At 49.6% G+C, this 1,143,058-nt stretch overlaps 9 protein-coding genes, 9 long non-coding RNA genes, 1 other non-coding gene and 1 pseudogene across 74 annotated transcripts; 6 read left to right on the forward strand and 14 right to left on the reverse strand.

The window, feature by feature from the left end:
* Window positions 1-2,370: 2,370 nt before the first annotated feature.
* Window positions 2,371-50,480, reverse strand: SBK1 (SH3 domain binding kinase 1). 3 transcript variants are annotated; one of them, XM_008530945.2, is made up of 4 exons: window positions 49,669-50,480; window positions 8,429-8,661; window positions 6,800-7,002; window positions 2,371-6,015 (listed from the first exon to the last, which is right to left on the reverse strand). In XM_008530945.2, exons 2-4 carry the CDS (start codon window positions 8,652-8,654, stop codon window positions 5,191-5,193), a joined length of 1,254 nt encoding a protein of 417 aa, XP_008529167.2. In that variant the 5' UTR covers window positions 8,655-8,661; window positions 49,669-50,480; the 3' UTR covers window positions 2,371-5,190. The 3 variants fall into 3 exon arrangements, with proteins under 3 accessions (XP_008529167.2, XP_070424342.1, XP_070424343.1); XM_070568241.1 differs by lacking the exon at window positions 49,669-50,480 and adding an exon at window positions 25,327-26,312; XM_070568242.1 differs by lacking the exon at window positions 49,669-50,480 and adding an exon at window positions 14,254-17,446.
* Window positions 50,481-74,003: 23,523 nt separating this feature from the next.
* On the forward strand, window positions 74,004-168,313 carry XPO6 (exportin 6). 2 transcript variants are annotated; one of them, XM_008530942.2, is made up of 24 exons: window positions 74,004-74,502; window positions 104,880-104,970; window positions 107,802-107,914; window positions 108,737-108,934; window positions 112,279-112,438; window positions 114,350-114,427; window positions 122,725-123,178; window positions 126,465-126,591; window positions 131,691-131,800; window positions 136,528-136,636; window positions 138,074-138,166; window positions 139,305-139,374; window positions 146,343-146,502; window positions 148,263-148,355; window positions 151,591-151,735; window positions 153,333-153,479; window positions 154,377-154,566; window positions 158,809-158,964; window positions 160,067-160,181; window positions 160,355-160,526; window positions 161,901-162,062; window positions 164,507-164,605; window positions 164,756-164,986; window positions 167,602-168,313. In XM_008530942.2, exons 1-24 carry the CDS (start codon window positions 74,500-74,502, stop codon window positions 167,701-167,703), a joined length of 3,378 nt encoding a protein of 1,125 aa, XP_008529164.2. In that variant the 5' UTR covers window positions 74,004-74,499; the 3' UTR covers window positions 167,704-168,313. The 2 variants fall into 2 exon arrangements, with proteins under 2 accessions (XP_008529164.2, XP_008529165.2); XM_008530943.2 differs by lacking the exon at window positions 161,901-162,062 and having other exon boundaries at window positions 74,139-74,502.
* Window positions 168,314-198,616: 30,303 nt separating this feature from the next.
* Window positions 198,617-410,575, forward strand: GSG1L (GSG1 like). Of its 2 annotated transcripts, XM_070566511.1 has the most exons (7): window positions 198,617-199,091; window positions 273,735-273,782; window positions 330,233-330,385; window positions 368,868-368,979; window positions 382,009-382,176; window positions 395,959-396,029; window positions 407,752-410,575. In XM_070566511.1, the coding sequence occupies exons 1-7, from the start codon at window positions 198,752-198,754 to the stop codon at window positions 407,847-407,849; spliced, it is 990 nt and encodes a 329-aa protein (XP_070422612.1). In that variant the 5' UTR covers window positions 198,617-198,751; the 3' UTR covers window positions 407,850-410,575. The 2 variants fall into 2 exon arrangements, with proteins under 2 accessions (XP_070422612.1, XP_070422613.1); XM_070566512.1 differs by lacking the exon at window positions 382,009-382,176 and having other exon boundaries at window positions 198,635-199,091; window positions 407,752-408,337.
* Window positions 229,766-232,668, reverse strand: LOC139074740 (uncharacterized). The gene is made up of 3 exons (XR_011524436.1): window positions 232,388-232,668; window positions 232,160-232,265; window positions 229,766-231,230 (listed from the first exon to the last, which is right to left on the reverse strand). It is a non-coding gene; the product is annotated as an uncharacterized lncRNA (long non-coding RNA).
* Window positions 287,211-291,933, reverse strand: LOC139074738 (uncharacterized). Of its 2 annotated transcripts, none has more exons than XR_011524432.1 (3): window positions 291,826-291,933; window positions 291,002-291,260; window positions 287,211-290,472 (listed from the first exon to the last, which is right to left on the reverse strand). It is a non-coding gene; the product is annotated as an uncharacterized lncRNA (long non-coding RNA). The 2 variants fall into 2 exon arrangements; XR_011524433.1 differs by having other exon boundaries at window positions 290,844-291,260; window positions 291,826-291,923.
* On the reverse strand, window positions 347,236-351,436 carry LOC103558129 (uncharacterized). The gene is made up of 5 exons (XR_011524437.1): window positions 351,302-351,436; window positions 351,120-351,212; window positions 349,257-349,312; window positions 349,010-349,087; window positions 347,236-347,370 (listed from the first exon to the last, which is right to left on the reverse strand). It is a non-coding gene; the product is annotated as an uncharacterized lncRNA (long non-coding RNA).
* Window positions 352,405-353,475, reverse strand: LOC139074739 (uncharacterized). Its single transcript, XR_011524435.1, has 3 exons — window positions 353,348-353,475; window positions 352,981-353,078; window positions 352,405-352,541 (listed from the first exon to the last, which is right to left on the reverse strand). It is a non-coding gene; the product is annotated as an uncharacterized lncRNA (long non-coding RNA).
* Window positions 355,123-355,602, reverse strand: LOC139074742 (uncharacterized). The gene is made up of 2 exons (XR_011524440.1): window positions 355,467-355,602; window positions 355,123-355,253 (listed from the first exon to the last, which is right to left on the reverse strand). It is a non-coding gene; the product is annotated as an uncharacterized lncRNA (long non-coding RNA).
* LOC139074741 (uncharacterized) lies at window positions 356,706-358,202 on the reverse strand. 2 transcript variants are annotated; one of them, XR_011524439.1, is made up of 3 exons: window positions 358,069-358,202; window positions 357,501-357,583; window positions 356,706-356,836 (listed from the first exon to the last, which is right to left on the reverse strand). It is a non-coding gene; the product is annotated as an uncharacterized lncRNA (long non-coding RNA). The 2 variants fall into 2 exon arrangements; XR_011524438.1 differs by lacking the exon at window positions 358,069-358,202 and adding an exon at window positions 357,920-358,057.
* On the reverse strand, window positions 367,348-386,085 carry LOC103558130 (uncharacterized). The gene is made up of 3 exons (XR_011524434.1): window positions 385,923-386,085; window positions 385,679-385,787; window positions 367,348-367,533 (listed from the first exon to the last, which is right to left on the reverse strand). It is a non-coding gene; the product is annotated as an uncharacterized lncRNA (long non-coding RNA).
* Window positions 410,576-414,640: 4,065 nt separating the features above from the next.
* Window positions 414,641-617,246, reverse strand: KATNIP (katanin interacting protein). Of its 24 annotated transcripts, XM_070566489.1 has the most exons (29): window positions 617,153-617,233; window positions 599,416-599,471; window positions 564,691-564,767; window positions 556,539-556,708; window positions 554,566-554,663; window positions 542,599-542,730; window positions 537,964-538,092; window positions 516,208-516,460; window positions 509,532-509,663; window positions 493,476-493,654; window positions 492,397-492,462; window positions 490,720-490,826; window positions 489,009-489,111; window positions 485,079-485,294; window positions 467,444-467,581; window positions 449,321-450,185; window positions 441,935-442,657; window positions 440,977-441,182; window positions 438,637-438,715; window positions 432,376-432,553; window positions 428,160-428,325; window positions 424,822-424,979; window positions 423,193-423,257; window positions 421,888-421,998; window positions 420,016-420,155; window positions 418,006-418,107; window positions 417,305-417,465; window positions 417,109-417,197; window positions 414,641-416,490 (listed from the first exon to the last, which is right to left on the reverse strand). In XM_070566489.1, the coding sequence occupies exons 1-29, from the start codon at window positions 617,157-617,159 to the stop codon at window positions 416,432-416,434; spliced, it is 4,965 nt and encodes a 1,654-aa protein (XP_070422590.1). In that variant the 5' UTR covers window positions 617,160-617,233; the 3' UTR covers window positions 414,641-416,431. The 24 variants fall into 24 exon arrangements, 22 of the variants coding, with proteins under 22 accessions (XP_070422590.1, XP_070422593.1, XP_070422592.1 ...); XR_011524429.1 differs by lacking the exon at window positions 537,964-538,092 and having other exon boundaries at window positions 419,390-420,155; window positions 617,153-617,234; XM_070566492.1 differs by lacking the exon at window positions 537,964-538,092 and having other exon boundaries at window positions 441,935-442,654.
* On the forward strand, window positions 527,226-527,882 carry LOC103556342 (ras-related protein Rab-5B pseudogene; annotated as a pseudogene).
* On the forward strand, window positions 616,828-696,467 carry GTF3C1 (general transcription factor IIIC subunit 1). The gene is made up of 37 exons (XM_070566488.1): window positions 616,828-617,661; window positions 620,176-620,385; window positions 624,943-625,119; window positions 625,727-625,870; window positions 628,044-628,140; window positions 632,072-632,195; window positions 646,301-646,468; window positions 648,373-648,488; window positions 649,593-649,905; window positions 650,508-650,725; window positions 653,566-653,702; window positions 654,865-655,018; window positions 658,023-658,126; window positions 659,186-659,370; window positions 660,713-660,991; window positions 661,247-661,392; window positions 662,688-662,785; window positions 663,296-663,392; window positions 663,510-663,687; window positions 666,443-666,581; window positions 666,998-667,133; window positions 667,595-667,676; window positions 667,813-668,001; window positions 669,844-670,001; window positions 671,961-672,103; window positions 674,523-674,604; window positions 676,735-676,847; window positions 678,551-678,613; window positions 679,623-679,716; window positions 685,420-685,592; window positions 687,050-687,337; window positions 688,122-688,381; window positions 689,829-690,109; window positions 691,970-692,504; window positions 693,154-693,205; window positions 694,160-694,352; window positions 695,326-696,467. The coding sequence occupies exons 1-37, from the start codon at window positions 617,441-617,443 to the stop codon at window positions 695,536-695,538; spliced, it is 6,360 nt and encodes a 2,119-aa protein (XP_070422589.1). The 5' UTR covers window positions 616,828-617,440; the 3' UTR covers window positions 695,539-696,467.
* Window positions 696,468-701,978: 5,511 nt separating this feature from the next.
* IL21R (interleukin 21 receptor) lies at window positions 701,979-737,148 on the reverse strand. 8 transcript variants are annotated; one of them, XM_070566521.1, is made up of 11 exons: window positions 736,906-736,958; window positions 727,199-727,224; window positions 715,942-716,006; window positions 713,508-713,610; window positions 711,700-711,777; window positions 710,922-711,121; window positions 708,100-708,245; window positions 706,898-707,075; window positions 706,342-706,441; window positions 705,164-705,248; window positions 701,979-703,439 (listed from the first exon to the last, which is right to left on the reverse strand). In XM_070566521.1, the coding sequence occupies exons 6-11, from the start codon at window positions 711,025-711,027 to the stop codon at window positions 702,687-702,689; spliced, it is 1,368 nt and encodes a 455-aa protein (XP_070422622.1). In that variant the 5' UTR covers window positions 711,028-711,121; window positions 711,700-711,777; window positions 713,508-713,610; window positions 715,942-716,006; window positions 727,199-727,224; window positions 736,906-736,958; the 3' UTR covers window positions 701,979-702,686. The 8 variants fall into 8 exon arrangements, with proteins under 8 accessions (XP_070422622.1, XP_070422620.1, XP_070422617.1 ...); XM_070566519.1 differs by lacking the exon at window positions 727,199-727,224 and having other exon boundaries at window positions 736,357-737,017; XM_070566516.1 differs by lacking the exons at window positions 711,700-711,777; window positions 727,199-727,224 and adding an exon at window positions 736,357-736,675 and having other exon boundaries at window positions 736,906-737,014.
* A 32,657-nt stretch (window positions 737,149-769,805) lies between these two features.
* Window positions 769,806-808,052, reverse strand: IL4R (interleukin 4 receptor). 8 transcript variants are annotated; one of them, XM_070566523.1, is made up of 11 exons: window positions 793,751-794,354; window positions 793,019-793,192; window positions 788,664-788,751; window positions 786,994-787,132; window positions 785,406-785,557; window positions 784,110-784,258; window positions 778,903-779,059; window positions 776,203-776,302; window positions 774,277-774,355; window positions 772,833-772,882; window positions 769,806-772,403 (listed from the first exon to the last, which is right to left on the reverse strand). In XM_070566523.1, exons 3-11 carry the CDS (start codon window positions 788,731-788,733, stop codon window positions 770,870-770,872), a joined length of 2,430 nt encoding a protein of 809 aa, XP_070422624.1. In that variant the 5' UTR covers window positions 788,734-788,751; window positions 793,019-793,192; window positions 793,751-794,354; the 3' UTR covers window positions 769,806-770,869. The 8 variants fall into 8 exon arrangements, with proteins under 8 accessions (XP_070422624.1, XP_070422626.1, XP_070422623.1 ...); XM_070566525.1 differs by lacking the exons at window positions 793,019-793,192; window positions 793,751-794,354 and adding an exon at window positions 807,839-808,052; XM_070566522.1 differs by lacking the exons at window positions 793,019-793,192; window positions 793,751-794,354 and adding an exon at window positions 807,279-807,447.
* A 9,601-nt stretch (window positions 808,053-817,653) lies between these two features.
* On the forward strand, window positions 817,654-876,549 carry NSMCE1 (NSE1 homolog, SMC5-SMC6 complex component). Of its 5 annotated transcripts, none has more exons than XM_008528422.2 (8): window positions 817,654-818,495; window positions 848,454-848,600; window positions 867,382-867,503; window positions 868,500-868,577; window positions 869,807-869,953; window positions 874,719-874,835; window positions 875,670-875,790; window positions 876,306-876,549. In XM_008528422.2, the coding sequence occupies exons 1-8, from the start codon at window positions 818,474-818,476 to the stop codon at window positions 876,383-876,385; spliced, it is 834 nt and encodes a 277-aa protein (XP_008526644.1). In that variant the 5' UTR covers window positions 817,654-818,473; the 3' UTR covers window positions 876,386-876,549. The 5 variants fall into 5 exon arrangements, with proteins under 5 accessions (XP_008526644.1, XP_070422633.1, XP_008526643.1 ...); XM_008528421.2 differs by lacking the exon at window positions 817,654-818,495 and adding an exon at window positions 841,916-842,173; XM_008528423.2 differs by lacking the exon at window positions 817,654-818,495 and adding an exon at window positions 842,087-842,252.
* LOC103556351 (uncharacterized) lies at window positions 825,696-832,088 on the reverse strand. Of its 2 annotated transcripts, none has more exons than XR_546184.2 (3): window positions 831,217-832,088; window positions 830,685-830,784; window positions 825,696-829,189 (listed from the first exon to the last, which is right to left on the reverse strand). It is a non-coding gene; the product is annotated as an uncharacterized lncRNA (long non-coding RNA). The 2 variants fall into 2 exon arrangements; XR_011524442.1 differs by having other exon boundaries at window positions 826,458-829,189; window positions 830,685-830,781; window positions 831,217-831,962.
* Window positions 876,550-878,362: 1,813 nt separating the features above from the next.
* Window positions 878,363-901,887, reverse strand: KDM8 (lysine demethylase 8). 8 transcript variants are annotated; one of them, XR_011524441.1, is made up of 9 exons: window positions 901,184-901,855; window positions 894,084-894,597; window positions 891,969-892,135; window positions 890,640-890,772; window positions 887,440-887,484; window positions 884,067-884,216; window positions 883,022-883,114; window positions 881,720-882,928; window positions 878,363-878,599 (listed from the first exon to the last, which is right to left on the reverse strand). XR_011524441.1 is itself a non-coding variant. In XM_008528415.2 (8 exons), the coding sequence occupies exons 2-8, from the start codon at window positions 894,576-894,578 to the stop codon at window positions 882,764-882,766; spliced, it is 1,248 nt and encodes a 415-aa protein (XP_008526637.1). In that variant the 5' UTR covers window positions 894,579-894,597; window positions 900,935-901,887; the 3' UTR covers window positions 881,340-882,763. The 8 variants fall into 8 exon arrangements, 7 of the variants coding, with proteins under 7 accessions (XP_008526637.1, XP_008526639.1, XP_070422630.1 ...); XM_008528415.2 differs by lacking the exon at window positions 878,363-878,599 and having other exon boundaries at window positions 881,340-882,928; window positions 900,935-901,887; XM_008528417.2 differs by lacking the exon at window positions 878,363-878,599 and having other exon boundaries at window positions 881,340-882,928.
* A 30,820-nt stretch (window positions 901,888-932,707) lies between these two features.
* Window positions 932,708-949,218, forward strand: LOC139074950 (uncharacterized). The gene is made up of 4 exons (XR_011524980.1): window positions 932,708-933,220; window positions 938,377-938,515; window positions 946,897-947,082; window positions 948,176-949,218. It is a non-coding gene; the product is annotated as an uncharacterized lncRNA (long non-coding RNA).
* A 43,193-nt stretch (window positions 949,219-992,411) lies between these two features.
* Window positions 992,412-1,000,067, reverse strand: LOC103543597 (uncharacterized). Its single transcript, XR_011524443.1, has 2 exons — window positions 999,904-1,000,067; window positions 992,412-994,699 (listed from the first exon to the last, which is right to left on the reverse strand). It is a non-coding gene; the product is annotated as an uncharacterized protein (transcript).
* Between the last annotated feature and the right edge of the window lie 142,991 nt (window positions 1,000,068-1,143,058).

The following is a 1,143,058-nucleotide window of genomic DNA, read 5'->3' on the forward strand; positions in this document are numbered from 1 at the left end:
GGCTTTATGGTTTGAGAGAAAGAGATGCCATTTGAGGACGCTCTCCCTTGGTGGTGTAACTTGATTAGACATCTTTCACCCTGTGGGAAGGGTATCATGGGACCTTTGAGGTTGCCCCTTCCAACACCCTTATCTTGGCATGCTTAGCTGTCACTTGTGAGGAGTTGGGAAATTTGCAGAGGGCTCAAGGAGTGTCTTGGGGAAAAAAGGAATCAAGAATACAGTCCCTTCTCTTCTGAAGTCCAGTGTTATAGGAACCTTTTTGATGGACTGAGTCAGTCTAGACTGAAGACCATGGGCAGAAAAGGACACTAAGTGCCCTCGAGAAAGAACTCGCTATGGTCAAGGGGAGATGACCCAGACTAAAGGGAGGGACCTAGGGGGTTAAAGAGGTTAGTCTGGTTCTAAAACGTGTGTGTGGGAGGCTGGAAATCTTTCTGGTCAAGCCCCTGTGGCCTGGCAGGACGATGGCTTTATCACCTCGGAGGATGCATGAGTTCGACGGCCATGTTGAGCCGCAGGCAGAAGCAACAACAGCGGAAAGCCAAGGCCCCCTAGCAGTGCGTGCTGACCTTCTCTGACACATTGGGAGTTATGAAGAGCTGATACCTGTGCACCAAGGGGGAACCAGGGATAGTTTGCATTTGTAGATTTCCCCTCCACCCCTTAACAATTCACTAAAGTGTTCTGTTAAGTAAAGGGATTGCTGCCCCTAGGTATCCACCCTTATCATTGCAGGCAAGTGGCAGACATTTCCAAATGACAGTTTCCATCAAATTCTTGGATAGGAGTGCTTCCCCCTCTGATCTAGTCTGGGTGGAATTTTTTTCTTCTTCTTTTCTTATTTTTTTCTCACTCTTTTTTTACTTTCTGCCGTCCATTTCATAGTTAATTATATAACCTATTTGATGTCTGTTTTCTTCTTTAGAAAGTAAGCTGCAGGGGATGGGGATTGCCTTGTTTATTGCTGTGTCCTCAGCCCCTAAACAGCATTGGGCATTCATTCATTCGAAACATCGTTTTGGAGTGCCTGTCATGTGCCTGGCCCTGTACTAGGTATGGGGGGTGGGGAGGGGAGTAGCAGTTTGCCAAACACCGATCTGTTCTGGAACCTACAGTGTGGTGGGGAGAGATGAGAACTCACATGTACACGGTACTGCGAGTAGTGATGAGGGCTCAGTGGACAATGAAGCAGGGTCGGGGAGTCTGCTCCAGGAGCGTTCTCTGGTCTGCTGACATCTGAGCAGGGACCTGAAGGAGAAAGGGACGGGGTTCAAGGGAGACCTGGGACAGTCCAAGACGAGGGTACAGGCCCTGAGGGAAGAGCATGCTCGGCTCTCCTAGAGGCCAGTGTGGCCTGAAGGCAGTGCAGGCAAGGCCAGACGATGAGGCCGGGACCTTGGAGGCCACTGTAAGGACTCTAGCTTTGATGTGGTAGAATAGGGAGCTGGTGCAGGGTTTCGAACCGAGAGATCTTATCTGTGAGAAGACTCACTCTGGCTGCTGTACTGAGAAGCCTGAAGAGGCTCAGGAGAGGGAGCCGGGTGAGCAGCCAGGAGCCACTGCAATAAGCCAGGCGAGGGATGACTGCACTGGGGTGAGAGTGCTCAGGGTCTGGGTAGACCTGTATTTGAAGGCAGAGACAACAGAATTGTTCTGTTGACACAAGTAGGTAATTAACAAATGTTTGCTGAATGAATGTTGAATCATGACACTCCCTACAGCCACCCACTGCTTTAGAACTTCCTCTCTGTGTGTTGCCTCAGTCTGCAGCCTCTTCCTACCCGGATATGCCCCGATGCCAAGGGAACTCTGAATCCTCGGGTCTCCATCTTTGGGGAGCTCCCAGCTCCTCCAAACCTGATGAGCTTCCCAGTTGTATCCTTCCCCAGCACCTGGCCTTGTATATGGGTAATGTCTCTCTCCATCATTAGATTGCTAGCTGCCCGAGGACAGGGGCCTCATCTGTCCTGCTCACTGCTGTCCCTCTGGTCCCTAGTAGGAAGCCCGGTACACAGAATGTGCTCGGTAAATATTTCCTGACTGGTGACTGCATGAATCGGCATACTCTGTTCCTCTGGGCTTCTGCTTCTATTTCCTGCCCAATCTGAAGGGCTCCAAGCTGACGCTGGCCTCTAGGCCAGGCACAACTCCCTGCCCCGTCCCCTAGAACCTGGTTCCTTATTCCCTTTACACTCAAGCCCTGGCCTGGGCCTACTCTAGGCCTGAGAGGTCACAGGAGGCCTGGAGTAGCTGCCCTTAGACTCCGCAGATCCCACTTTAGAACATCCGTCAAGTTTTCAGTTTCCAGAGTGATTCTGTGTGCCCACCTTCCTACCCTGTAGCTGAGACAAGACAGCCACCCAGTGGTAATTTTTCTAAACTTTTGTTTATTTTATAGCAATTGTCATTAGAGAAGTAAATAACACATTTAAAAACCTTCTCAGGGCCAAAGGGTGCCAGAGTATTTACAAACACATGGTGGGGAATGGTGGCAATACACGAGGGGCTGGGATTCCAGCCAAGCCCTGAACCGGGCTTGGACTCTGATGCCAGCTACCAGGGCTGTCCTACCGGCCACAGCGTGGGCTCAGGGAGCATCGGTGGGCCCGGTGGGAGACCCTCTGGTTAACCTGTAGCCATGCCTCCTGCCCAGGGGGCTCCCTATACCCCACAGGCCAGCTCAGCGGGGCCTCTGGGAAGCACCAAAGGACAGGGGGCAGTGTGGAGGGCACAGGGCTGGAACAGAGGTTGGGGATGACCCGGCCTGCCCGGGGTGGGACACACACACAACATCACACACACACATACACCTTCACAGAGAATCACAAAGGGGGAGTTTTTCTGTGTGAGATTTTTATCGTCTAAGTCTTCATGTTTACAGTGTTATTAATTTTTTGCTATTTATTTCTTGTTTCTTCGACAGTGACATAAACTGAGGTAAACTTCTGTGACCAACACCTCTCCTAAGGGGCAAAGGGTCCCAACCCGACCAGCAGAGGTGAGGCAGCAGCAGTGGGCCCAGACAGCGAAGGAGCAGACCTGGTTCTAGTTGGCCGTCACTGCTCCTCTGTGCCTCTGACAACAGGGGCTGGACTACAGAACTACGGGCCCTTCCCAATTCTAACATCCTAGCTACTACGACAAGGGAGAAACTCCCACACAGGGTCTTAACAGAGACAGAGAGAGAGGGTGCGCGGCCAGGGATGTCTACTTGGAATCTCGCTTCCTTGTTATTGCAGGAGAGATAGGATGTCGAGAGGCCTAAGGCAAAAGGAGAAGTCGCGTCTGGGAGAGGCGCCCAGATGGGCCCAGGAAGAGCTCCAGGGGAGCCTGGGGCAGTGATGGGGGGCCTTCGCAGAGACTTGGCCCTTGGTGGGAGGAGGGGTTTGCTACTTACCTGGCGTGTGAAGAGCCCCAATGCCCCTGGGGAGGGGGGTCTCCAGAGGGGAGGGCACTCCAAGGAGAGGGGTCCAGGCTCTGGGACAACCGCACAGTTTGTAAACTGGGCCCGGGCAAGGCAGGGGGACCTATAGCCCTTTTGCGCGGTGGGAATGAGAGGCGAGTAGAGGGGGGGGCTCTGGGCCAGAGAGTGGTCAGGGCCCCCTCTAGTCAGCCTGGCCTATCAGGGAGCACCCTCAAATGGCCTAGAACCCCAGGAGGGACCCTGACAGATGTGGCCTGGGATGGTGGATGGGGCACTGCCAGGCAGAGGGAGCAGCCTCACCCATGCTGAGGTTATTGCGGGGTCCCAGGCCTCCACAGAGAGGGCAGGGGTCATGAGGGGGCGCTGGGTGAGTCTGTGTTGCTGCCTAAGAGCCTGAACCAACCTGTAGGTGCCTCCCTGCCGGGTTCCCTGAGGGGTGTGGTGAAATGCAGGCCTGGACGCCCTCTGGCAGCCGCCTGGAGAGAATCCTGGGGCCGGGCAGAGTTGCGGAGGTGTCTGGATGCAGTCACAACACACAAGGCTCCACGCACACACGTGCACTCTACTGGCGCGCACACCACACACACACCTTTCACACATTCACCCCCTCACATTCCCACGCCCCCGTTCTCATACCCACAGCGGCACACTCCAGTGCCAGAAACTTGGGAGGCAGGGGGTGGGGTCAGCCTGAGGCTGACATGTTCGACTCCAGCAGAAACCCAGGAGGAACTCCTGGCACAGATCACCTCCCTGCCTGCCAGAAGCCCCTGTGTCGGGCCGAGGTGGTGAGGACCTGAGAGGTCTCCTGGGTCTGGAAAAGGTGCGGCCATAAGGGGAGGCTGGGCCATCCCTGGGCTCTGCACTCACTCCCCCGCCCTAGGGATGCAGTGCAGCTGAGGCTCCTGCCCTGGGGGCCCCTCTGTGTGGAGCTGTCTGGGGGGGGACAATCCCTGGGGAGCAGGGGGACGCTACTAGAGCCCCACCTCTCAGCAGCTGTGTGGCCCCAGGCAAGTTGCCTCCTGGCAGGCTCAGTGTCCTCATCAGGGGAATGGGCTGTGGGGTCACTGGATTCTCGGGGGCCTGTGCCTGCACACTCTTCTGCAACACCCAGACATCTGCTACATTTTGCAGGGGGCTTGGCCTCTCCCCTCCAGCCTCCGAGGAAAGGGGCAGGACGCAGCTGAGCAACACCCCTGCCCTCAGCACCTCGCCCTCCTCCCAGCCAGTGCCTCAGGCCCTAAGCCCCTTCTCTGCCCCAATACTTCAGTTCCCTTCTGTGCCCAGGGTGGAGTGGGGGGCGGGGTGGGGTGCCAGGAGGGCAGGACCGGGGGCGGGGCTGCGGGGTGATCTGCCAGGGGGTGCAAAAGGCTAGGAGCAACTAGTAAGGGTTCAGGGTTCAGGGAGATGTCAGGTAGTCTGCCCGCAAGCTCCTAGGTATCAGGGGGGCCTCTGAATCCTCAGGTCTGTGGGGCTTGGCTCCTCTGGGCCAAGCCCCTGCTCCACAGGCCGGGCAAGAGGTCTTTTGGTGGCTATTTCACCAGCCCGCCGCTGACCAGGCGCCTGGGCCGGCGGTCCAGCCTAGTCTACCACTACTCCCTCCCGCCGCCGCCGCCGCCGCCGGGTGGGGGGAGGGCGCTGCTCACGAGGGCTGCTCGGTTTGGCCGCGGCCGCCACCCCGGCTTGGAGCGGGCCCAGCGCGGCTCCCCGCGCCCGGCCTGGCTGCGTGCACGGCGCCCCGGCCCGAGGGCGGCGGGGGCGGCTCAGACGCAGATCTCGATGGCCGTGGCCAGCACCACCTGCCCTTTGCTCTTGTCCGGGCGGCCGTCGGTCCTGCCCGGGGGCCCAGGGGGCGCCAGGCCGGCGTCGGGCACGGGGACGGGGACGGGCACGGGCACGGGCCCGACGGCGGGGGCCGCGGCCCGGGAGCCGCTGCCGCTCTCGGTCAGCACCGTCCGCTTGAGCGGCGCGGGCGCCTCGAGGCGCAGCGGCCCGGCGGCCGGCAGACGGTCCCCGGCGGCGGGCTTGCGCGCGCGGTGCGAGGGCCGGCGCCGCAGCTCGGACGTGAGCTCGTGCTTGAGGAAGCGGAAGACCTCCTTGGCCGGCCCGCGGCGCTCGGGCTCGAGAGCCAGGAGCCGCTGGAACATGCGCAGCGCCGGCTCGGTGAAGCGGCGCCACTGCGACGGCAGCCCCGGCAGGCGGCCCCGCTGCCAGCGCACGAACTCCTCGAAGAAGGCGTCGGCCCCCGAGGCCGCCTCCCAGGGGAAGTTGCCGGTGAGCACGCAGAAGATGAGCACGCCGAAGGCCCACACGTCCACGCCCGTGTCCACGGCGAAGCCGTCGGCGCGGCCCGCCTGGCACACCTCGGGCGCCGTGTAGGGGATGGTGCCGCTGACGCGCTTCACGCGGCAGCCCACGCGGCGCGTCATGCCGAAGTCGGCCAGCTTCACGCGGCGGCACTCGCGGTCGAACAGCAGCACGTTCTCGGGCTTGATGTCGCGGTGCACCAGCTGCCGTCCGTGCATGAAGTCCAGCGCCAGGCCCAGCTGCTGCACGCAGCGCTTCACCGTGTCCTCGGGGAGCCCCACCTGGCGGCCGGGCCGGGAGAGGGCGCTCAGGGACGCCCGGTCCCCCGCCCTCGCCCGGGCTCGGGGCTCAACTTCCAGGGCTGCCCTGCACCCACTCCCGGAGCTCTCGTCCCCGCCTCGGCCTGGGCCTCGCCTTCCTCCTGGGGCCCCGGCCCCGGTGCGAGCAGCAGCTGCCCTCCGCCATCCCATCTGCGCAGCTCCGGCTCCCTCGCTAGCGGGGCGCTTTTCATCCCTCACCCTTCTCCCCAGTAACTGCAGGAACCGATGGGCCAGGTGCTGTGTTAAGCGCCCTATCCCGCGCTGTCTCAACTCCTCCCAGCGGCTACTGTTAGACCCATTTCCCGCACAGGGACGTTGCGGCTCTGAGAGGCCTTATCGCTTATCAAGTAAGCGGCAGAGCAGATTCAGGCCTGGCACTGGAACCCCCCTCGCCCACCCCCGCACTCTCCTCACTCCAGGGCACCTCCTCTGGGAAGCCTCTGGTGGCCCTGCCGCCCCCCTCTTCTGCCCCCACCCGTTCCTACGCAGCTGCAGAGGAGGCGCTGTGGGACTTCCTCCTGTCACCCTGGCTGTTTCCTCCCGGGTGCTTATCTCGGTCTATTATCTGGCTTCTGGCATGGCGGGGCGAGAGCAGGACCTGTCTTGTTCACCGTGTATTCCCTCCAAACAGTGACTGGCATACAGTAGGTACTCAGTCAATACTTGTTGATTAAATGAGTGGCCTGACTCACAGTCTAGGGGCCTGGAAAACCATCTCCCCTCCCTCAGCCGCCACCCCAAGTACCTGAGGAGGAATGATGTCAAACAGGTCTCCGGCGGGTGCGTACTCCTGGGCGAAGACGTAGCAGTCCTCGGTCTCAAACACCACGTCGAAGACCTTGATGATGAAGGGGCTGGAGGAGAGGCTGTTGGTGATGCTCACCTCCCGCAGGAAGTTCTTCAGCTTGGTTTTGCTCTTGTTCACGAACTTCAGTGCCATTTTTGTGCCTGACAGGGCAACAGCCAGGGTGGTGAGGACCCCTGCTCCCTGCGCTCCTGCACCTGATACATACCCCTGCCTGTCTGCACAGCCTGTCCTCGCCACAATGGGACCCCCAGTGGGTGCAACTGTCCCCGTCTGACATGTGGGAAACTGAGACCCAGTGAGGGGACGGGACTTGCCAAAGGCCATGCAGCAAGTCAGGGGCCAACCTGAGTCTTCTGCACCCAGCCTGCAGCCCTCAGTGAGGAAGGCCTGCTGCCTTCTCCACCCTCTCCCGTTTTCTTCCGGACACACTCTATGCTTATGTCGCTTGTCTGTCTCCCCAGCTAGAAGGCAGCTCCGGGAGCGCAGGATCCTTTGTCTTGCTCACTGCTGCATCTCCAGTGCCTACAACAGAGTCCAGCGCATGGCAGGTGCTCAACGAGTGTTTGTGAAATGGATGAATGAATCAGACTGAAGTAGACACTGAGAGGTGAGGGTTTGCAAGGAATATGCCCCGAACTCTGCGTGGGCAGGCATCTGTACCCACAGCTAGGTGACGTACAGATGTGTGTGTGTTCACAGAGCACTCACACATAACAGTCCTGCCTTCAGCACTTCACATTCACAACTCACTCCTCATAATGACCCTATCAGGTGGGCACTAATGCTGCCCTATTTTACAGAGGCGGAAACCTAAGGCACAGAGAGGTTGTCACTTACCCCAGGTCACAAAGCAAGCAAGAAGCAAAGCTCAGGTGACCCCATGTCCGGCGCTCCTCCTGCTGCCCTCAGTTGGCACAGAGCCCCCTACCCCAGGTGTGCGCAGCTGCGCCCCTGACTGCTGAGTGGGCACTGCTGGGAGCCTACAGTGTGGGGTTGGCCTGAGGCTCAGGGGTTAAACAAGATTCTGGAGCTGACGACTGGGTGTCGTCCTAGCTCAAACCCTCTGTTGACCTTGGTTCAGTAACTGAATCTCTCTGGGTCTCAGTGTCCTCATCTGAGAAACAGAGATGGCCACAGTGACCTCACAGGGTCACCTCCCACCCCTCCTTAAGCATGGTGCCCTGTTCCCAAGGACCCGGCCTCAGTTCTGCCCATCTCTTTGGGGTCAGCTATTGCCGACATGGCAGTGATTCCCCAAACACCACTGCCAGCTCTGACCTCTCCCCCTGAGCTCCACATGTCCCAGAGTACATCCCCTTGGCTGTCCCAAAGCACCTCAGTGGCCCCAAAGCAGCCCACCCTTTAGTCTGGGCACTCTGCCTCACATTCCTCCCTTGTCCCGTCTGCCTGCTGCCCTCCTCCCTGGGGCACGTCAGGCTGCATCCACTCTACCTGGGCCGCTGTCTGCTCCTCCCTGCTCGCCTCCTGGCCCTGGCAGAGAGTGCCCCAGAGCCCCAGCCAAGACCCCACCCCAGCCTTAAAACCAGCGCCCCTGCAGACACTCACCTGTGCCCTTGTAGGCCACTAGGTCGACCTTCCCATAGGTGCCCTTGCCCAGCTCTCGGACGAGTTCATAGTGCTTGGTGACGTCGCTAGCAGCCAGCGTGCGGAGGGTCAGCGCCTGCATGTCTTCAGTGAGAAGGGGCACGCCTGCTCCCAGCCCAGGGGCAGTCCCTGGCCCACAGCAGGGCAGGGAGTGGGGTGGCTCGGGCTCTGGGCAGCCCACACTCATCTTCTCCCTATTGTAGGGGAGTGTGGCATGAAGTGCGACTTTAGGCCAGGGCCCCCTCCTCCCTCCCGGTGCCCAGGATCCCTGGGCTGGGCCCAGATGCCAGCCCCAAGATGACCACGAGGGGGCGACAAGCATCTTTGCTGCATCACCATTTCCCAAAACTTCAGGGCCAGGCTTGAGCCAGCACTCCCTGGACACGGTCACTGCCCCCCATCCTCTGACTTGGGTACTGCCAGCCCATCTCATGCCATCGTCCAGACACAGTGTCAGGCATGATACTGACACAAAGACATGCCATATACTGAGTGCGCGCATTCACAAATATGGATCAGCACGAGCTGTTTGCCAGGTGCTGTTCAGAGCCCTGGGGACACAGCACTGAACAGATGGACAAGAATATCCCTCTCATGGGACCTACGTTATAGAGAGAAGATGGACCTAAGCACAGTGGACACATGAATTATATACTATGATAAAGGTGATATGGGCTATAGAGAAAATAAGGCAGGAGTGGGGGGGTGTCTGAGGCAGGGGTTGCAGTATCAGATACCTCAGCCTTGGGGTCTCAGACAAAACTCTGGCAGGAAGGTGCAGATATGGCCACACACCCACCTCAGCCTTGTAATCCCTCCCCCATGGCAGCTGCTCAGGCACACACAGCTACAGCTGTGCTCCCAGGGCCTGCCCAGTGCCCCGAGACACAGCACCTGTCCCACCCTCCACGTTCCCGGCCTGACTGACCCCTGCAGTGTCCACCCAAGCTGGGGTGGGCTTCCTGGATACACCCACCCCTCAGGGGTACTGAGTTTGTTTCCAGATGGTGTTGGGGGTGCAGAGAGCTGCAGTGGGGAGAGCCAGGCCTGGGTGACAGTGAACGCCCATCTGGGGCCTGCATTTCTGTCTGACACGATGGGGGGCGGGGGGCGGGCTGGGGAGCTGAGCTTCCAGGAGCAGGTGCACACCTGCACACGTCTGTGCATGCACCGCAGGAGAAGCCTCCATAAGCTGCCTCCAGCCCCGGGAAGCCTGCCCCCTGGTGCACCTCCACTGCCCTCACCTCACTGCCTTCTACCTCCAGTCCCAGGCGTACTGCCTGGCACTCAGCATCCCCAGCCTGTCCCTCAGCTCCACCCCTGCCAGACAACCATGGCTTTCTGAGAGCAGCATAGACTTGGAGCCAGATGGCCTGGGTCTGAATCCCAGCACTATGACTTACTAGCTGGAGGTCCCTGGGCAAGTTACTTCATCTCTCTGTGCCTCAGTTTCCTCATCTGTAGAAAAGATATACTGTAATAGTACCTGCTCCCTACGGCTTTGTGAGGATGAAGTGAGTTATAGATGTTAAGTGCTTGGTGGCTGGCACACAGTAAGCACTCTCTGTCAGGCGGGATGTGTTCTCATGGTACCATCTGCGTTCCCTCTTGCTGAGCATGGCTGGAGGCTGGGAGCAGGGGTGAACTCTCCGTGAGCCCAGCTCCCTCACCCTGGCTCAGCTGCTCTCCTTCCAGGCCCAAACTTTCTTCTCCTCCTCTGCCTTCCCCTTCCCTCTCGGCACGACCCAGCCTCCCACTTCACACGGAGAGGAGGAACATCAGGAAGGAACTTCCTGGCCTCCCACCCAGCCCCACAAGGAGCTCCATCTGCACGTCCTCCCAGCTGGCTGGGGAGCTGGGCACCTCCTTCCCTCCCCAGCTTTGGCTCCACCTCTTCTGCTTCCTCAGGATCCTGCTCCCCATTCAGCCCCCTTCCCCTCCATTCATGAACAAGCCCTATTCTGATAGGAACTTCCCCCAAGCTACTGCCTCTCCTCCCCTAGTTTATTCGGTCTGAACGTGTGCCAAGAGTCTGAAATGCCACACGCATGCCCTCAGAGCATCTAGTCTGTAGCCTGGACTAGCCCATTCCACAGACCCCCAGAGGGAGGCATGGTGCCAGGCCACAGAGAACCAGTCCTGCTTCCCCTCCCTTTGCCACCCTCAGTGTGTTGAACCCAACCCTGCCACAGCACCAGTCACCAAGTCTCTATGTGGTCTTTGCTCCACAAGTCTCTTGTGGTCCCGGGCTGGACAGCACTGGGCCCCTCTTTGCCTTGAACTCTTCCCTCTGCCCGCCGGGGGAAGATGCTGGGCTGCTCTCCTGATGTGTGTGGACTCCCTGAAGGCTGCTGAGGTAGGTGGGCCACATGTGTGCAGTGCTCCCGCTTCAGGCTCTGGCCCTGCCACGCCACTTTGGGCTGTTTCTGCATCCTCTGAGAGCTTGAATGGCAGGTGCAAGTTGCTAGAAGTCCTTCTTCCCTCTCCTCCTCCCTCCCCCATGGACTGTTGGGTGCCTGGCCTGTCCCTGCTGCTTTGGCCTCAGAGTTGTCCTGCGCAGGCACTAGGCTGGGTCAGGGGCACAGCCACAGTGGGGCTGGGTTGGGGCCCCACATTTGCTCCTCACCTCCAGCTTCAGCCCGTGCTCTGACCACTGCCCTTCACTGTCTCTCCACAGCTTAATGCCCCCTCTCCAGTCTCCCCCACCATTCCTGCTGCCTGCCTTCACCTCCCCCGTCCCATACCCCATCGCCTGTGTCTCATTATCCTCAGGTTCCACTCCTCCAGGAAGCCTTCCCTGTTGCCCCAGGCACCAATTCCTTTTTCTGTGGGGTCCCAGGATTCAAACAAGGTCTGTCTGTCTCTCTCTTAGGGCCTCTGTTGAATATCTTGGGGTGGTCTCAGCTGTGTCCCTGTCTGTCCCCATCAACAGGCCAAGAACTCCCCTGGGGTTGGGGCTACATCAAATATTCTCCCTCATCCCTTCCCTTGGTTCCTAGGGTCCAGTTTTGGGGTCCTCCCTATCACCCCCTCCCTCCTTCCCAGCTTCCCTCTCCCTTCAGGCCTGTTCTCTGCCAGGTGTCAGCAGGAGACAAGGAATTAATCTGCATGCCCATCTCCGCTGCTGTGTCACCCCCCCCCCAGGTACACACTGCCTCTGACCCAGTTACAACGCATGTGACTTAAGAGTGCAGGGGGGAGTGATGGAAATGGCACAGGCCTGGGGCTCCGCAGGCTTGGCCTTCATCCTGACGGGCACCACTTTTTAGCTGAGTGACCTTGAGCAAGTCACATGACTTCCCTGGGCCTCAGCTTCCACATCCATATGATGAAGAAAGTAATAATAGTAAAAATAGCAGCAGCAGCAGCAGCAGCAGCAGCTAACCCTTAAATTGTCCTTACGACGTGCCAGGCCCATTCTAAGGGTGAAGCAGCTCACCCTCGCGACTCTCTGAGATGGCACGATTCTTATCCCCACTTTAGGGGTGAGGAGAGTGAGGCACGGGACTAAATAACTCGCCCAAGGTCACACAGCTAGTGCTGGGACTGGCTCCAAAGCTGTGCTCTTAACCACTGTGTTTTCCCAAGTCAGAATGCTGGAACATCTCATCCAGATTCCTCAGTATCCAAGTGGGGAAACTGAGGCCCAGCAGAGGGCAGAGCGTCCACCAAGCATGCGCATGCCTTCATTCAGCTCCTGTGGATAGCTGACTGGATGCCAGGCACAGGTCCGGGCGCTTCACACGTAGAACTTGCTGAATCCTCCGTGCAGTGGGGACGCCAGCTTCTTTGTTCAGGTGAGGGCTCGAGCCCAGAGTGAAGTAAGACACATCTGACCACTGAGGGGCTGAAGGTATTTACATCTGGCATCAGTGGGAACTTGATCACTCTCGTCATTGCTTCCACTTGAAGGAGCAGCTGTGGACTTGATGGCTGTGAGCTTCCCAGCGCCAGGTGGTGGGGGCCCCTGGCTGACCTCCATTCACCCCACGTAGTTGTACTGCATCTGTCCACACTCAGGCTGACTGTGCTGCCCCAGGGGACCCACATGACTTGCACCTCAGCTGTGTGTCCTCACTGGCCCCGAGGGAGGCCCTTGATTTCCCATCTGTGATGCTGAAGGCAGAAGGGTGTCACCTAGTCTTTGTGGCAGCCCTCATGGTTCTGACCACAAAGGCTCTGGCCTGTGGGCTGGGAGGGCCACAGTGTTCGGGGGAGGGTTTCCCAAGCAAGAAGAAAGACTGAACCACCCACCACTTCCTGTTGGCAGGTGGCTTGAGCTGGGTACCACCCTTATGAAAACTACCCAGTGCCACACACACACACACAATGCCAGCTTGGCAAAATTTCACTCACTGAGTCCTCACAAGTACCCTGAGAAGGGGATAAGATGCTTCCTGTTTTTTGAAAGACAGCTGAACTGAGGTATAACTTACATACCACAAAACTCACCCTCAGTAAGTGTATAATTCAATGATTGTAGTGAATGTATGGAGGTGTGCAACCAGTGCCACAGTTGAGTGGAGCTTCCTGTTTTACAGATGAAGGACAGAGGCCCAGGAGGTAGATGGCTTACTATGATTGTGGCACAGAGAGCCAAATGCCCACCAAAAAGCTGTTTCCTCCTCTAGTACAGAGCTGTTGCTGGAGGGCAGCTGTCAGCAAGCAATTTCTGCCTCCCTTGCATCCAGGGATGGCCGTGTGACCAGCCTCCCCAGTGGAATATGAGCAGAAAGGAGGGGTGTCACTGCTAGGCGGGGGCTTTTAAGAATGAGGAGAGTTTCTCTCCACTCTCTTCTGTGTGCTGGCTTGATGTGGAGGACTCAGAGAGCCTAGAAGAGTGGGGAGCTCCCAGATAGGAGGAGCCTGTGTCTTGTGGGTGTGGGATGCCTCCCACTGGTGAGGGTTACCCGCTCTGCATTTCATGGGAAGCTGAAGGAAACATCTGTTGGGTTAGGGTTCTCAGATATAGGGGCCTATTTGTTATAGCAGCCAGTACCACCCTAACTCAAGGGCTTTGTAGCAAGTAGGCCAGAGAGCTAAGATTTGAACCTCGGTGTATCCAGCTGCCTGGAGTGTGGCCAGAGAAGGTGACCTGGATGGTGATAATACTGGCAACCAAGTGACAAGAGTCCAGTTATAGGAGTAGGTGGAGGGTGACCAGCCTGTAATGAGAAGGGGACCTGCTCTCCTCCTGTCTTGTTGGAGAATAATAATGCTGGCAACTGTTTATTGAGCATTTAGCATTCAGCTGTGTCAACATTGTGGACTAAATCATTTAACAATCACAACAAGTTTGGGAGCTGGGTGCTACGATTATTGTCCTCATTTTACAGAAAGGGATACTGAGGCACAGATGGGCTGAGTAACTTGCCTAAGAGCTAATAATTAGCAGAGCTGGGATTTGAACTCAGGCTATCAGGCTCCAGAGCCCATGCTCTTATGCACTGTGTCCTGCGCGGCTCCTGGAGGCAGATGCAGGCAGAGAGCAATTCAGAAAGAGAGCATTCTCACAGTCGCAGCAGGGAGCAAGCACCTTCCTGTGACGGGGGTAGGGAAGCAGAGACTCCAAGCCCATCTGTTGGGGAATCAGTGCAGGGCAAGGTGAGACCAAGTCAGCCAAGGCTTTCTTATTCTCACTCTGGGATTCTAAGGTTCTCTGTCCCCATGCCCCAGTCCCCTCCCTCAGGTCACTGGACCCATGCCATGCCCTTAGCATGGGCAAATCCCAAGAGTAACCTTAACAAAACCCTGGACTTGTGCTTCTGCTACCAGAAAAGAGGTACCTTCTGACCCTGGGCTGCAAAGCTGGAGGACACAGGCCTGGAGCTGCTGCATGCGGGTTCTGCCACCATCAGGGGAGAGCCTGCTGGGAATGAGGCGACAGGGAGATAAGCAGTGCTAGGAGATGGAGCGATTTCAGAAGACTCTGAGCACCTGGATCCAAGCATGCCTCAAGCCAATTATACTCCTGAATGATTGTTTCATGAATCAATACATTTTCTTTTCGGCTTAAGCTGGTTTGAGTTGAGTTTATGTAACTTGCAACCTAAAGATTCCAGACAAGCATATTGACTCGAGTCCAGGCACTGTGCTGGGTGCTGGCATGGGGCAAGCTGGTTAGAACGATGCATCAGATAGAGGGTATGAGCCTACAAGTTAGGGAGGCAGAGAAAATAAGGACTCAGATAACCATGAGGACAGGAAGGCAATAATCAGTACTCCAGCATTTCCTAGGAGGGCACTGACAGTGGGGATCAGGGTGGCTTCCTAGAGGAGGTGACACCTGAGTGAGCCTTGAAGGGGATCAGCAATCCAGCAAGAAACCCAAGAGCTCCTTGAAAGCAAGCCCCATGCCTTAATCATCTTGCTATTCCTAGCACTTAGCCAGGGTGTGACAAATGGTGGGTGAATGATTCTTTACGTATTTGGGAAGTTGTACCTTTTTATATCTTGGCTTTCCTGAATGTGACCCTGCAGGCACATAGCTATTTTCCTAGGGGCCTGTGTGCTTTATCATTAGCCCCATTTTATAGATGCAGAGGCTGATGGCCAGAAGAGAACAGCAATTGTTTAAAATCACATAAGAAGTCAGTGGCAGGGCTGGGCTGGAAGCCAGGGTGTCTGCAGGACAAGGTGCTATCCCTCTTCAACTGCCCTGGCCCCAAGCACAGCAGAGATGGCAGTGGCTATGAGTGACACTGGTCACTGTGAACAGAGAGGGTAGGGTTCTGTGATGAGAATGATGACAAAAACAGCTAACGCTTAGGGCACCCCTGTCATGTGCTGAGTGCCTCATAGAAGTTAACTCATCTAGTCCTCACAAACTCCTACAACATAAGGACTATTATTCACCTCAATTTACAGGTGAGGAAACTGAGACACAGAGCAGTTGTGTTACTTGATAAAGACCATCCAGTAAGTGCCAGAGCCAGGATTCATATCCAGGCATTATCACTCCAGTGTCCAAAAGCTTAACTACCATGCTTTACTGTCTCTAAAGTGATATAGTAAAAATTATCACTTATTTTCTCAATATGCCAATGCTTTACCTTGCTGCTGCCATTCAATCTTCATAGCAACCCCATTTTAAGATAAGGATGCGGAGGCTCAGGGCGTTAAGCAACTTGCTCAAGTTCACTCAGCTGGTGAGGGGGCAGAGCCAGGGACTGAACCTTGAACTTCCCCTGCTCTATCACCCCTTCTCTCCTCTTGGTCTCTGGTTTGCAGCCCAGGCCTCCTCTGGCCCCATTGTCTTCAGCACCACAGGCGTGGACAGCACCCAGGCCAGCCCAGCACTAAGTGCAGGCTAGGGGACGCCCGAGGAGGCTGGGCAGCCAGGATGCAGGAGCCGCCGCAGAGCTGGAACCCAGGCACCCAGGGCTGGAAAGGTACATATGGATATACTGCCATTTATTTAACTAAACCCCTACTGGTAGACACTTGGGTTGTGTCCAGCCTTTTGCTCCTCTCTACAATGAGTAGCCTTGTATATAAGTCATTTTACAGTGTGTAGGTGTGTCTGTATGGTCAGTTCTAGAAGGGCTGCCAGGTTAAAGGGTGAGTGCATTTGGAATTTCTGCAGTTTTGATGTCCCCCAGAGGGCTGTGCCACTGGCCCTCCCCCAGCCACACAGGAGAGGGCTGCTTCTTGGTGGAACTCAGCAGCTGCCTCCAGCTCCCTTGTCTTTTGTGGGCCTCCGTATCACTTTGTTTAGTAAGCTACTTTGAAATGGGGGGAAATAAGAATAGGTTTCTCATTTGCTTGTATTTGCATAAAGTAACTCTGGAATCAACACCAGACATTAATAAAGGTGCCTGACTACCCTCAACATTCACTCCTACTGGTCTGAGCCATCATCATTTCCCAGCTACTGCAGTAACTTCCTAACTGGTCCCCCGTCCCTCCCCAACAATCTATTCTTGACACAGTGGCCAGGGAGCTCTCAAAACCCAACTGGATCAGTTACTCCCAAGCTTAGCACCCTCCACTGGCTCCCATCTCATTCCAAAGTCCTTAACAGCCCTCAATTAACCCCCAAGACCTGTCTCCTCCCTCCTTCTGCTCCAGACACACTGGTCTCCCTGCTGTTCCCAGAACAGGCCAGCTCCCTGCCTGGGGGCTGTTCCCTCTGCCCCCAGATATCCACATGGCTCCAAGTTCTGCTCAAATGACACCTTCTCAACTAGGACTACCCTTCTGCACTCCCCACTCTATTTTGTTTCCCAGTAGTGTGTATCACTTTCTGACACATTATATAATTCACTGACTTGTGATATCTATTGTGTCTGTCTCTCTTCCCCACTAGAACTTAAGCACCAGGAAGGCAGGGACTTTGTCAGGCTGGTCTTGTTCACTGCTCTATCCCCAACAACTGGCACAGTGCCTGGAACACAGTAGGCACTTAATAAATATTTGGTGAATGAATGAACAAATGAATGTCTAGGGAGAGGAGTGAGAACTGAGGAACAGAGGCAGGGCAGGAATTAAACTTTTCACTAGGTACAATCCTGTTAGGTCTGGGGAGTAAAAGGAACCAGGTGTGTGTTGGGGGTCCAGACAATGCCAAGGAAATTGTGAAGGGAGGTCATGCCCACCCACCCAGTGTCAGCACCCCGGGGGCCAGAGGAGGAGTGGCCCAGCTTGGTTGCTGTGAATTCTCACAGCAGGCCAGCCCATGCTCGGGAAGGTGGGGGCATCTGGGAGCCTCCTTTACACCCATCCCTGAAGGAGCCCTCCCTTTATGTCCCCAAGGCAGGTGCCCCAGTCTGGCTCTCTGCTGCTCAATGCCTTCCCTGAAAGGTGTTCCTGACCCTCACATTTGTTTACCCCAGTGCAGAAGCCTTTTCACATGTGGGCTCTCCTATTTGTTGCCAGGGAGTGGGGGACTCAGAACTGGGCCCTCTGACCCCAGAAAGAGGCCTGTGAGGTACTTGGAAAAGCTCTGGCCTCTGCTGCTGGTCCCCAGGGACCCCTGGCCAGCACCTCCCCCCACCCCCACACCGCTTCAGTTTTCTAATCTATGAAATGAGCTATCCAGTGGTTCTTATCCCTTCATGGGTCACTGAAGCCTCACTATCCTCTTCCCTGAAAAATGTCCCTAGGCACCACTTCTATATACAACATCAGTGGGTCAGGGCCTGGGGAGCCCAGAAGAGACTCCAGATAAGGTCTCTCCTTCCCCCTGGTCCTTTGACACAAATACAGACTCTACCAAACATTCTATTCTGGTTCAAGAGGAGGAGGAGAATATTCTCACATCTCTTCCTTGTCTTCCCCTTATGGTGCAAATTCCGGCTCCATCCCTTCTTGCTGTGTGCCCTTGGGCAGCCTAAGCCTCGGTTTGCCCATCAATAAAATGGGGCTGAGAATGCCCACTTAAGATGGTGGGATTCTGTAAGAATTAAACGGTCACTTCTTAAAGTATCTGGCACAGAGCAGACGCTCAGTAAGGATTTGCTGGACAGAGGGGCCTGGAACCATGGTTCCGTCGTGGACTCTGCACCATCTTGGTAAAGCTGTACTCTCACTGTGCCTTGGTTTTCTATGCCGGAAGTGGGGGTTCTGCTGTCTCTGCTACATTCTCACCCCTTGAACCTGCTTGAGACAGGGGTCTTTGGAGATCCTCTGATCCAGCTCCCAGATTTCCCAGGTGAGGAGACTGAAAGGAAGAGCTGGGACTTTTCCACACTCAAGCAGCAGGAACTGGAAACAACATACTTCCCACTGCCCTCCCCACCAGGGGCAGCCTGGGGTTCCCCTTGCTGCTAGGCTCCCCTTCTGGCTCTGGCGCCTGCCTCGGCCTCCCCTTCCAGTTGGCACAGTCTGCCCCTTGCCCGGGGCACATCCTTGGTAGTTATTAATAGGCTGTGACGCTGTCTGCCTGCAGCTGGTGCCCGGAGCTGGCACAGGCTCTCCAGCCTCTTTTTGCCATCCCCAGCCAGGCCCTGTGGGGAGGTGGGAGCCCTGGGCCTCATTCTTCCCTGCCTATTGGTGGGCCCAGTGCCTGGGGCAGCCCCTGTGGGCTGAGAGGAGGCATGAGCCTGGTTGCCTGGGTAAGGCGGGTAGCCCAGCACTCAGGGGTATCAACAGGAGTGGAGGGCGGGGAGCACGGTGGCTACCCACCACTGGCTGAGTGGGCCAGGCATCTTGGCTGGGCGTCCACCAGTAGACAGGTGGTGGCCACGGGAGAGGTGAGACCTTCTCTAGCTCCAGCCCTCACCTCTTCCCAGAGGGATGAACAGGGAGTGTAGCCCATCTTAGGAGCCTGGAGCTGATTCAATACCATTTCTAGACAGGAAGCTTTGGGTAAGTCACTCTCTCTGTGCCTCCATCTCCTCGTCAGCAAAGTGGGGATCATAATGTGCAGGTATTGTGTTTTGTTTTTTTTTAAAAGATTGGCACCCAAGCTAACTACTCTTGCCAATCTCTTTCCCCCCCCCCTGGTTTTTCTCCCCAAGCCCCCCAGTATATAGTTGCATAGTTTTTTAGTTGTGGCTCCTTCTAGTTGTGGCAAGTGGGACGCTGCTTCAGCATGGCCTGATGAGCAGTGCCATGTCCGGGCCCAGGATCCGAACCAATGAAACCCTGGACCACCGAAACAGAGCGCACGAACTTAACCACTCAGCCAGGGGGCGGGCCCCTAAAGTATTGTTAATAATATCCAACATGGATGAACCATTTAAAGTATAAGTAATTTATATATATTGACTCCTTTAAACCTCACAACCATCTTAGGAGAAGCTGCTATTACTACTCCCATTATATTCCTTACAGGTCAGGAAACTGAGACTCAGAGAAGGAAAGATTAAGTGACATGTCCAGTGTCACACAGCTGGGAAGTGGCTTAGAGATACCTGTCTGGCTCCAGAACATTCAGTAAATATTTGCTGAGCTCCTGCTATGGGCTTAGCACTGTTCTTGGGTCTGAATATGTTCATGAACCAAATAAGCGGCCCTGCCCTCAAGGAGCTTACGTTCTGGTTCGGAGGCAGAAGATAACAAAGGTTAGTAGGGAGAGGTGACAAGATGCCGGGGGTGGGGAACGAAACTGTAGATGAGTAGCCAGGCAGGAGAGGCCCCACTGAGCAAGCTGCAAGCATGTGGACACTGTGGTGGAAGTGCCTTCTTGGCGGAGGCACAGGGGGACTGTGCCTGGTATGCTCAGGGATCAGTGAGGAGGCCAGCACGGCTGCAGAGTGGTGGATAAGGGGCGACAGGCAGGAGAGGAGGGGAGAGGTGAGGAGTGGGGTGGTGAGCAGGGCCTCAGAGGCCACAGCGAGGACCTGGGTTTCACTCGGAGTGAGATGCACTCCAAACCCTGGACCTGAGCAAACCCTTCCTAAGGCCAACCTGAGTGGCAGGCCCTGAGTGTTGGAGGGAGCCAGTGTGGACCTGACCCAGCTTGCACCCAGAGACTTGGGGCCCAGCCCCCTGCAGCATCCACCACTGTCCTTGGAGCGAGGCTGAGGGAGGAAGGACTGAGGGAAGCCTTAGAGGCTTCCTTAGAAGACCCTCCGTGCTACAGCTCTCGCCAGTCACGGCCCCATGTCAGCAGAGGTGTGGGGGCAGGGAAGCCGAGCGCCATATCAGGGACTGCAGCTGGAGCCCAGGTTGGTCCTGTCGGGTCCTCCTGGCTGGCCGTGCTCTGTGAACTGCGTGTGAATAACGGAAAAGTGGTCAGAATCTTCCCTGAATCCTAGATATGGAACCTTGACTAGAGACCTTCATCCGAGCCTCCGTTTTTTAACCTGTAAAATTGGGGCTAACATTCCCTTTCTGCTCAGGGCTTTTGAAGACTAATATTAACAGCAAACCCTTAGTGGGTACTCGATGCCATTCATAGTACTTTACAAACATTCATTCACTTAATCCTATGACCGTACAAGGTAGGTCCTAGTACCATCAACCTTTTTGTAGATGAGGGATCTGAGGCACAGAGACGTTATGCACCTTGCCCAAAGTCACACACCAGGGTCTAGGGGTTGTATTTTTTACCACTAATCCATGTTCACTGCCGGCCCCCCTGCCCCTCCTGGAAATGCCTGGGGTCAGGGCTGGCAGGCCCGTGAACTCTCAGGACAGGAGGATCTCCCTGCAGGCCTATGGGCCCTGGCTTGAGAGAGCGGGAAGACTTCCTGCTATGGTGGGGGGGCCCAAGAGATGGGGGAGTTGTCCTGGGGGATGGGGATTTGTGCAGCCTCTCAGGGCCTGATCAGAAGGCAGTTCTGTCCTGTCCAGCTCCCACTCCTGCCCCTCAGGGCCACCCCAACACCTGGAGGCAGCTGGAACATTCTCTGCCTCTCCCATGACTGGCTGCAGTCACAGGGAAGGAGGGCTGGTACAGCAGGGAGTCACAGCGGCTTCCTCTGGCCTGGACCAGCTCGTTTGCATCCCTGGCAGCGTATGGCAGAAGTAAGAAGAGCACACACTTCAGCAGGTGCTGCTACAAGTGTCTTGTCTATAATGGGTTTGTCAAGTCCTCACCACAACCCTAGGAAGTAGGAGCTGTTATCATCCTCCCTCTATATCAGAAGAAACTGAGGCCCAGAGGACAACTGCCTTGTCCAAGGTCATGCAGCTAGTGAATGGTAGAGGTGGGATTCAAACCCAGACAGTTTGATACCAGTTTCACACAAACCTTTGGCGGCTCACAGAGCTGGACTCAAATCCCTGCTCTGGGTTAATGTGGTGCTATTCTCAGCACTCAATGAGAAAATGATGCCCAGTGCCTGGCATGGAGCACTTGACATTGAAAAATGTTCCACTGCTTCCTTCTAACCCTGATATTACACGGCTCCCGGAGCAGAGGCTGAGCTGGAGTCCAGACCCATCCCCTCTCCAGACTGTGGCTAAGCTATGGCAGGGGGAGGGGAAGGGGAGTGGACAGGAGAGGGGAGGGGTTTAACTGGCCCCTCCAGGCCTAGCTGCCCCTGCTTCCTGAGACCTGGAAGGGACCAGGGGAGTAAGGGAGAGAGTGGGTCTGTTGGAGATGCTGGCCCTGACTCTGGCCTGAGGCCCATCTGCCTGGGGCAGAAAGCCTCGGGGACTCCCTCATGCAGAAGCCAGAGGTGTCTCACCTAGAAAGCAGAGCTGGGAAGGAAGAGGGCCTCGACTACAGAACAACAGCCAGGCCTAGACCTCATCCCTGGGCAGAGCCACAGGACCAGGCCAGGGTTCTGGAAGGGTCCTCACAGACTCTCAGGCTTGAATCCCACCTCACCCTCATCCGTAGCAGGGAATGCTCCACACTCTTACGCACCGCACAGTACTGCCTCTCAGACATCTACTTCCCCTTTCGTGGGGACAGAAGCCCCATGGGCCCCCTAGACTGGCTATAGGAAAACCAAGGAGGCCTTACCACCAATGCTTTGCCATCCACTTGCCAACGCCCCTTTTAACAGGAGCCAGTGGTTACTGAGCACTTTTCACATGCCAGACCCTGTCCTAGGCCCTTTCCATGCTTTAACTCACTAATCCCCTGATGACCCAAGGTAGATGTTATACTTGTTTTCCCATCAGTAAACTGAAGCTCAGAGAGGTTAAGTGACTCGTCCAAGGTCACATAGCAGCTAAATGGGATTCAGACCCAGGCATACTCCAGAGCCTGTGCTCTGAACCATGGTGCTCTGCGGCCTCCTTTGACCTCTGGCTACTGTAGACCTTCACCCAGGAAGATGGCACACTCACTACCTGGGCAATGCCCAGTCGCTGGGGTCCAGCTGCTACTTGGCAAGACTTATTGGTTTCATTAATGTTTGGGGGATGTCAGTATTTTTGAGTGACTCCTGCATCTAGGGCCCACCTCTCCAGCTTGATCAAAACTTACAGCAGCTCGGACTCAGTCCTAGAAAGTTAGAACGAGGGGAAAGCTTATAGCTGAGAGAACCTCTAGTCCAATTCCTCTCTGACATATGGGTAAACTGAGGCCCAGAGAACAGTCCTCCCCCAAGAGTGCTTAGCAAGACCTGGGCCTAGAAACTTGGACTTTTGCTCCTGGGCGAGTGGGACAGTTAAGACAGGTTGTTGGTGTCTGAATCCTTCTAGCATAGGTGAGGGGGCACAAGACAGGGCGAGAGTGAAAATTGGGACCAGGCTGGAGATGCTCTGGCTGGAAGAATTCAGGCTTGCGTCCCTACCTCGCCCTAAAGACCCCGCAGGGATACTGCTCTGTGCAGGTCCTAACTTGGCCCCGGGGAAGGCAGGGAAAGCCCTTGTGCACAAAACACACATAACGGAAGGTTACCCGCTGAGCAAACATTTTGTGGCCTCCACCCTGGGCCTGCAAAGCTAGCTGCTGACAGGATGGCCTGCAAGCCACGTAAATGAGGGAACAGGCCAGGTGGGGCCTGGGCTGAGCTGCAGGGTGACTGCCCTATCTAAAGAAGCTGGTCATTCTCCGGCTCTGGCCTAGGGGGGGACCACATCATCATATTTTTCAAGAGGATCCAAAAATCAATATTTGTATGGGAAATGGTATTTTTTTAGCACTGGCAAAAAATGCAAACATGAGAAAAAACAGTGTTTGGATCAACAAAATGCATCTAGAAGCTGTACTGTTACAACGTGTGCTGTACACTATGCTGGGCCCCAGGTAGACAAAGGCGAGGCAGTGTGGACGAGACAAACCTGGTCTCACCTCCTGGAGCTCAGGGTTAAGATGTGGAGACAAACTCTCAGAGCACATGCAGACACGTGCCACTGTCTCCAAGCCACCAACCCATCAACCACTCTAGTTCAGCTCTCCACCCTGTGCCAGCCCAGGTCAGAGCAAAAGGGGAGGTGGAGGCGGAGTGCTGCTCCTGAGCCATCCTGTTGTGGGGCTTTTCAGGTCAGAGGACCAGCACCTGATGGAGGGAGGGAGTTAGGGGACATGGAGGAGATAAGCCAGAAGTAGAGGATGAGGAGTGAGAAGTAGGAGACGAAGCTTGGGAGGTGGGTTAAGACCATGCTGCAAAGGGCTCTGTGCTTCATTCCAGACTCACTGGAGAGCCACTGCAGGTCAGTGAAGATGGGAGGTCTTTCTCCCTGCCCTGCTCTGGCCTCTTGATGGTATTCCCTAGTCACAGTGACTCAAATCTCCACTCTTTAGCCTCTCACTCCACTCCCTTGTCTGTGGGTCATAGGACAAGGCCCTGGGCTCCTGGGAACCCACCAGGGGAAATGAACTCCTCCAGAGATGAAGAGGACACACCTGGATACTTCTCGAGGCCCAACTGTGACCTACATCCACCCACAGGCCACAGAGTATGGCTCATTCTGTCATCTCTGGGAATTGCCACACACTTGCCCAAGGTCATCCAGTCTTCAAGGCAGCTGGCTCTCCCACAGCCTGTGCTGACGGGGCTGCCTCAACTGTCCTTGAATTTGCAGGAGGGGCTGCCAGAGGTCTGGCCTGAAGCGCCCCAACCTCTTCTCCTGCTGGTCACCTCTTCCCCTTGGGTCGATGCCAGCAGCAGGTGTGGTGCAGGCACTTGGTGTTGGGAAGGGGGAGAAGAGAAACTGGCTGCCCAGGCTCATGGCCCCCAAGTCTGCAGCAGGTGCTTCAGGTGTGGGGTCAGAACTGGTCAGCTGGGAGCTAAGCAGGCTCACCTCAACTGGTCCAACCAAGCGTGGCCTGGGCAAACTAAGAAAAGCCCAGGGGTCTGAGGAACAGGAAAGATCAGGAAAGGAGATCGGGAGGAAGTGGGAGAAAGGACCCTGAATTCTGGCATATCACAGACACTAGCTAAAGGTTTGCTGAATGAATAAATAAACAAAGGAACTCCTGGTGGGGTTACCTGTACCCAGAGTCCTGCCTTCCTCAGCATCACTGCTTGCCTGCAAAGGGCTCAGAGAGAAGAGACTGGCGGAAACCCCAGCAGCCCAGGGTATGTTCCCTTGGAATGGTCCAGCCTCTTGTCAGGATCTCTGATCCAGAATTTCATGGTACAACATCCTCTGGGCCTCTTCCCATGAGCTGTAGGGCCTGGGGTTCAGGACCTCACTGAGGGCCAGGCTAGGGTACTGCTTTGTATACAGCCTAGAAAGCTAGAGCGAGAACCTAGAATGGTTGTCCAGAACACACTGACCCAACCTGAGGTTTGGCCCTGGGTGTTCTTGAGATCAAGAGGAGAAGGGAACGCTTTGCTCCTGGGGCACATGGGGACAGAAAGGTGCCCTGACCTGAAATGGCTTCTTTATCCAGACTACCTCCCCTCCCCAGAAACCAGCGCCTCACTTTGTTAAGGGCTTGCTCCCTCCCTGTCCTTCAGGGAGCACAAAGTATGGCCTGGGTCAAGACCCCTACTGCGGCCTGGGTGGGAGCAGCGAAGTCACAGAGAAAATAAGGGATTCCAACCCATTCTCTCAAACACACCCCTTCCCTGCCCTCTCACAGACAAAGACACACACCCAAGCCCCAGCCATCACCCTTTGGCCACACACTGCGGGCCCCTCACCTTCGGACACCCCAGAATCTTCTCCTCCCAGGGGGAACTTCACTTGAGAACTCAGCCTGGCCTTGGGGGGAGGGGTATATATACTCCAAGGACTGGAGGTCCAACAGTTCCAGAGTCACAGTTTTGGGGGGGAGGACTCTCCACACTCTTCCCCCCCTCTGTGGCGCAAGCAGCTCTGCCACCATTCCCCTTGGGGCCAGGGAGCTGCGCCCAAACCCCAGGGCTAGGGTGGGGGGTGGGGAAAGGGAGAGGAGGAGGGGGCGGCTCCTCCAAGCGAGACACAAAGAGACGTCCTTCAGCCTCGGCTCCATGGCGACGCTGGGGAGGGGGCAATGCGCACCCAATACTTCCTTCCCCACCTGCAGGTCTAGGGACCTCGGCGGCCACTCACCTGCTGCCCCTTACCTGGGCCCGGCTTACCTGGGCTGGGGCCGCGGGGACGCCGCGGCAGGGGGCCTGGGCGCCGTCTCGGTTTTCGTCAGCCCGGCCCGGGGTGGGGGGACTCAGGGCGCCTCGACCATGGGCTGGGATGAGAAGGGCGCCGCGACCGGTTCAGTCGCCCCGGTCCTGGAGCTTTGAGCGGGGATGGGGTGGGGGGGTGGGCCGAGGCCTCTTGCTGGTGAGGGATATCTCTTGGTGTCTTCGGGTCCCTAGATTTGGGAGTTCTGTGTACCGGAATAGGGGGTTCTAGTGGCGTTCTGAGCTGGGTCTTCGTGTCTTGAGGTGTGGAGTTGTAATGACCAGGATCTTGAGAGGGGGTCCCCACAATCCCGGACGGGGGGGTGTCACTGCGTTCTAGGTCTTAGGGGGGCCAAGACTGAAGAGGGGGGAGTCTTCGCGGTACCGTAGGGAGGTCGCTGTCTTTTGAATACGGAGGAAGTCTCCGCTTTCTCCGGCTGGGGAGTCGCTGTGTGTTGGATCTGGAAGGGCACCCCGCTTTCCTGGGGGGGTCTCTGGGCCCTGGTGGTGGGGGGTATCCCCGCGCTTTCCAGCCTCGGGGGGCTTGCTGAGTCCCGGCCACCGGCGGGAGCTGGGAGGAAGCCCTTCAGCCGCTGGGGGGCTCCGTCGCCGCCGCTACGAGCAGCCGGGCCCTGCGGTCCCGGACCCCGGCCCGGTCCGGGTTCTGGCTGCGGCTCCGGTTCGCGCTCCGCCTAGTGCTCGGGCCCCGGCCCCGGCGCCCGCCCCGGCTGCGCTCCATCGCGGCATCGCGGCTCCGCCCTCCAGTCCGCGCGCACCTGCCCGCCCGGCCCGCGGCTCCGCCCTCCGGCTCGCGCGCCGCCGCCCGCCCCTTTGTCCGCCCCGCTTGGCACGCGCCCTCGCGCACGCGCACTGGGCCCCGCGCGCTCTCTCCCTCCTGCCGCGCCCTCCTGCTGCCGCGCGCCGCGGGGCGCACATTGTCCCCGCGCGGAGGGAGCGGCGCGCGGCGCCCCCGCCCCGCCTTCCGGCCGCGCTGGGTCCTAGCGCCCGTGGGCTCCCTTTCTATCCTCCCACCCGTCTTTTGTAGGTCAGAGCCCACGAGAGGCCGAGAACGAGGTTAGAGAGGACTCGAGGGAGTCTGAGAGGGTCACCTGGTCCAGCATCCTGGCCCCTGCGGGACCAGAATGCCCCAGACTGTCCCATTCTATTCTTGTGGGGCAGAGCCTGTGTCTATTTCAAGGAGGGAAACATCCAAGCTGTGCAATCAGATATGCATTCATTCATCCATCTGACCCTCCCGTCTGTCCGCCCATCCTTCCATCCATCCTATTTTGAGCAAGACTTCAGGGGACTAACAGTCTACTCAGGGAAGAGGTTAAAAAATGGGGCCTTGGGGGCCATGTCCAGCCCAGGTGGAGTTTGCCACCTCTGATGTAAACAGGCAGTGACAAGTCATGGGATGCAGCTGGGATGCACAGTGCTCACCAGAGAGAAGGAAGGAAAGGGGATTCCAGGCAGAGGGAGCAGCATGTGCAAGCTCCCAACCCCCCAGCCCCCACCCCCCATGTAAATGAGCATTGTCTGATAACTGGTCTTTGGTGGCCTGGAAGTGGGGTGAATAAGGATAGAGATGAGATAGGGACAGCTCATCCTCCCAGCTCTGATTCTGTCTCTTTCTCAGCCTCATCCATGCAGCCCCAGCCACACTTTCCTTGACGAGAAAGACCCCAACACACCCTGCACCTTCCTTATTTCTTCTCTTTGTTCAGGCTGTCTTCTCCACCCAGCACACTTTTCCCAACCACCCTGACTGTTTCTAGAACTTTTAGAACCAGGGATTGCAAACTCAAGTACCTATAGATCACATAAATTAGTGACGGGGGTCAGGGGTAAGTCCATAGGGAGTGGTGGAGATGAGGTAACCTGGAGCATTGTTGGCCCTGCATCGATAGATGATTTTTCAAGAGAAGCAGGAAATCTGTATTCTGACATAAAATCTTCCAACTTTTAAATGTTTGAAACAAATTCCCACAAATTTGGAAACACTGAATGGGCCAGATGAAACATTCTTTGTGGCCCATGGGCCATCAGTTTTTAACCTCTGCTGGTGAAAATATTGCCTTAGTTCCTAACTTGTCTCCCTCCTGCCTCTATCTAGACTCTTTTTTTTTTCCAGAATCCAAGTCCTATGTGACCATCAGCTCTGTAAAATACAGAGTGGATTGGGTTGCTCCCTTCCATAAAATGATCAATGAGGTCCCCTTCCCTCCAGAGTAAAACTCTAACCTACTAATCCTGGCATTCTGAGCCCTTAGCCTTTGGGGCCTCCTACCTGTCCTCTATTGAGGCCCCTCTCCATTCAGCCTTGACGTCAGCCACTATTCCTAGAACATCTGCTTTCTCTTTCCTCTGTGCCTCTGTTTCCTCTAGAACATCTCTCCCCTCTTCTTTGTTCTCTAAACAAGCTATCCTCCAAGATACCTCCTCTATGCCTACCTTTTCTCTCTCACCCCTCCCTGTCCTGCTAATGTTCCCAAGTTTCCAACTTCACCCTAACTTTGTTCTAATCCTCTCCAAGGAAGGCTTTATTGCCCCCGAAAAAGTAATGGAGGGGTTTGAGTTATTGGGCAGCAGTAGAGGGAAATCAGAGAAGGAGGAAGAGGGATAGGAATGTCTTCCTGTGTCTAACAAATGAGTCTCAGAACATTAGAATTTAGAAAGCTCTTTCCTCTTTTTACAGATGAGGAAACTGAGGCCTCGCAAGTGGTAAGGGTAGAATGAGGCCTTGAAATGCTCCCAGCCAGGTTATCAGGCATAATACAGTTCAAGCCCAGCTCGAAAGAAACCTTCCCTGGTTCCTCATCTGGGATTTGATCGCCCACAGTGTGATTGGAAAAGGTTTGCCAAAATGCAGGGTGGGTAATCAAATCCCCCCCACCTTGAGCTGTACAGGGTGGGAAGTCCTAGTCTGCAAAGTGGGCACACTCTTACCAGGGGGGACAGCAAGGGTCCCTTTAAAATTTAAGCCATGGGGACTGCCAGGGCACTTTGGACTCCCTGTGTTCTGGGATCAGGAGGCAAAAAGAGGAGTCACTGTTCTGGCAGTAGTAACTGACCCTGATCAGTTACTAGAAGTTATTAGAAGTACCTTGATGTTACTAGAAGTATCCTGATCAATTACTAGAAGAAGGCAGAGCTGCTTTTACAAAGTGGGAACAGGGAGGAATACATGTGGAACCCAGTGATCCATTGGAGTGATCTATTGGTTATGATAACCAAGAGTTTAGACCCCCCCTCAAGTCTGAAGGGTTGGGTCCCACCACCAGGTGACCCATCCAGACCTGCCAAGGTGATGGTTGAGGGTGTGGATAATTGAGAATGGATAGTGGAGGGGGAAAGGATGAGTACCACTTATGGTCCCGAGATCAAGTGCAGCAAGGGGGAGGGGAGCTGTAGTTTGTTCCAGTAACCTCCTTCTTTGAAGTTTCCACTTAGAAAAAGAGGCTCACAGCTTCCACGGAAGAGCTGTGCAGCACGAGGGGTGGGATGTGGCGGCCGTGGGAATGCACCACCCAGATCTCTGACTGTAGGGACAGTGACTGCCCAGGGCAGCAGCTGTAGAGTCTCTCGCGGGTCCACAGAGGAGGCTCCGCTTTGCTTCCCCCCAGCCCATCTCAGCCAATGACTGAGCGCAGCAGAGACTCTAAAGCACCCAGTTCCTTGGAGATGCCCAGCCGGCTTCTCCGATGGGCACTTGGGATCGAGGACCCACCATCGGCTTTGTTGAAACTTTCTTAACATTGAACTGCAGCCTAAGACTCTTCCCATCCTGCCTTCTGTCCTTCTTTCCTCTTCCCAACATTGGATCTATTGCATTCTGATGATTCTCCCAGCCTCCTCTGCTCCCTCCTGATTTTTCCCTCCCAAGTGTTTCCCCCAAGAAATTGTTTGTGCTTCTGACCCCATCTTGGCCTACTTCTCAGAGGACTAAACGAGCACAACAGATCTGAAGAGAGGAACTATGGCAGCTGTTTGTTATGCTTCAGGCCTTTTTCCTAGACGCCCGGGGATAATCCACTCTTGCCAGCTCAAAGTTTTGTATCCACAGCAATGCTGCCTTTCCAGAGAGGGTCTTGATGGGCGTGACTTGGATAGCAGAACACAAAGATAAACCTTGGCTATGACTTCCTTAATGACACGGAAGGAACATCAGAAAACAGATCTCCATTCAGATTTCCTCCGCCCAGAGCCCACCACGCTGGCATGTCCTGATGCTCCCTGGCAGTCAGTTGCTGCTCCCTGCACAAGGAAGCATGTGAGGCCAGCAACCCCAGGACTTCTGATTGTTAGACACCTTCCCTTTGTCTGCATTTTATATTCAGTGATGTGTCAGAAGTTTCTGCTACTGTTGGGGGCAATGGGAAGGAATAGCAAAAGAGTCCCTGTCCTCTGGCATCTACGTATTATAACGTTTCAAACTGTATGAGTTTGGGTAACTCTACCAGCTGTACTGAAAGCGCTCTGTGAAGATATTGTTTTGGCCATATTGACAGTGTCCATGCTGGGGAAAAATGGTGGCATTTCCTCAGTGTGTTCTATTTTCTATAATGCTCGTTATTGGCTATGTCTCCAGTCATGAAAAAGAGGGGGAATTCCTGGCTTGTTGATCTGCATTATGGTGGTCTTGTTCTACAGCAAGAACCCCCTCCCCAAGGCGGCCACCATCATCCCAAAGACATTGCTGCTGATGCCCACTCGTGCGGCATGATCAGGGACGCCAGTGGCATTGGTAACCGAGTAGTTCAGAGAGCCGATCAGGATTAGGATGCTGAAGATGATGACGTTTCGGGCAAAATGACAGAAGCTGCTCATACCCAGGAATGGGAGCATCCAGGGCTACTGGGAGACACAGGTCAAGTTATTGGTGATGAGGAAAACCAAGGGTTACACCAGAACCCAAGATGGATCAGAAAGAAGATGGCAGGGCGGCCCAGGATATACGGCAGCTGGAGGCGATGGATCTTTGAATCTCTCAATACGTTTTGGAGGATATATTCTAAAGTGAGAAACACAGTGCTCCAGCAAGAGTCCTGACGAGCTTCCTACCTCCTGTGTCAAAATACAACTCCACGACTGCGGCCAGCAGGATGTCACTGATGACGGGAAGTGCAGTGTGTGGGCAGGGTGGAGAGGGGGGCCTCTGCCTCTTTGTGATATTGCAGGGCTGCTGAGTTGTACTTGGAGCTGCTTTGAAGGGAATTCTATTCCTTGCAGCTGAGAGCGTGCCAGCTGATATGAGAAGAATATCTCTAAAATCATGCGAGTGGCTGCCCTTGGGGGTGGAATCCAGGAAATGGGACTGGGGTGGCGGCAGATAATGGGAATTCATCTCTATCCGTCATGTTTTTTTCTTTTTATTAAAAATATCTGGCACAAATATGATAAGATGTTAACATTGATTCTAGCTGTGGATATGCACAGGTTTACACTTTTCTATATTTTCTTTCACTTTAAAAAAATTAAAAATTACTCAGTGGAAGTGTTTTTAAATGGAATTTTCAAAAAAAAAAAGAAAAGAAATAATTTTTTCACCGAGTGATTCTGTTTTCTAAAGCCAGGTCCAAGAACTATCTAAAGTGACCTCTTGTTTGACACTCTGAGAAACAGCAGCCTGCCCCCATAGCTCCCGCTGCCGCTGCTTCTGAAAGCCTGTCCTCCCTAGGCCGGGACGCCGCTGTTTCTCTGGGGAGTTGTGGAGTGAGGATCTGACAGGTTTGCCCCCTCTCCTCCCGTGCAGATTGCAGGGGGCAGGGAATTTCCTCTGGAACCCTCAGAACAGAGGCAAGGCTACTCAGAGCTGCTCCAGTCCCAGCTCCTTCTTCAGGGGTGGATCACCAAAGCCAGCTCCCCCAGAACGTAGCATTTGGAAGGAAACAAGTGCTGTCTAGCACACATCCCTAGGGGTCTGGTTTTAATGATGTCCTAGTTTGGGTTTCCCAAAAACCGACCCTGAAACAGGGATTCAAGAGCAAGTAGTTTATTTCATAGGCGATCCCAGGTGGGGGGGGTGGGGAGCAAACTGGCCGGGCAGCGACACGGGGTGTGTTATTAAGCAGGTTACCACTGCGGTCAGCTGGAGGTGAGCGCACAGGGGAGCTCTCAGGACAGTGTAGAACATGCATCTATGTTTACAGAACATGCATCGTACCCCAGTGCCTGTCAGTCATTGGTGAGAGCTCCTGGGGGCCGGACAGTCCTGTGGAAGTGGGCAGAGCAGGCTGGGGCAGAGGAGGCCCTCAGGAAAGGAGATGAGGATGCTGGGAAGGGGCCCAGGGAGATACGGGTGGGGAACCGACAGTGTCTGCTACAATGACTAGTGCTTAAACAAGGGACCATGTCTGGCATGATGGCCAACTATTTTAAGTGGAATAGGATTCTGTTATCCACCATCATCTGTGCCCCAACCTTTAGCAACAGAACCCCAGTTTTCCTCTGGGGACCCACATTTCTTAACATACCCTTCCCTATTCATTAGGAGTTCTGATGGTGGGGCTCGTCTGTTTGGCTCTAGGGGTGGGCTTGTGGCCCAGCCCCCACCAATCAGTGTATTCCAGGCCCCTGGCCATAGTGATTGTTTCTGAGATGGGTCTGTGCCCCAGCCAGGCCAATAGGATAGAACTCCCTTTCCATTGCACTGAAAGAGGGTGGGATGCAAGCCTCGAGTTGCTACCATCAGGGAGAACCTCCTCCTGGAGAGTGAAGCCAACGCAGCAGACAGCAGAGCCAAGAGATGGAGAAAGTGAGGATGCTGCTGCCATCCTTTGAACCCCTGGATCTAGCCATGCCTGAAGGCTCTGGACTTTTCAGGTATGTAACCCAATAAAGTCCCCTTTGTGCTTAAGTCAGTTTGACTTGGGTCTCTGTCACATACAACCCCAAGCTCTTTACACTACGTGTAAATGTGAGTTTCTAAAGTGTATAAAATGCAGGGAGAAATGAAAAGTTTTCCCCTCTGTCCTGCATAATCACTATTCCCTCAGCATCCCAGGTTGTCCAAGGGGGAGCTCAGCTCTCCAGGAGGAGGAGTTTCGAATCCTTAGTGTCCAGCTCCCGCCCCCTGAGGGTGGTTGTTCTTGGGGCCATGTGAGGAGCTGGGGGGTTCATAGCTGGGCATGCGGGGTAGCTGCCTGGGCTGCCACATGGGGCCCCTTTCTCTCTAAGCTTCAGGAATCTCTGGGTTCCTGGCCAAGGCATGCATTCGTGCATTCATTCATTCATGCATGCATGCATTCACACGTGTTGATGGGAACCTACTGTATGAGGGCACTAGAACAAAAGGGGGTGCTAAACAGACACTCCTTGCCCTCAGGAGCTTCCGGGCTAGTGAGGGGAGACATGACGCTGATCACACCAATCCATGTAAAATTCTGACTGACACCAGGGTACAAAGGAGCGATAAAGTCGGGAGGGCTTTCTGGAGGAAGTAATGGCTGCTACACTGAGATTGGGAAGAGGAGCAGAGCTAAGTAAGTAAGGGATGGCCCCGGTGGTCAGGCCGCATCCCACCCCTCCCACTCAGTTGTGGCATCAACACCCATCCTTCCCCTGGAGCCTGCCCAGCAACTCAGACACACTTTTCCTCCTTCCCACCTTCAAGATCTTGTCCTCTTTCAACTCCGGGAAGCCCTGCCCTGTGTCTAACCTGCATCCTGCCTGCTGCCAGCACAGCCCGCTTTCTTTGCTTTGGTCCCAGGGGAGATGAAGGGCAGCAGAGCACCTACCCCAAAAAGCTTTTCACATCACTTCCCTTCTCAGGGATGAGTCTCTAGACGTTTATTGGGCATCTAGTATGTGCCAGGCACTTCCACAAGGCTCACGCCTTCCCCCAGATGGAGAAACTGAGGCACAGGGAGTAGAGGGCCTGAACTAACAAGGCCAGCCTCCTCCACCCCCTAGAGTAGGACCGGGACACACCATCCTGGGTCCTTCTTGCTACTTATTCCCTTAACTTCTCCCAGGCCAATGGTCCCTCTCAGTGGGCAGCCTCTGGTGCAGTTCCCAGGCCCAGTCCATTCCTAGCACCCTAGAGCCTGTGTGGGTGTCTCCCTGACCCCTAGGGACAGCACCCCCAGCTGTCCCCTCCCCTCATCCTGCCCCTCGCCCTCGGGGAGGCTCTGTTCATCCTCGCCCACTTATTTAACAAGCACAGATTTGTGCCAGGCAGGGTTCTAAGCATTTTACACATATTGCCTTATTTAAACCTCGCAACAACCTTACGAGGTGGGGGCCATCATTCTATATCTGAGATAGAGAGAGAGGAGGAGTTTGCTGCAGCTCACACAATAGCTGGGACTGGAACCCAGGCAGGCTGCAGAGTCCAGGCTCCTAGCCACCCCTGGCCCAGCCCATCCATCCCATGCCATCCTCATCTCCTCCTTTCGCCTGATTCCATTTATCCCATTTCCATTCCTCTCTCTATCTTGATTTCCGCTCCTGCCTGTGGGCTGCTGTCTGGGAAGGGCACTGTCCTGGTGTCCTGGGACTGGGGAGGAGGGACACAGGGTGGAGGCCTGGGTGCTGGAGGGGCCCAGGCCACACCTTCCTCCATTCCCGGCCTGGTTGAGCCAGGGGCCTGGAGGAGGTGGGCAGGGGTAGGAGCAAGAGGGGGCTGGGTGGAGCTGGGCCTGCAAGCCCTAATTAAGTCAGTTAATTAGGTGGGAAGGAGAAGCCCGTGGGAGTTAACGAGCTTGGCTAATTAAGTGGATCCTGGAGAATGGCTCAAATTCTAGTGGCTGGGGAGAGATGGGGGCTTAGGCAGGATGGAGGGAGGGGAATGAAATACCTGGTACTTCCCCAGTGTGACCAAGATCTGTGGTTACAACTGGGGACTGAGGCCACTGAGGCCACTACTGAGACCTGTAGTAACCCTCAGCGTCTGCAGCCACCCCTGGGGCTGGTCTGAAGTTACCATCAGGGTCTTACACCCTCACCAGGGCCATGTATGCTATTGATGTCTGGGTCGAAAGTCATCACTGATGTCTGGTCTCCTGTCACCCATTCCTTGGGGATTAAAGCTAGACTCCCTTTGAACATTTCAGGGGTTGGGGACAGAAATTGAGCCCTGACCCAGGGACCCTTCAGAGCAACCCTGACAACCCCTGTGACAGGTTGGGAACCATGACTGCCACCCGCACTTACCCCCACATTTAAGTTTGCAGAGTATGTTCACACCATGGCCGCTGCCAGAAGCAGGACCTGCAGGGTTCTTATCCAGCTCACAAAGGAGGTGGCTGAGGCCAGGGAGGAAGGGCTGGCCCCAGCTCAGCCTCAGCCTGCTGCACAGTGCAGACCTGGCGGCAGGGCCCTGGGCAGGGTGGGGACTGTTCTCTTCCAGGCCTGGGTCAGTCACCTGTAATGTCAGCAGCTGCCCCAGGGGCCTGGGGGCTTTCTCTTGCTTGGGCCCTGTTTCTCTCTAGTCGTGGAGTCCTGAATGACAACCGCAAGAGTGCCTGTGGACAGAGCACCTAACATTTGGAAGGTGTGCGCACTTGACACCAGGGCCAGCGACAGAATGGGGGCCCCTTGTTCAGAGCGCAGAAAAAAGTTTCTCCTTTCTATCCGGGGCGCTCAGCCTGTCACAGTGTTTTTTATTTGCTATTTAAAGTCGTGCTGCCTTGGGCACCGGGATACTCATGGGGCCAGTACAGACCCTCACAGGTGCCCGGGGCCACCCCACAGCACGCCCAATACCAAACCTTCCTGTACTCAGGCCCCTGCCAGGGGATAACGGACAGCAGTGGGGACTGAGTGGGGGCAAGGGGTGGGTGGCTGAGAACCCATCCAGGGAATGTGGGAGGGTGGGATTGCTCATGGTGCACCCTCCATCGTCCCATTAGACTTCACTTACAAATTCAGAGATGAAATTATTAAGAATTTCAAGATGCCAACCAGAGAGCACAAAACTGCAAGTTTGGGGCCCTGTGAGACTGCACTGGTCACACCCTGCATGACACACATGATCTGACTGCGTCCTCACAGCCACTCTGCACACTGGGTACTGTGCCTGCCCTCATCCACATATTTGTTCATTCATTCATTCAATTACCAACTATTCATTGAGTGCCTCCTATGTGCGAGGTACTGTTGGCAATGAACAAAATAGAGAAAAATCCCTGCCCTCATCCATTTTGGCGAGGGGAGAAGACAACAAACAAGGCACATAAGTAAATGATTCTGCTTCAAGGGATTCCTGTGAGGGAAGAAATGAAGCAGGGAGGGGACAGGGTATACAGGCGGTCCTCACAGAGAAGGTTACGTTTGAGCAAAAACTCCAAGGAAGTGAGCGGGGAGCCATGCAGATGTGTAGGGGGTACAGTGGGCCAGACAGAGGGAAGAGCCAGTGCAAAGGCCCTGAGGCCAGAGTGTGCTTGGGATGCTCAAGAACAATGGAGCCTGGAAGGAGGTGAGTGGTAATGAGGACAGTTCATTGAGGGCCACTTTAAGGCTTTGGCTTTGACTCTGAGTGAGGTGGGAGTCACCAGAGGGTTTTGAGCAGAGAGGACTGACGAAGCATGTCTTAGGTTTTAACAGGCTCCCTCTGGCTGCTATGGGGCAGATAGATGTGGATGGCAAGAGTGGAAGTGAGGAGGCTCCTGCACCTACACCTGGCCAGATGGGAGAGGACAGCAACTGGACAGGGCAGTAGGAGTAGGGGTGGGGAGAAGAGGCAGGATTGCTGACAGATTGGACAACAGGGCTGGGTGTGCGTGTGTGTGTGAGTGTGTGCAGTCTGCCCTGTGCACTTGCACCATGAAGTTCCATGAACAGGTCAGGACACCGAGCAGCTCTCGGGTCCCCAGACTCCTGGCTCCTGAGGGTCTGGTCTCATTTCTGGGGCACCCCTGCCCCTCCACCTCTGCATTCCTGCCTGCCTCGGGCCGGTGGCTGCGACATGGAAATGTTGACACGAACCCTCTTAGGCACAGTTCTCCCTTCACAGCGTTGCAGACAGATGCTCACGGGGGCCAGGGAGGGACTGTGAACGGGGGGAAATGGCCTGGGCGGGGCCAGGGGTAAACAGGAGAGCCCTGACCCATCTGAATGGTGGCCTCCTCTCCCCTGTGGCTCACTGCTATCGTGTGGGAATGTGGACTCAGGCTCTAAGAGCTTCCAAGTTTTCAAGAGAAGTGGGAAATCTGGATCTTAGGATGTAGTGCCCTGATGTTTTAAATATTGGCAAATCATTTTTTAAAAATCAAGGCAGGCTACACCCTCTGTAGGACCAAGGATAGGACAGAGGGCCTGCTTCTGTGGGCCTTCTGCCCACAGCAGCCTCCACACCCGGGGTCTCTGCAAACCTGGGAAGCTCTTGGCTGGTCTGGGCAGGAGGTGAATGAGGGGCAGTTGGGAGAATGGCTGAGAAGGAGCACCCCCTCTGAGCCTCTTGGGCGCCAGGCAGTGACATTGCTCCAGGGATGGTGTGGTTGCCGGGCAAGGGAGGCCGCTGGTCCCTTGGGTACCCTGAAGGGAAGGTGAGACCGTGGCCGGAAATGAGCCACAGGGTGAGGTTTGCTCCAAGACAGGAGAACCAGCAGGACTGAGCAGGAAGGGGAGGTGTCTGGGTTCCTCCTTGTCTCTCCCCTAGAGACCCCCGCCCGGCCTCCCCACGCCGCTCCCCAGCAGGCTCTGCTCTTCCCCTACCCCAGAAGTCCAGAAGTCGACCTCCATCACTTGCCCCGGATCTGGGCTGGGCCGAGGGGCTGCAGGAGAAGCAGAGACAGAGGCAGTGGCTAAACCTCCGCCACCGTCACGTAAGTCGGCTTAACCATTCCCCAGTGTGGCGCTGCGTTTCCCAGGCTGACCTCATTCATCCTCCGAACCATCTCAGGTCAGAACTATCGCTGTGCCCATTTTACCGCTGACGAAACTGGGTCACAGAGCGGTCCGGTAACCTGGCCAAGGTCACACAGCCCGGAAGTAATGGGAGCTGGAGTTAAACTCAGGGCAGTGTAGCTGCAAAATCTGAACTTTGAACATAGCAGCTGTCAGAAAAAGAAGCTGAAGCCGCACCCCTGGCCACGGGCTGGGCCAGTCCCCGCATGTGTGAGCGCAGCACTCCCTCTAGTGGCCGGCTCGCCGCAGTGCAGGACGGGCCGTGGGACCGCCAGGTGCTTGGTTCTCGTCTCCCTCTTTCTCTTGTTTCTCCCTCTCACACACCCGTTTACTATCTAGTTCTCCCGAGAAAGACCACGATATCTCCATATTCTGCTCACCTACGCCCCCTACGCAGCTGCTCCACTCAAGGCCCCTTTCCCTGTGCCAGCCCCGGGTGCCTTCTTGTTGCTCCCCTGTTTGTCTCTTTCTGTCAGAGCCTGGGTCTGTCTGTGTACGTCTGTGGTTCTCAAACTCTGCTGCACACTATTATCTACTGGGGAATTTTCAAAATTCCCCATGTCATGACCTCCTCTCCCAGGCTCACACCCAAGATCTCATAATTATCTCACACCCCATCTCCTCTGAGGTCTCTATTTTGGTCACCTCTCTCTGTGTCCCTCTTCCGTCCTCTTCATCACTTCCTCTGGTACCCACATGCAACAGCTCTTTGACCTCATCGAGACCACCAGTCCACTGCCCCATCACTTTCTCACTGCCCATCAGCCCCCTTCTGCCACTACCGTCACCAGAGCAGCCCCCCTGGAAACCCCCCTCCTGTGTCCACTTCTCCTGCTGTAGGGCCTGCCTGGCAAAACACCAACCATCACCTGCTTTCTGCCTGCCCTGAGCAAGCCAACATTGCTTGGAGCGTGCCACACCAGGCTGGCAGCTTCCCTTCTAATTCACCATCTCAAAGGGGCACTCATCGCCCCCCTACCCCAACCCCGCTATGCCTGCCAGTTGCTTTTACTTTTCTGAGCAGTGCTTCTCAAACTTCAGTTGGCCTACAAATCCCTTATGGATCTTGGGGAGGCCTGCGATTCTGCATGTCTAGCCAGGCCCCTGGTGGTGCCAGTGCTGCTGGTCTGGGCATGCACTCTGAGTGGCAAGATCTTGGATAACTCTTTTCCCACCTTCTCCTCTCTCCTCAAACCGTGGCTCCCACTTCACTGAGAAAACAGATGGATCAGATGCAGTTCCATTGCCTCCTGCCATCAAAGCACAGACCCACCTAGCTCCTCACTCCTCACTTCTTCCCAACTGCTTCAGTGGGGGGAGGCCCAGCTCCTGAGGCCAACCCTGCCTGGGGACCTTGTTACTTCGGGACTCCCCTCCCTCCCCACTCTACCATCCTTGTTCTTTTCCAGGATCATTCCCACAGGCGTGCAGGCTCTGGCACCCCCTCCTTCACCCCGCATCTCCGTCCGTTTCCCAGACCTCCCTCACAGTAAAGCTGCCTGATGGGGTTGGCTCCTTGTTTCTGCTCCCAGCCTCTCTTTCGTTCTTTTTGTTATTTCCACTTTCCTTCTGTAAATATAGCTTTCTATTTTCCTTTTGTAAATATAGATTATTCAAGTTAAACATGACCATAGTTTAGAATCAAGAAACACGGGCAATCCCCACTCCCATTTCCCACCTCCTAAGGACAGTCATTTCCCTCCGGTAGTAATTTCCACCTCCGTGTTTCCTGCGTTGCATGTTTAGGTTCCTTTTTTTCCAGTTTAGTCTTCCTTTCAACTCCCCACGTCAGCAGATGCGGATTTCACTCCCTTACCTCCCATCCCCCTCCCTCCTTCCTTTCTCCCACCCTTCCAAAACAGTTGCATCATAATGATGGTAAGATTGGTAGGGTTTACATATGTGGAACAATTATTTACAGCTTTGTGTGGAATACTATGATTTCATTCCCTTTTCTCCTTTTTTATAATAGACTTTATTTTTTAGGGCAGTTTTAAGTTTATAGAACAGTTGAGTAGAAAGTACGGAGAGTTCCTGTCTACAACCCACCCCATTGTCCCTTATTATCAATGTCTTGTGGCACACTTGTTACAATTGATGAACCAATATTTATACACTATTATTAACTAAAGTCCATAGTTTACACAAGGGCTCACTCTGTGGTGTACAGTGTATGGGTTTTGACAAATTCCTAGTGTCATGGACCTGTCATTACAGTATCACACAGAATAGTCTCACTGCCCTAAAAACCCCCTGTGCTCCCCCTGCTCATCCCTCCCTCCCTCCCTCCCCGCAAGGCCCCCCCCACCCCCCCCCCCCCGCAACCACCCATCCTTTTACTGTCTCTATAGTGTTGCCTTTTCCAGAATGTCATAGAGTTCGAATCATACAGTCTGTAGCATTTTCAGATTGGTTTCTCTCACTTAGCAATATGCATTCGAGGTTCCTCGACATCTTTTCTTGGCTTGACAGCTCATTTCTTTTTATCACTGAATATTATTCCACTGTCTGGATGTACCACAGTTTGTTTATCCCTTCATCTATGAAGGACATCTTGGATACTTCCAAATTTTTGGCAGTTATGAATAAAGCTGCTATAAACATCCATGTGCGGGTTTTTGTATGGACATAAGTTTTCAACTCATTTGGGTAAATACTGAGGAATTCTGTTGCGGATTGTATCAGACTATGTTCAGCTTTGTAAGAAACTGCCAGTCCGTCAAAGTGGGGGTAACATTTCATATTCCCACAAGCAATAAGTGAGCATTCCTGTTGCTCCACATCCTCGCCAGCATTTTGTTGTTGTCAATGTTTTGGATTTTAGCCATTCTAATAAGTGCACAGTGGTAACTTGTTGTTTTAATTTGCTGTTCTCTAATGACGTGTAATGTTGAGCATCTTTTATATGCTCATTTGCCAACTGTATATCATCTTTGGTGAGGTGTCTGCTCAGATCTTTTGCCCATTTTTTAATTGGATTGTTCACTTTCTTATTGTTGACTTTAAGAGGTCTTTGTATACTTTGGATAACAGTCCTTTATCAGATGAACAGTTCTATATCAGATCAGATGTCTTCTGCAAATATTTTTTTCCCACTCTATGGCTTGTCTTCTTATTCTCTTAACAGCATCTTTTGCAGAGCAGAGATTTAAAATTTAAAATTTCCTTTTCTGCACAAAAGTGTTGTTGTTGTTTTGCGGGGAAAGATTCGCCCTGAGCTAACATCTGTTGCTAATCTTCCTCTTTTTTCTTTTTCCTCTCCGAAGCCCCAGTGCATGGTTGTATATCCTGGTTGTAAGTCCTTCCAGCTGTTCTATGCGACCCACTGCCACAGCATGGCAACTGACAGATGGGTGGTGTGGTCCTGAGACTGGGAAACGAACCTGGCTGCCAAGGCAGTGAAAGCACCGAACTTTAACCACTAGACCATCAGGGCTGCCTCTGCACAAAAGTTTTGTTTCCTGGGTTTAATAACTCTTTTTTGGGGGAAGGGAGGGCTCATTTTTCTATGTGTTTATGTCTAATTCAACCCATATTCTCTCCTTGTTGTGTAAATCTCTGAAAAGTTCAAACACATTAGATATTCTATCAATTTCAACACCTTGAAGAAATCTTCTCTATTTCTGACTTATTCCAGTGTGAACTACCTGCCCTCCAGGCCTGCTGCCCAGAGATGCTGCCCTGGGATTTTCAGAGGTGAAAATTACTAAAAGAAGGGAAACGGTTCTTAGGGAGAAGCAGGAAATGGGAGTGGGGCCTGCACATGTTTCTCGATTCTAAACTATGGGCATGTTTAACTTGAATAAAAATAGAAATTATGTTTACAGAAGGAAAATGGAAGTAATGGTAAGAACAAAGAGAAACTGGGAGGTGGCAGAGCGGGGACAAGAAGCCAACTCCATGAGGAAGCTTTCCTGTGCAGGGGTCTAGAAGTGGACAGGGACCTGAGGTAAAGGAGGAGATGCGGGAGCCTGCATGCCGTGGGAATCTGCGAGACGCCCTTCGGCTCTCTCTTCTCTTGGCGCCCCTGTTTGCTGGGTCCCAGTCCTACTCTTTCTAGGTTTACTCACTTGTTTTAGCGGAACACATCTTCCAGTAGCTTTTTAAAGAAAGGGTGCTTAGGAGGTAAAATTTTTGAGCCCTTGTATCTAAAAAGATATTTTTTTCTATTCTCACTTTATTAATGGTTTGGCTGGATATAGAGGTCTAGGCTGAAAAGAATTTTCTTTCACACTTTGAAAACTGTTCCCTTCTCTTCTGGAGAGGATTTCCAGGATTGCTGTTGAGATTCTTAATCCTTGGCACAATCTTGTAGAATGTTCTTGCCCTTGTGTGCTGAAATTTACTGGTGACTGGCCTTGGTGCGGGTCTCTTTTTACCCTGTGGTTGGACACTCAGTGGGCCCTTTCAATCTGGAAACTCAGGTCCTTCCGTTCTGAGAAATGTTTGAAATTTTTCATCAACCATTTCCTCTCCTTTTCTCTGTTCTTTCTGGAACTCCTTTGTCAGGTGTTAGATTCCTGCACTGGTCCTCTTTCTTTCTTATTTCCACATCGTGGCAGCCATGGAGCTGCCCCACTGGCTTCTCCCTGTCACTTAGCTGTGAGGAGTATAGTTGGCTGACAGCCTCCAGCATTTGAGATCTGCCACAGCCTTTGAGCCAAGACCAAGGTCTTCTTGGGCAGCCTCAACCAATGACCGGGCGCAGCAAGGACACTGGAGCCTGGCCATTTCTGCCTAACGTGGGGCCGCTCTAAGGCGCAGTCCTTGCTTGGGGGGCCCCACTGGGTTGGCCAAGACTTGTTTGATCTGCGTGAAGCTCAGGCTCTCTCTGCCCAGATCCGTTTCCCTCTCTCATTCCTTTCACAGGTGTCAGATCTACATGACTGTCTGAAAAGCTTCCCTGCCCAATCCTGCTTCCTGCTCCTTTATTTTCCACTGGCATCAGCCCCCTAGGACTTCTTGCACTCCTAACTCCAGCTCGGCATCTGTTCACTGGAGGCATTCAAACTGACGTGTGTATCTTTATCTTTTTGCTCTACCTTTTGGGAAATTTCTTCAACTTTATCTTCTAAGCCAGGGGTCAGCAAATTTTTTATATAAAGGTCCCAGTGGTAAATATTTGAGGCTTTGTGGGCCATATGGTCTCTATTACAACTCCTCAGCTCTGCCTCTGTGAAGGAGCCACAGACAGCACGTAAAGGAATGGATGCGGCCGTGTTTCAATAAAGCTATATTTCAAAACCAGGCCACAGGCTGGATTTGGCCTGCAGGCCATAGTTTGCTGGCCCCTGTTCTAACCCTTTTAAGTAAGTTTTCCATTTCTGCTAAGATATTCTTAATTTCTAAGAACATTTTTGTTTTGTCCATTCTCGGAGTGTTTTTTCCGTTCAAAACAGCACCTAGTTTTTGTTTCATAGTTACAATATACTTCCCTAAGTCTCTGGATGTAGTAATAGCAGTTTCGTTTTTTCAAGTTTTCTTTTCCCTGTATATTCTGTTTCCTCCAAATTCTGTCTTTCTGTTTCTGTTCTGCCTTTTATATTAGAGGTTTTTCTCAAATGTTGATGATCCCTGGTTATCTGCTCATATTTAAGAGATTTAAAGAGTGAAAGGATAGGGCCTTTGCGTGTGTGTGGTGGGGAGGAAACTTTCTGGGAAGGTGGAAATATTCTACATCTTGATTGAGGTGTGGGTTACACATTTGTTGACAACACGCATTACACTGACCACTTAAGATCTTTGCATCTCACTCTCACCATGCCTTAGTTAAAGAACACAAAATAGCACCTATAAAAGCCAGCTGCTGAGTAGGCCTGTGCTGGGGTGGGGGTGCTGTCTGACTCAGGGGCTCAGTATGGAGGGTTCTGGGTGAGATGTCTGATTGGGAAATCTCTGATGCCAACCTATTTAGGTATTCTTTTCTTTGCTAGTCAGACTCTAAAAGACAGAACTAACGCAAACAGAAAGAAAAGAAATTTGGAGGAAATAGAAGAGAGGCAGGAAGAAGAAAACTAAAACAGGAAATACAACAACAACAGTAACAGAATACTGTCATTGACACATTTGGAGGCTGATGTACAGACTGTCGTGCCTGGAGAGTTCAGTCCTAACCTCACTGTTCTGGGAGCCAAGAGGGAGGAGGCCCCAGGCGGCGGGGGCAGGGGCAGGGGCAGGGCTTCCCACGGTCAGGTGCGGTGCTCAAATAATGCCTCTGGTTCGGGCTGGAACTCCCCTCCTCTCGTGCGGTCTCCTCCAGTTCAGAGACCCTGTGTTTCATCCTCTCTGGACAGTAAACCTTCAGCCTTTGTTGGGGTGGGGGAGGGGCAGTTGCCCAGCTGAGCAGAGAAGGAATCTGAGGATTAAAGTGCTTCGCAGACCAATCCGACTGTTTTTGGCCCCAGCTTTACTCCCATTTCCAGGGGTGCTTCGTCAATCAACATCAGCACCTTTGGGGTTTTTTAGGGTAAACCGTGGCGCTCTTGGACTTTTCTCGCTCCCAGTTTGGGACTTGAGGGACAACTGTCATTAGACTGCTAAATCCCTTACCACGTATTTTCTTTCCAGCTTCCAAAATTTTGTTCCTGTCGTCTCCTTTTTCAATTTATTAGTTCTTGCTGATTTATACTGTGGGAGGCAGAATAATGGCCCCCTAAAATGTCCACGTCTCAATCCCCAGAACCTAGAAGTACGTTACCTTACATGGAGAAAAGGGACTTTGCGGATGTGATTAAGGTTAAGGGTCTTGAGATGAGGAGATGATTCTGGATTGTTCAGGTGAGCCCAGTCTAATCACGTGGAGCCCTGAAAACAGAAAACCTTTCCCAGCTGTGGTCAGAGAAAGAGATGCGATGCGATGACAGAAGGAGGGCCAGAGAGATGCTGCCTTGCTGGAGGGAGGGGCCACAAGCCAATGAGTTTAGGTGCCTTCTGGAAAAGACAGGGAAATGGATTCTTCCCTAGAGCTTCCAGAAAGTTCTTCCAGGGGTCAGCCCCATGGCCGAGTGGTTAAGTTTGCATGCTCTACTTTGGCGGCCCAGGGTTTGCTGGTTTGGATCCTGGGCGTGGACCTGCATACCACTTGCCAAGCCATGCTGTGGCCGCATTCCACATAGAGGAACTGGAATGACCTACAACTAGGATATAAAACTATGTACTGGGGCTTTGGGGAGAAAAAAAAAGAGGAAGATTGGCAACAGATGTTAGCTCAGGACCAATCTTCCTCAAAAAGAAAAGAAAAGAAAGTTCTTCCTAGAGCAGCCCTTGCAACACATTGATTTTAGCCCAGAGAGACCTGTGGTGGATTTCTGACATATAGTCTGTATGATAATAAATTTGTTTGGTCTTGAGCAACTAAGTTTGTGGTAATTTGTTAGGGCAGCAGCAAAAGACTAATGTGCATACTGGAAAGATCCCCTCGCTTCCTTTGATTGGGGTTTCAGGACACAGAGAAGTTAAAGGTGCATTCAGTCCACCACCTTTAACCAGAAATCTCCACTTGGAGCTGCTTTTGTCTCCACCTCTTCATGAAGTGTTCTTATCCAGGTTACTGTCAACTTCTGTGTCGCTAAACCCACCCTCGTTTTCGTTGCCTGTTTGGCATCTATGAAGCTAGCTGTCCACTGTCTCCCTCCTCCTTGGGATGCTCTTCTCTTGCTTCCTGCGACTGCATGCACATGGCTTTCATGCCATCTTTATGCTGATGTCTCTATATTCTATCACCAGGCAACAGCCTCCCATCGTGAGCTCCAGACTCTTGGTACCAAATTCTCACTTGACATCTTCACTTGGACATCTCATGCGCTTTCAAGCAGAATTCACATTTCTCACCGCATCTCTTCCATCCACTGAGCCTTCCCATCATCCATGCATTTATCCAACCCAGAAACCTCAGGTTCACCTCGATTCCCTTCTTCCTTTAACCTATCAGCAAGTTCCGTCTCCTAAATATATCTACAGGCATCTACTTCCCCCATCTATGAGGCCTGAGTTGGTCCAGGCCGCTGCCACACTCCCTCCATCATCACCATGTCCACACTGCTACCTGTCCACTCTGGCCCGGCTGCCATTGATTCTTCCCAAGACATCTTTGAAATGTCAATTACATCAGAACTTTTCCCTCACTTAAAAGCCTCCAAAAGCTTCCCAGTCTCATCCAGAATGAACCCCACTCTCCTCACCATGGCCCACAAGGCTTACATATCTACTGGGTTCCTGTCTCTCCCCCTTGCCCCTGTTACTCTTCCCATCCACCATGTCACTCTCCCCATCACCATGTCACTCTCCTGATCACCTCATCACTCTCCCCATCATCCCTGTCACTCTCCCCATCATTGTATCACTCTCCTCATCACCATGTCACTCTCCCCATCACTGTATCACTCTCCCCATCACTGTATCACTCTCCTCATCACCCCGTCACTCTCCCCATCACTCATGTCATTTTCTCCATCACTCATGTCACCCTCTCCATCATTCACTCTGCTCTAGCCACACTGACCTGATATTTCCTCGCACTCCCCACACTCTAGCCTGCCCCTGAGCATTCACACTCTCTGTTCTCTGTGCCTGGAATGCTCCTGCCCCCACCTTGCCCAGCTCCTTCTCATTCTTTAGGTTTCTGATGAAACATCCCTACCTTCCCTCTTCACTTTATGCCAAGGGAGCGTCTCCCCCATCATCCCTCTGGTTGTATCTTTAACTTGGGTTTCGAACATCTATGAACATATTTGTTTATTTGTGTCCTTGTGTTTTGTTCAGATCTCCCATTCAGCGTCAGCCCCGTGAGAGCAGAGATGTTATTTTCACCGTCCAGTCTCTAGTGCCGGTCCACTGAGGGAGCTCAATGAAATTTGTGGAATGAATTAATGATAGAATGAATGAATGAATGAACACACTGGACACTTATTATGTGCCAGATGCTTTCATGTGCACCAAATATTTCGTCTTCACAAGAACCCTATGAAGTCCTCACAGCTGGGCTACGTTTCCCTGTTTCTCCTGCAGTTAGCTGTTCTGGCCAATGCACGTGGGAGAAGTGAAGTAGGCCACTTCCAGCTTTGGCTCATCAAAACCTACATGCAATCCCTGTTCTCTTCTTCATCTGTCAGCGGCTGCAGAGGATCCAGCAGTGGACTCTGAGGCCTGAGGTGATGACAGAGTCACAGGTGGGAGGAGCCTGAGTCCCCGAAAGACTAAGTGGAGCAGGGTCTCCCCCACACCCCAACCCCCTCTAGACTTTGCATAAGCAGGACATAAGGCTCTATCGTCAAGTCATTGCGATCTCTAGGCTTATTTGTTACAAAAGCTAGCCTCACCTTAATTAATACACCAAAGCACCATGTGTAGGTGGCTGGTGAGCAACACTGTGGGTGACACTTTTGCTGACAAGTTTTCATCCAATGCAGATGTATTCTTGCATCCTCCCACAACAGAAACCGAGGGCACGGTGCTCACACCTCTATCACAGCACACTGCGCTGCGTGGAATGGTTGGAGCGTATGTGTCCTGTCCTCACTAGGCTGCGAGCTCCTCTAGAGGGGTGCCGGGTCGTGTTTATCTCTGTGGCCTCAACATCCAGGAGGCTTCGGGGAAAGTTTACTGAATCCACAAATGAGTGAACCAGTTGCCTGCACCCGTCATTGCCTCTCTGTCCTTATAAGTGCCGAGAAAATCAGCTTTAATTTTACAGAGGCCCGAAGAGAAGAAATGACTTCCCCAGGGTCAGAGAGAAGCAGGATGCAACAGAGTCAGCATGACGCAGGGCTTCTAAACGTGGTAATTGGCTATTGGGAGTCAATCCTGGCGACTTCCAGAGGCTGGAGAATGGCTGAGAGGGGTGGGGGTGGGGGGTGTCTCCTCTAAGCCCCCAAGGTGACCCCACCAGACCTCACTGCCCACTGCCCCCCTTCCAGTAGGAAAGAATCACTTCAGAGCTTTCCCAGCCAGCACTGCCTGGCTCCCACAGCCTGGTGTCCACATCACTCAGTATTTTTAGCTACACTACCTGGCACCTGTGGTCATTGTCTCTGCCCAGCCTGGCGGTGTCTCCTCCCCAGGCCTTAAAGGGCCAGCACCCACCAGCTGGAAAGGAGACCAGCTCCTGCAAATGCAAGCCACCATACTCCCAGGGCAGGAGGCAGAGGGGCAGCCGCTAGGGGGTAGGGGGGCCCTAAAGTTGGAGGTGGGAGATGGAGGGCGGGGAGGAGAGCAGGATCTCATGGGTGCCTGACTCTTAGGCCTGCGCCTGTCTATTCTGGGGTTTCTCAAATGCTGGTTTGTTCAAGCTGCTCACCTGGCAGGACTGGTTAAAATCCCGCACCCACCCATCTAAGACCTGAGGCTGCAGAGGCCCCAGCAGGTGCTGGGAGTGTGCATTTTTTTAAAAAAGATTTTATTCTTCCTTTTTCTCCCTAAAGCTCCCCGGTACATAGTTGTGTATTTTTAGTTGTGGGTCTTTCTAGTTGTGGCATGTGGGACGCCACCTCAGCATGGCCTGATGAGTGGTGCCATGTCCGAGAAACCCTGGGCCTCCGAAGCGGAGTGTGCGAACTCAACCACTCGGCCATGGGGCTGGCCCCCAAGAGTGTGTATTTTTTAACAGTCGACTCAGATGATTCTGATGTCCTATCTTCCCGTGTTATAGTCATTCATTCACTCATTCATGCGTTCATTCATTCATTCCACAAGCATCTTGAGCTCCTATGAAAATAATGATTCTCTCGGGAGTCCATTGCTCAGGGGTTCAGGAGCACTTCTACACCTATCGTCCCATTGAATCTCCTAACTTGGCCCTGTCTTGCTTCGAGCCCTTTGCACTGCTCACCCCACCGCCTCTGGATCAAGTCCTTGGCTCAGCAGTCAAGGTCCTTGCCATCTGCCCCTGCCGTCCCTGCCTCGGCTCTACCATCCGCACACAGTTTCTTTTTCATGCCACCAAGCCTTTGCTCCTGCCATCCCCGCTGCCTGTAGTGCCTTTTCCTCAACTTCACGCCCCACCTGGGAGAAGATCTCACTCTAAGACAGACACACAGGGTCTGCTAGGGCTCCTGTGGGCAGAAGGGCTCAGTCTTTCCTCCTGACAACCTGAGCACAGTACACCCACGCCCATCAAGGTGCCATCACTCTGCCAAATGCATCTGTCTGCCTGTCTGTCTCTCCTGGCAGGTGTGACCCTGTGAGGGCTGGGCCTGGGGCCCCAGCCCCCAGCTCAGGCTCTGGCACTCCGTGGGTGCTCAGTCACTGCTTGTGCAATGATGACCCCACAACCATGGCAGGGAGCATCCTCCCATTTCACAGATGAGGAGACAAAGGCCCACAGAGGGAAAATTACAGACCCAGGAAACAGAGACATTCAGAGAGGAACCTGGCCTGGGCTGCAGGAGACCACCCCCCCTGCCCTCCTGCAAGGGGCCTGGAGGGGCACCTGGGTTGTCCCTGCGCCTGCCCTTCCCCCAACCCGAGGCAGTGCTGACTCAGGCGATGATGGAGGCGTGGGCGGGTTGTGCTGGAGCAGAGGTCACCCTGTCTCCCCCGTGGATTTCCCATCTACTCCCAGAGCCTGTGGTCACAGCTTGGGTAATGTATTTGGCTGGAGCCTGGGTTTCCCTGCTGGTGGGGATGGGGAGAGCTGACAAAAGGGACAACGGTCCTAGGACATGCACCCTCACCCAGGCACAGTGCACAGCCCCTCTCCCACACACATTCATAGAACTCACATCCATTCCCACAAACGTGTATGCACATTCACACACACTCACCCCCAAATGCCCAATCACAGTCACACGAAACTCCATTTCCCCAGCTCCCCACTCTCTCCCTTTTCTCTCTCTCTCTCTCTCTCTCTCACACACACACACACACACACACATAGACACACACACACATGCTCCAGCATATACACATTCAGACATTTTCACTTATTAATTCAACAAAGACTGAACACTATTAGGTGCCAGCGCAGGGAGGAAAAGTGGCTCTCAGCTCGGGGTGGAGCAGGGGCTTCCTGGAGGGCTTCCCAGAGGAGGAGGCATTGCAGCTAGGCCTGGATGGAGGGGAAGCAGGGGAAGGGAACTTTGGGCAGTGAATATAGGGGAGCAGGGCAAGGTGAGGTGGGTGGGGTCGGCCCAATCAAGCAGGCCTTGAAAGCTCAGCTGGGTGTCAAATTCATCCTGTGGGAGCTGGGAGCTATGGAGGGCTCTGAGCAGGGGGGACTTGACCATAATGGGAGAGGGCAAGAAGGTCACTGTGGGGCCAGGATGAGAGAGACAGGCAGGAGCCTGTGGTGACAACCAGGTGAGAGAGCTGAGAGTCAGACACAGGGAGGCGGCAGTGGGTGCTAGGCAGGGAACAGATAGAGAGACTCAGACACAGGTCTCCCAGGCCCCAAGGGGCCCCAAGTCTGAGCCGTGCGCCCTTGCCCTGCCCACCCGCTGCCCACCCATGGGCACTGACCTCTGTAGTGGGACCTCTTCCAGCAACTCCTCCTCCTCCTCCCTGTGAAAGCAGACGAAGCAGAAGGCTGGCACATCTTCTGTTCCACAGCCCAGGGGCCAGGCTGGAGGCAGCTCCAGGACAGCGCAGGCGTGGCCGGTGGCAGCCTCAGCAACATCGTCCCTGGGCTGGGCAGGGGTCCCTGAGCCAGAGCACTCCAGGGTCAGCAGCCTGTTGGCCTCAGGGCCCCGCGCCTGCCTACCTGCCACCTGTGCCTTTTCCCTCAGGTTACCCGTCGCCTTGGTGGGTGGAAGAGCCTGTGGCTCTGTCTGCTGGGGACTGTCCTGACCCACAGGGCTTTCAGCCACAGGACTGGGCCTTGGAAGCAGCTGCCAGCCCCCGGGACTCAGAGGTGGCTCGCTGGTGGACAACGGTCCAGCAGGGCCCCTCGCTGCCCCTTGTGGAGCCCTAGGCCCCTCTGCTGCCAACTCTACTGCTGCCTGTCAGAGGCAAGACTGGGAGGACAGGCTCGCAGATGCCCTGTCCATGTGTTCATCTGTCTGTCCAGGCGTCCGCTCCTCCTGTCCAGCTAGCACGGCAACGCAGGTGGTTCCCCTGAGAAAGTTAGTTCTCCTCCACTGGGGTGTGTGGCATGGGTGGCCTCCAGGAGGGAGGGTCAGGACCTGAAGCTGAAAGGTGAATGAGGACCAGGTGAGGCTGGCACCGCACCCACACTGTCCCTGAGAAAAGTTCTTGCCCCTGGAGCCCTGGCTCCAGCGCTGGCTCAGACTGGAGATCGCTCCCTCTGCTCCCTGCTCCCTCCGACTCCAGTGGCTGCTCTGGCAGACTGGCTTGGCTGTGGGTATTAATAGCTCCACATTCATGCTGAGAAGCTGAGAGGTTAACTCCTTCCCTGCCAGAGCTGAGAGGCTGGCCGGTGGGTGGCCACAGGGAGCAGAGGGAAGGGTGGTGCCTCAGTTCCGCCCCTGCCTGAGCCTGACCTGCCTCTGCAGGACCCTCAGATGCCACCTCCTGACTGTGTGTCTCTGTGCAGCATTTGGCACCTGGATCTCAGTCAGAGTACCCAGGCCACCTGAACCTGCCATGTGCACTTCCAGGGAGCCAGGTGGGACTGGGGGCTCAGGGCAGTGCCCTTGGGACAGGCAGGGCTCTGAGCTCGAGGGAGCACCCCCAGGATTCCTCCACTCACACATCTACCCTTCAACTCACTGAGTGCCCCCACATTCCCTTAACAAACAGTTACCATCCCAGACTGTGGGTCCAGTTCCGTTGCTGGCTTCCTGTGGGATCCACCCCAGAAGAACTGTACGCAGCCTCTGTGGGACCCAGAGATGGACCACACGCAGCCCCTGGTGTGTTCTGCTGAGGAGTGCAGGAAGAGGGTAGGAGTGACAGAATCTAAGTAGAACTTGTTTGCTTGAAAAATGTTTATTGAGCACCTGCTACATGTCAGGCACTGTGCTGGGCACTGGGCACACAGCAGTGGAGAGGGCAGATGCTATTCCTGCCTCGGTGGGCTTGCAGGTCATGGTGGGAGGCCAAGAGGGCTGTTGCACTCCTCTCATGGTGCCAGTGTGTGAATTAGGAAAAGGTGCTCCCTCCAGGCAGCTGCAGCTCTGAGCACTAGCTTATAGTTTCAGCCCCACTTACCTCCTCTGCAATTTACAACATGCACGACTATTCACAGTGACCCTGGAAGCATCAACAAATAAAGGAAAAATGAATTCAGATTGTGAAAAGTGCTATGAAAAAATAAAACAGCGAGATGTGAGAGAGGCTGATAGGGAGGTGGTTTGATAGGATGTTCAGGAAAGAACTCCCAAGGAGGTGACAGTGAGCTGTGGCTAGTAGGAGGAGGGGGAGCCAGTCAGAAGATCTGGGGGGGATGGTCTAGGAAGAGGGATTGGCAGGTGCAAAGGCCCAGAGACAAGAACTGGCACATTTGAGGAAGGGAGTGAGGAGCAGAGGAGAAAGTCTTTAAGATGAGTCTTAGAGAAAGCATAGAGTTTTCCAGGGGGCTCAAGAGGTGGGGCATCACCAGCAGAGAGAACAGAGTATATGCAAAGGCCCAGAGACATGAAAGGATAGATGGTGCCCTGCAAGGCAGGAAGAAGATGGAGGCGACCTGGTCAGAGGTGTGGGAGTTGCTCCTTCCAGGCCTCTCACGGGGAAGGATGAGTCGGGGGAGGATGGAAGTGGGAATTTGGGTCAGCTGAGGGGCTGAGGAGGTGGGTGGAGGACAGAGAAACTTGGAAGGAAACATCTAAATTTGTTGAACTCAATTATTCTGGTTGGAAAGACAGATCTGGGCCTCCTTGGCCAAGAAAATGTAGGGGCCAGGGACATGGCTCCCATGTACAGTTGTTTAGGCTGCTCGCACTGCACAGGGCATCTTGGCAGATGGTGAGTAGGGGTTGATATCCAGCCCCACCTCTGCTCTGCCAAGGCTTGCACCTTAAGAACAGCAAGAACCTGGGGGTTGGTGTCGCCTCTTTCTAATTGGTTCACCCAAAATGTTGCCTTTTTCTTATTGGTCAGCCTGAAAAGTGCCTTTCTAAAATTAGTCCACCTAAAGGGTTGCCTTTTTCTAATTGTTCTCTTCAGAGGGCATGCTTGCATCTAATTGGTCCACCCAGAAGGGAGCCTCTTTTGAATTGGTTCTATCCAAAATGGGTAACTTTTTTTCTGATTCGTACAAAGGCACCCCGTAGGCTGGGCTGGGAGGAATGACCTAGGGGTCCCAGGTTCTGATGGGGGCTATGGACCTGCTGTGTTCCTCTCTGGAACCACAGAGCTAGAGGCTTAGCTGGAGGCCAGTGAATTTGAGCCCTACCCTGCACAGAGGAGGGAATGAGCCCCGAAAGGGGCTGACTCCTCTGAGACCACCAGTGATACATGGCCAGAGTTGAGTGCTCTTTTTTTTTTTTTTTGGCTAGAGGAAGATTTGCCCTGAGCTAACATCCATGCCAATCTTCCTCTATTTTGTATGTGGGTTGCCTCTACAGCATGGCTGATGAGTGGTGTAGGTCTGTGCCTGGGATCAAACCCAGGAACCCAGGCAGCCAAAGCAGAGGGCATGAACCCAACCACTAGGCCATGGGGTTGGCCCTGAGCCAGGTGCTCTTGACTCTCAGCTCAGCGTTCTGGCCTCCCTGCTCCAGTGTCAGCTGGGGTTGCTTGCCTTGGAGACTCAGTGTCTCTTTGAGGAAAGGACAGGAAATGAGAGGGGACAAGAGGAAGAGTAGAGATTCAGGGAGGAGGAGGGGAGGGAAGGGCAGCTCAGACTATGGCTCCCCAGGGTGGGAGTCAGAAGAGGTCAGGGAGCCCCAGGCCTCCAGGTGCCCCTTCCCCCCTCCTTGGGGCCTGTGGTGTTGTCATTTGCCGATGTTAATTATTCACGATGCTGGTGCTCTGCCTGGTTTTAATGCACTCTGATGGCGTTCTCTAGCTAATGGGGAAAATCAATAGGTTTTAATTCTCAGTGGCTGTGAAGCCCTGTCTGTCTCCTGCTTGGGTGGCTGGGCTGGCAGTGGGAGTGGAGGCTCAGACCCAGTTTGCAGCGGCCTGAGACTACCTTCCCCTCTCCCAGCCCGACCCTCTTCTGTCTCCAGCCAGAGGAGAGAAGACTAGAGTTGCCAGGCAGCTCCAAACTCTGCTGCAAGTGTCTAGGAGGGTCTGAGCCCTTAAATCTGAGCCATTTGCCCCCTCTCCAAGAGAGATGGTGGCCCCTCCTGGCCCCTTCTGTCCCCTGTGCCAGACCTAGGGGCCAGAAATGCACCAGCAGGGCCAGCCCCACCATCTTTTGGTGGCTGGAGTCAGGCCTGCAGCCCTTGGCCCTGGTGTTTTGGGACCTGGGCGAGCCTTCCCTTGCCTAGCACTCAGGGTCAGCTCCATCATCCTCCTGGGCTCAGGCCCGGCTCACAGACCTGTCTCGGGCAAGAGGAGAATCTGGCCCAGGCCTCACATGTTTGAAGAGCCTTAAGTGTAAACATTCTGATCACATTCATTCTGAATGTGCAGTTACACATTCAGGCATGACAATTTCTCTGATGGGATTGAGACCCAGACCATTCATGGGACATTAAGAGCGTGTTCCATCTCCAACCACATCCTCCCTCTAGACCTCCCAGGGGGTACCCCTGGGTCAATGGCTTTTATGAATCCCATCATTATCTTGTGAAGGGAATAACTATATTGCATTGTACTTGTGTGTATGTGTTCAAAGTGTTAGTTAGGGGAAGAGTAAACATTTAAGATACACCACGATCTTCATAATGCTGTTCTTCACATTTTTTAATGTTTCCAGAATGCAATGAGCCTCCAGAAAAGGAAGAGGCTTGAGATGTCTCCACCTTGGAGAGGCACTGCCTGCTTCCCTGAGAACCCAGCCTTTCCCGATGGACTCAGGGCCCATGCCTGCCTGGCTGGAAATGCTTGGACCATCCACAGGGGCTGTCTGCTGGGTTCCTAGCCTAATGCCGTGGCTCTCTGGAACCCAGGAACCAGAACGTGGAGAATGGTAACTGCCAGGCCTCACCTGTCCTGGCCACCCAGGCCCCTGTGGACATTTCCCCACACCCTCTTATTTTCCATTTTGGATTCAGATGTGCAGAAGGCGGAGTTCTTGGCATGTTGCTATTCTTGGTCTGCACCGGGCCCCTCCCTTGTTTTAATTCATTTCTCAATTCCTCTTTACCCTCATGGATGGTGGGCAGGAAAAGCTGCCCAGGTTTACTCTAAATTCCTACCTTGTGGGATTGTAGGGAAAACCATGTAAGCCAAAGTGTCCAAAAGTGTCTCCTTTGGCACGCCTGAGCATGGCTGGTGTTTTTCAAAGTCCTTCACTAAAGACCTGAATGATCCTCTGGGACAGAACCCACATTTTTCATAGTCTGAGGGGGATGCACATACGAACACAGCCAGCTCTCATTTCCACGTCAAGTTCAGTCATCACTGGCTGCACACTCCAGGCCACGTGCTGCGTAGTGCATGTGGGGCCCAGACAGGCCCAGAGAGAAACAGTCCTACCTGCGGGGGATTCTCAGCCCAGTGGGTTGGGTGGGAGATGGCCCGTCTCTCTCTATTAATTAGGGTGCAGCTAAGCTGCTGCAACAAAGAGGCCTCACACGACAGTGGCTCAAACAAATCTTCTGACAGGTTAATGAGGAGCATATCCCAAAGTTTCATCTCAGGTTTGCCATGAGGAAAGAGGCTTATGACCAAGTCAGTTCGAAGAGCTCTTCCCTTTTTATAGGAAAGAGAATGGTTAGAGATTCCTTGTTCGGCCAGACACGGGAAAAGAAAAAGTCTGATTCCAGATCCTTAGCACCCTGACTGACCGACAGCTGCGTGGATTGGAAGCTCGCTTCCTGGAAGAATCTTACTTGAATTAAAGTTTATCAGAGTGTTGCTTAAGCGTTTTGTCAAGAATGCCAGTGTCTTCCCAGAAGGAGCTTGTGAATTATGTCACGTGGAAAAAGTTATGTCTTAAATCAATTTTAGTCCAAGTTTTCTTTATCACAAGGTGGAATTTTCTTTCTCTTCAGCTAACGGTCCAGAGGTAGGTGGTCCTCTTGGTTGAAACTGGTTTATAAGCATCATATTCATGTTTTTGTAGTCCTTGAGAAGGAGGAAAGATGGAATGATGCAGAAATGGCATTCCTCACTTCCACGAGTATTCTGTCAGCAAGTAGTCAGTCCCCTAGCTGCAAGGGAGACTGGGAAATTCAGCCTCTCTCTGCAGGCCGTATACATTGCTAAAAACTAGGGCGGGAGGGGGGCGGGTATGACTAAAAGGAAGAAGGGAGAATAGGATACGGTTAGCAGTCACGAAGGCCTAACTCATAGCTAGGGCTCTAAACACTCCGTTCTGCTTCCTGCCATGAGCTCTGTTTACTAGTCCAGTTTTCAGTCTTTTTAACTGAGGAAGTGTATGGAGCAGCCCGTCTACGCTGGGCCATGAGGACAGAGGCGCTAAGATGTAGATTCTACGATGCGCATGAATCCACCAGGAAGACATTTCCAGTTTCATTAGGAGGGTTTGAGAATGTGTTAATGAAGGTGAAATGAAGAGAAAATGAAGCAATTATTAACTCCAGGGAAAACAAAAAGAAAGGAAATGTAATTATGGTGTAAGATATGGCTGAGCTGTGGATATTATCTACAAAGGCAGAATAATATAAATTCTAAAAATTATTTTAACCAAATAGAGAATATAACTATACTGGGAGGATTAAGACAGATGTATGCGTATGGGAGATGGGGGCAAGGGTACATGAGAACTAAATTTCCATTTTCCACGTTAGGAAGTAAGACCGAAAACAGAAAAATCTAGAAATAGTTGTATTAGCACGTTATTTAGAATCTTGCCACTTAAAGAATGACCCGTGGACCAGCGGCATCAGCATTACCTGGGGAGCTTATTAGAAATGCAGAATCTTGGAAGCGGCCCCTGACCTGCTGAATCAGAACCTGTGTTTTAACAAGATCCCGTGTGATTCACGTGCTCCTTAAAGTTTGCGAAACCCTGGCTTAGAAAGAGAATGGCAAACAATAGGAAAAGCTAAAAGAGTTGAATTCCTTGCCTTGAGGAAGAGACCTGGAGTACGGAGGGGTGGGGTTAGGGGACTGCTAATTTTTATAAGAACCCCGTAGATTTATTTGAATTTTAAATTATGCAGAAAATTTACATTGCTGGAAAAAAGTTAATCATACACATGATTTAAAATCCCAACGATACAAAATGGAATGCAAAGGCTTCTTCCCACTAGAGACCCCAGGCTCCCCTTTCCCTTGTCAACAGTTTCTAGAGGATCCATTCAGAACGTTTCCTGCACATCCAACCTATGATAGATTATTGTGTTTATTTTTTATAGATAAGAGTACATACAATGCACTATTCTTCATCTTGCTGTTTTCACTCAACAATATCTTGGAGATTATTCCAAAGAAAGCACATATAGATCTGCTTAATTCGTTTATAGGTTGCTTTGATAGGCTACTACAGAATGGCTCGTATTGTAATTTATTTAACCGCTCCTCTACTGATGGGAAATTAGGTTGTTTCCAGGCTTCTCCTGTTACAGACAATGCTGCAATAAGCATTTTGTAACTTCAGTGTAGTGCGGAGTTCAGGGCCCAGGGCCTGGACACAGAAGGCCTGGAATTGGAGACCTAGGGAAGCTGCTCAGGCCAGTTATTTCATCGTTATGTCCCTCAGTTTTGCAGCTGTGAAATGGGGATAAAGATAACGCTCTCCTCTGACGGTAGTTGGGAGGAATTTGGGCAACAGGTATTTGCTGAGCGCCTACTATGTGCCAGGCACTGTTTTAGACACAAGGGATTCAGGAATGAACAAAACAGATCAATACCCCTGCCCTTATGGAGCTTAAATTCTAGTGGTGAGAGCAGATAATAAACAAGACAAATTAATAAAATATATAATGATAAATGCTATGGAAGTGGAGCAAGGGAGAGAGAGAGAGAGTGGGAGGTTTGCAATTTTAGATAAGGTGGTTGCAGATAGCCTCACTGATAAAGTGACACTTGAGTGACACAGACCTGAAGGAGGTGAGTGGCAAGTTATGTTAATACTTGGGGGGAAAGCATTCCAGGCGAAGGACAGGGATGGGGAACTCACTGCTTCCCAGGATGGCTGCTGGCGGTGGGAAGGGCTCTCTGTGCCTTCCACCCGCTAGCCCAAAGTCTGTCCTTGGGGTCCCATACAAAAGGAGTAGAATCCTCTCCTGTGTCCAGCAGCCCTTCCATCAGATGAGAGATGTCCCCTGGATGGTGAAATCGCCCCAGCTGAGAACCCCTGCCTTGGCAGTGTGTTTTGAATAGGTAGGAAATGGAGGCAGAGACATTAGATAGTTGTTTCCAGAAGTTTGCTTGTGGAGAAGAGAAGAGAAATAAAGCAGTGCCTGAAGAGCGTAAAGGGGAGTTATTTATTATGTTTTTAAGAGGGGAGAACTTTGAAAATGTATAAATATTGATGAAACATCGAACTTTTGAATTTTCTTTGCCGTTCTTTGATGTGTGGCAAACAGCCTCTCAGTATGCTTTGATGTACTGTTCTCTTATTATGAGTGAACGTGGCATCTTTTCACAGGGCTAGGGGAAGTTTTTCTTTAGAGACCGTCTTTTTTATGCTTTTTACCCACTTTTCGATTGGTTCATTGGTCTTTTTCTTATTGATTTTAAGAATTCTATATATTAGGCAGAAGAGTCCTTCACTTGTGATATGAGTTGCAAATATTTTTCCCTAGTTTGTCATTTTTCTTTTGACTCTTGTGGGGCAAAAGAGACATAGGCCCTTGTGTATGTTTCTGACAGGTTGTGCAAATTCGTACAGTTCTTATGATTGGCAATTTATCATTATCTATTGAAATTACAAATGTGTCTGTCCTTTGACTCAGCAGTCTCACTTCTGGGAATTTATGCTATAGAGCTACTTGACATGGATGAAAATGTGTGTGTGCGTGTGTGTGTGTGTGTGTGTGCGTGTTAGTGATTGTTGCTGTTGACTTTTTTCTCACAAGACTGGAAGTAGCCCAAGAGGCCATCAATAGGGCAGTGACTAAATAAACTATGGTACATGCATAAAATGGAGTATTTTGCTGCTATAAACAAGTGAAGAAAGTTTCTATGCATGTAATGGAAAGATTGCTAGGATACACTGTTAAGTGAAAAAAAGCAAGAGGAGGAAGAGTATATTTCGAGTGTCATCTTCTGTGTAAGACATGGGGGAAATGGGAAATATGAAAATATATTTTGTATTTGCATAAAAAAACACTGGGGAAAAATTAAAAAGTGATTACCATAAAGGGGTTGGGGTGTGGGGGAAATGGGGAATAGGGATGACAAATGTAACTTTATTTTAGTTTTTAGGTTTTTTTCCCTAAACCAGTGAATTATTTACTCTTTAAAAAGTTAATGGGATGGATCCAGCTGAAAGTGGTTGAAAATGTAGAAGAGAGAAGTGGTCAAGAAGGTGGGAGGGGGTGGGATTCAAGGCCCATGTGTAAGCATGGGGATTTGCCTCAGTTTCTCCATCCGGAAAATGAAGGTTCCTAGCACTGACTCTTCTCAAATATAACTCTTTCTCCTTCTTTGAGGCCCAGAGCAGGCTGGGCACAGATGCAGGCCAAGGGAACAGGCCTTGTCCACAATTGGTCCAAGTGCATCCTGGGAGGACAGTCAGTGGTCAGTGGAGGGCCTGAGCCAGTCCCAAGCCTCACAGCGGGAGAGGGAGGCCAGGAGAGGAGAGGCTGCCGGCCCGTAGCCATCACTTTGTGAGTCCACCCACACCCTTCTCCAGCTCCACCAAGCCCACGATGGGGACAGATTGGCTCTAAATTTAGCTGAAAAGCAGCCCCAGAGGGAGCTCTGAGAAGCAAAATGCACAATAGCAGCCATCAGCATGTTAAGCCCCTTGCTTCGCAAAAGAGGAAACTGAGGCTCGGAGAGGTCAGGGAGCTTATTTACCCAGAGCTGCACTGCAAGGTGGGCCTGGCTCCTGCTGGCAAGTGTAGGTTATGGAGTGGTAGCCCCCTTCCCCAATTTGTACATTTAGGTCCTAACCCCAGGACCTCAGAATATCACTGTATTTGGAGATGGTGTCTTTAAACAGGCAATTTAAGGTAAAATGAGGTCATTAGGGTGGTGCCTAATCCAATAGGGGTTCTTATAAGAAGAGGAGATTAGGACCAGAGACATGCAGAGGGAAGACCATGTGAGGACAGAGAAGGCAGCTATTTATAAGCCAAGGAGAGAGGCCTGCTGACACCTTGATCTCTGATTTCAAGCTTCCCAAATTGTGAGAAACTACATTTCTGTCATTTTAGCCACCTGGGCTGTGGCACTCTGTTGTGGCTGCCTGAGCAGACTAATACAGTGCGTTTCCCATTCATGTCAAACAAGTCTGGAGGCGTCGGTCCAAGATGGCACAGCCATGTCAAGGAGATTCAGGCTCCACTTTCTCTCCCACCTTCTATTTCCAAGGTCATCTCTTGGACCAGGATGGCTACTGGAGCTGCCTTATTCCAGGCAGCAACAAGGAAGAAGGGACAAAGAGCGGGTCCCACCCTTTTAGTGCAACTTCCTGGAAGTGCCACGGAGCAGTTTTGCTTACATCTTATTGGCTACCGCTTAGTCACATGGTCATATCTCACTGCAAGGGAGGCTGGGAAAAGTGCCCAGCTAAAAGCAAGGGCTTATTCCTAAGGAGCAAGGGGAGAATGAATGTTGGGGGAGGCAACCAGCCGTCTCTGCCACAGACTATGACCTCAGCCTGCATACTCAAGGGTGCGTGAAGAGCTTTCTTTACTTTTTCCATAACTCAGCGTAATTTCTATTGCAAGCCGGGATGGTACTTCCCCCATACTGTGTGAATGTGTCTAATTCCTGGGTGGCTTTCGAAGTGCCCAGCTATGGTGGACTGTGTCAGTCCTGAAGTCCTCTGTCCATGCAGGTGTGCCCAAGGCATCAGCCCTCAGCCGTCTGCTCCTGGCCTTCAGCTCACACAGGCCGCCTTATTTCTGTCTATGCAGCTCTTTTGGCTTCTTCTGGACCATCCTCAAGGCTCAGGGATGGTTCTGCTGCTCCCGTGCCCGCTGGGAACCAGGGAACTCTGAAGCATTCTTCCCATCTGCCCTTGGCTTCTCAAACCTCTCTGAAGCCTCACTGCTTCCCCCACAAGAAGTAAGGTGGAGGGCCTCGTCTCTAGAGACTTCCCAGACGCTCCCTTTTTCTCAGAACCTCTCTACATCTCTCTTTTTCCCTGCACTTCAGCTGCACCTGAGCTGAAGGCAGCAAGTCCTGTTTTTGGTGTTTATGTTTCTCCAATAAGGACTTAAGCTGTTGGGATGCAAAAGCCAAACTCATGGCTTTTTTCTGCTTTCCACCCTCTCACATTCCTCTCTTGAAATGACAAGCACAGATTTTGGCTTGACAGCAGGGAAGAAAAATGAAATATCAGGAAATTGCAAAGAACATAGGTTAATGTCCCAAAAATATTATCCTGCCATATTTACAATAAACTTTCCTGTGGTAGACCCTGTTTGGCATTCCTCAGTTCCTTCTCTCTTGCTACCGCCACTGTCCAGTCTAGAAAAGCTAATTGTTTCCTTTCCCAGCCTCTCTTACAGCTTAGGGAGGCTGCATTTCTCAGTGCTGATCAATAAGATGGGAGCAGAGGCTGCTCAAGGTTTACAGGAAGGCTTTTACTTTATCCAAAAAAGAGGCCCAGGTGTGACTGGCACCATCTCTTTTCCTCTGCTTCCTACTTAGAATGTGGGCACAATGCCTGGAGCTGCAGCAGCCATCTTGCCACTGTGAAGTCCAGGCTGAGAGAATCACAGAGATGCCACATCACCATTGAGCAACTGAGTCAACACAATATGACTTATTTACTGGTAAGCGAGAAAAATAAATCTGCATTTTCAAGTCTTTGTTACTTGCTGCTGAAAGCATTACCAATGCATATACTATTGCTTTATTTAAAATAGCACAAGTAGGTTTCCCTTTATTGTCACAAACTGTGCCTGGACAGTGACTGGGTCTTGAATTCTGGACTATGTGGATTCAAAACAGTTCCTAACCACCCTCCATCCTGGTCAGTCCAGGCCCAGCCACCAGTTCTATCCTGGTGGACCCTATGCCAGGCTCTGTTTTTCAGAGTGAGTCAGTCATGTGGGTAAGTACATGCTGCTGAGGGGTACTGAGCAGAAAATCCTGGTCCTTCAAGCAGGCTGGAGGATGGAGCTAGTCCACCAACTATTGTCAGCCTTGGGACCCACCGCATCTCTTTGGCCCCTTTCTGGGGAGCAAAGGCCTCATTCACTGAGTGCTAAGGGATATCCAGACCTGTCCACTAGAGGTCATCTACAGGGCGAGTCATGCTATGTTGGGCAGATTCCTGACTGCTCCAAGGGGAGGGGCCAGGCTGAGGTCTCCCTGTCTATGAGACGAAGTCCCTTTGCTAGTCCTTCCTTTCTGCTCCTCCCTCAACTGAAGTCAACAAGGCCTTGAAATAGAGGGGTGACAGAGTGCAGATATGGTTGGTGTGTGAGGCATGTGTACCATCCACTTCAAATCAGGTTCCACTCAGCTCAAAAGTGATGGCCCAAGCCAAGCCAACCTTATAAGTCCTAGGACTCTTTCCAGAACAATTCAGGAAGAAAATCTTTCTTTCCTTTAGAGTTATTCCTGAGAGGATGATAGTCCTAGAGTACACCACTAGGAGAGAACCTGGCCAAGAGCAAAGCAAAAGCTAAGAGATAGAGAGATCAAGTCCTGAGGACATGGTAGGAGCCCCTGGATCAGATTGTGCCTGAAGGCCACCTACACCTAGACTTTTAATATACATGAATCAGAAAATATCCCTGTTTTCTTAAAGCCAATTTGAGTTGCTTTTCTCTCACACAAACGAAAAAGGACTGAGAATTTCAATCCATGACATTTAATGTGAGTCATGTAAGCAGCTAGGCTGAGAACTACAACCTAAACTGCCTACTGTCAGATGCACTGCACTGATTGACAAGTGTCCCTGGGAGAATTTTTGTGCTCATAGCTTCCCTTGATGTCTGAGCTCTGCTTGGTCTCTGAGGATTTCCAAGACCATTGGGTTCAGCCCAAAGTACATCGCTCTGCTCTCCACGTTTGTCTGTGCAGTGCATTTGGCACTGAGGTATGTGCCAGCTCATCTGTTGTTGTCCTGAGCTGGTCTTTAAATCTTGGCAAACTTGGGCTGCTCCTCAACTTTTCTTTTTCATGTGAACTCCTCCAGGCCAGGGACTGGCTCTTATTAGTTTCACTTTCCCTGTACAGCTCAGGGATCAGTACACAGATGGAACTTTTGGGTGGCAGCATGGGACAATGGAAGGAACCCTGGCTTTGAGTCCTAGGCTCTGCCACTTACTATCTGGGTGACCTTCAACAAGTTACTTAACTATTCTGAGCCTGAGGAGGGTATGTGAAGACTAAATAATATAACATATGATTCATTTGTCTGCTCATTCAATAAAAATTTGTTGAGTGCACACTCTGTGTCAGGGGCTGGAAATACAATGGTGAGTGTATCAGTCAAGATATACTTTAGTTGGTGGCAAGCAATGGTGGCAAACCTGTTTCTTTTTCCATTCTGGCCCACAGCTAGACTACATTTCTTGGTCTCCCTTGCAATTGGCTGGGGCCATATGTCTAAGTTCTGGCCAACAGATTTGGGGTGGAAGTGATTTATGATACTTCCAGGCGTTTCTCCTAAAGTACCTCCAGCAGAAACCTCCACGTTCTCTCTTTCTCTATTTGCCAGCAGATGCGGAAGACCTAACAAAGGGCTCCAAGGACCTAAAAGAGGGTTGAGTTCCAAGATGGAAAAGGCATGGGACCCTGAATGACTGTGTGGAGCAGAGCCTACCCCCTCCCACCGCCGCCATCTCACTGAGACTGTGACATGAACAAGAAATAAGCTTCTACTGTGTTAAGCTACTGAGATTTTAGGTTGTCTGTTACAGCAGTGGAGGCCACCCTAACATCAGCTGTGGCCAACCTAAGCAAAGGTGAATTTCTTGCAAGAAAATGAGCTGCTCGTGGAGTTAATAGCCTCCAAGGAGGCATGGAGATCTGTAGCTCCAGAGGCTAGGAAGGGGGACTCGTCACATAGAGTGGACACTGTACCTGCCCAATCTGCATTTCAATCTCTTTGTCTCAATATTCAAATTCCTGGGGGGAGGGGTCCACCTGGCTTAGTTTTGGCCATACGCCCCTCCCGTTGGCTAGAGGAGAGAAAACCTTTTTTTTTTTAATTGAGTTAATGATAGGTTACAGTCTTGTGAAATTTCAGTTGTGCATTAATGTTTGTCATTCGTGTTGTAGGTGCACCACTTCACCCTTTGTGCCCACCCCCCACCCCACCTTTCCCCTGGTATCCACTAAATTGTTCTTAGTCCACATTTTTAAATTCCTCATATGAGTGGAGTCATACACAGATTATCCTTCTGTAGCTGGCTTATTTCATTTAACGTAACTCCCTCAAGGTTCATCCATGTTGTTGCAAATGGAATGATTTTGTTCTGTTTTGCAGCTGAGTAGTATTCCATTGTATATATGTACCACATCTTCTATCCATTCGTCTGTTGATGGGCACTTAGGTTGCTTCCATGTCTTGGCTATTGTAAATAATGCTGCAATGAACATTGGGGTACATAGGACTTTTGGGATTGCTGATTTCAAGCTCTTTGGATAAATACCCAGTAGTGGGATCGCTGGATCGTATGGTAGCTCTATTTTTAATTTTTTGAGGAATCTAGAGGAGAGAAAACCTTTGGTTTCAATCCCTATTAACTGTATTTAATGAAAGGAGAAAAACCTCCAAAGGAAACTGAGGGGAGATGGATGTCGGGCAGGCTGAAAACAAGTGCTCCCCAAATAAGCACACTTCCTTCCCTCTTAGATGTCCAGCCTGGTCAAGGCCCAGACTAGTCACGGACGCCCACAATTGGGGGAAATGGACTGGGGTGACCTTCATGGTGGAGAAGTACAGGCCAACCAGACTTGAGACGAGAGGTCAAAGAGAGCTTCCCAGAGGGAGCGACATTGGACCTCGGACTTGAAAAGTGGTAGAGCCTCCTATGTAAAGGGAGAGGGGGCAGCAAAGGAAAGGACTTATGTAAAGACCATGAAGTCTACAGTAGATGCGAATTTCCCTCCTCATTCTCCTCACTGAACATGCAGAGCTCGAAATTAGGAGGAATGTCCTCCTTAATATTCAGTCATCTCTAGAAAATGAAAAAGGGGAGGTAAAATTAACATGATTTGCAGATGATACAGTTTTATATCTGGAAAACCCAGTGAACCCGTTGAAAAACAAACAATAAAAATATTCACTTAGTTGGCTGGGTCCAAGTTAAACTAAGGAAATCAATAGCTTCCTTATTTGTACCAACGACAACCACTTAGAATGGAAGTGGTGACCCCATTTACAACAGCAACACAAAAGGTAAACTACCTAAGAATAGACTTCATAAGAAATGCATAAAATTTATATGAAGGAAACTTTAAAACGCTGCTCAATGATGTAAAAGAAGACTGAACTAATGGAACGGCAAATTTATTCTTGAAAGAAAAGTCAACAGCATAAAGATGTCACTTCTCCATAAGACGATCTACACAATTAATGCTATTGCAATAAAAAAAAAGCCCCTCCATCTGTTCAGAGCTCACCAATTCTTTCAGACTCAGCTCAAAGACCATCGCCTTCTACAGGAAGCCCAGCTGGTCAGAATTTATTGCTCCGTGTGCCTTGACCTTTATTCCGCTTTTGGTTTTTTTTAGGGTTAGCGGTGACTACCAGTGACTCTCCCTTAAGAATGAGAACTCGTCGAGGGCAAGGACTCTCTCCTGCCTGTCTCCATGTATCAGGTTAGCAGGGGTCAAGGTAATGACAACCATGAGGCTTGGGAGGCCTGGAGCCATAGGATGTCCCAGAGGTCAGGCCGTGGCCGGGCTTTGTTTGGAGCATGGAAGCAGCTTGCCAGGCCCTTCTCCTGGTTTCCTTGTCCCTCTGCTGGCTGAGAACTTGGGCTTGCCATCTGATTCTGCATCTTGCCGTCACCCTACTGGGACGTGGTATTGGCTTCAGTTGTCCTGGAGTCTAAACTTGGCTAGTTCCGGGCACTTCTTTTATTTATTTATTTATTATTTTATTGACGTCACATTGGCTCTTAACATTGTGTAAATTTCAGGTGTACGTTATTATATTTCAGTTTCTGTATAGATGGCATCATGTTCACCACCAATAGTCTAGATTTTATCTGTCACCATGTACAGCACACACATTCTGGGCGCTTCTTTTGTCCCATGCATCAGGTCCTGGCAATTGGTCCGGCCTCTTTCTGGAAACTAAGTCACTTTAGTCTGTGCCCGGTTTGGGTTTGGCTTTTTCTCTCTCAAAGAACAGCTTGGATTTATACCTCCCACTATACACCAAAATAAACTCTAGGTAGATCAAAGATTTACCTGTTATTGTTTTTTTTAAAGCTATAAAAGTACTTGAAGAAAGCATGGGCAAATTCCTTTGAACATTGGCATACGCACATCCTTGTTAAGTATGACTCAAAATCCAGAAACCATAAAAGATTGATTAATTCAACTATAAAAAATAAATTAAAAACTTCATGGAAAAGTAAGGCCATAAGCAAAGTCAAAAGACAAATGACGGGGGCAGGCCTGGTGGCGCAGTGGTTAAGTTTGCACATTCTGCTTCGGCAGCCTGGCGTTCGCCGGTTTGGATCCGGGTGCGGACATGGCACCGCTTGGCAAGCCATGCTGTGGTAGGCGTCCCACATATAAAGTAGAGGAAGATGGGCACGGATGTTAGCTCAGGGCCAGTCTTCCTCAGCAAAAAGAGGAGGATTGGTGGCAGATGTTAGCTCAGGGCTAATCTTCCTCAAAGGAAAAAAAAATCTAAAATACCCAGACAAATCACAATCTGGGAAAAGTATTTGCAAGTCAACACACAAATAGTTAACCTCCCTATTACATAAAGAACTCCTAGAAATAGACAAGAGAGCTCAAAAACTCAATAAGCAAGGAGGGGCAAAGTACACAAACAGATACTTCCCCCAAAATTGTGATATCATCTCCCAGATTGGCAAAAATCCAGAATTTTGACACTATCTCCTGTTGGCTAGTCTGTGTGGAAACTGATCCTCTCTGTATAGCTGGTAGGATGCACAGCTCCTACAGAGGGCGATTTGGCACAATCCATCAAAAATACAAAGGCATGACTCTTTGACCCAGCAATTCTACTTTTGTGAATTTATCCTATAGACACTCCTGCACATTTATATACATATATGCATGCGATTATTTTTTAAAGCATTAGTTTTGATAGTAAAGGAATGAAAAGCATATTATCTTGGGTCACATGCTGACCCATGACACTGAGGAGTGGGGTCAGCCCACCCAAACTTCAAGCACTGAGTGTGGAAGAGAGGTGATCCTTCATAGCAAAATGCGGTTATCAGAAGAAAGGATAGGAAAACGAAAATAGGTGTCCCCTGCATCATCTATATTCTTCCTGTGTAACAAGACGGAGGCAACTTCATTCATCAAAATACTCCAGAGCAAACACAGGTGATATGGCACTCGGGGTGAGATTTCAAAGTGTGTTCCGATAACCAGCAATGGTGGCTAATCACCCTCTAAGGATGGTGGGATCTGTTAACGTGAGGGCCCTTTGCTTTGCTGAGCACTCACGATGAAGGTGGATATGCAAATATGGGGTAGCATCCAGGGCAATGTTGTGGTGCCTCCCTGTATAACTGCAGAAAGAGAAACGAGATTTGGAAGAAAATTCTGGAGGGAGAAGAGACGAACTAGACAGCCAGGCATTATGAGGGGCTAAGGAAAAAATGATGTAGTAGCAGTTCAGCTGATGAAGGATTGTGGAACAAAGCAGAAAGCGTGAATGAAGGTTTTAGATCGTTTGCTGTGGGATGTGTGATGTAAGTCTCCTCTTCCATATCCCTACGAAATCTTCAGTAAAGCTGGATCCCTATTGCTTTGGAGCAGCGTTTCTCCACTGAGGGTGGTACCGCCCCCAGCAGTATTGGAAAGATGTGGGCTGGTTTCATTTGTCACAGTGACGACTTGGGGTGGAGACATGGTCATTACCAGGATCACTGCAGGGGGTGAGATGTCTCTCCCACGACGCTAGTAGCACCCCCGTTGGAAACACCGCTTTGGTGTGGGTGGATTGTTTTGAGAAACTTAAAGACATTCTGAGTTTTGCACCCAGGTTGATGCTGGGCAAAAAACAGAGCACGGGAGCCAGAGGACAAAAGAACAGCTGACACCTGGGTCCCACCTGTCCTTAAGACTTTGATTATATTGTAGCCACATCACTTAATAAGTCTTTTTATATCTTCCTTCATTACCACCCTAGGCTTATTTCCTCATGTGTCATGTGCTTCATAATAAGCTGTCCTTTTAACTTTCTACATTTTACATTTCTTCTTTCTTAGTTCTAATCTGCATATAAAACAGAGGTATTTTGCACTCGGTTTGTATTCACTTGTCCACGGACCAGGACTCATCTTCTTTTTTGTCAGCACTATATTTTTGGATCTATTTGTCATCTTTTATTATTCTCCCCATTTTCACTTGCCATTAAAAAAAGTAATTATTGTTCAGGGGGATGTCCCCGTGGCCGAGTGGTTAAGTCCATGCACTCTACTTCGGCAGCTTGGGGTTCACTGGTTTGGATCCTGGGCAGGGACCTACACACCGCTCATCAAGCCAGGCTGTGGTGGCATCCCACATAGAAGAAGTAGAATGACCCACAACTAGGATATACAACTATGTACTGGGGCTTTCTGGAGGAAGAAAAAAAAAAGGAGGAAGATTGGCAATAGATGTTAATTCAGGGCCAATCTTCCTCACCAAAAAGCATATTTAAAAAAAAAAGTAACTATTTTTCAGTAACACACTGGATTTCCTAAATTTAGATGTCATTTGAGAAATAATTTAGATAGAAATAATTATTACACACACTGTTCAGAACTAAGGTTTTGCCACTTCACAGACTTTTTTCTATTAATAATACATATGCCCTGATTTATCACTTCATAATTTCTTCCAAAGTTTGCCACACAACAGAAATCCATTTCAGCTAACAGTGAAGGAGGGGGGTTGGGCTTGAGCTGGAGGGTCTCTAATTTGAAGGCTCATTGGGCTCACTGAAGCTGGGAGACGTGGGTATGTCTTGGGGTTGGATGGGGAGTGGTCTCACATACTGTGAGCCTCAGACACTTCCTCTCTTTTAAGGACGCCATCAACAGATGATGGGCCAGGTGTCAATGTCAGTTGGTTGCCCTGTGGTTGATTTGGATTAGGGACAACTGATTTTTCATAGTCCTACCAGAAAGGAGATGTGATGGCTCCTTATTAGTTTCCTTAAAGGACAGACCCTTACTATAATATTCTGGTATTGTATTGTTGAATGACAAACCACCCCAAAATGCAATGACTTAACACAGTAACTTCTTATTATCTCTCACAGTTCTGCAGATTGACTGGGCCTAGCCTGGTGGTTGTCATTTGGGGTCTTTCATGGGGTTGCAGTCTTGCAGTCAGAGAGGTGCTGGGGCTGGAGTCTTTGCAGGTTTTAACTGGGCTCAACCGTCCAAAATGGCCTCTTCACTCACATGGCTGGGGCCTCAGCTGGGCTAGCTGTGATGGAAGCTGGTCAGGCAACACTCCCTTTCTTCACATGGTCTTTCCATGTGGCTGGCTAGAACTTCCTCACAGCGTAGCATTCTCAGGCAATCGGAGTTCTTACATGGTGACTGGCTTGCCACACAGGGAATATTCCCAAAAACCCAGGCAAGAACTGTAAAGATTTTTAAGATCTAACTTTGGAATGCTCCCTTCCATTCCATTTCGTTGGTCAGAAGTGAATTCACAGGGCCAGCCCAGATTCAAGTGCAGAGGACTACACAAGGCTATGGATAATAACAGACATGATTCAGAGGGGGCCCATCTTTGTTGACTAGCTACCACATATGGCCGTGTATACCAGTCAGGATAGGCCAGGTTATGCTGCAGCAACAAACTACCCCCAAATCCTAGTGCCTCAAAACAAAAAAGTTTATTTATTCCTTGTTCTGCCGGTGTGGTGTGGGTCAGGGCAGGGTTCTGTCCCACAAAGTCACTTCATCTCATGATGCCACCATTTCAACATGATGCCTTGGGGTTCTCTATGGCAGGAGGGAACAGAATCGGAGGCAAGGAAATGCTCTGGCCCGGAAGCAATATGGGTCACTTCCACCCAGTTGGTATCACCCTGCCCGGTTGCAAGGAATAGGGAAGTGCAACCCTCCCTTGAAATTGGAACAGAGAAGAGGCAGATATGGGAGAGCATTAGAGGTTGCTCCCCCATCATGTAACGCAATGACTTAATTACTCATGGATAATTGCCTCTTGGTTATTTCTGGTGGATGTCACAACTAAGTAAGTCTTCAGGGAAAATTTCTCCATAATCATATTAATGTGTTTGTAAACAGCCATTTATTCCAGATGAGGAGGTCTCTCAGTAAGAGACATTTGAGTTGGGTCTTCAGGATAAGTACGAATTTGAAAGGAAGGGAAAGAGCTGAGGAAAAGGACATTCCAAATGGTGGAACCACATAAGCATAGGCTCAGAGACATGAAAGAGCCTGCTGTTTTCCAGAAGCCATGAGGTGGGCCTGTAGAGGGAGAGGAGATGGAAAGGTGGGCTGGAGCTATGATGAAAATAGTAATTAATAATTAATAAATTTATTGAAAATCTTTTTAATGTGCCAGACACAGTTCTAAACACTTCACATGCTTTCCCACAGTAGTGGTACTCTGCTGGATCTCTTCCATTTGTACCCCTGGCATCACATTCCCCCTTCTCTAGCCAGCCCTGTACCCAGGAGGTTGGCCTCTATGAACTGCATCACCAGGCTCCCTTGCTCTCTGGCTTCCAGTTGGATTTGTCCAATGGGGAGCCCCAGTAGGAGACAGAGGGAGGGAAGAAAGTGGGGTCAGGGTATTTATTCCACTGGCTTCCCCCTGCAGGATGACCTTGGCTGGCTGCTTCCCTCAGCTACTCTTACACCATTCTGCCTTATCACATTTTGGTAACCATTCCTTTTCTTGCCCCGTCAGGCCTAGGGGTACTAATAGTCTTCTTACTAGACCTGGTGTACTGTCTTGTCCTTTGTAGGGTTTCTTTACACTCTACCTTTTTAAAATAGCCCCCTTGTCAATTCTTCAAATTCTGACTAGAGTTTCCTGATAGAACTTGACTGATACAGGTAGTACCTGACCAGGTAGGTACTAGCATTGTTCCAATTTAATGGATGAAGAAACCGAGGTACAGGGAGTTTAAGTGACTTACTCAAGGCCATACAGCTACGTAAGAGGCAGAGTAAAGACTCAATCCAGAGAGTGTGGTTACAGAATTTCAAAGGCCTTCAAAAGCCTTGAATGCCAAGTTAAAGAGAGTAAGTCCCTATCACCTATAGAGGGTGCCAGATGCTCACTCTTTCTTCCTTCTTTCATTAAATCCATATTGAGTGGTACTGTTACTTCTATGCCTGTTGAGAAACCAACATGTTTCCTCATCTGCAAAATGGGGTAATTCTCCAGGCTCTGATAGCCTTGTAGAGCTGTGGGGGACCTCTGAGAGATGCTGGGCATTGCAAGAATGATACTTGAGCTTGGAGTGGAGCATGTGACCAAGGTCCAGCCAATCAGAGCATCACATTCTCTCTGGTTACAGTGATTGGTTCAGGAGTGATCCAATCAAAGCCAATGGGCTTACTTTCCTGGACTATCTGTAGAAAAGGCATGCTCTCTTCTCTACCAGGGAGAAGATAAAGCCTGGATATGCCAGGGGCAACCATGTGGATAAAAGACCCCCAATCAAGGAAACAGAACGCAGAAATGGAGAGAAACTGAGTTCTGTGATATCATCTCAGACCCTGAATCCAGCCATGTCTGAAATCCATGAAACCCTTTGGAGGATTCTCTTATACGAGACACTATAGTTTCTTTTTTCATTATGATAGCTAGAGTCCTAACTCTAGAGTCCCAACCTTATCACTTGCAATGGAAAGAGTCTTGTCACAGTAGAGTGGGAAGAGGAGTGGGGGTTCTGCAGAGGTCAGGTGAACTTCTATTCATCCATCTAGACTCAACTGAAATGTTACCATCTTTGTTCAGCCTTCCAACTACCTCCCCTCCACAGCTAGTTGCTCCCTCTTCACTTCCTTCTGTGTTGAGAAGATTTGTACACTCCTCTATTACAGCATCTCTCACACTGTGCTATAGTTGTTTGGGTGACTGTTTCTGCCATGAGGTGGTGAACAATTTGCCTGAATCTTATTCATTTTGGAATTCTTAGTTTTTAGCAAAAGGCTGGTATAAAGTTGATACTAATTCACTGAATGTTTGTTGAACGAATAACTGAATGAACGAGACCAAGACAGTAGCAAGAGGAATGGGTAGGAGAAGATGGATGGGGCCATTCCTACAGTGCCAACAAAAAGTAATAGCAGCCTTAAATCTTTTTTTGGACTAGACAGGCTTGAGATTAATATTAATAACAAAATGTTATTTAGTTGACTTGGACAAAAATCCCTGGAGTAAAATTAATAATAGCTGTGATTTATTGCATGCTTTATGTGCCAGGTGTTTCATGTACATTAAATTTAATCTTCATTTCAGCCTGGCAATGGAAGTATGGTAGATATGCGGTGACTCCACCACATCCACTTTATTCTAGGAATTGAAATCAGCTCCAGGGTAGGATTCTCTAAGCCAGTCACAGCAATTCCATCCTCCTCCACAATGGCAAGTTTAGAGATGGGCAGGCCTAGGTCAATCAGGACCAGTAGGATAAAGCTTATTGCCCTGAGAGAGGATGTGAGAAAAGGTGTTCTCTTTTTTTTTTATTTTAAAGATTGGCATCTGAGCTAACAACTGTTGCCAATCTTTTTTTTTTTTTTTCCTGCTTTATCTTCCCAAACCACCCGTACATAGTTGTGTATCTTAGTTGCAGGTCCTTCTAGTTGTGGGATGTGGGATGCTGCCTCAACGTGGCCTGATGAGCGGTGCCATGTCTGAGCCCAGGATCTGAACCCTGGGCCGCCGCAGTGGAGCGCGCAAACTTAACCACTCGGCCAGGGAGCCGGCCCCAAAGGTGCTCTTTCTTGCTCGATGTGAACAGGGAAGTTTGCTGCTCTGGCTGTTCCCGGCAGCCATCTTGAGGACCTGGAGGAGAGCAGGGCCAAGATAATCCGGAGGAATAGATCCAGGGCTCCTCTCACTCCTAGTCTGAAGCTGACCTATCTCTGAGTGTCCAGTTATGGGAGTTATGCGAGCCAAAGGCATACCTTTAGTGGCATGTGAGTTGAGTTTCTGTTATTTCATCGTTACACAGTGAGGAAACCAAGACTTCAACAGTCACTTGCTCAACACACCTCAGCTAGTGGTAAGAGCTGGGACCCTGCTCCAAATCTGTCTCATCCCCAAGCCTTTGCTCATCCCACTGAACTGAAACAAGAAGGGACAAGTCACTTGGCCGCAGTCCTGATTCATCTGTTTGGCTTCTGTGATGGCTTCTCTTGTACATGCAGCTCCTACTGCCTGGAATATTCTATGCCTCCTCTCTTTGCCTAGCAAACTACAATATGTCTTTCAGGCCACAACTTAAATACATGTTACTTCCTGACCTCTTCCCCATCCTGACCCTAATTCCTTGGCTATTATCTCTCATGATGGTCTGTATTTTTCTTTCATGCTCTTATCACCATTATAACCAATTACTTATGGTACAATACTTTTAAAATAATTTATCTATTTCATAAGGGCACAAGTGTGTCTGTTTTGCTCAGCACGGACTCCTTGGAACAGTGGTTGTCACCGAGTGGGCAACAATAAATATTTGATGAAAGAATAAATGGAAGCTGTTGCTTCCTGTGGTCATGAGTTGTATCAGCGGTTCTTCAAGTGTGGTCCCTAGACCAGCGGTATTAGCATCACATGAAACTTGTTAGAAATGTAAATTATCAGACCCCACCCTAGATTTACTGAATTAGAAACTCTAGGAGTGTTTTGCAAACCGTGTTTTAACAAGCCCTCCAGGTGATTCTGGTTCACGTTAGAGTTTGAAAGCCACTAGCTTACACAGATTTGCTCCAGTCTATGCAGTAGGCACGCCCTAGAAGCACCTCTGCTGCTTGGGATTGTTTCCTGCTTCTATTTCTTAAAATTAGCATTTTCACAAATAAAGAGGGTTCAACCCCGCATCAGTCCTAGCAAATACACCAGCGCCTGGGCCACAGCAGGGCTAAAATGTGCGCGGACCGAACGAATGTAAGCTCCAGGAGGGCAAGGGCTGCGTGCCGCTGACTTCTAGGCCTGGGCTTGGCGCGTAGACCGCGCTCCTGAAACATCCGCGGAATGAATGAGCGAAGGAAGCGAAAGAGAAACCCCGCCTTTACTAAGATGGCGGGCCAGGCGCCCTTTACCAACATGGCCGCCGGCCCTCGTGGACGGGCGGCGGGCGCGGGGCGGGGCCAGGCGTCGCCGTCAGGTGCGGCCCCGCCCCGCGCCCCCTCCCCCGCCCGCTCGATTCCGGATTGGTCCGGATCCAGCGCCGCAGCCCGGCGGCCGCGCCGTGGGGCCGCGCCGGGCGCTCGCCACTTCCGGCGCGTTGGGGCTGTTGGTCGGGGGGTGGCCGCGCGGCGCGAGCGAGTGGCGGCTCCGGGGCGGGCTCGCGCAGGGATGCTCTGGGGGGCGGCGGCCGTGCGGGCCGAGGCGGCGACGACAGCGCGGGTGCCCGGTCCTCTCGCCTGAGCCCGCTGCCCGGGCTGCGCCGCCGAGGCCCCGTCAGCCTCCGCCCCTTCAGCCTCGGGGCCAGGCCCGCCGCCGCTTCTGAGCGCGGAGGCCGGGGAGCCCCTGCCTGGGCCCGGAGCCTCCCCTCGGGGGTCGGGCCCGGGCGGGGGGCCCCGAGCTGCTGCCCGCCTCGCCGGCCTCCGAGCCCCATTTCCTGCTTCTGCAGTTTCCTTGGGGAGGGGCGGGTGGGTCTGGATGAATTGTGCCGGGGGTCCCCGATGAGGCCGGCCGGGGGGCCGCGCTCCTTTTAGAGGGACCCCGCGGGCCCGGGTGGGGAAGTGGTCGTCTTTGCATGGGCGGGGAACTTCCCGAGCCTGCCGGGACCATGACCTGAACTGTGCGAACGGGACGTGTCCGAAGCCCGAGAGCCAGCTCACCTGAGCCGCCCCCGCCCCGGCCAGCATGGTAAGTGGGGTCCGAGCCCCTTCCCTCCGGGTGCCGGGCCCGAGGGCTGGGAGCGGGCCCGGGACTGCTGAGCCATCGCTTCTCCCGGGGCGGGGAGAGGCGCGTGCCGAGCCGGCAGTGACACATGCGTGCAGGGCTTGCAGCCCCGGCGCTGAGCTCCCATCCCCCCAGGGACGGCGCAGGGCTGGGAGGGACCTGGAAGCGCCGCAGGCACGACCCTTGCGTCTGGTGTTTGCCTCGCCCACGTTGCAGCTCGGCGTGACAGTAGCAATCGTTTATTTATTGAGGGCTGACTGTGTGCCTGGCCCGTGTTAAGTGACTGACATGTATTATTTGATTAGCACGCCAGCCTTCTGGTCTGAAGTGGGGAGGCTGAGGCACAAAGCGAGTGAGTACTCAGCTCAAGGTGACTCTTAAGTGACAGCGGCAAGATTTGAACCCAGACAGTCTCACTTCAGAGCTCCTATTAGATGTAACGCAGCGAGCGCGACGGGGGTCTTGCTGTAGATTTATATATGGGGGAACAGAGAGGATTTGTGATTCGCAGAGCTCGCTTAGCTCAGTAATAGCAAAATCGGGATCAGTCGTGTTCTTTTGACACCTGGTCAGCTTCTCTCTCTGCCACATCCTCTGGCCTTTGCCCTGGTAGTTCCTGGAAGACTTCATCCTTCCACATCTGGCTCAGAAGCTGCGTCTTCTGAGGATACTTCCCACATTTTCCAGACCCATAGACGCTCTCAGTATTCCTGTAGGTTTGTGTACTCACATCTCTTTGTTAAGCATTTGTCTTTTTGTTGTTGTAATTGTTTCTGAGCCTTAGCAGTCTACCGCAGTAGACTGAGTTCCCTCGAAGATGAAATCGTCTGAACCTTTGTCTGCCCCAGCTCTTGGCACCTAGTAAGCCCGCAGGGAGTGGTCGATTGCCCAGCCTGTGTTCTTAAGGCTGCCCGTTTTACCCCTGCCGAGTTAGGGGTTTAGTAAAGAGAGGGATGCAGTGACATCTTCAGTTATATGGATGTTTGGGCCAGTGGCATTTTCAAAACTTTCAGGAGGCCTGTGGGTGGTGCGTTAGGTTCTGGGCCTAGAAAGAAGACTTAAGGCATAACCTTGGATTTCATGGGGCTTACCAGCAGTCGGATAGAACACACTAGCAATGCCTAGCAGCACTGGATAGTAGATACTATATGTAGAATAGTGGTAGACCAGTTAAGCTCTCTGAGTCCCAATTTCCTCATCTGTAAGATGTGAAGATAGGAATTCTCTAATGAATAATGCAAAGGTATGAGATATAACATCATTTAGTGAGTGATGGAAATAGTACTCCTTCCTTCATACTTTTTTTTTTTTAAGAAGAAGGCTGGCCCTGAGCTAACATTGATGCCCATCTTCTTCTACTGTATATGTGGGACACCTACTACAGCATGGCTTGCCAAGCGGTGCCCCGTCCGCACCTGGGATCTGAGCCAGTGAACCCTGGGCCGCCGAAGTGGAACGTGCGCACTTAACTGCTGCGCCACTGGGCGGGCCCCTTCATTTATTCTTTTCATGAAATTTTTTTCGTTTTATTTATTTATTTATTTATTTTTGAGGAAGATTAGCCCTGAGCTAACTACTGCCAATCCTCCTCTTTTTGCTGAGGGAGACTGGCCCTGAGCTAACATCCATGCCCATCTTCCTCTACTTTATATGTGGGACGCCTGCCACAGCATGGCTTTTGCCAAGCGGTGCCATGTCCGCACCCAGGATCCCAACTGGCGAACCCCGGGCTGCCGAGAAGAAGAACGTGCGAACTGAACCGCTGCGTCATGGGGCTGGCCCCTTGTTTTATTTTTAAATCCTGGTAAAATATACATAACATTAAATGTACCATTTTAACCATTTTTAAGCATGCAGTTCAGTAGCCTTAAGTAACCTTCACACTGTTGTGCATCCATCCCCAGAACTTTTTTTTATCTGCAAAACTGAAACTACCCATTAAACAATAACACTATACCTTTCTCCCCCTATCTCTCGACAACCGCTATTCTGCTTGTCTGTCTCTGAATTTGCCTACTCTAGGTACCTCATATAAATGGGATCATACACTATTTTTCTTTTTGTGACTGGCTTATTTCACTTAGCATAATGTCCTTGAGGTTTACCTGTGTTGCAGCTTGTGTCAGAATTTTCTTTTTTTAAGACTGAATAATATTCCATCGTGTGCCTATACCTGTTGGTGGACACCTGGGTTACTTCTACGTATTGGCTGCTGTGAGTAATACTGCTGTGAACATGGGTGTGCAAATCTTTCAATGAATTTTGAGTAGCCACCATATGCCAGGCTCTAGGGAATGTCAGATGAACAAGCCAGACATGTACCTCCCCTCAGGGAGCTTACGACGTTGCTTTAGAACCCCTGGACAGAATTTTATTGGTTATTGACTAAGCCAGGCACCCTGTATTCAGGTTTCATTTTAATTGGCAATCAGGAGAGCATTATGAAAGTGACCACCTTTGAGCAATTAATTATAGAGTGGGTTGACTTCATGTACACCATGTACATTTTTTTCTGAGAAGTTTTGAGTCAAGGTCTCTGTAACCTAGACCTCGCTTGTTTGAGCATATAGAGGTGGCCACAGTGGATGTGAGGTGAATAGGTGAATCATATCCTTTCTGCATTATGACACCAGGAATTCATCTGTAGGTGTTCCAGGGTCATGGGTGTGGGCGGTGCAGGCATTGTCCCCAAAATGCAAGGAAGCCATTGCCTCGTTTGTGTCTTTCAGGAGGAGGGTCTTTTCTGGGGATCACAGTTCTTTTTTTATTCCAGGAACTTTTTCCTCTCCATTTCTTACTGATGTGACATTTTTACTTTGAAGAGTATTAGTTGGCATATAACTTTGGGCCTTTTTAATATCTTCTTTTTAACACTTCAACTCTCATAAGATGAAACTGGTGTAATATGATAAAAAGTACCGTTTATTAAGTATCTGCTATAAGCTACCTCTTTTTCATTTATTCATTTTTCTTTCAGTTGTTCAGTATCAGGTAAGCACACCAACCCTGCTAGATTACGTTATTGCCATTACTCCCAGAGGGGGAGGTCAGTGGACCTGCTGTAGGATGCCTGTTGAATAAGCTGTGGAGCCGGCGTTTGGACCCAAGGTGCTCTGCTCCAAAGCCTGTGGTCTTTGCAGTACATGTGCCACCTCACGTGGAAGATGATCGGGAGTGTCATCTGACTATATTTTGTTTGGTTCTGAGATGCATAGTGATGGGGGCCGGGGAGTATGGGAATTTCTTTTAAACTGTCTCTCTAGGAAGGGGGATCTTGACCTGCAGATTTAGAACTAGTTAAAAAAGTTTTGTAGTTGCAGTACAGAATTACTAGAATAGCTGTGCTGAAACTGCATTTGGTTAAATCATTTTGTGTTTAATTCCCAGGAGTTCTTAAGTGATGTAGCATCTTAGAGATTCCCACTATTCCTGTGAAAAGTTGTTACTTGATATTGAACAAACTGTTGCTTATTGTGGAAATTTTGTGCAAAATTGAGTCCTTGCTTAAATCAGTGTTTTTTTAGTTGCTTAGGTTACAAACTTCTCGCTTTTGAATGTCACCTTCCCTGACTGGTCCCTGTAATAGAGGCAAAATCAGACCTAAGTTTGGCCCCTCAGATAGTGTGTCGTTCACTTGTTCGTCAACAGTGTTGCATCGTGCACCATGTGGTGGGGGTATGCAGAAGCCGTGGTGGTGTGGGGAGACGGCAGGGAAAGGTTCAGCAGGACTCAGAAGTCCTGTATGTCAGTCACATAAGTTAGAGGTAGTCTGGGAGACAGGTTAAATATTGAGAAATGACTGAAAAACAGCTTTTGGAAAAATTAGTACATGGCATGGTCAGATGAAATTACCTGGTAAACAAAAACAAAAACTCTATTAATGTGGCATAGAGAAGTAATTCTCTACAGTAGGCCAGAGTTTTTTAGTGCCTCAGTTTGTTCATTTGTGAAATAATTTACTGACTTCCTGCATCAAGTTTAAACTCCTAGGTACTGTGATTACAATATAATAATAGAATAGTTAATATTTATAGGACTTAGCATATGCTAGGCACGTTACATATATTAACTCATTTACTCTTCCAAACAGTGCCAGGAGGCAGAGGCTATTTTTATCGCCCCCCCCCCCTTCTTTTTTTTGGTGAGGAAGATTAGCCCTGAGCTAAGACCTGTGCCATTCCACAACATGGGCCTGCCCCCTATTTCCTGTTTTAAGGGATGAGAACATTCAAGGCCCAGAATGGTTAGGCAACTTCCCAAGGTCAAACTGCAACCAAGTGGTGGAACAGGGATTTTAACCCAGGCAGTCTGGCTCAAGAGTCAGGGTTCTTAACTATTATATTTTCACCCTAAGAGGGGTAATATTGCCCCTGCCCTCTAGGAGTCAGTTTAGTGGGGAAGAAGGGACGTATATTCTGATAATTACAAGAGACTGTGATAAGGGCGTTAGGACAAGCACGCACTGGTACAAAGGTAGCGTATCTGAGGGAGATTAACTGAGGAGGGAAGCCAGGGAAGGTTTCCCAGGAGGAATAGTTGTCTTGAATGATTAGGAAGAGTTGGACAGTTGGACAAGGCAAAAAAGGGCCTTCCAAGTAAAAGTTGTTTGCAAATAGTTAGGAAGATCAGGTATATATCAGTAAAGATAATAGAAAATAATTGGTGTCAAGGGAGAGTGAAGGAAGGAATTAACATTTGAGTGGGTAGGACTTTTTAGGGCTTCGTGTGCATACATGCATGCGGCTCAAACGTGTTATTTTTTCTCGTGGTAAATACCTTTACTCCTACTTTCCTGGCCAGCTGCTGCCCCATTTCTTTGTTCCCCTTGGCGAAACTCCAGGTAAGAGTGTTCTCTGGTTCGTTACCTTCCATTCTTTCTTAAGCTCACTTGTCAAGAGCCCTCCCCACATCGTTCTTAAATGGAATGGTTAGTTCTTTTCTTTTTATTTTTAAAAGATTGGCACCTGAGCTAACAGCTGTTGCAAATCATCTTCTTTTTTTATATTTCTTCTCCCCAAAGGCCCCAAGTACATAGTCGTATATTCTAGTTGTGAGTGCCTCTGGTTGTGCTGTGTGGGACCCCATGAGCAGTGCCATGTCTGCACCCAGGATCCGAACCGGCCAGACTCTGGGCCGCCAAAGCACAGCACACGAACTTAACCACTCGGCCATGGGGTGGCCCTGGAATGGTTAGTTCTCAGTTTTTGCCTTACTTGATCTATCAGTAGCATTGGACAAGTTGAAGACTCCCTCTTGCGTTAAGTCTTTCTTCACTTGGCCTCCAGGACGCTAAGATGTGCTTTCAGTTTTCCCCCTATCTCACTGGTTTCTTCCTCATCTCACTGATCTTTGAGGAGTTGGCGTGCCCTAGGCCTCAGAGCTAGTGAGCTCCCGTTCCAGACCTCTTTCCTCAGCTGCAGTTCTCATGTATCTAACTGCCTCCTTGACCTGCAGGCTTATTTGTCAGGCATGTCAAGTGTGGCATCTAAAACTCAACTTCTGAGCTTCCCCTCTAAGTCTTCTCCATCTCATTTGAGGGCAGCTCCATCCTTCCAGTTGCTTGTGCCCGAAACTTGGGAGCCATCCTTGACCTTTCTTTCTCTCATTCCCCCATCTGGTCCTTATCATGAAAGCTGATTGTTTTCTACCTTTGAAATGTAGCCAGGATTTTATCACTTCTTATTCCCTCTACTGCTCCCACTCTAGTTCAGGCCTTCGTCATCTCTTGCCTGGATTGCTGCAGTCACCTCCTAACCTTCTCCTAGTTTCTGACCATGCCCCTTTATAGACTCTTTTTAACACCCTAGCCTTGGTGATCCTTGGAAAAATCTAAAGCAGGTCATGTCTTTGCTCTGTTCCTGTGGCTCCTCATCTCACCTACACTGACGCTAATAGCGGCCCACACGCTCCTCCATGACCCACTGTACCCTCCGTGTTCTGGCCCATGGTTACACTCTGAACCCGTCTCCTCTTACTCTCCCCTTGGCTCATGCTGCTGAGCTACCCTGGCCTCCTTGCTGTTCTTCAGACTCTCCAGGTGCGTTCCTGCCCCATGGCTTTGGCCTGGCTGCTGCCTCTGCTGGGCGTGCACTTGCCCCTAGCTAGTTGCATGACTAATGACTTTCTTGAAGCCTGCTCAAGAATCATCTTCCCAATGAGGCCTGTCCTTACCATCCTATTTAAAATTGTAATCCCTTAGCTCCACAACTCCCAGTCCTTTATATCCTGCTTTATTTCTTTTTGTAGCGTTTACAATTTTGAAACATTTTATATACTTAACATTATTTATGAGGTCTACTTTTTGTTACCTTCTGCTAAAATATTAACTCTCTAGAGCTAGAGATTTTGCTTTGTTCACTGATGTATCCCAATTCCTGGCATAGTAGATGGTTAAATTGTGGTAGGAATGCAGTAGAGGTCTTGGGTGTTCAAAGGTGGCTTTAAAGAGAGGGAGTAAGTTATGTTCCCTACCATGAGTAAAACTTGCGGGGAGAGAGTATTTCAGAAGAGAAGGGTGTAACTAAATGTGTAATGTTAAGAAAAGCATCAAATAAGAGGAAGAGGGGCACAGATGTTAGCTCAGGGCCAGTCTTCCTCAGCAAAAAGAGGAGGATTGGCAGCAGATGTTAGCTCAGGGCTAATCTTCCTCAAAAAAAAAAAAAAAAGAAAAAGAAAAGCATCAAATAGACTGGTTTTGCCCATGGTGGAGGTTTTTTGTGAAGTAGTAGTTGGAGAGAAAGCTATAAAGGTAGTTTTTGATTAGATTACAGAGGGCCTCCATTACCACTCTAGGGAGTTGGGCTTTGTTTTTTGGCTGTTTGTTTTCCTTAAAGGAACATTAATCTACTTGCTGTGTGTAGGTTAGATTGGTATGGGAAAGCAGATATGACACTGTGCCTGTATGGATGTGACAGAGATCTGTTCTTGGATATGGAATTAGGAGTGGAGAGGAAAACTTGAGCTAGAAGTTGTCACTTAAAACTCTGACTTACTCCAGATTCAAGGAAGGAAAAAAAAGGAAAAGCTCAAGTTGATTTTGGAGGCCTAGGGGCAGTCCCACCTGGTGATTGGGAACAGTGGGAAATTTTAATGGTGATTTGGATTTGGTGGGAATGGAAGAGATGACAGGAGATGGGCCACAGGCTGATAAAAGAAGGGATTCAGCTGTGTCGGTAGGTAGGTAGGCAGTTGCTGCTGTCTTGAGATGAAGATAATTGGCACTGGGCAGGACAAGGATGTTGACAGTTTCAGGTCGTTGGATTGTTGACATACATGTCTAAATCAAGGAAGATGTGACAGCACAGGCGGCTGGAGTGAAGAGGAAGGGAATTGCTGACTCTGTAGCTGCTACCCTCTGCCTCTATTTTTTCACATACTCCTCCCCCCAATCGCAGACTGACTTTTTGTCTTCACTCTTTAAGATCATCTCTAACTTTTTTGTGCTGAATCCAATATAAATAGCCTCTTTTCAGTCCTTAGGCCTTTCTTGGCTCCCTTGGCTTCTATGATATTACTTTCTTGGTGCAGCCTCCCTTAGTCTTCTTTCTCCTGGCTTCAGCTGTGACCTGTATACCACTGAGAACTCAGCTCTCCTCTCCACCTTGGACATCCACCTGAGTGTTCTGTAGATATCAAGTTAAGCATGTCTAAACAAATCCATCGTCCCCATGCCCTAGTTCTGTTAATGACCTTATTCACTTGATACTCAGATGATAAACCTGAGTCATCTTTCACTTCCTCTTTGCCTTGTAGGCCTGGTGATGCTGCTGCTAACTTATTTGTGTCCTGACTTTGGCCTTCCTCTCCATTCCCTCCACGTAGGTCAGGCTGTCCTTCCTTGTCCCTTGCTTTCACTGTTGGTGTCTTGACAGCTTCTAGGTTTTTCCTCCAACAGTCTGTCTTCTGTATTCTGCCACAGCTACCTCATGGAACTCAGATGTGATCATGTCACTTGACCCCAAATCAGAGTCCCATTGTTATCAGACTAAGTTTTTATCATGGCAGAGGAGTGGAAAGCACATAGGCCCTGGATTTTCACAATTTCACTTACTTTTAGTCCTCTGATGGTGAAGACGATTTATTAAATGCTTAAAGTGACTTATTTGGAATATCTTTTAAAGAATTCTCAAATTATACCTTGTTCTTTGGCCACAAGAAACTGCTTGTCATTGCTAGAACACTGAGTAGGCTTTCAAACGTCTCTGCCTTTGCTCAGTGCTGTTCCCTCTGCTTAAATGTCCTTTTCTTCATTTTTGCAGGTGAGACATTACCTCCCATTTCAAGGGCACTGTAAACATAACCTCTTTGGGGCTTTCCAGCCTCTAGTTTAACATTTATCATCTTTGATTATAGTTAGCGTTTTTTTGGCTTTTAAAATTTTGATTTGTTTTTATTATATAAGAATTACAAGTCTACACTCTTGTGGTAAGTGTCAAACAATTTAGAAGTTTAAAGAGCAAAATGTGAACCTCTTCCATTCTTTCCCTTGCTCCTTCCCCCTTACTCCCTCTCCAAGCCTAGGGGTGGGGAGGATTAATTCTTGCTTTGTGAGTCCATATCAGGATAAGTCTTACTCCTCTTTGCATTTCAGGCGTCCACCAAGCATTCAACAGATGTTTAGGTAATTGAAATAGTCAGGTGTCGAAATCTAAGGTGAAGGTGGGCCCTTGAGATTAGTAAATGATGATAGCAGTGTTTGGAGAGTGTGGTAAGGTAAGATTGAAATAGAGTATAAATATAGTAAACACCCTGTTTCCAAACCCATGCAGCCAGCAAGCTCAGGTAACAGTATCTTTCCCCTGGACAGGTGGTGGTGGCGAGCAGGTGAGCAAAGGTGGTTGTTAGAACAAATACTGTGTAGAACTTCCTGGGAGGTTCCACAAGGTAATTGCTACTGGGAGAGCTGCTGGGGAACACTTGGGAGTAGGGGTGGGGTGAAGTGAGGGAGTTCTAGATACTAACTAGGGAAACCCACGAAGCAGAAAGAAGTGAGGGACGTGAAAGAGGCCGATGGGAAGGGAAGGAAGCTGGAGTTTAGGGGGAGAAGAAAGGGCTGTGCGTGTTTCATAATTTTCTTCAGTGCTAGCCATTCTTTTGGGGACTTCGTGTATGCTGTATACAGTAGCTCATTTAATCTCTTGCAGCCACCCTGCAAGGTAAGTATTATTATCTCTTCCTATTTTACAGTTGAGGAAGAGGAGGACACTGAGGTTCTGGGAGGGTAATGTAAGTAGCTTGTCCAAAATTACATAGCAAGTTGATAGAGATGAGATTCAGACCCAAGGTTCCAGCTCCACAGACCATGTTTCTTCTATGTCACTAGGTTTCTTCTTAAGCCGGTGCACATTGGCATAGGCGTATTTACTTGAAAGGTAGCCCAAGTGGGTATAATGTCCCAGGAAAAACAGTACGTCTAGTCATCTAACCTTAAAACTTGCAGAATTTGCCTCGTAATAGAAAGTGCAAGATGGTAAAAGTTTGCTGAGAAAAGAGAAAATAGACATCTCTGCATATCCTCTAATGTGGTAGACTAGAAAAAGTATGTCTATTGAGGGCACAGTGGTAGCTGGACAACATTACAGCACCCCAGCAGAAAGGAAAGTTGCTTGGTTTCTTGATGCCTTTCACTTCAGTGAAGCCCATTAGGCTTAGCAGATGCAGTAGTTCATTTACATTAGAGCAGCCTGCTGCTGTTTTTTGTGAAGGTTCTAATGAAAATAGTCTCTGGTCTTAGACTCCCTGAAAAGGTGAAGGTATTTTATGAGCTAAATGCAGTTAGGAAAAAAAGCCCCAGCATTTGTTTCTAAATTGGCTAATAATCAGACCAGGGAAGATTGTCTTTTTAAGAGTAACGCCTGGATAGTTTTTATAAAAATGACATGTGCTCATTAAAAATCAGGCAGTATCAAATGCTACAAAGAACATGACAAAATCACCTCGAGTTCCACTACCCTCAACTATGATTAACATTATATAAACATTTCATTTATTTTTGTATCTGTCTCTCTGTCTACCTATCTATCTATCTGAATAAGGGAGATGGATACCTAAAATAAGTACTTTTATTAAAAAAGTGATCGTGCTGATTTTTTGGATCATACTAGTTTTAAAATAAAAGAAAAATCAATTTACTATTCTTCCATGTTTTAAAAAACTATACTTTTTGAAATAATTATATACTGACAAGGAAGTTGCAAAACAAGTACAGAGTCCCATGTACCCTTCACCCAGATTCCCCCAATGGTGACATCTTATATAGCTGTGTGATATCAAACCAGAAATTGACATTGGTACATGTCAGTTATTGACTAGACTACAGTTATTGACTAGACTACAGACCTTACTCAGTTTTCACCACTTTTTAATCTGCATTTATTTGTGTGTGTATAGTTCTGTGCAGTTTATTCTGTGTATTGATTCATGTAACGACCACCACAGTCAAGGCACAGAGCTGTCCCATCACCACAAAAGGACACCCTTATGCTCTTTGTATTTGTAACCCCCCTCCCTGTCTCCTAGCAACCACTAATCCATTCTCCATCTATGTACTTTTGTCATTTTGAGATTGGTATGTGAATGTAATTTGCAATATGTAACCTTTTGAGACTGACTTTTTTCATTAAGCATATTGCCTTTGACGTGTATCCATCTCACTTGAATTTAACAGCACAAAAAGAAACAAGGGAAACTGAAAAGGGAATTGTCGAATTTTAAATGAATCTTTGCTTCAATAATTATTAGCTCTTTTTAAAAAAATTTTATCTTTTTTTTTTCGAGGAAGACTAGCCCTGAGCTAACATCTCTGCCCATCTTCCTCTACTTTATATGTGGGACGCCTACCACAGCATGGCCTGACAAGTGGTGCTAGGTCTGCACCTGAGATCCAGACTGGCGAAGCCCAGGCCACCGAAGTGGAACATGGGAACCTAACCACTGCACCACTGGGCCGGCCCTGATAATCATTAGCTCTTGATAAATCCCTGTAGGTTAAAGAAAAAGATTATGAGAAACATTAGGAAGTTGGCATTTTTTAATAAATGTATATATTCCATATTTTAGTTCTAGGCAGAATCAGTGAACTTTATAATAAGAAAAATAAAATTTGCACTCCTTCCACTTCCCTCTCCTCACTCTTAATTGTTATTTTACTTTCTCAGTGTGTTTAGAGCATTTATAGGCTGTTATATAACCATAATTCCCTCAGTATTTAGTCTTAGTTTTTATATTTAAAGGATTCGGTGCTTTTCACGTGTTCTTTCAATTAGGGTCTTTCCATATCTGAATTCTTTGATTCATCTCCCTCTTAGCTTGGTTTTATTGTCATTTTATAAAAAGGCTGCCTTATTTGGTGAATTAAGAATGTCTGTTTGCGGGGCCGACCCAGTGGCTCAGCAGTTAAGTTTGCACATTCTGCTTCTCGGTGGCCTGGGGTTCGCTGGTTCAGATCCTGGGTGAGGACATGGCACTGCTTGGCAAAAGCCATGCTGTGGTAGGCGTCCCACATATAAAGTAGAGGAAGATGGGCACGGATGTTAGCTCAGGGCCAGGCTTCCTCAGCAAAAAGAGGAGGACTGGCAGTAGTTAGCTCAGGGCTAATTGTCCTCAAAGAAAAAAAAAGTTTTCTTTTATATTTGAAGGACATCTTGGCTAGGTATAAAATTCTTGGGTTGCACTCTTTCCCTCAGATCTTGTAGACATTGTTCCACCATCTGGGATTGAGTGTTTTCTTAACACTTTTAGTGCATTTAATATTGATTAGCTGATAGTTTTTTTTCAAAAGAATTCATGGTTTCTATATTCCTTGAATTATTTCATGTTTGAAAATGTCTGTCTGCTGTCCTTATCTGTAAATGGCAACCTCTTTGAGTGTAATGCTCATGGATTATACATTCTTTTCCTACGAATTCTGTAGACGTTTCTCCGTTGTATGATGTTGTGTGGAAAAGCCAGGTTAGCCTAATTCATCCAATGCTCTCCCTTTACCTCTGTTAGAGATAACTTGTCTTTTTTGCATGGTTGCTGGAAGAAATCTATATTGCTGAAGTTCAGTAACTCAATTGGGATATCTATTAGTGTGGATTATTCTTTTATTGTTTTGCTCTGGAACATGGTCTGCCTGCCTGTATGTATTTACCTAGTTTCCTAATGTTGGTTATTTTAGATTTCCAGTGTTTGCTGCTAATACATCAGTACTACAATAAACACATTGAATCTATCTTTGCCCACTTCGTGAGATGTAGGATAAATTTCTAGAAGTGGAATTGTGGGGCAAAGAATGCATTTAAAAATTCTAGTAGATAGTGCTATTCCTACAAATAGATTGTATCAGTTTATACTCTCACTGATGGGATAGTTCTGTTTCCCCACCTTCTGGCTAACGCCATTTAAACTTTTTAATGTGAAGAGTGAAAATGGCCCCTTAGGAATTACATGTGCAGTCCCCTAAAATTATGAGTGAAGTGGAACATCTTTTGATATTTTATTGTCATATGTGTTTCCTATGCCAGCTGACCATTCCTGGTCTCCTGATCTTCCTACATTTTTTTCATTGGGTCAGCCAGCAATTAAAAAAAAAAGGTAATTTCTTTGAATAATTTTAGAATGTTGATAAAATTAGTCAGGTTTGGAATAGCTTGCATATTTGGTTGATTTTAGTCAGAATAAGAACACTAACATTTCATATGTACTAATATTGAGAACTTGAATGAAATGATTGCCTGAGTGATGGGACCATAATCTGATAGTTTTCCAAACCATCGTACATTTACCCTTGTCTGTGATCCATGTAGTTAAGACATATATTCCTCCCCACTTGGCTTCATGTTTGTTTGTCATAACATAATGTAAGAACAGGTTTAATTGTAGGAAAGCAATTCCACTGCCTGAAAGTTGCAGAGCTCACCTTGGTGAAGTGATTTTTCTGGTAATCATTTGTTGGTGGTTCTGTTAATTGGGTTTATGAAGCAGAAGATAAGTTTAGGATGTTAAAGATATATGAAGTAGCTTCAGAGGAGAGTTTACCGATTACGCTTAGGGTTTCTCTGATTTTCTGAAATTCCCCTGGTGGCAGAGAGTCTACAGCTGGTTAAAGGAAGTCACCTGTCCTGGGACTGTAGGTCATAGCACCTCTCTGTACACCTGAAATTTCTTGAAAACCTGACATTTATTGTTTGAAAATCAGTATATATTCTTCCTTCCTCCCCTCCATCCTCTCTTATCTCTTCTTTCACAAGCAGATTAAAGATCCAGGCACATACCTTATCTTTAAGGAGCACCATGTGGCCTTCATCTCATTTTACTGTGGGGGTGACTGGTCTGTGTCTCCAGAGCTCTGAGGACAGGCATACCTTACTGAAAAGGGCTGAAAAGTCACATCCTGCTGTTTCTGTAAAGGAGACTTCTTATGAAGAGAAAAAACTGGAAGGCTTTTGAAAAGACCTCAAAGAAATAAAAGAAAACATTTTGAGAAAAAGAATCTGCTTTTACATCTTAATAGTGAACAGTCTGAAAGAGCTTTGAGTTGACAGTTATTTTATTTTTTTAAATTTTTCCTTTTTCTCCCCAAAGCCCCCTGGTACATAGTTGTGTATTTTTAGTTGTGGGTCCTTCTAGTTGTGGCGTGTGGGACACCGCCTCAGTATGGCCTGATGAGTGGCACCATGTCCGCGCCCAGGATCCGAACCTGCGAAACCCTGGGCGGCCGAAGCAGAGCTTGCGAGCTTAACCACTCAGCCGCAGGGCTGGCCCTGAGATGACAGTTTTTATTGGCATACTCAGTAGACTCTTGATATTTAACACTTGTGTTTTTGATTATTTGTCAGTAACCTTCCAAGCCTTTGATAAATCATGTGCTATTTTAAAAAGGTATGACTTGCAATGCCTTCAGGTGTCACTTAGCTGGCTAGTGAGTGGGCCCACCTCATCGCTCAGTGCAGCCTGGGGTTCTTTACTCTTCAGGATTATGACTTGGGTGTTATAAAAGTCTTCATTACTTTATGGAAGATAATCCCCCAAAGAAATTCGACTAATAGAACTGGTGATGCAAATGAAAAGATACGAGGAAGTTAAAGTTCTTAGTTGGCAAATAGAAGTTATAGATAAAGAGTAGAATGTTAAAATTTGGTGTCACCGTACTCTAGGTGTAGAAAGAAAGCAATTCCTAATACTGGGCGAATCTTGGGCCTTTGCAAACATTGCCGATTTAGAGAAGGTTGGAAAGATACTTAACTAGTGGTGTGAGTCCATGCCCTGAAATGTGTGTAATTTGTAGTTCTTTACTGAAATGGAAAGTCAGGAGCTGGAGGAAGCCTTGTTGGTGAATTTGGGGCCTTGCTTGCAACTGAGTTGTAAAATAATTGGAAATTAATCTGGTCTACAGCTATTGAATGTAAGCATGGGAAGGGGTGAATAGAATTTCCAGAAGTTTATAACCCTGGATGAGGAGGTGTGCATGTCATCAAGTGATTGTAGTGCTGGAGGTGCTGGAGGATATGTACAGAAATAGAACCTTGTAAGAGGTACAACTGTACTTAAAGAAAAGCCTGGCCAAATTAGGGATGGGAGGGTTGTATCAGGGGAGGCTTTCCAAAGGAGGTGACAACTGAGCTAGGTTTCAGAGTAGAAGGAGGAAGTCACCAGGCAAAGAATTTGGGGAATGAGTCATGGTGGGGAAGCAGAAGGGCCATTTTGGGCAGATGGAGCCACAGATATACATAGAATGAAAAAGCTCAGTGTGTTTAGGTCAGATCTTGAAGTTGAAAGCTTTGAAATGTTGAAGAACAAGGCGTCTACTAAGCAGCCCAGGTGATTTCTGTGAAGGCAACTACTACAGGAAAGACTTATTTGATTCATGAGGAAAGGAGCCACGTGCTTTATTATTGCCCAGGAAAGTATTCATCTGCATTCTGATTCTGTTTTTAGAGAAAGACAAATTAAGTGATCTATCGAGGATTTATTTGTATAATTTAAACATCTTATTTTGAGATAATTTTAGACTTGCAGAAGAGTTGCAAAAATAGTATGGGGAGTTTCCTGTATACTCTTCTCCCATAGGGATTTATTAAACAAACAAACTAACACCCTCGTCCGCAAACTGCGGTATCCACGCCTTCCAAGATTTGTGGCCAGTAATTTAGCTCAATTTCTGCACCTTCTGGGTTCTAGTACTGTTTGGCAATTAAAGTAGGTGCTGATGCTATCGTAAAGTCTTCTCAGCCACCTCTTGATTTTGCTTAATTATTGTTTTCCTGACTGTAAAAAGTATTGTGAACTCTGTAGAATATCGATAAATAAAAAAAAGGCAAGAAATCACCACTGTCTGATTCATCCTCTGATAACATTTTAATTTGTTTCCTTCTAGTCTTTTTTTTCTATTTACTTTTTAAATATGGTTGAGGTCACACTGTAAATGCACTTTCTTCTTCTGCCTTTTCCTCTTAACGTTATGTAAATGGTTTTCCAAATGATTAAATACTTTATAAATATTTACAATGGCTGTATAATACTGCATTGCGTGGATTCTTGGGTAGTAAGATTGTTCCATTTTTTTGCCATTGTAAATAATATGTGATTAATGTTTTTGCAAAAAGCTTTTTCTGTATTTTGGAAGTTTGCCTCAGGCTAGGTTCCCAGAAGGGCCCAAGGGTATGAAGTTTTTTGTTTTTTTTTTAATAAAGCTTTTATTTTAGAATAGTTCCAGATTCAGTATGAACATTTTTAAGGTTCATCATCAGGTATTTTCCAGACAGGTTATACCAGTTTATTCTTAGTACCAGCTGTAGATAAATACACTCATCAACATTAGGTTGTCTTAAGAAAATTGTAGCAAATTTAATAGGTTAAAAATATGGCTTTTCATTGTTACTTGGTATATTTTATTTTGGTAGGAAAAGTTATCACCAAGTTAGATTTTATTTTTATCTGTTTATAGGAGACAGATCCCTTATGCTTACTTTACTTAAGTATCCTTTATACTTTAATGTATTGGAAATGGTGCCTTAACATATTTTTTTTCACAGTCTTAAGTTGGTTACTTTTTTTATTGCAGTAAAATACACATCATATAAAATTTACTATTTTAAAGTGTACAATTCAGCGACATTAAAGTACATTCACTATGTTGTGCAACCATTTCTGCTCTAGTTCCAGAGCTTTTCATCATTGCAAAAGAAACTCTATACACTGTATCAGCAGTCACTCCACATTTCCCTCTCCCCTTAGGCCCTGGAAACCACAAATCTACTTTCTGTCTCTATGGATCTACTTATTCTGGATATTTCATATAAATGGAATCATACAATATATGGCCTCTCAATATCTTTTAAAGCAGAAAAAAAAAGATGAATTAGATGAGGTAAAGTTTGAATCTGTGTATTATAGTTTGAAAATGACGATCCATCTATGGCAACAATCTTGAATTCAGCATATTTAGTTGGTCAAGATGCTCTGTTCCTGGTTTACAGTTGTTGTCAGTGGACAGAGGGCAACAGGCCTTGGGATGGGATGGAAACTAAAATAAAGATAAAGATAGCATGGTGTTGGAGAGTGAAAGCAAATGAAATGACAGCACAGTCCATGGCTGAGAATATACAGGAAATTTCAAGAAGTTAACCTTTACAGCAGTGTGATTTGGAGAACTTTTAGGTAAGGTTCTTCCCTTTATGTCATCAAAAAATGGCAGCAACAGCAAAAACAACAACAAAGTAGCTTAAAAACTAATGAATAAATTTGTGAGAGTATCTAATACCTAATACCTCAGGAGATGTATGAATTTTTGTTTAACAGTAGAAGTAGTGTTGAGGACAACAAGGACAACCAGAGGGTTCAGGGGCGTCTATTTGTCAGTGTTTGACATCTCCACTGGAGTCCTGGGAAAGTAGGAAAGTGTTATGTTTCTAGGTGAGTGGTTTTAATTTTTCAGGTAGAATTCCAAATGCGAATTCCCATTATTCCAAAATGGCAGTGAGGCCTTCAGAGTTTGATCAGGCATCCACAGAGGTGGAATGCTAGGTGTAGATGGAGGATTGATTTATTGAACCAAAAATATCTTCCATGGTAAATTCATAAGTGGGCAACTCATGTCTTGTTTTGATTGGTCTGTTAATCATTTCCCCAGAGCCTGATCCTTTTGTGGGTGGGGTGGAGTGGGGTGGAGGTAAATCAGCAAAGCCAAGATCAGAGCTTGGATCAAGGATCCGTCAGTCCCCAAGTAGGCGGTGGCCTAACTTTTATTTCAGCATTATTTATGGTTAAGCAGTTAAGGACAGGAGATTTTTGCAGCAAGTATTTAGGAAGGAGTACACTTTAGTGTTGAGTGATTTCACTATTTTCCTAGGTATCTGAACAACGCTGTAACCCCATGTTTTAAGAGTATGGGTTAGGGGCCTGGGTTTGAATCCTGACTGTGCCACTTACGTGAGTGTTATGACCTGGGACAAGTTACTTACTTTCTCCTGGCCTCAATTTCCTCATCTATGCAATGGGATTGCTTTGAGGATTAGAGGAGTTGATGATGTCAAGTCCTTAGTGCAGTGCCTTATATGTACTAAGTAAATGTTAGCTTTTTAAGTTATCGCCATTGAGTAATTAGTTTACAGCCTCACTTAATATAAGACAGAGTTAAAATAATTTCTACAACAAATGTTTATTAAGTGCTTACTGTGTGCTAGACTCTGGGAGCATAGAGCTGAATAGGAAGTAGTCTCTGCCCCTGTACTCCTAGGCTGCTGGAAAGACCTGTACGTTAGTAGGTAATTTCTTTTTTCTTTAATTCTGTTTTTTTTTTTTAAACAAATGAACATTGTACAAAACTTAAATGATAACAAGAGAGTGTATGGAGAAAAGTAAGCCTCTTTCCTTTCCCCTGGCCCCGGAACCCTATTCCCTTCTCTGGAGGCAACCACCATTACCAGTTAAAAAAAACGTGTGTGTACATGTATATATATTTTTTCATATTCCCCACTCTGCCGTCACTCATGAGTAGCGTATTATACACACTGTTACACCGTTGTGTGCCTTTTAAAAAAATTTAATGTATATTGGACATAGTTATCTTATTTAACCAATCTTGCTTTGATGGAAATTTAGGTTCCCAATCTTTTATTTGACAAGGCATGTGGACATGAAGATCCTTTTACACAGAAACTTTTGGAGGAAAAAATCGCTAAAAGTGTACTTGCTGGGTGAAGTTGTCTATGCATTTAAAATTTTATAGATACTGCTAAATCGTCTTCCGTTGAGGTGCCACTAGTTCATGCACTTGCCAGCATTGGGTGAGAGTGAAAGAGGTAGTTTCAGTTCACTGTATTCACTTTAGTGTTGGGAAGCCCTGAAAGAATGACCGGCCCTGTTAAGGGGAACTGCAGTACGCTTCACAGAGGTGGTGACATTTTCAAGGAAGCTCAACGCATTGGTAGGAGTTTTCTAGGTGGAGGAAAATGGCATATGTGAAGACATGGAATTGTTACGTGGAGTGAAAATGAGAAGTTGGGTCTGACAGGCACAGGATGCATAAGGAGACTGAGTAAGGGGGTATGGGCACAGTGAAGCTCAAGGGGCAGGTTAGGGCCAGCTGAGGCAGTGATCACCCTTACTGGTCAGGTGGCGAAGACCCTGGGTGATGGTGAGGGGTTTGCAGTTGGAAGATACTTGAGAGAGAATTTACAAACCAGTCTTTTAGCAGCCATTCATTACTTGAAGAAGACCTTGTAGACTTGGTGGAACCTGAATTATAAAGCTGGAAGGGGTTTAATGCAGAGGAATTTTAGTGTGGGATTTCCTGTGCTCTCTAGGCCCATAGGGATTCTTGGAGGCGTCTGAAGTGCTGGATTTGGGAGTATATAGTTGTTTGGGTTCCTCTCCCCCACCCCCATGAATTAAGCAGTCTCTGATTGAGTCTGTGTTTTATATTGGGATTCTGTGCAATATTTCTTTCTTAAAAAAAACAGAGGCCGGCCCCGTGGCCGAGTGGTTAAGTTTGTGTGCTCCGCCTCAGAGGCCTGGGGTTCTCTGGTCCAGATCCTGGGCATGGACCTAGCACCCCTCATCAAGCCGTGCTGAGGCGGCGTCCCACACAGCAGAACTAGAAGGACCTACGACTAGAATATACAACAATGTACTGGGGCTTTTGGCGGGGGAGGGGAGAGGAGAGGAAGATTGGCAACAGATGTTAGCTCGGGGCCAATCTTAAAAAAAAAGAAAAAAAAGATACTAGGGAGCCTGCTGTTAAATAAAATAAAATTAAACAAAAAAAAACTTACCCCCACAACTTTTGCTGTGAGAATCATGGATCTAATCCCAAACCCATGTTGTCCCAAATACAAGTAGAAGCCTGGAGGACGTGTGGTGCCATTCTTATATTCCTTGTTTGCAGCACTGGTAGGTGATCTGTATAAAAATGAAAGTGAAGGCAGTTGGCATACTTGGGATTTTTTGGGAGCATTTAGTTGTTATGTGGGATTTTTGTTTATTTGGTTTCTTCCTATTTTTAAAGCTTGTTGACTCACTAGTGAAATATATAGTGAAATAATTTGGCTCATTTATGGTTAAGGGTGCCAAGGGATTTACGTACATTATGTCATCTACTTCTCACAACTCTGGTGAGGAGGAGTATTGTTGTAAGTCCGTTTTGCGAGTGAAGAGCCTGAGGCTCAGAGAGGTTAAGTCATTTGCTCAAGGTCATACATAAAGTGGCGAAGTTAGAAATCATATGCAGATGTGGGGCTGACTCCAGAGCCCGTGCCCTTCACAGGTGTGGAGGGAACAGTGAACAAACAGTGCATTTTATGTCATTCCCAGGATAGGGAGTACCCAGCCACCTGTGTACAGGGAAGGGCACAGGTGGAATGGTGTGGAATTTCTAGCCCTTGGCTTTGCACTGTCGCCCGTAGTGAATGAGCGGAGCTGGGGTGGGAGTGAGTCAAAAGCAGCACTTTATCTTTACCTCCCTTCACTCCTTGCCCCCATCTTGTAGCAGAGTCGGTTGAGAACTGTGGGAAAGGTGATACATGCTCCCCTCCAGCTAATTGTGCTTGTTGTGTGGGGATTGGACACTGCTGGAGAACTGCATGTAGAGTCCCCTCTTCACTATCCAGGGATGTGAGCCAGGCCAAGTTTCCTGGCAGGGTTCGGTAATTGGACAGGAGCTAAGGACCCATTTCCTTTCTCCTGTGCACCTCCCACCCCCTGATCACCCCCCACCCCCAAAACCTCCCGCCATTTTGCCTCTCTAACCCAGTATATCTCCAATGGAGTGGAGGAGGGAATCATGTATTATTCCACTATTAGGGTATAATTTTCCATATTGTAAAATTTATGGCTTTTTAAAATGATAATTCTGATTACCAAGCATACTACTGAAAGTAAAACTTAACAAAACTGCATCTACTAGTAGTGCTGTGCAGACCAGGAGAGTCCCTGGCTGGGGAGAGCTGCTCTCACCAGAGCCTGTGGTGTCTTCTCCCTGTGTGGCTAGTGGTCATCTATGGTGAGGGGAGGAGCAGTTAGAACCCCCCAGGCAGGAAGAGTCACTTCCTACTGAACACAGATCTCTGCTTTTGCAGCACCATCACACTTCCTGCGTAATGTGACACTACCAGAGGTCCCCCAGCTGCAGCTCTCTTGGGCATCGTTGTTTCTATTGAGTGGGATTCATAAGCACCCTTTGGCAATTGATAATGATACTTGGAGAGCCTTCCAGTAATGTGACTGACCGTGAACTAAGAATTAAGGTATTAAGGTGATGCTGGATATCATGAGAGGGACAAGCTGGTGATAACTTAGGGGACTTTGCCTTTATAAAAGCAAATTCCAACATGGAGTTTGTGTAAGAGAAACTTGTAGTGAGGGAGGGATGACTATATTAGCCAACATTTGCCTAGTGCTTTGTAATCAATATGCAGTGTACACACCTGTTTGCATTTAATACCAGGGACGCTCCAAGAGCTTGCAGGATTTGCCCAAAGTTACACAGGCTGTATTCTGGAGCTGGGACTAGCCCTAACCTGGTATTTTCTCTTCCTGCAATGCTGTGGTTCCCATGAAACCTGTTGGTTCTCTAATTACTCTTGTAGAGGGCACCTTTTCTGGTCCCCTTATTCCTATCTTGGTGCCCATTCAGGGGGTTGTCGTCTGTACCTCAGGCGGGAGCTGTATTGGAGCGCATTCTTCTGGGCTCTGTCTCCCTCCTTTCATTTCTTCCTTCCCATGGGAGTGATTTCTCTCCTGACTTTTTATGATGGGTATACGAGGGAGAGCCTAACACCATTGGCCCGTATCTACCAGGTGTGAGGTCACTGCATCGGAACACTGCCAGTTTTGCCTTTTACTCTCTCACCTGCTTACCTTCACGAGAAGCCTGTCTTCCCCTGTGTCCTGCCTTCGTGGTGTGGCTGGGCTTGGGTGGGAAAGGTCAATTCAGGATGGGAAGGAGGAGGTATTGCAGCTTGCCTAGCCTTGAAGAGGACATTAGATTTTGATCTGCGCTTGGTTTCTTGATACTCTGTAGCAACTTGGTAGAACCTGGAGGGGTGAAAGGAAGTGGTTATACCCCCAAGTCCCAACAGTGTGTAATACAATCTGGAGCTTTTTGCCAAAATTTCAAACAAATGTTATTTTAACTGTTATTTGAAATTTCACTTCTTTCTGGGAATAATTTAGGATGAAGGTGGTATGGGTTTTACAAGAGACTTGCTCTTAAACTGTGCCGAAATGAAATTATTTACATATGATCTGTAGTGTTAATTGTGCTTTCACATTTGCAGCATATTTTTATAGTGGTCCAGCAACTTCACACACTTTCATTACCTGGTTTCATCTGATGCAAGGTAATGCTAGCTTTTCATCATCCTTAACAGCACTCAGAGCAGAACTCCTCCATGCTTCCTTAAGGGGTAGAGGAACTGTCGCTGGGAAATGGCTTTGGTGGCCCTCCTCCGTGACTTGACTGATAACTGACCGACTTTGGGCAAGATGCTCTCTCTGAGCTTTGTTCTCCTCATCTGTAAGACGAGATTGGACTTGCTGTTCACTAGGGTTTGTTTATTTTTCCCTTAAGAGTCTGTGATCCTGTTTTAGGATTTCTTGGTAGCATGCCTTTGTTAATGTGCTCAGTCAGTCTCTTTTGAGCTTAATTGACTAGGCATACAGGCATAAACATTCATCCTCCTGGGATGTGTACCTGGGAAAGAGAAACAGATGGGATTGTGAAGAGAGAGCCTATTCTTGGCTATATTACTCATTTATTTTAGGCTGTTTCTTGCAGAATAACTATTTTTATCATTTGCTTTTTTGGCTGTCTAATTAAAGCCTTCTGACTGGAATAAAAATAAATAAGTATATAAAAATCTGTATTTTAGTTCCTAGTGGGATATGGTTGTTGCCCACCCAGCAGATGCACAAATTTTAATGTCTAGGTTATGTAATAGCTTTTTTCAGAAACTGTGTGTGATGATAAACCTGGTGTCTGAGAGAATAAGGTGCTTTCCTCCTTCCTGTTGTGCCCCTTTCTCACTTTCTCTTCCCTCTGCCCAGCTAGCTTAGAGCAGTGAGCAGCAAGGTAGAGGGGACCAATCCAACAGATGAGATTTTAAAAAACTTTTAATTTGGAAATAATTTCAAACTGACAGAAAGATCGCAAGGAAAGAGTAGTACAAAGAACACTCATATACCCTTTACCCACACTCACCTGTTGTTAACATTTTGCCCTGCTTGCTTTATTGTTTGCACTTTATGTATATATATGCACATACATACACATATATACACACATCCCCACACAGCATTTTTTTCTGAACTGTTTGAGAGTAAGTTGCCTACATCATGGCCCATTTCCACCATATAGTGTATTTCCTAATAGGGGTGTTCTCTTATGTAACCACAGTGCAGTTGGCAACTTAATTAATTTAACATTGATTTGGCACTTTTTTCTGATCTACCATCTATATTCCATTTTTGTCATTTGGCCCAATTATGCCCTTTATACCATTTTTCCCTCCAGTAAAAGATCTAGTTTAGAATTAGGTGTAGCATTTACGTGTCTCGACTCTTTAGTCTTCTTTAGATTTGTTGTTGTAAATTTTTGAAACCAGTATACCTGTTCACTGGTGGCTAATTGGTGCCTCTTGTTTTTATGCATTGTCCAGTAGTACAGCAATAGTTTCCCGGAATAAAATGTGCTGTCCTCTGTGTACTAGATATTTCCTCTAATTGGGCCCCATGGGGACAGAATATGCCACCTCGACCGTATCACTACCACAGTGGGACTGGTTGGGCTTTCTGACCCAGACAACCTGGCAGTCGTCCTGCTCCTAACTCATGATCCTCAACAGTACACAGATCCCTTTTGTTCATGGAGGACACAGAAAATCTGGGCTCTTTGTGCAAACCTAAGAAATACTAGGGGGAGTGTCTTGCCATTGGTCAACTTTGTGGTGGTTTTAGACTATAGCAGAAAAGTGCCTTTTAATGACTAGAGTTATGTTTAGATGCAGCCAAGGTGTATGTTTTAATCAAATACTGAGTATCTGCATGGTCATATTGTACAAAGTTATATCTGTAGTTATTCCTGAAGGGCGCACCGGAACATGGTGTGCTCTTTGTTTCTTCCTTTCAGTAGAAGACATTTTTTTCCTGCAACTTTTGTACATAATTTTCTGAGTTAATTGCTTTAATGTATATCTGTACCCCTAGAATCCCCTCCGTTTAGCCTTGCCTCTGACTCTCTATCGCAAACAGGTGAAGGGAAACCACCTCCACATGAGTGAGGATGGCACTGAGAGCCAGGAGACCTGGCTTGCCACTCACTAGCTGTGCACCTTTGAGCAGGGCGTTAGGTGCCCCAGGGCTTCCCCTCCTGCACTTCTGAGTCCTAGACTTTGGAGGTTCAACTGGTTTCACCAATTGGTTTTTAGAGAAATAAAGTGAGATTTCTATTTCATCACGTTGTGTTTAGTTTGTTTTCTTAAAAGAACAGTATCTGCAGGTTGAGGCACAAAAGAGCAGTGACAGGAAAGATGGGAAGAAGACTTATTCTGAATACCGTTCTCCTGACTGGGGCTTTCTCAGTGTACTTTCTTGGTTTCTAGTGTTTTGAGCTGACTTTGGGAGGGGATAGAGAGATGTCACATTGATTCCTCTCAGGTGGTATTTTAAGCTCAGTGTTTCATCTCATTCTTGTATGCAGGCCTAAAGGCCAAAGAGATTTTTTTCCTCATCTGTTTTCTTTGCGGTGATGAAGAGTATAGGGAAGGAGAGTGTGTTTCTCTGTGTTTTTTTTAGTTGTGGGTCCTTCTAGTTGTGGCATGTGGGACGCCGCCTCAGCATGGCTTGATGAGTGCTGCCATGTCCGCACCCAGGATTCGAACCCGCGAAACCCTGGGCCACCGAAGCGGAGCGCGCGAACTTAATCACTCAGCCATGGGGCCAGCCCCAGGAGAGTGTTTTTTTGAGAGTTTAGACATCTCTGGTAATCCTGTTAGCTTCTGGAGAAAGTTTATATGAGATTGGATTTCTTTCCTATGGCATCTATTGTAACATATCAGGTATGTTTTGCATACTTTCTAACCTTGGTCAGCAGCTAGCATAGAATCTCTTTTCTCAGAAACCTTCTTTATATGCAAACAAATAGAGTAATAACGTTGCTCTAGGTATGCCACAGGAATGTTTGAGTGGAACTCTGGGATGCTAGCCCTCATTTAGGTTTGGTATCAAGGAGACCATGAACCTGAATATAGGAGGCCTATGTGATTCACCTCCTTGTAGAATACACAAAATGTGCCTCCTGGAAAAGGTGGCAAAAAGCTTGATAAAAGTTTCCTTAAAAAAGAGTCATTTTTTTCCTAATACCAATTTTGTAAAAAGGTTATCCTTTAGAGGGGGATGTTTTAGAGGCAGTTAGGTAAAACGTAACAGATTTAGTCAGGGTTTGAGAAAAGTGTCATATAGGTGCCTTATCTTAAGGGACAGAGCACTGTATTATCCACTTTCAGTCTGAGTGTTTTTACGATAAATTATTAGCAGTCTCCTGTTTTTCAAAACATATTCATTGAGTGCTTGTGAGCAAAGGTCATTATGATCAGAGCCCTTAAAGGGGGAATTTAAATAGAGTCATATATATCTTGAATTTGGAGGAATTACCAGTATTCCTGAGAAATTAAAAGTGAAATTAACAGTGTACTTCTTCCTTTTGCTCTCCTGAATTTGATCTGTATAATATTTGAGCACCAAACCGTGCTTCACGTGATAGAAAATACAAACGTATTAGGCAGTCTCTTTCCAGACCGTTTATGTTCTGGTTAGGGAGAGAGGCCTAGTATCTGTGAAGTATCGACAGTTTCAGATAGGATTTCCAGGCCCTACCTTGTTCCTGGCATTATGTTTACTATGTGCTTTACACAGATTATTTTTTTTAATCCTTAGAGCAATCCTATGTGTTAGGTTCTCTTATCATCCCCAGTTGTGCACAAGAGGACAAAGAATGACAGATTAAATAACTAGGCCAGGGTTGAGTTGTGTTCTGATCTGAACCCAAGGAACCCAACACCAGGGTCTGTGCTCTTTAATTTTGCCATTCTGAAATGACCGGAGAACAGTGCCATGGGCAGAACTCTATGGTGCTGATTACAAGACAAAGATAAAAGACGAAAACAACGAAGGGATCTTGTACTGTCAACTTTGTAAGAAATTTCATGAAGGTTGAACTATGAATCGCAGACCCAGGAATATTGGTTGATTCGGTAGTCCCTTAATAAAGGAGGCAGCAGTCTAGGTCTCTGGACCCCTGAACCATGAGCAGTGCCTTAAAAGGAGCAGATCAAGTCAAGGCAGGCACGGTTGAAAGCTCCTCCACTTTGCAGATTTTTACTCTTTCTGGAACAGAAAACTTTGGCTTATTTTAGATATAGACGTAGCTCTCGAAGGGTATATATTCTGAGCCCAGTTTAATTCATCCTGCCTAAGGATTTTAATATGCTAATAAGGTAAACTGAGTCACTCTTGGGGAAGCATAGGCTCATGGGATTATAATACTTTCTCTTGCCGCCTGGGCAGCTCTGAAGACAAATAGGTGATGGTTCCCAGGGATCAGGAGTCTCACGCTCAGACTTCACCTGTGGGCCAGCTACTAGCCCTCAAATTGCTCTTAATAGTTGTGATAATAGAGGAAAAACATAATTTCTAAATTCAGAGTCTGAAAATACCAATCTGAATGTTAAAAACAAGTATAACATTAAGATTTTAAAATTGAGTATGTATAATTACAGAAAAGTGAACAAATCATAATGCAAAGAGGCCATCCTTGTGTAACTAGCACTCAGATCAACAAAACAGAATATTACCAGCATCCCAGAATCCCTCCTTTGCAAAAGTAACCACTATTCTGGTGATAACACCATAGATTTGTTTTGCTTGTTTTTAAAGACTAACGTAAAATGAATAATGAAGGATGTGCTTTGGCTTCTTTCAGTTAGCATTGTGTTTGTGAAATTCATCCATGTTGTTGCATGTAGCAGTATTCGTTCATTCTTGTTGTCTTATTATAGTCTTCTGCTGAATAAACCACAGTTTATTCCATTCCACTGATTTTGGACATTTGGGTTCTTTCGACATTTTTGGATATTATGAATAATGGTACTGTGAACATTTTTTTGGTATACATTTACAAATTTCTGTTGGATATATTATCAAAGAATAGAACTGCAGGGTCATAAAGTATGCATATGTTCAGCTGCCAAATGATTTTCCAAAGTGGTTATATCAGTATATACTCCCATCAGCAGCAGTATATGCATGTTCTAGTTGCTCAGCATCCTCACTAACACGTTACTGTCTTTTTAACTGTAGCCATTCTGGTGGATTTGTAGCAGCATCTTGTTTTTAATTTGCCTTACCCTGATTACTAATGAGGTTGCACACTTATTTTATGTATAGACTTTTTGAATACCCTCTTTTATTACTAACTGTTAGCCTGTCAAAAAAATTAAGTCATTTGTCTTTTCCTTATTGATTTGTAGAGGTTATTTTATACTCTAATATGAGTTCTCTGTTATCTATATTGGAAATAGCTTCTCTAATTTTGTAGCTTTCTTTTACACTCTCTTCATTGTGCCGTCTGATGAACATTTCGGTTTGTCAGTTTTTTCTTTATGTTTAGTCCTTTTATGTGACCTGTTCAAGAAATTTTTCCTTTCCCCAAGGTCTTGAAGGTGTTCTTATTATTTTCTAGAAGCTTTATTGTTTTAACTCTCACATTTTATATCTACAATCCAATTAGAATTTTTTTGTGTTAATAGATCTCACTTGGTTTTAAGCTAATATCTTTCGTTAGTTCTTCGAGATTTGGGTCCTAAATCCCAACCAAGCACAAGATGGGAAGCAGTCAGCTGTACCTGAATCCTAAATGCTCTCCGTCCATCAGTCGGTGCAGTGCTTGAATAGCCTTTGGGAATTGAAGCTTTCTCTCCATACTGCACCGTGGCACTTGGTTTTTCTTTAAGGTTCTTTGTCCCTTTATTACTTGAAAGTGTAGTCTGCATGGAATTTTACCATGTCCTTAGTTGCCATTAATTCCTTAACCCACTGCAATCTGGATTCTGACTTCTCCGCCTGCTTGAAATAGCTTCCACTGGTTCCAGTGCCTTCTTGCCAAATGGGAATTCTCCAGTATCCTTCAACCATTTGCAGGTCTTGGACTTATCCTTTATGTCTTTACAACTCTGTTCTGATTGTATGACTTTGCCAGAGTGTCAGCCTCCTCTCCCTCTCCTGCACACTTACATAGTTTCATTTTGCAATCCAGTTGGAAAAGCCCCACTAGACATGTTTGAGACAAAGCCCTTAAGTCTGAGGGCATGAATCTCCAGTTTCAAAGTAGGCCTGTCCACTTTTATTGTTTTGCTTTGGTATTTAAGACCAATTAAAAAAGATAGCAGCCACGACTACGATTAGGTAATTCCTTAGAGTTTACATAGCAGCTTTACCTGGATCACTTTATTTGACCCTCAGAACACCCTGTGAGGGAAGTATTAGTATTGCAGTTATGGAAGTGATTGAAAATGCAGACAGCACGTTATTTGTTATTGTTGAGAAATACCTGGTGATACCACCAGATTAGGTTTTGGAGTTTGCTTTTTCGTGTAACCATCATTTAGTGAGAACGTCCATCCCGTGGTTTTTGTGGATGCTTGCGTCTTTCCACTTTCTGTGGACATGTTAGCTTCTTGGGTTGGAGCTGGAGGGTGGGGTGGATGGGACTGGGAGTGGAGAGTTGGATTCTTTGGGGAGATTGTCAGGAACTTGCCCCAGCAGCCTTTAATGCATGGCTGATAATTGTCAAGTTCACAAACCTTTGCCTCAGGAACCAGTATGAAATAAACCTTGGTGGCTGATTTCCTGAATGTGATGAGCTCAGGTTTTTTTCCCAGGATCTACTCTAATGTGACTACTACAAGAAAAAGTTGTGGAGTAGGTATCACTTGAAGGTGTGTCCTTCATTTTCAGGAATCCATTTTGGCTCCAGAAGAACTACTGATTTATCTTAACTAAATAGGTAACTTTAATTCAACAAATATCTCTTGATTTCTGTTTATTTTTACTTTTCCCCAGGAAGTTACTTTAACATGAGATTTTCCTTTGATTCTTTTAAATCTTCCCACAAGTCTTTTTTTTTTTTAAACAGCACATCCTCTTTTCAGATGAAATGGTATACCAAGTCAGTTTATGAAACAGACCAAGGCATTCTTTTATTGATAGAAATTCATTTTAGAAATTTTAACGTCTAGCAGTTAGAAATTCTGTCAGAACGGTGAGGCTGTTTTGCAACACAAGAACTTGCAACAGGTTAAAAAAGATTGCAGTCTTATTTTAGTCTCATATTCCAGTTATTTCTGCATTTGAAAAAATTGTTGTTTTTAATAACAGCTTAACTTGCAATCCAAGGATATTTTTCTCTTGAACTGGTATATTGGTTTGAAAAAGGAGTAGAGGGCTAGCCTTTGTCATAAATATAAAATTCAGGAAAGAAAGAACCTCAAACTCATAATTGCTAAAACTCTCGTACAATAATTCATCATTCAACATATCAGAGTTCACTTGTCGCTCAGCCGTCATACCATGACTGCAGTGTGGGAGGGACAGCCATGCCTGGCACTCCTTCAGTGTGGCCCCTGTGTGTTGTGTAGTGTGCTTGCATTTGCTAGTTCTGTAGATGGGCTGATTCAGCCTCTATAATTAGTACTAGCCCTAAGAAATGCTGGTTTATCTATAGAGGTGGCCCAAGTTCCTCAGTCTCCTCAAAAGTTAATTACCAAATGGAGGCCTCTAGTAATATTACAGTTTGATACATAACACTCTTGAGTGTGGATTTGTTTTAAAATGCAGTTTTTAATAGTTGGCTCACTCTGGGGGCATTGGAGAGGATATGGGAAATGGAAGGAGGGAAGGTGGGTGGGAAGAAAGGAATTGAGAGATAATTAAGAAATCAGAACTGCTGTTGAGTTTCGATTATCTTTGGGTAGATTAATGCCAGTGAGGATTCAGAAATGGTCTGAGAATGCTCACCTTTTTGCAGACGGGTTGTGTGAAGGAGTGTTTACTCAAACTCATTGGCTACAGCTGATGTCCCTTACTTCAGTGAGAGAAGAGGAAGTAGGTTTGGGGCTCCATATGGAAGAGGGAGAGGATGAGCACTGGGGGCCTTGGGCCCCTCTCCTCTCATTCTCCCTGAGCTCTTCTGCTGAGAGTCTGCTTCTCTGTGGGTCTGTGGTTGGAGGTGCTGTCTACTTTTGAGTCCCTGCTCAGCTTGGCTCTTAGGTGGGCCTTGATCTTTGTTGGCTGCTCATGCGAGGTTGAGAGTGTGACACCTGAAGCGCCTTCAAGATACCCCAAGAATCCATCCAGCACTTTGACTACAGTTGCTCTGAATCAAAATATGGATAATTATTCAGACATGGGGTAAATGTATTGTTGATGGATAGTCTAGAGGGAACCCTAACTTTCTTCCTGAATCTCTTCACTCTACCTATTCAGTTAGGGCCAGGGGCTGTTAATTTGCTCTCAGTGTTTCCAGAATTAAATTTTGGATTATTTTCTCCTTTTTCCTTAGCATAAATAATTGAAAATTGATTGCACAGTAGCGTGAATTTATAGAGTATGCTAAAGCTTTTGAGTTTTAAGTCACCTTGGACATTCTCTTCAGTTTTTCTTGCTTATACTGTGTATTTGAAGAATGTTGAACCAGGGTGTTTTGAGGAAGTAAGTGACGATTGCTGTTGAATGTGACCTGGAAGGAACTGAGGAACAATAGAACTGGAGGTACAGTGTATTGATTTTTTTTCAAATTCCTTTGATAGGCATCTGAAGAGGCCTCCCTCAGAGCATTGGAAAGTCTGATGACAGAGTTTTTCCATGACTGTACAACCAATGAAAGGAAACGTGAGATCGGTAAGTGAAGTGTTGAGTGTTAAGAGTCGTTTGTAATAAAAAGCCCCAGTGGGGAGGAAGGAGTTGGTAGCCTGGGCTGGTCAAGCCTGCAGGATTGCTCTGGTTCTGCTGGTTGGTGGCTGGTGAGGTCTGCAAATCCAACTGCGAGGGCTGTAGTCCATGGAGCCCGCTATAATCCATAGTGATGGATTGTCTTTCCTTTGGCCAAGTGTAGAAAACCCCTCCCTCTGCTTTGTTCTTAATTTTAGCAATATTGAACTTTCTAAGAAGTCTGTGACTATTAATTTAAAAAAAGTTTTGATGAATAAAGCCTTCAAACAACAGAGAGACATAGGTCTAATCACTTCCTGTCTTCTAGGAATCTCAGCATCTTCTAGAATGTCTTTTTGAATTTTATATTCATTGATATGAACAATATTCATTAAAGCATACTGTAAACTAGGAATTGTATTCAAGGGTTAGATCTCTGCTTCGGGGACATGCTGCACTGTGGTCCTTGAGTAATCTTTTTTTTCCTCTGAGTCCTCATTTAACCCTTGGACTTGAACATGAAAAATGTTTTTCTCTATCCAAACCTAAAGGTTTTTCTCTTGGATGTCTGTACTTATCTTACATTTGTTGCTTTCACCTCCTTGGAGGCCTTTTTCAGTGTCTTTGGGGCTCTGAAGGCCCATTTCCCTGCCCCACTTGGCTTCTCTAAGTGTTGGCCAGTTAAGTGTTGTGGCCAGTTTCCACCTTTGGCCCAAAACTCAATTGGGGTTCGGATTTCCAGGTGGCCGGTAGACCTTTTTGGCTGCAGCCCATTTTCCCTTGCATCCTCTGAACATCACCTCAGCTTCTTGTAGGTGCTAACTTCTTATTTCCTTTAATTTTAAATTTGGTGGTCTCTTTTGGGGCTGCCCTGAACATGCCTTTCTTTTCCAAGGGAGTGCTCTGTAGAGGACCAGAGCATTTGTAAACAAAGGTTTGCTGACAGAAGCTGGGCTCAGTAGATGATCAGGCAGCTGGCCTAGAGGATCCGCTCTGCTCGCTTCCCCGCGTCCCTCTTACTGCTCCGTTGGACTGACCCTCCTCCTGCCCCCAGAGTGACCCCCTGTTAGTTTTATGCTACCAAAGTACCTGATAGTGAAAGTGTCACTGGTGATTCTTACCCAAGGAGGTGAAAAACCTTTCCCTTACATCAATCTGCTATATTCCAGCACTTATTTCCCTGAGTCCTTTTTGTAGCTTATGATTGAAATGCTTTTGGTTTTTCTCTTAATTTTTGGTTTGCAAAGCAAATATTGCTCACCTTCAACATTCATAAATTAAAAATGGAACCTTCTGAACATGCTTTATTCTAATCTGATTTTAAAATAGCTTTAAATAACCAGATGCTACAAATGTCTAATTTAAATGCAGGCTAAGGGGAATCTGGGTGTTTGGTTCTGTACAGTGGGCATGTCTTAGTTCAGTTCTCTTTGTACCTAGTCTTCATAGCTTTATTCGAGTGTGTGGGCTGCAACCACTTTTTTGCTTCTTTTTTGATGTCTTAGGATAAACTAAAGACTTTCCTAGCTAGGTGGCAGAGAGGAGGGAGGCCTTTTATTGTAGTGGCTCCACCCACCCTCCACCAAAGGTGTATTATTCGTGCTCTAGAGGTAGAGCTGTTAGCAGGGAATCTCAAGAGACAGTCTGGTCATTTTAATGGTGGAGGAAGCTGAAGCATCAGAGAGGAGCAAAGATTCGCTCGGGATCAGACTCAGTGAATTAGTGGCAAACTCTAGAACAGACCCCAAAATTCCTCATTTCCAGCCAAAGCTCGTTCTCTCTGGTTTGACTTCACCTCTAGGATTCATAGAAACTTGCACTTAGTTCTCAGAACAGGCCATCAGCTTCATTTTAGGGAATTTTTAATGAAAGTGCCCTGGTGCATTTAGCCTAAGTTGTAGGGCGCTCGCAGAGCAGTGACGTTAGGATTAGAATGGGCTGCTGGGATTCCTCCTTTTCCAAGGTCTTCCTAGAATCCATCAGGGTTGTTGCCTTTGTATTTTTGCCCATTTTGTGTCAGGTTTCATGAGCAGTGCAACTGGTCAAGCAAAGTGACTAAGGGACATCATGTCCAGAACCATGGTGACAGACTCTTAGTGCTTGCTGTCTGTGGTTCTGGCTGTTGCTACCAGCAGCCTGAGGAGGAGGAAAAGCATTTCTGGCTGATTTGATATGGACAGGGCTGCTCCTGGCAACTCGCATGATTGCTACTCTTACTTACGGACTTTTTTGGGTGGTATTTTGAAATGAAACCAACCCAAATGAAGAGAATTAGCCATCTCGAATCCTCAGGCATTTTTCCTATCCTGTATTTATAAGGTTAGTCTTAATCTTTTCTTTTCTTACTTCTCTAGCCATCATTTTGTGTGTGTGTGTGTGTGTGTGTGTGTGTGTGTGGAACAATGTGAGTGAGTGCTGAGGAGGTCTATAAAGCTGGTACCCCAGAGGAAACAAATTAACAATTAGCCATCATTTATAAGGGGAAATGACACTTTTATAGCTGTCTGTCCACACATTAGGTTAGGTAAGAACTTCAGCAGTGAAAGTTTCTCTGCCTCAAAGAGCGTCCACACTGGCTTTTAGATGACTGAATACACTGCCAGTGTTCACGGCCACCTCAGAGTCAGAAAAATGTGTGGTCTGTCCTGTCTATCTTGAAAAATCAGCTGGATTTTCTAGTTGTTTTTGACGTCATTTACATTACATGGAGAGAGGCATGTTTAAAAAATAATGACAGCTCAGCCTTGTATTGATTTCATGTATTTTCATAGCCACCTTTTGTCACTGTTTAACTTTTCCAGAGGAACTTCTTAATAACTTTGCCCAGCAAATAGGAGCCTGGAGATTCTGCCTGTATTTTCTCTCCAGCACTAGGAATGACTATGTAATGATGTACAGTTTAACGGTTTTTGAGGTAAGTTGTCAGGTAATTTTATACTGTTTTGAAGAGTATTTTGTAGTTACATTACCATGTCGTTGGTGCGAGACTGTAGCTTTGATGTATGGATGCTGGGAAGTGGTGGTAACTCAGCTCAGGGACTTCGGCCCACATACTGCCTTTACCAGGATGTCTGAGGTTCTGGGGTACCTCTCCATCTTCAACACCAGAAAGGTAAGATGGGGTTAGGTAGATAGGTCAGTCGTTTGTGATAACATGTAACTTTTCCTTCCATGTTACATTTAAAACAGAAAGATGATTAAAGAAAAATAGTTTGGGAGGAGGGATGATACTCATAATACCATCATCCCAACCACAAAATTTTCATTTATATCAGCCCTCTTCCAATCTTTGCCTTCCTATGCACACTTTTTTTTAACCTAGTTATAATCACATTGCTTATGCCCTTTTGTATTCTGCTTTTTTCCCCATTTGCCTTTCTATTATATTCCCGTGAGTGGTGGTTTTACCACTGTTGACCAAGCCATTCTACTATTTTTGAACATGAAAGTTGTTTCTGTCGTTATTTTTTGATGGCCATTAGACAGTGGTGTAATAGAAAGTTTTGCACATAAAACTTTTTGTTTCTCTTAAATTATTTAGCAGATCTTCCTAAGAATGAGATTGTTGTATCAAAGGATTTGAATATTTTTACTATTCTTATTGCCAAATTGCCCCAAACCTTTGTTTAAAAGCACGGTTTCTTGTTTATTGAGGTGATGTTGCTAACCATTGGATGAAAACTAGTGATTTTTGTGTATAGATTGTTAACCTAAAAGATGTGTATTTGTTTTTCAGAATCTGATCAATAAAATGTGGCTTGGGGTCCCATCTCAGGATAAGATGGAAATCCGTAGCTGCCTGCCCAAACTCCTTTTGGCTCACCACAAAACCTTACCTTACTTCATCCGGAACAAGCTCTGCAAAGTTATTGTTGATATTGGCCGTCAAGATTGGCCCATGTTCTACCATGACTTTTTTACTAACATTTTACAGGTAAGGATATACTTAAGGAAACTTTATCTTGTAAATAGTTTGTTTGTAGAAGTGATTATTTTCTTGTCTTAAAGAGGAGTTGTAAGATTAGCATTTTGGAACTGTAGTAGTGAGGTCAGTGTAGGATAGATGATCTCATTCACTTAACTTTGTGTTCTTGAGACACGTACCTTTGTGCAATGGAGAAACGGGGGGAAACCCAATTGCTTTTTGACCTCTAGTGAAATTTTGTTCAGCAGATATTTAAAAAGGCTAGTTGTCTTCCTCTGTTCTCTACTACTTCCCTCTTTCCACTCCTTTAAAAATGACTTCTTTATCCTCGTGCAGTCTTCGTGACTTTGAAACACCCCATAGTGGAAAGAGCACTGGACAGGGAGGCAGTGGGTTTGGAGTCTGCATCCATTTTTGTCACAGATCTTCTTTGATTTTAGCAACTGCTGTCTCTTGTCTGAGCCTCCATTTCCTTCTTTGTAAAATGAGAGGACTGGGCTAAGAGATCTTTAAGATCCTTTCCAATTGTATTATTCTCTGCTGCTTATTTGTCTATGAGAACCAGTCACTGGCATGAAAGCCATGTCAAGAATGATTGGTGCTCAATTGTTGACATTTCTGATAATGATAAAGTAATAATCCTTTTCTTTAGGTATTGGGAAACAAGACCAGACCAATTCTAGAATCAACTTCACCATCATATAAGCCTTTGATTAAATGATCTAAAAGGGTTTTTTTGGCTCACTTCCATCATGGTCTGCTTGCAGTCTGAAGAGCATAGTTTTTTTGCTTTTTTAAAAAATTTTCTGACAGTTGGCTGGGACGTTTATGCAGTTTATACCATAATTGTGGCAACTACCATACCAGGCAGAGAGGATTTGATTCAGGGGTTATGTGTGTTGCTTATACCCTTACTGGGCAACTAGAGAAGGAAGTAGTTGAAGTCGAGAATGACCCCTCTTCTCCCTGCCTCCTCCTGCATGTGCACTAGCACACACATCACACCTTTCTGGAGTCCGTTCTTCAGATTCCTGATACCTGCCGAGCTGGACCTGTGGTCAGATTGTGCCTGGGGCCAGATAGTTAAGGGGCAAGCAGCATAGGAAAGAATTGCTGTTTCTTCTCTGATTGGGTGGTGTAAGAACCTGAACTTGATCTTCAACCTAAAGGTGCTTATGCTGTTAAAATAAATTGCAGAGATTACCTAGATTATGAGCTTAGATTATATATGTGAAGATGGCTAAGAGAAACACTTTTAATAAAAAAGCTTTCTGGACACAAAGCTAGTGAGAAGAAAAATTATACATGTTATCAGGCTGTTCTTTCAAGTAAAGAATAACTTTGATTTTCACTTGGCTTCTGGCCCAACCTTCTCCCCTTCCTCCAAATGATGAGAGAAAGAAGGGGTTTAAGATATGTTTTCTGTGTTGTAGGAATTTTTATTTCCGGGGAGCACAGAAGCATTTCATATCTACAGGAAAGTGTTTTGCCAAATGGAATATTTGGTAATATGAGTCCTTCCTAGCTGAGAGAGTAAGAATGAAGGCTTTGGGGGGAAATAGCGACAAAAGAGGTAGAAGAGACAGACGTGAAGGGGGAGTAGTGGATAATGTAAAAATACAGATTGATAACCCAAAGGTCTCCAAGTGGAAAGAGATGCTTATGAAGGGTCAGTTCTACTGTATTATGTAAAGAAAAATTGTTAGAGGAGGGGTTTCCTGTTTTTCCCCTACTGGATTATCAGAATTTAAGTTGTTCTTAGAAATAGTCCAAACTTATCGAAAATGAAGAGAAAAGTTTGTGGAGGATGTACTTGAAGTTTCAGCATTCAAGAGAACTGATTTAGTAGCATTTTTAACACGCGGTTAATGACTACTGGTTTTCCATATGCTGCTTCTGAGGGCGGGGGAATTCAAGTCCCCGTGATCGAGTACTCTCTCCTCTTTGGGGATGAGCCTTGCCTTGGTCTGCAGTGGGAAAGTGCCCTGTACTTCTTGAAGCAGAGAATACGTATTCTATGTGGGTGCGGTTCCTGGTGTCCTCCTCTTCCTGAAGGCTTATGTTGTATAGATTGCGCAAATAAAAAGCTTATTTGTATCAGGGAGTGAACTGCGTTTAAAGTTAATAATGATTAAAGAAAATGGTCAAGTGTTCCTTAAATTGCTTGCTCTTTTATAGATTGTAGCATATAACTCAAGAGGGAATTTTAGTGACAACTCGCTTACTTTTAACCATTTCTGGAAACTAAAAAATAAATGTAATGGTAATGCTTCGAATTTTGAGAAATTGATTAGAAAGATATAAGTAGTGTTATGCTGTTGAAAGTGTACCTTTTTTTCTGTCTCTTGTTTAAGGAAACTTTCCTGTGGTCTAGTGGATATTGTAGGTGATAGAAAAGTGACTTAATTTGCTACATAGGTATTTGCAAAATCATAACTCTGGTCATAGTTTGACGATGTGTATGCATGTTTCTGCTCTGCCACATGTTTACTCTTGGATTTTTATGAAGCATGCAAAGCTTAGAACTGTAAAGGTGATGTAACACCTGAGTGTTGAAAAGATACCACAAATTAGTTTACACGTATCTTAATCACTAGTATAGTAACCTGGGCAGAGTAGCCAGAGCTCTGTTGGGAATCTGGACATGTATAAAAATTGTCATGTTAGGTGTCAAAGAGCATTGTTTTCTTCTTGTTTTTAAGTTCATGGTATTAGAGTTTGTCTTTAAAATAAGATGAGGGCCAGCCATAGTGGCCTGGTGGTTAAGTGCGGTGTGCTCTGCTTCGGCATCCTGGGTTCGGTTCCTGGACGCAGACCTACACCACTCATCTTTCAGTGGCCATGCTGTGGTGGCAGCTCAAATACAAAAGAAGAAGATTGGGGGCTGGCCTGGTGGCCTACTGGTGAAGTCTGCACACTCCGCTTCAGCAGCTGGGGGTTCGTGGGTTTGGATCCTGGGTGCGGACCTACACACCACTCACTAAACCATGTTGTGGTGGTGACCCACATACAAAATAGAGGAAGATCAGCACAGATGTTAGTTCAATGGCAATCTTCCTCAAGTAGAAAGAAGACGACTGGCAACAGATGGTTGCTCAGGGCTAATCTTCCTCTCCTAAAAAAACAAAGGAAGATTGGCAACAGACATTAGCTCAGAGCAAATCTTCCTCAGCAAAAAGAAGAGATGAGAACGATTTGAATTGTTAAAAAAGGTACATAAATGTACTGTCATTTTTCTAAAGCATTGTTTTATGTAGCCTGTTCATGTAAGATTAAACACCAGAGGTATTTTGCAGTCCCTTTGTACCTTAATTAGCCAGACACTCTGCTCAGAACTTACTTTTTTCTGGCAGTTGATCCAGTCGCCTGTGACAACCCCCCTCGGGCTGATCATGTTGAAGACAACTTCAGAAGAACTGGCTTGTCCCCGAGAGGACCTCAGTGTGGCTCGGAAGGAGGAGCTGCGGAAGCTGCTGCTGGACCAGGTGCAGACAGTGCTCGGGCTGCTGACAGGTGAGCAGTTTGGTGGTGCCGAAAGACAGAGGCTGCCTGCCGACGCCAGGGCTTGGGCCCTGCATTCAGGAGTTTTGAGCAGTTGTTGTAGCTATTACTGAGACTGAGCATAACAACAGAAGAATGTGTGCTGTATTCCCAACACCTAACCCATTGTCTAGCACATGATTCCACTTCAAAAAATATTTGTAACTTATTTTCCTTATCGTATTTCATTAATTGGTCCTGACTGCAACTGTGATTATAATGAGGTATAGACCAGATCATAGGAATGTGATTGAAATGCTGATTACTGCACTCTAAGTAAGATGGGTGGTAATTATTTAAAATAATTTGAATTTAAGATCAGGAGGAGTTGGAGGAGTAGGAAGATGTGAAAATTTCTAATTCTGTGCAGGGAAGTGAGACAAGGTGTGGGATCAACGCCCTGTGCACTAGGTTGTAGTTTATATGTAGCATTTTCTTCGTCATCTTGTCTGTTTTATTAGAGCCTCATGACAAGGTAAAGAGTAAGAATAAGCAGAAAGCGAGCAGCAGAACAGGACAGGAAAGTAGGAAGAGAGTGGAGCACCATGAGTCCTGAGGGCCATGATGGCTGCTGCGCGGGAGCCTGCTTGTTACAAGGCGCAGGTGCAGTGCCTGGCCACAAGGCCCTTGAGGACTGGGAGCCTGGGCCTGCTGCTTGAAGGAATGTTGTAGTGGAAAGAAGTGTTTTTATCTCTAGCTCCTCTACTCAGGTTTCTTCTTGGATGTCTAGGAACTTTTTTTCTTTTGTATGTGTTACAGAAGTGTTTGGCACATAAAATTGGTTGTAAGAAAGCTTCATCAAAAGTAAGCTTGTCATTTGCCTCCCACCCTTCTCCACATCCCCAGGGGGAAACTCAAACCTCGGAGTATTTATTCATTCAAAGCATATTTATTGACACTCCCAACTAGATGTTAAATTTCTAGAGTTAGGGGTTGTGTCTGATACCTCTATGTCGTACTGTGTGGACATTAAAATTTTTTAAATTGATATGTAATTCATGTATTATAAGATCCACCATTTTAAAGTGTAACAACTCAGTCATTTTTAATGTATCACAAGGTTGTGCAACTGTCACACTATCTAATTCCAGAACATATTCATGAACCCCTGGCAACCACTAGAGTATTTTCTGTCTCTGTGGGTTTTCCTCTTTGTACTCTTCATAAAAATGGAATGCTATTTTCCGGGTTTATCCATGTTGTAATATTAAAGATTTTGAGAACAAAATATTTTCAGAAACTTTTACGATCATCTTATATACTAGGTTCTGTAAGGAGATACAAAGGAATAAAATACAGTCCCTGCTCTCTAGTAATGTATACTCTAGTAGGGGAGAGAGACAAACAGACACTTAAAAGGCAGAGTGTTAAGAGTTACAGTAGAGGTATGTTTTATGTGCAGGCAAAACTGAGCAGGCAAGAAGACTTCCTGGAGGAGGCGATAGCTGAGTGAAATTCTGAGGGACAGACAGGTAGCAGTTAGTCTGGTGGAAAGGTCGAGTTGAGATTGAGGGGAGGAGAGCACATCAGAGGTTGAGAAAGAAAAGGACATGTGGAAGGACCTGCAAACAGTTCAGCGTGGTGAAGCCTTGTGTGTGGGGTGGGGATGAGGCCAGATGGGGAGAGCAGAGGCCAGATGCTGAGATTCTGTGGGATGGTGCTGTTTCCTGGGTGGGGAATAAGAGGATCAGTGGCAGGAAAGGACAGGTTGAGTTTGGAATATTCCAGTGGTGTTGTCCAGGAAGCAGTTGGACATATAGTTGAGAGAGGGATGTTTAAATAGTGATGTTTGATCACAGATATCAATAAATCATTTTTCTAAATCTGATTTTCATATGTTGGACTTTATTTCTCTATTAAAGTCAGTTTCTCCTTTCTCGATAGGTATCTTGGAGACTGTCTGGGACAAGCACAGTGTTACTGCTGCCACCCCACCACCATCCCCAACCTCAGGAGAAAGTGGTATGGTCTGCCCACCACATATGGTGTTCCTCTTTTTAAATGCAGTTTTGGGGGTCTCTGCAGGGTAGCAATTGCTTATCTGTGCCAGATACAGATACTGATTCTTCCTTAATCTATTTTTGGCCTCTCTGGGTTACTAGCTTTCTTACTTAGTTCCTCGTAAGTACTTGCACTTTCTAATATAATATTTTGAACAGTGTATTTTGTTTCTTTCTTGCCCATCAGGAAGATGGCACCTTTGATCTTCTGTCATCTACTTCCATCCCCTTCAGCTTATAACTGCTGTCCCTCCTGGTTTGTTTTCCCCTTTTTCTCAAATTTCATGGCTATATTGCTCATGCTGAGATTGGTATGAGCCTGTGGGCTTGACAGGTCTGCTCTGCAGTTATGCGGGGGTTGGGGTTGCAGAGTTGCAGGAGGTGGGTGGCAGCCTGAAGGAGGGGACATGGGAATGTAGAGTGCTTTCTTCTCCACTGGGCTCAGGGAAAGGTCATGTTGGCCTGGACAGATTGGGGATCAGTGTGCAGTTGACTTACATCAGTTCAGAATAATTTGATAAAACATGGGCATATTTATAGTGGTTATTAAATGGTTTACTGGTGGCTAGTTATTGTCCATAGTTATATTAATATTAACAGGTATTAATATTATCTGTTTCAAAAGTGCAGACATCTAAAAATGGCGTCTTTCAAGGATGACTGGAAAGAGGAAATTGTGTCTGAGCAGGAACTTTTAGTTTCTAAATGCTTCTGTTTACACTAAATGATCACAAATGCTTTTCAAGTAGAGTGCATGCTGTGAATTGGCACGTATTTCTTCCCCTCTGTAAAGGTTGATAGGGCTGGTGAGAGCTATTTCCACATCTTCTCCTTACGCAAGGAGATGAGCTGTTGAAATCAGACGTCGCTAAGCCCTAGCTATTTCATGCAGCCTGTTAATATGTGGAAGTTGAAATTCTTGCAGAGTTACTGTAGAAGTGAAAATATATCATGAAGTTTTGAGGACTGCTCATAGTATACTAATTTATTCCAAATTCCGTTTATCATACTTGGGTTAAAAACTGTTAGAGAGTCATTTGTCATACTTCTTAGATGAAAACTATTACAGAATTCTAGAGTATATTAAAAGCACACAGGAAATTGAGCTTGATTTGTGCTTGGTGGCAAACTGTCATTTTCCAGGTGGCTATTTGAGGTGACTTAGCAAATTTGCATTTTGCAATATTTGAAAGAAGAAGGAAGAGATTACAAAGGATGCAGAGATTTGATTTTATGAGTGTATGCCTTGGAATCTCCTGCAGTTTCACAGATCTTCAAGTTTGTCATTTTATTTAAATAATAGTTTGCAAAGATTAGTTCTTTTGAATTAGTTTTGTTTTTAGATAGTTGGATACTAGCTTGCATCCAGTTTAGGTTAGCAGCAGCCGTTTACTCCAGTAAAACTTGTTTTTCTGAGATCATTTTCCAGTACCAAAAGTTGTGTGTTTTAGTTGGCTTTGTTCAGGTACATGTTCTGAGCTAACTCAATTTATGCTTTAATAGACTTATTTTTCTGGAGGCCCGGTTGTGGAATATCAGATAATACAGATCAAAAATATATGCTTGCCTCTTTCCTGTGTTGCTTAGGTTTTGTTTATGAGGTTAGGTGAAATAAAATATGAATTAACTTGACATTTCCATATAAACAAAACCTAAAAATATGGTGTGTACTTCTTGAGAATTACATCTTAGACACTATTAAAAATTTTCAGTCTTGAATTTTACTATTTGAGAAAAAGCAAAATAAATTGAGACTGTGGGGTCCTTGGGAGTTAAGTAAGCTTTTAAGCTGTTATACTTCCCCTTAAAAGAAAAACAGAATTGCGTGTTCATTTGTTACGCTTTTTTTTTCCTTATGACGATTGCAGGTGAAGTCGTCAGATCTTGCTCCATTAGTCGGTCAGCGCCAATGATTCAATCAACATCTATTTTGATGCTTTTGCTCAACTGCCTTTGTGCACTTAAGATACCAAGTTAAGCAGTAAAACTTCTAAAAAGTTGTTTAGCTTTCTTGACCATAAGCTCAGTTTTGTGTAGGAAATTCATTCTGAGAAACCTTAGGGCCTAGTGAGTAAACCTCCTAATTCCCGAACACAGCCCATCAGTAGTCCCACCAGGCTTGCCCTGCCCTGCCCAGGTCCCTGTGCAGCTCCCTGTTGGACATAGCCCCGTGGGCTTTTGGTCTCTTTTCTCACACTCTTTCTTGTAACCTCATGTTCTGTCTGATCACTTTCAAATAGCAAAGCCCAGGGCCTAGTCCCTGCAACAACGGCTCTTAACAGTCTGGGTAGAGAAGGAGGTTTGAAGGGTGTATGTGGTTTATTTCTCAGAATACTTCCCCAGATTGTTGCCTTAGCTCCTAAACTCACCTCACTAGACCAGAATCCTGTGAAGTACGTGATAGTTTTCTCTCTCGTTTACAAACAAGGAAATAGGTTCATGGGGACTTGCCAGAGGTCACACTGTCAGTTAGTGGTGGAACAGGGATGTGAACCCATCATTGCCAAGTCCAAGTGCCCTGTCTTTGTCCTAAGTTTGCTTTCTTGGTCACTCTCACCACTTCTGCCTGCCTCGTCCTTCCCTTGGTGTAGAGTTCTGGCTCTGCCATGTGCTCTATTCCTTCTCCTCTTGTCCTTGGCTGTAAGAGGAGAATAGCTGTCCTCTGAGGATCGAATGAGGGAAGATGTGGATGTGCCCTCCGCCGCCTGTGGCTGTTGCTTCCTTCTGCACTTGTGCAGCCTCAGCCCTCTTCCTGAGTTAGTATCCTCTTATCCTCAGTTTTTGCATGGACAAATGGGAACAGAAAGTGAACAAAATTGAATTATGTAAATATTGCAATTCTGAGTTAGCTTTGATTGTTCTGCAGCAAAAATTAAGGGGCTGTATTGTCCACGTGGTATGTAGTTTCAAATATAGATCTCTGCATTTACTGGTGATGGAAAACTTTTCAGAGTGAAGATATATTAGAGAACTCAAATGATTGAGACCAATTTATACCTTCCTATTTTCCAGACTTTGCAAATTGCATTATCTTTGTGCACTTGCAAATCTTTTCATGTATTCCCTTATAAGCTACTTATAGAAAGGTTGGACTTGGAAGGGTCACTCACAGCTGCTGTGATCTTGTTTTCTCTTCTTAAAGCCTCCTTGAATAGAGTTTCTCCCCGTTTTACTGGACTAAGGCTACGGTTAGATCAGTGGTTCTCAATTGGGGCAGTTTTGCCCGCAGGGGACATTTGACAATATGAAGAAATCTTTTGGTTAACATAACTGGAGGAGAAGTTAATACTGGCATCCAGTGAGTAGAAGTCAGGGATGCTGCGGAATGTGCTACAATGCACAGAACAACAGAGAATTTTCCAGCCCAAAGTGTCAGTAGTGTTGAGGTTGAGAAACTGAGGTAGTACCTGTAGAACTCAGTACAAAACATGAAATGTCAGTAATTAAAGAAATAAAAAACTCAAGGGAATCTTTGCTGAAAGCCTATTAGAAGTCACCTGGCCAAGTCTGGAGTGCTTTCGAGTCAGTGGATGTCCCAGAGTCTTCACACACCTCTTGGGGTGTGGGTGCATACTGCTACCAGGGCCTGGCCCAGCTCCAGGAAGATGGAGTTGCCCACTGGCCTTCTAATCAAGGTGCCCTCTCACATAGGTCGCTTGTTACAGCTCTCTCAAGTTCGCGTTGGAAATGCAGCACCGAACAGTCTGTTCTGCGGTGATTCCTTCCACTTTGCTTAAAATACAGTTTTTGAAAAAACTTCTGTAATCTACTAAAATACCTCAAAACATTTAAAGTTGAGTAAAATCATTTTTATTGAGAAAGAACATTAAGAGATTCTTGTTTTGAGGGAAGAAAAATTGTGGATCACCCTATCCACCTAAACAGTTTTTACCTTTGTCTAATCCTGTTCGGCCTTTGTCCTTGTGCTTGTGTCTTTCTATAGTTGTGGTCATGGTGTGCACATGCTGTTTTTCAGAGGACTTTACATCATGCATACTTTTCTATATTTGAATATTAGCTTTCTTGAAAGCTGATCATTTTTTCTGCTGCGTAATCTTTCCAGTTGGCCTGCCTTCTGGGAAGGAGCATAGGCCTTGGGGCCAGACCTGGGTTTCTGTTTCAGCTCTCTCTCTTACTAGCTGAGGAGCATGGGGAAATGCCTAATCTATTTGTGTCTTAGTTATTCTAATAGTCTGTAAATGTGGATAATAATAATACCTACCTTAGAACTGTGAGCATTAAATGAGAATATGTATGTAAAGTGCTTAGTGCCGTGCCGAGCAAATAATAGCACATCAAATGGTAGCTGTTCTTAACATCACTATTATCATTGAGGATTTGCTTTTTTACCCCCCTTAACAATCTCGTTCTGGAAAAATTCTTCTGAGCTAAAGAATAGGGACAACTTTTTAAATTTTGTTTTGCTTTTGTTTTTAAAGCCATAATTTATTTCCATTTAAAAATGTTCAAGCGGGAGCTGGCCCATGGCCAGTATAAGACAGCAGTTCTCAATAGGTCTGGGGACCCCTGGAAGTCTCCCAGACTCTTTTAGGGGTCCCAGAGGTCAAATATATGATCATAAAAATACTAAGACATTATTTGTCATTTTAATTCTCATTTTCTCGTGAGTATACCGAATAAAAAACCTCATTCAGATTCCTCATTGCAGTTAACCTTTAAGAAATCAGTGTTTGTCAAATTTTAATATTGAATTAAAGAATAGCTACAGTTATCTGAAAATACCACTAAAACTTCTTTTTAATTGCATATGTATGTGAAGCTGAGTTTTCTTCATATACTTCAATGAAAACCTACTGCAACAGATTGAATGCAGAAGCAGATGAAAGAATCTAGCTATTTTCTTTTAAGGCAGACATTAAAAAGATTTCCAAAAATGTAAAAACAGTGCTGCTCTTTTCTCTAATTTTTGGGGGGCAAAATATAGTTTTTTAATTAAAGAAAATGTTATTTATGCCAACATGTAATTGGTTTATTATTATTATTATTATTTTTTTAAGATTGGCACCTGAGCTAACAACTGTTGCCAATCTTTTTTCTTCTTCTTCTTCTCTCCAAAGCCCCCCATTACATAGTTGTACATTCTAGTTGTAGGTCCTTCTAGTTGTGGCATGTGGGACGCCACCTCAGCATGGCCTGATGATCGGGGCCGTGTCTGCGCCCAGGATCCAAACCCGCAAACCCCAGGCTGCCAAAGTGGAGCATGCAGAACTTTAACCACTCGGCCAGGTGGCCGGCCCCTATTATTATTTTTAATTCAATTAAATATTTGAAAACTTCTCAGTATTAATTTTTAATATGACAAATATCTATAGAAATAATTGCATAAACAAAAGCTCTTTGGCACCCTCAATACAGGCATACCTTGTTTTATTGTGCTTCATTTTATTACGTGTCACAGATATGGGGTTTTTTACAAGACCCTCCACCAGCAAAAAGAGGTTGACTTGCTAAAGGCTCAGATGATGGTTAGCATTTTTAGCAGTAAAGTATTTTTTAATTAAGGTATGTACATTGTTTTTTAGACATAATCCTGTTGCACGCTCAGTAGACTACAGTATAATGTAAACATAACTCTTATATGCACTGGGAAACCAAAAGATTTGTGTGACTCACTTTATGGTAGTGGTCTGGGACTGAGTTCGCAGTATCTCTGAGGTATTCCTGTAAAAGGGTTGAGTCCAAGACGTTTGAGAACTGCTGCTCTGGGTACAAAATAAAATGTAAAGTTGACCCAGTACTCCACTACAGAAATAGCATCCTTCCAGACATCTCTTCATACATAAAGATAAGATAGATGTAACTGAGTAAAAAGACAAAATGGCATTGTATGGTGTATATATATATATTTTGTGTGTGTGAGGAAGGTTAGCCCTGAGCTAATATCTGTTTCCAATCTTCATCTTTTTTGCTTGAGGAAGATTGTCACTGAGCTAACATCTGTGCCAATTTTCCCCTATTTTGTGTGGAATGCTGCCACAACGTGGCTTGACGACTGGTGCCAGGTCTGCACCCAGGATCTGAACCCACGAACCCCAGGCTGCTGAAGCAGAGTGTGCAAACTTAACCGCTATGCTACTGGGGTGGCCCCTGTATATTTTTATTTTTAATAAAACAGTTAAATTTATTTTTACTTGAATTCAACAGAAGGTGTTAAATGGAAGGAATTGCTGACTTTGAGATGCTTTTTCTACAAGGAATATTAGTTTGTAAAAGATACCTCTAAGCTTAAGAAAAAGAGATTATGGGGGGCTGGCCCCGTGGCCAAGTGGTTAAAGTTCTGCATGCTCCACTTCGGCAGCCTGGGGTTTGCGGGTTTGGATCCTGGGTGTGGACCTATGCTCCTCACCAGCCTTGCTGTGGAGGCATCCCACATACAAAGTAGAGGAAGATGGGCACAGATGTTAGCTCAGGGCCACTCTTCCTCAAGCAAAAAAAGAGGAGGATTGGCAACAGATGTTAGCTCAGGGCGAATCTTCCTCACACATAAACACACACACACACACACACACACAAATTTAAAAAAAAAAGATTATGAAAACCAATTTCTTACTACATGTTTTAATTTTAGACCACGTATTTTGAGACATCTTGCTTGTGAAAGATGAGAAAGTTGGCTGGCACATCGTTCTATAATTCCTACATTTGTTTAGTCTTGATTCTATATTTAATTCAATACTCACATTAGTCCCTTTGCCACAGCTTCTCCATTCCTTAATTCTTCATTTTTATTTATCACTTTATTTGCGTGGTTTCATTATTTTGTATCCTCCTTTAAGAAGATTTTGTGGGCAGTATATTATCTGAATTTTTCCACGTTTGAGAAAATGTCGTAATCTTTTATACTCAGAGGAGAGCTTTGGGTTAAGTTATTCTTTGCCCCAAAACTTGTAGCCACTGCACCACTGTTTTCTGGCTTTGAATGTTACTGTGGAGAAGTCCGAATTTGATGTCTTCTCGTTTGTGTATGTGCTTTTTCTGCCTACATTCCTTCCTTATTCCCAAAGTTTTTACTGTTGATTACTCTTTAGCATTTTTTCTTGGAGCAGAATAAGCCCTTTTATTTTGTATAGTCACATCTTTATTTCAGGAAAGTTTTCTTCTTGTTAAGTTTTGAATATTTTTCTTCTTTTGTCTCTCCAAAATCATAGCCCCCCCCATTTCATTCTGTGTGATTTTTTTTTTAGTCCATAGCTTCTCAAAAATTAAGCAAGCATAAGAATCACTTGGAGAGCTTATAAAAACAGATTCCTGGGCCTCACCCCTCCAGCTTCTACTTCAGTCAGTGTCAGTGGGGCCTGATAATTTGTATTTCTGATAAGCTACCAGATTATGCTGATGGTGCAGTCCACAGACCTCTCCTTGACTAGCCCAGCAGTTATCAAATTTTTGCTCTCTGGACCCCTTTACTCTTTCTTTTTAAGTTGAGATACAATTGACATATAACACTGTATTCGTTTTAGGTGTACAACATAATGATTTCACCTATGTATGTATTGCAAAATGATCACCGCAATAAGTTTAGTTAACATCCATCACCACACAGTTGCAACTTTTTTTTCTTGCGATGAGAACTTTTAAGATTTACTCTCAGCAATGTTAAAATATGTAACACGATATTGTTAACTTTTGTCACCATGCTGTATGTTACACCCTCAGGACTTATTTTTCTTGTAACTGGAAGTTTGTAACTTTTGACCACCTTCACACATTTCATCCCCCCCACCTTAAAAATTATTGAGGTCCTCAAAGAGGTTTGTGGGTAATATCAATATTAAAACTGAGAAAATGTACAAATATTTATTCGTTTAAAAATAACATGACTTCATTACATGTAAATAAGATGTGTTAATGAAAAACAAGTATATTTTCCAAAGCAAGCAAAATTTACTGAAGAGTGGCATTATTTTACATTTTTCAAATCTCTTTAATATGTAGCTTAATGGAAGATAGCTTTTGCTTTCTCTCTGTTGCATATTATATGTAATGTAGCCTCTAGAAAGCTCTGTTGTATATTTGTGAAATAATGAAAGTGAGAAAAGAAAATAACATCTTAGTATTCTTTTAAAAATAGTTTTGAATTTGTGAATCCCTGAAAGGGTCTTGAGGACCAAACTTTGAGAACTGTTGCTTTATAGTAATGCTTGGAATTTTTTATTTTATTTTTCTTAAGGAGAATGACTTAAGTTGCTTTGTAAGAGATTTGATACTGTATATCTTAAAAGCCTTATGTATTTTCAGGTGACTTACTGAGTAACCTGTTGCAGAGTCCTAGTTCAGCCAAACTGTTGAATCAGCCAATCCCCATCCTTGACGCGGAGAGTGAGTATATCTGTTCCCTGGCCTTGGAGTGTCTGGCCCATCTCTTCAGTTGGATTCCTCTGTCTGCCAGCATCACCCCGTCCCTCCTTACCACCATCTTCCACTTTGCACGCTTTGGCTGTGACATCCGGGCCAGAAAGATGGCATCAGTTAACGGCAGCAGCCAGAACTGTGTGTTGGGTCAGGAGCGCGGCCGGCTTGGGGTCCTGGCCATGTCCTGCATCAATGAACTCATGTCCAAGAACTGTGTGCCTATGGAATTTGAGGAGTATTTACTGCGTATGTTCCAGCAGACTTTCTACCTCCTGCAGAAAATTACCAAGGATAACAATGCCCACACGGTGAAGAGCAGGCTAGAAGAACTCGATGAGAGGTAATGAAAACAGGTGTGGAGTCGGCTGTGCCCTGAGAGAGGGTCTTAACTATTGATGACATTGTGCTGCATAGTGTCTGTAATCCTCTTTGGTTTCAGAATTTGGGGCTCCTGGTGAGGAATGGAAAGGTAGGTGTGTACTATTAAGTCAGCTTAGCTGGAAGGGCTAGGGTGGTTAAGGGAAATGAGTTGAACTTGAAAAGTGATTGTGAATTGTGTAGGTTTGTTGTCTTTTTCCCCATCCATCTCCTGTCCTCCCTTCTGCCCCTTTCCCCGCCTCTTCCTTACTATTTGCCTGCAGGTCTGAGGTGGTGCAGGAACTGACACTGCTGCTCATGCGTAGCCAAGAACAGGAGAGGAGGTCCGTGGAGGTACAGGAGTTATAATCACCCTTTCTCACTCCATGTTGCTTGTCAGTTTTTACTATTTGACTTTTCCCCAGTGAACGTCATGCAGTTTATAGGAATGTTGTTGTTCTTTTGAGTTTTACGTAGATGGCAAATTTTCATCAAAAGAAAGGGAGATGTTAATGTGGCAACACATCTGTGTTTCTTTGTTATTGTCCTCTTAAAGGGAGCCTAAAATTACCTAGCTGTTCTTTCTTAAGTACCCTAAAAGATGGCTCCATCACAGTACTCTGAGGCTTGGTCTCATTATTTATTTCTCTTGCAGAGGATGTCATTTATCTGTCTTACAACTTTCATTAGTATAATGCTACTGCTGTGTAAAAACAAGAGGGAAAGTCGAGAACTTCTATTAAGAACATCATGTTGACTGTTCATCGTCATGAAACTTCCAGGCAGATAAATTGTATTAAACTAGTAAATATTTATAAATTGCCTGGCAGCAAAAGTTGTTAATATTTTAATCAGTTTTCCTTGGCTTGTGTTTTGTTATTAAGCTGTATAGGATTAAGCCATTTCCTTTCCGTTAGAGTAAGTAGCAGAATATAAAGTCAAGTGCCTAAAGTTAAGACAGTTTTATGCTTTTAAAAATTTAGCAATTTTAACAGGTTTTTCTAAAGTTAAAAAAAATTTGTATGTAAGATTATTTTGGTTTATTGTAAACAAACTTTGTGTGAAATTTTCTATGTATAATCACAGAAGAACTCATAATCTGGTATGGTAATATGTTCTGTTTTTCATTATTTGGTAATAGCTTTCTATGTGAATTCAAAGGCATCAGTATTCAAACACAATTTTATATTCTTTCTATCTTTGGTTAAGAAAGGCTTGTGTTTTCATATGTTAAAAAAAATCTAGCTGCTTGTATTGACTATCAAATACCAGTTGTTTTGACTTGTAGCATAATGTTTGTTATGGCTTACCTTTGGATGGTATAGAAATGTCATCATAGATTATCTGTGTACTGATTTTGTTACTTGTAACTTTTGTGCTTTTGGTTTTATATTTTAATCCTATGCTTCCTATTGCCCTGTGAAAGCTGAGAGGTGCCTGGAAGCAGAAAGGTGACATCAACAATACTGTGTGCTTGCTTCCTGGCTCTTGGGTCCCTTAGCACTAATTCTAAACAGCTAAGTCCATTCTCAGTTGTTTAGGAGCTACTTAACCAGGTCCTTTGCCTCTCTTCTCCTCTACTGCCCCTTTTCTAACTTTCTACTGCTCATTAGCACCTGTACCAGAAGGTGAGCAAGGGACAGAAAATGAGGTGAAATAAAATCTGTAGTTAGCGACTGAGCAGCCTTGTTTGGGTTCTTTAAAAAATTGGGATGAGGATTAAAGTAAAATTGAGATTGTGTGATATTTTACCCATGAGTTCTCCTTTTTGTATGGGTGGTAGGGAATCGAGTGCATCTTCCTAAAGAGCAGTGAACTGTTGATGGCTTTGAACATCCATATAAAAATATAATGTAATAAGCTGAGTGTGGAATGAGGAGTTCCTGCTCTTGAGTATTAGTGATTGAAGGTGTCAGAGAGGTCTTTTTGTACTTTCCCATCTCTAAAAACAGTTGACTTTCGTGCCTTACTGTTTTTCGAGTATTTGGCCCCATGATCCTTATCAAACACAAATTAATATATATATATATTTGTTTAACATATATATGTTTTTTTAAAGCTGCAAATAAGTTTGCCCATGTGTGGAGGTCAGACAGACAGGCTGGCTGCTCTCAGGGTGACAGGTCCCAGGAACAAGACGGGACGTTTTCTTTATAGGCCAATTTTGCTCTTCTGAGTAGTAGTCGTCTTCTCCCCCTTTATTATTTCACATATCTTTGCTTTAAAAAGTAGCCTTTTGCAGTTTTGAGTTTCAGAATTGCTTTGAGCCATTTAATTTTTGGCTAAGGCCTAGTATGTCTTTTTTTTATCAGTCTCTGAAATGTGACTTATGGAGATATGTCCGTCTCATTTTCTAATCACCTTTTGGTATCGAGGGGCTTAAAATGACAGTTTCTGAAATGTGAGAGTGATGATGTGCTGTGTATTTAATAACAAAAATCTCTTATCCTTGCAGCTGTGACCCACACTCTTCTGTGAAATGATTTTGTGAATACAAATGAATTGGGGATTCACTGTGATGTGAAAAGAAAGAGCACGGGATTGGGAGTGGATGGTAGTCCCATTCTGCTAGGAGCTGGCTGAGTGACCTTGGGCCAGTCACTTTCTCTCTCTGGGCCTCATCTGTAAAATGAAGCATCAGACTAAGTTGTCCCTGAGGCTTGTCCAGCTCTAAGAGCCTTTCTCCCTTATATTTGAATCACTTTTAGCATGGATTGGGATGGGCTATGTTTAATTAGCACCAGGAGCCAGAGGGTGGGGTGGGGGGAGGAATGAATACTAGGTTGCAAGCCAGAATCTCTCTCTCACCTGGATGCCATGCCTTTTGTATAGCCTTGTTTTGTTTTTGTGTTTTTAGCATGTTTCATCTTAATATTTTGGCCTCCCAGCAAAGAAAACCAGTCTTCTAGATTTGCCACGTTAAAATGACACACTTGATCTGCCCGTTGACTTTTTAGTACCGTTTCCTTTCTCTTTAATTGGGTCATAACACTAATGAATTAGAAAATATGAGAGCACTAGCTTATAAGATGCCTTGGGAGGTAGTGTCTGAGGATTAAAGTTGCTTTTCTGCTATGTTTCAGGTGGTAATGGAATGAAGGGTTGCCTGACCTGTAGGTAATTGTTGCAGGCCTTTATATTTTTAACTGAAAATATATTATAAATCTGTCTAGTTTTGTCCTGAAAGAAATTTGGATTGCATTTGAGTTCTCTTCTAAGGAGGTGGCCGGGTTTCTTATTGTCACCTCTTGTCTTCTTGTCTTCTTTAGCTACATCGAGAAGTTTACTGACTTTCTGCGGCTTTTTGTGAGTGTTCACCTAAGAAGAATCGAGTCCTACTCCCAGTTCCCCGTGGTGGAGTTTCTGACACTTTTGTTCAAGTACACATTTCATCAGGTAAAGTCCCAGAACTGCCCCATCCCTTTCCCCCCAGGAAGTCTACTTTGTTATTTTTAGGAGAAAGAACTTTATTTTATTTCCCAAATGTTTATATAGTGCTTATTAGTATGTGAAGATTAAAACGTTTATCCTTCATAACAACCCTATGAGGTAGATATTCTTCTTATCATCATCTCTGTTTTGCAGATAAAGAAACTGAGGCACAAAGTAACTTGCTCAGGGTCATACAGTTGGTGAGCAGTGGAGCCAGGATTTGAACCCATAGAGTCTGTGCTCTTAACCACTATTATGTTGGAGAAGCAAAATACATAAAAAGTCTGAAATTAGGGCCTTTCCTTTAGTTCTCTTCTATAAATCTCACCAGAACTTCCCACAAGGAGATTATAAAGAATGACACTCTGAAGAGTAAAGTTTTGGTGGATCCAATTTTTTCCCCCATTCAACAAATATTTTTTGAGCTCCTGTTGTATTTCAGGACTTAGGCATGTAACCCTCACAAGCGAAGTCCTTCCCTTGATTGAGTTTACATTCTAGTGACCCAATACCTTTTATTTATATATATATTTTAACAGCTTTATTGAGTTAAAATTTGCATGTTATGAGATTCAGCCATTGTAATTGTACAGTTCAGTGATGTTCAGTAAATTTATAGGCTTGTGCAGCCATCATCACAGTCCAGTTTTAAACTGGATTTGTTTCATACCCTATCCCTTGTTCCCATTTGTGTGTGTTTTTAAGATAAGCTTTTTATTGAAGAATCACACACATAAAGAAAAGTGCATAAATCATACGTGCACAGCTTGGTGAGTTTCCCCAAATGAGCAACCATGTAACCACCAGGTAAGTCAAGAAGCAGAACGTTAGCAGCAGCCCCCAGATCCCCTTGTATCCCTTCCTGATCACTTCCCTTCCCTTCTCACCAGAAGTGACCCCAGTCTTGACTTTAACATCCTAGATTGATTTTACCTGTTTTAGAACTTCTCTAAATGGAGGCATACATTGTGTATTTGTTTTTCTGGCTTTTTTCATTCACCATTGTTTGTGAGATTCATCTATGTTGTATGTGGCAGTAGTTTGTTCTTTTTCATTGCTTTATAGTAAATCATTATCTGAAAATCATTCCATTGCTGACTGGGGCTGCTTCCAGTTCTTGGTAATCGTGAATCATGTTGCAGTGAACATTCTTTTTTGGTGTACATGTGTAGCTCTTCCTGTTGGAATATATGAGGGATGAAACTGCTGGGTCAGTGAGGGCATCTGATTTTCTAAGTTGACTTTTTTGGTTGTTTAAACCACTAATATTGTAGCTTAATGAGGCTAGTGGAGAGGCAAGGGTCTAGGCTGGGAGGAGTGTGTGTGGGGGATAGGGTATTTGGTGTGAGAGCCAGCCTTTCTCAAAGAGGTACTTGGCACATAAAAGTGGGAGGACCCAGTGGTAAGGGTGAACCATTCCTGGGAGCAGGAGGGAGGGTGCAGGTGGAGGAGGAGGACTAAAAGGTTGAAGAAGTGTCAAGATGTCTGATAGAGGGGCCAGTGAGTGCAGAGTAAGAAGGAAAACACGCTGAGCTCACCAGGCCTAAGATGGAATAGAAGAGGTGAGGAGATGTGGGAGGGTGAGGATATAGGCGAGAAGCATCAGAGGTGGGGGAGTTTTGAGATGGATCCAGAGATGTCTTAAAGGGGACCAGAAAAAAAGAAGGATTTGATAGATACCTTGGAATAAATGTAGCAGAAACTAAGGAGAGAAAAGGAGCTGGTGCTGAGGTCAGAAAGAAGGGGTTTATTTGGGAAATGGAATGAAAATGTCTTGCAACTTTGCTCCTTATGTAAAATGGGATCTTTTAGTGTATGTGGTATAGAAGAAAGCTAAAAAAAGGTTTTAAAGTATGCATGTCCTATGCCTACTTCTGTGGACTTAGACCCAAAAGTTCTTTGTTTGAGCTCTGGTTATTTCTATTAGGTCTGTGTCCTTGGACAAGTCTTTTAAGTTTCTTTAGATTTAGATAAGGAGATAGACTGCAGTGGGCATCTTCAGGGTCCTTCCCAGTGTTCATTGTTCTGTGATTTCTTTCAGTAGCATCTTATGTTGTAGTTTTCCGTTAAACTGAAAGTGGTGGTTTTATATATTTATATATTTTTCATTTATATGCTGGGAAAATAAATGGATATGGTCATGAAGCAAACAACAAGCTTCTTTCTTCCTCTTCTACCTGCAGGTCTCTGTCAGCTGAGCTCCCTTGTGCTCTCTTGGCCTCCTGTTTGAGGACCTTCCTTTCTGGGCACAGGCTCTCGAACTGTGGGAGGTGGTGTCCTTGAGGTCCAGCAGGAGCAGGTTCTGAGCATTGAGCAGAGGGGCAGGGACCTGGAAGGTGTTCCTTGCAGTTTACTGTAGGATAGACGGTCCTTTGCTGGAGAGGCAGAGCAGAAAAAAGATGGCAAGGCACACTCTAGGATCAGGAGCTGGTAATAGAGGAGTTCTTTGGATAAGATTTAAGAACAAGAAATTAAATGCCCTCAAGAGAGAGCTTTAAGTTCTCACATATTCATCAACAGTGTGATCTTCCTTTATCATAGTTTAATTATCTGTAAAGTGGGAAGATGTGTCTTTCCTCTTGTCTAGAGAGTTGCTATGAGTGTACTCCATATTTTTGCCTTTTATTTCTAAAAGTCATACAAATTTTAGTACTGGTCAACATATTTTGAAGAAATAGTAATAGGACAAAGGTGGTGTTAGTATCTTTCTTTAACCGTTTCCTCTCTTCTGTTTGCTTTTTCTATATTTTTTCTTTCACCCAAGTGTTCTGCTGCAGTCCCTCCAGCCGCTAGTGCTCACCAGGTGTTTGCCTCTGCTGTTACTTTCCTGGCTTGCTGAGCCCCGGAGGTGTCTGTATAAGCCTATGATTTGTGTCTGCCTGCTCCTTTTAGTGTATCGTCATCAGTTCCTTCTTGGTCTTGCAGTTTCCATTTTGCCCCTTCTTCCTAGAACAGTGCCTGAGGCAGGGTATCAAAGGGGAAAGGGCTCTAGACCTGGCTTCTTAAGATCCCCATTCTAGTTCTACTTCTGTTCCTTATCTTGTCACCTTGGGCAGGTAACTTTACTTCTGAGCCTTGGTTTCTTTATCTGTAAATTGAGAGGAAGAAAGATATCTGTCCTCTTTCAGGGCCATCTTGAAGATCAGATAGACCAATGCAAATGAAAACTAACCACTGTAAATCACTTGGAGATAGGAGTGGTATCGTTGGTTTCTTAAAGAAACTTGTCAGGATTTTCAATGATTAATCAGCCCTGGAATCTGAAAAGTGAATCTGAGTACAGGTACATTTCAAAAATGCCTCTGTGAGGGTTCTGAAAAGTTGGATGACTCCAAATGTATAGTCAGCCTATCATCTTATGACCTTCACAATCTGTGCCCATGGCAGTTGTCAAAGGCCGGGGCCGGGTCATGGGCAGCCTGTGGGCAGCACACACGGCCTCACGGTGGGGCCTGCAGAAATGGATGTTCATGGTGATGTTTCAGGTCCTACAGAGGGTGTATTTGCTCACCTTTTTTTCTTGCCTGGAACCACATAGAAAATCCTTAGTTCAAAGGCATGGGGAAGACATAAAGTACTTTGACATAGTCATAAATACTGGATTTTTGTGGTGGCTTTTCTCTAAAGCACTTCCACATGCATCTGATCAGTTGTGTTCTTTGGAGGGGGCTGGTGGGTATTTTCAAACCAAGAAAGGACAACTGGTGACTGAATTAAGGGAAGCTCAGCAAGCTGAAGCCAGGACAAGGCCACATCTCCTGGCTGTGCACGTCGAGCGCCTGTCCACCAGCTACCTGTATTATTTCCACACGGCTCGTTGATTGTTTTTCCTGCTTACTCTTCTGGTTCATTTCACTTCATGGACACCCTGAGTTTTGTGAAGTATGAAGTGGGGACAGGGAGTGGTCATTTGGTTTGCCGAGGACGGCCCTGGCAGTGGTCCTGACTGGGCTGGAGCAGTCTAGTTCCAGGGCCACCCTGTGGGTTGTGAGGTTGGAGTCTGTCCTCTTTTTTAAGTTACAGTTTTTCTTTCTTGGACTCACCATGGGTGTAGAACTCCCGCTGCAGGCTCCCGCCCAGTGTTCATTGTTCCTTGGGCAAATTCCATATATGTCCTTGTAAACGGGACTTCCTGTGGGTCAGAAATGGAAGGAAACTGATCCAAGATGATAGTAGTATTTCTCTCCTTATGTGATCTTGCCACCAGTTATGTGGTTCAGTGAAGCCATCACAAATAAAAGCAAAGAGCTCTTATAGGTAGCAAGAATTTGAGTGGATATATGAAGACCAGAAGTTGAAGCTGAATGTGTATCAGGAGGACTATATGTTGGAGAGTGCACGAGGCACTGAGGGAGAATCTCAAGGCTCTTGAGAAAGTTGGTCAGTGCAGTGGTCCAGGCACTAAGACCCACAAAGACTTGCCCCTTCTCTCCTCGCTTTGTCCTTATCAACACCTGGTTAGAGGTTGTTGTTATCCTGTTTGACACACCTGCTTCTGCAGACGAGATAATGCCCAAGGGTCAGACTTAACAAGCTTATTTTCAATTTGTTATTTAAGAAGTCTGCAAATGTTATTTTCCTAATGTTCAAATGTGTAACCGTGTCACCTTTGGAGCCACGGAAACTTATTTTTGGTTTTGTAATGATATGTAGTGGCTGAGGGTCAAGGGACCTGCTCCTACCGTTGACCTTAAACAGATCATATATCTATCTGGATCTCAATTTCTTTCTAAAACAGGTTTGAATTGGGTGATCTGTAAGAGCCCTCCCCACCACAGTCTCAGATTTTAAGATAAGTGTTCACTTGGTTTATTTTGTAACTCAGTTTGTCCTGCATAGTAAGTATCTCCCTGATGATGTGTTCATGGTACTCTTGTCTTGTTAGGTTCTAGAGGGCCCAACTGTGAAGACTAACTAAAAGACATCACTTATGGTTACCAGGAAGCTGAGGGAATCTAGGCTTGTGATTGTACCATTTTGGCAGAAGTAAACACTGGTGGGTGTGCTTCTAAAGAGTAGTTGCATTAAGTAATTTTATTGTCTGGATTTCTTTTGTACCATAGCCTACTCATGAAGGTTACTTCTCTTGTTTGGATATCTGGACGCTCTTTTTGGACTATCTGACAAGTAAAATTAAAAGTCGTCTGGGAGACAAGGAAGCAGTTCTCAACAGGTAAACCCCAGAAACATTGATAACTGGAAATAGACATTTTTCCAGTTTTTCTTGTGGTCTAAGGGGGCAACTGTGCACCCACAGCTCTTCAGTGAAACTGAGTCATTTAAGCTGTTTAGGTAGTAATGCCATTGAGCATTTTCTTTTTTTCCCTTTCAATATCCTGTTTTCTTAAAACATTTTTTTCTGATTAAAAAAGTAATATGTATTGTTAATTTTTTAGGTGTGATAGTGCTTTTGTGGTCTGTGTCTGGTTTTTTAATTTTTATTTTTTTAAAATTATTTTATTTAATTAATTTTTTTGAGGAAGATAGCCCTGAGCTAACATCTGCTGCCAATCCTCCTCTTTTTGCTGAGGAAGACTGGCCCTGAGCTAACATCCATACCCATCTTCCTCTACGTTATATGTGGGATGCCTACCACAGCATGGCTTGCCAAGCGGTGCCATCTCCGCACCCGGGATCCGAACGGGTGAACCCTGGGCCGCCGAAGTGGCACGTGTGCACTTAACCACTGTGCCACCAGGCCGGCCTCTATTTTTAAATTTTTTTTAAAGATTTTTACTTTTCCTTTTTCTCCCCAAAGCCCCCCGGTACATACTTGTGTATTCTTAGTTGTGGGTCCTTCCAGTTGTGGCACATGGGACGCCGCCTCAGCACAATTATTTTTGTGATTGCAAAAGAGCTTCCAAGTTGCTATGGTGTCAGGTCACATGTGGTTATGGGTAGTATATTCATGTATCAGAAACCTTATTACACAACAGTAGATCCTGTTTTTGGTAAATTTGCAAACTTAACTGTTTTTGAATGAGATTCTTCAAAAAAAAGGTACTTCCACCAAATTCTTTTTCTTATATGCCAAACCCTCTCATCCTTTGGTTCCAGGACTGTGCCTGATTTTGCTATATTTCATGGTGGCTATTCCTTCACACCTCTCAGGCTTTTTGGAAGAATACGCTGACGAAATGATTAATATGAAAATGCTTTTTTTGTTTACTTAAAGATCGGCACCTGAGCTAACAACTGTTGCCAATCTTCTTCTTTTTTTTTTTTCTGCTTTTTCTCCCCAAATGCCCCCAGTACATAGTTGTATAGTTTTTAGTTGTGGGTCCTTCTAGTTGTGCCATGTGGGATGCCACCTCACAATGGCCTAGTGAGTGGTGCCATGTCCGCGCCTAGGATCCGAACCGGCGAAACCCTGGCCTGCCAAAGCGGAGTGTGCGAACTTAACCACTCGTCCACGGGGCTGGCCTCGAAAGTGCTTTTTAAAGCACAGTAGAAATGTGCTTTAGGTGTGGAGAATATGGTTCCATTGAGAAAATATACACTATCAGATTATTAAGTATTAAATATACGCTTGTGCTGATTATTGTACCAATAAAAGGAATAGTGGTGTAGAGAGTTTAAATTCCTTTTCTGCTTTGTCGTAGCAGTGTTTCTTTTGGTCAAGTTACATGTTGATCACATTTCCTCTTGCAAAATGAGCATACTAATAACCTTTCTTATAGGATGGTTAGAATTCAAGGAAATCATGTATATGAAATACCTGACACAGCATCTAGCGTGTATTATTAGGCACTCAATAAATGGTCACAGTGAGAACAACAGTGACAATAAGTAAGAGAAGATGTTCCTGTCATTTGACTGTGGTGGTGACCATGGAGTCGGGTGATAGGGCCCCTGGACAGCCTAAAGGTCTTTAGCCCACCTGCCAACGTTGGCCTGCCTGATCGGTTGTCTTGATATCACAGTTGTCAGTGTGGCTGACGACCTCAAACAGTGGGATTTTTCTCCTTGGTCACTTGATTATCATCCTAAATGAAGCTTTCTAATTTTTCATGACTTTGAAAAAAAAAATACACACATAACACTTTTAGGCCTTTAAAAAAAAACAAAAACCCCAAACCTTCAAAGCCAGTCTGTGGTATATGCCATTAAATAGTAACTGTCATCTGGGGGAACCCCTTGTCTATCAGCCACCCCCTGGTGGTCTAGAATGGTAGACTGCACAGAGGGGTGTGTAAGGTAGTCCCCTGAGGGGAGCAAAGAAAAGAGTTGAACTTTCATGTGTCTATTTTTCATGTCATCTCTTATACTATACGTTTATACAAGTGCGTGCTCAAATGTTTTTAAATGAAAGTTTTGAAAGTTTGGCAACCACTGCCTTAGGTTATGAGAGACCCCAATATATCAGAGATGTACTGTTTTGAGGAAGCAGCTGATAAAAGAGCACTGGCTACTGGTAGTTACCACATTCATCCTGACCAAGAGCATGTAAATGTGATCAGATGTTTTTCAACTGATAAAATATATCTGAAAGAAGTTGGGGTGCTTTTGGAATCAATTTGTGGTTTACGCCAGAATTTCAGAAGCAACTCATCTTGCAGGAAGTAGTCAAAAATGTTTTCTTGGTGTCTGTAATAGGAAACATAGGTGTGGTTAAGTCACAGAGGCAGCACTCAGTTCCTGTCCGTTGTGGTTTAAGGTTTTGCATCATTTGTTACAGCAAAGTGGTAGGCATTGTAGGCTACAAATTTAGAAGCACAAATGTACGTGGATTTATTTTTGGTCCTAGGAGCTTGGAAATTGGAGCTCTGTTCCTTGCTCAGTAAGGATGCTTGAGTGTCTTTTCTTTTCTTTTCCGTTTTTGAGTTTCTTGATCAGAGCTGGTGGGGACTTTAGAGAACTTGAGTCCTAGTGTTAATAGAATAAATGTTCTGTGACATACCCCGCTGAACGAAATTGCTGAGGAGGTTCTTAGTGGAGATTTGCCATTTTGAAGTGGTGGTGTGGAAAGACCTAAATTTCAGTCGTCTTCTCCTGTTTTGTACTTTGGGGATGGTTGTGCCTACCTTACTAGTTGTTAAGAAAATTAAACGAACCAATGTGTGTAAGCTATGTTGGCTGACAGTAGCTGCTCCATAAATATTGGTTCTCTTCCCTTTTCTCTCACTTCCTTCTCTTTGTGCTTGTCAAAGTGAAGAGAGCCACCTGTGTAGAAACTTATTTTCAGAGGAAGATGAGGAAACCTGAAGTGAGTTAAGCAACCTGAAGTTATTGAGTCATATCCTGTGAAACCCTTTGTCTTGAGAATATGGGCAGTGCTAGTCACAGGCCAGCTAGGGATTCTGGGTGACACTATATTGGACTGTAAACAAATGTGGGTGGGTGTGAGAAAAATTTGCTGCCCTTTTTTTCCGAAAGGGTTATTCTGCTTGATGAAGAGGAAGTGCCATTATGATGCATGACATTTTGATATAATTAATAAAAGATGTTAACTAGGTTTATATCAGGGTTCCAGTAGCTTTCCAGGTCCTCCTAAGAGAAATTTATGCTGTTGACTGCCCCAGGGAGCAAGCGAATGGGGTCTTAGTTGTTTCATTGAGTTGAAAAAGCTATCTAGAATTATTCTTCAGTTCTTTGTGGTTATCTGACTTGGAATTTTGTCTCTTTATTGCCTGCATGTTTATTCATTTCTTTGTTCATTTGTTCTTTCGTTAATCATATATTTATTGAGCACCTCCCATGGAGTTACCTTAGCATGTATAATTTTATTTAACTCTCAGAACTTTAGGTCTATAGATTTATCTCCATTGTATATATAAGCAGTTAGTGCTATAAATTTCCCTCTAAGTACTGCTTAGCTTTATCCATCAAATTTTAGTATGTTGTACTTTCCTTTTCATTCAGTTTAAAATATTTTCTAATTTCTCTTGAGATTTCCTCTTTGTTGTTCAATTTCCAAATATTTGGAGACTTTTCACATATCTTGTTAATGTTTTCTAGTTTTGTTTTGTTTTGGTTTTTTTTTTGAGGAAGATTAGTCCTAAGCTAACATCTGCTGCCAATCCTCCTCTTTGTTGCTGAGGAAGACTGGCCCTGAGCTAATATACATGCCCATCTTCCTCCACTTTATATGTGGGATGCCTGCCACAGCATGGCTTGACAGGTGGTGTCTCTGTCTGCACCCAGGATCCAAACCAGTGAACACCAGGCTGCCGAAGCAGAATGTGCAAACTTAACTGCTGTGCAACCAGGCTGGCCCCAACATTTTCTAGTTTTTTATGATTGGCAAATGTAGTTTGTGTGATTTCACTTCTTCTCAATTTGTTAAGGTTTGTGTTATGGCCTAGTCTTCTTGGTGATTGTTGTGCACTTGAAAAGAGTGTGTATTCTCCTTTTGTTGAGTGGAATGTTCTATAAATGCCAGTTAGGTTAGGCTGGTTGATAGTATCCTACCCATCATCTTTATCCTGCTTATTCTGTCAGTTACCAGGGAAGAGAACTCTTGGTATAACTGTGGATTTGTCTGTGTCTCCTTTCAGTTCTCTCAGTGTTTGCTTCATTTATTTTGAGACTCTTGCAGACAAATTTACTTTTCCTTTTCAATGTATCTATCTATTGAGTGTTTGGCTATATCTCTTTATATGAGTTTTTTAAGTGGTTGCTCTGAGTATTACAATATATAGAGTTGAATAAAGAAATACCCCTGCTACTGTTCCACTCACACACCCTCTCTCCCTCCCTCTTTCGCACATGCTGTCTCTCTCTCTCTCACACACACATATACACACACACAGTTGCCAACCCATAAACTTTAGTTTGATGCTTCTTGTGTATGATAATCCAACATGGACACTATTTCCTTCATGGTGCAGGAGGCCTTTTCAAAATCCTAGGCTAAAAGCCTGCTTTTCACCTGATGTTGAATTTCTCCCTTCCACATAGGTACGAAGATGCCCTAGTCCTCTTGCTCACGGAGGTGTTGAATCGAATCCAGTTCAGATACAACCAGGCCCAGTTGGAGGAGTTGGATGACGAGACTCTGGATGACGATGTAAGGAGCACACTCTAATTGACCTTTAGTCATTGTCACGTTGTGGTATGAGTCAAGATGGAGACTTGGAACCTGTAAACCTTCTGCTCCAGAGAGCATCTATTTTTAAGCCAGAGTAGTCTTTCAGTTTGAACTGTACTTTTGAAATTTATATCCTACTGGTCTCTGGGTTCATGAACTGTAAAAAAAGTTTTATAGGCATTTTTACCTATATGGGCTAGAGATGTAAGCAGAGAAGCCATATGCACAGTGAAAAGTAGTAAGAACTGTGTATCTTGCCTATTTCCCCTGCCTTGTACTCATACCTCTCCTCCCCACTCTGGGCAACAAATAAAAGCTAGCTGGATGCTGGTGGAAATAGTTAAAGAGATACTTAAATGATAAGGCTGGAATGAAAGGGAATTTCTTTTCGGTTTATTTTGTAAACTGATATCTCTTAAAATCAGTCTTCAATTTGTTGATGTTGGTGTGCCCAATATTGATAAGGAAAATGTCTTTAAGGACACAACTCCAGTGTTCTTTTTCTTAACCACCATGCACTTTAAAATTTTCAAGTCATTGGCTCTCAAAATAACAGTGACTGTGGCCTGCTCAAGACCCTGAGGGTGGCTGTGTTGGGACCAGAAAGAGCCCTGTACTTGGAATTAGGTGGCCTGGATTTGAATCACTGCAACCTTGGGACCTTGCTAGAGGTCTGGTCACTGAATTTTTCTGAACCTTAATTTCCTCATCTCCCAAAAAGGGAATGATAAGTCTGGCTGACCTTTGTTGACAGTTACATGAGGGTCACCCATGTGGAAGGCCTAGCTGCGTGCTTGGTGCATAGTAAGTGCTTGGGAAATTTTAGCTTCACTTCTTACCTGTGTGATTTAGGCCAGTGCCTCTCATACTTTAGCATGGATAGGAATTACTGGGACAGCTTGTTAAATAGATTTTGATTCAGGAGGTCTGGCGTTGGGGTGCTTCCACAGAATTTGCCTGTCGAACAAGCCCCCGGGAAATGCTGATGCTTCCTGTCTGTAGACCGTACTTTGAGTGGCACTGATGTAGTCAGTTATGCTTACAGAAACATGGTAATGGACCATCTCAGAAGGCAATGAGTGACCAATTCCTGTAGCTGGGATGACTTAGAAAGGACTTGAGCGTTTCATAAGTGACTTGTTTCTCTCTGTATTCCTAGGACTGAAAAAGTAGGTCATTCTTCATGGATCCATTTGCTTTCTGAGGAAATAGCTTTTTATGAAATTAATTTATTGGATTTAAAAAATATATATTTTAGCTTGGCCTTTTTAAAGGATGAAATAATCTTGTTCCGTCATTTGCCTTTTCTCCAGAATTTTATGTATGAGGGTGGACTTGAGGTTGAGGAAAGATTGGCAGGGAAAATGACAAGACTGCCCGTCTGGGAGAGCTGATCCTTCTGTGTTCCCCCCACAGCAGCAGACAGAGTGGCAGCGGTACTTACGCCAGAGCTTGGAGGTAGTGGCCAAAGTGATGGAGCTCCTGCCCACACACGCCTTCTCAACACTGGTAACTCACCATTTGGAGGGGAGTGAAGAGCCTAATTATTTCCCTGCACATATAGCATGAGTAGTAAGGCTTTTTCGCTCACTGGTATTATAAAATATATATATGTTAAACAGAGATTAATAATTACCATAATGACCAATTTTAACAAATGTTAATATTTTCCCAAAATATGTTAAATCAGCTTTTAGAAGCCCTGTCTTTCTTTCCTAAACTCTTGGATAGAATATGAATTTTACTAATGCCTTTGAGCCTTCATCAGTAGCTCAAAAGTGCCTGGTTCAAGTAGAGAATTTATTTATAAAAATGACATTGCTGAAAAGCTAGCCTTTGTAAAGCTTACCCTTGGTAAATTGCTGGCACTCTCTGTCTATATTTATGTGCTAGAATCTTCAGTCACAAGGACTGACTTCGTTCACTTAGTGGTGCTTCTTATTTGAGGAGATTTCCTAAGTCCAGCTCTTCTTGCAAAGCAAGATAATTTTTTGGGGTCCGCTTTGCATTGTACAACCCAGCTGTATCTTTTCTTCTCTTATGGAAAGTGCCATTTTATTTTGCCATTTGCCTTTCTTAGGAATCTGTAACGTTAAAGTTTTATCTTTATCTTAATGGTATGTTGGCAGCTTTAGAAAGAAAAGATACAGCCTTGGTTTTGAAGGTCCTGTCTGCAAAATGAGTAAGGGAAACTGACTTCCACATAATTTGGCCAGTCTTTTCACTTTAATACAGATGTATCTATATTTTTCTCAAGGGTAAGATGTCCCTTGGAGTTGAAGGGAGATAGGCCCTGTCTCAGAGCTCTAGGAGGTCATTTTGGGGCTTGATGTCCTCTTTGGGGAACATAATAGTCATACCCAGCATTCATTGCTTTGTTTTGAAAAAAAAAAAGTATCAAACTGGTGTTGTTTTCTTTCTTATTCCAAATCTTAATTGGTGGTTTCAATTATAGAAATTGTTGGTGGCAGGGGGCACTGAAGGGAGCCAGCGCTTCTTAGCTGCATGTCAAGGTTCCCAGAGAAAAGTTTTATCTGGCCCCTCTCCCCACAGGGACTTGTACTGTTTTAATGTTAAAATGCTGTTAAAACTTGCATTTATGGTTTTTGTTTTGTTTTGTTTTAAATCTTTGTTTCTTTGTTTTCAGTTCCCAGTTCTTCAGGACAATTTAGAAGTTTATCTGGGGTTACAGCAGTTTATAGTTACTTCAGGGTCAGGTAAACTGGTTTTTCTTTTCTAATTTAACCAACTCTTCAAAAAAAAAATTGAGCTAATACTTAATTACTGCCTTCTTTGCTGTCAGAACACAATTTCTCCACTGCCACTTACTTCCTTGTTGCTCCATCTCTCTCTACTTCTAAACATGGAAAACTGAAAAAGGGAAAATCATGATGAAAAGTAGCTATAGGAGTGGTAAAAGGTGAGGCCATGATATGATCCTCCGAAGAGCTGCTTGAGAGAGAAAGAAGATAATTTGGAGCAAAGAAGTAGGGCTTTTAAAAAAAACCCTAGCAATTAGAATATTTCTTTATGTCCTTTAAACCAGCAAGTGCACTGGAAAAAAAAAATGGCCTTGGACTTTCCTGCACTGTGCTCTTGTCTTCTTCTCTGGTGTTTAAAATCAGGAGGGCACAGGAGCAGCTCTGCAGCAGGCAGACTTGTGGCGGAGCACGCTGAGAGCTAACAGTGGTTAGCTCTCCTGTTGCGAATGGCCCCTGGGCGGTGCTGACTACAGCTAGTGAGAAAGGCTTTGGGCTCCCATTTACAGCTTTCACCTGCTTGGGGTTAAGGCTTAGCATTTTTTTGTTATTTTCTTAATAGTAATAATAATAGCAACCTCCATTTGTAGAACACTTGTTACATACCAGGCAGTGTATTATTTGCTTATGTTATCTTATTTAATTCTCTCAACTGTTGTGTGAGGTATAAGTACTAACGCTTTTACCCCTGTTTTACAGAGGAAATTGATGTTAATTTACCCAAAGTCACATAGGTTTTTAGTGCTAGTCCCAAGATGCTGTAATGGGGAATGATAAAAAGTTGAGTTAACTAAAATCTGACATTCGTTTTGCCAGCTGAAAACACCACAGACTTAATATTGTGCTTGTAAAAACAGCTGTGCAGCACATCTCTTGCCGTCGTTTTGCACTGCTCTTCTTCAGTGTTTTCCTTACAGGAGTGATGCCTGGCCCTGGCCTCTAGCCCCTCTGTTGTGTAACTGTGTTGTTTAAGCTGGCGCAGAGCTGCCCAGGGTGCAGCCCATCTCCTGGACAAGCTTATTCTTCATGGCAGAGCCTCCACGGGAGGCTCTTTCTGAGGCTGCCTTTCTTGGTGGCCAGTGATGTCTTGTTTCCATGACTGTATTAGCTTCTAAATAGTCCACTGGGCCCCAGGAGGTTGATGGGACTTGGCATGTCCCAAGTAAAGGCCCTGGTTTTGTAGATAGGTTAAGAATAGCTTATACAGAACTTTAAAGACAAATTTCCAAAGCAAACATGCCTGTAAAATATATTCTCAACATTAATGAAAATCTTCTGACTGTATACAAATGCTCCAGATGTTTCCAGAATCCATTCTTGGAAAATATTGTGCCCCGGTGGTCTCTCCCTCAGGGCCACTATTCAAATTAGAATGTACTCAGCACCCTAAAGACATCATTCTTTTTTTTTTTTTCAGGAAGATTAGCCCTGAGCTAACATCTGCCATCAGTCCTCCTCTTTTTGCTGAGGAAAATTGGCCCGGAGCCGAAATCTGTGCCCATCTTCCTCTACTTTATATGTGGCGTTCCTGCCACAGCATGGCTTGATAAGCAGTGCTTAGGTACGCACCTGGGATCTGAATTGGTGAACGCCAGGCCACCAAAGTGGAGCACGTGAACTCAACCGCTGCGCCACTGGGGAGGCCTGTAAAGACGTTATTCTTGATCTTAAAAAAAAAAAAAATCAGGGGCCAGCCCCATGGCCGAGTGGTTAAGTTCACACGCTCTGCGTCAGTGGCCCAGGGTTTCACCGGTTCGGATCCTGGGTGTGGACCTGGCACCGCTCATCAAGCCATGCTGAGGTGGTGTCCCACATGCCACAACTAGAAGGACCCACAACTAAAAATATACAACTATGCACTGGGGGGCTTTGAGGAGAAGAAGGAAAAATAAAAATAATTTTTAAAAAGCAAAATTAAAAAAAAAAATCGAGCTTGTACTCCTTCCCCAACAAATTGACCCCTAAGTTTCCTTTTCAGTGTTATAGCTGACTTTTTTGCATTATGTTGAGTCTATCTTCAGGAAAAAATCTACAGTTATCCTTTTTCTGAGGCATAATTGATAACCTAGAGCTTCTCATCCAAGAAGGGTGCTCTGATTTATTTTTCTCTAAATGGAATATCGTCTGTGTGCTCTCACTGAAGCCCGTTTATTGGCAGTTTCGCAGTGTGCTTGGCTCTTTCAGGTCGTTTATAAATCTCATCCCTACTATTCCTTGGTGTGTGCTCCAGTGGCAGACTTCTCAGGCCAGAGAAATACTTATTTCCAGTTTTAAAAAGAGCTCTCTCATCCTTGGCGAAGCATTCTCCCATCCCTTCGTAGCTCAAAAGTCAAGTTTCCAATGCAAAACCAATTAAAAATTGGAAACTGAGTACATTTTGTTCCCTGGTTCCCATGGGCATTTGCCCCCGCAAGTAACCTCCATGCTACGTTAGTCAGCCTTATTACCCTTAACAGGAAGCATGGTATCTTTTCCCCTGATACGTTATAGCCCACTTCTTTCATTTTCATTTACCTTATGGCCAGCCTTTAATTCTTGGGCCTCTGGAGCGTCAGTGGATGAGAGTCTTACTGCTTACTACTGCTGATCTTCCAGCTTCTACTTCCTCAGTAATATCTAAGGCAAAGCACGTTGTCACCATGGCACATCAGTTGCTGTGTGCCTTTTACCCATGGGAGGCCATCCTTTGTTCTCTCTGTCTGTCTTTCTCACCGTTTGTGGTTTGAGAAACCCTCTCATTGGTTGGCATGCCCCTTGTACTGCATTTGTGTCCTCACATGGCTTAAAGTGTCCATTTTGTGTGTTTCTGCCCCTCCTCATTGAGGTCTTCTCTCATTGGGGCAGTATTTCTGCTCTGAGTGACCCTATTCACTTTTCTATTTAGCCATGCACACTTTCCTGCCCAAGAGATTACTTCATCCACAGTATATAAGACTTTGGACTTAACATTTTTCTGCTCAGGTTCATTTATGACTTGTTTGTTCTCTGAGTAGACTACTTCTAATGCTAATATTCACACCTCCACAGCCCCCCCAAAAATAGAAAGTTCAGTTGTATTTAACACTAAGATGTTTTTTCCAGGGCAGTGACTTGCCAGGGAGCTGTTCTTTGGGTGTGGCTTAGAGCACATCTAGCCAGCTTCAATATGACTTGGATTATGGAATATAGGACTTTGGTGTAGCTGTGATGTTTTATTTCTCTAAAACCTATATTGTAGCAGTATTCTCATGTGAAGGTTCCACTTTGCAAATGTTCTGTGCCATTGGGGGGAATTCTGAGCCTTAGGCAAACAGAAGAAAATGTGGGTGAATCTGAACAGCTTTTCACAGTGAGAACTCTAGCCCACCCCCTCCAGTTGAGGCAGTCCCTACCTGTTTGTAGTGGTGGTGATAGGACGTTTCTGGGCTGGGGGGTGGGGACAGAGACTTTGATTTGGAGTATGTACTGCCTGTGTGACTGTCTGCCTTGCAGAAAGCGCAGGGAAGAACCAGCTGCAGTCTTGATTAACATGAACCTTAGATGGCACATATGTATTAAGTTGAATTATATGGAATGGCAGTTTTATTAGGTCAGAAATAGTCAAATATCAGCAATTTCATGTGGTCTAAACTAATTTAAAATATACAGCAGTTGCAAGCTCTTTTTCGTTCTAGGTACTGCTCTTTATTAGACAAGTTAGGGCAGGTTTAGAGGGGAGTGATCAAGAAGGCAAGGTTCTCAGAAGGTGGGTGATGTGGTAAATGGAAGGGACCCAGGGAGGGGTGTGTTTAAGCCAAGAGGAGATTTGCAGGAACGTTAACTGTCTTCACACCTCCCCAAGACTGTCGTGTGTCAGCAGGCTTAGGTTTGTTTTGTGTTCTACCTTCAAGGGAGGGGACCAGGAATCATGAGGAGGAATTATAGAGAGGCAGATTTTTCCTGTGCTTTTGAGCAAGCTCTCCAGAAATGGAAGACTCGCTCAAGAGGCATTGGGTTCCTTGGCATTCATTTGAGGTGTCCAGGAAGAGGCTGAAGAGCAGGGAGAAGGGGCAATGCTGGGGAAAGGGTCATGCATCAGATGCCTTTGTGTAGATGCAGGGGCCAAAGAGGAAGAGGGGAAGGCCTGGTCAGGATGACTTTGAAGCTGTCTAGTGGCTACCTATTAGCACCTGTACTCAAGTGGAAACTTGATTTAGGAGGTATTTTTCTTTGGTTTGTAAGAGAAACACAGAATGTTTCCCTTTATGCTTAAAATATTTAAGAACTTAGTTCTTAGGTATACCTAAGGGTACCTAGTTCTAGGTATTAAGTACAACAAATAAGTTGAAAACTAGTGATCAGGGTAGAGCTTGGTGGAAGATGAAGATGGGTTCTTACAGGGAGGGTGAGGGGCTATTGATGCTGATTCAAAACCTATCCATATTGCTCTTTGAAAGAAAAGCTGGCCTCATCTCTTTTGGGGCCTATGGTACAGCCCCATCCAATTTTTAGGGTGTATTTTTCATAAGAATTTCTTTCCCACAGAGCTTTAAGGCTTGTTTATGTGCAAAGGAACAATAGGTCTTAGAAGTTTACCCTGGGAGTCAATTACATAGTTACAACCCTGAAAATCCTTGACATTCAGATGATGTATAATAGTGGCCCTTTTGTTAACTAGGGGATGAGGAGAGAGGCATTGTTCCCTCTAACGTGACCAGGCATGACCAGAAATACTTTCTGGTTCTCTCTGTTCTGTGGGGTCATCTGGCTGGTGGTGTGGAGTGGTCATCCTCTGGCTCTGACTAGAGGAGCTGGCTTATGCCCTCCATTGGCCTCTGCAGGGCTGCGTGCAGGCTGAGAGTCCTGTTTTTTGCACTGAGGCACTGCTCTCTGTGTGGTTTGTAGGAGGGAGGAACCAGGTGATTGGGGGCAGGTCAAAGCTGGCCTTTGTCTCTAGGTCTCCCCTTGTAAGGTCCTTCCGTGATTTGCTCCTTCCTTTTGTTCTCCTGCTTCTTGGGATGTGATCCACTATAACAATGCCCTGGCCAAAGTGACCCCTTTTCCAGGTTCCTGTCCTCCCTTGGGGGCTGTCACAGGCTCTGTTCCAGCCTTGTCACTTGGAAGTCGGTGTAGGATTTGAGGCATCAGATTTGCTGCTTTATCCACCACTTTCTTAGATGTTTGGCCTTGCTGTGGTCCTCTCTATGGGTGTTGCTTATCCATATTCACCTTTAAATAATAAAGTGAACATTCCCAAGGGCAGTATGAGGAAATTAAGCACTTGAGACTCCCTCTTCTGCTCTGTTTAGTTTGCTCTCTGTTCTGTTGTTTTGTGGTCACTCATTCTATACCATGTGCTGTGCGATCCTGGGCATAGCCCCTCAGCATGAAGGAGTTCATAGTAGTGAGGAGACAGACTTGTAAATATTAGTTTATCTCCATATGTGCATGAGGTGCCCTGGAGGAATGCAGGAGGGGAGGGAAGCACGTTCCCTCTGTTGGGAGATGGGAGAGGGGAGACCTCCCAGAAGAGATGATGCTTATGTCAGTCTGGTGGTTATGTAAGAGCGTGCAAGGCATGGATGGGCAGAGGATGAAATGGGCAGTCCGGGCAGAGATACCAGTTTAGCAGAGGTGCAGAGACACGAAGCGCCAGGGAGTCAATCAGTGGGTCCAGATGATAGTAGAGTGGAAGAGGAGGAGGAGATAAGGTCACAAGAGACCTAGAGTTGATGCTGGGAGTTTGGGCTCTCCTTTAGCTGGAGAGAGCCCCAGGAGGGTTTGGCACTTTGCTTAAGGGGAGCTGTGTGCTTAGATCTGGGTTCTAGGAAGATGCTCGTGGAGTGCTGTGGGAGGGTCCTGGTGATAACCAGCTTGCCGCTTTTGCCTCCAACAGAGAATAAAAACTTGAAGTGCCGGCAGGAGGGAGCAGGTGTGAAAAGTGTGTAGGGAGTGGTGAGACTGTAGGTCCCCAACGGGCAGTGATCTCACTGTTTGCGTGAGGAGGGCTTTATCAGACTTAGAGCGCTCTCTTCTGGCTTGGCAATTCTTACCGTCTTTTGTGGACCTTTGTGGGGAGAAGGGTCCAGAGGGCAAGGAGGTGGCTGAGTTAAGGATGTTTTTGTGCTTCATCTTTGCTTCCTCCTCACTCAGCTTGAAGAATTTATGTTGAAAAGTAAAAGTTTCAGGCCTTAGAAATCACTAGCTCTTTGTTATTCATAATTATTACAAATATTGAAAAGTATTTTATAGTTTACAGAGTTTTCTTATGCATTCTGACTTAGCTCTTAAAATAGTGAATTAGATAGTAGCATTTTTTTCCATTTTAAAGATGGAAACTGAAGTTAGAAGGGTTCACTGGCACAGAACCAGCAAGTGGCAGGGAATCTGTGTGTTCTCAATCCAAGTGCTGTGCCTGGGTTCCAGACTGTGCTACCTACACACCTCTGGGATGGAATGCGGAGTGCACCGTATTCTTTGAACAGGAGTGAGTCCCACCTGTCAGCCCATGGAGATTTCATTCTGCAGCAGGGCCATGTGTAGAAGGCAAGCAGGTTTGAGTCACATGGACTTAGCTTAGGAGACCAGCTCTGCCCCTCCTTCTCTAGGACTCATTGGGAAAGTTACCAGGCCCCTCTGGGTGTCTTAGATGTGAAATTGGTGGTATCAGTACTTCACAGGGTCAAGAAGAATCAGCTGAGGTGCTCAGTCCATGTTAGCACACCCCAGGCTCTCTGTCCCTCTTTGTCTGCTCTGTCTGTCATCCCTCTGGCCCTAGAGTGCATGTGGATATGGGTTTAGGTGAAGACTGCCCCGTTTCCTGGCTCAGTACTGGGAAGCAGCCTGTGGGTTGCTGTGTTTCAGGAACTGGTTTTGCTAAATGCAGCTTTCCTGGATGAGCTGTTAAGTGTGGTGGTAACTAAAACATGTTCTTCCTGTAAAAAACTGTCTGAGGGGTTATGTTCCAGGACACAGACTGAACATCACAGCAGAGAACGACTGCCGACGACTGCACTGTTCCCTGAGGGACTTGAGCTCCCTGCTGCAGGCTGTGGGCCGGTTAGCCGAGTACTTTATTGGAGACGTGTTTGCTGCGCGCTTCAGCGACGCCCTCACGGTCGTGGAGAGGTAGGCCGGCACTTACATTATGGAGCCATTCCAACTCAGAGCTCAGTTGTACTTTCTTGTGTGAGGGGCAGCATCTTGCCGGATAGCTTCTGCTCTGGTGCAGAATCAAGGTCAGTCAAGGCTCTGCCACGTACAAGGTGAATATGGAGCAATTACTTTACCTCTCTGAACTTCAGGTCTCTCCTTGGTAGAATGGAGTGGACATAGATCTTAGAGGTTTATTGTGAGAATTAAATGAGATAAGGCACTTGCATAGTGCCTAGCCTGTAGTAAATACTCAATAAATATAAGCTGTTCTTTCACTGAAGATCTTGTATATAAAGGCAGGATTAGCCTCACAACAAACCAGGTGAGGTCAGTCTTGATGTCTTTCCTCGTAGGATAGAGAGGCATTAAGAAAGCCCTGCTAAAAGGACAAATAGGTAGGCACTATCCAGGTAGCCAGATGCCAGAGGTGGCCTTTCTCCAGTCCTATTATAGTAGGACTGGTTTTTCCAGTCCTGTTAGGCTCCTAAGGAGTTAAAGCTGGCAGCTTCCAAGCCTGACCTGAGAGGTGGTTCCCAACCTCAGCCACCAAGCTCCTTTTATTACTCCCCTGTCTCGGGTCCCTCATAGGGTTCACATCTACATTTGTTGAGGATCATTTCCTACCAGCCAGTCCTCCCGTCTCCTGAACTCACACACTTAAAAAGTCATATGCTTAAAATGTGCGTGATAGGTTCAGGTCATTTTGTGGTAGCCAGCAAGTTGATCAAATCAGAACTGGGTGGATCTGGGTCCAGCCCAAAGTCAAGATGGCTGAGGCTTTCACTGGCCGAGTAGCTGTATCGTTGGTAACACACTGAGGGGAAATAAGCCCTAAGCTCAGTTACTTGCATACCATATTTTTTTTAACTATTACCCTTAGCTTAAAAGCAGAGATAACTAAGAATTTTAAGTAAGTCTTTATAAGCCAGAGTAATATTAACTGTAAAAGCAGCATACAGTAGTAGGAAATTTTTAAAAGTGGTTTTGTCCATTTTATTTCATTCTATACCTTGAGGGGCAGGTATTGTCATTTTGTCTGTGGATAAACTCTGGCCCAGAGCTGATGAGCAGCTTGCCTCAGGTCACACAGTTCACGAGGGGAACGTGTGGACTTTAACCAGTTTCCTGAGTCCAAGTGCTGTGCTCTTTCCAAACCACAGGACTTCAGCTTGCAGAGTCCTTTTTCCTCTTCTTCTGGCAGTAGGCCTATTTCCACTGAGAGCAGCGATAGAACATATCGTTCTGTCTGGAATACATATTTTTTGAATTTATACTTCAGCAATATATATATCAGTCATCACAACTTCATAGTGAAATGACCCATATACCCATCTCCTAGATTCTGCAGTGAACATTTTCATATATTTTCTTTACTATATATCTATCCATCTGAAACACTTTTTTCCAATTTTTTTCTATAGTAAAGTATACAGAACATAAAATTTCCCATCTTAACCATTTTTTATTGTATATATTACATATTATATTCCCTGTGTTGAATACTTATATAGTTTTCAAAATTTTTGATACTGTAAGTAATGCTTTAGTTGGTGTCTTTGTATGTAAATCTTTATGCACATCTCAGATTATATCTGTGGGATAAATTGAAAGCCTGGTTTTGATTGTTTTTTGTATGAAAAGTCTGTCCTCGGGCTCTTTGTTAGTACATTGTCCATTTTGTCTCTTTTAGTCCGTAAGCTGAATGTTTTTCCTTCCCTCTTCTTTGCCAACAGGTTGGTCAAAGTCACTCTGTATGGATCTCAGATAAAATTGTACAACATTGAAACTGCCGTGCCATCAGTATTGAAACCTGATCTCATTGATGTGTAAGTATAGCGTTAGATGTTTGTGCAGTCTCAGGAAAGACCTTGTCCTCCAGCCCCAAAGACTTATAGGTACAAAGGGACAGTAGTGGCTGCATGAAGAGGGGAACAACTCCCACCTCCAGACCTAGAAAGAGAGAAGGATTGTTTGATTGTATGTCTGAGAGCAGGGAGGGTTGGAGTAAGTGGAATTCATCAGGCAAATGGGAGCCGGGAGTGGAGGGTATATGGAATAGGCACTTCAGGAGGACAGAACAGTACAAGTTGAGACACAGAAGCATTGCCGAGTCACACAGGGACAGAGGTGGTGAGCAGTTTGTGTGGTGGGAGATGAGGCTGGATGCCATGAATCTTATAGCCCAGTGACTGGAACTGTAGGGTGCAGAAGAATTACTTGGGAAACACATTCTCTTAGAGATCCTGATTATAGCACAATGGCATAAGACTCAGTATTTGCATATTAAATAAGAACCTCAGGTGATTTTGAAGCAGGACATCCAGGAACCACTCTTTGAGAAACTTTATAGACAGTGTGAAGCCATTTGGAAAGTGACATGTGGAAGGCATAGAGAATGGGGACTGGAGATGGGGCCATATCCCAGAGATCATCACACTGCCCAGAAGGCTTGATAGACTATAGCAGGGATTGGCAAACTATGGCCTCTGCCAAATCCAGCCCACTGCCAGCTTTTGTAAATAAAAGTTTTATTGGAACACAGCCATGCTCATTCATTTACATACAGGCTCTGGCTGCTTTTGACTGCAGTAGCAGAGTTGAATAGTTGTGACAGAGAGCATATGGCATGCAAAGCCTAAAATGTTTACACTCTGGTTTTTGCAGAAAAAGTCTGCTGACCCTGTTCTAGAGCACTATTAAGCTGCAAATTAGATAAATGATATATCCATCTTATTTACTATGGTGATTTAAAATTTTTTTTTTAATTTAGAGAAAGCTGTGAAGCTCCTCCCGAGAAAGATGCCAATTTGCTCATAAATCCATCTTGCACACAATTTCAGGGAGTTTTAGAGCCCCCCCTTCAGCCTTAAGGAGCTCTATAAATTTGAGAGATCCACTGAAATTCTTAGACCCTAGCAGCAGACTCTGATGTCCTTCCTCCTTACTTTTGTTACTCAGAACTTAAAGGCTAGAATGATCCATGGGTTCTAAATATAAAATATGAAATAACTGCTTTGTCGCTATGAATTTCAAACTCCCAACATCTGTATTTTCTTACTTTAAGGTACTTAGTATCTTTTCTTACCTATAGAAAAGGGGAAGGATAGAATGAACACCCTTATACTCTCAAGCTAGAGTCATCAATTATATTTTGCTGTGTTTTTCTTTCTTGTGTTTTCTTTCTTTCTGTGTACACACGCGCTTTTTTTTTGGTAAACTATTTGAAAATAAATTGTGGACAACATGTCACTTCACCTATAAATCCTTTAACATGTATCTCCTAGAGACAAGGTCATTCTCTTATATAACCATAATACCATTATCAACACTCACAAACTTTCATGGATACAGTAATAGCATCTGATATTTTAAGAGTACTTGTGTGTGTGTGTGTGTGTGTGTGTGTGTGTGTATGTGTATGTATTCATTCCATATTCAGATTTCTTCAATGGTCCCAGGAATGTCCTTTAATATCTTTTTTTTTTTTTTTTGGATCCAAGGTCTAACTAATGATGAGCCAGACATTACATTTGTTTCCTGTAATTTAGACCAGTTCCCCAAATTATGTGTTGGGGGAGAGGGAGAATGAGAATAGTGTGAGGGAGGGAGGGAAAGAGAGACTGGCTTTTTGGGGATCCAGACCTTAAAGTTTTTTTCAAAGAAAATTTAAAAATCTGGATTTGTCTAGCTGTTTTTCTACTGTATCAGATTGAGGTTAAACATTTTTTAGCAAGAATAACTACGTGGGTGGTTGTACGTCCTTCCTCTTGCATCGTATCTAGAGGCACTTAAGGTCGATTTGCTCTATAATTGTTGATGCTAAGTGTGATTTTAAAGTGGTGTCTGTCTATATCCTAGCTCTCTCCGCTGAAAGATTCTAGAAGCAGTGACACAAAATAGGTTCTCCACTGAAAGGGACCAGAGCTCCTTGGAGAAATGTTCCAAATCAGGTCAGGGTGATCCTGGAGAATCTTGCTGAGTCAGTAAGGAAGGAAGTGCTCAAATGCACTTCCAGTAAGGCAGTAAATGTTGGGGATATATGAAAAGGACACAGGATCTTGCTTGAATGGGTTTTTCCTGGTCAGACTTGACAGTTTGATCATCAAGAAAAAATAAGGATGATAATGGATTATAACATATTAAATATAAAGAATCGGTACATCCATATAATTTAAAAAGAAAAAAAGATGAAAGAGGGAAAGCTCTTTTTTACAGAAGAATGCCAGCTAATGAACGGAAAAGTAAAGACAGAATTAAAAAAATCACCAGTTTGTATCCACTGATGTAATAATGATTTCGGCAGGAATCCTCAATGGGTGCCCAAACCATTCGTGTTTATTGAGGAGCAGTATATTTACATAGTCTCAGTATCACCCCACAGGGTACTTCATTCTTACAGAAAAGGGAGAAATTACATTTAAGTTTATTAGAAGATCTGGTGTTTTTAAGGTCTGAGACACTGCCTCACTTTAAGATTTATTATGTCTTGTCTTTGATGAAGTGTGAGCTCTTACGGTATATATTTTGTTGCATGTATGATGCAGTCCCAAATTGGCAGAAACCAAATACAGTCTTTACCATTTCAGGAGGCATCCTCTAGCCACATATAATGCATGGTGTGATGGAAGCTTAAATTTGAGAATCTTACATCAAAACTTATTTATAAAGCTGTAATACCTAGTAGCTCTCCACACCTTGATCTGCAGCTGTGGATATAAAATTTTTACTAGTCTACAGTCAACACATTATCACTTAAGTTCTTTGATTCTGTTTTTATTATTTACCATTCTCTCAGGTGAACTCGTGTGTCAGAGAAAGATTGGATAAGGTCCAATAAACATTTACTAACAGCCTTCTGTGTTCCAGGCAGTGGTGGCAATATTTAGGTGATGAGTTTTAATTTTTAGGTCCTACGTGAGCAAGTACATGATTTCCATTCTGTCATACATATCCTAGAACAGTAAATGCAGTAGCTGGAATTCTTACCTCCCGTGGAAACAAGTTTATGTGAATATATTTTGACCATAACCTTTCAAATTGCATCTCCTCTCCTTTTCACAGGCATGCTCAGGCGCTGGCTGCTCTGCAGGCTTACTCTCACTGGTTAGCACAGTACTGCAGCGAAGCTCATCGGCAGAGCACACAGCAGTTTGTTACGCTCATCTCCACTACCATGGATGCAGTCACACCTCTTATCAGCACCAAGGTCTTGGAACACTGGCGGCTACACCTTTTATCCACTTCTCTGTCTGTCTGTCCATATACCCATTCATTATAAAATCAAAACATTACAAAGCATTAGACACATAATTCTTACCACTGTGATAGAACTGTCATTTCCTGTTCCTTTTTAGTTGTAGTCTGCATAAATTCAAATATAACTTTATTTTTTTAGTTCTCCAAGTCCCACATGAATACGTGCTCATTGCGAAAGAGTAAAATCTTGTTCAAATTTACAGACTAAAAAGTTATGATACTCTTTAATGCCTTCCTCCCAAACCTTTTCCTTTCCAAGGTAAGCACTGTCAGCAGTTTGTTGTATACCCTTCAGACTTCTTTTTCTCTTTTAGATATGTAAGTAAAAGTTTGTAGATAGCTGGAGATGTATCTTCTTTTACTTAATGATATGCCTTGGAGACCTTTACATGTGTAGAGCAACTTTAGTTTTTCAAAACGCCGAATGCTGTTCTGTAGTGGGGATGTGTTATCATTTCCCTATTGTTGGAAATTAGATCCTTGTATGTACATCCTTGTTGGATGGATTCTGGGAAGTGGAATTATTGGGTTGAAGGTTATATCCATGTAGAATTCGATAGCTTCTAAGTTGTCCTCCAAGAAGACCACCAATTCATATTACTAGAGCATTTAAGTGCTTGTTTTTCTTTATCTTTTTTTGTGGTTTTAATCATACGTAACATTCAGTACCACTATTAACAGGAACAATGCATTATTTTCCATAAATTTTTGTTGTGTTAATAATTATAATTTGTAAATGAGTTGTGATATCCCATGAGGGGGTTGTTTCATTATTTACCTAGCCTTTGCTGGACTTCTAAGTTGCCTCCCTTTGAAAAAAAAGTCATTATAGATAATTCTGAAATGCATGTACTCATGAATGTAGCTTTGTCCTTTTAGGTACTTTTCAGGAGTAAGTGGGATTCTAGTGTTAAAGGTAGGGGTATTTTGTAGTTCTAGGAAATTATAGTAATGTTTCTTCCCTAAATATTCTGTGTGCCCCTAACTCTGTGTGTGCTGTTTTCACTACAGTCTTTCTGGCATTAAGTCCTATCTATAAAGAGTTTTCTCTTTTCCTAATTTGAAAAGGACAGAATGGTACTTGAAGCAGGTTTTTGACTGGCATGTTGAGGTGAAGGAAGAGGGAGAGGCTGGCGTAACTGATGGAGTGCATAAAGGCAGGGGTGGAGAGAGATCTTGGCTTGATTGGAGCAAGAGGAGTGAGTGTGAATGATATGCCAGGGAGTTTTCCATGTGATTTAAGAGCTGGTAGGGAGTTGCTATAGATTGTTGAGCTGAGAAGTAACTGAGTTCAAAGATTCCTGTAACTAGGAACAGAAGGAACTGGAGGTGGTGATCCTGGCTCAGGGGTAGGAGCTGTGGACAGGCAAAGAAGAGGATGCTTTGTTGCTGGGCGTCATCTTAGGAAAACTTCTTTGAGATAGAGCTTAGGTGGTGTAATTTGGCATCCAAGAGCTGTATTTACCTTGTGGCCACCTCATCAAACTTTTTCTAATACCAGTCTTGCAGGGAATGTAGTGAGCTGACATGTCCTCTTCCCTCTCCAGGTCCAAGACAAGTTGCTGCTATCTGCGTGCCACTTACTGGTCTCACTGGCCACAACTGTGCGGCCTGTCTTTCTGGTCAGCATCCCTGCAGTGCAGAAAGTGTTCAACAGAATCACCGATGCCTCTGCCCAGCGACTTGTCAATAAGGTGAGGCCCCAGGGCTACCCTGCGGTTCCCAGAGCTGTGTGCTCAGACTCGGGGAAGCTGAGGAAGAAGAATCTGGCCTTTGGGTTTGCACTCATAGCTTATAGGCCATGCCAGCAGATGGATTCCTTACTCAGTGGCACTGACACAGCCTCAGTGCTCTCTTGTTGTGCCCTTCCCAATAGAGTCAATGTGCTGGTTCAGATATAAAATTTCCTCCCAACAGGCAAAGAGGTGGTGCTGCTTTGAGAGCTGGTAATTTGGTTGGTGTTGTGAGAGTCCTCTTTGCATTCTTTTTGGTTTAAAACAGTCTATTTTTGTTGTTACATATTTGTTTTCTTAGGGTTGAGATACTCCAGGTCAAGTATATTCTCTTAAAATCTTCCAGGAGGCTCGAGCTAGAAGCTTGAAAACAAACAGAACAGGGATGGTGTCAGAGGGGAGTTAGCAGTTACTTAAGAGCACCTGGGATGTGAATGTGTTGCTTTTGACCTGGCGCCAGGGGCACATTGATTGTATAAGATTCTCTTCCCAGCCCTGTTCTGAGTAGTTCCTCAGGGTGTCAGAAGCCGTCAGCCGAGGGACCAGTTAGATTCAGTGTCTGTGATTTCTCCCCCTGTAATGCTTCAAGTACCAGATTCGAGGGGAAGTGACAGCACCAGGAATGATATTGAGACCCTGGGGTGTGCTAGACTCAGACTTGGTGTTATTGCCTCCATTTCTCTTTGCTCCCTGGGTTGCCTTAGAGTTGGACCAAAGTCCCAGGCCCGGGTTATAAGAAAGCAGCCTAGAGGCCTGAGCTCAGTGTGTGTGGTGGGTGCCAAAGGCTGTGTCAGGCAGAGCCACTCTGCTGTCTGTTGCTCTTAAACCTCTGATGGATGCCTTTGGGGTTTCTTCCAGGCTCAGGTGTTGGTGTGCCGAGCCCTCTCTAACATCCTGCTGCTTCCATGGCCAAACCTCCCAGAGAATGAACAGCAGTGGCCTGTGCGCTCCATAAACCATGCCAGCCTCATCTCTGCGCTCTCTCGAGACTATCGCAACCTGAAACCCAATGCTGTCGGCCCACAGAGAAAGATGCCACTGGATAACAGTAAGTGGCCCCTAGGCAGGGACAGCCCAGGGAACTAGGTAGGGCAGACATTGATCTTCCTTCGTGGCAGATGAGATTGGCATCTGAGGCTCATGGGGTGAATTCGTCTGTCCATAGTCGCATAGTTGCTAAGTGGAAGAGTCAGACTTGGGTGGTAGAATCCTTCTTATCTCTGGAATTCATTAGCTAGGTCCACATCAGCTGGATCTATTTCCTGAATGCAGGATGCCCCTTCTCTTATTTAAAATGTCAAAAATGAGAAAAACGTCCATTGAAGGCACTATTGATGGTGCCTTCCATGGATAAAAAATACTGCAGTGATTATTGATCCATTTCGGATACTTGAATATGCAATCAAAGCACTTCACCTCTACACACTGGGAAAAATGCATTTAAAAAGTATCTTTTGGAACTGTTTTTAACCTTTCTCCAAATATAAATTCAGAGGCTTTGAAAGCTTGTTATATTCACAAATGGCCCTTGAAGTTTGATTGTTTATGTTAAAGAGGTAGAAAAAACTGAATCAAGAGAACTCAGTAGTTTAAGTAGAAGGCATTAGATTTCTCTGAAAAATCTTCCTGAAATAACAAATCTATAGAAATATTTTAAAAATGCAATCTATTTTCACAATAAGAAAATAATGGAACATTATTGGATGATGTCATTTATAGAATGTCAACAGAAATGCTTTGTGAAATGTTAGAAAAAGTAATAAATCCTCCACATTCTAAAAACATTACTTTTATAATCAGGAACATTAACATATGCTCGTTGTATAAAAATATTAGAATAGTATAAAGAAGGACAAAGAAACTCTTAAATCTCACGAGTTTTAGTATTTTAGAAAGTGACCATTTTAACTAGTTTTTATCATCTTTTCCTATTTTTAAATATATTTTATGGTTACATAGTTGCACAAGAATGGCTGACTGTGTGCTAGGTTGTTGACTTGGCAATCTTTATCCATCATCGAATCTCTGGCTATGCCAGTGTTAACCTTCAAAGTCTGGTATAAGTCTGATCCTGGTTCTAAGTGTTTTACATTCAGTAATTCGTTTTATTCTCACATCAGCCTTAGGAGTTAGGTACGGTTAATTACCCTGACTTTATACATGGGGAAACGTAGGTATGGAAGGGTTAAGTAACTTGCCCAAGGGTTACATACAGCTGTTGTGGAATCATGTTTTATGAAGTTTAATAGTCTTCTTTTCTCACTTTATCTTACATGTACTAGTATCTGTCAGCATAGGCTAGGTTATGTTATGTGTAACAATCTATCTCAAAAACTTAGTGGCTTAATACAGAAAAAAATTTATTTTTTGCTCATACTACCTGTCCAGCTTGGGTCGGGGGGGTTGGGGAGGTCGTATTTATTCTAGTCACTCAAGGATCCAGGCTGATGAAGGCTTCGTTGAATGTGTGCTTACACTGGGAAAGGAACATGGTGAATTTTGCAGTGATTCTTAGAGCTCTTGCCTGGCAGTGACACTTGTCATTTCCACTCATTTCGTCAGCCAAAGTGTATGGTTATATGCCATGGCTTAACTTCAAGGTGGTGGGAGGTGTGATGCCACCATGTGCTGGAAATACTCTCTGAATAGCATTACCCATGTCCACAATGAACATAATTAAACATGTTAACATTACTGTGTGCTGAGAACTTTATAGACATTATTTCATTTAGTCTTCGCTATAGCCCTGTGAGATGTGTCTTCTTATCCTCATTCTATAAGTGATGAAATGAAGGCCTGGAATGTTTTTCTTATCCCAACTTCATACTTTGAAAAAATTTCAAACCTACACAATAGTTGAAAGGTTAAGAAAATTGAACAACTGTATATCTTGCACAAGGATTCACCAGTTGTTGGTATTTTGCCACACTTGTGTTCTCCCTGACCCTACACACTTTTTAACTAAACCGTTTAAAGTAAGTTGCAGACATTGACATTCTGTCCCTGAATACTTAACCTTTATCTTTGAGAACAAGATATTCTCTTACACAGCCCAAACACCTTTAACACAGCCAAGCTTTGTAACATTGTTATAACAATGTCATTTAATATATAGACAGCATTCCAATTTTTCCCAGTTATTACCGAAATGACCATTTTTGCTTTTTAAAAATCCAGGATACAATCAAGGGTCATGTGTTGTATTTGGTTGTCACATCTCTTTAGTCTCTTTTAATATAGAAAAACATCCCTGTTTTTTGTTTTTCGTGACATTGAGATTTTTAAAGAGTCCAGGCCCATTTTTTGATAGAATGTCCCATAATCTTGTTCTGTCTGATTGTTTCCAGCAGTTTTTGGCAGGAACACCTCCTAGGTAGCTATGTTTACTTACCGTAGCATCACTTCTGTTTGTCCCGTTGTTGGTAATGCTCAGTGTGATGACCTGCCTCGGGCAGTGTCTGCCAGTCTCTCCATTGAAGACCCCCTTCCCCCACAAGGCCTGGCAATTGTAAGTTGCTAAGGGTCATAGAGAAAGTGGAGAGTGGCAGGAGTCAGACTTGGGTCTGAATGGCTTTAGATCCTGTGCTCTTCACCACATGGCCCCTTACTTTTTGAAAGCATTGTTTTTAATGGTTTTATAACCTTCTGTTCTGTGGAAGTACCACTGTTTACGTATTCATTCTTCTATTATTACGTATATAATGGTGCTTTCAATTTTTCACTTAGACATTTTTGTGAATAAATCTCAGTTCTTGTTTCAATTTCCCTACATGTCAGATGTCAGATTTTGGTTTCTTGACTCTCGGCTTTTCCCCCAAACTGTTTTCCCTGAGCCTTGTTTTGGGGAACTGTGTGCCCCTAGTATAGTTTCCTGGCTCAGTAAAGTCCCTGTGCTTGTAGTGGTTGTGAGTGAGTGGCTCCTTCAGTAGTGTGCGTGTGCCTTTCGTTCACTTTCCAGTGCCCCTGTGACCAGCCTTTAGTGGACCAGGCCTGTTGTGAGCCATTGTCTTCTTTCATCCTCAGTCCTGTGAGTGAAGTGGTGTTATCTGTCCACATCTTCAGATGAGGAAACCGAGGCTCAGAATCTAGCAGAGTCAGGAGTCAAACCTGATTCCATCCACCTCCAGAGCATGGATTCTTTCTGCTCTACCCTTCCCCAGCAGCTGCTTCAGGCCCCACAGAGGCTGGTGAGCTTGAGGGGTCAGGGCGATCCAGAGAGTGCTGCCAGGTGGAGGCCGGCTCTCAGCCTTGCTCCAGTTCTGCCTCTGGAGCTCTGCCAGGATTGAGTCTGCCAAAGGCTGGCTGAGCTGTGGGGGGCTTCTTGGGGCAGCTGGTGGGAAGCTCCGTGTCAAAGGGGAAGAGCAGCACCACTGGTGCTGGGGAATGATGGTGTTCCCTGTGCTGGACCTTCTGATATGCCAGGCACTTTGCTAGTCGTTCTGAACCTTGTCTCTAATCTTCACAGCAGCCCTGCAGAGGTGGGGCTGTTGGCTGTCCCCGGGTTACTGACAAGGCTCCTGGCCCAGGTGTATAGCCATCTAGTGGCCATCTGTGGTTCGTATCCAGTCTCCTCTAATCCAAGGATATTCTGTGTCCTCTGAACTCCTGCCTGTTTGCTGGCCACTGCCTCCATTTTCCCTCTGTGCTGTATGGAGTCATCAAGTGAGCTGTTACATCAGGGTCTTGTTAGATGTATATATTGTCAATAACTACAATATGTTACAGTATAATAACAGTAATTATATATATCATTGGGCCACAGGTCCGCTGGGCCAAGCACTGATAAGGCGGTATATCCCTGCACATAGCAGCAGTGGATGTGCACGGAGGTACGCGTGTGAGTGACCAGGCTGAGGTCCTGTCTGGAGGGAAGGAGAGTGTTTGAGCTGCATGTATCCATTCTTGCTGGTGGTAACTACCATGTGACACTTTCTCACCAGTCTGTTCACCATCTTAGTCTTGATTAGATCCAAGATACCTCACCTGAGGGTACATTTCATCTTTTCTTCTCTGTGGACTTGTTTCTGGTAGACAGGCAGAAGACTGAGTAGGCGGGCAGGCAACTGGAGTCCTGACAGTGAAAAGGGAAAAAAGAAAAAAGAAGAGGATGTAGAAAGAGATAAGAGAGAGAATGACAACTTAGTTAAAAGACAGTTTGTATTCCTTTAGCAGGACTTATGTATGATTGTCCTCTGAACACTTGCAAATTTCTTCCCCCTCACTAGTGTTCCCGCTTACTCTGCTTTATCCTCAGACAAGTGATAATATGCACCTTAATCTTGATTTGCAGCCAAAGTGATTATCCACCAGACACTTAGTGTCTTAGAAGATATCGTGGAGAACATCTCTGGGGAATCCACCAAGTCCCGGCAGATCTGCTACCAGTCGCTGCAGGAATCCGTTCAGGTCTCCTTGGCCCTCTTTCCAGCTTTTATCCATCAGTCAGGTAGGAGCTGGCCGCAGGCCTCACTGGTGGATGGTGCTGACAAGGACTAGAGTAACTGCTTAGCTCTGTAGAGGACACCGAGCCGACAGTGCAGGCCTTGACGTTGAAGGCAGAAGGCAGTGATTGTTGATTTAGGAGTCTGGGGCCGAGGCTCCACGGAGCCCTTGTAGGGGCCTTGCATCTGGGTCGTGTGGCACTGAGTCGCTTGGGGCCTGCTGCCTAGTTTTTGCTTTTAAGGCTTTGCTTTCTCCCAATCTGGAACATGAGTGGCTAGGAGTCAGAGGGGCATGATACAGGAGAGGGAAGAGAGCTTTTCCTGGTAAGTGCTCCTTTCTTCTTGGCAAGGTGGGTTTTGCTGAGGTGGTTCCCCTCACCCCACTCTGTCACTGTCACTGTTAGAGGCTCTCCAGCTCTCTGGATGTACTTGCCTGGTTCTCACGAGAGAATTTACAGTAGCCTTGTCAGTTTTATGAGAGAAAGGTCAGAGGCTTCTCAGGCAGCAAATATTCACTGATTGCCTCTTATAAGCAGAGTGTGTGTGGTTAGAGCCAAAACACGATCATATAAGGTGATTGTTTAGATCTAAAAGTGGAACCACACTAAATGTAACCAGTATTTTCTGCAATTAATCCGTTTAATGGACCAGGACCATGCAATCTGAGTACACCTTCATTATCCACTTTTAGCCACTTAACCCCTGACCCAACTGCAGGGATTACGTCATAGAGGGAAATGGCTAAAGCACTCAGGTGGTGACCCAGTTGAATAGTTCCATCAATGTGAGCACAAAATGATCTGTCCATAGTGAGAACTTGAACTCTGCTGGATGCTGGGCAGTGAGGGAGGCTTCAAGATGACCTTCATTTCCTATAGGGACCCCATCAGGCAGAGGTTCACTGTACCAGAGCAGTTTTCTCAGCATGTCTTTAATGATTTTCCGCTTGCCATTGTTGGCTCTGATGGTGGTGGGGGGAATTTCTTCCAGCAGGAAGCCTTAGAGAAGGATGATAGTGCAGATTGCAAAAGGACGTCCATCAAGCCAAGGGCTTCGGTTTACCCCTATGTGCATGCCTCTGATCGCTTGCTTTGTCCCTTTATTTAGATGTGACTGATGAGATGCTGAGCTTCTTCCTCACTCTATTTCGAGGCCTTAGAGTACAGATGGGCGTGCCTTTCACTGAACAGATCATACAGACTTTCCTCAATATGTTTACCAGGTAACCACAGACCTGCTGTCCATGGTTTTCAAGCTCCAAATGAGAAGTAGTGGGACCTCGCTACAAAGAATGGGCGTTTCTGCTCCTTTCCTTCACTTGCCACAAGCATTGGTTTTCATGCTGTCCCCAGAGAAACATTTCCTTGCCTACTACGCGCTTTCTCTTGTCTGCAGAGAACAGCTGGCTGAGAGCATCCTCCATGAAGGCAGCACTGGCTGCCGGGTGGTCGAGAAGTTCCTAAAGATCCTGCAGGTGGTGGTTCAGGAGCCTGGCCAGGCGTTCAAGCCCTTCCTCCCCAGTATCATCGCCCTGTGTATGGAGCAGGTGTATCCCATCATCGCTGAGGTGCGAGGGTCTGGGGTGGTCGCCTGTGCTGTATTCTGTCCGCCCGCGATTGGGGAGGGAATGAAATGAGGAAAATGCATTGTGTTTTAAAGCTAATTTGTTAGTTATTTCACTTTTCTGGTAAAATAATCTTTCCAAGACAGAATGACTTTAGCTTGGTACAGTCTTTTTATTTTGGTTGAGTTAATTAGAACTAGTCTAGTGTAAGCATAGCAGGTTAGTTGTCACAAGGTTGGTTAGTAAGTAGGATCAGTTTCCCATGGCAAAATTTATAACTTTCGGTGCATATATAGTTTTCTCCAGCAAACATTATAACACATGTACTTTTCTATTAAGAACATTCATGATCTCACGGATACAAGGCAAGATCTCAGAACCATTCAAACCTTTGATGTTAAAGGAAAGCTCTTTGTCCTTAGAAAACAGACAGACACTCAGCATGACAAGATCCAGACTCTAACTATATAGCTTTAACTAAATTTTGTCTAATAGTTACACAAATAAAAGCTAACCTTTTTAACTGCCCAAACTGAGACTTAAGTAAGTCCTCTTGCTTTGCGTCATTAAACACACTTGGGCCCTGTAGGGATTCCTGCCGTGGAAGCTTGTGCTCTCTGGGCTCGATTTAATTTTAATTAAGGCTGAATTAAGTATTTCTGGGCCTTATAATTTTAAATTCTACAGAGACGTCTGGAATAATGTGACCTGTCATGCTCCCCAGTGACTTGGAGATTTTTGGTTAAATTAGAAAATATTGCTGAGCCTGCCTCCCTCTCCTCCCAGAATCCCAGCTGCCAGTGAAGGAGACAGGCCCAGAGAGCAGTTAGCGCTGCACGCTGCCTCCACCCGGACAGCCTCTAATGCTTCTGTGGCTCCCAAGTGCTCTTTCAATTCCTTTTCTACAGAGGACAGAACCGCTTTTAAGCCTTCTTCTTTGTCTTTATGCTCAGAGGTTGCCTAAGATCAACAGGTTAGCTGGCGTTTTTATGCTAGGAAGAGGAACAACACAACCAAGGAGATGTGACAGATCATATCACCTGCTTTCTAAACAGGAAATCCATAGTCCTAATTGTTTTTCCATTTAGTAGCTTTTTTCCTAGCTTAAAAAGCTAAGTGCTTCCATCAGAAAAAGGGCCCCTTGGCGCTGACCCAGGCATTCTGTCTCAGATGTGGCCCTCTTTCTACTGAAGTACTCCTGGTGTCAACTGCTGGCCCAAGGAGGGCTTGATGGGACAAGAGTGTGGATGGGAAGCTGATGCTCTGCTTGTGTTACCAGGCATCTCTTAGGCCTCTTAGTTACTCTGGGCCCAGGCTGGGAGTGGCTCCCTGAGCCTCAGGAAGGGAAGGTTTGAGGGTCTGTGTGTGTCCCCACAGCGCCCCTCCCCTGATGTGAAGGCTGAGCTGTTTGAGCTCCTTTTCCGGACACTCCATCACAACTGGAGGTACTTCTTCAAGTCCACTGTCCTGGCCAGTGTCCAGAGGGGGATTGCCGAGGAGCAGATGGAGAATGAGCCTCAGTTCAGTGCCATCATGCAGGTAACATAGAAGAGCCGGTGAGGCTGCCATGTGATCCGAGAACAGACAGGCCTCATTCTGGGCACCACCTGTGTCCATTGGCTGTCTGTTCCTTAGTTTGCTTCTCTGGCACATGGCCCAACTTCCTCTCACGTAGGACAAGTACCATCTTTGAAGCTGGACGGTTTTGGGTCTGAAGCTCAGCTCTACCTCTTAGTACCCATGAAATTAATTAACTTCTTGGAGCCTCAGTCTCCTCATCTATAAAGGAGGGGATAGTACTGCCTATTTCAGGGGTTTGTTGTCGGGTTGAATGGGCTAGTATACACAAAGTACCTGGCATATGTAGATGCTGGATAAATGGCAGTTCCCTTTGCATTATAGTGGTGTCCTCAAGTGTAAGGAGACTGCCTGCATCACAGTCACTGGGGCCTCCTTAAGCGGAGGCTAACTGAACGGAGTCCTTGCAGAGGGGCTCAGTGAGCTGCATTTTTTAAAGATAGTTCTCGTACCATATTGAGAGAAGCACTGCCCTGTGAGTCGGTGCTCCCTTTCAAATCTGGTGTGACTGTTACACCCTGGAGAGCAAGCTGTCGGGGGTGCTGACCACTCACTGCTGTGGAAGCCTGGGGCGGCTCCCCTTGCCAGGATGGGCCAGGCTGGTCAGTGGCTGCTTTCAGGTGCTCTCCTTGTTCTGCACTCAGTTGTATAACGGTTTGATTCTAAGCCAAGGTCAAAGTAGAGGGCTCTTTTTTTGCTTTTCCAGTGCAAGTTTTTCCTTATAGGGAAGCCAGAGGGATTCTTCCCCACCCTCCCTTCAGCTCCTTGCCCCCATTCACACACACGTGTACACAGACAAGCACACGCACTCCCTGTGTGGAGACTCCTCTCTGGAAAAGCGCATGCCCTGCCCCCTCTTTCTGCAGTCACTTCACTGCGTTCTGTCTCCAGTACCCCTCGTGGACTGGGGTCTGGAGTGTTCAGGTGTTTGCTCCCCTCCTACCTCCCTCTCAAACTCTGTTCTTTCTTTTAAGACTTCTTGGGGAGACTGATGTGTCGTCCTCCACTCAGGACTGGTGAAAGCCACTTTGGAAAAACAGTTTCACAGTTTGGCAGTTTCTTGTAAAGTTAAACATGGTTATACATGACCTGGCAATCTCACTTCTAAGAATTTTACCTAAGATAAATGAAAACATATATTCACACAACCCATACACAGATGTTTATAGTGGCTTTTTTCATAATTGCCAAAAACTGGAAACAATCCAGATATGCATCAGCTGGTGAGTGGATAAACAAACCATGATACATGTATGTAATGACTTCTACTTAACAATAAAAAGGAACATAGTCTTATACAGACAGCAACATGGATGACTTCCAGATACATTATGCTAGGTGAAAGAAGCCAGATCCAAATGACTACATACTGTATGATTCCATTCCATTATATGACATTCTGGAAAAGGCACAACTAGAGGATCAGAATGAGCAGTGGTTGCCTAGGGGTTGTGACGGGGGTGGGGGTGGGGGGCACTGACTTCAAAGGGAGCATGAGGGAACTTTCTGGGGAGGTGGAAGTGTTCTGTGTCTCAATTATCTTGGTGGTTAGATGATTCTATGTGTTGATCTGAATTACAGCATGGCAAACCTCCAAAGGGTGAATTTTACTCTGTTATACTTCAATAAACCTGACTTTAAAAAATAAATAAAACTATTGAGCATCATGGAGCAGGGATTACAAGACCCCTTTCTCTTAGCTTAGGAGCCTGGGGACAGAATGACAAAGCAGTCCCCAGCTTACTCTAGGGAAGTGTTCTGCACACCTCTGGTTTGCGTTTCATTGGCCCACCACACTCCTCCCACAGCCATGTTCTACAGGAGCAGGACTCTCTGTGTTTGGGCGGAGGGAGTGTTTCTTATTGCCCTTGAACTAGTAACTTTGATAGCCCAGAAATTGCAAAGCAGTTTAAAAATGTGCTGTTGCTTAAGGCAGAGGCAGCCAGTTGTGAAGGAGCCTCTAAGGATTTCCGTTTTATAAGACCTGAGGTGCCAAGGAGAGAGCAGCTTACGGAGTGCTAGTGGGTGGCGTGAGGGGAGGCAGGCAGCTTTCACTGTCTGCTCAGCTTGCTGAGGTATTTGACTGGAGTTGTTAGCTCCTTGCTTCAAAGATAGATCCCGTGAAGGAGTCTAGAGGTGTTTTACAAAAGGGGTAAGGTAAGACCAAAATAGAGAAGTGAGGCCCAGTAGGGAGGACTTAGGAGCTGAGACTACACAGGAGCATTCCAAAAATCTGATGACAGGCCAGAAAAATCAAGGGAGTGGATACCCATACGCTCACCTGCCATTGGCTTAAGGAGCCACTCGTGGAGTGTCGGTTCTTTTGTTATGGGATAGGTGCCCTAGAAGGGCTGCGTCTGAGGGTGTTTAAATGCTGCTTGTAAAATGATGATCTTATTTCCTAGGCTTTTGGACAGTCCTTTCTCCAGCCTGACATCCACCTATTTAAACAAAATCTCTTCTACTTGGAGACTCTCAACACCAAGCAGAAGCTATACCACAAGGTAAGTGCCCTACCTCTCGGAAAGATTCCTTCACAGAGGTGTCATGGGTCTGGGCTGATGACAGGAAGTAGGCTGGTACCTGGACAGGCCCCAGGGGGCTTGAGTGAGCCCACACAGCGATCACTCATCCTGGTCTCTCTCTGTCTGCAGAAGATCTTCCGGACCACCATGCTGTTTCAGTTTGTGAATGTGCTGCTCCAGGTCCTGGTTCACAAGTCCCACGACCTTCTGCAAGAGGAGATTGGCATCGCCATTTACAACATGGCCTCTGTGGACTTTGATGGCTTCTTTGTAGCCTTCCTCCCAGAGTTTCTGACCAGCTGTGATGGCGTGGATGCCAACCAGAAAAATGTGCTGGGGCGGAATTTCAAGATGGATCGGGTGAGGAGAGAGAGAGAGCCCAGGCTAAAGGGAGGGCAAGTGTGGGCTCTCAAGCCTGGCACCTGTTCAGTGAGGAGGGAGGGGGCAGGTTGCCTCCGTGTGTGGTTTGTACCCCCTAGTGGCTCCCCAGGAGCTCATGCAATTCCTAGATGACTGGGTGCTGTAGCTGGATTGAGGGGCACACGCTTTCCCCTAGTTTTGGCTTCTGCAGCACATATGGTGTTTGTCTCAGCCATTGGGCCCCAGTTCCAGCCCCAGCAGTCCATCTGATTGTTTTGGCTTGTTTGTGCTTACTGCACCCCATCGAGCACATCTCTGACTGGGGCTCAGCAGTCATTTCCTCATGGGTCATGAGCCACTACAGGCCAAACTTGCGGACTTCCACATAGGCCGAGAAGATTGGTGCTCGGGAGCTGCATCTCTGGGTCCCCAGGGTTAGAGGTGACTCCCTGGGCTCTTCCCAGACCATATGGGCTGACCTGCTGCCAGGTCCTGGAGGAGCCCTGCCCATACTCATGCTCTTGCCCCAACTGCTGTCTGCCTGGGGGAGGTCACATGGGCTGTCCGCAGGTCCTTGGGTGGGAGCTGGGGTGGTGACGGCCCTGGATGCACATGAAGCGTTGGTGTTGGTGTGTCTGGGTCCTCCGTTCCAGGCACTTCTTCCCTCCTTCCTGTTTTAGCTGTTGTGTCTCTACTGCTTGCCCAGTAGGTCTTCCTGGAGCTTTTCCTATGGAATAAGTAATTTTCGTCTTTCTCCACCTCACACTTGATAAAGTGACATCTTTCCTTTCTCCCACGTCCTTATGGTGTTCCTGCCTTGGCTCCTGCACTTGTGCAGCGTGTCCCCGGTTCCCCCTCAGTGTTCAGACCTACATAGTGCTCCTACTGGAGCACACTCGTCTTACTCCCTGCTAGTCTCATCTGTGATATGTGTCAGGATAGTTTCTTCTAGACTCGGCTCCTGTTTTCCTTTGTCTTAGAACCTTTCCCTGGGATCTATCTTGTTTTCTCCTAAGCTTCTTCAAGTTCACTTCAGCCACGTGGGTATTTTTTCTTCTTTTCCTAAAGGCCAAATCCTAATATTTAATGATCAGTTTCTAATGATGTCATTATCAATCAACTTCTTGATTTAAAGCAGTGGTTTCCAAATCTAGTTATGCATCAAAGCACCTGGGGTGCTTTCTGAGAATAGGGAAACTTACTCCTATGTTCTCCCCAGGAAATTCGAATTTGGCATTTGGGAGTCACAGATGTAAAAGACATCCCTTGGTTTGTTTTCTTGAGGATGAAGTAAATAAAGAAGTCAGCACCTTCATTCAGTCCTTCACTGTGTATTTAGAGCTCCTGCCTCTCAGGCCCTGTTCCAGGTGTTGAGGCACCAGTCCCTCCTTGCCTTCAGGGAGTCTTGCTGGGAAGACAGGCAACAGCGCCCTCTCTTGCAGCACACTGGGCCAAGCACTTTATGTGCTTCGCTGTTTCATGCCTTCCAGCAACCTTCTGGAGTCTAGGTCCTGTTAACCCCATTTCACAGATGAACCCGGGCTCAGAAAGGTCAGCAATTAGTTGGCAGTCACAGAACTTGGGAATAGTAGAGCCAAGGAAGCAGGCTTCAGAACTGGGTGTTCTGACTCCAGAGCCCGCATGCAGTGGGAGCCCACGGTACTTTGAGAGCTTGGAGCAGACCTAGCCTGCTGGGGCCAGGAAATAGGAGTATCCAAGTGGCCTTTTTGGAAGAGGCAGGCTTTGAGCTGAAGTTTGAAGAGGAGTAGAGGTTAGTAAAGTGTTGGTGGAGTGGAGGAGAGCTGGAAGTGCCTTCAGCTGTTTTCTGAGCCTCACCTGTCAGCCAAGGTTTCAGAAGGGATCGCCTTGGCACCACCAGCCAGGCAGGGGGCTGACTGCTCTGTGATGGGCACCATTGAGGTTACTCCCCATTTGGACCTACAGTCCAGCATTCACTAATCCCGATCTAAAGATGAGGAAGTGAACCTCAGGCAGTCTTGGAGTGGCATATGGTAGAGTATGGGGTTCCAGCTGCGAGCGGCCTTCTCCATGCATAGTCTGTGGCCCAGCGGGCTAGGTGTCAGGTGGCCTGTGGGCTACTGTTGGTGTGTCACTCTTGACTGGTAGGGCCTGCCTGGAGCCCTGGGTGGAGGAGGAATCTGCGTACGTGGCTCAGCTGGCCGCGGTGAGGGAGAGTTGTGCATTGGTAGCCATACCAGTGTTCATGAGCAATTCCAACCTGGACCCCCTTCCCTTCCTATCTGTGTAATCTGAGGCGAGTTTTTTAATCTCTCTGTGCTTCGTTTTCTTCGTCCTTAAAATGGTGGCACTAAGAGAACCTGGGTTGCAGGCGTGTGGTGAGGATTGAGTGAGTGTGTGTCTGAATTTCTTGGGACAGGGCCTGGCATTTGGTGAGCACTAGGGAAGTCTTAGATGTGGTCCTTTTTCTCCTGCAGTCCCTTTGCTGACACACAGTGCAAGAAAGAGTGGGAGTTTTGAGTTCTGTAAAATGTTCCTGTAGTTCCGAGGCACACTGGGATGGAAGTGGCTGGTAGGGTGGCTGGGTGATTTGGGGTGCTTGGGGGTTGGGCTGCAGCTGTGCCCCTGCCTTCCAGGACCTGCCCTCGTTCACCCAGAATGTGCACAGGCTGGTCAACGACCTGCGTTACTACAGACTCTGCAACGACAGCCTGCCCCCTGGCACTGTGAAGCTCTAGGCATGGCCTGCTTACCGCCCGAGGGACACAGACGCCTGCCGTTGCCACCTGCACCACCTCCACCTCCCACCCCAGATACCTCCCAGACGAGTCTCGGCCACTCCTCGGATTCTCGCACCCTGAGCAGCGTTGCTGGCCCCCTGCCCTCTCCACACTCCTCTCCTGCTGCCCACCCAGCAGAACTGGCTTCAGGGTGTTATCTCAGCACTGGTTGGAGTGCCCAGGGCATTTGGAGCAGGCAGAGGGTTGTGTGCCCAGCTACCATGGAGGCACTGGGAAATCCTGTGGGATGGGCCGTGCAGATCATGCATTTATCAGTCATGAGGCAGAAACACCAAGGACAGCTTATGACAGTGCCACCTTCTCACCATTCCACCTCCCCCGCTCCCCGGCCCAGCCGGCTAAGGAGAGACCTGATGTTGGAACTATGTTGGCACTTCTGTCAAGCCTCTCCTTCCCGCCCCCACAATTGCCTTGAAGTCTCTGCTCTTTGTCAGAGATTTGCAGACTCATGGTTTTTTTGTTCTTGTTTTCTCATCATTCCATTGTGATACTAAGAAACTAAGAAGCTTAATGAAAAAATAAAATGCTTATGTTGTTGTTATATAAACGCTGGGTAGGGAGCTTCTCTCCACTCAGAACCTCCTCAGGACCAGCATCCCAGTGAAGGGGCCATCCTGGTGGGGAGCAGGGCAGTGAGGGATGAGGCGTGTTTGTGCTCTTGGAGAGCACGTCAGAGGGAGACTAACTTGTGTAGGGCCTGGCTGCATCCCACCATCTTCTAGATAACATCTCCTTAAGCTGTGTGAAGATCCAGGGTCCCGCGGTCTTGTATTTGAAGATAACAGGGGACTTGGTCTCACTGACAACCTGGTGTGGAGCCGCCACCACCCCTCCAAGTGTGGGCTCCCACTCCTCCACCTCCCAGAGACTGGATCCCTTCCCAAGGCACCCAGCCGGGAATTGTCCCTTAGTGAACTGAAGTCTCACTTGAGGACAGCAGGGACGTGGAAGCCTCATGATGGATCGTCTCAGAACAGTGGGAGGGGAGGAGAGAGGGTGTAGCTATGTGTGAGGGGTGGAGAGTTGGTGGGACTCAGGGCTTGTGGGTGTGTCTGAGAGCTGAGGCCTTGTCCAGCCATTCATGTGTGGGAATGGCACTTGTCCTCGAAGTTTCTGGGATAACGGATCAGCAACTCCTGCTTTAGGTGTCACAATGACTGGACAGACAGGACTAGGGGAGGTTTTAATGTGGAATACCACAGCTGGCGGGAAGAGGTTGCTCACCTGAAAGTGAGGGTGGTGGTGGTCCATGAAGGGGGAGGGTGGCCGTTGCCTTGTTGATAGAACTGGGGAAGAAGAGAATTGAGGGCTGATGGTTTCTGAGGCCTTTATAAAGATCGCTGAGGCCAGGGGGAGCTGGTTTTGATGGGGGCGGGGTGTGTGTGTGTGAGAGTCAGCTCCTCGTTCCCTGTCAATCACAGATTCCCAGCTGCAGCTAGCTCCACTTCAGAATTCGGAGAGGAGGGAACTGAAACGCCAATCGCTCTTCTGCAGAAAGGAATTAACATCCAATTATTCCTGGGCTATAAATACCGCCTCACCTGCCTGCTAGGGAAGGCCTGGAGCACTGTCTATGCCTGAGATTATGAAAGAGCTTTTTGAATGCCTAGAGATGGAGAGGGTGAGGGGATGGTTTTGTCTCCTGGGAGCCTCACCCTTGGACAGAACCCAAGGCAGGACTTGGGATAGCAGAGGAAAGGGTGTGGGGAGTAGGGTAGGCTGGGAGGGATTTTGTTACAAGACTGATGGGCATGGCACCAACTGTGTGGGTTCTGGTGAGCTCTCAGTCCTTGGAGGTGTGCAAGTAGAGGCTAGGAGGGGGGTCGGTCAGATTTCTGACCTGATTCCTCTTGTCCACAGTGCCCCACATAAGGCTCGGCACAGAGTGGGCCTTGAGTGTGGGTGGAATTGGATGAATTTACAGGCCCTTGATAAATCCAGAAATTGTCTTTGCGTTCTGAGGAAGGGGAGTGGGAAAGGTGAGAGATGGATGGTAGGGAGCCTTTAGGTCAGTCTCAGCCGGGCACAGATGATGGCAGGGGGTTTTCAGTGAGGTGGGCTGCTTCCCCTGGTGCCTTAGCATGTCAGGAGGCTGTCCTGGCTCCATTCTGGGGCCCATGTCCTGCTTTCCCTCTGTTTTGTGTCATTTCTGTTTGCTAAAGGTACAGCACTGGCTTTGGGAAGGGGTCTGATAAAACATTTATCTTCACAATTTCTGGCATTTTCCTACTGCCTACCATTGGCCTTGCACAATGGGGGGTCAACTTTTTTTTAACAGCCTATTTTTTCTCCTGACTATAAAATGTTGTAGAAGAATATGTGAAAAATGCAAAAAACTAAAAAAGTGATCTAATCGCACTGCCCAGAGAAGACCACTGTTAATATTTTGGTGAATTTTCTCTACACATTTCCCTACATGTGTATAAATATGTGTGTTTTTGCTTTTCCTTTTGTTTTTTTTTTTTTTGTAAAATTGAGCTTCTGTTGTTTTGTAGTCTCCTTTTTATTTACCTAACATCTTATGACCATTTTCTCAGGCTATTAAATATTTTAAGACTTTTTTTTTTTTTTTTTTTTTTTTGGTGAGGAGGATTAGCCTTGAGCTAACATCTGTGCCAGTCTTCCTCTATTTAGTATGTGGGACGCTGCCACAGGATGCCTCGACGAGTGGTGTGTAGGTCCACGCCCAGGATCTGAACCCACAAATCCCAGGCCACCAAAGTGGAGCAGGCGAACTTAACCGCTACACCACTGGGCCAGCCCCTAATACATGATTTTTAATGGCAGATGCTATTCCATCATGTGGATGTACCATGATTTGTTTATAGTTTTTCTTGTTACAAGTGGTGCTGCAAGTGCACATCGTTGTACGTAAATCTTGGTGCTTGTCTGATTGTTTCCGTAGGTTCAGTTCCTACACATGAAATTGCTGGGTCGATTCTTTTGTCTTGTGATAGATAGTGCTGGGGCCTAATTTCTATTTTGAAGAAGGATAAGAGTTACAGACTTCAGAGTTGCAAAATGTCTGAGCTATAAGGCTCCGCTGAGGTCATTTGACCAAATCAGCCCCTGGTTTTGTGGATCTTGGGGACTGGGGCCCAGGGCCCCCTGGCTGGTTAGTGGTGAGACCTAACCAGGCCTGCTGCCCACTTCTGAGCAACAACATTGTCCTAGAGTAACATCTGTGCAGGGCAGCTGGGACCAGGGAGAGGAAAGAGCTGATAGTTCCAGCTGATTCCTTGAGCCTTGACAGGAACCATGATCGATGGTGGTTCATTAATTTAACAAACATTATTTATTGAATGCCTCGATAAGCCAAGTGTTGGCTGCAAGTGAAGAACTTAGAGATTAATAAGACACAGCCCATGCCTGCAAGGAATTCCCAGACCAGTGAGGAGACAGACAGGCAAACGGATGTTGCAGAATGGTGTGCTAAGTACTGTGATGGGGGTTGGGAGTCCAGAAAATGGACGGAGGGTTGTAGAGGGAACTGGAGGAGGGCTGAGGACCAGGGGAGGCTTCGTTGCAGGTGACGATCATCTGAGCAGGCTCCTGGAGAGTGTGAAGAAACTCACCAGTGGGCAGGTGAGTGGAAAAAGGGTCATGGCACAGGTGTGATGGTGTCGAGGCCGGCAAGCAGGCTGGGGCCAATGGGAGACATTTGGAGATTGCCAGGAAGCTTTGATGGGGAAATGGATTTTTTTTTTTTCCCAAACCAGGACGTGTTGGGTAAAAAGAGACATTATCAGCCATAATTTTGGGACAAGTGTAAACTGGGACTTCTGGTCTCTCTAGTCTTGGAGGAGAAAGTCTCTGCCTCTGTGAGGCTTGTCGTGTCATCCAAGATGGGAAAAGACGAAGTCCCACCAGCATTCTTCCTTTAACTTCGGCTGCAGCAACCAGGTTCATCAGGAGGAGTCAACTCTGACCTGGGCCCAAGCACCAAGACAAACAGATGCAGAGCAGTGTTGCATTCTAGGCAGCGAGCATTTTGGTGAATGTGGTATGCCCGCTGGGTCACCTCCAGGACCAGCTCTTGGGGAAAGCTGGGGTCTTCCCTGATCCTCTCAGACTAAGTTGGCTGCCCCCCGCCCCCCGGCTTCCTCCTCCTCCTCAGCTCTCCTGAACTCCCTTGACAGGGGCTTCCTCACTGCCCCCACGGCACCTGTGTCCCCAGTGCTCAGCTTGGTGTCTGCTTGAACACCTGGCCTTACCTTTCAGGGCTCCTTAGGGAAAAGCACTGGCGTGAACGGCTCTTCTGTGAAGGATTTCTTTAGCTCAAGGACTCCGTTTTCCACTCTTGCCTGTCTGCATCCTTTGGAAATTTCTTTAAAGAGCCGTGTTAATTAATTGGCTCAGACTGTTGGAGTTGGTGGGGTGGTGGGTTTCATAGCAGACAAACAGCCTCCCAGCCTTGGGTAGTGCCGACCAGAAGCTGGCTCTGGGCCCCCAGGGACCCGGAAGGGCTTAGGTGCCAGCCAGGGTGGGGCTGGGGGATGGAAAATTAATTACTTAAATGAAACATCCAGCAGCTCCACAGCTCTGACATGTAGGTGGGCATTTTGGCAACAGGTATATTTTATTTATAAAAATAAGCTTAGTTTTAGTTTTTTTCCTCCTCCTCTTTATTGTAGAAATAATACATGTTCCTTGCAGATAAGCAAAAAGAAGAAAATAAAAATCCAAGTCATTTAAAAACTTCTCCATGAGTGGCCTTCCAGACCCCCCGCCCTTGCATTTATGTACGTGTACCCATCCACACACCTCTTTCTCTGAGCGGGAATGACATGCTACATGCATGGCAGGGTTCTGCGCACTTGGGCTTCTCTGTGCATGCACGTTTGTTGATGGGTCACACGAGCCCTAGAGGCCCCAGCTGTCAATGGCTGTTTTCACCTAAGCCATGACTTGGGCCAGGGAGGTGGACAAAGCCTCTAGAACATTGTGGGAAGTAATCTCTGGGACCGCATCCCTCACACCCACGTTGGTGTCTGGAGCTGGCTTAGGGGGCTGAGGCCAGGGACACGTCCAGAGGTGTGGCTCCTCCCTGAAAAGCCAAGACGGATACCGCTGTCTTTCTTGGAGCCCCATGGAAGGCATAGTCCCCGTTTTGCAGAGGGGGAGCCTGTGGCCCAGAGGCTGCAACCTGCCCCTGCCCGCCTCTCCCCTGCTAAGTCCCCATGGCCACCTTGAAGTCGATGATTCCTGAGCTCCCTGGGAGTCAGCGACCTTGCTTCCAGCCTCTGAAGGGCACTCGAGTAGAAGTGACTCGGACACTGGAGGAGGATGTGCACAGCATCTCAATCTTCCCCTCATTGAGCCTGCCCGGGGAGGGGCCCAGAGCCACAGAAAACTCTGGGGGCTTTTACTACGCGAATGACCTGTATCATGGCATTTCCGAAATTGGTTCCTGCTTCCCCCACTGCAGGAGGAGGCAGCCTGGCGCTGCCTCCCAGATGCAGCCCGGGTTTGCCTTCTGCAGGCACCAACCCCACCCCCTTAGGATTCCTGTGCTTTCAGAGCACATGCTCTCAGATGAGATTGAGGCTCAGAGAGGGAAAGTGACTTGCCCAAGGCCACAAAACAAGTCGCTGGCAAAACTGAGTTCTAATTGTATGTCTGCATGGCTCCAGAGTCCGTCTTCTTTCTGCTGTGCGAGTGCGCATGGAGGAGTCAGCCTCCTCTGAGCCAAACTGGAGAAACCTCAGCACCCTAAGGACCTGGGAAGTCCCTTCTGTGCTCATGTCAGTCATTTCGAAGCTCATGTTCTGATTGGTCAAGGAGACAGGACATTTATCTCTGTTTCCAGTTGAACTGGAAGGACGTTGAGGCCCAGAGGGGTTACATGGCTTGCCCAAGGTCACACAGCTGGAAAGTGGCAGAGTGAGAATTCAAATCAGGTGCGTAGACTTCCAAATTCTCTGTTCCCTGCTGGAGGCGCTGTGGCTGCTGTGCTCCCTGTGCTGCTTCCTGACAGGCCTGAGTGGAGGTGCTTTGAGAGTGGAGCTGCCGGAGGAGTCCCGGAGCCTGAGCTGGCTGTGGGGTGGGCGGGAAGCCGAGAGCTAGGCATCTGAGTCCCTGTGGGCCCAGATCCCCCATGTCTGCTGGGTCCCATCCCTTTCCCTCTCTGGGCCCTCTCTCTTCTCACGGCCTGGCAGGGACCCCAGCCAGTGCATGCGAGGAGCGGGCCTGCTTCCTGGCACACAGTAGGGCTTCATACCTAGTTGGTCCACTGGTGGCTTGAGAGCTGTGTGCAGAACCTAGTGGGGCCGCACTTCTGGGAGGCCCCGGGCACTCTGGCCTGTCCCTGAGTGCAAGGCTTCTTGGGGTTCTCTATGGACAGGGTTGTGGAATTCAAGGCCAGCTGTAGGTTTCCCTTAATATGACGATGCGTGTCTGACCCACCCTCAGCTCAAAGACACACGTCATTTATGCATCACTCACCTAGTCAGTCTGTCCGTCACCAGACACTTGCCGAGGGTCTGCTCTGTGACAGGTACCGGATCGAGGACAGGAAGCACAGATAACACGTGGGTCCTGTCCTCAAGGGAGGGGAGGATCCTGCCATGTGCTTTTCATGATAATAGTTATATGTGTGCGTATGTGTGCACGTGTGCATGCCCATGTGTAGGGCGGTGGACAAAATGTACTCTGTAGTCTTACCTGACTCAGATGTGCGCAAAATGTACCTGTTGCTATAGCTGATCTCCTTTTATTCTGGAAAACTATATTTTAAAAAAATGTACTCATTAGAAATAATTCCAGATTTAAAACAGACTTTTCTGGATAAAATATTCAGTAAAAGTTCAAACTTTAGACAGGCTTTGTGAGAATTTCAGAAGGCACCTCTTCCTCCAAGCAGGTGCAGCTCTGCACCAGGAAAATGGAGGGTGGGCAAGATTTCAATAAGCACTCACTTCCTCAGCCAGGCCTTCTTGGACAGTGAACAACCTGCACAGCTGTCCATGGTGAATTGGTCAAATTCCCCATCAAAACTTGTCTCAAGAAGTCTCCCTTTCTCCTCATCCCTCCTCTTTCTAAGATGGCTTCAGGAGAGGCAGCTTATGTCTTTGTGGGGTTGGAGAAGGGACATCTGGCCCTTGTTTTGGATTTTGGGTCATGAGAACAAAAGACCACTATTAGATGGGCATGGTCCCCTCAGGACTGAATACCCAAAATGGACTCAGTCCTGTATCGGAGGCTAAGTGCGTCTGCAGGCCACACCTCCAGCATGTACATCTGGCCTTTGCCAGTCCCCATGAAGGGTGTAGTAGTCATTAAAATTGTCATTGGCGTCTGAAGCCTCCACCTTCCTGTGAGCAGAGCAGAAAATCAGAGCGAGTGGGCGTGAGGTCTCGGTGCTGTTCGGTGCCACAGCAGATGAGTGGGTGCTAGAGCAGCCCCTGCCTCCCGGCCGCCAGCCTGGGGGTGGCTGCTGCAGTCACTCCCCTCCCTCCATGTGGCCTATTGCCCTGGGCAGCATGGGGTCCTCTGCTCTTGAGCCTCAGTCTCCCCCTACACGGGAACCGGGCTTTTCCTCCTTCCCCGGCTTAGGTAACTCTCAGTGGCCTCCTTCCAGGCCACCAGGCCCTTCTACCCTCAGCCACCCCCAGGGCTCCAGCTCCACCGCTCTTCCAGATAACTCTGGAGAGGCCATGGCCATTGAAAGGGGAGTTGGTAATGAGAAGTGACATCAGAGGGTGCAGAGCCAGAGCTCAGACACAGATGGGCATCAGTCCTGTTGGTCAGTCCTTGGGCAACATTCAGGCTGCTGCCCCTGGGAAGGCCTCAGTGGACACCAACAAGAAGCTTGGCCGGTGTGGCTCCCGGGGGGTCTGGTGTTCACTGGCCAGTCTTTGATCCAGCAGCTTGGACATGGTGACAGGTGACAGTCCTCTTCTTGCTCCTCATGCTCTGTCTTCCCTCTACACCTCATGCCCCTCCCACCCACCAACTCCCTCCAGACCCCCAGGGGCAGAGTTTTGGGGTTAGTCCTGGACTTGCATCCTCAAGGGGACAGGAGCCTTGTGCCGGCTGCCTGAATCAGGGAGAATCAGGAATCCACTTCCCCAGGGAGGGGGCGCTTCTTTACTGGACCCAAATAGTCTCTCACCTTTCAGTGCTGACCCACGGGCCTCAGTAGAACAGTAGGCTGCTCAGGGAATCCCTGGTCGGGTTCGAAGCTCTCCCTTAAGGAGCTAAACCCCAACCACTGGTCAGTCTTACCACCTGCCTTTAAAATTTCCGTGTTCTCCACCACACTCTGCCTCCCGCTCCAGGAAGCAGCTTGACTCTCTCCCAAGTTGGAATCCTATGTGGGCGCTTCTGATGGTGAAAAGGAGGCTGAGACATGAGTATTGCCTTCTGCACTGGGGAGAGCGACTCAAAATGCGAGAATTTCCCCCAGACACCAAGGCTAGTTAAAAGATGGTGGGCAGCTGCATGTGTGACCTACACCCGCTAGATGGCCACACAAGGATTTCTGGATCCCTAGGTCTCCTACAACTGGACCCACCCCAGAGACCGTCCCCTCTGGTTAGGGTGGGCAACAGTGTGAGAGGGCTGGCCTGGGCCTTCCTGGGGATCCCACCCTCTGTCTTCTCTCTCCCAGTCCCAGGTCCCTCCAGAGGTGCTGAGGCAGCCAGAGAGGTGGGTGTCTGGGAGCTTAGAGGAAGTCAGAGTGCATCTGACCTTGCCCAGAAGGCCTGGGTCTCGGGAGTCAGACTGGCACAGATCTGGGTTCAAGTTCACACGCTACTGCTTACTAATAGCAGGGCCAGACGCTAAACACTGGAAAAAGTGTAGCGCCAACACCTTCCCCCCAAAGTAATTTAAAATAAAAACAATACTAAGTCAATTACACCTCAATAAAACTAGAAAACAACCCAAAACTAAGCCATAGATTCACTATTTCAAAGTGCTGCTACACTCGTATGTAGGCTGGTTTCTCTCTCTCGTGCTTCTAAGCCTAGGTCAGTCAGCCTAGCCATGTGACCTTGGGTAAGTCACTTAGCCTCTCTGGTCCTCAGTCCTCATCTAGAACATGGAGTTAGTGTGAGTGCTCCCAGGGTTGTTGGAGGAGCACGTGAGATGATGGATGCAGAGTATTCATCTTCAAGCCGGAGTCACGTAAACAGTGGTCCTTCAGGTGGTTATTGACACGGGCCTACTCTGAGCTGTCGGGGTGTGCGGACCACAGCACTGGAGGCCTGGTTTCCACTGGTCAGCAGCAGTCAGGGGTGAATGGGGGTTCAGCTGATACTTGATCTGGAAAGGATAGAGAAAGCCCGAGCAAAGACTACACACGGGCCAGGTGTAGACATGAGGCAGGTGTGAGGAGAGGGGGAGGCTGTCCCAGGCTGGGCCCCCAGTGCCTATCTCTTGGCAGCCCCCCAAGTCCCTCATGCACTCCTCAGACACTGGGCCCCGGGAGAGGGGGTTAGTTACCCCGCTTTCAGGGGCAGAAACTCAGAGATGCTCAGAGAGGACCTGAGACTTGTCCAGCATCACAGCAGAGCAGGAACTTGAACCCAGGTCTGGTGGTAGCCTGCTGGCCAGTGCTCTCCTGCTGCCTCTGACACAGACGGGCTCTTCCTGAGCACCCCTGCCTCGCAGTGCTGGCCTTGGGGTCTTGAGGTGGTCTGGGCAGGTCTAGGGGGGCTGGTAGACAGTGAGGCTTCCTGGGCTGTCCCTCCTGCTGCCAGATCTTCTGCCCTACTCTACACGGCTGCCACCCTCGGGACACAGTCTGTGACTTTGACACCTGCACACTCTCATATACACACACGCATACACGCACATGTGCACATGCACACAGACACATACACACCTGTCTGGGAGAGCAGGAACTGTTTGAGGAGGTAGAGAATGCATGACCTCCCCAGGAGGTATTGACACAGCCTCTCTGATCACAGCCAAGTCCAATGCCCTTGTGTTACAGCTCGGGAGGCTGAGGCCGGGGTGGGGGACCGGCCAGATGTGAGAGCCAGGGTCAGAGCAGCATTAGAACCCAGTGTCCCGGCTCGTAGCTCAGCCCTCTCCGCTGTGCCTCTGCACGCACCTGAGAGAGGTCACCATGGCAATGGGGCGGCCCTGGTGGCCCAGGTGAGTGGGAAGAAAAGGCCAGAGAGCTAACATTTCTTGAGCACCTGCTAAGTGACTGGTTTACTGGGGCATTTAACTCACTGGAGTATAAACATGAGATGGTTTCGTTTCTCAAAAAAAAGGAGAGAGCATAGCTACAGACTCAGAGTTCCGACAGCCTGGGATCAAATCCTGGCTCCCCGCCTCCTGCTTTGTGACCTGGGGCTAGTTTCTGAACCTCTCTGCCTTGGTTTCTCGTCTTTAAAATGGAGATAATATAATAATTAATAATAATGATACTATAGCGTTGTCATGAAGATGAAAAGAATGACAATCGAAAGCACCAGAGCTGTGCCTGGCACACAGGAAGCAGTGTCTTTGTTAGCTGCTGTCATTGTTACTATTTTATTTTTATTAGTCACCTAATTTCCTTCAACCTCACTCCATCCCTCATTGCCAGGTTGGCCAGATTCCACAGCTTCTGGTCCTTTCTTTTGTTGGAATGGTCTCATTTCAGTAGTAGGCTCAGGCCCACTTGCTTTCAAACCTCTGTCTTCAATTCAATTCGGAATGCCTCTCCTCCGCTCGTCCTTGCTGCTCCAGTGTGCACAGCTGTGGGGGTAGCAACAGGCTCCTCATAAGCCTGTATCAGGCTCTTCCACACCTTCCTTCTCCTTCTCCCACTTACTGGCTCCTTTGGGGTTGGAGGTATGGAACTCCCTGCAGAGGGGATCCCATATCAGTCCTGGAGCAGAGGCCAGCCTCGTCCTGGATCCCTGTGGCACTGAGCTGGCCCCCAGTGTGGTTCAGTCCTCAGTACTTTCTCCAGGTTGGGAGTCTGCACCATCTTTCACTTCTGTGGTTCCCAGAGCAGTCCTGTGACCCCCTCTCCTCCTCTAACTTCTGGGGACAAAGGGAGTCCTTATCTACTCTTCTGAGGACCACAGAGAAGAAATGTGACTTTCCCTAGGTCTTCCCAGGTGCATGCCACCACAGGCCCTCCAAATCAAGATCAGCTGTGGGCCTGGGTCCCTGCAATGGACCCCCACTTTCAGAAGTCTCTGGGCCAGAAATGCCACTGGTGGCCAGGTTCCCAGGTGTACCCCCAGCCTCCAGGGGCCAAGCAGCGGGCAGTAGAGCACTCTCGGCCCTGGTTCTTCCACCCCCCATGCTGGCCTTTACTGGCGCCTTGCAGCTCCTTTCACTAAGGAACAGAAGGTTACTTCCAACCCCTTGACTTTGGGTTTGGCCACGTGACTTTGGCTAGTGGGTTCAGGTAAAAGTGACAGCGTGTCAGTTCTAGGCCTAGACTGACAGGCCTCATGCTTGTCTCCTTGCACCTCTGCCATTGTCTTGAAAAGAGTTGGCCTGGACTGCCCCCCTGGGCCCAGGAAGAGGAGGAGGGACACGTGGAAAGGAGCCGAGGCCAGCCTGGATCAGCCAACACTAGCCAGCTGCAGACCCGAGCCAGCCGGCCGAGCCAGCCTACGCCCCCAGACAGGCGAGCAGGCCGAGCCGAGACCAGCAGACCCCAGCCAACCCTCTGACAGGAGACTGAGCCCAGCTGACCCTAGCCACCCCCTGGACATGTGCGTGGGCCCAGTGGGCTCAGCAGAGCTGTCCTGGCCAGCTTGTCCTAGACCATTCAAACCCAGCAGGCTGCAGATTCCTGAGCTAAATAAATGTGTGTGTTGTATGCCGTGGAGATTTGGTGGCTCTTTGTCACGCTGTCTTCTCAGGGCCCTAGTTAACTGGCACACACCCCCATCTTCTACCCCACAATAGGGGGAGGGACTGAGAATAAAAATGCCTTACTCACCTCCGCAGCCTCCCAGGAAGCCGTCTGCCCACACTTGTCTCTTGCAGGGGCACCAGTGGGGGTCTGTGGTGTCTCTGGCTCAGCCAACATCCAGCTGGCAAACAAGGTGCCAGCTGCTGCTTCTTGCAGGCACCCCAGTCTGTCTGTACAGCTCTCACAGAAGCTCCCTCTCTTTCGGATGTGGGATACTTGACAGCTTTTGTCCTCAGCTTTGACCTGAGCTGCCAAGTGGGGACAAAACAGGAGAACTCCCACCGGGTGGCCTGTTATCTGAATATTATCTTAATTCACCGCCACTGCATCAGTGGGACTACCTCCATTTTATAGGAGGAGACTGAGGGTCAGTGATGGTAAATGACCTGCCCAAGGTCATAAGGATGGATCCAGGATCCAAACAGAGATGTGTCTGACATCAGAGCCCAGGCCTTGGTCCCCATATTCTGCCACATCCTGAGGAAAAGAATTCCTATCAGCTGGGCCGGGGGAGCGAGAGCCCTCTGGCCACCTCATGGAGAGAGGGCTGAGCTGGGCCTGGGCTTCTGGAGGGAGCTCCTCAGGGCTCCTCTCCTGCCTGCCTCCCCTGGGCCCCAGAAGAGCAGCTGCTATACTTGGGTCAGGTTCGTGGGTGAGGATGGGGCTCCTTCTGCCAGAGGCAGGGGAAGAAAAAGATGAGCAAGGGTCGCTGTGGCTGCCTGTCTGTCCCTCCCTGCCTTCCCGCCCTTCCTTCTCCATTTCTCTCTGTGATAAACGTTCAGTGAGAGGCTATGGCATCCCAGGCTGTGCTCTAGGCACACCGGACTCCACAGTGAGGAGAACGGGCCTGGTCCTGCCCTCGTGCAGCTGGCACTCTAGAGGAGGTGACAGAACAGATAGGACGTGAACAACTGAATGACCAAACATGGCCACTTTGCATCGTGCTTAAGTGCTGGCAACCATGTTGGTGATGGGACACATACATAGTCACAGGAGTGAGCACTTTTGGGTGAATGGTCTGGGGAGCGAGGGGCCTCTCTGAGGAGGTGACCTGGAGCTGAGACTGGATGAGACAACAGGAGAGCTCTTCAGGCAGGAGGAACAGCAGTGCAAAGGCCCCGAGGCAGGAATCAGCTGAACGTGTTAGAGAACAAGAGGAAGGCCAGTGTGGCTAGAATTTAGAGGGTGAAGGAAGAGTATTGTGAGATATTATTTGATTATTTAAATATGTATGTGTGCTGTTTGATATGAATTTTAAACAACTGAAAATTGACAATAGTACAAAGCATACTCCCCAACCCCCAACATTGCCCAGGTTGGGCTGATGTCCTGCCCCAGCTGCCTTATTTGGAAGGGGTCTCAGCCCTTCCCTTCAGCAGCCCTTGCTGAGGCCTCTGTGCCCCACACCCCAACTCGGGCAGCCTGAAGACTCTCCAGCCCCCTGGCCTCACACAGGGAATAGCAGACAAGGAGGCAGCTCAGGGCCTGCCGACGCTGGCCCGCCCTGGCTCGGACCGCACACGACGGCTTTACCGATTGCCCACTGGAGGTCCAGCTGCAAAGACTGTTTTCTGCGATGACTTACCTCCTTGAAAGTTGAAGCAGGACAACCCGCCGGCCCGGCCCAAGTGCCTCTGGAGCCGCCTGCCACGGGAGGAGGTGCCTTTGTTCTGCAGTCCGGGTGAGGCTTGGTTCTGTTCACATAACGTCCTGCCTTTCCTTCTGTCTTCAGAAAGCCCCTGCAGAAGCGCTGTGAGGAACGGCGGGGCTCGGCCTGGAAGCAAGTGTGAGGTCGCAGCTCTGCCCATACGCGACCTCGAAAAAGTGGCCTCAGTTTACTTATCAAAGTAATGGGGACAGAGCTCCAAGGTCGGGCCGCGTGGGTGTTCACTGAGCGTGCTGCATCAGGCACAAGTACAAAGGAGAGCTGCAGACGGAGGAGGGAGGCAGTGGTCCTCCTGATGGCGTGGTGGAGGCCCCTTAGCTGACGGCACCTGAGATCATCACCCCTCTCTCCCCGGCCCGCTCGCTCCCCTGCAGCCACACAGTCTCCTTGCTGCTCCTCCCACGCCCCCAGCGCTCTTCTCAGGGCCTCTGCACCTGCTGTCCCCTCTGCGGCATCCGTGCCACTCACCACCTCACTGCCCATGCGTCTTGCTCAAAGGTTTGGAAACAGCCTTCTTGCCACTCTCCAGCCCCTCACCTGCCGTAGTTTTCTTCACAACTCTTATCAACACCTCACCTGTTATGGTTTTTAAAAATTATGAGTGAGGGAGTTGTCGTTAGTCTCCCTTCAAAAGAATGGAAGCTTCTAGAAGGCATGAAGCCACTTGTAGTGGGGTTGAATGGTGACTCCCCACCCCCCACCCCAAAAGATATGTCCACGTCCCAGAACCTGGGGCCTTATTTGGAAAATATGCAACCTTATTTGGAAAAAGATAAAATTTTTTGTTTGCAGATATAATTAAATTAAGGATTTTGAGATGAGATTATTCTGGATTATCTGGTGGGTCCTAAATCCAATGACAAGCATCCTTATGAGAGACTCGCAGAGAAGACGGGAGCAGAGATTGGAGCAATGCAGTTGCAGGAATGCTGCCAGCCGCCAGAAGCTGGAAGAGACGAGGCAGCACCCTTCCCTGGAGCCTCTGGAGGAGCCACCCTGCCCGCGCCTCCCTGCAGACGTGCAGACATGCGGCCTCCAGCACTGTGAGCGTGCCTTCTGTGGTTTTAAGCCCCTGCTCTTTGGTGATTCGGTACAGCAGCCCTGGGAAGCTGAAGCGCCTGTGTGTGGCCCGAACCCAGACCAGGGCCCGGAACACAGCGGAGCAGGGCCAGCGGGCTTCTCTGGAAAGGGCCAGGTAGCAAACATTTGAGGCTCTGTTGCAACAACCCAGCTCTGCCTCGGGACCCACAGACAATATGTAAATGAATGGGTGTGGCTGTGTTCCATTAAAACTTTATTTATGATCACCGAAATTTCAATTTCATGTGTCACAAAATATGATTCTTATTTTGAGTTTTCCCCAACTGTTTAAATGTATAAAAGTCATTCTTAGCTCATGGGTTGAACACCTAAGGTAGAGGGCTGGATCTGGCCCAGGGGCCAAAGTTTGCTGCTTCCTATAGTAGATGCTCAATGAGTATTTGTTGAAGGATTGAAGGAATGTTAGAAGTGGCAGCTGGGACTAGCCCTGTTGGCATAGTGGTTGAGTTTGGTGCACTCTGCTTCAGCAGCCGGGGTTCAGTTCCTGGGTACAGACCTACACCACTCGTCTGTCACTGGCCATGCTGTCGCAACAGCTCACATACCAAAAAAGAGGAAGATTAGCTCATGGTGAATCTTCCTCAGCAAAAAAAAAAAAAAGAAAAAGAAAGAAAAGAAAAAAGTGGCAGCTGGATGCTCCATTCAAGTAGCCTAGAGACCAAGATGAAGCCATTTGCAAACTAAACTCCCTGAGAATTAAAATAGATTTGGATTCTGGGCCCCTGCAAACTGCTTAAGGCAGATGTCCCACCCTAGGGCCATCAGCCACAGAGAAGAGTGAGTACATCTTGGGGCTGAGAGGTAGTTCAGGTGCCTGGCTAGGGAGGTTGTTCCTAGGTCCTCGGTGCTAGTCAGTGCCGTGGTGGCTAAGGCAATGAAGGAGACGGAGGCTATGACTGCTCCCTACATGGAATGGGATGTTAGGCTGTGAGGGTGGATCCTGGGATAAAGATCTGAGTGAAGCTCTGACGACAGTGGAGCTGAAACAGTAACCCAGTGGCAGCAAAGTCCAAAGCCTGCTGGGATTAGGCCAGGAATATAAACGAAAAAGTAGATCTGATGTAAGACAACTAGGAGTGGTGGGGACTGTGGCAAAGCAGTGAGACAATCTCCTATCTTAAAGAAATTACTCAGCTCCAGCCAATCTGCCAGCTGGGAATGAAGGCCCAGTGCTTGCAGATTTTTAGATTGTTCCTGAGGGGCTGGAGAGTTTACGTGTATGAAATCTCCTGATTTAAAATCTTGGCTTGGAGAAAATATTTGCAAATCATATATCTGACAAGGGGTTAATCTCCATAATGTATAAGGAACTCACACAACCGAACAATAAGAAAACAAACAACTCAATCAAAAAGTGGGCATAGGATATGAACAGACATTTTTCCAAAGAAGATATACAGATGGCCAATAAGCACATGAAAAGATGTTCAACATCACTAATCATCAGGGAAATGCAAATCAAAACTACACTAAGATATCACCTTACACCTGTTAAAATGGCTATAATCACTAAGACTAAAAATAACAAATGTTGGAGAGGCTGTGGAGAAAAGGGAACCCTCATACACTGCTGGTGGGAATGCAAACTGGTGCAGCCGCTATGGAAAACAGTGTGGAGATTCCTCAAAAAACTAAAAATAGACCCACCATATGACCCAGCTATCCTACTACTGGGTATCTACCCAAACAACTTGAAATCAACAATCCAAAGTAACATACATACCGCTGTATTCACTGCATCACTATTCACAATAGCCAAGACATGGAAGCAACCCAAGTGCCCATTGACCAATGATGGGATATGATGTGGTATATATATAGAATGGAATACTACTCAGCCAGAAAAAAGACAAATTCATCCCATTTGCAACAACATGGAAGGATCTAGAGGGAATTATGCTAAGTGAAATAAGCCAGACTGAGAAAGACAAACACTAGATGATTTCACTCATATGTGGAATATAAACAAGTACTGGGACAAAGAAAACAGTTCAGTGGTTACCAGGGGAAGGGGGTGGGAGCGGGCACTGGGGGTGAAGGGGAGCACCTATGTGGCGACAGTCAAGAAATAATGTACAACTGAGATCTCACATTGATGTAAACTCTTATGAACTCAATAAAAATAAATAATTGAAAAAAAAATCTTGGCTCAAATTTAAAAAAATCATGCCAAGATTTTCCACAGATTAAGCAGTTATTGTTGCACCTGTCTTACAGACGCTTTAGAGGGCTAAGTTGCTTGACCAAGAGCACACAGCTGTGAGATGGCCAATCTAGGTGTGGGTGATCTCACAGTCTTCAAGTGGGGGCCTGTGTGGCCCATTCACTGGGTGGAGGGGGAGGGGCTCAGAGGGTCTCTCTCCAGCTGGGAGGTCTGGGTGTCTGTCACCTTAGGTCAGAGAGGGCAGGAGGGTGATACTCAGGTTCCTGGGGAGACAAAACCACATGTGACCCTCCTCCATGGTTGATGGAGAGGCGGCTGGGCACACGTCCCTGTGTCTGATGGAAGTAGCACCACGCACGTTTGCAAAGGAGGCAGCCCTTCTGCAAAGAAACTTTGGGGAAACGCGTGTGGCTGCTGTGCCTGTGTTCTTAGGGGCCTGGGAAAGCACTTTGCGTGTGTTTAGAGGACTAAACCTCTCCTTCTGCAAATCCTGCTCCTTTCTTCACCCCCTTCTTTCGCGGTCCCACAAAGACTGGCGACTGTGCTGGTGGAGAAGGATTTGCTCCTAATGAGTCTGCCCAGAATTGCCTTGTTTCCTTGGCGTTGACAAACTATATACCTTAATAAAAGTTTCATGCCTCAATTTAGCGAGGGAGACATGTAATCCCAGCCCCTCCTGCCCTGACCTCAAAGATTATCTCCGAGTGTTGGTCTCAGGAACAATCCTGGGTTCGACACAAGCGCTGTCTTCAGGGACATCACCTGCCGAGATGGCCAGGGCCCCTGTGGCAGAGGGAGCCAGCCACTCTCTGGGAAGTTCTCCCTGCCGTTACCTTCTTCTACCCTCTTGTGGTGGTCACTGGTCCTTTAGGCTGTCCAGAGTCTGTTCTCTGCCCTAATCACTTGTGCCAAATTGTGCAGACCTACCAGCCCTTTGCAATATGCCCCTCCCATCCAGAGAGAGGGTCTGTTTCCCCTCCCCCTAGGTCTGGGCTGCAGTGTTTTGACCCACAGATTGCATGGAAGTGACTCCCATTGCATGGGAGTGTCCAGAACAGAGCTTGAGAGGCCTTGCAGCTTCCAGCTTTGCCTCCTCAGGCCTGAGACTGCAGTGCAGGCAGAAGCACCGTTTAGCTGCCGGGAGGGGAGGGTTTGCGTGGAGGAGAACTGAGGCACCCCAGCCAGCACTGCACCAACTTCCAGATGTGCGAGTGAGGTCACCACTGACCCCCACGCCCAGTTGGGCCATCAGAAGACTGCAGCCCCTGAATGATGCCAGGAGAGAGGAACATAGCTGCCCATATTCCAACCCTTGGCATCATGAGAAATAATAATTGCCGCTTTGAGCTACTGAGTTTTGCAAGTTTGTTACGAAGCGAAACACAACTGCTGTAGACACCTCTCTTCGTCTCAGCCATGGTGATGGGGGGGACTGCCCCCGACACAGTTCAGGGGTGGGTCCTGACTGGCTCAAGCCGGTCAGAGCATCCCATTCTCCCTGTCCACAGTGAGACGTCAGGAACCGTTGGCTGTGGCTTCCCCGAAAGAGAAACTTCCCCCTGCCTGAGAAAGAGCTGGTGTGGCATGAGAATGTGGGGTCAGGAATCCAGGTAGCCATTTGTTGCCTGGGGAGAGCCTGGAGCTTCGGGGGGCTTCCAGGTGGAGCCCGAGGGCAGAATGATGAAGCTAATGCCACAGAAGGTGAACTGCAGAAGGCTCAAGTGGACCCAAGTCTTTTACATCATTGAGCTACTGGATCAAGCCACACCTAAAGCCAGACCTCCCCTGGGCTTTTCAATTATACAAGTCAATGATGCCCTGTGAAGGGGTTATGCCAGCCCTAAATGACACACTTGCCTCCAAGCTATGGCACAAGTTCACCCAGGGGATGTATTTATAGATTTTTTTTTTAAGAAGTTGGGGCCTGTGTTGACAAACGAGTATGTTAACAGATGTACATTAGAGCATTGTTTGTATTGAAAAACCGGAAATAACCTGACAACAGGAGCTTCCTTCAGTGAATTGTGGGGCATCCGTCCAGTAAAAGAGTGCAGCCGTTAGGGTACAGTGGAGGCCACCAGATCCGAATGGAAACCTTCACTATGCCATTCATTTCCTGTGCGACCTGAGGAGAGTTATATAACTTCTCTGAGCCTCAGTTTCTTCTGTAAAATCGGTGTGGTAATAGTCTACCCATAGGATTTTTGTGAAAATTAAGTGAAATATCTGAAGAGCTCAGTACAGTGCCTGGAACATTCCTAAATGCTTAAGTGATTATTATTATTATTAACATCTAATGGCATCGAGTAGTGATCATGATATGATTTCAAGTGTAAAAAGCAGATTCAAAACTGAACACGCAGTGTAATTAAAATTTTATAAAATGTACATAAAAATTTTGTAGTAACATACTGAATTATCCATCAAAATGAATATCAGATAATTGTGGAATTACAGGCAGCTTTAAAATTCTTTATTCTTTTTTGTATTCTTTAAATTTTCTATTTTTATACTCAGAACACATTTTTATAATCAGAAGAAAAAGCTATTAAAAAAGGAAGGAAGGAAGGATAGGAGAAGGAAAGAAGAGAGGGGAGATAGCTCTCCGGTGGTAAAGCAATTCCAAGATAAAGCGGTATGTGTTCTAGGGCCTGGTGGTGGACAGTGGGGCAGGTGGCAGGCAGCCTCTAGGTGGCCCCTGACAGTCCCAGCCAGCCTTCTATTCTTCACGTCTCTGAGTAGTCCTCTCCCACACTGGACAGTCCTGACCTGTGTAGCCCATTGAATATTATGGAGATGACAATGTGTGACATCAAGGGCTAGATCGTGAAAGACATCACAGCTTTCCCCTTGCCTTCTCTAAGATCACTCACCCTGGAGGAAGGCAGCTGCCATGTTGTGAGGTTGCTCAAGAGCCCTAGGGAGCGGTGGGCATGGCAGGGATCTGATCCCTTCTGCAGGAGCTTGCTGGCCAGCCGTCTTGGCAGTGGGTCCTTCAGCCCCAGTCCAGCTTTCAGAGGCCGCATCCCTGGCCGGCATCTTGACTGCAACCTCAGAGAGACCCTGAGCCAGAACTGCCCAGCTAAGCCAATCCTAAATTCCTGACTCAGAGAAACTGTGAGATAGTAAGTTTCTTGCTGTTTTAAGCTGCCATGTTTGGAGAAATTTGTCACACAGCAGTAGATGACTAGTACAGCAAGAGAGAGGAGCCTGTATTTATCGAACATGTGCGTTGCCCCAGGAGTCCCCATACCTTTTCTCATGTCATCATCTCAGCATGAGCCCCTCGACAAACAGTCATATCACACTTACGGTGAGTCACGTATGGTTTCATATGTTTCATATATTCAAGCATTTCATATATTACTCATCTAATTCTTACAATGACTCTATGAGATAGAGGCGATTATAATCCTCATTTTGCAGATGAAGAGACTGAGCATAGAAAGATTAAATGGCCAAGGTTACATAGCGATGGGTGGGAGAACCAGGATTTGAGCTCAGATGGTCTGGCTCCAGGGTCTACACTCCTGCCCATCGTGCTATTTCCTGAGAAGACCCAAGGCCCATCCTTAGGAATTCCCTTTCTGTCTTCCTCCTTCCGCATTGCAAAGGAATGTTTTTATAAGGATGTATTTGTTAACATCTAGGACGTAGGTTGACCGTTTCTGCCCTCGACACCCTTTTTCAGTCTCTCCATCCTACATACTTTATTTTCAGAGAAGCTTTGCAGGTTCCTGTGGGGAGATGCCTCCAGCTCACCTCTTTCCATCTTTCTGGTAACCTGGCCTTGCTGAAGTGACGCCTGGGGCTACCAGTAATTCCTATGTGGTTCTTTCCTCTTTGAGGACATGCCATTCACAGGTCAGCAGGGAGAGGACTTGGGGCTGGAGATGTGAAAGAAATACCTAGAACACAAATGTCCACTGCATCAGTTAGCTTTTCCTCCAGAAATGCTACATAACAAATGACCCCCAAGTCAGTGCCTTGAAGCAACATTCATTTCTTCACACAGACCGTGAACTCACATTCACATTGACTGATGTAGGCTGGACTTGGCAAGGGAGCCCTGCTGGTCTTGGCTGGGCTTGGTCACATGTCTGGGAGTCAGTTGGGGCTGTCAGTCAAGGTCCTCCTACTGGGGCCAGCAGCTTAGCTCAGGTGTGTTCTCTATCATGGCGACGAAAAAAGTGCAAGTGGGAACAGGCAAGGTCTCTTGAGGCCTAGACTGTGAACTGACCCGTCAACATCTCTGCCTTATTCTATTGGCACAGCAAGTCACATGGCAAAGTCCAAAGGCGAGAGGCAGGGAAGTAGGCCCTGCTCACGGTGGAAGGGCACTCCAAAGTTACATGATAAAGAGTGTGGCGCAGATACAGAAATAAACACCAGAGCCAGAACCAGCAGTCCGGGCAGAAAGGCCACGATAGCTTCCAAATCCCACTGTCCTTCTCCAAACCTACCAAGAGGACTGGCCCCACCTTAGCCCAGGGTCGAGGTACCCCCACCCCATGGCCAAGCTACCAGGTGGACAGGAGCAGCCACATTGAGTCACAACCACCTCTCGTCCCCCTGCCCCATTGGTTATGACCACTTTGCAGTGAGATACAACAGACCCACAGCTCCGACATCCCTGAGCACGAAAACGTACTATAATCCCTTTCATTTGCAGCCCAAATCCACCACCTGTGGGCCCTTCCTCGGTTCACTGTGTGATCCCCTCGAGGGGGCTGCGCGGGCAGTAGATTTTCTCTTAACAATGTCCTTAACCCAAGGAAGGCCCCATTGCTTCCGCTGGGTTGACCTGGAGCTTGCCTCGCCTCACTCTCTGGGAGGCAGGAGCGGAATCTCACTCCTCCTGGTCCTGTTTCTCTGCGCTTCACCCACTTCACCTATTGTAGTGAAATCCTCTTTTAATTCCACAGATTTCTCTTCTGGTAAAAAACTCCCAACACATAGAATGGTGCTGACCACTCAGTTCAAAGGGTTCCTGGGGAGGCCCGTTCCAGAGGAAGGCTGCCGAGACAAGTCATCCTGGCCATGCAACTGGAGTGCCACGCCCGGGCTGAGCCCCAGGCATGCCGCCTGCCTCGGGCAGGGCACTTCTCTTTCAGCCTCAGTTTTCTCATCTGTAAAACTGGCAATATGAGGGCACCTGCCTTATAGGGCTGTTGCAGGGAATAAAGGAGGCCATGTGTGTCGAGCTTTGGGCACTCCATATGGCACTTAGTGGGTGTTCTTTCTCTTTGCTTTACTTGGGAGACGGAGCCAAGAAAGGAAGGTCAGGCAGGTGTGGGATGGATGTGTGTGAACACCTAACACTCGTTAACAGACTGTGCGGTCAAGGTAAGGGCTCCAGAAGATGTGTCTTGGTCATAAACCTGAGGAAGGGAGATGAGGAGAGCTCAGCACAGGAAAGATTCACGCTTTTCCGCTGAGCTCTGGGCCCCTCACCTTGCAGCGGAGCGTGGGACTTGTGTCAGCCTTGCAGCCTCTGCCCAAACCACGGGCCTGGGCTCAAGTCTGCTGGAAGCTCGCATGTCTCCCGGGGGGTGGAGGAAGCTCTGGCTGAGTCCCCATGTTCTCACCCTGGGGATCCCTCCTTTGCCAGTGTCATCTGTCACAGTCACAACAGTAGTGTTCTAAGAATGCTCTCCAGTTGACCTCTCCTGTTCTCCCACCTCTGTGCCTCAATTTCCTCATCTCCAAAGAGGACTAGAATCGTACCTGCCTCCTAGGGTTGTCTGTGGGCGGAAGGAGTTAATACGTGTGAGCCTGCTTACACGGCTCCTGACAGAAGCAATATTTTCTCTTATTGTATTTGTTATTTATGCTATCACTACTGCAAACAAGACTTACGTAGAAGACACTTTGTTATGAGATGTGCGTGACCCTGATGTGACTAAAATAGCTGCTGAGCCTGAAGGTGAGTCTCATGTTTTTCTTTTGTGAAAAAGACAAGTGCACATTCAATGACCTCTTCTGAGGTGACATGTGACTGTCAGCTGTTTGTCCCCCTAAAATAAAGCACCTAATCTGCTCCTTCACGAGGAAGGTGACTTGTAAACAATGTGTGAACCTGAGATTGCTTTTTGAGGGAAACCTGCACGTTGGGAAGAAGTTTTTAAAAGTAGATGTTTGAAAATGTTTCCATTGTTATGAGCTTTCACTGGAAAAAAGCAATGAAAGTATGTTTGCCTTAAGAACTCTCCAAGTCTGCACACTTTAAGAACTTGAAAATAGAAAATTCCAACCAATTTCAAAATCTTCCAAAAGTAAACTTTTAGGGGGTTTTGGATCCATTTTTAAAAAATACACAAAGAGGGGCCGGCCCTGTGGCTGAGTGGTTAAGTTTGCGCGCTCTGCTTCGGCGGCCCAGGGTTTCACTGGTTTGGCTCCTGGGTGTGGGCATGGCACCGCTCATCAAGCCATGCTGAGGTGGCGTCCCACATGCCACAACCTGAAGGACCCACAACTAAAAATATACAACTATGTACTGGGGAGCTTTGGGGAGAAAAAGGAAAAATAAAATCTAAAAAAAAAAATACACAGAGGCTGCCCAATGGTGCAGCGGTTAAGTGCGCACATTCTGCTTCAGTGGCCTGGGGTTCACTGGTTCGGATCCCGGGTGCGGACATGGCACCACTTGGCAAGCCATGCTCTGGTAGGCATCCCACATATAAAGTAGAGGAGGATGGGCACGGATGTTAGCTCAGGGCCAGTCTTCCTCAGCAAAAAGAGGAGGATTGGTGGCAGATGTTAGCTCAGGGCTAATTTTCCTCAAAAAAAAACCTCCCAAAACACAAATACCAATCTTCTGATTTGTTTGCTAGACTAAGTGATGGACATCAAGGAAGATGGACGATATTAGTCAAATTTCACCAAAAACGGTTTCCTATTTTGTGAATGGAAGTAAAATATGAGTACTGCTATTTAGAAAGAACAGCCCATGAGGCCCTTCTTCCATTTGGGTTTATAGATCTTTGTACAAATCCAGATTTTAGTGTTGTTTTCAGCCCTCACAGCAATCAAGTATGGAAATAAGCCTAGACAGAACCAGGCTCTCGAGTCGCCACAGCACAGAGCATTATCCATACTTTTCAACAAACAGAGAAAGAGCATGTGCCGTTGCATTGCTAGCAGCAAAAAAATATCATTAAGAATGTTTAGATGAAAGCCAAAAGGTCTGTTATACTATTAGTAAACAAAATGAAAGCATTTAAAGTAGTGTTTATTTAATCTTTATGTCCTCCTCTAAAAATCTCCAGTTTTTGTGTATGCTTTATACTGTTCTTAAGGTATTTGTGCATCACTATGGAATTTATAAATATTATTCCCCAGTTGGAGACTCTGCTCTTAATCACTCAATGGAGACCTGGGTCCCTCTCCCCTGGGTCCCTCTCCCCCGGGTCTCTCTCCTGGCAGGTTTAGCTTCTGGGCGGCAGGTGGGTGGGGTGACCGGCCTTCTCCCGGGGGCCTGGAAGCAAGGCCGGCCTCTCGCTCTCGGCCCCTAGAGGGCAGCAGAGGCAAGCAGACCACAGCTTGGAATGCTCCACTCAGAAAAACAGGCCCAGAAGGGCTGTTTGAGGAGACACCTTAAAATGTTTGTTTGCTCTCCAAGCTTCCTGTCCACCCTCCTCAGGACTGGGGCAAAAGAAACCAGCTACAGGCCCTGGGGACTGAGAAACCCCCCTGAGTGTGGGGAACCAGGAGGGGAGTCATTCCGAGCTGTGGGCTTTCCCCTGGATGCTTGAATCGTCGGAAGGAAGATGGCAGAGCCAGCCTGGACTCTGACCCTGGCCCGACTGCTTCTTGAGCCTCCATTTCCCCAGGTGATCTAGTAAGAATTCATACAGGTTTTCTTTCCTTTATGGAAAGAAATTATACCCCTTTGGCCAAAGTACCTGACACGCAGTTGCTGCCAAATCCACGTTCACGGCTCGGACTCGAGCAGTGGGTCTTCTCGTCCTGATCCCTCAGTGCTCCCCCTCCCACTGAGATCTCCCCTGGCCTGTCGCCAGAGGACGCTGCAGCTGATGGGGGCCAGCACGAGGCCCGAGGGCCACCGGAAGCCTCTTGTCCTCCCACTTCTCTCTGGCCGGCTCCTTGCCCTTCTGCCCTGCTGTCAGGCCTGAGGCTGATTTGCTGGTTTCTGAGAACTCTTTTGAGTGGGGGGTCCTAGAGTGCTTGCGTGCAGGGGGCCTTGTTCTCGGTGAACTCAGTGGGGTGACAAGTTCGAGGCTCCTTCCCATCGCTCAGAGAGGCTTCGTGCTTGGCATGGACCACGGCACAAGCCTCCCGCCACAGCTCCAAGACGCCTCACCTCCCACCCACCCTGCTGGGCCCCTGGGCGGCCTTCCAGAAACACAGCCCTGGGGGTGTCACGCTCATGCTCCACAGTCATCGCTGGCTCCCCCTTGCTGACCCAGTGAGATCAAAGCTCCTGGGCCCGCGTTCAAGGCTGCAGGATAGGAGGTCTCCCTACTCCCCAGCATTCCCAGCCGCTTCTCTCTACATGCCCTCTGCTCCGCCACACTTGGTGCTGGGCTGTTGATGGAACCTCTCCCAGAAGCCTCAGTTTCCTCGCCTGTAAGATGGAGGCCACTAACCCCTTGAGGGTTGAGAGTGACAGGGGATAGAGGACAATGTGTGGAAAACTCCTCCCGTAGTGAGGACGCTCAGCACGCGTTGATGTCCCCTCCCCCCCCCCCATATTTACAGATGAGAACACTGAGGCTCTGAGTGACAGGTGTGGCCCAGAGGTGGCAGAGCCAGAACTCAACTTCAGACCTTCTACCATCCAACCAGAGCAACTTCTGATACTTCCCAGCTCAAATATCCGTCCTGTGCAAGGGCCCTGTTGCCTGCTCTTGCGTCCTGTCTCCTTTCCTTCACTGCATATCCCACCGTCTGCAGTTATCCAAAGTCTTAGACATTTCCTTGTTCATTGTTGTCTCTTCCTCCAGAACAGGAGCCCCGGGGAGGCCTGGACCTGGTTTGTCTGGCTAACCGAATGGCTGGCACAGAGCGAGGTCCACTGAATGCTTCTCGAATAGTGGGAAGAGCTACGGCAATGTCAAGAACATCGACGAGGAGCTCCAGCCGATCACTTCCCGAGGAAGTGGGCTCCTTGCTCCTCCCGAGAACTCGCCCCCTGGGATTCCTTTGATTGCACAGAGCTGCGGGGTCCTTTTCTCCCCTGGGAACACTGACTCTGGGCAGCAAGCAGCTTTGTAAACTGACCAGCACCGCGAGGCCGGCTTGCACGGGAGCCCTGGAGTGGCGTCTTAACCAGGGGGCTGAAGCGGGTACCAGCCTCAGACACATGGGGAGTCAGTGTTTAAAAACCTCACTGATAACTGGAACTTGGCTAATTCCCAGCTATAATTAGGAGGGCCCGGAGGCCGAGGATGCTTTGGTTTCCTAAGTTCTATTTTGACGGTTTAGGAAACAGGAAGTGACTTAGGAGGCCCAGGAGCTAACGAATGTCTTTGTAGCAGCTGATTCCAGGGAAAAGTCAAAGGTGAAGTGCATTTGGGTCATGTCCCTTCAAAGCATGTTCCTATTTCCTGAAAAGTATGAATCTCACTATCAATAGCAACAATTTTTCTGGTAAATTTGGTTGAATATAAAAAGGTGCATGATTGCCAACTGCACAGCTTGATGAGCTTTCACAAACTGAACATGCCCATGTGACCAGCCCCCAGACCTCTCCCGGGGCCCCTCCCAGCCACCTCTCCACCTCCCAAATATCACCATGATCCTGACTTAACACCGCAGATGGGTTTTATCAAAAATGTCTTGGGCCTTGATTCCAGATTCTCAAATCTGAATGCCCCCAGGACCCCCCACAAGCATCCCTAACAGCTGAAGGGCCCAGCAGGACCGTGGCCCCTGGTGCCGCTGTGCAGGGACGTTTGCCAGTGCTGGCCAGGCAAAATCGCAGGCCCAGGGTCGGCAAGTAATTTGATTTCGCAAGAGAAGCTGGAAGTCTAGATTTTTATGTGAAATCTCATGATTATTGAATGTTGGCGACTCATGAAAATTTAGCACGCTGTGGAGGCCAACTTGGTCCAGGCCAAAGAAAACAAGCTTCTGGGCCAACTTGGCCAGCGGGCTGCCAGTGGGGGTGACCTGGCAGGGCCCCCAGGGAGGGGACAGGTGTGAACACAGATGTCACGGCTCAGAGGAGGGGTGGCAGATGCCTGGGTGTGGGGGCGAGGCAGGGCAGGACCACCGACCGAGGAGTGGTGTTTAAACAGCGCTTTGAAGGACGCAAGGACAAGCAGAGCAAACTCCTCAGGCAGAGGGAGGGTGGCCGGCCGAGCCTGGAGACCCCTCTGAGCCCGGGGTGGTCAGGAAATGCAAAGCGATTGGTGTGGCTGTGGCACTGGGAGGGGCGGGCACAGGGGCTGGAGATGTGGGCAGCAGCCCCTCTCGAAGGACCTGGAATGGCCTCTGGACTTTGTCCTGGGGCAACGGGGAGCGCTTCAGGTTAGGCAGAGGCGGCCTCTGTGCAGCGAGGGCAGGGAGGGGAGCTGGGGGCTGGGCCGGGGCAGCAGGGAGCCAGGACACCTTGGTCCACGGCAGCGGCTAAAGAGAAGGGAACCAGGGACTTGGGCCACATTTCTGGCCTCCTGAACAAATCTCCGCTCCCCCCAACCCCCCATACAGAGACTCTCCTTGACCAAACCTGGGTCAGGGGTCTGAGCCCTCTCCTCGACCCGCCCTGCCCTTGGGTTTAGGCCAGCTTAGCGAGGCTCAGATTCCTCATCCCTCACTCTCCATGACGGCTTATCCCCCTGGGCTGCCGAAGGCAAGAGTCCTTCCTGTCAAGGCGGTGTAGCCTGAGTCCCGAGCCCTGATGTCTCCTCTGAGTCATTTTCCATCTGTGACCCCCGGCCCGCTCCTCGGCTGGGAATCCCACTTGTCCTCGTTGTATCTGGAGTTGAGCCCCTCTCTCTCCCCCACGGCAGATGCCCCACTGCAGCAGCCCCCTGGGTAAGGCCCCCCTCGCCGTCTCTAACAAGCGTCTGGAATAATTTTTCTGTAATACCTGTCCACACCGAAGGGAATTCCAACTGTATCACGGTTTGAAGATAAAATACCCATCGTAACCAAGGGGCTGGCTAATGACCTGCTTTCATTTCAGGAAGGCTGTGGGGACAGAAGCCGTGGCTCCCTCCAGTGGCATCATCTCCGCTCCTTGTCCTTACCTTCAGTGTGAGTGCACGGCCCAGAGTGAAATCCGTCAGAATTTCTGATCTTCCCTGTATCCCCAAGATCTGCTCCTCCCAAGGCCTTCCATCTCAGCAAATGGCAGCTCCGTCCTTGCCAGACATCTCAAAGCTGTCTTTCACACCCCACATTCGATCCTTGAGCAAATCCTGCTGGGTCTGCCTTTAAAATCAACCCAGAACACCACTGCCATTGCCACCACCCTGGTTTGAGCCGCTAGCATTACTTGCCTGGGTTTACTCACTAGCCCCTAGCTGGTCCCTATGTTTCTTAACCCAGCAGCCTATTATAGTCAGATCCTGACTCCCCTCTGTTCAAAACCTCCCGAGGCTTCCACCCCACTCAGAGTAAATGTCAGAGTTCCTGTAATGGCCTACACAGACCATGATCTGTCCCCTCCCCTATCATGTCTCCTACCTTGTTTTCTTCTACGCTTCCCCTGCCCACTCAGCTCCAGCTGCACTACTCTCTCATTATCCCCCTACCCCAGGGTCTTTGCACTGGCTGCTCCCTTGTCTTGGAACCTCCTTTCCTAGGATATCGCCATGGTTTGCTCCCACTCTCCTTCAAGTCTTTGCTCTAATATCCCCTTCACAGTGAGGTCTTCTTGCAGCCCTGATTTAATCTCACATCTGCTACCCTCACTTCTACCCACTCCCTGCTCTATCCTTCTCCCTGGCTCTTAACACCCGTGCACCCTACAATGCACTTAGTAATGTTGTTTGTGCTGTCTCTTCTCCCCAGTGCTGAGTGTCCAGTCGGTGCTCAACGAGCGGAAAAATGTCTTAGATGGAAATTTCAAAACCCTCTCTGCTTCCTCTGTGTATTTCTTAAGATAGTATGGTCCCTGAGACACATTTCCCTTGGGCTGTCCTGGCTTTGAACTCCTGGGACACGGCAGCCAGCCTGCAGGTCACCTAGTCCTGCCCACGTGCACACCAACCGCCGTCTCAAGCCCACACCTGAGGGACTGGTTTCCAAACAGATGCGTGTGCAGATACTCATATGATGCCTATTGCGCGCCCGTTTAAAAGCCATACTGAACTCCTTTTGGCTGTCTGCTGTGATATATTTTCTCTGTCAGCCAACACCCTCAACACCACCTTTATTGCATGGAGGTCCTCCTTCTCATGATAGCTGGGAACGCCTTGCCTAGGGCCAGAAAAGGGATCTAATAAACAACTCTGGAGACCCTTGGCCATCCTTCATATGGGTTTCTGCCAGGGACACTGCCCGCAATTACTCTCCCCTACCCCCAGGCAGAGTAGCAGCAGCTGACAGTGAACACAGGCTTGCCCACCAGAGTAAGGCAATTCATAATCCGTTAACCTTGAATTCTGCAAGCCCTGCCACTCCACAAGCTGTCGGAGCAGTTCTCAGTTTGGGCAGAATTCAAATGAGCTCTTGCAATCAGAGTGCAATTAATTGTTGCACACCCTGGGCATCTGGGCACCATGTGCTGTGCAGGGTGAAGGCAGTTCAGGGAACATGGTCATCTTAGAGCAGAGGCGGGGATGGGGATGCTCACAGGTGGGCAATCCCACTTTGCACAAGAGAGCCCAGAAAGGTTTGTGAGAATTTGGTCAGTTGCTCTTGGTTCAGACGTTAATAATAATGGCTAGCATTTATTGAGCAACTACTGTGTGCCAAATACTTTTTACAGGCATGACCTCCTTACAACAGCCCAATGTTCCTCCCCTTTTTATAAATGTGGAACTGAGGTTCAGAGAGGTTAAATGCCTTGTTCAAGGCCCTCAGCTGGTCAAGCCTCAGATTTGCCTGATCTCAAACTCAGTTTTCTTGACCATTCTGCTCCCACCCCAACCTTAAAGATTCTGGGTTGGCAGCCTCTGTGGGGCACCCCTGCCTGCTAACTACAACTTTGTGTCCGATATGGGACCTTCTTGGTCATGCTGTGCAGAATCTCAGCCGGGATGGCCTGAGTGGGGAAGCCCCATTGGTCATATCCAATGCTGGCATCCTGTGTGGGGCACTTTGCCATCCTTCCTTCTGTCCCATGCCATGATAGGGAGCCCAGGGGACTGCAGCCTCATCTTGCCAGGGGAGCTCTTCCTGTTGGTTCATACAGCCCAAGTCCCCCTGGGCGACGCCCCCCGGGAAGCACAAGCCCTCAGACTCTGCACCCCGCATTCCTGGTGGGGCACCCCTCCTGACTGGTCCTGCAACTCCACGTTCAGCATGAGACATCCCTTCCAGCGGGTCCTGCAGCTCCTGGGCTGTGGGAAGCCCAGCAAACTCTGCAGCCCAGGCTAGCCCTTTTGGGGCTCCCTCTTGGGGCTCCCTCCTGGAGGCGGGGTCCCCTGCTGGTCCATGTCCCTCATGGGGAGCCCCAGCAGGCTCTGCCCTCGTCTCCCGGGGGCAGGGTCTCTCTGGATCTTGAGTGGGATGCCCCCTCCCGGCCGGTTTTCTCGCCCCACGTGCTCGGTGGGAAGGCTCTTTCTCCGAGAGCACCTTTGCGGCGCTCTCCTTGCTTCTCAGACCCTCCACGCGGGTGCCGCTCTCTTTCGGGGGCGTCCTTTCTCTCCTGGTCTCCCGCCCGCGCCCGGCGTGGGGCGCCCCCTCTCCCGGCGAGGGCGGGCGCCGGAGCACTGTCGCCGGCGGCCTGCAGGTGTCTCCCCACGGAGGGGCGCGCGTTTCTGCGCCGTGGCCGCCGCCAGGCGCCAGCGGCTCCTCGCCGAGGTGCACTCGCGCTCCGGGCTCCGGGCGCGCCGGAGCCGCTCCGCCGCCGCCGCCTGCCCCCCGCGGCCCCGCGCCCCCGCGCCGCGCCCCCAGCCCGGGGCGGGCCATGGGTCCGCGCCGCCGCCGATCGCAGGCGCCCGAGGCCCGGGGCGCGGCGGGCAGCGGCCGCTGACGCGGGGCGCCGGCCGCCAACTTCGCGCGCGGAGCTCCCCGGCGGCGCGGTCCCGGCGGCGCGGGCGGCATGAAGACGAGCCGCCGCGGCCGAGCGCTCCTGGCCGTGGCCCTGAACCTGCTGGCGCTGCTCTTCGCCACCACCGCCTTCCTCACCACGCACTGGTGCCAGGGCACGCAGCGGGTGCCCAAGCCCGGCTGCGGCCAGGGCGGGCGCGCCAACTGCCCCAACTCGGGCGCCAACGCCACGGCCAACGGCACAGCCGCCGCCGCCGCCGCCACCGCCGCCGCGGGGAACGGCCCCCCTGGCGGCGCACTCTACAGCTGGGAGACGGGCGACGACCGCTTCCTCCTCAGGAATTTCCACACCGGCATCTGGTACTCGTGCGAGGAGGAGCTCGGCGGGCTCGGTGAGTGCGCGGCGGCGCCGGCGGGCTCGGTTCGCGGCTCACCGGGGCTGCGCGGCCGCGGCGGCCCGGGCCCCAGACCCGCGCGCCCCCCGCGGGCCAGCCGGCGTTCGCGGGCGGGGAGGGCGCGCCGGGCGGGTCCGGGGGCAGCGCTGGGTGCGCGGGACGCCCCCCGAGCGCCAGGCGCCTTCGGGGACCTCGCCGCGCCCTGGGGGCTGCGTCTCCGGGGCGCCCACCCCAGCTGCCGGGCGGAGGGCGCGCGTCCCTCTCCGCGCCGGGACCCGTCTCCGTGCTCGCCCCCACCCCCTCTGTCCTCCGCGCGGCGCCGGGTGCCTCCCGCCCACCCCGTCCCGGTCGGGGGCGGGGGCGGGGGCTGGTGCTGCGGGCCGCCCCTCGCCCCGCGGACCCCCAGGACCGGCAGCCGCGGGGGCCTTCTCCCCCATCCCTCACCCGCGCTCGACCGCTCCCGGCCGGGGCTGGGGCAGCGCGGAAGTGGGAGTGGGGGCATCCGGCGGGGAGCCCCTCGTCTCCTGGCCCCCGCCCCGGAGAGGACGCTGCGGGAGGGAAAGGAGGCAGGCGGGAACGCGGGACCGCGCGGCGAGGCTCCCATCCGAATTGGGGGTGACTTTTCTAAGGCCGATCAAACTGCCCCCCCCTGCCTGTCCTCCGTGTGCCCGCCAGGGGCAGCCGGGGCTGGGCGAGCGCCCGCGGGCGCAGCGAGGCTACAGCGGAGCCGAGGACAGCGGCCTCACAGCGCGTGTGCCACATGCCCGGGGTGCTGGTCCACGCCGCCCGGTCCCTCCGAGTCCTTGTTGCTCCAAGTCCAGGTGTGGGGACCCTCCTGAGTGAACTGACCTCTTTCCCCAAGGTTAAACCTCCTCCCTCTTTGATGTCAACCTGTGTACTCAGTGTCGGGGCAGTGGGCAGACCCCTGGTTTGCCCTGAATGAGCCATTGGCCTAACCGGTTTGAAGGACAGAGGGAGCAAGGTGTAAAATAAACCCAAGGAGGCTGCTCCCCCTGCCTGGAATTCCCCTCCCCACGTCTTCCCTGGCTGGCTCCTCCTCGGCTCCAGGTGGGGCTTCCTGACCTGCCTTCTGCGGCCGGGCCCCCTGGAGAGAGCCATCCCCCTTGGGAGGCAGGGTCTCCATGGCTTCCTATCTCATGATCGCCTTTATCTCCCTCATCACACTAGGTGCAAGCTGAGATTTTCTGGGACCTACCTTTGGTCACTAGCTTGTTGTCTTCTGTCCCCACAGGATGTCACTGTGAGGGCAGGGCTGGAGCCCTCTTGCTCATTGCCATCCTAGCCTCTGGGCAGTGTCTGGAGCATAGTAGGTGTTTGGCACATATTTGCAGGATAAATGTTGGATGGGCTTTGGGACGACAAACCAGAGGTTTCTTGGGGTGCTGCCTGCTCTGTCTTGCCTCTGGAGGTGCCCGACTGAACTTTTCTGTGACCACTTGCACGATGCTGGCTGTTTGCTCTGACACTCGGTGTCTGAACAGGGGCCCGCCCCGGACCAGTTTCACCCCATTAGACTCACTTCTGGTGTGCACTCAGGAGTCGAATTTTTACTTTGGGATGTAATAAAAAATTAACCTCAAAAGGCATCTTGGGCTAAAATTCCCTGCTTTCCACTCAACCCAAGCCTAGCCTCTCCCCCGGAGGCCTCGTCACGCCGTGCCTTCTGGTAGAGGGCCCCACGTCAGCCTCACCTCTCACCACGTTTCCTTTTTGTGCAGAGCCGCAGCCTCCTGGTGCCTCCCAGTGTCTCCCTTTGAGCACACACTCGAAAATTCGAGGCTGCGCTCTGGTGGGTGACCCTGTCCCTGCCTTCATGGCCCGGCCCTGCTGACCAGCTCAGCCTCTTAATTGTTTGTGGCCCCTCTGGCCTCTCCCTGAAGGTCACGGCCCCGATTCTTGCAATAGCTCGTCTAAGGGGTTGACACAGGATGTTTAAGCCTAAGCACTTTTAAAAATTATTAATTGGAAAACATTTAAAAACAGTGTTAGCTTACATTTACTGAGCCCTTAATGTGCGCCAGGCGCTGTTAAAACCACTCGCCTGCAGGGTCATTGAGTCCTTGCCAACACCCTCGAAGCAGCGACTTCTGGGGCGCCTAATTCTCAGGCGAGGCTCAGAATTTGAGGCTCAGAGAGGTTTCCGTCTGGGCTCCACAGCTGGTGAGGGGCCTGAATTGTCTTCTGGAGCAGAAAGGAATCTGTTGAAGTGATAAGGGGAGAGAGCTGTGCAGCTGGGCGTCGCAGGAGGGGGCGCTTTGGGGGGCTCAGCACAAGCCCCTCACCCCCAGTCCTCTGTTAGTAAAAACCTGGACGGTTAGTTGGGTCAATAAAACAAAGCCGCAGTTTTCTCCTTTCTCTTGACCACTGTTGGCTGGAGGTGGCCCCTCCCTGAGAACCACAGTTTCCTCCCTGGGAGCTGGGAAGATAGCGGCCAGCCTGTCCGTACTGGTGAGAAGCTGGGGAGGTCTGAGCCAGCTTGGATGGTTCCTGGGCTGATCCCAGTGTCCAAATCCTGCCCCTTCACCGCCGGGGCTCTGAAAGGGTGTCAGGAGGCACCTGGACGCAAACTTTTGTTGCTGTGACTACCTTTCTTCTGGATACTGTGACCATTTTAAAATTTATTTTCTAGTTGAAGAGGAAAAAAACACCCCAACAAGCCCCCAATAAAACCCTGCCCTCCCGTCTGCCCACCTCCGAGCCCGTCCAGGACCAACTTCCCCCGGCCCGAGAAACTACAGGGAAGGCTGGCTCTCTCTGCGTTTTGTGTTCCTCCCGGTGGAGACACCAGCCAGGAAAGCCGAAGCTCGCCGTGAGAAGCAGCTGCTGAATGTCCCTGCCTCTTGAACGCCTGTTCCGTCACTCTGTCTGTGCTCAGAAAAAGCTCTCCCCACTCTGGGCAGCCACAGGGAAATCGAATAAGCCCTTTTCCCCACACTAAAAATCTACAGCGTTCAAAAGGAAAACTGCAGCCTGTCCTAAACAGACACAATTTCGCCAGACCCAGCACAAAGGAACCTTTTCTCCTCCTCCAAGAAGGAGCATCAGCCTCCTTCAGCAAACAGAAAGGCAAGCACGGCCTGACACAGTCACCCTGAGCCCTTCGCGCAAATTGGATCTCTCGACTGGATTGGAGGCTCCAAGGGGTGGGTGGGTGCGGACGCAGGCATTCCAGGGGGTGAAGGGCAACAGAGGAAAGGCCTGGAGGAGGCACGGGTGAAGGTGTGGAGGTGGGGGAGACGGGCGGCAGGGGCATGGCTGTCTGACTGGGAACGCAGGTGGTGTCGGACTTCGTCCTGTGTGTATCTGAGCCTGAGGCGGTGGGCGGGCGGGCGGCTGGGGAACACCGACAGGGCTGCAGGATGTGGCAGGGCTCTCGAGGATTGCTGGAGGGGGTGGGCCTGGGGTGCTGGAGAGAAGGGAGGACAAGCCACAGGGAGCAGGAGCAGGATCTTTGGTGCTCCTGTAACGGAGGGCGCAGTGCCCATTCTCTCTCGTGGAGGATGGAGGCTTCTGGAGGCTAACGCTGGGCACTGCCCCTTTTTTAGCAGTGTGGTTTGGGCAAGAGCCTCAGTTTGCTGCCATGTAGAATGGTGATCAGAGCGGCCAGCACCTATCCGAGGTGCAAGGATTCATGAAATAGTGCAGGAAAAGTGCAGGGTCACCTGCTGGCTGTGTGACAGCACCCACCACCTCCGTGCTGCTGCCCTCTCTGCGCCACCCACATCTCTCCTGTGGACTTCCCGCAGTGGCCTCCCTGCTTCTGCCATTGCCCCCCTCAGTCCACTCTCCACCCAGCATCAGATAATCATCAGATCCTGGCCCTCCTTTGTGCAGCCGCCTCCGAGGGCCACCCTCAGAGTCAAAGCCACATCCTTCCCAGGTCTAAGGTGGCCCTCAGGCCTCCCTCTCTACACCCCCTCTCTGAGCTCCTCTCCTCTCCTCCCCTGTGGTCACCAACTCCTGCCACACTGGCCCCCAACACCAGCTCATTCTGCCTTAGGGCCTTTGCACTGGCCCTTCCCTCTGCCTGGAATGTTTTTCCCCAGATCACCACGAGACGATTTCTGGAAACCTTTTTTTAAAAAATTGAGGTCATTAATGGTTTATAACATTGTGAAATTTCAGGTGTACATTATTATTCATCAGTTTCTGTGTAGATTGTATTGTGCTCGCCGTGCTCATTGTGCTAATTTTTATCCATCAACATGTAAATGTGCCTGTTTACCCCTTTTGCCCTCTCTGAACCCCCTTCCCCTCTGGTAACCGTCTTTATCCGTGTGTTCATTTATCTTCCACATATGAGTGAAATCATGCAGTGTTTGTCTTTCTCTGTCTGGCTTATTTCGCTTAACATCATACCCTCAAGGTCCATCCATGTTGTTGCAAATGGGGACAATTTTGTCTTTTCTTATGGCTGAGTAGCATTCCATTGTATGTATATCTGTATATACCACATCTTCTTTATCCAGTCATCATTCGATGGGCACTTGGGTTGCTTCCATATCTTGGCTATTGTGAATAATGCTGCAGCGAACATAGGGGTGCATGAGTCTCTTTGAATTGTTGATTCCAAGTTCTTTGGATAAATACCCAGTGGTGGAGTAGCTGGGTCGTATGGTATTTCTATTTTTATTTTTTGAGGAATCTCCACACTGTTTTCCATAGTGGCTGCACCAGTTTGCATTCCTACCAGCAGTGTATGAGGGTTCCCTTTTCTCCACACCCTCTCAAACATTTGTTATATTTTGTCTTGTTAATTATAGCCATTCTAACAGGTGTGAGGTGATCTCTCATTGTAGTTTTGATTTGCATTTCCCTGATGATTAGTGATGTTGAGCATCTTTTCATGTGCCTGTTGGCCATCTGTATATCTTCTTTGGAGAAATGTCTGTTCATATTCTCTGCCCATTTTTTGATCAAGTTGGTTTTTGTTATATCAGTTCTTTATATATCCTGGAGGTTAAGCCCTTGTGGATATATGATTTGCAGATATTTTCTCCCCCTTGGTGGGTTGTCTTTTCGTTTTGTTGATGGTTTCCTTTGCCTTGCAGAGCTCTTTAGTTTGATATAGTCCCATTTGTTAATTTTTCTTTTGTTTCCCTTGCCTGAGTAGACATGGTATCCAAAAAGAAGCTGCTACGACCGATGTCAAAGAGTGTACTGCCTATGTTTTCTTCTAGGAGTTTTATGGTTTCAAGTCTTACAGTCAAGTCTTTAATCTATCTTGAGTTAATAGTTGTGTGTGGAGTAAGATAACGGTCTACTTTGATTCTTTGGCATGTGGCTTTCCAGTTTTCCCAGCGCCAGATGTCTTCTCTGGAAACTTCTTTAAGTTGGTGCTGAGCTCTCTCTGAGCACCTGATTCAAAATTGACCCTCCCCACGTTTCCTGCCTGAGTTTTCTTCTGGCACTCGCCACCGTTGACGGTCCCTTGGTGTCACTTGTTTGCTTGAGTCTTGTCCACGAGCCGTGTGAAGGTGGGGTTGGTTTGTGTGCAGAGCTCATGGCTGGCTCCTGGTGCTCAGGACCCTGGTGCGTGGTGGGTGCTCAGCCAGCATCTGCGGGATGAGTGTTGTGTTCTTATGACTGTGTTTGTATCCAGCTCTCTCCTGGCCTCTGAGGGTCTTCTTACAAAGCAGTGAGGGGGACAGCCGACTGGGGACCCCTGCCCTTCCACGGAGGCGCCCACTCCACACCACCCTGCTTCACATGCTCCCGTGGATGTGGGGCAGCCGCTCCTGCTCAGGAGGGGGAACCCCAGCTGCCCCCATGCCTTTCTTGCTTCCCCTTCTTTCCTACAGAAACTCCTAGCTCTTCTGCTCCTTAAATCAGGCGGCTACATTTTCATGAGTATGAGGACACACAGTGTCCTCAACGAGGAGGCTCCCGGTGCATGGGAGTGTATCGGTGTAATATTAAATGGGCTTCGTCTCAGGAGCATCTGAGGGGCAAAGATTCGGATTATGACAGTCGTGGCTCTCACCCTGGACCAGTGTTCCTTCCTTTCATTCCCATAAAAGCCCTATGAGGTGGGTGTCATGGTTATGCCCATTTTCCAGATGAGGAAACTGAGGCACAGAGAGGTGAAATGACATGCTCAAGGTCACACAGCTTCCAAGTTGCAGAGTTGGGATGTGCACCCAAGCAGAAGGCTCCAGAGCCCAGCTCTTGCCTGCTGTGTGGCGCCCTCCACCCCCAACCCACTTCATCCAGGCTCCCTGGGCCCCTCCAGCAGGACTTGGTGGAAGGAGCACTGCACCAGGAGTCACGAGCCCTGGGTTTAAGTCCAGGCTCCCGTGCCGACTTGCTAAGTGACTTTGGATAACTCACACTCCCTCTGTCTGGCCTTTTCTGTCCTCACGTGTAAAATGAGGGTTTCGTTTTTTATCTGGATGGTGGAGGTGGCAGAGCACCCCATGGCCACAGGCTTCAGGCTCAGACAGTCCAGGCTCCTGCCCCCAGTCCGCCACTCACCTACTGTGTGGCCTCTGGCAGGGGCTTGCCCTCTCTGGGCCTCAGTTTCCTTGGCTGGGACATGAGGATGATGATATCTGCCTCACGAGAGCATCCTTGGGGTCGAAGCAGAGAACGTGGTGCTTGGCTGGCGCCCGGCAAGTGCTCGATAAACGGCGCTTGCTGAGCTCTGACCCTGTGTCAGAGGCTGCAGACCCAGGGCCCGCGCGCTCCATCCGAAGTGTCCGTCTGTTAAGTTTGGCCCTGCAGTGCTTACAGTGTCTTTGAATAAGTTGCCAACATTTGAAAATTGAGACACTTCGCAGAAACACCTGGATTTATGGCTTTTCTCAAAAACCTGGCAGATCTGTGAGCACTGGGCCCAGGTTCTGATGGGAGTGGCCCCTGCCCCTTCAGGGAGTTCACAGCCCCAATCCCTCCTGCCTCCTCACCAGTGACGTGACTTGCTGCCTTCCAGATGCCAGGCCCCAGGCCTTGCAGTCCTCCTCATGCCTCCTGCTCTCACACCCCACAGCTCACCCATTGGCGAATCCTGCCGGCTCTTCATTTGGAGTCCAGCCCCAGCTGACCACGTCCTCGCAGCTCTGCCCTAGCCTGTGCCCCACACCTCTCCCCTGGACTAGGGCAGTAGCCCCTCACTGGGCTCCCTGCTCTTGCCTTGGGCCCCCATGGTCTGTTTTCCACCCAGCTGCCAGGGGGATCTTCTTAAATCTGAGTCAGATCCCTTCCCTCCCCTGCTCAGGACACTCTGGTGCCTTCCATCTCACTCAGTCACAGCCAAACATCTTCCAAAGCCTGCAGTCCATTGTGATTTGCCCCCATTGCCTCTCTGACCTCCTCTCCCCACCAGTCACTCTGCCCCAGCCACCTCAGCCTCCTCATTGGTCCTTGAACAGGCCCAGACCCTCCTGCCTCAGGGCCTTTGCACTTGCTATTTCTTCTATCTGGAAACCCTTCTCCCAGATATCTGCAAGCCTCCCACCCTTCTCAGGCAGGTCTCTGCTCAAAGGTGCTCTTCTCAGTGAGGAGCGTGCTGTCTAAATGAGCGGCCTCCCCACCCCCAGCACTTCCCTTCCACCTTATTGCCCCATCGCTCTAATTGTTGTCTTACCCACTACATGCCACACTCATTTATCTTCTTTATTCTCTCTTCCCCTGCTCAGATGCTGGTTCCATGGGGGCAGGCCTTGGTCTGTTTCACAGAATGCCACATGCCCAAACTCAGACGAGTAGGCACTCAGTGAGGGTTCAGTGAGTGTGTGCTGAATGCATTTAGGGTTCCAGGAACTGCTCAGGCCTTCTGTGCAGCAAGAGGCCCGGGCTCTGTGCTCTGTGGCCATCATTCCCCTGGGCTTGCCAGACGTTCTTACTTCCCTCCTCCCGCTCCTGAGCAGAGGTGTTCAGTGAGGCTCTTTGAGGAGCTGAAGGGGTCCCCTGTGGTTGTCCCCCCATTTAAATTATGGAGTGTCGGACCCAGAACCATCTTTCAGGGATGCTCTGACCTTGGGCCTCTGTGCTGCCTGCAAGACTGTGGTGGTTAAGCTCCTCTGGTTCCAAATGACAGAAGCAGTCTTGAGCCCAAATAAGAATAAAGGGGAGTTTATCAGAAGGATGCTGCTGCCACAGAGTCCAGGCCTTGCAGGTCGGACCTGGGGCCACCTGGAGGCCGGAATTGTTGGGACCTCACTCAGGTCCAGGGCCACCCATGACAGTCCTCCAGGGGCCAGCCCAGGACCCTCAGAGAGTGCCCTAAAGAGGGGTGGTGGGGAGCCGGCAGCCTTGCCTCCTCTGAAGGAGCTGCTGCTCAGGCCCAGACCACCGTGTTCAGGTCAGGGCAGGAGCTCATGTGGGGCCATGCTGTTCATTTTGTCAAAACTCTAGGTTTTCGTATGAAATTTCTTGATGGTTGAAATTTGGCAACTAATTCAATTAAAAATAAGCCTGCTCTGCAGACCAAAAGCAAACACGAGGGTGAGCAGACGCTGCCCGTTTGCAACCTCTAGGTCAGAGGTCTGCTGGTCCCGCGATTGGATTGCCACCCCTTAGTCTCCATGTCTGTGCTTCATGGTCCTGAGGGAGAGTCTGGTTGGCTGGCGTGGTGCAGGTGGCCATGGGGGGCCCAGTCTGCTCTCTTCTGGCAGTGGGGTGTGGGGTTATACAACCCACCCTGTGCGTACAGGGAGCGGAGCTTCAAGCCAGGGGAATGGATTGGGGCTTGGGCAGACATCCCAAAAGGAGTCAGCCCTGTTCTCCAGGACTCCAGGACTCAATGCAAGTGAGAGAAACTCACTCGAAATGGCCTTGAGTGAAAAAGGGACGTTATGGTCTCTCCTGATAGAAAGTCCTGGAAGAGAAGTCCAAGGTTGTGGTGTGGCCGGATCAAGCAGTGCTGCGGGAATTTGTCTCTTTCCAGCGTGTGGCTCTGCCTTCATGGGTGAGCTGAATCCTCAGATGGACTCTCCCGCTGTGATCATCTCTCAAAGCTCTGAGCTTACCTCCTGTCCTTCCAGTAATCGCAGTGGGCAAGAGAGATCCTCCTCAACATTTGAGCAGAAGTCCCAGAACCAGGTCTCATTGGACCACCTTGGACTGTCCCCACCCCTGAACCAATAGTGTGGCCAAAGGGGATGGATCCTGTTGAGTGGCCAGCATTGGTCACAAGGCCACCCCTGGGACAGGAGATGAGGACAGCTTCCCTAAACCATGTGACCTGAGAGTGGAAGAGGGGTGTGTCAGTCAGCTCTTGCCACAGTGATGCTGCGTAACAACCCCCCCCCCCAAAACCTCAGTGGCATGCAATGCAAAAATCTACTCAGCTCAAGAGTCTGTGGGGTTAACGGTTTGGGTTGGGCTGGGCTGGGCTGGGCTCGCTCACATGTGTGGTGTCCCTGGCTTTGGCTGGAGTGATGGAGGCAGCCGGGCTATACGCCTCTTATCCTCAACAGGCTAGCCCAGGAGTGTTCTCTTGAAATGTCAAAGATTGAAAGCCAGAGCAAGCCAAATTGTGCAAGCACTTTTCAAGCTTCTGCGTACATCACATTTGCTCAGAGCCCATTGGCCAAAGCAAGTCATGTGGCTGAACCCAGAGTCAGTGTTGGGGGGCGCTGCAGATTTATAATGGCCAAGGGCATGGGTATGGGGAGGGCTAAAGAACTGGGGCCATTAAAGCAGTCAGTGTCACAGGTGGCTCCTCAAAGTCGGGGGCTGGTCCCCGTAGGAGGGGCCATAGGTGCTGGTCAGGTAAGACCAACAGATGCCCCTACTTACACAATAGAGACATCTGGGAACTGAAGGGGTTTGTGGCCGTGCCCTCCATCCCTGGCCTAGTTCCTTTGAGCCAAGATGCTGCAGCTGTGCATGAGTTCAGAGGTTCTTAACTGTTCAATGCTCTGGGGCTCTGTGGTGCTCGGGTGACGCCACAGCCCTCCATCCCAGAGAAATGCGTCCCTGAAACATACAGTTTGTTCTATAGTTTCCTGAGGCCCATCCTTGGAGGCTACACCAGGTGGCGAATCTGATCTATCTGCTGTTTCCCAAACTTGACTGAGTCCCAGAATCATCTAGAGACCTTGTTCAAATGCAGATTCCCAGGGCCTTGCTCTTGGACCTTCTGCGTAGTGTGCGTAGGGTGAGAACCAGGAGTCTGTATCTCTGTCCAGCTCCCCAGGGGTTTCTGAAGCACAGCAGGCCTGGGCACCAGCGCTCTGACCCAGCCCTCTCATTTTGCATCTGGGAGTGAGGCAGTGGGCAGGGCTGGTGCTGGCTGCTGCAGAGTGTGGGGCAGAGTGGCCCCCGGCCAGGGCCTCTGACTCCCAGCCCGTCTCTGCCTCCTGCTCCCACCTCTCCCGGGACCACCTCCCACGCTGCTCTGCCTCACTGGCTGCCCTGCAGTCCCAGCCACACCAAGCTGTTTTCCCACCTCGGTGCATTTGCTCTTGAGGGTCCCTCGCCGGGAATTTCCTTCCTCTAAATATAAAGAACTGACCTTTTAGGTCTCAGCTCAGCTGTCACGTCTGCAGACCCTCCTCAACCTTCCCCCCAACCCCCACCCTTGCTGTTCTCTCCTCCCAGGGTTTCTTTTTCTTTTTTTCCTTCCTGAGGAAGATTAGCCCTGAGCTAACATCCTTTGCCAATCCTCCTCTTTTTTCGCTTGAGGAAGATTAGCCCTGAGCTAACATCTGTGCCAATCTTCCTCTACTTTTTGTATGTGGGATGCCTCCACAGCATGGCTGATGAGTGGAGTAGGTCCACACCTGGGATCTGAACCCGCGAACCTCGGGTCACTGAAGCAAAGCATGTGAACTTTAACCATTTGGCCACGGGGCCGGCTCCCACCAGGGTTTCTTTTCTTTACTGCATGGACTGCTTGCTGAAATGACCTTGTTTATTTATTTCCATGCTTGTTTATGATTTGTGTCTGTCATTCTAAAGTGAGCACCTCAGAGCAGACCAGAGTCTGTGTTCAACTTGTCACCAGAGTGTCCCAGGACCGGAAGGCAGTGGTTCTTATGGCAGAATCCCTTTGGATTGGAGAGCTGATAGCCAGGGTCTCACTGTCCTGGGATGTCTGGTCATTCCATGGAATGTGCACGTTAGCTTGGAAATGCTCAAAACAAAATTAACCATTGAGGACTGCCAGGAGGGCCGGATTGTGTGGGGGGTAGAAAGTGACAGAGCAGGATCAGATGGCCAAGTGAAGAGGCCCCCCCTGGTCGGTGGTGAGCGCCCTGTGGCTCCCAAGCCTGTTCCAGAGGGTGGAGCCCGGGCCCCACAGCTCCCCAGGTGCTGGCCAGCGGGGAGGGCCCTGAGCAAGTGAATGCAGGCCCGAGCGTGCTCTCACGGATCCCGGGGAAGATGTGGGCTGGGTGAGGACACTGGTGGAGACTGGTTTAGAACAGAGCAAGCAGGAGTTTTTCCTCTTCTGAGTTTTCAGAGGAAACATGGTTCTCAGTTTCCTCATCTGAAAAGCGGGGTAGTAGCAGCACCGAGCTCTTGGAATGGCTCCTTCCTGGGACCTCTGGTTCCTTTACGTCCACGCCGCCGGGGAGGCCGGGGTCTCTGTCCACAAGTGAATATGGCAGGATTGAACTCTGTCCTTGGATTCGAGCTGGGTGGTGCTGTCGGCCACATGGAAGGGGGCCTGGCTCCAAGCCGCAGGAGCTGTGGCTGCCTTGTCCTCGCTTTTGGAGAGCTTGGCTGTAGGGTACAGGGTCCTCTCCCAGGGGCTGCCCCGTCCCTGCCAGGAGAGACCAGAGGTGGGTGTCTGTGCTCCAGCTTCTGGAAGCTGAAGCCTGGGGGAGGGGCAGTGGCTGTGGGGCCTTAGCCTGTGTCCCAGCCTCTCAGAGATGGCAGAGATAAACCCAGGACCTGAGGGGGACCTGGGGAAAGGCTGAGATCACAAAGGAGCCAGGAAGGCAGGCAGTGAGAGGGGGGAGAGAGACAGAGAGAAAGGGAGACACTACAGAGGGGAAGAGAGATGGAGAGAGACACAGAGATATGGAGAGAGACAAAGGGACACAGAGGGGAAGAGACCCAAACACAGGGACACACACACAGGTAGACATGCACAGAGAGAAACCCGGGGACAGAAGCCGAGAGAAACAGAGAAATTGAAAGGGAGAGATACAGAGGGAGAGACAGAGAGAAACAGACTCGTGAGTGTGTGTGTCTGTGTACGTGTGCACACAGACACGCACACACACACAGACATGCAGGGAGAGAGCAGGCCTGAGGAGCTGGAGGGGAGAGGCAAGCGAGGGAGCCTGAAATAGCCGGGGAGGCGCTCAGGAGCACATATGGCCCTTTCTCACTGCTCTTTTCTGGGAGGGACTGAGTCCATGGCAAGAGGAGGGCTCTGCCAGGGGCGGGCTCTCCGGGGCCTCGGCCCTTGGCGAGGGGCGGGTGGGAAGGCAGGGTGGCCAGGCCAGAGCCCCCTGCTCTCTGCCCCTCCTCGCCTCCTCCCTCTGCTGTTGGGGACAGTGGGGCGGGCTTGGTGTGCTGACTCTGGGGAGCTTCAGCCCATCACGGTCCACTAGCCCCTCTCCAAACTGTCCCACGTCAATAAAAATAATAATAATAATGTCTCATGTGAAGTATGAAGAGAATAATAAAAACGTCTCAGGAAAACTGTGCTATTTTTATTACTCATTCACAACCTAAGTAAACTCAGAATGTGGGAGGCAGCTTCTCGCCCAGCCAACTGGCTCTGAGCCTGTCCCTCTGGGGCACACTTGCGGAGCTCCGCTCCCCTCTCTGTGTCCATTGGTCCTCCCTTTCCTCTGGGCCTCTCTCCACCTTGCTTGCTCTATCTGGGGGTCCTGTTCTGGAGGAGGGGGAGACAGGCTTCAATCTCCGCTCCTGTCTGTCCCCCACACTCTCAGCTGCCCCACGGTGCCTGAACCCCGCCTCGGGAGAGATCCTCCAGGGGGCCCTGGGCACGTTGGGCGGGGTGGACAGAAGTCTCAGGGTCTCCACTTGGTTGATAGGCCCACCGGGAGGTCTATGCGGCACCTCAGATGAACAGATTTCCGGCTGACCACCTGCTCTCTGCCCTCACCTGCCAGGATAGGCCGGAGCACGCTGCAAATCCGGGAGGGTTCAGACAACCCTGGGGCTTTGTCCCATGCTGTCGTCATTAGGGACCCATCTCCAAGGGTTCATCTCCAGGCTTCCATGGCGTTGGGGCAGGAACGGGGGATGAGTTTCTGTCTAGAAGTGGCACATGCCATTTGGCTTCCATTTCATGGGCCAAAGCAAATCCCATGGTCACAGCTCATCTCCTCGGGGCTGGAGAGGTGCAGTCCTGCCGCGTGTCTAGAGTGCAGAGCTGGGAAGATTGGCGACAGCACGAAGGACCGCCCCACCCTCACCCTGCCCCTCTCAGCCCCGTTTCCACCACCACAAAGGACAACACCATCTTTCCAATTTCTCAGGCAAACCTTGGAATCATCTTTAACTCCTCTCTCTCTCTTTCACACGCAAACACACACACACAGACACACACATCCAACATTCAACCCGTCAGCGAATCCTTTTGGCTCTTTAAAATACCTCCAGAGTCCAACCATTTCTCACCTTCTCCTCTGCCACCCTGGGCTGAGCCAGCACCATCTCTTGCCCGGATCACCTCAACACCCTCCTCACTGGTCTTCTTGCCTCCATTTGTTCCCCATAGTCTGCTGAAGGATCCTACTGCACATCGGATGGTGTCCCTCTGCTCAAATCCTCCAGTGGTTCTCATCTCAGTTGGGTAAAGCCAAAGTCTTTCCAGTGCCTACAGACCCTACATAACTTGTTCCTGTTGCCCCTCTGCCTCATCTCCCACTACACTCTTCCTTGCTCCCTCTACTCTAGCTCCACTATCTTCTTGGCTTTTGCACAAACACCCCCAGACATGTTCCTGCCTCAGGGCCTTTGCACATACGGTTCCCTCAGCCTGGACACTCTTCCCCCAGGTTTCCATTCTCTCACTTGAATAAAATGCCCCCTTTTGTGTGAGGTCTTCCCTCATCACTCTATTTAAAATTGTGGCCCCCACCTCAGCACACCCTCTTCCACCACTCAGCTGAATTTTTTTTTCATAACACTTCTCCCCTGAGACATTCTGTCAGTCACTGGATCTACCTCAATGCTCTGGTGAGATGCAGCTGCCCTTTGAGAATCGCTATCCGCGTTAACTCTTTGTCTTATGGACAAGGACACTCAAGTGTCTGCAGGTGAAAGGACCTCCTCAAAACTAGGTCCTGGTCCCTTGTAAATGCAGCCTGGAGCCTGGGCTGCCCGCTGAGCCCTGGCTTCTTGTTGCTGGTCCTTGATTATCCCTGAACGATGCACAAACCTTGACCTTTAGTTTTATGACCTGTGCTCTATTTGTCAGAAGAACTGTTATTTTAAAAATGCCCCTCCCTGCCCCCAAAAAGTCACCTTTCCTGGGACTGGTAGGAAGTTGAACAGTTGGAATTACCATGAAGGGAAAGCTTCAAATTCTCACTAATTCTTCCCTTCATTTTCGTGAACACCTCCTATGTGCCAGGTTTTGTCTCCGTGCAGGGATTCTGGCAGGAAACAAGGCGGATGAATTTTCAGTCTCCTGGAGCTTGCGTTCCGGAGCAGGAGACAGCCAGCCAGATGGGGGTTATTCACTTGTGCATTTACTCGGCTTGTTGAACTCCTACGAAGGCCGCCATGGATTCAGTGGGGGTCAAAACCCACAAAGGCCTTGTCTCCCTGGAGCTTACGTTCTAGAGGGGACAGGCAATGAGAGTGGGTTTCTTGCTCGTTGTGGCTCATGTGGTGCCAGATTCCGGCCACCATGACCCTGGGACTCAGGGGTCAGAGAAACAGTCGGGTCCCCTGCGGGGTGAGGGTTAACAGGCCATGCACTGCTTCCACATGTGTTCTTGAGTGCATAAGCCAGTCACGTCTCTGCGGCTCTGCAAGCCTGCACTGCGTTCTCCCTCTGATGGTGACGGAGTAGAATTTTGAGACTCATGGTCCTCTTTCTGTATGTGAACTCTCACCTGCCGGCCAACTTGTTCTGGCCCTTATTTTCCAGCACAGTTATTTCCATCTTGAAAGATTTCTCCTCCTTTGCAATAAGAGGTTATTTGGAAGGATTTTCTGGAAGCTGTCTTCTTGTCTTCCTTGGTTTTCGTTCGTTCATTCATTCCACACATTTATCAAACACCCGCTCTGTGCCAGACCCTCTCCTGCCACCAGGAACGCTCGATGCACTTGGGGACTAAGGTCCCTGCTTGCAAGGAGCTGGCATTCCCGTGAAGAATAAGAAAGTAAGTTAAACAGTAGGTAACTCAATGATTTCATGCGCTGTGAGTGCTGGGACGAGGGTCATGAGGCAGCACTCGGGGCTGGGGCTTTTGATAGAGTGTCAGGGGAACTTCCTTGAAGGGGGGACATCTGAATTGAGACCTGAGTGCCCAGGAGGAGACAGCCACGTAGAGTTCTGGGGGGGTCGGGGACATCCTAGGCGGAACAAGTTCGTCCTTGGTGATTGGTCACTTGAGTTTTCTGCTTCTCGAGACATTTTTTAGTGAGTTGTGTTTTCTCCCAAGGTAAGTTATTCATCAAGAGTTTCAAACGTATTTGCATAAAATTTAACAAAGTATTTTCTTGATTAAAATATTATAGAAAATAAGATATTTTCTTGATTAAAATGATTAAAATAACAAGTTTCTCTTTGATCAGTTTCCTTTTTGCACTCCTAATCTTAGGTGTTGGTGTTTTTCTCTCTTCCTCTTGATTTATCTTGCTGCTCAAGTCTACTGAGGGTGCTATGGGCCCTGGTGAAAACTGCTCTCCAGACCCTCCAGAGAGAGCAGACTGGCGTGGAATCTTTCCATGGGCTCTGTACTAAGATGTTGCATCCTCAGGTTGACGGCCCTGGTAATTTGTTCTAGCTCTCCCCCCCTTTTTTTGGTCCAGGTCTTGCCAGCTTGGCTGTTTCATTGCCCCTCTTCCCCCCTTTCTTTCTTTCTTTCTTTTTCTTTTTCTTTTAAAGATCAGTACTCTTGTATTTATCAATGCGTCATTTTTCTAATGCGTTATTTTCTTTCAGCTTACTTTTCTGAGGTTTCTTTTGTTGGCATTTTCAGGTATTTGAGTTGAAACTTTGTTTCCATAGTTCAGAAAATAAAAAGAATGCATCTAATGCTATGAGTTTGCCTCTGAGCACCACTTTGGTTGTATCTTGTGACTTTTAAAATGCAGTGCTTTCTTCAAACTGATATTCTAAAAATTCTGAAATTATAATTTTGTTTCGAACAGTTCTGACCTTTCAATCTGTTTCTTCATTGACTCAAAAATAACTTACTAGAGCATTAAAAAGTTTCCTAGTGTTTTGCCTTCTTTACTTAAATTTTTGTCATTAATTTCTAGTTTTACTGAATGCTACAGGAGGTGGCCTGTGAAATTTCTGCTTTGTCCTTTTTTTGGTAAATGTTTTATTTGAAAAAGCAGCTATATTCCCTGTGTGTAGGGTAAAACAGCTTTATGGATAGTATTATTCAAAGACCATCTTGTTTTTATTTCTCTTTGCTTTCTTGATCTGCCAAAAGCTGGAGGAGGTAGGTCAAAGTTTTCCTCTTCAATAGAATTCTTTCCATTTTCACTTGTGTTTCTGATAGTTTTTGTTGTTATAAAGTTTGATTCTATGTTATTCATCTCAAAAAGATTCGTGACAGTTATATTTTCATTGTGGAACTGTGGATTTTATCTTTTGTCAAGCTAAAATGGCTATTTTTCCCTAGTGAATGCTTTTGGCTTTGAATTCTGTTTTTTCATATTTAATACTGCTATCCCAGCTTTCTTTTGTTTGTGTCCCCTTGATGTATCTCTTTCTAGCCTTTTTCTTTGAACTTTTTCCTGTCTTTCTGTTAGGTGCACATCTGGTAAGAACAGTCTGGTTAGAGTCTGTCTTTTGGTGAGTCCTGAGGGTCTTAGCCAAGAAACATTTATTTCTATAATGAATACATTTGATCTCATGTCTCTCTTTTTGTTGAATGCTTTCAATTCTTTATTTCTTTTTTCTTTAGACATTTTCTTTGTTTTTATCTTTTACCATATGGATTAGGTTTTATTTCTTTTTTCTTAACTACTGATTTAAAAAGTATACACACTGCTGATAATTCTGTTTTTCGTACTTGGACTTCTGTTTCTCTAATGACGGTGAAGAGCGATACGGTGTCCAGTGCATCTTCCCTGGTAGGAGGAGGAGATTAGCTGCAGGTGAATTCTGTTTTTAACGCATATTTGTAACAATAATTGCTGCTCGATCCCTTGCTTAGTTGGTTTCGGTACTAATTGCAAGTCCCTTTAGTCCACTTTCCCCCCATTTTTATCCATATCTTGGCTGGCTTTGAACACGGGAAACAGTGGTGTATGTGCTGGCCACTAGCTGTGCGTCAGATCTCGTGCAAAATGCTGGCATGCAGTGTAAAGAGGGTGACTAGGCAGGTTCCTGCTCTTGTGTAACTTCTGGTTGTGTGTATGTTTGTGCACAATGTGTGAACTCCTGTGTGAGTGTGTGTGTGAACCAAACACAAGGAAGCTAACCCATCCCCCTTTGAGGAGGGACATCTGAGGGGACTTGAAGAGTGAGAGGAACCAGGAAACGGGCAGGCAGAGGAAATGGCACGTGCAAAGGCTCTGCATAGGGACAGAGCTTGGCGAGTGGAAGGAATGGAGAGAAGGTGCATGTGGCTGGAGTGTAGTGAGCCAGGGAGAGAGGTGTGGGGTGACTTGGGAGAGAGAGCAGAGACAAGATCAGGGCTTTGTAGAAGCGGAGGTCGCCTTTATCCTCAGTGCACATGCTCTACTTCTTAGCTCTTGTTTACCTAACAGTAGCTTTCCGTGGCCTTTGCATACTAATGACAGTGTGGCTGGTACAGAATCTGCAGGTTTCGACCTTCCTTCTCAACATCCTGCAGGCATCACTCCATGTTTTCTGGCATCTGGTATTGAGGAAGAAATGTTTGAAGTCATCCCGATTTTTTATTTGTGGGCAACTTTTCTCCCCCCTGAATTCTGGTATGATTTTTCCCCCATTCATTCTCAAAGTAGAGAATTTCATCACAAAATATATAAATGCTGGTTTTTAATTGGCTGGGTACTGTTTTGTTCAGCTTAGGGAGACTTGATTGTATTATGTTTTCAGTTATTTCTACCATTCCGTTTGTCCCAGGCTCTTCTTCAGGCACACCACTTATTTGTAGGATTGCTTTCTCTTCTCTGACCTCTGTGTCTGTTGTTTTCTCTCTCATAACCTTAATGCTCTTTTTGTCTCATTCTTTTGGAATTTATCCTGCTTGGTGTTCTCTGAGCTTCCTGGATCTGTGGTTTGGTGTCTGGTGTTACTTTAGGAAATTCTCAGTCATTATTGTTTCAACTATTTCTTCTGTTCCCTTCTCTCTTTCTTCTCCTTCTGGTATTCCCATTACACACATGTTACACCTTTTGTAGTTGTCCCACAGTCCTTGGATATTCTGTTCTGGGTTTTTTTTTTTTTTGTCTTTTTTTCTCCTTGCTTTTCAGTTTTGGAGGTTTCTATTGAGATATCTCAAGGTCAGAGATTCTCTCCTTAGCCGTGTCTGGTCTCCCAACCAGCCCATCAAAGGCATCCTTCCTGTCCGTTGCAGTGTTTTTGATTTTTCGCATTTCTTTTCAGTTCTCTCTTAGCATTTCCCTCTCTCTGCTTACATTGCCCATCTGTTCTTGCACGCTGTCTGCTTTATCCATTAGGGCCCTTAGCATATGGATCATAGTTATTTTCAATTCCTGGTCTGAGAATTCCAACATCCCTGCCATTTCTGAGTCTGGTTCTGATGCTTGTTTGTCTCTTCAGACTGTTTTTGCCTTTTAGTGTGCCTTGTAATTTTTTCTTGATAGCCAGACACGATGTACTGGGTAGAGGCGGCTGCTGTGAAAGCCTTTGTAACGTGGTGGTGTGGTGTGGGGAGGGCCTGTGATGGGTCTCAGTCTTTGCGGGAGCCTGCGCCCCTGGGCCGTGGATAGCCTGCGTGCTTCTCAGTGCCCTCCCTGTCAGGTGGCACAGGATGGCTGGAGGGGCTGGGGTTGGGCATTGTCTTTCCCCCAGGTCAGTTAGGCTCTGATAAAACCACAGCAGGTTAGGCTGTGATTAACTGGCTTCTCCTGAGGGCAGGCTTGGTTAAGAAGAAGAGAATGCTCTAGCGAATTTCAAAATGGTTCCTTTTCCCCTCCCCCTCCTGAAACATGAGAGGCTTTTTCTCTGATATTCACTGTGAGGACCTGGGAGAGTTTCTGGAGGTCAAATTCGTGGTAAAAGTGTGGGGACCCCGATGATTGGGTCCCCCTGGAGTTTTCGTCTCTTGGACTTGTCTGCTCTGAGCCTCCAGCAACTTGGCAGTTTCAGCCCGGGGCTCCTTGACCTGGCGCTGGCTCACGTGGTGCCATCTGCTCCACGTCTGTGCTCAGGGAAACTGTGATTCTTTGTGGCCCTCATTTCCCCAGTTTTGGAGGCAGCAGTTTGCCCTGTGACCTCACTTCTCTTAGGGATCTAAGACGAGTTGTTGACTTTTCAGTTTGCTCAGCTTTTTACGTGTTGTTAGCACGGGCTGGTGACTTCCAAGCTTCTTACATGCCGGGCTGAAAACCAGGAGGCCTGTCTCATTCTTTTGCATTCTAAAATAGTTTAGAAAGTTTGTTCTCCAGCTTTTGGTATCTCTGAACATTCAAGAGAGAGACCTCCAAGCCCCAAATCCTTTTTTTTTTTTTCTTGAGGAAGATTAGCCCTGAGCTAACATCTTTGCCAATCTTCCTCTATTTTGTATGCGGGATGCCTCCACAGCATGGCTGACGGGTGGTGTAAGTCCATACCCGGGATCCAAACCTGCAAACCTGGACCACCAAAGCAGAGCACGTGGAACTTCAACCACTCGGCCATGGGGACGACCCCCCATCCTTTTCTACTCTAGTGGGAGAGGCAAGACTATGCTAGACCAGCTCTGAGGGCGCCTTGGCCTAGCCTGGGAGGTCTCCTTGCTCGCTCCCCTGTGCCCCTGCCTGTTCTGTTTGGCCTCTAAGGGGGGAAATGTGGTGGTCCCACTAAAGCAAGAGGAGGCGCGAAGCCCGAGTGTCAGTTCCAGCTCAGAGGAGCAGAGACACAAGAGAGAGCAAAACCCTCTCTGCCCCTTGAGCCCTGCTTTGCCGCGTCCCTGACTGGCATCAAAGTGCGTCCTCTCGGCAGTGGTTTCAGTTTCTGGAGCTGAGTGTCACTCACACTCTGCATTGCGTTGTTGATCCAGTTTCCTGTGGTGTCGAGTCTGCTCTTTGCTGCTTCAGGTGTGTATTGGGCGCTGCTTTTGCATTTTATGTTCCTTGATGGGCCTTTCTCTCCTTCCTTGGCTCCCGTTTCACCTGGACGGGCTTTCTGGCAGCCCCCCTTGATGAAATCCGTGGTCTTCTCCTCCAATGGCCGAGGCTTTGTTACAGAGTTTGTATTTCCTTAGGGACACAAACAAATGCTTTCATGAATTATCTTGGGCTTCCTGTAATAAGTACATTTCAAAGACACGCTTCTGTTCTCTACCTGGAGTGTGTCACTCGTCTGCTTAGGCTGTAACGTTGTCCCCAGTGCCTTATTTGTGACTACTTCTCTGCGTTTCCTCATCCTTGGCTGTGGAAGGTCTCTCCGGGCCTACTTCTCACGCGTAAATGGGGGGGCGGGGCCGAGTTCTCTCGAACTCTTCTCGCTTTTCACCTGGCTGCTCTTAGATTCCTGCTCACGCATCTTAAGTGGTCCTGATGGTTGGCATTTCTATCACTAAGCCGATTTCTATTTTTTTCAGGATTTATTTACATTTTGTGACTTTGCTAGCTGGAGGTGGGATCTCCTTTGATCACCTGCTGGTAGTTTGAGTATGGAAAAGAGGATTTACCTCCCTGTTATATGAAGTACTCTCTAGTTCCTTTCTTAGAAGAGATGGTTAATGTGAACTCCAGTTCTCACGGCACACCATGCCTGCTTGCTGCTTGTCTTTGCCCAGTTTTACTTCAACTCAAGATGCAACGCACTGTTGCCCATCCGCTTAGGCTGTCATCCGTGTGCCCTCGCTGAGATCGCGGAGGCTGGATGGATGGCAGCCAGGGGGTGAACAGTCCTGGTCTCCACAGAAAGTGACTCATGTGTTGCAGAGGGTGGGCGCCATCTCCACCAGACCCAGTGATGCCACTGACCTAGGGTGGTAGAACCCATTGGGTCTTCTTGGTGCAAAGATAAGTTGATTGGGGGGCCAGGCCCGTGGCCCAGTGGTTAAGTTCGTGCACTCTGCTTCGGCGGCCCAGGGTTTTGCTGATTCGGATCCCGGGTGTGGACATGGCACCGCTCATCAGGCCATGCCGAGGCGGCGTCCCACATAGCACACCCAGAGGCACCTGCAACTGGAATATACAACTATGTACTCGGGGGAACTTTGGGGAGAAGAAGAAGAAGGGAAAAGATAAGTTGATTAGGAAATTCCTTTTGGTCCGGCAGAAATCATTGACAATGGCCCAGTTTCTAGTCCCCTTGTAACATTTCACCGCTTTGTGTGTCTCCTTGACATTTCGATTGAAAGATGGATAAGGGGAACAAATCGCACATCCCTGGTCCGCCACCAGTCTTCACCCAGAAGCCCCCATCCTCTGTTGAGCGTGGGTTTTGATATAGAGGAGGGAAAGTGTGTAGACATTAGACATTGCCACTGGATTTAGAATCAAGAAGATATGAGTTGGAATTTTGGCCCATTTATTCATTTGTTTACTCACTCATTCACTCATTCATTCCAGGACCATTTATTAAGCTCTGAATATACACTAATATCAGATGCTTTGTCCTGATAGGTAGGTACTGGAGATAAAAGAGAGATAGCATTGAGTCTCTGTCCTGCGAGGAATTCTTCCACTGTGGCGTCTCGTATTACCCATCAGTACAATGAGGATGAAAATAGAAGGGTCTAAAGGGCTGTTGTGAGGTGGGAGGCTGCCACACAGTCAGGGGCACCGCAGCCCCTGGCGCCGGGTGCATGTGCTCGCTTGTTGCTTTCAGGTCCCAATCAGGCACTTGGAATTCAGAGGGAGGGTCTGGGATGGGGACACTGTTGGGAAAAGAGAGATTGGTTAGATCTTCACTGGTTCCAAGAAACACCCAGGCAGCACCGCCCTGCTGGTGTGTGGTGGGGGGCCGGGGGCTGCCTGTGGGTCCCCGCTCCTGCCTGTGCAGGGGGCCGGCGCTCAGCGGAGGGAAGGCTCCTTCTGGCACTGTGCGACTGCCTGTGTCTCTTCTTAGGTTGCTGGAAAGCCATCTGTTATTGAAATGTTATTCATTCCTTTGTTAGAAACTTTTTTGAGTGCATACGGTATGCATTTTGGTAGTGATGAAAATGACAGGGTCTCTACTCTTACGAACTTTCAATTCTTTTTTGGAGGGGAGTGGTGAGGCAGCAAACAAACAAATAAATAAGATGGTTTTAGAGAGTGAGAATTACAGTGAAAGAAGGAAAACATCGTGTTGGGATGGAGGCGAGCGCGAGGCTGCTTTGGTTTGGGCGGTCAGGGCAGGGAGGCCTCTCTGGGGAGGCCTGAATGTCGAAAGGGAGCCTCCCAGTGAGGATCTGCAGAAAGAGTATCGGGCAGAAGGAGCAGCAGTGCAAAGGCCCTGAGGTGGAGCAGGGAATTGAAAAGAGGGAGGTATGACTGGGGGTCAAGTTAGGAGGCAATTGTAGTGGTCCACACAAGATGGTAGATTAGCTGGGGGGGTGGGCAAGGAGGAGGGGGTGGGCATGGAGGAGGGGGTGGGCATGGAGGAAGTGGGCATGGGGGGCGTGTGTGGAGGAGGGGGTGGGCATGGAGGAGGGGGGCATGTGTGGAGGAGGGGGTGGGCATGGAGGACGGGCGTGTGTGGAGGAGGGGGTGGGCGTGGAGGAGGGGGCGTGTGTGGAGGAGGGGGGCGTATGTGGAGGAGGGGGGCGTGTGTGGAGGAGAGGGTGGGCGTGGAGGAGGGGGGCGTGTGGAGGAGGGGTTGTGTGTGGAGGAGGGGTCGTGTGTGGAGGAGGGGGTGGGCATGGAGGAGGGGGGCGTGTGTGGAGGAGGGGGGCGTGTGTGGAGGAGGCGGTGGGCATGGAGGAGGGGTCGTGTGTGGAGGAGGGGGTGGGCATGGAGGAGGGGTCGTGTGTGGAGGAGGGGTCGTGTGTGGAGGAGGGGGTGGGCAGGAGGAGGGGGGCGTGTGTGGAGGAGGGGGGCGTGTGTGGAGGAGGGGGTGGGCATGGAGGAGGGGTCGTGTGTGGAGGAGGGGGTGGGCATGGAGGAGGGGTCGTGTGTGGAGGAGGGGTCGTGTGTGGAGGAGGGGGTGGGCAGGGAGGAGGGGGGCGTGTGTGGAGGAGGGGGTGGGCATGGAGGAGGGGTCGTGTGTGGAGGAGGGGGTGGGCATGGAGGAGGGGTCGTGTGTGGAGGAGGGGTCGTGTGTGGAGGAGGGGGTGGGCATGGAGGAGGGGGGCGTGTGTGGAGGAGGGGGGCGTGTGTGGAGGAGGGGGTGGGCATGGAGGAGGGGTCGTGTGTGGAGGAGGGGGTGGGCATGGAGGAGGGGTCGTGTGTGGAGGAGGGGTCGTGTGTGGAGGAGGGGGTGGGCATGGACTAGGGGGGCGTGTGTGGAGGAGAGGGTGGGCATGGAGGAGGGGGGCGTGTGTGGAGGAGGGGGTGGGCGTGGAGGAGGGGGGCGTGTGTGGAGGAGAGGGTGGGTGTGGAGGAGGGGGTGTGTTTGGCGGAGGGGTGGGCGTGGGCAGTGTTTTGCAGGAAGGCCGGGCAGGACTTGGTGAGGCCAGCAAAGGAAGGAGAGGAGTCAGAGGTGACCCCTGGGATTTGGCCTGAGAAACTGGTGGGAGATGAGCAACAACATGAAGGAACAGGTTCAGGGAGAAAAGCCAGATTTTGGTTTGGGGCATATTAAGGGATAGATCCTCATCTTTGCTTCTGAACTGCTGAGGACCGAGGACGGCAGTCCCCGCTGTTGTGTGTGTGAGAATGTGTGTGCAGGTGTGTTCTGCTGAGGACCAAGGACGCCAGTCCGCACTGTTGTGTGTGTGAGAATGTGTGTGTGGGCGTGTCCTGCTGAGGGTTTCTCAAGCTTGGCGCTGTGGACATTTTGGATGGGGTCGGTCTTTGTTGTGGGGGGCCTTCCTGTGCGCTGAGGTGTTTAGAAGCCTCTGTGGCCTCTACCAACTAGATGCCAGTAGCACTCACCCTTTGGGTGACAAAATGACAATCAGAATGTCTCTGGGCATTGCCAAATGTCTCCCGGGGGACAAAATCGCTCCTGGTTGAGAACCAACATGAAGTCTTCCCATGGACATTTACTGTTGTCATAGGAAGAAGTGGAAAACACATAGCACACGTGCCAGCACCCCCACAACAATGGCCGACACCTGTAGTTGGTCACATTACTTTTTCCCACAAATCTCAAATACCGCCTCAGAATCCTTCTTAACACAGCTAACCAGTAGCCATTATCAATGACTGGGATTGATAATGAGATGAAACCCACTTATTCTCCCTGTTCTAGGGTTAAAAGAAAAAGAACCTAGAATGCTCTCTGTGGCCCACACATTGATTTGCAGTAAAATCCTAGACAGCAGTCTTTATCCATCTGTGCCTCAGTGTCCCTGCATGTCAGATGAAAGCAATTCTAACTGCTTTCTATGGACCCGACTGAGCCTTAAGTGGGAGGATCAATGAGATCATCTTGGTAACTCAATTTGAGTTTTGGAGGCGGGTAGAATATTACAGAAATGCGCAGCGGGATCATTATCTCATGGGGTTTTGTGAAGGTGAACCTGTAAATAATTAGAAAACATTTAGCTGTTATAAAGTGCCAGGTTTAATAATGGAATAATGAAAAAGGAAGGCTCTCAGAAGCGGGCGGGCAGGTTGGAGGCCTGGCAGCCGGCCTCTCAGGCTCTCACCGGGAGGATGGAGTGGTGGTGCTCAAGGCCACGGGGATCTGTGCATAATGTTTTGTTCAGGTTTCGTGTAACCATGGAGACAGACTTTTCCCGGACTTCTTTCCATGGCGTTGATTCCACACTCCTGCACATATGTGACACCGCATGCACGTCCCCTCTTCCCTCTACCCAGTTCCTTCCGACTTGGACAGAAGCGAGGAGTCAGAGGAGACCCTAGAGAGGGACAGCATCGTGGAACCTGTCTGCCGGGGTTGTGGGTTCAGGTCCTGCCTCTGCCCCCTCCTGAGCGTTTGATGGCGAGTGGCTCGGCCTCTTGGAGCCTCCATGTTCTCATCTGTAAGTTGAAGATAAAGTACTTATCGCTTGCAAGGTTCTCGGGGGTCCACCTCCGTTTGCAGTGGGGGAGAGCTCTGAACTCTCAAGAACTCAGAGAATGTGGCCTCACTTGCTACATTGTTATGTGGACCTCAGGAAGCCAGAATTACAGTAATCAGAACGCTGGATTAGAAACAAACAAAACAACGCAACCAAACAAAACCCTTTTGGGGGCCGTGCTCTCCTCTCCCAGTAGGTCTATGCATGGCCTCCCTGTGTGTTACACATGTATTTAGTAAGAGCCCTTGAGAGCTGGACCACCCAAGAACCAGAGCCTGGCTCTGGCAGCCTGCAGCTCGGAGCGCCTGCCTGGGCACGCGCCTCAGCTCTAGCCCTCCCGGGTATGGAACCCCAAGACACTGAACTTCTCTGCGCCTCAGCTCCTGTCTGTAAAGTGGGATCATAGTAGTTCCTACCACAGGCTTGTTGTTATGAAGATTAAATGGATTGATATTTGAAGCTTTTAGTTAGGACCGTGTCTGGCTGTCTAAGTGTTTATTAGTCAATTAGTCAGTGATATCCACTTTCTGGAAAGGTTGTTACAAAGCCGTGGGCAGGATGGGGAGAAGGGGCCCTAATGTGGGTGCGGGTGGCTGGGCACAAGGGGCGGGGCTGGAGGTGGTAGGAGGAGCTGTCCTTGGTGCTGACGCGGACACATTTAATCCATGACTTGCAAGAGGGAGTCGGGGCACTTTGATCAAAACATGTAGCTATCAGGCGGCCGGGGGAGGACTCCGGGTGCAGAGAGGTGGGGAGAAGCTGGCGGTGGCTGCATCTCACTAGGGGAAATGTTAGATGGAAAAACGTAATGTGTGGTACTCAGCTCCAAAGAGCAAAGTCCAGCAACACGTCACAGACTTGGCAAGGCTTTGGTTAAATGTGAATTTGATATGAGAACAGAGCCTGGCACATAAAGAGTTTTTATATTATTATTGTTATTGTTGCTGCCGCTGCTGTTGTTGCTACTGTTATTTTGTGCCAACAGTAAAAAATGGCTTCCCAAAACCAGAATGTGACCTTGGGTTACATCAATAGAAACATTATCTATAACGTGAGGGAGGTGTGGTCCCTCTGTTCTGTGCCACAGCAGAGGCACACCTGAAGCATTTGGGTTCAGTTCTGGGTGGTCTGAATGGGGGACTTGAATGAACTGTCGTGGATCTTCTGGGGAGGAACCAGGTGGGTAACTTATTCATAGGGAAATGAGGCTGTGTCTTATTCATCCATTAATGGCTTGCAATTTTAAGAGTTAAGAAAGATATAAAGAGAAATTCTGCCCTTGTGGAGTGCACAGTCTTCTAGGGAGTGTAAGCCAGGCGTGTGACTCTCATAGACAGTGGGAAATGCAGCTCACAGTGTGTGTGGGACTCAGCTGTGGGGAGAAGCATTTCAAGCCCAGGAAAGAGAAGAATAGGAGGGGGAGTGGTCTTGGGGCATCTGGGAGCTGTCTTGAAATGTTTTAAGGGCTTCTTTGGGGGGAAAAGTGTCCTGGCTTGTCCCTAGAGACCCCAGAGTCACTGTCAGAGGGAGACAGTGCTGGCGAGACCTAGTAGAGGGAAGCCCAGCTCCAACCAGCCTGGGCTGCCGGGTTCCTGCCTTAGTGGGTCTCCCAGAAGCTGACTGTGAAATGAGGATTCACGTGCCGGCAGCCTAATTGGGAGGAGATGCCAGAAGTCCTGATGAAGAAGGGGCGCCGTGAGACAGCACAGGCAGGGCGACTGGTGCAGTGTGTGTTCCCGAGCAGGTCAGCTGTGGGCAACGTGGAGCCCCACGGAGGACTCTGGGAGATGTCCCTGAGACTTGAGGGAGTCGGGCATTTACCCGCCAACCGCCCCTGGCCATCATCTGAGGGCGGCGCTCACTTCCTCCCCGCTTGTTCTGGGTGCTGGCTGAGCCCGCGCTGGGGCTAGAGGACGCGCTGGGGAGTGGCGAGTGCCAGGAGCACGTGGGTGGCGTTGGCAGCTGGCAGTGAGTTTCCAGAATGGGGTTAGGTAGGTAGTGCGGGAGCTGGGCGGTCTGCCCTGGGCGATGCGGGGTCTTCAGGGCATTTTGAAGGTGTTGCCCACTTGAGAGGTGCTGTAATCTCAGACTTTGCTACCCTGTGGCTGATCGGGGGAGCGTGGAGGTGGGTGGACTTGGAGGAAGGATAACTTTTCAAGTGGTTTTTGTTTTTTCTAAACCACCCACTCCAGCCTCACTCTCAGGCTAATTCCACACATGGGGGCCCACTCAGATGCTGTTGGTCAAAAGTGCCCGGTTTGCCGACCCAAACGAATCCTACAGTGATTGACAGTGTTTTCCCAAGAGGGTGTGGCCTCTTGGCGAGGAGGTGGCCCAGTGAACCGGGAGAGCCCAGCTCTCGTCCCAGCTTTCTCCTTTGCGGGCTGGGAGACTCCAGACAGGTCACTTTCGCTGGGGCGGAGGGAGCACAGATTCCCCGTCTGTAAAATGAGGGGTTGCCTCGAGCTCTAATTCTAGAGCTGACATTTTCAGTCTCTGGAAAAGCTTGAATAAGACCTTAAAGTAATTTATTATTTGAGCTGCCTTTAAACTACAAAGACCCTGTGTGGAAATCGGGGCTGTTATCGTGGCGTGCCAAGCACTCCCTGATACGTTATGAATGAGTTGTGGCCCCATTAAAGCCCCTTGTGAGGGAGCACGCGTGAGCTGTAACCACCGGGATGCGGGAGGGGGCGAGCCGATGAGAATAACGACTGTCACTGGGATGTGCCACTGAAGAGCTAGCAGCTGGCATTCCCATGAGAGCGGGATCCTCACCTACTTTATTTTACTTTAAAAGGCACCATAAAAAACCATTTAATATACATACTCTTTAAAAAAATATAGCTGTAATTAGCATGCATGGAGGAGGGGAGAGAATGTATCTATGTGCTGGGCACTCTCCCCTTTTGCAGCTGGGGAAACTGGCCATCAGAGAAGGTCGGTCATTTGCCTGGGACAGGGGTTCTCAGCTGGGGTGAGTCTGCCCCCAGGGGACATTTGGCAATGTCTGGAGATGTTTTTGGTTGTCACGCCTGGGGGTGGCAATCAGTGGGTAGGGGCCAGGGACGCTGCTAAACACCTGATGGTGCACGGATGGTCCAGACAGAGTGACCCAGCCCCAAAGGTCACGAGTGCCAAGGCTGAGAAACCTGGAGTCACCTGCCGGCATCCCCCGAGTCCTCCCCCTGGCCTCTCGGTTGCCTTTGACACCACCCAGTCCTGCCTGGGCCCCTGTGGGCTCCGTCTCTGATCTCGAAGGTGGGCTGATGCTTCGAGCTGAGATATTACTGACGATTTTTTGTTTTAGATCCCCTGAGAAGGTGGTAAAGGCTGTGGGCCTTCTCTCTTCAACAATTTCCCACTTTCCACTGCACTATTTTCTCTTCTTAATATACTCTTTTATAGTCTGCTTTTCCATTAATTATTGTCATAAACATTTCTCCACATTTCTGCACTCTTAATAATGATCATTATTAAAGGTTTCATACTACTTCGTCCTATTCACAAAGCGCTGTTTCCTGAGTCATTCCTGAGTTGCTGGACATTTATTTTATTTCTTTGGTTCCTAACAGTTTAATACCACAATGATTATTTTCTTGAAGAGGAATTATTTCCTTAAGACAGTTGTCCTGAGGTTATTTGTCTTTCTCTTTCTCCTTCTCCCTCCCTCAGTTTTCCATCTCTCTCTGTCTCTCTCCCTCCTTCTCCCTCCCTTTCTCTCTCTCCCTCTTTCTCTCTCTCCTCCCTTCCTCCCTCCATTCATTCCTTCCTTACTTTATTTGATTTAATTAAAAATTTTGGGGATAATAATATATGCACATGATTTAAAATCCAAAGGTATAAAACAATGCACAGTGAAAGGTCCCCCTATTCCCAGCCACCCACTTCCTCTCCCAGGGGCAACTATTGGCAGCATTTTTCAAGTATTTGTCTATACTCGTTTTTATAAATGATGTCACACTCTGCCCCCTGTTTTGCCTGTGAGTGCACGTGGGAGCAGACTTCCTTTAGATGGGGGTGGTAGTGGAGAAGGCCTCTTTGAGGAGGTGACATTTGAGTGGAAACCTAGAGGATGGTAAGAGTGGAAGGAAGAGTGGTACAGGATGAAGACAAACAAGTGCAAAGGCCCTGGGGTGGGAATCAATTGGCAGATTTGAAGAACCCTAAGGAGGTCAATGGGGCAGTTGCAGAATGAGAGGTCAAATTGCTTGGGAAGGACCTGGTCATGCAGCACCTTATTGGCTGTGGCATAAAATTTGGACTTTATCCTAAATATGCTGGAATGCTTTTGAGGGCTTTTAAGCAGGGAGGTGAAAGGATATGATTTGCATTTAACAAAAGAGCCTTCTGACGGATGAGTGGAGAATATTGGATAGAAGCAGAAACAGGAGGGTTAACAGACGATGGTCCAGGTGAGAGAGGCTGGTGGCTTGGCCTCAGGGGAGATGGAGACAGCTGCACAGATCCCGGGTGGAGCGTGAAGGTGGAGCCGATAGGATCTGCTGGCAGCTTGGATGTGGTGTGAGGGAAAAGAGGCTGAAGGCAGCTTCTAGATTTTTATGCTGAACAAATGATTGCGTCCGTTGCTGAGATGGGGAAGATTGAAGTGGAAACAGATTTTGTTTTTGTTTACTTATTGTTTAGTGGAAGGGGAGGGATCTTGAGTTCAGACCTGGCCGTGTTCATTTGTTATGCCTGTGCGACAGCCCAGAGGCAATGTCAACTGGATTGGGTGGAGGAGAGGGGGGAGGAAGGTGGGAGGGATAACAAAGTGCGTCCCAGGGGTCAGAGGAGTGAGCCAGGCTGGAGGTCATGGAGAGGCCGCCGGCCCCAGGACGGGCTGCGGTTACCTGGGGAGCCCTTAGTGTGAACATCAGGACAGGAATCTGTTAGTCTCACCCTAACTGCACCAGCTCTGCACATTATCATTTATTTTTGTTATTTATTTCGTAACTTTCTAATTTTCAAAGCAAACATGGCCTGCAGTGAATTTAGAGGCCTTGTGTGGCTGCCTGTGGGATCTGGGTTCTAGGAGCTTCCTTTCTTGTTTGAGTGGCCCTGCCTAATTTGGGGTGGGAATCCAAGTCTGCCCGATGCCCGAATTAAGGAAAAAAGCCTTTCTGGTTTTCCCGTCACATCCAGTGTGAGCGGCCGTTTCTCCTGCGAGTCAGGGTGCTCACTGGAGGGGAAGTTTCGGGAAAGAGGCAGTCCTGCCTCTCCTCTTTCAGGTGCCTCCTGAGTGCCCAAGAGACGCAGGTCCCCCGATCCTACCACAGTGAGTTCCAGGTGCTTTTTCATTATACATCCTCATTTTTTCTACTTTCAGCTTATTTTCCTTTCCAGTGGGGTTATAATTCTTGTCAAAGCTCAAGAAGCCCCAGGACCCCAGGACCCATTTGTTCCGCTCTGACGTCAGGCGTGGAGTGGAGAATTGCATGCTCTCCTGGAGTGGCTGCTTTTTGGAGATCGGCATGGAGTTCTGTGGGGAACGGCGCTCTGCACATCCAGAAAGCGCGTCTCGTGCTTGCGTTAGCATTTACATGAGGTGGCGCTAACTATTCATGGCGCACTGTCTGCCTGCCGGGCCAGAACCGGGCTTGTCTCTCAGGCCGCGTCAGCTGGCTCCAGAGAATCTGGAATCTTCAGGTAGGTGAGAAGTTACGGTCACCTCTCTGGTCAAGCCTCTCATTAATGGACACGTGGACGCATCCATTTATAACCTAGAGGGGCCCCTTCCCTGTGTCCTGAGTTCCTGGTATGGGCACTGGGACACAAATGTGAATAAAGCAACTTGTTTGGTTGCAAGTGACAGAATCCAACTCAAACTGGCTTAAGCAAAAAGACGAATTTTTATTGGCTTATGTGAGTGAAGAGGTAGGATGGCTTCAGGTTCAGTTAGATCCAGGCACTCATATGATGTTGACAGGATTCAGTGTCTCTCTCTGTTTCTCTGTACCTCCTTTTGTCTCTCCTTCTGTTTCTGGTTTTATTTTTTTCCTCTCTATCTCCCAGAGTTCTCCTTCCTTAGTTGGCTTCACTCCAGGCAGCCCTCTTCATGTGGTAGCCCCCAACAGCTCCATGTTTTTATCCCCCCACTTTAGCACCAGTAAACCTCCCAGCAAGGGCTCATTAGCCAGGTTTGGGTCACTTGCCACCCCTAAGCCTGCCATCGTGTGGGATGTGGCTCCGCCAGGCTGGGCATGGGTCATCCACTCATCTCTGGAGCTGGGGGTGGGGTCAGCCTCAACAGAACCTCATGGACCTCATGAACCTTTTGTGGTCCCCAAAGGAAAGTCAAGATGCTGCTACCGGAGCTGGGAGCTTGGATGCTGGCAGGCAGAACCACAGACGAACACCTCACTACCCTCCTCTAAGAGCTTCTTCATGCCTCTGTGCCTTTTATGCACAGTTCCCTTCTGAAATGGCCCCCACCTGGTCCTCCTGGAAAATTCCTTCTTCCTCTTCCTTCAAGGCCGTGAGGCTCCCTCCAGCTGTGACCTGGTGTACCTGACCATGCCCTGCTCTGTCTCCACAGCTCACAAACAGTGTGAAGTCCTCTGTCCGCTCATGCTTGGTCGTAACCGCCTGCTTCCCAGTGGATGTGCAGTATGCAAGAGGGCAGCAAGGCCTCAGTATTGTGTGCTTGGCAGGCCACCTGGAGACTTATAGGGGTCTCCTACATGTCCTTCAAGCCTTACCTCAAGGTCAATAATGCCTCCTTGATAAAGCTTCCTTGTCCCTCAGAGAGGTGGTTAGCCACTCCTCCTGTGTGCTCCTGTTAGTACGGTGAGAGAAAGGGGCTGTAAATTAGACTACGCCAGGCTACTCCCTGTTGATGGAGAAATTCGTACCCTGTCCCCACCTCCGGTGCAAGGAGGCCTGGAGAGTCTTACGGTGAGGCGGACAAACTCTGAGAGCAACCCATCATAAGTAAGCTGTCTGGAGGATGGGCCACTCCAGGTACCTGAAAATTCCAGTGACAGGCTTAGCTGGAGCCCTCTGGTTCCCAACCCTTCTTAAAATCCATCTGAGATAAATCAGAGCCCCTTAGGGCTGTAATGTGCTGAATGGCACAATGGATGCATTCTTGGGATCTTTGACCTTGACCGGCCTCACCAGCAGCCTCCTGAACGCAAGCCTTCCTTGCATGGGTCTGGGAGTGTAGATGGTATAGGAGATTGAGGAGAATGCCGACTCGCAGAGGGCGTACCCCGGAAGTTGTTTGCAAAGTACATTTTTAGTTGAACTTTTTTTCACAGCTCACATTCTCTGCCAAATTCTCCTTCAGGACAGCACAACCAATCACACAACACAAACACACACACACACACACACACATCTCATCCTTGTGGTTTGAGAGTTTGGAGTATTTGGGATCCAGTACTAGAGTCAGATTCTGACCTAGTCAAGAGTTGCATCTTAAACTTCATTTGGCTTTCACCTCCCAGCCATTCTCCATCCGTTTATTCATCCATTACACATCCATCACCCATCAATCCATCACTCACTCATCCATCATCCATCCATTTATCCATCTGTCTTTTATCCATCCACTGTGCACCCATCACCCATTAATCCTTCCTCTTTCATCCCTCCATCTCTCCATCACCACCCATCCATTCATCCGTCCACAGTCCATGTCCATCATCCATCCATCCATCCATCCATGCACCCATCTATGCACCCATCCAGCAATCCACTTACCTATCATCTATAAAACATCCGTGTAACAGATATTCATTGATGCCTCTGCTGTGCCAGGCACGGCTTTAGGCAGTGGCCTCCTCAGGTGGATAAGAAGATTGCTGCCCTGGAAGAGCAAAATATAGGGAGAGAGAGAGATACCAAAACAAAGATAATTCAGAAAGATACAGGTGGCCCCATCTCCCCCTGGTGTCGGCCATTTACTTTGTGCTGACGATTCCCACTCACATAGAATACACTTATGTGCAAACAGTGAAAATGGCAGCAGTTCACATTTGTTTGGTTCTTCATACACTGCTTTCTCAAGACTCTTTTGCGTCTGAGGACAATTCTTTGGGGGTAGGTATTTTTATCTCTCTTTCTCAGATGAGGAGCCTGAGGCCCAGAAAGGACAGGGCCCGCCGAAGGCCCCTGGGTGGGGCGTGGTGCAGAGGGAGCTCAGATGGGGCTTTGGCTCCTGAACCCATGCTGTGAGGCAAGGCACTCTCTGCAGCTCCCCTCCCGGGATTGAGAGTGTGTCCCTCAGCTGATGCAGGCTGTGTGACAGCTGGTGGTGTCACAGAAGGCTGCTGGCCCCCGGGTGCCTGCCGTCCATCACCCTCTGAAACTTACCTGGGCCTGCATGAGAGCCTGGCTCACTGTTGGTCGCCTCTGTAGGCTCCCTGAAGCCGAGGCCTCCCCTCTCTAACCACTGACTTTTTGGCCATAGGGAGCCATAGTAGCTGTATGGAGAGGGAATTCCTGCATATGCCTGGGGCATATAGCACAGAGGTTAAGCAGAGGGCCTATTAAATCTCCTCCAGGTAGTATGGACTGCTCTGAGCCTGAGGCTGCTCTCTCCTTGAGCAAGTGCCAGGGAGGCACTGAAGACCCAGCAGTGCTGAGCAGAGACTTCCTCCTTGGTGCTGATAGAAGGACAGGAGGAGCATTAAAAAGGGGACAATTTGTTGTCTCTGAGAGTTAAAAGCTTAGGCTCTGAAACAAAACTGTCCAGGATTTAAATTCTTGGGCACGAATGGGTGCTAACTCTTATTAATATGACTCTTATCACGACCATGGACAGGTTGAAAAGCCACCAACAGAATAATGTGGTGAAGAGTTCACACTCTGGAATCATAGAGGCCCATGTTCCAGTCCCGGCTTCGTGCCCTGTGAGCTCTGCACTTTGAAAGTGACTTACCCTCTGCGCGCCTCAGTTTACCCACCTGCAAGATCAGGATGAAAAGAATAAAAATGTACTCAACGCTAGGGAGCCTTTGCCATATGACTGGCACTGTCGTAGGCAGTAGCCATTAATAACCCACTCGGCCTTCACAGCCCCGTGAGCTGGGGCCTGCGGTCACCCCGCGGGGCAGATAAGGAGACTGGGACAGCACGAAGGGCAGGGTTCTGCCCAGAGCCCCACAGCCAGTGACTGGCAAAGGTGGGATTCGAACCTAGGCTGCCTGGCTCCCGAGCTGCTCACAGACTTATTTGGAAAGATCCATGAGATGAGACATGTACTTAGCTGAATGCCTGGACTTAGTGGCACAAAATAAACAGAGCTGATACTGCTGCTGATGACATTAGTTGAGGCTCCTTCTGCTTCTAATGGTGGAAACCCTACTAGCTTAAGTCAAGCAATGGATTTGCTCTTATAAATGACAAAGTCTAGGTGGCATCAGGTTCAACTGGACATAGGGGCCCAAAAATGTCACAGAAGGCTCTTTCTTATCCTGGATTGACTCTCTCTGTATTGGTTACATCCAATACGTTACCCACCAGCTATATAGGGCTATTAGATTACAAGCAGAAATGAGTGAAAATAAGGTTTAAATTAAACCAAAAATAAAATTTAAATTTCAGTTCCTCATTTGTACCAGCCACATTTCACATACGTGTTAGTGGCCACTGTCCTGGGCAGTGCAGAACGCTTCCATCATTGCTACCGTATTGGACTATGCTGTTCCCTGGGAAGGCTGGTGTGGCCACTTGTAAGTCCTGCGCTCACACCCCACCTGCTTTGCAACCCTGGAGGGAAGAGCATGTCTTTCTGCAGAAAAGCTCTGGCAGAAAAGTCTCAGAGAAAGCTCTCATTGGCCTGTTTGTGTCACATGTCCATTCCTGAGCCAATCGCCATGGCCTGGGGGAGTAGAGTACTCTAACTGGCTGGCCTAAATCATGTGCCTACCCTGTGGTGGGGTGGGCAGGCCTGCTTAAACCACGTGGAATGTGTTCTGGAATGGAGGAGCGGGGAGGCTGGGGAGTGAAAAATAAGGTACTGTGATGGATGGTATTATTTATCCACAATTATTCATTTCCTCCCACCCCTGCCACGTGTCTCTGGATGCTGTGTGTACTTCCCCACCCCCAGAGACTTTGGATTTGGTCACGCTGATGGCGGTGACCCTTGAAATGCGAGCGGATGGGACGTCTAAGCTTGGTAAACCTCTGCTCTCCTTTAGCTTCTGCCCTCTGTCATGAGAACACAATGCCCCCGATAGTGGCTGTTTCTTCTGCTTGGTCCCAGAGGGAGAAGACACGGGGAGACCAGTGCGGCCAAGCCCCGCTGAGCCCTGGTGAGCTGAGCCGCCCTGCTGCCCTCACGTAACAAGAACAAGAAATAAACGTTTGGTCCTGAAAGCCACTGAGATGCCAGTACTCTGTCGCTGCGGCAAAAGCAGCCTCGTACAGACCCTGGTCCTCTTCCCCCGGCCCCGTCCTGCTTCCTGCTCTGCCCAGCTCTTCGGGCTTCTGCCGAGGCCACACAGTAGCATGTGGCAGATCCACACACCAGTGAAGAGCCACCTTGGGCCAGAGTCGAAGAGCTCCTCTCCTGATTTCTCTCAAGCTCGCTGCCGTTCATTCAGTAGAAATGGTTTCTGAGCTCCTGCGATGTGCTGGGGCGGAACTGCAATGTCTCAGGAGACCCGGTCCGTGCCCTTGCTGTGCTCACGACTGGAGGGGGAGTGACTGGCGAGTAGGGCAGGACAGCCACGGGATGGGGCTCTGGCAGACTCAGGCCCGGGACGGCCTGGGAGCTCAGTCGGTGGAGCCCGGGCTGGCCTGGGGCCCAGGGCACTGTGCTGTCTGATGAGTTCCTTTAGAAAGGACCCTGGATAGAAGTGAGTTCTCCAGTGCAGGTCATCCAGTGAGACTGAAGGACTCGAGAGAGTCTCCTTTCTGTAGCAAGGAGCTTTCTTCCCTGAGCTCATTATCCTCCAGGCAGTGCCTGTCATGGCATTCCTCTGCCGGGGCTGTGGGTCACATTCTACTCCTGATGCAGTCCCTGGGGCCATGAGAATGGTGGGTGCATCACACCCAACTGTCAGCCCTCTCCTGTCCTAACACACTGTTCTCTGACTTCAGACCTTGGTGGTCCTAATTATAAAAGGATGACTGGGGATGCGGGTCCCGGCTCTTTCGTAGGGTCCTGGGCAAAGGCCCAGCTCTCTCTCTCACTCATTTATTCATTAATTTATCAGACAAATAGAAAGCCAGTTGTGTCCAGTTTTGGGGATGGGGCTCCAGGGATGGTTAAGATACAGTCAGCCCTTCCAGCCTGGACTGGGTGTGGGCCCAGGGGAACCAGGGAGGGTTTTCTCCAGCAGGTGGCACTTGAGCTGGGCCTGGGAGGATGGGTGACAAAGCAGACAAAGCAGAGACGACGCACAAGCAGAGACGTGGAGGTTGTCAGGGGACTGCCTGTGGAGGGGGCTGCTGTCCATGCCTGCCCCTCTTTGGGGTAAACACGGCAAACATGGACCGTCAAGAGTTCCTGTACGGGGGGTGTCAGGCTCTCCCACCACCCTGACCCCTGCTGTGCTCTGGCGGGCACTCCAGCCCCTCACCTCCTTTCTCCTGATGCGCTTACCATGCCGCAGGCACAAGGCAGCTCCGAGCAGGCACAGGACAGGTGACTCCTGGTTCCCTTGCTCTTGCGGGAGCCCTAGCCTTCCCCATGTGGACTGCCGTGGGACCACGACTCTTTCTGCTCAGTCCTGCAAGGTTTGCTTTCAGGCCCCTCGTGTGGGGCTTTCTCTTGATTCTGGAGAGGAGCACTTGTCACAGCCACAGTCATAACGGCCTGAGCCCCCAGGGGGAAGCCAGGCTGCTGTGATCACAACACTCTGGTTTCTCAAACACCTACTATGTGCCAGTCCCTTTCAAGGTCATGCCTTTGGTAAATTTGAGAACCCCCGACTCTGGGCATAGAGGGTGGGTTCGACTGCAGCCCACTCACAGCCTCAGGTAAGGGTCCTTGCTTATGCACAACCTGAACTTCTGTGCTTGGCGGCCCTGGGCCCTGTCCAGTCGATATCTCATTTAATCCTCATAACAGTGGTAGGAGGTAGGTATGTTCCTTTTTCACACCTGTTTTACAGTCAAGGAAACTGAGTCTTTGAGAGCTTCAGGAACTTGTTAAGGTCATCTAGCCAGCAGGTGTAGGAGCCACTTCACACCAGGCATCTCTGACTTCAGATCCTTCCCACTTTTTGCCACATGTCACCACCTCCTGCCGCCAGCCACTCAGGCCTCCCTTCTGATGGGCTCTTAGCTGATTTTCCAGTAATTCTCCCCTGCTGTTCTGGGGCCTGTTATCATTCATTATTGCGTTTTGTAGCTTCATAGATTGTTTTATTTTTCACTCCCAGTGGGTTGTTGCTGGGGAGCAGCTGAGAACCCGGCGTGCCCTGCTCTAAATGCATCGTGTCAGATGCAAGTTTATCTAATTTGCTGTCAGAGTCGGCGGCAGCACCTTGTCGATTCCATTTCAAGCTCCTTTCCTCCCTGATGATTTCCATGCAGATGGTGGTCTGCCTGCCAGCCCCGGGGCCAGGCTCCACATGCGTCTCGCCTGGTTGTGACCCCGGGGGCATCAAGTTGCCTTCACCCCTTGCATGGGGAGTGTCTGTGGCAAATCTCAGGAGCACCTGTTCTTTAAGGAGCAAAGACCCCATTGTGGGCTAGAGCTTGAGACTGGAGGCGAAAGATCTGAATTCAGGTCCTCTTGCTGCTACTTCCTTGCTGTGTGGTCTCAGGCAAACCGCTTAAGCTCTCTGAGCCTTTGTTTCTTCATCTGTGAAATGGACAGTAATGGGGCACTGGCTTCCTTCCCTGAAATGGCCCCAAAATTGAACACTTTGATGATGTCATGAGTTGGTAAGGATGTAAGAACATGGGGATCTTCACATAATGCTGGTGGGACAGGTGCGGCACAACCACGAGGGACAACATCTTGGCGACGTTTGTTAAAACCACAGACATTCATGCTCTTTGCCGCAGGAGTTCCAGCTGCTGGGGACATGCCTGCAGAGATGCACATGCACGCACCGATGTTCGTTCTTGTTCAGAGAGAGAAGTTAGAAGCAGTGGAAGTGTCCAGCACTCAAGAGAAGGCCAAGAGCCTGTGGACTCTTCCCTCGGCCAGATATCCTGCTGCTGGTGAAAGAATGGGGGACATCTACGGGTGACCAGGGGCAGTGTTTAGAAAGATAGAATGATAAATTTGATACAACACAAAAATAGAGAGCTCTTTGCTTAAACAAAGCCTTTGAAAATTCTGAATTACACTTGCAAGAATGTCACAAAATGAAATACCCTGCTTAGTGCCCCATCACAAAGCTGACCTCACACAGCCAGCTCTGAGGTCAGAATAGGGCATTGCCCCCTGCCCCCGCCGGAAGCTCCCCTCCTGCCTCTGCAGTGACCCCTCACCTTTCCCCTGAGAGAGGCTATCCTGGCGTTTATGGGGTCGCTTCCTTGACAAGTTTGCCCCTAGGCCTACAACCCTGAACACTGGAGTATGATTTTGCCTGTGTTTTGTCTTTCCGTTGAAGGAGTCGCACAACGTATTCTGTTGTGACTGGTGTCCTGCTCGACATTATTTTGTGAGACTTAACTCTGTAGTTGCTCTCATATGTGGTTTTTTGGGGGACATAAGTGTGAATGAAATGACTACCGAAAACGTCTGGAAAGGTACCCACCAAACTGCCGTTGTCGGTTTGGGAGAGAGGCCTGGACCCGGGGAGGGAGAGCTCTAAGGAGGTTTAGAGATCTCACCTACTACTGGGAGTTTCCTAAGGGAGAAATGTGTTCATGCATTACTTGGCTAATTACACTTTAATAGAAGAATAAACCGGACAGAATAATACGTGTTTGCCGAGTTGCTGGACGAGTGAAATGAGTTACCGTAGGTGAGGTCTGGCGTAAAGGGGGATGGATACAGGTAAACACTAACTGACTCTCTTGCGGAAGCGGCCAGAGCAGGGAGCATAGTGGAGTGGTTAGAGGCACGGGCTCTGGAGCAGATGGGCTGGGTTCAAATCCTCGCTCCGCTACTTGCCAGTTGTGTGACACTGGACGAATTATTTAACTCTGTCCCCCTCTGTGAGTTTTACCATCCGTGTTAGTTATCTGTTGCTGCCTAACAAATCACCCCAAAGCTTAGTGGCTTAAAACAGCAGTAATTGATTATGTCTCACGGTTTCTGTGGGTCAGGAATTTGCGAGTAGTCTGGGTGGAATTTGGGAGTGGTCAGGTGCTTCTGGGTTGGGGTCTCTCATGAGGCTGCAGAGGCGGGGCTGGGGCTGCCGTCCTCTGAAGGCTCTCCTGGGGCTGGAGAGCTGGCCTCCACGGTGGCTCCCTCACATGGCCGCCGAGTTGGGACTGGCCAGTGCCTTCCTCTCCACGTGCACATCGCCATGGGGCTGCTTGGGAGTCCTCACAGCGTGGCGCCTGGCTTCCCCCAAGCGAGCAGTCCCAAAGACCCAGCCTGAAGTTGCGATGCCCTTTGTGAGCCGGCCTTGGAAGGCACGCTGCCTCCTCTGCAGTATTCTACTGGTTACACAGGTCGTCCCTGATTCAATGTGGGGAGGTGGCAGGAGGTGAGGCTCACATGTAGGGGCTGACTACCCCATCGCATCTGACCCAGGGATACTCAGCTCCTAGGGCTTTTGTGGAGATTAAGTGAATTAGTCTGTGTAAAAGCACTTAGAAGAGTGGCTGGCGCACGGTCAGCTTCATATGAGCACTAGTTATTATTATTTCAGAAATGCTACCAAATGAGTCACCTTCATGCATCCTCCTGGCTTTTATTTTACTGCCTAATTTTATCATCGTCGCTCAGTTCTCAGGTTTCCTGGAATGACACACCGTGTGACAATCATGAATATCCAGGCTTTAGAGTAACCGCCAGGGCAGCGTTTGAGCCACTGCAGAAAGATGGCACCCCACATAGCATTCTGCCTGTCAGCTTCCTGTGTGGACCCAGTCACCGGTGCCCAGCCAGCCAGCGGGGCTGGTTTTCATCTCTTTGGGAACAGGCATTGAGTCTTTGACTTCAATCGCTCCCCTCAATGCCCCAGAGCGAACGGAGGCATTGATGTGAGAGTAGACTTGTTATTTTCACCAGAGAACAAGAAAGTTGACCATCTTCAGTGCTTTAGTTCAAGGATCCAGAACTCAAGTGCCTACAGGGCCAGGAGGGAAAGCCAAATTTGGGAATTGGCCAAGGGTAAGAACAGCCATGAGAGTGTGAGGGTAAACAGCAGCCCACCCTTGGCCTCAGCATTGGGGGAACAGGTGGGGACCGTGGCAAACAGGACAGCACATGCCCTGTCTCCAGGGCCACTGTCTTTTAAGTGCCGGGCAGTCATTGTCTGCAGGACTGTAGCCGGCACTGCCTGGCTTTCTGCTCCTTCCTCTTGGAGCTTTGCTGCTGTGGCCCGCCACCCAAGCAAACCTTTGGGCCCTTGATGCTCCAGTTTTCCAGTTAGTTTGCAGCCAGTGTGTAAAGTGCCTAGTGCCTCCTCCACTAGCTTCTCCCTTGGCTGTGGGCCGCTAGCGTTGGGGTCCCATCGTACACTAGAGCTCAGCCTGGCCAGATCATGTTAGCAGTAGGGATTTGCTGACTTCCTTCATCGGATAGTGTCCATTGACTGACAGAGTGAGGGTTATCACTCTGCCAGGTCATGAATTGGGGGCTGGAGAGCAAAGGCAATTCAGAGCACCCTCAAACGTCTCGTGGAGGAGACAGATCCATCTCAGCAGCGTGTTTTGGGGCTGGGAGGTATGGACTCCAGTTTCCACATGAAGTGGGACCTGGGTTATTTGACAGATCTGAGGGCACCAATGGTGGGACAGACAGACTTAATTTGCCTAGAGCTGGAGGTGGGTTAGGATAAACATTGTGGTTTCTTGCCCTCTCTTTCCTTGTCATCCTTCCTTGTCCATCTCACAAGGAGGCTGAAAAGGGCAGATACTTTCCCAGCCTCTCTTGTGGCTAGCAGTGTTAAGTGACCCAGTTCTGGCCAGTGAGATGTAAGTGAGACTCTGCTGGGGACTTTTTAGGAAATATTTTCCCCTTGATGAAAGGATATGGGCATATGAGTAAAGTTTTTCTCATCATCCTGGAGGATTCTCTACTTCCTATATTTAGAAGTGGTTGGGTGAAGATGTGATGTCTGGAGCTCCAGCAGCCATATTCTGCCTCTAGGAGAATGTCAGAGAAGTGCATCACTGAGCCATTGGATCAACCCTTAATCAGCTACTTTCAGCCCTTCTTGTTATGAGAGATAATTGAATGCCCTTATTATTTAAGTCACTGCTAGTCGAGTTTTTTCTTGCACCCAAAAGCTTCATTCCTAATGTTATAGGGAGTGTTTGAGCATGTTATCTGAGGGTATGGAGAATTGAGTGCCCCTTAAACACTCATGGCGGCTTGAATTTGCTCTATCCTGCCCCTAGGCCATTTTCTATTTTTTAGTCTATAAATTTAAAAAATTAAAATGTGAAGTATATCACCTATGGAAAAAAGAAGAGTTTTTAAAACATATGTGTATAGTCTAAAGAATAATAGCAAAATACCCATGTACTCAACACCTAAATTAATGACTGGAACATTACCAAGCTGTAGAAACCCCTGTGTGCCCCTTCCCAAAGCTAACTACTATCCCTAATTTTGTACTAATCATTTTCTGCTTTTCTTTTTAGTTTTACCACTCACGTATCCCCAAACAATAGGATGTTTATTTTTGCCTGTCCTTGAATTGTGTATAAATGGAAACATGCTGTACACATTGTTTTGTACACATTGCACAATATGGTTTTGAGTTTTGTGCATGGCGATGCGTGCAGTAGTGGTTCTGTCCTTTTCACTGCTGGGTAGTTTTTCATTGGAAGATTGGCTTGCAGGTTATGTATTTATTCTATGGGTGACAGGCATTTGGGGTGGTTGCCATTGTCAGCAAGGCTGCTGTGGATGTTCTTGTCCACGTCTCAGGGTTTGAGTGGAGCTGGGTCATAGGATTGCACGCGTTACCTCCATTAGGTAATGCCAAACTGTTTTCTAAAGTGGTTGCACCAATTTGTACTCCCACAGCAGTGGCCCTATGCTTGTGTTGGTTGCATCCTCACCAACGTTTGGTCCTGGGCATGTTGTGTTCTGAATGGCCTTGAGGCCAAGCCAAGTTGACTTCTGACCTTTGAAGATGCCCTGCCCCATCTGCCTTTAAATATCAGCATCCATACTTCTTTACATGGTCACCCCAAAGTGATGTTGGGGTCCTAAAGTGAGGCCATTGCCTCACCCATGGCCTTATCTCTGGGTTCTACTAGTTGTGGAGTTCCCACTAAGGGAAAAACCTATTTGAATAGAATTTCTAACATTCCTGTCATCTGAATTCAGAAGGAGAGGAGAAAGAGGGTCGCTCTGAAAGAGCGCTCCGGGCAATAATGGCTGGAAACTTCCCAGATTTGCCAAAAGACCTAAACCCTCAGATACAGGAACCTGAGAGAACCCCAAACAGGAGAAACTAAAATGATCCAGAGTAAGACATATCCTATTTAAGATTCTGGACATTAAAGACAAAGTCTTGAAAGCAGCCAGACGAGGGAAAAAAACACCTTCCAAGAAGATGAAAAATAATTTGAATGACAGAGAATTTCTCCTCAGTAATCTTTGGAGAGCAGAAGGAGATGGCGCAATATTTTCAAGTGCAGAGTGTAAAGAACAGTCAACCCCCTGTTGTATACCAGAGAAAGTGAAAGTATCCTTCAGAAATTAAGGGGAAATACGTTCTCAGATGAACAAAAACTCAGAGAACTTGTTGCTAGCAGACCTATCCTAAAAGAATGATTACAGAAAGTTCTCTCAACAGCAAAGAAATGATAAAAGAAATAACCCTGGAACATCAAGAAAGCAGAAAGAACATAGCGAGTAAAAATATGGGTAAATGCACTATGCTTTCTTTCCACTCTTGAGTTTTCTGAACCATGTTTGGTGGCTGAAGCAACGTTTCAGTATTCCCTGATGTACTTCTAAATGCACGTGGAGAAATTATTAAAGAAAATTAAGTTATAAATTGGGGAGGGTAAAAAGCTGTAAAGGGAGGTCAGATTTGTGTACTTCACTCAAAATGGTGAAATGACAACAATAGTGGGCTAGGTAAGTCGCGTGTAATACACGTCATACGTATGTTCTAGTATATGCACGCTCTAATCCCAAAAGCAACCTCTTGAATAATCTATACAAAAATATATACTCAGAAATACTGAGATAAAGCCAAATGGCATTCTAAAACATGTTTAAATAGCCCCTGGGAAGCAGAAAAAAGCAAACAGAGAAGGAAAACAAAATGAACAGGAGACACTAAAATGGCAGATGAGTGTTAACATATCGATCACTGTATTAAAGGAAGATAGTCTAAAAGATAGAGGGGAAAAAACGATTTGAAGTTCTCAGTCATCAGAACTGCACCTGCGGGCTGGCCCGGGCAGAGTGGTTAAGTTCGTGCGCTCTGCTTCCGCGGCCCAGGGTTTCACCGGTTCGGATCCTGGGCGCGGACATGGCACCGCTCATCAGGCCATGCTGAGGCAGCGTCCCACATGCCACAACTAGAAGGACCCGCAACTAAAAATACACAACTATGTACTGGGGGGCTTTGGGGAGAAAAAGGAAAAATAAAATCTTTAAAAAAAAGAAAAAGAAAAAAAACCCCCTGCATCTGCTACGATTTGCCCGCGTGTCAGGGGCGCTTTTCTGGAAGGCCGGCGTCGGTGTCCCGCCCCCCGCCCCGTTCTCTGCGTATTTGAACAGTCAGCTGAAGGGGGTGTCGGGTTCCGGGGCTCTCAGGTGCCCACTGCAGGGAGGGGAGGGTGCTGGGGCTGGCATGGGGCCAGCAAGAAGATCTGAAAGGAGGGCAGTGGGCCCTCTCCTGGCTCTAGTCACTGCCTAGGACAGGTCCCTAACCTCTCTGAGCCTCAGTGTCCCCTTCTATAAGATTGGGGATGATAATATAGGGTTATTTCTGGGAGGCGGGGTATGTCAGTCATTTAGCGCAGCACCGGCATGCAGTAAGCACTCTGTAAATGTTGGTATTAGTTCTCTGGGGAGCGGTGGGTGGGGTTCCAGGGGTCCCGCTGTCATGCCTCGTGCGCACGCTATAAAACCTTGTGACCTGTACAACGGTGCACTAAAAGAACAGATGAGAAAAACAGAGTTGGAGTCGATGGCTCAAAACCTTGAGAGGCTTACAATCAGAGCACCCACAAAATCGGTAACAATCCTACTAAGCACTGGAGCCTGCGCCGCCGGAAACCGGAGGCTGGGGCTGCCTTTGCGCACTGGCTTCTAATCGGCACTGGTTTCATCGACATTAAAATTAGGCTCAGCAGTGTAGCCTCATGAATCCGTTGTTTGAGGAGAGGTGGGAGTGACTTTATAGCTTCTTCATCTCAACTTGCCGTGTCCCCAGATTGCTTCATCATGTGACAGCGCAGAGGTCCTTGAACCGAGAATCCAGCTCCTGCTTGTAACAGGGGACGGCGCTTCCACAGACTTCCAGCTGTCTTCTTAAGTCCTTCACATCCTGCTAAGGATATTTTTTAAATTGTTCTTGTTCCTGACTATTTAAAAATATTATCATGCTGGGGAAAATCAGGTCTGGACACAACTTGCCTGTTATTGCAGCATCTTTCCCCTATTTACCAATCACGGATGAGGTAACCTGTGTCAAAGGGTGCTCCCCTGGAGCAGCACAGACGCTGCTGCCCTCTGAGGGTCTTTTCAGCCCCGGTGCTCTGGAGCTGGGCTTTGCAAATCGTAACCTGGGGGCCAAATCCAGCCCACTGCCTGTTTTATTTTTTTAATTTAAATTTAAATTTTTAGTTGTAACAAAAGCACATAACATAAATTTTCCCACCTCAACCATTTTTAAGTGGGTTAAGCATATTCACGTTATTGTGCCCACTGCCTGTTTCTGTAAATAAAGTTTTACTGACACACAGCCATACCCGTTTGTTTATGTATTCTCTATGGCTGCTTTTCTGGTGTCACGTCGGAGCTGGGTAATTGTGACAGGAACCGTATGGCCCACTAAAATATTTACTATCTATCTTTAAAGAAGACCCCTCTTCTGGAATTATGAAATTTATCAATTTCCTGTGTCCATGGCCTCTTCCTGTGTGTTCCCGGAGCCCCATCCCTTTCCCAGAGTCCAGTGTCGGTCATGATAAAGTTCCTCTGCTGTGGCAAAGAGGCTCCACAATGCGAGTGGGTACAAGGCAGACTCCCTGCCTCTGAGACTTTTGTCTCTGGGAGACCCCTGAGCTCAGACCTGACTGATCGGAAGTTGATTCCTGAGCCCCCGCCCCGCAGTGGTCTCTGTGCCTGCAGTGCCCACGTCCCACACTCTGAGGACTGGCCGGGGCACCGAGGCCTCCCCTCAGAGCTCACGGCCCGGCCGGCAGGGCCATGTCCAGGGCTGTGCCGAGAGTGGCTCCTTTCCTGAGAGAGCAGGACCAGCACATTTCTGATGTGCTTTAGAAATACAGAAAAGCTTTATTGTAACGTAGTAGGTATTCATTGTCGAAAGGTAAAGTAGCCCAGTAGGACAAAAAAGTGAAAACTGAGAAAATCCCTCCTCTTCCCTTGTGCTTTGGCCCCACCGCTCCCGTTGTTTTCTTTCTCTATACACCCGCGTTCTCATGTAAAGCAGCGGAAGCGTGGATGTCGACTGCACTTTGCACTCTTCCCATGACCATTGAACTCAGGCATTTTCTCGTGTCTGTAATATGGATCTGTCTCATTCTCTTTTAATCCCCTGGTGGGTACACCTTTATTTATTCAGAATATAGACTTCTTTCAGCCTAGTGCAAATGCCGTCTTCCTCCAGGAAGTCTTCGTTGATTCCTGGAGCACAGAGTGGACACTTCCTGCTCCAAACTCCTAGGTCCCTGTCCCTTTCTCAGATGCTGTATTAGTCAGGGTAAGGCTATGTTGCTGTAAGAAAGAGACCCCACAGTACAGAAGCTCAAAGATCAGAGAAGCTATTTCTCTCTTAGGTAGTGGTCCTGCTTGGTGGGGTGCCTCTGCTCCTGCCACTCCTTTCAGGACATTGGTTCCTTCCAAGTCATTGCTCTGCCATCCCCTCAGGTACCCTGTTATCTGCATGGTTGAAACTGGGCTGCTCAGGAAGCTGGGAGAGAGTGTGGAGGAGGCCTCCCTGATGTTTGCAGCCCTCACCTGGGGTGTCCACTCCCACGCCATTGGCAAGAGCTTTGCATGATCATGCCTACTGCCCAGGAGGCCTGGGGGCTTCACTGTCATGGAAGAAGGGAAACAGGGTGTGGTGGACAAGCCTTGACACCTTACCCTCGTGTTTGGGACCCACATGCTGGGGTTTCCTGGCTTTGGCAGTGGAAAGTCTGAGAGAGCAGGATCTAGGACTGGTCCATCTTTGCATCTTCCTTCAGTCCTGCGCAGCACCTGGTGTCTGGTCCGTGCTTGGCAAGTGCCTGGCCGGCATGTGGTGATGGCTTTAGTCATTCAGAGGGCGGTGGACTCTGCACAGAGTCACTCACTCATTTGGCAGGTATCTATTAATGTTTACGACGTGCCAGGCACTGATCTGGGCCCTGGAGACCCAAAGACACGGTTGCTTTGCCTTCAAACATCGTTATCATTATCCTATCAGGTTCCTGGAAAAGGAAATTCTCTTCCGGCCTCAGGGCCTTTGTATATGCTGTTTCTTCTTCCTGAAATCCCCCTCCCTACAGCTCTCCCAGCCATAAGTGTCACCTCCTCAAGGAAACTTGCTCTGATCCCTCTCCCAGACGAGGTTGGATCTCCCTATTATCCACACATTATTCTTTTCCATTGTAAATTTTATCACAATGGCATCAAAGTGACCTTTTTTGTATAAGATTTTATTTCAAACCAATTGTTCCCATAGGTTTGTAAGCTCCACGATGACAGGCACAGTTATGTATGCTCAGCACCTAGCAGGACAGCTGGCACAATAGGCGTTCTGTCTATACTTGTTAAATGTTTAATCAGTATTATCACCAGTTTACGGATGAGGAAATTGAGGCCCAGAGAGGTTGAGTAACTGGGCTGAGATCACAGAGCTAGTGAGTCTGGGCACTGAGATTCAGTCTGTCTGCCTCCAGAGCCCTTGCTTTCACAGCTTAATGCAATTAGAATACCACATGATGTGTGCTATAATAGGGTATTAATAGGGTATGTTTAAGGGGTGGTAGGAGGGCAGAGGAGGGCGTGACTGACTCAGCCTGGGGGAGTGGATGGCTGCCTGGAGGAGGCGTTGACCTTGAAGACTGAAACTGTGGGTGGTTTGGAGTAGCTATAGCGACTGCGTGGGAGCGTGAAAGATGGGACCAGATGCTGGGCTGGTGACGAAGGCCGTAGCCAGCTTTGGGCTGTCAGGGGTTTGGACTCGGCTGAGCTGCTGGGAACTCTTAGAGGTTTGTAAGCAGGGGTGCAACACCATCCAGTAGGTCATAGCCTTAGGTCAGGGCTGCAAATTGGCGGTTGCTGGCTACAGACTTGGCTGGGCTCAATGAGTGTCCTACAGTGGGATTTGTGGCTGATGGTAGTAGTTAGGATTCTAAGTCCACTCGCTGAGCCAAACACCTCGAAACAACAGCAACTTCAGCAATATAGAAGGTTTTCTCTCACATAAAAGTCTCGACTAGTCAGGCATCTCAACTCCACATTGGGGAACCAGGATTCTTCTAGATAGTTGCTCTGCCATCTGGGAGGCACTACCCTTGTCCATATGGTCCAAAATGGACCACAGCCATGGCCATATTCCAGCCACCAAAAGAGGGGAGGTGGATACGGGCCAAAGAGCAGTCTCGCTCACTTCACACTGGAAAGATGAGATTTCACGTAACAGTCGGGGCTCAGTTCCCTGGACAATGGGAAGACTCTGGCAGTCCGGGTCACACATGGCCACCGCAGACTCGGGGTGAGTAGCGTCTGCCCCTTTTGGATGGGACAGTTCTCCACAGTCCCCATCACTCCCTTTTGTATCGCTGAGCACCTTGGCATCAGTCATCTTATGCCAGCTCCTCCACTCATCTGTGTCACCCTCCTGGCCCCTGATACCTGTGAGCTCACAGCCCCGCCTCCCGCGAGGTCCCACAGGCCACTGAGCCAAGGGCCCAGTTCAGGCGGGGCAGCTGGCAGGCGACTGCAGTGGCTTTGGACAGACCCCCTCCAAGCTTTGTGCTGACAAACTGCACTTCCCTCCTCCGTGCTGGTGGATGCCGGTCCAGCTGGTCCCTCTGCATTCAGAACCCTTAGCTTGTCAGGAAACCTCCTTGGCAATCAGGCTGGGGGGCTTTTCCACACGGCCCCTTTGGCCTTTGGGCGGGACTGCCATTCGTTGTCCTGGGAGCCCCTCGAACCAACCGGGAGTCCGCCTCAGCTCCCGCGTCAGCCCTGCCTGCAGAGGGTCCCGGACTGGCTTTGCCATCCCAGAAAGAGCTGAGCCTGGCCCAGCGGGAGCCATTGGAACCGGGATGCTCTTCAGACTTCCCGTCAGAGGCAATTGTGGGTCGTTAGGCTGCGTATGGATTTTGCAGTCAAGGCCCCGTGGAAGCTCAAGATTACATTCTTGCCACTCCTGCTGGGGACCAGTTGCCGAGGAATGATTTCCTGGGTGGGGGTGCTTGCCGCTATCCTTATCCATCATTCCTGACACCAGACCTCTGTGGCTGAGACTCTGTCAGGCAGGTGGGGGCATGGATGGCTCTCCCTTCAGGGACAAAGATTGATGAATATGCTGGAGCTGGAGAACAGAGCAGCTTGCTTCCCAGTTGGGGCGGGGCTCCTGGAGGCTGAAGGCCCCTGTGGGCAGGAAACGCATCACATCGGGATGGCAGCACCTTTAGGTCACGTAGCACTTTACCCTGTGCAAAGGGCTCTCTGTCCAAGTGCGAGTCTGGCCTAGTTTGTTCTTCCTGAGCGTCAGCTAGCGGCTGCGGCCTCTGTACCCCTTGAGAACCAGGTGCATTTGGCACACTTTCTCACAGAGCAAGTGGTCTCTGGGCTCCAAGCCCTCGCTACTATTTCCAAGTTCCCTAGAGGCCCCTTTGCATTCGGGGTCAGGATTTCTCACAGCTAAGCCCCCTCCTGAAGGGGGTTAGCTCCCAGGTGAGATGCTGTCCCTTCTTTGGTTTCCATAGTGACAAGGGACATTTAGCTGGCTTTACTGGAAATCCATGGGACCCTACATGGCACCGTGTGGAGCTTGTGGCATCTGTCCGGCCCTTCTCCTTCCACCTGAGTTTCCCAAGAAGTGCCCACTGCCTGTCCCTGTGTCGACCAGAACCCTTCCCTCTCACCCGAGGCCTTTCCTGTTCGAGCCCCAACCTGCAGCCTCATGTGCACAGGTGTGACGGGGCGCTCACCTTCTACTCAAATGCTTGTCGAGACTTTTTTCTCTACACAGTCATTTCTGTCCCCCAGAGGAATTCGGGTGCTGGCCGCTGGGATAAGACAGTGCCTTCACCTGGTCATGCTGCTCACAGCTGTGAAGGGGCTGAAGTGGGTCATCACCCCCATTTTACAGATGAGGACACTGAGACTCAGAGAGGTTCAGTGACTCGCTCAGGGTCACCCAGCTGGATGAGCTGTCCCCTGGGACTCAATCCTAGGCCTGCTGACTCCAAATCCACTGCCCTTTCTGCGGGACTTCTGCCTTTTCAAAGCCTCTGTTGGAGCGCGCTGCTGAGTTTGCTTCCATCATGCGCCTTCCTGGTGTGACCAGAGACGAAGGGTACCAGCAGAGCATTTGTCTACTGATTCAGCTGTGTAATGAGGCTGTGCTCTGTGCTGGGGCATCAGTGGTGAATAAGGCAGAGGGAGACCCTGCCCTCATGGAGCTGAGAGTCTAGTGGAGACAGACGAGGAACACGCACACAGATGCATCTGCTCCCACAGTCAGGAGTGCTGCCGTCGCATGTAGGGCAGGGGCAGGGGCGGGCCCTGGGCGGGTGCTGTCTTACAGTGTGTGTCAGGAAGGCCTCTCTGAGGGTGCGAGCCCTGCGGATATCTAGGGACAGGGGCAGGCCAGTGCAAAGGTCTGAGCCCGGCCAGTGCTTGGGGGTGTGGGGAGCAGCAGAAGCCCCCTGGGTCTGGGGGGAGGGATGGGGCGGGGAGAGAAGGGGAAGGGGTGCCTCCTCTGGGGCCCCTGTGCTCCATCCAGGCTGCACATTGGAACCACCTGGGGATGAAAAGCACTGACACCCAGGTGCACCTCCTGGGCATCCAGCTGACTCAAATGTGCAGCAAAGGTTGAAAGCCACTGGTCTGAAGCCCTGCGGGCCACCGTGAGCACTTGGGTTTTACTCTTGAGTGTGACGAGCAGTCCTTGGAGGGCAGGCAGGGAAGAACACGATCTAAAAGATCTTCCTGATGGCCAGATTGGAACAGATGGAAGGGGTTGAGAGAGGAGATAGGGAGGCCATGAGGAGGCTGAAGCGGTGGTCCAGGCAAGGGCAGGGATGGCTGGTAATGAACATCAGTCTTCGCCAGGGTCCTCAAATGACCACAAGCTTAGTGGCTTCAAACAACACAGATGTCTTCTCTTACAGTTCTGGAGGTCAGAAGTGTAAAATCAAGGTGTCTGCAGGGCTGTGCTCCTTCTGGAGTTTTCAGGGGAGGATCTCTTTCCTTGCCTCTTCCAGCTTCTAGAGGCTGTCTGCATTCCTTGGCTCCTGGCCCTTGCTCCCTCTTCAAAGCCAGCACTGGTGGGTTGAGTCCTTTTCATGCCTTATCTCTCTGATCCTTCTTCTGTTGTTGCATCGGCCTCTCTGACCACAACAGGGAAAGGGTTTTCTGCTTTTAAGGACTCACTTGATTAGAGTGGATCCATTTGGAAATCCTGGATAATTTCCCCCTCTCAAGATCTGCAACCTTAATTACCTCTGTGAAGTCCCTTTTGTCATGGAAAGTAACATATTTACAAGTACCGGGGCTTAAGGTGTCGACATCTTTGGGGGCCATTATTCTGCCTACCACGCCAACTAATGATAATAAAGATTGTAACGTAACTCACACTTATTAGGCATTTACTGTATGCCAGGCTTCATGTTAGTAACTCATGGGGTCCTCAGAATGGTCCTCTGAGGAAGGTACTATTATCATGCCCATTTTATAAATGAGGAAACTGAGGCACAGAGAGGATAAGAAATGTTATGGCTGAATTGTGACCCTCAGAATTCATATGTTGACGTCCTAACCCTTGGTACCTCAATGTGACCTTATTTGGACATAGCACCGTTACAGAGGTAATCAAGGTAAAATGAGATCAGGAGGGTGGCCCTAATCCAGTATGACTGGTGTCCTTATAAAATGGGGAGGTTTAGACATACACAGGCACACAGGGAGAACGCCACATGAACACAAAGGTGGTCATCTATGAGCCCAGGAGAGAGGCCTGGAACAGAGTCTGTGCTCAGCCCTCAGACGGACCATCCCTGCCAACACCTTGATCTTGGACTTCTAGCCTCCAGAACATGGGACTTGTCATTAGTTGTTTCGTCTGGATTCAAAGCCGGGCAGTTCTCTCTTGGGCTCTCCGACTGTTTCTCTCCTTGCTTCTGTCTCCATCTCTCTCTCTTTTCGTCTCTTTATCTCTGCCTTACTCCGTCCTGACTTTTCTCTTTTCCTCTTTTTCTTGCTCACTTTCTGCCTGTCCTCCCGTTGCCCTTCGCTCCCCCTTAACCGTCTCTGTCTCCCTCCTTCTCTTCTTCCCTCCTCCTGACCCTGCAGACTGAGAGAGGACCCTTCCCCTGCTCCTGCCTCCCAGCTCCCGCTTCAGCCCTGGTTCTCCCAGAGCACTGCTGTAACTGTGCCGCGGATGGATGGGGCCCAGACACACCCGAGGCCCAGGGTGCCGGCACTGACTCCTCCTGGGACCTCGGCAGCTGCAGGGCTGAGCTGACATTTGGCTGGCACTGAGGGGGATGGGTGCAGAGGCTTCCCTGTCTGGGGGAGGAGGCCCTCAAGCTGTAAGAGGAGCCGAGCTGAGGCCCCCACCTCATCCTCACTGTGCCCCATGGGCTGTCTCCTTCCCTCTCGCCCTGCTGTGCGTGCAGGAGCCTCTGGCTAAGTGGTCGTCAGCCCGGCTGCCCCACCAGGCCTGGCTGGCATTGACACCGGCCATGGGTACCAGCAGCTGCTCTGGCGATCAACCTGACTCGGCCACATTGCCTCTTGGTCGTCTGCCCCAGGTTCTTGGTTTCAGGGTCTTTAGAGCAGTTTTCTGCCTGCCAGACCCCAGCCTCAGTCTTTAGGATTTGAACGGTCTGCCCTGTTGCTCCTGCTTTTACGGTCCCTGTTGCTCTGAGTGGGAAGTTCCCCACTTCCTAAGCTCCAGGGAACTCTGGGGCTCTGGCCAGCCCATTTTCTCCTGCAGAGTTGGGGATGGGGACTGAGATGGAGACGGGAATGTAGGAAGTCATGAAGCCTTGTTGTTGTCAGTGCCATTGAGTTGATTCCAGCTCCTCTGGCCCCTGTGCACAGCCGAGGGAACCCTGTCCGTCCTTCTGCGCCATCCTCTCCCCCTTCCCCTGCTCTATCAGACAATGCTCCTCTGCTATTCATAGGGTTTTCATGGCCAATTTTTTTGGAAGTGGGTGGCCAGGTCCTTGTTCCTAGTCTGGCTTAGTCTGGAAGCTCTGCTGAAATCCACTGGTATTTGAAATACCAGTGGCAGAGCTTTCAGCATCACAGCTACACACAGCGCCATAGTATGACAACCGACGGATGGGTGGTGTGGTTCCCTGACTGGAAAACAAACCCAGGCCGCAGGGGTGAGAGCGCTGAATCTTAACCACTAGACACCACTAGACCCCCTCTGGCCTGCCGAGAGGGAATTCTGGGGAACAGTGACAGTGGCACTTGGGGGTGTCTGCCTAGTCCAGTCCTCCTTCTCTGGGAGGTTCCCCACCTATGGTCGGGGCCACCAGCAGCAGCCATCTTCTTCTGGGTGGACTTGCCCTTCCCTGGCCATGCTGCCTGGTCCTTAGGGCTGACGCTTGGCCTGCGCTGGGCCAGTCAGCTTCTCTCTGGGGAATTTGGAGGACATGGAAAGACAGGTCAGGCTTTGTACGGCTGAATACAGGGCAAGGGCTGAAGTACTTGAGTTGGGCCTGGGTTCAGAGGAGCAATGAGGGGCTGAGAAGAGAGACCTCAGAGCAGAGACAACCGGAGAGAGGCTGCCCTGGCTCCGATGGCCACCCGGTGCCTGCAGTCCCTGCATCTGGGTTTAGCGAGACGCTCTTGGTCTCTTTCTGTTAACAAGCTTCCGTGCTCAAGCTAGTGAGTGGGTTGTGCCTTTTGCAATCACACAGCCTCTAGACAGAGCTTTTAAAAATGCAAGTCAGATCACAGCACTCTTCTGCTTGGACCCTCCCGTGACTTCCCAGAGTACTGGCACAGCTCCTTCTGCCTGCCAGGACGGAGGCCGGCAGGGCCCTGCCCTGCCCTCTCCTTCAGCACCACCTCCTGCTGTTCACCCCGGACCCACTTGCCCCAGCCCTCTGGCTTCTTGCTGCTCGCCAGTGCTCTGAGCGCATTCCTGCCCCAGAGCCTTTGCACTTGCTGTGCTTGTCCCTGGGGTACTCTCCCTCCGGATCCTTGCATAGCTGGCTCGTCCTCACTAGGCTGCAGCTGGAATGCTCTCTTATCAGAGAGAAGGCACTGGGCACCCTGCCCCCGAAGCCTCGCCCCCCCTCCCCAGTCATTCCCTGCAAGCACCCTGTTATGTTTTATTCAGAGTGCACATCACCATCTCTCGTTTACTTATTTGTTTACTTGTGTACAGTCTGTCTCCTCTGCTGGAACCTCTTCTCTTATTCACCACTGAATTTTCAGTGCTTTGAACAGTGCCTGACATGTAGTAGGTGTTGAATGAAGATCTGTTAATTGACTCCAAAAAATGGTGAAAGGACCACGAGTTGGATCTCCTGGAGCTTGGCTGGGTTTGCTTGGAGAGTTAAAGGACCCATCTCACCCCTCACAGGACCCTCCTCTTGCCCATCAGCTGCTCTGACCCAGTAGGTGACAGTTCTAAAGGTTCCCAAGCGGCGGGTGGAGACCAGGCTCCCGGCTGCATGGAGGTGGGGAGTGCTGCGGCGGAGGGGGCTCAGCTCCTCCTGGATGCACCCTGGGGTCCCTTCTGGGCTGATGTGCACTCTGTCCACTGGACTGGTGTCTGTTTTCTCTTGTGGGCTCTGGGGATGATCTCCCCAGCAGGGTCCCCTATTTTTTCTACAGTCCCTCAGTAAGGGACCATGGTTTACATTCTCCAGACTAGGGGCTTTGGCCTGGGGAAGGGCCTTGTGTCTGAAAACAAGCCCCTTTTCCAGTCAGCTGTTGAAGGAGACCATTTGATGTGAGGGTGAGTTGCCTTCTGGCTGTCTCCCTCTGCTTCATTTTCTAGAATTCACTGTATTTATTAGACATGCCATCACACAGGGATCTCTGGACATATTTCATGCTGTACAGAGACAGCCTCTGCCATCAAGCTACACGCCGTAGCTGACAACGTTGGCGCCTCATGCACACACTCACTGCTCCCACAGGCACGTACCCTGTTGTCAAGCGTGCAGATGCCACGGGCTGGCGGGAGAAGCCCTGAGGCTGGAAGAGCCAGGCTGGTGCTGGCGTGGCTCCCCTCTCCTTTCTGGAACAGTGATTGTAAACTCTGAATTATCTGTGTGAGTGGGGAGGAGGCAGCAGGAGCAGATGAGGCTGGAGTCCCAGCTGCCTCCCCGCCAAATGGAAATGGCTGACCGGCAGCTGGTCTTGACAGGTGGGAGTTTAGTGAACTTTCTTTTCCTTTCTCGCCTGCTGATGGAGGTGCTCATGAGTGATGCCAGGCCCACAGGGGTGTGGGGGGTGGGGAGCAAGAAGCCCGAATAATCCACTCCCCGGATAATTGAGAATTGACTAGTAATGGCAGATGTCTCAGCCCAGAGATGCTGACGCTGGAAGACAAGGAACAGGCGGCTAAGAATGATGGGGTGTGGAGGGAGGGCTCAGGAGCTGGCATTGATGGGAGGCAAAGCAGCTCAGGGGGTTGGGGAAATTTTTTTATTACAATTTTAAACTACAAGGGCAAAGGGCGAACACGGTGGGGGAAGGTTGCAGGGAGAAGGAGAGGAGAAACATATACAGGAAGGAGCAATATTTCTTTCCAGACAGTAAACAACTGCCAAATAGACCCCAGAAATGACACTCTGAGAGCGTCTGTGGGAAGCTTAGAGAGCTGCTCGTCGTGAAAGAGTTATTGGTTTTGTTCAAGCTTCATCTGATGCTCGCTTAAAAAATAGATTTTGTTTCCCCTCTTGCAATAGTCTGGAGGGGAAATCAAGCACATAACCTCTGCCTCGTGTCATCACTTAGACACTTACGGATAAACTGACAGTAGCAGGGTGAGTGAATAGATGGTAGAACTCGACCTGGCTAGCTTCCGGTTATCTCATTGTGGGTTATCCTCTGTGGGGGTGGTCCAGAGGAAATGTCCCATCCCAGGGCGGGGTCCTCCCTGCCACTCAGCAAGGTCCAAGGCGAAGGCTGAGTGTGCAAATGTGAGCAAGCAGTGGGTAAGGGTGTGGTCTGTGCAGGCAGACAATTCAATGTGTCTCCTACACGCGCTAGCTGCAAGATCTTGGGCGATGTCTCTGTTCCTATGAACCTCCACTTCTTCAACTGTAAGATGAGGAAGATAATAATTGTGGTAGGGACCACTATGCTTGTCAGTATCCCTGTGTTCCTCCGCATCTCCCAGCCTCCTTTGCAGTTGGATTGGTCATGTGACTAGCGTGGCCAATAGGGTATGAGTGGAAGTGATGTCGTACCTTCTGGACTGGGGTGTGTAAGTAGACAGCGTGACCTCCCCATACTTGCTCTCCCTTGTCAGTGGCGCAGCTACACCATGGGAGGAGCCTGGGTCCCTGAGTCACCACATGGGTAGGGTCATGCAGGAGAGGCAGCTGAGAAATGAGCCTGTTTGTGAGAAATAAGGGGTTTGTAACAGTAGCTAGTATTAGCCACCTGAATGAGTAGTCCTCCTTTGAGTTACTATGAACAGTTAACTGAGGGAGGCAGAGCTTATAAAGAGCAAAGTGCCTGGCATACAGAAAATGCTCAGTAAATGTTAGGTATGCGTATTGATTTATTTACTCAGCAAATATTTATTGAGTTCCTATCACATGCCAGGCGTGTGGAATAATAGCAACAGCAACAGATACATAAAATCATATTTTGGATTACAAATTATATAGTGTACTCCACAGTGAAATAGAAGACATTCAACCATTCATTCCTTCACTGTTTGCTGACCCTGCTGTGTGCCAGACATCGTGCTGAATGGTGGGGATGTATGGGTGAATGGCAGCTTACAGGCTGCTGAGAGATGCACGTGAAGGCAAAGAATTCAAATGCCAAGTGACAAGTGTCATAAGAGGGGTTTTTTCCTAGTGGTAACAGTGTCCTTAATTCTGCTTGGGGGAACCAGGGAGGGCTTCACAGAGGAGGGGACTTTGGAGTTCATCCTTAAAGGTTTGTGTAGGAATTGGGCATGCAAGGAAGAGCATCTCAGGCAGAAGGATGGGGACAGAGTCGTGAGGTCTTGTGTTTGATGAGATGTGATGAGTGCTCGTGGCTGGATTCCAAGGTGTCCTCCCCAAGATGTCCACGTCATAGTCCCCAGAACCTGTGAATATACTCCCGTAAGTTGTGAAAGGGACTTTATCAGATGTGATTAAATCGAAGATTTTGAGTTGGAGAGATTATCTTAGATTTTCCGGCTGGGCCCAGCCTAATGACGTGAGTCCTTAAGGGTAGAGATCCTTTCTCAGTTGTGGTTGGAGAGGGCTGTGTCTGTGGAGGGAGAGAGGTTCAACAGGGCTGACTTTGAAGATGGAGGAAGGGACAGGAACGTGGCAGCCACGAGAGGCTAGAAAAGGCAAGGAAGCGGAATCTTTTCCAGACCCTCCGCAAAGGAAAGCAGCCCTGATAACGCCTTGACTTTCGCCCAGGGGGACCCTGTTGGAATTGTGACCTGTTGTTAGAAGATGAAAAGTGCGTGTTGTGTAAGCCGTTGAGTTTGTGATAGTTTGTTACAGCAGCAATTGGAACCTAACACAGTGTCTGATGGAGAATGTCAGGAGACCACCCTGGGCGGGGGAGGCGGCAGTGGAGTTGTTCAGATTTATTCTGTACGAGCAGTGGGTCTCAAACTGCCGTGGGGTACGTACTTCATGTAATATTGATATTCTGTATTCGATATTAATTAATATTAATATTCTGCGTTAATATTCTGATAGAGAGAGCTGCCTTGTTTGTTTTAATGGCTGGGAGTTTCCCATAAATTGAAAGTCCTTTGCTGTTAAAATAATGCTGCAATGAATTAGCTTGACCTCGTGTTATTGTGCACACATGTAAGTATGTCTGTAAGGTGAATTCTAAGAAATGAAGTTATCAGGTCACAGAGAATATACATCTTTAGGAGTCTGAATTTTTAATAAATGTCTGAGGGTATAATGACTTTGAAGTTAGGTGGAGGTTCCTGAGCAGAATTCAAACCTGGGCTCTACAGACATCCCTGTGGCTGACAGTGCGGAGATGAGGAGGCCAGGAGAGAGCCTGGGGCAATGGATCTTGAGAGGGATGAGAGAGAGAGAGAGAAAATGTATGTGTGTGTGTGTGTGTGTGTGTGTGTGTGTGTGTGCGCGTGTGCGCACACGCACGCACGAAACAGAGAGCGAGCGAGCGAGTGAGAGATGTGTTCAGCACTGGCCTGGCATGGGTGAGTGTAAATTGATGTTTTTATCAGCTTGGGAAATTCCTAGGATGTGAGAGGCCCTTTCTCAATGACCCTGGGTGAGAGAGCCATGTTGGCACTTGGGTCCCTGAGGACAAGTGAGGCCCATGTGTTCGCATGTCAGGCCTGAATCCTAATCTCTCTTCTTTTCTGCTGGTCATTTTGACCCCGGGTGGATAATGACCTTTGTGATTTGGGGGGAGGGGAAGAGAAGCACGTCCCTGCAGCCTTTAGACGAGGTGTTCCAGCATCTGACTCCTTCCAGGGAAGACAGAGGACTAGAGCTCACAGCGCCTCTCACCTCTGGGTTTTTGATGTTTGCGTGAGTTTTGTAATGTCAGAGTGTTGCAACCACCTCTCCAATTGTTTTGTGTTGGGTATGTGTTTACATGGATTCCGTACTCCCCTTGTTGTTTTTTACTATGAATTCCCCATTCTTGAGTTTATTTTGGTTCTTTCCAGGGTGAACTGGATGTCAGTGTCAGCTAGTTTTTTCAAGAACAGCCAGTGGATGCCATCTTCTCCACGTGCTTTCATGTCTAAGAACGTCTGCCTGCTGCCTTAACAGCTGAATGCACAGCTCCCTTGCCATTTCCTTTCCTGCAGCCTCCCCCGAGAAGAACGCTAGGCCTGTGCCTCTTCCATTTTTCCTCCTGAGGATGGGGTGCGTGCCAGCTCTGCTTGGGCAGCCGGATGTGGCCCCCTGAGCATGGGGACACTGTGTGAGGATCAGAGACTGCCAGAAGTTGGCGTGAGGAATGTTGGCTGCCAGCTTCAGGGCAGCTGAATAGAAGATTATCCCTCTTCCCTCCCATGTTTGGGATATTTGTTACTCTAAAAATACCCATGGCTGCTGTGTATAGCCATGCAGGCTGTGCACTACACGACTCCTGGGAATGTTGTTAGGCTAAGCCACGTTGTGCACGGGGCCCCCCATGTTGCACAGGGTGGCGGCCTGCGGCTCTGGCCTGGAGGGGCCCTAGAAGCGTAGGCTTCTTTAGCCCAGGGTTTGCCAGACTTTAGTCATTCTCATGTCACCTTGATGAATTTGTTCTTAGCCAGATGCCCCTATTCTACTACAATTTTTTTCTCTATATTGGCTCGTATTTTCCTTCCATAAATGAATTTAAAAGGGAAGCTTTATATTGCAACTGGAAATAGGAAAGCAGCACAGCTTGCCAAAAATAGAAGAAATATATGTGTGTGTGTGCTCCTAAAACAAAACAATGCTATGAATTCTATTCTTTCTAAAATAGAAGATTAGCAAGTCTTAGAGCAGTTTTAAGGATAAGCTAGCACAAAACTGAAAATTTTTCCTGGAAGTATCTGAAGGGTAGGAAGGAAACCGCTGCGATTCAGCGTAATTTACACCGTGTCCCCCCATTGGGAACTGCCCGGGGGCCACGCAAGGAGACGCTGGCCCCGTCTGATACTCCACTCGCTGCAGGCTGCTTCACTCCCTTGGCAACATCCCCACGTGGTGGTCCAAGCCCTTCTTATATTCTTTCACCAGTGGGAAGTTTAATGCCACCTTGAGGGGCCTTTTCTGTGGCTAGACTCTTCTTCGGTTGTATCGGACAGAGTCCTGCTCCCTGGGCCCAGTGGGTTTTGTTCTGCTCCTGGAGTCAAGCAGAAAAGATCAAATCCTTCCCATAAGTTCCATCCCTCCAAACGTGATTAAAAGTGGGGCCTCTGGAGTTCAAGCCTCCTGAGTGGAATTCTGGATCCACCACTTACTGTCTCTGTGCCTTTGGGTAAAGTACTTAACTTCACTGGGCCTTAGTTTCTTCATCTGATAAGTGGGGACAATAATAGTACCTCCTTCATATGATTGTTATGAGAACTAGACAAGTTAGTGGATATGGAGATTTAGAACAGTGCCTGGTATGCAGTAAGTGCTCAATAAGTGTTGGCTATTGTTGTTTTCTGTAATCAGGGACTGTGGGGCCCTTGTCCTTCCATACCTCCCTCTCAACTGGAAGGCAGAGGACTCGGGTTCCAGCTTCATCTCAGTATCCGACTGATGGCAAGAGCTTGAGCAACTCACGAACCTCCCTGGGCCTTGGTTCCTATCTGGACGCTGAGGGTGGTGGGCTCCATGGCCCCTCCTGCCATCGCGAGCTGACGTGGATAATTCTGTACTGAGCGGGTAGAGAGGGAGCCTGGACACAGATGATTGTGGGCCATAATCTCCGCATGTCGGCCATAGTGTGCCACAGAAAATGACCTGGACTCCCTCTCTCCTCTCTAATTTCTCTTTCAGCACATGATTCTGGGGAGTGAGACAGGACAACTCATGAAAGATTCCTGATAGTATCAAAAAAGGGGCAGAAATAAGACTGCGGTGTTGGGGAAACAGACGTGCCTCACTTTAACCAAAGCCGACATGTGGGGATGACGTAAAAAAAGTCACGATATCCTTCATTTATTAAGCTTCCTTGAAAGATCATGATAATAGTAATGTCAACACTTAGTGAGTCCTTGTCAAGCACCAGCTGTCTCGTATGTATGGTCTCATTTGATCCCCCACTAGCCTGCGTACAAGGCAACACCATCTGCTGTAACCAATAAACCTGGCATGTCAGGGGATTAGCACAGCAGCAGTGTACTTGCTGCGCATGTGACACTTTGGTACAGGTGATGCTGGTGGGTGGCAGCCCTCCTCCACACAGTGATTTGGGGACCAGGCAACTTCCATATGGGGCCTCCACCACTTCCTGGGGCCCGTGAGCCCTCTGCGTCGAGGCGGAAGTAGAAAGAGAAGGCACACTCACTTCATAAAAGCCCTTGCCAGCCAGTGCCACACATCACTCACACTCACATTTTATAGGCAAGAACCAGTCACGTGAGCCCACCAGGATGCAGGGAATGCTGGGAAACATTCTACCTGGCTGGGCAGCCACTTCCCGGCAATGACTCTATTGCAGAAGGAGTGGCACTTTTTTGGTTGGATAGCGAGCTGTTTCCTTCGCGCCTTATGTGGTTGCGATGACAATTATATCCAGTTTACCGATGAGGAAACTAAGACCCAGAGAGTCTGGCCCTGGTCACAGAGCTTGTAAGTGGCGGAGCTTGGACTTGAACTCAAGACTCTGTGAGTTTAAAGCTCTTACATTTAAACACTATGGTGTTAATTTTAAATAAGGGTTGAGGTTCTTCCAGCTGTAAAATTCTTCCGAACAAATTCTTCCCTCCAGTTTACCCACAATGCCAGAAACGCCTGAGCGAGGTACGTGTGGGGGCTGCGGCGACCAGTTGTGATGACAGGCAGGGTTTCAGCCTTCAGTGTTTCGTCCACTTGGAGAAACGATTATCCCGGGAAAGTTGACCCACATTTTGGACTCCTGCCAGAAATCAAGGCATGGCCATCTGTACGAGGCAAATAAATCAAAACACCAGCAGCAGTTAAGTGTGTGCCATCTGCTGCCCTGTCAGTTGAACTGGCGGAGGCCTCCGGAGGGTTCCAGGGAAGCGCTTGCCCGGGCTCCGCCGCCAGCCTGGATAGTGAGAGGAGAAGCTTCGCGCAAGATCTGCTGGCATTTTTCTTCACTCCCTGTTCCCGGTGCTGAATTCCTTGAATCCAGCCAGCGAAGGTGTGCAAACTTTTGCCCTTGCCAAGCAGTGAAATCGTTTCTCATCAGCCACCTTTGTTGGGGGCCAGGACTGGTTCTTCTCTGCCTCCCAGCAAGTCGAAAGCGCCTACGATAGAGAAAACTGGTCCTGCGCCTGCCAAGAGGTTGGGCTCCGTGGAATCTGGGTCTCAGAACCAGAGTCAGACTCAGAACCAGCTGTATCTGGGTCCCATTGGCTGGGCATCTTGAAATGCAGCCACCTCCTGATGGCTGCTGATTTCTCCTGCCACATGCAGAATCTCTTTGGAGGGCATCCGGCACTTCCCTTAGAAAGAATGGATTTTCCTAGAACCTGCGTACTCTACTAAGAGGCAGTACAGTGTAGTGGCCAAATGCAAAAGTTCTGTGCTGGGCTGTCTCAGTTTGAATCCTGGCTCCACCACTGGCTGTGTGACCTTAGATAAGTTACTCAGTCTCCCCATGCCTCAGTTTCTTCATCTGTAAAAGGGGGTGGTAGTTTGTAAGGCCCTTTGGGCTTGGCACCAAGTACCTGCACTGTACATGCTAGCAAACGTTATTTGCTGGCTGGCTTTGTGATACCAGTGCTGCTGCCTCTCTCTGTTGCCCCATCTTTCCCTGGCTCCTCACCGTGGGGCCCCTAATGCCCTCTCCCCACCCCACATTCCACAGAAACCTCAACTACACCAGCTGGTGGGTTAGGGAATTAAGTCACGATCCTCAGACCCAGGATCTGGGGACCCAGCCAAGGCTGCTGGGCTCGCCAGTGCCCCTCCCTCTTGCTGCTCAGCTTCCTGCTGCCAACCAGACCTGGGCTCCTGCGTGTTCATGCCAAGGGCACCTTGGCCGACCCTCAACGTCCACACACCTTTTGCCAGCCTTGGGCATCTGCCTGGCTCCCTCTCTGGATTCTGCCTGTGGTCCTGCCAGGTTCCCTGCACCTGTGCAGGCTGAGGTTGCACAGTCACAGCCTCCTGCTTCTGGCTTGGAAAGACTTTTATTTTCTCCTTAGGAGGAGTGCAATGTGTCTCTAACCTAGGATCCAGGGAAGGAATCAAAAATAGCTGTTATTCACAGAACCAAGCAGGAGACAGGCATTTCCACATACTCTCTTCTGTTTCATCCTTTTTACAAGCCTGGGAGGCAGGTACTCGATGACTGCCATTTGACAGGTGAGGCAAAGGCTCAGGGAGGTGAAGGCACTTTCTGAGGTCATGTAGCTGGGAGGAGGCAGAGGAAGAATTTGAACTCATGTCCTGTGGCTTCTGAGCCCAGACACCTCCATTTGCCTTAAGCTCCCCCATTTCAGGGAGGGAGCCTGAGAGCTGTGATGAATGACTGGGGGTGTGGGTGTCAGCACGTCAAGCTGATCCCTTGCAGATGCTGCAGATTTAAATCCTGACTGAAGACATCTTGTTTTATACCCATCGCCTCATTTAGCCCTCAGGCAACCCCACGAGGCTGGAATGATCATCCTTTACTGGCCACAAAAACCAACCCAACAAATAGAAACCATTGTTCCCCTACAGTCCCACCGCTGGCAGATGGCAGAGCTGGGATTTGAATTCAGGTGTGGGTGAAGCCAGAGCCCAGGCTTTCTGCCAGGGAGACACCCTGCCTGGCCTCCACTGACTCTGGGGCATCCGCCTCCCCTTGCCACCTGCACACACGAGCTTCCTTCTCAAGTAGGTGGGACCTGGAGGAGGGACCTTGGGGTAAGATTCCTGGAATCAGGTGCCAGTGGTGAGCTGGAGCGATGGCAGCTGCAGCCTGCTGCCAGACACGTGGTTGTATCTGGGGTGGATCCCTGGAAGCCTTGTTTCTGCCCAGGGCCTGTGCCAGGTGCCCCACTTTGTGGCCAGATCACTGTGCCCACGGACAAGCTCAAGCCTCTGCCTTGAGGGCAATTTCTGAGGTCCCCTTTCCCCCTCGCCCTTAGCTCAGCTGGGACCCCACAGACAGTGGGTTAGAAGGGGTCAGTGGAGAGGGCAGGTCAGGGCCTCTTGGGTTGTGTGTTTTATTCCTACGCTGCAAAAAGCCAACAGCCCCATAAGGTGACACCGCAGGGTCTAGGAAGAAATGATCTTCCATTCGTCTTTTCTGGGCAAGGGAGCAAACCCTTCCAAAAGGCATTTAGATACAATTTCTGGGATTTGTCTCAATATAACCCCATGGTGAGGGGGTAGCGGGTGTAGACAAGACTGGCTGTAGGGTGACAGTTATGGAAGCTGGGGGTGGGGACATGGGGCTCTTTAGACTAGTCTCTCTGCTTTTGCAAAAGAAGGAAATTTCCCATAATAAAATGTTTAAAAAAGATATTTCAGAGACACTATTGATTTACCTGAGTCCAAACAAGCTGGTCTGGCTGTGGCATATCCTGGGTCTCTGCCCCAATTCTGGAGAAGTCAGTCCGTTGTATGATGGAAAGGGCTTTGGAAAGACAGAGCCCTGGGTCCAGATCCTGATTCTGCCACTCTCTGGCTGTGGAAGCTTTCCCTGTGTGAGCCTCAGTTTCGTCATCTGTATTGTGTGGATGGACAGTGACCTATACGATTGTGATGTGTGCAAAGTTCTTAGCATGGTGCTTGCCCTGGTCTCTCCTTGGGTCGTTGGATCCTAGATCCTAGGCACCATGACAAGCTCTAGCTTCCACCTGCTGGTGGGGAGATCTGTCATTTACAGCCTCACGGGTGCTAAGCCAGAGGGACCAAGCTACGCCCAAGGTAGAATGTGACAATACAGAAAGATGTGTCAATAAAGCACTAGAAATTCAGAGTGAAGAGACCTCCCTTCAGGATGGGGCAGGTGGCTGGTGAACAAGGCAGCTTCATGGCCGGGGAGTGGCGTGGGCATTTGAACTGGACCTCGGAGGCTGGGCACGGTTCAGACAGGGAAAAATGCAGGGAGGGAAGATGTTGAGATTGAGGGTGGGAAAGTGAAGGGGTGTAAACCTGAGCCAGTGGGCGTGAAGCGGCAGAAAAGGAGGGCTAGGTGTGGAGGGCAGCGTCCAGGATGTCTTGTCCAGGGTGGTCTCCAGGTCTCAAGGCCTCTGCACGGTGGCAGGCATGAGGCTGGGTACTGCTGCCCTTGGGGTCACTTCCTCTTCCCTGGGTGGTGAGGCTCGCCCTTTCTGTTTGCCTCTTCCTCTTAAATGGGCCCCAGGATACTCTAAGCTCAACTTCTAGCCTCACTTTTGCTTCCAGGTGTGGTGGCCACACCTTTAGGATTCTGCAGAATAGCCCCCCTTTGGTGTAATTCTTGATAAAGGCACTTTATGAAATGCTCTTCATTTATTCCTTCTGCAATCATGCCTGGAGCTTTGTCCCTGGCTTTGAGGAGACAGCAGCGAAGGAGACATGGTCACAGAGTTTCCATTTGTTGCAGAGATGCTGTCTGGGTGCTATTCGGAAGAGCCAGGGAACACTGTCCTCTGGCGCAAAGATTCCGAGCGGCTGATACATACACTTTAACATTAGAACAGAAGCTCTGTGAGGGCAGGGACTTGTCCCTGGTTCACTCTGTATCCCTAGCACCTAGGACAGCGCCTGGCAGGTAGTAGGTGCTCAACAGATGCTGGTGGAATACAGTTGCATGAATACAAAGCACCAATATTGGGAACCTAAGAGAAGCATATTTTAGGGATCAAAATGAATTCAAACACACCCAAAAATCACTACTTGATGTTGTAATGTGGATTCCTAGGACAAAGAGAGAGAGAGAGAGAAAATTCTGCATTGTTGCATTATTTCAGGGCATGCATCCTCCAGCCTGGTCCAGAATGTGGTCAAGCTCATTGTCCACACATATCTGCATGTAAACAGAAACCACACAGAGGAAAAGTCCATTACACATTCCACAGAGGACACAGCGAGTAAACAAGTAAACAAATGCATACACAAGATCATTCCAGATAGCAATCGTGGTAAATACTATGAGAGAGACAAGAATGTGGGTGAGGGGATGAGATCAGTGGGTGATGAGGGGTGAGAGCCACCTTGGGTAGGGCCATGTGCTGGTTGTTCCCCGTTTACACCTCCACGTCTGGCCTCTGATCGTCTCTGTGGAGGACTGTGGGACACTGCCCTGCGCACGTGGAATGGCTTGGACTCCTGCACCCGCATTGGTTCTGGCCAGTGGGAGGCACCAGCAGGAAATCGAAGGGCAGAGAGAGAGGTCGAGGTATTTCCTTCCTCCCCTGCCTTATTCTCTCCCTATTGATGTTTTGACAGTGACTGCATTCCTCTAAGGCGTGGTTCTCAAAGTGTGGTCCCCAGACCAGCAGCATCAGCAGCATCAGCAGCCCCTGGGAACTTGTTAGAAAAGCAGATTCTTGGGCCACACTGCAGAATTTCTGGTTCTGATGCTTGCTTCACCATGACTAAGCTTTGGGCAGCAGCTCCTCCTCTGCGGCTTCACCTCTCTTAAGCTCCTTTCTCTCCCCTTCCCCTTTGGGTTGAAGGAGGTGAGGGCTCCCTGCTGTCGCCGACCCCTCACCCCATCCACACTTCTATAAATGGTCCCTTCACTCAGCAGGCTTCAGTGAGCCCCTTCCAGGGTGCCATCTGTTTCCTGCCGGGACCTGGACTGGTCCAGATGGCCAGGATGCCAACTGATCTTCCTTTAGACAGGGCACACCCTCTCAGGTTACCCCCTCCCCACAGGCTTGCCTGTCATCGTCGGCCATTGAGCTCTCATGAGTTGGCCACCCTTGCACTGGGGCTGGGTACCAAGTCCCATCTGTTGGCCACTGGCCTCAGGGCGATGTGCGGTGATGAGGACCCATGTGTATGTTTCCCTTCGACGCTGTGATGTGGATAAATATGCCTCTTACTTCTGACGGGCAGGAATGCCCCATTATGTTAGTCCTCTAGTCTCGTGGGCCTGAGCTTCCACTCTCCAGGGTGGTGAGAAATTCAGGGCAGTAAGAATTTGAGGTGCCCTCCCAGCCCCTGGGCTGTGTGAATTTTTCAGAACTTTTGGGAGAGCCCTCTGGTCTTCTCCTGCCCCTCTTCTTCCCACTGCTGATGGTTTCCCCCTGGGGTGCAGAATGTTTGCTCAGCCTGTGACCTCTGACCCAAAGTCCAGCTTTCTCATCCCATTTTCCTGGAAGGTCTTGACATCTCCTTATGGGGCTGTGGAGGTCCTGCAGCTCATGGATCCCCAAAACACATCTCCCCTGGGGTTCTGCTGGCGCCTCCCTCCTCCACAAATTCTGTCCTCTGTCTCCTCAATGAAATGGGGCAGCACTACCTTGCTGTGGGCCTCTGTGAACACAGTGGCTCTTTACGGAGCTCTCCTTCCTGGGGAGGAGACACTCTCATTTGCCTTCTGGGTCTTAGAGTCTCACCGTGGGTCAAAGGGAACAAGAGCAGGAGGGAGTGATGGGAGAAAGGGCATCTTCCAGGGGCAAAAGCAAGGCAGTTACAAGGCAGCGTCCATGGGTTTGGGGGAGATGACGGAAGGCGCAGGACCACGCCCCAGGCGTGGGCCCATAGGGGAACATCCCTGCAGCTGCCACTTGGCAGTCTGGACTCCTGCCCACTGAGCTGTCCTAGCTGTACCACCTGGTGGCTGACACCAACCCCTCCTGATCCACCCTGTAATCAGCACCCTAGAAACACTAGCGTTGGTGATTTTCACTTTTTATAGGTAGGGAAAGTGAGGCACCATAAGGTGAATGTTGATGTCACACATCTAGTAAGTGATGGAGCCAGGCTGAACCCAGGCGGGTCTGGCTCTTAGAGCCCCTGCTCTGAACCCTGCACGACACCATCACCCCCATATGGTGGTCTGTGAGTCAGTCTTGTCTCTCCTCCATCGGACTGCAGAGGACTGTGTCCCGTGCTTCCTCTGACCCGTGTGTGGGAGATGATGATGGTGATGATGATGGAAACACCACGTCCTATGCACCTACTCTGTTCCAGGCATCGTGTCTAAGCTCTTTGCTCATGTTGAGTTTTTACAACACCCCTACAGGTGCCGTGCCCATTTTACAGTCAAGGAAATCAAGGCACAGAAAGCCTGGGGACTCACATGGCAGGAAGCGACAGAGCCAGATTTGAAGCCAGATTCCAGGTAGCTTAGGCCCTTGGTGACTCTGCTGTCCTGCCCCACAAACACTGTTGCTTGAAGGAGTGCCCAGTGCAATAGCATGAGCCGTCACTAAAATGACTTACTATTGCTTTTCTAATGTTGAAAATAGATTTTTTAAAAAAAATATTGGCACCTAAGATAACATCTGTTGCCAATCTTCTTTTTTTTTTTCTTTCCTCTCTCCAAAGCCCCCCAGTACATAGTTGTATATTCTAGTTGTGGGCCCTTCTGGTTGTGGTATGTGGGATGCCATCTGAGTGTGGCCCGAGGAGCGGTGCTGTGTCTGTGCCCAGGATCCGAACTGGCAAAGCCCTGGGCCGCCAAAGCAGAGCGTGTGAACTTAACCACTCGGCAAGGGGCTGGCCCCGAAAATAGATTCTTTTACAAGTCGGCTTGGAGTGAATTTCACCCTAGCTGCACGTTGGGATCACCTGGGGAGCTTTTAAAATCCCACTGAGGTTTAGGCCTCACACTGACCAATTAAATCAGGGTCTCTAGGGTGGGGCCTGGGTTTTCAAGGGCTGAGAACCACTTAAATTAGATGACCTTTAGGATCCTTCCCAGCTTTTGAGTTCACGGTTCATGGAAGGTATGCTGCCATCAGGTGGCGGTAACACGCCACAGCTCCATGATCTCACCAACAAGCCTCCGTCTGAAGAGAGAAGTGCACTTCTCTTCAGTTTTATACCCAAACGAAATCCCTTAGTTAAACAAGAAAGCTTGATAAAATAATTGACAAAGATGTTGATGTTTTAAGGGCCACTTCTAAAAGTCATAAGCCAAGATGGTACAGTTTGATATCTTATGCACAAATGGTTAGCTAATCTTTATCATGAGACTAAAGGTTTGGAGACAAGAATCGCGTCTGTGTTTGGATTTCAGCTATTAGACATGTTGACCATTGAAGTACGCAGTCTTCCTTAGGTCATCACTATGATTTTTCCTTAAACCTCAGCTTTGCCCTGCATAGGCAGCATGGGCTAAGTTTGACCATCTCTGCTCAAACATCTTCTGTTCAGTCTTGTCCACGTAGCAGAAATAGAAGCCTGAGAGCCATTTTACTTGGCCCCGGTGGATTTTCACTCTCTGCATGGAGGTATACTCTCAGGAGATTCCTTTCAGGACCCAGCAGCTCTACACAGTGGAAATGGCTGGCCGCAGTAGGAAATTCCAACATGGCAAATGGGAATAGATATCTGGAAAAAGTTTAGGGCATAGAGGGTGGAGTCTGTGGACCTGGGTTGAGTCCTGCTCCATCACTTACTGGCTGTGTGGTCTTGGGCAAGTCACTGAAAGCTCAGAGCCTCAGATTGAGTCTCTAAAATGGGAATTCTGAGAGCTATATTGTAGGTTATCATGGGGTTAAGAAGAGCAAACACACTTTTACAATAAAACTGCTCAAGAAACTAGGAATAGAAGGGAACTTCCTCAACCTGATACAGAGCATCTGTGAAAAGCCCACAGTTGACATCATCCTTAGTGGTACAAGAACGAGTGCTTTCCCCCTAGGATCAGGAACAAGACAAGGATGTCTATTCTTGCCACTTCTAGTCAACATTATACTGGAGGTTTTAGCCAGTGCAATTAGACAAGAAAGAGGAATAAAAGACATTGAGGTTGGAAAGGAAAGAGTAAAACCATCTCTATTTGTAGAAGACATGATCTTGTATATAGTAAGTCCTAAGAATCCACTAAAAACTTTAGAGCTAAGGAAAGGATTCAGCAAGATTGCAGGGTACAAGGTGGATATACAAAAATTAGTCATATTTCTATACACTGGCCATGAACAATCTGAAAATGAAATTAAGAAAATTCCATTTACAATAGCATGAAAAAGACTAAAATACTTAGGAATAAATCTAACAAAAGAAGTGCAAAACTTATATTCTCCAAACTACAAAACATTATTGAAAGAAATTAAGGAAGATCTAACAAAATGGAAAGACACCCCATATTTATGGATTGGAAAATTTAATATTGTTAAGATGGCAGTACTCCCCAAATTGATCTGCAGATTCAATGCAACCACTATCAAAATTCCAACTGGCTTTTCTGCAGAAATTGACAAGTTGATCCTAAAATTCCTATGGAAATGCAAGGGACCCAGAAAAGCCAAAACCATCTTAAAAATGAAAAGCAAAGCTTGAGAACTCACACTTCCCAATTTTAAAACTTACTACAAAGCTACAGTAATCAAAATGATGTGGTACTGGTGTAAGGATGGATATACAGATCAATGGAATAGAGTAGAGAGTCCAGAAATAAACTCTCACATTTACAGTTAATTAATTTTTGACAAGGGTGCCAAGACAATTCAATGGGGAAAGAGTAGTCTTTCAAGAAATGGAGCTGGGACAACTGGATATGCTCATGCAGAAGAATGAAGACAGACCCCTTTTATACACCATACACAGAAATCACCTCTAACTGGATAAAATAGACCTAAAAGTAAGAGTTAAACTCATGAAACTCTTAGAAGAAAGAATAAGAGTAAATCTTCATGATCTTGGGTTAGGCAAAGCTTTCTTAGATACAACACAAAAACACAAGCAACAAAAGAGATGTGAGATAAAGTGGACATCATTAAAATTTAAAACTCTCGCACTTCAAAGGACACCATCAAGAAAGTGGAAAGCCTATCCACAGAAAATATTTGCAAATCAGGTATCTGATAAGATACTTGTATGCAGAATATATAAAGAACCCTTACAACTCAATAATCAAAAGACAAACAATCCAACTGAAAATGGGCAAAGGATCTGAACAGACATTTCTCCAAAGATGATATGCAAATGGCCAATAAGCACATGAAAACATGTTCAGCATCATTAGTCGTTAGGGAAATGCAAATCAAAACCACAATGAGATACTACTTCCCACCTGCAAGGATGCCTATAATAAAAAACAGACAGACAGTAACAAGTGTTGACAAAGATGTGGAGAAATTGGAACCCTCAAACATTGCTGGTAGGAATGTAAAATGGTGCAGCTCCTTCGGTAATCAGTCTAGCTGTTCCCAAAAGGTTAAACATAGTGTTATCATACAACCCAGCGTTTCCACTGCTAGATATATACCCAAGAGAAATGAAAACTTGTTTACACAAAAACTTGTACGTGAATGTTCGTAAATAGTCAAAGTGGAAACAAACCCAAATGTCCATCAACTGCTGAATGGATAAATAAAATGTGGCATATCCATACAATGGAATATTCTTCTGCAATAAAAAGAAACGAAGTGCCGATCAAGCTACAACATAGAAGAACCTTGAAAACATTATGCTAAGTGAAAGAAGCTGCTCACAAAGGACCACACGTTCTGTGACTCCATTTATAAGAAATGTCCAGAATAGGCAAATCTGTAGAGAAGGAAAATAGACGAGTGGTTGCCCAGTGCTGGGAGGATTGGGGGAAATGGGGATTGACTGCTAATAGGTATGGGGTTTCTTTTTGGGGTGATGAAAATGTTCTAAAATTGATTGTGGTGATGGTCACACAACCTTGAGAATATACTAAGAATACACTAAATTGTACGCTTTGAATGGATGAATTGTATGGTATGTGAATTATGTCTCAATAAAACTGTTAACGAAAAGGCAAATGCCTAGCACACAGATCTTAAGTGTTCTTGAGGAGCCCAGTTGGTGGTGGGAGGACGCTGACGGGAGAGCCAGGAGACCTGGCATTGCTGAGCTGACTCTCAGGCCCAGGGGACACAGAGCCCAGCACCCACCGTGCTTTCACGGGCCCACAAAAGTGTTTTAATTCCTTTTAAAATCAGAAGAAAAACAATAAACATTTAGGTAAAGAAAAATTTTAATATATAATAATATATTTTATCTTTTACTAATGCAGTTGTAAAATAGAACTTTTAACTTTTTTATTTAGGAAGGTATCCAAAAGGCAAAAGTGCCTACGGCCCACCAAAGTCTTAGTGTGGCCCTGGGTGCTGGTCTGAATTTGGCCATTAAAATTTTCCCTCTCCAGCTTTGAGAAAACAATACAACACTGAAGAAAGTTTAAAATAATTCATTCAAAATCCATCCATTTTAGCACACCACTTGTTCTCATTCTTTTAAATTCTCCCTTTTAGTGCTTGGCTGTCAACAAACATCTCTTTCAGCGGGTTATAATCTCAGTACTGTTAACTTGCTGTGTGGCTCTGGCTGGTCACTCAACAGTGCTGAGCCTTATTTTCTTCATCTGTAAAGGGAGGCAAGGGTCCTGCATCTCAGTGTGGAGGCTGGGGAGGAAGCAAGCATGATGGAACCACAGGAGTAGCATCCGTCCACCCCTGGCCTTGTGATTCTTTGGACGGGCTGGCGTTAATAAGAGAGGAGTCCACTCCTTTTTTTGCGGGGGAGAGGGGAATTTAGAAGAATTTATTTGTTTAATTTATTTTTTTATTGTGGTAACATTGGTTTATAACATTCTATAAATTTCAGGTGTACATCATTATATTTCGATTTCTGTGCACAGTGAGGAGTCTGCTCCTTAGCTTAGCCCTCAAGACCCTTCGGGATCCCGCCCTCACCTTCCTTCTCAGCCTCATCTCCCACCACGCCCCATGTCTGCCTGTGCGTTTACAGGGGGCCAGAGGGAAGTTCAGGAGCCCAAAGGGGCTTCAAGCGACCTTCTTAGAGAAGAAATTAGGAAGCTCCAAGAAGACACAAGAATTGACAATGCTGGAAGCTTCCAGATCTTTTTCACTCCCCAGCCCACATTGGTTCCATTTTAACCCAAAATCTGTCTCCTTGCTGGGATCAGCAGTAAAATCCTTAAATGAAGGATTGCAAGCTCACCCTAAATGTCATCGAGTCTAGTGTCTCGGGGACCAGCTGGGTGGTTTAAGTGAGGCTAGGAGTAAAGCAGCGGGCAGTGGTGGAGGCTGTGGCAAACTAGAGATCAATGTCCCATCTGAAGGGGGCAGCGCCTGCCTGGCCCCATCTGATTGTTGCTGTTTGAGGTTGTGGGCCCAGCATGGCCAGATCTTCTGATTCTTCAGGAGAAAGCCAGAAGTCTGGATTTGTCGGCAACATTTTCCCTATTTTTAGGATCCCATGTGGGCCAAACATAACGTGTTTGTGAGCGGGGGTCCAGTGTGTGCTCCCTTCATGAGAAACTCCTGGAGGCTGGGCCGGGTCTTGATCATCACTGCGTCTTGGGTGGCCGGCACAGTGCCCAGCATCAGGGAGACCCAGAGGAAAGACTGAAGAGCTCAAGTTTCTTATAGGCATAAGGATTGGGTGGAAGGCATTCGTTTGTTCATTCATCCATATACTCCTTCAAAAAATATTTATCGAGCACTCGGTATGTACCAGGCACTGTCCTAGGTGCTAGGGGTCCAGTGGGAAGAGAGATGGGGAGTGTTGCGGGGCATTTTAAATATTAAATAGATTAGTTAGGAAAGGTTCCCTGAGACGTTAACATTTGAGGAAAGTGATCAAGGAGAGGAAGGGTAACCTGTTCAGCTATCTGAGGGAAGAATTCTCTAGGCATAAGAAGTAGCATGTGCAAAGGCCCTGAAGCAGGAGTGTGTCCGGCATATTTAAGGATCAGCAAGGAGGCCAACGTGGCTGGAGTGGAGTGGGAGAGGGGGAAGCTAGTAGGAGATGAGGTCAGCGAGGTGATAGGGGGCAGATCACACAGGGCCTTGTAGGCCACAGTGAGGACTTAGGTGCTCACTCTTGGTGAATTGGGAACCATGGGAGGGTTCTGAGCAGAGAAGGGGCATAATCTGCCTTAGGTTATAAGAGGATCTTTCTGGCCACTGTGGAGACAGGGGCAGAAACAGGGAGACCCAAGCAGAGGCTACTGCAGCAATCCAGGTGGGAGACGGTGGTGGCTGGGACCGCTGGAGGCGGTCAGATTCTAGACAGGCTGTGAAGCTGGAGCCACAGACCAGACGTGGAGGTGTGAGAGAAAGAAATCAAGGACGGCGACAGATTTTGGAGCTGCCATTTACTAAGCTGCAGATGCATTGAGGACGTGCCCCTGCCCTCATGGGGCTTACAGCTTGTGGGCCATCTATCCAAGAATCACACACACAAAGGCAGAGTTATAAGGTGACTGGGCACCTCATAGGAGGAGGCCAAGGGGCCACGAAAGCTTATAATAGGGGGAAGTGTGTTCCCGGAAGGGGAACAGCACGTGTGAAGTCCTTGTGGTGAGAAGGAGCACGAGGAGTACAGGAGGGAAAGGGGGAGAAGGTGAGAGGAGGTGGAAGGTGAGAGGAGGGGGGAAGTCGGTGCAGGCAGGGGGTGTGCGTGGAGAGGCCGGCGGAGGCCAGTCCTGGGTTCACGTGAAGGGATTTGGACGTTATCCTTTGGGAGGGCATCAGAGGGATTTGAGCAGGAGTGCGCGTACTTGTGCGCGCGCGCGTTTGACGTGACAGAGCTGTGTTTTCCAAGTGTCCCTCCGGCTGCAGTGTGGAGCATGGGTTGGACAGAGGCCCGAGCGGAGGCCCGCGAGCCCGGGAGGGCTGTTGCCCTGGTCCTGGCCTGGTCCTGGCCTGGGCCGGGTGGAGGCCCTGCGGAGCCTCAGGACCGGGCGGGTCGGACCGGGCGGTGAGAGCGGAGGCGGCCCCCGGGCTGCTGTTGAGTCGCGTCCGCAGGCTCGCCCTGCGCGCTGCTGGGGACGCTGCTGTCCAGGGAGGGTGGAGCGACGCCGCTGGGGTTAGAGACGCCGGGTCGCGCCACGGGCCTCAAGGGAGGGGCAGAGGCGAAAGGCTAGGGCTCTCATTTCCTCTCTGAAACCCTTCTTTTCTTTTCAAAGGTGAAACATGTCGCAGCTTCATTGACCTGGCCCCGGCATCAGAGAAAGGTCAGTGTGGTCCCCGCTCGCCCTCTCCAGAGACACTTCCCCGCCCAGGTGGCATCCCGCGGCCCTGAGAGCGTCTGCTGCAGCGCCCTGGGAGCAGGCAGCCGGCAGCCTGGGCGCAGCTCCGAGTTTCCCCGCGTCCGCGAAGCGGGAGGGGCGGGTGGAAGAAGATGGGCTCGCCTTCCCCGCCCAGGGGACTGGGCCTGGGAGTCATCACCCTCCCGTTGCTTCCACTGCACGCTGGGACTCTGCTGGAGGGAGGATGCGTGTGTGGGAGTTGGGCTGAGGCAGGGCTAGCGTTGGGGGATTGCCTCCAGCTGTAGGATTTGACCTGGCGGGCGGAAAGCCAGGGGTCACGCCTCTGTCGTCTCACAGGCGTGGGGTGGTCCAGCCTGACTGCACGCTGCCGTGCACATCCCACTGGTATGCAGGGCCCAACGGCAGAGATTCGGAGCCGCCGGTGGTGCTCAGAGCTGGACAAGGCAGGAGCAGGATGATTCAGAGCAGGCCGCAGCTTGTGTAGGGGGCACTGCAGTCAGGATTAGGTTTAGCTGCAAGTAATAGTGACCCCAGATAACTGGCTTCAGCGGAGAAATTTACTTCTCTCCCTTATAAAAGTTTGAAAGTAGGCATCCAGAGTGGCTGTGCTCCATGAAGTCCTCAGGATCCAGGCCCCTGCTGTCCCTTTTCTATCATCCTTCTGACCTTTGTCCTCATGGTTTAAGAGCGCCAGCTGTCACGTCTGCATTCTAGGCAGCAGGACAGAAGAAGGGCAAAGAAGAAAGGGGAAAGCTTGTATGTCACTTCTAAGCTTCTCAGAAATTGCCCCACCAACGCCTGATCATATCTCCTTGGCCAGAGCTTGGTCACAGGGCCACACTCGGCTGCAAGGGAGGCTGGCAAAGGTGTCTTTATCCTGGCACCTCTGTGCTCAGCTAAAAGTCAGGGGTTTTATTATCATGGAAAAACAGGAGAATGGCTACTGGAGGACGTGCTGCCATAGGGGCATGGCTGCCTCCCCACCCGCCTCCCCGCTGCCACCAAGAGCCACTGCCGAGAGAGAGCAGGTGGGCAGGTCTCTTCAGACAGCCTGGAAATGAGAGGAAGGCTATGCTCCTGAGAGTTGGGGTGGGGAAACTGAGGCAGAGGTCCACTCAATCTGTCCCACTATGGGGAGCCTTGGCGTGGCTCATGGGAAATTCTTGGTTCCAGGATGTGTAGCCACCCACGCCCCCTGCTGGTGGGGCCAAGTTGTGCAGCATCGGGAAGTTCAGGGACCTCCAGGGCCACCTCTCTGAGCCCTCCCAGGTGTTGGTGAGGGGAGGCGGGGAACATGGACCATGTGTCATGGAGGCTGGTGATGTTCCTGTCTCGCAGACACCGTCTCCTTGGAGAGCTCCAGCCGAGTGGCAGTTGGTGAGACCGAGGGGCACATGAAAGGAACCCACAGGGCCCAGGCCCAGGCAGAGGCCAGGCCCTTGCTGAGCAAGCTTTCAGGAGTGGGGCTGCCTCCTCTGTTTCCTCAGCGTCCCCATGGCTGGGTCCCTGGGGCCATGTGGCCATCCCTGAAGTCTTGGGCTGAGCAGCTCGGGTCACGGCTTCCAAACTGGGGTCTCAGGAGACACTAGGAATATTCCTGCGGAGAAATGGCTGCCCTGCATTGAGCGGCTGCTGTGTGCCAGGCACTGTGGCAAGCATTGTGCATGTATTAACCGAGAAACTTCCCCACAACCTCGTGAGGGAGGGGCTGTCATTCTCACCTGACTTGGCGGATGAAGAAACTGAGGCTTAGAGACATTAAGCCACTGAAGTCTCACATGTCCTAAGGGGCGGAGCCATGCTCCTCTGTGCCCTGTGTTGTGCTGCATCTTAGAAGCCAGCACCTGGGGCAGCCCTCTGGGATGCACATCCCAGGACCCCCAAGGCCGTGCAGTTCCTGGGTCGACTCTGCTCCAAATCTGGCTTCCAGGAAGCAAGGGCCCATGTGTGTGCATTTGTACGTGTGTGTGTGTGAGTCTGGTTGAGGGTGAGTGTGTGCATGCATGAGCAGGCACTCCTGTGAGAGAGTGTGCATGTGTCTTGTGTGTACATGCGTGCATGCTGATGGGCGAGCATGTGTGAGCGTGGAGAAGTGTACACTTGTGCACAAGTGTGTATGCCTGTGTGCCCATGTGAGCAGATGTGTGTGTCCAAGTGTGAGCACACATGGATATGTGTGTGCAGTGTGCATGTGGACTTGTGTACACGTGTGTGTGTCCATGTACAGTGCAGGTACGTTGTTCGTCCATCCTTCCACGGGGCATCAGACCTTTACTCCTGCTGCTTTTCGTGACCGAGGGCCCAGAGAGTTCGCATCTTAGTTTTACTTGCCTCGTGCTCTTACTTTCAGGGCTTGGCGGCCACACCGAGGGCCTTCTGGCAGTGTGTATGAAACTGTTTATGCGGAGGCTGAGTTGGGGCTTTGCCGCCGAGTGGCAGAACGATTTGCCTGGCTTGCTGCCTCTCACATACTTGAGCACTCCCACTGGGCGGTGAAGTTTGGCTGTGGCAGCCCCCGTGGCCTCTCCCCGGACTTCCGGGCCTGGCCCTCCCAGGGTCACCTGCAGGGTGTGGTGCTCACGGATCCATCCATTTGCTCACTGGGGCCTCACACACTGACTGTCTGTTTCACAGATGAGGAGCCCGAGCTGCAGAGAAGAGTGACTTCTTCAGGGCCCCACAGGAGTCTGGGGCCGATGTTAGGGCCAAGGTGCGCTCTCCCCCAAAGAACACGCTTCTCCTTGATTCTCACCTTTGCCTTGGCTCCCTCTGTGACTTCCCTCCTGGTCTGCAAAATATGATAGTAATCATGACACTGACACTAAGTGGCCTTCATGCAGTGCTTACCATGTGCCAGGCGCTGTTCTGAGAACTTTACACACACATTGGCTCATTTAATCCCCACTTTACAGATGAGGAAACTGAGGCACAGAGAGTTAATTGATTTGCCCAAGCTCACACAGTTAGGACACTGGGATTTGAACCTGAGCAGTTTGACTCTTAAATACCTGGTTCTTCTGCTGAAAAGCTAGGTCTCTGAGATGCTGTGTGTGTGTGTGTGGTTGAGGGTCAGTGTGTGTATGCGTGAGCAAGTGCTGCTGTGAGAGTGTATTCATGTGTGTTTCATGCTTACACGCCGATGGGGCAAGCCCATGTGAGTGTGGGGCGTGTCCACGTGTGCACATGTGAGGGTGTGTGTGCAGGGCCTAGATGTGTGTCTGAGTGTGAGCATGCATGGCTGTGTGTGCGAGTGTGAGCATGCGTGTGGGCTGGGTGATAGCCTTCCCCCTTTGCCGAGACAGCTGAGCTGAGTTCAGGCTTCCTCAGGCTGGTGCTTCCTTTCATAACCTCCTTCCACCCGGCAAACCGCAGACACGCTTTCAAGGTCCTTCTCAAATGGCACCCCCTCTTTGCCATTTTTTCCAATACCCTCCTGCCCCGTGCTCCCCGACCCTCTCCCTGGAAAAATATTTGTCTGTCATCAGTGTTCTTACCACGGCAGGCATTTTTCTTCATTTGCCTGACCATTCTAGTTCCGTGTTCCACAGGGGAAATAGCTCTTCATTTTACGCTAGCCTAAGCCACATCCATTTTTCATCAGGATTCCTGCCACAATCTTTTAACTGGTTACCTCCTTCCATTTTTGTGCCCTGATTCACTTGTATTCAGAATGATCTTTTTAAAGCATAAAACATCTCATGTGACTCCCTGTTTAAAACCTGCCCTTGGCTCCCAGTACACTCAGAGTAAAAGTCAGTGTCCTCATTGCGGTCTGCAAGGTCTGTGGGGTCTGGCCCTGCACCTCCAGGATCTCATCTCCTGCAGCCTCCCCTCCCTCGCCACACTCCAGCTCTCCAAATTTTGTACTGTTCCTCGAGTCAGCCAAGCTAGTGTGGGCCTCAGGGCCTTTGCACTTGCTGCTCCCTGCTCCTGGGACACTGTTCTCTCAGCTCTCTGCACAGCTGGTCGCTTCTCATCTTTCAGGTTTCAGTTCAAGTGTCACATCTTCACAGGGAAGACTTCCCCGAACATCCCCTGTAGCACATCTCTTCCTCCTGCCAAGTCCCTCTCTCCTTTCATTGTTTACTTGTCTTCAGATCACTTATTACCACCTGAAATGTAGTCCGTGCCTTTTTGACTAATAGCGGACTCCCCCAACAGACTGTCGGCTCTATGGGGGCAGGAGTCTGGTCTTGTTTGTGACTCATGGTATGCCTAGTGCCCAGAGCAGTGCCTGGCACCGATGGCTGCTCCATGAGACCTGTGGAATGAAGGAAGAATCGCAGTGATTTTTAATAGTGTACATGTTGTTACAAGAAGGGTAATAATGCCTAAATGTATAAATAGAAATGAAAGTCTCTTATAAGCCCACCCTTAGCTATTCACTAGTAATGGTTTGGTTTATCAGTCCTTGAAGATAGATAGATAGATGGATAGATAGATAGATAGACAGACAGATACACACATACATATATACTTATATATATAATCACAGATTGCTTTTCACGTCAGTACGTAGAGCTCACCCTCATCTTTTGAAACAACTGTATAATATTCCATCACAAAGAGACAATTTATTTAGCCAAGCCCTACAGCTGGACATTCCGATTATGCCCCACTGTACTTTGAGCATCCTGAATGATAGTGAATAAAAGTCACCTGTACACATATCTTTCTCCCTCACAAGACTGAGGCCCTCTGAGGGTAGCAGTGCTTTCTTATTTGCCCCTGGGCCTCCAGGGCCCAGCCCCGCACTGGAGCACCACTGGCAGAGCAGAGTAACAAAGGTCTGCACGGCAGGCCGTGGGAGGCAAAGGAGGGGGAATGAATTAAAGATGCCTGAGCAGTTTATGGAGATGAAATGTGCAAATGCAGATAAACAGCAATGTCTGCATGTTGGGAACTTGACACCGAAAATGCAGAGGACAAGCTTCTCGTGCTTGCCCATTGTCCTCCTCAAGGCTTTCCTTGTCTCTCAAAATCTCGGTCTCCTATTCACTGGGGCAAAATTTTCCTCCCAAATAATCGTGACCAACTGGAGAATCTTCAAGCCTGCTGTATTGGTCAGCAGTAGCCACCAAATGCTATGTAACCAGCCATCCCAAAACTCAGTGGCATTCAGCGTTTATTTTTTGCTTGCATCCAAGAGTGGTCTGGTTATTTCTCTATAAGTGACCAAAATATCTGGGTGAGGTAACAAACATTCATTCCCTCAGCAGACGCTGATGGAGCAGCCTGTGTGTGCCAACACTTCCCACGGGCCTGCCAATCCCACAGTCAGCTCCTGAGCGGCAGCTCTGTGCCACGCTCTGGACAGGCCTGGGGGGGGCAGAGAGGAATGAGGCGAAAGGCTCTGCCCCGCAGGAGAGGAGAGAGCTCAGTAAACAGCCGTCAGATGTCGTGCAAGGACTCCAGCCAAGAAATAAAGACCCAGCCTCTGCTGGAAAAGGCTGGAGGACATGGTGGCTCCAGCCTAGGTCGCTGCAGAGAGCCTTGAGGATGCTCTGGTGTTCCTCCCTTTGTTATAGTCACAGGACTCCCCAGTAAAGATCTGTCCCGTCGTTTGTCAAGGTGTGACATGGTGAGATGTTCCTAAACCCCAGGTTGTGTTCGTTCTGGGGGCCAGGTCGAGGGGACAGAGACGCAAGACGGCTAACTGCACAAGCACATTTAAAACCTTTGCTTGCATCACTTCCACTAACGTTTCATTGACCAAAGCCAATGGGAGCTGACCCTCCCAGGTAGACGGGTTCTTACTGTGAATGAATGAAGAATGAATGAATGAATGAATGAGTTGAGCCTCTCATGATGCACATTTGCCATCAAGGCTGCACCAGTAACCTCCTAACTGCCCTTCTCAAAGCCCATCCACACACACAGTGGAATACTATACAGCAACGAGAACGGACAGATGCCAGCTGCTCGCAGCAACGTGGATGTTAAGCAAAATAAGCCAGTTCCAAAAGGATATGTACTCTATGATTCCATTTATGGAAAACAGGCAGAACGAATCTTTCCTGTTAGAAGCCAGGGCAGTGGCGGCCTTGAAGAACAGGCGTGACTGAGAGGGCGCGTGCCGAGGGCTCTGGCAGCTGGCGATGTTCCGTCTCTTAATCTGGGCTGTTACACAGATGTGTTCCATTTGTGAAAGTTCATCAGGCCGCACAGTTGTGATCGTGCACTTCTCTGTATGCATGTGACCCTCCAATAAAAAGTAAAACAGAAACTCCCCACACTGAATTCTAAGTTATCTTTCTAAAATGAAAATCCAGCGAGATCAGGCTCCTGCTTAAAACCCTTTCCTGGCTCCCAAACGTACAGAGGACATTTTGACATGGCGTTCCTGGCCCTCAGTGATCTAGTGCTTGTCTGCCTTTTTCATTCTACCTCCTACAGTCCCTGACATGGAACTTGTGCTCCAGCCCTGCCTCCCTCCCTGCATACATTTCCCCCAAACTCACCTTCATCTTTCGTGCCTCTGTGCCTTTGCATATACTGTTCTCTCTGCCTGACTTGCCTTTACCACCTCTTGTTTGCCTTGAAAACTTCTATGCATCCTTCAAAACTCAGCTGGGACATGACCTCTTCTGGAAAGCCACCCCTGAACCCCAGAGGTACCCACAGTGACTGGTCCTATTAGCACCCATCGCACTGCAGGGAGGTCATCTCCTCCACCAACTGGACAGTCCCCGAGGACAGGAACTGGATCTTGTCCTTCCTGTGGCTCCTGTGCCCCAGATGGGGTTGGCACACTGCAAGAATTTAGTAAAGGTTTGTTGAAGGAAGGAAGGAAGGAAGAGGGGCCATGCTATAGACACTGGGTGGCCCATTTGGGTTTGGAAATCTGGATCCTGACTCCGGAAGCCAAAGTCTCCTCTGACCCACCGGGCTGAGCCGTGTTTTAAGTCATCCCTGCTCCCTGGCCCTGTTTCCCAGCCAGCTGGATTTCCGGCAGCCGCTAGTGGGCAATTTTTGTGAGACAATCTCCAGAGCTCATAGGTTTTGCTCGTTGAATATTTCAGGGATGTGTAGCAATGTGGCGGCTGCGCGGCCACAATCCTGAGCCTTTGTGAGTCATGTCTCACTTCAGCTCCTATAATAGTCTCTTGTTGGCTCCCTCAACCTCTCTGTTCTCCGTCTGAAATCGATGGACAATTCTGCTGCTCACTTAATTTACTTAGTGAATTTTATTGATTTATGTCATAGAACTGAAACGTGCATAGATCAGAACAGGCTGAGCGGGGAAGGGAGAGGGGACCCAGCTTCCACAGCTGCCCAAACTCTTGACATCGGAGCTGCAAACGGGTCAGCCTGCTGGCTGCGCCCCGAACGTGCAGGGTGGCCGGCGCCTCCTTGTGCCTGCGCATCAATTCCGGGCGATCTGTTCACCCCTGGCTGCCTAGGGAACTCTCCAGCAACGCTCATGAGCCAACCCGAAGGTCCTGCCTCTGCAAAGTCCTCCCTCAGCCCCAGACTGCCAGTCGCTCCTGCTCCATCCTCCCAAGTCAGCAAGTACACGCCTGCGGTCCAGGGCTGACAAGATGGAGTCTGATTCTTTCATCCCAGTGCGACAGACACTTCAGGACTGAGAGAGGCAGGAGCCTGGCCACAGTGGTTCATGCGTCCATTGTTCCCCTCACCTGCCATTCCCAGACAACAGCATGATGATAATTCTTGCAGCCCTCTGGCCGAGCGTGGGAATCATCAATTGTCTGAATGGCCCTGGTCCATCTGCGGAGGCCAGACACGGGGGAAGAGTCAATCTGTGAATCAGGGGCCCAGACTGGGTGGACAGAGGGCTGTGGAGGAATGATGACAGTCTGGTAAGGCTGCGTGGAGGGGGGCCATGTGGGGAGGGTCGTGAAGGATGAGTGGCATTCCTTCTAGTGTTTAATGGGCACCAGGGGAGGTCATTTCTGGTAGAAAGGATGGCATGTGCAAAAGAGTGAGACCAGTGTCCTCAGTGCTGGGCACATGGCAAGTGTGTGGCAGATGTTTGCTGAATGACTGAAGAGTGGAAGGAAGGTAGAGCCCAGAGAGGTGAAGTACCTTGCTCAAAGTCACACAGCAAGTTTAGGTTAGAGTCAGGCTCACTCTCCAGGCTCCTGAGGTCTTTTAAGCAGCACCCTGCCCACCTTGCCATCTCCACCCAACCTTTCTTGTCCCATTCTTCCTTCCCACCCAGCCCTCCAGCCTCATTTTCCCCAGCATCATACACCGTCCTCCACTGCCCTCCTTCTAAAGTGATGGTTCTGCCGCTTTCTGCTCTGAAATTCTGGATTCCTCTCATTACGAGCTCCTTTTAAAGGTGACTGAATCCCTCTGCCTGGTGGAGGACTGCTCCTGGAGATCACAGCATCTAGTAATTGCTTGAGTTGCTCTAATTCCAATTATTCACGATTATCTTTCCAGGTAATTGGGTGTGGGTAGTCGCCTTCTCTCTCTCTCAGAGAGCGGCATATTGACCCCGAATGGTGGCCAGCTTTCATGTTTCATAATTGGAAACAGTCTCTCCATGGTGAGAAGACTCTGTTAAGTGTGAACAGTGGTAATTTAAATTTCTAAATGACTCTGTGCTCTTATCATACTTTGGTGTGAAAATTACCTCGGACGCTTAAATCTAGCCCTTCGCCCGTCTGAACGGAGGTTTCAGCGGTGTTGGGGACGTAGGGCTTGCTGAGCTGCATAGGGCCTGAGGAATTTGAGGGATGGCTCCTTTCCACATCTCAGGACAGTCTTCCCATGGGCTGGTTCCTCCTGGACCTCTCCCTGGAGTGGGATTTGCCTTGAAGACCCTTCCATTTGGCCCAGGCCCTGCGTTCACAAAGAGCCTTCCCTTTAGACCTATGATGATTCCTTCAAATGAAGTTAGACATAGAGTTACAAATCAGGGTCACCACGTACAGTTGTGCAGGTTACTCACTGTGCAACTCTGGGGGTCATAATTCATACTGTGGTCTATGTGACTGGCATAGGGTTGGGCGGTACAGATCCGGGACAACTGTATGTGGGGACCAGGGATACACAGACATAGATGCATAGACAGGGTTAAAAGAAGACAACACTCATCATACAAGTCTATACCGGCACCTCATTGCTGAACCACACTGCCTGCGATGAGCTGGGAATTCGTAACCCTATTTGTCATGTTTCCTTCTTTTAATTGATATGATTTCATTGGTATAATTTACAAACAGTGAAATGCACAGGTTTTAAATGTCTAGTTCAATGAGTTTTGAGAAATGCATACGTCCATGTAACCCATACCTCTGTCAAGATATAGAAGCAGGGCCAGTTTCCCGGCCATGTGCCCTGCATGGTCACCTAGGGTCCCGTGCATGGAAGGGTCCTACATCTTGTTTAACGCTCTGTCACTGTCTTGAAATTCTTAATACTTTTTTATAAGGGGCCCTGCATTTTCATTTTGCACTGCCTCCCCATCTGGGCTGTGTCCTGCACCCCTCCCCATAACATTATTCACTTACTATTTCTCTTTACATTTGATTCACTTAGAAAGTCTCATTATTTTAGCCTCACCCTGAGCGATGATATGTGTCAATTCGTGGTTTTAGTATGCTGGGTTATTTTATCCAAGATGCTTTAAAATAAGTGATAATAATACTAATACCAAAAACTTATTTCTGTTTTGCCAACATGCCAGACCCAGCCGACCCCCTAACAACCTGATGAGGTTTGTGCCGTTGTTCCACTGTGTCAGAGATGGGGAGACTGAGGCCCAGAGAGGTTAAGTCATCTTGCCCAAGACCACAGGGGTGGTGAGTGGCGGAACTGGTTGGAATGCGGGCAGGTGGGTTGCAGAATCCTTGTGCTTCATCATTCCACTGATTGCCTTGAAATGAGCTGCTGGAATAGCAAAGAGGCCAACAGCACCGCGGCTGGGGACGGGCTGAAATCTAGCAAAGGAGAGGACATAGTGGGCATTAGCCAGGCGGGCTGGGAGGAAGGGCCATCATCCATGTGGGATGACACTTGTGACTCTCCACGGCCCTCGTGCCTCACGCACCTTCCTCTGCTTCCCTCTTGTTCCACTTCCAGTTCCAAGATCGGAGTCCAACCCTCACGCACAGACCGTCAGGCTGGAAGGGCTCAGAGATAAGAAAACTGCTCCATTTTGCAGATAAGAAAACTGAGGCCCCAAGAAAAATCTCTTGGTGGCTGCCATGGACTGAGTAGAGTGAGTGTGCCTACTGCATACCAGTCCCTAAGGAATGGGGTCCCTGCCCTGGGCAGCCTCCCCCAGCCCAGCCCTGGCAGTATTGAGCACCTGCTGCATACTAGTCCCTGCATACTAGGCACCTTATCCCATTGAATCCTCTCAACAGCCCCCAAGGAGGTAGGATCATCATCCCCTTTTCCAAGTCGGGAAGCTGAGGCTCCGGCAGGTTAAGAAACTTGCTGCGGGTCCAGGCTATGGCAGAGCTGGGGTCCCACACAGAACTCTGAGTGCTGTGTTAAGGCAGAGCATGGGCTCTGGATTCCCGTCCCGACTCTGCCTTGCTGGCTGTGGGACCTCAGGCACGCCACTCATCCTCCTCACGACGCACTGTCTTCATCTGTGAAATGGGGACAACAGCATCCACTTCGTGAGATTCTTCTAGCTCCAATGAAGTAACCCGCGTGAGGGGCTGGCACAGGGTCTGGCTCACTCACCACCAGCTTGAATATTCCATTTGATCCCCCATCCCCTCAGGGTGGCCCTGCCAGCGAGAAAGGCAATTTGGAGAGTGACTCACTTTGTATGTGTGTACTCGAGTACATTCAACGAGCCTTCATGGAATAGCGCACAGCATCCCATTCACTGCTGGGCGCTTCCACGCGCCTTTTTCATTTAATTCTTTTGACAGCTCTCTGGAGTAGGTGCTATTATCTCTGGTTTACACCCAAGGAAACAGACTCAGCAGTTGAGCTGCTTGCCTGGGGTCACACAGCAAAATGACGTACCCCATCAGTCCCGCTCTCTCTGCCCCACCGCGCGGGTCTTTCCCCCCTGCCTGCTGCCTCCTGGCCTCTCCCGCTTCTCAGGCCCGGGGAGCTCTGTGGTCGGTGCTGCTGCGCGTTCTGACCCGGTCAGGCGGCCCCAGCGGCTCCCAGCTGTCGGGGGCTTCCTAGAGCAGAGGGGGCGGCAGCTGAGGGGCCCCACCCCCTCTGCTCCTCACGGCCCATCTGCTGGCTCCTGCAGCCTCATCCTTTGCAGCCATCTGCCGGGCTCCCTGGCGGCTCTGCACCGTCTGGGATGTAACACAGAATCCCCAGACAGGCCGCCTTTAGCCTGTGCGAGGAGCAGAGGGGCTCCCGCCCTGAGGCCGCCCGTGCCTCGAAGCCGCCAGGAACTGCGAACTCCAGCGAGGCCCTTTCAGAAGGCACGTTCCCAGGGCGGGAGCCCCGTCCAGTCCCGCGTGCTGCCCAGGAGCAGCCCCGCAGGCCTGGCGCGGGCCCGGGAGCCTGCCCGCCCGCCTCCCCGCCTTCCTTCGCTTCGCTTCGCTAACGCCCGAAATTTCCCTTTGAGTCTACGAAGTCCTGCGTTTCTCGGCCCCTGCTGGTCTGCAGAAGCCCCGGCCTCTCGGGCCTCTGACTCCCAGCACGCGTTTGGCTCGCTGCCCAGCGGCCGCCGCGGACCGGCGGGCGGGGGGCAGGGGGGCCGGGGGGGGGGCCGGGGGGGTGGGGCGGGGTGCTGCTCCGGGCGGATGGGAGGCAGGGTGGGCCGGGCGGGGGCGCAGCGCCGGTGTGCCTGCCCCGCTCCGGTGGCGAGGGCGGAGGCCGCTGATTTACTAGTTTTAAAATGTTTCGATCTTTTTGGTAACAGCCTTATTGAGATGTGATTACTTAGCATACAATTTGCCCACTTTAGGTGTGCAGTTGTTAGTATATTCACAGAGTTGTGCAACCATCACCACTATCAATTGTACAACATTTTCGTCGCCCTGAAGAGAAACCCTATTTCCTTTAGCCTTCACCCCTCAATCCTACATCCCCCACAGACCTAGGCAACCACCAATCTCCTTTCTCTCTCTGTATGTAGATTTACCAATTCTGGACACGTGTAAACGGAATCATGTAATATGAGACTTGTGACTGGCTTCTTTCACTTAGCATAATGTTTGCTAGGTTCATCCACATTGTAGCATTTATCAGTACTTCATTTCTTTTTATTGCCAAATAATATTTCATTGTACAGATATACCACATTATGTTAATCTACTCATTATTTTTTATCTATTAATTCTTTTTTTTGTTTTTAACCCAGGGCAAGCCACTCCATATTCCTTCCTTCCTTTGTAAATTGACACCTGAGCTAACATCTGTTGCCAATCTTTTTTTTCCCTTTTTCTTCTTCTCCCCAAAGCCCCCCATTACATAGCTGTATATTCTGATTGTATATTCTTTTCAAAATTGGGAAATGTAGTACAATTCAGAAAAGTACATTAAATATATAGCTTAACAAATTATGGTAAAGCAAAAACTTTATTACCACTGAGATCAAGAAAGAGGTCATTGACAGCCCCCCGTGTGCCCCTTCCTGAGCACTGAGAACTCCAGTCCCCAAAGGAGAGTAATCACTGCCTTGCTCAAGTGGACAGCAGGGGCTGGCAAAACAGGGCCCACCACCTGTCTTTGTAAATAAAGTTTTATTGGAACACGGACACACCCATTCCCTTATGTATGTCCACGGCTGCTTTCATGCTCCAACAGCAGAGTCAGTGCTTGTGACAGAGACGGTATGGCCCACAAAATGTAAGATATTTCCTCCCTGGCTCTTTACAGAAAGGGTTAGCCGATTCTGCTTCATAGTTTACCAAGTATGCAAACCTAAATATGATAGATATGGTTGTTTTTGAAGCTTCTCCATAAACGTGATCATTTGGTGTCCTTTTCTGTGTCTGGCTTTGTTCAACATTGTGTTGCACACTGTCTTAGTCTGTTTGGACTGTTCTAACAGAATACCACAGAGTGGGTGGCTTGTAAACAACAGAAATATATTTCTTACAGTTCCAGAAGTCAAGGTGCTGGCAGATTTGGCATCTGGCGAGAGCCCGCTTCCTGGTTTATAGACAACCATCTTCCTGCTGTGTCCTCACAGGGCAAAAGGGATGAGGGAGCTCTCTGGGGTCTCCTCTATAAGGGCACTAATCCCACTCATGAGGGCTCCATCTTCATGACCTGATCACCTCCCAAGTGCCCCCCGCCCAATACCTTCATAGTGGGAGTTAGAATTTCAACATAGGAATTTGGGGGTGGGGGGGAGACACAAACATTCCGTTTATAACAATCCTGTAGCCATAGTTTGTTTATTTTCATTGCTGTGTAATATCTCGTTGTATGACTATACCACTTTCTATTTGTTCATTCTACTTTAAGTGAATATTTGGGTCATTTTCAGTTTTTATTATGAAAAATTCTGCTGGTTCTTTTTTTTTTTTAAAGATTTTATTTTTCCTTTTTCCCCCCAAAAGCCCCCCAGTACATAGTTGTATATTCTAGTTGTAGGTGCCTCTGGTTGTGGCATGTGGGACGCCGCCTCAGTATGGCTTGATGAGTGGTGCCGTGTCCGTGCCCAGGATCCGAACCGGCGAAACCCTCTGCTGGTTCTTCAAGTGTGGTCCCCAGACCAGCAGCATCTGCATCACCTGGGAGCTTGTTGGAAATGTGAATTCTCAGGCCCACCCTAGACCTCCTGGACAAGAAACTCTGGGTCTGGGGTCTGCAGTCTGTGTTTGACAGGCCCTCTGGGTGAGCCTCCAGTTTGAGCCACTGCCCTCATGTTCACCTACATGTGGAATTGCTGGGTCACCTTTGTGTATCTTCAGTTTTACCAAGTAAAGCCATCTCATTTTCCCAAGTGGGGTGTCAGTTTACACCCCTACTAATGGGGTATGAGCATTCCCCTCGCTCCAATCTTGACAATACTTAGTGTTATCAGGTTTAAACATTTAGCCAAACTGATGGATGAGAAATGGTATCTCGTGATGGCTTTCAGTCTGCATTTCCCTGATTACTAATGGGGTTGAGTATTTTCTCATGTTTATGGCTGTTTGGATTTTCTCTTGCATGAAGTGCCTGTTCATGCCCTTTGCCTGTGTTTCTATTAGATTGTTGGTCTTTTTCTTATGGATTTATAAGAGCGTTTTTCGGGAAAATATTAAAGATTGGCACCTGAGCTAACAACTGTTGCCAATGTTCTTTTTTTTTCCTGCTTTTTTTCTCCCCAAATCCTCCCAATACATAGTTGCATATTTTAGTTGTGGGTCCTTCTAGTGGTGGCGTGTGGGACGCCGCTTCAGTGTGGCCTGATGAGCGGTGCCATGTCCGCACCCAGGATCCGAACCAGCGAAACTCCGGGCTGCCGAAGTGGAGCTTGCGAACTTAACCACTCGGCCACGGGGCCAACCCCTTTTGAAAATATTATAACTTTGTTGCTTATAGGTATTGCAAATTCCTTTTCTGACTCTGTGGCTTGCCTTTTCACAGACGTCTTTTGATGAACAGATGTTCTTGATTTTTTAAATTGTGGAAAAATATACATAATGTAAAATTTACCATTTTAACTATTTTTAAGTGTACAGGTCAGTGGCATTAAGTACAGTCACATTATTGTGCAACCATCACCACCATCCATCTCCATAATTTTTCATCTTCCCAAACTGAAACTCTGTGCCCGTTAAACACTAATTCCGCATTCCCTCTCCCCCTGGCTCCTGGAAACCACCATTTTTCCTTCTCTATGAATTTGTCTACTCTAGGTACCTCATTTAAGTGAGATCATGCAATATTTGCCCTATGTGTCTGCCTTATTTCACTTAGCTTAATGTCTTCAAGGTTCATCCATGTTGTCGCATGTGTCAGAAACAAAATGTTTTGGTATGGTCTGGTATATATATCCCATTTTGTTTATCCATCTGGCGATGGACATTTGGGTTGTTTCTGACTTTTGGCTATCGTGAATAATAGTGCTATGAACATTGGTATACAAATATCCATTCAAGTCCTTGCTTTCCTTTCTTTTGGGTATATACCCAGAAATGGAATTGCTGGATCAGGTGGTAATTCTATGTTTAATTTCTTGAGGAACCACCATGCCGTTTTCCATAGCAGGTGCACCGTTTTACATTCACAATGCACAAGGGTTCCAATTTCTCTACACCCCCACCAACACTTGTTATTTTCTTTTTTGTGGTGAGGAAGATTGGCCCTGAGCTAACATCTGTGCCAATCTTCCTCTATTTTGTATGTGCAACACTGCCACAGCATGGCTTGATGAGTGGTGCATAGGTCTGCACCTGGGATCCAAACCTTTGAAACCTGGGTCACTGAAGTGGAGCACACAAACTCAAGCACTATACCACTGGGCCAGCCCCAACACTTGTTATTTTCTGTTTTGATAATAGCCATCCTAATGGGTGTGAGATGGTATCTCACTTTGGTTTTGATTTGTATTTCCCTAATGACTGGTGATGTTGAGCATCTTCGTGTGCTTTTAGGCCATTTGTATATCTTCTCTGGAGAAATATCTATTCAAATCCTTTGCCCATTTTTGAATTGGGTTGTTTGTGTTTTGTTGTTGAGTTATAGGAGTTCTTTATATATTCTGGATATCATACTTTATCAGATATATGATATGCAAACTATCAGATATACGATATGCAAACATTTTCTCCCATTTCGTGGTGGCCTTTTCTCTCTGTTGATAGTATCCTTTAATGCACAAAAGCTTCCAGTTTTGGTGAAGTCCAATTTATTTGTCTTTTCTTTTGTTGTCTGTGCTTTTGGTGTCATATCTAAGAGATCACTGCCAAATCCAGTGTTGTGAAGTTTCCCCTTATGCTTTCTTCTAAGAGCGTGAGCACACCCAGAACTTACTCACCTGTCCATCTATCCATCCATCCATCCACCCACCCATCTAATCAACACTTGTTGAGCTCCTATTATGTGTCAGACACTGGGGATACGTGTGTTGATCTGTGCAGGTGCTACTGGGTCCTTCTTGATGTGACCTCAAAGCCTCATGAGCTCTGCTGACTCTCCAGCAGTAACTACACTACTTTTGCCCTCATGAAAAACACTCCAGGGCTGTTCCAGGCCCATTTCTCTGGAAACCCCTTGCCAACATTCATTTGTTCCTGCACTGTGCTGAGTGGAGGACAACCTTGGAGTCTCATTACTCTCCTTGTCTCTCCTTAAGATCGGATGATTGTCTCTGCTTCAAGATTTCTGAAAGTCTGTTATTCTCTCCATTACAGGACGGCTCGTGGGGAGGTGGGGGAGGGAGAGGGTGCAGGGGCCCGCTTCAGTGATCCACTCAGCATCTCTGCTTTCTTTACTTCCCCCACGTTAGTAAGACTAGCTGCTGAAACAAAGACCCTTGTAAATCTTAGTCACTTTCCATGAGGAAACTTGGTTTTCTGCCACATGAAGTCCAGAGCAGGTGTCCCTGTGGCACGCCCCCTTCCACATGTTCATCCAGAGATCCAGCTCCTTCCCTTGCCAGGCTCTGGAGTCTTCTCCATGTCGCCAGGTCGGGAAGGAGAGAGAGTAGAGGATGATGTGGGAGGTCCTATGGGCGGGGCTTGGAAGCAGCTCACTTCATTTCCACCCACAGTCCTTTGGCTGGACCTGTCTGTCACTCGGCTGCATTCAACTACAAGGGAAATGTAGTTTAACCATGTGCCCGCAAGGAAAAAGAAATGGGCCTTAAAGACACCTGAAAGTGTCTCTCATAGGCTCTGACTTCCCTTTCCCCCGTCCCCCAGCCCGGGGAGCTTTATGACGCCCGGAGTGCGGGGGAGAGGAGAGGTAGCCAGGGGGTCCTCTCTTTTAAATATATTATTTACAGTAAAAACTGTGGCTTTTGAACTTAAAAGTCCAGACCTTTGCAACTCAAAGCCTGTTCTCGCGGCCTGAGTGTAGCCGCTCTTTGCACCGCACCACCCCTCCCCTGCGGCAACGAAAGAGGGTGGGCAGGGCGGGGAAGGGCAGGGGTTCCGGAAGGCTGCAGGAAGCTCAGCTTACCTCTCCCAATACTAACCCCCACCGTTAGCCCAAGAATCCGCCGGTGCCTGCGCCCTTGTTCACAGTTTCCGGTTTCTTGCTCTTTTTGAAACCGGATCGCCCCGACCTGCTTTCAGGTGCTGGCTCCTCCCTGGTCCCCAGGGTTCCCCGGTGCTCACCAACAAAGGGCGCGCCGGCCCACGTGGAGGGCCCGGCTCGCTGTGGCCGTTCCCCGGGAGGGAGCGGGTTCAGAAAGGCAGGGCCTCGCCTCCATTTGGACTTGGGGTCTGCCTCGCCGTGCGCACGCTTCCCTTTTCGCTTTAAAGGATCCTCTTTCTTGCCACGGAAGTCGGAATCACAGCAGAATTTGGGGGGTTCTTCTCACTCCCTGTCACGCTTTTGGCATCGCACCGCTGGCTCCGAGCAGCCCACTGGTCCCTGCGTTGTTAATCTTGTTTGAATAGAACTTGGGGGCCCTGGTGGCGGCGCTCTCCCATCCCGACACGACCCTGAGCCGTTGCCGCTCACGATGCCCATCCTGAGTGCAGCCTGCACAGCCGCGGAGGTCTCCTTCTCCACTCGGACGTCTGCCCGGTCCCTGCCAAGACTCCAGCAGGTGCTGAAGCACGCTGGCCTCAGGGAGGCCTTTGGGGAGCTTAGCATTTTGGACTCCTGGGAAGTCAATGGTCATCCTGTGTGAGCCTCTGCCCTCTCGTGAGACCATCTTCCTTGTTGACCGGAGGTCTGCAAAAGGGCACTGGTTCACCCCTACATCATTCCCCTAGTGAGGCAGACCAGGCATGGACTAGGAGAGCGCTGCCTAAGGCCTTGGCACCATGGCTGGACTGGGGACTGGTGGGGATTTTTAGAGAAGAAGAAAGATGGACTACAAGGGCCAGAAGTCCGCTCAGACTAGCTTGGGGGAACAGCCCCACTGGGCCAGGTGAGAAGTATCGGAAGACCAGAACTTAGAAAGGAGAAGGGGACTGACCAGGAGTCTTACCTCTATTCCTCTGCACATCTGCTTCTTCTTTTCTTGTGGTGATCCCTACAGTGACCGTAGCTCCGTTGTAGTCTACCCACCCTCCCGCTAAATCTCTAGGTCCCACTCGCAAAACCCCGACGAGAGAGAATCTGATTGGTTCAGCTTGGAGCTGGAAACAAGTCAGGTCCAATGAGCTGGGGCAGGGGGCGGGATCACACAGTACAGCCCCAGAGCTGTGGTCTCTTTAGAAGGGGGTGGGGTAAGGGAGGCAATGATTGGCAGAGCTACTGTGGCTGGGGGATGGGAAGTGAACCATTGTTTCTTAAGAGAAAGGAGGACTTTGAGCCAGAGGAACCCATAATCTGGGTTTAAATCCTGGCTCTGATTTGCAAGCCAGGTGACCTTACTGGCTCTGAGCCTCAGTTCTCTCGTTTATAAAGTGGGCCAGATCATCCCTCAGGAAGGGTTCCGTGAATATTAGCACCTCCTCTTCCTTCGAGGGGGTGGGGTTGATCCCCTGGGTCCTGGAATCGAGGGGTCTTAGATTATAATGCAGTGTGGCTCTCAGAGCCAGACCTGACCGTGCATGGGGTAGGGGTCAGGTTATCAAGCAGGGGTCATGAACAGTATCATCTCAATGCATCTTGCAGGCTGAGTGATCGAGGTAGGGAAAGACATTCCAAGTGGAAGGAACAGCATGTACAAATTTGAGGAGAATGGATACCCGTGGCGTGTTCTGTCTGCAGCAGCTAATGGCTCTAGCTGAGCTGGGAGGAGCCAGGCTGGAGGAGTCAGCAAGGCTAGGTCGCAACAAGCCTCAAATGTAATGTCAAAAACCTTGGTCTGTATCCTGGATGGACACGGGGATAAGCTACAGGATGGGCGGTGGTATGGTCTGATCTGAACTCTGAAAACTGGTTAATGGCTACCTCCAGGCAGAGGAGTGGCAGCGGTTGGAAGCAGCAGCCACCAGAACCCTGGGAGAGCTTGCAGACGGCCCTAGAGGCAGGACTGCTTCATATCTGTCTCCCGGGTGTGGCTGAGAGCCTGGCACTGAGTTAGTGCTCAGCTGAGATTTTGACCACGTGTCCTACAAACTCAGAGAGGGAAGAGCCTGAAGACAGAACCCGTATTGTAGACTCCAGTTGGCACTGGAAATAAAAAGCCAGTAGAGCCCCCGGTGCTGACTCTGAGGGTGTCCTCTCCCCCATCAGTGTGTGATGAGCTGGGGTGGGTGGGACCAGGCTGCTTTCAGGGCCTGGGGACCTGTGGGCAGGACCTTTCCCAGCAGCCTTCAGGCTGCCCCTCCCAGGCCAGGGGGGTGTTGTTTGCTGATGGGAATGGGGTGTCTTCCTGTGCTCTGTTTGCATCAACGCTTCCCAGAATGGGCGTCTTCCCAGCTTCAGATCTCACCTCCATGTCCTCTTCTCAGAGAAGCCTTCCCCTGCCATCCTGTCTAAAACAGACTCCCCTCTCTGATCACGTTGCGGTGCCACTTGTGCAAACCCCTGAAATGATCTCGTTGTGTGTATTTACTTGTTTTCTGTCTTGTTTTCCTAAGACCCTGAGCTCCACACGGGCACCGCCTTGCCTGCCTCATTTGGTGCCAAGTCTTAGCACAAGGCTGGCTCCGGCTGGTGCTCAGCAGACATCTGGGCTCTGATGCGGAGCCTCTGCCTGAGCCGGGCGCTGTGCGTAGACCATCTCACTGAATTCTCTCAACAGCCCCAGGATGTAGGGACTCTTTTTGTCCCCATTATACACGCGGAAAACTGAGGCTCAGAGAGGCTAGGCACATTACTCACACTCCCATACCAATGAAATAACAGCGTTGGGCTTCAACCCAGTGCTGGCTGGACTCCAGACCAGGGCTCTCTGGTGGTGCTGGTGCCATTTGCTCTGGGTTTTCTCCACTTCTGGTTTTCTTCCACTTCCTAGTTTCCTTGGAAATGAAATTCATGGCTCACTTCTTAACCCTTCCTTCCCTTTCTGCAAGGCTTTTCTCCCCGGGACGTTTATTTAGAACTACATGAGCTGGAGGGTAGCGAGAGGTGGAGTGGCCCTTGAAAATGTAACAGTGGTCTGGAAGCTTGTCCTGCCTCCTGGGCTGGGAGCTCCTTCTGCTCTGCTGCCTCCTTATTCCCCGTGGAGGTCTCATCCAAGTCCCTTTAGGCCTGAAGTTGACAAGTAATCAGGCTGAGATGGTGAGGAAGATTTAATTCCGTTCATCCCACCCTTCCTCCTCCCTGCGATTAGCCCAGTGGAAGTAGTCCGGGGCCAGGGTCAAGACGGGCTTCGCCTCCTGCGATCGCGCCAGTGGCCAGCACCGAGGGCACCTTGGACCTGTTTATGAAGCTCCTGAGACCTGTGAGTTCAGGGTGGCAAAGACCCCGCCCAGGCACTTGAGTTTTGCATTCCAACAAAGTAGTGTGAAATTTCCTGCCAGAAGGGAGGTTCTAGGGGTCCCAGGGTCAAAGAGGTCTTAGTCCTTGGTTCAACTAGTATTTATTGAGCACCAACTGTGGCCCTCCCCAGGACTATTCTAGGTCCTTGCCTTCATGGGCTTGTTTTTGGTGAAGCAGAAACTTAGAGGAAGAGAGTGAGCTGATCTTACTGCTCAGATCGAGGCAGTGACCATCAGTTGTCCATGCAGGTCTCCGACTGATTGATTAATTAATTTCTCTTTATCCCCCACTCCCCTCTCTCCTTTACTGGCAACCCTCAATTCTGTTTAAAGTATTTACATTTATACATGTTCTTACAAATTTGTCACTTTTTGCATACTTCAAATGTGTATAAATACACTGACTGTGTATCAGTCAGCTATTTCTGCAGTAGGCTGTATGACAACACCCCCAAACTCAGTGGCTTACAAAAACAAGCCTTATTTTTCTTGCTTGTGAGTGTGCGGATTGGGTGGGCTGACTGCTGTGGGCTGTGGGCTGACTGGGCTTGGTTCTGGGCTGTGGGTTGGGTTCAGGTCTGCCCTGTGTGTGTCCTGTCATTCTGGGGCCAGTGTCTACCCAGGGCACGTTTTCGTGGCAACGGCAGAAATGCAAGCGGGGTGGGAGAAATCTGTGATGCCTCTTAAGCCTCAGTGGGGGAATGGTACACGGTCGTTTCAGCCCATATTCCAGTGGACAAAGCAAGTGGCAGCCAGGCCCAGAGTGAGTAGGGTGGGGAAGTGTTTTTGCTGCAAGAGACAGGGGTGTGAATGTCTGCTGAGCGGCGACCCAGGCAATCACGTTGTGTGTCACAGATCTCACCCTGAGTTTCCATTAAGCACTACAAGTTTAAGATCCATCCATGTGGCTGGGTGCTCACCTCATCCAACACCTGCCTGAGGCTCTGTGCTGAGTGTCCCCCCATATGCTACTTATTCTCCTGGAGATGGATACCCAGATTGCTCCCCACTCCCTGTCACCCCAAACGATGCTATAAAGAACGTCCTCAGGCTTGTCCTCCTGAGGGCCTGTGTGAGAATATCCTTGGGCTGTACACCCTGGAGCAGAATTGAGGGGTCATAGGGAAGGATGTCCTAATTTCCCAAGTTAACACCAGCCCCACAGGAGGGTCCCACAGCCCGCCTCCGGACAGCACTGGGCGTCACCCAGCTCCCTAGTGTTTGCCTGTCTAGTCAATAGAAAGCAGAAAGTCTTGTCTCATTGCCGTAATTTGCATTTCTCTGATTAGGAGTGTGTCTGAGTGTCTCTTCGAGTGCTCCTCAGGTTTGGGTTTCCGCTTCTGGAAACTGCCTCTTGACATCCTTCCTGCTGTGTGCTTTCTACCCAGAGAGAGGTCAGGGGGGCTGAGGGCTGGGGGCTGGGCTGGGGCCAGCAGAGTGGAGGCTGTCCGTTTGACCATGTGGGGCTGAGGTCAGAGCAGAGTGTCCATGTGGCTGAGTCCTAGTGGGCACAGGCAGGAGGTTGCAGCCACCAAGAAGTCCAGGCTCATCCGCTTGGTCCTGCCGTTCATTATTTAACCTTCACTAGCAGCTCCCAGACGGGAAACTTGCTGTCCCTTGATTGGCCCCACAAAGAACCCGAATGAGGAAGCAGATGTCAAATTATTTGCTGTATTATAAGTGACCTGGGAGCCGGCTGACAAGGCACCCCAATCTCTTCTTTCTCAGGTTGTTCCGGAAATCAAGAACACAGCATTTCTGAACCACGTCAATGGAGGACCTACTATGTACAAGGGGCCTCCTACACATCAGATTTTCAAGGATAATGATACCACCTTAGGGCTGATAATAGGAGCTACCTCCCGGGGTGCTTGTGAGGACTGAATCCATTCACTCAGTTAACAAAAACTGATTGAGCACCTACTGTGTGCTGGGGAAACAGCAGTGAATACAAGGGAAGCAGTCCTCGCTCCTGGCGCTCACATTTGAATGCGAGGACTCAGACAAAAGTGAATACGGAAGCCTGCAGAGCCCTTAGATGGTGTGAAGAGCTGAGATCATGGGAGGGCAGCGGAGGGAGGCTTCCCTGGGAAGGCGTCATTTGAGTAAGGACCACAGAGGGGAAGGGGGCCAGCCATGTGGGGTCAGTGGGACGTTACAGAAAAGCAATTCGAGCAGCTCCTGACAACTAGTAGACACTCTGTGAAACTGTAATAGTTTATACGTGAGGAAGTGGAGGTGTGGAGGGGTCATGTGACCTGCTTAAAGTCACAGGTGCAGGCTGGGACTGAGGTTTAAGGACACCCTCCCTCTCAGAAGCACGCCAGTCCCGGCCCTGGCTGAGAGGCAGAGCTGGGTTCCAAAGCCAGGCCTGACTCTGACCCACACAGAGTGAGGCCCCAGGAAGTGCTACATACACATGGATGGCCAGCTCTGCAGTGGCTTGGCTACTGCTTCCAGGCGCAGGCTCTTTTCTGGGAGTACTCTGGGCTGCAGGAGACCCAGAAGAACAGGAAAGAAGAAGGTATAGTGGAGGAGGGCAGAGAGCTGGGACTCTGCCCGCTCATTCCGCATTCTCTCACTTTGTGCCGGGTGCCCTGGGATGTGCGGAATGGAATCTGGCCCATAGCCTCGCCCCACCAAGCTCACCAGGGAGCAGACATACCAACAGCAACTGTAGCAGTCAGGCTTTTTAAAACCACACATAACGGAAGCACAACTCAGAGAGACTGAAAGGAAAAAGGGAACTGAAAACTTCAGGTATGGCTGGATCTAGGGCTCAAAGTACATCACTGGAATCTCTCTCTTTTCAGCTGTTAGCTTTGCAGTTCCTCTCTTAGGGCATCATTCTCAGGCTGAATCTTTCCAGGAGGTGGCAAAATGACTGCTGGAGGGACCATACATAGCAACCCTAGAGAGAAGAGAACTTTTCTTCCTCAGCAGCAGCCACATTAGCCCCAGAGCCGATGGGCTCCATGCCTTTCCTGAACCAATCGCTGCCATTAGGGAGATGCAAAACTCTGATTGGCCAGGCCTAGTCATGTGACTAAACCTGAGCTAAGAGTCAGACCATCTTAAACCACAGGATGAGGATGGGGGAGGGATGGCTCCCTAAGGAAAGCTAGGCAGCTGCTACCAGGACAAGGGAGGAGGGACTGGGCGATTCCCCCCCCCGCCCCCCCCGCACACTATTTCACCCTCCATCCCCTCTGAGGAGCCATTCACCCTCCAGTGCGGTGGTTCTCCAGTCGGACTGCACATTAGAACCACCTGGGGAGATCTAAGGACATATAGGTACCTGGGTCCCACCTTGATAGATTCAGATGCAATAGGTCTGAGGTGGGACCCGGGCACCATTATTTTTTAAATGCTCCCCTGGCAGCCAGGGCTGAGAACCACAGCTCTCCAGGGTCTCCACCCTTTCATTCACCGTGTGTGTGTTATTCTGTGATTAAGAAAGATTTTTCAGGGGCCGGCCCGGTGGCTGAGTGGTTAAGTTCGTGTGCTCTGCTTCCGTGGCCCAGGGTTTCACTGGTTCGGATCCTGGGTGCGGACATGGCAGCGCTCATCAGGCCACAGTGAGGCGGTGTCCCACATGCCACAACTAGAAGGACCCACAACTAAAATATACAACTATATACTGGGGAGATCTGGGGAGTAAAAAAGCAGGGGAAAAAAAAAAGATTGGCAACAGTTGTTAGCTCAGGTGCCAATCTTAAAGAAAAAAAAAAAAAGAAAGATTTTTCAGTCTCCTAGTTCATAAGGAGAAAAATGAAGAGGGACAGAAATCCAAAACCAGACTCTAAACTTCTTAGCTGTCTCCGGCTTGTGTTAAACTGAGCTCTGGGCTGGTGTCGGGGTCTCCTGGGATGGAGGTCAGAATGGCGTTCAGCAGAGTGTGGCTTCTGAGGCCAATCAAAGCCACTGAGGCTAAACTCTGCTGCCCGGACCGTGGGCCACTTGGAGGACCTTTCTGACCCAGCCCTTTGCTGCGCCCTCGGCCACCAGCCAGCTGTCAGCAGGCAGCTCGAGGTCAGCTGGGTGGGATCCAATTAGAGGCCTCTCTCTGGGGCGAGGGGACCCGACACCTGGATGCCGGGCCTTTGTCTTGTTCTCTCTCCACTCACAAGGATTTTGTTTTCCTTAGAACTGGGCTGTGGGACCAAGAGACCGGGAAGGACCAAGTCAAACACGTGATGAGTCTCCGTGAGGTGTGGCATCTTCACAGGTGTTATTTTTTACCGTATCTTGAAGGAATGGGCAGAATTGGATAGAAAGTTCTGGAGTCAGATGGACAGGGACTGGAATCTATCCTCTGGGACTTGCTTCTCTTTGAGATCTTGATTCTGCCTTCCTGAGCCTCAGTTTCCCCACCTGTCAAATGAGACTAACAGGAATTCCTGTTAGGGTTTTTGTGAGAATGGAACAGGACGGAGTGCGTGAAGTCTACTGGCCTGGCACACGCTGGCTGTTCCAGTCAGCCTCCTCTGCTGGGTACGTGTTTACTGAGTGCCTCCTTTCTCAGGAATGGAGAGGTGCTGGGGGACTCTGCCCTCATGGAGCCTATAGTCTAGTGGAGGAGACAAACGTGAACGAAGTTATGACGCAGGCTTTGAGAAAATTATGATAAAGCACTGCTTTTCCACTGTGGCTGCATCTGGGGAACATTTAAGAAATATGGGTGCCCAGGTCACCCCTCCTTCCCACTCCCCCACCCTCCCACTTAGAGACTCTGATGCACTGGACCTGGGCTGGGGTCTGGGCATCAGTGTTCTTTAAACTTTCCCCAGGTGATTTCAGTGTGCGACCAGAATTAAGAATCACTGGTCTAATGAAAGGATAATTGATAAACTGTGTACAACAGAGGAAATTTCCCTAAACTGGGCCGTCAAGTCAGGTGTCCTAGAGGAGGTGCCAGTTGGGCCAAGAACTGAGGGATGGATATGAGCCAACTAAGGTAGGGGCTTTTGGAGGCAAAGGTAGGGAAGAGTGTTCTAGGCAAGGAATAGCATGTACAAAGGTCCTGTGGTATGGAGGAGGATGTCAGTGGGGAGGTGGTCTGAGAAAAAGCCAGTGTGACTGGAGCACAGAGAGGAGGTGCCAGGTCACACAGGGCCTTGAAGTCCATGATGTGGAGTCTTTCCTCCATCTGAACAGTAAGGGAAACTGTTGAGGCATTCCCATGGGAGGTGACAAAACACATCCGCTTTTTCAAAAGATCCCTGCCGCTGTGTGGAGGGTAGATTGAAGGAGGATCCGAGTGGGCTTGGGGGACCCATTAGGAGGCTACGGCAGTCATCTGGGTGAGCACAGGTGGAGGGCTGGATGAAGGGGTGGCTCAGCTAGGGGTCAAGGACTTGGGCTTGGCGTCAGTCTCGGAACAAGTTTCTCTGAGCCTCAGTTTCCTCATCTGACAAGTGAAGGTGGTTGTCATAGCCACCTCACAGGGCTGCGTGATGATTAAGTGGGAGATAGTTAACTGCTCACATCCCAGGAGGCACTTCACTGATGTCAGCCTCCCGTGCTACTTCCACTTAGGCAGCTGCTTTTTCCTCTGCAGTCCCCACCCCAGATGTCACACCTTCCAGCTGGGTGCTTCTCTGCTGAGGTTCCTTGTCAAAGCCTTTTATCAGCCACACTGTGCTCATCTGCATCACTGTGGACTGACCGTGAGCTCTGTGAGGGCAGGACCATAACTGCTTTGATCATGGTTCTTTCTGGCCCAGTGCCTAGCACATGGCAGGTACTTAATAAATGTGGATAAATGAATGAATGCATGAAGGAATAAATATGTGGGTAACTCGTCCCACCTTTTATAGAGCCAGGCCTGGGTCCAGACTGACTTGTGGTCAGGAGGCTGTGGAGCACTTCAGTGATGGTGTCCCACACTTACAATCTGATGTCCAGTGCCTTTCCTTGGAGAAGATGGGACAATAACGGTAGATAAGGCTTTGTCACTCCTTTTCTCTGTCTTGTATTTGTGAAGGCTGTTTTACTGAAATCCAGTTGGAAGCCCCACTTCAATTAATGGACAAAAACTTTCACAGAGCGTGCCTCCCAGACTTTAACAATGCACCTCAGTTCATTCGGCTAGTTTTCCCCTTCCTCGCTGACGTCGGCATAAGTGCATTTTGTTTGGACCTCCTGAGCTGCTCTCTTCTGTCCCTGTTGGAGGTGTTGGCACCTTGCCTGGAAATCCAGGACTCTGTGCAGGCCGCAGGTGGGCCATTCTCTTCATAGATCCTTTGTCTTTGCTTCTTCACTGGCTTGGTTAACAACGCCATCATTCATCTTGTCACCCCACCCCTCGGTCCCTGTCCTAACAGGAAAGCACCGCTGGTCCTGTGGTCCATCTCCCTGGCTGGGTGGACTCTCTCACCTCCTTCCCAGTAGCACTGCCATGGGGCGAGGCTGAGGCACCACCCTTGGACGGTTGTGGCCTGTTCCTAAGTGGTCTCCCTTCACCCACTTCTCTCATGCTGTGCATCCTGTATCCGCACCCAGGGCTTTTTTCCCAAAGCTCAGCTCTTCTGAGTCTCATTTATTCTCTCACTTCTTCAGTAGCTTCCCATGGCTTCAAAGTCCTGAGTTCAGTCTCCTTCAATCAACATTTAAGCATTTCCCCTAATTCGACCTCAATCTAGACTCACCTTCCACCCCTCACTTCCACCATCCGACACCTTAACTTCGCAGGGATCCCCATTCTTCCTGGAAAATGCTCCACAATTGACTACCTCTCTGACTCCACTCATGCAGGAACTTCAGCCTGAAATACTGTCTGCTCCCCTGTTGACATTTACACATCCTGTGAAGCCCAGATCAAATGCCACCTCCTTTAAGAATTTGAATCCCTTTACTCAGACTTAATCGCTCCATCAAATTGGATGTGAGTGAAATGTCCAAACAAGGAACAAGACAGACACTGTTAGCTGTCTCCTTAATATCTGTCCACCCTACTCTCCTTCAAAAAGAAATTTGTTTTGTTCAGCTATCCACACATCTCCACTCTTGGGGAATGTCCCCTACATCCCCAGCCTGGGATGAATCCTGACTGGTCTAAATCAACAAGGTTATCCTGTCCCCTTGACAGTGGTTGGCTTAGAAGTAGGTGTGTGACCCAGTTCTGCTGGGATACTGTGGAAAGCTTTTCTCACTCTTAAGAAGAGATATAAGAGTCAATCTGTTCTTCCACTTCAGCCTGGATTGCTGCAGGCATATTATGACCCTAAGGGTCAAAATCAGGGCAATCCATCATCCATCACATGCAGGATGGCAGAGCACAAATATGGAAAGGACTTTGTGATGATATTGAGCTGCTAAGTTAATCAGCCTCAGAGATGCTTTCTTCCCAAGGTTTCTTTGATGTGAGAGAAGACAGCTCCTCGCTGTTTACGGTGGCTGAGTCAGGGCTTCTTCTGGCTTGCAGCCTAAAGCACCCTAGCAGATACAAGGACAAACAGCCAAGTCGATTCAGGTCTGTCTGCTCACTGGGATATTATACAGCCATTAAGAAAAGATCTCTAAGGTTGTGTAATCACATGATACAGCGTTTATGACATTATTTATGCAAAAAAATCAAGACACAGGGGCTGGCCCGGTGGCGCAGTGGTTAAGTTTGCATGTTCTGCTTCTTAGCGGTGCGGGGTGCGGACATGGCACCGCTTGGCACACCATGCTGTGGTAGGCGTCCCACGGAAAAAGTAGAGGGAGATGGGCATGGATGTTAGCTCAGGGCCGATCTTCCACAGCGAAAAGAGAAGGGTTGGCAGTAGTTAGCTCAGGGCTAATCTTCCTAAAAAAAAAAAAAAATCAAGACACAAAACTGTTGGTCCAGCATGATGTAAAAATGTATGCAAGTGAAAAGCAATCAGAAGGAAATAACTTTTAAAATGATGATAGCTATGTTAGGGTAGTAAATTTGATCATTTCTCCCCCTACTTCTTGTAAACTTTAATCCTGTGTGTACATACACAAATGTATACACTTACATACATATACATTATGCTAAATATACTCTATAAAGTATAGCGGACTATAATCATATATAATATTTACTGCATAGTTCACTTAGTATATGTAGTGTACACTAAACATATAATACTATATAATGACGTATATTTATATATTAGTATGTATACATTGTGTACATTTATAAATACATTTATGTATATTTGTATATATGTAATTTTGCTCTTACTGATTTAAGAACTTTAAAAATATAAATACTACCTTTATAAATTTTAAATATTAAGCACTTTATGCATGTTAAGCTGAATTAATCCTCATAAACCTTCTGAGGAAGGTACTATTATTATTTCCATTTTACTTGGAGGAGACTGAAGCTCAGAGAGGTTATGTAACTTGCACAAGGTCACAAAGCAAGTACATGAGAGAGCCAAGGTTTGAACACAGGCAGCTAGGCTCCAGAGTTTGTACTCTTAGTCATCGTGGTGCACTCCCTCTGAATGTCCCTGAAAAAATGGCTCCCACAATACTATTTGTAACGGGTCTTTAGGCACTTTCTGTAGCGCACATACACCATGGATTTCTGGCGAAGTCTCCCCCTTTGCCATAGAGCAGAGCATTGACACAGTGTGTTAGGGATGTGGGAGTGGGAGGTGGTCATCATCCTGGGGGGAGGGCTTCTAGAGCCTCTTGGGAGCACAGGGACAGATGCAGGAGCTCAGCAACAGTTGCCCAGATGGCTGTGCTGTGCTGAGTGCCACGCAGAGGCCGGACCCTGGCCAGGGGCAGCAGAACAAAGCTTGATGATCATGTCAAGCCCATCCCCCCAGTACCAGGCTTTACCTAGCCAGTAAATACTGGCTCAATTTGTCAAATCTGTATATGTAAATAGTATGTTTAAATGATGGTATGTTGAAGCCGTTGTGAAGGATGAGGGGGGATAAGAAGGTTCAGGAGCATCAGCATGGGTTGCCCCTACCTATCTGTGTTTAGGGAGAGGGCTGTTGTGTAGGATTGAGCGCCATCCACCTTTAGACTGGAATCCTGGGGCAAATGGTGCTGGGGAGCTGTCCAGCGAGCAGTGCTGAAGGCTTGGGTTAGGAGAGAAAGCAGAGGGCAGAACGAAGAAAAGGAAAGGAGCCGGAGAGGGAGTCACAGGGATGGGGAATCCAGGTCAGCATCTGCATCAGAATGTCCCGCCTTCCCGCAGAGGTGATTGGTGATATAGACTGGGAGCCAGTCTATTGTAATCGAGTAGGGAAATTTATTAGGTTAAGTCATAAGTATACAGGATGCATTTGGTTATAGGTATGTGAAGGGAAAAGTACAATCATATAGCCATACATGTTGGGAAATATTTTGTAGTTACGTTTTTCTGTAAGAAATAGAATATATTGGATCAATGGAATTAGATAAATATCTTGGCGCAGCAAAGACACCTGGAGACACAGGCTTGATAAAGAGGGGAAAACTGCAGTTTTGACATTCTTGTGGCCACAAGAGAGATGGTGGAACTGGAGTAGTGCTGAGGAGAGAGAGATCAGTCATTTTCAGGGCGGGAGGGATGAGTGATGGATATGGGAGATGCGCATGGTCACAACAAGGGTAAATAAATGAAATTTTGATGAATTTGTTTATTAAGTTCTTCTCATTATCGCAGCTGATTAGAGGACATGGTAGACTGGGGGGACGGCAGAAGATACTGTCCTGGTGGTCTTTGTGGTGTTGGCTTGAGTTATTAGACATTGTGACATCCTGATGCCTCTCTCTCCCTCCCTGTCTCTCGCTGCTGCCAAAAAGGGTGGGTGACAGGTATGATTAAGGCAGTCTTCATCCTAGGAGGGGGCTACAGTCGAAGACATATTACAAAAACAGGAACTTGGAAAAGAAACCAAGACACAGATTTGGTTAAACACAGGGCCGTATCCCAGCTATCAAGTCAGTTTTTCGACTGGGCGGGAAGCCCACTTGTATGAACTGGGGCACAATTGCAAAGGTGTTTGAAGGATGAGTAGGAGTTTTGGTGGACAGATGAGGGAGAGGGAGGTCCAGGTAGAGAGAATATGCCTCATATGTCTTGTTTGAGGAAGGTGGGGAATTCATGTAGTTGGAGTTCATAGTGGTTGTATTGTGGGAGATGAGGCTGGAAAAGTTAGTAGGGGCAGCAATTAAAAAGGATATACCAGAGGAAAGGTCATGGATTTTAAACAGTGGTGAGAGTGATGTTCAACATCTTGAACAACCCCCAGGCACCAACACACAGCCGCTGGCCATGGTGCTAGAGTAAATCTTGGAAGGGAAACCTAAGGCTCTTGGAGAGAGGTGGGAGCAAGCAGTGTGTGGTGGGGACACCTGGGTAGGGGGAGGTGGTGCTCAAGACAGCAACTATTTACCGACATGACCAGATATGAAAGTATTTCAATATTTGAACCATAAGAATGGCTGTACTGGGGCATATCAGTTGACCATTAGGCCTGCGTTGGGAGCAGGAGAGTGATACAATGGACTTATGCCTGAAAAAGTGGCTCTGGTCACAGCAAATGTTTGTTCACAGGTGGACTGATGGGTAATAGAATTTTAGACTGTGTAGGAACCTGGGCTGCTTTCTTTCCATCTGACAGAAGGTGAAAGTTTCCAGTCCTTCCGAGCCTGGGCCTGCCAGAATCACCTGCTTCCATCTGGCCCTCATTCCCTCTGACTAAACATATCCCCAGCTCCCCTCGTGTCTGCTCTTGGCCACTGCAGCCCAAGCCGCCTCTGTCTCTGGCTGGCTGTCTCTGCTCAGCCCTGTCTGGACACACCTGCTGTGCCTTGCTCTTTTCCTCCCTCAGCAGCAGGAGAATTGGCAATCTTCTGGGATTTAATTACAGGTTCCCTGAGGGCCTTTCAGCCCATCACAGAACCCCTGCGGGCTGCTGCTGGGAGGGTGACAGGAGCATGCGGTGATAAACAGCAGCTCCTGGCATGGCGGCTGTACCCACTGGCCAGCCCACGCTCCTTGGGCTGCCGGCATTTTCCCGAGCAAAACCTGTCTCATTCCTATTTTGCAAGATCAGATAGCATACGGGGAAAACACTTGCAGCAGGAGCGATGATAAAAGAGAGAGGGCCGTGCAGCCGGGGTGGGGGAGGGCAGAAAGCACAACAGTTTCCCTGGAGGGGGTGCCGGAGTCCAGTGACTCTTGGAAACTCTTTAAATCCATTAAATAATGACTTAGTAATTCTGTTCACTTTAATTAAGTCAACCTAGTGTGCTGACAGCTGAGGTCCAGGTGGGGATCTTTTTGGCCTCAGGCAGCCACGCTAGAGTCCAAGAAAGTCCGTAGACTAGGGTCAGAAAATCCACAGCAGGCACGCTGCTATTCCCCACTTCTCCGCCCGTGGCAGAGCATGCTTACTGATCATGGCACCACTAAGCCTGAATGTTGCAGGAGCCCGGATGTGTGTGTTGGCTGTTCAGGGCTTGCGGGTAGCTGAATGAGACAATGAGAGAGCTTTTTTCTGTCTTCTTGAAGTACGACAGCAATGCAGGGCCTCAAATATGCCTCAAAGGAGGAGATTTGATCCCACCTAAGAGGTCTCTTCCCCATCTCAGCATTCTCCAATGTTTCCCCAGTTCAACTCCTGCTGGCATGGGGAAGGAGGGACCCTCATCGGGAGAGATAGGATAAATCCACTCACCTCTGCACCCTTTGTCCTTGGTCCTGAGAAAATAAGCACCCAAACCTCCTATCTCTCATGTTTCTCCTCTCAGGTGAAAACCAAATAATATTGACTGTACATTATCACTTTAAGGCATCCTGTGCTCTAACTTAACTGAACTTTTAAATTACCCACGACAGTCTGCTTCTTCCCCACCTCTGTGCATTTGTCCATTCTGTCCCCTCTACCTGCCCCCCCCACCACCTTCCTGTCATTATTTAAGGTCTGGCAGCCCCTCACTGAACTCCCCTAGCTTCCACCACCCCTCTCTGTCAGCACTTTCTAGATTACAGAGTGCTGGTGCAGAGTACTGAGGCTCACTGCCACTTCTGGATTTGAGCCCCTTGAGGTCAGGTCCATCATCAAGTTGTTCAAAACACTTGTTACACCTCCTTGCCCAAAACAGGCCACTAGCAAATGCCAACAAATCCATTCTCAACCCATCAGCCAGAGTGATCTGCCAATGTAAATCAAATTAATTTATACCCTGACTTAAAATTATGTGAGGTCCCAATCATACTGGACTTTCTGTTACAGGAACAAAGCACAAAGCAAGATTGCTCCTACCTGAGGGCCTTTGCACTTGCTGTGCATAGATTTCTCTCCATCTAGCTCTTCACTTAGCTGACTCCTTCCTCTCGCTCAGAATTTAGCTCAGATGTCACCTCCTCGTAGACACCTTCCTTGGACACTCGTAACAAATGTAGCCCCTTAGACACTTTTCTTGTATTAAACAATTTTATTTTTTCATTACTAATTATGAATGCTTAAATAGCAGTTATAATGTGCTGTTCTAAGCATATATAGAAATATATTGACCTTATAGTGATAATCATTTTGCAATATATACATATATCAAATCATCATGTTGTACACCTTAAACATACACAATGTTATATGTCAATTACATCTCAATAAAGCTAGAGGAAAAAAGAAATATACTAACTCATTTAACAATCCCATGAAAGAGGTTCCTAAAATGCCTCCATTTTACTGATGGAGAATGAGTGTCTTAAGCTGGGTTCCCTGGAAACAGGGCTTAAGATGGGTTTCTGGGGCCCATGATTTGGGGGAGGTGCTTTCAGGAGAAGGCAAGTGCAGGAAGCAGGAGGCAGGGATGTGGTCTTTGCCAGACACTGGCTTCAGCCGGATCCCACGGGACCTCTGGAGCGTGAATCCACCACAGAGCTGGTTCCGCCTTCAGCCAAAGGGGGCGGGCCTTTTCTCCTCATTGGCTGCCTCAAGGGTTAGGGGGAGTGAACATAATCTTCCAGGTGAGGTGGCTCCAATTGGGCCAAGGGCAATTTTATGCAGAAGGGGACAGTGTAAACCTTTAGAGAAGCCAGGGATGTTGCACCCACTGCAAGGGAGATCTGGGCAGGGCACCAGGAGCATTCACTACTAAGAAGTTGAACGACTTGCCCAGGACGTGGCTGAGCCAGGGTTTGACCCCAGGCTGGCTGACTCCAGAGTCTATGCCTTCAACCACTCTGCTATGACTGTTGCTATCTGAAAGGATCTCATTTACTTCTTAAAGTTTCTTTATTTCCAATCTCCCTGGGAGCAGACTCCTTGTTTCATTCACAGCTGTGCCCCCAGCACCTGCAGTAGTGCCCGGCACATAGTAGGTCTTCAGTAAATGTGGAGGGAATGAGGACTGGTCAGGCCCACGAGCTCAGGAAGCCAGGTCGACTCTCCTCTGTGGCTGGTTTGCTTGCTAGCCTGCCCCATGTGCCCCGTCTTTATTTACGGCTCCATAAGGCCTTCCACTGTTCATGGATTTCTTTGCGTTCAAATATTTCTTTCATAACTGAAAGTCTGGCAAACTCCCCCTAAATCACCAGACTTCCTTGGCAGCGTGCCACATGTCCGGACTCCACCTCCCCCTGCTTCTTATTTTTGAAACCAACTTTGTGTGTGTGCATGCGTGTGTGTGCAGGCACACGTACATCCTCTCGGGGAGGGATGCTCCTCCGTCCCCACCAGTAGTTGCCCTGTCAATCAGCCTGGGCTTGCGTCAGTTCCCATCACTGCCTGCCTGGTATCAGCTTAGTTATGTCTGCAGTCAGGAGCCATTCGCTTTCCTGGTTGCAAGGGGGTTCTCATCAGAGCCCACAGGAGATCACAGCCCTTTGATGATCACACAAATGACGTGGGAACAGTAATCACAGGGCTGCAAAGTGGAGCTGAAAGAGCGCTGCCTGCCACTTCGCCAGGGCCCCTTCCCGACACTGTCATCTTCACTCAGGTGTGGGTGTAGCCAGGGGCGAGTTCAAAATATTTACCAGCTGGTAGGATGCGGGCCTGACCTATCAGCCTGCTTGTATCCTTTTTTTCCCATTTATATATTATTATTTTTTAATAATAATACTCTAGGATAGAGGGTACAACCGACAGCCAGGCTCATTCGTGCTAGATGCTTTAAAAGCATCATCTCCTTAAATCCTCCTAAAACAATGCTGCTGGGCGTTATCCCCACTTTGCAGATGAGAAAACTGAGGCTCGGAATGAGCCATTTTTCCATTCTTCATGATCATCACGCTTAAGAGTTACAGAATATTCCACCCAACAGTGTCCCAAGTTCATCTAATGACTCTCGCACTGCCAGGGTGCTCATATTGTTTCCAGTCTTTGTGCTGGTGTAAATAATGCACCTGTGACAGTTTCTATGTCATTAAATATTCCTTGAAGAATTCATTTTGGACGACTATATAATATTTCATATTGTCAACAAAAATGTGTGTACAAGGATACTAATTGCATCATTACTTGTAATAGCAAAAAACGAATGTAATTAAGCCACACACAAAAAAATGCTCCTGAGATAATATTAAGTGAAAGCAGCAGGGCACAAAATTGCATAATCAGTGTGCTCCTGGTTATAGAGGGGGGAAAACGTACAGACGCATCAAAAAAAGGAAGGAAATGGCTCCAAATTTTACCAATGGTTATTGCTAGGTGGTGACCTTATATGGAAAATCGTTATTTTTTCATGTTCCTATATTTTTTCAAATTATTCACCATGAGCATGTATTACTTTCAAATTAAAAAAAATAAGTCCAGGAACTTATAAGTAATTAAGTTTAGTCTGTGAGTTTGGCTCATGGCTCTAGCCTAGGGTTCCGCAAACTTTTAAAAAAATGGGCAGATAGCGGGGCTGGCCCCATGGCCGAGTGGTTAAGTTCGCGCGCTTAGCTGCAGGCGGCCCAGTGTTTCGTTGGTTCGAATCCTGGGCGCGGACATGGCACTGCTCATCAAGCCACACTGAGGCAGCGTCCCACATGCCACAACTAGAAGGACCCACAACGAAGAATATACAACTATGTACTGGGGGGCTTTGGGGAGAAAAAGGAAAAAATAAAATCTTTAAAAAAAAAAAAAGGGCAGATAGCAAATATCTGGGTAGTAAATATTGGCTTTGCGGGTCGTAGGCTCTCTGCTGCAGCCACTCAGTTCGGCCACTGTAGTAGGAAAGCAGCCACAAACAGTTCATAAACAAATGGACGCAGCTGTGTTCCAGTAAAATGTTATTTACAAAAACAAGACATGGGCCAGATTGGGAACTGACCAAGCTTCACCACCCCCCCAGTCAGTAGTCAGTGGTCTTATAGCTTGAATTCAAAGATGAGAAGCTAACCACTTATTTATTTGACAAATATTGAATGCCTACTCTGTACTAGGCACGGGTCAAGATGCTGGGGTGTGGTGGCGTAGAACAGAGACAAGCATCCTTGCCTCTGTGGAGCTTACACTCTTGAAGAGAGAAACACTCAGAACAATAAGCCGTCAACCACGGGTGTTATTAGATGGTGGTAAGTGTGGAGGCCTCATCGAGAAGGTGACATTGGAGCAAAGATCTGAAGGAGATGGAGGAACGTGCCATGAGGCTCTCTGGGGAAAGAATGTTCTGAGCAGCAGGAACTGCAGGTGTAAAGGCTCTGAGGCAGGAGAATGTCCCGGATGGTCTAAGAGCAGCCAAAGAGACCAGCGTGCCTGGAGTAAAGAGACAACGGGGTAGAGTAAGAGGAGATGAGGCTAGAGAGGAAAGGCGGCCAGGTTGTGCTGGCCTACACAAATGGCAGATTGATGCTGGCTGCCAGGAAACTCTGAGAGAGTCAGATCAGGCTGGTGGGGATGGCAGGGTCTGGCAGCTGCTAGGCGGGAAGTGGACAATAGCAGAAGAGAGTGTCTGGGCCCCAGCCCTTGCCTGGGGCTCCAGGCAGGGAGCTGGAGTGTCTGGGGAGACAGAGGCAGGCTCCCACTGTGTAAAGCAGGTTGACAAGTTGTGTATACCTGTATGTGTGTTGGGGCGTCTCTGCTGGGAAGACTGGGCACCATTCAGTATGTAGTTCATGGTCTAGGGCAGCAAGAGCACTGCCAGAACTCACAGGAATGAGTGGAATGAGCCTGGAGAAGGGGCTGGGGCAGCCAGGCTGAGAACAGGGCTGAAGTGGTGCAGGGGTGCTGTCTCAACCCCTTGGATCCCGTCCTCCGCAGGGGCCCTTCAGCCTCAGGGCCTAGAAAGCTCTGTGGCACCGGGAAGCCTATTCAAATCCTGGCTCTGACTGTTACTAGCTGTGTGTCCTTGAGCAAGTCAATGAACCATCTGTGCCTCAGTTTCCTTGACTGTAAAATGGGGATAATCAAAGTACTTGACCCATAGAAGTTTTTGTAAAGATTAAGTCAATTTAAATAGGTCAATTGATTAGAACAGCACCAGTAATATAGTAAATGCTTTATAATATTAGCTGTTATTATTATTATTTCCCTAGAGGAGAAATAATTCTCTTAGATATCACAACATTTGTCTTTGTCCCAAATATGGACCAGACCGGGAGGGGCACGGAAGGATGAACATCACTTAACTGCTCTGTGACCATGGGCAAGTTACATTGCTTTTCTGAACCTTGGTTCTCTTGGCGATGAAATGGCACTGTTAACACCCTCTTCAGAGGATCAACAGTGGTGGCTTATCCAGAGCTGGATGCAGCGTGGGGCATGGTGGGCTTTGGGCCAGTTGCTTTACCTTCTCCATCATTCCATTAGAATTGCCCTCTGTGCTGGGCCACAGGCAGACAGAGGTGTGGGTCCTGACCTCTAGGGCCAAGGTCTCCTGGAGGAGGCAGGTAATTGCACTATCATGTGATAAGAACCATGGCAACAAGAATAACCCCTAGATGTATGGTGCACTTACCGTGTACCAGACACCGCTCCACCCCTCCCACAGATTGTCTGTGGGGCAGGTGCTATTATCATTGTCCCAGTTTTCAGGTGAGGAAACTGACGTTTAGAAAGGTGAAATGATGGGCCCAAAGCCCCCAGGTGGTGAGCATCAAGACTTGCCCTCACTCTCTGACTCCAGCCTGCTTTCGCAGAGTCGGGTTGCAAGGGCACAGAGAAATGAGCTGTCGACTACAGGGGTGGGGTGGGAGGAGGATGTTACTGGAGGCCTCCATTGGGTGAGACACTTGAGCTGAGTCTTGAAGGATGTGTAGGAGTTGACTAGGCAGACCAGAGTGGGGCTGGGGGGTGGGGGGGCGGGGGCTGCCCGGCGGATGCAAGAGCCCTTGCAAAGGCTCGGGGTATCTGGGGGAGTTGGAAGACGTGTCAGTTAGCTCTGCCACGGTAATGCTGCCTGTGAACCTCAGCCCTCTGAGGTACACAGGTTCAAGCGTGGACTACTCAAGCTCCTGGGAGGTTGGCTAGGTGTTCTGCTGGCCGCCACCAGCTTGCTCACATGTCTAGGTGTAGGGAGTGTCACTGACCTAGGCTGGCCTCAGCTGGGGTGATTAGGACTCAGCCCTGCTCTTTGGGTCCCCCATCCTGCAGCAGGCTAGCCAGACAGGTCCTTTTGGCCATAACTGAGGTGCAAGGAGAGGGCACACCCAGTTGTGCAGTGTCCTTGTGTCACATCCACTAACATCCACTGGCCACAGCAAGTCACATGGCTGAGCCCAAAGTCAGAGCAGGGAGTTAGTGCAGAGGGCACAGACACAAGGAGGGGTGGAGAACTGGGGCCACGTCTGCAATGTACCACACAAGGAGTGTGGGGGGCTGAAGGGCTGGGGTACGGGCAAGCTGCAGAGGAGGTAGCAGAGGTCACTGGGGACGAGTTCCGGGAGAATGGACTGGAGGGGCCAATGGGAAGTGGGAGGAGCTAGGAGGCTGCTGCCACCACAAGAAAGGACACAGGCCTGCACCGAGGCAGCAGCAGTGGGGATGGAAGAGATTGATTATGCCACATTTGTCCTATAAAACCAAGGCAGTCAGGCTGAGGCACTCGGTCTGTTACACAGATGTCACAGACGGCCCCTGGGATATAATTGGCCTTGGCCTCTGCAGAAAGGTTAATTGCTCAGATCACACAGTCTGAAGCTTCTAGGACTGACAGACCAGATCCCAATTAAGGACCCGGAGCTGCTGAGCTTCCTGTCTCCTCTGGTCACTCAGCCAAGGCTGTGGAGGGCAGGGGAGCGGCAGAGAGGCAGGAGGCCCTACCTGGGGCCTCGGGAGCTCGTAGCCCAAGAGGGACACTAACCAATGAGGAACATTCCGGGCGCTGTGACAGGCAACTTTACAGCGACAGTGAAGGCTAAAGGCGGTTTGGGCTGCAAGAGACAGAAAACTCATTGCAACAGGCTGGAGCCACAGGAGGATTTTGCTGGCTCAGGTCACCCAGTCGTTCCGGGGTGATCTCAGTCGTGCACAGCTGGGCCCACGGTGCTCTGGGGAGGCAGCTTCTCTCAGCTTGATGTTCTTGTGCCGGCTTTGTTCTTGGTGGGCTATGGGGCGGCAGAGAGGCCCGGCAGCTCCAGGTTTCCCTCCCCGCCATTTAGCAACCCCCAGTGGAAAGGGAACAGTGCTTTCCCAGACTGTTCAGCCAAGTCCCGGGCTCTCTCTGATTGGCCCAGCTTGAGTCACATGCCCATCCCTGAACCAATCACTGTGGCCTGGGTCGGGGCCCGGCTGGAACTGGGAGGGGCCGTGTGTCCCTCCACGCTCAGGGCTGAGAGCAGGGCAGCAGTGGTCCCTAGAAGGAAAAGCAGCATCTGTTCCCAAAAAGGATGCTGGGCTGGTCCAGGGCACAGGAGTGGGAGTGATGGCGGAGATGGGTTGTTGGGACCTGGGAGTCACGTCGGAGAGGAAGCGCCTTTAGGAACTGTTGCCTCTGACTGCCCATATCACAGATGAGGGATCTGAGCCAAGGATATGATCATTTCAAAATGGTAAAGCTACTAGGAAGACAGTTAAGTAAGATGTCAGAGTGGGGAGGGTCTGGGAAGAGGAAAGTTGGATTGGTGGATAGATTGGGACCTTTTTGGATCTTTTCTGAGGAGTTGACATTTGAGCTGAGACCTGAATGGAGAAAAGGAGATAGCTATGTGAAGAAGAAAGAACATTCCAGAAAGAACAGCCAGGTGCAGAGGGCCGGAAGCTGAAGCAAACTTGGTCTCACAGGGACCCAGGCTGATGGCCACACCCGCATCTCAACACGTGGCCTCTCAGACTCCCCATAAGTGAGGCTGGAGCTGGAGAGGTCACCGCCAGCTTTGCTATGCATTTTCCCCAAAGTGACACATATTTCTGCTCAGAGCCTGGTGGCCAGGACTCGTCACACAGCCTTCCTATCTGCAAGGGGGCCTGGGAAATATGGGGATCACAGGACTACTGAGTGAGGAGCAAATGTTCCCGCACGGGAAACCCACTTTCCCTTCATCGTCTCCTGCCAGAACCTCTTATTTGAAAAATCTTTGCTCAGACTGCTGGCTAGAAGTGCTCTTGCATGGATGTTTTAATTTAAATTTTATTACTAGTGAGGTTGAATCTATCTTTCCGTATCATTTTAAGTCCATTCATTTCTTCTTTTGTGAATTATCTGGAAACCTAACATTTTTGGCCTTCTTTAAAAACCTTTTATTTTGAAACCTGAAACAGGAGGCATTTGGAAGCTCTGATCTCAAAGGCCCTGTCCAGCTTGCATATTCTCTTGGATTCTCTGATCTTTAAAAATACCAACGGAAATGCCATTTATATAGGCAAAAGCTTTGTGGGTGCCTCCCAGATGAGAGGATAAACCCCTGAAGTTGGTGAGTCTAGATATTTTTAGAATCTTCTGCTAGAGTGCTAAAACCAGAATCCTTTTGGCCAAGGTAGTGGGGGGGAGGGGGAGCAAGAGAAAAGATGCTCTTGGTTCCAGGGTAATAAAATAGAGATTCTGAGAGCACGGGAGACTCAGGCAGAATTATGCATTACGTCCCCTTGCCAAGATGAACGTCCTACTCAGATAGAAGTCCACCCTTTGTGCCAGAATAGCCCTCCATGCACCCTTGCAGATAAACCCGAAAAGATTTCTGCCCACAGACGTTTGTTCCTTGCTCTGTCCGTGCCTTAGAGATGCTGACATGAACTTGAATAGCATTTTCCAGGTAGAGTCTAGCCCAGCGCATAGTAGGGTTAAAGAAACGTCAGTTGTTAAGAATCAGAAGTCCTGGGCTGGAGTCCAGTGTGCTGCTAGAAGCTGTGGGGCCTTGCTCAGCTCTTGTTCCCTCTCTAGGGGGATTTTACCGTCTGAAAAATGCCGTAGAGTGGACTCTGTTTGATTGGGTTTCTGAGTTCTGTGGAGGGTTATACACTGGCGTCCTAGGGCCCCACCGCTGCTAGGCTGTGTTTAATCGACTCACATGGTATTTGAAAACATTAGAATTCATTGCTGATGTTTCATAATGGAGAGATTTCACATAAACATCAGGATTTCTGGCTTCTTTTGAAAAGCTGGAAGATCTGGCAAGCTTGGGTGCGTGCTCCCACCAGTCAGCTGGAGCCGAGCTGCAGCCTCTCCCTTTACCCTGGACATGGGCCTCCAGGTGGCCACAGTTGCGACACGTCTTCCTGACATGGAGCAGAGTGTCAGTTCCCATTTGTTATTGTACTTGTGCCTTTACTTAAGGAGGAAAGTAAGACATTTCTCGTGCCCATGTTTCCTACAAAGGTGGGGAAAACATGTGCAACGGCCCTGTGGTAGGAATGGTTTTTGTGAATGGAAGATAGGCTCAGGGAGGAAGGGAGGTAAAGTTGGACAAGTGGATGGGGCCAGATCACTTAGGGTCCTGGAAGGAATATGAATTTTATTCTGAGTGTGATGCGAAACCATTGGAACATTGGAGGGCTTAAAGGAGGGAGATTTGATTTACATTCTGGAGCGATCTTCTTGGCTGCTGAGTGGTGATAAATGCTAGGGAAAAAAATAAAAAGGGGAGGGGAATCAGGAGTACTGGGAGCAGTGTTGGCAATTTTAAATAGTGAGATCAGGGGAGACATCTGTAAGAAATGACATTTGGGCAAAATTTAGAGGAGAGGAGGGAGATGAAGGGAATGAACATTTCAGACAGAGGGAATGGCAAGTGCAAAGGCCCTGAGGCAAGTGTGTGCCTGGTGCATTTAAGGAACACCAAGGAGGCCAGTGTGACTAGAAGGAAGAGGGCAAGGGGGACGAGGGTAGAAGATGAGGTCAGGAGGTGTGGTGAGTTAAAGACCATTGTACAGGTGGTTGCTGACTCTGACAGGGGAGTGAATGCTGAGCCAGCTGGAATGCACACTCAAAGTGGCTTCATGGAGGACCTCAGGGAGTCTCGGTCTTGGCTGAGACCCTCCTGGGGTCAGGACTTCCAAATATGGAAGCCTGGGAAAGAAAGTGGGTGCTGCAGTCTGTCCTCTGAGCCTGGGACTCCTGGCTGCTCTGCAAGAGTCTATCCCCTGGTGGATCCTTGTAGCTTTGTGGCTGCTCTGCCTCCACAGCGTCAGCAGCCGGAGTCCCCTCGCCCTGTGCGCTGGAACAGGCCCCTCCGTGTCCATCAGCGGCTGGAGTCCCCTCACCCCGTGCGCTGGAATAGGCCCCTCCATGTCCATCAGCAGCTGGAGTCCCCTCGCCCCGTGCGCTGGAACAGGCCCCTCCGTGTCCATCAGCAGCTGGAGTCCCCTCACCCTGTGCGCTGGAACAGGCCCCTCCGTGTCCATCAGCAGCCGGAGTCCCCTCGCCCCGTGCGCTGGAACAGGCCCCTCCGTGTCCATCAGCATGATGGAGTGGTGGGAATAAGGGGTGACAGAGTCGGGAGGGAGTTTGGGGCCACCCTAGGTACTTGTCATCGTAGGACACGCATCAAACTAATGGGAGCCGGAGTCCTCAGGAGGTGAGCTCTCTATAGCTGCCTCAGCTGCAGTTTCTGCCACTGTCTTCAGGGCTCCCCATGGAGGTCTCCCCCCAGGTCAGCGTTGACTCCAGGCTCGCTCCTCGCTCTTCTCTCTGCCTGGCAGCCAGCATGAACTTTTGGACACCCAGCTCTGCCCACTCCCGTGGCAGGAGGCCCCCACGGCTCCTCACGGCCCTTGAGATAAGTGGCCTCCTCTGCCCAGCTCCCTCCCCCATTTGGCCTCTGTGCTCCAGTCATGCCAGCTTCTAACGCCTGCTCCCCGGCTCTGGTTTTCTTTTCCTGGACCCCTCTTGTCCTTCAAGACCCGTCGGAGGCCACACCTCCTCCAGGAACTCCAGGGACTCCCCAGCCCACTGGTCCCTTCTCGGTCCTCACAGCTCCTGCTTGCTAGGCTCGTGGACGGGCCATCACTGCTTCGCTGGTCTGTCTCCTCGTCTCCCTGGCGCACGTGGAGAGCCGCCTTTCCCATGGCATCCCGGCTCCAGCACAGCTCCGGCACAGAGCAGCGATCAGGAAAGAAAGGATTACACTTGCTGGGTGCTCACTGGGTACCGGGCCTGTTTCCACACAGGTCACTGAACCCTCACCACGACCGCTCATGTGGGCATTGTTGGTACTCCATTTTACAGATGAGGAAACCGAGGCTCAGCAAGATTTCAATAACTTGCCCCAAATCACACAGCTGTAGGTGGAGGAGGTGGGATTGGAACCCACTCGGCCTGGCTCCAGAGCCCTGCTCTTATCCCCTCTTGTCTCTCCCCTCTGAAATTGAATTGAGTGAGTCACCAGGCGAATCCAGATGACCACACCCCTAAACCGACTGCCTCCCCTCTTGCTCCCTCCGTGCCAAAGTTTGAGCAGCCCTCCCTGGCTTGTGTTTGCATCATCAGTCCCTGCTGGGCCTACATAGCCCACCACCCACCCCTTCCCCACCCAGCCCCTGAGGTCAAATCTACCCCTTCCCCACCCAGCCCCTGAGGTCACAGTCCCCTTGGCATCGGCCTCTCTGAAGGATCTGCCTCCCCCACCCCAGATGTCACTGGAATCTCCAAAGCGCATGGCCTTTTCCCATCTCTCCGTCCTCCTTCTCCTTGACCTTTGGGTGGCATTCACAATGGTGGCTCCTCCTGCTCGAAGCAGTTGCTTCCTCTGGCTTCCTCGCTGCTGAGGGAGTCTGGCTGTCTCCTCCTTTTCTTCTTGGCTTGTGTCATTTCTTCATTCATTCGTTTAACAAATATTTACTGAGCGCCTCCCATGCCAGTGCCAGACACTGTTCCAGGAGACAGCACTGAACAAGCCAGACAAAATCCTTGTCCACATGGAACTCTCGTTAAGGACGGGCAGCAGACCACACATACATAGACCAAGAGACATCACCATTTCAAATAATGAAATATAAAATAGGGTGAAGAATAGAAAGTGACTGTGTGTCTTGGGGGGGTGGCTACTTTAGATGGAGTGGTCAGTGACATCTGAGCTGGGAAGCAATCAGCCAAGCAGCATTGGGGCAAGAGCATTCTGGACAGAGGGCACAGCAAGTGCAAAGGCTCTGAGGTGCCTGGAGTGTGGTGGGTGAGTGGGATGTCAAACGGTAGGCAGTGGCTTGACGACGTGGAAGCCAGCTGGGGAGCTAGGGTTTATTCCTGGAAATTCCCGAGAGGTCAGTGGACACAAGTCAGAGAATCTAAGAACTTGAGTGGCAAAATATTCTATTTTGACTCTCACTAGCCTCTAACTGGCAGTTAGCATTTCCCTCTGTGATAAGTGGAGTCCTCTCCCCACCTAGGAATTTCTCGCTAATCAGAATGACAGAATCCTCATATCGCATTACAGGGTTTGCTGAGATCTTGAAATATCACTTTGTTCTTTGCTACTTCGAACTTAATGGAAGTTTTAGATTTGCACTAAATCTTGTTATTTCATGCATTAATAAAGAAGCACGTCGGTTAATATTATACATCTGATTTTTTAAAAATGTCTTGATAATGCCATTTCAATATAATTGCTTTCCTTTGCAATTCTGTGCATGTTTGTTAAATGCATTTAAAAACATTATTCTGAGAAAAAGTCCTTAGGCTTCATCAAATGCCACAGGGGTCCACGGTCCAGAGAAGCTGCAGAAGCCCTGCAGAGAGCAGGAGGGGGCACAGACAGAGCGTGGTGCCACTGCTGACTCCTCTTGCCTGTGCTGTGGGACCTTGGGCAAATCACTATCCTCCTCTGCGCCTCAGCATCCTCTCCTGTGAGATGGAACCTGTACAGCTCTCCTGAAGGCCACCCAGGGGGCGTCAAGTGGAGCCCTTTCTCCCTCTGGCACAGAGGGTCTTGAGGCCAGCCGGGCTTGTCGTGCAGACGGAGCTGAGCTGGCCCGGCCGTGAGTCTCAGCTCTGCCACCTACTAGCTGAGATCCTGGGCCGGGAACTTCACCTCTCTGTGCCTCAGTTTCCCCTCATCTATAACTCGGAGATCACACCAGCACCCAAGTCAGAGGCTGGTTGTGGAGATGAGAGGAGTTTCTCTTTGCAAGGGCCCAGCATGGTGCTCGGCACTCTCTGGGGCGTGCGAGGCCTGGTGGTCGTGCCCGGGGGTGTGTCTCATCCTCAGGTTACATCTGCGGCTCCCAGAGGGCTAGATCCACACCCTGCTCCCCTCCACAGCCCCCGGAGTCTTGGCGTGGGACCTTTGGTGCAGTGACTGCTATTTTTCAGGCTCAAGGGAGGAGGGACACTCACTCCAGAGGTCAGGATTGGGGAGGGCAGGTCAGAACGCCATCAGGGCCACAGGGGACCCCAGATTCAGCAAGGGGCCATAGAGAGGCAAAGGGTGGAGGGCTGGAGCTTGCCTGATCTCGGGACCCTGGGCGGGTGTTGAGTCTGGACCACCAGGCGGACAGTGTCCCTACCACCTCCTCAGCCTGGCTCTCTCAGCCTTGAGACAGGTGAGATTATTTTTCTTTTTCTTCTTTCCAAGCCTCAGTGTTCTCACCTGTTAAGTGGGGAGAGCTAGCATGTATTGAGGCCTGTCATGAGCTAAGCCTGGCTTATGCCTCTTTAAGTGTCCGATTTAATTCTCACAACCACCCTCTGAGGTGGATGAGGAAGTGGAGGCTCAGAGAGGTGAAGGAAGCTGCCCAAGGCCACACAGCAAGTCAGTAGCAAAGCTGGGGTTTGCCTGCGGTGGTCTGACTCCCCAGGCTGTGCCCTTACCCTCTGGGCACACTCCCACCTCTCAGCAGGTGAGCATGCTCCTCCTTTCTCCCCTCTGCAGTGGCCAGCCTCACTCTATTTCACAGATGCGTCTTCAGGGGACCACTCTTCCCGCCAGGCAGCAGCGAGCAGCTGGAGTAAGAAAGAGGCCCTTGCAGCGCCTTTCCCGGGGTCCTGGGCCCGCCTCCTCCCGGAGCCCTGCCTGGCGCAGTGCCTGGCTTCATCTCCTCACAGTGCCCGGCTTCGTCTCCCCTCTCACCGATTTCTTCCAGCTCTCACTGTGAAGGCCCTGCCGCACTCTGGGTGACTCCCTGGGCCACAGACCTCGGCCTCCACGACAGGAAACTATAGGGCTGGGTGGGCACCGTGGCAGACTGGGGGGCACCTGCCCCTCCTGCAGGGAGCGGCTGCCACTCAGCTCCAGCCATTGTCTTCATGTGGGAATGTGGCCCTGGTCTGCCAGATTTTCTAAAAAAATCTAGATTTTCAAGTGATTTTCCCAGTTTTAAATGTTGGCATCTAATTCAAAATTTAAAAAATACCATGTATACCGAGAGAGAAAGAGAGACAGAAACACAGAGAGGGAGAGACACACGCAGAGACAGAGACAGAGACACAGAGAGACTCATACAGAGGCAGACAGACAGGGAAAGAGAGGCAACAAAAAAGCCCAGAAAACAGAAAAAAAATCTCAAAACCTTGTCTTCGGGGCCAGCCTGGTTGCGCAGTGGTTAGGTGTGCACGTTCCGCTTCTCGGCAGCCCGGGGTTCGCCGGTTCGGATCCCGGGTACGGACATGGCACCGCTTGGCATGCTATGCTGTGGTAGGCGTCCACATATAAAGTAGAGGAAGATGGGCACGGATGTTAGCTCAGGGCCAGTCTTCCTCAGCAAAAAGAGGAGGATTGGCAGCAGTTAGCTCAGGGCTAATCTTCCTCAAAAAACGAAACAAAAAACCTTGTCTTCAGGCCGGTTTGCAAGTTTTGACCTAGCTCATCCTGTCTCCTTTGCCTGCACAGCTAGTCCATGTTAGCGATGGCGGAAGGGGGAGGCCCAGAGAGGTGGAAGGATGTGCCCAGGAAGATGGGGGGCCGGGGTGGGGCTGGGGGCCAGAACTCAACCTTGCACTTTGGGTTCTTCCCACCACACTCCCCTGACCAGCAACTCCCCAGGCCCCAGCCTGTGTGGGCTGGAGCTTATTTTCAAGGCCAGCTTCTGGGTCCTAAAGAGAAAGAAAAATCACTGAGTCTGATGCTGAAGACCAAGGTCACCACGACACAGCTCACATGCTCAGTGACTGTCCTCAGATTCCAAAAGAGCCGTATCTAAAGGGCACGTCTGCCAGACTCATCTCTCGATTGACAGGGACTGGAGCCTGGCGCAGCTGGGGAGCAAAGGGCGTTTTCCCAGTCCGCTCCAAAGATGAACCGGCTCAGCCAATTGTGAGCTCAGAGGAGAAGTGCTCGTTCCTCGGGGCCCAGCCTGTCAAAGTGATACCCCAGCATTTACTGAGGACCCATACTGTGCCAGGAGCTAGGCTGGGGGGTTGCAGCCATGATCTCATTTAGCTTGCCCAGAAAAATGTGAGATTGGTAGTGTTTATAGAGCCATTTCACAGCCAGACTGAGGCTCAGATCTAACCTCTCTGAGGGTCCAGGGTCAAATCCAGACCTGCTTGACCCCAAGTCCAGGCTCCCTCCACCTCAGCAAGGCACCTACCTAGAAGCAGTGGAGAAACTTCCTTCCTTGCTCAGGTCTGTCTGGGGACCTCAGTGGGGGCTGGGGTGATCAGGAGAGGCTTCTTGGAGGAGGTGATCTTGAACCAAGAAAGGTGTATTAGTTTCTTATTGCTGCTATAACAAATTAGCACAAACACAGTGGCTTAAAACAACATGGATTTATTGTCTTACAGTTCCGGGAATCAGAATTCCAAAATGCCTCAAATGGGGCTAAAATCAAAGTGTTGGGAGGGGTGTGCTCCTTCTGGAAGATCCAGGGAAAAATCTGTTTCCTTGCCTTTTCCAGCTTCTAGAGGCCGCCGTCATTCCTTGGCACATGGCCTCGTGTCACTCCAACCTCTGCTTCTGCTGTCACATCTCCTATTCCTGACTCTGACCCTCTTGCCTTCCTCTTATGAGGTCCTTTATGATTACATTAGGCCCATCTGAATAATCCAGGATAATGTCCCCATCTCAAGGTCATAATCACGTCTGCAAAGTCCCTTCCACCATGTAAGGTAACATAGTCACAGGTTCTGGAGATGAGAATGTGGATATCTTTGCAGACCGTCATTCAGCAGACCCCAGAAGAGCACAGCACTCCAAAGGCTAGGACCATGCTGGGCACAGGAGGACAGGAAATGGCCAGCAAGGAGCCGGTGCCAAGAGTGGAGGTGGGCAGGGCTGCTTGGGCCTGCTTGTCAAGGGCACTGAATGCCACACCAAGACATTTGAACCTCGTCCTCAGAGCAGTGCTCCTCACTCTTGAACGTGTATCCAGATCAGCTGGGGATCTGGTTAAAATGCAGATCTCGAGTGAGTAGGTCTGGGCGGGGCCTGAGATTCTGCATTTCCCACAGGCTCCTCGGGGCTGCTGCTGCTGGTCTGTGGACCCCGCTTTGAGTAACAAGTCTCTAGAAAAGGATGGCTCTCGAAAAGATGGTGACACGGAAAACCGCCCCTCCCAGGCCGTTCCCAGAGCAGCTGTTTGGCGTTTGAGCAACATCCTGTCCCCACTCGCTCTGTTACACGTCTCAGAGAGCCGCCGCTGCGGGTCTCCACCGTGACCTCCAGTCAAAGCCTAAGGGTTCTATCTGACTCATTAAAGGAGGATTCCAGTGTCGTGACCTTGGGCAAGGCACCCGCCCTCTCAGGCCTTCGTGGGAAGGAGGTGGGGCTGCAGTGGATAAGACGACCCTTGGGAGTGGCTCTCAGATCTATGCTCTTGGCTCAGTTAAATCCATCTGGCCATATTTTTAGAGCTGAATGCCTTTCCTTTTAATCTAACTCTTTGAAACCTTTTGGCGCCCTCGTGTGTGGGGTGGCGTGGTTTTGCTAGAACCCCCATTCCCTGAAGAAGCTAGATAACTAAGAGTTTGCTGGCTATTTCACCCCTACATGTAAATATCAGGGGGGACCATAAAGGGTCTTAAAATGTTGTATCACTGCAGCCTGTGAGGGGTAGAAATGACTTTAGACATCATTGTATGGAGAGCTGTAAACTCAAATGTTTACGAGAGCTAGGCAGGGTCCCTGAAGGCGAGGGCCAGGTGAGGTCTGTGTGACCCGGAAGCACACCCCAATCTGAGGAGGGCAGCCTCAGCTCGGCCCGCAGTCGCCATAGTGTGGCGTGTGGGTCAGATATTGCTGTAGCTAACCATTTTGCAAACGAATCCAGAAATCTGGATTTTTATGTGAAGTCTCCTATTTTTAAATGTTGATAATGAATTCAGATATTTTTAAAATACTGTGTGGGCCAAACAAGACATTTTTGAGGGCTGGATTCGGCCTGTTGGCAGCTTGTTTGAGAGTCCCCTTGTTCTACCAGGAGGGAAACTGAGACCCACAGAGGCACAGGGGCCTTCCCGAGGTCCCACAGCGTCAGGCTCAAACTCAGGCTGCTGACATGCAGTGCAGCCACCGTCCGTTGGTCTCACTGCAGCTTCCTCTTCGAGGCGGCCCCTTTCCCCCAGACCTCCATCCCTGTGCTTCTGATGGAGGCAGCCCACCCCCCAGTCAGGCCACATCAAGGAGCCCAGGCCGTGGAAGACCCGCCACTACACTAACCTGCCCCCAGCCAGTTTTGTGATGTGAGCATGTCCTAACCCCTCTCTGGGCTCATTTCTCATCTATAGACAGAGGGCTGGGGGCCCAGCGGCCCCCAAAGTCCCTCCCTATGGTTCTCCAAAGCCTCTGGCCTTCTCCTCCCAGCCCCGGTGTATCCCTGCCCCTGAGCTTCCAGCATCGACATTTTGCAAACAGCTGCTGTCACGGAGCTCAGCCTCAGAGGTCCCAGCCCGCGTCATTTACATGATTTAACCTGCTAGGCTTCAGGGGGCATGTCACCGAGCCCACAGCCAGCGGCCACTGCGCCATGACTTATTGATTTGACATATTAAACTGATGGATTTTGGGGGAAAAAATGTTTTCTCTGGAAATGCTGTTGTGTCTTGGGATTTCGTGTGATTTTGCAACAATTCCCCTTTTATTTGTCTGGTGGCTGAAACGCACTTGTTCCAGGCTGCCTACCCCTTGGCCACATCCCGTGGGAATAACAGTGACAACAATAGTAACAGCTAATGCTTATGTAACACTTACTACTTGCCAGATGCTGCCCTGAGCTCTTTACTCATCGATTCACTCGCTTTGTCCTCAAAATAATCCACGACGTGGGTCCTATATCTATCCCGAGTTTACAAAGAGAAAACAGGTCCAAGAGGAGTGTGTCACTTGCCTAGTCTCCCAGCTAGTACCTGGCAGAGCGAGGTGTCCACCGAGGTGGCCTGGCCCAGGTCCCTGCTCTTCACCCCTATGCCTCACCACCTCTTATAATTATTATAACTGCTAATAGTTATACTTATTAGGAAGTAATACTGAACTTTCTTAAGTACTTTCCAAGTGTCAGGCTTGTGTAATTTATAGATATTGTCTCATTTGATGCTCACGACAAGTCTGTTATGCCCTTTTTTCAAATGAGGAAACTGAGGGCCATAGCGGTAAGACCACAGCCAAAGTCACACATCCAGGACATGGGTCCCGCCCATGATTTTCCACTCAGCCAGGGAGCCGGCCCTGGAAAGGAGCTTAGCGAGAGAGGGATCCAGGGCGAAAGGGAAATCGTTCTTGCAGACCCGTCAATTCCATCAATGGAAGGTCAGAGTTGGCCTCACGAAGCTGTTTTGTAAAAAGGCAAAAAGTGCAGCTAACAGGATTAGCTGTCACCCCACAGGCCCCGCACCTGATGAGAAATCATTTCATTTCTTTGGCCCTGGGAGGTCACCAGTTCTCGGCTGCAAATTGAGCCACTAGTGGCAAGTTTCAGAGACTTGAAGCAGTCATCTCTGTGATTACTGAGCCTTTCCCAGAGTCAGCAAGGCAAGGCCGGCCACCGAGCCCGAGCCCGGAGCTGCCAGCCCTCTGCCTCTGCAACTTCCTTGATTAACACACGCGTGCATTCTGTGACACTCATAATAATAGCGAGCGCTCATTGTGGGACAGGCACTACGCAACGATTACCACTTGTTTCATTATTCCCGTTCCGCCTTCTCTCTATTTGCCAGATGCCAACACCTACCCTCTAGCATTAACTCAGTTTTTCCTGAAGGTGACTCACTTTTTCATGTGTACATTTAGAGGGGAACTTGGGATCAGTGGTGCTCATATTGGAGTGTGCATCAGCATCATCTGTTAAAACACAGGTGGGTCCCGCTCTCAGAGTTCCTGACTCAGCAAGTCTGGGGTGAGGCCCGAGAATTTGCATCACAAGTTCTCAAGGGTGGCTGCTGCTGCTGCTGCTGCTGGGGCCCACCCTGAGACTGCTGGCTTAGATCACGCCTCTAATTACATCCCTTGCCATAATAATGATGTGCCAGGGAGGGTCCCTACAGGAAACAGAATCCCCCAAGTGGTCCAAATGAGGCACTTTAATGAAAGAACTTAGGCGTGGGAAGGACTTAGAGAATCTGAGGCCCCCAAAGGCTGGCAACAGAGGGGAGCTGTTACCAGCCTTGGGCGGGAAGGAGAAAGGGTGGAAGAGCGTTCTGGAGCCTGTAAGAGCTGCAGCTGGGAGACGAGCCTCGGGAGCTGTAGCCATGGGCAAGAGGATGCAGCCACTGCCAGAGAAGTGGCTCGAGGCAGAGAGGGAGCGGGGCAGAAACACGCTGACCTCTCTCCTCCCACCCTCAGTTTCCATCTGGTTCCCCCACTGCTGACCAGAGGCCAGGGAGCCTGGTCATGCAGTTCTGGGGAGCCCATCCCCGGGGCATGGAGCAGGGCAGAAGGCTGGAGAGCAATGGGCTGGGGTGAGGGGGCAGGATTGGGGCCATAGAGAATCGCCGGCACAGAAGGCACCTGTCAGAATGTTCTTCCAGTCGGCCTAGGAAGTGCTGAAGATTCTGAGCCTTCACTTGTTTTAAATAATTAACAAATGTTAGAAAGGTGTTAAGGACACATCAGCACCAAACAGAGACTCTTTTGATTAAAGTGATAAGAATTTAAAAAATGGTGGAAAAGTGAATAGCTGTTCACACTTTGAATCAGACAATTTGATGCTGGGGTCTAACAACACCTCCCCCAGTGGGAAGCACAGATGTGAAGATGGCACCCCCAGTGTTACCCACCGGCTCACATCAGGCATTGGTTGAGGGCTGCTGCTGGGGTGGAGGCCAGGGTGGTGTCAACGGCCAACAGTCCAGCTGCCCCAAAGGAAGGTGAAGGATGGGGACAGGCTCTGGTGACCAGGCAAGCCCTTGGGCAGAGAGCTGCAGGAGCTGGCAGGGGGCAGAGCGCACCATGGTGCTGAGGGCAGGGGTGGGCGGGGCCCCACGGGGTCACTGCGCTTTCACAGCTGCTCCCCCGCCCCTCCCTGAGTATTGATCTTCCCCTGGCTTCCACCTCCCTCTCTTGGCTCTTTTGCTCCGCCTGCTTTCACAGGCATCTCACCCACTCCCATGCCTCAGCTGCCATCTCTGACAATCACAGCCGATGTTTAGTGAGTGCCTACGGCTTGCCAATGCTGCCATCTCTGTCTGAGCTCCAGCGGCCTCCTGGACAGCCCCACTGGAGGTCCCGCAGCTGGTGTAGACTCTGCATGTGCAGGAGAGGCCTTGTCGCCTCCCTGCCTTAGCATTGTCCCATTCTCAGTGAAGAATGTCATGTCTGCTCAGTTGCCCAAGCTGGAAACGTGGCTGCACTCTGGACTCCTCCCTCTCCTTTGCCACCGCATTCATGGGTCAGCAGTCTACCGAGCCCGCCCCTCCGGAATTATCAAGTTCCCCGCTTGTTCTCATCCCACCGTCGCAACGGCTCAGGCCGCCATCGTCTTGCATGGAGTACAGCAGGCCCCACTGCACATCCGTCCCCAGTGGGCCCCCGGGCACTCCTTCCCCTTGCTGAGACTGTCAGGACCGCGCCTGCACCTGCCTGGCTTCCAGTGTCCTCAAGACCCAGCTGCCTTTCGCTGTGGCCTCCTTCCCCACCACACCTGGTGGCCAGCTGGGCTCGACATTGCTGAGAACCATGGCTCCCTTATCCTGCTCAGAGGCCATCCTCTTGCAGGAATCCTGGTTCAGGAATTGTTTGGGATGCTGGAGAGCACGTAGATGAGAGCCGTTACGCCCCACACCCAGACGGTCCCCGGTGACCAGCCTAAGAGTGGAGAATGATATACTTCAAAGTGGCCACTCCATTCTGCCAGCTTACAGCCTCCTTACCCGTGGTGGTTCCTGGAGTCAGAGAGGCTTGGATCTGAACCCAGACCATACCACTGTCTAGCGGCATAGACCAGTCACTTAATCCCTCTGAACGGAAGTTTGCTCATCTGTAGAATGGGTCCTACATCGCTATCTTGCAAAGGTGTTCGGAGGACTGGGGGAGATAATGCACGTGACTAGTGTCTGAGGTCTGGGTCCCTAGAAGCAGACCCTGCCGTGAGGATCCACGTGCCAGTCCTTTAGACAGGAAATGCCCCAGGGAGAGTGGTTAGGGAACTGGGGACGCAGGACAGGCGAGGGAGGAAGGCAAGCAGGGGACGATGTCAGGCCAGGCCCGGGGAGGGCAGCTTCAGTCTGGGCCCTGCTGGGGCTTTGCAGCACGGTCACACCCTGGGCTTGTCTCAGCCAGAGCTGTAGGGCAGGGCCAGTGGACAGCCACCGGCTGACGACAGTGCAGAGGGAAATGTGAGTTTCCAGGCACTTTCTGAAAGAAGATGGGCAAAATGGACTCCAATTGCCCAAGAACAATCCTTCAAAGGCAGAAACGCTCAAAAGAGGCATCGGAGATTGGGTGGGGCGCCAACGTTGTCCAGTATGACTTGGCATGTGGTAAGTGCCTGATGACCGTTGGGTCTTGTTGTGACTATTTTTGCTACTATTAGCATGACAACAACAACAATTCTTTTTCTGATTACTGTTATTCATTTCCTTGGCTTGGGTCGGCTAAAAATTTGAGATAGATGCTCTGAGCCTGGAGGGAAGGTAGGAAAATAAATCTGGTGGGAATAACAACCATAAATAACCCAGCCAGGCGTCTGAGATCCCCCTGCCTGTTTCTTTATGGTTAACTTCCTTCAGAGCATCCCAACCCCCCACGCCCACCCATCTCCCATCCCCTCTGAAAGAGCAGAGCTGGGCCCTGCTGTGAGGGGAGGTGGGATGGGGGGGCACACCCGGGGCCCACGTGGGCAGGAGGAGAGCACCCCCGGGGGAGTGGCCGAGTCGGCTGAGTCAGTGAGCCACACCATGGTGAGGGGCGGCCTCTGCCCACCAGGAGGGCAACAGCAGCTGGAGGTGAAGGCTGCTTGGAGGGAGAGTAGGCTCCCCGGGGGACGGCCGCCCTCCTGGCATGACCCAGCTCACCCTGCATCTCCTGCCTTCCTCCCGCTGCCTGGTGGGCCTCGGCCGGCCCAGGGCCTCGGAGGCTGCGAGTGCATGGTGCCAGAGGGTGTTTCAACAACATCTAAGCTGCCAGGAGCACATGATTCTCTTACAGAAATCCAGGGGATTGCCCAGGAGATGCGATATTTTTGTAGCAAAAGAAAAAAAAGGAAAAAAAGAAAAGTTCTCCAAAGCTCTAAAGCCCCGTTGTGCTGGGAATGATAGTGGGTGTTTGAGAATCTGGATTCTTTGTCAGGGAACAGATCAGGACTCAGAAACCGCTGTCTGTTTGCTTTGTTTACTAAACAATATATGTTGTCTGCCCCTTGGACATTCCAGGTGGAAGGGACAACTGTGCAAAGGCAGGGAGGCAGGAAGGACATGTTCGACAGCTTCAGAGAACAGAAAGGCTGAAGATGGGGATTATTGGTTGTAAATGATAGAAATTCTACCTCAAATGGCTTAGGCAAAGACAAGGAATTAATTGGTTCAAGTGACTGAAAGAACAAACAACTGGCAGCTTCAGGCATGGCTGGATCTAGAGGCTCAAACAATGCCATAGGACACAATCTTCTTCCATCTCTTGGCTCTGTCTTCCTTAGCATTGGCTCTGCTCTCAAGAAGACCTTTGCCACTTGTGACTCAGTCAGTTTCATCCTTACATCTTCCCAGTCTCAAACCCAGTGGAAAGAAAAGAACTTTCTTTCTCAGTAGTTCCAGCAAAAGTCCTATGGCTAACTTGGGGTTGAACTGACTTGGGTCATGTCCATCTTTGTCTGGCCTAGCCTGGTCCATGGTCCCTTCTGTAAAGTGTGGGCCTTGCTCAAACTGTATGGTAGTGAGGCTTGGAAGGTAAGTCTGGTGGATGTGTTCCATCCTCTACCCTTTTTCTCAGAAATCTTATCTGCTCCCACAATGTCATTTCTCCTTCTAGCCTTAACCTCACTGAAGAGCCCTGGGCTCCATTTCCAGTCCCCAGACTGTTCCTCCTGTACAACAATTGTAACAATACCCATGAATTGAGCTCACATGTATGCTAGGCACAAACTCTTTACATTGTTGTGTAACTGAATCTGCGTAGCACAATACAATGAGATAGGTGTTATTGTTATCCTCACTTTATAGGTGAAGAAACTGAGGCATTGAGAGGTTCCGTCCTGAACCAACGACTAGAGTCAGGGTGGACATGGAGCTCTGACTGGCCAGATATGAGTCATGTGCCCAAATGTGAAGCCAGGATGTGAGTCAACTGCAATTGACCTGCAGAGACTGAGAGAAGGAAGGGGCTCTCCAAATAAAAAGCATGTAGGGAGAAGAGCGGATAATGTGGAATGGGAGGAACAGAAGATGCCTCCTAAACTAGGTGGCAAATGATGGTAACCCAATTTGGACCAATTTAGGGGAAAAGAGAACTGTAGTTTTTTAGGGAATACAAAGAAGGTTTGAACAGCCAAACCACTGAGAGGGCAGGGGAGCAGCTGGCCTTCAGGAATGGCTGGAACCAGGCACTCACACTGTAGGAATGCCCAGAGTCTCATCTGAGCCTCTCTTCCCTCCTACTTCAGTGGTTCCAAGCTCAGATTACTAGAGAAGGGCTTTGATTGGCCAATTCTAGGTCACATGATCATAATGGACCAATCAGCTATGCCCTGGAAGGCAGGACCACATCAGAACATGGCAGCTCCTGGGAGAACCACGAGATTGAAGCTGTGGGAGTAGTACTGGTGGTTTCTAGAAAAAGTGGGGTAGGGTACAGTACAGATAAAAGGTGTCCCTTGAGAGCAAGCATGATGTGTGTGAGTTATACTTACAGCTGCAGGTAACAGAGAGCATCACTCTGACAGGCTGAACCACAGGGACGCCCTCGGGGCTGGTTACTGGGCCCATGATGTGGTCTTTCCGTTGCTCTGCTCTGCAGCAGCAGCTTCATCCCAGGGCAGGGGCCCTCCTGGCCGTAGATGGCTTCCAACAGCGGTCATCCAACGGATGAGAAGAGGAAGACAGCCTCTCGTCTGTCTACCTGCAGGATGCAAGTTCTCCCCTCCTACTTGAGTGGGCCCACTTGACGGCTGCAGGCCATCCTGGGCCAGTACCCGTCAACCGAGGGTGCCAGGTTCCGACTGACTGAGGCTCAGGTTGCACAGCGGGTCCTGCTGAGGTGGATGGGCGGCCGTGATCATCTTCCCAGTCAGGACCCACCCTAGAACTGAGGTCTTATATAAAACAACGAGGTGACCCCGGCCAAAGGGCAGGGTGGGGTGCATGCAGGGAGAGCCACTCCCTGCCCCCGCCCCCGCCCACGCCGTGCGTCCCTCCTCTAACTCTCACGGCCTCTCTGCCTCTCTCCTGCAGGGGTCCTGTGGCTGTCGGTAGTCTCCGAGGTGCTCTATATCCTCCTGCTGGTGGTTGGCTTCAGCCTCATGTGTCTGGAGCTCTTTCAGTCCAGCAATGTCATCGACGGGCTCAAGCTCAATGCCTTCGCGGCCGTCTTCACGGTGCTCTCAGGTAAGCGGGGGCCCAGGCCCGGCCAGAACACTCCATACGCACCCTGCTTAGAGCAGAAGGAAGGCCGCCGGAGCTGCCCTGGGGCCTGGCTGTTCCAACTGGGCCATCGCTTCTCCTCTCTGAGCCTCAGTTGTACAGTCTGTAAAATGGAATTCGTCTGCTCACTTCATCATTCAGCGCGTGTTTATTGAGTGTCTGTCACATGCCAGGCATGGTGCTGAGGACTGGGATTATAGAAATGACCAGAAACAGACAGCTGCAGTGCTCGTGGGCCCTAGCACATGTGGAAGAGAGATGGGTTAGCTGGAGATGTGTTCAGGAGGTGAGCGCCATGCGGCCAGTGATGGATTGAATTTGTGGCACAAGGGAGTGGGAGGTGGCTGTGAGCATGGGCGGGTGGGTGTGTCTTTCACAGGGGTGTCAAAGGGGGTCCTGATGGGCGAGGGCCCTCACCTGCTTTAGCTCATTTGCCTTTGAGATGCCCAGGAGGAAGCCAGATGAACAAACACGTCTGGAAGCCCAGGGGAGCAGAGATTGTGGGCAAAGGCCACAGAGCCAAGGATTTCGAGGGTTTTAGGAAGAATGGGGTGGTCAGCAGCATCCTGTGACTCAGGGAGGTGGAGAGGGGGGACTCCAGGAAAAGGCCGCTGGATCAGGGGGCCAGGTGCCCAGAGCAGTTTCAACGGATCCAGTGGTAAGGGGTTAAGCAGGGAGTGCGCCAGAGGGAGTAAAGGAGCTGTAGACAGCAGCGTCAGGCGGCCTGACAGACAGTGCTGGCTTGGCTGCGGAAGACATCTGTTCCTAAAGAGCCACATGTGAATTAAATTTCTATAAATCGAATCCTATTCTTCACGCATTGGAAGAACTCTCTATTTAAGGAAACGGAAATGATAAACCTTTTGGTAAGGGAAATAATCACCCCCCAGTTAGGATATGTACATAACAGAGGGATCCCTCAAAGAGTAGAGGGCTGAATTCAAGAAATTACAGCACGCTCCATACATCAAAACATGCGGAACTTGTCATTCACAGGCATAATGGTAAAGAAAAGAAAAGAAAACAGTGATCCTCATAGCGAAGGGTCAGTTTTGGCTCCTGCTCACCCCATTCCCAGCTACTCAGGACTGAGAGCCTGTTTATTCTTTTTTTTTCATCTTTTATTCATTTACTCAACCAACGCTCATTGAAGGCCTCTGGGCACCAGGCACTGTACTAGAGTTGGGGGCGTCAAAGGTTTGCAGTGCTGGGAGAGAAAGACTCGTCACACGACTATAACATGGTGGGTTGAGCTCTGTGTACCGGGCGTGGGCGTGGGGCAGTGGGGCAGAAGAGGCACCACATTTGCCCAGGGGGTGGGCATGGGTGGGGTGGGGCATGGGCAAGGCACCATGTGAGCCGAGACTTGGAAAAAATATAAACATTTGCTTGATGGACAACCTGGGGAGGGCGTTCAGGTGGAGGGAACAGCATGGGCAAAGGCCTGGTGGGGTGGCATACTCTGGAAACTTCAAGTAGTTCACAATGGTAGGAAGGCAGACAGTGGGGAGGGTGGGAGTTTTGAGAAGTGTGGCTGGCGAGCTGGGTGAGCGTCTTGGTGCCGTGCGGTTGTCTTTAGAGTTTACCACATAGGCAATAGGGAGCCACTGAGAATTCAGAGCAAAGGGCGATATGGGCAGGTTTGCATTTCTGGATGAGGGTTTAACGTGCAGCTGGATGGCGTGGAGCAAGAGTAGAGGTCAGGAGGCCAGTCAGGAGGTGAGAAAGGATGAGGCCCCAACCCGGTGCAGTGGCCATGGAAATGGGGGATGCAGACACGCACACCCTCCAGCCAGGAGGTGAAGTCAGCAGGACCTGTGGACTGATCAGGAGAGGTGGGTGGGGTCGGGGCGGGGGTATGGAAAACAGAGAATCTAGGTCAGGGGTTCCTAGTTGGGAGTCCACAGAATTCAAGGGGTCCCTGAGCCTGGTAGGGGAAAGCTGCATCTCTGTTTCTCCTAGCTTGTACCTGACATTGAGCATGTCCCTCAAGTATGGATGGAGGCCACATTCACGCACAGTAATCCAAGTTTCATATATGCTACGGTGATGGCAGATACCGTGGAGTGCTCTCCCTTGGAAGTGCAGTACTGGGGCTGGCCCGGTGGTGCAGTGGTTAAGTTCACGTGCTCCACTTCGGCAGCCCGGGCTTCTCTAGTTTGGGTCCTGGGCGCGGACCTACGCACTGCTTATCAAGCCACGCTGTGGTAGGCGTCCCACATATAAAGTAGAGGAAGATGGGCATGGATGTTAGCTCAGGACCAGTATTCTTCTTCTTCAAAAAAAGTGCAATACTTATTAGAACTTCTGCTGGACCTTATTATCAAATATGCTAATGAAGAAGCACATAGATTCCTGTGCACACCTTTGTTTGACTATTTTGCTAAGTGTATTTCAGTATCACTGGTTTCCTCTGTAATCTTCTGTGTTTTATTTTATGCAGCTGGAAACATTATTCTGAGGAGGGGCTCAGAGGTCCAGATGGCCAGAGCTCCTGATCTGGCTGTCCCCTAGCTGGCGTTTGGCCTGGGATGGGATGAGTGGTGGTACCCCCAAGATGGGGAAGGTGGGAAGAGAACAGGAGGAGGGAGATGATAAACAGGTGGGCTGTGACGTGCTGAGGGGTGTTCATGCTCCTTCCCCTCCTCGGCTTGTCTCTCCTTTCCTTTCCTTCCACCCAGCATCTGGCCCTCCCCCTTCATCTGCGCACTCCAGTCACAAACAAAAGCTGGCGGGGTCAGCCCCAGGCACCATCTCCAGCTCTCCGAGCAGGCCTCCTGTGGGGTGGGGGTGGGGCCTCTTCCCCTGCCTCAAAGTGCTCATCAGAGTTTCCTTCCAGCAGGGAGTCCCACTGCTAAAGAAAATGAGATTGTCTCTGTAAGTTCAGGCAGGTAAACAATGCAGGGCTCAGGGAGGTTAATTGACTTCCGTAGGGTCACACAGCTGGTCAGTTGTGGAGCTGGGATTAAACCTGGCACCTGCTGGCCTCAAAGCGTGTGCCCTTTTTCCCAGCATTGAGCTACAGGAGTGACCAGGATCGGGGGAGAAGACTTTTAAGTCCTCGAAAAACGGTAACTGAGAGGTCTGTAGCAACCAGATGATGTAATAAGACCAAGCAGCAAGTGGTAGAGAAAAGGCAGTTTGTGTTCATGCCTCAGAGAAGACAGACCAGAGAAACCCAATACCAAGAGAGAACCAAGCCTCTGACCTGCCTGGCCCGGGGGGACCGGGCAGCTGGCCTCTGGGAGCCCCTTGAGCACAGGAGAAGGGGTGGTGAGGGGCTTGGAGGAGGTGGTGTGGGCTTCTGGTTTGCTCCTAAAGGAGGGGAAGGAGTGGGTGAGCAGGGTAGGGGAGAGCCCATCGACTGAGTCCCTGTGGGCAGAGCGTTGGGCTCTGATGCTGCCAGACCACCTCACACCAAGGGGTCCTCAGCACAAGGTCAACACCTTCTAGGGTAGAGGAGAAAGTAGAGTTGGGCAGCCCCTACTCGAACCAATTATTGTAATTAATTATTATAATGAACCAGTTGATTATGATTAATCGTAATAGCCAGCATTGACTGAGATGCCACCATGCGCTGGCACCAGGCTAAGTCTGCCATGTGGGTTAATATCTTTACTCCTCCTGGTGTCCTTGTGAGGGAGCCCCTAGCATTATGTCCATTCTGTAGATGAGAAAACTGACTTGCCCACAAAAAGCGTACTGGACAGGGCTCAGCACCCAGGATTCAGGATGTCATCGTTGTTACTGTTATTCCTAGCTGTCCTTAAGAAACTGAGGGGCAGAGCATGGCCTCAGGGACCAGCCCTGTCACAAGGAGGCTATGGCCAAGGGGTTCTGACTCTTCAGTGAAGGGAGAAGGGGTGCAGGGCTGGACCAGCAGGGCTGTCTTCCCAAGCCCGTGTTCCTGAGAGAATGGTGCTTGTACAGCGCGGGGCGGCCCGAGGGCTGGGTGCCGGGCTGTGATCGTGGCCCACTGGCCCTGGGCCTGGAGCTCACAGTGCTTCTAGGGACCCACATGATGCTTTAATTTTGACTGCTTTTAAAATCGGAAGGAAAAAAATGAATATAGTAATAATAAAGATATATGAATGAATCTGGACTGGATTATATTTGTCTTTATACCATTGCAGCCATAAATGTAATTTTTAATATTTCTTTTATGGAGGAATGGGCCCATGAAAGTCATAATGTGGCCCTGCACTGGGCCACGGCTTTTCTGCTTCTCGCAGGACTGAGCAAGACCAATTCCAGACTGGCTGCGGCTCCAGCTGCCAGCGTCCCCCACCCCGACACCGCCCCCAGTCTGGTCCTGTGACTTCAGCTGAGGTGTGCTGGAGAAGACGGAGCTCCTTGGGCCATGGTCCCTTCCCACAGTGGCCAGGGTCCTATATTCCAGAAGGGATGTGAGAGCAGGCTGGCAGATGTCTGTTCTTCCCCAGTTCCTCTGAAAAATGAGGCCGATCTACTTAGGAAAAAAATATAAGTCATTTGGAGAATTCCCGCATGGCCCAGCTAACTGTGGGCTTTTAGTAAAAACCGCACTGACATGAGGAGAAACATGACCATTTCTGGGAAATAATCAGACCTGTGGAGAAGTCAGCAAGAGTATTTTGTTAAGTGACGAGAAAAGGAAATTTTGAGATAAAACAAAAAACGACCACAGGCGAGATGACTCTTTGGAACTGGTTCGGGAGCTGTTTTCAGAGTGAGTTGTAAGTTGAGAGCAAGCTGCTGGACGGCTGGCGAGGTGGACGCCGCCAGTGTTTTGGACAGAGTTTGGGGACCTGGGGGCCTGGCGCCTGAGGGACAAAGCGTGCAAATCCCACTGCTCTGCAGACACCAGTGGGGCCACCAAAATCCTCAGGACCCGAGTTTCGAGGCCTGCAAAGTGCAGCTCCCTGGGCCGTGGCCAGCGCCGGGCAGGAAGTGCGCAAGTCCCAGGAAGGCACGTTGGCAGAGCCGTTGGCCTCGCACCTGGTGGGACTCGAAGGCGAGCTGGGGAACCCCGCCTGCCAGCCTTTGCATTGGCCACCGGCAAGCTGGCATCTAAGTTTTGTGTTCAGTCACCGCAGCTTCCTCCAAGTGAGGTTTCCTGTGGTCTTGAATTCCTCCCCAGTCCACCCTTCACTTGCTTCCTTAGCTTTTTCTTGGTGCTTACTCTTAGTGTGGTGATTTGGAACTTCTTGCTGTAAACTGTCACGTAATATTAGAGGATGAGTTTTCTGAGACCCTAATTCCACCAGCCCCCTCTGCCGCCCTGGGCCTGTGCTGAAAGAATCCCACGCCCATAAGTCCCTCTGTTCAGTCCCCCTGCCCTGGCCAAACTGGGTCTCTTGCTCATACCTTAGAGAGCAAGTACTTTTCTGTTTTGTTTTGTTTTTTGGTGAGGAAGATTGGCCCTGAGCTAACATCTGTGCCAATCTTCCTCTGTTTTGTATTTGGGATGCCATCATGGCTTGACATATGTAGGTCCGTGCCTGGGATCCAAACCTGTGAACCCCGGGCTGCCGAAGTGGAGTATGTGAACTTAACCACTATACCACTGGGCTGTCCCCACTTTCCTGTATCTTTGTGTCTAAAAATGCAGAGGGTCTAAGTCAGAGAAATGAGTATTTCCATTTTATTAAGGATTCTTTTGATTGCAAGTGACAAGAACCCAATCAAATCAGCTGAAGGAAGAAAGGGGGTAGTGGTGGAAATCTATTGGTTCATGTAATTGAAAAGTACAGGGGGTTAGGCTTCAGGTATGACTGCATCCAAGTGATCATGTATTCAGGAAGCTGTATCTTCAAACTCAGCCTTCTTGTGTTAGCATGATTCTCAGTCAGGCCCTCTCCACTTGGTCACAAGCGGCTCCAGGCTTTCGTAAGATTCCAGAAGTAGAGAGAACTCCTTTCCAGCTCCTGCAAAATTCCAAGGAGGCCTATGATTGGACCAAGTAGATTCATAGACTCATTTCTGAACAATCAGCATGCCAGATGATGAAATACTCTGATTAGCCAGGCCTGGCTCCCGAGGCACACCATGGTGTGGGCTTAGCCATGGACCACACACAATTATTATGCAATGGTGGACAAGTGGTTGGCCAAAGGAACTGGCTGACTGCGAGTGCTAACAGCTTGTTAAGTTGGGAGATTATCAGGAGGTCAGCAGTGGAGCTAAAGGACTCAGAGCCCCAGGAACGGCAGAGGTCTGCACTGGGTTCCTCCACAGTAGACCTGAAGATGGGGATTTGGGTGCAGGTAGTTTATTTGGGAGGTGAGTCCGGGAAGTACGATGGGAGAGAGGAGAAGTCAGACAGGAAGGGAGGAGAGCCAACAAAGGGAGTGTTGCTTAGCAGGTGACCACTGTGGGCAACTGGGCTTCTGTCCTGCCGGGGGCCCACTGAGAGAATGGGTAGGACAGCCCTGAGAACTGTCCCCTGGGGATGAGAAAGCTGCAGATTTCTTCACCAGCTCCCGTGTGTCACTGGTTAGGGTCACCCCTGAGGCAGTAACTCTCCAGCATTTCTTGCCTTCTCCACCTAAGAAAGCAAGTGTTTGAGGAAAGAAGCCACCAAGGCTAGAGGTGACCTCTGGTGTGGGCCAAGGGGATGTGGGTGGGGGACTGACAGCGTCGGCCACAGAAGGTCAAATCGAGGCTAAGAGGGGGTGTTCTGACACCAGCTGGTGCCATACAACCCCTGCCATCCACCCAGGGCTGGCGTCAGATGCCACGGGCCCCAGCAAGACTGCCCCACTGCGGATGCCAGCCACAAGGTCAGGGGTCCCCCAGGCCACCCTCACTTCTGACCAGCTGACTCCAAAGTCAGGGTTCCCCCAGCTCCCTCAGGTTCGAAAGCTGACTAGAACTGCTCACAGAACACAGGAAAGCGCTGTCGTCAGTGTTACAGGATTATTATAAAGGATGCAGATCAGGGCCAGTCAAAGGAAAGACACAGAGAGCGAGGCCTGAGAGGTCTGGACGCACCTGATTCCATGGAATCTGGGAGCGTCACCCTCCTGGCACTTCAGAGGTTTCCTTAACCAGGGAGCTCACCGAGCCTGGCGTCCAGGGTTTTTACTGGAGTCTCGTTACGTAGGCATGTCTGATCGAATCATCGCCCACCTGCTTGAACTCAGTCTCCAGCCCCAGCCCTCCCAGAGGGGTCTGGCTCACAGCCTTCACCCTCTAATCCCATGGCTGGTCTTTCTGGTGACCGCCGCCATCCTGAGTCATCTCATTCATTAGCATAAACTCAGGTGTGATCTGGGGTCCAGTGAACAACAAAGACACTCCTATTACTCAGGAAATTCCAAGCATTTAGAGTCTCCCTCCCAGGAACCAGGGGAAGAGGCCAGCCAAGTTCTTTACTATATAAAAGGCAGACAGGAGCTGTACCTGCCTGCAGCTGCGTTTGTTTGGGCAGACTGGAGCCATGGATAACATTTGAGGGAGGGAGGGGCCAGGACAGCCTCCTCTGATTTGGGACAAATGCCTTACGCATTTGCAAGAGGGCTGGGCCCACTTGGCCCTGGTGAGAAACCCTCGGTGGCTTTGCCCCTCTCCAACTCCCTGTTCCAACCTCTCCTGTGCCCATGAGCAGTGGCCTAAGCAGTGGGCCCGCACCCAGTCCTCTAAAGCTACCCTGGCCCGTGCAATGCTCATCCCCTGCACCCGGGGGTTTAAGGAGGAACTTGAGTCTAATTCGACGCTCCCATCCTCCTGGGCTGGTGGAAGATTCATCTTCAGAATTTTTCAGGGCTTTTCTCCCTGCTGCCTTTGCCTGAGGCTGTGCTGCAACTGTGTGGTCTTATGCAATGTCAGACGAGAGGGGATGGGGTTAGTCTGTGTCATCATCATCCTCATCACACATCTTCAGGTTTGGGGAGCTAACATAAAACATAGACCATCCCTTACATCAACCCCCAGCAGGGGCCAGGGCGGCACCTGTAAGCAAACACATTCATACTTCTGCAGTACAACACATGAATATTCATGCTGGGGGATAAATAAAGACAGTCAAAGCCTCACATCCATTCAGGTCATGCTTTGCTGCTAAATGAGTTCAGGCCAAGTCAGGTTTGTGGCCAAGTGAGTTATGGAGAAGCTTTCGGAGTCTAGAACTCCTGGGGATTTGAAATTGCAGACGGGAATTATGGACTCAATGGCTCCCCCTTACCCAGCACCCACCACGTGCTAGGCATCGTTTCAAACACATCACCTCTGTCGAGCCCTGTGCAGGCAGGTGCTAGCATTGTCCCCTATTTTACAGTAGAGAAAACAGAGGCACAGGGCTGGGGAGTGGCCGTCCAGGTGCCCTTCTACCACGCGGGTCCATGCATGTTGCCGTGAACCTCGGTGCCCTGTCCACGGGGTCCCTCTGGTCCCCAGGGCTCTGTGCTGCCAGGGTCAGACGTGAGATGGGAGAACAAGGCTGGGAACTCCAGGACCTGTGGTCTCGTCACTCCAGCTCAGAGGTCTCGAGTGCACTGCCCACAGGGACCGTGTGGGTGCCATAAGTGGGTAAAGCTGCCAGATGGAGTACAACAGGGAACATGAGGACCGTGGCAAACTTGGCAGAGCGTGCCCAGCAGCAGCCCGTTGTTGCCACGGAGAAACATGCATGGCATTCAGGGAAAGCCAAAATCTGGGTTCTTACGGGAAAATCTCCTGAGTTTTAATTCAAAATGTTTAAAAATTTTTTAAAATTATTTTTTATTTTATTGAGGTCATAATAGTTTATGACATTGTGAAATTTTAGTTTTACATTATTATTTTGCCCATCACCGTATGTATGTGCCCCGTCACCCCTCGTGCCCACCTGTCAACCTCCTTCCCCTCTAGTAACCACGAATCTGTTCTCCTTGTTCATGTATTTGTTTATCTTCCACATATGAGTGAAATCATACGGTATTTTTCTTTCTCTGTCTGGCTTATTTCGCTTAACATAACACTCTCAAGGTCCATCCATGTTGTTGCGAATGGGATGATTTTGTCCATTCATCAGGCAATGGGCACTTGGGTTGTTTCCACGTCTTGGCTATTGTGAATAATGCTGCTGTGAACACAGGGATGCATAAGTCTCTTTGAATTGCTGATTTCAAGTTCTTTGGATAAATACCCAGCAGTGGGACAGCTGGATCGTAGAGTATCTCTATTTTTAATTTTTTGAGAAATCTCCATACTGTTTTCCATAGTGGCTGTACCAGTTTGCATTCCCACCAGCAGTGTATGAGGGTTCCCCTTTTCTCCACACCCTCTCCAACATTTGTTATTTTTTGTCTTGGTGATTATAGCCATTTTAACAGGGGTGAGGTGATATTTTAGTGTAGTTTTGATTTGCATTTCCCTTACGATTAGTGATGTTGAACATCTTTTCATGTGTTTACTGGCCATCTGTATATCTTCTTTGGAAAAATGTCTGTTCATCTCCTCTGCCCACTTTTTGATTGGGTTGTTAGTTTTTTTCTTGTTGAGTTGTGTGAGTTCCTTATATATTATGGAGATTAACCCCTTGTCGGATTTATGATTTGCAAATATTTTTCCCCAGTTGGTGTGTTCATTTTGTTTTGATCCTTGTTTCCTTTGCCTTGCAGAAGCTCTTTAGTCTGATGAAGTCCCATTTATTTATTTTTTCTTTTGTTTCCCTTGTCCAAGTGGACGTGGTATTCAAAAAAATCCTTCTAAGACTGATGTCAGAGAGTGTACTGCCTATATTTTCTTCTAGGAGTTTTATAGTTTCAGGTCTTAGCTTCAAGTCTTTGATCCATTTTGAGTTGATTTTTGTGTATGGTGAAAGATAATGGTCTACTTTCATTCTTTTGCGTGTGGCTGTCCAATTTTCCCAACACCATTTATTGAAGAGACTTTCCTTTCTCTGTTGTATGTTCTCAGCTCCTTTGTTGAAGATTAGCTGTCCATTGATGTGTGGTTTTATTTCTGGGCTTTCAGTTCTGTTCCATTAATCTGTGTGTCTCTTTTTGTGCCAGTACCATGCTGTTTTGTTTACGATAGTTTTGTAGTACATGTTGAAGTCAGGGATTGTGATGCCTCCAGCTTTGTTCTTTTTTTTCAGGATTGCTTTAGCAATTCGGGGTCTTTTGTTGCCCCATATGAATTTTAGGATTCTTTGTTCTATTTCCATGAAGAATGTCATTGGGAGTGCACTGAATTTGTAGATTATGTTAGGTAGTATGGGATATTTATTGGGATATAATTTGCATATCATAAAGTTCACCCATTTAGAGCATACAATCTGAAGTATAAAGATGCACACCTAAATTTATATAATGCTATAAACCGATGTGACCTCAATAAAAAAAAAATGTACAATCTATGGTTTTTATCTATCAGCATAATCTAATTTTAAAACGTTTTCATCACTCCCAAAAGAAATCCTCTGTCTACTAGCAGTCACTATTTTCCACCAATGCCCAACCCCAACCCCTAGTCTACTTAGCAACCACTAATCTACTTTCTATCTCCATAGATTCACCTATTCTAGACATTTTGTATAAATGGAATCATACAATATATGGTCTCTTATGACTGGCTTCTTTCACTTAGCAAGATGTTTTCAAGGTTCATCCATGCCCTAACATGTATTGGCACCCCTTCCTTTTCATTGCTGAGTAATATTCCATGGAACAGAAAAATCACATTTTGTTTCTCCATGTATCAGCTGATGGACATGTGTGTTGTTTCCACTTTTTGGCTCAAATGAATAATGCTTCTGTGGACATCCACGTACAAGTATTTGTGTGGACATGTTTTCCTAGGAGAGGAATTGTTGGGGCGCGTGGTAACACCATGTTTAACTTCTTCATTCAAAATGTTTTAAACGATCATGTTTAACTTCTTAATTCAAAATGTTTTAAATGATCATGTCAGCCAACAAAACATGACCGCAGACCCTCAGCTCCCTTTCCTGCCCCAGCCCAGGAAAATCCAAGCCTTTTTTGTCCTGAGGGCTAGAAGACAGCTCACTCTTTCTCTGCCCCTTGGAGGGCCCTGTCCTCATCTCCTCAGTGAAGCCAGGCTTCTGAAGAGGAAAGCCAGAGGGAAGGCTTTGCAGGTGGGTTTTACTTCCCCCATTCCTGCAGAACCTCCGCCGAGGAAGTCCAGAGCCTCTCGCCCACTGGACGCAGGCAAAGGAGAGGGGGAAATAAAGCGGAAGCAATGTGAATTAGCATCTTAAATGTTATCCAGCCACACCCGAGCGCCTGTGGATCAATTTGCGCGCTCACAGCTGACCTGAAGTCGATATTCACCAAATGCACGGCTCTCTGTGTGAGAAAGCTCCGGCTCCTTTACAGATTCAAACTATGTGGAAGTCACTTCTCATTTAGCCTAATTTGATCATTTTAAGGTGTTTTTCAAGTCTGTTTCTGCCATTTCTAGTTGGTGTTTATCAAATGTTGCATTTATAGAATAAAATCCAGACTCCTTTCCACGACTATGAAGTTCGGCCTTTCCCGCCCCGCTGACTCCGTCTCCTCCAGCAGCCCCTGCTCTCTGCTCCTCACCCTCCCTGAGCGCTTCCCGGCCAGGCCCTGGGCAGACCCTGAGCCTCCGTCCTCACACTCCCTCACTCAGGCCCCCTGCTCAGCCCTCAGCTCCGACGCCTGCCCCTCACCAGCCGCTTTCCACTCCCTCGAGTGTTTCTTACTGCTTTCCGAATCGCACCTGAACCGTGGTAGTCACTCGGTAAGTGCTCGCAGAGTGGAGGAAAGAATTTATACATTAACCTGTTTCCTTCTCTGCCGGCTTCTCTCCCCTCCAGGCCAGGTTTCCTCACCCTTGGGACAGTATTTTGTGCTGGATCATTCTTTGTTGCAGAGGGAGAGGGGCTGTCCTGGGTATTATCCTGGGGATGTTCAGCAGCGTCCTTGGCCTCCACTCACGATGTGCCAGTATCACCCCCTCCCAAGTCATGACCCCCAAAAATGTCTCCAGATGTTGCCAAATGTCCCTCGGGAGGCAAAGCCACGCCTGGCTGAGAAACACTGTCCTGGACAGGTGGCTCTGTGAGAGCAGGGGCCTCATCTTTCTTCTTTCCTGCTGTTCCCCAAGGCCTGCGCAGGGCCTGGCCCTCAGCAAAGCCTCGTGGACACGTGCCTGCACTGCAGAGAGACGCTCAGGGCTGGACAACTTGCCCTAGAGCAAGCGTGGACTTTGGACCCAGACAGACCCGATCAAATGCCAGCTGGGCCACATTTAGATTGTGTGGCCTCGGCCAGTTACTTATATTCTCTGACTCCCTGTGTCCCCACCTGAAAAAGGAGCTCAAGACGGGTGTGAGCAGTGAAGTGGACCCACCCAAGTGAAGAGCTGGTGGAGGGCGTGTCCTTAGAACTTGCTCGTTAGACAGCACCCGGCTCTCACGCAAGAACAGTGACATGGCTGCGGGGACCGGGGAAAGGGCTCTGCACATAAGGGTGCGTGACCACGGTCGAGGTTGCCCAGGACAGTGGCCTCGTCACTCCCGACAGTGCCCTCCTGCGCTCGGAAGCGTCCTGCTTTGCGGGTGGAGCCTCTGCTGGCCCTGCCTGTGGGACACTTTGCACGGTATTATCCCATGGCCGCGTCCTTAAAAGAGTTCAAAGCTTCCCGCCTCTTTCCTAAGATGGAAGTCACCCGCCCAATGCCAGCCTGTCCGCCTGCCAGTCCTTTGAGTTGACCTCTTCTCCTAGTCCAGTGCTCGCTTCAGGTCCCCTGGGCCTCTCTCCGCTTACCGGAACCACGCGTCTTTTTAAAAATTTTTTTTTCCGACTCCTTGTTGCCGACTGGGCTTGGTTCTCCTTGTGACTGTCGCCGGGTGGGCAGCAGGGAGCAGAGGCCAGCTGGTGGGACTGTTGGGAGCTGGGGCAGTGGGCTCCGATGGCCAGCTTCTCCCTACGCCCCAACTAAGGGTTCCCTCCACCCCGGGGCTGACAGAAACTTGGGGAAAGACTCAGCATCAGTTAAGCCTTAAAGGATGGTGGCAGAGTGGGAAAACGTTTGCCGTGGAGGGTGCAGGAGGACAAAGCAGAGAGGCTCCAGGGACGGCACAGCGCAGCATCCATTCTTCACTCGTTTCTTCCTCCCTTCCTTCCTCCCACAAATAGTCCTTGAGCATTTCCTCTGGAACCAGTGCCGGGGAGACAAGCAGACAGGCTCTCTGCCCTCCGGGACTTGTGTCTAGTGGGGGAGGCAGTGAATTAATGAGTGGCTGGGCCTGTGATATGGAGAGAGTCTCAAGGCTGCACCCCCTGGGTGTGACAGCCCTGGGGGACCCGCCCAGCTCGGGGTCAGAGGCCTTCCCAGAGGCCTAAAGGATGGCAGGAGTGAGCTGGGTGAGGAGGCAGTGGGGGTGGAGGGGGTGAGAGAGAGTGCTCCAGGCAAGGGCATAGCAGGGCGAAGGCCCCAGTCGGTGTTGGTTGATGATCTGTGCCAGGGTGGCCGTGGAGGAGCCTGGAGAGCAGGGGGAGGACAGAGATGAGATGCAGAGGCAGAAGGTACAGGGCTTGAGTTGTCTCCATGGACGACGGGGAGGAAGCCAGTCATTAAGGGTTTCAGCAGGAAGGTGACTCACCTGGAGTGGTGCTGGGTGGGGGTGGGGAAGTGGAAAATTGGGTGGGATTGTGGCCCGGGTTGCATGCCAGGCTAGGAAACGCGAGCCTCGCCGGGGGTGGGAGTGCAATGGGCAACCACTGAGGGATTTAAGCAAACAAGTGACAAGGTCAGGGGTGAGTTCTAGAAGGATGGTTCTCGGGTAGAGGAAGGGGCCACCACAGATACCAGGAGCCCACCTGTGAGGCTAGGTGGGTGTCGGTCACAGTGGGAACAGAGGACTGTGGATGGGTTTGAGAGAAGCGGAATTGACAGGACCTGATGATCCATAAGCTAGGGGACAAGGTTGGGAGTTGTTGAGGCGCCCAGGTTGTGACTGTGATGGGAAAATGGGGGAGTTGTCCCCTGAGATCAGGAGGACAGTGGGCTATATTCTGGGTGTGTCAGATTTGAGACAGGACCTCCAGTGGAAAGTATTTCCTCATCATATCTCAGTCTGCCCAGGGCTAGGAGAGTGGAAGATCCCTGTAAGAAAAGAGATGGGGAGGCAGAGGAAGATGAACAGACCCACTAGGATGGAGGGAGACACACACATAGGGAGAAAGAGACAGAGACAGAGAGGTGGGGGAGGGAGGAGGCACAGAGAAAACAGTAGTAAAGACACCATCATTCACTGAGCCCCTACTGTACACCAGACCCATTATCAAAGTTAATTCTATGTTCACCTCTCTCTCCGGCTCCTAGACCCTTGGGGACCCTCCACTGTTGAATAAAGTCTGGAATACAGCTGTGGGTGTTTATGTGTGTGTTCTTAATGAATTACAATGGTAGGATTCTGAGAATACCAATAGCTCTCGCTGGTTCATTCATTCATTCAACCAATATTTATGGAGCTCCTAGGCATGAGACATTGTTCTAGAATAGGAGTCAGCAAACTTTTTCTGTCAAAGAGCCATGTGGTAAAGTATGTTAGGCTTTGCAGATTGTAAGGCCTCTGTCACAATTGCCCAGCTCTGCTGTTGAAAGCAGCCGTAGACAATATATAAGATGGGCACAGTCACGTTCCAGTAAAACTTTGTTTAAGTATGGTAGTTCCTCAAAAAGTTAAAAATAGAACTACCATATGATTCAGCAATTCCACTTCTGGGTATTTCTCTGAAGGAAGGGAAATCACTGTCTTGAAGAAATATATGCACCCCTATGTTCATTGCAGCATTATTTTTATATATATATTTTTAAAGATTTTATTTTTCCTTTTTCTCCCCAAAGTCCCCTGGTACATAGTTGTATGATCTTTGTTGTGGGTCCTTCTAGTTGTGGCATGTGGGACGCTGCCTCAGCGTGGTTTGATGAGCAGTGCCATGTCCGCACCCAGGATTCGAACCAATGAAACACTGGGCCGCCTGCAGCGGAGCACGTGAACTTAACCACTCGGCCACGGGGCCAGCCCCCTCATTGCAGCATTATTTTTAATAGCCAAGACATGGAAACAACCTAAGTAAGGCTCCATCGACAGGTAAATGGATGAAGGAAATGTGGTACATATATACAATGGAACACTATTCAGCCATAAAAAAGGAAATTCTGCCATTTGTGACAACAAGGTAGACCTTGAGGGCATTCTGCTACGTGAAACAAGTCTTACATGTGGAATCTAAAAAAACCGAACTCATAGATGCAGAGAAGAGATTGGTGGTTGCCAGAGGCGGGGGTTGGGGGGTAGGCAAGATGGGTGAAGGTGGTCAAAAGGTACAACCTTCCAGTTATAAGATAAATAAGCCCTGGGGATGTGATGTACAGCATGGTCCCTAAAGTTAACAATCATGTTGTATGTTTGAAAGTTGCTAAGAGAGTGGGTCTTAAAAGTTCTCATCACAAGAAAAAAAAGATTGTAGCTATGTGAGGTGATGGATGTTAACTCAGCTTATTGTGGTGAGCATTTCACAATATATGCAGATATCAAGCCATCAATCACCTAAAACCAATACAATGTTATATGTCAATTATATCTGAAGAAAACTGGAAAAAAACAACTATGTTTACAAAAACTGGCTACAGGCCACATTTGGCCCGTGGGCCATAGTTTGCCAACCTCTGTTCTAGATCATGATCAAAACCTACAACATCCCTGTCTCGTGGAGTATACAATCTAGCGAGGGGAGGGGGAAAAATAATTGGATAAGCAAAGAGATAATATGATGAAATAATGTCGGGTGGTGATAAATGCTTTGACAAAAAATAAAGTAAGGGGCTAGAGAATGATGGAAGGAGGGGCTATTTTAGACAGGGTAGTCAGGCAAGGCCTCTCAGCAGAGGTGATATTTCAGTAGCGACTTGATGGAAGTGAGGAGGCCATGGGACTATCTGGGGAAGATCATTCCAGAGATGGGGAACAGTAAGTGCAAAGGCCCTGGGGCAGGAGTATGTCTGTTGTGTCTTTAGGAATGGAAGCCATGTGCCTGAGGTGAGATGAGCAAGGCAGAGAGAGGTGAAAGTTCAGGAGAGACTGGTAGGAGGAGAGAGGTAGATTGTGGAGGCTGTGTCAGCCATGGTGAGGACTTTGGCTTTGACCCCGTGAGGTGAAATGCCAAGGGTTCTGATCAGAGAAGAATGATCTGACCTATTCTCAAAGGGCATCACGGTGGCTGCCATGTTGAGAAGGGCGGGAGCAGGGAGGCCAGTGAGGAAGCTATGACGACAGTCCAGGTGAGAGATGCAGGTGGTTTAGACCAGGGTGGCAGTTGTGGAGGTGTGAGAGGTGGTTGGCTTCTGGGTATGTTTCAAAGGTAGAACCAGCAGGATGCACTGATGCAGGAGAGACGGAGCTGGAGAGGGAGCTGGAGAGAGGAGTCACAGCCGACTCCAGGATTTGTGGCTTGAGCCGTGGCAGGCTGCAGCTTCTTTCTCTCAGGTGGGGCCGACTGGGTGGGCGGAGGGGCCGACTGGGTGGGCGGAGCGGCCGGGAGGTTCAGGAGTCCCGAACTGGGGCGTGCTGACTTGAGGTGGACCCTGTGCCGCAGGCGAGTGAGACGAGGCCCCTGTCTCCAGGGGACTCAGAGTCTAGTTGGAAAAACCATCTGGGATGCAGCAGCTTAGTGATAATAAGATATGTAAGAGGCTGCCACAGAAGCATGAATGCAACACTGCAGGCACCTGGAGCACCTGGAAAGGCAAAGGACCCTTCAGAGAGGTGAGGAGGCGACCGTTCTTTGAACAAAGATGGGGTAAAGGATAGGGCAAAGGCATTTCAGGTGGAAGGAACGGCGGGTGCAAAGGCAAGGAGACATGGCAGGGCTTGTCAAGCACAGGTGACTCCGTCGTTTCCTGCAGCTGTGACAGGAGCTGTGGCGTGGGGGCTGTGGGGCTGGACAGTGCCGACTTCTCTCTAGAGGCAGTGGGAGCCAGTGATGGTTCTAGATCAGGGGAGCAAGATGGTCAGAATGCATTTTCAGAAGGTCCCGCTCTGCCCCATTGCCGGTCAGGTGGCCTCCTCCCTCTGACTCACAGGTGGAGGGCCCAGGACACTTCCAGGACAGTGTTTCTCAACCTTTTTTTCATTATTGCTCCCCTAAAGAGCCTTTTTAGCCTTTTTTTTCCTAAGTGGCCCCCCTCCATGAAATTTTAACTCCACAGATACACTGTATGTGTATCTGTTTATGTGCTATATGTACATCTGTGCTTTCAACATAAAAAGAGCTGGATTTCGGGGGGCGGGAGGATGCGTGTGCTAGGGGGATGGTGGCCTTTCAGGCTGAGCATTTTCACATACAGCCTGCCTCTGGGTGTGTTAAGCCATGCCCTGGAAACCCGGGGGCTGGCATCTGCCATCCTGTCTGTCTGACTTGCTGCCTGTGAGTCTTTGCTGACTTGCTTAGCCGTTCTGTGCAATTTAATGTGTCCTCACGGAGCACCCCTAGGCACCACGCCTGTGCCGGGCCCAGGGCTGCAGATCTGAGCAAGGCCTGGGCCCTGCTTTCTACGAGCTTATGGTCTGGGGGTGGGGGAGCAGGGAGAGAGGTGAAAATGATGAGGATGGGGGTGTCAAAATCCTGGGGTTGTTCAGAAATGTTGAGATTGCTGAAAGCTTGGTCCCAAGGAGAACTCTAGTTTTTTGCTTTTAAATACAATTCCAGTTATCCAGAAAGTTATCAGCCATGTATTGCTGGCAGGAATGTAAAATGATTCAACCACTCTGGAAAATTGTTTGGCAGTTATTTTCCAAAGTAAAAATGGGTTTACCAAAGAATTACCATAAGACCTAGCAATTGCATTCTTGGGCATTTATCTCAGATAAAGAAAGACTTGTTTTCACACAGGAACTTGTACATGCATGTTCATAGCAGCTGTATTTGTAATAGCCCCAAACTGGAAACTAACCAAATGTCCTTCAATGGGTGAATGAATAAACAAACTGCGATATGTCCGTGCCGTGGAATACTACTCAGCGAAAAAGGAGACAACAGTTGGTCCACACAGTAACTTGGATGGACTCAAGGAAATGATGCTGAGTGAAAAAAGCCAACCTCAAAAGGATGCATATTGCAGGATTCCATTTATGGAGCATTGTTCAATAGCATGTCTGTGGAGATGGAGGGCAGATCAGCGGTTGCCAGAGGTTAGGGATGACGGGCAGATGGCTCTAGAAGGGGCAACATGAGGGGTCTTGGGATGGCACAGTTGAGTGTCTTGATTGTGGGGGTGGTTATACACAGCTATACATGTGACAAAATTGCACAGAACAATAACACACACACACACTGTCTCACACACACTCATGCTTACGTGTATAACTGGAGAAATCTGAGTCAACTCTGGCTTGTGCCACGGTCAATTTCCTGCCTTTGATGCTAGGACCCCATGAGTTGTGTAAGTGTTAACATTGGGTGAAGAGGGCATGACACTTTCTTTGCAACTTCCTGTGACTCTATAATTATTTCAGAATGATAAGTTGTTTTAAAAATTCCAGCTATCAGAGGTAGAAGGTGCCTTAGAGATCATCTAGTTGGAAACCTCTCATTTTTAGGTCACCTACACCTCATGGCCTGCGCTCACCTGTAGCCTTGTCCCCACATGTCCAAGGCAGGTCCCAGGAGATCAGAAGCAGCACTGGGACAGTCCTGAGTCAGGAACCTGGTCAGAGCAGGTGATGCCAAACTCAGTAGGACTAGGAGGGCCAGAACCCAGCTCCCCGCTGCTGGCTGCTTCACTCCCCCTGCCTTTGCTGGGCTGTTCACGCTGCCTGCACTGCCTCCCTCCTTCTTCCCTACCTCCCGCTTCCCGTCGGGGAACACATGCTGACCTCGTGTCTCCCTCAGCTCCCTTTCAGGGGTTGAAAAGGTAAATGCCTTCAGTGGCCTGGAAGGAAATGTGAATGAGTGAGTGAGCGGGAACACTGCAGGAGTGGCAAAGGGCAGCGGCCAGGGAGATGATGGGCACGGTGGGGCCTGCGAGGCCCAGAGACCACAGGCCCTGACTATTAGGCACAGCTCCAACTGCTCTGGCTGAGAGTCACCAAGGGGAAATGTGGACCTGGTGTTGCCAGAGGCTCTGATTTTTACGAGAGAAGCCCAAACGTCCATATTTTAATGGAGATCCTCCAGATTTTTAAATGTTGGCCAAAAAATTCATCACTTTTTACAGCTCTAGCCAACATCTGCAGGTTGGATTCAGCTCACGGGCTGCCAATTTTGGATCACGGCTGCATATATTTCTCTTTTAGTGTTTGCAGTAATTGATTTTACTTCGCTATTTGTGTCGTCCTCCTCGTTAGCCTTGGGGGAATGGCTATGCCATATTCACAGCTGTAGCCCCAGTGGCTGGTCCAATACTTTGCATATAGCCGATGCTTAAGAAATATTAGTTGAATGAATGAGTTGGAATGTTAGAAGCGAGTCAGGGCCTGCAGAGGGGTCAGAAGATTCTAGAAGGGAACGAGGACCTTTCAGCTGGGGAGTAGTCAGTGTGTCTTCAGAAGGTGGGGCCAAGGGGCAGGCTACGTTGTGTCCTTGGCCTCGCTGAGGCTGGGCATGGTGATTGAAATTCTGCCACATCCTTTGCGTGCTCTTGGAAGCAAGGATTGGGAGAATATGCGGGCCAGTGGGCCTTTACCACAAATGAGCCTGGCCCCAGGCACAGGGCCAGGCAGAAATTGGGCTTTGGGGGCATAGGAGGAAGCAAGAATTTTAATAAGTTTAGTAAAAATTAAAAGTAAAACCCGCGGTCCTGGAACTGCTTGAATCTAGTGATTTAAACCGACTTAGTGCAGTGGGAACGGCAAGGGATGCCAGGGGCTCAGGGGCCTGGGCTCTGGGGAAATGTGAGGGCCCAGGCACTGGTCCAGTGGAAAACGGGACTCTGAGGGGCATGGCCAGGAGGGGGCAGGGTCTGGGGGCGTGGCCTTGGCTGAAGCCAAGCTGGTGGGTGAGGCCGCTGGAGATCCTCACAAGGGGCCAGCTGTCCTGTCATCTTCCTGGTGGCCAGCTCTCCAGCCAATTGGGGCTTTTCAGGCATAGGACGCAACTCTAGGGGAGTGGGTTGGGTAGGCAAGGTAGGCAGGAAGACAGAGGGCCAGGCGCTGAGTGGCCTGGAGCACAGCGGTCCGGAGGGAAGCAGGGGACAGGGCTCCCAGGAGGTCCCTGGGATGGGGGCCGAGTGTGGCCAGGAGCCCAGCATGTGGGGTGGGCTGGGCCGGTCCACAGAAGAGTGTCTGGGGCTGGTGCCATCTTGGTCTCCAGGGGAGACCCGTGCTGTTCCTCCTGCCTAAAATACTGTCCCTCTTTTCCCCCACCTCTCCCTCAAGGCCCAGGTTGGGTGTGTCTCCTTTGTGAACTCTTCCTCAGCTGCTGTTGCCAGCTTCTTGTCTGTCCTTTCGGAATTGTTCCGGGCATCTTTACAACACCTGCTAGCATGGTGCACTCACTCTCTGCCTTGCTTTTCTCACTCACTGTTTCTTGGAGGTGATTTTTGCTCAGTATATTTTAATCTACCAAATTCTTTTCACTTGCTGATTATTAACTTGGTCAGTATTTCCTGAGCCCCGGCTCTGAGCCAGGCACTGTTCTAGGCACCGGAGACACAGCAATGACCAAAGCGGACACAACTCCTCCTCCTGGGAGTGGATGTGCTAGGAGGGGGATAGTTAAGAACTAAATAAAGGCATGACCTGTCTGGTGGTGATGGTGCTCTGAAGACGGCACGGCCTCTTACGCTGTGCTGACGGAAGGCCATCATGGTGAAGGGTCATGTGCGCAGAAACCTGAAGGAAGTCGAATTAGTCGGTTAATGCTGTGAAACAAATCACCCCAAAACTTAGCTGCTTAAAACAACAGACATATATTATCTCACAGCTTCTGCGGGTCAGGGGTCTGGGCACAGCTTCCTTTGACCCTGGCTCCAAGTCTCTCACAAGGCGGCCATTGAACTGTGGGCCAGGGCTGCGGTCCCATCTGCACGTGACCGAGGCTGCAGGGTCTGCCTCCAGGCTGCCTGTCGTGGCTGTGGCAGCTTCAGTCCCTCACGGGCCATCGGGCTGAGAGCCTCAGTGCCCAGCCGTGTGGGCCTCTCCCAAGGGCTGCTCGCAACATGGCAGCTGGCTTCCTGCAGCACAGGAGATCCAAAAAAGAGAGGGAGAGAGAACGCATGCTAAGAGAAGAGTGAGAGCCCGAGATGGAAGCCACAGTCTTTTACAAACCTAATGTGGGAAGTGACATTCCACCACGTCTGCTATATTCTGTTAGTCAGTCAGTCCAGCCCACACTCGAAGGAGAGGATTCCACAAAGGTGTGAACACCAAGAGGCAGCGAACATTCAAGGTCACCTTGGAAGCCACCTACCAAGAAGTGAAGCAACCAGACGTGTGGAGATCTGAAAGAAGGGTGACTCAGATAGAGGGACAGCAAGTGCAAAGGCCCTAAGGCAGGAACAGGCCTGGCACAGTGAAGGGACAACAAGGAGTCGAGAGAGGCTGGAGAAGAGTGAGAGAGGGGAAGGGGGCGGGAGATAAGCTCAGGAACGGAGACAGAGATTTCTGTTGCCGTCACTTAATCCATTAGTCCCCTATCGGTGGCCTTTTAGAGTGTTTTCAATCCTCTGCTGCAGGGAGAACCCTTGTCCGTATATCTCTGCCCACATGTGTGCTATGTCTGAGAGCAACATCCCAGAGGCGAGATTGCGGGGTCAAAAGGAAGGCGCACTGTCGGTTTTGACAGCCATTGCCAAAGTCCCTTCTGAAGAGCTGACCCTCCCGCCGGGCCCTTGGAGGGCCCTCCGTGGCCCCTGCCTGGGCCTGGCGTCCCACCTTGCCTGTTCCGCACTGAAGGGCCGTGCTGTCTCCCCAGCTCCCGTCTCTCCTCCTCTCTCCTCCTCGGATGCTGATCTGCCGCTGCGGATGGCTGGCTGGGGAGTCGAAGGGCCCCGGGAGGGCGCTGCCCCTGGATGGAAGTTCTCCACGCTGAGAACTCTTCTCACAAACAGCGTCTTCTGTGTGCTTCTCCTGGGAGTCGGGAACTCCCTGGTGACTATTTTGAGACGACGAGTGTGTGCTTGCCGGCCATTTGTCTCTGGGAAGGTGGCTGGCTGGCAGGATCTGCCGAAGGAGAGAGCCCAGAGTAGACCCGGCCCGGAAGACAGGCTGCTGCACCCCTACCGCCTGCTCCCCCGGGCTCCGCCCAGGGGAAAGCCGGACCCCACGCCGCCCCCACGGCGTTGCAAGGCCTGGCGAGGCTCGGGGCTCTGAGACCACTGGGATGGAGACCACACAAGAGGGAACCCGCATTGATCAAGCGCTTACTGCGTGCTCTGGGTTTTTATGTAGAATCCGACCGTACATGGGGAAAGTGTCACCCCCTGCTTAAAACCTTCCAACGGCTTCCTGCTGTGTTGAAATCCCAACCCCTCCCCAACTCACCCTTCCCCACTGCCCTGCGCCCCCTCGCCCCTTGCTCCCCAGGCTCCAGCCACACTGACCCCTCCTCCCCAGCCGGGGCCTGGCCATTGCTGTCCCCTCTGCTGGGACTCTTCCTTACCCTTCAGGTTCCAGCCTGAAGCTCCCTCCCAGAGAGAGGCCTTCCCTGTGATCCAGTCTAAAACGGCTTCCCCAGTCACTCTGGCTCCTGTTTCTTCCCTGAAAGTGCATGTTTGTCGTCTGTCTCCCAACTTGAACATCATCTCCATGAGGACAGGGACTCTGTCTTGCTCTCCACTGTGTCCCCAAGACTTAGAAAAATATCTGGCACACAAGAGGTGCTCGAGGAGTATTGGCTGTATGGGTGGATTATCCCCACTTTCCAGATGAGGAAACAGGGCCTCAGAGATGTTAAGTGACTTGTCCATGGACACACAGCTGGGAAGTTGCAGAATTGAGATTCAAACCCAGATGTGCCTGACTCTAACCCAGTGGTCTCTTCCCTGCTGGATGGCCAGACAGACATTGCTGGCTGTCCAGGTGTGATGGGCAGGTGTCAGGCCAGTGGTGTCTGGGCCTCCGGGAGCAGGCTGGAGCGACGAGATGCTGCGTCCTCATTCTTCTCTGTCTGGGTGGAGACACACTGCCCATGTGATATTACAAGTCCTGGCGAGGCCTGGGGGCTCTGAGACCCCCCTGGGGTAGAGACCAGGTAAGAGTCAACCAGTGACAAGACAGGCAAGAGCTGGGTCACCCCCAGTGCCACGCTGTGCCCCACCTTTGCCCCGAGCCTCTGACTGCAGGTCTCCTGAGGTTCCATCCCCTGCAGCCTGAGGTGCCTCTGGTGGCTCTCAGTACCACCCCCAACCCTGGTCAGATTGCTGTTTTTCTTGTCATCACGCTTGGTCATACCTCTTCTCCTGAGGTTCAGGCTGCGAGGGATGACAGTGATGGTGTCATTTACCTGGAGAATCCAGCCCTTTAAGAGGCAGCAGAGAAATGTCCAAGGGCCCACGTTGGAGCTAGCCCCCGTGGCCCTCCACATACATCCTCAGCTTTTCTGAGCCTCAGTCTCCTTATCTGTTAAAGAGAGATGACAGTAGCTCCTCCCTCATGAAGTTCCCATGCAGAATCAGGGAGAGGCTGCGTGCGGAATTCCTGCTGGTGCACACAGGCAGGCCTCGTAATGGCAGCTTCACATCGGCCGCCATGTGGCCCAAGTGCCACCCTGCGAGGCCGTCTTCCTTACCCCAAGTCTGCCTGGGGTACCCCACTCGGCATCCTCTCAGAGCTCCCTCTGCATCATCTCTCAGATGGCTCCCCACACTTCCACATTACCCCCTCCCTCTCCGTGAGGACACACACCTCATTCCAGAATCTGCCTGGCTGGGACAAGTCATGGCCAAGCAGTGACCTTGGTAAGTGTATTGTAAGTTGACCTGGGACACAGAGGGGCCTGTGTTTCTTGGTCTGATGGAGGAGTAAGCTGAGAGTGGTAGGTGGGGTTGGGAGGTGTTGGGGGAACCAACAGGAGCGGGATAGCATGGTCCAGCGGGAAGGGAAGAACTCAGACTCTGTCCAGGATGTGTCGGCATCGGAGGAGGTCTGAGCTGGCAGGCGGATTGCTGCAACAGGAACCTAGGGGTCAGGCGGGGGTGGGGCATGGACAGCAACCACCACAGCACCAGCACATGTAGGGCAGTGACTATGCCCCAGCCACTGTTCTGTATACTCATGGCTCATTCCTGTACTAGATGGGAAAATTGAGGCACAGAGCTTTAACAGAATTGCCCAGGTCACATGGCCAGTAAGAGCTGGAGGCAGGATTTAGATCCAGGCAGTCTGACTCTGGAATCCACAACTCCACCTCCCATGACAGCATCTGAGTGCTCTGCTGGTTAAGGGAAGAGGCCCAGCCAGCAAATGGGGATGGGCGAGGTGGTCTAGTCCAGGATGCAGAAGTGGGGCAATGGGGAGGGTGTATTCCCGGGGGCCCTAGAGGACAATCTGCTGTTGGGAGGGGAACCTGGCAGTTTGGTTGGGATGCCTCTGTCATCTTAGGGAGCAGGGTGGGGTGTGCAGGGCTACTCTTCTATAGGCCTAGGGAAGGGGAACTCACGCAGACCTCAACTCTGGGAGGCCTGGCTCAGGAGCAGGGCTAGCCTGTGCCAGGAGTCTCTGGCTGCATGGGTGAGCCTCGCTGGGGCAGGCAGGGGCTGACTGGGGGGAGCCCCAGCCTCAGGCTGCCCCCGGGGTCTACCGAGAGCCTCCCCTCACTTGCCTCTGCCTCCCAGTAGCTCACAAACCCAGCTGAGCCTTGATTCCTCATGGTCTGAAGGCCTCCCGGCCCGAGGCCCTGCCGAATTCCTCAGGAGAGGGCAGGGGTGCCCGCGCCTGCCAGGCAAGCACAGATGGTGACAGCTGAGGGTCTTGGGCAGGGATGCCAAGGCCAACAGGAGCAAAGCCAGCGATGTCCAGGCCTGGCAGGGATGCACAGGAGATGGCCTGGGCTTCCGGGGGCCAATCCCGCATCCTCCATAAGCACCCTTCACCCCTCGTTTTGCTCAGACCTGGGCAATCTGAGCTGTTGGCCCCTAGTGAGCTCACCGCGCTGGCCAGGGTGTGACAGGGGGGCAGTGCCCTGACACCCAACTCCAAGCTTCGCTGCACCGCCTTCCTCCAGCTCTGTCCTCCCATCAGTCTGCCCAGGTGCGGCCTGGGTCCCAGTCTTCAAGGCTTCCATCTTGGCCCCTGTCCCAGGACAGAGGTGGGCCAGGGGGGGCCTGCAGTCCATTGGCATCTGGGCCCCTCTGTGACAAGCCCCCCCCCCCCCAGAGGTCAGGAAAGGACCAGGGCCTGCAGAGAGCCTGGCAGAGCCTGCATGCGCCTCTGCAGGAGACCAGGCTGCCAGTGCCCCTGCCCTCCTCCGCAGGACCCTGCAGAGGCCGCGCCTGGCCACCCCCACCGCCTGCATATGTTGGGCCTCGACCTCTTCCTCTATGACCCGCAAACTCGCAGCTGCCTTCCACGCTCACGGCTCGGGGTCCGCTGTCTTTCCTTGGGAACTCTCTTCCCTTAGAGTTTCACAGTTTTGGCCTCAGCTTAAATTTGTCACTGTTGCAGAGAGTCCTGCCCCAGCTTCCTTGGCCGAACTAACTACCCTAAACCCTCTTTTCCTTATCCCCCGTTTTCCTTCATAGCATTTATTAAACTCTGAATTTTAAACGTGTGTGTTTATTTTCTCTCTTCCTTCATAAGAATATCAGCACCGTAAGGGCAGCCCCCTTGTTTGTCTTATATGCACCTTTATTTCCTGAACCACAAGGAGGGCCTGGCATACAGTAAGCACTTAATAATACTTGCTGAATGAATGGATGGAAGAGGCTGTGATGGAGTGCTGAGACATCCGGACTTGGAGTCGGTGGACCTGGACACAAAAATGCAGTGTTACCCTGGGTGGGTTGCTTTACCTCTCTGAGCTTCACTCTCTCCTCTGTCAGGTAGTGTGCAACCAAACCTAGCCTCCTTCGTGGGAAAAGGCAAGGATTACATGAGACATGGGATAGTCAAGTGCTTTACACACTGGAAAGCGCCCAGGGAAGGGAAGGGCTGTCTGGAGGCTGTGCAGCAAGGGGGCCAGCCGTTCCTCTCCTTTTCCTAGTGTGCAGGCTGCGTCTCGGGCGGTGGAACTGACTGGAAGGTGTCATGGCGTCGCTGCAGGGACGTGTGGAAGCTCAGAGCACTTAAAACCTAACCGGCCAGGAGAGTAGGATTGTGTTTCAGCTGATGCGCGGGAGGTGGCAGGGTCACAGGGAGGAATGTCCTCAAGGCTGCTTATGAAGGGCTCAGCTCTGTGCCGCGGCAGGAGGAGCCAGCTGGGGGGTGCGGGGCGGCGAGACCAGCCCCAAGCCCATCGCGGGTTTCTCTGTGCCGGTCAGGGGCCCTCGTGGACCTGATGGGAGTAGAGGGGAGGCCCACTGCGTGAGCCCCGAATACAGTGAATATTCCTGCTTGTCACTTGGGCACATGTAACTGTATATTCCTGGGAGAACAAGAGAGAGAGAGAGAACCAGGCAGGGAGTGAGAGTCAAAGGCAGAAACAGAAGGAGACAGAAAGAGAGAGACACAGATGGAGATAGAAAGAGAAAAAGCCAAAGGGAGGGGGTCTGCCGAGGGCCCCTATGAGCACGTGCCCCAGAAGGATGTGAGGGGGGACTGCCGGTATGCTGCCCCCACCCCAGTGATTTCAGAGCCCCCAGGGCCTTTCGTCATGTGCACATCTTGCCTCAAAGAGCGCACTGCTAGTACTGAAAGATTCCTATCTTTCCTGCCGGCCCCAAAAGTTCGATGAATTCCGTTCTCTGGTTGCCCAACCCAAGAGAGACAATCCATTGCCAGGCTGGAGGAAGGCTGACCTTGGACTTCAGAGGGAAAGGTGCATTCTGCAAGATGGCGCCCCCGAGAGACTCCTGAACGTGTCACACTGTTAGAGCCTCCTTGGGCCCCTCACACCCTACTCCGCCCTGACTCAGCTTTCCTCACGCTCAGGCGTGTGCGTTCTCCCTCCACTGCCATGGCCACATCCATGTGCCCTCGTTTACTTAGGATTGTTCTCTAAATCGCTCTTTGTTTGAAACTTACATTTATTCAGAAAGGAAGCTTCAGATCACTACTGGAAATGAAAAGCCAGTGACACTTGCAATAAATAGAAGGAACCTGTAAAACTGTAAAAATAAAAACATTGCATTGTAAAACTGTTTATGTAGCATCTAAAACAGTGGTCTCACCCGGGGACAATTTTGCCCTCTCAGCCCCGCTCCCCCACCCCAGGGACATTGGGGTAATGTCCAGAGACATTTTTGGATGTCACGACTTGGGGAAGGAGGAGGTGAGTATTCTGACATCTAATGGGTAGAGGCCAGGGATGTTGTTAAATGTCCTGCAATGCACAGGACAGCCCCCAGAACAAAGGGTTTTCTGGGCCCTGATGTCAGTAGTGCGGAGGTTTGGAACGCTTGGTCTAAAGGAAGCTTGAGCACCCCAGGGAGTGTGCCCTCTACCTGGGCAGCTCTGACCTGGTTCGTTCTCCTCATCCTTCAGGCTCAGCTGAAACACCCCTCACCAGGGACGCTTTCCCTGACCGCAGGACAGAGCACTCCAGATGTCCACTGCTGTGGCCCATGCCCTTCCCATCTCCTAACTCTCTGACCTTTGGCGGTTGTTTTCTGCTTGTGTCCATCTCCCCTCTGGAGCTTCAAGCAGGCAGGGCACCGTCTGTCCCATTTATCTCTTTCTCCAGCCCTTAGCACAGGGCCTGGCTCTTGCAGACGCTCAGTAGTTGTAGATGGATTGAATGAAGGAAGGTTGGGCAAAAAAGACATGATTCTCCTCCTGGATTCCCCACTGTCCTTCGGCACTTGACCTTTCCTCAGTTTCTCACCTGTGAAATGGACACGCTAATAGGATGGCTGTGCGCATCAGAGAGAGAGCGGCTGCAATGTCCCTGGCAGAGGGAAAGCTCTAGGTAAAGGTTAGGTGCCATCCACAGGTGGAAGGGGTCCCTTGAGAGATTGGGGGCTCATTCCCTCATTCATTTATTCTATCATCAGTATCGCATACCCGTACTCCTGTTGTCCCAGGGTAATTCTTAATTGCACCCCCTTTCATCTCAGAAGTGTTCTGGTTTGGGCAATAAATGATATTCAGGGCCGCCCTGCTCCTGTCTACATAGTTGAATTCATTCTGTCCTGGAACCTACTGTCCTTGCCTCCTCCTCCACCTCCTCCCACTCCCCGCAGGCAGGTAACTTTACCTGGTTTCCAGGAGAAGGGAAGAGAAACTGGCTCTGCTTGATCGCATGTCCTTCCAAACCTTTTCCTCAACCATCTGCATGGAGGCTTTTGAAATCCCCAAAGCCAGGACCTTGACTCTTGTTTTCTGTCTTCCGCCGACAGCTGCGCCCCAAGGCCATGGAGGTCTTATAACTAGTTACCCAAAGGAAGGAGGGTAACAGGGAAGCTGGGGGACAGGGGGACATCTCCATTAATATCAAAAATCATTCCCACCACCAAATTGCCCTGGGCTACCCCAAGACTCACCAGAAACTGGGGTCATGGCTTCCAGACTCATTCTAGACCCCCATCCTGGGGGGAGGGTCTGAGCCCCTTCATTGCCTCTGGGCTATATGGAGGTGGCTGGGGTGGACAAGGCTGGTGGGGGTTCAGTAACCTATTACCTGAAATGGAAAGGTCCCCTATTAAATGTCACCTTTGATTTGAGCCACTTTGCTTTAAAAGGCAAATAGAGAAACAGGCAAAATCCACACAAGAGTGATGCTAATGACTCAAGTGGCCCAAAAGGAGACCTTTGGAGAAAGGGCGGGGTCAATGGAACCACCTAGTTCTGAGAAGACAAGGTTGAGGGGTGACTTGGTAACTGCCAAGCTCCCAGAAGGTTCCTCTCAAGAAGATGCCAACCCGCTCACCCGCCACATCCTCAGAGGGCAGAGCAAGAAATTAACTGAAATTGGAGCTGGAAAGATTTAGGTTATGTGTGAGAAGGAACTTTAGAAACCCTGAAATATGCTACCAAGAGAGGCTGCGAGTTCTCCGGAGAGTGTCTAAAAATAGCTTGTTCTCTAAAAATAGATCTGGGCACGTTTTAAACATAGCATCAGTTCGGCTTCTTGGGGACAGTGTTAAGTGCAGGCAGACCTGCCGGGTGCAGCCCTCCCCAGGCCCAGGGCAGGCGGGAGAGTCAGCCTTTGGTCTCAGGGAAGACAAATGTCTGGAGGTTTAGATACGTGGAGATAAGGGATTTATTTTTCTGTCTGACCCCAGCTGGTTGGTGTCATGAAATACCAGCCTTTAGGATCTCAGTTTTCTTCCTGTGGGAGGATGTTCCAGGGCTGATGTTAATTGGCTCAGTCCCACCAATTCCCCCAGTCCCTCCCCATTCCTGAGTCAGGCTCTCCAGTGCCTGCGGGTCTGCTGGAATTCACCCATCTCAGTGGTGCCAGGCTCCCTGTGGCTCGCCTGTGACCTGCCAGCCCCTCCTGCTGTCAGCCCCATTGGACCCACTGTCCTCTCTGCAGCTGTGTTGCCCCCCCGCCCCGCCTCCTGTCTTCTCATTCTCCACACAGCAGCCAGGGAGATCTTTAAAGAGCAGGTCTGATTCTGGCTCTGTGGCTTACGTTATATTGGGCATTTTCTGCCTGTTGCCCTCAGGATGGAGCCCAGACTCCCTAAGATGCTTCAGAACTTTCTGGGCAGTGTCTTGCTTATCCCTGCAGCGGTGGCTCTCACCACCCACGTGCCCTGCCTAACAGCCATTACAGCCCCACCAAGCCACTCTGCCTGCAGGCGCTGCCGGAGCTCGAGCCACTGCCCGGCCACCCTCCTTCTCCCTCTGAACCTTCACCTCTCAGCTGGGATGTCACCTTCTCTGGGAGACTTTCCTGACCTCCCCACCCAAGCCTGGCCTGGAGCCCCGCTAGGGTTCCCATGACCTTCCCCTGTTGGCTGCCCTGACACACGGTAGTCCCCATTTGTCTGTCTCTCCCATCTCCTGAGAGCAGTGGGAGGCCAGGTTGCTTCTCCCAGTGTATTTCTCCCAACCAGAAGAAAGCCTCGTGCACAGCAGGTGCTCAATTTGTGCTCAGTGACTAATTAACTGAATGTCAGGCTGTCCCAGCAGGGTTTCCCTTTGCTACCATCCTGCCCTCTCATCTGGTTTCAGCTTCCTCCAGGTCCCCACCAGCCCCGCTGTCTTATGTCCCTGACGTGACTTGCGTGGGATGTTGGTAAACGAGATGGGTCCCTGCCCACACAAGAATATTTGTTTAGACCTGCATGCTCCCTGCACGTTCTGAGTAATGTTAGGCGGCATCTTTAATAATATTATAAATTAATTGATCAGCTACCTCCCTGATATCTCAGTTAAATGGATCGTGCCATCAGCATAATACGTCCAAAGTCTGTAAAATAGAGGCGGCCAGAAGCAAGAGGAGTCCTGGAATTCAGCTGGGCATCATTGCTCCATGTCCTTTCTCAGGTGGCGTCTCCAGACTGGAGAGTCTTTCTTCAGAAGAGGCGTGCTGAGGAACCAGCCACCCCTGCCCCCGGGGAGGCGTCGTGGATTGGCACTCCTGCATGTTCTCCAGACTCAGGAGGCACTCTCCCTCCCCTCTCTCCCCACCTGAACCCCACAGGCATGCCGCCTGGGCCACACCGCCTGATCTCACTTTAAATTTGTGGGCACAGCCCTCACGCGCACAGGGCACTGCCCCGAGGGCCACATGCGCTTGCACCATCAGTGCTTTCCCACTCTGCGAAAGGACTTCACGCCTGCGCTCCCTCCTCAAACCTCCCCTCCCACATCCCCATCGCTGTCTGCCTTGCTCCGTGGAGGGGGAGAAGCCAAGCTGCCCCAGGACTGTGGTCTGTGCTCACACTGTCTCCCTGCTCCGTCGTTGGGCCAGGCTTCCCAGCTCCCATCAGAAGCCAACACTGTCTTCTAGAACCTCCCCCACCCTTCCCACCTCATCTCCTGTTTCTACAATTGCCCCCTGGCTCCTCTGCACGTCAGTCTCTCCCTGTCTTCCTGATCACTGAGGAAGCACAGGAACGGTGCATATCTCGCCCCTTCAAGACCCCTCCTGGCACCCCAGGCCCTCTCCAGCCATCACCCCATTTTTCTGTTTCTCCATGCAGCAACAAGTTTTGAGGCCTTCTCTATCATTACTTGGCTATTTTCTCTCCTCTTCTCAACCTATTGCAGTTGAACATCTGTCCCCAAAGGCGCGCATGTTGGCAAATCCAGCGCTCTCTCCTCTGCCTTCATCTTTGACCTAACGGGCTGCTCCCCACTCCTTGACCTGTGTCCCACCTCACCTTGGCGATGCCACACTCTGGTTTTCGCCCTGCTGCCCCGGCCTCTCCTCCTCGGCCTCCTTTGTTGGCCCCTCCTACTCTGCTCTGCACTGGACATTGGTCCATCCGGGCCCTTCTCTTCTCTCCCTGCATCTCTCCTGGGTGGTCTTTCCAGGCCCATGTCTGTGTGCCAGACTCACGCATTCAAACCTCCAGCTCTAACTGTTCCCTGAACCTCAGACTTGTGCACTCAACTGCTGGCTTGCTATCTCTGCTTGGGCATAAAATAGGCGCTTCAAACAAATGTGGCCCAAATGGGGTTCCACTCACCCCAAACGTCTTCCTCCCTTCATCTTCTTCACCTTAGTGAATGGCTCCCTCATCCGCCCAGTTGCTCAAACCAAAACCTTGAGGTGACCTAGACCCCTACGTCCAGCCCATCAGCAGGTTTGTCGACTCCACCTTCAAAACCTGCCCGGGAGCTGCCGACAGCTCAGTCCACACAGCTCAGCCTGGAACGGGCTCTCAGCTGCCCGGCCCACGGCTGCCTGCACACAGTAACCAGAATGAGCTTAAAACGTCAACTAGTCCCCCGCGTAAACCCTCTCCCGGCTTCCCATTGCCCTTAGAGTCAGAGCCACGCTCCTCACCACGACCTCCAGCTCCTGGATGGCCTGACCCCTGCCGGCCTTCCTGACCTGTCTCCAAACACCCCTCCCCTTTTTCACTCTGCCGGAACCTTCTCTCCCCTCCCCCGACAGGTCAGGCTTGGTCCTGCCTGCAAGGCTTTGCCCTGGCCGTGCCCTCTGTCTGGAATGCCCTTCCCCAGCCCTCCGTGTGGTGGCCTCCAGCTCCCCATTCAAGCCTCTGCTGAAGAGTCACCTCCTCAGAGAGCCCCTCCCAACCACCCATTCTGAGAGGCCCCTCGGTGCTCTGTCCCTCAGCTCTAGTTTGCTTTCAGCATGGCACTTTCCACTCCCTGACAATTCTTTTTTTTTTCCCTCCCAAAACCCCAGGACATAGTTGTATATCCTAGTTGTAGGTCATTCTAGTTCTTCTATGTGGGACGCCGCCCCAGGATGCCCTGATGAGCGGTGCCATGTCCGCATCCAGGATCCGAACCAGTGAAACCCTGGGCCGCCAAAGCAGAGCACACGAACTTAACCACTCGGCCACGGGGCCGGCCCCCTCCCTGACAATTCTTGTTAACTTGTGTGCTCATTGTCTGGATCTCTCCACCAGAACCTGAGACCCTTGAGAGCAGGGCATCTGTGGTCTGTTCCAGTCTCCCCCACGGCCTCGGGATCAACGTCTGGCATCTGAAAATCATTCGATAAATATTCCTTGACCGATTGAATTGATGAATGATAAATAAATGGATGATGACTCTGACATTTGCTCACGTAGACAATTTACTCTCCAAAGGGTTCAGATCTGGCCCTGTCCTCGCTCATTCCCGTATCCCAGACCCGAGACCTTTACGCCGGGCAGCCTAACACCCCAAGCACCTGCAATCAGCGGCCGTCTGTTCTTTCAACAAACACATAGGGAATCTGTAGTGTGTGCCAGGCCCTGGGCGAGGTGCTGGTGATTCAGTGGAGAGCAAAACAGCCCTAGCCCTTGACTAGTGTACTGTCCAGCGGGCCTCTACAGGAGTCTCGTGCATTCGTGCCTTCACTCACTCAAGAAACGCTTACACAGGGCTTACTGTGTGCCTGTAAAGCACTGTTCTAAGTACTTTACGAGAATAAGCCACTTGACCCTCATACCCATGTATAAGGTAGGTACTGTTGTTATCCCCATGTTACAGTTGAGGACACTGAGGCACAGAAAGGTGAGGTTACCTCCCCGAGGTCACACAGCTGGTAAGTGACAGAGCTGGAAACTGGACCCTCTGTCTCACTTTGCTTCTCCCCTTCTTTACTCTGGGATCCCCTTCTGACCCTCCCGACATTGTCTCTTAATTCTGGCCACACACCAGCCCCTCTGGACTTGACAACAGAATCTGGCTTCCTTAGGGGGAGCAGCAGAGGGCAGGAATGGGGGTCACTGCTGCCCTTCCTGCTCCGGGTTCTGGTTGGCACCACACCCAGGAGGCTCTGAGCCCTCGGCCGACATCCCCCAGCCCCATGCTCCCCAAGGTCCCCCAGGGGCAGGAGAAGCCACGGCTGCCTCACCACGCGGACTGGGAATTCCATTTATGGTGTCAGGAGTCAGGAGATTCCAGAAACCAACAAGACATCCACAGCTGTGAGTTAAAGCCTCGTTCGTTTATTTGCTGCTAATCTAGGAGGTGAGCAGCTCAGCTGAAAGTCACTTCTTAACTCAGATGGTTGGAAATGGTTCCTTCTGCCGAGGGCTTGTGTGGCAGGTGCTGCCGGCGACCTTGCTGTACAGAACCTTGTGTTTCCAGAATCACGGGCCAGGGGCAGATGTTTGAAGCAGAATCTTTAAAATGGGATCAGAGGGGCCGGCCCCGTGGCGAGTGGTTAAGTTCTCACGTTCCATCTCGGCGGCCCAGGGTTTCGCTGGTTCGGATCCTGGGCGCAGGCATGGCACCGCTCATCAGGCCATGCTGAGGCAGCGTCCCACATGCCACCAGTAGAAGGACCCACAACTAGAATATACAACTATGTAATGGGGGGCTTTGGGGAGAAAAGGGGAAAAAAAAGATTGGCAACAGTTGTTAGCTTAGGTGCCAATCTTTAAAAAAAAATATAAACACAGAGAATCTCACCAACCTACCTTTACGTGAATTGTAATTTTCACTTACTGAATTTTCTTAAAGGCCTTCATGTTTGAGAATAAGTGGAATTCAATTGAGAAAGCAATGGTCTTCTAAACTACAATTCAGAAAATTAATATTCTGCCAACAGGCTGGATCCGGCTTCTGGATCTAGCTGGAGAGTTTTGTATTCAAATGCTAAGTCCCCACTGTCCTAATGTAAGGAGGGGTCATTCTCATGAATGTTTTCCTTCTTGGTGGACGTTCATTGTAATTGCCTGTGTCTACTAGCATCTGCATTTCATAGATGAGAAAACCAAGGCCCCGAGAGATCAGATAGCTCAGAGAGCACCTGGACTGACACCACCAGGAAGAAACTGAAGAAGGCGCAACCGCCGAGGGTTTGGAGAGCAAGGACTGGCAGGGGCTGAGGGAGGGCCAGGCTCCAGGGTCGGGCAGCAATTCCAGAGGGCGTGAGCACCGGGCAGTAGGAGGGGCGACTCGCCCCTCCATCTAACAGACTCTGCTGTAAGTTATAGTGCCTGAAACAGGGTGGCATTGGCACAGAGACAGAACAGTGGGACAGAATGACATTAGGAAATAGACTCGTGTGTATGTGGGGCTTGGATTGTGGTACAAAAGTGCCATTTAAAATCGGGGGGAAGGATGGACCAGTCCATAAGAGCTCAAAGCACTTAGCTACTCACTTAAAAAAATTAAGTTAGGTCCTTACGGCACCCTATTCACCAAGATAAATTCCAGATGAATTAACATGAACGTCTATAGGTGTGTTAGAAAAATACAGAGACTGTGTTTATGGTGTTGCTCTTCTTAAAGTAGACACAGGAAGCAAAAACTAAAAAGGAAAAGACTGTTAAATTTGGCTATATCAAATATCAAAATATTTAACAAAAGCAGCTTCGGTCATAATTGCCGAAATTTGGAAGCAATTCCTTCCATAGGCGAATGGACCGCAGATGGATGACCTGTGGTCCATCTAGACCATGAAATATTATTCAGCGCTAAAGAGAGTGAGCTGTCAAGCCTTGAAAAGACAAGGAGGAACCTTGAGTGCCTATGGCTTAGTGAGAGAAGCCAGTGTGAAAAGGCTACAGACTATATGCTTCCAACTCTGACATTCTGGAAAAGGCAAACCTATGGAGACAGTAAAAGGATCAGTGGTTGCCAGGGGATCGGGCATGGGGGGGTGGGGGGGGAGGGAGTGATGAATAGGGGAACACGGGATTTTTAGGGCCATGAAACTATTCGACACATGAATGGTGGATACTTGTCTCTATACATTTGTCAAAACCCATAGAATATGCAACACGAAAAGTAAGCCCTAATGTAAGGTATGGATTGAGATAATAATAATGTCTCAGGATTGGTTTATCAGTTGTAACAAATGCACCACACCAATTAGAGAGCTTAATCATAGGAGAAGCGGTGGGGGTGGAGACGGGGCATATGGGAACTCTTGGTAATTTCCACTTAATTTTTCTGTAAACTTGAAACTGCTCTAAAAAATAGTCTATTAATTAGACTAATTTTTTTAAAAAGATGTTTTGTACATGGGAAAAAAATAGTAAACTATTTGTAGTCTATGCAACAGGCAGGATTAGTATCCAGAACGCATAAAATGATTCCTACCAACTGATAAAGAAAAAGATCAGAAAAAAAATTGACAAAGGACACAGACAGGCCTATTCGTAGAAGAAGAAACAGAAATGGTTAATAGACACATGAAAAATGCCCAAGCTCACTAGAAATAAGGGAAATATAAAACCTAAAACTACGTTGAGGTGTCATTTTTCAGCATGCAATGGGCAAAATTTTTAATGTCTTATAATATCAAGTATTGGTGAGGCTTTGGGTGGGTAGTGCTCAGACAGCTGGCAGAAGTACAAAATGGTATTGTCACTTAAGAGAACAATCCACCGACACTGACTCAGGTTTAAAATGCACGTGCTTTATGACCCAGTAATTCCTGTTCGTCGCGCTGGAGAAATACTTGCTTGTCTGTACCGAGAGTCTTGTAGAAGAGTGTTCATTGCAGGGTTGCTTATAGGGCAAAAATTTGGAAATAAATACCACCAGTTGATTGGATAAATCGTTATCAAGGAGCCCTTTACGTCAGTTCCAAAGAATAAGGTATATCCGCTATGTACCTCTTGGCAGGTTCACCGAGAATTGTGCCAAGGAAAGAAAAATAAGATACCCGTATGGCTCGGCCCTCGTCCCCTCCTTCCAGCAGACTGAGCCGAGGCAGAGAGGACCAGAGGCTCTGGCACCACCTGCCAGGGCGCTGCTGAGGGTGGGTCTGGGCTCTACTCAGGCCTGGCAGAGACAGCCTGGGGCAGGCGGCGTCTTTAGGGGCTCCTGAGGCCCTCAGCGTCTGTCAGGGCACCCTCTCCCTCGATTTCCTGGCTTAAGTGCTCCCACCAGCCCTGGAAAGTAGCCTTCGTCTGAGGTCAGAGAGCAGTGAGCAGTGTCCACGAGACGCCGACCCTGGCCCAGATGCGCAGGCTATCACCCCCAAGTTCTCCGTCTCAGTGGGGCCACAGATCAAGTGACCAGAAGGAGACGAAGGGGTGCTGGAGCCTGCTGGCTCAGCTCAGGGGCGCCACCACGCACAGCTCTTCTCTGCTCTGCTGTCAGTGATGTCACGTTGGCAGCTTGAAACTGGCCCTGGTGGGAGTATGTACACCATGGAAACTGGCAGGTGCTTCGGATCAGGGCTTGCTTTTCTCAGAGAGCCAGCTGTGGACCATTTACATTGTGGGAACACAGAGTGTCCCTTCCATCCCCACCCACCAAGGCTGGGTCCCGGGAGGCGGGGCCTCGCTCCCTCTTGCCTTCAGTCTTCTCTCATCTCCACCCCTCCTCTCCTTACCTCTGACTTTCCTCTTGTCTCTTCCTCAAGAATAGGGTAAGGGTGACTGGGGCAACAAAGAGGGGACAGGCGCAGTCTCAGCAGCATGGGGAGAGCTTTTGGATCTGAGCCCCAGTCACAACTAAGCCGTCTGCTCCCTGTGTGACTTTGGATGGACTTGGCCACCACAAGCTTCTATTTTCTTACCTGTGAAATGAGAATAATCATGGTCAGGGCTCCCATATTCAGCCTTGCAGGTGTGGTTCTGCTTCAGCTCCAGCGAGTGGCAAGTACATAGACTATGATGTGAATGGAGCCCTATGGAGATGTGCAGTGGGCAACCTGAACGACGGTACACGGCCCTGATGATCGTACTTACTTCAGAGAGTTGTGGCAATTAAAAGAGAAATTCACGGAGGGGAAGTAGTCTGACAGAGTGCTGGGCACACAGTAGATGTACAGGCATTATTGGTTTCCTTTCTTGTCGTCGTCTACCCTTTCCCTCCTCATCAACACTGCATCATTCCATCTTAAAAGTTAGGTTCATGTCAGTGAGCCACACACTGTGCACCCACAAGGGCTCCAGATGCCACAGTCCACACAGAGAAGTGCCCCCAGGTTTATAATAACCCTGGTGGCTATAATGATTGCACTGAGTCGTCTTTGCCTCGTTTCATTCACCCTCCATCTTACCTGGCATAATCCTCATCTTAGGCTTGAAAGATTTGAGGCTCAGCGAGTGAAGTGCCTGCCCCGGGGTACGTGGTGAAAATGTGGTGAGAGGATTCCCGCTCGGATCCCTCGGAATCAAAGTTCTCGCGGCCAGTTGGCTCCAAGATTTTTCACCATGAGCCACAGAAAAACGTTTCATATTAGAATCACTATAAACACACACACGTACAGAGAACTGAAAAGTTTTACAGAACAATATTGACTTTTGCTACGTTTGGTGGTATCAGATATTTATCTTCCATTCTTGTTTTTTCTTTAATGCTGGCTGCAATCTGTGAAGTTGATTTCATGACCCACTAGTCTAGCGAAGAACTCTCTAGGTACTTCTCCCAAATGACCTCCTAACACAGGTACCACAAACTGGCCCCTGGGCTGGATCCCACCCAACGCTCGCGTTTGTGAATAAAGTTTTATTGGCACACAGCCACGCTCATCCATTTACGTATCGTCTGTGGCTTCTCTGCACCACGGTAGAGTCGAGTAGCTGCAACAGAACCCAATGGCCCACAAAACCTAAAATATTTACTTATCCGGTCTTCAACAGAAAATGTTCGCCCGTCCATACACAGCTCTCACTCTGTCTCCCTTGCTTAAATTTTTCTGAGTCTGCCCTTTGCCCTCTGGCTCCAACTCCAGCTTCTTGGCTGGCTTTGAAAACCCCCACCCTCTGGCCTCCTGTGCTGTGGTCCTGCTGACCTCCCTTGCCTGGGAGTCTGTGCACTGACAGGCTGGCAGGTGGCTGAGAGGCCGGTGGCGGGTGGACAAAGCCCCCCCTTGCTTCCTGACACCTTGCTCTGCTCCCCTCACAGGCCTCCTGGGAATGGTAGCCCACATGATGTACACACAGGTGTTCCAGGTCACCGTGAGCCTCGGCCCTGAAGACTGGAGACCTCATTCCTGGGACTACGGGTGGTCCTTCTGGTAAGTGGCTTTTGACTTTCAGGCGTCAGAGCCCAGAGGCGTGCTGGGACTTCAGCAGCTCGGCCCAGCTGGGGGACAGAGAAGGTGGGAGTAGCCTGGAGTCCATAGGTGTTCGAGACCTGAGAGCCGGGGTTGGCAAACTGTGGCTCATGGGCCAAATTTGGTCCACCACCTGTTTTTATGTAGCCCTCAAGCTAAGGATGGTTTTTACATTTTTAAATGCTTGAAAATAAATCAAAAGAAGAAGAATATTTTGTGATGTGAAAATTACGTGAAATTCTAGTTCCAGGGTCCGTGAATAAAGTTTCATCGGGATGCAGCCACGCTCATCATTTACGTATTGTCTACGGCTGCTTTCACGCAGCAACAGCAGAGCTGAGTGCTGCGGCAGACGGAACGGCCCACAGAGCCGGAAATGTGTACCGTCTGGCCCTTTACGAGAGTTTGCCTACCCCTGCCTTAGAGGCTGCCGGGAAGGTGGAGACGGGAGCTGGGAGACCTGAAGGCAGGGGAGCCCTGGAGGGCTCTGGGTGGTCTGATGGGTTCGGAGGGGCCCTGGCTACGGGAGCCAGGGGTCAGCATCTCAGAGCATGGTGTGCAAAAGAGAGGCAGAATGAGTCCGACTCTTGTGCTTGTGAGTGATAGAATCCCCAGCTTAGGTAAACAAGGGGTGTGCATTAGTTCAGGTAACTGAGAAGTGCAGGTTGATTAGCTAGGGTGCCTTGGGTTGTAACAGAAAGATACACCCACATCAGTCCAAGCAATATGGAAATACGTTGTTCCTGTAAATGCAAAGTGCAGCTGTGGCGTGGACTTCAGGATACGTTTGGTCCAGAGTTGCTGACGTCATCAGGGCTGAGTTCTCTTCCTCTGTGATCATCTGAACATTGCCCACTCCACACATTCACCCTGTCCCTAGGCAGGCTTCCCTCCCAGTGGTGAGAAAGTCCCTCCTGAGACTGGTGCTTCTTTCATCACATATAGAAGGAGAAAGGGCCTCTCTTCCCCCAGCGTTGACTAAAGTCCCAAGCCTCTCTCTGATGGACCCAATTTAGGTCATTTTCTCTCTCCTGAATCATCATCACAGCTGGGGGAATGTCATGAACTCATTGGCTCAGCTTGACCAGGCCTACCTCTGGGGTGAAGAATGAGCCAAAAACTCTCAAATGGTGAGTGGATGGAATGGATGCTGGGTGAGCTACCACAATATCTGCTTCAGGCACAGCTGGATCCAGGTGATTAGGTGGTTCATCAGGAACTCATTCTCTCCCCTTTTCCTGTCTCTGTTCCCTTTGTGTTGGCCTCATTCACAAGCAGTTTTCCTCCAAGTGAGAGCAAAAATGGTCACCATGCCCAGCTCTCTGCTTACAAATGTAAGCTCTCATCCGACAAATGTAGCAATACCAGCAGAGATGGGGCTTCTTTCTAATATTTCCAGCCAAAATCCTGGTTATGACTTTCACTGGATTAGATTAAGTCACGTGACCATCCCTCCACCAGTGACTTAGACCCTGAAGACTGGACTGCTCTATTCGGTCCAGCCTGAGTCATGTGGTCCAGAGGGCAGGGTTGGCCCCACCCAAACCGTTGGTCACAGAGAGGAGGAGGAGAGGTCCCCGAGAGGAAAACTGGGGATGGGTGGGGTGGAGTGGGCTGTTACCAGAAGGACTGGGTGTTGGAAAGACAACAACCATGGTTGTCCGTTACGCAGGGTTTGCAGGTCCAGTTCCGCTGGTGGGGACCATTTATCCACTGGGTCATTCAACACCTAATTCCCAAGCTCTTGCTCAGGGACAGCCATTCTCCTAGGTGCTAGGGGCACAGCAGAGGCCAAGACAGTGTTGTCACGGGACTGAGACAAGGGAACAAGAGATCCTCTGAACTGTGCTGTGATGGGGGGAGGGCACAGACAGCTGCGGGAGCGCAGAGCGGAGGCAGGAATAAGACTGTCTGCTGGGCAGGAGCAACTGCACGTGCAAAGGCTTGGCAGGGAGCGTGCGTCTCGGGGAAGGTGTCAGAGCAGGAAGGACTCTGACTGAGAAGACCCCATTTCAGACCAAGGGGTCTCCTGCTGCTTTTCTGCCCCTCCCTACCTCTGCTTGGCTCAAAAGCATGTGCCTTAAAGGGACCTTGACCTGGCAACACCATCCCTGATCCCTTTAAGTAGAACCCTCCCAGGGAAATCAGCTGAGGCTCTGACCCCCTTTGACCCAACGCTTCCCCCAGCCCAGCAGTTCCTGCCTGAGATCTTGACCTTGGGAGGTGGTCACTCTGAGCTAGAGAAGGATGGGAATGAACATCTGTGAGTGTTGATCATGTGTGTAATAATCTCTCCATATGTATTGAGCCCTGGTGTGTCATTATCACAACAGTGCTATGAAGCGGGCACTTCGTGCAGACGAAACCAAGGCACAGAGAGCTTAAGTAACCAGTCCAAGGTAATCCAGCCTGTGAGTGGCAGAGCTGGGATTTGAACCCAGGCAGTCTGGCTGCAAGCTCATGCTCCCACCTTTGTATTCTGCCTCCGTGAGATGATGGGGTAACGCTGTGTGACACGCGGAAGTGCTCAGTGATCACTGGCTCTTCTACTGTTACTGTTACTGATGTGAAATCGAACAAGTACATTAACCCCGTGTTGCATATGTGGAAACAGGCTCAGAGAGTTTGGGTCACTCGCCCTCTCCTCCCACAGACCTCTCTCTCTAGAAGCCCCCGGCTCTCTACCCTGGCACTCAGCATCTAGAGCCCAGCCTGCTGGTGTGGGCTGCGGGAATCTTTTTTCCCTGGAAGCCACGCCTACTCCCTGGCTCCTCTGCTCCCCTGCCCACTCGGGGCCGGCCTCCCCGGGGCACCAAGCTCCCATTTGACTTATTTAAGGCCAGGGCCCAGTGTACGGCCCTCTTAGGGCTGATGCATTTCTCCTCGTCACTGAGGCCTACAACATCAATCACCCCATTTTTCATCCTCTGCATTTGGGGCCTCGCCAGGGCTGGGCAGTGTCATCTCTTTTGTTTAATATCTGTGAGGCCATTTGTCAAAATTCTGGCCCCAGAGCTGCCCCTGACGCACCCCAGGCCCTGGAAAGGAGACCAGCTCCGAGGCCAGACAGTGCCAGCTCTGTCTCGGGCCCAGCAGGGAAGAACAGGCTGCCGGTGCATGGGGATCAGGGCTTCTGAGGAGCTTGACCGATGCTGGCCCGGCTTCCAGGAGGGCACCTGCACCGGAAGGGGACGGTTCCACCGTTAGGAGGCTGACAGCCCAGCTCAAACCTCCCCGACGTGCACTTCTGGGCTGCTGTGGGCAGTGTGGAGGGGTGGCTGAGGGGCCCTGGAATCAGACAGCTGGGGAGCACGTCCTGACGCTGCCCCTCACCAGCGGTGGACTCGGCCAAGTGACCTCCCCTGCCTGTGCCTCGGTCTCCTCAGCTGTCGAGGGGGGAGCCTGACTGCTACCCCACTGGCTCTCGTGAGTGATCTTCCAGTCCTCCGTTGACATATAACACATCACCCCAAAATTTAGTGCCTTAAAGTAAAAACATGATTATCTCTCATGTTCAGTAGGTTAACTGCGCTCAGCTGGGTGGTCCCGTCTTAGGGCCTCCCAGGACGCTTCAGTCGGATGTCGGCTGGGACTGGAGTCACCTGGGTCATGGCCAGCTGGGCATCCGAGATGGCCTCGCACAGCACTGGCAGTCGGCGCTGGCTAGTGGCCGGGCACTTAGCTAGGGTTGTCAGCAGGAGCGGCTGCGTGAGCCCGGTGGCTGGGTCCCTGTGGGGAGCACGTGTTCCAAGAGATCAAAGCGGACACCACAAGTTTAGTTTACGACCCTGCCTCAGAAGTCACAGAGTATCACTTCTGCTACATTCAGTTGGTCAAAAGCGGGGATGGGGCTGGATTCAAGGGGAAGGGGCTGTAAAAAGCATGGACCCCAGGAGGTGTGGCTTGTGGAGGGGACATCTCTGGAGACGAGCCATGTGAAATAATGCATGTGAAGTTCTTAGCACAGAGAACGCACTCGACGAATGTTTCCGTTGAAGGCAAGCAAACCAAGCTCTCCGCTCCCTCTCCAGAGTAGGGATGATAGTAATGCCTGCTTCATAGGCTTGTTGTAAGGCCCAGGTGGGACCAGCTCGTAGAGTGCTTGGTGCACAGCCAGTGCTCTTTACGTGGTGGTGGTGGTAAAAGGTGACAATGACATTGAGCCTTGGTAATGCTGCTCTCTCTTATTGGGATGCACGTCCCCGAGAGTCTGAGAGGATGATGTTGGGTGGTACCCAAGGAGCTCTTGCTTTCTGTCCTCCCTGGTCTCCACCCCACTGGGCTTCCCAGGACGTCAGTGTGTTTTGGGATTCAGCCTGGCCGTGCTGTCCTCTCACTCCTGACTCCCAACCTTGGGCCCTCTAGGTGCAGAAGCCCTTGCCTGCCCTGAGCCCTGGCCCCAGCCTCCCACTGCACCTCCTTTCAGCTCTCCCCAGGTCTGCCTGCTGTGACAAGGCCAGAGCAGGCCCTGGCGCTGGGACGGGACTGTGCCAGGCACTGTGGAGGTGCTTCATAAGCCCTGAGCTGTCTCGTCCCACGGAGGGGTTACTATGCCCGACTCAGGGACCAGGACGCGGCCTCAGAAAGGGCAAAGGCCCGAGTCCCATAGTCAGCCTCGGTGGAGGTTGCAAACCGCGTGCAGCCCTGGGCGGAACCCCAGCCTGTGGATAATTGTTTTGGACGGCCACAGTGTTATTTAAAAGTTCATATTTTTTTTAAACATCTAAAAAGGTAAAAATTTTACTTAAAAATGCAGGTTTCTGGCCGCTCTTGACGGTGAGGAGATGTGTCCATGCTTAACTCGCATTGCCACATGGCAGCAGGCAGCGAAAGCTGAGGAGAAGCTGCCCCTTTACATGGGGCGTATGCTCTCCAGGTCACCCCAGCCCACCCCACTCACTATTATTGCCTTACACCACACTGTCCTCACTTAGTCATCCACCTGACCCTGCAGGAATGTGAGTTTGTGAGCCCTGCTCGGAATGTCAACATGTCAGTTTTCCTGGTGATGGTGGGAGAGTGGAAAGCTAGTCACTTTGTACTTCTATTTTGCATTTGATCAAAATGGAGAGAGATGGAAAAGGGCCCTTCCTACTGCAACCCCAATTCTGAGCATTCACCCTGTAGACTGAGGTACTAGAACCTTGTGGAGTTGTTGCTTATAAGAACTGGAAGCCCAGAGAGGTTAAGCAATTTGGCCCAGGTCACACAGCAAGACAGTAGCATGTTGGGCCAAGTCCCTGGGGGGGTGGTGCCTCTCTGTTTGCTTCTGAGGCCCCATCTATGTGGAGTGTGGTGGCCTCATTGCTACTCTCCTCTCTCTTCCCCTACTCCCCTTTCCAGTCTCCACGACCCTGTGGAAACAACAGGCTAGCCTCTTGCCTCTCTAGGGCCCCAAGGCTGCCTTGCCGTCTCTGCAGTGCTTAGCTGGCATTTCAGCAGATTGATCCCTTCACAGGGTGGTGGCGGCAGGGGTTCTGCTGCTGTGATCTTAGAGGAGTCTTGGCCCCAAACAGCCACTGGAGAGGGTGGGTTTGCTGGTGTCACCACTGAGAAGCTGTGTGGTCAGCAGAAAGCTTTCACTCTTTCTCATCTCCCCCGAGGTGGATGGCTTTGGCCTCCTTTTCTTTAAGAACAGGGAGGGGAAGGAGAGATGTGGCTGCCCAAGGGTGTCCTCCTGGCCATAGAGAGACAAGCTGGGGCCCCAGAGCCTGCCGTCATCACCAGGTCCCATCAGCTCTTGGACACTAAGGGTGGCCGGGACTGAGCATTTGTGCCGTGCCCAGCACAGTGACTCTGTGCCTGCTTGGCCTGCAGGTTGACTAGGATCGTGATGCTCAGTGACCAGCTGCAGTCTTTCCAGGGCCTGGGGTAGATTTCAAGGTGGCATCCATGTGTCTCTGAATCTGCCCCCCACCCCAGCATCCCCCTGCCCCACCCTGCAGCTCTCAGAGGACAGAGAGTGGTTGACAGGCACTCCCTCACCCCTGTCACCTTCCCTTTTCCTCCCCACAGTGTCCACTCTGCTCTTGGCACCAAAACCAGGCCAAGCACCCACAGTCCTCACTGCACCAGCTCAGAAGTGCAAACTGCAAACCCTGGGAGGTGTTCCAGCCCCCAGGTTTTCAGACTGCCCTGTGTGGGGGCCCAGGGGGCCTGGGGGTGAGGGGAGCAGGGAGGATGAAGACTCAGGGATGCAGCCCTGAGGCCCTTGCCCACACCAAAGCCAGAACAGGGTTTTCATATCTGTTGTTTTCAGTATGTTCTTATTTTATCTGCATTTATTGATTCTAGAAATATTTGTTGAGTACCTAGTGTGTGTCAGGTGCTGTTCTAGATGCTAAGATACAGCAGTGAGCAAAGCAAAGCTCCTGCTTTCGTGAAGCTGACATTCGGGTGTGTGCAGGAAGACAATCCAGAAGCAAATAAGGACCACTTCTGGGAAGAAGGGGTAGACACACCTCTCCCTCTTCCTCCTGCTACGTACGACTAAGTCCCTGGACATCATGCATCAAACAAACAAAAGGAGATGCTGGAAGACAGAGAGAGAACCGTGGGCTGGCTAGGAACTGAGGGACAACACGGTGGCGAGTACGTTTTGTCTCATGTATCCCACATTTGGAGATGAAGAAGTCAGCAACTCAGAAATGCCAAAGGCACGGACAAAAAAGAAAGCCCCATCCAAAGTCGGCTTTCTCTAGTCAACAGACCAGGAAAGGGACAGCCTACCAAGACAGACAGCTCTTAGCAATAAGTACTCTATACAGCCATGCATTGCACACACACACACACACACACAAATGCCCCGTGGCTTGACACCCCCCATACCAAGCTTAGATTTCACCTCATTAGGCTGTAATGAGACACCCAACCACAACCCCGCCTGCTGGGGTGGGCAAGAGCAGGGAGCTGGCACTTTCAACCACCCTGCTGGACAGAAATGAGCCCCACACACTCCTCAGCGTCAGTGGAGATCATGCTCCTGGACCCCCACCACCAGCAGGCAGTAACAAGGTGCCCCTCCCCTCTGTGCTGGGCTGGTGTCAGAGGACAAGTAGGGAGTCAGGATTTTCACTGCTGCTCAGTGGTAAGGAGGGCATCTCCCTCTCCATGGTGTCAGTGGAAGCAACCCAGGGAGGAGCAACGAGCCACTTCTACCCTGCCAGTCAGGGTGGCATCTGCAGAAGCCTAAGGGAGCAGTACTCCCACCCCTGCCCCACAGTAACCAGGGAGCGTTCCACCCCAAATGTCAGTGGTGGCCCAGGAGGAAACCTGGACTTCAACTCGTACTTGGAAGTAACAAGGTGACACTCCCTCTTCTCTTGCCAGAATGGTGTCAAAGAAAACCAGCTAAAGCTGAAGGTTTAAACAAGATCCAAAGTCTCAGAAAAATACCAAAAATGTCAAGTTTGCAACCTAAAATCACTCACCATGCCAAGAACCAAGGAGATCTCAACTTCAATGAAAAAGACAATCAATAGACCCCAGTACTGAGATGACAGAGATGTTAGAATTATCTGATAGATTCTAAAGCAATCATCCTGAAAATGCTTCAACAAGCAATTACAAACACCCTTAAAACAAATGAAAAAATAGAACATCTCAGGAAAGAAATAGACAGACTCAGGAAAGAATTGGAAAGTATAAAGAAAGAATAAGTGAAAATTTGAAAACTGGAAAAATACAATAACTAAAATTTAAAAACTTGGTGGGTGGGCTCAATAGCAGAAAGCAGGACACAGAGGAAAGAACTGGTGAACTTGAAGACGGAACAGTAGAAATTACCCAATCTGAACAACAGAGAGCAAATAGACTTTTAAAAAAATGAGCAGAGACTCAAGAACCTCTAGGACTATAGCAAAAGATCTAACATTGGAGTCCCAGAAGGAGAGGAGAGAGAGGGTGGGCCTGAAAATGTACTTGGAGAAATAATGGCTGAAAATTTCCCACATTTTGTAAAAGATATAAACTACAGAGTTAGGAAGCCAGATGAATTCCAAATAGGATAAACTCAAAGAAATCCACACCATGACATACCATAGTCAAACTTTTACAAACCAGAGTCAAAGAAAAAATATTGAAAACAGAAAGAAACTGTACCTTAAGTATAGGGAAAATCTATTCAATGACAGTGGGTTTTGCATCAGAAACCACAGAGGCTAGAAGGAAGTGGCACAACATGCCTCAGGTGCTGAAAGAAAAGGACTGTCTATCCAGAATTCTATTTCTAGCAAAAACACCCTTCAGGAAAGGAAGGGATGTCAATACCTCTTCAGATGAAGAAAAACTAAGAAAACTTGTTTCCAGTAGACATACCCAAAAAGGGTGGCTAAAGGAATTTCTCTAAACAGAAAAAACAATTTAAAAAGAAAGAATCTTGGAACATCAGGAAGGAAGAAAGACAATTTTACTTTTCCTCTTGAGTTTTCTGAATTGTGCTTGATGATTGAAGCAAAAATTATGTCATGGTCTGATGCAGTTCTAAATGAACACAGAGGAAATATTTAAGGCAATTCTATTATTAATGGAAGAAGATAAAGAGACATAAAGGGAAAATCACATGATCATATCAATCAATGCAGAAAAAATATTTGACAAAATTCAATATTCATTCATGATTTAAAAAAACCAAACTCTCAGAAAACTCAGAATAAAGGGGAGCTTCCTCAACTTGATAAAGAGCATCTACAAAACACCTTCAGCCAGCATTATACTTGATGGTAAAGATTGCACGCTTTCTCCCTAAGACCAGGAGCACCAATCCTGTTCAACACAGCGCTGGAAGTTCTTGCTAGCTCAATAAGGCACGAAGAGTAAATAAAAGGCATGCAGACTGGAAAGGAAGAAATAAGCTATGCCTATTTGCAGATAACATGATTACCTATGTAGAAAAATCCAACAAATCCGTCTCAAAGATGCCTAGACCTAACAAATTAGTTCAGTACCATCTCAGGATACAAGATAAAAACACAAAAATTATTTATATTTCTATTAACTAGCAATGAACGCTTGGACAACAAAATTAAAAATACGATACCATTTACCCTCAAAAAAGTGAAATACTTAGTCATAAATCTAACAAAACACTTATAAGACTTTTATCCTGAAAACCACAAAATGCCAATGAAAGAAATCAAAGAAGATCTAAATAAGTGGAGAGAGATATTGTGTTCACGGTAAAGATGTCAATTCTCCTCCAGTTGGTCTATAGGTTTAATGCAATTGCTATCAAAATGTCAGCCAGATTTCTTGTATATGTGGACAAGATTATTCTAAAATTTATAAGGAAAGGCAAAAGAATTAGAATAGCTTAAAAAATTTTCAAAAAGAAGACTAAAGTGGGAGGAATCTGTCTACCCAATTTCAAGACTTATTATGTAGCCACAGTAACCAAGACTGTGTTTTTGGTGGTGAGATAGACACACAGATCAGTGGAACAGAATAAAGAACCCAGACATAGGCCCACACAAACAGGCCCAGCTGACGTTTGACAAAGATGCAAATCCATTCCTTGGAGGGGAGAGTAGCCTTTTCGACAAGTGGTGCTGGTGCTACTGGGCATTCATAGGCAAACAAATCCGTCTTGATCTAAACTCCGTACCTTATACAAAAATGAACTCAAAATGGATCGTGGGCTTAAATGTAAAATGTAAAACGATAAAATTTTTAAGAAAAAACTAGGAGAAAAATCTTTGGGATCTAGACCTAGGCAAAGAGTTCTTAGACTTGACGTCCAAAGCATCAAAAGCATGAAAGAAAAACTTGGTAAATTGGATTTCGTCAAAATTAAACACTTTCATTTTGTAAGCTACGGACTGAGAGAAAATACTTGTAAACCACGTGTCTGACAAAGGTTAGTATCTAGGATATATAAAAGCGCTCAAAACTCAACAGTAAGCAACAGCAACAGCAAAACAGTCCAATTAGCAAGGGGGCAAAAAACGTGGATAGACGTTTTGCCAAAGTGGATACACAGGTGGCAGTATGCACGTGACAAGACGTCAGCACCATTAGCCATTAGGGAAATGCAAATGAAGCCACAATGAGATATTCCTATACATCTATCAGAATAGCGAAAATAAAAAACTAGTGAGAGCACCAAATGCTGGTGAGGATGTGGAGAAACTCAGACGTTGCTGTGGGAATCCTATTCAGCAACACAAAGGACAGACGGTTGATACGACTAGCAGTGTGGATGCTGAGTGAAAAAAAGCCAGTCCCAAACATACATACTATGTGATTCTATTCATATGACATTCTTGAAATGACAAAATTATAGAAATGATGAACAGGTTAGTGGTTGCCAGAGGTTGGGAGGGAAGTGGGTGTGGCTATAAAGTGGCAAAACGAGGGGTCGTTGTGGTGATGGATGGAGATGCTCTGTATCTTGACTGCAGCAAGGTCAATATCCCGGTTGCTCTCTATAGCTGCAAGATGTCACCTTTGGGGGAAACTGGGTAAAGTGTACACGGATCTCTCTGTGTTTTCTTATAGCTACATGTGAGTCTATCATTATCTCAAAATTAAAAGTTTAATTTAAATACAAAGAAAAAGAATAGGAAAAAAGTTGCAAGAGAATTACAAGGTGTGATGGGGCTGTGATACAATTAGACAGGGCTGTGTGACGGAGAGCGACGCTCCTGCTCTGGTTGCGTCATCAGAGTTGGGAGTCGGACCCGGTCAAAGGTCATAGTTAAGATCCCTGGTTGGAAAGACTAGAAATTCTCTTTAAAACTAACTTATGCAAAAGAAAGGAATTTATGAAAAGTAGTTGTATGAGAACTTTGGCTGCCAGTGACAGAAACCCAGTTCAAACTGACTTAAGGAAAAAGAAAACCCAAAAAAGGACTTTGGGTCCCATAACTTGAAATGTCTAGGGATAAAGGCATCGGCTCAGGGACCTAGCTCCTTTTTGTGGCTCTCCTTTCGAGTCAGCTTCGCTCTCAGGTTGCATGGTGGCAAGACAGTCCCCAACAGCTCCTGGCTCAAATCCCACCAGCTTGGTACCCCAGAAGAAAGACGAGCCCTGCCTCCCAGTAGCTCCGGCAAAAGTCCTGGGATTGAGTCTCATTAGCCTGACTCGAGCGTCACAGGCCCACCCCTGAATCGGTTACTGTGGCCAGAGGGAAACAACACTCTCGTTGGCCAGGCCTGGGTCATGTGCTCACACCTAAGGGTTGGGGGTGAGGCCAGCCCCACACAAACCACTGTGCCCGAGAGGGAAGGAGTGGTCCATTGACAGAATGGATACTGGTCAGGCAAAACTAACAAATGTATACTCTGAAATCCCAGAAAAATCCCGCTTCTTCATTCTCCATCCTCAGGTTCTGAATTTCCATCACTCTAGTTCAAACAGATATCCCAGATTCATTGCTCAGACGAGAGTATCTGATTGGACCAGCTTTGGTCAGATGTTCAGCCCTCATCCAATCATCTATGAACAGGGGGGTGGGGTCACCTACTGGAGCCTGCGGTGGACAGGGCAGTTCTTAGAGGAGCCAGGCCGATGCCTCACACCTGTCGATTGTGGATATGCAGAGCTTCTGGAAGATCTAAATTAGCTCATTATCATGAAAGAATCGGGGAATCCATTAATGGGTTGGACGATAAGGAGTAGATGATTGCGGATCCTGGGAGAAAGGCTCAATCCTCAGATTTCCCCTCTCTTTCCTTCTGGGTGCTCTGAGGCTGACAATGAGAAGAGCAGTGGGTGTGGGAGATGGGCTGCACTGACCCTGAGGGATGCAGGGGCGGGGATGTTGAGACCCGACGGGTGGCTGGCAGAAGGGGGAGCCCGAGGCTCTGAGAGAGTGCAGGGTCTGCAACAACAAAACTGAGCCCTTGATTTGGAGGAAACCAGTCATCGAGGCAGAGACTGGGGAACAGGGACCTGGAAACCAGATCAGGTGTAACTGGAGCACAGCGAGTACCCCACTCCTGCTTCTAAATGTTACTGCCCACTCTTGGTCGGAGGAATCAGGCAGAAGGCCACTTCTAGAATGGGCAGGGGGTCAGAGAAGACCAGCAGCCTGGTCAGCTGAGCCTCATAGCCCCACGCAACCCTTCCCTTCTTTCCAGAAGTGGACAGGACAGATTCCCCAGCTCTGGGCTGGCTCAGCACACACGTCAGGCGAGTGCAGCCAGGAGCCCCGAGCTGTGCATGGGGCAAGCATGGAGCAGAGAGCGGCGCAGGTCATCGTAACGTAACCTCTCAGAGGGAGCGCTTGGAAAGCATGTCAGCCGGACGTGTGTAGTAAGAATGTTAATAATGGTGATGATAGGAATGACAGCAGACCTTTCTGGAGTGCCTACTATGTGCCGGGCACTGTTCCAAGATGCTTTCAATGGATCATTTCCTTTCATCCTTGCGACACCCTGGGAGGCGGTGCTATTGTTCTGTCCATGAAGATGGACATGAGGAATACGAGGCAGAGAGGTGAAGCACCCTGCCCAAGGTCGCACATGAGCAAAGGTCATTTAACTCTCTTGGACACCAGCTTTTAGGGTGTCTGGGCCCCATCAATTCTCCATCACCAGCTTCAACGAATCTCCTCATGCATCCTCCCTCCAGCGTTCTGAGCCTCCTGCAGTTTGTGGAACGCTCCCTGCTGCCTCCTGCCTCCTTGCCTTTGCACATGCCCTTCCCTCTTCCTGGCACGCCCTTTCCCCTGGCAAACTCTCACCCCTCCTCCAAGACCCACTGCAAGCTAGCTGTATTCTGGCAACCTGCCCTGACGCCGGCCCCCGTGCGTGGGATGACTAGCTCTCTTCTTGCCTCCAAATCAGGAGCTCTGTCATGTCTGCAACACAGTGCTCTCTCCCAGACCACACTGGGTCGGGCAGGGATCAAGTCTTATTCTTCTCTACAGAGCGCCTGCTCAGGTCGGGCCCAGAGGAGGCAGCCGTGCAGGTGAATGAACGTCTGGGGGGGGCGGGTTCCTGTCCCCTGCTCACCCTCACCGTGGCACCTCTCTCCTGATCTCTTGGCAGCCTGGCGTGGGGCTCCTTTACCTGCTGCATGGCAGCCTCTGTCACCACGCTCAACTCCTACACCAAGACGGTCATTGAGTTCCGGCACAAGCGCAAGGTCTTTGAGCAGGGCTACCGTGAAGAGCCGACCTTCATAGACCCCGAGGCCATCAAGTACTTCCGGGAGAGGTCAGTGCACGTGGGTCACCACTGGGTGTCTGAAGCCTAGGGCCTGTTCTCAGTGGCCACAGGTCTCCACTCACAAACTGGAGTGAGTGGTCTGACAGAAGTGTTCTGGGGGGGTTGTAGGGTAGAAGGAGTCGGCTGAGTGAGGCAGAGTTTGGACCCCACTATGCTGGATTTTCTGGGGCATTTTAATGTTTTATGGGGCATAAGGTTGCCTTGGGCTTACATAATCAGAGCCTGAGAAACCAAGTTTGAGTGTTTGCCATTTGGCCTCATGCTTCTTAGAACCAAGGTAGGGGCATACAGAGACTGAACCAAGATTTCCTTCTTGGGCTCTGCCACAGAACTGAGTGAAAAGAGGACCCAGCAGTGAGATTGGTGATGGCTGCTAGAGGAGGAGGGCTCCTCAAGATCAGGGACCACATCTGATCAGGTGGGTCCTCAAAGTCCAGCTAGGAATGGAGAAGGTGATAATAAATGGTGGGTGTATACATATATGGATGGATGGATGGATGGATGGACGGACGGATGGATGGATGGATGCATGGATGGATGAATGAATGGGTGAACGGATGGTTGGATGGATGCCTGGATGGATACATGGGTGGATGTATGGTTGGATGGATGGATAGCATATTTCCTGAAAATAATTCCTAAATAAACTACCTGAACCCAAATCCTTATCATAGAATCTGCTTCTGGGGGAGTTGATTGGACATGCAGTAATGCCTTTCAGTGGCAGGGAACCGAAAGGGTCTCAGGACCAAGGACAGAGTCGGAGGAGGGAAACAGGGAAGCTGTTGTAGAGCCGGACAGTGTTGAGGAGTTGGACTCTCTGTGGGGCACGTGGAAGGGTTTCAAGGTGAGGAGGTCCATGTTGGGAGCCACGCAGGGACCTCTAACTGTTACAGGCCCCATCATCTCTCCTCTGTCATATGGGCCTCCTTTCTGTCCCTTGAATACTGCAAGTTCATCCCTACCTCGGGGCCTTTGCACATGCTGTGGAATATTCACTTGGTTGTTCAATCAGGTCTCAACTCAGCTTTCACCTGCGCTTTGAAGCCTTCCTTAGCCACTTGGTCTAAATTTGCACACCCCATACATTGCTACTTTTTCATAGCACCTGACACAGCCCATTTTTTCATAACACCTGACACAACCCATTTTTTCATAGCACCTGACACAACCTGACGTTATTCTATTTGTTTACCTGTTTGGTAGTTTGTAGACTGTGAGCTTCATGATAGAAGGAGCTGTCTTTTTCCTGATGCTATGCTGAGCACCCAGAACTGGGCCAGGCACCAAGCAGGTGCTCATGAAATGTTTTGTGGGTTTTTTTGGTGACCAACTGAATTCTTCTCTTTGGAGACCTCCGTCCTGACCACCTCATGCCCTTTCAGCTCAAGCCCCACCATCCTTGGGCAGATTCAGCAGCCCAGTGCCCCCACGCCAAACCCCAGATCAGGTGTCCAGTCCTGGGCCAGTCAGCTGTGGCCAGAGAAGGCAGGCTAATCTGTGGACAGAGCATGGTCACTAGGAAGGTGGCAATGATTGGCATAGCCCAGGGTCCATAGTGCATCCTCAGCAAATGTTTATAGCTGCTGTATGAACAGCCTGATTCTGATACCGCCCCATTCGCGGTGCGCCATTGTCCCCTGGGCTGTGGGCAGCCGCCTGCTGGGGCAGCCGTGGGTAGCCTTGTTTTGCTGAGGCAGGAGACAGGCCCTCCTTGTCTCTCAGCAGCAGGAAGCTGCTGTGTGCTGGTGCCCCAGTGGCAAGGGGCCCTAACAGCTCAGGCCCCGACGACGTGGGAGACGATGAGTGCTTCCCAGCATATGTGCAGAATATCACTTTACACGCTTATGACTTGAACATTATGCAGAGGTTCATCAAGTTTTATTTCCCTTCCTCTCCGAGGAGAGCATTCAGCTTAGCTGGCTGTTCTAATTTTTTTGTGTTCGTGTGCCCTCCCTACAAAGAGCTCGGAGCACGGGGGCAGATCTCTGCACAGGTTTGCAGGTGGCCCAGCAGCAGAACTGAAATCCTGCAGTGGCCAATGTTCCCGAAACCTCAGCCAGAGACCCGAGGGAAGGGATCCGTGGCCTTGCCTGTCCATGGCTCCAATCCTTGGGGGACGGGGGCGCTGTGGAAAGAGCAGGGGTCTGGAGGCCCCCGACCTGACTGAGTTTTCCAGTTCTGTCCCTTGGCAGCTGTGTGACTTGAGGCAAGGCACTGAACCCTTCTGGGCTGGTTTGCTCTGACCCACAGTGGGAGTGCCCTGGGAGGCCTCAATTTGATAACCCAGGTGACACGCCGGCACAGTGCCTGGCACGTGGAGGGTGTTTTGTATGTGTGACTTCCCATCCCTTTTCCTACTAATGCAAAGTATAGGCTTCGTGACAATTAGCTTAGGATGGAGATGGAGACGGAGATGAGAAATTAGGAGGCATTAGATTCCTATTAAGTCATATTAATAAGCAAAGCAAACGCCTGCAGGGTGCTTGCCCTGCACCAGGTACTCCTCTGAGTACTCTGGAAGTGACTCAGTTAATTCCACAGCACCTCTGTGAGGTAGTAGGTATTATTGTATCCCCATTTTATGGATGCAAACGTGAGGCACAGAGAGGTGAAGTGACTTGTCCAAAGTCACACAGCTAGTAAGTGCCAGAGCTGGGATTTGAACCAGGTCATAGTCAGTCACTGTGCTGTGTGGCCGCTCAGGATCGGTAGTCTCTGCCCGGCCCTGAGGCAGGACCTGGGCATGCAGGGGTGAATGAGGGGAACTGCCGAGGCCCACCTGAGGCGGGGAGGTGTGAGAGAGGCCGTGTGTGCAGAAGGAGAGTGTGGGAGGACACACGCCCTGGGAGAGGGGGCAGGGTCTCCTGCCGCCCCCTGAGAGTCATTCGTGGATCCAGCTCCATCCGGGCCTCTCCTGCTGTCCTGACTGAGAACACGACGGTGCCCTGTGGGGGCAGAGGGAGCAGGCCTGGCCTGAGCTGCCGCCCCAGCCGGCCCGCCCCGTCCTGTTGGACGGTTCTCTACAGGAGCCTAATGCAGGTCTGAGTCGCAGCTGGGCAGAGTCTGAACGGTTTCCGGGGGTTTTGAGATGTGGGAGGTGTGCTCGCATGTCGGGTTTGGTTGGGGGAAGCCTACACCCCCTGACTCTGAGCAGCCTCGCCTGTCCCAGCGTCACCCGGTCTGTCCTCCCCCTGGAGGGTGTCTTAATGGGGTCTCCAGAGGGGAGGGTCTGAGGCTGCTGAGTGAAAGGTAGATATTGGCAGGTCGGGGCTTTCTTGAGCGCTTAATGTTCAGATCTGGCTTAACCACGGAGGGGGGAAGGAGCCCCTGGAGGAGAGGGGGGTTCAGCCGCACACAACAAGCCTCCGCCTCCCGCGGGAAAGCTGCAGTGGGGGCCGGGAGCTGGGGTGGCTCCTGCTCCTTCCTTGGCCCCCCTCTGAGCGGCCACTTCCCCTTGCTCTGCGGGCCCCTCGCACTCCCGACTTACTCCTTCCTTCGTTCCTTCGTGACTTGCTCGTCGTGTCTGCCTCCTTCCCGCGTGCACCGTGCGAGAGAGCAGGGAGCTCATCTTTCTTGGTTTCCACTTGATCTCGGCACTAGAAGCAGAGGAACTCCATAAGTGATATTATTAACTCTCCATAATAATTATACTGTTAATCGTGGTCAAAAGTTGGGCAAGGCTTCCTGTTGCAGGCACGGTTCGAGGGCCGTGTCTGTCCGCGCTCACTCACCCTGTGGAAGATGTGAAGAAATGGACCGGGCTTGAAATTAACTCGCCGTTGACTAGCTGGGAGTCCCAAGGTGAGTCACGGCACCTCTCTGAGCCTCGGTTTTCCTGGCTGGAAAATGGGCCCACACCTTCCTCGCAGTTTCGTTTAGAGGATTACATGAGATGGTGCAGCTAAGTCTCTGGCACAAAGCTGAGGAGGCCCCCCTCTCCCTACCCCCACCTCCGCCAGAAACCTCCCTCCTTACAGGGCAAGTAAGACGCATGCCCTGCCTGGGGGAGGGGCACAGCGCATGGAGCTACCTGGTGGCCCTTGGAGAATCTTGCCTGGAGATGTGCTTTCTTGGGCCCCCATGGTGATTTTAAAACTCTTAAATTTTGGCTGAGTTTTAGAAATCAGGAGATTCCATGTTTTTATCAAGGCTGTTGGCTTCTCATGAGAAAGCTGAGGGTCTGGCCACTCTGGGCTGGGTTCCTGCATGGTGACACTGGGCTGCAGCGGGCGCCTGCCCCTCGGGGCCTGCAGTCTCTTCCATGACCCAACCGCAAGGTGCCCCATGGGTCTCCCGGAGGGGACGCTGGTGCAGGGGTCAGGCCCCAGGGGAGGCGGAGGATAGAAGAGCCTTCACAGAGGAGAGCCGCAGCCCAGTCTTTAGAGACCGCGCAGGCTCACGCCAGATGGGCAGTGTCGCGAGAAGGCGTTCTCAGGCACAGGCAGTGGTGTGTGCAAAGGCCAGGGTGGCGGCACACAGGTGTCGTTGGAAAATCTAAGCAGTGTGGTGTGATTTGAGAGTAGGGCTGGCTGGGGGCGGGCCTGGGTCTCTTGTCTCTCCGTCTCCCACTGCATTTGGGCCGGGGGGCTGGTGGTAGCACCAGATTGAATATTACCAGGTTAGAAGGTGGGAGCAGGAAGCTTCCCCAAGCCTCGCTCCTGGGGGCCAGCCTCACTGCTCCCACAGACACGGCAGCCAGACGCTGCTCTGGGGAGATGGGCGAGCAAGTAGGCATCGCCACACAGTGCAGGGCCAGCCTCCCCTTTACACGTCTCTGCTCTCTCTCCTGTCCATTGTAGGAAAAATTTTAGAAGGGTTTGTCACCACTTCCTCACCTCCCACTTACAGCTCCCCCCTCTCAATTTGCCCTCCACCCGCCACTCCCCGAAACAGCTCCCAGCAGCCCCGATGGTCCGCACACACCCTCCTCCCTGGGCTCCACCAGCCACTCCTCTGGGCTTTGTGCCCCCTCCCACCTCCTCCCCTCCTCCGTTCTGTTAAATGGTGGTGTTCCCAGGCTCAGTTCTGGTCCTCCTCTCTCCTCATTTGACGTTCGCCTCCGTGGCCATGTGTGCGCCAGGACTCCTCCCACACTCTTTGTCCGCTCCAGACGCCTGACTCCATGTCCAGCTGCCTCCTTGGCGTTTCCGCTTTGAATTCTCAAAGGCACCAGATGTCAACATGGCCAGGACTCACTCACGATAGTCTCCCCCATACCCAGTCCTGTTTCCACATCCGTCTCCCGCAGTGGTCCTGCTTGTGCAGGCCAGGCATCTGCAAGTCCTTACACCTATGCCCAGTTCACACCCATCCAGCACACGTTTGCCCTTCCGTGAGTTCACTTCTCTGCACTCCACTCCCATCAGCCTAGTCCACGGCTGCGTCTGCTCCTACCACATATGTGGAGGGAAGATGTAAACCCCACATCCGCCTCTGTTCCCTCTCCTCTCTTCTCCTCCAGTAGCCTGAGTGCCTCTTCACTATGCCAACATAGTCAGGGGCCCTCTACCCCTATCTTTTTTTTTTCTTTTTGGAGGAAGATTAGCCCTGAGCTAACTACTGCCAGTTCTCCTCTTTTTGCTGAGGAAGACTGGCCCTGAGCTAACATCCATGCCCATCTTCCTCCACTTTATATGTGGGATGCCTACCACAGCATGGCTTGCCAAGTGATGCCATGTCTGCACCCAGGATCCGAACCGGCGAACCCCGGGCCGCCGAGAAGTGGAATGTGCGAACTTAACCACTGCGCCACCGGGCCAGCCCCTCCACCCCCATCTTTCTGCCTAAATCTCTGCAGCGGCTCCCACAGCTCCAGGACAAAGACCCAGCACCTCTCTGTGACTACAAGGCGCTGCCACTGCCTGGCCTTGCCGTGGGCCCCGGACTCCCTCCGCCTGCAAAGAGCACCCCTCTGGACGTCACGGTTCCGCAGACGGGTCGCTCTGCTCCCTCGGCGTGGCCCCTGGACCGCTGTCCCCTCGCCTGCAGTGCTCCCCGTTCTTTGCCTCGTCGATGCTCGGCCTTCGGCGGTCGCCTCAAGCGCTGACTCCCCTAGGACAGAGCCCCTGGGCCCACCCCATGGCGCGCTTCGCAGCTGTAACCCTTCAGTGACTCGGGACAGCTCCATGGGACAGGGGTGCAAGTCCACTCACCTTTATTTCCTAATAGTGAGATGGACGGAGACAGTGACAAAGAGCAGAGAGGAAGGCCTCCCGGAAGGAGCCTCATGGGGTGTCACTCGCCAGTCTATGAGGCCAAGGTGACCTTTGCCCTCTGGGAGCTGCCTGTGGTCTCGCCTGCGTGATCTTCTCCCCACTCTTTCCCCAGGCATGCCTGACAGCACCTAACCTCAGGAACGCCCTCCTGGGTGACTTTGCTCACCTGTTCTCTCTCCTTGGAGCCGAGCTGAAGCTGGGAGGGGAAGGGGCTTTTGAGGTGAACCCAGTCTAGAGATTTCCACGGTGTCATGGTCCCTGGGAGCTCCCCGAGAGGCTGCGGGGGAGAGCGGGGGTGGCTCCTAATGCCAGTGGTCGCCTTTCTAAGTAATAATTTATAACCCATGCCGCTCTGAAAGTAGTCTCAGGGTGCTAATAACTGGAGGTGTCTTTTTAAACCCAGTTTCGGGGAAACGGGAGACAAAACCACGAAAAATCTTTGCGTGCACAAAGATCTGGGGAGGTGTTGACACTGTTGACAGCCTTACCCTCTGTATCTTCCAAAGGTTTTGTATCATGATGATACTACCCATAAGATGGGAAAAGAAAAAAAAAGCAAATCATTTAAAAAACTCGTTTATTTCCCCCTGTCTTGGAATAGCACTTCTGATGTGATGTTACGGAATCTTAATTTCCTACTTATGATCGTTTATTTGCCAAAGTTCCTTATACTTCCATTCTTTACTCCACTGCAAATGGGTCATTTAAAACTCACTGTGTCCTTTGTCCTCTGCGACCGTTCCCTAGAGATGTGACCTCTTTGTTGGGTGCTTTGAAATCGCTGTTTAATCTCGAGCGAGCGCAGCACCCAGAAATTAGAGATGACATGGAGGGGACTGCAGGGCCTCACCGGCTCCCGGGATTGGATCATGGACCATCACCACGTGAAAGGAAAGCAAAAAGCGCAGACAGGTCCTTGAACTGGAAAACCATGAGGTGGAAGTGGGGTGAACATCTGGGAGGATGGCGCTCCCTGAACTCCCCCATTTTCTCGTAGCCAGCTGGAGGGGAAATGAGAGGCGGAGGGAGAGGGGGGGAGTGCTGGGGCGCCCTCCTGCCCCCGCACCCCCGTCACTGCTGCTGCTTCCTTGGTGATGCCCATTTGTAGCCAGGTCTCTGGGGAAGATACTGGAGGCCTGGGTCCCCTGGACGACAGCCTAGGACCTGCAGGACGACTGAGCCAAAGCTTAGTGGAGCCCCCCACATGCCCAACACCAAGGGTCCAGTGCCCGGCTCCTCAAATGTGATCCAGGCTCCAACAGCATCAACCTCACCTGGGAGCCTGTTTGAATGCAGAACCCCTGACCTACTGCATCAGACTCTGCATTTTAACAGGCTGCCCTGGTGATCTGTGTGTACTGTTGAGTTTGGGGAGCGCTGGGCTGGAGGGTGGAGCAGATGCAGTCCCACTCAGGGGTCAAGAGGTAGACACGGCCGGCAGAGGCCAGGGGATAAAGAAGGGTCCTACAGACCAGTGCTCCTCGAGTGTCGTCCTGGACCCGTGCCCGTCTGCAAACATCCACAGTGATGTAAGGACAGAAACTGAGATCTGTGTTTGGAAACTTCCACGGCGCATTGATATGGCTGGTATACTGTACCCAAGCTTGCCTTTGTATGTGGTTTTTATCCATTCATTTTCTAGCAACTCGCTGCTGTATTTCATTTAAAAATTGGTCCAAGGTAGATTGAAAATTAAGGGTAAAAAACCTAGTCCTTTATTGGATAGTTTGAGAAGTGCAGCACGTGGACTGTTATTCAGACCAGGAAGGGGCTAGAGACTGGGGAACAAGCCAGCCTGGGGCCAGCCGGAGAGGGGCTGGCTGTGAGGGTGGCACAGACAGGGCTGGGGCCTGGAGAGCATCCTGGGGAGGCCCTGGGGCTCCTGTCACAGCAGAGCTAAGACGTAGTGGACGCCAGTGCCCCTAGCTGCAGTGGCCACATTTGGCCCTGAGATGAGGTGGGCAGGGACTGGGGGGTCCTCCCAAGGAAGAGAGGAGGTCTTGGTTCTGGTCCACGCTCGGACCCTCAAGTCCTCGGGGCGTCCCTGCTCCCGTAACTTGCCTGCATCCTTCTCTTCTCTCAAAAAGAGAAACCCAGCCTCGGCCAGATTCCAGAAGTCGTGGGTCCCTGGGGCAGTGCCTCTGTGACAGTGCAGTCCCACCCCACGCAGCTGTTTGCACATCTGCTTCTGCTCTGGGGCAGCCAGAGCTGGATGGCTCCCAGCGCCACCTTCCACCAGGACCTCACGATGCAGGCGTGCCAGGGGGTCTGTCGCGAATGCCCTGCCAGCCGGGAATCTGCAGCACACACCGGAAACATGCTTGAGCTCCAGGGACCGGTAGGCCGGAGTTCAAATCCCAGCCCGGCCACCGGCCAGCTGCGGGGTGGAGCAGGTCCGTGTCGGCCCCACGAGAGCCAAGGGTGCCGATGCCGCCCGGGGACTCCCTTTTCAGCGATGTCAGCCCGGTCGTTTCAGGTCAGCCATGCTGAGAGTATTCACCCCGCAGAGGCCCATGAACACTGCACAGCTCGGCTTCTCTTCCTGCTGGAGGGCCAGTTACTACCATTTGCCAGCGCCCGCTGAGCTTTCAGCCAGTTAGCAGTCTCCCTTAGCTTCAGTTTTCACATCTGTAAAATGGGGATGATGGTCATGATGATGACGGTGGTGCCCCTGTGGTTGGGATACAAGTTTGAATGGGTGTAAACGGACCCAGAACAACGAGGATTTAAACAATTTACAAATGTATTTGCTTCTCACTTGACAGTCTGAGCAGGTGCCTCTGTTCTCATCGCCCTCCGTGGGGCTCGTTCTCCCTCCACGCAGCATGGCGTCAGCTCCCTCAGCTTCTGCTCTGGCTCTCCTTGTCCCCAGTTTAGAGACATTCTGTGTCTTCTAGAAGGAAGGCTGTGCCGTAGCCCCTGTGGGCTCCCTCTGCCCTGAATCCAGAGGCGTGCGATGCTGCGGACCCTTTTCTCCGCTTCTTCCGAAACATCCCTTTCCTGAGGCAGCAGGTGGCTCAGGTGTGAGGATGGAGTGGAAGGAGGGGTGTGTGTTTGCGGGGAGGAGCGGTGGTTAATATGTCAAAATAACAGCCCTCCACCTCAGGAACTGTGAGGCGGGTCACAGAGCGACAGACCGTGAAGGCCCCGGTGGTGAGGATGATGATGGTGACAGGGCAGTAACGATGGCGGAGCTCTGGAGCCCTAGACAGACTGAGCTCCACGTTCACCAATCCGTGTAACGCCCGCAGCCGCCCTAAGAGGCAGGTACTTTCTTAGGCCCATTTACCAGATGAGGAAATCAAGGCTCAGAGATAATGGGACATGCCCAGACTCGACCCCTTGCAGAGGAAGCCGCCGGGAGGGAAGTGACACAGTGAGAGCATGGAGGCGCCGGGGCCACCTGTGGTCCTCACACATCCCCATCAACCCTTCAAGACACTTATTTACATTTGTGGGTAATTTCTCACACCACCATCCAAAAAAAGGGCCTGCCTTCAGAGAGCACAAAATACTTCCTGCAGGAAATGACAGTTCAAATTAAAGGAAATTGCCACCTGGTGACATTTGCAGCAGCTTCTCTTTCTACACAGAGCTCAGCCACCCTGGCTGACCCCCGGCTGCCTCCCCAGTGGGCTGCTCCTAGCCTGGGCAGCTTGTGCTGGTTTCCTCGTCCCCTCGTCCTCCCCCCCGCTCCCCTCCCTTCTAACATCCTCCGGACACTCTGGGCCGAGTGCTGTGCTGGCCCCCGGGGCCACAGCAGAGCATGAGGTCAACTCCGCCCTCTTCTCTCTGAGTGTAAACTGTTCGGGGGAGACCGATGATTAAACAGGTTTCCACCTGGTAGTGCGAACCTCTCCTAAGCCCTCGCTCTGGCCGGTACTGGGCCTCAGTCCTCGCAGCAAACAGTGGCACTGTGCTGGTTGTCCTTCCTGGCATTCCTGCCACGACTGTTGTGCCCATTGCCACAGAGAAGACCCTGAATCACAGGCATTCAGAGCGGTCAGGAGAGCCGCACGGGGCTGTGCTCAGCCGCGATCCCTCCTATCCGCAGGGCCAGCGTCTCCACCGCGCCCACAGCATCCCCTGGTCCTCCCTGGTTCCCTGTCAGGAAGCGCCGGGGGCTGCGGGAGGGTCCTGAGCCCTGTCACAACTGCTGCCAAGCCGCAGCCACTCACCGGACGTCTGCCAGCCCCTGCAGAGCTGTTATTTTCCTTGGCAAATCTGGCAGAGAGGGCTCCATTTGTGCAAGGAAACCAGCTCTTTCTAGAATGGCAACAAAGCCCTAGAAAGACAGGCCACCCAGGCGTGGATCCCAGCTCCCTCTCTGAGAAGCGGGCAGTCGTGGGGCTTCAAGATGCGGCCCCCACGCAAGTGGCTCTCCACTGTGCTGCGTGTCCCCATCCCGGGGAACTTAACTGCCCCCGCCCCGGGACTTCTGTGGGCCTCCGCGGTGGGAACCACCGGCTAGACAAGTTCACACGCTCTCTCCGGCAAGCCATGTCGGGTTCCCATGTGCTGCAAAGAAATCGCTAAACACGCCCGTTCGTTTGGTACTGTCTGTGGCTGCTTGCAAACCACAAGGGCAGTTGAGTAGCTGTGACAGAACACCTGGGCCCCAAAGCCTCACACGTTTACCATCTAGATCTTTACAGAAAAAGTTTGCCCACCGCTGGACTGGACAACCCTTACTCAACCTTCTTAACGTCCTTCTAGCTTAAAACTTGGCCCCTTAAGTTGAGGTGATTTCTTTCGGTGTACATCAGGCCTGGGCCTCTTGGGGCAAGGGCCTCTCGGAGCCGTCCCGGTGGCCCCGAGCACAGCAGGGGGCCTGGCCCGCGGGAGATGCTCACAGCTGGTGGCTGTTGTTGGATGAGTTAACTGGTGAACTTTGGGCTTCTCAGCAGCAAGGTTTGGGTGACTGGGGAGGGGAGGGGCCATGCCGGGGGGCTGGTTCTCTCCTTAAACATCAGCTCTTTTGCTCCCTGGCCCCTCTCCACAGGGCCGAAGCTCCCTACGGAGACCAAGGAGGTGCCCAGCATGAGGCCTGGAGGAAGAGGATCCCAGGAGGAGAAGCCATGAGAACTGGGGACCTGGGTTGGATCTGGGAATCAGCTCGACGTTAAGACTGTGGAATTCAGGAGAGTGTGGGAGGCCCCCATGTGGCAGGGCTGGTACCCATTCACCCAGAGGCGCTGGGCACGGCCAGGTGGTGTTCCAGGATGAGGATGGGCTCCAGGACTGGTCTAACCTCCCATCCAGTGTTTGAATCTGGTTGCAGCTTCACGACTGGCAATAGTCCAGCCTCGAGCCCCTCTGGGGATGGGGGAACACAACCCCTTGCTGGGTATACGTGCAGCGTGACTTGGAAGAGCGAAAAAACTGGAAAACACCTAAATGTCTAGCAATAGGGTTTTGAATGTTAATTTTTCTCTCACATACAACTATGAGGAAAAAGGATGAGTGAGATTTATGTGTACTGATGTAGAAAGACATTGGAAATGTATGGGTAAGTGAAAAAAATCAGGTGACAAAAAAGTATGTTTAATTTGAGACTATGTAAAAAAAAAAGTGAATTCTGAAAAGATAAATGGTAAACTACTAACGGTGGTGATCCCGCCACGTGGAGGGGGATTGTAGGGGGATTTTTGCTCTCTATGGAGTTGGAATTTTTTTTGGAACAAGATTGTGCTATCAGGAAAATAACAAAAATGTTTCCAATAAATGAAAAGAAAAAAAGAAAAAAGGCCACCTTTCCTTATAGTGGACCCCCCACAGCATCAGCTGCTTTCCTGCAGCATCATCACTCAGGCCTCTGTGCAGCTGTCCGGGCCCCCAGGCCAAAGATGACATCTGTAAACAAGAACTGTGTCCAGAGTTTGTACCCTGGGAGCACAGGCCTAGCCCCTTGGCACAGGTGGCATGAGCATCCTCAGTGGCATTATTCAACGTCTGTCGCTTTCTGACTCGCATGCAAGCTTGTCTTCCTCGTAGATGGGGAGCTTTCCGAGGGCAGAGACGTGAAGGAGACGTTTCTGTCCCGCTCACAGCGTCTGGTGAAACTACACAGAGCTGGTCCCCGGGGGCCTCCTGTTGAATGAATCAATGAACAATCTTAGGGGACCAAAAATGGTCAGTGCATACCCGGGAGAAAAGAGGACAGCAGTTGACAGAACAGGAGTGGGGAGAGAAGGGAAGACGCCGTGCTGAGGGCACTGGAGAGAGTGTGGGGGAGGCCCTGGGTGTGAGGCAGGAGGCGAGAGGTTCCAGGCCAGCTTTGCGGCAAGGAAAAGGCAAGGAGAAGAATGGAGGAGAGACGTCAAGATGTAGGGCTGCAGATAGGGAGCTGGAGGGCCTTCCAGTGTCTTTAGGCGACACAGGAACGAGTGGAGTTGTCTTCACTTCAGGGGACTCGTGTTTCTCTAAAGTGATGCGCACTTGGCCTGGACCGTGTGGAGCTCGAGCTTACCTAGGCTGCAAATGGACGCGTGCCATGTGGGAACGTGGTCCCCCCACTCTGGCCCGGTCATTGGCGGGTGGGAGTGAGGAGCCACATGAGAGAAGCTGCGGCTGCCTCCACTTGACCCTGGTCAGCCTCTGTTGTGTGCTTGTCGCCCCCGCCCGAGCCAGGAGAGGCGGTCCCCCCGCCCGAGCCGCCTTGGTCTTGAGATGCCAGAGAAGGAAGCCACGCAGGAGAGGCGCTCACTGTCTGGGAGGGCCGAGCGCTGTGCCGGAGGCCAGAGGACCAGGGCTTTGTTTCTATGTAGTAACGTCTTTGGGAAACGTTGCAATTTAGTTAAGAAAAGTGACAGAGCTAATCAATGTCTGTTGCCCCCAAATCTCAAAATAGAGGTAAATTCACAAGAAAGTTCCAGACTTAACCCCCTGTAGTCTCATTATCTAGCACTAATCACCATTGGCCTGTGGTATATACTGTGCCGAATAAGTTTTTGTGCCCATCAGTGTGTAATTTTTTTTTTTTCGAGGAAGATTAGCCCTGAGCTAACTGCTGCCAATCCTCCTCTTTTTGCTGAGGAAGACTGGCCCTGAGCTAACATCGTGCCCATCTTCCTCTGCTTTATATGTGGGACACCTAACACAGCATAGCTTGCCAAGTGGTGCCATATCCGCACCCGGGATCCAAACCCACAAACCCCCGGCCGCCGAAGCAGAACGTGCACACTTAACAGCTGCGCCACCGGGCTGGCCCCTGTGTGTACTTTTTTAGACAAATCAAACTATACACATTCTTTGTAATACACCATTTGCATATAATTGGATGACTTTGTGAGAACACGTGGGTGTGCATCCCTCTTCTCCCTCTGGTTTATTAGCTGTGTGGCTCCTGACTGGTCATATCGCCTCCCAACGCCTCCCTCAGATTCTCCATCAGTAAGTGGAAATACTGCCGCCCATCTCGCCGGGCTGTGGTCCGGGTCCCAGGGGGCGGTGGTGCCCAGCCGCTTTGCAGAACGTTCTCCAGAGGGTCCCGGCTCTCTGCCCGGTCAGCCTGCTCTCTCTCACACAGGCTTTTGGGTTCTTTTCTTTCCAGGATCGAGAAGGGGGATGGGACCGAGGAGGAGGACCTGCGCTTAGCTTGCCGCCACGAGAGATGCCCCGCCCGTAAGTGGCTTTATCTGCAGGAGCCGTTGCCCCAGCGTCGTGGGCCATCCGAGGAGAAACAACCCTGGACGTAGACGTGAGCCAGGCCAGCCTCTCCCTGCGCCCCTGCGCTCTCCCACAGACGCACACTTCAGATGGGGAAACTGAGGCTGGCGTCTTAGCGTACCAAGTCCTCTGCACACAGCGACCCCAGCCCTCCCAGTGGGGTTGGGATGCTAAGAAAGCAGAGGGGACTCGGGCGTGCTTGCAGGCGGGCCAGCGAGCTCTGGCTCCAGGCCAGGCCGCGCTTAGCCACTGGCCTGAGGGAGAACAGCTTCAGGGCTGAACTAGCCAAGCCAGGGAGGGGGCAGTGGACAAGATTGTCTGAGCCTTGGATGCTCCTGGCAGCATTGACTTCACATGCCCCACTATGAGGGATGCCATCGCCGGAATCCAGGGTACCCGTTAGGAAAACAAATGTCTGGACCAGAAAGCAAAGGGGAGGTAAGAGGAGAGAAAGGGCCCTGCTCCAGACAGGAAAGGGAAGAGCCGATGTGAGGTTACAGTTAAAGTGGCAGAATCTCAGCTGTTCCTGCTGAATGCCCCCCACACGCTCCCTGCCCACCCCACCCCAGGCTTCACGTGCCTGATCACGTATTCTCGCTGACTCCCAACTCCTACAACCAGGATTACTATCCATATTTTGCAGATGAGGAAGTTAAGGCTCAGAGAGGTGGAGCAACTGGCTCAAGGTCACACAGCTTAGCTAGTCAGTGGCAGAGCAGTTAGAGCAGACACTGTCAGTGCGCTGCCCCCATCTCTCAGACCTTTCAGGAAGCTCCAGTGCCTTCCAACTGCCAGTGTCTACATCTCTGTGCCTGGGGGCTTCAGCTGCCTGCACTCGCAGAAGACGAGCCGTGCAGGGGCTCCCCCGAGGCGTGTGTTTTCACAGCCCTCGTGGGACTGGTTCACAGCCGGCTCTGGGTTGGCTGCCTCCCTTTCCTGGTGCCACTTTCCCTGTCTCAGCCGGCTTTCCCAGAGCTCCTTCATCTCTCCCCTACACCCTGATTCCTGCCCCAGGGCCTGCTTCTGCGGACACCCGGACTGAGGCAGAGGGGTTTCACCTCAGGCCCGTCTGACTCCCAGTCCGCGGTCCTGGTCACTGAGGGAGCGATGGCTCTGTGTGGAGGGAGGAGCTGAGGTGGGTGAGGAGCCTGGAGGAGGCCTGGCTGAAGAAGGGGAGAGGGGCTACTCTTCACCCCTGGGGGAGAGGCTCCCATAGGAGGCACTAACCCAGGAAGATGGCCCAAACCCTAACGACCTTCCCCAGGAACGAGGCTTGTGCTGGAGTGGACACTGGGTTCATACGCCGGGGCTCACACACCGCCGTGGTTTCATTCCGGTATCTGCGCTAGGGTGGTGGGCTTCCTGGAGGAAGGGGTCAGGAACTAGGACATGGAGCCATGGGGAGCGCCCGCCTCAGCGATAACAGAGGGGATTGGAAATCCACCCAAGGGCTGAGGAAGCACATGACGGGGATAAGGGCTAGGGCCCTGGCATGTTCCCAGCACCGCCGGCTCCCCTGCCTGGGCCTGAGCCTCCCGGCTCCCCACAGAGTGGGCAGGAAACCCTGGATGGAAAGAGACCATGGGGCTCGCCTTGGGGGCAGCTGGGGAGCTGGTGGGAGGAAAAGCCGAATCCCGGGGCCCAAGGAAGAGTCGGGGGGCTTCCACAGAGCCGCCGCAGCTGAGACCTACGGATGACAGGAGTCAGCAAATAAAGAGACTTCCGGGCAGAGGGGCCGGCAAGTCCAAGTGCCCGAAGCAGGAACAGGGAGGCAGTGTGGCTAGAGCGGGGAGAGCGATGGGGAGAGTGGGAGGAGAGGGGTGGGGGGCACAGAAGGCAGGACCATGGGAAGGCCTTGGCTACGCAGTGGGGAGCCCGGGGGCACTTTGAGCAGGGAGAGACACACCCACATTATCTGTGTCTTTATCTATACCTATATCTTTATCTATACATTCACCTGCTTATTTATCTACATCCGTATCCATCCATCCATCTGCAATGTGGGCAAAGGGTTGAGGAGGAGGGTGAGATGCCAGCAGACCAGTTCAGATGTGCTGCCGTCATTCCCGGGACAGACGATGTGGCCTGACCTGTGGAGATAAAAGCGGGTGGACTCAAGAGCCCTGTGCTGAAGAATTGTCAGAGTGTCTTAGTCTGGGTTCCTCCGGAAGCAGATCCCGAGATAAGGATTCAGCAGCAAGTCCCTTATTTGGGTGATCCCAGGAAACACAAGTGGGAGTGGCGGAGAAGAGTGAGCAGGGAAGGCACATTGTCAGGGTGGCCACCACCAGGGGCCCCTTGGGGGGCCAGGCAGCTGGCGCAGAGCACACGCGGCTGAGTCGGCCCCGCGGTGCTTGTTTGATGGCCACTGTTTGGGGTGGGGCGGAGAAAGCCCTGGTGCCCTCGGAGGTCAACAGCGTGCTCCATACTGGGGGCCCAGGGCCTCAGCTGGTCTGATTGGAGTGAGGAGCCTGGGCTATGCACAGGTGATTTGCTCCAGCAGTTGAGGGCTGGCATCACCGACTGATGGATGTGGAAAGGACAAGTTTGTGGGGCATGAGGATGCTCTGTCTGTGTTGAGTTCAAGGGGCGTGTAGGGATGGGAACGGAGCTAGTTGAAGCCAGGGGACTGCTGAGATCAACTGGGAGAATGTGTGGGGAAGGGAGAGAGAGTTCCCAGAAGCAGCCCTGGAAAGTGGTGGGGAAGGGGCTGCCGAAAGCTGTCAGCTGCCCCCCAAGGTTTTCCAAATCCTGGCTTCCTGGGGGCGAAAGGAGCCTCTGATCCCACAGCCCCTCTGCCAGGTGTGCCTTTCCAGGCAGCCCAGCTGGCGGGGACAGCCTTTCCCCGGGGGTCAGCAGAGGCACTGGGGGCTCAGAGTTAAACAATGGCTTAGGAAAAGATCTCTCTGCTGTCAGAGGCAAAGGGGGAGTCAGCGCCGCCCCGTGTGGGGTGGAAAGTCAGCGGGAAATCTTCGGTCGCTTTAATGAACCTAAAGTGCGCTCTTCTGTGGCCAGAGGAAAGTCCTTTAATCATTCATTTATTCCACAAATCTTTACTAAAGATGCTTCTCTGGGCTGGGCCCCATGCTGGGCTCTGGAACACGGAGATGAATAAGGCCTGTTCCTGGCCTGGGGAGCTCCCGAGCCATCGCCGTAGCGTGCAGGTGCAGCTTTACTGGGGTCAGTGCGGGCACTGTCATGGCAGAGGTGTGGGCCCCCCAACCCTGGCTCAGGGGGATGGGGAAGGTGGGGCACGGAGGAGGGATGGCCGGGAGGGACTTAGCCAGCGGTGGTCTGCCTGGTACAATTCTACAGCCATAGTGATGACACCTGGACCTGGTTATGAAAATAGCCAACAAGAACTCAGTCCCACCAGGTCTGATGATAATACCTCACCCTCGTGTATGTTCTGAGGATTTTACTTTATCATTCATTTAATCCTAGATACAGCCCCATTTTACAGATGGAGAAAGTGAGCCCAGGGAGGTTGTGGCTATGCCAGGAAGGGGGGAGATGAGATTTTCACCCATTCCGTCTGGCTCCAGAGCCCAAACCCTGAGCCACTAGGGTGAGCTGCCGTGTGTGCCTCCAGGGCTGGGCACACCCCGTCTGCCACACCCTGGGCAGGGTACCGGGATGCGGGGCCCAGCCACACGTGGACTCTGTCCTTGCAGAGCCCATGGGCTGGAAAAGCAGCCCGGTCAGACCATCTTGGGAAATGATGCCACCTCCAGAACACAGCCTCTTAGCTGCTAGTGGGTTCTGGGCCAAGAAAATATTTTGGAAATGCCTGGACGAGTTTTGCAATATTTCTGCACTGAACAGCTGCTCAGATCTGTGGTGGGCTGACTTGCCGGCAGGAGGAACAGAGGAGGAGGAATGTCAGAGAGCCCGCGTTATTAAACGCTTGCTGTGTGCAGGTCTGCGCTGAGCATTTACAGCCATCTCATCTGATGCTGGCACAGCCCCGGGAAGGACGGATGATTATCCTTATGTGTAGACGGAGAGACCAAGGAGCTGAAAGGCAGACTGACTTCGCTGAGGGCTCTGGGCCCCTGGGGGTACAACTCAGCTTGGTGTATAGAACTGCCGCCCTACCCTGGGAATGAGGCTGTCCTGCTCTGGCCTCACCTCCTCCCTCCCTCCTCCGCCTCGTTCTGCTCCAGCCACCCTGGCCCGTGTCCTCCCTGAACATGCACATGCTTTCCCTTCACAGAGTCCTTGCACTTGCTGTTTTCTCTGCCTGGAATGCTCTCCCTCTGAATCTCTGCATGGCTGGCATTGTCTCACCTTTAAGTCTGAGCTGGAAGGCCACTTCCCCAGTCACCCTCCTACCACCGTGTTTTCTTTTCCTCATAGCCTCGCTTCCTCTCTGAAATTATCTTTTTATTTTTATGTCCTTGGTTTTGCTTTGCCGCCTCTCTCCACTGGGTTCCATGAGAAAGGCACCTGTCTTGTTTTGTCCACATCTGCATCTGAGAGCCTGGGACAGTGGCACGCAGTCAGTGCTCCATTGCTGTGTCTGAATCGCCAGGCTTCTCCTGCTGTTTCCCTCCCGAGCAGCCGCTTGCACATAAGCAGTTACGGGAACTTTTGCTTATCCTGACTGCTCCAAAGGTTGCTATTTTTTTTCTTGTGACATGGATTCTGCCACCATTTTTTTTCCTGAGGAAAGAGTTTGCGCTTGAAACCTGCCTTTGGGCTCTGCAGTGCCACCAGCTAGCGCGGCAGCCCATCAGAGGTGACACTTGGCGGCGATGCCGCTGTGCGGTCCTCGTGTCGGCGTCTTCCTTTCAGGGGCATCTGGGGATTGCAGTTGGTCGCACCTGTCAAGTTCAGCACCCAAGACAGGCTTCTGATTTTGCCAGGTGTGTCTGTAAGGCTGGGCCGGGCAAGAGGCTGTCACTTGCCGGGTACAGAGGTGGCTTCTGGGAACTCCGTCTACACGGGTCTCTGCTGCTGCTGCCCTCGAAATAGCAGAGGGAATTTCAAGACAGACTTTTCTTGGCCCGGAGCAACTTGGCATTTTTATTAGATAAAAGTCAAATCCAATCTGTTACTGCTCCAGTCGGCTTCCTTTATTCAAATGGAAACAGACAATATTTCTGAAATAAATATCAAGGCCAGCTCGCGGGGCACCCAGACGGGCATGCAGCTGGGAGATATCTGAGACCCCAGTCCTGGCGGGTGAGAGATCCAAGCCAGCATCAGCATCAGAATGCCGGGGAGGGCTCCTCAGCACGTGGATTGCAGGGGCCCACCCCTGAGTGTCTGGCGCGGGAGGTCGGGGAGGGGCCTGGGAGTCTGCATCCCGGCCACGCCCAGTGGTGCTGCTTCCGCTGGTCCACAGACCCAGTTCTGAGCGGCACTCAGCTCTGGGCCGCGTCCTCCTGAAGCTGCCGCCAGGAGCAGCTCTGCACTTTGTCACTTGCTGGGCTGTTCAGCAGCTTCTGGGTGGAAACTACTGCTTCTAGGCCCAGGAGCCCTCCAGTCCATCCTCCTGAGTCACAAAGCTGATCTTGTCTCCCCTGCCCCACCTGCAGCTCCAGAGCCTCCTGCGAGGATCCCTGGTGGGGCCACTGCGCCAGCCCGTCGCACATTCTCACAGATGTTCTGTCAGTCACTCTTCACTCTTGGAATCCTTCTTCGCTAACTCTCTCCCTACCAGAATGGAAATGTCCTGGGGACAGGGACCTTGTCACTGCATTCACGTGGCGACCCCGGTGCCTAGCGCTGGCCGGCCGTCAGCACGTGCTGGGAATGATTGAGCTCACTGAGTCCTCACGCGGTGGGTGGTTACCTGGAGGAGTGTTTCCAGTTCCCAGGTGACGAGGTTTGGGTTCTGAGAAGCAAGGTCATTGGTCCTGGGTCACAGGGCTGTGTGGCACCAAGCTAAAGCTGTGCCCTTCTTCTCCGCCCGTTTTTGCCCAAAGCACTGCTCCTCCCATCACGCCTGATCCTAAGAAACACTTGGGGGCAGCTGTTAAAATCCGACTTTCCCTGGAGATCCCAGTCGCTCGGTTTGGGGCAGGGTCATCAGGCGAGTCTGGTGACAAGGCAGAAACCCCAGGGACCCGTGGGCTTCTTACACCTGGTGCGCGGCGCCGTTTGCGACCATGAGCCTCTGCTCCTCCCCCGGCTGGCCCCGTGTGTCCTGCTCTGCAGCCACACAGACCTTCTTGCTCCCCCTCCCGCCCACACTGCCGGGCTTTTCACACCTCCCGCAAACCTCATCTACCTGCCAACAAGCTACTCCACACCCTGCTCCTTCTGCCTGACGTCATCTGCTCCCTTCCTCCATTTGGCAAGAAACGAACCCCACCAGTGGAATTGCGAGCTTCACGGTGCTTTCGAAGTCTAGCTCAGTCTCTGGGGATGGCAGCCCACCACCCCCATTCCGCGGCCGAGGCAGTCATGTTCAGCTCTGCATTTTCCTGTCTTGGCACGCGTGTCTTTGAGGCAGAATTTTACGGTGGTTATGAGCCAGCCTTTGGAGTGAGGCTGCCTGGGTTCAAACCCCAGCAGTGAGACCTTGGACAGATGACAACTGCTCTGGGCCTCAGTTTCCTCATCTGTAAGACGGGCATAGTAATGGCACCTAACTCGTATTTCTGAGGATCCAGTGAGCCAGTGGACGTGAGGCACAGCGAGTGGCGACAGCAAGAGCTGTTGGCATGTTCGCTCTTATCGTCTCTCCTATGTGTGTCTGTCCTCTCAGACTGTGAGCACCCAGAGGGCCTCTGCATCTCGCTCTTGTCTGTAGACCTAGCATCCAGCATGGAGGCTGACACGCAGTAGGTGCTCAACAAATGTTTCGTAAGAGAGGGAAGGAATCAGTAGTCTGGGGGCAGGTAGCAGGTTAGGTGGATTCAGCCTGATCCCAAGTGTGGAGAAGAGATGGAGAGACTGTTATGGCCCAGAAACAAGAGGTTCTAGAAGATGGACTCCAGTGAAGAGAAGGGTGGGGCCGCCATTCGATCTCTCGGACAGTCTGCCCCCAAGACAGATCAGAGACCCAACCTTCCCCGCCACGTGGATCCCACACATCCCACACACACCTGCTCTTCTTCCTGAATCCTCCATTGTTTATCCATTCAACAGATCTACTCTCGACACTGTACCTGGAATTGTGCTAGGTACTGGGGACAAAGCGATTATTAAAAGCAGAGCTAGTCTGTGTCCTGGTGTCACATACAGCCCTAGTAGGGGAAACTTGGAGGAAACAAGTAAAGAGCTGTTACCAAATAAGATGAAGCCCCTTACGGTGCAGACTTACAGAGGAGGGTCAGCTTAGAAAGGCAGTTGGGGTGCCCTCACTGAGGTTGTGGCATTTTAGGCAGCAGAAGAGGGATGACGATGTCTCTAGCTAAAGGGTCTCCAAAGCCAGACAGTGCAGTGCCAACTTTGATTCGTTTCTCTGGGACTCCCCACATCCCATCTCTTTCTAGAGGTGAGAGTTCAAGGTTAGGCAGCCAGAAAGGAGGCTCTAGAGAGAGGCCTTCAGCACCTCGGACAGAGGGAGGGCGAGTAGCCTGACGATACTGCCTTGTAAAGGGGTCTGGCTCTTCCCGTGCAGGGCTGGGCTTCTGTGGGGTCAGAAGCAGCCATACCAGCCACCTGCCCACCCCCGGGGCCTGCCCACCCTCACTAATTCCTCTACCAGCTTCAGAGCACCTTGGGCAAGTCACTTCCCCTGTCAGGGCTCCGGTTCCCCCACCTGCACACATGTGGTGGCATTGGCATTCTTGGTCTTGAAGGGCCCTTCCAACCCAGTGAGTCCATTTTGGAACAGTGGGTGTCATTTCACTCAGTTCAGCAGAGCTAAGAGCTGATTCCCCGGGACCTTGGTGCCTTGGAGAGGGTTTAAGACCGTGATTTCCTAGAGAAGGATTGGAAAGTGAGGACTGGAAGAGACTGGATGTTAAATTTGTTCATGTTTTGCTATTTGGAATAAAAAGAGAAGAGAAATCACATCTTCTGAGAAGCTCCTATGGGCTGAATACTCTGCTAAGCCCGGGAGGTTCCCAGGGAATTTAAACACAGTGCTTGCTACCAACTCTCTGAGTGGGACCTTGGATAAATCTCTTTCCGCCAGCGGACTTGGGCTTCCCCATCTGTGAAGAGAGGTGGTGGAACCCCCCACCCCCAGTACTGGCATTTTGTTATTTTCACATCTCTATGAGGTGGGGTAATGAAGGACTTCTAGCAGGGGTCCTGCTGGGCCTGCTGACTCCTTTGTGACTCACGTCCATTTGTAGGCTCTGAGGTGAAGTTACTTGTCAGAAGCCACACAGCTTAAAAAAAGTTCACACAGCTTGTCAGCAGTAGAGTGTGGACTTGAACCTTTGACTGTCAGACTCCAAGTACAGTTTTTCTCCCTCTGAGCCTGTGCCCAAAGGAGGAGAGGCTGAGCAAAGAGCCTCTTGTAACGTACAGAATCTCAGATGAGGAAGGGAGGCAGAGCTCGTCCCTCCAACTTAGGAGTCACTCCTTCCTCCTGCATGGTTTCTTCGTTTGTTATAAAACTTGTCATAAAAAGTCAGCTCAGGACTTGCTCTGTGCGCAGCCAGGTGCTGGGGGCTGAGGGCCCGGGATGAAGCAGATCCAGGCCCTGCTGCATGGAGTCCTGAGGTTAGGTGGGGAGACCCCAACCACACAACGCTGTCGTCTCAGCCAGCGCAGGGGGAGAGGATGGGCACAGAGGAGGGAGCGAGGCCTCCGCCTGTGAGGTCACAGAGTGCCTCCCAGAGCGGGCAGCATTTAAAAGAGGAGTGGGAGACGCAACAGCCAGAGAACAGCAGGGAAGGGCAGCTGGCCAAAGGACCAGAATGTGCAAAGCCACAGAACAGAGCCATGAAACAGAGGCCTGGAAACAGTCAGAGATCAGAACTGGCTTCCTGTGGGCTGAGTCCAGCCTGAGAGATGCTTCTTGGCCTGAAGGTGATTTAAAAGGTTTTAAAAGCCTTAGTTGTCATCATTTAAGAACAAGGAGATTTTATTTCGAAATCCTGATTTTCAGTTTCTGTGAACTTTTTGGAAGATCCACTCTCACAGTCCATGGCAACAGTTGGGCAGAGCTGAGGAATGTCTGCTCCTGGCCACTTCACCCGCTGATGTTCTTTGCTTGGGCAGTGGACTTTCTGAGGTGGGATTCCCCAACCTACGGCAGATGGCTTTTTTCTTTTTTCTTGCTGGTGACTGGTCTAAAAGTAAAGGCACTGGGTGCGGGGAAGTGAGCTGGGAGTCTGGGGGGCTGGGGGTGCTCCCCCAGCCTGGGGGGACAGAGCCTTCCTCCTCACTGGAAATGGCTTTGGGCCCCAAGCCCCTCCGGGGAGGCTGGAGAGGGGAGGAGGGCCCCGGTCCTCGGTGCCTTGACCTCCTCACCCAGGGGACAAGGAGCTGGTTTTAACTCAAGGAAGGACAGAGGCCATGGCCTTCCTTTCTCCTTAAAAATACGTGATCATTTTCTCTCCGTTCCAATGAACTCGCCAAGGTTCCGCCTGTTGGCAACAGCAAGAGCAGCTACAATCACTTCTAAATACTCATTTAGAAAAACAATCAAAGCTTCCTGTGCACCAAATATTTATTCTAGATCAAGAAGGAATTCAAACACCTCTATCTTGGCAGCAAGCACTTCCAGAGAACACCACTGTTTCAGTGACTGGGGCCAAAACAAATGTTTCTCCTGAGGCCAAACGATTCCAGAATGTTTGCCAAATGTTGCCTACTTTTTACTTTTTAAAATATAGTAAAATTAGCAAAGCACCAACATTAAAGAGTATTAAAAACAGAAAAAAAGCCAAAGCAAAACAAAAAATATGTCCCCCCCCCGCTGTTGGCATGAGCGTCTGTGCTTCGCCTGCTGCCTTCTAGCTTTGTTATCAGGAAGAATCTCCCCACAGTCGGAGCCACTCTGGGTGTGAAGGAAGAGTAATGAACGGCCTGTCCGCGGAGGTGTGCAAGCGGGAGCGTGACTTCAGCAGGAATTCCCACTGAGGGGGCTTGCTATAAACAGGTGTCTGACCCTAAAGAATGACAAAAATGTCTGAGCATCCATTAGAGCTCCGAGTAGGAAAACAAAGCAACATGGAACAAATTTCCTGTACTGCAGAAGTTGGCATCAGGAAGAAACTGACTTAATGCAGCTCCACCATAGCTGTGGATCCTGAGGCAGCCACTTATCCTTGCTGAGTCTCAGTCCCCCCATCTGTAAAATGGGTGGCAGCTACCTCACAGGCTTGCGGGACTAAAATCGAGTGGGGCTTGTCAGTTTTCTTCCTGGCCCTCCAGCCTGCCCTCCACCCCGGCTCTCCTCCCTCTGTTTTCCTCTCTCTGGCTCCACCTCTGTCGACCCACCACGGAGCATTCTCCATGGGTCGAGCCATCGCTCTCCTGGGTTCATGGTCTAAGGGGGGCAAAGCTGGGCAGTGCCACTCAGTGTGGGTCCTCCAAGATGAGGAGACCCTCAAGGGCCGGGGGAGGCTGTGGGGCGGCTTCCTGCAGGAGGGGAGGCTTGAGCTGGGCCTGGAAGGTTCGAGTGACTGTAGGTACAAGGATTTTAGGCAGGGCACTGGGTGGAGACGGAGAGGGTTCTGGTGTGTTAGAAAGATGTTAAGGAAGCATTTGCTCTAAGGCAGGGAGTAAGCTTCCGAGAATCAAGGAAAACACAAGACTGAGGATGCTGGATCAGGACGAGCCTCCTAGCCCTTCCGCTTGGCCGGACTGTCAAGAGCAGGGGGCAGTGGTGGGGAGGGGGCAGGGTCTCTGCCCACTGCCCTGGCCCACAGAGCTGCTCACAGCTTTGGCCACACCCATGCACTTGCCCACTGTCCCGGGGTCAAGTAAGGACCGAGGCTGGGAGCTGTTCACACTGGTCCTTCCAGCCCTCCCACCGTGCACTGAGCCCGTGGAGGCACACAGCAGAGCTCAGGGAAGGCTGACAGGGCAGGTGCATGGCCTGATGTGGGGGGTGAGTGTGTGGGCAGTGGCTGTGCAGGATCAGTGGGTGCAGTGGGGATTGCTGGGTGGGTAGTCAGGGGAAAGGAGGATGGAGGGTTTGGTGGGGGGCACATGGGGGTTAGAGATGGTGGATGTGCCAGCAGGTTGGAAAGTAGCTGCGGCGGGTGAGTTGGATGGTGGCTGGGTGGATGGATATGTGGATGTTTTGGGTTATAGGTGATGTGTATGTAGGACTGGACTGGTGGGTGTGTTAATGGGGAAGGTAGAAGAATGGGTGGCGCAATGATAGGTGCGTGGACTGGTGGAGGTGTATGAATGGGTTTTAGAGCTGTGGGTGGGTTGTGGGTAGAAAGAGTGTGTGAGTGGGGTGGCGGGTAAATGGGTGGGTTGGTAGGTGGATGACAGCAGATACTGGCAAAGGCATGACCAGCTTAGAGATGTGTTGGTAGACTGGTGGGTGATGGGTGGATGGTGAGGGCATGGGACGGGGTGGAGAGCTGTGTGTACAGGTGGGTGGATGGTGAGCTGGAGAGTGGCACTGCGGGTTGATAGATGCGTGGGTAGGAGTGTTAGAGGGTAGGTGGAAGGCCTGGCAAGTAGCAGGGTCGGGGGGAGTGGATGTGCAGGTGGGTGGATGGCAAGCTGACAGGTTGGTGGGCAGATGGGGTGGGGGTGGAGGAAGGCAGCTCTCAGCGCTGACCACCTTGTCTCTTGGCAGGACACCAGCCACACATGGGAGATTCCTGGACCCGGAGCTCTGCACAGGAGATGCCAGAGCTGAACCGCCAGTGCTGGGTCCTGGGGCACTGGGTGTAACCGAGACCCAGCCTGGCCTCCAGACCTCAGGCCATCATTAGGCACCAGCCCCCTGACACAAGACCGCGGTCTGGTACCTCTGGAAAGCTGGCCCGTGTGCTGTGAACTCAGCCAGCCTGCGTGGGAGACACCAGGCCTGCCCAGTGCTGCCTGGGTCCCCCGGCCCTGCAAATGGGGCCGGGGCGGCCGGAGGGAATGCACAGGGCTGCAGAAAGCGAGTTTGGGACAGCCACTCCTAACTCTTGCCACCATCACATGCAGAGCCCTGCAGGGTGCAGCTGGGACACCAGGAAAGATATGGACATTGGCCACTGAAAGCCTGGGGACCCACGAGCCAGCCAGGAGGTTCAGGAGGGGCCCATCGGTGCAGAGGCCTGCAGGGGCAGGCAGTGGTGGCGCTTCTGGAAGGAAGGGCAGTGGTGCTGGCACCGCAGGGGGTCACTCAGCAGGCACAGAGCAGGGGCTCAATAAATGCTTGTGGAACCTGTTTTCTTGCTGTGCTTGGAGGCCAGTTGCTCTCTGGGCTGTGGCTGCCCCCTCATGGTACCACTCCATCTAGCCCCCAAGGAGCCGGAAGGTGAGACAGCCCTGAGTGTGCTGGGGTCAGGGCCAGACATGGAGATATGGGAGGGAGGGAACCTAGAGCCGAGGCTGGGCCTGGAGGGGGGGGGATCAAAATGGAGCCAGGTGGCCAGGTTGGGTTCCAGAGAGGGGACAGGGCAGGGGCCAGGCAGGCGGGACATGTGAAGTGGGCATGAGACAAGCCCTCAAAACCAGGCCCTAAGCCACCCTGACTACCCCGGGGACCCCTACCCTGGGTCTAGAGCCACCTTTACATCAAATCCTAGAGCTCAGATCCCTATTATACAGACGAGGGAACTTAGGGTCACAGCGGTGAAGTAACTTGTCCAAGATCACAGAGCTAGCAGATGGCAGAGTTGGGGTTTGAACCAGGACTCCTGACTCCAAGAGGCCTCATCCCTTCCCAGAGGATTTCTAGACCTTTCCCCCAAGTAGAGAATGTTCTTCACTCTTCCATAAATCCATCTGTGCTCCATCATCCATCCATCCATCCCCTCCCTTCCTCCCTCCCTCCCTCCATCCATCCTCCTATCATGCATCACCCATCCTCATGATCAACCACATATCTGTGTCTTCATTTCTCCAATGATATAATTCATTGTGCCCCTACTATGTGCCAAGCACTGTGGTAGGTACTTGAGATAGGAGACTGAACCATCCAGAGAAGGTGTCTGTCCTCGCAGAGCTCACAGATGGGCAGCACAGATAACTGGACAGACGATTACAGTGCGTGTGTGTACATATATAGTGCAGTGTGTGGTAGACTGTGGGAAGTGCTGTGGTGCCCGGTCCTGGGCCAGGCAGCCTGGGTTCAGATTCCAGCTCCTCCACTTGACACCTTCGGCTAGTTGCCTGACCTCTCTGTGCCTCGTCCCCATGGGCTCGTGGGGATAATCATTCTACCTACCTCTTACAGCTCGTCTGAGGGTTAAATGAGTAATGTATGCGAAACACTTAGAACAGAGCCTGGCACATAGTCCGTGCTGGTTAGTGTTTGCTGTTCGTCCATGAGGGGAAGTCAGGGGCTGCGGGAGCCCAAAAGCAGCACCGCCTCGTGTGGGTAATGGCGGTCAGGGAAGGCTCCTTTGGGAAAATGACATTTAAGCCAAGACATGAAGGTTGTCTAGATGTCAGGCAGGCAAGAGTGTAGAGGGGAAGAAATTTGGGGACATTATAGGGACTTTGAAGTAGTCTAGATGGCAGGTTGGAGAGAAGGGAGGGCGGGGGGTGGTGGGAAACCAGGCTGCGGAGGGCGGGGAGCCAGGGCAGAGGGGCTCGAAGCCTACTCAGCAAGCCTGGACTTTATCCTGGGGCCGTGGCCGACGGGGCCCCCAGTTGTGCCTTCTAGGAAGGTCACTGCAGTGGTGGGCAGAGACCAGAGTGGGCAGCGCGGCTCCCTTCCTCATCTTTCCCACACTCGAAGGGGGAGAAGAGGGTGGTTTGGTCCAGCCCAGGGGCCCTGGGGTGGGACAGTGGGAGCCGTCGCAGGAGCTCGTCAGGAGAGAAAGTCAGCAGGCTCAGGGTGGATGGATGTCGGGGAGGGGAAATCAGCCATGATTCTCAGGTTGTGGGCTTGGGTGGGGGTGGTTCCCATGTCTCGAGTCTCAGGTGCCTGGGGGACACGCCAGTGGAGGTGCGTGCTCATTCATTCATTCACGCATTGATCCATCAAGTGAGCGATTCATTAATCCATTTTCCATTCATTCAGTAAATATTGTGTGGGGCGGGGGATGGGTCGGGAGAGAGACTGGGGCCCAGTTACAAAGGCCTTGAATGTCAGGACAAGGAGTCTGGGCTTTGGCCTCTGGGCGGGAAGAAACCCCCACAGATATGGGGTCAGGCAGGGTGTCTGACAGGAATCCAGCCAGGGCGCCAGGCATCTCTGTTCTCACCCGCGTTCTCCTGAAGTTGGCAAGCAGACCACAGAGGTCTTGGAGATGATTTTAGTTGACACACAGGCAAAATTTTAATCTATTTTAATTGTTGCGTTCATGTAAATGTGTATTAGGAAAAAAATGTAAACGGGCACATGAGTGCCGTGATTTCATGGACATTATTGCTTAGGATGAAACCAAAGTAGGCATTTAAGTAGAAAGAAAGAGTTGGCTTAAATAAAAATATTAAATAAATAATCGTACAAATGGTATGTGATTATGGTACTTGGACGGCTCAAGCAAGGGCCATTCTCACCTGCTGCACAGGCCAGGGAGGGAAAGGAAGGAGGTAGGAGGCCTCCTGTCTCCTCTTGGGCACCTCCTGGGCAGGGGCTGAAAGCTAGCTGTCTTTCAATCTCACGGAACCTGCAGCAAGAAGGCTGCTGGTCAGATAAAAGGAAGCACTTACAGGCAGGCAGGTTGAGTGATCCAGATTGGTCACTACTGAGAACTCCTGGGAGGGTCGTCTGCATGCAGGGAGCAAATGCCACTGTCTGCCCCGGTCTGGGAGCAGGAAGGACTGCCTGCTGGGAAGGTGGGGGTGCCTGGGCGAGCACAGAGAGGCCTAGATGGGGCTGCACAGGCCCCTCCTCCTGCGCCTGCAGACTCCTCTCCCGGCTCCCAGCTCCCCTGCACTGAGCAGCCTGTTCTGACCCCTGCGGGGATGGGTGTTGGCTGTGGGTGCGGCCTTTCAATCTTCACCGGGCAGGTTGGCCGGACCCCAGCCCAGAGGAGTTCCCGCAGCCTCGCTCTGCCCTGGGCCCCCGCCCCTGGCCGCCCTGTGTCCCCATGCCCATGTGCGCCCGCCAACCTGGACCGTGTACAGCCGAGTTAGCGCTCTGCGTGTGCACGCGTGCTAAGCGTGTGCGCTCGGCACTGAGCTGCACGGTGGGCTGTCGCTGGCTCTGCACACACTCACGATGCACGTGCTGGCCCTGGGCCTCGCCAGCCCTGCGCCCGTGTCCGTGCCTGCTCGGCGCCCTGACGCGGGGCTCGCCGTCTTGTTCGGCCACGTCTCGCCCTCCCCAGGTGCAGAGCCCCCAGGGGCTGACGGGCCGGCCCAGGCCTCAGGGAGTCGCTGGGCCGACTCCTCTCTCGGGCTGGGGGCTGTGAGGAGCGTCGGCCCCACTGCCCACAGAGCCAGCCTCCCGCTGCAGCCTCGTCTCTCTGGTAATGGAAACGTCCCCCTGATTCATGGCGTTTGTCCGCGCAGCCAGGCCTGAGGACAGGGCGAGCGGGGGAGGCTCAAGCCCAGGAAGAGCTGTGGCCGCCAGGGGGCCGACCCCTTGTTTGGAAGGAAGTGAGGACAGAGGATGGCCCGGGGGCTGCGGGGTTGATTTAGATCCTGAGACCACGGCGGACCTGCGCTGGGCCGCACTCACCCAAGAACGATTGACTGGGGGCTTCTGTGCACCTGGCTCTGAGCTGCACCCTGGAACTGCCACAGTGGATCAGAGACACCGTCTTCCCCCCTAGCGGTGTGTATTCCAGGGAGATTGCTCAAATAATTCCAACAATAAAAGTATCGCTTCAGACTGTGAGAAGGGCTATGTAGGTGAACCAAGGCAAAACCTGAATCACCCTGGAGGGATGAGGGCCACTGCAGCAGGGACTGAAGGATGAGGAGGGAGGCCACAGGCAGAAGTCACAGCATGTGCAAAGGGCCTGGGGTTGAGAGGAACACTGTGTGGTTGTGTACAGCCCCATGACGGGACAGAGTGCTTGGAGCTCAGGGTGAGGGCACAAAGTCTGCTGCTGAGCAGTCAATGGGGGTCAGAGTGTGTGGGGCCTTGTGAGTTACAACAAGGAGTTTGGGCTTCCTGCTGGGCCCCACAATACTGTCACCCCATCCCCCGTTCCTCCACATCCATTACCCGCCTCCGTCTCAGGGGTGCAAACTCAGATGCCTGTGGGACTGGGACTGTAATGCAAGTGTGAGACAGAGGGGCTGTGGGGACTGGAGATCTGGCGAGCGCCTGCCCAGGCTCCAGAGCCATCGAGTAACGTGCGACCAGAGTAGCCCCATCTTCCAGTTTTTCCGGAGAAGGAGGGAATTGTCCAGACCAGCACACCCAGCCAAACTTGAGTAGGCTGAGCTACCAGATTGTGACCTTCAGTGTCCCTCAGGCCGGGTGGGGCCTGGAGCCTCAGAACGGGATCGTCCTGGCTCCAGGTGGGGTGGGAGGTGAGGCCTGGGGAGGGACCGTCTGGGTCCTTCTGAGGTCAGAATGCCAGTGCTGGAACTGTCTGGAGCCAAACAAACCAACAACCTTGAACAAACAGAAGCAGGGCCCTCCCACTGCAGGAGAGGAGGGCAGGTCCCCACGGGGACAGAGGCCGGAGAGGGAGATTCCTCCGGGAGCCTGCGCCTGCTCTTCCTTAAGCCTCTTGTTGCTGTAGCCGAGATGCATTCCCAGTAACCCAGGTCTGGGTGCCCACAAGCCCCTGGGCGCCTGACAGCTGCAGCTTCGGGCTAATTTACACCCCGGTGCCTATGGGGTGGGGTGGGATGCGAGGAATGGGAAGCAGGATGGGAAGGGACAGGAAGGCCTCTGTTTCCCCCCATGGAGAGTGGGGGCTGCCACCTCCAGCAGGCAAAGGTCACCCAGCTGACCCCTGCCTTTCTGCCCATGGGGGCTGCGGGGTGGGGGCCAAGGGTCCAGGAAGGGTCCCCTCCCACCTCTTTCCTCCCAGGAGAGGCAAAGGGGGCCAGGAGGAAGCAGCCCTGGGACATGCGTGAAGCCAGGGGATGGGGATGCAGCCTCGCAGGGGGCAGGGAGCTGGTGTCATGCTGAGGGGTGGGAGCCCGGGTGGGGGTTCGGCTCCGCAGACTCGTAACCAGCTGGAGCCCGCCTGCACGGGCTTGAGTTGGCTCACTCGGTATTTGTTTGCTGAATTGAGACAATATTTAAAAGTTGGATTTCATGTTAAAAATAAAACACCTGGATTTGGGGTGTCTTTTTTTTTTAATGATTGGCACCTGGGCTAACAACTGTTGCCAATCTTTTTTTCTTTAAGGATTGGCACCTGGGCTAACAACTGATGCCAATCTTTTTTCTTTTTATTTCTGCTTTATCTCCCCAAACCCCCCCGTACACAGTTGTATATCTTAGTTGCAGGTCCTTCTAGTTGTGGGATGTGGGACACCGCCTCAACGTAGCCTAACGAGCGGTGCCATGTCCACGCCCAGGATCCGAACCCCGGGCCGCCACAGCAGAGCGCGCGAACTTAACCACTCGGCCACGGAGCCGGCCCCCGGGGCTTCTTTTGAAAATCTCGAAGGTCTGGCATTGCTGGACCCTCGGTGCTGAGCTGCAGCTCCCCCGTGAAGGGCCTGTGCTGCCCTGTTGACTAGGTCCTCGCAGGCCAGCTTTGCTCCCTGATGTCACTGGCCTGGCCCCTGAATAAGAGGCTAAGAAGTTGTGATGCCCCACCCAGCTTCCCCCCACAGATGGACTGCTGAAGGGCCTGCCTGCGCTTGAGTGTCTCCAGGCAGCCCAGAGATGACCCCGGCGACCCCAGGGAGGTTGGGCGGAGCAGGGCACCCCGCATTCATAGGAACTCAGGGGGGCAGGGGCAGGCCCTGCCACTTTCCCTCCACAGCGGCTGGACAGAAGGACTCTCCTCATACAGTGAGGGAGGTTTCCAACTGGGCCTCTGACCCAGCGCCAGGGCCATCACCGGTGCTGAGCTGTGTGCCGTTCAGATCCCCTTCAACTGAAGCCCCTCTCACTCAAGGGCTCCTTTATCCAGACGCCAAGAGCCGCCAGTGCTCACCCTGGAAGGCAGCAGGGCGGTGGGGAAACGCAGGAAGCTCCCAGTGTCTGCAGGAAGCAGGCGTCTGGGTGTGAGCGTCCAGGATGCACGCATGCTGGGGGAAGCCCTGGGCCGAAGAGCCAGGGGCTCACCCCGCCGCAGCTCTCAGGGTTGCATACTGACTAATGGCTTCCAAAGCTGTGCCTCAGTTCCCCTCTCTGTAAATGAGGAACGGGGGTCGTGCCTTCCCCTGAGGGTGCCATGTGGATTAATGAGTCAGGGCCAGGCTTGGAATAACCTCTACGTATGGAAGGGCTTCCATGGTCTGTGCTACACACTGTGCGGGGACCATCGCGCCATGTGCCAGTGGGGAAAGGGAAGCAGAGAGGGGACTTCTCCCACGTCACTCGGCCAGCCTCCAGTGGACTCTGACTCAGCTCTTGGAGGCAGCACGTGCTCCTTCTGTCTCACCCCAAATCTAGCGCATGACACTATATTCTTAATAACATCTTTCACTGATTTTGCAAGAGAAGAAAATAGGAATTTATTTTAGAGTTAATGCCTACACGGCCTTTCTTCCCTCCTAAATTGCACGGTGCATACAGTAATGACAAACATCCATGGAGATTCTGGGAGCCGTGTTCGCACAATCTCCTGACAAACCTGACCTGTGCCCGAGCCTGGGTGGGAAGGGAGAGCGGGGCTCCCTCGGAAGCAGTGGCACCGGTTTTGGTCCCTAAGAGCTGGTCTGATCAGCCCCCAGCTCCCCCAGGAGTCAGCTCTCCTGGGAGTCAAAAGCCCTGAGGCGCTCGCCACACGTGGGAGGTGGGCAGAGAAGCAGGGGGCTTGGAAGCTACAGAAATGATGGATCTTCTCCGGGAGAAACAGTTCTTATCTTCACGTTGGCCCAGCGCTCCAAATGAAAAGTGCATTTGCATAGCTGCTCGAGCTGAAGCTGCAAAGCTCGTAAAGTATTTGCTGGGGCTCTCGGTTGCATAGGAACGTACGTCGAGTACAGTACCGCGGCGGGCCGGGCTGGGCGCCAGGAAAACAACGGATTAATATTGGGAAGGAGAAATTACCCACCACTGGGAAACCAATTAGGTCCCTGATCCGAGCTTGTTACATTGATGGAAATAGATGCGCTCTGGTCTTCACTCAGCTGGGGTGCGAGGCACATTTCCAACTCGCTGGGAAGCTGCTGGAAGAGGGCGGAGGGGCGGGGTCCCGATAACAAGAACCCCATCGCCTGACTCCAAGGGCACAGGCGTGAACAGGAAGGAAGAAGCGAGCAAGAAAAGCCTGGATCAGATCATAAAAGAGCGGCCCCGCCCTCCAGACAAAGCTCAAGGGCAAGGGAGGTGGCCTCTAGGCTGGAGGGTGGTCTGTGGCACTGGTCCTCGGCCCCCCTGCCCTGCATCCAGAGGGCATCTGGAGGGGCCCCACTGCCCTGTGGGCTCTGAGCTGCCCGCCTGCCCATCCTGTTGGGCCCCATCCTGAGGGCCCAGATCTGGATGGCGGGGGTACAGCTCCCCTCCTTCCCTCAGCAGGACCCATGCCATCAGCCAACCCCTTCTCAGGCCTGAGAAGAGGACAGAGGCCCCTGCAGGGCCAGATCCCCCAAGGCATCCCTCCTTCTCAACTGGGCCTGGGTGGGACCCGGGATGAGTGAGGGCCTTATAGCAGTCCTGGCTAGACGTTTCCGGGGTCCACAGAACAATCCCACTCTCTCAGCCACTGTGCCAGCCCCCAAATGAGGCAGGGGTGTGTGTGTGTGGGGGGAGTTGTTGGCGCCTCAGCTTTGGCCTCTGAAGGCAGAGCCTCCTGGCACATCCCACGCATGTCGGTGTTGGAGGCCTGGTCCCCTCTGTCCTGCTCAGCCATACTCAGGGCCCTGACAAGGCTGGAAAGGAGGCCTCCCCAGTTCCCTTCACTGTCCTGGCCCCAGTCAGGCCCAGCCCAGGCGTCCCACGACAGGCCTGAGTGGACATGGGCCCCGCTCTGCTGGATCTTACAGGAGAGGCACCAAGCCAGGTGTCCCCGGGGTCGCTGTGGGGGAGGCGAAGGCCACACACACTCTGCAGCAGCAGCTCCTTCCTCCTCCTGTTGTAACTGCTGCCATTTCCAGGGCCGTCCACCCCTCGAGTCCCTTTTCCCCAGTGGGCCCCCGTCCTGGCCGCAGCTCTCTTCCAGCCCCTGGGGTTCCAGCTGGCCGACACTGAGGATGCAGCGGGGGACACGGGTACTGAGTGGGGGCCAGTGACAGGTTCCCCTGCTGGATGAGAGGACCAGCTCTCCTGCCTCAGCCCATCAGCACCGCCACCGTCTTGCCGTCTCCTTCTCACTTATGCAGGTTTTGGGGCGTAAGGCTGTCGAGGGAGAGCACAGAGGGATCAACATTAGCCAGCCTCAATCCGAGGGCTGCCCCAGGCCTCTAGGTGGAATCCAAACTGCCTGGGTTGCCATCCAAGGCCCCTGGAGACCTGGCCACCGCCGGCAGCTCCCAGCAGCCTCTGAGCTCAGCACTCCTGGCACACTGACCCATCCCTCCACCTGGGGCAGGCTCTGCCACACCACTCCTCCAGACCTCTGCCCATGCTGTCTCCTCTACTGGCCAGCTATGTGCATCTTATAGGATCCAGCCCAAAGACCACCTCCTCTGGGAAGCCGTCGCCTCGCACATCCTCTACTGGTTTCCCACAGCACAGGGCAACCCCTTTGATATAGCACTTCTGCCCTTAATGGCCTTTTCCTTCTGCACCTGCAAGGCCTGGCTTCCTGGCAGCCGCATTGCACTCCGTGGTGCCTGCGGGAAGAAGGCGGCATGTTGCCCCTGGGTTCTGCCCCCTCAGCCCCCAGGCAGGCTCCAGGGTGGAGACGAGGGGGCTGAGGGCAGACAGGGGCGAGGGGGGCAGTGGGACTGAAGTTTGGTCTGAACAGAGAAGGGGCTGGCCGCAGGGCATGCTCTGGGCAGAGCGGAAACTGACCTGGGTCCACCACACTCTGCTTCCTTTTTGAGTTGGTAACGACTTGGTTTTCATTCATCATCTGGACATCCTGGTCCTCCACGTGATGACTGCGAGGAGGAGAAGACGGAAGATTAGATCAGGCTGCAGGCCCGTGTCCCTGCCATCCTCCTTGTTAGGGCTGGCAGGGGAGGCTGTGAGCAGGCTTGAGGCGCACCTGGTGGTGGTGTGTTTCTCTTGGTGACAGATGTCCGCGTCCTCGGTGAAGAGGATAGTGTGGTAGGGCACTGTGGGCTCACACGTGGGCAGGATGCCCCCGACCAGGTGGCCCACCATGGCTAGGATCCCGTTGTACACGAGCAAGTCATCCACCAGCAGCTGGACAGACACAGAGGAGGGGCTGCACCAGGTGGCCTGCAGGTCCCCCTCATGTGACTGCTCGGAGCCTGGCCTACTAGGAGCCGGGCCGCGTTATGATTCCAACCCTCCCACCATGGGGACAGGCGATGCCATTGGCCCTATGGCTGCAGATGAGGACACTGAGACTCAAAGCGCTTAAGTACCTCCAGCCCATGGGGCAGAGCTGGGCGGCAAACTTGGGTCTCCGGCCCCCACGGTCCCTGCTCTCCTCACCCCCGAGTTGCCTCCTGGCATGATGAACTCCCTAAACCAGTATGATTTGCCAAGAAAAGATGAAAGGAAAGCCCCTTTCTGTTTTCTCGGGTGATGATTCCAATCACTCGGGGGGGTTTGGAATTCATGGCTGGATGGCAAGTTTCCCTGCGTCTGAGGACCAGGCATTTGTGTCTGAGGTTGCAACAGAGAGAAGTAAATCAAACTGCGACAAATGATAATTGCTGGCGGCCTAATTACCAACGAGCATAATTATCTTAGAAAACCCAGCTAATAAGTACTCACGCCAAACTCCTTCACCCCTCGATGGGGTGTTTTCGCATAATTCCACAGTTTGATCATTGACACGGTGGTAGGCAGATCAAAAATCACATAAACCCGGTTCACCTGTCAGAGAGAACTAATTAAAACAGGCATGTTTGGAAACAGAGGTGCTAGGCTGGGCGGGGGTGCCGGGTGCGGGCAGGGGGCGAGCCCGGTGGGCGCCTGAGGCAGCGCCTGCCACGTTGGCCGGCCAGGGCTGCTCAGGGCCACGGAGCGTGGCGCTCCCGCGGCCTTTCAGCTCCTGGAAGCCCATCTTGAGTCAGGTCATGTGCGGCTGCGTTTGCAACAAACTGCTGAGCTGGCTCTTGGAGAGCCTGGCGTGGCCCTCCTTTAAATACCCGTGGAGACTTGGTGCATCCTTTCCTTTCCCCCAGGTCAGGCCAGAAACAGTCTGGGGCTCCGCGGGCCAAAGGGAGAGGCCCCAGCTCCAGAGTTGAGGAGTAGTGCGCCCGGCCCCAGCACAGCCCTGAGCCCTGTCTGTCCTTCCTCGGCCAGGACTGAGAAGCCCAGGAGCCAGGCGCTGCTGGGTAACCTTCCACGGGCGTCTGTGACCCTCTGCTGCAGCAGGGGCCGCCAGACAGAAGGAGCTAGTAAAGTGGGACGCAGCAGCCCCCGCCAGCTCCCCCTCGCCCAACAAGATGAACTATGAGGGGGCCCCTCCCAAGACAGAAGCAAGCACTAAGCATTCAGCGTTGGCCACAGGCTGCAGGCTTAGCTGAGGCCCAGGCCCTGGGTCTCAGACTGTGGCCAGCCTCACCGTGCCCCAAGGAGGGGAGGGGAGTTGCGGGGAGGCGGGGTGCTGCTGGCAGGGGGTCAGCCTTCTGACTGTACCATGGAAATAATAAAGGTCTAGATGTCAGTCCTCAAACTCACGGGGCACAAGCAGATACAAATGTTTGAGTTCCGCTGGGAGAGTGACAGCTGGAGAAACTGCCCTCCACAAAAAGGCCTTCGAGTGAAAGACGATGGACGCTTGCTGGCCAAGCTCAAGATGGCAGCGGCTGGACTGGCTAGGGGCCCACGGGTTTGCGGCCTCGGGTCTAAGTGCTGATAGATCTATGCGTTTCCCCTGTGCAGTCGTGGGGAGGGGCTAAGGGGTGGGCCTCGTCTCAAGGGAAGCTGATGGACACACAATGGGGGGGGCAATTTGGGAGGCATGGGAAACTTCCGTCACAGAACCACCGACGATGCCCTTGCCTGTGTTTCCAGAGGAAAACGGACCCCCTCATCCTCCTGCCCAATCACATGGAGTGGACAAGGGGACACGCCCGTGGTCACTCGGATGCCCCAGACCCTGCTGCACAGCTCTCCCCAGGCGTCTGAGGCTGGTGGCTGCTAAACACACCTGTCCCATGTGGCCTGTCTCCTCCCTCTCTACCACACTGACCAGGCCCAGGTGGGTGCAGGACGCCCCAGGCTTGCCATCAGGCTGTGGAGCAAAAAGACAAGCAGGACCAACTGCAGGGTGCAAGATCTGGGAAACTGAGTCAGTTGGCTAGAAGGGCTGACCAGGCAGATTTGGCCAGAGAGAGGGCAGGGTTGGAGTCAAGTGCCCGTGACGTAAGGAAGGAGCAGAAAGGTGACTGTGGAGAGGATGGGGCTGGGAGGAAGGGGGCAGAGTGGGCTGCAGAGAGAAGCAGAGGCCGGAGAACAGAGGGCGATGCCCACAGGCACCGATGGATGCCCGAGTCCCCCAGGCCTGCTGTGCTGTGGCTCCTGGCTTCAGAGTCCCATGTGGCTCTTTGTCTCCCAAGTGTCTCCCTATAAGAATCACCCCCGAGCAAAGAGAAAGAACTGCTGGCCTGGAAGAGCCGACCCCGTCAGACGTGTTAGCAAAGACAGCCTTCCTGACAGCCCCCAGGAATTTTGGCTCATTCAAAGTTAACTTGGCCAGGAAGGAAGATGTGTCACTGAGACCAGGGAGAGAAAGTCCCCCTGCCCACCCCAGGGCTGGGAGCCTCTGGAACCCACCAGGCCCGGCAGGATGGGAGCCAGCCACATGTGCCTGCCGTCACTGGTGTCGTTCACTTGGTCGATGAGCTTGTCAGGGGTCCGGATGTCCCCACACACACCCTCCAGGGAGTTCACACTGTCGGGGAAGGCGGCGATATCTGAGGAGGCCTCTAAGCTGCCATAACCCAAAGCAGTGTGCTCGGCACCATGGGCCACTCGCAGCCGCCAGCTCCATCATGTTGACGGAGATGCTTGGGGCTGGCGGGCCAGCAGAGCAGCCGTCTGCTGCTCTGGGCTGCCAGAGAAGTGACAGCTGAATTAGACTAAGTTTTGGGGAAAATGAGAGCATGGAGGTTGGTGGGGGGCAGGGGGTGGAGGCGTGGCCAGTTTCATGGAAAGGGAGGAAACCACGCAGAGAGCTGACTGAAAAAGAGGCGTTTCCTGGAAGTGCTGGAGGCAGGAACCAGAATGTGGCTGCTGCTCTGGAGAAGGGCAGGCACACTCTGCACAGACTTGTCTCTTTTGCAAGGGGCCGGGTCCTGGCTGGGCTGTTTTGGCACATGAGGACCGCACCAAGGCTGGAAGCAGGGGAGCCTGACCCAGCTCCCTACTGATGGGCATTAGTGTGGATCCGGAGAGCCCGGTTCCAGCCCTGGCTCTGCCATTCCAACCTGCGAGACCTTGGGCAGTTCACAGGGCCTCCCTGGGCCGGCTCCCTCATCTGTGAAATGAGCATAAACATCTGTATGTCCCAGAATTGACAAGACCTCAGAGGACACCGGATGTGAGTGCTCTCGTAAAACCAATGGGGCCTTATACATCCCAGGAATCCCTAAGAACAATCAAAAACACTGAGAATCCTTTATCCCGGCTGAGGAGGATGGTGTCACCAGGGGAAGGCAGAAAGGGTCCAACAGGAACCCAAGGACCTCAAATCGATGCCAGGCAGGCTCTGGGGTTTGACCTGCTCCGACAGCTCTCTAAGTGTGGTGAGTCGGGGATCACAGACCAAGAGCCCTGAAGGGTCAGGCAGGTTAATAACAGAGGCAGGACAGCTCAGTGGTCAAGAGCATGGTCTCTGGAGCCAGACTCCCAGCTCCACTACTCACTGGCTGTGTGACCTTGGGCAAGTTACCCAACATCTCTGTGTCTCAGTTCCTCATCTGCAAAGTGGGGATAACAGCACTCCCTTCAGGAGTGAGGGCAAGTGAGGTACCCTGCGACAAGCCCCGGCACAGAGGGAGCCCTCAGTAAATATTACCAACATGTTTCGGGGGCGTGGTAGATAACAATGAGGAGCGAGGACCGAGATCAACTAGAAGGGTGTGCTCGGGGAAAGGGCCAGTGGATACTCGGGTCCAGCCATCATCACTCTGCTTGACTGTGGCCTTGCATTGCCAATTTCTCAAAAGAAGCTGAAGATCGGGGTTTTCGTGTGAAACCTTCTGATTTTTGAAAAATATTAGTAACTAATTTAAAATATTTAAGAACTCACTGGGCTAACAGTTTGCAAATTCTGGTGCGGGCATTCCATGAGCAAAGGGTTCTGTGGTCAATAAATTCAGGACACGGTGAGTTAACACAGTGCACAGCTTGCTCCCTGCAGGCCTTGTCAGAGCCTTTAGGACTCCAAAGTGCCCATGGTTCTCTAGCAGAGGACTGCAGCTGTAGCCTCTCCCAATTCCCTGGACCCCAGGACTCTTGCTTTTGTGGAATTCCCATTACGGATGCCCTGGCAGGCGCGGCTGGGAGCTGCTCACAGCTTTGCCCACCGCAGTCTGGGGGTCTGGTTCCCACAGACATTTCCCTCCACGCTCAGGGCTCCTGCTCCTCCCTGAGCCTCCTGCGCCCCCTGTGGCTGGAGTGGAGCCCTCCGCTGAGAAAGGATACTGTTTTCCGACAGGGGGATCTTCTCTCCGTGCTCGTCGTACAGCTCCAGGCCAGTGAGACCGATGTAATAGGGGTCACCCCAGCTGGTCAGGAGCTGAAACTGGAAAATGACTGCAACACGTGATTAAGGGAAAACAGAGAACAAAGTAAAACAACGACAAAGACAGCATGCGGACACATCTTCTTTTGGTTTATATGGATGAACGAGAGAAAAAACCTGGTGCTTTCCTCTCACTGAGACTGAAGCCTATGAAAACGTGGCACCAGACTTTCTTTCACTGTAACCAGGTATTTCTGTGCGTGCTTTAAGAATTCAAAAGCTTTCTCCAGGAGACAGGACAGGAGGGTAGGAAGGGAGGGTCGGGAGGGAGCTGGCAGGGGAAACATTTGTGTCACGAACTCATTGTATGGTGCTGAAATTGACTAGGCCTCAAATTGCCTCATGCCTCAGTTTACCTGGCTGCAAAATGACAAGAACAGAGTACCTGTTCCCTCCTCCACCCATTTCAAGTGTGCAAGGGGCATGCGCGAGCTTGACAGCATCAGGCGGGATGGCCGTGCAGGGTGACCTGCCATTGCTGACTGAGTCCCACACTCGAACCCGGGCACCAGCCTGCCTCAGCCCTGTCCCACTGGCCCCCAGCGTTCCCCAGAGCAGGCAGGGCAGGAAACCTGGGAAGCAGCAGGGTGGCTCCCAGGTGATGGCAGAGCCAGGGGCAGTGCTTCCAGAAGAACAGGCTGGTGGGAGAGGAGGCTGCCTGTGCTCACTAACTGGGCCCTGCTCCTTCCCAGCTATGTGGCAGTGGGCAGGTTACTTAGCCTCTCTGGGCCTCCGTTTTCTCAGCTGTGAAATGGGGGTGCTAACAGTGCCCATCTCACGGAGCTGTGGTGAGTGAACACGGGCAACCCACTGCAGACGGTGCCAGGCCGTGGTAAGGGTCCAGTAAATTTGAGTGATTATTCCTTCTGTCCTCAGCCCCTCCCTGCCTAGTTCCAAGGGGAGCCCCTAGACTAGTCCCTGGGTCAGTTCCAGCTTCTCTGGGCCCTCCTGCACCCTCAGCCCACCAGGGGGCGGGATCTAGACCTTGTGTTGCTGCCCCGACCTGTCCCAGCAGCACCCAGTTGCCCGAGGACCCTCCGGTCCTCTCCTCTGGTTCCCTGCGTGGTGCTCCAGCAACCTCGGCTCGGGCCTCCCTGAAACCCTGGTCAGCAGCTGAGGCCAGACGTCAAGGGCTTTGCCCTCTCCCTGCATTCCAGCCTGGCCCACGAGGGCCCGCGAGTGCAGGCAGGGTGGGAGAAGGATACAGCCACACGGCATCAGCGGCGCCTCGTAGTCCATGCTCGCCCGCTCCAGGCTTTTTGTGTCGAGCCTGAGAAAACACAAGACAGCACCAGGAAGCAGAAAATCGCAACAGCCCAGACTCGCTGGTCAGCGATTCCCCAGGCGCCAGACTTTGAAGACATGTGGCAGTTTCATGCTCCCTGGGAGACAGTGGGGCAGACCCCCTCCCCCCCACCCCGAGGCCTCTGCTGGCAGGGAGTGCCCATTCTGTGGGCAGGGGCTCAGTCATCACCAATGCTAGCACAGGGTGTTCTCGGGCTCATGGATGTGGATTCTTCTGTGCCTCTATCAACCCTGGCAGGTGGGTACTCACATCCCTAGGCTGTGCGTGAGGAAACTGGAGCACAGAGACGTGAAGCCACTTGCCCAAGGTGGCAGAACTGAGCTGTGACCTGAGGCTGAGCAGTTGCAGAGTCCACTCTGTTAAGCACCCCACTCTTCTGCCCTTCATGAATAAGGTAGGTCCACATGAGCTGAGAGCTGAGCAAGACTCATGATGGGGTGATGGGGTGGAGTGTTGGGTGGGGTCAGGCTACATAGTGGGGTGGTCGGGGGGCGATGTCTGAGCTGAGGAGGAGGCAGCCACGGGAAGAGTCAGAGCTGGGTGTTCCAAGCACAGGTGCAGTCAGAGCAAAGGCCCTGAGGTGGGAAGGGGCTGGGTGGTCGGTGTTTGACCCAGAAGGCAGCCAGGGACTGGTGTGTAGGGCAGGATGGGAGGAGGGCAGGGAGAGAAGGCTGGAAGGTGGGGAGCACGCTGAGGGCTTTGGCCTTGTGATCCTGAGCAAGTGGCTTCACTAGCTGGAGCCTCAGTTCCCACATCTGTAAAATGGGCATAATAATCCCTCCTTCCAAGGGTGGGTGGAAGGATTCCCTGAAGGGTAAATACAAAGCATGTGGCACAGAGCAGGCACTGGGAGGGAGAGCTCTCCTCCATGCTCCTCCCTGTGGGGCTGCTCTCCTTGGTCCCCAGCCGCTGCCCTCTAGCTCTGGCCTAGTTCCCTTCGACTTCAAGGGCAATGTTATAATTAAGTGACTGTTCCCACGACTGGCCCAAGAAGTGATCCCAGCTACAGTGGAGGGAAACTCATGTTCTTTCCAGACCTCGGCCTCTGGCATTTGGACATCAGGGGGTTTAAAGGAGTAAACTTAACGTGGCATTTACAAATTGTTAGGAACTTAATGCAGCTGAGATGGGGCCGAGAAATCCCAGTGAATCCATGAAATGTTAGGCTCTATTTATCTCCTGGACTCTTTCTAAATCAGCAGCACGGAAACGAGGGAAGGAAGGCCTTTCCTGGAATCGGCTGGCGGGCACTTCTGGAATCAAGGCAGGCCGGGGCCTCTTTTCTCAGCAGGAAGTGCAATGAAGCATTTAAAATCTCCAGCACTCCAGACTGTGAGAACCCAAACATCCCAGACAAGGTGGGCGCATTCCCCAGGCTTCTGGAGAGGCTTGGCTGAGCTTGAAAACGGCCAAGTTGAAAAGCGATGCGTTTGATCATCATTTCAAAACCTTTCCGTGTACACTTCAGAGCACGGGGCACAGCGGGCGCCCGGGGGCTGGGAGGGGATGTTCCTGGCGCACCCCTCACCTCCGGGCCGGCTGGGGAGGCAGTCGAGCCTGGAGGTAGTCCACAAAGAGGATTTCTTGAGCAAAATCAAAGTGGCAGTTGCCCGGCCCCTTCCGGATGAGGAAGCCCTCGGGAGGGGAGACGCACAAGCCGTCCAGGGAGACGTGGACGATTTTGGCCTAGCAAACAAAAGAAAAAATATGCCTGAGGAAAAGGAGCCAGCAGGGAGGAGAGCTGTGCGTGCTGACACGGCTGGTGCTGCTGGCAGCTGGCATTTATGACGGAGAGCCTTCAGAGCCCTCAGGCTTGAGAAATAGCTGGGTCTGGCCTTTCTCCTAGACCAGAACCACCTGGGCAGGGCCCACTTTCCAGAATTATCCCCTCTCCGTGCCAGGCGCTGTGCTAGGCACCAGGCAGACAGCAGGTGACAAGGCAGGTGAGGCCCCTGCCACACACAGTGGACACACACAGACATTCTCCCGTCCACTCAGCTGCAGCAGCCTGAGGTGGTACAACATGGTGGTCAAGGGCATGGACTCTGAAGTCCACCATTTGTAGTTGTGCAAGTTACTTAACCTCCCTATGCCTCAATTTCCTCATCTGTTAAATGGGCTCAGTGATGGGGTAACTTATATAAAGTATCCAGAACAGAACAGCGCCTGGCACAAAATACACACTCGGTAAGTGTTAGCCTGTCCTGATGCTTCTTCAAACCCTGGCTCACACGTCACCACTTTGCCTAGCACTTTCCCCTGGGACAGAATGAGCCCCTTCCTGATCTTCCTTCTCAGAGCCCTTAGCCTGTCCTTTTAGGGCATGGACTCCCTCGCAGTGTCCTCAGTGGTTTCTGGGTCTCCCTTGATGGCAGAGACCCCAGCTGGACCATCTCTGAATTGGCCTCAGGGCTGGCACACAGCAGATGCTTACCAAGAGCGTGCTGAATCGGCTGGATTTGGGCCAACACGTCCCCCTGTTGTAGGCCAGATTTCACCAGCCAGATGGCCAGGATCTACCAGCAAATCTCAAAGCCTTGATGGCAGGTCTGAAGCACTCAGCTGTTTCCCCTGGGCAGCAGTGGGGGGCAGAGAGGGGCTCTGACAAGCCAGCACCCTCTCTCCGACTACACACTTTGGAATCAGGGCTCCTTGGCACCTTACCCCATCTTCATGGTGAGCCCCCGGGCCCAAGTGCTGACCAAGCTGGTGGGATTTCACCTCTGGGAGAGGAGAGGGACTCCTCCACGCAGAAAGAAAGGGGCCCTGTCCTGGGTCTCATGGATAAGTAATGCGGCTCTGGGGCCCTTCATTCCTTCAGCATTTAGGGAGCCCCCCTCCCCTCATGTCAGCCAGTTGGTTAGTCACGGGCTACATAAACCTAAAAAGTGTAGGGTGACTGGCTTCAGGCATGGCTGGATACGGGGACCCAAAGCCTGTCCCTACCTCTCCACTGTGCTTCTCCTAGGGCTAATTCCTACCCCTGCCCCAGGGCTGGACCTGTGACCCAGGGCTGGCCAAAGTGACAATTGTAACCCACTGGCCATGTGACTGGCTCAGGGTCGTGGAACTTGGCTAGAAGAATCCCTGGGCTTCTGCCGGCTTGCCTTGCGAGAGGAGTTCTCTCTTCCGCTGGACTTGGGGCACGCAGGATGTAAGCCTGCCGCTGCCAGGGTTTGCTCTGTGGAAAAAGCCATCTGAAGGGAAGCTGGCAACAGACAAAAGCACAGGCCCAGGAAGCCCCTGTCCCTCTTCAAGGCCACCACCTCCTCCAGGAAGCATCCCTGACTTCCCCAGGACTCTCTTCATTCCCATGGAGGGGACTTTTATTATCACTCGCATCTTGTAGCTAAGGAAACTAGAGTTCCAAGAAGCTACACAATTTGCCCAAGGACACACTGGAGGATCTGAAGCCCCACCTCCTGGAGTGCAAGGCCTGGCTTTCACCACGTGCCAGGTGCCCCAGGTGCCCAGTAGGGCCTTGGAGAGTAGGCATCCGATGCATCTTCCTGGAGAGGGGCCACAGTTTCCATCACACTGCGCCCTGGGATCCGCCCTCTCAGATGGAGCCCCTCTCCCCATGTCCCTCATCCCACGGTGGCCAGCATCTCTGGCACCGAGGCTGGTGGGGCCAGACCTGGGAGGCAGGGGCTCTGAGCCCAACGTATCCAGGCAGTGAAGTTGGGTCGCGGAAGCTCCAGTGGAAAGACTAACCGGCTCAAGGGGACGTAAAGGCCCAGAGGCATGAGCTGAGGCAGAAGAATGCTTTTTTAAGGCCAGTATATCTGACTTCTTAAACCTGCTGAACCTGAGAGGGCTTATAAAGACACCAGGGCGGCCTGGGGAGGATTTCTAAACCAGACTCAGAGAAGCCAGTCCTCCAGAGGGACAGCGCCTGGGGGGCGCGGCCTGCGACTCCGCCGTGGTACCCACCACGGTTCTGACGGCCCCGCAGAAAGACTCTGGCATGTCCATGGGGGTGCCCAGACGGGGGTCACAGGGCCCAAGGCCGAGTCTGGCTTTGTCAGCTCGTGTGTGGCAGAGAGTGAGACGACCCTCCTGAGGCAGGTCTCCTCCTCCTCCTCATTTTACAGATGAGGAAACTGAGGCCCAGGGAAGGCAGCCCTCTGCCCAGGTCACACAGCTGGTTAGGGTCAGAGCTGAGATTCAGACGCAGGGCCCTGGGACTCGGGGCCCTAACTGCACTGCTGCGCTTCAGGTGACCTTACCTGACCCCTCTTACCATCACCCCTCTACGTAGTGGGAAGGGACAGATGTTTCACAGTCACACGGACAGGAAAGGCCACATCAAGGGGCACCTGTGATGCTCTTTTCCACATTCCAGCAGAGGCCCCTGCCTTATCACACCCAACAGAAGAACACAACATGGAAATTAGGGTGTGGACTCCAAGCCCAGCAGACATGGACAGGGGCTCTAGCTGTGTGGCTATGGACAGGCGACTAGCCCATTCTGAACCTCAGCTTCTAATACTCTGAGAGATGGGGTGATAAGAGCTGCCCCCAGAGGCTGGGACGAGGTCCAACAAAATGACGAATGTGTGGAGCCCTCAGCCCAGGGCCGGGCCCCCAAAGTGCTCAATGAGCACGGCCGCAAGAACCACTGTGAGTTGGGAACCCCCAGAATGAACAAGGTGCAGTGGTTTCCCGAGTCTGCCCTGGGCTCCAGCCTGCATTTGCTGTTTGCAGAAGGGAAGAGCAGCACACTCTCTCCCCGGCCGTAACCCCCCAGCTCCATTTGGAAAGTTCTGGAGGATTTATGCCCCTCTCTGGCAGCCACGCCAGCCATCCATCAAGGCGCCCTCTCCCTGACAGCGGACGGAGGGCAGCCGCTGTTCCCCGCCTTACCCCTCGATAGGTGTCCTCAGGAGATTTATTGTAGTTCCAGAAGCGCAGGCCCGCGATGCTCTCGGCTTTGTTGAAGTGGATCGTGACCACGTGGTCCAGCCCCGGCGAGAAGGGGATCAGCCACATATGCTCATCCTCCATCGTGATGTTGGCTCCATCGATTAACCTGCACACAGCGGGGAAGGGGCGGTGAGACGGGGGCGGCCCAGGCCTTCAGGAGAAATTCCAGCGTAGGGGGTGCCCCCATGCATCACCCTGCACCAGCGGCTGGAGCAGGAGCGCTCAGGGAGGTGAGGCCAGTGAGAGCCGCAGTGAGGGCCATCTCTCATCTGTGAAATTGGACAAAATAAGAGAACGGAAAGAATAATGGTCTATGCTGTTAAAGGTGCAGTGAAGCAATCATCGAGGTTTAAAAAAAAGGGGAAATGTGTCATTTTTCAGGATCCTTTAACCCAGTGATCCCATTTCTGGAATGTTTCCCCCCTATGGAAAATGTATTCAACATGTTGGGAAAGCCATCTGCACAAAGACATTCATTATTTACATTAGGGAAAAAAAAGGAGAGAGAGATAACCTAAAATGTTTCAAAATAGGGAAAGGGTTGGGTAATGTGTACAGTTGTGAAAACGACAATCCTGAGGACAACACAGAGACAAGGAAAAGGCTACGGGACAGCAGGGCCACTGATGTTAATGCTGTCAGATGAGGACAAGGACCAGGAGAGATTATGCAAAAGGAAAAACATACTGTGTCAGAGGGGATGGGAGTGACTGTTTTTCTCTATTGTCCAAACTTTCTGTAAAATGCCGCATTGACTCTATGGTGCATTTTGAAAGAATTCTAGCCCTTCCTTCTCATGCTAGGGGAGAGAGAGCAGCACCCGGGTGAACTTGGCAGCTTCCGGCATGGGACAAGAACAGGGAAGGTGCCTGCGTGGGGAGCTGGCCTGGCCTGTAAGCACAGAGTGTGGGTGTCCCAGTGCAGCCCCCAGCCATGGGGAGGGAGCCCCTGGCACCCCTGTGCTCTTCTCAGCCACTCTTCTGAGCAACCCTGTCACCTTGCCCATGCTGCTCTGCCGCCCTGAAGGCCCAGTTTCTGGCTCTCCTGCTCCGGACAGCCTGCCTCATTCCCCTCAACTCTGCCTGTGTTTGTCCCAGACCGTCCTGCCACTGGCTGCCCCGACTGCCCAGCATGTCTCAGCCATACCCAGACCCATATCCTCGTGCATCTCTGGCCCGTGTGTCTGGCACTGCCACTTAGAGGCCTGGCCCTGGGGACAGGGGCCCAACTCTCAGCCATTTGGGCAACCCCTTCCCCTTTCACTCCTATTTCTCCAGTGACTTTGAAGCTGCTGCACTGGGAGAAATTCAAGCTACTGCCACATTTCCTAGATTTTAAAATAAACTTTATTTTTTCCTTTTACATTTTAAAGTTTTGAATTTGGAATAAATCTTACAACCTAAGTGTTCATCCAAGGAGGTAATCTTTCTTTTTTCCTCTAAAAGGCTGTTATTAACTTGATGGATGGTGTGTCTTACAATTGCTGGCACCTTTAACTGAGGAAATTCAGCAATTTAACACTAGGGTGTTTGTGGGATTAAGCTGACTGAGGATTACCACTAGAGAACATTCCACAGCCTTCCAAAGGAGTTACTTCTCTGTCCTGGGACTGGGGCCACCTCCACAGCAAAACTGTTGCCCAATTCTGAGAGTGGAGAGAACTGGTGAAGCTTTTACAGCTGATGGTGAAGGCAGGTTCCTGCAGACACCCTCAAGAATATCAAAGGGACATTCCCTAGCTCTGTCCACAGAAAAGCCTAGAAACGATGACTGACTCAGCAGCTATGAGCATCCCTAGTGGCTGTATTATGGTCTCTAAAGACCATTTAACAATGGAAAGAACCAGGGTTTCTTGGACAAATGGCTGATTCCACGTCTGGGACAAGAAATATACAGGATGAGCTTGGACTATCTTGTCACATCGGAAAGCAGGAAAGCTGCCAGAGGCTACTATTTAAAAAAGGATTCGGAAGCTGCCAGTGTCTGAGAGGGGACAATTTGGGCATCAATAGGATAAAAACCACAAGAGGTTGAAACCCTCCAAACACAGTCACAGTACATTTCAATCCATGAGTTTATGATAGTCAAAAATAAACGTTTTTAAGGGATGCTAGAGAAACAATTTATTTTGAAAACTGAAAAATAAAGGAAAAGAATTAAGCATTTAGACTGCCTTTCCTGTTTGAACTGTGCCTTAGAATAACCAAATAATTGAGGGAAATTTTCTCTTTACTGATGAAATAAAGAATGATAGGATCAGCGTATCATCATTTTGCAACCCCTAATAAATCAGTGGATTTAGCCACTGAGCATCACTGGCCACCAACATCACCAAAAACCTGACAATCAGATATTGGATATGTCCTGAAGTGACAGTGACATCCACACCCCAGTGGTCATGTCCTGTCCTAAGGTCACACCTCTGTCTGATCAGGCCTCCAGACCTAGTGAACAGTTTACAAGAAATACAGGGGCCTGAAGAACGTGTTAAATAATTCCATAGAGATGCAACTAGTAAGATCCAGACTCTACAGGGCAAAAACCTGGTTTCTTCTACAGATAATTTACAAGGAAAAAAACACAAAACGATGGAAGGGAACCTAGATTACAAGAGGCGTAAGAGACATATCAACCAATCCAATGTATGGGCCTTACGTGGATCTCAGTTCAAGGGAAAAACTGTTGAGAAAGGGGTGAGGGGGCTGTCAGGGAAACAGGATCACGCTGGGCCTCTAGTCCTTTAAGTCATAAGTGTTAATTTCTTTGGTTGTAATAGTGGTACTGAGATTATGTTTTCTCTTTAGAGTCCTCATTGTTTAGAGAGACATAGTGAAATACGCAGAGATGAAATGCTACCAAGCTTGGGATTTGCTGTGACGTAACCCGGCAGAGGGGCAGTAAGTGGTGGGTGTGGATGAACACGCCAGGCAGCACGAGCTGGGCACTTTCACAGCCAGGAGCTGGGTCCCAGGCCCCAAGTCTGAGTATGCAGGAGTGGGACTGGCCAAGACGCAGAGCGCAGAGTGGCTGGGGAGCAGGCAATCACTGCAGGGCCTGAGGGCTGCGGGTGAGGGGCGCCTTCCAGGAAAGCAGGGAAGAGCTGAGCATTGACCCTGAAAGCACTCTGGGCCAGGCAGGGGGGCAAACTGTGATGTAACAGTCCCCTTCCTGCCCCCTAGCCACGCTCTCTGGCACTGACGTGGCCTGGTTAACTAGTGATACAGAGACCGAGGCAGGGGCAAACAGTCTAACTTAGCAGTTAAATGCATGGGTGCTGGTCTCCCGTGGGTCTGCATTCCAATCACGGCTCTGCCACTCAACTAGTCTGGGTGACCTCTGGCCAGTTTCTAACCTTTCTGTACCTGTTCCCTCATCCGTAAACGGGGGCCTCTTAGGCTGTTTAATGTTTCAGTGGATGAGTATCTGTGACCTGTACAACACAGCCCAGCATCTGGCATTTAATAAGTACTCAAAAAATGGCAGCTCTAATTTCAGCTATTTTTATTATTACTATTATTATTGGAGGGGTTAAGAAACACACTTACTAGCTGGCAAGGGGCAGAGCCAGGATTTGAACTCTCATCCCTCTGACTCCCCTAGACTGCTCTTGTTCAACCTGCCAGGCAGAGCCCAGGCCCATCAGCTGTCTGAGCAGGGGGGCCGAGGACCCGTCTGCAGGTTATGAGATCAATGCTGTATCTCAGGCTTGTCCTCTTACTCACTTGACCCCAGCTGGGCTTATGAAATCTGACAAACGCAGAGCGCAGTGCAGCCCCAGCCACCTGCGGAGACTTCTCAACAATCACCTACAGTCTCAAGGAAGAGCAAGCTTTCAGCCCCGAGAGATGGGGTCAGTCATCCGTAAAGGCAGAGCCTTACCGAGCAGCTGCTGCGTTCAAGGCCCTACGCGAAGCATGGTGGAGAAAACAAAGCACAGTCATGTCTGGAAGCAGGAGAACCTGGCTTTGCATGTCGTCTACCACCTCCAGCTGTGTGGCCCTGGGAGGTCACTAAAACGAGAAGACTACAGACCTCACGGTGTGGCTGGGAGAAGGCGGAACGGGGGATGCTATGTGCTGTTCGCCTCTGAAGTCTAAGACGCAGAACAGGTCCCGAGCCCTGCTGTTCTGAGAGGAAGCTGTCTACACACACTTACTTGTCCAGGGTCCGGGAATCATCGGTGTACTCGGGGAGGTCATTTAAGTCTCTGGGAGAGGCGGAGATCTGGTGCAGGCTGATGGGCAGGGCCTGGCCGTCCTTGCCCACCACCTCCAGGCCTGTGAGCCCCAGGTAGTGCAGGTCCCCCCAGGAGGCAGTGAAGTTCAGCTGAAGGCCTGCAACAGGAAGACAAGTGGCCCGTGAACACCAGAGGTTCTGGAGGAGGTACCCAAGATGGAGACGGGAAGAGGAACGACCTTTACCCTCTGCACTCTACCACCTTGAAAACCCAGACTCAAATGAAAGTGCCCTCAGGGTGGGCTCTGCACCTTTCCTCCTGGTGGCCCTCGGGTCTGGACACTGCTGATGTTTGAGAAATGTCTGCAGGATGAATGGACCAGTGTTGTTTAAACCTGTACATGGCCCTGGCTCCTTTCTCCACTTATCCATTATGTCACTTCACCCCATGCTTAACACCCTTGCAAGGCTTTCCATGCTGCCTGGCCAACAGGCTTCTACCTATTTCTCTAACCTCATCTTGCATCAGGGATCTCCAGCTCCACCCAGATTATCTTTAGGTCACTCATATTTACATTCCTCTCTCCCATCATAGGGCCTTTTCACATGCTGTTCTCACTCTCTGGCACTGACATGGCCTGGTTAACTTGTGCTCATCCTTCATATCCCAGCTTACTTCCCCAGGGAAGCCCTCTTGACTTCTTTGACCACGTCAGACCTCCATTCATAGCCTACCATGTCACTGTGAACTTCTTCCATGCCCTGGCCACCATGTGATCATTTGGTAAATAACTGTCTGCCCCACCAAACAGTTAACTCCCTGAGGGCAGAAACCTCATCTGTTTTGTTAGACCATCGTGTCTCCAAAGCCTGGCATAGTGCCTGGCACATAGTAGGAGCTCAGTACAGATGGAATGATGAAACAAGTAGCTAATGGAGGCAGTTACATCAATAAGCCACAATATCGGAAATGGACATTTTATGCAAGTTGGCCACTATCATGAGGATTCATGTGGATTCAGGGTAGAGGAAGTGTGACCTATGGTGGACCTACCTCCATCCTTTAGCTCCTGCCCCACCCCTGCTCCATCAGAGACCGTTTAGAAGTGACCTTCTGTGGTCCTGGGGCAAAACAGCCCAGGTGAGTCATCCCTTTGCCCAGAAACTGAGTGAAGATACTGCTCCAACCCCGTCAGACGTTTGGCTGGAACTTCTCTCTCCTTTATGGTCTCCTGTTCGAGCAGGACCAAGCCCAGCGAACTCTTCTACCCTTGCAGAATTTGGAGCCAATTTTGCACCCTTTTGGGTGGCTGTGTTGAAAAGATTCACAATCTTTGCAACTTTCACAGACTGTCAACACTGGGGCACTGAAAGGAGGAAGCCTGGATGTCGTGCAGTCCCACCCATTTCAGCTCAGACGAGGAGGCAGAAGCCCAAGGAGGTCGCAGGACGTCTCTGTGGATACGAAGTGAGGCCAAGCCACGCAACCTCCCTGGAGCTCTGCTTCCTCTCCTACACCCGTCATCTCCCAGCGTGTGGGTGAAGACATCCTAGGTCATTCAGCTGCCGGCCCATCTGTCAGCTGACCAGATACATGAGCACACTCAGGAGAGGCCAGCCAGGCCAGCTCAGCTGAGAACTGCACAGGAAGCCACTGAATTATGAGCTGATCATGAATAAATGGTGATTATGCTAAGCAACTAAATTTTGGGATGATTTGTTCAGCAGCAAAAGCTAACTGATACACTCCTTCTCATCAAGGGTCTGTACTCTGTGAGGCCTTCCCTAACCAACCAAGCTCAAATAGCACCCTTACCACTCTCTAAACACTTCCCTTGCTTTATTTCTTGTCATAACTCTTATCACCACCTGTAACATATTCTATACTCATTGCTTATTTGTTTTCATCATCTTCCCCACTAAAGTGGAAGCTCCCTGATGGCAGGGACACTGTGGGCTATGTTCACTGCTGTATTCCCAGAGCCTAGAACAGTGCCTGAAAAACAGATGGTCAATAGAATAGAATAGAAAAACAATAGAAGTTGTTTTTTTAAGAAAACAAATAATTGGTTGAAGAGTAGGTGATCAGTAGATATCTGAAGGTAAATGAACTAGAATGAAACCACTGAGTTTCACCAAATTCCTAGTCAATGGCAGACAAATATTAATGGCTCATCCACTATCTACCAAGCCCTGTTCTTGGTACTGGAGATACAGGGGTCTCACATAGCAGAACCTCTGGACTCTAAGAGCCTCTACTGTAGTGAAGACAGACAATGAACACGTAACAAACAAATACGATGGTTCCACCGTGATGCAGACCATGAAAAAAATAAAAGAGAAGGGACACGAAGGACTGAACAGGGGGAGGGGTGTCCAGGGGGGGTTCTCTCTGAGGAGGTGACATTTGAGCTGAGACCTGGGTGCCGAGAAAAAGGCCACAATTCTTCAGCATTTCTGGAAGAAGAACATTCTAGGCTGACAGGACAGTAAGGGAAAGGCCCTGGGATGGGAACAAATTTGACCTGTGGTTTGAACCAAGTGACGGAGAGAGAAGGCAGAGGAAAGTGAGATCAGAGGGGTTAGGCAGGGGTTGGGTCACGTCATGAAGTCTGGATTTTCTTCTCTGCCATGGGGAGCCAAGGAAGGCTGGATTTTGAAGCAGGCAGTGGCTGGATCCACTGGGCGTCTCGGAAAGCACACCCAGATGGACTCCACAGGGACACCTGGGAGGAGGCTGCGGTGGTGCAGATGGCCTGGACAAGGGCGGCAGTGGTAGAAGTGGGGGAGAAGTGGACAGACTCAGCATGTGCTCTGGAGACAGCTTTGCCAGGATCCTCAATGGCCTGTATGGAACGAGGGAAAGAGAAGACATTTTTGACCCCAGTGGCAGAGTGGCTGTGGGTGTGGTTCCTGAGCTAAAGAAGGCTGGGAGGCAGAGAAGGGAGAGCATCTGGATGAGAGGGATCACTGGGAGGGAGAAACGCCACTCCCCCTGGGAACCAGAGACAGCACCCAGCCTCCTCCAAGCTGGTGCCAGCCTTTGTCTGCCTGGCAAGATGCACTGTGATGCCATCTAATTTGGGGCTGCTCCGAAAGCCATTACTCTCTTTGTTATCCACATTCCATATTCATTTTCCTCTGGTGTATCAATTAGTATTTATATAAATGGAAATTAATTTTGTTATTTCTCTCCCATGTTTCAACTCTCTCAGTTCCTTTCCTATTCATCACTGCTAATATTTGCAAAACTTCCAAAATTAGTGTCATCTGCAAATTAGCAAGTCATATATCGCCTTTCAGAACCTTAATAGGATTGGCCATATTTACCAACCCTGCTGCCTCCCCTGGGTCACTTTCTCCAAGCTCTCTCCATTTGCACAGGCTGGTAAAGTGGGTTTAGGATCTTGGATTCAGAAAGCGCAAGGCCAAGGATTCAGGGAAGAGAGATCCAGGAACCAAAGGCTGCAGGACGTGTGGAATGGCCTCCATCAGGAGGTTCTTCTGCCTTCCTACCGAGCAGAGAAGCTGAGAACTTACACTCTCCTTGCAGCAAAAAGGTCTCTGAGCTCTCCTCCAGGGAAAAACTCCCAACGGCACTGAAATAACATTTCTGAGAAAGGTCAGAACCAGTTTAGTGGGAAAGACATTTAGAAACAGCATCTTTGGGGAAACCATCAGACAAAGGGGACAGTGGCTTCTTCTGGCCTTTCTTCCTTCCTTCTTCTGGTTATGGCACTCTGACCTCCTCCGGAATACTGTTTGAGTGGCTGACCCCTCCCCCTTGGCTCCAGGGGTGCCAAGGCCTCCGACCCAGGCCTGGCTACTCCGTGTTGTCCATCTCGCACCCCTCTCCCCTCCCCTCCACGGTGAGCCGCAGTGACTGGTTTAAGGACGGGCGTGTGACTGAAGCCAGGCTGAAAGGACTTAATTCTGGGACAATTGCTGGACTTACTGGGAAACAAAAGTTCTCTTTTCTCTGAGATGGCCGGGCAGAAGGTGGATGTAAAGCCAGAGCTTCCAGGAATTCTCCTGTGGACAGAGTCCGAAGGGGAGAAGGGCAAGAGAGAGCGCAACAGGGCAGAAAGAGGGAGGGAGGCCAAGGCTTGATGACGTCATTTGCACCCCTGGATCCAGCCTTCTGGGAAACCAGCAACTCCTGACCTTTTTAGTTGCATAAGCCAATAAATTCCCTTTTTTGCTTAACTCAGTTTGAACTGAATTTCCATTGTTCACCAAAAAAACCCACATGGACAAAAGAAGAAATCATTGCTGTCTTCTAGGGCCTCACAGCTCCGCTTCACACACACCTCTCAGCGAGAGCCCTAAGGCAGTGTGGTCATGGGCTTTGAATTAGACATGCGTAGTTCCATTCTTGGCTTCCACACTAGCTGTGTGACCTTGGGCAGGTTACTCAATCTCTCTGAGCCTCAGTTTCCTAATTTAATCTGGAAAATGGAGAGAATAAGAGTGGTGAGTGTTCACTGAGATAAGGCAGGGCGAGTCCCAGCACAGTGCCTGAATGGGAGCCAAGACCAAGCCTCAAACCAGGCGCTTGCCTACATTAGGCTGGTTTTTAAAGTTCTCCTGTTGCACTAAAGCGGCTGAGAGAGTGTTCTGGAACATAAGGGGCTGTGAGGATTCAAAGTCAGGCATCTTCCTCTTTTCTAAGAGATAACTTGTCTCCATGGAGTGAGGGAGGGAGAGATGAATTCTCACTGGGCACAACAGGGAAGACTTCCTGGGGAGGAGGATGCTGCGGGGCGCGGCCCCGGTCCCACCTCCCACCCCCAGGACTGAAAGACTCATTCTTCCAGGGCCTGGGAGTACTGATAGCTCACGGCTGAGGCGCCCACTTGTGACTGCCCTTGGCACTGCTCCTCCCCAGGAGCAGCCCATACCCAGTGACACGTTGATACGGGTGTATAAAGGCCCGGTCCCCTCGGTGAACTCAGGACAACTCCACGGGGCCATGGCAGCTCCAGCGCTCCCTGCGGGGCTGGCAGAGGCCTTGATTTGACTGCAGAAGGCCCAGCTTCTTCCTCCTCCAGTCCTGCTTCCTGTCCCCCCACCCCCGCAGAGTATGCCCCAGCAAACTCCATCTAAGAGTCTGCTTCAGGGAATGCCATCGGTGACACCCCATCCTTCATGGGCAGGGACGGAGGGAGCGCACGCCTGGCTGAGGCACGGCTCACACGGAAGCCGGCGGGTGGCTCAGGAGATGGTGTGGGGAGGAGTGCAGCAAGGGAGAGGCTGAACGGGGACGTTCCGGCTTCAGTCTGGAGACGGCGGTGGGGAGGCGGGGAGAGGGACGTGACGTGGCGAGGCACATCTCTTGTTGTCAGAAGATAACTAGAAGCAGATGACATGCACGGGGGCAAGAAAGAGCAGGAGGTGAGACTGCAAGGAGCGAGCAAGCGAGCGAGCGACAGCCTTGTTAACAGGGAACGGGAGGGGGAGATCACAGTCAGCGTGACCTCAGGCCTGGAGATTCCCCAGGACGCAGACACAGGTGCTGGTGGGCACGTGCACAGAGTGGGAGAGGAACTGGGTGGAAGGGAAAACAGGAAAAGAAAGAGAAGAACAGACTCAGTGACACCCAGATGGGATCGCTCAGAGGCCACAAACCAGCAGCTGGCTGGCGGAACATACAACACGTGTTTTGTCTTGACCCTTGGCGTTTTGAAATATTATAAAATTAGTCATCAAAATCTGGAGATTTCACATAAAAACCCGAGTTTCTGACTTCTCAGAAGACCTGGCACCCACCCCGGCCGGCGCGACTCCAGCCGCCCCACCTGGAACAGGGAGGACGCAGGTTTCTTTGCTCATGGCATCTTCTGCGGTCCAGTTTGAAGGGACGGCTCAGACCACTGGACTGACAGATGCCTCAGGTTGCTTCTGGCTCTTACCTCTTCTCGTTCTACGCTTTCTGGGCTTCAATTGCAGCCTCCTGGGTCAGGGCCATGGCTAACACATGAGGTGTCTGCATGCAAACGTGCCCCTCTGGGAGGGCAAACTGCAAAGAGGGGCCCCTGCTCGGAAGTAACACAGCCCTGCCAGGGCTGGCAGTCTGAGCACTGGCTGGTTTCAGCTGCCACTCACCCCACGACCTGGTGTCTCTGTGAAGTGTACAACCTGCCCAACTGTCCAAGGAAACCCTATCCTAAGTGACCGTGACTTCTCCCGACCCTTAAAAGTCCTCCTTCTACCTAGCACTGCCCCAGAAGACGGTACTCACAGATCCCATGGTAGATGCCTGGCTCCGGAGTAGTGACTTCAGGAACGGGGGTACTGGGTGGCAGCTCTAGCTCCAGGACCTACACATGAATTGGGGGAGAAGCAGAGGGAAAACGGGTGATTTTAGCAATGCCCACAGCACTGGCTGGCCGTGTTTCCAGCTCCGGCTGCCAACCTGTGCCCAGGTAAGCCCTGTGTCTTTCTCATTGTTTCCTGTCCTTCTGAAAGCTCTGGGACTGGTAATATGGGCAGGCCCAGAAACCTGTGTGGGTCTGAGTCCTTGACAGAAGCTCCTATTGGTAGGGCAGGAGTTTGACACTACCAGCTAAGGTGATTCAATTTTTTCTGGAACAGGGAAGGACCCAATAATTGTTTATTTAGTGAGCTAGAGGAAGAGAGGAAGGAAGGAAGGAAGAAAGGAGAGGAAAAGGGAAGGCGGGAGAGAAAAAAGAGGGAGGGAGAGGGAGCTCAAACCATAGAGAGTGGTTCTCAACCCTGGGGCCTGGGCATCTGCATTTTAAAGCTGCCCAGGGGATTCCGATGGGTAGCCAGGATAAAGAACACTTGTTCTATAGACGGTCAGAGTGGGCTGCCACCCCCTCCTTCTTGGGTCTCATCTATAAACTTTGCTCATTAGATGTCTGCACCAGAAGTTGGGTCCAAGTGCCTTGACAGACAGGAAAGCTGAGATACAGAAAGGAGTGAAGTCGCTTGTCCAGATCTTAGAGTTTTGGTGGGGATGGTGTTTCAGTCCCACTGACAACCTGCTGAACCCCATGGCCCAGCCACTAGGGACAGCCTCTCCAGGCCCCTGCCCAGCTACGGGGAAGAGGGTGAGAGGGCAGCCTGCCGGAACAGCCCAGCTGCTGGGCAGCCTCGGGCCACCAGGGAATGGGGTGCTGCGCTGGCACCCGCGTGCCTTCCCTTGCCCTCCCTGAGCCTCCTGGGGCTCCCCTGGTGGACGCACTGACCTGGACACCCAGAGAGGTGGCTGCAGCTTCAGCCTGCCACTTGCTAGGGGTGTGGCCCTGACATGACCCTGGCTTCCCTGAGCTTGGGTTCCTCGTCTCCAAGACGAAGAGAACAGTCCCTCCCTGCCCCTCACAGGGCTGCATCTGACCAGAGCCCCTTAGAAGGGACTTCACCATTTAGAAAATGCTGGGCAAATGAAAGGGTCAAGGTCAACTCCCAGCTGGAAGCCATGGATCAAACCCAGACTACAGACCTATTCTGTGGCCCAAAGAAGGCTTGGAAACGTTTTGAATTAGTTGCCAACATTTTTCAATTGAGAGACTTTACATAAAAATCCAGGTTTCTGGCTTGATTGAAAAAAATCAGGACAACTGTCACCATGGGCTAGCTACTCTTGTCTGGGTGGAGTGGCAGCTTCTCTCCTTAGAAGCGAGAGGGGCACCCTCGCCAGTTGACCGGGCCTCACCTCTGCCATCCTGCATGATGCTCTGCCCAGCCCTGCAGGTTGCAACCCCAGTGAACACGGTGGGATGGACAGGCTGTGTGGCTGCACCGCCTCAATCAGGACCTTGCCACGGCTGAACCTTCCATCCTTTGGCTTCTAGTGGTTCCCGCCCTCCCCTACCCTCTTTAACCATCTCCTCTTTCTCCTTATGGCCTCAAGAACATACCTGGAGACCCTGGGGGCTCTTCACCTTGATTATTGCTCTTTAACCTTGGAATGACCCTTGCCCTGAAGGTCATCTTTCATCTTTAAAAAATCTGTTTGTCAATTAAAAGCACAGACTTTGGAGTCCTGCTTTCAAGTTCCAGCCTTGTTACTCTCCCACTGCGTGCCCTTGAGCGAGTCCCTGAGCTTTGGTTTCCTGGATGGGGTATTAATGGTCTCTATTCCCAGGGTGTCAGGAGGGTTAAACACGATCACACGGTCACACAGTGCTTCACAACTGGATCACGACGTGGAAACAAGAGGCGATGGCCTGGCTTGTCATTACTCTAATTCTAAATCTGCCTATTAAAAGCATTTCCAGTCCCTCCGTCAAAAACAACAGCGAGTGATCAAAACGCAACTCAAAGCAAAAATTCCCCTGAGACTGCCAACTTCTAAACTACGGAGATGACACAGACTGATTTCTCCCAGCTTTGATTAAAATTTGAATACTTTCCTCGCTTTGGTTAAAAAAATAAAAATAAAAAATAATTAGAGAATGAAATATGACGTACAGAACCAAAAATGAAGTAGAAAAATGGGACTGTCAAACAGCAGCACGAGCAGCTTGAAGGACATCCACCTTCTTTCTTCCCGCCCGCTTCCCTGCTCTGAGCGGGGAGAAGCCTCTGCAGGGGCGCCCCCGCCCTCCAGTCCTACCCGGTCAGCAGCCCCCGAGCCGGCCTGGGTGTAGGGCCTCTCCTCCCCGTCGCCGTCGGCCGTGCTGGGCCTCCTCAGCGCCTCCTCGCACTGCGGGCCGCAGAGGCCCTCCACGTCCACGTCAAAGGTCTCATCAGAACAGAAGATGGCCTCGAGAATGTCTTCATCAGTCGTGAACAAGATTGTGTCTCCAAAGTGCTCTGGGGCTGAAAGGGTTACCAGGAAGAGGGAAGAGTCAGCTCCCCCCAAATCCCAATGATCTGTACCCCAGGAACCTAACCTCACCAGCCTTTGTGCTACCAAATCCCAAACCACTATCAGTCCTGGGTTTGCGTAAGCGAGCCTCCTCATTCTTCACGTCTGCCAGTGGAACGCACGGACAGTAAGAACCACACAGACCCAGTGATGGCGCCCTGCCTGACGGGAGTCACTGTGCTCTGTCAGGAAGGAAGCAAGGCTTCTCAGGCGTAGGGAGGGGCCCCACCCAGGTCCCTGTAGATCCTTTTGACAGGGGGCCTTGCCTGAAAGGGCGGGGGAGCTACACCCCCAACCTGGGGAGCCTGCAGGGTGCCAAGCCCTGCTGCTGGTTAGCTCCGGCTCCCCTCTGGATGGGGCTGGGCTTCCCGGGAAACAGGTCCTTGCCCAGCTTCTCCCCGTCCATGTCCTGCCCCGCTCCCTGCCCTCCAGCTCTCCTGAGAGCACTCCTCAATCAGTCCCCTGCAGGAGAATCCCTTCCCAGGCTTGGGCCCCCAGGAAACTGAGTGAGCCCAGGACCCAGTGGAAGAGTTTCACTGGGGCCAGCTCTTGCACACCCATGCTGTAAAAGGTGAGGGGGGCCAGGGCTCTGAAAGAGGAGAGACCTATCTGTCACTGGCTCACCAGTGGCTTTAGTTTTTCCTCAGAGTCTCAGCAAGGAGCAGGCAGGGGCTTCAAGAACATTCTTACAGACATACTGTACCTCCTGTCAGGGTTCCCGAGGCCTTGGCAATTTCTCCTTTAAAGATGCACTGCACGTCTAACAGCATCGTGATGTCCTTCACGCCGCGGAAGGAATGTATCCGTGATTTATTGTAATTCCAAATCCTGATCAGGGCGACTTGGCAAGGGTGCGTGAAGTCGATGGAGATGGAGTGGGACTTCCCCGGCGTGAAGGGGGCCAGCCAGACGTGCATGTCGTCCTGGGTCCTGTTCACCCCGTCTATGAGGTTGGTGATCACACGGGGGTCTTTCCCGTAGGCTGGTAAAATATTGATGTCAGGGGGGTCTGCCTGAATGTTTGCAATTTGCACTGGCTCTCCCTTGGAACTGAATATTTCTATTCCGTTAAGGCCAACATAGTGCCTGTCCCCCCACGTAGACTTGATGTCAATGACCAAGCGCTGTCCATAAGGCAAGACAGGGATTTTAAAGTCGCTCGCGTCATCAATCTCTAGGAAGCAGCTGTCCTGCCCTTTCATGGGCTCCAGCTTCTCCTTCCAGGGGAGCGGCTGGTCACTGTGCCGGCTGCTCTTCTGCTGCTGCAGGAACTCATCCAGGATGTCCCCCTGGAACTCCATGTTGGAGATGCGTCCCCGGTGGGAGCGGTCAAAGGCATTGAGGGAGTCCCATGACTCATGCAGTGTGTGCTCCTGCTCACTGCACCACGGGGTCCGGGGTGGCATCCTGGTGGACCAGGCATCTTCTGGAAGAAAGGACACAGGAGGTATGAAGCCCCATTAGTGGCTCGTGTAGAAGTGGGGACCCTTAGAGACTGTCTCATCCAGTGGCTCTCAGCTGGGTGGGCTCACCCTCAGGAGGACATTCTAGAAACCAGTGGGGTTGCCCTTAACTGTCTCAATGCCCGTTGGCCCTACTGGCACTTGATGGGTGGGGCCGGGGGTGTTAATATCCTGCACTCATGGGACAGTCCAGGCACAGAGCATGGTCTCCTTGTCTCACACAGCATTCAGGTTGGAAAAAAATTGTTTATGGTTACCTAGTCTGGAACTCAGCTGTTTTACAAAAAGCAGTATTTTCCGACGTGCTCTGAATTTTCTAAGAATGCAACCCACCATGCAAATGAAGGGAAGACTATTTTGCTGCCTTAGAACCTTAGCCAGAGGTCAGTCTCCACTTCGGAAACTCACAGGACCCGGTAATGCTGCTGCCCGCGGCGTCCAAGTCAGCAGCCCCAGGGGCTGCTCCGGAGGCTGTCACAGTCACGTGACTCTAACGGTGTTTTCAAAGACTGCCTGATGGCAGGTGGGAGGCTTGTAAAGGCATGCTCCATGGAAAACAGCCAGATAAGCCATTTTATTTTAATTATTATTGTTTTTTAAATTGGCACCTGAGCTAACATCTGTTGCCAATCTTTTTTTTTTTCCTTCTTCTCCCCAACCACCCTAGTACAGAGTTGTATATTCTAGTTGTGAGTGCCTCTGGTTGTGCTATGTGGGATGCCACCCCAGCGTGGCCTGATGTGCCATGTCCACGTCCAGGATCTGAACCAGTGAAACCCTGGGCCCCTGAAGTGAAGCACGCAAACTTCACCACTCGGCCACGGGGCCGGCCCCAGATAAGCCATTTGAGATGTGGCATATCCTAGTATGGGTGGCATGTGCCAACACATTAATATGATCGTTTGTGGGTGGTGCGTAGGAAGGATTTTTATTTTCTTCTTTGTCACTTTATTTTCTAAGTTCCCTACATGCATTATCTTTATAATCAGGGAAAATGCTATTAAAAAAAAACCAAACAACCCAGGTATGTTACAGGGCAAGGAATTTACTTCTACATGGGGCTCAGTGGGCTCCAAGAGCTGACGCTACATCCCGAGCACGTGCAGAGCAGGGGTCTGGCTCTCGGATGGGGTCTCAAGGCCCCGCTACCCTCCCTGCAGAACACAAAAGCCCCGTGTGCTCATCAGGCAGCGGCCTGTCCTCACAACCATGCCATGGCTAACTGCCACCTAAGAGTGTCATTCTGGAAAAACAGCAGCTGATGACACTGACACTGTTTTTTCTCCTTTCATATCACACTGTGCCCTGAGCTCCATTTTCTGCCTGGCTCCTAGGGGGCCTGGCTCCATCAATTATCTTCTCTCTCCAGAATCTTCAATCACTCCTTCCCCACTGGCACCTTCCCCTCTCTCTGCCTGCAGACACGCATAAATCTCTCCTACCTGGAAGAAAAAGGAAGCCGACCTGATCTTGTGGCTCCCTGCAACCGCCTCTCGCAGCAGACACTCAGCATCCTCCATGCCACTGCCCACCCTCAACCCCCGCCACCTGGCTCCTCTTGGGAGTTACTGTTTTGCCCACCCAAACTGTACTTCCCCTTCTCCTAGGAACAACACCCTGATATTTCTTTGGGGATCCCCCACCTTCAGGCCATCCAGATGAGGTGAACGCTGACAGCATCTTTCCAAGCTGGGCTCATGAAAGGAACTATGGGGAGAGAAGGGCTCTCTTTAAACTGGCACTGCTAAGCTGGCAGGAGTAGGTGTGGAGATGCTGGTGGCCATTTTGCTACACTGTTGGGGGAGCCTCCCTGAGAATGAAGCCAACATGGGGAACGTCAGTGGAGGGATGGGGAGACAGTCTTGATGACATCACTTGAGCTGCAGGACCCAGCTGTGCTTGCAGTCAAATCCCTGGTGGCTTTCTGTGCCTTGCATCCATAAGAGTCCTACAATTCCCATAATGAATCAACTGAAGTTTCCAGTTAGAGAAACAGCTTTCTCCAAGTACACAATGACCCCAAGTCTCTTCTCAGTCCTCATGCTGTACATCCCAGGCAAAGCTCTTCCACTTGACATTCCCTCCTCCACCGGCTTAGGAGACATTCTGCCTTCTTGGTTCTCCACTTCCCCCACCGCTGACAGCTCCTCCCTTTGTATCACACTAGCCTCCGCTCCTCCCCATACCCCAAGCCTGGGAGCATCCCAAGGCCTCAGCTCCATCCAGTCCTCTCCCAACACTGCCATCCTTCTTCGCTCTCATCCAGCTCCTGGCTCCTATGCAAGTACTGCCCAATTTTATATGCCAAGTTCTGGCATCTCTCCCCAGGCACCATTGACCCCTTGGAAGGTCCAGACATGTCCGCTCTGTCACTTCAAACTCTGTGTGGCTAAAATGGAGGTTGTCATAGACCCCTGTAATTGGCATTGTCTCTACTACGCTGAGAACGAAGAAAATCGAACTCCTGGCCATGCCCACAGGGCCCTGAGTGTGGCCCCACCGAGTTCTCCAACCTCACCTCACACCCTTCTGCCCATGATCACCCCGCTCCAGCCACAGCGGCCTTTCTGTCCCATGGACACACTAGGTCTCTTCCTGCCTCAGAGCCTTTGTCCTTGCTGTGCTTTCTGCCAGGAATGCTCTTCCCCAGATCCCCATGGAGCCGGCCCTCCTTGTCACCCTCCTTCTTGGAGAGGCCTTCTCTGCCCTCTTCCCTGCTGTGTCCCAGTGCCTGGCACAGAACCTGGTGCACCTGGTGCATGGACATGCTCACTAAATGTTCTCCAGTAAAGAGATGGCCGGCTGGCCCCACCATTACATACGTCTGTGTTCAGGCCCGGAGGCCGAGGGACGCGCCCCCCATGTCAGTTCTCTGGCACCTCTTCTCTCCCCTCCTCTCCTCTTCTGCCAATAAAAGAGGCACTAGGACCTTCTTCCATCCTTTCGTCCAGGCGTGGGGCTTAGCAGCTGGCCAAAGGAACTCCCCATATCGATCATTGTGACTTCAGTGTATTGTGATTTGTTTCCACTGACTGAAATGAATGGCCTGGGTTGGTCTGCAAGTGCACCGGGAAGACAGCATCCAAGATCACGTATCAGGGACTCACCTCGTGCTCCTCTGCCTGGCTGTGCAAGGAAGGCAGGACCCTGCTTTCATTCTGCATCTGCTTTCTCATCTATTCTCCCTGAGATGTACACTCTGGGTTTTAAAGGCAGAGAGGTGTGGACTTTCTCCTGGACCTCTGAGCCGTGGCAGCAGGCTGGGGGCCCATGTTTCCCTCTGTCTGCAGGAGAACATACTACTCAGTAGTCCTTGGAGTTGAGGAGCTGCTGAGGTGCTTTGTCCTATCTTTGTCAACATTCCTACCCACAAATCTGATTGGACAATAGGAAGCCGCTGCTTCAATCTCTAGTCAACACAGCCTAGGAGGGACCACCGATTTGAGACAATGGGCTCGAAGACGCAAAACCACTCCTCGGTGGAGACTAATGTGAACTATGAAGTTCTAAACCTGAGTTTATAAAAATCAAAGGCAGCACCATGAGGTGTGCGTTAATTGCTACTAAAACAGGAAATGAAAAAGTACACAGTGAGAGATGACAGAGCTGGGTTCCTTCCCAGGGAAGGGCCTTCGGCCATAGCTGATTAGACCAGCAGTGGATACCAGCGCCAAGTTGGTCAATCAGCTTCTCCCTTGAGACTTTGGAACTGGCCGCTGGAGCTAGAGCTGAGACACTGCCATGTTAGGGCTGTGAGGCCATTTCCTGCTGTGTGCACAGTGCAGAGACAGCTGACCTCGTGGGGCAGAGTGAAGGAGAGTGGACCTGCAAAGAGGCAGAGGCAGGGCCCAGCAGCCCTGGAGAGGCGGGGAGCAGCTTCTGTGGTCCTGCTGGCTCTCTGGCTCCTCCTTGCAATCCCCTGTGATGAGCAGCTACTTCCCTGCTCTGGGGGTCCAGGAGCATCTCAAGCATTCCCCAAATAGCACCCCTTTTACTGCTCAAGCTGGGCTGACGAGGTTTCATTCACCTGTAGCCAACTGACCCCTGAGGAAGACACTTCCAAAATGCAGACGTCATTGCAATGAGAGGCTCTGTTGGACAAAAGGCTTTCCAGGTTCTGTCTTACAGTGATCACACGGTTCCAGCCCCAGGAGGACCTTGGCATCACGCATTCCACAGCATCGTCAGAGGGCTCGGCCTGCCCCTTTCCTGAAGGGCAAGGCTATGGCATTTGGTTCTATGTAATGGGTAATTTAAAATTTTTAAGCAACTTTCCTTTTTAGCATGACTGGCTTAACAAGCATTAAATCTCAAGGGCTTGGTTCCTAATGTGTCATGGAGCCAAGCAGTAAAATGCCCGGAAAGAAATTAAAATGAGACAAAGTCTCTGAACGTGGACAAGTTAGAATGATGCCCGTCACCTGGGAACTTCCAGAGGCTCTGTGGGTCTGTTTACCAGGAAAGGTCAGAATTGCCAGGCCCTCCCAGGGCAGGTGGGTGATGACAGCAGGGGAAATGGCACCATAGGTTAGCAGTTCCAATCATGGATGCTGCAGTGGGACCGCCTGGGTTCAAATCCTGCTCTAACCTCACTGGCTGTATGACCTGAGGAAAGCTACTTAAACCTCATACAGCTTCTCTATCTGTAAAATGAGGCTGGTGTGAGGATTAATTATATGAGCCCATTTGAGTAACCCGCCTGGACGAGAGCCTGGCTCATTGCAAACATGCCCTGCCCAGCCACTGTAGTACCTTCTGACCGCCATTCCTCCCACACTGCAGAGGACCCACCAGGAGCTGGGCACCCGGGTCCTGGGGATCCCAACACAGACAGGACACAGTCCCTGTCTTCGAAGAGCTTCCCGGTTCTTCTCTTCTACTCTGCTCTCCTCCCTGATACCCAGTCTCAGGGTGAAGGCTTGGCAGGAGTGGGTGGTAGAAGTCTGTAAGGCTGGGGAGCCAGCAGGGGCAGCTCTGCCTGGGAGAACGGAGCCTGTCCCTTACCCACAGGAAGGCACTCAGGGTCTGAGGGACTTGCTCTGATGTCCTAAGTGACATAACAGGGACCTGAAAGAGGCCACGAACTCTCCACACTTCTAAGTGTAGACTTGGGTGGAAGGCAGACCCTCAGGGTCTGTCTACTAGACAATAATAGAGTAGGAGCCGATTTGATTCACTAAAAAATACATCCATTGACTTCACACAGATACAAAACCAAGAGGCAGAGGCACAGAGTGCGGGTAGTAATGATGACGACAACGAGAACGACAATAATAATAATAAATAGCAACAGCTAATATCTGGTGGGGGCTCCTGCGTGCCAGGCACTGTGCCGAATGCTGCACACGTACGCCCTCATTTGACCCTGCCAGCACCCCATGATATGGGTATTACCAGCATCATTTTACAGACGAGGAAACCGAGGCTCAGAGGGGTCTCAGAACTTGCCCACATGCAGGTTGGCAGTGGGGAACGAGGGTCCATGCCCAGGCAGTTTGACTCCAGGGCTCGTGCTCCTGGATGCTGCAGGTTAGGATTAAATTCAGAGGATCTAGGGGTGAGTCCTGCCTTGGTAGGTCCATGTGCTTTATGGACGATAAAAGACATACAAGCTACTGTCCAAATAATGGCTGCCACTCGTGAAGCAGTTTCCACATGCCAGGCTCTGGTTACCATTTTGAAGCCATCGTCTCATTCCTTCTTTGCAACACTGAGAAGTGGGGGGTTCATTTCTGTTTTACAGATGAAGACACTGAGGTCCAGAAAGTAGAGGCACCTGGCTAGAGGTCTCAGATCCAGAAGGAGCACAGTTTGGATTCAAATGGTTTGACTCCTAGTTGCTATGCTGCACTCCTTCCCAGGACATTATCTGAGTGCAAATATTCAGAAACCCAGCTTTTGGTATCCTCCTTTCAGAGCCCTTACAGATAATCCACTGCAAAGTTCACAAAGCATGCGAGTTTTGCCAGCAGATGTGTATTTTTTTTTCTGACCCACACAGTGGTTTAAAAATAATCTCAATCAGGTGCCAATGTTGAAAAATAAAATTATTCTACATTTCTGATTTCTCTTGATCAAAGGAAAAGGGAGATCTGGGACATAGGCCTTGCATTCCTGAATGCCAAAAAGCAGCTTGAGTGGAGTGGCTGCCCCTGTAGATGGGCTTGTACTTCCAGTTTGCCACAGTCCTCACCACTCCCTACAGTACTTCCAACACCCAGGCAAGGGTCAATTGCTATTTATCATCCCACTTGTGCTATTTTTCTATTGGTACAGTTAAGAATAAAGTGGAGTAACTAGAGATCAAAGTCTCTATCAGAGGTGGAATAACACAGTTGAGATTGGAAAAGCCATGTACTGCAAGAAAGACGGGCAAAGGGACCTATCCTGGTGGCAATGACAAATATATCTGCAAGTTTAACATGCAAAGTGTGTCTTGCCCATTTCAATTACTGATGTCACCAGTGTGGCCCCTGAGACAGTGAATTTGTGACCCCTGGTTGAGAAGAACCCCCTTATTTTGCAGATGAGGAAACTGAGGCCTACGGAGCAAAATGGCTTCATGCCACTCAGCGGCCCTCGAGCAGGGACGACAGCGCCCAAGGCAGACTGCTTCTCGAGCTTACCTCTGCTGGCTGGCAGGCCGTCCCCAGGGCTGCTGCTGAGGGCGCCCTTCCTCAGGCCCCTCCTCCCACTAGCAGGGCGCTCCCTGTTGGAGGGCTGGCTGAAGATGTCGAAGTCATCATCGCAGACTTTGCGGGTCACTCTCTGGGCTCTCGTGTCAGCGATGACATTCCAGCTGCTCGCTCTCCTTGGCTCACGCCTGGGGCCTTTATCCCCAGCCTCCATCTCCCCAGGACCCTCACCAATGAAGTCATCTGAGGAAAGCCTGCCTCTCCAGTCCAGCGGCTTCTCGGGACTCAGCCAGAGGGGTTTGGGCTTCCTGCCTCTCCCTGTGGGAGAAGGATGTAACCAGGGTGGGGTTTTCCCTGGCGGCTCAGAGACTTTTCTGCCCCTGAGGTTTTCCAGCTGTTGGATCAGCAAGAGCTCCTGGTCCAGAGGAGGGCATTCCTCAGGTGGGGAGAGGGGAGGGGCACCGGGCACGCCGCCCATCGAGGCTGGGGCTGCTAACAAGCTGAAATGTTCCTTTGACTTGGACAAACTGTTGTTCATGCAATCGGGAGAGTTCATCCTTTCACCAAGTAGAGTTCCTTGTGAGGAAACTTTCGCATCCACTACTGCTCCAGCTGGTAGTGAGTGACCAACACTAAGCTCCTTGTCCTCGTCCCTGCCAGCCATCTTGTGGGCCTCTTTGCTTTCTTCTGACTGGGCATCAACGGTCTTCTCTATTCTTTCATTCTTCTCATTCTTCAGGCCAACCAGGATGCTCTGGTCAGCCGGGCCCTCTCCACCTCCTTTGTCTAATTTGCCATCAAAGACGAGATTTTTGTTGACATAAAGCTTCATGTTCTTGGCACCAATGTCAAGATCCTGAAAACACAAAATTTAAAAAATATGAAGATGCATGGCATCAGACTGATGTACCAAATTTTGAAAGTAGAAGATAAAAAAGAGATACGTGGGCCGCTAGAAACACATGCTTAATAAAACTACAGCACTGGCGATGTTAAACAAGGCTCAGACTCATTTCTGTGCTAAGCGTTACACACTCTGCCAATCAAAGGACTTTCACAAAGAGGCGGCCTCAGTGGCTGCCTTCGTCATCACCACCTCCTGCTGGGACAGTGGTAGCAGCCCGCTAATTGGCCTCCTTGCCTCCTGTCCCTGGCTACTTCAACCTCGCTTCACATTGCCCCAGAGTTAATTCTCTACAGGAGCAAATAGGGCCCAGCCACCGCCCCTTGTGAATCCCTCACGTTGTTTCACTGCCTATAGCCGGGTTCTTTAAAGTCTGCTTCCTGGGCCTTCTGCACCAGAAAAGCTTGGCATGCACACACAACACAGACTCCCTGCCTTCCGTGGCTGTCATATTTTGGGTGCCCTGAAAGCAGAGCTTGAGACAAGGACTTGAGCTTATTGATAGGTGCTCCCAAGAGGGAGTGAGGAGAGTCAGATAGGGCAGGAGAAAGCCCAAAAAGGTTTTTCAGCTGGTCATTGTTGTGGGCAGCTGGGGCTCCACGCCGCTGGGGCGCTCTGAGGAACCTGCAGAATGCACCCAGAAGTGTCCCTCTGAAGGTGGGAGGCTGGGGCGTTTGTCCCCCGACTCCACGCCCTGCTGTTGAATGGTGCTCCTGGGGGCATGGGCTCCCCACCGTGTGCACAAGCTGAGGCTCTGAGGGCTTTAGGCAGAGAGCCCGGAAGCCCGGGAAGCGGCGCCCTGTCAGCACGCCCGGGCTGTCCCGCCACAGTGGCAGCAGCCATCGGAGGGAGCCAGAGGGGTGTGGTGTGGGCACTTGGTTCTCCAGACCATTCTCTGCACCCAGAAGGTGGAGAAGCTCAGGCCGACGGGATGAAGTGCGAGCCCCACAGCATGACACCAGGAACCTTCACAAAAGGGCCCCTGGCTAGCCTCCTTCGCCTCCTCCTCCCAACACACGTGCCCTCTGTCATGCAGGTATTCAGCGCTCCTTCAGTCAGGCCTCAAATCAAATCAGATCAAAGCCGCGCCTCCTCCCGCTACTGCCCTGGTTCCCCTTCACAGCAAACTTAAGACCGCTTTCCTCAAACCTCGTACAGTCAACTGTACACATTTAAAGTGCACGACTTGAGTTTTAACACACGTATACACCCATGAAATCACCTCCACAATCAAGATAATGACCCATCACCCCCAAAGTTTCCTTGTACCCCTTTGACACCCCTCCCTCCCCTCCTTCCCCCATCCCCAGGCAACCACCCATCAGCTTTCTGTCACTGTAGACAAGTTTGCATTTTCTAGAATTTTTTTTTTATTCTTCTCTCCAAAGCCCCCCAGTACACAGTTGTATATTCCAGTTGTGAGTGCCTCTGGTTGTGGCATGTGGGATGCCACCTCAGCATGGCCTGATGAGCGGTGTCACGTCCACGCCCAGGATCCAAACCAGTGAAACCCTGGGCCGCCGAAGCGGAGCGCACGAACCCCACCACTCAGCCATGGGGCTGGCCCCTAGAATTTTTATCTAAAAGGAATCACATGCTATGAACTCTCAGTGGCTGGCTTCTTTCACTCAGCATGATTGCTTAGAGACTCACCCACGTCGTGTGAATTAACAGCTTCATTCTCTTCAATTGCTGTGGGCCGCCCCACCTGTAGAGCAGACTCCAAGTGTCACCACCACGGCTGCTCTCCTTGCCTCCCTCTTGGTCGTCCCCCTTCCATAGGGCCTTTGTCTCCACCTCAAGACAGAACCCACCCTGCCAAGGACGCCACTAATGGGGGTGATGGAACTCCCTTGTTTGTCTGGGATGACTGATTACTCCTAGCGTCCTCATTCACAGAGCCCTCTTTCCACTCTCAAGGGTCCTAGTTTGGACAATGAATTTCAGGCTGTAGCAGGCAGCCAGATGCAGACGGAACTTCTGTTCGAGGGCCGGGCAGCGGCAGTGTCTGTGCAGTCAGCCACTCCTCCTTGTCGGCAGATTTCCTGCCCTCTCAGCTCTGCGCGTGCTGGCTTCCCCCTGCCTCCCTGCTCTCCCAGGCTCCTCTGCTGCTCCTCCCCTTCACCTGGGCCTTTCACGGCTGGGCTGCCCAGGGCTGGGTCCTGGGCCTTCTGATTTTCCTGCGTTCTCTCATTGGGTGGTCTTATCCAGGCCCAAGGCCTTAAATATTACTCTTGTGCTAATGACTCTCGATTGTTTTAATCTCCAACACTGACCTCTCTGCCAAGCCCCAAGTGATCTCTCTTCTTGGATATCTAACAGGCATCTCAACCTTAACATACCCCAACAGAATTCTTCATTCACTTTTCCCAGACCTAGTCTTCTCTCATCTTAAGAATGGTTCTACCATTCAATCAGTGGCCAAAAACCTAGGAGTCCTCCTTGATTCCTCTTGCTCTCCCGCTCACATATCCAGTCAATCAGAAGTCCCACAGCACTCCCTCGGAAACCCACCCCAAATCTATCTCCTCTCCCTGAAGGCACTGCTGCCTCCTGGCCCAGGCCCCCATCACCTCTCCCCAAAACAACCACCGCAACCTCCTAAGTGGGCTCTGCTTCCCCTCTGCACTGTCACTGCAGCCTGCCCACATGTATACACGGCATCTTCTACACAGCAGCCAGGCTTTCTTTCAAAACAATTTAGATAACGGCAGCTCCCTGCTTACAACTGCCCAGTGATTTCCTATTGCACTGAGAATAAATTCCAGCTCCCTGGAGTGGCCAATGAGGCCTACGGGATCTGGTCTCTGCTGACCTCCCTGACCTCGCTCCTATCACAGGCCCCTCCTCCCTCCGCGCTGCTCCGTGGTCCCGCCAAGCTCATTCCCACCTTGGGACCTGTGCCTTTGCCTGGAACGTTCTGCCCCAGATAGCTGCAAGCTTGGCTCCTTGTCTTCAGAGAGGTCTTCCTGGTCTTCTCTCTAGAGCAGACGCCCCTCATCCGGTCCCTCCTGTCTCCCATCACCCTGCTGTATTTCCTCCCAGTCTCTGAAATGGCCTTGTTTATCAGCTTTTTAACTCAGGTGTTGGCTCCCCACTGAAAGGTAAGCTCCAGGACAGCAGAGGCTCCACCAATGTTGTCCAAGGGCCCAGGAGGTAGCTGGCACACAGCTGATACTGAGCCACAACTTTGGAATGGTAAGGGAATGAACACAGGTATTTTTCTCCCAGGATAGCACTGATCTCTAACAATGTTCTGAGAAAAATCTCATCTGAAGAATGGGAGCCCGTCAGTTTCCCCCCAGGCCATTTTCCATCTCGCTTTGGCTTCTGATCTGCTCTTGGGATACAGGATCTGAGACCCCAGAGGTGTCTATCTAGACTGAGCTTTCCTGAAGCTGAGCGAGTAAGCTCTAACTACATTTCTAGTTCGCCAAGTTATTGCTACGGAGGTTTCCACAGCAATTTAGAACGAGAACCATCAAGCCTGTGTTACACCACAGGAACTCAGCTTCAATCATCCAATTGCAGCATGGCAGGCTACTATTTGCTGACTGTCAGAAAAGTCGATTCTCAAAGCACTCTTTTACATGTTTATATGGATGTGTTCTCTGTTTAGCAGAGGCACAGAGCAAGTGCGTGCTGTGGATTAATCAGGCAGTAGCTATTCGAGAAGGACAGCATGGGCAGCTTTCAATGACTAGTTCCGCAAAATTACCACCATGGAAACATCTGGGCGACAGAAACACTCTCCTTTAAAGAGGTGGTGGGGTGGTGGGGAGGCCTTCCAATCCAGCACAGTCATGGTGGGCACCCTGGCTTTCATAAGGAGACGTCTGGCTTCTGAAATGTGTTCGTCTACCTTCCGTGAACGGTCTGGAGCACCACCTGACCTTTGGCTGTCTGCTGCCTGGCTCTCTCCAAGACATGTGGCTGAGAGGGTCAGAGTGAGGGAAGCTGAGGCAGGGTGCACCCTCCAAAGCCCACAGGGGCCAGACAAGTAGGAGAGAGAAGCGAGCTAGGGTGGAAACTACAAAGAGCAGGGGGCCCTGAGGAGCTTGGGAGGCTCAGGCCCTGCCCGACAGTGCTTAAATTGGAAAAGTTTCCAACACTCTGCTGGCCAAACAAGCCATATCTGCGGGCAGATCTGGCCCGAGGATCACCAGAGAGGGATCCCTGGCGGGCAACAGGTAGTGGCCACTTCTCTGCGATTCTAAGTGGGACACATAAAAGGCTGCCTTATCCCACGCAGTCCTGGGAACAACTCCACAACATGGGCATTAGGGCCCATCTTACAGGTGAAGAAACTGACGGTTAGCCTTCCCCGAGGTCACGCAGCTGGAGCACGGGGAGCTACTCTGGCTGGCATGCCCGAGGTCTTACTGCCATCTCCCTTTGGGTCAAGCTAGACCTGGAGAAAGCCTCAGTCTTGGCCCATGCTGGACTGGCCACTGGCAGAATCACTCACACCAGGTGGAACTGAGCCCCACTTCTATTTTTTAACAAGTCCCTGTGGACCAGCTCTCTGCTACCCTCACCCTGGTTCCCTCCTCAGTCCCCAGAACCAATCACCCTGGGCACTGGTGGGCAGTGGGTGCACACGTATCCTTCCAGACTTTTCCTACGTACACACCTGCATATTGATGTAATGATCATCACACCTCAAGGGTGCATTAGAGGCCACGTGAGACGCACATCTGCACTGTGGGGAAAACAGGGTTGAGGATTTCGGAGGGCCATATTCCTCGGTGTGCCCTCAGTAAAGCTCTGTATAAGGGATGTTTTTGGGAATAGACCCAGGGGAAAAATTCTCTTGCTCCTAAAGAACCAGCCTGCTTCCTCCTTCCCTATCAACAAGGCTTCAGTCCCGACTGCTGCCTCCTTCACCCTGGCGTCCAAGAAACCCAGGGAGAAAGTCCACCCTGCCGACTCCTTAATGTTTGAACTGTGTTTGTGTTTGTGTGTGTCCTTGCGGGTTCCTTGGTGCTAATGCTTTCTTCCTTGTTTAACTAGAGTTACTATTACGCCTTTAGTTGTCACTGCCTCAGACCCCTTTTGCAATGGATTTTCAAAAGGACACTGAAGCTCTGCGGCTGGCCCGTGGTTACTGGGAACACCTGTCCTAGTCCATGTTCTGACTTTAGCCTTCTTTACAGTTGGCAAGAACCAACCACATTGAGACTGTAATGCTTTTTTAATACAACAACATTAATATTAGTTCTTTCTAAGTAATTTAATTGACTTGGCAAGGCCACCTTCCTCCCTGGCCCCGGTGTCGAATTACATATCTCTTCCAATGAATGCGTGAACTGCTCAGCAAAGACTGACGGTGGCGGTTCCATGATGACAACAACCCAAGCAGAGGTGCGGGCTTTCGCACTCACAAGGCACTTTCCCCCGAGATGAACACCTGCCTTAAGCACAGCTGACAAATCCAGAAGAAAACATTCGGAGCAAAGCACTGGCTAGGCCCTAGAGCTGAATGCCAGGGAGTGTCCATGAAAGCAAACCCTTCCTCAGCGGGGGGCCACAGCTGGAGGTGGACCAGATGTGCACTGGCTGGACCTCATCCAGGCACAGCCCGTGAAGCCAGGCTGCAGGTGTCCCGCACTCTGGCTGCTCTGTCACTGACAGGGAGCATACCTGGCCCCGCCACACAGAGAGAACATGAGCCACTGTCCTTCCTCCCTCTCTTTGCCGTGAAGTGCTGGCTCCAGAACAGGAGGGACTTGGGGGCTGTGGGCTGATTGCGAGGGGCCTCACCCTGACTGTAGGTTTGTCAGGGCCTGGGGGACCTGGGGGAGTGAGCTGCTGCTGTCCAGCGAGCTAGCACGCGGGCTTCGGGACCTGGCTCAGGAGCCGACTCCTTCAGGAAGCCTCTGGCCCTCCCCGTCTGCTCTGGTCCCCTCCTCAGGTTGAGGTGAGGGTCCTCCTCTGGGTTCTCAGAGCTGGGCTTGCAACTGGATCCCTGTACCTACTACCCAGTGAGGGCCCACATGTGCACAGCTGTCCTCACCCACATGGACCTTCAAGGACGGGGGACGGGCCTATTCCTACCCATCCTGAGGCCTATCCCTGGGGCCTAAGATTGCTCCTTCCCTGCAGCACCTGAACTTGAACATCGTATTGGAGGGGAGACCTCAGTGGCCTTTGACATGTCCGCTGGGAGGAAGACAAAGGAAGACCATTCTTTGTGATGCAGAACCTCGAAGAAGATGGTGGGACATCGTAACATTTAAAAAGCTACATTTAACCTGCTACATGCTGGGCTGTGAGCCAATCACTTACACCCCCCCATCACCTCAGACTCAGGACGACAGACATGGATGGGACCCGACAGACTGGGTCACTAGCTGGCGGCCCTACAGCTGAATCTGTGCTGGTTTGGCCCACAGAACACTTACAATTTTCAGAACTAGCTGATAATATCTAAGAATTGGGAGCTTTCACATGACAATGTGCATTTCTGGCCCCTCTTGAAAGTTTAGGCCATCCCGCATGACAGGGCCAGGGCCGAAGTTCGAGCAATGGCAGCTCCAGGCAGGACTCAGACCTGCAGTGACCACAGTTTTCTCCACTGAAGGCCAGGACCAGGGGGTGGGCACCAGACTGACTGGGAGTCATGTGACCACCTGAAAGGTGCTCTGCTTTTCTGGGCCTCAGTTTCCCCATCTGTAGGATGGAGCTGATCGTTGCAGTACCCATCTCACAGGACTGCTGTGTGGCATAAACAAGCTGGTACATGTAAAGTCCTTTGAATACTGCCTGGCACATAATACGTGCTCAAGAACCAGGAGCTACCATCATTGTCTTGTACCCAAGCCACTGCCTGGACGGATGTACCTGCCAAGGCTGGCTGCACAGGACTAGAATGGCTTGGAGACTCCCTGTTCCCTTACGGCCAGTGCAGCGAACGCCTGCTCCTGGCAGAGGCTGGCAGCAGGCACAGGAGGAACGCCATCCACTCTAGGGTGGGGCCTAGAATTACTCTCGCTGACTTAGGTCAAGACTCCCCTAGATCTGGGCTAAGGTCCCAGCACGCGATTCTTGCAATTTTCTGCAATCCAACACATACTACGTGGGGCCTTGCAGGGTCCTGGCCTGTGTGGGACGCAAAGGAAGAAAGCAAGGCTCCTTTCCTTGAGGAGCTCACAAAAGCCCATATATTAAGGGGTCACCAGCTCAAATGCTTGTGGCATCACAGCCGTGTGGGGTGTAGGGACTGTGGAGAGCTGGAGGACATATGCCCGCAAGTCCAGAGGGCAGGGGCCACTCAGCTCCAGCTGGCAGACACCGCATAGGGAATGCTGCCATCTCATCAAAAGCAAACTTTCACATGTGGTCAGGTGTTTCCCAAGCCGCACAACACTCTGAGGGCCAAACAACACATCTGCAGGATGGAGTTTGCCAGGGGTACCGGTTTGGGACATCGGAGGCTCAGCAAAGCTCAGAACACTCTAGGGAAGCATGTGACTTGGTGCCCAGAAGAGTGAAGCTGGAGGCCACCAGAAGGGGCCTGGGGCAGGCTAGGGGTGTGCAGGAGACGTGTGCGTGAAGAGAGACCTAAGCAGAACCTCGACATTTCAAACAGCAGGGTTTAACAAGACGAGCTGGGCATTCCAAGTGCTGGGAATGGCAGGAGCAAAGGCACAGAGGAGAGAAGAGATTCATGAGCAGCAGAGAGAGAGAAAAGTTGCATATGGATGGAAGAGCCAGAGAGCCAGTTTTGGGTCCAGGAGTGGAGGAGGTCACCAACGCACATGCATGCAGGGTCAAGGTGAGCAGAGCAAATGCGAGAGGTGATGTGGCATAAGGACAATGTGCCACTGTGTTGGGGAGACGAGTGGGAGTGGTGGGGACAGTGGCACTGTGATCGGGCTCCACCAAATCTCCCAGGAGTGGATGTGGCCTGGTGTTGCCAGATCTTCCACTTTCTCAATAAAAGTCAAAAATCCCTATTTTCAAATCTCCCAAAATCCATATTTAAAACCTCTCAATTTTTAAATGTTGGCAATTAATTCAAAGGATTTTGAAAACCTGGGAGCCAGTTGAAATCTGTCTGTGAGCTGCCTTCGGTCACAGACAGGCACAGCCTCTGTGTCATGGACTTCTTCCCAGGATGCCCCAGGAAGCATGTGACGGCAGTGGACTGTGGCCACTCCCCCGAGCTGTTCTGCAGCCTCGAGGCTCTTGGCTCATCCCCCACCACCGCACTGGCCCCACTGAACTGTGGTTTGCTGTTGATCCCCCGGGCCCTCCTGCCAGGGCGTGAGCTCGCAGGGGCAGACGGTGTGTCTGATTCCCTGCCCAGCACAACGGCTGAGTGTGGGGCGATGGATAAGCTTCTGCAGATGAGGTGGAGGGACTGAGCGGATGAGTGAGTGGAGTGGGGAGATAGGAGGAGGCTGGCACTGGAAGGGATGAGTCCTACACGGAGTGGCAAGCAGAAGCGGAAGGAGGAGCTGGGTTTGGAAGGAGACAGGTTTTGGCCATAGAAATGGTAGATTTAGAGATGACTGGCAGTGAGGGGCAAAGGGAGGAGAGAGGATTCAAAGGTGGGAGTCAGGTGCTGCTGTGAACAGCAAAACGAAGTGGAGGTGCTGGCCTGGTGGAGTAGTGGTTGGGTTCACGGGGTTCATTTCAGTGACTCAGGGTTCATGGGTTTGAATCCCAGGTGCAGACCTACATTCTGCTCATCAAGCCATGCTGTGGTGGCGTCCTATACACAAAATAGAGGAAGATTGGCTCAGTGCCAATCTTCTACACCAAAAAAAAAAAAAAAGGAAGTGGAGGTCTGGAGTGGGTGAGGCAGATGGGTCTGGGTTTGGTTATGCCGAGTTGGAGGGTTAGTGCATTGCCAGGTGGAAACGCCAAAGAAGAGTATCTGGCAGCCAGGACTGAAGCTTGATTCAGAAGTTAAGCATTGGGGAAGACTGAGATTTGGGAGCTGATGAATAAATTCAACAGCATGTGACTTCTGTGTTCTTAGAGAAAAAGAAAAAGGACCTAGTTTGAGTATCGTTTTCTACTTTCCCTGGTGATTTTCCCCTCTTTTGGAAATAGGACCTCAATTTTCCATTAGGAATCCACCCTTCCATTAACTTCATTTCATGGGCATAATGTAGGCCCTACCCCAGGTTGTAACCCAAGCCTGGCCTGTGGGTCCTAGACCTGGGGCTTTCATGAGGACAGTCTGCTTCTGCAAGGACTGCTGAAATAAAGTGAGTCTGACATCACCAAGGAGCACTACTCGGAACCTGAGGACGAAGCCAACACAGACATAAGCAGAGATATGTGATGGAGGGAAGCAGATTCCTGATGACATCATGTGAACTCCTGGATCCTGTCATGCCTGAAGCTAGCTACCCCCTACTCTCCAGTTACACAAGCCAAAGAACTCCCTTTCATGCTTAAGTCAGTTTTAACCGGGTTTTCTGTCCTTACCTACCAAGAGAAGCCCGGATGATACACTAGCCCTGGAACTCAGAACTTCAATCCATAGACTCAGCTACTGAATCAGTCCTGGCCAAGGTGGGTAGGAAGCAGAAGAGGAGAAGCCCCAGCTCCTAGGGGGTCTGGGATTTACCTTGCTGCCCTAGGTTGGCACCTGCACATGGGTGAGCAGCCGTCCCTGCTCAGACATCTGCCCAGCCCCAGCTGTACCTTGTCCCCTGGTCTGCACAGCACAGGACACGGGCCTCAGTTTCCATCCTGGTTCTGCATCTGTGCTCTGCTCCTGCTTGGAGTAGAACCTGGCTCTGAATCTCAACCTTCTGGTTGGGGCCTGAACACCTAGTTGGGTCCTCTCTCCGAAGGCTGAAATCTCTGCTCACCTCTCCTTCTGGCCAGACGCCTGCTTCAAACCTGAGCCTCTTGGGACCCTCGAGGCTCCCAGGCCTGTCTTCCCGAGTGTGGGCTCTACCCACAGAGCTCAGCTGTGGCAGCCCACCCAACAGAGAGCACCCTCTGGCGACTGACAATGGCCTAGACCAGCCTGAGGTCAAGACCTCTCATGCACCTGGGTCAGTCTCGTTCCCACCAGCCGCCCTGCTAAGATGCCATCATGCCTCTCAGGCCCGAGGGCGGCCCAGACCCTGCCACGCGGCAGAGCTGTCAGACCACGTGGACCAGCTGGCCAAATGAAGCTTACACCTTTGACTTCAAACCACTGCCATGTTTGGTCTTGGTTTGTATCCCGACCCAAACAACCAACTATAAAAAAACAATTTTGAGACAATTAGGGGTATTTGAATGTGGACTGAGTATTAGAGCATAATAATTATTGTCAGGTATGATAGCGGCATTGGGGTTACATAAAACCAAACTCTTTATCTGTTAGAGAGGAACACTGAAGAGTTTATGAGTAAAATGGTATGATAGCTACAATTTATTTTCATATATTCCGGGGAAAGATGAAAGGAGAACGGCAAAGTGTTAATAATTGTTGAAGCTGGTGAGGGATACATGGGTCGTTATTGAACTAATCTCTTCACTTTTGCATTTGTCTAAAACTTTCCCCCAAAATTTGCTTTTCAGCAAGCAAAAGTGGCCTTGCTGAAAATGCAAATAATGTCCTGGGATGAACTGACCTACCTGTGGTGCACCCCACAAGCATCATGACCCTCATCCACTGTCACCCTTGGCTATGCTAGGAGCCTCCTCTCGGGGTCCCCCTTTCCTCTGATCCATTCTCCAAACAGCAGCCAAAATGATCTTTTAAGTTCCTCAATCAGATTATATCGTCCTCTGCTCAAAACCCTCCAACAACTGAAACGGTAAACAGTTAGCCATTGACGATTAGGTAGCTAGTAACTAAAGTTTTTTTCTTTTTTGCAATTACTGATTATTGCTTTTAGTTGTTCCCCTGTCCATTGTTAACGATGCTGCTTAGGCAATGTGCTGTCTGACTCCCACTAGGCTCCTACAGATAACACCTCCCTGGAGCCTGGGTCACCATGGTAATGGGTGTGCGAACTGTTTTTCAGGAATTAGGACCCCTTGTCCAGTTCAGGCCGGTTGAGACCACCAACCCATCAACTGGGCCAGCACAGATGTCTGATAAGCAACCTTTTGACGTCAAGAGGCTAAAAACTCAGATCATGCTCACGCTGTCATTTTGTGAACATGCGTCCTCTGAAGAGGCATGGAGACTGACTACACTTGCGCAGACTGTCAATTACCTCACCTCTCCTCACCTCCAGCCATCGATCCCCACATTTCAGACCACCTTGCTCCCTACCCCACAAACATCCCTGAGCCCCTATTTTTGAGGAAGTGGATTTGAGACTCGTTTTCTTGTGTCCTCCCTTGGCTGCTCTGTGATTAAACCCTCTCTCTGTGCAATCCCGTTGTCTCGGTGTTTGGCTTTCTGGGCAACAGGCAAAAATGAACCCAGTTTAGTAACACAATGACACTAACAGCTTTATATAGAGTTCACAACGGCCAGAAGAATAATTACCCCATTTTACAGATGAGGAAACTGAGGCACAGAGATGTGGAGTAACATGCCCAAGGTCACATAGCTAGGAAGAGAAGGAGCCAGGTGGGCTAGCTTTGACTACCCCCATTCAGTCTCTCAGAGTAAGATCCAAACCCACGAGGCCTACGTGCCCTGGTTCCCGCCTGTCTCTGGGAGCTCCCCTTACACTCTCCTTTGTTCCCCAGGCCCAGCCACTGCCTGAACTACTGCCTGGAAGCACTGAGCATGTTCCTGCCCCCGTGCCTTTGCTTTTCCTGTGCCCCCTGCTGGGAATGCTCTTCCCACAGATAGCCCTGGGGCTGCTCCTTCTCAGGATTCATGTCAGGGAAGGCCTCTGACCACCTTGCTCAAAGCAGCCCTGCCTCCTTCCCCCATTACCCTATTCTGTCATCTTCAGGACACTTGGCATTACCTGAAATTACGTGACTCCTCTGTGGCCTGGTTTACTGTCCCTTCCCCATGAGAAGGGACAGGGCTGTGTGGACAGAGCCTTGTCTATTTGTTCACCACAGGACCCTGAGCACCAAGACCTGTGTGGTCCAGTACCTAGGCACCAGCCCCATGTGGCTACTTAGGTTAAAATTAAAGTGAAATAAAATTTAAAATGCAGTTTCTCACAAGAAACAATCAGTGTTGGCGAGGATGGGAGGAAAGGGAGCCCTTGTGCACTGTTGGTGGGAACGTGAACTGGCGCAGCCACCAGGGAAAACGGTATGGAGGTTCCTCAAAAAATTAAAACAGAACTACCATATGATCCAGCCATCCCACTTCTGGGCATTTATCGGAAGGAAATGAAACCACTATCTTGAAAAGATCTCGGCACCCCCATGTCCACTGCAGCACTCTTCACGACACCCAAGACATGGAGGCGACCTAAGGGCCCATCGGCTGAGGACTGGGTAAAGAAGATACGGTAGATTTACAATGGAGTGTCATTCAGCCATGAAAGGAAGGAAATCCTGCCATTTGTGACAATGCAGATGCACCTTGAGGGCATTACGCTAAGTGAGATAAGTCAGACAGTGAAAGACAAACACTGTATGATCTCACCTACACGCGGAATCTAAAAACTCCAGTTCATGGATACAGAGCACAGACTGGTGGTTGCCAGAGGTGGGAAGTGGGTCAAAAAGTACAAACCTCCAGTTATAAGATAAATAAGCCCTATGGATGTGATGTACAGCTTGGTGACCAAAGTTGGCAACACTGTACCGCATATTTGAAAGTTGCTAAGAGAGTAAATCTTAAGAATTCTCATCCTAAGAAAAAAAATTTGCAACTGTGTGATGATGGATGTTTACTAAACTCATTGCGGTGATCATTTCACAGCATATATATATATCAAACCATTATGTTTTAAGCCTAAAACTAATACAATGTTATATGGCAATTATATCTCAATTAAAAATAAATAAAATAAAGTGGAGTTTCTCAGCTGTGCTAGCCACCTGTGGCTAGTGGCCACTCTCCTGGACTGGGCAGATAAAGCACATTCATATCATCACAGAAAGTTCTACTGGGCAGCGCTGGCCAAGGCCACCACGGCATGTCAGAGAAATATACCACGGGGGAAATCTAACATTCATTCATTCAAAAACTACTTCATGAGCACCATTTCCGTGTATAAAATATACCCCTGGATGCCCTCCTGCCTCACTCGTTGTTGTGATCAGGCTGGGGTGGCATCTGCCTGGTGATGCTGTGGGCAAGACTGAAGGGCGGTACTGTGTAGCAGATAACTAATATGCATCTTACACAGAGGGACCTGGGCAGCTGCTGGAAGTCTGCTTTCTGAATGGGTTATTACACACTATAAAAGGGAGACTATTGGTTCCTTCCTCTCCAGAGATGTTGCTCTGCAGGGGAAGTAGTGCTGAGAAAAACCAACAGACCTCACATTCCTTACCCAGCTCTATCCCTTACAGCTTGCTAGCTGGGCGAGTCATTTAATCTGGGGAACATCGAAAAATGTGACAAACATATTATCACGTCCTCCTCCTGTGCCCAAGGCAGACACCACTGATCAGTCACACACCCTTTCCTTGATGAACGAGAAGGAAGGTTCCAGATCCTTCTAAGACAGCACTCCAGGCAGCCACTTCCAAGCAGAGTTGGCAAACGAGACACAGTCTCTCTGCCCCATAGGCTCTCCCTATTCTAAGCCCCAGCTTCTTCATCTACAAGGTGGGGACTGATACCACCCACCTTGCAGGCCTGCCGGGGGGTTAACTGAGATGATTCATTTGTTCGGTCATATTTCCTGGGTGCCTCACACCACCCTGATACACGCAGCACTGGGTAAATGGTGGCTGTGACAGGGACAGACCCTTGCGTGCCACCTTCGTGTGCCTGCGTGGAGAGATTCCAGCCTCGGTGTCCTCCCAGCCGACCCTCGCCTCTGGGCCGGCTCACACTCGCCGCGTCACCTAACGCAGGGGAAGGAGCCCTGAGAGTTAGCCTGAGGATTTAACAGGCAGCATATTTTCCAATAAAAGAGACTCCCCTCTTTCTAGCACCTTCTTTTCTTCTGTTCTAAATAAGCTGTGGTTGGATTAGCTCCCACGTTTAACTTTTCTTCCTCAGATTCCCATACACAAAACACTGTGAAAACAAGCCATGTCTACCAGGCCGAGCTATATTTCCTATAAACTCTCCTTTTATCTCCTCTAAAACACACAGTAATAGGATTCCCTGAAGACTCTTAAATCACACCAACCTGCAGCTGCATTTGCGTGTGGTTTCTGCCCCCGGTAAATTCTGGCAACAGATGGGTGTGTGTTACATAAGCGTGCTCCCGTCAGGGACCGCAGTCCTCCGCCCTCCGTCTGTGCAGAAACACCTCGAGCCTCTCATCCCCGCAGCCAGCAGCTCCCACAGCACCCGCCACGACACCCTCACGTCCTGCTCCTTTTATTCTCAGCACACAGGCAAGGCTGGGTGCAGGTTAAAGAAGAAAGGCAGGCCTCGGCCAAAAGGGATGAAGCTTATCTTCTTCGTAATCCAGCACACAAAATCCGCTTTTCCTGGCTTGAGATGTATTCAGTGACAGGGCCGAGCTACAGGGCACAGGCTCGGCCAGCCAGCACTGTTTCATTACTCATTCCAGAAGATGCTGATGACCAGCTGCCAGGAAGTGCCCAGCAGACTCGGCAATGGGAGGATGTGGCCCTGCACGCTGGGAGTATGCATTCCGGGCCCAGAGGACCAACCTGAGCACACGGGGGCCAGGGCCGGCAATGGGGAAGGGGAGGCTGACATGCCCACAGAAACTTCCTCACTTATTCCAGTGGTTTGGACTTTTTCTCAAATTTAAACTTTAGGTATTTGTTTAAAAAACCTCAAAAAACAGAAATCAGAGAAAGTTTCTGCTACTTCTCTGAGGCAGCATTGTGCATGAGCAGAGCGTGCCAGGCCTGTGTCTGCCACATGAGCCTCCAGACCCTGGAACTGCCAGATGTTTCTTAGGCGGCTGGGCAGGAGCAGGAGCAGGAGGAAGCACAGGAAGGGAGTACGAGGAGAGCGAGCACAGACTCTCCCAGCAGATCTCCGTCTGCCTTTAACCTGCCACGTGACCTGTAAGCACCCTAACCTCTCTTATTCTCAGTCTCTCGGCTGGATAGCAATGAGACAACTGCTTCTGGGTTCTTGCGGAATGAACTCATTCATTCATTTGACAACCATGTCTTTCTGCGTCTAGGGCAGTGGTGGAGATGGCCCAGGCCCTGCTCCCAAGATGCCCCCAGTGCTGTTGGGGAGGCAGGTGTCATTCCTGGTACAGGGGTGATGGAACATACTCAGAGGTCCAGAAGCAGCACAAGGGTCAGGGGGGTCAGGGCTTGCTTCCTGGAGAAAGTGATGTCTGGGTTTTCCAGGAGTTTGAGGCTGAGGCCGACATTTTGACTTGAGCGAGATGGGAGGGGCCATGGAGGGGAGCAGAGAGCCAAAAGCAGCTGGCACACTGGAGGGTGGCGTGAGCAAGGGGCAGGTGCTGGCGGGAGAGAGGCAGGGCCTGGGGTGCAGGGACGGAGGGGCTCTGATGTCCCGCTCAGGGCTTTGACCTGGATTCTCTGCATCAAGAGGAGCCTCTGAGAGTCTGAAGCAGCAGAGGATCATGACCAGATCCCCTAGTGGCTGTTGGAGACAGACTGGAAGCCTGGGCCTAGGGTCAGGGAGAGCATTAAGAGGCTGTGCTCTTCCACACCTCTGTGCCTTTGCACATGCAGTTCCCTCCACCTGGGACACCCTTCCTCCTTTTCTGCCTTGGCTCAGTGCTACTGTCTCTTTCCACTACAGCTCAGGTGTATGCTCTTTCAAGTACCCTCCCTGACCTCTCCTGGCCTGATGCAGGCTCCCTCCTCCATGCTCCTGGGGTTGCAGTCTGGGGAAGGCTGGCTCCAGCCCAAAGATGAGTTCAGTTTGAACTGTATGGTGGTTTCAAAAGAATGTATATTAGCCATCAACACGTACAAACCAGAAAGGCACACAGCAAAATCCAGACTCCCAGCTCCCTAGGCACATTCAGAAGATCTAGCAACACCGGCGAGCATTCCTACACAGCAACCATTAGTTGAAGCAGAAAAGTGGCCTTCCCTTTACATGGGGAATGCGCTTGCCATTCTGCCACAGTCCTCACCAGGCCCTAGTGTCTCTCTAATAATCCTGAGGCTGAGGATCAGTCCTCATCTATCCTCTCACTTGTACTACCTCTTCCCTTAGAGCAGATTCGAAAGGAAATAGAACAATTCTCGCCTCCATGTCTTTCATAAGAAGGGAAACAAGATGGGTTGAGGAGGTCCTGTCCTTCCTTATCCACTGAGCTCCCTGCTGAGTCCCCGGGGCTTCTGTTTGAAACGCTCGGCACTCTGGGCTCACCTTTATCAAGGCCTCCATCATACCGCATTATATTTCTATGTTTACTTGCCTGCCAGCTCTTAGACGGGGGTACCTCCAGGATATGAACTGTGTCTCTTACAGCAGCACCCTCAGAACTGATCATGAAGCCTGACGGCACCTAGTGTGTGCTCAATAAGAAGTGGTGAATGAGGGAATAAATGCAAATGAACACATGAAAAGTAGTCCAGAGAAGGTAGAAAGGATGCAGCCCTGGGTGTAGGAAGCAGTGTGAGGGCAGAAAGGAGGTGACGGTTTCTGAAACCAGAGGGGCAGACCAGAGCACAGGTCAGGAGCCGGGCTGTTCAAAGTGGGCTCCACACACCAGGACCACTGGCACATGTGGCAGCTGGTTAGATAGGCAGAACCTTGGGCCCTGCCCTAGACCTCCTGTATTAGAATCTTCATTTCAGCAAGATCCCAGGTATGTCAGTGAGGATTAAAGTTTGAGAAGTGCTGGGTAAGTGAACGGGCCTGGAGTCCGACTGCAGGGGTTCAAATTCTCACTCTGATGCTTACTGGCTGTGTGACTTGGGCTCATTACATAACCTCTCTGTGTGTCTATTTCCTTATCTGTTAAAATTGAATCTCAGTTCATATTTTTCCAGTTCCCCCAAAGAGTGGCCTGATTTCACTTCCCAACCTTTCCAGCGGAGGCTCTGCTCCTGGTAGCTCTGACAATGCAGTGTGAAATCCCCCCAGCAGGCACGTACTATACCAGGAGGAAGGGCAGCAGGGCCTCCCTGTACCCTTTTTGCAACTTCAGGAATCAGGCTATCGGATAGCGCTAAGTGCTTCCACCAACCAAATGCCCGGTGAGGAATCAGAGCCTGTTACTTACACCGTCAGCCGTCCAGTAATTCCAAACCTTGATCTTGGCTAGACCAAAGTCATGCAGCTGTCTCGTGTTGCGGATAACAAAGAAGAGCTGGAGTGGTGGGTGGAAGGGGCACGTCCACAAGGAGGGGTCTTTCTTGCTCTGAAAGGCCAGCAAGAGAGGGACGGTATTAGCACAGGTAGTGACCAGGAACACCAGGACAGGGCTGAGGGCAGGAAGCCAGGCTGCCTTCTCAACACGCTCAGGCTGGGGTCGGAGACCTCCCCGCTGGGGCTGCACTTTGTGGCAGGCACTGACCCTGGCCCTGACACAAAGCGGCCAGTGGGGCCCCTCTGCTCTGCCATCCAGACTGCTTTAAAATGCAGCGGGTTTTATTTTGATCTACTTAATCGGCTTTGAGGAGAGCCCTGGGGTGGGAGAGAGACTAGAGGGAAGGACGGGACAAGAGCCACCACTTGCTCTATTTGATTAACCTGGCAAACAGACGCTTTGATTTTCTTTTGTAAAACCCCGTAGAATTTTAAAAATTTAAAAATAGAAAGAAAGAAAGAAAGTGGCTCAGGCGCTTGTTGGGATGGGGGCATGGCATGGAGCCTTGGGGTTTATCCTGCTCCCTTTCAGGGTCTCCAAGCCTCAGGACCCCACGTGGGCTTCCGCCCGCTGGCGAGGCTGCCAAGGCCGCTCTCAAGGCCAGAGGGGCAGAAGAGCAGCGAGCGAAGCCTCACTGTCGTTTTCATTTGCACCAGCAAAATTGCATGCTGTGAGCGCTTTGGATGCCAACGGAGGAACCCAGATCAGGGACTGTTCTCAGCTCCAGTAGCCTCCTCTCGTCGCTTCGGTTACCTCTTCTACTCTCCATCTGGACAAAGCTCCAGGTGCTCCCAAACATCTCCATGCTGGCTGGGCCTCCGGGCCTTTACATGAGCTGGGCCTCTGCATGCAGGACTCTTCCTGCCCTTCTCACCCTGGGAAATCCAGTCCAAAAGTGCTGTCGCCCCCACTGTGACCCCTTCCCTTGACACAGTCACTCTCTCCTCCAGGCGCCCACGGTTCCCTGCAATGCCTTAGGTTAGCATTTACTCAGTGTCCCACAGTTACCTGTTTTCATGTGCATGTCACCCCCCACTCAGCTGTAGCTGTGTAAGGGAAGTGGCTGTGTCTAATTCATTCCAGAACCCTCAGAATTCAGCACAGCTCCTAGGAACATGGTAAATGCCAAAGAACCTTTGTTGAACGACTTAATGATAGGATAGACGAAATTTACCTCCTAACATCTGTCCTCTCATTGAAACTTTTGGGGAGAGACTGTAAACTGATCTGGCCTGCAGAGCTATTTCGTTCGGCTTAAGAAGCATTGTTAAAAAAAAAAAAAAAAAGCAAATTTGTTGCCAACACTTAAAGATGGGGAGACTCCCCCTCCCCCTCCAGAGCTAGATTTCTGGCTTGTCTATAGACTTGGAAGACATGGCGACACAGGGTCCCTGGCAGCTGTTGGCTGGAGCTGAGTGTGCCACTGCTGTGGCCAGGGCCGGTGCTCTCCAGTGCCCCAGTCCCTACCACTCCCTACCGTTTTATACCCACTTCATTTCCCTGTTATGCCTTTGCCTGTCCCCTGCAGGCATTTGAGTTTAAGGTCCCTGCTTAGGGGCTGAACAGTTGCAGCAAGTTCCATCTGCCAGTTAGCAACCACTGCACCTGACACTGGCTGAAGCTGTCCCTTTTATCTAAGAGGAGCATCGCTCTGTATTTGAGGATGTCTCAACAGACTCCGGTCACCAGGACCGTGCCTGCAACTGGACACAGCCAGGGAAGGAGGAGACTGGTTGACTCTGGGGTTTTGCCAGCCCCCAGGAGATGCGAGGCCCAGGCTCCAGCTGCAGGGGAGGACAACGGTGGCTTGTTCCAGTGACAATGGTGCCTTTCAAGAGGGAGGAGGTGGCTTTTGTTAAGGGGGAGAGATGAGTTCAAGGGGTTCTGACTTATTCTGGCAAGTTTCTCAAGCTCTGCAAGAACTTTTAGTGCTCTGGTCAGCTGCCAGGGGTCAAGATCCCACATCTCAAAATCCAGCGGGGGAGTCTCATTCCTTCCCCAAGTTGGGGCCTAAAATAGGTCACTGTGGCTGCTTGACACAGGAAGAGACCGAAGGCTGAGCCTCGGATGCGGGTGAGGAGGCTGCAATTGATTTCCCATTACATTTCTGTCAGCAGGAGGGATAACAGGAGGGCTAAGCAGGAATCGTGGTGTTCAAAGTCAAAGCAGAGTAACCTGCAGAGAACTCAGGGCCTCATTAGCAACTGGGCCTCTGATGTTTCCTTCACACAGACAGAGTCTCCGAGAGAAAGGCTGAGGGGAAGCCGCCCAGGGCTGACCCAAGACATGCTGGGCAAACCCCCAGGTGCCAGGCCAGTGGGCAGAGCGTCTGCTGCGCCTGCCCAGTGCAGGTGGTAATAAAGATGGCAGAGCAAGAATCAGAACACCTCCGTGCTGCACTTGGTTCTCACAAAGCTCTGGGAGCTGAGGACTGCTGTAACACCCATGTCACCCAAGGAAGACCAGAGCTTAGCAAGGGATGTGGGTTGCCCAGTGGTAGAGTGAGAATTTAAACTTAGGTTTTCAATTCATTAATTCATTCTGTCTTAGTTTGGATTCCCCCAGAAGCAGACCCCCAGGCAAGGACTCCAGCGTAAGGAGTTTATCTACACAGGGAAGGAAATGTGGGGAAGTGCGGCGGGGTGGGGGAAGGCATTCTAAAGCGTGTTTTACCAAGCTTGACACTCCTCTGGGTATCTAGAGCAAAATGCCAGCAGGGGGTTTACGAGCTAGTGTAGAACGCGCCTCAGAGTGACTCCACACAAGGGGCAAGGGAGTTAGGGTATTCTTACCCAGTTCCCAGCAGCATGAACCCCCAGGGCTGCTCCTGGGGGCTGAGTTCCCCACCAATTAGGGCCTGCCACAAGGGAGGCAAAGTGGGCCCTGGAGGCCAGAAAAAAAATCCTGCATCGGAGAAATACCAAATATTGGTGCTGGCAGTGGGAAGAGCAGCTAGCATGCACCAAGGTGGGGAAGGGTAAGGGGCTGGGGGAGGCAGCAACAGTATCTCCTACCCACCTGCCCAACAAATAGTGAGCCCCTCCCATGGGTCAGGCATCAAGCTAGATGCAGGGGTGGGCAGCGGAGCCTGGCCCACCAGGTCCCAGCTCTGTGCTAGGAGGGAAGGCAAGCAAACAAAATCACCAAGGAAAAAAATCAAGCAGAGATAAATTCAATGAAGAAAATAAAAGAGAATTATTAATGGCCAATGGAAGGACAATTTTAGAATGGACGGTCAGGGAGGGCCTCTCTCAGGAGGGAACTTTCTACCTCCTGGCAAAGGTGCTTTTCTCTTCCAGCATTAACTTAACACTGATCCCCTCACCCTCAGCGAGATGCTGGACTGACCTCAGAAGTAGCCCCAATTTAATAAATTATCACATTAAAAAGGAAAAAACTATTGACATACACATTTTAGATGGATGTCAAAGGCATTATACTGAGTGAAAAAGTCAATCTCAAAAAGGTTACAAACAGTATGATTCCACTTATATAGCATTCTTGAAATGACAAAAAGTATAGAGAACAGATCAGTGGTTGCCAATCTCAGGGACCAGTGGAGAGGTGTGACTATAAAGGGTTGCACGAGGAACTCCTTTGCAGTGATAAAATTGTTCTATGTCTTGATTTCGTGGTGGTTACTCAAATCTACACACGTGATAAAATTGCACAGAATTTATATACACACACACAAATGAGTGTACAAAGGTCTGCACATTATACTAATGTCCATTTCCTGGTTTTGATAGCGTACTACGGTTACATAGGATGTTACCATTGGGGGAAGCTGGGCAAGGGCACACGGCACCTCTCTGTACTTTAAAAAATTTTTTTTAGAGACCAAGATGGTGGAGTGAGTGGTCTTCTTTGTCTCTCCCCCGTCGAATCTACAACTAACTGGACATTCACTGATTAACAAAGGATATCCAGATAGCATCTCAAGACGCCTAAGAGTCTCGTGCTACTATACATCGGAAGGCGGATGGACTTTCCCCCGGGGGGAGGTGGAAATAGATGAAAACTCTCTGACCCCCGACCCCCGGACAGCCTAGTTCCTGCAGGAGGCTCTCTTCCAGTGGACTCCCCCATAGCATTGCCACACACCAAGGGCAGGAGTGTGCACTCACCAGCAGAGTGACGGTGGAAACAGGTGACAACAGCCCTACCCAAGCCCCCCGCCATTACAGCTAAGCCCAGGGGGAATCCCCAGGGTCCCGCACCCACCGGCAGGGAAGGCCTCCGCTCACCATTAGCAGGGAGGCCCCGCGCAGAATCCAGAACAAAGGGAAGCTCCTGGTGGGCGGATTCCCCGGCACGGCACCAGATCGCAAGCTGCTGCTGGGCCCAGTCTCCGGCACCCGGCTCGGTGCAGGGGGCGCCCGGACTTCCCGTGGACGTGCTTGGGGACAGGGTTGGAGCTCCAGAGCCCGGCTCTGCGGCCTGGGGGGGGGGCTCCGGGGTCCTGCACCACTCCCCCCACTAGCAGGGAAAGCCTCCACTCGCCATTAGCTGGGAGGCCCTGCCCAGAATCCAGAACAAAGGGAAGCTCCTGGTGGGTGGATTCCCCGGCATGGCACCAGACTGCAAGCTGCTGCTGGGCCCACGGTCTTCAGCGCACGGGTCCGTGCAGGGGGCGCCTGGACTTCCCGTAGACGTATTTGGGGACATGGTTGGAGCTCCAGTGCCCAGCTCTGTGGCTCAGGGGAAGGCTCCGGGGTCCTGCACCCCCCCGGCAGGGAAGGCCTCTGCTCACCATTAGGTGGGAGGCCCTGCCCAGAATCCAGAACAAAGGGAAGCTCCCAGTGGGTGGATTCCCCAGCACTGCACCAGACTGCCAGCTGCTGCTGGGCCCACAGTTTCCAGTGCACGGGTTGGTGCAGGGGGTGCCCGGACTTCCTGTGGACGTGCTTGGGGACTGGGTGGAGCTCCAACACCCGGCTCTGTGGCCCAGGGGGATGCTCCGGGGTCTCGCACCCCCCCAGCAGGGAGGGCCTGCCCAGCATTCGGAACACCAGGAAGCTCCCTAGAGCAGAATTCCCCACAAGGCAGCAGCTTACAAGCCACCGCCAGGCCCACGGACTCTGGCCGTGTCCCAGATGAGGCAAGGGACTCCCAGAGATCCCGTGAGAGTGGAGTGGGACAGAGTGGAGCTCCGGTGAAACGGCTACGTAGCCCAGGGGGGAACTCCAGGTTCCAATAGCAGCCTCAGCGAAAGCCTCTGCACAGCACTCATGGAGAGGTCCCAACTGGCAATCGGAAGGCGGGAAGGCCCTGGGGCAAAAGTAGTACAGCTAGGTGAGCTAATGACAGACTGCAGAAGATACCCGTAGCTCTGCTGGGACCTATAGTGGACAAGTGTGATCTTGTGGGCTGTGTTAGGGACAAAGCGGCGATTATAGATGATCCTGCTCCTGGCTGCTGAGAAAGCCCACAACACTGCTGCAGACCACAAGGAGGGAGCGCATCTAAGTGGGCTGCAACAGTAGGCACCAGCAGCCTGAGGCCCCCTTGTGATTGCCCCCACAACCGACGAGGGACCCTATAGGACCACTGTGACTACAAGGAGGGGTCCAGGTCCAGTCAGTAACCCAGCTGACAGGGTTCCTAGTTGGTGCAGTCTAAACAGCTGCCCCATCACACACACCAGTCACAACAAGTGGAAGCAGAGACTAAACTCTATCTCTATGCGGATGCACAAATCCACGCCATCAAGCCATATGAAAAAATATATTAAATCTCCAGAACAGAAGGAAAATGATAAGCACCCAGAAAACAAATCCCAAAGACAATGAAATCTTTAACCTAAATGACGATGATTTCAAAACTGCCATTATTAAAAAACTCAACAAGTTAAAAGAGAATTCAGATAGACAACTCAATGAGTTCAGGAGCTATGTCACAAAAGAGCTTGACACTATAAAGAAGAACCAATTAGAAATACTGCAGATGCAGAACACAATGGAGGAGTAAGAAAAATCTGGACTCTCTGAACAGTAGGGTTGATAATACGGAGGACAGAATTAGCAATTTGGAGGTTAGGAATATAGAAATGCTGCAGACAGAGGAGGAGAGAGAACTAAGACTAAAAAGAAACGAAGAAAGTCTCCGAGAATTATCCGACTCAATTAGGAGATGCAACATAAGGATTATAGGTATCCCAGAGGAAGAAGAGAAGGAGAAGCGGGCAGAAGGCCTGTTCAAAGAAATAATAGCTGAGAACTTTCCAAACTTGGGAAGAGAGATGGAACTTCATGTGACAGGAGCCAATAGATCACCAAACTTTATTAACGCAAGAAGACCAACCCCAAGGCATATAGTAGTGAAACTAGCAAAAGTCAATGACAAAGAGGAAATACTAAAGACAGCCAGGCAGAAGAAAATAACTTACAAAGGAAACCCCATAAGGCTATCAGCAGATTTCTCAAGAGAGACCTTATAGGCTAGAAGAGATTGGAATGAAATATTCAAAACTCTGAAGGACAAAAACCTGCAGCCAAGAATACTCTACCCAGCGAAAATATCCTTCAAATACAATGGAGAAATAAAATCTTTCCCAGATAAACAAAAGTTAAGGGAGTTCATTGCCACAAAACCTCCTCTTCAAGAAATGCTCAGGAAGAACCTCATTCCTAAAAAATCAAAAAAAGGACAGAGGTTACAAAATCCAGAACAAAGGAGATAAGCAGAAGGACAATAACACAAAGTAACAGCTCTCCATCAGGACAAAATGCAAAAGAACTGGAAAACAAGTGATAAAATGGCAATAGTAGGACCCCACGTTTCCATAATCACTCTAGACGTGAATGGATTGAACTCTCCCATCAAAAGGCACAGAGTGGCAGGATGGATCAAAGAACAAGATCCAACAATATGCTGCCTCCAGGAAACACACCTCAGCCCCAAAGACAAACACAGACTCAAAGTGAAGGGATGGAAGACAATACTCCAAGCTAACAATGAACAAAAGAAAGCAGGTGTTGCCATACTCATATCAGACAAAGTAGCATCCAAAGCAAAACAGATAAAGAAAGACAAAGAGGGGCAGTATATAATGATAAAAGGGACGTTCCATCAAGATGACATAAACTTATAAATATATACGCACCTAACACAGGAGCACCAAAATTCGTAAAGAAACTATTAACAAAACTAAAAGGAGACATCAACAACAATACAATAATAGTAGAGGACCTCAACACCCCATTAACACCAATGGACAGATCATCCAGACAGAAAATCAACAAGGAAATTATAGAATTAAATGAAAAATTAGATCAGATGGACCTAATAGATATATATAGGACACTTCATCCAAAAACAGCAGGTTACACACTCTTCTCAAGCGCACATGGAACATTCTCAAGGATAGACCATCTCTTAGGAAACAAAGCAAGCATCAATAAGTTTAAGAGGGTTGAAATAATATCAAGCATCTTTTCTGATCATAATGCTATGAAACTAGAAATCAACTACAAGAATAAAGCTGGGAAAGGGCCAAAAATGTGGAGATTAAACAACATGCTACTGAACAAACAATGGATTATTGAAGAAATTAAAGAAGAAATCAAATATTATCTGGAGACAAATGAAAATGAAAACACACCATACCAAATTATTTGAGACGCAGCAAAGGCAGTCCTAAGAGGGAAATTCATTGCAATACAGGCTCACCTCAATAAGCAAGAAAAATCTTACATAAACAACCTCAAGCAACACCTAACGGAATTAGAAAAAGGAGAACAAACAAAGCCCAAAGTCAGTAGAAGGAGGGAAATAATAAAAATTAGAGCAGAAATAATTGACATTGAAACAAAAAAGAGAGTAGAAAGGATCAATGAAACAAAGAGTTGGTTCTTCGAAAAAATTAACAAAATCGACAAACCCTTAGCCAGACTCACTAAAAAAAAAAAACAGAGAGAAGTCTCAAATAAATAAAATTAGAAACGAGAGAGGAGAAATCACAGCAGATACCGAAGAAATACAAAGGATCATAAGAGAATACTATGAAAAACTATATGCCAACAAATTGAACAATCTAGAAGAAATGGATAAATTCCTAGACTCATACAACCTCCCCAAACTGAATCAGGAAGAAATAGAGAATCTAAATAGACCAATCACAACTAAATAAATAGAAACAGTAATCAAAAACCTCCCCAAAAATAAGAGTCCAGGACCAGACGGCTTCTCTGGAGAATTCTGCTAAACATTCAAAGAACGTTTAATACCTATCCTTCTCAAACTATTCCAGAAAATAGAGGAAGATGGAGCACTCCCTAATACATTCTATGAAGCCAACATCACCCTGATCCCCAAACCTGACAAGGACAACACAAAGAAGGAAAACTACAGGCCAATATCACTGATGAACTTAGATGAAAAATCCTCAACAAAAGTTTGGCAAACCGAATACAGCAATACGTGAAAAAGATTATACACCATGATCAAGTGGGATTTATACCAGGGACACAGGGATGGTTCAACATCCGCAAGTCAATCAACGTGATTCACTACATTAACAAAATGAGAAACAAAAACCACATGATCATCTCAATAGATGCAGAGAAAGCATTCGACAAGATCCAACAGCCATTTATGATAAAAAACCCTCAATAAAATGGGTATAGAAGGAAAGTACCTCAACATAATAAAGGCCATATATGACAAACCCACAGCCAACATCATACTCAACAGACAAAAACTGAAACCCATCCCTCTTAGAACAGGAACAAGACAAAGATGCCCACTTTCACCACTCTTATTCAACATACTACTGGAGGTTTTGGCCAGAGCTATTCGGCAGGAAAAAGAAATAAAAGGAATCCAAATAGGCAACGAAGAAGTAAAACTCTCGCTGTTTGCAGACGACATGATCTTATATATAGAAAACCCCAAAGAATCCATAGAAAAACTATTAGAAACAATCAACAGCTACAGCAAAGTTGCAGGGTATAAAATCAACATACATAAATCAGTAGCATTTCTATATGCTAACAATGAACTAACAGAAAAAGATCTCAAGAACTCAATCCCATTCACGATCGCAACAAAAAGAATAAAATACCTTGGGATAAATTTAACCAAGGAAGTGAAAGATCTATACAACGAAAATTACAAGACCTTCTTGAAAGAAATCGACGACGACATAAGGAGATGGAAAGACATTCCATGCACATGGATTGGAAGAATAAACATAGTTAAAATGTCCATGCTACCTAAAGCAATCTACAGATTCAATGCTATCCCAATCAGAATTCCAATGTCATTCTTTACAGAAATTGAACAAAGAATCCTAAAATTCATATGGGGCAACCAAAGACCCCGAATTGCTAAAGCAATCCTGAGAAAGAAGAACAAAGCTGGAGGCATCACAATCCCTGACTTCAAAACATACTACAAAGCTACAGTAATCAAAACAGCATGGTATTGGTACCAAAACAGATGCACAGATCAATGGAACGGAATTGAAAGCCCAGAAATAAAACCACACATCTATGGACAGCTAATCTTTGACAAAGGAGCTGAGAGCCTACAATGGAGGAAAGAAAGTCTCTTCAACAAATGGTGCTGGGAAAACTGGACAGCCACACGTAAAAGAATGAAAATCAACCATTCTTTTTCACCATTTACTAAAATAAACTCAAAATGGATCAAAGACCTAAAGATTAGGCCTGAAACAATAAGTCTTCTAGAAGAGAATATCGGCAGTACACTGTTTGACATCAGCTTCAAAAGAATCTTTTCGGACACCATAACCCCTCACATGAGGGAAACAATAGAAAGAATAAACAAATGGGACTTCATCAGACTAAAGAGCTTCTTCAAGGCAAGGGAAAACAGGATTGAAACAAAAAAACAGCCCACTAATTGGGAAAAAATATTTACAAGCCACTTATCCGACAAAGGGTTAATCTCCATAATATACAAAGAACTCACACTGCTTAACAACAAAAAAACAAACAACCCGATCAAAAAATGGGCAGGGGACATGAACAGACATTTCTCCAAAGAAGATATACGGATGGCCAATAGACACATGAAAAGATGTTCATCATCACTGATCATCAGGGAAATGCAAATCAAAACTACACTAAGATATCACCTTACACCTGTTAGAATGGCAAAAATATCCAAAACCAAGAGTGACAAATGTTGGAGAGGCTGTGGAGAAAAGGGAACCCTCGTACACTGTTGGTGGGAATGCAAACTGGTGCAGCCACTATGGAAAACAGTATGGAGATTCCTCAAAAAGTTAAGAATAGAAATACCCTATGACCCAGCCATCCCACTACTGGGTATCTATCCTAAGAACCTGAAATCAGCCATTCCAAAAGTTCCATGCACCCCTATGTTCATCGCAGCATTATTCACAATAGCCAAGTCATGGAAACAACTGAAGTGCCCAGCAACTGATGATTGGATAAAGAAGATGTAGTATATGTATACAATGGAATACTACTCAGCCATAAAAAAGGACAAAGTCGTCCCATTCACAACAACATGGCTAGACCTTGAGGGTATTATGTTGAGTGAAATAAGCCAGACAGAGAAAGACTAACTCTGTATGACTCCACTCATAGGTGGTAGTTAACATATGGACAAAGAGAACTGATCAGTGGTTGCGAGGGGAAAGGGGGGTGGGGGGAGGGCACTAGGGGTGAAATGGTGTACCTACAACATGACTAATAATGACGTACAACTGTAATTTCACAAGGATGTTAACTTTCATAACCTTAATAAAAAATTTTTTTTAATTTATTTTTAAGTTTTTAAATTTATTTTTCTTTTTGAGGAAGATTAGCCCTGAGCTAACATCTGCTGCCAATCCTCCTCTTTTTGCTAAAGAAGACTGGCCCTGAGCTCACATTCATGCCCATCTTCCTCTACTTTAGATGTGGGACTCCTAACACAGCATGGCTTGCCAAGCGGTGCCATGTCTGCACACGGGATCCAAACTGGCGAACCCCAGGCCACTGAAGCAGAATGTGTGCACTTAACCACTGCGCCACCGGGCCGGCCCTGTACATTTTTTTAAAGTGAGATACAATTCACATATATAAAATCATCATTTTCTAGTGCACAATTCATGTTTTTTAGTATATTTACAAGGTTGTGCAATCATCACCATTATCTTTTTCCAGCATATTTTTATCACCCCCAAAAGAAACCCTGCACCCTTTAGCAGTCATTCCCCATTCCTGCCTTCCCCCAGCCCCTGGCAACCACTAACCTACTTTCTGACTCTATGGATTTGCCTATTCTGGACATTTCATATAAATGGAATCATACAATATGTGGCCTTCTCTGTCTGTCTTCTTTCACTTAGCATAATGTTTTCAAAGTTCACCCACGTTGTAGCATGTGTCAGTACTTTGTTTCTTTTTATGGCTGAATAAATAGTCCATTGTATGGATATATATACCTCATTTTCTTTACCCATTCATCAGTTGATGGACATTTGGGTTGTTTCTACCTTTTGGCTATTATGAATGATACTGCTGTGAATATTCCTGTACAAGTTTTTATGCGAACATGTTTTCCGTTCTCCTGAGTATACACGTAGGAGTGGAATGGCCGGGTCACGTGGTAAACCTACATTTAACTTTTTGAGGAACTGCCACACTATTCTCCACAATTGCCACACCATTTTACTTTCACATTCCCGCCCGCAAGGTCTGAGAGTTCCAGTTTTTCCACATGCTCACCAATACTTATTTTCCATTTGCTTTTCTTTTTAAAAAAATTATAACATCCTAGTAGGTGTGAAGTGATGTCTTTGTGGTTTTGATTTGCATTTCCCTAATAACTAATGATGTTGAGCATCTTTTCATCTGCTTGTTGACCATTTGTGTATCTTCTCTGGAGAAATGTCTATTCAAAGTACTGTGGCCCTGTTTTCACTGGGTTGGTTGTCTTTTGGTTGTTGAATTTAAGAGTTCTTTTCTTTATATATTCTGGATACTAGATCCTTATCAGATATATGATTTGTAAATATTTTCTCCCATTTTGTAGGCTGTCTTTTCACTTTCTTGATAATGTCCTTTGAAGCAAAAATGTTTTTAACTTTAAGCGTAATTCATCTATTTTTTCTTCTGTTGCTTGTGCTTTGGGTGTCAAAACTATGACTCCTTTGGAAAATTCAAGGCTAGAAAGATTTACACCTATGTGTTCTTCTAAGCATTTTATGGCATTCAAACCATATAAGTTTTAACGTCTTTGAGTTAGCTTTTGTATATGATATGAGGTACAAGTCCAACTTCATCCTTTTGCATGTGGAAATCTAGTTGTCCCAGAAACAATTGTTGAAAAAACGATCCTTACCCCCATTGAATGGTATTGGCATCCCTGTTGAAGATCAATTGACTACAGATGTATGGGTCTACTTCTGGACTGTCAATTCTATCCCATTGATCTCTATGTCTATCCTTATGCCAGTCCCACACTGTCTCGATTACCGTAGCTTGGTAGTAACCTTTGAAATGGGGAAGTGTGAGTCTTCCAACTTTGTTCTTCTTTTCCAACGATGTTTTAGCTATTCTGGGTCCCTTGAACTTCCATATCCATTTTAGAATCAGCTTGGCCATTTTCACAAAAAAGGCAGCTGGAATTTTGATAGGACTGCAATGAATCTGTAGATAATTTGGGGAGCAATGCCATATTAACAGTATTCAGTCTTCCGATCCGTGAACACAGAGATCTTCTCATTTATTTAGGTCTCCTTAATTTCTGTCAACAATACTTTGTACTCTTCAGTGTACAAGACTGTCACTTCTTTGGTGGAACTTATTCTTAAGTATTTTATTCTTTTTGATGCTATTATAAATACTATATAATTTATGTAAATATAAATATGAGAAACTATTTAATTTCCTTTTTGGAGTTTATTGTTAGTGTATAGTAATACAACTAATTAGTGTATAGGAATACAAGGAATTTGTCCTGTAAACTTGCTGAACTTGATTTTAACTTTACCCGTAATTTTTGTGGATTCCTTAGGATTTCCTATATATAAGACCATATCACCTGCAAATAGTTCTACTTATTCCTTTCCAATATCTCGTTTCATCTTCTTGCTTACCTGCCCTAGGTAGAATCCCCAGGACAGTGTTGAATAGAAGGGGGGCAGACAGGCATCCTTGTGGTGTTCCTGATCTCAGGGGGAAGTTTTCAGTCTTTTATTGTTAAGTATGATGTCAGCTTTGGGTTTTCACAGATGCCCTTTATCAGGTTGAGGATGCTTCCTTCTATTCTTGGTTTTTCGATTGTTTTTATCATGAAAGGATCTTGAATTTTGTCAAATGCTTTTTCTGTGTCTATTAAGATGTCATATTATATTGATTGGTTTTCATATGTTGAACAAACCTTGCATTCCTGAGATAATCTCCACTGGTCTTGATGTATAAACCTTTTTATAACTGTTAGATTCAATTCGCTAATGTTTTGTTGAGCATTCTTACATCTACATTCATCAGGGATACTGGTCTGTAGTTTTCTTTTCTTGTGATGTCTTTAGTTTTGGTATCACTGGCCTTACAGAACGAGTTGGGAAGTGTTTCCTCTTCTACATTTTAGAAGAGTTTGGAAGGATTGGTGTTAGTTCTTCAAATGTTTGGTAGGATTCACCAGTGAGGCCATCTGTTCCTGGGCTTTTCTTTCTGGGAAGTTTCTTTGATTACTAATTTAATCTCTTTACTTGCTATAGGTCTATTCAGATTTTCTGTTTCTTCTTGAGTTGGTTTTGGTAACTTGTGTCTTTCTAAGAATTTGTCCACTCCATCTAAGTTATCTAATTGGTTGACATAAAATTGTTCATAATATTCCCCTGTAATCCTTTTTATTTCTGGAAAGTTGGTAGTAATGTTCCCTCTTTGATTCTTGATTTCAGTAATCTGAATATTTTCCCCTTTTTTTCTTACTTAGTCTAGCTAAATTTTGTCAATTTTGTTGATCCTTTCAAAAAAACAAATTTTGGCTTCACTGACTTTTCTCAATTGTTATTCTTTGCAGAATTTTTTCACAACTTCTGTGAGGCTATACTTATTTCCAAATAAAAAGTTCAAAAAAATGTATTGTGTACTTTTATGTGCTGGGGACATACTGTGAAAAGGAGAGACAAGAACTTATAGATTAATATGGGGAGACAGATAATAAACAAGTGAACAAGATCATTTTTTATCGTGAGAAGTGGTCTGAAGAAAATGAAAAAGGATGACGTGATAGAGACTGGGGTGGGGAGGGGACAGGACTCCCCCAGTCTGTAGAGTCAGGGAAGGTCTTGCTGAGAGAGTGATATTTGGGCTGAAATCTGAATAAGGAGAAAGAGGTAGCCACATGAAAACCTGGAGGAGGGAGTTCTGGGCAGAGTGGGCAGGAAGGGCAGAAGCCAGAGGTAGGAATGAGCTTGGCAGGTCAGAGGAGCAGAAGGCAGCCCTGTGGCCGCTGGAGCCCTGTGTGTGAGGCAGGGGATGTAAGAAGTGGGTAGAGAGGGAGCCGGAAGCCTCTTCACAGACAGCCTCCCAGGCCATGGTGAGGCATCTGATCTTATTTCCAAGTATAATGGGAAATCATAGCAGGGGTTTTTAAGTCCGGGAGGGGTACATATTTGCAAAAGATCACTTTGGATACAGAGTGGAAACAGAGTGGATGGGACAAGAATGAAGGAAGGAAATGAGATAGGAGGCCATTTAATAGTGTCCGTGAGAGGGGACTGCTAATCAGACTTGGGAGGTACCAGTGGAAATGGAGAGAAGGTGCCAGATCCCAGACTCCACTTTCAGGCACCTTCTGTGCAGCTTTCAGCGAGCCCCACTACTCCACAGAGTGCGGCCTGGGGCAAGTCACCTATCCTCCCTGAGACTTGGTTTTCTTGTTTATTAAATGTGGAGAGTAATTCCAAGGTCCACGTGAGGATTACAGAGGGGATGTCTGAGCCCTGGACGGCACACCGTGGGTCTGGAATAAATCCCAGTGAAACTGGACGGTTCTGAGAGGCAGTGTGTTCTGGGAGGGCCAGACATGGCACACAGAACAACCAACAGGGAGACCCCACGCCAAGGAAGCAGGGGGAATCCAGCCCACCCCCAGCTAGGCCCAGAGATTCAGCAGCCCAGGGTGAGACAGCTGCCTTAAGTCCCAGCCTCAGGGCCAAAAGATAAAAAACCCCAAACCCACCAAAACCCAAAGTCCTCATGCTACCACATGGCAAAGCTCATCAGCCTCTGCTAAACAGACGGAAAGGGAGAGTAATCATCAGAATTGATCCCCATCAAATCCAATGATGCTTTTAATTGCCCTGGTATGTTCTCTTCTATACAGCAGGCTTCCCAAATGCTGCTGCTGTGTGTACAACGGGGATGCGAGGGCGGTGGCAAGGGCTGGTCCAGGCCCCAGCAGCACACATGGGAGCCTAGAGATTCGAAGCAGGAAGCAGAGCACTGAATGAAAGACCAGAGCATCCAAGCGGCTGTGACCTATGGGACCCATTTCTTTCAGGATCACAGAGCTGCTGATCTTTACAAGGGCTCAGACACCACCCAGTCCAACCCTGCAGACACATGGTCTTTCTCAGCTATCTAGCATCTATTCTGCCTTTCTTTCAACAACCCTGAATTTCTTCAGGGAGAATTCCCTCCCTGTCCCACTGGGGCATCTTGGTGGGACTGGCATCAAGGTGCCCAGGCCCGCTAGCTAGGTTGGAACATCAGCCTTCCTCTCCCAGGACCGGACATCTCCAGCAGAGCGAGAGGATAACAAACTAACAAACGCAACAATCAACAGCAAACACTGCCTGCCCCTCACTGCCCCAAAAAAGACCAAATCTTCGGTGCTCACGCATCCAGGATGCTACCTAGAGCCCCAACCTCGGGGCCTGTCCTTTTCTGGCCTGGGTGACAGGAATACACCAGCTACTCATAAGACTTGCAAAAAAGAAAGAAATTTCTTTAAAAAATTGGCTAAAGTGAGCCAGACTTAGTTTCTTTTGCTGGCAAAATAAGAATCACATGGATTATCCACGCCCTCCACTCCCATCTCACAGGAGGCAGCAAAACTGCCTCTCAGAGAAGACAGGTAAGCTGCCCAAGGCTACAGAGTCAAGACCAGAACCTGCGTTTCTAGAAGAGGGGATTTCAAAGGCCCCCTTCCTTGTTCCTCTTCTTTAAATGGGAATAATATCTACTTCTTAGTGGTATTAATACTTTTAATAATAATAACAATGAAAACAATAATAGCTGACGTTTCAGAGCCTTAGGAAGAGCCAGGTGTGGTGCTAAGCTCTTTATGTTTACATTTGATCCTTACAACATCCTATCAAGGTAAGGACTATTATTAGCTCCATTTTATGGATGAGGAAAAAAGAAGAGGGTAGGTGAGTTGCCCTTGGTTGTGAAGCTTTTTCTGGTGGTAAGCTTTTTTTTGGTGAGGAAGATTGGCCCTGGGCTAACACCTGTGCCAATCTTCCTCTGTTTTGTATGTGGGATGCCACCACAGCACAGCTTGATGAGTGGTGCTAGGTCTGCACCCAGGATCCGAACCTGCGAACTCTGGGCTGCTGGAGAGGAGTGCACAAACTTAAACCACTACGCCAGTGGGCTGGCCCCTGTCAGTGGTAAGCTTTGAACCCAGGCTTTTCTGCTTCTCGAGCCTGTGCACTGTTAGGGATGAACATGAGTATATGGATGAAGCACCGAGCACCACGCACAAGGCAGGAATAAACATGTGGTTTTCATTTTCAATACTTTTTAAGAAGTTAACAATTTGTTCTTTGGAATACATAATACATGTAATGGCAGGAAATTTAAAAGGTGCAAAAGAGCACCCGAGGGGAAGTCTTCCTATTGCCCCATCTCTTGCTCACCCAGAGGCCACCTGTGTTCCCAGTTTCCCAGGCCCAAAGGCCCAGCAGAGTAAAGATGATGTTGCTGGGCAGTCTGTCCCAGTTTAGCTCAGAGTCTCTTGTGTCCAACTGACCAGAGGCAGGAAAAGAAAATGCCAGTGCTTATGTTTTTTAACTGCTGGAAACTTTCCATGTTTGTTGGGTGCATACTCCATGCCCGAGGAAGGCAGGACGCTGAGGGGGTATGGGCATGGACCCTAGGCCAGGCTGCAGGATGGGAACTTGGCCCCCACCACCTTCCAGCTGTGTGACCTTAGCCAAGTCAACGCCCTTCTCCAAACCTTAGTTGCTTCATCTACAAAACGAGGGCACTGACCTCAATGACTCCTGAGGTCCCATGTTTGGTGGTGAATGTGGTAACTGCAAGGTGGATAAAAGGGGGTGAATTTGCTCCTCCTTATCCCCTCACAAAGAAAAACTCACAGAGCAGGGTTCTGGGAGACAGCTCAGGGAGGGGTGGAGGGACAACAGTGTGAAGCCTCTATCTGCACCTTTCCCTCAGGCTCCCCCCAACTTTGCCCAAATGAATGACTGTGGATGATTACATTACTCTTTCCCTCCCTACTCCCACACCCTTATCATGGACTTATCGTGGGAAGAGAAAATGCATCAAAATACAAGGTCAAGACTCACTCCAGTGCCGTCTCCACTTACAGCTAAGTTCCTATTGACCAGGTGGCCCAGGTCCCCAGGTGCGTCCGTGTTCCGGATATCCACGTCATGAGGTGACACATAAAGCTTTGTGTGGTTCAGGTCAAAGAACTCGACTTCTGTGAGACCCACCCAGGACGCATTGCCCCAGTTGGACAGGATTTCCATGGTCACATAGATGGCATCTTTGATCTCTTCTACTTTCATTCTCAATTTGTCCTTAATGAAGAGAAAAATAATGCCAAAGGATTAAAACATGACAGGCTGAATTCAGCTCTACCACTAAACAAGCTATTTAACTGCTCAGCGCCTCAGTTCCCCCATCTGTACAATGAGCATAAGAATAGCACCCATTGTATATGGTTATTACGAAGATTAAATGAGCTCATATTTATAAAGTATTTAAAACACAGTTGCTGTGAGCCCTGGCACTTAGCATTTTCTGCAAGAGTTTGCAAATAACAAAAATGTTTAAAAGGCATCAGACTCTGCCTGAACATGTACTTTTCTCCCCCACTACCAAGTGTTCATGTCCTATAGGCATGTTACACCTCCTGCTGAATTAAGCAGGTGTTATGAGTTGAACTGTGTCCTCCCAAAATTCATATGCTGAAGCCCAAATGCCAGCACCTCAGAATGTGGCTGCATTTGGAGATATGGTCTTTAAAGAGGAGATTAAGTTACAATGAGGCCCTTAGGGTGGTCCCTAATCCAATCTGACCACTGTCCTTATAAGAAGAGGGCATTTGGATACCTAGAGAGACATCAGGGCTGCGCATGCACAAAAAAAAGGCCGTGTGAGGACACAGCGAGAGGACAGCCATCTGCAAGCCAAGGAGAGAGGCCCCAGGAGAAACCAAACCTGCCAAAACCTTGATCTTGGACTTCAGCCTCCAGGATGGTGACAAAATAAATCTCTGTTGTTCAACACCCAGCCTGTGGTATTTTATGATGATGGCAGCTCCAGCAAACTAATACAGTAGGTCACACGGGACCTTCGATAAGTCACTGGACATCCCTCAGCCTACTTGGGGAATATGAGATGACACCATCTATCTGACAATCCTGTCACAGAGATGAAGCGAGATATCCACGTTGGAGAAGAGCCTGTCCCAAGTCCTGGCCTTGTGTGCACTCTGTACGTGTCCATTTCCTCCCATTTCTCTCCTTCACTGATTTTAATGCCTGCCTCCTTCGTGGGTAGGCTGTCTGGTCTGCAAGTCTGCGTGAATGCCATCAACAAATGGCCACACTGTGGAATGGCTTCCTGAGGCCCCTTCAGGCCCCAATTGCAGTGCTGGTCGCCATGGATCAGTCGCTCATAAAATGGCACATTCCTTGTGTGCACATGCCCTCTGTTAATTAGCACTCATAATCTGCAATGGTTCTGTGAGCAGGGAGCTGAGCAAATGAACAGCAACTGTTCCCTACTTATTTTTTTAATTAATAGCCAGCGAGACGTGCTCTAGCTCTCAGCATGTGTTTGGACCAGCCTTGATTGTCATGCAATGAGGATGGGGATGGGGAGGGAGGGAGGTCAGTTTATAGCTCCCAGAAGGAACCCAGGGCCTGTTTTTATTAGCTTTGCCCACAGACCCCACAGCTTCCTCCTCCTCTGCCGTATCAGGCCGTGGCCAGGCCCTCAGCTGCCCTGGGCCTGAGTCCCAGGCTGGCAGGATGGTGACAAACCTAAACTGGCCTGGCTCACGCTAGGGGACTGGGAGGTTAATGAGCTTGGGCTTGCGAGGAGCGTTCCACTGCCCAGGGAGTCGGGTGGGAGGGTGAAGAAGTGGCACTGTTCACCTTGGCTGTCAGCAGTAGGGAGGAGGGCCAGATGGGAGCGAGCTGCCTTGCAGAGGGGCTGCTGGTTCTCACACCCAGTGCAATCTAAAACGTGCAAATTCCTGCAGGGGCCTTTCCAAATCAAGAAGCTGAAGTCTGTTAACAAGGAAGCGTCACAGCTTGTCAGTGCTGTACCTTGATGGCTACTCCTGCTTCTGAATTGCTTAATCCAGGATCCTTCACAAAGGTCTGAGGCACACGCCGGGTGGGCAGCTCCTGGTCCCTGTCCCTCTTTCACTGAGACCACCTCATTTTCATTTGGGGAAGTCACCCTTCTCTTTTCTCAGCCATGAGGTATGGGGGGATGGATCCTTTCCCATCCCACGGAGGAGCCTGACTGGTCCAAGGAACCAGTGCACCCTGTGCCCTGGGCCACAGGGAGGGAGCAGCAAGGTGTTGGGCACATGACCCCATCTCAGATCTGTGTGTGTAGGAACCGCTCTTCTCTCCTGACTGTGGGGTCTGAGGAGATGAGGGCGAGAGGTGGGAACCAATCCAGCTACTGAGGGATCACAAGGAAAGAGCAGAGCTGGGCCCGCACACTGAGGGAAGGATGGAGCTCACACTGTGCAGAAACTGTGAGCTGCTGGATCAAGCCCCACTTGGTCCCAAGTGTGGCATTTATTACAAGAATCTGTCATTTTTCTTCTCTTTGTTATGTAAGTCAGTTTCCCCTGGGTTTTCTGTCTCCTATAATATAAAAAGACTTGATCAACTCAGGCTCTTTTTAATTGGCTGAAGTTTCACCACACTTAGGATCTTCACAGCTAAGAAAGCAACTATTCCATGCAGGGTGGAACAAAGCTGTGACTTTTCTAGATTTTTCTAGATGGCTGACTTTCAACTGATATTTACTGGTTCCTCCTTGCCGCGTGCCAGGCACTGAGCTGCCCACCCTCACAGGCCTTTCCCGTTCCAGCCTCACAATGGGCCGGGGGCTGTGGATTATTCACCCAGTTTGACAGCCACATACTCCCAGGACCAGACAGCTGGACAGGCTTGTCTGAGGTCACAGGACCTCTAGATGATGGCTCCAGACTCAAAGCCAGAACTCTAGTCTAACCTGGCCAGGGCTCCTTCTGCTGTCCTGTGAGTTTCACATGCGGCTTTGGGAGGACTTCATGTTAAGCCCTCATTGGCCAATCAAAACACCACACTTGGGTAAAGGAAGGGCTGAGAAGGATATCCTGGCCACATACCTTTTGACACAAAAGAAAAAAGAACCACCTGGCATCCTAGCCCCTTGGTGCCCCCTCTTCCTTTTGTATTCTCTGCCCTGGCTCCATCAGCATGCTCACACAGTTGCTGCAATCATACTGGACTCTAGGAAGACCACCACCTTTCACAGTCAACTTTATATCCCTAACATTGTCCATCTGCATAATCTCCACAACTATCCTTTCCATCCTCTTATACCACTGATACAGCACACTGTCCTGATTAACTCTATTGTTATGAGACATTCATGTTATTTCTGGTTGTTCCTTTTTTTCTCATTTTTCTCTTCTCCCAACAGTTCTACAACAGATATCTTTGTGCTTATAGCTTTTTATTTCTGTTGAGTGATTCCCTTAGGGTAAGGAAGTGGGAGTGTTGGGCTGGAAGATATAAGTATTTTTAAAGTTCCTCCTAAGTCTGGCCTTTCTGCTTTTCAAGAGCGTTCCACCCATTTATATTGCTGCCAGCAGGGTAAGACTGCCAGTTTTACTGAAACCTTGCAAAAACCTTGCCAAGTTATCATGAAAAAATAATTTGTTAACTCAGATATCAAATGGACAGTAAGGTTGCTCTAATTTGCATTTCTTGATTATCAGTGATGTTGGACATCTCCCTACGGGCTTACATGCTATTTATGTTTTCTCTTGTGTAGACGGGCTTCTCCCTGCTGAAACTTCTTGCTCCATCGCATGCATGTATGTCTATGTGCTGGGGAGGAGGGAGCTAGAGACTCAGGCAGAAAGATGCTAAGTTTACCACTGTCAGAGCAATCCCCACTGAATAGAAATGATTGTACCGGGGGGCCCTTGCAGCCTCAGCTTTCAGGTGAGACATTGAACGCGTCTGGAAATCCTCATAAGTCGAGGTTCTTACCTCAGGGTCCAGCACTGGCTTCTCAGTTGGTGAAACAACCTGGCCGAGATGGGCAGAGTCACTTTCGACGGCCTGGAGGCCTTTCAGAAGCTTCTGCTGTTGTCTGAAACGTGATTCAGATTTTAGTAAACAGGCAGTAACAAATGATCCTCAAAAGAGACCATCCCCCTTGATGGTAGCACAATTATTTTTCTATTTCAGAGAGAAGTAACAATGTAAGAAAAAGTATGCAGTTCAAAGGCACACCCAGGCTGTTTTTCTCCTTTTAGAAATATCTCTACAATTAGTGATGAAAGCAGAGGTAAGTGAAAGGAAGTTCTTGGGGCAAGATGGCCAGCTGGCCTCCGAAAGCTGACTGATAACTTCTAAGAGGCTAGAGCAGGCATCTGCAAAGCACAGCCTGCAGCTCAAACGCAGCTCAGCGTCTGTTTCTGCACGGCCTGCGAGCTAAGAATGGTTTCTACGTATTTTCAAAGAGTTTTAAAATAAACAAGCCAACAGAAAACGCAAAATCTAAAGTATTCACTATCTGGCCCCTTACTGAAAAAAATTGTTGACTCTTGGTCTAGAGACCTGCTCTGCGTCTCGTTTCTGAGGACACAGGCGTTCCAAACCCAGCAGAGTGTCATTTGCAAATGCACCTCACCTGTGCGTTTAAGGCGAGTACCCCAAGACCCTGAAGCACAAAGGACCTTGACAATGAAGAAAGAAGCATTTGGGGATGTGTGTGCTGCCTATAACTAAAACTCTATCAGATGTGAAATATCCTCACGGCCCAGCCCTTTTGCACGCAGAGGAAACCGTGAGTTCTTATTTATGGCCACGATGGTACAGAGCCATGGTTTCCAATCTGGGGGCTGCAGACTCATGGAGGAATGGCTTGCACTGCCGTCAGCATATTCGGAGTTTTTCTACAAAGTATAAAAAGGAAGCTCCGTCTGGGTGGACACAGACCTAGACAGTGTAGAGCTTGGCTAGGAAATTCCTCCTTCGTGCAGAGAAGAAGACCCCATCCCCTTTCTGGGCTGGCGAGATCCCAGGCCAGGACCTCAGCTTAATGACCAGCACGTGGGCTGGATTTGAGCCCCCTCTTGCTCCTCAGCCAGGCATGAGTACTTTACACGGTCCATAATACATGCAGCTCCCCATGGCAGCCCAGGGAGTATGGCTGTGTGCCAGGGCATGCTTCAAACTATAGGCTTGACCTGGCACATCTTTCTGAAGATCAATTTTGCCTGAAGACTAGAGAAAAGCCTTTATTTTGATAATAAAACTTGACAGTTCTAATAACAGATGCTGCATGTTAATGGAATAGAATGCTGCATTTGAACAAACTTTTAATAGAGAAAAGAAGGTTCAAAGGACACTGCTTGGGCCCCCCCACAAGCCCCCCGCCTCCCCACCCGTGAGGCCAGCTGGGAACAAGTTCACCATCGTGTGCTGTGTGGGGAACTTCGGTGGAAACCTTGAGGAGGCTGCTGTTTTACACATCTTGGACCAAACTGAACAAGCAAAGGAGTGTTTGCCTGAAAGAAATCAAGTCCACTTTGTGCTTTAGGGCTGGGGGGAGGGGAAGGTACAATCTAAGGGAGCAGTTTTAAATGGTCTGGAATAACAAAGGAAAAGCAAAGAAAACCCTCAGTTAATAAGATCCTCATGGCTGCATTGCTATGGGTTTCCTGTTTTTGTTCTGAGCCCTCTTGCTAAGTACCTGCTTCCCAAAAGGCAGATTCTGTCCATGGCTTCACTGACGGCTCTGGCTCCCCCTGCTGCCCTGGACGGCTCCTGCGTGCTGGTTGCCACGGTAATGGGAAGCAGCTGAGGATGGAAAAGCTTATTAAACAGATGTCTGAGGTGACATGCCTGGCCCAAGCCACAGCAGAGCCACGGTCAAAGGGACACACTTCACAGGCTATCAGTCCTGTTGCAGGAAGCAGGGAACAGGGATGAAAGTGACAGTGTCTCCCTAGGGCTGATTAGATCTAGAATCTCCTCATTCGATCTTTGCAAAAAGACAGAAATCTGTTTTTTATGATCTGGAAGCTCCCAGGAAACAATCTGCTTCAATGAGCCATTGAAAAATTTCTCTCATCAAAACCTTTCCCCATCTCCCATCCAAGCACTACCCAGGCCCGACCCTGCTTAACTTCTGAGATGAGATGAGCTCAGACGCATTTCAGGTGGTACGGCTGCAGACCACCTCTCTGCATCTCAGCTGAACCCCTGTTCTGTATGCTACAAAGTAAGTGGACTCCATGGAGAATTCTAGTAACACCATTAGGGCTTTTCACTTTTAATCCTCCAAACCTTTTCCCCTTGTTTTTCGTTTATCAGCTAAACTAGAAATGTGCTCTGCTCTCTATCTGCAATTGATTTCAGTCATCAGAAGCTCTGTGGGTCAGGGGTCAGGTCATCCAGAAATCCCAGACCATGGGGTGGGCAGGACTGCAGCCCTGTCAGAAATATGGGCTGGCAACAGTTTAAAATGACTAAGAAATAACAGAACAAGTAGGAGGGATACAAAAAGAAAACCAGTACAGTGTTCTGGGATGCTGTCCTGCCCACCACTCTATCTCATGGGCACTCTTTCCTCTCCCCACCTCCTCGTCCTTCCCCACCGTCCTCCCCTCCCCTTTCCCTTATCTCTTCCCCATCAGGAGTCAGGTTTCTTTCTGTGCCTGGATGAAGCCAGGCTCATTCCTCAGTTCTTCCACATGGAATGCTGTTCCCTATTACTGGCTGGCTCCTACTTAACAGGCAGGTCTCAGCTCAAATGGGATGCCCTCTGAGGGGCCTCTTGGACCACCTGTTGAAGGTAGCCACCATCCCATACCTCATCACTGTCTTGCCCATTAGCAGCTTTTATTGTTATCTCTCTCTGAAGTCATCTTGTTTATTCATGGCTTTATTTGCTTGTTGTCTGCAAGCTCCGTGATGCCAGGAGCTAATCTCATCTGACTTAGCCACCTCTGTATTATGAGCACACGAATTAGACCTACGCACAGTCTAACAAAGACATTCCTGGGTGTTTTATTAATTCAGGTCCATATTTGCTGAGCCCTCTTTGCTGAGATAGGCCTAATTGACCTGGGTAAATGTAGATACCATTTATTTACTCAGAATACTAAGACCTGTGTTTGTGCTGTTTTGTCAGGAAATAGAAACATAACCAGGAATTGGAGTCAGCAGGCCTGAGTGAGCTCTGGCTTCCATTTATAACCTGAACAAGTCACTCAGCCCGAGTCTCCCCATCTGGAAAATGAGCAGAACAACCCTGTGCTGGGGGAGCACAGCGAGGACCTGCTGGGACCGGGTGAGGACAGTCCTCTGGGTGCCGCTGGGCACTGTGGGCACGGGACTTTGTTGTTCCTCTCAGGCCTCCACTGACCTCAGGGGTCTCCTCCTTCTCCTTCAGCAGACTGGTCCATGATTTTGCTGGTGGTGCCTCCGTGTCCTGAAATGAGGTAATCACATGATCTGAGGTCAGAACAAAGCCATCTGCTGCAGACTCTTCATGACAGACAAGAGCAGAGAAGCGCAGGGACCGTCTCGAGATCTATAGACACAAATGTCAGGGGCAAAGGACTGAGCTCCAGGCAAACAGAACAGGTGCTGCTTGACAAATGCCCCAAAGAGCAGCCCCGCAATCAAGGCTGGGGAGCAACTAGCGATGCGGATGGGGCCTGAGCTTGCAGGCAGGCTGACCTTGGCCACTGCCAGAGACATGACCTGAGGGCTTCTCTGGTGCCATCAGCCATGTTGACAAAACGGGGTGATGAAACCAGCCCTGCCTGTTTCAGGGTTACTGTGGCATCAAGTGCAACAAGCTAAGATGAAAGGTTTCAACAGGTGAGTCAGAGAGCATGCTTCTGAGAAAGGACATGTACACTGAGGGATGTCCAAGTCCTCTGGCCCCCCAAGGGCTCCTGCTACACCCCACCACTTATCTTCCTACTTGTTGCTCAAAGCCAAAGGCAGTGGCGTGAACTCAAACACCTGTCGGGCCAGGGAGGTTCCCCGGATAGGTGAAGTGGGCCAGAGGCAGGACAATAGGGAGTGGTGAGGACTGTGAAGGATCGAAGGGCTCATGTTTTGGGGAATGAGATCTTTCCGGAGAAGCCAGAGCTTGTTGTTTACTCCATGCTTTCTATGACCCACCAGTTTGCAACCCTGACCTAAGGCATCCAAGGTTTGCAGAGAAATCGGCAAGAATTGGGGGGCATATTAACCTCCAACTTAGGCGTTCTAAAGTAAACAGAAAACCAGAAAGAAGGCGGAGGAAACAGGACCTGTGGCAGGTTGGCGAGCAACTGTGCATCGAGCAGTGGACGTGCAGATCGGCCTGAGGTCGGGAATGCCTGCAAGTCTCCCTCCTCACCATGTGCTCCTTGCAAGCGCTGCTCAGACACTGCCCGGTCCCCGTGAAGCCTGAGTCCTCCTGGGTCCTTCCCCCACCCATGAACGCACCTGCACTGGCGGTGGGCTGGCAGGGGGCTCGGCCTTTCTGCTGAGGATTGCCCTCTGCAGGGCTTCATTCTCCACCTGGATGGCTCGGAGCACGGCTGAGGCATCTTCCTCTCGGTCCTCAGCCTCGTGCACGGGTTTTCGGGTGGCTGACAGGGGTCTCTCTTGTCGGCTTCCGGATCCTGGGGGCAGAAAACAGGGGGTGCTCCTTCAGATCACATTCTCGGAGTGCAGCTCAGAATATGTTAGACCCAAACTGTGGAACAGTCCGTAAAGCAACTGGCCTGGACTCTCCCAAAATGTCAAGGTCATGAAGGACAAAGAAACCCTGGAGAGCTCTTCCAGACTAAAGGAGATTGGACAGGCTTGGCAAGCGAACACAGCGGTGATCCCGGGACTGGATCCCGGGTGGGAAAGCATCGCTGTGAAGAACAGCATTGTAGCAAGTGGAGAAATCCATAGTCTGTGGCTTAGAGAACAGTATTGTGTTAACACTAAATATCATGAATTTCCTAACATAAGTGCACTGTGGTAATGTCAAATGAACGCCTTTGTTCTTAGGAGAGACACACTGCAGTGGTCAGGGGTAAAGGAGAGTGATGTCTGCAACTTAATCTCAAATGACTGAAAAACACACATACACATACAGAGCAAATATAAAGCAACTTGGGCAAAATGTTAACAGCTGGTGACCCTGGGTGAAGGGTAAACGGGAGTATCATCTATACTATCTTTGCAACTTTCCTTTAAGTGTGAAATTGTATCGAAATAAAAAGTTATTAGAAAATTTACCCTCTAACAAAGTACCTATAAGAATAATATAAATATCATGGAGAAGGATGGGTGTTTTGGAATATTTTTGCTTTGTTTTGTTTTTGCATGGTTAACAAGAATTACAAAGAAATTACTCCTCAATTTAAGAAAAAAGTATTGCAAAGCTGCAGTCGATTCTGGAAGTTCCAATAGGTGGGAAATTTGTTTTATAAAGTAGAAAGTGATATGCAAAAGCACTCAGTAAGACTGGTTGAATAAAATAAATTATGGTATATCCCCCCAGTGGAGTACTATGCAGCTGTAAAAAGAAAAGTATATGAAAATATCTACAGATAAAATGATATGAGGACTTGAATTTGCTTCATAATCACCTGGGGAGTGAGCAGGGGTGTAGATGAAATGAAGTTGGCCATCGAGTGGCCATTGCCAAGGCCAGGTAATGGACACAAGGGGGCCATTACAAGTTCCTCTCAATTACTTATGTTTGGATTCTTTCTATGTTAAAAAAAAATCTCCATTTAAAAATAGAACTGCTCAAAATGTTTGTACAGGGATGTTTAAAGAGGCTTTTTACTGACCTAATTTCATCCCCTCGGCAAATATTTATTGAGTGCCACCCTGCCAGGCTCTGTTCTTGGCAGTAGAGACACCACAGTGACCAGACAGATCAAGACCCCCACACTGGAGACAGAAAATAGTGAGAAATAACAAATAGTAGAGGGTGGTGGCAGAAAATGATATGGACAAACAAGAAAAGCAGAGCAGGGTAGGGGAGATGGGGAGTGTGGCTGGCAGGGTAGGCCTCACGGAGCACCAGGGAAGCACGGTCCAGGCACCAGTGCAAAGTGAGAGGCCTGGGGTGTGTCCTGGAGCAGCCAGGTGCCTGGGGCCGGGGCAGAGGGAGCAGGGGGAACAGGTTGAGAAGAGCTGAGAGGGGGTGGGTGATGCAGGGCCTTGGAGGACACTGTAAGGCCATTATTCTGAGTGAAATGGGGAGCCACTGAAGGATTCAGAGCAGGGGATGACTTGATCTGACTGAGGTGCAGAGTGGAGAACAGACTGAAGGGAGGTGAGGGTGAAAGAAGAGAGAGAGGGGGCTACTGCAGTGCCCAGGTGAGAGGCGCGGCAGCAGCGGAGGAGGATACAGACTGCGTCAGCTTCTGCACTCGCACTGAAGACAGAGCCAACAGGACTTCCTGACAGAGTAGATGCAGCTGGGAGAGAAAGACAGGAGCTAAGGATGACTCCAAGGTTTTGGCCCCAGGAAGTGGACGATGGAGTCGCTTTCAGTTGAGCTGGGGAGGGCTGTGGGGGGAGCACGTTTGGAAGCAAAGAGCAGGGGCTCAGGTTTGGACAGGTTGGGTCCAAGATGTGATTTTGGCATCAGAGTGGCGCTGTCAAGTTGGTACATATACACAAGACTGTAGTTTAGGAGAGAGGTCTGGGCTGGAGATGTGAATTCAACATAGGCAACTGGATTGCATCATTTCACAATAATATCAAAGACTGACTTTAATGTCGGCCTATAATGAACTAGCTGGGAATGTACAGGTGTGACCTCTCGGGGCTTATATATACATCTGGCCTAGTGCAAGGATTGTTGACAAACAGCATCCTTCCATCCTCACGACTTCAGTAAACCATCACTGCTGATTATTAGAGATTCCTGTTGGAACACCTGATCCTCCTGCATGTTCTGTTAGAACTGCTGCGTGTGAATGAGAGTTCAAGTAGCAACATCAAGAATGGTATTGGCAGGAGAGGGTAGGAAACACACAGCAGCTCTATGGGCTGGCTTCCAGTGCAGCTGGGCACTGGGTTGTTGGGAACTATGGGTTTCTATGGAAAAGCTAAGCTGAAATGAGGGGACACCAATTTCTACCAGGCACCCAGGAGAGGGGCTGTGACTGCAAACACCCAGGGGCCGGCACAGAGTGCCTCAGAGGTGAGTAGGACTGAACGTGGGGGGTTTGAGCCACTGCCTAGCTCCAGCCAAGGCCTGCCATACAGGGCTGTGCTACTAGTATTGCCAATTTCTTTTTTCAAGAACAGCTAGAATCTGAAATTTATGTGAAATTCCCTGAGTTTTATTTGTTCATGATGTATTCCAGATTTTCAGAAACCTGAAGGCCAACAGAACCCAAGGGCTGGTCTAATACAGGCCACGGCAAGTCCAAGCTTGACCCCAGGAGGGTCAAGGGCACCCAAAGGAACCCTCGTGTGCCCATGGATGGCTGGCCTGGATGACAAACAGCAGTCGGTCATTTTCTGACTCTGATGAGTTCTTGTCATAGCCCCAGAGCTGCATCTGGGACAGAAAAAGCAGGAGCTGCTGGCAATGTGACCCGGGAATCCTGCTCACCCGTCAAGGCTGCTTTAGCCTTCCTTCTTTGCCCTTTTTAGCAGGCACTCAGCTCGCTCTGCAGCTGGAGGGAGGAGAAGGTAAAGCAAACACCAGGCAGGGAAGGTGAGAGGTGGAAGGAGCCTGTTTAACAAGCTGTGGGGGTGGGGCCCTCATTGTTCTAGAAATGCCGTGGGCAAAGGGTGGTGAGGGCCACCCTGGGATCTTCCTCACTTGGAGCAAAAAGGGATCAGGTCCATGAAGCAGCTGAGAGGACAGAAAAAAGGAGCAAAAAGAAGCTAAGGACATGGTCTTGAGCCACACTGGAGCTGCAACTGAAAAATCCTGATGTGCAAACACACGCTCACCCCAAGGGAACTGAAGCATTAGCAACACGGGCTCTCGACCTCCCCACACGGTGGAATGGGATGCTGCTCTGGGTGAGGAGGTGCAGGGATGGGTTGAACAGGCACCCTCTCGTCCTACAGACACCACAGTCATAGGGCAGAGACAGACACGGATCAGGCGGGTAGACATGGGACATACGGGCAGGTGGTGATGAATGCCAGGAAGAAAAACAAGGCAGGGTAAAGGCTAGAGATGGTGGGAGGGGAAAGACACTATCTGAGACACGGTCAGGGAAGGTGACACCTGAGTGGAGACCTGAAGGCAGTGAGCCTTGAGAATACCCGTATGGGAGGCTGTTCCAGGCCAAGGGTACAGCAGGTGGGCGGGCTTGGCACACTGATATCAGCAAGGGAGGCTGGAATAGGGGAGCGAGAGGAAGCGTGGTGGGTAGCAAGGGTAAAGAGGTCTCAGATTCAGTTCTCGTGGGGACCAGAGGCCACGTAAAGCCTAGAGGCCTTGTGCTCCTTCAGGAGGCCAGGCCTAACTCTTTTACAATTATATGCCTGGTATCTGGCATTATGGTTTTTGTCAAATGAATGGATGGAAGGTGATTTCAACCCCAAACCTTGTCAATCTCAGTATTTGTGAGTATCACTAAAGGGTACTGTTTCCTCCATCACCTGCCATAAAGCAGAGCTGAAAAATTCAAGCCCCCTTCAGATTCTAGAGATGATTCTACAAATAAGGGACTAAGATGGTGCATGAAACTAAACAAACGCACCAGCACTGACATTGAGGGTGTAAACCCCAGTGTTGGTGGAAGGCTTGGGCAGCATAGGACAAGCCCAACCTGAAATTCATGAGCTCCTTCTCCATTTCCTGCATAGAGCATTTATTAAAGTCAGGCTAAAAAAGAGCTGTATGATGACCCCTGCCTTTTTACTGCCAATCCGTGGGCAAGAGGCCCATCTGCTCGTGCCTCAGTGCTCTGGGTTGGGGGGAACAGAGTGCCTGAGATAATTATCTGTCCTGGGCCACTGCAACCCTATGCTTGCCTCTTCTTGGAAAAAGATATCGAGGAAGGCATTTTCCTCCAGCGGGGTCCAGTTTTGTCTGCACAAACCCTTCTGCCCCAAGCATCTTTCATTGGGAGGGAATGCTCCACCAGCAACATGGTCACCAGGTGCTGCCTCTGCCCTTTGAGTCATATTATGCTAAGAAGATTTTTTTTTTTTGAGGAAGATTAGCCCTGAGCTAACATCTGCTGCCAATCCTCCTCTTTTTGCTGAAGAAGACTGGCCCTGAGCTAACATCCATGCCCGTCTTCCTCTACCTTATATGTGGGATGCCTACCACAGCATGGCGTGCCAAGTGGTGCCATGTCAGCACCCGGGATCCAAACTGGCGAACTGCGGGCCACCAAAGCAGAACGTGTGCACTTACCTGCCACGCCACTGTGCTGGCCCCAGATGTTTTCAAAAATTAAATCACCCTTGGGGCTGGCCTGGCGGCGCACTGGTTAAGTTCTCGGGCTCTGCTTCAGTGGCCTGGAGTTCGTGGGTTCGGATCCCAGGCACAGACCTCCATACCACTCCTCTGGCCATGCTGTGGCGGTGTTCCACATACAGAATAGAGGAAGATTGGCACAGATGTTAGCTCAGGGACAATCTTCCTCACCAAAAAAAATAATAATAATAAAAACAAATAAGTCACCCTTTCTTCATCTGAAGGTCAACTCCGCAGCTCCACTGCCAGAGCTTGCCCAGAAACGTCTGTCCGTGGTGCCCAGGCCCCCCGGAATCACATTCTGCTGGCTGGCCCGTGTTTACTGTGCGTTTCTTCACAGCAAACGAGGTGCCCCCCTTTTCACTCTCTCTGACGTGCTCATTGTTCACTGGGGTGGGCCGCTTTTGCACTGGCCTGAACGCCAGATTGAGGGGGGATTTATTCTCATCATTGATCTAGAGAATAGTGGATTTATTCATGCAATAAATTTGTGCCACCAGCAAAAGCCAAATTGCACACTTGAATTTATCCCAAACTGCTCTTTTCTGGTTGAAAATAATCCCTCTTCTGTTTACTTTACTTTCTCTTCACTTCATTAGAACTTGGCTTTTATCTCTCTTACAGAGAAACAAAGAGCGTATCAACTCTAGTGATTTACCACGAATGCAACACGTGTCACAGAGAAGACATGAGGACGTGCGGCTGCTGGTCAGCTCACCAGCCAGGTGACTTGCTCTCACCCACCAGCTGTGACTTGAAAAGCTCAAATTGAGAGTCTCAGCAAAGTTACCCCTTACCACATGCAAGGGGCCTTTGAGGTTTCCTGGGAATCCACTGAAATGGCAAATATGAAACCTGAGAATGACAAGGATAGAGATCATAAACAGCAGCCCATAGGCCAAAACCAGCTTGCAGATTGTACTGTATGCCTTTGAATTTTTTTTAAATTGGAAATAGAACCAAGCTTAAAAAAGAGGAAATCCACCTGAAAATTGGGATTCCTGGCGTCTCTTGAAAAATCATACGATCTGGCGACCCTTGACCAGCATTCCCATGAGGCAATCACAGGCTGGAGCTGGGTAGCAGCACCCGCTTTAGACAGGGCACAAGCCCTCTAGTTTCCACAGTGCACCCCCGCCCCGGCTGTCACCCAGCCCAGAAACTCCACGATGCTGTGTGGCCAAAGGTCCAGGGAAACAGCTGACTTAGCCCTGTTTTGTCTTGAGACACCCATGCACGCCTCTAACAGCCAGCTGGGACAACGGTCTATAGCTGAGTCCTCCAGCACCTCCACGCACCTCAAGATGGCTCAGCCTCACAGCCACAGGCTTCCCACGGTGTAAGAGACCACAACAAAGGGCCACAAATTCCCCTGCCATCCTTCCCCCACAAGCTGTGCCACAAGCATCGCCTCCCATCAAGAGGAGTTATCCATTTCTCCAGCTGGGCTTGGCCTGGTGACTTTCTTTGACTGGCAGGTCGTTGGCAATTACGACCAAGCAGAGTCTTAAAGAAGCACTTACACATCAGGGCGTGTCTTCTCTTGCTGCCCCGAGACCACCACATGCTGGATAACAAGACCACATGGAACAGAGACATGTTGTCCCAGCTGAGGTCCTAGGGCCAACTGGCCTGCCAGACACGTAAGTGAAGCGGTCTGAGACCATCCAGCCCACTAGATCACTTCAGATTGGCCCAGCCTACCCACAGACTCCTGAGCAATAATAAGAGGGATGTTGTTTTAAGCCACTACATTTTTGGGCAGATTGTTAGGCAGCCATAAATAGTGGATACACATGGCTTGTCAAGGCCTGTGTTCTTCTCATCTCTAAAGCTTCTCTTTGGGTCTCTGGATGGGCAGCTGCAGGTGTCTCTAATTCTTAACACTCATCTTTCTGCTGCTGTCTCTTCTTCAGCCCAGGAAGGCACACGATTTTCAAGGAAGGCAATCAGGGCTCCCCCTGCCACCCTGACTACATGACTTCTACTCTTTCCTCTTGGGTATTACAGTCCTTTGCTCCATACCCTGCCTCTGAGGAATTTATAACAAAACGTCCCGTGTGGTTAATTTTTATATGAGATGAATGGATGTTGCTTTTATCTTCCCAGCAACAGTGACCTTGCACAGCACCTATGTCATTTAGGGAATCACCCTTTCCCCCTTCTTCTCAGTCTACATGGCTGGGATGGATCTGACCCCACTCCTGGGCCAGCTTGGGCCAATGAGAGAACTGCTCTCCCTAAGCACAGAGACTGGAGACGGGTTCAGGGGAGAGCTGGACTCTGCTGGAACTATTAGGAAAGAAGCAGTCTCTTTCCCCTGGGGTTGCTAAGCCAGTAAAAAGGAGCCTGGAGCCATGGGGGCCATCTCTGGGCTATGTCTGAGCTATAGATGTGGTTCTCAAAGTGTGGTGCCTGGACCAGTAACATCAGTGTCACCTGGGAACTTGTTAGGAATTAAAATACTTAGGCTCCACTCCAGATGCAGTGAATTAGAAACTGGGGCTGGGGCCCAAATAATCTATGTTTTAATTTGCTTTGCAAATAATTCTGATGTACTTCAAGTTTGAGACCCACCAGATTAGAGGAAAGTAGAGCTAACCGATGAAGAAACAGCTTCCTGGTGATATCATCTGAGCACCTGGATCCAAACATGCCTGAGGCCAAATCTATAGTCCTGGACTTTCTAGGCCTGTGAGCAATACATTTTCCTTTGTTGCTTCAGTCAGTTTGGATTTCTGTTACCTGCTATTGATAATGAACGCTGGCTAACATGTTATGAGACTCTGGACTTTGGCAGAATGGTCTTTTTGCTGTAGGTTTTTCTGACAGAAAGGCTAACTGCAGGGCTGTCAGGGTCCTCTAATTCACTCATGCTGAGGAGTGTTACTTTATTTTTATGGTTGGCAGCTTGTCTGGGAAAAATGGTTCAGATATATCACTGCCTTAGACCACTCTGACAACTCGGACAGTAAACTTTCTGCAATAAAGACCAATGTTCTTTCACCCTCAAGAAGACAACAGGTCTCTGGAAGTATCTTGGAAGGCTTATGGATAGAGACTGAAGCATTAGAGTGCATGAGGCTCCTTCATTAGAACCAGGGGCAGTTACAGTGATAGAAAGGAATTAAGCTCTCACGGAGTTGCATCACATGCACATTTAGTTGACTCAAATTCAATTTTATGGACTTGGCCAAAGAAAAAGGGACAAGGGGAGAAAAACCTCTTTAAAGAGTGCAGGCCATAGATTACACTTCTGGTAATGACAGACTAGCTAACCAAGACCAACCCTTCCATGGAGTACAACTAGACAAAGTGACCGAATATTATAAAAGTCTGCTTGAAGGCATGGAGAGAGAACAGGGCTGTGAAGAAATACAGGGCCAAGAGCAGGCAGGAGAAGGAAACCCAGAGAGGCAAACTGGCACCTGGGAAGTGTTTCCCCTCAAGGTGCTGCCGACTGTGGTAAGAGCCACTGCAAGGCTGGGAAGCTGAGCAGAGGTGGCGACAGACTCAGGGCTACAGCCTGAGAGTCAGAGGGACCTGGAAATAGCCAGGAGTGAAGGGCACAGAAAGGTTAACAATGTGGGCAAATCCAAATTACTACTGGCTGTTTAATAATAATAATGAGGAGGAGGATGTCTAGTGAGGTATAAAATCTAGAGAGAATTAAAATGCACGACAATAACAGCATTTAAGTTGGGAGGGGAGTAAACAGAGCTATGGAGTTGTAAGGTCCTCATTGAATAAGAAGTGGTAAACTTGCTAATTTAAAGTAGACTCTAATAAGTCAAGAACGCATGTTGCAATCTCTGGTAATGACTAAGAGAATAATAAAAGAACATATAACTAACAAGCTAATAGAGGGGATTAAAGAGGAATAATATAAAGTAATCAGTTCAAAAGAGAGCAAGAAAGGAGAGAAAGAGGACATAAAACAGGCGGAACAAATAAAAAGCAAACAATAAGATAGTAGATTTAAACTCAAATAGATCAGCAACTACATTAAATGTAAATGGACTAAATGTGCCCATTAAAACACATAGATTGTTAGAGGATAAAAATAAAAACCAATTACATGCTGCTTACAAGAGACAAACCTCAACATAAGGATGCAGAAAGTTTGAAAGCAGGATAAAAAAAGATACCCTATGTAAACACTAACCAAAAGAGAGCTGGTAGACTTTGAGGCAGAAAGTATTCCTAGAACAAAAGAGAGACAACACATGGTGGTAAAAGGTTCAATTCACTAGGAAGATATAAGAAGGCTGAGTTTTGTATGTCCTCCAAAAGATAGCCCTCCGGAAGAAGGTGAGCTGGTTGGTGATTCTGCTGTCCTCGCAGGAAGTCTCAGGCTCCTTGTGCCTCTGGAGGTGGGAACCTCTCACTACCCTCAGCATAATGACAGTGCTTAAAACCCCACATTTTCCCTACAACCCAGACCCTAAACAAAGCCAACTGCTTCATCTGGGGCTGAGCCATGAAGCTCTGAGTGTCCTATTCTGGAGGAGAGACAATTCTCTTGGGTTTCCTGAGGGATACCATGTCCGTATGGGCTTGTCTAGACAGAGCCATGTGTGCTGCACTTAATCCTCAGCATGAGGGATTTCCAGGGGTAGCACTGGCCACCTGCACTTTTTGTGACCTTTAAAATGTAATCCCAGTGTAACATATGGCTCCACTGTAATCCCATTTCAGTGTGAGGGTGGTGACAATGCCGTGGTTTCTAATTTTCCTTTCTCCCAGTTTGGCTTACAAAGCAGCCAGGTACATTTAACAGAGAAAGGCTGAGCTCCAAACCTGTTCAAAATAAAGATTCCACTACCTCAAACAGTGGCCTCTTTAAGGGAACCGATGGGACAAATTGCTCTATGAACCGACATTTAGTAATCTGATTTTCATCAGATGGATCCAGTGACCCACATTTTCACACCAATGCGTGCTTCTCTGCCATGCTGGCTGGGAGCTCAGAGTCACAGCTGTGACCCCCTCAGGCCTTCCTTTGTCTGCCCCCTGGTGTCATCTTATCTTTCCCACTCTCGTTTTTTCTTTACCCTCACTTCCTCACGTTTGTTAGTCTTGCACTACGTAATTTGTTAGAATGTGTCACTTGTCAGAGGAAGACAGATAATTAATTAATTAATTAAGCTCTACTTCTCACAATGCTGTACACGAAGGTGTGTGATATTATGGGTTGAATTGTGTCCCCTAAAAGATGCTGAAGTCCTAACCCCTAGCACTGGTGAATGTGCCCTTATTTGGAAATAGGGTCTTTGCAGATCGAGTTAAGATGAGGTCATTGGGGTGGGCCTCAATCCACTATGACTGGTGTCCTTATGAAAAGGGAAACTTGGCCGCAGAGACAGACGCGCACACAGGAGCACACCCTGTGAAGGACGGAGTTACGCTGCCACAAGCCAGGGAACTACCAGAAGGTAGGAGAAAGGCCTGGAACAGATTCTTCCCCAGTGCCTTCAGAAGAACGTGGCCCTGCTGACACCTTCATCTGGGGCTTTTAGCCTCCAGAACTCTGAGACAATACATTTTTGTTATTTAAGTCAATCAGATTGTGGCCCTTTGTTAGAGCAGCCCCGGAACACAAATACAGTATTCAACATGATTTTAGTTGATACCTGGTTTAACTTTAAAAATATTAACAGTTATATATTTATATTAATGAGCATTAGAAAAAACATAACAAGTGATTCAAACTTGTGATCTTTAGGTATATTAGAGCTCAGGCCTAGGCTGACGTGGGTGGGTAGTAAGCAAATAACATTTTAGTCGGCAGATGAGGGGCCGTGCGTGGAATCATTAAGAGCAGAGACTCTGCAGCCAGGTTTGTTTTTTTTTTCTCCTAAGGATTGGCACCTGAGCTAACAACTGTTGCCAATCTTTTTTTTTCTTTCTGCCTTTCTTCCCCAAATCCCCCCAGTATATAGTTGTATACATTTTAGTTGTGGGTCCCTCTAGTTGTAGTACGTGGGACACTGCCTCAACGTGGCCTGATGAGCGGCGCCATGTCCGCGCCCAGGATCCAAACCAGCGAAACCCTGGGCAGCTGCAGCAGAGTGCGGGAACTTAACCACTCGGCCATAGGGTCAGCCCTGCAGCCAGGTTTTCAAACACTGGCTTTATCACTTACTGGCTGTGTGACCTTAGACAGATTCTTTAACCTCTCTGCGCCTTGGTTTCCTCTGTACAATGGTGCTGATAACAGCAGTACCTGCTGCATGGGGTGGTTTGGATGATCAAATGCAAGGTTACATGTGTGACACAAAACACAGCCTGGCAGCTGGTTCAGTGCTTCTAAGTGCTGACTCCTCACATTATTAATCGGATATGGAAAACCTGGTGATTGGGGCTTGCACACGAAGGAGGGAAGTCCCAGTGAGTCCAATATGATGGCTGGGAAGGGTGCTTGACACCCGCTGCGCTGCTCCCCCTCTACCAGGGGCTCTGGAAGTTTCCTGCACAGTGCACACTACCCTGGGTTTCATTTCTTTTAACAATTTGTTTTGGAGGAACTTCCTGAGAAGCCCTTTTTAATTTTCACACAGAGTGAACACCAGCAGTGCAGACTGCAGGCTCATAACCCCGAGCAGCGGTCAGTGGAGCCAGCCCAGGTGCAGGTGAGATGACGGCACATGGGATCGCCCCCACACTCTCCACGTGGTCCACACTCTCCACAGGAGCTCTGAGAGCTGAGCCAAGCCTTCATCCTGTCCTGGGCCCCTTCTCCTCTCTCTCCTTCCAAGCTTCCCAGCTCGTCACCTGACCAAAACTAATAGAGGCAAAATTCACCAGACTTTTCTAATACCTTACGTGTTCTCTCACCCCACAGATCATTTCTCCATTATCTGTTTACAAATGTGACACCTCTCTAACCTCATCAGCTGCTGTGACCTTGACATGCCCTTGTCAACGTGTCACTTAGACTATGAGTCCTTTCCCACCTCTACCTTCCTTGGGCCCCACACACGCCTCTTTCTAGGCTCTGGCTTTTGCCAAGATGGCCCCAGGGATCAGCTTAGTCTTAACTTTGCCCGTTGGATTCTGGCTCTCATGGTGCTGGGATGTGGACAAGTGCCCGCCTGCAGGCTCTGTCTGCCTGCAGTTCCCAGCCGCTCCCAGCTGAGGCAGGACACAGATCAGAGGCCCCAGCCCTCCGGCAGGGGCTTAGCGCTGCCCAGCTTGTCTAGACAAGATCCCAGCTCCAGGGACCTGAGTTGCTTGAGTCTCCTTTGCTAGTGGCACAGACTCAGAACCCACCCCACCCAAGTGAAAAGCCAGAGGCCCCCCATCACTGCCAAGCCCTCGACTTTCCTGCCCCATCATGGCAGGCTCCCCATGGCCCAGGTTCTCGCCCCAGGCTGTTTAGGATAAAAAGTCACAACTAGTTTTATGCCTACAACTGACCTCAGCAAGCCCATCTACTGTCTAGAATCCAACCACTGGTCACACTCAGAGACTAAGCCACCACACTCTCCATCCTGCAATGGCCTCTTCCCCGGCTCTCAACAGGCCACACTCCACATGGCGGCCAGAGGAATCTTGTTAAAATGTAAACCAGGTCATGACAGCCCCTGCTGCAGAGCCGCAGAGGTCTCCCTGGCACTGAGTCCCTCTCCTGGTCTTGCTATCTTGCTGTGTGCTCTGCCCCTGCCACCTCTCTGACCTCATCTCAGCTGGCGCCCCTCACTCTCTATGCTCCAGCCTCCAGCCTCCAGCCTTCTTTCCGATTCTGGAGCCAACTGAGCTGTTCTTTCCTACCTCAGGCTTTCTGCTCTGCAGAGGGCTAGTCCTCGACATCATCCGGGTCTCAGCTCAGTCTCCCCTCCTCAGGGGGCCTCCTCTAACCACGCTGCCCAGCCGTCACCCAGCTGCTGTCTTGGTAGTTGCTGTCACCACCCCGTCTTCATGTTTGTCATCTACCCCTGCCCACTAAAATATAAACACCATGAGAGCAGGACAGTGTGTTGCTCATTGGATCACCAGGGCCTGGACCAGAGCTGGCATGCAGTGGGTGCTCGATACTCAGGTTTCTGGAGAGGTCAAAGATGACGATGACTTGTCGCCTTGCCAGGAACCCCAGGCACGACTGGACTGGACTGGACTGGACTGGAGCGCGCCCTGACCCGCAGCCCCAGGCCCAGGCCCTGTGGCCCAGCCTCGCATGCTAGCCTTCCCACGGACCAGCGCACACCCCCAGGATGCACTGCCGGCCCCTCGAGAGCCATCTCCATTCCCCCACCCAGGACTCCGTGTCTGGACTGAAAGCCTGTGGCTGTTACATTGCCTGAGTCACAATGAAGCTGGCCAGGACCTATACCCAGGTGCCTCCAGAGCAACCTCTGAGGCCAGCCTGCCCCAGGGGGAGCAGCCTGGCAGGGCAATTCAGAGCATGGGCCTTGGAGCCTGGGTGTGAATCCCGGCTCTCCTGTCCTATGTGTTAGTCTAGGCAAGTAACCTTCAGGCTCTCAGCCTCGGTTTCCTCATCTGTGAAATGGGAGAAGGACATAATAGTATCCACAAGGCAGTTCTTGGAGTTTGCTGCCTGGTACCCCTCTCTCTGCCTCTGGTGACAGCACAGGGTCTCCTTCCCAGAACTACCCCTAACCTACACCGGGCAACGAGGAGCAGCTCTGAGGCTTTGCTGGGCAGTTGTGGGAACAGCATCAGTTGATCCTGACTGAGCGCTTGCTCCAAGCCTGGTGCTGCTCTATGCAGCCTATCTATCCAACCCTTTAATCCTCACAGCAACCATGGAGGAGGGTATTATTCTTCTCCCTGTTTGGCAGATGGGAGAATGAGGCCCAGAGAGGTTAAGTAACCTGCCCGAGGTCACAGAGCTACTAGGTGGAAGGGCAGGATTTGCACCAGGTGGTCAGGCTGCAGACTCTGCCATGCTGTTTTCTGCCAGGGTTGCTGGGCTGGTGGGCCGTAAGCCCAGAGCTGCTGGTGGCCACCTCACCACCCCTAAGAGCCTGTCTGAGAATGAAGGGCACAAAGAAGAATGCTGAGCCGAGAGGGGGAGAGAGGCAGACTGCTGATGCATTTTAATCCCCCAGATCCAGCTGTGCCCAAAGATCACAGCACTTTGGACTTTTCAGTTACATGGGTTAGTGTAGACTCTTTCCCTTAAAGCCACTCTTTTTATCACTGGCCACCTAAAATGCCTGTCCAGTGTTAGTACACTTTTTCCCCCAGTCAGGTTTTGGGTTGTGGTGAAGGGTAAACAGCGATGGCCTGGGTGCTGCCCTGCCCACAGTCCTCAGACGGACTCCACCGCAGCCCTGCCTCAGGCAGAGCCTAGGAGCCAGAGGGCTGGAGGGCACTCGCCCCGAGCAGCTTGCAGGCCAGGGCTGAAGGGAGGACTGCGTGAGAGCCCAGCTCTCTCGCCCGCCCCCCTGGGGAGCAGTTGAATGTGGAGGCCTGTGCTCAGCACGGCCCCCCAGAACCCCCCAGCCAGCCGGAGCTCCACTTGCACAGCCAACTTGCTTGGTGATGAAGCCAGTTTTGGCTCCTTCCCTTTCCTGTCCCCTACCCGGGACACCTTCCAATGAAATTACTTGTTCTTAAATCCTTATCTCAGAGTTGGCTCCCCAGGGGAATCCAAATGAAGACAATATTTACATAGCATGTAATATTTACATACATATTCAACCCTCTGGGCTCGGAGTGCGCTGGTCCAGATCTCCAGACATGACTGTGGGGAGGGGCTGGTTGTCACCACCAGGTCCCTTGGCCTGGCCCTGCAGGAAACAGGCCCTCCAGCTCCCCAGCAAACACGGATGGAATGCCACGGCCACAGAATCAGGGCGCCTGGCTCAGGCGAACTGCTTGTCTAACAAGGCTGGCTGGGGCTGGATTTTGCCTAGGGCACCCCAGGGTCCCAAATTCTTGGGATACCGGGATGCCTTGAGCTCTGTGAGATCCTCTGGGTCACAGAAATTGGAAGCAAGTGACCCCGCAGAGTCTCTCCAGCCACTGGACTGGACCCAGGGCATCAGGCGGAGATGATTCGTCTCCAGACCCAGTGTGTGCAGTGTGCGGGCTGAGGACACAGCAGCAGTCACTGCAGCAGGGTGAGGCCCGCAGCTGCCGCGCTGCGTGAGCACCTGCTCTGCACCTCAGCTCCTCCTCGGAAATGGGACAAGCGTAGAACCCACCTCAAAGGCCAGTTATAAGATTATAACTTACATATATAAATTACATACAGAATTAATATGTATGTAAATTATAATAAGTAAAAGCTTACAGTGGTGGCTGGCTCATAGTAAGAACTCAATCAACATAACCTCTCATTTCATTAGAAGAGCAGCAGCCTGACTGTCACCATAAACCCTTTAGTACGTTTAGCATTTAGTACCATTGGCATGTATTATTACCCATACAAAGTAAGCAAATTTAAAAGTAAAAACAAAAATAAAATAAATTTTCAATTATAACCACATCTTGGTTGTAGAACCAGAAAGCAGCTATGATGGTTAATTTTATGTGTCCACTTGACTGGGCCACAGGGAGCCTAGATATTTGGTCAAACATTATTCTGATGTTTCTCAGAGGGTGTTTTTGGATGAGATTCATATTTTAATGGGTAGAGTAAAGCAGATTGCTCCCATAATGTGGGTGGGCCTCACCCAATCAGTTGAAGGCCTGAATAGACCTTCAAAACCAAAAACAAACAAAAAGACTGACCCCCCCCTTGTGTAAGGGAATTCTCCAGCAGACTGCCTTTGGACTTCACCTGCAGCACTGGCCCTTCCTGCCTGATGGCCTTCAAACTGGAACACTGGCTTTTCCTAGGTCTCTGGCCTGTCAATTCATCCTGCAGATTGGCCTTGCCAGCCTCCATAACTGCATGTGCCAATTCCTTATCATAAATTTCTTCCTCTCTTTCTCTCTATATACATACATCCTATTAGTTCTGTTTCTCCAGAGACCATGACTAATAACACATTTGCTAAGAAAAGGTCAGCTCAGGCCTCGGGGAGGAGGATAGTGAAACAAGGGCTCCTCCCTCAGGGGACCCCACTGAGAGTGCCCCCGGCCCCGTCCCAGCCCTGCTCAGGCCCCAGAACTCTTACTTGAGCACGCCCTCTCCTGGCCTGGGTACACGCTGGGGGGCTGGGGATTCACGACTGGCTCAGGTTTGCTGGGAACGAAGACCTCAGCATTGTCCTTCCGCTTAGCAGACAAATTCCTTTCCTTTTTATTACCTGTAGGAAAACAAGTGTTTATATGTCACACACTGAGTGCAAGCAGAGTTGGGACATTCTGCTCAGGCACCTGTTTATTTGTTTGTTCACTTATTTATCCAACAAATGTTTATTGAACCTCTCCTCTGTGCCAGGCACCATGCTAGTTTGGGATGAGAGATGTGAACAACGCAGACAACAAAACAAGTTTGCTGACAGCCATTGTGTGCCAAATACCATATTTTGGCAAATAAATGAAATAGTCTAGGACACATCTAGGTTTTCAAATTTAAACATTCCTGACTAAAGACAAGTCTTACAATTGATGGGGTGCTGGGTTTAATTGATAACATGGTACATAAAATAATGGTGCAACAACCAGGGACATCTTGGAGTGGGAAGAATATGGTAAAACACATTTGCTGCCTTCAAGGTACTTTTTCCTAGCCGAGGAAAAGGCTGGTTGCATGGATAAGAGAGCAGGGCTGGGGCAGAGGAAAGGTCCTGGTACCAGATCATGGAGGAGCACTCAGGCTGCAGGGTGTGCAGCAGACAGTGAAGAGGGCCCTTACGGATGACTAGGATGTTACCAGGGGCACCAACACAGGGAACAGCAGGTGCGAAGGCTTGACAGCTGGAAGGCTGTGGCAGGCGAGTGGCTGGGGCCCGGGCTGGTGAGTGGAGGGAGACAGCGAAGGCCTGTAGGCTTTAGAGTCCACGTTTCCCAAAGTGGGGCACGTGGACCACTGGTGGAGCAGGAGATGACTCCAGATGCTTTCTAAGCAATTACGTATCTTTAACGTGTACGGGAAAATATGTAACCAGCATCTCAAACTCTTGATTTCATGAATATTATTGCTTGGAACAATCCTAGAAAGAAAGAGAAAGGAAAGGAGGGAGTGGGGAGAGAGAGAGAGAGAAAAAAAAGGAAAGGAGGAAAGAAAGAAAGGTGTAGTTTACATAACAGCTACAAAATAGCATGAGTAGTTGTGGAGATGGCAAAAAATTGCGAAGGTTTGCAAATGGCTGAAGTTTAGGGAAATGGCTCCAGGGCCTCAGAGATAGCAAAGGTTTCAGGGCACGAGAAGGACATGTTCAGGACCACCAGGCAGAAAAGCAGCCTGTGGGCAGCGAGGCAGGTGCCTACTAATGGAACAAAGAGAACAAGCAGGGAGAACAGTCAGGTCCCTGTATGGGACCTCCCGGCCCAGGAACGCAGAAAACCTGGAAGTGCCTGCTGAAGCACAGTGTGACCTGAGTCCAGGCAGAGGAAATCCTGGGCCCGTGGTGGCCCAGGGAGAGGGTGCCCCAGAATCAAGGGTCCCATGGGATTCCTGGGAGCGCAGGTAGATGTTGAGGACTTGCGTGGGGTCTGTACCACTTCTAACCTCCACCATCCCCTCTTGACTTTGTAAAGGACACACGTTTCTCTGTACTTTCTGACAAAGCTGCTCCCTGGATGGCCTGACGTCCGGGGCCCAAGAGCAGGACCCACTGTGTCCAACGGGACAGGACAAGAACAGAGAGGGGCAAACTGGCTTGCCAAGGGCTGAAAACACATGGATGCTGGTAAGAGTGACCACCAGCACTCATTTGGTTTGGCCTCCCAAGTGCCAGGCACACCTGTCTCATTTACTTCCCCAGCCATCCTAGGGGCAGATGGTGGGCAGAATGAGGCCCCCCCACAGATGGCCATACCCTAGTCCCTGGAACCTGTGAATATGTTAGGTTACAAGGCAAAGGGGAACTAACTGTGCTCGTCAGCCGACCTTAAAATAGGGGGAGTATTTTGGATTATTCCTGTGGACCCAATGTAATTACCAGGGTCCCTAAAAGTGGAAGAGGGACAGAGTTTCAGTTTGGGATGACGAAAAACTTTTGGGACAGAGAGTGGGGATGGTTACACAGTAATGTGAGTGAAGTTAAAAATAACACAAATTGGGCTCTTAAAAATGGTGAAAACGCTAAATTCTATGTAACGTATATTTTACTACAATAAAACACACACACACGGGAAGAGAGTGGCAGAAGAGGAGGGTCACAGGGAGAAGCGACTATGGAAGGAAGGCACAGAGATGCAACGCTGCCGGCTTTGAAGATGGAAGAAGGGCCATGAGCCAAGGGATGTGGCAGCCTCTGGAAGCAGGAAAAGGCACAGAAACAGATTTTCCTCTAGAGCTTCCAGAAGGAACGCAGCCCTGTGGACAGCGTGGTTTTAGCCAGTGAGACTCACGTCAGACTTCTGACCTACGGAGTTATAAGATGGTAAAAGCGTGCTGTTGTTTGTGGTCACTCGTTACAGCAGCAATAGGAAACGCATACATACTACTACAGAGCAGGGCTCTGAGCTTCAGGTCGTTTGCCCTAGACCACAGAGCTGGGAAGTGATGGACTTGGATTTGACCAGGGCTGCCTGGCTCAGAGCCCTGCCCTTAACCACTTGATTCCCCGTCTGCTCGCCCCCTCTTCTCCAGGAGATGGCCCTCCAGAAACTGTGGCCAGAAGGTCTGCCTGAGCCATCAAAAGTCTACGCAAGGATATTTTCTAGGGCACCAAAGGAATCAGACTCTTGGTGCAACCCTAGAACCCTGGGGTCTTCATGGAAAGTGGGCTGGGATCACCACCAGCCTCATCTGGTACCATGCTCCCGCTTGGTCACTCGGCTGCAGTCACACTGGACCTCTCTCTGTCCTTGGGTGCATCAAGCTCCTTCCCTCTTCAAGCCCTTTGTGCTTGCTGTTCCCTGCACCGGGAATGCTGTTCTCACAGCTGCTTCCACCTCCTCATTCCTGTTCAGCTTAAACATCACCTCCTCTGAGAAGGCTTCCCTGACCATTCCAGCTGCAGTGGGCCTGACCCGCAAACCCAACCAGTGTCCTCTTTCATAATCTTCACAAGTTTTTTTTTGCTTGAGGAAGATTGTCCCTGAGCTAACATCTGTGCCAATCTTCCTCTATTTTGTATGTGGGTTGCTGAGTGGTGTAGGTCCAAGCCTGGGAACTGAACACGGGCTGCTGAAGCGTAGCGTGCCAAACATAACCACTAGGCCATGGGGCTGGCCCCATCTTCACAATTTTTAAAACCATGAGGGGTATCATTCTCTCCTCCTCCCTGAATTCCTAATCTAACCCATGACCTGGACTTCCCCTTTTCCAGTTATTGGGAAAATAACTTCTGCCTTTCTCTATGCCTCTTACTCATGGGAGGACAAACAGGATAGGAGAGGGTGGAAGCAGGAAGCCATCAGGGCTCAACCCAGCCTCTCCTCCTCCCTACTCCAGCGGGCTTGCCCTCAGGGCACACAGTTCCTTCCACCATGCTGAGGCCAACATCTGGGGTAGGGGGTCTGCCTACTTCAGAAGGACAGTACTGAATAGTCTCCAATCCAGCTCTTATCAGTTGGAAAGGTGATAATTTGCTCTCCTATCAGAATCCCATAACCATCTCTTGTTTGTTTTACAACTTAGGGAAAACAGAGGAGGGTGGGGATACTTATTGGCATCTCAAAGCCCAACTATTGCTTTTTAACTTTATCTGGTTTATTTATTTAGCCTGGGGATTAAGAGCTCAGGCTCTGGGCTCAGACTGCTAGATATTCGATCCCACTCTGTTCCTTCCTAGCTGTGTGACCTTGGGCAAGTTATCTGACCTCTCTGTGCTTCAGTTTCCCCATCTGTAAAACAAGTACAATGACAGGACTCCCTGGAGGTTGTGGTGAGGATTAAATGAGGGACCATATGGAAAGCCCTTGGAATAGTGCTTAGCACTTGTTAATAAAAACTCAACAGGGGCTGGCTTGGTGACGTAGTGGTTAAGTTCACATGCTTCACTTTGGTGGCCTGGGGTATGCAGGTTCAGATCCCAGGCACAGACCTAGCACCACTTGTTAAGCCGTGCTGTGGTGGTGTCCCACATGAAATAGAGGAAGACTGGCAGAGATGTTAGCTCAGGGCCACACACACACAAAAACTTAATAAATGTTGGCCATTGTTGTTATCTAAGTGTTTATGTGCCTACTGTCTGTTTTCCCTGCCAGGATTAAGTGGAGGAGAAGGGCCAGGCCCATCTTGTCCCAGCACAGTGGCTGGGGCATGATATGTGCCCCGTGAGTGAATGAATGCACAGCCCAGAACCAAGCACATCTCTTCCGTCACTGCCGACTGGTCTTGAGTGAATGCTCAGGGTCGGTTCAGAACTCCAACGCCCGCTGGGTCTGAGGAGACCTTTCAACTGGCCCCCGGCCCCGCCTGCTCTGCTCGGTGGGAGTCTGTCTCCTGCTGGGGCAAAAGCAGCCAGGCAGAGGCACAGATGAAAGGGGCCAATGAGAGGGGCAGTCGGAGGCACGCCTGCCACCGCTCTGTGCGCTTGCTAGGGAGCGGGCAGCCCTGCCAGCGGCACGAACCACCATGGTCAATGCAGCGCCTGCCAAGCAATCTAACTGGTAAAAATTGTAAAATGTCAAGCAAGTGAAGTTCTCTCTTTTCGCTTTGTACCCCAGTATCACTCTCAACTGTGCCTGGGGTCCAACTGCCCTCCTCCTGTGGCCCTGGGCCTTCACACCTGGAAGTGACTGTCATGCCCCCACCATCACCACTGTTTCCAGGGCAGGGGCTCTTCCATCAACCTCCTCGCAGCCCCCCACTCCCTCCCCACCTCTTGGAGAAAACACAATCCACTGCACCCCTGCAGACACATATTAACATTGCCCTGACCACCAGACACTTTAGCAGGTGGCATAGCTCCTTCATTTATTTGACAAAGATACCCTGAGCGGCTCGAACGTGCCAGGGGAGTGCTGCATGCTAGGGAGGCAGCGGAGGGTAACAGCTGGCCAGTGCCCTGGCAGAGAACACAGGCCACATGGGGAGAAAGACAAGTGGGGTCATTGAGACCAGCACCATGACGACGCTATGGGAGCAGACGAGACACCAACCTCCCTGGCTGTGCTGGGAATACAGAGAAGGCTTCTCGGAGGAAGCAGCCGCGGAGCTGAGTCTTGGGGGAAAGCAGGGAGGCAGCTTTGAGGGTTCTGAGTGGAGAGGAAAGGAAGTGTGGTGATCTAGGCAGAGGAAACAGGCCAAGCCAGGGGTTGGAGGTGAGAGAGAACATGGTGAGAGCAGGTTTCAGGGACAAAGGTTCTCTTCTCTGGAGACATCAACCATTGGGTGTGGATTTTCCAGGGCTGCCTGTTACATGTCCCCCCAAAACTCATGTGTTCAAGTCCAAACCCCAGCACCTCAGAACATGACTGTATTTGGAGATAGGGTCTTTAAAGAGGTAGGTAAGGGAAAATGAGGCCCTTAGGGTGGGTCCTAATCCAGTTAGACTGGAGTCCTTATAAGAGCAAAGGAGGACACACAGAGGGAAGACCACGTGAGGACACAGGGACAAGATGCCCACGGGCAAGCCAAGGAGAGAGGCCTCAGAGCAGACCACCTGCAGACACCCTGATTGGCCTTCCAGCCCCCAGAACTCTGAGACAGCAAATTTCTGTTGTTTTTAAGCCACCCCTGGTCTGTGGCATTTTGTCACAGCAGCCCAAGCAGACGGATACACTGCCTGCCTTCAGGCATTCCCTCATTTCTCTCTCCTTAGGTTCACTCATGCTTCCCAGCTGGCTGGTCTTGATATTTGGTTCAGAAAATATGGCACACCCAACTCTGAGAAGAATGCGCTTAGAATGGAGGGAGGCGCAAGTAGAGGCCAAGCCAGCCTGAGGCGAAGCTCGGGATCAGGGGACAAGGCCTGTAGCAGGTAGGGGCTCCCCTGCCCCCTACAAACTGTTTTGTTTACTCTACTTTCCAGGGTCTTTTCTGAAAAAACCTCCTTTAGAGGACAGCTGCTGCTTCTGCCTACCCAGTACGCTTTCCTCCTTCTTCAGATTCACCTTGATTTTCCTTTGGAAACCACGATCAGTCTGTGTGGTTTGGGTGACAATATCCACATGTATAGTCCTATTGGTTGGACCTGGCCAGTCAGAGCCACAGTGACTAGTCCAGAGATGTGGCCTAATATGGGTTCAAGAGCTAGGCCTGGTACTCACGCTGGAGCTTTTAGGAAGAGAAAGCCACTTTCTGATGGGATTGCAAAGCTGATATCTCAATTCTGTGTCTGTATGTGGAGAGCCTATCTGAGACAGGTACCAAGACAAAGGAAGGCAGAGATGAGAGGGAGGACAGGAAGGAGAAGGTAAAGGAAGGGAAGAAGAGAGGAGAGAAATGAGTCTTGCTACAGCCCTGGACTCCTTGGTTATCCAAGCCAATAAATAGTCCCTTTTGCTCAAGCCAGTTTGCACTGGCCAGTTGGCATGCAGACGCTACTAAACATCCTACAATGCACAGGATAGTGCCCAACAACTGTCTGCCAGGCATTTCCCATCTGGAACTCCAGGGTCATTTGTAGGCCTTTGGGAGCTTGCCTCTTGTAGAGACCTGACTGATACACCTCCCCAGCCTGTGAGACAGTCCACCCAAAGCTGAATTCAAAGTACTGCTGGAAATTTAAGTCTTACTATTAATTCCAGAGATATCAAAGGCAAAGAAATGCCACATAAGACAGAGCTCACTTTTGGAAGCTGGGTTAAATTCCAGTACCACAAGGGCATCTAGGCCCTGGGGAGGGCATCCTTCTGTCTCCTGGTTCTTAGGAACATCCTTCTGCGCTGAGTTGCCACTGGAAAGAGAGGGGTCATCTCCGGGATGGTCCTCAGGATCGGGCTCAGAGAGTACGTCTTCTTCGATAGAGTCATATTCATCACTGCAACAGTCCTTTTGTTTCCTTTGTACATTTACACTAAGTTCCAGGCTTTTTCTTAGCTCCTGCCAAAAGTCAAGAAGAGAAGTGAAAAACGAAATATGTCACTTTGAGAAAAACCTCATGTGAAAATAGATCACTAGAATCAAAGAGCTATTCCCACAAAACTAACATTTACAAAATCATCTCAACCCATGTGTTGTCACCACTTTGAACATGTGAAAACAAAGGGCAGGGACAAACGAGTAACTCTCCAGACAGAGCAGTATTTATAGTATTAACGGTGGTGTTCACATGCCTGGGGTGCCATGAAGAAGTGTGTATGTGTGTGTGTGTAACAGATGTTTTGATCTGGGGGCTTGTTAAAATGGATTGTGGGGGTCCCATTCCTAGAGTTTCTGATTCACGGGTCCTGGATGGGACCCAAGAATTAAAGGTGATGCTGATGCTGCTGCTCCAGGGACCATACTTTGAACATGAAATTCCAAATGACTCTGAAATTCCGGATGATGAAATGGCTGGCAGATACTTATGGGGGGCTGTGCTGTGTACTGAAGGATGTTTAGAAGCACCTAAATGTCATAACATTTAGCACTTCACTATAACTGCTTGATAATTTTTTGATATGTGTTTTGTCTGCACGAGATTGTAGATCTACCATTTTAAGGCCAAGCATTACGATCTATACTTATAGTGACTAGGAAGTTTATCACTGAAGCCAGGATTCTTTTGAAAGCAGAACAGGGCACTGCTACATTTACACTAGGACAAAAGCATAAACTGGACCATCTGGGTGAACCAGTCTGTTTGGTCAGCATGGCTGTACTACCCCTATAGCCCTCAAAGGATCTAATGTGGTCTGAGAAAATGAGAAGCGGTCAATAAAGGTCTGGTGGTTGGCCAACAAACTGAACAGTTGTGGTAGGCTGAATGATGACTCCCCAAAGATGCCCAAGTCCTAACCCCTGGACCCTGTGAATCAGTGAGGCTTCACGAAGAAGCGAGAGGCACTGTGTAGAAAACTTTGACCATCTCAGAGAAATCACCCTAAAAAAAGGACGACAGAAATACGGACATTAAAGGTGCTGCTGGTGAGGGCTCAGGAAGCAAGGAACATGTTACTGGAAACTGGAGGAGAGGGAGTCCTGGTACGCAGCGGCAGAATCTTCCCTGAACTGTGTCCTACAGTGATGCGGTAAGTGGAACGCGTGGACGATGCACTAGGATATTCAGCCGAAGAGATTTCCAAGTCAAATGCTGAAGACGCAGTCTGGTTTCTTCTTGCTGCTTAGAGTAAAATGTGAGAGGAAAGAGACAGACTGAGGGCGGAACTGTTGAGTAGAAAGGAACTGCGATTTGATGATTTGGGAAACTCTCAGCCTATCCAGACTGCAAAAGACGCTAAAATTAGGAGATTCGCTGTCCAAAAGCATGCTCTGGAGAGAAAACCAAGGGTGTGGCTGGACGACCTTTTGCTAGTACCTCAGAAGGACCCAAAGTTTAGAGTATTCAGTCACGCTGAGGGCTGTTTGAAGAGGTTAGACATGTGACTCATGGATCCCCTTAGACGTCTCAGCAGAAGTGGAATAGAGATGGCATTATCCAGAAGAGATTTGCGGGCAAGCCTCTTGTCTAATGGAGTGAATCCTAAAGACAATCCACATAGTTTCTGAGAATGTCAGACCAGCAGAAACACTGTCCGCTCAGACTGAATGGGAGAGAGAAAGGACAAAATAAAAGAAGGGTGTCTAACTCCCAGAATTCTATAGGCAGGAAACAGGTGGATAAGACTACTTAGCTGTAAATACATGCTACCCTTCATGAAAGAAGGATGACTCCGAGGGTGGAGCCACGGGCCCAGAGGGTCGAGCCCTGAGCCACAGAATTACTCCCACGCCTTGAAACCTTATGGAGTTTGCCCAGTTGAATTTCACAATTGCTTGGGTTTGGTGACTTCTTTTTTTCCCTTCATTTTCTCCCTATTGTAAGGGGAATGTCTATAGCTGTTATCCTGTGCCTGACCCACCACTGTATTTGGGAGCAAATAACTTGTTTTCTAGTTCCACAAATCCACGGATGGAGAGGAATTTTGCCCTAAGATGGGTTATACCCAGAGTCTCACCCATACCTAATTTAGATGATATGGATGATGAGATTTGGGAGTTTTGAGCAGATGAGACTTAGATCGTATTTTGGACTTGAGTTGATACACTTATGAAACCTTGGGATGGGATGGATGTATTTTCCATGTTGGATGGACGTGAATCTTTGGGGACCAGAGGGCAGACTGTCGTAGGCTGAATAAATGGCCCCCAAAGGTATCCACATTCTAATTCCTGGGACCTGTGAATATGTTATCTTACATGGCAAAGGGACTTTATAGATGTAATTAAGTTAAGGATCTTGAGATGGGGAGATTAGCCTGGATTATCCAGGTGGGCCTAATGTAATCACAAGGGTCCTGGTAAGAGGGAGGCAGGAAGATCAGAGATAGAAAGAGAAGATACAAGGATTGGAAGCAGAGGTCAGGGAGGAGAGAAAATGCTACACTGCTGGCTTGGAAGAAGGAGGAAAGGGCCACAAGCCCAGAATGCAGGTGGCCCCCAGCAACTGGAATAGGCAAGATAATGGATTCTCTTCTAGAGCCTCCAGAAGGAACACAGGTCACTGACGTCTTGATTTTAGACCAGTGAAACTGAATTTGGATTTCTGACTTCCAGAACTGTAAAATAAAGCACTAAGTTTGTGGTACGTTGTTATGGCAGCAATAGGACACTAATATAGCTGTTTATCTTTTACATTCTCTCTGTCCCTCTCTGTTCACTACCAAGTATCGAGATATTTATTGAGCAGCTAGAACACTGCCTGGAACACAGTAGTTGCTTGACAATATTTGCTAAATGTAAATTATGTCAGTGGCTGGGTAGTGGCTGTAAGCAGGAGTGGAGAGCACCCACATGCCTTGGAGGTGACCTTAGGGATGTGACCCTTAGCAAGTTACCTAACTCCTCTGATCTGCATTTTGACATCCATAAAAATGGATTAACAAATCCCTGCCTCAAAGATTGTTTTCTTAAAATAGTGGCCTGAACTGGGGAGGATTTTGCCCCCAGGGGTATCTGGCAATAACTGGAGATGTTTTTGGTCACAATTGGGGGAAGAGAGTGTTAGTGGCATCTTGTAGGTAGAGGCCAGGTATGCTGCTAAACATCCTAGAATGCACAGGACAGCTCCCCACAAGAAAGAATCATCTGATCCAAATGTCAAGATGGGTGAGGTTGAGAAACCCTGCATTAGAGTGAGCACCGATTCACCAACGGCACTTTCACAGATAACAAGGTCTTCTAATTGAGTGTATTGAGACAGTCCATACAACCTTCATGGAAGCCAGACTGAGGTCCTGGCTCATATCTTCAAAATCAGCCTGTGGTGGGCAGTTGAGGGTCGACAGATTTACTGCTCCTCCCCAGGGAAACAGGAGTTCCTGGGTGGCCTGCTGTTGAACAGCAATTTCAGTGACTGTACAAGCAGTAACCCTTTACAGTGGAATATTACTCTATATTTTATAAAACATTTTCAACTCCTCTCATTTGATCCTCACAATAACCCTGCAAGATAGATAGATGGAGTAAAACCCTGTGATAACATGAACTTCATTAAAACAGGATAGGCTATCGGCTCCTGTTCTCGGTCCAAGCCCCACTCTCAAATGGGGTCATGTTCCTATGTTCTGCAGAGGTGGAGGCAGGGCTAGGCGAGAAGACAGTGGGAAAATCCCTCTCTCTGCATCCCCAGTATTCTTGCCCATTGATTGAGGATCAAATGATAAAATGGCTGTCCGTTAGCTGAGAGATTTCTAGCGTCAGTTCCAGAGCCCAGAATCATCCCTACTGATGTCTAAGGCAGAGTGGAGCCACTGACCACAGCCGTCCCAGGAAGGATTCGGATGGGGCATTAGGATTCTTGAACCCATGGTCAGCTAAGTGGGCTCCCTCCAGCCTCTTCATTACCTTCACAATGTTGCAACCCTACATTTTAAGTGACTGAATTTTGGGAGTCCCCAAAATTGGAGAACTGAGGCCAAGAGCATTTAAGCTGGTCCAACTTGTCATAGTGATTAAGTGGTAGAGCTGTGATTTGCTGCCCTCAACCCCTGCTCCCTGCTCCTTCTAGATATTCAAGTGCAAAACAGACTCTCTTGCATTCTGTCATGGTCTAGCCAATGGGGAGGATGATGTGGCAACTACCATAATTAATTTATTCATACATGCAGGCGTGCTAAGGGCACTGTGCTAAGAGCTGAGGTAAGGGTGGGGAGTAGATGACAAGGCCTCAGACAACTGGTGCACAAAGAAAAATAGGGCATTTCAGATGTGGCCAGGACTGTGAAGGCAAGAGCCTGCCTGGCTGAGGGGACACGGTGACACTCCAGTGAGTGGCTGAAGGAGCCCCCAATGAAAACTGGTCAGGGAAGGCTGGGTGATGAAGAACCGCCAGTGAGTCTCTGGGGCACAGTGTGTCAGGCAAGAGCAGCAGGGAGGCAAAGGCCAGGAGGCAGCAATGGCTGGAGGGCAGTGCACACCAGACGAGGGGCCACACGGGGCGGGGCTCTGTAGGCCAGTGGCAGAGTCTGGTTTTGTTTTATGCACGACAGGCCACTGAAGGGTGCAGAGATATAACAGATACAACACCGTCTGATCTCTGTCTTTAAAGATCGCTATGGCTCTCGAATACCAAGTGGCTTTTGAGAGGCGGAGCCCGGGAGGAAACAGGGCAAATAGCTGCAGCCGCAGCAGGTGAAAGATGAAGGTGGCAGTAGAGGTGGGGACAGGAGATGCATTCTGAGATGTATTTTGGAGGCAGAGATGACAGAAATGGTTGACTAGAAATTAACAATGTGCACACCCTCCAACCCAGCCTTCTAGGAATTTATCTTCCAGTCTTAAGTAGACAAAGATCATTGAGGCATCGTTTATAACACAGAATGATCCAAATGTTCACCAATAGGAGATGGGTTAAATTACTAAAAACAGGCGTCGACGGAGCCTCAGGCAGCCCTTTTAGAGAATGAAGTAGATTGTGTGCACTTATTCAGAAAGATAGCAAGTATATGTTTAAGCAAAAAAGAAGCACATCGAAAAATGTACATACAGTATAAACCCAATTTTAAAAATAATGATTAATTTCTATGGATGTGTGTATGCACATATACATTCAAATACATATAAAAAGTCTGGAAAAATAAACACCAAACTATTAACAATGTTCTCTCTGGGAGTAGCATTATGGTGACCTTCTTTTCTGCTTTGCTTTATTTATTTATTTAATTTCCCCCCACCCCCCGTTTCTCCCCAAGAGCCCCAGTACATAGTTATATATTTTTAGTTGTGGGTCCTTCTAGCTGTGGCATGCGGGATGCCACCTCAGCATGGCCTAATGAGCAGTGCCATGTCTGTGCCCGGGATCCGAACCAGTGAAACCTTGGGCTGCTGAAGCAGAGCGCACGAACTTAACCACTCGGCCACAGGGCCAGCCCCTATTTTTTTCTTATAAGCATGTTTCCAACTTTGTAATTAGCAAAAAGTGATACATTTACATTTATGTTTAAATCCTGTCCCCCACTCCTTCAAATAAATTCCCCACAGGAGTGGTACGGACAGTGGTGTGGAGGACTCTTTCAGACAAGCAGTTGTTTGGGAATCCCTGATCTCTAGCCTGGAACACAGCTCGTCCCCAGAAGAGTGACTGAGAAAGCAGCGAACAGCAGCTGGAGACCGGGAGGTGATGGAGCAGCGTCTGTCGAACCTAGTGTATCCAGTCAAGTGGTCTAGATTTAAAAACAGCAGGCCACCAATCTCAACAGCAAGAAACTCAGGGAATAGAGCACTCACAAGCCCTTCTCAGAAAAAACCTCTCAGATGACAAAGTCCAAACAATGAAGGGTGAAATCCAAATAAAGAACACAGACCTGGAGAAGCTGTGCTGAAAGGTCTAATGCAGAACACTGAAGCCATTTAGAGACTGAATAAGTACCAGACAATTGTGCACATTCCAGTTATGGGCCAGAATGAAACCAGAAGAGGGCAGGCAATGTGGGTGCACCCCTGGCCTCATTTTCCATAGCAGATAGTCTATTCAAATGTATCTTAAATGGAAACAGTTTTTAAAAATGGCAACTCCAACCTTTTAATATGTTTTTGTAATTTATTAAACTGATAAGATACTTAAGAAATATCTTTTGTGATAAAGAAATTTGAATTTCAGTAATTCCTCCTGTTTCAGTTTGGTTTTTCTTCTGTTAAATTAATGCAAATTTAAATGCCACAATTATATTTACAAAATATATAAAAAAAGGAAGCCTAGATTCTGCCTGGCTAGTATCTTCTTCACAAAGGGAAATAATACATTTGCTCACATTGGGTGAGCAAACTTTAGGAACCCAGGCCCTTGTAATGCCCACGTGATCTAAGACCATCTGTTCTAGGGGCGAAGAGAGGTGAGACTAAGCAGCAACACTCCCTTAAGAAAGCCGTTCAAAATCTTTCCATCTGGAAAGATGAGGGCCTTGGGTTGGTTGCTTTGAAAGCCAACCTGCCAACACCTCAAAGGGAAGCCATGCTGGGCGGGGTCTACTGGTTGCTTTGAAGCTGTCATCCAGAAATTTCTCTGTGAAAACTTACTTTATAGCTTTGCTTTAAAACCATGTTATATGCAATTTCAATGTTCAGTGTTTAAAATGTTAAGTCCAAGCCCTTTCAACAGAAAGCCCTGTGCTTGGAGGCCAGGCTGCAAACACTGCAGATGGAGAAAAGACAATGGGACTGCACACAAATTGACTGCCTTGTTGAAGAGCCGGGGAGGAGGTGAAAGGAGGGATGGATGCTGGACCACGGACTAAGGTGCAGCAGGGGGTTGAGAGGCAGTGGGTTAGTGCCTTACATGCCTGATCTGCCTCCTTCTGCTGGCCTAGGAAAAAGAGTGAAACCAGAGACCATAAAACATGAAATGTTTGCGCTAATAGGAACAATAACTATAACATCAGCAGCAGCTACCAATTACGACGCTTTTGCTATTATTGGGCACCAAGCCAACCTCTCTATGCACCTTATCTCATTGCAGCCTCTCACCACCCCGGTGGGTATCCTTATCTTATAGGCTCAGGGCACCTAAGGACCAGCCCAAGGTCACAGGGGTAGCAACGGCAGAGCCAGTTTGGAAGAAGGGCTGTTGATTCCAAAGACCAGGCTCTTCGCCATGTGCCCACGTTTACTCCCTGCGTGGCACCAGTGCTTTGGAAGCAAGTAGTCTCTAGGGGGGACAAAAGTCAGGTGCTCCGCGATTGTCCATGCGCTTGCACGGAATTGATGAAAGCCGCCCGAAAGAGCTTTCAACGCAAAGTTGCCTTGAGGCCACTAAAGATGTTAAAGTGTGTGCTAAGTGTTAGTGGATGAAGCATTAACCTCTAACCACACTTAGACAGGGGAACAGCCTGGTCTAAGCTCTGGGCCTGGGTTCTGGGCCTGACTCCAGTTGCCCTGTGTCCCCGAGCAAGTCTCTGAGCCACAAGCCTACCTCTAATGGGAAAATGTGCCCTGACAACCTGACAAGTTGTTGAACAGATGCAATGAGATAATCACCAGGAATTAGTGTTTTGTGATTGCTTTAACAGAGGTCTCATTTTTATAGAAAATTTAAAATTCAGATGACAGCATATTCTTCTTTATTTCTCAGACCCTATTGATTTTGTCTACGAGAAGATCAGACGTTCAGACCACGAAGCCACAATGGATACTTTAAGATGGTCCTCAAGAGGAAGCAGCAATCTCTAGGGTAGAGGTCACTGATGTGCAGCCAACCCCCCTGCTCCCTGCCAACCCCCAATAATGCCTGCCATTTGGTTAGCAGTTCTGTAAGACTGGGATTTGAATGCCTTTTGTCTGGCACACACTATTAGCTGCAATAATTTCCACTAACTCCTATTGCCTTACATGAGCCATTTTACACATTTATATTAACTTGCCTGGCCCAGACAGGATTTTTACTGTGCATTGAGGGGCTAATTGACTAATGTGTTCTTCTTTTGACTCATTCATTTATTCAACAAATATTTATTGTTGAATATATTTGTCCCCAGAAGCAAGTCTGATTGCTAAGTGCTAGGGATAGAGTGATGAAGAAGACAGAGTCCCTGTTCTCCCGGAGTTTATAATCTGACAGCAAAGACAGCCATTCCCTAAGAAATTACAAGTGTAATGAGTGTCAAAAACCCAAACCCAAGGCTTACCAGCCCATGCCTGGTGGCTCCTAGATCACAAACTTCCCAGAATAAAGTGACTTGAGCCCTAACTTGAAGGTCCATGCTGTGTATTTTTTTTTTATTTTATTTATTTTTTTAAAGATTTTTTAAACTTATTTTTTTCCTTTTTCTCCCCAAAGCCCCCCGGTACATAGTTGTATATTCTTCGTTGTGGGTCCTTCTAGTTGTGGCATGTGGGATGCTGCCTCAGCGTGGTTTGATAAGCGGTGCCATGTCCGCGCCCAGGATTCGAACCAACAAAACACTGGGCCGCCTGCAGCGGAGCACGCGAACTTAACCACTAGGCCACGGGGCCAGCTCCCCTCCATGCTGTGTATTTTTAAAATGGCATTCCCCTACATCAATTCGATGAAACTATGGCTAAGAAAATTTGAGTTATGCCTGAGCTTCAAATATCTATGTAATATTTTCAGTTTTCTGATACTTCCTTACTGCCCCCATTCAACCTTGGATTTTCTTTTATTAATTTTCACTCAAAGCTAAATTTACTTATGAAGTACTTTGGAACTCAGTCTTTAATGTCCATTATTATGAAGAAAATAGCCATCCATGTCTTAGGGATATAAGAGAAAGATGTAAGAGATGGAGCCCAGACTCAGGGAGCAGAAGCTCACTGGAGCCCGCCAACCATTTCCTGTCTGTGAGGCCCTGGGTAAAGCCCTTGGCATCAGCGTGCCATGCCTGCCTCACCTGAGCCTGCCCAGAGCAGGGGCTGGCGGAAGGACGAATAGAAGGAAACTGGACAGGGACGGGGGATAGAGACCAAACAACAAAGAATGCTGCCAGATGACTAGAAATTTGGGGAGTTCCTAAAAGACAGACAGCAGAGATCACATCAATGAAGAAGTAAAAGCAGGGGCCAGCCCCGTGGCCGAGTGGTTAAGTTCATGTGCTCCGCCTCGATGGCTTCCAAGAGCATTCTGTGCCCCAACCCCATAATCACCAGGGTCAGGTCACATCAAATAGAAGAGGCAGAGGAAGTGGGATTCTCAAATACAGAGATGAGCAGACAACCAAGAATGACCAAACGTTTGTGGAAAATCAACTCGGAAAGAGTGGCACCAAATTTAATTAACAAAAGAACTAATATCCAATGAAAAAGAGTTAATAGAGAAAATAGAGGAAGACTTTAGAATACTGAAAATTACATCTCTGGAGAAATTTAAGGGGACATTTCATCTGTGAAAATGAAACAACTAGAAATCTTAAAAGTTTTAATTTTATCATTAACATTTTTAAAAAAGATAAACTAAATAGCAGAAAGAACTAAAAGGTGATTAAGTGTGCTAGAAATTCAAGCCAAAATTTTACAAGAATACAGTATAAAAAGACAAATAGAAAAATATGAAAGAAAAATTAGAGGAGACTTGAAGGATAGATCTTGGCCAACATTTGTCCAACAGAAGCTCCAGAGGATAGAACAGAAACAATGGAAAATAATAATAACAATAATAAACAAACATTTTCCAGTGCTAAAAGAAGACATAAGCCTTTAGATCGAAAAGATCCAACCAGTGCTTTAAGTGGGACAAAGATATATCATATATCCATGTGATATATTCATACGGATAAAAGGTACAATATATCAGAAAATGTCTTGACTCTATATGCACAAAATGACAGAGATTTGAAACATGAAGCAAAACCAGAGAAATATAAGGGAAAATCGACAAATTCACAGAAATCAACCAGGTGAATAGGCAAAAGTTAAGTAGGGATCTATTGAAGTGGTTTGCTAATGAGCATAAGAATTTCCTGGGAGCCTTATTAAAAATGCAGATTCCACCCCCTCCAAACCCAGGTCTGTACCTTTTAGTGGGTGTGAGAACTCACATTTTAATAAGAAGCCCAGGTGATTTTGATATAGGTAGTCTGGAACCATATTGGGACACACATAATCACCAGATTAAATAATACAATTAATAGCTTGATTTAATAGATATATTGAGAACTTTATACCCAAAAGAGAATGATTATTCTTTTGAAATACCAAGGAGTATTCATAAACATGATCTGGTAAGCCAGAAACAAACAAAACCTCAAAAGCTTCCAAAAAACAGAAACCAAACAGGCCAGTCTCTAATCATAATGTAGTAAAATTAAAAATTAACACAGAGAGATAGAAAAAAAAAAAACCCCAAAATAGAGAAAAAAACTTCTTTACTTAGAACATTTGTAGAAATTCTTCTAAATAAATAAAGAGGAGGAAAAAATCCCTAAAATCACAAACCAATAGAAATAAATGAAAATGAAAACACTACGTACGAAGCAAAATTTGTGAGATAAGGACAAAGCGGTATTCAGAGGCAAATTTATAGCCTTAAAATTGCTACATCAGAAAACAAGACTGAAAATAAATGAATTAAACATTTAACTTAAGAAGCCAGGGTTGAGCCGCAGCTGTTTGTCTGTTCGACACAGTCTTGGGCCCAATGGGGGAGACAGAGCCGCAGGACTGTTGAAGCCTGGAAGTCTCCTCTCCTGCCCCCACCTTTGCCACTTTGTGGCATCCCCCTCCCTCCACCCTTTCCCACTCTGATAATCTAGCCATGACTAGCAGAAGCACAGCCAGGCCCAATAGGCAGCCCCAGGCCAGCAAAATATTCCAGTTCAAATTGGTTCTGCTGGGTGAATTGGCAGTGGAGAAGTCTAGCTTGGTATTACGATTTGTCAAAAGGCAGTTCCATGAGTACCAAGAGAGCACCATTGGAGGAAACCTTTGCTCGAGCAAAGACATGGGTAAAGGTACTACAGCGACAGGCTAGTCTTAGCATCATTATTGCCCTGGCAGGGAACAAAGCTGACCTGGCCAACAAGCGCATGGTGGAGTATGAAGAGGCCCAGGTGTATGCAGATGACAACAGCTTATTGTTTATGGAGACCTCAGCCAAGACAGCTACGAACGTGAATGACCTCTTCCTGGCAATAGGTAAGAAGTTGCCAAAGAGTGAACCCCAGAATCCAGGGGGTGCAGCAGGCCGAAGCCAGGGTGTGGATCTCCATAAGCACTCCCAGCAGAACAAGAGCCAGTGTTGTAGCAACTGAGGGGGTGGCTGGCAGCAACCAAGTATGGAGCTAGCACAAGAGCTAAGAAATAACCTTGATCCCCACCCCTCAGCACACAGTCCCTACGGTAACAGCACACTGAGCCCTGGCTCCCAAGCGCTGCCTCCTGATAGCTCCGTCATGGCAGTTTTTAACACTTCAGCAACCAACACCACGTAGCTGTTGCCACTGGCCTCCTACCTCTAATCTGGGACTTGGGGGTCAGATCCCCCAGAACTTACCTTCCAAAACAAACTTTCTTCACTTTGTGTTATAGGTGCAAGACAGTGACCTACTTATCTTTCCTCCTCCTCCCCATTTTTTCAGAAAACATTTTTGTCTCCTGCCCCTTCCCCTTCTGCTTTTGGTCCATCCCTCTTCTTGATCCCCTTTTCCTCCTCTCCCCAGGATAGAGAAGGTGGTGAAGCCAGGAACTCAGGAAGGAGGTTTCCAGTTCAGTCACATTAAGGGCCCTGTGGGAGAGTAAGGCTCAGAGCAAGATGGAGTAAGGAAACATTTTCCTTTTGTTTTTATTTGGTTGGAGTTTCCCATATTTGAAAACACTGCAGTATCCATGAGTTGGCCCGTTGGATGTTTCTGGGTAGAGGTCAGAATGGGAAGGCAAACTCCTAGATACCAGCCGGGAGTTGTGTTGTTAGCTAACTGGGAGGAGGTGGAGATGCAGTGTCATCTGTGACTCCAGAACTCTTCCAAGGCCTAGTTTCCACACCCAGCCTCTTAGGTAGCTTCTCCCCCATAGTGGGGGAGACTCTGGACCCCAGAGTCCTCCAAAGCATCTTCACTGGTTGCCTGCCTCTTTGGCTCTGCTGTGATCTAATCGGAGGAGGAACCAGTTTCTGTCATCCATCCTCTGATTTATACATACGCATTTTTTTTCTCTCTGCCCTTTAGATGGCCTCAGCCCCAGCCACCATATTGCCTGCAGTTTGCACTTTAATTGATGGTGGTTCGGCTGGGATACTTGTTTTATGGGGGTTTTGATTGATTAACCTGCCCTCTCACCTCTTCAAATAAATGGAATCCGAGGTATACATGAGGTTTGGGAGGAGCTGTAGAGAACAGGACCAGTGGCAGCTACTCAAGCCCAATCTCCACTGCTAGCTTCCTCCAACTCTGATTCTTAACCTATACTCTTGCCAACCTAGCTCTTGGGTGTAGGTTTGCCCTTCCTGGGGAATTAACTGAGCAACTGGAGAGCGGTCTCAGGATAGCACAGGCCAAGGGAGGGCAACAAGAGGAGCCAGGCCAGGGGGAGGAGTTTTCCATCCTTTCCCAGGTTCACATTCAGTTTGATCCACCCATTACCATGTCTTTTCTACTTCCCTGTAAATAGGTATGATCTTTATTCACACTATACAATCTGTTCTGTCCCCCGCCTCCCATCACGCCCTATTTCTTTTCTCCTTTGTCGGTTTAGTCCCTCCATGCTTATCCCCATCCCCACCACCATGTAACCAGTAGTTTAAGCCATGTACCACTAGGGGCTCTACCACAGGTCTACTTGTGGCCCCCTACAAGGAACATGTTCCACAGGGAACATCTGGCACTGAAGGTCCCTCCAGCTGTCTCACATCACAGAGGACATTGCTCCTTCCTAAATCTCTAGCCACCCTTCATATCCCTCATTAGGTATTTTAGGATGTCTTCGGGAAGCCATCAAGGCAAGAGAGAACTCTAAATTCCTTCTTGTTCCAGCCCAGAGTTTTGGGGAAATTGGGGGAAGTAAGACAGGAAAGGCCCCAGTGACCTAGGATTGGAATCTTTCTGCCCTTTTGGCTTGCGTACCGCCTTCTGTCCCAGAGCAGCTGAGAAATCCATGAAGCTGAGATTCTGAAGGACACTGCGTGGGTTCTTCCACTTAGGCCTCAATTCCCTTCCTTTTCCAGGGGCAGCCTTAGTTCCTGTGGCCCTGAAACGCACACACATTTTCCCCTTCCTTTCCCGGCACCCACTAGCCCCTACAAGTACCCAAGGCATTCTTATCAGCGGAAGAACTGGGATCACTGCTCTCTTAAGTCTCTTAGAAATGGAGCTCTTTCTCTGTGCAGCCTGCCCCGTGGAGCAGGAGTGAAGATGTTTCGTTGCCTTGGGGCTGGGAAACCACTTCTCCGGCTTCTTCTTGCCTCCCCACCCCTCATAGGAACAGGCTTGGCCTTAGCTTCTGGGCCTATCTGCTGCCTTCCTTCTACTTCCTACCAGCTCGTCTGCTTTCCTTTGAGCTCCACTGGGCTTGGGGATCTTAGTTTTTATTTCCCAGCTCTTCATTTTTTTCTTCAGATCATTTTTTTAAAGAGGGGGGTGTCTTTTTTTTGTTTTTGCTTTTAAGAAAGCATTTGCCTTTTTTGCCCTTTCTTCCTCTCCCAACATAACAATTGTGGTAACAGAATGCGACTGCTGATTTAGCGATGTATGTAATGTAAGTAAAAAAGGAAAAAAAAAAGAAAAGTGGAAAAAAAAAAGATGCCAGGTTATGCGGTACGGGGGTAGAGAACCAAAGCAATAAATTAAACCAAAAAGTTTAGGGAAGGAATCAAGATAAAAGAAATGAACAGAAATAGAAAACAATGAAAAAATGAATGAATGACACAATAAAGTACACATGCTCAACTAAAAACTGGGCATGCTTTGGCTGGGTGGTAGAGAGCTTTTCATATTTTACTCAGTTTACTTCCTGTGTGTGTGTGTGCGTGTGTGTGTGTGTGTGTGTGTGTGAGGAAGACTGGCCCTGAGCCCAACATCTGTTGTCAATCTTCCTCTTTTTTTTTCCTCCACAAAGCCCCAGCACACAGTTGTATCTCCTAGTTGTAAGTCTCTCTGGCTCTTCTATGTGGGATGCCACCACAGCCTGGCTTGATGAGCGGGCTGTAGGTCCACACCCAGGATGCGAACCAATGAACTGTGGGCTGCCAAAGTGGAGCACATGAACTTAACCACTCGGCCAGGGGGCTAGCCCCTCAGTTTACTTCTTAATTGTTCGAATCTCTTCTAATGAGAAAGCACTCATGTATTTGATGTTCTATAAAATGATACAAAAAATGTGAAAATACCTAAGAAATTCTACATAGGCTATAAATGCAAGAAATAAAAAAGATTATTTATTCCAATATTGATTCCGAGGCCATTCTTTATTTTCATTGAAATTGAAAAAGATACTTCAGGAAGGTAGATACCATCCAGTATCTTCACTTACAGAAGTGCTCCACTGGGTGGAAGGATCACTACATCTCTCACTTCTGGACCTGCATTTCATGAGCATTTAGTGCTTGTTCAGCATCACTCCACATGAATCATTCATGCTTACCACTGAATTATTCCTGCTCAGCCGGCCTTGTGCTGTCTGACCCACCTGCCTAGGGCCCTGCCTAACGCCATCAGCCAGGCAGCCCTTTGGTCTGAGCTGTCCAACTGGGCATCTCTCGGTGCATTCAGGACACCATGCCCCTGATGGTTCTGGGTACAAAAGGGACTAATTTAAGCGCCACTGGGAAGGAGAAAGACTTCTTCCTCTTCTTGTCAGGAACTGACAAAGCTTTCATTGTCTACACCAGAAGTTGCAAGCTCGTGGTCTAAAGACCAAATCTGGCCAGCAGGCATATTTTGTTTCGTCCATAGAAAATTGTGAATTAGTTACCAATATAAAAAAACTGGGAGAAATCAAACATAAACCCAGATACTTGGCTTCTCTTAAAACCAGAATGCCTGGCACTGCCGGGTCCCTATTTCCACACAATGACAGTCAGCCGAGCTGTGTACAGACTGTTCCCTACACCCTGACCAGTCCCTGCCATGCCCTGACAGCCGAGCCAAGTGCTGTCCTTGTCACCCGCCTGCCTTGCTCATGTCAATTGAAACATTCATTTTAATTAACACCATGTGCCAGAAATCCCAATATTTCAGAATCCAAACTACATCTCCCAAATTGACTGTTCCACCTCAAGCAGCACAAAAATTGTCAGATTATATGTCGCGATTCATAGTTTGGAAAATGCTGTCACCATAATTATAACTTAGTGATGTGATGACTGAACTCAGTTATGTGGGCGGGCCAGGGTGCTTGTCAACACCTATACCACTGCCTCCTTCAATGATTCAATTAATTATTCAATTCAATTCAATTATTCTTAACAAAAATATATCTGCAGACTAACTCTATGGTAGGCCCTCTTTGAGGGACCAGAGACACAGCAGGCAATGAGATGGTGCACATCTCCGCTATTACAAAGTTCAGACCTGGGGTGGACAAAAGGTGTTTCATGCCCTAAACGTGTAACTTGCAAAGGACCTACAGAACTAGTCCTTGGATGAGTAGTGGCTCCATGAACAATTACGTATCCTCTACTCCTGTGGATTTTGCAATATAGGCATACTTTGTTCTATTGTACTTTACAGATAATTGCATTTTTTACAAATTGAAGGTTTGTGGCAACCCTGCGTTGAGCAAGTCTATCGGCGTCATTTTTCTAAGAGCATTTGCTCACTTCATGTCTCTGTCACATTTGGGTAATTCTCACAATATTTCAAACTTTTTCATTATTATTATATTTGTTTTGGTGATCTGTGATCAGTGATCTTTGATGTTACTACTGTAATTGTTCTGGGCCGCCATGAACCATGTCCATATAAGACAGCGAATTTAATCTATAAATGTTGTGTGTGTTCTGAGTGCTCCACTGATCAGCCGTTCCCCCATCTCTCTCCCTCTCCTCAGGCCTCCCTATTCCCTGACACACAACAATACTGAAATTAGGCTAATTAATAACCTTGGAATGGCCTCTAAATGTTCAAGTCGCACATCCCTCACTTTAACCCAAAAGCTAGAAATGATTAACTTAGTGAGGAAGGCATGTCGAAGGCTGAGACAGGCTGGAAGCTGGGCCTCTTGTGCCAAACGGTTAGCCAAGCTGGGAATGGAATGAAAGGAAAAGTTCTTGAAGGAAATTAAAAGTGCTACTCCAGTGAACACACAAATGATAAAGAAAGTGAAACAGCCTTATTGCTGACATGGGGAAAGTTTTAGTGGTCCAGATGGAAGATCAAACCAGCCACAACATTCCCTTAAGCCAAAGCCTAATCCAGAGCAAGGCCCTAACTCTCTTCAGTTCTATGAAGGCTGCGAGAGCTGAGGAAGCTGCAGAAGAAAAGTCTGAAGCTAGCAGAGGTTGTTTTATGAGGTTTAAGGAGAGAAGCGGTCTCCGTAACATAAAAGCACAAGGTGAAGTGGCAAGGGCTGATGTAGAAGCTGCAGCAAGTTATCTAGAAGATCTAGCTGAGATAATTAATGACAGATTAAACAACAGATTCTCAATGTAGATGAAATAGCCTTCTACTGGAAGAAGATGCCACCTAGGACTTTCATAGCTAGAGAGGAGAAGTCAACGCCTGGTTTCAAAGCTTCAAAGGACAGGCTGACTCTCTTGTTAGGGGTAATGCAGCTGGTGACGAAGTTGAAGCCAATGCTCATTTATCATTCTGAAAATCCTAGGGCCCTTAAGAATTGTGCTAAATCGACTCTGCCTGTGCTCTATAAGTGGAACAACAAAGCCTGAATGGCAACTCATCTGTTTACCACATGGTTCACTGAATATTTTAAGCCTGCTGTTGAGACCTACTGCTCAGAAAAGGATTTCTTTCAAAATCTTACTGCTCGTTAACAATACACCTGGTCACCCAAGAGCTCTGATGGAGATGTAAAATGAGATTAACGTTGCTTTCATGCCTGCTAATGCAACATCCATTCTGCAGTACATGGACCAAGGAGTAATTTTGACTTTTGAGTCTTATTATTTAAGAAATACATTTCATAAGGCTATAGCTGCCATAGATAGTAATTCCTCTCATGAATCTGGGCAAAGTAAGTCAAAAACTTTTTCTAAAGGATTCACCATTCTAGATGCCATTAAGAACTTTTGTGATTCATGGGAAGAGGTCAAAACACCAACATTAACAGGAGTTTGGAAGAAGTGATCCCAACCCTTATGGATGACATTGAGGGTTTCAAGACTTCAGTGGAAGAAGTAACTGGAGATGTGGCAGAAACAGCAAGAGAACTAGAATTAGAAGTGGAGCCTGGAGAGGTGACTGAATGGCTGCACTCTCATGATAAAACTAACAGATGAGGAGTTGCTTCTTATGGATGAGCAAAGAAAGTGGTTTCTTGAGATGGAATCTACTCCTGGTGAAGATGCTGTGAAGATTGTGGAAATGACAATAAAGGACTTAGAATATGACATAAACTTAGTTGATAAAGCAGCAGCAGGGTTTGAGAGGACTGACTCCAATTTTGAAAGAAGTTCTGCTGTGGGTAAAATGCTATCAAACAGCATCACACACTACAGAGAAATCATTCGTGAAAGGAAGAGTCAATCAACGTGGCAAACTTCATTGCCTTATTTTTAAAAATTGCCACAGCCACCCCAACCTTCAGTAACAACCACCCTCAGCAGTCAGCAGCCATCAACACTGAGGCAAGACCCTCCACCAGCAGAAAGATTACGACTCACTGCAGGCCCAGATGAAGATTAGCATTTTTTAGCAATGCTAATGTTTTTAGCAATGCTAAAAATTAGCATTTTTAGCAATGTACATACATTGCTTTTTACATTGTCTTTTTAGACACAACGCTATGCAAACTTAACAGGCTACAGTATAGTGAAACATAATTTTTATAAGCACTGGGGAACCAAAATATTTGTGTTACTTGCTTTATTACCATTTTAGTTTTATTGCGGTGGTCTGGAACCAAACCTGCAGTCTCTCCGAGGTATACCTGTATGGCAAGACCTATAATCTCCACCTCGGATTTATGATTTCAGAGCTGACAGGCACAAGAAATACCGAATCTACCCCTTCTTGTCATAGGGAAGGAAATGGGGGCTCCAAAAGAGTGACTTAGCCAAGGTCCCACAGAGTTTACGAAAAAGCCCAAACTATCCTCTCCAGGCTTGCTGAGGCTGTCACTTGCTCTTTCTACTCCCTAAAACAGAAGTCACAAACTCCAGCATCTTCAGAAGATGTAATGTAGAGTCAAATGGCAATGTGAGTTTCTGTCACACCAGAGGGAGTGGTGGAGACCAGGGTCAGCTGGAGGGGGCACACTCAGGATAAGTCTTCTAATTCAAAACAGAACAGCAACAACGATGACCACAGCACAACATCAGGCCAGCCAACAAAATACATCTGTGAGCCGAAGTTGGCCCTTGCTGTCATGGGTCCAGACCCTTCCCTTTGGCCACCTTCTCTTCCCTTCTTCACTATGTTCCTATCCTTATCTTGAATTTGAGCATAATTTTTTCAAGTCATAACTAACTCTCCTACATGCTCCTATTTTCTCTGGATTGTTTTTTCTCAAGTTTGAGACATATTTTGAATGTAACCAAAGTGAGAAAAACCATATATGAAGGGTGTATATTCATTTTCTTAATATAATAATACAAAATTAATTTTCTATTCATCTAAAATTCATCTCTTTAAATAGTCAAAAACCTAAATAAAATAATTTTATATAAAAATATTTCTAGGGGCCGGCCTGGTGGTACAGTGGTTAAGTGCGCACATTTCACTTCAGCGGCCTGGGGTTCACCAGTTTGGATCCTGGGTGCGGACACGGCACTGCTTGGCAAGCCATGCTGTGGTAGGCATCCCACGTATAAAGTGGAGGAAGACGGGCATGGATGTTAGCTCAGGGCCAGTCTTCCTCAGCAAAAAGAGGAGGATTGGCAGCAGTTAGCTCAGGGCTAATCTTCCTCAAAAAAAAAAAAGTTTCTAAAATATATTGACTACCTTATCTTCCCAAAAAAGTATGCAGGATATAATTTAGCCTTTTCTTGATACTAATGGTCAATATTCTGGATAGAAATCGATCTGTAATACAGAAGATGTTGTCAGGAGCTATTGCGCTTTTGTATCTTTCATTTACTATTTTAAGTGACATCCTCTTCCACCCGAGTTTCCAGAAGTGTAGGGTACGGTTTTGAAGACAAGGGCAGAGCCCCCTTCCATCCCTTTCTGGCTTTTGTGAATCTCTGGGGATTTTTGTTTTATTTATTTATTTATTTTTGAGGAAGATTAGCCCTGAGTTAACATCCACCACCAATCCTCTTCTTTCTGCTGAGGAAGACTGGCCCTGAGCTAACATCCATGCTCATCTTCCTCTACTTTATATGTGGGACGCCTGCCACAGCATGGCTTGATGAGAGGTGCCATGTCTGCACCCGGGATCCAAACCTGCAAACTCAGGGCGGCCGAAATGGAACTTGCGAACTTAACCACTACACCACCAGGCTGGCCCCTGTTTTTTTAATTTTTTTTACTGTTATCTTAATTTTGCATAACGTAGAAGAGATTTTAACTTTGAATTTTTAAATTTCTTTCTTTTATAGTCCCCAAATCCAAGCCACAAAGTCCAAATTATCTCCAAAACCTTCCTTCCATTTGAGATAGACTCTAATCTTCATGCTTTCTGATTCAGAATCACTGGAAATTCTTCTGTGAACAACTCCTCCCACACCTCCTATATAGAAACTCTGTTTGCTTTTGCTTAAAAATTAGACCTAAAATATGCATTTTAAATAAATATCCTTAGTGATTCTTGTGCATATCAAACTTTGAGATCCACAGCTCTATCTTTTCCTTATAACTGTGGTTCTCAAACATTGCTGCAAATTATACTCACATGGGGCACTTAAAAAAAGAACCATGCCTGAACCCAAACCCAGGATCAGAATCAGAACCTCTGGGTGGCAGCACCTGGACATTTGTGTTTATTTATTAGTTTTTTACTTTTTATTTTGAGCTAATTGTAGATTTCAAATGCCACTTGTAAGAAACAATACAGGGAGATACCAGGTACCCTGCATCCAGTTTCTCCCGATGGTAACATCTTGCATGACCATAGCACAACAGCACCATCAGGAAACTCACATCAGTACAATCCCACTAAGCTTTTTAAACTAGGTCCCCTTTTTTACTTCTCTCTCTTTCTTCCTTTGCTGATGTTTAGCTCTGTTGAAGCAGCTTATCTTTTTCTTAATGTGGCAGCTTTTTAAAAATGTTTTATTTTGAAAAAATGTACAACTCATAGAAAACTTATCAGAATAGTATAATAGAAGGGTATAACGAATGCCCAAACACCCTTTACCTACATTCACCAATTCTTCTATCAGTTCTCAGAAAACCTGAGAACAAGGACCTTCTCTTATATAACCACAATATAATTATTGAATTCAGGAAATTTAACATCAACATCAATATATTATTATCTAGTATAGGTAATTTTCAAATTTTGCTAATTTCCCAAAACCTTCCTCAAATTTATAGCAATCTCGCCGGCTCCCCAAGGACCTCACATCGCATTACTGCAGGATCTCGTTAGCCTCCTATAATCTGGAATAGCCTTTCTCTGTCTCTCATACCACTGACATTTTTGAAGACTGCAAGCCAGTTCTTTTGCAGACTGTCCCTCAGTTTGGCTTTATCTGGTTGTTTCCTCACTGGATTTCATTTTTGAAAAATATTTTTCGCCAACCTTCCCAGCTACGGGGTCACTGGGGAGATATCTGGCAGAGGAGAGATCTTCTCGATCATTGTTTAAAACACTTAAGCACAGCTGATGGATAAGCATCTCTGAATACCTTGCTCCCAGGCACAACATCAATAACATTCACAACAGACTGCGCCCCTACAGAGAGATGGGCGCTTTCGGAAGCAAAATCAGGTCAGCACAGTTCCCAGGCTGTGACTGCTAATTTCGAGGAACAAGGAGTCATGGGGTCTGGGTTTCCAGTCTGGGCTTCTGTGAGGCCTGGGTGAGCAACATCATTTCTCTATTCCTCAGTTTCCTCAAACTATAAAATGGGAATGAAAATACCTAGCACCTAACTCACAGGGTTAATGCAGAGATGGATGTTATACACTCCATATGGTACTCAGCACTTAGTAAGTGCTAATTTAACATGAGCTTTTACTATCACTAAAGGAAAATAATGTCATTAAGTCAAATCTCTCATGTGTTGTTTTAAACATTCTCGTGGGTGGGCAGAGGCATTTTGTTAAAGCCAAATCCTGTTGTTATCTGTGTCATTTTCCCAGGAGTAAATGAAGAACGCCTTGTGGTGTCTAGCCTATGGCCCGGCTGCTTGGCTATGGAAAAGACCCAGTCGCTGTTGGGATGCTAAAAATCGATCTTACCATTACGTCCTGAATAGTTAAGAGGATCCTTTCTTTGTCCGTCCTGCTTGCAGGGTCAGGGTGTCCATGTGCATTCAGAAGGGAGAAATTAAAATCACGGGGCGTGGTGCTGCTGGGAGATTTGGTCTCCTAGGGACAAGCAGAGAGAACTGGGCGTGGTAAAAGCTACTTCTGTCCCTGAAGATGCGCTGGGTCCTCGTTCTCTCCACTGGTCTCCAAGCCCCTCATCTCTCTCCTCGTTGAGTCAGTCTCTGCTCTCGCTCCCAAAGCTGATCTGATCAAACTCATCCCTGATTTGCCAACACCGCTGCAGGAACACAGCCATAAGTGGACCAGGACTCAAACTCAGGCCGCCAACAACCTAAACAGTGCTCTGAGCCACTGAGTGCAGATGGTCGAGTGAATACGGGTGTGGCGATGGCCACGGGACGTTGTTGAGTAAAAAAGGTGGGGGGTTATCAAGTAGCCCGGATGGTATCATCCCATTTACGTGAAAATAACAATAGAAAATAAAGAAAAAAAGGTACTCACTCAAAGGTTCTTTCTATGGTAATTCAAAACAGCAGAAGTACCCAAGCAATGGAACTGCTCTAAAAACAATCCCTCATTTTTTAAGTCTTATCACTGAAATTAGTGAAGGACAAACAAAGGGATCTGCTGGGGAGCCCTGCAGGGGACAGGGTGGGGCGGGCTGTTCCACTCGGGGATGCTTGGCCAGTGACGGCACAACCGCCTAACTACACAGTAACGACACACGGGCAAGCTGTCACACAGCAGAGTCCACATGTGGCAGACCTGCTGGTGGCACACAGGGTGTGATAGGTCTTTAGTTGTTTACACGTGTCAGCCAGTAACAATGACTTTAAAACACTGAATCGTCATTGTGGGCAAATATCCAGTTCACCGCATTGTAGGATCCATACAATGGAAAGAAAAACTCAGAAGGCATTCTAGAAGATGTGGGGTGGTCAAGTCTTCCCATCACCTGTTATGCTCTCGGGGACTAATGAGATAACTAAACTTGAGAAATCTCACTCACTGGGAATGGGGCAGGACCGGAACACTCCAGATCAACTATCTCCTCTTGGATATAATTAATACATGCATATCATGAATAGAATCAATATATGCAATTTTTAGTCTGGATGGTTATATACCCACCTATTCTCAGTGGTGATCTCTGGGGAGTGGGATTATGAAAGGACTTTTGTTTTCTGTTTATCATTTGAATTTTTTATACTGATGGAGCATTATGAGGGAAAAGGGCTATCTTAACGAAGAGAAAACATGGACACTTTGTTTCATTCCTGATACTTAGAATGGAATGGATAGCATTTAAATGGAGCCTCATCATCCATTACAACACAGAGCCCAAGGAAAGCCAACAGGACTAAGGCCTGGCACTTTGGCAGAACTCTCTGGACAGAGGCGCCCTCCTTTCCCTGGAGTTGCTGAGCTGCTCAAAATCCTACGATGGCTTCCCTTCCGACTCAGAGCAGAATCTCTCCTCTTACCATAGCCTCAAAGCCCTCCACTGTCTCAGCCAGGACTACCTCTCCGGCCTCACCTCCTCTCCCTTTCCCCCTTGCTCACTCAGCTCCTGCCACACCAGCCTCCTGCTGTCCTCATGTCTCAGGGCCTCTGCGCCTGCTGCACCCTGCGCCTGGAATGCTCTTCTCCACAGGGCTCCTCCCTCTCCTCCTTCAGGCCCCTCCTCACAGCACCTTATCAAGGGAAGCTCCCACCCTCCCACCTAACACCGCAGGCCCTGCCCGTGTCTCTCCAGCCTCTCACTCTGCTGTAGTTCTCGTATAAGCCCCATCGCCTGCTGGCATATTATATACTTATTTATTGTTTATTCTATCTTCAGTGTCTAGAACAGTGGGACTCATGGTGGGGACCGTGGCACACTGGAGCGCACACACTTGTCTAAGGGTATGGCTGTTCCTCAGCTCCAGTCGTTGCTGTCATATAAGAATGTGGTTCCCAAATCTTCTGATTTTTCAAAGGAAGCCCCAAATTCAGATTTTGACATGGAGTCTCCTGATTCTTAAACGTCAGCTAGTAATTCACACCTTTTAAAAGCACTGTGCAAGTGAGCAGGGTGGAGGCCAACAGAACACGTCTGCAGCATATGGTTGTGTGAACTCAGAGCTGCCAAGAAATTGAAGTTTACTAAGGATGTGACTGAAGGTGAGAAGGCTGGTGTGTTTCCACAGCAAAGGTCAGATGAAAAGCACACGTGCAGACGCGCACTTCCTTTTGCTCCATTTCAAGCTGCTCTTACAAACAGTTTGAGGTGGCTGAGTATATTTAGCCACGCGCTTTTTTTCTTTCCCGGTTCAGATTGTATCTCTTAAGGCTTCTGCCTCTGCCGAAAACTGGCGTTGTTATTTTACTCTTTCACTTAGCAGGAAAATAACTCCAAGGGGAAATTGACTGTGAAGCCTTACGGAGTGCCCCCTCAAGATGGGGAGAAAAGGGAAAGAAAGAAATACAATCAAGTACTCATAGTGGAGAAAATTAAGCGCTGGTGGAGCGGGCGATGTTGATGTGGAGCACGCGCACACAGGAATGCTAATGGAGCTTAATAGCTGTGAGGAACAGGCTGCCTCGTGTTGCAGGGAGCTTGGGAGCTTGCAAGCTTGCAAAGGAAGGAATAGATGTTCTTTTAACAGGAGGTGCCAAATGCTTGGCCAAAGGGGAAGAAGGAACTACCATGCCTCTTGCTTGAAGGGTAGCATGGGGAGCACGCAGTCTAGGACATGGGGCGGGGCTGGGACTATAACAGACTGAATTTGGCTAAAAGACAGCCTCCCAAACCAAGAGAAACTCATGACCGTTTGCCCTGACTGATCCTGAGCAGGGGGTGGTGTGGTTGATTCAAAGCTCTGTGTGTGTGTGTGTTGCGTTGGAGGTAGGTGTTAGAGGCGATCAAGTCCACAATTTTGCTTACTGTAAAATCCCATTTCCCTAGACTATTTAGGGAGACAAGGACATTGGGTCATTCCATACAAAAGGACTTTTTTTTTTCCCAGGAAGACAAACACTTCCAATTAAGTTTCAGACCTTCTGCAGACGGGATGTGAAATAAAGTGATCCCTTGCTCCTTAACTGCCCTTCCTTTATGAGCAAAGACGGAACCAGCAACACGCAACACTGATCAGAGGAATGTTTCCTGGACAACATTCTCAGTGCCTTTATGCGTCATTTTCATTTCCTGAGAGCACGTTTTGGTACAGAAGCGACATGCGGAAGCAAGTTCTGTCCTTCTGGTGAGGCTACTGAATCTTCAGCCCGGGCCCACAGCTGAACGAAGGCATTCCGGCAAACGGGGCAGGGACTGGCTTGGCAACTGACTTTGACCTGCCACCTCTCGATAATTTTGCTCCAGCTTAACCATGGAGATGATCTAACTCACTCATTCTACTTATAAAAGTGATGCCCTTGGAATAAGATCTATCTACCCACCTCACCCCAGCCTGCACCCCCACCAGCGCCCAGGTCACTGTGCACTGCCTGATCTGCCCCCACCTCTCCAACCTCACTTCACCTTACACTCCCCCTTGCTCACTCTGTGCCTGCATCATGCCCCTTGAACAAGCCCAGCCTCACGTCATCTGTGCTTGCTGTTCCCTCTGCCTGGAAGGCTGTTCCCACTGCTTGTTGATAAGCAGGCTCCTTCTTATCCATGAGGTTTCAGCTGAACTGTCAAACCTGAGAGAAGCGTTCCTTCCTTCTCTACCCTAATGTTGCCCTCTCTCCCACACCACCCACTGTCCCATCTCCCACTTCTGTTTTCTTCATAGAACATATATCAAGGCCTGAAATTATCTCATCATTTATTTCTTGGTTTTATTCTTTCTTTTTCCTTTTCTTCTCTATCATCCCTCTCCCCCTGGAGTGTCAGTGGCTGAGGAATAGGCCCTCGTCAGTTCTGTTCAGTTCTGTGTCTCTGGCGCCTGGGATGGAGCCTGATGCTGGAAGGCAGGTGCCTGGCAAATGCTCGTGGAACAGAAGGCTGGGATGTACTGCTGAGGTTCCAAGGATTTCAGAAAAGAAGTGACAGTTTGAGGAAGAGGAGTGAAACACCCTGCTCATCGCCTCGCCGGCTGCGGGACGGCCGCGCCCTCCGAGCCACAGCTGCACAGGGCCTCTGGGTGTTTCTGTGTGTGGCTTCTGCTGCCCCAGGGGGCGATATTCAAAATATTTAACAACAGGTGCATGCGTACAGGTGCAGACAGGCTGAGCATCAGCTCTGCCTACTTACCCTCACCGCCTTGCCCCTCACACTCCTTCTTAGCTTTTAGGACCCAGGCAAATATCACTGTCTCCAGGAAGCCTTCCTGGATACTCTCCTTCCTGGTCCCCCCACGCCTTGCCCCATCTCTCAGCTCCCTCTGGAGGTAGAGGGATTGTATGCTGTTGCGTCTTTCAGGTCAGATACCAGCCTTACTGACCTCTGGACACCGGGTGCCTAGCAGAGCATGTAGCACATGGTTTGTGTGCTCCTTGAAGTGTGGGAAATGAATGCAAGAGAGAAGGAGAGCAGGGGCATGGGTGACGGAAGAAATACACAACTGTTAGAAAGCGCCCCCCAGAGCCGCTGTGGCACTGGGCTGAGGCCCATCCTACCTGTGGATGATCCCCAGAAGCATCTTTTGCCTTGAGAGTCACGTCCTCACACAGCTCAAAATCTTCAGAATAGTCTAGAGGAGGTTCGATGTGGAGCCGCGGGCCCGCTTCTGTTCTGATCTGCACGGATTTCTGTACACAAAGATTCAGACCGTTTCAGACAGGCTTCTTCTGAGGAGCGAGCATGTTAGGGGTTGACCGCAAGGTGGTACCTCTGTCAATGACAGCAGCTGTGTCCTGATACACGCTGGCGCCCCCCATCCTCTCGTGCAGGCCAGCCCTATGGGTCATGCCACCTCTGTTCAAAAGTTTTTACTGGTTCCTACTCTCCAGGATGTGCTCAGTAGAATTTTTTAGTAACTTTTTGGTTTGAAATAACTTAATATGCCCCTCCACTGCCGCCCCCTTCCACCCACCTTTGGGGCCATGGAAAGGGTATGTGGTCATGGGGCCTCTCTTCCTCCTAGCATTCCTCGGATCATTCTTCGGGAAACCCACTCCTTGGTCTGGTGTGCAGGCTGTCCCCCAGTATCCACTTCCCTTCCTCTCTTGTATCATGTTTCCAGATGTGCACCTGGCACTCCCAGCTTCCCCTGCAGCTGGGAGGGACCATATGAACATGTTCTGGCCAGTGAGGAATGGGTGGGCGGGAGGGGAGTGTCCACCTTTGAGCTGTGCCTGTAAAGGGAAAGGGAGAGCCCCCCCTCGCCCAACTGGAATGTGCAGGTGGTGAGCTGCTGAGGTCTGTGGGGAGGAGGCAACATCTGGAGGACGGTAGAGCAACAAAATAGTGCCTGGGTTCCTCCATGACCTCCCAGAGCAGGACAACTGTCCACCACTAGAAGTGTTGTGTCACAGAGACATCTATTTTCATGCTGTTCAAGACACTGTTTTTTGGGTCTCCCTGCTTTAGCAGCCAAACCTGTACCCTAAACGATACACCTGGCGTGTGAAGTTCTCTATCTGGCCCCAACTATCTTGTCTACATTGATTCCTGTGCATCCAGTCACACACCCAACAACTGGGCCAAGCAGAACTGCTTCCTGTACCCTGAGTATTTGTCCTGCAGCCTGCAGATTTGTCAGTCCAGCATCCATTCCTGGGCCTTCAGGAGACACCTCCCTCATTTTCCTCTGGGGCCCATTTCCTCCCCCCACTCTCAGTCTACCTGTGACACAAGGTGGACATGTGACCCAGGTCTGCACAATCAGCCCATTCCATCCCTCACAACACACCCAGGCTCGCCAGTTCTGGGATGGGAATGAGACATCAATTCTCACTGAGAGTAGCCCTAGGACTCCTGCTAGAGCTGTGGGGAGGAGGTGCTCTCTTCCTGCAGGGGGGCTAAGCAAAAGGGAGGTATGCCAGGAGCTGCTGGGGACCACCCTGCCCCTAACACAGAGATAAAGAGAGCTGAGAGACTGAAGCAGAGTCCTGATGGATTTGTTCAGAAGCCCTGGATCCAGCCATGCCTGAAGCAAGATAGCACTGAAACTTTCTCTTTTTCACTTAAGCCAATGTGAGTAGGATTTATTATTTGTGACAGAGTCCTGACCCTCACCTGTGCCCTAAACTCTCCCACCTCTGTGCCTTTGCTCATGACATTCTCCCAAACTAACTGCCATTCTCCCAAATCTTCGCTATGTATCCAAATCCTGCCTACGTTTTGGAGACACTCTGCCTACCCAGTAGCTATCCACTGCCCTCTCCACCTTTACTAAGGGAATCCTGATTCTGTCAAGGTGGCAATGTGCCCCTTTCAGATGGTCACATCACTAGAGGCCCTTGCAGCTAGGGATGGCTGTGTGAGCCAGGTGTGAGTGGCTGGAAGTCTGCAGGTGGAGTTGCTGAGGAAGCCCCTGTTTTCCTGCTAACCAGGACTCACGCAGTGACATAGGATTTTTGCCCTTTATCCTTCTAGCCTTCTTCCTGACGGAATGTGGATGTGATGTTTGGAAGCAGAGCAGCCATCTCATGAGAATAAGGAAGAAAGCTACAGGCTTAGGACAGCCCATTGGAAAAACAGAAGGAGCCTGGGTCCCTGGGGGCATCAGCCACCAGTCCCTCCTGGCTACCTGGCTGTCTCCAAAGGCCTTGTTCATGTGAGAGAAAAACAAGAAGAGTCTTTAAGCTCCAGTGGTCCAGGGTCCATTACCTACAGCTGAATCCTAGTTGCTAATCCTCCTTTGGGCACTTGCCTTTTTTTTTTTTTCCTGAGGAAGATTAGCCCTGAGCTAAAATCTGTGCCAATCTTCCTCCACTTTACACATGGGTCGCTGCCACAGCATGGCTGACAAGTGGTGTAGGTCCACAACCAGGATCCAAACCCATGAACCCGGGCTGCCAAAGTGGAGCATGCCAAACTCAACTACTATGCCACAGGGCCAGCCCCTTGCCATTTTTCGTAGTTGCCTTAGAGTTGCTCACGTGTGGCGAAGACCCTGGGTTCTAAACTCAGGCAGACTGGTGCGATTCCTAGAACTCTGATGCTCATTCCCTGTGCAACCCTGGGCAAGTCACATGACCTCCCTGAGCACCACTTTCTACATCTGTTAAAGTGGCATCTGTTAAATGACACCTCTGTTGCAGAACTGCTGTGAGGATGACCCGCAGTGACACAGGCTGAGCCCTTGGCCTGGGGCTGTGACACAGAGTGCAGTGGGGCTGCACTATTCACCTTACGTGGCATCAACTCTACACAGGGGGCCAGGCTCCCCCTAAGTGTACGTTTCGTCCACCATGGCCTCTAGAAGCATGCCCAGTGTGTCATGTGGTCAAGCAAAGAAACTGCCACCTGTTCCAATGCTGGATTCAGAGCTGGCAGTGCGGGACTTGGTGGTCAGGGCCAGGCCCAGGGTGGCGCGAGTGAACCGCACAGGGAACCACGTTTAAGGAGGCCCTCCCTCTCAGTGCCCTGCACAGGCGTGAACCTGAGAGGGAGGGCCTCCTTCAATTTCTCATTCTGGGACTCCCCTGGGGCCCAAAACTAAGAGCCGGAAGAGGCCCACCTCCCGTGTGTGTGAATCTACGATGCAGCTGAGGCATGCCGATTCAGTCCATGCAAACCTTCACCGGGTAAAGCTTGGGGGAGGGAGCTATTATCCTGATGGCGAACACGATGCGGAGCCTACTGCCCTGCGGGACTCTCAGAGGTCAGGAGAGAACTCCTTTCTCCTCCACATCCACACCGCCCCACCCCATCAGCGCTTTCACACCAGGCACCATGTCACTTAACGCAGACCGAGCACCACTCCAAGTGTTTCAGGTGCATTTGCTCATTCAGTCCTCATGGGAACCCCAGGGGGAAACCGAGGCACAGGGCTGTAAGTCACTTGCCCAGGATCACACAGCTAGGAAGCCGCAGAGCCAAGATCCGAACCCTAGCAGGGTGGCTCCAGGGGCCTTCCTCCAAACCAGGGACGGGCCAATATCTCCTGTAAAAAGTAAACGGTTCAGGCTCTGTGAGTCATATGGTCTGTGTCACAATATTCAACTGTCCCATGGTAGCTCGAAAGTAGTCCTCGATAATGCCTAAATAAACAGACATGGCTATGTCCCCAAAACACTTTATTTACAAAAACAGGCTGTGGCCAGATTTGGCCCAAAGGCTGTGGTTTGCTGACTGACCCCAGTCCTTAACCACCATGCTATATTGCCCCCAACAAGCCCATGAAGATAAATGAGTCCAGCCTGGGTTACGGTGGCCTTTGGGGAGAACAGAGGGAAATTAAAGAATTTCCTGACATCATCTAACACTCAAGAAAGGAGTCAGGGGCTGGGCTACAGATCCTTCAAGGAAAAGATCTTGGAGAGTGTGAGGGGTGGAAACAGCCTGCTAGGGCACCCTCCTGTTGGACAGCAGGGAGGCGGAGGAGGTGCAGGAGGAAGGTGCTGCGGGACATTTTCCTCCTGGAGGAGACCCCATCACTTGGCGATGCACCCCAGACTTGGAGTGCACCTTGCTGTTTCTGGAAAAGCACGTTCTGCTCTGCCTTCCTCTTGACCATCAGCCTTGCTGCCCTGGGCTGCGGCTCCAAGTGTGGCCTCGTTGCCTCCCAGGCTTTGTCAATTTGTGCTCAGAGCGTTTCTTAGTGTCAGTAGCAGGGCCTGCGGAGGGCAAGCACTACACGGAATGCATAAAACCTGGGCTTCCAGGCCAGGAGGCTCCTGGGGGCTCCCCTGCCTTGGGCCAGGATGAAGCTGTAAAGGCCTTGACGATCATCATTCATGGCAGAGATGGGGTTTTCCAAGATGCCTCTGGGGAGAATATCCTCTCCCTCCTCCCCAGGAACCACGCAATGAAGCCCAAATGCTGAAACAGTGCAAGAGAAGGGGGGTAGAGAGGAGGGGCATGGAGCGAGACCCACTGGGCATGCGGCCCAGGCCTGGGGTGCAGCCTGGTCCCTCCTGGGCTTCTGCTCCTTCATCTAGCAAGGGAGGGCTTGGACTGGGGCCATGGACTCCATGTGTGCTCCATGGGCCAGCAGAATAGGCTTCTCCTGGGAATTTGTGAGAAATGCAGAAGTTCAAGCCCCACCTCAGACCGAGGAATCCGAGCCTGCATTTTCACAAGACCCCAGGTGATTTATATGCACATTCAAGGTTGAGTAGCGGGAGCTCAGGAGATCTGTGAGGTTTTGTTGTGGGCACTGTTATTTCTGCCTGTCGAGTGAGCATGCGTTCCCCTGTCTTCTGGTAAAAGCACCCTGGTTTTCTTTTAGAAAATTTTCCCCCCTTCCCACCCCTAATTCAAGTGTTCATGTAGAACTGAGTCCAGGGGTGGATGCAGCACATGACCCGGGCCTGGCCAACCTGAGCATTAGATCCCACTGGTCCACAGTGACAGGGTGATTGGTTCAGGGGAGCCAAAGAGATGCAATAGCACAGTGACAGAATGGAAGTTGGAAGTTGCTGGTGGCCTTCTTGGTACTACATAGAGTAACATGGAGAAAAGCAGAGTCCAGAGATGGAGAATGAGCCCTGTTTCATTGTCTGAGCACCTGGATCCAGCCATGCTTGAATTAGGAATTTCTTACTGGCAAGTAAGAGAGTTGGGATTACTACAGCTCTCCTGGCCTCTAATTCGAATTATCAACATGAGAAAGAGCTGCAGCATTCGGGGAGGAGAGCCCACGTGTGTCTCTTTCTTCTGCTCTTTCCCATCTTCCCTTTCCCCAGAAGCACCCCTCTCCCTTCCTAGGAGCTTAGCACAACCGCTCGCCTCACCAAGATGTCAGAAGACAGTTTGCAGTAGGCATCAAGGCACTTAATCAGCAAGTCCTTAGCGAGTACTGACTGCATACAAGGCTCTGGAAAAATGTCAAGATATAAAACATTTCAAAACCAATGCTCTGGCCTCAAGGAGTTCACACACCACACATAACGGAAGAATGTGTTTATGAAGCAACATGTGACAAAATTAATGTGGTCCAGAAGGAGTTTCCAAATGCTGAGTGGGTGCTGGAGAGGGGAATAAATAGTCAGTCCCTCCATCTGGCCTGCTCCCTCGCCCCAGCCCTGGGGAGGCGTCTCTGTCACTACTGGCATCCCCGCCCATACAAGCAGGCCCACTTCCCCCTGAGAAGCGCAAGGCTGGCAGGTTCCCACCCAGCCCCCAGGCACGCCTGCTCCCTGCCTCCCACCTTCACGCCCTTGCAAGGAGGATGCCCGAGCTCCTGGCTGCCTCCCCGCTTGGCACGCTGCTTTGCCCAGAGTGGGCTTTTCTAAGTGGCTGCTCTCTCCCGCCTACTCACAGCGCCCAGACCTGGGTAGACCCTTGTAGAATCAACCACACACCAGGACAGGATTCAAAAGCCCCGACACCCAAACACCTGTGTTCCAGTTTGCCAGGCCTAGGCCGGCTTATTTTGTACTCAGCCACACTCAGCCCAGTGTCATGCCCAGAGTTATTTGTATGTATCTGCCAGCCCTCTGAGCAAGCGTTCTGAGAGGTGTGCATTCAAGCTTAATGTCATTTAGAAAAAAAGCGAGGCTGGGGTCTGCCCTGGATGGTTGCACAGGTTGTGTGGTATGTAAGTGGCTCCCTCTGGAGGTAGGAGAGCTCTGAAAACCCTGACAGGCAGGTTTGGGGTGGGAAGTAAATCTACCTTATTTGATATGTTCTTCCCGGATTTGTCTGACCTCATACAAATAACAGCGCTTGACACACTGACAGTCTGTGTCGTGCAAGGTCACTGTAAAGGCTGATGCTTTATGGGTTGTTTCATTTATTGTCCTCACTGCAGGGGTTTTCGAAACTCAGAAGAGGAGAACAAAGGAGGGAGCCCCACTCCTTCCCATTTTCACTGTGAGCTTTCCTGGAGGTGCTGAAGCTGCCTCGCCCTCAACAGGAAACCGGATACAGCCACTGAGCGAGAACAAGGCCTTTGCTTTAATAATTGCAATGCGCCTGCTTCCAGGCCTTTAAGGAAAGCCCACCCCACAGTAAACTGCTGGAAGGCCAATCCCTTCACTAGCAATTTAATGCTAAGAGCTGATGACGTTCATCAAATCTGACAGCATTTTGGTAAACGACGGCTCTGCTGATTAGGCCGCTGTCCACCCAAGTATTACAAGGCTGAGGAAGCCATAAATCTTAATCCACTGAGAGCAGCAGAAAGATCTAAGGCTGAGAAGTCGGGGGAGAAAGGACAGTACCAACCAGAGCCCGTTTATCAGCACCAGCCCACTCCACAGTGCAGGCGGCAGCTCGGAAGCCCAACCCAGCCATCGCCATCCACATCCCTGGTCCCCCCAGAACTGGAGCAGCCTCGGAGGGGTTTACAGGTGGAGCAGGTCAGCCTCCAATTTGGATGACTCTGTGACCTTCTGGCCCAGGAATCCTTGGGCCTGTGGGCCTCAGGCAGCCCCTTCCATTGGGCACAGCTCTACCCAAAAGTGCTTCCTAGGTGCTGGGCTGGACCCCATGAAGGGAAATCTATTCTGCTGGACAAGGCAAAGGTATTGGGCTTGGTCAGGGGAAAGCGAGGTGTGGCTTGGGAGAGTTTAGGGGAACGCTGAGGAAAACTAGCAGGACAACACGTCAGAGGGTGCAGGGAGGGACAGGGAAGAAGGGGTGCTCGTGGGGAGTAGGCTGCGACCACTGCATCCCCTGCTGACCTGGCCATGGCCAGTGAGAATGCACCAGGTGACTGTGTGACCTGCCTGTCCCTCCTGCTGGGCATGGCCATATGGGAGAAACCCCAGGACTGGGACAAGGCTGTGGTCCCTGATGGGGTGGCTTTTGAGAATTGGCCACCACTAGCCACTGAGGACTCTGCTGCCTTGACCACTCTGCCAACCCCTAGCTGCCTCCAAGGACAGTGGAGCCCATCCAAAAGCATAAGGATAGAGAGACTTCTTCCTCTCTATACTGTAGACCCCAAAATCTGTCCCCACCTACTTTCTACCATGGAGGAACTTTCTACTCAACTCCACTTCTTGAGGTCAAAGGAAACCAGTCCAGCCCATCTTCCTCCTGGCAATAACAATAGTGTAGACGGTACATTGAGTCTACTTACTGTCCTGCCTCCAGCCTCCTTGACAGAAGCTAGGGGACCTAGTCCCTGCTCAGGGTGCAGCTCTGGGCAGGCAGCTTTGAATCAGCTGACTGGGCCCCCACCTGCAGTCACAGCCCACGAGAGCAGCAGAGGGCATCTCGTTCAGGCTGACCAGCAGTACAGGCCTTGACCCGAGTAACAAAGACAAGCTGAGAGAGTCAGATGGTCTCTCTCTTGGAAAATTTCAACAAATGAATATGGAGAACGTGAAATACTGTGACATGGAGAAGGCTGGGGGAAGCCGCATGACAAGGCTACAGGCTACGAGGTGGTGGAGCCCAGGGTGAGTGGAAGCTGGGGGAGAGAAGGGAGGCACGGAGGGGGCTGGGGACAGCTGGCAGAGAGAAGAACGCTGAGCAGGCTCCCCGGAAGCCCTGCAATAGCCCCACTTCCAAGCCTCTGGGAGCCACTGGGCCCTCTTGGCAGACCCTCTGCACACAGCAGCTGGGGAAGTTTTCCACAACAGGAACCCAGACATGTAACTCTCTTGTTGAAAACCCTCCAGAAGATTCCTCACGCTTAAAATGAAATGCAAACTCCTTCCTGGGGTCTTCCAGGCCCTGTGCAATCTGGCTCCCCAACAGGTGACCCCCGGCCCCCACGCCTGCCCTCTCCACCAGCATGCACAGCCACCCCAGCCTCCTTTCAGCCTGATCCCGTTTCCTGTTGCCCTCGCGGTGCCCCACACTGGGAGACGCTCCCGCCGGATCTTCCTGGGGCTGGCTCCCACTCATCTTCAGGTGTCAGCTCAGAGGTGGCCCTGCGGGAGCCTTTGCTGCCCACCTTCTCTAGACCAGTCTTCCCCAGACACTGTCCACGTCCTTCCACTCTTTCCTCTCCCTCAGAGTGCTTGTTTATTTACTTGCTTGCTTGCTTGCTTCTGGTCCTTTGCCTCCCCACCCACGCCCCGTAAACGTGAGCTCCAGGAGAGCAGGGCCTGGCTTGCCTCACGCACTGCTCTGACCCCAGCACCTGGATGTGTCCAGAACTCTGCAGACACTCAGTCAACGGTCACGGAGTGAACAAAGGATGGAATGAGTGAAGGAGCACACGAGAGGAAGAGCCCTGAGGCCTCCAGGAGAGCCACCCTCAGCATCTGCCCCTCCCTCCCCTGACTGCAGTGGCTGTGGCCGTGACCGTTTACCGACTGCTTCCTCTGTGCCAGACACTGCATGAAACGCTCTACTGACACTGGCTCACTCAGTCCTCACTCACTACCCTACCAGGCAGGTACCATTATCAATCCCACTTTACAGGTGAGAAAACAGGCACTGAGAGGGTTAGCAACTTATCCAAGACCGTACAGCTGGTAAGTGGTGGAGCTGAGCCTTTGAACCCAGGCTGCTGGGTTCTGGAACCTGTGCTCTTAGCCATTTCTCGGGACTTCTCTGTCACCTGCTGCCAGGTGCTCCAACCTGAAGAAGCAGACAACCCCTGCTGATGGACACCTGTGACACACATCATGCACACATCCCTACCCAGCAGCCCTAGGTTTCACTGCTGATGAACCCAAAGCTGTGAGAGGTCACATTGCCAGTTCCAGGGCGCACAGCTCGGAGGTCGTTTGTCTGACTCCAGAGTTCATTCTCTTCCACTCTCCAGGGGCCACAGGTTCAAACGCCCCGGTGAGTCTGATGAGAAATGGAAAGGTGGGGAGCCATCTGAGTGTAAGAGAAACAGTAGCCCAAGCATGGTAACAAACTGCAACTGCCACTCGGCCTCAGCTTCGGGCTCTGAAGGGAGTAGTGGTGCCTGTGGCGAACAGGAAGCCCTGTGCCCTGTCTAAAGGGGGCAACTGCTCCTCAGCAACTGCTAGTGGCCGCCTTACGGGAGGGCAGCCAGCGTGGGGGCCAGATCTTTCCATTTTTCCAGAGAGGTAGGAATCTAGAACTTTTAAAAAAAAATCTATAAAATCTTTTGAATTTAAATGTTAACAAGTGACTAAGGCTTTAACCAGTGAGTCCAAAAAACATTATTTGGGGTACAAGTTTGGCCCACAGGCTTCAAGTTGTTAACTTTTGGACTCCACCAGGCTGGTGCTCCTAATGTTTGGGAACAGCTGTTGCATGCTCCTCCCAGGTTACGCAGCTCCCATGTCATCACAGGATCTTCCATGGCAGGAACTCAGCCTTATTAGATTTTTTTTGTTTTTAACCCCAGCCTTGAACAGTGCCTGGCCCATGGTAATAAATGTGTGTTAAATTAATGGATGATTTCTCTCATGACATGGCTTCTAGTCCACTCACCACTTCTGAATGCTCCCCAAAGGAGCGCACGTGGGTGGAGCAGAGTTGATGTGGCGGGGGGCGGGGGGAAGAGTGAGTTGACCCCCAGCACCCATTCCACTCTCCTCCTAGGTTGCCTTTCTGTAGAGGCTGGAAAGCCAGACACTGTTTTTCCCAGACTCCCCCTCAGCTGGGGTTCTAGATGCGACTTAGGTGCTGCCCATCAGATGGCCTCATGGACAGAGAAAGCAGAAGCGAGGGGGGGGTGGGGACTCATGTTGGCTGTTTCTGTGCTGAGCACAGTGGGTTTTTCAACAATGTCCCACCCTGACTGGACGGGCTATGGGCAGGGTCCTTCTTCACAGAGTTGGCCCTAGCAGGCACAGCGTCACTCTGAAGCCAACCATTGTCCAGTAGCTTCCTGAACCTGGACTGCAGCTAAGGTGATGAATTCCTGAGGCTCATCCTCCACCTTCCCCACTGTGTGTAGCAGCTCTCCCAGCGGGCCCATGCTAGGATGCTGGGTGCCATTCCTGGAGGCCCAGCTCAGAGCCCATCCTCTCAGCAGCCCAAGGATTTGATAAGCCCCTGATGCCCTGCATTACTTCCTTTCTGATTAAAATAGCCTGAGAGGTCTCTGTTGTTAGGTACCAACTGACCCCTGACTGATACAGTGCAGAAGGACAATTACAGCCTTCATGGCCTCAGGAAGCCAGGAAATTAGCCGTGATTAGGCCTTGTGAAGTGTGGGACCACAGGGAGAGACTGGGGGAGGGATGCTAATTAATTTTAGGCCAAGTCTTTTAAATTGCACAGACTCTGGGGCCAGCTGTTAAGTCACAGTCTAAGATACAAATATGGCTCCTGATAATAGAAGGCACTCAAAACAACTAGAAGGACTGTCTGAAGTGAGAAAGCGGAGCAAAGCCTCATTAATGAGAAATTAACATTCATTGCTGGGGACAAAAGGAGGCCCCTAGGCTGTGTGCCCTGCAGGCCTGGCTCCTCAGCACTGAGAGAAGGCTTTGGGAGTTAGCTGGAGGGAAGACCCTCCCCATTTAATCCACAAATGCCCCTGCAGAGAAGCAGAAGACCACTGGGTTTGGAGTCACAGGTCCATGGTTCAAATCTCAGCCTACACTCCTTCCTCAGTAGCTAGATGACTCTGAGCAAGTCACCCTAACTTTCTGGGCCCCAATTTCCTCAGGAGTATAGTGAGGATACTTATGGACCTACAGGGTTATTGGAAAGACGGGCTGAAAAAGCATAGGAAAGCATTTACTGTAGACCCAGACATCTGGTACAGTGCAAAATGCTCAAAGGCACTACTTCCAAGCTTGGGGAACACAGCATTAGAAAGAATATATACACCACTGCTTAACCTCACCTTAGACCAAGCAAGTCACATTCCTCGGGGGCAGGGCCTGAGCGCTGGTATTTTAAGCCTCTCCAGGCAAGCTGAACGTGCAGTGGGGCTGAGTCCCACTGTCCCAGGCAAGGGACGAGTGACTGCAAGGTAAGGCATTAGGACCATACCGGCGAGAACACTAAGCTTGGAGCAAAAGATCTGGGTTTGAGTCTTGATTCGGCCACTTCTTAGCTGTTGACCTTGAAAAGCTCCCTTAACTTTTCTAAGCATCCATCTCCTCAGCACCCTTAAAAGTGGGAGGACACTGGAACTTACCCTATGGGTCTGCTGTGAGGGCAAAGGAGAGGAGTCAAGTGGGAGCTCAGCCCATGCCTGGTGCCTGGTGCGTGCTCAAAAATGCAAGCTGCTGGCATCAGCAGTAACCCAAAGTGGCATCTCAGGTCCGTGGGGCAGGGGCTTTGTCTTATTCATCCACTGAATCCCTGGCATCTAAGCCCGTGCCTGGCATATAGTAGGTCCTTAATAAAAACCAGCAGGATGAATGAGTCATCACGACCAGCCTGTGAGTCTGCCCTTGGACTCTCCTGAGTGGGGCTGGGCCAGCCCTATCAAGAAGGGAGGACCATGCTGCAGGGAGAGGGCTGGAGGCTCCCAAGGGCTCCTCCACTGTCTAGAGGCCTGTGCCATACAGAGAGGGCCCCACTGCAGTGCCCAGCCAGACCCAGACCCTGCCCATGGGGATTCCCACAGTACTGCTCCTGATTCTAAAGCATGAGCTGGGCCATCATCTTGACTCTGCCCAGGGTTTCCAGACCTGGTGCCATCCTCGGCGCTGGACTTTGCTGGGAGCTGTCCGTGAACTGCGTCTTAAAGCTTCTTCAGCTTCTTGAAACAGGGTTCTTCGTCCACCATCTGCACCAGAGATGAGAGAGGAGACTTGGTGAGGTGCCGATAACAAGCTCACACTCAGGGTAGTTTCCTAACTTACATCTAAAATGCATGCCGATGTGCCCAAAGTCGTCCACAAGAAGCTACTCAGTATGATGCCATTTGTGGCAGCCAGGCATTAGAAAACAAGCCAGGTGCTGGCCCCGTGGCTGAGTGGTTGAGTCTGTGTGCTCCGCTTCAGCGGCCCAGGGTTTTGCTGGTTCGGACCTTGGGTGCGGACATGGCACCGCTCATAAGGCCACAGTGAGGCGGCACCCCACATGCCACAACTAGAAGGACAACTAAAATATACAACTATGTACTGGGGGGATTTGGAGAGAAAAAGAAAAAAAAAGGAAGATTGGCAACAGTTGTTAGCTAAGGTGCCAATCTTTAAAAAAAAAAAAGAAAACAAGCTCAATGCCCAACAAAAGAGGCATGGGGAGTAAGGCTCAGCACCTCCATGCTATGGAATGAGAGGTGTAATAACGTACAGCTGAGCCGGGCAGGTCTACGTACAAAAGGAACAGCCACTGAGATACAGAAGCAGGGAACAGGACAGTGTGCACAACAGGCCAGCATTTGTGTAAAAGACAGGAGAGCAGAGGGATATTTGCTGACTGAGTAACATACTGCTGGTGGCCCAAGTACAGAGACTCCTGTTATTTGCCCCCTCCGAAACCGGGACCAGCAAAGGCCTGCTTCTCCTAACCAGAAGCAGGTTGGCCGACTCCTCCTCCATGAAAGCTAGGACAGTCATTCGATTTCCCTCTTTGCGCTGGGGGCTAGGAAACTCAAGCTAAATTCTAAGCTGAACTGCTGTGGCTCTCCTAGAGGAAGGTTTTGGGACATCATTTTGTCTCTTTATCCCTCTGTTGTTGTTTTGCCTTTTACTGTCTATTAATTGCCTAGGATCTTACCATGCCTGTGAAGCAATGAATTAGAACAACACAAATCAAGATTATTGTGCACCAGATGCTTTACATTTCTTATGTCATTTAGTCTTCCTGGAAAGCTGACAAGGTAGCCATAATTATTCCCATTTTACAGAAGAGGAAACTGAGGGTCAGAGAGGACCCAATTGCCAGAGCTCTCAAAGCTAGAAAGTGAGAGAACAAGGTTGGAACCCAGCTCTGCCTCGTTCCAAATCCTCTTGTAACCTGGTAGCACACTGGCCTCTCAGACACAGTGGCCTGCCTTGAAGGTCACTCTGGCATCCTGGGGACAGGCACCCTCATTAGTCCCATTTTAAAGAGGAGGAAACGGAGCATAGAGAGACAAAATGGCTTCCCCAAAGTAACATGACCAAATGGGGACCTGACTCCACGAGCTCTGCCATTTCATTCATTCAACCACTTAATGGCCCTATATCAGGCCGGCCACTGGGCTGGGCACTTTCTATTACACTGCACAGACTTTTGGTGCTTTTATTACAGGATACACGAAATCCGCCTAAACAATGAAGAGTGTGGATTAACTGAATCCAGAAATGAACAGTGGAATCAAGTATCACACAGGGTTAAGGACTGAAGTTAAGATGTGAGGTCTAATCAAAATTATCCTAGACATGTCCCTAAATTACTGGCACTTGAGACCTAGAAGACACAAAAGTCAGGAATTCACTGCTCCAGCCAGCTTTGCCCTGGGGTAGTAGAGGCCAAAACTGGTTTAAAAAGGAATAAAAAAGGATTTCTCTCTCTCTTTCTCACTCTCATGCTCTCTTTCTGGCCAAGTGGGTATAGTTGACTTGTACAGGTTAACTAGTTACTTGCCGGTAAGTTTACGTGCACAGGATGTGGCCCCACATCATCACAATTAATGAACAGAGCTGCTGCTTGGCCTGGAAGGGCCTGCGCTCACCGTGTGTGCCCTCAGCGTGGGAGGCACTTCTGGAGAAGTCGGCATGGATGGCTTTCCGCGGCGTCGTCTTCAGTTCAGAATTGGCCCCATTGACGTAGACAGAGAACCCCTGCTCCAAGTGCTCCAGTCTCAGCTGCATGGGGTCCTTGGTTCTCAAATGCTTTAATATCCTGGGAGAGAAATGGTGGCTTTCTCCTCAACATGTGAGCCCGGGCCACGGCCCACCCCACCCGACCTGGGAGACACAACTGCAGCTCTGATGGGGAAGCATCTCTAATCAGAGGCTGGGGCGGATGCCCCGCTGTTCTCTACAAACAGCCTCTAAGGGGCCCATTATGCACACGGAGAAGCAGCGAGGGAGACTGCTGCGGGCCCTGAGGGGTCTTTTCTGCTTTCATTCTGAGGCTCAAATGCACATTTGTACAAGGCAGGCACCAGTCCTTGCCGCGTCGTGGCTGGGACAGAAAGCAGGCATGTGTGTGCACTGCTGCCACACGGCCTGGACTTCCGGGGACAAGCCTGATTTCGAGCTTTTCTACTTTGTGGGCATAGCGGCTCTGGTCAATGTGTAACAAAGCGTGGTTTAGGGTCTCAGTCTTTGTGAGAGAGATCTCATATAACACACCTGTAAATCAGAAAGCATCCTTCGTCGGAGCAGTACGCTGACTTTTTGCTTTGGTAAATAAACGTGTCCTCAGACACTCACCCCTGACATCTCAAATGCTGTCATTTTATCCTCTGATGCAGTTAAAAACATACCAATGCAAGATTTGTTAAGATTAATGATACGATTATCACATCCTTTGGCTGAACAGGTGTTGGCCTGAGCATGGCAGGTCCCTAGTTCAGCTTTCTCTAAAGCCCACCTCACACAGGGCCTGGTCCTCTCCCTACTCCTGAAACCGCATCACCACAGACAGCTCACAGTGTCTTCTCTGGCCCCTGCAGTGCTGCTCCCATCTGACACGAAGCCCTTCGGTTCTCTACCGACACCCTTCCGCACCCCTGCATTGGCTAGATTTATCCCCACACAGGAAGAAAGACAGACAACCAACCACCATGGCAACAAGCGTGCATCCTCTTCAGTGATTAAATAAGTTCCTACCAAATTACCAAAGTGGAAATTTTAAAAATAATAGTGATAGTAATCACATAAGGGTGTATACAGTGTACCAAACTCTGTTCTAAATGCTTTACAGGGGGCCGGCCCCATGGCCGAGAGGTTAAGTTCACGCGCTCCACTGCGGCAGCGCAGGGTTTCGCTGGTTCGGATCCTGGGTGTGGACATGGCACTGCTCATCAGGCCATGCTGAGGCGGCGTCCAACATGCCACAACCAGAAGGACCCATAACTAAGAATATACAACTATGTACCAAGGGGCTTTGGGGAGAAAAAGGAAAAACAACAAATCTTTAAAAATCAATGAATAAATAAATAAATAAATAAATGCTTTACATATAATCAAGTCTCGTTATTTGCGGTAGTTATGTGCTACAAAGTTGCCGCAAACACTGAACTAGTGAACACTGAGCCATGGGTCCTAGGGAGAAATACAGGAGTTGGTTCCTTTGAGCCCCTGGTCACGACACTTTCATCACCTGATCAATACAGAGCCTTGCTTCATGTGTGCTTCTGTTTAAAGGCACCTGACTGAATACATAGCTGGTACATTAACAGACTCACGGCCAGCAGCATCGGCACTCACGCCTGAGTGAAGCTCATCCAACACACGTATTTTCTCTGTAAGGGACACCTCAGCCCTCTTGCGCTTAGGAACACTAGACAGCACTTCAGCACTATGCTGGGGGGGCCACGTTAAACAGCAAAATCACTAACAAAAAGCACAAGAAGATATACATGGCACTAAGTAGACCACAAAGAGGACACTTGTTTGCGGTATGAGAGCTGAAACAAGAAGGCAGAGTCTTCTCCGGTTCTACCTCAGCTGGGAATGCGTGTCAGGCAACTCAAATTGTCTGCCACTCTGCACACATGTTTGAAGGCTCACCAGAGCACTGCACGTATTGATTCTGGAGTTACAAATAAATTTTAGTGAGTAGGTGAATTTGCAAATGTGGAATCTATGAATAATAAGGCTTGACTGTATTAAGATGTTAATCTTTACAACAACCTTATAGGGCAATTACTTGTATTATCCCCATTTAATAGATAAGGAAACTGAGGCACAGAGGGGTTAAGTAACTTGCCCAAGGTCACAGAGCTATAACAGTGGCAGGGCTAGGATGCAAACTTAAGCAATTGGGCTCCAGAGTCTTCACCACAACAAAGACAACTTCTAAAGCTAGAAAGATGATGTTGAAATCAGCAAACTCAGACATTGCTGGTAATGCACAGAACCTTCTCAGAAGAAATATAAAAATATATGAAATGCCATATGCTTGGTCTTTGCGCAGTAAGCACACTCCAGCAAGTTGTTCCTGATTAGGAACAACGGTCAGCGTTTGGTTATTACAGACCCTGAAAGCAATCCAAATGTCCACCACTGGGGAAGTGGAACCTGGGATCTCCCACAGCCATTATAACTATGAAGAGTCTGCTGAAACACTGGGGATTGTTTGTGATCTGTTCAGTGGGGGATGAAAAAGGCAGAACAGAAATGGTACATGTGTGGTAAATGCAAAGTTGGAAAAAGTGTGTTTGTGGACACGGAGTGGAAGAAGATGAATGTGAACACTAAATCAAGTGTTGAGGTAGGGTGCTGCTGTTACGAGGGATCTCTTTGTTTGCTTTTTAAATGTTTCTTTAGCTAATGATACATCCATCTTTTCAAAAATCATGACAGGAACATTTATTACAGACTACTTATCTCTTGCCAGGCTCGGAAGCCCCAGAGACGCCTGATTGTTGGGCAACAGCACAAAACAGAAGGAAAACACAAGTAACTAAGAGACAATTTCCAAACACAGTCATAGCTGCACTCACTGGAGCAAACAATCAGGGCGGCGCAGTGGGCCCAGCAGTCTCCAGGGAGAGAGCAGGGAGCCCAGAGCCCTGGAGGCCCCGAGGCAGGCGGTGGGTGGAAAATCTGACCACCCAGGCAGAGAGCGCCTGCCTCAGCCTCCCTCCAGAGACTGCCCTGTCTCCTGACGCTACGTGGCAGCCCGCCACCCAGGATCCGGGGCTGGCACTCCACGTGCGCCGCTCTTTAAGCCCAATGATCTACGAAAATGTGGATTTATGAAATTGATAAACAAGGAGATAATTATTTAGACTGTGAAAGGAATCGCTAAAGGAACTCCCCTACTGCAGCTGAGCGCATCAGTAAATTCACGTGCCATCAAAGTGGGTTTTTTTTAATTGATAGCCTACTTTGCATAAAAAGCTGCCCTAGGCATAGGGGATTCAGAAAACTCGGATTCATCCCTGACGGGAGGAAAAGGAGCCCCGCCCACCTGCAGCCCTGTCATACTCTGTTGTTTTCTGTTTTGCAGCACGTGTCTCTCTGCCTCACACTACAGTCTAGTATCTGTTATCTGTTTACTCTCCCTCCCTCCCCACTAGAATCTGAGCCCCTGGGCATGGGGTCTACACTGAGTGCAAGGACCAGCGAGGAACACTCTGCATACCTACTTCCGGAACAAGTGGCCCCAAGGAACTCGAGGTCTAGCAGGGGAGGGAAGACACGGATGTGCATCCTAATGCAGCCATCACATACCTAATGCACACTGCAGGCATCACTTCTGTTCTATCCCATATTGGCCTTTGGGGTCACTTGCACAGAGAGCTCTTTTGCACAGAAGAGGAAGTGGAGGCACTGAATTAGAGCACAGGGTATCATGAGGGAGTGTGACAGGGGATATGACATACTTGAGGGCTGGGTGGTGGGGGCACAAGCAGGGACCCACGTGGTGGTAGGACGAAGCCGAGCTCACAGTGGGCGGCGCGTTGCTCATGGGCCTAACAGTGACTGGGTTTACGACTCAACTATCTCAGTGTCTGAGCACTATGGTTGCTGTGTGACTGTGGGCTAGCCACATGGCTCCTCCAGACATCAGTCACCCCAAGGGTCAACTGAGGGGCTCTCTAAGGGTCAGGAATTCAAGGATAATCCGGACGTCAGCTCAGGAGGAAGGCATGATTAACACTAAAATGATGGCAATGATGACGGTGAAGAAAGCGGACTTGGGTGGTGGGCTTACTGTGGACCTTCAAATACTTGGTCTTGCTTAATCCTTCACTGGGCCTAGGATTTAGGTCCTACCATTGGCCTGTTCTATCAATGAACTTGCCCAAGGTCAGAGAGCCAAGGAAGCAGCCAGGATTTAAATTCTGGTCCACAAGGCTCTAGAGCCTGTCTCCCAGCTGCTCCATTCTGCTGTTTTCTGTTTCCTTGCCAAGCAACATACCACAAGGGCTCTGAGCAAGGAGAGTTCAGAGGAGGGGGCGGCATTTGAGTCCCGCCTTGAAGGACGGAGAGGCAGAGGGCAGTGGCACAAAAAGCCTTGCCATTCTTCCTGGTACCTGGCGGCCCATGGGCTCTGGCATTTGTCCTCTAGGATGTCACCACCCCCATCTGTACAGCTGGAGGGTGCAGTGTGGAGGACAAAGCTCCACACTGGAGGCTCTGCCCTTTTCCCAGCTTGTACAACCTTGGGCAAGTCCCTAAACCTCCCACAGCCTATTTCCTCTTCCGTGAAACGAGACCAAGAATGCCCAGCCCTCCGTGGGTTGTCACGAGGACGGAATGGGATACAGGTTGAAGCTGCAGCTCAGAGGGTGGCCTGGGTGAGGCCCCCATGGGATGCTGGTTCTCCCCTTCCTTCTTTCTGCCTGAATCTCCTCCAGGGGCAGAGGGTTCACCTCTCTTATGGACATATTTTTAAGTTTCCCTCAAATGACCTTTTTCAAAAAACAAATAATACCATTGCTGGATTCTTCGATCTAGCCCACCCTCCACAATCTGGAGGTTGGTACCACAGCCGCTCTTGGCCGACAGCTCTTCAGACGCAGGGCCCTAATCTTTGTAGTCAATCCTCACACCTCAGCCCCTTGATCACTCCAGTTGCTCTTGCATGAGTCCTGTCGGGCACGATTACATCTTTCACGAAGCTGAGTGAGCAGAATCACTGAGCATCCTCTGGGAGGGTTTGTATAGGGTGAACTGGGGCTGCCACGCCCCCAGAGCCTCCCCCTACCCTTTCCAGGTCCTCGCTTAGAGCACATGATCACTTTCTGCTTCTTCTGGCATAAAGTCATAGGTGGCCCTGTGCTCACCTGCCACTGTCGGGGAGTTCCTTGAGGGCAAGGGCGGTATGGTGGACTCCTGTTCTTTTTGCCTACCCAGCAACTCTCCCCCATGTCCAAACATGGCCCCTCGGATTCCCTCTGGGCACTGCTCTACTCCTTCTCTTACTCACGTGTTTGGGTAAGACTGATGCCACTGCCCAGCTAAATGAGGTGGCCGAGGAGCAGCCAGCCAGCCCATGTCACCTCACCAGGCACAGCGGGTGACTGGCTCAGGGATTGGAACGGGGCCCAGCCAGGCCACCGGGAGCCCTCCTCAACACTTTTGCTAGAACTATTAGGAAAGAAGTGCTATCCTCCCTCAGACTAGGATGTAACTGTGGGGTTTCCAGTGGCTGCCTTGGCCACTGTGAGGGAAGTCCTTGCCTGAGAAGAATCCAACATGGGAAAACAGCTTGGAGAAGAAGAATGACTGATTTCAGTGACATAATTTGAGCACCAGGATCCAGCTATACCTGAAGCCAGAGTATCATCCAGGATTTCAGTAATTTTCCTTGTTGCTTAAAATCCATTTACCTTGGGTTTCTGTCCCTTTCAACCAAAGGAACACTAACCAACAGTTTGTGCCTTCCTCATCACAATGTTCTCCTTCACACTAGTGGTAATGCTACGCACTGAGAAGGTACTCAATGAAATCCTACTGAATGAATAAAAGGATAACATCACCCAGCATCTTGTGGGCAGCTGCATTCTAGGCAGATGTCCCCTAAGAACTCGCCCCGATGATTGAACACCCCCTTCTCGAGTCACAAGGCAACTCAGATAAGCAGCCTGGTTTTCATCCCCCTCCTTTTCATCTGCTCAGTGTACAGCTCAGGGCTGGTTTTCAGCCTGGTCATATAATTCACAGAGATCTCCAAGTAAACTGCAATTTATTCCCATAAAACCCCTCCTTCATGAACTTTAGAGCCACTGGCAACCCTGGCAGGTTTCTCTCCTCTTGTTTACTTATGACATGTCAATCAAAACACAAATAAGAAAGGACAGGCCAGCTCCACCACTTCCTGAATGCATGGCCTTGGGCAACTGCTCCCTGCTCTGGGACTCTGCTTCCCTGTCTGTAAAATGGGTGCAGAAACTGTCCCGCCTCTTCAGGTAGCGTGCAGATAAAATGAAACAATGGAGCCAGATGCCTGGCATGTGGCTGGCATGCCAAAACAAGTGCCCTTCAGGCTCAACCTGACGATAGCTCGGGGGCACCCCCACTCTTCATCTGTCTCCATTTGGAGGTGTTGCTTTCTAGCTCTACCTTCTAATTTCCTGTCACCAAGCCAGCTCCCTCTCGGTGAGAACATGGCTCCCCAATTTTATGGCAACTCAGTTTTGATATATTTTTTAATTGCCTTTGTGCTGCAACCTTGTCTCTGGATATTCTCATATATGCTATCAGCTGGTACCTCTTTGATCACATACTTATTGATCCCTTGATTAATGAGAAGCAATTTGCTCATAAGGAACTCTGACACTCTCCTCCCAGACAAGTCGCATGTATATGATTAAACGATCACCCAGGTGTTTGGTGGCACCATCCAGCCCGCCAGAAACTGAATGAAAACATCCTTCTCTGTGGCATTAATGATGGTAAAAACCCATGTTAGTCTAATCAGCACAGGCCTTCAACTATTCTAGTTTGAGGTCACCCCTGTGATGGAGGGAGAAGAGCGCAGAGCAGCTGGGCACAGAGGACACTACCTGGCATTTCTGGCTGGTCCTGGAGAGTTAATCTATTCAGAGGTTCTCCACTAGGGGTGGGACTGCCTCACTAGGGGGCATCTGGAACGTGGGCAGGAGTTGTTGTCATAGATACTGGGGGTCTCAGTGGAATTCAGTAAATGGGCCAGGAGGCAGGGATGCTAAACTCCTACACGTGGGACAATCCCGCACCATAAAAACCTGCCCCATGCAACATGCCACCAGGGCCCCAGCTGACAAGCAGTGGGAGCCTAGCCAGTCAAACAAGGGCTGAATCCACATGCAGGACAACGACCCCAAGCTCATTTCCATAACATAGAGGTCCAAATTAGTGCCCCTACTCCCCTCCTGCAGGTCTGTTTTAGGGGCCTGCAGCATTCTTCCATTTGTTTTGTGCTTTAATTTGAATTAATTACCAACATTTTAAAACTCAGGAGATTTCACACCACAGATCCAGATTTCTAGTTTCTCCGGCAACCGTGGAGAATATGGACCCCTGGGCCCGTGTTGCTACAAACAAGAACTGGCCTGAGTTAAGTAGCTTGGGCATGAGAATTCCAGCTTCCTGAGAGGTTCTGGGCCTGCAGACAAACCACAGTGAGCTGAAAGTGACCTTCACAGCCCTGCAAAGGCACTGAGGACATGATGCCTCTTTCAAACCAGACCACAATGCTTTGACCTTGGTCACTAAATATTGCATCTACTGCAGGCTTTCTCAAGAACCAGCACTCCAGAGTCAAAATCAGTACTAACAACCTTAAACGACATATTGACCAATCTCAAACGCAAATATAAAAGGACTCCACCTTTACATAATAAGGCATGATTACAGGCTCAGATTTCAAGGGGCCAGTGAAGTCTGTAAAATCAGACTGGGCTATTCAGGTGACTCATGCACAAACCCTGCCAAATTCTAGCTTTTCATGACAAACCCACCTTCTCCCAGAAGAGACGCAGGGAGGCGAGAGGTGGTACTTAGACGTCGAACAGTTTGCTACAGCTCAATCAAAAGATGCAATTAAATCAGTGAATGGAGAAATAGGAGCTGGGACTGCAGATAATATCCCAAGCGTCTGAGTGGAGGCTGACTGCACCCCATCCCTATGTGAAACAGAGCCTGCATGCTGTTAATAAATCTAAATAGGATTTTTATTTGGCTAATATTAAGGGCTGCCGTCGAGCGGCTTCATCTTACCGGTTCCTCTGCTGAAGTAATATTAAATACTCATCATGTTTCTCATCAAAGTCTGTCACCATGTCCTTAGTGTAACCCTGAAATGAAGAAACAGAGCAGTGTGATATCGGAATGCAGGGAAGCACTTACTGAGGCCAGGGCACGGCGGCACACAGTGCGCAGGAGGCCAAGAGGCGGAGGCTGACCTTGATGAAGGCCCAGCTCCCTGGGCGCGTCACTCTGGTGACCCAGAGCCCCAGAGATTGTCTGATGGCCCAGTGGGTCTTGATCATATACAACTAACAATCTATGAAAAGGAGAAGGTCGATTCCCCAGTTGTGCCACTGTTTGCTCCTCCCATGCCCTATAAAATCAAGGGCTCCAACCAGATTTGGGCTTACTGTTTTCTCCACACTCATTATTTAGTTATCTCAATTGTCATAACCAGATGCAACTCAAATCAGTTGTTTAGGAGGGGATCTCATTTTTCTCTTGCCATTGCAAGAGAAATGCACGCTTTTTAAAACAATTCAGTCATTACAAAAATATATGACCCAGAGACTGAAGGCCCCTTTAGAGCAGATACTTGTGGCTTTGCACCTCCTCTTCTGGCAAGAGGGCTCTGGATTTACTTTGGGGAACCATTCAGCCCCTTCTTTCAGGTCTCTGGCTTCCTTAGATGCCCATGAAAGGTCCTTTGTTCTCCTCTTGGGTCACATGACCTTAGCCTTGGCCTTGCCAATCAATTTCCCTAGGCACAAAGATTCACTGGTCCAGGGATGAGCCATGACTCAAGCCAGGCCATTGAAAGTCAGTCCTGGGACTTTGCTGATACTCTTGGGAAAAAAGCTGCTCTCTTTCCACTGGGGGGCTAAGCTGCTGAGATGTAGGCCTGGAACTGCCGGAGAACGAAGGCAATAAAAAAGGCAGCAGATCCGAGAGGTGGAGACAGAGACTCCTAATGACATAATTTGAGCCCCTGGATCCGCTCACTCCTGAAGAAGTATATGAACAATTTAGTTATTGCTTTAGAGGTTGCAGCTGAGTTTCTGTCATTTGCAGCCAAAAGAATTATGTGTCATATACCATAATCCAACCATTAGAGATAACCCCTAATAAAATTTTTTACAGCTTTATGTATAATAAACTACCTATATTTAAGTGATATAAGTATATACCAGTAAAACTCCCATTATAGTTTGATATATATTCCTCTAAATGTTTGTCTTTGTTTATAATATACATTTATACATATTTATAAATATACACACACATTCTTTTAAACAAAAATAGGATCATAGTATAAACAATACTTTGCCGTTTTCTATGTTTCTTAAATAAGTTTTTGCCAAGGAATGGATTAAAGAGATAATATCAACTTGGTTCTAGTCACAACTTACAGGGATTAAGTTTTAAATGGCAAGTAAGACATTTGTAATAGAAATGCAGTTTGTGTGAAAATCCTAACAATTATCATGGGGAGAAGAGAAAAAAAAGAATCTCCATCTTCTCTTCTTAATTTCTCAAAATCTGGCTTTAATCCCAGTGTTCTACCAGAATCCTAGCAAGGGTGACTCATAACCTCCTTAACCAAATACGCTAGCTCTTCCTGTCTTCATCTTTTTCAATTGCTCCAGGCCTTGGGGAACTGCTGACCACCCACCCCTCCCCAAATTCTCCTCCACCATCTTCTGCAGTTCTGAATGAGCCTCCCTTCCCTCCCAGCTCTCTGCCTGTGCCTTCTCTGGCTACCCTTGCTCCTTTGGCCTCAGATGTGGATGGTCATTGTCTCTGTCCATCTCACCTCTCTGGGTCTCTCTCCCTCTGTCTTCACTTCCCATCACAAGGAAGTGGCCCCCTGGACGGGGAACCCAGAGAGTCACTCCCGGCCCAGGGCTGACAGCCCACTTCCCCTTCCCCTTCCCTCTTCCTGTAGGACTCCAGGTTGTTGCCATCTGCTTACCTCTTTCCCTGTCACCCCCACTTTTCCTCCCATCTTCCTCTCTTTCTAGGCCCGCTTGGGGCCAGGATGCAGTACTCCCATCTTCTCTCCTGCCTCTTACAGGCTTTTCCTGCTGGCTAATCTGGCCAAAGAACCAGGAAGTGGGGAATAATAAGAAAGGGCGACATTATGAAATAAGAAATTTAAACAAACTAACCACAGCTGTCCCTATTCTCTTATTTCCCTGGCTTCCTAAGATGCCCAGAGAGGTCACTGTCCTCCCTGGGATGGAGCCCCCCCTCACCCTGAATGCGAGAAAGGCAGGTGCAGCTTTAGCTGTCCATAGTACTGGTTGCAGGACACTGGGTCTGGGGAGGATTTTCAGCTCCTTCCAGAATAACAAAACATGTATCATGCAGACAGTTTACATAGCGTTTCCATATACATGATCCTCCTTTGATCTTCACAGCAGCCCTAGAAGTGGTTATTATCACCCCATTTAAGATACAAGGAAACCCATCCCATGCATCTCCCGGGAACACAGATCCTGCTCCATGGCAATTTATACAACCATTCTGAAAGATTAAAATGACCAGTGATATATTACGGTGTGGAATGAAACAGTCAATGACATTTTTAGATGAAATATGAGACTTCAAAGAGGTCTCAGCTTGTGGTGGGCTGCCCCGGGCTTTCACGTCACATCCTCTGGGAACGCATTCCTTCGCCTCTGCCTGGAGGGAGATGTCATCAGGAACCCTTGAAGAGCACAGGCATATGTTCAGCCATACTGTTCACCAGCCCGGGGCTTCTCAAACGCTAATGTGCACACAAATCACCTGACATTGTGTTGAAATGCAGGTTCTGATTCAGGTGGATTGGGGAGGGCCCCTGAGCCTGCATTTCTAACAAGTTCCCCGGTGATGCCTGTGGGCCACACCTTGAGTAGCGAGGCCCCAAACTAGCCGGCTTTATTAGCCACCACTCACAGCACGCCCACCTCTAACCAGATGGCCTCTGAACTTGAGCTAGGAAGGACCTGAGCACAACACTGCCCTGAGTTTCCTTATCTGTAAAAGGGAGGTAGTCACAGTGCTGTCGGGGTTGGATTCTTTCCCTTGGAGGGTGAGATGTGGATTGGATATCACAGTGGAGAGAACTTAGCACAGGACCTGGCACTTACCAAGTTCTCAATGAACATTAGTTCCCTTTGCGTTCCTAGCACTCCATTATTTAAATACTGGCACTAGCCTAGCCCCTCGCCACCCCCACCATGCTCACTCCTACCCTGATGCCTTCATCATTCTATTTCCTTTTCCCAAAAGCCGCTCCATCCTCCTCCAGCCTCCACCAAATCCTCTCCAAGACCCAGCTCAGTTTCCAATGTCTCCAGGAAGCCTTCCTTGCCATTCTCGCCCCCCCACAGCTCACTTCAGCTCATTCTGAAACCCTGCAATTAGTATTAAATTATATACAATACAGTGTGAAACAGTATATAATTAAGCGCTAAGTTGCTAGCATTTAACTAGATATATTGCTTACTAATTACCTGGGGATTTGGAGACTTGGGGGTGAGCCCTGAACTCTGTTACTCACCTTCTCTGAGCCTCAGTTTCCTTGTCTGCAAAAGGGAATACCAATAAGGTCTACCTCACAAGGTTGCTCTGAGGATGAACTAGGAGAAAAGTGGAAGTAATTTAGGATCCTTTTCCTTCCTGTTCTTACTGATTCTCCAGCTGGGTTATAAATTCCTGGAGGGCAGAACTGCAAGGAAGCAGGGGGAACATCGCATGGGAGCCTGGAGTCCTGGGCTCCAGTCTTAGCCTCACCCCTGTCCAGCTCTATGACGAGCATTGCTCAGGCTGACTGAGCACTAACTTGGTTAACCCTTGTTACAACCCTGGTCAGACCCCAGGCACTGCCTCTCCCACACTTCACTCTGCTGAGGCCTTCTTTTCCTGTTCATAAAGTGGAGGCATTAACACTGAAGGCCCCCACAAAGGTGTGAGATCCTTTGTAAGGTGCCAAGTTTATCATCATTGTTTTCCAGCCAACATTTACCAAGCACTTACTGTGTGGCTGTTACAGATGCAATGAGAGCTGAACAAAAGGTCTGACTCAGTGTATATTCAGAAACAAACTTGCCTGTAGGCTGTACTCAACGACTCTGGCCCCCGGTTCATGTTGCATTCAGTCAAGCAAACACACATTAGCAGGGGTCCCTAACATGAGGGATAGCCTGCAGGGGGCTCTGGGAACACCCATTCAACTGAATGCACAAGGGTATTTTTCTGAGAAGAGAGTCCATAACTGTCATCAGATTACCAAAGGCATATCTGAGACCAAAAAAAGGAGACAAATGATTATAAGAGAACGTATAAAATGCAATGCCAAGGATCTGAATGAGGGAACTGGGAAGGTTTCCACAAGCAAGGCCAGGCCCCAGTGCTTGGGGGTCGTCTTCAAAGCCTTGCCCCCTCTCCTGCTCCACATCCAATCCATCAGCTCCATGGGAAAACTACCGTGTATCCAAGATCTGACCATTTCCCCCACCCTCCCCACCACCCTGGTCCAGGCCTCTCACTGGCTCCTGTTCCTGCCCTCCCCCCTGCAGTCTGTTCTCCCTGCCTCAGCCAGGGGGTCTGGAGGAAAGGTAAGTCCAATCATGTCGACTGGGCTCCTGTCCCAGTCAGGGTCAAGGACAAAATCCTCAGAGGTCACCAGGCCCTGCACACTGGGCCTCCACTCAATGTCTCTGACCCACCCCCCACCTCCCCTCCTCGTCCTCACTCTAGTACCCTCCACTCCCAGCACACTCCACCTCAGGGTCTGTGACTCACCATTCTTTCTGCCCAGAGTTCTCTTCCTCCAGGTAAATGCCTAGATTCCTCACCTCCTTCAAGGCTTGCCTCAGATCTTACCTTCTCAGTGACGTCCTCCCTGGCCACCCTATTTAAAATTGCAAGCTGTGCACATGCATCCCCACTCCCAATCCCTGCTAACATAACATCTACTTTATCTTTTTTTTTTTTTTGAGGAAGATTAGCCCTGAGCTAACTACTGCGAGTCCTCCTCTTTTTGCTGAGGAAGACTGGCCCTGAGCTAACATCCATGCCAATCTTCCTCTACTTTATATGTGGGATGCCTACCACAGCATGGCAGGCCAAGCGGTGCCATGTCCACACCCGGGATCTGAACCGGTGAGCCCCAGGCCACTGAGAAGCAGAACGTGCGAACTTAACCGCTGCGCCACCGGGCCGGCCCCTGTACTTTATCTTATTTATTATGCCTCTTATTTATTGGCTGTCCCCTGCACTGGAATGGAAATTCTATGAAGGCAGGGGTCGTGTCTGTTTTGATTACTTGTGTGTTCTAAGCCCCTAGGACAGTGCCTGGCACACGCAGGGCCTCACTAAATACCCGGTGAGTGAATGAATAAATAAGGAGACATTTGGGCCAGGATTTGAAAGTTGAAAGGTTTGCTGGGCCACAAGAAAAGAGAAGGCATTCCAGGCAGCAGGATCAGCATGGGCAAAGGCTTGGGGGCCTGAGGAAGCTTGAAACGCTCACAGACTGAGCAGACGTAAGGTTTGCCTCAGGTGACGGGCGCTGAGGAGGTGCGAGTTAAGCACAGCACAGGGTCTAAGGAATTTGGATGTGACACGAAAGCAAAGTCACATTGCCATTACTGTTGTCCTTCTCATCTTTATCCTAATGCTGGCCCCAGAGACGTGTAGAATTTTACCAATGGCCATGTTATTAATTCTCTCTGGGGGAAAAAATGGAATGGGCAAGAAACACCAAGAATCAGTTATGCTTAAAGGAACTCAACAGAGTGTGTATTTCAGGGATCACGTGCTCCTCTGAGGCCAGAATACTGGAATTCTCCTAACAGGGCTGATTTAGCGGCTGGAGCCTGAGCTGCATCAGCAAGCAGCTGAGAGCCACAGGGATGGATGCTTTCCAGGGCTTGAGAATGCTGGGCGCCTAACCTTGCACGTGTCAGGTCCCAGCAGAGAAGAACAGGAACTTTGAACAGTTTAGTAACGAGACTGAGAAAACACTGTGTCGGGGGCACTGCAGAGTTCCCAGAGCACCTGCACACACCTGAGCTACTCCACCTCCCCCTAAGCTCCACATCTTAACTGAGGTATGAGTGACAAGCGAAATGCTCTAGGCTACTGGGGCCTAGCTTTTTGGGGCCACTGATTATGCTCTCTGTGGGCACTTATTCAATTCCTGCAATAATACTATGCTCTAGGATCATCATCTCCATTTTACAGAGGAGAAAACTGAGGCTTTGAAAGCTGAAGCAAATTGCCTGAAGGCCACATTTGTTGTTTTTGTCGGCTCAGCATCTATTTTCTTCTAGTGACATCACCTTGATTTTCCTTCGGGAAACCACCTGTCCTCCACTCTCAACCCATGTGGTGTGGGTGGAAATAAATGCCCAGCACTACAGGCGGGGGTACAAGACCTAGGCCTGGCCAATCAGGGTATTTGCTCCCTGACCATGTGATTGGTTCAAGCTTAGTCATGCCCCCCAAGCGAGGCCTAGAGATGCAACTCAGGGATAGGTTGAAACTGCTGGAAAAGTTCCTATACCTCTTCCCCTGGAATTATTAGCTGATATGAGCTAAGAGCACAAGGAAGAAGTCATTTTTTATCAAATGATGAGGTTCACCATTGTGGGCATGCTTATATGTTCCATGGAGACATCAGTCCAAGAGTGACACCATCATAAAAGCAGCAGAATTGAGAAGAGAGAGACAGAACACATAGAAATGAGATCCTCTTAACCCTGCTTAACCTCATACCCAGCCATGCCTGAAGCCAGCACTATCTTGGACTTTTTACTCACAAGAGCTAATGCAGTCCTTTCTTACTAAGCCAGTTTGAATTGTGCATCTGTGTATGTGTGTGTGATTCCCACCTGAGTGAGTTCCGGGCGGTACAGTAGTAGAGCTAACACTTAGGGGTGTCTGAATCTGAAGACTGCGCCATGTCCTAGGGCTCAGAGAAGCATTTAGTTGAGGATTAAAATGATACCTTAACGAAGGTTCTCAATGATGATCCGAAACTCACATTAAGAGACTATCCAAATGTATCTTATAGTACAAAACTCCTACTCTCCCTTCAAAACTCACCCCAAGTGCCAAGTCCTCTGTGCTCCCAACAATTCTGCCTTCGTGTCCCAGCGCTGTGTATTAAGTCCTACGCATATTAGTTGAATGAAAAAGTATAGTTCTGAGTTTGCTTTTTACCACATTTGCTGACATACCAGATGTACTCCCATCCTCAAAACAGGAACGACAAATACTCTGCATTCAGAGTGTCTACACTGCAAACAAAAGCCAAGCAACACAGACCTAAAGCAATGGCTAATACTACCCCCTAGAGGTGGCACGAAACAACGCAAAACAAACAATGCCGCAGAAATCTGAATTTCTCCGGCCCCGGGCTAGACGTGGAAACAAAATCACATAGCTATGCACACACCAGATGGAAGATCAAAGGAAGAGTTTGGGTTATTTTTCAAATATCTTAGACTTATGTTTATTACTACCCAACCCTGCTATGTAGCATCAATTTACTGCTACCAATATGTACCTTGAGATTTTATACTTAAGTCTCAGGGTTTGTAGAATATTGATGCAGAGCCAAAATCTAAGATTACGGCCTGGACTCTGGGATATAATATGCTGTATCTTTATGAAAATCCTTTTCTTACATAGCTATCTAAAAAATAATTTTTAATATATATCTGATAAAAATAATTAGCATTTCTTTTTATTCTCAGAAAAGTTTTCTTGTAAGATTGAGATGTGTATTGTATCTTTTAGGCTGGCAAATACAGATTTTCTCCCTTTTTAATCTTGAATGAGTTTACTTTAAAAAGGAAATTGTATATTAATGCCATAAATGGAAAGTCATTTTCGCCTGCCCTAAGAGAAACAGTAAATGTTCCCGTGTCCCCTACAGCACCATGGAAGTATGCAGACCACACGCCGGGGAACGTGGTGCCGGGACTTCCATGTACACATGACCCTGCGAGTGGACGCTGCTGACCTCGGTTTACAAATTCATTCGTTAACTCGATATTTATTGAACACCTCCTCTGGAGACACAGTGAGCACATCAAAGTCTCCGCCATCAAGGAACTCACATCCTAGTGAGAGCAGACAGGCGATAAAAACATCAGTAACTAGGAAGTCTGTCAGATGGTGCCGAGTGCTCCGGAGACGAGAATGTGGAGAAGTGCAGAGGGCGTGGGGGAGGGGCTGTGTTTCAGCCAGGGCGTCAGAGGACTGTGACGGACAGTCAAGCAGAGGCAGAAGGAAGTGAAGGAGGCCCCGGAGGGAATCTGGACCAACGGGGTTTCCAGGTGGCGGGGAGGGCAGTGCAGAGGCTGTGAGGTGGAGCGGGCCAGGCATGTCTGAGGAGAGCAGAGACAGCAAGGTGGGCAAGCAGAGAAACAGGGCGGCCGAGGCCATGGGGCGGACTCTGGTCTGACTCCGAGGCAGCCAGGAAGCTGTGGGAGGGTTCTGAGCAGAGCTGACATCATCTCCCCCAGGTTTTAAGTGAGTCAAGATGAGCTGAGGCTGCTCCCACCCTGCTCGCCTGGCAGCCCTACTCCCTGAGGAGAGCTGGGAGGGCACGGAGGCCTGCGAGGCCCTGGCAGCAGGTCTGCAGTTTAAGCAGCCTTTGACTCTCAAGGAGGAAGAGAGGAAGGCCCGTGTTCACGCTCCCAGGCTGGTGCTAAACTGATGAGGCGGCTCTTCCCTGTCTGAGCCTCCCAGCCCTGCAGGACCAGGCAGGGCAGGCGAGGCGGACTTTCCAACACTCATATTGGTCTCCACCACCTGATTTGCATCCGAGAACTTCTCCTTCTAAGGAAATGAACCTCCCACAGAGCACATCTGTCACCTGGATGCCACCTGCCCAGTGGGGCTGCCTGAACAGATACTCACCCCTCAGGGGCTGACCCAGGCCCCCTGAAGAGGGGACTGCAGTCAGAGGCCTCTTCCTATTTATTCAATAAATATTCCTTGAGCTTTTCCCATGGGTTGGGCACTGCATTAAGGGCCAAAGACAGACACAGATGAACATAAAATTTGGCTCCACCATCACCCTCCCTGACCTCATTCCCACCTTCACCCACATCCCTCAGCCCAATAGTCCCTTAGCCCTTCTGGCTGTTTCTCAGGGAAGCCAGATCCCTTCCTCCTCAGGGCCTGGGCTCTTGCTGTTTCCCCTCCTAGAAGGTTTCCTCCTTGCTTGGGGCATGTGCCACCCTTCCAGGGACCTCTCCGGACTACCCGAGGCCTTCTAGGCCTCCTCAGAGTGGCAGGACTTCTCACTCTCTGAAAATCTCTTTCTTCCTTGTGGTTCCCCGACTGGGATGCCAGACCCATGAGGGCAGGGCCAGTGCCCACTCATTCGCTGCTGTATCTCCCAGCCCCAGAACAGTGCCTGGCAAACACAAGGAGCTTACAAAGTATTTGCGGAAAGGCAGGAATAAGGAGGAAAAGACGGAAAGGAAGGCAGGAAGACAAGATCCCCGTCCTTGAGGAACTTAGCGAGGCAGCCACTGAAAGACAATTGCTCCAATGCCATGAGGTAGATGCTATCCAGAGGAAGCACCCATGCCAGAGGCAGTGGGTAGAGAGGATGGGTGCCTGGCATTGCTCAGGGGCTCGGCAGGCTCCACAGGGGAGAGGACATGGCGCTGAACCATAAAGGGGCTCACCAAATAGAGTGGGGTCAGCAGGGGAGGGACGGGGAGGGCATCCAGGCAGGGAACAGTGTGTGCAAAAAGACAATGCAAGGAGACCCTGGGAGCCTGTCTTGGGCTGGGACGGAGAGTGGTCAGAGCACAGTGGCTGATCCTAGGGGACAGCCAGAATGACCTGGCTTCTGACATTCCAGGCCTACTTTAAGCCTGATGAGGGGCAAAGCCTTTTTGTGCCAATGACAGTGCTGAGAGGCAGGAAAACCCCAGGTAGGAAGTGAAACCTCACGCTTAAGTCTAGGGCCATGTCGTGAGGTTCAGGGGTCCCAAACTGGATGCTCTCTCATACACTACAGTCAAAATTTTTGCCATACGAGGTCACACAAATCTAGGAATATAAAGGAGACAGTTCATGTTAGTTCCCTCTCGCCGCGCCCCCTTGTCCATGTGGGGCTGAGATTCTTTCCTCCTTCCCTCTGCCCCCTCCTTCCTGCCTTCTCTCAGGCTCACAGAGCACCTCCTGTTCCACACCAGGACAAGCTCCCTTGCCTCATGGAGCTGACAGTCTAGTGAGGGAGGCCAATTTTCAACAAATGACTCCACCACCAAACACACATCATCAATCATCTCAAGCGCTCTGGAGGCGGGCATGTGGGGCCTTGAGCAGCTAAGGGAAACGCGACAATGGCAGAGTGGTCAGGTGAAGCTTTGCGAAGGGTGACAACAAACCGAAACCTGAGGGATGAAGAAGTGAATTCAAGGGTGGAGAGGGGAGAGCACTGTATGCACAGTGGATGCACATGGGAAGGCCACATCGCCAGAGCAAGCAGAGAGTAGGAGGGACAGGGAATGACAGAAAGCCTGGAGCCAGGGGGCAAGGAAAGCAAAGGATGGCAGGGCACAGAGCAGGCCAGACCACCAAAGCCACAGCAGGGAGATTCACCCTCAACCCTAGAGCAATGGGAAGCCACACTGGGTTAGTGGAGTAGAGGGTAGACATTGGAATAAGAGGCTGGAGGTGGCCAAGAGTGGGTGCTGGGGAACAGGTACTGCGGGTGTTCAGACAAGAGGTGTCAGGAACATGGAGGAGGCAGGGAGAAGATATTTTCAAGGTGATGGCATAGGATTTGGTGATGGGCTGGGAAAAGGAGGAACTGAGGATGACTCCACAGTTTCTGGCCTGTGTAACAGCAGGGACGGTGGTGCCATTCTCAGAGAGGTGCAGGCTGGAGGAGGAGCTGGGCTGAGTTTGGTTTGGGGAAGTTGTGCTCAGGAGTCTTTGAGGCACCCAAGAGGAGCAGTTCCTGGATATAGAGGTGTGGGGTTCAAGACTTCATGGCACAGGTAGGATGCCCCTTCCTCCCTGCTCACCCCCATCCCAGGCTGGGTTACACCCTCCCTCAGCTGTGTTCCTGAAGCATTCTCACAGATGGCTCTCTCGGAGCATGCATTAAAGCATCCATGGACATGGGCCGAGGTGTGTGGAGCAGATGCTGTGCTGCAGGCCCAGATCACTCGCTCACACCCCAGCTGCCTGTGGCAGTGATGGCTGGCAGCTCATAGCTGTGTCCCTTGCCAGGAAGAAGCCTGTTCTTGCCCCAGGTTACGCCCACTCTGATACTGGTTGATGCCAAGGGTACAAAGACTCAGGCTCCTTGCCACAACTGGATTATCTCCAAAGGGCCACCCATGCCCAGAGCTCCCTGAGGGATCACCAAGGCCTGAAACACAGTTCATCTCCTCCCTCTGCCCAATCCTGCTCCCCTCACCTGTAACCAGTGTTGTTCCTGAGAGCTCTCCCCATCAACCTCCTGCATGCACATCTCCATCTGAGAGTCTGCTTCTTGGGGACCTAAGCCAGCATGTCTTTCCTCCTGGACCATGAGCTTCCAGGGCAGGGCTGGGTCCTGTTACACTAAAGGTCATTGGTAAGTGCATTTTGAACTGAATGGACAACTCTGTTTCAGCCACGACTTCCAATAATGACCCTGAATTCAAACAAGACAGACTCAACTCCCAAAAGTATGATGAATTCCTCAGACCACAGGGCCCGATTTTTAATTCTGAAATATGGTTGCCATGGAGGTATGTGGCATAGACTCTCAATTCCTGCGTCTTCATTTGACAGCTGAGCTGCCGAGGAGGCTGGTCAGGACTCGGCTCTAAAGCCAGATGCCTGGGTAGGAATCCTGTCCTGCTTGTATGAGTGGGAAATGGCACCTGTGCTGAGCTTCCTCAGCTGTCAAACTGGGAGGATGTCCTAGCAGCACTGTTCATAACAGCCAAAAAGTGGAGGCAACCCACCTGCCTGTCCACAGATGAACAGATAAACAGGTGTGGCATAGGCACGCGATGGAATATTGTTTGGTCGTGGGCAGGCATGAAGCACTGACCAAGCCACATGGATGACCCTTGAAAACATTATGCTAAGTGAAAGAAGCCAGACACAAAAGGCTACATGTTGTATGATTCCATTCACGTGAAATGTTCAGAAGAGGTAAGCCCACAGAGACAGAAAGTAGATTAGTGGTTGCCAGGGAATGGGGAAAGAGAAGAACTGGGAGTGACTGCCAATAGATACAGGGTTTCTATTTGGGGTGCTATGCTATAAATGTTTTGAAATTAGACCGTGGTGATGGTTGCAGAGCATTGTGAATATACTAAATACCACTTAATTGTACATTTTAAAAAATTTTGTGTTACAGGAATTATATTTAATTAAAAAATGAAAAAAAAATTGAGATGATGATTAAAAGTATCCACATAGTGGCCGGCCCTGTGGCCGAGTGGTTAAGTTTGTTCACTCTGCTGCGGTGGCCCAGGGTTTCACCGGTTCGAATCCTGGACACGGACATGGCACCGCTCATCAGGCCATGCTGAGGCGGCGTCCCACATAGCACAAGCAGAGGGACCCACAACTAAAACTACACAACTATGTACCAGGGGGCTTTGGAGAGAAAAAGGAAAAAAAATAAAATCTTTAAAAGTATCCACCATAGCAGTGATGTCAGCATCACAGTGGAGTGAGCTTGCCCAGGACTCTCTCCCCTCCAATGTACAACAAAAAAGAGCAACCATATTCCAACAGAAAATATCCTAATAGCACAGGAATCCTCAGAGAGTCATGGCAGCCAAACAACAGAGGGTGGAGATGCTGGAGCACCCCTTGGAGGAGCTGGAACAGGGTTAAGAGAGAACTTTGCTCCCTCCCCTAAAGATGGGGATCACTGCTGTGGGAGGCTCCGTGAGGGAAGGAGTGGGGCATGGGTCGTGCGTCCACGGGATCACCCAGGACTCCCTAGGGCCCTTGCAACCCAGAGGAAAGCATTCTAATGGGGCAAAAGCTTTCACACAGGGTGACCTCATCAAGCCAAGACCCCAGGAGACCAGATAGCGAGATCAGGAAACCAGGGACTGCACGCAGGAGAAAGTGTCCCTCCTCCAACCCACACCGCACCTGGCCGCGCCATCTTGGATGAAGGCGGAGGGCTCAGAATACGCAGCTCTCAACCCCTATCCAGTGGCAAAAGGCTGTAACTGCAACCGAATAATATCACAATGGGAAAACCCTGTTCTTCCAGCATCAATCAGTTCATCAAAAGTCCAGACCAGAGAGAAAATGATAAATACCCAGAATTCTGTCCTGAGGACTCAGAAATAAGTAAACTAAATGACAATGAATTCAAAATAGCTATTGTCAAAAAATTCAATGAGGTAAAAGAGAATATAGAGAAACAATTCAACGAGTTCAGGAGCTACTTCACAAAAGAAATTGAAACTATAAAAAAGAATCAATCAGAAATACTAGAGATGAAAGACACAATGGAAGAGATAAAATACGGATTGCCTGAATGCTCATGTGGACACCATAGAGGAGCGAATCAGCATAATCGAAGACAGACATGTTGAAATGCTCCAGACAGAGGCGGAGAAAGAACTGAGACTAAAAAGAAATGAAGAAAGTCTCCAAGAAATATCCAGTTCAATGAGGAAATGCAACATAAGAATTATAGGTATCCAAGAAGGTGAAGAGGAGAATGGAGCAGAAAGCATGCTCAAAGAAATAATAGCAGACAACTTCCCAAATCTAGGGAATGAAAGGGAAATGTGTGCGGAGGAAGCTTTCAGATCTTCTAGATTTGTCAATGTAAAAAGACCTACTGCAAAGCATATAGTAGTAAAACTGGCAAAAATGAATGACAAGGAAGGAATACTCAGGGTAGCAAGGCAGAAGAAAATAACCTACAAAGGAACCCCTATCAGACTTTCAGCAGATTTCTTTGCAGAAACCTTACAAGCTAGGAGAGAATGGAATGACATATTCAAAACTTTAAAAGATAAAAATCTTCAGCCAAGAATACTCTATCCAGCAAAAATATCCTTCAGATATGAGGGAGAAATTAAATCTCTCCCAGACAAACAAAAGCTAAGAGACTTTGTAGCCACAAGACTCCCCCTACAAGAAATCCTCAAGAAGGCCCTCATCTCATATCTGAAAAAAGAAAAAAGGGAGAAAGGAGTCACAAAACACACAGTAAGGAGACAAACAGATAGACAAAATCAGAATAGGATAGCAAATATTCAACTATAGCATTAAATTAAAGGGAAGGAAAATACCAAAAACAAAGACAATCTTGTCACTTTAACCTCAAACTTACAACACAAGTTGGAATAAGATATGAGAATAATAACTTAGATGGGGAAGAGGAAAGGGACTGAATCAGTTTAGACTAAGGAAATAAGAGGCCATCAGAAAATGGACTATGTTATGCATGAGATTATGAATATAAACTTCAGGGTAGCCACTAAACTAAAAAGCAGAACAGAGACACAAAAAATAAATAAGGAAAAAACTAAGAAATACAGCATAAAAAACTGCAGAATTCAATGGGTAGACCAAAACACACAGGACGAGAAACAAAGGAAATTCAGGAAAACCAGAAAATGAGTGATATAATGACAGCATTAAGCCCTCATATATCAATAATCACCCTCAATGTAAATGGATTGAACTCTCCAATAAAAAGACACAGAGTAGCAAGATGGATTAAAGAACAGGATCCAACAATTTGTTGCCTCCAGGAAACACATCTCAGCTCTAATGACAAATACAGGCTCAGAGTGAAGGGGTGGAAGAGATATTCCAAGCTAATGTCAAACAAAAGAAAGCAGGTGTCGCAATACTTATATCAGACAAAGTAGACTTTAAGATAAGGCAGGCAAAGAGAGACAAAGAGGGGCAATATATAATGGTCAAACGGACACTATCAAGAAGAAATAATGCTTATAAATATCTATGCACCCAACACAGGAGCACCAAAATTCATAAAGCAACTATTAACAAACCTAAAATAAGATATCAAAAATAACACAATAATAGTAGGGGACCTCAACACCCCACTCACATCATTGGACAGATCATCCAGACAGAAAGTCAACAAGGAAACAGTGGAATTAAATGAAAAGCTAAAATAGTTGGACTTAATAGACATATACAGAACACTCCACCCAAAAACAGCAGAATACACATTCTTCTCAAGTGCACATGGAACATTCTCAAGGATAGACCATATGTTGGGAAACAAGGCAAGCCTCTACAAATTTAAAAAAGTTGAAATATTAACAAGCATCTTCTCCAATCATAATGCTATAAGGCTATAAATTAATTACAAGAAAAAAGCTGAGAAAGGGACAAAGATGTGGAAACTAAACAATATACTATTGAACAAGCAATGGATCGTTGAAGAAATTAAAGAATTAGTCAAAAAATATCTGGAGACAAATGAAAATGATAACATGCCATACCAACTCACATGGGATACAGCAAAAGCTGTATTAAGAGGGAAATTCATCGCAATACAGGCACATCTTAACAAACAATAAAAATCCCAAATAAGCAATCTCAAATTACACCTAACTGAATTAGAAAAAGAACAAACAAAGCCCAAAGTCAGCAGGAGAGAAATAATAAACATATGAGCAGAAATAAATCTATTGAAACAAAAAAGGCAGTAGAAAGGATCAATGAAACAAAGAACTGGTTTTTGAGAAGATAAATAAAATTGACAAATCCCTAGCCAGACCTACAAAGAAAAAAGAGAGAAAGCTCAAATAAACAAAATCAGAAATGAAAGAGGAGAAATAACAACAGACTCCACAGAAATACAACGGATTATAAGAGAATACTACAAAAAACTATATGCCAGGGGCTGGCCCCGTGCCCGAGAGGTTAAGTTCGCGCACTCCGCTGCAGGCAGACCAGTGTTTCGCTGGTTCGAATCCTGGGCGCGGACACGGCACTGCTCATCAGACCACGCTGAGGCAGCGTCCCACATGCCACAACTAGAAGGACCCACAATGAAGAATATACAACTACGTACTGGGGGGCTTTGGGGAGAAAAAGGAAAAAAATAAAATCTTAAAAAATAAATAAATAAACAAAAGCAGATGGAGATTTGCATTATTTAAAAAAAAAAACAACAACTATATGCCAACAAAATGGATAACCTGGAGGAAACGGATAAATTCTTAGACTCTTACAACCTCCCAAAGCTGAGTCAAGAAGAAACAGACAACCTGAACAGACCAATCACAAGGAAAGAGATTGAAACAACAATCAAAATCATCCCAAAGAATAAAACCTCAGGACCAGACAGCTTTCCTGGGGAATTCTACCAAACTTTCAGAGAGGATTTAATACCTATCCTTTTCAAGCTCTTCCAAAAAATTAGGCAGGATGGAACACTTCCTAACACATCCTACGAGGCCAACATCACGCTGATACCAAAGCCTGACAAGGACAGCATGAAAAAGGAGAACTACAGGCCAATATCACTGATGAACATAAATGTAAAAATTCTCAGCAAAATATTGGCAACCCAAATTCAGCAACACATCAAAAGGATCATACATCATGGTCAAGTGGGATTCACACCAGGGACACAGGGATGGTTCAACATCTGCAAATCAATCAACATGATACACCACATCAACAAACTGAGGAATAAAAACCACATGATCATCTCAATAGATGCAGAGAAAGCATTTGACAAGATCCAACAGCCATTGATGATAAAAACTCTTAACAAAATGGGGATAGAAGGAAATTACCTCAACATAATAAAGGCCATATATGACAAACCCACGGCCAGCATCATACTCAATGGGCAAAAACTGAGCGCCATTCCCCTGAGAACAGGAACAAGACAAGGATGCCCTCTATCACCACTCTTATTCAACATAGTACTGGAGATTTTGGCCAGAGCAATTAGGCAAGAGAAAGGAATAAAAGGAATCCAAATAAGGAGAGAAGAAGTGAAACTCTCACTGTTTGCAGATGACATGATCTTACATATAGAAAACCCCAAAGAATCCATTGGAAAACTATTAGAAATAATCAACAACTACAGCAAAGTTGCAGGGTATAAAATCAACCTACATAAATCAGTAGCATTTCTATACTCTAATAACAAACTAACAGAAAAAGAACTCAAAAACGCAACAAAAAGAATGAAATACCTTGGGGTAAATTTAACCAAGGAAGTAAAAGACCTATACAATGAAAACTACAAGACTTTCCTGACAGAAAATTGATGACGACATCAAGAGATGGAAGGACATTCCATGCACATGGGTTGGCAGAATAAACATAGTTAAAATGTCCATACTACCTAAAATAATCTAGATTGAACACAATCCCAATCAGAATCCCAATGACATTCTTTACAGAAATAGAACAAAGAATCCTAAAATTCATATGGGGCAACAAAAGACCCCAAATTTCTAAAGCAATCCTGAGAAAAAAGAACCAAGATGGAGGCATCACAATCCCTGACTTCAAAACATACTACAAAGCTACAGTAATCAAAACAGCATGGTACTGGTACAAAAACAGATGCACAGATCAATGGAACAGAATTGAAAGCCCAGAAATAAAACCACACATCTATGGACAGCTAATCTTCAACAAAGGAGCTGAGGGCCTACAATGGAGGAAAGAAAGTCTCTTCAACAAATGGTGCTGGGAAAACTGGACAGCCACATGTAAAAGAATGAAAATTGACCATTCTTTTACACCATTTACAAAAATAAACTCAAAATGCATCAAAGAACTAAAGGTAAGACCTGAAACCATAAGGCTTCTAGAAGAAAATATAGGCAGTACACTCTTTGACATCAGTATCAAAAAGATCTTTTCGGACACCGTGTCTTCTCAGACAAGCGAAATAATAGAAAGAATAAACAAATGGGACTTCATCAGACTAAAGAGCTTCTTCAAGGCAAGGGAAAACAGGATTGAAATAAAAAAACAACCCACCAAATAGGAAAAAATATTTGCAAGTCATATATCTGACAAAGGGTTAATCTCCATACTATATAAAGAACTCACACAACTCAACAACAAAAAATCAAACAACCCAATCAAAAAATGGGCAAGAGACATGAACAGACATTTCTCCAAAGAAGATATACGGATGGCCAATAGGCACATGAAAAGATGCTCATCATCACTGATCATCGGGGAAATGCAAATCAAAACTACACTAAGATATCACCTTACATCTGTTAGAATGGCAAAAATAACCCAAACAAAAAGCCGCAAATGATGGAGAGGTTGTGGAGAAAAAGGAATCTTCATACACTGCTGGTGGGAATTCAAACTGGTGCAGCCACTATGGAAAACAGTATGGAGATCTCTCAAAAAATTAAAAATAGAAATACCATATGACTGAGCCATCCCACTACTGGGTATCTATCCAAAGAACTTGAAATCAGCAATTCCAAAAGTCCCATACACACCTATGTTCACTGCAGCATTATTTACAATAGCCAAGAGGTGGAAGCAACCTAAGTGCCCAGCAACTGATGATTGGATAAAGAAGATTTGGTGTATATACACAGTGGAATACTACTCAGCCACAAAAACGGATAAAATCATCCCATTCACAACAACACAGATGGACCTTGAGGGTATCATGTTGAGTGAAACAGGCCAGATAGAGAAAGACACTCATGTGGAAGTTAAACATGTAGACAAAGAAAACAGATTAGTGGTTACCAGGGGAAAGGGAGGGTGGGGGATGGGCACAAAGGGTGAAGTGGTGCACCTACAACACGACTGACAAACAATAATGTACAACTGAAATTTCACAAGTTTGTAAACTATCATAATCTCATTAAAAAGTTAAAAAAAAAGTATCCACCATATCAACATAAAATGCTCAGAATACTGCCTGGCGTATAATGCATGCTCAATAAATGTGAGTAACTAGGATGCCATTGATTAGAAACATTTAGAAGTTTCTAATTATGATGACACAAAATCTGAACTCATAGTTGATCCTAGACCCAGCTCCCTGAGTTAATCTTGAAGGCATTTTATACCATAAAGTTAACACGACCTGAAATTCACGCAAAGAAGACCTGACACAACTTTTTTGAGACTGCCACTTTCCTTTCTCCGTGTAGGCAGCAGCTCAGCTGAACTGTTTCTGGGAGAGCAGCTGGGTGTAGGATTTGGTCTGCCTCCAGAGAGGGGCTGCTATCGCACCCCCAGAACAGGCGCCAGGCTAGTGACAATCACAATCTCGGTTGTGCACCAACCCTTGAAGGCGCTGTCGCGGGTGGCAGGCAAAGAATGCTATCAGGCTGGTGGCAGAATAAGGGCCCAATGACAGAGGAGTTAGTTTGCTCTAAAAAAATAGAATTTTCATAATGTCTCAACTGGTGTTCGTCAAAAGGGGATGACTTCAAGCTGGTGAGGAAGCCTAGGAACAGAAGCTGGTTGACAGGGAAGAAGCCAGGTGTGCAGGCTGTGGAGAGACGGCATCCGTTTGTGCTGCTCTATTTTCAGGAGGAAGGGAAGGGATTGGGAGGGTCTCTTCTGGCCCTTAAAGAAGCCTGTGTCCTCTCTGAAGGTAAGTTCAGAAGAGTAGAACAGCAACCTCCAAACTCCATGGTCTCTTCCAACCCACAGCCCACCACTGTGCTTTGCTCCACAGACACAGATCTCCCAGCTTGCCTCATTAAAAACCTGCAACAGATGGTGAGCAAGGTGACAGAGGCATTTTGGGGAGCAATGTGGCAGTATCCACTAAAACAAGGTAAAACAAGACCCCACATAACTTCAATCTACTCACACCCAGCCATGTCACTCCTTGGAATCTCCCAGAAAGACTCACACAGGTGCCCGAGGAGGAATGTACAAAATGCTAATGCCCTCCAGCTGGAAAACAGCTAAATAACTGGCAGAGTCCATACCATATTGTAACAAGTTTTTTAAATAGAGAACTAGGTTTATTTGTAACACCAAGGATGGCTCTCCAAGATATTATAGTTCAAGCAGGATAGGCAAGTTACAAGTTACAAAAGCAAGCTGCAGAACGACATATCCATTAGGACACCATTTACCTGAAAATACATAAAGACAAAAAAACACCACATATGTTTTATGGGTACAGCCTGGTATATAAATGCAGAGAAAGGTCTGGAAGGATGCATGCCCAGCTCACGACAACAGTCACTCCAGGAGGGGAAGACTGGGGTTAGGGAGAGGTAGGAATTGGCAAAAAAGATTTTAGCCTTGTCTAGAAAGTTAAAAAGAATTTTCTTAAGGAAGCTATTTTCATGTATTACTTATATAACTAATGACCTCTACCCACCCTACTTCCCTTCTCAAAAAAGGCAAAGAATCAATGGTTCCACATTCCAGACAGACGCAGCTTGATGGCTTTCCCCTTAAATACCAGGTTCCCATATCCAGGTGCCTGCTCATGGTCTTAACAGGTTTTAAGGTGAATTCCTGATCTTCCCCCTAAAACCTACTCCCACCCTCTTTCTCACCTCAGGAGATGACCAATCTCTCTTTCTGGTTGCTCAAACCAAAACTTAGAGTCCTTCTTGATTCCTCTCTTCTCTCCTGCCCATATCCAATCCAATGACAAATCCAGTTGGCTCTCCCTTCATGATGCTCAGAATCCGGCGCCGTCTCTGTACTTCTACTGCCACCCCACAATCCAAGCCACCATCATCGCGGGGACTGCGCGATCGCCCCAACTGGTCTCCTGCTTCTGCCCTTGCCCACAGTCTGTTCTCTAGACACGGCCCGACAGCGTGTCCTGCCCTCTCCTGCTCGAAACGCTCCTGTAGCTCCTGCAGCTCCTGCCTCACTCAGACAAAAGCCCAAGTCCTCAGAAATGGCCACAAGGCCCTACGCGGCTTGGCCATCACCCCTCTGTCCTCACCTCCCACCACACTGCCCCTCATTCCCCCTAATTCAGCCACACAGGCTCCACCCTTGGGATTTCTGCCCTTGCTGGCCCTCCTCGGAAGTGCTCTCTTCCTTCTCACTTCCTTCAGCCTCTGCTCCTTCTCGGCAAGGCCTTCCCAAGGAACCTGTGTAAGAGAACTCCCACCCCCTCTTTGCTTTATTTTTCTCTCTGACACCCTTTATATTTGACTTATTTATTTGCTTAGTGTCTGCCTCTAACCACTAGGACATAAGCTCCATGAGGGTGTGGATTTGTGTGGATTTGTTCTGTTCACTGTGGAATCTAGAGGACCAGGACAGTGCCTGGCACACAGCAGGTACTTGCTAAATATTTGCCAAGTGAATGCATGAATGAGCAAACAAAGTTTTCCCATCAGGACCCAGTTTGCATTACCAGCAACCCCCATCTGCTCCTAATACATATTCTTTGCTTCTATCACAATGAACTACCCATGGTCTCTCAAATTCCTATATATGCCCCTGTTCTTCTCTGCCTTGCCCTTACTCTAACCCTCTTATCCATTATTCAAGCTTCAATGTCATTTCCTCCTTGAAACCCTAGCCAATTCACCTCCCACTTTCTATCCTAGGGCAAGAAAAAGCCTTTCTCCTCTGGATTCCTGCAGTTTCCCCATTGTTCCAGAGTTAATAAACTGCTACCACTTATAGAATCAATCCTCTATGCTGGCCACGTGTGGTTTACATGTTTATCTCATTGAATCATCACAATAACTGATAAAGTGGTTGTTATTATTATCTCCATTTCATGGTTATGGGAACTAAGGCACAGAGAGTCGCCAGTGAAAAAATGACAGAGCTAGAATTTGAACCTAGCTTTACTAGGTTTTACTTTACTCTGAAGTCTGTGTTTATACTCTCCTGTATCAGGTCCCTCCATGAAGTTGTGAGTTCTGTGATGGCCAGGGCTCAGGCATATGCTGAGTCACCAAAGAAAAAAGCCAACCAATCAACCAAGGATCTCAGAGCCCTGGTCTGGGACAGGACCATGGTGACAGCACAAGGTGGGTCCTTGAGCTCTCAGGCCTAAGACACTGGCCAGCCCTCACTGACAGGACCACTGAAGCCACTCGGGCACAGTGTGGTCCAGCATAAGGAGCAGAGCATCAACACCATAAGCTGCAGCATCAGACAAGATCAGGAATAAGTCCTGGTTCCTCTACTTACTAACTGTGTGACTTTGGGCCTCCTTTTCATTTGTAAAACACATAGGTGGATTCTGAATATCACCCTGCCCCGTGGCCACAAGGTTACAGCATGAGACTCCATGAGAAGGCCATGTCCAGACAGTGTGACCCCACTGCTGGCCACAGGTGGCTGGACTTGGAGCAGGCACCTGACCCAAGCAGGGCCAATAATCCTCGGTAACCTGCACTAAAACGTTCAGGGGAGATCTGGCTACTTTCTTGAAAAAGGGAAAGTGAACTCAGGAGTTGCTGGTGGTACTATTTTCTGCCAGGTGAACTGAGAAACAGAGAAAGCTGGTTTGCAGCAAGTGAGAAGAATGACACACATGCACACAGATGTAAAGATAAGAGCCAGAGAGAGAGGATTTTCTGGGACCCTAGAGGGGCGCAGGCACTGGTTCATCATTCTTGACACCATTCTTGACATCTTGACACCCAGATGCACCTTGCCCTTGACTTCTGTGAAGTACCCATTCTTTAGAGGCTTGAAATGAAGTAATATAGTCCCCCGTCTGCTAAAGTTAGATTGAGTTTATTCTTTTAAGTCCTAAGTAGCAAAACATTTACCTTGCAGACTTGTTATAAGAAACAAAGGTAATATTATGAAAAATGCTTACCTTAGTGCCTTGCCCATGGTAAATAAAACCAAAGACATGGTTGCTGATATTATTACTATAATCAAGCTACAAGGACATACTACTACAGGAACTGGACAAATTAATCATCTTGCCCAGTCATCTAAATTACTCTTCCTCTGAAGGGTGGCGTGCCACGAGGTTCTGTCCTTGGTCCTATCCTAGGCCATAATTATATCAATGGCTGCATCTGGTTGTTGAAGGCTGTTTATTAAGTCTGTGGATGACATTCACATGAAAGGCACACAGAACAAACTGGATGACGGAATCTGGGTTCAGATCAATTTCTATAGGCTAGGGATGGATCAAGAACAGCTTGATAAAATGCATCGTGGTCGAGGTAAAGGTCCTCTACAAGGAGAGGCACTGGGAGGAAAGTCTGGCTTGAGAAAAGTTCATGAGACAAAGACAGCCCTTTTAGCTAATGTGCTCAGTATGAGCTAAGAGTGTGGTGTGGCTGCCAAAAACTACCACCACCACAGCACACACAATGAGTATGTTAGAAATTCTGTCAGAATCAGAGAGAAGAAGGGAACTAACATGTTTTAGCATCTACTGTGTGTCAGGCCCCATGTTAACTTCACACACTGTTTCAGCTGACACTCTCATTAACCTATGAGGTAGGCCTTATCATCGTTATTCCCATTGGACAGGTGAGGAAGCTGAGGCTTAGGGAAGTGAAGGGACTTGACCAAAGTAGCGGAGAGCAGAGTTATTTGAGCCAAGTTCTTTAAGAAGTACCCTCCATCCCTATATTCTACACTGAGCAGTTCAGAGTTGGAATATTCAGTGTGGTTCTGAGACAGTATACTTTTAGAGAAAGACGATCTTGTCTAGACGAAGGTGATCAGGAAGGTGAAAACTCTAACAAGAAGACACATTGGACTGAATCAAGTTGGGAAGACCAAGAACAAGTACACACATCAGCCACCCCTACCCGAGTCCACAGAAATGACACCATGTAAAATCTATCATAGCATGGGAGAATAGGGAGGGGTGCCACTGGCAGGTTACAAATGTTGAGAAATGGACACCAGACAGAACTGGATTGATGAAAAGAAACACAGGCCAAATCAGAAGCTGGGAAGGACAGCTGTGAAAGGTGAAGGGGGTCTCGGGCTGCTCCAAACCTAGAGGCAACACATTCTCCAGGGAGAGCAGAGGACCTGAGGTCAAAGTTCCAAGAGACTGATTGAGAACTGTGGGGATACTGGGAGGTGACCCTTGGATCCATCTGGATTGCAGGAGCTGTGACTGTGGGTGTCTGGGACAGAAAGGCAGGACATATCCAAAAGGAAAAGAAGGACCCCGTGTTCAGAAAACAACTATTAGCACCAGACTTGTGGTAGCAAGTTCTGCCCTTCTGCCCACAATTACTGGCAGCAAACCAGAGTAAAAAGAAACAGCAGCCACAGAGAAGAAAACAGGAGATCACAGCACAGAGAAGAGCACATATTCACAAATCAGCCAACATTCCAGGAAAGCCACCACCATGAAAGACAGGGGCCAACTTAACAAACAGAAGAACCAACAATCAAAGAAATAGAGACATAACACTGCAAGCAGAGACATTTAAAATACAGTTACTGTTCTCAGAGGATAAGAGAGGACATTGACTCCAACAAACAAGAAGAGCCTCTTATGAGAAAGAGTTAATTAGAAATCACAAATGAAGGACTTAATCATCAAAACAGAAATATCAAGACATTGAAGAGCAGAATACATACAGATAGACAGAAAATTGGTGAGTTGGAAGATCAAGCAAAGACGCTTATCCAAAACACAAGAATAAGGACAAAGAGTATGGCAAAAATACAAAAAACTTAATATTCACTATTGGCAAGGTTTTAGAGAGTAAGGCATTCTCAAACATTTTTGGTGGAAGTGTAAAATCTTAGGTTTTTCTTAGAAGGCTATTTCCAGATCTCTTGCCATGTGAGCCAAACAAATCCCTATTGTGAAGCCAAGGGTCAGCAAATTACAGCCCATAGACCTAATCTGGCCTGCTGCCTATTTTTGCAAATAAAGTTTTATTGAAACACAGCGATAATCATTTATTTACATATTGATTATGGCTGCTTTCATGCTACAAAACAAAGCTGAGTAGTTGTGAGAGAGACAGTGTGCCCCCCAAAGACTAAAATATGTATTATCTGGTCCTCTATAGAAAAAGCTTGCTGACCCCTGGTTTAAGCCACTGTTAGCTGGGTTTTCTGTTATTTGCAACCAAATGCACACTCCCACTTGAAACAATGAATACAATTATACGAACAGAAAAAGTCTAGAAACATGAACGTCCAACTGATGACTGGTTATTTCTAGGGAGGGGAATGAGATTGGGGTAAATTTGAGGGGGAAATTTTTATTCAATGCATAAACTTGGCAATTTTAAAATAATGACAATGAATTCAAATTATTTCATAATTTAATTTTTCTAATAAAAGAATAAGTGAAGCTCTATACCTCAGTGACAAAGAATGAACTACTGATACACTTAAAAACGTGGAGGAATCTCACAGATGTGTTTTAAAAACAAAAAGACACAGAAAGTACTTACTCTGTGATTCCATTTATACGAAGTTCCAACACAGGGAAAACGAATCCGCGCTGTTAGAGTCAAGATAGCGTTTACCCTGGGAGAGGGTGTTAACTGGGAGGGGCATGAAGAAGCCTCCTGGGGTGCTGGGAATGTCCTCTTTTGATGTGGATAGTGCTAATACAGGCGTATTCACATACAAAAATTTGTAAAACTGCACAATTAAGATTGTCCACTTTATTCTATGTAAGTTAGACCTCAATAAATAAAAAACTAAAAAAAGAATAATGGAAGGTAGGCATTTTCAATTGTCCCTTAGTGTGATCCTAATTCTGAAATATATGTAGTTCCACAGAAAAAAGTGAGGGAAACATAAAAACAAGTAATACTGAATACCTAGGTGGTAGGATGATGACCAATTTTTGTACTTTGGTGTATTTTCTCATTTCTCTACAATCAGCATGCATTCGTGCTGGAATCAGAAGAGATTAAAAATGTCTACGGACATCTAAACGGCTGTGAACTACACCAGCCCTGCCTCCCCAGCTACCCTGGCTGATGGGACATAGAATGGACAGGGCCCAGTGGTGGGACTTGGTGAGTAATAGCAGCATATACTGAAACAGCACTTACAGGTATGGTTTTAAGTGCTTCATATATATCATTCTTTAATTCACTCAACAACTCCATGAGCAGGTACTATATATTCAGCTCCATTCTGCAGATGAGGAAACTGAGGCACAGAAAGGTTATGTAATTTGGCAAAGGCCACACAGCTAGTAAGTGGCAGAGCCAGGATGCAAACCCAGGCAGTCCAACCCAGACCCCTGCCCTTGACCACTCTGCCATCCCATCTCTCAGGGGCCAAGCCATCTCCCAGGGCATCAACAAAGCATGAGCAGCCCAAAGAAGTTTTTTTTTGAAGCAGTTTAGTTTTCTATATTTTAAAAAAAGAGGAGGGGGCTTCAAAGTAGTCATCCTGGAAAATAAATACACTTATTTCACACTTTTTGTTTTGAATCACATGGTGGGAGGCGGGGAGGGGCACATCATCTCTTCAGTGGCCTCTAATGAAATCCAGCCATCATTAACTGTGCTTAGCTGGGGGAGGGGAGTATCTTGGCTTGTTAGATAAGGAAACTGAGGCTTCCACTGATCTGGCAGTCATTGCCCCTGCCTTCCTATTCACCTGCCCAGCCCTGTGGTCCCAGGAGGATGGGGTCCTCCTGTCTAGCTCAGAACTCGCAGCAGGGTCCATGGGGAGCAGAGGAAAAGTGGCCTGTATGAGAGCCACCGGTGTCCCAAGCGGAGCTGGGCTTGACCTGCTTATCTCCTTCAGCCTCACTGAGTCCTCAGACACCTGGGGAGGAAGGACTGATAATATCGCCATAACATGCCCATTTTACACATGAAGAAACTGAGCCTCGGAATGGTTAGGAACTTGCTTAAGCTCCCCCAGCCTCCTCCCAAAGCGATCCACGCTCTTGCCATGTTGCTGCGGTACACAGAAGATGGAGGATCCACTGGGCCCTGCACTTGCTGTGTTGACTGGGGCAGTCGCCTCACTGTTCTCTGCTGAGCTTCCCTCATGTGCAAGACAAGGATAATCTTGCTCACCTCCCAGGGTATTGTGAGGATGGACGTGAAAGCAATGTTTAACAATTGCACTGTCAGTTTTTCCACTCCCACTACAAAATGGCCTGGTGGTGGACAGCTGTTGTTTTTTGCCTGCCCACTATCCTTTCCCACTTCTTCTGGTAACAGGATCCTGATGTTCCTTTGGGAAAACACCCCTTCCTTACCATGTGCTTAATGCGGGGTCCACCCCACCCCAGCCTCATCTCCAGGGTGGGTGCACAACCCTGGGCTGGCCGTGAGTCTCAATATGGATCGTCTGCTGAACTGTGGTAGCAGAGCTGCTCAATTTTGCTGGAGTGGCTGGGAGAATCATCACAATGACAGGGAGAAGGAGAAGAGAAAGCAGCAGCACCTGTCACTAATTCAGCTCACTACGTGTCAGAGCACCCCCGATGACCTGACCCGATGAGAGAGATGCTGCTAAATTGAGGCTCAGAGGCAGGTAAGAACTTGTGTAAGTGAGGAGCCAGGATTCAGCCCCAGGCTGTCTGGCTCCAGAGCATGTGCTTTCCGCCCACACACTATCCAGCTTCTATGCAGCAAGCCTGGGGCTGCTGGCGGCCAGCTTGCACCGAGAAGGAGCAGTAGCCCCTTTGTGGAAGGAGGCAGAGTTGAGAGAAACTGAGTCAGAGCACCTGGACCTAGCGATGCCTGGTGTGGACCACCCCTGAACTTTTCAGCTGGGTGAGGCAACAAATTTCCTTTTTGCTGAGGCTGGTTTGAGGGGAGCTTCTGTCACTTGAACAGACTGAGAGGCATGGTCTGTGGACCCTAATGAAGTTGAAGCCACAGTACCATTGGCTCTTGTCAGACCTGGGGCACCACAGAGGAAACAGAGGCCCAGAGAGGGGAGAGTGAGTGTGCCTCGAGTCAGCTGTGGTGACCCAGGACTGGAGCCCACATGGCCTGGCACTCTCATGGCCCTTGCCCTGCTCCTCCAGTTGTGTCCCCAGACTGAGGGACAGTGCTCCTGGGCCTGTTCTCCCTCAAGAGACACATGTTTCCTGAGGAACTTGCAGGAACCTCCTTCTCTTAGAGAGTATCATTCTCTTCTCTAACCGTATTCTGTATTCTCTAAAGTGATTTGGGGGGCGGGGACGTAAAGGGAGACACTTTCAAGGCAATTTCATGCCTAAGATGGGAGGATATAGGAAACTTTGATGATGCTCTGTTGAAGGGCACATTGCTTATCCAAAACAGACTTGGGAAGGGGAAGCTGTCAACATTATCTCTTTCTGGTCACAAATTGCAGCTCTCTGATGGGTTTTTCCTAGAGTTTAATCTTGTGCTGGAAGCTAAGCTGATACCAGGAAGGTTTTAGACATGTCAATCTCTTTCCTGGCATTTCATCAGAAATTGATTCTCTCTGCTTTTCAAGGTGCGAGTCTTGACTGCAGGGGTCGCAGAATAGGCTGGTGATTCAGGTGCAAGGTAATTCTAACGGGAGGGATCAGGTGCTGTTCCATTGAACCGAAAGGGTGAGGAACACTGGCCCAATTCACTGTCCTGCTTTTCCTTGGCAAGACTTTTCATCTGCCTCTGACTCTGAAGGGATTAGCTTTTTAAACAGGCTATTTTGCCGCTGCCAGTCCTAAATGATAATACTCAACATTTACTGAGCTCCTAGTATATGCCAGGCACCATTCTAAGCACATTGTGTGTAGTAACTCACTAAATGCTTACCACAGCCCTATGATGCAGGTTCAATATTATCCCTACTCTCTAGAAGAGGCAGTCAAGTCACAACCGGGATATACGGTAACTTGCCTGAGTGACGGCGCTGGCCTAGGAATCCAGGCTGTTTGGTTCCAGGGTTCACAGGCTCAACTACTTTGCTAGGCTGCTTCTAATCCTGCCATGTGACTTATTTGCCCTTCAGAAATCAGAAGTTGTCAATGTCACCAGGGGCCCACTCTCCAAATTCTCAAAGTGACAGAGACCAAGACCTCAAGGAGCAGGAGGACTGACGACGAAAACTTCACAACTGGGAATGCATTTGGCAGTTGGATGTAAAATGGATTCAGTGCTTCTCTGCCCAGAAATGTGAACTAAAAGGCTTCATTCCGGGAAAAGTGTAGATTTGGAATGTCAGCTGTCACATAAGCAGGCTCTTGTAATGTGTCACCATCAGCTTGCGTTGTCTTTTTTTCTCTCTTCTCTTTTTTGTTATCTTTTAAATTTTTAAACAAAGCAGTTGAGATCTGTAAATATGGAAGGGGCATCTCTGGGTTGCCCAGAAGGCTGAAGTTGCAAAACACTGAGAACTGAAATGAGGAAAGGGAAGGGTCTGCTGTTTGCATGCTGGTGGAGTCTGAAATCATGGTATGAATGACCCACTGGCCTCCTGCAATTAGCCAAGACAGGTGCTCAGAGCTAAGGGCCCATGAGAGAGAGCTTTCAGAAACTGAGGTGCTAGACACGTCCTCAAGTCCTTCTCAGGAAAACCGCCCTGCTCCCACTCCCTGCTGAGAAAAGTGGACTAGGGAACTACAGGAGTGGCCGCTGAGTGGCTCTGGTGTGGGCACACACTTGAATCTGGCCAGCATCCTACAAGGTGGCCTGGAACAGAAAGCTCTGTCCCTCTCATGTACTGTTAAGAGACAAATTGGAAACATCAATTTTAAAAAAGCACATACCTTTAGATCTACCAATTCTACTTTTAAGAATTAAACCCTTGGCAAATTCCTACACAGGTGCACAAAGACATCTGCTCTAGGATCTTCTTTGAAGAACTCTTACAGCAGCAAAAGACCCTGAATAGCCTAGATAGTCATCAACTGGGAGCTGGTATATTTATGGACAGGTCCACAATCCTTTAGATGCAGTTACTTACTAGCAAAACCAGATTGGAACTGACATGAAATTTACAGTGTTTATTTATCTGACTTAGTATGAATATTCATATTTTTCTGCAGATATATATTAATGTATTTGATTACAGGATGCTGTCCTAGGCCATACTGGGATGGTATTTCTTTCTAAATTCTAAAAACATGAAACACACTTGGCCCCAAATGTTTCAAATAAAGGATTGTGCTCCTGTACATTCACAATGCAGTATTATGCAGCCATAAAAAAGAATGAATGAGGTCTGTGCACATTTCCTGCTATGGAATGGTTTCCAAGACATGTTATTAAACGAAAAAAAAAAAAAAAAACCCCCCAGGAACACAACAACGTATATTTCATGCTATCATTGTATGGGGTGGGGGGGGGTAGTGGAGAGAGGGGCAGAGAAGGATAGATACGCTCTGCATAGGATATTTCTGGAAGGACACACAAGAAATTGATTACAGCAGTTGCCTCTTGGGAGGGCAACTGGGGGGGCTGATGTCAGGGGCACTACATCAGCTAAAAGCCCTTCAGTATTGATTAGCCAGGTTTATCAGACTCTCTCGCTGGCCTCTGAACTGGGAGAAGGAACAGCTGGTAGAGAGGAGCATGAAGACAACGACAAGGTGCAGAGACCAGAGGGGAGCAGACACGGGTCCGTGGTGGCATACAGAGAGGGTTGTACAGATATCCCTGACCCAGTAGGCATCCTGGATCCTGGACTCCCTTCTTTGCTGGGTTCCCCTGAGACCCTAGTCTCCTCCTTTGCTTGGCAAAATGGAAGGAGTCTCTAGTCCTTGCACCAAAAGTCTCTGCTTACTAGCAGACAGTGTTTGCACATGTGTGCATGTGCACGCTTATGTGTGCATGCAAAAGGAAGGCTCAACATTTTCTAGGTGGTTGAGTTAAAGGACTTTTGCAGTCCTTCACAAAGCAAGCTCAGCAGATGAGCGTGCTGTCATGAGCATTTTTCAGAATCTCCAACCAGCTGCAAAGGAAGGCAGTCTATTACCACAGGAGGCCTCAGAGTGGTTTACACTGGGGGCCCCTTGCCTGGGGCACACAGCCAGGACCCTGGAAGGCTGGAGTCAGCCTCAAGTCCAGCTGGAGCAAGGGAGACCTCTTGAGTAAGAAGTGCAGTAGTGCCATCTTCTCCATCCAAGGGCATGAATATCTCTCTGTTAAATACTAGACACTAAGGAATTATGTAACAACTAACATTTATGGAATGCTTACTAAAGGCCAGGCACTATGCTAGGTAATACATTATTGCCTTTACTCCATATACCAAGACTCCAAAGTGGGTATTATCAAACGAGGTGAGAGGGGTCAAGAGACTCATCCAAGGTCACACGACTGGGATTTGAGGCAGAAGCACACTGCGGATACTAATTCACAGAGTTTCCTGGGGCCTCGGTGTCTCTGTGCTGTAGGAGGACATGTCCCCAGCATCATGCTTGGGAGCCCCACAGACCCGTGGGCACCAGTGTGAATGCTGGGGGCAGGGTTGATGACTAAAGATTTCTTCCTCCTCTGTGGTTGCCCTTTTTTTTTTTTTTTAACACTGTATAATAAATTCACTTCCTAATGATTTTTGAGTAAACTACAATGACCACAATTTCAAAATTATTAATAATTCATGACCAAGGGCCACAAACACTACATAATCTCCACAGGCAGGAACCATGAATACTTGTTAGAGATGAGGCTGAGAATGTTTTTTACCAGCTAAACCAAAAGCATCTACCGACTTAAAGTCAACCATCCAAGACACATTTTTTAGAAGTGCTAATAACCCTTCCAAAGCCTTGCTTCGAGCCGCGTCTTCCAGGAGGTCTTCTCTCCCTCGTCTGGCATGCCCTGAGTGTGTATCTGGGTCTCCTCTATGAAGCCTGTCATTCTCTCCTTTGATTTGTACCTGTTTGTGTCTGTGAGAGGGCTTGAGAACAGAGGTGTCCTGGGGGCTGGGCAGGCATGTGGTGCACTGGGAAACACGGGGGTGGAGGGCCAGGGGTTACTTAACACCTGTAAAGAACTGGTTCTCTTCTGTGGCTGCACATCGGAACCCCTTGGGGGGGATTAAAAAATTCTGATGCCTGGGTCACATCCCCAAAAATTCTGATTTAACTCATTGGGAAAGAGGTCTGGTCCTAGGGGTATTTCAAAGCTCCCAGGTAAACTCTAATGTACAGCAATGTCTGTGACCCACTGACATAAAGCACTGAGCACAGGGCCCAGCACTGCCCAGTGGCTGACACTTGTTTGCTGCCGAGTGGTGCGGCGGGCAGGGATGGAAGACTGGAGGGCCCCACTGGAAGGGGACAGCCATCCTCAACAACAGCCAGTGCCCATTGCTGCCTTATAGAAATGAGGACTTGGTGTTGTCACTGTCCATTTTTTTCAACAAAGCTAGAAGTCTGCATTTTTATGTGGAATCTCCCAGTTTATAATGTGAACACCTAATTTAAAAAAATTGTAATAGGGTATGGGCCAAATAAAACACAGCTTTGGGCTGAATTTGGCCTGGCAAGCTCATTGAGAACAGCCTCCCCTCTCCCTTTGCCCTGTGGGCCCACGACCACGCACAGAAGTACCCAATCCTGACCTGGGATGGAAACTGCATGTTCACCTGGCAAGGTGTGAGCTGGCTCCCATAACCATGAACATGACGCATGCCCCCATCTGTTCTAACCAGCTTGTCTTTTATGGGGACATAGCTTGATCTACACCTGGCATCCTTTGTAAGGCACAGGGTGTCATGAAGTGCAGATTTCACAGACAAGGTGGGGAGGGATACAGAAAGAGGAAGTACACGGAAGAGGCACGTTACAACGTATCAAGATGAGCATCCTGGCAGCTTGCTATTAGTTTCTTGCTCTTGTTTTCTAACCAAACAAAAGCTCTGTTAAGAGAGTCAGCACCCTCTGTTTCAAAGGGCCTGAAAACATCTTAAATATCTTTCAGGGTTAACCTTGGATATTGTGATAAACAAGCCCATGCTCTGTTTTCTCTCACTTCAAGCACTTTTCAGAAGAGGAGTGATCTGAAATGCTCTTGGGCAACTGGCATGAGGGCAGTAGGCAGAAAAGCAGCTGTTATGGGAGCTGGGTTGCCAAGAAGAGAGAAAGAGAAGGAAAGAGTATCTCAACTAGTTACCCAGCATGCTGCTCTGTAGAGCCCCCAGACAACTTCTTAGTGTGGATAAATGGGATACTGTTATTCCGTGACCGAAGGTCTCAGTAAGGTTTAAACAACTCATTCCTGGCTTAGTGGGGCTGGTCCCCATGCTTGGTCGCTTGACCGAGGGAGGCCAGGTGCCTGCAGGCATGTGCTCACTCCCATTCCAGCTCCTCCACCCCAGGTCTCAGGAATGACTCCGTGGGGAAACAAGCACACCTGCTCCTGCCTCCAGAAAAATGTACCTGCCAGAAAGGAATGGGAAATCCACCCTCGTTCAGCTTCTAGATTGCCCACTGGGGCTGACATTTAGATCTTTCCAGCAGCATCAAAATTCCTAAGCTATCTCCAGCCCTCATCCCAGGTAGGTCGATTAAATAAGAAGAAAACCCAAGTGGCTTTTCTGGCTCCAGCTGAGAAAAGAGACAACAAGAGAGAGGACAAAAGCCACAGCAAAGCACACAAGGCCCTTTGCAGTCCAACCCTGGCCTAACTCCTCAGAGCTGGCTGAGGGAGGGGCCGACACAGAAGAAGCAGAGCCGAGATGGAAAGAGAAAGACCAAGTCTTGTAACCATTTTTGAGCCACTGGACCCAGCTAATTTCCTTTCCTCGTTGGAGTTATGTCACTTTATAACCAAGAGCGTTAGTATAGAAGTGTTGATGAACTTCAGGATTGGTTGATATTTATGATGAACTACACACCTTCACACCCCTGTGCCCATCTGTCACTAAATAAAACTCAGATTTAAACTCCCATGAGCTTGAGACCTCCCTGGGGTAACCTACGGGTCCTTGCTACCACTTCCCACCTCAGGCTCGATGATCTTGCAGCTTTTCTTATTCATATCTCTCTGCCTTTGACTATGCTGTTTCCTTGGCGTGGAAAACTCCTATTCAACCTTCAGGAGGCAGCCTGCACAACAGCTTTTCTGCAAAGCCTTTCTCCTCTGGCAGAGTCAGATGACCCCTTTTCTGTATTGAAATTCTACTTTCTTTGTCCTTCTCTCACTATATTAGCATTTCTCACACTGTAGTATAATCATATTATTGCACACCCCTTCCAACTATACCATGCACACCCTGAGATAAAGGACTGTTTCTCACCTGTCCCTTAGTTCTGGCCCTGGTGCCTGGCACAGAGCAGATGGGTTCAGTGTGGTACATTTCAAGAATGGCCACAATATTTTGCAGATTTTTCATCAAGAGGTGAGGCCTATTTCCCCACCCCTTGAATCTGGGATGACTTTGTGACTTGCTTTGAAGGATAGAAAGTGGCAGAAATGACACCGTGCCAGTTCTGAGCCTAGGGCTCAAGAGGTCCTGCAGCTTCCACCCTCATACTCTTGGACACCTGAACCTTCACGGGAACAAGCCTGGCTGGCCTGCTGGAGGATGAGAGAACAATGGAGGACTATAGCACCCTAAGTACAGGCCAGCTGAGATCAGCAGAGCCTGGCCCATCAGCAGAACTGCCCAGGGAAGCCTAGACTGAACTGCTGACCCAAAGTATGGTGAACTAAATGCATGGTTGTTACTTTAAGTTACTAAAATTTGGGGTGATTTGTTACACAAAGCTAACTGATACACAGTAAGCGATTATTACTACAAGCGACACTGGGTTGATAACTCTAGTTGCCAACTACCGTTTGGTCAGGAATTCAAGCTTGGGACTCAGCAAAAAAGAGTAGGAGATCCAGGAAGACTGATGCACCAAGCTGCTCCCTCGAGTCCCTTCAAATAGCGTTGCCTCCCCCCAGCCGTCACCAGTGACACATTTACCTCCTTTTTGTCCCGTGAGCAAGACCGGCTTCTCTCAGCCTTTCGCAGAGTCTGACCTGTAGCAGTTCAAAAGCAGAACCAGAAATTAAGGCTGTTTTAAAACAGCTAGTTTATCACTGCAAAAGCTTTTTATCTGCAAACCAAATAGACGGGGCTCATCGTAATCAAATGATTTTAAGAAAATGTAGCCTATTATAGTGGGAAAATGGCACACTCTTGAAATAGACCAATGGCAGGAAAATGGCAATTCACACACTCATGTTATTAGACTATAACGAACCAAGCCTCAGCTCTTTAATCTGGAACATTATCTGCACTCTGCAAGGGCCAACAGATTGTAGTTTTCCCAGTCGAATTACATTTTTATTAAATTGTTTGGAATTATATAAAATGCCTTCCACAACAATGACTTCCACTGTGCACATACACATAACCTTTGATGAGTGCATAACAATGTGCTGCACCAAACCCCAAATTCACCACGTAGGTGATGGTACAGATGTGAATTAGTGGTATTCACTTGCATTTCACATAATGGGCAATTTCAGAGAGAACTGTTGCTTTTCTCGGAAAACTAGAAGACTAACATTTGAAGGTATGCATAAGTTCAACAGATTAACATCATAATGTTTAAATATGCTGTTCCAAACGCAGTTTTCACAACTTTAATGGAAGTGTCCATTATAAAAGGATTCCTCGATGGAAAATTAATGGATTGACTTTGTTTTAAAACATAAAACGGGAGTCACTGCACATTGTCAATGTGTCTCTCAAGCTGTCCAACTTCACTCTCAGATGGCTACTGTGAGAATGCCACCACCACATGTCCCACTAGCTGAGAGCACTCTGAAAGCAGGAGCAACAAGTCTTAGTGATGACTTCTTGAAAGGCAGGAGACAGGGCCCGAGTCTCAGAGGAAAGACGTTTGTCTCTGGATGTGGTTGCTTCCAGTGGGCCTATACATGAGTGGGGTGTAGGGGGGCTCATAGTTGGTGATAAAACTTAAGTCAAGGGATGATGCTCTTTGCAAGAGAGTGAGAATAAGGGGAAGAGCAAAGGTCGAAAGGTAAACCTGTGGCAATGGCCAAACATTGGGGCCAATATGTATGGATTTAGAAAAGAGGCGGCTGGAGAATTTGTAGGAGACCCTGGATTATACAGTACCATGGTGTGGTAGACATCTTTTGGGTTATCTGCTCAGCTCATAATGATGCCCTAAACTGCACCCTTCTCTTTTTCTTTCCTCTCCATCCCCAGGGTGGGGTCCCCTGGCAGCCATGACTGGACATGACCCCATACCCCGAACCTCCGCATGCTGCACTGGGCACGGGCCCCTGACCCAACCGCAGCCCGCCAGCATCCCAGCCCCAGGAATTTGGAATTGACTCTGAGAGACAGAGAGGACAGAGGTGCAGAGCAGGGCACCTGTGTCAGCTTTGATGCTGTGAGTAGCCACCAGTACCTGTCTTGGGGACAGACTAACAGAGAAGATCAAGACAGAATGAACTGATCTGAAACCAACTACAAGCCTACCTTTGTGTTCCATAGACAGCCATATAGACTATTGTGTGTTCTCTCTCTTTTTTTTTTTGCCTTAAGACAAAGAACCTAGAAATTAGTGTGGTACAGGATGTGAACAGTGGGGAGGTTGTATATGTCTGGTGACAGGGGATATATGAGAACTCTCTGTACTTTTCACTCGATTTTGCTATAAACCTAAAATTGCCCTAAAAATAGCTTATTAATTTAAAACAAAAAAGAAGAACCCAGGGTCTGGCCCAGTGACCTAGTGGTTAAGTTCAGCATGCTCTGCTTTACTGGCCTGGGTTCGGTTCCCAGGTGTGGACCTACACCACTTGTCAGTGGCCACGCTGTGGTGGTGACCCACATACAAAATAAAGGAAGACTGGAAACAGATGTTAGCTCGGGGCAAATCTTTCTCAACAAAAAAAAAGAACCCAGGATTTAGGGATCAAGCAATGTGGATTGTTGTGCCAATTTTACCCTGACCTCCTGACCCCTGATGCTCTTGGGCAGGAGCTAGGGTGGACAGCTCCCACAAACCCTTGTCCACACCTGCTATGCCTGTCAGTCAAGGGACTAAAAGTAGGCCCTAAGGCTGGCCAGAGAGGATGATGTGCCAGGTGGTAGGCCATGCAATGCAGAGCCAGGAGCTAGGAGATGGGCCTGGAGCAGGAAGGGGACAGAGCAGGTTGGAGGCCAGGGGTTCTGACAGACCAGGCTGTTCTAGCAGCAGAAGCAGCACTGAGGCAAGTAAGATCCAGCAGGGCCAAGTAGGGTTCAGAGAAAGGGTGGGAGCAGGAGGGAAGCAGAGCTAGTCAGGGGCCAACATGGCAGACCCAAGTCTGGCTGAGGCCCTTCCTGTGCTGGTCAGACAAACTCCTGGGGATTCAGTTCAACGGACAGCTGACCAGCTGTGAGACCTTGGATAAGTCATAGAATCCAACAGGATCTCTCTGGGCCACATTTTCATCCCTTTTTTTCTTTCTTTTTTTTTTTTTGAGGAAGACTAGCCCTGAGCTAACATCTGCCGCCAATCCTCTTTTTGCTGAGGAAAACTGGCCGTGAACTAACATCTGTGCCCATCTTCCTCTACTTTATATGTGGGACACCTGCCACAGCATGGCTTGACAAGCGGTGCCATGTCTGCACCCGGGATCCGAACCAGCGAACCCCAGGCTGCCGCGAAGCGGAATGTGAGAACTTAACTGCTGAGCCACCGGGCTGGCCCCCCTTTTTTTTTTTAATGAGAGGCTGAATCACTTCTGGGTTTGCTTTTCATCTCTAATATTCCGTTATACTAATAAAGAACAATTAAAAAAACACATTAAGGTGGGCCATAAAACCAAACTATTAATACAAAGAACACAGAGCTTAACTACTAAAATTTGAAAGCAAATTTCCCTACTGGAGTTAATTAGAAGCATCTTATTCATTAAATTGGAAAATAATTTGCGTATTTTCCAATGACGATAATTCGCTCTAACTATGCGCTTTGTTATCTAACACCCCTTTCTCACACCACTGAGCCCCTCTCTCCTCCAGGTAGCTCCATGTGGAGACAGCTCCTTCTGGCCAAGGACAGAAGGAACCAGATTACACTGCGCCTATCTACTGTACTTAGCTTCTCCTAGTATCTTCCCACCTATACCTCATTTTATTCTCACAACAACTCAGGGAGGTGGAAGATGGCGACATTAATATCAATATATGCTGATTGCAAAATTAAGGGGGTGTTCCTCTGCATTTTGCAAGGTGACCTGCCGGATTCAGCCATGAAACAATAAATAAGGCCAAATGTAAATGATTCATGTGCACTTCACTTTATAACACAGATATGTTCCTGGAGAAAAGAAAAAAAAAAGGAAGTGAATGCATTGACTTTTTGTAAATATAATACTGTTCTCCCACTTACGATTTCAGAGAGATTTTATCTGTACTTAGGATTTATTTTCAATGGTTAGAAGATTCTGACACTTCAGTTTTACTTTGCTCTAGATGCAGATAATATTCATCACTAGCATTTAGTGGGGAGTTGCATCTTCCTTGGATGTTAGCTTCTGAAGTCATCAGGCAAGGGGAAACCAGGGTTAAAATCACCCTTGAAAAAGAGGCTTAACCTCCTGAAAGTACAGTCTACAGGATGCACCTTTTTATATCCATTGCTGTAAATTAATATGCATGTGTAATATTTGGCACATACGGAAATGTATGATACATGATAAAAATACATGTGCAAAACATAATTTTATGGTATTTCTAATTAAACTATTCATTTTGTAATTACTTTACTTTTTCTCCGGGGGTAGGAGGAGAGTGGTGAGGGTGGGGCAAGAGCCAGGCACCAAGTCCATGAGAGTTAAATGCTTGGTTGATACAGCCCTACTGTCCTGGACACCTATTATGCACCAGGTTCTATGCACAGGCTTCAAGTACTGTATCCTCACAACGACTCCTTTAGATCAGGAGGGGTCAGGAAACTTCTTCTGTAAAAGGGTAAATATAAAAATAGTAAATATTTTTTACTTTATAGTCCATAAGACCATAAGGTCTCTAGTCAAACTACTCAACTCTGCCATAGTAGTGTGAAAGCAGCCACAGACAATATGTAAATAAATGGATGTGGCTGTGTTCCAGTTAAACTTTATTCACAAAAACAGGCAGCAGGCCCGATTTGGCCCACAGGCTGTAGTTTGCTGACTCATGCTTTAGATGGACGGTACTATTCCCATTGGTACAAACCAATGAAGCAGTGAGAAACAAACTGAGGGTGAGAGATTGAGCTGTTTGCTCAAGGTCACAAAATGTAATTTGTAAGTGGTAGGGCTCACCAATCACTATCATCACCATCATCATCATCACTAGCATCAGTATCACTATCATCACCACCACCATCATCATCACCAGCATCAGCATCACCCTCGTCACCACCACCGTCATTACCATCATCACCATCTCCAGCAACACCATTGCCTTCATCACTACCACCATCATTATCATCATCACCATCACCAGCATAAGCATCGCCATCATCACCACAACCACCATCGTTATCATCATCACCGTTAGTGTGAGAGCTCACCCTAGTCAGGGTTTACCGAGTGCCAGGCACTGAGCTCCAGGCCAAGGACATAAATCCACTCATTTAGTCACAGCTACCCTATGAAATAGGTACTGTTATTATCCCACTCGTCAGAGAAGGGCACTGAGACCCAAAGGGGTTAGAAGACTTGCCCAACATCACACAGCTAGTGAGTAGAAGAGCCTTGATTTGAATCTGGGTAGTTTGGCTCCATAGCCTGCACTCCTAACCACTAGGCTACACTGCCCCTCAGTCAGGTCATTAACGACAAGTACAAGAGGCCAGAATGTGCTGCGGAGGGAGTTTGATTTAAGGAATTCTTTCTATGATGCAGCTTTTTAATTTACTTTGGACTCCTAGAGCAATTAATAAGGGAATCGGAAGAAAATGATCCTCAAGGGTCAAGGAAAACGGAGCTCCCTACTAGCTAGATAAATGTCATAAAATGCCAAATGTGGAAAGGCAGGCTCGGCATTAGACACTTACTGCCATCTACTCAGGTGAAATGCTCAGAATTGGCAGTTAGGGTTGGACTTTAGAGAACAAAGGTGACTCAGTGGAAATCCTGGAGGCAAAGAGGGCCTGCAGGGACCTCCCCATCACAAAGGAGTTTTGAACAAAGAACTTTCTCCTCACTGGTTGTGATGGTGCTTCTACTAGGTTACTAAAATGAGCTTATTTCTTCTGTTGTCCCAATATGAGGGCTCACATTGCTCTCATTTTATTTATCTATGTAACCTAATTTAAATGACAAATATCCCACTGAGATACCACTTAATCTCACCTATCGGTTTGGCAAAAGCCCAGAGGTCTGACAATGTACTGTTGGCAAGAGCTGGGAAGCAGGCACTTTTGAGCATTGCTGGGAGGAGTAAAAAATGACACAGCCCCTTTGGAGGGTGTTTTGGCAATACCCTCGAAGGTACAGATGCATTTTCCCTTTGGGCTAGCAATATCACTTCTAGGAATCTACCGCAAAGAAACACCTCCACAAACAGGAAACAAACGCGTGCAGAAGATATTCACTGTATCATAATTTGCAATAGCTAATATTATAAATAATCCATAAGTCTATCAGTGGAGACTGGCCGAATAAATACGGTGAATCCACACAATGGAATGGGATACTATGAAGACTGAAGAAAGAATGGGCAAGCTCCTTACATATCCTTGTAAGACGGCCATGTCTTAAGTGAAAAAATTAGGGGCAGAAAGTATATATAGTATGCAATCTTTTCTCTATGAAAGAGAAAAAAAATAGGAATATATAGTCATATTGGTTCCATATTCCATATGCTCATATTGGGTTCTAAACACCCAGGGGCACATGCACAAGAGTAATTTCTGAATTTATACTTTTTACAACATTTTTATTTTTGAATGATTTCTTTGGATCTATTTCCTATTCAAGAAACTAAAATAAACTTAAAATATTAAATGTCCAAAAGACTGATTCAAATTTTCAAAAATATAATGAGAAATGCTGTAGATTTTCCCATCCAAGCTCCAGGAGCGGGTGGTCTGTTGGAGGGAGACGGAGCAGCCTCAGTGAACCTCGGGAGCCCGAAGCTTGCCCGAAAGAGAATACAATATCCAGAGGACAAACTGCCTTCTTTTAAGAGCTCAAGCTGTAATGTGTGAGAGATAAGAGTGAAATGGTGACAAATATGGTTTCTGGAAATCGAAACAATAGTTTCTTAGCTTAGGTAATTGGCTACTGGTGACCTGCTCATTTATCTGGGGGCAAAATTTTTACGAAATAGATAGACAAGATGAGAAAGGAAAAAAAGAAATGAAAGGTAAGTTGAGACCTGTCCAGATGGGTTTTCTGGAAATTGTTGTTTCCTAGTGCCTACTGAGCACCTAGCACTGTCAGGTTCTTCCCCAGGCGAGAGCTCTTGGGATTCCTTACTCTGGGCAACAACGAAGCCACATGGCTCAGAGAAGCAAAGTAACTTGCCCAAGCAAGGAAGGGGAAGAACTGGGTTAGTAACTAGCCAGTCTGGCTGCTAATCCAGAGTTCACTATGCCCTGCTGCCTGCCTGCCTGCACGCCCTTCTTCAAGTCCAGGAATGGGAGCACCTCGGCCCCACTGTCATTACTACCCCCACCCCTGCATGCCTTCAGCCCCATCCCAGCTTCCTGAATCTTGATGCCGGCTTCCACCTATGGCCTGTGCAAAGAGACATGTGGCAGAGTAAGGTGGTAGGGTGGGGACAGGGCAGCCTGGAGAGCACCTGCCAGCCTAACGAGGCATCATTATTTGGCTTTAGCTGCCGGTTTCCATGCAGGAATGTGGGCTCAGTTTTGTGGGATTAGATTTTTCCAGAGAAGTCCAGTGTTATGAGAAGCTTCTAATTTTTAAATGTTGATAGTAATTAAGAATTTTTTTAAAGCTCTGTACAGGCCCACAAAACAAGCCTCTAGTTTCCAACCTAATAGGTAACTAGGCAGAAGACTGGAAAATCTCCCACCCCTTCCATTCTTTATCTTGATGCCACGGACCCTTTGCGGGGTGGAGGTACAACCTCTTTACGGAAATCTCATCATAATAACAGAACTCTATTAGACAAAGAGCCGACTGTTTGGAAGCCAGGTTGGCCCTGGGTCACACCCTCCTCTTCCGACTTCTCACGTGCGCCTCCAGGCTGGCTCTGGGCCTTTCAGTCACATCTATCTTCTGAAAGCCGGAAACAATATCCCTGTCACTCTTGCTTTGCATTTTCTATGTAACCCAAATTCCCGCAGCCCAGTTTACTGACAAATTACCTGAGATAAACAAGTCATGCTAAGATCCTCTTTTCCTTCCCAAACCTAAACAGCAGCTGGCAGGTAGAAATAGTTATTTATACCCTGCACACTGTTATGCACATTTGCTTGGTTAAGAAATGCTTAGCTACGCACTCTTTGGCCAGCTTCATAATTAGATGAGAGCCTGGGGACAACGCTGTGCAGTGGCTACGAGGGTAGGCTCTGGGTCAGCCTGTCTGGCTCAGCCACTCATTAGCTGTTTGGGAATCCTAACAGTCCCAATGCCATTTCAGTCAACTGTCGGAGTTAAGCTAGTACATGGAAGACACTTAGAACAGTGCCCTGCACATAGTAGGTACTTAGCAGTTAGTAGGTCCCTCCCCCAGAAACTATCTATTCATGGATCTCAGTGAGTTCCGTTGGACTCTGGCGCCCAAACATATCCTGAACCTGTCCCTTCCTCTCCGTCATCCCTCTGCAGGCCCCGTCATCTTTTCAATAGCCACCTGGTAGGTATCCTCCCTCTACTACTGCTGAGCTTTTCCCACTGCAGCCATCTAAAAATAAGACATATCATTTGCCTGCTTCACCTTCCAGTGTGTTTCCCTCTCCCCTTGCTAACACTCACAACCCTGCAGCCCCGGAGTCCTTCTTCCATCTTAGGACTCACATTCCTTCCTGCCACAGGACCTTTGCCTCATTCCCTTGGTCTCCTCATGCACGTTCCTTCTTATCAATCAGATCTCAGCTTAAAGGGACCCACCTCCTCAGAGTGGACTAGCCCCCAGTCCTCCTTACTTTAATGTCCTACAGAGCACTTATCTGATCTTTTTCTTGCGATTTCTTTGGGGTCTGCCTCCCCAACTAAACATAAGCTGCATGAGACCAGAGGCTGCTGTATGACTTTTTTTTTTTTTCTTAAAGATTTTATTTTTTTCCTTTTTCTCCCCAAAGCCCCCCAGTACATAGTTGTATATTCTTCGTTGTGGGTTCTTCTAGTTGTGGCATGTGGGACGCTGCCTCAGTGTGGTCTGATGAGCAGTGCCATGTCCGCGCCCAGGATTCGAACCAACGAAACACTGGGCCGCCTGCAGCGGAGCACGCGAACTTAACCACTCGGCCACGGGGCCAGCCCCTGTATGACTTTTTTATCACTGAATTTTCCACACCTGGAGCAGTATCTGGAATGGAGTAGGCATCAGTAAACGTTTCTGGAATTGATGAATGAGTGAGTGACCAAATTTCTGTGTGGCCAATGCTGGAAGGGACAGGCAGCATGATTACAAACTGCTGCAAAGACTTCATCTTCTCTCACAATGTGCTTTCTTGATCCCTTCCCCCTGCTCTTTCTGGGATGGTGAAACGAAATATGACAAAGTAAGTTTAATACACCATTGGAGATAATTGGAAAATATTGATTTTTTTTCATTTGAAATAGTGAATATAAGTAAACGCCACATTTCTCTAATCTAATCAGTGGCTTAGGTGATAACATGCTTCCCAGGCTAAAACGTACTTTGGTTTACCTCTGTATCCATCACATAAGCTCCAGACCCATTCCATCCACACCCCAACCCAGCCCCATCCTCCCACCCCAGCTCCCCACAGAATACAACTGAGGACACTGCATTTGTGAAAATGCATGTGTATGCAAATTAAAGTGTCTTTTTGAGTATTTGCATCCCCCTCAAAAAACGATCTGCCAAACTACCATGGAAAACATGGGAAATGGTACATGCGATCCCCTGGAATCCTAAGGACAAAATGTGTTCCTGCCTCTGATAGCTAATTTTACTGAGAACCTATCACATGCTGGGCACCATTCTGAGGGCTTTAGAGGAGTAATTCATCTGATTCTCACAGCAGCCCAATGGGAAGGTCCTACTACTCATCTCCACTTTACAATGTAAGAGTCTAGGCACTGAGATGAAGTAACTAGCTTCCCCGAGGTCACACGGCTGGTAGGAGTCATCAGAATTGGAACCCCCTCCATCCTCCTCCACAAGCTCTGCTCCTTCTACTCCTCTCTAGAATGAGGAAAGCTCTGGATAGCACCAACACAAAGAGAGGGAGCAAAAAAGAGTCTAAGCCTTTGTCCTGGTCTTTCAGGGTTCCCATCTGCAGGCTTAAAATGAAATCTCCATCTCAAAGGAGGCAAGAGGCAGGACTTCTCAGTGTGCGGGTTCACTGGGGGGAGTTTTGCGGTGGCAGGGGGGTGCTGGACTGAAACAGATCTGGGCCTTCTCCCACACCTGGGCTGCCCATCAGGGACACTTGACTCCCCACGCCTTGGCCTCCACGTCTAATAAAGGACAGTGATCAGACTAGATCCAAAGTCACTCACTGGCTCAATCTAGCCCACAGACGTTTGTCTGCTCTCCAGAATGTTAAAAAAAATTTTTTTTCAGCCAACGTTGAAAGCTTGGGAGAGCTCACATTTGAAAATTCTGAGTTCTGGATTCTTTTAAGAAACTGAAAGATCTGGCAACACAGCACTTGCATTCCTGCCTGACAACAGTTGTCAGGAGCTGAGGGCAATGGCCTGCCAGATGGCATGGTGCCTTCTGGTTCCCTGTCCCCAGCTGTCTCCCTGCCACTGAGGTCAAGTCCAAGTTGCCATTTATCAGCAGCTCTGAGAGGTCTTTCGCTAGCAAAGATGAAAGTGAAGGTTCACGTGTCCACATCTCCAGCAAAAGGGAGAATCAGCAGCAACAGCAGCAGCAGCATAAGTGCTTACATGTGTAAGCCCTGATTAAGGGCTTTGCATGTATTAATGCACTTAATTCTCACAACCACCCTAGGAGGTGAATACATTTATTATCACTACTTTAGAGATGATGGAGAGATAGAGAAGGCCATATGCTTCAAGAAGTTAATAGGCAACCTCAGGTATGCAAAGTGTATTTAGGTGTTGAGAAAACCCTACACAAAGCAGCATAATGAAACCAACCCTGGCCACTGCAGCCATTTATATAACCTGCCTGGTTCCTGCAGGCTTCTAAACTTGTGAACCCTGCACAGGATCCTCTGAGTTCTGAGATACATCAGGATCCTCAAAATGGGATCCTGGACAAGATCTGTCAAGTCCCTTCCAGTTCTAACCTTCCATGATTTTAGGTGGGTTCATAAAATGTATCTAATTTGCCTGGGACTCCTTAGAGAGGAAATACATAAGCACAAGGCATTCCGAGTTCACTCAGAACTTAGAAAAGTGTCGTGCTCCCCAGAGGGGTCCTAGGATCGGTGACCAGACATCTGTGGTGCTCCAACTCCCTGCCAGGTGCTGCATTCACCTGTAATTTCCTATCCCTGAAGGACACATTAAGTCAGAGGCTGTCTCCAGAGAATCCACCAGCCAAGGGTGGTCAAGGTAGTATCAGGCTCCAAAACGAGGCAGGAGGTGGGATTGACAGTGACTTCACTGGGACAGGAAGTTAAGGGAGGATGGGAATGCTAACTGAAAGTACAGGGAGAACAGAAGAAAAAACAGAGGCTGTGGGGTACAGTAAAGGTAGCTAGGACAGGGCATATCATTGGGACTGGGCTGAACTACTCCAAAGGACAGCATCTGGGGGAAGCATCCTTGTCCACTAGAGAAAGAGGAACCAGCCAAGGTCTCTGGAAGGTTGGCCTGGAGGCTTGGCTACCAGGGCCTTTTCTTTGTCTGTTCTATGGAGACGGGTCAGCAATTCACTAAGACACAAAATCAGTTCTTCTCTGTCCTGGTTACAATGTCAACCCAGCAAACACGCACGGGCATCTCCCCGTGTCAGTCTTTGGGCTAAGCGCTGGGCATACAAAGGAACAGGAGTGGGTCTCTACCCGCAAAGAAGGAGAAAGGCATGGAGCCCAATACCTGTGATATACCGTGCATGAGGGGCTATGGAATCCCACCACGCAGGAGTTAACTCTGCAGGTAACGGTAGTCACTGTACTCTAAAGTGTGGAGGTGACTTGAAAGAAGGGCACAGCTGGCAGGGAACACAGCAAGGGCAAGCCACGGAGGTGGGAAAGAATATAGTGTGCTCAAGAGATGGCCAGCTTTCCGTGGTGGCTTGGGCAGGGGTTGAAATCTCAGAGGCCTGCAGGGTCAGGCCAATATTCTCAATGCAAAAAGTGAGCACTTGATGACTGGCACCACCAGCCAGGTGATTTGGTCAAATTGTCATCACATGTCCAAAGTCAAGGAGGTGGCCAGTGTTCAGTGCTGGAGGACCGGGGTTGTGTAGGAAGGCAGGCACGGTTGGGCTAAAGCACCCTTTTATCAAGAGACTCAAAAGTCCAGGTTTGTATGGGAAATCACTATTTTTAAATACAGAAAAACATATCTATGAATCCCATTTAGCCCAGTATCAAACCTCTGGGCATGACAGTGGGTGGGTCAGTGTCTACAGATCAGGCTGGACACCAGCAGATTCACCAAGGGATGGGGCAGGGGAGGGAAGCTGCTTCCCCAGGGAAATTCTGATTAAAGTTGCTACATCCACAGGGCAATTGTTAAGCCCACAAGCGGCAGGCTGTTCAAAATCCCCCGGGGCATCAGTAGTCAGTCCAGTGGCACTGAGGACCTCTGACGCTTTCTCATTCTTATATAAAGTGCTCTGTAAATAGCTCCGAGCTCCTTCCACGCAACCATATTGCTCTGTGTAAGCCCTCTCCTCCATGGAAACGGGAGCAGCCACAGGGTCAGATCCTGAGGGAGCTGAGAAAACAGTCAAGGGCAGTGTCTTTTAAACTGTGTTTCTTCTTCCACCAGTGTAATGCACAGGCCTCACCTGCAGCCTCCCTCCCCAGGTGGGAGAACCTGGCCCTGTGGCAGGGACAGGTTTGAGAGAAGTCTTTGATGACATGCTAGAGAGTAGACTTGATTCGGCTGAGTCCTGTTCCTGCTACCTACTAGCTGTGTGGTGTACAATGGGCACAATTACAGTAGTCATCATTCTGAGCCGTGTGAAGAACCAAATTGGATCCTCTATGGTAGGAGTCATCAAACTTTTCCTGTGAAGGGCCAGATAGTAAACATTTTTGGCTTTGTGGACCATATGGACTCTGTCACAACTAGTCAACTCTGCCAGTGAAGCATGAAAACAGGCATAGACTGTTTGCATGCATTCATATGCAAATAGGCATAGCTGTGTTCCAATAAAACTTTATTTACAAAAGCAGGCAGCAGGCAGAAAGGGAAGGGGAAGACCTTCACAAATGTTATTTCCTGGGGACTCCCATGTTGGATTGTAGATCTGGCTTTCTCACCAGACTATGAAGTTCTTAAGGCCAGAGAATATATTCTCTCCTTTTTTTTTTTTTCAGATTAAAACTAAAAGAGTAAGTATAGCACAGTACGGTGCATAATGAAGTCCACCAGGATTTTCAAAATTGTCCAAGTTAATACTAGAGCAGGACTGTAACTTCGAATGCCGATGGGGCCCAGGCAGGTAGCAGACGCAGCGAGGGAAGCCCATCAGGGAGGTGCTGTGGTGAACTGGAAAGCGCACCTCCCTCCCAAAGTGGGCATCTCCACCTAGCACCAGCTGTGAGGAAACCGTTGCCAGGCAGAATTGTAATTCGATGTTAAAAGACTTTATTGATATTTTTAAGAAAATACCGTAATCAGACATTTATGAGAAATCTTCCAATTTTTCAATGTTGACAACTAATTCAAAAATTTTAAAAAACAAAACATCATGGGCCAAATAGACATGCATGTGGGCTGACTCAGCCACGGGCTCCCAATTTGTAACATCTGATATAAAGAACTCATTTTCAGGGGCTGGATCCCGGGCACAGACTCACATACCACTCATTAAGCCATGTTGTGGCAGCATCCCACATAAAATAGAGGAAGATTGGCACAGATGTTAGCTCAGGGTGAATCCTCCCTAGCAAAAAAAAAAAAAAAATCAACTTTACAGAAAAGTTTTGAGAATAGTATAATGAACTCCCATCTACCCTTCACCTGGATTCAATCAAATTCATCTTTTTTTTTTTTTGAGGAAGATTAGCCCTGAGCTAACATCTGCCACCAATCCTCTTTTTGCTGAGGAAGACTGGCCCTGAGCTAACATCTGTGCCTATCTTCCTCTACTGTATATGTGGGATGCCTACCACAGCATGGCTTGTGAAGTGGTGCCATGTCCGCAGCTGGGATCCGAACCCCAGTGAACCCTGGGCCGCCGAAGTGGAATATGCGAACTTAACTGCTGTGCCACCAGGCTGGCCCCTCAAATTCATCTTGATATTTCTGGATTCCGGTGCACAGAAGGCACTGAAATGTTGTAGAGTCACTGAACGAATGCCCTAAGGAAAAATAAGCAAAACATAATGTGCCAAATTCCTGTACGCTAAAATGACAGGGTGGCGTGAATGCTGAAAAATAACGAGAAAAGGAATGAATCCAAGAGAAGGATGGGAGCAAAGAGGACGGAAAACAGAACTAACACAGAGGCTACATGGACCACACCTCTATTTTACCTGCTGAATGCTTGCTTTATTTTATCTTATTGTTATTTTTTGCTTGGCTTACTTCAAGTAGTAAGAGACAAATCACCAGGAGCCCAGGTAAATAGCACACAAGAACAAACGAGACCAGACACGCCAACAGTGTACTTTCAGCAAAACCTTACTAAATCAACTGTCACCTATTTTGCAGTTTGGGATTATTTAGACAAGCTAGGCTAAATTTCACCTTGGCATTATTAATTCTTTGAGAAAGTTTGCTAAGCAAATGAACAGTATAAACAGGGGAAATGTTGACTATTTGCTCTGGGAGGAGCAAAAGCAAACGATCAGCTTTAAACTCCTTTCTAATTATATTGATGTGCTGATCTTTTGTCTAATTATTATGTTCCTCGAAAACCGAGTAGAAATATATTTTTTTTCTAAACCATCTCATATTTTAAAAGCACTGGAGGAAATTCGGCTTTAACATAAAGGTGAACATTTTCACAAGCACAAGACGCACACACCACCAAAATGTCAAATGCGGGGTTTCCTTTTAAACAAAGAGTGAGCTAATTACAAAGATTATTATTTGGTAGAGAGCTGCATCAGATTCCCTCCTCCCTCTTTGGGAGCAGTGTGGAGGAAGTCAACCCTTTTGCAGATAGTTAGCTATCATATAGGAGTGCTTTTTATAGGCTAGGCTTGGTGTTAAGTGTTCATGCATAGTCTCACTGAATACACAATGATAGAGTCACCAATGGATTACCAAACAAAACAAGGTAAGCTTCATCATTATTTCCATTTTATTGACAGGAAAACTGAGGCTCAGAGAGGTCAGAGTACACAGCTGAGATTCAAATCCAGGGCTATATGGCCCCCAAAACAAATAAGCATTACACTACACTGCAGCGCAGAGCCAGAGAGAACCCGCCCAAAGTCAAAACCAATGGGCCAGGAAATATGTTGTGAAAAGCTATGGTGATTCGGACATGCAGAATAAACCAAACTACAATCCAGTATGGGGATGTTTGCTAGATATTTAAGCCTTTGTGGGTTTAGGAAGTAAACATCTTTCAAATAAGGCCAGGCTTGGCTTATCTAGCTGGCTAGAATCACAATTCATCAAAGCATGCTTCACTTTACCCAATAGATACGTGCCCATAAAATTGTGTATAAATCAAAGTTTTAAAAATTGCAATGGAAAAAGGGATCCTTTGAATGCTAAATCGAATCTTAGGGCAAATACTTTCTTAAAGAGCACAAATTTTTCCTCCATTGGGCCATAATAATGCTCTAGGAGTGCTGAGATGACAACAATCAGAAGTGACCAAGCAGGTTTCTTGAAAATGGTCTACAGCAATGCTTCTCAAAGTGTGTTCCGCAGATCCTGGGAGGAAAAGGAGTTCCCAAGGACAAAACTATTTTCATCATAATTCGAAGACTTTTTCACTGTGTTGACATTTGCACTGACAATGCAAAAGCAACAGTAGGCAAAACAGTTTGTGGCCTGAGTGGCTACAAGGCAGTGGCATCAAACTGTCTTAGTGGTCACTATATTCTTTACTGCCATGTAGTCACAATAAAACAAACAAAGAAAAAATCATTTTCACTTAAGAACGTCCTGATGAAACAGTAAAAATTAATTTTATTAGATCTCAGCCCATGAGTACGTCTTAATATTCTGTGTGAAAAAATGGGAAGTCTACTTAAAGCATTTCTGCTACAAGCCGGAGTACAATGGTTGACCCCAGAAAACACCTATGCGATTTTTTGAGTTGCCAGCTGAACTAGCCACATATTGTGCAGAATGTCACTTTTACTTGAATGAACAGCTATTAGACAAACTATAGTTATTCAGACTTGGGTATCTGGCAGACATTTTCTCAAATATGAAAGAAGTAAACCTGTCACTTCAAGGAAGCAACTGACAGTATTTGTTGCCAATGGTAAAACTCAAGCTTCCAAGTTCTCTACTTGTTTTCACTACCTTGAGTTTAATAGCTTCCTAATACTTAAGCTCTTTTTAAAAAATGAGATAGGTGGTGGTATTAATGAATATGATTTTGTTGATATTGTGTAATGATATGCCATTTGATACTGTGTAATGAAATTTTCAATGTCAACATTTGGAAGATTTGCATAACTCAGTGAATTAACATTTTCCAAATGACCAATGCCTAATGTTACAAAATCCTACATGGGTAAAATATCCAATCAAAAGGCAAGATAAACCAATGGATTTTAATGTAACAGAGTTCAAAAGTTCACTGATATGGTTTCAGATGCCACATTGTGACTAACCTTCAAGAAACTACACTTCTTAAGTTTTGGTACAGTATCAAAGAAGAATGTCTACAGGCATCTGAAAAGGCAATTAAAATACTCCCTGTTTCAACAACATATCTGTGTGAGGCCCAATTTTCTTCATAAATCAGTGAAAATAACAACACAACAGTTTGGTTACTGAAGCAGAAATAACAGTAGCTATTTTCTACTAAACCAGACATTGAAGAGATTTGAGAAAACGTAAAACAATGCCATTCTTCCTACTAATTTTTTTTTCGGGGGGGGAGAATAGCTGTTTTTCATTAAAAGTATTATTTTTATGTTCAGAAATGATGTGTTTATTTTTATTTTTAAATGAATTGATAAATGAATGTTTTAAGATTTTCTCAGCTTTAATTTCTGGCATGGTAAATAGCACAGACATAACAGACATAAACAAAGCTCTTCTGACGTAAGAGCATAAAAGTGTCCTGAGACCAAAAAGATTCGAGAACTGCTGCTCTATAGCACCATTACGTTGACCTTTCCACAGGGCAAACTGGCAAATGACATTTTATGGTACCTCTGAAGTACAAAGGGCAAAGACGTTAAAAGCTTAAAAGCACATAACAGATTGTTCAATTAAAACAATTTTTTTCCACATAGCATTCCAGAAGTGAGGGACAGTGGTGAAATGAGAAAAATGATCTGGATTCTGGCACAGACCCTACCAGTCTCTCTAGACATTAGTCTTCCCATCTACAAAATGAGATATCAGAGTAGCCTATCTTTACATTGCTTCCAATTGTCAATTCCATGATTCTAATCCGGGACCCCTAAATGGTGACCCACAGGCTGCACCTGGCCTTCAGACTGATTGGCTGTCATGGTGTTTTGACAAGTGCCCCAGGAAAATAATTGGTTGGAGCTGAGTGAGAAGCTTCCCTTTCTGAAGGGTAATTGATCTTCAGTCACAGCCCAATCTAGCCCACTAGGCTGGCCTCTGGAGAGATCTGCATTTGCAGCCTCCGGAATGAAGGGCCTTAAAACCCCTTCCAAACTTCAAACTCCACAATTCAGCTCCAGAAACAGAGTATCAGGGTTCCTTACTCTGCCACTTGCTTGCTGTTTGACTTTGAGCAAGTTACTTAACTTCTCTGAGCCTCAGTTTCCTCATTTGTAAAATGAGATAACAACACTGACCTCAAAGGGCTGTTACAAAGCTTAGCCAGGCGTTGCTTGACAACACTTAGAGTTCCTGCGACCACCCGCCTTACCAAGTCCCATTTCTCAGTAGCCAATGACTGCACTCCCCATGATGACGCTTACCCCCATCCCAACTTCCATATCCCACAGTGCCACATCCCAGGACACACAAAGACCCTCCTCAGATGTCTACTTCTCTTTGGCCACTCTAAACCCCTTCACTGAGCCCCCGGTCAGTACCGGGTTCCTACACGACGGCAGCTCAGCACAGAGACCAAACCACTGACCACTCCCCCCAGCCTCTTCTCCCCATCCCGGACCGCTAACGCTCCCTTTCCCTTAGACCAGAGACCACCTTAGGTCAGGTAGTGGTGGTCCAGGCGTCTGTGGCCTAGGATTCTGCCCGGAGGGGCCTCAAGAGGGATGGGAGAATAACTGCTGGACCTCCCGGAGGGGCCCATGGACACTCACCGTCCATCCCTAGAGGCGGCGGTTCCGGGTGCCCGAACCGGAAGCAGCCCCTACACTGTTTGCAGTTCCCCTGGTTACTGCAGGCTTCCGGACCAATGGCGGTGGAGCCTCACTGACTGAGCCCGCCCCACAGGGAGTGACGTCACGCCGGCGCGCTGGAACTCTTCCTGCGATCTTCGCGTTCGACCCGCCTCCCTGAACTGCCCATCGTTGTGCGCAGGCGCGCCGGACAGAGGCACTGGGTGGCCTGGCGCGCAGGCGCCCCGGGCGCTGCCAACTGAAGCGGCAATGGACGCGCTGGAGTCGTTGTTGGACGAGGTGGCTCTGGAGGGGCTTGATGGCCTGTGTCTGCCTGCGCTGTGGAGCCGTCTGGAGACGCGAGTGCCGCCCTTCCCGCTGCCTTTGGAGCCCCACACGCAGGAGTTTCTGTGGCGGGCCCTTGCCACGCATCCGGGCATCAGCTTCTATGAGGAACCTCGGGAGCGACCCGACCTCCAGCTCCAGGACCGGTCAGGGGCCTGGCCCTGCGGGCGGGCGGGCGGGCGCAGAACCCGGGGTCTGATGGAGCTGGAGGAGGGGACCAGGTTGTGACCGCAGGGGGCGGGAAAAGGAGTGGAGCCGAGGCAGGACAGGGAGTCCGATGGGCGGCGCGGTCGGAGGCTGATTTGGGGTCCCTCTGGCCTGGCCAGGGCCCAGGCGTCTAATGGAGTTGAGGGTCATCTGATGGTGTCCCATTATGTCCTTGTGTGTGTTTGGGGTCGTGGTGAGCAGGACTGGGGGGTTATTCCTGGCGCTGTAGAGGATATCATTGGAGCAGGAAGGCAGTTCAGATCAAGACTGGAGACAGTTGAGTTTTTCAGACCTTTATGCAGCATCCTTTCAGTGCCAAACTATTGAGCCTGAGGCAACTGGAGATCTACATAACAGCAAATGTAACAATAGCTAGCATTTACTGAGTGCTTATTATTGGCCTGGTACTCTTCTAAAATCCTGTTCTGAGAGCTTCAGGAGATTGAACTCACTGGATCTTCACAGTGACCCTATGAAGTGGACGCTGTTATCTTCCCCGTTTTGCAGAGGGGGAAACTGAGTCACGGAGATTAAGTAATCTGTCCAAAGTTATGGAGATTATAAGTGACTGTTGATTTGAACACAGGCCATCTGTCTCCAGCATCTGGAGCCATACCTTGAGAAAGAGGAGAGGTTTCCAGAGGTAATTCTGTCCAAAACAAGACTTAAAGGTTGGATTTAGATGGCCACTTGGCAGAGTATTCTGGACAAAGAGCAGCAAATGTGAATGCTTGAAGGAAGAGAAATAAGTTAAGTTTGGTTGAAGTGTAGAGTTGCAGGTAGAGAATGAGAAATAATGGTTGACACTTGTATATATGCTTATTGTGAACTGAGACTGTTCTAAGATTCTGACATATAGCAAGTTATTTAATGTTTACAACAACCTTAGGAGATGGGTATTATTATCCCCATTTTCCTGAAGAGAAAATGAAAACTGGAGAGGTTGACTTCTTCAAGATATTGACTAGCAAGGGCAGAACCCAGAATTTGAATCCAGGAAATCTAGATATAGAATCCACTCTGCCCTTAACCAAATTGGACTGGTGAGGTAACAGTGGTCCTTTAATCCATTTAGAGTTTATCCTTTCTCAAAAGAACAGTTGGAAGCCACTGAAGGGAGGGTCAGACTTTGCAAAGAGCAAAGGTGAGAGATTTGTAGTAATTCAGTCAGAAACAACCAGTCATGATTTGACTTACCATAGTGGGGGTGAGAATGAAGAGAAGGAGTGAATGGAATTAAGATATATGAGGTAGAAGAATCAAGAGGCTTTGGTGACTGATTGGATATGGGATATAAGGAAAGGTAGGATTCAGGGATGGTGCCCTTCCTTTCCTCGTTCCTCCTGTTTGGGCACCTGAGTGAATATTGATGCCCTTCACTGTGGTAGGGAACACAGAAGGGCAGCACGGTGGTTGAGTCTGAGGGGAGGTGGGGAAGGTGCTGAATGTACTTCGAGACTCATTTGGTTCAAGGTTCCTAGGAGTTATGCAAGTGGAGGTTCTGTTTAGTAAACATCTGGCTTCATGGAAGAGAATGCAGGCCAGAGGGAGGGACTGAGCTAGACCTATGGAGTTAGCCCATATGCTTGGTAATTAAAGCTGTCGGCTAGGATCATCCCTGAGAGTGCAGTGTGATTGGCAGCCTTAAGACATGGCACTGAGGTGTACCTGCATTTAAAGGCTGGATGGAGAACCAGGAGCCTTCAAAAGAAGACTGGGAAGGTGTGACTGGAGAGGTAGAGGACGGAAGTCCAGAGTGGTGTCCTAGAAGCTGGGGAAAGATGTGATTTGAGAATGGAGGGTTAAGTAGTACAGAGGTCACAGAAAAGGCAAGGAAGACAAGGGTCGAGAAGTGTATATGGGATTTAACCTAAGCTAGACTAGAACAGGATGTGAGTAAGATTTGTAAGGAAACTTGACAAACTTGGCTGACTGGGTAAAAGAAGAAACAAGTCAAAGATGTCTCCATGGAGTTGATCCGAGGCAACTGGGGGAATATGATAGCAAGGAAAAGGAGGGACTTTACTGGAGGTGGGGAGAGACAATCAGACTTTGGTTTTGAGCTCATTGAATTTGAGGTGTTCGGTAGACAATTGAAGACATAGGATTGGTGTGTGGGTAGAAGGACAGGACTGAGGATTCAAAGATGAGAATTGCTAATAAGCGGCACCAGGTTTGGAGAGAAACCACAAGGCCATGACTCGGGCCAGTAAGGTGGTTCTAGTTCCAGCATGCAGCTTCTGGGGTGGATTTGGGGGATCCTGGAAAGGCCTGTGGTCTCTGGGATAGCGAGGTGGGAACCCTGCTTGTCAAAATGAGCTGCACTTGTAAGGCGGGATGAGTGATATCACTCCTTTTCTCTGATCTCTACCAGAGGCTGTCAGAAGAACAGGCCAAGCATGTGTGATTTCTGAAGCTGAGTTGTGGTTTGATAGTTGTGTTTTCTCCCTTAGGTATGAAGAAATTGATTTGGAAACTGGAATTTTGGAGTCCAAGAGGGACCCGGTCCCTTTGGAGGATGTCTACCCTATTCATATGATCTTAGAGAATAAGGATGGCATCCAGGGTTCATGCCGGTACTTTAAGGAGAGGAAAAACATCACCAATGACATCAGGACCAAGTCTTTGCAGTCCCGTTGTACGATGGTGGAGGCCTTTGGCAGGTAACTGGTTTGCACCATCAGAAACTCATGGGAATCTTCCTGCTTTGAAGTCAGGGGTGTAATCAGAGTGCCAGGACTGGTCTGCGGCCTCAGCGTCAGTCAGACTGCATCAGCCCTGAACTAAGCCAGTCCTCTACTTTCTTCCTTCTGCCCCTTTGGGGCTAATTTTGCTCGGCGGGGGGGAGCGGTGGGGGAGCCTGCCTTTCTCTTCCCTTTGTGTCCACTGTCCTAACACAGTTGGGCAGAGCAGGCAGCCATCATTTAGATTGGTGCATTTTGTTACCTTGTCCGGGCTGGACCCTGTGCTGCCCAATGGTCCTTTTGTGAGTCTTCAGTGAGGGTCCCAGTTTCTCAGGGTGTCTCAAGCCCCTACCCCCATTCCCACCTCCCTTCCTACTTTACAGAACAGGGGAAGCTACCAGTGTGAAACCTCCTGACTTCCACCTTTCTCCTCAACGTGCAGACTTTTCCACATTTCTTTCCCCCTCCCTTGTCTCAGAGAAGACAAGAAACAGTGGCCCTGTCCAGGGCTGTGATCTGGATGCTTCTCTTCCCTTTTTCCCCTCCTCCCCAGCCCAGCTCCCATTCTTCATGCTCTTTCCTACCTCTGTCAGTTAACTGGTCTTTTCGCCTTTGTTTTCAACTTCTGCCTGTCTGCTGGTGCTTTCTCCTCAGCACATTAATTTGACTCACCCGTCTTACAACAGGTCTCACAACACCCGACGTTCTCTTGACCTTGGATCCCCTGTAACTGTAGCTTTCTCTGTGTCTCTGCGGCCGTGCTTCTTGGAAGAAATAGCTGCACTCACTCTTTCTCCCTCTCCAGCTCCCCACCGCTCCTCTGCCCACTGCAGTCCTGGTTTCTGACTTTATTGCTTCACCACAGTCTCCTGTTAACAAGCCGGTGGGCACTGTTAGGCCCTTCCTTTCCTTGACCCTTCTGTGCCATCAGGGACTCTGGAAGCTTTTGTCCCTGTGGCTTTCTGTTTTCCTAGTTGACCCTCACCAGCTCATTTGTGGACTCCCCGACTTCCTTCCACCCCTTAAATGTTGGCTGTTCCCAAGGGCTCTGTCTAGTCCCCACACACACCCCCAGGGCCATGTGCAATATTTAAATAACCGACTCCTCTTCCTCAGTGTGCCCAGAATTTAGAGCATCACTCTCCTTCACCCCAAACCTGCCTTCTCTTCCCTTTCTTTCCTTCTTTTGTTTATTCTGGTAAGAGGTGTTCTCATGCACCTGGCTGTGAAAGCCATCAACTTGGGACTCTACTTGGGCCCCTTCTCTCCCTGACTTCTGCATTCAATTGGCCACCAATTCCTATGACTAGACCTTCTAACTTTTTCTCAAACCCCCTTTGGCCACAAATTAATGCAGTAGTCTCCTGGCTATCTGTCTTCTTGCTGTCTCTCCTATTTCTGACTTTCTACACTGCATGGAGGGTTTTTTCTAAGATGGAATTGTGATGGAGGGTACCCTGGTCCCCAAGTGCAGAGGTGTCAAACTTGCCACATCTGCCCCACAGACCACTTTGTTTAACCAGCATGGTTTTTTTTGTTTTTAATTTTATTCATTGCTAGTATTTAAAAGTCTGGATTTCTAGGGGCTGGCCCGGTGGCATAGAGGTTAAGTTCGTGCGTTCCGCTTTGGTGGCCCAGGGTTCATGGCTTCCTACACACAGCTCGTCAAGCCATGCTCCAGCAGCATTCCATATACAGAGTAGAGGAGGATTGGCACAGATGTTAGCTCAGGGCCAATCTTCCTCACCAAAAAAAGAAGAGAGAGAGCGAGAGGGGAAGAAAATCTGGATTTCTGGCTTCTCTTGAAACATCATGAGGTCTAGCTGTGCTGGGACTGAATGTTTACTTAGCAAAGTAGGCTGGAGCCATGGGCCGTGTCCCGCCCAGTTCACTACACCTGCCAGCTGCCTGCCCTGCTGACCATGGCCCCTCAGGCTCTTTAGGACCTGGCCTCTGCCCACCCAGCTCTCTGACCTCGGTCCCCTCAACTTGCCTGACTCTTCACTGTGCTTCTGCCTGAACACCTTGGGCTTATTTCTGCCTCAGGTCAATGTCACATGCTGTTCCTTCTGCTTATAATGTTCCGCCTCAGCTCTTCACAGCTCTACCTCCTTCTCTTTATTCAGCCTTCAACTCAGCTCCTCAGAAACTGTCCCTGTTGCCCAGGCACCATCGTATTACTCTTTTTGTTACCAAAAATGACCTTAAGTGTTTATGTCACTTTCCTCACCAGACTATAAACTCCTTGAGGGCAGAAACTCTGTCTGTTTTGTTCATAACTGTATCTCTAGGATCTAGAATGCGCCTGGCACAAAGTCTGCTCCTAAAATTGCATGTTGACTGATTGACTGTCCTATTGGGTTCGAAGTTGTGACCCCTGACCTATGTCATGGATTCCAAACTCCCCAGTGTGATACCACAGAAGTGTTCAGCATGTGGGCTCCCGCTGACCCCTTGAGCTTTTCTTCCTTCTGCTTTCTAGCTTGCTGCCACGTGTTAGACTTCCTGGCCATGCCACACCTCTCACCTCCCAGAGCACGCATGCTCCTCATGCCTCTGGAGCCTTGCAGCTTCTGCCTCCCTGCCCTTCTCCCCATCTCCCACCCAGCTTACTGTTAACTCAAGAATCATCTCCTTTGAGAGCTTTCTCTAATTACTATGCACACTATTCATACACATAAGCTTGAATTGGGGCTCCTCATATATGTCATTTCATCGCCTCGACCACCAGAGCTGTTCTCTGTCAGGGCAATTAGTGAACCATAGTATAATTGTTTATCTTCTTGTGTTTCTCTTTCAGTAGACGATGAGTTTCTTGATACCGTTTTTATTTATCTTGGTATCTCTGATACTTTGCATAGTCCTTAAGTGGTATTTGATAACCTATGTGGGGACCACAGTCAACAAATTAGGCCTAGCAGGAGTCATTGAGTCCACTAGTTGGAAACTTTGGAATTATGATAGTACAAGGTAGTAAACAAATCTGAGTAAATTTAAACAGCAGCAAACCAGTTCCTCTATTTTCAAACTTTTTTTTCCTAACTGACATCTTCCAATTTAACTTAGTCAGCCTGTTTTGAGATGGGAGAGCAAGATCCTAAGTTTGTGACATGCAGACACAGCAAGTGGACTGAATCTCTTTCACGTGTATTCATAACCTAACATTCTTTTTGAAGACGGACTACACAGACTTCCGTGACTCTGCAGAAGACTAATTATAGGTCACAAACTATGTGAAGAAAGCCATAGTTAAGTTAAATGAAGACCTCTTCTTTTTTCTTTCTGCCTTCTTGGTGGGAGAAGCCAAGTGATCTGAGTGGGGCAGGAGGAAGGAGAACAGTCAGACTGAATGGTGTGACTGAAGACAGACCCTGTGGCCAGGTGTCTGGAAATAACAGGCTAGGAAGCGGAGATGCTGGCTCAGGGTGGGAGGGGTTGCACCCTCGGTCACTCGTTTATCTGGGAAAGGGTGCTCTTCTAAGTGGGTATATCTCGATGCCAAGGAGTGAGTGAGTGATGGGTTCTCTGCCAGCACACCCTTGTGGGATCTCTGCTGCAGGACCTGGACCCCGAGGGGGTGTAAATGGAGTGGGCTGATCTGCCCAAGCTGTCCACTTAATCAGCAGGTAAGGCACTGCCCTAGAGCCCCAGTCTTAAGTGGTGCCGACTGTTAGGCTTCAGCAGAAGAATCAGTATTCTCAGTGAGGGGTGTGTTGAAGTGCCTTGCTGGAAAGTGTTTTTGCCCTTATTTTTCACACACCCAAGTCAGTAGGAGGAACTAATGATTTGTCCAAGGCCTGGTCTTCAACAGACTTCAGGTCTGCCAATTGCACAGTTCAGTATTTTTGACTCTGAAGTTTATCTGTCCAGTTCAGTAGGCTAGTTCATTCACTTAATGAATATTTACAGAGCCCTTACTGTGCACCAAATCATTCTAGGCCTGAGGATGTCCTGGTGAACAAGTTGACAGTGTGTCCCCTCTTGCAGTGCTAATATTTGAAGAAGGGAGATAGACGAGAATGTCTGCAAAAAAAAATGACCATTTCAGAGAGTGCTAGGTGCTGTGAGGAATGTGGAAATGGTCGGAGGTGGGGAATGGACTCTGGTTAGCATTTTGGGGAAGGTCTGAGGAGTAGACGTCAGAGCAGTGACCTGAAGGATGACAGGGAATCAGTCACCTGAGGCCCTGGGGGAAGAGTAGCCTGGCAGAGGGAATAGCTTGTTTCAGGACAGGTGGGCCCACTGTGGGTGACGGCAGAGCAGCGGAAGGTGCTGGGCGTTCCATGCCCTGGCGGGGCGTTTGGGTTTTGGTCTGAGTGCCCAGCAAGGCCTGGGAGGGCTTTAAGCAAGGAAATAACCAGATTGGCTCTGTTCACCCTGAACACTGCAGTTCTAAGACCGAAACCTCCTTAACTGGGAGACTGTGAACCTCTCAGAAGTAGTAGAAAACGGTGATTCTCCAAGGTTCTGCTTTTTCATATTTCGATTTTCTTAAAATCAAAGTTATTTCTTCGTGTGGTTGTTTCCGATTTGCAGATGGGGGAAGAAACTGATCATCGTTGCCTCCCAGGACATGCGGTACAGGGCCTTGATAGGCTTGGAGGGTGACCCCGACCTGAAGCTCCCCGACTTCTCCTACTGCATTTTGGAGCGATTAGGCCGGTCCCGGTGGCAAGGGGAGCTCCAGCGAGACCTCCACAGCACTGCTTTCAAGTAAGGGGATGACTTGCTTCTCTGCTTTAAATGGTAGGGCTCCCTGATCGTGCTCTGCCCGCAAACGGGCCTGCTGACGTGGCCTTCCCATTCCTCTCATCCCTGTCGCCAAGGAGACCATAATCCATGGTGATTGGGAGCGCAATCTTTCTTTTTGAGCAGACCCTGGGGTGACCCTGTCATTTATTGTCCAAACCAAACATTTTGAGAGTGGAAAGTAGAGCTGACCAGGTGGGATGCTGAGGCAATGGGCATTATTGGGGACCATCCGGCAAACCAGGATGTATGGTCACCCTGGTTATTGACCACAACGGGATTAGAGATCCATATTTGATCGTCTCCTCATTAACCCCTGTAGTCTCCCACCCCAGCAATCCCTTCCCACTCCACTCCCCTTGCCTCTCCTGGAGGTCTGGGGCAGGCTCTTAGGCTGAGGCATGGCTACTCTTTCCAAGGCTGTTGTCTCACAGCGACTGCTTTCTTAGATTGGCTGGGTAGGAGGTGTGTGTGTGTCTCAGTTATTTATGTCCAGGTGACAGCTCCTACATTGTGGAGTGAAAGCAACCAGCAAAGCAAAATGACAGCCCACACTCTTCCTCTCCTGCAGAGTCGATGCTGGGAAGCTGCACTATCACAGGAAAATTTTGAACAAAAACGGGCTGATTACAATGCAGTCACATGTGATCCGATTACCCACTGGGGCCCAGCAGCACTCAATCCTCCTCCTCTTGAACCGGTTTCACGCGGACAGGTACAGTGTGTAGAAACCAAAACACTTTGTTATGTCTATATTTCAGCCATGTGGCCATGTTTTATGCCTTTAAAAATCATACAGGCCAAATCAGAGTATGACTATAGGTTTTCTAAAAGGATACGTACTATCTGTTTCTGATTGTGAAAATAAGTCATGTTTATTTAGAAAATCTTGAAGTTATACAGAAAAGAAGGAAAAGTACCTATAACCCCACAGCCCAGCAATAGGGACTGTTAACATTTTGGTGAAATTTTTTGGGAGTGTAAAAATAAAAGTAAATAAGTCAAATTTGATTTGATATGGTGACAGTTGAGATTGAATTGTATCCATTTAAAATTGGCGTGTTTTTTCAACACACAGCCATCATAATCACCGTATATAGATGAGATGGTAAAGTTCTGCCAAATGATTACTGTGCATGATGTTGCTATTTAGCTGTGTATCATAGTCCAGATAATATAGCAAGGTAGTAAAATAAGCACATTCCCTTCTGAGGACCAGTGAGTCTCTGGGAGTGACTGTCTGGGAGTCTCTGACTGTCACCCTCCCTGTGGGAGTGACTAATCACCTGGCATAAAAAAAATGTTCCACCACCCTGCAGAGAGGGCTCAGCCTGCGCTTCACCACCCCGAGTCGTCCTCTGTGGGAAGGCAGAGACCAGGCGGGGAAGGGTCAAGCTGGTGCAGAGCCTAGGTTAAGTGACCCTTGGTAAGCTGGGAGCGCCCCAGTGCCTGGCCAGCAGTGCTCCGTGGGGGAGGTGGGAGAGTTGGGAGGCAGAGGGCAGACCCCTTTCACGGACCACAGGGAGCAACTCTGCAGTTCTCCTCTGGCCAAATGGCAGAGACCTTGCCCTTTACCCAGTGGCCAGGCCCTCCCTCTAAAAGAGAGGTGGGATGAACACTCAGGATTAAGTGTAAGTTTTAAAGTTTGTAGTGCCCGCTACATAGCACGGGGCTTGGTCCAAAGAAAGTGCTTGATATACGTGTGTAGACTGACTGTTGACTAAGGATTTCCAGGAGTGAAATGTCTTTGTACTCCTGTTAAAACTCTGAATTTGTCTTCAACCTATGTTTTGGAAATACTACATTAGAATCATGCTTCGAGAATTTGCATGTTAATTATTTGGTCATACTATCTATTGATTAAATACCTTTATAACCAAACTCATAATTAGTGTTTAACCTATGATCTGCAAAGAACATAGGGTGGCAGCTATGGGTAGGAGAGAGAACAATGGACTAAGTCAAGATCTATACTTAAATCATTGCCCCTTACTTGGACAAAGTCACTTGACCTCTCTGAACCACTGTCTCTTCTTCTGTAAAATAGCCATGACACAGTGCTTGGTACTAGTTCATACGCAGTAAATATCCATGTCATCATTCATTCTTTCATTCATTGAAAGGCAATGAAAATGGAGAAGTGGCTGCAGTCTCTGGATCCCATACATATGCCCTTCCTGACGCTAGGCCTGTGGGCAGTTAAAGCCTGGTTCACCTTCCCCAGCCGTACTGGCCGCAAGGCTCCTCCCTGCATCCCCCCGCAGCCTCCCCCAGGCACACACGGTCAAGAGGCCTTTTGCTCTCTTTCATGGTTTCTTAGGTGGCTATTAGCTTGGAAGCATTTATGATGATATCCGCTTCACAATAAAAATAAGGATGGAAGGTGGCATCAATCTCACCGGTGAAGTCAGAGTAGAAAGCAAGGCTTCAGAAGCGGAGACATCATGATGAAGTGAAGAGAGTACTGGATTCAGAAGGAGACCTAGGTTCATGTCTTGGGCCAGAATTTTAGAGAAGCCTGTTAACTTCTTTATGAAATAAGGAAGTCCTTCCTCACCAGTGATTTATAAGGAAATATGTAAGTGCTTCCTAAACTTTAAAGTATTACAAAAATGTAAGGCATTTTAAAGAATAATTAAAGTGTTAGCCACAGAGTCTAGTCTGTACACAGCTGCTCATTAGGTGCCCTTGGCTGTGTGACGGAACACTCAGAGCCACTGTCTCTCCAGCTGTAAGGTGCAGGAGTTGGGCTGGATGATCTCTGAGACCTAAGACCAACATTCTGTAGCTTGATATATTGTCATTTAGGTCTTACCTTGTCATCTTTGAAAAACAGGCGGTCTTTAGCAATAGGTTTGAAAAAATGAACTGCTGTGTGTTTCTCACAGGAGGAGCAAGTACGACATCCTCATGGAGAAGCTTTCCTTGGTGCTGAGCGCCCGGAGTAACCAGATTGAGACGCTGGGAAAGCTGAGGGAGGAGCTGGTGAGCTGCCGGGGCTTCCTGTGTGTGGGGCTGAACTGATCTGTAGCACGGCGTGGAGATCTTGATCACGGATAGATTAGATGAATTGCAATTGAAAGCCCTTTATGGACTTGACTATCCCTAACCATGAAATAAGGGGGATTTTCCTTTGTTTTACAGAATGAAAAAGTGCTCAGTCCCTAATTTAAATCCTTCTTCCTCTTGACTGACTTCTGCTGTCCCCTGGAGTTTGCTCTAGAACCTGCTATAGAAGTTCACGTGGAATACTTTTGTAATCAAGCTTGTAATTTTATTCCCACTGGTTTTATACTGAAATAACAGTAACTGTACTGAGAAGGAGGCGAGACAACATGGGGAAAAAAACAATTATTGATCTGCTTTGTCTTCGGGCCCAGGAATAGAGGCAGTGATGCAGTGAGAGTGACAGGAAGGAGATGTGGAGGTGACGTTGCTTCCAGTCTCATCTCAACAGTCCTCGGTCAAAGTTAGGAGAGAGCCCACATTGGATCTGGGGAAGAAATAAAATTGCCCTGTAGCTTGAAGAGCAGGACTTAAAACTTAAAATTTAAGATTAAATGCTTTGGGTAATAGTAATTAGTCCCTAAAGAGACGTGGCTTGGAGTCTGATTGTAGACACCAGGACAGTCCTTGTTGCTCCTCACCTTTGCTGTGTTGGTGAGGCGCCAGTCTCTGATTTCACTGTATGGAGGGGAAGGAGCCTCTTCCCTATTGCTAGATTCAGCGCATGCCCAACTCTCCTTAAAGCAGAGGTTACAAACCAAGGCTTGTGGGTCTGATTTAGCCTGTACATTGTTAAAAATAAATTTGACCTAGCATTTTTTTAAAAATTGGGATTTCACATAAAAATCTAGGTTTCCAGCTTCCCTTGAAATATCAGAAGCTCTGGCAAGCCTGGGCCTGCAATCTCTCAAGACAACAGTTAGCTAGAGCTAGCTATGCACTAGCCAGCTTCCCCCAGAGCCCACACTTCTGTCATCTCTCAGACACTGAGGCAGAGGGTCAGTGCCATTTGTCCTTACATGGGCACTGCTGTTTGTGGTAGGAGAGAAATATTTCTCTATCTGGGTCTTTATCAAAAGTGGAAAATAAAAGGTAGACTGATAAGGCCTCTTCTTTAGAGACCCTCATGGAAATGAAAATTCCTACATGCTTAATGAATGGATATCTGCCCACTTTGTTCTTTATATTACCTGTCCAGCCCATGCAGGCATTGGAGATTGAAATCCTCTGTCCTACTCAGTCAGTCGGGGCTGGGAAAACCAGGCTAGTCTGGTCACAGGTCAGCACTGTGGACTAGCTAAGCAAGAAGATTTGACTATTACAGGACATTGTTTCATTTATTCATTCAACAAACACTTTAGTGAGTGTCTACTTTGAGTCAGAACTGTGTTCCACAATACAATGACAAAAATTAATGAGGGCGACAAATGTCACACTGTCGTGGAGAAGTCTAATTGGAGGGGCAGACGTGTGAACACACTTAAGCTAGAGTGCTCCTTAGACAATGTGTCTGAGCTCCATGAAAGGAGATATGTGCTTTCTTCAGAAGCTGGGGAAAGCTTTAAAGAACGAGTCACTGTGGAGCTGGGCTTTGAAGATTAAGTGTTCCCAAAGTGGACAGAGGAGAAAAGGCATTTCAGGCAAAGGAGAATGGCTTGAGCGAAGGCATGGAGTTGTGGGGGTCCATGGGATGCTTTGGAGGTCGACAGTACTCCTGTGGGCAGTGTGCATGGGTGCGAGCAGTAAGAGTTGTGGCTGGGAAGAAAGTGGGGCCAGATAAGAAAAGTCTCAAGTGCCAGGCTGAGTTGGGACTTTAGTCTTTAGCTGGAGTTAGAAGAAGAGAAGAATGTTTAGGAAATGAACTCATGGGTGGAAGAGAGAGAGATTGGAGGTGGGCAGCCAGGTGGATGCTCTTGCCTCAGGCCGGGTTGGTGACCCCCAGCACTTGAATTGTTTGAGGTATTTTGGAGGTGACACTGGCAGGACTTGGTGAGTTACTGAAGCCAGGCTGTGGAGGTGAATGAAGGAGAAGGGGTCTTGTCTCGCTTGAGCTATTCTCCTTGCTGAAATGGACTGAGCTTGAGAGCAGGCTCATGAGAGCAGGCGCTGAATCTGTCTGTTCACTGCTGAACCCCCCCCAGCCCATGAGGACAGTGCCTGGCCCACGGTGGACTCTCAGTAAATATTTGTGAATGAATATATGACTAAAGGAGAGAGCACAGAAGGAGGAACAAGTATGGGTGAGGATGGCATGTGACAAACTTGATTTTAGGATTTATTGAGTATGAAGATCTTCTGGGATGTTCACTTGGCGGCTGAAAATAGGAGCAGAGAGACTGAGCAGGATTTAGTGAATAATTAGCCTATTGATGAGGTTGATGCCGTGAATACAGATGCTGTCTTTTTTTTTCGTGGTGGGCTCCTACTACTTCCTTCTCTTATCACTGGGCAGGTTGTGAGAGTCTTTGATTGTGTGAGTCCCAGAAAGCAGGACTACATCATCCTCCCTTGTTTAGGATGTTCCAGGGCTTAGGACCATATGTTGAAGGCTGGGGTTTGATGGATGAGTTTCCAGAGATTCTTTCCATGATTCTGGGGGCATGGCTAGATTAACGATAGATGCCATTTACAAGCCAATGGGCTTGAGCGCACCACGTGTGAGTCATCTGTATTTCCTTGATAGCAATATGTTCTGCTGCCCAATGGCTAGAGAGCTGGCTGGTCTGAGAGCTGATCACACGTATGTGGCAGTGGCAGCCCACCAACATTTGCTCCCTCTCCCTCCCCCAGAGTCTAAGAGGAAACCCGTAAGACTCAACTAATAACTGGAAGTCGTGAGAGCCTCCTGTTCAGGCCATAACTTACGGCAGTGGTAACTTGCCTCACTATTCCAGGGGTTGCAGAACCAACAGCCAGCAGTGGCCAGGAGGGCGATATAAAAGAGTGAAATGGGCCAAGTGTAAAAAAATGTTTTGATAATCAGTATGGATTGAAGAAATATCTAACTTTCCTCTTAACTGCAGTAGGAGAAAAGCGGCACAAAAATGGTAATAAATTGGAACTGACCTTCAGCCTCAGTGTGCAAGGGTCTCGTGGGAGCGTGAAGGCCGGGCCTCTGGAGACGGGTGTGCCGTCTGGTTGGAGTCGGCTCCCACCAACTGCTGCTGGGAGGACCTGCGGTCCTAGGATTTGTTGCTAGTTCTTGTTATTCAAGGGAAGCAAAAATGTGGATTTTTGTATGAAATCTCTCACTTCTCAATGTTGGCAAATAGATTACTTTTGTAAAAACACACATAGATGAAAAACATGGCCCGCTCTGTAGTCTGCTCGTTGGTGGCTCCTGCAGTTAGGATGCACTTAGGATCATTTTGGTTGTATGACCTTGCAGAAATATGAGTGGTAGGGTGGATGTACTCATTGTCATTTTGTTGAAACTTCACAGATAGGCTAAATTAAAAAAAAAAATTTTAATTTAATTTTTTTCCCATCTCTGCCACTGCCTGTTGGAGAAGTGTGTGTGTGTATATATACTGATAATTAATATGCTTACTTGGTAAAAAAAAAAAAACAAACCAGAACGATATGAAAAAATGTACAGTGCAATCTCCTTCTGTCTCTACCCCCATCTGCCTCATTCTCACCTTTACATACCTTTTCAGGATCTCTTTAGGCAAATCTCTTTCCCCCTCTCATAATCAAAAGGTAGAATCCCTTAAATATTGCCCTAGACCTTGTTTTGTTCCCGTGACAGCATAGCTTAGCAGTGTTTCCTCGTCAGTACTCTCAGTGTTTCCTCATTCGAGATAGTCAGTGAACTCGGGTCCTGAACTTGTGTTCGTCTGCGTGGCTCTTTGGTAATTTCAGACGCCCTGCTCGTACCTAATAGGAGCTTTTACATTTTGTTTGGCAGGGGCTGTGCGAGAGGACGTTTAAGCGTCTGTACCAGTACATGCTGAATGCTGGCCTGGCAAAGGTGGTGTCTCTGCCCCTACAAGAGATTCACCCTGAGCGCGGACCTTGTAAGACAAAGAAAGGTGAGGGCGCCCTCAGCCTGTGTCCCCTGGGCTACATGGACAGCTCTCACTTCTCCCTCTAAGCTCCAGCCTGCCTTTCTTCTCACATTCTGCCTTGCCATGGGATGGTTTCACATATTTTGTCAACTCTTTATTCCTTACTGCCTGGCTCAGGACCTGCTGTGTCAACAGTGCTCAGGAAATGTTTGCTGGATGAAAGCAGTTCTAACTCCCAGCAGACATCTCTCTGTGGATGTCCTTCCAACACCTCAAATTCATGGCGTCCAAAAACAAGTTCCTGTTCCTCTTACACCAAGCCAGTATTCATTCTTCAGCCAGCATGTGTTAAGTACCTAAACTGTGTTGCATGATCTCATTATCTAGCCCTGCAAGGTAGGTGGTAGTGTCACCATTTTACATGTAAGAATATTAAAGTTAAGAGATGCTAAGTAACTTGCACAGGTTAAGCAATCAGTAAGCAGCAGAGGTAGGATTTGAACCTGCTAAAGAAGTTAAACTAGGGACAATAGACTATGGAACTTTAAAAACCTTCCTTAGTCCTTTGTTTTTCTCTATTCTTGATTTCTATCACATGCTGTTTACCCCCTTGTGATTAACCAAAGTCATTTGAAAAGCTGAGGGTCAGAGCTTTCAGTAAAAGATGATAGATGGAATGTATGCATTTATCTGCACTCTTCCAGAACTCCTCCCTAGTGATGATAAGGGATATAAAAGGAATAAATCCACAAGTACAAAGAGAATAGGACAGGAAATGACAGCAGAGAGAGTTGTCAACAGCATTTTGGTGCTCAAACGCAGATGGACAAATGGTAACTGAGCAGATGGGGAAAGCTAAATGCCTGTGAAGAGCAATAGCCAAGAATGGACACCTCAAAACCTGAAATAAACTAGAAATTTCAGAAGTTCCAGGTACCTTTGAAAGCACAAATGTGGATGGGGCTGGTGATAAGAGGATTGGTTGATGGTGTGTGTGAAAAGCCCTTGCACCCTCATCCCCGCCCCTACTTTGCACAGTCAGGGAAGAAGCCCTTTTCCACAAAGACAGAAGTCTGGGTTTATCTCAAGAAAGGGTGCACTGGAGGGTTTCTAGGCTCAGGCCTGAAATCCAGCTGGGGACAGGGTACTGTGCTGAAAACAGGAGTTATGTGTCAATCTCCATACAGTAAAAGGTGAGCATCCCCTCACTGCATTTTCAGTTTGACTCCTAGAACGCTGGCAGCCAGACATACAGTACCCTAGGCCAGAGGCTGGAGGTTACTTTTCTGCAGAAACCGACCAGTCTGAGAGAAGAGTCCTCTAGATACTGAAACTTGGGGATTTCCCATCAGAATAGCTGGCCCCTGCCTGCTCACCCTTAATGGAAGCCCACACAGTGGCAGCCTCTCCCTTCTCCTCCACACCCTGCAAAACAGCCAAAACACAGGGCTTTGGGGCAGCATTTTCATGCTTCACTGAACATTTGAGAATTCATATTAGAGTGTATTACATTATGTATGTGTATATGTATATACATATGTATATGTAAGAGAAACAAACAAATTTAGGAGATAGAAACAAAGTGAGAAGCAGAAGTAAATGTAAGAGAATCCTCAGTGAGAGAAGAGGAGATATTGCATCCCTGAAACCAGAGCAAGAGGCTATAATGGAGAGACATGCAAAAAGTAAAAAAAGAGCTCTTAGAAATAAAAGAAATATGACTCTTGCAATAAAAGACTTAGTGGAAGGGAAGATAATAGGATAAAGTTGAGAAAATCTCCCAGAAAGAACAGAAACTCAAAAGAGATGGGAAGTAGGAGAGCTAGGTTGAAAGGAAGAGGCTGAGGCTAAGAGGTCCAACATCCACACAGTAGGGTTCCCAGGAGGGAGAGAGGGAGTGTGTGCAGAGGAATAGAGACGAGGAGAGGAGGAGAAATGACACGAGGAATTTTCCCAGATCTGAAGGACATAAGTTCTAGATCAAAAGACCTATCAGGTGCCTAGCATGATGAATGTAAAGAAACCCACACAGAGATCCAAGATCCTGAGACTTCAGAAATCTGGGGCTAAAGAGCCTCCAGAGAGGAGACCTCAGACTTCGCTATCTTACCTGATGCTGGAGGACCCTGGAGCGATGCCATGAACGTTCTGAAGGGAATGGACTTTCAGTCTGGAATTCTTTGTTCAGCTTTACCAGGTGTGAGAGTTTTCCTATGTGCAAATCTGAAACCGTTCGTCTCCTGTCTCCCCCCTTTTAGGAAGGAACAAGAGGATGGACACCACCAAATGACAGACTAAGGCAAGAGGCGGGAAAACAGGGGTCCAGGAAGCAGCAGGGACAAGGAAAACCCTGGGCAAGTGGTGCAGGGAGATCACGATGATAGGCTCCAAGAGCAATCTGTCCAGATGGGAACAGGGAAGAGGGCTCCAGAGGGATGGAAGTCTGTGCAAAGGATCGGCTGCCTAGAGCATGTGAATGTGTTCAGGGAAAGTTGTACTTTGGCAGAGAGTCAAAGAGTTTGGGTGTGAACTAGTGATAGATAGGTACACAGAAAACTAAGCAAATGGAAAAAAATGAAGTTATAAACTACAAGGAAAACCAAAAGGTGTAGAAGAAAAAACTGTGGGCATAGCAAGTAACCTGTGAGATGGTTTCATCACCACAGCTCAGGAGAACATGTGCTGAATGAGGAGAGACCACAGCATCCTAGACACTTAGCTCGGAGCTTGCAGGAGGTCGGCAGTCGTATTTGTTGAGAGACTGTGAACTGTCAGTCTGAAGGACTTTATTTCCCCACTTAGGTGATGGCATCACTGCCCACCCTGTCTAGCTGCCCTGTGTCTGGGTAAAGTCTTGTGGAGGAGATGGTAACACACAGATGTTAGCATACACAGGTGTATAAATGGGGGAAGGAGCACCTGGGAGGTAGGGACGCCCCCCTAGAGTGACCTCCTCTTTGAGTCCCTTGAGCGCTGGGTAAGTGTGTGACTGGAATGACTGGACTTCCTCAGGGGAAAGAGTGGATGGCATCAGCCTTTAAGTAGACAGGAAACCAGTAAACTTGATTTGCTTGCTTAACCAAGTGAAGTAAACCTCTGTCTACTTAAAGGCTGCTGGGTGCTGCAGCAAGGGGAAAAGGTTCTAGGAACTGAGAGGTGTCCTGGGGTCTTAACTGTTAGAGGCTCCCCAGCATTTGACTTGGAAGTAGGATTATCTGAATGCTTAAAACAGTACTGACCTGGGGCTATATTAGTCATTTTTATTTCCTGGTTTATTGGAAGAAAGGCATTAAAAATAAATGGGCTGGAGTAATTTATTTTTAAAGTAAAGAGAAACTGAGAAGGAAATACCCTTAAAGAACCTTTCTTGCTGGGCAGGCAGCCATGGAGCAAAGCTTCTCCCAGGCTTGAGGCCACTTGAAACTAACAGATACCTGAATGGACTTGGATGTAAGAGAGCCCTGGGTTAGAATTCTTGTTGTGTCACTTCCTGTTGGGGTGGCCTTCAGCACGTTCTGACCTCTACACCTCAGTTTTTTCATCAGGGTTATCCGGGGATAATAATACAACTTTCCACAGTGTTGTGGGGCTTCAGGAAACAGTGTACACAGAACAGGGGCTGCAAACTAGTGGTGGCCACATCCAGCAGTGTATTTTGTTTGACTCACAGGGTTTGTTTTCATTGAGTTAGTTACCGATATTTAAAATTAAGAAATTTCACCTAAAAAGTGAGCCTTTCAACTTCTCTGTAAAAATAAACTTAGGCAACACTGAACTGCATTTCTTTAGTAGCAATTGGCTGGGCAGAGAGGTGCTGCCCTCTTTCTGTGGGGCCCACCTTCCCCATTCACCAAGGACAGCGCACTTCCTCTTCCCGCTGTGTAACCCACAGCTGGCTTCACTCTGGTATGTCATCTGCCTGACCTTGAAGGTGTGTCCATGTCATACAGTAGGTGGTCGTAGTTTTTTGGAGGTCTATACTGGGAAGAGACACTCTTGAGAAGGGTCAGTGTGACTCAGAGCACAGACTGGGTACTAAGGATAGTCTGGCTTGGGCTCCTTGTTCGGGATTAAGAGGGCAGGCACCCAAGACGATGACAATCAGAATATTTAGATTGTCTCTCACATATGTGCGCGTGTGTGCGCGCGCACACACACACACACACACACACACAGAGTGAGCCCATTCTGACTGTTCAGGATGCTCGTCTCATTCCCACCTCTGCTGCTCAGGCCCATCACCAGGCCTCTCCTAATGTCCCATGTCACACTGCGTCTCTGTTATTTGTCTGTATGACTTTTTTCCATCTAGATCATGAGCTCCCTGAGGGTGGTGTCAGCACCCCTCATACTTTCTATCCTTAACGGCTGTGCACTATCTGCTTGGAAGAGAGTAGGTGCTAAGTAAACGTTTAGCATATTTAATTTAATTAGGTGCCACTTCAGTTACTTTCCTTGTGCAGGAGACAAGGGATGAATGCACAGTTTGTCTTTTTTTGCCTTGAGCTTTGTTGTCCCAGTTTGCAAAATTAACATGAAACCCTTCCTCTAAGGCACTATGGAGTAGATGAGACTTAAATAAAGATGATGTATTACTTCATGTAAATTTACAGGTGTGCCTGGATATATGAGTTGTTCCTAACAGCCCAAAAAGAATTTGGATCTAGGCATATTTCACATGGATTGTAGAAAGTGGCAGCGATCTCTTTTGTAAAAAGCAAAAAAAACCCTTGGTAATGAAAACAGTCATCCTGAACTGATCTGTTTTGCAAATTTGGATTATTTTCTTCAAGTGTTTACCAGTCATTCTGTGCTAACTAAGTTGAGCTGAGAACAGAAGGGAAGAGAAATAAAAGTTCACTTTGCAACCCCTCAGCAGTGGGAGCAGTTGACGGAGGTCGTGCTCCTTGAGACTAATGACCAAGGTGGTCATTTGAGCAGGTTTTCCAGGTTCAGTGACAAGGTGCATCCAGCAGTGAAGAGGATGGGCGGGTTCTAGCATCAGTACCTCCTGTTTATGATGTGAACTTTTCCCACAGCTGTTGCCCTCTGACTCTTTTTGTTGTTATTGTTGTTGAGGAAGATTCGCCCTGAGCTAACATCTGTGCCAGTCTTCTCTATTTTGTATGTGGGTCACTGCCACAGCATGGCTGACGAGTGGTGTAGGTCCATGCCTGGGATCTGAACCCGTGAACCCAAGCTGCTGAAGCAGAGTGCACAGAACGTAACCACTACACCACGGGGCTGGCCCCTGCCCCATGACTCTTAAAAATAAAAAACAAGTTCAACAAGGTTGCAGGACACAAGATCAATATACAAAAATCAATTGCATTTCTATATTCTTGTAATGAGCAATCTGAAAGTGAAAATTAAGAAAACAGCTCTGTTCACAATAGCATTGAAAAGAATATAATGTTTATAAATAAATTTAACAAAGTACAAAACATATACTCTGAATACTACAAAACATTCTTGACAGAAATTTAAGATCTGAGTAAATGGGCAAACACCCCCTGCTCATGGATCAGAAAACTTGACATTGTAAAGATGGCTATACTCCCCAAGCTGATCTTCAGAGTCAACACAACCCCTATCAGTGGAATCTCAGCTGACTTCTTTGTAGAAATTGACAAACTGATTCTAAAATTCATATGGAATTGCAAGGTACCCAGAAAGCTATAACAATCCTGAAAAGGAAGAATCAAGTAGGAAGGCTCACACTTCCCAAGTTCAAAACTTACTACAAAGCAACAGTAATCAAGACAGGGTGGTATTGGCACAAGGATAGACTCAGAGACCAATAATGGAATAGAACTGAGTCCAGAAATAAACGCATGTCTGTGGTCAGCTGACTTCCCACTAGGGTGCCAAGACCATTCAGGAGAGAAAGAAGCCAATCACAACAGGCCATTACTCCAGGACACCATTTATAGGGAAGTCCGAACTAGGGAATCTAGAAATACACTGGGGAGCGCTTAGGCTGGGAGGCGGGCAAAGAGGGGTGATGGGTAAAGGGTTTGAGGGGCTGAAGAAGTTCTAAAATTACCTGGTGATGGGTGCACCCATACCTGGGGATATACAAAAAAACCTTGCACGTATACACTTTAAATGGGTGAATTGGATGGTATGTGAATTATATCTCAATAAAGCTGTAAAAAATTAAAATGAAAAACAAAACCAAGGAATGCATAACAGAGTACAACAAACTAAATTAAGGTCATTAAAATGGCAAAAGGGGACATTTAAAAAGTTATAGTAGGATTAAAGTGTACAAGCTAAGAAAAAAGAGAAATAAGCCATAATAAGCATTAAAATGCATTAAAATAAAGGTTTAAAAGAGCTTTAAAAGCAGAAACCTGGAATTAAAAAGAATGAAAATCAGAGGCTGGCCCAGTGGCACAGTGGTTAAGTGCACATGTTCTGCTTTGGCGGCCCGGGGTTCGCCGGTTCAGATCCTGGGGGCAGACATGGCACCGCTTGGCAAGCCATGCTGTGGTAGGCATCCCACATATAAAGTAGAGGAAGATGGGCACAGATGTTAGCTCAGGGCCAGTCTTCCTCAGCAAAAAGAGGAGGATTGGCAGTAGTTAGCTCAGGGCTAATCTTCCTCAAAAATGAAAATCAGAAACATAGAAAGATGAAGGGTGAGCATAAACATAAGAATGGAAGAAGATTGTCAGAAAAGTTTAAAACCTAGAAAATTAATGATGCTAAGGAGAAAACAGTTAAAAATAGCAAGATTTCTTTAAGTTAAAAGTGACAGAGGGTAAAGGACATTAGCTAAAAACTGAAAAGTAATTACTATCAATAATTAAAATAAATAAAAGAAACAGACATTTTAATATTTAGGCAAAAACTATTAAAGGCAAGAACCTGAAAAGTTAGAGAAAGGAGTCGGATCTGCAATGCCGTAGATTCCTGCCCTGAGTGACTTCATTCGGGGCAGAGGCAGCTCCCTGAGGGGAGAGGGGCTCAGGCACCTGGGGAGAGCATCCCTGGCGGGGAGCAGTCCTTTCCTTCCCTCTAGGCTGTCCCTTGGGAGGGAACAGGGCTTGTCCTAGAGTACATAAAAAGAGGAAGGAACTGCAGGAGATTCCACCATTTTGTTATCTCGTTTTACGGTCAGTCTTGGGCCGGGCGGGGAAAGAGGTGAAAGAACCAGGAGATAATATCCCAGGCACCGTGCCAAGTGTTAGTTCTTTTATTCTGATCCTTTATCCACTCCATCATGTCAGTACTACTCTTTTTCTTCATTTCACTGATAAGAAAACCAAAGCAGAAATCACTTGCCTCAGGTCACAGAGCTAGGAAGTGCTGGCATAGGGGTTTGAGCACAGAAAGTGCGGTGGCCGCTCTGCTGCCTCCCGGAGAGACTGGGCTGAACTAATAGGAAATGGAAGCAGGGTAGGCGAGGACCTGGGGTCTGAGGGAGGGGCAGGGACTGCGGGTGAGGCCAGCCTAGGACAGTCCTGGGGCAGGAGAGTTGGAAGATTTGGATCCTCCTTCAGGCCTTCTTCCACATCCAGCACAGAAATAACAAGAGTCATGCCTACAGAATAAAGGCAAACGTGCCTACAAAATAAAAAAGGAAATATTCTTTGCTTGACGTGTCAACCTTCTGCAATCTACCTTCCTCTTCGCCACCCCCACACTTCCCCACACGGGCCTGTCCTTTCCCACCTCTGTGCCCTTGCTGGCGCCCTTCCTTCTGCCTGGAATGCTTGGCCTCTTCTGCCCGGACAATTTTTATGTATCCTTTAGTATCCCACCCAAAGGTCACCTCCTTTAGTATCCCACCCAAAGGTCACCTCCTCTCCCTACCTTCGCCTGCCCAGCCCCATCCTGTCTCTTTCTCTTTTACAGCTCTATGCACGCTGGAAGTAGTAGCTTGTTTCTCAGGAGGCATCGAGCTAGATGGCGTGCACTGAGCACTCGGTGTGTTTCAAGTGTCACACGGAGCCGAATGCCTACTTTCACCGTTTAGTCCACACCCCAGGTCAGGCTGGATGCTGTTTGAATTATCCTCGGTGTATAGACGAGGAGCCTGAGGCTCGGAGAGGTTAGCAGTTACCCAGGGTAGAGCTGGAGCTCAAACCCAGGCTCGTGTGAAGCCTAAGCACACTGTCCTGTACTCCCTGGCCTCTCTCAGACACAACCCTTTGCAGGGGCAGGAGCCTTGTCCTAGTCATCTTTGTGTGTTCTGGACCCAACACAAAATGAATGCGAAACTGAATTGAAGGCCCCAAGCAATCTCCCAACATGTTCATCAGGGGTGACTAGGTATGGCGCTTGATCCTCAAGAGCTGTGTTTTTCCAAGGCTGTGGTAATGATAATAGTGATGATACAGGCGGTGGCGAACACTACTTACTGAGCACTACTTGTATGCCAGGCACTGTCCTGAGCTCACTATGAGGAAGATACTGTTCTAGTCCCCGTTTTACAGTGGGGCAACCTAAGGCACAGAGAGGTCACGTCACCTAGCCATGGTTATACAGCTGGTAAGTGGCAGAGGTGGGTTCATAGCAGACAAACTCACTCCATCCCCCTGGGGTGTGGGCTGCAGTACCTTCCATCGTTCTGGGTACTGCCCTGAATCCTGTGCTTCCGGCCTCTGTGCAGGCCTCCCTGCAGGGACCAAGGCAGTCATCTCCTCAGATTGTCCCGTTGGCCAGCTTATCATTTAAGAGTCCCAGACTATCTGAATGACTCCCTAGCAGTGACCAGCCCAGCTCCTCTGTGTGTGTGTGTGTGTGTGTGTGTGTGTGTGTGTGGTGGGGGTGAGGAGAGTAACATTCTGAATTTGTGTAATGTCTGCCTGGCTCACCAGTAGGACTTTTCCTGCGTTTGTGACTCTTCAAGAGGAAGTCTGTCCTGGTGCTCATTTATTCCCATCTTACTTTTGTTCCTAGGTTGCTCACAGTTGAGAGTACTGTTCTGCTAGGAGGCCAGTTGATGAGGCCAGATGAGATTTTTCACTGGGAGTGTGAGAAACACAGGCTGTTGGTTCCACTTCACAGCCACTCTGGGTTTTCCTTTACAGTGAACAGTGCTCTTTCTGAAAGAAATTTGAAACTCTGGCCTGGCCAGGTGGCCTAGTATGGAGGAAAGGCCACTTGCTAGGTCCAAGACATTGGTTAGATCACTCGACCCTTCTGAGGCTCAGCTTCCTTTTTCTTAAAATGGCAATAATAATTTGCAGAATCCATGCAACGATTACGTAAAATAGCATCTGAAAATCCCGAACACAGTGCCTGGCTCATCCTAGATGCTCAGTAAGGATTCATTCCTTCCCTTCTTTTCTGGGTCTTCAGAATGTCTAAATTAAGCCATTTTTTTCTTCATAATAAGGTGGAGCCCGTCCTGGATATTTGACACAGGAGAACTGCATGGTTCCTTTGTGTTGAACTGCTGACGTTAGCACGGCCTTATCTTTAAAATGCCTAAAATTCCATGTGCTTGAGAGCCTGTGCAGTGATCTGGCTGGTCTATGTCTCCTGCGTTTTGTCCCTGGAAAGAAAGCCCTGCACCCCGGGTCAGTGGTTGCCATAACAGGCCCGTTATTCCCCCAGGGGTCTGGGTGACTGAGGAGGCAGCTCGGATGGAGTGACAGGCTGTGCTCAACTGCATGCGTGTGTGCAGGGCTCCCTCTGGCCCCTTCTGCGTTGGCTTTAGCTGACTCGCGGTCTGAAACAGCCTCCTTTAAAGAGGCAGGTATGAGCTGAAGGGATTTTAATAATAAAAATTGAAATTCTAAGTCTGGTAAAACTCTAGAACTATGGGAAAGGAAATTCTTGGGATGATGAAACGTAGGCTACAGCGTGTTCCATCCTTTACCTGCCTTATCTCTTAAAATTCTCCCCACAACCCCAGGAGGCTAGACATTGTCATTAGCCTTAGTTTACAGACAAGACAGTTGAGACTGAGGGAGGCCAACCAGCTTGCCCAGGTTCCCACACCAGCTGTGGTGGGAGAGTCCAGATTCTTAACCACTGTGCACACTGCGTTTCTAACACAACGTTTTCCAAGGTGAAGATGCGTGTGGTATGACGTGGGGAAAGGGAAATGTTTCCATGGTCAGTATTTGAGAAGACCAGACACAGACAGAGTTTGAGTAAAGGATCAGTTTCCTTGTCTGATGGAGACAGAAGAAAGTCAGTGCAGTTGGGCTTCACAGAGAAATCAGCTATGCTCTGTGGGACTGGCCGAGCTGCAGACCCCATGGCCCGAAACCCCAGCGGCAGCCATCTGACTAGTCGTACTGGGCCTACTGAAGCACAAAAGCCTCACGCCAGGCCCAGCCTCGGATGCTTGAGACCATTCTCTGCTCGCTCAAGATGTGCTAGAAACTCACCTCCCCTGGGCCGCGTGCTCCTTGTCAGTCCTGGGGCTCGCAGTGCCCAGTGTGATCACAGGGAGCAGCTCAGTCCTCATGCATCATCCCCAGGCTACCCCGGCCAACAACCTGCCTGTCCAGGAGTCTTCCTGACCCCCTGCTCAGAGCCGGGGCAGGGGTGAGTTCTCACACAGCTCCAGGAGCCGGGCTGCCATGACCTTAGGCTGTCTGTGGGCTTTCCTGCCTGGCAAGAGGGACCAACCATCTTTAATTCAACTGAAGTCTGTCAGGCCTCTACACCATGCTAGGTGCTGGCAGTACTATTGAGAATAACTGCTGTACTGGTTGAGAGCTTCAGACAGCCTGGGCTCAAGTCCTAGCTCTGCCACTTCATAGCTCTGTTACTTTGAGCAAGTTGCTTAACGTCTCTGCGCCTCAGCCTCTGCGTCTGTGCAATGGGGCCTACAGGGGCCTGCCAGCCTTGGATTGTGAGATTTGATGGGTTTATTCTTGTAACGCCCATGGCACAATGCCTGGCCCACAACAAGTGCTGGGTGTTAGTGCTGAGTGATTGCTCTGTGCCAGCCTCTGTTCAGACATTGCCTTGGGTCATCTGAACACCGACCTCTGAGGTAGAGAACATTGTCATCTCATTTTACTGAGTGGAAAACAGAGCTACACTGTCATTTCCCCAAAGTCACAGAAATAGGAAGTTGTGGAGCTCACACTAACCCATGTCTCCCTGATCCCAGAGCCCGTTTGTGCCCACACTCCCTCTGGATGTCTGGCTGTCAGCAGAGGAGGCAGGTGTGCCGTTTGGAGAAGGCTCTGACGGGGGGCCGGGGGTAGGCATCAAGTACTGCAGAGGTGAGAACAGTCATCTCCGTGGTGTGAGGAGCAGACGCTGCCAAGGCTGAGAGGGTCTTTCCTTGGTTGCCCTTTGAGTCCAGGAGTGTACTAGTAGCGTTTCTCCTTTTCCACTTATGCCTATTTTGAGGGCTGTCTGTGTATCTTTTCTTGGCTAAGTAGCCTCTTAAGGAAGTTAAAAAGGAATGGAAGAGATAATGTCAGGCTATTGCTGAGGGTGTGTGGGTCCGCCTCCCCTAAGTGCTGCATTGTGCCACTGGTTATGCAAAGCCAGCATCCCTGGCTCCGTGTCACCCACTGTTCTCGATCACATGACATCTTTCAGTTAGGGGCCATATGTCATCAAAGATTTAGGGCCTGGGCTCTGAAGCCAGACTGCCCAGTAATTCCAGCTCCTCACTTGCTAAGGGGTGGAGGTTTGGGCAAATTCCTTAGCCGCTCATGTTCTCAAATATGAAACGGGTGGTAGCACCCACCTCCGAAGGCTGTGGTGAGGACTAGCTCGCATGACACACGTGGAGAGCTTAGATCAGGCCAGGACGTGCCTGGGTTTGGGGAATGGCAGCACTTTTGTTATTAGGAGCAGTGGGTTACTCTGTGAGCACCATCTTAGGGGTGAGATGGGAGTCGAGGGGGTCGAGGGGCTCAAGTAGAGGACAGAGAGGAGGACCCAGTGGAGAACAGGCTCCGTGGTCAGTGTTCTGCCATGTGCTGGTGTGCTGGGCACCAGGTGCCTCCGGCCATGGCCACTAGAAGGAAATCCCAACAGAGAACCCAGTCCTGGTCACTCGAGCCTTGAAATAGTTCTCCTGCCTACAGATGGGCCCAAGAGTCCCTTCGTCCCCACGTCTCCCCTCCTGGTTGCTTCAGGCCCCCGTCCTGGGAGGGGAGCAAAGGGCGAAGCTGCAGGGCAGCAGCAGATGCTGGGACCCAGCAGGTGCAGTGGGAGCAAAGGCTGAGGAGGCCTGCACTGTGACTCGGGCTCCTGTTTCTTCTGTTGGAGGTCGTGAACTGGGGGATTTTCTGTCTCTGTGGGGAGTGGAGGGGATTCAGTACCAGAGTGGTGCCCGAGAACTGCCGAGGCTGCCTGCGTTTCTGCTGATTGTTACCCTATGCCTGCCCTCCCAGAGGGCTCTGTTGGGTCAGCCTTGACCAGACCTTAACTCTGAGGGTAAGTCTCTGATATCAGAGTTCAGGGCCCCAAGATGCTTTATTGTTTGTGAACTTCACCTGCAAGCCACATGCTGCGTCCCCACGAGAATCTGGGCCTGACCTTGCTCAGACATCGGTCTGTGGTGCTCTGGTGTGGGCATTTCTCACCCCTCCGTGGCCACAGCTCCTGCACAGGCGATGCTGGGTTGCAGAGACCAGCTTTACTGCCACCCCTCTCTGCAGTGGTACCTAGCGTTCTGACATCCATGTACTGATAAGAGCTGGGGGGAAACTGTCTGTATCCCTGCTCTAACAACTACTACAAACTTAGTGATTTAAAACAACATGAATTTATTATTTTACAATTTTGGGGTCAGAAGTCTGAAGTGGGTCTCACTGGGCTGAAATCAGCTGTTGGCCAGGCTGTGTTCCTTCTGGAGGCTCTAGGAGAGAATCCATTCCCTAGTCTTTTCCAGTTTCTAGAAGCCACATGCATTCCTTGGCTCATTGTCCCTTCCTCTGTCTTCACAGCGGGGCGTAGCATCTTCCAGTGGCTCGCTCTGATCCTCCTGCCTCCCTCCCTCCCTCTTAGAAGAACTCTGTTATTACATTGGGCCCACCCAGATAATCCAGATAATCTCAAAATCCTTCACCATCACCACCACAAAAAGCCTTAACTTAATCACCCCCACAAGTCCCTTTTGCCATGGAAGGTAACATATTTGTAGGTTTTAGGGAGTAGGGCGTGGACATCCTGCTCCACACTGTCATATATGATAGGACTTCTTATTGCAGAATTGTATCTTCCATGTTGGAGACTGTGACCCTGCTTGAGGAGCTCTGCCGGTCACTCACGAGCTCTTGGGAGCCTGAGCACGTTATTGAACCCCTCTGTATCTCTGTTTCTTCATCTGTAAAATGCCTCCCAGGGTCATCAGGATCAAATGAGTTAGCACATGACTTGGCGAGGTGTTGCTCTTTCTTGTGCCTTTCTCTGGTTCCAGCCGTAGGCCCAGCTTGTCCTTTTTCCCACACCGCGCTTTCATAGGTTGAGCGTCGGCGCATGTGATTGTCTGAAGGAGGTGCTAGTCCAGAGTGTGGTGGCTTGTTGCTGTACCACCACTTCATTCCTGTCGTCGTCGTTTTATATTATTCATAAAAGCTAGTGCCGTCAGGAGTGCTGTGTGGACCTGTTAGACTGGCAGCTTTAGCCTCTTTTTGAGCTGTTTTCTTGGAATACATTCCGACAGATGGAATCAGTAGGTTAGAGGCCTCCTGAAAGGCTCTGGGAGGGTTGTTGGACTTCTGCACACTGCTGCCACCTTATTGGCAGTGAGTATCAGGACTCACTTAAAAGGACAAAGATGTTTTTCATTCTCTTGGCAATACTGCTTACGTGCCTACTGTGTGCTGGCACTGTTCTGGGTGCTGGGGGTGACGCTGTGAAAAGACAGGCACACTTCCTGTTGTCCTAGAGCTTGGCTCAAGCAGAAGGCTGCTGTTTATTTAATAAGACTAACAGGACACCTTATTATTCCTTCATTTGCATTTCTTTGTTCACTCATTACATTAAAAACAAAAAGCAGTTTTTGGAGTAAGTTTTCAGGTCTTGTGCCCCAAGAAGTGCAGTTTTAAACGTCCCAAACTCGACCCTGTGTGTGGTCTTTCTCCATGTCTCTGTCTCTGCTGCAGTCGGCCGTGTCATGTCAGGACCCTCACCCTCTCCCACACAACACTGCTTTACTCACTGCTGGAGAGCGTATGCTTGTGCCCTAGGGACCGATGTCATGGTGCGCTGCCTCAAGCTGCTGAAGGAGTTCAGACGGAAGGTTGAGGACGACCACGACCAGGACGATGATGATGACGAGGAGGTCATCTCCAAGACAGTGCCTCCGGTGGACGTTGTGTACGAGCGGGATATGCTCACACAGACCTACGAACTCAGTAAGTCCCGTTCTCATGCCCGCTTGCCTCTGGTTCCTGAGCATTTGATCCAAGAAGTGTTTTGCCCACATGTTGGAAGAGTCTCAGCTGTTGAGAATGTAGCGCAGCAGGAAGCACTGAGCTTCCCATGAGGGGTTAGGCTCAGGTCAGATGTGAGTTGGAATCCCAGCTCTGCCCCTTGGCTGCTGGCTGTGTGACTTTAGCAAGGTCTCTGAGCCTCACTTCCCTCATCTGCAAGATGGAAATGGTAACCACCCTTGCCTGTAATGAGGGCTAATTGAGGAATAGGGTTAAAACATCTGGGGTAGTGCCTGGTACATAGAAAGCACTCACAAAAATTAGCTATTAATATTATTACTCAAAGATTTGAGAGTCCCCTCCTATCTTCTAAAATTGGTCTGGAGTCACTGCAGGCTGGGAATTCTAGTGATGAAGAGGGGAAAAACTGTCTCTCTCCCTTCCTCACCACTCCCCTAGTTCCCCTAAGATCTATGTAAGACATGCGTGACCCGGTGCTGTAGATGGTGTGGCCGCAGGTCCCTGTGGGAAGGAAGACAGAGTAGAAGGTGAGGTGGCTGCAGGAGATCTGATCAAGCCAACAGGTGCGAAGCCATGCTCGTGGATCTGGATCGGCCCAGCCTTTTTGGAGGGCTGTGTGGCAGTTCTTAACAACTGAATATCTCTCAGAATGGGCTCCTCAGAACTCAGTTGTGAGAAGTTGCCCTTAACCCTTTCATCCTCACTTTTAGCGTGTTACTAGTTCAATATGAGAACACATCCTAGTCACCTCCTTTCGTTTGGCTGTTTCTTTTTCTACATGTCCAATGCAGCAAAACCTCCTTTATCTACATCGGTTTTACCTGGCAGCCTCAAGTGTGTGCTGCATCAGGAAAGAAAGAGGAAAATATTTCTGAACCGTCAAAGGGTTTTGCCACAAAGCTTGCCACACAGTCTGCCCTATATTTCTTGTACTTTGCTGGAGGGACTCTCTGCAACCTCCACCCCTACCCGACCCGCCTTCTTCCCGGAGTCCCAGTCCCAGAGTGGTCAAAGAACTTTAACAGGGCTCCTTAGAGGCAGATACACTAATAGCGGGGCAGGAGCCCGCAAACTAGAGAAAACAGGTAATGGAGTCCAGTTGTCCACCGGTCGTTGAATACAGGGCCAAACAGCATTATTTCCTGCCAGAGCCCCTGCTGGCTGACAGCTGTTACAGGACAGTGCAATAGTCAGTGTCCATAATGCCCTTGAGTCCACCGAGAAAGGAAGACGAAAAAGTTCTTTTTTTTTTTTTTTTTTTGAGGAAGATTAGCCCTGAGATAACTGCTGCCAGTCCTCCTCTTTTTGCTGAGGAAGACTGGCCCTGAGCTCACATCCGTGCCCATCTTCCTCTACTTTATATGTGGGATGCCTACCACAGCATGGCGTGCCAAGCAGTGCCATGTTCGCACCCAGGATCCGAACTGGTGAACCCTGGGCCACTGAAGCAGAACGTGCACACTTAACCACTGCGCCACCAGGCCAGTCCCGAAAAAGTTCTTAATTTAAAATTATATTGATGCTTTTTAAAAGAGCCAGTTTCATTTATCTGAAAAAGTCCTTTCTTGTGAAAAAGCTAACTTCCCACTGCTGAGTAAAAACGGTGTTAGTAGATCAGCAATTGATCACTTGACGTTTATTGTTTTAACTTGAAGGAGTCAGATAGTGAGTGCTTAAAAATTAGCTACCAGTAGCAATGTTCAGAGATTCTTGGGAGGGAAGGGAGAGAGGAGGCACATATTTTATTCTGTTGGTCTCACTGCATTGAAATGTCTGTGCCTGAGAAAGATGGGTGGGGATTGACTTGACCTGTGCAGAGCAGCTCCTTTGCAGAGGTTGGGGTTCAAGTACATTGTTTCACACAGTCGAGCGCAGAGGCACCAAAGGAATTTCTCAAGCTGAAATCCGAGTGGCCATGAATGTGGGGAAACTGGAAGCAAGAATGCTGTGTCGCCTTCTTCAAAGATTCAAAGTTGTCAAGGTAACATCGTGAGTCAATTGTCTTCGGACGTGCACGCAGTGTGATTATGGAGGAATGTCTCAGATAGACTCCCATCGCTGTCAGGGAGGCAGACGGCTGCCCAGGGCCTGAGAGCAGCCCATGGGCATGGCAGGTCTCCCCTCACTGTGGTTTTTGTTGGTTTTCACTTTTTACAAATTGAACAAGTTGTCGTATTGAAAAGTCAGCAGGAGATGTGGCAGTGTGGGGAGCACTCTGCCATGTGGGGACAGTCAGCTGAAGCTGGCTAAAATCCCACCACCCCTGAGATGAAGTGGGAGCTCTCCAGGGCTCCACGGTCCCCACTTGGCCCTCCCTCTCATTGTGTACTTGCCTGGCTCCTGGGGACATCGAGTCAGCTAAGTATGCATGTCTGGCACTCAGACCTGCTGTCTCAGCCCTTTAGGCGTCATTCTCTTCTTGTCAGCTATTTGGCCATTTTGCTAGAAGACAGTATTATAGTTGGGCTAATGATTGCAGAGCCCTTAGCACTGTCCTTGGCGAGTGGTTGTTGTATAGAAAATGTTACTCTTTCGGCCATTAAGGCCCTCGAAGAGCCCCTTTCCGATGTCCTAGAAGAGAGAGTGGGCATGGACTGGTGATGACCTTGTCATCAGTTCCCATGGCAGGGCCTGAATGGAGCTGGTGACCTCCAGGCCCGGACTCACCAGTCTGTGACAACATTTATGAACCATCGAACTCTGCATAGCAAACGCTCAGTGCTTACTGACCGCTTCTTCTGGGCATAGTCCTGTGCTAGGCACTGGGGACATGGGGAAGACCAAGTGAGGGCCCTGCCCTAGAGGAGCTCACGGTCTTGTCGAGCAGACACGCAGTCAGGATTGCAATTTAGAAAACCACCTCCTACAAGCCTGTGAAAGCAGGACCTGAGGGGGCGACGAGACAGGAAGACCCGTGAGAGAACATGGATGGGGCCTGACATGGGGCCCAGGCAGTGGAGGGACGAGACGCAGGCAAACGCAGGAATGATAAGGAGGTAGACTCTGCAGACCCACAGCGCACCTGAATGCCTGTGTGTTTTAGTGCCCTCTTTTGAGTGTGATTAAACGTATCTCATCCCTCTAGGGGTTCATGGAAGATGAAGGGCGGCAGCGGACCACCAAGTACATCTCCTGCGTGTTTGCAGAAGAGAGCGATCTAAGTCGGCAGTATGAAAGGGAGAAAGCCCGGAGCGAGCTCTTGACCACTGTGAGCTTGGCCTCCGTGCAAGAGGAGTCCCTCCTGCCCGAAGGGGAGGACACTTTCCTGTCCGAGTCGGACAGTGAGGAGGAGGGCAGCAGCCGCAGCAGCAAGAGGAGAGGCAGAGGACCACAGGGGGACATGAAATCCTTGAGCCTCTGTCCTGGGACTCAACCTCGTCACTCCACCCCAGCCAAGGGTAAGGGTGCTCTCGGGGCAGGGTTGGGGAGAGCGGGCAGGGGGCGCGCATGCTCAATCTAAGCTGCTGCCGATGCCACCTTGCCCGGGATCTTCAGAAAGTGCCCGTTCAGTTCAGCAGGCAGCTCAGGATCTCTTTGGTGTGTCCTAATTTGGGACCTGTTGGTGTCACTAGCATCACGTGATCATAAGTTTGAGGAGACGGTCATGTAGTCTGCCTCCTGGCTGCTTGCAAGTCAGTTCTTGGCAAATGTTTTGTTTGTTTTATTGTGTTTTTACTATTAAAGGGATGGAATTCCATAAACTTCTTCTAGTTGCTGCCCTCCAACAATCTATTTAAGAACTCTGCAGGGTTTTAGTTTAGTTGTAGGAGACTTTTTAAAAACGCTTGAAGGGTGGTACCAAAGACAGATTTGCAAATCTGGAATCCAGCTAAGAGGGGGTACCATGCTGCTTGCTTGACCTACCACCCTGGTCTTTAAAATGACCGGATGGAATCCTTCAGCCAGCATGGGTCTGATTTGGTTGCTGAGCATAAATGCCCCTGTTGCTTTCCCCCTTGACATGGCCACGGTTCATTCATTCTGCTGCTGTCCACTGTAGGTGGGTGGAAAGTCGTAAACCTGCACCCACTGAAGAAGCAGCCGGCCTCCTCCCCAGCAGCCGCCGAGGAGAAAGCCTGCCGGAGCTCTGGCGGCAGGGACAGCCTCCCGGAGGCCAGCAGCTCCACAGACCCCAGCGTGAGCTATGGCTCCCACTGCATGAAGAGTAACAGTGGCGACATAGCTGTAATCGAAGAGGTCAGGCTTGAAAACCCAAAGGTGAGTGCTCAGAGTGGGAATAAGAAGGAGCCTGTGGCGAGTGGACGTCAGCCTTATCAGTTCTGTGCTTAAGAATCACAGCAACAACAAAATCAATGATAGTCAAAGCACCACACGGTGAGTGCTCACTCTGTACCAAGCAGTGGGCTGTGTGCTCATGGGAAGTAATACAGTGCTCGTTTGTCTACCACTTTCACGCAGGAATCACGCCCTACCAGAAATCACCTACACCATTATTATACAGTGTTGTAGTTTCCAACAACTTACTCTTTTTATGGAAACTTACTTTGGAGTGAACATTTGTATGGCTAGTTTTGATTAGTGATTCTCACTCTAGGCCAGTTTTGCCCCCCAGGGAACCTTTAGCAGTGTCTGGAGACTTTATTTTATTTTTTTTTTTGCTGAGGAAGATTGCCCTGAGCTAACATCTGTTGCCAATCCTCCTCTTTTTGTTTGAGGAAGATTGTTGCTGAGCTAATGTCTGCACTAATCTTCCTCCACTTTGTATGTGGGATGCCACCACAGAATGGCTTGATGAGTGGTGTGCAGGTCCATGCTGGAGACATTTTTGGTTGTCATAACTGTGGGGGAGAGGGTGCAACTGTCATCTAGTAGGTAGAGACCAGGAATGCTGTTAAACTTCCTAAAAATGGGCAGAACAACCCACAACAGAGAATTATCCAGCCCAAAATGTCAACAGTGCCAAGATTGAGGAACCATGCTTTAAATGAAAGGCCAGTATCATTTGCCATAAAAAGAAGGTAATCATAAAATAGATACAATAAGACATTCTGTCCAGATTCTGTTGTGTGTCACAGGGTTACATACACAGTAGAATCAAACCAGCACTCTTTCATCAATGTAATTAGAGGAATTCACAGGAGCACCTTTCTCATTCTGTGATTCAGTTCACCGAATGCTCTCCTTTGTCTCCTGAAAGTGCCTCGGATACTGCCGGGGGCGCCTCCTGCACTTCAGAAACACTCAGAGGACAAGGCACCCAGCACAGGGTAGGCTTGTGATCAGGAGTGGCTTTTGATGCTGTCACTGCTGGTTTATTCAGGCTTCATAACAGCCCTACAAGATAAACGTGAGCTCTGGTCTGGGTGGAGGAAAGTACAGCCCCTAGCACTGGAGTGACTTGCCTGCTCAGTTAACGACAAATCCAGGATTAGAACCCCGTGTGTGGAGGTCCCACCCTGCATTGCTTCTCCCTTTCTGGTGTGGAGGCCTGTGCTTTGGTACTATCCCTGCAGCAGAAGTGGTGGGGCATGGGGTCGGGAAGGTTTGCTGTGGATTTTTCTAGAACCTTTTAGCCCTTTTCTATTCTTTGGATGCTGTAACTTGTACCATCTCAAGTCATGATTGGTATTGTCTCTAACTGAAGAACCTGGGCCTGCCGGCAGGTGGGTCCCAGCAGGTTCCCAAGGGTTTGACTTGCCTTTCTGGCCCACCACCCGTTTTGCACCTTCTCTTCAGGTCCGCATAGCTCCAGCAGTCCGCTCCCTCCAGTTGCTTCCTAGGTCAGCTCTTTTCCTCTTGGAAACCTCTTCCAAAAGTAATGGCAGAAGCTGGCCCTTCTTTTCAAATACTTGCTGAGAAGAGTGGCATGAACTACTGCCTGGAGGTTCTTTGGCACAGCACGTTTGCACTTTGCTTTCCAACAGCCCCATGGAAAGTGGCCACATTTACTCACATGGATCTCCTCCAAAATGTGTGCTTTGAAATGCAAGAGAAAACAAAGGTCTTTCTCCCCCTTTGGGGCCCCTTCTCAAATCTTTGCATCTTTCACCCCTCAAACCCTTCCCCCTTCAGGAAAGAATTGTGCCTCCCTGGAGCCCCATCCATCAGCAGGGAGGTGATCTGGAGTCTGGCTGTTCCGACACCGGCACCAAGTCACCTCCTTCTCCTGACAGTGCAGCCCAAAGTGAGAAGGGCGTCCAGCAAAGCAGGCCCCAGACTGCTGCATGGCGCTGATTTGTGCCAAGCGATTTACAAGGAATAGGTTAAAGTTAGGGTTTCCTTTCCCTTCGGGGTGCACATTTGGGCTTTAACATACCTGATCTGAGAGCAGATGGATAAGTTCATTTTAAGCTCCTGGAAGATGGGAAGGAGCCATGAAGAGAGAAGTGGGCATTTTGGTGGGAGTAAGAGAGAGAGCACGGAGCTCTCTTCCCTTCCGGTTGTCTCTCTCACCACTCATCCTCATTTACTTAGAGACAACCTCTTCTGCACTCACAAGCCTGCCTCTGCTGCTGTCTTACATTCCCAGAAAACCTTCCGGGGGCTTCCTCAGTTTGGAGTCAGAAACCTGTGAGGCAGCAGCCCGTGCTGGCACACAGTCACACTCTGTGACCCGGATGGCTACTTAGCCTCTTCTTCCTCACCTGCAAGAGCCCGGTTTCCTCTGCTGTAAAACCGGAACTGTCGTAATAATGTTGAGAGATTTTGATGAAAAAAGCCTAATAGAGTGAATGGCATGGAGTTGGCTCTCACTATGTCGGTTTCTTCCCTCCCATTGTGGAAGAACCAAGAGAAAGCTCAGTGAGTGCTTTCTGCTTCTTCAGGAAGTGCTGTAGTAGATGCCTCTAATTTCTGTTCTGAAACCAGCTGATCTTCATAAAGTTCTAGGATCCTCTGCTGGCCGATGTCTTTGCTGTTTCAAAGCACTGAAATTGTGAGGTGGTGGAATCCAGTAGCGGAAACAGTCCTCTTGACTTTCCTTCTTGAAACATGGGTGCAGAAATGCCATAAAGAGGGAAAGTGCACCTGCAGGAATGGTGTCTGGCCCCCAGCCTTGCTGAACCCATTGTGTTCTTGTGCTCTTGTCCCTATTCTAGGAGAGTGGCAGTTCCCAGAAGACTGGGAAGCATGGCCCAGGCCAAGACAAACCCCATGAAACTTACCGACTGCTGAAACGCAGGAATCTGATCATAGAAGCTGTCACCAACCTCCGCTTAATCGAGAGCTTATTCACGTAAGGAGGGGTCTGTCTCTGTCTTGAACTAACAATAAATCTCATGCCAGTTCGTCATCCCAAGCGGCAGAAGTGCCCGAGTTGCATTTGAATCTCTCTTCTGCTGTATAGATTCCCATAGTATCCATTTGTGGTAGAAAGGATTGTGATTCATGTGATTTGGCAAGTGTAGACATTGAGGAATATCCATTCATTAGACAGGGAGAAAATGACTGAGCAAGAAATGAAAGTCATGGGAAAGTGCATTTGCCGCTCTCCTTCTTTGGAAACTTGGTGCTAAAGAAGGGGTGAGAAGAAACTTAGGTAGATAATAGTATCAGCTGATAAGCTTTGTTTTTAGTTCTTTATGGAGCTTTTTGTTCAACCAGTATCTTATATGCAAACCAAAACACAAGAGACACAAGTAGAACTCCTGTGTTTGGGGTGGAGCACGGGCCTTGAACTCTGGTTTGGTCCTTCTAACCCACTGTTACCACCACTTCCTCGGCTGCATCTTTAGGGCGTCTTAGACACCCAGTGTAAAAGCCATTCAATTAGAAGGAGCTTACACCCTGGAGTCAGGGATGTGAGTTCTCTTAACTAGGGGATGGGAGACCATCTGCAGATACTGCTGCCTAGATCTTCTCTGGGCAGTGAGGGATTTGGCCAGGTGTTCCTAATGTCTCTTCTGGCCCTGCCATTCCATGATTGGTGATCTAGAAACATCACCACAGGGACTCAGTATGATCTGGAGAGTAAGATGTATCAAGAGAAGAATCAAAAAGAGCTTCAGATCTGTAGGTGTCGACAGTAGTGAACTGGAACATTCTTTAGCTAGATGTTAAATTAAAATTAGCATGGGGACTTCGTGAAGACAGATTGCCATCATGGCGCTCACTTTCCCTGCCATTATTGTCACAAATCTTGTAATCTCTTTAGTTCATGGTGAAAGGCTCAGAACATGAAGCTGCTGTGAATGGGTGACTTGTCTTTAGCTAACTCATTTATCGTAAAGAGAGATGATCTTTAATATCCCAAGAAGTCAGGCTTTCAGTGGTGAAACCCACTTTAATTCTTCCCTACTTTCTACTGGATACCATTAGGCACATCTCAGTTGCCTAGGTTGAGAAAGACCTTCTCTGGAGATTTGGGAATATTAACTGCTTATTTTGTGATTCCCCAGGATTCAGAAAATGATCATGGATCAGGAGAAGCAAGAAGGCGTGTCCACCAAGTGCTGTAAGAAGTCCATTGTCCGCTTGGTGCGGAACCTGTCGGAGGAAGGTCTTTTGAGACTGTATCGGACTACAGTTATTCAAGATGGCATCAAAAAGAAGGTAACCCTTGGCTTTCGTGACACCACAAAGCCGCATGCTGCTGGAAGTTTTGTTGTCTAGCTTCCCTTGTCCTTGTTGTATTTCGGTTGTTCCTTTGTTGCCAAGAATTCGCAATTTCCCATTATGCTTCTTAATTTGGGGACCAGAGATCATCCCAACTTTCTGTAGAAGCTGGAAACAGAAAAGAGGAGTAACTTGCTTGGATCTTAGAGCAGCAGGTGAGCTCAAGGCAGGTGTCCAGCACTGCAGCCAGCCTTGAAAAGAGAGGAGGGAAAGTGGAGGCACGCTGAAGTTCAGCAGTAAAGTAGCGTTGGGAGAAGTCAAGCGACGTGTACAAGGTAGAAATTGTAGATGAAGCAGCAAGAATGTTTTCCATGGAGAGCTGAGGAAGCATGTCCAAGAGGGATTGATGGCAGCGACTCAAGCAGGGTACACTGCTGGGTTATCTGATGGGGAACAGTACATCTCTTCTGTCTCAATTTATCCGTTTCTGTAAAATTTAAAGTTTGGGCCTATTCCCATAGCAATTGTAGCTCAGCAGCTTTGCACATTTTCTAAGGCATAAATTTTTCAGGGTTGGAATGATTTGAGAGAGCCCGACCAGCACTGGGACCAAAGGGAACGGTGCTGAGGGGACAGTCACTTGTTCCCTGACCTTTTTTTTCTGACTCTATTTTACATCTCTACCTTAAGAAAGCTCTGCTTTGATGTTTTGTTTTCTTAGTAAGCTGTCAAGATCATTTTTGTTTTTTTTACTTTTATCTTATTTTTTGAGACATTTAAAATTTGAAAAACACAGAGCAGTACAAAAAATGAGAAGAAACCATTTCGGGGCCAGCCTGGTGGCATAGTGGTTAAGTTCAATGTGCTCTGTTTTGATGGTCCAAGTTCACAGGTTCGGATCCGTGGCATGGGCCTATACCACTTAGCAGCCATGCTGTGGTGGTGTCCCATATACAAAAGAGAGGAAGATTGGCATGGGTGTTAGCTCAGGCCACTCTTCCTCACCAAAAAAGAAACAATTTCTACTGTTTTGAGTTGGCAGCTCTCTTCAGGTTTTTGTTTTTTTTTTTTTGAGGAAGATTAGCCCTGAGATAACTACTGCCAATCCTCCTCTTTTTGCGAGGAAGACTGGCCCTGAGCTAACATCCATGCCCATCTTCCTCTACTTTATACATGGGACGCCTGCCACAGCATGGCTTTTGCCAAGCGGTGCCATGTCCACACCTGGGATCCAAACCGGCGAACCCTGGGCCACCGAGAAGCAGAACGTGCGAACTTAACTGCTGCACCACTGGGCTGGCTCCCAGTCTCTTCAGTTTTCACATGTGCTGTGAGTGCCCTTGACCTTGCCCCTCTCCTGTCCACTTGAGCAGTGGCATGAGGTGCTTATGCTGACCTCTCTCACTGAAGGACAAAACCTCCACCCATCAGCAGCAACACCTCTGGTTTCTATTGATCTTCACAGAGCTGGTCTTTCTGGCGTGCAGCCTCCTCAGGGCAGTCATTGAGGACAAGAAAATCTCCGCTAGTCTAGGAGTGGAGAGGGGCAGTCTGGCATAGGTCTCTGCTGTGTCCCCGGCTCCTGTTTGGCCCCGTGTCCACCACCCTGTACCCGAGGGAGCAGGCAAGGGGTGGAGGTGGGAGCGAGTGCCGCAGGTAAACACTGAGCATTACACGGCCTCAGAAATGAAAGTGCCCAGGCCTGGGGGCCATGTGCCACAGGGACCACCGTAGCAGCACCACTAAACGATAGCCTGTTTTCCTGGCTGGCGAGGGCTGCAGTATGGTACGTCTGCCTCCAGAACAAGCTGAAGTTTCTCGGCAGCATTGTCCCTGGCTCCCGGGGCACGTGCTGCCAACAGGCAGCCTTCTGATCTGCTGCAGCCAGTGTGGCTAGAGCTGCCATGTCTGGCATCAGCCCTTGCCTCTGCGCCTGCGTCTGGCCCCGTCCCTCGGGCCTTTGGGAAGTTGGCTGGGCTGTTTGGCTGTAGAAAGTGAGGAAACAGGAATGCTTTGTCTTTGCATCATGCTTTTAACTTCTCTGAGGTGTTCCTAACTGGATCTCATTTGAGCCTCACAAAGCCACAAAAAAGTTGGCAGGGAGGGAAGAGGGCTCCCCATTTGACAAATGAGGAACAGAAGAGACTGAGCCAAGTGAGGCCTTCTGGAGCCCCTATCTAGGCATTGCTTGCTGCCTGTTCCTGGGACCAACCCTTTCTCAGGCCATTTTTGGCACTGAGAAGCCTGCTGGCCAGAGTTACACATTTAGAAAAGCTTACCTTGCTCTCTCCTGCTAATGACAGGGACCAAAAAGAAGGCTGGCTCTCCAGGGGCCCAGGGCCAGCGTGCCTTGCCTTCTGCTGCACAGCTGTCACACTCACACCCGTTCTGCTCAGCTCCACCAAGTTATTTCCATTTGTCATCCTAGATGTCTCTCCTGGAATGGTAGCCACCCTAACTGTTCAGCTTCAGTACCTTGGAAAAGATGAAACAACAAAAGCAACTCTAAATCCTCTGCCCATTTGTTGAGAGGCACGCCTGGCAGGTTTCCCACGACAGCACGGAGCGAGGGGAGATTAATGAAAGCTTCTTACCTTTTCCAGATGGAAGCCCTCGGGATTCACGAGCGACTGTGGGAAATTCTCCGCAGGAGTGGGACATCGGGAATGGCCCACAGGGAGCTGCAGAGGCCAGTGGGCCGTGATGGCCCAGCAAGGGGACTGCAGGGCACACTGCTCTGTGTCCAGGCCAGAGTGGCTCACCTGAAAAGCAGCACGTGGCTGATGGCAGAGCTTTCATACTCGGGCACTTGAGAGATTTACATGCCAGTAACTAATGGCAAACTATTTAGCAACACATTTTACATTAGTTTCATAACTGTCCTTTGGAAATGTTAATGAAAACAGATGTAACCAGTGTTCCACCAAGGAACCGAGTTGTGAAACTAAGTCTCCCTCAGCTCCTCCCCTTCCCTTTGGGACACTCTAACCTCTCTCTGCAGGTGGATCTGGTAGTGCACCCATCCATGGACCAGAATGACCCTCTCGTGAGAAGTGCCATCGAGCAGGTTCGTTTCCGGATCTCCAATTCAAGCACAGCCAACAGGCAAGTGGCAGCACCCCATAAGAATCCACAGTGAAGTGCCTGGGTCTGCATGTTTACTCCTGAAGCAGTTTTCACAAAAGCCCTTTTTTTGTACTGTGTGAGATCAGTGAATTCACTGGTTTTGGGTTGTGGTTTACCATCCTCTACTCTGTACAAGGATCAGTTTCTGAATTCTTTAGGAAAAAATCCTAACATTCTTAATTCTATTAAGAATTCAGGGTGCTGGCCTGGTGGCACAGCAGTTAAGTTTGCCTGTTCCGCTTCTCGGCGGCCCGATGTTTGCCAGTTTGGATCCCGGGTGCGGACATGGCACCGCTTGGCAAAAAGCCATGCTGTGGTAGGCATCCCACATATAAAATAGAGGAAGATGGGCATGGATGTTAGCTCAGGGCCAGTCTTCCTCAGCAAAAAGAAGGAGCATTGGCAGTAGTTATCTCAGGGCTAATCTTCCTCAAAAAAGAAGAAAAGAATTCAGACTGTTCCAGATCCTAGGCCCTGTGATGTATGAAACTTACTCAGTCTCATAATAGCTCAAAATGATTCTAGTTGCCTTTCTGAGGTCTTCTCTAATTTTATTCATAAATCATCTCATGGACTGATAGAAAACTCAGGGCTGGGAGCAAATTCTTAGCTGGGTTTAAACCAGAGGTGGCCCACGGGCGGGCAGAGGGCTGGATCTGGCTTGCAGATGTTGGTTTGTGTGGCCTGCCATGCATTGGCCACGTACTTTGCAGCAGTTGCCGGTTAGCTTCACATCAAATTCATGATTTCTGGCATTTATGAGAGTGTCCAAAGCCCTAGTCTGTTGGGCTCTCTTTCTCACAAGGGAGCAGGTGCCCCGTCGGTGGCAGTGCACTCCAGTTCAGCACAGTCCCCACCATCCCCAAATGTCTGGTGACCCGACAGATGTCATTTGGTTACGTCATCTTCCTGGCCCCTGTGGGCAGTTGAGTTTGCAACCCTGGGGCCAAAAGGCTTCATCTGGTTCCTGAGGACAGACCCTGTCCTTGCTCCCAGCCCTTGGGTTTCCCAACACAGTGTTGCTCTCGTGTTTGGCAGGGTTAAAGTGCCCCAGCCTCCAGCACCTCAAGGGGAGGCCGAAGAAGAAAGCCAAGGAAAAGAGGGCCCGAGCGGATCAGGGGACTCTCCATCAGACGCTTCCTCTAAACCAGAAAGTGGACGGATGAAAAAAGCTGATAAGAAAATGGGCGTAACCCAGCTTAAAAATTATAAGCCTGTTGTAGGTAAAAAGCAGCTTCTTGTGAATGTCTCATTGTTGTCTTCTGTTGTTTATATGATGATGTTTGAGTCACTTGTTCTATATTTGAGCACTGGGCTGCAGTCAGAGGAGCGGGTCTGAATCATTGGCTGGGTCGTGCGGGGCTGGTCACGTGACTTCTGCCAGCATCAATTTCCCTATCTGCAAAATGGGGGATGATTCAAGGCTTCGTTAACGAGTTTGAGTGTTCACAGAATTTTCCCAGAGTTAGGTCTCTAACAGGGCTGCCCTGCCCCATCCCCAAGTGCAGATGGCAGGGTAGGCAAGTGCAGATGGCAGGGCTTTCCACTCAAGGCGCATCACTCCTCTCCTGGCCACAGATGTGCCAGTTGGTGGAGGAGGGCAAAGGTCACTTGCCAGGGCCTGGACCTCTGTCAAGGAGAAAATGTCCTGGTATAGGACACAGCAGCCCTGGGGCTTCCAAGCAGGAGATGTCCTCTGTGTGACTTCCCTTTCTGAGGGCTCCAGTCACGCATGTGGCCTTTACTCTCAAGGCTTCACTGTTGGAAAGTACAGACTGAAGGAGAAACACAAGCGGGAGTATGTGCAGCTGAACGGCACGTGCACTTGAGTAGACGAAAGGCAGTGAGCATGGTCCTCAAATGGGTGAGACGTTGGGGTGGAGGAGGGGTCTTCTGGCACCGTCCTTGCTGCCCTGTTCCTATGTCTCCCTTGTCTCTCCCCTGTCCTCTCTCACTGGGAAAGCCAAGGAACACTTTATTTATATCAACAAGGAAATGAGCTACTTTAAAAGAACCTAGATTTGGGGATGTTTTTCACAGTCCCCATCAAGCTGGGAGTCCTTGCACGGTCGTCCTTCAGACCCTTCAGGGGAGCTCCCTTAGCCGTTACACTCTGGTTCGTCTCCTGTGCTCCCCTCCTTGCTTGCTGCACCCCATCACTCCAGCCTCCTGGCCCCTCCTCAGGTGTACCAGGCACACGCTCATCTCAGGCCCCTTGCCTTTGCCCCAGGATGCACGTCCCCGGGTATCTGGATGGCTTGCTCCCTCACCAACTCAAGGGCTTCACTCAAGGCCTCTCCCCAGTGAGGCCTTTCCTGGCCTCTGTGTGAAATTGCAGCCCTCCTCCCCACTTCCTTTCTTTATTTGCTGTACTAGCTCTTTCCATATGAGGTATTATTTTAGGTATTTTGTTATTGTCTGCCCTTTCCCACTGGAAGGTAAGTTCCATGAGAGTAAGAACATTTGCTGTCTCCTTGGCATCTGGGACATAGTGGCACTCAATAGTTTTTTAATGAATTGAATCTGGGGTTTTTCAAGCACTGTCCTTCCCCTTTCTTGCCTCAGTCCCTGGACTTGGGCGTTCTCTAGGGTTTCTGCCCAAAATGCCTCGCCTGCGGATGGTCCACAGGTTTCTGTGGTACCTGATCTATGGGCACCCTGCTAGCAAAACGGTGGAAAAACTGGGCCTCAGCAGTGAAAGAAGAACGGGAAAGCAGGAGCCGAGCAGGATGGGAGCCCAGTCCTCCTCTAGAAGTGATTTGGAGGCCTCCTCTGAAGCCCCACCCAAGGACAACCAAGATGGAGCCAGCCGGGAGGCTGAAGTGGAGCTTGCCACGGAGACAGGTAAGATGCCCCAGGGCAGGCAAGCCACAGTGGGATCCAGAGGAGAATCACAATAATTCCTTGTCCTTATCATTTGGACTGGCTGAATCCCCACACTGCCTTGATCAAAATAAAGACATAATCCAAACTTCCTGAACCTCTGGGCTTCCTGCCTACCAAGTAGGATTACCCTAGTTTGTGGTGAGAGGAAATAAAGACCTACTGGGAGATGATATCACTATCATGACTTGGACCCTGTCTCTGATTTTCTCCTAGTGTACGTGGATGAAGCCTCATGGACGCGCTACATCCCTCCTATCCCAGTCCACAGGGACTTTGGCTTCGGCTGGGCTCTCGTTAGTGACATTCTCCTCTGCCTGCCCCTCTCCATCTTTGTCCAGATTGTGCAAGTCAGCTACAAGGTACTGGCAACTTCCTGGCTGTTACGAGGGCTGGTCCCTCAGCTCCAGGCTGGAGAACCTTTACACTGAACCTGGTCAAGGGAAAATACTTCAAGACTTCCAGTTGCCTGCATGGATGGATGGATACATGTATAGATGTATAAGATGGATGGCTGGATGGATGGCTGGCTAGCTGCATGGATGGATGGATAGGGCAAATGGATGGATAGGATGGATGGATGGTCAGTTAAGGGAAATACTTCAAAGACTTGTTCTTCTAGATGGATGGATGGATGGATAGATTGTTGATTGGTTGTTGGGTCAAGGGAAATACTTCAAAGACTTGTTCTTCTGGATGGATGAATAGATAGATAAACAGATAGATAAATAATAGATTGGATGGATGGGTGGTTGGTGGGTCAAGGAAAATATTTCAAAGACTTGTTCTTCCAGATACAGTCAATAAGCAGACAGATATACAAAAGACAACTATTACATAACAGTAAAATATGTTTTTAGAAATTTGGTAAATATAGAAAAAAGGAGAAAACAGAAATTATCGTAGAAATTACCCATAACTTCATCACTCAGAGAGATATCACTGCTAGTGGTTTTGGTACATTTTCTTCTAGTCCTTTTTTCCTATACTGTGTTTGTGTGTACATACGTGTGTGTGTGTATGTGAAAGCTCCCTTTTTTAAAATTGAATTGAGGCTATGCTCTATTTGCTCTTTTTATCTGTTCTTTCCACTGAATGATATATTGTATTTTCCACATCAAATTTTAAATTGATATTAAGTAAATTCATAGTATTTCTTCTTATGCACATACCCTAATTTATTTAACCAGTACTCTATAAAGTTCCAGTTTCTTGTGTTATAAATGGCATGTTGATGAATATCTTTTGGGAGACATGTTTGAGGGAAGCTCCAAACTTTTTCCTTTAGAGTAAGGATAGAAGTGCAATCACTGGCTTCGAAGGAGATGAGCGTTCTTCTTCTTTCTTTTTAATATAAATATATTCCCATATTGTCCCCCAGAAATGTTTTAGCAATTTGTATTTCCACCAACAGTATATGAGGGCACCTGTTTATTGCACCAGCAGTGTGGCAGATGGGCTGGAAGGGAGGGGTGATGAGACTGAAAGCAGAGATGTTGGAGGTTTTGGAGGCAGGAAGGAGGGGGCCTGTCACCATGGGGCCGATGGGCGGATTCAAAGAGACGGCAGCCCAGAAAGTGGTGGTGACTGCTTTTTCATGATTCTTGCAATTCACCCTGGCCTTGAGGGTGAGCTGAACCTGAAAATCACCTCTTAGGTAGACAACCTTGAGGAGTTTCTGAATGACCCTCTGAGGAAGCACACGCTGATCCGCTTTCTCCCCAGGCCCGTCCGGCAGCAGCTTCTGTACAAGAGGTGAGGTCCCTGAAATTGGCGCAGAGTGACCGAGGGTCCCAGCAAGCCCCTTGAAGTTAGGGTTCTGAATAATCGTTCACCGGGAAGAGGGAAGGTTTCTGCCTTCCAAGTTGTAAAGACTTGGTTTTCATTAATGCAGCCACCTATGAGCCTTCTGGATCAAGCACAGGGCCAAATGCAGTGTGGGCTGGTACACTTCAGTACTGGATTTCAAGGTTCTTTTAAAGTAAAATCTGCCAATAAAGACTGCAGTTTGGAGTGTTTTTTTCCTTTTGTCTCTTTTACTTTCTAAACCAAACCCCTGGTGTAGGATCGCTGCTCTATTGCCTTCACTGGGTTCTGGGAGGGGTGATTCTGGGGCTCAGTGCAGGGCAGGTCTGAGCCAGTCCTCCAGGGCCCCCCAGGTGGAAAAGGGGAGAATAGGCGAGTTGCATCCCTCGCCCCAGATGCAGACCCCCTGATGATGCTGAGTGTGCTGTGACTGCAACCTGCCACTCCCCCGTTTTGCAGACGTTACATCTTTTCGGTGGTGGAGAACTTTCAGAAGCTGTGCTACATGGGGCTACTGCAGTTTGGTCCCACAGAAAAGTTTCAGGATAAAGATCAGGTAACATCTTTCAAGCCCACATGAAGGTAGTCCTGCTGTTAACCACTGTTTCCCGCCAGCTGACCCGATGCTGATTCTGAGGTCCTCTCCTCGCTCCATCCAATGTCTCTCTTGCAGGTCTTTATTTTCTTGAAGAAGAATGCTGTCATTGTTGACACCACCATCTGTGACCCACATTACAACCTCGCCCACAGCAGCCGGCCCTTTGAAAAGCGTCTTTATGTCCTGAACTCAATGCAGGATGTGGAAAACTATTGGTTTGATCTGCAGTGCGTCTGCCTCAATACCCCGCTAGGTATCGTCTGTCTTTGCTGGACCTCAGTGTCTTCCCTCTGTGCTGTGTGATAACTGGAAGATAGAGCTAGAGGAGACTAGAACTCGCCCAGCCTTGTAGTTTTCAGAGTGCTCCCCGAGGCCTAGAGTGTCCTCGGGGCTCCCTTAGAAAGGAGCGGGGTAGGCCTTGAATGGGGAGGACTCCTAACCCTCACCCCCCGCTGGGCCCGAGCAGTTCCACTTTTGTCTTTCTTCATTTGTTCCTTCAGTAGGTATTTACTGAACTCCTTGTGTGGCATTTTTGATGCCTGACCATGCATGCAGCACTGAGACTGCCGTGCTTGTGGAGAAGACACACAGCACAGAGAGAGATCCAGAATGTGATAGGTGCTGTGGAGGAAATACACTGGGTGATGAGTTGAGCATATTTTAATGGGGTGGTCAGGAGCAGCCTTTCTGAGGAGGCGTTTGAGCTGCATTCTAAAGGATGAGGTCCAGCCAGCCATGCCCAGAGCTGGGGAGGAGCATTCCAGCAGGGAGAACAGCAAGTGCATAGGCGCCGAGTGGTGTTGGAGAAACAAGAGGCCAGCACAGGTGGCAGGGAGAGTGGCAACCGAGAGCCAAACTCTGGGGGCCTTGAAGGACCTGGTGGAGTTTGGTTTTGTTCTAAGAGCAAGGAGCAACAAGGTCACTTAGGTCTTTCAAAGCTCTCCCTGGCTGCTCTGTGGAGAACGGACTGCGGGGCACGAGAGTAGAAGCAGGGAGGCTGTGACTGTGTCCAAAAGAGGTGACAGTAAAGGACGGGAGCAGGTTGGAAGATTTTTGGAGGAAGAACTGGCCAGACCTGCCAGTGGGCTGGATGATTTGGGCTTTTGGGTAAGGCCTTTGCTTGTGTTGTTTTCCTCTCTCTGGGGTGTCCCCTGACCCACGTTCCCTTTGCAGATAACCACTGCTACTTTAACCATCTCCTCTTTGAGAAAACCTTGCCAGCACCTTTACAGTTGTCTGATTTCATTCTGTGAATTCCTTGGGCGCAGGACATTCAGCTTCCATCCCAGGGTGTCTCAAAGTACCTGGTACACAATTGATGTCCCGTAAACGTTTATCAAATGAATGGAGGGTTTGTGGAAGGCTGTAGGCCCTCCAGTTCAGTGTTCTTCCCTCTAGGCCAGTTTCCAACTGGTCTTTTCTTGCCACTTCCACCGGAAGAAAAAGGATGCTGCGTTTAATTTGCACCTGGGAGAAGAATCTTAATTTTCTTCCTCCTGTCACAGAGGTGAAAGATCAGAATCACACTTTGATTTTTGCAAAGCACAAATCACATATGTATTTATAATTGCTTAATGCCAGCAGGGTAATGAGCAGTTGTATAGAACCTTTAATGGGTCCAGACAGATATTAGAAGAGTGTTTCATAGAATCCCCTGGCATTCAGTAGTAAGCTGGGCTTTTACCGTTTTAGATTTTTAAAGTGCCCCAATTCCCCTGCATCTTGTACCTAGATAAAAATTTGCAAACCAATGTGTTATTTGCACCGAAGTTTTTCAGGCTTGGCAACTGGTGAATTTCCATCTCTTGTAGTGTTCCTGAGCAGAAATGTAGAAGGCTTATTGAGTCTGTTAATCAGGCAGTGATTGTCCCTTCAGTCAACAAACATTTGAGGGGGTTCTGCCTCAAGGACTGAGGGAAAAGCATCCTATAATTCCACGTGAGCATCCCTTAAAGCAGGGGCTCCCAGAACGTGAATGTGCACAGCGTCACCTGGGAGCCTGTTGAAATAAATGTGGATTCCTGGGCCCAGCCCAGAGACTTGAGTTCAGCAGACCTGGGGGTAGCCCAAATCTGCGTTTCTAGCAAGCAGCTCGTTGGTCCACATGAAAAGCATTGCCTTAAGTTCTCTTAAGTTCAACTGTCCATTCAAACGGATGACCTTGGGCAAGATCTTTGTAACCTCTGAGGCTCACTTTCTTCATTTTTAAACTGGGAACACCACCGTCTTATGGGGCTGAGGCAAAGACGTCTGTGGAAAGCTCCAGCTGAGGGCCCAGAGCATGACCTCCCCACTGCCCCTCGTCCCCCCCCCCGCCCAGGCCTAAGCTCCAGCTGAGTGTGTTCTAAGGGGGTCTCTGATAGTCTGCAAATCATAACCTTCCTTTGCTTTACTCAAGCAATGGTTTTAGTAGTATTTTATGTTTTCTTGCAAGAAATGTGATTTTCTTTATTGTGGAACAACTAAAAGTAATTTCTCAAATTAACGTACTTCTTGGGCACTCAGGAAACATCTGGCTGCTCTTGGAGCCCAGTGAGTCTAGGGAACCTGTGACACTGTGTCGAACTATCTGCCCAGATCCCTCCAGCCCTGACCCCTCCACCAGCACCAAGTGCAGTCACTTTCACTTTTCGCTCCTCTGTGCTGGCACATGGGGACTCCACAGGCTTACCCCAGGGAGGAAGGCACAGTGTTCTTTTCTCGTGACTCCTCAAGCCTGTTGGCCTCTCTGCTTGCCTTCTCTCCTTGATAGAGTTCAGCCTGCGGCAGACTCTTTTCTTGGGTTCGCCCACCAGGGTTTTAACTCTCTTCCTTCTGCTCCCGCTGACACCCTGTTAAAAGGCGTTTTGTACAAAGAGGTTCTGCCAGTTTCAGACCCTCTCCTCTAGTTGGCGGAGCCTAGTCACAGAACGGAGTCCACTCTTCTCTTGCCACCCAGCAGCACACTGTGGCCTACCAGAACCGCAGCAGGAAGACACCACCAGTGGAGCTTGTGTATGGTTTTCTAGGTGTGGTGCGCTACCCGCGTGTCAGGAAGAACAGTCCAGATCAGGGCAGTGATGAGGAGGGCAGTCTGCAGAAGGAGCAGGAGAGCGCCATCGACAAGCACACTCTGGAGCGCAAGGGTGCCATGATGGAGTACACCACGTGCGTCCCCGTCCCTCACCGCGCCCCCGTCCCTCAGGGTGCTGGCCCCACTGCAGGGCGGTGGGGGTCCTCGTCCCAGACTCCAGCTCCTCCATGTCATGCGTTGGATGTCAGACCTGGAGGGCCCAAGTCTCTGGTGCAGAGGCTGCAAGTTAGTGGCCATGGGCCATATCTGGCTCCAGCCATACTTTAGTTAGCCCAACATATTATTAGAAAAGAATGAATTAGTTGCCAAAATTCAAAAATTGGGATTTTTACATAAAAATCTGGGTTTTTCACAAGTTCTTCACTTCTACCTGTCAGGTGTTTTTCTAGGAAGGTATAATTTAGTTATTAAAAATGTCCCCACCCACTCCATGGGCGCTCCTTTCAGTTCCCGAGGAAGGCTCTTTTTCTGTTTATTTCCCATTTCTCAGGGGCAGCCGTGAGGTCGTGGATGAAGGCGTGATCCCCGGAGATGGTCTGGGTGCTGCTGGGCTCGATTCCAGTTTCTATGGACACCTAAAGCGCAACTGGATCTGGACCAGCTATATCATCAACAATGCCAAAAGGGTGGGCACCCACACCTGGACCACCACGTTGGGGGCTGCCATCACTCCTTCTCCTCTCTCCTGGCTCACAGTTTCTGAATTGGTCAAACCAAAATTTACCAGAGGCACAAATATTTACTTCCATGTGTATTGCAGGTGTGTCAGGCCCTTTCAATATCTGCCTGGCCTTTTTATTTTTCAGTGGATTCTAACTTACTCTGTGATGTGGACAGATATTCCTTTTTAAAGAAGGAATGGAAAGTCTACGAGACAGAGGTCATAGAGGAAGGAGTACATGTGCAGTGAGAAAGTGGCTAGGCAGGAGAACCCCACCTCTGAGGCACGCTGGGCCGGCTTCCTGGCGGTCACTGCACAGCCATCCTCAGCTTCTTCCTCAGAGACTTGCACACCTCAGCACACTGGTCGCCCTGGGCTCCTGGGGCTTCCTGGGAGCTTCATTCCAGTGATGTCCTTGTCTTTTAGGAGAACAGCACTTCAGAGAATGGGCTCACAGTGAGGCTCCAGACGTTTCTGTCCAAACGCCCATTGCCCCTTGGTGCTGGAGGTACGTTTCCTGGGGGTTCGCCCCAGAAATAGACCTGGTCCCAGCTTGGGGCTAACACGACCACTCCATGTTTAATCTGGCTTCTGGCCTTTACAGAGCTCATCTTGAAACAGTTATCTCCTGTGCTTATTTCTAGGCAATGGCAGGTTGAATTTCTGGGGAGAAGCCAGAGCAGGATTTGAGCTCTGTTCTGACAGGGCAGAGCAGTTTGTGGTTGACCGAGAGCCCACGCTGGACAGGAACCGAAGAGTGAGGGGTGGGAGAAGCCAGAAGCGGAAGCGGCTGAAGAAGGACCCTGGAAAGAAGAACAAGAAAAAGAAAAAAGGTTCCGTGGTGATCGTGTGCATGTACTAGGCCTCCGTGGTGATCGTGTGCATGTACTAGGCCTCCGTGGTGATCGTGTGCATGTACTAGGCCTCCATGGTGATCGTGTGCATGTACTAGGCCTCCGTGGTGATCGTGTGCCTTTGCTGGGCTTTGTCTGCACGTCCAGCTCGGAGATGCAGTCTCACTGCCCCAGACCTGAGCTGTGCCCTCATTCTTGGGGCTCCATTTCCCTCCATTTGTGGTGCTAACTCTGTGTAACTGCTGTTTTATTCTCCCAGCTAGCAGACTGAGAGATCCTTGGACTTCTTATATGCTTCCCCTGCCTTCTCTGTCTTTGTATTCTATAGAGCCTTTTGACTTAGTAACTCCCTCCTTAGTTCAAATTTCTAATTTCATCTCAACTGAAAAATCCTTAGTAAATTCCTCATCTCAACGAGCCAAAATCCTGTTTTTTTTTGGTTTATCTTTTGATATCTGCATTTATGCTAATCAGGCCAAAGTTCAAAGTTATGTTTATTTTTAAATTAGAGGAAAGACAGGAGTCGTTTAAGCCTACAGACTCTTCAGATCTAATGAGCCCCTTGTGTGTGGTGCCTGTTAGATTGCCACTTTGGCTTCTTCCTCTGGGCAGTATTTATAGAGAAGGAGGGCAGCGAGGGGACCAGTGTCTATTTTTTAAACCACTTTTGTATCCTCTAAGTGGTCTGTGTGTTTTAACCACGATCTGATAGCTACAGCTTTTTCAGATGAAGACAGTGTTTCAACAGGAAGCTGTTTTCAGTGGTTCGCTTGGCTGGTGTTCACAAAAAATAGCCTTGCGTCTATTGAGACGGCCCCTAAGTGTAGCCCATCCACATATGTGTGCTATCAGTTTGCCTCACAAAGACCTGAATTCATTACAAGGTAAAATGTGGTGCTGCTCTACGCTAATCCCAGTGTTCTTCCTCTACTCTTCTTAGTGAGTGGGAGAAACTCACTAAGCAGTCTTTTGGAATTGGCAGTAGCATATGGTGCCTACCTCATGAAACTGCCATCATTGTCTCCCCTGAGGGGAGCAGACCTTGGAAAACCTAGTGGTTAAGAACTCAGGTTCGACTCCTGAGTCTGCTACTTTATAGGCTGCGTGACTTTGGGCAAGCTACTCTATTTTGCTATGTTTCAGATTCCTTAACTACAAAGTGGGGATAATAACTTTATCCTTCTCGTAGGGTTGCTGCAAAGTATTTTTTAATTTTGAGGCAGTATAGGTAAAAGCTGAAACCAGTTACTTGGCACATATTCCATAAATATTCCATAATGTTAGCAACTGTTACTATTTATTTAGCAGCTACTTTGTACCAGGCGCTGCACGAGGTGTTTTATACCAGTCTCATTCAATCCTCAAAGCAGCCCTGTAGGGGGCCTTGTTGTCCCCACAGCGCCCCAGAGTTTACACAGTGTCTCTAAGGTCACAGGGCAGAGGAATGAAGGGGGTGCGCTCATTTGCAGACATGCCCTGAGCACGGTCCATAGCTTCTGTGCAAGGTGCCTTCAAAGGGCTGAGCGCCACTGTAAGAAAGATTGGAGATTGGCGGGTAACTAACAAGACGCTGCATTTAGGCTGCCCAGGCTGTCACTGTGAAATTTGACCAAAGAGAAATGATGAAAGGGGTAAAAAAAATCCATCAGGAAGGGCTGAGTCTTTTGTGCTTCGTTCACATGGCTTCCGACACAGTAAGATTCTGATAACTGATCCCCTTGGTCACATCTAACCAGCTGGGCAGGGACCCTTCCCCTCTTCAGAGTCCAACTCCCAGCCAGTAGTTAGAGGCTCCCTCTGTTCTCCCCCTGGTGTTCTTAGAAGAGCTCCCAGAAGAAAAAAGCAAAAAGCTGCGTTACCACGACGAGGCTGACCAGAGCGCCCTGCAGAGGATGACCCGGCTGCGTGTCACCTGGTCCATGCAGGAGGACGGGCTGCTCATTCTCTGCCGGATTGCCAGCAACATCCTCAACACCAAGGTACTGGCAGCCCCCACCCTCCACCCCACCCCCGCTCCTTGCCAGCCTCCAGCCTGCTGATTGGCTTGTCCCTCTTGGGGGAGCTCGTTCCTGTCTGACCTGCACAGGGAGGCTCATCTCATCTCCTCCACTTGCCCACTGGGAAAAGCATTTCCCAGGATCCTGCACATTAATACCAGTCCTGTTTTTGTACATTTCTTTCCAGCCTTCGGCTGATACATATCAAGCTTTGCCTAGCTGCGGGCAAAAGAGCTCAGAGCCGTTCTCTCTCCCCACCAGGAATCTAACCCTTTCCTACTCCCCCGCCCCTCGTCTGCCTGAAATCTCCTATTTATCTCTCCGTAACTGCTTATTATCTCTGGAAGGGCTTCATTGATCCTGCCAAGTGGAAGGAATTACTGTGTTCTTTCTCCGTCCCTTGGACATAGACTTTTCACGCTGCTTCTGTTGCTCTGGCACCTCTCAGCTCACTGGAGTGGCTGCTTCTCAAGGCAAAAGACTCTTATTTGTTTTCATAGTTGCAGCCCTTAGCATGGTGCCTACCACACAGTGATCACTTGGTTGGTGTTTACTGAATCAGTGAGGAATGGTGACGTGGCCTCGGCCTGGCTCCCCAGCTTTCTCATGGTTCGCTCCCCTGCCTTCTGTGCCACAGGTGCCCACACTCGTGTATCCTCCCAGCCTGTGTCCCTGAAACACCAGCAGGCAGGGAGGGACTTGCTCCCCATCTAGCAGACTCTTCCTCTTTCCTCTGACGTCACAGCCTCCAAGAAGGTTCCACAGCCCAAGTCAGAGTTCATCTTCTCACCACATTTCCAAAGCAGTGTTACTGACTCCTAGTCTGTCTGTTCTTACCCTTTGTGCTGTTCTGATCTTCTCAGTTTGCAGCAAGGCATGGGGAGAGCAATACAGGTGGGCAGTTGTCCAGTCAAGCCTGGTTCACAGAAGCCCCCAGGAGAATGAGCTCTGCCATCATCCAGTCTAGGGCCCCTGCCAGGTAGTGATACCCAAGTAGAGTAGATGAGGCAGCTTCCGAAGAGCCCCACTGGGTTTCCTGTTCTCAACCATACCAGCCAAGAGAAACCCACTTACAGGTCCTGAGCCTGGGATGTTCTTTGCCTGCAGGCTCATTGGATCTCTTTTCTTGACCGTTTTCCCAGATTTTCTCACTCCTAAGCCCTTTTCCTAAATTCCAACCCTGTCCCTTCTCCAGAGAAGAGCCTGAAGGTGATGAGTTGCCATCCCCAGTTCCCATTGCCTGCCTCTACAGTGACTTTTTCATCACAACACTATGGGAGGGGTGTACCTCCCTCCACGCATCCTTGGTGCAGCTGGAGAAGCCAGGAGAGTCCTGCATGGTTCAGGGTCAACGGACCCTCCCCTCCTCACTTGAACCTACACCGTATTCTTGGGCCACCTTGTTTTGGGGGCTATTAGAAAATAACCTTGTCATCAAGCCTCTTCCTTATCTTGCCTCTGCCTTCCTGCGTGTGTTGACTGCAACATTCTCTTAAGTCTGCTAATTTAGTGCATTCTGTTTCCACTAGTATAACATACAGGCATGGTACACAGAATATTTCTGAGCATACGTAATGTATAATGAAGCCTGTAAAACCTAACTAAACACATTTTATATTCTCGTATTCTACCCTAACATATTGCCCTTTCAGTCAATAGTACCTGACACTCTCTGAGCACCTCTGTTACTTGTCAAAAGACACTCTTCCCATGGAACTTTGAGGATTTATCTTATTCTTCTCTGCCCAGTGCCTCACTCAGCGCCAGGCCTGTAGCTGGTGCCCAGTAAAGGTGACCGAGTGACCGTGTGAGGGGCAGTTTAGAGTATCGTTGAGGAAAGGGGCTCCACAGGATGTATTTTTCCAACTGCTTTATCTTAGGGACCCATAACATGGGCTCTGAGGATACTGATTTTCCGTCTTGGCTCTGTGTTTGATCCAGGTGAAGGGCCCATTTGTCCCCTGGCAGGTCGTGCGGGACATTTTGCATTCAACCTTTGAAGAGTCTTTGGACAAGACATCACATTCAGTCGGACGGAGATCTCGCTACATAGTCAAAAACCCACAAGGCTATCTGAACTATAAGTAAGCTTTATTTGAAGTTTCATGACCCCAGGACAAGGTGATTCCATTGCTCAGGTTCATTCTTTTCTCTTCTTTCATCCCTTTTTTTTTTTTATACATCTTTTTTTTTTTTTTAGATTTTTTTTTTTTCCTTTTTCTCCCCAAAGCCGCCTAGTACATAGTTGTATATTCTTCGTTGTGGATCCCTCTAGTTGTGGCATGTAGGACACTGCCTCAGCGTGGTTTGATGAGCAGTGCTGTGTCTGCACCCAGGATTCGAATCAACGAAACACTGGGCCGCCTGCAGCGGAGCGCACGAACTTAACCACTCGGCCACGGGGCCAGCCCCTTTACTTAGAAGTCTGGTGTAAAAGCCAGATAGGGCACTCTGAGCTGTCCAGTTGTACACTGATAGTCTGTCCAAGCGTTAGAGTTTGTTAGTCAGATTGTCCTTGATTTTTGGAGGGCTGGGCATGATTCTGGGCTTTTTCACATGCAGGGTATTGTTTAGACTTTAGAACAGCCGTGTGAAGTAGATGCTATTATCCTTTGTTACAGATAAAGAAATGGAGGCTAAATGGGCTAGGTGACTTCCTGGGCTATCACATCTGTAGCATGTGGTGAAGGCAGAGGCATCTGCTGCTTGTCACTACTGTGTTTAGCACTCCAGAGCAGCTCTTGATATCTCCATGTTAGTGGCCCATCACATAGCTCACTCCGGGAAGAAGCTAGACAGGACCACGGTCAGTGGACAAAATGCACTCAGCTGTGTCCTCAGTAGAGCTGGGTGTTCCCTGAGTGTTTCCTGACCATGACCTGGTTTGTGTGGGATGGCAGCTGGCTGGGAGTCGCAAAGCATGGCCCTTGTGGTTTGTCTGTTGCCAGCGAGGCTGCTCCACTCATCTCCTTCTCACAGGGCTAGGACATAAAGCCATCGCCAGCCTCGTCAGACTCCTCCTACAACTCCTCTACAGGCTTGGGTGTGAGTGGGGAGGACCAGAGAGCATCCAAGTGGTGTAGGGAGGTGCCCAAGTAGAGCAGCCAACATAAGAGTGGGGCTAGGAGGGGACACATGGCAGGGTTGGGAAGAACCACCTCCATCAACTGATCATTCAGGCCATGGGTCAGTAGGAGAGCGTGGCTCCAGGTTGATTCTGAGCCATGGGCTTCTGCTGTTAGCCACATTGTAGAGAGGAATCGGCCCAGCCTTGGATGGTGTAGGAAACTCAACTCTAGCTAGAGTTTCTCAACCTTAGCACCATGGACATCTGGGGCCAGAGGATTCTTTCTGGTGGGGGCTGTCCTGTGCGCTGTAGGATGTTTAGCAGCATCCCTGTCTCTACCCATTGGATACCAGTAGCATACTCCGCCCTCATTGTGACAACCAAAAATGTCTTCATCAGTCCCTTGGGGGTGCCCAGTCACCCCAGTTGAGAACTACTGGGTTACACATACCAGGTGGTCTTCCTATGTGAAGCCACTTTCCCTTGTGCATAGAACTTTTCTGTCTGAAAGGGCTGTGATTACCCAGTCCCAACTCCTCTTTTTTCAGAGTGGAAACAGGCCCAGAAAGAGGATATGAGTTGGCTAGGGTGACAGTAAGTTGGCAGTGAAGTGAAGTCTGGACCTTGGGCTTCCTGGGCCCCATGTGATGCTCCTCCTCTTGTCCTGCAGCAGCTAGCGGGGAGCACAAGGGGGCTGCAGGGTCAGCAGGCCGGGGACTCCATCTTCACTGCACTTCGGAGCTGTGGAAACTGGGACGGGGTGTCTGTCACTCAGAAGCTGTTTCCTCACCTGTGAACAGGATGATAATACCAATAATAACCATACCCGCTCCAGCCATCGGCACATGTGTGGCCTCGAGGACCCCTTCACCTTACCAAGCTATCAAATGGACTGCCAGTCTCTACCTTGCAAGCTCGTTATGCAGGGTGAAGTGCCCAGCTCCTAGGAGCCCAGCATATGCTGTTGTCTTTCCCTCCAGTTCCTTTTGGGCAGGTCAGGCTCTCCTTATATCATAGAGATAGGAAGATTCATGGAGTGGACAAGTAGTGCCTTGGAGGAGACTAGAGCTCTTAATAAACACCAGTGCCTGTATAATATTTTTAAATTTACAGTATATTTTCACATAGATTGTCTCATTTGGTCCTAATCAACTTCCTGTGAGGGGCAGGTGGGAGTTACTGTTCTCAGTTTACACATGAAGGACAGAACTCAGAGAAGGCAAGGTATGAAATGAGAGCAGTAACAGACATGGCTTGGATCAGGTTTGGCTGAGCCCAAATCCTTCCTTTCTAAAAGCTATACCCAACAGGTATATAAGTAAATCATACTTCATGGTTAGGCAAAGCCATAAGTGTTAGAATAGAAATCTTCTGATGGTTCTGAATGGAGACAGCACTACAATCCCAAGACTTCATTTGGTCGTCTCTTTCTGCAGGGTTTGCCTAGCCGAGGTGTACCAAGACAAGGCACTTGTTGGAGAGTTCATGAATCGAAAATGTGACTATGAAGATCCAAAGGTAAGCCCCATGTGGTTGTTGGGTTCAGCCTGCTCTAAAGGCAGGGGTTTCTACGTTCTTGTCTGGTCCTCTTGGTCCCATGGTACCTCTGCCATCCTTACAAACATGGATTTCTTTTTTTTTTTTTTAAAGATTGGCACCTGAGCTAACAACTGTTGCCATCTTTTTTTTTTCCTGCTTTATCTCCCAAACCCCTCCGTACATAGTTATATATCTTAGTTGTGGGTCCTTGTAGTTGTGGCAGGTGGGATGCCGCCTCAACGTGACCTGACAAGCAGTGCCATGTTCGCGCCCAGGATCCAAACCCTGAGCCACCGCAGCAGAGCACGCGAACTTAACCACTCGGCCGTGGGGCCAGCCCCCAAACATGGATTTCTTTTCTGCTCGTTTGGGAAATTGACTTGTCAATTCTTTGGCTCATTTGATCTGGCTCCAACATCAGTTTTCAAAGACAATTAGAATTTGACATGCTGATGTGCCTTGGGCCTATTTTGTTAAGAAAATAGGGCAGCTCTTCAGAAATTACAAACGGCTAGACTTCCTGAAAAGCTTACAGATAGGGTATGTGTTTTCTCTCTGAGTTTTCTGTCCTGGTGGGGCTGGGACAGTAACCAACAAGGAAGGAAGCTGTCTTTCAGACCCAGACTTCTCTTCCCTTTGGCTCAGAGTCCACTCGTCCCTCGCTTTTTGAGCTAACACTGGTCTGCGCTGCGTGTGTGTCAGGACTTGCACCAGCCAAAGCCAATCAAAATGGAGATCCAGGCCTTCCCTCAGGGAGCCATGGGCCATGGGGCAGGCAGAGAAGTAAATGGGCACCGCAGAGCAGTACGGCCACCCTGAGAGAGGAAGGCATAGGCCATAGAGGTCACGGACGGAATATCAGGAGTGCGTTTGATGCAGGTAACAGAAAAACAACTTAACGGGCTTACAGCTGCATTATCCCATGTGCCAAACAGCCTGGAGGTAGGCAGTCCCAGGCCATTGTAGCAAAGTGGAGATGTCATCAAGGACCCAGGTTCATATTGTCACTTCACTCGCAGTCCCTGGTGGTCAGCTGTCCATCCTCGTGCCAGTCACCTCAAGGTTGCCAGTTGACTGCTGGAGCTCAGGTCTTCACAGCGGAATCCCAGGGCAGGAAGAAGTAGGGAGAGGGGCTGCGCTGGGCCCACCGAGCCCTTGTATCATAGAGGGCACAGCCTTTCCTAGGAGCCCCTGAGCTTGCCATCATCCACTTAGACTTGTTCTGACTCATCCTGGGGTGCTCGGCATGCTTCCCCCAAACCAAGTGGGGGCTGGTTCTGCTACTAAGAAGGAACAGGATGAAGAACGTGGGCGACCAACAGCATCTACTCCAGAGGGGTTTTCAAAGGTGTCGGCACTGAACCCAGATTCAAAGATGGGGGACCAGCTGAGGCCAAGGCAGTGAAAGCAGGGGAGTGAGGTGGCCTGTGGGCACGGTGTGGGGCAGCCACAGTGAGGTGCAGCAGACAAGGAGTGTGAATTCTGTGTTGGACACCAAATGACGTAGTCAGTTTGCTGGCTGCACCATGGAAGACGAACTGGAAGTATGAGACTGGAGGCAGCGGGGAAGTGAGGAGCTATGCTGTGATCTGGGTCTGGACCGGGAGGGTCGGAGTGCAGGTGTAGATGAGGGGACCAGTTTGGGGTCCACAGTTGTGTGTGGGGTTGGAGAAGAGGAAGGAGGGGGACTCACACAGGGTGAGCCAGGGAGGAACAGACCTGGGAGGAGGGCAGTGACAGGAGCGCAGGCCTGCTGACCGGAGGCGTGCCAGGGGTGTTCTGGGGACTGGGTGGGACATGTTTGGGTCTCCCCACCTGGGGCTCGGGAGAGAGAGCTGGCGGGGCAGGTGTCAGGCTGTTGGCGTGCTGGTGCCTTATGGGCACCAGGTGCTCCAAATCCCTGTGCATGGCCGTGAGCAAGTGTCTCCTTCCTGTGTGGACTCGGGGGGCTGTGGAGGCAGGATGGCTGAGGAGGCGGCCCTTCTCAGTCGGGGTTCCTGGGAGCATGCTGCCCCGGGAGTTGGTTACGAGATTTTCCTTAATGTCTCTTAGCGAAACCTCCCTTCAGGGCGAGAAAGAGCTTAACATTTCACTCTCTCATGTTAAAAGGTTTGTGCCAGCGAGTTTAAAGAATTCGTGGAGAAGCTGAAAGAGAAGTTCAGTTCAGCCCTGAGGAATCCCAATCTTGAAATCCCAGACACACTCCAGGAGCTGTTTGCCAGGTAAGCTTTTCCTGGGGAGGTTTTGTGTGATCCTTGAGGGACAGAAGGAAAAGTCACTGGCTGGGACCACCACAGGGGTCTCCTCTGGCCTTGGAGCTAACCCTACTGTCCCTCCTGACTCTGGACCACCTCATCTCCTCTCATGGCGACTGGAAAATGGGAGGCCACCACCGTCCCCACACGCCGCCAGGCGCTCCCGTCCCCTCTTTGCCTGAGGCCCTGCTGCTGACTCAGTTCAGGCCTTCTCAGGTGGCTGGTGTGCTTTTGCCAAAATGGCTCATTGGACATATGAGGAAACTCCAAGCTGGAGGTAACTTACCCAAGGTCACGGTGCCTGTGAACAGTAGGCCAGGGTTTGACCTTCGGTGGCTTTGACTCCAGAGCCCCAGCTCTTCCCAGCTTAGCCACTTGATGTCTTGAAGAACATGCTTGGGTTTGAGCACAGAAACTGTGAAATTTTAAAATCCTGAGTCCTGTAAACCAGGCTGTTTCCTCTGCTTAATCCACACGTGAAACTCTTCTCTTCACCATCCTCATCAAAAAGTCCCTCTAGCCACTCTATTCCTGAATTCTTCCTATGAAGAGATGACATTCATCATCACTTTCTGTCTGTGAGCTGTGCAGTACCTTTGCCGTTAGCCCTCTGTGTTTTAGTTGATCTCATTCTTTCATTCATCCAACAAATAATTTATGTGGTGCCTGCTGTTCCAGGCCTAAGGAGCCATTTGAAGTCATTTTCAGAGCTGACACCCTTTAGCTATTTTTGGGGTTTGGGTTTTGGTTTTGCAATAAACTATTGCCCAGAATTCCCAAATGGCATGGTTTACATTCAGTCTTAAAAATGTTTCAAAAGTCCTATTTACCTGTCTGTAATTTGTATCCTCACATATTTTTGATTTAGTTTTGAAAGAAGACAGTGGAAAGATTTTTAAAGGAGACTTCGTGAACCATTTAGAAGAAAGAAAATAATTGCAGTTTTAACAGTTTAACACCAAATTTGATCTTGAGCATTCTGGCAAGAAAGGCAAAAAAGAAGAGAGTTCCAAATATTTCCTTGTTTGACTAAAAATAGTTCACTTGTTTTTCTGAAAAGGTACTTTTTCTTGCTACTAAATTTTAGGAAGAATTTACTACTGCAAAGATGAATTTTGAATTTAGTTTTATAGAAACCAGTGTCTTACAAATAAATGGCCATGCTTTTTAAAAAGTCACTTCTACGATTTATTCTTGTATTTATTTGCTTGATATGAACACAATGAAACAACATTACATGAAGCTCAAAAATAAAGATGGGGAAATAATCTGTGATCCCAACACCTAACACAGGTACTCCCTGTGGGGGTTCCTTCCAGTCTTCTTTCTTGTGCTTGTTTTTAGTCATAATAAGCCCATAATTTTATATCCTCCTCCCTTGACAATTAACAGTAGTTCCCTGCCAGTTAGCCTTTTTCCATGTTGCTTCATAATTGTCAGTAAAGGAACATTCCTCATTTTCTCAACACTCATTTTCTTTAACATACTCATTTGATGGGCAGAACATGGCATTTTCCTATTTTAATTTACATGAACATGTTTGAATTTTAGTGAGTTTAACATTTTTTTCAACATTTTAGCTGGTAAGTGGCATCCTGAGCAAGCAGCAGCTTGGTTAGTGACAGTCTGCCATGTTGCATTGACATGCTCTTCTTCTGTTTCTTATATAGATACCGAGTTTTGGCGATTGGAGATGAAAAGGATCAACTCAGTAAAGAGGATGAACTTAATAGGCAAGTACTGACATACTGGGTGCATTTTCCTCAGCGGCTTAATTGAGTTGCCTACAGCCTAGCACAGACAGGCGTCATCTAGAGCCAAATCTAGCCTGCCACCTGATTTTGTAAATAAAGTTTTATTGGAACACAGCCATACCCATCCTATGCATCCGCTATGCTCCTTTCTTGCTGTAACGTCAGAGCTGAGTGGTTGCAACAGAGACCACATAGCTCATGAAGACTAAAATTATTTATTATCTGGACCTTTACAGGAAAAATTTGCCAACCCCTAACCTTGCATACCACTGGCCTAGCCTTAAGATGGGTTGTGGAGGGCCGGCCCTGTAGCCGAGTGGTTAAGTTTGCGCGCTCTGCTTCAGTGGCCTAGGGTTTCACCAGTTCGAATCCTGGGCACGGACATGGCACTGCTCATCAAGCCACGCTGAGGTGGCGTCCCACATACCACAACTAGAAGGACCCACAACTGAAAATAGACAACTGTGTACTGGGGGGCTTTGGAGAGAAAAAAGAAAAATAAAATCTTTAAAAAAAAAAAGATGGGTTGTATAAAGGGTTTGAACTCCCAGCCCATGAGCTTTCTAAGCAAAACTCTGATTAGAAAGCTCAGCTTTTTTTTTTCCATCTTGGATAATCACATACTCAGTTTGATTTTAGCTCTGTATTTCACTGAGAATCCTATTCTCTTTGAAGAAAGACTTATTTAAAATTGGATGAAGAGAAAATATAAGCACCAACCACATTTGTTAGTTGTTATGCAGACTCATCTCCAGGTTCCAACACCCTTGCCCACTGGACTGTAACTGTTTTGCTGCCAAAACTGACCAGTTAGTAAGGCTGGAAAAGCATCATTTATTTTGTCTTGGTTTAGGAATAGTTTTGGCATTCATGTCACTTTTGTGAGTTTGAAAACTTTTTTTAAATGAGAACTGTATCTACCTAAGATGAGTGATGTCCTGTGGCTCATGGCCTCGTGTTGCTCTGCCTCCCACCCTCTCTTTTCCAGCGTGGATGACATCCACTTCCTGGTGCTCCAGAACCTGATCCAGAGCACACTGGCCCTCTCGGACAGTCAGATGAAGTCCTGCCAGTCATTTCAGGTGGGTATCGGAGACCTAGCATCAGCTTGGCAGTAGCCCTCTGGGACTTGGGGCCCTTCAGAGGCCAAAGCTGTGTGAAGTTTTTGCTTGTTCTCCTCTCAGCTGTGGGATTTCAGGGGGCCTGAGTTCCCCTGAGACTCTGGCCCTCACTTTCATCTTTGAAGTGTGGGCACAGGATCAGGGATCTCCAAAATCCCTCCCAGTGCCGAGGTTCTGAGGCTTATGTTTAAGGCAGAAAATTAGGCAGAAGAGGAAATGAGACATGACAAAAGAACTGAGAATGTAATTGAGCTATACAGCAGATCTTTTTAAGGTGCAACTTAAAAACACCAGCATATTTTGACTGTTAGAGATCACTGCATGAGAAGCTGGCTTCTGCGGGCCGTGAGTCTTATGCATCTCCTGAGAATTTATTAGAATAGTAATGTTGGGGCCGGCCTGGTGGCACAGCGGTTAAGTTCGCACGTTCTGCTTCTTGGCGGCCCGGGGTTCGCTGGTTCAGAGCCTGGGTACAGACATGGCACCGCTTGGTACGCCATGCTGTGGTAGGCATCCCATGTATAAAGTAAAGGAAGATGGGCACGGATGTTAGCTCAGGGCCAAGCTTCCTCAGCAAAAAAGAAGAGGACTGGCATTAGTTAACCTCAGGGCTAATCTGCCTCAAAAAAAAAAAAAGAACTGTAATGCTGCTCTCTTGTGGCTGAATGAGAATGAAAGAGGAAGGCAAATCTCATTTAACCCTATACTGAGACTGGGCAGGTGGTGGTATTAATACTCTTTTACAAATATGGAAACTTGAGGTTCAGAGAAATTAAAAAAACGTGTGCCCAAGATTACACAGCTCGTTCATCAAACCTGAGCCCGCATGGCTCCACAGCCCCACAAGGGAAGTCCTAAGAGGGATGTGCTCCCCAAGCCAGTGCTCCCTCATTTTTAATAATCACCAAAGTGTATTCCAAGTAGAACCTATCTACTTTTGTGTTTAATCTCTAAACCTAAAATTCAGCACCTGTGGCTTACATTGCCAAATCAACCCAGTTTGGAACGTGAGAAAAAAATAAGAAAACAAAGGGCTGGTGTCATTTCTAATCCCACTGGTCTGTTTACATGGAACGTCTGAGAATCCACTGGAGAGATGTTTAGCGTGTGGACGCCAGGCCCCACCCTAGAGACTGCAGTCAAGAATGGAGGGCGTGGGACCCTGACAAGGGCCTGCTGCCTGTCCCAGGGTTCTGATGAAGGTCTGGGCCGCCTTGGGAAAACACTGGTGTAGACGCAGCTTGGGCAGGGCAAATGTTTCCTAGTCGGGTACTTGTTACTTTTGGCCACAAGGGAGGTGAGGAGGGCTGGGGGGAAATGGGGCTATTTAAGGAAAACAATTGGCCAGGTTTAAATACAGTGCTTCAGCCATCACCTTGGCCCAAGTCTTTTTATAGCAATGGCCAAGCCTCTGCAAACCCAAGACCGAGAGTTAATTCTCTCTCTTTTCTTTTTAATTTTTTGTATTGAGGTCACATTGGTTTATAACATAAAAATTTCAGGTGTACATCATTATATTTTGGCTTCTGTATAGACTGCATTGTGTTCACTACCAAAAGTCTAGTTGCCATCTGTCACCATACACATGTGCCCCTTACCCTGTTTGCCTCCCCTGACCCCCTTTCCCTCTGGTAACCACCAGTCTGTTCTCTGTATCCATGTGTTTGTTTTTTTATCTTCCACCTATAACTGAAATCATACAATAATTGTCTTTCTCCATCTGACTTATTTTGCTTAGCATAACACCCTCAAGGTCCATCCATGCTGTTGCAAATGGCAAGATTCCGTCCTTTTTTATGTCTGGGTAGTATTCCATTGTGTATACGTACTACATCTTCTTTATCCATTTGTCCACTGGCAGACACTTAGGTTGCTTCCACGTCTTGGCTATTGTGAATATGCTGCAATGAACTAGAGGTATGAAATCAACATACAAAAATCAGTTGTGTTTCTATATACCAACAACGAACTATCAGAAAGAGAAATCAGGGGCCAGCCCCGTGGCATAGCAGTTAAGTCCTGCATGCTCCATATCGGCATCCCAGGTTTGTGAGTTCAGATCCCAGGTGTGAACCTACACCCTTTGTCAAACCATGCTGTGGTGGTGACCCATGTACAAAATAGAGGAAGACTGGCACTGGTGTTAGCCCAGAGCTAATCTTCCTAAGCAAAGAAAAAAAAAAGAGGAAGATTGGCAACAAATGTTAGAGCAAGTCTTCCTCACCAAAAAAAAAGAAAGAGAAATAAGAATACAATCTCATTTACAATCGCAACAAAAAGAATAAAATACCTATGAATAAATTTAAACAAGGAGGTGAAAGACCTGTACACTGAAAACTTTAAGACATTATTGAAAGAAATTAAAAAAGACACAAAGAAATGGAGAGATGTTCTATGCTAATGGAGTGGAAGAATTAACGTAGTTAAAATGTCCATATTACCTAAAACAATCTACAGATTCAGTGCAATCCCAATCAGAATCCCAGCAACATTTTTCACAGAAATATAACACGAGTCCTAGAATTTATACGGAACAACAAAAGACCCCAAATAGCCAAAGCAATCCTGAGAAAAAAGAACAGGTCTGGAGGTATCATATCCCCTGATTTCAAAATATACTCCAAAGCTACAGTAATCAAAACAGCATGGTACTGGCACAAAAACAGACACACAGGTCAATGGAACAGAATTGAGAGCCCAGAAATAAAACCACACGTCTATGGACAACGAATCTTTGACAAGGGAGCCAAGAACATAAATGTTGTACAATAAATGGCGTTGGGAAGACTGGACAGTGACATGCAAAAGAATGAAAGTAGACCGTCTTTCTTGTTTTACTTCATCACCATGAGGGGCATTGTGTTGGAGAGTGCCCAGTCATCCATTCTTGATACATTTGTTGCCATGTAGCACTTTAACCGCTTGCTGGCATAGGGTGTGTGCATTTTAGAGAGGGAGTCTGGTCATGGTGCCGTGCCCACTCTGCCACCCCAGCAGTTTACAGATGAAGAGTAAAGCCGGTCTGAGCCTGAGCATGCACAGAACAAGGATTCCCAAAAGCCAGCCCTCATTCTGACCCCTGGCTGTTTTGGACCCACGCTTGTTTAAAAAGAAAAAAAATATTTAATTTACTCCCAACATTGCGTGTAAAAATCCAAATTTTCCACTTGGCCTTGTGGCTGTGGAGTAGACTTTTCAGCTCTCCTGCCCAGCAGGGGTTAGAGCTGGACGGGACCTCAGGTGTCAGTGCAACCAGCCGTCACACAAGGAAGCCCAGGCCCAAAGTTAAAGACCAAAGCCGGGTCCCTGGGTGCCAGCCAGGGCCTTGTCCCCTGCATCATGCCACTGCCTTTCCTTCAGTTCCATTTCCATGTGGCGTCTGGGCTCTAGTGGATGGTGCCAAAGGGCTAGTCACTCTCCCTGCCCGCAAGCTGTGGCAGTTACATGTGACAGAGCTTCTGGCCCACAGCAGGAAACAGAGAGCTTCTTCAGTGACTCCCTTTGGTCTGCAGTGAGGACTGGAAGGCCATTAGGGCTCCCCTGCAGCCCGAAGGTTCTGGGAAGCGCAGGGAAAGTGCAGGGAAGCAGGGGTGGCGGGGATGGAAGTCGTCCCAGGTGGCTGTGGTTCACTGTGTCTGAAAGCCCAGACATGCAGAAATCTGACGAGCTGGATCGCGTTCTCCCACTCACTGTGCATGGGCTAAGTGCTCACCTCTTCCATGCCAGTGGTTGTCTGGAGTTATGCCCATCCTGTCATTGTCTTCACGTGGAAGAAAGAGCAGGTCACAGAAGGCATTTCACAAGAAGCTGGATCCCAGCTTCTGCTTCCACTTCGGGGGAAGCAATGATGACATGCAACCAATCCCCACTTCTTTCTCTCTGTCCCATGAGTGTTTCCCCCGTCAGGCCTGATAGTCTGTGCACCCAGGACTGACGTGGAAGTGCTGTCCAGAGAAATCAAGGGTGCAGGCCTAGGAGTGACGAGACCCTGTCTGCACCGAGACCCCGTCTCCAGCTCGGTGAGAACATTCCTGTGCTGCTCCAGGACCTTGACTGACCCCCGCTTTGGCTCCTAGTCCCTTCTGTCCCTCTGCAGTGGCACAGTGGTGTGGTGACTGGACTTGAGGGTGAGGCCTTGTTCTCTCCTTGGTCCCATGCATGCCCAGCTGTGAGGCCTCTGAAGATCCCTGCAAATCTGTGAGCCTCCGTCTCCTCTGTCGCTCAGAGGTCCTGGGAGCAGTGCAGCAGAGAACCTTCCAAGCCTAAAATTGTTAGCCCATGACTGCAGTTGTTCTTGGCTGGTACTTTTGAGGAGATAGTCCAGCAGAGACTTTCTTGGAGCCTGGAATATTCTGGACATTCACTAACTGTTGGTTGGTTGAGCCAACTCTTTTCAGAAAACTGGAGTAACAGAGACCCTTCTGGTCCTGCAGTCCTTTGGGCTGCTCTTCCTCTGTGCAAGGTCTAGATCTGTGGGCCATGGAGCCATGATGGCGTGGCCAGCAGGAGGGGCCTCTGTGATGGGGACTCAGGCACCAGCTTTCACATTTGCTTCAGGCTGGGTACCAGGCTGTGCTTACTGTGGCAGCAGTAAGAGAGTCAAGTCTGTGTTCCCATGGGACTTCCATTTCTGTGGGAGAGACAGACAGTGAGTAAACAAACGAGATCATTTCAGGTAGAGACAGTTGCTACGGAGAAAATAAAACCGGATAATGTGTCCAGTTGACTGCAGAGGAACAGGATGGGAAGGATTTGGTTTTTGAGGGGAAATATTTGAGCTGATTGCTGAATGTTAAGAAGGAGTCAACCCTGCAAAGATTTGGAGGAGGTGCTTTCCAAGAAATGGGAGTGACAAGTGCACAGGTCCCAAGGTGGAAAGGAAGGCCTTGGCCTTTTCAGGACAAGTGAGAAGGCCAGTGAGGCTGGAGGGCAGTGAGCCAGGGGTGGACTTGTAGGAGGCGAGGCCAGGGTGGTAGGCAAGGTCTTGCTCACAGGGGTCTTTGTCAGGCATAGTAAGGGCTGGATGTTCTCCCTGCAGAGGACTGCCATCGGGTTTTGAGGTGGGGAAGGAACGTGTGGTCTGATTTAGGCATGAAAGGTTTGCTTTGGCTGCTGTGGCAAATGGTCAGGGGTTGGGGACAGGTGGCACGTGTGGAAGCAGGGAGAGCAGTTTGCTGTAGGCTACGGTGAAAAACGATGGTGGTGTGGACTAGATGGTGGTAGTGCATGGCTGGCAGATGGCTGGCATGAACCAGATGCATTTGGGAACTTATTTTGGGGATGAGCCAACCAGACATAGTGATGGATCGGGCAAGGGATATGAGAAAGAGTGGTACCAGAGGTGATTCTGCATTGACTCCCATTATCTACATCCAAAGAACTAGGCGTGGGGCAGAGCCTTTCTTCTCTCCAGCTGCCTGTCCTTCCCTGTGGTCTCAGGTGTGACACGATGATAGAGGTGAAGGTTGACGGGATTCCTGGCTTCCTCCAGGCTCTCCCCGACCACACCTCTAGGTGTCCACTCCAGGCTCCCCGCCCCTTGTCCCTGTATCAGTTAACGTCCTCCATAGATGATCAGCTGTAGCTTCTGTGCATCCACACATTCTGGCTGTTTCCCCCAGCTGGCCAGAGAATCTTGCTCACCCGCAACTTGCTGTGTTGCAGACTTTCCGCCTGTACCAGGAGTATAAGGACCAGATTCTCGTGAAAGCCTTCATGGAGTACCAGAAAAGGAGCTTGGTCAACCGGCGCCGGGTCAACCACATGCTGGGCCCAAAGAAAAACCGGGCTGTGCCCTTCGTGCCAATGTCCTACCAGTTGTCCCAGACCTACTACAGGTGAGCACCCATTCAGGAGGCCTATGCTAGGCAAAGGTGGAAACCCTAGGTGAGGGGCTGAGCCAGGCCCACTCTGCAAAGAGTAGCACACGTGGGTGTAATGAACCCAACAGCCATCATCAGAGAGTGCAGGGCTGGGCCTCCTGTGGCCTCGAGTGTGAGTTGCAGCCTCTGAGAACATGTTTTCTCATCAACACCTCTGTTTCCTCCTGTGGGAATAAGGTTAACACTTGAGGTATTTTGCATTGGGGCATTTACCATTTTTCCAAGTAGTTTGGGTAAAATAGATTTCTAATTTAAAGATTTGAGCCAGTTAAAAGTGCCCCTCCCCGATGGGCACAGCCTCAGTCTCTGATCCTCTCAGCTCGAAGCTACACCAAGCACCTGTCGTGCAGGCTCACACACGTCCTTGTGAAGCTGTCACGGACTTTTCAGACTCAGTTTGCAGCACGTCATGATGAATCTGAGTGTGGTTTGCAATGTTGAGAATCACCTTCCTGGGGCCCCTCCAAAAAGGAGCACCCCTCACAGCGTGGCCTCACGCCAGCAGCAAGCGAGGCTGGTCTTTGTTGCACGCCTGGCATTTTGCACCACCAGCCTCCTTAAGCACATGGAGAAAATCCACTACAGCACTCTCAGGAGTTTCTCCTTGACAGCCCCTCACCTTGGCTGATTTCCCCTCCTCCATGCTGATCTCTTTACCAGCCTCAGGTTGGCATGGAGGCTTCATTCAGAAATGGAAAGACAACAAAATGAGTATTTTTTTTGTTTTTTTAATCCATCTTTTTGCCTGTGACTCCAGATACTTGCTCCTTTCCTAAAGACCATCCCGAATGACCTTTAGTCTCTTTTGCCTTCCTGGGAAGCGGGTGGTATAGTAGAAAGAGCCATGGCCTGGGAAGTGGAAGACATGGGTCCAAATCCAACAAGGCCGTTTGACCTCAAGCCGCTTCTCTGATGGTAGCATCCTTGCCTGTGAGCTAAGGGGTGGTGGTCAGCAGATGACGACCTCTTAGGTCTTTCTGTCTCTGTTGTTATGGGGTCTTGGAAAGGTACACTTTTGGACGGAGGCAAGGGCTTGGCTCTCTGCAGTCACCTTATGAAGACAATGAGACTGAGCACACACCGTCCTGTCCTCTGTGGGTTCAGGGCTTGCCTTGTGTAAAGATTATTATTACAAAAAGAACATTGATCTTCCCCAATTCGGCACCTGTTTATAGTGAGTGCCTGCGAGGCATAGAGTTAGATACCAAGGCTTGACTCTGCCTTGAAGGTGCTCAGGTGAGGGGAAGACACATACAGAGAGGCTGAAATGTAGTGCTAGCATCTGGGATGGAGAGAGACGCTGGTGTGTTCAGTTTTGACCGTAGTGATTTGAAGAGCCTGTGGCCCATTCAGATGAAGGCTCCCCACATCCTGTCCTGAGGAAGGCCTTTACCTTCTCTTTGTCTCTGTAGGATTTTTACATGGCGGTTTCCAAGCACCGTCTGCACAGAATCATTCCAGTTCTTCAGCAAGATCCGGGCTGCCGGCAAGTTGGACCAGCCTGATAATTTTTCCTTCAAAGATCAGGATAATAATGACTCCACAAGTGACCTGGTGGCGTTTTCTTTGGATGGCCCTGGAGGACACTGTGTGGCTGCCCTGACCCTCTTCTCTTTGGGCCTTGTCTCCGTGGATGTCAGGATCCCTGAGCAGATCGTAGTGGTGGACAGTTCACTGGTGGAGAATGAGGTCATTAAGAGGTGAGAGCCAAGCCATCAGCAGCCGCTCCGATGCCAGGCACCCACCACACACGCTGCTCTGAGTGCAGCTGGGGGCTTCAGGCATCATTGTTTCCTCACATGGCTGTGGTGTCTGCAATTTTATTTACTCAGTTATCTGGTCTTTATTCATTCAACAAACATGTGCTGAGTTTCTCTGTGTTGTGTCTGGCACTGTGTGGGCATTTGCTGTACAAAGACAGCAGGGCGTAAGCCGAGCCTTCAGGAAGTTCCCAGGATGGGGCCTCCCAGATCTGTGAGTGAGGGATTCCGGTACTGTATCCAGTACAGTACCTTCTTCTGGTGCCTCCCGACGCTGGGGTCAGGGGAGGGAGTGACTTGGCTGTGCCAAAGAAAAGGACACAGTACATTGTGGCAAGGAGTGGTAAGCAGAGAAGGTCAGAGTGGCAAAGTTCCTTGAGAGCCTAGTAATTGAACTGGGATTTATGGAGAAGTGGGCGTTTTTTGGACAGAGTCTAGGAAGGGTTTCCAGGCAAAAGGAACAGCTCTTGCAAAGACACAGGTCTGTGAACAGGGGTGAGAGTGGTGTGTGGGAAGGTGGGTGAAGGAGATGAATCTGGAGCAGCATCCATGCTGACCTTCACAGCAGATGCCGGGGGAGTTTCCATAGCGACGGCGAGCCATTGCTCAGGCCACATCACAGAGGGTGCTCTCTGAGCGAGATGATGCGTGCTGGAAGGGATGGCTGGAGCGGCAGACGAGCTCGGCCTGTGCTGGGTCATCTCAGTCAGTTTTCCTCTCCTAGCTTGGGGAAGGACGGGGCCTTGGAAGAGGACGAGGATGAAGAGGAAGACTTGGACGAAGGCTCAGGGGGCAAGCGCCGGAGCATCGAGGTGAAAGCCCGCCAGGCCTCCCACACCAACTACCTGCTGATGAGGGGCTACTGCGCCCCCGGCATCGTCAGCACCCGCAACCTCAACCCCAACGACAGCATCGTGGTGAACTCCTGCCAGGTGAAGTTCAGGCTCCGCCACAGCCCCGCGCCCACCTGCCTTGGGCCCACTGGTGAGTGCTGCCCCACCCCAGCCACCCTGGGACCCCAACCCATGATGCTCACCTCCAGCTTTGAAGGCCAAGCGTGGAAGCCACAGCTGACGGGGCTACAACAGAAACAAGGACAAACACCTCCCCTTCTTGGCAGCAACTGGAGGAGCGCAGGGCCCCAGAAGTCCTCCCGAGGGCCACTTGCCTGGGGAGCCCCGTGCTGTGCTCACACTCTGCATTCGAGCTCACCATGGGGTCTGTTTCCTGTTGATCAGGCACCCTGCAGTGTTAGCAGTCAGGCGGAGGGGCCTGTGAGGAAGAGCAACTGGCGCCTCACCCCCCCACGCTCTGGCTTGCTCTCCAGGGGCAGCCTTGACATTCTGGTCCCTCTGTGACTCTGATTTATGCACTTTATGAGATTTTTAAGTGTTATCTTTTGACTTCTTGCTATGAAAGATGAGTATTCAGCTTATATTCATTATCTCTCACCTCTTTTACTTCCAATTTTTACACTTTTTTTGGTTCTTGTATCGATCACCTTTGAAACTATAACTTCCTTAGCCCTCCATTTCTCGCACCTTCAGTTTTTTTTTTTCCCTTCTTCTCCCCAAAGTCCCCCAGTACATAGTTGTATATTCTGGTTGTGAGTGCCTCTGGTTGTGGCATGTGGGACGCCACCTCAGCATGGCCTAATAAGTGGTGCCATGTCCATGCCCAGGATCCGACCTAGCCAAATCTTAGGCCGCTGAAGCAGAGTGCACTAACTTAACCACTCGGCCTCAGGGCCAGACCCCCGACACCGTCAATTTTAGGTACTCTCTCCTCCCTCTGCATACAGTGAGAACAGTAGGGCCCCTTCCCGTCCCTGCACTCCTCTTCCTCCGTCTCACCTCTGTCTGACTCACCTCTGTCTTTACAAGTTGGGGGATGGCGTTTCCCCTCGGCTTCGTAACCACAGTTAGTGTTCTGTCCTCTGGAGCTTGGCCAGGCAGACTGCAGTGGTGACCTGAGACTGCGGTCTGAGCAGAGGCACCTTTGCAGGAAGCGCAGAAGCTGGCCCTGGGGAGTCTGAGGAAGGGTCCCAGGTGCCTCACAGGGTCCGAGGGGCCGTGAACACGAGCTTTGGGAAGCAGGGAGCCCAGGGCAGGCCGGGGTGAGGACCTTCCAGAACTCTGGGCTTATGGTTTTTGGACCCCAGCCCCGCCTCTGAGCCTTTCCCTTTGAGTCTTGAGCAGGGGGCTTGTACTGGCCCTGGGGAGTCCAGCCCTGTCGGCTGCAGTCAGGGGCCCAGGGACACGCCTCTGGAACCTGCCTGCCAGGGGCCCAACCATGTCCACCCAGAAGGGAACCACTTGCTGTTTGGGGAGCAGTGAGTTGGCGCTGGAGCATATCCCGCCTCGGTGTCACTAGTACCCCGTCTGGGGACGGGCTTCTGTCAGGGCTGACTCTAGGCCTCTTGTCCTCGCAGCCACTTCTCTAGAGGAGCTGACAGTGGGGACCTCCTGCCTCCCCGACACCTTCACCAGGCTCTTCAGCAGCCCAGGGGACGCCAGCAGCTGGGAGGAGTTTGCCCACCAGATGGAGCTGTCTGGGTACAGCCCTGGAGACGTGGCTGCCGCCTTGGAGGTCCAGGGTGCCATTGCAGCAGCAGGGTGCTTCGGGGTGGACAGGGCGGCACTGAGCAGACGGTTCTCCGCCTTTGAGAGGACGGATGGTGCGCGCAGCAGGACCTTCGCAGACTATGTCCAGGTGAGCTGCACTCGCAGGTAGCCTGGGGTGGCTGAAGCAGAAGTGGCAGTTCACAGGTGCACGCTGCAAACAGGCCTGGTTTGGGACATAGAATATAATTTTTTTAAAGAATGAATTAGTTGTCAACATTTAAAAATAAGAGATTTTGCCTAAAACCCAGTTTCTCCTGAACGTGAGAAGTCTGGCCACATTAGGCCCTGTTCCTTCCACGCAATGGGCTGGAGCCGAGTAGGGCTGCCCCGCCCCTTCACTCACTGCTTCACCTGCCTGGGCATCTGTTTCGGTGACTCTGGAATCTGAAGAATGTAACAACAGACCTTTAAATTGAGCTCCTTGGGAGCTGGCCTGCCCTCCTGCGAGTCAGTTGTTGGAGGCGGTAGGATGCGTATCAGTTGTCGGTGATGTCGTGGAGACGCTGTCTTGCAGTATTGGTGGGGGAGGAGGAGAATGGAAGCCAGTGTTTGTCATTGTCAGACGAGTTCTTACAAGGGCAGGAAGTCACTGGGGGTGATGACTATCATTCACACGGTGTTTGATGGTTCATAAAACTCTTGGTGCGACTGGAGCCCTGGGAGGCAAGCTGAGCCTCAGACGGATGGGAACATTCCCCAGGCCGCAGTGGTCGAGCCCAGGCCGCAGAGCCCACTGACAGTCAAGAGGTGATGGGTCCAGCAGCTCCCTCTGTTCTCAGGTGCTCTGCCCAGAGCCCCAGAAGGCGAGTGCCCACAGCAAACCCTCCCCACACCCACACAATCTGGCTGTGAGTCCTGGTTGCAGGTGATTTCCTTGAACCCTGACTTGTGGGTTTTATTTATTTAGTTAGTTTTTAATTTTTAATTTTTAATTAATTAATTTATTTTTTCCAAGGAAGATTAGCCCTGAGCTAACATCTACCAATTCTCCTCTTTTTGTTGAGGAAGGCTGGCCCTGAGCTAACGTCCGTGCCCATCTTCCTCTACTTTATACATGGGATGCCTACCACAGCATGGCGTGCCACACGGTGCCATGTCCGCACCCGGGATCTGAACCAGTGAACCCCGGGCCACCGAAGTGAAACATGCACACTTAACCACTGCACCACTGGGCCAGCCCCATAATTTTTTTTTTTTTAAGGAAGATTAGCCCTGAGCTAACATCTGCTGCCAATCCCCCTCTTTTTGCTGAGGAAGACTGGCCCTGAGCTAACATCCGTGCCTATCTTCCTCTACTTTATATGTGGGACGCCTACCACAGCATGGCTTGCCAAGCAGTGCCATGTCCGCACCCGGGATCCGAACCGGTGAACCACGGACCGTCGAAGTGGAACATGCACACTTAACCACTGCGCCACCGGGCCGGCCCCAATTTGTGGACTTTTTAGTGTAAAAATAGAAAAATAATGGTGAACCCCTGTGCCACCAGAGTTGGTGCAGTTCCTGGATAAGAACACGGACACGGGAAGCAGGGTGTGGTAGGAATCTGAGAGGAGTTATTGTACCTCGTGTGGGAATAACGATGGCTTTTGCGGAAGGACTTGATAGCACTGGGGTGTTGAGTGCTGTGGGAGGACGCTTACTGGGCAGGAGATTGATGAAGTCACATCAGCTTCGAGGGCACAGCTGTGGTTCCAAGGAGTTTACACATCTGACATGTTTTACATGGAGGCAAACTGAGCCCAGAGGGGGACAGGACTACCCCAGGCCACGTGGCTAGCAGGTGGCCCACTCAGGGCTGGAAGCCAGGCCTCGTCCTCGAGTTTTCCATCCTGACAGAGCTGGGCTTGCCACTTGCTCAGGACACTTAAATGCATCAGGTGGGGGAAGCAAACCCCGACGCTCCTGGGGTCCCACGCAGACCCAGTGTGTCTCCTGCTTTTTCTAGGACCTCTTGGAGCAAAACCAGGTGCTGGAAGTCGGCAGCAACACTGTTCGCCTGGTGACCATGGCCTCTGCCCAGCCTTGGCTCCTGCACTCAGTGCAGCTAAAACGCAGAGAGGACGATGCCGGCACCCACCAGGCTAGACCCTTGGAGGGGCCTTCCAGCAAGGACGGCCCCTCTGAGAGGCAGGCACCACCTCCCCAGGGCCCCCGGAGCACCAAGAGGCATGCCAGCACTGATGCGGCCAGGCAGAGTTGGGGGGCCAACTCAGAGGGTACCCAGAAGCCCCCCGCAAAGAGGCCCACACTCCAGGATGTGCGCTTGGCCCCCAGTCCTGAGCCCAGAGCAGCAAAGGGGGCAGAAACCCACGCACCTGCTCTGCCCATAGCTCCTGAAGACACAGGTGCAAGGGAGCCTTCCCCAGGAGCATCGGAGGCTGGGCAAGAAGACCAAGAGGGCCTCGGAGTCCCCAGCTCCCCAGGCCAAGAGCAGCTGAGCTGTCAGGCCCAGCTTCCAGAGGGCTCTGAAGACCCCAGAGGTACAGAATCTTGTCCCCCACTCTGCCCACTCTCTGTCCTTGGGCCTGATTGGCCCCACACCTTCCTCTGAGACTGGGAACCTGCCACTGGCCACGGAAGGGGCCATCAACCATCTTGGTAGCCTCAACCTTGAAGGGTAGATCTGGCCGGTTTACATTTAGCATCTCCAGTGGAGGGCAGAAGGCATCAGACACAGCTGAGCAGATCTGCGGTTGCAAGTGCAGATGCTAGCGGTGCTCTTAGAGACCACTGGCTGGCATACCGGGGGAAAGGAAGCAGTGGCAGGAATGGGAGGAGTCGCACCTGTGTCGGGACTGGCAGACGCGCTCTGTTCTCAGGGCTTCTGGGTGGAAGATGAGCTGCTCACTGGCTCCCCCTGCTGTGGGGGTTCCTTGGGGCCCTGGAACAAGCGCCCCACACTTGCATGCTGCAGTCCGTCCCGACTTTGTTCTGGGTGTGTTCTGGGTGTGCTGGCTTTGGCCTCCATGGCCCTGCCCCTCGAGGATGGAAGCTCCACAAGGAATGGGATTGCTGTCCTTGTCCACTCCTTTATCCCCAGGGCCCAGAAGTACTTGTCGAATGAGTGGGAGAGGAAGAGGTGGGCTTCCCCTTTTTAAAGTCTCTTATATCCTTTCCCTCTTCTGTTAGGTTTTGCAGAGAAGTCTGTGGCCGGCAGCCTCTCCCAAGCAGCACAGGAAAGGTGAGTGTGGGGTTCGCATTCAGGAGGCCTGGGGGCTGCTGAGCATGGGGAGCTTGTCCTCAGGCTTTCCAAAAGGGACCCAGGGTTAATTATGTTATGATTATGTGAAGACCTTTCACAGGAGAGGCAGTATTGGATGGTTTGCCCAGCACAGTGTTCTCAGCCAGGGGCACTTGGAAGTGTGTGGGAGTGTTTGGTTGTGCCACTCACTGAGGGGACCAGGCAGGTGCTCCTTGCATGTAGTGAACGGGGGCCAGAAGCACCAGACTCTGCAGTGCCCAGGTCTGTCTGGAACGGTGGGTTTCACAGAGGCCTTTCTGTTGAGGGTGCCTCCTGTGTGCGCCCACTGCCTGCAGCTTGGCGGGCCCGTGTGCTTCCAGCTCAGATGTAGCCCTCCCAGGGCCCAGTCACGGCCGTCAGAGCCAGGGCCCAGCTAGTCCAGGGCCTGTGCCACGCCTGGGCCCTTTGTGGTCACTGGTGTAGTTTTTAGCAGAAACCTTTGTTCTGAGGAAAGTGTGTCTGGAACACCTACATATGACAGAAGAGGAGAGCTTCTGCAGAGACCTCTGGGGGTTTGGCCTGTGGCTGGGGGCAACCACTGGGCCAGGGTCCCTGGTAGAGCTGGTAAATCCAGAAGTTACGGCCTTCTCCCTCCCTTGCCAGTGTGGGGTGATGTAGGGGCCACTGGCTCCTCACAGCCTTGGTCATGCTGAGTCTGAGCAGGTCCCCGCGTCACAGCTTTCTTCAGCCAGTGCTCCTGAGCCCCAGGGTTGGGACCCCTCCATCCATGTGGGAGGGGAAGGGGAGGTCGAAGAGCAGAAGGTAGATGGTCCCCAGCCCTGTGACCTTGGCCAGGCACACCGGGCCTCCCCGAGCCTCCGTGTCCTGTCTGTGGAGCGGAGGCCACATGTGAGCCAGCTGTCTCCCCGTTCCACTGTCTGCCCGCCCCTGCAGGGACTGCGAGAGCATCTGCTTCATCGGCCGCCCGTGGCGCATCGTGGACGGCCACCTGAACACACCGGTGTGCAAGGGCATGATGGAGGCCGTGCTGTACCACATCATGACCAGGCCCGGCGTGCCCGAGAGCTGCCTGCTGCAGCACTATCAGGGCGTCCTGCAGCCCATCGCCGTGCTCGAGCTGCTCCAGGTGCGACTGGGCTGGGCTCGCGGAGAGCTCCGCACCGCCTCCCTGTCTCCCCAAGGCACTCCCTCTTCCTAGGCTTGAGTCTCAGGGGGCTGGGGGTGCTGGGCGCACCGATGAGTTCTAGGGAATGGACGCTGCACGCAGGCTCCACCCACTGGGGGTGCAGCAGGCGCAGAGGTTAGCTCACCGGCCTCCTCATAGAGAGCCAGGCTCCTCAGAAGAGCCAGGTGTCCCTCCATATTACTTACGTCACCTTCCTTCCCAGCCCTGCAGAGAGAGGTCTGCCCCATTGCCGTCTGGGGCAGCTACACCCAGCCAAGGAGTCCTACGCCTGTTTTCCATCCTCCCGCATCTGGCCTCTCTGCTCTTTAGCACAGTTGGCCACCAGCCCTGGTTCTCCACGCTGTTCTGCCTCAGCTTCCTGCAGCCCCCGACCCCTGCCCTGGGTTCCTGCCCCAGGCCATCCCTCCCAGGGTCTTGTCTCTGACACTTTTTTCCAGACCAGGGGTCACAAGCCCACAGGGCCAGGCCAGCAAATGAGCGAGCACCCTCATAGGTGACCAGGAGAGCTGGAGACATGCCCACAGCCTCCCAGCTCGGCCTGATTGCTGCCCTGCACTCCCGCTGCCCAGTGTGCCCGGGGGCTCCAGCGCCCGATAGAGGCTGGAAACTTGAAGTTCAGTGTGGAATTTCCAGAACTTTAAAGCATGTATGGGCCAAACAGAACCCCATCTGGAAACCGGCTTTGGCCCAGGGGGAGCCCATTTGCGACCCCTGCTTGACACTGTACGGCTGTGCAAATGCTGGCCGTGCTGTTCTCTCTCCTGCCCTGGGCTTTTGCCCAAACCTTCCCAGTAAGTTCCTGCTTATCTCCCAAGGCCAAGTTTGGGTGTCCCTTGTCCTGGGAAGCAGCTCCCGGCACAGAGGGCATGGTCCATAAACGACCTGTTGAGCTGTGCGTCTCTGGTGTCCGCAGGGCCTGGAGTTCCTCGGCTGCATTAGAAAGCGCGTGCTGAGAAAGCCTGCGGCTGTCTCGCTCTTCTCCAAGCCCGCGGCCGAAGAGGCAGAGGCGCCCTCCAGCCCGAGCGAGAGCACCACGGTGTTCTATGAGCCCACGCTGGACTGCACCCTGCGGCTGGGCCGCGTCTTCCCCCACGAGGTCAACTGGAACAAGTGGGTCCACTTATGAGGCCCATGTGTGTGGTCAGCACGACCCTCCCTTTCCCGCCGCTGGCTCCTGCAGAGGGAGCGAGCTGGAGGCGGGGCTCACCCACACATGTGCTGCAGCCGAGAGGCCACGACTCAGGGCCCTGCAGCCCACCCGCTGCCCAGGGACAGGACTGTGTCAACCCCCCCGGCCCGACTGTGGTTTCCCTGCCTGGGACTCTGGGAAGAGAGCCACCAGCCCGCCTGCTCCCAGGCTCTTCCCGGCTGTCCCTGAGGACCCTGCTTTGTCGCACTGGGAGCCGTGGGGAGCAGCTGCAGGGAGACGGGTCCCCAGCCGCTCTCTTCCTCTCTCGCCAGGGCCTCTCGGCCATTGCTGCAGGCGCTTTGCCCGCTCTCAGGGGCTGCTGGCCCTTCTCTCTGGAACTTGGGTTCGGGTGAGTTTGAGAGGCCCTAGTGAGCTTGCCCAAGATGTAGGTTCTTGGTGTGGATGCCGTGTGGCGACAGAGCTGCCCGCCCAGCACTGTCATTGTTAGCCAGTGAGGGGTCCAGCTCTGGGGTTTGCACGATCTGTGCACACCTCACATTCCAGGTTCCAGCCACCACAGCAGCGTCTCCTGGCTCCCCAGAAAGCCCAAGTGCGCCTGAGTGCAGGGCCTGGTGGGGGACATGTCGCAGAATGGAGGCTGCGTGCCCCACAGCCAGGGGCCTCAGCAGAGACTCATTCCTCTCCAGGCGGGACGTCTGACCCCTGAGGCTGGGACTCAGCCCCCAGAGAGGAGCCTGCAGGCCCCCTTTTGAGCCTGACAGGCCTCCAGCTGGCTAGAAACCAGGAGTCCTGTAGATGGGGGGTTGGTTGGTTTTGTTCTTTCAGCCTCTTTTCTCATTAAAAAAAAAAAAAAAATCCCCTGGCATGTATTTATTTATTTTTTAATTAAAGTGAAATAAAATGCATTTCGTTTTGTGTGTTTCCTAAAGAATCTTTGATCCACAAGGAGATTCCTTGTTTTCAGCTGCAGGACAGCCAGCGATGGTCCCCAGTAAAACCGAAGGAGGAGGGAGGTGCCATGGCTGAGCCTGCTGCCAGGTGCGGCCCCCCCGCCCACTCTGCCTTGACAGCCCCTCCTCCTCAGCTGGCCATGCTGGCCCTTGATGGGGAGCTCGTGCGGGGCTGTCACGCAGTGCCCAGCCCAGCGCCAGGCCTCCGGCCGGTCAGCAAGACCCCTGCCATGCCAGCAGGTTACAGCAGTCACAGGCCTGTAGCATGCATGTGGTCCTTGGAAGTTCTCTTTAATGCACAACGTTTCCTTTTTTTTTTAATTAGTTGCCAACATTTTTTAAAAACTGGAGGTTTCGTATTGTTTTTTAAATCTGAATTTCTACTCTTGAAAAATGGGGAGATCTGACGACACTGCCTGTGTCTTAAGCGTGGAACAAGGCCCCCCCGGTCACCACTGCCCCACCCCATGCCCTCGTCACCACGTTCCCACCGCAGAGGGTTGCTGTGAGGATTGTTGGAGCCAGCTGCATCAGCCCCCTGACACAGTGCCTGGCAGATCAAGTGGAGTCCCCAGAGAGCAAGGTGGGAGGGCGCCGCCCTCAGCTGCTGCCTCAGCCACGGGCCAGTGCTCACCAGCAGGTGGCACCAACATCTCTGTTTCCTACGGTTCATCTCCGTCTCCAGGGGTCTGTAGCTCATTGTCCGTCCTCGTGTAAGGCTGAGATCAGTAAAAGCTTACTGGCTTGGGGGGGTGATAACATTTTCTAAGTGCCTGCAACCTGCCAGACGCTGTTCTTGGTTCTTCCCACAAATGAACTCCCGGTCTCACAGCAACTCTCGGAGGTGTGTCTGACCGGTACACCCGTTTCATCTATGAGGGGACTGAGGCACAGGAGGTCAAATGGTGTCCGCAGGTTGGAAGCTAGTAAGTGGATCTGCTGGCGTTCCACCTTAGACTGCGTAGCCTCAGACCCCTCCCCTCGACTGGGCTTTGCAGGCATGGGGTTTGCTTCGGGGTAGGAAGCCAGCATTATGCGGGGAGATCCCCTGAATCGCAGAATGCAAAGGTTTCTTCTCTGGGCCCATCGGTTTTTAAAAGCAAAGCCCTCCAGTGTGTTGCCAGCAGGGGTGGGGAAGACTGCCAGCTGCCCTGTGGTGTGAGCAGTCGGGGAGGGTCTCCTGCTCCATTCGCAGACTTCCGGGGAGACCCCTGGCGGCATCTTCATGTCCCCTTCTGTGGCATTTCCAGGCCTGGAGGCCGACGGTTCCCTCCTGGGCTCCGTCCCCTCCCTCCTCTCTGCTTGCTGCTGTGTCAGTCACGACTCTGCCATCGATCGATTACTTCATTCATGCACCGATGACTGATTGACTCATTTATATTGTTGGGCAGCTGCTGTGGGCCGGGTGCTGTTCTAGGCTCTGAGACGTCACAGCGAGTAAAGCAGACAAAATCCCCGCGCTAGTGGGATAGACAGCGAATATGGTAAACGAGGAGGAGGCATGCGCTAGAGCGTAGTAAATGTGGACAGATCAGACTAGGGGAGTGGGGTGCATTTTCGAGCAAGGGCCCCGGGCAGGTCCTGCCAAGAAGGTGACATCTGAGCAAGACTTGACCCTCGTTTTCCCTTCGTGTGTGGACGTTTCTTGGCTGCAGCTGAGCCCTCTCCCAGTTCCCTCCCCGTGCGAGTTTGGACTCCTCCCTCCTCCACTCTCGGTGGAACAGCCCCTCTAGAGGGGCAGTGCGCGTGCTACCCTCCCCTTCCCTGGGGAGGCCGCTCCTGCGTCTCGTCTCGGAAGGTGCCTCTGGGGCGGCTGCACCCCGGGTGGACTGTGAGGGGCTGTGCTGCCCACGGTGCCCGCGGCCAGCCCAGGCAAACTGTCCCCTGATGGGAGCGGAGAAGAGGCTCCCCTCCAGCAGGAGGCCAAAAGGAGCCCAGGAGGCAGAGCGGGGTGCACAGACTCTGGGTGACTCTGGGCAAGTCACTCCCCTCCAGTCCTCCGTTTCCCAGGGGTAAGTGAAGGGCTGGGTCCAATCTGCACCCTCCCCCTCCCCCCCCAAAGGAGATCGTCGGCGGCGACACCCAGACAGCACCCAGGCGGAGGCCTCGTGGTGACTGATGGGGAATGGCCGGGATGCTGGAGTTCTCGGGTTCTTTAAATCCTGGCAGAGGATGACGTGAGCTTCAGGGCATCCTGCATGGAAGCACTCGGAACTCTGGGGAGGAGACTGGGGAAGGGCTGGGACCTCACTGACCCGGAGGCCGGTCAAGGTGCAGACAGAAGCAGCAGCAAACGCACATCTGATGTTCCTGTCCTCGTCCTCTCTTTTCATTCCTGGAGTGAACCCAGAGGCTGATCCTGCCCCCGCTTTACAAAAGAGGAAACTGGGGCTCAGCGAGAGGGAGCCGCTTGCCCTGGGTCATTCATGAGAAGTGGTGGAGCCTCATGCTCTGGTCGCTTAGGATGTGGTCCTTCCTTAGGATGGGAGGAGAGTCCTCAATGCAGGGATGAGATGAGAATATGCCAGGGCGCTTTCTACTGCAAGTGACAGAAACCCATCTCAAACCCCCTTAAGCAAAAAGGGGAAGCTTACCGCTCATTGATTCAATCGGGCCAGGCGGGGTTATGCTGTGGTAACACTCGCTCCCTAATCTCAGCGGGTTAGAACAGGATTTATTTCTTGCTCACAATACTTGTCCGTCACAGGTGAACTGCAAGCTCTGCTCCACATCTCCCACATGACTGGTCACCATGGCAGAGAGGAGCAATGCTCTAGAGCATCACAACTGTCAGTCAGACGCTCTACTCCAGAAGTGAGACTACCACTTCTGCTCACAACTCTTTAGCCAGTCCAGGTCATGTGGCCCCATCTGACCACAAAGGGGTCAGCGAGTGCAATCCTGCCGGAAGGCCTTCTTACCAGAAGGCCAAGAGTTGCAAATATTTGATGAACAGCATAATGACTTCCATACTTACGTACCTCAAAAGTCCAAAAGGAATGTAGTTTCAGGCATGGCTGGATCCAGGAGCTCAAGAGATATGGCCAGGAATATGTCTCCATCTCCCAGCTCTGCTTTCCTGTGTGTTGGCCTCATTGCAAGCAAACTGTTCCTTCCTGGTGCCCCCAGCAGCTGCTGGCCTAGTCCATCCCTACAGCTGAGCAATCTCTGCAGGAAGTGCACATGGACCAGCTTGGGTCACGTGTCTGTCCAGGAACCAGTACTGTGGCAGAGGGATGGAATGCTCTGGTGGCCAGGCCTGCGTCACGTAGCCCCTCCTAGAGCTGGTGTCAGCCACTCCCACAAGGATGCTACATGGGCAGAAGCAAAAGACACCCACAGGTGTTTGCTAAGAGTTTCTTACCTCTTGACCTTCCAGCAAAGCAAGGTGAGGAAGGGCTGGACTTGGGATCAGGAGACCAGAGTTCAAGTTCTAACTGATCTTTAACCCACTGTATGACTTCAGGAAAGTCACCGGCCCCTTCTGCACCTTCACTTCATTTATCAAATGGATATCCCTGCCCCTCTAGAGCCTGCAGATGGAAAATGGCTGGGCCAGGAGCAGAATGTGGCAATCAGAGACGCGGGTTGCTGTCAATCCTCCTGCCTCTGAAGAGAGGGTCCTTAGCAATTCTGGCCTGGACTTTGGGTGACAAGGAACCACCTTCCCCACCTCCGGGGGCTCAGGGCTTGGTCACACCTCCAGGTCTTTGCTCAGGCTCTTCCTTCTGCCTGAATGGCTGGTGCACCTAACAACTCCTATTCCTTTTTCAAAGTCCGATAAACACCGCCTCCTCCCTGGAGTCTGCTCCCCTCCCCTCCTGCTCCCGTCAGTGGTTTGCTACAGCTGGCTCCTACCAGCTAGGAGAGTCAGTTGTGTGCATCTCTTCCCAATTCCATGTTTAGAGTCAAGTTGATGGCTTGGAATTGGCCGTGGTGGAGGTATTCACACCATGGAAATAAGCAGACGCTACGGTCAGGCTTTCCTGAGTGCCTGCTCCGTGCCAGACTAGGGACAAAGCAGTGACCAAACTGCAGTCGTTGCCTCCGTGGAGCTCATGCTTGATCTGTCACCTTTGTCTCCAGCTTCTGCTTATCTCCATCCATCCAACTGTTCTTCCTTCAGACCTGTCACTTATCCATCCATCCCCCCACCGATGGACCCACTGGCCACCCATCACCCATCCTCCTGCCTCCTACTCATCCATGCTCCCTGATGGGTCAGTTCTCGTCCCCATCTTGTGCCCACGCTTATGAGCTGAGCCCCTTCAGAGACAGAGCCAGTGAAGAGCCGTGCCTGGCCCAGGCCGGAGCCCCCAGCCAGCACCCCCGGCCTGGCGTCAGTCTCCCGGGTGTCCCCTCCCCCACCCCAGCACAGAGCTCTGTGTGCAGGAGAGCTCAGCTGCTTCCCCGGGAACCCGGGGCCCAGATGGCGGCTGGAACCTGGAAACTGTTGCCCCCAAGAGGGTGTGAAAACCACAGCACACCTTGGCCCAAGTGTCTCCAGGGTGATGGTGGGGGCGGGTGGGGCAGCTCACAGGTGCAGGAGCTGTGGTTTCACACTCATGCTCCCATCCCCGCCTCACACACCCTGATCCCAGCTCACAGTCCCGCTATGAAAACCATTCTGCACTGAGGTCTCGTGTGTTCTCTCAGCCACCCCGCCCAGCCACCCCATTTTACAGAGAGCCACAGAGAAGCTTTCAGCGGGACTGACTTCTGTCCAGGAGAAGAGACAAGCCAGAGCCTGGCCGCTAGGCAGGACGGCAGGGCCCAGGGCTCCCAGGCCGCCTGGGGACGCCCGCGGCTCTGAGCAGACTCTGCCACCTTAACCCTGCTTGGTGGTCTTGGGAAAGCCGCCTCTAAGGGTGAATATGCTTGGGGGAAACCATCTATTTTCTCAAGAAAAAAAAAAGTATGAGTCATAGGTGATACGTAGCATTTATATCTAGCTCCTGTCCAAAACTGCTGTTTCAGAAAGGTGCTTTCAAAACGTCACCAAGAAGTATTTTCTCAGCTTCTTAGTTCACATTTCAGCAGGTCTGAGAAATCATCAACGAGAACCTGACTTCCTCCTAATTTCCCAGGACGAGTAAACAAGAGGCCAGGGGAACGGGCGGGCTGTGTCATTACTGCCCACTCCTGTCTGCCCCACCTCCCATGGCTGCCAAGGGCAGGCTCGCGCGGGCGTCGAGCTCCCCTCTGTGTCCGTAGCACCGGCACAGTGCCCAGCACATACTTGTGCTCATAAATATTTCTTAGGGACATAAAGGGAATTAAAACATGGGCAGCAGGAGCCAGAAAAAGAAATCTTGGTTGGTGGGGGCCATCTCTAAGAGGTAAGGCTGACTGATTTTAAGCCCGGAAACCCCCCAAGTGTCCCTCTAGGGCGGGATGGCCCACGGGCGCCCACGCTGTGGCTGGTTTCTCGCCCCCACCCACCTCCAGCACAAGTCTCTGGCCTGGTCACAGAAGGAAGGAAGCTGATGTTTATTGAGGGTCTGCTCTGGGCTGCACGCTGTGCGTGGATGACCTCGCCGATTTCTCCCCCGAGGTAGGTCATGCCATCCCCATTGTCCAGACAGGAAATCCCAGCCCAGAGTGGGGAAGCGACTTGCCCACAGGGGCACAGCCAGGAGGTGTCACAGTCAAGATTCAGACCTAGGTCCGTGGGCCCCCCCAAATCTTTCCACACCCAGGGTCACCAAGGGCTCACTTCGTCCCTTTCTCCTGCCCCTGAAAGGTGATAAGGAACAGTATGGGCTTCTTGCAGCTCCTGGAGCCACAGGACCTGGAGGGCTGGGCTTGGTGTCTGTCACGGGCAGTGCCCTGGGCCGTGGGTAGCACGTGACCTGGGGTCATCCCATGTGCCTGGAAAGGAGGAGGGTGTCGTTGTGTGAACACAGGGGTGCGTGCCGCTCACATCTGTGTACATGGGAGTTCACACAGGCACAGACCCACGTGTGGCCTTGGGCACGTGGCATAACCACGGGCATGCTCCATGTCCATAGGCAGTGCGCTGCTCACACACGCAGACATGCCAGCGTGTGCCTGAGTCCCACATGCACACTGTCAACACGGGGCTCAGGGGCCCCGTCCGGAGACCAAAGCCTGCAGGCCCCTGCACAGCACAGCCCAGGGGCACGACCGGCTCGGGACAGCCAGTCAGCCTCACTAGCTGGCCTGGGGTCCGAGTCCTTCAGGAGAAGGGGCCGTGACCACCCACTGGCGGAGGTAGCTGCGGGGGGGCCCCTCATCCCTGGGGCTGGTGAAGTCACAGTCCACAGGGCTGCCGCAGTCGGAGCCCGCGAAGCCGCTGTCGAACGTGTCCATGTCCAGGCCGGCCGGGGGCGAGCCCGCCTCGCTGTCGGACACCTCTCGCCGCCCGCCACCCCAGGGCGACCCTGGGACCCAACCTGCCTCATCTTCAAGGGGCAGCTTTAGCCTGTCAAGGAGGCTGCCCCCCAGCCCGGCAGGACCACCGGCCGAGACACAGCCGCAGGACAGGACTGTGGCCCCCGTGCTCAAGAGCGGGTCCTCGGTGCCTGGGCCAGGCTCCAGGCTGGTGTCCAGGTTCAGGGCTGGGTAGCCATCGTCCCCACAGGTGCAGGGCCAGGCGCACGTCCCCTCTGTGTCCACCACGGTCACCGTGTCGATGGATACCAGGCCGTATGGTCGGTCCCTCTCCTGGCTGTAAGTTGAACCGCCCAAGCTGCTGGCCATGGAGGGGGCCGGGCCCCAGGAGCCTGGCTCCTGCACTCCGTCGGCTTCTACCAGGTCTGCCAGCTCCGGCAGCGACGTGGGCTCCCGCCCCTTGGGCACACTCTGTGGTGGGCAGCAGCTGTACACCTCCAGGGACGAGGGTGTCCCCGCAGCCCAGAGTCCCAGCTCCAGGCTGGCGGGGGTGATGGGCGTGCCCACCCATTTCTGTGAGAGTGAAAAGGGAGAGAGTCACAGATTAGACACAGGGCTGGGCGGGATATAAACAGACACAGAGATAGAGGCACAAGACAAAGAGACTGCAAGCGAGAAAGACACCAGAAGATAAAGAGAGATGGGGGACCAGTGACGGTCCCCACCACTGTCCCTGCCTCTCTGGGCCTCAGTTTCCCCACCTGTAGCAAGGAGCCACTGCCCTCAGTAGCCTGCCAGCTCAGATAATCGGTGGCTCCATGGCCTGGGGTCTGTGTGGGTGCAGGGGACAAGACTGCTGAGTTGTGGGGACACTGGGGGCGGGGGGGGCCTGAGGTCTGAGTGACCAATCCCCACCTGGTCCCCTGTTTTATGTCCTCCAGGATGTTTCTTGAAACCCGGCATTCTCCTGTTCGTGTGGCACTAGAGGAGACACTCGGCCAGGGCAAAAGGCCCAATTCTCCTGATCACACCTGGATCCCAGGAAACCCCACAGTGCCTGGGACGCAGGAGGTGCCCTGTCAGTGTTGATCAGCAAAATGAATAGGAAGCCACCTGGAAAAACCTCTGCGTGCCTGGGACGCGGGCTGATGACAGACTGAGGCAGCGGCCCCCAAGCCTTGAGGATCTCGTGCCCTCAGCTGCCAGGGGTCCTGCAGCTCTCCATCCAACGGGCAGAGAAACTCCCTGAGGACAAGACTCTCCTGGTTTTGAGCCTATCTTCCTTGGCACGCTCGTCTCAGAACCCTGACGTGGCCACCACCACAGATTTGAAGTCACATCTCAGCCGTGTGGCCTTAAGCCAGTTACTTACCCTCTCTATGCCTCAGTTTCCTTATCTGTAAAATAGGCCTGCTAATAGTACCCACTCCACGGAGTACTTAAACTAAATGAGTTAATATCTGGGAAGCTCCTGGCAGAGTGTCTGGTATACAGCAAATGCCACGTGAGCATTGGTAAAATGAACCAAAATAGACATGGTATTTGAGCTTCAGGGAAGGTGCAGAGGAAAAAGGAAAGGGTCCTTCCCATGTGCCCTGGAGTCCAGACTCCTCCTCTGCCCCACTAAAGCCACTTCCCTGCTCTGAGCCTCGTCTCCTCATGGGTACCCTGGGGCAATGAGCGCCCAGCCCGCAGGGGCCGCTGGGAGGACGAAAGGGGCAGAGGGGCAGAGGGCGCTCAGCTGGGCACCAGGCAGGCAGCAGGAGCTCCATCAGCGCTCTAGTCCACGTTTCCTGACTTCCAGGCTCTGCTGGAGCAGGTGGGCTGGCCTTCCTGGCCGTCGCCACACCCTCTCTGCGGCGGCCCCTCCTGCCGCTGGGTGGGTGTCGGGCACAGAGAACCCCGTGGTGACAGCAGGCGGTGGCCCTGGCTGGACGCGGCAGGGAGTCGGCGTATTTTGCAGATGGGGCCGCGCCCTTCCCAGAACCCACTCCGTCTCTGCCCCCATCTCAGGGCTTCTAAGGAGGCCAGTCTGGCTCAAGGGGCCGCCTGGCTCTCCCCTCCCTGAGTCCAGCTTCTCGGGTCGAGAAGTGCTGCGTGATCTTGTCTGATTCTCATGCCATCCTGCCCCATGGGAATTATTTCCTGTGCAGAGACTGAGGGCGGGTCCCGGACTGGCTGGGACCTGGGGGCTCTGGGCTGCAGGGAGGGGCTGGGGCCCTGATGTGAGGGTGGAGCGAGGCTCCCGGAGAGGGTAAGAGGCTCGGAGGGGCTCGTCACCGGGTGGGGGCACTCACCTTGAAGTCTCCGCTGTGGCCCATGTACAGGGGCTGAAAGAACCGCTCTGGGCTGGGCACCTGTACCCAGACCTTCTTCCACAGCCTGCGAGGGCAGAAAGGAGGTGAGCCGCCACACCTCCCAGAGGGCAGCCTGCTCTCCCCTGGGAGGCTCCCCAGCTTTGTCCTGCAGAAGACTCAGCACCTCCCAAGATCCAGGCGATACCTCCCTTCCACCCCACTCCCCACTCTGGGCCTCAGTTTCCGCGTCTGTAAGATGGGAGCCGCCAGGCTCTCCCGCAGGTTCCTGAAGGGTCATGGGGTCTAAGGGCTTGGCAGCCTGTTCTGTGCTGGGCAAATGCTGCCCCTTCTGAGCCTCGACTTCCTCCTCTACAACCGGGGATGGGCAGAGAGCCAGCCCCAAAGGGCTGTGGGCAGGTCAGTGTGAGAACCGGTGCCCGGCGCCAGGGCACTCCATGTATCCTTGTGTCAGCACCGTCCTCTCCCCTCACGCTTCTCTGCCTCCGTCCTTGTCTGTCTCTGGATGAAGAACAAGATGGCCCGGGGATGCAGAGCCCCTGCCCAGCGTCTGCCACCTAGGGGGCTCAGCACATGGCAGCTGCCATTCCGGCCTCAGCCAGCGGCACTCACAAAGGCCAGCGGAGGCCACATTGTGTTTTCAATCAGCAGCACCCTTTCTCTCAGTGGCAATGTTCAGAAGAAACCCAGCATATAGACAGATAGAGGCAAAACCTCCGGCTGAATAAGAGGGGATGGGGAGGTATCCCACCAACCCCGCACCCCCACCTGGTGGCCCCTCGTGCCCCTCGGGACTCAAAGCTTAAAGCTCTCTGGACTCCATCACAGCCGGTCATTGTGAAGAGCACAGGCTTCAAAGTCCACCTCCTTCATCTCACAGCTGAGTGACTTTGGGTGAGTTCCTTGATGGCTCTGTGCCTCAGTTTCCCCATTTGTTAAATGGAGGTAATGGCTGTGCATCAAGCTCCTAGGGCTGCTGTGGGGGTGAAGTGAGAGCTCTGCACGGTGCCCAGCAGGCAGTAAGCGGGAGCTGTTATCATCACTGTCACCGTCACTGTCACTGTCATGATGACGGCTGTGTCCCCCAGCCCTGGGCGGGTCACACAGGGGCTGTGGCTCAGGCGGACCCCCTCCCTGCCTCCCTGAATCCCTGTCCTCACCTCCAAGGCAGGTGGATCTTCAGGCCTAAGAAGACAAGGATGGGGGGCACGAGGACCAGGAGGAGGTACAGCAGGTCAGAGTGCCAGCCTCCCTTGCTCCCTGGGAATGAAGCAAACACCAGGTCACGCGGAACCGGCCTCCACGAGGAGCCACAGGGAGCAAGGGCGGCGGGCGTGGGCCTGGGGGTGCCCGGGAGGGAGAAGGCTGCAGGCGCCTTGAAGTGAGATGGACCTGGGTTCAAATCCTGCTCCCACCCCGCCCCAGGCAAGTGACTTCATCTCTCTGAGCCTCCATTTTTTCACCTGCAAAATGGGGTAATGATTCCCACTTGACAGAGTTATTAGGAGGATCGGATGCCTTGCCAGGAGAAGAAGCTGGCACCCAATGCAGGGCCTGGCCAGCAGGGGCTCCAGAAATGGCATGGGCTGGCTACAACTGGGGACGCAGACTGAGCAGAAACCTTCCAGCCCTACCAGAAATCTCAGGGCTCAGGGCCGCTGGACCAGGACAAGACTTGGTACAAGCAGTGGGGAGTCCACGCAGGTTCACCCCTACCTTCTGGCTGTGTCTGAAAGATGACTGGCTCACTCCACTCGCTCCACGTCCCCTCAAAGGAGGAGCCAGGCTGGGGCCCTGCCCGCACCTGCAGCTCGTAGCTCGAGTCTCCGCGGAACTCCAAGGGAACGAGGGAGACGCTTCTCGAGTCCACCGAGATCAGCCTTTTCTGTGGCCTCTGCCAGCACAGGGGACAATGCGTAGCGTCAGGATCAACCAGGCCAGCTTCTGCCTCCAGTAGAACCCCCCCTTCACCAGCCCCTAGGAACGGGACTGAGTTTCTCCTGCAGTCTCTGCTCCCTCCACCAGAATCCGGCCCAGGCCTGAGTCCTGGCCAGCCCAGAGTGGGCAGCACAGAGCCACGGGCACTGCCTCGGCCTCGCCTGCAATGCAGGGCCTTGTTCTGTTTCTCTCTTATCCCAAATCGCACACTCACAGTCCTGGCAGGGGCCCCCCGCTGGGCCTGGGAGGGTCCCAGGAGCAGCAATGGACTCTCCAGAGGATCTTTAACTGGCGGCATTCCAGACAGTGGACACGTCTGCAATTCTCCACCAGGGGGCATTCTCAATAGAGGGGCATTTCTGGAAGCCTTCAACCACAGGCCATAGCAACAGATGCCTCTGAAGTCTTCCACTGGGGCAGTCTACACAATGGCACTTAGGAAAATCTTCATCTGTGACCATTCTAAAGGATGGATACTTCTAGAACAGTTGAGACTGTTCTAAATAGTCGGCCATTCTGGAACTCTCCAACACTCTAAACAAAGGACACCTCCAGAAGCCTTCATGTTTGAAACAATGGTCCCTTTAACACCAGGCTTCCTTAGCTATGGACAACTCTGGAACTCTTCAACTATGGCCATTCTAAACAAAGTGGGAAGGTTCCAGATTGCTTGTTTCTGAAACTTTGTCTACTGTGACTGTACTAGACTCAAGATGGCACCTTGGGGAGGCGCCAATCCCTTCCTCGCTGGCATGCTGACGGGAGGAAACAGGGACAGGAAGGAAAGCATGCTAAGGGATCTCCCACCCATGGAGAAAGGAGGAGTGGGCAGCACCCAGTGAGCTGGCCTGGGAGCGCTTCCGTCTTGGAGCGTCCTTGGTTTGCACTCTGGGCTGTGAATGACAAACTGACCTCTCTCAGAGCTCTCCTGCTCCCGGATGCTGGCCACTGCCCACCCCCCTGCTGCCCACGCGCCTCACCAGAGCCCAGGGATCTCCCCGCATCTTGTACTGCAGCTCGTACTGAAGCTTGCCCTGCAGCCCGTAGGAATCGTAACTGGAGCTCCAGGAGATGTTGTAAAGTCCCGAGAAGGTCACGGTCACGTTGAAAGGGGGAGATGGCTTGACTTAAAAGAAAAAGCCAGAAAGACGAAACGAGGTGAGATTCGGCAGCAGCTGAGAAGGAGATGGTGACGGGAAGACGTTCCCCGTTGCCTGACCGGCCGTGGCCGAGCCCAGGACTAGCAACCCCAGTGACTTTGGGCAAAGCAGCCCGTGTCTCTGTGCCTCAGTTTACTCATCTGAGAAATGAGAGATCTGGACTAGACTGGGGCTGTGCCTCAGGGGCCGGCAGGTGATAGAAGGGGGTGAAGCCGGCCTGGGGACTGAGGAAACAAGAGCCCTCCCAGTCTGAAGGGGACGCCACGAGTCAGGCCGGGTGGGAACGCAGAGCAGGGCGGCCAGGGAAAACCCCACAACCTGGAAATCCAGATTATTGCGGGAAATCGCTCTAACATTAAAGTTAGCCACTAATCCAGGCACTTTCTAAGCAACCTGTGGCCAGACCCTCTTGTTTTATGCTTCTGTTCTAAGTGATGGCATCACGTTCTTTTAACTCCAGCTTCTCAGAGAAGTCAAAAGACTCTAATTAGTGTTAAGGCTGACAAATTATCATTCATTAATGTGAAAGGTACCACTACTGAGTGCCCACGGGGCTGCCCTGCACTGAGCAGTTTGACCCTGCGGTGGCCTGCGAGTTTCGTGCGACTGTTCTCCCATCACAGACATCTTCTGGAAAGAGCAAGAGCCAGATCTGGGCCACAATATCACGCCCTCGGGGTGTCCCCCAGGCTAAGGTCAAAACTGCTTGTTCTGCTCCATCCCACATGTGTTTATGAACTTGAGCGGGACACAGCACGTAATGTGCTTTCATTCCCTCTCCTGTAGGGTGAAAATTCCCAGGGACCAAACTGAGTAGCAGAAGGAGGTAACGTCAGGGAACCAAGCGACAGCACTGGGTTAGCACAGCAGAAGAGGGAGCCCCCCCCCGTCCCCCCGCCGCCACCTCGCTGCCACCTTCTCCCAGCTCTGCGCGCCTCCATCGAACAAACGTTCTGTTCTCCACTTCTCCCTCTGTGATCCTCTCTACCACCCGCCCCCTCTCCGGAAGTTTTGTTCTCCCAGGTCAATGACGTGCCTGCAGCTCCTAGGACAGAGCTGGCACACAGTAGGCCCTCAGGAAATATTTGTCAAATCAACAAATGAACTTTTCAGGGATTCCAAAAAGGAACTCTGCAGCTGCTCCTGAGCCTGCACCGTGGCCTGAGGGGGGAGAAGGTGCCCGTTGGCGGAGGCCGAGGTGAGTGCCTTATTGCTGTTGCTGTTTCAGAGATGGTCCTTTTGTTCTGGATAGTTCCTAAGCCTGCTCCTCTCTTCCCCAGGCCAGTGAGGCTGGGTTCTCCGTTCCCCAGTGAGGCCTGCGCTGGTGGTGAGGACCAGCTGAGGAGAAGCTCAGGAGATGTTTGTGGAGCCCGGGTCAAGGATGGGGGCTGCTCAGCCCAGGGAGGCCCAGGGCCAGGAGGAGGAAGGGCCCAGGTGGGGCTGGGGCAGGACAGAATACGGCTCCCTGCCACATCTGGCCTCAGACCCTGGCCGGGAGGGCGGGTGGGAGGGGGCCAGAGAGAAATGTGGCTCAGAGCCCCAGGGCGGAGAGGCAGGGAGCACCCCTCTGCCCAGCGCTCTCCTCTGTAGGGTGGGGCCGGGCGCTGCCTGCCTGGTGAACTCGCCACACTGGGATCCAAAGGGCTGTGAGCCTGCATGCATGTGTGTGCATGCGTGTGCATGCGTGTGCGTGCACGTGTGGGTGTATGAGAGAATGTGGGTGTCTGTGTCCGTGCTGTCTAGGCCTGGGGGTGGTAGGATCTGTGCATCTGAAGATGTATTTATGAGTGTGTGTGAGAGAGAGTCTGAGTGTGTCTAGGAGTGTGTTCACAGCTTCGCTCATACCCTCTGTGGTGCAATACGCACTCAGCAAAGTCATACAAACCTGCACGCCCAGAGTGTGAATGACAGACTCATATCTCCTTACCCCACAGCTGGGAATCAGGGACAGAAACGCCCAAGCCTCCAGGGCTGGGCCTTCCCAGGGGCAGGACTCTCTTTGCAGTCTGTGTTTGCATGCCTCTGGGCACATGACTCTCACCCCCTCCCTGGACACCCCACTGTGGGTACACACACACACACACACACACACACAACTTAAACCTGCCTCCTGGGCCCCTCCCTGCCTTGTCCTGGTTCTGGACCCACAGACACAACTGATTCCACCAGCCAGGCCCCTCCTGCCCCTTGGACTCCCCCAACCTCTAGAGAGAAATTCCAGGCCTCACAGGAGCTCAGGAAAGGCAGCAAACTCAGGGAGGTTTTCCTCTTGTGACTCTCATTGTCCCCACTTGCCTCATAATGGGAACAGAATCCTAGAGGGTCAGGGTTAAAAGGGCCCTCACTCTACAAATAGGGAACCAGTCCAAGGTCACAGACAGGCAGAGGCTGAGCCAGCAGGGCGGCCCGAGGTCCTGGGCCCCAGGCCAGCTCCTTCTCATCCCCCTGCTGCCTCTCTGGTTAAGGCCACACCTAGTTACCAACCGCCACCTTCGCAGGCAGCGGTGCCTCTAAAGAGCGGAACTCTAGGAGCCATGAGGGCGGGGACAGGGCAGCGCTGCTGGGGGGACAGGCGGCCCAGGAGCAGGGGGCCCAGCCCCCACCTGGGTTCTCCTCAGCTCTGGGGGCCCAGGGGTACTCACTGCTCTTCGCTAGGACAAAGCTGCCGCACTCCTGGGAGTGGTTGCCAGACTGGTCTGTCATGTTAACAGTGAAGATGTCGTCGGCCATGAAGGGGAACACGTCCATGTGGCACGTGTACTCTGTGTGCGTGGCGTTGTGGGTGGAGCGGCCGAGGCTGCAGGAGGTGACCTCATCCTCCAGTTCTCCGTACGAGTCTTGCCTTCAAGGACAGAACAGCCGGTCATGGCTGCAGGCCGGCGGGACTCGGTGCACAGGGGCAGGGCAGAAGCCCATAGTCTTGGGGCTGGAAGGGATTTCAGGCGGGGTGGGGGTCATCTGGCCCAACCAATCCTTTCTCAGGGAAGGTACCCCGCCCCCCAGAGCATCCCTGATGGACTGTGTCCAGGCTTGGCTTGCACACCTCCACGGGACCAGGAACTCACTATCTCATTTAGGGCAGCAACTGTCAACTTTGGAAATTTGGGCCATTGCTTGAACCGAGCCTAAGTCTGCCCCTGTCAGTTTCATCAACTGGATCCCTGCAAGAGGAAGGCTGCGAAGCATTTCAGGTCTCCTTCTGACCCTCCTTCCACCCAACACCCGCTCAATACCCAAGAAGTGCCTGTGTTGAGGGCCAAGACAAGAGCCAAATGAATCTCATTTTCTGCTCTAGGTGAACTTCCAGCGAGGCTTTTGGTGTGGAGCTGGGGGAAATGCTCTGACTTTGTAACTCCCACTGGGCAGAAATGATGGGTTTTGAAGTATGTATTGGAGTTCGCCAGATATTTATTTCCCTACCTACATCCTCAGGCTCTGAACACGACCACCCTCCAGGGCCAATTGGATGTGTGGGCTCAGTTCTTTGCTAAAGATTTGCTGGAAGAGAAACGTATGCTGGGACCACTGTAATGGCTATCTGGTGGGGTCCCTGCCTTGCCCGTCCACCTTGCAATCTATCCCTCTTGCACAGCAGCCAGGGGGACCCTTAAAAACTCCCTGTCACCTTCCAGTGGCGTCTCACCGCCCGCACCATACCATCTGGCCCCTGCCCGCCTCTTGCCTCCCTTGCTTGTTATTCTCTCCCATGCTGACTCATTCTGCAGGCCACATGGACCTCCTCGCTATTCCTCAAGCTCACCACCTCTTCCCCCTCAGGGCCTTTGCACATGCACTGCCCTCGCCTAGAACACCCTTTCTCCAGCTCACTGGTGCCGCCTTCTTATGCAGAGAGGTCTGCCCCGGCCATCCTGGCTAAGATACACCCTCACCCGTGTCACTCGCTCTCTGCCCCGCCTCCAAGATGCACTGCTTTGTAGCACTCATGGGTCTCAGAAAGCATCCTGTCGGTTGTTTATATATTTATCATCTGTCTCCCAGCCACTCCCACTGCCGTACGTCAGCTCTAGGACATCTGGGACCTTGTCAGTCTTAGGCTCTGCTGAGCCCCCAGTGATTACAAGTGTCTGGCAGGAGCTTAATAAATGTGTTCTGAATGAATGAATGAATGAATTGATGACGACAGAATGAAAGCCAGTTTCTCTGTATCCTGAGCAGCGTATTGACCAAGAGTCTCTCCTTGACCAAACTCCACCCAGGCTCCTCTGACTCTCTTCTCACCCCGGCCCCGGCTTTGGGCTTCCGTGCTGGCTCTGCCTTGTCTAATTTTAGCAGGACTCCTGCTGAGTCAGTTTAGCCAGAATCCCCATCCTCGACCTCTGATCGGGCTCCTCATGCCCCACCATCCCCCAGCTGATGTCTGATCACCTGGCAGCCTTCAGCAAGAATCTCGTTAGGTCGGCTTAGCTAGAGCCCTCACCCACCCTTGACGTTGCCTCTTAGTAATTTCCTGTCCACTGACCCCCCCACCCTGTTCCTTGGCTACAAATTTCCTTATTATATTCAGAGCCCAATCTCTCCCCTCACTGCAGAACCCCACGCAGCGGCCCCAACACCTATTGTGATGGCCCTCAGTAAAGTCTGCCTCAGCATTCTTTAACAAGTGTCATGAATAATTTTTTCTTTAACAATAGGGACTAACAGGGACCCATGGATTTGGAGCCAGGCTGCCTGTGTTTGAATCCCAGGTCTGCAATTCACTGGCTATGTGACCTTGGGCAAGTTGCATAACCTCTCTGAACTGCAGTGACTTCTTTTGTAAAATGACAGTAGTAATTGTGAGGATTGGAAGGGACATAGCAGGCTGCCGGCATGTACTAAGTACTCAGAAAAATCACTTGGGATTCTGGCTGTCTCGGGTCTCAAAACCAGTCAGGCCGGTGTGGGCGAGAGAGTACGGCCTTTGGAGCTGGACAGAGCTGCCCTGTGGCCTCTCAACAGCGTGCTCTGGACAAGTCCTGTGAGCCCCACCTGGTCGTCTGTAAGAGGGCACGGTCGTTCCCCGCTCACGGTCTTTCTCCAGGTGAAGCCAAATGCTGTTGGTGAAATCGCTGAGCCCCCAGGAAGTGGCAGCTATGATTTTTATTGCTAAACTACCTGCCTGGCACACAGTAGGTCCAACATGGTCTGTGGTCTCCTATGGTCCTGTCCCACCCCTCCAGGGGCTACGCTGAGCAGCAGCCCAGGGCTGGTGAGGCCCCGCCACTCACCAGGCGAGGACGAGCGTGCCAGGGTGGAGGGTCCATGTCTCCAGGATACAGGTGACCGTCTGGAGGTAATCGGTGTAGCAGACAAGGTCTGAGCAGCCCCAGGCTGGAGGGTCAGGGAGACAGAGGTTTCGGTGTGGGGCTGGCTGGGGGCTACAGGGCTCCCCACTCCCTCACCCTCTCAAGGGCTGGAAGATGAGTAGAAGCAGAGGTCCCAGGGCCAGGATGAACATGGGGACCCAGGGACCACCAAGATGTGCGCCTGGGGCAAAGGGGTGCTTGCCAGCTGAGAATTCCTTGTTTGAGTCCCCAGTTTCCCGGGTGGCTATGGGGCCAAGACACTCGTAATGTGAAGCGTAAGAGGCTAAGCGAGGCCTCCGCAGCACCCCCCTCCCCTGCCATGTCCAGCCTCCTGGACAGCGTCCCTGCAGCCCGCCCGTCTCAGGAGCTGCGTCCTGAGCTCCCCACAGGCGGGGGCGCGGCTTCGTGCATGCGGGAGGGCAGCCGGAGACCCCTGGGGGCCGCGGCCGCAGCTCCTCCGAGCCGGGAGCCGCCGGAGCCCCCCAGGCGGAACCCCCAAGGCGGCGAGGGCCAGCGCAGCTGGACGGGAGACGTGGGCGCCTGAGGCTGCCCCGCCCCAGCACCGATTGCGTCACTCTTGTTCTAAAAATACAACGGTCGGTCACAATCTAAATTTCAAGCGTCTGAGAAAGTAAAGCTTTAGTTTAGTTTTGTAAGATCAAGTGCGAACTCTGCTATTTTCCCCCACCATTTACCAGAAATTTGTTCCTCTTTTTAAGTGGAGTCATTGTTAGTGGCTTTTCCTTATGTTTCCTTGACTAATGAAGATGCAGGGGCAGTGTGCTCCCTGCCTGAGCCTCATGCTAGGTCCGAGGCGGGATTCGGTGCCAAGATCACTGTCATCGGAAACACCCTCCAGCCCAGTCTCGCTGCGCGTGTAGAATGCGAACTCCGAGGCACCCACACGGACCCCATCTCTCGTCTCTCTCGGCCCGGGCTGCTGCACGCTCGCCCGGGAAGGGCAGAATGTCAGCTGTGCTCCTTCTTCACATCCGCAGACGTGGCAGACATTGCTAATCGATCATCGCTCTCTCTCCATTGGGTGTGACCCCAGAATCCTTCTCAACACAGTTCTCCCGGCAGCCACTACGGAGGGATCTGAGTTGTGGAAGCGAGTCCTGCTCTAGGAGGAGGCTTCCGTCAGGGAGGAACACGGGGCCTGTCGGCGGGCACACAGGGGCTAGTTCAGACGCTTTGTGGAGGAAAGAGGACTGGTTTGGGCAGGACCTAAACCCAGGCTGCAGGAGCCGCCGTGGGGCTGTGTCTTTTCAGAGTTCATATCCTGGTTGTTCTCTCCAGCGTTCCAGAAGTCAGAGAGGAGCTGCCATTCATAGCTAGGCTCAAGGCCACCAAGGACAGTACTTGTCCCAAACTTGGAATGAAACATTGGGGAGGAGACAGCAGCCCCTGAACCAGCATGGAGGTAGCACTGGGGACAAGAGGCAGTAAAAACCCAGTCACCTGGTCAGTACCAGATCCCTGGGCAGAGAGCCCCAGGGCTGTCCCTCGCCCAGGGCTGTCAGAGCATGCAGGAGGCAGAGAGAGGCATGAAGAGTGGTCACGACCCACGGCTGCTCCCAGGCCATGGTGGGTGATCCGAGGGCCGTTAGAGCCAGGACGGGCTGCTGTCACTCAGAAAGGGAGAATGAGGAGCCGACATCTGTTTCCTGAGGAGCTGTTTGAGGCTCCAGGTCTTTTGGTAAAAGCCAGAGAGAAATGCCGGTGAGGCAGCAGTGTGGCACCTGAGGCCTCCGCCCCAGTCCGGCCTGCACTCCAGCCTGTGCTGTGGGAAGGTTTCCAGGGTCTCTCGACCCTGGCTGCACCCCACGTTTAACTCCTGGCCTTTCCCAGCTCGCTCTCTAACGTCTCCCTCCGACCACAGCATCTTCTGGGCCTCCAGGGCCCTCCTTCCAAGGCTTTGGCTGCTTTGTCTCCCCCTTCCCTCTCCCCCTGCTGGGGAACATCAGTGCCTGCTGAGCACCCAGTGATTGTTGAAAAATGTCTAGGAGAGTCATTACAGGAGGAGAAACTGAGGTTAGACCACAGGCAGGACTTCCGCACTCTGAGGGTTGGGCACCAGCCAAGGCTGGAACAGAAGGATGAAGCCTCTCATACCCCTGGTGAGATGTGAAGACCCAAGCTGGTGGGCTGGGCCGCTTGGGACTCACGAGCCATTCTGGCTCGTGGAGCTCTCTGGTTGGAGGGGTTCTGGTTAATGGAGAGCTGGCCGCTTGACCTGTGTAGGCTTCCAGTGGACAGATGCCATAGACGCCGACCCTGTGGCCTCTAGCTGTGCTCTGGAGCCGTAGGCCAGCCCAGCCCCTCCCCACCTGCAGACCATGAGGCAGCTACTCACCACCCTGGAGCATCAGCAGGAGCCAAGGGATAGCCCAGCCACGCAGCATGCTGCCTCCCGGGAACCTGGAAGAGATGCACAGCGAGAAGGTGGGCCCGGGCCTGGGGACCAAGGGACCCTGAACAGCATCCCTCTGGTCCCCATCCCTTCTTTGGAAGACTTGCCTTAGGTTCTTGGATTTGTCTCAGAAAAACAGGAATTCAAGGAGGCTGGATGCTACCAAGGATTCCTGCCCTTTAGACATGGCTGATTCACCCCTTGGGGCCCACCCACTTCTCCTACCTTCCTCCAGTGCCCCTTAACAGTCACAAATCAGAGGCGAATTTAAAGAAGGAGGAGCTCAATGCTCCTCAGCCCTGCTAGGCCTGTTGACGCAGGATGGTGCGTGGAGTTAAATGTGGGCATTTATCCATCCGAAAAAGAAAAGAGGGAGGAGGAGGAGGGCACGAGGGGAAACTGGTTTGGAAAGTGGCATCTGATGAGGAGCAACCTTGAGTCCTCCTTCCCAAGAAACACCCAGGTTGACGTTAGCCCAGTAGATTGGCTTCCTACTGAATAACAAATTCAAGATCAGCCCACAAAGGAGACCCCTACTGGAAACTAAGATAAGGTTAGCCCAATAATGAGGCTTCTTGCTCAATCCAGAGCCCAGGTTAGCTCACTAGAGAGCACAGTGGGGACCGGGGCCCAACCAAATGAAGGCAACCTGGACTCACTGATTCTGGGTGAGATGGAGAAGAGACCTCTTTGGAGAACAGAAAGAGCCTATCTGGGGAGAGCGGCCTTTGGTGCCTCCAGCAGAGGAGCAACGCACAAGGGGGCAACGCCAGGCTCTAGCTGGTTCTATGCCCGTTGCACCCCCAGCTCTGTGTCTGCTTGGGGAGGTGCCGGTCACAGGCCCGTGCATCCACCTGCCCGGCTCAGGGCATGGACAGGCTGGAGCTGGAACTAGGGCCGAGAGGGATGACCCATCCAGGGACCAAGTCACAGCCATGGCTTCCTCCAGACGCCATCTCTGGGCCCACGTGGGAAGAACCCCCACCTGGATTCCCCCTGATCCTACTCTGGCCCCATTGAGAGCTCCCTAACAAGTCACCAAACGGGCAGTGGTGAAGGGCACAGAGAGGTCCAGATTACCAGCTGTGTGGCTCCGGGCCTGTCACTTCCCCTCTCTGAGCCTTGAAAAGTAGAGACAGTAAAGCCTGCGTCCAGGATTCTTGTGAGAATTCAAGGAAGCACTTTGCAGAAAACCCTGGGCATGACCCCTGACACGTACACACTCAAGAAACAGCCGTGATTGACATGCATTTAGAGCATCAGAAGTGAGGGGTCCCCAGAATGCTCTAGACAAAGAGTCCACAATTTCTCACCCTCTAAATGTTGGCCATGTTTGTAGATCATGCATAGTGTTATTTATTTAATACGTTTTCTAGAAATGAATTCACTTAAAATTTAACTCCAACCCCTTCCTAAGCAATAATATCCATTATTGTGTGTTTTTCCCCCAACACACTTTAAAATGAATAACAGCACTATTGAAATAAAATAATGGGGCAAATACCATTTAAATCTGCTGTAAGGAACACTGACCTCACCCGGCCCCAAGCCTGCAGGAGCCTTCTGTTATCACACTTTGAGGCTTCCGCCTCAGTCCCAGGTGGTGGAGCCCGTCTCCACCCCTCACTAGTGTGTCCACCCTGTGACCCCAGCCCCAGCACAAGGCCTGGCATAGCGCTGTCCATGTCCCTCCCCAGCGGCTCCATCTCAACCACAGGATAAATAAGGCACCAAACCCTTTGCCCAGATCCAAGGCTCTTCATCCCTCCAAATTCCTCAGCTCTGCACAAACCACATGCAGGCCCCAGGGGCTGGAGAGGATGCATCTGCTTCTGTCTGCTTGGCATCTCTTCACCTTATGTGAAGAGCTTCCCAGACTGGAGCTGCCTCTCGGTGGTCTGAGTGGAGCTGACTTGAACCCCTGCTCCACAGGGTGGACACCAGACCGAGGCCTGTTTGGTAAAGCACCCCACCTGCCTAGACCCAGTGAATGGGTCAGAGTTGGACGCCAATTCCGGCAAGCCCAATGAGAGCAGCCGGGGAAGTTTTTCCAGAACTCTAGTAAAGAGATGATTTTGGGGGTGCCTGCTGGAGGCTAGTAGCTATCTTTGTCACCTCTTAGAGAGACCCTGCCTGAAAATGATGCTAATACTGAGAAATACAGACCCAGAGTTCCCAGGGCATCATTTGAGGACCTGGATCCAGCCATATCTGATGTCCATACCGGGACTTTTCATTTACACAAGCCAAAAAACATCTATTTTGCTCAAGCATATTGAACTATGTTTCTGTTGCTTGCCACCAAAGATATCTGATACAGTGAAATAGAGCAAAGTGGCCAGAATTTGAAGCCACAGCATCTTGGAGCAAATAATGGCACTTCTCTGGACTTCTCTCTGACCTCAGTTATCATCTCTAAAATGGGGACAATAATGCCCACTATAGCTGGCAGTTAAGAAGAGTCAGTGGGCAAGCAGAGGTGACAGTGCTCTGTGAACTGTAAAATGCTATACGAAGATGCTGGGTTCTTGCCATTACTGGCCTGCTGCTCTGAATGACTCCCCATCCCCCCAGCACCCCAGGCCCTGTCATGCCTCTCGTGCCTTTGCATGAGGCAAATTCTCATGCTAAGTCTTCTCCTTGGACACCTCTCCCCCTCCCATCACTCTCAGCTCAGCCTTCATGGCCCATCTACACTATCCTTGCATCCATGAAGCCATGTTGGAATGTTCCAGAACTCCCGCCACTAACTGCCTTCAAGGTTTTCACCAGTGCTGTTATCTACTTGCTATTTATTTTTAACTGACCTCCCAGTTTTTGCTCCAATAAACCTCTCAAAAGAAAATGTAATATCACAGTGATGGTATCACTACCATCAACAGGTAACTAGTATGAAATAGAGGGGAGGTGGGCGCCACAGTGGTTAAAATAGACTCGGGGCCACCTGTCCTGGTTCAAATCCTGGCACTGCCATTTACAGGCTGTGTGACCTCAGGAAGTTCACTTAACCTTTCTGGGCCTGTGTAATCTAAAGTGGAGATGATAATAACAGGATCTACCTCAGAGGGTCCCAGGGAAAATTAAATTTGTCAGTATTTGTAAAGCGTTTGGAAGAGTGCCTGGCATTTAGTAGATGTTTTATAAGTGTTTCTTAAACAAAACAATCAACTTACCATAAAACTAAATACAATGAAATGTGAAAACTCAATATAAGGAAAACAAAAGGCAGTAGATGACTTTTAGGGAGATAGTATGCCTTGACTCTCAGGAATTGGAGATCTGGTTTGCCTTTGTTTAAAAAGGAGGATCAAAGAGTGTCAGAGAGGCATTTAAGACATCCGGCACCAAGCTAAGATTCTCACCCCTCCTTGTCAGAGGATTGAAAGAAGGTTGAAAAGGGTCTAACTCTCTCACTAGGGGGCCCGGGGACATTTCACATCATCTAAAATAAGCCACTTGGTTCTGGGGAGCATCGTCCTTGAACAACAAATTCTTCCAGTGCTCCTGCACACCGGCTGGGGACCCCTCCCCGTCCCAGCGTCCTCACTGCCCGGAATCCATCCCTTTATGGATTTCCCCACTCTGGCTGACTCCCGAGGGCAACAGACACTTCCTCCCCAGATGGCCAGCAGACCAGCAGGTGTGCTTCCTGAACCAAGGACAGAGGTGCCCTAGGGCCTTCCTGCGGTGGGAGGCCCTGTAGCAGCACCTGCCTCTGCAGTCTCCTGCAGAGGAGACAAGAGCACCTGGTGTGGAGTCCGTCAGGCCCCAGCTGTGTGTCCTTGAGTAAGTTCATGAGTCTCTGTTTTCTCATCTGTAAAATGGGGGTCACAACTCTTTGCTGCGGGTTTGCTGTAAGCACTAAGTCATCAGTGCTTGTGAAGCATCCCGCACAGTGCTGGATGGGCCGGAGCCCTGCAGGGGTGTGCATCCACCAGGCTCCAGCGCCGGGACATGACCTCTAGGGTTGTGGTAATTCAATAAAAAGGTGGCCAGATTTCAGGAGATTCTGGGGAAGAGGAGAAGGTTGGGGGTAGGAAGTAAGACTGAAGTAGGTGCTGTGGAGACTATAACCTGCTTAACTTCGCAGTCAACAGGGAAAGGCAAATAAAAAGCACGATGACATACCATTTTAATTTTATCAGATTGGCAGAATGTAAGCGTCCAACAGCGTCACATGTTGCCGAGGACGTGGTGTAATGGGGACCCTCACTCACAGATAGTGGGGTGTAAATTAATACTGCTGGTCTGGAAAAGAGTTTGGCATGGTCTCATGAACCTGAGCAGATGCCTGCCCCGAGACCCAGTGATTTCACTACCATGCTTCACGAACAAGAAGCATAGGCAGAAATGTTTATAAGAGCATTGACTTTAATACTGAAAAACTGGAAACAACCTAAATACCTGAATAGATAAATTGTGGTGTAATCACTCAATGTGAAAATGAATCATACCTTCACACAACAAAGAAAATGACACTTACACACAAAATGTGGAGTGAAAAAAATGAGAGAAGAACATATGCATAACAGCACCATCTATGTCACACTGAACCGTGTAAAACAGCTCTCTCTCTCTATTGTTAGGTGAGGACACATGTGTCCTGAAAGTGTAGAGAAATTCAAGGGGGTGATAAACATCAAGCTTTGGATAGTGTAGAAAAGGAGGAGATGTATGGGGGGGGGGGTGGTTTCAGGGGCCTCAATAGTTTGGTAAAACTGAGTGAAGTTACCATAGGTGTTGATTATATTATTCTTTGTACCTTTTTGTATGTAGAGACTATTTCATAACATTTTAAATGTAAGTGAATGTTAGGTTGGTAAAATAAAATGCGGAGAAGGACTTCCACTTCTGGCTATGATGGAGGAGCTGGTATCAGACTAACCCTAGTACTGAGAACAACTACTCTGCAAGAAAACACTGTTAACAGGCATGAGAAAGCAACCAAGTTAGATGGTACTTAAGAGGCCAGGGTGCCAGAGAGAAGGAAAACGCATTGAAATTCTGCATGCAATTTCACCTTAAAGAATTTGTCAAGTCATTACGAATGAGTTGCATACCAAGAAAACTAGCAGAAAGCATCTGGTGATAGGCTAAAAACCTAAGAAGAGATTTTGGCAGTTTCACAATGCTGAGGGAAGAATTGGAGTTCAAGGCCTGGCAAGATAGCTAGGCCCTGGTAAATACCCAGTTATTTGGGAAATGCCTTGGGAAAATGCTTATGCCTCATGCCCTGGGAATAAGGAAAAATCAGAAATAGTTCAGCCTTGACTGCATTAAAGTGATCTGCCTATTTGCTGTATGTCTGCTAGATATTTATGCTAGAAAATTAAAATATATCTGGAAAAAGTTAGCTTTATCCAAAGCTTCTATATTTCTCATTCACAATGTCCAGCATTCAATTAAATTGACAAGGCAAATCAGAAAACAGTAGCAAATGACCACAAATCAAGCAGAAAAAAGACAATAGAAACAGACACATAGGTGATTCAGAAAATGGTATTATCAGACATAATTTTAAATAACTATGATTAATATGTTCAAGGATTCCACCAGAAATATGGAATATATTTAAAAGTAGAAATCCTAGAACTGAAAAATACAATAATTGAAATTTGTAAGACCTGAGTAGAAGGATTTAGCAACAGATTAGAAACAGCAGGAGAGGACTGGTGAACTGGAAGATTGGCCTGTGGAAGAAATACTCAGACTGAAGAGCACAGAGAAACAAATGTTTAAAAAATACAGAAAAGAGCAGAAGAGACATCTGAGACATTGTGAAAAGGTCCAACGTACATGTATTTGGAGTTCAGAAAGAGGAGAGAGAACAACTCAGAAGCAATAATAGAGATACTGGTTAAGAATTTTTCAAAACTATCAAAAGACAGTAAATCATAGATTCAAGAAGTTCTACAAACCCCCCAAAAGGACAAATACAAAGAAAATCACATCTAGGCACATCCTAGAAAAACTATTTTAAAAATTAAAGACGAAGATATACTTGAAAAACAACTTAGAATTTTATATCCAGCAAAAATATCCTTCAAAAAAGAAGGTAAACGCAATACTACAAAAGGGTCTACTGAAGACTCCACAGTTAACATCATACTTAACGATGAAAAACTGAAAGTTTCCCCTCTAAGATCATAAACAAGACAAGGATGTCCACTCTCATGACTTCTGTTAAACATTGTACTGGAGGTTCTAGCCAAGAAAATTAGTCAAGAAAAGGAAATAAAAGGCATCCAGATTGGAAAGGAAGAAATGAAGTATTTCTGTTTGCAGATAATATGATCTTGATTATACAACATCCTAAGGAAACCACACGAAAAACAAAATGAAAGAAAACAAATGAACAAGCAAACTAACTATTAGGACTAATAAGTGAGTAGAGCAAGATTGCAGGATACAAGATCCATATACAAAATCAACTGTATTCTTGTATACTAGGAATGGACAATCTGAAAATGAAATTAAGAAAGTATTTTCATTTACAATGACACCAAAAAAATAAAATAGGAAGTTTATTTTTGAATGAAATGCAAGACTTGTAAAGTGACTACTACAAAACCTTGTTGAAAGAAAGCTAGAAGATGTAAATAAATACACATATATCCCGTGTTCATGGATTGGGAGACAATATTATTAAAATGACTCCCAAAATGACCTATAGATTCAAAGTAATCCCTGTCAAAATCCCAGCTGACTCTTTGGCAGAAATTGACATGCTGGTCCTAAAATTCATCTGGGAAAGTAAAGGACCAGAGAAGACAAAAAAATCTTGAAAAAGAAGAACACAATTGGGGAGAACTTAGACTTCTCAACTTCAAAGCTTACTGAAAAGTCACATTAATCAATACAGTGTGGTACTGCGTTACACATAGACATACAGATCAATGGAATCAAACTGAGAGTCCGGGAAGAAGCTCATACGTTTATGCTCAATTGATGTCTGACAAGGAGGCCAACACAATTTAATTAGGGAAAAGAATAGTCTTTAAAACAGACGGTGTTGGAACAACAGGAGATCCACAAGCAATAGGATAAAATTGGACTCCTGTCTCACACCAGATACAAAGATTAATTTAAAATGGACCGTAAGAGGTAAGAAGGCAGTTCTACCCAGCTGTAAGAGGTAAGGTGTAAATCTCCATGACCTTATATCAGACAATAGTTTCTTAGATATGACACCAAAAGCGCATGCAACCAAAGAAAAAATAGACATATTGGACTATTTCAAATTTTAAAAATTTTCTCCTTCAAAAGACACTACCAAGAAAGTGAAAAGGTAATATACAGAATGGGAAAAAAATACTTACAGATCATATACTTGTTAGGGGTCTAGTACTCAGAATATTGTAAAGAACCCTTACAACTCAAGATCTACAAAACAACCTAATTTTAAAATGTGCAGAAGATTTGACTAGACCTTTCTCTAAAGAAGATATACTGATAACCAATAAACACGTGAAAAGAGGCTCATCCTCACTAGTCACTACCAAAATGCAAATAAAGATCACAATGTGGTACCACTTCACACCCACTAGATGGCTATTTTAAGAAAAGGCAAATAAACAGTATGGGTGAGGGTGTGGAGAAGTTGGAACCCTTATACTGATATGTTGCTGATGGGAATGTAAAATGGTGCAGCTGCTGTGGAAAAGTTTTGTGGTTCCTCAAAAAGTTAATGTAGTGTTACGACATGACCAAGCAATTTGACTATGATTCTATTTGTATGAAATGTCCCGACGAGGCAAATCCATAGAGACAAAATGTAAATCAGTGGTTCCAGGGGCTGGAGCTTTGCAGGGAGGGGGAATGAGCAGTGACTGCTAATGGGTCTGGGGTTTTTTGGAGTGATGAAAATGTCCTGCAGTTAAAGAGTGGTGATGGTTGCACAACTCTGTGAATATACTAAAGCCCACTTAATTGTACGCTTTAAAAGAGTGAATTTTATGGTATGTGAATTAGACCTTAATTACAAATTTTTTTAAGTGAAAGCAAAATACAGATATTTTTCAGACCAAAAAAGAAAAAAAGAAGCTGAGAGAAATTGTCACTGGTAGACCTGCATCAAAAGATATACTAAAGAGAGTTTTTTGGGCAAAAAGAAAATAATCCCAGATGGGAAGCAAAGTACTGTAGAAAGGAAGGAAGAGCAATAGAGAGTATTATAAATATAAATGAGTATTAATTGCTTAAAATAATAATACTGTCTTACTAAATTTAGACTATATGAAGAATTAAAATACATCACCATGCTCCCCTAAAAGTAAGAAGGGGTGAATAAAGTTGAAGGTCAGTGTATAGTCTGGGAAGTAATGAAAGTACTGATACAAGGTAGATGCCATATAATCAAGTATGCATGTTGTCATCTCTAAGAAAGCACTAGAGGAATTATAAGAGAAGGAATAATAGCAAACTAATATACAGGAAACATAATAAGGTATAAAACTTTGTTCTAAAAAATGGGACAAAGAAGAAGAAAAAAATGAACAAAGAATAAATGGTATGGAAGGGAAACAAATAGCACGATGGCAGACTCGACCCCAGACACACGAGCACTTTCATTAAATGTAAATGAACTGAACACTGGAATTCAAGACTTAACCTGGATATCAAAGTTTGACCTTTAAATAAAGTAAAATTGTAGGTCAATCTCTCTCATAAATATACATACAAAAATTCTAAACAAAATCTCAACAAACCAAGTATAATGATATACACAAAAGTAGATACACGTCATTATCACAGAAAGTTTATTTCAGAAATGCAAGGTTAGTTTGACATTTGAAAATCAGTAATGTATTTCACCACATTAACAATAAAAAAAGGAGATTTATATGGTAATTTAATAGGTTTGGAAAACACATTTAATAAGTTGCAACACCCATTCATGATTTTTTTAACACTCCCAGAAAACCAGGAATAGAAGGAATCTTCTTTAACCTGATAAGGAGCACAAATACACACACACACACACACATGCATACTATGTATATGCAGGTAGCATTATCCCTAATGGCCAAATTTGGAACACTCTATCCTTGAAGGCAAGAAAAAGACAAGAATGTCTTGTGCTGGATGGCCTAGTCAATGCAATAAGGCAAGAAAAATAAATAAATTTAAAAAGATTAGAAAGCTATGAGGATTGGAATGACATGAGGACGTGAAGATTGAGCACTTGACAGATAAACTGTTAGAATAATAATTGCTAAACAAAGGCACTGAATATGAGATCAATACAAAAAATCTATTGTCTTTCTAAAGATCAAAAGAATTGGCAAACCTTTAGCTAGACTAAGAAAAAAGAGAGAAGACTCAAATAACTCAGAAAAGAAAGAGAAGACAGTGCAACTGATGTCACAGAAATATAAAGAATTATAAGAGACTACTGTGAATCATTATACACCAACCAGCTTGATAATGTAGAAGAAATGGATAAACTCCTAAAAATATAACCTACCGAGACTGAATTATGAAGAAATATAAAATTTGAACAGATCTATAACTAGTAAGGAGATTGAATCAGTAATAAAATACCTCCCAACCAGATAACAGCACTGGAGAATTCTACCAAACATTTAAAGAAAAATTAATGCCAATTCTTCTCAAACCCTTCTAAAAATTGAACAGAGGAAAACGTTTCCAGACTCATTTTATGAGGCCAGCATTACCCCGATACCAAAGCCAGACAAAGAAAACACCAGACCAATATCTCTGATGAATATTGACACAAAAACCCTCAACAAGGGCCAGCCCCAGTGTCCTGGTGGTGAGGTTTGGTGCGCTCGGCTTCTGTGGCCCGGGTTTAGTTCCCAGGCACAGACCTACACCACTCCTCTGTCAGTGGCCATGCTGTGACAGTGGCTCACATGTAAAAAGAGGAAGATTGGCAGTGAATGTTAGCTCAGGGCGAATCTTCCCCAGCACACACACAAAAAAACAACCTCAACAAAATACTAGCAAACTGAATTCAACAACACATCATAAAGGATTATACACCATGACTAAGTGGGATTTAACCTTGCTGGGGCGGGGGGCAAGGATAGTTCAACATATAAAAATACGCCACATTAACAGAACAAAGAACGAAAATCACATATCATTTCAATTGATGTAGAAAATCACTTGACAAAATTCAACACCTTTTCATGATAAAGACATTCAGCAAACCAGGAATGGAAGGAAATTATCTTTAAAGGACTTAGATGAAAGCCCAGAGCTAAATGATAAAAAACTGAAATCTTTTCCTCTACGATCAGGAGCATAGCAAGAATGAACACTCTCGCCACTTCTATTTAACAGAATACTGGAAGTCCTAGCCAAAGCAATCAGGCAAGATAAAGAAATAAGACGCAGTCAAATTGGAAAGGAAAAAGTAAAATTCTCTCTTTCGCAGATGACATGAACTTATATACAGAAAACTTTAAAGATTCTACACACAAACTGTTGACTAATAAACTCAGCGAGGCAGCAGGATATAAAATTCACACTCAAAAATTTGCGTTTCTATATACTAAAAATGAAGAAGTCAAAAGGGAAATGAAGAAAACAATACCAACTACAATAGCATCAGAAAAAGTAAGATACCTAGGAATACATTTAACCAAGAAGGCAAAAAATCTTGTATACTGAAAACTACAAAACATTGCTGAACGAAATTAAAGAAAACACAAACAAATGGAAAGACATTTCATGTTCACAGATTGGAACACTTAGTGCTGTTAAAATGTCCAAAGTGATCGACAGATTCAATGCCATCTCTGTCAAAATCCCAATGGCATTTTTTGCAGAAATAGAAACAAACCATCCTAAAATTCATGTGGAATCTCAAAGGATCCCAAATAACCAAAACAATCTTGAGAAAGCACAAAGCTGGAAGCCTCACATTTACTGATTTCAAACATATTACCAAGCTACAGTAGTCAAAGTAGGTATTGGCATGAAGACAGACAAAGTAGGTATTGATGTAAAAACAGGCATAGAGGCCAACAGAACAGAGCAGAGAGCCTAAAAATAAACCTTGGGTACATAGTCCGTGATCTACAACAAGGATGCCAAGACGACCCAAAGGGGAGAGGATAGTCTCTTCAACAAATGGTTTTGGGAAAACTGAATATCCACAAGAAAAAAATATCAAGGTGGACTCATATTAAATCATATACAAAAACTAATTCAAAATTAATTAGAGACCTACCTGTAAGATCTGAAACTATAAAACTCCTAGAAGAAAACATAGGGGAAACTTCATGACATTGGGCTTGGAGGTTATTCCTTGGTTATGACACCTAAAGCACAAGCAAAAAGCAAACATAGACAAATAGAACTGCTTCAAACTTAAAAATTTCTGTGCAGCAGAGGAAATAACCAACAGAGTGAAAGGGTAACCTACAGAATGACAGAAAATATTTGCAAACCGTATACTGGATATATTCAGAATATATGAAGAACTTCTACAACTCGGGAACAAAACAAAACAAATAGCATGATTGAAAAATGGGCAAAGGACTTGAATAGCTATTTCTCCAAAGAAGATAAACGAATGGCCAATAGGTATATGAAAACATGCTCAGTATCACTAATCATCAGGGAAATGCATATCAGAAGCACAAGGAGTTATCGTTTCACACCTGATAGGGTGGCTACTATATTGGTAAGGATATGGAAAAATTGCATCTCTTGCCTAGTGTTGGTGGGATTGTAAAATGGTGCAGACGCTATGGAAAGCAGTATGGAAGTCCCTCAAAAAATTAAAAATGGAATGACCATGTAATCCAGCATCTCACTCTGGGAACATATACAAAGGAATTGAAAATAGGATCTCAAAGAGATGTTTGCACACCCACGTTTATTGCAGCGTTATTTACAATTGTCAAGATGTAGAAGGAACCTAAATTCCTCGACTGAAGAAGGGACAAAGAAAATGTCATAGATACATACAATGGAATATTATTTAGCCTTGAAAAAGGAAATCGTGTCATATGCTACAACATGAATGAACTTTGAGGACGTTATGCTGAGTGAAACAAGCCAATCACTAAAAGACATATGCTGCATGATTCCACCTCTGTGACGTGTCTAAAGTATCCAATTCACAGAAGCAGAAAGTGTAAGGATGGTTGCTAGGGGCTGGGGAGAAGGGGTCATGGGGAGTTGCTGTGCAGTGTGGATAGAACAGGCGAAATGAAAACGCTTTCGAGATCTGTTGTGTAAAACTGTGCATGTAGTTAACAATACTGTACTGTTGTGGACTATACACTTAAAAATTGTTAAAAAGGTGGGGCTGGCCCCGTGGCCGAGTGGTTAAGTTCGCGCGCTCCGCTGCAGGCGGCTCAGTGTTTCGTTGGTTCGAATCCTGGGCGCCGACGTGGCACTGCTCATCGGACCACGCTGGGGCGGCGTCCCACATGCCACAACTAGAAGAACCCACAACGAAGAATACACAGCTATGTACCGGGGGGCTTTGGGAAGAAAAAGGAAAAAATAAAATCTTTAAAAAAAAAAAATTGTTAAAAAGGTAAAAAATATCTCCTGGTTTGTGAAGTCTGAGGTTGGGATGTTCTGCTTTGGGCCACAACACCCTTTCTCATGGGAGTGGCAGAGGAAGAGGTCTTCAGACATTCCAGAAACAAAGGTGGGAAGTCTCCAGCTGGTGGTCAGTTGGAGTGGGCTGGGTTTGGACACTATTTCTCCCTCCATCTGGAACTCCAGCTTAAAAAAGTGTGTCAACAAAGTTAACAAAATGTGAGAAAAAAATCTGTCATATTTCTATACGCTAAGAGCAAACATGACATTTAAAAAATTATACAATTTATGTTAGCATAAAAAGTCAAATACCCAAGAATAACTCTAATGAAAGATGCACAAGCCCTCTACACAGAAACCTGCAAGACATTAGATAAATTAAACAAAATCTAAATAAATGGAGGGGCATACTATGCTCGTGGGTTGGAAAATTTAATATTTTAAAGATGTCCATCCTCCCCAAATTGAACTAAAGTTTTGATGAAATCCTAAGGTTCAAAAAAGCAAATGCCCTTGGGGCCGGCCTGGTGGCGCAGCAGTTAAGTGCGCACGTTCCACTTCAGCCGCCCGGGGTTCGCCGGTTCGGATCCCGGGTGCGGACATGGCACTGTTTGGCAAGCCATGCTGTGGCAGGCGTCCCACATCTAAAGTAGAGGAAGATGGGCACAGATGTTAGCTCAGGGCCAGTCTTCCTCAGCAAAAAGAGGAGGATTGGAGGCAGACGTTAGCTCAGGGCTAATCCTCCTCCTCCAAAAAAAATAATAATAATAAATTTTTTAAAAAATCCACTGGGGATTTTTTTTTGGTGGAAAATGACAAGCTGATTCTAAAAGTTATATAGAAATGCAAAGGGCAGAGAAAAGTTTAGGCAATCTTGAAGAATAATGTGGCATTGTTGCAAGGAAAAACAAACTGGCCAATGGAAAAGAACAGAGAACCCAGAAACAGACTCACATATATAGCCACTTGATTTTCAACAAAGGCACCACAGCAAAGCTCTGGGGAAATTGTGGTTAAAAAAAATGATGGTAGATTAATTGGATATTCATATGGAAAAAAACAAACCTTGACCCTCGGCCTCACATCATACATAAAAATGAATTCTGGGTAGATCATAGACCTAAATGTGAGAGGAAAACAATAAAGCATCTAGAAAATAACATAGGATCATATTTTCATGGCCTGAGGGCAGCCAACACTTCTTAAGCAGCACACAGAAAGCTCTAGCCAAAAAGAAAAAGATTTGACAAATTGGACCTCGCTAAAGTAAAGAATTTTTGTCCGTGAAAATATTCCATTAAAGGGCTGGCCTGTGGCTGAGTGGTTAAAGTTCTGCATGCTCTACTTTGGTGGCCCGGGTTCACAGGTTCAGAGCCAGGGCACGTTCCTACTCCACTCATCAGCCATGCTGTGGAGGCGTCCAACACACGAAGTAGAGGAAGATTGGCACGGATATTAGCTCAGGGCTAATCTTCCTCAAGCAAAAAAAAAAAGAGAGAGAGAGAAAGCTTGACAATGGATGTTAGCTAGGTCAAATCTTCCTCAGCAAAAAAAAAAAAAAATTCTATTAAGGGAATGGAAAAGAAAATGACGTGGGAGGAGATTATATCTATTTATATCTGTATCTATCTGTATATAGTTTCTTTTATATAATTATATATAATTTATACATTTTTGTTTTATAAATAATATATAATATATTATGTATATATATATCTGTATCCAGAATATATAACTTCTAAAAAATGATAATAAATAACAGCACTCAATTTTTTAAAAAAGCTTAAACAAAAAGCTTAAACAGATACTTCACAGAAGAAGACATCCAAATGGCCAATAAGCATACTCAAAGGTGCTCCAAACCACTACTCACAAGGAATTGCAAATGTACCCCCCACAACTCCACACAGCGATTGTGTGGTCACATGAACCAGAATGGCTAAAATGAAAAAAGAAGTCCGAACTCTGGAAAGGACACGGCGCGACCAAACCACTCGAGCTCTGCTCAGTTTTCAGGCACACGTGTAAATAGTCCAACCACTTTAGAAAGCTTCTGCTGCACGGGAGAGCCAGCAATTGCATCTCTAGATCGTGCATCAAGGAGAGGTGCCTACGAACGCGCACGCAGACATGTGCCAGTGTGCTCAGAGCAGCGCTGTTCACAACCCCCCAACTGGAAAGAACCTGAGTGCTTGGTCTCCCTGTGCCTCCTTTCCCTCACTGAGGATTCGGGAATGAGACCCGTCTAGTTCCTCAAGTTGGTCATCATGGCAAGTGACCCAGGTGGAGAGGGGTTGAAAGTGAAAGGTGGGGTCGCAGTGAAAGTAAAATGGCCCGTTTCCCGTGGGGACCAAGAAAAACTGAGGAGGGTGGAGAGGGACTCCCCAGTAGTGCCAGAAACAAGCGCCAACAAGTCACCAGAAGGGGAAGTGTCGAGACTGAGGGACTTCCCGAGAAGGAACACGGAAGAAAGGGCTCCTAGGTTATCCCTGGTCCTCAAGGACTCTGTCCACTTGCCCTCCTGCTGGCCTCCTGCCAGACCTCCGTCCTCCTGCTGTGGCCCGTCCACCCCTGTCCTCGCTCCCCCAACGTCCCCCCGTGACTCCCCATTGCCCTTCAGAAGACCCCAAATTCCTCAGCCCAGCGTTCAAGAGCTTTCCTGATCTGCCCCGCAGAGTTCATCCTGGACGACAGGTCCCCAGATTCCCGCAGCTCCACCAACATCCCCATTCATCAGGCTTCCACGCCTTCGCACGTGCTCTTGCAGCCGCCGGAACTCGCCCCCCTCCCCAGCAGACTGTCAGCCTCCTACTCAGGCCTCAAAATCCGGTCCAGTGTCAGCTCCTCTGTAGATCTTTGACCTCTCCAAGGGATGTGAGTCAGTCTTTCCTCTGGGGTCCATCCCTCCACCAGAGCACACTTCTCATGGGGTTTTAGCAACATTCTGAGCATATCTAGGCAGGAACCGTGTGTTTCTTGGTCACTGCTGGATGGCCAGTGGCTAACCAGTGCCTGACGCACAGCAGGTACTCAAAACATTGGTTACATAAGCGGCTAAATGAAAGAGAGCGCTGTCTATCATAATGGATTTTGAAGCTCACTCTCAGCGTTAAGACCTATCTAGACTGTACGCTCCAGCGTTAAACCTTAGTTCTTAACTCCCCTTTCTTAAATTCAGCGCATTGAGGATCCTTATCAACTTGATAAGGATAAAAGCTGCAATGCTCCAACTTCTTCCCCGACCTCAGAGCCTTTGCACATGTCATTCCCTCTGCCTGAGACACTTTTCCTCCTGCTTCTTTGCTTCCTTGTCCTCAGGCTGCAGCCTCAATGTTGCCTCCTCAAAGAAGCAACCCACTGTCTGGAACGTTCTCCCCTGTAGCCCTCTGCAGCCCCTTGTTTGTCTCCTGCCCAGCAAATGTAACGTTAGGGTTAGTTTAGTGAGTGTGCCTGTTTTGGGGTTTGTGACCTGTCGCTGTCCTGGAGCATAAGCCCCCAGAGATTAGAAAAGCTGTCTATTCGTTCACCACAGTATCCCCAGCGCATAGAATGGGGTGTGTACGCAGTAGGCGCTCAGCAAGTGGCAGAGGAAGAATGGGGAGTGGATGAATGGGGCTCGGAATCACTGCATCCAGTCATACAGGAGCGGGTCCTGACGCAGTCCTGAGAGGTCTCGGTTTCCCTTTCTGCCCCTTCGCTGTCCCCAGGAACTTCCCCCCACCCCGGGCCATACCCTCAGCTCCCAGGCTCTGAGTGATCATGACTGCTGTCATCAGAGTAGTAACAAGGAACTTTCAGAGAGGGATAGCGGGCTGCCCGGGGTCACGCAGCGAATTCTCACTGAAGCAGAGCTCTCAGGCTGGGGAGGAACCAGCCTGGTGGCCCCAGATCTGAAAGGAGGCTCTGTCACTTGCTCATGGCAGGACCCTGGGCTCATCTCTCCCTTTCTCTGAGCCTCAGTTTCCCTCATCTGTGGGACAGGCGTGGTGCCTCCGTGGCTGAGGGAGTGTGAGGCAGGTGCTGGACACACTGTAGGTGTGTGGGTGGTGGTAGTTGCTCTATGAGTGTGTATATATATTTTTTTCTTTTCTTTTTGCCAGTGGTGAGGGATGGGTCGTGGGTGTCTGAGGACAGCTGTGCTAGGACCGTGGGGCTATAACTTAGTCAGTAGGAGCTGAACCTGAGGGGAAGGGTCTGTCCCTTCACAGCCTGTGCAACCTCTGAGCCTGTGGAAGCTCTCCGTCTTCCTCCCTCCCAGCTGAGCCATGAGCCCGGTCCATGCAGCCTCTCCTAGCCTGAACAGCCTTTCTCTACCGGAACGTCTTCGAGCTGTGCAACCTCTCCTAGCTGAGGAGCATGTCTCACCCCCAGCAACCTCTCCCTGCCTGTGCAGTACCTATCTGCCCTGCAGTCTCCACTGTGCTGGGCAACCTCGCCCAGACTGTGCAACCTCTCTCAGCTCCTGTAGTCACACCTCGCTTTAGCTCCATTTCCCCCAGACCAGGGCGGGCTGGTTGTAAGGTGGAGAAAGAAAAGATGCTTTAAACCACCACTGCTTGACGCCAGGAGGTGGGGGTTGGGGCAGGGCTGGCAACCCGTCCTTTATCCCCTCTTTTCCCAGCAAGCCCCCACCAGCCTGCCCTTGCTCTGGCCAAAAGTAGACTGACCGTGACTGATTTGAACTGGAGAAAGTTTGCAGGCCCTGTCCCAGTCTACATCATCAAGCCCTCTTGGCAGATGAGGAAAGAGAGGCCCAGAGAGGCCCAGAGCCGTGCCCTTGGTCACACAGCAAGGAGTGTCCAGGGCCTGAGCAGGGAGCTAGGCTGGTGCACTTGCTCCACCTCCCTGGGGACAGTTATTTGGGTGGCCAGATTCTCCCTGGGGGCTGTGGTTCCAGCAGGCTAGGTCCCTGCTGCAGGTGTCCTGGCCATTCGGGGGCCCTCCATGGGGCCCCTGCCCACACCCTGGGGAATATTCTCAGGTCCTTTCAGAAGTTCCAAGTTTACTCAGAGCTCTCATTTGAGCTGTCGTAAAAAGTCCCTTTGGCCAGGCGCCAGGGCGAGGAGTGGGGGCGGTGGCACCTGTGAGCAGTGGGTGGGGGTAGGGCTCCTCCCGTTCCCCCTCCCTCACCCCTCAGGTCTGGGGGTCACTGGAGGGCAGGGAAGGGAGAAGCGTGTGAGGAAGGGGCTGGGGCAGAGACCCTCCTCCTAGAGGAAGTGTTCTTCCCTCTCCTCGGGGCGTCCTTCCCTCTGCTCGCAGACGACTCCCTGGGTGACCTCAGAAAGCCCCCACCACTCTCCGAGCCTCGGTTTCCCCCTCTGTGAAAGGGAAAGTAGAATTCTCATGAGAGCTATCATTTACTGAGGGCTTAGTATAACAAGATGATTGTTGTAATCATCTCAGTAATATTTAAAGTAAAACATAACAGCTCCTATTTCTCGTGAGCCCCTGCTAGGCTCTCTTCCCCTCCTCATCCCACTGGCTCTGTCTGTCTGGGCACCACTGAATCCCCAGGACCTCGGACAGTGCCTGACGAGATAAATAGATGCTGAATAAAACCTCACAACAGATCTGAGATAGGCATCCTTATTTCCACACTAGAGATGAAGAAACTGAAGTTCAGAGAGGTTAAGTGGCTTCCTCAACGCCACTCAGTACTAACTGGTGGAGCTGGGACTTGAACCTAGGTCTGGTTGATTCCAAAGCCCCCAATTACAGGTGATAGTGTGGGTAAGCTGGCTCCCGTGTCCCCCAGCTGACCATGGAGACTGTCCAGCAGTGTGGAGAGGGGCCAGGGCTGTCACTCCTGCCTGCGGGGCTCTGAAGGCGCTGGCTCCCTCCCTGGCTGTGGAAGGATGCCTTCGTGCCTTTCTTCCATTCATTTATCAGGCGCCAGGGAGGTCTTGATGCTGCAGTGAACCTGGTGCCCGCCATAGCTTCTGGTGGCCTGCCCTCCTCTTTCCATCTTCTCTTGAACGGGCCTCCTCCTCCAGCATGCCCCCGCCCGCTGCCCACCAGCCCCTCACAGGCTCCAGCCCTTTCACTTCCTCGCCAGGCGGGTGGGAGCCTGCAGCGTCTAGGGCTCAGCCTTGTCTTGTTTACCCCACCCCTCCAGGCCCTGGATCCCGACCACCTCCTAACAGACCTGCTCTTCGTTTGCTCCACTGTGGGACTGTGAGGATTCAGACACCCGGTCAGGTGTGGGATGGGCAGGGCCAGGGCTTCTGCTGAACCCACCACAGGGAGCAGGTGATCAGGGCCACCCCTCTGGGTGATCCCATGCCCCTCTTAGAAGGTGCCCCAGGGCTAGGAGTCTTGCTTTTATACTATCCTGTCCAGCAGGTTGTAGCCTTGCCATCGAACAGACTGGGGGTCCAACCCCAGCTCAGCAACCTCCCGTCGCAGTTGACCTGGGACAAGCTCCTCCCCACTGAGCATCAGTCTCCTCGTCTGTGCAAGGGGCTGAATGGGGCCACCAGCCTCATCTGGTGTCGGAGGATCATGAGAGACCCGTGAGCGCCAGCAGCATGCTGAGGGCTGGCGCCAGGAGGACCAGAACCCAGGGGCCTGAGGGGAGCAGGGCTGCCGGTGCCCCAGCGTGTTCCTGCACCTTCTAGAGCTCTTGGAGACTGGCCCTGCTCCTCCACAGGCTCCAGGCTCCTCACGACGCAAACTCCCTTCCAGGGCAGGCCTCCGGCCAGCAGCTTTCATATGTTCTCACGGCCGGCCGGCCCCACGGAGGATGGAGCTGTCCTCTTCCCCATTTTACAGATGAGAGACCAAGGCTCCACGAGGCGAGAAGCACAGAGGCTTGCCCCAGCTCACCCAGCTAAGAGGTCTCGTGGCTGAGTGTTGAACTCATCAGGTTTTCCCCCACTCTGCCATGTGCTTCTAAAAGCCCCGAGCTTCCCCTCAGGGGAACGCAGATGTCTGCCCGGGAGCAGCCCCTGACTTGTAATGCCCGCCTGCCCTGGGTCCTCTGTTCCCGCTAAGCATCAACTTGCCGTTCCTTCCGCAAGTTCCCACTCCCGGCATTCACTCACCTCGCTCCCCTGCCAGGAATGTGTCTGCCTGTTCCTTCCTATGCCCTCTTTTTCACACATCAAAATTCAACCCATCCTTCAAGTCTCAGCCTCCTCCAACCTCACATACACCCTCTCCTCCACGAGCACACAGGACTGGCTTGCCTCTCGCCATCGGTCCATCCCCTGTGCTTTCATGAGAAAGACGAGGAGACAGCCTGTGGAGGGCAGGACCAGCTTCTGAGTCACTTGCTCACCCTGCCACGTACTGGTTGAGTCACCTTGGGAAAAATCACTCTACCTCTGGGAGCCTCAGTTCCTTATCTGTGAAATGGGCACACCAGCCCCTGTTTTGAAGGATTAGATGAAATAAAGGAGATAAAACATAGAACCTAGCACAAAGTTGATGTCCGCCCCCCCGCAAACGGGCCCTCTAGAAGCATCACATGGTCACATCCATGCCCATCCCTGCCCGGCACGGCTGCCCAGATCCCCGGTGACTATCGCATCATTTTCTGTCTGGAATCAATTTGCCCTCCCAGCCCCCTGCCTTTTGGAGGCTGGTTTCCACAGCCAGCACATGGGGTCATCTCAGTCATGCCCCTGCCTTTGCACCCCCGGGGCTGCTGCAGACCTGAGGAAAAGCACACCAGTCGTCCCGAGCTGGGCTGACCCAGAGACTCCAGCCCCAGCTCTGCTGGCCCCGCTGCCTCGGCTGTGACGAGGCAAGGACCCCTCCACGCCCTCCCACCTGGGGCAGAGGAGGAGCCCCGGCCCCCGTGGATGACGGTGCCTGGAGTCAAGCTACCTGCTGTTCCAGCTGCTCCCTCAGAAATCCATTCCATGTGCGCGGGGCAGTCTCTCGGACTCCAAGGCTGTGGCTGGGCTCAGCGTCGGGTGGGAGATGTGGCGGGACGGGGACAGGCAGAGGTCTGGGCTGGGAAGCTACAACCTGCCCCGAGTCACCCACCAGACAAGCCTATGACCTGTCACCCTGACAGTCAGCAGCCGGGCTCCAGGCAGGCGGTCCTCACAGAGCCAGGAGGACGCACAGGCAACGGTCAGTCACGTCCCAGAGAGGTCACACACGGACAGAAGACGGAGATTGAGGGGCAGGGACTGATCAGCTGTACCAGGGATGGACAGACAGCAGACAAGGGCTGGTCAGGCAGGCGGGCAGACACGAGAAGTCAAGCAGACAGGCAGGTGGCCAGCCAGGCAGACACACTGAGAGACAGACAGACCAGCAGACAGAAAGACAGAAAGACAGGCAGGCAGGCAGACAGAGAGCTGCGTGGCTGTCAGTCCCACTCAGGGAGAAGCAGGCAGGCAGTCGGACCCCAAGCCCATCGCTCACTTGGCAGAGACGCCAGTAGGTCTGGGAGAGGTGGCGGCTGCCATCCTGGCCCCAGCCGCGTGTACAGGGTGGGGAGGAAGAGGAGGATGTGGTGAGCAGCTCCCGCAGCCCCGCCCACAGGGCAGAGCGCTCCTCCCCGGAGCGAGCGAGAAAGAGGTGGGAGGGCGCCGGCCCCCTGGCGGGGCCCACTGCTGCCAAAGGTCACCTGCGAGGCAGACATTTGGGGCCACCAGGGTGACGTCTGCCTCTTGAGGACGGGTGACATCATCCCCGCAGGCCTCACGGTCATAACCTGTGTAGGACGGCCGTGAACCAACGCTTCTCACAGATGTGGACACTGAGGCTCAGAGGGGGGCAGAGGTGGCATAAGTGGACCCAGGAGGCCGCCGGGGGCTGAACCCGGCTCTCAGCTCCCAGAGAAGACTGAGGGCCCAGGGCCAGAGACTTGCCCCCAGCCCCTGGAGAGCTAGTGGCAGTGAGCCCACCACAGGAAACTGGCCTGCTCCACTCATTCACACGGCCTGCCTGGCCCAGGAGGGGGTCTCAGTTTGGGACCCCCTTCCAGACTCCTCTGCCCCCGTTTCCTTTGGATTCAGCTTCCTGCTGCCGTGCTGCAGGGAGCAAGACCCTGTCTCCAGGTGTCCTGGAGAAGAGAGTTCCTCGGGCATGTGGCATCACCTCTCTGAGTGCCTCGCTTTGCCCATCTGTCAAATGGGGACACCCGGCCACGAGGGAGAGGGCAGCCATGAACACATGGGAACTCAGAAAGAAAATAGAGAAAAGAAATTCTCAAGAGAATTTTCATCTTGCTGACAAGCCGGGGGCCCAGGAAAGGGTCAGATGTCTCTGGCAGATGCTTAAGAAGCCAGGAGACAAAATCCAGCAAAGTCACCCCCAGCAGCGTCAAGAGAAGAGCAAGAAAACTATCTCAGTTGCTGCAGTTACGGGCTGTCCTTCATTTTTGGGGACCTACAGGATTTCATTTGATTCCACAGACTCGGGGAGGCAGATAAGACTATTTCCATTTACAGTTGGAGGAACCAAGGCCCCGCGGAAGTAGAAGTGACATGGCTGAGATTTGAACCTGGGCAGGTCTGATTCCTAAGCTGCCCCAGGCTGTGGAAATGGGCCCAGACTGGGATAAAAAGTTACCCTCGCTTGGGGCTATTTGGGGCTGTCTGGATGACACAGGTCGGCTCAAACACAGGCCCTTTCTCCCCGGCTGACTCACTTTTGGGAAACAATTTGCAGCTAACCCACATGACCGCTCCAGAGAAAAAGAGAAAGCGTCTGTTATTGATTTTTTTTTTCTGTTTTTTTTCTTCTGGCTGTTTTTGAGGAACTTGGTTCAAATTCCCCTGTGACTGATTTGAAGGATGTTTGCTATGTAGAAAGGCTCTCTTCCCCAACGTCGAAACACCTCGCGTTCTCTGGAGAGCGCATCTGGGCAGGAAGGCAGCTTTTCTCTTTCTTTCTCTTATCTTCAAGGTGAGCTTCCTGACGCTATGTATCAGAAATTTGCTGTGGTTGAAACATCAAGAGAAAAAAGAGCTAAAAAAGAGCAACTATTTGCTGAGAGCTTCCTCTGTGCCAGGGTGTTAACGAGTTTAAAGGTGCATCGTCTCATTTAAACCTCAAAATAACCCGAGAAGATAGTTACCATTATTATCATCATCATTTCTATGTTATAGATAGGGAAACTGAGGCTCAGAGAGGTTAAGCAACTTGTCCAAGGTCACACAGCTGGTGAGTGGCAGAGTTGGGATTAGGACTCAATTATTTGCGCTCCTGAGCTTAGATGCTCGATGACTTGCTTCACTGCTTCTGGATGTATGTTAACACAGGGTATTCAACACCTCCTCCCTCCCTCCCGTCTACCTCCTCCCCCTTCTTCCCTCCACCTACCCACTCACCCATCTACCGCTCACGCGTTCTCCTGTTTGCCTGCCCGCCCACCCATCCATTCTCTCCTTCCGGCCTCTTCCCACCAGCGCTGAGCAGGCCTTTGGCTAGGCAGCGGGATTCCGGCAGAAACGTGCGCAGTGACAGACCGCATGGAGCCTGCGTTCTGGTGGGGAGAGACAGACGAAAAGACAAAAAGACGTAACGGACAAAAGAAATGCAAATTGTACTGTCTCAGAAAACTGATGAGAGGTCAAGGTGGCGACGTTTAGGGGCACACTGGATGAGAAGGACCCAGCCACAGGGGACACATTTCAGGCAGAAGGAACTGCAAGTGCAAAGGCCCTGAGGTGGGAAGGAACGTGACTCCCTGCAGGAACTTGTGTCGGAATAGAGTGAGCGAGCAAGGGAACGCCAGGAGGGGGACGTCACATGCGGCACACACCATGTGGGATCTTGCAGGACGGCACGAGGAGGGTAGACTTGGTTCCAAGGGAAATTGGAAGTCATTTGAGGTTTCCGTCAAAGGAGTGGCTTAATCCAATTTACATTTTCAAGAGGTGCTCAGGCCAGGTCTTCAGAAGTGGTGGGACACAGACGGGCCACTTAACCCCTTGTGTAAAAAGTAGACGCTTTTGGAGGTGGAAATGAACAGCTGCCACATCCCTTGGCATGAACTTGAGTCCCTCCGAAGCGGATCTGTGCGGACAGAAGGATCGGGGGCACTTTAGGTCTGTGCGCAGCTCTGGAGGGTGGCCCCCGAGGTCTGGGAGGAAGGGTGGAACAGAATCTCTCAGCACCCTCTCAACAACCCTCAGTATTCGGAGCTGGTCAATGGGCAGGAAGTGGTTAAATTTGCATTTCAGCCAAGGGGCCTACTGGGAAAAAAATCATTAAGACAACCCCTCCTTCCACTCATTTCCTCTTTTTTATTTTAACAGTTTTATTGAGGTATAATTTACATAGCATAAAATTTAGCCATTGTGAGTACACAAGTCAATGATTTTGAGTAAGTTTACTGACTTATGCAACCATCACCACGATGTAATTCTGGGGCATGTCCGAACATCCCTCAGACCTGCGTGATGCTGATCCACCCCGCTCCCGGCCCGACTCATCTCCTTACTGTCTCTGCTGACTCTTCTTTTTCTGGGCATTTCGTAGGAACTGAATCCTACAACATGTGGTCTTGGTGTCTGTCTCTTTTACCCAGCAGAATGTGTCTGTGCATCACCCAGGTGCAGCATGCATTTCACTCATTTTTGTTGTCGAATTTCCGTTGCACGGACACACAGCATTTGGTCTGTGCATTCCTCAGCTGGTGGACCTTTGGATTGCGTTCACCCCGTCTTTATTACAAATAAGGCTGCTATGAACATTTCCAGGCACATCTTTGTGCAGACAGGTATTTTCAAATCTTTTGGGTACACACCCAGGAGTGGATCGCTGGGTCATGTGGAAATTCTATGTTTAACTTATTGAAGAGCTGACGAACTGTTTTCCGCAGCAGCTATACCATTTTACATTACCGCCAGCAACGTACAGAAATTCCAATTTCCGCACATCCTCGCCAGCACCTTATATTTTCCTTTTTTTTTTTTTTTTAAAGATTGGCACCTGAGCTAACAACTGCTGCCAATCTTCTTCTTCTTCTTTTTTTCCCCTGCTTTTTCTCCCCAAATCCCCCCAGTACATAGTTGCGTATTTCAGTTGTGGTTCCTTCTAGTTGTGGCATGTGGGACGCCCCCTCAGCATGGTCTGATGAGCGGTGCCATGTCCACGCCCAGGATTCAAACTGGTGAAACCCTGGGCCACTGAAGCAGAGCACGCGAACTTAACCACTCGGCCACTGGGCAGGCCCCCCTTTTTTCTTTTACTCTATCCATCTCAGTGGGTGTAAAGTGGTACCTCAGTGTGGTTTTGCTTTGCATTCCCCTAATGGCTAATGACGTTGCACATCTTTTCATGTGCCTGGTAGTTGTTTGTATATCTTCTTTGGAGAAATGTCTATTCAACTCCTTTGCTCATTTTTAAATTGGGTTGTGCCATAGACTATAGCAATAGAATGTTTGTGGTTTGTATCCCCCGCAAATCGTATGTTGAAATCCTAACCCCCACTGTGATGGCATTAGGAGGTGGGGCCTCTAAGAGGTCATGAGGGCAGAGGTTTCATGAAAAGGATTCGTGCCCTTTTAAAAGAGACCTCAGAGAGATAACTTGCCCCTTCCACCATGTGAGGAGACGGCGGTCTATGAACCAATAAGTGGGCTCTCACCAGACATCCAATCTGCCAGTGCTTTGATCTTGGACTTCCAGCCTCCAGAACTGTGAGAAATAGTTTCTGTTGTTTATAAGCCACCTAGTCTACTGCATTTTGTTATAGCACTCTGAACGGACTAATACAGGTTATTTGTCACTTTGTTGTTGAATTGTAAGAGTTCTTTATATATTTTGGATACTAGACCCTTATCAGATATAGGATTTGCAAATATTTTCTCTCATTCTGTGAGTCATCTTTTCACTTTCTTGATAGTGTCCTTTGATGAACAGAAGCTTTTAATTTTTATGAAGTACAATTTATCTCTTTTTCCTGTTGTTGCTCATGCTTTTGGTGTCATATCTAAGAATCCACGGTCAAATCTAAAGTCATGAAGATTTACCCGATGTCTTGTTCTAAGAGTTTTCTTGTGTTAGCTCTTATAGTTAGGTCTCTGATCCATTTTATATTAATTTCTGTATATGATGTAAGATAAGGGTCCAACTCCATCCTTTGGAATGTAGATATCCAGTTGTCTCAGCACCATTTGTTAAAGAGACTATTCTTTCCCCGTCGAGTTGTCTTGGCGTCCTTGTCGAAAATCATTGACCATGCGTGCGTGGGTTTGTTTACGGACTTTCAATTTGATTCTGTTGATCTCTGTGTCTATCCTTGTGCTGGAATCACACTATTTTGACTACTGTAGATTTGCAGTAAGTTTTGAAATTGAGAGTTTGAATGTCCAACTCTGTTGTTCTTTTTAAAGATTCTTTTGGCCATTGTGAGTCACTTACATTTCCTTATGAATTTTAAGATCAATTTTTCTATTTCTTAAAAGACAAAAGGCTGTCGGGATTTTGATGGGGATGGCGTTGAATCTGTAGGTTGCTTTGAGGAGTATGCCATCTTAACAGTGTTAATTGTTCCATTACACGAGCAGGGGGTGTTTTCTCGTTTATTTAGATCTTTATCTCCTTTCAGCAATGTTTTGTGGTTCCCAGTGTATAAGTCTTTCCCCTCCTTGGTTAAATCTATTCCTAAGTATCTTATTCTTTTTGATGCTATTGCATAAGGAATTGCTTTCTTAATTTCCTTTTTGTATTGTTCATTGCTAATGAACAACATTGCTAAATACGACTCACTTTTGCATGTTGATCTTGTATCCTGCCCTTTTGTTCAACTTGTTTATTAGCTCTAATAATTTCTTTGTGGATTCTTAAAGATTTTCTAGATAAAGTATTATATCATCTATAAACAGAGGTAGTTTTACTTCTTTCTTTGCCATTTCTTTTATTTCTTTTTCTTGCTGAATTTCTCTGGCTAGAACTTTCAGCACCATGTTGAACAGCAGTGGCGAAAGCAGGCATCCTCGTTCCTGATCTCAGGGGCAGGCTTTCAGTCTGTCACCCGTTGCGTGTGCTGTTAGCGACGAGTTCTTCATACACGGCCTTTCCCATGCTGAGGGATTTCCTTTCCATTCCTAGTTTGCTAAGTGTTTTTATCCTGAAAGAGTGTTGAAATTTGTCAAATGCTTTTTCTGCCTCAGTTGAGATGACCTGTGTTTTTTCCCTTCATTTTATTAGTATGGTGCACCACATGGATTAATCTTCTCATGCTGAACCACCCTTGCACTCCTGGGATAAATCCTACCTGGTGATGGTGTACAATCCTTTTAAGATGTGACAGGATTCAGTTTGCTGATATTTTGTTGAGGGTTTTGCATCTATATCCATAAAGGATATCGGCCCACAGTTTTCTTTCCTTCTGGTGTCTTTATCTGGCTTTGATATCATAGAATTATGTAGGAAGTGTTCCCTCATCTCTATTTTGTGGAAGAGTTTGAGAAGGATTGATGTTAATTCTTCTTGAACTGCTTGGTAGAATTCACCAGTGAAGCCATCTGACTCTGGATTGTTCTTTGTTGGGAAGTTTTTTGATTACCAATTCAACTCTTTACTTCTCATATGTCTGTTTAGATTTTCTATTTCTTTTTGAGTCAGTTTTGGTAATTTGTGTCTTTCTAGGAATTTGTCCATTTCATCTAGATTATCTAGTTTGTTGGCATACAATTGTTTATAGTATTCTCTTGTAATTCTTTTTATTTCTGTGAAGCTGGTTATTAGTGTGCTCATTTCCATTTCTGACTTTAGTTACTTGCATTTTTCCCTCTTTTGCTCAGTTCAGGTAAAGGTTTGTCAATTTTGCCAGTCTTTTCAAAGAAACAGCTCTTGGTTTGGTTGACCCTCTCTATTATTTTTCTGTTGTTAATTGCATTTCTCTCCCCTCTAATCTTTATTATTTCCTTGTTTCTGCTGGCGTTGGGTTTAATTTGCTCTTCTTTTTTGAGTTCCTTAAGAGGCACAGTTAGGATACTGATTTGTGATATTTCTTATCTTTTAATGAAGGCATGTACGACCATGAATTTCCCTCTTAACTCTGCTTTCACTGCATCCCATAGGTTTCAGTATTCTGTGTTTTCATTTTCATTTGTCCCTAAGTATTTTCTAATTTCCCTTGTTATTTGTTCTTTTCCTCATTGGTTGTTTAAGAGTGTGTGTTTAATCTCCACATATTTGTGAATTTCCCAATTTTCCTTCTGTTATTGATATTAAGCTTCATTCCATTGTGGTCAGAAAAGATACTTAGTATAAATTTGATCTTTTAAAATTTATTGAGACTTGTTTGGTAGCCTCACATCTGGTCCATCATGGAGAATGTTTCACGTACTTGGAGGTCTCTGCTGTTGGGTGTCATGTTCTCTGTATGTCTTTTACCTTTAGTTGGCTCACAGTGTTGTCCAAATCCTCTATTTCCTTTCAACCTTCCATCTAGATGTTCTATCCAGTACTGAAAGTGGAGTATTGAAGTCTCCAGCTATTATCGCAAAACTATTTCTCCATTTGGTTCTGTCAATATTTGCTTCACTTATTTGGGGGCTCTGTTGTTTAGTGCATATATATTTATAATTATTATATTTTCTTGATGATTCGGCACTTTTATGAACATAAAATGTTCTTCTTTGTCTTTTGTAACAATTTTGATTTAAAATCTATTCTACTGATATTATTATATCCACTCCAGCTCTCCTCCAGTTACTATTTGCATGGAATATCGTTTTCCATCTTTTCACTTTCAACCTATTTGTGTCTTTGAACACAAAGTGAATCTCTCGTAGACAGCATACAGATGGATCATGTTTTTTATTCATTCTGCTGTTCTCTATGTTTTAACCATTGAGTTTAATCTATTTACATTTAAAGTGATTACTGAGAGGGACGGACTTATTTCTGCCGTTTTGCTATTTGTCTTATATATGTCATATCTCTTTTTATTATTCAGTTCTTCCATTACTGCCTTCTTTTGTGTTTAATTGACTTTTTTTCTAGTGTGTCATTTTGATTCCATCCTCATTCCCTTTTCTGTATATTTTTAGCTATTTTCTTAGTGGTTACCCTGAGGATTACAATTAAAATATTAAATTTATAATAATCTAGTTTGAACTGATACCAACTTAGCTTCCACAGCATGCAAAAACTCTGCTCCTATACAGCTCTATCCCTCATCCCTTATCAGCTCATATCCCCTTTATGTGGCTATTGTCACAAATTACATCTTTATATATTATGTGCTCATTAACATTTATTTGTAATTATTGTCAGTGCATTCATCTTTTAAATCTTTTAATTTTTTTTAGAAGATTGGCACCTGAGCTAACATCTGCTGCCCATCTTCTTCTTTTCTTCTTCTTCTCCCTAAAGCCCACCCAGTACATAGTTGTATATTCTGGTTGTAAGTGCCTCTGGTTGTGGCATGTGGGATGCCACCTCAGTGGCTTGATGAGCAGTGCCATGTCCACACCCAGAATCTGAACCGGCAACACTCTGGGCTGCCGAAACGGAGCGCGTGAATTTAACCACTCAGCCACAGGGCCGGCCCCTATCTTTTAAATCTTGTGGGAAAAAAAGACGAGTGATAAACCAAAAATATAATAATAGCGGCTTTTACATTTACCTGTGTATTTACCTTTACTGGTTTTCTTCATTTATTCATATAACTTTGAGTTACTGTCTAGTGTCCTTTCACTTCAGCCTGAAACACTGCCTTCAGCGTTTCTTGTAGGGCAGGCGTACGAGTGATGGACTCCCTCAACTCTTGCTTATCTTGGAATGGTATTTTTCTTGTTTTTTTTTTTTTTAAGATTTTATTTTTTTCCTTTTTCTCCCCAAAGCCCCCTGGTACATAGTTGTATATTTTAGTTGCGGGTCCTTCTAGTTGTGGCATGTGGGACGCCGCCTCAGCATGGCTCGATGAGCAGTGCCATGTCCGCGCCCAGGATTCGAACCAGCGAAACACTGGGCCACCTGCAGCAGAGTGCACGAACTTAACCACTCGGCCACAGGGCCAGTCGCTTATCTTGGAGTGTTTTGATTTCCCCTTCATTTTGGAAAGATGGTTTTGCCAGATAGAGAATTCTCAGTTGACAGCTTCTCTTTCAGCACTTTAATGACTTGATTCCACTGCTCTGTGGCCTCTGTGGCTTCTGATGGGAACTAGGCTGTTAATCTTACTGAGGATCCTTGTATGTGACAAGTCACTTCCCACTTCTGCTTTCAAAATTCTCTCTTTGTTTTGCCACAGTTTGAATATAATCTGTCTTGATGTAGATTTCTTTGCATTTATCCTAGTTCAAGTTTGCTGATGTATAGATTGCATGCCTTCTATCAAATTTGGGATTTTTTTAGCCATTATTCTTCAAATATTCTTTCTAGCCCTTTCTCTCCTCTCCTTTTGGGACTCTCTAATGCATATGTTGATATACTTAGTGGTGTCCCACAGTCCCTTAGACTCTGTTCATTTTTCTTCACTATTTCTTCTTTATGCACCTCAAACTGGATAATTGCAATTTGCCTATCTTCAAGTCACTGATTCTTTCTTCTGCCTGCTTTAAATATGATGTTGAACCCCTCTGGTAAATTTCTCATTTTAGGATTTACTTTTCAGCTCCAGAATTTTGATTCATTTTTTAAAAATAATTTCTCTCTCTTTATTGATATCTATTTGTTCATACATCATTCTGGTTTCCCTTAGTTCTTAATCTGTGGTTTCCTTTAGCTCTTTGAGCATAGTTAAGACAACTAATTTATTTTTTTTGTCTATGAGTCCAATGTCTGGACTTGCTCAGGGACTGTTTCTGTTAATTTCTTTTTTTTCCCCTTGATAATGGGCCATGCTTTCCTATTTCTTTGCACGCCTTATAAGTTTTTGTTAAAAACTGGACAATTTGGGATGTTATAATGTGATAACTCTGGAAATCAGATTCTCCCCCGTCCCTCTGCCCCCACAGGGATTGCTTTCATTGTGGGTGGCAGCCATTCATTTGTTTAGTGATTTTTCTGATCTATTTTTGCAGATACTGTATTCCTCATCATGTATGTTCACTGAAGTCTCTGTTCCGTTATCTCAGCAGTCAGCCAGTCATCTGAGACAGATTTCCTTAAATGCCTACGACCAAAATGAAGAAAACAAAAGAAAACAAAAAATATTTTCTTAGTCTTCATAGATCGATTCTGAGCTGGAACACGTCTTCAGTGCTTAACCAGGCTGACTACAACTCTGTCTTAGCTTTCACCTTAGCTTTTTGCTTGCTCATGAAGGGCCCAAAGATCAGCCAGAGGTGCAAGGGTCCTCTCAGCTCTTTTCTGTGCGTGTGCTCAGCCCTGCGCATGTGTGTTGCACCCCAGATTCCCTGTTATCTGGAAGCCCTTCAAAGCCCTTGTATCTTCCTCCTCAGCCTCCTCCTGTCCAGGCTTTCTGATCCTTCTGCTGCTTGCTCTGTCCATCATCCTTTGCCCTAGTTGGGGTGTATATGTTTTTAAATTATTTCAACAGAAACTGCCTAGGAAGCAGTTCCAGTCCTGAGAGAGTTTCAAGGGGGGCAAAACAAAGGGAAATGCCTGAACCCATCCCTCAGGGAGCCGCCAGGCAGATCAAAAGGCACCGCCAGAGTTCTTTGAGAACAAGGTCTGTATTACCCTTTCTGCTACAGCAAGTCATGCCAAGAATGCAGGTGACTGTTCCCACAGCCCCCTGAGCTGGGGAGGGGTGGACAGAGGGTAGACAAGCAAAACGCCACAGCATTTCCTTACCGAGAACTGGCAGTCTCTTTCCTCACGAAGCACTCTCCTGGTTGCTGCACGGTTTTGATTAGATTTCAGATCCAAAAAAGTGGATTTTGACAGCTTTTGCCAGCTAAATGGTTGCTCCAGTGGAAAGACCAATCCTTGGAGTTTCCTAGATCTTAAATTTTATTGAAGTTTGATTTACCAATTGTTTTCTTTTGTGGATTGTCCTTTTGGTGCCATATCTAAGAACACTGCACCTAACCCAAGGTAGCAAAGATTTCCTTTATGTTTTCTCCTAGAAGTTTTATCGTTTTAGTTCTTATGTTTAGGATTATGATTCACTTTAAGTTAATGTTTGTGTATGCTGTGAGATAATGATCTAAATTTCTCTTTTTGCCTGTGGATGTGCACTTGTCCCCAGCATAACATGTTGAAAAGGTTATTCTTTCTCCACTGAATTATCTTGGCACCTATTTCAAAAATTAATTGACTATAGATGTATGGGTTTATTTCTGGACTCTCTATCCTGTTCGATTGCTTTCTGTCTGTCCATATGCCAGTCAGCACCACACTGTCTTGATTACAGTAGGTTTGAGTAAGTTTTGAAATTGGGAAGTGAAAGTCATCCAACTTTTTCGGAATATTTTTGGCTATTCTGGGCTCTTCAAATTTATAAATAAATTTTAGGATTAGTTTATTAATTTCTGCCAAAATATCTGCTGGGATTTTGACAAAGATTGTGTTGAATCTATAGATAAATTAGGAGAGACTTGCCATCTTAAAAATATTGTGTCTTCCGACCCATGCACACAGACTAGCTCTCCATTTATTTAGATTTTTAAAAATTACTCTCAGCCATCTCCTTCCTCATCTCTTCCCTTTTGAGATCCAACACTGTGGGGCTCCTCTGATGGACCGAATGGTCTGCTGAGGACCACAGCCAAGGAAGGGCAGGAGGCAATTCACTGGGAACTCACCACAAAGGAAGGCGATGTCTAGAGGGTCGTGGCAGGAGGGCTGGGTCGTACACACATGTGGCTGAGACTAGGAACCCCTTTTCACTCAGTTACCCTGATACAGTGAGTTTATTTCAAGAGCAATGGCTGAATATAAAGGAAAAACTAATAAATAGCACGCTCAGTCACAAGAAACACAGGAGAGAAGTGATTACCCTGCATTAAAGACATGCCTTGGTCTGTGTCAGGCTCTGGACCGATAAGGATGTCATTCAAGCAGACGATAAGAAAGTCTGAGAATTTTGTAAATCCCTTCCCCAAATCAGACCCCTCAGCTGCTGGTCACATCGACTGCTGTCTGAGGCACGAGGGGTGTCTTTGTTGGTCTCCCCCAGAAGCAATTTCTAAGACAAGGATTCAAGTGCAAGTCATGGATTTTGGAGATGATCCCAGGAAACACTTGGGGAGACAGGAAGGGAGTCAGGGCAGGGAAGGGAGCCAGCGGGGTGCTTCAGGAGCAGGTCACTGCTATGGGCCACTGGGGCTTAATCCCACTGAGGACCTCCGGGAGACAGTGCAGAAGGTTACTCCAAATCGTCGCGGATGAAGAACAAGGGAGCTGTGGTATTTCCTCATTGAGACCACGTCTGTCCAGGGCATAACTCTCCGCCGCTTCCAACTGGCCCTCTGTGTGCACCTGCAGCCAAAAACACGCCCGCAGGCAGAGAGTTGAGGGTGCTGGCAGTAAGAAGGCCTCGGTGTGCAGAGCTGAGACGATGCAGGTGAGGCTCCAACATCTGCTCCAGGCAAATGGCAGCGACCCCTGGTTCCATCCCAGCTTCCATCCTGCCCTCCTTCCTCATATCAGAGCCACGGGGTAATTCTGGGCAGTGGCATGCCCAGCCAACAGACCACTTCCCAGCCTCCCTTGCAGCTAGTGATGGGAATATTCAGATGGAGCTTCTGAGAGCATCCTCTGGTCCGTCTACTCTCCCCCTTCCTCCTTTCTCCTGCCTAAAGTGTTTGTGATGGCTGGAGCTCAAGCAGCCATTTGGAACCAAAGGGATAGACAGAAAGAATCACAGAGAACTTGGTCCTGATATCACAGGCCATGAACCAATGCCAGCAGCTACTTGCCTCCAGGCTTCACATTACACAGGAGAACAAACCCTTACGTATTTCAGCCACTGTGGTTGGTCTCTGTTATAGCATCTGAATGCAACCTCTAATGACATAAGGGGCTTGAATGACTATTAAAAAAGGGGAAGGGGCTTATTTTTATACCCAAACTGGTAAAGCAAATTTTGCCAGGTACGTGTAAAAATACTGCCAAAGTCAAAATGAACCATGAAGAGGGAGTTGAACAAAACATCCATAAAATTGAATACTCTGTGGATATTAATAAGGAATAATTAATTTGCATATAAACATAAATGCTATAGAAATTTATATCCTATATTATTTAAAATCAAAAGGTGTAATACATCAAGTGAGAAGGTCAGGTTATGTGAGCAGAAGTACCACGTGCAAAATCAGGGTCGTTCCTCTATACGGAGGTGCTTTATGCTTTAAATATAAAGTAAATAAATAGAAATAAGTGATAAAATACTTTGACTACTTGGTCATTTTTTTTCAAGTTTTTAAAATAACGGAAGACTGGCACGCTTCTGCTGGGAGTCCTGAGCTGTGTGCAGCAAGTCTGAGGGCTACGGTGGCCACGTTGTGGGGGAGCCGAGCCCCACAGCCACGTGTAGGGTCTCTGGTCAACTGTCCTCGTCCTCGAGTTCCCCCAGGGGCCAGACCTGCGCGTGAAGGAGGCTTCAGATGATTCCAGTCCTGGCTGTTAAGTGCCCCCAGCCTCCAGGTCTCCCCAGCTGAGTCCCCGACACCATGGAGCCGAGACAAGCCAGCCCTGCTGTGTCCTGTCAAATTCCTGACCCACAGAATCCATGATCGTCAGCAAATGGTTGTTTAAAGCCACTAAAGAATAATAATAATAAAATAAAATAAATAAAGGGAGAGCGCGTAACCTCCCTTTCTCCCTCTTCCTTTCTCCTGCTGCTGGGACCGTGGGCACGGTGGCAGTCATCTCGGACGGTGCAGACAAGGGCAATAGCCTCGGGATGGCAGAGCAGCGAGACAGGAGGAGCCTGGTCCCTGGGTGACGCCGTGGAGCACCACTCAGCCCTGGATACCTCCCTCCACACGGGGACGTGGGAGAGAAAGCTCTCTCACTTCAGCCACTGTCAACGTGGGTTTCTGTTATGTGCAACTGAACTAAGACTCACAGACACAGATTCGGACACGCATATGGATGTAGACATCGAGGGAAACGCAGATGCAGATACAATCCTGACTGACGGATCGATGGCTGTCGGTGCCCGTGGCTGAGGGAGAAGGAGGAAACGCACTAAGTCGGCAACTCACAATCTCCGTCATCTCTCGGAAAATAAAGTAAAACAAATTTTATTACTCAGGGCCCATTAGTAACATGATTGTTTCAGTCGCAGTTGTAGAAAACCAAACCAAGCAAGCTTCTCAAAATTGGGAATTTATGGCATCGGGTAGCCAAAGCTCAGACAGGGTGGAGCTGCTCGGGGCCACCGTTGCTCAGAGGACCCCACGTCCATCTCTGCCTGCCTCTGGTCTCCGGGTCTCGGTGCAGCACCGCGTCCTCTCCTCCTGCAGTCGGACTTCCTCCGGAAAACCTGAACTCCCGTCTCACCAGCTCTACAGTCAGAGAGGAAAGGAACTGCGCCCGTGGGCTTCAGTCAGAAAAACCCCACAGAATTATTCGCTAGGGCTGAATCACAGGCCGACCTGTACGCCAGTCAGGGGTCACCGATGGCTCAGCCTGAGTCACCTGCGATCCCTGCAGCAGCCACTGCGGCCAGAGGGAGGGAGGTCTATGACTGGGTGACCGCCAGCCGCCCCTGCGGTTATCACAAAAAGAGCGGTGGGGCAGGTACAGGGTGTGCTGCACAAAGGCAAAAGCTGCTACTTTATACCAGTGACGCTGCTGTCGACGGAACTGTCCTGCACCCCCGCCCCAAACCCATATGTCGGAGCCCGGACCCTCAGTGTGGCTGTACCCGGACATGAGGCCTTTAGGAGGCAACTAAAGGTAAACGAGGTCATAGGGTGGGGCCTTATAAGAAGAGGAAGAGACACCAGAGCCCACTCGCTCTGCCGTGTGAGCACATGGCAAGAAGGCAGCCATCTGCCAGCCAGGGAGAGAGCCCTCGCCAGACCCCGGCCACGCCGGTACCCTGACCTCAGACTTCCGGCCTCCAGAGCTGTGAGAAAATGAGCTTCTGTCATTTAAGCCCCCAGTTTGTGATATTTTGTTATGCCAGCCTGAGCAGGCTGAGATGTATTTATCTGTATTAGTCAAGTTCTCCAGGGAAGCAGAACCCTGACTGATACGATTATTAATAACAAAAGCAACATTGTTTACATTTTTAGGGAACTTGCCATCTAGCAGGCCCTGCGCCATCCTGTCACCACCACCTTTTATTATCCCATTTGAGATAGAAGGAAACAGCAGTGCAGGGGACAGAGCACCTGTCCCGCCCACAGAGCAGGTAAGTGGTGCAGGCAGGATCTGAACCTGGGCAGTCTAGTTCCAAGTATTTTTTGGTTTGTATTTTTAATTTTTTGAAATTTTCTGTATTGATTTTTTTAAGTGATATATTCCTTCCAGAATCTGAGAAAAATAATAAAGCTATTTCCATTTTGGAAATTAAAACGTCACAAGGCACCTGCATGCTAGGGAAAGGGCACAGCAAGAAGGGCAGGCATTAAAAGTCTATGGAGACGTGAATGGTAGTCCTTCCAAGGACACAGACCAAGGATGAGTGCAAAGTCCTTTGCTTCAGGTCAAACAGTCAATTTCACATGTATGAGGATTAGAACCACTGAGGCAACATGTGCTTAGGGACTTTTCCCAAAGTTAAGAGTGTGTCGCAGCCAAGAGAAACTTGAAGCTTCCTGAGGCTGCATTAATAGAGGGATAGTGTCCAGAACAAGGGAGGTTAGCCTCACTACAGTGGCCTCACCTGCCGTCTATGTCTAGTTCTGGGCCTTCATTTTAAGAACATTGACAAACTCGAGTATTTAGAAAAAGCCACTAAGAAGGTGGGAGGAGGGGGTGTGGACAGGGTCTGAAAATTGTGAGATGGCAGAACTATTGAGCATGAAGAAGAGAAGATTCAGAGTGGGGGATGTGGGAGCCGATCTTTAGGTCTAGACCGGTGCAGTCGGAGTTGCCAAATTGGAGCAGGTGAACTTCCTGTCCCTGGTGGTATGCAAACCAAGGCTTGGCCACCTGTCGATGTGGGTGTATGGTCGGGTTGATTGAGTGTGTGGTTGGACCACAGCGCCAAGAAGGCTGCTTTCATGCTGAGCGTCTGTGTGGCTCTGATTTTTGGAAAGGTGTAGGAGGGCGTACCCGGGAAGGAGAGCACCATGGGCTGAGTGTTCGTGTCCCCCCCCCAGGTTCATATGTCGACGCCCTCACCCGGGGTGGCTGTCTGTGGAGATGGGCCTCCGAGGACGTCATTCAGGATGGACTCAGCGTCCCGGTAAGAAGAGACACCAGGGAGCCTGCTCTCTCCCCACATGCAGTGAGGATGCAGCAAGGAAGTGGGTTCTCACCAGGCAAGGAGCGGGCGGCCACCTTGGTCCTGGACCCGCAGCCTCCGGGGCTGTGAGGAGTGAACGGCTGATGTCTGAGCCGCCCGTCTGTGGGATTCTGTCACAGCAGCCGAGCTGACTGAGGCGGAGAGTTACGGCCACAGCTGCCCGGAGCAGGCGCCTGGACCAGCTTCCCCGCGGAGACCCCGGGCCCGCAGGTGCCAACCTCCCTGCGCAGGGCGCAGCCGACTTGGGTTGAGGAGGAACAGCCAGCTCCTCCCTCCCCTGCTGCCTCCGGTTTTTCTGTTGGCAGAGCAGAACTCCTCTTCGCTGTCGAAGGTCTCAAGCCCAGTGGGGTGGGGATACACAGGACCCAGCAAGTGTGAGGCTGAGAGTGACTTACAACTGTTGTTATGAACAGTAGTAATGTTGCCTTGTTGCTTTTTTTTGGCTTTCCAGCACTGATTTTCTCTTCTCCTGCAAACTGCATCCTGATTATTGTGGGGATGTCACCCCTGCTCCACTCTCAATCTCCCTCCCCAGGGGAGCACATGACCCTGTCCTAAGCCAGTCCACTGGATTCCCCAGGCCATATGAAGTGACCCAGGTGGGTATGTGCCCCAGTCAGAACCAATGAGAACCCATGACACTTTTCGATGGGACACGGGGCAGAGGCTCCCGAGTTGGAGCAGAGAGGATGTGCTGTCTGCAGCCACAGCAGCTATCTCGTGGCCACAATGGGAGAACTTGTCTCAGAACGGAATCAACATCCAGGAAATGACCTCAGAGATGAATTGAGTCATAAAGAATCAGGACCCCTTGATCCAGCTGCACCTGAAAGCTAGCCATTTTAGTGAAATGAGACAGTAAGTTCCCTTTTGGTTTCAGCCAAAAGGATTAGTCTTCCTTCAGTTGAAACTGAGAGAGTCTTGACAGATTCATTCCTGTGTGCCCTGAAAGTGCCACAGTGCTGGTCTGTATAAAGTGCCTGGGAACAGAAACGAAGCAGTGATGATTCTGCACCTGGAGGCTGTTCAGGGAGTGTTCAGGGAAGGCTTCACGGAGGAGGGGCTGCCTGAACTGGACTTGGAAGGATGAAGAGCAAGTTCAGCATGTCGGGAAGATAGGACAGGCCATTCCTAAACTTTGCAAATAACGCGGGTGGGGAAACCAAGAAAGATACTCCTACATCACCTGGGGGACAATGAGAAAATCATGATGGAAAAATTAGACAAAATTTTGAACTGAATCTATGCAAAGTACATATCAAAACTTGTGGGTTGCAGCTAAAACAATTCATAGAGGGAAACTTGTAGCCTTAAAAATTCATAAATAAGAAGAAAAGCTAAAAGTGAATCTTCTCATGAAGTTAGAAAAAGATAAACACAGAAGAAAGTAAAAGAAGGGAAATAATCCCAATAAGAACAGAGTGAAAGAGGAAGGAAGCATCCGCAGGAGAGGGTCAGCATGGCCGCAAGTTGGTGGTTGGTAAGGCGGGGACACGGGGGCACGGCTGCACGGCCTGTTCGGGGAATGAGGGCCCTGGTGTGGGCGGACTGGACCGAGGAGGCTATGAGAACGAGAGGGAAGTGGGGAGGCCACAGCCCAGAGGGGAGGCAGTGCCCAGAGCTGGGAGGAGCTTCCCTGCAGACGAGTGGGAGCAGGACCCCACTCCACGGGCGGTGGGAGCCGTGGAAGGTTCTCAGTACAGTAGTGGGCTGGGGACAGGTCTGGCCCCTGGAGATCATCTGCAGATGAGGGGCCGTGGCCCGGAGGCCTGGGCTGATTGAAAAGGAGAAGAAAAGCCACAAGGATGCCAAGTTCAGTTTTCCAGGAACCAGCCTCTGTCGTGGGGAAGACTGCCAGCACAGCTGTCTGCTGCCCACGGCCACCTTGGCACAGGCTCACTTCCCTTTCAGGAATAGGCTACCCAGCCCTTCGGTGGTCTCTGAGAAGGCCTTAGGAGGCTGGGGGCAGGCTGTGGAGCCAGCGTCTCCAGGCTTCATTAGAGTTGTGGGCCAGGTTTCTCAGCCTCAGCGCTATTGACATTTGGGCTGGACCATTCTTTCTGTGCGCCTGTCCTCTGCACAGCGGCACGTTGAGCAGCATCCCAGGCCTCTGCCCACTGGATGCCAGCAGCATCTCTTCCCAGAGGTGACAGCCGAGAAAATCCCCAGGCGTTGCCAACTGATTTAGTGTTGCGGTGGGAAGAGTGCTGGACCCACAGTCCTACTGATGACACCCCTTAGGGCTGCGTGACACCCCCCCGTCCCCCCGCTGACTGGGGCAGGGGAGAGCCACGGCATGGGCTAACAGCGAGGATGCAGTGAGCTGGTTGTGCCTGCAGAGGAGGAGCTCCACAGATGGGAGAGGATACACAACACTCCTCAGTGATAACTACTCCACCTGCCCTGGGACCGGGCCCGAGGGGGTGGACTGCGTGTGTCCCCAGCATGGCCACAGCATAGGGTCCTCCTTGCCTCCTGGCTTCCTCTCACCACCCTAAACCCACCCGTCAGGAAGTCCTGCCGGTTCTACCTGAAAAATGCACCCAAAGTCGACAGCCATGGCCCGACCCTGCCCTGAGGCCCCGGCATCCCTCCGCGGACACTTACAGCAGAGACCTGCTGGGTTTCCAACTTGCACCTTCGGGCTCCTCTGCCAGAAACGTCCAGCTCTCCCCACGGCAGCCGGGAAGGTCCTCCTCAAAGAAATCAGGCCGCGTCCCTTCCGTGTCCTGAGCCCTCCAGGGCCTCCCCGTCATTGGTAGCATGAACCCAAAGTCCTTCCTATGGCCAGCAAGTCCCTCCATGCTGGTCCCCCACTCAGAATCTGTCTCCTTCTTGCCCCTTGCTCCCCGCCCCAGGCATGCTGGCCTCCCTGGGGCTCCTCTGTCACACCACCCCCTCCTCAGGGCCTTTGCACTGGCTGTCCCCTCCACCTGGGACGCTCCCCTTTCCCCGCCCCTCCAGATACCCGCATGGCTCCTTTGCCTTCTTCACTCAAGCCGAGTTCCAAATGTCCCTTCCTCAGGAGGCCTGGCCTGCCCTCCTCCTGCAGCTGCCGCCTGCCATCGCCGCCCCACCCGGCCCGTTCTGCACAGCATTCCAGGCCCCACGTTACACTGGGCTGCGTGCACATCTCCGGATGGACGGACAGACGGATGGACATCAGCTTCACTGGGCGGGAGGGTGTCTGTCCGCTCACCGCCCAGCCCCAGCCCTGCAGCTGTGCTGGTGCTGGTGAGCCCCGCTGTTGTTGGCCAATCTGATAGCCAGTCCAAGTCTCTCCTCTCCACAGGCAGCCCCACTCAGGACACACAGTCACCCCTGTCAGCCCCGAGTCCTCCAGCCTACACACGACAAGGCCCTTTCCGTCTCAGACGCCACGTGTGGCTCACAGGCCTCTGCTTTTGCCTCCAGCTTTTCCTCTCCCCCAACTCCCCTCGTGTTACACGCTCCAGCCAGGTTGGGCTGTTTCCTCCAGGCCTTTGCACGTGCTGTGCCCTCTACTTGGTGCGCTCTTTCCTCTGTCATCTCCTGGAACACTAGTGCTGGCCCTTCAGACTTCAACGGAGATGTCACCTCCCACAGGAAGCTCTCCCTGATGCCCCAAATCTCAGTGAGTTGGGCCTCCTCTGGGCACATGCTTCCCTCTTCACGTCACGACTGTACTGCATTCCTGGGGCTTGTGCACCTGGCCTCAAGCTCCATGGGCAGGGGCTGGGCTGGCAGCCCCCAGGGGCAACAACAGTGCTGGGACTCAAAAAATGTGCTTTGAGTGAAGCTGTGGGTGAGTGAACGCTCTGAATTAGCCTCCGTGGTCACTTCCTGTCTGTCCTCCAGCCCCTCCCAGGGCCCAGGGAAGAGGGGCGGGAGGCTCTCGTCCTTCTCAGTCACTCCGGTGGGAGCCAGTCCCCTCTGATGCCCTCCGAGACACAACGTTTCCTTCTTGAGCATCACAGCTCTTTGCAGACTCCTCAAAGGCACCTGGCTCTTTCCGTTTCATGGGCTACAGTGGAAGAATCTGGCCTAACGGGCCTCTGATGGGCGCACCCAGAGCCACCCCCAGATGGACTCACTGTGGGCACGTCCTGGAAGTGAGCCCCTCACTCATCATCTCGTTTCTGCCCCCCTAGAGCCCGGTGAGCTGGCCTGGCCAAGCCTGGCCCCTCCAGGTGGGGAGGAGGGAGTAGGCGGCCAAGGGGAAACCAAGTTCTCCTTGGGGAGTGGGGAGGGGGACGCCTGAGGAGAAGGGGCTGCGGCTGCTCAGAGTCCAGTGCATGCCCGCCCCCCGCTGGTCATCTCAGACCAGGAGCACAGTTATTATTACTTCCCCGTAATGCACAGGCGAATCTCGGCGCTCGGCAGAGAGGGTGCTCATCTCTCTAGGGCGGGGGTGGGGGGCATGTTGGGGACACAGATGTGCGTATACAGGCACGTGCAACAAACGAAAACGCTCACTGTGTGCCAGGTGCTAGTACCTTATTTAGTCCCCAGAACAGCTCCAGGAGGCAGGTGCTATGAAATCCCCCCCCACAGACGGCGAACTGAGGCACAGAGTCGAAGTCACTTGTCCACGGTCAGTCGCACAGATGGGAGGAAATGAAAGCAGAATCTGAACCTGGATAGTTTGCTCCAGAGCCCGAGCCGCAGCCCACTACACAGGAATCTTCCCCACAAACGTCCACCAAGCCCCCGAGTGCACGTGAACACGTCTCCCTACACACTTGTGCACATGAAACCACGCCCTTGCTCATGCATGCATGCGCACATGCAACAAGCACGTGGACATAGGCTCCCCGGTAGATGAGATTCATCACGCGTGGTCATGTGGACTCCCCCGCTCACTCACACACGTTCTTCATGCACAGCCCCGCCCAGGTATGCGTGTCCCTGTTCACATGTTTGCATAGAGAGCATGCGACATCCTCATTCACCCCAGTTCACACATGCGCAGGTACACACACATCATGGAAGCACAGGCATACATGTGTGTACACGTGCACACTTGCATAGGAGCAAATCTTTATTGAGCACCAATGTGTGCCAGGCACTGTGCTGGGGATACGGCAGAGAAGAAAACAAGAGCTCCTACTGTCCCAGCGCGTGTAATCTAGCAGGACACATGCATGCAGAGACGTGCACAGACAACGGTCCCATCAGACAAGTCCTGGTTATCGAGCATCGCTGTCAGACGCAGAGCTCAGTCTGCCCGTGCATTGAGTCCCGCGAGCACCGTGCCCCGTGTGTACAGGCACACACCTCCCAGCCTGCAGGAACCTCAGGGCAGAGCCTGGGTCTTGGCCGGGGAGGTTGGGGTGCAGCCAACAGAGCTCAGCATTATTTTCAGCACCCGCTGTGGTCTGAGGATCCCTGAGCCTCCGCCAACCTCCTGAGACCAGACTGTGATCCAAGCGAGAAATGCCACGTGCATCTTCAGACATATGAACATCTTCTGTGTGCTCATGTGTGTACACAAGTGTGTGCAAGCTTCCAGAGTTCCCCCAAGCCTCCCAAGGCCTCCCACCCCATCAAGAGCCCCTGCCCTGTAGTCCCCAACTGCCTCCTCTTCCCCCTATCTTGCGTCTGAGGGAGCTGTGACCCAGAGACATCTGGGTCTTCCAAGAGGCTGCACACACAGGGAGGAAGGGCTGCAATGACTCGGCTTCCAGGCAGCTGTGGTGAGTTTCTGCAAAGACTCCCTTCCTCACAGAGCCTCCTCTTTACTGAAAGTTCAGGCTGCCGTGGTTTCCCTGCATTCACGTGGGGGAAAGGTCAAACTCACAAAAATATTTACCGAGAACTGTCCGTCAGTCAATCAACAAGCATTTACTGACAGCTGCAGCTTGCAAACTGGGCTGGGTGTGGTGGGGGAAAGACGGGGAGGAATAAGCACAAACCTCGTCCTACAAAAGGTCCCAGGCCACGAGGCAGCTGTGGTTAACCGTGGGGTAGGGTGCAGGGGAGCGTGGTCCAGACAGAGAGAGCTGCTTGCACAAAACCAGCAATGAGAAACCCCCCTGGGTCAGCCCCACACAAGCATTCTTGTGGCCCTGCCCCCCCCCACCCCCCCAAATCACAACTGGTGGTGGGCTGGTAAGCCAACAATCAAAAAGCAAAAAGCAAAAACCTTATATGTGGTGTTAATACTCCCACTATGGCCAATTTCAAGCTCCCAACGCACATCATGGTGCACAGAGCTGAGGAGAGATGCGCCCATCGGCCCGGCCTCGGCGCCCCGCTGATCCACGACCTTCTCTTCCCAGGGACACACAGAGGAGGCATCCAGAGCCCTGGTGCCCACGGCAGGGCAAGAGGCCCATAGAAGGGCCAGGGATGAGAGCAAAACCACTTGTTCATCCTTCGATGTATGTTCTGATGGTCCCTTGATTAACGTAGCGCCCCCCTGAGCTGGACAGTGGGCGCCTCGAGGTGCCTCAGACCATCCTCACCTGTGCTGATGGGGAAGCACAAGTACTGAGGAGCCCAGAGGAGAGGCAGCTAACCAAGGCCCTCGGAGCCAGGGGACTTCCTGGAGGAGGTGGCATCTAAGCTGAAAGGTAACACAGCGAGGGAATGAATAAGGGGTAGAAAAGAGCTATTGTCAAGCAGAGGTAATAGAATGTGTGATGGCTCAGCGATCTCATGCCCTTCTTGGTTAGCCCAGCAAAAGCTTAGACAGACTTCTTCAACACGTTTGAGTGAGCCAGGATTGTGGATGTGCTGTGCAAGTCTTTCCACTGAATCCTCGGGAGACCCTCGCTATAAAAACTCCATTGCACAGATGGGACAACTGAGACTGGGAGAAGTTAAGTCAACGTGCCCATGACGGCTGGTTCGCTCTGCCTCCCCGTTATGCCACCTCTAAGCATCTGAAGTGGGTGCAGCTCGGGGAAATTTTAGGGGGTACCCAGACACGGCAACCAACTGTAAGTTTAGTTTTGGGTTTAATGAAATGTCAGAGTGTCAGAAGTGTTCCGTTCAGCTCATACGTACTCCCCCACGCCTCTTCACACACAAGCAGGGCAACAGTGTCGTCCTGGTGGAAATGTTTATCAAGGATGTCTATCAGCCAGTCAACAAACATTCACTGGTATCTTCATGTCTCAGCCGGGCCTGGGGCTCGGATGTTTGGAGTGAGCCCTTGTTGACTTTTTGTTTTGTTTCACCGACCACTTCATCTGAGCCAGGCCCTGGGCTGGGGGCTGGGAGACACAAGAAGAAATCAATTATCGGCCCTGCCCTCAGGCAGTCCATTAGGGGAGGCACAAGAGTGGGGATTTTCTGTGTGTTTGAAATATTCCATTGTTAGAAACAAAGAAGAAAGTTGACAATTACAATAAGTGATAATAAAGGGATGTGCACAAAAGAGAGAACAATTCTGCTCTGTGTTTAGAGAAAGGTTCACAGAGAAATGCCCACTGTAACTGGGTCTGAAAAGATGATGTTTCATAAGTGGTTGCCAGGGAATGGGGTTGGGGGGGAAGGTTAGGAGTGAGTGGTAAATGGGTCAGTGTTTTTTGTGTAGAAAGAAATTAATGATGGAATTAGATAGGGGTGATAGGTGTACAACATTGTGAAGATACTAAAACCCACTAAATTGTACATTTTGAATTAAAATGGAGAGTTTTATGTTACATGAATTCTATCTCAATAAAAAAAAATAATAAGCTGTTTCAACCAGGAGGCTTGTGGTTGCGAATGACAAAGCTTCTTAAAGCGAGTTTACTGGCTCACACAAAAAAATTTTTTTAGTTCAAGAATATAGTCCAGGCATGGATGGATCAAGGTGCTCAAAAGAAGTCTTCAGATTGGAAGGCTCTACCTTTGGGATCTGCTTTCTTCTGTGTTGGCTTCATTCTCAAACAGGCTGAGTGAGACTCAATGATAGCCAGAAAAAAAAAAGTCTTTGAGAAGACCAGGCTTATAAACTACCAGCTTAGGAAGCACAAAGGAAAGGACAGAACTTTTTTCTAATGGTACCGATGATCATACTGGGAAAGGCTCTGTAGGGGGTCAGAATTGGGCACCCCAAATGTCTCTTTGGCATGAGAATTATTTTTGCCTGGTTATTTTTTTAAAGAATAAAAAAAGCTCTGAAAACTCCAGGTACCCTTTGTAAGAGACATTTACCTCTGTAGGGAAATCTCCATCTGTGAAGGTGTCTCCCTCTCTGCACCAGGAAGAGGGGAATGAGCTTATCTCTAGAAACTCTTATTAATGGGAAGGCAGGACTTAAATCTGCATGATAACCTTACTCTTGTTTACTGTGCTTTTCTGGTAAGCTCTCACAACTGACCTCCACCCCCACCCCCAACGCCCTCCTTTGCCTTTAGCTGAGTGTGGTATTTAAGATGAGAACCTCCGCCATTCTGGCGAGTTGCTCAGTTGTCCTGGGTCTCTCCCATGCATACACGTTATAAAGCGTTGCTTGATTTTCTCCTCTTATTCTGTCTCATGTGAATTTGATTTGTAGCCCGGCCAGAAGGCCCCAGAGGGTAGAGGATTTGTCTTCCTCCCCGACACTCTCATTGGTCAGGTTTGACCACACGGGTGCCTCTGAACCAACCACTCTATAGATGGGGGAAGGAATGCTCTGATTGGCCAAGTCTGAGTCATGTGCCCTCCTGGAAAGCTAGGAGTGGGGTCAGATCCAAGGAAAGGACAGAACGAAGTCCAGAGAGAGACTGTCCCCAGGGAAGCCCGGATGCTGTGCTCAGGAGGAGAGGGTGCCGGGCAGACAGAGCCAGAGGCCCCTCTGCATGAGGGTGCAGGCGGCTGGGGAGTGATGGGGAGGACACTCTTGGTAGAGGGGAGGGTGTTGGTAAAGACTTGGGGGGTTGCAAATCCAGTGGGGTTGGGGTACAGTGGACAGGTCACGGTGTTGAGGGGTGACAGGTTATGGTGTTGGGGGTGCCCAGGTCATGGTGACTGCAAGTGGCTAGATATGATTCTGACACCAATTTTGAAGTGTGTGGTGCTTGGTTTTTTCCACAACCCCAGGCAATGAACTCAGTTCTGATGCTCTCTACCTGGAGATGGCGTCGGCTCCCACAGGGTGAGGGCTCAGTCCCACCCATGGCCCTCCTCCCCAGCCTCAGACGCCACTTGCAAGTCCAAGTTGTCACCTGAGCTTCTAACCAACTGGCTACAGATCTTGGGTTCCCACGCCCCCCTCCTTGGGTTCAATTAATTTGCTAGAGCGGTTCACAGAACTCAGAGGAACAACTTACTTACCAGATTACCAGTTTATTAGACAAAGATATAACTCGGGAACAGCCAGATGGAAGAGCCACACAGGGCAGGGGGTGGGGCAGGGGCATGGAGTTTCTGTGCCCTCTCCAGGCGTGCCAGTCTCCCAGCACCTCCAAATGTCCACCAGCCTGAAAGGCCCCCGCATCCCGTCCTTTGGGTTTCCAGAGAGGCTTCATTACCTAGTCACAATTAATTAAATCATCCACCATCAGTGACAAATCAACTTCACTGTCCCAGCCCAGGAGGTTGAGTGGTAGGACTGGCAGTTCCCGCCTTCTAATCACATGGTTGGTTCCCCTGGCAACTGGCCCCCATCCTGAGGTGACTTAGGGGTTTCCCAAAGGTCACCTCATTAACATAACTAAAGATGCTTGTTGCTCTCCTCAAGTAGGAAATTCCAAGGGTTTTAGTTGCTCCGTGTGAGTAACAAGGATGGAGACCCAACACACATTTCTTATTATAAATCACAGTGCCACACCAGGTCATGGGTTCTAGGGGTGCCCAGGTCATGACGTCTAGGGGTGACAGGTCAAGGTGTCTAGGGAGTAGTAGGGGCTGAAGAGACAAGCGGGGAGGGAGCCAGGAGCCAGGTTGCAAAGAGTTTGGACTCTGGCCTGTAGAGCAGCTTCTCCCAACCTTCCATCTGCATGCACACTGCCATAAACCATGTCTTCTATATTTACATTCTTTCTCCATCATTATTTACTTAAACTTTCCCTTTATATGGACTTACTTGTTTTATTTAAGTGACTTTATTTTAAAAGGAAACATTGTCACCATCAGGAACGAAAAACCAGCCTCGTTTGTTATGAATAGAAGGGAACTGTAAACACAGAAACAGTGAAACCAAAACCATGCTCCTGGAGCCCAGCCAGAGGCTGTGTCCTGTGGAGCCCGGCAGGAGAGGAAGAGAAGAGAAACAGGAATTGCCTCTCCGCCTCATGTCCTTTTACACCACACCCCTGTGCCACCTCAGACCATCTTAAGGCCCCCAAGGGGTTTGTGTCCCCCTCCTGGGTGACCCCGGGGGTTTGTGGCCTACATTTTCGGCTAATGGGAGCCAGGAGGTACCGTGAGCAGAAGAGGGGCACTGCGAGCGAGCTCTGGGCATGGTGGGAAGAGTGTCTGAGAAGAGAGACACTATTTGCATAATTCCAGGCAATAAGAACGAGGAGGCTGACTTGGCCCAACAGAGTTGCCGGAGAGAAGGGGTTGTGGGGACAGACTGCCCGCGCCTGACTCTGCCAGGAGGGGGAGGGGCAGCCTGGAGTGACCCCCACTCTCCAGCGTTGGCGCTGGGACCGAGACCCAGAAGGAGATGTGGGAGGGTGAGCTCAGTTTGCATACACTGAGTCTGAGATGCGGGGACATCCACGTGGAGAGCCATTCACTTGTTCAGAAAGTATTTATTGAGCACCTTCTGTGTACCACACTCTGTTGTAGGGTCCTGGGAGACAGCAGTGAACCAACCAACCAACCAAAAATCTCTGTCCCCGTGGAGCCTACCTTCTAGAGGGGCAGATGTGGGAGACCTGACAAGAAAGAAAGCAGTTAATATATACAATATATCAAAATATATGTCACATTAGGTAGTGAAAGGCACCGGATAAGACACGGGAAGTGTCTGGGTGGAGACGTGGAGAGGGAGATGGATCCACGGGTCTGGAGAGCAGGCGAGAGATCTGGGCTGGGGAGGTCATTCATTCATTCAACAAATATTCACTGAGCACACAGTCCCTGACTCATAAAACTCCAGTCTAGATTTAGCAAAGATTGTACTTAACTGTGGAAAAGGATGAGATTGCGCATGGAGTGTGTGTGGGGGGTGCACTGAGGCCGGGCCCTGAGGACCCCCAGTGTTCAAGGGAGGGCAGAGAAGACCCTGGGAAAGGAGCCTGAGCAGGAGCAGGCAGCCAGTAGCAGGAGAACCAAGAGGGGCAGAGATTCCAGAACGAGGGAGAGGCTGGAGCCGCAGAAGGAGTGGTTGGAGGTAGAGCTGGCCTCTGCGGCTGGCGGCTGTGAGAGTCCCGGGGCAGAAGTGCAGGCAGCTTCTGCACGGAGAGGGTGCGGGGCAGCGGTGCAGGCAGGAAGTCCTGACAGCTTTCAAGAACCGGGGGCTGGGGTGGGAAGGAATGAGAGAGGGAGCAGTAGGAGGCTGGAGGAGGGAACCTTTGGTTGTTTGCAGATGGAATGTTCTTGAACAGACGCACACACTGATGGGAGGAAGCTTGCAGAGGGAGGAAGCTGAAAACACAGGAGAGCGGTGCTGTTTGGGATCCAGAAGAAGTGATGGGCTCAACCTCGGCCAGAAGGAAGACCCCAAGTCAGGAACGACTACATAATTTGAGGCGCTTAGTGCGAAATGAAAACGCAGGCCTTCTTGTTCAAAAAGTACCAAGAATTCAAGGTGGTGACTTGGTGGTCAGATGGGGATTGGGCAAGACGCTCGGTTTACGGACTCAGCTGAGTTGTGGCCTCTGGCCACCGGCAGTCAGGTCTTGGGGTGGGAGGGCCGCTGGCACACTCTAGCCCAAGACCTGTGAGGTGACCCTCCCCTGTGTCTGTGCCCAGGCGCCTCCAAGGGCGGAAGCCTGCAAAGGTGCAAAGGTGCCGGGTGGGGTGGGGAGGGGCAGGTTGAGTGGGGTCCACAGTGCCAGGGGTGGAGGAGCAGCGGCCGAGACCCCGTGCCAGGGAGGAAGAGGCGGGACCATGTGCAAGAGGGCGCTCCCAGCCCTGGTGCGTGTGCCAGCGTGCCCCCTGGACTTCCCTTACAAAACACAGATCCCAAGATAAAATTAAGAATTTCAAGATGGGGACCTCAGAAGTTTGCAGAGGGAGAAAACATATGTGTAACGTATATGGTATGTGGTGAGAAGTGCATGATCGAAAGCTCTGCCAACCTTCAAACACTGCGTCCTCATGTGGACCGCGTCTCCAAGTGATGTGGAGACACACAAACACGAGATGGTGGCGTCGTGCTTATTGGGACCATGTTTGTCTTGGATTCCCATTGTTCCAATCTGTCCTTTTTGCAACAAAGTAACATTAAATTTGGAACGTCATGCTTTCCTTTAATTACGTTTTATATCCTCACTTCCCAACACCCGCAGACTCGTTCGGTACGAGATGAAGGCCAGCAAACGCTCGGACAGATTAACCATGCGCAGGCACCGCACGTGTAGGCCTGACATGTGCTAACATGTTTAATTTTAACAACAGCCCCACCAATCCGGGTCTGTTATTATTCCCATTCTACAGACAAGGAAGCAAGAGCAGAGAAGTTATGTGACTGGCCCTGAGCAACACAGCTGGTCTTTGGAGCACCGAGTCCTGGTGTACATCAGGCCTTTTGCCAGGCACTGGAGGGGATGTGGGGGAAACGCCGGGGAGAAAGACAGGTGGGTCAGGTGGGTGGGGATATCCCACGCCCTGGGCCTGGACCAGACCTGCAGACCCTGGGATGGAGGCAGGCGCTGGGGCCAGAGTGGGCCCCTAGGGGGCAGCAGGGACCAAGGAGCTGGGGTCCAGCAAATCTGATGCAGCCAGCCCCTCACTGGCCAGGTGCCCCCAGCTTGTCAATAAACATCGTGGGGAAGGGCGGGATTTCCAGGAGAACTGTGCCGTGCTGCTGCTGTCAGGTATCTCAGGCGAGCCACGAGAGCAGCTGGCCACGGCCTGGCCTTCACCCACATGACATCTGCTTCTCACCCCGCCACGTGGGCTGCAGGGTACTTCTCTTGTCCGTCTGTCAAGGGGGAGGAAACTGAGGCCCAGAGGGGTCAAGTACCTCGCCCACAGTCACACAGCTCCAAATTGACAAAGGCTGGTTCAAACCGAGGCAGGAGGAATGCAGAGCCCTTGCTTCTCTGAGTCTCTTTCTCTCTCTGTAAGAGGTGTGCCAGGTGTGATCAGGAGTCAGGGTGCACCATGGGCAAGTTCCCGCAGGGCTGCTGTGGGGTCCAGCGTGTTCATGCCTCCATTGCAGGGTGCGCTCAAAAACTTCTTGGGTTGTTTTTTTTTAAATTAATAACTTTTGTGGGAAAACAGTGTCAGAAAGGTTATTCGACAGGATGTTAACCGAGATATATCTTCAAAAACAAACATTCATTTTGGGACTGCCCACATGGTGCCAGGTGCTGGGGCGGGGACGGGATTTCCGGTGGCTTTCACTTTCCTCTTTATAACTTTAGGTTTTCTCTGAATCCAAGAAGGCCGGCACGTGTCAATTGGTAATCAGAAAAAAGCAATAAGCAAAAAAACAACTAAAACAGAGGCAACCATCTCCCTGCCTCTTGGGGAAAATGTTTGTAAAACTGAGGCTGGGGGTGTGCGGGATTGGGGTGGGTGGCCCCAAAATCAACGCCTTTGTAGGTCTCTGGGGTCTGCCTTGTCCAGCCCCCTCTGGCACGGCTACCTTGGGCGGCCTCCTGCTCTTGGCTCTTTGGTCCAGCCCCCCGGGGGGTCCTGGGAAACTCCTGTGCCAGCATCTTGCTCCACCCACACCAGCTGCCCACCTCGAGCTGGCGGTGGGCGCAGGCGGGCCTGAGTTGGGCCCACCTGATCCAGCAGACCCCCACCCCTCTGTGGCTCTTGGGGCAAACATTTGGTGCAGTGTGTTTGTCTTCTCTCTTCCTTCATCTTTCGGGGTCTTTTCCTCTCCCTCTACACTGAGGCAATCGAGAAAGGTACGTTGGACTAAAAGAATCTCCTAGCCGTGCGCTGTTCAATACTGTAACTACCAGTCACATGTGGCTATTTACATTTAAATGTTAATTGAGTCAATACAATTTAAAAGTCAATTCCTCAGTCACCTTAGCCACACAGTGGGCCTTTCCATCACAGCAGGTAGTGGAGTTGGATGGCGCTGTTCTAGACACTCATTCGTCGTGCTATAAAATTCCCTCCTGAAACTGTTCTTTGAACCAACATTCTCTCCGTCTTTTTCTGATTCTCTTCCTGTAAGTCTAAAATTAAACTTTGGTCCAGGCTTTGAGAACGTGGCAGAAGGCAGAGAGCACGGGGGAGCTGAGGGAGGCACAGGCGGGGGGCTCCCTGCCATGGTTGGGCGGCGGCCACAGCAGCAGCCTGCAGAGCCTTCCTGGGGAGGTTCGGAGGAAGCCCAGAGCAGCGGCTGTGGCTGCAAATTCTAAATGTCTAAGCTCTTTGTACGTTTTCACTTTTGTCACCTGTGACCCAGCCAGTTTGGAAGAAACCCAAGAGATGATGAAGACGATGGTAACAGCCACTATCTTCAGGACGGCCCTAGGATGCAGATTTTATTATCCTTCCTGGTTTGCAAGTGAGATAAGGCACAGGCAGGATAAAGGGGACAGCAGATAAGGGGCCTGGGACTTCATGCCCCAAAGAGCCTTGGGGCTTCTGGCCTAATTCGGAGACTAGTGGGAGGCCAAGGACCAGATTTTAAGGGGATTTTTAAAAGTCCTTTGTCAAGGAGATTCCGAGAGGCCCTGGCAGCCAGCCATTCTGTTGTGTGAATCCCTGTGGCAGCCTTCACTCCTGAGAGAATATCAGCACCGAGGACCTCAGCACCCCAGTGGCTCCTGTCAGGAGGGACCTTAGTCCTCCGCGTGTGCACCGTGGGAGTCCCACGGGAGGAGCACTGCCAGTGGCTCCACTCCCCCGCCTTGCCTCCTGCTTGTGGATGGTTTAGGTCTGGGGAGTGGGGAGATTGAAGACACACTGGTTTCTGTCAGACCATGTTTCTCAGTGGGTGGGACTAATGTGCATTTAGGCCAGAATGTAAATTCCTCGCGCCAGCCTGCATCCCGCCTGACCTGGTCACCCACCGCTGTCCCTGGCTCACGGATGTTTCTGAACTGCGAAGGTGCCAAACTCCTCATGCCTCAGGGCCTTTGCAATTGCTCCATGCTCTGCCCAGAATGTTCTTTCTCCAGTCCACCATGGCTTCTTCCAGTCACTGAGGGCTCAGCCGTCACCTCCGCAAAGACCTCCCTGTTAGCACCCCCACCTCAGACCCCTGTTGTCTTCATAGCACCCTTCGGTGTTGGCAGCTTTTCCTTTTGTCTGGTTGCTGTCTGTCTCCCCCGCTGGACTGAGCTCCAGGAGGGCAGGGCCCTATCTCCCTCAGGGTCCTCACACCCACACAGTGCCTGGCACACACAGCCGGTGCTCCGTGCTCGGTGAATATTGGTGGCTGTGCTCTCTCGGCTTTTCGGCCTCTCTGCTTCCTCCTTCCCTGTGTTAAGGTGGAGAAGGGGTTTGGGGAAGCAGGAACAATGGCTTTTCTCCGGCATCCCTGAACCTGGGAGTGTGGGTTTAAATCCAGGGAGGGGCTGGGAGGTGTCCCTCTGTACTGCTCCATTCTGGCTTCCCGAAGCCCAGCCAGTTCTGTCACATGAGCCTCAGCTGACAACTAGAGTCTCTGTCTCCTAAGGTCCTGGGGCAAGAAGGAGGCCGGCCTCAATTCTGTGTTGGACTTCCAACCCAACCACCTCTCCACCGCGTTCACAAACGTATTTTCTCTGCTGCTTAATTTTAAAATTTGATTTTCCGAGACGATGCTCCGGCAAAGTGGGTTAGAGCTGACTTTCAGGTAGGTGCTGTGCTGCACATGAGATGGCATATCATGCTGGCTGGGAGACCTGGGTTCAAATCCTGGCTCCAGGACTCCCTAGCTGTGTGGTCCTAAGCTAAATGTCAACCTCTCTGGGCTTGCTTCCTCATCCGCAAAATTGGGAATAATAATTGAAGCTGACTACCAGAGCTGTGACATAAGGGATTTATAGCACTTAGCATATTGCTTGGCCCTAAATAGTCATTTTTATTTCAAATTATGTTTTACTATAAAGAGCTCTTGAAGGCAAAAGTCCAGAGGGCTAGCTCAGACCCTGCCATTCGCTGTGGGACCTTGGGCAAGGCCCTTTTCCTCTCTAGCACTAAGTTTCCCCATCTGAAAATCGTGTGGAGGGGGTGCCTCCAGGAGCTAATGGGATAGATTTGGGCTCAACACAAAGGAGGCACTTCTAAGAAAGATCAGGCTGCATGTGAGGTAGTGAGCTCCCCATCACTTCTAGTGCATTGTGCAGAATGCTAGAGAAGGAAGAAACCTCCAACGACCATGCCCCTCATTTTCCAAGTGTGGCAGTCAGGGAAGCTACTCAGAGACCAGGGGGATCACAGATATAGGGGCTTCAGGCCCCCTGCCTGCCCGTCTCAGGCCCGCTCTGTCCTGCCATCTGCCACGATACCATGCACGGCTCACCTGCAGAGAGCCTGGGCAATGCACACCTCCTGAGTTCAGCTGCAGGCCTGCCACAAACTGGCTGTGTGACCTTGGCAAAGTGTAGCAGCTGCTGCCGGTGCCGTCTGCATCTCATCGATGTGCCAAAGGCTGCTCAAACATCGACTCCTAGCCTGAGGACTTATTTCCCGGAGCAGCTGGAAGTGCTGGGGAATTAACGCCCTGGAAGCAGCCCACCACCAGACAGACAGGTGCTGGGGGCCAAGCACCCTCGCGCCGCCCCCATCCTGTGCAGGGGCACCTCCAGGCATGCGCTGTGCATGGTCCTGAGGCTCCCAGTGGGGTGAGGCGTCGCTGCGCACATCCTTTATTGCCTCCCGCCCTCCCCTCCTCACTTCCCCTCTTCCCAAGCCTGGTTTCCTGGGATCACCTGCCGAATCATCTAACTGCACTTGAATCCGTCTTGGGAGGACCCAAATAGAGACAGAAAGTCCCTTAACCTCTTGGGCCCAGGCTCCCTGGGTGGGAGTATCCATGAGTTAACAGAGATGAGGTGTTCACAACACTGCCCGGCAGCGTGTTTATTTAATAAATGGGGAAAAAAAGGAGAGAAAGAATCTTTATTCATACAAGACTCCAGACCCCCCCATTCCACCGTCCTCAGCAAACACAAATACCAGGAGATAAAATAATCTTTGAGATACACACAAACAAGCGTTACTCGACCCAAGGTCTGAGCCATGTGCAGGCAAAACGTGCCGGGTCAGCTGTCTGGAATGCCCCATTCGGCTGGGTCATGGGCTGTGACCCACTCCCTCTGGTCTCTATGGCTGCCAGCAACGCTCTCCATGGGTGCACAAACTGGCCCTGGGTAGCTGGGCAGGTCCACTCTGGGGATCCCATGCCTAAGAGGAGGCCCAGGCCTACAGTTGTGGGGGGACCTGACAGCAAACTGTCACTACCGGCTAATCACAATTTCTCATGTCCTTCTCTGTGACCCCGACTTGGCTAAGCACCCACCACAGGTGCAATCCTGCCTCTGGTGCCAGCTAGATGAAGCTCTGTTGAAGGAACGGGCCTCTCTAGGCAAATCCTATCCTCCTGGACCCCGACTTCCCTTGAATTTCCTGGGGCCTCCTAAGTCATTCCCCCATGAGCTTGATCAGTTTCTAGGCTCAGCATCCAATCCAGTGATATGGCGGCAGCTAACCCAGGACTGGGTCAGACTCGGGTAACAGAGAGATTAGGTGGACAAAACAAGCCTTGGGCAGGCGTGACAGGGACAGCATGCTGGAGAAGCTGTGCACCAACGAAGCGGCCAACGGCTCGTTCACAAGCTCAGCTGCCCAGGGACCTCCCGATGCCCGCAGGTGCCTGCCGTGGGCATGGCTGCCCTGCAGGCTCCACTCCCGTGGGATGGGGGCAGCTTGGGCCACGGCTGGGAGCAAGGGGGTCCAGTCTCTGTAGCCCCAGGTTGGACAACCTCACAGCTTCCTACCAGGGTTCTCTGAGTCTTTCAGAAGTCTGCCAGCCTGGCTGCCCCAAAATGTGGGGGGAGGCATTTCGAAGACCCGGTCCTCACCTGTGGACCGCAGCAACCAGAGGGCACGCCCCTAGGAAGCGCTCGTGCATGTGGGCCCTGTGGAGAGCATGGCCACCGTGAGAGGGGTCTGGCTCAAGCTCTGAGCATTGCCGGGAGCAGGCTGGAAGAAGAGGGAGGGTTTGCGCTCCTCAGAGAGCCCCAAGGATCCCAGGGAGGCAAGAGAGAGGCCCGCCTCCAGGGGAACCCCACCTGGCGGGGGGTCCAGGGCCCTCACGGGGCTCACTGGGGGGGAGGACCTGTCCCCACAACAGCAGCCACAGCAGGGGCTGGCCACAGTGTGGGCCTCGCCATGCTCCTCCTGGCCATGACACTGCTTCAGGTGGCCACAAAGGTGGCAGGTGAGGGCCGAGTAGACAATGCCGCTGCCCAGGTCGTCCCTGAGGGAGTCTGTGGCCTGCTGTGCGGAAAGCAGGGGCTTCCGTGGGTCCTCTCCCTTCACCGTCGGCTCTGGGCCAGGGAGCTCTGGGGAGCCGCCTGGCAGGAGGGAGTTCTGAGGGCTGTGAGGTGGCTCCACATCCAGTCCAAAGGTGAACAGGGGGACGGGGACCGGGGCAGGGGCTCCAGGGTCGGGGCTCTCATAGGGCCTGTAGCCCCCCTCCCCACTGCTGGCCTCAACCCCAGATTGCCCTGGGCAGACGGCACTGCCAGCGAGCAGGCTGGAGAAGGCCTTGTACCCAGCCTCTCCAGAAGGGCCGGAGCCCGCCGCCCCGCCACCCTGCTTCACCACCTGCGCAAACTCCCGGTAGCCGCCAGTGGGGGCCGAGGCGGGGGCTGGGGCTGCCCCCTGCTGGAGGACACTCTGGCGGAGCATCTGCTCCCAGGTTTCTGGTTCAGGCTGGAGTGCAGTGGGTGGTTCAGAGGGCTGGGGGGCGGAGGGGATGCTGGGGTCCACTTGGCCCAGGTGTTCGGCCAGCTGTGGGTCTGAGTCAAGCTCTCCAGGACCTCGGGGCTGGCTCAGGGAGTTGCTGAAGCTGCGGTAGGCGGGGTTGTCTGCAACCACAGCAGGCGCCTCTGTGAAAGCCAGGCTGCCTGGGCTCTGGGTCAGAGTGGCCAGAGGATTTGACTCTGGGTTGAGAGGCTGCTCCTCACCCTGGGACGCTGCCTCCTGGGGCCCTGCACTTGAGATCCTGGCCCAGGGCATGTGAGCACTTCCTAAAGGGGGAAGAAGGCATGACTCCCCCAAGGCCCCATTCTCAGCCCCGAGGAGGCCCAGGAACAGGCTCTCTGTCAGCCGGGCCGCGACGCCCTCCCTGCCTTCCTGGAAGCCGCTCCCGCTGCTCTCAGGCGACGGGCAGAAGCTCCCTCTATCTTCCTCCACTTCCTCCTCCTCGCTCTCCACCTGGGCCTCACACAGCTCCACACACGGCACCACGCTGATGATCTCTGGCCGGAGGATCGTGTGGTTGACCTCCACAGTGTGCCATGCTGATTTTCCAGGACTCTGGAAAGGCCCATTTCTGACAGTCTTGGAGGAATCCTCCTCCTTTTGCAGGCCATGCTCCAGTAAACAGGGCAGGAGCTTGGTAAGACAAGTCTTCCAGCGTCTGCAAAAGCAAGGAAAAGTTTGGTCAGGGTTCAGTTTCTCCACTTAAACAACTCCTATTCGTCCTTCAAAGCCCAGCTTGAAATCACCCTGGACTGATGTCTATCTATTGCAGATGTGCGTCCTGACTTTACAGCCAACAATCTATCAGTCTATCTTTACTACTACATTGGGAACTCCCAAGGGGGTTCAGCTTATGCCTGACCCCCGAGTGAAATGCAGGGGGCTCAGCCAGCAGCCCATCTACCCAGACCACCCATCCTCTGGCCACCCGTCAAAGCCCAGTGTCACAGGACAAGTGTAGAACACCAAGAATGAGAAGGCAGCCATGGAGGTGGGTGAGTGACTCCACTCTCAGGATGGGGCCCGCGGCTCCAGCTCCATCACCTCCCAAACCCACGTAGGCTATGACCTAAGTTCATGTACGTACGGGCACTTGGCTGGCTCCTGGCCTCGGGACTGCTTCCCCCACAGTGACACCTAAAACACAGAGACAGCCAATGTAACAGTGGAACGGCCTTCCAGCGCAGCCTGGCGCACAGCAACACTCGGGAAGTGTTTGCTACAGAAAGACTGTAAGCCTTGACATTACCAGGTCTGAGGTCCAATCAGGCCACTTCAGCTCTCTGGGCCTCAGTGTCGCGGAAACGAATGAGACTGCCCAAGTACTAGCTTGTTGTGGCTGACGGCAGAAATGACCATAGTACTCTGACGCTCCTGCCACCCCTTCAGTCTGGCCTGGCTGTGTGACTTGCTTTGAGCAACAGAACGTGGTAGAAGTGACACTGTGCCAACTGGGCCAGCCGGCTTGAGGATGACAGACACCTCCACTGCCCCAGGTGAGAGTCAGCTAACTGCCAGACCTGTGAGTGAGGCCCCTGGGGACAGGCCCAGCCAAGGTCTGCCTGGCCCAGGCCAGGACCCCTCCACCCACCACTGCACTGAGCCCAGTCTACCGACCTGCAAAGCAAGAGCTAAATAAAGAGTCACTGTCTTAACTCTCTAAATTTCAGGGTGATTTGTCACACAGCAAAGCTAACTGATGCATACACAGCGTTTGCTACGAGCAGGACCCTGTGACATACACCTCACGCGTGCTGTCTCAATGAATCCCAGCGTCAGCCCTGCTGGGTAAACACTCCTTTAACCCACACGGGAAACTGAGGCTGAGAGAAGCGAAGCAAGTGTTCCAGACCACACTGGAGGCAAGTGGCAGAGCCAGGGTTCAAAGCCAGCACCACCAGACTCCAGCCTGCCACAGGGTCTCTGGAGAATGGAGGACACTCGGCCCGTCTGTTCCGGACAGGGCCTGTTTCCCCTTCCCTCGTTCCTAGAGAGCTCTGGTCCTACTCTGGCAAACCCCGCACGGCCAGCCCTAGCTCAGGGGTGGCCACTTGGCTGTTCTCAAGGTATTGCCACGCCTTCCAGGTCAGATAAGGCATGTGACGCAATTGAGGCCAACGAGAGTGAGGCGAGGTTGGCTGGTGCTTCGGGGCAGTTTCCTGCTCTCAAGAAGAAGACACAGGAAGTCTGGCCCTCTCCCTCTTCTGTTGGCCTCCCGTCCTGGTCCAGGCACCCCTCTACGAGATGAGACGGAGATGACCTGAGGGGTCAACTCCCCCCAAGGGAGGGAAAAAACCAAGACGCCAGCCCCAGAGGAGCCCCAGGCTGAGAGAATAGCCACGGAAGTGGAAGAGGGGAGGCCTCCAGGCGCCTTGTGACGACATTAAGCTGCTGAGTCAACCGCCCTGAAACCCTCCTGACCCCTCAGGTGCGCTTTCAAATGCCAGAAACGTCCTGAACCTCCTAGACGTTCTGAATCGTGTTTCCTGAAACGTGCATTCCCAAGCACCCTAACCAAGCTGCTCTCCTACCTGAGAATCCTGGAGGACGATAGCCACGAGGGGGCTGTGCGCTGGGTTGGGAATCTGGTCCCACCATTCTTTCTTAATCCTGAAAAAGAAAAGGAAAAGGGGTTGGTCTCCAATCATTGGCCAGTTGATGCTCCTCCCATAAAAATGATCATGGTCGCCAACACTTATCAGGGGTCAGGGACTATGTCGATTGGTCTCTGGATGTCTCATTCTCACCCCATCCTACAGATGAGGAGACAGAGGCTCAGAGAGGGCAGGTGATGGCCAGCAGGCAGAAGACTCAGGGTTGCACTCCAGCTGCCCAGAAAGGAGCCCCTACCATGGCCACCTCTGTCCTCAGTGGGAACAAGGCCCAGGGAATCAGGAGAGGCTCAAGCTGCAGAGAGAATACTGCGTTTCCCCATCAACAACCCCCTCTCTGGGGCAGCCGAGGGGACAGTGCCAGGGAGGGGCCCAGGATGGACTGAGAGGCTGACGGAACCCAGGAGGAAACCGCTTCCTTCTCTCTGCCTGGCTCTGCCTGGAGCCACAGAGTGTCAGCACTGGGAGAGAAGGCTCTCGGGTCACCCCTGGAGGGGCCTCCACCCACTCCACTCAGTCAGCACGCATCTACTGAGCACCTACGATGGACCATTCACTGTGCCAGGCCTCGGGGACACAACAGTGAAGAGACAGACAAAAACCCCTGCCCTCGCAGACCTGACCTTCTAGGAGAGAGAGACGGACAGCAGATACAGAAACGGTTATATGACATCACTCATTCACGGCAATAAGAGTCATGAGCAAAAATAAAGAAGGTTAGGGGAAAAGAGAGGAATGGAGAATGTGATCCAGGAAAGCCTCTTGGAGGAGGTGACTTCTGAATGGCAACTGAAGGTGGAGGAGGAGCCACGCAATGCCTGGGGAAAGGGCTTTTCAGGCAGGGGCACAGCAAGAGCAAAGGCTTGGAGAGAAGAACCTGCTTGGTGCGTTCAAGGAACAGCAAGAAGGATGGACAGACGAGGGGGAAACTGAGGCTCAGAGAAGGGTCGCTCAGAGGCATCGGTGACAAGATGCAAGAGGGCAACTCGCATTCCCCCACACCTACTGTGTGCCCTGCCAAGGCGGGAGCCTCACCCACGTCAGTCCTCAGCCATTGCTAATCCTCACATGCGGAGCTAGTCCCATTGCAGTCAGGAGGTCTGAGGCTCTGAGGTCCCATGATCCAAGAGCTCGAACTCACTGGAAACAAGGCTCCTTCTACCCCCACCCACTGTGATCCAGGACTCTCAGGACTCTCAGGACTGACGAAATATGTTCTCCCTGTTACTCTCAGCCTGCAAAGGAGGGTGCCGAGGCTGACAGAGGCCCAGCAGCTTGTCAGTCACACAGCTGCTGAGCTCCAAGGCCAGGATCCGAACCCAGGACTCCTGACTCCATCAGGGCAGGAGTCTAGAATTCCTCTGTCTACAGCCACATGCCCCCAAGTGTCTGGACCGTACCCCGCACACCCAAGGTGATCCATCTCCCTTCCACTAAAGGAAGGTCCTTTCCCAGTCCTTCCCCTGGCCAGCTCATCCTCTTAGGGAGGTCACAGCTCAAATATCACCTCCTCAGAGGAGTCTGCCTGGACTCTCGAACCAAATTAGCCCCCCGGAACACAGCTCCCCTTTGCCCTGGTATATCTCCTTGAGCGCCTGGATCAGCATGGAAAACAGTCGTGTTATTTGTTGACCTGGCATCTCTGTCTCCCCGTGAGGAGCACGGGGTCCTGGTCAGTCTTGTTCTCAGCTGTTGCCTCAGTGCCTTGTGTGCAGCAGCTGCTCAATACATATTTCTTGCTGAACAAAAGGACCGCAAGCTGACAGAGCAGAGGGAGATCCCCCGCCCACTCCGCACGCAAGAAGGGCTAGCTCGGGGGCATCCCGTGCCGAACCAAGGACTCACTTGATGATGCTGAAATAGCAGGACAGGCAGATGGCCAGGATGACAACGCAGGAGATGCTGACACCAAGCGGGAGGCGCTGCTCCAAGGGCTGCTCGTAGTCTGCAAGTGGAGGGAGCCGTGAGCCTGCGCTGCACTGGGTACAGCCTGGGCTCCAATTCCCAGAGCTGGGGACCGAGGCCTCAGGGGAGTGTCTTCCGAGACCCTGCATGGTCTTGCCTCACCCCCTCTTAATCTGCTTCTTGCACACGGAGCCCTCGCCACACTGGCCTTGTTGTCCCCTGTTCTCCCAAAGTTGGTGCCACCTCAGGATCTGGAACTTGCTTCTCCCTCTTTCCTGAAGCATAGAGGTCAAGCGCAGTGACCTTGGAGCTGGACTATCTGAGTTCAAAGCCTGACTGTCATATCCTTGCTAGTGACCCAGGACGAGTCCCTCACCCTCTCTGTACAGCGGGGTTATCTCCTAGGGTTGCAGTGAGGATGACGTGATCTAACAGATACCGCACCCAGAACAGTGCCTGTGCATCTGCAAGCATCTGCTGTTCTCACCTTCGCACAGCTGGCTCCTTCTCCTCATTCGCCTCCCTGTCACCTGCTCCAAGAAGTGTTCCCCATGCCCCGTCTCCTGCTGCCCCTCCCATCACTCCACCCCCTGACCCTGCTTCATTTCCTCTCTACACTTACTGTCAGCTGGATCTCGAACTCGCTGATTTTTTTGTTTACTTGTTTTACTTTCTGTCTCCTGCCCTGGAAGGTTGGAGGAGGGGTTTTCGTCTGGGTCACTGCTGATTCCCCAGTGTCTGGCACAGGCCCAGGCACACAGTAGAAGATCAGTAAATACTTGGAACCGAGTGCATGTCTAGCACACCATATCTGTTCCATGCAGGCCATTTCCCTTCCCTTCCCTGGGTCAAAGGTTGAACCACATCAGTTGGACAAAACGCTCCCCAGCACTCGCTGTGCTGTGCACCTGGCCCTGTGCTGGGCACTGGAGATACAGACACAGCGTAGATCCCACCTGTGGGCTCCCAGCCCAGATGGGGGACAGACGGGTCAAGAGATATCCACGGGACAAAAGAGCAATGTTGAGAGACACGTGTGGCGGGTCAGGGTCACTGCCAACCACCACCGTGCCCAGCACTCAGAAGAGTCCTTCTCCCACTGACTGCTCGCAACAGCCCCACCTCCTCCCCACTGTTCAGATGACAACTGGGCAGCCGCCCCACCCAGCCATTGCCTCTTCTTCTTGGCAGGCAGCAAGATGCCCACGCCGAGATTTGGGACACACAGGATTATCCTATTCCCCTCTCCAGACATTCGAGTTCCCAGCTTCCCTCGCGGTTAGGAGAGGCCATGGGACAGTCCTGGCCAATGAGATGCAAGGGGAAGTCTGCTAGGGAAACTTCCGGAAAGATTTTTACTTCCTGATAAAAGAGAAAGATGCAAGAGGTGCACCCCCTTGTGGGAGTCTTTCATTTCCTTTAGGCCCTAGGGCAAGAGGGTGTGTGCAGCAGCCAACGTGGGACCAGGAGGTGACAAGTCTAAGCATAAAATGCCACCGTGCTAAAGGTGACAGAGGCAAAAAGACAAGCCTCTGGGTGACATCACTCAGCTGCTACATAAACCTGGGAATGTCCACTTGTAAGACTTCATTTTATGTGACATAACAATATTTTTATTGCAAAAGCCATGTGTGATAGATCTGTAAAGAGTTACTGGGGGGGGTGGGTGCAGCTACCAAGTGAGGGACTACATTTCCCAGAATCCCTTGCAGCTACATGTAGCCACGTGACCAATTTCACCAACAGAACCTGAGAGGAAGTGACGTGCGTCACTTCTGGGCTGAGGCTTTTAAGAAGCAGGTTTGGTCTCCCTGCTCTCCTTCCCCCTTCTGCTGCCTGGATGCAGATGATGGCAGTGCCCAGAGCAGAAAACTTAACTCCGGGTCCACAGACTTCCAGCAAGGCTGCAGATAGAGTTCAGGGGGCTGGGAAATTGGACGGGAAAGAAATAACATCTTTATTTTCACTAATCTCTGACACCCAGCATTTTCTCCCATTAGGAATGAAGGGAGTAATAGCATCAGTCCCTCAGCCCCCAACAGAAATCACAGCTGTCCTCATATCACATTACAGCTGCAGTATCACGAGAGAGCGAGTGTGCGCATCTACTTTAAAATGACAGCATTTATGACAGCTACCACTAGATCTTGTTTCTAGTGTTAAGAAATAACAAATATATTTAAAAACATTTTTATAACCGCATTTCAATAAAATTAGTTTCCCTTGTAATCCTATGTATTTTATTTTATGTGTTTAAGAATAGTATTTTGAGATAGGGGTCCACAGGCTTCACCAGACTGCCAAAGAGGGTCCACGATACAAAAAAATGGAGCCACGTGATGGACAGAGCCCCAGCGCCCAAGACTGCAGACAGAGGAAACCACTCAAACCACCAACATTCACGCTGGACCATCACGTGAGCAAGAAATACACTCCCACAGCACTAAGCCAGGGAACTTGTGGGCTTATTTGTTCCTGCAGCCTAGCCTACCTTCCCTGACCAGTACATCACGTCAGCTGGTAATTCTGCTACTTGCAGTCAGAGGCATCCTATGAGATGGAAAGCCAGATGCTCAGCCTGGGGAAGTGTCTGGCCAGAGTAAAAATGGGGAGGAGAGTGTCGAACCGACAGATACTCACAGTTATGCCACGTGGTGCTGGGGCTCCACTCACTCCAGGTGCTGTTGTAGTTCTGAGCCCTGGCCTTCACCCGTGCGCTGTACGTAGCCCTGGACTTCAGGGTGCTGGCTGTGACGCGGAGGGTGGGGTCCATGTAGGTCACGTTGTAGATTTTGAACTGGGAGAGGAAAGGGAGGCATCAGTGCACCAGCTCTGAAGGAGGCAGTACCAGCTCCTGCCCTGGCTGCTATCCTGAGCTGACCCCGCAGTGTTTAAGAGCCACCAGCCTGCGTACGTGGGTATTCATTCAGCTCAGGCCTACGGTGCCACCCCCACAACTGTGACCAGTCGAGCAAGATGGGTCAGGGGATCAGACTTCACCCTGGCTCCCCCACTGATTAGCCATGTGACATGACTTGAGCAAGCTGCTCGACCCTCCTGGATTTTGTTTTTCTCATTTGTAAAATGAAGTAGGAGTCCCGACTGTCGCTTTCTGGCTGTGTGACCTTAGGTAAGTGACACCTTTTTGCACCTCGATGTCCTCTTCTACAAAATGGCAATAAGAAGAGTGTCTACCTCCCAGAGTGCTCGTGAGGATTAAATGGGCTGATATAGGTAAGCACTTAGGGGGCCTGGCATGCAGGGAGCACGAGCGTCCTTTCTGAAGCACAAATAGGGTCACCACGTCCCTCTCTATCCTTCCTGGGTCTCTGCAGCCTCCACAGTCAAGCCCGAACTCAGTGGCCTAGAGTCTCGGCCCCACCAGCCTAGCCCTGACGGGAGGGGGCTCCCAGGGCCTGCTGTGAGGGGGAGAAGGCAGGAAGAAGATTAGTATGTGTTGTCTGCTGCCTTTTATTTTAAAAAATAAGAGAGAGAGAAGGCATAGACATGGTGGCAGACAGACTCTGAGATGGGCCCCGTGACCCCACCTTCTTTGACCCCCTCTTCTTGAGTGTGGGCGGGCCCTGCGACTTGTTCCTAACCGATGGCATATGGCAAAGGGGACGGGTGCGTAGGGACTACGTGCATGTGATGACATCAGGTAAGACTGTAATTCCAACTTGCTGGGAGACTCTCCCACCCTTGCTGGCCTTGAGGAGGAAGGAACTGAGGGCGGCCTCCTGCCAACGGCCAGCGAGGACCTGAGGCTCTCAGTCCAACAGTCCACAAGAAACCGAATGCTCACAGGAGCTTGACTGTGACCCTTCCCCAACCGAGCCTCACATGAGACTGCAGCCCTGGCCGACTCCTGGATGGCAGCCTTGTGAGACTCTAAGTAGAGGGCCCACCTAAACCGTGCCCAGACTCCTGACCCCCAGAAACTGTGGGACAATAAACGCGTGCCTCTTAAAGCAGCCACGTTTGTGGTAATATTATTATGCAGCAATAGAAAGGTAACGCAGCGACGCATCAACACAGACGCGTTTGCTTGTAAAGGCATGAACTCTCTGGAAGGACACGCATGCCTCCAAGCCCTCCACCTGCTCCAGCCTGGCCTTCCTTTCCCTCCCGGCAAGAGACGGGAGCAGTGGTCAACATCTGGGAAGAGAGACTGGATGTTGCGGGTGAGGGAGAAACATATTTCCATTCTAAGTCCTTTCGTAACATTTGAATTTTCACTTCATGTAAGTATTACTTTTATTTAAAAAAAAAACTTTAAAAAATAAGAAATGAAGTAAAATCTGCTTAAGATCGATTCTGACAGCAAGTGACTGGCCCGAATCCTCTGCCTGGGCTCCTGTCCCTGCAGGGCAGGTTCCTTTGCAGCCCTCTCTCCTCCTCGGGCCCCTGCAGACCCTTCCCAGCTCCTGTCAGCTCTGCTTCTGCTGTGGGTCAGATGCTTGTTTGGGGAAACGGTCTGGTGTCAAGTGAGCGGAGGGGAAGTTTTGTACAATGAGGAAGCGAAGTCCCAACAGTTTGCTGGAGAAGCTGGGGGGCAGCTGGAGCTTCCCGCGGGGCTGAGGCTGGGGTGGGCACTGCGGGAGGGCCTTCCTGTCTTCCTTTCTTTCCAGATATGAGTAAGCAGGAAGCAACGGCTGGATCTGGGTCGCCAACGAGTCATACATCCTGGAGTGGAGTAGGGGATTGGGAAATGTTTTACTAAGAAAAAGCAGAGTCAGAGTTTGCCAGGAACTACTTGCGGTTTGTTTGTTTTTTAACAGAAAGGCCAGGTGTCCGGGGGGAGGAAACAGCACAGGCTCTGGAGTTCAGATCCTGTGTTCAGATCCCAGCTCTGCCATTTCCAGCTTTGGGGCCCTGGGCGAGCCATTCCTCCCCTCCAACCCTCGGCTTCCTTATCACCAAAATGGAGAGATGAACACCTTCCCACCCGCAGGGCTTTCACAACCACTGGTGATAACACATGCTGTGCCTGGTACACAGGAGGCACACCAGAAATGGTAACTGTTATAACCATGAGCACAGCATTCATGACCCTGAACTTCTCGCCTGATGGCCTCATTTTCTGCTTCATTACTGCACACACTCCCACATCCCCATAATCCTCAGATATGCCAGGAATTTTCACACCCCCAAGGCTTTGCTTATCTAGTTCCCTCTGCCTGGCCTACCCTTCCCTCTCTAGAAAACTCCTGTACATCCTTCAATGCCCAGGCCAAAACTCCACCTCCATTACAGAACCTTGTCTGAAAATCATCCAGGACAATGAGTAGCTCCATCCCCTAGATCCCACAGCAAGTTTCTAATACCTTTTTTTGGAATTGATCTCACCCAGTCTGAGCCACAGCTGATGTCTGCAACACTAGAGCAAACACGGCCAGACACCGCCCAGCACCTGCGCCACTGGGGTCAGGTACTCAAAGCTCAGGGCAGGTAAGCCTCTGTCTCCAGCTCCAGGATTAATCCTCCTTGGTCTAAACCAATCATGGCCACCCCATTCCTTAGCCTGTGATTGGTCAGACAGGAGCACGTGACCAGCTCTGGCCAATGACTAACGAGGGCAATTTAGGCCCAGCTCCGTCCTTGAGAAGGGAGAGATGAGGGAGGGGGTCTCAGTGGCCTCTGCCTCACCAACAAGAGAAGCTGGGCCTGGAATTCTGAGGCCTGGGCCAGGCCTGAGCACCCACACAACCACTGAGCCCTAGCCAGGGCACACCGACCAATTCTCTCCGCTGGCTGGAGTCCAGAGCCAGGTCCTAAACCCAGCTGCGCTCCGGCCAGCCGTCTGTTTCCTCTTCCCCAGAGGCCCCTTTGGGGACCCCCCCCACCAACACATTCTCAGCCCGTCTGGTTTGGGTTGGAGCTGATCCCACCTGCTGCTCTGGAGGTGCCAATCAGAGCACTGTGCCAGGACCCTCTCTGCTGCCCACAGCCTGCGACAGGTTCAGAGATGGGCTCCTGATCCAAGCCAGGCAACTGAGAATCGGCCCCAGGGCTCCTACTGGGAATACCCGGAAAGAAAACGTTTCCCTCCGTGGCTTTGGGATGGAGGCCTGGAGCGGCCAGTGGGCATATCGGCCACTACATGAGGGAATAGCCTGCCTCAAAATGAAGCCGACACAGAATAAAGCAGGGACAAGAGAGGGAGAGATCCCTGCAACCTGGATCCAGCCATGACAAGCAAACACTCGCCACTTTTCTGGCCCCTACAGGTCGCGCCCTTCTCTTCCCTGCAGCCGAGCCCCTGAACGCGGCCTTGCACAGCCGTGCGCGGAGGGAGATTCACTGACAGAGCGGAACCTGCCTCTCTTCCTGGGCATCTGAGCAACCCCGCTCGCCCCACTGCCCCAAGGTGCCGCTGTGCCAGCCTGGACGCCCCATTCCCACCCCGAACCCCACGTCCCAGCCCAGGGCCCAGGGAACCACCCCCGAGAGATATAAATCAACACCCACCAGCTCCCTGGGAGGCCAGGAGGGGCGCAGGCAGCAGCAGAGGCTGACACGTCTGGGCCTGCTCCCCAGCGGTCGAGGCCAGGCAGCCTGGCACCAGCACCCAGCACAGCTCAGAGCAGGCCCTCAACAATTCTGAGGAGCGAGTGAGCTACAGCCCAGGGCACCAGGGCGAGGCAGACGGGGTTTCCAAGGCTTGTGGCCTTCAGGAGAAAGGACATTTACGACGTCCTCTGTGCCAGGCAGTGGAGCGTGTCGGTGTCACACATTGTGTGCCCTCAATAGCCCTGTGGGGTAGCTACTCGTTATCCCCGTGTTACAGCAGAGGAAAGTGAGGCACAGGGAGGTTAAGTGACATGCTCAAGGCCACACAGCGGGTAAGTGGCAGGGCAGATACTGGAACCCAGCTCTGTGGGACACGGGGACCATGGTTTTCTGAGGTCCCCCCAATGGGAAAGTCTGAGGGGAGAACATGGGTGGCAGGAAATGACCTCCATCCCCATCTGTGACTAAAACAGAGGGGACCGAGCCACCCACAGTAGACGGCCCTGCTACGGGGTACATGAGAGCTTGCTGTCAATCAGCGCTCCCTTTTAATACATTGATATGTTCATTTAACAAGGAGCCCACTGCACTGACTGGAAATCAGTGTCAATGATTGGAAAGCAAGTAGTAGGGGCCTCGAGCATCACATGAAAGTAAATACACTGAGAGGACTGGCCCCACGGCCTAGTGGTTAAAGTTTCGTGCGTTCCGTGTCGGTGGCCTCGGTTTGCAGGTTCAGATCCCAGGCACGGACCTACATTACTCAGCCATGCTGTGGTGGTGTCCCACATAGAAAATAGAGGAAGACTGGCACAGATGTTAGTTCAGGGACAATCTTCCTCAGCGGGAAAAAAAAAAGTAAATGCAACGAGAACCAAGAACCAAGCAAGGACATTACATTATGGTTGAATTTGTTTCCTGGGGCAGGCTCTGAGCCTGCAGCCCCTTCTCTCTGTTAAAAATCACTCAGGGTTAGTAAACTCACCAGCTCAGCTGAGACACCTCTCCTGGCGAGGCAGGGTTGGGGGGAGCCCACCTGGAGGCACTGTCTCACTCTGGGACTCGGCAACTTAAGGGGGTGATCAAGGTACCACCTCAAGTCTCAGGGAAACACAGAGGGGCCCAGCCTTCCTTTCAGATGAGGGGCAGGGCCCGGAAATAGCTTCCCTTCTCTGCACACTGGGACTCAGGGCGGAGGGTGGGGAGGCAGTGGCCCCGCACAGAGCCGGGATAGGGGCTCTAGGACCCTAGGTTTGCTGTCTGGCCCAGGGCTGAACCTCTGCTCAGCCGAGTCCCAGGCAAGGCTGGGGAAACCCCATGCAGCACCCACTCACGTCCGTGGGGTCGTCCTCCTTGGAGATGTTGACCAGGTAGGTAAGCTCAGACCACAGGTGATTCTTCAAAGGGTACGGGTTGCTCCACGTCAGCAGCCACGTGTGGGAGATGGCGTGAACCGTGAGGTTTTGAGGGGCCCTGGGTTTCACTGCAGAGAAGTGGTGCCTGGTGAGGGGCTCGTCCGGGCTGCTGGAGGAGGCCCACCAGGCCCGCAGACCCCAGGCCCCTGAGACAGTCAACAAGAGCTCTGTAGTACATTTATGGGTGCCACAGAGATTCAGAGCAGAACAAGAGAGTTACAATCACCATACTGATTCTAATGAATCTAAATAAAGAAAAGCCCCTAGTAAATAATGACATAGCACAGAGATAGGGCCTCAAGTGTGAGGCCAAAGGAGAAGCAGCCAGAGTTCGGGTTCCTTTGGCTTCTGCATTTTGCGTTCCCTGGAGGAAGGTGGTGAGTAACCACTAAAGTGCCAAGTTGAATTCCAGCAACTTTGTCTCTTTTTAGGCAATCATATCCATAGGACACAGGGATATAATGCACATTAAGTCAACATACACATGTAGAAATTATTTTAATTCACGGGTTCATTCATGGGTTGCTTTAGATAACCCACTGACCACCAGCGGGATGAGCAGGCCCTTCAGGAACTGCTGATGGAGTGGCAAAGACTGTGAGCTCTGTGAGAACACTGCATCTGCTGCTTAGGAGCTGTGTGACCTTAGGCAGGTTACTTGCCTTTTCTGTACTACACTTTATTCACTTGCAAAATGAGAATAGTAACTCTTCTGGAAACTGAGGCTCAGAGAAGTACTGTGACTTGTTCAAGGTCACACAGCAATAAACAGTGTTTTAAACTCTTGTCACTAAACTTCAGCAAGTTCATGGGGAATTCCTGTGGGGCTCTGGGTACCAGGATAAGGTCAGCCTTCCATGGTCCAGACTGTCTGAAGATGCAGCAGCTGACCAGTTGACAGAGGGCAGAAGAGAGTTCCCAGCTCAGTTTTGGATCTGCAGCAGCATGCCTTCCATCGAACACGCTCATCTCGACATCCCAGTCTGGGCACTTAAATTCAGGGGGCTGAAATATCTGAACTGAAGGGGGCCTGATACACTGCTGAGCACGGACCCATTTCAAAGACAGGCGGACTGAGCCCCAGAAGGGAGCAAGAACCCCATCAGGTTTGGGAAAAGGCAGAAGGCTGCTTGGAGCCCCCAACCCCGAATGGAGCCCGCCCCTGTCCCAGAGCCAGCTGGCTGCGGGCACACCGGCCCTGCCCGCCCCGCTCACCGTGCCGGCTGGGCTTGAAGGAGCTGTTCCACAGCAGTTGGTTCCCAGCCCACAGGTCCAGCTCATAGACGTCCTCGCTGACGATGTTGTCCATCAGCATACGGCACACGCACACTTCATCTTCTCTGTTCTCGGGGATACACGTGAGGTTGCTGTAGACACAGGTGCTGCGTTAGGCTGGTCAGGTGACCCACGGGTGTCCCTGGGACCCACCTCAAGGAACCACATGCTCTTCCATCTTCCAGGTCACTCTGCCTTAGAGGATCAGATCTGGAGGCTTGGGAGCAGAGTGTCCAGGGTGTGCTGGGGACAGCGGACTAGGACTTCCCTGCTGGCCACAGCCCCTTCCACACCCACCATGGCCTTGGACACGCCCCTGGCTGCAGCCATGGTCCCAGGACTTGGCTGGTCCCCGAAAGCCAGTGAAAGGGAAGAAGCTGAGGCATTCAAGAGTTGGTGACGATGTACGTGTGTGTCCCAGCATGCCTCTGGGTAGCACAGCCTATCCCAGTGGACAGCAAACTGTGGCACGACCTGCCTGCTGCCTATAGGCACACGCTCTGTGCAGCATAGCATCATCCTAATGTGCCACCAGAAACAGTCAACCCCACGTCTCATGCGCTAGGCTAGGGCTGGCAAACGTCTTCTGTGAAGGGACAGATAGTACATGTTTTGGGTTTTGAGGGCCATACTACATACCTACATAACTCTTCTGATGTAGCACAAAAGCAGCCAACCATAGACAATACATAAACGAATGGGCACGGCAGTGTGCCAATAAAACTTTATTTACAAAAGCAGGCAGTGGGCCGGATGTGGCCCAAGGGCCACAGTTTGTGGATCTCTGGTCTGGGCCAACGTAGCACACACAGAAGCACAGGCCATCCACCCTACTGCATCCCGGAATACCACCTGTGTCAGTGCACCCTATGCTCTGGTGTGCTGTGCACCCCAGGATGCCCCTGTGACTGTGTTCCCTTGTGTCTCTGGATTTGTGCCCAGGATCACCACCTGTAACAGTACCTTGCATATCACGGATTATCCCAGGGAACCACCTGGAACAAAGTAACCCATGTTCCATGGTCCACCGACCATCACAGTGAGCTCCACTGCTAAGCCTGTACCCCCAAACAATGGTCTAGTCTGACAGCTCTCAACGTGTGGTCTAGGGGGCCACTAGGTCAAACTATTTTCATAATACTAAGACATTATTTAAAATTTCTGTTTTAATTTCTAAGAGGGTAAATATTGATAGAAGCTACCCAGACAAAAGCTTTTGGGGTCCACACTAACTTTAAGTATACCAAAGAGTCCTGAGACCAAAAAGTCTGAGAACCGCCGGTCTAGTACAGAATTCTACCCCTACCCACATGCCACACGCCTTGGGGACAGTGTGCTCGGAGCAGTGTGATGTGCTCACTGTCTCTCACACATGCAGCGCCCTCGGGCACCTCGCCCCCGACACGGAGCCCAGGGAGCTGCAGTGACTGCTGCAGCATCACACCCTCCGGGGCCGCCCAGCCCAGGCGAACTCCAGGGCCCAGCCTCAGGGCAGCTTCCCCAGATGCCCAGCTCCGCACAGGCTTACTCAGAGAACTCGTCGTTCAGCTGGTAGGACAGACGGAGCTGGGCACTGCAGTTGGTGGGACGGTCCATCTTCCACTCACAGGTGGAGGCGCTGATGTAGTCGGAGAAGCAGGCGGTGAGATGCAGGACCTTAACGCTCCCTGGGGAGACACAGGAACACTCTGAGCAGCCGGAACCCGACAAGCAAGAGGGACACGTGCCCCCAGGGCACGTCGGAGACCAGCCCAGACAGGACCAAGGGGCCCACCGCAAAACCAGGAAACCACAGTCCCAGGCCCAGGCGTGTGCCAGCCCTCATAGAGCTGCAGCCACAACTGTGGCTCCTGGAGCTTCCCAGCCAGCAATGGAGTGATTCTCGAAGCTGAAGAAGTAGCCTGGGGTGCAGGGTCCATCAGCAGGGACAGACTAAAGGCACGTTCATCAGAGGCAAACTCATTTTAACCTGCCCGTGGCCAAATGGAAGGGAAAATGCGTGGCAGTCTAAGGCATGCTCCCCCCGGCCCCCGGGGTCCGCCCCGCGAGGTGCGGTGGGCAAGGCATGTTCTTCACTTGCCCGCTCCTATTCCCCATCCTGCTCTGCGCTCAGGAGGCTCATTCCCATGGTCTTGTCACCCAGGTGCCCCTGTCCTCGGGCTTCCTGTGGGGGCAGCACTGAAGGGCTGGATGAGAGGCTGGGGTCCTTCTTCCAGCTGTTGTGGCAGAGCCGGGACTGGAACCCGCCAGGGTGGACACTGGGTTTGCCAAATTATCTGAGAGCCACGTTAGCTCTGAACCACCTGGGCCCTCAGCGCGGCCGGTCACTGTCACCGCCGACATCCATTTGCATCTGTTCCTGGATAAAGGGCCCACTATACCAAGAAGAGTCTTAGATATTTAATAAATATCTTAAACTCACCTCATGTCCACAACTAACTCCTGATTCCCTGGCCCCCAAAACACAGGCTCCTTTGCGTCTCAGAAATGACGCCGCATCCTTGCCAGTGGCTCAGGTCAGAAATCTCGGAGTCCCCCTCGACATCTCTCTCCCACCTCAGTTCTAGTGTTTTCAAGTCTACCTTTCAGATGGATCCGGAAGCCAGTCCTCTCATCTCTGCCTCTCCAAGCCACCTGGCTCACGGTGGCACCTCAGCCCTGGTCTCCCAGCTTCCACCCTCGCGCTTACCACCAGGCGGATCCTCTGCTCAAACCCGCAAGGACCACCACCAAGGTAACGTGGCCGCCCTGTTGCTTCGCTGACTTTGTCTCCCTCCTCCTCCCGCTCCCTGCCTCCACGCCGGGCCCCCGCCATCCCCCCATGCTCCAGGCAGCCTCTTGCTCAGGGCCTCCTCCCCCAGAGAGCTGTGCGGCTCCCCACTTCCTCGAGCCTTTGCTCAACTGTCAGTCAATGAGGACTTCCCCGAGAGCGTGTCTGAAACTGCAGTCCTCCCACTCCACCGAGCCTCCCCACCCTCCCTACTCTGTCCTATGGTGTCCTCTCCCATCGCCTTCTAACAGTCTCTAGAATTTACCCATAATTAGGACCATTTGCCATTGGCTATCCCCTCCCCCAACAGTGTCATCTCCTCAAGGCCAGGGACTTCCATTTTGTTCACTGACTATCCCAGGAGCCCAAGGCAGAAATGATCAATAAGCATTTGCTGAATGACTGCAGGAATGAGAGGGGTGACTTACCAGAGCCTGCCGCCCACACCAGGATCAGGCAGCTCACAGGGAGCGTGAGCCCGGGGCAAAGGCACCCCATTGGGAGACCCTACTGCACCTGCGGAGAGAAAGTGAGCCGGTGAGTGGACTCGGGGTGCCTACCACGCCCAGCACCCTGCAGCCTTCAGGGCCCACCTCCTCCAGACACAGCTCCTCCCCGGCCAGAGGCGCGCCCTCCACGCTCCCCAGAGCTGTTTATAACCACGAAACACAGCCTGAATGCATAAAGCCGAGAGCAGAGCCATAGAACACCTGTCCCATGGCCTGCTAAGTCTGAGCACCCCTCAGACTTCTGGAAGTTCATAAGGCACATTTGTGTGTAAAGGTTCTGGTAAGTCCTGCAGTAAAGAAATTTATTTTCTTCATTTAACCCAACGCTTACCAAATTTCTTTCCATACCCAACTTTCATTTTTGTGTGTGTATTTTAAACCCCAATTAATCCCCCAAAGGATTTACAATTCCTTGAATTTACAATTGTTTGGAAATGCTAATCTAACTGTCCAGCCTTCAAGAGCCGGTTAAATAAATGGTGGTATACTCATGCAATGAAGTAACAGGCAGCCACTAAAAATGACGCTGTGGAATGTGTTAGACCTACCACGTGAATGGACCCGATTCTTCACTCCTCTGATAACCATGTAACCGTGCAGTGACCCCCCCCACCACTCTGGGCAGGGCATGCTCTCTGCTCCCCCCTTTGTCTCTGGGCTCAACCACGTGACTAGCTTTGATCAGCAGAACATCAGCAAAACTGATGCATGCAGAGGCCACCTCTGCACGACCACTGCCTGGAGAACATGTTCAGGCCCACCTGCTGGAGGACAGTGATATGCAACAGTCCCAGCAGTCTCATTTGGCACCAGGCAGCTGCCCGCCACCCCACCCTGTCACGTGAGTGAGCTTCTGCAAGATCAGCAGGCCCAAGATGTGTAGCCCACCTGAGGCTGCCCTCAGATGCATGAGTAAGCCCAGCAGGACCAGCCAAGCCCAGGTACACTGGCCCCCAGGCTCAAGCTGAGTAAGTGCCTCCTGCTGTGTGCCCCTGAGGTTCTGTGCTTGCTTGTCACACGGCATTATGTCCCCTCGGTCACGACTCCGCCACCCTGACTTCTAATCCCATAGAGCACCGGTGCCGTTCTGCAGTTTATGCAAAGGGAACGTGCTACTGCGTGCATGGCGGCCCGTGACTCAGGGCCAAGGGACGAAATCAGGAGGCACAGCCAGCCAGGAAGAACGACAGTTCACATCCCCCAGATCTCAAGGCCACTCACACATTGGTGTCTAGGTTTGTTTCCATAAAAATAAGGAGATAGAAGAATTTTATTTACCAAAGCAGCACCCTCTCCATACTAAAACTTAAACTTTAAACTTATTATACAATTAATGTCATTCCATGCCACTGAATTTAGATCCAAAGCATCAAATGAGTCGCCCTCCCTTGTGTGCCGGCTGTTGGATTTTAGCCGTGATTTATCACTTTCATTACTTTGTTCTCATACACAGCGTGGTCTCCATGCCTGTCCTTGGAGAATCATCCTACACATTTCTCTGATTGATCCCTTAACTTTAATCACCTGCTCTGTCATTTACTCCTTGTGAATGCTGAGCAAGCTGCTTAACCCCTCTGTGCCTCAGTTTCCCAATGTGTAAAGCGGGGCTAACAGCCCCATCCCAGTGGGGCGTCATGAGGATTGAATGAGTTAACACACGTGGAGTCCTCAAACAGCAACCTGAACACAGGGACAGCTCAAGGAATGCCACCAGTTGTTATCCTGAAGGAAGATGCTCAGAAGCAGGATCCCCCAGGGGCGGGGGGTGTGCACTTCCTCCAACACTCCCGGCGCATGAGGCCCATGCCCTCTAGAAAGCAGTGTCCCGAGGCACACTCCCGGCAAGGCTGAGCGGCGCCCCAGTCCTGCCTGGGTGTCTGCCTTGGGGTCACGTTTGGAAAAGTGGCATCAGCCTCCTCCTGCTACTGAGCATCCGTGTGCTGTCAAGACAGCTCCTCTCCCTTCCAGACTCTGGTTCCTTCGCCTGCAATGCGGAAATGACCCCACGATGGACCCACCAGGTGTGCCGCAGAGGGCGAGAGGTGTGTACCTAAATGCACCTGCCCCGGGTGTGCGGCACGGTAAGGGCCACGCTGGAAGCCTGCGGCCCTGCTGGAAGCTCTCCAGTGACTTCGCCCCACGTGAAGGCCCCACCCAGCTGGGCTCACCTCCCTCTCCACCTGGCCCCGCACCTGTGCATGGAGCCGCCACCACCTGGCCGTCTTCACTTCCTGCAGCTCTCCAAACACCCCGAACTCACTCCCACCTCCACACTGTCCTCTCGCTGTCCTTTTCATTCACATTCCCTCTCTCTCAGTCTGTCTGTCTCTCTCTAATTTATTCATAACGAATAAGTTTCCCCTCAACACGCCAGTGTATGTTTCAGAATGTTCTTATTCTCCTCCATAACCATAATACGACCATCAAAATCAGGAAACTAACAGTGATGCATCACGGCCTTGGAACCCACAGACCCTCCTTTCATCTTGCCGATGGCCTCAACGATGCCCTTATAAGTCCAGGATCCAGTCCAGGGCCGTGCGCTGCATCTGATTATCACGCGGACCCGGGGCCCAGGTCTTGGCTTCTAAATACTCTGCACCGAAAGGAGCCAGGGCTCTTGGGGGAAGTGACTCACTCCAGGAGCAGGGAACAAGCCTGAATTCTTCTTGTGCCAGAAAGTAGGCGAGTGATTCAAGAAGGAAGGGCACAGGTCAAAAAAAGCCACAGGAGCCAGGCTGAACAGGTGCCCACTGGCCAAAACAGGCACTGCTGGAGCATCACAATAAATCTTATAGTAACCGATTGTAACCCTCGCACTTAAAACAGGGATCCAGGTGTCTGCAGTGAAAAAGATCTATAAGCGGGGGGGGGGGGGGGGGGGGGGGGGGGCTCTATTCCGCCACAGCAGCCTGTGTCCCCACAAAACTCGTACTAATTATTTAATTAATGAGTCAAAATATTTTCTAATTAACTTTATAATACAGAAACCTGGCAGACACCCCCTTTAAGCAAGTGGTCAAAGTTAACATCGCCAGGAATGGGACAAAACAAGGTCACGAACTTTCTAGAAACAGTGCCCTGAGACCACATCACTTCTCTGTGTTCCTGCCCCAGAGGCACAAATCACGTACGAATGTCAGGCAAACCTAAACTGAGGGGCGGTCTCTAAAGGCACCGGCCTGTCCTCTTCAAGGAGCGCCACAGGGAGAGGGCCGGGGCAGGGTGGTCAGCTGCCTGTCGGGCCGAGAGCCAGGTGCATCCTGTTCAGGGCCAAGTTCCACATACCTGCGACGAGGCCTGGCACATCGCATGGGCTCAGTGCGTCTGTCGCATACAGTCATTTTGGACATGATGTGGGCCCCTAAGGGGCTCAGCACGGGCTGGAAAGCCCTCCCTAGGAGGAGACTCAGCATCCACTTGAAGCCCCAGGTCACCTTCCTGGCTGAGAGTCCAGTGAAGATCAAGGAAGGACAGGTGGGAGTGGGGTTGTGGGTCCACGATGCCGGTTTCTTCGGCAAAGCCCCAGTAACTTTCCCTCTTGCCGGATCACACATGTCTGCAGCATCCTGGGCTCAGAGACTGCAAAGGTGTCACTTTAGCCCCAATTTTGAATAAAGAGAAACAGAGACGCCAAGATGCGTGTCCAAGGTCACACAGCAGACGGGCTATCGTGGTAAATCCCTCGAAAGGGGGGTAGGGGAGTCAAGCAACCCCTCGGGGTCGACTAAAACATCTCATCTGTGGCAGTCAGGGATGTTGTCTTTGATCTCTTTCGGAGGGCACATCGACATGCGCATGTGCACGCGCACACCCACTAGCTGGCTTCACAGGGCTGTGCCCGTGCTGCCTCTCAGAGGGATCTGCCGCACAGATGCACCGGGAATGGAGGACAAGGCATGGATGAGCAGAGGAAGGAAAGAGAGCTACTACCAGGCGGCCGGGGTCAGGCAGATGGCGAGAGGACGTAATTTCAAGTTTGCACCCTCAGTCAGGGGGTTCCTGACGTGCTGGAGTTGGGAAGGGCTCAGGTGCCGCCTGCCCAGCTCAGCTGCCAATGGGACAGGGACGCCCCACAGGTCTGACACGCGGCTGTCCAGTTTCTGCTTGTACCCCTCCACAGACGGGGCTCTCACCCCGAGGTCATGGTTGAGCAGAACCTGACTATTGAAAACAGCTTCCTTATTTCGAGCCAAGGGTTTGTGTAACACATCCTGCTTGTCAAGCACTCACGTTGGGCTCGAGACTTTGCTAAGTGCATGAGGAGCCATTACCTTACTGAATCGGCCTGAGACTTGCAAGCGGGAGTCCTCCTACTGCGGGCAGAGACCAAATCACCTGCCCAGCGAGAGGGCAGAGCTGGAGGAGAATCCAGGTCTGTCGGCTTCGGAGCCCAAGGTACCTTCCAAAAGATCAATTCCTTCAACTTCTCCTCCTGGAACCACAAACTGGACCCAACAAGATGAAATGAAACGAGCCAGGAAGAGCTGGCCATCCTGCTTGTCAATTTCAAACATCAGTCGTCCAAGCACAGGACCGGAAAGCCTGACTGAGCAGCAGAAAAAGCCTGGGGCTTTTTTTATTGTTTACAAACTCCCCATGAGCCAGAGGTGAAGCGCAGCTTAAAAAAAAGTCAGCTAAAGTCATATTAACAAAGATACAAGAGCTACGAAAAGGGAGGTGACAGTGCCCAACCACACCTGTGCATCACTTTGGAAGAAATACTGCTGATTTGAAGCTTGTCAAGAAGATGATAACTGACACAGAGAGGACCCCAAAATCCCAGAAAGCCTAGAAGATCTTTGCCTAACAGGCTCTGCCCTCCTAGATCCTGCAGCCTCACCATTCACTTAACAAACATACAATATTGACCACATGCCAAGTTTCCTCTAAACAGTTTACATATTAATTCGTTCAATACTCAAAACAGCCCTACAAAGAAGGTACTATTACTTTCCCTATTTTCAGATGAGGAAACCAAGACACAGAAAAGTCAAGTCACTTGCCTGAAGGCTGCAGAGTGGTGACAGTCCTGGGATGAGAACGAGGGCGGGTGGGCTCCAGGGCCTCGACTCTGAACCACTCTGTGTGTCTAGAAGCCAGAGCCCTTCCTATTTTGGAGGTCCCTGACCCGTCTGAACACGTGATGCAAATTCCAAACGCTCTTTCTGGAAAAGTGCACACATTTAATTCTGCATTCTGTTTTAGGGTTCACAGATCCCCCGAAGCCCAAGGAAGGACTCCAGGTCAAAGGCCCCTTCTCCAGGCAACAAGCAGTTTTTGAAGTTCTCTGAACAGAGCTGTGGCAGGATTTTCAAAAGCCCCATCTGGGGCTGAGAGAAGGACGGGACGAGGGGGCCCGGGGGCCGGCGACAGCCGCTTTCCTTCCTCCTGCGTCACCTGAACATGAGAACGCCGCCCTCGAACTGCCTGCTCGCGCTTCACTGGCCTCTGGCTCCTGAAGGGCATCTTCATAGGGGGGTCAGAGAGGCCTGGGGTTCACGGCCCACCCAGGAGGAGCATCTCTGACTCAGAAAAAAATCTAAGCCCCCGAATAAAACAGCTGACCCCAGAGGGCACACACTGTGTGACTTGTGACTTGAGTTATGCAATGAGGCGGGTGCAGGGGGCAGGAAGGGAGGGAGGGAGGGAGGGAAGAGTGCCTATAAAAGGCCAACACCAGGATCCCTGTGAGGACAGACTGTGGTGGGGGAGACACAGCCTTTGCACGTGATAAAACTGCACAGACCTGAAAATGTGCAGACGCACACCCACGCACCCAACTCACCCCCTGCACAAATGAGTCCAAGTGCCACAGAGGCAGTGTGAACAGGGTCAGCGGACTGTATCAACGTCAATGTCCTGGTTGTGAAATGTACTATAGTTTCATAGGAAGTTACCCTTGCGGGAAACTGAGGGTACAGGGATCTTTCTGTATTACTTCTTACAACTGCATGTCAGTCTACAATTATCTTAAAAGTTTAAGAAAATGCAAAAAAAAAAACCCCAAAACACAAGCCCCCTGATGATCTGGCCTCTGCCACTTGTCCAGCGCTGCCCCCCGACGAGCCTTGGGTCCCAGTGGCCTCTGAGTGCTGGCTCCCCCGGCCCCTTTCCCCCTCGCAGCCTTCACACCCAGAAACACCATCTAGTGAGGGTTCCCTGCGCATTCTTATCACAGCACCTGTTTATTTCTGTCATGTGCTTATCACCATGTCTAATCGTGTCACTGAGGTTACATGTGTGAATGTTTACGTTATTTCAGGATGTAGATGGCAAAGATAGAAAGAATTGACTGCAAAAATGTTTTCAACTTCCCCAGATCAAATCATGCCATAAAAAAATAGAAAGCAAGCAAAAGACTAGAAAAAGGTAGCAATCTACATCACAGTGGGTTAATGGCTTTCATATACAAAGAGGGCTTACAAATCAATAAGACAAACTCTCTTTAAGAAAAATAGGCAAAGGACATAAATGGTTCACCAAAGAAGTGTTCCGTGTTGGCAAGACATGAAATAGCCACTGTCACTCTGCAGCTAGTTCATGAAGCCTGGGTGTGAAAGAGAACCTGGAACAGCTAAACTGTTTCTTTGTCTATATATGTATTGTTTGTCTTTTCCTCCCCCCTATAAGGATGCCACGAGGGCAGAGCTTCATGCCCCTGGTGCCGAAACAGCGCCAGACACACACACAGCATGCGCTTGATGAATGTCTGTCAAATGAGTGACTGGCTAAAATTCAACAATGACGGATCCAATCATCTATTTTCAAATGGGGAGTGTGTACCAAGCCTTTGCCCATAATCACTGCTATACCTATGCAGAGCTGATCACGTGCCTGGCCCTGTTCTAAGTGCTCTCAATACAGAATCAACTCTGTCCTCACAGCAACTCTACGAGGTGGGTGCCGTTCAAACCCCACTTCACAGATGGGGAGACGGAGGCACAGAGGGGTCAGAGCACTCGCTCGTGGTCGCAGAGCTGGGGTCTGGGCCCCGGCAGTGTCACTCCAGAATCCACACGCAGAACCACTGTGTGTTGCTGGCTCTTGAAACGCAGGCCCTGCCGCCCCGGGACGGGGTGTTATTGGCCAAAGAGGAAAATTAAGGCCTAGAGAGGGCAAGTCCAAGGTCACAGAGTTAGGAAGCGGCGGAGTCAGTGAGAGAGGAGAAGCGCCGGGAGTGGGAAGTGCACAGAACTCACTCTTTCAGTCTGAGGGGATGAGGGGGGCACGTCCTGAAGCATCAGAAGCCAGCGGTGGGTGGTCTGGAAGGGAGGAAGCAGGGCTCTCCCGAGCCGGCGGGCGGGCAGGGCATAGGCCCCTGCTCCTCTGCCATCTCTCAGCTGCAAACCCCCCTGAAGGGTGGGGGACTGGACGGCAGACAGGATGCAGCCAGTCCTGGACAAGGGGTGAGTGGAGAGGAAGCCGCCACAGCAGAGGCTGCGGTGGCCTCGCTTGGGAGCAGCTGACCCCTGAAACTCCACAATCTTACGGCCTGGAGCTTCCTCCAGACAGCCGGGCCGGTCTGGCAGGGGACCAGGGACACTTCCCCCTTGGCCAGCAGCTTCCCAGAACTGCCGACTGGCCAGGGTTCCCAGAACCGGCAGCCACGTCAGCAGCCCCACCCAGAATGGCGAGGCGGGCCAGGCCAGAGCCCCAAAATGGCCTGGGCGCTGCCTGCCTGCCCCAGCCCGGCCCGGCCCAGCGAGGGGAGTGGGGTAGCGGCAGGCTGGGTTTGCTACCACCAGGAGCAAGACCCAGCCACCTTAGCCAACGGGGCCCGCCAGGCTCCCTGTGTGCCTACTGTGTGCTCAGCCCTCCTTCATGCCCTCCTGTGTTCTTGGTATGGCTGTTTTCTGAGTACCTACTATGCGCCAGCTACTACAGATGCAAAAAAGGCCAGTCACTCATTCCTTTCTTCCTTCTTTCCTTTAAGAAATATTTGAGCGAGAAGGGAAGTTGCTGGAGGGCTTGGGGCTCAGAAGCGACATAATGAGACTTCTCCAAGGATCCCCATGGGCTGTGGGGCCAAGGTCAGAGCAGGGACAGGTGAGGAGGCTCCAGGACGGTCGGGGCCAACGGGTGTGGGCTCGGCAGGGCCACGGAGAAGGAGCGTAGCAACCGGCTGGGTTCCAGCTCTGACAATGGACTCTGGGAGGCAGTGAGAGAAAAAGAGGACTAGTCGGGGGCCAAGAAGGCCTCTGGGCTTCGGCCTGAGCTACTGAGAGGATGGAGCTGCCATTTACCAAGAGGGAGGGGGCCGCGGAGGAAGCAGCCTGGGACACCGGTGGCAGAGGGCCACGTGCGAGAGGCTGGAGGGGCCGCAGCCAGAGAGGAGGGGCGGGAAGGAGCACACACAGAGCCCTGACTGTAGGTCCCTGGAGGAACAAGAACCCTCCAGGCGGGGAGGGGTGTGGGGAGGGCGGGCGCGTCCCACAGAAGGCAGGGCGCCTGGGTCCTGTGCCCAGAGCCCACAGCTCTCAGGGTCTTCTCCGCTCACACCCACCGCACCTCCTCAGCACCATGCGCTGCTCTAGATGCTTCAGGTCCGCCCGCGGGGCGAGCGTAGCTGTGAGCCCACTTCACAGACGGGGAAGGCTCTCAGAGGGGTGCAGGCACCAGATGAGCAGAGAGGGTGAGGCATGCCCTCCCTTCCCCTCCCCACGAGCCCATGGTGAGCGCTCCAACCGACCCTACGGTCCCCAGGGCAGCGGGGAGTCACCAAGGGCTAGCACACAGGGGAGGAGCCACTTTCCGGACAGCCCCCTGGGCCGGGTGCGGGAGGTGGTGGGCTTGGGAGGCAAGTGGAGTGTGGTGGGCAGCAGAGGGCACAGCTGGAGCTGGAGAAGGGGGCAGGCCTGTTTGCAGGCGGACGGGGCAGAACCTGGTGGGGAGCTGGCCGAGCGGGAGAGGTGGCCTTGGGCTGGGGCGGTGGGGCACAGAGGCAGAGAACTGGCCCGCTGGGGACAAGCCAAGGACACAGACCAGTGAGTGGAGCAGGGGGCCAGCCTCTAGGAGGCAGGATGTCATAGCGGCCTGGAGCTCAGAAGGGGCTTCAGGCTACAGACAGACTGGAGAGTCACCAGCTGTGGGTGAAGCTCAGGGGGGTCGTGCAGAGTAAGACAAGGCCTCATCCGAGAGGCACAGGAGAGGACTGGAGTCCTTCACGGGACACAGCTGGGCCCCCTGGAAGGGGACAGGCTGGCATCTTGTGCCAATGACCACTCTATGGCAAAGTAGACACACTGAGTCCAAGTGGCCAATGGGGTCCCTGGGGAGGCACCCGGATGACCTGCCCATTGACAGAAGGTACTGGAAGCCCAGGGAGGAGGCTGAGCCTGAGGGACGTGCATCCAGACGCTACCTGCTCAGGAGCCTTCGTCACTCTGCAAGCCCTTCTCGTCTTTATTTCTCTGCACAGCACCTACTCCTCACAGCACATTCCACACGCACGGGTCCTGTTCATTGTCCAAATGCCCCACCTGAATGCCAGCCCCATGAGGCCAGAGGCTGTGTCCATCCTGCTCACGGCTGTGGCCCCAGAGCCTACCACAGTGCCTGGCACACAGTGGGTGGGCCCTGGATGCTCGCTGAACGGAAGAATGAACATCCCCGCGGCTGTGTGCAGGGAGGCCTGGTCAGCCACCCCTGACGGAGGCAGGGGTAGAACCGGGAATTTTCCACCTCTCTCTGTCAGATAAACACTGACCAATTCTGGCTCAGCGTCTCCGTAAATAACCTAATGTGGGCAGTGAACTGGGTCACCCTGGGGGAGCTGAGCCCCGGAGAGCGGGTAATTGGGGCATTACCATGATCATTACTCTCTGCCCAGAGCAGCAGATGCACGACGTCTGGCCCAGGATGCTGATTAGATTTCGGCTGTCTTAGTGACAGGCACTGGCTCCCAGAGGGCCTCCTTCCTGCGGTCACCATGATTGCCCCTGCATGTCCCCAGTTCCTCCAGCCTTGAGAGACCATGCTCTGGACCCTTCTGCCCATGGGTTCTACCCTCCCCCAAAATGGACTAGCCTCAGTCTCAAATGTACCAGACTCTGCTTTGTACTTGACCCTCACCACCTCATTTAACCCCGACAGCAACCTAAGGAACATGGCAAGTGCAGTTATTATCATCCCCATTGGCAACATGGGAAAACTGAGGCTTAGAGAGGTTCAGGAACCTGCCTAAGGATGCACAGCTAGTAAGCGGTAGAACCAGGATTTGAACCTGGACTTTCTGGCTCTGGAATCTGCAATACAGCCTGACATGGAGGAAGCTGCCAGAAACCTGCTCCTTTTATATACCTATGTTTGTTCCTCCTGGCAAGCCCTGTGTGGAAAATGTGGTCAAACACGCCCCCTGCACAGAGGGGGAAACTGAGGCTCAGAGGGGTCCAGAAATCACCCACGGTGACGAGGCAGGAAGTGACTGAGCCAGAACTTGGCGTCCATCGCTGTCTCCCCAGCCTGGGCAGTGAACTTGTCTCCACAGTGACCAGGACTTTGCCTTCAGGGTGAACCCGAAGCCCGCAACATGTCAGCACAGATAAGAGCTCCCTGTTCACCTTCTGTCTGCACACGGGCGTCGGGGAGGTGCTCTCCCTCCAGTTCTTCCTGTTGCCTCATCCCACATCATTTCTGACACAGTCAGCGACACAGAGACATGTGGGGTCACTCAGGTGGGCAGGGAGCCCAGAGCATCTAAGACGGGGAAGCATAACTCTGGGCCTGACTGCACAGGCCCCACCCTGACTCGCGGGGAGAACCTGGCAAGCTGGGGTCCTTTCAGGGCCTCAGTCTCCTCATCTGTGACATCAGGGCAGGGCCACTTGCCTCAGGGGTGGCTGCGAGGGGGCAGAGACCACTGCTGGGTGGAAGAGACTGGACAGCGTTGACAGAGCAGGTGGGAAAAGCTCCTCTCGAGCTCTGACGCCTGAGTCCATGACGGCTGCCAGGGCAGCACTGACCGGTCCCGCAGGACAAGCTGAGCCAACGAGCTGGGCCAGAAGGGCAGTACCGCTCCCATTTCTACAAAGTTCAAAGGAGACCCGTGGTCCCGGGGTTAGAAGTCAGCACAGCGCGCTGCGGGGGCACAGGGAACCTTCTGCGGCCACCACGCCCGTTTCTCGACCAGCTACCGCAGGCCTGTGTTCCCTCTGTGAACACGTGGAGCTGTGCACTCCTCAGCGGATGTTGCAATAAACAGGAAAAGAAGAAAAAGACGGATGAGAGGGCAGGAGGAGGGCAGCGCACAGTCTGCGCCCGGGGTGTCAGCAAAGATCTCAGAACCAGCAACCCGCAGGGCTGGGAGGACCCCAAGACCCTTCGCCCACTAGGAGGACACTTCAGGTCCCCTGGGCCTTTACGGGGCCACCCACCCTCTGCCTGCCTGCCTCCAGCAACAGGACACTCCCTGCCTCTGGGGCAGCTCAGGCCCGGCCACCTCCCCGGAGGAAGCACCAGGACCCAGGAGCGATTAGGCGCCTGCCCGCCCTCAACCAGAGCCTACAAGTGGGAGCACCGCCCGGCCCTGCCGCCGCCACTCTGCCTAGGTCACGTTTTGCCACATGAAAATGAAGGCCTAGGCGTTGCCAGGTCTTTTGATTTTTCAAAAGCAGCTAGAAATCCAGATTTTTAGGCCTGCTACCCTGATTTTTAAATGTTGGAAGATAGTTCAGCTTTTAAAAGCTGCACCCTACATTGTGGTCCTTCTTTGGCTGGTGTCCCCGTGGGTGGGTGGGTGACCTGAGACGCGACGAGACACCCAGAAGAGGAAGGGAGCTACGGGCGAGGCCCACCCCTCCCCAAGCAGCGGCGCCCCAAGGGGAAAGGCTGCCGGCTCCAGCGCTCCCTCCTCCCGGGATGGGGCGCGGTTGTCATGGTGATGAGAAGGCGCGGGGCTGGAGGCACCCCGTGGCCCGCTCCCGTGCGGCCGAGCAGCATCACATGTCAGCGGGCATCCCAAACCTCCCACGAGCCCCTCCGCCTCCCCCGTCACGTCGAAGGGCGGGGCCAAGAGCAGTCCTGCAAACCTGCGCTCCCCCAGCCCCGCCCACCTGACGCGGAACGCGCACACCGCCCCCTCCCGCACTGGGCTCGGGCTGTCTGCTCCGACTCTCGCTGCCCCCTCAGGAGATTCCCGTTGAACCCTGCTCCTTGCCCAGCCCACCTCACAGCCCCGCCTGTCCCCCTGTCCCTACAGCCTTTCCGTTCTCGGGGCCCAGTGGGCCGCGCCTGTCCTTTCTCTCCTTTTCCATCCTGGAAGTTCCTCCAGGCCAGGGACTCTGTCTCACTCACGTCCCACTGTGAACAGAAGAGGCAACCCAACTCCAGTCATCCGCTGCCTCATCATGGGTGCTTTCCCAACCCTGGGCCTTTGCATATGCCAATCTCGCTGCCTGCAATGCCAGCCAGTATTTACACCCAATGACTAATATACGTACAGGGATGTTTGCAATGCCTTCCATATTCACTATCGTTGTTATTTTCGCACATACACACACACAAAAAAAACAGAAAAGGGGAAAGCGAGTCATGTACCCATTTTATGGATGGGAAAATCGAGGCCCAAAATGAATGCTCAAGATTACCAAGCAAGTGGGCTGCAGAACTGAGACTGACATGCAAGTTTTGTGGTTCCTTTTTAACTCATCTGGCTACCAGACTGGGTCAAAGAAAACTCCTACCAAGTTTAGGTTAAAGAAAAGAAAGAATTGGAAAATTAGCCAAGAAAAATTAAAAGAAAACTAATAGGTATATTAATATAACAATATTAATACCAAATAAGACAGAATTCAAGACATGAAAGTATTAAGAGAGAGAAAGGTGGCTGTTTTGTAGGGATAAAAGGAGCAGCTCACCAAGAAGGTATAAAAATCATGAACCCTTCTGTTCCTCTGTCCTGTCCACATGCACCCAACAGCACAGCCTCAGAGACAAAGCAAGGAAGGAAGAGAAGGCCCAGGAGAGATGAGTGGATCCTCGATCACAGCAGGAGATAAACCAGGCAGAGAAAACACACAGAACACAGAGAATAGGAGAAGATAACTAGCAAGCTTGACCTAACAGATATATTTCTAGAACTTTACACCCAACAGAAAATATACATCCTTTCAACTACAAGAGGAACATACAGAAAAATTGACCAGAAAAGCCTACCAAGATCTCAACAAATTCTCCATTGCTGATATCATAGAAACCACAAATATTGACCATATGCAATCAGCTTAGAAATTGATAATAAAAAGATCACTCTAAAAACTATATCCATCTTAAAAAATTTTTAAAGCATATAACACTTTTAATCAAAAGGGAAATCATAAACTATTTTAGCAGTGAATGACATTGTGTAACAAGATCTGTGAAATAAAGCCAAAGCAGTACTCGAAGAAAAAAGTATAACTTGAAGTGGATTTATTAGAACACAAGACAGACTGAGAACAATTGTTAGACTCAAACTAGGAATCTCCGAATGGAAGAAACTCTGACTGACAGCAGCTCATGCAGAAGAGGAAGCTGGAGGTTTTAGCTGACGAGTCCGATATGAGCCCTAAGTGGTGGCCACTACAAAGTACGATTGCAGGTTGCATCAATAGAGGTATTGGCTCCGAACCCAAGGAGGTGACAGTCTCCCTCCTCTCTGACTGGGCAGGTTTTGGAGGAGGCAATGGGTTTTATGTGGGACTCTGACCAACTGGATCATGTCCAAAGCCAGACTGAAATCTTTACAATTCCCTGAGGCAGGACCAACGACTGAAAGAACTATGGTTTATAGTCTGAGTAAGAGAACTATTGGGGTGGGGTTGGAGGGAGATGGTTACTACCTCCAAGGGGCAGAACCAGTGCTAGACAGTGAAAGCTCCTGGAAAGCTCCTTTGGCTAAGTCTCAGGGGAGACTTTCTCCGGGTTAGAGCTGTGCAGCTCTAGGAACCCGGCTTCTGGAAGGACTGCGCTCGGCCGCTCGAGGAAAACTGTCAGGAGGCTGCGGCTCCGCGGGCTGAGCGGGCTGCCGGCCCAAAGAGCAGGCGTCTCCCCTCCAGAGGAGTTCCGTTTCCTCCTCGGAAAAGGCAGAACCTTCTGTGCCTGTTTCTCCCTCCGTCCAACACCGGCCGGCAGTTCCCGTCCCGCGGGGTCATGGTGCAGTCGCCTGGAGCAGTGCGGGCGTCGGGCTCCCGTGCCCCGCTGACCTCCGCTCCTGCCCCTGCTCTGCTCCTCCCAATCCCGTCCTTTCGGGAGCGGCTCAGGGCCTGCCCTCCGGGAACCCGCAGGCCTTCTTCCTGCAGCGTTCACTCCGCCACCTCCCCGGAGGCGCTTCCCCGCAGACCACCAGCTCCACGACGCCCACCGCCCTGCTGTTCACCCCGCGCCCCCGGCCCCGGGCACGCTCGCTGAGGACGAGCCAGGCGCCCGGCGCGGGCACTCTAGACGCGCTGCTCCGCGGGGGGCGGCTCGGCGCTGCACCTGCCCGGGGGAGCCCCGTCCCACCACCGGGCCCGGCACCTCGCCCTCATCAGGGCCCCCTGCACCCTCTCCCCTGCAGGGGGAAGGAGGGCTCAGCTGGGCCCCAGCGCCGAGTCACAGCACCCAGGCCCGCTGGGGTGCAGACCCCGGATTCTGGAACCCCTTGGAGGAGGTGCAGAGCCCCTGGGCCCCGAGTGAGAATGAGTCAGTCGGAGCCGGGGCTGAAACCTGCGAGGCAGCGTGGCTTCTTGGAAGGCGAAGATCGCGTTTAGACACAACGGTGCCGCAGAGCGGGGTGGGCAGGGCGGTGGGGTGGGCCAGGTCTGCTGCGTGCGCCCTGCGCCTCCCTCCAGCCGGCCCACCCTGCCAGCCTGCGCCCCTCTCTTTGCAAACGCCCCCCAGAGAGGCTCCCCGACTCCGCCCTCACCCTCCACCCTTACCCCGGCTCCATCACCCCTGACAGGACACTGCAGCTCCCGTCCCCTGGGTGACATCCTGGGCCAGGCCGGCTTCAGGGCTCAGATATGGAAAGGTTGTCTTGGAGAAGACGCCCGGACAGAATCAGCCCCCCCCCCCCCCACAGGGCCAGAGCGGCAGGCACGGAGCACCCATGCCTGCAGGACAGAGACCCCAAAGAGCCTGCCACTGGCTCCCGGCCCCTCTGGCTTCCCAGGGACTCAAGACACTTCCGGTCTCCAGAGCTTGTGGATTTCAGAACTAGAAATAGGGGTGCGGCTCTGTGTCTGTCTGTCTGCTTGTGTCTGCCTGTCTTCTAGACCAGAGTTTAAAGTCCAGGAGAGGGAGGCCTCTGCTCCTGCTCCATGCTGGCACCTGGCACACACAGGTACTAAATAAATATCTGAGGGAGAAGTGAATGAAGAAGCCAGGGGCTGGATGCGGGGAAGTGACCGTCCTCAATGGGGAGAGAAAGAGCAATCACTGAGGCGCGGGCAAGGAGCCCGGTGAGAACTACCTCATGCACACCTCCCCCAGCCAAATACCCATTTTACCGACAAGCAACCTGAGGCTCAGAGAGTTAAGCAATTTCCTACAGATCACACAGATAGGAAGCAACAAGCTCAGATTTGAACCTGGTGCCCCCGTCTCCAAGCCTGTGCCCTTCTCTCCTCCTCAGGCTCAGAGAGGGAGAATGACTTGCTGGAAGTCACACAGCAGAGCATTGCGAATACAGCCCATCTGATGATGAGCAGAGATCTGGCCCATCTGATGCTGGCTCCCCGGCCCTGCAGGGCCCTCCAGCCTCCGCTGGCGTTCTCCGATCCATACTCTTGCAAGGGCAAGTTTGTACAACGTCCAGGCAAGCTGCGGGCCTCTCTTCTAGCCTAGCCAAGGGAAGTCTGGCCAAACGTGACCAGGCCTGTCTCCACAGTGCCTGCCATGAGCAGTGCTTGGAAAGATGTCCCTGCTGGTCACTGAGCAGACTGGCACAGCGGGAAGAACACAGGCTGGGAAGGAAAGCAGGGGCAACCCCCTCCCTCTGTCACACCTACATGTGGGACCTTAGGCAAGACCACTGCACCCGTCTCTGGGTCTCAGTTTCCACGCCTGCAAAACGGGGAGACTAAATCCCATCCAATGGGGCTCATTTACGTATGTAGCAAACACAGTGCTCACCCTACAGGCAGTGTGCTGTGTGCCTGACCTCCACCCATTCGTCCCACCAGCACTACAATGGTATACGGCAGTCGCTGCAGTTTCGCCGAGGGAGACGAGGTCGGGAGAAGTCAGTCACACGGAAAGCAGCAAAGCCAGCCTCTGAGCCTGGCCGCCCGGCTCCAGAGTCCACGCTCTGAGCCTCTAGTCTACTTCTCGACGGGTAACAGCAGGCACGAGCATTTAACGTGGACAGACATGGCGTGGAATTATGTTAGGTATCTTATAAGACGTGATGTCACTGACCCTCAAGACAGCCCAGTTTTACAAACGTGAGGAAGCAAAGCCCCGGGGGGCTCCTGTCCCTGCCCCCTCCTAGGCGCCACCAAGGGCCGCTGAGGGCAGTGGGCCTTGAGATCCCCACTCTCTCTTCCATCCTGAGGGCAGGGGATAGGAGGGTGGGGTCCAGGAAAGGTTCTTTCTTCTCACTTCTCTGACACGTCATGCCAGCTCCTTTTCTAAATCTGAGCATCAGGAAACCGAATGCCTTGAGGGCAGCCCCCCACCGTGCCTGGGCTTTCTGCAATCATTGCCACGTACAAAACCCACCAGCTGCTGAGTCACTGCCTGGAATCTGGAACTTCTCAGGTCATCCCAGACCTGCTGGTAACTGGGTGTGTTGTAATCAAGCCAACTCACCAGTGTTTTGCCTCCCTCCGGAGGTCCAGGGTGGGGCCCAGGAATCTGCATTGTGATTCTTACAGCTCACGAAAAGGTAAAATACACTGGCCCATGCGCCTCAGCATGGCATTCAAGGCCTTCCACAGTGCAGCCAGGCCCACCTTTCCACCCATCTCCAGCTTCTCCCTGCTCCCTAAGTGCCACAAGCAGTGCCCTTTCACACCTCCCAGTCTTTAGCCATGCTGTTCTGGGTGCTCAGCATGCCTTTCCCTCCCATTCTCCACCTGCTGAGCTCCTCTACTCCCCTTCCAAGGCTGGCTCAGAGGGGCCCCTCCATGAAGGCTGTCCTGCCGCCCCATGGAGAGCTGATCACGCCCACTTGTGGTTCTTCCCCACTCAGAGCTCCCTGCAGAGGGAGAGCCCCTTGAGGGCAACACCAGCGCCCGGAACCGCACTCAAGGGCTCGTGAGTGAACAAATGGCCGGGGCCAGTCATCTCCCATTCCACACCTCAGCATCCTCATCCGAAGTCACGGGTCGCGTAACTGAATTCAAACGGCCTTTGCAGAACTCTGAAATCCCCTGACTGCGGGACACCCTGGCCAAATATACACCTGAGCCTCAGTTTCCCCACTGCACTTTAGGATTTGAATAAAGACACTGATGTCCCAGCAAACAGCCCGGCTCCTGAAAGGCCACCAGAGGGGAGGAGCTGCAGGGAAACACAGCTCGCGGAGGGCTGGGGAAGGGCAGAGACCAGGACTCAAGCAGGATTAGAGCTGGCCTGGCCAATGTGTGAATCCTGGCAGGGGACACCGAGTTTGCTGGTCCCCAGTGTCTCCTGATTATAAGAAATATAGATTTTGGCTTTTTTTTTTAAAAAAAAAAAACACAAGAGTTTAGATTCCTGGGTTTATTACATCTAAACCTCACGAAGGGGGCCTGAGAATCTGCATTTTAATCCAATTCCCCGGAGAATTCGTTTATTGGGGTAGTTTGACAAATCCTGTTGACAGGCGGAGGGCAGGGGGCTCTAGCGTCAGACCGCCTGGGTTCAAATCCTGCTCCGCACTTTCCAGTTACTTAAGCCGCCTTTGCCTCAGCGTCCCCATCTGCAAAATGGCCACGATATAGACACAGCACCGACCAGAAAGGTTTTTCTGAGATTTAACTCAGAATACTTCCAATGTTTTCCAGGACAGAGCCTGCCTAAAATAAGTCCCAGTAAATGATCGGGTCCACCCAACATTCAGACGAAGACACCACAGGGAGAAAGGACCTTGTTTCCCCGGATCACTTGACCTAGTATCCAACTTGTCAGTTTTCAGAACTTTCCCCACCCTTCCTCTCCCCGAAAGCCTCACCATCTTCCTATGCGCGGGGTACGGGGACAGCCCCGAGAGCCGGCTGCGCGGCCCGAGACGGCCTCACCCACGCTCACGACGTCCCTGAGCCCCCACAGGCCGTCCCCGCTGACCTCTCTGGAACAGCACGAGTGTCGGGGGCGCGCCGGGGGTCTGAGCGCCGGGAGCCAGCTTTCCCAGCTCCGCGCCCCGGCTGCCCCCGGGCGAAAGGGACCGAGCCGGCCGCCGCTCCGCGCGCGGGGAAGCCCAGGCTCCGGGCTCCAGGCTCTGGGCCTCGAGCGGGCGGGCGGGCGGGCGTCCTCCCCGAGCGGGTCGGGGCGGTCCCGAGGTCCCCCTGGAGGCCCGGCCCTTCCCGGACGCCCGCCGCGTGCCCGGGGCGATCCACCCCCCGCCTCCGATCCGCGCGCCCCGGGTCCTACCTGCGCGCCCCTGGCCCATTCGCCGTCCAGCGCCCGAGCGGGAAGTGCGGGATCCAGGGCAGCCAGGCTCGGCAGCGCCGCGCGGGGGTTTTCCTGGGCGCGGGACCCAGCCTGCCCCGGCTTCCTGCGCCCCGCCCCTCCCCTCCCCGGCAACGGCCCGCCCCGCCCCGGCGCCGTGGATTTGCATGCACCGCCCCCGCGCGCGCCCCGCCGCCCCCGAGCGGGCCCTTCCCCTCCGTGCACGCCCCCTGGCCACTGAGCGCACCTTGCCTCCCCCCGCGTGCGCCCCCTGGCTCCGGCGCGCAACTCCACTCCCCTGCACGCGCCCTCTGGCCCCCGCGCGGACCCCGCCCCCACTGCGCGCACCCCAAGACCCCGCGCGCACCCTGCTTGCCCCCGACCCCCCGCTGGAACCCCGCCTCCTCCCCTCCGTGCGCCCCCCGCCCCCACCTCGCGCGCCCCCGCCTCCCCAGCGTGCGCCCCCACCCAGCCGTGCGTGCACCTGCCGCCCCCGCGCGCACCCCGAGCCCCCCTCCCCACCGCCAGCGCAACCCGCTTACCCCGCGGGGCCCGATTCCGCGTGCCGGTCCCTGGCCCCGCTGCTCCCTGCAGTGCGGGCCACCGTCCTCTCCCGGGGAGCACCCGGGCACCCTGCCTCGCCGTCTCCCCGAAGCCGCCCCAGGTCCCGCCCCCGCGGCGAAGGCCGCAGTTCCCCCTGGCTCTGAGTACAGTCCCAGCTCCCGGCCCGGGCCTCGCTCCGTCCGCAGCGCGGGTGGGTTTGGGGCTGCCGGGTTGTCCACTTGAGTCCTTCTCCCCTTCCCACCAGCCCAACTGCTGGTAAGTGCCCGTGTGTCGGGAGCCTCCACAGATGTTTCCTGAGCGCCTACTACCTGCTAGGCTCCAGGAGATGTCGACGGTAAAGCAACCCTTCGTCGACAGCTGGGACAATCTGACAGGCCCTGTTCCAGAGCGCTGCATCTATTGACTCAATTAATCCTCACACCTTCCCTATGAGGGAACTATGTTACTATCGCTCATTTTATAGACGGGGAAACTGAGGCACAGAAGCTTACTCAGAATCATGCAGCAGATGTGGCATTAGACCTCTAACCAGTGGACACCATGAAAGCCCTTGATGCAGCCGGAAGGTAGGGAAAAACACTGAATGAATAAAGTATTTCAGGTAACCAGAGGTCCCAAGAGGAGAGTAAAACAGAGAGGGACGTATCAGGCCAGTGGGGCTGGTGGTTGGAAGGTGTCCCTGAGGAAGAGACGTTTGAGCTGAGAACCTGCAGAGGATATGCAGGAGGACTAGATTAGGGACCAAGAACAGCAAGTGCAAAGGCCCTGGGGTGGGAACCAACTTAGCATGTTTGAGGCATTGCCTGACCGCCGGGTTGGCTGGAGAGCCTAGAGGAGGAGAGAGCAGAAGGATGGACATGCAACAGGAGGTGTGCAGACACAGGCTGAGCAGTGCTGGGGATTCAGAGAGTAGTTTGACCCCGTCTTCCCCTGGAGGAGCCTCAGTGGGGAGGCGAACTCCTAGGAGCCATGACAGCCCAGTAGGGTTGCTGTGGAGGAGGGCAAGCTGGCTGTTGCAAAGCCGTGAGGCCTGGCTTCCTAGGGGAGGGGCAGCTGCTGTGCTTGCTTCTCTTCCTTAGCCTTCCCTCGCTCACGCCTCCTTGGCCCTCCTGTACCCTGACCCTTCGAGGCGTCCTGAGGCCGCAGAGCCGAAGATGAAACAGACACAGGCCTGCCCTCTGAGACCTTACAGCCAAGTTGGCAAGACAGCTACCCACCCTCAGCTCCGTGACAGTACAGTGGACTCTGGCCCCAGGCGTTAAGGATGGCTTCCTGGAGGAGGTGGCCTCTGACGGTGCCTCCAAGGGTCAGTGGGGAAAAGTGAGGGATGAGGGGCTAGGCACTGGAGGGGACAACATGAGCAAACACTTGGAGGTGAGTGTGGCATGGGGGGTGGAAAAACTAGGGTTATTCGGCGTCTGTTTATTGACCTGCCCTGCACTGGGTCCTGACTTGGGCCGGGGACAGTGAGGACTAGGCCCTGCCCTGCTCCCCAAGCCTGGGTGTCGGGTGGCACCTGACAGTCAGCGGCCGGAGCAGTTGCATCCCGGCCTCCAGACCCGGCCGCCGCGGAAAGGGCGTGGGGAGGCCGAGGCCTGGGCCTCCGGAGGGTGGCGGCGACATGGGCACCGCGGCTGCGCGGGCAGGTTCCCTAAGAAAGGTTTCTTCCTGCCCGGAGCAGCTCGCGCACTTGCACGCTCACCCATCTCCATGTCCATGTCCTCCCCTGCCCAGACACACTGACGCTCATCTGCTTGCACACTCACACACGCTTGCACTCCCGTACTCATCTCTCCACACACATTCACACTCATACACATACAATCATTCACCCACATGTTCACGCTCACTCACACTCGTGTGCTGACATACCACGTGTTCACAGCCACACACCTTCATCTTCACACCCCACATATTCACAGTCATGTCCACACACGTTCACACACACATGCACTCAAACTCATAGACGTGCACACGCACCACTCCCTTACACACTCATAGTTGGCATTTGAACCGGGACAGTTTTGAATTAACGCCACAAGCTTCCCCTCGTCACGGCGAAACCTCCTTTCGCCGTGCCTCGGTGTCTCTGAGTTTGCCCTGGTCTCATCTGGAGCCCACAGCAGGTCTTACTTTGCCGACGTGTGGCCTGGGCTGCCTGCCCTCCTGGCCTCCCAAACTGGGCTGCCACCCTGTTTTTAAGTCATTCTTGGCTCTTTCCTCACTTGTCACCAGACCTCCTGCGTCTGCAGACCAGCCCCGCCACTTACTGACTGTGGGACGCTGGGCAGAGTGGCTCAGTCCCTGTGCCTCAGCTTCCCATCTGCGCGGTGCGGATGCTGATGGAGCCCTCGGGGGACCTGTGAGGAAGGACGAGGAAACACGCAAAGCACTTGGAACAATGCATGGCCCAGCTCAGCACGTGGGAACTGTTGTTCTCACCGGAACCAAGAAGAGAAAGGAGCCCAGTCAGAGCCTGTGCCCTCGGCCTCTTTGCCTGGTTGTAAAATGGGGTTGAAAATAGCACTGAAGACAGGAAAGGATAGAGCAGATGTGGTTGGGTGTGAGGACATTTGGGAAATCTGGAGGAAGGAAATACGGGAATTCTTTGAACTTGTCTTGCAACTTTTCTGGAAGTCTGAAATTACGTCAAAATGAGAGTTAGAGAAAACGGGGCATTGTGAGGCCCCAGAGAGGTGACAAATGTGGAGTTTGTCATCTCACATACACCCCACTATTCAAGCTCATGCCCTAGTTGTGCAAACTCTGCCTGTGGCTGCCCTGCGCCAGGCCTGGGAGAGGGACCTGGAGGCCCCAGAGGAAAACTCAGGCCCTCAACCCGGGGGGCTCCCAAGTCTTGCCTCCATACAGGCTTGGCTCACATGACCTTACAACACACTTACGTGTTTTCAAGCCTGTCTTTCAGGTTTTAGAAAATTAATTAAAAATTTTTAGAAGAGTTGTGTATTTACAGAAAAATTGATAGTACAGAGCTCCCATATACCGTCCCCCCCGCATGTAACTTCCCCTATTATTAACATCTTGCACCAATGTGGTACGTTTCTTGCAATTAGTGAACTGATAATTAATACGTTATTGTTAACTAAAGTCTAGAGTTTACGTTAAGGTTCCCCCTTTCTTTTCATTGGAATCAGACAGTATAGAGCCTCTTACGACTGACTTCTTTCAGTTAGTGACATGCTTTAAGCTTACTCCACATCTTTTTGTGGTTTGACGGCTTATTTCTTTCTATCACTGAAGACTATTCCACTGTCTCGATGTCCCACGCCATATTTATCCACTCGCCTACTCAAGGACTCCCTGGTTGCTTGCAGTTTGGGCAATTACGAATGAAGCTGCTATAAACACTTGTGTGCAGGTTTTTCTGTGGACATAAGTTTTCAGCTCCTTTGGGTAAATATGGAGGAGTACGGTTGCTAGATCATATGGTGCGATTACATTTAGTTTTGTAAGAAGCTGCCAAACTCTCTTCCGAAGAGGCTGGACCGTTTTGCGGTCCCACCAGCAGCGGACGCGAGTTCCTGCTGCTCCGAATTCTTGCCGGCGTTTGGTGGTGTCAGTGTTCTGGATCTTAGCCAGTCTAGGAGATGTGTAACGGTATCTCATCGTTTCAGTGTGCAATTTCCTTAAAGACATATTATGATGAGCATCTTTTCGTATGCTAATTTGCCATCTGTATATCTTCTTTTTTGTCTGTTGAAATTGTGCCCACTTTTAAATTGGGTGTTTTGTTTTCTTATTGTTGAGTTTTTAAAATCTTTCTATATTTGAATACAAGTCCTTTATTGGATATGTGTTTTGCAAAGATTTTCTCCAAGTCTGTGGCTTGTCTTTTCACTCTCAATAGCGTTTTCTGCAAAGCAGAAGTATTTGATTTTAATAAAGTGCAAGTTATCAAATTTTTTCTTTGATAGATCATGCTTTTGGTTGTATTTAAAAACTTGTTGCCAAACCTAGACCCTAGAATTTCTCCTATAGTATCTTCTACAAGTTTTATAATTTTGCATTGTACATTTAAGTCTATGATCCATTTTGACTTATTTTTTGTGAAAGGTAGAAGGTCTGTGTCTAGATTCTTTTTTTCTTTCTTTTTTTTTGCGAATGGATATCCAGTTGTTCTAGCACCATTTGTTGAAAAGACTGTCGTTTCTCCATTGAAGGATAGTGTTTCTCCTTTCCTCCTTTGTCAAAGATCAGTTGACTATATTTGTGTCTGAGCTCTTTATTCTGTTCTGTTGATGTGTTTGTCTGTTCTTTCGCCAAGGCCACGCTGTCTTGATTACTGTAGCTTTATAATGTCTTGAAGTTGGATAGTGCTAGTCCTCAGCTCTGTTCTTCTTCAGCGTTGTGTTGGCTGTTTTGGGTCTTTTGTCTTTCCCTAGAAACTTTAGATCAGTTTGTCGATATTCACAAAATAACTTACTGAGATTTTGATCGGGATTGTGTTGACGCTACAGATCAAGTTGGGAAAAATTGGCATCTTAACAACATTGAGTGTATCTATTCATAAACAGAATATCTATCCATTTATTTAGATCTTTGATTTCTTTCATCAGAGTATAATCGTTTTCTTCATCCAGATCCTGTATATATTTTGTTAGATGTATACTTAAGTGCTGTGGGTTTTTTGGTGCTAATGTAGATAGTGTTGTATTTTTAATTTCAAATTCCAATTGTTCATTGCTGGTACTTAAGAAAGCAACCAACTCTTGTATATTAACCTTCTATCCTGAAACCTTGTTACAAACGCTGAGTGCCAGATTTTTGTTGTTGCAGTTGATTCCCTGGGAATTTCTACATAGACAGTAATGTCATCTACAAACAAAAACAATTTTGTTTCTTCCTTCTCAATCTGTGTATCATTTATTTTCTTTTCCTTGTCTTATTGCGTTATCCAGGACTTCCAGTTCGATGTTGATTGGGAGTGGTAAGAGGGGGCGTCACTGCCTTGTTCCTCATCTTTAGGGAGAAAGCATCTCATTTCTCACCATGAGTATTGTGTTAGCTGTAGGTTTTTTGTAAAAGTTCTTTATCAATTTGAGGAAGTTCCTCTATTCCTAGTTTGCTGAGAGTTTTCATCATGAATGGGTGTTGGATTCTGTCAGATGCTTTTCCTGCATCTATCGATATGATCATGTGCTCTTTCTTCTTTAGCCTCCTGATGTAATGGATTACATTAAATTGACTTTTGAATGTTGAAACAGCCTTACATAGCTGGAATAAATTCTGCTTGGTTGTAGGGTGTAACTCTTTTTATACATTATTGGATTGCATTTGCTAATATCTTGTTGAGAATTTTTGCACCTATGTTCATGAGAGATTGGTCTGTAGTTTTCTCTTTCTTAGGTTTTGGTATTAGGGTAATACTGGCCTTATAGAATGAGTTAAGAAGTATTCCTCCTCCTACTACTTTCTGGAAGAGATTGTAGAAAATTGGTATAATTGCTTCCTTCACCCTTGGAACCATCTGGATCTGGTGCTCTCTTTTTTTTGTTAATTATTGATTCAATTTCTTTAATAGATATAAGCATATTCAGATTATCTATTTCTCCTTTGTTAGTGTTGGTAGTTTGTGTCTTTCAAGGAATTGGTCTATTTCATCTAAGTTATCAAATTTGCGGGTATAGAGTTGTTCATAATATTCCTTTATTATCCTTTTTCTATCCCTGGAATCAATAGTAATAACTCTTGCTTCGTTTCTGATGGTATTAATTTGTGTCTCCTCTATGTTTTTCTTGTTTTCTCTTGTTAGCCTATGTAGAGGTTTATCAATTTCATTGATCTTTTCAAAGAACTAACTTTTGGTTTTGTTAATTTTCTACTTTCAATTTCATTGATTTCTGCTCTAATTTTATAATTTTTTTATTCTCTTCTGCTTCTCTTAGGTTTATATTGCTTTTGTTTTTCTAATCTCCTAGAGGAAAACTTAGGTGATTGATTTTAGAGCTTTCTTCCTTTCTAAGTTTCTGCATTCGATGTTACAAATTTCCCTCTAAGCACTTCTTTCACTACACCTCACACCTTTTGATAGATAATGTTTTTATTTTCATTTAGTTAAAAATATTTGTTTTGTTTGAGGAAAATTAGCCCTGAGCTAACATCTGCTGCCAATCCTCCTCTTTTTGCTAAGGAAGACTGGCCCTGAGCTAACATCCGTGCCCATCTTCCTCTAGTAAGTGAGACGCCTGTCACAGCATGGCTTGCCACATGGTGCCATGTCCGCACCTGGGATCTGAACCAGTGAACCCCGGACTGCTGAAGTGGAACGTGTGAACTTAACTACTGTGCCACCGTGCCAGCCCCTAGTTAAAAATATTTTTAAAATTTCTCTTGTGATTTCTTCTTTGATTCATGTATTATACAGAAGTATGCTTTTTAATCTCCAAATATCTGGGGATTTTCCAGCTATCTTTCTATTATTGATTTCTAGTTTAATTCCACTGTGGACTGAGAGCATACTTTGTATGAATTCTAATCTTTTGTATTGGTTTATATTTGTTTTGTGGCCCTGAATGTGATCTGTCTTGGTGAATGTTACCCATGAGCTGGAGAAGAATCTGCTGTTGGATGCAGTGTTCAGTTACGTTCAGTTTTAATGATGCTGTTCAGTTTAACTATATCCTTACTGAGTTTTTGCTTGACGGATCAGTCAGTTACCAAAAGGGAGGTGTTGAAGTCTCCAACTTCCAATATTATTATTACCCAATAATATTCTTAAGCAAATAATAGTAGATTTGTCTATTTCTCCTTATAGTTATACTGGTTTTGCCTTGTGTATTTTGACACTCTGTTGTTAGGTGCATACATATAAAGGATTGTTACGTCTTCTTGGAGAGTTGACCCTTTATCACTATGTAATGCCCCTATTTATCCCTGCTAACATTCCTTGTTCTGACGTCTACTTTCTCTGAAGTTAATAAAGCTACTCCAGCTTTCTTTCAATTAGTGGTAGCATGGTATATCTTTCTCCGTCCCTTTATTTTTCATCTGAATGCATCTTTATGTTTAAAATAGGTTTTTCATAGACAAAATATAGTTGGGTCTTGGTTTTTAGTCCACTCTGACAGTCTCTGTGTTTTAGTTGGTGTATTTAGACCATTCTCATTTAAAGTGATTATTGATATAATTGAGCTAATATTTACTCTGTTGGTAATTGTTTTCTATTCATTGCATTTGCTTTTTCTTTTTTTTTTTTAAAAAAAATCTTCTCACTTTCTGCTTTCTCTGGCCTTAATTGAGCATTTTATATGATTCAACTTTCTATTCTCTTTTAGCATATCAATTATACTTCTTTAAAAACAGTTTTAGTGGTTGTAATAGAGTTTGCAGTATATACTAACAACCTAATCTAAATCCACTTTCAAATAATACTGTATTGTGTCATGGGTAGTGCAAGTGCCCCATAGAAGGGTATTTATTCCCAATTCCTCCCTCCCACCCCCGTAACACTGCTGCCACTCATTTCACTTCCCCACATTATAATCACCCAAAGCTACTATTGCTTTGAATGAACAGTTATCTATTAGGCCAGTTGAGAATTTTTTACAATTTAATTTTTATTTCACCTTAGTTTATTCCTTCTTTTCTTATGTAGATCTGAGTTTCTGACATTATTTTCCTCCTCTCTGAAGAATTTCTTTTAACATTTCTTGGAAGGCAAGTCTATGAGCGACAAATTCCCTTAGTTTTTGTTTGTCTGAGAAAGTCTTTATTTCTCCTTCACTTTTGAAGGATAATTTCACTGGGTACAGAATTCTAGGTTGGTGATTTTGTTTTCAACACTTTAAATATTTTTGTTCACTCTTGTCTTGCTCACATGGTTTTTTGACAAGAAATCTGTTTCTCTGTAGGTAAGGTGGTTTTTTCCCACTCTGGCTCCTTTCAAGATTTTCTTTGTCCTTGGTTTTCTGCAGTTTGCTATATGGTGTGGTATGCCTAGGTATACATTTTTTTGGCATTTATGCTGCTTGGTGTTCTGTGAAATTCTTGGATCTGTTATTTGGTGTTTGTTGTTAATTTGGAAAATTCTCACCCATTATTACTTCAAATATTTCTTCTGTTCCTTTCTCATTTTTTCTCCTTTTGGTTTTTCCCATTAGGCATATATAACACCTTTTGTAATTGTCCCCCGGTTCTTGGATATTTTGTCCCCCCCCCCTCCTTTTTTTTCATTCTTTTCTTCTTCACATTTCAGTCTGGGACATTTATATTGACATGTGTTCAATCACTTGGCTGCGTCCAGTCGACTGATGTGTCCGTCAAAGGCATTCTTCCTCTCTGTTATGGTGTGTTTTTTCCCTAGCATTTTCTTTTGATTTTTTTCCTTAGAGTTTCAGTTTGTCTGCTTGCATGTTGTCTGCTTTTTCCATTAGGTCCCTTAAAGTAATAATTGTAGTAATTTTTCATTTGCTGATAATCCCACATCCGTGTCATATCCCAGTCTGTTTCTGATGGTCGCTTTGTCTTATTTTCTCTTGTTGTGAGTATGGTAGTGATGACTTCCAAGCTCTTTACATGTTGGAGCTGAAACTGGAACCCTGTCTTCCAAGTTTTAACCCTAGTTGCCTTCATGTGGTTTCCCCCAGAAGCGGACTCTGAGACTTGGATTCTAATGCAAGCAGCTTGTTTGGTCGCTGATCCCTGGAAGCCCAGGAGAGGTACAGAGAAGTGAGACTGGGACGGGAAGAGGTAATGCAATTTGCATCCTCAAGCAGGGAACCACTGTAGTCCCCTGGGACTCAGCTCTGCTGGGGGCTGTGCGGCACAGTGCAGAACGAGCTCCTGAAGGGGATCGCACCAGCGGGGAGAGGGCTGAGGTGTTTATACACCTGCTGCTCTCAGTCGTTGGCTCGGTGGTTATTTTCCCAGCACTTCCAGACAGGCCACGTGGGACAGGGACTGGAGGGGGAGCAGAGCAGTCTCCAGCAACCCCAGGAGACAAGCCCTCAGGCCAAGAGCTGCTGCTGCGGGGTTTGGAAGCCAGGCATTTGCGTGGAGATGGCAAGGCTGATGGCACAGGGGCAGGGGCAGGGAACTAACTGCAATGGGGTCGTTCTGCCTCTAAAAGGAGGAATTACTTCCTTTTCTGAGCAAAACCAGATTCTTCTGAGATCAGAGATATAAGTTTCAGGATCTGAAGAGAGAGAGTTCAAAGAATTTCTCACCCATCCACCTCATTCTCCACCCGAACAATGCTCCACAGTCCGTTGTACCTGCAGCTGTCTGTCATGGTAGGTGGATGTGGCAGACACACTTAACTGTTAAAACACGTCCACTTCTTTAACACTCCTCCCACAAAAAGGTGGAGTCTGATTCTCTTCTCCTGCGCTGTGGCCTGGCCTCAGTGGGTATCTTCTAATAAATAGAATGTGGGAGAAAGGAGGCAGTGGCTTGTAAGGCTAGAGTTAAAAAGGAGATAGAGCTTCCACCTGGAATCCTGTCTCTTTCCTTTTACCTCTTGGGATCCCCGAGCCAAGATGTGAGCAGTCCAGCTAGCCTGAAGCCACCATGCAGGAGAGAGCACATGGAGGGAGCGCGCAGAGACAGAGAGAAGCCCGAGGAGGCCCAGCTGTGTGAGACTTCCCAGCCCAGGCCCAGATGTGAGCGATGAGTCTGCAGATGGTTCCAGCCCCCAGCTCTGGAGTCATCCCAGCTGACATCAAAGGGAACAGAGATGAGTGGAGCCCACTGAACTCTGACCAAATTGCAAAATCAGGAGCAAACAAATGTTGCCGTTGTTTTACTTTGCTGCCAAGCAAAGCAGAGACAAGCTGTCCCCACTGAGCCCTGCCAGAGTGCAGATTCATGAGCAACATAAATGCCACTGAGTTTGGGGAGCGTGTGTGTTGCAGCCACAGTACCTTGAACTGCCGCAGGCCCACAGTACTCACCTGCTGCCTTCTTCCTTGCTGACAGAACCCACACTTCATCTGGGGCAGCAGTGCGCCCTACCTGAGGCAACGGATCAGGATTTGTTTCAGCCGATCACGACAGTCCTATCCCAGCCTTCTCCGCCTCCCTTGTTCTAGAGGGTGGCTGAGTGACCCAGTTCTGCCAAAGAAACACAAATGGAAGTCTGTTTGTGGAGGTGCTTCTGGGGAAGTAGTAGCATTCCTCATAGACGGGGTCTTCCTGCTGTGAACGCGAACCATCTTGCCACTACGAGGGAAGGCCAAGACAACTGCCGTGTGGGAGCCCTGACATCTGTGGACTCCTGAGCCAAGTCTAGTGACAGCCAACATCTGCAGTTCTTGTCAGGTGAGAACTTTCCAGACGTGGGAGCCCTGACGTCTTTGAGCACCTGAACCACATCAGCTGTGGCCAGCCTCCAGACTCCAGGGAATAGGAGAAATTTTGACTTTTGTTGCCTGGCTTTCTGTTGTTGTGCAGTTTAACAGAACAGACCCAGTGGGCTTATTTCAAGAGTTGGAGTCATCTATGGCCTCCAAACTGGCATGGCACACTTGGTTTTGGCAGGTAAAGAAAGACAAAGGGATTGCCAAGAACTCTGAGCCAAGCTCTGTGGACATAGCCAGGAGACTGTGTCAAAGTGGTTGAGGGTCGATCCCTTTTGCTACTATCCTTGGGACAGAATGACATCCAGTCATACCTCAGGTAAGGCAGTTTCAATAAACAGGCTTTCTCTGAAAGGAAATGATGAGGATGATGATGATACGATGGTGCTGGTGATGATGTTGATAATATGATGGCCCTAGGGATGATGCTGTTGATGAGGATGGTGTGGTGATGGTGATGGTGGTGGTAGGTATGGTTGTGATGATGATGTTGGTGGTGATAGTGGTCGGGATGATGATGGGGATGTTGATGGTGGTGGTGGTGGTGGTGACAGGATGATGTTAAGATCTATCACTTGCATAGCGATGTGGCACAATGTGTCAGACCCTGCTGTAGGTTCTTGTTATGCATTAATTAATCCTTAGAAAAACTCCAGGAAGTGGTTACTGTTACTAGGTCCATTTTACAGATGAGGAAACAGGCACAGAGCGGGTAAGTAACCTGGTCAAGATCCTGTCACTGCTGAGTGCTGAGTGAGCACGCGTTCTCAGGAGAGAGAATCATCACCCAGGAACCTAACAGACGGGTGCTCACTTTGCTTGTTGCAATATGTATGATTTGGCATCTGGGAGGAATGGACACGGGGCTTACTGTTTCTTGCTGAAGATCAAAAGACTCTTGCCTGTTTACGTCACTGACTTCCTGGAAGAAAGGAAAAAAAGTCCTGAATTGCGCTGTCCTCCAGGGCTGTCTTCCTCCAGATCACCACTGACTCAGCTTTCAGAGTTCACAGAGTTGACTTTCTTGCTTAAAGGTTAAACCAGAGTTTCTCAACCTCAGCGCTACTGCCATTTTGAGCTGGGTGATTCTTTGTCACGAGAGGCTGTCTTATGCACTGCAGGATGTTTAGCAGCATCTTTGGCCTCTGTCCACTGGATTCCAGGAGCGTCTCCCCATTGTGACAACCAAAATGTCTCCAGACTTTGTCAGATGCCCCCTCGGGGGGAATGGCCCCCAGGTTAGAACTACTGGGTCAAAGGAAACAGGCTTCTGACCTATAAAAGATAATTTGACCACAGGGCTCTCAGAAGACTCTCTCACCAGCCGGTGGTCTCTGCAATGGCGGTGACCCAGCCTTACTCATCTCATTTCTCTTCCCCCAAGGGAAGGTCACCCAAGATCACCCCAGGGTGATCTGTAGCTCATAGCAATGAGGGCACAAGAAATGGTTGTCAAATTGAACACAACCAGACTGTGACTGGGGACAAAACTATACAAACAGGAAGTATGGGGATTACCAAGGAGGGAGGCCTCTGAAATGGGTCCTGAGGGCATCTGCGAAGAGGCGAGAGCTGCATTTGAGGGGGGAGCAGCATGCTGACCGGGTGGAGGGGAACATGGGCATCCGAGGCAGAAGGAGCAGCAGGAGCAAGGTTGGAGGTGTACAGGTCTATCTGGGGGAGTGCTGGGTGAGGGGGTGAGCGATGCAGCTCAGGGCTGTATTACAAAAGGTCTTGAACACCAGCCTCCGGGGATGTGGAGCAGGGCAGGATTCCAAACAAAGGCACGAGAGGCTCAGCATTTAGAACAATCCCCCTGGCAGCTGCTTGGACGGTGAACTTGAAGGAGACACAGCTGCTGACCAGCTGGAGGGGTGTCACAATAACCCGAGTGACAGCTGAGGCCCAGCATAGGGGACGGCAATAGGCAGAAGGATTCTAGGCACGCCAATAGGCGTGTCCTCCTATTTCATTGTGGATAAATTCAATCCTTTCCAAGAGCGTAGAGGCAAACAGAACATTTCTGCTGCACAGTAAGCGATTAATAACATGAGCTTCCCTCCTCCAGCGCTGTGCCGCTTTGCACGCTGTTCCCTGGGCTGGCTGTGCCCTTCCCCCTTTCCTCAGCCTGCAAAACCACCATCTTCTTTGAAGGCTTGCTGCCGCCTCAGTGGAGAATTCTTAAGCTTCCCAGGCCGGCCCCCTCCTCTGTATCCAAGGTCCCTTGATGAGTGCGACGGGCGCGTTGTGATTTTGTGCTTGTTTTCTCCCTTAGACAGTGAGCTCTCTGCAGGCTGTGACTTTGTTTGTCTCATTCATTTCTTCCCCCAACCAGTATTTATTGAGTACCTACTATGTACCGGGTACTGTGCCAGGTACTGGATACTGTCAAAAGCAACGGCCTCGTACCCCCAGCACCCGCAGAGGGCCTGGTGAGTAGATGGATGAATGCATGCAGTGGGGTGGCTGAGACCTAGAGAGCCCGGTGAGTCACCCACAGCTGCCCAGCACGAAGTGGCTGAGGGGGAGCTGAAGTGCAGATGGTTAAGGAACATGGAAGCCAGCTCTTGGCACACTGGGGGTCCCCGTTGGCTGCTTTCCCGTGGGGTTCTCTGGGTTCCCAGGGCAGCCTCACCAGTCAGCAGGATATCACCGGTCGGCTGGCCTGGCTCCACCTCTTCAGCTGTTTGGCTGAAGCCATAGGAACTGTGGATGGGTTTATAGTCGACGTGGGTGGTTTGACACGCACACACACTTGTCCCCTTGTTGCCAGGCAACAGCCCAGCTTTGCCTCTGGGGACCTACCCACCCGACACATCCCTCCATCCACATATCTGCGTGGGACCCCACGCCCAGCCAGGAATGGAGCGTGTGGCCCAGGCCTAAGTTAGTCAGTGCTGCCAGTTCTGCTGTCCACATGGCCACAAGGCCACAGAGCTTGGTCAGGGGCAACCATGTGACCTAAGTGCCCTCAGCTAGTCCAGTTAGGGTGAACCTCAATACTTTCTGTGGGACTGCTGGGACAAAAGCACTGACACCCTTTGGTACTGGATTTGAGTGTGGAAGGTGTGGGATTTTAACTGCATTACTGTTGGGTGCCATCTTCTAACCACAAGGAGAGGGCCTTTCTGTAAATGGAAACCCACAGAATGGAGTCAAGAGATGGAGAAAGAGAGAGTGAAATTAGGTCCTAGTGTCACTGTCTGAGCTCCTGGATCCAGCCAGGCCTCAAGCCAGCAGGATCTTACCCTGGACATTTTGGTTATTTCCTCAAGCCAGTTTGTTGGATTTTTTTTTTTTTTTTGGAAGATTAGTCCTGAGCTGACATCTGCCACCAATCCTCCTCTTTTTGCTGAGGAAGACTGGCCCTGAGCTAACATCCGTGCCCATCTTCCTCTACTTTATATGTGGGATGCCTGCCACAGCATGGCTTGCCAAGCGCTGCCATGTCCGCACCCAGGATCCGAACCCACAAACCCCGGGCGGCCAAAGCAGAGCGTGCGGACTTAACTGCTGCACCACTGGCCAGCTCCATGTTGGATTTTTAACCTTATCTCTTGCAGTGCTGAACTGCGTGCTCAACCTGTGGTAAGGAAGTATTTTTACTGGTTAGTCTCCTCCAGGGAAGGGAGTAGGAATGCACCATGGCAACACCGTCAACAGGGCGGTACCCCAATCCTGCCCTCTGGCTGTCCTGCAAGGAGACTGCAGTGCAGCACCGGGTTGTCTGAGCACGGGGCACGGCGACAGGCACCCGCACTCACAGGGTCCATTTCCTAGAGGAGCACCTCCTATTTCCAGATCTGCTCCTGGGTCCTCTGGCCGCCTCTGGCACAGTCAGCGCTGCTGCTCCTCGGTGACATCTTTTGCTAGTCCTTTAGGGCCATCCATGTCTTTCTTCTTTAATTCAGCTGACCCCTGGCTGGGTCTTCTCTCTTCTCCTTGTCTCAGGACATTGGGACATCCCTCCTGAGAAATGTCATTCCTCCAGACTGGACTTGGCCCTGTAGCTCTCAATTCTTGGAAACTTAGCACGTCCCCAGTGCCATATAATCAATGGTCTCATTTAATCTTCAAACAACCTTGTATATTCCCATTTTATAGATGAGGAAATTGAGGCTCAGAGAGATTAAGTAACTTGCCTAAGGTCTCACAGCTAACAAGTGGTAAAAGGGGACTGCACCCCATGTCTCCCCAACTCCACAGTTGTACTCCTCTCCACTCTGCTACACTTCCTCTCTGGGATCTCTGGAGGCTGCACCTATGGGCATCCTCTCTGGGATCTCTGTCTGGAGGCTGCACCTACGGGCGTCCTTGCCTCGAGGGCAGGACCTAGACCCAAATGAACCCATGTCCTGGCAGTTGGTTAGCGTTGGGACCTGGCCACAGGGGCCTCTTAACCTGTGCAGACGGAGACAGACGTGCCAGACAGTTCCTGCCCACAGGAGCAGCCCTCAGCCAGTGCTGACCAGAGTTGGCGGAGAAATACCCTAGTCTCCTCACCTCTCAGGGGATGTGGGAGGACAGCTCTGAGGCATGTCCTTCCATCTCCCAGAGGTCCCAGAGAGACCGAGCCCCAGGCCCCAGTTAACCTGCTCGGGGAAGCTTCCTTCCTTCCTCCTTTCACTTCCCCACTCTCTCACGGCACCTTCTGGGATCACCTCCCATGGAAACCACTTGTCTCGGGGCCTTCTGGGACTAGCTAATGTGAGTCAGCCCTCTGTAGCATGCTTGATATTCCTCTGGTGAACCATTCCACCTGAGCTCCAGAAGTGGGCAGGTGACTCAGAGGTGGCCAATCAGAACATGCGGTCCCTGGGCCTTAGTGATTCAGTCAGAGATGGGCATGTGACCCGTCGGAGCCAATGAGACTCTGAGATTTTGCTGGGGCTGCTGAGACGGAGAGTCACCTGCCCTTCCCACAGGCGTTTCTCACCTGTACCACCTGCAGGGGGTAGGGCCGGAGCTCTGGCAGCCAGCTTGCTTGAAACCAGCTTTACTGCTCTTTCTGAATATGAAGATAGGACATTGCAATGATGGAGATTTTGTGGGAGATCGCAGTGATGGCCCTGATTCTTTACCCCTCCCTGTCTCCACACTCCTTGCCATGGAACTTGTAAGTGTCCGTCTCTTGGACTCTGAGCTCAGCCATGTGACTTGTTTTGGACGATGGGATATTAGCAGATGTGATGGGGCAGAAGCTTGAAATGAGCTTCCATAATTGGACTTATTGCTGCTTTTGCCATCAACCTTAAGGACGTCTGCGGGCTGGGCTCACCCATAGGATGAGAGAGAATGTGGAGCAGAGACACCTCACCTGCCCCGGCAACGCCAGTCTAGATCAGTCAACAGCCAGCCAATGTCCAGACATGAAGGGCCCAGCCAGGGTTGGCAGAGCTACCTGGCTTACACCGAGTGTAAGCATGAACTCTGACTGTCGTAGCCGCTGAGGGCCTGTGGCAGCATTACCGTAGCAGTAGGTGATTGACGCATTCTTCATTAGAAAGTTGAAGCCATACAGAAAAGTATGAAAAGTTAAGTGGAAATCATCTGAAATCTCAGAGGTAGCCACTGGTGACATTTTGCTGGTGAACATCTCTCCATGTGCATGCACACACACACCATACACACGTCCTCCCATATTCAGAGTCACAGAATTAGGGTCATTTTGGCAAGATCGGGGCGGGGTTTGCGGCAAAGGCCACAGAGATGAGGGTTTGACGTCAGCCTCCTAATGACAGTGGTTTGCCTCAGCCTGTCTGGGAGGAAGTAACAATGATGAAAGGACTAGTATTGGGTGTGGAGAGAGGAAAATGAAAGGCTAAGGTGTCGGGGCAGTGAAGGAGGTTAAGAAAGATGTTGGTTAAGAAATCAGCCTCATTTGGGACAATAAAATGAGCAGGAATGGAGCCTTGGGAAAAAATCAGGCTGGTTTATTTAAAACCCTGTCACCCAGAACCCAGGGGTTCATTCAGTGACTATTTATGGATGCCTATTGTGTGTCATCGTATCCTAGGAGCTAGAGACTGCAAAGGTGAACAAGACGCCTGTCCCCAAGGGGCTTGTGGTCAGCTGGAGGAGAGAGGAGTGATCAAGTAATTAGGGTACAACATGATACCAGTTCTGAGAGGGAAGCATGGGAACAGAGAAGGTTTTCTAGAGGGAGGGCCAACCAGGCGAGGATCTGATGGGTGAGTAGGAGTTCTCCAGTTTGAGAGAGTGGGATGAGGTGGGGAGAGTGACCCCAGGGTAGGAACAGAATTTGCAAAGGGATGATGGTGAGAACAATCACTGTTAATTGAAATGAGATCAGGGAGCTGAAGGGGCAGGGAGGGTGACAAAACAGGTTAAAAAGAAAGATGGGGTGCTGATCCAGGAGAACAGTAGCTTTTAATTGGTTTTTATTACAACCTACAGTAAGAAAAGCATTTTCTATTTTGGCCCGCTACAATCACACACACACACACACACACACACACATAAACACACACACCTGTATGTGTACTTCTGAAACAAAGATCAACAAAGCAATATTTCACCCTGCCATATACCATTCATTCTGATATTTTCTACTCTGTTTTATTTTGTTTTTAAAATGTTGGTCAGGGGCAAAATTAGCTGATCACAAAATAGTACATATATGATTTCATTTATATGAAATCCTGTAACAGGCAAAACTCATCTATAGTGGTAAAAGTGAGATCAGTGGCTGCCTGGGGTGTGGACCGGGTGGGGCAAGATTAACTGCACAGAAGTGAAAGAGAACTTTCTTAGGAGATGGAAATGTTCCACATCCTGGTTGGGGTGGTGCTGGTTACATGGGCACATGCATTTGTCAAAAATAAATACATAAAAATAAATGTATGAGAGGGAACTTTCTTGGGTGGTGGTGTTCTATATCTTGACAAAGGATTTGCATTGCATAGGTGAATGCATTTGTCAAAACTCGTCAAATAGTACACTTAAGATTTGTGCATTTCATTGTGTGTAAATTTTACATCAAAAGGAATATAATTTTGGCCAAATATTGAACTGTACGTGATGATATGCATACTGAAGTGTTAGGAGGCAATATTCTGGTGTCTGCACCTCACTTTTTGTAATGCAACAAAAAATAAGATAGATTGGTAGATGCATAGAGGAATGGAAAGATTGACAGATATGTAATAAAGCAAATATAATAAAATGTTGATGCATGTCAAGACAATTCAATGAGGAAAGACTAGCCTTTTCCATAAATGATGCTAGGATAATTGGATGTCCACATGCAAAAGAATGAAGTTGGATCCTTACTTCACCTTATATACAAAAATTAACTCAAAATGGGCCAAGGACCTAAATGTAAGAGCTAAACTATAAAACTCTTAGAAGGAAACATGGGTGTAAATCTTCCTGCCTTTGACCAGGCAACGGTTTCTTAGCTATGACAAAAAAGCACAAACAATAAAAGAAAAAAGATAGATAAACTTGACATCATCACATTTAAAAGGGACACTATCAAGGAAGTGAAAAGACAATCCACAGAATGGAAGAAAATTTATGCAGATCAGATATCTGATAAAAGACTTGTATCTAGAATATGTGAACAAAGATTGCAACTCAGTTATAACAGTACAAACGATCCAATTTAAAAATGGGCAGAGGATCTGAATAGACATTTTTCTCCAAAGAAGATATAGGAGTGGCCATCAAGCACATGAAAAGATGCTCAACATTATCAGGGACATGCAAATCAAGACCACAATGAGATAGCACTTCACACCCACTAGTGTGGCTACTACCAAAAAGATAGGCCAAAATGTGCTCAGCATCATCAGGGAAATGCAAATCAGTGAGATACCACTTCACATGCACTGGATGTGCATATTACCAAAAAGACAGACAGCAGCAAGTGTTGGTGAAGATGTTGAGAACTTAGAACCCTCATACATTGCAGGCGGGGATGTAAAATGGTGCAGCCACTTTGGAAAACAGTCTGGTAGTTCCTCAAATGGTCAAACATAGTTACCATATGATCTAGCAACTCTGTTCCTGGGTATATACAGCGATGCGCTGCATAATGATGTTTCTGTCAATAACGGACCGCAGATACAATGGTGGTCCCATCAGATTGGTACCATGTAGCCTAGGTGTGTAGTAGGCTGTACCATCTAGGTTTGTGTAAGTGCGCTCTATGATGTTTGCACAATGACAAAATCGCCTAATAACACATTTCTCAGAATGTATCCCCATCATTAAATGACTCATGACTGTAACCAAGAGAAATGAAAATGTGTCCATATAAAAACTTGTACAATGTTCATAGCAGCATTATTCGTAACAGCCAAAAGGTGGAAACGACCCAAACGTCCATCAACTGATTGTGGAAAACTAAAATGTGGTATATCCATACAAGGGGATATTATTTGCTAATAAAAAGAAATGAAGTACTGATACGTGCTGCAACATGGATGAACCTTGAAAACATCCTGCTGAGTGAAAGCAGCCAGTCACAAAGGACCACATGTTGTGTGGTTCTGTTTATATGCAATGTCCACAATAGGCAAATCTATAGAGACAGGAAGTAGATTAGTGTTGCCCAGGGCTGAAAATGGGAATGGGAGAGGAGACTGATGGTCAAGGCCTACCGGGTTTCTTCCCAGGGTGAGGAAAATGTTCTAAGATTTATTGTGGTGAAGGTTGCACAAGTCTAAATGTACTAAAGCCATTGAGTTGTAGACTTTAAATGGGTGAATATTTTTTTTTTTAGGAAGATTAGCCCTGAGCTAACATCTGCCACCCATCCTCTTTTTTTTTTTGCTGAGGAAGACTGGCCCTGAGCTAACATCCATGCCCATCTTCCTCTATGTTTTTATATGTGGGATGCCTGCCACAGTATGGCTTGACAAGCAGTGCATAGGTCTGCACCGGGGATGCGAACTGGCGAACACTGGGCTGCTGAAGTGGTATGTGTGACCTTAACTGTTACACCGCTGGGCTGACCCCTTTAAATGAGTCAATTTTGTGGTTTATGAGTTATATCTCAAGAGAGATGTTTTAAAATGGTAATATAGACATGTGAAAAAGTTGGTAAGTTGTTCTTCCCCCAAATTAAACATTTATGCTCTTCAAAAGACACTATTAAGGAAATAAAAAGACAAGTCACAGACTGTAAAGAAATATTTGCAAATTAAATATCTAAGAAAGGACTTGTACCCAGGATATATCAAGAACTCTCAAAACTCAAAAATAAGAAAACAACTCGGGGGCCAGCCTGGTGGTGTAGTGGCTGGGTTCATGCGCTTCACTTTACTGGCCCAGGGTTCGCTGGTTTGGATCCCAGTGTGGTCTACACACTGCTCATCAAGCCATGCTGTGGTGGCGTCCCACATACAAAATAGAGGAAGATTGGCACAGATGTTGGCTCAGTGACAATCTTTCTCAAGCAAAAAGAGGAGGATTAGCAACAGATGTTATCTCAGGACCAATCTTCCTCACCAAAAACCAAAAAATAACAAAAAGAAAAGAAAAGAACTCAATTTTTAAAAATTGGCAAAAGATTTGAACAGACATTTCACCAATATATATAGACATATAGCAAATAAGCACATGAAAAGATGCCCAACATCATTAGGCATTAGAGAAATGCAAATCAAAACCACATTGAGATAACTCAACACACATATGAGAATGGCCAAAATTTTAAAAATATACCAACACCACCAGGTGATGGTGAGGATGGAAATAACTGAATTCTCATAGATTGCTGGTGGGAATGCAAAATGATACAGCCATTTGGAAAACATTTTGGCAGTTTCTTACAAACATAAAACATATGTTTTATCATACTACACACTTTTCTACTCCTAGGCTTTACCCTAGAGAGATGAAAACTTAGGTTCCTGCAGAAACCTGTCTGCAAATGTTTACAGTGACTTTATTTGTAATTGCCAAAAATGGAAACAACCAGAGGTCTCTCCACAGGATGGAATACTATTCAGCAATAAAAAGAAACAGTCTTCTGATACACACAGCATCGTGGAAAAATCTCCAGCGCACTGTGCATTATGAAAGAAGCCAGACTCAGAATGCTACATGCTGCGTGACTCTGTTTGCATGACCAATTATGGGGAGAGAAAATAGGGGTTGCCAGGAGCCAGGGTTGGCACCAGGGCTGGGGCGGGGGCCTGGGGTGAGCACTTTGGATGGAAGGAACTGTTCTGTGTCGTGGCTGTGGTGGTGGCTACTCGACTGTGTTTGTCAAAACTCGTAGAACCGTGCACTAAAAAGGGTGACTCTTACTGTATCTAAATTGTACCTTAATCTAAAAAATTAAAAAATATATGTTAATGGTAGAATCTAGATGGTGGGAATATAGATATTTAACATACAATTCTTTCAACCTTTTTGTATGTTTGAACATATTCATAATCAGATGTTTGGCACAAAATATCAAAAATATGTTAGGTGGTTGATCAAAGTAAATAAATATATGCATGACCAAAACAAGCAAACAAACAAATAATTAAATTAAAGACAGTCATTTCACCCTTCAAATCTTAAGTAATAATAAATCATAAATATAATAATTAAAGCATTGCAGGTCATGACTTAGTAAATCGATTGTATAAGCAATTGATGGGCCATGACTCTCACTTTGAAAAATATGGCTTTAGACCGTGTTAGGCACTTGAACTTGAACCTGAGAGAGCCTGGGGAGATCGGGCCTCCAGAATTGCACTGAGCTGGGCCGGTTCCCCACTCTGGGACCAGGGCTACTGGAGGGTTGAGGACTAGCTGGGGCTGTACCCAGCCCAGAGAGAAATGGCTGCCTGGTGTCCCCAGGGAAGCGCGACCAGGGGAAGAATCCTGTGTCCAGCCTCGTGGAGTCAGCTTGAGGTGACAGCAGAGGACAGTCGACATTCTGGAAGTCGTCTGTGCAGGTGGAAACTGCAGGCGCTCTTCAGCCCTCTGGACGGGTCATAGCTGGTTTCACTGGGTCTGGATGAGTGCTCCCGTTACGGCAGCCTGTCACTGGTGAGTCAGGCTTAGTTTAATTTACTAGTAAAATCATGTTTCCTGCGTCCCATTGTGTTTGGGGAGAAATTTATCCCTATTATATCTGACATATATCAGAGTTACCACTAATTTCAACTTATAAAGGGGTTCACGAATAAGAAAATGGTCTGCTATTTAAAAGTGCAAGTTTGGAAGCTTCTCATTCAGGCTCATTTCTGCAGTTTCAAGTCTGCAGTTCATACTTATTTCTGCTTGTGTGTCTTACCTACCCATGGTCTTGTAGCTCAAGATAAAGCCCAGCGTCCCCTTTGCCAGGCTCACCTCCTGACCTCTGTGCCATTTACCCAATGCTCAGAATACTCACAGTTCTGAGGGGGAGCAATGTCTTTCACGCCTCTCTGCCTTTGCATAGACCTTTTTCTTCTCTTGGCCCCCTGGTGAACTCCTATTCATCCTTCAGTACCCTGCTTAAGCTGCACCTCATCTGTAGAGACTTCCCTGGATTCCTTCTCCTTATGACAGAGCAGTGATTCCTTTATCTGCATCTCCACCTATCTGTGCACGCAGCTGGAAAGTCAGGCTGGCTTTCTCTCTGGATGTATGAAATGCCATAGGAATTTGTTGTTTCAAATAAAATTAAGTCTGATGCCAAATCCGCAAGCCCCAGAGTATAATAAATTACTCTCAGTGATTGCTGGAGTCTCTCCCTGCCTCCAGGGTGAAGCAGAGTGTGGAAGGATCATGTGCAGTGCAGACACTTACGGGGAGCCTCTGGGCTCTGATCTGCAAAAGGCACCACAGAGCAGTGGCTGGACGCAGGCAGCCTCCCCTCATAGCATCACGCAGTCATTCCCACTGGGTCTTGTCACCTCCCTGGGCACCCTGAGGCAGCACGGCATCATCCCACAACCCCAAAATGCCCCCCTTCCCAGTTTGGGGAGCTCTCCTGCTTCTGAGGCCCCTGTGTCTGCCCCGTCTCCCTGAACCCTTCTCTTTGGTCCCTTCCTCCCTGGGAGGTTTCGCTGGAAACACAGTGTCGGTCTCACTTGCCTAGAGGAGAGGCCAAGGGATGCAGACGCCCGCCAGTTTCTGACTAACTCACACCCCGCTCCCCATCAGTTAGCACTTACCTCACTGTGTGGCAGTGATTTATTTCCCCGCCTGGGCCTTCCTCTGAACTGTCTTAGTGACCTTGGCCTCTAAAAGGCGAAGAGTGGGTTTTCTAATTGTGTGCAAGTTTTTAAACCTCTCTGAGCCTCAGTTTCCTGGTCTGAAAATTGGGGACAGCGATAACCACACTTGTAGCAGTGTGGTTTGGATGAACCAAGGTGATGCATGTTATCCCTTAGAACGGTATCTGACATGTACCAATGGCTCAATAAATATTGGCCGCTATTACCACTTTTTATTCTCATTATTGTTACTTGCAGTGGATGTTTGGCTGCCTACCCGATAGTCATTCTCAGTTCCTTTTGTTGCACTATAGAGACTGAAAATGCAAAGTACTTACCTTCCCAGCCTTGCTGGGCATGGGCATGTGACCTAATCTTGGGCAGTAGGACTTGACTGGAAGTGTTAGAAGAGGCTTCTGGAAAAGATTTTCTTCTCTGCTAAAAAGACAGAGAGAGAATTTGGTCATGGAGAGAGGTGATACTTGGAGCTGTGGCAGCCATCTTGTGATCATGAAGGCAAGGCTAAGGATGAAAGTCAACATGGTGAAGATGTCAGAGCATAAAGATGGAAGGGTCAGGGGCCTTTATGACCCTGTTGAGTTGCTGCCCCAACCCTGGAACCTCCTACCTTGGAATGCTGTTAAATGAGATCTGAAACGTCCTTATTATGAAGGCCACTTTTAGTTGGGTATTCTGGTATTAGCTGTGAGTATTCCATTGAATACATTATTACAAAGATTTATAGTCAGTAGCTGTTGAAAGAAAGTGGCAGTGCCAGGATGGAAATTCTGGACTCCTAAGGCCCAGGAAGTGGGCTTTTGATGACTGCCCCCTACTGTCTAGTGCCCACACTCCCCCACCCAGACTCACATTAGCAGAAGAGCTGGCTGCCAACTGAGGTCATAGATGGGTAATGCTTCTTGGCCCGCTAGTGTGTGTTGGCTTCATGGGCAGTCCTGCAGGGTGTCCATAGGAAAGCAGGTGAACACATGGCCAAAGAAAGTGCTGGAAGGGAGAGAGGAACACTCACAAGTGCATAATCCAAAGTCCACAGGCTCTGTTTTTGCTCCATCTTATCACACAGCCTTGTTCATTTAATCAGGGGCATCCCGTAATCTAAGCTGTAACATGGCGTTCAGTGTGCTGTTGGCTGGCAGAGAGCCATTACATATGGCATCTGACCTTGTTTCCCCGGTGCTTCTAACCCCGTTCTGCTACGTTATTCGTTATTCTCTTGTGTCGGAGGCTCTGTCTCTCTGTTGCTGAGAAAAGGGGGGCAGGGGTTAGGCTTCTCTTGATTCTAGTGAATTTTGTGGCTAGAAAAAATTTCGTGGGAAAGACAAATGCACAACATATTTTTACCACAACAACTACCGGTCCCATGGTGGTGCAGGATGTCACAGGAATAACTGTGTGTACCTTGTACAGGTTCGTGTAACACGTGTACACTTCTTGTTTGCTGCTCCTACGGCGGGTCAGAAACAAGCTGAAAAGCGAGGAGCGGTGGGATAAATTCATTTTAAGAATATGATTGGTCTCCTGGAACCAAGAAATGTCATTTCTCTGGCCCAATGCTTTTGCAGGCTGCCGTGTTCTCGTCTCCTGTCAGCACATCTCTGTGTGTATGAGCATATTTCATCAACACATTAACCACACTTCCTAGGATCAACATGACAGCTTCAGAAACACACGCCTTTCCTTTTCAAGTTCTCATCCAGTCCTCTCCACCTCCGCAGCAGCTCATTCTTGGTGAAATGTTCTCGTGCGTCGACTTACAAGATTCAGCACTGAGTCTCTGATCACCTTTTCTCTTACTTTTCATCCTCCTCTAAGTGGAATCATTCACCTCGTCCTTCTCCTCCTTGCTCAGCTCGTTTATGAACATACCTTTCTCATAGTGGATATATGTCCATCAGGAAAGCTTCAGCAATGTGTAAGTATATAAAGTCATGGCACAGTTTCCCCTGGATCTACGCCCATTCTGTCCAGACCCTCTTCCCACAGGAACCTCTGTGAGGAGCTGGGGATGCACATTCCCCTGGACCTCGTACAAGCAGAGATGTAAGCTGACAGCGTGGTTCTGACGGCAGCTCTCTGTTGATAATCCCGTCTCTACATCTGGCCCTGCCCGTCCTCCCATGTCCTAGTGTCTCAGACCCACACCTTGTGGCCGTTTCCCCCTAGCTTTCTCTCAGACCCCTCAGACTCCAAATGCCCAAGACCAAAGTCGTTATCTTTCTCCAACCTTACTTCCCCTTCTCTGTTCTCAGTCTCAGTTAATAATGTCATCATCCAATTAAGCAAGCTGGAAATGATGTCGTCATCCTTGGCTTCCCTCTCTGTCTCTCCTCTTTCTCCCTCTGTCTCGTAAAAGACAGCCACGAGCCGCCATGGTCTGTCCGCTCCACTTCTGTACTCATTTTCACATCTGGCCTATTTCCCTCTTCTGCTGCTTCTGCCCTCGGCTAGGCCCTAACTCTCTCTCATCTGAATGAAAGTAACATCCTTCTCTGCTTTTTGTTGCTGGCAGCAGCCTCTGTGATAGCCCACCCAGGACCACGGTACCCCTTCTTCCCTCCCACGTCGTTCAGGCTGCAGTGGCCCACGCCAAGAGAAAGAAAGATGGTTGGCTGAAGACAGCAATCCCGTCCCCTTGAACAGATCCTCACTTTCCCAGGCTGCTTTGCAGGAGGGGTGGTGATGTGGTTCAGTTCTGGCCAGTAAGACATCTGGGGGAAATCTGGAGGGAGGCCCATGAAGCCAAAGACCTCTGCCCACACCCCGTGTGCACCACCATCATTTTCCTTTATGTTTTAGAAGTTTAAACTCTTTAGGCTGTACAGCCTAGCCCCCAACTTCTCTTTCCTCCGACAATGCCCACTGCCCACTCCACACCGCACGCTGGAGCTTGTGGGGAGGAAGCCCAAGTACACGTCAGCCCTCCATGGTAGCTGAACTCCAAAGACGGCCCCAGTTAACCCCGTCCCCCAGGAGTCACCATCTTGCACAGCCCCCTCCCACTCTGAATTGGCACTGGTCCTGTGAGTCTAGGAGTCTAGTTCTAGGAGTTTCACTCCTAGAATAGAAAGGACCTGATGCTGTGCCAGTCTGGGCGCAGTCTGGGCCAAGACGACCCAGCAGACACTGGTTCTGCCCCCTCGGGAGCCCTAAGCCACCGGAGAAGCAGTCCAACTGCGCTGAGACCCCTGTGCCGTGAGGAAGTGTAAGCTAACCACAGGGGAGGAGAACTGAGAACCTCAGCCGACACGGCGGACCAGGGCTCCAAACTCCTGATGGAGGCTGAGCCATTGCAACCAGCCCCTCCCCGGTGTCCCCGGAGCTGACGCCATGTGGAACAAAGACAGGCCGGGTGAGCTTTGGGGGTGAAAAAGTAACTGAAATCACTTCTTCTAGTCGAACTCAACTAGTCTTCTCCTCCTTGCAGTGACTGCTGCTCTTCTGCATCCCCACTTGCTTATACTGCCCTTTCAGTTTAGATTAGCTTTCCTTCTCTTCAAATTCATCCCACCCTTCAAGGCTCATCTTGACAGCCACCTCTTCCATAAACCTTCTCGATTCTGTCAACTCTGAATACTTGGGTTTCCTGGCCAGGTCTGGAGCAGGTCTGTGTCCTTGCCCACCTGCGTTCCCTCCCTTTCTGTTCTAATAGCACAGCAATTCTGTTTGGATGGGTGATCCCTCCCCCTTTTGGTGGAACTGTCAATCACGTTGTCCACTTACCTCTGACCTGGGCGGGGACCTGAAACCTGACTGGACCAGTCAGCTGTTCTCTCCCTCCGGTGCAAATGTGGAGATGGGTGACAGGGCTGCAGATGGTGGACAGCTGACTGGATCTCCATCAGCTCCTGCTGGCCGGCTCTCCCAAGCTGCTCTGATCCCTGTTCAGAGCACGAGCTGATTCTTCAGCTTTTCCTTGGAGTCTCTGAAGCCCCCGGTAGCCGAGACAGTAAACTCACTCATTATTCCATTTGTCCCCTTACGTCTCCCAGCCCCCTGCAGTTAGGGCAGACCGTGTGACTAGTTCTGACTGATGACATTAGAATAGAAATGACACATGTCACTTTCAGGCTGAGGCAGTAAAAAGCCCCTTGCGAACCTCCAGTCTCTAGAGACCCCTGCCTGGTCACCAAGGAGACTGTGTTTCAGGTGACATGAACCCTCTGTCAGTCTGAGGCCCTGAGTGAGCGCAGAGCAGAGCCTCTGCTGACCCACATGGGATTTGTCGCATGTCCCAGAAATAACGATTTGGAGGATGTTTGTTACAGCACCATAACCTAGGCTGTCCTGAATAATATATACCTGATATCCTACCAAGAAACATTTTTTTTGCTTCAACTACCCAGAGTCAGTTTCTTGCATGTAAAATAGCTTAACTGACAAACTCTAACAGAACTTAGCAGTTTCTTCTTTGATTTTACTCACTAACATCCATCTATCTTATTTTTTTATCAGCCGAGAGCACCCTGTCTCTAGGGACTATTAAGATTCATCTTCGCATCCTACCACACTGCCTCGCACCTATAAGGCTCTGGATAATTATTTGTTAGGATGAATGCAAAAATGGAATGAAAATGAAAAATTTGATGAGTCACCTGGATACTTTCTGTTTAACCTTGGTTTCCAAATCCGTTTTCAAGTGAGTTTTAATTAGAAGATATTTAAAAATATGATTGCACCTCTATTTTTATGGTGATGACAGCATATATATGTATATATCCACATATATATCTATTTTCAATCCTATTATAGGTTGTCATAACTTCAAAAAACTTTGTGAAATGCAAAAGAATAAAATACTTTTGAAACATCAAAACGACAACAATATTCACTGAGCTCTTAATTCATGACAGACACTAAATGTAGGGCTTTTGATTTTTCATCTTCCCACCCCACTACACTGCCAGTGCTGCTGTTTACATTGTATTGTAGACAAAGGGAGACCTCAGACTCATCTTGTTAGTGGTCCGTCAGGCTCCCAGGTGATGTCAGTGCTGCTGGTACATGGCCCACCCTGGGAAGAGAGAGTGGAGGATGTCCTTGTGTGGTAAGACTAGCCCCCGTCACTCAAGAGCTCTTCAAAGGCCAACTTGGGCCCAAGGAGAATGCTGGGTTTGATCAAGCTGCCCTGAGTTCAGGCTTTGATCACTGTTCTTTGAGTCGGTTAGGAAATCACCACGACCTTGTCTCTTATCTGGAAATCACTTTTCTGGTAACTTCACTGTCTCTGTAGAAAATAGTTGTGAACACAGAAGCGGGCAACACAGAGGCCTGAGAAGCGAAAATAGGTGTAACAAATTCTACACACTAAAAAGTGTATACTTTACTGATTTTTAGCTTTGTTTTTTGCCACTTTTCCAACAAGACTGCTCACTTGTTTGCTCAGGCAGGAGACATTAGACGAATGCAATTATAAGAAGGGAATAGGACTGCTGGTAGCTTGACAGAGGGAAGAATGGAAATACTATGAAAAGCTGATGCTACAGTTAAAAACTTGTGTAAAGGCAAAAAGCCCTAGATGTAATACTTGTCCTCAAAGACATCCCTGTACTCATCAAGAAAAGTCAGTGTTTGCTTAAGACAGCAGATAAATATATATTTTAGAATTATTGAGAAAATAGAAAAATGTTTTAAAATGTTGGTGCTTAAAGGGATAATCTGGTTATGTGGAAAATTTGCTTATGTATAACAATTCTCTAATAACGGATATATGTGGCTGTAACTATAACCCAATTTTATATAGTATCAATTTCATTATACGTAAAATCTTTATGATCACATACATATAGACTCAATTTATTTTGAAAAATAATATTCCTTATGATTATATAATAAGACATGCTTTTGGATAAAAAGTGGAAAATATAAGAAAATGGCAAGAAAAAAATTTACCTATAATCCCCCCAATCAGGGATATCTGCCAATAATATTTTGGTATATATTCTTCTAGTTTTCTCTGTCTCTTAAAATATTCTGCATTCTGTTTTTTTTCTGACCTCAGTGTTCTTTGAAAACATGACTTTTAGGCAACATAATATTCTGCAGAATTTTTACTTGTTCTGACCATTCTCCTTTTTAACAATTTGGAGACATTTAAGTTGTTGTCATTTTTCGTTGATAGAATTAAGGCTGTGACGCACTTCTCTGTACATTAACCTTTGTGTGCATCTCTGATCATTTCCTCGGGTAGATTCCCAGATGTGGAATTACAAGGTCAAAGAACATGATACGTCTAGGCTCTTGAGCACAGCGAAACTGCCCTTTAGAAAGACTGAACAGCCGACTGTCTCTGGAAGTGTGCGTGTTTCTCAGTCTGGCGCCTGAGCCTTCCCAGGACTGTAAACAGGAATTGCTTTTAAAGTTGACCTTTGGGCCCTGTGAGATGAGGGCTGAAGTGGAGGGAATCACTTTCGCTTTCTGCTCCACCAGCTCACACGCATCACCTCCACTGGATCAAACTTAAAATGTAATGAATCCAAAAGGTGGGTGAGTGTGGAGAGCCACAGAGGACTGTGATGAAAAGATGGAAAGGGCTTGACCTGGGCTGTGGGGAACCTGATCTCGAAGCTCCTCCTTTGCACTCTCTTCTTCGTTTATTGCCACGTGCTTTTAAAGAAATGAAAAATATGCTTTTCATTCTTTTTCATATTTTCACCCTTCCTATTAAATATTTTTAAAAATTCAGAAAAGAGAAAAAGATGACAGTCATCCATTTTCTCACCATCCAACATTAATCACTGTTAACATTTTGGCATATTTGCCTCTATCCCTTTTTTAAAGTTAATTTTCAAAAAGTGACACACTCTATGAATATATAGTTTTACTATTTCCATTTAAAATTAGGACATTCCAGATAAACCCCAAGGCTTCTTTACCTGGTACTCCCATTCCAACCCCTCTGCCGCCTTCTAGAGGTCCTCAGGTTTGAGTTTTGTGACAATATTTTCAGTCTTCAAAAAGAAAATACTTTTATGTGCATATATTTATCTACTGGAAATACAAAATATTGGTATTTCACATTTCACCAGTTTTGTGTAAATGGTAATCCTGCTGCATGATCTTTGTGTCTTGCTTTTTTCACTCCATTCCACGCTTTTAAGATTCATCCATGTAGATGTTTGGGAGTTAATTTATCCTTTCTAATGTTATATGATTGTCTGTTGTAAATGAACATTTTGCTTTTTCATTTCCTTATTAATGGTTGTTTAGGATGTTTTATTTTTTTTCCCTGTATTGCCAACACTGTTGCAGCAAACCTCCTCAAGAGCACAAGGGAGGTTTTCTCCAGTTAAATTCCTAGAAGTGAATTGCTAGATGAGCTTTTTCAATTTTGATAACACCAAATTGCTCTCCAGAATGGCTATAATATTTACAACTCCACCATATACATATAGGAATACAGGTCTCCCCTCACCCTCGGTAACATTTTGTCTTTTTTTTTTTTTTGAGGAAGATTAGCCCTGAGGTAACATCTGCTGCCAATCCTCCTCTTTTTGCTGAGGAAGACTGGCCCTGAGCTAACATCCGTGCCCATCTTCCTCTACTTTATATGTGGGACGCCTGCCACAGCATAGCTTGCCAAGTGGTGGCATGTCCGCACCTGGGATCTGAACCGGTGAACCCTGGGCTGCCGGAGTGGAACATGCGCACTTAACCACTGTGCCACCAGGCCGGCCCATTTTGTCATTCTTATGGGGGAAGATTGGTATCTGTTTTTATTTCCAACTAATAGTAAGGTTGAACAGCTTTCCACACGTTTTTCAGCCATTTGAGTGTCCTCTTCTGGAAGATACAGTCTTTTGATCCACTGAGAGACTCAATTTTTGCACCCATGTTTGTAATATAGTTGGACTTGACATTTTCTCTAATTCTGCTGTACTTGTTTTGGTATCAAGATTAGACTAGCTTCATAGAATGTGTTGGATAGACTTCTCTGTCTTGTTGATATTCCCATACAGTTCGCGTAATATAGTTTTGTGGTTTTTTTGGGTTTTGTGTTTTTTGTGTGTATCACTCCAGTAAAACTGTCTTGGCCTAGGCATTTGGGGAGATGGAGAGATCTTCTATAGCCTTTTCAGTTTTATTGGTGATTATTGGGATACATCTCTTCTTCTTGGGTCAAGTTTTATAATTTGTCTTTTTGTCAAAAATTACCCGTTTTTCCATGGTTTTCAAATGTATTGGCATAAAGTTGTCCGTAGTATACTCTTATGCTTTCTAACGTTTTTACCCTATCTGGTATGTTTCATTTGCCATTTATAATATTGTTTGTGTCATTTTCTTGATCAGTCTTATAAGAAGTTTGTCTATTTTATTAGTCTGTAATAGAACATCAGCTTTAGGTTTCCATAATCAACTGCATTTTCTTTTGTTTTTCATTTCATTCATCTTTGCTTTTTGCTTTATTACTGTTTCCTTCCTCTGTTTTCTCTGGGTTTATTTAGTTATTTTTCTACATGTTAAATTGTACACACATTTCGTTTTCTTTCTTTGTAGTAAGTACACATCAGGCTATAAATTCCCCTCTAATTATTGTTTTAGTCGGATCCCACCAAATTTTGTTTTGTCAGGCTTTTATTGTCAAACATTTCTAAATGTTTTGTAATTTATATGTTGGTTTCTTCTTAATCTGTACCTATTTTTCAGTTCCCAAAATGTAGTTCTTTCTGTTTTAAAAATGTATTATAAAATCTTTCAACATACAAAAATGTATAAAAATGAAAATAATGAACACCCAGCTTAAGAAATAAAACTCAAATGTATGCTTATAATTTTAAATTTTATTTTTCATAAGCAATAGATTTACATGATAAAACACAAATCCTCCTGTCTTCCTGGCCCCCTCCTTAGAAGCAACTGCAGTTACTAATTTAAGGTGTATTCTGTGAGTTGTCTGGCTTTCTTTTTGTTGCCGATTTTTAATTTCACTTCACTGTGGCTCATGCATGCGGTCTGTAGCTTCTTTGGAATTCCCTGAGGCTCCCTTTGTGGCCGGTGCGTAGTCAGTTTCTATAAGTGTTTCGAGTGTGTCTGAAAAGAACGTATGTGCTGATGTTCTTTTCCTCAAGGACAAACCTGATCTCATCACTTCCTCTCTGATAGCATCTCTGGTCTTCAGACCCCCTTAACCTCTGATTTGGCCCCAGGCTTCCTCCTAGCCAAGGCCTCCGCCACCTCCCTTACGTACAACAAACTTATGTCCACATAGCTCTCGTACCTTTTAGGGTCAACTTTCAGAAGAACGTTTGAACTGTCAGCGTTGTCTTGTCACAGACAGTCCAATAATCTGGCACATCAACGGTCCCAGTGGATACTCACTGAGCCAACTAGAGAATGGGCTGTCTTCTGAGGGTAGAGCCATCAACTCCAGGCTTTACTCACTACTTGCTCCTTCTGAGGCCGAGCCACCTCCCTGAGACCTCTGGTTGCTGTACCCCTCCAGGCTAATTTTGCAGCACTGTCCCTACTTCCTTTCCCTGTCTGCCCATACCACGGTGGATCACTTCAAAGACTCCACCAACACTCTCCAGGTGCCTTGCCTTCTAGAATCAGCTGCATATGTCCAACCAAGACATACCCCAGGATGAATCCCCACTGAGCTTCTGCTCTGAGGCCCCTGGCGTGGGGATGGGAGATTGTAGGGGGATCAGGTAAGCGACTGTCCTCTCTACACATTGATGGTTTCAACCTTAGCTGGAACCTCACTTTCGCATTCCCTTCGGCATCTCTTCCAAACCTTTTGATGCCCTTCAAATCTCCTGGCATCTCCCCAGCCCCTTTATTCAGCAGAATGATAGTTTGCTACGTTATGAAGAAAATAGAAAACATCAGGGGCGAGCCTTTATCTAGCCATTTCACCTCCCTTTCTCCTGTTCAGCAGTGGCTTTCTTCCTGTCTAGGATAAGAGTAACCTTGTCTTCATATGTCCGGACCCCATTCTCTTCTGTCTCCCATTTTTATTCTATTGATTACTCCCTCTGCTCCGAAGTCTTCATGTCTCGCCTTTCCAGACCATTCTTCCTAAAAGTAGTCAGCACTCCCTCTCTACTTGCTCAGCTTCCATGCGTTTGCTCCTCTTGGAGGCCGATCTAGCTTCCTCCTGTCTCTCTGGGCTTTTACTGGCCATCAAATTCTAAAGCAGCGGCACGTGTTTCTTGACTGCTCCAGAGCACTGACACCTCAGACCGTACTCTGCTTCTCAATACTCCCTCCCACCTGTTTGCTTCTCATACCACTCAATCTTGAGTCCCTTTCTTCTCTTTCTACCTCCTTTCTTGGCCCTTTAATCCTGAAATGTTGGCGTTCTTAGCATTTTCTGTTTGTGTTCCTCAGTTTTTATTTCTCTACACACCAGGAAAGCACGTTTCGTTACAAAGGGACCAAGCTCTGAACAAGTGCTACTGTGGGAGAATGCTGGCCCATTGTCGCCAGATTGCCTTGTTTTTCAAGAGCTGTCAGATACCCTAGGGTTTTATGTGAAATGCCTCAACTTTAAATATTGATAATGAATTCAAAATTTTACAAAATTGTGCAGAGCAAACAATACATGGAGGGTCCTCCTTAGGGCTGTTCTCCTCTTATTTGCCTTAAAATGCCCCTAAGGCATTTTATAAAGTATTTTATTAGAATGGTAACTCACACTTATTGACAGTTATTGGCATGATGTGCCAGACACTCTTCTAAGTGGTTTGCATGAATTAACTCGTTTAATCCTCTCAACAGTCCTATCGACAATGTGCTATTATTATCCCTGGTATATAGATGAGCAGCCTCAGGCAGAGTTTCAGTACTTTGTCCTGGGTCTCAGAAATACGGGGTTTAAGAAACAGGATTCAAATCCAGACGGTCCAACTCCCGAGCTCAAGCCTTTAACCCCTGCACTCCACTGCTGTCCCCATCAGCAGAGGAGGAAGCTGAGGTCTAGAGAGGTGAAGTGTCCAGGCTCCCAGGAGCAGTAACTGGCCAAGCAGGGATCTGAAGGTATCGTCACAGAAATAGATACCTGCACTTTCAAGAGTCCTGAAATTAGTTACCTATTTCCACTGCTAGACTGCATACCTATACCCTACTCTCAGACTAGGGACTGGAGTACAAACGTGTGTAAAATGAGTGCCCTGGAGACTCCAAACAGTCCATTCACTTCTAGTAATAACTTCGTTTACTTTTCACAACGATCCCTAGGTAAGATGGTAGCCAGCACTTAATCAGCACTTCCACGCGCGTCATCTCTGAAACCTCACCAACACTCTATTTCATAGGACTATGATTACCCCCGTTTAACAGAAGAAACTGAGGCTCAGCGCAGCTCAGGACTTGCCCAAGACCGGGCAACCAGCAGTGGCAGGGCCAGGATTCTAGCTCAGGCTGAGTGACAACAGACCTTCATTCTTGACCTTGAGGCTACGCTGTCGGTTCTACAGATGGGGAAACTGAGGCACTAGCTTGTGCTCACCGAATTGCGGCCACGGGGTGGGGGGCACGCTGCACTCCTGCTCCTCCTCCTCGCGGGGTGCGGGCGGGGCGCGGGGCGGGGCGCGGGGCGGGAGCTGGAGGGCGACAAGCAGAAGCCCTTCGCAGTGAGGCGCGCGGCCCGGGAAGCGCCTAGCTGTGGACCTAACGGACAGATCCCGCAGCCCCAAGACAGCGGCGCCAGCGGGCGAACAGGAAGTGCGTCACCCGGTGGGCGGGACAAGGCCGCGATGGCCACCAATGGGAGCGCCGCGTCCGCCCTCGCCCCGCCCCGAAGGAGGAGCCGAGGCCGCCTTTCTGCCGTCTCCTCGGACAGTGTGGGCTGCGCTTGGGCGCCTCGGTGGGTAACGCGGGGCACGGGGGCGAGAGGCTCTCGGGGAAGCAAGAGGGCCGTCCAGGAAGGCGAGGGGAGGGCGGAGGTAGGGCTCAGGCGCCGGGTCGGCCCGCGTGCTGCGCCGGGGCCCGGGGCCTCCGGGCTTTGCATTTCCTGGTGGGGAAACTGAGGCCCGGAGACCGACAGCAGAGGCAGGTGGACTGGCACCTAGTCGCTCACACCCACACAGACATCTTCGAATCGTAATCTTAGGTGAAAAAGTACTTTTAATCATAATATTAGCTGAAAAAGCGAAACACAACATTTTAACTGCGTACGTGAACTACGGCCTCCGCCGACCACCCTCTCAGTTGCTCCCGCCCGCCCTCTCGGCTTCCCGTCTGTTTTGTGTACAGAGCTGCTTATTTTGTGCAAGTCCACAGCCTCTCATTGTACAGCCGTGAGGCTAGATGTGCAGAATCCCCAGTTTCTGGAATTTTCGGAAGGCAGTATGGTGCATGTATTCTGCGTTGTGTCAGACCTCCAGCGGGGTCTGGGGCAGCGTCCTGTCGTCGAATGCATTCATGTTCTCACAGCTGCCTACATGCACGTTTACTCGAAAGGGGATAAGAGCAGCCGTAAACAGCCTCGCCTTAGGTCAGATCAGTTTTTCAATCTTAAAAGACTTGGTCCTCGGACCTTTTTAGAATTGAGAGTTGTGGATAAAGGACCTGGATCATACTTTTACTGTTCACTCATATTTCTCGCTTCTTTGGACTGGATGGAGGAGCCCCGGTTGCTGAACTCTGCACCCGCTGTCTCCATCACTGTGTGTCACCTTATGCCCTCTCGGCCTCAGTTGCCTCGTCTGTAAAATGGGGTCGGGAATGCTTTCCTCTTAGGGTTCTGATGAGGATTAAATGAAACTGCATGTGAAGCACTAACACTGTATCTATGTAGCACGTGGCTCAAAAGTTTATGATTGAGATTTGCTTATTGCGCGAACATTTCTATTTTACAATTATTGGAGTGGACAAGACATGTCCATGGTTAACCTCCGCTACCTGCCTTCTCTTCATAGAGACAGCTGACTTCTATGCATTAAGAAGCCTATGTGTATCTCTTTCACCCCATTTTCCTCCCCTTGTCCCCAGGTTATAGCGTTCTATACCTTGTTCTTATTAACATTTATTTTGGCAGTTAACATTTATATAATTTTCTTCTTTTTTTAATCAAGATACGTAACATGCGTATAAAAATGTGTGAAAATGTAAATTTGAAGAATTAAAATAAAATGAACACCCATATACCCACCAAGTTAAGAAATAGAACATTAGGATATCCTCAAAGCCCCACTGAAGCCTTTCTCCCCTCGCCAAAGGGTAACCACTGCCCTGGATGTTGAGTTACTCATTCCCTTGTTTTTCTTTGTAGTTTTTACTCTCTATCTCCGATGGATGGAATGTACAGTTTTGTTAGGTTTCGAATTTTATATAAGTGGGATCCTAATGGATATTTTGTGTGACTTGATTTTGGGGCATAACATTACATCTGTGAGGTGCACCCGTGTTGATTTGAGTAGCTCTTCATCTTCATTGCTGTTTTGAATTCCATGGTATGACTATAAATCTTTATGTAGGCGTTCTTCAACTGACGGTCATTTGTATTGCTGCCAGATTTTTGCTGTAACATGGTGCTTTTATAAAGATACTTGTTGGGGCAAATGTGGAAAAGTTTCTCGAAGTTATATACCTAGTAGTGGATTTCTGGGGATCTCCAAATTTGCTTGTAATATCAAATTGTTGTCTGAAGTGATTTCGAAGAGTTCGTACTCTACCAGCAGTGGATGAAAGTTTCAGCCTCAGCCATTCTTAAGAATTTTTGCCTATCTGGTGATGGGTAAAGACATTAATCACTGTGGTTTGAATACTCATTTGCCTGATGACATTGAGAAGGAGCGTCTTTTTATGTATTTATTAATCGTTTGTGCATCCTCTTTGTAAAATTTCTGCTGCTCGTTTTCTCCATGATTGTCTTCCCCTTACTGATTTGTAGGAGTTGTTTATGTGTTCTGAAGGTGAATCTTTTGTGGTTTAAATGTGTTTCAGATACCTTCTAGTTTGTAGCTTGTCTTCTCTCTTTCTCCTACTCTCTGGTGTTTTTGGTGAACAAAGGTTCCTAATTTTAACAAAGTGGAATTTATCAGTATATCCCTTTATGGTTTGTACTTTTTGTATCTTTTAAAGAAATCCTTCCTTACCTTTGGATCATAGAGTTATTCTATATTGTTGTCCAAAAATTTTATAGTGTTTTCTTTCTTATGACCTTAGTCCTCAAGAATAGACTTGTGTGCACAGTGTGAGGAAAGGGTCTAGATTTATTTTTTTTCCACATGTAAATAATCTGTCATTCTGGCACCTTTTATTGAATAGTTTGCTTTGATCTGAGTTCCATTTCTCCAGCACGTTGAGTACTTATATGTGCGTCTGTCTCTGTGAGTTCTCTGTTCCGTTCTGTTGGACTTCTTTGTCCGTTTCTACACCATTATCAAACTTCGTTCCTTGCTCTAGCTTGAGAAGAAGTTGGTACCTGGTAGGACAAGTCCTCTGCCTTTATCTTCTCCAAGAATGTCTTTGCTCTGTTGCCTTTACATTTTCCATGTAAATTGTAAAATCATCTTGTCAAATCACACACAGACACTCAGAGCCTGTTGGGATTTTGATAGGAATTGCATTGATTCAATTCCATTGGATCAATTTGAATTTTAAAGTGATCGCTTTCAGCATTTCATCCTTAAGTATGTTTGCTCTAGGTTTTTGTAGGTAGAGGAAGTTTCCTTCTATTCCAAGTTTGTTAAGTTTTTAGCATGAATAAATGTTGGATTTTCTCAGCTGTATTTTCTGCATCTATTAAGATGATTGTATGCTTTTACTTCTTTATTCTGCTAATGTGGCGACTCACATTGATTGACTTTTATCTCCCCCAGCTTTATTGAGATATTATCGACATAAAACATTTGATTGGTTTTCAGATGATAACCTGTTGCTGGGATAAACCCAATTTGGTCACAATATATCATCATTTTTACATGGCTAGCTTTGATTTGTTAACATTTTGCTTAAGACTGTTGTATCTATGTTTGTGAAAAGTCCTGCTCTTTTATTTTCCTTTCTTCTGAAGTCTTTGTTAGGTTTTAGTGCCCAACTTATGTCAACCTTATCAGATGATTTGCGGAGGGTTTGCTCTTTTTCTGGCTCTGGGATAGTTTGTGTAACATTTGAAATTATTTGTTTCCAGAATGTTTGGTAGAACTTCCTAAAAAATTGGTCGGGACCTGAAACTTTCTTTGTGGGAAGGTGGATTTCCCGTAAAATGTCCTCAGTGGTTAAAACTTTTTAGGTTTTCCAATAATTCTTTAGTGAGTTTCCTATCACTTTGAACATATTTAAAACTTCAGATTGTTGTAAGTTGTTTATCATACCTTTTTTAAATGTTTGTATCTGCAGTTGGTTTTCCTTTTAAATTCCAAAGAGTTGATGTGTAAGTTTTCTCTCTCTCGGAAAATTTTATCAGAGATTTGTCATGTTTATTTTCAAAGAATAATATTGGTTTTGTTAATCTCCTCCAGTATACGTTTATTTTCTGTTTCATCAATTTCTGCTCTTCATTATTACTTTCTTTAACTTTTTTTGGATTTAATTTGCTGTTCCTTTTATAGCTTCTTTAGGTGGCTGCTTAACTCATTAATTTTCACGCCTCCTTTTTTTAAAAAAATATGAACATTTAAGGCTATTAATTTCCTTCAACTGCTTTAATTGCCTCCCACCAGTTTTTATGTATAATATTTTGTTATTTTCAGTTCAAAATATTTTCTAATTCCCAATAGTACCTCTTTCATAGTGGATTATTTAGATGTGTGTTTCTTAAATTCTAAGTTTTTCCAGTTTCTTTTTGTTTCAGGTCTCCAACTGTATTGCATTGTAGTCAGAACATGATCTGTGTGACACCAGTCCTTTAAATTTTGCTAGGACTTGCTTTCTAGCAATTTGCATAATTGTTCTGGGTATGCTTGAAGATTCTGTATTCTGTAGCTGTTGGATGCAGTGTTTTATGCATGTTCATTGGATTAAGCTTTTTGCTGGGTTGTACAAGTCTTTCTCTAACCTTACTGATTTTTTTGTTCATTTTGTCAATTATTGAAAGGGATATGTTAAAATCTCCTACTGTGGTTATGGATTTGTATGTTTGTTTTTGTAGTTCTGATCATTTCTGCTTTAACTGTTTTGAGGCTCTGCTATTAGGTGCCTAAACATTTAGAATTGTTTTATCTTCTTGGGAATTGAACCTTTTTATCATTTTGTGGTGACCGTCTTTGTCTCTAGTAATGCTTTCTGCCTTAGAGTCTATTTTGTGTCATATTAGTGTAGCCACACCAGCTCTGTTTTGGTTAGTCCACAGAGTATATATTTTTCTACCCTTTTAATTTTAATTTTTTGGTGCTTTTGTGTTTTAGAAGTAGCTCTTATAATTGTATAGCTAGATTTTATTTATTATTCAATGTGACAGGCTTTTTATCTGATCTAACAAACTGGCTGCATCATCTGCTTAAAGACCCTTAGTTTGGAGAGCCTTAGTCTCCAGTGTTTCTAGGGTAAAAGTCGAGATTCCTTAGCCCTACACGTTCTATCCTTGTACCCAGAACAACCACGGGCAAATAAGTGGTACTCAGGACATAAAAGTGAAATAGATGAACGAAGGTACCCTCTCCTAGTGATGGGAAATAAACTTGACGGGACTTGATGACTGGCTGGATCTGAGGTTGAAGGAGAGGAGGATCAGAGTTTGACACTCAGGTCTGGGGTGTTTCTATGGCTTCATGGACTGTACCACCCAGACCAGATGATTTGAGAAGAGGACTCAGGGATGAAAAGGGTGAGGATGGGTAGAGGAGAAGATGAGTCCAGTTCAGGATTTGTTGAGGTTGAGATGTTGGTGTGGTATTTTTGAGACTATCTAGCAGGTCAGGAGATAGTGCATCTTGCCAGCTCTGAGGTCCAGTTGATAGTGCTGTTTAAAAAGAACAGTAGCTAGCATTTTTCTCCTATGTGCCAGGTTTCTTCAGCATTGTTCTCACATGTGTATCTCCTATGTGCCAGATTCTTGGGAAACCGTTGATCATCATATCTCATTTAAACTTCGTCGTATGCCTTTAAGATAGTTCTTATTATCCCCATTTTATAGACGAAAAAGCTAAAGCTTAGGGAGATTAAGCTTGTTAGCTAAAAATGTTTCTGTGCTATATTTGCCTAAGGTAACAGTGAATTTCTTGTGAGATCATGGCGTCACTTGAAGCGAATGTAAAACCTCAGAATTCTGGGCTCCTCTGTAGTCAGACCCTCCAGGAAAGAGGCCTGGGAATCTGTGTTTTCGTGCGTGGGTTAGGTGATTCTTAACATCAGGCAGGTCTGGCAAGCACTCGTCTAGTTCTAAACTGCCGCTCTCAGCCCCCGCGCCACACGGCTTCTCGTGGCAGGAGCAGGCTTTTTGATCGGGGCTTGTGTAATACTTTTATCAGCTCTGATCTTTGTGGTTTGTGGAAAGATAGGGTTTTAGTAGAGAGCAGGAGATTTCAAAAATACCCTGCAGGCCTATCATGACAGTTGTTTTATTAGCGGTTTGGGAGATGAGAGGGAAGCTAGCGTTTACTAAGTGTTCACTAGTGGTTCTCTAAGCAGTGAACGTTATTCTAATTTTATAGTTAGAAAATGGGGCTTCAGCTAAATTTATCCAGGCCATAGATCTGGTAAGTGGCTGAGCCAAGTTTCAGACCCTGAATTGTCTGATAGTAAAAATGGCCAACACTTATTTAGTGCTTGGTGTGTTACCAGGCTATATATGTATTGACTCACTTAATCCTCATAGTAATTCTATGCAGGACGTTTCAGTCATGACTCTCATTTTACAAATCAGAATCTGAAGCATGTGGAGGTTAAGTGTCCTAATTTCATACCCCTAAGTGGTGGGGCAAGCTATGAATTCATGCGTTCTGGCTCGCTCCAGAATTTACACTTCTCACCACTGCCCAGTACTAGCTTGCCTAGCCCTGACTTGTTTCCTTTTCATTTTTGTACTATTCAGCATGATGAACTTGATTTTAAAAACCATAACAAATTTATATGTGTTACCAGGCTTTATATGTAGTGACTCACTTAATCCTCATAGTAATTCTATGCAGGACGTTAATGTAAATAAAACATGGCTTTTGGTGTGCTTGGAGGTGACTAGGTTTCATGTACTTCTTTTTTAGTTCCTTCATACATGCAGGGCAGTACAAGAAGAGTGGGCATCATGACTGATGTCCACCGGCGATTCCTCCAGTTGCTGATGACTCATGGAGTGTTGGAGGAATGGGATGTTAAGCGCTTGCAGAAGCACTGCTACAAGGTCCATGACTGTAAGTATTGTTTCCCTGTTCCCAGGATGCTCTGGTACTCTGTTCTCAGGATGCTCTGGTACTCTGTTCTCAGGATGTTCTGGTACTCTGTGATCAGGGACTGGTGACATTGGTATAATAGCATGTAACCAGTCAACCAAGACTCCTGACCTAGGCATTCAAGTCTCTCACAATCTCATGCCAGCCCATTTTTCTAATCTCATCCTTGACTTTTGTTTTTTTTTTTTTTGAGGAAGATTTGCCCTGAGCTAACATCTGCCACCAATCCTCCTCTTTTTGCTGAGGAAGACTGGCCTGAGCTGACATCTGTGCCTATCTTCCTCTACTTTACATGTGGGACACCTGCCACAGCATGGCATGACATGACAAGTTGTGCATAGGTCTGCACCCGGGATCCGAACTGGTGAACCCTGGGCCACTGAAGTGCAACGTGCGAACTTAACCGCTGCGTGACCGGGCTGGCCCCATCTTTGACTTTTTTTTAAGTAAATCTGACATTTAGCCCAGTGGCCTCTGAGGCTGTATAGTTGTGGTTCACACCAAGGCTCCAGCCTGAATTTCTTATCTCTAAAATGAGGATAATTAATCGTGCCTGACACACAGAGTCGGAGGATTAAGACACATAATACATAGAGATCCCCTGGCACAGGGAAGGTGCTCGGTTGACTATTGATAGTAAGAGGGAAGCTTGCACGGTAGTTAAGAGCGCAGCCTTGCACTCTGCCAAAGCTAGAGAAAGTGTCATCCCTGCTCTATGCCGCTGTGGGCATTTGGAACATCTTCTCAGTGGCTTGTTGGGAGGGGTAGATAAGATAATACACGCAAAGCACTTAGAGACAGGATCTGGTGCATACTAAGTGCTCAGAAACTGGAGGTAGCAGGAGAAGCAATAGGATCAACGTTGATAGATTGGTACAATCAATATGGTAGATCTTGTGGAGTTGAATGTCGGGATGGGTAGATATTGTTAAGTGAGAAAGAAAACTGGTAAGTTACACTTATTGTATGATGTCATTGTGTTAAGTTTTTTGTAAAGTACAAAGTGATTTTCATTGTTCATGAATACCTACATCTACATGTAAAAGGGAATGGAAGGATATGCAGCACACTCGTGAAGTGCTTGCCTTTGGGGAGAAGAGGGGTGGGATTGGTTTCTCACTAAAAATCAGAAGACACTTTATCTTTATCCTCTTTTGTTCTTTTATTAAAAAAAACGACTTAAAGCAAACATGGCATTATTAGCATAGTCTAATGGTTGTCACTTCTGATTAATGAGAATATAGGTTTTTATTCTATGTTTTTGTCTTTCTCTCTATATATTTAATTTTCAAAAGAAAAGTGGAAAAAACATTGAGGTGAGCCAAGCCCAGAGGGCTGAGGAAAGATCTGGGAGGGGCGTGAAGTACACAGGAGAGGGAGCACCATGGAAGGTGCCACCTGTAGACAGCTTCAGTCTGCAGCATAAGAGAGGCTGGCTCCAGCTCCTGGAGAGTGGAGGGGTGACTGGCAGTGAGAAGGGGGAGACAGTGAGTACAGAAACAAATGTTCTTTTGTGATGTGCAGAAGGAGGATGTAAGAGAGGGGTCACATGTTAGAGACGAGGCAGGGTTTGAAGTGTCTGGTCCATTGAGGTATTCCATGGGCAACTCTGGGAGCTTGATGGTGCACGTTAACAAGTTAGAGGCCTGGGGCTGGCCCCGAGGCCGAGTGGTTAAGTTCGTGCACTCTGCTTCGGTGGTCCAGGGTTTCGCCAGTTTGGATCCTGGGCGCAGACATGGCACCGCTCATTAGGCCATGCTGAGGCGGCGTCCCACATGCCACAACTAGAAGGACCCACCACTAAAATATACAACTATCTACTGGAGGGATTTAAGGAGAAAAAGCAGAAAAAAAAAAAAAAAGATTGGCAACAGTTGTCAGTTCAGGTGCCAATCTTAAAAAGAAAAAACAAAAAACAAGTAAGTTAAAGGCCTGGAGGGGTCCTACCGTAAGAAACCTGTTTAACTTTGTTTAAACCTGGGTTTCCAACCTTAGTTGACTTATGAATAACATGCCTTGGGAGAGGTATGAATATATCTAGACAAGAATATATGATTGTGGGAAGAAAATAGGTTGTTTTGGTGTATAGTTTACAGATCATGAAGAACCCATGGTGTGTTCACCATAGTGGTGGGTGGTGGTTGTTTTTGTTTTTACTTAATTCCGTAGACCGTGTGGACCTCTAGAAAGATCTGAAACAGGAAGTGACGTAGTTAGTGCTGTGTTTGAGAACTCTCCTGGTGAAAACATTTGCTCTGATTGCCTGGACTGTGGTGGACAGGGGTCTTTGGTGAAAGCCTCCTTTATGGAAAGGGAGTATTATACCTGTTAAGCTAACTTCTCTTGCTCTTTAAAAAGCATAACAGGACTGTAAACCTACCCTTCACCATCTTCCAGTGCTGGGCACACGAATTCTTTTCTTAATCTTTTATCTACGTGACAGTTTGTTCCTTCTCCGTTTTAGTTTCTCGCATGTAAGCCCTGAGTGTGGTATTTAATGTCAAGGGGGAAGTTTCATAGCTCACTGCAAGGAGCCATATGATGCTTTAGTACTAAGAATGAAAGTGTTTTTGCCTTTATTTGACCTTTAAAGTTGTTATGATCTAATTTAGGAAAGTCCTGTAGAATGTGTCTAGGAATTGATTTATTCTTCACACTTTATGCGCCATTTCTGTGCATCAGGATATGATATGGCTAGGGTAATCAGGATAGAACTATAGTTCGTTTTCTCCTACCCTTCATCAAGAGAGAGACCAAGAAAAAGCTTGTTCCCAAGCATTATTGTTATTTGAGAGATTTTAAAACAAGGAATGATGGAAAGAAATTATCTCAAATTAAGTAAATACTTACAAGACCCAATTTTATTAATCTCTTATCTTTTGAGGAGATGCCCAGGAAAGTCCCCTTTTACCAAGTGGAAAAATGCTTAGCTTCTAAGAGAATTGTGAAACAAAAGAGTATTTGAAACTGCCAGTTATTCTAATTGCAGTTTCCCATGGTGTTTGTCCAGTTTGTTAAAGAACTTCCTATTCTAGGCTTTGGTTTGGGCTCTCTTCTGACTGTCATCAGGGGGAAAGAAAACAAATTCCCCAATTCTCCTGGCTAGTGAAGAGTTTTGATTTTGTTCTGATGTCCTGGTGTAAAGCCATGGGTCTGGCTTTTCTCAATGGCACTAGGACCTCTGTTCTTAGAATACCTTAGATTTTGAGGCAGAGCTTGCATCCGTGCACGTGGTCATCCAGCACAACTTCCTGACATCTCTTGTGGGCTAGTCCTCTGTGTTAGGGACGGGTGACACAGACAAAGCTTTTGCCTCACCTTGGGTCTCATGAGTCATACAGATGCAAAATCAGATGATTCCAGTATAAGCCCCCTTGATGGAAGTCGGTACAGGAGGCCTAGGGAGTGGTGGTTAAGAAGACTTGGATTTGAAGATTTCCACTTTTGACCAAGATAGAGTACCAGGGACCAATTACCTTCTTATATGAAACAATTGAAAAATGGACAAAAAATAGGAAACACTGGACATCAGTCAATGAAGGACACTGATCGCTTGAGAGACAGGCAATGAGGGTTTTTTCCCTTCTGAAACCAAATATGTATTGTCTTTTCCAACATCACCTCTCCAATTCACCAGACACCAACTGGGTGTCCAATAACCCAAGTCAATTCTGACACTATCTACCTGGAGTTGGCATCAGATCCCACAAGTTAAAGGGGCTTAATCCCACAAGACTGCCCTCATTTAGATACCAGTCACAAGTCCTGGGCCACCCTTATCTCTGACCAACTGCTGTGAATCAGGGGTTCTTATGACCCTGTCCTCATATTCAATAATTTGCTAGAATGGCTCACAGAACTCAGGAAAACACTTTACTTACATTTGCTGGCTTATTAGAAAGGATACAACTCAGGAACAGCCAAATGGAAGAGATGCGTAGGGCAGGGTATGGGGGCACTGGTGGCGTGGAGCTTCCATGCCCTCTCTGGGCGCTTCACCCTCCCAGCACCTTAATGTATTCACCGTCCTGGAAGCTCTCCAGATCCTATCATTTAAAGGTTTTTATGGAGGTTCTATTAAATATGCGTGATTGATTAAATCATTGGCCACTTAATCTCCAGTCCCTTTCCCCTCCCCAGAATTGGGGTATGGGGCTGAGAGTTCTAAGCTTCAAATCAAGGCTTGGTCTTTCTGGCAAGCAGCCCCCTCCTGAAGTTATTTAGGGACCTGCCAAGAGTTGCCTCATTAGAACAAAAGACACTGCTATCACCCTTATCACTCAGGAAATTACAAGGGTTTTAGGAGCTCTGTGCCAGGAACTGGGGACAAAGACCAAGTATCTTTCTTTTACCACAGGCAAAAGTGGGATGAGCACTACAACTGCCCCAGCTCATTGCCTTGAGAGAGTTTTCAGGCCACGGCACAGGGGAAACCCAGGCAGAGCTAGACAGACTGTCTGAGTTGAGGAGATGGAGATGAAAGTTCAAGGAGACGAAAGCAGCCAGAGTTTGCAGGATAGAGTAGTGGAGAAGAGAGATGCACAGAGAGAAAACTAGAGATTTGTAGGGAACCCTCTCCTCCGTGCTCCATCAAGGATCCGGTGAGAGCTGATCACCAAGGCAACTACCTGAGGCTAAGGAAAAACCAGTTGAAAGGATTGGAGAGAAACAATGCTGGATGTTCACACAGGGCTGGGAATAGTGCCTGCTCCAGGCCCAAATGGCTTCACTGGTGAATTCTACTAGACATTTAAGGAAAAAGTAATACCACTTCCACCCAAACTCTTCCAGAAAATTGAAGAGAAGGGAACACCTCCCAACTCATTCTGTGAGGCCTGCATTGTCCTGATACCAAAACCAGACAAAGACATTGCAAAGAGAAAACAAAAGACCAAGATCCTTCATGAATATAGATGCTAAAATTCTAAACACAATTTTAGCAAATCTAATCCAGCAACATATAAAAAGGATGATACGATGTGACCAAGTGGGGTTTATCCCAAGAATGCAGGGTTGGTTTAGTATTTGAAAATCATTCAGTGTAATTCATCATATTAACAACCTAAAAAAGAAAAACCATATGATCATCTTGGTAGGTGCAGAAAAATCATTTGACAAAATTCATATCTATCCTAGGCATGATGCGGCAAAAGTTACTTAAAGAAACCTGAAGAGATCCTAAGAAGCAGAGTATAAGCAGGGAAAACAAGACCTTGGGGCTTAGAACAGGGGAGAGAAATCAACTGTCTGCACAGAATTAAAAATCCAGATCTGTTCCTGATAAAAACCCTCAGCAAAGCAGGAAAAGCAGAGAACTGCCTTAACCTGGTATAGAGGATCCAGGTAAAACGGCTAACATCATATTTAGCTGTGAAAGACTGAATACTTTTCCCCTGATATCAGGAGCAAGACAAGAATGGCCATTCTAGTCATTTCTGTTCTAGCCAGTGCACTCAGGCAAGAAAAAAACAAACGGCATCCAGTTTGGACAGGAAGAGGTAAAACTATCTATTCACAGACATGATCATTTATGTAGAAGATCTGATGGGATCTTCAAAAAAGCTACTAGAGATAGGAAGTGGGCTTAGTAAAGTTGCAGGATACAAAACCAGTATCCAAAAATCAGTTGTATTTCTCTATGCTAGCGGTGAATGAAGAGAAATTGAAATTTTAAAAAAGCACCATTTATGATAGCATCAAAAATATGAAAACGTTAAGAATAAATCTGACAAAAAATTTGTAAGACCTGGACACTGAAAACTACAGAATATTGCTGAGAGAAATCAAGGAAGATCTAAATAAATGGAGAGAAAAATCATGTTCACAGGCTGGAAAACTCAGTATTGTTAAGATCTTGGTTCTTCCCAAATTGATCTATAGATTCAACTCAATCTCAATTAAATCCCACAGGGCTTTTTGTAGAAATTGACAAGATGATTCCGAAATTCACATGGAAATGTAAGAACCAAGAAGAACCAAAGCTACTTTGAAAAAGACAAATTTGGAGGATTAACACTGAGTAACTTTCTGTTAATTAAGATTAACTACCTGATTTTAAGACTTATGTTATGGCTACCATATCAAGGTAGTGTGGTACTGGCATAAAGATAAGCATCAATGGAATAGATTAGAGTCTAGAGATAGAGAGCCACACATAAATGAACAGCTGATTTTTGACAAACACAAAGGCAATTCAGTGGAGATAGTCTCTTCAAAAAAAGATGCTGGAATAATTGAATATCCATATTCAAAAAAATGAACCATATACAAAAATTAACTCGAAATGAATCATAGACCTAAATGTAAAACCTAAAACTATGAAACTTCTAAAAGAAAATATAGGAGAAAACTTTTGTGACCTTGGGTTAGGCAAAGATTTCTTAGATACTATACCAAAAATATTATCCATAAAAGAAAAAAATTGATAAATTGGACTTCAAAATTAAAAACTTCTGCTCTTTATGCTATTTAGAGAATGAAAAGACAAGCCAAATACTGGGAGAAAATATTTGCAAATCATTTATCTGGTAAAGGACTTGTATCCAGAATGTATAGAGAACTCTCAAAACTCGGCAATTAGAAAACATACAAGCAAATTTTAAAAAATGGGCAAAAGACTTGAACAGACACTTCACCAAAGAAGTTATATGAATGGCAAATGAACACATGAAAAGATGCTCAACATCATTAGGCAATAGGAAATGCAGACTGAAACCACAATGAGATATCACTACACATCTATTAGAATGGCTAAAATTAAAAAGACTGTATATATATTGGCGAGAAAATGGAAGAACTAAACTCTCATCTACTATTGTTGGGAATGAAAAATGGTATAGACATTTTGAGAAAGAGCATGACAGTTTCATGACACAGCCGTTCCTCTGTCATGTGTTTGTTTTTAGGCTCAAGAGAAATAATGATGTATGTCCACACAAAGGCTTGTACATAAATATTGAGAGTAGGTTCACTTGTAATGGCCCCCAACTGGAAACACTTTGGTTGTCCATCAACAGGTGAACCAATGAATGGACTACGGTTATTATCCATATAATGGAGTACTATGTAGCAATAAAAAGGAATGAACCATTGCTGCATGCTGCAGTGTGGATGAATCTCAACATGATCATGCTGAGTGGGAGAAGCCAGGCAAAAGAGAGGGTATATTGCATGACTCCATTTATATACAATTCTAGACAACACACACTTGGCTGTAATGACAGATAAAGGAGTTCAGTAGTTGCCTGGGGATGGCAAAAGGGAGAGCTTCGAGGGGTTAGAGAGAAGGATTACAAAGAGGCATGACGAAATTTTTTTGGGGGGTGATGGATATGTTTATCATCTTGATTGTAGTGATGGTCTCAGAGGTTACGCATATGTCCAAACTTATTAAATTGTGCACTTTAGATATGTACAGTTAATTGTATGTCAATTGTATTTCAACAAGCCCTGTTTAAAAAAAGATCTGAATTTAAACCCGGTTTGCTTGGTAGCTGTCCTGTTAGTAGTGCTGTGGAGTCAGTTCCGACTCCTAGTGACCCTGTGTACAGCAGAGCTGAACCACGCCTGGTCATCTTCAGCTGGTATTTGACATACTCGTGGCAGAGCTTTCAGCATCACAGCAATGCACAGCGCCACAGTATGACAGCCGACGGACAGGTAGTGTGGTTCCCTGCCCGGCAAACAAACCAGGCCTTGGCTTTGAGAGCGCCGAATCTTAACCACTAGACAGCAGTGCTGGCTGGTGGCTGTCTGACCTTGGCCAAGTCACTGAACCTCAGAGTTTCAGTTTTCCCAGCTGTACACTGGAGCTGGAGATATCTGCCACTCAAGATTATTTGTACAGATTACTAATGTAATTGTGTGGACTGTGCTTCAAGCCTGTGGGTGCCCAATCAGTGGTGAAAAGTAGGGGGGATAATCAGCTTTACAAAATATAGCTCATTCTCTTGGCCTGGTACAGCCCTGTGTCATCTTGCGGGACTCTGAGAAAATAGATGCAGCATCCACGAAAGGATACTTTCCATCCTATATCCAGGGCTTACCTGGAGAGCTCTCTTTGAAGTCTGTCTCACAAGAGAGTTGATACGTAGTTATGGAAAATTTCTGTAGTTCACTTTCCTAAAAACAAAACAAACATGGAGGCCCGAATTCACAAGCCTTCGCAAGAGGCCCAAGGCTTAAGCCTTGGGGAGTAGGTGCTTAAGCCTGCTGATTTTGTGGAATGATGTTGCCCGGCTGGGGGTTTGAGGGTACCCCAAACCTGAGCCTGATTGTTAGTTGGAACCTCTGTTTCATTTATCATGTGGCTTTACTGAGCAGTGGCAGAAAGTTTCCACAGTCCACAGATACGTGGCAATGATTCCCTTACAATTATTTGCCTTGTTAAAATGTTCTGGGGTGGGTCTTTCTGGTTTTTAGGAGGAACAGGTTTGGTTTTTGGGGGATCTTGGATTCAGCCTTCTCATCTTACAAACTAGGAAGCAGAGGCCCCTAGTTGCTGGTGCACTGTCCGGTCTCCTCACACTGGCTCCGGGCCCCGCCACTGCCGAATGCTGCCTTCCACATCAGTGCCAGATCCACTGAGTGGCTACCTTGCCTGAAGTTCTTATGGTTTCTTTTTAAATTACTTTTTATTTTGAAATAATTCCAAACTCAAAGGAAAGTTGTAAGAATAGTACACAGAACTTTTTTCCCCCTTGAATCGTTTGAGAGTAAATTACCAATTTGAGGTTCCATCACCAGTAAATTCTTTAGGAATCATTTTCTTCCAGCAAGGACATTCTCCTAAATAACCACAGGATAACCATTAAAATCAGGAGATTAACATTGATACATCACTACCATCTAGTCCATAGACCCCATTGGCATTTTTCCAATTGTCACACTATTGTCTTGTTAAGCAGAGGATCCACCTCAGGGTCATGTATTGCGTTAGTGATTACATACGTCTCTTAAGGCTCCTTCAGTTGAGAATAAGTCCTTCGTCTCTCCTTGAGTTTTATGGCCCTGGCATTTTTGAAGATTATTGACTAATTATTTTGTAGAGCAGTGCTGTCTGATAGAAATATAATGGGGGCCACATATATCATTAAAGTTTTATGGTACCTACATTAAAAATGGTAGGAACAGGTAGAAATATCCAAAATAATATCATTTGAACGTATAATCATTATAAAAAGTTGTTAATGGGATATTTTACATTTTTTTATATTACATCTGTGAAATCCAGTGTGTGTCTTACCCCTGCAGCATATCTTATTTGGCCTAGCCACATTGTGAGCGCTCAGTCACCACGTGTGCTCATGGCTGCCGTGTGGGCAGCACAGCGTGGAATGTCCCTCAGTTTAGGTTTGTCTCATGCTCCTCCCGATTAGATTCAGGTTATACTTTGTACTTTTGCAGAAATAATATAGAAGTGGTGTTGTGTTCTCTCTGCATCCTGTCTGGGGGCATACGGTGTTAAGTTGGTGTCTGCCAGGTTTCTCCACTACAACTTACTCTTTTTCCCCTGTGATTAATAAGTATTTTATAGAGAAATACTTTGAGACAAGGTCAGTATCCCACTTTTACCCACAATTTTGCATCCATTGGTCTTTCGTCCCTAAATTCATTCATTCTTTAATGGTTGACAAATTGCTGTGAGGTTCCATTCTGTACTTTCTAGCACTAACATTTTGTAATTAATTATGCTATATTACTATGTGTTATGTTAATTTTTAGTGGGTTTTAAAATTATTTATTGTCCTAAGGACAAATTAGGCAAAATATCTAAAAATTTAAATTAAAACATTAAGATTTAACATTCTTTCAGTGAACAAAATAAATAATGTGGTATTCAGGCAAAAAACCAGTTAACTGAAATGCGGGTATCAAAAATAGAGTAGTGAACACAGTATCAGAGGAACACTGGGGTATGATAGATATTTTCCATTTTTGTCAACCCTTCTGTCTGCCTTCCTCCTAGGTTTGTTTTTCTCGTGCTGATTTACATGACTATATTTGCTTTGTTGTCCGGTGCATATTTCAGGGCTCATGCATGTCATTAGGCGGCGCGCATTAATGGCGAGTCAGTTACGGTGTTGACATTTTGGTTTAGTATTCCGTCTCAGATCTGCAGTCATGTTTGTAAGCACCTTCTCTTTCCAAGGGAGACTCGGTGATTTTTAGAAGCTGACTCCAAATACGTTTTCCTCTTACTTTAGTGATTTCGTCATGCATGTCTCCCCTTTGGCTGTGGAGAACACTTAATAAGCTTACCCCTGTCAGAGGCTGCTTGCCTTTCCAGTTGATCAAGGGGGATTAAGTCTATGATCAGAACTGAAAAGTGGCATAAAATTAGCATGAAAAGTAACATCTGAAATGCGACTTGATGAACTTTTCAGCATAGGAATTCCACAACAGGCAGTTGTTCTGTGCCTAGACAGGAACCTTCGGGCTCAGAAAACTCTGTAACCAGGAGGAAACGAGTGTTGTTGCCTGTCTGGCGCTTGAAGGACGAGATGTGTCCAGATCCCCGCCCGCTCTCGAGGACTTTGTGCCGTGCAGGCACCCAGGGTGGGATGGGCCCCAGCAGTCCTCTCAGGCCAGCACAGACTTACCGAGCCTGTTCTCCTGCGTGCTTCACGCTCCCCCAGGTGTGGACATCACTTGTTCTGGAGTGTATTTTGTACTGGATTGCAAATACCAGGGAGGTTATCTGAGGGTCATGGGAGGACTGGGACTGAATTCAGGAGGATTGCCACAAATACCACTGGTAGGAGCGCTGAAGCCAGTTTTTGAAGACAGGTTCAGATGAGGGACTTGGGAAAGTTCTCTTACTTTCTGAGCCTCATCTTTCTGTTTTATTAAGGAAATCTTATCTACCTCGTGGAAAAGTTGTGAGGATTAAACAAAGCAACTTATTAAGTGCCTGGCACGGAGTTCTTCTGGCACATGTTCAGTATGTGCTGCTCGCTGGCCCTTCCTTCCTTTTGCATCCTCTCCGTGTCGTGTAATCCCAGGTCCTGGGCAGGGGCTTGGGGGCAGTGACTATCAGAAGATCCATAATGTTGGTCAGTAGCATGACAGGAATGCCGGTATAGAGCGTAGGGCTGAATTTCTGATGCTGGAGTCTTCTCAGGAAATCCGCAAGGCGTGGTCACCATTTCCTAGTGGAAGGAAGTCCTGAGTGCAGGGGCTGAGGTGGGGAGGGGCTTTGCGTGTCTGAGCAACAGAGAAGGCCAGTGTGATGGGAGTGTAGAGCAGGGGGCCTGTGGGAGTGTCGCTGAGGGTGATGGGAGCCGCCAGTGGCTTGTGGGGGGGTGCGTGCCAGGATCTGGCTCCGCTCTTGCTGCATATGGAAGAGGTGTAGGGGGCTAGAATGGACGCCAGGAGACCGTAGGAGGCTGTTCTTTGCTCCGGGAACCAGGTGGAGGGGGCTCAGAGGAGGGCTAAAGTGAACTGGAGAAAAGCGGCTGGAGTCATCTTCCTGACAGCACCATAGGCCCGCACACGCCTTTCGGCTGCCTCCCTAACTGCTGTTGGGAATGGGGCCCTGAGCTAAGTCCTGCACCTAGGAAGTGTGCAAATGAGGGAAGACCACCCAGTGAGAACAGGTGAAGGCTCTTTATTCAGAGCTTGCTCTAGCAAGGGAGTCAGCACCTTCACTGGTGTCTTGGCAGACTCAATGGCAGGCAGAGGAGTGAGAAAAAATGGGAAGCTTCTGGTGTGCCCTCACTGGAGGCTGTCAGCATGGGGAAGCTGGGGGCGGGCTAACTAGAAGCAGAACGTCCTGTGATTGGTCAGGGGAACACATTTAGCCTTCTCTGGTTTGTCCTAAGTTCGCAGCAGGGACAAAAATTAGGAAGCTGTCAGTTATTAATCAAGTCCTGGTCATTTTGAGCCGATTATTACAAGGGTTATTGTTTGGCTTCCTGGACCGTTTGCTGGAGATAGTGTCTGACTTCCTACAAGTCTGACTTAGGGGAGCAGGCTGGCTTCCTGGGCTGGTTACTGTAGATGATGGTCTGGTTCCCTGGGCTGGTTGCTGCAGATTGGGGTCAGAGCTCTCTTTCTATATGTGGTCTGTCCCTTTTCCATTTGTATGTTCAGTCTCTCAGAAGTGACACAGTCTGTTCTTTGAGTTGTTCACAGCCCAGCCTGTGTGAGAAACCACCACCACTTACCTGGTGGGTCAGGGAACAGAGTGGCCTCATTAGTCACTGTGTCCTGTTACAGCAGGGTTCTGGCCCATGTCAGCATATGAAAACTGGTGGAATGTCAGTGGGATCTAGCTTACAGGCATGGCTTGTTTGCCCTACAGTGTTTTTAATTTTTAAAAATTAATTACCATGTTTAAAAAAAAATTTTTTTAAAAATTAATTACCATGTTTAAAAAAAAAACCAGGAGATTTCTCATAAAATTCCGAAGATGAGGCAGATGGCTGGAACAGAGTGGCCCTGCCTCTCTCGATGGGACGAGTGTCCTCCACTTCATCTGCTGTTGTCCGCATCCCTGCTTCCCGCCTGGTCTCTCTAGGCAGCGGATTTGTTGGTCTCAATACGCTGTGCTCAGATGAAACCTAAGGAGGAGAAGCTTACACAACAGGATAAAGCAGAGCTGCTCTGTTTCAGAGAGTGTGGGCGGCCGTCCCCTGCAGAGCCCCTTCATCAGCTCCTTGAGTTTCCCTGGGGTGAGTAGGAGTGGGGGGGCCGCCACTCCATGATAGACGGACCACCTGTTTTCAAAGGGTGAGTTGAAATGCACATTCATGGTATCAGCATTGCAGTTCTGCTGAAAGCGGTCTCGTCTTCTGTGATGACTCACGCTGTAATTCAGGATTCCGCTCTGCCTCAGTACCCTCGTGATGAAGGGTCAGCCTGCTCTGTTGCCAGCTAGAGTCCTGACCCATAGACCTCTGGCGAGGGGAATGGCTGGTAAGTGGGTTTATTGCACATGTGGGGACAGTAGGCATATGTCTCTGTCACTACTCCAGCAGTGTTATCATGTGTTTTAATGCATGTGGCTGAAATGCAGGAACTATGCCAAGTACTATAAAATAAGTTTTATACTCTGTCATTTGAAGGAAAGCCAAAGAGTATACTTCCTAACTGAAATAATCTCTTTATTTAGAAAAAAATGATCTTTGTATACGTGGAAACAGATCTCTAAACAATAGAGACAAACAATTTAGTGACAGTCTGTTACTAAAAGCCCAGTGACCCCGTTCCATCAGTGCCCTGAGCTAATCCACCTTGTCACAGGACACTGTCATTTTTCTCTTTTTTGATTCAGACTCCTAAGGGTTAAGGAGTCAAGTTATATTGTTGTTGAGCATTGAAATATTTTTTTAACTTTTTATTATGGAAAAGTCAGAATAATACAATGAAGCTTCATGTGTCCATCGCCCAATTAAAATGATGATAACTCAGGACTAATCTTGTTTTATCTATGCTCCTACCTACTTACCCCCATATCATTTTGAAGTAATTCTCAGACATCATTGCATATCTAAGTAAGAATTTTTTTTTTTTAACGAATGCTTAAGTCTTCTTGTCAGTGCACCAAACTAAAGGCCAGACGTCTGATTTCTGGTCGGGACTTTGTTACTTCCTGGCCCTGTGATCTTGGGTAAGTCCTTAACCCTGACCCTTGGTGTCCTCTTTTGAAAAACAGACTGTACTGCATCCTGGCCCCCCTCAAGGGTGGTTTGTGAAGGTCTGGGGAGGTTATGAGGTGAACTGATGTACAGATGTAGAGAATCACTTGTCTAATGTATTTGCCACATAAAACACAACTCTCCTTGCGTTTCTGCTCTTCTCAGCACTGTTCACCAGCCATAGTCTGGAAGTGCCATGGACAGCTCCCGTCTTTTCATTCACACATCTGAATGTCGAGAGAATCATTTTCCCCAGGCAACTGATGGAGAAGCTGCAGGCTGGAGAAGTGACCCCACACACACACTTCCCTGGCCCAGTGTCCCCTCTGGCCAGCCTTTCCCATCCTAGGGGGCTGCCCTCTCAGGCCTGATGTGCCCCAGCACCTGTGTCCAATCCAGGGCCTGGGCAGCCCCATCCTCACTGTGCTCAGGAGGACCTCCCAGTGGCCCCATCAGATGAGAGGGCTGTCACAGGGCAGGTTGGCCCACAAGTGGTTTGGTCCCCGGGAGTCTTATTTTTTGCTGTTATTTCCTCTGCCCAAAAATATCATTTCCTATCTTGATACCTAGTTTGGAACAAAACTATTTGTTGCTCAGAAGCTAGGGCAGCAGACTTCCTGATTGCCTGCTGCCCAAGTATGCAGTGAGTCCTAGGTTCTAGCAGCCTGCTGAGAAGCAGGGACCCTGATTAGCAAGAAGAGGTTTCTTGGTTAAATTAAAATTTAATTTGAAAAGAAAAGGAGATAATATGTACAGAGGTGATCAGAAAAAACAATCTCTCAAAACGTATTGAACCAACCCCTGCTCCTCAGAGGAGAAATGTCCCGTTTTGTTTGGTGCTGCCCTAGCCTCTCAACTGCCCTGAGTCCTCTTTTTAAATTGCCCCAGTGGAAAGGCATTTCCTGCTAAAGAAAGAGCTGTTCCGTCCTCTCCTGGGTCTTTGGCCTTTAGTTCAGCTCCTCTTGCGGTCGTGTGTGCTGACCCCCGTGACCTCACCCAGTGGTCAGGGCTGGACCTCTGTTCTTTGCTGATGGATGTTGGCTGGGCCCAGCTTCCCGGTACATGTCCTCTGAGAGCAGCCTTCTGTATTCAGCACTGCCTCTGGCATCTTTACTAGGTGCTGCCCACTTTCCATCTTTCCATATTGGCTGAGTCCGTCTTTGTGACCCTGAAGGCACAGTGCCAGGTTCAGGAGGGATGTAGATGTGACCCTGGCAGGGTCCGGTATAGGGAATGTTCTCCGAGAACACTTGCTCTGTTCTGCAGAGGCTGTGCGGCTTAGCGCCCAGGAGCTTGGGATCTGGAGTCAGGCAGGCCTGGGCTCCATTTCCAAGCTGTAGGAACTCTGGGCAAGGTATTTCACCTCTACAAGGCCTCTTGTGTATAGAGATATCAATAACTCACCTATGAAGTTATTGTTCTTGGAAGTGTGAGATGAGTCAAGCTAATGAATACCACACATACTAAGGTGAATTAGAGCCACATGTTTACAGGCCCACTGTTTTCAGCCTAACAATAGCAACTTCACTGCAGCCCACCAGAAATGTCCAGGTACACCCTGCTTATGAGCAGAGAGAACACAGGTGGCACGAAGATCTGTAGACCCTTGCCTGGTTCAGACATGGTGCTAAGCGTCCTGGTTAGGGTGTCTCTGCTCTCTGACAAGAGGCAGCTGTGGTTGGTCCAGCGCCTTGTTCCTCACTTCTTGTAGCCAGCCATCCTATGTTGCTGACTGCAGGTCAATAGTGTCGAGAGACCCAACCTCTGATCCAGCTCTACCTGTAAAAAACCTGACATTTTGCTACTTAGGTCAAGTCTGCCTTTTTATCTCAATTGGTTTGGGTTTCTGAAGGGAGGAGTGATGTTATTAATCCCTTCTCTTATGTCCTTCAAAGTGGTAGAACCAAGACTGGAAATAGTTGTCCCAGAATCGTGTGATGCGGTCTTTATCTCACGTACTTTATCCTGAGCATGGACTCAGGATCTTGGGGCCAAATGGATTCTCAGATACTCTTTTAGTGCAGTGTGTCCCTACAGATTTGCAAACTGTGGCTTCTTCACCATGCGCTTCAGGAACAGGGGAGGGAGTGGGGCAGAGCCGTGAAAATTTGCCCATCTGAAGACCTGATATTGGGAGGCACCAATCTGGTGTAACCTTGACACTTAATGGGCATGTCAGGGATCTTGGGAGCAAGAAAGAGACCCCTGTTCTGGCCAACTTAGAAAGGAATGTGTGGCGAGGCTCTTGGGAAAGGGCCACACAGGGCTGACTGACAGCTAGGGCCCAGGCTGGGGAATGGGCAGGAACCAAGGGGCACAGGAAGTGTAGCAGCACCTCATGGCTAAAGCCACCTTCCCTGTGTTGCTGAACCAATGAGACGTTTATTCTCAGGTGATGATTAAAATGGAGAAAGTCAGCACAGAGTGTCTGTGAGGGACATGCATGGTGTCAGCAATGGAGAGGGTCGTGGACGTGTCCTGACATAGGAAGCTTGTGTGGTAGGAGAGGGTGAGACCCGAGAGAATGTGAACAACGGAGCAGACGGCTGGTTTCTGCAGTAAGGAGGACAGCGGTAGGAAGTGGGTTTGGTTTGTTTTCTTGAATGAAAATCTAGTGAAAACCTTCATGTTTCTGACCAATGAGACTGGACAACAAACCAGAGGTGGTAGGCAGAGGGGAAAGCGCAGAGTGGCTATTAGCTCATCCCCCTGTGGACGAGCTGTCTGGAAAGTCCGAGGTGTTAGAATGCTTTTGATCTGCCCACAGAGCACAGTCTTCTGAACGGCACCCCGGAGAGGCCTTTGCAGCGGAAATTATGAATTATCGCTTTCAGAGGGAGGTGGGACTTGCCACTGTGTCATATTGGGTGGACAGGGGTGGTTCCTGCCCACGAAGAATCCTGTCACTCAGTCAGTGAGCGAGAGATGGTTCTTGAGGCCTGACTGCCGTGCGCCCGAGTTTCCCACTGTTCCACCCTGCGGCAGAAAGGGTTTCCGGCGGCCGAGGGCATGGCGTGTACGGAACGGGCAGGCCCACGCGCCGCCTCGAGGAGGTGTTTTGCATGGTGTGGAAGAGGAAGAAAGCACTAAAGCACTTTGCGCTGGGGGCAGCAGAGAACATTTTGTGGAAAAAAGTGCCATTTGAGCTGGCTTTTGTAACTAGTAGGCAGAAACAGGAGTGAGGGGGAGGGAGGGCAGTTCAGGAGGGAAGGCGGCGAGAGCAGAGGCACGGAGGCGGGAGGCAGGGTCGTCTCTCCCTCTTCTCATCACACGGTTTCAGCAGCTGTGGCCAAATTTCATTGTCATGCTACCATCACGATTTTTGCCACGTCCGTGTACCATCTGTTTATGATTACTCATTTTTTATTTAAATTGCATTTTTTTTTAAACTTGAACAACTTTACTTAAAAAGGAAAATTAGACCCCTGCTACAATTTGCATGTTAGCGTTACTGTCATGGTCTTTGTCATTAGCTTTTCTGGGCCCCTCAGTACTGAGAAGCCCCTTGAAGTGCTTCTGCACCTGTCAGAACCGTTGCCTTCACATGGCCTACATGGCCATGTCTTCACTGCCACCACCGTGATCATTTCTTCTCTAAACTTTAATCATCTTTAGGTGTACAGGGAGCTTAGAAATGCCTTTCCCTGTAAGAAGTCAAACACAGATAAAGCTGAAGTGCCCTGGGATGACCCCCTCATCTTGGTCCCCTTCCTGGCGATGGTCTTGGTCATCAGCTTTGGAGGCAACTTTCCAGGCCTTTTTCTTGCAGTGTTGTTTTGTTATTGTTTTTAACATAAGTGGTATCATATTGTCTGTTTTTCTACTGTTTTGTTCCTCAGAGTGATTTTCTAAGGCACAAATCTTTTGAAATGATTTATTTTAATAAGTATAAACAGTAATACATAGTCTCGATTTAAAACAGTATCACAGTACGGAGGTTAATTCCAAGACAAAGCTGACCATGGCCTCCTCTGCTTCCGACTCTGAAAGGTTCCCCACTGCCCATAGGAGAAAGGTCACCATTCCCCTGCCTGACAGGGCCCTGTGCCATCTGGTTCCTGCCTCCTACTGTAGCCTCATTGGCCCTGCTGGCCCTGCTTCCCTCCCAGGCTAGTTGCCTGTCCATTCACCCTGGCCCCCTGCAGTACTGGGTCGGGCGGCCCCTCCCTGGGCTCGGTACATACCCCCTCCTTTGATGGACTGATGGCCCCGGACTGTGGTAGCTGGCTTCCTTGTGTGTCTCTGGGCTGTGTGTCTCCTGTTATCAGGGGCAGCAGGAGGCGGGCTAGCGTGCAGGTCAGAGCACAGGGCCTGCAGCTGTGCTGTGGGGGCTCACTGCTGCTCACTGTGCCTGGTGGTGTAATAGTGGGGGAGTCAGACCCCTCTCTGCCTCCTGGCCTCTTCCTCTGAACCAGGGGGAGGATGCTGGTGCCTGCCTGGGACGCCATTGGCAGGATCGCTGACTGCTGAGTGACTGTGAGTGAAAAGCGCTCACACAGGGCCTCTCCAGGGTTGAGTGCTCAGTGTGAACCGCTGCTCTCCCCTGGTTGTGGTTATTCTGCACTGTGGCCCCCTGGGGCCCAGCGCACAGGGCCTGGCCGGTGAGTGTTCAGTACACGTTTGGCTGTCAATCAAGGGAGACAGGAATAGAGACAGACCTGACTCATGTGTGAGGACCTGCAGGGACAGAGGCTTGGCAGGGGGAAGCTGGGACGAGGTGGAGGCATTAGGCTGGGATGGTGCATGCAGTGGGAGCTCGCGGCAGGTTCTGAGCACACCAGCAGTGTGCCGAAGGTGCTGAGTGGGGAACGGTGACTGGGCGGCAGGAGCGTGAAGGGGGAAACAGGTGGGGGCTGCGAGCGGAGACAGGAAGACCACAGCGGGCGCAGAGACCATCTCCCGGGCCCTTCTGCCTCACAGCACCCTCTGTGTCTGAATATTCCAGGAAGAAAGAAACCACACAGCGCTGGCATTCACCCAAGAGGGCCGGGGCCTTTGCCCGAGTCTGGGTTTGCTGTCATGTGTTCAGGTTGATGGAGGATTGAAACAAGCTACACTTTTTTGATGAAGATCCCCTCTTTTCTCTGCCTGTTTATTTCTAGGCAATGCTACTGTAGAGAAGTTGGAGGACTTCATCAACAACATTAACAGTGTCTTGGAGTCCTTGTATATTGAGATAAAGAAAGGAGTCACAGAAGATGACGGGAGACCTATTTATGCACTGGTAAGTGCAAGATAGAGCCCTCCAGTGGCATTTGTGAGGAACTGGGACTGACACAACCTGCCCAGTGCCCTCCTTTATGGAGAAAGAAGGTGCACCCTGCCTCAGCGAGGGCTCTAAGACAGGGAGAAAGACCCTGGGCCTGGCCCACCTCCCTGAGCCGGCCCCTTTCCACGCGGGCTGGCTCGGGGTCCCCAGAACCTGCGCCCAGGCTCTCCACCTCAGTGCTTGCTTCACCGCCCCACATGAAGCCCCTGCCCAAGACGCGGCAGCGTGCCTTTGGCTCTATTTTGTTTGTTGACAGTTCTCTACAAGAAGTCACCCCAAATGGATGGAATATTAGGATTAAAGGGAGAAAATGCTTTTTCATTTGGAACAAGACATAGAAGCTATGAAAAGAAAAGTATGTGGGGGCACTAAGGACTGAGACCTATTTGGGGCCTCCTGTTGTTTTCCGACTTCCCTCCTAGCTAGGCAACAAGAGAAATATAGGTGGGGAGAAGCTGGCCGGCTCCCCACCCTTGGCTAGGGATCCGCCTTAGTCCATCAGAGGAGGTCAGGCTCTGCCTAGCCAGGCCCACACAGAGAGGGCCCTAGCCCAGGGTTTCCCAAACTCTCTTCCTGCGAAGAAAGGGATATGGAGTCAAATCACTGTGGAAACGCTGGGTTAAACAGGTAGATCAGATGTCTTTACTGCCAGACTTCTCAGTGCCTTTTGCATTTGAAGCTCCATTAGCATGCAGACAAGTCTCCCAAATTCATCTCAGTTTGGAAAATACTGCACAGCCTTTGGAATTCTGAAGTCTCTGAGAGTCAGACAAGTTGAGTGAGCTAAAGATTTCAGTCTATAGTATAAGACTGGTTACAGATCCATCCCCGTGGCCACAGTGCTGGAGCACAGGTGCTGAGTGAGCGCTGAGGGGAGGGAGGGAGAGCTGACAAGTGAATGAACTGACAAGCCACGGGCCCGCCTGACTGTCCTGCTGACTTATTTTTCAGGTGAATCTTGCAACGACTTCAGTTTCCAAAATGGCCTCAGATTTTGCAGAGAATGAACTGGATCTGTTTAGAAAAGCTGTAAGTACAGCACCTCCCATTGGCCAGGCTTCTATGGAAACTTCTTTCTTCATCATTAGAAATGGAAACTGCAGTCTTAGAGTGTCACCACTGCTGCCCGAGAAAGCCCTTTGCAGAGGATGTCACTGGGTGCCTCACCCAGGTTCACAGCCGCCCGGTGATTGCTGGGGAAGTTGCCATGGCTACCTGGGAAAGGAGGGCTGATCCCAGTTTGAACCCTAACTGGTTGAGCAGCAGGAGGCCTCACGCGTGTGCAGTGTAGGTGTTTTACAAGTATTACTCTGAGGTGTGGTGCAGACTGGCAACAGCAGCAGTGTTGCATGAGAGCTTTCTAGAAGGGCCGAATCCCAGGCCCCATTCAGACTGTTGGATCTGAGTCTGCAGTTTAACAGGTGCCCACTAAACCTCTGCATGGGCTACCTGGTTTCCAGAGCTGTTTGCTCAGCTCTCTTGTCACTCTCCTGGCTGAGCACCTGGCTAAGACAGTCGCTCTCAGCCTTGGATGTACGGTACAATAACCAGGAAGGTAAAAATAATTCAGACGTTCCAGCCTCACTCCAGGGCTGTCGAATTCTAGTCTCTGAGGACGAAGTCCTAGGGTCATTCCCTTCTAAGTCTCCTCTGGGGCTGATTAGCAGCCAAGGTTGAGAGCCAGGCTCTGAGACACCAGCCACGCACCTTTGTGTGCAGGAAGCCTGTCTTCCCAGGGGCTCTGCCTCGCTGTGGGCAGATGTGTTGGGAGAGGTCACCTGGCAGCCTTTCCTGGCCCTCCTCCACAGTGCCTCTGTGGCTCCTGAGCTTGCTTTCCTCCTGGCCTGCCCTGGCTCTGCTCTTCTGCCCTTCCAGGCTCCAGCCTGCCGCTCAGGCCAGCCGTCATTGCTTGCCCACCTTTGAGTAGGAGAGTGCTGCCTCATTTATTCATTCATTCATTTCACAGCTTCTCCATCTTCAGGGAGGTGGGGGCACAAGAGGTGAGGTGACTTCTTAATTTGGGGGCATTAAGATCATTCATTTGGGATGATGTTACAGGAGTGACTTTTGAGTCAAAACTGAACCTGTTTATGGCTTTTGATGCAAATTATGAAATTGTTTTCCTGAAGGATTGTACCCAGTGTGCAGTTCTGCCTGTGATAGGAGTTTTACTGCACCCCTACCAGAATTGGTATTAGTGCTTAAAAGTTGTTTTTGCCAATTTGATAGATGAACGTGGTACCTGCTGTTTCTTCCAGTTGGAACTGATTATTGACTCAGAAACTGGCTTCGCATCTTCCACAAATATTTTGAACCTGGTCGATCAACTTAAAGGCAAGAAGATGAGGAAGAAGGAGGCTGAACAAGTGCTGCAGAAGTTTGTGCAGCACAAATGGCTGGTCGAGGTACTTGTCCTAGGATTTCCCCTGCTTGGCTCACTTATTAGAATGAATAACAGTTTTTCCTCCAAAACCATATTGTATCCAACTGATGTCTGTTGAGCGAGTCCCTTATCTACTTTGATGCCACAGTGGCACTGTGAGGGCCTGGGAACCTTCTGTTCACTCACTCCCTTGATCTGTCCAGGGAGCCATAGCCGGAAGTGGAGAACCAGTAGTCGCACCCAGGTTTGTGGGCTGCAGGATTCAAGCCTGTGGTCCACAGACCACAAGGCAGTGTAGTACAGTGATTAAGAGCGCAGCCCTGGGGGGCCGGCCCGTGCCCGAGTGGTTAAGTTCGTGCGCTCCACTGCGGCGACCCAGGGTTTCACTGGTTCGGATCCTGGGTACGGACATGGCACCACTCGTCAGGCCATGCTGAGGCGGTGTCCCACTTGCCACAACTAGAAGGATCCACAACTAAAATATACAACTATGTACTCGGGGGATTTGGGCAGCAAAAGCAGAAAGAAAAAAAAAGAGCGCAGCCTGACTCCCAGTGCAGGTGGCCTCACGGTCCTCCTCTGTAAGAGGGAAGTAAAGTATCCACCTCACGGGGTACAGCTGTGAGAGTGGGGGCGAGGCGGTGTCTGTGAGGTGCCGAGTGCTGGGTGCCCAGAGGAATTGCTGTCCTTCTCGTGGTGCTTATTGTCAGCATCCGTATCATGCAGCTCCTCTCCTGTAGATGGCGGCCCTGGAGGAGCAGAGAGGAAGGGTAGAGCAGCGTTTGGAGAGGAGCTGTGGGAATCTGTGCAAGGCCCGGATTGCAGGCTCGGGTGTCTAGTTCTACTGATTAGAGCAGAACAGATGTTGCAGTTCTTTTTCCACGAAAGGCACCACTGTTTCCCAGAACCCTGAGCCAAGCGGGCTCAGCTCGTCCCAGTTTACCACAGCTCTGCCCCTCCGGGTTCCTGTGTTCGTGCAGGACGTGCTCAGATCTACCCTCCACTTCCTCACCTCGTGGTCAGATGCATGGCCAGAGGCTGCTACTTGTGGCTGACGTGGTGCTTCACTTCCTTTTTAGGGAGCACTTGCCTCTGGGAGTCAGAGTTACTGATCTCTATGGGAGTGGGCTGTCTCTGGGAGTCAGACTGGAAATATCCACTTCCTGAGGTCATTTCCTGATGGAGGGAAATGGCTGGAGAGGTCATGGGGTGCGGGCAGCCGGGGTGGGGAGGAGAGGGTGGGGGGTGGGGCAGGATGCTCCTAGTGAGCACCAGGATCTCTGGGCACATTCGTGCCCATCATGTCCACGGGTCCTCCCAGCCAACGGAAAGCCCCTTAGCTCTGCGTTTGAGCTGAACAGACTGCAGCACCGTGGGCTGGGTGATGTCCCATACCCGGCACATGGCAGAGCCGCACGCAGGCCCCAGTTCGGGTGAGTGCAGCTCCCCATCAGTTGCTCTGTCACAGTTGTTCTTCCTCTGGGGCGGATTTGGCAACATGGAACGTTCACGGGCAGCTCAGGTTATAACTGACCACACTCTTTCCTCAAGCCAAGCTTTTTAAGGGCAGAGGCTCCAACTTCTTCATCGTTGTACCTTGTCCCACCTGGAGGCACTCGATAAATGCTTGCCGAACGGATGACTGGGCAGATAGATGAAGTTCCAGAGGAACAGAATTTATTTAAAGCTTACCAAAAAATGATAGAGGAAGTACTTGCTCCTCATAGGAAGGGTAGAAAGCACCCATATTCATAAAGAAACATGTTGAAGCCAGCTGTTAGCCACCCCCTAGAGCTGACTGCTCTGCCACTCCAGGACACTGTCGCCCCGCAATTTGGGACCTGAGGGTTATCGTCCGTGTCTAGCGCTTACTGGCGTTGTCACGTGATGGCTGCAGGGTTGTGCACCGACTTTATCATTAGACTTTCCTTTGCCCCAGAGAAGCTGGGCCGCTGAGAGGAAGGAACACGCCTCTGAAGACTGTTGGGCTGAGCTTCGGGGCCAGGCTCCTGTCCTCTCTGCTTTTTCCTCAGTAAAATGGAGATGCTGGTGCCGCCTACTTCAGGGGCAGCTGAGCTCTAGCGAGACAGGCTCTGTGGGCTGCCAAGTGAGCGAGCACTGCAGAAATGAGCATGCCGGTCTCCCAAAGCTCTGGCACCCTTGCGGCCCTTGTGGGAGTCCTCTTATTGACTGACCCTTTCAGGCCTCACGGGGACAAAGGACCAAAGCTGGTGGGGAGTGAGACACCTCCATGTTCCTTCTCTGGCCTGGCCGCTGCCACAACCCCCGGTGTGTGGCTGCTTGTCTCTGTGTTCCCATGTGAAGAATGAGGATATTGAGTGCCCTCAGGTGTTTTGTCTTGAGTCCAATGCTTTCTGAACGGGTCAGCCTGGTGAGCTTGCTGGGAGTTCTGTGGCACTTTGGAGGAAGAGCTGAGGGCCTTGGGGTGAGTGCTGGCTGGCCCCCTGACCAGCCTTCTTGGGGGCAGCACCTTGATCAGAAGGACCATGTCTGAGTCTGCTCCTTGGCCTCTCAGAAATGGGATTTTCCACAGAGACCATGCCATGTGGACATATCGCCCCAACAGCACTTTATTCATTAGGATGATGGGAGACTCTCTCACTGCCTGGAGAGCCCTGCTGCTGTGTCCTCTGCAAGACTCCGTCCTGGCACGGAGGGCTGAGACGTCTGCAGGATCTGCCAGAAGGCCCTGGAGTGGAGGGCGGCCGGGGTCAGTGGGGGAAGGCCCCAAGGTGGAGGCGGCCTCAGAGAAAGCGTGATCCTCAGAGCTCGGGCACTGGGCACAGTTTTAGGCATATGGTAGATGCTTAGTTAATGCAGCTTGAGCCTCACTCTGAACTTGAACTTGTTCACTGGGGCCTGGGGATCCATGCGAGGTCTACTTAATCTTCCCTCAGATGTTTCCAGGCTTTCTAAGTGCTGGGCCCACATCAGGTACTGGGGACACAAGAGTGAGGAAAACAGACCTGGTCGTTGTTCTCATGGGCTCATGGTCTGGTGACGGAGCCAGAGATGAGTCAAACATCCCACTGAAGTAGAATTACAGGCAGAAAGGAAATGTGATTCTGTAACAACTGAAACAAGGGAACCTGCCCTCAACTGAGGAGGCGACATTCAAGCTGAAGGCTGTGTAGGAGGCAACTGGAATTGAGTGGGGAAGATTATCCAAGGGAGAGGGAGAAGCCTGTGCAAAGGCCCTGTGCCCAGAGGGACATGATGTGCTTGAGGAGTTAAGGCCAGGGCGCTCTGAGCACAAGGAGAGTGGACAGGTGAGCCTGGGAGGCAGGTGCATGAGGGACTCGGTCCTCAGCCTGTGAATGGTGGGAAGCCCTGAGAGGGCAGGCAGGGTGATGGGGCCAAGCCTTGCAGAGGCCAGGTTGCTGCAGGCTGCAGAGGGGCAAACGTGGGCCAGAGTGCAGCTGGGAGGGCTGAGTTGGGGTGGGTGGTGGCTGTGGAGATGGAGCATCATTATGGATTTGGGAGCTGGGAGAAGGTAACAGCCACAGGACCGAGGACAGCCGGGGCGCCTCGTGCAGCAGCCTCTACCCACTTCTAGACTCCAAGGGCTGCCTCCCGCCTGCCTCCCCTGCTCCCTGCAGTCAGCTCTCCTGGCTCTGACTCAGCTCTCCCTAGGGGTGGTCAGTGGCCACCAGCCCTGCCATTGGTGGTCCAGAATGAGTGCACTTTCCTGGCTTGGTGACACGAACATTGTCCTCTCAACACTCCCTGTGGGGCTGGAGGCAGGAACAAGGTGGGAGGGGCTGTGTAACTGTCAGAAATGAGAGACAGCTGTGGCTTGTAAGAATTCGATGGAAGATAACAGAAAAGTGAAGGAGCACATGGGGAGACTCGGCAGGCTGCAGTCTTCAGGGGCGCTGTCTCCTAGCAGGACCCCTTCCCCCTCCTGGCATGGTGATGGTAACAGAGATGCTAATGGGCTCACATCCTAATTAGGCAGTTGACTGCGATCAATCACAGTGAATGCCCGTGACGCTGCCCTTCCGTGACGCTGCCCTTCCGTGCTGGGTCTCCCTCGCCCTGCCTCTTTCCCGTAACTTGGCAATACACTCAGTGCCTGCATCCGAGCTGTTTATGCACTTCCTGGCTTTCCCAGGGTTTTCAGGTCCCACGTAGACAGTGTGGACTGTGCTCAGACGTGGGAACCAGGAGGCCCCACTACCCACGCCACCATGGTGTTTTTTGGGGCCTGTCCCTGCCTTCTCTGGCTTGTCTCCAGCTGGAAAGCGATTTCACCGGAAGTGATCTTGGGTGGTCCTTGAGGGGGCTCCAGGCAGGAGTGCTGGAGGCCCTTGATATGCTGCTTTCTGGGCTGGGTGGGGCGGGCTAGGGGAGGGAGTGAAGGAGCGGGCGCCTCGGTAGGGATTGTCTTGGGTTCACCCCGTGGAGGCACTGCCTCCCTTCCCCGGCCTCAGGCCTCAGCTGTACGAGGGCTGGGACAGTGCCTCGTGCACGGGGCTGCTGTGCAGATTCACGATCCACATGTGTGAAGGCACAACTAAGGTGCTGAGAAAATGCAGGGGGCCGGGGAGCCTCGATTTCCTCTTAGGTCTTTGCCTAAGTTTTCCCTGCCTGAGGCTCTGCCAAGGGGCCAGCATGGACACCTGTTGGCTGGGGTTGGTGAAGCCTGCAGCACGAGGGGCATCCAGACCTGGGCCGTTCCCTGCAGAGGGAATGGAGGTATGAGCGGGAAAGGGCCTCGCCTGGCAGTGGCTTCAGAGCTTGCCGCCTGTGATTCTGTCCTGCAGAAGGAAGGGGAGTTCACCCTGCACTGCCGGGCCATCCTGGAGATGGAGCAGTACATCCGGGAGACGCACCCCGACGCCGTGAAGGTCTGCGACCTCTGCCACGGCCTCCTCATCCAGGTACCAAGTGGCGCCACTCCCCAGGGCTCCTGCAGGCACCTTTCAGAACGCTTCCTCTGGGCCCAGGCCTCCGCCACACCATTACCTCCTCAAAAGTGTCCGAGACAACCACACGAATGCCCGCCTCTTCTCCTCCCTGGTCCCTCGGGTTTTAGTCCAAGGGCTCTTTTTATTTATTTTTCTCCAGAAAGGCTCTCTGAAGTCTTGTGTAGCTGGCATCATCTCGGCAGTGACGTGGAGAACATGTCCGTCAACCGTTGATCTCTCACGGCATCTGTTTACACCGTGTACTTGGGGGCTTTCAGCGGGCAGGCTGGCACTGGACTTTTATTTCCCTTCTGTTTAACTCGTATCTTTCTGCACTTGTCAGCTCCACCGGGATGAGCCTCTTTGCACAGACATCCCTTGGGCAACCTGGTGATTGTTTCCTTGGGTTGAATTCCTGGAAGTGGAATTTCTGGGACAGTCTGCATGTTTTTTTAAAGGTTTCGATCCACATTTCCTAATCGCCCTCTGAAAAGTTGTAGCTGTCTGTGTGCAGCCCGCAGGAGGCGAGCAGGGCTCTGAGGGCCATGAGTGCAGGGGGCCAGGGCCTGGCCTGCCGCCGCCACGCTCTGGCCTCCAGAGTCTTGAGCTGCTTCCAGCTCCGTTCATTTGTCAGAATTCTTTAATAAAACCCACTGCACTAAGGACTTGGGATCATTATCATTATTAATCTGGGGCCCAGAAGACAAAAATATATAGCTTGCTGGACATATTCCTTCCAGTTTCCTGAAGGTTTGTGAACACGGAGGTGTGTACAAGACTCCACAGCTGTCGCCTTTCTTGTTTCAGGGTCAAAGCTGCGAGACCTGTGGGATCAAGATGCACTTACCTTGCGTTGCCAAGTATTTCCAGTCGAATTCTGAGCCACGCTGCCCCCACTGTAATGACTACTGGCCCCATGAGATACCAGGTTCGTGTCCCCGAGGCGCTCGCGGGTTCTCCAGGTTTCTGGGAAGGGCTGGGCTGGCAGGACTGAGTGCATGAACCTGAGTGTGGGGGCCTGGCAATGAGGGAGCACTTGGGGACAGGGAGCACTCAGACAATGGCTCCACGCATGTGCAGGTCTGCACTAGCAGGACCTGAACCCCACAAGTTGATGCAGCTTCTGCAGAAAGTGAAGGCCAACCTCATTGCACAGTTCCAAAGGCTCTCAGAACCCAGCAGAAATTCCAAAGTATGTGGGGGTCTGGTCAAGACAAGCCTGTCTCCCTGGCACCCATGTCAGGAGAGGGAGTAACAGCAGCATCCACGGCCCCGTCGGTCTGTTCATCTGTCACCTGGGGCTGGTTCTGCCTTCTTCACGGGGCAGAGGAGGGTTCCGGTGCAGGGTGTTAGGCCCTGCAGAGTCCTGGGCGCAGAGGGAGCTGTTGTTATGGGTGCAGCCACCTGCGTTCACAGCATCTTCCTGGCCTTTTCTGTGCACAGAAGTCTTCGACCCCGAGAAGGAGAGGGAAGCTGGCATCTCCAAATCAAACAAGAAGCCCCTGCGGTCCCGGCAGCACTAGCTGGCCCGCGCTGCGCAGGGCCGCTGCCTTCGGGGACGACTGCTGCAGCCCTGTGGGGAAGAGTGGCGTCCGTGCTCCGTGGGTCACGTGAGCACCCCTGGATGCTTTGTGGCCACTTACTGACAGGTTTAGAATAAAGCTCGCTAAGGAGTGGCTGAGCCTCAGTCTGTGTCGTGTGCCCCTCTGTAGGCGGTTCGCGTCTTGTCCCTTCCTTCTTTCCTGGAGCTCACTGGTGACTAGGAGCCCCTTGGTTTGGGTTCCAGCAGGTGACATTGGCAGAGCTCCTCCTGCACAGCACTGGCTCAGGGCAGCCTTGCCTTCAGTGCTCAGCCTGGGTCACTTGTCCCATCGACGCTGGCCAGCCCAACCTGGACTTGTGAGAGCCTTGGCCTTGGCCTCCCCAACGCCCCACAGTCCTGAACCTGCTCTGGCCCCAGATGCAGTTGGCCTGTGGGCACAAGGCTGGCAGGCTGGACTGGAGCTGTGCTCTCCTCACTGGCCCTCTGCCCCTGCTTGGTGACTGGCAGCCCCGCCCATCAGCTGCCCCTGCCAGAGCCAGGGAGTCAGCCTGATGTCTCCTCCTCCCTGGCCCTCCTGCATCACACCAGTGTCCAGATCCCGTGCAGTCCACCTGCCAGATGGCCCTCAGCCGCTGCCCTAGGCCATGTCTCCCCTCCACCTCTGCAGCAGCTCCCACTGCTCCTGGCTCCAGCCTGCCTGCCTGCTCCAGTCTTTTCCACCACAGTCATCTTCCCACCATGCCAGTCAGCACGGCGCGCCCCCGCTGAAGACCCTGGTGGCCACCACTGCACACAGGCTCAGGTCTCGACACGCAGGGTTCACAAGGCCAGATGGTGAGGCCCCTGCGCATCTCACTGCCTCTCCCCTTTCGCCTCCTCAGGCTACAGTGTTTCTTTCAGTCCTGGAACGAGACGTCCTGTTCTCACCTCTAGGCCTTTGCACACATTGTTCCCTCTGCCTGCATGCTCTCCCCTCTTGCCTCCTGCCTCTGCCAGCTAACACCTGTCCACCCTTTAGATCTTGGCTAGGCTATCACCACTTCCAGCTCCCGGTCCCCCACCTCCCTGTACTTCCTTGATGGTCACACTTGCCCTGCTATTTTAATTTCTTGTCTCCCTGTCTCTCTTCCAGCCCAGTGTCAGGCAGGACCCTTTTGGTCATGGCAGAAAATCCAACTCCAACTGGCTTAAACAAGGAAGGACTTGGCCAGAGGGGGTCCTTCAGGAGAGGCTTGACCTAGTGGTTCCAGTGATGTCACCAGCATCCATACTTCTGTCTCTGCTCTGTTGCCATTGAGCTGGCCTCATGCTTGGGGCCTATGAGATGGTCTCCCAAAAAATCTAAGCCACTTTCTTCGTGGTAGCAAAATGGCTGCTGTACTTGCAGGCCTCACACACCCTGCCCACGGGCGTCAGGAGAGGGGCAAGTCTCATTCAGTGGCCCCTGCCCTGGCAACATGCTCAGGGCTTACAGCTCCAACCTGGGTACGTATGGAGGTGGCGATGGGAATAGTCCACTTGACATTGGCTCCTCAGGGCTCACCTCTGAGCAGGGCTAGGGAGCCCCTCCAAAGCCGTGTGGCTGAGGGTGAGGGGTTCCCCTAAGCAAACTGAAGGTGCTATTCCCAGGCAGAGGGGAATGAGCTGTGGGCACCAATGGGCAGGGTGGCCTCCACCCATGCAGGCAGGGCCACTCTGCCTGGTTTACTCCATAACCCAGCACGGAGCAGGCGCCTAGGACGTAGTGAATGCATGACCCTTGCTGGGGGGCGCTGACCCTCCAGCCGCAGGCCTGTTCCGAGCCCTCTGCCCACCTCCCAGGCTTTCACTGAAGCCTCTGGAGCCAGCCCCTGAAGGCAGACACAAGCCCACTGATGAAGGGCTGTGGGTGTCCCTAACTGGGTGGCAAGGGCTGTAGTGTGTCAGGCAAGCACAGGAAACCGTCCCCAGCCAGCTTCACCAGAGAATGGGCTTCTTAGAAGGGTGTGAGGAAGCTTGTCGACATGACAAAGGCAGGAGAAGCAGCCTAGAAAAGACGGACCTTGGACTTGGGGGTTCTGGCAGAAAGACCTGTTCCCCAGTCACAGTGTGCGCCGCTGCCCCCACAGATCAACTCCAGCAGTTTCCTTCCTCCTTCCACTGCGCACCCGCCAAGGCTGCAGCCCCAGGGGAAGGGATTCTCCAAAATGCTGTTCTGGAAGAAGAGAGAAGGGATGCCAAGGGGCCGGAAGCAAACCAGCACCCCACAATCAGGAGGCAGCCAGCTTCTTGCCTGTCTGGGGAGTGGTTTGCCGTCACGGAGAGGCAGGGTCAAACCGTGCAGGTGCAGGCAAGTCCCAGCTGGGCCCCAGGAAGCTCTGAGCACCTTGCTGCTGGGGACACTGGCCCTCTTGCTACCAGTCTCCCCGTGTTGGTACCACTGAGAACTTCCTGAGGACTCCTTGGCACAGCCCAACCAAAACCCTTACACAAAATTCCGAAGTCCCTGTCTGGCACTCAAGGCCTTTGTGGCCCTCCTCCCTGCACAGTCGGTCCTCCTCTGCTCCCCAGTGATGCCCCTGTCACTCCAGAATTACTCACTGAACCAGTGACACTCACTGTCTTCCGGTTTCCTGTCTTCCCCCGTCCAGGCCCTTCCCACACAGCAGCACGGTCAGACCTCGCCTCTCCAGGCCCTGCCGACACCCCCTCCCCCTTCTCCCAGCTCCCTCTGCTCCAGCCGCACTGGCCCCTTCCTCTCTCCTGAGGCAAGGCTCTCCTGCCTCAGGGCTGTTGCGCCTGCTCTTTGGCCCACCTTCCTCAATCTCATGGCCAAATCTGGACTTCTGGTCATTCAGGCTTCTCTTCAAATGTTAACTATCAAAAAGTCATGTCCCCACCAACCCATCCCCTGTTGACATGTTCTGACCTGTTACCCTGCTCTGTTGCCTTCATAGCACTCATCATTATCTGCACATCTCTCCACCCCGCCAAGAGAGCATGACACACCATGACGACAGCAGGGCCCTCAACAGGCTCAGCGCCGTGCCGTGTCTAGCAGAGGACCTGGCATTGAACAGGCCTCTCCATGGCTCTGATGGGGCCTTGTGCTCGCACCTCTCCTTGGCTGTGTGGACAGCTGGGTGGCACTTGCACTCCAAGCTGCCTTCAGTCCGCGTTCCTCAGAGCTAAAGCCATCCCTCCAGCTGGGATTCCCAGCATCACTGGAGCCTTGGCAGAGGGCACAGAAAGATTGCATCTGCCGCCGTCCTCCCTTCACACAAGGGGCATTTGCCTGCAGTCAGGCCTCCAGATCATGTTTGAACATTTCCTCTATCCCTAACTTCAGAATCACTGCATAACACGTGAATGGCTTTTCTTTAGCAGCGGCCCAGAGCGGGAGTGGGACCCGCCAGCTGGATAGATGGGCTCATAAAGGCTGGGCCACTGGCGGCAGCTGGAGCCACGGCTGTCCCTCGGGGAAGGCTGGGGAAGGGCTGTGAGTTATGCACGCGGGCCCCCGTGTTATGGCTCCTCTGCAGCCGGGCAGCCGCTGTTCCATAAATGGCGAACGTTCTAGGCTTGGTGGCGTTCCTATTTTATGCTTCACTACCTTAAGCGGCGTTGATGTCTGGTGTAAATTCTCCACATGAAAAATTAGGTAAATAACCATTAACAATGCCAGATAGGGGAATAAACAGTCTCCTCACAAGCAGGTGCTCACAGAGCCCTCCTTTCCACCTTCTAAGCACCTCTCACATTTGTCCCTGTGCTCCGCGCCCACTGCCCACCCCCAGCTCACTCGCTGGGGAAGTCCCACAGCCTCCCTGCAAGTGTCATGGTCAGCCTGTTCTCTTCCCTGCCAACAGTCAGCTTCCTCAATTCATATTCTGAGGGTCTGCTCAAAACTGAAGCCTAAGACCTACATGTTCAAGTTAAAATTCCTTGGCCTGGTTACAGAGGACATGAGTAGCAGGTTTCAGTTGCCCATCAATGCTTTCCCATCCCCCTTCTAGTTAACCAGGGGGGTGGCCCTGTGAGCCAGGCCAAACCAATCAGATCAGGCCCCCCTCCCCACCATGGGTTGCCCCTTGGGCATGGGTCCCAGAAGATTCCCTGGGGTTTCTGAGTGTGTGGGTCCTGGTGCTGGGAGGATGTAGAGTTGACCAGCTGGGGCCATCTTCTCCCCTGGGGGGAAAGGCTATCTGCAAGAGGGAAAAGAAGGAACCAAGGCCAGCCCAGCAGAGCCCAGGTAGCCAGGGAGGGACAGAAGCCTGCAGGGTGGAAGCCTGACCTGGGCTTCCTTGCACAGCTCTTCCTGCACATCTGTGAGCCCCGCCTCCCCCGCCACCCGGCCAGGGAGCTGATGGCTGTTTTGTTGTTTTTGCTTAAACTGGTATGAGCTTCGTTCCTATCACAACTGAGTCCCAGCCCACGTGGGGGTCAGGGCCTGCAGGATCTAGACACTTGCCACACCTTCCATCTCATCCTGTACCACTTCCCTCATCCTGGCCTCCTGCAGTCCCGCTCAGCTGTTCCCCTCTGCTTCCAGGCCCACTCTCCCTGTCTCCTCAGCAATTCCTGGGTGGCCTTCCAGATCCAGCTCTGGCCTCTACTTCCCTTGTCCCATCCTTCCACCATGTGATCATCTCGCATGGCTTCCACCACCTGCAGCATTCCCCATGGCCAGTACACTGATCGCTGCTGACGTGTCGCGCTCTCCTCCGAGACTGCCCACTCCCCGAGGACTGGGGGCGTTCTGTTATCTCTCTGGTGCCCCGTAAGCTGCCTGTCCCAGAACAGTCTTGTAGGATGGAACCCTTAACCTGTGGGATCTGCCACTGTCTAGGGAGAAAGTGTCAGAATTGAGTTCAATTGTGAGACACCCAGCTGGTGTCACAGAATTGCTTGTTGTGGGGAAAGCCCCCTCAAACACACACACACACATACACAAACACATTTGGTGAGCAGAAGTGCTAGCAGTATTCAGAGCACTGTGTATAGTGTAAAGAAAAACCAGAGTGTTTTTCCCATACACTTGCTATTACAAATGATGCCATGATGGTCATCTGTGTACAGACATCCGTGCTCATCTTCCTGATATTCCCTTAGGGGGGACTTCCAGAAGTGGGATCACCAGACCCAAAGGTGTGTGTATTTAAGGTTGTTGATTTCTGTTCAAATTCTGCCAAGCCTAACTCCTGCCGTCAGGACATCCCACCCTCCTCGACGCCGAGCATGAGAGTTTTAAACGTCTTTGCTAATTTAGGGCATATCTTTGTTTTAACCTGCATTTTTTGGAGTATTAGTAAGATTGTACTTTTTTTTTTTTTACCTCATGGTCACTTGGTGTGATGAATGTTGTCAAAACTCAGATAACAGCAAAAACAATGTCCGCCAATTTGTGATCCTCGCAGCCAGTGGGGGACGGGGGCTCCTCCGAGCAGCTGTTGGAGTTCACCTGCCGTCTCCAGTCCAGGGCTGGGGAAAGTCGTCTTGGTCAAACACAAACAAAACAAACACGCTCATGGAGAGCCGGACGCCTGGGTCTCTTCGGGCCTGAAACCCTCTTCTGGAGAGTGCTGACCCCTGCGGGGTGGAGACACTGAGGGGCAGGAGCAGGGCTTCTCGGGGCCGGTGGAGGTTCTGTTTCCGCACTCGGGCACAGGTCACAGGGAGGGGTACGGCGGCAAATTCCTCAGGCTAGAAGATCCACGGAGCTCTCTGCAGGCAGGCTACACTTCAGTGAGGACGATGGCAGAAGTCCCCCCAAGACTCCCACTGCCCGGCAGAGGTCTGAGCTGAGCAAGCAGAGAGGGACCCTCCCCTGTGACCGCAGCCACGTCCACCTCTCTCCAGAGTCTGTAGATTGTGGCTGTCCTGACAGGCCCAGTCATGACAGAAAAGTATGTAACCATCACCCTAGTTACTCAGCTCAGTGACAGCAGCTGGCACTGTGGAGCGCTCTGCCGACGCACTGCCTCACAAACCCTCTGTGGTGAGGCCCGGCCGCTGTTCTGTTTGCCCGCTGGAGAGACACATGGTGACATTTCTTGCCCCAAACCACACAGCAATTAAGTGACGGGGCCAGGTGTGAATCCAGGCAGTCCACCTCAGAGTCCACGAGTCTCCACGTGGGTTGTGGGCCTGAATGTCCTTCTGGAGTCTTGCCCGCCTGCCTCTGCCACACACCTGGGCTGGAGCAGGCCCCTGCCTGGGTGCTCCTCGCCCTGTGTCTGCCTAGAGCCCGAGCTCAGGCCCCACAGAGGGCTTCCTCAGGGCACAGGCTCAATCAGTGGTCTCGATTCCAGGCCCAGCACAGCAAATGTGTGACTCCACGATGCTGCACACACATCAGCCCTTCCCTCTTCCAGCCTGGCTACGACCACCAAAAGCTGACTGAGAAGCTCAAATCCAGGGCCCGCACATAATGCCAGTATTTCACAGGGATAAAGAGGACCTCTCCAGGAGAAAGGATGCAGGACAGGAATGGGGCCTCGGCAAACTGGGGGAACTTCTCCAAGTCGGGATGCTCCACGTCAACCTGAGGAAAACACAAGTCACCTACCTGGTCTCCAGAGACAGGATGGGGTGGGGGAGAATCTGCCATGTCACACTGGGTCCCCCGCACGCCCACCTGGCTTGTGTTATGAAGAAGGTGCGTATCATGAGGATATAAGGCCTCTGACTCCTGTGGGGAATACAGCCGGATGTATTTCCTCCCAATCACCTGGGGAGAGAGTGACCCCATCAGTCAACTGATGCCCTCGCCTCCCCCCCGCTCCGCACTGCCTGCAGGTGCCTGAACCCAACATCCTCCCTCGCCTCTCTGTGCCTTTCCACATGCTGTTCCCTACACCTGGTCTGCTCCATCCCCGCCACACACCTGCTTACAATGCCAAGCTTGTTTTTCCTCCAAATATATTATGAATCAGTAACTTCTTTTCTGTAGTTAATAGGTAAGCACCTGGCCGTGGCAACGACTGTTTAAGTGCTCTATGTATATTAACTCTGATCCTCACAACTGCCCTGAGGTGCTTTGTTGTCAGCCCCATTTGACAGATGAGGAAACTGAGGTACAGAGAGGTTAAGCGAGTCGCCCATGTTCACAAAGTTTAGAGATGAGAGCTGGTGTTCACACCAGGCAGTCTGGCTCCCGGGCCTCAGCTCTCAGCCTCTCTACTGCCTCTGTGGACTGGTCTGCTTGGCTGGGAGCATGTTCTCATTTGTGGACCCCTCTGCCTACGAAAAATAAGGTGAATTTACAACAGATGCCCTCCCCATGCAGCAAACCCCCAGGCTCCTCTGTCTGGGTCTCATCAGACGGCTGAGAAGCCTCTCTGCACTTGGAGAGAGGGTCTGGCAGGCAGAAGCTGGCCTGGCTGAGGAATGGCACACAGTGGGAGGGCAGAGGAGAGGCAGCCCTAAGGGTGCCCACTCCATCCCAAGACGGTGCCCTGGCCCTGTTCTGCCCGAGGGAGGCGGCTGGGATCCCAGAGGATCCAGAAACCACTTCTGGAATCAGCCCCACTAGGGAGACGGCCCCAGCCCGAGGCCTGGGACCATTTCTGTCCACATCCCTGTCGGTGAGTCATTTGCCTGGTGTTTCAATGTAGATAATGTGGCCAGGCCACAGGCTGGACCAGGAGGCGGGGAAGCCGATGTTCGGCAGCAACTCCGACCTGGACTAGGAGGTTTTGCTGGGGGTCCTGATGCAGTGGGGAGACCGTGCCTTGGGGACCAAACCAGGCATTAATGGTGATCTCGTCTTCCTCCCCATCGCCCAGGCAGCAGTAATCAGGGATGCTGATGTCTTGCTTCAGCTCCGGGATCTGTGAGTGTCAGAGCAGACATGGAAGGTTGAGACCAGGGTTGTGGGACACACCAGCCTAGAAGTCAACTGACCGTCTGACAGAAGGGCCAAATACACAGTCTTGTGTAATAATATGACTGTATCCACATTTTATTGTATAGAAGTCTAAAAATCAATTAAAAAATAAATATATAGTTACTAGGGAAGAATTATAATTTTATTTTCAGATTTATTTCCATGTCATATGCATTTTATATTTGTTCCCATTTTTAAAACCTGATACCACTATTTCGTACTTAAAAGTAAACCAGATTATGATTTTCTAAAGAGTTAAATATTTTAGAAAATCAAATTAAAGAAAAACAAGAAGAAGATGGATTGAGTATTCGTCACGTCTCTGGAGGGGAAGAATTTTCAAAAGTTACTAACGGTAAAGAAATCACAATTGTACATTTTAAATAAGTTAATTAAGACTAATAAAGTAGGAACCTTATTTGAACTAACTGTGGTAAATGAGGGTTAATGTACGAAGTTCATACAAAATAATAAGGAAGACACTAAGATCTCAAAACATAAGTTACACAACTAATTAAAGGACAAAAACCAGAGAAGACCTAAAAATGAATTAGATATAAGGGTTTCAGTCCCATTAGCAAAGACATCTGAATTCATGTCATCATTTCCCGATAATCCAATTAGCAAACTGACAAAACAATAATGCCCAGTGGTGGTGAGGTTGCCGTGAAAGGAGCAGACTCACGCAGGGCTGCTGGTGGCATCAACAGGTAAAACTATGTAGATGGCAACGTGGCACCATGTAGAAGGCTTCAAAAGCGCTCAGCCTTGGACGCTGTTGGAAGTGAGCTGGTGCTCTGCTCCTGTCGGAGCACCCGGCCCTGTCCTGGCCTCCCGCCAAGCGCTGCCCTCCCTGGGCATTCCTGCTGAGCTCCCTGTGGGTGTCCCTGGCCTGGCCGAGACCACCCCAGTGAAGTCCCCCTGGATGCACCAGCTCATCCAACGAGATGTTTGGGTCCCAAATCTAAAAGTCTTCTTTGACGGCTCCCTTTCCCTCAACCTCCACATATCTACCCGTGTCAGGAGCCAGCAGTTCACACACCTCCTAAACCTCTGCACTTGCACGGACCTCAGCTCTCCCTGGACCTCCCAATGGTCTCCCTGCCTCCACATCTGCCCACCTCCAGTCCATCTCCAGAAAGTGGCCACCCACGTCCTGGAAACACAGCCCTCCACCGTTTCCCACCACGTTAGGAAACCCATCCTTCCTCACCGAGCCCCGACCTCCCTCCTGGCCCCATCTGCCCTCCCCTTATGCACCCCGTGCTGAACTCATCTGCCCCTTGAAGGTGAAAGTTCACTCCTGTTGCTCTCCTGGCTGGCACCCCCCTGCTCTCGTCTCCTCGCATGGCTAGCCACTGCCATATGTTGCCTCCCTGAGAGACCTTCCCTAACCACTGAGCTAAACAGCTGGCTCTCCTACCCCAGCCAACGACTTTTATTTTCTTTCAGGCACTCATCACCATCTGATGTGTCTGGTTTTCAGGTCCACTGGGCAGAGGAGCGAGGAGGTCTTCTCTGTCCCTGTACCAGGGCTGAGCCCTGGGCTTGGTGCAGAGGGGCCTACAAAGAAGGCCGCGTCGGGCAGGGTCCCCACCGCGCACGGTCGTGGTGGTCACAACCCAGCCACACGCCAAGCACGGAGCAGGGTGGGACGAGGGGAGGGGCGGAGAGAAAGCTGGATAGTTGCATTGCTCCTCCAGCACCAGCCCTCTTCCGCTCGTTTCAGCATCCTAACAAGACAGCTTGAAAATGCAGAACGCCATCTGATTCCTGCCACACTTCACTTTGTTCTCATTTTGTTTGCATTTAACAATAGCCTATTTTTTCTCCTTATACATACTCGTTATAGATGATCTGGAAACTGCAGAAAAAAGAAGGGAAAAAACCCCTCCTCGCCGCCCCCCCCCAACCCCCGACAATCACTGCTAATCTTTTGTGCCATTTCCTCCTGTCCTTTGTCAACACAGCCAAGACCATCCTGTCAATCAGCACGCATCCTGATTTTCTCAATTCCCACAAGCCAGGCTGTCCTGAGCGACCAGGAGCCCATGAGCTCCGTGTTGGACGGGTGGAGCCTGGGCCCTGGATGACAGGCGATTCTGATGCAGTGGCTCTGGGTGGGGCCTAGGATCGCGCCTGCACTTCTAAAATCTCCCAGGGACGCCAGTGCTGGTCCAGGGCGCTGCTCTGACGGTGGCTACTCAGGGGCTGATTTGTGCAAGACAAAGAGCCAGAGCAGCACTTCTACTCGCTGCAGCTTCCTCTCCCTTCCTGCCCCCGGGCACTCTGCCTGCAAGGACCCTGGCACTCCTGCTGGGCTCTTCCAAGAAAACCACCTGCCCCAAACCTCCCAGGGCTCCTTGCTGTCTTCCAGACAAATCTGAGTTCTTGGCCTGGCCTTCATGAACCTCCCCAGTTGGCCGCAGCCTCCCCGTTCTCCTCTTTGCTCTGCTCTTCTGAACAAACCCTCAAGGCTGTACATGGGGCTCGTTCCACTCTGCCCTCTGCGCCTCACTGGGAGTGTGTCCCCCTGCCTCCGGCCTCGTGGAGCCCCCTATTCCTCTCAGCTCCAGCCTGAGTCCCCCTCCTCTTTTGGTCTTCAACCCGTCTGTCCTGAGGGTCTTCCATCTGGCCAGCCAGGGCTGGGTACCCAGAGAAATCGAAACTGGCCCCTGCCAGAAGTGCACAGGCCCGGGCATGGGGAGCCAGCCTCACGAGTGGACAACTGAGATGTGGTAAGAACAGAACCAGGAGCTGCCCAGAGAACTGCCTCAGGGAAGCCAGTGACTCCCTCTTTCCACCACCCTCCCCTGGATCCCCAGAACCCATTCCTCAGTTCTGACCACATCTGGACCTCTGACTCCATCCCTTGGGGCCACCCTGATGCTTGTGGCCTCCTCATCCCCCTGCCCCAGTCCTGGGGCCCCGGACTTACCACACCAAGCCTCTCAGGCCTAGTGGCCTCGCCACCTCTCCTACTGCCCACTGGCGAGGAGGGAACAGGACAACGCTGAGGGCCGCTCCCTGCTCACTGCAGGGAGCAGCCCCAGCGGGAAGGACACGAGGCTGCCATGCCCTTTCCTGCCCTCGGCGGTCAGAGCCCAGGAAGGAGGGCAAGGGAAGGCGAGAGGGTGAACGACAGTGGAGCGCGGGCTCAGACTCACCTGGTCAAAGAGCTGGTGCTGAGCAAGGTACCCCACGTCCCTCGGCTAATGCACAGGAGAAGACCAGAACAACACAGAAAGGCTGGTGAGTCATGGCGGATACCCTCCACAGGCTGCTATTGTTTAGTTGGCCCTCAGGACCCGGTGTGCCCCACCCCAGCCCTGGGCTGCCACCCGGGAGGGCCCCCCAGTCCGTCCTGTGGGGTCCCCCTCCTCTGACCCAGGGGCTAACGCGATCAGCACCCTCTCGAGGACTGGGCTGATGGGGAGATTCAGGATCCAGTGCTGCTTCTGCCACTGAGGGGCCCCGACCGGGTCACCTGTGCCCCAGGGCTGTTTCCTCACATGAGAAATGAAGGGGCTGCACACACAGGAGGATTTACTAAAAATGGAATCATACTATATGTATTACTTTGAAATCTGCTTTTTTCACTTAATGATACATCATGCATGTCTCTTCAGGCCAGTATGTACATACTGACCATTCTTCTGCCGGAGACTTGTTTTATAGACAGGATCCATCATGAGGAATTCAACCACCCCCTGCTGGCGGACATTCAGGCTGTTTTGCCAGTGTTTCAATAAATAGCCTAATAATCTCGTCCTTAGATTTATGTGCTTCTAAAAGTAGAACTGAGTCAAGGAGTACGTGCACTTTTGATAGCATCTGCCAGGTTATTTTCCCAAAAGTTAAGCCATTTCTACTCTTACCAGCAATTAACGTGAGTGCTGATTTTCCTACATCTTTGCAGTGGAGGTTAGCATTCTGTGAAAATTTTTGCCAATCAGATGGGTGAAAAGATCCGTGCTTTACAAACTGGGCTCCACAGTGCCTGAGGGGCTCTCTGAAGACGGCTGAGGGCCACTGTAAGGGTCAGACTGGGGCGGAGCGGGTGGGACGCGGGCCCCCACTCCCCCAGCTCTGCCAGAGCCCAGTCGGCTTTGGTCTAGGGGCTTTATCTGAGGCTAAAACAGTGTTGAAGCAGACGACGGTTCCTCTCTAGGATTCCTTGAGGATGTCTCCATCTGTCCATCCCTCTCCTTCATTTCCTCTTCTGACAAACATTATTCTGAGTTTACAAAATGCCAGACCCTGTGCTATGCCCTGGGCACGGCCGGATCTGATGTGATCTCTGCCCTCACAGATGTTCTGGCCCAGAGGACACTGAGCACTTACCTTAACTCAGCACTGACCATGCTGTGCTATAGAGTTCGAGATGTTTTACTCTCACCACGACAGTACGAAATAGGTGTTAGTGACCTCTAACTAATCCCAACTAACCTTAGCCAACCAAAAGTCAGGGCACTGAGGATCCAAGAGGCTAGGTTACCAGCCCAGGCCACACAGCCAGCAATGGGCAGTGCTGGAGCCAATGCAGTTCAGCCTGAAACCAAAGCCCACCTTCCTGCCCACTCTGAAAACAGCCCCTGGTTACTCCCCTCTGCTCTGGGAACCAGGCTTCTTCCTGCAGGCAGAGGGAGATAGCACGAGACCTCTCCAGCCAGGTTTATTCCCACAGGCAAAGGTGAACGTGGCAACGTGGTGCATCTCTAGTCCACGGCTCCCTTTTCCAGGCCTCCGGGGGACAGAGAACTGAGTGGAAGCGAGGGGAGGGGAGGAGTGCAGGAGAAGCAGGATGGAACGGCGTCTGTGAGCACTGGTGGAGGAGGCCACTGATGGAGGAGGCCACGGCTTAGGGGAGCTACACTGAGTGCCTGTGGAGGAGGCTGGAAATTCGGGAGGGAAAGAGACGGGGGGCACTCTGGGTGGTCCCTCAGGAGTCCACAGTCACAACACAGGAGAAACAGTCAGCCAGCATGGTCACCGACCTGGACCCTTGGTCGCAGCAGCCCCATGACTGAATCTGATCAGAACTTTAGGGTGGCGGGGTCTGGGGCTGCCGTGGGGTGTGGGTTGTTGGGGAGTGTGCAGAAGAGTTGCAAACCACAGATGCTAAATTCTCACACCTTGTGAAGGATTCGGCTCTTGGGGCCAGGAAAGGTGGCTGGGACCATAGACGCTGGGTGGTCATCCTCTCCCGCTAAGGGTCTGTGCACCCACTTACAGGCTTCCATTGTTTCCAACCTATAGGAATGGTCAGGCACAATCTACATTCTCTGCCACCCTCGTCTCAGGAAGAGGAAGCCACCCACTGCCCTTGCTGTTAAGAATGTGAAATGAGGGGGCTGGCTCCGTGGCTGAGTGGTTAAGTTCGTGCGCTCTGCTGCAGCGGCCCAGGGTTCGGATCCTGGGCGTGCACATGGCACCGCTCGTCAGGCCACGTTGAGGCGGCATCCCACATCCCACAACTAGAAGGACCTGCAACTAAGATACACAACTATGTACAGGGGGGTTTGGGGAGATAAATCAGGAAAAAAAAAAAAAAAGATTGGCAACAGTTGTTAGCCCGGGTGCCAATCTTTAAAATAAAAAAGAATGTGAAATGATAAAATGGTGCAGCTGCTTTGGAAAACAGTCTGGCAGTCCCGCAAAAGCTTAAACCCAGAGTTACCATCTGACCCAGCAGTGGCATTCCTAGGACATACCTAAGAGAAATGAAAACATGTGTCCACGCAAACACTCAGACCTGAATGTTCACACCAGCCAAAAAGTGGATACGACCCAGATGGCTATCAACTGATGGATTAAAAAATGTGGTATATCCATACAATGGAATATTATTCAGCCATAATAAGGCACAAAGTACAGAACTGATAAATGCTACAACATGGATGAACCTTTAAAACATTATGCTAAATGAAAGAATCCAGACACAGAAGGTCACATATTGTATGATTCCATTTATATGGAACGTCCAGAATTGGCAAATCCATAGAAACAGAAAGCAAATTAGTGGCTGCCTGGAGACAGGGGGAAGGGGGAATGGGAAGTGACTACTAATGAGTACGGGGTTTCTTTGGAAGTGATGAAAATGTTCTGGAATTAGATACTGCTGATGGTTTCACAAGCTTATGAATACACTAAAAAAATGCTGAACTGTACCGAAAAAAAGACCTGAAATGAGTCCCTCATGTCCTGCCCACCCACCAGCCTGCCTTGCTCACTCTGGTCAGCCTACTGACCACAAGTCCACAAAGAATGACTCCTCCTAAACCTCCCACTGCACCACATCGAGATTACTTGCCCAAATGTCATGTGTTCTCTCCCTCGTAAGTCAGAAAGGAATCAAATGACACACCTCGTCAACAATGTATTTGCTGATGAACTCATTGACCGTCATGAGTGTCTGGGACCACTCTTCATCCGTGTACCTGGAACCGACTTCCACTGGGACAGTCCGGCAGCCAGCCACTTCTTGGATATACTCCAAACTATCAGAAAAACAGGTATTGTCACTTTCATCATTTTTGGTAAGCCTTCTTGGGCGCTCTGCTAAATGTGCTTTACACTGGTTTCCTCCCATCATCACAACCTTACGAGGCGGTCTGCTGTCTTCCCCCACTGCCTTGACGAGGAAACTGAGGCACAGAGAGGTGAGGTTACTTACCCTCCTGATGCCCTTTAGCTTTGCAGATAGATCCAGAAAATCTGGTTTGTTACAGTTCTTGCTGGGCAGCTCTAGTTCCCTGCTTGCCAACTTCTCTCTTTGCTCACCTTGTCACTAACCTCAAAAACCTTCTTGGAGCAAATGGTGAACAGTACAGTGGGTAATGAAGTGCCTGTATTCTGAACTCTGGTGGTCCAGGCCCTGCATGCTACAGACCAGGGGACCTTTAGCAAGTTACTTAACCTCTCTGCGCCCTTGTTTGCCATTTGTGAAATGGGGGTGATGACAGTGCCTGACCCATGGGAATCAGGGAGGATAAAGAGAAAGAAAACGCGTCAAGGGCCTTTCTTGGCACCTGGTATGTAGTAAAAATGTAACATGCCTGGTACGTAGCAAAACACACAATGAATGTTTGCTGGGGGGATGGTGCCTACAATTGGAATTCCTCCTCACACAAGTGTCAGCGGGGACCACTCCCTGCACAGAACCACCACCTTCCCGAGATACGCCTTCTCGTGTCCAAAACTACGCACAGCTGTGGCATTATGGCCACTGGCCAGGTGCCTGATCTGATGGCCCCACCACGAATCTGAGGAAGGACGAGAAGCAGATGTGAGGAGGGAGCAAACACAAGAGCCCATGGAGCCCCACGGAGAGGGGAGGCAGCTGTCCCTTGGGTTCGTATTTCAGGGCCCCTGAGAAAGTCCACAGAATTCCTAAGATCCTGCGAAACTGCATCATAGGCCTAACATGACACTGCCACTTAAGCACTCATTAAGCACTTAAGCACTAAGTGCTTAGGGCAAGCAAACTGTAGAGGGGAGGAATCTGATAACCTTTGGCCTAAATTCAGAGCAGAGTACTTCCAATTCTTGTTTACCCCCTGGCAATCCATCCTAGAGGCTGGCAGTGCAGTGCCCGTGAGGCTGCACTGACTGGGGAAGACGGGGAGGAATCCAGGGAGACTTCGAGAATGCTCAAGTGGGAAGAGGAGCCCCACCGCCCTCAGCAGCCACCCACCTCCACTTCTTCATGCACGGCCAGTGGTCGGCCACACCTTCCAGGATCACGGGCCTCTCCGGAACCAAGAAATGCTTCCTGAAATACTGCAGCGACGGACAGTGGAGCCGGGGCACTGTTCTCTCCGACTTCATATCTGGAATCGAAACATGCTCATTCCTTGCTTTCTGTTTAAAATCAAAACAAAACAAAATGGTAACAACCAGAGAAAGTCAAAATTTGAGGCATTCTACTAGGAATTTGCATCACTGCTAGGATTGCTTAGTATCATTAATAATAATAATAATAGTAAATTTTTTCAATCATTATTACTCCTGCTACCACTACTATTTACTCCTCATGATAGCAAGGTGTTTTTTTCCTTACTAGTTCATTTAAAATATTCTTCAATTATAAAAGTAATACACGGCTTTCACAGAAATTCTGCAATGGAAGAGAACTTACTATTCCCAACTCCACCATCTAACATAAAAGTATTCTCTCTCTACCATGTTTCTTTCCCATCTTTTACACATCCATACCTCTGATCCACTGGTAGTAATGTTCATGATGAATACGCAAGTCTGCCTCTTTCATCCAGTAACTTACCTAAAGCAGTTTCCACGTTCCTCGCAATGTCTTGTGAGTGGTTGCACCATAATTTACTTAACCATCTCCCCACTGAGTGACCTGCACAAGTTACTATCTCTGAGCCTCAGTTTCCTCATCTGTTAAACTAGGGAGACAAGATCTCAGGTGTGAAGGACCAGGACTCCCACCCAGCCCATGTCAGCCCCCTCTGCTCCCCACTGCTGGACCCCGACCAGTCCTTGACCTTTGCGCAGTGGCGGCGAACACGCTTTCCTGCAGGTGATGCACCAGGCCTCACCCTGGCCTTTTCTTTGCACTGTCACAGCCTCTACGGTGGGCCTTTACTTCCACATACTCCCTCCCCAAGAGGCCTGCCCCGACCACCCTATGTGAAGCTTTCCTGCCTTTCCCACCACCTCACTGGAATGTAGATCCAGGAGGACAAGGTCCAGGCCCTTCTGTACATCTGGGCCACAGCTAGCGCTCAATAAAGCTGCTGAGCAAAGCCCACCCTACAGGCTGGGGGAACGGAGGGGCCAAGACCCTTACTCAACTCAGGCAGTGCATGTCAGTGCGGGAACATGAACCCAGGCAGGCTGATTGCAAAGCCTGAGCTCTCGCCCCCAGCTACACACACTACTTAACACCACCCACACCAGGAGCCCAGCGTGGGCATGAAGCCACCACTTCCCCTTGGGACAGATTTTGCTGGGAAAGGGCAGTGCAACCCCCGGGTCAAAGGGGACAGGTATCTGTCCCTTGATCTGCATGTCTGCCCTGCCCTCTAAAAGGTCAACTGACACACCATACCCTTGGCCCCCGGCACCCTTGGCAACAATGGGTATTGTACAAAACCTTGTTTGATAACTTCATAGCCAAAAATGGCTGCTTCACTGTTTTTGCATCATTTTTTGACCAGAGTGAGGTTGAACATCTTCCCACACGTTTAATAGATCCACTTCCTCCTTGTGAACAGACTTTCCCAGAGGAGCGTAGTGAGGGCTGCGTGTCAGCTCTGGGCTTTGAAGCCTTCGCAATGTCGGCCTCAGTGTCTGTCGGGTTTTTTGGGCACGTGCACTTAGGTACCAGTAAGGACACATGTGGGTATCTCAAGGGCAGACCGATCAGCCCCGTGAACAGAAGAAAGCTAGTTCTAGCATCTCACTCCAACTCAGTAGCACAGAGACAGGCAGCCAGAAAAGGGGGTGACGCCTCGACCAGCTGACCAAGGGAAAGCTCAAAGAGCTGGGCTACAGCGGGCTGCAGCTCTCGCCCACACGATCCCTTTGACTGTTTCTCAGGAGCCACAAAGCTTCCACCCTCCCTCTCTCCCAAAAGGGTACTACTTTTGCAGAAACTGGAAAAAAAAAAAACTGAGAAAAGAAACTGAGCTGTTCCATTTCCAAATCAATGGAGATGCTACTTTCAGCCAGAGGTCGGCAGGCCACAAGGCCTCACCCCAGGGGAGAGATGACTCGTTACTTCTAGAAAAACAGGCGTGTTGGATTATGTTAGGTGTGGTCAGTAACCATCCCACCCAGATACCTTTGTGCTGGGCTGCTCCTGGGTTGGGCCTTGGGCAGGCCTTTTTCTCGAGAGAAGGTGAGTCTGGAGGATGGCAGCGACTTTAATGAGGATGTCCCCAAGGATGGCTGCCCCCATCAGCAGGCCCATGTCACAGACTTTCAGGGCTGCGGCCACAGTGGTAGCATCCTCTGATGCCTCGCACAGACACGCAGCTTTCAGAAGGCAGCCAAAGGCATAAACCCGACGCCAGTCTTTGTCCACGTCTTGCCAAGGCCCTGTGTTGAGTTTCTCCCAGGAGTAGTCGAGGACTGCCTCGCTGGTCTGCAGACACTCACTCCTTCGGCCCCCGTAGAAGAGCTCAGTGGCTTCCTGTAGCAGCATCACTACGCTCCTCTCCACCTTCTCACTGAGGTCCAACTTCAGTTCTTCTTTAGTGCGGGGCAGGAGTGCCAGGAGGGCCTCCCACAGAGCACCCGCTCCCGCCAGGGGGTCTCGGTTGATATCTTCTGCCATCGGCTCAGTCTGATGAGTACTGGTGGAGGAAGAAATAAAAGTTACAGCAAAATACCATGTTGTACACCTAAATATGTATAATTGTAGATTTTTATAAAATAAAACTCAGGGGAGGGGAGAAGCTAGATCTGTGATGATATCCAGTGGCTCAAATGACAACCACTCAGATTTAAAACATATATAAAGTACTTTCCTAAAAAAAAAACCAAGGGGCCGGCCCCAAGGCCAAGTGGTTAAGTTTGTGCGCTCTGCTTCGGCGGCCCAGGGTTTCACCCGTTGGGATCCTGGGCTTCGTCAGGCCATGCTGAGGAGGCATCCCACATGCCACAACTAGAAGGACCCACAACTAAAATATACAACTATGTACTGGGGGGCTTTGGGGAGAAGGAGGAAAAAAAAATAACAAAATCTAAAAAAAAAAGAAAAGAGAGTGAGACCATGCACAGAGACTTGGGCCTAAGTTCCCACAGCTCCCGATACTTGTCCTCTGTAACGCACATCTCATCCATAATGATTCTTCAACAAAGGTCTTCTCTACTGGGCATAACCTCTGCAGGGGCCCCCGTCTGAGGTCGCCACTGTATCTTCAGGGCCTGGCCCAAGAAGACTATTGCCTCCTTGGTTGTGATGCCCTGATGAAGCAAGCAGCCAACATGGCCCACATGGCAAAGAATGGAGGATGGCTTAAGCCAACAGTAAGCTAAGAACTCAGGCCCTCAGTCCAACAGCCCTCCAGGAACTGAATTCTGCCAACAACCACAGGAGTTCAGACCCTTGTCCTGTTGAGCCTTCAGATGAGAACTTGGTCCTGACTGACACCATAACTGGAGCCGTGTGAAAGATCCTGATGCATAGGACCCAGCTAAGCCACACCGAGACTCTTGACCCACAGAAACTGAGATGATAAATGTGTGTTGTTTTAAGCCACTAAGTTTATGGTGATTTGTTACGCAGCAATAGATAACTAATAAACACCCCTATCCAGATTTCCTGGACACCCTGGGACTCAACTATAATTTACACAAAAGACCAGGAGGAGAAAGCATGGCTTCCTTTAGCTCTAATGTGTATGAAGAAGTCAGCAGTAGATAGGAAAGCAAAGATATATTAAGAACACTAGAAATATGTTTTTGAAAGTAGGCTGGATAATCTCATCCCTATCTCTGGGCTCCATTTTATTTTATTTATTTATTTTTTTAGGAAGATGAGCCCTGAGCTAACATTTGCTGCCAATCCTCCTCTTTTTGCTGAGGAAGATTGGCCCTGAGCTAACATCCATGCCCATCTTCCTCTACTTTATATGTGGGACACCTGCCACAGCATGGCTTGACAAGCGGTGCCATGTCCACACCCAGGATCCGAACCGGCAAACCCCGGGTCGCCAAATGTGCGAACTTAACCTCTGTGCCACCAGACTGGCCCCCAGGCTCCATTTTAGCTCATTTTCCCCCTAGCTCAGGAATGACAATAACAGCGGTCAGAATACTGAAAACATTACATGGATTATCTCATTTAATCCTCACAATGACCCTATGAAGCTGAGAACATGCTTAAAAAGCGTTTACTGTAAGCCAGGAATGCTCTAAGCACTTTATGCATCACTCTTTTAATTCTTACAGAAACTCCCACATTATTATCATCCCCATTTTACAGATAAGGAAAGCAAAGTAGAGAAGTTAAATGATTTGCCCAAAGCAATTCAGCTAGTAAGAGGTGGAGCAGAGATTTAAAACTCCGGCAGTCTGGAGGCAGGCCTGATGGCCTAGTGGTTACAGGTTGGCGTGCTCTCTTCGGCAGCCCAGGTTTGGTTCTGGGGCATGGAACCACACCACTGTCTGTCAGCAGCCATGCTGTGGTGGCGGCTCACACAGAAGAACTAGAATATACAACCATGTCCTGGGGCTTTGGGAGGGGAAAAAAAAGAGAGAGAGGGGAAGATTGGCAACAGATGTTAGCTCAGAGTGAAGCTTTCCCAGCAATCAAACAAAAACTCAGGCAGTCTGGCCCTCAAATCCCTGATCTTATAGATGAAGGAACTGAGCCACAAGATCTCAAGACAGCATGAGACGAAGCTGGACATACGGGCTGCTTTATTCTCAAGAAAACTCTGAGGAAGGAGTTATTATTCCCATTCTACAAAAGAGAAAACCCTATCACTTCATATAAGGAAAGGACATGGCTTTCTCATTTGTTACTTTTTTGAAGTACCTCTTCCAAGGCCTGTCCTAAAGTGAAAGCAGTAATTTAGAGTTGTTCTCTGTTCTACAGTCTACAGCATGATTTCCCAACCATTCCCCTTCCTTTAATTTCACTTGTTCCTCACAATGTTGTGAAGTGGATAGAGATGTATGTGGTCATTTTCCCCACAACCCGCGCCCCCCATTTTGCTGATGAAGAAACTGGTTGGACGGTTGTATCCTAGCTTAGTCCCTGGTTCCCAGTTGGCTCAGTGAATGATGGGACTCAGAGGGCCCGAGTGGCCTGGCCTAGCCTGCCAGGATGATTTCTATCTCGAGCTCCCTAAGGTCTTGTGTTGGCTTCATTAACAGCCTTCTTAGAGAGCTTCATGGTCCAACCTTTCAGCGTGGTCTCATCCACTAGCCACGCACAAAACAGCACGTGCACCCATCCACTGGCCTCCCAGGGTGGCTTCACGGCCCCTCCTCTCAGAGTGACTCACACGTCTCATAAAGCAACATTGAGAAGTCTCATCTCAAGCGTCCAAAAGACCTCAGAGGCCTTATATCCTGGTTTCTCACGAGGGCCTATGAAAAGGCCTCCCAGAAGACCACTATTCGCCTTACTATAAAAATGGCTTCCACTAGGGCCTTACGTGCCAGCTTTGTAAATTGGTCTCTTAGTGGCCTTAGAAACAGCCTCCCAGAGGGTTTTAAATGGGCTATAAACTATAAAGGTTCCCAGGGATGCAGATTATGGACTTTGTAAACTGGCCTCTCAGGGTGACCCTACAAACCAGCCCCACACAGAGCTCACAAAGGCCTTGCAAAGCCCACCTGGAAAGGCGGCCTCGTGTGCTGCTTCACAAAATGGCCTCCCAGGGTGGTCTCATGTTTGGTCTTCACAAACCAGCCTCCTAAGGTAGCCTATGTGCTGCTTTGCAAACTGGCCTTGGAGATGGCCTCATGCAGATGGCCACGTGAAATAGCCTTCTGGGAGAGACGGCCTCAAGTTGGCTGTACAAGGAACATTTTTAATCCAGAGTTCCCCGGTGAATGGCCTTATAAAAAGGCCTTCACAGATGCTCAGTTGACACTGCACGACACAGTCTTCCAGACGTGGGAGCTTCAGGAGAGCGGTGAGTTCCCGGTTTCAAAATGGTTTTTCAGATTGCCTCTGTATTGGCCACTTAAAATGGCCTCTCAAAGGGCCTCACGATTGGATCTTAAGACACTAGCCTCCCAGAGGGCTTCATGTTGGCAGCATGAAGCATTACAGGCTGAGGTGGCATGCTGGCCATGACCCATCAGAGTAATCTCACGGCCTGGTTCCACAGGCTTCCAAGAACCTTTCGTGATTTGGCCTTTTAAATAGTTGCCCTCTTGGGGCTGGCCCCGTGGCCGAGTGGTTAAGTTCGCGCGCTCCACTGCAGGCGGCCCAGTGTTTCGTTGGTTCGAATCCTGGGCGCGGACATGGCACTGCTCATCAAACCACGCTGAGGCAGCATCCCACATACCACAACTAGAAGAACCCACAACGAAGAATATACAACTATGTACCGGGGGCTTTGGGGAGAAAAAGGAAAAAATAAAATCTTTAAAAAAAAAAAAAAAATCTTATAATAAATAGTTGCCCTCTAACAGCCTTCGGGGGAGGAGCCACATCCCACCATACCAAACAGTCTCCCCAAGTGGCCTCAGGAGCTGTTTCAAAAACAGGCTCCCTTACAATATTGGGCCCTTGTCTGAGGCCAAGGTGAACCTCAGACCTCGTCTTACATTTGCAAACCAATCTTCCATGGTGTCTTTATAGCGCCAGGAAAGACGTGTTTGTTTCATCCATCAACCCTCCCGGAAGCAGCTCCACGCCAGTCCCTGTCAGCCAGGAGAAGTGGCCTCGGGGGAGGCAGGGCCTTCTCCGGGCAGGGTGGAACACCTTCCTGCCGGCTGTACGAAGCTGTCTTCCAGGGAAGCTGGCCTCACGTGGGCTGTAAGCAGCGGCCTTCACACAACCGACGACGTCATACGGCCTTCCAGTGAAGGCCAGGGATGGGCAGGCAACATGGAACTGCCTTTCTAGACGGCCTCACGGCCTGGCTTCCAGCATTCCCTGTGCATCGGCCCGACAAAAAGTCTTCCTGATAACTGTCTCAAGTGATTTCCAGAGGCAGGCATGAGCCCGCGCAGCCTTGTGGCCTGGCTTTATTGATTGGTTTCCCAGAGTTCCTCACTGAATTGCCTGTTATAAAAGGTTGTAGTGAACGAACAGCCGTCTAGAGGAAGGAGTCGAGGTATAAACTGTGTGGAACAGCCTCTCAGAGCGGTACTGTTGCCTGGTCTTGAACCTGGCCTGACGGAGCCCCATCAAAGGGCACAAGCAGGCCGTGTAAGCAGCCTTCTGGAGCTCAGGTATAGGTGAGCTAACTAGAGAACTGATCATACAAACCAGGATGCTATATATAGGCCTTTTTTTTTTTCCGTGGTGAAGTGTAACTTTTTCTTTTTCAAGTTTTTTATTCTCATCATTTTCTCCAATGTCTGTTCTTCACTGTTTGGAACTTTCATTCCTGCACAAGTTGAATACTGGGAGTGCCGTGAGTGGCTTTCAGGGCTTACATATACATATAAAATATTTAATAACACAGAATATTTATTATGACTGGACAAGTCATAAACTGGGGTTATTCCATGCCAATTGAGACCTATGGTCCCCCTAATTATAGGCCACATGAAAAAGCCTGAGTGGCCTTGTAGCCTCACTCTTAAAGTCAGCCTCCTAGAGCTCGACCAGGTATTGGCCTTAAACGACCTCTTGTTGGTCACAGGCTTTTTCTGAAGGGAGTGAGGGTGGAGGTGTCAGGTACAGACACAGCCTGAGCGGTCTTGTGTCCTGGCTTTGTAAACTGACCTTCTGGAGGGCCATATGTACTGGCCTCATGACACGGCACAGCTTCCAGGGAAGGTCAGCATGAAACAGCCTTTCCCAGTGGCCTGTCTTGGCTGCTTACATCAAGTCCCGTTTCTTGGTGTATGAAATGATCTTCCTGGAAAGGGGGTCAGACAAAGGTGGCGTGAGCCAACCTCTCCGCATTGCCTCTGTCTTGGCTTTCTACATCAGTCCACGTGAACTTCACAAAGGCTTCCTGTCGGTCATGTCACACACAGAGGAGCCAAGTACAGGCGGTTGTGCAACACGCAGAGCAGAACAGACAGGTCCTGACTCAGCTCATCCTCCGGAAGCTGGCCCGCCCGCGGCTAGCTGTTGGGAGACAGCACAAGTGGGCTCCTGCTGGTGTAAGGATAAAGCCATCCTGGAAGCCACCACAGTCATCCCAGAAGTCTCTTCCATTATCTTAAAAACCAAGTGCACCTCCTGGAGTAGCCATTCAATGGGCTGGGCAAAACGGCTCTCCTGAGGGTCTCATGCCGATTCCCGGAGGGTCTCAGGGTGGCTGCCCTCTGGAGACAGCCATCCTGGGAGCCCCACGCTGCGCACGAGGGCCTTCCACAGGTGGCTTCAAGGATGTATCCGCCTCTATCTGACAACTCTGTATTCTTCAATTTTATGTTATTGTAGCAGGATTCCACAAAAACTGGGCAAAACGAGAGGCTCATCCAACTTTCCAGAAAGGCGTGGGAAGCCCCGGGAGCCCACCTCGCGGGGGCCAGCGCAGTGTGGGACCCGGCAGCGCCTGGCCCGGGGCTTGCTGTCGTCCCGCTGAGCAGGACTTTCCTCGCCGGCGGCGCCGGGGCTCGGAGGGAACTCCATCGAGTCAGCCCTCCCTTCCTCCAGGCGACCCAGCACAGGCCGCACGGGGCCCCTCGGGAGCGGCGGGCTCCTCCGACCGCACACCAACCCTCCAGGCCAAGGCCTCACACCCCGTCCCTCCCCGCCGCCTGCCCCAGGGCTTCATTTCTCGCGGCTCATATTCGGGACCCGATGGCTTAAGCGTTTCCAGTCGGCCTAGCTCCAGGACAATGACAAAAGCCGGCTGGCCGCGGAGAGACAGGCAGCAGCCACCTGCCCATTCACTCACAGCGGAAACAAACAGCTACGCAAGCGCGCTAGAATTGTATTAAGGCGACACAAGAACTGCGCAGGCGCACAACAGCCTGGCCTCACGCATGCGCAACACAAATTACTGCGTGAGAGGAGCACTACGCACGCGTCGGACCTACCTTCTGTCCCTGGCCGCGCACTAGAGTTGAGAGCAGCTAAAGGGCAATCTCAGAGCGCATGCGCCGGCTCTATTCTCCCTTCCCAGGTCCCCGCGGTGTTGCTGCTTTGAAGAGCCGCCGCGGGGCTTTCCAAGGCGCACGCGCGAGGCCGTCCTTTAGTCCTTCTCGCCTTAAGAGAACGCTTGTGCCGTGCCTCCCTCCGCTACTAAGGAGCCAGAGGGCCCGCCCCCTCCGGTTGCTCTGGCTGACCTGTCTCGCGTGTGGGCGGTGTCGAGTCGGCCGGGGACGGCCACGACTTGTTCCTTTCCGTTCGAACACTGCGGCGTTCTGCTGCTCGGTGACAGAGGCTTGCACGAGGAGTATCGATCACTCCCGGCTCGTCTGATCTCGAGGCAGGGCCGAGAGGAGCGCCGAGTGATCGATGCCGTGGCGCCGCCCCGCCGCGTCCTGAAGGCGGGAGGGCGGAGGCGCGGGCTTTTCCCTCGGGCTCTCCGCGCCGGTGCCGGTTCCTGCTGCGGCGGCCTCGTGTGCTGCGCAGCTTCGGGCCCGCCGGTTCATCTAGTCCCCGCAGCTCACATGATCAGTCTGCCTGATGTAGAGGGGCCCCTTAGGGAAGTCAGGTGGGCCAGAGCCCGACCCTGGGGACAGCCACAGGTGCTGAGCCTGCGCGGCTGCGGGCGACACAGCCCTGGGCTCCGGGCGCCCGTGGGTCCGGGGCGCACCCTCGGGAGCGCGGGGCGGGCCATTCTGCCCTCGCTGGGCTTGGAGTCTGGGTAGAAGAGGTGGGCGAGTTCGTTTGCTGGTATTACAGAAAAATTATTCCGGACGCTTGTTAGAGACGGCGAGTGGCCTTATCCAGGGGGCTGGTGCAGTTGGGGCTCTGCTGTGGGGGTGAGAGAGGGCCTCAACTCGGAGTACAACGATCTTGGCCAAACGCACCCAGCAGGATTCTTGCTAAAATTCGTCTAGGCTGGCCAAGGCCGAGCCCAAGGGCGAGGCCCCGTCAGCAAGGGACTCGAAGAGCCTAGGCAGTTAGGTCGGGGAGAGTCGCCAGCTATGCGTCAGCCGTGGTCTGGGCTGCTTGCACCCCTCGGTCCTATTTAATTCTCTCAACAGCCCTATGAGGTGGAGGTTGTGATGTCTTATTTACAGACAAGGAGACTGTCAAGGTGCTAAGCCAGCGCCAAACGAAACGCCCTAAATAAACTCAGCCTTCTGCTCAAGGATCTCACAGGTAAATGGGATGCACGAATGTGCTGAGTATTTACCACACGCCTGGCACTTTCAAAGCACTTGAAAAGTATTAAAATTGTAGATAACTTATCGTGATTATCATCTCCAGTTGAGTGGTGACAATGAGTTTTAAGTGAGCCCTGTGCTCCCGGAAAATGGTGAAGGTTAACGGAAGTCCCCTCACCCTTCTGTGTTCTAGAAATCAGGTTCCTGCAAAGAACCGCCCTTCCCGGCATGACTTAGATGAGATTCATGGAGGGCCCCCTTGTTACCTATGACAAGGCGGTCACAGACCCTCCAAGTTCCCATTCTTTGCCTCGTATATAATTAGCTGAATTGCTTGTCCCCACTGATCAATTGGAACAAAATTAACCAAAGTTTGGTTAAATTCTCCCCTTTCTCCAGGCATCTGAACTTGGCCCACCCTCAGCCTGAGCCAGCAGACAGCCCCTCCTGAGAATAGGCTGGCCTCAGGGTAAGACATTCTCTGACCTACTGGCCCAGGGTGCCACCCTTTCGTCCTGCCACCCAGTTCTTTCTGGCCTTGTTTTCTCCTCACTATAGAAGAAAGAATCTTTTTGCCTGACCTTTAAGATGCTTGCAGACCTTATGGTCACAGGATTCTCTCTGTGGCGATAGTCCTCTTCTCCCCTTGCAATCTTCCTTTCAAACAGAAGTCTCCCCTGACACACCCTTAAGGCCGGTTTTGCTTTTTATTCGACAGTGGGCAGACAGAGACTACAGTAGGTGGGCGCTTGGCTTCTAGGAGCCCAGACAGGCCCCACAGCAAGGGCCAAAGGAGATTCGAACCCAGGAGCCCCTGATTCTCTTCCACAATGGCCAGGAATAGGGCTCTGGCCCTTCACAGTGAGTAGGGAGCACTGCCAGCCAGGCAGCGACAAACACCCCTTTTGCCAGCTTGTTTGTGTTTTCAGAACGGGCTTGTTGAGATGAATTACAGGTGCAGGTGAAATGTTTTCATAAAAGAAGAGAACCGCAGCCTTTCGCCGTGGGGTTTCTCTTCCTGGAGGCTCGTTGCCAGTTCCTCCACCTCCCCTCCTTGCCGGCAGCCTTGGAATTGGCCACTGAGCTGGCAGACCCGTTTGAGTGCTGCAGAAGGCGCCGGACAAACCAAGAAAAGGTGTCGTTTATGTCCACATTCATGATTTTTTTCCATTTGACCAGGAGCCTATCATTTAAATATATCCAAGTGTGCTGGGAACATTTGTGGCTTAATTATCACATTTATTTAAAATACACACATACAAACAAAACTCCCAACTGGAAAACAACATTTAGCTTGGCCGCAGAAGAGAGGTTTAATTGACTCCAATTGCTTAAAGGTGGTGTGAAAACGTCCCACATACTGGCTCTTCCAGCGATTCACTGGGTGACCTAGGGCTGGTCACTTACCTGTTCTGTGCCTTCATTCCACTTCGGCATGTGACTTTCACCAGCTCAGCAAGGAACTAGTGAGCCTAAAATGACCTTAAAAGACTAGGAAGAAAAAACAAAGTATTTTGTTGAGTAGATTCCACTGGCATGGAAACCAAAAGTCCCTGACGTGAAGTCAGGCAGCTTGGGACACTTCCTGCCTCTCTGAGCCTCACATCTCCTTCATGAAATGGGTATGAGAACCTACGCCCCAAGGTGGTGGTGAGGATTAATGAGACAGCTGCACATCTCAAGCTGTACCCCGTATTCTCTTGTCTCTCCCAGAATCCGTATGTTCCAGCCTACTGGCAGAGGTCCGCCTTCCACAGGACCCTGTCCAAGGGTCCCCTGGGCTAGTGTGGAACTTCTTGGAATAAGAGGTTCTTGGCCGCCACCCCTGGAGAGTTTGATTCAGCAGTTCTGGAGACAGGTGCAGGATTCTGCATTTTCGCTAGCTTTCCAGAAGGTAACTACATTTTGAGAAAGGCAGCCCTGGGGCTTACAGATGTCTGGGGAGGCTGGTGGGGCAGGTGGTAGAGAGTTCTGGAAGCCGCATAAAGCTGACCCAGAGCCTCACGGCTGGGCTGGGTCCCGTCTCCTGCTACTGCACAGGCCCCTCTCCAGCAGTATTTCTTTGCGTTCTCACACAGGGCCACTGCCCAGCCCAAAGATCCTGGTCAGGACAGGCTCAAGCCTTGCTCCCTTATAGATGAAACACTACTAGCCTCCCTCCCTCAGGAGATTTTCTCTTTTAAGCCCTTGAAAGACAAACGATCTTGTTTGATTGCTTTGCCCCAATAATACGACCTGTCAGCCTCCACTCATTCATTCAACGATATATGTCAAGCACTGTGCCCGGTATTGGCGTAATAATGACCCACAAGACAACCGTTTCCCTTTTTTCATTCACTGATTCATTTGTACTGCAAATATTTTCTTTTCTTTTTTCCTTCTTCTTCTCCCCAAACCCCCCTATCCAATACGTAGTTGTATATTCTGGTTGTAGGTCCTTCTAGCTGTGGCATGTGGGATGCCACCTCAGCATGGCCTGATGAGCAGTGCCATGTTCCGCGCCTGGGATCCGAACCGGCAAAACCCTGGACTGCCGAAGTGGAACACAGGAACTTAACCACTCGGCCACGGGGCTGGCCCCTGTTATGCAAATATGTGTTGAGCATATATTCCATGCAGGCATTAGGCTAAATGCTTGTATCAGTTATCTGTTACCACAAACAATGCTGCATAACCAACCGGCCTCAAACTCAATAGCTTAAAACAATAGGACTACAGAACAGCTGGGCGGATTGCTCATCTGCGTCGGACTCTGTTGATCTTCTTGGCGCTAGCTCATGTGAAGATGGCCTGGCTCATGTGTCTGGTGGTTAGCTGGTAGTTGGCCGGGGCAGTGGAGACAGCTGGTCTGGTAGTCACTCATCACCCAGCAGGCTAGCCTGGGCTTGGTCACATGACCCTGGCAGGATTCCAAGAGAGGGCACAGGATCGGCCGGGCTCTTGAGGCCGAGGCTCCTAAGTGGCACAGATTGCTTCTATTGGCTAAATCGAGTCACATTCTGTTGGCCCAGAAACTATGGTGCCAGATGTGTGTGGGGTGTTTTACACAGTGATAAGCTGACATCTTAGCAGGGACCTGAAGGAAGTGAGAGATTAAGTCCTGTGGTCACCTGCAGGAAGAGAGTTCCGAGGCAGAAGGAATAGCACAGAGGCCAGAGTGGCTGGAGCCGGAGAGCAAAGAGGGGGAAGGAACAGCCAAGTCAGAGAAAAAAGTGGGGGCCAAAGTGTGGAGGGCCTTGCCAGCTGTCATGAGGACGTGGGCTTTTACTGGGAGTGAAAGAGGAGCCCTGGGAGGGTTTTGGACAGAGGAGTGACATGATTCGAGTGTTATGATCTGGCTGAGGTTTTATTTGCTCACAGTCTGAAGGAGAAGCCAGACAATTAAAGGAGTGATGAATAGCAATAACTGTGAGGAGAGTCGTGGTAGGAGAAATACAGGGAGCCACGAGCACATGGCACAGGTTCAGGTCAAAGATGAGGAGGAATGTGCCAGGTTTTTAAAAGTGGCCACAGACCCTTGCTCTCCTCCCATTGAGAGTGCGTGCCCCTCTTCTCGTTTCTGGCAGGCTTGTGACTGCTTTGACCGATGGAATATAGCAGGAGTGACACTATGGGACTCCTGGGGCTGGGCCTTAGAAAGTGGTGCAGCTTCTGCTTTGTTCACTGGAACTCTCAGGAGCCTGGAGCTGCCATGTCAGAAGTCTGACCATCCTGAGGCCTGGTCTTTGAGTCATCCAAACCCAGGCCCTGGGCACTTGAGTGAATGAACCTTCAGAAGATTCTGGCCCCAGCCAAATGAGTCTTCTCAGCTGTCTCCACCACGCCATTCCCACCCCACAGAATCTGCAAGCATGATGTCATGATTATTGTATGCTACTAAGCTTTAGAGTAGCTCAGCATCCAATAACTGGAAAAAGAGTAAGTCAGATACCTTGCCATGGGGAGGAGGGTGATGTAGGCAGAGAAAACAGCCTTTTGCAGGGGGGACGGGGCAGGAGACACCATGGGGGTGATTTAGAGCAAAGTTCCCAAAGTGTGGGTGCTCCCACCAGTGGTATGAGGGGTACCTCGGGAGGCAGTTTCTTTCATGCTGGGCAAACGTTGGGGTGTTGCTGTTGGAATCATTCCGTCAGGAATAGCCACCCAGTTTGCACATGTGTAGGCAGTGACATCTTTGTTACAGCTGCCACCTGGTCTACGGTGATTACAGGATGACATTGTCTACAAGATACATCCTGACTTCAGATGTTAAGTGTGAAAGGATATGCCTCTTAGAATAAAGAGGGGTAAGAAAACAATACTGATATCAGGGGTTTGCAGAATATGGCAACAGCTGCCCAGGGCTTTGCAAATGGGAGATGCTTGGGAAGAACTCACAGATGCACGGCTTGGGAGGGCACGCGGCAAGAGGCCAGGGAGACGCCGCATGGGGAGCCTTGGTGGCCGTCCTTGCAAACTGCCCCACAGCCGGTAAGCGTCAGAACCAGGTCTCGCTGCTTCCACCCCTGGCTCATGCTTTTCACATCTCCAGGGCCCACCAGGCTCTTTCCGACGACCTGAGCAGACCTGGGATCTTGGAGCCTCCGCCGCTCTGTCTTCCTACAGGAATTTCAGTCCAGACTGAAAGCAGGGAGGGAAGGACGCTTGAGACTCTCAGCTGTCTTGAGAGGGAACAGCCTGGGCTTGGCTCCTCACAGTGTTCTAGTCCCTGCCGCAAAGACAGCTCAGCCTGGCTGCCTCTGTTCTGCTGTCCCCCAGCTGCAGGAGGTTTCTGGGAGCCGAGCCCAGTCTGGTGTGTTAATGCCTCTGAGGATGCAGCAGAAGGAAGAGTGGAACAGTATGTCCTGTTTTTGCCCTGTGTCCACCAGGAGAGGCCGTCATCAGTGAGGGGGTGAATATAGACAAAGAGCTTGGCAGATTTTCCGCGGGGGCTGGCAGGGGTGTTTAACATCATCATCATTAGGATTATGATTACCATTGTTTTCAACAATGGAAATAGTCTCCATTTCTTGAGTGTTTACCACGAACTACGTGCTGTATATATATTGCCACATTTTATCTTTGCTTGTGGTCCTAGAGACATTGATAGTGAAACTCTGTTTTAAAGATGAGACGATGGAAGCTCAAGTAACCTGCCCAAGGTCACACAATTGGTAAGATACGGGAAAAGATATGGTCCCGCATAAGTTTGATTTGAAAGCCCACACTCTTAAACTATTGCACTGTCCCTGCCCCAACCCTCTAGTCCTGGTTGGTCGAAGAAACTGTGGGAAGCCAGTTTAAATGCTCAGAGCCTCATGTTTCTTAGGAATCAGACCAAAGCTTAGGGACCTCAGGCCTGAGGGCTTACGTCTAATGAAGGAGCCAGAGAAGTTTGGGGTGAAAGTGATCAGTGGTGCCCATCAATGCAATTCCACAAATATTTTCCTGAGCCCTCCTATATGCCAGGCACTGTTAGATGCTGGGAGGGTGGGGGTAAAGCTACAAAGATGAAAAAGGCACATTTTCTGTCCTTGGGGAACTCAACATTAATAGGGAGAATAAAAATAAGGACACAAACCCTAGCACATGTCATCATCGTCATTGGGTTGGATTATACATCTTTCGCTTATAAAGTACAGAAATCTAACTCAAATTATCACATTTATTGAATCATATGACAGAGAATCCCAGGAATTGACTTGACTTCAGGCGAGGCTGGACCCAGGTGCTCAGATGATGTTCCGTCGTTTCTTGGCCTCTCTTTTCCTTTGAACTGGCTTTATTTCCAGGCAGACTGTCTTCTTGTGATGGTCCCTGGCAGTTCCAAGTTTACGTCCTAGGCTTAGCAGCCCCAGGGGGAATAGAGTGCTTCTTTCCTAAGACTTCTAGCAGACATCCCTGGGAAGATTCCCACTGTCCTGGCCTGAGACCCTATGCATGTGCCTGAGCCGATCACTGTGGAAGGTGGATGTGATACTGTGATTGGCCAAGACAGGGTGTGTGTCCCCCTTAACTGAGAGTGGAGGTTGGGCAGTCCTGCTCACAAAAATTGGGGTGTTGTTACTGGAAGAAGGGAAACATGCTGGGCCGGCAAAACCCATGCACAACACAGGCCTCAGAGGCAGAAAGGACCTTGGTGTGCATCTTAGCTAATACCCTCATTTTATAGATGGAAACTGAGAGAACCTTCCAGTCCAATCTCTGCCACTTGGCAGGCCCTGACTCATATGACAGAGAATCCCAGGAATCGACCTGACCTCTTCACTGCTCTGTGCCTCAGTTTCCTCATCTCTAAAATGGTTATGACAGTGACATCATAGGGTTAACTGGAAGGGTAAATTCATATGAATGTTGTAATGCCTTTAGAACTGTGTGACATATCAGGTGCTCAATGAATCCTTGTTCTTTCTCCTCTTTTCTCGCATCCCCAGGTTCCCCCAGGGTCATTCACCCTCTGTGTCTCTAAAATAACGCATCCATCCCTTTGTTTGAAGCCAGCGTTGTCATCATTTGTTCTGACTCTCACAGGGCTCACTTTCTTCCACTGGAATGAGAGGTCTTCAAGAGCAGAGACCAAGTCTCGTGAACCTCTGTTTCCACCGCCCAGCATCTAGCAGAGGTCAACACACATGCGTGGAAGAAATCAATCAATCAATCAATCACCAAAGTCGGTTTTGCAGACCGTTGTTCCATTTTTCTAATGCTGCATAACAAACCACCACAGTATTTAGTGACTTAAGATAACACCATTTACTTTGTGCATGAATCTACAGTTTGAGCAGGGCTTGGTGGGGACAGTCTGGCTATGTGCCCCTTGGTGTCACCTGGGGCTGCTAGAAGGCCAGGGGCTGGAGACGGCTAAAAGGCCCCTCACACGCGTGTATGGCCCTGGGTTCAGAAGACTCTGGCAGCTGTGGGCTGAACAGCTGGGGCTCCTTGGGCATCTCTGTCTCTGTGTGGTCTCTCTACATGGTCTCTTCAACAGGATCGTGCCGGGGACCTGGACTTCTCCGCGTCAGCACAGGGTGCCTGAGCTTATGCCCCGAGAGAGAGAGTACCAGGAGGAAGCTGTACTGCTTTAAAAATAATAATAAAACTTAAGTTTAGAATAGTTTTAGCTTTACAGAAAAATTGCCAAAATAATGTAGAGAGTTCTCATGTACCCCACACACAGCTTTCCTTATCATCTTAGGTTAGTGTGCTACATTTGTCACAATTAATGAACCAGTGTTGGTACATTTTTGTAAGTAGAGCCCATGCTTTATCCGCATTTCCTTAGCTTTTACCTAACGTCCTTTTCCTGTCCTGGGACTCCATCCAGGACACCACGTTACACTGAGTCATCGTGTCTCCATAGTGCCCCTAGCTGGGACAGATTCTCATACTTTCCTTGTTTTTAATGACCTTGCTAATTTGGAGGAGTACTGGTGAGGCATTCTGTAGAATGCCCCTCCGTTGGGATCTTTCCGATGTTTGTTATGATTAGGCTGGTGATGGGTTTGGGGGAGGAAGCCCACAGAGGCCAAGTGCTCTCCTCACGTGGTGCCGAGGGTACATACCATCAACATGACTGAGCACTGCTGGTGTCGGCCTTGATCGCTTGGCTGAGGTGGTGTTCGCTAGGTTTCTCTCCTGTAGAATTACTCATCCCTTCCTTTTTCATACTGTATTTTTTGGAAGGAAGTCACTGACTATGCGCAGCCCACACTTTAGGAGTGGGGAGCGATGCTCCAGCAACTTGAGGATGGAGCAGTTACATAAATTACTTGGAATTCTTCTGTGTGGGAGATTTGTCTGTTCTCCTCCGTTTACTTCTTTATGCAATCGTTGGTTTAGATCAGTATTGACTCATGGTTATTTATTTTGTACTTTGGGTAATAATCCAGTCGTGTCTTATTTATGATGTTGCTTGAGTTGTTCCAGCTTTGGCCACTGGGGGCTCTTTCAGGTTGGCTCTGTGTCCCTTTTGTCACCGGCTCTTAATTAATACCAGGCCTGATGTTGGTTCCCCTCCATTGAATCCAGCATATATGGGGTTAAAACCAAAAGCGCTCATCCCCATTCCTGGGTCTTTAGTTACACTCAAATGTAAACGTTTGTTTCTTTAACCTCTGACTCCCTGAGCTTTACAACCAAATAGAAGTTACAAATTGTTAGCATCAGGGTGGCCTCAGCTCACACGAAAGTTTTGGCCAATCACAGGTCCTTGAAGTTTATTACAAGGAAACTGATATCCAGAGAATATCAAGAAACTAAAGCTTCCAAGGCCCAACTTCCAAGGTCCTCGGCTTCCTGGTGCCAGAGTCCACCACAGAGGCAGCCAGCCAAGGCCATGTACCTGCAGAATCCCTTATCTCCCCCATCTCTGCAGGCAGCTGAAGGCTGGTGGGAAAACACTGGCCAGCAAGGTCACTGGTTTCCCCCTCCCCGCATTCCTCATAAACCTTTAAACCCTTCAGCATTTCTTAACGGAGAGAGCTAGCAATTCTTAAGGCACTAGCCATTGCTTTGCTCCCTCTGCCTGACAAAGTAAAGCTGTTTTTCCTTTTCACCCAAGACTCTGGTCTTGTAATTTGCATTGGTACTGGGTCCAGGGACTGAACTTTCGGTTACACTTTCACTCCCCCATCACTGTGTGTGTGTGTGTGTGTGTGTTTGGGCACTTCTTTACCACATGGCACTACAAGATGCTCCGGGCTCATCATGTTTATTTCCTGCCCCAGTCTGGAATCAGCCATTTCTCTGCAGAGCCCTGGTTCCCTTTCTTGGAGAATCATATTAGAAACCAAGATCTGGGTGCTAGGTGTGCTCATTGCTCCTGGGGCGTGTCAGCTTTTTAAACATAGTCTCAGAATTCATGGAGTTCACTTCTGCTGTAATCACAGGCCCACTCAGAACCAAAGGGAGAGGACATCGGCTCCTCCACCTCTTGATGGAGATCTGTCGTTGTCCCATCCTAAGAGCTTATGAGATGGGATATATTGGTGTCATCATCTTGGGACAACACTGTCTGTCACATCAGTGATGCTGTTGCACACCCAAGGATTTTTATTTTACTTAAAACATCTTTCATCCCTGTTGGTTTCTCTTTTGCCTCAAGGAAACTCTGTCCATGGCTTGCTTTTCTTGAAGATGGTTTTAGCTGATACAGGGACACACTTTAAGTAACACTGAATTACCCTGTGAGACAATCATTTCCTTCTCAGTTCTCTCCTAATCCTTTTGATGGAGTCAAGGAGAAAGTCTCAGCTTGGTGCTATAAATGTCTTCAACACATTTATAGTACTTGCTAATTTCTTTCTTTTTTTAACGTTCTGGCTCAAAGCATTCTTCCAGCACAGGCTTCTAGGTAGAATTTATTCATACTGTTTTATTTCTTTGGCAGTTACCCTCTGCAGCGAGGACATTTACTGTTTGCCAGTGTGCGTGGGCTAACCCCCGTTTCCAGTCCCCCTGCAGTTGGGCAGAGCCATGTGACTATCCTTGGCCAATGGGCTGTGTGTGGAAGATTTAAAAGCCCTTGAAAGACCCTCCAGCTCTCTCATCTCCTGTTCTAAGATGGCCTGGCCTCTCTCTGCCTGAGTCTCTCACTGGCTGAATGAGGCGGGCCCTCTGCCAACCCGCAACAGAGATGCAACATTTTTGTGTTAAACCTTTGAACTCTTGGGATCAACTGTTATTGCTGCCTTGCCTGGCCTTTCCTGACTAATATGCCTTTTAAATATGGCAAATGATACTGAATTTGCAGTTACACAGTAATATAAAATTTATTTCTTAAGAAAGTGAGTTCAAAGAAAAATACTAGGTGAATAATTTGCTAGGTGATACTCAGCCATGGTAAAAATCCTCAGGGCAAGGGTTCAAATGACTACCACTCAGGGAAATACTGCCATTGTGTCCCCATCTTGCTCTCTGCATGGGCACTCTGGCCTTTATTGGAATTGGCCAAAAAAATCAATCTCTGTTAATTCCCATTTGTTCCCTGGATCTCTTGTGGCTTAAACAACAATCACAAAAATCTCTTCATTAAAGCTGATTAGTCAGAGATTACAGGAAGAGATCTGAATTTGCTATTTGATTTTAGAGCCAAATAGCTTGCTTTTGCCTATAGTGTTCCCCAGACACAAACCAAGGACATAACCCTGAGTGGGAGTTTTTCAAGTCTTTCTGCTCATGGGGTGCTGTTTAAAGGCAGAAGAACCACGCTGAGGCAGCGTCCCACATGCCACAACTAGAGGAACCCACAACGAAGAATACACAACTATGTACCGGGGGGCTTTGGGGAGAAAAAGGAAAAAATAAAATCTTTAAAAAAAAAAAAAATAAAAAAAAAAATAAAATAAAGGCAGAAGCAAATGATAACCGACTCAGAATGAGAGACACCAAGCCCTGCAGCCAAGAGGATGGAGTGTCGTTCCAGCCCAGTGCACCAAGGCCGGGCGTGTGCCGAGTAGTGACTAACTGGGTCTTGGCACAGTGATTTGCATGTTGGAAACTGCTAAAGTATTCATGTACTTGACTATGTCTCTTCCAATTAGATGTAATAAATGCAGATTTGGGTGGCCATATGCTTTATTTTGATGTAATGGTTTTAACCTTTACGGAGTGCATGTGTGTGCGTGTACATGTGTGTGCACATGGCTCTCCAGTTCTCTGGGGCTGGCCTGATTTGCGGTAAGCTGGTACTTTAAGATACGGTGCAATTAGCTTCTTATTAGAGACTTCTTGGAATTAAAAGAACAGGCATTATTAGCTTTCTAGTTTGAATCTTACTGCTTTCATTTCTTCCTTCCTCCCTCCTTCCTTCCTTCCTTCCCTCCTTTTTCCCTACCTTGAACAAGTTGATTCATCTCTCTAAGCCTCAGTTTCTTCATCTGTAAAAGAAGGATAATAACAATACCTATCTCATGAGAGTTTTTATGAGGACTAGAGAAGATACTGCGTATGAGGCATTTGGCACAGTGTTTGGCACACGGTAAGTGTTCAATAAGTGATAGCTCTTATTATTATCAGCTGTGTGTCTTTTAGCAGGTTATTTAACCTCTCTGAACCTCAGTTTCTCCGTCTGAAAAATGGGCTCATGGAATTTCTCATACCAGATTGTTGTGATGTCTGAAGGAGATCATTAGATATTATTATTTTTATTATGTGCTCAGTGAATGAATGAATGAATGATTTCTGGGACCCATTGTGTATTAGTCAGGGTAGGATGCCTACAGTAACAAACTACCCCAAAATTTTGGCCTGAGACAGTAAGTTTATTTCTCCCTCCCATCGTATCCCAATGTCGCTGGAGGGGAGGCTCTGCTCCATGCAGTCATTTAGGGACCCGCACTCCTTCCCGTTTAGGCTGCACCCTATGCAGGGCCCTCAAAGTCCTCTTCCTTCAGCCCATGCATGGGAAAGATGGTGGCAGATCTCGTATGGGAGATTTTTGTGGTCCAGGCCTGACAATGGTCATTTCTGTTCTTCCAGTGGCCTCTCAAACCTGACTGCAAGGAAGGTTGGGAGATGGTCTAGCTGTGTGCCCAGGACAGCCACGAGGATGACTCTTCACCCTGGATTTAGGTTCCCAGAAACCGCAAAGTGAGGTTCTCCAGCTGCCTCTGAGACTCACAAAATAATGACAGAAGAGTCTGACTTGATGTTCTAGCAGGTTGAAGAGGCAGGGGAAGGTTGGTAGAGAAGCATGTACAGAACAGCAATGGAGACTGCATCTCCTCTGTGGCTCTGGGTCCTGGACGCTGGGGCCACAGCGGGGGTCCATAGCGCCTCTTCCCTCCCTCCGTCCTTGGCCATTTGCCCTTTGGAATCTATTAGTGAGCTCTGCCATTGTTTTTCTGATTTCATTAAAAATGCCACCAAGACACATGCTCTGCAGCATGCCACTTCAGTCCTAAGTGGGGCATTTTTGCTAGATGAATCGATTTCTTAAATGACAGCATCTGTTTGCTTGTACACATTTATTTATAATTCTTCCCTTGGCAATTAGAGCTGGGGAATCAGTGAGCGGCAACCAGCTGTTTGAATTAGCGGGGAAGGGGGGCAGAGATTTGATCTGTGAAGGAGAACCAAAGCCCTGGCCGGAAGCGATAAAAACAGAACAGATGTCCCCAGATACACAGTCGTGGGGAGGAACTTGTAAATCACATTCACTGCCGGCCCCAGAGAGATGGCAGCTGAGCTGGAGGAGCCAGAAAATCCATGACGGTGGGTGGCTGTGTCTGACTCCCCCTGGGACTCAAGGAGATTGATGGATTCGGGGGCGGGGGGCAGTGGAGTAGCTGAGGGAGTGGAATTTGGTGAGTTGGATCCTCTGGTGATCCCCATTGCACTCAGGGGAAACCCAAAGTCCTTACTACGGTCCACAAGGCCCTATGGATACGGGCGCTGTTACTCCTCTGCCCTCACTCCCTTCTGCTCTCTGCCTGCCTCACTCAGTCTGCTCCAGCCACCACGGCTCCTCGCTGCTCCTAGAACGTGCTGGCTGCTCCCCCTCCTCAGGGCCTCTGAGGTGCCGGCGTCCCCTGTCTGGAGCTCTCCTTCTCCATCTCCTCTCCACGGGGCTCGCTCTCACTCCTCTTTCAAATCCGAGCTCCAACGTCACTTCTCAGAACCTGCTAGTTAACACTGCGCCTCAAGCATCCTCTTCTCTCTTCCCGAGTTTAATTTTCTCCCGGGTACTCACAACCTTTCTAACTCAACGTACATCTTTTACAAGTTTATTTTCTGTCTGCTTCATGGAAGCTTCATGATGGCAGGGACCTCATCTATCTTGCTCACTGCTGAACTGTGCTTGGCCCACAGTAGGTGCTCTGTAAATATCGGCCGATTCAATGGAAGGATTTTTCATATGGGGGAACACATCGCCCCTTTTTACTCCCCCCTCTGCAACTTGGGGATGGGTCACAGCTCAGTTCACTGAGGGTGGCTCCCTGAGGACACCGACTCTGTATTCTTGATCTCCGTAGCTCCCCAGGGCCCAGCCCAGAGTCTGGCACACAGTAGGTGTGTAATAAATAGTTGTTGAATAAAGAGATGACTAAATGACCCAGGCTGACGCTCAACAATGCTCAAGGCAAAAATGAGGCCTCATCCAGATGCCCTCTTTTATTCCCTTGCCGGCAGCAGCGAGTCTGACCAGCAGCGCCTGTAAAGTATGCCTTGCATGCGAGCACGTCTGCAGTTCCCCCCTTAGTACCCTGGCCTGAGCCGCTTCACTTCCTCCCAGACAGGTGCAACAGCTCCTAACCGGGCCCCGTTGCCACTCTCGCGCCCCCTACAGTCTGTTCTTCGCACAGCGGCAAGAGTGAGTTCATAGAACTGTCAATCAGATCGCGCCAACTGGGGCTCACCACCCTCCAAAAGAGGCTTGTTCCACACCCAGACTCCGCCCTGCGCCGCCTGGTCGTGCGCGCGTGCCTGGCTCCTCGGCCCTCCCTCTCCGCGCTGGGCCACACTGGTCTCCTCTGAACGTCGCTTGGAGCCTCTGTGCTTGCTCTTCCTCTTCCTGGAAAGCCTTCTCCCTAGTTGGTTCCACGCCGGCTCCTTTATCCTTCAGGTGTCAGCTCAAATGTCCCCTCCTCGGAGGGGCCTTCCCTGGCCACCCCATCTAAACCAGGAACACAGGCCACCCCCCGCCCCCCAACCCCTTTCTGAGAAGGAAAGACCTGAAGCCCAGCTGGGTCCCGGAGACCTAACTTGGCTCTGTTCCGCCCCTCCCCTGCCTCCTCCCAGCTGCTTCTGTACACAAAGCGGGGTCGTATTTTGATATATTACTCTATCTCTTTTGTGGTTCCTCCTTTCTCCGGTTCCCCCTTTTCCTTCTCATCAAAGAAGGCAGCTGTTGCCTCAGGGGAGGGATAGAGCAGAAGGGGAGGAAGAGATAGCCCATAAGTCTTTCTGGCTTTTCTTTTCTTTTAGCAGAACTTAGAGCTTCTTGGAAGAACTAAGAGGCGGCAGGGGATTCAAGGCACCACTGAACGTCTTGGAGCAACAGTGGGGAGAAGGGACCCCTCCCAGACTGCGGAGAAACTTCCCTCGGCTGGGGCAGGGGAGCGGGGGTGTGCTGGGGTATGGGAGGGGAGAGAGGGGGTGTGCTGGGGCAGGGGAGGGGAGAGAGGGGGTGTGCTGGGCAGGGGAGGGGAGAGAGGGGGTGTGCTGGGCAGGGGAGGGGAGAGAGGAAGTGTGCTGGGGCAGGGGAGGGGAGAGAGGGGGTGTGCTGGGCAGGGGAGGGGAGAGAGGGGGTGTGCTGGGGCAGGGGAGGGGAGAGAGGGGGTGTGCTGGGCAGGGGAGGGGAGAGAGGGGGTGTGCTGGGGCAGGGCAGGGGAGAGAGGGGGTGTGCTGGGGCAGGGCAGGGGAGAGAGGGGGTGTGCTGGGGCAGGGCAGGGGAGAGAGGGGGTGTGCTGGGGCAGGGGAGGGGAGAGCAGGGGGTGTGCTGGGCAGGGGAGGGGAGAGAGGGGGTGTGCTGGGCAGGGGAGGGGAGAGAGGGGGTGTGCTGGGGCAGGGCAGGGGAGAGAGGAGGTGTGCTGGGGCAGGGCAGGGGAGAGAGGAGGTGTGCTGGGGCAGGGCAGGGGAGAGAGGGGGTGTGCTGGGGCAGGGGAGGGGAGAGAGGGGGTGTGCTGGGCAGGGGAGGGGAGAGAGGGGGTGTGCTGGGCAGGGGAGGGGAGAGAGGGGGTGTGCTGGGCAGGGGAGGGGAGAGAGGGGGTGTGCTGGGCAGGGGAGGGGAGAGAGGAGGTGTGCTGGGCAGGGGAGAGGAGGGAGGAGTATGTTGGAGCCTGAGCTGTAGGCCCTGCGCTCTCTTTCCAGCACCCCTTGGGGAGGCAGCAAGGCCCAAGAAGAGGCTGCCTCTAAGGCTAGAGACCCCAACTCAGCCCCCTTGGGGCTATGCTTGGTTTGCCCTATGCAGTGTTTTAATTTTTTTTAATTAGTTGCCAACATTTAAGAGATTGGATATTACAGATTTCTCTTGACAATTTGGATCCAGTTGTGCAGCCTGTCTTGAAACAGAGATCTGGCAGGCCTGGGCCTGCCCTCCCGTGAGGCTGCAGCCGTGGGCCTGGCATGCACTTGCTCTGGCCCCATGGCCCCCACTTCTTGCTGCTGGGTCACAGCCAGTCCACTTGGTTCCTTCCCTGACTGGTCCGGCCCCTGTGGGCATCTGAGTTCTTGAGCTGTGGCTGATGGTGGCAGAGGCAGCTTCAGGGAATTCTCTGGGTCCCAAGCCTGTTCCAAAAGCAACAGTGTGGACCGATGACTCACACCTGCTGAAACTGTCTCCACTGGGCACTGTGTAAAACCCACGAACCGAGGCCCAACCCCAGAAAGGAGAGGGGACGCCGAGAAGGACGGGAGTTTACTTTATGCTGGCACAGCAAAGTGGAGGGCAAGAGTCGGAGATTCGGTGGGTTACAGAGAATTTTTAAAAACTGGTATATTTCTTGAGCAACCCAACCTGTGGATGAGATGGGAGGCTGCGCCGCACAGGTTCACTGGGTACAGTTCACCCCCCAAAGACGCAAATCCCGTGCTTAGGAGGGCTTTATCGCATGACAGGCACAGTGGTGAGCCCTTTCTGTTCTCACACTTGAGTGTGCATCAGTCACCTGGCAGGCCTGTTAAAACAGATTGCTGGGCGCACCCGAGTGTCTGAGTCAGCGGATCTAGAGTGGAGCCCCAGAATTGTTGCCTTTCTAACAAGCTCCCAGGTGATGCTGCTGCTGCTGACACTGGGGACGACTCTTCAAGAACCACTCATTTAGAGACTCATCTTCAGCAGTTCTCACCATCTTAGTAGGTAGGGTCTATCATCTCCTTTTTAAAGAAGACAAGGTTAATTGGCTCAGGGCCACAAGAGTTTGGGCCCGGGTCTGTCTGCCTGAGCTCCTAACCGCCGTCCGCTTGCGTTGCCTTTCCTGTGAAGCCAAGCCGGCCACAAACACTCACATCCCTCATCTTGCGGAGGTGCTGGGTCTGAGGGAAAGGCTGGGTGGGGTGGAGGTGGGAGGGCCTACGCCTGACTCCTCGCTGAGGTGGAGAGAGTAATAGCAATAGCTTACACGTCATGGTGTTCACCAGGTGCCGCGCACCCTTCTAAGCTTTCCGTGCTTCACTCCTCCAGGCATCCCGCTGCAGTAGGCACCTGATCCCATCACCTCTCTTTTACAGAGGAGGAAGCCAGCTCCACTCCACCCGACTGGCAGGCTGGGAGGGGCTGAGCTCCCCGTGAGGCTCTCTGGGCGCCGTCTGGAAGTGAGGACACCTCTTGTCCCTTTCACTGGCCAGAGCTCAGTCACGTGGTCACACCTTACTGCGAGGGATGCTGGGAGATAGTCCGTCTGTGCACCCAGGGGAAACTGGAAATGGGATTTGCTGATTTCAAGGTAGGCTCTGCTTAGGCTCTGTCGTGCATAATGCCATTTTCACCTCAGAAGGAGATGTTATTAACATGGTCGCACCGGCTGGACTGGAGTTCCATCTGGGCCTCCTGGCTCCTAAGCACAATGCTAGCTGGCCTCCCGTGGAAGGAGCCGGGAAACAGGACAGAGAAGTCTAGGAACAGGGAGATGATATTGTCAACCAGGCCCCCATCATCTGGGAAAGGGACGCTACATCAGAGGCGGGGCCTGGAGCCTGACCTTTGGTGTCATTCTGAGCTGTGTGGCACTGGGGAAGTCACTTCTCTCTGAGCCTTGGTTCTTTGTAATACCAAGATGATGACACCTATCTAGCCAGGTTACTTGTGAGGGTAAAATAAGATAACACAGCCGACCGGGGCAGGCACTCAATATGTGTTAATTCAATCTGAATTAAAATCTGCATCCGGGCTTCTCACCCCTGACTGCACATTTGAATCCCCTGGAGAGTTTTTAAAAATGCAGCACGCCAGATGCCTACCCTCGGAGGTTCTGCTTTGTTCGTATGGGGTGAGGTCGGGGCAGAGGTGTCTTCTAAAACGTCTCCCTGGGCGTTTTACTTTGCAGGCAGCCTCGAGAAGCACCTTCTGTGACAATGAGTTTCAATCAGAATGGACCAACTCATAGGTCCTCCCTACTTAAGAAGTGAAGGGGTCCAGGGTCTCTAATTGCGACAAGGCGTTTAGGGTTGGGCTGGGGTTGACCTTGAGATCCGATGGGGAGCCACCGCGTCCACCAAGCGGGCAGGCAAGTCAGGAGCAGGAAAGGCCTGATGCATTTCATCCACATCTCGGCCGAGGAAGAGCACGAAAAGGTGCCATGAACAGAGGCCGGCTCTTCATCAGCGTGCCCCTGGCCCCGGATTCTTCTCTCCACCATCTGCTCTGCAAGACTGGCAGGTCCCAAAACTTACAAACAGCCCCGTCCTGTACTTCCATGTAAAACAGTGGAGCACCCTAATTCCCGGGCTATTACCAGGTCAAACAGCTTTCTGCCAGCTCAGGTGACACGTGGCAGTTGGCATTTGAACAGGTCATTTTGCAGGACCAGCAAGAGACAGTAAGTCCCACCTTGGGGCTATTACTCCGAGAGAGAGAGAGAGAGGAATGGCTACAAGCTTGCGACTTTGGTGATTTGTCTGGTGTTTCCCTCGAGAGGAGGGGAGAGGGCAGGGCCTGCAGTGGCAGGTCATTTGTTTATTTAACAGGGCATTTACCATGTGCCAGGCACATCGGACTTCACTAAGTGCTTTGCAAATGTTAATTCCGTTGAATCCCCACCACAACCTCATGAGGTTGGTACTGTTATTATCTTCATTTTACAGATGGGGAAACTGAGGCACAAAGCGCTAAGTAAATGGCTCAAGGCTCTACAGCTGGTGAGTGGCAGATCTGGGATTCAGTGGATGGACGTGGCCTCCAAGGCATCGTGATGGAGAGTGGAAAGGACAACATGGCCCCTGCATTCTTGGAGCTGACATACCCCTGGGGGGGGGGGTGAATGACAGTAAGCAATTAGACAGATATACTAGATGCTTTCAGATTGTGACAGTGCTTTGAAGGCATCCCCGAGCAGGTGGCATTTTAAGTAAAAAGATGTGGCTATCCAGAGGAAGAATGATTCAGCCAGAGGGGACAGCAAGTGCAAAGGCCCTGAGGTAGGAACTGGCTTGGCTTGCTGAAGGAACAGCAAGAGCTTGAGGAGTAAAGGGAGTGTGGGGGGAGATGAACAGGAGAGGCGGCTGTGACAAGGCATCTGGATGGTATTAAGAACAACGGGCAGCTGCTGGAGGATGTTGAGCAGGAGAGTAACTGGGTTTGAGCTGCATTTTGCTGTAACGGCTCTGGCTGCTGGGTGGAGAAAGGACGGTGAGGGGTTGGAGGGGATCAGGGAAGCCGGTCAGGAGGACATTGCTTGTGCTTGTGCAGGCAGAAGTGAAGATGTGCGGGCCAGGAGGGGAGCAGTGGAATCGGTGTGAAGTGCATGGATCTGGGGAATGAGTTAGGCATAGAGTGATGGAATTTGCCCTGGCTAAGAGGTGGGGTGGGGGTCGAGGACAGGCCACCCTACTGTTGGCCGGCCTGGGGCAGGAGCACAAAAGGAGGCTGCATACCCTGGTGTAATCTTCAGAAGTCAGACCACTAGTAAATGAAATATATGCTGCCCCCCTGTCCCGGAAGTGTCTCTTTGTAGGGACCTGGGAGGCCAGGCTCACGTTGGGACTCCTGTGTCTCCTTGGGTTCTCCTGCAACGTGGTAGCCAAGGGAGGCTGGGGCAGTGTCCTCTGAGGTGTGGGGCCCTCTGGCCTGGCTGTAGGAGCTGCACTGGGCTGGGGAAAGGGAGGGATCAGACAAGCCTAGGTTTTCGGCTTGAGTAAGTTTTAGCCCAAGCTCACCCGCCATTGTGAAGATTAAAAGTGTTTTTTTAAGGCTTCCCTCCTCCGAGGCTGAGATCCTTGCCCTTCCTCTTCTCCCTCAAGCCTCTGCTTGTGGAGGTTTAATGCAGGTGGACCTTTGCGACCGACTCTGTGACCTCAGCTGGTTTCTAGGCCTCTTCTAGCCTTGGGATACTCAGCTGTGTATTGGACCACTGATACCTTCTTTCTACCTGCCAGCCACTTAGTGAGAGAGACAATGCCCGAAAAATGCATGAGGCAGAGACAGCTGTACAGTCACCAGAATCCCTTCCCTTTTCCCTCTGGGCACATGGCCTGCGTTTCCCGTCCCCCATGCTGTTGAATGTGGCCATGTGAGTGAGTTGTGGCCGGTGGAGTGTTGGCATAGGTGATGTCGTCTCTTGCAAACCAGGCCTACTAGAACCTTCCCCATGAGACCCTTCCTGCTCTGGCCCTGCCCCTGTCTGCTGGCTGCATGTGAGGCTCCAGCAGAAGGCTCCGGTACCTTAGAACAGGGCTTGGCAAACTCTGGCCCGCGAGCTGGATGCTGCCTGCTGCCTGCTTTTGTAAGTGAACTTTTACTGGAACACAGCCCCATCCATTCATTTGTGCATCGTCTTTTGCTATACATTTGTGCTGCAATAGCAGAGTGACGTAATCGTGACAGAGACTCTAGGACCCACAAAGCCAGAAATGTTCTCCATGTGGCCCTTCATAGACAAGTTTGCTGAGCCTTGTCCTAGAAGATGGCAGAGCTGCCGGATGGGAGGAGCTTGTCTCCCTGAGTGACCACAGGGAAGGCCACGTGCCTGACGGGCATCTCCATGCTGGACTCTCCATGAGTGAGAAATAGCAGTTTAAGTGTGAACGTCCAGTCTCACATGGTTGTTTGTTACGGGAGCTGGTATCACTAACCCTAACTGATACAGTGCCTGGTACATAGTGAGCCAAGAGCAAACGCTCGCTTCCTCCTGGTCCCCATCATTTCACACTCTCCATAAACTCTCGTATTTGAAAAAGCTCAGAAGAATGGGAGAGCTTTGTTTAGGCTTCCTTTCCCCTCCGAGCCTTTGCACAACTGTCCCCAACCCTTCTGCCAAGAACATTCTTTGCCGTTCCTCCCCCCACCCCCCACTGTCTCCCACTGAGCTTCCCGGCTCCCAGGTAGCCACCACTGCTGCCAGGCAGCCTTCCCCTCCCGCTGCGTCCGCAAGACGAGGTAGGGTGCCTCTGCCATGTGCTCCTAAATAGCCGTGGAGGCCAGTGTGGTGGCGTGGGCTCAGGCCGCTGGGCTTCAAGTCCTGGCCTGCCACTTATAAGTCGTGAGACTTTGGGCAAGCGGCTTAACCTGTCTGTGTCGCAATTTCCTTAGCGGTAAAATGGCAATAATATCATCTGTCTCATGGTGTTGTGGGAATTAAGTGAATCGAAGCGCTTGGAAAAATGTCTGCTACTTGGCAAGGGCTGAAGGAATGTTAGCTGGATTCTTCCTGTCATTCTTTTTTTTTTTGAAGATTGGCACCTGAGCTAACCTCTATCGCCAATCTTTTTTTCTTCTTCTCCTTCCTCTTCTCTCCAAAGCACCCCCGCCCCGCCCCTGTACGTAGTTGTAGATTCTAGTTGTAGGTCCCTCTGGTTGTGCTATGTGGGACGCCGCCTCAGCACGGCTTGATGAGCGGTGCCATGTCCATGTCCAGGATCTGAACCAGCGAAACCCTGGGCTGCTGAAGTGGAGCGTGCAAACGTAACCACTCGGCCGCAGGGCGCCCTGTCTTCCTGCCATTCTTATTGCTGTGCCTGTCCCGGCGCGGCTCCCACGCCCCCACGAGAGCGCTTCCCTTGGCCTGTGAGATGCTGCCGTGTGGCAGGCTCTGGCACACTGTGCGTGGGGAGTGAGTCCTCTGGGCTTGGGATGCAGGCTCTGCAGACACGTTGCCGGGCAGCGTCTGGGAGAAGTTTGGGGACTAAGGTGAAGCCGTGGAGCCTGAGCAGTGTCTGCTGGGAGGAGACAGGCTGTAAGCCTTGGAACCCACTCGTATCAGTCAAGGCTCTTTGTTGCAAACCACAGAGGCCTCTCCGGCAATCTGAGTTAGAAGGGGAATAAAAAGTGATTCCATAGATCACAGACCTTCCAGAGGGCTCCCCCCAGACATGGAAGCTGGACGGGCAGGAGGAAAGCTTAAACTAGACCATCCGACGGTCCCGGTGGAGACTCTCTCCCTGCCATCCCCAGCCGGAGGCACCCATTACACGGGGTTCCCACCGTAAACTCTGCAGCAGCTGCTCTGTAGGCAGGATGCCTCTCCTGTCCTGTTGGGTGTCCCCTGGACAGATGGCACAGGCGAGCATGCGGAGTCTGGGAAAAGGAGCCTCTTGATGCCAACCCCACCCACCCCTGCCTCATGGAATCCTGGGGACCAGATCCTTTATTTCAGCCCCTTCTGCTAACAGCACTGGTGGATAATAATACTGATAACTGACATTTCTGAATCCCCGCAGGGCACCAAGCACTGAGCCCTGTGTTTTACAGCGAGGTCTCCCATTATCTTCACAAAAATCCTAGGAAATAGGTGCTATTATGTGCTTCATTTTACATATGATGGGACCAAGGCTTAGAGAGGTCAAGTAACTTATCCAGGGTCACATAGCACAACAGAGAATTCAAATCCAAGTGAACTCCAGAGCCCAGATTCTTGACTGCCACCTCATACTGCCGTCTTTACTCTCCTGGGAAGCTGCTCGGTGATTCAGACAATGGAAAGAAGGAGGGCCTCTGTGCATTCATGAAACCTGGTCTGGGCCAATCTTCTCCTCAGGAAGGGTGTTCCACAGGGAGACGTCAAAATTGTGCATTCCAGCTGAAGCAGTGGTGATGGGGGGATCCCTAGCCTGGGGGACAATGAGCTCCTGTCAACAAGGCTGATGACATCAGTGCTCCAGGATTCTTCTCCCCGCCCCCCCACTCCATCCTCCTTTGTCTTCCCTCACTTTCCATTGTCACAACCTCCATCAGCACACCGTCCCTATTCATCACGCTCTGCCATTATCAGCACCGGCCCACTGTCCTTGTTCTATTATGACCACAATGATGACCATCGCCTGTGGCACTACTGCTGTCACCATACACTACTGTCACCAAGCCACTGCCGCCATCACCAAACCATCAATGCTACCATGTCTGCCATCGTTATGACACCATCACCAGCACTACTATCACCACCATCAATTCCACCAGCACTGTCCTCATCCCCACCCCTGTTCTGTGAGCCTGTTCACCATTATCATTCACCAGGATCCACCACGGTCACCACTACTTGACTATCCTTGTCACCCCGCCCCCCCCCCGCACTGCCTTTATTGCCCCCATCACTGATATTTTCATCACCACCAATATGTCAATATGTCACAGATATTTTGAGTCTCTCCTGTATGTTAAGCTTTTGTTAAATGCCAAGATGTCAAGATGTGAACATGATTAACAAAGGACTAGGATTCGCATTCACCATCATTACCATCATCAGTTACTAGTGGAAACTCATTACTGCCATATTAATTGCCATCTCTGCCTAAATAGTTGCTTTGCAAAGAACAGCATCTTTTAGAATCTGTGAGCTCATCTACAACATGTCCTGGAACCCAGCTCCGACTTTCCGTCCCATCTCCCTCCCCGTCCCACGGGTCCCACTCACGAATTTCTTGTTGGCTTTGCCCAGGGGTCACCAGAGGGAACTTTTCCCACTCTCCCATCCTTTTCCAGGCCTCTTCTGCCTGTCTGACCAACTGGATGCTGGACTCTCATGCTTCCCAGCTCCAAAGCGGTGATATAATTATTATCATGTGTTAAGTGGCCTTAGGTAAATGTTACTTGGCTGAAAGCAGAAGATGGGAGAAATCCACTTCCCATCGCCAAGGTTCTGTGGGGCTCTGGAAGCCTTTGTCTTCTGGAGACTGGGTGGGGATTCTGAGGAAAGTGATCTTTCCTCAGAACCAGGCCGCAGAGAGGGAAGGGGCGCCAAGCTGGGCCTCAGCTTAGCCCCCAATGGCCCGTCAGAAGGAGGCGGGTTTCAGTCGGTCGTGAGAGCCTCTGGTGGGCGGATGGGCTCTGCTCGGTGGGCTGTGCTCCCCAGCCGCTGTGGCTCCGTCTGCATTGTACTCTGATGTGCTCCACTACTTCCTAACTGTCATGGGTCATGGGCAGCTTACTGGACTTTTTTGTGCCTCAGTTTCCCCAACTGTAAAACAGAGATAATCACATCTCTGCTGCTTGTGCTTCTGCTTGTGCCGAGGGGGGCGTGAGAGCTCCCACCTAAAGCCGGAGCAGAGTAATCGCCCATAGTCAAGGTCATGGTAGGAGCAACAGCACAACCACTGACACTCATGCTACAAATTATGACAATGACTAGCGGCTTTAGGGGCCCAGGGTTCAATAGCACGACGGCCATTCTAACTCACATTGAGTGAATTAAAAACGGTCATTTCCACTGTTCCTGTGGCTCTCACAGCCACGCAGCTGCCCTCCTTCAGTGGGGCTTGACAGAGGCAGTGCAGAGATTTGGGTCCAAATCCTGATTCTGCCAGTTACTAGCTGTTTGACCTTCAGCAAGTCCCTTAACCTCTCTGTGCCTCAGAAGTTATACAATGGGGATAATCGTAGTGATGACCTCACAGAGCTGTGGTGCTGCTTAAATACTTACGTGCTTGGCACAAGGTCAGCGTGCGGCAAGTGCTTCCTGTTATCATTATTAATTAGTCAGTCAACCAAACAAATGTGTCAGGCATTCCAGTGGATTCCAAGTGGATTCAAATATGTTGAAATGTGCCAGGAACACCAGTGGAGGTGAGCCTCCCCTCCGTGTTTGCTTAAGGCCTGAGAGGCGTCCGGAAAGCACATTCCTCAGGAGCAGGGCCCGGGCTGGGGTGAGGCCAGGAGGCCCCCGGGACCCCAACTGAAGGAGGCCCTCTCGCTCCACAAGCGGGAGACTGAGTGCCTCCTTAAACTGTGCGTCCTGAGCACTTGCTTGTCCTGACCCAGGCAGGAAGCCAGACTTGCCCACGGCTCCAGTGGTCCAGTGGTCGGGACCAGGGTGCTGAGCATCAGAAGGCCTTGCAGCAGCCAGCAAGGGGTGTAGAAAGAAAGGCGTCACTACAGTGCTGCCACCGATGTTGGTCACGCTCTGAGATCCCTTCGAACCCCTTGGGCAGTTGTCCTGCCTCCCAAGGTAGAAGCCAGGAGGGCGGAGTGGCAGGCTCCCGCCGCTGGGGCACAGACCAAGCTCTCAGGACAGTGGGAGGAAGGTCCTGGCCAGAGCGCCCGTGGCCCGGCCCTGGCGGCGTGGACGGCAGTGGTCTTCTGTGTGTATTCTTGCAGGGTAATCTGCACACTGTTCCTGGCTTTGTGGGCTGAGCTTGACTCTGGCCCTTCTGGAGACTCCGTGAATGTCGCCTGATGGCTGCCTGTGTCAGCTAACCTTGCTAGAGTGGGGCCTGTTGCAGGCACCCAAGAGCCCTGGCTGGCACAGACGAGATGAGGCCTCGCGGAAGCCAGGGCAGCACAGGCCTGGAGCTGGGAGCCGGAGGGCAGCGGCCCGCTCCTTCCTTCCCCTCTCATCTCTGTGTCTCTGTCCATGCACACGGGTGTGGTTTCTCAGATTTTCTGCTCACGTGGGGGCCGTGGTTACCTGGGCCAGCCCTCACAGAAATAGACCCCGTGTCTCCTGGCCCCGGCACCAAATTCTTGTGAGAAATACATCTGAATGGCCCACTGCAGGCCAGCTGCCCATGCCTGGTCCCGTCGCTGTGTCCAGGGAGCGGAGATACACTGTATGCACACTCTTGCTGGGTCCCCTCCCTTTGGCAGTTCTCAGGAAGGAGAGTTCCCTGCGAGCTGGCAGGTATCCCTCAGGATCCACCAGAGGCAAGAAAATTTCTATGGCTGAAGCCAAGGAGGCCGTTCAGATCTTTCTGGTGGCCCCCGCCCTGTGGGGCTGGTCTCAGTGCAGGGTTGGACATGGCTGTAAGTCAAACCGGAGAGAGCTGTTTCATTCTGGAACACGCTGGGCCCAAGCAGCTCTGACATGAGGCTGCTATAACAGTGAATTAAAAAAAAAAAATGGACTTTTCTTACCCTGCTTCTCCCTCCCTGCCACAGAGCACACAGCAGCGACATCTGGAGGTCCGGGTGGTGGGTACACGGGTCCTGGCGAGGGAGCGGTCACTCCCAGTGGGTGCAGTCTCTTTGGGAGGACATGGGGATACTCTTTGGTGATCCTATAAATACCACTGATGGGAGAATAGGACTCTTGGGGCACGGTCCTTGGAAAAGCAGGTAGATGTGAGTCACTGCTGCTAACGGGCAAGTGGCCCGGGGACCGCAGGTGACGACGTCCTTCCTCAGTGCCTACCGTGCTGGCCGGGGAGGCGCCCACCCTCCAGGCCCCAGGATCCCAGGCAGTGGGCTATTCTGCTTTATCCACAGGAGCACACTCAGCTCTAAATGCATGCAGAAGTCCAAGTGGGAAGAACAAGAAAGCCTTTGGGTTGGTTTTACAGAATCAAAGTAAAATGTACTGTTTCATAGACTCTAGACTTTTCTGAGGGAGAGAATCCCCTGCTCTTATAAATAAGAGACTTAATTCATGGGTACTCACAACACCCCCGGGGACGGCCCTTCCATCTGTGAAGTCCGTGCACGTGGGAGGGGAAGCGGACCCCCTGGCCCTTCCTGTCGGGGGCCTGCCTGCTGCCAACTGGAGAGTCTGGAGATGCCCCCGGCCTTGTCGTGCGTCCTGGTCTCTGCCCCCGCTGCCCCTCTTCCATTTGAGTCTCCAAAGGCAGTGGACGCCTTCTCCTGCCTCTGAGCGTTTAGGCATGCTGAACTTCTTGCCTTTTCTGCGCTCTTGTCCACTTGGATCGCTCCGGCCATTCTTCCAGAGCCCTCCTCAAGCGTCCTCTCTGCAGACACTCGAGCTCACCTGCCCAGGGTCTACTCCCCGTTCTGAGGACAGAACTCTAATGTGTGTAAGTCTGGGGGTGTCGACAGGATGCTCTCCCTTGCAGGGAGGGAGGCCCTGTGACGTCGGCATCGCCCTCCTCGCCAGTGCTCCGGAGTGAGTGTGATCACGGCCACAGTGACCTCCCAGCAGACTCGTAGGTGACCTGAGACGGCATTTTGCCAGCCTCTGGGGCTCCGGCACACACGCCCTGTTCCTCAACCCGCAGATGGACTCAGACGACCTGCATTCAAAAGTGGCTTCTGCCCAACTTCCTCATTGTGTGACCTCAGGCTGAGCCTGTTTCCTCATCCTGAAATAGGAGCAGTGATAACCCTGGCTTCTCAGGCTGTAGGAAGGACCGGACTGGAGTGCAAACTCCATGAAGATGGTATGCCCATGCTACATATGCGCACAGTAGGTGCCTCACAGATTTGTATTGAGTGGATCAGTGGGCAGGTCTCAGCAGAGTGACCGGTTCAAGAAATCTTAGCCACAAAGCTAAATGAGCCCCAAGCAGGATGCAGGCCACAGTCCCTGTGGGAGACATGGTAGGGGGAGAAAGGATTAACTGGGGGGTCCCCCCACCTCTCCCCATCACAGCAGATTGCTTTCATCAGATTTATGCAAGGGTTTCGTTCCTGAAGTTATGCATTATTCAAGACGAAATTTCCCAGAGGGATGAATGTAAAGGAAGAGATGCATTATTTCAAAATCTGAGCATATGGCAAGTCTCTATTAAAATTCTTAAATCGCCCGATTTCCAAGTCACATAATGCAAATTCTCATAAAATGCGATGCATTGTTTCAGGGTTCTGGACAAGATTTGGCAGGCAGAAAGTTTGCTGAGGATGGAAAGTTCCTGCCCTGCCACTGGCCTCCCAAACTGTGGAGGGGCTGTGGTCAGAGGCGAGGTTGGGTCACGATTATTTGATACTAAAGTGCCAACGTCAAGGAACGATTTACTGTCACAAAATTAGAGCTGATTCAGTTATTCCTAGGAAGCAGTGTGAGTCAGTGAAAAAATTGATTGATGTCTTTTTCTCTTTTTTCTTATGGCTTTAGGCTCATTAGAAAGGAATGAAGGAAACCTTTCCTCCCATTTGCCCGGAAGCTTGTTGTGAAGGCGGAGGCGCCCCCGCCCCCAGGGCAGAAGTGCAAATGCAAGTGCTGCAGGAAACCCTGAGCCTCGGCCGGCCCTGCACCTGGGGCCCGGGACTCTGCATTGTCACAGGGGCAGGTGGTAGGAACGCAGGGCCGTGAGGTTCCCCGAGGGGAATTTTGCCAGCTCCCGTGGGAGGCAGAGGGGAAGGGGCTGGTGCGTGGAGGGGAGGAGAGAGTTTTGTCTCCGGGCCTGGGTGAGGGGATGTGGCTGCAGGTTCTGGAGCTGGGGGTGGTGTGGGTGCGCCTCCTTGCAGAGGCCCTCCAAGATGGTGGTGGCTCTATGAGGACTGTGAAAACTGGACTCCCAGGCCCGCAGCCTTGGGAATGTTGTCCATGTGCCTCAAACAGGTCTGCTTGAGTGGAGAGGACCCTCGAGGGTATCTGTCACCCATCCCAAAGCGCAGTTGTTGGTGGGACATTGTGCACGATGGTGACGATGTCAGTAGCAACAGTTATCAGTTGCCCACTAGTGCCAGGCACTGATCTTACTATATTAAATACACTAAGTCACAGATCTTGTTATTATCCCCATTTTACAGATGAGGACACTGAGGCACAGAGAGGTTTAGCAACTTGTCCAAGGTCACACAGCCAGTGAAAGACAGAGCTGGTGTTGAAATTTAGACAGTAAGCTTAGAGTCTATTCTGGGTCCTGGTGCTCTGCAACTGTGAGGATGGTGACCACATGAAATGGAGACTGAGTCCTTTCTAATTATTTTGGACCAAACCCTGGGATGCTTATAAGACCCAAGGAAGACAGACTCCCGAAACTGACTACTATTGAAGTTATCATCTCCGTTAACCAATGGGGGTATGACTTGATTTAGACATGTATGAAAATGGGACATATGGGGCCGGCCCCGTGGCCAAGTGGTTAAGTTCACACGCTCTGCTTCAGTGGCCCAGGGTTTCGCCGGTTCGGATCCTGGGCGCAGACATGGCACTGCTCGTCAGGCCATGTTGAGGCAGCGTCCCACATGCCACAACTAGAAGGACCCACAACTAAAATATACAACTATGCACAGGGTGGATTTGGGGAGAAAAAGCAAAAAAAAAAAAATACGGGATGTCTCTTGCACCTCAGGAGTTGTAGAGCAATTCCTACCTGTGGCCCCAACAAGAAGGTCAGAGTCACTTGCTTGCCTTTTAGATATGCTTTCTTTCTTAATTGAATGTTTTGAATAGATGCTGTATTGTATTTAACACTTCCCAAATCAAAGTAATATAAGAAGATATTTACAAAAACGCATCGCTCCTTTTACGTGCATTGCCTTCTCTCCCCACCTTAGATGGCCATGTTTATTTCTTTTTGTGTCTCCTTCCAGTAGGTCTTTATGCGAATACAAGCAATCACGTGTGTGTATCCCTCCCCCTCTTTTACCCAAAGGGAGCAAACTATCCACCCTGCTCTCTATCTTGCTTTATTCCGTTTTCTAGGATATTCTGGAGCTCTTTCCATATCAGCACAGAGAGCGCTTCCTCGTTGTTAATATTTTTTACAGCTGCTGGTGGGGTGCTGGAAGCAGCTTGTAGCGGCTCTGAACTGTTAAACGGTGGGAAATTGCGGGAGCCGAGGACGTCACGTTGGTCGACTGAAACTGGCCATGGTGGAAGTATCTGCACAACGGGAACGGGCACCTGTAAGTCAGGGCGTCCCCTCTCAGAGAGCTGCGTGGTAAACGCCTACGCTTTTCCACCTGCTGACGGTTGGTCTAAGGTTTAGTTAACCAGTATCCTATACATGGAGGGTTCTGTTGTTTCAAGTATTCCTTTTTTTTTTTCTTAATGTTGCTTCAATGAATTCCTGCTATCTGCACTGAGAGAGAGAGAGAGAGAGGGAATTGTGACAGCCACGAGGATGCACACTGCACACCAGCCCCTATGCTTACCACTCAGGGTGGTCTTGGACCGGCTGCCTCAGCACATCCAGGCGCTTGTTAGAAATGCAGACGCTCAGGCCCCACCCCAGAATGACGGAGGCACGGTCTGCATTTCAACAAGATGCCCAGAGGGCTCCCTCCATAGACTCCTCTATGCCACAGCCTCAGGTGGGGGCCGGGGCACCCGGGGGTCTCATCCACCCCAGTCTCCAGGCACAAAGCTTTTGCTGCTCTTTGTTTAAGGCCTTATCACTCAGGTGAGGAAAGACCCCCTTAGGGCACAGTAGTGGACAAGAAGCATTTGCCCCAGGGCTGTTGGAGAATTGGTCTGTATGACCCACTAGGCCTTCCAGGCTGCAAGTCCTTAAAAAGCAGGGGGAGACCCCAGGTTACCTCTTGCCATGCCAGCCCTGGGACCAGGACTTTCAAGAGTGAGAACTGAGAGAGGATGGAGAGGCAGGAGTGTGTGTGTGTGTGTGGTGTGTGTTCTTGGCCAGATAGTTGATGGGAGGGGAAAGGGGAGCATTGAGCGCCCCCTGGTGGCCGACTTGGGTAGAGACTGGAACGGGGTACACCGGCTGGGTGGTGACAATGGAAAAAAAGAGTAAGCACCTGCAGCATTGCAGGTGGGCTACGGATTTGGAGGGAAGGGACCACATACGTGTGCTGCGTGTGCACGTGCACACATGCACACCCTGCTCTAACTGACCGATTTCTTTAGCTGAGGCTGCACGGGGTGGCTCCCCAGAGCAGGAGCCCCTTCTGTTTGTCATGCCCTCTCCTGCTCCCTCCATGGGGACCAGCTGCCTGCACCCCTCTCCATGCAGCTACTGTCCTTTCAGAGCCGAGAGGACAGCAGTGTTTTTGGTGTGACACAGACCTTCCATGGTATGGAGCCAGGAGGAAATGCCCCAGGTACCTGGCACTCGGGCAAGGGCAGTCTATGCCTTCAGCCTCTAACAGGTATGGAACTAGCCTTGCTGGCAGTGAGGCCGCATCCTCACCCAGGGAGAGAACACAGAGCCAGGACCCAGGTTCTCCTGAACAGTGTCTCTGCCCGCCCTGGCCAGTGTGCAGGGCACCCCCCTCTTTGCAGGAAGAATAGACATTTGCTGAGAGCTCCCTATGTGCCAGGAGCTGCCGTCGCTGTATCTGCTTCAGTGCTCACCACGTCCCTCTGTCGGACTTGTATTAAGCATTCAGTAAATACTGGTCAATGAATGACTCGGCCCTTTGAATGGGACCCTCCCACTCCCCTGTGAGCTCTGACTTCATCTCCTACACTCTCCTGCTGACTCTGCTCCAGGCACACCGTCCTCCTTGCTGCCTCCAGATCCCTCCAGGCACACTCCTGCCTGGGCCTTTGCATTTCTCTTCCCTCTGCCTGGACTCTCTTCCCCCAGTATCCGTGGGGCTGGCTCGCTGCCCTCCTTCAGGCCTTCACTCCAATCGGCCTTTCTCAGTGCGGCCTTCCCCAAACCTCTTACTTAAAGTTACAATACTTCATCCCACCTTCTCCTACTTTCTTTTCCCCAAACTAGAATTCTCTTCTCCTGTTCTATACACACAGCTTCCTGATGATGTTCATTGTCTGTCTCGCCCACTAGGATGTATGTCCCTTCAGGCAGGGATTTCTGTCTGACTGGCTCACTGCTGTCTCCCGGGTACCTGGGAAGGGCCTGGCTTCGACTAGGTGCCCAGTAACGATCTATTGACTGTATGAAAGAATGAATGAGTTCCCTTTTTACGGAGGAGGAGGAAATTGACGCTCCAAGAAATGAGCAGATCACACGGCAAATAAATGGTAGAGGTGGGACTGGTGTTTAGGCTGGAACCTGGGAAGTGCTGGACGGGTCTTTCTAGGTGGCTCACAAGGTGAGTTGCCTTCGAGGTGCAGGAGAAGAAAAAAATTCTTTTTCTCTCTACTTGTCTCAGATTCGTTGGCTGGGGCCCTGTGAATAGACCAAGAAAAACCGGATTAACAAGAGAAAAACAAACAGAAGTTTGTTGACATGTACATCAAGCACACACATGGGACCACCCAGTGCTGAGTACCTCAAAGCGGGGTTAGAATGCGGGCTTACATAGCATCTCGGCAAAAGACGAATACATTGCTTGAGAAGTGACCTGACAAAGGAAAAGGACTTTTGTTTCTAGGCTGGCAAGTTGTGGGAAGGTAACTACGTGGGGAAACTAATGGAAGATGAGGACTAGTTCGTCAGGTTTGTTCTGGAGATAATTCTGGTGCCTCTCTCTTCTCATAAGGATGTGGAGTTGTGTCTGGTGACTAACCTCTGTTCCTCCTGGAAGAGTGGAGGGGGAAACCCTGACAAATTTCTGTCCTGGGTTTCGGCAAATGGGGGAGAGCAGAGAGCTTTTCTCATGCCTGTTCTTTCTTTAGCTCAAAATAATCCTTATGCCAAAGTGGCATATTTTTGGGTGGTCTATTCAGCTACCCTTCAGAGGTAGGCTTTCAGTGGCTAACTTTTGCAACCTGCATACAGGCAAGTGCACATTAGCTCCGGCCGCTGCCGGGTGGCTCCAGGTGGCTGCAGGTAACGGGAAGATGGGGTGGGACGGGGGCTGGCTGTGGACTTCATCTTCATTGTTATTTTGCTACAAGGAACAGGGACCCTTTTCTGAGCCTGTTTGTGGGGACATCTGCATAGACAAGCCCCTGTCCAATAGCCCCTTCCCACGTGGAGCCTGTGGGCTGAACAGGAGAGCGCTGGGATGAGCTTGGGGCTTTGTCCACACCAGGGCAATTATGTGGTCAATTGCGCCAGTGTGCCCATTAGCTTACATAATCAGGGAGTGAATTAACTTCTGCTTTTCTGGCTGCATTTTAGAGACATTTTTTAAATGCTGTTTTTCTGAGCCTATGCACTCTTCAGAAATTAAATTTAGACTGTGATTTTATTACCCTTTTTATTTAATTTATCCTAACGGTTGCATTCAAGCTGTGAAGCAGCTGTTGACTTTGAAAAAACATTGTTCAATTTGAAGGGAGCATTTTGAAACTTAATGTAATGGCTGTAAGCAATCACTACCGCAATTACGCTCCCCGCGCTGCGCGTCACAAGGGGCACGGTGGGGATTCGGAAGAATGCTCAGGTGGGCAGAGGGATGGCTTGGGCAAGAGGCAGGCATGCAGATTTGGGAGCGGGGGGCACAGAGGCCTGGGGACCACACAGTGTGTGTCTCCTCCCCTGGCTAGCCGGGCGGTGGGGAGGAGCGTTTGCAGAGGGCCGGTTCAGCCGAGCACATGGACCTGCTGAACTTGGACATCCCTTTCCGTTAGTCCCTTTCTGCCTTTGTGTTCATTCATTTATTCGTTGACTCAATCGCTGTGGTAGATGACAACAAAATCGGGCACCATCTTCTATCCCTGTATGCGATACGCTTCTCCTATTGAGAAGGGAGTTCTAGTTCTCTGAATCTTGGGTTTGAGCTTTGCTATGTGATGGCCTTTGGCCAATGGGACGTTAGCAAACACGATGCCAGCAGCATCAGCACTGACGTTAGTCCCCTCTTGGTGGATTTCTGACCTGACAGTCTGTATATCAGCTTTAGTGTCGTGGGTGCTTCAGAGTAGAGCTCAGGGTGGGGAACAAATATTATTCATCTTCATATTCTCAGGACCTAGCAAGGAGCCTTAGTCCCCAAACGTCCTGGAGGAAAGAGCACAGGGTCTGTGGTCAGAGACCTGGAGTTCCAGCCCACAGCTGTATGGTTGGTAATCACCAGGGCTGTTTGCTGCATGTTCTGGATCTCCCAATTTAGGGGAACTAAGTAGGATGGTGGGTAGGATCATGTGACTCGCTCCGACCAATGGATTGTGAGCAGAAGTGAGACCCTTCAGAGACCTCTTTCCTTCTGCCATCATGGCCAACAAATGTTCCAGGTGGTGCTGCCCCGTCAACCTGGACCCCAGAGCGAAGGCTGGGCTTCCTGGGAAGCGGCCTCTGAGATGGAAATAAACCTGCATGGAGCTTCCTGGGTGCTCTAGGAGCTGCCCTCCTGGGGGAAGGGAAGGAAGGAGGATTGAGCAGACGGAGAAGTTGGGCTACACAGAGAGCTCTGCAGCTGGGTGGTTCTTCAGAGATGTCACAAGTTGGGGCAGTGGTCTGAGCTTTTACACCCCCGTGTCAACTGCTCACTGGATGTGAGTTACCCCGGGAAGGGGATGCGGTCTTGGGCGAGAAGGAGCTCTTCAGCTGAGAGCAATTCCTGGAGAAGGATGACAGCTGAGGGCAGCCCTCCTGGCAGCTGCGGAGCGGCTGCGGTGCTGGAGCTGGGTTCTATCCGCCCCCGGGAGCCGATTATTAAATGCTCAGAATGTTGTGAGCCAGTTATTAAACACAGTCATCATTAAAAATTAAATTATGTAAACTTATACTTAAGTACATTTTATTAAAAACAAAGGTAATAAATACCCCACACTCATCACTTCCTAATGGTTTTACTACATTTCACCATCACCTGAGTTCTTGAGCTCATTTGTGTCTCTTGTACCTGTATGGCGGGAATGCTAGGTAATGGTGCCACACGTCTCCAGCTCCACATTCGGTGACCTTCATTAGGTTGAAATCGGCCACAGCGGAAGTATTTATACCACAGAAATTGACAAACACTACAAATCAGGGCTTTGTTCATTGTTTCGTTGATTGTCTAGACTTGAGAATGTGGTGGAGAAAAGGCAGATTAAACTAAAAAGTGTCCTATTGGTAGCTGCTATTATAAATAGCAACATAAATTGTCAAGTCATAGTTGCATTGTAACTATAGGGGGCTACAAATGTAAGAGTTCAGTAAAAGTCAGCGAAAGCATCCTGTGAGGATCATTTGGCTGTATGGAACTTCCTGTAAAGAGTACTAGACATTTTATTATTATATATAAACTCTACACTACACATCCTTTATATCAGCAAAATTTATAGTAAATACAAGTATCTTTATCTCTCTCTCTCTGTCTATATGTCTATATACACATACATTTTCCCCCAGGGAACCGTTATTAAACATTTACCTGCACGTCATTGGGGAGTAGGTCCTTCATCCTTTATGGCCTATCTTTATGACGGAGCAGAGTGTCCATGAAAGAAGGTGACACACGCCAGAGTCACTGCCAGCCCTCCGTGGACACGGAGTTTGAGCGAGAGCTGAACTTCCGCTCCTGTTGTTTTCCACCACTGAGATATTTGGGATTGGTTATTACCACAGATTTTGGGATTGTTTATTACCTATACCTGACTGATAAACTGGGGCAAGGGCACTTGATTCCTGGGCTGTAGTTTCTTCACAATAATGACTCCTTGTAGGGTTTCCAAGGGAACCAGAGATGAGGTTGTTACTGAGCACAGGCTCGCTACCCGATGCACATAGAAGCCAATTCTGTGGACCGGCTTTTGAGAAAAGAAAGAGCTTTACTGTGAGGTCAACCGGCAAGGAGGCGGGAGGCAAGGCTCTCAAACCTGTCTCCTGGAGCCAGGGTTTGGGGTAAAGTTTACAATCTCTATTGTTACCTTTGGCATCCAGTAGGTATTCAACAATAGCAACTCTTTTCATTGATAGCAGTGTCTTCATAAATGATTTATTTATTTATCTGATTGAAAATGCTCTTGAGCCAATTCATGCCGGTCGTCTTTGTACAGTGCGGGATGAGGGCACAGCTCTCATCCCTGCCTCTCTCCGTATCTGTCTCCATCCTCTCTACCCCTCATGGTGTGCTTTTCTGCGTTTGTACCCAGCTCCAAATCCTCACTGAGGGGACTGGACCAAAGGCCGCCAGACCCAGCTGGGAAGGGCAGCCTGCCAGGCGTCCTATAGGGTTAACTGCTCGGTTATGGTCGCTGCCACTGAGGCTGCTACATCTCCAGGTCTCCTGGGTGGAGTCAAATGCCACCCTGAGAAACAGTGGCAGAGGAGAGCCATAAAGGTTTATGTCCCGAGAAATAGCCTGGAGACAGTGGCAGCGGGCAGTAACAGCAACTTTAATACAAAATAAAAACGGATTGACTGATCACCACAAAGCCCGGCCAGCCCTTTCAGACTCCAGCAGCTGAGGCCAGAGCGGGGAGCAGGGAGAGTTAGGTACCAGGACCAGAACCCCTGAGGGGCAGTCTGGCTCCTGGGGAATTCTACGGTGTGGCTAGGATAAGGATTTATAATTCTGACACCAATTCCAACGCGTGGGTTCTTTCTCCCACATGAAGCAGTTCTGCGACTTCAGCTGGGTGTCCTGCAACTCAACTCAGTTCTGATGGTGTACCCAGAGACAGCATCAGATTCCACAGGTTGAGGGCTCAGCCCCACAAGACTGCCCCTACTTCTGACACCAACAGCAAGTCCAGGTTGTCACCTGTGCTTTTGATCCACTGGCTGTAAGTGAGGGGTTCCCACCACGCCCTCCTTGGGTTCCACTAATTTGCTAGAGTGGCTCACAGAACTTAGAGAAACTAGTTCTCATTTACTGACTAGATTGTTGGTTTGTCATAAAAGGATCTAACTCAGGCCCAGCCAGATGGAAGAGAAGCACCAACCTGGAAGCTCTCTGAACCCGGTCCTTTGGAGTTTTGATGGAGGCTTCATTACATGGGCATGATTGATCCACTCATTGGCCATTGGTGACTGATTCGACCTCCAGTCCCTCCCCTCTCAGGAGGTTGGGGCTGATACTGACAGTTCCAACCCTCTAGTCACGTGATTGGTTCCTTGGCAACCGGCCCTCATCCTTAGGCCACCTAAGGGCTTTCCAAAAGTCGCCTCATCAAGGTAAACTCAGGTGTGGTCGAAAGGGGTTTGTTACGCACATCAAGACACCTTTAGCAACCTTATCAAGAGGATGAAGACCAAAGGTCTATTTCTTGCAAATCACAACATCACAGGACTCCTATTCGGACGTGGCCTTTGAATTGCATTGAATTGTTCAATAGGCATAACCCATGTGTCTCACGAGGTGGTTGTGAGGATTAAATGGACACATTGAATAGCTTATTAAAGGCCATCAGAAGGGGACCCATTAAATAAATTATGATTGTCCATAGCTGTTTAAAATTATGAGACAGATGTACACATATTGTTATGGCATATTCTCCAATGAATTATTAAGTGAAAAAAGCAAGATGGTGAAAGTCTTTATGATGCGTCTCCACTTGAAGTGGGGAGAAGTCGGGAGGTAGCCTCATGTCTGCTTGTTTATACATGACTCTCTCCAGAAGGGATACCCCAACATTGTTACAGTGTCGCCTGTGGGGATTGAAAATGGGGAGAGGGTGACTGGGTTAGGTGGGAAAATTACCTTTTGACTCTATGCCCTCTGACTGCTTCAGTTTATGACCATTTATCTCTCTGACATATACCTTTCTTGTTAATAACAGGAAAAAATTATCCCCAGGTGGCTTGGATGACCCACCGGGTTTTGGAACCACCACCGTCATCCATGACACCAGCCCAGTCAAGTGCAATGTCAGCCTTGAGTTTGTGAAGACCCCAGGTTACCCAGAAGTTATTTGTGAGGTAACGGGGCAGGGTCCTATGGGCAGGGACAATGTGGGGAAATAGCAGAGGGGGAGTCTTTCCAAGAGCTTGGTTACACACCAGGACGAAAGGCACCTGACGATGACAGTCGAGGATTGTTGACCCTCCTGCATGGAGAGAGCATCAGGGAGTGCTTTCCACACAGAGCAGATTTGAAAGTTTTCCTGCTGGGGTTCTGTCTTGTTTCTTCCAATTCTGTTAACTATTAGGCCTCTCTGTGGTTATTCTCGGGCCCCTGAAACCCTCACTTGTCAAAACTCCCCCTCACAGACCTGCAGCTGCCTGGACGCCATCCCTGGTGGGTTCCTTGGTGTCTGGAGGGGCCCGGTATCCGGGTGCACTGCTCTTCAGGCCTGCTGGGGAGGGGTGCTGAGTTGGGGTTGCTTGAGGTCCCAGGGCTTAAGGACAGTTATGTGTCTGTCTGTGACCCCTTTTGGGCCAGGCCTGCTCTCCCTGAGTCCATTGTCTTGACTTTGGGCATCAGTCTTTCCCTCTCCCCCTCCTAATCCCACCCAAGGCTTCATTCTTTCAGAAAGGCCCTCTCCCCTTCTTCGAGGAGCTGCATCTGAGAACTTCCAGGCCGCCCCACTCCTAACAGTCTCATGGGCCTCTGGGAGAAACGGCGCAGAGGATGAGCAGTCAGGTTTCAGGACACTGGGCCAAGGCCACCCCCAATCATTAAGGAAGTACTCTGCGGGAGAGAGAAGCTGTCGGCCTCGTCTTGTTATGTCGGCAGCTGGCCGCAGGGTGGGGCATTGTGGCCTGTGTTGGGGAGTTTGCGTTTCTTGTCCAACGCATCTGGTAGAGTGGGTGTCCTCAAGGCGTGGCTGACCCCATTTCCTCATCTGGAAAATCTGAGTAATGTCATGACCTACAGGACTGTAGGTAAAAATGCACAACTGAGTGTGTGGCCTGCTGTGGGTAAGTGTTAGCTGCATCTGGATATGGTGGGTCCCAGTAGGAGAGAGCATGTGTCTGAGGCACTGATCCCGCTGAGACTTCCATCTAGGCACACACAGTCCTTTCTTTCTCCAGACAACCCGATGGGGGCGAGTGTTTGTGCAGAGGTGGGCACTGCTGGGCTCGGGAGAAACAACAAGGAGAGCGGCCCTGGCTGAGGAGTGTCTGCAGCAGGGTGGGCACTGGGCGCCCGGACACGTTCTCGGATAATCGAAACCTTGGTGGGCCCATTGTGGCAGCAAATGCCTACACAGCAGCCAGGTGGATCTCTGGAGGCTCAAAAGACAGAGACGATGGGCAACCCTTTGAATCCTGGAGGTCGCTATATGCAACTCAGTCTGGCCCCCCATCTTCCTTTGCCCCTTTCTTCTGGCCACTGGTTCTGGGCCCAGGGCCTTTGAGTGTGCAATCCAAGGTCTTGTTGCCTCATGAAAACCTTATAAGAATTCAGGGTTGCATACAGAAAGCCCTGGAAAGGAGTCAATGTAACTTTGAGCTCTCTTGGCCTTCTCCTGGACTCAGTGGTCAGAGAGTTGATTTTCGCCCTTCTGGTTCTTTCAAGCTCCATGACCTTCAGGCCTCTTCAGGGATCACGGGTGTGAATAAATTCCCACATAGGGAAAGTAGTATCCAAACTTAGCCTAATTGTGTAGACCTGCCCTAGAAGGATGAGTCTAGAAGAGCTCAGGCTGAACCACGTTTGAGATGGACCCTGTAGTTTTATTTCTTCTGAAGTTGCTGGACTAGGAGATGAGTTGAGTAACTGGTCCCCAGTTGTCTCCTCCAGCAGCTGCCGAGAGAGTGACACCTCACCCAGCAGGAACCACTTCATTTGCATGCATTGGAAACATTTTTTGTGAATTTAATTAATCACAGTTTACATGCTAATAACCCTTGAAATATTTTTATGGGTAAATAATAGATATTCCCTGCTGTGGGGGGAATCCGGTGGTTCCAGGGTTCACTTATAATTTAGTCCCCATTGAGTGATTAGAGAGTGCGAGTGATTCCTACTGTCATGATAGGAGGAGAGAGGTATGATTTTCATTTCACGGATGAGGGCTGCAGAAGGCAGGGTCTTCCCCAGAAGGTGCCTGGTGTCAAGATGGGGCAGCTGAAGAGGCCAATCCCCAGTGTGGCCACTTTGACTTCTCGGCCTCCTGGTGATAACATGATTATAATTCTACTACATTAATCATCATCATCACTACCAACATCACCATCACTATCACCATTACCATTATCACTACTTAAACCAGTTTTATCACCATCACATCTCCACCACTGCCAACATTACCTCCACCACTCCACTTCCATCACCTCCATCATCACTATTATCACCGCCACCACCTCCCTCATCACCACTTCCGTCATGTCTATCATCACCACCATCACCACCACCGTTACACCATCGCCACTGCCCCCACCACCTCTGTCATCCCCACTTTTGTCACCTCTGTCACTACCACCACCACCGCCATCATCACCATCACCATTATCACTACCATTATTACTACTTTAGCCAGTTTTATCACCGCCACCTCTGTCATTATCATTTCCACCATCACCATTATCACCACCACCACCACTACCCCCATCATCCCGCAGCCTTCAATACCATTATCACTATCACCATCATCGCTGCCACAACTAGACCATCTCAACCTTCATTACCTTTCTGTACCTCGGGGATGTTACTCCCTCCCATCCAGAAACCCAGCATCATCCTTGGGTCTTCCCTTTCCGTCTTTCCTTCTCCACACATCCTCGCCCTTACCCATCTAATTAATCACTGAATCCTATTGGTTCTACCTCCCGCATAGCTCTTCAAGCTATGTCCTCATCTTCCCTTATCTAAAGCTCCTCTCTTTAGGTCCTCATAATTTCTCAGTTGATCTGCTGCAGACTGGCCTCTCTATTTCTATCTAGTGTAGTGCTGGAGTATCTTTCTAATACTGAAATCTGACTTCTGTGATTAAAACTTTTCTCACTGCCTCACCGTCATCAGTAATACTCCAACCTGAGTACTGCATAAACTGTTTCTATGGAAAACATTCGATGGACCCCATATTGACTTACACATTTTTTGTTTTAATGTTTTTTAGTTATTTACAAACAAAACTAGTATCAATGCATTCTGCATATCCTATGTTTCACTGAATCTAAAGTGCCATCCGTTGTAAGGTGCATTATTATTTTGTACAGCAGTAAGAGGGAAAAAGTGCTGTCAATTTTAATTGTACGAGGCTATAGATTTTAAGATGCATCCCAACTTGAGTCAAAATATGACAAAATTATGTTTTAGAATCAATGTCGAAAGAAGTTCATAAACAACTATAAGACTAAAGCAAATTAGAAACTAAGTACGAGTAAAAGTGATAAAATTCAAATTATGTTATTTACTTAATCTGATTGATGATGTTATTTTGCTGAAACTAAACTGCCACTTAGTAAAAATAGGCTGCTGTCTGGCACAGCTTCTTCTGAGGTCAACTGCCTTCATTACGGACGGTGTGGAGACTGGACTTTCCCACCCTTTCTTCTCTTTGTTGGTCATAGCAAGCCATCAACTGGCCTCTATCTGGCGCGAACACATCATTTACGTGTCTAGTGCACCCCTTTTCTTTGCCCCTTGTTCTGGGACAGTTAACACCTTATTACTAGACCCTAAAGTGATCACAGACAAAACCATCACAGGGCCACTGACACTCGTGCTGGTTGTCAGGGAGATGATCCCACATGTGCTAGCATTTGGGGAATACACCAAAATTTTACAAGTTCTTACCGAGCACTCATAAATCCCTGGGTGTAAATCAGCAAACTCTCAGGGATCCTTTAATGACAGTTCTAGACTCTGGTCTTTAAGATCAAATCTCATTTGTAGCGTGATCTAACCCTGCCTTGTTCCCGGCCCCGTCCCGTTCTTCCGTGCAGCCTTCACAGCTCCTCGCCGTTCCCAGACTCCATGCACTCTCTCATATTCCTGGGTCTTTGCGTATGCTGTTCCCTTTGTCTGGAATGCCTTTCCTCCCCTTGTCCGCATGGAAAATTGTCCCACCCTCTTGACACCCCACCTGCAGCTGAGTGAAGGCTTACCTGGCGTCTTGGGTGGAATCTGGTTCCTCCTCATCAGAGCATTGATCGCGCATCGATCCATTTACAATTGTTCACACACACGCTTGAGAGTAAGGGCCTTATTTTTGCAATGCTTAGTACAGAGACGGGTACAGAGTAGGGACTGACTATAGTTAACAAAGAACTGCAGTTTCTCCTTTATTACAAAAGTTATGTATGTTTACACCCAGCTCCGCTTTCCGCTCCTCCTCTGCCACCTCCTGTCCCACTCCCTGTTTCTCCCGCTGGCTTCCTCTCCATTCCTCCTTGTCCATTGTCTCTGTCTTCTCTCCTCTGCCTGCATGTCCTCCTTCCTTCCCCACTCACTGTCAGTTCTCTCAGTCTCTGTCTGTCTCTCTCTTTACCTCGGAATCCCCCGAATCACAATTTTATCCCCGACATCTCTCCTCTTGGATGGACCCAGGTGGCAGAGGGCCCTGGAGTGTGCGTAGATGAGATTTCCGGGAAGCGAAGGGCAGCCCAGTGCAGTCTCGGGGAGGGGGCGGGGTGAGACTCTGCCAGCCTTGTGGAGCAGGGAGCTCTCTTCCTGGAGAACTTCTGGTTTCTTCTCATGCTGAATCCCTGCAGAGGCTCAAACTGGTAACATAACGCAGGGAATGGCACCTCGCCTCTTTGAGCCTCCATTTTCCGTAATAAAATGGGTTAATAATAACACAGCGACCTCATAGGCCTGTGGGGAAAGATGAAAGGGCTGACACTGTGAAGGTGCTGAGGACGGCGCCAGCCCATGATGGATGCCTGATAAACGGGAGGTTCTTATGTCCGTCTGCCCACTGCCTTCGCAAATGAAAAGCCTTTTGTTAGTGAAAATGCTAGAGGAGAAAGCAAGAAATCTGGGGTCTAGTCCTTGCTCCAGCATGGGATGACTTTGGGCAGATCACCTCATTTCTCTGAACCTCCATCTTCTCATCTGTCCTGTGAGGATGAATAATAATGAGAGCATCAACCTCACGGAATTTCCGAAAGGATGGAGTGAAAGGAGGCAGCACGTGGTAAAGATGATCGTGGTACTGGGCGAGCAACGACAATGGTAGCATTTACACTGTGCCAGGAAGGGAACTTGCTCTCGTCCCTTGTTTACTCCTCATGAATCAGCAAGAGCCCTCCACCACCTTGGGTGTGAGTGAGGCAGAGAGCTTCCATTTTCCACCCAACAGCCTCAGCACTCACCTCTCACCTGCCTTGCTAGTAGGAGATTCATCACCTTTCTCCTATGGTGCTTTCCTGCCCCCCATCCCTTGAATGATCTCTGAACCCCAAACGATTTCTTAGTTTCAAAGGGAATCTGTCCACCTCCAATGCAGACATGGCAAGAACCGGAGTCTGGCTGGTGCTGCCGCAGCTGCTTCTTGTTGCCAAAGTGGCTTCCGTGGAAGCCAGGCCCTGCACAGCCTCGTGGGTGCTGCTCCGTGGCTGTGCTGGGGCCAGATTCTGCATGTCTTTGGAGAGAGGATGATCTGACTCCTTCAGAGGTGTAAGAGTTCCACATATTTGGCCCCAAGGTTAAGTCTCTATGGCCAACTCTGTCAGTTCACAGTCACAGTCACTCCTCGGGTATAAGCGGGACCCAGGAGCACTTTAAATATCACTATTACCTCCTGCCTCCCCAGGACCTGATTATTGGGCAGTTAGCAATTCTCCAACTCATTCCAACCTTGATGCTCGTGTTACATCCATCTTGAAGGAAATCCACTTGAAGGGCCACTTGCTTTTGCCTGTCCTGACACTGCCGGCTACTCTCGGTGATTACGCACGGTCCTCTCTTCCTGGTCATGCTATGCTGTGATGGACAGTTTCTTCAGGCAGAGTTGAGGGAGGAATCCACCGGTTTGACATTTTACACGACAGTCCTACTGCACCCCCGACAGTGGAGCACTGACTGCCGCGCCATGCTCCCAAGTCGGAAAAGTTGGTCTAGAGATCATGTAAGAGTTAGCTATCAGAAACAGACAGAAATTGTTCGTTTCTGTGGTGGACATCAGTTGTGTTTGCCTGCCCATTGCTCCTTAGCTCTCACAGAACCTCAGTTTTCTTTTGGGGAACCACCCCTCCCCTACTCTCAGTCCATGTGATTTGGGCAAGACTGGTCTTACCTCTGTTCTCAAGGGTGGGACTCTGACTCAGGCCTGGCCAGTCAGAGGACTGAAACTCCCTGGCTACAGTGATTGGTTCCAGGATCAGCACGTGACCCAGGTAGGGCCAATGACAGCCCGACCTGAGATTTTTGTAGAACTATGGGAAGAGAAGTACTCTCTTTCTGTTGGGAGTGCTGAGCTGGTAAGATGTAAGCTCAAAGCTTCCGGGAGTCTATCTTAAACTACCAGGTGGAGAAAACCTGAGAATGAAGCCAACTCTGCAGACAGCAGAGGCAGGAGATACAGACAGAGAAATTCTTGAAGATTTTGAGCACCTAGATCCAACTGTGCCTGAAGCTAACACTGCTGATGGTCTTTCATGAGCCAGAACATACCTGTTTTCTCTTTAAGTCAGTTTGAATTGGGTTGGATTTTGACCGCCCATCATAATATAGTATGCTAATTCCTTCCCTGAAAACCAGTTTGAGAGGGTTCTCACTAGAGAAAGACATTAAACTTAAAGGTGGACAGGTGAACAGGCAGACAGGTGATCTCTGACCATTAGGAACTCCTTTCCAGCTCTTTGCAGGGCAGAGCTGTCTCATCCCTCCCTGCCGGTTGCTTTGCTCACATCCGAAGCAGCCAGGGCAGGGCGCCAGTGCCAGGCAGGCTGCAAATATCACAAAATGTCTGGGGAAAATGGCATTGTTCCCAATTTATGTTTTTGCTTCCCCTCCTGTCTCCTGCATTTTCACTTTTATTTAAGGCCTTGTTCAGTGTTGTAATTACTTTTTTAATCGGTAATGTCTGTGTCTGGGCGTGTGGCTTTCCACCGTGGCTGGGCCTGGCACGGTAAACAAATGCCGGCACTTTGGCTGGGAGGCTCCCACTGAAATATTGCCCTAGATAAATAAAAGGCAAATTAGATATTGGAAAACAACTTTAAATTACATTTGAATTCTTGGGGAATCACATCTTACATCTGCGTTCAGGACAGATGAGTTCAGCGTGAATAACACGTCTGGAGCGAGCGCCGAGGGAGGATGGCGCTGCTGGGCACTGGCGGGGGGAGGCAAGATCAGGTCTTCCCGAGGACACTGAGGTGTAAAGCAGATGCGGCTTCTGGAGGGACAGCCGTGGACGTGGGTGTGCGTGCGTGCAAATCCTGAGAAAGCTTGGCCCTGCCTGCCAGACCTGCCGGGGAGAAGGGGTCTCCTCGGGAGGAAATTAACTAGGCTGTTTTTTAGGCTAATTAACTCGGTTAGTTTTCCTGTGGATGCAAGAGCATGCTGACATTATCATGTCCCTACTAGGTATAGGTGCCTAACAAACATGGAGTCAGTGTGGTCACCAGCTTTGGTGACAGGGACCTGGGTACAGATGTTGGTCTTGCATCACTATGGTTGACCATCAGCCATCAGACGCTCGCTGTCAGGGGACTGACCTCCTGATTTGGTTACTGGAGAACTTCAGGCCAGGGAGGGCTTTGGCCTCAGTCTGAGTTGGGCTCAAATCTCTGTTCTGCTGCTTTCTAGTATGTGCCTTTCGGCGAGCCACTTACCTCGCCGGGCCTCAGTTTCCTCGTCTGTAAAATGGGGATCATAAGAGTAGTGGCTTGTCTCCGAGAGCTGTGGGAAGGATTACATGTGGTCATGGGTGTTCCTGGCTTAGGGTAACTTCCCTCATGGAATGGAAATGAATCTGATTCAATCTTGTTATCTGCACAACAGTCTCGTGTAACAGGATGTTACAGTTGATGTTTCCATTAGGCACTAAGATAAGACAGATGTGCAGTTTCAAAGAGAGGTGCCAATTCACTGTGTGCAGACTTTCAGGTGAAATAGTTAGAAACATACCACAGCTCTCAATCCTCTTTTACCAACTTCAGAATTAGAAAAGAATTGAGAATGAAGAGGATGGCACAGGATTTGTGAGGAAGCTGTCCTGAGAGCCTTATCCTCTCCCTATCTTAGGGAGTCAAGGATGCCTGCCCTCTTCATCTTAAATGTGAGACGGGTGTGCAGAGAACAGATGTAAGACTAGCACGTGTGGCCTATTAGGCAGGATGGGACAGGCTTTGCTGCAGTAACAAATAGGCCCAGAAATCTCGGTGGCTTAACCCCACAAAGCTCTATTTCCTGCTCAGGTCGAAGACTGGCGCCGTTCAGGCTATCCTCTTCTGTCTTACAGTGGTGCTGTCTGGAACACATGGCCTTCGAGGCAGGAAAGAGAGATGGTGGAAGCATCTGGCTCTTAAATGCCTCAGTCCAGAAGGGACACATGGAAGTTCTGTTCACTTCATTGGCCAGAACTCATCACACGGCTTCAATCCAACTGCAAGGGAGTCTGGGAAACACGGGAGCACACGGATATTTGGTGAGCACTGCTCGCTCCTGGAGAGCTTGAAATGTGTTTACTGCATGCAGTTGGGAGACATGGAACACCAGTGCCTGACTCAGTTTACCCCCAAGAAAGCTAAAGCAGCCATTGGGACTAGGAAAGCCCCATTGGGTTCAGCCTGCACTCCCAGAGTTTGTCAGGACAAGAGGTGTGTGGCTATTTCCTGTGGACTAGCCACGGGAGAGAGACCTGACACAGGATCATCATGGGTCCCATCCGACAGGGCCTCCTGGAATAGGGAGGTGAATGCACAGGGCTGAGGAAGAGCTCTCATGGGAGAGATGCATCCACGCAGGTGCAGGGAGATGTCAGCTGGAGAGGCCCCAGCAGGGAACTGCAGAGCCCTGGCAAGTCCCCTGAGGAAGCAACAGTACTGAACATCTGCTGGGTGTGGAGCGAGCAAGGCCAGCTGGCACAGCAGGAATTCCAGTTCAAGGAGTTCAAGGAAATACCTTTCCTCCCGCCTTGCCCCCTCCCTCTCCGTGCACCGGCCCCAGAAGGGGGAAGTCTCCGTGCTCCAGGAGGGGCAGGCAGAGTGGAGGCAGGAGAAGCCAGTCGTTGTCCCATCCCAGGGCTAACCTCCTGTCAGACAGAGGCCTGGCCTGGGAGAGCCTCAAGATTTGATGGAAAATCAAGTTCGCAGTCTGATGAATACTTTGGTCTGGGTCTGGACATTCTGTTTATTGATGTGAGACTCCATTTTATTCTTTCAACAAATATTTAGGTGCTGGGTTACAGCAGCGACCAGGACTCATGTGCCCGGTCTCGTGGGGCCACCATGTTAGTCTTGGCGCCTTGGGGAGGGACAGTCCTGTGCAGAAGAGCCTTGGGACCTGGGGGAGGGGCACACGCCTCCCACTGCATGAAGTTGAAAGGAGGGAAGACACCAACTGCCCTTGTCAGGAGGGCGTTAGTCTCCCAGGATTACAGATGAGAGAACTGAGACTGCCCGAGGTCACACAGCTGCAAAGTGGCAGAGCCAGAATTTTCAGGTCTGTCTGCTCCCAAAACCCCTCCTCTTCCCATGGTATCACTTAATTGCCTACTGGAGCCTTCTTCCCTTTTCCAGGGGTCTCCCTCACCATTCCAGAAAAGCTGATGGGGAGATCCCAGGACTCCCACTCCGCCATCCGGCAGCCCGTGAAGATGGGTGTAGAGGAAGGAAGAGGCAAAGTCTGCAAGGCCCAAGACGGCTGCTGCCTTGGCAGCTCAAAGACCCAGAACCACCTTTCCCATCCCCATCAAAGACACCTGAGGACAGAGGACAGAGGACAAGTGAGCCAGCTGAGCACAGAGAGGCGCCTGGGTGAGTGCCCTGGGACACCTTGCTCCTCTCTGTCCCAAGCTGGGCCAGGGGAGCCCAGAGCTGGTGGGGGCCGTGAGAGTTGCAGAGTGGCTGCGGTGAGGGCAGGATACTCGCAGCTCTCCGCTCTCCTTACTTTGTAGATTGAGTCCCAAACTCCCATCATGCATTCAAGTTTCACCTTCATGAGTCTCACCATTTCTTGGCGCCACCTGCACTTTGATTTCTTTACCATCTGTATCAGCCAGGATAGGCCGAGTTATGCCGTAGTAACAAATGATCCCCAGATCGTGGTGCCTCACAAGAAAAAGGCTACGTTTCTTCCCTCTGCCGTGTGGGCAGTGTGGGCTGCCTGTGGCCCTGCCTCAGGTCCTCTTCACTCCAGGACCCAGGCGGAAGGAGCAGCCTCTATTGGGAACACTGCTGGAAGAGGAAGACAGAATATGGTAAACTTTGTGCCTGGTCCTACAACTTCTGCTCACACTTCACTGGCTAGATTGGCTGCTGCAAGTCAGGGGGCCAAGCTTGACGTCAACGGGCAGAAATGTACTCTCCTCGCCAGGGAAGAGAAGCAAATGTTTTCAGCAATAATAATGTCTGTCACACTACTTTTTTTTTTTTAAAGATTTTATTTTTTTCCTTTTTCTCCCCAAAGCCCCCCGGTACATAGTTGTATATTCTTCGTTGTGGGTCCTTCTAGTTGTGGCATGTGGGACGCTGCCTCAGCGTGGTTTGATGAGCAGTACCATGTCCGCACCCAGGATTCGAACCAACGAAACACTGGGCCTCCTGCAGCGGAGCACGCGAACTTAACCACTCGGCCACGGGGCCAGCCCTCGTCACACTACTTTTTAAAAAAATGGACTTAATTTTTTACTTAAATAAATTTGAGTGAATGGAAAGCCTATATTCCCTTGCCACGAACAGAAGGTGACCACAAAAATAATGCATAATATTATTTAGCCAGACTGTTCACATATGACTTAAAATCATCACACGTCCTGTCAGGGGTGACACATTGGGAAACGGGTCGAGAACGTCAGCGTTCGAAGGGCATGATGGTTAAAGTCACAGGCTCTGGGGTCAAATAGCCCCTCTAAGCAGGCAGTTTCTCCCCTTCTTGCTTGTGTGACCTTGGGTAAGTCATTTAGCATTTCCGAGCTGTTTCCTCCTCTTTAAATAGTAATAACAGAACCCCCCCCCCCCCCCAGGCTTTTGTGATGTTAAGAGAGAGAACGTACACGCACCTTAATAGAAGGTAAGGTGCCTGGTAATGCTGGTAATGCCTCCGATCTGTGGAGGCATCTACATGCCAGTTACAGTTTTAAGGACTTCACGAATATTCAATCATTTGATCCTCAGAACAATCTGATGAGGTGGTTCCTATTTCCATGTATTGCTGATTTACAGACGAGGAGCTGAAGCAGAGAGAGGGGAAGTTACTGGCCCAAGGCCACACAGCGAGGGAGGGCAGAGCTGGGAGTCTAAGCAGGCAGTCTGCAGCTCCTGACCGCTCTGCCGTCCCGCCCTTCTCTGCCTCTGAAATGGGAGCTGTCAGGTCCAGTCCAAGCCTCTCATTTTTCTGATTTGGAAATGGAGGGCCCAACAGGGGTGACGACTTGCCCCAAATCACACAGTCCTCCAGTGTCCTGGCACCCGGTGGGGTCTCTTCCCTCGCACCCAGTGGGGATCAGGTCAACCTCAGGACTCTGGGGAGGAAGGCCAGTTGGTGGAGTTATGGCTGAAAAGCTGCTGTTGACCCTCTACCAAGAAGCACATCGAGACAAACACCTCCCAAGCCGTGGGGAGGAAGCTTCAGTTGGCTGGGCCTGGGGCTGCTTGGCTGGAGAGCACACACACCACATCTGACAGAGCAGCCGGTGTGCGCGTGCAAGCAGGAGACGCAACATATGCAGAAAGCACAGGCTTTCTGGGAAGGCTGTGGGCTGGCTCAGAGTGTCGGAGGGACTGCTGAACAGCCATGACCATGGATGGCCTGGGCTCCAGGGCGGCAGGGCCTGGCAGCACCCTCCTCTCAGCTGCACTGTGAAGATGAATTCGCTGGAACCACCTTCCATCCTTGAGTCACTTTTTTCAAGATTCAAGTTCTTTGGGGAGAGATTCTTCTTGCATCATTTTAGGTCCCATGCTTATCCTTGAGCCAATCACTGAGTCCAAGGGGGTGGAGAACTCTGATTGGCCAGGCTTGGGTCATGTGTTTACCCCTGCACCAGGGAGGTCAGCCCCCCAGAATCTCATGGACCGAGAGGTGGGAGGGTTGGTGTTCCGTAGCTCTGTCGGGGCAGGACTGAGTCAGCTGCAGGAGCCCCCCCCGGCCCCCACAGGAGCTGCGGGAGTCAGAAGGAGGAGCTGCCGGGGAGGAACAGCCCTTGGGCTCCAGGATTGGTGAGCAGAGCCTGGGCAGATTCAGCCGCTCTCCTTCCAGCGGATGCTTTGTGTGGGAACCTGCTGCCTGCCTGCGCACAGTGGCCCTGCTCGGCGTTCACACGGAATCCCGTCAGAATACTGCCCGCCGTTTGGACTCCTGACACATGTTCATTAACTTCATGACTGCACAGCTGGGCTCTGCTGACCAGTCCGTCTTCATCTCTGTCCGTTCCCGGCTCTGCATTTCTCTAGGCCAGCGGCTCTCAGCCAGCTGCGCAGCAGCATCACCCAGGGACCTTGTACAATCCGGATGCCCAGGCCACCCTCCTGAACAATTAAGCAGACTCTCCTGCAGTGGAGCCTAGACATCGGCATTTTTTCTTTTTTCTTTTCTTTTTTCCTTCCTCCCTCTCTCTCTCTCTCTCTTTTTTTTTTTTTTACAGTTCAGTGTCTTTTGGTATATTCACAGTCGTTCATTCATCACCATTATCAATTAAGAAGCATTTTCATTACCCTAAGGAGATATGCACCCCCTTAGCTGTCACTCCCCAATGCCCCCTTCTTCCCCCATCCTCCACCCCTAGGCGTAGGCAACCAGTAATCTACTTTCTGTCTCTATAGAATTGCCCATTCTGGACGTTTCCTATAAATGGGGTCATATAACATATGGTCCTTTGTGACTGGCTTCTTTCACTGAGTGTAATGTTTTCAAGCCTCATCCATATCGTAGGATGTATCAGTACTTAATTTCTTTTTATTGCTGAGTAATAGTCCATTATTTGGTTGTACCACAATTTATTTATCCATTCATCAGCTGATGGTAATTTGGGTTGTTTCCTAGGTGGAGGCATGCAAACCCATGCAGCTTCTGCCGTGCTCTCTAGAACCCTTGTGCTTGGAGCCCTGAGCCACCATGTAAGAAATCCCACTAGCTGTGACTGCTGGAGAGCCCACGTGTACGGGCCCTGGTTGATGGTCTCAGCTGACCTGTCCTTCACCTGTCCCAGCCCAGGCTCCAGAGCTGAGAGTGAAGAAGCCAACTTGGAAGTGGATCCTCTGTCCCCAGCTGTTCGAGTCACCCCAGATGAAGCCTCGACATCAGGCAGCAGGGAAGATCCATCCTGGCTGCGTCTTTTCCAAATGCCTGACCCACAGAATCCATAGGCGTAATGGTGGTTGTCACACACCTCTAAGTTTTGGGGTGGTATATTACGCAGCAGTAGAAAACCAGAACAATTGGCATGTGCATCTGTCTCCTCCCACTAGATAGTGGACTCTTTAATGCTGAGATGGAGCCAATTTCATCTTTCTCTGTCTAGTTCCCAGCACAAGGCCTGGCCCAGAATAAGTGCTTGTAAATGTTTGTTGAGTAAACTAATGAAATTATATATGGTCCAAATTGCCCTGAGTTGGGGTTCTGCTGAAAACCTGTCTCACTAATATGGCAGCCATGCGCCAAACTGGGCTACAAGAATTAGAGATGCACATCCCTGCCCAGAATTTTCATTTCTAGGGATTTATCCTTTAGGTCCCCATGTGCGTGCCGAATGGAGTATACACAGCGTTTTTCATTGCAGTGTTGTTTGTAAGAACAAACAAATGTCTAAATGTCTTCCATAGGGGAGTGGCCAAATGAATTGTGGGAGATATGCAGCAATAAGAAGAATGTAAGGGTCCTGCATGATTTCCAAGATATATTTATTGTCTAAGTGAAAAAGACAAGAGAGAACGGTGGGAATGCTCTCTGTGCTGCTGCGGTACAGGATTCCGGTGGGCATCCATATGCGGTTCCCCTCTTCTTCTGGGGAACCTGGGAGGATTTACGCTTCCGCATCTCTTTCTCAGTTAGAGTTGCAGGAGCACGCGGCCAGCGGGCTGGGAGTGGGTGTGTTGTGAGCCACTGGCTTGATGGCGCAGGAGTTGCCAGTGCTCTCTTCCCCGCCATGCCCACCAGAGGGGTCTTGTGTTGCAGACGATGTGGCTGCAGGACGGCGGGGCCTCTGCCCGCCTGGATCACTGGGTCACCGCATGGAGGGCAGTCGCCCTAGAGAGCCCTGAACTCACAGCAAGCTTTGTGTGAGCAAATACATGAGTTAAGCGTTTGGGATCTTCTTGTCTCTGCAGCGTGGCGTATCCTGTCCTGACTTATACAGTTGCTGCTTGTGGAGAGGGCATGGGTGTGGGGTAGGGAATATGTCTATGTATTTGCTTGTGTGTCCCTCAGATATCTTTGGGAAGATTCCTAACAATTATTAACACTAGTTACCTCCAGAAAGGGGAACTGTGTGGCGGGGGAATGGAGTTGAGAGGGATAATGTTCACTATAGGTATTGAATACTTTTTGAATTTGGAAGTATGTATTACCTCTTCTAAAGGAAATCTTAATATTTGTGCCACACAGTTTGACCTGGAACAGAATTTCCCAAACTTCAATCATTCACACTCCATGTTCAACAGTTTGTGCCATTTTCATGTACCACCTGTCCTCTTTTTATCTTAATAGTCTTCTTTAAATAGCTTCAATTTGAAAAAAATAGACTCATTGAAAAGGAAACTTTACTTTGCCGTCCTGAAAGGAAAATTGGTATCCTTTGCCATATAACATTGATAGTCATGAAAATGAATACGATGGGAAAAACGTAACTTTGAAAACTTAGGATAACTTTTCTTCTCTTACAGCCTTTGAATCTGAGGCCAGCCCCTTATTTATTGAGAAAGGGGATTAGCAGGGCCAGAGAGGTGTTAAAGACACAAGACCAAACTGAGACTTTCTCATAATTACAAGGCTTTTGAGATAGTTGAAGAAGGAGCTATTTTTTCATTATGAAATTCAGTGTTACTTAATTTTCTGTCCATTCGCACCAAAAATTACCTTGTGTAGCATCTAAAATGATCTCGTGTCCCTTTGTGGGTCTGTCTATGACAGGGACGATCAGGGCTCTCCGATATCCGTGTACTTCTCGAAATTTCTCAGTGGTCTGTGCAGATGCTTGGGATCATGTGACCAGTTGTGGCCAATGGCCTCTGAGTGGTAGTGTCGTCAGTCAGTTTTGGGCTGTGGCAGTTAAGTGCTGGCGTACTTCCTCCATCCACCTTCTGCTTGGAGGTCGAAGCCACCAGGTCATGCAGATTTCGCCTGAGTGGGAAAGACACTTGTTGTGTGAAGGCGCTGTGATTTCAGTCTTCATTTGTTACTGCAGCATAGCTTAGGCCCTTCGGACTGTGCGGACACGTGGCCCGCACTGGGGACACACTGTCTTTGAATAACTCTTTGTCAATATTGGACCTCCAGAATCATGTCACCTTCCCAGCTGGGCCCTTATTTTCTTCTTCTCCTCCTTCCTCTGCCCCTCGATGCCTCTTCCTCACTTCCCCTGCGTTCAGCTAAGGTCCTGACTCTGATTTGTGGCTGTCAGTCTGGGCTTTACCTATAGACTCATAGTCCATAAAGCTTCAAAGATATCTCCGTTATTTTAGTCAGGCCAACTCCCCAGGTAGGAGTTACCTCTCCACACTTCTGATAGTATCTCCTTACATACCTGTGGGGACAGGAAGCTCACTTCCCCTCAAAGTGGTCCCTTCCATCACTGGGCAACGCTGTCTATAAGGAGTTTCTTCTTGTGATTAATCAGATGACGCATCCACCTCTGGCCATTTCTGCTCTTCCCTACCCGGAGTCCCACAGAATTGCTGTCCCTAATGTGGGGCAGCCCTCCAGAGGCCCAGGACCTCTCTTCTCCAGTTGGGCTCTTTCAAGGTACCAGGAAGGCACACATCCTACAGAGGCTTCTGGCAGCGTGCCGTGTGGTGGGAAGGAGCCCAAATCCAGGACATGGGTGTGCAAGAAAGGCTACTCTCTTCTTTCACTTTGTCGTAACTTGTAATTTGAGCCACATTCCTTTGGGTGGTGGAAAAAAGTCTCAATCAGTTTAGAGTTTCTTCTTTTCCTTGGAGCTGCCTTTAGCTTCTGTAAGGGGTCAGGCGGTTGGGGAAGGAAACTCATTGTCCGCTGAGATTCTCCGCAAGGCCTTGAAGGTCAGGCCACCTGCGCCGCTCCCCTCCGAGTCTGCGGAGTGCTTCTTGCTACCCCTGGGTGCCGTCTCCTCAGTGTGCTGGGGTCAGCTGGCCGCCCCATTCCAAGTTCAAAGAGAAGCCACTGGGAAGTCAGGGAGCCCCTTTAAGGCCTTCCCAGGCCCTCCGCCACACCCACGTTGCCCTGGGTGCCTGGGCCTCGTCCTGCTGCTCCACTCTGTGCCTTCCTCAGCTGCCAAGGCCTAGATGCCCAGCCCGCTGTGCTCAGACTCTGCCCAGGGGTGGAGGCACCGACCTTGGGCTCAGCCCAGGCTCCTCTCTTGGAGACTCATCAGCATCATGTCCCTTTGCTTCCCTTCCATTTAATTCTTCGTCCTCCCGTCGTGGTGCGGGGGCAGGCGGGGCTGGACGCCTGGCGTGCAGCTCTCATTCTCTCTCGCAGTGAGCTGGGCGGCCGGGTGCATTTCCTTTCAGTGGATGATGCACTGAGGTCCAGAGAAGTGCAGGGTGCAACCCAGCCAGGGTTTAAGCCCAGAGCGGCCTGACCCCTGAGGTTAGCCCTTTCGTCAGTAGCCAGCTACTTCTCGGGAAACACATCTGAGAACGTTACTGAGCTGAAGAGTTCTGGGGCCCTGAGCGGATTTGTGGAGGTTTGAGGCCACAAAGCCGTGATGCTGTCGTGCAAGATGCCCAAGCGCGCCCCTGCCCCCCAGGGCCCAGGGGGAATGTCCTCCATCTCTCTAAGTGGATGTCCAGCTCCTGTAGTAATTCCGCAAATATTTGCTGAGTCCCTCCAATGTTCCAGGTGTGGCACGAGGCGCTGGGGCTGCAGCAGTGAACAAAAAGCTGCCCGTGTGGAACGGACACTTTTATAGGTGGAAATAGAGCAAAACCCAAGCCAACAAACAAATGAGGGGCCTACCCTTGGGCTGGTACAAGTCCTGCGAAGGAAGTGGATTAGGGTGCATAATGTTGTGATATAAGAAGAAATAGATATATTCGGTCTTTGTCCCCAGTTCCTGGCACAGAGCTCTTGAAACCCTCATAATTTTCCAAGTGAGGGGGTCAATTGGAGCATCTTTTGCTAGAATATTTGGTCTTGGTCTCTGGTTCCTGATGCAGGAGCTTCTAAGACCCTTGGAATCTCCAGAGTGTTGAGTATATTCTGTAGCGAACGGGCGACTGGAGGGGGCACCCAGATGGCTTCAGGATGGGGACTGGTCGCTGGAAAGATCTAGGCAAGATTAGAGGGTTGGAAATTTCAGCCCCACCCCATGACCTACAGGGAGGGAAGACGGCTGCAGATCGAGCGCAATCGCCAACAGCCAGTGATTTGATCAACTGTGCCTGTAGAAAGAAGCCTCTAGAAAACCTGAACCCTGTGGCTTGCAGAGCCTCGAGGTTGGCGTGCACATCTGGGTGCCTGGGATGGCGTGGAAGCTCCGTGCCCCCACACCCGCCCGAGGCGTCTTTTCCATTGGGGTCATTGTAGCCATTGTAATGAACCCAGAGTGTTAGTAAAGTGCTTTCCTGAGTTCTGTGTCATTCTAGCAAATTATGCAACCTGAGGAAGATGTCGTGGGGCCCCTGATTTATAGCCAGTCTGTCAGAAGTGCTAGAGGCCTGGGCCTTGCCACTGGCGTCAGAAGTGGGTGCGGTCTCCTGGGATGAGGGCCTTAGCCTGAGGGGTCTGTGCCAGCCTCGGGGTTCGTGTCGGAATTGAATTGAATGGTAGGACACGCTGTTGGTGTCTGGAGAGTTGACCGGGTTGTCGGTGTGGGAAAAACCCCACATATCTTGATGTCTAAACTGTTTGGAGTGAAAACCCGTTTGGAGCGTGTGTGACAGGTAGTGAGGGGAAGCCTCTCTGAAGAGTGATGTTTGAGCCCGGACCAGCAGTGTAAAGACCTGGAACAGTGCTGTAGGCTGGATGGAACAGCAAGGGCCGTGGCACTGAGAAGGCCACAAGCTAGGTACGTTGAGGGGCAGAAAGGACCAGGTTTGGCCGGAGTATAGTGAAGAGAGAAGAGGGTGGAGCGCCAGGCAGGGGCTGGGTCGCGAGGGTCTTAGTGTCCATCACTGTCCAGGCAGGAAACGATGCCACACTCAGGCGGAACTGAGGACAGGGTAATGGAAGGACTGTTTCTGGAGGGGTGTGTGGGGTTGAGGGGGACTGAGAAGGAGTGACAAAACACTGCAGCAGTGGGGCCCTTGTCGCCACCCCTCATCCTGATGGGGCCGGGGGGCAGCCGGAGGGGAACCCAGGAAGAGTGGTGACTGGAGGAGACCACCTGCAGCTTTCATCAGAGGGAGACGGCCACCGCCAGCCCAGGCCAAGCCGGGAGGAAGCTGAGGGAGTAATACCTGCCCCTCATCCCCCATAATCTCCACTGGCACCTCCTATTGGCCAAACCCACCAGAAGCCAGAGGGCAAAGGTTGATGTGTTCCCCTCGGATCAGCCTCTGGGGTACTAAGCAGGGTGGAGAAGGATGGAAGATGAGCTGGAGGACAAAGGGAGTACCCAGCGCAGTGGTGGCAGCGGTGGCAGCAGCGTGCATTTTACTCTGAGTTCAGTGAGAAGCCCCTGGAGGGTGTAAGCTGGGGACTGGTCTGAGCCCGAGTTGCGTGGACCCCTCTGGCCGCTGTCTGGAGAGTGGATTGGGTGGGAGGGACGGGCCGGGGAGAGCAGTCTTCAGGCTGTTCGGTGGTCCAGGAGGGTGATGACAGTGGGTAGAGGGAGCAATGAGGGTGGAGAGAAGAGTGGGCTCAGGGTTATATTTTGTGGCGAAACTGACAGCAACTGCTGTTGGATTGGACGTTGGGAGAGGAAAGGCCACCTGAGAAAGGAGCGTGAGGAGGAGAGTAATGGCCCACTCAATCTCAGCCTCACTCAGGAAGCTCACGGCTATGTGTGTGTGGAATGTGTGCGTGTCACCTTCTGCACTTGTCCCCTCTGCCCACCCTTGCTGCTTCACAGGAAAAGGGGATTTGGATGACAACCTTAAGACAACCCTATGTGGCAGGTGTCTTCTTACCAAATGAAGAATTCAGACATCAAAGAGGTTAAGACATCTGCCCAAGATCACACAGCAGGTAGGTGCAGATAGGCATTTGGACCCGGGTCTGTCTGATTTAAGAACACCCTGTGCAGAGGGACTTGGATGGGATCTCTTGCCTTACACTGCAGCCACGGGCCGGAGCTTGTGCAGCTCAATGAGCTCTGCCCTGGAGACAGGCTGCAAGCAGTCACCACCGTGTACACAGTTTTTGGGACTGCCTGAGGGCAATACATGGCCATCCGTGGCCTGGAGGAATCTGGGCAGACCAGCAGCCCCTGCAGAAGGTTTTTAGTTTTTTTTTTTCGTTATTATAGAATTGCGGAACAAGGAAGAGGACTAAATTTACAAGGTTCATTCATTCATTCACTCATTCTTTAATTCAGAAGCCCGTTCCTGAATCCCAGACTTCTTGCTGGGCGAGTTACTTGCATTATCCCATTTAATCCCTGAAACGAACAATGGGCCAAGGTAGGCACCCTGCTTCAACCGAGTCTCCCAGCTCTGAGGAGATGGAGGCTCAGAGGAGGGCAGCAACTTGTTCAAGGTCACCCCCTCTCCCCGTCTCTTCCCTAAAGTGTTTCCCACTGAGCATGAGGCCAGCTGGGTGGAGGCTGGGGTGCGGGGAGTGGAAGCATGGTGCCGAGCCCAGGCTGTCTCCATCCAGACCTGGGCTGTCTTTCAGTAGAGGCATGATCTCAGCTTCCGTGTCTGTACAGTGGGGTTAGTAATAGTATCTGCCTGAAAGGCTGTTGCCAGGATTGGTGGAGGCGAGGCACCAATGACCTTTGACCGTCCCTGTGATCCCTCTTCTCAATGCCTTTTGGGAGACTCCCCAGCCATCTCTGGGCTCCTTTACTCAGCGAGTACCGCTCTCTCCCTGAGAGGCTGCTCGGCACTAGGGATGGGGCTGCAGGGAGGGGAGGACGGGCTCTGCCTTCCAGTTGTCACACCTGGTGAGGGAGACAGGTGCAGACACAGGCCCGCACAGCAGAAAGCGACAGGTACAATTGTCAAGGTGGGTCAAATAAGAGCGATGACAGCAGTGGCTCCCGGCCAGCCCTTTCAGCGCAGCACCTTGTTCCATTTGTCCCTCAGCACTCATTAGTAACCAAAACCATCTTGTGCATTCATTGGTTGACTTTGTTGCCTGTCTTTGTCGCTAAGTACCCTGTTCAGCAACGTCCCCTCGCTGTCCCACACAGTGCCTGCCATCAGTAGACAGTAAGTACTGGTTGAATGTTTGAATGAGGTGTTGGGGGAGATGAAGCCCCATGGGTCAGCGCTGTGCCTCTGCACACTGAGGAGGAAGGTAGGAGACAGGTGGGGAGAGACTGTGCGGGCTCAGCCCCTCAGCCCCCAGCCCCACTGCACTCAACCTGTGTCGTCAGGGATGCTGGCAGGGCTGGCAGCCTCGGGGGCTCTGGAGGAAGGCTCCCAGCCCTCCCTCCGCCCCCCACCAGCTCTGGCGGCTGTTCGAGGTCAGCTCCTGGAGTTCAACGGGGAATTTCAGGCGTCACAGAGGGCTGGAGTGTCTGGGCAGCAGCTTGTAGACAAGCGGCCTTGAGTAAGCCTCTGGAGGCCTCAGTCTTTATTTGTAGGGTGGGAATGGTCACAGCACCCACTTTTAGCAGTGTGGCGGAGCCTGTTAGCCTGTGACGCCCGGATCGGCCTTCATGACGTAAAAGCCGGGCACTGCTATTCACTGGTCTGTGTCCTTCACTCCTCTGGGCCTCAGTTTGCCCTCTGCGAAGCATGGAGGATATTACCAACCTCTTGTTTTCCGGTGGATGAAATGAGCCCACATACGAAAACCCCTGGCAAAGAGGAAGCCCTCAGTCAGTGTTAGCCATGCCTTTTCAAGGACCCTAGACCGGGCCTCTCTACCGGCCTCCACCACGGCCAAGCCTGGGAGCTGTTGCCCGCGGGGACCCTCTCTACGCAGCGCCTCCGCCTCGCCTCGCCTCGCCAAGGTCTGGCAGTGGCCGCTGGGCTGCAGCAAAGAGCTGCTCTCAGTGCTTCAAACATGACTCTTACAAACGGAAAAACCTTTCCCGGATTGTTGCCTGCGGCAGCCACAGTTTAAATTAACTTAAACCATTTCCTTCTCCACCCCGTCTCGTTATCCTTTTCCGCAGAGTAAAGGAGAAAACCTTTGCAGGAAAAAGCTACGGGAGACGCTTCTCTCGCTTCCCTCTGGCGGATGCCAGACCGGGAGATGCTAAAGTTTGCAGCCGGCGCGCCGCCGCGGGAGCCAGGGACGTGGCATTTGGGGCTGGTTGCTAGGGAACGCGCGGGCGGCGCGCAGGGCCGGTCCCCGGGGAGGGTGGCCGCGCCGGGTCCGGTCGCCGCCCGGGGCTGCAGTGCCGCGCGCCGCCGCTAGGGTGCAGCAAGGCCCCGCGGATGCCCGGCCGCCCGCTCCGCGTCCTGCATGCCGACCACGTCCCGGCAGAGGCGGCCGACCGAGCGCGGCTCCTGGCTGCAGCGACCTGAGAGCCACCTCCCCCGACCCTCCGCTCTGGCTGCCCCGGCTATCCTACGACCAGAGCTCGCCCTGGGCCGCAGGTCACCGCCTCTTCCTCCCCTTTCATCTCTCCTGTAATTCATTAATTCACCCATCCTTTCTTCCTTCATTCCAACAACTCCCACACCTGCTTTCCTCCATCTCTCCCTTCCCTGCCTTCTTTTCTTCCTTTTCTCCCTTCTTCCTTCCACTCTTCCTTCCTCCCTCCCTCCATTCTTCCATGCATGCATGCATCATCCATCCATTTCCTTTTCTTTCCTTCTGTCCAGCCAGCCATCCCTCGCTCTCTTCCTTCGGGATTCTGGAGTCAGACTAACTTCAAATTCCGCTGACAGCAAACGTCTCTGGGCAAGTTGTGAACTTTTTGCATCGCCCTTTCCGCATCTGGCAGTGAGGACACCAGTACCAGCCTCACAGGGCTGCTGTGAGAATGGAGCTATGATCCGTAGTCCATAGAGAGGAAGCTGGCACAAGGCTTGGCACCTAGTGAGCACTGGATGGGTGGAGCCGCACCTCCCAGCCCTTGGTTCTCCACTCCTGCTGTGCATTAGAATCATCTGGGGGAGCTTTTAAAACAACACCGGTGACTTGGGGCTCTCCAGAGACTCTGGTGGGGCCCATACACTGTAATTATTGGAAGCTCTGTAGGTAATTCTGATGGGCAGCCCAGATGGAGACTTGCCACTGGGAAGACTATGTTTGACTGATGCCACCTCGTGCCAGGCTCTGTGCCAGAGGAACCCTGGGGAGTAGGGACTTAACTTGCCCTCCTCCCACTCCCCTAGAGTCCCCGAGACTCAAGCGTCCCTGCAGTGCTCATCTTTCCCTCAAGGGACCGAGCACATTCCCACCTCCGGGCCTTTGCACACGCAATCCCTCCTGCCTGGTGCCTGGAGAACACCTTAGCACCTGGGCCGGTGCCCTTTCCCTGGCTGGCGCCCCTCCCCTGGCCACACTCGCCAGCCATGCAGCATCCCCTTCTCTGTGTCCACATCCACTATTGCAGTGGCCTGTCCTCCTGGCTGTCTTCTCCGGTGTGTGAGACCTTCCCGAGGGCAAGGCCTGGATCTGATTCTTCTGAGCGTCCCAAGCCTGGCCTGGAGGAGACAGTGATACAGGTTTATTCACTGATGTCTCTGCCATCAGCACTTGGTTTTCCTCAAACCAGCTGACATGGTCACCAGCCAATCTCCCTTCTCCCCGACCAGTCCTCCCGCTGTCCAGCGGCCTCCCTGGGTGAGACTGCTTCTGTGTGGCAGCTGCTCTCCCGAGGGGGAAGTAGTCAGGGCTGGGGGCCAGGGACGTCTATTCAAAGGGAGGAGGTCTGCTTTCCAGCTTGTCACAGGCCCGGGGTGCACCCAGAGCTCGTGGACTTGCCAAAGCCCCCCAATGACACATTTTGTTTGGCGTGCATAGAGTTAATTTTTTTCCTAAGGCGTAGTTGTCAACATTAAGAAACTGACAGATTTCACACCAAAGTGGGGTTTTTCACCTTTTCTTGACAAATGGAGGGCTCTGGCAACATGAGTCCCCTAGTGCCTGGCACCAGTGGGCTAAAGAAAGGAGTGACCTTCTGTTAGGCAGGGTGTGACCCCCCCTGCAGTTCTCAGACTCCTGGCCCAGTTCCCTCACTCATGTCACCTCTGGCCTTGGGCACATTTGAGGTGCAGCTCTGCTGGCACTCTATTTTATGGATAAGGAAGCTTAAGTCCAGAGAGGCCTATCACTTAGCAAGGGTCACACAGCACGTGTTTGGCTGTTTGACTCAGGGCTGTCAGATAAGAGAGAAACAGAGAAGGAGTGATTAGTTCTTATGAGAGTCTCTTCTGGGGAGAGACCTGAATGGGGAGGGGGTCTGAAAATCACAAGGAGGAGCTGGGGGGCTGAGACCGTTTCACCTGAGAGAAGAGATGCTTGGGCGAGTGAAGTGGACAAGAATGGTTGTTTCCAGGTGGGAAGGGTGCTTTGTGTGACTTCAGCAGGTCGTGGGATGTCACGGCCAGTATTCACTGAGCCCTTACCGTGTGCCAGGCACGATGCAAAGTGTGTCCCCTGGATTGTCTGTCACACAGCCTAGAGAAATGGGCACCTCCACCACCCTCCTTTGGACAAGAAACGAGGGCGCAGGGAGATTTAGCAAAGTGCCTGCGTCACTGTCTCTTTACCTTTGTCCTGACTACGGTTGGTCTTTTCTCCTGCCCGAGTCCGCAGGAAGGACACTTCCCAGCCCTTGCCATTTGGCAGGGCCAGACGATGGTTCTGGCCAGTGAGATGTGGACAGAAAATGACAGCATTTCCGGGCTGAAGCAGGGAAAAGCTCTTCGTCCTTATGGAGTCTCTGTCCTGCCCCCCCGCCCAGGGGGCTTTGTTGAAGTGGCGGCACCACAGTTCTGCGCAGTTAGCACGGGGAGCCCTGACCTCGAGTAGACTCATGAGGACAAGCTTTTCTCGTGTTCGGCCACTGAGATTTTGGGGTTGTTTCTTGCAGCAGCAGATCCCGGCCCACCTTGATTTCCACACCACACCGCTGGGAAGTGGAGTGGCTGCGATCTGAACCCACCGCTTGCTTTCATTTTCTTTAAGGAAGATTAGCCCTGAGCTAACTACTGCCAGTCCTCCTCTTTTTGCTGAGGAAGACTGGCTCTGAGCTAACATCCATGCCCATCTTCCTCTACTTTATACGTGGGACGCCTACCACAGCATGGCGTGCCAAGCAGTGCCATGTTTACACCCGGATCCGAACTGGCGAACCCTGGGCCGCCGAGAAGCAGAATGTGCAAACTTAACCGCTGCGCCCCCAGGCCGGCCCTGTACCCACAGCTTTCTGACCAAAGCCTCTTATCTATTATGTCAGAAGCAGAATCAGGGAAGGTGGGTGCAGATCCCGTTGGTGGAGAGACACACATTTCCCCCCATCCACATGCACAGTGTAACATTTCTGAAATCGGGTTTCGTCTTCTAATCAGTGGCATCTCACAATCCTTGTTGGCCTGATGGCGGTGTGACACGGTCGTCATTGCCTGAAACCTTTTGTCAAGATTAAAACAAAGCGCCAGCATCAAAATTGAAGAGTGAGTCTCTACTTGAAATAAAATCTCAGGGACAATGGTGGAGCTCCTTCTCAGGAAAGTTGTATCACCTAAACCCTTGACGTCCCAGAAGATGATATTGTGTGAGAAACACAGACATCAATGACTCTGAGTTGAAAAGAGATTCACAAGAGTTGAAGTCCGAATGTAAAGATATTTTAGTATAACTTGACCGATTTATTTTGCTGATATTTTCCATTTTTTTATGCGTGCAATAGTGATATAGGATAAAAATCTATGTTTAAATAAGTCTGAGAGCCCTTTCAATACATATAAAATAAAGATTCCAAGTGATAATAAAGCATCGTGTTTTGGTTTAATTGGCAGTGTTTTTTCTTTCTTAGTGGTGCATAAAGATGTGCCTTACAATCGATGGCATCTTAGATTTGGTCCCTGTGGATCCCAGGAGGCAGAATTTGCCCCATTGTTAGTTGCCTCAGGGGGCCTGGACCCCCTGCAGAGCCGTTGGTGTGGAGGAGCTGACAGTATCCTGGGGCTTCATTCTCAGAGGCCCCTTCTGCGTCCCAGGAACCCGCCTTTGGCTTTCTTCTCTGCAGATTCTCTTTCTGACAGCTCCTGGTTTACGGCTGCTCAGTGGAGCTGATAGAATTCAGGATAAACACAGGCTCCACGGAGGGGATGAGGAATCCTCAATGTAATAAAGAGAAAGAGAGAGAGCTCCCCTGGCCCCTTCTAGGGAAAATCAAGTGGAATTCTTGGGATGAAGATGAAGACAGCTGGCATCTTTTCCTGTCTGTCTTTCTTAGTGTCAGGGGCCTGGATGGTGGCTGTGGCTTAGATAGCAACTCTGTCTGTGGGGTCAGACTAGGGGGGAACAGTATCTACTAATCCCACTCCTTCCCTTTCCCCATCCCTGCTCGGTGTCGTGTCCCCATCTCTCTCCCTGACTGTATCGGTGAGGGCAGGCTGTGTAATGCTGTGGTAACAAACGTCCCCGCCATCTCAGTCTCAGTGACTTGTAACCACAAAGGTTCCATCCGCCCTCATGCTTCGTGTCCCTCATAGGTTCTTCCTCAGTCAGGGACCCTAGTGGGTAGAGTCTCCACCATCTGGGGCATCCCAAGTTGCCGGCTTGGAAGTGACATATATCTCCTGCTCACACATCATGGCTAATGCAATTCATGTGACTGCAGCTAACATAAACTGAGATGTAGTCCTACCACGTAGCTGGAAAGTGGAGAAACTGACTGTGTCTGAACAACCCCAATGACTTTCACCTTGACCACATTCCCATCCCTGACCACACCCCGGTTCTAGCCATAGCCTTGTCTGTAAACATCCTCATCACTGGCCATACTCGGTCTCGCAAAGTCTCCACATCCCTGATCATGTCCGCATGGGTGAGGCTGTATTTGTACAACTGTGAGTCCTGGCATTCGCATCTGGAAATGTAGACCTGTATCTGTTCTTCTCCTCTGGCACCTACCACATCATACAGCACTGCTCATTTCCATGGCTGATTGCCCTGCTGGGCTGTGAGCAGTATTCTGCAGGACGGTAGTCATTCATTCGGGGTCCCCTACTCTCAGCACAAAGCCTGGCACAGAGGAGGGGTGCATTTGGAAGAAAAATAGGTAATTGAATTGTAGAATGAGCCTGTGCCAGAACCAAGTGCTCTTCACCCTGGGGAGTCTAGACAGCCTGAGCTGGGATCCCAGTCTCTGCCCAGTGACTGGCCCTGTCAGAAATGCCCAGGGGTCTTGGGAGAATGTGTGCATATGTGTGTGTGTATATGGGGTGTGTGGAGACCCTGGTACTTCAGATGCACCCTTAGAGGCTGGGCTGTGGCCTGAGTGAAGAGGCAGGTTTGGGTTGGTGGGCCTCAAAGAGTCACTTCATTCCGAGAGAGGGTGTCATCAGATCAACACAGCTGGTCAGTCTAGACCAGTGGTTCGCAACTTCCTGCCCCTCACCATGATCCATGTGGCTCCACATGAGGTCCATGATCCACATGAGTATCTTATTATAGACATTCAGCCTTTCTCAGGGATGGCTGGCCTGGGGCCAGTGGCTGTGGCCACGCAGAGCCAAGCCACCAGCAATTTCCACCCTCGGAGCCCTTGAGGTCTTGGAGACGCATTTCCTATAAACCTCAATAGGGCCAAAAGCACAGCAATGTGCCACTAATATATTGAGCAAACTATGTAATTGGGCTATTGGCAACAGTTTCAGAGGAGTCAGATTGAATAACAATAGAGTGTGTCTAACTATCAAGAAAAAATTATAATGTGTCGGCATGTAGGCACTGTGAGAGGACTGCCAAGTCTATTATCAACGCAGTCTACTCAATCACTTTCTTTAGGTGGGGACCTTGTTTCACTTTTCTGAAAGAAATGCTGCTTTTAAATTATGTTCACTTTTAGAGCACCATGAAATAAATGAGAGACCCAAACACACTAATATTTCTCCCCTTAAACTGCCTCCTACAGAATCGACTGCTCTGCCATTTGCAGGGGAGGCTTAGTCTTGCTTGGAAGAGTAGTGAGGGGACCATGTTGCCCCTCTGGACCCTCCCTCACAGCAGACTTAAGGGACCAAAGTGTGCCCCCGTGGCGCTGGTTAGCTCAGCCCCCAGAAAGGTCATCTGCATAAGCTTTGGCTCTCTAGCACACCCTACGTGGAGCCACTCACCCCCATATCTGATTAAATACCAAGTCCTGTTGATTTTCCCTCTCTTTGTGGCAGACACCCTCAGCCCGCCTGATTCAGCACCGCCGTGGTGGACAGTTCTCTGCTGCCACCAGCACCCCACATTGTAAGTGCACTGAGGTCTCTGCTTTGCTATCTCCAGAGCTGTGCTGTGCAATATGGCAGCCACTACCACAAATGACTATATAAACTTAGGATCATTAAAATTAAATAAAATTAAAAATTCAGTTCCTCTGTCACACCGCCCTGCTACTCTTCAAGTGCTGAGTAGCCGTATGTGGCTAGTGGCTACCATATTGGACGGTACAGATACAGAACATTTCCATCATTGCAGAAAGTTATGTTAGACAGCACTGCTCCAAATCGGCCAAAGGTCACTCAGCTGTGTGTGCACGTTACCCAGATGTGCAGGGGAGCTAACACCCCTGGGGGCTACCTCCAACCTATGGGGGAGGGGAGTTCCTCAGGCTCCCTGTCCTCCCGTGGGCCAATGCTGTCTCCAGTGGTCAGTTCTATTTGATTCCTCAGATGGTCCCCAGTGGGACTGAGCTCCAGGTGCCCCCAGGGGTAATTTGCTCCTTGAGATACCCTTTATTGGTTCATCTCCCTTTCCTGTCTCACTTTCCCCACTTCCTAGCGATGTTTCCTTAGGTTACCTCCCAAATAAACTACCTGCATCCAAGTCCGTATCTTGTTGTCTGGTTTTAGAGGAGCCCTGACTAAGACACCCTTGGATTTGTAAATTTCTCTCTACTTCTAGTGCTTCTGTCTCTACTGCAGACCCCTGTCTTCTTTTATCTGGATGATGGTGACAGCCTCCTCGCCTCCCCTCTTACCTTCCCTCAGTTTTCCCATTGAAGCCAGAGGACAACCCAAACAACACAATATGAACTACCTCGCCAACCCCATGCTTCACTCTTTTAATAACTTCTTGTTATGGGCTGAATTCCATCCCTTCCCAAACGCATATATTGAAGTCCTAACCCCCAGTACCTCAGAATGTGATTGTACTTGGAGATAGGTCTTTGAAGAGGTAATTAGGTTAAAATGAGGTCATTGGGGGTGAGTCCTAACCCAGTCTGACTGGTGTCCTTCTAAGAGGAGATTAGGACACAGACACACACAAGGAGAAGACCGTGTGAGGACACAGGCAGAACATGGCCATCTAAAAGCCGAGGAGAGAGACCTCAGGAGAAACCAACTCTGCTGACACCTTGTTCTGGGACTTCTAGCCTCTGGAATGGTGAGAAAATAGATTTCTATTGTTTGAGCTGCCCAGTCTGTGGTACTCTGTTATGACAGCTTGAGGTGTCTGATATACTCCCCATTGCCCCGAGGACAGTGCCCAGATTCCTTAAAATGGCTTTTGAAGCCTGTTTTATCCAGTCCTAACTTACATCCCCAGGCCCTTCCCTCCTACCCCCGGGCAACTGGAGTGTAGGTCAGTTCATCCAAAGCCAGGTCGTCAAAAACAATTCCCCGAAAATCGGTCATCCTTCTAATGGTCAACTTGCCAAAATCCTGAGGGAAGGATCTTAAACTGAGTCTAGGACAGTTCCTGCCAGGACCAGAACTAGGGTGAGGTAGAGGAGTTTAGAGTTTTTTATATGTGATTTTTAAAATTTAAATTAACCTTTTATTTTGAGATAATTGTAGATTCACCGGGAGCTGTAAGAAACAATACAGAGAGATCACACAGATACCCTTTACCCAGGTTCCACCAACGGTGATACCTTTCTTAACTATAGTGCGAATCACAACCAGAGCGTTGACATTGATATGGTCCGGATGCAGAACACTTCCATCACCACAAGGATCTCTTGTATTGCCCTTTTGCCGGATACCACTGATCTGTTCTCTGTTTCTATAATTTTATATTTCAAGAATGTTATATAAATGGAATCATACAGTATGAAGCATTTTGAGATTTTTTTCACGCAACATAATTCTCTGGAGATCCACCCAAGTTGTTACATGTATCAGCGGCTCATTCCTTTTCGTTGCTGAGCAGTATTCCGTGGTGCGGATGCACCACAGTTCAGCCATTCACCTCTTGGAGGACATCAAGGCTCTTTGGCTGTTATGAATTGAGCTACTGTGAACATTTGTGTAGAGGTTTCTGTGGGAACGTAAGTTTTTGTTTCTCTAGGATAAATGTCCAGGAGTACAATTCTTATGTTATCTGGTAGTTGCATGTTCGTTTTTTGTAAGAAACTGTCAAAGTGTTTCCCAGGGTGGCTGAGCCATCTTACATTCCCGCCAGCGATATATGAGTGATCCAGTTTCTCCACATCCTCGCCAGCATTTGGTTTTGTTACTAATTTTTATTTTAGCCATTCAGATGGGTATGTAGTCTCATGGTTTTGGTTTGCATTTCCCTAATGGCTATTGATGCTGTGCGTCTTATCGTGTGCTTATTTCCCATCCATAGATTCTCCTTGGTGGAGTATCTGTTCAGGTCTTTTGCCTATTTTCTATTCGGGTTGTTTGTTTTTTTAATTATTGGATTTGATAATCCTTTATGTATTCTGGACACTAGTCCTTGGTTGCATATGTGGTTTGCAAATATTTTTTCCCAATCTGTAGCTTGTCTTTTCTCCTTTAACAGAGAAAAAGATTTTAATTTTTATGAAGTCACATTGATCAAAGTTTCCTTTTCATGGGTTGCGCTTTTGATATCAAGTCTAAGAACTCTTTGCCTAGTCCTAGACCCTAAAGATTTTCTCCTATATTTTCCTTTAAAATTTTTATAGTTATATATTTTACATTTAAGTCTGTGAAGCACTTTGAGTTAATCATTGTAGAAGGTGTGAGGTTTATGTCAAAGTTGTCATTCTGCCTAGGAATGTCTAACAGCTCTAGCACTGCTTGGTGAAAGGCTATCTTCCCCCATCGCTACCACGCGGTCTTGATTACTGTGGCTGGATAAGGCAGCTTGAAATTCGGGTAGATTCTTCCTCCCACCTTCTTCTTCTTTTTCTAAATTGTTTTAACTATCCTAGTTCCTTTGCCTTTCCGCATAAGTTTTAGAAGAATCTTGTCTGTATCTACAAAAATCTTTCTGGGATTTTGATAAGAACTGTGTTAAACCTGTCTGTCAAATTGGGAAGAACTGGTAGCATTTCTACATTGAGTTCTTTCAATCTATGAAAATCGTATTTCTCTCCATTTATTTAGATCTTCTTTGATTCATGAGCATTTTGTAGTTTTTAGCATAGAAGTCCTGTATGTATTTTGTTAGATTTACATGAAGTATTTCATTTTGGGGGGAAGGGAAGGGCAATAGTAAACAGTATCATATTTTTAATTTCAGTGTCCATGTGTTCATTGTTAGTACACAGAAATGCAATAGGTTTTTGTATGTTTATCTTGTGGCCTGAAAGCTACCTAAACTTACTTATTAGGTCTAGGAGGGTTTTTTTTTTCTTGTAGATTCCTTGGGATTTTCTATGTAGACAGTCATGTCATCTGCAAATAGTGACAGTGTCATTTTTTCCTTTCTGATCTGCATGCCTTTTATTTCCTTTTCTTGCCTAGTTGCTCTTGCTAGAAATTTCAGCCCTATGTTGAATAACACTGGGGAGAGTGGACATCCTTGACTTTTTCCAGATCTTAAGGAGAAAGTGTTAGGTCTTGTACCATTAAGAATAATGGTATTTAGAGGTTTTTTGTAGATGCTCTTTATCAGGTTGAGGAAGTTCCCTCCTATTTCTAGTTTTCTGAGAATATTTTAAAAAATCATGAATGAGAGTTAGATTTTGTCAAATTCTTTTTCTCTGTCATTTGATATGATCATGTGACTTTTCTTTGCTAGCCTGTTAATACGGTGAATTACATTGATTGGTTTTCAATGTTGAATCAGCCTTGCATCCTGGAATAAACTATACTTGGTCAAGGTGTATCCTTTTTTATATATTTCTTAATTCTATTTGCTAATGTTTTATTAAGGTTTTTTGCATCTATATTTATAAGGGAGATTGATCTGTAGTTTTCTTTTTGTTGTGCTGTCTTTGTCTGATATTGGTGTCAGTGAAATACTAGCTTCATAAAATGAATTTGAAATGACTTCGTCTTCTATTTTCTGCAAGAGATTGTATAAAATCATCATTAATTTTTCCTTAAATATTTGATAGAATTCTCTAGTGAAACCATCTGGGCCTGGAGACTTCTTCTTTGGGGAGTTTTAGTATTATAAATCACTTTAGTTAATAGTTACAAGGCTATTCAAATTACCTATTCCCTATTGGGAGAGTTGTGATAGTTTGTGCTTTTTAAGGAATTGGTTCATTTCATTTATTTTATCAAATTTGTGTGTGTGGGTTGTGTGTCTGTTTCATAGTATTCCTTTATTATTATCCTTTTCATGTTTGCAAGGTTTGCAGTGATATCTCTGTTTCATTCCTGATTTTGGCAATTTGTATCTTCTCTCTTTTTTTCTCAATCTTCCTAGAAGTTTGTCAATTTTATAGATTTTTTCAAAGAACCAGCTTTTTCTTTCTTTTCTTCTTTTTTATTTTAAGGATTGGCACCTGGGCTAACAATTGTTGCCAATCTTTTTTTTTTTTTTCTGCTTTATCTCCCCAACTCCCCCCCCCACCCTCCCCCCGTACACAGTTGTATATCTTAGTTGCTGGTCCTTCTAGTTGTGGGATGTGGGACGCCGCCTCAACGTGGCCTGACGAGCAGTGCCATGTCCACGCCCAGGATCTGAACCCTGGGCCGCCGCAGTGGAGCGCGCGAACTTAACCACTCGGCCGCAGAGCCGGCCCCGAACCAGCTTTTTCTTTCATTGATTTTCTCTATTGTTTTTCTGTTTTCAATTTTGTTGATTTCTCTTTTTATCTTTCTTTGGGTTTATATTACTCTTTTCTTTTTTAGGTTCTTGAGATGGTAGCTTAGATTACTGTTTGAGAGTTTTACTCTGTTTTTCATGTAAGCATTTAGTGCTATAAATTCTCTCTCAACATTTCTTTATCTGTGTCCATAAATTTTGGTACGTGTTTTCATTTTCATTCAGTTCCATATATATTTTTAAATTTCCTTGAGGCATCTCCTTTGACTCATGGATTATTTTAGAAGTGTGTTTTTTAGTTTCTAAATGTTTGGAGATTTTAGTGTGTTCTTTCTGTTTATTGATTTCTAGTTTATTCCATTACAGTCAGAGAACACATTCTGTATGATTTAAGTTCTTTTAAATTTACTGAGGTTTGTTTTAAAGCCTAGGATATGGTCAATTTGGGTCTATGTTTTGTGGGCGCTTCAAAAGAATGTGTATTATGCTGCTGTTGGGTGCTGTGTCCTGTGAATGTCAACTGAATCCTGCTGGTTGACAGTATTGCTGAGTTCTTCTACGTCTTTGCTGATTTTCTGACTCATTGTTTTATCAGCTGTTGAGAGGAAGGGTTGATGTCTCTCACTGTGATTGTGTATTTGTCTATTTCTCCTTTCAGTTTTGTCAGTTTTTGCTGCACATATCTGATAGCTCTGTTGTTTGGTGCATACACATTTAGGATTGCTATGTCTTCTTGGTAGATGGACTTTGTAATTGCTCTTCAATGCAATTTCTTGTAATTATTTTATTTTATTGATGTCACTGATTTACAACACTATTAATTTCAGGTGTACATGATTATATTTCAGCTTCTGTACATCCTGCATCGTGTTCACCACCAAAAGTCCAGTTTCCATCGGTCACCATATATATGTACCCCTTTACCTTTTTTGCCCTCCCCTCGCCCCATTTCCCTCTGGTAATCACCAATCTGCTCTCCATATCTATGTATATGTCTTTTTATCTTCCACATAAGAGTGAAATCATATGGTCTGACTGTGTCTGACTTATTTCGCTTAGCATTATACCCTCAAGGTCCATCCATATTGTTGCAAATGGCGTGATTTCATCTTTTTTATGGCTAACATTCCAATGTATATATATATATATATATATATATATATATATACCACATCTTCTTTACCCATTCAAGCGTTTTTTTTATCCAAGTGTTTTATCCAAGTGTTGATGGATACTTAGGTTGCTTCCAAGCCTTGTCTTTTGTGGATAATGCTGCAATGAATATAGGGGCGCATATTTTTTTGAATTAGTGTTTTCATATCCTTTGGATAAATACTCAGAAGTGGAATAACTAGGTGATATGGTATTCCTATTTTTAATTTTTTGAGGAATCTCCATACTGTTTTCCATAGTGGCTGCACCAGTTTGCACTCCCACCAGCAGTGTATGAGGGTTTCCTTCTCTCCACATCCTCTCCAACACTTGTTGTTTCTTATCTTGTTAATTATAACCATTCTCACAGAAGTGAGGTGACATCTCATTGTATTTTTGATTTTCATTTCCCTAATAATTAGTGGTGTAGAACATCTTTTCAGGTGCCTGTTGGCCATCTGTATATCTTCTTTGGAAAAATGTCTGTTCATATCCTCTGCCCATTTTTTGCTTGAGTTGTTTGTTTTTTTTTTGTTGTTGAGTTCTTTATAGAATTTGGAAATTAACCCCTTATTGGATATATGATTTGCGAATATTTTCTCCCAGTGGTGTATTTTGCAACTCCCAGTCTTTTCATCTTGTTGATGGTTTCCTTTGCTGTGCTGATGCTTTTTACTTTGATGTAATCCCATTTGTTTATTTTTTCTTTTGTTTCCCTTGCCTGAGGAGACATGATATTCAAAAAGGTACTGCTAAGACTGATGTCAAAGAGTGTACTGGGTATGTTTTCTTCTAGGAGCTTTTTGGTTTCAGGTCTTACATTTAAGTCTTTAATCCATTTTGAGTTAATTTTTGTGTGTGGTGTAAGATAATGGTCTACTTTCATTCTTCTGCACATGGCTGTCCAGTTTTCTCAAAACCATTTATTAAAGGGACCTTCCTTTCTCCATTGTATATTCTTGGCTCCTTTGTTGAAGATTAGCTGTCCATAGATATGTGGTTTTATTTCTGGGCTCTCAATTCTGTTCCATTGATCTGTGTGTCTGTTTTTCTGCCAATACAACACTGTTTTGATTAGTATAGCTTTGTAGTATATTTTGAAATCAGGGAGTGTGATACCTCCAGCTTTGTTCTTTTTTCTCAGGATTGTTTTAGCTATTTGTGGTCTTTTGTTGTTCTATATAAATTTTAGGATTCTTTGTTCTATTTCCATGAAAAATGTATTGGGATTCTGATTGGGATTGTGTTGAACCTGTAGATTGCTTTAGGTAATATGGACATTTTAACTGTGTTTAACTATTCTTCCAACCTGTAAGCACAGAATATCTTTTCATTTCTTTATGTCTCCTTCAATTTCTTTCAATAATGTCTTATAGTTTTTAGTGTAGAGGTCTTTCAACTCCTTGGTTAAATTTATTCCTAGGTGTTTTATTCTTTTCCTTGCAATTGTAAATGGGATTATATTCTTTTTTGGTGTGTGTGAGGAAGATTGGCCCTGAGCTAACATCTGTGCCAATGTTCCTCTACTTTGTATGTGGGATGCCACCACAGCATGGCTTGATGAGTGGTGTGTAAGTTCACACCTGGGATCCGAATTGGTGAACCCTGAGCCACCAAAGTGGAGCACGTGAACTTAACCACTCTACCACTGGGCCGGCCCCGGGATTATATTCTTGATTTCTCTTTCTGCTAGTTCATTGTTAGTGCATAGAAATGCAACTGATTTTTGTATGTTGATTTTGTACCCTGCAACTTTGCTATATTTGTTAATTATTTCTAATAATTTTTTGGTGGATTCTTTAGGGTTTTCTGTGTATAGCATCATGTCATCCACAAATACTGACAGTTGACTTCTTCCTTTCCAATTTGGATCCCTTTTATTTCTTTTTCTTGCCTAATTGCTCTGGCTAGGACTCCCAATACCATGTTGAACAAGAGTGGAAAGAGTGGGCACCCTTGTCTTGTTCCTGTTTTTAGAGGAATAGCTTTAAGTTTTTCACCATTGAATGTGATGTTGGCTGTGGGTTTGTCATGTATGGCTTTTATTATGTTGTGGTACTTTCTTTCTATACTCATTTTGTTGAGTGTTTTTATCACAAATGGATGCTGAATCTTTTCAATGCATTCTCTATGTCTATTGAGATGATCATGTGATTTTTATTCTTCATTTTGTTAATGTGTTGTATCACATTGATTGATTTGTGGATGTTGAACCATCCCTGCGTCCCTGGAGTAAATCCCACTTGATTGTGGTGTATGACCCTTTTAATGTGTTGTTGTATTTGATTTACTAATATTTTGTTGATAATTTTTGCATCTAGGTTCATCAGTGATATTGGCCTGTAATTTTCCTTCTTTGCATGTCCTTGTCTGCTTTTGTGTCAGGGTAATATTGGCCTTTTAAAATAAGTTGGGAAGTGTCCTGTTCTCTTCAAGTTTTGAAAGAGTTTGAGAAGGATTGGTATTAAATCTTCTTTGAATGTTTGGTAGAATTCACAAGAGAAGTTGTCTTGTCCTGGACTTTTTTTTCTGGGGAGGTTTTTGATTGCTGTTTCAATCTCTTTAAGGGTGTGATTGGTCTATTCAGATTCTCTATTTCTTATTGATTCAGTTTTAGGATGTTGTATGAATGTAAGGATTTATCCATTTCTTTTCTAGCTTGTCCAACTTGCTGTCATATAGCTTTCCATAGTATTTTCTTATAATCCCTTGTATTTCTGTGGTATCAATTGTAATTGCTCCTCTTTCATTTCTGATTTTATTTATTTGAGTCTTCTCTCTTTTTTTTTCTTAGTGCATCTGGCTAAGGATTTGTCAATTTTGTTTATCTTTTCAAAGAACCAGCTCTTAGTTTTATTGATCCTTTCTATTGTCTTTTTAGTCTCTATTTCATTTTTTTCTGCTATGATTTTTATTTCTTTCCTTCTACTGAATTTGGGCTCTGTTTGTTTTTCTTTTTCTAATTCTCTTAGGCATAGCGTTAGATTGTTTATTTGAGATTGTTCTTGTTTTTTTGAGGTGCATCTCTATTACTATGTGCTTTCGTCTTAGTACAGCTTTTGCTGCATCCCATAAGTTTTGGTATGTTGTGTTGTCATTTTTATTTGCCTCCAGGTATTTTAAAATTTCTCTTTTGATCCAATAGTTGTTCAGTAGCACGTTGTTTAGTCTCCATGTATTTTTTTTTTAAAGATTTTATTTTTTCCTTTTTCTCCCCAAAGCCCCCCGGTACATAGTTGTGTATTCTTCGTTGTGGGTTCTCCTAGTTGTGGCATGTGGGACGCTGCCTCAGTGTAGTCTGATGAGCAGTGCCATGTCCACACCCAGGATTCGAACTGACGAAACACTGGGCCGCCTGCAGCAAAGCGCGCGAACTTAACCACTCGGCCACGGGGCCAGCCCCAGTCTCCATGTATTTTTGACTTTTCTTGTATTTGATTTCTAGTTTCATACCATTGTGATTGGAAAAGATGCTTGATATTATTTCAGTCTTCTTAAATTTATTGAGGCTTGTTTTGTTTCCCCACATCTGGTCCATCTTTGAGAATGTTCCATGTACACTTGAGAAGAAGGTGTATTGTGCTATCTTTGGATGGAATGTTCTGTATATATCCATTAAGTCCATCTGATCAAGTGTTTCATTTAAATCCACTGTTTCCTTGTTGACTTTCTGTCTGGATGATCTATCCATTGATATATATGGGATATTATTGTATTGCTGTTAGTTTCTCCCTTTAGGTCTGTAAATAGTTGCTTTATATACTTTGGTGCTCTTATGTTAGGTGCATGTATATTAGTAAGTGTTATGTCTTCTTGGGGGGATATCCCTTTTATCATGATATAATGTCCATCTTCATCTCTTGTTATCTTTTTTTGGCTTAATATAACTATGATATAACTATGGCTACATCTGCAGTCCTTTGGTTACCATTTGCTTGTAGTATCATCTTCCACCCCTTCCTTTGGAGCCTATGTTTGTCTTTAGAGCTGAGGTGGGTCTCCTGGAGGTAGCATATTGTTGGGTCTTGTTTTTTAATCCATCCAGCCACTCTGTGTCTTTTGATTGGTGAATTCAATCCATTTACATTTAGAGTGATTATTGATATATGAGGGTCTCTTTTTCCCCCACTGGCTCTCCACAGGCTTGGGTGCTGCTGCCCCACACACCACTCATGCTGGTGCTCCTGGGTTACCTGGGGGTGCTGGCTGCACTGCTGCCAGGAGCATTGGCTTCACAGATGTCACTGTTTTTGCCAGGGGCCTGGTTTCTTGTATGTGGTCCTTGTTACTGGTAGAGCTGGTGTCAGGGTTGCACTACTGGGGGCTGGGTCACGGGTTCTGCTGTGTCTCTTGAAGCCTCAGGTCTCAGGTAGCATCTGCCACTGCTGGAGGAGAGGCAGGGGATAAGCTGAAAGTTCTGTTGCTGCTTGCTTATGCAGCTTCTGGTTGGTGGTGTGCAATGGTGCACTTTTTGAAACCTCAGGTCAGGGCACCACCACCCCTGCCGGGGATATCTGGATTTTGGATGCTGTCCTCATTGCTGGAAATACTGATGCCACTGCTGGGGGAAAAGGAGGGGGCTGGGTTGCCTGCACCGCTGTGTTTCCTGAAGCCTGAGTTCATGTGAACCACCCGCCACCTCTGGGTGGGGCAGGGGCTGAGCCATGAGTGCTGTGTCTGCTCCTGTAGCCTCTGGCTGCCGGGCACACCGGAGTGCTCCTTGAAACCTCAGGTCAGGGCACCCCCACCCTTGCTGGGAGCATCCACGTTTTGGATCGCCACCACCGGGGGGAAGGGGAAAAGGCTGCTCCCCTACTTTCATTGCCTTCCAGAGGTCCAGCCTACCTACCTTCAGATGTACAGACACGTGGATCTCTCCGGTGTTTTGGTGTGCTGTGCAGGGTGTCCTTTGTTGGTCAGCAGATGTCCCACTGGTTGTAACTTAGAAGGGAGAGGCAAAGGGAACGGACTCCGCCATGATGCTGACGTCATTGGATACATTTTCATGACTGCTGCTCTAAAATTTTTGTCAGATAATTATGATGACTCTGTAATATCAGTGTTAGCACCTATTGATTGTCTTTTTTTTCATTCAAGTTGAGATCTTCCTGGCTTCTTGAGTGATTTTTGATTGAAAACTGGACATTTTTGTATTATGTTATGAATCTTATTAAACCTGAATCTTGTTTAAACCTTCTGTTTTAGCTGGCTTCCTCTGACACTTCTCCAGCAGGGGATGGGACGGTCCCAACCTCACTACTGCCAGGTGGGGATAGACCTCCAGGCTCCCTACTTGACGTCTGTTGACATCCAAGGGGGAGGCTCCTTGTTACTTCTGGGTAGAGGTGGGAGTCCACCTCCTCACTAGGCCTCCACTGAAATCTCCCTGGGTGGGACGGAGAAGAGGGCCTCATTTTTGGTGCACACTTAGCCTCCACTGACACCGTGGGCATGGTGTCCTCATTTTCGTTGGATGGTGGTGAAATTTCTGACTTGGGGACAGTGAGAGGTGCCTCCTTATTGTCTGATGGAAGTGCAAGGTCTTCACATGGTCTCCACTGATATGACCATGTTGACCACCCCATGGGGGTGTAGTTCCCTGTTCGCCCCTGGGAACGGTTGGGTGCTGGTTCCAGCCTGGGGAGGGTGGTCATCTGTCTCTCCACTCAGCCTTGCTGGCATGGGCGGGGCAGCGCCTGGTGCTCCTCTGTGGTCTTTGGCTGGAGTGGAGTGGCTGTTGTCCACACATTTTCTGCCATGTTAGAGCGCCCTTTACTCTTCTTTGCCCAGAAAGCAGCAGCTTTGGTTGGGTTTTATGTCTGTGCTAATGACATTTCTGGATTGCCAGCTTCTTCAGCTCCAAGGCTTGGTTATATGAGGCCAAAAGGAAACACAGAGAACTCACTGTCATATTGTGCCTTGAGTCCCAATGTCCTCAGCCAGCCTGCCTCCTTCTCTCCACCTTTCAGAGTTCCAAGATGGTTTCGTATATAATGGCCAGGTTTTCAGTTGTAGTAAGTAGGAAGAATAGGAAAAAGAACCCCTCTGTCATCTTCCTGGAAGCATACACTCATGAATGATATTTCAACACGATATTTTTAAAAATCAAAATTAATGCAAAAAATAGCCAGGATGAACAAAATTCAAACATTTTCAATAAAGACAAGATCAGTGTTACTGACTTTTCCTTTCACCTTAAGCTCCACCACAGGGCTTGCCACAGCATTGCTACTGGCCCTGTCTTTACCTACAATGTTTTTCTTTTGTTCATCTTGGATGTTTGCATTAATTTTGACTTCTAGAAATACTGCATTAAAATGTTTATCTTGATTTTTGAGGGCTTTTTGAGCCCTCTAAGCAACATACACGCGGCCAACGCCTTGCTTGCCTCACTCTCGTCCTGGCCCTGTGCACACAGCCATTTCAACTAGCCAGCCTGCCTCGGCACTGGCCCTCCGCCTGGGGAGCATTGTTTGCTGTGAGTCTGGTGGCCCGAGTGCCGGTTAGGAGGCCGTCCCCTTCCCGCGCCCGCCCCAGGGCCGAGGCCACAGCAGCCGTGTGAGAACAGGCCCGGGAGTGGAGCACATTCCCCGCTGTTCTGGGGCTGGCGCAGGGACATCCCCTCCCTCTGCCACAGTAGGACTTCAAAACCTCCGCAAAGGCTGCCCAAACCATTTTGTGGCACAAATTGCTGAAGCTTCATAAGTAGCATAGAAACAAGTATTTGGTGAATCAGTTACCTGGTAAATTGATCATTCGGCAAATTGATTTTCTGTGCATTCGTGAGAGTCCCTTGAGAGGTCATCGTTGCCATGAACCTGAGGTCGTCTCCAGGGACCCCCCGCCCTCCAGACAGCACCCTTCCTGGGCCTCCATCGTTTCGCCTGCACCTGGGCTGGCAGGCAGGAGGTAATTTCAGAATGTCCAGTGGGTTCGAGGGAAATGAAGGGAGCAAAGTCACAGTAACCGAGAGGCAGGCGGTGGCTGTTACGTATAAGGCGGTCAGGGAAGGCCCCTTCGAGGAGGTGACAATTGAGCTGGGGAAGGAGCAGGCCACGAGAAGAGCATTCCCAACAGAGGGAACAGCAGGTGCAAGTGCAGGCAGTGCGGTGGAGGGAGGCCAAGCTGGTTTGAACTCTCCCTCTGCCCCTCTGAGCTGTGTGCCCTTGGCCCAGTTAGGTGGCATTTGGGGTCCTCAGTTTTCTCATCTGTAAAATAAGGATGAGGACACCCACCTCTAAGGGCTGATGTGAAAGAGGTTAGGGTGCTAGGGACTGACTTGTGTCCCCCGCCGGATTCGTGTATTGCAGCTCTAACCCTCTGTGTGACTGTATTTGAGATAGGGCTTCTGGGAGGTAACTACAGTTAAATGAGGTCGTAAGGGTGGGGTCTTAATTCCATAGGATTGGTTTGCCTTATAAAAAGAGGAAGAGAGGTCTCTCTCCATGCGCTCCCACCAAGGAAAGGCCATGGGAGCACACAGCAAGAAGGTGGCCATCTGCAAGCCAGGGAGAGAGCCCTCGCCAGACCCCGGCCACGCTGGCACCGTAATCTTGGACTTCCAGCCTCCACCTCTGTAAGAAAATAAACTTCTGTTTAAGCCCTTAGTCTATAGGATTTTGTTATGGCAGCCTGAGCTGCCTAAGACGAGGGCCAAGCATGACCTGTTATTCATTCCTTAATTCATGTAATCAGCAAATATTGAGTTCTCTGACTAAGCATGGGGGAGCATTCTAGTCACTGAACAAAACAGACAAAAATCTCTGCCCTTGCGGAGTTAGTGGGAAACACAACAATGGATAAAATAAGTAGGGCTGATGTAGATGTCAGACGTCAAGTCATGAATAATCGGGGAAAAATGAATCTGGGTTAAGGGATGGGAGAGCTGGTGAGAGGCTGTAATTTAAAATAGAGCAGTTAGGGAGGGCCTCCTTGAGAAGGTGATATTTGAGTGGAGAGCTAAAGGAGGTGTGAGTGTAAACAGAATTCCAGGCTGGAGGAATAGAAAGTGCAAAGGCCCTGGGGCAGGAGGGTGCCTGGTGAGTTTAAAGGAGGCAAATGTGACAGAGTGCAATGAGTGAGTAGGAAGGAAGTGGAAATGAGCTCAGAAAGGCTATGGTATGGACTTTTTCTCAGAGTGAGGTGGGAGCCAAAGTAGGATTTTGAGCAGAGGAGGGACACAATTGACAAATTTTAACATCTTAGTCAGGCTGCTGTGCTGAGAAGACGTTGTAGAGAAGCTGGAGAGGAGTGGAAGCAGAGGCTGCTGCCATGTGTCAGCTGCTGGTGGCCTGGGCCAGGTGGGCAGAGGAAGGTGAGGGAAAGGGAGGCTTGGCTGTGCTTGGAACATAGAGCCAAGAGGGTTCCTAATGAATCGGACATGCCGCGTGAGAGACCTTGCAGGAGTGAACTTGTTCAGCCCTTGGAGATGGCTCCTGCCTCTGGAAGCCCCTGAGTGGGTTTTTGTGCCCCCAGCGGTGATGATGACATCTGTCCCCATGCTCAGGAGATCAGCCACTGAGCAGTAATTGTGGTGACAAGTGGCTCCAATTGCTTTGCGTGTTTGCATCAAAGGAAAGCCTAGTTCTTTTTATAAAAAATCCATGAGAAGGAGCTGCTGCGTGGGGACCACGGGCAGAGCTGGGAAGCAAGGAGCATGCCGCGGTGTCCATGGCCGCTGAAGCAGGTGCGGGAAGGGAGCTGGGAGCGCCTGAGCCCCGCGGTCACAGTCCGCAGCCTTCCTCGGCGCCGGAACTGGACACAAACTGGAGACAGGGCAGGGCTTCAGCTCATCACGTCTTCTGGGCGGATGCCCTCAGCTGCTGGGACTACAAAGCTGCTGACGTTCATGGCTGCATTGCTCACGAGGCACTGCCGTGGCCTCGCCCAAGCACACGCCCCTCCCGGAGGCAGCCACGGCCACTAACTAGCTTGTGTGGGGGTACAAAGGCCTGGTCCCTTTGCCTCAGTTCAGGGCAACTCTGGGGAGCCGTGTGACTCCAGAGCTCAGCGCGGGGCTGGCAGCAGCCTTGCTTGCAGCCACGATACAGGCCAGCTCCTTCCCCTGCCAAACCCTGCCCTCCTCACTTCCTTACGGGGCATCTCCCCAGGGCACTGCCCATACACCTCACACGGCCCAAGCTTCAGAATCCGTTTCCAGGGGCTCCAGTCTAGGAGAGTGGGGTGCCATGATTTCTGACCTCTCCATTTGGTGGTCCCCTGGCGATTCATATGTGATCTGTCCAGGACCATTCTCCCTGCCTGCCCCGAACCTGCGCCTCCTGTGACCTTCCTCATCCAGGGAATGGCATTGCCACCTACCCAGTCGTCCAAGCCAGAAATCTGGGAGTTACCCCTGATACAGCTTCCTCGCTCACCTTCTCATTGTCGAATCCTCCTCGGGTCCTGTTGGCTGCCTTCAGAGCCGTCTGTTTCTCCCTCTGTGCTCTCAGCGGTCCAGCTGCCACCATCTCTGGCTTGGACACTGGATGAGCCTTTTCACAGGCCTCACTGGTCTTTCTCCAATCCGTTCTTCAGAGACTGAATAAGTTCCTAAAACACAGTTCAGATTTGTTCTCCCTCTCATATATGTATAAATAAAGATACACATTATGTATATAGAATATATGCATACATTTTATATCTATCCCAGGCTGATCTCTGTTTCAGACAAAGATGACTGTGTCGTTGTGGGTGGTTATGTAATTGATTCTATATTTCTGTGTGTTATGGCAATAGCTTTTTTCTTTATTTTTATTGAGGAATTACTTACATAGAGTAGAGGGCACAAATCTGAAGTGTTTGGCCTGATGATTTTTTTGTCTAACCACCAGCAAGTAAGAGATATAGAGCATTTACAACACTCTGGGCGTCTGCCCTGCGCCTGACCCAGGTGACACTCCCCAAAGAGAGCCCGGATTATGCTGTCTCAGCGCTGATGAGGTTTTGGTAAGTGGAGTCACACAGCATGTGCTCTTTCATGTATGGCTTCTTGTGCAAACGTTATCCCTGTGAGATTCGTCTGTGTTGTCTGCGGCAGTTGTTGATTCTTTTTTCACTGCTGTGCAATATTCCATTGTGTGAAGGTGCCACAATTTATCCATTTTACTGTTGATGGATATTTATTTTTTTTCCCCCCCAGTTTGGAGGTACGAACATCTCCCAGTTGCAGCTATGATCATTTTCGTATACTCATTTTGGTGGACATAGCAATCATTTCTCTGGGGTGTAGTACACCCAGGAGTGGAATTGCAGGGTCAAAGGGCAGGGCTATACTTAGCTTTGGCAGGGGCTGCCAACCAATTTCCCAAAGTGGACGTGCCATTTCACAGTCCCCCTGCAGCGTGTGAGAGTTCCCATCGCTACATAGCCTTGCACCATTTGGTATTGCCAGGCCTTTGATGCCAGCCGTGTTGGTGGAGGTGTAGCGGATTCTCAGCGTGGTTTTGAGTTGCAATCCCCTGACGACACAGGCGCCAGCCACTGTATTCATACCAAGCCACACCCTCTCCCCGCTGGCTACATCTGATTGGCTCGGCATGTATACTTGACAGTAAGCAGGGCCAATCAGAATTTGGAATGGACACCAGAGCTGCTGATCAGGTTGCCGAGCCTTGAAAAGTGACTTCAAAACCGGGTAGCCATGAGGTGTCCATCTCCCTCCATAGAAAAACGGAGATAGCCAGTTTGCAGAGGGAGGGGAGGGGACCAGACGCAGGAAGGGACAGGAAAGCGAGGCGTTGGAATTCGGAGAAGCAGAGGCCCGGAGAGGGAAGCAGTCCTGGCCCTGGTGGGTGTTGGGACGGGATCGCTGGCCCGTGTCCCGTGTCCCGTGTCCTGTGAGAGATCGCTGTGTCCTCAGGAAGCTGCTTCTTTGTCGCCATCGCCCTCCTTTTGCTTCAGCTTTTTTGAGTGGATTTTTTCCCTTGCAACTAAAAAGCCTTGAAAAACAAATTGTATTTTTTCTGTTTCCTTTCTGTCCTTCCCTTTTTTTTTTTTTTTAAGCAAGTCTTTGAAAATGTCAGCCTCTCGCTCAGCCTATGGGAGGGAGAGGGCCGCTGGCATTGGTTGGTCTCTCACTGTGTGCCCAGCTTATGAGGGACATTCTCTTAGACGTGTGGCACACGACCCTGGAAGGGAGGGGCTGGTGTGACCCCATTTCACGGACACGGCAAAGTGAGGCGCAGAGAGGATAAGGGACTGGCTCCGAGGTGGTATGGCGGGGTCGCCCTCCCAGGCTGGTCTGACCGAAGCTGGGTCCTCCGTTCTGCCAGGTTCCAGCACCGCCGCCATGCCCTTTGTTGGTGACTGAGTCTGCGTGTTTAAGATGGCACACAGATGCCTCTGTCACTGCTTAAGGAGATGGTCTCCTGCCTCTCCTCCCACCTCCACTGGCAAAACCTTAGGCGGCCTGGCTTGTGTGATAAAAGCCATCAGCCCCTCGGAGGGGCTCCAGAGATGGCTTCGTTCCCTGCCCACCTCCGGAATTTCATCTCATTCATATCTCCCTTCCAGCAATGGCCTGTTCCCAATGTTTTTTGAGAGTGACGTAATTTGCTTCCAGAAAGTTCTTCCTTGTATGTAACTAAAATCCCAGTGGCAGCATTATGTCAAGGTGGACAATGCCCCGGCCACTGAGTCATATAGACCTGAGTCCAAATCCTGTTCTCCTCGTGGATGAGCTGTGGAACCATGGGCAAAGATTGGGCCTCTCTGAGCCTCAGTTTCCTCGTCTATAAAACAGGAATGAAAAATCATACCTCGCAGAGTTTGGTAAGAATTAAATAAGTACAGGGAAAGTGTTTATCCTCGCTTGGCACATAAGAGACCGATACGTTGTTATCTGTTTCGGCTAGGGTTACAATTTCTGTTGTCCTGGGAGTTCCTGGTAACGCGGACACCTTTAAGCGCCTACCTCCACGTGGGCTTAATGGTCTCAGTCTGGTGGCTGCTGCAGCTGGCACACCCTGACCCCTCTGAAATGCCTCATCAGCAAGTCAAGCGTCGCCCTGGGAATTTCAGGGCAGGCTCACTGGCTACGAGGCCTTGGCTTGTTGCTAGATGCAGAGAAAACAAATATTGTTTTAGAAACATTAATAATTGAGAGGTTTTCAGCAGAGAATCAGCCAGCATTAGGGGAATTGAAAATTAAGACTAAGACACTACCTCAAGCAGGTTTCCTGATGCATAATTCATGGGGCCAATGCCAGCGAAGACCTAGAAGAGAAAATACCTTCTTCTGTGTCTGTCGTCCCCACCACCGCCACCATCACCTCGATTTTTTCCCTGACTCCTCGGTAGGGGAAGGGGCATCTGGGGAAGTAAATAAAAGCCAAGAACACAATAGAGTTCTGATTTGAATGTTCATCACAGTTTTGCCCGCAGGTTGCTGGGTGAACATTGATAAATTCTGTCCGTCTCTGAGTAACAGTCCTGCCATCTTTGAAGTGACTCTGATTCTTTGAGGTCCAAGTGATGGAAGGGCCTTTGAGCGCCCGCTGAGGCCTCCGTTCCCAGGGAGATCTGTACCCCAAAGTGTTGGTGAGATGGCGTCTACTCCATTTTCAGGCCTCCCTCCTTCCTTCCTTTAGCACACATTCACTGAGTGCCTACTCTGCGCATTGGAGAGAAAACTGTCCTGAAAGTGGACGATTACAATCCAGAGTGACTTGGACAAAGATGGAGCGAAGCAGAAGGTAGCAAGGGTGCAGAGAATGGACACCCAAACCAGCCCAAGGTGTGATCAGGGAGGGCTTCCTGGTGGAGGGGACACCTGAATTGAGTCCTACGGAGAGAGTTGAGTAGGAAAAGAAGGGAAGGAGGGCATTCCAGGTAGAGAGAAAATTTGTAAAAAAGCCCAGAAGTGAGAGAAGGCAAGGCCCTTTAGTGGGGACCGCATGGGGACACGGGGCCCGGAGGGGCTGGACATGAGGCTGGATGCCGGCAGGCATTAAGGTCAAGCTGAGGCCCCCCTGAGGGCAGCGTGTAACAGGATGCTGGAAGCATGATTGGATTTGTTTTGGAGAGATCCTGGCAGACTTGGTAGTTGAGGTTTTCTGGTGTAAACCCTCAGGGTGTTGGTTTAAACCCTGTCGCCCTGGTCAGATGGATTGCCTGTCAGCCTTTTCGAAAAAATCATTCTTTGCGTTTCTAAAGTTCACCCAGTCTCAAGCTGCCTTCCTGTTTCACGTCGTGCGTGACATCCATTCTCTGTGGGGAGCAGGAGGGAGTTTGTGTGGGTTGCTCAAGAAGGACACCCCACTCTCTTGCTGAGTTGTCAGTTCAAACCTGATCCTGCCAGGTTCAGGGTAGGAAGGCAGCCCATCTCCCAGGAGAGCCGGCCTCCTAGGCCTGACTTACGAGAGTGGAAGTCTCAAACTGGTGGCTTCTGGGATACATCTGGACTTATGGATATGTTTTGTTGAAACAATGTTTTGTTTGGAAAAAATTGGAAATAATCAATATGTAAAAATCAGGAGATTTCTCATACAAAGGTCTGGGTTTCTGATTTTCTGGAACTAACAGACATGGCAACACTGGTACCACCCTCCTGCAAGGCAGCCATTGACTGGTGCTAAGTGGCAGCTGCCTGCATGCTCCAGTTCACTACAATCCTCACTGTGCCCTATTGCCTTCCTGTCCAGAGGCTGACGGTAGCTGCTGTGTGTCAGGATCCTGGCACTACCATTTTCTTCTACCAAGCAAGGAAGAAAGTGAACTATTTCTTGACATCTACATCTTTATTAAAAACAGCAAAATGATAGACCAAGAGGGCCATATATTTTGAGACAAATGGGAGAGCACATATTTCATGATGGAAATAAAAAATAATTGTTTGGTATGTAACTCAAATGTATGTGGGTTGAAAGAATATAGCCTCAGATGCTTTGACAAGTCAGCTGGGCTCACATGCTGGGCCTGGCACTCGTGGGCTTGCAGTCCCTGGGTTTGAGCCTCAGAGGACTGAGGAGATTGGTTTCAGAATCCTGAGGGCCAGGACCATCTTTTGTACTGTCCTTCACAGACCCCTGTGGCCTGGGCTCTAAGACGGGGGCAGTGTGGGGCCTGGGGGTCTGACTAGCTCGGGCCCTGCGCACTGCCCAGCCTTCTCCCAGCCAGCTCTGCTTCCTTCTGCATCTGTGGCTGCTTTCATTTGGGGGTGGGGAATGGTTTTAAGTGCTTGAAAAAAAATGCTTAAAAGCGCTTGACCTTCTAGAGCCCCTCATGTAGCTCTGGGGTAAACTGAGGGGACTGACTTACCCTTTGTCACCGCATGGTCCCATGTGGGAGAGAGCCTGTCCTCTCCCTTCCCTGCCACCCCGTCTGTGCGCCCAGGCCGAGTGAGCCCCACCCCTGCACTGTGTACCCATCTCCCTCCGCCTCCCGCTCCGGGCCAGGGTGGCCAACTCGGAGGCCTACGGGCCAAGCAGACGGGAAGTTTGGAGGCGAGGAGCTCAGCCCCAGCTGCTTGTGGCTGGGCAGGAATGGGCCCAGGGTTGCCACATCTCAGGCAGCTGGCAATCTGGATCTTTAAATGAAAGCTTTACGGGCTGTTGCTTTTCGACTTCTGGCCCAGGCTGCGAGCCGCTTGGAGGCAGAAACGTGTCTTATTCTGACTTGGTTTTCTGCCATCCGGTGCAGGGCTTAGCACCCGGCGAGCGCTGAATGAGTGAATGAGTTGAATCCTTTCATTCCTTTTCAAGTTCTCATTTCTTCATTCAACAAAGACTCATCACCATCCTCTTCATGCCAGCCCTGAGGAGCTGGGCTGGGGCTGCTGGGGGTCATGGGCAGAAGGACATGTGAACCAGTGATGACAGCCTGAGCCGTGAGCTGCCCCCAGGGGAGTCATGCCAGCTCTAATGTCCATTGCAACAATAGCTGCCATTTATTGAGGGCCTACTGTGCACCCCGAGCCAAATGTGCTTTACACAAATGACTCCGTTTACTCCTCGCAACTACCCTAGATTTCCCGGCTCCTTTCATAATGGCAACACTGTGGAGTAGAAAGGCTAAGGCTTACGATCCGAGGCTGGTGTGTGGCGGGGCTGACACTCGTGCCCAGGGATTCTGAACCCAGAGCCTGTCTGTGAATTCTAGGGTTAGGATGAGGTCATCCTGTGCTCACCTGGTTAATGTCATATCTAAGGGAAGGATTTTCATCAGAGAGGAAGGGGTTCTAGGCAACTTTTCACAAGTCACAGCTGACGAGCCATTGAGGAGGCAGCTGGCCCGAGGGACTCCTATGAGCCCGAGAGGTAGGTGTGTCAACAGTCACTTTGATGATCTTGCCACACTTGGTGAGTGTGTGTGCGTGCGTGTGCGACGCTTTCAACCTTTGCAGGCCCTCGTTTTATCACCTTCCAGATTTCAAGAGCTAACACAGTCGAGATTTGCCTAGTTTCCATGGATGGCCTTTGCGATGCTCAGGTTCGACTCATTTCCTTAAAAGCATGTATTGAGCACCTACTGTGTGCAAGGCATGCATCTAGATGCTGGGGACACCATCACGCACCGACTGTGACAGGGCACCGTTCTAGGCTCTGGGGACACAGCGGCGAGCAAAATAGACCCCATCCCTGCCCTTGGAGGTGAAGACTCACGGCCGAGGCAGATTTTAATCAGAGTCACACAAAGAAGGGTGAAGTTACGTGGCCCTCGGTGCTGGGAGAGGGGGGCGTGGCGCTGAGAGTCCAGACAGACGGGGGGTTGGATGTGGTCAGGGCCCAGGGGAGTGACACGGGAGCTGTGCTCTGAGGAAGAGTGGTAGGCACCAGGCGAAGGGGCCGAGTGCGTTCCAGGCCGGGGAGCTGCTGCTGCCAGGGCTCTGGGTGTGCGGGTCGAGGACCCGAGGGCGCCCCAGAGAGGCATGCGGTTGGTGACGAGGCCAGAATGGTCAGCAAAGGCCGGCCCTTGGTGCTCATGGTGAGCACTTTGTTCTTCATGCTGAGAGCAAGGGAAGGTCGTCAGAGCATCGGCAGTCAGCTTTGGCTGCGTGACAAAATAGCCTCAAAGCTAACGGCTTAAACAGGCCCCTCTTCCTCAGCTCGGGAGCCTTCACTGGGCTTGGCATCTGTGGCCAGATGCTGGGTCCTCCGGGGCTGGCTGGGTTTTGATGGTCTTGACAGGGGTGGCTGCGGGCTGGGGCTGTCTCATCACGTGACAGGCTGGCCCAGGCTTGTTCACGGGACGCCTGCGGAGTGTGGAGGGTATGGGAGCAGGAGCTGCGGGGCCCTGAAGGCCGGGGCCCGGCACTGCACAGCATCGCTTCCGCCACTTTCTGTTGGTCAAAGCAAATCACAAGGCCAGCCCAGGCTCAAGGGACGGAGAAATAGACCCCCTCCTCCTAGTGGGGGGAGTTGCTAAGTATTTGGCCATTTTTGCCAACTACTACAAAAGTTTTGAGTAAATGAATGATTTTATTTGAGGGTTAAAAGGTCCCTTTAGCTTCTGAGGGGACAGTGGATTGGGGGCAGTATTTAGCTCAGTATCTGTTCCTTCCTCCATTATTGGTAACAGAATGCCAGTTTTTATCCCTACATGTTGCTTCCTAGAATAAAGACTGAATCTCCCTACCTCCCTGATAGCTATATGTAGCCATGTTGTGTGGGACTTTCAGGGAGTCTCCTCAAAAAGGAATAGTTAAGCCTTTCTTCTCTCCTTCCTCCTTCTGCTCTCCTTGATGTGTTGGGTGGAGCCTGGGCAGCCATCCTGGGCCATGAGGTTGAGCATCTCATCCTAAGCATGGTGGAATGGAGATTTGGAAGGACCTGATCACTCTGTGGAGCTCCCATACCAACCTGGACTACCTGCCGGTGTTGCCACTGCTGACTGACAGCTGTCCATTCTCTGGAGAATCGCTCCAGTGTGGATGGGAGTTATTCCACCCAGGAGGTCATGCTCCACCTACCCAGGGCATGGGGGCATGAAAAGCTCACCCCCTTGGCTGATGGTGGGGCCAGCTCTGAGTTGCAGTTGGTAAGGCAGAGCTCCCCCTGGGTCAGCCTGAGGCCCATCTCCAGCCCCTTCCCTTCCCATCCTGCCTCCGTCCTGCCCTCCTCCTTGGAGCACTCCTCACTAACTCTCACAAGAGCCCCCATCTCAGGCCCTGCTTCTAGGGGCCCCAAGCGCAGACACCTACACCCCCTCCCTGCCTGTGAGGAGCCACGGACTGAGAGTCCAGCTCTTTCTCGCCCAGCAAGCTCCTGGCTCCGAAAGAACCGTAATCGCCAGACTCAATCCGTTTCGCCCGCTGGTTTTAGAGTGAGGGGGAGAGGAGAGGCCAGGAGCTTGAATCCAGCAGAACAGGCACACGGGGTGAAGACAGCATGAAGGATGACCTCCTTCCGGCTGGGCTGGAGGCCTGGGGAGTGCTCGGGAGGAGAGGCCACGGGCTCGGTCAGCGTGTGGGGCCTGCCAGCCGTTCCCGCCTGCCCGTTCCAGGCCTGGTTGAAGTGTGCGGGCACAGTAGTCTGCTGGGCGGGCGGCATTTGTAAGCAGCTCTCTCCCAGCCCAGTTAATAATTCAGGAGCCCGCGCCTGCAGCCAGCCCATCACTCCAGCCCCGCTGACCCCTGAGCGTTGGGCTGGTGGACAGGAAAGGAAAAATCACCTCGTCCGATGGAAAAATGGTCCTCGCTTCAAACGCTTGCTGCATCCTAGCACGGGTGGGAGAGAGCTGGGCCAGACATAGCTGCTGGGCAGACGGTGAGAGAAGGATGAGCCATCCTGGGGCTCAGGCCTGCACCCTGAGTGGGAGTGAACTTTTGGATCCTGAGCCACATTCGTTTTTGGACAGTGGGCTGTAGTTGCTGGAATGCAGGCTTGAGCACCCAGCTCTCTTCCTCTGATCCAGCCCTTCCTCCTGCACGCACTCATTCATTCATTCGTTCATTCATGTGGCAGTCGTCGATGCCACTGACATGGCAGTGGCCATCGGGGACACAGAGGGGCTGGGGCATGGCACCCGCCCTGGGGGGCCAGAGACCTGTAGCGGGAGACGCTGCACTCAGGGGCCTGAGACAGGAAACAGCTTGCGGGGGATTCTGCGTGTGAGTGCCTCCTGCTGCCTGCGTGTGCTGGGGCCCTGAGTGTCCAAAGCAGAGATGGGAGGATGGGGAGGTGAATGATTAAGATCACGGACTCCGGGCCAGGCTGCCTGGGTTCAAAGCCTAGCCCCGCCCCTAACCTACAGAGAATCAGCCTCTCTGTGCCTCAGTTTCCCCCAGTGTGAAATGGACTTAACAATGGGAGACTGATACAAACTGCCTCATATCGTGAAGATAGTGAACCAGTAGTTAAAATGAAAAACCAAAACGGTGGCAAATACCAAGTGCTGGCCACTGTCAAGCACAGCTACTCCCAGAAGAGGATGTGGCAGTTTCTTATAAAGTTGAACACACTTACCGTCCCGCCCAGCTGTCCCACTCCTAGCGTTTACCCAAGTGAAACGGGAAACTTCTGTTTGCACGAAAACCTCTACGTAAATGTCTCCTAGTGTCTTCATAGTCTCCCCAGACTGGAAACAACCCGAGGGGCTTTCTGCCAGAGAGCTGATGACCGTGGGGCACGCACTGCTCAGCAGTAAACCCGATCACCGTGCACGGGTCACGGTGCATCACGTGCAGAGGGAGCAGCTGGCTCAAGAGGCTGCATGTGGCGTGATTCCATGCATGTGACGCTCTGGAAAATGGTGGGGACAGAAAACTGCTCAGTGATTGTGAGGGTGGGAGGAGGGACTGACCACAAAGAGGCACGAGGGGATGTTTGAGGGGTGTTGGAACTACTTGGAATTCTGGGTGTGGTGGTAGATACACAACTGTGTGTGTGTGTTTGTCAAAAATCATGGAACTGCACATTGAAAAGGGTGAATTATACTACATGTGAATGATGCCAGGCAGAGGATACAGCATGTGCAAAGGCCCAGAGGCTTGAAATCAGGTTTGAGATGGTGTGTAGAGGTTGAAGAGGAAGTAGAAGGAGTTGAGGGAGGGAAAACATAGTTAGTCAGTTTGTGGAGAGCCTTGAATGCCATGTCCAATCCTTTGGACAGTGGGAAAGTTTGAAGGTTTTTAAGCAGTCAGGGAATACAATCAGATTTTTGTTTCAGAAAGCTTGCTCTGTTCTCCGTTTAGGAGCAGAAGCTGTTGGGTGTGTGGGCCTGGTCCTGCCTTCAGAAATGTTTTCATTTGCCCCCTCACCCCACCCCTTTTAAAGAACTTGAATTTGTGACCAACATTTAAAAATCAGGAGATTTTACACAGAATTCTGGATTTTGGCTTCTCTTTAGATGGGATGTATGCTCTCCAGTTTGGGAAAGCCCCTCCCTCCCTTACCTTCTTGGCCCTGGCAGGTGTGTCCGTTTTTGAGCCCAGGGGTTAAAAGTAGATTCGAGAAGAAAGAGATGACGGGAAGCTACTCCCCCAGTCCTGGCTGAACATTACCATCACCTGGGAACTTTAAACACTACTGATGCCTGGGCTCAAGCACTGTGGGCGGCCTGGGCATCTGTATTTTTAAATGTCCCCCAGGTGATCTGAATGCAAAGTCTGTGGCCTCCAGACTGAGGGCTCCAGCTTGCAGGGGTCCGATGACGCTGTGCCTACCGCTCTGCTCTGTGTGTCCACCCTTCTCTGAGCTAGGGCAGCAGGGCGCCGTCCAAGGAGAGGGCCAGGCAGCTTCCCCCGGACCTGCCTGCAGACAGGGCTCACTGGTCTCTCGTCTGCCTGGGTCGTGGGTGCGCAGGCCCTGCTGAGCGACTTGCGTGGAGGAAAGTGGGGGAGAATGTGCTCAAAAGTGACCTTGTGCTTGAAAACGAGGAACACACCAATCCAGATACGTGTTGTCCTCAAACCCAGACCCACTCACTCTCTCCTCAAACCTGCAAAACTGCCTGTGGAACCATCCTGACTCCTAAGCAGAGGCTGTGACTCCATCTTTGTCAAGAACCATTGTCTCCATGTTAGCAGTCACGACCCTTTCTGGGCCTGTGAGTGGAGCGAGGCAGAGCCCACTGTGCCCATTTTACGGAGAGAGGGAGGGAAACAGACATGAATACCTATTCCTTGCCGTGTACTTCATATCCATTTTCACATAATCCAATTAACCATTCTCTCTATGTATGGATTAGAGGTTATTGTCCCCATTTTCCAGATGAGGAAATTGAGGCTTGGGGGGTTTAAGGATTTTGTAGCGGAGCTGGTATCTGAGCCCTATTCTCTCCATGGTTCTGTAGTGTGTTTGTGGCCCACTGTCACTGTAACCTCGGCCGGGAATGTGCACACAGATGCAGACACTCGTAGCCTCTCCTGACACCTTTTATTGTCTTTGGTGCCCCCTCAGCTTTCCTTCTGGTCCCCCATGGTGTCTTCATGGCTGTTCTGGCTCTGCCCCTCGGTGGACACACTCACTCCCCCAGGTCTGTGTGGTCAGCCAGGGAGGACTGTATTGTCCTGAGAAGGGGTGGGGCAGAGACTTCAGCCCTCCCACCCACCTAGGGGACATTCACTAAATGGCCCAGAGCTCTCCCACTGCAGCCATTCTCGGCTGGGTTGGTCTCTGTCACCATTAGGCATTCATCATGACACTGTCCTGTGCCAACCATCTCAGCCAAGGATGGTTCCCAGCCTTTCTTGTCTCTCTGCCTCCTCTGAGATCCACATAGAGACTTGAACAGGACGTCATGGAGCAAGGGTGCTCCCCTGATGATGGGGCTCCCTCGACACAGTTGTCATGAGCGTCCTTTCTAGATGCTGCTGACCCTTGCGGGCAGCGTGTGTTACAGAGCGTGGTTGGGACCGAGCTCCCCAGGGACATGGCTTCCCACGGATGGTGCTCACTTCAGCTGGCCCTCGCCCTGGACAGTCCCCGCCATGGTTGGTGGTCATTTCTTCTGAGCTCCTCATGGTTGGTCTTGGTTGTAGATGGTGTTCATCATTTAGGATGGTTTCACCATGGAAGGTCCTAACTTTAGGTGGTTCTTAATAGCGGAGGCACTGGCCGCTGATAACACTTGTCCCCACTGATGGGTTTTGGCACGGGTGATCCCACCACGATGGTTCTCAATACAGATGGTTCTGCCATTGATGGACCCCGTCTGGGATGGCAGGACTGGTGCTATTGCCACTGAGCATCTTGACAGAGGGGAACCCAGCATCGATGGATCTTGATCTGGTTCTTCCCAACAATGGTTCTCGGCATAGATGGTCTCATCACTGAGTGCCTATTCTCAGGATACGGGGCCCATTGTCAATAGTTCTTGCTACATGTGACCCTCCTGTTGACAGTTGTTGCTACAGATGTAGCTATCCATTGACAGGTTGTGACACGGTCAGAGTGTACTTTTTAAAGGCCTTCCTTACTTGTTTGGGCAAAAATCACTCTGGGTGAAGTCTGGGTTTGCTGGGCCCTCATGTCTGTGTTTTTCGAGGACCTGGAGGCTGGTGAGTCTCATAAAGGCACGCATATCTGGGCAGGCGGCTCACCCTTGGCCACCTGGTCGCTGGCTTTCATGTCCCCCCCCCGTCTCGTTCTCCTGAAGGCTGGTATTGCTCTTCAGCCCACTTTGCACATTGCCGTCCACCTGGAGGCTCTGGCAGCTGCTGGCCTGGCTGGAGGGCAGGCTGCCCAGGGAGCTGAGCAGCCCACTGCTCACCTGGTGGGTCAGAGCGCTGCTGCCCAGGCTGATGAAACTGATGCCCGTCAGGCTGCTGGCGCTGCTGTCCACACTGCTGCTGGGCAGCCTGCTCTCATTTTTGCCCTCCAGTCTGCGTGGTGCTGTTGGCCTGGCTGGCCAGCTGGCTCTGTAACTGGCTGCGAGAGAAGGTGGCGCACGGCTGGCTGATCTGGGCACCGGCCGCCTGGGTGTTCAGCCTTCTCTTCAGCCGCACGATCCGACGGCTGCCCCTCAAGCTGACCTTGCTGTTCTCTTCGTCCCCTGCGTACCCGCTGCTCAGCCGGCTGACGTTACTGCATTTCTCCAGGCTGCAGCTCGTCACACTGCTCTCTTTGCTGCGGACACTTCCCAGGTTACCCCTGGAAGCTCTCGGGGGGTCCTGCGTTGCTCTCGTGTCCTGGCACAGTCCCACTGGTGGCTGGGGCTCTAAGCCAGGTGACTGTAGACTTGGATCTTGGCTCTGGGCATCCCAGGTGAAAGCATCCCCTTTTCTATCCTGGAGGAGAGTAGGGGGCACCTGAGTTGGTTTCTCCAGGAGGAGGGGGCCCTGGGAGGCTTCTGAATGTTGGATGTGGCTTGTCTGGGGAGAGAGGCTCAATTTATAGGGCTCCCCTTTGAAGTAGGGTGTTCTGATTGGCTGGCCCGGTTCCCATGGTGACGGGTTCTGTGAGGCGGGCAGGGGTGGGAGGGAGAACAATGCTGTCCTGGCACCAGTTACATCAGTGGCTGGGGCTGGAGTTGGGCAGAAAAGGGGCCCATGGCCATAAGGGGGTTAGACCTGCTTTCTGAGGGGCCTGTGGCCTCCGCTTTGCCACCTCCGGAGATCTGGCTGTGCATCCTGGCTGAGCTGCATTTCTTTAGGGCGTCACCTCCTCTTCTGAGCCTCTTGCTCCTTGCTGAGGTGGTCGTAAGGACTGCAGAGAATGTCACACTCAGGAGCTTAACCTAAATTCCTTGCCTGATCACCACAGCCCCGCCTGGTCAGGCTCCTGTCTCTCTCTTGACCTGGTCCCGGGTCACAGTCTGCCCCTTCCTCACCTTGATGCCCAGCCACGCTGGCCACTTTCTATTTCTGAGCTCTTACCTGCTGTGGGGCCTTTGCAGTGGCTCTTCCTGCCACCTGGAATGCTCTGCCCTTGGCCCCTTGGCCTTCAGGCTTCAGCTCAAGTGTCCCTCAGGAAGCCTTCCCTGGCTTCCCCAAGAAGGTCCCTCTGTTCTCTCCGTCACTTCCTAATTTATGGGCCTGTGGCCTTAATGACAATTTGCAGTTATTTTTATGGATTGGTCCCTTATTGCTGATTCCCTTTCTAGAACGTCAACTTCGTGAGGGCAGAGGGTTGGATTTCTTGTTCTCTGCTGCTCCCCACGCCCAGCCGAGTGCCTGGCAGCGGGGGTGCCCGTTAGACACTTACTGAACGGATGGATACGTGACCGCTCTGGGGTGTGCGTCACAACCATGCAGGGAGCTTTTAAAAAGACAAGTTTGGGTTTTCTGGGACAGTGGCCTTCTCCCTTGGCTACACATCAGAATCACCCAGGGACACCTGGCCCCACTCCCAGAGATTCTGAGTTAAATGCTCAGGGCGAGGCTTTGGCATCAGAATTTGAAAAAGCTCTCCAGGTGTTTCAGTGCGCACCCTGCATTGAGAACCGCCATGCTAGGAGGCTCGGCTCGGCTTCCTGTGCGTCTCTGTAGGTGATTCTGAGTGCAACCCGGATGAAGCAGTATTGTGGAGGAGGACTCCCAGCGTGGCATGTATCAGTTGCTACTCAATAGATGTTCATTGAATGACTGAATGAATTAAGAAGTTCATTGACCCCTAAAGGGTTCACAGGTGGATTTTAAGGACTTTGAGAATCCATTGAAATTCTATGCAGAATTTTCAATTAGCTACATATACACGTTTTCCCCTAAGGAAGGAGTCATAGCTTTCATCAAATTCTCAAGGGTGTCCATGATCCAAGAAGCATAGAGATTCAGTGCAACTCTTGCCTTCAGGAGACGGCCGGCCCGGTGCTTAGCCTGTCTGTGACTGGCTGGAGAGGGCTGGCTGGCTGGCTCTGCTCAGGATGCAGGGTGCGGGGAGAAGGCGAGGCTCCTTGGAGATGAGTTGCTCAGCCCCTTGGCAGTCGTCAGCACTGTCAGTGCTAATTGTCACTGTCATCTTTATTAGGAATTTTCCCCCATGGCCTGGGGCCATTCGACGTCCCTCTGCTGTACTCAGGGGCATTGCTTTTGCTGCGGAAATTCTGATGTGTCTGGGTAGGGAGGCGCATCTCATAGCCATCTGCCTCCCTGAGCCCACAGCCCTACATTCCCCACTAGAGAAGGGACAGAGAAGGGACAGACATGGTGTCCTAGTGGTGATGCCAGATGAGGGGGTGTGACGGGACCCGACTATTGTGGGAAGCAGGGACAAGGTCCATCCCTAGGGCGCTAGGAGGGGAGGGGCAGGGTTGGTCATCAGGCAGGTAGGCTGGGGCTCAGGACTGGCTCTGCCCTGCACGAGTACAAAACAGGGCAGGTGCCCCAGTGCTGGGCATGAACGGTGAGCCCCCTGGGACTCACCTCGCTGCCCTCCGCATCCCAGGCACATTGCTCCCTGGGCCCGAGGAATGGAGTGAACACGCGGGTGCTCGTCCAGAACAAACGGCAGAGACCATGCAGGACCAGAGCGCCCTTCCTCTCTAGCACACGGAACCCTGTGGCTACAGTGAGGCCACGTGAACGGCCGTGGCTCGGCGCAGCATGCTGCTTCTGAAAGTCTCTCCTGGTCACTCTGGGAGTCTGGGTCAGGAGTCGCATGTGAGCTCCTGTTCTTTGGGTCCAGCCTTCTCATTCCTGCCTGCACCTGAGAAGCCACTGAGGGTGGTGCCCTTATCTTGTCCTTGCCCAGGCTGGGTGTCAGACCAGAGCGACCCTGTCCAGATGCTGTTTCCTGGCACCATCAAGAGATGCAGGTGCGCAAGGGTGAGCAGAGCAGCACCTTTGGAGCTCGCGGGCCCAGAGTCACCGCAGGCCTGGGGAGAGGTGGGAGGAGGTGGTCTCTCTGCCGGGCTCCTTTCTCATCCTGGCGACCACGCACTAGGCTGCCTTTCTGGTTTCCGGTGTCTGTTGCTGTTTTCCCCCCGAACACTTCTCTCATCCAAACCCACATTCTGGTCTCTTTCTCCCGATTCCCTCTCCCTCATGTATTTCGTTTGCTTTGTACAGATGACTCGTGGCCCCAGGACCTCAGCCTGACTGCACGTCCCAGTCAAGGCTCAGGCAGGAAACCTGGTTACAAACACATCATCTGTGTGTCCTGGAGATTGGGGTCTACCCTTCCCTGGGGTGACAGAGACAAAGCCATGTGTTCATGGAACCATCTCATTTCTCTCCTGGGCCTGCAGGAAAAGTACATTCCCAGCCCCCTTGCATCTAGGTGGGGCCAAGAGAACGTGGGCAGAAGGGATGTTCAGCAGTCTAGGCCTGCGGTGTAAACACCTTCAGTGCATGGTTCTCTTTCTTCCCTTTCTGCAGGGAACTTGGAAGCCAGGCCCCGAAGATGGCAGAGCCTGGGTCCCTGAGTGACTGTGTGGAGAAGTGCCTCACCTGCCACCAAATGTGTCTGTAATGTCAGTGAGCAGTGAGCTGTTTCTGTACTGAGCCACCAAGAGTAGGGGTTTGTCTGCGGCCACAGCAGAGTCTACTCTACACCAACTAATGTGCCACGTGCCCGGACATTCCAACGTGTTTCCCTGGCTTAGCTTTATCTCTGAAGCTTTCCGCACTGCGTTCCGGGGCTGCCTTTCTGCCCCACATCTACCCTAGGAATTCAGCATCAAAATGCCCTGGTGGGGAAGCTGTGCTTTCTCACATGATGAGAATGGGAAGCAATGTGACCCAAGAGAGATTCACAGCCCGGAACACGGCCCAGCAGCCCCGGGCCTCAACCCGAATGCTGATCCCTAACGTTCCAGGAGAAAACCCTCCATAAGTGAGGCATCAGTCCTCAGAGTGTGACACCCCACAACCACTCCTAGCTCACTGAGGGGTTTTCTTTCTTTTCATGCATTCATCCACCAAATGTTTCCTGAGCTTGGGTTCCTTCTTTCCTCCCACAAATGCTGACTGAGTACCTGCTCTATGTCAGGCAGCATGTCAGCCCTGCCCTCAGAGATGGATAGAAAGGTGTAAAGTATCTGTTGTGTGATAATAAATATTAGGAGGAAAAGAAAGCAGGGACAAAGGGTGTGTGGGTGTACGTGTGTGTGCGTGTGTGCCTGTGTGCGTGTGTGCACGTGCACATGTGCACGTGTCTGTACGTGTGTAGGAACGCATTGGCCACAGACCATCAGTTGGAGTGAGCTCACACATGGAGAAGAGGCCACAGAGGGAGCCCCTGCTAAGGGCTTTGATTTTACTGCACGTGATTTGGGAGCCGTTGGAGAGTTTTCAGCAGAGGAGGGGAGTTTGAACAGGCTGCTGTGTGGGGAGCAGTCTGAGGCGGCAAGTGTGGAGCAGGGTCTCGCCGGGGCTGGAGCAGTCATCTGGGGGATGGGTGGGGGCGGCCTGGACCGGGAGCTGCAGTGGAGGTAGACAGCAGGGGTTGGATTCTGGGTGTATTTTGAACGCGGGGCTGAAGGTTTGCGGGTCAGTTGGATGTGGGGGTGAGAGGAAGGGAGGGGTCAGGGCCAGCTGTGGGGTTCAGGGATCTCACAGTCAGAGGCTGGGTGGCCTTTTAGGACCAGCACAGCCTCCTCCTGAGTGGTGGGGTGGTGCCTCCCTGGTAATGGGTGAGACAAGGGGCAGAGCCCAGTGGCTAAGGAGTCAGATGGACGTGGGTTCGAGCCTCGGCTTCCCCACTTTGGAACCGCGCTTAACCAAACCACAAATCAGTTGTGGGGATGAAATGCTCCATGGACGTTCGCTGAGAATAAATAACCGCCAGGGTCCTGTCAGAGCCCAGAGAGACAGCCGTGAGGAAGGCTGATGGGTCCCTCCTTCGCACACCTCACAATCGAGAACAGGGACACACGGACCACGGGCAAACTTCAGACAGTGAGAAGTGCTGGGGGGAACAGAGCGGGAGGATGGACACCGCAGCGCTCCACAGTGTCATTGTTCCTCTCCATCTGGGGGCTCTGGCCAGAGGAAGGGCTTCAGACTCTGGTGTGCCGTGGTTCAAATGCTGTGTCCACTATCCGAGTGACACTGTGACCAACCTAACCTCTGAACCTCACTCCTCGACCTGGGAAATGGAGCAACAACGTCGGTAACACCGCTCCCTGGGAGATGCCCTGAGGATCGACAGAGACACCCCGGGCAGGTCTGTCTGAGTACACACGTGAGTGTGTATGTTTATATACGTGGGTACACGCATAGACATGTGTGTATAAATATGACTACATACATAAAACCATATGTGTATACATACATACGTAAGTGTGTATGTGTATACTGTGGGTACATGCACAGGCATGTGTGTATAAACACAAATACATACATAGCCCATAAGTATCTATCTATCTATCTATCTATCTATACGTGAGTGTATATACAGATGGATACACACAGGTATGTATGTGTATAAACATGAATATGTACATAGGCCCATGGGTGTATATATACATATGTAAGTGTGTATGTGTATATATGTGGGTACACGCACAGGCATGTGTGTATAAACACGACTATGTACATAAGCCCATATGCGTATATATACACATTTGAGTGTGTATGTGTATATATGTGGGTACACGCACAGGCATGTGTGTATAAACACGACTATGTACATAAGCCCATATGTGTATATATACATATGTGAGTGTGCATGTATATATATGTGGGTACACACACAGGCATGTGTGTATGAACACAATATGTAAATAGCCCATAGGTGTGTATATACATATGTGAGTGTATATGTGTATATATGAATGCATATATAAGTATATATGAACACACACGAGAACTCATATGCATGCACATGAGAACACCTAAGTATATCTGCAGGAATACATAAGGATACATATATGTACATACACTTTTTTTAAAACCACAGAACCCCCTGGCCCTCAGCCTCACCCCTGGGGCTCTGCTCTCCCCTGAGCTCTCCACTCAGAGTGCTCTTACCTGGGGGCCTCCCCCGCGACTCTCTGAGGGAAGCCTTTCTCTCTTCCAGAGGCCCCATCATCTGGCCCCATCCTGGTGAGGGCCTGTGTTTGTTCCCTGTAGAGTGTTCCTGAGCGCCTACTGTGTGCTTGCTGGGTGGTGTGGCGAGTGCTCTGCTACGGGATGGATCCCTGTGCGTGTCACAGACCTCCCTGCCCTGGAGTGGGAGTGGGAGCTGGTGGGGGAGGCAGGGGGTGGGAGGGGGGCCGTACATGGAGGGCCAGCTGCGTGGCGGGCACGGTGCTGGATGCTGGCATGCGTATCTCATTTAGTCTCGTTTCATCCTCTGTCTGCCCCAAAGCCCAGGCTTCTGAATACCTGACTGAGCTGCCAGGCGGGGCTTGCCATGGGGGTGGCGAGAAGCTTTCCCGTGGGCCAAGAGCAGTGCGTACCTCCCTACTCAGGTGCACTTGGCATTGGAGCGTGAACAGGTGGACTCTCGGGGTGGACCTGGGTCCCTGGAAGCAGGACCTGGGACTCTATACCTTCTCTAGGGAGCAAGGCAAAGGGAACCAGCTCAGCCATGGCCTGGAGGGGTGATCTGTCCAGGGAGAAAGGTCATTCTTCTGCTGGTAGTCACATGACGGATTTTCCGCCACTTTAAAAAAAAATTATCTAAGGTATCCAAAAAAAAAAAAGGGAACAATAGATTAAACATCCATCATGTGCTCATCACTCAAGAAATGAGACATTACTGATATACCCCAAACCCATTTACCCCTCCCCATGGCGGTCCTGAGTCGGATGCTCATCGTGAATCAGACGTGTATCTTTATACTTGGAGTATGAAAGGATGCAACCCTAACCACTGTGGAACTGTTTTGCATGCTATTGATCTTGATGTAAATGGCATTCTTTCTATGTCCTTCTACAACTTGCTCGTGTTCAACACTACACTTGTGAGATTCATCTGAGCGGCTATGTGTGGCTCAAGTTCGTTTTCACGACTGTCGAGATTCGTATGGAGGAACGTCCTAATTCGTCCATTCTACTGATGAACATTTAGGCTATTTGTCTCTTTTCCCCTGCAATCAACATTCCTTTAAGTGTCTCTTTCGCATGACATTTCCCCTGAGGGTTTCTGAGATGGCTCCTCCCAAACAGAAGATGAAAACTTCAACATGGTTTAATTGCGCATAACGTAGGCAGCAGATACGTCTCCCCAGCCCTTGGGCCTCATCTTCCATCCGAATGTTTCCACGAGGGCCAGCTTAGGCATGAGAGGAACCACAGGGCTATCTGTTGCCAGCATTATTTCGTCACAGAACATTCCAGAATGCTCAGCTTTAAGTGAAGATGAGGTCACAAAGTGACCCACCTGGGTGGGGTGAGGGATGGGGGCGCAGGAACTGGGAGGAGGCTAAGGGGGCTGGAAGGGGGTGAGCCTCTCTGAGGGCTGAGGGCCACCAAGGAGGCACCCGCTCCTGCTCAGGGCTCATCACGCAGCTTCCTGAGACCTGTGGCAAAATAATTCTCTCGTGTTCTTCACTGTGGATTCCGTGGGTGAAGGATGGGGACGGGGAGGAAGGAAGGAGCAGAAAGCGGCCTGAGGAGTGGTGGCGATGAGAATTCCTAGATCAAGCACAAGAACTGTGGAGCAAAGTAACTAAGCACTGGGTATAAGCAGTCAGATGTGTGAGTTCAAATCCAGGGTCTGCCACTTATCAGCTGTGTGCTCTTGGGCAAGTTACCTAACCTCTCTGTCTCAGTTTGGGTTTCCCCAAAAGTAGCTTTAAGGCATGGACTTGGGTTCTGGGAGCTTGTCCGGGAGGTGGTCCCAAGAAGCCCAGTGAAGGGATGGGCAGCAAGACAGAGAGGGAAGAAGGGCCACCAAAGGGGGGTTATGGGGGATGTGGCAGGTTGGCTCCAGGCTCAGTGCTGCTGGGGCCTCTCAGAGGCTGTGTGGAACACACCTCAGGGGCTTGGATGCTTTGCTACTGGCTCCTGTCCCCCTCCAGGGCATCTACTGCACTTTCAGTTTCTCCTGAACTCAGCTGAGCAAGTTTCTGTGGCGCCAGAGAAAGCCTGGAGGCGGAGGGGTGAGGGGGAGGCCCCTGCAGTGCTTGGGTGAGAAGCCCACGGTGCTCCACACCTGAGGCCCACCTGGAGGCACCGTCAGGAGGACATGGCGGGGCATCAGTGTGGTCGGCTCGAGTTGCCTGTCTGCAGATGGGGAGAGTGATTGTTCTTCTGGTTTGTAGTGAGGATTCCCTGAGGCCGGGCCAGGCATACAGTAAGTACTCAATAAGTGCTAAGTGTCAGGGTCGGCCTTGTGCTCCCCCAGGGTTGTGGTAGGACCTGCTGGAAGAAATGGAAGCTCTGAGAGAGGACGTAAATAGACCCTGGACACGAAACTAGGTGTCTGGGCCACGATTTGGGCCTGAAGGCCCTCTTGGAGAGCGCTCCTGGGGCCTCAAGCTGCAGGGCCGAGAGCCTGTAAACCCTCCGGAGGGGCGCGGGGGGCTGTTTGCCTCGGCCTTCCAAGGGTCGGTCCATGTGAGACGAGCTGGACTCGTTCCTTTCGGGAGTGGCTCAAATGAGAGCATAGAGTTATATCTCACCAAGGTGCCAAGTCCCGAGGCCGGGAAGGATGTTAAATGCCTGTTGGACGGGATTCTGGTGGTGGGGTAGGGTGCCAGGGCACTGGAACCTTTGGAGAACAGCCCTTGCTTATTAAGTCCCAAGTTACGGAGGGGAAACCTGAGGCTCCGGGAGCAGAAAGAGCTCTCCTAAGGCTGCGTGTAAGCAGCAGAGCTGGGGTTTGACCCCTGTCTTCTGACACGGGTCCCGTCTGGCTCTGAGGGGCACCAGGAATGACAGGTTTGCAGATGGGGACAGTGGTTCTCAGCGGGGAGGCACCGCCTGGACCGTGAAGCGAGTGGGTGGCAGAGCTTGAGAAGAGGCCACTTGTGTCCTGGAAGGGCGGGGGTGTGGAGGGTGTAGCAGCTGGATGCTCAGAGAGATGGGAATGGGAGCTCGGTGCAAGCAGGACCCAGAGGGCCCCAGTGGACTTCACACCCAAACACACAGGACGTGTGGCTCCAAGCGCCCTAGATGCCGGAGCCTCAGTTTTACCTTTTGTAAAGGGAGGCAACACTGTCAGCTCAGCTTCCTTCCTGGGCTTTTTGGGTGCTGGTGGGGAGCTCCCCTCAACTCGCAGGGGAGAAAACATCGCCAGGGGGCAGTTAACCATCATGCGGTCCTCAGACCAGCCCTGGTTGCCTGCCCTGCAGCTCCCGGGTGCTTCTCAATTAGTGCAAACCCCAGCGGTGCTGCCCCGTGAGCCTGGGCTGGTTGGCACAGCAGGGGCTGGAGAGGGGCCACTGCTGAAGGGCGAGCAGCCTTTTCAGCAAATTATCCCTCCACATTCTCAGAGAGGAGGAATTATTGGCAGAAAATGAGGATATAAACCCCCGCCGGAGCTGAGCACCTTTTTGGGGCGCTGTGCATTGAGCACTTGGAACCGTCCAGCAGACTAGTTCATTTTAATGATCTGGGACTATAGTTCATCTGTTTAATTCAAACGAGGTGACATAATATCTTTCATTTGGACTTATTACTGCATGGCGGTGATTCGGCTCCCAGCATTCTCCGGGCAGGACATGCTGTCATTACTGCACATTTTCTCTCTCTGGCCGAATTGAAAGTCCATGGCAAGGGCTGCAGCCTCGGAAAGGAGGGAGCAACAGAGAATAGGTCACATCGGGTATTAAGGAATGAAAATGAATTCATTCTGTCCTCGTTGAGTAAGCAGCTGTACTTGGGTCTCCGTGATCCATGAAATAGGCTGTCAGGAAAATAGGAAATGGGCTGCATTTGAACTTCCCCTGTTGATTCTGCCCCTTGCCTTGGGGACTGGTGTTGCCGCCGCCGGCCCAGGGCAGGGGCAGGGGGAGTGGGGCGCTCACATTTACTGGGCGCCCACTGCATGCCGGAAGCCTGGCTTCATCAGTCCTGTGGGGAGCCATGTTATTATCCCCATTCTGCAGAGGAGGACAGCGAGGCTCAGAAAGATCCAGAGACTTGCTCAAGATGACTCAGATGCAGAACCCTGCTTCCGTTTGAGGTGCCGAACGTTGTGGCTGGGAACTCGGCCTGAGGAAGCTCGGAGCCTCACTCTGCTGTGGCCAAGCTGCTCAACGTGCAGTGTCAGCTTACCGCGTGACAGAAACCCTGCTGTCACCGCATTTCCATGAGGGCTCAGTGAGGGGGTGAACACGGGGCTCCGTGCGCAGTGACCGCTCACGGTGTTGTCGTTGTTACTGTGAACTTCTGCCTTTCCACTCCTCAGATGACAGCATGCGAGAATGGAGCCTGGAGACCTGGTGACTTGCCCTATGACCTAGTGAGGTGGCGCTGGGGCTGGGATCCGTCCCTTGGACTCACTCGGGAGTCCCTGTTCTTTCTGCTCCACCGGGCAGTAGAAAGTCTGGGCTAGGGACAGGGTTTTGATGTTTACCGTGGAATTACCCCCTCCTCTGCGAACCCCTCCCCTCCATAACGCCCTTCACCAGCCCTAAAGATTTTCTTTGGTTACCTGGTTCAATGTTTGTCGCCCACACGCCCGAGCATTCCCGTGAGAGAGGGCTTGGGTCGGGTAACTGCTGCATCCCCAGTGCCCTGAATCAGGCTGGGACTGCAGGAGGCGGACGAGGCAGGGCCCTCAAGTGCAGGCTTAGATCCTGTCTATCGTTAAAATTTTGATATTTTGTCCATCATGGATATTTTTACATTGATTTTTGTTTTGAATAGTACTGTATTAAAATATCGATGATGGTGATTCCCGAGTTTTGGGCACTCTCTTAAATTTTGCCCTGAGACGAGTGCCACCCTCGCCTCACCCTTGTCCCAGCTCTGTCGGGAACGGTGCCTGCCACGTAGTTACAGTCGGTGAAGATCTGTGGAATGAACGATGCCCTCCTCTGTATCAAGACTCATTTCCTAAGTGCCCAGAGAAGAGACAGTCTTCCCGTGGGTATTCAGGGCTCTGTGTGTGAAGGACGTGGAACCCCAGACTGAATCTCTTGTGCTTGGCTCCATGATTAGGGGACAGCTGTGAGCTAAAGAAGAAGGGTGCATCCCTTCTGGGATCTGATCATGGAGCCACTCAGAACTCAGGTCTCTGAGCCTAATGGGAGAAGTGAAGGCGAGAAGTCTGCCAGTCTCTGAAAACCTATGTGGAGTTTCATGGCAATTAAACGCCACACCGAGTTGGACTGACAATCGTTAGCGTAATGAGGTCTGGCTGGGCGCCGCTCCCCCTGCTCCCACATGGCGCTCAACAGGGCTGAGCTGGTTAGCGTTCTGCTGGGATGCTTCTGATGCTCCATTGCAGTGAAATATCAGATCTTGCCTCTACCTGTGGCTTTATTTCCCTCCAAAGCTGAGATTTCATGGAGATGCACTCTTATAATTAAGGTGGGGCTGAGAAATAATGTCCTATATAATTTAAAATGGTAAAATTACCCATACCTCTTCCAGCCTCAGCTTTAAATCTTAGCCACCAATGACTCCCCTATTAATGGGCCTAATTAAATCCATTTTTCAGGACGTCTTTGGCAAATTCCATTTTAGCAAAACTGTAGGAAGTTCAATTTAATTTGTCTCTGCTCCCCAGGGCTGTCCTGTAAAAATGAGGACAGGGTGGATGCTCGTCTCTAGTGTCTTATGTTTATTAATTCCCTCAACAAATATTTATTGAGCACCTACTATGTGCATTGGCATTGAACTAGGGGAAGAAGAGGGAGCAGTGAAAAAATAATAAGGTTGCTATTCTTATGGCCAGAGGGGGAGGGAGGTCATTCATTCATTCAACAAACATGTACTGAGTCATCTAATGAGGGAGCCACTGTGGAAGGCTCTGGTGTTGTAGTGATGAAAGACGTCCTAGGAAGGTCACTACCTGTTAAGAGATGGCGGTACAGATAGTTAATATTCAGTGTGATAAATGCTCTGATGGGGTGAAGCAGAGGAAACTCAGAGGAAAACTCCGGACTCAGACTGGGAAGTTTTAAGTGATAAGTAGATGTCATGCACGTGAAGCAAGGAGAGAGGAAGGTGTTGCAGGAGTGGGATGACCGGCACAGGGGCCACGGGGGAACACGGGAGCTGTGCAGAACTCTAAGCCATTGCTTCTTAGCTCTGGCTGCATGTTAGAATCGCTTGGGGGCTTTGAAAAAATACCAGTGGCTGTGCCTCACCCCGACCATGTAAATCATAATTTCTGGGGATGGGATCAAGGCACTGATATTTTCTTAAAGCTTTCCAGGTGATGCTAATAATTCAGCCAGGGTGGAGAGCTGCTCGGCTAAAGCATGCGAAGTGGCGGGAGGTGAGGCTCGACAGGTGGACAGGGACTGGATCGCGAAGGATCCTGGAGGCCTGTTAAGGGATCTGAACCTTACCTGAGGTCGTGAGATCGTGGAAGGGTTGCCAGCAGAGTGAGGAAGGACTCATATTTGCACTTTGGAAGGAACTGCTCTGCCAACAGTGCAGAGGAGGGGCTGGACTGGGGCCTCTGGAGCCAGAGGAACAGGTGAAGAGACTGATGCAGCCATCTGAGTACAAGAGGATGGTGGCCCGAGCCCAGGGTCATGACCTGGGGAAGGAGAGGAGAGATCTGTAGGAGGCTGGGGGGACAAGATTGAGTGGTGAGCTGTGCATCCTGCACGAAGAAGGGAAGCAGTTTGAGATGACTCCAAGTGGCCCCGGTGACTGGAGGATGGTCGTGACATTAATCAGAGAGGGGCAAGAAAAGAATGGTTTGGGTTTAGGACATGTTGGAGAGATTTGATGGGCAGCTGGAGTGGAGATCTGCCACTTGGGACTGTGCTCTGTGGGCACAGAGCAACTGGGAAGTCAACTGTGACTCCTACTTGGAAGGAACCATCCAAGGAGAGTGTGCAACCTCAGAGTAAGAGGAGAAGAAGGCCAGGGGTGGTGGAGCCTTAGGAATCTCAACATTTAAAGGGCACTTGGAGTTTTGAGGAGCTGAGAAAGAACTTGAGGAGGAATGGCAGAGAGGTAGGAGGGAAAGCAGAGAGAGAGTGACGTCATGAAGCCAAGGAAGGAGAGAGTTCTGAGAAAAGAGTGGCAACGTGTTGAAAGCTGTGCAGAAGCCAACTAAAATGGAAGACCATCCTATATGTTTAGGAAAAAACAACTTTGCTGAGACATTGGGGGTAGAAAGCAGACTGCAGTGGGTTGCAGAGCAAATGGAACAGAGATGGGTATAGGTAAACTCCTGGTCCAAGAAAGGGAAGCAAGAGGTTGCACAGTACCCAGAGGAGATGTTGGATTGAGAAGACATGAGCCAGGACTGAGTGCGAGTAGTTTATTTTGGAGGTGATCCCAGGAAATACCAGTAGGGGAGTGAAGAAGTGAGACACAAAAGGTAAGGAAATCAATACAGGGTGCGCCAGCAGGCAAGTAATCACTGTGGGAAAATGGGGCTTAATCTCCCTGGGTAACTCTGGAAGACAGTATGGAACATGCACCTCGGTTACTCCCTATGAACGGCAAGGGAGCTGTTCCACCAGTTCCAACCAGTCATTGGTTTAGGGCCTTCCTGGTGGGTTGGGGAAGCATCAATTCCCAGGCTCCTAAAGCCCCATCCCTCTGGACAGGAGGTTATGGCCTGCAGGCCAAACCCGGCCCATTATCCATTTCTCTAAATAGACTTTTTTTGGAATGCAGCAAGGCCCATTGATCTACCTATTGTCTACGGCCACTTTTGTGCTAGATGGCAGAGTTGAGTAGTTGTGGTAGACACTGCATGGCCTGGAAAGCCTTAAATATTTATTATCTGATCCTTTAGTGATAAAGTTAAACCTTCTGGAACTTAAGAGGAAATATATTCAATTCTTTCTTGCTTTGGAGGGAGGGGAAGTGCGGGTCTGCGGGATTGCCTGTGGGCAAAGGAGGTGTAAGGACATGCAAATCCATGCTGCGCTCTGATTTCCAGCGTCCTGCTCCTCTGCCCCTGTGGCCCTGAGCGGACCAGACAGCAGCCTGCTCCAGGAAACAGCCATACCTCTGATAGCTTAGTCTGCTCGGGCTGCTGTTACAAAATACCGTAGACCAGGCGGCTCACACAACAGACATTTGTTTCTAGTAGTTTTGGAAGCTGGGAAGTCCAGGATCAGGGTGCCAGCGTGTGGGTTTCTCGTGAGGGCCTGCTTCCTGGCTTGCAGATGGCCAGCTTCTCAGAGTGGCCTCATCATGGGAGAGAGAGAGAGAGAGCTCGTGTGCATGCTCTGGTCTCTTCCTCTTCTTATAAGGACACTAATCCCATCACAGGGCTCCATCTTCATGACCTCATCTGACCCTAATCACCTCCCAAAGGTCCATGTCTTGATGCCATCACATTAGGGGTTAGGGCTTTACCATGTGAATTTGGGGGGACACACATTCCATCCATAACACCTAACATCCGTCACCTTTCCACCTGTGCCCCCTCTCACGGCTCACGGGGGGCGGCAGGGCAGGGTGGGGTGGTCAAGAGTGCAGTCTGTGGAGTTAGGCGCACCTGAGTTCAAGTTCCCCGTAATCTGTGGGAAATCTCAGAATATCAGCGTCCTCAGTGAGAGAGCTGAGGGTAACTCCCTCCTCCGTGGGTGGCTGGGAGGCCTCACGGGGAGTCACGTGTACAGTACTTAGCAGTGGTTCGCACTCCAATAGTGAGCGCTCCGTTTAAGATGGTTACTACAAAATGAATGTGAGGAAACCACCTTTCTCTCCTTTGTAGGAAACCCACAAAACCCTCTTGCAAAGAGAGCGGGTGGAATCAGCAAGTCCATATCCAGATCCCCCATCTCAATAATTTCTGCACTCTGGGCAGGTTACTTGATTTCAGAAAAGCAAAAAAAAGAAAAAAACAAAGAAAGAAAAAAGAAAAATCAGTACCTCCAAGCTTGCAGCCAATAAAATGTCAATTTCATCGTAACCGTGTCCACAGCATCACTAACAGTGTACTCGGCACGAGGCTGGGGAGGAGTTGGGGTAAGGGAGGCTCGTAAAAATGGCCGATGCAGATATTAATGATTTAATCTGCTAACGCGGCGTGGAGGCCTCTGAGAATCCTATTCGTCAGCGTCCAGGAGCCCATGAGGAGGAGGCGTGGGGAGAAGGATCGCAGATAGCGCCGGGATGTGGTGCGAATGAAGATGAATCGTGGAGCACAGTATTGATCTGCCTTGCCTGGAACGGCCACTTTCTGTTTGGAAATATGGAAAGCAAATTAATGAATAAATGAGCTGGCTCAGTGAGCTGTGCCCCGCTGGGAGGCCTGGTGTTTAAGCCACATATGCCAACAGGCTCTGAGCAAATACAGGGAGGGAGGGGGGCTTTGCTGAGAGGGAAGATGTGGCTCTGCGTGGTGGTCTAGAACCAGCGCCCAGAGCGGCTCTGGAGAGCAGAGGCAGGTGTCCTGGGGTCAGATTGCTGATGGCATTTGGCTCTGCCTCCTGCTGGCTGTGGGGCCTTGAAAACTCGTGCAATCTCTCTGAACCTGAGTTTCTTCATGACAGAAAGAGGGTGGGAAAGGATCAATGGGAGGATTCAACTAGGTCACCTGTGTCCTGTACTGGCTCCACCTCTTACAGGCTGTGAGATACTGGAGAAATCTTCTGACTTCTCTGTGCTTCGAATTTCCCTTCTGTCGTACAATAACACCTATCCGTGGGACACCGTGGTGAAAAGTGGTAACTTTCATAACTACTCAACATTCAACAAATATTAATCACTTATTATGTGCCAATGACAGTTCTAGATGCCTGGGGTAGGGCTGTGAACAAAAGGGTAACATTCTTTCTCTCATAGAATTTCTTATTTTTTTCCTGTGACTGTGCAAATGTCCCAGCACCTCTGTTGGAAGGACTCGCCCTCTTCCACTGAGTTGTCTCTGCCCTCTGTCAACAATCAGACGGCCGCACTTGTGTGTGGCTAACCTGGGTTTTCTATTCTGCCCCATCCGTCCATGTGTCTGTCCCTCTGCCGACAGCACACTGTCTCGATGACCGCAGCTCTAGAGGAAGTCTCCAAAGTGGGTGGAATGAGTCCTCCCACTTTACTCTTCTTTTCCAAATTCTACTTTCTTTGCCTTTCCATATAAATCTTAGAACAAGCTTGCTTATATCTACGAAAAAAATCTTGCTGGGATTTTTGATAGGAATTGTGTTAACCCTGTATTTCAACTTGGGGGGAACTGACATCTTTACTACGCTGAGTCTTCCAATCCATGAACATGGTACATTTCTCCATTCAGTTAGATCTTTGATTTCTATCAGCAGCATTTGTAGTCTTCAGCATACAATCCCTGTCATATTTTGCTGGATTTATTCCTAAATATTTCATTTTTCTGAGCAATGGTAAATAGCATTTAATGTCAGTTTCTACTTGTTCATTGCTAGTACATAGAAATAAAATGATCTTTGTGTGTTGATCTTGTATCCTGTGACCTTGCTGAACTTGCTTAGTTCTAGGAATGTGTGTGTGTGTGTGTGTGTGTGTGTGTGTGTGTGTAGATTCCTTGGAATTTTCTACATAGATGAAATCATGTTATCGGCAACAGTTTTCTTTCTTCCTTTCCAGTCTGTGTGTTGGAATCTATTATTATTACATCAGAAGTCCTACACCTGGCAGAGACTGGCCAATGGGAGCCCATGCCGGTCAAGGGGGGCTGCTCCTACCTGGCTGTGATCTTTAGATTGTGAAAAGAGATTCTGATATGAGATTTTCTGATATTTAAATGTTGGTAAGTTTTTCAAATATTTAAACATCTTTCAGGGCAAAACAAACACACCTGTAGGCTGGACTGAGTTTGCAGGATTTGGCAGCCTGGAATGAAACAGGTTTTCTGTAAACAGAAGCCTCTGCTCCTGCTGTCTGCTGTCTCCGGGGGGCGGGGGGAGGGGGTGGGCGGATGGGGGGGGGGCTTGGCGGATGTGTGGGAAGCACGTGCTATTGATTTGCCCCGATTTCCAAGACCGACAGGAAGGCTTGTGGGGACAACGGGTCAGCTGCCTCTGGAAGGTTGTCTCTGGGATTCTTGTGCTCAGAACCATTGGCCCGGATGCTTCGCTTTCTCCTTAGCAGCAGTCCTGGTGTGCCTCTGGGAGGTAAGCTGGGCTGTGTGGCTGCAGAGTAGTCGGTGACAAGGGCTGATGATGAAGGGGGTGGAGTCAGGACCGGACAGGACAAAACCTGGGAAAACTACAGAGAGTGGATGGTTCGTTTGGGTGCAAAATAGGAGATATGAGGGAAGTGAGTGAGTAAGTATTGAGCATCTGTGATATGATGCATATTATGCTGGTGCTTCCCTTCCTCCCTCTTCCCTCCTCCTGTCCTTCCTTCCTTCCTTGCAACATATCTTCATCCAGGGCCTACTCTGTGCCAGGCCCTGTGCTAGGCACTCACCTCTCACTTACTCCTTACATCTTCCTGTAAGATAAGCATCATTCGCTCCATTTCACAAGCAAAAGGACTAAGTTTCAGAGAGGTTAAGTGACTTGCCTGCGGTCCCGATCTTCTAACTTCAGAGACTGCTCTTTGAGCCACACGCACCTTGATATGTCTTAAAGGGCATGGCAAACGCCACTGGCGTATTCTGACAATCTTCGCTTTCCCCAAGAGATCCAACCACGTGGGAGGAATGCAGCAGCAGGAACAGGTGACCGTTGCATCCATGAGTCAGGCAGATCATGACCCGAGTTGTCTATAAAATGGCCTGAGGCTTCAGCAGGAGGATGACCGGGGACCAGCATCCTGCTACAGCCTGTCTACAAAGAGACAAGGAGGAATCAGGCAGTGCCCTCATGTCCTGACGGCATTCTCATCGTGCTGTGATCGGTAGTGAAGGGAACCTGTGCGTAGGGCTAAGGGAGGCTTTGTCCCTGGACCTGGATGGGAGAGTTAACTCCAAGACCCACCAGCTGGGCCGGGCAGAGCTGCTGGCTCATGTCACACCTCAGTCAGACTTGACTGGGAGGTAGCTGGTCGCATCCGGGACCTGGCATTGGGGCTCTCTGGGGAGTGACGCCTTCTTCAGGCTCCTCCTCCTCCTCCTTCTGATTTCAATTTGCTTCCTCATGGGTGACTAAGCAAACAGTAGGACCTGAAGGGAGGAGAATGACTTGTGGGAGAGTCTATTAATCGGGACTCTCTGGATTACAAGTGACAGAAACTCCAACATGTAACTTAAGCAAAAAAAGAGTACTGATTGCTTTGCAAAGCCAAATGCTCCAGGGGATAGAGTCTGCCTTCAGGCATAGCTGGATCTAGAAGCTCAGACAATGTCTTCAGAATATGTCTCCATCTGTCATCTCTACTTCCCTCTGTGTGGGTGTCTTCCTCAGGCTCTATTATGACTTTCAGCAGCTTTGGGGTCACATCAGCTCTACTTTCAGTGGTCCTGTGGAAAGAGATCGTCTCTGTCCCAGAGGTGCCAACAAAGATGCGAGAAATCAAGTCTTATTGGCCTGGCTTTGTTCATGTGCCTGTCTCGGAACCCATCACTGGCCAGGAGAGGTCTGGAATGAGCTGATTGGCCAGGCTTGGGTCACATGCTCCCCATTGGATTTGGCGGGGGGAGTAGGGTCAGTCTCAATTGAACCACGTGAACCAGGATATGAGGAAGTGGTCCCCCAGAGGGAAATGGGGATGCTGCTCCCTGAAGAAAACACATGCCAGACACAATCTGTTCTCTCCTGGAGGGAACAGGAATGTCGTCAAGGTCTGGCCTCGCAAGGACTGGGAAGTTGAAAATGTTCAGTGGTCTGCGGAGAACTTGGCAGCTTGTCCCTTTCCTCTGCGCATTCTGTTTTATTTTGCACGCTCTCTGAAGACAGGCTTTCTCTGTCTCCCTGCACATCACAGTCTTACAGATTCCTATCCCATATCTCCATCCGTGGGACAAGCCCACATTGGCAAGTGTGGGTCTCAAACCCCGAGAGGTTTGCAGAATGTCTGTGGGCATCCATCTGTCCTCTTCTGGCAGGAGTGCCTTGATTTTTGTTTGGAGAAGACCTCCGTCCGCTCCTGCCACCAAGTCCACGCAGCTGAGTCAGGACCCTTCCCCTCCCCCATACCCCAGCTCCAGGAATGAACCTGTGATCCAGGCAGGTGGACCAGCACATTCTGGCCCCTGGCCACTGACGTTTTTCGAGGATGCTCACATGAGCTGAGAAAGGTCCTCACCCGGGGCTTCTCGGGGAGACAGACTCTCTTTGTGCTGAGTTGCAAAGGGCAGGATGCAAGCCTGGAACTGTGAGAGGTCACGGCACCACTGAAGAGTAAAGATGACACCGGCGGGGCAGAGTCCAGACGGAGTCCCCACAACATTTGTCTGAGCCCCTGGATCCAGCACAGCCTGGGCCTCCTCCCTCCTGGGATTTTCGATTACGTGAGCTCATATTTTCCCGTTCTGCTCAGGCCAGTTTGAGGAGGAGGTTTATCTTTGGCATTCCAGACCCTGTGAGTGTGCAGAGAGAGTCTGACTGACCCACTTTAATTGGCTTGTGGGTGTGCATGTCAGGGTCACGGGGTACAACGTGGCGGGTGGAGGGGCAGTTTCCAGGGTGGAGGTTTGTTGCCTGGGCCAGGCTTGCTGGTTTTGGGGACCATGAGCGGTTCAGGGCATAGCTATGTTGAGAAGGTCAGGGAATGGCCGGGGACGCGGCAGGAGGCACGCTGGGCAGCTGCTCAGAGAGAAGCACGGCTGGGAGGACCAGGCAAGGCTTTGGAGAGGCGAAGGCCCTGTGGGCGTGAGTGTCGAGGCCTCCTCCACACACACCTGATGCTCAGCGCGACTCATCCTAGCTCCGCCACTGGGGAGATGACGCCACACTGCCAGTGTGGTCAGGCCTGGCTCAGGGCCTTGATCGGAAATGCACCTGCAGCTCGAAGACCCGAGACTTGAGGACATGTCCCAGGCCTAGGATCCGACACGTCCCCGAGGATGCAGCGAGAAGCGCAGAGAATACCTGGCAGATAAGCCTGAATCCCGCCACACCACAGCAGACACGCCCATGCGTGTGAGAGGCCCCGGGGTTTCCCCGGCCCGAGCTGTGTGTCGGTGGAGCCCAGTCTGGTGTCCAGTGTAGTGATGGGACAGCTTTGGGTCCACCCTCGCTCAGGACACCCCATTGCTGGCAAAGAAGTGCAATTAATAGCCTTTTCATTCTGTCCCTTTCTCCTTCTGCCTGGGTGTCTGTATGGACAATTAGGAAAAGACAATTTAATGCTGAAGAAATTAATTGCATTTGCCAAATGGGCTTGACACACTCTACAGGCTGTTTCTCTGTCAACGTAACAGATGACAGTACTCGGAAAATGAACATTGTGGACTGTTGACACAATCATCCCTGGCTTTGGATCAATGGTGATTTTTTGGAGAGGGCAGGGGTGGGGCGCAGGGCATGGAGTTGACAAACATGGCCATCCTGGAAAGAGACCTTTGCCTCCTTGGCGCATCCTCCCTGAGGGTCACCGTCCGCTAGCTCTGTCTTCAGTGGCGCCAGCCGCTCACTGTTGGGAGCTCACTAGGCGCCAGGTGTGCGGTACACGTTATCCTTAATTTTCACCATGTTTGCACAAGGAAAGTGTCAGCATCCTCGGGTCACAGATGAGGAAGCTGAGGTGCAGATGTGAAGGAATTTGCCTAAACTCACCCACCTGAAACTCGTGCCACTCCTGGCTTCTCACTCTAGAGCGTGTTGACTCTGGGTCATTAGAAATAAATACTCTGTCCCCAAATTGTACATTAGGTTTGGGGAGGCCAGAGAGTGCCACTGGTTAGGATCCCAGACTCTGGAGCTGGCCTTTCGGGGTTCAGATCCAGGTTCTGATACTATACCTGGGTCATCTTGGATAAACTGGGTCACTTCTCTGAACCTCACTTTCCTCATCTATAAAATGGAGAAAAGCACATGTACTTCCTTCTGGAGTTGTTGTGGAGATTAAAGGAGATACATAGGTAAAGCCCCTCATAGCCAGGACCCACCACTTCACCGGTGTGAACTTATATTGCGCCTGGGTGGGGGGGATGGGTTGGCTCAGGGAGGGGCTCTCTGGGGCAGGGGAGTAGGGAGGGGGAGAGAGCAGCTCAGCACGCGGAGTGTCCAGGGGCTGTGGGGCACTAGTTTGTCATTCAGGAAATAGTCCCACCCTGGCCCTTGAGGTCAGGCTGGGTCATGGACTGCTTTCGGCCAGTCGAATGTAAGCTGCAGGGCCAGTGTGGTACTCTGAGCCCAGGCCTTAAGAGGCAGCCTGTATTTCTGCTTGCCACTCTGGGAGCCTCTAACGTATGCCCTGAGAAAGCTCTCCCCGGACAGTCACTGTCCCTTGAGTTCCGGCCTCAGCACCAGACTCGCGGAGCAGGACTGCTCTGGCCAGCTTGCAGCCCCAAAAGTGAGAGAAGTGGGTGTTGTTTCAAGCCCCTGATGTAGGTGAGGCTTGTTATGCAGCCTTTTAATGGCAGTAGCTAACCGATACACACAGAGAAGACAAGGTGAGTGGGTATGTGATCTTGTGTGCTCAGCATTTTCTTTTTTTAAGATTGGCCCCGAGCCAACATCTGTTGCCAATATTTTTTTCTTCTCCCCAAAGCCCCCCATGACATAGTTGTACATTCTAGTTGAAGGTCCTTCTAGTTGTGGCATGTGGGATGCCACCTCAGCATGGCTTGATGAGCAGTGCCCTGTCTGCGCCCAGTATCTGAACCAGTGGAACCCTGGGCCGTTGAAGCAGAGTGCAAGAACTTAACCACTAGGCCACAGGGCCGGCCCCTGCTCAGCATCTTTTGGGTGGACTACCCCTCTCCCATTCTTGGTTCATGTGACCCCTGCCGTAGTCTTCTAACGAGTCTCCCTGGTCCCACCTCTGCCCCCGGCAGTCTATTTATCACCCAGCAGAGAGAGAGAGCCTTTAAAACACACCTCAGATCAGGACACGGCCTTGCACATACCTCCCCCACGGCTTCCCATGGTGTTCAGAATAAAATCCAGATTCCTCACCACGGTCTACAGGACCCTGCAGGGTTTGGTCCTGGGCTGACTCCAAGACCTCATTTTCTTCTACTGTTTCCCAGTACTACTGCTTAAAAATAGTGGCTGACCTGAGGAGGAGGTGGCCTCGGGAGGGGCGGGTCACAGTGGGATTTCTCTGAGTGGGATCAGCTGGTCACTGACTGAGTTTAAGACCATCAGCTTACGAGCAGCTCCTCTTTCATCCCTGGGCTTGTTTCTTTTTTTTTTTGAGGAAGATTAGCCCTGAGCTAACATCTGCTGTAAATCCTCCTCTTTTTTTTTTGCTGAGGAAGACTGGCCCTGAGCTAACATCCATGCCCATCTTCCTCTAGTTTATATGTGGGATGCCTACTACAGCATGGCATGCCAAACAGTGCCATGTCTGAACCCGGGATCCGAACTGGAGAACCCCGGGCTGCCAAAGTGGAACGTGCCCACTTAACGGCTGTACCACTGGGCCGGCCCCCTGGGGTGGTTTCTTCACACCCTGCTGGGGAAGGGGTGTACTGAGGCACCCCCGCGCCCTTTATTTCAGTACTCCGGCAACTCAAGCCCTGCCTCAAACTTCCCCGGCTGGTGTTCTCCGGGAGGAGTGGCTGGGGCAGGAGTCCCACTGGGTCCCCTGTCCTGGGCGTGATGGGCAGTAAGGATTCAGGGTGGCATAATGGTGTCCCACTGTGCCCATCATCACAGGAAAATGAGCAGGGCCCAGAGAGGTGCCCTGCCCTGCCCCTGGGCAGCTCTTGGGGGGTGGTGTCTCACCCAGGAGGCAGAGTGCTGCACGGGGCCCGGGATCACTTGCTGAGTGATCTTGGGCCAGGCACGGTCTCTTTGGGGATCAATTTCTTCTATAAAATGGGTGTGAGGAGGTGTAAACTATACTAGATTGGTGTGTGACCCTTTTTCGAGCAATGAGCTCCTAAGAGAATCTGATACAAGGTACGGACAATTGCCCCAGAGGTAGGCCTATGTGCACATGTGCTTCGGTGGGTCACTGCGATTTTATATATAACTTTAGCAGGTTGTGAACTTCCTAAAAGCTTTTTAGGGACTGTGGGTTAAGAACTTCTGGACTTCATGAGGAGCAGTGTTGTGACTCCAAGCAAGGTATTTGGAGCCAATCTGCTTAAGATTGAATTTCTCTCCACCACTTCCTAGCTGTGTGACCTTGGCCAAGTTACTTAATGTCTCTGTGCCTCCACTTCTTCCTCTGTAAAAGGGCAGTGATAAAAATAATCCCTACCCTACAGAGCTGCTGAGAGGAATGGAGATTTTGTATATTTGGTACACAGCACACGCCTAGCACATGGTAAGTGTGTGCTCACAATTCACACGATCATTCAGATGTGACCAGCTGGGACTCAGGAAGCTTCTCTCTTTTTGCCTCTGGATGGCACCCTTTCAGCTTCTCTCTTCCTGTCTCAGGCCCTGCTGGGGACCTGTTTGTCTTTCCCCCGTCCCTTCCTGGCTCTGGGATGGGGTCTCACAGGAAGATGCCCTCCCTGACGCTGCCTCCAGGCAGGCACCCATGCGTGCTGCTTTGCAAATGCTGGGCCAGCAGATCTGAGACAAGGGGAGCTGGTCCCAAGCCTCGGTCCCTCGGCTTCTCTTCCTGTTTCACTCTCGTCACTCCCTGTCTGCCCATGGTCTCTGCCTCTAGATCTGGTCTCAGCCACTCCCTCCGTCTCTGCCTGTGTCCCCCATGTCCGTGTAATTGTGATGGCAGCTGACAGGTGGAGGCCCCTGGGGCCGGGCCTGGTGCTGTGCTCTCTGATCGTTTATTCTTTAAATCCTCGTAACAGCTTTATGGAGTAGGCGCTGTTTTCTATTCATTTATGGATTTCTATCCATAAATCTTTATCAGGCACCTGGTATGATGCCGGACCCTCGTCGGTGTTGAGGGTACCGTGGTGAGCACAATAGACAACACGCAGAGCCTGTGGGGCCGGTGTTGCAGCCTCCGGGTGAGGAAGCCGAGGGTTAGAGAAGTTAAGGGACAGTCACTAGGAAGAGGGACGTCAAGCCTTTAGGCAAATGTCTCTAAAACTGGACTCTGGGCGAGAGCTCAGCCTCCGCGTGGGACGGCCCGGTCAGGAACGGAGGTCATTAGCACGGCAGGGGCAGCAGGATGAAGGCTCTGGGGCGGAGCGGTGCGTGGACGAGCGGCCCCGAGACGTCACGTTCCAGTCCCGGGAACCTGCGAGCGTGCGCCCGTCCGTGGCGGGGAGGCCGGTGTGACTCAGCTGAGGATCTGGAGATGGGAGGTAGATTCTCCCGGGGTGTCGGGGTGGACCCAGTGTGATCTCAGGGTCCTTACAGGAGGGCCAGGGGCGGGGGAGGAGGGGAGGTGAGGACAGAAGCAGGTCAGAGAGATGCTGGAAGCTGCCACGTGGCGGCCTTCGAAGCTGGAGCAACCAATGAGGGCAGGGGCCTCTAGGAACCGGAAAAGGCAAGGAACTGGAGGATGCAGATTCTCCGCGGGGGTCTCTGGAAGAAAGTGGCCTGCGCATGCGCCCAGTGAGACCCGCGTCAGGCGTCTGAGCTCCCGAGTGGAAGATGATGTGTTTGCGTTGTTTGAAGCCACTAAGTTTGTGGTGAGCTGTTACGCGCAGGAGGACCCTCACAGGACTGGCCGGGCCACACGAAGGAGGCAGGCCGGGGCCTCGGCATTTTCCTAGGAGCAGCAAGAGGAAGCCGGGAGACGCCTTCCAACACCTTGCTCACCACCCGGTCTGTGGGCACATTCCTACTTTCCATGTGACGAAGGTGAGAGTGTGGCCGAGCCGCCTGTCACCAAGAAGCAAGAACCCCTTCTCAGTGACCTGCCCCTCCCCCTCAGCGTCCTCACTGTCTGGACATCAGGAACAGTCCGTCCAAGGCGCTTTAGGCTTTCTTTCACACACTCCGTAACATCCGTCCGGGCTGTGTCTTGCCTCATTCCCAGGCCTCTACCATGTCTTTACTATTTGTGACAGCAGTGCCCCGCTTCCAGGTGCCAGAGTCGGCATCGGGTCTTAATTGCTGTGTGACGAGTTACCCCCAAATGTGTAGGCTTAAAACAATAAACATTGTCTTCGCCCGTAGTCAGGGCTCAGGGGGTGGCTGAGCTGGGTCCTCCAGCTGAGGGGCTCTCTGAGGCTGCACCTCAGGGGTCCTCTTCGGAGCCCACTGTCGTGGTGGCTGGTGGCCTCACGTCTTTGCTGGCTGTCGGCTGGAGGCCTCGGTTTGGTGCCACGTGGCCCTCTCCTTAGGACAACCCACGATATGGCGACTCTGTCCCCCCAAAGCTGGAGCTCTGGAGATGGAAATAGTGCCAGCAAGATGGAAGTCACAGGCGTTGGTAACTTGGTCTCAGAAGTGACATCCCACCAGTTTTGCTGTGTCCTGTTTGTTAGAAACCGGTCACTAGGCCTGGCCCACAGTCAGGGTGTCACCTGAGGGCATGAACAGCGGGTGGCGGGGTCACTAGGAGCCATCTCAGGGGCTTCTTATCACCAAAGGCATGCCAAGGTACTAGAGACCACACGTGAGGGGCTGAGTGGGTGCTGGGTCCATCTGCCCCTTGTTACAGGTGGAGAAACTGAGGCACAGCAGAAAGGCTAAGTAACGTGCCCAAGGTCACTCAGCTCCTGGAAAGTGGCAGAACGAGGCTTGGGACGAGGTTCCTGAGCCCCCCTCAGCCCCAGGCTCTCCCCCCTCTGCCTGGCTGGGGGGCTGGGGGACCCCCACCTGCTGGCCCGGTTTGGTTTCATTCTGCTTCCTCTCTTCCTCCCCCTCCTCCTCCTTTGAAATGTTCTGCCGGTTTCTGCCTTCCAGCTTCTCTTTCCCGCCATGCTGTCTGCCTGCCTGTGATGCTGGCCTCTGGCCTGTCACCCTGTCCTCTGTGTCTGTCTCTCCCGGTCACTCTGTTGCGCCTCCATCACCAGTTCTCCCTCCGTCTCTCTGCCTTGGTCTTGCCCTTGATGTCCCATCTGTTCCTTGTTTCCTCGTCTGCCTGTGTCTCCGGATCTGTCGGCGTGTCTGTGGGTCTCTCTATCTCCTTATTCCCACCACTGTCGTCACATGTCTCTGTCTCCCTGTCTCTTTTTGAGCCAATTGCTTCATTTTTTCCCTCTGCCTACCTGCCTCTCTGTCTGTCCCTCTGTGTATAACCGTGTTTTTCTATTTTATTCTGGACTCTGTCCATCTCCCTCCCTCTCCGGCCACAATGAGCTGCTTCTGGTTTTATCCAGTCTGGGAGGCAGTTTTGATTATTTATGATGCTATCACTTGTTAATCGTTACCTTTATAATAACATAAAAACAACAGGCTGTGAGCCCCTACCCCCGGTGGGCGGTGGCCCGCCAGCCCCGTCCTCTTGCCGTGCAGACCGATGGAACCTCCCGCTTCTATTCATCAGCTTCGACACTCATCTCCTTTGGAGACTGTCGGCTCCAATGTTACAATCACAGCAATATTAGAATAACAACTTAAAACCAATCATTTTTATGGGGACACACACAGTATAAAAAGACCTGCCTATCTGAGGACACATATAACATCAGCAGCGATTGCCCCATAAAGCTGTCAGTTAGAGAAACATCTCGGGAAGTCCTTGAACACCATCGCCCAAGTTTAACCAGGGAGTGAGGGCACTTTGCAAATCATTTTTCATGGAGGTCCGGAAAAGAAGCGTGAGCGATCGATTCCATAGGGAGACAATGGATTGAGTTAAATGGCTCAGGCCTGGCCCCAGTGGCACTTGGCATATGTCTCCTGAAATTACGGAGGATGCTTGGGAAGGGGCGTGGGCGAGGGGATACCCATGTGCGAGGCCTGGCAACTTCCTTTGGTTCCCATTCTAGGTTCAATTTCCCCGAATCACACTCTTAGATGAAGTTTTGTTGTTCAGATTTTTATTTGTGAGCATTCCCAGGGAAAATCAATAGGAAAGGGAAGAAGTGAGATGGAAGAGAAGGAGGCCAGGCAAGGGAGTGGCAGGCAGGGTCAAACGCTCCCATGAACCTGGGCGCAGGTCCACAGGGCAGCCCTGGAGACAGTGTGGGTGGCACCTCCTCATTGCACCAGGCCTGGGGACAGGCGGCTGGAGGGTTTACTCCCCTACAGCCATTCGTTGGCTAAGGGCTTCCACGGGCCGGGGGAATATAAACCTGCAGCCCCTCCGGGCTCTTTCTGCACACAAGCAGAGGTAGTTCCAGCAGCCTGGAGGTGGTCCTCCAGCAAAGAGCGGCAGGTGCCGGCTGTGGGGACGTAAGGACCCTGGGAGCTCGTGGCATGAAAATGGTAAAGGGGACTGAAGGGGTCCACTCGGGGTGCTGACCGCTCGGCACGGTGCCCAGGCAGTGCGTGCGTCCAGAGTCCACTCGGTCCTGCCGCTCCAGCTCTCCCAGGGTTGGGGCGGAGGCAGAGAGGGATGGGGTTCTCGGGTCCGGGCACCCTTGGCTCTAGTCTTGGGGATGGTCTCTTACCTCCAAAGATCCTACTGTTCCTGCTCCTCCCTGAAGTTCCTGGGTGAGAGATGAGCATCTTAGGACGCAACCTCTCAACCAGTCGACCAAACCAAACCTTGACTTGTAAGATGGGGTGGGAGTGCAGTAGCTTTTCCAGGGCAAAGGTTATTCTATACGATGCCTTTTGTGTAAGTTTGAGCAGGGGCCCCCTGCAGGGTGGATGCAGCACTGCTGGCACGTGGCATGGTGAGTCAAAGGAAACCTTCTTAGAGAAAAGCTGTCGTTTTGGACAGATTCAGCTAAGTGCCAGAGCACGGGGTGTGATGAGGGGAGGGATGGGTGGATTTCAGCCCTCGTTCATCTCATCTCATCTGTTGGGTACCAGTGTGCAGCGTGCACACTGTGCAACTGTCCAGGACAGCCCTGAGCTTTTAGCTGTGTGCTCAGCTCTACTGGGAAGGAAATGCGTACTGTGCACTGCATGAAGGCAGAGATTAGGTCAGAATTATTCACCTCTGTGTCCCCTGGCCCTAAATATAGTGTTTGGTACAAAGTAAGCATTCAAAAAATACTTGTTGGAGAAATGACAATGAATTTTAAATGCCTTATAGATTACTTGGCATATCACAGTCAAGAAATGTTTGCCAAGTGAATGAAGGACTACTCCTGTCAAAAGTCTCCTGTGAAGGGCCAGCCTGGTGGCATGGTGGCTAAGTTCCTGCGTTCTGCTTTGGGAGCCCAGGGTTTGTGGGTTCAGACCCTGGGCGCGGATCTACACACTGCTCTTCAAGCCATGCTGTGGCATCCCACATACAAAATAGAGGAAGATTGGCACAGATGTTAGCTCAGCAACAATCTTCCTCAAGCCAAAAAAAGGGAAGATTGGCAACAGATATTAGCTCAGGGCCAATCTTCCTCACCAAAAAAAAAAAAAAAAAAAGTCTTGTGTGAACTTCTACAGCACCATAGAAGGGGAGGCAGTGTAGCATACAAGCTTGAGCAAGCCTGCCTGGATTCAAATCCCAGTCTTCCACTGATTGGCCGTGTGATCTTGGGCAAGTTACTTCTGTTCTCTGTGCCTCTGTTTCATCATCTGTAAAGTAGAGATGAGAAGAGGACCTGCTTTCATAGGGCTGTTAGAGGCTTAAAAGCGTTCTGGGTGAAATGCTTAGCACAGAGCTTGGCAAATAGTAACTCCTCAATAAATGTTAGCTATTTTTATCATCATCATCCCTGCTGACAGCCCCCTGGGGCTCCGTGCTGCTCCGACCTCGCTGGAGAGCTGTGTGGCCTTCTGGGTGTCATGTTCTGAAAGAGGTTGTGACAGCCGCCTTGCCCGTGAGAGCCCTGCAGGAACTTCTCAACAAATGACTGTTGAATGAATAAAGTGGTGTCCCACAAAAGTTGTTCAGAGAGGGTGCTGTAGTGCAGATAGGAAGCTCGGCGTCTGTTCTCTTTCCAGTCTATTCATTGTGGCGTAGGCCTTATGTCTTGAGGACTTCACTCATTAAGGAAGCGCCTCAGTGGGGGGAGAGGGGAGACCTGCCCCCCGCCCCCCACCCCCCATGAGCCCTTATTGGATTTACCCGGTCGGCCCGACCCCTTCCTCCAGCAAAGGTTCAGAGATGCGCCTGTGATCCATTTTGGGCCAGTGAGATGAGCGAGGAGGTTGGCTGGAGGTTTCTGGGAGGAGCCACCTGGCCACACGGGCCCCTCCTCCCTGCGTGAGGAAGCCTCTGGAAGGTGGGGCAGTCCTCTTGTCTGCAAGGGGTCCACCCCTGGTCCGGAGCAGCGTCTGTGGGAGGCAGGGAGGATGGCGGGGCCGTCCCGGGTGCCTTGTCGAGCCCCTGGGTCTCTGCCTCCGAGTCGCTCTCCTGAAGGCCCATCTTGTGGAGAGCTGGGAAAGGTGCTCTGAGGGAGGAGCAGAGCCCCTGAACTGGAGTCAAGGCAGCCAGTGTGACGGCACAGCCAGTGAGAGGGAGGGCATGTCCCACTGGGCCTCTAAGGCTGCGCCGAGGACTGCGGGCTCTCCGAGGGCACTGGGAAGCCACTGGAGGGTTCAGAGCAGGACAGTCACGTGATCTACGTTATATATGTATATATTTTTTTTTCTGAGGAAGACTGGCCCTGAGCTAACATCCACGCCCATCTTCTTCTACTTTATATGTGGGATGCTTACCACAGCATGGCTTGCCAAGCGGCGCGTAGGTCTGCCCCTGGATCCAAACCAGTGAACCCCAGGCCACCGAAGTGGAACTTGCGACCTTAACCGCTACGCCACCAGGCTGGCCCCTACTTCATAGTTTTAAACGGCCACTCGGGCTTCTGGTGGAGAATGCATTCTCTGCACCTGCACCCACTCTTCGCCCTTTCCTCCTCTCACCGTAGAACAGGTGTCCTGTGACCCGTCCCAGGCCCTCCGCTCGGGCTCTGGCTCATCCCCCCCCGCCTCGCCAGGACTCTGCTCCCGGACAGTCACTTCTGGAGCATGTCTCTCCTCTCATTAGTCATCAGAGTGTGCATGTGTGTGTGCATTTGCCTTGTGCTATCTTGTTCATTTCTTTTCTGTGTATTTGTTGACAGAGAATATGTCCCGGGGAGCCTTTGGTGGGTTTAAGTGTTGGCCCCAGTTCTTCACTCCTATCTTCATCCTCTGCCTGGCGCCTTTGAAGCTCCATGCGTGGGGATGGGGCATGCGCCTCTGTCCTTTGGCTTTGGGACTTGCTTCGGCCCGAGTGACAGCGTGCCAGTTCCCAGCACAGTCTCGAGAGGACCTGCCTGTCTGCCTGTTCCTTTTGCTCGTCGGCCGTCACCACACCCCAGAGAGCAAGGAGACAGAGATCTGAGGAGCAGACCCTGCCGACCACCCAGATCTAGCCTGTGGCCTGCAGCCTAGCCAGTGGAGCCCAGCCCGGGCCCCTGTGGCCCTTGGCTTTACAGCCATAGTTGATTGATGCAGTGACATAATCAGCAGGTTGCGAAGTGTGAGTCTCTCTCTTACTGTGTCACTACAACCCACTTTCCCTTCCACCAGACTACCAACATTGCTGGCTCCTGTGTACAGCTCCAGAGAATCTTATGCACGCGAGCAATCCCATATGTTTGTGATCACACCACGCACTGTTGGGTACCTTCGTTTTCTTCACCTTGTATATCTTGGAGAGCATTTCGTATCAGCACACAAAGATCCTCCTCCGCCCTCCTGTGGCTATATGGCATTGCATTGGGTGGATTTCCCATAGTTGATATAAATAGCCCCCTACCGATGCACGTTTGGGCTGTCCAGTATTTTAAAATTTCAAAGGAGGCTGCCGTGCATGTACGTTATTTCTCACACATGCAGGTGTATCTGTGGCTTAGATTTCCGGAAGCAGAATTGCTTGGTCACTGGGCACGTGCACTTCTAGTGTTTCCGGATACAGCCACACTGGTCTTCATAGAGGTTGTCCAGTCGACGCTCAGGCGTGCTCAAGTCTCTCCCATCTTGAAAAAAACCCACAAAGAATCAAACAACAATAACAAGAGACCTCAAACAACTATCCCGTCATCACTTCCTTTAACTTTGCCCTGTCACTTACACTTCTGGAAAACGTGTCTACACTCCCTCTGTTTCATTTCCCCTCCAGTCTGTCGTCTTCACGCCTCCGCCAGCCTGTTTCTCTTTCAAAGACCATCGGTGACTCTCTGTTGAAAAGTCCAGTGGGCACAGTTCAGCACTGACGGGACCTTTGTTTCGTGTCACTGAGAGCCGCTCCCTCCTTGAATGCGTTCTCTCTCTCTCTCGCTGGAGAATATCGGGAAATCCTTTGGTGCCCTCGATAGAAAACTCCGAAATGTTCCATGGGAGAGTTTGCAGAGGCCGTGAGTGGCCTTGATTGTTGAAAACACTTTATTCACAATTCAACCAAGTTGCTTGAATGGTGTATTGGGAATAAAAGACCCTGGGTGTGTGAGGGTGGGTGTCCCCCCACCCCGGTGCCCACCCAACTGGGTGTCCTACAATTTAGTTCAATTCTAACACTGTCTCTCCCGGGACAGCATCCGTCCCGCAGGTCAAGACTAAGTCCTGCATGACTGCCCCCTCCCACCCCCACCCCCTTCCCGTCACTTCAGAGGCCACTCACAAGTCCAGGTTGTCACCTGTGCTTCTGACCAGCTGGCTGTGAGTCAGAGGTTCCCAGAACTCCATCCTTGGGTTCGATGAATTTGCTAGAGTGGCTCACAGAACTCAGGAAACCCATTTGCTCAGCAGATTACTGGTTTATTGTAAAAGGATACAACTTAGGAGCAGCCAGATGGAAGAGATGCACAGGGCAGGGCATGGGGAAAGGGCACCGAGCTTCCGTGCTCTTTGTGCTGCCCTCTCCCCACCTCCACGTGTCCACCAGCCTGGAAGCTCTCTGCACCCGGCCCTTTTGTGTTTCTATGAAGGCTTCATTGCATGGGCGTGATTGATTCAATCGTGGGCTATTGGCGATCCCTGCCACCTCCAGCCCCTGTCTTCTCCAGGGAGGTTGGGGGGTACTGACAGGTCTAACCCTCTGATCACATGGTTGGTTCCCCTGGCAGCTGGACCTCATCCTTGGGTGACCTAGGGGCTTCCCAAAGGTTACCTCATTAACATAACAAGAGACACATTGCTCTCATCACTGAGGAAATTCCGAAGGTTTTAGGAGCTCAGTACCAGAATCTGGGATGGAGAAAACATACATTTTTTGTCCTAAATCAGAATATCCCAGGGAAATAGTTTGAATATTCAAGTGTAATGAAGTTAATGGATAATAAGATGGGGTTTCTCTTCAGATGGTGCCAAAGCCTCTGGGCGGAGCCTGAGGTCTGAAACGTGGCCTAGGCCAGCGCTTCTCAAACTGACACACAGACTGTCACCTGGGGATCTTGTTTAAAATGCAGATTCGGCTTGAGTGGGTCTACAGTGGGCCTGAGACTCTGCATTTCCAACAAGATCCCAGGACCATACTGTGCGTGAGGGTCAGTGTGGATGGGGTGGGCTGGAGAAAGCAGTGTTGGAAATCAGTCGAGGTCACTGTCTCTTGACCATGACTTTGGTCTCGGGATCAGTAGCTTAGCACCTTGGAGCCTCCCCAGGGAGCTAAGTACGGCAACCCAAGGACCTTCCCCTCGGCCCTGACCACAGCCAGCCGTGACCTTAAACAGACTGCAAGGACTGGATTTGGGTTCCCATCTCCCCTGAGGCTGTCTGTGTCCAGGCCAGATCAAGGTCAACCCCACATCTCGGGGATCCTGGGACTTCTTGAGAGTTTCTGGAGCTGAGCAAACAGGCGAGGAAAATTCCTGTTAGCCTGCCTTCCTTCCCCTCCTCGACCTGTCTTGCATAGACAGGGATCCAGGACCTGGAAGGTGAAAGGCCTCTGAATGCAGCCGTGTCCATGGCTGTCAGGCTTGGTGCCTGAGCACGTGGGCTGTGCCGCACAGGCCCTGCCAGCTGTGTGACCCTGGGCAAGTCACTCAGCCGCATCCCACCTCAGTTTTCTTGTCTGCATATTGGCACAACAATGATACCTCACAGGCTTGCTGCGAGTAAATTACCTGACTAAAGGAATTAACACAGAACAGCACCCCAAACATGCTAAGCATTATCTATCTGCTAATGATAGTAAAATAATGACAATTCAAACTCCCCCTCTCCCTTTTCACTGCATACGTGTTCCCCTGCATATGCAATCAATGCTCACATTCCATCAAGTCTACCTACTAAATTTTAATAAATCATTCCGTGTAGTTCCAATTCTTCAAATACCACCCTTGTTCAGATCACTGGGGAATGCGCTTTTTGTTCTCTGAGCCCAGTACAGACTTTGGCACATAGTAGGTGCTCAGGAAGTACTAGAAGAATGAACAAATGAATGAATGAAACAAAGATCTGCTTTCCAATCCTGCACCTGCTTCCTGCTAGCTGTGTGGCCTCTGGCAAGTGAACAAACCTCTCCGATCCTTCACAACAGAGTTGTGAAGATTAGATGAGATAAGAAACGTGAAAGCTTTGTCCTAGTTGATGTTTACGTAATGGTGACAACAAGATGTGTGCGTCCACAGGCTCTGTCCTGGTCGAGTCTGGTTGCTCCAAACACAAGCATTTATCGAGCACCCTTTGTGTTTCTAGACACTGTGCAAGGCACTGGGGACACAGCAAATACCATCCTGTGTCCTTGGCTCTAACTGAAGTCGTAGTGACCAGCCTCTAACAACTGCTCATGGGCTCTTTTTCCGGAGATGGCAGAGGGACGCTTCTGCTTCCCTGGACCATGGCCCTTGTGACAGCCTCTCTCTGAAACGCCTCTGGCCTTACCTGCTTCCCCTTCCTAGCTCGCTGCCTTTGTTTTTATTTTCTGAACCGACCAAGCAGTCTGCCCTTTACTTGTTTCTCCTGCGGGAGCCCTGCCGGTACCAGAGGCCGGCCTTCAATGGGGAGGCAGGCGGGCTGGAGGCAGCTCACTTCGTTTCCCAGCTCAGCCGGGAGCTTTGCGGGCACGTCCTCAGGAGGGCAGGATGGAGCCTCCCTGGGAAGCTGGGGTGCAGGCCCGAGTTGGAAAGGGATTTTTAAAGGGAAAAACCAGTCAGGACAGGAACGAAGTTTGCAGGTGGGAGATGCCTGTCCAGGGAGGGTGCAGTGGGTGCCCTGGGGAACGTCCAGGAGGAGGAGGGGCAGGTGACAGCAAGGGACAGCTGGCGCTGGGGCCTCAGTGTGGGGCAGATCTGTGCGTGGTGCACGTCTAGGCGCGGTTGGCGTGTCGTTGCCTGTCTGTAGCGTGTGCTGGGTGGGCACAGCTCTGAGTTCACGTGTGGTGTGATTCCTGTGGTGTGAGCCCAGGTAAGGCTCCTGGGCGCTCCGTGTGGCTCTGATGGCAGGGTTTCTCCTGAATGTCTTCACTCAGTCATGTGGGCAGCCAGCAATCTCAGAGTGCCACCTGCTGCACCAGGAGCTGCGATATAGGGGCGGAGGGAGGAGGGAGAAAGAGAGAGACACGTGTCTGCTGCCCTCCCAGAGCCAGAGTTGAGTTGGGGGACAGACATGGACCAAGAAGTGACAGGAATAAATGTGAAATTGCACTCAGGTCCGGTGCGGTGAAGCAGAGCCGGTCGGCCCTGCAGGGCACGTGAGGGGAGGTCTGTGTGAGCCGGCAGTCATGCACTGAGATGGGAAGGGCGAGTGGGAGTTATTTAGGTGAGAGAAGACGGATTTGAGTTATCCTTGTTTTTTATTTTTATTTTTGGACCTGAGTTGCACAGAGGTGAATTAACCACACGCCTCAGTGTGTGGCAGGCTGACATCAGTGGTCCAGGCAATTGACTTAGCATCTATATTTTCCCTTTATTGCCCGTCTCTCCTGCCATTTCATTGCTCCCCAGGGGCAGCCACTCTAATATATTTTAAACGTGTTCTTAAATAAGTATCGGAGAAATATATAATGTTTATTTTCGAGCATGTGTGTTTTCTTTTTTAATTACAAAAACAGCACCATGCTATATTTTCCCTGAACACTATGTATCAGAAACCTTTCCAGGCTGCTTTTTGCTCACTCATTTTACTGCATCTGACTCCTTCTTCGGGTCGGTTCCCCTAGCGTTGGGCACCTAGGTTTGCTCCACCCCTGTTACCGTGAGCAAGGCTGTGATGAACATTCTCACATGTGTCTCTGCACGCATCTGCGTGACAGTCTGGCTTAATTTGGACTCTGAAAGCAGAGCCTGAGACAAAGATTTGGGCAGTTACTTCCCTTAGGAGGTGATTCCAGGAAGCACAAAGGAGGGAGTAGGGCAGTGAGAGAGGGGATGGAAGCATGTCAGTGAGTGCTTTGACGAGCTGTGCCACCCATGGCTTACTATGTGACCTTGGAACCGCTGGAGGTTGTCCAGAGTGTGCCCATTGGGGATAGAAAGGCCTCAGTGGACAGCAGGTCCCGGTCCTGGCTCTTGGCTTCTGTCCCTGCTCCTCTTGTCGCTCCCTTCCTCTTTCTTTCTTCCTTCCTTCCACCTGGCCCTGTTCTGCACTCAAGGAGACAACAGCAAACACGCACGTGAGGCCTGCTCTCCTGGGGGTTCCTTTCTGCTGGGGAGATGCAGAACACTGACAAGTGAATTAAGGTGATTTCAGACTGTAAATGTGCTATGAAGACAATAAGACGTGGTGATGGACTGGAGAGTGCCTGGCATGGGGGTCCCGGTGGGCAATTCAGATCTGGCATTCAAGGCCAACCTCGCCTTTCTGAGGAGGTGACCTGTGGGCTGAGGGGAGAAGGAGCTAGCCATGAAAGGGTCTGGAGACTTTCAGGCAGAGGGAACAGTAGGGCAGAGGCCCTGAGCTAGGAACACACTGGTTCTGTTTAAAGAGTGAGCAGGTGAAGAGGGGTGTCGGGGGGAGGGAGGCGAGGCGAGCTGACAGAGGTGAGTGGCAGCCAGATCGTACAGGACCTTGCGGTCCACACAAGGAGTTCCCAGACAGGATCACCTGCCTGGAGAAGCCGGTGATCACCAGGCTGACGTAGCCTTCTGGGAAATCCCGGCATTCTTCCTGACTACGTCCCAAACAGTCCTAAAACCTCACCCAGAAGGTCATGGAAGGTTATCCCTAAGAACAAGAAAATACCTTAGGAGAATCTGTTGTCCAGCCTCTGGTTAACTCCACAATCCTGCTATGGCATCTTTCAGAGGCTGTTCCACCTCTGCTCCCACACCGACGGTGAGAGAGGAGCTCATGCAACACCCGTTTCTGTCATTTAGGACTCTTTTGGTTGTGAGGGGCAGGAAATAGACCAAAGGTGCTCAAATGTAAAGGGAGTTTGTGGGCTCACTTAACGGAAGAGACAAGGAGCAGCTTCAGGCATGACTTGATCCAGATCCTGGTGATGTTCAGATTCAGTCTCTCTCCGTCACTGAGCTCTGCTTTCTCTGTATGGGTTCCATCCTCAGACTGCCTTTCTTTCCTTGGAGCAGCATAACACAGCTCTCGTCCCACACTTGAATGAAAGTCTCGGGCCCCCGTGTGCATCCCTGCCTCAGTCACCTTGGCCACCTGATCGGCTGGGAGCCCCCGGCATCGTCCGCTCTCTTACACCTGCTGTCTAGTAACGGATTTCTTTTCTCAGTCTCCAGGCAGACGTGCCTTGCTTGTATTGTAGCAATTTTAATTTAGGCCCAAAGGTTATGCTTGAAGAGTGTGCCTGATTTTTAGCAAGAATGTATAGAGAATCATAGGCTACTGCGGCTGGAGGTGCCGCGTAGGAGGGCTCTGTTTTGATTTCTCTGATGCTGCCCCAGGGTGGGGCGTGGGGTGCCTGGAGCAGCCTCGCGAGCATGAAGATACAGACTCTCCCCCGGCCTTTGCTGGTGTGGTGGTGGCCACAGCTGTTTCTTCTGTAGTGTCTGCCTGCAGTGGCGTGCTTACCATCCTGTCCACATGCTTTCCATCCTGCTCGGCGGCCCTTCCCTTGTCCTCTGGCTGCAGACATCAGGCTTTCCTTCGTGCGCGTTTTTGTGAGACTGTTGGCTTTTCCAAGCTTCTGCTTTCTCCGGCTCCGAGTCTGAGATGGACGAGGCAAAAGAAACCCAAGCAACGTACCCTTGTGAATTTCCTTGGGTCCCACATGCCCTGCCTGGCCTGCCTTCTTCTCCTCTTTCCTCGTCTTCTTAGGTTTGTTTTACTTACCTTTTTTAAAAAAAGAAAAATTTTATTGAAAGGAGGAACCATTTTATTTCTTAACACAGCGTTAGAAACACAGTTTTTGTTCAAAGAACTATTTTTCGATTGGATATTAACATGGTTGTGAAAAATATTATACTCACAAGAATGAGACAATAATATTAAAGGGAATAGAATTTTGCTGGAGAGTTTTCTGTGCTTTACTTTTTCATTTATGTGTATTAATAGCATTTATAAAATTGAGGTATAATTGACATATAACGTTATGTTAGTTTCAGGTGTATAACATCATGATTCAGTATTCGTTATGTTGTGAACGATCACCACAATAAGCCTGGTTAATGTCAGTCACCCACACATTGTTACACATTTTTTTTCTTGTGATGAGAACTTTTAAGATCTACCCTCTTAGCAGCTTTCAAATACGCAGTACGGTATTGTTAACTGTAGTCACCATGCCGTATATCACATCCTATGACTTATTTCTTTTCTAACCAGAAGTTTGTACCTTTTGACCCCTTTCACCTGTTTCGCCCAGCCCCCCACTCCCTCCCCTCTGGCAACCACAAATCTGTTCTCTGAATCTATGAGCTTGGTTTTTCTCTGTGTGTTTTGTTTTGATTTGTTTGTTTGTTGTTTTCTTTAGATTCTGCATATAAGTGAAATCCTATGGCATTTGGTTTTCTCCGTCTGACTTATTTTACTTAGCATAATGTCCTCAAGGTCCAGCCAAGTTGTCCCGAATGGCAAAATTTTAGGTTTGTTTTATGTATAATTTCCAGGGTTTTTGTTTGTACTCAGTGGGAGGGAAAGGGGAAACCACACCTGCTACATCTTCCCGGAAGAAGAAATGTGGTTCCCACATCTTTTGAATATTTGTCTCTTTCTTCCATGGCCCCAGTCTGGCTGTTGGAGTGATCCCAAACCAATTCAACCATCTTCTCCATGTTAGCTCTTCAAATACCGGGAGACTGTGGCCACACCCCACCCCCTCTTCAGGCCAGAGACTCCAAGAATTGGCAGTAATGGCTCAAGGCTCGTCAGTGTTCCGAGGCTGGCCAAGCCTGTGTTATGTAGGTCGCCTGATGTCTGTCTATGAGTGTGGAGAGGAAGAACACAGGTACTGGCTCTGTCTCTTTTTGATTTTTTCATGTAATTTTTTATGTATTGTCTGCCCCTGTCTCCCTTCTGACCTCATCTCCTCCACCTCTTGAACCAGACCCAATCCATTCCAGCAACACTGACCTTGAACATCCCAGGCATATTTCTACCTCAGGACCTTTGCACATGCTGTTGCTTCTGGATGGAAAACACTTTCTGCAGATATTTTCCTGATCTCTCCCATTGATCTTATTAATAGAGAATGTCTCTGACCACGCTATACAAAATACCCTCCTCCCCCGACAGTCTCTTTCCCTTCCCCTGCTATATAGTTCTCCAAACACTTAACACCATTTGTTATGAACTAAATGTTTATGTCCCCCCAAATTTGTATGTTGAAATTCAACCTCCAATGTGATAGTATTAAAAGGTGAGGCCTTTGGGAGGTAATTGGGTCATGAGGGTGGGGCCCTCATGATGGGGTGGGATTAGTAGCCTTCTAAAAAGAGAAGGAGGCTCGAGCTGGCTCTCTCTGCTCTCTGCCAGGTGAAGAGACAACAAGAAGATCTGCAAACCAGGCGGAGGGCTCTTGCCAGACACCAGATCTGCCGGCACCTTCATCTTGGACTTCCCAGCCCCCAGAACAGCCTCCAGAATGTTTGTGGTTTAAGCCTCTCAGTCTGTGATTGTATCAAAATAACAAATTATAGCAGCCCAAAGAATGAAGAGAGCCTCTGACAGACCAGCACCTACTGGTTTGCTTATTTCCTGTCTGCCTGCCCTCCTGGAATCAAGAGGGCGGCGCCTTCGTGTGTAGCACCTGGAACAGTGCCTGGCACATGGGGCACACCCAATCGACGTGGACGAAGGGATGAATCCTTCATACCCGGCACCATGCTGGATGCTGGGGATGTGAGCAAGCGAGGTACGGTCCCTGCAGTTGGGAACCCGCAGGGCTGGCGTGGAAGCTGCATGAGGCGGGTAAGCACGTGAGTAAATAATTGCAGTGAAATGCCACGAAGGAAAAACAGAGGGTGCTATAAGAGCATCAAATAAGGGGCATCCAACTGATTTTTGGGTTTCAGTGTAGGCTGCCCTGGAAACATTAAGAATAGGAATTAGGCTGGTGTATTGATAAGATTATTGATACAACTTATTTACACAAATTATATATATTTGATTATAAATACAAATGTATACAAATTCTTCATCTGGCATTTATTGAGCACCTACTGTATGCCAGGCATTGCCTTAAGCACTCTATCTTCATTATCTCATTTACCCCGCAGAGCCACCCTGTCCCGGAAACCGCCAGCCTGAAATCGGGCCTCAACTTTGCCGTTTCTGACCGCAGAGGCGTCATTGAACTTCTCTGTGCCTTGTTTTCTCCACTTAAAAAATGATGTTAAACAATAGTACTTACCTCCTAATTGAAGGAGTTATTATTTTTTTCATTTTCTATATGGGGAGATTGAGGCTCAGAGGGAGTAAACAATTTGCTGAGATCCCAGGCGCAGCATGCGACCCGTTGTCCGCCTGACTCGTGAATTCTCATTCTCCCAGTCAGTGCATTATTCTACAGAAGCACCTCGCCCTAATCTATTGCTCTAATATTTATAACAACGCAGCTACAATTCATTTTTCTGCCGCTTCAATGAATCACCTCCTGATACTTTTGATTCCTAAGAGCAAAATGCCACCTCGCTTTCCATTATTTGCCTGAGCCCGAGGAGCCATCCCCAGGTCTTCTCTTCGCCTGGCTGTTTTTTTTTTTCTCCCATGCCTTATGGCCCATGCGGCCTGATATACAGCAAAATGGGTTTGTGATTTAGCGGCAGAAAAGGTTAACTCTAAATAATGATCAGAAAGTTAAAATATAGAGCCAGAATGTTGCTTTAGTTTTTATAGGTTTTAAATAATTTCGCCTCCTTCCCTGAAGGATTTAGCATAATTCAATGTGAAAATTGCATTCAGATCCTGTGGGCCGCTCTGACGTGACTGAATTGCAATGAGCAGAAGAGATGCAAAGTGTCTTTCTGGCAGTGAACCTGACTGAGCCATGGGCTCAGGGGGCTGTGACCCTGGGGAGTGTCCTGGCTCCCCCAGACTCCCGGGCCTGGTCCTGGGGGTGGGCCAGCTGGCACGGCAGCGGCAGGTGTTCTTCCTGGAGGAGTGCGAGGATGGCACACCTGTAGAAGAATGCGCAGGACCAGTGCAGCCCAGAGAAAAGTCTGGTCTTCTCACATCTTCTGTGCTTTCAGCTCTGCACCGCCACCTTTGCAGGAGTGGTTAGATCTCATCCTTGCCATTTACAGATGATATGAATTAGGCTCGTGTCTGGCTGCGATGAACAGAAAACCTCACTAACATGGCTTAAAGAAATTGGGATTTATGTATTTATTTAGTTTTGTAACAAAAAAATGTATAGGCACTCCTGGACTAGTGCACAGCTCAAAGATGCCATCAGGGACCAGGCTCTGCTTTCTGCTTGTAGGCATTATTGTCATGCAGTTTGTGAGTCATGGGGTTGGTGTGAGTATTAAATTGGGTTAATATACATGAACTCCTTGGTATAGTTCTTGGTATGTAGCAAATGCTATATAAGTGCTTTTTTAATCAAGGAGCTTATTTCAATCTGATTTTCCACTAAATGGATCAGGAACATTTTTCCTATCAATAAGCAGAGATCTGCATCGTTGTTTGTAATGCGTGCATTATGCTATGGGCTTCACATTATTGTTTAACGGATCCCCTATGGTTGGATAGCCAGCTTATTTCCAGTTTTCCTTATTCATAAATCTTTGTACACCAATCCAATGATTTCCTGGGGAAAAATTCCCAAATGTATAACTGCTACAATAGTGCTCACTGTGTATGTGTGTGCCCCTGCACACTCATGTGTGTGTGGTCAGCAGAGGCTGGGGCAGGTGCACAAGTTCTTGATGGTGTGCTCTCCTGTTTGACCTCTTGGCTTAATGTTTAGCTTGGGGTTAAAGGGCGTTGTCCCTGCCCGGACCTCACGCTGAGGCTGGCGTGATTCACTGTGGTCAGGAGCCCATCCCGGCTGCTAGGTGTCTAGACTTCTTGGAATAGGGTGCGGCCAGCCCCATCTGCTCTCTCCTTGGATTTTCTCACTCCAGGACCTCAAAAATGAGGGTCCCAGTGCCCCCAAAAGTTGTGTCCTTTAACGGATTTGCATCCAACGTATTCCGAAGCCAGGTGATGTAAATTAGTAGACGTGACTTTTTCATAGGTGAACCCTTGATAATAGTAACAGCTAATATTTACTGAATGAGTGCTGTGTGCCAGGTACTGTACTAAGCACTTCACAGGCATTGGATAAACACAACGATCTCAGGAAGGAGGTAATATCTTTAGGACAGTTTTTCAGATGAGGAATCTGAAGTGCAGCATGGCTAAGTACTTTGTTCAAGGTCACGGAGTGAACCCCAGAGCTTGGCTTCTTGACCCCTGTGTCCTCCTGCTGCTGCTCTAGATGACCACGCAAAGCCTGGCCAGACTGCAACCCTCAGTCTCCAGCACCTTACACGTCAGGGAATCCCGGGAGACACCTGCACCGTGTGATCCCTGCATGTGGACACGCTCCTGCCGCATCCCCCTAGTCCGGTCCTTGTAACTTACACACTCAAAATGCTACTTTTTACTGGACATTCTAAGGAGGATGCTGTGTTTGGGGAGTTTTAATCTTTTTTGAAAGGGATATTTTGGCATTCACCTATGTCAAATGAAGTCTCTGCGTGCTGTGTGAAAGATCAACCCCCTGTGACCCAGCATCACTGCAAGAGTCCTTCCCTGTGGGCGTGCCTCAGGATCCCATCACGCAGAACCCCACGGCCCCACCCAACCGGAACTGGGCAGTGCCCTGATTAGCTGCAAGCCACATGTTTTTGGCGAACACAATGATCATAACTGGGGAACTGAAAGGTGGATGTTAATACACGGAGATTCTGCACAACGTAAATCAATTTAAGAAGTGATTTACTTGTGGTTAGTGACTAATGATAAAATGATAAGATTATGCTGTAGCAGAGATGGCCAGTTACTTTCAGACATTGTGCGTCCCTTTGCGATAGCGTGAGCTTGCCTCTGGGAAGCAGCTGGTTCTTTTCCTGGTCTCCCTTGCTCCCAGGTGTGGTCATGTGACTAGAATCACCAGTAGAATGTGAGTGGGCCTGATAACTGTCACTTTTGGCCTAAGATCTTTAAGAAGTAGGTTGAACTCTCTATTTTACCTTTCTCCGTGTCTAGTGGGATGTGGAGGACTCCAAGGACCTAGGAGCTGGTGGAGTCACAAGATGGAAGGAGCCACAAGGTGGAGGGAGCCCGGGTTGCTGATTTCCTGAATGCAGTGTCACCAGTGGCCAGGAACACCTATGTCAGGCTGTTACATGTGGGAGGAAAAACGGTCTGTTACAGTGAGCTGTTGAAGTTTTGGGGTTGGTTAGTTCCATCAGCTAGTATTATTCTAACAAATTCAGAAGCTTACCAGAAAAATTTCTATAATTGGGTGAGGATGTTTCAAGAGGCAAATGGAGAAAGATAAAAGTAATGACTTGTGGGGCCGGCCCCATGGCCGAGTGGTTAAGATTGCGCATTCTGCTTTGGCGGCCCGGGGTTTTGCCGGTTCGGATCCCGGGTACGGACATGGCACCACTCGTCAGGCCATGCTGAGGCGGCGTCCCACATGCCACAGCTAGAAGGACCCACAACTAAAATATACAACTACGTACTAGGGGGATTTGGGGAGAAAAAGCAGAAAAAGAAAAAAAAGGAAGAAGATTGGCAATAGTTGTTAGCTCAGGTGCCAAAAAAAATAGTAACGCCTTGGAGCTGGCTCTATGGAGGCTATTTCCTGGGGCCTCGGAACACTCTGAACTGATTTGGGTCCTCAGGGGCCAATCTCCTTTGGGGATGGTGAGAGGAGTGTTCTGTCTGATAGACGTAGGGTCTCAGTGTGTGTTTGGGAGAAATGATTTCCCAAGTGGTCAGGAAGTGGCAGTGGTGTGAGCTCAAGCCACCATTTAGAGAGTGGCGAGGTCAAACATCCTCAAGTCTGGGGAAGCAGCATGAGTGTGAAGTGGAGGACAAAGGCAAGAAGGACTTCAGAGAAGTCTAATCCCAGGGCTGAGCAGGTGAAGGCAGGGCATCCAAGACTAACAGGGACGGGGTGACAAGTGTTGAATCAGTTTATTCTGCCGCCACCTGTGTGGGGGGCGATGGGGGGCCTGTCTTCAAGGCACAGAATGGGAGGACGATGAGCATCTCTTCCCCATGTGGGTGGGAAATGGGGGAGAGGCTTGATCCCCCGGTCAGGACCTGGAGTTATATGGAGCTAGAGAATGAAATGGAAGCAGATAGCGGTGGGGCTGAGACAGGGCCAAGCCAACCCTCCAGTCTGCAGTCTGGGGTGTGGTACCCCTCTGCCCTCTTTGCCTGCCCAGCAGCCCTTTCTCTATCTTCTGAAACAGTCCCCTGATTTTCCTTTGAGAAATCACCTTTTTCATTCTAAATCTCATTGGTTCAGGCGGGGCTAATGCTACCTTCTGGTCCTAAGAGTTGGTGAGTGGCCCATACTTGACCAATTAGCACATGCCACCCATCCTGGCCGCAGTGACTGGTTCAGGGATGAGCCCGTGACCTGAGGCAGGCCAGTGAAAGCCAGCGCTGGGAGTTTTGCTGGACCTATTGGAAAAGAGGTTCTCTTTCACTGGGGTTGCTGAGCCAGTAGGAAGAAAGCACGGAGATGCTGCCAGCCACATTTAGAGGGGAGGAGCTGACTGAGTGTGACAGCAACACAGAGACACAGGTTCCTGACACCATCCTTTGGTATCTGGATACAGCCATGCTTGAAGCCAGACTTCAAAGTTATATGAGCCAATAAATTCCTTAATTGATTCAACCATTTTAAGTTGGTTTCTTTCAAGTACAACTGAAAGACTCCTGACTGACGTCTGGGTTTCTGCCTCTGCCCTCTGCCCTCTCTTGGTTCTTGCTTCAACCTCACTCTCTCAAAAAAATGGATCTTTGTGGGAAAGGTCTTCCTCCGCCCATTTTCAGGCTGAGCACGTTTCCTTCAGTATGCCCAAAGTTCCCCTCCTCTCCTTATTCCTTCTTATTCTCTCCGTGGTGAAGATGGTCACCTTTGTGCCTTTGAGAACCATTTAATTCCTGCTTTTGACGTCACGTATTAGTGACTGTGTACCGACTTTGAGGCAGGTTCCATGCTGCACGCTCCAAGTGCCACGTCGCATTTAACTCTCACAGCAATCCTGGGAGGGAGGTTTTCTTATGCTCTTTTACGGATGAGTGGAAGACACCTGCCCAAGATCCCAGAGAGAGGAGGAGGCCACGGGTCCTAGGTCTCAGGGCAGAGCGCACAGACAGAGGGGTGGGAGCTGAACAGGGGCCGTGATTTGGGGCAGTTACTTGCAAACAGTGAGCAGGAGAGAGAGAAGAGAAATTCCCTCAGCAGACAGTTTTGCTCCTGGAACCCCAGGGCTGGGCCCGGGGAAGGGAGCCAGGAGGTCACTCCCAGCTCTGAGCTCCAGGCTGGCTGCAAACAGGGAGCTCCCACTGTGCGGAGGAGAGCCAAGGGCAGGCACGCCTGATTCACTGCCCGTCTCCCAGGCTCTTGGATCGTCCTCTTTAAAAGAAGCCAATTTATTTTTTATTCAAAATCCATACGAAACAATTGAACAATAAAACTGTCAGCTTCACTGTCTCTTTCAGTGGAGAAACATGATCACCTCTGAGATCAAGCCTCCTCCCTCCCTTCCTCCCTCCCCCCTCCCTCCCTCCCTCCCTTCTGTAAGTATTTTTCTGAGCACCTACTATACGCCAGGACTTGTGCTAAGTTCAGATTTCCCTTTCACATATAATTCCCTCCTGAGATTTATTTTAAGGCACTTTCTGATTTCCAAACTTGGCTCTCGTCCATTATGGGAGTTTCAAGTCAGTAACCTTTAAAAGAAAAGATGCTTAGAAAAAGGCATGGAGGGCAGACTTGGTTTTGAGATCGGCTCTGCGACTCGTCAACTGTGTGACCTTGGACAGGGATGCCCTGCCTCTGCTTCTAAATGTCTGCTTCTGAAAACGGTCATGAAGCTCCTTGTGCCATGTACCCTCTCTCTGGAATGTTCTCAGTGGCATTGTTGGTGAATGAGTGAATGCATGAATGAATGAATGAATAAAGGTGGGTCTGGGTTAGGACTCACGTTCTGGAAGGCTAGGGACCCCAATCCTAGCCCTCTGGAGTCCCTGGCTCCATCCCAGAGGCTGAAGCCTCTATCAGCAGAGTTTTAAATCACTGGGAGATGCAGGACTCAGGATGGGAAACTGACATGAGGCTGAGTTGGGCTTGGCGGAGCTTCGGTGGGAGGGGGCTATGGGGGGATGCTGCTTACGTGTCACTGTGGCCCTCCCAGCCCCGTCAGCTGGGGTGAGGGCTCTCTCTGGAGATAAAGGTAACCTTTGCAGGTCACATTTTTATGCTAGCCCAAGGCGAGGCAGGAACTGCCTTCCTCCTAGCTGGGAAACATAAAACCCCCAAGCACCATTCCTGAGCCTCTGCCAGCAGCGTTTACAGACACGCTTTATCTCGCAGACGTCACCCATTATTGACGCTGCCTCCCCCACCCTGGACCGCTGCTGAAGGGCAAAGCAGGCTCTGTGGGAGGGGCTGGAGCTCCTCAGACCTGCCAGACCCTGGCGCTTGTCTCGATGCTCGCAACCCGCTCGGTGGCAGAGGGCTGTGGTGGTAACAGCCTAGATTTTATAATCCCGTTGCTCAGTTTTGCCTTTATTGCTTATTTTGCCCCTCTGGTCCTCTATTATCTCATCTTTACAAAGGAGGGAATCCCAGCATCCAAGATCAGGGGAGGATCAGGTGAGACAATGTACGTGAAGAACTGAGCCCACAGCCCGGCACGTGACGAGCCCTCAAGAAATGGAAGCTGAGTTGTGACAAAAGAGGCTTCAGGAAAATATGTGCTGTAGGCAGGTGAGGGCTGACACCTGGGTGAGGGTCCAGCTCCAGGTCAGAGTGGTTAAGACTCTGGACCTGGGTTCAACTCCCAGCCCCACCACTTACTAGCTGGGTTGAGCAAGTTGCTTGGCTCCTTTGTGTCTCAGTTTCCTCATCTGTAAAATGGTATAGCAATAGTTCCTACTTGACAGAGTTTCCATAGTTCAGTGAGTTAACTATAGAGAGAGCTTAGAGCAGTGCCTTGCATATTGCATGCTCCCGGTAGGGGCGTGCGGTGACAGTTAAGGCTCTCCCCAGCCCCCACATCGGTCCTTCTGACCCTCTCTTTGGGATGGATACTTTTTCTCAAATTTACCCCCAGGTCTTACCTCCCCTCTGTAACGGGGATTGGGCTGATGGATGTTCAAAGTAATTGTGGTAGACAGAACAACGGTCTTCCAAGGATGTGTCCATCCTACTCCTGGGAACCTGTGAAGATGTGACCTTATGTGGCAAAAGGGACTTTGTGGGTGAGATTAAGTTAAGAATCTTGAGATGGAAGATGATCCTGGATTATCTGGTGGGCCTGCTGTAATCACAAGGGTCCTTATAAGAGAAAGACAGGAGGGTGGGAGTCAGGGAAGTCCATGTAACAACAAAAGGAGAGGTGAGAGAGAGAGACAGACGTAGATTTGGAGCTGTTACTGCAGTCCTTGAAGATGGAGGAAGAGGCCACGAGCCAAGGAAGGCAGGCAGCCTGTAGGAGCCCGAAAAGGCAAAGGAACAGACATTCTCCTAGAAGCTCCTGTAGAAACACAGATATCTTCATTTTAGGACCTCTGACCTCCAGAACTATAAAATTATGTTGTTTAAGCCACTAAGTCTGGGGTAACCGCTAAAGCAGAGAGAGGAAATGAACGCAGTCAGGGAGCAGGAAGGGCGGTCTGCCCCCTCACTCCAGCACCAGTGTGATGGAGCTCTGGGCACCAGGTGGGTGGGAGTCCCTCCCCTCATTTGCTATGTGTGAATTGGATGAATTAAGGCTTTTCTGAGCTTGCTTTTCTTACCTGTACAATGGAGATTATAATTGTTATGGGGATGAAAACCCAAGATCTCTCTCAACCAGAGCCCAGCACACGGCATGGGTTCAGGAGACAGCAGCTCCCCCCCGTCCCCCGCCTCCTTCCAGGCCAGCATGGATGGAGCTCATCTCTTCCCTCCACTCTTTGGTGACCTCCAACACCCGGACATGTGGGCAGAAGCGTACCTGGGCCCGCCTGAGGAGGAAGTGTGTGGGGAGGGCCGGGAGCCCAGGGCCTGGGCTGTTCTCTGGTGAGAAGTGAGGACCTGTGAAGTTTATTCTATTTGACTACGTTCTCATGGTCTGGCCACTTAGAGTCCCATCCTTGTTAGACGGACCCACTCTTGCCGTCATACTGATTGCTCCAAGGTCTTTGCACCAGTCTTAAGTTGTGTCAACACAGTAACTTAAAACTTGTTGGAAAAGTGGCTCTTTTGGAGAATGCGAATTTACAGAATAACCATTCCTCCTTTTCCCCAGAAATGTCGCTGATGCTGGGACCTCAGCATTCATTCGTTCAATCAACAAATATTTACTGAGTACCTCCTCTATGCCAGCCACCAGGTGCTCAGGATGCAGCATTTTTTTTTTTTTTGAGCTTAAATTCTGATGGACAGAGATAGACAATAAATATGCAAAGAGATAAGTAAATAGAGAAAATTTAGATTTCAGTAAGTGTTACGCAGAAAACAAAGCAGGCTGATAAGCACAGCTGGGGGAGAAAGAGCCCTCGGGGAGGACCTTTGAGCTAGGTCCCCGAAGGAAGCTGGGGGGCGCAAATGGAGAGCTTCTGAGTGGGAGCTGTCTCAGCCCGAATTAGTTCTTGTCAGCGCTGGGGTCAGGGGCCCAGCCTGGGGTGAACAGGAATGCTCAGTCGTGGCTCAGCGAGGTGGATCCACTGGAAGCAGAGTAGCCAGGAGCTATTAGGAGGATGCGGCCTGAAACCTCCCTACCCCGGAGCAGCTTGGGATCCACTCCCCTCCAGGGTAGGCCCTGGGCGGTGCTCAGCCTGGGAGGGGAGGTAGGCGTTTCGGGGTCTGCTGCTGCCGTCTGCTGCTGAGGGAGATGCCAAAATGACGCAGCCACTCTGTCGGGGACTATCCTTGACCTGCAGGGCCTATATCTTGTTGTTGGTGGCGGGGGCAGATTGGGAGGTCCGTGTGGCCCGGACCTCACCATCCCAAAAGACTTAGAGATGCTCCAGTCCTGGGGGTTACAGACACATGCTCTGTGGCCAGATGCCCTGAGCTCAAATCCCAGCCTTGCCATCCAGTGGCCATGTGACCTTGGGTGAATCCTTCAGCCCTTTCCTGCCTCGGTTTCCTCATCTGGAAAATGGGAGTGAGGACGGTGCCTATTCCTTACGTTGTTATGAGATTTAAATGCATTGCTGCTTACAAAGTTCTATTGTGTGCTCTACACATAATAATAGTAATGATGATTAATTAATTAAATAATTATGATGAAATATTATGGCACATAATAAAAGCTGGCATATATGTGTGCAGACACACATATGTATGCACGTATATTCTTGTGAAAGAAATACAGTTTTAATTTCTGGCATCACGTCTAAATAAAATTTATATACCGTTATTTTCAGAGATCCACCAACACGTTTGAAAGTAGTCATTTATCTCAAACATTAAATGTATGTCTGTACCTGGACCTCACTGCCCATAGGGAACATGGAACAGATAATGTTTTAGAACTCCCATAATTATCATACAAAAAGTATAATTACATTGCTTTGCCTTTTTTTCCTGAGGGTATTAAAATGTTAATATGTTCACCTGGGATGTGCCGTGACTCTGAGAGATTGTTTGGGCATTCTGGCATTTTTTCATATGTTAAGAGCCTCATGGAATGGCAGAGGCTCAGACCCCTTCAAGCCTTAGAAGGGAAGCCAGGAGAGGAGGAGGGGATGGAGCTGACGCTCCCGCGTCCCAGCTTCAGTGGGCCGGCCGCCGCTTCTCTGTGTCTCCCACGGGGGAAGTAATTACTTCAGCACACTGCCGCTCCCTCCACTGTGCTTTTCAATCTGAAACAATTTCCCGACTTGTCATGCCACCTGCAGCCGTGTTAGTCGTGTCGCAGCCGGGAACACAGTGTGGCAGAAGCAATTACTGTTGACATTGTCACATTGTCATGGCATTTGTAACCCCACCTGTCACTGGTGGCCAACACCCCCCATATGGCCACCTGCTGTTTCTCACCTGCCCTCATCTGCCCCCGCTCCCCACCACCTGGTCTCAGGAGCTTGAAGAAGTGGACAACCAGCCTTCAGCTGCCAGGACGGACACCAGGGGCATCGGCCCCACCTCCTGGGCCCTGCCCAGCTGCCCAAATGAGGATCCTCCAGTTGCCTGCCAGGCCGCCGGCACCCTGGCCTGGACTAGCCCCAGTCTGGGAGGATCTTAGGATTTGATGGGGCAACTGGGGTTTAAGAGTCAGACAGACTTGGAGTTCCATCTTGGCTCCTCCCCCTGGCCTTGAACAAGCTGCTCTTTATCCTGTGTACCCAACTTCCCGTATCTGTAAGGTGGGCTGTGTTTTACAGCGCTTCGGCAGGAACCGGCTGAGATGTGGCTGAGTTATGAGTGAATGCAGAACAGCCAGCACAGCGTCTGGCACTTAGTCGGTGCTTGGTAAACTGTCGTCATCCTGAGGGCAGGCTGGCACACCACATGCAGTGCTGACGTTGGATCTCAGGGTCTGGGGAGCTCTGGCTGCCTTCCTGTAAACTCTCCTCATCCCTGGACGCTCTCTCGGTTTTTCTGGCAGTGTTCCTAATTCTGGCTTCACCTCAGCCTCCCAAATCCAGCTCTCTGACTCCCAGGGCTAGTCCCCATCAGATCATCAGGCTACACAGGGGAGCCTCGCTGGAGACTTGGTGGGGCACTGTGTGGGGGTCAGTGGGCATGCCCTTTGGGGTCCAGGCACACTGCAGGGCTGCTCCACCAACCCGAGGGCACACTCCCTTAGCCAGCTCCTCCGGGTTATAAGAAGGGTGAGCGTTATCAGCACAGCAGCCGGGAGGCACAGGGTAGCTGTCAAGCGTCTCTGACTGTTCCCTGGTAACCACAGCTGCAACCACCCACCACAGCTTCAGAGTGACAAGGGCCCCGTGCATTGGAACGCCCTCCCCCCGCCACTGTGCTGAGACCTTTCCCTTTGCCATCTCTCTGAAGGCTCAGATTTTGGAGACGAGGACCAGGCAGTCAGGCCACCTGAGGTTGTGCAGGCAGTTATGGGTAAGGCGTTAGACCTGGGTGAGAGTTGCAATATTCATAACTGGCGCAAACACCCCTGCCCTCGCAGGACAAAGATGGCGTAAGACCTGGGCATGGTCTGGAGCCCTGTTGGACTGGGGGAGACCTAGGGGTCTGGTGGGGACGACAAGCTGGCTGGGGGGATCTCTGGGGACTTGAGGCAGTTGTTTCCCAGCTATGAGGCAAGGTTGTCGATGTTTTAACAGCCTGCACAGCCAGTCCTGGTGGAACTCAAACTCAGGGCTCCTCTTCCTTTTCTTCTGGAGCCTTCTCCTCTTCTCTCTCTTCCATTGCTCTCATCTCCTCTTTCTCTGCCTCTTCCCTCACTTCCTTCCTCGTCCTCTTCTTTTCTTCTCCTCCTCCAGGAGCCCTCCCAGTCAGGAGGATTCCTAGGGAGCTGTATCAGTTGGCTCAGGCTGCCACAACAAAATACCAGACCGGGTGATGGAAACAACAGGGATTTATTTTCCCACAGTTCTGGAGGCTGGAAGTCCAAGACCAAAGTTTTGGCAAGTTTGGCTTCTGGTGAGGCCTCTCTCCTTGGCTTGCAGATGGCTGCCCTCTGGCTGTGTCCTCACCTGGCCTGTTGTCTGTGTGTGCAGGTCCCTGATGTCCCTCCCTCTGTCCCCTTCTCCTCTTCTTGTAGAGACAGCAGGCAGATCGTGTCAGGCTCCACCCTAACCACCCCCGTTTAAGTGAACTGCCTCTTCAAAGGCTTTAGCTCCAAAACCAGTCCCCGTGGGTGAGGGCCTACCCATATGACCTCGCTAATTTCAGTGACCTCTTTAAAGGCCCTGTTTCCAAATAAGGTTACATGCTGCGGTGCAACGGCTTGCGACTCCAGCATATATATTTCGGGGGGAGAGGAGGGGCCTTAACTCAGCCCATAACAAGGGTCCGTCCTTGGCCGTCTCCTGTCCCCAACCCTGGTCCCTGGCATGGCCTCCAGAATGCACGTTAGGAAAAGCTGCAGTGAAATCCACAGGTGGGAAATGGGGGACACACCGGTTAAATCCTAAAAAAGAACGGTCTAGGCCTCAGCAGCACCTTCCTGGTGCGGCTTTGCAGGCTACTCCCGGCATGGGGGTGTGGGTGTGTGGCGCTCCTCATTGGGCGCGTCACAGCAGCAAGAGAACTCCGGGGTGGGAGGACCTGAGATGTAGTTAGCACAGGGCTGCTGCCTTGAGTGACCCCTGGGGACATGGGACAAGAGGGCAGCCCTGGAACGCCAGCCTTGTCATGTATTTATTTTTAAGCTTTTACAGAGGAGTTGCAAGGATGGTGGAGAGAGCTCCTGAGCACTGTTCACTGAGCTGCTTCTCATGTTCATCTCTTGGCTGACCATGGTGCGTTATCAAGACTGAGGAGTCATCAGGACAGTACCATTAGCTGAACTCCAGACTTTACTTTGATTTCACCTGTTTCCCCACTAATATTCTTTTTTCTGTTCCAGAATCCTCTTGGGATTTATCCTTTTACTTGCTGGATTTCGAAACTGAGAAGCAGAGGGGGAAGGGCCTGGCTTAGGTTCCTGTGCAAAGGTGGCCCCAGGACCCTGTCTCTCTGTTTTCCTCTCAGGGCTGCACATTAGAATCCCCTGGGAGCTCTTGCAATGCCAAGTTCCTCCACGGAAGCCGCTGCCGCCAGTGGGAAGCCATCATCTCCCTGGATGCCGGCTACCATGTGACGCCTGCACAGATGCCACGATGTGGTTCCACCTCCGTATGAGCAGGGACTGGTCAGGAGGGCTTTGGTTTCCTCACTTCCGGAATGTGGACGATGATAACTAACTCCAACATTCTGTCCCTTGGCCACTCTGCCTCAGTTTCCTCCTAGATTAAACGGGAGGAAATTCACATCCATCTTCAAATATGGTTGGAGGGCTTGATGAGTTGTCTGTGCAAATCAGCTGGCGTGAAACGCTGCTTCCTAAGCGGTTCCCCACTGCCCTCTGGGACAGCTTGGGGACTTAGACTCTGGTGGTTCGGAAGACCCCCCACTTCTGGAGATTCCCATTCTATTGGTCGGGGCTGCAGCCTGGGTATAGGAAGATACAAAGCCCCCTGGGTGATTCTAATGTGCAGCCAGAGTCAAGAATCACTGTTTCAATAAATATTTCCTCCCAGCCCACCCGCCAGGCCCACCTGTCAACAGCTTCAGTGAAGAATCAAGAATAAGAATTACAAGGATCCAGTGGGAGGGGAGACTGGGTGAGGGCTGAAGCCTCAATATTCCTCTAAAAATAACACCACCCACAGCCACGCCGACTGTGTCTGCCACCGTGAGAACGTCTAGCTTCACGGCAAAGTGCTTTCTATGCATTATTCTCACAAGGCCCCGCTGACTCAGGTCCTATTATTATTGCCATTACGCTGATGAGGAAACTGAGGCTCAGAGAGTTGAATTACTTGCCTAAGGTTGCACAGCTATTTATGATCAGGGCTGGGCTGTAACCCAGGCTGGTTTGATGCTCGAGCCTGTGTTCGCAACCGCAGTGCTGTCCAACTTAGAACAGAGAGACGGCCTCAGGATGTAAACCCATGCCTCAGTGGCTTTAAGTATCATCAGTAACAACAGACACTGTTCGTGATCCTCCTACCACGTGCCAGGGCAAGTCCTATTCCTCCCCACAGCCTTGAGGAGTAGGTACCCTTCACTTCTATCTCCCAGGAGAGAAACAGGCCCCCAGTGATGAAGTGGCTCACCTAAGGCCGTGCAGCCGGAAGGTGGCTGAGCTGGGAACTGAGCTCTCAGCTGCCTGGCTCCTGGACTCTGAGGGGACCCTGCCTACAGGGAGGGGAGAGCGCCCGCCTTAGTGGGAAGCGTGAGGACCCACAGCAAGAAGCAGTAAGAGAACCTGTTAAGTGAATTTTGAACAGATCTAACCGTTTCTCCAATTTCTTCTACGTGAAGAAAGTGCTTGTCAAATTGGTTCCATTTTTAAACACACTATTTAACAATACCTGGGAACTGTTTATCTTAAATGGCCTACAGCTCAGGCGGCCTAGAAGCTATAGAAATACAGCGTCTGGTGTGGGCTTCCTGGTGGCAGGTTGCTGAGCTCATCAGCGTGGGGTCGGTGGGGGTCTTACCCTTGGTGCTATCCTTTCTGTTCCTCATCAGAGCGACCCTGTGTCAGGAGAATGGACTGTCCGGGTCAGCCATCATCTCCTTGTCAATCCCAGCTAAGTCTTTTAACTCTCCCAGCCTCTGGCCTTAGCCCTTTCCCCAGCTGAACCAATATTGCTGGGAAAGGGGAGAGAAAAGGGAATACAGTAATAATTATGGCAGAGGCAGACAGCGGACCAGCAAGGAATTGGGTTCCCCTCCCCCAGAGCAGAACAGTTGCAGAAAAGAGGCTGCCCAGCCACAGGCTCAATTTCCCAGCCTCCTTTGCATCTAAGGGAGACCATGCGACGGGTCCTGGCCAGTGGAATGTGAGCGAAGTGATGCATGTCACTTCTGGGTCAAAGTATGTGCCTTCTCCACTCTTGCCCTGTCATCCATAGTGTGGAGAGGGCTCTAGAAGAGAGCACACCGGAAGGAGCCCGGGTCCCAGAATGACCCTGTGGAAGCCTGCCTGACAGGAACACCACACTGGATGGTCCATGAGTGAGTGTGGAACTTTCCTTGTGCTAGCGCACTGAGATTTCCAGTGTATCTGTTACAGCATCTAGTCTGACTTAACCATCACCATGGCACTGTAGAACACCTACCGTGAGCCGGTCATTCTGCTGGGAGCTCTACGTGTATCATCTAATCCTTGCAACATTCCTATGCGATTGACATTTACAAATGAGGGAGCAGGCTCAGAGAGGTTAAGTGACTTGTCCAAGCCCACAGAGCAAGTAAACATTGGAGCCAGAATTTGAACCCACAGCTCTAAGACTCTCACAGTATCTAGGACCTGTCATGTCCAGTGATGGTTGCTTGGAACTTGTCCCTTCCTCTGTCCTTCCACTCTCCTTAGTGGGTCCATCCCAAGGTTTGGGCTTCTGCTTTGGTTTCCAAGCTTGGGGTCCTGTCCTCTCCTTGCTATCCAAGCCTTTGTGCCTTGCTGCACACTCATGCCTGGTACCTGAGGCCCTGCCACCCATAGGCAGTGCTTGGTGGAGGTGACCTCTTACTTGTCCTGACCTCAGACTTTGGTGACACCTTCACAGTGGGGTGGAGGCAGTGGTTCCACCCAGGTCCCAAGGCCAGGTCCCTGTTTCAAGTGGGTAGAGCCAGGATGGGAACCCAGACAATGGCAGGGCAGCAGCAAAAGTTGGGGACTAGCAGAGGTTGGCCCATGAAGCCGAAGCACAGTTGAGATGTGGACAGAACAGAGCATGGCAACCAACACGCTGGTGGGCTCCAAGGGGCATGTGTGAGCATTGGGGGGCTGGGGAGGGGAATTTATAGTTGGCATAGTTGGCACATGTCAGCCAGGACACAAGGAGCAGGACTCTTGAGCAGTTCTGCTGACCTCTCCAAATTCATCTCTGGGTATTAGGGACAGCAGTGGTTTTTATTTCTCCAGAACTTTCCTTTGAGAGACTGCTCCCCACCCCCACATCAATTATGTGACTCTAATGGGTTGCCGCTTAGAACATCCTGCCCCATCACCACCGGGGCAGTCAGGTGACCCTGGCTCAACCAATTGTAATCCCCCAGTCTTCTGGTTATAGTGACTCTTTCAGGAATCGGCATATGACTCAGGAAGACCAATTGCAGCCCTTCTTTGGAATTTTTCATTTGTTTTTTGGAGCAAGAGGAGGAGGTGGTACCTTGCCTTTTGGGTTTTGGAGTTGAGAGGATGTGGTAACTCTCTGTTCCACCTGACATAGTAGGAGATAATGTCCAGAATAAGTCAAGACCAGACATAAAGAGATGGGGATGGTGGTGGTGTGGAAGAGAGAGAGAGAACAATTTCATTTGAAGCCCTGGATCCAGCTATGCCTGAAGACAGTACTATGTTGAACTTCCCAGTTGCGTGAGCCAAAAAGTTTCCCTTTTCAATTTAAACTAGTTTGAGTACAGTTGTCGTCACTTGAATCCAAGAGTCTGGAATGACCGTTTGCCACCTCACTCTGCAGCTCGACTGACCTCCATTTTCCCAAATAGACCAGACTGTCTCACTCCCAGTGTCAGCCATGTCTTCCCTCTGCCAGGAACCCTTCCTTCTTTCTCTTTTCCCAGTGACTCTAATTCATCCTTCAGCTCCCACCCAGCAGTCACTTCCCCCAGGAAGTCTCTCCTGACTCCGTGGAGTTGCCCTCCTCTGTAGCCCCTGGTTCCTTGGTTTCTCACTGGTCTCCCTTATGGACAAGATGCTCTCTGAGGCCAGTGTGGTGCCAGGTAGGTGGCGTGGCTCGGTAAATGTTTGTTGGAGGAATGTCTTCTTCTGAGTCATCCTGAATTCTGTGCACAGGTGGTAGAGGTACAGCCCAGGATCATTCAGAGTTCCGGCTGGAAACATGTGGCACACTGCAAGGACACTTGAGGGCAGTTCATTGAAGGGATCAAGGGCAGTGGCCAGGACAAGGCTAAGGGCAGTCAGCAAGAGATGGTGAAGTTCTCTGGGACTGGCAATTATGGGGAGCCATCACCCACCCCAGGCCTGAAAGGTTTCCCAGGATCCAGAAGGAGCTGTAGGGAGGGACTCGCCCAACAGGACGGGTTTTCAGTGGAAGTGCAGCCACTGCAATCGTGACCTAACAGGGAGAACAAATGCTCTAACCTCCCTCTCCTGCCCTCTGGTCCCCTGTTGCACCTCCCATCAGCCAGATCCAACCTGGAGTAGGAAGCAAGGAGCTAATTGATGCAGACCACAGAGCTTAGCCTCTGGGGCATGGGGAAGGCAGAGGAGGGCTGAGGGAACCTGGAGGGACCAGCAGAGCACTGGGCACAAACCCTGTGATGGTGACCTGCTATGCCCAAGCGGTCTTGTGCTCTGGGTGCTGCCATGAGTGCAGCCCTTGAAGCTGTCTCCTCAGGTTGGTCCAGATGGGAAGGGGTGTCTGCAGCTTGAGATGCTGGAGCTCGAGAAGCACCACCATCAGGGATACAGGCAGACACTGCCGACCCCTCCTCAAACGCCCGGGCCCCAGGGGCCTGACCCCAGCCAGCCCCCCTCCCAGGACGTGAACAGTCATCAGGCATACTCTATAACTTGTCACTAGTCTAAGCTCCCCGATACCAACTGCCCAGGGACAAGGGAGCAGCATTTATAACACAGCGGATCATTATTCTTCAAATGAATCAGGCTATCGGGGAGCCAGGCTGAATGAGTCAGAGCAGATGGGGCAGATTTCAGAGAACTGAGCGGCCACGGCTGCCCTTCGTGATAGATTCATGTAAGACGTCTCTTTTGTCACCACCCAACATTTGTAAGCAATGCCTCCCCTCCGTGTCTTCCAGCCATTTCCCATGCCAAATGAAGACAGATGTCGGATGAGCAAGCAGCCTTCAAATTGCTATTGAAAATATTTTGAAAAAGCCATGAAATGCCAGGCCTTTCTTCCATCCACAGAGGTTCTATTTATCTCCTGAGAAATGTTTTTCCCCTGGAAGCTAAATACTGCTCAGCAAGGAGGGCAGTTAGCGCCCTGCTGGTGAGACCCACTCCAGCTGAGTGGATTTCCATCCCATTAATGTAAGCTGGCCGGGCTCGCAAGAAGATGACGTCATTCAATGTTTATTGAACACCTACTGTGTGCCAGCCGTTGTGTTCAGCACTGGGAGCGAGGCAGCAGACCGAGTCGACAATGTTCTTGTTCTCATGGAGCTGACATTTAGTATGGAGTGTGTGGAGAGGCAGAGCACAAAGAATAGATGTTTTGGCAGATGTGCTAAGGGCTATGAAAGTACCACTTAGCCAGGGGGATGGCAAAATGGCAAAGGATAGAGGTTGGAGGGCTACTTTAGACAGGACAGTCAGCAAAGGCCCCCTTGTAACATTTAGGCAAAGATAGAAAGGGAGTGAGGGAATGAGCCAAGCAGATACTTGAGGAAGAGGGTCACAGGCAGAGGGAACAGGACGTGCAAAGGCCCTGAGCACAGGTGGGCCTGGGGCGATTGAATGGCAGCAAGAGAGCCAGTGTGGCTGTAGCAGAGTGAGCGAATGGGGCAATGATACGAGATGGGGTGAGAGAGGGAGCCGGGGCCTGTGATGCAGGAGTGTTAGGCTGTGGTGGGCCTTGTGATTTTGATTTGAGTGCGATTGGGCGACACCAGAGAGTTTCGAGCAGAGGAGTTACCAGGTCTTATTTCTGTTGTATAGTAGTATTATTCCGGCTGCAGTGCTGTCATGGGGGACAAGGTGGAGGCAGGAAGATGTCCCCATTTCAGTGAAAGATGACAGTGACTCAGGCCACAGTGTAACGGTGGAGGGAGTCATGGTTGGGTCCTGGCTACTGGCTGAAGGGAGCACTGGTGTGATTTGCTCGTGGAGGGGAGGCAGGGCATCAGGGAGCGAGAGGACCTGAGGATGACTTCAAGATTTTTGTTTTGAGAAACTGGTGGGGTGAAGCAAGTGGGATGGGAAGACAATTAGGGTGGGAGGAAGAAGTCAAATTTGAAGAAGGAAATAAAGAGTTTAGTTTGGAACATGTTTGGTTTGAGACGCCTCCTGAGCAGCCCATGGTGATGCTGATCAGGCAGCTGAGGACCGGGGTCTGAGTTCCGTGGAAATGTTGGGGGTGTCAGGGGTACAGACAGTTTAGAAAGCTGCTGGACTGGCTGGGATAATCTAGGGAGTCAGAAGAGTCGTTCAGCCAATTTTATTGAGACTCACTCTATGCCCAGCCTGGTTCCCTGTGCTGGGACCCAGCTCGTGTCTAGTGTGAAAGATGGACAAGTAACTGGACAATTTGAAGGCAGTGTGATGCGTATTGCTGTGGAGGAGGCATGGGAGCGGGGAGCACATGGGAGAAGCACCAACTTGGTCTTGGCACTCAGGCAGGACTTCCTGGGGGAAATGAAATTTATGCTGTTACCTAAAAGACACAAGTAGGTAGTATTTGTCTCATGCTTTCTGAGTGCCAGGGCCTGCTAGCACTGTGCATTAGTGGTTCTCAAACTTTGCTGCATATTAGTATCACCTGGAGAGAATTAAAAAGAATCCCAGTGCCTGGGCCTGACCCCACATCAACCAGATCAGCATCTCTGGGCGTGGGACTCAGGCATCGGTCTTTATAAACAGCTTCCTGACGTTTCCAACATGCAGCCAAATGTGAGGACCAGGGCTCTCCCCGTGTTCATTCATGGAATTCTCTGAACCACAACCCTATGGGGAAGGTGCTACTACGGGTATTACCCCCACTTTACAATGGGGAAACTAAGGCACAGTGAAGTCATACACATGCTCAAGGTCACAGACATAGGAAGTGACAGACTGGGTAAGAAGTCTGGATCCAGAGTCCACATTCTTAACTGCTCTTCCAAGAAACTCCCGTGAGGGGCTTGGGTTGGCATTAACCAGGAGAAGGGCGGCGTAGGAAGGAGCAGGCTCTGAGGTTTGGAGTTAGTTGGAGTTTGGTGGAATGGAAGGTAGATTAGTGCAGAGTGTACAGAAGGCATATCAATTAATTAATTATTTAATCAAGCAAGTATTTGTTAAGCACCTGCCATGTGCCACACTCTCGGTTTGATACAGAGGAGGATGTCAGTGAGCAAAAGCTCATAAAGTTTGCAATCCAGTGAGGGGGAGGCAGAGGTTGAATAAATAACTACATACAGAGATGTAAACTGTAGTTGTTTTGGGAAAGAAATATCTGGTGCCGTGAGAGACTCTGTGTGTCATAGACGGAGAAGTCAAGGAGGAGATACCAGGACCTGGCTGTGATCCTCCTATACTGACGAGGAAGCTGAGGCTCGGGAGATTAAGCCGCGTGCCCAGCATCTCACAGCAGATAATTAGACCAAGCCGGAATTTGAACCCAGGCGAGGGGTCGAATTCCAATGTGTTTCTTCTACAGCAGTAATTCTCAAACGTTTGCAGCCCTGAGAATCTCCTGAAAAGCTTGTTAAAACAAAGATCACCAGGCCCCACCCCGAGACCCCGAGAGCTTCTGATTTAGGAGATCTGGGGTGGGGCCTGAGAATCTGCATTCTTATCAAGTGCCCTGATGCTGCTGTCTGGGGACCACACTTGGGAGTCCCTTTCTACAGCCACTTACAGAGGAGGTAGCACTTTCCCTCCAGTCCAGCAGCACTGCTGTGACAGCCTGCGTCGCTCCTCCATTCGTCTTGCCAGCTAGCAGTGCCTCAGCCCGCTGGAGCAGCACGCTCTTGCTGGCCCCAAGTCTCAGCTAGGTTAAAGGAGCAGCCCTGGACAGTGCCCTGATTTTAGCCTGAGAAAAGGGAATCGTGTTCCCTCTTGGGGTCAGCAAGAAAACATTTTCTGACCCCAAATGGGTGCCCTGGGACCTGTCACATTTATTTATTCAACAAATATTTGTTGATGGCAATGGTCAAGGCCAGAATATTCCTGGCTTCATAGAACCTCCATTTGGGGTCAGAGTTCAGGAGACTGAAATGAACAAGATCACTTTCGATAGGGATTGGTACTTTGAAGACACTGACACAGAGTGCCCTCAGGCTGCATGTGTGGGTGCTACTGTGCACAGTGCGATCAGGAAGGGCCTCTCTGAGGAGGTGGCCTTTCAGCTGGAACCAATGTAATGAGGAGTGAGCCAGGAGAGACCTGTGGGCAGAGTATTCCAGGCAAAATGAACAGCAAGTGCAAAGGCCCAGAGGCACAGCCTTGTTTGGCCTGTGCTTCAGTTATCTATTGCTGTGTAACAGACCACCCCAAAACTTAGTGGGTTAGAACATAATAATTTGTTACTTCTCATGATTCTGTGGGTCATTACTTCGGGTAGGACTCAGCTGGGCTGTTCATTTACCTCAAGTGGTGTTGTCTGAGGCCTTCAAAGAGCTGCAGTCACCTGGGAGCTTGGACAGGGCTGGGACATCCGAGAAGGCTTTGTTCACATGTATGGAGGTTGATGCTGGCTGTTGGTATCAATTCTCTTACCCATATCCTCTCTTGCTCCGGAAGTTTATATGGGCTTCTTAATAACATGGTAAATAGGTTCCAAGAGAGAACGTTCCATGAAGTCAAGCCCAGTGTGCAAGTGGTTCTTGAACTTTAGATTTGCTGAAATCCCCTTGTCCCACTGGCCAAAGCAAGTCACCTGGCTGAGCTCAGAATCAATGTGAGGATGGGACCGCTAAAGGGCTTGGATACCAAGAGATGTGGTTCATGGGGAGCCACCAATGTAACAGTGTATCACAGCTCGTTCAAGCAGCAAAGATCAACGTTGCTAGAGCTTGGAGAGCTCGTAGAAACAGGGGACAAGGTGAAGACGTAACGGTGGCTGGGACCAGCTCATGTGTGGTTTTGTAGTCTCTAGTAAGAGACAGAAATTTTATTCTAAGTGCGATTGAATTCACTGGGGTATTTCCAATAGGGGAGTGACATGATCTGAGTAAGACCATTTTGGGTGCTCTGCGGAGAGTTGATTATAGAAGGATAAGTAAGAAAGAAGGCCAGGAGACCAGTTAGGCGAGCACTGCCATTCTATGGGGAGGGAGGACAATGGCTTGAATCAGGATGGTGGCAGCAGACGGGGAGCAAAGCGGACAGCTTCAGGATATGCTTGGAGGGAGACTCAAGACGGTTTACTGATGGACTGTGAGGAAAAGAGAGGGATCAGACTCCTCTAAGGGTTTTGGACTGATCATCTTGGTGGAAGATGGTTGCCGTTACTGTTATGTCATAGGAGTCGTTTTGGCAGAAGTTGTGAATGAGAACTTCATTTTGGACGTGTATTATAGATGCCTCTGAGAAATCCAAAAAATTCAAACCAGCAATTGGATGTTCAAATCTAGAGCTGGGACATGGACATGCTAACTACAGCTACGGAGCTGACGGTGATGTCCCCTGTTCTCAGTTCGCCCTGCAGACATTTGACTCCCACTTCAGGAAGGTATTGCTCCAATCTGGCTCATTCTCTTGTGTCATCAGAAGCAAGGTCAAGCATACCTAATAGTATGAATATTTGACCCTTCCCTTAAATTTTAAGGTCTATCCACCTGATTTTATAGATGGGGAAACTGAGGCTCAGGGAACAAGGCACTTGCTCAAGATCACACAGCATGTTAGTGCAGAACTCTTGCTTCCTTTCTCTGCGCTGAGATGATTTCATAGGTCCCTTTGGCTGTGGGAGAAGGCACCAGGTCCTGCGCGCAGAGATGGCTCTATCCGAGGGAGCTTGCCACTTAAATACAGGCCCTTAATTTGCCGTTTCTTTGCTTCCATGTCTTTACCCTTCATCCCACTGGGGAGTTTCATAAGCTCCTAGATTTTCAGAAGTGGGGCCCCTTGGAGGTTATCTCGACAAGGGCTGCATAACACGGCACCTGTTCCATCACTGCCCACAGCAGACATTACCAGTGGATTTCAGAACTCCTCCTCACTGAGTCTTAAAATCACCGTCCACCTAACATTCCAGCTAGATGACGTTCCAGAGTTGGCAGGTGAGTGAAACCTGGACAGTTGCTTTCTATGTGGAGATTAGGTTCTCAAGCCAGAATGTAGGGAGAAAATAATGGAGAGTCAAAATTTTGGAAAAGTATAACAATTTGCTTATGAAGTACAATGCCTGCTATTTTGTGTACTTTGTGCTTTTCTTCAATAAGTACAACACAGCCAACTTTTCCCCTGACTTTGGTACAGATAACAATTTCTTTGTTCAATACTGGATGGAAGAAATGACCCACAATTAGGAGCCGTCCTGTGATATTTACCTTGAATCACACAAGTTAAATGCACAGGGATGGTCCTTCACTGTGCTTGCCGTCTCTCTTCCAGAGCAATCTTCCTCTCTACCGCCTTCTGTTCTCAATGACATTAGCTAATGTTAGTAATGCTAGTAGTGTTAGTAATGCTTGCTATGCCTGACATTCTTCTAAATGCTTTGCATGTATTGATTGATTTAATCCTCGCAACAATCTTATGAAGTGAGTACTATGATTAACCCCACTTTTCAGAAGAGGAAACTGAAAATCAGAGAGGTTAAGTAATTTCTCCAGTGTCACTCTGCTAGTAAGAGATAGAACCAGGCTTTGAACCTAGAAGTTGGGTTCCAGAGCCTGAACTCTTTGTTCTGTCCAGAGAGCAGCTCATTGTACGGCGCATTAGTGCTGCCCTCAGACCGGAACCCAGGTCTTGTTTCTCCCCGAGCGGGGTTCTCCACACCCCTCAGATCTTCCCGCTTGGCCTGGCTTCCCTGCCCTCGCGCCCAGGGCTGCCCCGTTGGCTGACTGCGGCACTCATCACCTCTTATCCATCATGGTCTCCGGTGCTTTGGCTAAGCATGAACTCTGAGGCTCAAAGCTCATTTCTCCAATCCATTCAGAGCTTTATTGATCTTGCCTGACATTTGCTGCTCTCAGATTCTCAGCCCCATGAAGCTGGACAAATGGCCTCTGCACCTCTGAGTCTCCCAGGAGCCGCAGCTGTTTAACCGACTCAGGGCTCTGGGTTAATGGAGAAGGCACGCGGTTGGGGAGAGAATTGCCACGGTGAATGGGAAAGAGGCACTGACCTCCTGGAGATCCCAGAATACTCTCCCCAGGGACTCCTAAGAGGCATTGATCTCGGCAGTTTATATTTTTAGGGCAGCTCTCTCTGCTGTCCCAGAAGACCCGTGAAGTGAATCTGTAATTGAAGGGCTGCAGCAGAAGGCATCAAGATTGGACTTTGTGGGGCTGGCCCGGTGGCGCAGTGGTTAAGTTCGCACGTTCCGCTTCTCAGCGGCCCAGGGTTCACTGGTTCGGATCCTAGATGTGGACATGGCACCGCTTGGCACGCCATGCTGTGGTAGGCGTCCCACATATAAAGTAGAGGAAGATGGGCATGGATATTAGCTCAGGGCCAGGCTTCCTCGGCACAAAAGAGGAGGATTGGCAGTAGTTAGCTCAGGGCTAATCTTCCTCAAAAAAAACAAAAAAAAAAGATTGGACTTTGTCGGGAGAAAGAGAGGGAATAGATCCTGGGGACCAGTGAAACCAAGGTATTTGTCTAGACTGCACAGAAGCTGGTATTTCTGGGCTGGCATTTCGATGTTTTTTCCTGCACTGTCTGATGACTATGTCCTTGGCTTCTCAAAGCAGAGGATGCGGCAGAAGCCGAAGCCACTGGTGGCCCTGGATGAATGAATGGCACCTCACTACCACACAGGGAAAAAATGACTATTCTCATTTAGATTTTCTGAAGTCCGATCTTTGATCAGGCTTCCTGATTGCTGGGATTCAGGAAACGGATTTGGTTCCCGAGAAGTAACAGTAGGTGATGTGCTGGCATAAAACAACTACTCAGTAATGATAGTAGGAAACACGTCCGCAAAATGCTTTAGGAGCCAGTACAGTTCTAAACACTGAACTCACATTTAGCATGAACTCACCAAATACTCACAGCTTCTTGAAGTCAGCAGCAGTATTTCCTCCATTTTACTAATGAGGAAGTGGAAGAATGGAACGTAACTTGCCTCAGTTAGGATTCACACTTAAGCATGGGCTTCCCGAATTTGTGGTCTTACCCAAACCTACCCACAATGCTCTTCTGCCTGTCACTGTCTATTCCTGTGGCTACCACAGTTGCTAACCTATCACTCGTATCTACCTGATTTGATGGATTTCTTTTGTTTCGTTAGAACCCGCGAGACCGCCTAGCTGTGCCAAGTGAGTAAAGACGTCCTAGGAGCAGCTTGTTGGGGTCAGCGGTGCTGTGTCTGGTGCTGGGGACACATTCGACCAGCTCAAGCACAAGCTTCCAGAGGAGAAAAGACAGATTACGGATTCCATATGCTGCTCATTTGTTCCTTTCTTCATTTATTTACTATTGTTTCTGGGAGTGAAATTTTTCCCGTAAGTATTTGTTGAGCACCTCCCATGTGCCCGGCCGACATGTCTACGAGCCTAGGCACTCAAAAACATTTGTGCACTCAAGGAGAGAACAGGGTGGGAAGGCAGGAGCTCCATGGAACGGGTGGCCGCTCCAGCTGAGGCCCCGGTCTCTTGGTCTGACACAGCCTTTAATTTGTCCAAAGCGGAGACTCCTTTCCATGGTCTTTGGCATATTTCTCTGATCAAAGCCCTTGTTCAAATCATGTTATTTCTCAAGCCTCTGAAAGCTTTGACTTGTGCTCAAGGGTTGGAAAGCTTGAGGGCAAATAGGACATCTCCTTGTCGTGGGGTAGGGATACCCCACGTTCCCGTTACACAGCCATTTGGGAGACCATTGGCATCCCTGTCGTGTGTGGCTGCAGATGCTGGTAGAGCTGGTTGTCCAAACAAAACAAAACAAACATAACAAGACCTCACCAGGAGCTGATCCTAGTGTGGCGGTTAAGGGCAGGAGCTGTGGGCCAGGCTGTTGGGGTTGGTCGCAGCTCTGCCACTTACTGGGTGTTTGACTTTAAACAAGCTAATTTGCCTGTGTCAGGCTGTGGCATGAGGAAGAAACAAACGTTTGGTTGTGTTAGCCTCCTGACTTTCTGTCGTGACTCTCCTTGCAGTGGCCTTTCATTCCTCAGATTTCAAGCTTCTTGCATGCTAGGGGACCTCAGCTCTCTGATGGGTTCAAGAAAAATTACAATTTTGTAGAGTATTTGAAGTTTTCTTAGAACTCTGCAAAGTTAATATGGACTTCTCCAATCTTTAGAAGTTGGAGACTAATGAAAAAGATTTTAAAACATTGCAGGCTGAATAAAGCATGTCCCTTGGCCAAATCTGACCTATCTCTTTCCTTGTGATTAATGAGTTTCCATCTCTCCGAGTAGGTGGAAGCCCCTGGAAGGTGGAGAGTTTACCTCATTTTTCCGGGGGCCACTGTGCCTGGCACGGAGCTGGGAGAGAGGAAGTGCTTTGATTAATTATCGCCTTTGGGCAAATCGTGACCCCAGGACACCCACTCAACACAACTCTTTCCTCTAAGGGGAGAAGGAGGTCAGAGATACAGTGAGAAGGGGTGCCTAGTTGTTTTGTGGTGAGGGAGGAGCAATGGGGAAAATAAAGAGCCAAGTGAAGGGTCTAGAAGAGAAATCCATCAAAGTTATCAGGGCAGGGAAAGCATAGCAGAATTGATTTATTTATTGATTTTTCTGGGAAAGATTGGCCCTGAGCTAACATCTGTTGCCAGTCTTCCACTCTTTCTTTTCCTCCCCAAGTCCCAGTACATAGTTGTATATTCTAGTTGTAGGTCCTTCTGGTTCTTCTATGTGAGCTGCCGCCACTGCATGGCTACTGACAGATGAGTGGTGTGGTTCCACAACCTGGAACTGAACCTGGGCTGCCAAAGTGGAGCACAGTGAACTTTAGCCACTAGGCCATCAGGGCTGGCTCAGGAGTTGGGTTTTGGATTTGTAAACTTTGTACTGTTAGTGACTACTGGAGACCATTGTGAGTCCTAGAAATGTGGTGGGAAACCCACATTCCAATGGTTGGAAGAGAAATTAGCAGCTGGGGTCCATGACTTACCTGCATATGTCCCCACAGGCTCCAGGGACACTGTTTGTTGCTGGCTGGGCTAAGCTGAGCAGAGGTCACTGAGAAGGAGAGACACGTGGTTTTGATGTGAACAGACCTAGAGGGGCCCCTGAGCCTGTGTCCCCTTTCCCAAGTCTGTACCCTCTTGTCCTATAATTCCTCATCCCTAGCCACAGAGACCCCCAAAAGCAGGTCTCTTCCTGCAGAGAGCGGCAGAGGAATTTACAGTCCTTCTGCGGAGAAATAAAACGCTGCCTTCTGCTCAGGCTTCTCATCCTGCCAGGCTCCTCCCCTTCATTCCCCCTGAGATGGGATTGTGAGTGATGAGGGACGGACGGAGGATGAATGGGGGTGGGTTGAGGATCCAGAGAAATAGTGACATTCAAAGAGGTGCAGAGATGGAGACAGGACTGATGAAGGCCACACAGTGGAGAACCACAGAGAGAAGGACAGAGAGACAGATTTGGGAGAGTTAAGAGCTAGTGAGAGACAGGCAGAGACAAAGATAAAGGGTGAGAGACAGACAGAAAGCCGGTGTCAGACAGACAAAGGCAGATGGAGGGAGTGGGGACAGAAGGAGAGAGAGACAGAGAGATGGATAGAGAGACAGAGACAGAGAGAAACAGAGACAGAGAGAGACAGAAAAGAAGACAGACAGATCGACGAAGAGACCACTTTCTAGAAACCAAGAGGGAGAGGCAACCTGAGAAGACAAGGAGGTGACATGAAAATAAAAGAGTAATCCAGAGAGACAAGCAGAATGTGGTTTGGGCCAGAGAGTGGCAACAGAGAGGCACAGAGATGGAAACAGCGGGACAGAACAGAGACCCAGTTGGGCTGCAGGAATCTGGGGAGGATGCCTACTGAAAGGGAGTAGAGATGACAGTTGGTATTTGTTGAGAGTGTCCTGTGTCAAGGTGGTTTATATATACATATTTGCTGATTACAAGTATTTATTTTCTTGTTTGACCCTTGTGACAACCTGATGGGCTAAAGACATTATTGTCTTTACTTTAAAGATGGGGAAACTGAGGTGTCACAAGGATAAGAAGTCGCTGAGCTGGGGCACCCTGACCCTACCGGGCTCCAAAGCTGCTGTTCCTTCCAGGCCTCAGAAGGAGAGGGCAGGCGGCAGTGACTGACACGGGCCAGGTCACACCCTGCCCAGGGGCCTTGGGTTTCTGGCCCCTCTTGGAACCTTCTGGCCCTGCAGTTGCAGACTGGGGCTGGAGGAGAGGGGAGACACTGGAGATGGTTCTGGTAGGGCTTGGAGAGCCACATTCCTTGAGGAGGAAAGATCTGGAAGGATCTCTTCTTGAAAAGGTGAAGAGGATGGTATGACACCTTCAAAGACTCCTGAGCATCCTCAGAAAAAATGTCCAAACTTCTCGCTCTGGAGGTTACAGCCTCCACCAGACTGAATCCTACCTACTGCTAGAGGTAAGTCCTTTCTCAAATGACCAGCCTGTCAGGATCAAATGCTTTTCATGTGGAACCCTTCTCCTCTGCTTGGGTCTCCGACTTCTTGCTTGATAGTACTTCTTGCTTGCTGACAGCACAAAGCTCTGTCTCTCTGGGAGCTTCTCTTCAACCCTCACAGAGGCCAAGGCCATCAAAGGGACAGTGCATCCCTTTGATGTTTTGTTGTTTGAGTTACCTCACAAGTCCAGGGTCTCTGCAAAGGTGTCCTTTGACCAAGGTTCAGATGAGACATCTTGACAGTCCTGTTAATCAAATACATAAAAAGGAAATTTCTATTTCTTCTGAGGCCTGATTTCTCAGGGAACACTAGAGACAGAGGTCCCAGGGATACCCTGGGAATATTAATTCTTCACCGTTGTGAAGGTGGCCTTCCATCTGCTGGTTCCCAGGCACCATTCTGTGCTGCCCCATATGGTCCCAGGGCTGGGATGGATGGGCTGGAATATTTTTCAGAGCAGATAACAGGTAAAGAAGACAGCAAAGCATTGGGGAATAAGACCAGAAGTCAGGTTTGATGGGTAAGATGACACCATAACTGGACACGTTTTCCTGAGGACAGAATCTGGGTAGGTACCAACAAAAGTTATTATGGAGTCACTTTCTAAGGTCGGAACAGGTGGTGAGTGGTGTGGAGTTTCAGATGGGCCTGGGCAAATAGTTCCAGATGACAGCTCCATGGCATGGGACAGGACTGATGGGTTAAGAATGCAGCACTATCCTCCCATCCACTGGATTTATGTTCTGGGACATTCCCTGGATGGGACTCCCCTCATTCTTGGAATGACAGCCTGGACTTGATACTCAGTCTTTGCTTTCTCTTTGGGCCACCATTAGTAGCCAGAGTTCTTCCAGCTTCCCTCTTTCTGCTCCCCCTTAGGGCACTGCTCAGAGAGCTGACCTGCTTCGACGAGTGGAGGGGCAGTCACATTTGGGTTGGGATGATGATATGGGGGTAGTGCAGAGGTAGGACTTCCCCAGCAGGGCATTTCCAGCTCTTTGGAAAGCTTCTCTTTGGCCCCAGTTCTGAGCCCCTTACGAGGAGGCTCGAGAGGGAGGACCACCGGTTGTTTGCCCTGAAGGGAGCTCACCCCAACGAGTTTCCATGAGAAGAGAGGAAGTTACTCATCCAAGTTACCCGTATTCACCCTTGGGTCAATACGGATGTTCATGGAAAGTGCATCAGAGCATCTTTATTTCTCTGGGAGCAAAGAGGTTGAGACAACCCAGCTGTTACCATGTGGAAAACCCCAGATTGTCGGCTGGGCTCCAGCTGTTCGTGGAGTCCACAGCAGCGGCAGCTGGCTTTGCTCCTCCTTTATGAAATTTGATGGCAAGTCCCTCCTTGGCTGGAGGAGGAATAGGCCTCAATAGGAATAGGGATTAAGGAGTGGGCCCTGAAGGAGGGAAGACTGAGGGCAGCCCGCAGGTCAGAAACGAAATCAAGATTCTGCGATTTGAGGCTAAGAGAACCAGGGTCAATGTTTCCGCTTCCTTCCTGGGGCCCAGGACTGGGACCACTATGAAGGCTGTGCTGAAGTGAATGCTTCTAACTTGAAAGAGTCGTTTTGTCTCCCTTTTTGATGGGTCCTTGGGTGAGCGCCTGTTCAAGGGGCCGCTGGAATATGGCTTTCCCACACTGGGAGCCTGCACCAGTGGGGATCAGCCCTAGGGCCAAAGAGAAGGTCTTCAAAACACTGTCTACCCTCCTGGCTTTTGGTAAGAGAGATAAATGGGTATATTCGACGGGATAGGCTGATTGTGGTAACAAACAATCCCCAAACATCAGTGACTTTAATGCATCCAAAAGATTTCTTACTCACATCAGTGTCCAGCAGTGCTGGCACAGTGGCTCTGCTCCATGCCGTCTTTCAGGGACCCCTGTTCTGCCTACTTTATGGCTCTGTACTCTTGCAGGTCCTCAGCTCAGATGGGCAAAACAAGTGAGAGTATTGAGTGGGAGGAAGTGGCACATGGCGGGGAGCTCACATTCTTTGGGCAGCCGGTTTCATCATAGAAAGACTTGGCCTGCTTGTTGGGGAAGGTAGGCTCTCCTCAGGAACTCAGACCTCGAGACCATCGGTCAGAACCGGGCTGTGTTGGTGCCCTTATGAGCAAAGGAGCCAGCGAGACGTTTTAGCTGAGCACATTGCTACCCTGGACAAACTCTGGGCTTGGGAGGTGTGTGTGTATATGTATGTGTGTGTGTGTGTATGTGTGTGAGTCTGTCTCTGTGTGTGGATATGAAGTAGGCACCCAGCTGTGCTCACCACAGCTGCCCCAGCCAATAGAGGGGGCAGAGGTCATGGGCATTGAGTCTTAAGCCAGACCGTCTTGGCTTCGAGTCTTGGCTGTACACCAACCAGTGCTCTCTACACTTCTTGATTTGGGAGTTCAAGAGTAGAGAGGCTCCAGGGTGTGGCCGGTCAGAGAGGGGTGACTTGGGTGGTCTGGTCCAACTGCTCCCATTGCAGAAGTCTGAGCTGTGGTCCTTTCTGCTCACAGGTCCCTCCCTGTGACCCTTTGCTAGCATCTCCGCCTGTGGCATTTGTGCAGTATTTGGATACAATCCTTGGGGTGGCCCAAGGCAGGGCTGGTCAGAGTATGTCAGAGTTGCAAACTTAAATATCTATGGGGCCCAGGCTGACCTTTAAATAGACAGTGTGGTGCAGTGGGTGGCTATGACAAACTGGAGAGGACTGTCCACTCGGGCCCCACTGGAGGTGGCTCTGGGGGACACTTGGTGTTGCCACATTTTCAGAAATGTCAGAGAAGCTGCATGTCCAAGCTTTTATCTGCCCTCTTTTTTAATGCTGTCAAGGAATCACCTAAAATCTAAAACTTGCTCGACGACCCTGTGGCCTGACCCAAACATGTCTGCAGTGGGCTGTTTCTCTGGGGCTGAGCCCTCTCTCTTGCCAAGAAGCCAAGACTGGTGGCTGCTGGGGTCTGGGTCCCTCACTGCACACAGGAGAGGCTGGGCGGCACGATGACACCCTGCTGGGACTGCAGGAAAACACAGCTGAATGTTAAACAAATACCCGCTAATTACCCTGAGAATATTTATCGAGGTTTTCCCACATTGTAATAAGAAATTATTGAAACATATATCACCTACCAAGCTGTTAATCATTGGTAAATATATTTTAAATACAGCAGTCCATTAGTATTTTAATTTAGCTTGTCTCCTGGAGAATATGTGCTGTGTCTGACAAATGTCCCAAGCTTCAGAGCCAAGGGAAAAATTTCCTCACCTAGTTAATCTTTATGTTCTCCTCTCAGGGAGGAGATTCCTTCTGCACCAGCAAGAGTCTAGTATTGATGGTGAGTGTCCTTGAGGAGCTGGGGGGCGAGGCAGGGAGGCCGCAGCTCTGGAGAGGAGGGAGGGTGGGTGAGGGCCCAGGTCAGGGCTGGAAGTCAGGGTTGCTGACTGCTTGGTGATTCCCCTGCCAGTTCACGGAAATGCAAAACTGTACAGCTGAAAAAAAATACGGCTCAGGTACTGAACCTCATCGATCGTAAGAGACTTCAGCTTGGGTGCTTTGCATGGGATTGCCTACTGCCCTTCCTGCAGCCTTCCCCCTTGGCCAGGCGCTTGGCTCAGACTTTCCGCTTCACGTGTCTTTCTCTCATGTCTGGCCAGCTGAAGGGGACAGACACAGCGATGGTGAACTGAGGAGTGCTGACTAACCCCTGCCTTGGAGACTACCAGATGAGCCTGTGGGACTCTCTCCTTATGAGATAGCTGTCCCTTCAACAGACGCTTATTGAGCACCCACTGTTTACCAGGTGCTGTTCTCGGCACGGGATGCAGGAGTAAACCAGGAAGAGAAGGTCCTACTTCCTGGAGCTTACGTCCCAGGTGTGGAAGGCAGACAACAAACGCATCAACAGTCAGTGAGCAAGCACGTTTCAGAAAGTAATCAGTGCTATGAGAAAACAGAGTGGGTGCTGGGTGAGAGTGACTGTCAGAGTGAGGGTGGCCAGGGCAAAACCTGGTTCTGATTCAGAATCTATGTTTTGATCTGATAAGTGAGAGAGAGGGGGAAATGGATGATATCTATGAAGTTTCGGAAATAGAGCGGATGGTGGGCCATTCCCTGAGCTTAGGAATTTGAGGGAAAGAGCAGGACTGGGAGAAGGGGATGATGACACAACTTGGAACACATTGAATAAGAAGTGTGCGTGGGGCAGCCAGTCACTCAGGAGAAAGGCCTGGGCTGAAAATGCTCCCCCTCTCCCCAAGTTGTACAACACTGTGATGCACTGAGCCACATCCCCTCGGCACCTCTGATTTCAGCACTCAGGGGCGGACAGTTCCGTGCCCTCGGCCTGCGTCCCATCAAGTTTGTGCCTCTGTATCTCTTTTCTGCCTTGCGGGGAGGCCCCTCAACTCAGGGCAGGTGTAACCAGGAAGTGGTTGAGGGGAGTTAACATCGCTGGGGAGACTCTCAAGCAAAGGGGGACAATAGTTGGTGGGTAAATGCCTCAGCCTCCCCACCCTCTGGTGGGGCAGTTCCACGGGGCGTTCCACAGGGCTCCTCAGAGGATCCTCAGTGGCACTGAGTCCCACTTGCCCACAGCAGCCACCTGCTCTCCACTGTACACTTCACGTGGCTTTCCTCCTCACTCTCCCACTCCCTCACTCTTGCTTTCTCAGAGAAACCCCTCAAACTCCCTGTGTTTGAGTCCTTGTCTCAGGCTCTGCCTTTGGGGGCACCCAGATCAGGATAGACTCATACCAGCTCCAAAGGGAGCACATATGAGAATGTTCATCAGCAACAGATTTCCTAGGGAGAATGGGAATCATGAGAATAGTAGAGGGCACGCTGATGCTTAAAGGTCAGGCAGAAGAAGAAGAGAGTTTTCCTAAAAACACACAAAAGGACAAATCACTAAGAGCAAACACCAATGACCAAATATTTAGGGAAAACCTCATCAGCATTCCTTTCTTCTTTCTGGCCCCTTGCCCTCTATGGGCTGTGAGATCATAAGCAGTTTTCAGAGGAAACTTCACACCCCCAGGATAGCCTTATCTGGGATATTTCCAACTCAGACTCTCTTGGTTTGCAACCCAGTAAGATTGCTGTGAGCGTGGCAGGTGTGGTGTGAAATCCACCTGCAATGCACCCCTGATCAGGAAGTATCCCTGATTAATTTCCACTCAAGGTCATCTCTTCTTCCTGTCCTGTCAGTTTCTATCTTAATCAGCTCTCACTACAATAATGCTGCATAACAAACAGTCCCCAAACTCAGTGGCATGTAAAAATAAGCATTTGTTTCCCGCCCATGTATCTGCAGGTTGGTGGGGCAGCTCTCTTCCACATGTTTCAGGCTGAAAGGGAAATGGCTGGCTGAAATATTCCCTTCTCTGGAAAGAGATTGGATGCCCCCAGAGGGTGAGCAGAAATGAGCAATGTTTCTTCAGTCCTTGATTCTGAATTCACAACTGTCACTTCCATTCACATCTTATTGCACAAAGGAAGTCACACATATCCAAGCCCTGGTATCAGCGTGCGAGGAAGCACATTCTTTTTATGAGGAATATGTGTATATGTGTGTGAATGAATATTTGCTGAACATTAATCTAACGAGCCACAAGTCTCATAGCCGTGATCTATGCTTTCTCTGTGGCGTTTACGACTTTCTACCCTCTGTCCTGTGCATGTCAATTACATGCATGTTCTATCTCCCAACCACACTGTGAATTTCTTCAGGACAGAATCCATGTGCAACCACTCTCAGTATCTCCCCACCAATCAACTTAGAAACGGGATATTGCACATAGTAATATGTGTTCAGATTCTGGGTATATTTTGAAGGTAGAGCAAAAGGGATTTGCTGATGGATTGGATATGTGCTATGTAAGAGGAGAGGGAGATGATGATGTTGTTTCTGATCTGAGCAATTGAGAAAATTGAGTTGCCCTATATAGATGGGGGGAAATTGTGGGAGGAATTGATGCTCAGAAAATTGAAGGTCATTAATGTCTATTTCATTGCTTCTAGAAGCGTGGGATCCTCAATATTTATAGGTGGTGGAGGAGATAATACACAGACCCAAGAACGGTTAACACTGAATCAGAGTCAGAAAGCTATTTATCTTTCCATTCTTTATTGACTCTTTTAATTAGTTAAAAAACAGTCTCAGTTTGGTGCTGGTATGTCTTTAAACATTTGCAGATCTCCATTTTCAGAAAAGAGAGATTATGCCACAGTCTTAGAGACCTGGGCCATTTACAATATCTAGCTAGATTTAATATCAGCATTTTCTTTTTGTTGTATTTCTTTTTCTGGATGCCCTCTCCGTATGACTGTTGATGCTAGTTCCTTTACAGTCCAGATAAACATTTCCTTTAAAAAAGAATTTACTTATGTTAAAAAGGGAATTGATTTACCAAGAAATGTTTAAGTGAGTTTATTCATCCATTTATTTAGAAAATATTTATTGATTGCTGCCTGTCTACCAGATGCTGTTTTGGGTGCTGGGGATACAGCAGTGACCAAAAGTAGACAGATGCAGAGGCCTTCACAGAGCTTGAGTCTAGTAGGGAAGGCAGAAAACAGACAAAGTAAATAGACAAGATAGAAGCTTCTAGAAGTGATGGTAAATCCTATGGATAAGTGAAGCAGGAAAGGGGGGTTGGAAAGGGCATGAGGGCACACTTTGAATAGGGTGGGCAAGGAATGCCTCACGGAGAAGGTGGCATTTGGGGGGATATCTAAGGGAGCTAGCTACGCTGTTCCTGACAGAGGGAACAGCAAGGACAAAAGCTCTGAGGCTGGAGCATGCCTGGCATGGTCAGAGAAGAGCACTAGTTCCGGGGTCTTTGGGTTGGAGAGAGTGAGGGGAGCGCAGTAGAAGATGAGATCAGAGAGCTAAGGAGGGGTAGGATCATGCAGGGTCCTGGGAGACACTGCTAGGAATTCAGCTTTAACTCTGAGTGAGATGGGGAGCCACTGAAGGGCTGTGGGCAGAGGAGTGACATGATCTGGCTTAGAGTTTAAAAGCATCCCCGTGGTCATTGTTCTGGGAACAGACTTAAGGGAGCCCTGAGGGGAGGCTGTTGCAGAAATCCCGGGAGGGATGACACAACGTAGGCCTGAGTGACAGCAAGATGTGGTCAGACTCTGGGGATATTTTGGGGGAGAGAGCAAGCAGAATTTGCTGACAGATTCGACATGTGCGATACAAGAGAATGAAGGAGATGATGGCGTTGTTTTTACCAGAACAGCTGAGAAAATTGAGTTGCCCTATATGGAGATGGGAGGAACGAGGTGGGGGACGTCAGTTCCGCTTGGTTGTGTTGACTTGAGACACCTGTTAGACATCTGCATGGAGCTGTTCGGTAGACTCTCAGCCATTTGTGGCAGAATTCGTGGGAGGGATCCTAACCGGGGCGTTATCCCAGAGCCATCACATAGAGATGGTGGCTGACGGGCAGATGCCAGTGCGGGCATAAAGCTGGCGTCTCCTCTTCTAGCCTGCCTGCGGCTCCCCTGTGTTTGCAGCTGTTTGCTCTGCTGGAGTCTGGGCCCCAGATACGATAGGCACAGATGGCACAAGGCTATTTTCCTAGTAACTCTGGGAAAACACCCCAGTTTCCTGTGGCCCCAGAAGGGCAGAGAAAATTTCCTTTGAAAACCTGTCATTTCAGCATAATCACTCTGCATACCAAGCTCTACATGTTAAGCTTTTCAAATTGATCTGTCCTGTCATTTCGGCTTCTTAAACTTTGCCTTTTCTTTACGCAGTTCATATTTCCACTGGGAAGCGCTTGTCTGAAGCCTGAACTATATGTGTCAAAACATCCTGTTAGAGTTTCCTCAGGTTTCTGATGTTGGACAATTCAGGGCATTTGGTTTCCACATCAGAGGAGGGAAATTGTCTTCCTGTCATTATGTTATCACTGCAGACCGGGTCTTTACTGCTTCAGGTCGTGGGGCCAAAACCAGCCACCTCAGATGCGTAATGGGTGCTACAGGACGTGAAACTGGCTCAGCCTGAAAATTATGAGGACAATTTAAGATAAAAATGACAACTCTCATCAAATGGACACTTACATTGCCAGGCTTTGTTTTGTGGTGGCTGGCCTTGGTGCCTTGCTGAGAGCACCGCCAGCTGCTGTGGGTGGTGACTGCTGACAGCTCATGGATGACACTGCGGCTGAATGGGGGCCACCTCCCCTGGCTGAATGGGGGCCACCTTCCCTGGCTGAATGGGGGCCACCTCACCTGCCTGAATGGGGGCCACCTGCCCTGGCTGAATGGGGGCCACCTCTCCTGACTGAATGGGGGCCACCTGCCCTGGCTCAATGCGGGCCGCCTCACCTGCCTGAATGGGGGCCGCCTCACCTGGCTGAATGGGGGCCACCTCTCCTGGCTCAATGGGGGCCACCTCACCTGGCTGAATGGGGGCCACCTCCCCTGCCTGAATGGGGGCCACCTCACCTGGCTGAATGGGGGCCACCTCTCCTGGCTGAATGGGGGCCACCTCCCCTGGCTGAATGGGGGCCACCTCCCCTGGCTGAATGGGGGCCGCCTCACCTGGCTGAATGGGGACCACCTCACCTGCCCCTGCCAGCAGCCAATGACTGACTGACCTGGGCTGACCCGTTGCCTCAATTTGGGACCAGTCTGTGGTTCAATTTGTGCTCCAGAGCTCCCTAGGGGACCAGGCTGAAGGCAGTCTTGGGTGGAGATCACATTCCCACTTTTCTTTCTTCCCTCGTCCTGTTCTGCTTCCCTCGCGCTCCTCTCAGGAGAGCTTTCCCCATCTCAGAAGCCCGTCTCGGGCTCTGGTCCTGGGGAACTCAGCCTAAGACAAGTGTCTGATATATTTTATATCGTCTAATCCTCTCAACAACCCTCTGACGTAGTATTATTTCTTCTTTACAGATGTGGGTGTGAAGGCTCAGAAGGGTAGTAGCTAGCCCAGAGTCACGTAGCTAGACAGGTGTGAGAGCTGGAAGTGAGACGCAGCACCCTCAGAGCTCACGCTCCTGACAATTATGGTATGTCACCTTTCTGTGGCATTCATCTCAGATGTTTTGAACCTCAAATATTTGTTTTCTTCTTTTCTTTTCTTTGGGGGTCAAATGTGGATTTCTTTAAGCAGTGTTGACTGGAGGGCCAGGAACCAGCTGTCTGTGTGACAGTGTACAAAGGGATAATAGATAGCTTAGTGAGGCAAAGAAAGGTGATTGGTCAACGAATCAGCTACGTTGTTCTTATTCTGGTCAGAATACGAAGGTGTTCTTGGACTATCCAAGAGCCACCTCCATTGGGTTTTGGAGCGTAGTCAGAGATTCCAAGGCGCTTATAAGCCGCTCACACTCTCACGACTGCCTCTCCTAGATACGGCCTCAGCTGCCCTCTGCACAGAGCTGCACTGTAGTCAAAAAACATCAGCCTAGTGTCAGGAGCCCTAAATATTTATCTAGGCTCTGCCACTCATTAGCCGAGTAGCTTTTTGCTAGTGTTCTAACAATGCTAAGTGAAACAGTTTTCTCCTCTGTAAAATGGGGAAAAGGAATTCTCCCTGATCTTTATAAAATCATTGTAAGTGCTTGAAAAACTGCAAGTTTCTCACTGAAAGAGAGGAATTATGACTGTTTCTGGGTGAGGAGAGTGTCCAGGTTCCCTGGTATAATTCGCAAAGTGTCCACTGAGGGCTTCCGTCTCCCGTGGACCAGCCCGTGTTTCAAAACGGAATGTGGCACTAAGACTGTCAAGATGAGGTCTGACTAGTATAAACGGAGGGGCCAACATTTAGGTTCGAAGCATTCGTGGATCACACACCTAGTGGATGTGAGAGGGTTGGCGAAAGAGCAATTCATGCTTAGAAAGGATTTAAGAGTTTTCGATCGAGCACGAGGTCAATATCAGCCAATAATGACGATGTCATTGTGCTTGTAAGAACATAAATATGATTCTCACACACCTTAGGAGAAGAAGAGAACACACGGTGTCTTTCCACTCCAGACTGGCGAGATTACAGTCGGAGAATAAAATAAGAATGATGTGAGCTTATATATATTTTTTATTGAGCTATAATTGAGATACAGCATTATATTTGTTTCAGGTGTGTATATCATAATGACTGGATCTTTGCATGTATTGTGATGTCTAGTTAACGTCCGTTACCACACATAGTTACAGACCTTTTTTTTCTTGTGGTGAGAACTTTTAAGATCTACTCTCTTAGCAACTTTCAAACATACGATACAGTATGAACTATGTCACCATGCTGTGCCTCACATCCCCATGACTTATTTATTTTACAAGTGGAAGTTTGTACCTTTTGGTTCCCTTCACCCATTTTGCCCACCCTCCACTCCCAGCTTCTGGCAACCACTGATCTGTTCTCTGTATCTATGAGTTTATTGGTCTTTTTTTGTTTCACACATAAGTGAGATCATATGGTATTTGTCTTTCTCTGCCTGACTTATTTCACTTAGCACAATACCCCCAAGGTCCATCTATGTTGTCACAAATGACAAGAGTTCATTTTTTTTAATGGCCAAGTAATATTCCAGGGTGTGTGTGTGTGTGTGTGTGATGTTTTCTTTATCCATTCAACCATTGCCAGACATCTAGGTTATTTCGGTTATCTTAGCTATTGTAAATAATGCTACAATGGGCATGGGGGTGCATCTATCTTTTCAAGTTAGTGATTTCATTTTCTTTGGATAAATGTCCAGCAGCGGAATTGGTGGATTATATGGCAGTGCTATTTTAAATTTTTTGAGAAACTTCCACACTGCTTTCCATAGTGGCTGCACCAATTTCCATTACTGGACACGTAATCTAGTTGACCACGTGACTTTCCCTTTATATTTGCCAGGAATTCATCCTCAACTTTCTAAGAGCCTTTGCCTTGGAGGGGTGTGTTATCGGACCTGATATATGTAGGACCCTGTTCAGTTCTTCCTGGGTCAATTTCTGCGGTGAGAAATGGGAGAACCTCTCTCACTGTGGGGGAAGCCGATCTCCTAGGACTTGCTGATAATCTTTGTCTTTCTACAACGTAAACTCTAACCAAGTGGTGCTCTTGGACTATATTTTACCTTCAGAGTTTGACAGAATGTGAGGACCACATGGGCGGGGACCTTGTCTTTGTGTACTCGATGCCTGGTACATCGAAGGACCTCAATAAATATTTGTTGAATGAGGAGGTTTCAGTATCTCCTCTTTCATTCTAGCCAAGTGCCTTTTGGCAAATTGTTAACCTCTCTGAGCCTCACTTTCTTCATCTGTCAGACGGAGCTGTCAGGATCTATTCTCCAGGCTTGTGGGAGGGGGCGGATGTGATGGCAGACCCCCCAGGGCCGACGTGCACAGGTGAGGACCCACCTTTTCAGATCTTTCGCCCTTGGAGGCTCCCTGTAGCTTCCAATGAAGCCGGCACTACCAGAAGTTTTCCAACTCTGTGCCACTTTCTTTTAAAAAATCTATCTTTATTTTTTAACCAGAAAATAAATATTCTAAATACAAAATAATCTAATAATTCATTAAAGCAAGACATTAGTGAATCTCGCAATCCTGCATGCTAGAGGGGGATTGACGCTCAATATTTTGGTTCATGGAATGTCGGGCATTGTTGTATGAGTACTCTTTGCACAGTACTTACTTTAAAAGTGTGCATTTTCTCTGCTCCGTAATATGCTGTTTTCATTGAACATTTCTCATGTAAGAACAAATGTACTTTATTCTTTTTTAACATCTGGATAGCATTCCATTATAGCCCATGTTCTTAATTTGATGACCCAATTGTCCTCTTGATGGTCATTTGGGTTATTTCTAAGTATTTTGCTACCAATGAATATCTTTTTCTACTTAGGGTATCTATGCTTTGAATTTCCCACGCAAGATAAGTTTTTATCTCCTGAAAAATATTTGGAGTTTGGAAACAGCTAAGAGTGATTTATCACGATTTTTACAAGAAATATTTATTCCGCACCAAATGTTCTGGACCCCATGCTGGGTTCTGTGGCTACAGAGGGGCTCGGGTTCATAACGCACCATTGTAGTGAGGCTCCATGTGATGGCAACCACAGAGAGGGGTGAAAACCCTGCTCTGGACACTGATCTGAGCTTTAGGTAATTAGAAGGTGTTCAGGTGAAAAAGAAAGAGAAGGACAGTTCCAATATACGGAATAAAGCTCACAAAACTAAAGAGACGAGAAAGCAGGCCCTGTTCCAGAACTGGCGAATCGTAGCTTGGGCCTGAAACGGAGGAGGAGTTTCTGTGGGTGGCGGAGGGAGGACCTAGGCAGGGAGCTGCCAAGGGCAGCCAGGACCAGACTGCAGACTCACGGAGAGCAGTCTGAACCCGGAGGGAAGGAGAAGAGGGAAGTGTTAATTGAGGTCACCGGCTTTGGAGTCAAGCTGCGCTCTGATCTCTCCCCACCACTGCAACACCTTCACAGTAGTGCCCTTGGTCCTGGCAAAGAGGGTCACAGAGGGCCCCCTCTGGCCCTCCTCTGGCTGTGCCCTCTGCATGGGGTGAGGAGTCAGTGGGGTGGAGGGGACATGCCTGCGCAGAACTCACGCCTCCTTCTAGACCGTGCACCCTGTGATTCCCGTCCAAACATCCCCTAACTACTTCGAGGGCCTGCACACACCCCTCTGGGAGTCTACCCCATGAGGGTGCGCCAGGCTACTGGTGTGCACACTCCCGCTTCTGAGCGGTGCCCAAGGCGTGGCTGTTTTCACGGGACGTGGAAGAAGCTTTGCTGCGCAGGCTGAGGTGTCTACCCATGTGCGTGGTGAAGCCCCTCGAAGTGTGGGACAGAGGCAGAATGGAAAGAGAAGGGATGTGGGTTTTGGGTTCAAGGCTTCCTCTTGCCAGGGACCTCATAAATGTCAACGGAAGGCATGTCACTTAAACTGCCTGTTTCTTAGTTTCCTCTTCTGTAAGGCGGGACTAAAAGTAGACTAATGTCGTAGGGATTTTGTGGAGATTAAATTGGATATCAGAAGTCAAACGCTCTATATAATGCCTGCCTAGCATTCAGTAGGTGCTTAATAAAGATTTGCTGTAGGCAACAGAGTTCTCAAGGAGGCTTTGCAGCTGGGAAGGCATGTTATGTGGGGAGTGGACCGGGGGTGGGAGCTAAAGACAGGGAGACCAGTTAGGAGCCTAAATGGTGGCGATGCAGAGAGTTAATGAGGATCTGGACGTGGTCTTGGCAGTGGGGCTGAGGAGAGTGAATGGATGTCCTCAGGCCATCAGCAGTCACTGGAGTTGGGGATGTACAATGCCTTTCCGAAGGAACATTACAATCACCATTTCTTCCATCTGACCCACTGACTGCCAGCACCAGAGTGACCTGCGTGGTTTTGCTGAAATGCAGATTCCCAGGTGCCAGCTCCGACGTAACGAGCCAGAATCTCTGGAGATGGGCCCCAGGAGTGCTTATAAGCACAGTAAGTTTGTGAACCACTGAGACAGGGCGATATAAAGACCGGCTGGTGACTAATGATTGCGGGTCAAAAATCTGGAATGACATTGAAGAAAAGGAGATATTACCTAGTTGGAAGGAAGAAACGATTACTTTCTTTGTACCGATTGTTTGGGGAGAAAATGTCTTTGCAAACATGAGTCTGAAGGAGAAAAAGAATGAGAAGCTTTTGGTGACAAAGAGGTCGGAAGCCACTGCTTTCAGGAGGCTGTGTGTGTATCTAAGAGACTGCAAATCGATATCCCATTTCCCTTGGAGCTTACGCAGCTGCCCACAGGGCGATTCCTGACTCAAGGATAAACAGGACCATAGCACGCGGCTGCAGAGCAATGAATTTGCCAGATGGGCCACCCATCCTCGTGATGGGCCTTTCAGGAAACAGCATTTGGAGAACAGCTTGTTCTTCTCTTCAGAGAAGTGCACTCTCATGTTCATGTCCCCTGCGGCCAGGTCCCCACGGATGCATGTCACATGGGTGAACGCTTTTGTGCGGGGACAGTGAGGGGACTGAGAGAGCTTGTCTGAGACGGACTGGGCTTACTGCTGTCTGTGTACTGATTCTTCTATCCGCTGGACTGTGATTGCCTGGAGGGCAGGGCCATCTTGGATTTCTCTCATCACACCCGCTGTGTCCATCAGGATGGGCCAGGTTGTGCTGCGGTCACAAGCCCCCTGGGGCCCTCAGTGGCTTCCAATGATAAAGGCTGATTTGGTGTCCATCAGGGCCAAGCTGGGGCTGGGCTCCGTGTCCTTCCCACTCTGGCACCCAGGCTGACGGATGGAGCCCTCAACGCCACGGCTGTTCCCAGTCACTCGGGAAGCGGGGAAGAAAATGTTGCAACTTTCACACGGGATCTTAAAGTCTTCCACCGGGAAGTCACAAGTCACTTCTGCTCACAGTTCACTGGACAAGGGAAGTCACATGGCCCCATTTAAGTGGAAGATGTTGGGAAGTTCAATGTACTTAGTCCTTTGGAGGAGAAAACCAGAAACAGTGGTTAACGGCATGAGTAACTGACACTCCACCGTGACAGACTACTAAGGCTTGGCATTGTGTAGGCAAGTAAATGAAATGGGCTCGCCGTGGATCCAGAGCTAATAAGAATGAGGAGCATAAGGAGGGTGCATGGGCCTGGGGTGGGGGGTCCAGAGCAAATCCTATAGATGTCTGGGTATCAGGTTCCATATTTGAAATGTAGGACACATCGGCCCTTAACTTTGAATTTTATCTTCATCTGTAATCCAGCCAGGCATCCACTGATTGAGCTGGCATTTCCAGCTCCCTGATTTGAATTCTGAATGCTCTTCAGGGTCTTCCAGGGAAGTGCCTGGTACCGCAAGCCAAGCACTTGGGGCTGGCTGTCCAAAAACACGCCAATGGAGTTGATAATGGAAATCCCAGGTGTGCACAGCTGGAAAACCTGAGCAGGAAAGTGGATCAGCCCTCATGCCTCAGTCTTTCCACCACCATGCGAAAGCCAGACTAGCAGAGCCATAAAGGGTACAAGCTCTGGGGTCCGATGGCCTGGGTTCAAACCTCACCTTCGGCACTTGCTGCATGGCCCCGGGTGAGTGACTTATCCTCTTTGTCCTTGGTTTCCTTTCCTGAGGCTTTCGGTGAGGACTAGCTGAGCTCACATGTGTAAAGCCTGCAGCTTTCCGCCTGACACACAGCAGACGCTTGGTGATGGCTGCGAGCTGCGATCCTGAGCATTCTCACTTGTTCCTCCACGCTCAGACTCCCGGTGCTCATAGCCTCAGGTTTTCCATCTATGAAACCGAAATACTGTTAAGGCCCAGAGGAGGGTTGTGAGACTTTAATTGGGACTTAAAGACAGAGGACACGTTTTACACAGTGCTGATCGCGATCAGTAACCAACAACCAGGCGTTTCTTCTGGTCCCTCAATGCTCCCACCGTGCGAGCTCAGGCAAGTTGCTTTAACGAGTCTGTGCCTCAGTTTCCCCATCTGTAAAGCAGGCATCAGTGGGGATTCTGAACCTCTGCTTTTAAGCGTGCCCTAGCCCTTTCTCCAGTGTTTCCGACCACAGAAGAGGAATTACAAGGGGATATTTTCTCAAGATTCAAAGCCACCAGAACCCTAGAAATACCGCTAAGGCCTGAAAGCTAATCAGCGGCTTCAGCTCTGCATGACTTGACCTTCTCCCCTCCGCCTACGAGCCCGTCCAGCGAGATGCCCGGCCTCCCAGCCTCAACCTCCCTGCCTCCGTCCTCTTCACACCACACACGAGTGATCTCTCTAAGATGCACACCTGACCAGCTCACTGCCCGGCACGGGCCCTCCGGCAGCAGCCCTGTCCTCAGGGTCAGCACTCAGCCGTGCAGCCTGCTGCCGAAGCCCCTCACAACCCGGCGCCTGCAGGGGCTCCAGACTCGCCGCAGGGAGCTCTGCTCTGCCGGGCTGCGCTTTGTCATTCTGGTCAGACTCTGCCTTCGTCAGGCTTCTCCAGAGAAACAGGACCAATAGGAGATTATACGCATATATTTTATCCTGAGAACTTGGTCCATGTGCTCACGGAGGCGGAGGGGTCCCATGATCTTCTGTCTGCAAGCCAGAGACCCAGCAGAGCCGGTGGTGTGGTCCAGCCCGGGGCAGGAGGCCCAGGAACCAGGGGACCCGATGGTGCACATCCCAGTCCGAGGGCAGAGGACATGAGCTGAGACGTCCTGGCTCAACAGCGACGCAGAAACAAAGGGCTCAATTGCCTGTTCCTGCGCCTTTTGTTCGATTCAAGCCTCGATGGACTGGACGTTGCCCACCCACACTGGGAGGGCGAGTTACCTACTGACTTGACTGACTCAGTGCTCATCTCATCCAGAAACACTCTCACAGACACACCTAGAAACAGTGCTTCATCCGGGGACCCCGTCGCCAGTCAAGTCGACACACGACATTAACCCTCATGGGCTCCCATGCCCCTTCTTGCCTCTGTGCTTTTGCATGGCTGTTCCTCCTGCCAGGAATGCACTTCCTAGCTCCATTCTCCTGACTAGTTACTCTTCACTTTCAAGGATTTGGCTTGGGTGTCACTTCCATAGGGATTCCTTCCGAGATCTGCCATCCTCCCTCCCTCCAGGGCTGGGTTGGGTTTCCCTTCTCAGATTCCCAGAGCCTTCTTGACTGTATTCCTGCTCTTCCTCACTTGACTGGGAGCTTCTAAAGGGCAAGGTGATGAAAACACAAGTGCCCATAGGCGTGCCAGGCTCTGTTCTAATGATGTATTTATTGCTTATAACCACTTCCTGATATAGTTACTATTTTTATCCCCATGTTGCATAGGAGGTAATTAAGCAGAGAGAGGTTAAGTAACTTGCCCACAGTCACACAGCTAGTTAGTAGCTAGGCAGCCATCTGACAAGGCTGTCATGGAGTAGAAATTGGTGAGTATTTGTTGAAATGTGGTGAATGAGTTAAAGAAGAAAACATCAGCCTTGAAGAAGGGAACAGCACCCAATTCCAGGGCAGAACAAGACTCTTAAGAAATATAACTGAGAGCACTCTGGTGCTTATGTCCTCATAGGTAGTTGGGAGGATGGAAGGGGAGTGAGGCATGAGGAAAGTCGGACAATCAGTGGAAGCGTCTCCTCTTTGTTGTCCATCTACCCCTGGCAGACTTGTGGCTGGTGGAGTAGGAGCTAGGAGGGACCTTGTTGGTTTGGGAGAGAAAGCCGTGGAACGTGGATATGTGATGCATATGCTATATGGATGTTGGTTGACTCAGTAGGGGAGCAAAGAGAAGAGCATACTGATGACCTTCTGTCATGGAAGTTTCTTCCACGGTCCCATTGGGGTTGTACACTTCATTGTTTGGAGACGGGTAACATCCTGGTGCCTGCGGTGCTCCCCATGGGTACCACTGGTTTGAGGTGGAGATTGCGGGGTATCATGACGTAGAGATGGGATGTGGTATCTTTCTCCCTCCTGGCCTTTTGAAATGTCGATGAGGTCCCACAAGACGGGCAGAGGAAGACAGGGAAAGAGCTGTGTTCCTGTGTAACCTTGTGAAGCTGTGGGCCCAAGCAGGGCTTCTTGGGCATGTAGGTGACCAAGCGCAAGAGGTAGGAAGAGGGTCATTCTCTGTCCACTGTCCCTGCAGGGTAGCTTCGCTGCCCCGGGGGCTCAGAGTGGCCACCAGTGGGCATTGTGGTGTCAGAAGAGAGCCTGGCAGAATAGTATTCTTATAGAAAAGGCTGTCATTGGCCAGGGGCCTCCCTTGAGGGCAGCTGGGTAGGTGACTGCCTTCCAGAAAGCTGGAGAACATGACAGGCTTGAACCTGGTGCCACAATCATGCTGATAGCTCGTTAAATAACAGGAGCAAGCTTGCGGAAAGGTCTGCTTGTTCTTGGAGCACTGGTTGGCTTGTGGCCATCTTTACCCAGATGTTGCTGCCAGTTATGGCCTCTTCTTGGGGAAAATGACGCCATGTGTGTGTGAAGTGAAAGAATTGCTCCTTTAGGAGCTGACTTTTATGCTCTATTTGTGTAGGACCACCCCCACCCCCGACTATATTTGATGGTAGAAAGTGGTCTTTCCTCAATTTGTACGTTGGATGGATTTATGTAAGATGCACAAAAGTCAGACATTCCGGGGAGCTTAGCTGGAACCCTCCATTGGTGAAGTGGCTGCTGGGGCTGCGACGGTGAGGTCTGGGTAGTGGCAACACTGGCACGTGATGGCAGGTTTCCTTCTCCACCCGATGGCAGGCGCAGGAGCTCTTGAGCCATCAGGGCCAGTGAGAGCCCCCTAGGCTGTCGGAAGTTGCAGAATCTGGGTTCCAGGACTTACCCGATTCCCGCTTCATTAGCAGCTAGAGAGTGGGAGCAGGATTGACGTGTGGGCAAGCGCAGAATCTTTGGTAATTCTCAAGGACATCTGGGAGGGAGAAATCAGGGGGAAGACCAAACTCACTGGTAGACCGGCAGGTATGGGCTCAGAGCACGAGGAGTTAGGGGAACTTAGGTTCTCCAGGTGGCACAACTGATGCATCTGGGCGGCTGAAGGGAGAGGCAGAGTGAGAGGGCTCTCATCCTCGAGCTGCGCCATTCTCTTGGATCCCAGGCGTTGTTACAGTGAGCTGCATGATGGACTTCATCCAGGACAGGCAAAGGAGGTCTGTCCCGCTTGAGGGGACAGTTTGAATTCTAGTGACTTGTTTCCTCTTTGCTCCTTCAGCATTAACCTGTTCAGAAGAGAGGATTTGATTGGCTCAGGACGCCACCATCTGTCACAAAATGCCCTCCTAGACAGAACTTGTCCCAAGCCCCATGCCCAGCCCATGTATGACGGCCGTTGCCTCGTGCATGAGTCCTTGGTCCAGCCTGGGGGAGCCATGACGGCTGGGCTCACTTGAAAGCAGATGATCCCAAGAGGCTTGTGTAAGAGCAAACTTCCTGGGACGCAGTGATAGAAAGGTGGCTAGGTCAAAGACAGGAGACATCTCTGCCTACTCCACCTTAGTCAATTTAAACGATGCACATGAATCTTATCCGTGGCTTCATGGTGGATTTATTTCTGAAATGTGAATTGACCTGATTTCATCATGTTCTTGCTCCTGAAACTGATGACTGGCGTGACGTAAAGGCAACACTAAAACCACGTGGCCTGTGGAATACCGTTATTAGTTGAATCTATTGATGATAAACACAAGGGAGGACGCAAGGGAAACCTTTGGTCCCAGGACATTTCGATCACCTGGAGACAGCCGGAAACTTTACAGCATAGCACAAAACACAAAGATTCTACGAGGGGGTGGTGAGATTTCTGGACGTGAGCGGGGAGGATGGCACCTCTGAACTGAGGGGTGAAGCTCACCATGGCAGGTTTGATCCTTCCGTCTCCCCGGATAACTTGTTCAGTCCCATGTGCCCGAAGTCTCATGAACGTATTTCCTTTTCTTTCTCCGGTTCTCAAGATCCCAGCAGCTCCATAACATGGGGCCCGTTAGGCTGACATGAAAGGCTGGAAGTGGTAGGTGATTATAAAATGTTGCAATGGAGGGGCTGACCCTGTGATGTAGTGGTTAAGTTCCTGTACTCCACTTTGGTGGCCTGGGGTTTGTGGGTTCAGATCCCGGGCATGCTGATGAGCCCCGCTTATCAAGCCTTGCTGTGGAGGCGTTGCACATACAAAAAAACAGAGGAAGATTGGCACAGTTGTTAGCTCAGGGACAATCTTCCTCACCAGAAAAAAAAAGACAGTCACAATGGAAACACCTTTTATTTATTTTTTTTTAAAGATTTTATGTTTTTCCTTTTTCTCCCCGAAGCCCCCTGGTACATAGTTATATATTCTTCATTGTGGGTCCTTCTAGCTGTGTCATGTGGGACGCTGCCTCAGCGTGGCTTGATGAGCAGCGCCATGTCTGCGCCCAGGATTCGAACCGACGAAACACTGGGCTACCTGCAGCAGAGCGCGTGAACTTAACCACTCGGCCGCGGGGCCAGCCCCCCTTTTATTTTATTTTACGTTTTTAGCCAGCCTTGAGACATTCTCTGTCTTGGTCCCATAAAGCCAGAAGTTGACATGAGGTCTCTATATTTACCTCAGGCTGCTCCATCTTGCGCTGGGACAACATGTGGTCACAGCTACCGAGGAGAGATCTTGGTAGTGGTGGCAACTTGATGACATGGGATGTGTCATGGCCTGCACATTCAAATGTTTACAGGGTCCAGACAGTGAAATTGAGGAACTGGGCCAGGCAGGACCTAAGGCATACTCAAGGATACTTGCCCTTGGCCATCTAGGGGGGTAGTACTCCTCAGTTCCCACCTGCTGGGGCCATGTGGCGATGCGAGTGCGATCTAGCCAGATCTGTTATTTCAAGGAAAGCCAGATTTCGTATGTGAAATGTACCAATGTTTATTTTCCAAAAACATTGGACATACCAAACAGAACGCACTTGTGAGCCAAATGTGACCCACAATCACCGGATTTTGGTATTGGGCATCTTTGAAGGTGCCCAGCTCAACGCCCGGCGTGCAGGACGCCTTCAGCACCCTTCAGCTCTCTGCCTCTCTTCCCACCCGGGGAGCCTTCGTATTGTCGGAGGGAAAACAAGATTAAGCTCATGCTGGGCGGAGGTTGTCTGTTTGTTTTCTTAATGGGTTAAGACTCATCATTAAATTTTCCTGAGCTGATGCCTTTCTGTGGAAGAAATACCAGCCAAGCCGGAACACCCTGAAAGCTCTATTAATCTTTCTGTAACCCCATTACCACTCACTGCATATTTCCTGTGGAAAAGGATTGGAGATGACCAGAGTCCACAGCATGGAAGCATCTGTCATGCACTCGACCGCCCGGGAGGGGCCGTGCAGGCACCATGGGAAGACTGTTGGAATGTGCCCCCTTTGGAATCGTTAAAGAAAGGAGGGGCCGCCAAGAGGGAGAGAGCATCACTTGACCCTGGGAATCTTATCACTTGACAACCATTACAATAAAGTCACCTGTACTTTGCCATCTGGAAATATCTATTACCTTGAACCTGGGGTTAGAGGCCTGCTCCGGGGGGATCTCTGGGAACAGAGATTTATTCGTGCAGCAATAATTGAGGAGTTCATTTGATTCCAGCGTGGATCTTCCAGCCACAATCAATTTCACACCCCGTCATAAATAATGCGGGCGGCCCAGGCAGCCAAGGGGGGCGTGGGATCTGGCTGGGTGCTGTTGACAGCGTTCCAACAGTATCAGCAGAGAGAGGGGCAGAGCCCCTGTGACACCCTGTTGGGGATGGCTTGAATGCATGGTGTTTTTCTTTCTTTCTCTTTTTAACAGGACCTCCCCCCTCCCCCTCTAGCCTCGGCCTCGCCGGGAGGGTGTGTGGAAACAACCAACCTCCACTTCCGTGCCCGTGGGCGCCGTTCTCGGTTCTTCGGGAAGCCTTGTCCCGCGCAGGAATTAATAAGCGGGCTGCTGTAATTGGCAGAGTTTCAGGGATGCTCTGGATTAGGTGCCCTGAGGCAGTGTGGGAAATAGCTGTTTGAAGTCTGAATTGTATGAGAATAGGGAAGAAAGGGTGAAAAAAAATCAGTCTTGGCTGCTTTACAGAGATGTTCCATTTCTAATGACATGAGATGTAGAAATTTTTAAACTTCACATCTGGAAGATACTGACTTAAATATCCCTCCCGGCCTGGTGATCTTCCCCTGGCTCCCTGGGCTCCTCAGTCTTCATCATCTCTCTCCAGCCTCAGGGCCTTTGCATGTGCTACTTCCTTTGCCTCACTCCTCTGTTCTCTTCACCTGACTAAAGTTTCACTTGACCTCATAGTTCCAGCTTAAATACAATTTCCTCAAGGAGATCTTCCGGAACAAGTGGTATGGTCTCATAGCAACCTAGTCCATTCTTTTTGAGTGCTGGTCACAGTTGAAATTAAACAGTCATTTGCATAATTGTTTGGTAAATATCCACCTGCCTTTCTGACCTGACACCTTCTTGGGAAGCAGGGAAGGTGTCATTGTCTTTCAGTGTTGTGTTCCAGGCCTTGGCACAGCCATTGGCACACAGGAGGCACTCAGGCCTCGCTGTTGAGTGGATGAATGTGTGCCAAGAGAAACCGGAGGACGTTCCATCGGATCTGCAGCTGCAGTGGGCTCCTGTGTAATCTTGCAGTCTGCTGGCTCGGCTGGTCCGGAGGAAACAGTAGGACTTAGCGGGGCTTCTTTAGGACAAATGAATCTGCTTTTGACTGGCTTCCAGGGTCGTCACCACTCAACAACCAATATCCAAAAGTCAGCTGGGCCGGACACTGGGGTAGATCCAGGAAGTGATGGCCAAGTCAGCTGAGCAGCAGCATCATTCCGGGTGATTGGTGATTCTGCGCAGACATGGGAGATCAGATTGAGCCACCGTGAGGTGAGGGGGGCAAGGAGGTGAGCTGAAACTCCCAGTTTGATTCCAGAGCAGGATTTGAACACTGCCGATATCTGGATGAGGGTGTATCAGTCCATCTGCAAAGCTTAAGATTCTGGGAGCTCATGGGTGTGTGTGGGTCGTCCGCCTCCTGGGGGACGCATCTGGAGCAGCAAGGTTGACTCCAGAACTGCTGGTGGGGAGGGGAGTTCTGCCACCCAAGTCCCGGTCAGGCGGAGCTCAGGAACCAGAGTGAGGGTGTGGAGACTTGGAGGTCTACACGGCAGCCTCTTCCTCCACCAACAGATTCTGATTTCTCTTTGAGGAGCCGCCCCTCATCCTCTTCCCAGGCGGCGTGGTGGCTCCGCACCCAGGACTTGGGGAGAACCGCATGACCCAGGCCTACACTATTGGATGTCCCTGGCCTCAGTGATTGGTTCAAGGATGGACAGCAGAGCCAAGGAGCCAATGAGAGCCAACAAGAGCTGCTGGGGTGCGGGTCCCACTCTTGCGCTGACCTGAACAAGGGACGGCACGCAGCTCAGCCTGGGCTGCCATCTTGCCCCAACAAAGACGAAACCTGCCTAAGAATTTGTCACATCCGGAAGTAAGCTAAGAGGTGGAGAGATCATGCCATTTGAGCCCTTGCTTTAAGTTCTACCTCAAACCAGCCCGGAAGCCTTGGGCTTTCAAGTTATAGGAATTAATAACTCTCCTTTTGGCTAAAGATCCTGTTTGAAAGAGATAAGCATGGATATTTCCCCTATTTATCCCCTTCCCCTCCCACCTGACTCACACGAGCTAATAAAAATCTATTTTGAACCCCTGCTAATGGCTCTATCAACCAAATACAAATTCATGGAGTCATAGGGTCCCTGAGCTGTTTACTATCTCGTCTACTTTCCTAGATTAACAAATGAGGCTATTGAGGCGCACATAAAGATGTCATTTGTTTTACTCATTTATTCCTTCATCAAACATTTACCAAGAGTGAATTTGGTGCTGCGCCCTGTAGTGGACATGAAGAGTGCGAGAATGGAGGGAAGATTATTTCTGCACTCGTGAAACTTCGAGTCGAGCAGTGGAGATGGCTGAGTCAACAGCTGCAGTGGACTCTGGTATATGATCTGACAATGGTGTTCCTGTCGTAGGAACATAAGGGGCACCTCTCATTCCTCCTGGGTCATCGGTTGGTCTCATGCCTGAGCTGATCTCTGGAAGATGGTAGGAATCCTCAGGGTGGCCTCAGTGTGTGAGGGCATTCCAGGCAGAGGAAGGAGCAGACACATGGTGTGGACGTGGGAGAGAGCAGGACAAGGACCTCTGGGGAATACACCATCCAGCCCCATCTCCTTCTGCCTTCCTCTTGCTCACTCCTTTCCAGCCCCACCAGAGGGCCTGCTGTTCTTCAAACACGCCGGAAACTTTCCCGCCTCAGGCATTGCCCTCGCTGTTCCCTCTGCCTGGAATGCTCCCCCTTCACACGGCCACATGGCTTGCTTCTGTCCAACTTTCAGGTCTTTAGCAAATATCATCTTTGCAGGAAGCCTTCCCTGATCACCCTTTCCAAAATTGGAAATACCCCCTCAGCGTGACCTTGAACGGGTCACTTCTTCACTGGTCCTCTGCTTCTGCGGCATGATCTAGTCTTGACCTGAGTGCTCCCTGAATGGAGCAGCATCCTTGGCAAAGCATCCTCCCTTAGCAAAGAAGCAAGGAGGGTCCCTCTTCTCCATGAGCACTGAGAGTGAGCCAAAGCCAGGATGGGTCCCACATACACTCCTTCCCAGCTGGGATCTTCCTAATGAATTCCCATCCTGGGAACTGAGAAGGACATTGAGAGAGCAAGTTGGGCTCAGAAGAGTATAAACTCATCTTGAGCCAGGTGGAAGCAACACAATATCCCTGACCCCTTGTCTCTCTTCTCCTGTAGCTGTTTCCACTGGACTCCCCTGGCGGAGCCAAAGCACACACCCTGCCCCCTCCCCCAACATCCCCTGGTGGCCCCGCCTTTGGGCAGGAGAATCTTGAGGAGTGGGCTTGGTGGAGTCCATCACAAGACATCAATTTCTCTAGTGACCAAGTTACCCTAACGACTAGTTGACTGAAAACAACAGCTTCTGGAATGTTTGCATCTGCCCATGTCTCGTTTTTGTTCATCATTTCTCAACATGTTAAGGATATTTTAGACCAGTAGATCTGAGTGCATCTCTTGTCTGCTGAATATCAGTTTTTCTGCATTTTTATAAAAGGTATTTATTTATTTATTTTATCTTATTTATTTTTATTTTATTATTTTATTATAATTATTTAATTATTTTATATTATTTTATTCATTTATTTTGAATCATTGTAGGTGTCTTTCCTCCCTTTTATTTTGTCTGCGTTTGAATGCCTTTATTTGTATTTTTAGAATACCTGAATGGATGCAAAACACTCTATGAGGGCTAGCTTTTTTAAATTGTGGTCAAGTATATATATAACATAAAAGTTACCATTTTAACTATTTTTAAGTGTGCATTTCTGTGGCATTAATTACATTCACATTGTTGTGCAACTCTCACTGCCATCCCTTTCCATAACTTTTCCATCTTCCCCAACTGAAACTCCATATCCATAGACATTAACATCCCCTTCTCTTCTTCCTCTAGCCCCTGGAAACCACCATTTTACTTTCTGCCTCTGTGAATTTGATTATTTTAGGAATCTCATAAAAGACGAAACAGGCACTCTTTGTCCTTTTGTGACTGCCTTATTTCACTCAGCATGATGTCTTCAGAATTCATCCATGTTGTAGCATGTGTCAGAATTTCCTTCCTTTTAGGGCTGAATAATACTCCATTGTTTGTATGTATTATGTTTTGTTTATCCATTCATCTGTCGATGGATGCTCGTGTTGCTTCCACCTTTTGGCTACTGTGAATAATGTTACTATGAACATGGGTGTACAAATATCTGTTCAAATTCTCGTTTTCAGTTCTCTCAGGTACATACTCAGAAGCAGAATTACTGGATCATACAGTAATTCTGTGTTTAATTTTTTGAGGATTCACCATACCATTTTTCACAGTGGTGGCACCATTTTACTTTCCCACCAGCGATACACAGGGTTTCAATTTCTCCACATCCTTGCCAATACTTGCTATTTTCTGGGTTTTTTGATAGTAGCCAGGCTAATGGGTGTAAGGTGGTATTTTGGTTTTGATTTACATTTTCCTAATGATTAGTGATATTGAGCACCTTTTCATGTGTTTATTGACAATTTGTATATCTTCTTTGGAGAATGACTATTTAAGCTTTTTGCCCATTTAAAAATTGGGTTCTTTGTTGTTGTTGAGTTGTGGTTGTTCATTATTTATTCTGGAAATCAATCCCTTATAACATATATAATATGCATATATTTTCTGCCATTCCATGGGTTATCTTTTCACTCTCTTGATAGTGTCATTTGATGCACAAAAGTTTCAAATTTTGATAAAGTTCAACTTGCCTATTTTTTCTTGTTGCTTGTGCTTTTGGTGTCATGTCCAAGAAATCATTGCCAAATCTAATGTTATGAAGCTTTCCCCTTATGCTTTCTTCTAAGAGTTTTATAGTTTCAGCTCTTACATTTAAGTCTTTGATCCATTTTGGGTTAATTTTTGTATATGGTGTAAATAAGGGGCCAATTTCTTTTCTTTTCTTCTTGCTTATGGATATACAGTTTTCCCTATGCCATTTGTTGAAAAGACTGTTCTTTACCCCCTTTAATGGTCTTGGCAATCTTGTGGAAAAATCGTTTGACCGTATGTGTGAGGGTGTATTTCTGGGCTCTCTATTCTAATCTGTTGGCCTATTTCTCTGTCTTTATGCCAGTACTACACTGTTTTGATTACTGTGGCCTAGTAATAAGTTTGAAACAGGAAGTGTGAGACTTCCAACTTTGTTCTTATTTTTTGAGACTGTTTTGGCTATTTAGGATCTCTTGAGATTTTGTATAAACTTTAGGACAGGTTTTTCTATATCTGCAAAAAATGTTTGGATTTTGATAAAGATTGCTTTGAATCTGTAGATTACTTTGGCTATTAATGACATCTTAACCATATTAAGTCTTCCAATCCATGAACATGGGATGTTTTTCCATTTATTTGTGTTTCTTTAATTTCTTTCAGCAATGTTTTGCAGTTTTCAGTGTGCCAGTTTTTTGCCTCCTTGGTTAGGTTTATTCCTAACTATTTAATTCTTTTTGATGTTATTATAAATAAAATTGTTTCCTTTTCAGATTGTTCCTTGTTACTGTATAATATTCAACTAATTTTTGCGTGTTGGTTTTGTATTCTACAACTTTGCTGAATTCATTTCTTAGTTCTAACAGGTTTCTTTTTTGTGTGTGTGTGTGTGTGTGTACTCTTTAGAGCTTTCTATATATAAGATCATGTTGTCAGTAAGTAGAGAGAATTTTACTTCTTTCTTTCCAGTTTGGATGTATTTTATTTCTTTTTCTTACCTAATTGCTTTGGCTAGGACTTCTAGTACTACCTTGAGTAGAAATGGTGAAAATGAGCATCCTTGTCTTTTCCCTGATCTCAGAAGAAAAGCTTTCAGTCTTTCACCATTGAGTATGTTGTTGGCTGTGGGTTTTTCATATATGGCCTTTATGATGTTGAGTAGTTTCATTCCATTCCTAGTTTGTTGAATGCTTTTGTCATGAAAATGTATTGAATTTTGTCAAATACTTTTCTGTATCAATTGAGATGATCATGTTGTTTCCCCCCATATATGTTAATGTGGTGTATTACATTGATTTTCAAATGTTGAGCCATTGATTTTCATTGTTGTTCAAATGTTCAAATGTTGAGCCACCCTTGCATTCAAGGAATAATGTACGAGCATTATGTATATCATGGTATATGAGCATATTTAAGAAAGTTTTTATCTAGTAAGTCTGAAGCATGTGTCTCTTCAGAGACTGTTTCTGGAGATTTATTTTTTTCTTTGAATGGGCCGTGTTTTCATGTTTCCTATTTCATGTAAGCTATGTGGTCTTTTGTTGAAATTTGGACATTTGAAAAAAGTTACCTCCCTCAGTCTGTGCACACTGGCATGATCGTGACTAATTAGTGGTTCCCCGAGCCTTGAGATCAGCCTGTGGTGATGGCTTAAGTTGTTCTCAGGTCTTTTGTGGGCATGTGTTCTATCCAGATTTGTGTGTGTTCTTTTTTCCCCTTGCTGGTTTTAAAGCTTTAATTTCTCAAAATGTTTCACCCCAGCTTATCCTCAGGCCCTTAGATATTCTATTATATTCTTCTGTCCACACTTTCTTGCCCACATGCATCCATGTGTCTGCAGTCCCCCTGCAGTTTTCGTGTGCTGTGGCACCTACCACTGCCTTCTGCAGCTTCTGGCCTGAGATCCAAGTATGCCACCATTCCTCTCTGAGCTCTGAGTCAGGTGAGACAGAAGCCAGTCCTTGGTCATCCCACAGACAGGCCAGAATGTTGCAAACAGTTTCTACTGTGTTCTTCCTGGCTTGAGTGTGGGAAACTGGAATTGAGCCCCTTCCTCCAGACTGCACTGTGCTGCACTGGAGAGGGTATGGGCCAAAAGTGAGTAAAAATTCCGTGAAGTTTCCTATGATCTTGGATGTGGCTTTTTCTTGATTGGGCATTCACTTGGTTGCTATAGATCTTTGACTCATCCGGAGCTCCTATAAAGTTTTTAAAATCAGTCTGTAGTTGTTCATTTGGTATCCTCATGGGGAAGGGAGGCCTGCAGCTTCCCAGTCTGCCATCTTGTTGACGTCTACCTCCAAGGACTAGTTTTTGAGTGGACGAATCTTAGGCAAATAAATGAGTTTAGGATTGGGTCACCTATTCCCATCTTCTCTAGTTCTGTCCCTGCAGAGCCCTGGACACCTTTCAGGGAGTCCCTAGGAATGCTGGGAGGAAGACAGGCGAAGTGAGTGTTGGGGGTGGGGGGTGGGAGAGGCTAGAATTAAACACATTTTTCCTAAGTCAAGGGCTTTACCTCCATGACAATGGCTCTCTGTATGGCATATCAAGCCATGAGAAGATGTTTTCCTGGTCCTGCCACTGACTATCTACGACCTTGTCTAAGGCATTTAATCTCTTTGAGCTCCAGTTTCCTCATCTGTAAAATGGGAATAATAATAAATGGTTGTGAGAATGACGGTGGGGAAAGATGTACGGAAATTATTTATAAGTGATGAAGATCTGTGTAAAATGTTAATGAAGAAGACAATGTTGTTTGTCTTCTGCCATTCATTTCCCTCTTCTTCATTCCCTAAAACCCAAAAATTGTCCACCAGAGGAAGCTGACCCGATCTGCAGCTCCAGTTGGAGATGTGGAGGATGTTGATTGGTCTTTACCAAGGCCATCAAAGAGGACTTTCTGAGATGATGGATATGTCCCGTGCTCTCCAATATGGTAGCCGGTAATCACATTTGGCTATTGAGTACTTGAAACGTAGCTAGTCCCATTGAGGAACTGAATTTTAAATTTTATTTAATTTTAATTAACATAAATTTAAAATTACACAGTTGCATGTTGGTTATAATAAAAAAGATGGACAAGTATTGGCAAGGATATGGAAAAATTGAAACCTCATACATTGATAGTAGCAATATAAAATGGTGTAGCTACTTTGGAAAACAATTTAGTAGTTCCTCCAAGAGATAAACGTAAAGGTACCATCTGATCCAGCAGTTCCACTCCTAGGTATTTACTCAAGAGATTTGAAAACGTACATTCATGACCCGTATGTGAATGCTCACAGTAGCATTATTCATAATGGCAAAAAAATGGAAACAACCCAAACAGCTATCAACTGATAAATGTGGTACATTGAAAATGGGGTGTATCTATACAATGGAATATTAATCAGCCATAAAAAGAATTGAGGTACTTATACATGCTACAGTGTGGATGGACCTTGAAAATATTATGCTAAGTGAAAGAAGCCAGACAGAAAAGACCATATCTTATATGATTCCATTTATATGAAATGTCGAGAACAGGCAAACCCATAGAGATGGAAAGGAGATTAGCATTTGCCAGAAGCTGAGGGGAGGAGGGAGTGGGGATAGAGTTTCTTCTTGGGTTGATGAAAATGTTCTGAAATTAGGTAGGGGTGATAGTTGCACAACCTTGTGAATATAGGAACCCACTGAATTAAGGGTAACTTTTATGGTACGTGAATTATATTTCAATTTAATAAATAGTCACATGTGGCTGGGGGCTACTGTGTTGGACAGCGCAGGTCTCCATCAATCTTGGGAATCCCCTCCCCTCACCAGTAAGCAAGGATCCAGTGCAGGCCGATGACACATATAGGGGAGGGTCTGGGAGTGCCTCCTGGGAAAGTCTTCCTCACTCTTAAGAAGGGAAGCCAGGAAGAGAGGCCTCTTTTTCTTTTTCCTACGCTGTTTCCTATATTTCCTCCGTTTTTTTCCCCTACAATGTACTGGAACCACTGACGCCATCTTGAGTCCATGAAGGGGGCAGGCAGCGCAAAGCTCACCCACATTGAAGACAGCGGGATGGGAAGACGGAAAACACGTGGGTTTTGATGGTTTTGTTAAGTCCAGGGTCATCTTACACCTGGAGCCCACCTTCTTCCTCCTCTAGACACACAGTCTCATGAGATTATAAATCGCCTTACTGTGAAAGTCTTTTTGAGTCGATTTACTTGCTGCTGAAAACATCTTAACTGATGCAGTTATATTCCCTCACCCCCTGCTCTTCATTACCATCCTTCTCCTCATCATCATTCTATTTTTTCCAGAAATTTCTCTGAGTGCTACTGTATGTTGGGTGGATACTTCAGAACAGGTACAGGGGTTTTTAAGACTGTGTTTGGCTGCTGGGTGGGGAGGAGTTCTCCTTAATAAGCTTCTCTCTCCTCCTTAAGTAACTGTCACAAGGAACAGACAGCTATTAATAAACAGCGTTTTCACAGTGCTTGACTCCCTTCAAAGGTCTTGCTCACCCTTCATCTCATTTGATCTTCGCTACAACCTAGTAAGAGGGTCTGAGCTGGGACCTAGACCCCATTTCAATCACACAGAAGGTGAGGTTTGGATAGAAGTGACTTGCCCAGGTCGTCCAGGGGGTCAGGCAGAGGCAGACTTTCAAACTCAGGTCTTCAGACTTCTGCTTCGGTACTCCGAAGCACAAGGCCCTCTTTGGAGTAGACACCGGGTGGTGGTGCTAGATTCTCATTCATTTCTCTGTTCCTTTCCAGTGGGCAGGGACATCACAGAATCTGCCATGGCGAATTAGAAGTACTGGCTTCCCCACATTGCTTCCTTCCTACGCTTGAACAGTTCCATGACCAGTAGAGCCTGCTTTAGGGCTCAGCCAGAGAGAGCACACCTGGATGCTGACATGCTAGGAGGCAGACTTAGGGACCTGAATGTTCATCTTCTTGAACTGTAGAAACCTTGCCTCCTGGCTTCTAGACTCGAGACACTGGGGCGGCTGGGGCATCATCGCTGGGTGGATTTCAGCACCACCGTGAACACTTGCAGCATTTGAAAGGCAGAGGGCTGGGTGTCATTAGGCTGGCCCAGGGTATCTCGTTAACCCACACCAGCAGCAGAGTGGGGAACAGCCCAAGGGAGTGATAATTGCAGTCTGGTTCCCGCAGTCACTCTGGCTCTCAGATGAAACCATGAAAGTGACCTGCTGCCCGCTCAGCTCCCGACACTCTCCCAACTCAATGTCTTCAAGGCCCGTCCACTCCCCTGATGCTCCCGCTAACCAAAGATGACCTTACGGTCTTGTATTACAAAGAAAATGCAAAACGCCAGATGCCAGGCATCTTCTCAGCTCCAGCCCTTCCTCTGAGAATGTGGTACAAGGTGTCTGGAGGACATCAACTTCAATGTTGTCATCACCAACATCAGCACCATCTCCAGCAGCACCATCAACAGCAAATAGAATATCGAGCCCGGATGTTTACCCAGCGTCCCATGAGCTCTGTGCCCTGCTCGGCACTTTACACACTTTATCTCATCGGCTTCTCACAACAGCCCCGTGAAATAGGCTCTGACGTTATCCCCAACTTACAAAGGAGGAAGCTGAGCACAGGACACTAAGTGGCCTGCCTGGAGTCACACACCCGTTCATGCGGAAACCAGGCATGGGGGCCCGGGCTCCTCTGACCCTGAGCCTGAAGTTTATGCTGCCTCTCCAGATGGAAACGGAGGTCGTCACCAACTGATCAATTGATCAGTCGATCAATAGAATCAAATTCCAGCCCTTTCAACTCTGCCTCCCATCCCCAGTGCTCATGATCGGGAACGGAAATGTGAAAGAAGAGTAGGCTCTATCTGCAGGACAGCACTGAAATCAGGGAGTCGTCGTGCCAGCTGGGAAGGAGTGTCCTGAGGGTTAAATGAGATAACAGAGAATTGTCCGAAATGAATGCTGGACAATCAGTGAACGAGGATCAGGGCTCCCCTCTCCCCGAGGGAGTGGCTGGGGTCACGCTCACTTTCTCATGGAATATGGGGCTTCCTCCTCAGTGTAGGAGCTGTGCCCGTTCCCGACTTTCCATGGGCCTTTCCTAGAGAACTCTAGAACTCCTGATGCCAGTCTGCATGTCCACTCTGTCAAGGCTGCTCTCACCCTCACCCCACGAGAAAGGAGAGAAATAGCGGGGTGGGTATCTCCCCAGAATACACTCCCACAGAAGGTCCAGCTGAGCACCCTGGCTGTCTGGGGATGCCAAGGGGACTGGGGAATCTTGTTTACTCTTGCTGACCCTGGTGTCTTAGTCTCCAATAAAGCCATTCTGTGTGACATTGTGGAACTCCTCATAAGCCATGGCATCTGACAGATGGCACCACAAAAGGACCTACCTTACTGACAATGATGTGGCTATGCACCCAGCACACAGTGAGCCCTCAGTTGTCAAAGCACGCCAATTGTCAAGGTGTCATCATGACCGTGGTTGTCACCTCCACCATCTGTTGTGCACGTGGCCATCACCTTCTGTCTCAGGCAAGCACTGCACCTGTCTTGCCTCCACCCGGCCACCTCGGGGATCCCTGCGGCCCAGAAAGGGACAGAGCCTCTTTAAGAAATTGGCCTCAGACTTCAGTGCTGCATTAAAGAAATGTCAGAGGCTGAGTCTGCTCCCGAATATAATGTGTCCTGTCAATCAGCTCTCAGACCGCAGGCCTGCAGGCCCATTGACAGAGGCCCGAGAAGATTTATTTTGTCTCACTTAATTGCCCTTTTTGCTTTGTAAACATAAAGGTTGCAGCTTACGGTCTGACAGTTAGAGTAGCCTTTTTCTTATCAGAGAAAAATGACATTTTGGCTGTTAGAAAATGTTTACCTCAGTCCTCTCTAATAGCCCAGCCCCTCCCCCTCTTACCACGTACAAGGACACAGAAGTTTCTTAAGTGCTGGTGTCAGACGGATCTTGGTGACGTCAGGAAAGTGGCTGTTCCTCTGTGTCCTTAGTTTCTTCTTCTATGAAATGGGGATGGTAAGATTTACCTCAAAAGGGGGTAGGGAGGGGCAGGCCCGGTGTCATAGTGGTTAAGTTCATGTGCTCTGCTTCTGTGGCCCGGGGTTCATGGGTTCAAATCCCTTGGTGCAGACCTACACACCACTCATCAAGCCTGTGGTGGCGTCCCACATACAAAATAGAAGAAGATTGGCACAGATTTTAGCTCAGGGACAATCTTCCTCAAACAAAAAGAGGAGGATTGGCAACAGATGTTAGCTCAGGACCAATCTTCCTCACCAAAAAAAACAAAGGGACGTTGGGAAAATTCTCTGGGGCAGTGCAGTGGAGTGACTGAGAGCCAAGCTAGCACCCAGAGCTCTTGGGTTCAAATCTCAGCTCTGCCACTTGCTAACGATGTGACTTAACCCCCTTATGCCTCAGTTTCCTGCTCTGTCAAAAGTGGATGCCAATAATAGTGCCTATTGCATGAAGTTATTAGGAGGATTGACTGAGCTGACATCAGAAGAGAGCTGGCCCACGGTGAAGGCTGTACCATGGGAGGTATTCAAGTTACAAGTGCTTTGTGCTTAGCTCATGCCTGGCACAGAGTAGGGAGCTGTTACTGTTTCCTTCCAGGTCAGAGGGTACAAAGAGACTCCTCCAAGAGTACTTTATTTGTTAGCATTTAGTCATTTGGGGATTTCCTATAAAATTCAGATTTCTGGCTTCTCTTGAGAAGCTGGAGGGTCTCTGACATCACCAGAACAATGACAGTTGCTGGGCTGAGTAGTGGCTGCTGCCATTACAATAGACTCAGTGGGCATTTGGGTCTCCCAGCTTCCAGCCACAGACCCCAAGGAGAGGTTCATACTCTCAGAAGCTGCGGCCACAGAAGCCCTTCTTTTCTCCCAAGATGCGCCTCCAGTGTCGAGCTCCGGAAATCCACTGCCTTGCCATGGAGTGATTTTTCAGCCTTGACTGAGAGAGGGCCATGCCGTGACTGCACTTTCCTGAGCAACCCACACCTGTGGGCCACACAGGGCCCGCCGGTTTCTCCGGAGGACTCAAAATCAGTTTTCAGGATGAAAGGTTATGAAGAATTCCCATGTTGCTGCTTTTCAAATGTGCCCAAACGTTAGCCATTTTGCTACAGTTTAATCACTAGATGAGCTAAGTCCTTAGAATGTCTACACATTGACATGAGCTTTAGCTGTATGCTTTTCATTTTGAATGTGGGAAAATTATGAGCCATAAATACATAGGTGTATATATGCATGTTTCCCACATAAATTTTTCCTCTCTGCACCCTGAAAGGTTACTCCCCGCTTCTCTGCTTTCCTGGTGTGTATTACCTGTCTTGTTGGAAGCATTGGCCTCACCATAGAACAGTCCACAAGCAAATGCTCAACAATGTGAACCTACAGAAATCGTTTCTCAGATTCACCTCCTTCCTGGAAAAACAAAGAGAAATTTCCTTAGCAGAAAAGATTGAAAAGGTTGGGCAGGTGCTGGATCAGTAATATAAATAAGTTACGAGAGCAGGGGGTATGGTAATAGAGAGTGGTGAGGAGTGTGGCACACAGAGGCACTCACGTACCATTTAGAAGAGGCAGCTGAAACTGCTCCAGCCAATAGTTACCAAGCAGGAATGGGAGCTCAGGGTCAGCAGATAATTCTATTTTTAAAGAAAGAGTGGAACTCTTGATTTTTATAAGTAACCTTCCAATTTTAAAATATTGGCAACTAATGAAAAACTAAGAGAAACACTCTGTGGGTCAAAGAAAACACATATATGGGATCTATTTGGTCTGAAATGTGCAATCGTGGCAGTGCAGAATATTAGAATGGGCTTGGGATGTGGACTTAGAAGGCCCAGGGCTTGGCTCCTAATTTTGTCACCTACTAGCTGATTGGCCCCGACCGCTAGTGTCATTTCAACTTTCTGAACTCCAGGTTCTTTATCAGTGAAGTGGAGACATGGCTATCTGCCTGAAAGAGTTGTTATTAAGGATTAAGTGAGAAAATTCTTGTGCAAAGCTTGGTGTACTGCTGGCAAATCGTAAATGCCCAGAAAATAAATGGTGGCTGCTGGCGGGTCCCTATGTGAGAGGCACATGCTTTTCCCGGCGATGGTCAGCAGGCTTTTGCCATGGCCATGGGACTGGCTTGTGGCCAATCAAAACACGGACGTGATTTGGTCTCGGTCATGTCTAGGTTCTTTTCCGGTACCACCTCCTTTTTCCCTTCCTAAAATTGGTTTCTCAAGAGCTAAGTACACCGACCCCACGGGGTGTAGCTCCAGCTTCTCTTTTCCTACCACCCACTCAGCAGAGAAACGCAAATATTGCTGTTTGCTGGGCAATCAGCTTGGCTGCACATTTATTCAGGGAAAACCAAATGGGGGGCAGTGTGGCATTGCATACTGAGTCAAAGAGGCCCTGGGCAGGGCTGCTGGTTGCCAAGTCCTTCCTTGGCGTGAAATGAGCAGTCAGCAGAAGGTGTTTTATGCACTGCCCCGAATCCCTGTGAATTAGCCTGCCATTAACATGAAAAATATTAAGCAATAAACAGTTGCGATATTTAACACTCTCTACAGAGGCTTGTTGCCACCGGCGTAAGCGATGCAGACTGTGTTAATGAGTGACGGGGAATCGTGCAGCAGCAAGGGTTGGGGCTGGCTCTGGCAGAAGGCAGGCTTTGGGCACCTCGCAAACAAAACATGCCAGGTTGAAGATGTGCACGCCACGTGTGGAGTGAACAGACATGCCTCCACATGGGCACAAGCGCATGCAAACGCAAACATGTTCATCCATGGACGCGTCCATGGGCAAACATACACATACTAACATTTATGCATAAGCACACATATACTTTCAAAAGTGCAACACACCCAGGCAAATGCACACACGTGCAAAGTCACACACGTGTTCACTCAGACACACCAAACCCATCCTTGGACTCACACACAGACCCAAGTACACAGTCACGTGCATACATGAATGCACACACAGAAGCACAAGCCCATCTCCAATGCTGAGTATCGTAGTTTGGTCTGATCTGATAGTAGAAGCTATTTCCTGTGCATTTGGAGTAGAGTTGGCTAAATGATGACTTTGTGACTGCCAGCCTTGGTAATGGCCTCACGTGATGGACTTGTAAGAATGCAAGATTTGGTGTCATCAGAAGAGTGCCTGCGCAGAACTAGAGTGACAGATATTTACGTTAAAAATATGAGCAAACAGTGGAGTTTTCAAGAGGTCATTTATATGATGGGAGACCGGTACAGACTCTGGGCTTCCCCGGGCTCCTGCCCAGTGGTGGAGCTCAGAAACTTTCCATGGCTCCCTCTTGCCTTAAGATCCAGTCCAGACTCATGAACTTTGTATTTACATTCTCTCACCATTGGTTCCCACCCATCTCAGCTACTCTTTATTATGCATCTGAGTCTCCAAATATTCTGTGCATTTTTCTCTTTCTTTAAAACACCGCATTCTTTCATCTTCCCCCAAAGAGTATGCCCTTGCACATACTCTGACATCTGCCCGGCAAACTCTTTTCCTTCTATCTCATTTTTCAAAGCCCAGCAGAAATGTCCCTCAGGAAAGCACTTCTACTTGACTCACCAGGCAAAAATCCATGCATTTCTTAGGAGCCTACTGTGTGCTAGGACCGTGCTAGGGATTTAAAGATGGATGTGACACAGCTTGGGCTCCAGCAGAGTCCCCGGAACCAGCTGCTCGGGCTAATTCTGTGTTCCTAAAGCGCGCTGCCCACAGTGCCCTGGGACGCTTACCAGGCAGGTCTGTCTGCTTCCCTAAACAACCAGCTTCCCGAAGTCCAGAGCCAGGCCTCTCCCCGTCATTCCTCCAGGGCCTCGCACAGTGCCTGGGTGATGTAGAGAGTCGATAGGTTCTCCTCAGGAAAAGGGGGAATCGGTTATAATAAGATAAGATAAGATAAGATAAGATAAGATAAGATAAGATAAGATGACCGTAAGCTGCAAGGGACCGTAAGCAGACTCGTTGGTGTAAAGCCTTGTAAGGAGGCAGGGAGGAGGTCGTCTCACGGCCACGATCTTGTGGATCTTTTCAGTGCCACGTTGCGATTGCTCTGGTCAGTGAGGTAAGAAAGAGCAGCCTGCAGAATACTTGCATTCCTACAACCATCAGGCTTCCATCAGCCAGGAACATGTTTGGGGCCAGACTGGGGGGCAGTGGAAGCTGGGATGGAGAAACGCAGGCTAAAGCTGACCGTGGTCAGGACAAGGGGGCCTGTTGGGTAGAGTTAGAGAGAGCAGAGAGCAGGATGGGTTTGGGTCTGTGCTTGGATCATTGAACGTGCAGAGGTTTCCTCCCTGAGATGGGGAGATGGGGGAGCAGGTTTGGGAAACAGAGGCTGCTTCTGAGAGAAGGATTCATGAAGTGTTTTATTAGGAAGTGATCCCAGGAAAAATTGGTAGGGAAGTGGGAAAGCAGGAAGGAGACCAAGCAGTGGTGGGATAAGGAGCAAAATCCGGGCAACTGTGGCTCAGATCTGAGGGGAGTCCTGGAGACAGTGCAGGTCTCCCCTAAGGGTAGTCCCTATCCTGGATGCAAGACCCAGGGTCTTTATGATCCTGCACCTATCACTCATTGTTAAAGAATGCCCCCAGTGGGGACGTAAATCCCTAGGCACTTCTGTGACCCTGTGCCCATATAGGAAAAGTGCCCTCCGTAGCCCTCCAACAAAGCAAAGCAGATGCTGGCTGTTGGGAGTGGAACCCACAGGAGGATGGCGTCAAAGCCAGTAAAGGGACCTAGGGGCTGTGGGCAGAGCATTAATGGGATGAGTTGGAGAGTTGAGTTTAGGACATCTTAAATTTGCATTACATGTGGGATGCATCATCTAAGTGGAGATTCTTCTTAATAAGTCAATGATTTATCAGTTCCTTCATTCAATCACAATTATAGAGTGTGGACCGTGTGCTTAGTTCTGTTGTGGGTAACAAGGCTGCTGACAGATAGTCTTTGTCTCATGGAACTCCCACTCTAGCGGCATCTCTACATAATCAACAAGCGAATTATAACACAATGTCAGGGAGTAGTAAGTGCTAGGAAGGAAACTACGGCAGAGTAAGGGGATGGAGAATGAGGGGTGGGCCGGAGTTGGCTAAGCTATTGTTAAGGAGGTGACATTTGAGTTGAAACTTGCATGAAGGGAGGGAGCCAGCCATGCCAATCTGGGGAAGGAGGATTCAAGGCAAAGGGTACTGAGATGGAACGGAACTTGGAGTGACAGCAGGAGGGCCCTCGTGGCAGCATGGTGAGAGTGAGGCAGGCTGCGGCGCTGCGGGGCTGGGGGTGGGGGGCGGAGACCACGGCACCGAGTGAGCACCCTGGCCATGGGCTCTATTCTGAGTGTGACGCATAGTCATTGATGGTTTAATAAAGGGGTGATACTAGTAGCTTTTGCCTCTTTAAAAGGTGACTCTGGCTGCTGGTGGGAGAATGCAGGATAGAGGAGAGTGGAAGCAGGGATTCTGGTTAGGAGACTCTTGCTGGCGATTTGGAGGCAGCAGTGGGGGCGACAGGAAGCAGGCAGATCCCGAATGTAGAACCAACGAGACTTACTGTTGTATTGTATGTGGGGGGTGAAGGAAAGAGAGGAGTCCAGGATGAGTCTCGGCTTCTTTGCCCGAACAACAGAGTGAAGGGGCCGTTGACTGAGGTGGGATATCTGCCAGACAAGTAGGTTTGGGGAATCCAATCAGGCTGCCTTCTGGTCCTGTTAGTGTGAACATCCATGCAAGTGAGCAAGCGATTGTGTCTAGAAGTCTGGACCTCAGAGTGAAGGGAGGAACCAACAGCTGTAGATTTAAAGACCCATGGTTTGGTGACATCACCTCGGGAGCGAGCGTAGCTAGAGCAGAGGTCTGAGAAGCAAATCCCGGGGTTTTCTGGTATGTGACATCCGGGAGCAGGAGGCAAGGCCAGCAAAGAAGATGAAGGTGTGGGGCAGGGAGAAAGTGCAGGAGAATGATGTCCTAGCAGCGCGGTGAAGAAGGAATTGTGAGAAGGAGGGGTGGCTGGTCAAACCTTGCTAGCAGCGGAATCAGGGATGTGGCAAGACGGAGGTGGTGAGAGAAGCCTGAGATGAGTAGCTAGGAAGTAGAAGAGAATGAGTTAGGAGGTAGAAACGATGAGTACAGATGGCACTTTGCAAGGAGTTTTCCTGTAGGAAGCTGAGAACTGCAGCCTAGGTCGTTTCTGTTAACACAAGAGCTATTTCAACATGTCTGATGCCGAGAGGAATGATCCAATACGGAGAGACTGGAACTCGGGGCAGTTCTGGGCTAGAGAGAAACTTTGAGAAGCATCAGTAAGATGCTTACAGCTCCAAGTAATGGACAAAACAATGCAAACTGGCACAAACAATAAGGAGATTTCTTATCTCATGAAACAGTAATTCCCCAGGTAGGGTGGGTGCCAGAGTGGATTGGTCCAGGAGCTCAATGATATCATTAGAGACACAAATTCTTACTGTTTCTGTTCTCTGCTCTCCACCGTTTAAGGTTCATCTTAGGGCTTCCAGTTGCCACACGGGCCACATACTTCCCTATTCATATCTAGCAGAAGAGAGCAAAACCTCTCTCCCAATTACAACTGCAGCCATTCCCTTCTGTCTGTTAGTGACTTCAAGGTATGTGTCCATAGTCACCATGGGTACGTGTAAATTGGTTGGCTGAGAATGAATTAGACTTCATTCCTGGAGCTGGGGATGAGGTCAGCTTCCCAAGGGTCCCATGGATTCACGTGCAAAATGTGAGCTTTTAACAAAATCTTTTAGGAGGTGGGGAGGGAGGATATGTTGTGTGGATGCTGGACAAGCAAACAGCAATGTCTTCTGCAGGTTTCATCGGGTAGAAAGAGCAATCAATGCTGTTGGAGAACAGATGAGCTCTAAGGGCACTTTGTAGGCTGAGAACGGAAGTAGAGGTAGTTAGATGAAACTTTCGCATACTCAGCCTTATTTTATAGATCTTTGAAACAGGGATTATGTTAACTTCTCTACTTACCTCGTGAGCCACAAATGGATGAATATGGGAAAGTTCTATCTTTTTTTTTTTTTTTAAGATTTTTTTATTTTTTCCTTTTCCTCCCCAAAGTCCCCCGGTACATAGTTGTATATTCTTCGTTGTGGGTCCTTCTGGTTGTGGCATGTGGGATGCTGCCTCAGCGTGGTTTGATGAGCAGTGCCATGTCCGTGCCCAGGATTCGAACCAACGAAACACTGGGCCGCCTGCAGCGGAGCGCATGAATTTAACCACTCGGCCACGGGGCCAGACCTGGAAAGTTCTATCTTACATCCTCACTTAAAAGGACTAAAGTAAGGTGGTGTCAGGTCATTTCACTGATAAGTGGCGGAGCTGGTAGTTGAGCTCAAGGAGGACAGATGTGGGTCCTTTCCACTCTGCAGCACTCCTGTGGTGGGGTAGTAGGAGCAGAAGGCAACTTCTCTGGGTACCAGATCAGACTGATATAGAAACAGGACAAGCTCAGATGTGGTCTACGCTATATTAACTAGTTGGTTTTGAGAGAAGATGTCCAGGTTAGCCCACTGCCTGTGGGTGAGGCTAGCTCTCCTGAAGACCTTTTTCACTTGGACATAGAGTAGGGCATGTCCTAGCCATTCATATGAAGATGGGAGTGGTGGATACAAGGAAGGCACTCATTCATCTGTCTGTGAGTGAGAATTATTTTGGATAAGCACTGGTGTCTGATATTAGATCTTTACTGCGGCAGAAGGCTCTGTGTCCAAGTAGGGGTAAGTATGCATAGGGAATCAATGGCTTGGTTAAACACCACAGCCAAATAAATGGTGGGACCCAACAAAGGAAGGGGTAGAGTCCAGGGTGAATATATGATTAGTCCAAAAGACTTCAGGTTAGGCCTATAGTGGAAGGGCCTCCTTAGAAACCTGGGGGCCATTCCCATGGACATATGTTTTCTTGTATTAATCAACAGCTCTCTGAACCCAATGTCTGGCAAAAACAGTGGCTGGTAGAACTGCTCCTCTTGACCAGTGTTTAAGGCATGAGAGGAAGGCCATTCACAGACACTGTAGTTTAGTGGAAAGAGAATAAGTTTTTAGGACAGACCTGTGTTTGGATCCTGGCTCCACCACTTACTGTGTGGCTATGCATAAGTGGCATGGCATTTCTCAACTGCAATTTCCTCGTCTATAAATTGGGTTACATGTCAAATGTTGTCATAGGGATGTTGGGAGGATTAAATGAGACAACACCTGTAAAGCTTTTGGCAAGTGCCAAGCATAGAGTAAGCACTCGATAAACTATAGCTTCTATTACGGCGAGGACATCTCAGTCCTTGAAACCTTAAACACACCTGTCAATCTACTCAACAGAGCTATGCAGAAACCTGTAGGATGTAACAAGGAGGATGGCACCGTTTCACGGCATTGCTGATAATTCCTGACAGATCCCTGTGCCTTGGTGGATGTTGAGGAGAATGGGAACAAGGTTCTTCCAAACACAAGCACAGCTGTTTACTTAAAGGAAGGATTGAGATTACACCAACAGCCACAACTTGGCCAAACCTCCACACTGTGAGGCTGATGAAAATAGAACACAAAAATCTGCCTTCTTTGCTCACCTTGTCAGAGGCAATGAATGGCAGCACCTCGTACCCAGGTCTCTCAACATTTTTACTGTTCAGATGGCACACTCGTGGTCTGATCATGCCAGACCCTTCAATTGCTCACTGTTGCAGGCAGGAGTAAGTCTAAAATCCTTAATCTAACATTAAAATTGTTTCGTGACCTTGCATCCTATTCACCTTTCCAGTGTCTTCTCTTGACGTTTAAGCTTTGTTCACTCTGCTCTTGCTATGTTTTGTTCTCCCATTTAGTCTGTTGAGCTGTGCTCCTTCGTGCCTCTGACCTTTGCACTTCTATTTCATACAGGATAGACTGTATTTCTTGGGGAAGAAAAGGGTACACTATGCCAGATATCTTAGAGAGTAAAACAAGCCAATGATGGTTGTCTTTCATGTATCCATACATTTATGCTTCCATCCAACTACTCATCCATCTATCCATCCATCCATTTATACTTCCATCCATCCATCCACCCACCCACCCACTCTATCCAGTAAGTTATTCAAGATGGCACACATTCTGAGGACTCACTATGTATCAGGCCCTTGGTAAGCACCATGGAGGTTCATGTACATATTCATTGATTCTTCCACTCTTTCAGAAGTTATAGGAGATACACTTATTTGCCATCACAGGAAAAGTGGGCAGATATCTAAGTCCTATCTGAAGGATAATATTGAAGTATGAAAAATAGGAATTTAGAATGTTTTCAGTCAAGAGGTATGGAGCAGGGTGGCTAAAGAGGTTGTTATGATAACCTGTGAAGGTTTAATCGAGGAGAAGAAGCTGCTGGCGGAAGGGTTGGCAGCTTGATCAACATTAAAGCTGGATGCATGTGGGGCTCCTAGGGGCTCTCATAATGCACCGCAGTGGGTGAGCCAGGTTGTCTCTGGGGGCTGGGCCAGGGCATCAGCACTTAACCTCACCCTTGGCCGTGTGTTGACGGCAGCTAAGATCACATGTTAGTGCCAGCCCCTGGACTACATTTCTGCCTTGGTTTCTTTAACTAGGACTTGAGCCCAAATCATTTGGTTGGAGCCCTGATCTTCTCCATGGACCCCATTTCTGATAGCTGTAAACGCCTTGTGGGGAGTTCTGCTCCCAAAATGTGACTCTTAAATCTGTAATAGACTTGAGACTCTGATCACCTGAACCACAGCATTGCCCTCCAGGCTCCTTCTCCCTTGATGACCCCAGAACATCCTGGATTGAGCTTGAATTTACCCCTACCCTTATCCCAGCTTGCTCTTTCATATGGTGAGCTCAAATGGTTGGAAATGTTCCCCCAATTCCTTACTTCTCTGAATAATTCCCACCTGATGGAGTAGTTCAGGGATCAAATGAGTTAACACGAGTAAAGGGCTTATAACACTGCCTGGCACGTGGTGTCAGGGGTTACTGTTGCTGCTTTTGTCGTTATCAATCCTCCCGGACGCAGTGCTGTAAAGCAAAAGCACTTATCCCCGAGTCACAAGACCTGATTCTTTCCAGGCCCTGCAACTAACTTACGTGTGCTTTGGGGTAAGCTTCTTAACACCTCCGTTAACACCTTCTTAACACTAAGCTCAGTTTCCCCATCTGGAGTCATCCCAAAGGCCCTCTTTAACCATAACTTGCCTTGTTTTCTACAGGTTTAACTCCCAAAATACTGGAATGGTGTATCAGTTCACTAATACTCTTACAGCAGTAATTACAAAATAACAATCAAATAGGCTGAAGGAAAAAGAGGATTTTTTGGTTCATAAAATGATGTCATTAGGGTTATCTTTCTGTCCCCTTTCTGGCCTCACTTTTCTCTGCATTGGCTTCATGCTTGGGTAGCCTTTCCCTGGATGCTGGAAAGCTTTGGTTTTTTAATCTACCAGCCTAGGGACCACAGCTGAAAGAGAGTGCCTTTCTCTTTTCTGTTTTAATTTTATATGCTTTTATTTAATTTTTTTTTCAGTTTTAGTGAGATATAATTGACATAGATACAGTGCCTTTTTTCTAAGCATTTACCAAAAATCCCAGAATTCACTTCTCCAGGACTGACCTGGGTCATGTGCTTGTCCTTGAAACAATCGCTGTGACCAGGATCAAGTGGTCCATGTTACCTAGCAACCGCTGAAGTTATGATGGGAGTGGTGTCACCAGCCTCACCATTTGGGAGACGGGGAGGGTGGAGACCCACAGACAAGCTGGAGGACCGAATTGGAAGGAGGATGGCTGCAGTGCATGTAACAACAGATGTCCACAAAAAGAGCACATGAATGAAGCCTGCCCTGCCCTGGCCTGGCTGACTTCTGTGCAATCTTCTCTCATCTCATTCCTTGAATGTGATCTTCTTTTTCTCAGTCTCCCTTCTTTTGCCAGAACACCTTCTTACCCATACCTGCTTGCTGAGCGGTTCCTCACGCTTACGAATTTCAGGGGAACTGATCCTCATCGCTGTAGGAAGAGTTCATTGTTCTTCCTCTGTGCTCCCATAATGCCGTGCTGTGCTCCACAACTCGGAGCCTCTAATGATGTAATGCGACTACTTATTTCTGTGCCTGTCTCCTCCATTTACTTGTGAGCCCCGGAGGGCAGTGACTCTGAGATTTATCTTTGTAGCTCCAGTGCCTGAAGTAGTTGTGGCGCATAGTAGGCACTTAATAAATGTTTCTTGCATTAAAAGGATTCAGTCAAGCTGCAATTTATCTAAGCTGTGCCAGTGTCCCCAGTCGCACATCATTTCCCTGTGTCCTAGAGGACGCTGGGAAGATCAATGCAACAATATCACAAAGGCCTGCGAGAAGAGGGCAGTCAGTGAATACAAGGTTTTGTTATTAGTGGTGTATTGCTGATTAAGAGACCCCGGCACATTGCATCTGCCAGGGGTTGGGCGAGAGAACTGGAAAGTCGTGATCAGAGTGCCAAAGTGGAGAAAAGTTCGGTTAGCAAATGCCACAGACATCAGCTCAAAAGCCCATAATTTACATTGGATTAGCAGGCAAAAGATTATGTGACCACCACAACAATCCCTTCTTGGCGCAGGAACATCTCATTTATAAAAATATTGATTCCACTTCTTTGGACATAATTGATTAATTATATTTGGGGAGAGAAAAATCGTTTCCAGGTCTCCGCAGGGTTTCTTTGCCTCATCTCACAGCGTCCCGCTCCCAGACTGCCGATAGCCTTATTTTTCAAGACGGCAACTTCTCTCTCTCTGGAAGTGGGGGACGCAGAGTCTGCAAGAAAAGGGGGAGAATCTGTCTCTGAGAACTTCCTCAGTGGGTTGTAAAAAGAAATAGCCTAAGCGTAGAATAGCAGAGGTGTAGTCTTAGGAACGGAACACACTTCAGAAATTATCTAACTCAGGGGTCCTTGACTTTCAAATCTCACAACCCATCAATCACTACGTTTTAGGGGAATGGGCCAGGAAAGCAGGAAATCCAAAACTCCTTAACATTCCACCTTCCCTGTCATTAAAAGCCCGGTACATGTTTTCTATGGAAAATTAGAGCAATACAGAACAAAGAAGAAAATAAAAATGATCTTTCATTATCCCGTCACATTAAGAAAATAACCGTTAATATTTTAAAGTATGTATTTTCAGTAATTTTCCTACCATATTAGAATTATTCTCTGCATATTACTTTGTAGTCTTCTCTTTCCCTTATTATGAAACATTATGGTGATTTCTCCTTGCTATTGCCTTTTACAAGATGATTTTTAATGGATGAATAGTATTTTTTCATGTATTAATATACTAATGGCTTTATTTCCCCATTGTTGGATATTTAGGGTGTCTCTAGCTTGCTCGTTTTGCTATTAAAAATAACAATGCAATTAGCATGGTGATTTATAAAGCTTTGCATGTATCTCCAGATCCTTCCTCAGGCTGTATTTCCTAGAGGAGGATTGCTAGAGTAAAGGCTGTTCATATTTTCAGGATTTTGATATAAGTTTAAAACTGTCTTCCAGAAAATATGCATCAATTTTCACTTCAACTAGTACCTATTTTCTGCACCCTTGTCAAGGCATGGTATTAGCATCATTTTGTAAAAAAACGGAAAACCGAAAAACAAGAAAACTGTTGTCAACTTGATAGCCAAAGGAAAATGTCCCATTTTTCTTTGCTTCTTTTTATAAATAGCTTTATTGAGATATAATTCACATACCATATAATTCACCCATTTAACACGTGCCATTCAATGTTTTTAGTATATTGACAAGGCTGTGTAACCATCGCTGTAATTTAATTTTAGAATATTTTCCTCCCTACAAAAAAAAATGCCGCATCTGTTAGAGTCACTCCTCAGCTTCTCCCTTCCTCACAAGACAAACATTAATCCATTTTTTGTATCTCTATATTTGCCTATTCTGAACATTTCATATAAATTCCATTTCATATATGTTCTGGAATCATACAATAGATGGTCTTTGGTGACTTTTTTTCACTACCATTTCAAGGTTTCATCCATGTTGTAGCACATATCAGTACTTCATTCCTTTTTTATGACTGAGTAATATTCCATCACGTTCATATACTACATTTTGTTTATCCATTCATTAATTGATGGACATTTGGGTTGTTTCCACTTTTTGGCTATTCCGAATAACACTGTCATGAATTTTCATATACAGATTCTTACGTGGTTATATGTTTTCATTTCCTTAGGTATATACCTAGGAGCAGAATTGCTGGGTCATATGGTAATTCTATAGCTTTAACTTTTCGAAGAACTATTAGACTGTTTTCCAAAGCAATTGCACTATTTTACATTCCTGTCAACAGTGAATGAGGGTTCTTATTTCTCCAAACCCTCACCAACACTTATTGTATGTCCTTTGGTTCAGCCATTCTAGTGAGTATGGAGAGGCATCCCATTATGCTTTTGATCTGTATTTACCTGATGACTGACAACACTGAGCATAATTCCGCGTGTTTGTTGGCCATTTGTATGTCTTCTTTGGAGAATCCTTTTAGATCTTTTGCCCATTTTTAAATTGGGTCATTTGTCTTTTTATTTTTGAGTTGTAAGTGTTCATTCTGTTTTGGATACAAATTCCTTATCACATACATGATAAGTACAAATGCAAATACTTTCCCTCAAATTGTGAATTGTCTTTTCACTTTCTTGATGATACCCTTTGCAGCACAAAGTTTTAGATTTTTATGATGTCCAATTTCTCTCTCTCTTTTTTTGGTTTCGTGTGCTTTTGGTGTCATAGCTAAGAAATTGTTACCTAGCTCAAAGGCAGGAAGATTTACTCTTATGTTTTCTTCCAGGAGTTTGACAGATTTAGATCTTACATTTGTCTGTTACATTTAAAAAAATTAGTACTGAGGTTGCCCATTCATATTTTTTCTTTTGTGAGTTTTCTGCCTATCTGTTTTGTTTATTTTCCCATTAGGCTGGTTTTTACATTATTGATTTTTATGAGTAATTTATATATTGAATGTTAGCACTTTTTCTTATTTGTTGCAATTTTATGTTCTGGTTTGTATTTTGTCTATTAATTTTGCTTGTTGTGTAAAGTTAGCCTTCTTAAAAATTATTTTTTAACCAGTTAATGAGTAAGGAGACTAGATTCCTTGGTATAAGGATTAAAAAAGAAAAGAATTTCCTCCTTGGGTCACATCTGTGATTAGAGTTGGGACGGCATTACAGAATTGTGGCCCTTCCACAATTTCCTGGTAAATGGGTAAAGAATGGGTCATCTTGGATTAGAAGCAACTCATGAAAGATGGAAATTTGGAGTTGTGGTTAGAAACACAGACTTTAGCTCAAGGCATACTTTGGTTCAAATGTTGGTTCTGATGTTTACCAACTGCATGACCTTGGGTAAGGTATTGACCTCTTTGGGATGATAACCTCTGATCATCAGTTTATTGTAAAGAGTCACTGAGGGAGTACTTGTACTGACAATGTGGCTGTTTAGAAACCTAAAAACGCTCCCACTAGAAACATCTAGAAAAATACCGAGAATATTTAGTTACAATATTAAATGGATAAATGAGTTTGCAAAGAAGAAAGGGCGTCCTTAATGGACTGAAAACTAGAAGAATAAGCATGTAAGTGGGCGATGCGCCCAACGTTGGTGGTGTGTCAATCTTAGCTACATGGGGAAGTGGATTTTAATATCCACTGAGGAGAAGAGACAAGATTTTTAGCCACACGATGTGCGGTATTGGAACTGAGACTCCACCCACAGAAAAATAGAACCTTTGAAAAGGCTGCGTCCTCTGAGAAAGAGGGAACAGGAAAACATCCACCAGCCAGTAAAAGGATAAGACAGGAAATCTGTCTGTTTCTGCCTGATCTTTGGGTAGAAAACATCCCTGTGTGTCTTCATGACCACAAGCCTGCTGTTCCTCGCAGATGTTTGAGATTCACATTTATACTGAGTATACTCAAGCAGAGAAAATAAAACACCAGTCTCAGATTTTTCTTCTCTGGAAATTTTTATTGGCTATGGAAGAAGAGGGAATATCCCCTACTCAGTTTATGAGATAAAACATTGGTGTTACCGAACCTGAAGTGAGTTCGCTCACCCGTTGCGCAGCAAGCCAATCTCTGACACCGGGTGTGGTGGAAGAAAGTAGGAATTTTATTTTTGCACAGCGCTGAGCAAGGAGAGAGGGCAGCTAATGCTGAAATCCCAAACTCCCCGAAAAGCTAAAAGGAAGGGTTTTTATTTGGGGTTTTAGGTAGGGGAGGGGGAGCATATGGCCTTGCTGGTCAGAGCTTTCCCACCAGCCTGTATTTGGCCTTGAGACACTTGCGGAGAGGAGGGAGCTCATGACCTTACTGGTCAGCAGCTTTCCCACCAGCCCGTGTCTCTTTGCGGGAGGAGATAGTCCAGGTGCTTGTCCTTGACGGTGTTTGTCTCCATGGAGGATAGTGGATTCTGGAGCCAGGAAGCCAGAGAGTAAGCAGGGAATGAGTGTTTTGGTTTCAACCCCATATATGCTGGGTTTAATGTGGGGAAACTGATATCAGGGTCGGTATCATTGGTACCAAAAGCTCAAAATGACAGTATAAGAAAGGAAGGTTTCAGGCTAATCTCATTTATGAACATAGATGGAAAAAGCCCAAACAAAGTTTTACCAAAAAAGAACCCAGGAATACATTAAACAGGTAACACCTAAGGTCCAGTTTGGGTTTGTTCTAGGGATGGATGTTTGGATCACATTAGAAAGTCAATTAGAGGCTTGCCCCCGTGGCTGAGTGGTTAAGTTCTGGGTCTCCGCTGCGGCGGCCCAGGGTTTCGCCGGTTCGAATCCTGGGTACGGACATGGCACCACTCATCAGGCCAAGCTGAGGCGGTGTCCCACATGCCACAAGTGGAAGGACCTGCAACTAAAATATACAACTATGTACCGGGGGGATTTGGGGAGATAAAACAGAAAAAAAAAGAAAGTCGATTAATGTAATTCATCCCATTAACAGATTAAAGGAGAAATAGCTTGTAATCATTTCAATATAAGTAGAAAAAGCTGACAAAATTTCATAGCAAAAGAAGAATAGAAGGGGATTTCCTTTAGACTGATGTAAAAATCCTCTAACAAACATTGCATTTGATAGAAAATTGAAGAAAGCGTTCCTTTTAAGATCAGGAACAGGAAAGTGGTATCTATTTTTACTACTTCTCTTTAACATTGTACCGGAAGTGCTAGCCAGCACAGTAATGTGAGAAAAGAAAGAAAAGCTCTACAGCTAGAGATGAAGAGAAAGACTTCATAGTCCCAGATGACAGAATTATTTCTATAGAAAACACAAAAGAACCTATAGATAAATTATTAGAATTAATATGAGAATTTAGCACAACTCTTGCACAAAAATTTGATATCCAAAAAATAAATTGCATTTGTAGTCACCAGCCATCAGTAGGTAGAAAGTGTAATAAAATTTATACCATTTATAATAGTACATATAAAGCCATCTAAATCTAAAGATTTGTAAGAAACCTTTAAGCAGAAAATTATAAAATGTTATTGAGAGAAGTTAAAGGAAACATAAAAGGATATTTTATTTTCCTGGATAAGAAGACTCCATTTCATAAAGCCGTCAGTTCTTCCTGAGCTGATCTAAAGAGTCAGTGCTATTCTCATTAAGATTCCAAAAGGATTTTTTTCTTTGTGGAACTTGATGCTAATACTAAATTTTATGAAAGAGTAAAGGGCTAAGAACAAGATTCCCATAAAGAAGAAAAATAAGAGGAAACTTGCCTTACCTCCTATTAAGGGCTCATAGAAAGCTATATTAGTGACAATCATGATGAAGCTCTCCCAATTAAGACCTGTGACATAGAGATGGCCAGGTAGTTGTTTCTCTGCCTCGCCCTGTACACAAAAGTCAGGTCCAGGAGGATTAAAGATTTACGTAAAAGACAAACATAAAATCTTTTAGAAGACAATATTGGAGTATATATTTATGACTGTGCACCAGGGAACAATATTTTAAAAACAATACACAGGAAGTACAAATCATAAAGGGATAGGTGAATAAATTTGACTGCATAAAAAAATTCCTGTCAAAAATACACAACAACAACAAAAAGGGAGTTGAAATACAAGCCACTACGTGGGAGAAGATATTTGCAACAACAAAACTGGTAAAAGATTAGTATCCAGCAAAATAGAGAACTTCTAGACATCCATAAGACAAACAATGACATTGAATAACGGACAAGCAATTTGCAAAGGCTGTCGCAGACGTGGAAATATAAATGCTACTAAACATATGAAAAGATGGTCAACTTCATTAATATTAAATAAAAATTAAAACAACCATGGGATTTCATATCATATCACCTACTTGGCCAAAAAAGGGGACAATATCAAATTTTGGTGAGGCTATGGCATGACGGCAAATCTGGTACATTTCTGGTGGGAGGATAAATTTGTAACCACTTTGGAAAGCAACTTGGCTGTCTCTGGTAAAGGTGAAGATAATCATACCTATGGCCAGTCAATTCCTCGACACTCTGGGTATATAACCTGGAGAAATGCTTGTCCATATATAGGAAGGTACATAGCAACATTTTTTAATAATAGAAGGACTGGAAATACTTATCAGCTTTGGCATGGGAAAATGCATTTGGGTACATATGATTGGATTTTAAACAGCAGTGAAAATGAACTATAGCTGTGCGCAACCGCAGGGATGACTCTCAGAAACATAATAAACTGAATGAGAAAAGCAAATTGTCAATGAATGATACACTATGATTCCATTTATTTAGATTTCAAAACCCATGGAAAATTAAACATTATGCTGTTTATGGATACAAACATGGTAGAATTATAAAGAAAAACAGTGTAATGATAAGCACAAATGAGAAGCAGGAGGGGGCTCAATCTGAGGCAGAAGGACCCAGTTCAACTCAGGACCTACGGATAACTTCAAAGATGCCAGTGATGTTCTGTTTCTTAAACTGGGTGTTGGGTACACAGCGGTCCACGGCATTGCTTCCTGTCTCACCCATGTGTTATAAACATTCATTTGGGTCTATTGGGCATATTGTATCTTAGCGGTCAAGAAACTTTTTCTGTAAAGAGCCACGTAATACATAGTTTAGGGATTTGCCAGCCACAAAGTCTCTGTTGCAACTACTCAGCTCTGCTGTTGTAGCCTGAAGCAGCCATAGACGATATGTACATGAGTGAGGGTGTCCGTGTTCCAATAAAACTTTATTTATAAAAGCACATAGTAGCGAGATTTGGCCCTCAGTCTGTAGTCTGCTGACCCCTATTTTGTAATATCAATTAAAAAATATATACTAATCAAAAGAAATCTTGCATATTTATATTAATATAGACGAATTTTTAAAAAAGAAAATCATTATTAATGATAAAAAGAGTTGATACAGAATGAGGCTAAGAGTGATTTATCAGGAAGAAATAACACTTCTGGACTTGTATAGCTTAAGTAGATTCAAAACATATAAAGTAGGTATTGACAAAATTACAAAAGTAAGTATACAAATCTGCAGTCAGAGTAGGGGAGTGTCACACACCTCTCTAAGTAATTGATAAGTGAAACAGACAAAATATTATGATGCTATGAAAATTCAAATAACGAAACCAGCAAGTGTTGAGCTAATGGGCATATATAGAATTTTGCAGGTTATAGTTAGAAAATATAAAAGTTCTTTTCCAAAACTCGTGGAATGTTTACAAAAACTAACTATGGTCCAACCACATAGCAAATCTAAATAAATACCAATAAACACTACATCCTTGACCCACAATACCATAGAATTAGAAATCCAGAAAAAAGTATGTAGTTTAGAAGTCAACAATATCTGTGTAGATAATTCACATATCAAAAAAAATCACAGTGGAAACTAGAAAATATGTTTAGTTGAATGACAAATGAAATCTTTCATATCAAAACTCATGAGATGCAGCCAAGCAGGGATAAAATTATGCCTTAAATTTGTCTCTTAGAAAAGAAGATCCCAAAACCTAAGTGTGTTTTATCAAACATTTAAGGAAGAATTTCTATTTAACGCAGAAAAGAAAAAAAGGGCAGTTCTCCAATGTAGTAGGAGGTTCTATTAGAAATGAGAATCATACAAGGATGGTAGAGTGAAATGTAAGGTACAGTAAAGGTAAGTAACATTCAAATTATACTTATGAACAGAAATGTTAAACGAAATGTCAGCAAACAAAATCCAGCAACTTGTCTTAAAAATCCGTCACGGCCAAGTAGGGATTTTTCCAGCAACGTAAAAAGTTTACCAATTGAAAATCTAATTAATGTAGTTCACTGTATTAAGAGATTAAAGACAGAAAACCATATGATCCTCCTAATAAATTCAGCAAAATGTATTTAGTAAAATTCCAGAAATATTCGTGATTAAAAAAAACTTTTAGCAAGTGAGAACAGAAGCAAGTTCCTGAACTTGACGAATACGTGCTGTTACTTCAATGAGAAGAGCCTCTCAAATCCTTGGGCTGGATGAGGAGATCCGTAGTCATGGCCTTTCTCGTTCTACGGTTCTGTGCACGGAGAAGGGAATTCCAAGGCCCTTCTGTTGCATCACATGGAAACTTCCTAAGATTTGCAAGCGCAGCAAACTGTTAAGCAAGAACACTTGCCAGGAGCTGGAGACATTGCAGGGGTACAGGTTATATGTCACAGGCGTGGCAGCGATGTCTGATGACTGGGTGACCTAAGACTCCTCTGTGTGACTATTGCCACGTATGGCTTCATCGTAACAGGAAACAGAAGGGGGTTATTCATGCACACGCTGTCCTCCACACTCGCTAGGAGAGGGAGGCTGAGACATTTGTTACTATTGTCACCATCTCCCTTTGGAAGCAGCCTTATGATACGGGAGTACTATGTGGTGTTTTTCTGCACCCCTTTGGGGCACGAAGAAACATTTCCTTCTTCTTCCTGAAATTTCTTTCAGTAGCGCTTAAAACGGTTTTCAGTTTCAAGGTTAAGCACAGGAAATCCCTAGTTTGCACCGAAAGGCTAAAATATCCAATAGGAAAAAATGGGGAGCAGAAAGAATTTTATCGAGAAGAGCGTGACCTATCCCTTACCTCTCAAAGTTTCCTCCTGCCCTCTTTATTGTTAGGATTTTGTGGTAAGAACACTTAACAAAGGTCTACCCCCTTAGCAAACTTTAGGTATACAATACAGTATTGGTAGCTGGGTCGTGATGGTTTCACGGATGTGTACTTACCCCCAAACTCACTGAGCCGCGTACATTAACTGTGGACAGCTTCTTATATGTCAATCACACCTCAACAAAGTGGTTTAAAAAAGAAGAGTGTGTGATGTAATGTTTTTCATTCAAAAGCATCATCTATCAAAATCTAAGAGCAAAAATACACAATGGTGAAATTTAAGCAGCATTTTCCTTAGAGTTGACAACAAGTATGCCTCCATTTCTGCTTCTATCCCATATTTCTGCTACTTTAAGAGACAGCTTTGTTGAAGAATAATTGATATTTAGTAGTTGCGCATATTTAAAGTGTAAAATTTGATAAGTTTTGACATATGTAAAGAGCCATGTAACCATCACCCCAACTAAGACAAAGGAAATGTCCGTTATCCACAAAGCTTCCTTCGTGCTCTTTGTCATTCTCCCTCCTGCCCCTCCTTGACCGCCGCGGCTTCCATCCCCAGGCAGCCACTCATCTGCTTTCTGTTGCTATAGATTGCTGTTCATTTTTTAGAATTTAATACTAACGAAATAATACAACAGGTATCTTTTGCATCTGCCTTCTTTTACTCAAAATAATTGCTTTAGGATTTATCCAGGTTGTATCCTGTATCAGTAGCTCACTCCTTTTTATTGCTGAGAAGCATTCCATTGTACGAGTGTACCACAGTTTGTTTATCCACTCGTCTGCTGATGGACATTTGGTTGTTTCCAGGTTTTTTTTTTCTTAAAGATTGGCACTTGAGCTAACAACTTTTGCCAATCTTCTTTTTTTTTTTCCTGCTTTTTCTCTCCAAAGTCCCCCAGTATATAGTTGTATATATTTTTTTTAGTTGTGGGTCCTTCTACTTGTGGCATGTGGGACGTCGCCTCAGCGTGCCCTGATGAGCGGTGCCAGGTCTGTGCCCAGGATCTGAAACAGCGAAATCCTGGGCTGCTGAAGCAGAGCGCGAGAACTTAACTTGGCCACGGGGCAAGCCCCTCCAGTTGTTTTTTTTTTTTTCTTTTTGAGGAAGATTAGCCCTGAGCTAACATCTGCTGCCAATTCTCCTCTTTTTGCTGAATAAGATTGGCCCTGAGCTAAAATCTGTGCCCATCTTCCTCTATTTTATATGTAGGACGCTTGCCACAGTGTGGCTTAATCAGTGGTGCATAGGTCTGTGGCCAGGATCTGAACCAGCGAACCCTAGGCTGCCCAAGTGCACAAACTTAACTGCTGTACCACTGGGCTGGCCCCCTGTTTCCAGTTTTTGACCACGTCAAATAAAGCTGCTGTGAATATTGGTAATCAAGTCCTTGTACAGACATGCTTTCATTTCTCTTGCCTAAATACCTGGGAGTGAATGGCAGGGTCGTAAGTTAGGTGTATGTGGAATTCTTTAGGAATTGCCAAACTGTTTTCCGAAGTGCTTGTAGCCATTTCACATTCCCACATCCCCTGCGGCGTATGAGATTTCCTGTTGTGTGACATCCCTGCCAACACTTGGTGTGGTCAGTTTTTAAAATTTCAGACATTCTAATAGGTGTATGCTAGTATCTCATTTGGGTTTCATTTTGCATCTCCCTAATGACTAATGATGTTGAGCATCTTTTCTTGTGTTTATTTGCATCCATATATCTTCTTTGGTAAGGTGTCTGTTCAAATCTTTTGTCTAATATTGCTTTTTAAAAATTTTTCGCATTATATGTTCTGGATGGAAGTCTTTTCAAAAAAATCAGGTATGTGATTTGCAGATATTTTCTCTGTATCTTGTTTTTTCTTTCTTTTAACAGTCTCTTCTTTTAACAGCTTTATTGAAGTATGATTTATATATCATAAAATCCACCCATTCTGAGTAAAGAATTATTTTTAGTACGTTTACAGAGTTGCGTAATAATCACCACAATCCAATTTTTGAATATTTCATCACCAATAAAGACTTCTGTGCCTATTTGTAGGAACTTCCTGTTCCCACCTCTAGCCCCAGGCAACCACGAATCTGCTTGCTGACTCTGTGGATTTGTCTCTCCTGGAAATTTCATATAAATGAAGTCACACGTGTGTGGTGTTTGGGTCTGGACTCCTTCAGGTAGCAGAATGTTTTTGAGGTTCGTCAATGTCGCTGTGTGTATCATCAGTACATTTCCTTTAACTTCTGAATGGTATCCATTCATCAGTTGATGGGTTTTTGAGATGTTTCAGTTCTTTGGCCATTATGAGTAATGCTGCCATGAACATTTGTGTACAAGTCTTGATCCAGATATATTCTTTTATTTCTCTTGGGTAGATGCCTAGGAGTGGAACTTAGGTTATGATATGTTATCTTATGTTAAATTCATGTTTAAATTTTTGAGGATCTACCAAACTTTCTTTGAAAGTGGCTGCATCATTTTGCATTCCCACCAGCAATGTTCGAGGGTTCCAATTTCTTCATATCTTTGCCAATACTTGTGATTATCTGTGGTTTTTTTTTATTATTTCCATCACGGCAAGTGTGGAATAGTATCTCATGGTGGTTTGAATTTGATTTCCTTAATTGCTAAGGATGTTTAATGTCTTTTTATGTGTTTATTGGCTATCTGTATATCTTCTTTGGCAAAATTTCTATTCACATATTTTGTACTATTTAAGTTTTAGCCATTATTTCCTCAAAAATTTTTTATTCTCTGTTCTTCCTCTTCAGGTACTCCAATTTCGTGTATATCAGGGAACTTAAAATTGTCCTACAGTTCACTGATTCTCTGTTAATAGTTTTGAATCTTTGTGTCTCATTTTGGGTCGTTTCTATCGCCATGTCTTCAATTTTACTAACCTTTTCTTCTGCAGTGTCTTATCTGTTTTTAACCCATTCCATCAAGTATATTTTATCTCAGACATTTTTTTTTAAAGATTTTATTTTTTTCCCCAAAGCCCCCCAGTACATAGTTGTACATTCTTCATTGTGCGTCCTTCTAGCTGTGGCATGTGGGACGCCGCCCCAGCGTGGCCCGACGAGCAGTGCCCTGTCCTTGCCCAGGACTCGAACCAACGAAACACTGGAGTGCAGTGGAGCGCAGGAACTTAACCACTCGCCCACGGGGCCAGCCCCTTTATCTCAGACATTTTAGTTTTCATCTCTAGAAGTGGATTTGGTGTTTTTTATTTGTTTCATGTGTCTAATTAACATCTTTAATTTTTTCTCTAGCTTCTCCTTACTAATTCTATCAACAGTGTTTATTCTTTCTCACTTTTGATTAATTGATCGTTTTCCTCATTATGTGTTGTATTTTCTTGTGTATTCGTATACCTGGTAATTTTTTACTGGCGACAATTTTGATTTTGAATTTCGTCTTGTTTTGTGTTGCATACTTCTATTCCTAGGGCTACTCTTGAGCTTTGTTCTTACATGTAATCAGGTTACTTGAAACCTGGTTGATCCTTTTGGGTCCAACGTGTAAGCTTTGCTAGGTGGGACCAGGGCAGCAGTCAGTCTAATGCTAATTTCACCCCACTGCTGAGGCGAAGTCCTTCTAGATCTCGACCCAGTGCTCTGGGAATTATGAAGTTTTCTGCTATGACTGGTGGGAACAGGCATTTTTTCCCGGCCTTGTGTGATTCCTGAGTCTTACTCACCTTAATCCTTTCTAGGGGGTCTTCATCTGACTTTGGGGAGTTTTTTCGTGTTCAGGAGTGGATCATACCCAGCTTAGGACTCAGTGGGAACTCTCTGCAGATCGCTGACGATCTCTTTTTTTGAATGGCTTTCTCCTCTCTGGAATTCTGCCCTCGCGAACTCTAGCCACCTTGGCATCCTGGACCCTCAGCTCCACATCCTTACCTGAGGTGGCCCTCACCTGCCGGTGGGCGCCCTCCCTGTGCTGCAGCCTGGGAGCTTCCTCTGGGCAGTTAGCTGGGACGGTCCCAGAGCTTAGCTCGTTTGTCTCCTGTTGGTTGGTTAGGTAAATAAAAGGCTAAAACGGACACAAAGGCAGCGACTACAGGAATTACCTAATTCTGGGACTAAGAGACACAGGAAAGTGGTTGGAATTATTGAAAGTCAATGCTTAGAGGAGGACCTCGCGTGACTGAGTCTCAGTCGGGGAATGGTAAACAAATTGTGGTTTATTCACAACAGGATATGATATCACAGTTTAAGTGAATGAATGAGATCCATGTATATCAATATAGAGAAATGAAGAAAAATGTGTTTGAGGGAAGAGCAAGTTTTAACAGGATACTGCATGTAAAATTTTAAAACAAAAAATTTTAATGGATATATACACACATATATGTATATTCCACACACACATATATGTATAATATAGATTATGCATATATACAAAAATTAAATGAACATGAGCATATTTGTGGTTCATTCACACCAATTCAGCATTAAGGTTACCTCCGGGACAGGACAGAAATAGAGAAAAGCATAAAGGATATCGAGGAGAAGTTTATCAGTGTCTGTAACATTTTGATTCTTTAAAAAGAATTTTAAAGCAATATGGTGAAATGTTAACATCTGTTTAATCTTGGAAAAGAGTACATATGCGTCTGACACATTATTTTCTGTATGTTTATGACGTTACATAACTAGAAAAAGGAAAAGATTATATGAGATAATTGCCCCAAGCCCTAGGGCCATGTTGGGGTACTATCACTGTGGCTATTAAACTGAGTGCCCAAGGTCATGGAGGGACAGTCATGGCCGCTGGATCCAGAGGAAGCTGTGTGTCACATTTGGGGTTGGTCATGTGGCTGAAAGAGATGATGACCTATAGGCTATCTGAAAACCGTCACCTCTGGATCCCTCTGCTACCTGTTAGCACCACTAATTTAGGTCAGTGTTGTCATTTCATAGCTGTGGGAACTAAGCTCAGAAGAGACCAGTGACCTGTGCACAGGAGCTTAACCAAACAGCGTTTCTTCTGAAGCTGGGACCCTTTTTCATTTTGATTCTTGATCGTCTTTCTGGCCCTGAGCACAGCATGGATGATGGAGCCCTGCCGTTGGTATCAGCCAGACGTGAGTTTGACCCTGAGCTTATGTTGCATAGATCAAACCATTCTCCCTCTCGAAGCCTCAGTTTCCACACCAACAACGATATTGGAGAGAGAAAAGCTGGTCCATGGGGATGCTGTGGGGCCTTGTGGGTTAGCATATCGCACAACTCCTGGCTTACGGAGGTACCCAGCCATTTCTGGGTCTCCACTCTGCCCTCCTCAGTGCAGTAAACTACCCAGTGGATTATCTACTCTCCTTCCTTCACCAGAAGCATCCCAATTGTCTCACTCATTTTCTGTCATCCAGTTGAGGATACCTCATTCTGGCTCCAAGACTGAGCCTGAGATCCAGAGCTCCAAACTGCACCATGAATTGGTTCTGGAACGTTTGCAGGAGCTATTGGGAAAGAGAAATGCTCTCTCCATTAGAGTTGCTGAACTGGCAGGATATAAATCTGAATCTTTTGTTAGCTACCTTGCCATCCTGACAGTAGAATCTGCTAGAAAGTGAAGATAATACAGGAGAAAAAGATGCAAGAGACAGAGAGATAGAGTTCTGATGACATTGTTGAATCTCCTGGATCCAGCCACACCTGAAACCTGATAGACCTTTCAGTTACATGAGCTAGTAAGTTCCCCTTGCCTTCTTCCTTCTTTGCTTCTTTTTTCCTATTTTTGTTTTGTTTTTATTTGTTTGTTTGTTTTGGCCTGTTTGAATTGGGTTTCTACAACTTACAACCAAAAGAATTAAAATTCTTGGTGTTTCAAGGCTTTAGTCATATCCTTGACATTAAAATGATGGAGGGAACATCAGTAATTCTCCAACCTGGTTCCTTTTTTTCTAGGTTAATATCACCACCTGTCCAGCTATTCCCTGTAGAACAGCAATCTTATGTCGTCAAGTTCTGTCTCAAGAAAATGCTACCCGAATAATCTGTTCTGAAGGTCAGCGCCTAACTCTCTGGCTATGACATAAGTCTCCTTTGTGCAAAGTATTTATGCAGACACAGAGCAAATGCTATTCTATAATTCTTTAAGCATGCGAAAGCCAGGTGGTGGTGCAGCCGCATTAACCCCGGATCCCGGCAAGCATCTGCAGAGTTCCCAGCTGCCTAGCTGAGACAGCCCGATGGATAGCGGGACTCCTGGTGCCCGCTGGATGCTTTGGAAGCAGAACACGCCTGTGGAGAATGACTTGCCAGACTTGACTGTGCCTGGATGTGCAGATTCCCGCAGTCCTCAGGGCCAGCTTCCTTCCAGCCCATCACCCTGCCCGGTCAGGAAACAGGCAGCTTTTCTACCGGTGGGACACAGAATCATTTCGCTGTCACAGCCAGGTGACTGTTTCTGAGACGAGCCTTAGGTAACAGCATCTGCAGCTTCTCTGTGGTGTGTGATGGTGAAGGTATGGGCTTTGGAGTCAGAAAAACCTGGGTCCCAATAATATTCTTTTCACTACATGTGAGCGATGTGATCCCGCCTCTCAGAGCCTCGGTCTCTTTGTCTATGAAATGTGGCCAATGACAGTACCCACCTCCTGGAGGGTAGTGGGGGTTAAATGGACCCACACAGGCTCAGCACTGAGCGCTCGAGCTGGCATGCCCCAGACACTGAAAGTGTGAGTCATCCTTGTAGTGAGGATAAGAACGTCTCACTTTTCTCCACTGTGACTGCAATGCTCCCTGTCTGTCGGTTCCCAAGGATCACAGGGCAGCCCTCACATCAGGGAAAGGGCCCGTGGGCTTGTCGTTGGAGGAGGCAGGAGGGGAGGAGCAGAGCATACAAGTCCCACCTGAGGCCAGGCTCAGAGGGGCCCGGGAGGTGCAGCAAATGTCCCTAGGCGAGTGAGCGTGGGGGGTCCACGGGAGAGGAGGAAGGGAGCCCAGCACCCAGGGTTGGCCCTCGCCCCTCCATTTCTGACGCAGCAGGCCCAAGGGACCGGTGGCACCTCTGCTCTAGAAGGTCCCTCTGCCGGGACCATCCAGGGCTCTGTCCCTTCCCTGGCTGGTCCGACAGAGCCATTTGTTCTTGTGGCCGCCAGACAAATAACCGTGGCAGTGGGGGGCAGTGAGACCTGGGATGCAGCGCTGATTCTCCCAGAAATCCAGTCCCTGCTCAGCCTGAGGACAGCTGGGTACAGCTGGAGAAGTGGAAGCTGGGCCCGGGGGTCCCGGGAACAAGAAGGGAGGCCCCAGTTATGTGGTGGGCACAAACCTCATCTCAAATCTCAGGAATGTAAGAAGTAGAGTTTAGAAGATGATGGAACTGGGCTTGACTCAGACGGTAGAAACTGAACGTCCGTCAGATGGCTGTTCTTCCTCCTCTGGGATCTTGTTGAAGTCACGTGTTTGGTCTTAGCGCTGTCATTTGTCTCCGCTGGTTCCCGCTGTGCTATGTGTGGTCCCATCTGGTCTTGTCTTCCGTCCATACAGGTCACTGCTGTGTAGTCCTTCATGCCTAGCGCAAGACTCGTTTAGTTTACACCCTTCTCTGGGGCCTGGGACATTCTGTGGGTCTTCCTTCATGCCCAGCTACAAGGCTCTGTCAGCTCACCGTCTCCCCTTCTGGGGGTCCTGGGACACTCTATGGGTCTCATTCTGGGCAGGGCCTCAGGTCCTCCTTCACAGACTGCTCCGGGATTGCTTTTCTGCTCCCCCTCCAGCTCAGTGCAGGGAACTCTGGGGTCCCGCTGTGCGCTGGGACTTTCTGTCCTGGGATGGGGAGCATAGGTCCTCCCTTCTTTGGAGTCCCCTCAGACATCTTGGAGTTCCTCAATTCTCCCCATCGCTACTCTGCACTTGACCTGGCAGGGAGGGCACTTGGCCCCTTCTCGTTCTCAAAAGTCAAAGTCAAACTCTATTCTCCTCGCCCTCCCAAGCCTGGTCAATGTTTATCTAGTCTGGGGGTCTTTTGATGTCTTGAGATGCTTACATTACTATGCATTCACCCAGGGTCTTTTGACTCTTCTGGTCTCTGTGTTCAGAGCTGTCAGAGCTGTGCCATCCCTCCTCTGAGGCAGGATGCTGGCCACCCTGGATGTTCTGTGAATGGAGGAAGCATCGCAGGGCAACAGGCGTTTCTAGGAATGAGAAAAGGTACACATAGATTAACATATCAAAGCGCTGTTCCCCAGAGCCTACAAAAGGCTTTGGCGCAGCACATAAGGGGACACCTTCTGCAGCTCCAGGCAGATGGTTTTCTTTGCAGATCTGTTCCTGGACCACAGCTTGGGTTTCTGCGAAAGGAGGATGAGAAATTTTATCCTAAAATGATGTAATTATAATGTTCCATCCCTATACCCCTAAGACATCTCATACTCTACCTGTATGATGGGTAGCACAGTTCTTGAAACATAGTTATGGCTGAAAGTCCACCGATGTGGGAAGTAAGAGCCCCTCATTCAAAGCATGTCGCTAATTAGCTGGGTAACGTGGGTGCATCTCATGGTATTTCTGGGCTTTACTTTCATCATTATAAGAGAGGGAGAGTTATAACAACCATTCCTTAGGGTTGTAGCGCGGATTAGGTGAGGCGAGCTGTGAGGACACCCTAAAAACTGTGAAAGCACAGCAAACAGGAACAAAATCTGGGGGAGCAAATGTCAGAGTTGACAGGTAGAAATTACTGCAAGAAAGTAAAGCATGGGTCACTCCCAATGATTTTCTTGGATAAGGCAAGGGACCATGCGGCTATGAAGTTAGACTCTGGGTTTGATTGCCAGCCACTGAATCTGTGACTTTGAGCAAATTAGTCACTTCTAATATCTCGTTTTTCCCACTCATAAAATGGCATTGATCATGGGGTCTATTTTCCAGAGTTATTATGAAAATTAAGTGAGATAATGCATGTGGCTTAGACCCGTGCCTGGAACACCATAAGTGCCCAGTGAATGCTAACTCTTACTGACAGGCAGGTGCTGCCTCTTGGTCATGAGCCTTTGGGCCCTGGCAGTGCGGTTTTCCATACTAACAACTTTTACCCTTTGCATAAAGTACCAGATACTTTCTGGCTTTTGATGCTCAGCCTGTCTTTGCTCTTCAGAACCTGGTTTTCCAGCTCCCTGAATATTAGCCTATTTGACTCACCACCGTTCTTGGACCTGGCACATGCAGGCTGCCTCCTCTCGGTTCCCCTCCTCTGAGTACCAGCCCCCCGGGTGTGCTTCTGTGTCCCACTCTGGACCTCAGTATGCCCTCCTCACTTCCCTGAGGCTCTGTTACTTTCCTCATGTGAGATTTCCCCGGGGAAGGGGCTGCAGCCCTGACTTCCTGTGCTTCAGCCTCCGAATTTTCTGCCTTGAAAAGGTCAAACATCTGCTGGGAATCCCCCACCACAGGCAGACAACTCCATCCAAAGTGCTCGTGGCTGCCCTCAGTAGTTTTAAAACACACCCTCCAATCTGGCCCTTTCTGTTTAGTACTTGTGGTGGAGACTGGAAAACTGGGTACCAACTCGTTTCCTCTTCTTCCTAGGAACACCACTGGATTACATTTCTCCACCTCCCTGGCATGTGGCCATGTGACTGAGTTCTGCCCAATGGAAGCTGAGCACAAGTGATGTGAGCCATTTCCAGACCTGCGCCTATAACCCTCTCCTGCCCGTCGGTCCAGGCTCTTTCCCCTTTCACCAGCTTGATGCAGACGAGCACAGTGACCTCAGTGACGTTGGAAGGCAAGATTGGAGATGGCAGAGCCACACCATGGAAGGAGCCTGAGTTCCTGAACGCTCGTGAAGGGTTGATGGACAGCCAGGTGCTGCTGCCTTTGACTGGGCAGGGCACACACGTTTTCGGTGCTACACCATGAAGTTTAAGGGGTTGTTTGTTACACTGGTTATCCTTATTCTAAATAATCCACTTGGACTGCCCAAGATCCAGGAGTAATCCACTTTGTCTCCAGTAGCCTCTCCTGTGGTCTTCCTACCCCTGGATCTCATTCCACATGGCTTCCAAAGCAATGATCCAAATGTTGGTGGCCGACCGCAGTCGCTCACGCTTCTGCTTGAAGAACCTTCACTCACGCCTACAGGATAAAGCTCAAGTCTTTAGCCTGGTGTTCCCAGCCTTTCATTATCTGGTCCTCCCCACATCTCCTATTTTATTTCTTATTTGTCTCCCAATTGAACGCTGCAAAGTCTTAAAAAACAATCAAGCACACTAAAATACAATTTTCACGCAACAGAGAACATGGAAATTACTTGTTGCATAAAGAAATGGACATAGGCAATTCCAATGACACAGGCAGGTGAATTGGGATTCATTGAGTTTAAGGAAGAATTGTGTTTGTAGAGGCCAGCCCATCCATACACGAAGTCCCCAGCTGCCTTTGTACCCCTTATTTGTAACATTTTCTATTAATGAATCTTATAAGAATCAGTAATTGGAACGCGTGTACCCACAGTCACACAGAAAGACATCCACATGAGTGACATGGGGTTGGTTAGCCCACTGAGTCATTGCTGCCTTAGAAAAGAATCTTCAGGCATCCTCCTGCTATTTTCTCATTACATGCCCTCTGCTACAGCCTTTCCAAACGTCCTTCGATTTGTCAATGATCCAGTTCTTTCCATGCCAGCGGGTCTCTGCCTGGGATAGTTTCCCTGCCTCATCCTCCAGGAACGCGCTGGTCATCCTTCAGAGCTCACTTAGGGGTTACTCCTTCTAGCTAAGCTTCTCCAACCTCCCAGCCCACTTGCTCCTAAGGCAGGTTGGTCATACAGTCCTCTGATTTCAAGCTCTTTGTGCGAGCTCTCCACTTAGAGCATTGCACCATAGTTATCTGGTTACGTATCTGTTCTCTCACTAGACAATGAGCTCGGAGCAGAAGAGCATTAGTGCTCAGACAGGTGTCTACACGTATAGAATGGCTCAGTAAGTGGGGGGAGGGAGCCCATATGTCCAGATGCAACTCAGCCAAAGTACTGGCCACCAGGCTGGCGGTGAGGTCACTGGCACATTCCCCCCTGTCTAGGAAGCCCATGGATGTGGCGTGGAAGAGAAAGAAAATTTCTTCTGGGTGGCTCCAGAGGTCAGAACTAGGACCAGTAGCTGGAATGGTGTGGGGCCTGGTACCAGTTCAGTTAGAGGTGACACTTTCCCTTGTTCACTAAAATACATCTTTAAAAAAAGATGAAGACATTTTGCAAACACCAGAGAAGTGCAGAAAATAAAAGAAGTTATATAATATACCAACCACCAAGATGTGAACATTTTTCCATAGTTGCCTCAGACTTCTTTGTTAAAGAAATAAATGTCACAGACAGAGAGAGAGCGCTCCTCCCTTCTCGGGGCCACCACGGCTCTGAGCCTCTACCTGTCCTGCCCACGCGTGTTTCTATACTTTGTCTACACACGATGTACATTAGTTTAAATGGAATATTTACATCTATGAAATATACATATGTGTATGTATAGTATCACATTTATATATCAATATTATGTTTTTTGAGACATCCATTTAGTTGCATGTGGATCTAGTGAATTTATTTGAATTGCTGAAAACTGCCACTACTATACGGATAAACCTGTATGCCATCTGTTTGCCTACTTAGAGACGTTTGTTTTCATTTTTCACTATTATAACCAGCTCCGAAAAGAACATCTTGGTTTATGCTTCGTTGTGTACACGAAATAACATGTTCTAATCATGGAACTGTCTGCTTCCAGAGGTAAAAGGCTTCCCATCTTTGGCACTGATCACGGAGAGGTCATCGAGGAGTGCCATTAAGGAGTTTCCTTCACCAGTTTTTAAATTGAATTTGACGATGCTAAATTCCCTTCCAACCCGGAAGTGCCAGGTTTTCATGAGTTTGGGAATAAAAGCACTAAATAAGTGCATCATGGGGTTTTCTCTGAATTCTGGGGTCACAGGGCAAGTGCAACAGAAGCTAATCACGGGACCAGCGACTAGAAAAGCCTTCAGAGACGATCTCTTGTAGCCCAGCTGTTGGTGGGTGTCTTCACGCCAGAGCCAGGCTTGGAACTGTCATTATACAAAACACTGTTCACTAAGTCATTTAACAAATGTTTATCGAGCGCCTATTATGTGCTAGGCACAGTTTTAAGTGTTAGGCACATGTGGCGAAGAAAACAAGGTCTCTCGGGGAGTTTATGATTGCAAATCAATATGTAATATAATGTCAGAGGCTATTATTGGCTGAATCGGGTCCTCCCCAAATAGACCTGTTGAAGCCCCCACCCCTAGTACCTCAGAATGTGGCTGTATGTGGATCCAGGGCCTTTAAAGAGGTGATGAAGTGAGAATGAGGCGCTTAGGGCGGTCCCTAATCCACTCCGACCACTGTCCTTCTACGAAGAGGACATTTAACACAAGGAGAAGCCAGAGGCACATGAGCACAGAGAAATGGCCAGGAGGCGGCCATCTGCGAGCCAAGGAGAGAAGCCTCCGGAGAAACCGCAGCAGCTGACACGTCGATCTCGGCCTTCCAGCCTCCAGAAGCGTGAGAAGACACGTTTCTGTTGTTGGAGCCCCCAGGTCTGTGGTCTTTTGTCCTGGCCGGGGCAGACTAGTACAGGAGCCATGGAGAACAATCAAGTAACGAGATGGAGAATGAGGGGTTGTTATTTTACTAGTCAGGAAAACACTGTTTTCTGAAATATTTCATTAGATCCTATGATAATTATCTTCGTTTTACAGATGAGACCTCTTAAGCTCAGAGAGGTTAAACGACTTCCACAAAGCCACACAGCTGGGAAGCAACAGAGATTCAAACTTATGTCTTTTGATTCCAAATTGCTCTTGTGTTACACAGTGCTGTGCTGTTCCTATCTTTTATTTAAAGGGAAACTAGCATAGAGATGACGCTTTACAGTTTATAAATTATGTTCCTACCCACTCTCACATTTGATCCTCACAGTAAATTATGTGGGGAGATGGTCTTCTCCCCCCTCCCCCACCTCCTCGATTTCCTCCTCTTCCTCCTCCTTCTTATCATCTTTGTTCACTGAGGCTCAAAGAAGTTGAGTGATTGGCCCAATCTCACGGCAGCATAGTGAAAGAGCTGGGGCTGAACGGAATTCTACGCCATTGATCTTTCCATTTTGTAGGAGAAAATGTTTCTTCTTCAGAGGGAGTCTTGATCAGCTTCCGAAATTTACATAGAGCCACGAGCCTTGTGTTCACTCTCCCGAGAGAAATCCCACCCAGACTCTGCAGTGATCTGCTGGGCCATCGGAGTCAGCACATTAAGCCCCTTTCTCAGAGGGACCAGCTCCTCGGACCCCCATCACCACAACCACCCTCTTCCCAGCTGGGGACAAGACCCTGTGTGGCCCATCAAGCCTCGTGCCGCCGGATAAATCAACCTAACTGTGGAGAGTTAATTTGTCTGACTATAAAGTGCATTCAATAAGTGTAAAACAAAACTAATTGGTTCTCTTCCATACAAATTTAATCATACCATAAAATGTGATCAATGTAAATAAAAACCATTGAGTAGGTTAAGTGTCGAGGATCTATAAAGGGGAAAAAATGGCCCATGTGCATAATCGTAAGAATCGAAATCTGGATCCATCGTCGCTTGCGCATTGATCATCTCGTGTGCCAGAGGCGACAATAGCTGGCTGTGTTGGAGGGATACGGAAAATTTCCTGCCTTTGTGCCAATTGTCTGGAGGAGATAACTTCCTCATTGATTCTGGGGCGCATACATTATCTGCGAATACATTCCGAGTGATAGCCGTTGGATACTGTTCAGTGTGTCTGCAGCCCGCATGCTGCCCATAGGAGCTGCCTAAAGTGTCCGTGTGCCGAGACGGTTCTCACTGTAGGTAAAGAGTCTGGGTTTTGTGGAATGACAGCGGAGGTACCTCCCAAAGGGTTAAAGGATGCAGAGCAGGAGGGTGTGGAGGCCTCTTTTGTGCACCATTTATTTGGGGAAGAACAAGCTGAGTAGAAGCTGGCGACTTCTAAAACCTCGAATCCAGTCTCTGCCTTCCTGTTACTCTGTAGCAGAGGGGCACATGGAGGCGTGATGGCATCCACCTTTGTTCATCTATCGAATGTCCATCTGTCAGTGCCTTTCTACCCCAGGCAGAATCTCTGGAATCACCTGGAAGCTGAGCCCTGTTCACACTCTGAATAGGACGTATTAGGACAGGTCCACGGGGAAGAGCGGCCTGCAGCTAGTCTCACTGCCGTACAGCATGTGCCTGGGGAGCCCTCCTCTCAGACTCCTGTCCGGGGAGAAGACTGTGCTTCTGACCAATGCCGTTGCGGAACTCATGCCACAGCAGACATCCCCTGGAAGCAGGACATCGCTGCCTGTGAACTCTGAGCATCACCGTGGCCTGGAATGGCTGAGGCCACAGGCCGTGCCCCTGGACCTCTTTGGTGGAGACCTTAACTACTATATTATTCTGCTTGTCTGCTGAAGTCAGCTTCCTCTTTCTCTCCCTTACGTCTCCTTCCTGCTTCTCCTCCCCACTCCCCAAGGTGGCATAAACTGTGAATTGTCACTAAAATCCGTTCTCCTCTTCTCCAGTGGCAGAATCACAGATTGACATGGATGCTCAGCTAGGGACTACAATTACAAGCCGCCCCTGCAGTTTGGTGTGGCCAGGACTATGTTCCTTTCCAAAGGAATACCGATAGATGTGATGCGAGCCCCTTTCAGTATTCGCCCACGAAACCTCCAATGGGCACGCCTCCATGCTTCTTCTCACTTCCTGCGGTAAGAATGACAATGATCAGAGACGCCTCGGAAGCGTTTAAGAAGGAAAAGTCGGAGCCGCCCGGTGGCACAGCAGTTAAGCGCACATGTTCCACTTCTGCTGCCCTGGGTTCGCGGGTTTGGATCCCTGATGTGAACATGGGACCACATGGCAAGCCATGCTGTGGTAGGCATCCCACATATAAAGTGGAGGAAGATGGGCATGGATGTTAGCTCAGGGCCAGTCTTCCTCAGCAAAAAGAGGAGGATTGGCAGCAGTTTGCTCAGGGCTAATCTTCCACCCCAAAAAAGAGGGAAAAGTCACCATCAGCCTGGGTCCCTGAACGTCAGCGTGGAGCAGAGCTTCTGCCAGTGTGAAATGCCTTCCCCAGACTGACAATGAGAAGGAGAAACTTCTATTATGTTTGAGCCATTATATTTTTGGGTCTATTTGTTACAGCACTTTAGCCACTCCTAACCAATTTATACCATCCTACCTCTTCTCTGTAGACATGTCTAGTTTACAACTGCAGGCCCTGAGCAAACTGACTAGTCCTACCACCCATCGAAATTCTAGTTCTTTGCTCTCCCCGATTCTTCATTTTCCCACCATCAATGGAAATAATTCTCTTTTTTGACTGACTACAAAAATAATACACGCTATTGTAAAAACAGACAATAAAGATTTATGTGAAGAATAAAGTTTAAATCACTGTTAATTACACACCATCATCCAGAGATGAGCACCTTAAACCTTTTACTTTAAATACACACATTTGCAGAAAATAGTTTTACCGATGTGTAAGACACATAACGAGATCACTTAGCATAAATGGACACCTCGATGAGTTTTCGTAAGGTGGATACACTCCCATAACTTGCAAGCATATCAAGAAACAACATGCCTGCACTCAGGAAACTTCCCTTTTCTCCCCATTCCAACTGTTATCTCCAAAGGTGAATATGCTCTTTTTATTTTTTTAACGAATTACATGTTTTATTATTATTTTGTTTTTATTGAGGTACAATTGACATATAACATTATATTAGTTTCAGGTGTACAACATCATGTTTCAATATTTGTGCATATTGAAAACTGATCTCCAAAATAAGTCTGGTTAACATCTGTCACCTTACATAGTTACAAAATTTTATTTTCTTGTGGTGAGAATAAATACACTCTGCTTTAAGAACCAGAACTTTGACTAAACATTTTTTGTACACATTTTTAAGAGTTATTAGCATATCACAGACTTCTTTTAGCGTATAGACATCCATCTTGATGGTTAAAAGTTAATAAGATACCATATAATGAATGTATCCTAATTTATTTAATGTATTATTTTAATGTTGCACATTTTGGTTGTTTCTTCTTTATCACTGAAAACAGTGCTACCACGAGAATTCTTGTACACACATCTTTCTACATTTTTTCCTCCTAAAAATGCAATCATAGAGTCATAGAAGCCAGCTTCCTAGATCAAAGGGGTTTGGCAAACACATTTTTAATTTTCTCAATAGGAAGATTGTACCGATCAATATTCCTATTTTCCCTCACCCTTGAACACCTACTGCCCTTACGTATCTGCTTCCTCACATGGCAGCAATGTTTGTCGGTCTGGGTATCTGCTGGTTTCGGCTTCTCTGAACGGTCCTCCCCATTTCCCTTCTTCTGGTCAGAGTCCCTGACCATCCTGGCAACTAAGGTAGTCATGTGACCGAGATCTGACCAATCATGGTGTCCTTTGGAATGGGCACGTGATCCAACCAGAACCAATCAGAGTTCTTCCTTGGGATGCATATCTGAACAATGGACAGAGACTTCTCTATCTGCTAATGTTGGCATGCGGGGAAGAGGGGAATCTGGAGCTGTGTGTGGCCATCTTCCCCACAGTATACAGAGCTTTTTTTGTTTGTTTGTTTGTTTTTAGAATAAAACTAGAAGCAAGCAGAGATAAGACACCGGATTTGAGGAGGGAGAAAGCAAGAACTCGGGTAAGGCTGAACTCCTGAGGCTGTCCTGTGCGTCTCTGATCACAGGAGCTGCCTTCGTATCCTTCCTGGTTTTGTGAGGCAGTGAGCTGCTTTTTTGCTTAAGCTAGTTTAGGTTGTGGCTGTGACACACTCCTGGAGAAAGATTAGATCCAAATCAGGAAGGAGAAGTTTCTGAATGGGGATCATATTACTACACAGAAACCATTCTGAGAAGAAAGATAACTTTAGTCACATTCCGTCTTAAAAACCAAGGCTGGTCACTAGCTAGCCTTCAGCTGAGGAGGAGATCTCTGCTCAGATCAACCTAGTGATGATGTTTGAGAAGTGCTTTGTAAATTGTTACCCAAATGTGAGGGTCTGTAAAGGGTTTAGAACTTTGTCAGTAGACAGGATGCATGAGAATTAGGCTGACATTATAGGAGAGAACACTGTGGCTCCAGAAGTGTTGTCAACGTGTTCAAATGACTTTGAGAATGCATGAAGAAGAGCCTGAGGCATTTCTGTGTTTCTCAAGCCCAATGTCTTTGGTATGGTCATTGCAACCAAATGAGGGCTTCCAACTGGTTTCGCCTTCTTGGCGTGTCAGGGGATAAAGCTGTGGAGGTGGACACACCTGCAGAGGTTGACATCAAGGGGACAGGATGAAGGGAAGGCCAAGCATACGAGGAGGGCCAGTGGAAGTCTAGGCAAATGGAGTGTGTGTGTGTGTGTGTGTGTGTGAGTGATAGTTGGATATACAGGAAGGCATTAGAGAAGCATCTGTCACTGGGAGCTCACTCAGCTGGGGCTCCAGGAGAGTTCCGCTCCCCAGCTGGGAATCTGGAAGGTCAGGGAAATTATTCTGAATAACTAGGGAAGTTTGCTAGCCTGGGGCTGAAGAAAGAGGACAAGAAAAAGGCAGATCTGAGTGTTTGGAGGATAGGATCCAAAGCAAAATCTATGACTTCATAGGTGACAAGCAGCCCATAACAGTTCTGAGGCTCAGTGTCTTCATCTCTAAAATGGGCTTCAGAAAACCTACCTTAGTAAATGGCAACTTATCAGTAATGGGCTCAGAAACGTGGGAGTCAGAACCTCCTCCTGTGGGGAGGTTGCTAAGGGAGTGGGAGTTGCCATACATTAGGATCAGTGTAGGGAGCTAAGGTCTTAGGATTTCTCTCAGCAAAACTCCTCCACCCCAGGGCCTTTGCACTTGCTATTCCTGTTGCCTGAACACCACCCCCCCCATTTATCTTTCAGATTTCAGTTTAAGTGATATTTCCTTTGTGAAGCCTTCCCCGCCCCACATTTGCCTCAGACCCGAACAAGCTTCTCTGAACTCCCAAAGCTTCTATTTTCAGCATGTACCTTTATTTGTTTAATTATCTGCTCCCACAATCATCCTTGGTTAGGCTGAAATCTCGTTGAGCATTATGTATGGCACAAAATTGGTGCTTAATATTTGTTAAACAAGTGAAAGAATAAGGGAATGATTGAAGAGTTTGGGATACCTTCCTTAAGCCCCTCAGGGATGGTGACTCTAGATCAAGTTCAGGGAACAGAACCCTAGAACCATCTGAATTCTTCCAGCCTCAAGCATGGAATTGGGGCTGGGTGAGCTTAGAAACGAGGAGTGGGGTCTGGAGCCCTGACCGCCGCCACAGCGGGGTAGTCAGAGACAGACCATGAGGCGGACTAATATTCTCCCTGGACTCTCTTTCTTCCAGAAGAGTTGAGAAAGGCCACGCATTGAGTATTCAGTGGTCCCCAGCGAGAAGCCCATCTCGCACCTCTCTGGGCTCCTCCAGCCCCTCTCTTGTCCCCAGCTCTTCCTGGCCCCCAGTCTCTGCCTGATTCTCTCTTGCGTTCCTGGAAGCCGCCTCCCCCCTGAGCTGCTGGGGCTCTGTCTTCTTCCCTGTGATTTATCACCACGACACCTCTTGCCATTCTACTCTTTCATTTGTCTGCTTTCAATAATTATTTAAGCTTTATTAGGTATTTATCAAGAAAACTGTCAGCTTCTGAAGTTTGCTTATTGTAGCCAGAGGTTTAGAACGGCAATTTGTATGCATCTCAGTGCTCACACGGCAAATCCTCTCTCTGGATTGAAATTATGATACGAACATGATGTTTTGTGAGATAATAGAAGGAAGGTTCCAAATTCTGGGGTTGGATATGTTTTTTTCCCACTGAGCTTTTCTGAGAAAGAAATATGTAAGCAGCTCGGATGGCTGAGTATTGCAAAGGAGGGTGTGGAAATGGACTCACCGTGGGGAGTCGAGAAGGAACAGACGAATGGTCCAGCTCAGACGGCCTTTAAATTCATGAGGTTGAGTGTGAGCCAAGTTAAACACCACTGGGCTCAGTAGCTCCCTGAACTCTGCTGAAATGGAAGATTAATCTGGCTTCAGGGCGCTGAAGGGGTGCCACCAGCCAGAGGAGGATGAGGAAGGCAGGAAGCCAGTCCAGACGCAGTTGCAGGGGTGGAGATGAGCAGTAACGCCGTGGACCAGGACAGCAGCGGGGGGACTCAGAGAGCAGAGGCTGTGAAGAAGATCAAAACCACAGGGCTGTACCAGCGTAACAGGAGTGGCACAATCCTTTTTATTTCTGTTTCCGGTTTGATATAACCCTGAAGACTAAACATTTTTAATACCCTAGTTTTCATCTGTAGAAACTGAAGCTCCAAAAAGCCACTGAAGACGACATCTGTGCTCTTTGCTTGTCTGGTCTCCATTCTATCCCTTTTTTGGTGACAGCAGTCAGATTTTCTTTTGGGGACACCACTTGTTCTCCACTCTCAGTTCATGAAGTTGGGAAGGATGGATTATACCTCCAGCTTCAGAGATGGGTGTACGACCCAGGTTCGGTCGGTGGGTATGTTTTAGTCCCCTGACCAGAGTTGCTTTCCATGTGTGGACTCACCTCCTGACCCGGTCCAGGGCACCTCACTCAGCTCTGGGACTTAGTTTAGAAAGATTGGGGAAGCTCTTTCTCTAATGGGGCTTGAAACTTTGGGGGCTGTAACGTGTCTGTCTGGTCCTGTTAGGGGCCTCCAGGAGGGGAGGGTCTTCCCCAAACTGAAGCCAATCGAGAGGAAAAGAGGAGAAGAGAGCGTCTGAGACCTAATGACGTTACCTAGGCCTGGACCTGACTGTTCCCGAAGAGCCTACATCCGTAACTTTAGTTGCATGAAACAGAAAGAGCCTATATTATTGTCATTACTATTTTCTTACATTATTTTGAGTAGTGTTTTCTATCACTTACAACCAAAAGAGTCTGTTCAATGCAGCCACTCAGCTAGAGTGGTGGGAATGGAGGCAATGGTGACAGTGATGGTTTTGGGCCCTTTGGATCTGAACTTCTGTACTGTTCCCACCATGTCCATTGTGATGGAGAAGCATGTAGAGAAAAATACATCAAAGACCACGTTCTGACCACCTGGAAGTCACCTGGAACCTGGGCTCAACACAAGTGACCTGGGACCAAGTTCTGGCTCAGTAGCTTATCTCTGGGTGACCTTGGACAAGCCCTCCACATCCCAGGGCCTCAGAGCCACATCTTTACTTGGGGACATTAATTTGCTGTTCTAATTTTTTGGTGGGAATCAGAAATTTCAACCATGCTTCGTAAATGAAAAGGTCTGTAATGCTGCTGCTCTCACTGTTACTACCTTTATTATGATTCTCCTCTGCTGGGGTATCTTGGAGTGGTGGAAGGCCCACCCGTCCCAGGTGTTGAGTTCAAGCAACAGGTAGGTTGCTAGACTAGCTGGTCTTCAGGAACCTCAGTGAAGCGAGTGTCTGTCTCTGAAGCAATGACTCCGAGCCTGGAGCTTGGTGTCTGAATGTGTGTTACCCAACAAGGTCTCACTGCAGCTTTGTGGGGCTGACCTACTGTCTGCTGTTCCTGCTCAGCAGCTGCAGAGTCCTTGTTCAAGACCACCCATGGGGCCGGCGGCCGACCTGGGTCTGTTGTCAGTTCTGTTGGACTCCGCAGACCTCGTCTTTCCACGGAGGCGCCCTCCTCAGGATTCAGAAAAGTAGGAGTGGGAGAATCCCAGGAAGTTGATGGAGAGAAGGAAACAGATCTGGAATAAGAGGTTGCCCTAAATCTAGCCTTCGAAGGAAATGGCAAAGCGTCTTGAGGAGCCACCCAAGACACAGCGATGAGATACTCAAGTGGGTGGAAGGCCTGGGTGGGTCAACTGGCTTTACCTCCTAGAGTTTTGACTTTGTAAAAGCCCCTTCACTCATTCATTCATGGAACATTTGTTGAACACCTGCTATGTGCAAGGACTTGAACTAAGCTTGTGAGGGGGAACTAGTCACTGTTTCTCCCCTCAAGGAATTCCATCCACTGGAGGATGTATTCCTGCCGGTAACTCACTCTAATACAGTGTGGTACGCTCTCAATGGGGCTGTAATCAAGACGTACATAAGAGGGACCGCGTAACTAGAAACTAGTCTGAAGTGAGGAAATCTTATAAAGGTTTTATACCAGGGGAGGGCCATCTGACCAGCGTTGTGAAGAATATGCAAGAGTTTATCACGTGTACAAAGTGAGGGAAGTGTGCACCCGGCAGAGGGAATGGCCTGAGAAATTCAGGTAGAGAGGCACGTGTGTTGGGCGTGTTTGGAGAATAAATAGCTGGTGGTTCCAGTTGGCGCTGGGGAGGTGGATGCCTAGGAGCTTGGAGGATCCCGCAGGGCCAAAAGATGAGTAAATGCTTAGGGCTCGGATATTATCCCGGGTGCGATGTGCAGCCTTTGGAGGAATTTAGTCCTGGGAGTGACAAGATCAAATTTGAAATTTGCAAAGCTGGCCCTTGCTGCTACTGGAGGATGGAGTAGAGGGTGCCAGGCCTGAGGCGAGGAGGTCACTGAGGCAGCTGCTGGCCTTATGGACTTGAGCTCATACAGTGTTTGAGAATCTGCAAAATCCAAGATCTGAGGTCCGAGGGGCCTTTCATGGCAGTCCCATCTGCTTGTATGCTTCCCTGTACCTGACGGGAAGACCAAGCCCTCCGTTAGCTTCCCTATAGTCCTGAGTTTCCCAGAGACAACTCTCAAAGGAGTGCTCTCCCATCCCCCTCTTATCTATGGACTTCTGGAAGGAAGAGCTAGAGCTCGGACTAAAGGAGGCTGAGAAGACTGGCCAGAGAGCTCCCTCCTGCAAGAAGTCTGTGAAGATGGATGCAGCTTCAGCGGACCCCAATTCAGGGGGCATCAAAGACTTTACTATGTCTTATGTGTGGAGAGGTGGCGAGAAGAGACCAAAGGCCAGACTCCTTCCACATCGGAACCCTCTTTGGAATGCCCAGTGAATCTCTGCTCATCCTTCAGAACAAAACACACAGCCAAGAAACATCCAGGTGGGAAAAGACCTCAGACCATCCAGGCCAAGGGTCAGTAAACTTTGTCTTTTTTCTTTTCTTTTGTTTCCAATTACTTTATTGAGGCCATATTGGTTTATAACTATGTAATTTCAGGTGTACATTGTTACATATCAGTTTCTGTGTAGACTGCATCGTGCTCACCACCAATAGTCTAGTTTTTATCTGTCACCATGCATGTGTGCCCCTTGACCCCTTTTGCTCTCCTCCACACCTGCTTCCCCTCTGGTAACCACCGATCTGTTCTCTGTATCCATGTGTTTATCTTCCACATATGAGTGAAATCATGCAGTGTTTGTCTTTCTCTGTCTGGCTTATTTTACTTAACATCATACCCTCAAGGTCCATCCATGCTGTTGCAGATGGTACAATTTTCTTTTTTACAGCTGCATAGTATTCCATTGTGTATCCACACCACATCTTCTTCATCCATTCATCAGTTGATGGGCACTTGGGTTGCTTCCATGTCTTGGCTAGTGTGAATAATGCTGCTGTGAACATAGGGGTGCATAAATCTCTTTGAACTGTTGATATTGTGTTCTTTGGATAAATACCCAGCAGTGGGACGCTGGATCCTGTGGTATTTCTATTTTTAGTTTTTTGAGAAATCTCCATACTGTTTTCCATAGTGGTTGCACGAGTTTGCACTCCCACCAGAAGTGCATGAGCTTTTTTCCCTTTTCTCCACATCCTCTCCCACACTTATTATTTCTCGCTTTATTAACTAGAGCCATTCTGATGGGTGTCAGGTGATATCTCATTGTAGTTTTGATTTGCATTGCGCTGATGATTAGTGATGTTGACTATCTTTTCATGTGTCTGCTGACCATCCACATACTTCTTTGGAGAAGTGTCTAGTCATATCCTCTGCCCATCTTTTGATCAGGTCCTTTGTTCTTTTGTCTTTTGTTGTTATATGTGTTCTCTATATATTTTGGAAATTAACCCCTTGTTGGATGTATGATTTGCAGATATTTTCTCCCAGTTAGTGGGTTGTCTTTTCGTTTTGTTCATGGTTTCCTTTGCCTTGCAGAAGCTTTTTAATCTGATGTAGTCACATTTGTTTATTTTTCTTTTGTTTCCCTTGTCTGAATAGATGTGGTATTCGAAAAGACGCTGCTAAGATCTATATCAAACAGTTTACTACCTACATTTTCTTCTAGGAGTTTTATGGTTTCAGGTATTACATTCCAGTCTTTAATCCGTTTTGTTTTAAATTTTGTGTATGGAGTGAGATAACGGTCTATTTTCATTCTTTTGCACGTGGCCATCCAGTTTTCCCAACACCATTTCTTTATGTCTTCTTCAATTTCTTTCAATAACATCTTATAGTTTTCACTGTATAGGTCTTTCACCTCCTTGGTTAAATTTATTCCTAGATATTTTATTCTTTTTGCTAGGATTGTAAATTGGATTGTATTCTTGACTTCTCTTTCTGCTAATTCATTATTAGTGTATAGAAATGCAACTGATTTTTTTTTTTTTGGTGAGGAAGAGTGGCCCTGAGCTAATATCTGTGCCAATCTTCCTCTATTTTGCATGTGAGACACTGCCACAGCATGACTTGATGAGCAGTGTGTAGGTCCATGCCTGGGATCTGAACCTATGAACCCTAGGCCACTGTAGCAGGGTGTGTGAACTTAACCACTATGCCACTGGACCGGCTTCACAACTGATTTTTCTAAGTTGATTTTTGTGCCCTGCAACTTTGCTGTAGTTGTTCTTTACTTCTAATAGCTTTTTGGTGGATTCTTTAGAATTTTCTATATTTAGAATCATGTCTACATTTAGAACTATATCCTTTCCAATTTGGAAACATTCAAAGAAGATTTAATATGTATCCTTCTCAAACTATTCCAAAAAATTGAAGAAGACGGGATGCTTCCTAACTCATTCTATGAGGCCAACATCACCCTGATACTAAAACCAGACAAGGACAACACAAAGAAGGAAAGTTATAGGCCTGTATCACTGATGAACAGAGATGTAAAATTCCTCAAGAAAATATTGGCAAATCGAATACAGAAATACATCAGAAAGATCATACACCATGATCAAGTGGGATTTATACCAGGGACACAGGGATGGTTCAACATCCGCAAATCAATCAATATGATATACCACATCAACAAAATGAGGGATAAAAACTACATGATCATCTCAATAGCTGCAGAGAAAGCATTTGACAAGATCCAACATCCATTTATGGTAAAAACTGTCAGTAAAATGGGGATAGAAGGAAAGTACCGCAACATAATAAAGGTCATATGTGACAAACCCACAGCCAACATCATACTCAAGGGGAAAAACTAAAAGCCATCCTTGTGAGAACAGCAACAAGACAAGGGTGCCCACTCACACTCCTATTCCACATAGTACTAGAGGTTTGGGCCAGAGCAATGAGGCAAGAAAAAGTAGATTTTTTCTTAAAGGGCCAGATAGTAAATATTTTAGGGTTTGCTGGCCGTAAAGTCTCTGTTGCAACTGCTCGACCCTGCTCTTGTAATGTGAAAGCAGCTGTGGACAACAGGGAAATGAATGAGCTGGCTGTGTTCTAATAACACCGTATTTACAAATGCACGGTGTGGCCCTAAGGCAGTGGTTCACCTACCTCTGATCCACAGCGTGCCCTTTAAGACACAAAGCAAAAGAAAACGAAATCCTTTAATATCTTACAATTCCTTGACAGGACATGCTCAATAAATACTTGTTAAATTGAATCCAATCTGGGTATGCCAAGTTCCTTTGTACAACAGAAATTGGTGGGAATGAGTATGTTCCTGGAACTTATATTGCTGGTCTATAAGAGGTTGAATTGTTGACTTCCAAGCTAAAGTAGCAACGGACTTGAGCCCGCATGAAGAAAGGAGGAGATTTCCCGATACCTCTGTCTCTTCCTCCAATCTCCTCGATCTCCTGGGCCACGTGGTCTGCCTCAGTGGGTGGTTTGGGGATTCAGAGCCTGTGGTGGCTTCAGTTGGGATGCAAGAGTAGAGAGGACAGGCCGTATTGAGGCCGAAACTTAGCGGTGATACAACGATAGGGTGAAGTCACTTTAGTTTTGCTTTATCTGCTCCAAACTAGGATGTCACCAATTGAAATGGGACACTTTGGAATAAGATGACCCATAGTCGGAAACCAGAAGCCCCTGGTCTGATGTAGCAGGATTTGGATTCAAACAGATTCCTGGTTCCACTACTTTCCAGCCGTGTAAACTTGAACAAGCGTCTTTAACCCTCTGAGTCCCAGGTTCCTCATTGTAAATGGGGATAATAGTGCTTTCCTCTTGGGAATCTTTTGAGAATTAAATGAAATTATGAATGTTAGGCCCCTTGTATCATGCTGGGTACATAGGGAGTGCTTCATTGTTAGGGATTATTTTTTATTGCACCATGAAAATGACACATCCACAGTGATGGTTGCAGCACACTGACCACCTTGAGGTCATGGAGGTTTTTTTTTATATCAGGTCCCTATTCCTATTAACGGGCGTGTACAAGATTGTGGTAAATGTTTCAGTGTAAGGGATCACGTGTGGGAAAGTCTTAGCATAGTGCCTGACACAGAGGAAATGCTCATTCAATTTTTAAAAATCTGGGAATGAAGGGCCCAGAAGTCTGTGGGAGTGAATTTGCTAGACAGCAGCAAGACAGAGGAGTTTGCTCAGGAATGGCAAAGAGAAGCTTACTCTTTGCCCTCCTCTTCCCACACGCAGGGCAGAAGTCAACAGTCTGTCATTGGAATCTTTCTGAGGCCTCGGTGGGGCCACAGCGTGCCACTCCTGGAAAATTCTGGGACTAACGCTCCTTACCTTCTTTTCTTCTTCTCTTCCTTTGTTTCTTCCTCCCTTCCTCCCTCCCTTCTGTCTAGGCATCAAAGCTTGCTCTGTACTAGTTGGCCCAAGGATGCCAGGCACTCCTCACCTCATGAAAGAAGCCCACCGAGTGTCCTTCCCTGGGGGCAGGAGTGACAGCAGGTACTGCAGCCCTTCCTAGAAGGACACAGGCCTCTTCCTGCCAGCTCGGCTTCCCCAGCTCCTAGGAGCCGGACTCTTCCAAAGGCTCAGCTGGTCCCAGCTGTGCTTGGAGGCTCCGCCTAGCAATCCTACTGCCTTAGGGCTGCAGTCTCCATCACGTCACAGGCCAACCTCTTGCCCCATGGTTCCCACTCCCATTAATGCCATCCCCAATTTTCCCAGCATGAAGACTTGGTTTCTGTGGCTGGCCTCTGTCCCTGACCAGCGCAGCTCTTCTCCATGGGGCGGAGGGGCTCCTCCCCCGTATGCTCGGAACCTGGAACCGCAGTGGTGCTCACTGTCCGACTTTGGGCACTGTTATTGCCTGGATCCTTCTGAAGTCCTGCCTCATCTGAGCAGATCCCCTTGACAGCATCACATGCAACTCTACGCGGGACTCTTGTCCCTACTTTCCACATGGCAAGTCAGCGACCCGCACCCTGGTCTCTTCTCCACTGAGTCTTCTCCAAGTCCCCAAGACCAGCGGGCTCCTTAAGGAGCTCTCCCTCCTATTGGAGGCCAGGCTGCCAGACAAGGGGGTGGGCTGGAATTCTGTGGGACTGGTGGGAGGCTGGGGGCAGAGAAAGAGCAGATGGGAGGAGAAATTGGAACTCCTGGTCCAACTGAGACATATAAATTGCCTGGCTGCTGCGAAGCCTTTTAAATGTTTTGACAATCCCCAATCCATCAGAGCCTTTAATTGGGTTTTGACTGAGTTGTTCTATATGTAAATACCAGTTACTGGTGAGGTTGTTTATAGCCAAACTGTCTGTTTATGCAAATTGTGTTCCAAGATCACAGCACTTTCATTGCAGGATAAAAACATTGCTTTTATTTAATGCCAAAATCACTTCCTCCTTGGGCTGGGGTGTATTTTCCTCTTTGGCTTTTAAATACAGGATGGCAATTTGGTGACCCGGAAGAGAGGCAGCTCCCAGCCAGCTGAGGCCACCGGGCCTCCCGAGGAGGGGGCAATGGAGGTGGCTGCTCAGGTTCCGCAGATCATGGAGTGTTCTTTCAGACATCTCAGCCCAGCGGTGCCCCCCAAACGGACGGGGTGCTCATTGCTCCTCAAAGCAACTAGGCCCCTATTCGGGCAGTTCTTACTATTATAAAGCTGTCCCTTAGAATGATTGAGCATTTGCCTTCTTGAAACTGACCCTCTGCTCTAATTGGAGTCTCCTAGGATTATCTGATTCCTGGATTATCTCTCACTGGGGTGATTTGTAATAGCGTCTCACACCCCCCAGATAGTCTCCTCAAAGCCCAGGGTGGACTTTTGGGAATTCACATCCGACTTTGTCTCTTTCCTGTTTCCCTATCTTTCACCTTCAAGATAAAACCCCCTGTGTCCTGCATGGCCTGTCTGACGCTCTGTGATCAGGACCCATCTTTCATGTCTTGCCAGGTTATCCTTGAACCCTACACCCCAGATTTACTGAATTGCCTCAAGGCCGTTATCCCTGGCCTCTCCTGTGGTACCAAGGAAATAAAATGTCGCAGATTGGCGCCACAACACACTCATTCATCTCAATATTTACCAATTGCACCACATTAAACCCTGGTGGCACAGCAGTGGCCAACACAGAGAAGGGCCCTGCCCTCCTGGAGTTTGTCCTCTGCAGGAGCTTACATACAAACTCCTGGCCTCCAATCTCAGCTGGTGGATGCTTCCTCCTGTGGGTCCACCGCCTTTCTTCCTATCAAGCTCCCCGGCACCATTTCCCTCTCCCTGTTAGCAAACTAACCATCCTTCTGCTTTACAAAGAAAATTAGTCAGCAGGAAAAATTCCCTCCTTTCCTTTTCTTCCCCACCTGAAACCCACACTCTCTTCCTCCTCCCTCCTTCTCATTTCAGAAGAAAAGCTTGCAGGGTGAATCCACCTGTGTCTCCAAGACCAGCTCCTCCTGCCCACTTGCGGGTTTGACGCTGGTGACTGCTGTTTGTTTCTCATACATATTGCTCTCTGCCTCTTTACTGTTTGCATCATTTCATCATGCTCAAAGATCTCTCCACTTTGGAATAACAGTTTTAAAACAACGCTGCCTGGATGCCACATACTCCTCCTGCTCAGAGGGTCTCAAAAGCAAACAGCAAGCGACTTTAAAGCCAGTTGCTGGGCCCCATCACAGAGCAATTAACACCATCTATGGTGGTGGTGAGCCCGGGGAATCGAGATGGAGAAACTTCCCCAGGTGATCTGTAATCAGCTAGGGTTGAAAATCACTGCTATTGTCTTATTGCTTACCTTCCTGCCACACAAGGTCTGTTTAAAATTAGCCCAAGATACTGTCTCCATTTCCTGTCTCCTGACTGACTCCTCCATCCATTGCCATCCAGCTTCGTTCCATCAATTCACTGAAATTGATTCAAAATTTCACCAGTAACCC

The sequence above is a fragment of the Equus przewalskii genome, chromosome 12, assembly GCF_037783145.1.
Source record: "Equus przewalskii isolate Varuska chromosome 12, EquPr2, whole genome shotgun sequence".
Lineage (NCBI taxonomy): Eukaryota > Metazoa > Chordata > Mammalia > Perissodactyla > Equidae > Equus > Equus przewalskii.

Bases quoted from the DNA above. Each gene is read 5' to 3' on its own strand.
- GSG1L (XM_070566511.1), top strand. From the start codon at position 198,752: ATGAAGACGAGCCGCCGCGGCCGAGCGCTCCTGGCCGTGGCCCTGAAC. The intron at 199,092-273,734 runs GTGAGTGCGCGG...TTCTTTTCAAAG, and splicing joins GGAGGAGCTCGGCGGGCTCG to GTGAAACATGTCGCAGCTTC. The intron at 273,783-330,232 runs GTCAGTGTGGTC...TCTCTCCTGCAG, and splicing joins GGCCCCGGCATCAGAGAAAG to GGGTCCTGTGGCTGTCGGTA.
- IL21R (XM_070566514.1), bottom strand. From the start codon at position 736,949: ATGGCAGCCGCCACCTCTCCCAGACCTACTGGCGTCTCTGCCAA. The intron at 716,007-736,905 runs GTGAGCGATGGG...CATCTCTTCCAG, and splicing joins CCTACTGGCGTCTCTGCCAA to GTTCCCGGGAGGCAGCATGC. The intron at 705,249-706,341 runs GTGAGGACAGGG...CTGCCCTCGCAG, and splicing joins AAGATCCACCTGCCTTGGAG to GCTGTGGAAGAAGGTCTGGG.
- IL4R (XM_070566525.1), bottom strand. From the start codon at position 788,733: ATGGGGTGCCTTTGCCCCGGGCTCACGCTCCCTGTGAGCTGCCTGATC. The intron at 787,133-788,663 runs GTAAGTCACCCC...GTGTCTCCCCAG, and splicing joins GGTGTGGGCGGCAGGCTCTG to GGAGCGTTAAGGTCCTGCAT. The intron at 779,060-784,109 runs GTGAGTGGGTGC...TTCCTCTCCCAG, and splicing joins AGGAGGACGACCCCACGGAC to TTCAAAATCTACAACGTGAC.
- SBK1 (XM_008530945.2), bottom strand. From the start codon at position 8,654: ATGAGTGTGGGCTGCCCAGAGCCCGAGCCACCCCACTCCCTGCCCTGC. The intron at 7,003-8,428 runs GTGAGTGTCTGC...TTGCCCTGTCAG, and splicing joins AGTGGCCTACAAGGGCACAG to GCACAAAAATGGCACTGAAG. The intron at 6,016-6,799 runs GTACTTGGGGTG...CCCGGCCGCCAG, and splicing joins TTGACATCATTCCTCCTCAG to GTGGGGCTCCCCGAGGACAC.
- GTF3C1 (XM_070566488.1), top strand. From the start codon at position 617,441: ATGGACGCGCTGGAGTCGTTGTTGGACGAGGTGGCTCTGGAGGGGCTT. The intron at 628,141-632,071 runs GTGAGCTGCCGG...TTTGTTTGGCAG, and splicing joins GAAAGCTGAGGGAGGAGCTG to GGGCTGTGCGAGAGGACGTT. The intron at 679,717-685,419 runs GTGGGTATCGGA...GCTGTGTTGCAG, and splicing joins AGTCCTGCCAGTCATTTCAG to ACTTTCCGCCTGTACCAGGA.
- XPO6 (XM_008530942.2), top strand. The intron at 114,428-122,724 runs GTATGGTCTGCC...ATGTATTTTCAG, and splicing joins CCCAACCTCAGGAGAAAGTG to GTGACTTACTGAGTAACCTG. The intron at 131,801-136,527 runs GTAAACCCCAGA...CCTTCCACATAG, and splicing joins AAGGAAGCAGTTCTCAACAG to GTACGAAGATGCCCTAGTCC.
- KDM8 (XM_008528415.2), bottom strand. From the start codon at position 894,578: ATGGCAGAAGATATCAACCGAGACCCCCTGGCGGGAGCGGGTGCTCTG. The intron at 883,115-884,066 runs GTCGGAGTTGCT...CTCTCTCCCCAG, and splicing joins AGCAAAACCTCCTAGTCCAG to GTGATTGGGAGGAAATACAT. The intron at 882,929-883,021 runs GTGGGCGTGCGG...TGTTTTCCTCAG, and splicing joins TTCTTCATAACACAAGCCAG to GTTGACGTGGAGCATCCCGA.
- KATNIP (XM_070566489.1), bottom strand. The intron at 564,768-599,415 runs GTAAATGTGTCA...TCTTCATTTCAG, and splicing joins GCTCACGGGACAAAAAGGAG to GGTTACACTAAGGACATGGT. The intron at 424,980-428,159 runs GTAAGGCGGGGA...TTTGTTTGCTAG, and splicing joins CTGAGGACACCTATCGAGGG to GCCAAAATCGTCCACGTCTC.
- NSMCE1 (XM_008528421.2), top strand. From the start codon at position 842,074: ATGGGAGCGCCGCGTCCGCCCTCGCCCCGCCCCGAAGGAGGAGCCGAG. The intron at 842,174-848,453 runs GTGGGTAACGCG...CTTCTTTTTTAG, and splicing joins GGCTGCGCTTGGGCGCCTCG to TTCCTTCATACATGCAGGGC. The intron at 868,578-869,806 runs GTAAGTACAGCA...TGTTTCTTCCAG, and splicing joins TGGATCTGTTTAGAAAAGCT to TTGGAACTGATTATTGACTC.